Consider the following 1,153,433-nt stretch of genomic DNA (forward strand, 5'->3'; position numbering starts at 1 on the left):
AAGGCATTTCATCACCAGCTTCTGAAGAAACCTCAGCAGGTGGACTGGCCTTTGAAGGGGTTCTCTCAGGAAAAGTACTATTTGTGTATTGAAAGTACTAACATGATTTACACCACAATATCGTATTGGGGAAACTAATGCTGGCCAATGGTGCTAAGCTTTGAAAAATGACTAGAAAAATCATACCAATATGGTTACGGATTTAAAGCTCCTAATCAGTTCTTGTTCCCCGAGATTAAAATCACGCAAGAGAGAACTGGTGAAAAAAAAATTAAGCACACACTCTGTCGGCATCAAACTTCAGGTGAACTATATGGAGAGCAATGGGTTGTCGCAGATTCTATGCATGTTGATCAGTAAACAAGTTAATCCTTGTTTTTTTTTTTTTTTTTTTTTCTTTCTTGAAGCATAAGAAAAAGTTTATCTCCTAAGGTTTAGTCCTCAAAATTCCTCATTTATAGGGGAATTTAGTCTGCATATCGGTTGAAGAGCAGCGCAACCACTTGTACCACTTTCCCTGTGGATGAACAGCGTGCTGCTTGTAATAGTTGCTATGCGCTCCCTGTGAATGAACAGCGCACTGTTTGAGGTATGCTTTACAAGAAAAAGAGGAGAACCAAAGAAAACTGTTAAAAGAGCTTGTTGTAAAAAGATTCTGATAAAGACTTCTAACTGCAGATTCCTCACCTTTTGAATATTCCACAGGCGTTATTCTGGATTTAGAAACTTTTGAGCAGTACCTCTGCGCTCCAGTAGGTGTGGCCATGCGGTTCCGCACTGACGCTGTTCCGCTCCGGAAATGAGGTATGGGGTTCATATAGGCGCCATTACCACAAGCTGACATCCGTTCCTTTACCCGCTACCAGGCACAGATCCGGAGCTATCGCTCATCTCTTTGAGACAGTTTTGAATCAAAATTCAACCAGTGTTTAAGGGAATTGTCACCTCTCAAGACAACCGGGTCCAAACCCTGTAAGGACTGTTTTAAGTATCTGTAACAAATCCTCCCCAGGTTTGCCTATGATGCCAGCGGTCAAGCTCTACTCTAAGGCCTGCAGTAACTGTGCATTGATGAACCCGAAGGCTGTACGATGCAAAGCTTCAAGCCACCAAACATCGGACGACCCCAAGTTTGGGCCAGTCCAAGTTGAAGGGGAGGGCTGGGTCCCATTCTTGGTTTAGGTGCTTTAGGAATCCACCCAGAGGTCAATTGGCTTCATGCTTCAAATCTTTGGGTAAGTTGTACAAGAAGCACAAAAAATAAAACCTGGACTTGGTCCTATCCTACCTCGCTCAGACACCGGAGAGGGTATTATATAAAATGAAAATGAGAGCCAACCACAGTTTTCAATTAATAACAGCTAACACTTTTGCTTAGGTATAGAGAGAGAGAGAGAGAGGACAGACAAGTTGTTTTGTTCTTGAAAGTCATGCTTTCTTTTATTCCTCAATTAGAAACATGCATGCAACCAACACGTTTCACCAAAACATAGGCTTGTTCAAGGCTGCAAACACGCCAGAAAGAACATATAAATAATCTGTATTAGACATCTAAAATATATGTAAAACACATAGTAGTTGGAAAAGCGACTTGATCAATACCAGAAAGAAAGTGAGAAATGAGGGGTAAAAAGTCCTAGGACTTGAGAACAGTTAGTGAATCCAAAATAGGAGAGACCTTTTTGTCTTTATTCACATAAAGAGAGCATGTATTAAATAACACAAAAGAAAGATACATGTAGCTACTATCATTATTATGGCAGTACAGACACAAAGACAATGCCACATCACATAAATAAATCCCAACCAAAAACACGTATAATAAATTCATACAGTGTTCAAATTGCTATTACATCCCATATATACAGTGCATGGTAGAGACTCTAGAAATGATTTTAATACACAAATATATGTATATATATATATATATATATATATATATATATATATATATATATATATATATATATATATTCTTTCCAATCCTGACAATTCATTTCAAGAAATCAGGCGCTGACTCCGTGGGGTCTCGTTTCAGAAACAAGTTTAATTACTTGTAGTGCTCAGATTGACGCGTTTCGACGGTCACAGCCGCCTTGCTCACAATACAGAAGAAACATTACGTCAGTGCTTTTTAACATGTCAAGTGCTCATTGGATCATGTGATGGTTTCCCCGTAGTCATGACTACCAGTTTCTAAACTCACTGGAATTTTACAGCGTTTTCTTTTCTAAACACATTCATTTGCGTTTACAGCCTCTCTTATATTTTTCGCTGCATGATTTGGAACCACATTAAATAAAGGACAATTAATTGACATTGTCGATTATTAACATATAAGTCATTTTTGTAAACTTAGGCATTTGTGTATATTTTCCGTCATTGACAACGTGTTAAAATAAATAGTAGAAAACCCGTATTTTGTATATTGCCTTAATGCGGGTTATAATCTTGTTATAAAGGGTCTAGTGCCCGATTACATCAATTTAGCAATGGTTTATTGCTTGAGAACCCATGTATTACAGGGTTCACTCGAATTAAGCCCTAGTGGGCATGAGTTAACACATTGTAATATTGTCCTAAACAAATAATTTCTCCTCTACACAATTAATTGAATTACTATTCAGCTTGCTAGCAAAAAGAAGCCATTTCACTTAAAGAAACCATACAAAAAAAGGGTGTGAACATATATACTGTTACTTTTAGATAGATGACATGTATCTATTAAATTACATTCGTTTTGCGACTCTGTTCTCGGAGGAATGGTTTTGGGAACTTATAGAAACTGCGTTATGAAATGATAACCTATATAAGTTATAAATGTACGCTTAATGCTTCGTCTGCATTCAAACCTTGTGGAGCCTTACTGTCTAAGAGAATAATATATCTCGACTCTAATCTTCGGAGGGCTAGTTGTCTATTTCCCCCTCTAATGCTTTTCTTCACATGGTCTATGACGAAGTATTTGATGTTTTCTGCATTGCCTTCAAGCTTTAAGTTAATGTGCCTAGCAACCGGATACGTTGGGTCATTATTTTTTATGGCCCTGAGATGCTGGAGCACTCTTACGTGGACCGGATGTATTGTACTCCCCACGTATCTTTTCTTGCAACTACATTGTAAAACATAGACTGCAAAGTCTGTTTTACATGTGTAGTTTGCTCGTATCTCTAGCGGTTTTTTCCTGTGTGGGACATTCACCGTAGTAACATTAATACCATATAGACAGGCTTTGCATTTTGTACATTTATAAAAGCCATTCTTAGATTTTAACCATGGTGATTCTTTCTTTTTTAACACTGGGGCATTGTCTACCAACTCTTCCCTCATACTTTTGGCTTTCCTGAAAGTTAGTTGCGGGATTTTGTTGCAACTTTTGCCAATCACCGGATCATTCCGTACTATGGGCCAATGTCGGTGGATTATATTCCTCAATTGTTTGTGATATGCATTGTACCCTGTGATAAGGCGTGGAGTCCCTGTATTCTGTTCTGATTTGGGTTTTTCAGTTTTGGCGGAAAACAGTAGGTCTTTCCTCTCCCTAAGGTCACATTTCTGTTACGCTGTTTTTAATGTGTGTTCTGGATAGCCTCTGAGTCTTAACCTGCTGAACAGATTGGTCTTAGAATTCTTGTAGCTTGTGGCTGTGCTACAATTTCTTTTCATTCGAAGACATTCTGCATACGGTATGCTATCAATTAGATTTGGAGGGTGAAAGCTCGTAGCATGCAAGATAGTGTTTCCTGCGGTTGGTTTACGGTAGGTGTTTGTTTGTATTACATTGTCCACCACCAATAATTCTAAGTCTAGGAAATTTATCCTACTTTTACTTATTTCACAGGTAAACTTCAGGTTCAAACTATTTTGGTTGAGTTGTTCTGCGAAGTTTCTAGCACTATCTTCACTACCTTTCCAAATTAAAAAGATATCGTCTATTTAGCGACTATAAAGTGCCACATTGTGTATCATTTCTTCCGTATGTTTCACCCTGAGTACTTGCTCCTCCCACCAGCCCATATGCAAATTAGCATAGCTGGGGGCGAAGCAAGTACCCATGGCAGTCCCTTGTGTCTGTCTGTACAGCAGTTTGTTAAAGCTGAAAGGGTTGTTTTCCAAACACCACTCCGTCATTTGGAGTAACATCTGTGAGTGTTTGTACAAATCAAGACTTCGGCCTCCCAAGTAATGCTTGATTGCTTTAAGCCCATCTTGGTGCCCTATACTCGTGTAAAGGCTTTGAACATCTAGTGTCATAAAAACAAAGTCTGAGTCCCATTTTCCATCATAGATTTTTTTCAGAAAATCTCCACTGTCTCTTGTGTATGATGGTAGAGTTTTTACAAAGAGTTGTAGAAAGGAGTCCACGAATCTGCTTGTATTTTCAAATAAGCCACCTATGGCGGAAATTATAGGTCTTCCAGGAGGGCAGGTAGGATTTTTATGCACTTTTGGGATTAGATATAGGTTCGGAATAACTGGGTAATTATTCCTCAAAAATTCAAATTCATTCTTTGAAATAGTTCCCGCTGTTTTCCAGTCGTATAGACTCCTATGGTATCTCTCTTTGATATTGAGGATATTGGTTTCACTAATCCTTTGGTAACATTCTCTGTCAGACAATTGTGATAGTGCTTCAGTATTGTATATGTCCAAAGGCCAAAGGACTACGTTACCACCCTTGTCTGACCAGCGCACTACTACATCGCTTCTTTCTTTTATTTTCGTCATAACTTTTTCGTAAGCCAATCTTTCGTTAGCATGTGTTTTGTAAAAATCATTACTTGACCACGATAAGGATTTTAAATCCTTTATGACCTTTTCAGAAAAGATGTCAATGCAGTCTTTAGGCATGATAGGACAAAATGTGGATCTTGGTTTAAATTGTGTATTTGATGAGCCCGCAATATTCACTCCAGCATATTCCGCTGCCTCCTGAGTGTTCATCATGTTACTTGCTTCATCTGTGTCCAGCTCTACCATTTCCCTGATGAAAGGCATATCATCAATTAGCCAGCTTGTGTCTCCTAAAGGTTCTTTTTCCGTGTTGCTTGTCTCTTTACAATTGAAAAAATGTTTTTTCAATTTCAGTTTCCTTGTGAACTGATGCAGGTCTATCCACGTTTGAGTGTAGTTAAAATTAGTTCGTTTACAATAGGATAATCCTAATGATAAAGTTTTTTCCTCTTCATTTGTTAAGGCCATATTGGTTAGATTAATGACTGTGTTTTTGTCTTTGTTATCTTCTTCAGGTTGTGTTTCCATTATCGTCTGTAGTTCCGTCTGTAGTTCTGTTTCTTTGTGTTGTCTTTTGGCTGCCTTGCATTTTCCCCATCGCCTGTTTTTTCGTTTCCTGCTTTTTGTGATGTTGCTGCTTTGTCTTTGGTGGAGTTCTGTCGACCCCGCAATGGTCTTAGGGTTCTCAGTCTCTCTTCTCGTAAAAAAACAAACTCATCTGCAGGTGTGGGTACTTCCTCATCTTCTGCCATCGATCCCGATGTGCCAGGTTCCGATTCTGCTCCAGAACTTATTTCAGATTCCTCAGGTGTTCTGTTATCCTCAGCATTTGAGGCAGTTTTCTTTCTTTGCCTGATACTATCATATTTTTTCGCAAACGTATAAATGCACCCTTTCATATAGTCTGCGCGGTCCCTTTGAAACTTTTCGGCTTTTCTTTCTTTTATCGTTTGCTCATATTTGGTCACACGTGTTTTAATGTCAGTCATTTGTTTAGATATGTAATCTTGATCTTCCTGTTTTTCTAATTCTTGTGCAACGTTGGCTAATTGCGCCAAAAGTTTTTCTCTATCTGTTGTCGCATATTTTACCAATATTTCCAACATATTTTTTGATGGCTGTGCGTTGTTATTAGCCCACTCTTCCAACATTTTTGGGTCAGGATTATCATATGTTGGTGCAAGAAGAATTCTCAGGCCTCTTGGTACTCTATTCACTTCTAAGTGCCTTCTCAATGAAGTACACTTCCACCACTTTGAGATTTCTTGCTTACGAAGTTTTTCATAGTCTCTTAGTAGTGTTTTGGTATCGGATTCCTTGGCTGACGGTTTGCTTTTGCCTCTTCCCTTTCCAGTGCTTGTATCTTTATCTATATCTTCAAAGATATCACGCGCAGCTTCCATGCGCTCCCGTTCCCATTCCTCCGCCATCTTGCACTTATGATTTAAGAATTTACAGTTGTTTCTGACACCCACTGTCCGCTTGGGGCTCGCTTATATATATATATGTGTCAAACAAAGTGCCCTGAAGCTTGGAAGCACACTGGAAGTCACTCTACCTTCCGGCTTTTTCACGTGCAGTCTGCGCTCTGTTCCACGTTTTATTTAGGATGCCTACGCGTTTCAGGGTTTCCACGACCCCTTCTTCCTGGGCTAAACAAACCACAGCATTTCAACTTCTCATGCTTGCATTTCCGGTTTTATTCATTTGCAGGTAAAGTGTGCATTTTCAACATCATTACAATGCATGATGGGACATAGGGTTCCTTAACTGAGTTCAAATGCGCATTCCGTAGTTTTAAGTTTATCATTACCTATAGTAGGTTTGTGTCACAGAATGGCAGGTTTCATTTGGCACCGAGTGACTTGCCGATCCAATTTTGATAAGTTCAAACTTGCAGCCTCGCCAGCTGGTTGCAGATTCTTTCCCAACTGGCAATGGTGCTGCTTCCCACGGCCGGGCCGCCGTGTAGAAATGTGTCAAACGAAGTGCCCTGAAGCTTGGAAGCACACTCAAAGTCACTCTACCTTCCGGTTTTTTCACGTGCAGTCTTCGCTCTGTTCCATGTTTTATTTAGGATGCCTACGCGTTTCAGGGTTTCTATGACCCCTTCTTCCTGGGCTAAACAAACAGCATTTCAACTTCTCATGCTTGCATTTCCGGTTTTATTCATTTGCAGGTAACGTGTGCATTTTCAACATCATTACAATGCATGATGGGACATAGGGTTCCTTAACTGAGTTCAAATGCGCATTCCGTAGTTTTAAGTTTATCATTACCTATAGTAGGTTTGTGTCACAGATTGGCAGGTTTCATTTGGCACCGAGTGACTTGCCGATCCAATTTTGATAAGTTCAAACTTGCAGCCTCGCCAGCTGGTTGCAGATTCTTTCCCAACTGGCAATGGTGCTGCTTCCCACGGCCGGGCCGCCGTGTAGAAATGTGTCAAACGAAGTGCCCTGAAGCTTGGAAGCACACTCAAAGTCACTCTACCTTCCGGTTTTTTCACGTGCAGTCTTCGCTCTGTTCCATGTTTTATTTAGGATGCCTACGCGTTTCAGGGTTTCTATGACCCCTTCTTTCTGGGCTAAACAAACAGCATTTCAACTTCTCATGCTTGCATTTCCGGTTTTATTCATTTGCAGGTAACGTGTGCATTTTCAACATCATTACAATGCATGATGGTACATAGGGTTCCTTAACCGCATCGCTGCGGCGTCTTTTCCCGCTGTGTGCGGCGTTTTTCAAAAACCCACGTTACATGACGAGCTCAGCTCGTCATCAGCATACGAGCGCCGTAACTGATGACGAGCTGAGCTCGTCATCAGCATCGAAGGGGTTAACTGAGTTCAAATGCGCAGTCCGTAGTTTTAAGTTTATCCTTACCTATAGTAGGTTTGTGTCACAGATTGGTAGGTTTCATTTGGCACCGAGTGACTTGCTGATCCAATTTTGATAAGTTCAAACTTGCAGCCTCGCCAGCTGGTTGCAGAATCTTTCCCAACTGGCAATGGTGCTGCTGCAAGCATGAGAAGTTGAAATGCTGTTGTTTGTTTAGCCCAGGAAGAAGGGGTCGTGGAAACCCTGAAACGCGTAGGCATCCTAAATAAAACGTGGAACAGAGAGCAGACTGCACGTGAAAAAGCCGGAAGGTAGAGTGACTTCGAGTGTGCTTCCAAGCTTCAGGGCACTTTGTTTGATATACATATATATATATATATATATCTGCAAATACCTCGCAGCAGCGCTCCTTGCAAAGACTCGAGGCAAGGACCAACTTTCCTTCAGCATTCTTTATTTAGCCATTAGGTAGTGTGTCATGACGCGTTTCGGCCGTCCCAGCGGCCTTGGTCACATCAAAGGGCACTTTGTTTGATATATATATATATATATATATGAGTCAGAGGTGAGCGGATATATGGAGGGAAGGGAAGGAAGAGAGGGAATGCAAAAAAAGGTTTTTTTGGGAGCCCTTCTAGTAAGTCTGATCCAACCAACTGGTTGTGAAGCGCACAAAAAAAGTAAAGAGGAAATAAAGCAATGTAAGAGAAAAAAGAAAAATACATTTTTTAAAAGTAAGAAGAATAGTAACCATAGTCTGAGTTATTTCTGTGCAACAAATGTAAGAAATTATCCCACTCGGGTCAGCCAGTAGAGCATGTGTGCTAATAGAGGTATTATTGACCAAATGTCAAAAAAACATTTTAAATCGGTCTTAACAATGCTTCTATGCTCAATTCAGTCACATGTTGAGTAAACTTCCTTGTCAGGCTAAAACCATAATCAGTGTTGTACGAATAACATTTTTTTTTCATATGCAAGTGCATTAGATATTGATTACTCCAACCTATGGTTCTACTCTCCATTGAATAATACACTGGTGGTTAGACACGGTCATCTGTGATCCATGTCCCAGAATTACCATTAAGTCACCATGTTCATACCCAGTAATCGTAAAACCCAATATCGATGTGCAGTACAGTTGCATACAAAAAAGTGCAGAATAGAATCCTATCTTATCTCATTGTCTTTAACCCGACATTCAGGAAAGAAAGTACAAGCACAGAATAGAAATCGACAAGGACACCTGACGTGTCTTTGTTTGGTTAAAACTGGAGTGCAAACATCAACATCTTATTTAGAATCCAAGAGTATATGAATTTATTAGAAATCCTTAGTTCTATAAATGATACCCTATACGAAGAGAGGAAAGCAAGAAGCAAAAATAAATGCCAAGGAATTACCATGTATTAGTGAATGTAGCACATAAACAATCCCATCAACAATCAGCCCTTATAATCCCTTGGTCCGGTCATATCCACGAAGTGTATGTGTTAGACAGATTCCTCATCAATATCGAGGTTCGGCATAATCAGCAAGTTCTTCATGTATTGGGACAGTCATTGCATTAATCCTTTAGCCCTAGCCTGATATCACAATGCCGTACACCAAAACCTCGGCTCACACACTAGTATGACGTAGCTATCTCAAATCCGAGAAACGTGTTCTGCAAGTTTTTCCAGGGACGAGGAATGTGAAGGTATCGAATGGCACCCCATTTTAGAGGTTTCAAGGGCTCATCAAGCCCAAATCTGTGAGCGGTTTATGAAAAATGGTAAATCCCACAGCTATTCTTGCACATGCGATATAGGAGTATTGTCCTTTCAAGTATCATTAGTGTACACGTGCAAAGCCATCTTAACTGTATAACGAAAGTAAAAAACAAACGGGACCTAGTATAGGTGCTTAGCAGGACACACCCGTAATATTCAAAACACAGGTACTGGGTGAGAACGTTGTAGTGCAACTTTCTGTCATCGAGGCAACACTGTTCTGAATAATCCTCAAATGCGAGGCGTAGATATATGCTGTAGAGCACCCGTTTGAAAGAACCATGACCACTACTCAAAATTAGGTTTACACAAATCATGGGGTGAATGACAGAAGTCCCACAAGCATTATTTGTTAATGTGGCATGTGAGTAAATATAGTGTGGTATGCTATGGGTTGTCAGGTAAATTCAGCAGCATGGTGTTACAAAAATGTCCACCCAAGCCCTCGGTATCAAAGCTGTAAATGATATAGATACCGACCAATACAGAGAGATCCCCTCAACAAACTTTCTAAATAATTCTAACATATGAAGTGGGGATTAATGATGTAAGGCACCCATTATAAAGACCTGTGACTGGCTACTTGGATACAGGTTTGCAAAGGTCGTGGCGTTAACGACAAAGATCCCACAAGCGTTGTTTGTTAGTATGGCATGTAAGCAACTACAGTGTACTATGCTGCGGCTGGTGAAGTAAATTCAGCATCATCATGGTGTTACAAAGCCTGTATATATCCCTCAGTATCAAAGCGGTCACAAAAATGTATACCGATCTACACAGAGTAAACCCAACATCACAGTGTTACAAGGGTTACATATAACCAACCCCTCAGTATCAAAGCTGTGACTGAAATAGATTCCAATCAACACAGGAAAATCACCGCAGCATTAAGCCTACTTACCCATGTTCGGCACAAACGGCGTTTGTAGAGAACCGCCGTGTACGAGTTTATACATGGTAAACCGGAACAGCTCTTGGATGTTGCTTATAAAGTACCAGTCACGCCCACCCATGGCAATAGACCGCAACCTGCAGTCAAATGTGCGTATGCATCGGCGCCTACTTCCAATAACTGAAGTTGGCAATCTCCATTATAGACACTTTAAGTGTCTACAAGTCACTTATCCTGCCACAGTCATGGTACAACCAAACGTGTCTCACAGTTGTAGATGCTCATGCAACGTAAAAAAGAACAAAGGTAGTGTAGTGTCAGTACTAATGTAACATTTAGAGGAGAAGTTTTTTTGGGACAATTTTATTGAGTTTTGCATGTAACAACAAACAGCACCAGTCAGAGCTACAATGTACATTCTCAGAATAGGGAGGAAAACACATCACAGTGACATCAAGGCTACACAGGTAAATCAATAGGGACGTATCCATGTGTATCTGAAGAGCTGACCACTCCATATCAGTTGTCTATTATCCTGACCCATTTGCCCCACATGCGGCGAAATTTCTCAGAACAACCCCTAGAGGAGACGTTAAATGTCAAAATATACATGAATGGCATACCGGCCTAATGGATGGTATATTTGACCAAGTACCCTAGGAGAGGTTGAACAGTAGTCACCAAGGCGTCCAGGCGAGTACGACTAATGTCAAAAGCAACATAATAGGCCAGTTGTTTGTATATTCAGCCAAATCAATTGTATAGTACAGGCAAAATATGACATATATGCATGCAGAGATATGCAGACAATATCTAGAGTGATATAATAGACCGGAAAGCAGAGAAGGGTCATAGAAAATAATGAAGATCATGATCGACATTGAGTCCCATCTTGACAGATCTCAAAGTACAGATCCACCTGCCTCCAGTTATCTTAGGTATTGCTGTCTGTCTTCACCCCATCTCCTGTCAGGTAGGGCTACATCAATCCCATGATCCTTAAAATGTGTCCCGTTCCGCTAGTACATTCATGTGTGACCAAGGCATAAGTGGCGTCTTGATTGACACATGCCCTACGGTGGTGTTGTATCTGAGCTCTCAATTGGCGCGAGGTGCTGCCAACATAAATGTTTTACTAACACGAATCATAACATACACCACATAACAAGATTGACAATTGATAAAATAGCCAATGTTGTGTACCTTCCCAGTATTGTATTTGAACTCTTTTTGATGTTTAGACCTATGTGGCATATTGTACAGTCTCCAGAGGTGTAAAAGCCAATTTGTTTCTTAAGCCCGATGGCTGTTTCCTCACTGTCCTGCTCCTTTTGTAAGGGATGGAGTGCTTGTTCAAGATCAGATTGCTCACTCCAGGGACTCCTTTTAGTACAGTCCAAAGTCGAGTTTTTTGTATACCTCATTAAGTGTGGAGTACGTGGTTATGAACGACAAGCGCTCTGTTTGGCCCTCAAAGTGTCCCTGCAGCTAGTGTTTCTATCCTTAGTTGCTGTACGTTGGAGGTCACAGTGATTATTGCCCTTCCTTCAAGTCTAGTGATTGATTGTTTAACATTAGGTTCAAAATTTGGTTACTCATTGAGGTACCTCTTCATTCTAATAATGACACCAAATGGGATGGCTCATTTTGTGCACGGGGATGTGCGCTCTCATGATGTAGAATGCTATTCACAGCTGTTTCTTTCCCAAATAGTGTCCTTTGTAGTGTGTTAGAGATATAAAACTCCAAATCTAGGAACTGTATTCATGTTTGTGACATGTTAAGTGTAAAGTTCACATTAAAGGCATGGTCATTAAGAAAATCAAAGTACGTTTTCATCTGATTCTCAATTCCAGTCCAGATGATGATCACATCATCTATATAGTGTCCCCAGTAGTGAATATATCTAGTCCATTCCTCTGGTGCTCGGGACCATGCATGGATGTGTTCAACCAACCCCATGAACAGGTTTGCATATGAAGGTGAAAATTTTAAACCCATGGCTGTCCCCTGGTGTTGATACCAGTTTTTATTGTACAAGAAATAGTGCTTAGTGAGAATTAAATCAACCTCCTTGAGCATCATCCTGTTATGTTCCAAGTAGTTAGCTCTTCGTGTAGAGAGTAAGAAATCAACAGCCATGCACCCACACACTCTTTTTATGCAAGTATATAGTGATTCAACATCTAAAGTCACTAGCCACATGGTGTCATCTCATACCAAGTCCTCAAACTTATTCAAATTGTCTGTGGTGTCCCCCACTAATGATGGTTAGCTAGCCACTATGAGTTTCAGGAAGGAATCCATGTATTGGGATAGATGCTCCATTAGAAAAACAATTCCTGAAATGATGGGATGCCATGGAGGGAAGCGTCCCTTCTTGTGAACCTTAGGAAGAAGACACTGGCATGGAAACCTGGGATTATCTATTCTTAAGAATTGGAATTCAGAATGTGATAGAAGGTAAGCCTGGGCGGAGTTCCGCGTGAAGTGCAAAAAAACCTCTGAGGGTTATATTCACAGGAACGTGTGCTAAACATCACCAAAAAATGCTAACTCACCTTTATACAGCGCAGCCCATGGCAGGTAAATAACCCTTTGTTAACGTGGAATTCACAACAAGGCGGTAGCGTCTGCCGAATCCGAAGCCAATGTCCGCGATACAACCACGTGGACCGGGATAAAAACACAAACTCCAAGCTGTTGCAAGGATTTCTGCACAGAGACCTAGGACATTAGTGAATTGTGGTGTACCAGAAACACATCTCAGTACCTAGAAAACCCCAACCAGCTAGCATCAGTGTCCCATTAGCTTTTCGTCCTATAGCAAAGTAACCAATGATTAGACAACCTAAAACATGCGACTTAGGACCATCTCAGGAATGGTGGGAAGTGAGAACACTCTTTTATTATACTCTCATACCAGTCCACAACAGGAGTAAATAAGAGACACGGTAAGGTTAAAATATTTATTTTAACGACGTGATCTCATGCGTAGTATTTTAGTCAACATAAGCAGACATATGATTAAGAATAACATGGTCAGCATGGTTACAATTCCATGAAATACAAAAGGAGGAATCTTATTACAATGATAGTGCAAACAGGTTATATAGCGCCTAGTTTTGACACCCTCCCTATATAGGAACTATGTATTATAAACTAAAGAAGGTCTCTTGAACTTGTTTTGGGGGGACCCAATTACCTTTCCGCTCAGTAAGAGTACATTACATCTGGATCAGCAAGGCTCTCTGCATCCCTGGAATCTTCCAAGTGTGTGAAATCATGGCAAGTGTGCTATGATAAAGGCGTCAGAATCTTACTTGGCTCGCAGCTGCCGAAATGTTGTGTCTAGAATTTGTTACACAGACATGCAGATGAACAGGCTCACATGTTATGATAACCTTGACGGCTCAGCACTTATTGTGCAGACTAGGGGCACGATGTATGTCTAGAGATGTCGAAAAATAAACTTGTTCTCATGTGTAGACCTTCATGAAGGCTAACTTACAAAAACAGCTATGCAGTGTTGTGTGCAAAAGCAGCAAAAGGTAAAATGGCATTTAAACTTCTAATAAGTCATGCTAACATAACATGCACGCAAAGGTAGGCCCTAAACCATACTAAACGTGAAAAAACATGCGATGGGCCAAAGCGTGATGAGGAAATCGGCGATATGCAGCGCCAGGCCTGCAATACACACGTCAGGTGGGAACAATCACTATAAAAGTAGAAAAAACACCCAAACACAAACTGACCAACACCCAAGCACCTTGGAGTCGCCAGAGCAGGCGCAGAGGACGAGCGCAACCCCACAAGCACTACCAGCCTGGGACCTCGGGGACAGGGAAGGGCATGGACAAGAAGAAGAGGAAGACTAGGTCAGTCTGCAGGAAAACATGATCCTGATTACGGAGGTGATGGAACACCATCAACAACTGTTTGTCACCTCCAATGTGTCATTGGGAACCAAAAATGGGATATGGCGGAACATCGTGGACTAGGTGAATGCCGTCTGAGAGCACAGGAGGTCAATGGACGAGGCCAAGAAGCGATGGATTGACATCAAGTGAAAGACCTAGGAGAAACTCGCAGCCAACCAGACGGCAGCAATGCACACTGGAGGTGGGAGCCCAGCGCCACAGCTCGTGCTGGATCACATGGAGGAGCTGGTGTCAACAGTCATCAGTGTGTAGACTGTGGCCGGAGTCGGGGGACTGGACATTGCTCGACAGGACACAATACAACCACAACAAGGTGAGTGACCACCAGGTACTCGGGGACGGGTGGAGAGGGCCACAATGGCACATATGCACAATCAAGCAGTGCACACCCACAATCACTCTGGGTCAGGCCCCTGATCTACACACCCTCACAACGTACAATGCCATGCTGTCTGAATGTCAACATGAACGATGCGGCAACATACATGTGGACACATTATATTACGCCATCTCCCCTTCACTTTGCAGGGTCACCGTCAACACGCCCTGCAGAGCAGTCCCAGCCACTCTTCACTGATGACGAGGAGGACACAGCCAACATAGACACCCAAGCCCTCCAACACATCATGGACATCCGCAACTCGCCTCCAGGATCAGGGCAGCCAGCTGCATCGAAGAGACCCCGCCCACTTCTCAAAGCACCCAGAAGGAGCTACCCACATCCCTGGCACTCTACCCAGACCACCAGGAACAAACCATGGCATTTCAACGCCGTGTGCTGGAGGGCCAGAGGGAGACGGCTGAGCAGGCGCGGGTGGGGTTCGGCCTCATGGCTTCCAAACTGGACGCCATCCATGGGTGTCTAGGTCCCATTAGGGACCAGCTCCAGTCCCTAACAGACACCCACGGCTCGCTCCATGGTCTCCAATGAGCCCTGACTGATATCGCTGGAGTCATGACGGGGAGAGAAGAACACCTGTCCACTCAGACTGGCTCCAGCAATTCCAACCGTGAGCTGGCACACTTGCGGAGGCTCATGGAGGACATGGTGCAGATGGAGGCTGAAAGGATGGCAGCCACCGCTGCACATCAGCGAAATGTAGCTGGGATCTACCATGCCCTGCAGATCCTCCTCATGGCATTACTGCCACAAGGCATGGCGCTCATGAATGCTGCTGCCCCCACACGTCCACATCTCTGCCCCCTGGTGTGTCAGTGCCTCACAGTGCGACAGACATATCCACTCCTGCACCTGATGTGCCACTGCCACACAGTGTGGCCAACAATCCTCCTTCGGTCCCTGATGTGTCAGTGGCACACAGTGCTGCAGCCAGTACTGCAACACCCACAGGTGCGGCAGAGCACACATACGAGGACGAGGACGTGGATGGGATTGTTGTCAGAAGAAGGCAGTAGCATTCATTTCCGGCACCTAGCCTGTTTCTGCTTGGTGTCGCACATGGCCTCATGACCTCCCACTGACCCCGGATACACTCCGCTGCACTCACCTTGGACCGCGACATGGACTGCCATATCCTGTTTGATGACCAATGACATGGCAACCAGACTGCAGACTGTACCCTTCCTCTTCCGCAGTACCTGTCATCCCCGGATGGACTCTGGCTGGCCCTCCATGGGCCCATATTGTGTGGTGTGTTTGGCATGACCCTGTACCTCTCCAGCAGAAAGACTCCACTGGATGTGCAATAAACATCCAGTAGATGGGTCCAAGATGGCGGAGTGAGGATGCTGTGGAGCAGCAGCCTAGCTAGAGGCTCCTACCTCCCCTACCCTACTGATGGCTACCTGTAACTAAGAAGAGATCTCGTTTTCCCCTTCTTTCAAGCAGAAGTTGCAATGAAATTAAGCATTTTTCTATAGACTTGTCCCGTGGTTCCGTGCCTTCTGATTTTCGGCGGGTGCTGGGCGCTTCTGTGTTTCATCCTCTGCTAGCTGGGAGCGGCGAATGCTGTGGTCGTGGCTGGTCCAGAGCTCCCTGCGGATCACGCAGCATTCGATCCTGCGGTTGGTTCGCGGGTCGGTGCTCGGCTGGTCGGGGCTGCAGTTACGTCGAGGACGGCTTCCACTCGTGCCTGCAGCGTTTGGTGCTCCTCTCCTTGGGACCTCGGAGCAGGGGTCGCGGGGAAGAATGGCGCCGAAGAATCTGCCGAGAGCTACCCATGCTAACAAGAATGCAATTGCAGAACCTGCTGCAGTGTCTCCTACGCCCATAAAGGCTGTTCCGGTCGGGACTTCCACTGACTCCACCACGGCTGTGGTTCAGCCCCGAGCCTCCGAACTCTTGTCTGCGGGTAAGCAAGTGTTACGCCCGCCAGTCCTTGTTATCTTGGATGCCCCTGCTTCTAAAGGAAGTAATTTTGGGGGCTGGGGAGAAAATGTATCTGGAACTGAAATTAAAGGTAACAATGTCAGCGATATCGCTCTCTCCACAGCTTCTGCTCAACCCACAGGGCTCTCGAGGGTTTTTTCGACTGGTGTTGTCATGACGGGTGCTGGCACTGCCACTATTACTATCAATACATCACAGGGTTTGCCTGATCCTCTTGATGATTTGAATGATTCTCCAATCTTATGTGGATACATCAAAGCCGGCGAGACGGGGGGGGCAGGATAGTGGAGCGGTCCCTGCCGATGAATTGGTGTCGGAACTTCCAAACTCAGAGGACATTTTAGCTGGCACCAACTTGCCGGTTGCTCTCCCCGCTGCGGTGGAGGCTGAGGAGGAAGGGGGTGATGGGTCTAATGAAGAGTATGAGGAGGTTGAAGATGAAGCTGAAGCTGAAGATGAAGAGTATCTCAATCCCTCCATCCATCCCCCTTCAGATACAGCCACATTCTTGGTCGGCAGAAGGGGAAAGGCTAAGTTAAAGGCAAAAACGAAGAACAAGAGAGGGAGAGCGATTACTACAGAGGGCGCACCAGCTATTATTACTGCCTCTGCTCCAAGGAAGGCTATGCTCATCGAAAAAAGCCCCTTAAGGAAATGGATACAGGCAAAAGGACTCGTAAAAAATATAACCTTGCGATTGTTGGGGCACTAGCCCCTCTGACTCTGATTCAGTGAAAGTTTGCTCTGCTCCACCGTCTGGTTCCTCTCCTAGGAATCTTGATAGCGACAATACTCCCCTTATGCCCGTTATGTCTTCTATTAATATTACTCTGCCAACCTCATCAGCTGAGGTCTCACCAGCATCTACCTGTTATGATCTGGCCCCTTCTAGCTCTTCAATACTTTCAAGAGAGCCAATATCTGAGGTTATCAATTCCACAATATCTCCCACTGCCCTAGTTCATTCTGCTTACGCGATCTCAGATTCTACAAATTCTATTCCAACTTCAAGGTCAACTATTCTTGGAGATCAGGAGTCTATCATCTCTTCCCTTGACATTATTTTGCAGACCTTAACGAGTCATCGTATGGAGGCACAAGAACATTTCTTGCAGTTGCGAGAGGTCAACAATAAGGTGCAGAACTCACTACAAGAGATGACATCTAAACTAGGCGGGATATCACAGGATATTGTGGAACTTCAACAAAGGGTTGTAAATTTTGAAGAGGGATCAGTTCGTTCTGAATCGTCTCTGAGTCAACATAATGCCCAGATAATATCTCTACAGCTGAACGTAGAAGATCTGGAAAATCGTCAATGAATATCAAATCTGAGACCTTTTGGCATCCCGGAGGGCGCAGAAGGGTCGGACCCAAGGGCCTATCTTGTCAAGTTATTGCATAAAGCTTTCCCAGATCTTTCTGACTGGGTTTGGGATTCTCAGCTTCAGAGAGCCCATCGCCTCCCCTTAGTTCAGAGGAATAGGGAGAGCAAATTTCCTAGGCCCATTCTCTTCTATTTTGGTAATTTTCTTTTAAGACAAGCAGTCTCGTTGAAAGCACGCCCCAACTCACCTGTCATAATTGAGAATATGTCTCTTTTTGTTCGTTCTGATTTGAGTAAAGCCACAATGGATAGGAGATGGATGTTACGGAAACTCATTGATCCTTTCAAAGCTAAGGGGGGCAATTGTTTCTGCAAGAACAGGCCCATCTAAAAGTCATCAAGGGAGGCCATACTTATTTTTTCCTTGACGAGAAAGAAGCAGAAAGTATGCTTTCAAAATTTGGTTAATTGAAGAGGATGAGAAGAACGGATTTTTGGTCTAAAGAGTCAGCCTGATCTTATTACTACCCTCTCTTTTTTCTTCTTTTTTCTTCTGAGATCGATGTAATCAGTTTTGGGAGTATGGTCCGGGGTCTTTACTTTGTTCCCCTTTTTCTTCTTTCTTCCCCTTTTTTTCTCATCTTTTAAAAGGTTAACAGGGTAGTAGGGAGGTGGGGTAGGCCTCAGGATGCTTCTCTCGGTAGTTGCCTATCCAGCAGCAGCAGCTCGTAGAGGGGTGCTCCCTCCCGGGTGAGGAGAGGGAGAAGGCGGGGGGGGGGGTTCAGGGTCTCCAGGGGAGGTTTTGTCCAGGGTGGGAAAAAAGTTATTTAAAAAACAACACGAGAGGGAGAGTTATTGAATATAATGGGAAGGAGCTATTCTTCTTCCTTTTTTTGTTAGGGGAGCAGAATGATAAATACTGTTTAATTTATGTCTTGGAATGTCTAAGTTAAGATGCATAGCTTGGAACGTTGCGGGTCTTAGTAATAAGAATAAAAGACGACTCGTTTCTGAAGAGCTTAGATTATATGACCCTCATTTTGTTTTTCTATCTGAGACGCATATTGCATATAAGATAGGAAACTACTCAATCAACTCGGCTATGATGTTATAATAAGTTCTGCACTACAGGTCTCAATTAGAGGAGTTGCTATCCTCAAAGATAGACGACTCAGTGTAGAAACTCTTAAAACTGCCTCTGACAAGGATGGCCGTTGGGCCATTGTCCAACTATCTATAGGAAATTGTAAATTTGTACTCTGTGTGATTTACGGGCCAAACACTGATGATTATATTGTTTTTGCCAGATTCAACCCCGAATAATACAGTTCAGATATTTATTTATTATTTATTATTTATTATTTAAAACATTTATAAAGCGCGGCTGTCACCTTACAGGTATCCTGGCGCTGAGATATCTCTGGGGGGGGGGAAGCACGGGGAGAGCAGCAGTACAATGGCCATCAAGATATGGTCCGCACTCTTTGAAAATTACTGCATACGTGTACGATATCGCTATTTATTCTACTGATGTCGTAGAGGCATTAAAGGGGATAAAGGCTGAGGCTAGCAGATTTGGAGACGTTTCAGGATATAAACTGAATATAAACAAGACGCAAATAGTTGTCAACCACAAACCATCGGCAGTAGTTTTTGGAATTTGTAAGGTTGCTACCTATTTAGGAGTAAAAATCTCATCTAAAACCAATGGGGTCATCACAATTACTTATGACGCTCTGTTAAAATCAACAGCCTCGTCTCTAAAAAAATGGCACAAACTTCCTTTAAATATCATTAGTAGAATTAATTTGATTAAAATGAAAGTGCTCCCCAAATTTCTTTATTTATTTCGTTCTATACCATTAGCACTTAGTAATTCTTTTTTCAAAAAACTTGATGGAATATTTAGTGGCTTCATTTGGGGATATAGGAAGGTCCGTAGTTCCATGATGTTACTTAAGGGTTCTTTAGACAGCGGTGAACTCAATTTTCCTGATTTTAAACTATATTATTGGGCTAGTTTATTTGGTCGCTTACGTTCTCTGCTTAACTCGAACACCCAACTTTATTTTCATATCATTAACTCAGACTCCAAAATGTTTTTGCTAAGACTTAATGACCCGAATTACTACAAAAGGGTCCAATTTAAGACCGCAAGAGACACTGCAAAGATCTGGTTTAATATTATGGCATTTTGCAAAACCTCTTTTTTTCACTCTAAATTGCGGCTATGGGGAAATCCGGGCCTCCCTGGGATTTTCAATGATGGTCTGGCAAACATATGGTCTGCTCATGGCATTAAAACAATGGGGATCTCTACGGCTCTCACAGCTTTTTAGGTTTTGAGGTAATAATATTAATAATAATAATCCACATTTGTAAAGCGCGAACCATCACCCGTTAGGGTCTCTAGGCGCTGGGGGCCGTCTGGAAGATTAAGCAAGCTATTGCCCAGAGTCACATTGTGCTGGGCTAATCTGCCGCCGGCCTCGGGGATCGAACCGTGATCCCCAGATTCCGGAGTCAGTCACCCTGGCCGCGGCGCCACATCTCTCCCACCTGAAAAAGGTACTGAAAAATGTATACAAACTGACCGAATCGATGAGATTTAAGTATATTCAAATTCACAACTTTTTTGTCCGAAAAATGAAAATATGTGTAAGCTTAGATTCTGACATCTGGAACTGTCTTTATTTACTTAAGACTAAATCTTTAATTAGTGAAGGATATCGGTGCCTCAATACCTATAAGATTGGTGACTGTTCTAAATTAGCCGAGAAATGGAGCACTAAGCTGGGACTTAACATAACTTCAAATCAAATTGCCTTCTCCCTCTCTAATCTTAATAATCTTTTTTTTAAAAACTTTTTTTTGTTTTCTCTTTTGTCCTCATTCGCCCTCTCCTCGCCCCGAGTTTCACGATCCCGCCCTAGGGCATCTCATCTCATATGTTGGCTTTTTAGCTCTTAGGAGGAAGTATACCACCTTAACCGGTCTTAATAATCTTGTTCAATCTTCGAGTTTAAGAATACAGCAATTTAAAACAACATGCATGCTGTATCACACCCCCGAAATGATCTCCAAGTGGTCTACAAATATTTCTTTCAGTGACCGTACTAAATGTCCAAAATGTAATTTAGTAGCAGCCGACTTAGAACATATGCTGCTCTCTTGTCCGGTTTTAACTGAGTTCTGGTCTGCTTTGGACAAGGTCTTGAAATTGAAATTGGCGAGGCCACCTTCTCTCTTGGCTTCAACAGTACTATTAGATTTACATTCTGTCACTCTCCCTCAGCAGGCCTTAGTCACTATATTATTATCCTGTGCCAAATTAATCATCGCTCGTGCCTGGATCTCTCCTCAACCTCCTCACATTATGGAGTGGTGGTCAATAGTCAATGAGATTCATTCTATGGAGTCTGCTCTGGCTAAACTCAAAGGTGTCCGGTCCCTAAGGGAATTTGAAAAAATTTGGGGTAATGTTATTTAAAAATCTAATGTATCATACATGTATTTTTACTTAGAACATTTAGGGGAAAAATGTCCCGCTATGCTTGAATGTAATATACATCTTGTGTTGGTTTTTTCTTTTTTTTTTTTTTCTCTATTACGAAATTGTTTGTATATTCATTCTGCCACATTGTTCATTGTTCCCATTGTGATGTGATTTATGTCTTGTTTTTTTTCCTTGCCTCTCGTGTGGTCAATAAAAAAGTTTAAAAAAAAGCAATAAACATCCAGGAACGCACTGCTGTGTCATGTCTTTCATCATTCCTGCATGAATGTGTGGATGGAAGTAGGGACAGTGATTTCCCTTACGTCAATGATGCTCATATAGTGGGATGCCAGTCACCGTGTGCTACATTGCCTATTGTGTCCCCGGTGCCGTGGATATCACAACAGGGACACATGCATTAGTCACTTCCTTGTCCGGACATGGACTGAACCACGTCCAGAGCCCCCGAGTCATTGTTGCAGGCACTGAGCTGGTCTGGCGTATGCCAGGCCAGACCAATCCGCTGACGCTCCGAGGGGGGCCCACATAGCTACCTGTCGCAGGCGTACTCGCTGGTGGTGTGCAGGTCACTGGTCTACTTATCAGCATGTCATGGCCACTCCCTGAAGGCAGGTCTGAACGCACACCACACCCATCCTTCACAGGTGTCACAGGCCATGTGACCCTGCAAATATAAGGGTCCGACAACGTCACATTCCCCTCTGCTGGTGGTGACTGGATGACGGACGCTCCACAGTGTTCAATCATAAAGGGCTCATGATTTGCTGCACACAGGGTTGGTGGCACTCAAGGCCTTGGGGCCGACACGGGCCTACCACCACATGGCGCTGACTGGCATTGCACAGGGTTAGTGGCACACGTAATTGCTGAGCGGGTGTGCAGCCTGCGATGATGGTGTGTGCACTGATGTGGTATCCGCCATTGATGGCTCAGGTCTCAGCCTCATGGGTGGGACCTGCTGGGCCGCGGTGCGGGGCCCGCATGATGTGGACCATGCCATGGACCATGCCATGGTGGCGTGACTGGGGCCTGGAGCTCAGACAGGCATGTGGTGTGCCTACTGATGGACACACCAGTGGCAGCAGGTGAATAGTGGGGCCTGTGTGCAGGGGCGGCAGTGTCTCTCTCTCTCTCCTTTCATTTCCCTTCTCTCTCTCTCTCTCCCTTCTCTCTCTCTCTCTCTCTCTCTCTCTCACTCTCCCTCCCTTCCCTCTCTCACTCTGTCTCCCTTCCTTTCCTTCCCTCTCTTTCTCTCTCTGGCTCACTGTCCTTCTCTGTTTCTCTGTGTCTCGCTCCTTTGATGTGCACATAACACACGCCCTGATTGTCACTGCCGGACCAGACAGGAGTTTTCCGCATTGCTGTTTTGTGTTGTGTTTCAATAAAGTTTTTCGTTGTTACTTCAGTGCTGTGTGGCTGTTTCTCATTCTTATGGCCACACGTGTGTATTTATTTTGGCACTGTGCGTCAACATGCGTATGTTGTGGCTGTTGTGTCGTGCACGGTATGTGTATGTCCAGGAAGGTTGGGGGAGGGCCTGAAGTGGTTGCAGTGGGTTTTGTGGCCCTCATGGGTATCCGCGTTGCATGATCATTGTTTCCATGGCATCTGTGGGTCTTCTGGTGTGGCTCTTGGCTGGGCTCCCTTTTATGCTGAGGGTAGTCGTCCTGCTTAACACCAGCAAAAGGCAGGTGTTAATTCCCTGCTGCTACAGCGGCTTATCGCCTGTTTTTGGTTTGCATCGAAGGTCTGGCAGTTCGTTGTAAAAGTAGTGTTGGGGTGTTTTCGTGTGTTTTTGCACAGGAACGCCCACTCTGCATCTCATTAGGGTTAGTTGGTGGTGTCCACGTGGAGATACATTTTGGGGCAGTTATCGCGGGAATACAGGCGATGTCTGCAGTTTGCACCAGCTTGTGAATGGGGTGTTAAATCCATCTCCACTTTTACGGTGGGGATAATTTGGAGTTGTGTCCTTGTAAATATCCCCCTGAGTGCGTTAGATAAATTGGTATTGCAGTGATTTTCAGTGCCAGGTGTTTGTCTGACTGTGCAATCATCCCGAACTGCGCCATGCTCAGCTCAAGCGGTCAATGCTTCCTTTCTGCCTCTTGAGTAGATTTTGTACTTGAGCGGCAGCTTTCTCAACTCGAACGGATGGTTTCTCTATGCGAGCTGTCACGAGCATATGCGACCACTCTCAACGAAAAATCTGACCACCCGCATTGAGAAATGTTGCTGGGAAGTTCATTTTCCACGCTCGCCAACTTGACGTTGACAATCTCGAATGAGGAAAAATCACGCCGGGAGGTGGATTTTTCTCGCTCGCGAACTTGATGTTGATGAGCGCAAGCAACGTTTTTCAGAACTCTGCAACCTCCACGTAACGCAGAGTGCGGAAAAGTCTGCGAGCGGAGCAGAGTGCACTGCCCAGGGTTAATAGAAGGTCAACCTCCCTCTAGTATGTCAATCTCTCATTTATTCGTGGCTTGGCAATAATATAAGGGGTTGGTTGCAACTTTTTGTAGCATGTCACATTGTCAAGTTGTCTTTGAATTTCCCCTTCATTGTCCATTTTGTTCATCAGTACCACATTGCCACCCTTGTCTGCTTCACAAATTATCAAGGCGGTGTGATTCCCTAAATTGGTCAGGGCTGTTCTCTCCTCCAAGGAGAGATTGTTTTTATAGTAAGTCATATGGGACTTGGTCAGCTTATCTTCTAGTCATAGGAGGTGAGCAACGTACAAGATAAAAAGGAGTTCTCTAAAGGCCCCCAAAATTCGTCTCAGGAGGGTGGACCCCGAGACTTCTGCCAGACCACAGGCAAAGAACACTGGGATCCAGCAAAGGCTTATGGGTTGTGTCACAACTGTCATCTGGCAGGTCATTAGAAAGGAAATGCAGCATGCTCCATGACTTTCTCAGCACTTAATTTAAATTAGAAGAGCATTCAATCTCTGTCCCTTCTTTAAGTAGAGAACAACGTGATTGCACAGCAATAGCATAACCTTGTACAAATCATATATAATATTCACACATTACTAAGTGCATCTTTATTTTTTGGTGTTGGAACATCTCTAAAAGATTGGATAAGGCTGAATTTAGGTTGTATACCTTCTGCACTAACTGGATGTACTAGGTATTCTCAGGGAGAATGCTAATCTTCCCATAGCTCCTGCTATTGCTCCCGAAGGTGGTCGAAATCTAAGCCATCCCTCAACTTGTTCCAGTAAAACCAGAGTTTCCGGGGCTGTCTGTGACATAGAGAGATGCCGGAGTTCCATGAGTGAATACTCCGACTCTTCAGATTCCTTTCAACTCCCTCTGGCACCCTTGGGCCCCATTCAGCTACAAGGCCCTCCTTCTGGGTTACCATTGGTGGGTCAGCCCTTGACGCCAGTTGGATCCTCCAAACCAGTCACCAGGCTGCTTCCGGGACCCATAGTGACTCCAGATACACAGCCCACCTCGGTTCCTGGAACGCCCATGCCTATGTGGACTCTATCAATGCTGGAGGTGTCCCTTGTGCTCTCCAACTCAGTCAGCACTGTAAAAACCAAGATTTGGTTGCCGTTGAACCACAACCTGCTCTGCATGATATCCCACCTCCACAAGGAAGATCCCACACATTATATTTCTTGTTTGGCACAGCTTATGAACACAATTATAAGACCGTGATGAAAAGAGACAATCCTACCATTAAGATAACTGGTATGATGACCTACAAGATGCCAGTAGCCTCAGCACCTCTCCTGATTTTGGCCTCCCCACACCTCAGGTCCTGCCACTGAAGGGAGCGCTTCTTTTGCAGTGGTCCTGCAAAGGGCGGCCGAAGTTCTCGACTTTCAGCTCCACTTTTATAAAGATCAAAACCAATGTCTTAACTGAAGTTCTCCAGCTGGAGCAAATCTACTACCAAGCTCCTATTACTTTTTAATAAGGTCCTCACTGATGCCCTCTTAGGGGCCTGGCAAAACCTTGCTCTGGCCTCCTGGTAACCCACCATATTGCACAATGCCACCAACCTGCCCTGTGTGACCCTGCATTTTTATCTCCACACCCCTCTGCCGACAGCTTAGTCAACTAATTTAATCAGTTAATCAACTAACTGGACTAATTTGTATTCTAGTCTGACTTCTTCCTGATAGGGAGTCCAGAAGGGTAGAATCCTCTGATAAGAGGGTATTTTCTAACCCACAGTTGGGACATAAAAAATAGGTAATATGCCAGACTGACAGAGGCAGGGCACTCAGGTGATCTTTTTACGCTTCTCCCTAGTTGCCATACACAAAATGCTTTAAAAAAAAATGTTTCAGGTGTGCGTGTAGTCTTTTACCCTCTGCGATGGCTGCTTCAGGACATACCTCCGTCCCGCATATTCAGCAGAACTTCCAGTCAATTGTAGTGTCTGCTCACCTATGTTGCTCAACGGGAATCCATCTGGGCAGGGTCACCTTCCTTCGACTGCAGTTGGGTGCGAGGTCCCATTTCTCCTGGCTTGCTCGCAAAAATGTTGCTCAGGTTCGATTTTCCTTAAAAAAACAGAAGACAAGCGGGTTGGCAAAACAGGAACAGTCTGCTTAAATAAACAGTGCAGCCGGGAGAACAGTTACAGGCTCATGGTCTGAGTACTGTCTCACTTTACATTGGGTTTGATGATGTCTTAAATACAATTCTAAAACCAGCAATAAATGTTTCTGTCATACCATATGCTGGAATGTTTGTTGCTGCCTTAGAGTCAAAAATTAATGGTCAAATAGTTGCTGCAGGTGTGTCTCAAACTTGCGTGGACAGTGGTGTATGTGTCCAGATGGGGAGCCCCTGATCACTACGTGTGCTAGGTTCTGACTGCCGCAACAGAGGAGGGCGGAAGCCGGAGCAGAGACTCTCAGTGGGGGATTACTCGAAGAACTGAGTGTGTCGGGTCAGCAAGGTGCGGCGCTGAAGCAAGCTATGGCCCCCAAAGTGAATCTGGCCGCTAAAACCGCGGCGGGGAAAAAGAAGAACCAACGAGAGGAAGCTGCAGCGGAGGCGCCCGGAGCTCAAACACCTCCGCCGGCGGAACAGCCTAAGAAGAAACAGCAGACTGCTGGCTGGACTCGCCTGGCTACCACATCAATTGCTGATTTATTTGCCAAAACTGGTAAGGAGAAGGTGGTCGAGGTGACATTGAATGAGTCAGGGGGCATTCTGCCGGAGGTAGAAGTGGATGTAGATTTGGAGGTTTATCAAAGCGGTACCGATATCAGCAGTGCCCCTCCTCCCTAGACCCCTTCCCCCGATACTTGAGATCACGCTGCAGGGAGAAGACTTACAGGGGGAGGTGGAGGTGGAGGTGGAGGGCCCAATCGATGGAGTGACCCCGGAGATGCCACTGTATTGTTGGGGGAGAAGGATGGGCTTTCTGGATCTCCCGATTCTGGGGGACAAATTGTTGATCCTCAATTGCAGGTACAGATGGATGTGGACACTGTTGTGGTAGAGCATGTAGAGCCACCGGAGCGGGGGACCACAGTGGAGAAAGACGTCCAAAGCAATGATCTGGCAGTCGGTGGAGCTGGGGATGGGAGAGAGAATGCTCCAAGTGAAGCCTTTTTCTTGGCCTCATATGGAGTCGGCTGGTCCGAGGAGGATGAGGAGTGTAGCTCCTCTCTGGACACTGAGAGAGCGATCCTGAAATGGATCAACCGGAAACTGCTTTAAAGGCCTCAGGAGTGGCGGTTAAAGGTCAGGCACTTACCCAGCACGAATTGAGCTGGGATCATTCCTCCGCTATGACCTTGCAGGGTAGCCCTGCCAGGGAGCTTGCCCAAATGTCACTATTAGAAACAATACATCAGGAAATTATCGCTCATAGGGAGGAAACGCGCCAGGACAACCGGAAATCTCAGGCAGCAAGGAGGAAGATGCAGGGCGTGGTCAGGAAGTTTTCAAAGGCCTGTGTAAACACCGGGGACAGAGTCTCAAATCTAGAAGACAGGATAGTATCAACTGAGACTGAGGTGGCCGACGCTGTCTCCAAGGTCAATGCACAACGCTCCCAAGTGGTGGACATACAGTGGAAGCTCGAGGAAATGGAGAATAGGCTTCGAAGGAATAATTTGAGAGTATTGGGAATCCCGGAGGGAGCCGAGGGTTTGGACATTAGGGCCTACATCATCAAACTCTTTGAACATGCATTTCCCGAGCTGAGCAGCTGGAACTGGACCACCAAGGTGAGGAGAGTATATCATACCCCCTTTAAAATCAGAGGGAATACTAAGGAGGGGGACAAGCCCAGGGCAGTCCTGATCTTCCTCTGCAATTTCATTTTGAGACAGGCCATTTCGGATTTAGCCAGGCCAAATGCCAGACGAAGTAGTAAAGGGATCTCATTTTTTGTCCGGCCTGACTTCTGTCACTCGACTGTAGAGAGACGCTGGCGATTAAGAGGTATGATCAAGCCCTTCCAGGACAAAAAGCTACAGGCATTCCTGATAAATCTGGCACAGCTAAAAATCCTCAATGACGTGAGAACTTTGTTTTTCTCTTCAGAAATAAAGGCGAAGGAGCATTTGGACTCTTTAGGTAGTTAGATTGGAAGTTCTAATTGCCGTTTAGTGGTGACAGATTGTTGGACTGGGTGATTCTGGCTGACGGATGATCTTCATATGTTTTCTGGTTTTGTTTTGCTTTTTGGGATCTTAGGGCTTCACGATGGATGTGGTAATTGATTTGTAGGTATTTTTGAAGCCTTCACCGCTATCACCGTGCTTCATCACACACACAGACTAGGTCTGAGCGCCTCACAGAGTAGGGATAGTAGGGGTTTCAGGGGGGGGGTGCAAGGGGTGGTGGGGTCAGGAGGGTGGGGAAGGGGGGCAAGTGTGGGGTTGGGGGAAAATTTGAAAAAAAGGGGAAATAGTGCATTATTGGACAAGGTATAAGATTGATTAAGAGGAGGCTGATTAAGGATCAGTTTCTTGTTGTAGGTGGCTTTGCTCAGCAGAATGGCGAACATTAGAATCTGCACAATTAATGTGGGGGGTATGAATGACTGGAAGAAAATACAGAGATTGGCATATCTTGTGAAGTATAATAGAATAGACGTTCTCTGCCTCCAAGAGACCCACCTCCCATGGGTCAAGAGGAATTTGCTGCTTCTTAATGGTTTCGAGTTCGTGGCATGTTCAACGCAAACCTCAACCATTAGGGTGGTTGCTATCCTAGAACGGACATCTTTGGGAAAGGCGAAAAAAATTAAAGTGGATAGCAATGGAAGATGGGCAATAGCCGAATTGGAATTGGGCTTTACGCTAACTGTAATTTATGGTTCAAATAAAGATGACCCTGAGACCTTTGACCATCTTGAAGCAGAGCTAGTTAGCTGGCCTACCCCTCTAGTAGTAGCGGGAGACTTTAATATCTCAGCGGATTGGGGTAATACAGCACCTTACGCTGGGCGGAAACCCAGAGTTTTTAGGGCAGTACAGGCTCTTATTAGCTCGCATGGGTTGCAGGATGTGTGGGGTGCTAAAGAACCTCAGAACCATGGCTTTACATATTTTTCAAACCCCGCTCAGAGATATACGAAGTTGGATTATGTCTTTATTTCATCTTCCGAGATTAAAAGAGTGGGTATTACAAAACTCCAGAGACTAATTTCGGACCATAACCCTCTGGTAATATCGTATGACCTGGGAAGGGTGGAAAGGAAAAGGACAACTTGGACCTTTGAAAGAAGATTATTAGCAGATAATAGGTTCACAGACCACCTTACTAAATGGGTGGATGAATTTTTTGCAGCAAACAGATATAGCACTTCCCAGAATGGGGTCTGGGAGGCATTTAAAGCTGCTTTAAGAGGAGAGACTATAAGCTGTTCAGCCAGGCTCAGAAGAGAGGATAGGTGCGAGGTAGAGAAGTTAATGGAGAATCTAGGCAGAGCGGAAGAACGGCATGTTAGGGATATTGTCTCAGGGGGGATAGTAATGAAAGTCAAAATGTTTTATTGGCGTTGAAGGCAGCATTACAGAAGGAGGTAACCCAGAAGGCGATTTCCGAATTCCAATCCTCTAGGGCCAAAGGATACGAAACAGGGGAGCAAGCTGGGAGAGCTCTAGCTCTTCGGTTAAGGCAGGAAAAAGCCAAGAATGCAATCTCCTGTATAGAAGAGGGCAGGAATGAGTATACTGAAGTGAAGGATATATTGAGGGTTTTTGAGAATTTTTTGCCAGAGGCTCTATGACTCGGAAGATCCCGGTAGAAATCAGGGGAAGGAATTTTTGGACAGGGGCCCCTGCTTGGATGACACAGCCAGAGAAGAACTTGACAAAGATATTACACAAAGTGAGGTCATAGCTGCATTGCTGGATTTAGCCCCTGGTAAGGCATCTGGTCCAGATGGGATCCCCCTGGAGGTTTACAGAGCTATGGAATCCGAGATTGCTCCTATCTTGGTAGATCTGTTTAATGGAGTTATGTACTCAGGGGTGGTCCCGGATTCCTGGAAGGAAACCAATATTATAATCTTCCATAAAAAGGGGAAACCGAGTGAGAAACCAGGGTCCTATCGCCCGATATCGTTGATCAAAGCGGACACTAAATTATATTCTAAGATATGGGCTAAAAGGTTGGGCAGGGTCATTGGCGGTCTTGTATCCCCATGGCAGCATGGGTTTGTCCCCGGTCGGGGCACAACAGACCACACGAGCAGAGCAATTACGTTGTTTTATGCCCAGGCTGCCGCGGGTGGGGAAGATCGCCATGATCCTGCTCGACGCAGAGAAAGCGTCTGACCGCGTTGCTTGGAGCTTTCTCTGGGGTATTCTGGCGGGGAGAGGTTTTGCTGAGAAAATTATCAGAGCTCTTAAAGCTATGTATTTAGATCCGGTAGCAAGAGTGATGGTAATGGGCGAGAAATCGGATAAAATTAACATTAAGAGAGGGACTCGTCAGGGCTGTCCCTGCTCCCCCATTCTTTTTTTTCCTGTATATTGATCCTTTCATCCAGGAAATATTAGAATGCCCTAGGATAACCCCTGTGATATTTAATGGCCATTCGAATAAAATGTTGGCGTATGCCGATGATTTGGCTGTGATTACTACTAACCCACAGCAGGCGCTTCCAATTCTGGCTCAGATGGCAAAGGGCTTTGGCTCCGGTTCAGGGTACTTACTAAATGAATCTAAAACCCAGATAATATGCTCGAAAAATATTGTAAAATCTGATTCTAGATTTGTGGATTCTGCCATTTACTTAAGGGTGAAAATTAATGCGTCAGTGGACAGAATCGTGGAGGAAAATTATCCCCCCCTTATCAAATCTATAGAAGCTGAACTAAAAAGAATAGATGTGCTGCATCTTTCATTGGTAGGGAGGGTTAATGCACTAAAAATGCTAATGTTTCCCAGAGTATTGTATCTGTTTCGGGCTATTCCCTTATTTATTGATGAAAAAATTATGAAAAACTTTGAGTCCTTATTTATAAGATTCATCTGGCAATACGGTAAGGTTAGGCGCTCCACCAACCTTATATCGCTACCCAGGGAAAGGGGTGGGATGGCACTCCCGAATTTAAGACTGTATCATTGGTCTTGCTTCTTGATTCAAATGTCTATTTTCTTTCAATGTGATCTGGGCACCGGGGTGGAAAGTCCAGGGGCACAGTGCCCTCCCCGATTTTTAAGATGCTGTTGGGGGGAAAGGCAACCAGTCTGCTGCTGTGTGAAGTGGAACGGAGATTCTATAAAAAGGCTCGCCTTAAGACCTTATTTGGGGCGTGGTTGGTCTGGAAATCTATCCTGAAATTTTTTAATGCCCCCAATTTGAATTATTTACTTCTGAGTAACTCTAGTCTCTTTCCTCAGCTGAGAGCTGACAGGAATCTTCAAGTCTGGAAGGGATTGGGGGTTAAGACCCTTGGGGATATTGTGGAGGGGGACAGGACACTTGAGTTTGTTGTTCTGCAGGGCAGATTTAGTATTCCAGTCAACAATTGGCTTCTCTATGGCCAAATAGCCCGAACCCTTAAGGCTTTAAGACCAAAGCTGTCGCCCACGGTGGTTCTCCCTCTGGTCGAGGTATTAGCTAGAGGGTGTAAGAAGATCAAAATAGTGTATAATCTCCTTGTAGTGAGGATCGAGGATGATATCGAGAAGACGGAGTGCAAGTGGGCTACAAAACTGGGGAATCCCGATGTCGACCTGGATCTTGCTCTCTGCATGAATAAAAAAATATTTTGGGCTTCTAACCTCCGGGCTCAGCACTACAAAATGATCTTTAACCTTTATCATACGCCGACCAAGTGATTTGCCTGGGGTTTAAGGGAAGATGACAGCTGCCCTAGATGTAACGTTGGTCAAGCTGATATAGTACATATGTTTTTTCACTGTATTCGGCTGATCCCAATAAAGGATGAGATAATGAAATTCTGGGAGGGGCTGCTAGGTCATAAGATCGAGCTATCCCCTACCCTGATGCTATTGGGCACGGATTCTAACCTGAACCTTGGGAAGGACGAGGGGGCCCTAGTTTTTATGTCAGTTGCAGTGCTTCGGATTTTAATCTCTGCGGGCTGGAAAGATGTTACCGCTCCCTCCTTCCAGATGTGGCTCTCTAGATTATTGGTTATACATAATATTGAGTCCAGTTTATATGAATTGAAGGGGGCAAAAAAACGGGAGATGGGAAGACGAATTTGGGCCCCGATTACAGAGTGGAGAGAAGCAAGAGTGTTATCAAGGAGGTAATATGATAATGTTATACCTAAGATGTTTAGTCGGGGTGGCCCGTGGGAAGTGGTTTTTATCATCATGCTTTTATTATCAACTTTGTATTTATCTTTCTGATTGTCAATGCTGATTCTGTGTATATTGGTATCAATTTTATGCTGGGCGCGAGCCCTGGTTTTGCTTGTTTGCATCAAATTAATTACAATGTCCTTTTTTAATGCACCTTTTATTCCAATAAAAAAAAAATAACATTATAAAAACCATTTAAATTCCCCCCAAAAAAACAAAGGTTAAATATAAGTTATAGTTAGGTAAGCTTTATTTATGTTTGCTATTGAAACCCAACTTAAAATACACAAACTTTAGAAATTTGAAATTTAAACATATCCTTACATTTATGATTTTATGCATCACTTATGCCCTTATGTATTTTTTATTTGTCACAAACCTAAATTAAACTACACATACAATAGAAATTCTAAAGTTAAAGTTACTTTAAGTGATACTTATAACACACATTTATACTTACACACCACGATCCCCTCCTTCTCCAAATCCTAGGGGTGTGGAACCTACGATAGCCACCATTCCCATCTTGTGCGTGTAAACATTTTGGTTTTATCTCCTGGTTCATTTACAGACACTTGTGGCTCTCAGGAGCCCCCGTTGTCACTGGTCTAGTTTATTACCTTGGTTACTTGGGTTGGTACCAAATACCAGTCAGTAACTGAACAAGCTCGATTTTGAACATTAATGAAGGCACCATCTGGTTTTGACCCCCCCTCACCCTACAAAAGTGAGATTCTACCTCCGCCCCTTCAGAGTCCTGTGGCAGAGCGTGAGGCCTGCTAAGTCTTTCACATGGATACCTCTAACTGCAGATTCCTCACCTTAGAATATCCCCAGGTGCCATACTGGATGCAGAGATATTTTTGTAGCAGTGCTCCTGAACACCACTGTGACGCATCATGCGACTTCATGTTGGCCCCATACTGCCCTATAAGTGAAGGAGCGGGGTTGTTTATAAGCACACAACAACAACTAAAGAGTGACTCTAAGGTGCTGTAATCATATTACTACAACAAGCGACCAAGAAAAACTCAAACCATAAGTGAAGAGACGTTTGCCAAGGAACCTAAAAAGTGCTACACACACAGCGAAAAATATACCTTATTGGTAAGAAGAACCCTCACTCACCCTAGTGGTGACATGCTTCATCATAGGGTTCCCACTGGAGGAACCGAATGTTCCTCCAGTGTGCTTCGACGCCTGATTTACAGCGGAGCTGGTTGTTGTGAATAGGGTTTTTCAGTGTGTAGTGAATCCGCACGGATAGGACACGCCTTAGCGAGTGTGGACCACCGGGGATATTCACTTTCTGGTCCTGAAGAAAGCTGCATAAAATTGAGAAGACAGCTGAAACATGTCGACCTTCACCTTTTGAGATACAAGGGGTCAATAAAATAGCCCCTAAAGTATCCAGTACACTTTTTTATTGATACTACCTGACCTATGAATAAAATTGTTTTGGGTACAGTTAGTATTTTTTAACTTCACTATTCACTACACACTGAACAGTTATGGTTTGAGTTTTTCTTGGTCGCTTGGTGTAGTAATATGATTACAAAACCTTAGAGTCACACTTTAGTTGTTGTTGTATACTTATCAGGGATATAGGAGTGACCTATAATGATCCTTACTCTCTTGTTGTTGATATATATATTGTTTATAAGCACCACATCTTCACGCTGATGTCAATTCCTTTCTTCCTGCGCCGTCTGATGCGCTCCACTCCCAAATGAGCCAGTTTTCAGGTAACCTCCAGACGTTTTCACACCTCATGGGAACGCTAATCCCCCGAAAGCAACCGGGTCAAACCATGCTGCGGCTACAGGAAGCAGGTGTCTGTGACAGATATGCGTGAGGTGTTACTTTGGTACTTGAACTCGGGACATGAATCTAAGTCGTGTAACAGGTGCACCCTCATGCACCAAAGGGCGACCCGCACTGGGAGGCGGAGTTGTATGTTGCTGAACACAATAAGTCACTACCTTCATGTAGATCCTGCACCAAGTTGTGGCCTCAGTCCCGGTCCCAGTCTCTGGGCTGCTCCTGCCACTGTTCTACCACCAGCAGATGCAGCAGAGTGGCTCTGACCACACTGACCAGACAATATGGTGAAGGTGGCCTGGAGATGCCCCGGCTGGATCTGTACTACTACACCCCGCATATGCAACATGCTGTGCGCTTGCTGGAGCTGGGGGACTGCTGGGAGACATGCCTGCTGGCGGGGACGGTTGAGGCCTGTCAACTGCCTGAGATATTAATGGAGGGGTTTGGGTCCCAGAAGGCGCGCCTTAAGTCATGCAACAATTCATCAATGCAGTGTTAATAAGTGCCCCATTCCAGTGGGAGATGCCGGTATGGACATTGGCACCTATCCGACAATTGACTGCCCATATGTCCTTCCAGGCATGGAGGGACTGGGGCTGCAACACACCGGGGGACTTGTACCCTAAAGAGAACTTCATCACCTCTAAGGACGTATAAGAGGAGTTTGCACTGGGACCGGGACATTTCTTGCACGACGCAGACTTGGCCCACTTTCCCCTCTGTGCCCCGGTCGTTTGTTGTCTTGGAAACCCTGCTTTCTTGCGGTTAAGTGATGCACCTGATCTCCAAGAAGGTGGACGTGGTGGGTTCCCAGTTACGGGCTCATGCGGTTTGAGATGCGGATCTGTAAACACTTTTAGGGAATGGGGCCTGGGGTCGCATGACTCGCATCTGTGAGCTCCCGCCAGGGGCGGCCTTAGGCATGTGCAAGCTGTGCACCTGCACAGGGCCACCAAACCCCAGGGGCCACCACGCCAATATATATCCTTAATATAATAATCCTCGGAGGATGGATACATATTTGTGTGGCAGCCCCTGGCAGGGATTTGGCGGCCTCCGGCTCTGTTCCACTTCCAAACACCCTGACCGCCCCCCCACTTCACTGGCCTCCGCGCTCCGTCCTGCCCAGACCCCCTCTTTCGGGCCCCGTACGTACGCTCCCTGCCCAGGGCCACCATTAGCCTAGAGCCGCCCCTGCTCCCGCAATCGGTTTCGTGCAATTCCCGCTTCAAACTTGTATTCTTACAATTTTTTGCACCACACGTATCTGACCCCCAAGACTCTCCATCGCACTGACGACTGCCCTTGAAGTGGAATAAAGCGAGTAGATTGCCTCCATTTGGCCTGGGGCTGCCAAGCAGTACAGAACTTCTGGAACCAGGTGGTGGGCGAACTAATATGAGTTACTCAAGGTGGAGACCCCCTCAGTGTTGTTTGTTAGGGAACATCAAAAGGACAAGATGTCGTAAGATGGCTGATACATTTTTGCAGTTGACATTGGTGCTCGCTAGGTGTAGGGCAGCCATCACTTGGATGGGCCAGTGCACCATATGAGGCTAAGCAGATGCGATGACAAGGTGTAGGAAGATCTCCTTGTACAGCAGGGTCTGTGTGAAAAGCTCTTGGATCCTTACTCCACAGAGAAGGGTGTAGATAGTGACAGCTCTGTAGCCTCTGCGCGGTCTGATGCAGCTGAATCTGCCCCATGTGCGAAGTGTGGGTGTATGTTTTATGTGTTGTGTTTTGTGGATACCGTGATGAGTGACTGTTTTGCACCGTTTGTGATCCTGTTTTTGATTTTGCATGTAACTCCCTGTAGTAACGCAGAGGGCTGCCTCAGGCTCCACCTAATGTTTACCGTACTTGCAATTCTCATCACTGTAATGTTATGTTATATAAAACTGATACAGGTTAAAAAAAACCTGTGTACTGTGTCCATCATCAATCACTTGCACCAAGAAATGTTGTCACCAGGATATGACCATGCAAAAGCACCATACGCTTTGCTGGGTGGCATTGCCGTTGTTAAGTTGGTGTATTTTTGGATTTTAAATATATTTTGGTGTCACACCTTTTATTCTAGTCCATGTGTATTTTTTGTGATTTTGTTTTCTCCATCTTGGTACCAGAATGGTACTGGAGGACCATAATTGGGTCCATAGTCCCTGCATCTGTACACTTGCTCACCTTTCAGACAGTCTTGGAAGAGCCTAGCTCCCACTACAGACTAGACATCTGAGCTCTTCAGGGTCTTTTCAATCAACCCGAAGCAAGTCCCCTAGAGTCGATATTAACTGAAACCTAGTGCCTAGCACTGAGGAGCTATAGTAATTCTCTTTAGTGGGCGCCTCTGAATGAAACCTTTGTTGGGATTCGAGTTTTGTTTGCTGGGCAAATAAAGTGGATTTCCCCAAATTACTTGCTGGGGCAGTGAAGCCCAATAGATGAAGGGGCTGCACCTCCTCCCTGCAGCTGGAAATCAGAGTTACGTGAATGGTTTTTAACTAGTACTGCCCACAAGTTAGTGGTCAGGAGAGCTCAGGCTGAGATCTGGATAGGGAAAAGGAAAGGTCAGGGATACCAGGTAACCAGCGGAGGGCCTTGCGGGGTAGCCTGGATATAGCCTCTTCAGAGCCACTTTGCTGCCGCTATTCAGGAGGAGGTGAGACTCCAACCGGCCAGTGGTGGCTCCTCCGCTATGGCAGAGGAGCGTCGCCCCACTGAACAGAACAAAAATGAAAATGATAACTATTGTTATCATTTTCTATCCCTGCTGCCTGATTCGAAGCCTCACCTCTCAGCACAGCGGCCGGGCTTGGCTCTGCCATATTCCAGCAGAAACCGACCGGCGGGGCTTGGCTCCGCCGGCCGGACTACATCCCCCAGCATCCCTAGGGGGGTAGCGACGACGCCAGTAAGCAGCGCGCCAGGAGGCGCATCAAGCACCGGCAGGTCCCTCGTCCCGCGAGGACGTGCGCGGGACGCGCCGGAGGAAGCCCGGACTAAGGGCGGACAGTCTAAGACAGTCCGAGACAGTCAGAGACTGGACTGGGCCAGTTACTCTGCCCGTAACTCTAAGGTGAGACTTTCCCATTGCTCGAGGCCGAACCAGGACACTATTTATTTTTTTTGTTTTTTGTAAATATCTTTTTATTGCAGCAAGATCAGAAATGCAGACAGTAAATTTAAGCCATTCCCCTTGGTGCTCAGTGAAAGCGCCGCTCCCTCACCCCAGTATCACACAGCCATTCAGCTCGCACCCCGGAGGTCGAGCGGCAAAGTCATAGGTACAAAGATACTGCGCTGGATCGTACTGTACATGGCTGTAGCCACCAAGTGGGTGGGAAATGGCCTGGCTGCTTTTGGGTCCTAACACTCCCTCTTCCATGTCCCAAGACCAGTGTGAGCCAGGAGTCCCCGCACACCCTTCGTGAACAAAACCCCCTCCCCTTCCCCGTAACCCCCTCAACCATTCCTACCCCGCCACCCACGTCTAGGATCCCCCCCCAGCTGCTCCCCACCCCTGCCCAGTCCCCCCACCCCCCCAGGCGTGCCAGAGTATCACCTAACCGAGCTCTCAACCCCTTCACCAAGATCAGCTCCGAAACAAGGCCCCAGGATTTATCAGCAATCATTCGTAAATCATCACAATGGGACGCAAGGGTAGCGAAATAGCAGCGCGGGCTTATACTGTCCCCCCGTCAGGCGGGTGTCCCGCAGGCGCCGGGCTATGCACCGGGGAGTCCCCCTCCTCCACATCCAGGAGCGTGAGATCTAGGACCAGCCCCTCCCACGCCCTGGCTCTCTCCAGTGCCATGTCATTGTCTAACCTAAGCGCCGCGCGCAGGCGAAGTTCACCCTCACATCTGGCCCATTTAAGCAGCTCAGCCTTCCAGCGCTCTACTACGGGGCCCCGGGACGCCTTCCACTGGGACGTAATGGCCCGCTTCGCCAGGAGAAGCCCCAAGTCCAGGAACTTGCTAGTGACTTTATTCTTTGATGTGTGTGGGAACCAGTGTAGTATGCAATGTGCCATGGTGAGTTGCAGGTCCCTCTCCGTCACCTCCCTCAGGACCTCCACTACTTCCTCCCAAAAGGGCCCCAGCTCAGGACAGGACCAGAACATGTGTTGGAAGTCTGCGGGATCCGCCGGGCAGCGCGGACAGGACGCCGGGTGGGCCGGGAAGTACTTATGTAGTTTGTCAGGGGTCAGGTAAGCCCTATGTAGGACATAGAAGTGCACCAGCTGGAATCTCGCGTTGCGCGTGCCATTCCGGGCCCCCTCCAGTATGCCATTCCAGGCCTCCTCGGGGATCTCAGTCCCCAGATCGGCCTCCCATTTCGCCTTCAAGGCCAACAGTGGAGCGATGGATTCCGAGAGCATGCGTCGAGATAGGCACGTGACCGCCCTGACCGTCCCCGTCATCATCACGACGTACTGGCAGCCCAGCGACAGCGTCGGCTCCGACATGCCCGCCCCCCAGTGCTTGCGAATCGCCGCCGTTAACGCCGCATGTAGGAGGAAGTCCCCCCCCGCCAGCTCAAAGCGCTCCTGCAGGAGATCGAAGGGCAACATCACCCCGTTTTCGTACAGGTCGCCCATGGAGGAGAGCCCCCGCTGATCCCAACCGGCCAGCCCGTGCCACGAGCCCCCGTGCGGCAATGTCTCGCAGAGTCTAAGTGGGATCTCAGGTGCGTACGGGACCGTGACACCGCACCTCCGGCGGTATCTGTTCCAGCATTTTCGGGCCGTTGCAAACTCCTGCGTGAGGTGGAAATCCCCCATCGGAAGTCCCAGGACAATCCGGGACAACACTTGGACCGGACCCGCCGGCTCCTCCGACCCGTCCGCCTCTCTCCTAGCCCGCGCCACCCACTGCGTCAGCCACTGCAGCTGTGCCGCCAAGTAGTAGAGCTCGTAGTCCGGGACAGCTAGACCTCCGTCCGCCCGAGGGCGGAGAAGTGTGGCAAGGGCCACCCTACGCCTGCCCGCCCCCCACAGAAAGCCGATGACCATCGATCGCAGCCGTCGAAAGTAGCTCGCCGGGATCCAGATCGGGAGGGTCCCGAAGAAGTAAAGCAGCCGCGGCAGGGTCACCATCTTGAGGAGCGCCACCCTCCCCATGAGCGACAACGGGAGCGTGCCCCAAAAGTCGAAGTTCCCTTTAGCGTGCCTGATCGCCGTACCGATATTCCCTTCCAGGATATCGGCACTGTCATGAAAGATCGAGGTGCCAAGATATCGTAGGCTCCTCTCTTCCCAAGTCACGCCTTCCGTAGTCAGCGGACATGTTCCCCGTGGGCGGGCCGGGAATAGGTGAGATTTCGCCCAGTTCACTCGAAGGCCGGAGACCTTACTCAGCGATTTCAGGAGAGTCTTAGCCCCACGCAGGGAGTCTGCCGAGTCCGCCAGGAACATCAGTAGGTCATCAGCGTATAATGCGATGTGGTGTATTTGGCCATAGACGTCCAGGCCCTGATATGCCCGGCCCAGCCGGGCCCGCGCCGCGAGGGGCTCGACAGCCAGGGCAAACAGCAAGGGGGAAAGAGGGCATCCCTGACGGGTGCCCCTGCCCACCCCACACATCTCAGAGATGACCCTCCCTGTTCTGACTCTTGCCGTCGCGTTTGTATAGAGCAGCCTCGTCCAATCGACGAAGCCTTCGCCAAGGCCCAGAGCTCGTAGCACATGGAAGAGATAAGGCCATTCCAGGCTGTCGAAGGCTTTCTCCATGTCGACAGCAAACACCACTGCCTCGTCGCCGTCGTATGTGTCGGCCTCTAGGATATGCAGGAGTCGTCTCACATTAAGCGCCGTGTTGCGGGCCGGGATGAAACCCGACTGGTCCGCATGTACCAGCATGGGCATGTGGGGGAGCAAACGCGTCGCCAAGACCTTGCTCAGGATCTTGTAATCCAGGTTGAGCATGGACAAGGGGCGGTACGCCGATCTGTCCCATGGCTGCTTACCCGGCTTCAGTAGGGGGACAATCAGCGCCTCCCTCGTGGTCGCAGGGAGACAGCCCAGTCGCCTCGCCTCGTTGTACAGCCACGTCAGCCGGGGCGCTAGGAGATCTACGTAGGTAAGATAGAATTCTGTAGGGAATCCATCGGTGCCCGGTGTCTTGTTTCTCGCCATGCTCTTGATGGCGACCCGCACCTCTCTCTCCTCGATCTTGTCCCCGAGTCGTTTTGCGTCCTCCTCTTCCATTTCCGGCAGGTCAAGACCCTCCGTAAAGGTCTGGAACTCCTCCACCGAAGGGAGGACCCTGCTGCGGTAGAGCTCTGTATAGTAGTCGTAAAACAGCGCGTTGATCCCCTGCTGATCAAATCTCGCCGCCCCCGCGTGGTCTCTGAGCTCAAGGATGACCGAGCTCCGGCGGGCCGGGTTGGCCAGCCAGGCCAGTAGAGCCCCCGATTTGTCGCGTTCCGAGTGCGCCCGCGTGAGGTAGGCCTTGTAATCAAAGCATCGGAGGCACTCCACCGTTGCCGCCACCGCCTCCCGCGCCCCCAACAGGGCCTCGTGAATGTCCGGCCGTTCAGGCCTCTCTCTCTCCAGCCTCCGCAGGGTCTCGTCCTCTTTCTCAATTTCTACCAGTAGTGTTCTCCGCACCCCCGATGACGTCGCAATGCACTGGCCCCGTAGTACGGATTTGAAGGCGTCCCATTCCGTCGTGGCCGAGCCCGCCGTGCCCGCGTTAGTTTGGAAATACGCCTCGATGCCCGAGGCGATCGTGGTACGGAAGAGCTGATCTTCCAGTGCCTCAGGGCGGAGTTTCCAAGCCGGTATTCTCGGGCGGATCTGCGACCAGCGCAGCCGCACGAGAAGCGGGTTGTGGTCAGAGATCGAGCGCGTGAGGTACTCGCTGTGGCACACTTCCGCGTGCACGTCCTGTGAACACAGGAAGGCATCAATACGGACATGTAACTCGTGGAGGGCGGAGAAGAATGAGTAGTCCCTGTCCGACGGGTGGTTAGTCCTCCAGGAGTCAACCAGTCCCCACTGTCGTTGCCAGGCTGAGCGCGCGAGTGCGAGTCTACCAGCTGGTGCGTTCGGAAGGGGGGGATGGGATCTATCCAGGGCGACGTCGGCCACACTGTTAAAGTCGCCGCCCAGGAGCAGGGGCTCCACTAGGAACTGGGCTAGTTTATTGGACAGTAGGGAGAGGAATGCAGTTTGGTCCACATTCGGGGCGTACAAGCATCCCAGGTTAAGGTCCCTCCCGTCCAGCTTGCCTCTCACCATTATAAATCTCCCCTCCGGGTCAATTACCTGTTGTGTGCACTGAAAGGGGACCCCCGCCCGTATCCAGATGGCCACCCCCCTAGCATAAGCAGAGTAACCGGTGTGAAAGACCTGCCCCCTCCAGCGCCTCTGCAGTGCCCTCCCTTCCTTGTCCAGCAGATGAGTTTCCTGAAGGAAGGCTATGTGTATGCCCCGCCTGACCAGATGGGAGTGGATCTTATGGCGTCTATGCATCGAGTGCATCCCCCTTACGTTCCATGTGAGACATTTGTAGCCTAGGTCGGATCCCATGGTAGTGTCCACCAAGCCCCGTTCGCCCTCTCAGCAACCCCCCCGGCACGCCTAGGTCCCACCCTTGTCCCCCCCCCAACTTGCATAATCAAACTACCCCAACACCCACACCCCCGGACAGACAACCAACGTGGAAACCCCATCCAAACTCAAGTATCCGAAAGCGTGTCACTACAAAATAGGACTGGAGAGGCAGCGATGCCGGCTCCGTACGGGCCCGAAGCCCCCCGCCCCCGCCCCAACACCCCTAACAACAAACAGGAGAGGTCCCCCGACTCTCCCCGTCCCCAAGGTCACAGTAAGAAGTCCCGGGGGGCACCCGCAACTCACTGCATAGCGTCCGGAAGCGCCCCCCCCCGCCTGCACGCCCCAGTACCTTACTTATGTGGCCGGTCTTCCACGAGCCGCCTCAGCCAAGGATACCATCCGCTGTCTGGGGAGTCACCACCGGCATGTCTGTCTCTGACAGCTCGTGCCCACTGCTGGAGCCAGGGCTGGGAGCACTGGCCTTCGACTGCTCCGGCGTGCTGCTGGAGGGGCTGGCGTCCCCCTGGCTGATGGCCGCCACTGCCTGCACCGCCTTGGCTCGTTCCTGCTGCCAGCCCGAAGGGGAGCCAGAACGTCGCGCCGGTGCCGTTTCCGTGGAGTGTCTCCTGGGAGGGGTCCGTGGTGTGTGGGCCGTGCCCGGCTCCCCCCTCGCGTCCAACCAGCTCCAGGCCTCCTGTGGCGTTGTGAAAAAGTGTGTGCGTTCTCCATCGACCACCCGCAGTCGCGCCGGGAACAGCATAGCATAGGGCAGTTGCAGCGATCTCAATTTCCGCTTGACCGCCAGGAAGGAGGCTCGTTGCTTCTGCACATCCCTGGTGAAGTCCGGAAAAATCATGACCCTGCCGTTGTCGATTCTCAGGTCCGGGACGTCTCTCACCTTCCGCAGTATATGGTCTCTGTCCCTGAAGTGCAGGAGGCGCAGTACAATCGGGCGCGGAGGCGCCCCCGGTTTGGGGGGACGCGCAGGGACCCTGTGTGCCCGTTCAATGGCAAAGAACGGCGAGAGCCCCTCCGGGGCCACCTCAGATCGCAGCCAGCCCTCCAGGTAGGTGACCGCGTCCCGCCCCTCTGTGTTTTCAGGGACCCCAACGAGGCGGAGGTTATTGCGCCGAGAGCGCCCTTCACTGTCCTCCGCTCGGAGCTCTAGCACCCGTACCTTCTGCGCCATATCCGCCAGTGACTTTTTCAGCTCCACCACGTCCCCTGGGAGACTTTTCAGGGTAACCTCAGAGGTCGCCACCCGCTCCTTCAGCTTCCTGTGGTCGTCCTTCAGTAGGGTCAGGTCCGACCCAATGGTGTCTATGCGCTTCTCAAGAGCCTCCCGCGATGCCACAATCGCCTGCATTATGTCTCCCAGGGAGGGGTCTCGCGGGTGGGACGAGCTCCCGGCTCCCTCCCCTGGTGGGACGTCATCGACAGGGTGTCCCGGGTCGTCCAGCTTCAGGGCCTCGAAGCCCTTCTTCCTGTTGCCTCGTACCATCTTCGCGGGCAGCGCTCGTCCGATGGCTCTGCAGTGGCCGCCGACACTCCCGCTCTTTGTCCGTCTCAGGTCCGCCGACTCCCTTGCTCTCTGGGCCCGCGCCTTGTGGGGTCCAGTCCGTGGAGCCGACCAGAGGCCAGGTCCCGCTTCACCAGCGCCCCAGGTCTGGGCACCTAGAAGGCTCCGGCAGGGTGTGCGCCACTGAGCACCAGTCCCGATGTGGCCCGCTGTAATCGGGTGACCCCGGCCAGTTAGGCGCTTCCTCCCGTCTGTAAGTTCAGCGCCTCATGTGGGTGGGGAGCCAGCATCACATCCCGAATTTCCCTCGTCGCCCTCTTCGCTCCTGTGCCACCTACCACCTGTGGCGCAGGCTCCCTGGCTATGCCACCGCCAGGAGGGCAGGACAGGTGCTCTCCGCAGGCCCAGCACTCCCCGCGGCCACCGCGGCCCAGCAAACGGCCGCCAGGACCAGATATGCGCCTCTTCCCGCCTTCAAGGACAAGCCAGTCCTTATCCCCCGCTCTCCTCGTCGACTTCCACACTCGTGTGCCCCCAAACCACCTGTGGTGCAGGCTCCTCGTCTAAGTCACCGCCAGGGGGGCGGGTCAGGTGCCCCTCGCTGACCCAGTGCTCTGCGCGGGTCCAGTGGGTCCACAGCCGGCTGCCAAGGCGATCACCGGGACTCTGTCGGCGCCATTTTGAAGTCAGGCAGGCCGATCGTCCCCCGTCCTCTGAGTCCGCCCGCGAGGGTGCCAGCCTCTACCCCTCACCTCCGCTCGCTCCCGGGGGGTCTCGTCTGGCCAGCGGCCCGCCAACACAGCGCCAGAGGGCTTCTCCTCCTCTCCCGGGCTCCGCCGCCAGGCGCGTCACAGCAGGACGGCGGCCGCCATTTTGGGCGCTCGCATCCCCGTGTGCCGCGCTCGCTGCCAAAAGTCCGGCGGGGGCAGCTACAGGGGCCCCCCGTCCTCCAGAGTCTCCCCGCGTGCCCCTGATGTCCACCTGGGCACTGTTGAGGGGTCGGGGAGTCCGTCGGGGCGCAGGATATGTGGTGGTGCGAGGCGGGCACGGAGGAGCTCCGGAGTCCCGCTTCCACCTACATCGGCGCCTTAGCCACGCCCCCACCAGGACACTATTTATCATAGACTTTGTATGAATTGCAGCTAAGTTGCCTTGAGGGTTTGTGGTACACGTTGTCATCGCATCTACACAGTGTTCTTGGGAGGGTACTGCATATTGGTGTGCTATGTCTAGTAAAAAGCTATCCCCAGCAAAAAATACCATGGACAGCTACCTAGTACAGGTAGTTGCTAAAATCAATAGTGAGAGGAGATCCTCACTTGGGTTGGGTGTATCTCCTAAATCACCTACATCCATTCTGTCGGCACCTGACCCGACCCAATTCCCTGACTCAGTTAATAGTAACTGTCCTGCTGTAATACCTGATCTTGATGATAATGCTATTTTGGTTCAGATTAACTGTGTACTGGATGTTAGTGATAGTGAAGATGAGGTTGAACTACATCCATCTGAGGAAAAAGCCCCTACCCCAGTGCCTGCGCCGCGCACTACTAGAGGAGTTAGAAAGGGTCAGCCCAAGCGCGGAGGGCTTTGTTCAAGTCGGAATAAGCCTGCCTCTCCACCTAGTAACATTGTGGTGGAGGAAGAAGTGTCAATTGACGAAGTCTGCATGTCTTTAACTAATGAGCAATTTAAGAAGTTGTTGGGCATAATAGATACTAAGATTAAGGGAATTGTAAAGCCGTTGGTAGGCAGGATAGAAAAGCTCACTAACGAGGTTAACCGATTAGGGGACCTTCTGAATAAAACCTTAGATGAGGTAGAAAAATTGCCTGTTGAAGTCGCTAACAGGGTTGAGCTAAAGAAGGGAACCTCTAGATCTGAGGGTGGCGGAGGAGTATTCCCCTTGTCTAATCATCCTGTGGCTCCTCAGACAGTCGTAGTGGATGGTGAGCAAGGGGTAGTTGTTCCTCCAGCTGTACCCACAGCTCCGTAACCTGTGAAAGGCTCGGTTGAGCGTATAGTTGAGGCTTCCCCTCTAGTCCTTGTTTTAGCTAATGTCCCCACACTGGCTCCAGGGCAGGATGAAACTACCTCATCACTGCTGTCCAAGGCTTTACACTGGCTGACTAATAATATGGTGATAACTCCCTGGGGTAAGCAACAGCTGGCAGAGGAACTAGTTATGGCCAGGAGGGTGGAGTGGATTGGAAGCAGTCCAAAAAGATTTAGGGGTGATTGTGTTGTCTTGAATTTTTCAGACCCTGAGGTATTAACCAACATACTGCCCAACCTTCTACCGCCACAGCGAAGATCGACCGACATCATCCCACTTACCTTAGACTTTTTTTATTATCGGAGTGGGAGGGGTCCTAATCGGTGCACATTAAGGACAAAATGGAATGTGGTTTCAGCCAAGGGGAGGAGTGTTGTTAAACCCACTGTGTGGGGACTAAATCTTGAGAATAGGTTCTCAGCCCTCTCCAATCTGAACGACTGTGATTGACTCCCTGGGGGTAAAAGCTTATTACCATCAGCTACAAACGACCAGAGTCTATGCACCTTGCCTGCCCATAATGGCAATTGCTACAGAAATAGGATGGTTACTAGGCCTGGGGCCGTGTTTGGCAATGAGGTTGCCCAACCGGATGCTTCAAGCAATGTAGCCCAGACAAGTTCTGCAGTATCAGTAGCAGGAGAGCCTTGTTCTTTGAATTTAACTCCTGAAGTGCAAGTTGGTTGTTTGACTGGGGTGGGGAACCTAATCTCTTGGAATCTGTCTGGGTTGTGTTCTAAATTAGATTGTGGGGACTGGCTCGACTTTGTTAGTCTATATGATGTATGCATATTCCAAGAGACCTGGGCATGTGAACCTGCTTTTGTGCTAGGTTATTTAAATTTTTCTGTGCCAGCAATAAAGGGTCCAAAAGGGATACCAATGGGGGTCTTACAATTTGGGTTCGACAGACCCTTAAACTTACCATCAAAAATATAGAGACTAGCCACAATGACATCCAGTTGATCAGGGTAACTAATGATGTATCAGGATCACTTGATATATACAATATATATGCTAGAAGTGTAAAGGGTGGTCGATCTGATGTTTTAATTACCTTGGGTAATTTTCTTGACACATTTTCCCACGACAACAATGTTGTAATAGCAGGTGATCTTAATCGGACTTTTGAGCCTCTGGTCACGTGTGAGGCCTTCCTTGGAGCAGAAGAGGACTCCCATTGGGGTATCCCTGCGTTAGATCTGAAGCCAGTCACACGTTGGACCGAGGACATAATAGATCTGAATGCTATGTGCCTCGAAAAAGGTCTGAGAGCTTTGAACAGACGAACAGCATTGGACAAAAACGGCTCTATGACCTTCGACAATGGAAGACACAAAAGCAGGATAGACTATGTTATTTGCTGCATAATGCTGTGGCCATCTGTCTGTGCCATAGAGGTTGTCGTGAGACCCAAGAGCGACCACAACCCCCTATGTGTGGAGCACAAATGGTGGTCCGCCGGGACAAATTTATCCTGCCCGAATGCTCTTGTTCCACCTTTGATCATCCCAGAAAATAACATGCGTAGGCTTAAATGGGCTAGCGTAGTGACCAATCAACAGGCTATTGATAATATCAATTATGAAACTGACAAAGCTATAGTAGCTTTGGAAACAATTAGCGTTTCTCCCTCTGGCCTGGGGGATGTGGTTTATATCCATGATACCCTTTTTGTTAAGATCAAAAAACACTTCCTGAAACCTGCTAGGCGCAATGGGGCAAGAGTTAGTAAAGATGCAAAATGGTATAATGCCGAATGTAGGGCCGCACGACTTGCTCTGGGCCAGGCCATCAAAAAGAGGGTGACCGAAACTATCCGCCTAGCCAGAAAGGGTTACAAAGCCTGCATAGCGAAAGCCAAAAAAGCCTGGGATGAGCAACATTGGTGTAAACTGAAAAAATCTAGCGACAGAAAGGATTCCAGAGCGTTCTGGAATATTGTCAAATGGGGTAGTGAGAGAGTAGAGGAACCCCCTAACAACAACGTACCTCAAGAGGCCTGGGTAGAATTTTTTAGCTCACAGTATGCTCTTAACACTCAGATTACAGGTGAGGACAGTATTAATATGTCATTTTCTCAAGGTAATCTTTTTACTTATAAAGAGATTATGATTGCTATAAATGCTGCGAATAGAGGACGTGCTCCTGGTTCAGATGGCGTCCCCGCAGATTTTTTTTCTAAATGACAAAGAGCGGTGGTGTAAATATATCCATTTACTTATCAATTTCATCGCTAAGGGTGCTGAGGTCCCGGCTTCTTGGAGAGGAGCAGTGATCATCCCAGTGTTTAAAAAGGGAGACCGCGCACAGCCGGGTAATTATAGGCCAATAAGCCTTATCGACACCGTACAAAATAGTTGACCGTGTGGTTGTAAACAGGCTCCTTGACTGGGCAGAGGACAATAACATCCTATCACCCTATCAAGCGGGATTTCGAAGGGCAACAAGTACGGTGGACCAAGTATTCCGCTTCCAATTGCTTCAATGGAAGACTGTGGTGCTGGGAGGAGGCAGCCTATATGCGGCCTTTGTCGATTTGAGGGCTGCCTTCGACCTGGTGCCACGGGCCAAATTGTGGCAAGTCTTACAGAGTCTGGGGGTCCCTGGGGAACTATTGACCTTGGTAATGCGACTGCATGAGCTTACTTTTGCTAAAATTCAGTGGGGAGGTCATGGTATGGTCACAGATGACTTTCCCGTAGAAAGAGGGGTTCGCCAAGGGTGTTCAATGGCTCCACCCTTGTTCACTTTGTACATAAATGGTGTTGTCCTCCACATTGTAGCAGCTTCAGTAGATGCTCCCTCTCTTTCAGGTTTAAAAATCCCTATATTAATGTTTGCGGACGATATGCTTATTCTGTCTAAAACCCCTAGTGGCTTGCAGCGTGCTCTGTCCATCTTTGAGTATTTCTGTGGGGAACATGGATTGGAGGTGAACGCCACTAAAACTAAACTCATGACTTTTAAGCCACACCGCAGCTTTAAGTCTAAAATTGTCCTGAGTGGGCGGCCTCTTGAGGTGATAAACTCATTTACATATCTGGGAATCCTTATTGCAGATAACAACAGGTGGAGTCAGCACATAAACATTGCTACCCTGCGACATAAGCAATTATCGGGTGCCATTAATTCGGAACATAGGAAGTCTTTGACCAAACCCGTTAAGCAAGCTTTGCTGGTTTACGAAGCAAAGGCAATTGGGTCCGCACTTTATGGCGCGGAGATGTGGGGCTTTGAAAATTTGAACTCTTTACAAGGTTCAGAGAACACATTTTTAAGGCTACTCACTGGCACCCCGGAAAGTACTCCACTGCTGCCTCTAAGATATGAGCTTGGTAGGAAACAAATCAAGGACCTAGCCAGACTACGACCAATCTTGTATTGGCGAAGGCTCTGGACTACAACCGAGCTTGCGCATTATGCTGAAGGTTTTATTGATGTCATAAAGGCGGACTGCTTTCATAAAATTAGCTGGCTCAATTCACTGAAAGCAATATTGTTTGAGCTTGGGTTAAGTTCTATATGGCTTGATCCAGCAGGTGCATTATTTCCTACCAAATCTGTTCTAAAAAATATATTCTGGGAAACTGTTGCTAGTAGGAGCCTGAGTAATTCCAGTAATGGGTTCATGTCTGCGGGTTTCCTTGAGGTCAAACTGTATCCGGCTTTGGAGTCGTACTGGGATATCATCTCAAAGCCGGGTGACAGGAAGCTCCTATTCCAATTGAGAGCTGGAGCCCTCCCCATAAGATCACTGACAGCCAAATGGGGCTCAGGGGGGTGTGACACTTGTCCAGCCTGTGGAACGGGGAAGGAAACTCTTGGTCATTTTCTGTTCTCCTGTAAAGCTTACTGTGCTCCAAGGCGCGCCTGGCTAGCACCTATGTGTAGGAACCTTGGGACCACCTGTAGTTCTGTTGCCCTGCGCATTATATGTTCAAGCCCACTTGCATGGATATTAATAGCCACAGCAAAATATATTGGTTGGGCATGGGCGATCAGACAGAGACTGCTAGTTAATTAACTATTCCCTGTCTGTAAAATCTGACTCTATGAATTTGTTGCTATTGCTTTTTAGACTATTAATGATTTTGTAACCAGACAGAGACTGCTAGTTAATTGACTATTCTCTGTTTGTAATACCTGTTCCCATGAAATTGACACTATTGCTTTTTAAACTATAAATGTTTTTATAATCTTGCTATTTCTTAAAAATGTATTCATCTAATCTCTTTTTAATCATTTAAGAAATACTGTGAGAATCTTTTTTAATTGAATGTATTTTATGGATTCAATAGTGCCTTGCCAAAGTGTTTGACTGTAAATTTAATTCCTTTTTAGGTCTCGCCTGTCGATGCGCATGCGCATCGAGCTTGCGAGACTATGGGGTCTTAACCACTCTTTAACTAACTTGCAAGGAATCGTGGCGATTCCTTGCAGTGCCCGTGACTTTTAAGCTCAATGCGCATGCGCATTGAGCTTAAAAGCGCGTGCACATCAGTTCCCTCAGCCGCACTTCAGGCCCCTGCTGCTTTCACACCCTCTCCCCGCTGCTCCGCCCCCTCCCCTGCCCGCCGTGTCGCATTTGTCCTCCCCCCTCCCCTTCTCTCTCTTCCCTCCGTCTTGTTTTACCCGCTCCGCCCCCTCCCCTGCCCGCCGTGTTGCATTTGTCCTCCCCTTCTCTCTCTTCCCTCCGTCCTGCCGCCAGCATAATACGCAAACCCCTCGGCACCCGCCCTGCTTCATGATACTTTTCAAGTGACTTTACCTCCCACCATTTTGTAAGTTCGTTTTTGTGGTGCTTTTCCAGTTGTTTCATTAGACTCCTCAAATCTCCATTCTGTACTGTTGTTTCCACATTCCGATTGACACGCTCATCAATAGACGGCATATTTAAAACAGTTCCTCTGCTACCTTCTCTCTATTAGCAAAAGTTTCCTCCATACCGGGGCACTCTGATTCCTTCACTTGAATTATTTATATATCAAACCGCTATCGAGCAGCACAAAATTCTCTTACTGCACACGCTAACCACCTCCCCTCCTGCTTGATATGCACAAAATTCCCGTAACCCGACTTATTGCAGAGCTGCAGGCCACCCTTTCCAAGTCGTCCGACTTTCCGGTATGACACGGCGTCCGCCGCGGGGCCCCTACTTTGTGTGCCGAGCAGGGGGCTGGTTTCCAAATAACTCTCCTCGAGCTCAAATTCCAAATCGACTTGTAGAAAAAACCAGCCTCTACGCGGGAAGGGGTCCGTTGGAGAGAAGCCAAGTCGTGCCTCTCTAATTGACATCCATCAACGCTCCGACAAGCTTGGCGTTGAAAACAGCACCTTTAAGGAGAAACGGACACTTCACTGCGGCATGCGTGTTGCAGAAAATCTTTTTATTCCATTTTTAAAAGTGAATTCGGAGTGCCCCGATCCAGACGCCTTTCGGCGAACTCACTCGCCTTGCTCACCAGATAACAGCGATTAGAAACAAACACATTTTAAAATATTAACCACCAATGAAAACGTTCAGCAGATTGTCATGTGATCCCTGGATTTTATAGATGAAAGACTTTAGCCCCAGGTTACACTTACAGAAAGCAGACTAGCGTTTTCCATTGTCAAATCCAAAGAACGGAATTACTCCTGCATCATTACTTGTACTAGCGTTTTCCATTGTCAAATCCAAAGAACGGAATTACTCCTGCATCATTACTTGTACATAAGACAACAAATATATTTTTTCAAAAAGGGTCACATTTTGAATAGCAATATAAAACATATAGTGCACATCTCACAGCCTCCCCCAGCTCCGCCCCCTCCTCCCCTGCCCGCCGTGTCGCATTTCTCCTCCCCCCTCCCCTTCTCTCTCTTCCCTCCGTCTTGTTTATTTATTTTTTTACCCGCTCCGCCCCCTCCCCTGCCCGCCGTGTCGCATTATAGTGCACAAATGCAATAGCCAGTGAACAATTAGCATTTAACAGACACTTCGATTTATACTTGTACTAATCATAGAAATCAGAGGCAAGAGCTGCAACCAAGGGCTGAACGAAAATTAATCCTACTTACATACATACACACACACACACACACACACACACACGCACACACTCTCTCTCTCTCTCTCTCTCATATAATATCAAAAGACAGAACGAGAAGAAGTTTGCTAATAAAGCTACAATGAACTATGCTAATAGTGCTCAGAGGATTATCATGAATGGCAGGGGCCACAAGGAGGCTGAAGGTGGGAACATAAAAGATGCATCAATTTCAGTTTTTGATTGGTAAGACAATCTGTCATATAAAATTTGTAAAAACAAGCTTCAACCTGACCAGGTATAATGATCAACTGTTAGTTCTAACTTGTCTTTCCCTCCATCAGAGGAAGGGCATTAACGTCTAAATAAAGTAGACCTCTGTGGAATGTCCACAACCACCACTTTCACCACATCCACAACCACCACATCCACCACATCAACACCACATCGACCACCTCCACCACCACCACCACATCCACCACCCCCACCACCACCACATCCACCACCACCCCCACATCCACCACCACATCCACCCCCACATCCACCACCATCACCACCACATCCACCACCACCACATCCAGCACCACACCCACCACCACATCCACCACCACCACATCCACCACCACCATATCCCCCAGATCCACCATATCTACATGTGTGTGGCTCTGTGTGTGTAGGTGCAAATGCAATGTTCTTGGATTGTCGTCACAATAAAATACGCTGAACATAATCTTCACAAAAGTTATTTACAAACGTTTAAGCTATTGCCATTATAAATTACAATAGCTTTTATTTAAGTATTAATTATTTACAAAATTAAAAGCCATTGTTATTTGTAATATCAATACATCTAAGTCACGTAAATACAACACACATTGCATTACAAATGCTATAGGTGTCACTTTTGCAAAAGTTAAAACTATTGACATTGTAACTGACAAAGCTATTAATTTTGCTACTTTCAAAACCAACACATAAATAAAAAAAAGTGTCATTTACAATACCAATAGCTCAAACTTTCCTAATGCGAGACCTATTGCATTTCCAATGCTTGTTAATATTCTTAATATTATGTGTATGTTTTGCTTTTATGAGTAACTACTCGAATAAAGCACTATTTGAATTGAATTGAAGTTATCATTTTCGTTTTCCTTTGCAATCAGTGGCTCTCGGAGCAGGGCAGGGCACAGCAGGGGAGAGGAGTGATTTGCACTCCTTAAGTGGGCATGACTGCTTGACCATCCCTCTCCGGCCAGATAAAGTGTCATGCGCACTTTGCATCTTCCTCCCCCAGGCTGCACAGAGGAACATGCAAAACTTCCCAGTCCCCATCGGAGCGCCGATCCACGGCACTCAGACCAATCACAATGCTGCATTGCAGCTTTGTGATTGGCTCAGGGCAACCTGGGAGCCGGGTGCTTCCTGCTTCCGGCCAGGACAGGAGGAAAGAAGCGGATGGCGAACAGAGGAGAGGCGGCTGCCGGACATTTCGGTAAGTGTTTTATTTTTATTTTTTATTCATCCTTGTCCCCTATCTACAACCTCCCCACCCACTGCCCCACCATCGGAATCGGGTAGCAGCTGCTACTGCCCCCAGCTGCCTCTGCCCAGAAGAGGGCCACAACATCCTTTGCAGGCAACGGTGGGCCATATAATTACCCGAGGCGGGCCCATCAGTGGCCGGACAAGGCTGGGCCATCCCTCTTTCATATAAAGTGGGTGAGTGATCCTGATTCCTATATTTAGTACAGCCAGCAGTATAATGCATTGCCTACAGTGAATCACCTCTTTTTATTTTATTTTGGTGCCACTTTTGTTGTATCTCTGGGGCTAACTTGAGGGTTAAACAATACTTGATCAGGCGCTACTATGGGGAAAAGAAACCGCCAAGGAAGACCTGTGTCCTCTCACAGTCCCCGAAAGCTACCTCCATTGACAAGAGGCTGCAGAGAGCAATTGGCGTAGCGGCAACAGAGATTGAATTAACTGAAAGACGAATGTCTCTGTCCATTGATCCCTGCGTGGAACACCTAGTCACCAGCATACATCCCTAAGCAGTCCTGATGTGCTCCACGACAAGGATCAGACACCCAGACCCATATAGATGGCTTCTGAGTGGACTCTAATAGTTTCTAAACTGAGGTATGTACCACCAATGGGACCGTTTAAAAGAAAACTGCTTCACATCATGCACCGAAAGCCTCAAAAAGTACAGGCAAATCCAGGGAAGTTAACCATCTCCTCAAGTATTCTCCACAATAGGAGAGATGGGGCTCAACACCCTTGGATAACAAGCCTTACAAGAGATATTCTAGAGAAGGTCAAAGCCATTAAAAGTGAAGAACTGAGCCCTCTCATTATCCAACTTGATGAACTGATCCAACTATGTGGATAGGCTAACAATAAAAAGTGTGGGGTTCTTATGGGCACAGGGACATTGAATGCCAAACTGACCAAGGCACTAGAGCAGTCTCAGCTAAGCATCTAGGGACATGGCTTCCAAACACCACAGAAGGGACCTATGGCACAACTGCAGAAGCGGATCGGATGAGGTCATCTGGTATAAGTCCTAGGACACAGCTGCCACTAGGAACTGCTTCCAGCAGAGCAGTGGGGAGTGGGGTATCATCAGGTTCCTATGGATGCTTCTGTGAAACTTCAAATCATTAATTTGCCCCCAGCCTCTTGCCCCTATGTTGTAGTTCTAGTAGGGGCTAGGGAACTGAAAATTAATCAGAGAGAATCACATGAGAAATTAAAAAAGAAATATTTCTATTGGCTCTTAAGGCATGGGCATTTCCCTCTTGATAGAGCAGGGGATATAATTTTAACACGTAGAGTTAGTTGGCTAGGGGACTGTATTGTCATCAATTTCAGGGACCCAAATGTAGTCTATAATCTGTTATTAGGCAATCTATCTACACAGTCCCAACATTTGACGTGATAATCCTTCCAATTGGCTATTTCTATAGACCACACAAGGGATGCAATGTTGACATCAAGGGATGCAATGTTGACATTCTTGGCACATTACAAATCCCATCTCCAAGTCTGCCCCCATTCATTCATTCATTCATTCATTCAAATCTTTATTCGGCTATTAAAAGAAAACAGCCACAAAAAGTACAAACAATAAAATACATCTAATAGAATAACATATAGTTGACAGTTTCAATTGTTAAGAACAGTTCATTTCTTAATTTATAACATTGTGCTTTTCCTTCCATTGATCGATTTCAGGATGTACAGGGTGACATTGTAATATGTTAGCGGATCCTCTAATGTCACCAAGAATTTCACAGCTAGTTTTGCAACCTGATATTATGAACAACACACAAAGGTTTGAGGTAAAAACATCTAAAATTATGATAAAAATTACAGAATAATAAAAAGTGCATTGTGCTTTGTTTACTTTTGTTGTCGCAGGGTACTAAATTCGATGGACGGGACTTCATTTTGGAAATTCAAAAGGTAATGAGCAATGCCACATCTCAATCTCAGTAGCACAAAACGGTGCTGTACATGGGTCAGATATGACAGATAATTATTAGCTCCCTCCTTTAGATTAAAAGATTTGTATAAGGCGACGGTCCCGCCTCTGTTGCAAGAAGGAGTCTTTGATCTCTTTCTTTGTAAATGAAAATATTTTTGTAGAGTCCGACGATACTGATAGATTAAGCAAATTTCCAAAAGTGATGTTAATATATGATAACCACGGAATTCTCAGTACATTGTTCAAGTGTAAACAGTCTAAAATAATCGACCTAGTAAAAGCTGTCTCTTCCAGTCTTCAAAGTGAGGCCCATAATAGCAATGGTCCAGCAATTAACGAATCTGCAAAAAATGGAAGACCCGTCTCATAGTGTAGAATGGTATTTGATACAGAGGATGGTAAATACAACACACGTTTTAAAAACACAGTTTTCTTCAGTTTGCAGGGCCGAGCATTTTGCGTAGCCCTAAAGACCTGCCCCATAGAGGGCTGTGCTTACTCCTTTAGCTTTATAAATGGTTACCATTCCGATAGTTGGTCGATTCCTAATTTTGAGGACATTTTTTTAATCCCTTGATTGGCCCTGCTCATTTTAGCTCTAGTATTTAAAATATGTTGGGTCCATTTACCATTTCCTGAAAACAAAATGCCAAGGTAGCAGAAGGAGTTCACTGTATGTATTGGGGTGCTATCAATAAAAAAGGTTTTAACGGTTTCTGTTTGGCCCCGCAAATCATGGTGAATGTTTTTGATTTGTTGATTATAATTCTCTTTTGTGTCACAAAATCTGAGAAACCATCCATCAGTCTCTGGAGGCCTAGTGGGGTCAGTGCTAATAGTACTGCGTCCGCATACAACAATACAGGAATCGGATGACCAGCCTCCCTCAGGGCGTCAACCTGTATGGATTGTAAATGGTCGTCTACCCCATTAATAAAGAGGGAGAATAAAATTGGCGCTATCACACACCCTTGCCGTATGTCTCGCCCTACTTTAAATTTGGATGAACATTCGCCCTGGGGACCAAAGCGGACTTGGCTAGTTAAGTTCTCATATAAATGGGAAAGGAATCCGACAATCGCCCTAGGGGCTCCCATGGAGGTCGGAGTTTGCCAGAGTAATTTATGGTTGACTAAATCAAATGCACTACTCAAATCATCAAAGCACAAGTATGAAGTACCTACCTTTGCCCTAGTATACTTGCTGATTAGTAACTCTAGGTTAATGGATTGTTCAATTGCCCCAAGATGTTTCCTAAACCCATATTGCACAGGGGTTAGGATAGAATACTCCTATGCCCATTCCTCCAATCTCACTATTAAAACCCTACTCATAACTTTCAAGGCAGTGTCTAGGAGTGAGATGGGGCAGTAATTTTTAGGATCTGTTTTGTTCCCTTTTTTGTATATGGTATAATGATGGATTTGCCCCATGTCTGAGGGATTGTATCAGTTGTGGCTCAATTAAACACTCTAGTTAAAATAGGTCCCCATAATTTAGGTGCAGATTAAAAATGTCAATTGGGATGCCATCAGGACCTGGTGCCCGTTCCCCAGCACTCTCCAGAATGGCCTGGAGAACTTCTTCATTAGTAATATTCAGGGAAAGGGGCCTCCCTTCACAAAGCTCCAAATCAAACCCCCCTCAAGGTCTCCCCATTATTGCTAAAGATCCTGGTAAAATGTGTCACCCATTTATCTGAGGGAATGAAGGAGCAACACTCTGGGATGTCATCGGTCTTCAAGAGGAGTGCATTTACTGTATCCCAGAAAAGTTTGTTATTCCTAGTTTTTACAGAAATAGACAGGTTTTCAAATGCTTCTGCCTGTAATTCCCTTTTCCGGGCATCTATGACTAATTTATACTTGCTTCTCAGGGATTTAATAGTCATTATATCTTGCGGTGATTTAGACAATGCATAGTTTAACACTTGTAATGCTTTATTGCAAGTACCATCAAACCATCCCTTTTTATTATTGCCTTATTTAGCTATCTGCCTGGTTAAAAGTGATTTAATAGATAATGTAATACAATTATAATTTGCTATCACTATATTAGGAATAATCACGTCTTGAAGACAATAGGCTATTTCTCGATGGTCTGACACTATTATTTTCTGCATAGTCAAGCATGGGTCAACACCTATCCACTTGATTCTAGCACAATTTGTCCTAAAAGGGTTAATAAAATTGACTAAACCATATACATCACTCCTTTGACACCAGAAAATGAACTATAGGGTGAGTAAATTATGGTCACTAAATATGGAGGGAACAACACTAGGGTTACCACACCTGCAAATAGCAGAGGCAGACACTAGTATATGGTAATGGTGGATTGTGTATTCCTCTGTGCAAAAGTCGTCAGTAAGTCCCCTTTGGGTCCATGCCCCCGAGTAGGTAGAAATCATATTTGGAGACCATCCAATTAAGGGCTTCTCCATACTCATTATGGCTGAAATGGTCATTTCCCTCTCCATCCACGTAAATGTGACTATATGCCTGATTGTTAGGTGCATCACATGCCTGTATATTAAAGTCTCCTGCCCATAGAAAAACATAATCGGTAAACATTGGGGCTAAGAATGTTTCGAGGGCACGGTCAAGGGCTGTTCACATTGGGGCATGCGGAATCAAAAACGTTATTATAAAAATGTACAACTATCAGATCTTTCTCCCCTTTTTTACTGAGCCACAATATCTGTGTGTAGGGTCCCACTGATGTAACTTTTTCGACCCTAGTAAGAATTTTATTAGAGAAAAGTATCTGTAGTCCCCCTTTTGCCCGCCGTGCCTGTGACCCAATAGCTGCTAAAAAAATGTGAGGAATATCCTCCTACCTGAACAGGGTTTATGCACCAGGTTTCTTGTAGGCATATGATGTCGTAGCTAGATATAGTATTAACCCAGTCAATGTTCCCAACCTTTTTAGTAGCTCATTCACGTTCCAGATTATGAACTGAAACCCTTCCATAGGGGGTTGTCCAACAGGCTCAGTATCTATTACGCTAGTGGGTATAATATTAACTCCCGGAGAGTGCCTCAACAACCACTACTAAAGCTTACCCACTAATAGCGGGTTACCCTCCGTGGTGTATGAGCGATCATAACTGGCTTATCTGGCTGGCTTTAGAAAGCATTGTGGAGACCCCTCTCTGATAACTACTGGGGTCCCCAGCATGACCTTGTTCAGAGCTAAGTTAGTTATTATCATTTAGTCTGCTCAGCATCTCATATCTAATGGGCATCGCAAAATCCAGATCATGTAGCGGTAACAAGCTTGTGGTATCCCTCTGTCGGTTTGGTAGACCCCTTGAGCATTGCTCCAAGCCCTTCAGAAGACGGTGAAAAAAATCCTAGTGGAAGTATACCAATGGCTTGTCTGTCTATGTTTGGTACCCCTAACATTTTATGAATACCACTGGCAGTTCTCTGGCTTTTGAAATTAATTATAACACAATCACTACCCATATTTCTTCTAGTGGCCCAATCTACCCCACTCTTCCTGTAAACAGGATTTTCTGCTCTCTACTCGGGGAGCAAAAATGTATGGAGCCAAGCCAGTGGACCACCTTATTTTTCAGACATTCCGTGGTTTCCCTAACTCTTGACTTTAGTGGGGGGCATTAACTAGTACTGCCACATATGGGCAGCTGACAGGTGGCAAATTAATGGTAACTATGTATTGTATGGGCACATTGGTGTTGGGAGTGTGTGTGTTTAAGCTTCCTTGATTTTGGTTCAGAGCATATATCCTGGTTGATTTACTAATAGACTGCTGTATATTTCTACCTATATCGCTACTCATACCAGAGGCTACTATTCAGGGCCCTTTATCCAATGGCGTTTTGCCCAGATCGATAGCCATTTTCAGACCCTCCTCCACCTTGTCCAGTCTTTCTTTGAGGGGACTTAATAAGTTTCAAATGAGAGATGTTAATCTATCCCAGAATGCCCATATCTGATTTATTTATTTATTTATTCAAAGTTTTATATAGCGCGAACAGGATCCTTACAGATATCAGAGCGCTTCACAAAGACAGGGAAGGGGCAATAGGAGTAAACAGAGATAATGGGAACAGTATAATAGTCAGTGTCATGGTAATAACATGGATGATAAAAACAAACATAAAACCAATCCATATATGATCAGGTAAATAACATGGTAACATGGTAATAACATGGTAATAACATGGTAATAACATGGTAAGTAACATGGTAATAACATGGATGATAAAAACAAACATAAAACCAATCCATATATGATAAGGTAAGGGAGTAGTATAGAGCAGCACAGGTCATTGATCAGTAAACCAACGTGTATCATATCTTGGTCGGTAGTAAGAGAGTAGCGTAATAGTGCCCCCAACAAGTCGAGTATAGTGCCAGGGGATAGGCAGAGCAGCGGTACAAGCAATGCAGAGTCTCTGACCCAACATCTGTAGCGATCAGGAGATCTTGGCCAGAAGCATTGTTTTCACCTCTTTCTTGAAGAGTGCAGTGGAGGTGATTAGCCTTGTTTCAGGAGGGAGCGCATTCCAGATCCTGGGTGCCATTCCTGAGAAGGAGCGTTTGTAAGTTTTCGCTTTCCGAAATCTACGAGGTTTCAGGAGTAGATTTTTAGTACTCCTATTGGATCTCGAACCTCCTGATATAGACAGCTTTTGAGCGAGGTAGTTGGGTGCCTTGTGGTGCACGGCCGCGTGTGTCATAGTTGCAATTTTTAGCTGTATTCTGGCTTCAAAAGGCAGCCATTTTAGAGACTTTAGGTCTGGGGATATGTGCGAGTGCTTTCTAGAGCCAGTAATGAGTCTCGCGGCAGCGTTCAGGGAGGCTCTTAAGGGTGCTGTTGTGGATTGTGGGAGACCGCTGAGGGTCGCAATTCCGTAGTCTATTCGAGGGATGACTAGAGCTTGTACAGCAGTTTGGAAGTCTTTGGCCGGGAGGAAGGGTTTAATTTTCCTCAGCGTGTTAATTTGGAAATTAGCTGCTTTTGTGGCTTTGCTGACGTGCTGCTGCATGTCGAGCTTGGCGTCGAGTGTGATGCCTAGGGATTTCGCCGAGTCCACGATGGTAGGTTGGACATTGAGTGCTGTTAGGTTGTTGAGCCAGGTTTGGGTGGTGGAGATTTTCGCCGGAGGTGAGATGAGTAGGAACTCAGTTTTTAGAGCATTCAGCTTGAGGTGATTATCGGCCAGCCAGGATTGGGTGTTAATAAGCGTGGAATTCAGCTGTTTGATATCTTCCGGGGACTGTAACTTTAGGTAGAGTTGTGTGTCATCAGCGTACATATGGAATTGAACATTGGATGCTTGAAGCAAGGTGGCGAGGGGTTCCATAACGAGGTTGAACAGTGTAGGAGAGAGGGTGGATCCTTGTGGAACCCCTAGATCTGCAGGCACAGGTGTAGATAGTACATTGTCGATCTTGAACCTCTGAGACCGGTTGTGAAGGAAAGACGAAAACCATTTGAGAACAGTTCCCGATAGCCCCATCCTAGTACTTAGCAGCTCCAACAAGTTCTCATGTTTGACCGTGTCAAATGCTGACGAGAGATCAAGAAGGATGAGGAGGCAGGACTCATTCCGATCCAGAATTTGGAGGGCGTCATCAATTATGTGTGTCATAGCTGTTTCCGTGCTATGTTTCGCTCTGAAACCTGATTGATGAGGGTTGAGGAGGTCAAATTGATCAATGTGTTTTGTTAGTTGGAGTTGGACACATTTCTCCAACAGTTTGGCCAGGGTGGGGATATTGGTGATGGGCCGATAATTGTTTAGGTCAGACGGATCAGCTGTAGGTTTCTTGAGTATAGGCGTGACTTGCCCCACCTTAAGGGAGTCTGGAATGTGTCCTTGTTGCAAAGAGCTGTTAATGATCTTGGTCCAGAGAGGGAGGAGCAAGGGGATAAAGTCTTTTACAGCATTAGCAGGTAGAGGGTCTGTGAGGTGATTAGAGGGCTTCAAAGTGCAGAGCAGTTTGTGTATAGCTTCTTCCGAATAGGTGTCGAAGTACTGCCAGGATGCCTTGTTTTTAGGTTGAGTGTCAGCCATTCTGGTGTAGTTGGAGTATCGATTTACATCCATGATGAGGTCATTTCTTATGTTGTCAGTCTTATGTTTAAAGAAAGCAGAGAAGGATTGTCCATAGCAAGAATTGTCCATAGAGTTAGAGCTAGTTCCTTGTTTACCCCTCTCCAACGAGATCAGTTCATCTGGGGATCTTAGAGTAGCAGTTATTTTGTGCTGTGTCTTCCTTTTCCATTTGGCTGTAGGTTGACGGGCTGTGTTCGATATTTTAGCTTCTCGTAAGGTTACTGACCCTGGAGCAATGGGAGTAGGTGCCTGGTCTGGGGCAGTTAGTGTTGATATTTGTTCCAGAACTTCACTTGGACAACCTACGCTCTGAGTATCATATTCACTGCCTATATTAGATATCCCATTGGTAGTTGGTACACATTGGCCCTCTCCCGTAAGTCCAGTCGAAGTGAGGAACATACGCCGTTCTGCCAAGTCAATTTCTTTGGATAATGCCCCAACTGCTTGTGCCAAAAAGGGGTCTATGATAGTCCGTTTGGGGGTGCTATTTGGACTGATTAAACTTAGAAGTAGTGCAATACACAGGGAAGGGGGAAGAAAACAAACTTACTCTGCTCTCGTCCTCAATGGTTCTCAAGAGTTATCAAATAACAGCCTTTGACGTCGATATGGAGACCACTCCGTTCCACAACATCAAATCAAGGGACTGCCCCCAGCCCAGCCTTTTCCGGTCACGGACAGGTGCAGATGAGCCCACCCTTGGACCGGGATCGCCCTGCGCTGCGGGAGCCCGGGCACGCTTAAAAGCACCTCCTGGTGCGGACTGAGCACTTTGGCAGCTCCAGCCGCAGGGCAAGATGGGGGATGAAGTCCCTAGAGAGCAGCAACGTGACTTGTGCAGAAATGAGCCCCCTAAACACCTCGGATGTATGGCCCGGCCTCCTATGCTTTACCTGTACACAGTAGATTTGAGGCACTAGATGGAGTGGATAGGCACATTAGGTATAGGGAAATCATGGCTCCAGGGACCCAAAAAGAAGATTGTCATCCTGATAGGGTCCATGGAGTCGATGGCTCCCCTGCCCTCAGTCCATCCTGAACAAGTTTGGCTCAAGTGGAGAGTACCTTTATAAGGTAGTTGAATAGAAAAGATCTGGGGTAAGAGTCCAGTAGGACTTTAAGCCGGACGTGGTAATGTATGATAGAAACCCACAGGTGGTCTCCGACCTCTATGGCGTACCTCAAACTCTTTCTTTCTTATCAAAGTGAGAGAGACTTTGATGGACAATAGTGATAGGGGGAAACAGGGGAAAGAAAACAGGAGGTATATAGATAATTGCACTAACCTAGGTGGACAGTCTCAGGAGCACATGCAGGAGGATGACATTGAGGAGACCACAGTAGTCACGAAAGAACCAACCAATACCATTAAGATAGCTTCCTGGAATGTAGCAGGACTTAAAAATAAGGTGGACTCTAGTAAATGGGAGCTATTTATGGACCAATATGACCTTGTGTTATTCCAAGAAACCTGGTCCAAAGAGGAACTACCTCGCCCTGGCTTTGCAACCTTTTTTAAGGCTGCAGTGTCCGGTGGGAGTGGTGGACCCATGGGGCGGAGGGTGGGGGGTGGTGGAATCATATGGATTGCCACTTACTTGGGCTGTATGGTCAGTGAGATTCAAATGGGGACGCCAGACATACTGTGCGTCTTGTTCAATTTCACCCCTGCAGTAGTCAATGCATTGATTAATGTCTACTCCAGACCCGTGAACAATGGACAAGAATCCCCAATAGTGGAGCAACTAGCAATCTTTTTATCCTCTAATACGGGGTCGGCTTTCAAGGTCATCAGGGCGATTTTAATTGCCAATTTGAGCCCTTAAGAATTAGACAGAGTGACACCCTAGTTGATAAAGATAGGCTGTGGGGCATACCAGAAATCTTCCCTAGCCTTACAAATAAATGCTCTCACATTGAACCATTCAATACGGGCCTGCAATGTTCGAATTCAGTGTGCTAGGCAAGGACATCCTAATTTAAATCAGATAGGGTCTTTAATCAATTGTTTTTGTTGATAGCAAACTGTGGCCCTCGGTTTTAGACTATGTTGCCTTTTCTCGATATTATAGCCACCATAATGTTTTGGCATTAGATTTGTCAATACAAGATGGGGATTGGTGAGAGAAGCTTTGGGATACACTCAATGCCAGATAGTGCTTTTCAACATCCATGCGACTAATCCATCGGGCCACGGTGCAGCAATCTCCCAATTCCAGTAGTGCCAAATATAAGGTAGTGGGTAATGCCGTAGGAGACCTGTGCAAATGCACTGAGACTAAAGGAAATAGTAACCCGATAAAGGGAGTCGCTGAGTTTCACTCGGTGTTAACTACTTCTCTGAAGGACCTCTTTTTTTGTGGAAGTACGGTTCCGTGGGCATAAGCAAACTATCCCCTCATGGTATAATGGCCAATGTAGAAATGCCAAAACCAATTTAATAGCAGCATTAAAATCTAAGGACAAGAGCGGGATTCAAAGTGCTCGAGCCACGTATAGGAATGCTATTAAGTTGACTAAAATAGACTGGGACCAGACTAAATGGGATTCTCTAGACCCTAAAGTGTAAAGATTCCAGGGCTTTCTGGAATATTGTTACCTTTGGAAATAGGGAAGTAATAACCAACACTGAGCCCCCAATCCTATTCTGTCTGTACTTGATGGTTTGGTGGACTTTTTGAATGGGGTAAGAGATACTGATGCTTCTAAGATCTGTTCCTCCAAAATCGCAGGCATGATGTTTGCAGATAACACCTTACTTCTTTCAAAATCTCCTACGGGCATGCAAAGGATCCTAGATGGGTTCAGCTCTTTTTGTATTTTGCAGAGTCTTGTGGTCAATGTCGTCAAGACAAAATTCATGGTCTTTAATCCACTGCCCTCCACATGAGCTAACACCTCAGTGAAATGAATTATTTTGGAGAGGGTCTCTAATTGTGACTACCTGGCTCTAACTCATACCGAGTATATGCATTGGTCCTTTCATATTGGCAAACAAAGGTTGAAACTTGCACAGGGCACCTGTGGTCTTGCCAAGGTCGAAAAGGCCTCCTTTTTTAAGCCTATTAGCCCCTTGATAGAGATTTATAAAACCCAAATCCTGGGAGCCATTATGTATGGGGCGGAGTTATGGGGGCACAAGCCTGTGAAAGAGATCTTACTGTTTGAGAATAATTATATTAGGCAGCTAGTGAATCTTCCCTTCAGCACTCCCCTAATTCCTCTTCGCTTAGATCTAGGATTGAGAACTATCACGGAGGGAATTGACTTAAGCCCTCTCCTCTTTTGGAGGAGAATGTGGGATACCCCAGAGCTGATCTCATATAGACTTACCCAGGAGGAACTATTGGAAACACCTGGTGCTAGAAGGCTACCTTGCCTCTCCTATGTCAGGGATAGCCTGTTCAGCATTGGAGCAACATCCTTATGGTGTGATTCAGCAGCAACGTTGGTAGTATCTAGGAGGAAACTTGCAGACAGCTCTAGGGGGTTCAAGCATTCTTGTTAATTTATTTATTTTTAGTCTTTTTATTGAAATATGCAAAATCTGTACAACAATGAACTGTAATAGTACAATCACAGTTGGTTTTTTTTACCTCTTTTCTTTTCTCCCTACATCATAAGCGTTCTTCTTTATTGACGGGTGTAACCCTGGACTCACTCACTAAGAGATTTATTGAGATCAAAGACGTTTATAGTGCAGAGACTTTCCTGGATTAGAGTCAGCCAGTATTAGTCAGGAAACTCTACCTACCATTTCGGTATGGTACTCTCCCGTTGCGTGTCATCACTAGCACCTGGAGACGGGAGCAAGATCAGAAATGTCCTTCAAGTGGAGTTTTAGAAGACACTGAGGCTCATGTTCTCTTTTTCTGCCCAGTCTATAAAAAGCATAGTCACAAGCGGATAATTCAGATTTGTGGGAATTTAGGGATCTCTAGTTGCCAAACGGCCCTTAGATTGCTGAACTATTATACTTTTCAACCAACAGTTTTTGCTGTTCCAAGGTACCTGTTTTCTATATGGTGTGTAAGAAAAAGGTTCATATGAAATTTGGCAGAAAGATATCATGGCTTTAAATACTGGATATTAAATTGGTTATACTAAGGTATTTTTAGCTTTAATATTTGGGCTAGCGGAATTCTGAGATGAATTATTTTTAATTGATGAACAGGTTTTACGTGGGTATTTAATGTACCGTCCCTTGCAGAATGATTTATGATCAATTTATACAGTGTGTTTTATGGGTTTCTTAATTGTATATAATCATACTTATAAATAGATGTATTTATGGCCGTAAAATGTTGAACCAATTTAACATAAAAACAAAGAAAACAAATAATTTCATCTCCCCACCCAATTATTGCTCTTCATAGTCTTTCCTAATGCCCATTGCTGTTTCAATAATATTTAAAACAGCAGTGTAAATAACAGGATTGATCAGTGATTGCAGATATCTGTACCCCTCCATATATGTCAATAGACGAATATTCAGTAGTAAGGGTACCAAAAATCTATTCCTTGGTTCTTTATAAAGTGCCCAAAAAAGAGTAAAGTGCAAGGTGCTCTGGTGAGTTTATGATGTCCTTAAGATTAAATGAAAGCGGGATGGTATTAAAAAGGAAAGTTATATTTGGGAGGATAGTCATTTTAACCAGATTCACTCTCCCATATATGTTCAAAGGCAGGCTCCCCCATCTTAACAGTAGCTTACTCACTTCTTTCGCTACTATCTGCCAGCTGATTTTAGGGATATCTATCAGTTTTTGGGTAAGATATATTCCCAGGTACCTAATTTTTTGTTTAACCCCCCTGTATAGGAATTAAGTTATTACAACCCATTATATCTGTTTTCTCCTTATTGATTTTATAGCCAGATACACTTCCAAGTGTTTCTGGCTATAAAATCAGTAACAGATAGGATGTTGGATGGACAATGTCCCCAAAGTTCTGCTCCGTATAATGAAGCTCCCCTTGCTTGGGTTTTGTTGATTTCTGCTGGAGGGCCAACCACTTTTTGAGTGCAGTTTTTATGAACTTTCAAGCTGCCACCTGTTGACTGTGTTAATTTTAAATTGGCCTTCTTTATTTGGGCCCCCAGTCCATCTTGTCATTGAGTGTAATACCCAAGTAATCAAAAATGGACACTCTCTCTCGGGACCTACCCTCCATTTGGGGGTGCGGGCAATTAGTAGTGTTGGCATGAAAGACCATATATTTAGTTTTCTCGATATTGATCTCCAGATTCCTCTTCCTGCAAAATGCGCTAAACTTTTCCAGTAAACGCTGCATACCCAATGGGGATTTAGACAGAAGCAGCATGTCATCAGCAAACATTAAAGCTGGTTGTAGGAGAGTAGGGTCTGCTATCCTATGGTCACCCCAAATTTTTGCTTTTTGCTTCACTGGTTTCTGACTTAATGTGGCTGTGGGCCTGCTAATCAGACCCACAGCCTGCTGTTCTCTCTCTAAATTACTGCCAATGCACTCTAGGTGCATTACGAATTGGAACTGGGTCACCTTGTGAGCCCCTGTATCAGTGCACCATAGGTGCCCAGGGCATAGGTGTATCCAAGGCCTACCAGGGGCTGCAGCATGTATTGTGCCACCCCTGGCCTGGCCTCCATATTTGACACAACTGGCTGATCACTCAGCTGGGGTAAGTTGGTGTAATCACCTCTTACTTAGGTACAGTATGTCTGTGCCTAACCCTAAACTGGACACATATGTTCCTATCAGCCACTCCTATGGAAGGCCTCATCAATCCTGGAGGCAGAGTGCTTGGAAATATGTGAGATGGTGCTCTAGCATGAGCTGGGCCCGTCTGCAGCTGTCGGGAACAACTCCCTAAGCTGTTCCGGGATATTGCCATACCATATACTCTTAAGTGCATTATAATCCTCGCGGTTATTTGCTAACTTTGGTTTGGCTTTATCAAAACATGTCGAGTAAGGTGTCATACGAATTGGAATACTATCCCCTCGCCAATTCTGGTGACGGGGATAGCATTCCACCCTTCTAGAGGGACACGACATGTGTGTAGCCTTAACCCCGGTTAAAGTTAAACAGAGCCTCAGCATCACAAAATGGATGCTGCCACCACAGACACGAGTCTGGCCTCCTGCTGCTGACCGAAACTCGGCAGATGGTGGCCTGGACAAAGGGTTTCCTGCCTTGGGAGGTGCGAGCACCATCCCAGACAGGGTTTTGTGTATTGGGTAGGACAGGGCTGAATAGAATCAGACATGCCCGGGGCACACAAGGTGTCCCCGTGCATAGGCCAGTCCAAACCGGTCCTGGGACTTTCCAGACCCAGGCTTGGTGCGGAACTGGACAAAGGAAAGGGGGTGTAACCGCCCCCCTTCCTGGTTCCTCCCAGAGGAGGGACCTAGTAGGTGATCCACCCCTCAGATTGGGAATAAGAGTGGGAGCAGTGCCATTGCACAGCAGATCATCCTGAATCAACTTTACACGAAGAAGAAGACTGGACTTCGACATTCTGCTGCACAGAAGACTGAAGAGAATCTCCCTTGTGGCCTAGGAGTGGCCACCCTGTGAACACAGGTACCAACCAGCAACTCGACGTCTGCTTTGCCGCCGCCTCCCGCCCGAGCCCGAGCCCAGAGCCCGACAAGAACCAGACTCCCAGACCTCTCAGAGCCCGATCCACAGTCCCTGCAAAGAAGGGACCCGTGGAGGCACCGAGTGATGTGGGACCGGACCTCTTGGAAGACACTCGAAAAGCTGACTGCGCAGCTTCTGAGGCATCCTCGATGTTGTGCTTTGGGGACTGAGAACCCCCACCACCGAGCAGCCCTTGCACCGAAGATCAGCCCTCCAGCATCTCCACGATCTGCGTGGGGCCCTTTTGCATTGTGCCACTCGACGCGCCATCCCGGCCACTAGCCACGTGGTCAGCGGCCATCTTGGCGACGAAACCGACAATTTACACAGCAGGTCTGGTTGCTCCACACCTACCCAAGCTCCTGTAAAAAGGAGCACCCGCTCTGACCTTGCTGGTCCGAGTGTTAAGCATCTTTCAACTTCTGCCTGGCTTGCCTTTGCCAAGGCCTGTTTGCTCCGATCAAGTTGCCGACACCGCCAACAGCGAGAAGCCTGCGTGGGACAGCTCGTGACCGACTCCTGGATGTCCTCGACCCCGGGTATCCACGTGGCTGCAGAGAGAAGCTACCCGACAACGCCTGTTTGCACCCGACATCGCCTGGTTCCAATCTGGTTCCACGGTAGTCACTGGCTAGTGACTTTGAACACTGTCCCCTCTGCTTTCAGGTCTTCACATCTTCAGATCCACCCTTGGATCCACCGGAACTCTTCACATCGAGCCGCCTGCAGCATCTTCAGCTCCAAGCACCATCGACCAGCGTGACGAAACCCGACACTACTGCGACCCTGTGCACCCGCTTCCTGTGGGTGAGGTAACTCAGCTCCGCCGGTGCTCCTGCACTGGTACACATCTCAAGGGCCTGTGTCTTAAGTTTCAGCTCCGTAGGTCACTCGGAAGGTTCCTAATTTTCTAACTTTGTACTTTTTACGCACCATAGACTTTACATTGGAAAGTGCGTGCACTTTGAACACTGCACCCGAGTCCCGTGGGCCTCTCCCGACTTAGTCACTGCTAGTCTCGAATAGCTCCAGCGATTCCCGAGGCCCTAGGCCTGTTCACTTTCCCATTGGTATCTCTTATACCACTTTCTTAGTATATGGTTTAGGTGGCCCCTAGGGCTCATCCATATTGTGCAACTTTTGTGTATTTTAAACTGTCTTGTGATTTAACGCTTGTGCCTCTGTGCTCATAAAGAGTCCAGGGGATTTTATAGTTAATAAATCAATATATATTTTCAATATATATCTGTGTGGTGTCCCTTTCATTTGGTATTCAAGGGGGTTGTGTATGGTATAACAGCTGGCTTCACATGCCTTTCAGAGTTTAGCCTAAGACTGCTTTGTCCACGTTACCACTAGGATAACTGGTCTACAAGGTTGAATTACAACCATCATCATAAGGGTTGCTTGGCATGGTACAAAGTGATCCCTAAGAATTAGTGAGCATTATATACCAGGCCAACTTCTCACATTGGTGAGCAGCGGATTGGGATCTGAGCTTGCTGTTGTTTTACCATTACAATCCTTGAGATTATCATTTGAAAGATCATACAGGTACCTGCTAGGTACATATAAAACAAGACTAGTATACATAAGTTCTACTGAACTTAGTTGTTGTAGAGCAAAGGGAGTAGCACACCCTAGCTACAACTACTAGATAGGTTTAGTAGGTAAACACCAGTGTAGGTAGATTGCAACACATCCACCCACACTAGAGCAATGTCTGGAGCAGAGGGGCCCAGTGGACTTACTCCTGTTGAGAGTGACCCTCCAAGGGCACCATCCAAATTTGCTATTTTTTCCTTTAAGGAATTAAGACAGCTTTGTGTCTTAAGGGGTCTGAAGACAGGGCCTTCCCCTACTACAGACCACCTAAGAGAGCTCTTAGACCAGTCTGAGACTCTAAAGCCCTCTAAAGCAAACCCCACAGGGAATGCTGAAGGAGGCCATCCTTCAGAGGATGACACTGTAGACACCCCTGCCCCTATAATCCTGGTAGATGAGGAAGCCTCCACCACTGGAGCTCCTCAGGTAGATGAGGAGGAAGAGGAAGAGGAAGAGGAGGAGGTGGAAAGCAGTGAGTCAGATGATGACAGAAATAGTCAGGTGCTGGTCAGTAGACTGAACCAGGCTAACTTAAGCTTACTTGGGAATGAATCAGGTAACAACCCATTCAGACCCCCAGGTGGACTTAACCAGAGGCCTAGGAGGAGAAGGACTCACTCAGGTGACTCTGACAACTCCCATGCTTCTAGAGGCTCTCATGGTCACTCTAGAAGAGAGATGACTAGCCCTCAGAGAAGGGAACATGAGGCCAAAATGAGAGAGGCTGCTTTGAAGATCCAGAGACAAGAGTTAGAAGTTGCCCTGGCCCAAGAGAAACTTGCTAGAGCAAGACAGCCTAGAGAGAGTGGGGTAATAGAACCCACTGGTGGCAGCAATATCCACAAGGATAAAGACAGGTCTTTGATAACAGACACCTGAGTAAGATTGTGCCCCCCTACAAAGCTGGGGATGATATCCATAAATGGATTACTGCAATGGAGAGAGCCTGCAGAGTACAGCAGATCCCTGAGGAGCAGTGGGCAGCAATCTTGTGGCTCTCCTTTGAAGGTAGAGGCCGAGACAGACTCCTCACAGTTAGTGATGGGGATTCTAGAAACTACCTGGTCCTCCTGAAGAGTGCTCTGATTGATGGGTTAGGCTTAACCACTGAACAGTACAGGTTAATGTTCAGAGATACCCAGAAGACACAGACTCAGGACTGGTCTGAATTTGTTGAGTGTGCCACTAAGGCTCTGGAGGGATGGTTGCTGGGAAGCAAGGTTACAGACTATGAAGGATTGTATAATTTGCTGATGAGAGAACACATTTTAAATAATTGTCAGAACCAGCAGTTGCATCAACATTTGGTTGACTCAGATTTGACCTCTCCCCAAGAATTGGGAAAGAGGGCAGATAAATGGGTAAGAACCAGAGTTAAGCAAAAGAACCAGAACCAGAACCAGGGTGGTGACCAGAAGAAAAAAGACCAGAAGGGTGGGGAGCAGAAATCTAAAGACCAGAAGTCTTCAACAGGGCCCCAAACTGAAACAGAGGGTGGGTCCCAAACTTCCAAGAAGAAGAAGAAAGAAGGTCAGAAGAAACCCTGGTGTAAAACTTGTAAGAACACCTCTCACTGGACAAGTGAGTGTAAAAAGGGTGGAGCCCCCAGCACTGCAGCCCCTAAGGCACCTGCACCCAATAGTACAGTTAGCAGTGCTGGTCCTCAAACCAAGGGATTAGTGGGTATCACTTTGGGAACTGAAGGAGATTCTGACCTAGTCAGAACCCTTACACAGGCTGTTCTGATTTGTGAAGGGGACATAGATTTGACCCCTGACATAAGTCCCAGTAACCTGGGCAAATACAGACAGACACCTTTGATCAACAATAAAGTGGCTCAAGCTTACAGGGACACATGTGCCAGTGTCACTATGGTGACACCTAACTTTGTGGACCCTGGACAATACATGCCAGGCAATGATTACCTGGTGACCAATGCCAGCAATGTCACTACTACACATAGTGTGGCACTTGTTAACTTTTCCTGGGGAGGGGTAACTGGCCTAAAGAAAGTTGTGGTTAGTGCTGATCTCCCAGTAGAATGTTTGTTGGGCAATGACCTGGAGAACTCTCTATGGTCAGAAGTTGAGTACAGGACTCATGCAGAGATGTTAGGGATATTATCACATGTCCTTGCTGTGACCAGGTCACAGGCCAAAAAGTGCCTCTCTGAACCTCAGGTCTTGGATCCTGGAACAATGGACCAAGCACCTTCCAAGAAGAAGAACAGGAGGGTTAAGGCTGCGCCTTCCCAACTGCCTACAAGTGAGGATCAGGCTTCACAGGAAACTGATCTTGAGACCCCTGAAGAAACTGTCTCTGAAGAACTTGAACCTGATCAGGTTGAGTTTCTGGGGACAGGGGGACCTTCTAGGGCAGACTTGGGGCAGGCTCAGTTAACCTGTCCTTCTCTTGAACCCCTCAGACAGCAGGCTGCTGCTGAGGCTGCTGGGAATGCTGAAGGTGCCCATAAAGTTTATTGGGATGAAGGACTCCTTTACACAGAGGGTAGAGACCCCAAGCCTGGTGCAACCAGGAGGTTGGTTATACCTCTGCAATTTAGGGGTTTCCTTCTCACCTTAGCCCATGATATTCCTCTAGCAGGACACTTAGGCCAGAACAAGACCTGGGACAGGCTTGTCCCTCACTTTCACTGGCCTCACATGTCTGAAGACACCAAGGAGTTTTGTCGCTCCTGTGAAACCTGCCAAGCCAGTGGTAAAGCAGGTGGAACAACAAAGGCCCCCCTGATACCACTACCTGTGGTGGGGGTTCCCTTTGAAAGAGTGGGGATTGATATTATTATTATTATTATTATTATTATTGGGACATTTGTAGAGCGCTGCGTTACGCACACCGGCGTGTCCACACGCTGAAAGTGGGAGAGGCAGCAAGCAGGGGACACAAAAACTGAGCGGACAATTATTTAGTGTAGAGGAATGTTTTAAGTTTCGCTCGGAACCTAGCCTCCTCCGGTTCCAGGCGCAAGTCCGCTGGCAGTTTATTCCAATTAGTTGCCGCTAGGCATCTAAAGGACCTACCTCCCATGCGGGCTTTCTTGATTCTCGGGATCCTCAGTAGGCCGCCCCCTGTGGATCTAAGCGCACGTGTTGGTTGGTACACTTCGATCAATTTGTTCAGAGGGTCGGGTGCCCTGCCATTCAAGATACGATGACAGGTGCAGAGGGCTTTGTATTCCACTCTTCTCCTCACAGGGAGCCAGTGTAACTGCTGGAGGGCCGCCTTAGAAGGCGCCCTTTTGGGCAGTCTGAGAATCAAACGCGCTGCCGCATTCTGCAGCACTTGCAGGCGTGCCATGCTTTTTTCTGGAGCCCCCAGGTACAGCAGGTTCCCGTAGTCCGACCTAGCTGTTACCAGAGCATGAACCAGGGTTTGACGGGCATCAATCGGGAGTAAGTCAAGGGCCTTTCTCAATTTCTTCAGAATCCCAAAACAGACTCCCACCACCCGATTTATCTGGGGGCCAAAAGTAAGACCCGCATCAAACCACACCCCCAGATTGCGTGCCTCTTGGCAGGGGGTTGGGGTTGGTCCAAGGCAAGATGGCCACCATGCCGACGACCAAGCAGACTGGGCTCTCCCCACCACCAGCACCTCTGTCTTGTTGCCATTAAGCTTCAAACAATTGATGGCCATCCATTCGGCAAGATCTTTCATGCACGAGCGGAAGCCATCGGCAGCAAGACAGGGCGCGTGCGATAGGGAGATCACCAGCTGCGTATCGTCGGCATATGAAACCAGTTGGAGGCCATGACTCTCCACAATCGAGGCAACAGGCGCGACATACATATTAAAGAGGGTCGGGCTTAATGACGAGCCCTGCGGCACGCCTTGGCCCAGAGACACCCCCTTTGAATAGAAGTCTCCTTGCCTGACTCGAAAGCTTCTCCCCTTGAGGAAATCCTGGATCCAGCTCAGCGCGGTGCCAGAGATGCCACCTCTGTTCAGACACTGTAGCAAGATGTTATGCGCTACAGTGTCGAACGCCGCGCTGAGGTCCAACAGGATCAAAGCCATAGTTTGGCCTGCATCCACACCCTCTCTCAGATGTTCCGTAGCCATAAGAAGGGCGGACTCGGTAGAATGTCGTGGCCTAAAGCCAAACTGCGTCGCATGGAGCAGTCCCCTCTCTTCCACGTGCTTCATAATTTGGGTATTAACCACCTTTTCCGCCACTTTGGACAGAAAAGGCAGGAGGGAGATGGGCCTCAGATTCTCTAATACCTCGAAGCCTAAGTGGGGTTTCTTCCGGAGCGGGAGCACCACCGCCTGTTTCCACCCCTCAGGCAACTTTCCTGATCCGAAAGAGATGTCAAGGACGTGCCTTATATAAGGCTCCAGAACTTCCAGACTATCTGCCAAGCGTTTTGGTGACACCGGGTCCCACGGGGACCCTGATTTGACAGAGCGACACACCACTACTAGTTCCTCGAGAGGAGGGGTGCGGAAGTATGTAAGATGCCCTGCCGTCTCCGTGTCCCCCAATGCTACCTCAAGGTCAGACCCTGTCGGCGGATTAGGGAAAGTCGAGTAGATCTTCTCTACTTTAGCGGAGAAATATTCGGCAATCCGGTCACATGACTCCGTTGAGCAACTCTCCGGCTCTGTAGGTGCATTTACCGAGGTCAAAGATTTGTAGATGCCGAAGAGTTCTTTGGCCGAATTTTCCGCCCCCTGGATTTGTCCTGCATAGTAGGCTGCCTTAGACTTTTTTATCAGCCTATGGTGAAGGCGCCTTTTTTCCAGAAACAATTCCCTGGTCTGGTTATCATAAGACACCCTCCAGACTCTTTCTGCCCGCCTACAGTCCGCCTTTGTTAGCCTCAGCTCAGCACTAAACCATGGGGCTGATCGTTCTTTCCGAGCACATGTAGATGTGCGGCAGAGTGGGGCTGTCTGGTCAAGCGCTTCAGTGATGCGCTGATTCAGGTTAGAGACCGCTGTTTCTATGTCTTCGCCCCCAGGCTGACCATCCCCACTTAAAGCTTGATTAAAATCCTCCACCGAGAATTTAGCCCACTTCCTCCTAAGATAATTAGGGGGTGCCTGGCTGGCTTTGTTGGTTTTTAAGCTCTGTATGGAGAATGCCACCAGAAAGTGGTCAGTCCAGGGGATGGGCTCTATACCTGACACCTCTACACCTCCCCAGTTAGCATAGACCGGGTCCAAAAGGTGTCCCTGACGGTGCGTGGGGTCCGATAGCTTCAGATCCAGTTGAAGAGCTAGCATGTCCCGACAGAAGTCCTTGACCCCTGTATCCTCTGGGCAATTTAGGTGCAAGTTCAGGTCTCCTAATAGGAGGAATTTGTCCCTGCGCAGGGTCGCCTCCATGAGACTTTCTAGCAGGCTCTCCCTGAACTTTGTGCAAGCCCCTGGCGGCCGATATACCAAACAGCCATTGATCGTCGTGCCCCCGTTGATTTGAATCGTGAAAACGCCCGCCTCACTCTCCACGATCAGCGTGCGCTCTAAGCAACAGCCCAAAGTTTTCCTAAAAATAATAGCAATCCCCCCTCCCACCCCCTCTGGCCTATCCTGCCTAACCCAGGAATAGTTCTCTGGCGTAGCCTCGATAATGTCAGAGTCGGAAAACTGGTCTAACCACGTTTCCGTTAGAAACAGTAGTCGAACTTTTTATCAGTAATCAGCTCGAAAACGTCAAGTCTGTGTTTACGTAATGACCTCACATTAAGGAGACCACAAGAAAGTGCCTGCTCCGTGGTATCCCGCGGCATGGTAGTAACACGGAAACCACAGTGAGGGCATGCCCTATCGTCAATCATCATACCGTGCATACATATGGAGGCAGTGCGAGGACGGAAACCAAGGAGTTGATCCTTAGTCCAGTAGATCTTACGGCCAGGGGTTATCGCCCTAGCCCGCAGTCGGCCGCGGACGGGCGCAGACGGGCTCGACTTTGGCGACACTTCGGCGCGCCTTCGACGCGCCCGCTGCGCTCGTCCGCTGCGCTGCCTTGTTAACATCCGCCTTATATGCCCCAGAGCAAGTGCCTCAGGATGACTAGACCGCTAACCGGTCTCCCCCGCTCACCGGAAGTGGCAGTCTCGACCTTCCACGCCCTCCGCGCAACGGTGCTAGTCACCGCGTCGGACCAGGGCGGGAAGGAGTGGAGAGAACAGCCCCGGTGTCCGCTAGAGCAGGTAAGCCTGCAATTGCCCCGCAGTTAAAAAGTTTTGTTTCCAAAAGCAATAATTAAAAGCGCACACACGCTATTTAAAAATCTCAGTGCCGAGCACAGTGGCTGTAGACACTGCCACTGCCCACTCACCACCACGCGAGCCGGCTCCTCCAGTGCCTTATATGCCCCAGAGCGAGTGCCTAAGGATGACTAGACCGCTAACCGGTCTCCCCCACTCACCGGAAGTGGCAGTCTCGACCTTCCACGCCCTCCGCGCAACGGTGCTAGTCACCGCGTCGGACCAGGGCGGGAAGGAGTGGAGAGAACAGCCCCGGCGTCCGCTAGAGCAGGTAAGCCTGCAATTGCCCCGCAGTTAAAAAGTTTTGTTTCCAAAAGCAATAATTAAAAGCGCACACACGCTATTTAAAAATCTCAGCGCCGAGCACAGTGGCTGTAGACACTGCCACTGCCCACTCACCACCACGCGAGCCGGCTCCTCCAGTGCCTTATATGCCCCAGAGCGAGTGCCTCAGGATGACTAGACCGCTAACCGGTCTCCCCCGCTCACCGGAAGTGGCAGTCTCGACCTTCCACGCCCTCCGCGCAACGGTGCTAGTCACCGCGTCGGACCAGGGCGGGAAGGAGTGGAGAGAACAGCCCCGGCGTCCGCTAGAGCAGGTAAGCCTGCAATTGCCCCGCAGTTAAAAAGTTTTGTTTCCAAAAGCAATAATTAAAAGCGCACACACGCTATTTAAAAATCTCAGCGCCGAGCACAGTGGCTGTAGACACTGCCACTGCCCACTCACCACCACGCGAGCCGGCTCCTCCAGTGCCTTATATGCCCCAGAGCGAGTGCCTCAGGATGACTAGACCGCTAACCGGTCTCCCCCGCTCACCGGAAGTGGCAGTCTCGACCTTCCACGCCCTCCGCGCAACGGTGCTAGTCACCGCGTCGGACCAGGGCGGGAAGGAGTGGAGAGAACAGCCCCGGCGTCCGCTAGAGCAGGTAAGCCTGCAATTGCCCCGCAGTTAAAAAGTTTTGTTTCCAAAAGCAATAATTAAAAGCGCACAAACGCTATTTAAAAATCTCAGCGCCGAGCACAGTGGCTGTAGACACTGCCACTGCCCACTCACCACCTTTGTTGGTCCAATGGATCCCCCTACAGCATCTGGGCACAGATTCATACTGGTGGTAGTGGATCATGCCACCAGGTACCCAGAGGCAATTCCACTTAGGACCACAACAGCTCCTGTTGTGGCCAGGGCCTTACTTGGAGTTTTCTCCAGAGTGGGGTTTCCTAAGGAGGTAATATCTGATAGAGATGCCAACTTCATGTCAGGATATTTGACAGCTATGTGGAAGGAATGTGGTGTTAACTACAAGTTCACCACTCCTTATCACCCACAATGCAATGGGCTTGTTGAGAGATTTAACAAGACCCTAAAGGGCATGATTAAAGGATTACCTGAAAAGCTCAGGCGAAGATGGGACATCCTACTGCCCTGCCTTTTGTTCGCTTACAGAGCGGTCCCTCAAAAGGGGGTTGGCTTCAGCCCCTTTGAATTGTTGTTTGGGCACCCTGTAAGAGGACCCCTGTGTCTGGTGAAGGAAGGATGGGAGTTACCTCTCAAAAAGCCTAAGCAAGACATAGTGGACTATGTACTTGGTCTCCGCTCCAGGATGGCAGAGTACATGGAAAAGGCATCCAAAAACCTTGAGGCTAGCCAAGAATTACAGAAAGCTTGGCATGACCAAAAGGCTGTCCTTGTTGAATTTCACCCTGGACAGAAGGTATGGGTGTTGGAGCCAGTGGCCCCAGCAGCACTCCAAGACAAGTGGTCTGGACCCCATACAATTCTGGAGAAGAAGGGAGAGGTTACCTACTTGGTGGACCTAGGAACTCCCAGGAGCCCCCACAGGGTGCTCCATGTGAACAGATTGAAGGCATATGTCAGCAGGGCAGACATGGGCTTGCTCATGGCTACAGATGAGGGACAGGAGGAAGAGAGTGACCCTCTCCCAGACCTGCTCACTCAGAACCCTGAGGATGGCTCAGTTGATGGTGTGGCCTTAGGTGGCAGCCTCACTGAACATCAGCAACATGACTGCAGACAAGTTCTACAGGCATACAGGCATATGTTCTCCTTGACACCCAGTCAGACTAACTGGTGTACACATGTGGTGGACACTGGTGACAGTCTTCCTGTAAAGAGCAAGATTTACAGGCAACCTGACCACGTCAGGGACTGTATAAAGACTGAGGTGCAAAAGATGCTGGAATTAGGTGTCATTGAGCCTTCAGAGAGCCCCTGGGCTAGCCCAGTGGTTCTGGTCCCCAAACCTCACACCAAAGATGGCAAGAGAGAGATGAGGTTTTGTGTGGATTACAGAGGACTCAATGCTGTCACCAGGACAGATGCACACCCTATTCCAAGGGCAGATGAGCTCATTGACAAGTTGGCTTCTGCCAAATATTTTAGCACATTTGACTTGACAGCTGGCTACTGGCAAATCAGGTTAGCTGAGGAGTCTAAAGCCAAAACAGCATTTTCTACCCCTAGTGGGCATTATCAGTTTGTGGTGATGCCCTTTGGTTTGAAAAATGCACCTGCCACCTTCCAAAGGTTGGTGAATCAAGTCCTTACTGGGTTGGATGACTTTTGTGCAGCTTATCTGGATGATATTGCTGTCTTTAGCTCCACCTGGGAGGATCACCTGGTCCACCTGAAGGAAGTGCTTGAGGCTCTGCAGAAGGCAGGCCTCACTATCAAGGCAACCAAGTGCCAGATAGGGCAGAGTAAGGTTGTATACCTGGGCCACCTTGTAGGTGGAGGCCAAGTTCAACCACTGGAGAGTAAGATCCAGACCATCAAGGACTGGTCCCCTCCAACCACCCCGACTCAGGTCAGAGCTTTCTTGGGCCTGACTGGGTACTACAGGAAGTTTGTTAAGAACTATGGGTCCATTGTGACTCCTCTTAATGATCTGACATCCAAGAAGATGCCCAAAAAGGTTCAGTGGACAGAAATCTGTCAAAAGGCATTTGATGACCTGAAGAAGGCCATGTGCTCTGCACCTATCCTGAAGAGTCCTGACTACTCAAGAGAGTTCATTGTCCAAACAGATGCTTCTGAGTTGGGAGTGGGAGCAGTGCTTTCACAGCTTAATGTAGATGGCCAGGACCAGCCCATTGCTTTCATTAGCAGAAGGCTGACCCCCAGAGAGAAACGTTGGTCAGCTATAGAGAGGGAGGCCTTTGCTGTGGTGTGGGCCCTGAAGAAGTTGAGACCATACTTGTTTGGCACTCACTTCAAGATTCAGACCGACCATAAGCCCCTCCTATGGCTTAATCAGATGAAGGGTGAAAACCCCAAACTACTCAGGTGGTCCATTTCCCTAAAGGGGATGGACTTTACAGTGGAGCACCTCCCAGGGACTGACCGTGGCAACGCAGATGGTCTCTCCAGGTACTTCCACTTAGAACATGAAGACACAACTGGTCAAGGTTAGTCTAATGTCCCTGCGTTTGGGGGGGGGGGTTATGTAGGAGAGTAGGGTCTGCTATCCTATGGTCACCCCAAATTTTTGCTTTTTGCTTCACTGGTTTCTGACTTAATGTGGCTGTGGGCCTGCTAATCAGACCCACAGCCTGCTGTTCTCTCTCTAAATTACTGCCAATGCACTCTAGGTGCATTACGAATTGGAACTGGGTCACCTTGTGAGCCCCTGTATCAGTGCACCATAGGTGCCCAGGGCATAGGTGTATCCAAGGCCTACCAGGGGCTGCAGCATGTATTGTGCCACCCCTGGCCTGGCCTCCATATTTGACACAACTGCTGATCACTCAGCTGGGGTAAGTTGGTGTAATCACCTCTTACTTAGGTACAGTATGTCTGTGCCTAACCCTAAACTGGACACATATGTTCCTATCAGCCACTCCTATGGAAGGCCTCATCAATCCTGGAGGCAGAGTGCTTGGAAATATGTGAGATGGTGCTCTAGCATGAGCTGGGCCCGTCTGCAGCTGTCGGGAACAACTCCCTAAGCTGTTCCGGGATATTGCCATACCATATACTCTTAAGTGCATTATAATCCTCGCGGTTATTTGCTAACTTTGGTTTGGCTTTATCAAAACATGTCGAGTAAGGTGTCATACGAATTGGAATACTATCCCCTCGCCAATTCTGGCGACGGGGATAGCATTCCACCCTTCTAGAGGGACACGACATGTGTGTAGCCTTAACCCTGGTTAAAGTTAAACAGAGCCTCAGCATCACAAAATGGATGCTGCCACCACAGACACGAGTCTGGCCTCCTGCTGCTGACCGAAACTCGGCAGATGGTGGCCTGGACAAAGGGTTTCCTGCCTTGGGAGGTGCGAGCACCACCCCAGACAGGGTTTTGTGTATTGGGTAGGACAGGGCTGAATAGAATCAGACATGCCCGGGGCACACAAGGTGTCCCCGTGCACAGGCCAGTCCAAACCGGTCCTGGGACTTTCCAGACCCAGGCTTGGCGCGGAACTGGACAAAGGAAAGGGGGTGTAACCGCCCCCCTTCCTGGTTCCTCCCAGAGGAGGGACCTAGTAGGTGATCCACCCCTCAGATTGGGAATAAGAGTGGGAGCAGTGCCATTGCACAGCAGATCATCCTGAATCAACTTTACACGAAGAAGAAGACTGGACTTCGACATTCTGCTGCACAGAAGACTGAAGAGAATCTCCCTTGTGGCCTAGGAGTGGCCACCCTGTGAACACAGGTACCAACCAGCAACTCGACGTCTGCTTAGCCGCCGCCTCCCGCCGGAGCCGGAGCCCAGAGCCCGACAAGAACCAGACTCCCAGACCTCTCAGAGCCCGATCCACAGTCCCTGCAAAGAAGGGACCCGTGGAGGCACCGAGTGACGTGGGACCGGACCTCTTGGAAGACACTCGAAAAGCTGACTGCGCAGCTTCTGAGGCATCCTCGACGTTGTGCTTTGGGGACTGAGAACCCCCACCACCGAGCAGCCCTTGCACCGAAGATCAGCCCTCCAGCATCTCCACGATCTGCGTGGGGCCCTTTTGCATTGTGCCACTCGACGCGCCATCCCGGCCACTAGCCACGTGGTCAGCGGCCATCTTGGCAACGAAACCGACGATTTACACAGCAGGTCTGGTTGCTCCAGACCTACCCAAGCTCCTGTAAAAAGGAGCACCCGCTCTGACCTTGCTGGTCCGAGTGTTAAGCATCTTTCAACTTCTGCCTGGCTTGCCTTTGCCAAGGCCTTTTTGCTCCGATCAAGTTGCCGACACCGCCAACAGCGAGAAGCCTGCGTGGGACAGCTCGTGACCGACTCCTGGACGTCCTCGACCCCGGGTATCCACGTGGCTGCAGAGAGAAGCTACCCGACAACGCCTGTTTGCACCCGACATCGCCTGGTTCCAATCTGGTTCCACGGTAGTCACTGGCTAGTGACTTTGAACACTGTCCCCTCTGCTTTCAGGTCTTCACATCTTCAGATCCACCCTTGGATCCACCGGAACTCTTCACATCGAGCCGCCTGCAGCATCTTCAGCTCCAAGCACCATCGACCAGCGTGACGAAACCCGACACTACTTCGACCCTGTGCACCCGCTTCCTGTGGGTGAGGTAACTCAGCTCCGCCGGTGCTCCTGCACTGGTACACATCTCAAGGGCCTGTGTCTTAAGTTTCAGCTCCGTAGGTCACTCGGAAGGTTCCTAATTTTCTAACTTTGTACTTTTTACGCACCATAGACTTTACATTGGAAAGTGCGTGCACTTTGAACACTGCACCCGAGTCCTGTGGGCCTCTCCCGACTTAGTCACTGCTAGTCTCGAATAGCTCCAGCGATTCCCGAGGCCCTAGGCCTGTTCACTTTCCCATTGGTATCTCTTATACCACTTTCTTAGTATATGGTTTAGGTGGCCCCTAGGGCTCATCCATATTGTGCAACTTTTGTGTATTTTAAACTGTCTTGTGATTTAACGCTTGTGCTTCTGTGCTCATAAAGAGTCCAGGGGATTTTATAGTTAATAAATCAATATATATTTTCAATATATATCTGTGTGGTGTCCCTTTCATTTGGTATTCAAGGGGGTTGTGTATGGTATAACAGCTGGCTTCACATGCCTTTCAGAGTTTAGCCTAAGACTGCTTTGTCCACGTTACCACTAGGATAACTGGTCTACAAGGTTGAATTACAACCATCATCATAAGGGTTGCTTGGCATGGTACAAAGTGATCACTAAGAATTAGTGAGCATTATATACCAGGCCAACTTCTCACACTGGTACTTTGCGGTTCGCTAACCTTGGTGAATCTACATCCTTCACTGACAAGAGCGTTTCAATTAAACCATTTAGAAAAAGGGAAAAGAGGGTTGGCGCTAGAACGCATTCCTGCCTCACCCCTTTCTCCATAGGAAAAGGAGCTGTCAGCTCTCCTTTCTTGCCATGTCTTACCCTCGCATAGGTGCCTTTGTGTAAGCGCTTCAGCAGCTGGCATAGGTAAACTGGCGTTCCCATATCATAAAGAAGACCCCATAACTGGTAAGGTAAGGTAAAGTTTATTATGCATAGTTAACACCTTAGCTGCGTGTAAACATTTCTCCCCAGTGCTGCGCTGTCCATTAGAACTAGTGCTGAATGGACGTTCAATGGTCGTACGCAGCACTGGGGAGGTAGCGCTGCTGACGACCATTGGCCGTCAGCAGCACTTAAGGGGTTAATTAAAACCAGTGCAAAACATGTTACAAAAGATCATAAAATATCATACTATAAAACAGTTAAAAAGTATGGTCCTTTTACTTCCTTCTGTCAGTTTGCTTGTTTAGACTGTGTTTATATTGTTTGACGCCGGTTTTGGTAGTTTTAGAATTCTTTGCTCAACCATCGCAAGAAATTTGACATATCTGCAGTTCAGTTTAATATTTGCAGGGTTCAGGCAGGCCAGCACCGCTTGCCTTCTGGTACTGATCTCTTGTTGCTTAAAATGATCCTAGAGTAGCTGTTGAAGGGCTTGTTGTAGTTCATCACAAAGACAGGTGACATGAAGAATGTCCCCCTTCTTTGACTTACAGAGCGGGCAGGACTCATTGCCATCTGTTCTGAGCCAAGGTGGAATATGCTCTGTACTTGTAAGAATTCCTAATCTATGTTTCATGAACCTCATTTTTGTGGCTTTTGGATAACCCTGACTAAAGTATGTTTGTGGTGTCAGGGATTTGTGTGAGTTAAGGGTCATCCATGCATGGGATCTTTTGGAGAAAGCAGCCTTGTCCTCTAATAAGGAGAGTAATTTAAAGTGTTTCCAGACTAGTTTTCTAAAGGTGGTATGCCCTAGTTGCATGTCCCAAAACGCCGTGAGTTTAGTCGTTCCTAGCGCTGCCTGCAAATAAGATCTTGCTTGACATACATCCCTGCCTTGTATATCCTGCCAGAGCAAGGAGTTTAAAGTGTCTGTAGTGGCGGATCTAAGTTTGTGGCAGCAGATAATATATGCTCCGTGCCTGGCTAGATTTTGTTTTTGCAAGCCGAACTCCAGTCTTATTTGAGCTGGCGAAGTATAGTGCGGGAGTGAAAACATTGATCTGTAAGCTTTGACCTGTATAATGTCCAGGTTTTTTGAGTCTCTGCCCCGCAAGGCCTCACTGCCATAGGCAATCGAGGGGAGTAGCTTCGCCTGGATGATTTTTAAGTAGGGGGTCAGAGTTGGTCCTGTCAGTTGAGTTGCTAGGTTTTTCAGCGTCATGGCAATCAATGCTCCTCTCCTTTTTGATTCCTGCTTCTGCTGCACAAATGAGCCTTCTCTATCAAAAATGACTCCCAAATATTTGTATTCACTGGTTTGCTCAATTTTTATGCCGCCAAGAGACCAAGTCGTCTGTTGTTTTTTGTTGATGTTAATTGACATAGTGCGAGTCTTGCTCAGGTTTATTTGTAAGGTGTTTTCTGTTGCATAATTGTGCATTTCCATCAGAAGCTGCTGGAGACCGATGTAGGTGTGGCTGATCAGTACGACGTCATCTGCATACAGGAGGTTGCTCAAAGTTTTTCCTCCCAACCTCGGGGAATGAGAGTTGCAGGCGTCAAGCTGTCTTGGTAGATCCCCCATAAAGAGGTTGAACAAGATTGGAGCAAGCACGCACCCCTGTTTAAGTCCTTTGGTGGTGCAGACTTTTGAGGATAAATGGGTGCCGCTTCCTAGTTTCACCTGCACCCAGGTGTCAGTGTGAAGAAGCTTCAACATGTTTAGGGTCGTCTGTGGTATGCCCCATTTTGCCAATTTCCCCCAAGGTTTGCCTCTTTCGATGTTATCAAATGCAGCGCTAAAATCGATATAGCACAGGTGTAACAGGAGTTTTTGGGATTTTGCTGCATCCATAAGTAGTGAAATGGCAAGAATGTTAGTTGCTGTGCCGGTCTTTTTCCAAAAGCCGGTCTGGTTTAGAGGTATCATCAGGTTTAACTTAGCCCAAAGTGCGATCTCCTCTAAGATGGTGCCTGCAAAGTATTTCGCCTCATTGTCAAGGAGGGCTACTAAGCGGTGGTTGTTTGGGTCCATCTTATCTCCTTTTTTGTAAATAGGGACAATCGTCGACCCCCTCCAGGATTCTGGAATTCTGTTTAGAAGCCTGACTTCCACGAATAAGCTTTGCATGATGTCCGCCCACTCAGTGTTTTTTGCTTTGTAAAGAGCCGGAGGGATGCCGTTTGGTCCTGGAGCGCCTTCTTTCCTGCCTTTCGTTATCTGCTTTATAATTAAGGCTAACTGTTGGGTATTAGAGGTGTCTTGGCTGTTGGTGGGTGAGCCTTGATCAGCCTGACCCAATATCGCGGGCATGTGTATTGCGCGATCAGATTCTGTGCTCTTGTTTAATCTTTTTTGTGCTACTTCGTGCTCTGAGCGGTCATTGAAGTGAGTAGAGAGATAATTAATCCAAGTCTCTTCCGTGATGTGAGATCCCAAGTCTTTGTGCTGTGGGCGCAAGATCCTGATCACGCTGCTCCATATCAAAGGCGGACTTAAGGTCCACAAAGGTTAGATAAAGGCTGCCACCCTCCAATATTACAGTTTTCCAATGGATTAATTGCAATCTGAAAAGCTGATCGATGGTCGATGTTTTGGACCTAAATCCTGCTTGTAAAGGAGTTAATAAATTCATCTCGTCCATCCATGATTGCAATCGCCCCAAGAGGACACGGGCAAATATCTTTTGGGTGACTTCGATGAGGCTTATTGGCCAATAGTTTGCCGGGTTATGTGGTGAGCCTTTTTTAAAAATAGGAATAATTTCTGCACCAGCCCAAGTCAGAGGAAGTGCTATACTTTGGAGGATGCGGTACAAAAGGGGGTGGTGATGGATGGAGCATCTGAACCAATCAAACACTCACACCCAGTCAACAGATCTGGGTTTAATCCATCACCGTTCTTTAGCCCACTCTGCCACCCCAGTTCAGACATGGCCATATGCAAATCAGTCTGACCCTGTGCCTCATGGGAACAGTCCACCCCACACTTCCAAGCCATGCCTTCCCTGGACCGGAAACAAGCTTCCTAGGACCTGTTTCTGGCATTACAGCCGTCTTCAGCCAGGCTTGCTTGAATCCCGTGGCAAAGTGAGCAAGGGACTCACGTCTGAGCATAGCCTGCCAACTTATGGCGAACAAAGCGGTACAAAAGGGGGTGGTGATGGACGGAGCATCTGAACCAATCAAACACTCACACCCAGTCAACAGATCGGGGTTTAATCCATCACCGTTCTTTAGCCCACTCTGCCACCCCAGTTCAGACATGGCCATATGCAAATCAGTCTGACCCTGTGCCTCATGGGAACAGTCCACCCCACACTTCCAAGCCATGCCTTCCCTGGACCGGAAACAAGCTTTCTAGGACCGATTTCTGGCATTACAGCCGTCTTCAGCCAGGCTTGCTTGAATCCAATGGCAAAGTGAGCAAGGGACTCACGTCTGAGCATACCCGGCCAACTTATGGCGAACAAAGCGGTACAAAAGGGGGTGGTGATGGACGGAGCATCTGAACCAATCAAACACTCACACCCAGTCAACAGATCTGGGTTTAATCCATCATCATTCTTTAGCCCACTCTGCCACCCCAGACATGGCCATATGCAAATCAGTCTGACCCTGTGCCTCATGGGAACAGTCCAGCCCGAACTGCCACGCCATACTTTGAAGGATGGCATTGAATAGAGTCTGCAAATAGGGTGCCCACACTACTTGTTAATTTCTGAACAGGTCACCAGGAATTCTATCCAGCCCTGGTTCCTTATTAGGTAGTAATTTGCCGTGCACCAGAGTAACTTCTACCAATGTACAAGAGGTGGATCCATGTTTAAAGGATTTTGATCTATGTCTATTGTCCTATATGCTACAACTTCATCTAGAGGCCTTGAATATAAAACTTTAAAATGGGATCTCCAAGCTTCTTCCCCCAGATTTGGTTCAATAGCGGAGTTGCCTTCGGAATGACCAGTCTTGACTAAATTCCAAAAGCCTCTCATGTCTCTAGTGTCTAAAGCTTTCTTGATTTCTTCCCATTTTTCAGTCTCCCAAGCTGCTTTAGCTTCAGCTAGGGTATTTTTGTAGTGTGACCTGGTTATTCTGGTACATATGACGTCCTTATTGTTAATCCCGAGTAACAATGTGCGATTGGCTTCCTAACACTCTTTGTTATACCAGGGATGTTTAGGTTTAGGGTCAACATTATTAATATTTACAGAATTATAAAAGAACTCCACCAACTTTAAGAACAAATCCTGGTGGTTCCTATTTATCAACTACAAAGATTCATAGCCTTGGTTATTTTCTGACATACAAAAAGCAGTCTCTAAAAAAGGAATGGTTTGTGTGTACAGGGAGGCAATTTTTTCGTTGGATGCAGCAAATGTTCCCCACCGTACTCTTCTACCTCCTTCTATTGCAATTAGATTTGGGACAGGTTGTGTTACTGGACCCCAATCAACCTTAAGTTGGGAATAAACTATCTCTAACACCAATGGGTTGTGGTCACTTTCACATCGAGATTGGACCGCAAAGTCCATAATTCTAAACCAATTCTCGACGTCTACCAAGATGTAATCAATTGTAGAAACCTGTCCCAATTTATTGAAAGTTTGCTTTCCCGGACTGTCAGAGGGGAATCGACCATAACATGCCCTAAGCGATGGGTGAGTGTGAGTGAATTCATTTGAAGAACAAGGGGGTCCACGCCCTTGTTGGATAGATATAACAATCCGGAATTGTCCAGACAGAGTCTTCCTCGCTTGTAATGGTGGAGCTTATGCCACTGAGAAGTTCAAAATGGCAATTAAAGTCCCCTCCAATAAGTATATGAACAGACTTGGGTAAAGTGGAAAGGAAAGAGGCCAAGGAATCTAGGATCTGTGAAGTTTGGCCCTTCCTCACTGGTCGAGAATAAATATTAATGACAGCAGACTTAAGAGTGTCATGAAAAGAAAGGAGGATACACAAAATGTCCGGGGAGTCAGTGTCTATCAACTTGATAGTACAACCCAGATATGTGGCAACCCAAGTACATTATGACACTGCACGGGAGAAACATGGAAGAGCTTCTTCTCAAAGCACTAAAATTAAGACTTTTGACAGTGGATGGAAATGATTTTGAGATTAGATCAGACATCTCACAAATTACCGCAAACAGGCAATAGGAATTAGGAAAACTGATCGAGCCATTTAAGAGCCTGGGAGCAACGGTACAGTTAAAGTTTCCCGCCAGCCTGCCTGTTATGTATAACAATAAAATGCAGAACTTCCGCAGAGTTGAAGATGCAGAAAGTTTTTAGAATAAATCTCTGAGACAGCTGCCAGCTCTGAGACAGCTGCCAGGTAGAATATCCCAGGACACCCCCGCACCGCACGGCCACCAGCTGCTGCGTGTGCCCCCCTGCCCGCTGCCTCTCTCAGCCTCGCTGAGCCTGCTGCCTCTACCCCGCCCCCGCTGCCCTAGCGGGATCGCTCTCCCTGCCTGTGTGCTGCCGCGCTAATTGTGCCACTGTTTCTGCTCTAGTACTGTTGCTGCATTTTTCCACTGTTGTTCTTTTGTTCCCCCTGAGCCTGTAACATATTTATTTCCTTCCTCGTGTTCCCCTGTGACTTATTTTTTCCTTCCTCGTGTTTCCCCTGTGCCCCCCGCCCCGCTCCCCGCTTCCCGCTTCCCGCCGCCGTACCAGCGGCCACGCCCCCTTTCCTTTGTGTACCCTCCCCGCTCCCGCCTCCTCCCTCCCTCCCACTTGGCCATATATGGCGACCGTGCAGTGCAGGTGAGCGTGACCTGCTCCCAGGACACCCCCGCACCGCACGGCCACCAGCTGCTGCGTGTGCCCCCCTGCCCGCTGCCTCTCTCAGCCTCGCTGAGCCTGCCGCCTCTACCCCGCCCCCGCTGCCCTAGCAGGATCGCTCTCCCTGCCTGTGTGCTGCTGCGCTAATTGTGCCACTGTTTCTGCTCTAGTACTGTTGCTGCATTTTTCCACTGTTGTTCTTTTGTTCCCCCTGAGCCTGTAACATATTTTTTTCCTTCCTCGTGTTCCCCTGTGACTTATTTTTTCCTTCCTCGTGTTTCCCCTGTGCCCCCCGCCCCGCTTCCCGCCGCCGTACCAGCGGCCATGCCCCCTTTCCTTTGTGTATCCTCCCCGCTCCCGCCTCCCAGCTCCTCCCTCCCTCCCACTTCGCCATATATGGCGACCGTGCAGTGCAGGTGAGTGTGACCTGCTCCCAGGACACCCCCGCACCGCACGGCCACGAGCTGCTGCGTGTGCCCCCCTGCCCGCTGCCTCTCTCAGCCTCGCTGAGCCTGCCGCCTCTACCCCGCCCCCGCTGCCCTAGCGGGATCGCTCTCCCTGCCTGTGTGCTGCCGCGCTAATTGTGCCACTGTTTCTGCTCTAGTACCCCCCGCCCCGCTCCCCGCTTCCTGCCGCCGTACCAGTGGCCACGCCCCCTTTCCTTTGTGTACCCTCCCCGCTCCCGCCTCCCAGCTCCTCCCTCCCACTTCGCCATATATGGCGACCGTGCGAACGCGCAGCGTTGACGCGCAGCGGGCGCGCCGATTGTGCGCCGAAGGCGCGCCAAAGGTAAGCCCGTCTGCGCCCGTCCGCGCCTGGACCGCGCCCAGCGCCAGGACCCCTGCCTCCGGCAGACACCAGCCCACCCGCCGGACCTACGACGCTACCGAACTCATAGCACTCAACACCGACTGGATCCCTGGATGCTACCGAGCCACTCCGAGGAGCACCCACGGACCCTTCAGCTGCCACTCCTGCAAGTTCTCCTGCATCCGGACCTGCACCGCACCCGCACCCACCAAGCCGAAAACCAGCAGCAACCACCTGAAGTGCATCCTGATCAACACCCGCTCCGTCCACAGACACGCCGTGGAGCTCTGGAACCTCCTTGACACAACATCACCAAACGTCGCCTTCCTCACGGAAACCTGGATGAACCCCTCCTCAGCGCCCGACATCGCCATCGCCATCCCAGACGGTTACAAGATCATCCGGAGGGACCGCGGCAACCAGACCGGAGGAGGCATCACCATCATCCACAGGAACACCATCCGCATCTCGAGCAACTCCGACGACACCCTCACAACCGCCGAACACCTGCACTTCCAGATCCACACCGACCCCAAGACCACCCTCAGAGGCACCCTCATCTACAGACCCCCGGGACCACGCAAGCGTTTCAGCGAAGACATCGCCAACTTCATCAGCCCGCACGCCCTCCCCTCCGCCGACTACATCCTCCTCGGGGACCTCAACTTCCACCTGGAGAACAACAACGACCGCAACACCACCACCCTGCTGGACAACCTCGCCAACCTCGGTCTCAAGCAGCTGGTGACCACGCCCACCCACTACGCCGGACACACACTCGACGCCATCTTCTCATCCAGCAAGGACACCGCCTTCAGCCACGCCACCGGACTCCATTGGGCGGACCACAGCTGCGTCCACTTCAGCTTCAGAAGGACCACGATCCACCACCACCAGCAACAGGTTGCACGAAGAAGCTGGAGCAAGATCACGGCCGACCAACTCGCCGCATCCCTGAGCCAGCACCCTCCCGCCACCTCAGCGAACCCCAGCCAGGCCGCCGACAACCTCACGAAGTGGATCAGCATCTGCGCAGACGACCTCGCCCCACTGAGGGCCCTGCCTAGCAGACCCGGCAGCAAGAAAGCCCCATGGTTCTCTGACGAACTCAAGAGCTCCAAGAAGAACTGCCGAGCCCTCGAGAGAGCCTGGAGAAGAGACCCAACACCAGACAACATGACCACCCTCAAGCTCGCCACCCGGAAGCACCACCAACTGATCCGCGCCACCAAGAAAACAGCATTCAAGGAGCGGCTGGACAACAACGCACACAACAGCAAGGAACTCTTCAACATCGTGAAAGAGCTCTCCAACCCCTACGCCGGAAACAACTGAGGAAATATAAATTTTATGGTCAAGAAATGTTCCCTAACGTGTACCCCACCGTCTCCATGTACGAGTTTAAAGTGCATGTAACTTCCCTCCTGTGCCAGCTATGAAGACGCAAATACATTTGCGTCCAACGTTAACATGTCCTCTTTCAGATCCACCCTGAATGGGTCGGATATTCCGTTCCTAAATATGCCTTGCCACCGTCTTTGTATGGTGCACTTTCATGTATTCCTGGCTCTGTGCGAGCTAGGCCCTGTTTTCTGTCATCAAGCCTCTTTTCAAAAGCATCTCTGCCTCCTGAAACTGCAAGGTGGGATGCCCCCACCCGTGAACTCTGTCCTACTCCCTGCGAGGCGAGCGGAGCCTGGCTCGGCCTGCCTGCCTGCCAAAGACAGTATTTTACCTTCATGCTATCAGTATAGCCAAGCTCAGTTTCCCGAAAACACATTCCAGTCCAGCAGAATAGATAAACAATCCCCGGCTGCAGAGCAAAGGGCCCGGCCTCTCTGTCTCCATGCAAGTAATTCATAAGCTCCCGTTACCATGGTAGGCCCATGACCCCCTCGCTCTACACACAGATACGTAGGCGCATATGCACGCATTCATAGTCAGTATAGGATAGCCTCTGCCCAAGAGACCTTTCCCTCTAGATAGTATGGTTCCCAAACATCAGATATCAGATATGATATAGGAACGAGTTGATCTGACATGCCAGACTTCTGTCTCTTTCCTCTAGTGTGAATGTCAAGTCCCCTGCACCCTCCAGCTTCACGTCAATCACACGTCATGCAGCTGCGCGCGCATCCTAGCTACCGATTCCTGCTGACTCTGCAAGATTCTGTCATAGAGCCACCCACTTCTGACACTTACATGTGACGTTCCTAGAACACACCTCTGTGCACGCCTTAGTTCACGCCTTCTGATTACGTATTGCTAACACGTGTGTGTTCTTATCTTGTTTCTCTCAGCTGTTACGCCTTCTGCATTGACTTCTATTATGTATATTAAGTATAAAAGTAATGTAATGTCAATAAAGTATGCTCTATCCCTTCCTGAACCCCAGTGGTGTCAGGAATCCGATATCCGGTTCTAGAACCATTCCTTTTTAAGGAATAAAACCCCTAAGAAACTCTAACACCACGGACTCTGCGTCTTTCTTTCCGATTGAGTTATTTTTGTTTAAGTACTTACCTGCATAGAAATTAGGACGGTAATTAAATATTTACCACATTAATTTGGCGCCCGAACAGGGACCCCTCCCCCACCCCACGCGCCGGTTGGTGCGTTGCAGCCTTGGCCCCCTGCCACAGTCGAGACGGACACTACGCGTACCCGCAGGATTTCCTGTATCTCCCTCAGGCCTACGGAGGTGACGGAGACTGCGATCAGCACCCAGACGAGGCGGTGAGGAGTGCGGAGGATCCCGACCAGAGCCTAGCCGAAAGAAGCAAGGTCTGAGGTGTCAAGAGGCCCACCAGTTCCGAAGTATTCACGTATCGAGTTGAGTCGAGTCCAGTCCGGTCCAGTCCAGTCGAGTTTTCCGAGGCCTTCTGTTCCGTGCTTCCCGGTGAGTACCGTTGCTGGGGACGCATCTAGACGGGTGCATTATTTTGTATCCGGTAAAGACGGGTTTGGGTACACAAACACGGTCTGCACTGTTTTAGACAGTGTATCTGTGCTGTTTAGCAGTACATAAAGTATTCAAGATTTCAATTTTTGTTCTTGTTTTTCTGAAACTCAAGGGTAGGCCATATGTGTTCAAAATGTTTCATGTGATAAATGTCGTGGTATGAGTGACTGTTTGACGTACATTACTGTGTTTTGTGTGACTAGCTGTGTTCAGAGTAAGTAACAAGTATCAAGTGACCAGCACTACGTAACAAAATGCAGTTTTTCAATAAATTAAGACAGATAGGAACTAGGAAAGGGATACTAGAGGAAGAAATTCCTATTCCCCCTAGGGATACTCCTGGAAATTTTATGTATCATAAGCATGGCTTAGATGCCATACTGTATCTAGATTTATGGGCCGATTATACCAAGTACCTAGAAGAGAGACACAGGTGGCCTGCTACAGGAACATGGGATGCCGAGTGCATCATGAGAGTAGAGGAAGCGTTATGGAAAAAAAAAGCCCGACAATCCCAGAAAGATGCCATAGAATTGTGGCGTAAAGAGTCACATAAGCGTACAGAAAAAGCACTCCGAAAAGCTGAGAAACATAGAGAAGAGTCAGATGAGGTCCGAGAAAACGAACTAGTTATTGAAGGTATCCGAGTAAAAGCAGAACAAGTAGACCGCATGCGAAACACTCTTGCCAATGGCATGTATTTAGTGACCGAGGGTTCGCCTAAGGCCACTCCATCCATACCGAAAGATCTGCCGCCACCATTGGTTCCGACTAAAGTAAATCACAGGACCACCAAAGACATATTCCTTGCCTCCTATCTAGACGACGTAGCTCCCGCTTACACCAATCCACGTACCAACGTACCGCCTACTGACGGTGACGGTGGTGGCAACCCACTCCAAGACAATGCCCAGCCCGTACCGCAACAAAGTTCACCTGTCCGAAATCCTGTTCCACCTGTTCCTCCACCACTTCCAACACCTAAGCTTAATACCCTGAATCCGTTTGGGCCTGATCCTGGTAAAACACCAGTTCAGTTACTTACACAGACCCCACAGACAAGTCATGCTCAAGCCTCCGCCTCCGGAGGTGCGACAGGAGGTCACCAGACCCCGCCACAAACACATAGGTTAAACCTTAGGGACATATTAAAGCAACGTACACCCCGAACACCAAGTTACGACATGCTCAAAGAACCCCTTCCAGTTTGCAGATACGATCCAGTACCCGGTAAAGACGACAGGATGTTGTTAGCATCTCTACGCTTACGAAAAGTTACAGATTACTTAGTGGTATTCCCAGGAATGACTGAATACCTAGATAGAATATACCATTTTATCCAGACTGGGGAAGATCCTGAAAGTATTAAAGAGGCCCTGGCTCACCAGAAGGTTGACACTCAAGGTTGTATATTACGCTTCTTCATAAACTGTTTAATAAGAGAACGAGACAGGCCTGGGGTAGATCAGGACGAGATAGATGCACTAAACAAGTGGGGTCAGAATATAGCCGATGGAAAACACGATAAACAGAATTGTATAGCAAGTATGTACAAAAAGATCAGGAAAGAAGTAATAGAAATACACGAAAGAAAGAAACAAGAAAGGGAAGCAGATAACAACCGGCTTGATTCCTCCGAGGAGGACGAACCAGAGGAATCCGAACAACAACCTAAAGAAATAATAGCATATGTAGGTAAGGGAAATTACCTTAAGAAAGGCATTCGTCCAGAAAGCAAGAGAGTTTTTCTCTCTGGCATCTCGAAAACGAGTTCTCCTGAATATCTGTTTCAGGCTACCGATAAAATTCTTCAAGAACGAATGGGGTACCATGTACTCAATTCTATGGATGAACAAGAACTAGCCCGGTCAGCAGTACTATGGGCTGACAATTCTAGTACATATAATGATGATACAATAGCACAGACATTTTTGAACCTTTCCCCAGACGAGCAGAAATTAGCTGGTATGTACATGATTCAGCATCTCATCACGTTATACCTACATCAACATTCTGATCCAGGTCCCTTACCTGATACATTAGAAGCACTACTTATGAATAGATGGAGAGGCCTAAGTACCAAGTTAATTCAAATAATTCTAGAACAACGGCACAGATATAACGCTTTCTTAGGCCCACAATACGTTCCAGCTCCACCCCCAGAAAGAAAAGAAATGTTTTATTTTGACAGGCAGAATCCTTTACGAGAAGTACACCCAGTTATGAATGCTGATAATACCCTACGACGTGTGTTTGTGTACACACCTTTAACAAAGTTGGAATTGTTAGAAATGAAGAAACTAGTGCCCTGTCACGATAAAGACCCTGCAGGTTTTCACCGAGAACTTAAGGACATGTTACTCATGGGAGATTACACGTATACGGATATTATGAAATTGTTAAAAGTACTGCTGCCCACGGGTATTTACGAGAAACTAAAGGAAAAAGAATGGGAGGTGGGAGATAAAAAGATTATTTGGACTGAAATAGAGGACGAGGAAAAAGGTCGTACTCCAGGGCTAGGCCTTGGGGACAAAGCTAAAGCATTACCAGGATTAATAGTACAGGTTTTGCCAAGATTATTGACAACTAAAAAGGAAGACTGGGACGCGATCTCAGCCTGTAAACAGAAACACGATGAAGATACTAGTGACTTCTATTCAAGATTCGAGAAATGTTTCATTATTAATAGTGGCCTGAAACCAGGTAGCGAGTCATACCCGCACCTTTTTGTAACTAAATTGGTTGAGAATTCCCTGACACAAGTTAAGAACCGTGTATATAAAGTCGAAAGTACATGGCAAGCAAATACGCCATCCCAGATGTTACAAATGTTACAATATCACCAGAACAGAATTAGAGAAGAACAAGATCACGAACAGAGACGTATGAAAGACACGAAAATGAAAATGTTAGTGGCCCAGTCGGTTTCAGCCGACGGTCAGAAAAAGGGTGTGACGCAGACAAATAATTCAGCAGCTCCTGTAAAAGGGACATGTAACTATTGCAAGCAGCCAGGCCACTACGTAAACGAATGTCCAGTCCTGAAACACAATATATCAACGGGTAAAACTAAAGAAAGACCGCGTCAGCCAAGACAAGACCAGGTCCAGCAACAGACTTCGCAGAATATACAGCCTATGCATGCTTCCCCACATACAGCACAGACCGTAGCGGTATCACAGCCACAGCCCATTGCCGCGACACAGCAAGTTTCACAGCAGATGTACCAGTATGCCCAATCTGACTATCCCGATTATCAGCGATACACATGAAATAGCCTAGAGAGGGAGGTTGGCTTGCCTCTTATTGAGATTCCTGTAGATCAAGAGGGACCTTATGTACATAGTCAAGTATTAGGAAAAGACAGAAAGTTTTTAATTGACACAGGCGCAAGTCGCACCACAATCAGTCACGACGAAGTTCCAGGGGCACCCCTCTCAGGCTCACAGAATGTTTCCCTTGGTTTTTCAGGACAGCCTATTGTAAATGAAGTATCGAAACCCGTTCCCCTAGCAGTAGGTCCATTATCACGTGTCACAGACCTATTACTCACGAAGTCATGTCCAGAAAACTTATTATTGAGAAAATAAGGTGCCAGGGCTCGAGTTTGAACCACCAAAGCTTGTTTATTCAGCTGGTGTGGGCCTTCCTTTCAATGATTCAAGAAGGTATGCATTTATCATATTTCAACATTTCACAAACTTATTTACATTTTCTTTCAATCCTCATAGGAGGAAACCTTCCTTAAGCTGTGGATACAGTTTTTACATACATTACAGTGCTTTCACAACATTTCAAACGAAAAAACAAATAAAAAGAATTCACACAAAATTATACTTTGACTTTCAAATGTGAAAAACAATCTATGAGTTATGTACACCTAAGCTTGTTCAGGTACATATGTTCTTAAATACATTGCCCTATGCTATTATGCGTCTCTTTCCAACAGCCAAATAGCCGACGCGTTTCCAAACCCTTCTTTTAATCAATGGGGTTCTTCATCAGGGCAGGGCTGTGTACCTATGGTGCAAAATTAAGGGACATTTAGTATCTCCTTTTCCCCATACTTTGTTAAAATTGGTGTGCAGGCTAAACCTCTAAAAAGTTTTACCTTGTTTCACGTTACTGCTGGACGCTGTTTTCAGAACGGGGCATCGAGTAAACTTGAGTTTTCACCACTATCTGAATGGGGTGAAGGGTGACGATTATTGTGAATATTTCAACTTTGTTGTGGGCTTATTGATAAGTTCCGTATATATTAAGGAGCTCTGACACTTACTTGTGTGTTATTTTTATCTAGTTCATCACTACATCAGTGCGATGTTGGTTAGAAAACTGCAGCGTGTTCCGCGGTGATTGTTGTTCTGAACAATTAAAAATTAATGTCAGTTCGTATGCAGTGTTCTTGCTCAGGTTTTGTGTGCGTTAATATTATAACCTGCTTACTTGTGCGGAGAGCGGCGGGGGACCCGGGTGCTGCTACAATTATTTCGGCTGCCACATTGTTTCCGATTGTGGGGGCGGGAATTCAACGATGAGTTAACAATCTGTGGGGAAAGAATCACAACGGAACCTTCCGTTACCGATCGGTCATGTACTCTCTTTGCCTAACGCTTGGATTCAATTCCAGGGCCCAACCTTACCTTGCTCTGATGCTTCAGAGGCCATACTCGGGGGTCTGTCTACCGCGTAACTCTCACTCCGTTTGGCAGTGTTCAGGGCGGGTTTCTACACCAGCGGAACGCGATCTCTTATTTAAATATGCTGCTCAGCATTGTGGGATTTGTAGTTTAACGCATGATTCGCGCTTGGCCAAAACATATCTGGAAATTTGTTTTAAGTGCAGCGCTGTAGTTCACATCTCCTTAGTATTTATGTTATGAAACAGCGGTGGGGGTCACAGGGGGCTCAATAGTTTGATCTCTGTAATTCAGACATTTCGTTCAGGCCATCCATCACGCAATTAAATTTAAGAATTAAATAAGATTCTTTTTGAAGTAGCATGGCATCGATATTTCCTCCTCTAGGGGGAACTTTCATGGCTTGTAATATTGTCCACATGAAATCTGTCTCATCATGATTTTGTTCAACAAAGTGCTGTACCATGGTCGCAGACAGCACCTTGTTTTTAATTCTGGATCTGTGTTGAGCTATTCGTTGATTAGCTCTTTGTGTGGTTTTCCCTATGTACAACTTGGGACAGGGGCACATGATTGCATATATGACGTTGGTCGTTTTACAATTTGAGAATCCTTTATGCATCCATCTCACGGCATTGAACACAAATTCATCACCTTCTATTGTATTGGGGCAGGAAACACACGTGCCACATTTATGGTGGCCTGTTATGGGTGGTAATTTCCATAATGTGCGTAAATCAGTTCTTGCTTGGCTGATACCCAGATCAGCCCTTACTGTCTGCTGTGCTATGCTTCTGTTTTTCTTTAGGGCAAACAATGGCTCCTCCATTGGAACTTCTGAATTCTTAATCAAATGCCAGTTCTCCGGGTGTGATTCATTGTTGGAACCACTAGCGAAGTATGTGGACGTATTCCTAAAACCCTTCCTACCTGAAGTAACATCATACCTCAAAGACACAAGGGACTTCATCAATAAGATCGAAGGGACCCCATTTGATGGAGAACAAGAATTGATGGTATCCTTTGATGTCACCTCTCTATACACCCAAATCCCCCAACAGGAGGGATTAGAAGCAATGGAATATTACCTCAATACACGACTCAGACCACACAGAGTCCCCACAGACTTCATCATTGACTTGGCGAGAATAGCACTCAAAAGGAACTACTTTCGGTTCATGGATACCTTCTACGTGCAGGTGAAGGGCACCGCCATGGGGTGTCCTTATGCCCCAGAAATGGCGGTGCTTTTCATGGCCCTGTACGAGGAGCGTTTCATCTACCACAATAATCCATTTTTGCAGAATATCACCAAATGGTATCGTTTCATTGATGACATCTGGTGTCAATGGAAAGGGTCCGAAGAAATGCTAGCCCAATTCCACCAGTGGCTTAACACCAGACATCCAGACATAAAATTTACAATATCATCCAGTAGAACATCTCTCACTTTTCTTGATGTGGTGGTCTTTCCCTATGAAAACAAACTAATAACCACTTTACACCGCAAAGATACAGACAAGAATACGATCTTGCATCATGCAAGTTACCACCCCAAAAGCTTAAAATCCAACTTGCCGTACGGACAGATGCTGAGAATCCGACGGAATTGTTCCAGGAATGAAGACTTTTTGATCCATTCTCAAATACTAAGGGACCAATTGCAACAGAGAGGCTAACCTCACAAATTACTAAAACATTCTACCATACGGGCATGGCACACCCCAAGAGAGGAACTGTTGGCCTCGAAAAAAGAATCTAAACACCTCGAAAGGCCGGTATGTGTTTCAACATTCGGGCCATACACGAACAAGTTGAAAGCCATTATTCGAAAGAACTGGCATTTGATTAAGAATTCAGAAGTTCCAATGGAGGAGCCATTGTTTGCCCTAAAGAAAAACAGAAGCATAGCACAGCAGACAGTAAGGGCTGATCTGGGTATCAGCCAAGCAAGAACTGATTTACGCACATTATGGAAATTACCACCCATAACAGGCCACCATAAATGTGGCACGTGTGTTTCCTGCCCCAATACAATAGAAGGTGATGAATTTGTGTTCAATACCGTGAGATGGATGCATAAAGGATTCTCAAATTGTAAAACGACCAACGTCATATATGCAATCATGTGCCCCTGTCCCAAGTTGTACATAGGGAAAACCACACAAAGAGCTAATCAACGAATAGCTCAACACAGATCCAGATTTAAAAACAAGGTGCTGTCTGCGCCCATGGTACAGCACTTTGTTGAACAAAATCATGATGAGACAGATTTCATGTGGACAATATTACAAGCCATGAAAGTTCCCCCTAGAGGAGGAAATATCGATGCCATGCTACTTCAAAAAGAATCTTATTTAATTCTTAAATTTAATTGCGTGATGGATGGCCTGAACGAAATGTCCGAATTACAGAGATCAAACTATTGAGCCCCCTGTGACCCCCACCGCTGTTTCATAACATAAATACTAAGGAGATGTGAACTACAGCGCTGCACTTAAAACAAATTTCCAGATATGTTTTGGCCAAGCGCGAATCATGCGTTAAACTACAAATCCCACAATGCTGAGCAGCATATTTAAATAAGAGATCGCGTTCCGCTGGTGTAGAAACCCGCCCTGAACACTGCCATACGGAGTGAGAGTTACGCGGTAGACAGACCCCCGAGTATGGCCTCTGAAGCATCAGAGCAAGGTAAGGTTGGGCCCTGGAATTGAATCCAAGCGTTAGGCAAAGAGAGTACATGACCGATCGGTAACGGAAGGTTCCGTTGTGATTCTTTCCCCACAGATTGTTAACTCATCGTTGAATTCCCGCCCCCACAATCGGAAACAATGTGGCAGCCGAAATAATTGTAGCAGCACCCGGGTCCCCCGCCGCTCTCCGCACAAGTAAGCAGGTTATAATATTAACGCACACAAAACCTGAGCAAGAACACTGCATACGAACTGACATTAATTTTTAATTGTTCAGAACAACAATCACCGCGGAACACGCTGCAGTTTTCTAACCAACATCGCACTGATGTAGTGATGAACTAGATGAAAATAACACACAAGTAAGTGTCAGTGCCCCTTAATATATACGGAACTTATCAATAAGCCCACAACAAAGTTGAAATATTCACAATAATCGTCACCCTTCACCCCATTCAGATAGTGGTGAAAACTCAAGTTTACTCGATGCCCCGTTCTGAAAACAGCGTCCAGCAGTAACGTGAAACAAGGTAAAACTTTTTAGAGGTTTAGCCTGCACACCAATTTTAACAAAGTATGGGGAAAAGGAGATACTAAATGTCCCTTAATTTTGCACCATAGGTACACAGCCCAGCCCTGATGAAGAACCCCATTGATTAAAAGAAGGGTTTGGAAACGCGTCGGCTATTTGGCTGTTGGAAAGAGACGCATAATAGCATAGGGCAATGTATTTAAGAACATATGTACCTGAACAAGCTTAGGTGTACATAACTCATAGATTGTTTTTCACATTTGAAAGTCAAAGTATAATTTTGTGTGAATTCTTTTTATTTGTTTTTTCGTTTGAAATGTTGTGAAAGCACTGTAATGTATGTAAAAACTGTATCCACAGCTTAAGGAAGGTTTCCTCCTATGAGGATTGAAAGAAAATGTAAATAAGTTTGTGAAATGTTGAAATATGATAAATGCATACCTTCTTGAATCATTGAAAGGAAGGCCCACACCAGCTGAATAAACAAGCTTTGGTGGTTCAAACTCGAGCCCTGGCACCTTATTTTCTCAATAGTATAGTTGTCCAGCCAGGACCCTTAGGACAAACCCCCCCCCTGTTTATAGTCAGAAAACTTATTAGGCATCAAGACCCTGAAGGCTCTAGGAGCCGTGATATGTTGTTCTCCGGAAGGAGTTAGACTTTTCCTACGTGACTTTAAGGGTCACTATGTATTACGAGAGTTTGATGGCAGATTGAAAAATGTACCGAAACACCTGTGGGCACAAGGCCCAACCGATGTAGGTTGTATGCACATTACACCATACCGTGTCACACTCAAACCAGGAGTTGTTTTACCCCGAATCCGACAATACAAGTTACCACCTGATGCTGTAGTGGCTTTACTGGAAATCATTGAAGAGCTCATTGCCCAAGGAGTGGTCGTAGAAACCGACTCCAATATCTGTAATTCCCCTATCATTCCGATTCTTAAACGTACTGATCCCAATGCACCGCCAGTATACCGGCTGGTGATTGATTTACGAGAACTGAACAAATGCATTGTACCACAGTATCCTGTGGTTCCCGACATCTCATCCTTATTGACTGCTATTGATTCAGAAGCGACGTTCTTTACTGTAATTGACCTCAAGAACGCCTTCTTCAGTGTACCCATTGATCCAGAGAGCCAATATCTCTTCGGATTCAGTTTAAATGGCCGAAGCTTCAAATTTTCACGCGCACCTCAAGGATTCACAGAAAGCCCCAGCATCTATAGCCAAGCACTGAAAAGACAACTTGACTGTATCCAAATGCCAGTTAACACTGCCTTACTCCAGTACGTCGATGATCTGCTGATCACTGCACGAAGTGAATCTGAATGTGAACAAGCATCACTGATAGTTTTACACTTTCTGGCCGACAAGGGACACAAGGTGTCTCCTTCGAAGCTGCAATTCTGTGTTCAGCAAGTAGTGTACCTTGGACACTTTTTGAACAAGTGGGGGAGACAGCTCACTCCTGACCGCATTCAGTTAATTGTACAGTTACCGCAACCCAAGACACAAAAGGAAGTGCGGGCCTTTATAGGCCTCACCTCGTACTGTAGACAATGGATTCCTCAGTATGCATTTCTAGCTAAACCACTGATACAGTTGACGACACAGGAGGCAGCGACTTCGACTGTTCTCCCTTAGACTCAGGAACACACACAGGCTTTTGAGGAATTAAAGAAAGCTTTATGTCAAGCACCAGTTCTAGCGACACCATGTTACAGCAAACCTTTTACACTTTTTGTTACAGAACGTGATGGTACAGCGTTGTCTGTCCTCACACAAGATCACGCAGGTTCACATAAGCCTTGCGCTTATTTTTCAAGTACATTGGATCCAGTGGCCCAGGCCCTGCCTGCGTGCCTAAAATCAGTTGCAGCGACAGCCTTAGCAATCAGACAAAGCGATTCAATAGTATTAGGACACCAGTTGACAGTACAAGTTCCACACTCTGTAGAAGTCCTTCTAAACCGAACACAGACTCAACACCTGACGATAGCACGACTGACAGGTTATGAATTGACGCTATTCCAGCCACACATAGAAATCAGACGCTGTAACATTCTAAATCCTGCCACATTGTTACCCTCGGTTATGACAGATTCAGCCCCGCATTATTGTATAGAGATCATTAATGCAGTAACGAAGCCCCGACGAGACTTAACAGATGTTGCACTGACAAATCCAGACCTGACACTTTACGTGGACGGTTCATGCATGAGAACAAGCACAGGAGAATTAGTGGCCGCATATGCAGTGACCACCGAAACTGAAGTCAAAGAAACACACCGTATTGATATACTGTCCGCTCAAGCAGCAGAGCTTATCGCTCTGACCCGAGCCTGTATACTAGCCAAGAACAGAAATGTTAACATATACACAGATTCACGTTATGCTTTCGGAGTTGTACACGACTTCGGAATGTTATGGCAAGAACGAGGTTTCTTGACCTCTCACGGTGCCAAGATCCAACACGGTCCCCTCATTCAAGCACTGTTAGAAGCAATACATCTGCCTTCAGGCATATCCATCATGAAGTGTAAAGCACATACTAAAGTTACTGACTCTATTTCCCAGGGTAACGACCTGGCAGATCAAACAGCGAAACATACAGCATTGACTCACACCCAGACAACTGATGTGACAAAGGCAATAGTACCGACACATTGTATGGCAGTTAGGGATCCCACACTAGATGTAATAGATATTCAGACACATGCTACTCCAGACGAAATCAAGAAATGGTCCGAACTAGGAGGGGTCCAGACAGATCAGGGATGGATGACGAAGGAAAAATCTACATGGTTTCTTCCCGACTCTATGGTTCAAGTCATAATAAATACAGCACATAGTCCAGCACACCTGGGAGAAAAAGCCATGTTAGACAGTTTACAGAATCTCTGGTACAACAAACATTTACGAGCAGCAGCAAAACAGAAAGTGCGTACTTGCATGATCTGTTGTCAGTTCAATCCAGGTAAAAGCGTCCCTGTAGAGCAAGGTGGATTTCATCCTCCCGATCATCCTTTTGAAGTCCTCCAGATGGATTATATCCAGATGGAACGTTGTCGAGGATTCAAGTACGTCCTCGTAGTTGTTTGTGCACTTTCCTGTTGGACCGAAGCATATCCAGTCCCAGACTACACTGCCCCGACCACTGCCAAGCAGCTGGTTCGAGAATTCTTCCCACGGTACGGCTTGCCTCGTATCGTGTACTCAGATAACGGACAGCCATTCTCGTCCGAGCTCATGAAACATGTTTCCCTCTTGCTAGGATATCAGTGGAAATTCCACTGCGTCCGACATCCCGAGGCAGCTGGCCTTGTAGAGAGACACAATCAGACACTGAAAACCCGTCTTGCTAAAGTTTGTAAAGAGAAAGGGGTCGACTGGATAGTCGCCCTGCCAGTTGCATTGTTCTATATGAGGATGGTCCCCCATTCGAGATCAGGGCTATCCCCGTATGAGGTGGTCTTTGGCCGGCCACCAAATATGTGGGGGACGCCCATGCCTAAGAAAATAACCGATGTCGACTGTAATATGCTGACAGATTACCTTGCCTCCTTGATGTCTGCACTCCAATCATGTCGTTCACAGGTTGCCGCAGCCTTTCCCGACAACACTGATGTAAAGCCACACGATGTCCGCCCCGGTGATACTGTGCTAATACGGAATTTCGATAGGAGGAGTCCGCTGGAGCCCCGTTGGCAGGAGCCGAAGCTCGTCCTTCTAACCACGAGGACTGCAATCAAGGTTGAAGGAAGAAAAGGGTGGATACACACGAGTCATGTAAAGAAATGTAATGAACTTTTGCCAGAAACTGACTCTTCCACCCCCTCAAAGGACTGCCCAGATTCTAGTGACTGTAAAATACCCATGAGAGAGAAAACTCCGCAAGAGGAGTACAAGTTGAAATTGCGGTCTAGCAAGCCAGACAGTTTAATTGTTTAAGTCCTCCCCTAGGTGAATCGGTTAAATAGTTTCTGACATGTACCCCCTAGACCCCAATATAGAGAGAGATAGAGAGAAACAGATCAAGAAGCAACGTTACTGCAAGTCTCTCAAAAGTTACTGTATTGTTACGTTATGGATTATGTTTTCTTTAAGTCTTACGATTATTGTCACAAGTGTAATTCTACATATATACTTTCCTATTGCTACACATGCACATTCTTCTTCTAATGACACTGCCGAGCATTCTTTTAGCGAGTTACCTCTTCATGAATTGTCCTACCGACTTGCGCTGCGCAACAATACATTCATTAGTATGTTACACCACTCGCATCAGACCAGCAACGCTACAAATTGTTGGATATGTGGCCGACTCCCTCCCTACCAGAAATACAAGGGAGTTCTGCCCCTCTTCCCGTACCCGTTCACACACAATGGCTCCTGTGGAGCATGGTTCAGTTTGATTAATTCCTTAGATTCAGATTCCGTAGTTTATCAGGGTAACTGGGTATGGGGAAACTTGAATACAGTTCTGCATAGAGTATGTTATCCTGACAAGGAGGGAGTCCCCAAAAGAACAGGAACTGATCTAGAAAATGAAGTATATGGATTAGGAAATTTTACACTCAACCTCATGATTCTGAATGTTGAATCCGAAACCGAACCAAACTTGCCCACTATGTCAGTCCTACCAGTCAAAGGTGAACTATGTGTCAGTAAGAAAGGTTCAGTACACCTGGGTCATAGTAAATGTACTACTGTGATCGAATTTAGTGATAAGGGCAAGTCCACATTCAAAGCTACCCGTCATTCCTATTTCATTTGTGGTCAGACAGCATACATACGTTTGCCCCTAGATTGGGATGGTACCTGTTACATTGGATTCTTACTGCCACCTGTTTTCCTAGCTCCACCAGATTATCATAGAAATTCCCGTCTAGTTCACAGACCCAAAAGAGATCTCCCAATTGTCGACTATACGGAAACGGCATGGGAAAAATTCACAGATTTCAACAAAGGTTTCTTTCCCTACTTAGGTGCTATCTTTAATAGTAAGTCTATACGTCACTTAACCAGAACTCTCGAAGCAGTAGTGAAAGAGACTACTTCCGCCCTAGGTAACTTGACCGAGGAACAGTCTGCTATGAGACTTGTCGTTCTTCAAAATCGTCTCGTTATTGACGTCATACTAGCCGATCGCGGAGGAGCCTGTAAGGTCCTCGGGTCAGCTTGTTGCGTTTTCATCCCAGATAATGCTCCATCCGTATATAAGGCTATTACCCGTCTCCATAAGATAGCTAGTCAGATACATCAGAATCCAGGCACTTGGACTTGGTCCGGTTGGCTCTGGACTACCATATCAGCTTGGGGTTGGAAAATACTGTCATTTCTTGGAATAATACTACTTGTAGTATTCAGTTGCTGTCTATGTTTACAATGTGGGCCAGCGATTTGCGGCTTGTGCGCCACATCCTGCACTCCCCATTCAAGTCAACGTTCTAAAACCCATGTGAAAAAGGATGAGCAGATGATGCTCACTACACAGATAAATAGATTAATGACGATTGATATATCATGAAGGGTCCGTAGGGAACAAGGAGGGAATGAGGAAATATAAATTTTATGGTCAAGAAATGTTCCCTAACGTGTACCCCACCGTCTCCATGTACGAGTTTAAAGTGCATGTAACTTCCCTCCTGTGCCAGCTATGAAGACGCAAATACATTTGCGTCCAATGTTAACATGTCCTCTTTCAGATCCACCCTGAATGGGTCGGATATTCCGTTCCTAAATATGCCTTGCCACCGTCTTTGTATGGTGCACTTTCATGTATTCCTGGCTCTGTGCGAGCTAGGCCCTGTTTTCTGTCATCAAGCCTCTTTTCAAAAGCATCTCTGCCTCCTGAAACTGCAAGGTGGGATGCCCCCACCCGTGAACTCTGTCCTACTCCCTGCGAGGCGAGCGGAGCCTGGCTCGGCCTGCCTGCCTGCCAAAGACAGTATTTTACCTTCATGCTATCAGTATAGCCAAGCTCAGTTTCCCGAAAACACATTCCAGTCCAGCAGAATAGATAAACAATCCCCGGCTGCAGAGCAAAGGGCCCGTCCTCTCTGTCTCCATGCAAGTAATTCATAAGCTCCCGTTACCATGGTAGGCCCATGACCCCCTCGCTCTACACACAGATACGTAGGCGCATATGCACGCATTCATAGTCAGTATAGGATAGCCTCTGCCCAAGAGACCTTTCCCTCTAGATAGTATGGTTCCCAAACATCAGATATCAGATATGATATAGGAACGAGTTGATCTGACATGCCAGACTTCTGTCTCTTTCCTCTAGTGTGAATGTCAAGTCCCCTGCACCCTCCAGCTTCACGTCAATCACACGTCATGCAGCTGCGCACGCATCCTAGCTACCGATTCCTGCTGACTCTGCACGATTCTGTCATAGAGCCACCCACTTCTGACACTTACATGTGACGTTTCTAGAACACACCTCTGTGCACGCCTTAGTTCACGCCTTCTGATTACGTATTGCTAACACGTGTGTGTTCTTATCTTGTTTCTCTCAGCTGTTACGCCTTCTGCATTGACTTCTATTATGTATATTAAGTATAAAAGTAATGTAATGTCAATAAAGTATGCTCTATCCCTTCCTGAACCCCAGTGGTGTCAGGAATCCGATATCCGGTTCTAGAACCATTCCTTTTTAAGGAATAAAACCCCTAAGAAACTCTAACACCACGGACTCTGCGTCTTTCTTTCCGATTGAGTTATTTTTGTTTAAGTACTTACCTGCATAGAAATTAGGACGGTAATTAAATATTTACCACACAACGACATAACACCATCGCAAGACCTCTGCAACTCCCTCGCCTCGTACTTCCACAACAAGATCGCTGACATACACAACAGCTTCAGCACACAACCAATGCTCCCCACGACCGCACCAACGCCCCCACCACCACCCTCAGCGCCTGGACCCCAATCAGCACCGAAGACACCATCCGCACGATGAACTCCATCCACTCCGGATCGCCCACCGACCCCTGCCCTCACCACGTCTACAACAAGGCCGACGCTGTCATCGCACCCCACCTGCGAGACATCATCAACACCTCCTTCGACACCGCCACCTTCCCTGAGAGCTGGAAGCACGCCGAACTCAGCGCTCTATTGAAGAAACCAACAGCGGACCCCACCGAACTCAAAAACTACTGCCCCATCTCGCTCCTCCCGTTTCCAGCCACAGTCATCGAGAAGACCGTCAACAGGCAACTGGCCGCCTTCCTCGAGACGAATGGATCCCTCGACCCATCTCAGTCGGGCTTCAGGGCCAACCACAGCACCGAGACCGCCCTCATTGCTGCCACCAATGACATCCGTACCCTGCTCGACAACGGAGAAACAGCGGCCCTCATCCTCCTAGACCTCTCCGCAGCATTCGACACTGTCTGCCACCGCACCCTAGTGCAGCGCCTCAGCAACGTCGGAATCCAAGAGAAGGCTCTGGAGTGGATCATCTCCTTCCTCGCTGGAAGAACGCAGAGAGTCCGCCTACCTCCATTCAAATCAGAAGCCACCGAAGTCATCTGCGGTGTACCACAGGGATCATCGCTCAGCCCCACCCTCTTCAACGTCTACATGAGCCCCCTGGCGGCCATCGCACGCCAACACAACCTCAACATCATCTCCTACGCCGACTACACACAGCTGATCCTCTCCCTCACCAACGACCCCTCCACCGCCAGAACCAACCTTCACGAAGGGATGAAAGACGTGGCCGAATGGATGACGTCCAGCCGCCTGAAACTGAACTCAGACAAGACGGAAGTTCTCATCCTGGGCTCGTCGCCCTCCGCCTGGGCCGACTCCTGGTGGCCACCCGCCCTGGGCTCCGCACCCAAACCAACAGACCACGCACGCAACCTGGGCTTCATCCTGGACTCCTCCCTCTCCATGACCAGACAAGTCAACACCGTCTCCTCGTCCTGCTTCAATATCCTGCGCATGCTACGTAAGATCTTCCGGTGGATCCCCACCGAGACCAGGAAGACGGTCACCCAGGCCCTCGTCACCAGCCGACTGGACTACGGCAACACCCTCTATGCCGGAACCACCACCAAGCTCCAGAAGAGACTCCAGCGAATCCAGAACGCCTCAGCCAGACTCATCCTCGACATCCCCCGACACAGCCACATCTTCGGACATCTGAGAGACCTGCACTGGCTCCCAGTCAACAAGAGAATCACCTTCCGTCTCCTCACCCACGCACACAAAGCCCTACACAGCCAAGGCCCGAGATACCTCAACAGCCGCATCAACTTCTACACTCCCACACGCCAGCTCTGATCAACCAGCCACGCCCTCGCCGCCGTTCCCCGCATCCGCAGAGCCACAACAGGAGGAAGGTCCTTCTCCTACCTGGCCGCCAAGACCTGGAACTCCCTCCCGACCCACCTCCGCCTGACCCAAGACCACCTCGCCTTCAGGAAGCAGCTCAAGACCTGGCTGTTCGAGCAGTAGCGGACCCCCCCCAAGCGCCTTGAGACCCTCTGGGTGAGTAGTGCGCTATATAAATGTTTTGATTGATTGATTGATTGATGGGGATAATCTCCAATCCTGATATCTCCGAAGCTACAAATATCTCGTAAAATATAGATGATGTAGCATAGGAAAAGATAACCTTTTGGAAGCATGTTTTAGGTAATAGGGGCACGATTGTTAATAGAAGTAAATCTCCCAAATGGGGGCCTCCCAAGGCTTTTTAGCCATTAAGGAAGAAGAGGTGGGTTTCCCGAAGTGAGGGGGGTGGGGTACACGGGTGGACGTTAGTGCACAAGTGTGGGAGCATGGGGGAAAAAATGGTTAAAAATTTTTTTTTTTTAAGTTTGTCCTGACTTAAACCATACATCACCGACCTGGTACATCCGGACCAGGCCGGCTTTATGCCACAGCGGGCCACTCGCCATAAAATAAGACGCACTCAGGTCGCAGTGTCGGCGTGGCGAAGACTGGGGGAACAGGCGGCACTGTTTTTAGCGGACATGGATAGGGTATTCGACTCCCTGAGCTGGACATACTTGTTCGCCTTGCTGGGACGTCTGAACCTGGGCCCTCGATTTTTGACATATGTGCGGCTCGTGTACACGGACCTCACAGCAGCGGTGCGAGTGGGGGGAGAGATATCCCGCTCCTTCCGAATCGGGCGTGGGACGAGGCAGGGCTGCCCCCTTTCTCCATATCTGTACGCGCTAGCCATGGAGCCCCTTGCGGCTTGGGTGCGAATAGACGTTCAGCTCAGGGGATTCCAGTGGGCGGTTGGCGTGACGAATAGAATAGCACTATACGCCGATGACGTGTTATTTTTTCTCACTGACCTGGAGCGATCGGGGCCCCGTCTCCTGCGAATCCTAAAAATCTTTGGCGAAACCTCTGAATTATATATGAATCCCCGAAATCTACACTCTGGATATTGGGCGGCCCGCAGCCAGTGGGGGACTGGGCGAGTGAGCTCCAGATAACCATGGACGGCGTGAAGCATTTGGGAGTGTTCCTATCCGAGGATGCGACCTCTGCTATGGAGCGCAACATTGCCCCGGTCTGGGAGCACACTCGAGAAGACCTTAAGGTGTGGTACAAGATGCCGCTTCCCATCCATGGTAGATCGGCCATCTTTAAGATGGTGGCACTCCCACGTCTGATCTACCAGCTGCAGAACCACCCAGTCCTGGTTGCGCTGGGCTGGTTCAGGCGCCTTAACACAGCGCTCAGCCGGTTCCTGTGGGAAGGGGGCCAAGCACGGGTTGCCTTGCGGACTTGCTTTCGATCAACATATACCGGGGGCCTGGCTACATCAGATGTCCTATCGTATTACTAGGCATCCCACCTGTTGGTCTTAAATGACTGGTGGTATGCGGATAGAAGCAAACCCGCATACGCAGTGGAGAGGGCATTGATGGGCACAGCGTCCGTCCACACACTGCTGTACTCGGCGCCCCTCAGGAAATCTCTACCATCTATTACGCAGGTGGTCTTTCAAGTTTGGAGACAGGCACTACGTAGGATGGGTTGGTGGAACGTGCTTACCCAAGAAACCCCGCTGTGGCGTAATAGCCGATTACCTCAGATGGACACACTGATGGGCTTCCGGGGATGGGACGCGATCGGCATCTCTACATTAGGGGACGTCATGTCGGGGGTGTGCTCAAGTCCTTCGATGATCTGCGGGTTGAATTTGAGATGCCGAGAACCCAATTCTATAAACATCTTCAATTCCGTCATGCCTTGAAGCCATATATAGCTGGGCTGGAGGACCTCCCGGAGTTTAGTCCGCTAGAGGCCAAAGTTTTCATGGGGGAGCTGCCCGACAAGAAACTGTCCCGAATCTACCAAACCCTTGTACGGCACTGCTCCACCGATCTGCAACGCCTTAAAACAGCATGGGAACAGGATGTTGGGGAATTGGATGAGGCGGATTGGGTGGAGGCACTGGAGAGCCCTAGGGGAGCTGCAATTTCCATGCGCTTGCGACTCATTCAATTTAGGTACCTACACCGCACATATTATACTAGACAGCGCTTGTGGAAGGCGGGTTTGATTGCGTCCCCAGATTGCCTTAGGTGTGGTTCGGAGGTTGTAACGTTAATGCATACAGTGTGGGAATGCAGGGCATTGCAGAGATTCTGGACAGAAGTTCTCCGGTGTATAGACGAAGTCCTAGCCTGGGTATTTCAGAGAGACCCTAAACTGACACTGCTACACGTCATGGCTGGGGTGGGAGGCAATAGGTACAAGCGCCATTTACTTCTACTGGGCTTAACTTTAGCAAAGAGAGATATAGCACGTTCATGGAAGGCGCCCCAGGCTCCATCACTCATGGAATGGAAAAATGGTATGGACTTCAGCATGGGGCTGGAGCAGCCTATCTTTGTGGCTAGGGGTTGCCCGCAAATTCACTTTAAGATCTGGAAGAGGTGGGCGTACTATCGTGGACTGGAGCTAGACCCGCCATCTGAGGACATTACAGACCAGCCTCAGATATAGCCGGACAATCATGGCAAAACTGTGTACTTATCGGTGCACGATACACATTGTGCACTGGAGGTGTATTAAATGAGTGGAGCAGGCAGCAGCGCACGGGGGGTGGGAGTTGTGGGTGGTGGGGGGACTAATTTGATGCACTATTCGTTTGTACATTCTACTTCCTAAAATAGAAATGACTGCATTTGTGATTTGTTCAATGATGATGGTGATTGTCTCTTGGTGACGGAGCATTGCAGGATATATGCTTACTATGCAATCAATAAAATCTGTTTTAAAAAAAAAAAGTTTGTCCTCTATATACATCGTACACCAGGTTGTAATGGAGCCAGAGAGAACAGAAGAAATGCCAGACATTCAGAAGCCACAAATGGAATTTTTATCTTGGAACGTAAATGGCCTAAGAGGATCGCATAGGCGGGAGAGGGTTCTGCAGTACTTGAAGGATGCGCCAGCTCAAATTATTTTGTTACAAGAGACACACCTACCCTGCAAGGAGATGAAAGAGCTATTCGAGAAAAGGAAATGGGTGCAAGGTCTGATATGTACGCAACAGCAACTTACAATAGGAGGGGTGGCGATTTTGATAAAAGCAAATGCCCAAGTTGAAGTAATGGAAAGCAGAGTAGACAGGACAGGTAGATTGGCAATTGTGAATTGTGAATTGTTTAGCCAAAAAATAATTTTGTTTTTCAATTCAGGATAAGACTCCCCTCTACCTGTTTCCAACTCTGGTACTCCAGCTAATATAACAGTATAGGGAGTAGAGGCTGGGGGTATGGCTATACATGGCAGGGTAGATTTTGTTGTCCTCGAATTAAATTGACGAATATTCCCATTATCACCTTTGCAATTGCTGAATAAGTTTTGCTCCACCAACAGACCTAAGCTTGGTAATGTATCCCTAGGGCCGTGGGCAATGTCCCCTACATGTATTGCCCCATGTTGAGAAGCAACTGGGGCTACAATTTGTTGGATGGGGGATAGGCCCCATTGGAGCATTTAATAACTGGTAAAGTAGTAGAGAAAGGTGTAATCACATGTTTGCATTGGTGAACGGGGATCTGGTCCAGAGATTCGAGATTTTCAAAAGTGTTCGAGATTGTGTCTATTTTACTCCCCCAAGAATCTTCCAACGAGGTCAGCTTCTCTATGTGTCTCATTACAACTTCTAGTTCAGATTTTACAAAATTTTCAAAGTGTGTTTTAAGCTCTTTAACCAAATTTGATGCCCATGTCGGAGGCTCCAATGGTTCTATGCTACTTTTGCCAGCTGTATAACCCTCTGTCTGTGGCTTTGATGCTACTCTCGATGTGCAAGTCGCTTGCTTCCCCCCCTTATGGTGTAGTGTAGTTCCTATATTCCCAATAGGCTCTGCGCATTGGAATAATATATCCTGTAGCTTAGACGTAGGACTGAGGTCTACTAGGTCTCTACCGGCTATATTAGACTTAATTGTGAGTGCCAGCTAGCTCAGAGGTCACTAGAAACTTTCTTGAATAAACAAGAAGGGATTAGTTTCTGACAACCGCATAAAACATGACAACTTTATTTCCCAAGAATAAGAAATCAAATCTCTAGAGTCGCGGAAACAATATATAACTATTGCACTCAGTCAATCGTGCATGCTTAGTTTCACCAGAGGTGCGAGAGAAATAGAGAGACGGGCGTTTTCAATAAAAGGGTATTTATTGAACAGTCTCTTTCTCAAGCATTGGAAATGAACTGCTACAATAGTAAAGCTTATTATGAAGTACAATGCATATAATACGAACAGTATTATAAAGTAGTACTGTAAAAGCATGATATGGTTTCTAATCCATAAAGTGCATAAAATGTATAAAATACATAAAACATATACAGTGATAAAAGGATGATTAAAATACTCAACTGGTGCTTCTAGAATACGCCTACCCCGGTGTACCTAACCTAAGTCTGGTAAGAGTGAGGGAGTATAAGAGGAGGAGTTTAAGTCTAGGAGTTCTCTGCCAGGAATCTAATTCCAATAATTCTCTAAGAGGTCTAATCAGCGCCGTACCTTTGTTCTAGAATGAAGGAGGTCTTGTATCTCGTTCTCGGGACTCGATTTCCCAGATACCCGCAAGGGTAGCCCGGAAACACTGGAGCTGGATTTTTCAGCAGGAGAAATGACAGAGTCTCGCAGTGCGTCTGCTGGAGGGTCGGCTTCCTTCGGCACTTGCTGCTGCAGGGCGTCGGGCAAGTAATAGTCGATCTGCTCCAAACTACTGTGTGTTTGTTTAGGCAAATCAAGGCATATTTATACTTTGAAGGTGTCGAGTTTCACGCATGTTTGGACTTAATAACGTCACTCAAAGGCTCATTTCTTGGAAAACACCAGGAGTTCTAGGAGAACTTAATATTCAAGCAGGGGAAGTCCTGGGCTGCTGAAGGCGGGTTTTTCCAAGAAAACGTTGGTAATTCTTGGAGCTTATCCATGCCGTATTTGGGCTGTATGGTTTAGGCCAAATATGGTAATGATTTCTAAGCCTATATGAGGGAATGATAAAGTATACCTATATAAGGGCATGAATCGGGAAATTTATACTAGGGTCCGAGATTCATTTACAACAATGGAATTTTTGTTTCCGCGGACCACCTTTCCTGTTTGCCCACCCCCCCCCCCCTCCCCCGTAACAGATTTATTTAAATTTTCAAGAATTGCATTTTCTAAGGCAGGTTTTAAATCAGGAGTAATCGAGAGATTTACTGTTTGGGAAGAATCAAAAACTCCTGTTTCCAAAGTTGGTGCAATTCTTGGGATGCTAGGTGTTAGGGAGAGGTGTCTCTCTGTGTGTTCTATCTCGCTAGAGACAGCCCCGATTGCCTGCTGTAACATTTTGTCGATAGCTGTGGGTTTCACAATGGGGGTTCGCACTGAAGCTTTCTGTCTGGTGTTAGGCCTTATAGACGGAGAGGTACTCTCCCCTATGCTTGTGCGATGACTGAGTTTCCTCGATAAAAGGGGAATACAGAAATAGTTATTATTCAGTTGGATGGAACGAACACGCTCCCTACAATACTTCAAATTCTGTAATCCTAAAACTTCACTCTTTAGAAACCCTCAAACACTCTCCCAAGTTCTCCAAAAGTTGGCCAATGCCTGGACATTAAACATTACGATACAAAAGGGGATGATGGACGGAGCGTTTGAGCAAATAAAACACTCACCCCCAGTCAACTGATCTGGGTTTAATCCATCACCATTCTTTAGCTCACTCAGCCACCCCAGTTCAGACATGGCTATATGCAAATCAGTCTGACCCTGTGCCTCATGGGAACAGTCAAGCCTGAACTGCCAAGCCATGTCTTCCCTGGACCGGAAACAAGCATCCTGGGACCGGTTTCGGATTCATAATCCTCATCAGCCAGGCTATCTTGAATCCAGTGGCCAAGTGAGCAAGGGACTCACGTCTGAGCATACCCTGCCAACTTAGGGCGAACAAAGCGATACAAAAGGGGATGATGGACGGAGCGTTTGAGCAAATCAAACACTCACCCCCAGTCAACTGATCTGGGTTTAATCCATCACCATTCTTTAGCTCACTCAGCCACCCCAGTTCAGACATGGCCATATTCAAATCAGTCTGACTCTGTGCCTCATGGGAACAGTCCAGCCCGAACTGCCAAGTCATGTCTTCCCTGGACCGGAAACAAGCATCCTGGGACCGGTTTCGGATTCATAATCCTCATCAGCCAGGCTATCTTGAATCCAGTGGCCAAGTGAGCAAGGGACTCACGTCTGAGCAAACCCTGCCAAATTAGGGCGAACAAAGTGATACAAAAGGGGATGATGGACGGAGCGTTTGAGCAAATCAAACACTCACCCCCAGTCAACTGATCTGGGTTTAATCCATCACCATTCTTTAGCTCACTCAGCCACCCCAGTTCAGACATGGCCATATGCAAATCAGTCTGACCCTGTGCCTCATGGGAACAGTCAAGCCCGAACTGCCAAGCCATGTCTTCCCTGGACCGGAAACAAGCATCCTGGGACCGGTTTCGGATTCATAATCCTCATCAGCCAGGCTATCTTGAATCCAGTGGCCAAGTGAGCAAGGGACTCACGTCTGAGCATACCCTGCCAACTTAGGGCGAACAAAGCAATACAAAAGGGGATGATGGATGGAGCGTTTGAGCAAATCAAACACTCACCCCCAGTCAACTGATCTGGGTTTAATCCATCACCATTCTTTAGCTCACTCAGCCACCCCAGTTCAGACATGGCCATATGCAAATCAGTCTGACTCTATGCCTCATGGCAACGTATCTCTCTTCCGGGATCCCAGCTGATATGGCGATGTATCAGGGATCGTGTGGTCCGAGAAGAATTCTTCAGGTGATGTAGCTTGTCCGTACTCGGTATCCAGGATGTCGCGATGATCTGCTGGGCTCACTAGGTCTTGCAACACCTTCCGGCAATGAGTTGCGTGCACCCAGGTCTTCCGGTTGGTCACTCGAATCACAGTCCTGGTAGCCAAGAGCACCTGCTCAGGGCCTCGCCATCTGGGTGCTAGGGAGCTGGCTCTCTGGAAGGATTTTGTGATGACAAAGTCACCAGGGCGCAAGCAGTGGCCCTCACCTTGCGACCTGTCTGGAAGAGTCTCCTGAACCTGTTGATAAATAGAAGACAAACTGTCAGTCAACTGAGATTAATAGTCGTTCATCAATACATAAGGCACATCATGTATAGGGCGTGGCTTAGGAATCCCCCAAATATTCATTGGCCTCCCAATAACCACCTCATACTGTGTGAGGCCAGATTGTGTATGTGGTACCGTTCTAATAGATAGTAAAGCCAATGGCAGTGCATCAGGCCATTTCAAAGATGTGGAAGCCTGTACTTTAGCCAGTTTTAGTTTAAGGGTAGAGTTGTAACGTTTCACTAGTCCTGCTGATTGTGGGTGCAAAGCAGCATGAAACTTCTGCTTAATTCCCAACCCTTTCATGAGTTACTCAACAACTTGCCCAATAAAATGGGGTCCGTTGTCATGCCACAAAACTCGACAAATGCCGAATCTGGGGGAAAAATCCTATAGGAGCACCTTTGCTGTAGAAGGAGTTGTATTATCTTTCATAGTGTATGTCTCTATCCATTTACTAAAGGCACAAACCACCTCTAGGACATACTTCAGATTATTACAGCGTTCAAGCTGGATGTAATCCTTTTGCAGGACCTCAAAAGGTGCAGTAAGTATGGCAAACCCTCCTGCTGGAGTTTGTGTTCCTTTTCCGGGATTATACTGGTGACAAATCAGACAAGCCTGGACTATCTTTTTAGCTGTGCCGGCAATATCTGGATGATGCCAAACTTGCATAAGTTGCTGCGTCATTGAGGATGCCCCAACATGTCTCCCTCATGTGCCATGTGAATCATAGGATGTAAATAGGCTGAGGCTAACTTCCATTTGGTCATTTCTTTATTCCTCCAACAGCCCACATCGTCCAATGCTCCCTCCTTGGACCATCGGTCTAATTCATCAACAGAGGCAGATTGTTGCATGTCCAGCACCTCTTGTCTGGCATCATGCCAACATCCAGCCTGTGACTTAACTACATACACAGATGTAGTACTTTGTTGCATTGCAGTCTCATGAGCTGTGTAATCTGCAAAGGCATTTCCTTTTCCTATTTTATCAGTCACTTTCTTGTGTAACTACACTTAACAATTGCCACTTTCTAAGGATATGTCAAGGCAGTAAGGAGATTATATACTAATTCCCCAGGCACTATTTTTGTGCCATGTGAAGTAAGAAAGCCTCTTTCCTTCAAGAGTTGCCCAAAATCCTGAGCAACTCCAAAATCATATTGGCTATCGGTATAGATGTTAACAAGTAGATCTGAACTAAGCTCACATGCTCTCGTCAGTGCTATCAACTCGGCTGCTTGAGCCGCCTTCTGTGGGATGTGAGCTGTCTCTACTACTGTCTGAAGTGTTGTAATTGCATAAGCAGCAGATGTCGTGTCATCAGGCAACTTCAGGCAAGACCCATCAACCCACAGTTCCCCATCAACGTTAGAAAGAGGTATGTCTTATAGGTCAACACAACGCTTTGTTTGTTCTTCAGTAAGGGATATACAATCATGTAGGTCTTGTGACTTGAGACTGAGTAACTTGAAATGGCAATAATGTAGCAGGATTTAGAGTCAAACATCTTTTCAACGTGATATGAGGGGCCAAAAGTATCAATTCATATCCTATCAAACGGGCACTAGTCAAATGTTGCGTTTTCATTTGATTTAACAGTTCATCAACCGAATGGGGTACTAGCACAAGCAATCTGTGTGACAAGACTATTCCCTCACTTTGACGTATGAACACAGCTGTCGTTGCCACCCCTCGAAAACAACCAGACATCGACGAGCAACTGGATCAACGACAGCTGAGAAATATGCACAAGGATGCTGCTTATCACTGTGTGTCTGTACTAAAACTTTGAGAGCACAACCGCCCCTCTCGTGTACATAGAGTGTAAAGGCCTTAGTGTAGTCTGGAGTTCCTAATACTGGTGCAGAACAAAAATTGTAACGTAACTGTTGAAAAGGATTCTGGCATTCAGTAGTCCATGGGAGAGGCATCAGAGTGTCTTTAGTGAAAAGGGCCAACGAGGGTTTAATAATGTGAGAAAAACTAGGGATCCACTGCCTACAGAAAGAAGTAAGGCCAACTAGTGCACAAACATCCTTCTGAGTAGGCAGCAGAGGAGTATCTAAAATGGTCTGAATGCGGTCTGGTGTGAGTGCACGTCCTTCCTTAGACAGGAGATGACCTAAGTAGGCAACCTGCTGTCTACAATATTGCAATTTCTTATGCGAGATTTTATGATGATGAGAAGCTAGGAATGAGAGCAATGACAGTGTGCCTTCTTCACCCTGTTCAGGGGCATCAGCAGCCAACAAGATGTCATCAACATATTGAAAAATAAGCACCCCTTTTGGCACAGGGAAAGAATCAAGCTGCATTTTCAATGTCTGGCTATAATGCTAGAACTCTCTGTATACCTTTGTGGAGCTCTACAGAATATGAATGATTGATTATTCAAAGTGAAGCCGAACAAATAAAGGCTGTCAGGATGAATAGGTTTTGAGAAAATGCATTTTTCAAATCAATGATACTAAATGTAGTTGCAGTAAGAGGAACCATAGTAAGAAGTGTTGTGATGTCAGAAACTACCGGATATTGGGGTACTACAATTTTGTTGACTTCTTGTAAGTCAATGATGAATCTATATATTTTAGTGTTAGTGTCTTTTTTCAAAATAGGAAGAATAGGGCTATTACAAATGTTATAAGGGACTTCTTCCACAACCCCCACTCTGATCAAATCCTGAACAATGTTAATTAATGCTTCTTCGCCTTCCGGAGATATTTTATATTGGGGCAGTCGAGGAAACAATGCACCTTCCTTCACTTGAATATGTACTGGTGGAATAACCATTTGTCCCACATTAGTATCTGATGTAGCCCCCAAAGTACTAGGTAACAATGCCAGACAACATCCTCTTAAATGAGACAGGAACTCTCAACCATTGGATAGTTATCATTTAAAATAACACGCACACCTTCTGGGGAACAACGTATTGTAGCACGGAAATGTTTGAGCATATCGATACCCACAATGTTATCCGGCGTGTTAGGGGAAAGCAAAAATTGACATACTGCAGTGAATTTATCAAGACTAAATGCAAGTGGCTGTTATATAGGCTAAGTGTAGGTGTCCCATAGAATCAGAGTGTCAGAATATCTTTATTCGACTTAATTAAAGTCATACAAAGAAAGAAAGCATTAAAACAGCACATTAAAAAGTATACATTGCGGTCATGACATTTAAAAAACATCTAACTCAATACGCATTTTAAATACTATTTACACATGATTAAAAGGTGTGTATATATATAAAACAGTGCCTATAATATGATTTCATACATTTAGTAAACTTTTAGGGCGGAGATTGGCCAGCAACTTTCGCCCTAGCTGCCGCGACTAAAAAATTTGCAAGACTAAATGCTGTACATGGATTCGTCATAAGCTGTAGGTAGAGCAGTGCGGGTCTCACCTGTGTGAACCCTGCATTTTTGAGTAAGGGGAGCAAGTGTTTTTTCCTCTGCTCATGGAATAAGCTACAAAACATGACGAAGTGCATTGTGTCCTGCACAGAAAAATGGTCGCAGCTGCAAGGGGCGGCTAGTTCTGGCTTCTGCCAACCCTTGAAAGAGCCTAGGTGAAAATGAATAAGGTTGAACCTTAGTTTAGTTAATAAAAACCTATGGTAAGGGATGGTTACGAAACGGAGGTAAGGGGCCATTTGGGAATCGCTCATCAATAGAAAGTGAGCCCTTACTGCAGGCTTCTGAAGCTCGACTGCCTCACGGCTTACTTCCTTCCTTTCTAAAAAGGCTTTTTTTGTTTGGGCTATATCACGGGTCGTGATATTCTCTGGGGAGCGAAAAAGTTCTGGGCGACCCAAGTCTGAGAATGATTTACTTAGATAGGCCAGCCAAGGAATTTTGCTCTGATTATCCAGTGATAGGACGTCCCTCAAGATTTTATGGTTCAGAGGTAAATCAGCATTTAACCACATTTTCAGCCACAAGGTCAGGGGTGCAACACTTAATAGGTCCGACAGATATGGCAACCCAACCTCCTTATGAATGGAATAGGTGGGGGTTGATTGGGGGACAGAGAGAAGGGATCTTATGAATCTATTTTCTGCTCTCTGAATGGGGTCAAGGTTTACATAACCCCACAGAGAAGATCCATAAGATGCGATGGCGACAGGCTTACTTTTGTATATCTTCAACATCGCTTCCATGGGCCTGGCACCCAATTTGCCGGCAAAGCCCAGGAGTGCGGAGGAAGATCTAGTTACTGCCAACCTCTTTGCATTTATCTGTGGGATCATATCAATGTTATGATTGCGCCAGACAGGGAAGCCCTAGAAACCAATTTTTTAGACCGAGCACTATGAGTAGCTCAAGTATCAACCAGAAACTGATCAGTAGAGCCCAAGACATTTGTATCACCATAACCCCATCCTAGGCATTTTATGCATAATTAGAATCCCCAAGACCTTCAATCGAATAATCAGACATTTGATATTGATTTCATCTATCGAAGGTATTAGAATATTTCAGGTTGTGTTCAGCAGCCTCAAATCTGGTACGATTTCCTATTCCTCCCCTTTGTCCTGAATTCCCTGGGTGTCTTCTCATGCTTCCTCTACCCCGTTGATACTGCTGACCTCGCAAAAGGGGGCACTCAGAACGCCAATGTCCAATGTCTTTACAATAAGCACACTGATCAAAAAACAAAGTTGCTCGAGAGAAAGGAGGCACATCCGGGGTATATGCGGCATGTCTGCCTATACCACTACCTTTGAATGGTGGACCATAGACTTGAGCCAACATAACTTTCATTTTTAAATCCTTAACCTTTTTATCCTCTTTGCCTTTTGCTTCCAATTACTGACACTCATAATACTGGGCATAGTCAAAAGGGAGACTGGGGAAGACGTAGTCCATGAACTCTCGCTGGCCTTTAGGCGACTAGCTATTTCTGGCAACATGTTAGCAACAAATTTGTCGACAAACAGATGCTTACCCGTGTCATCTGTCAATGGCTGCCCACTAAAGTCATGGAATGTCTCTTCAAAGTGTGTAAAGAAATCAGAAACTGACTCATCCGCTTTCTGTTTACAAGATGCTAATGTTATACAAATATTTTCTTAGGAGGTATAAGAGTTTTTAGTTACAATAGTTTTAGGAAGATCTAATATCACCTGTTGTGGTTTCTGCGCAGGTTCTCTAGCCACATCTATTTCATCTAAATGCACCCAAGTATCACCATAAGCTGCAATATGGTCTACCTTCCGAATTGTTCTCCACATATCAGGGGCTAACTAAGTCCAAAAAACATATCTATTTCTGGTAGGACTATAGTGCAGGAACTAATAGCTCCTTCCACTTCTTCATAAAAAGCGGACAGATTTTTCCGTGGGTCGGGCAAAGCAGCTTTAAGAGACATAACAGCTGCTCTACTCCAAAGGGGTATGAACCCAATTATAAATAAAATATCCCTTTGCATCATCTGAGATTTTATCGTCACTTGTTCCCGCTCACTTTGGAGGAACATACAAAGGCGCAGCTTCACGCATCGGTTTTACAGTAACTACAATATCACAAGTGTTTTTATCTGTCCCTGTAGCTCCTTCTTGTCGTGCTGGGGACTGAACTGTTTGTTCACTTGTAGCTTTGCTAGCTGCTTTTTTCTCCTCTCGCAGACGGAATGCGTCAATTCGTATTTTAACCACTCGTCTAATTAGTTCAGGCACCTAGGAAGGAAAAAAGGTGCCATCACTGAATTGTTTATAATCAGAATTTATATGAGAGGGCTCTAGATCACCAGAATGTTTTATAAAACTGAGTATTACTTCCCAAGTAAACGTCTCTACAAAAGATAACTGCTCTAAATCTATACACTGCTCAACCATTGCTATGAGTTCTGGAGCGGAGGCATTCTCACAAGCTGATTTACGAGCAGCAGATCTAAGAGTGGCCTTGTATTCAGTAGTTAAAGTAGAACGAGTCAGGCGCCTACCTTCCTTAAATATATCTTTCTCATCTGAGGACAAATGCTCCTGGTAAGAAACCTCATTCTCAGGGGCACTAGGGAATTTATATGGGGGTGGAGGTCTATCTAACAAGATGGAATCATCTTGAGGTTTATTAAGTTTGGGATAAACGGGACGCCTAATAGGGTACTGGCCAGTTACCTCTAAATGACGCTCCCTTTCTTCTTTTTCTTTTATTTCCTTCATTTTCTTATTTTTTTAATTGTAATGCTTTTTTATGGATTGTATTTTGCTGTTCTTTTTCTGCTATAGCTTCTTCTTTCCTCACTCTCTCATGCACTTCTTTCTCCCACATTTGTACACAATCAAGCATATCTTGTCAAGTTTTCTTCTTAAATAAACACTGCTCTAAATATTGAATCTTTTTAAAGTCAAATGACACATTCATAGGCCATCGTAAATCAGGAACCTTTTTCGTATATTTGTTCCACAGTAACTATACATTATGGAAGAAATACCATATTTAATGTACATATGCCTATTAGGTGTACCCTCTGGGGGAGCCGGCTGACTTCTTTCTAAATCCATTTTGGTACCTCCAAGACACCAACACAACCTACGAAGTGTGCTAGGAGCAGGCATGCTGCCCAATTATAGTAAAATATTACTTGACCCAGATATATGAAAGTAGAGAAAAATCTCCACATTACCTGCCTTTAACTATTGCAGTAGGTAAACAAACAAAAAAAAGCCAGAATCTTATTTTTTATTTATTTTTATTTTATTTTAAAAGTTTTATATAGCGCTGGCTAGACCCGGAGGTATCAGAGCGCTTTACATGAGCATCGGATCATAGTTACAGGTTACATCGTTTCCATGGTTACACAGTTCTTAGAGCATGGCAACATAGTTACTTGTAAGGTTGAGATAAACAATAAGCACAAATACGTAAGGGGAAAAGAAAGGCAAGGTGAGAGATTCAGTGGAGGGGGATTGGAGATGGGGAAGTAGACAGATAATGAAGGCAGGAAAGAGGAGGGGAGGGTTAGAGACACAGCATAGGGAGAGGAGGGGAAGCGTGACGGGTACACAAACCGGTAGACGAGTCAAGGGAACGTCCAAAGTCCAATAAGCTGTGATCCCAGGGGAAGTGGTATGCCTTCCCTATCTCTATTGCGAGAGGCACCCTTTAGGCAGTGGACTCTCTCAGAGGGTTCTCTGAGACTCCAAGGCCTACATAATGGATCCTTCCCCAAAAAGGGGAGAGGGAGTGCTTTGGCAAGGGGTACCATACCATACCTCAAGTGTGAGTGGCTCCCTTGGCACAGTGGACTCACTCAGCGGGTTCGCTGAGACTCCAGAGTTTAAATATTGGATCTTTCCCCAACAAGGGGAGAAGGAGTGCTTAGTCAAAGGGCACAAAGGACAGGGGGGTAGGCAGAGTAGCAGGCAAGGGGAGAGATTCAGGGGAGAGAGGATAGGAGCTATGGAAGAGACAATAAGGAGAGACGAAAAGAAGTCTGCCTAAAGACCGACTGGGTAGGTGACGACCAAGGAGGGAATCCACGGCCCATCTCCCCTATAGCTAAACCAAGTAGCTCCATCAGGCATCAGACAAAATAGTTTGGTCTCAATACATTGAGAGAGGAGGGAAGGAGAGACATAAATAGAGGGAGGATGCGGGAGGATGCGGGTGGAGACGACAGGAGAGACAAAAGGAAGTGACACAATGTGGTTTAACAATATACCAGAAGAAGATCAATAAGTAAACATTATATCAAACAATCAGCAATACAATTAGGGGAGGAGAGAAAGGAGAGAGAAAGTAGTGGGGCGGGGCGAGGAGGGAAAGTGAGGATAAGGGAAGAGACAACCGTAGAGACGAAAGGAAGTCTGTCTAAAGACCGACTGGGTAGGTGGCGACCAAGGAGGGAATCCACGGCCCATCTCCCCTATAGCTAAACCAAGTAGCTCCATCGGGCATCAGACAAAATAGTTCGGTCTCAATACATTGAGAGGGGAGGGAAGGAGGGATATAAATAGAGGGAGGATGTGGGAGGAGACGACAGGAGAGACGACAGGAAGTGCAACAATGTGGTTCAACAATATATCAGAAAAAGAACAATGGAGGTGTATCAAACAAAGGAGCATCATAGAGGTGGACAACAAAAATCAGACATAACAAAAATATCAAGAAAAAAAGGAACATTCAGAGATTTAAGATTAAGCATAAGAAAGATGTGAGTCAGGTTAGGAGTGAGAGAGGAGATAAAAGAGAGCAAGTATCAAATGAAATAAGGTGCAGGCTGCATAAAAGGTAGTGTACTACAGGATAAGAAACAAAGTAAGAGGCGCCTGATCAATAAAATGCATAACAGAAATGATAAATAACACAACATTCAGTACAGTGAAAAACAAAATGAGAAGCAAGAAAGCAGGATAGATGGGGGTGTGGTAGAAGGGTAGCAAGATCATGAAGAAAGCATGGACAGGATAGTTGGAGGAGAACGGAGATAAGAGAGATAGAGTATAAGAGAAGGATCAGAGGTAAAGAGATGGGGATGGTTAAAAGTGAAAAGGAACAACAGGATTGAGATACCAGTGGAGTTGTCGACAGGGCTCCGTTCAAAGATGGCCACCAATTGTGAGAGAGAGGGGCAAGTCCATTTTCTATCTCTATACATCCCAGTAAGGGAAAGGAGGGTAAAATGGAGGCTAAAAAGGATCCTTAAAGAAAGGGAACCACAAAATGGGCGCCACAAGTAAGAGATCAGGCAGGGAAATTCAGGTGAATCATGAAATAGCCTCACGGAGGAGGGATATTAAAGTTGCAGTGTAAAAACCATCAGAATAGTACTCTGCGGCTCGTAGAGCCGAATCTGGTGTCCAGCACACTTGGCAGAGGATCAGGGCAACAGTAGTCAGGTGCCGAGTCTCGTCGTTGAGGTAGCAAGCAGCAAAACAACATCTCCATGGGCTCATTAAATTAAATGTAGGCAACGATAGCCTATCAGTGTACAAAGTCGCCGGCAGCCTCGATTGGTGAGGCTGGACCATAAATAATAATGGCAAGGTCGGTGCGGTTCAAAATCACTGACGGGACCGGGATGTTTCTGTCAGGGGTAGGTCCGGTTCGATCCCCGTGCTCGTGGGGCCTGGCCAGGGGGTTGGTGAGCCTCCACGACCATGTGGCAAAGGTCCACAGGAATCAGAGGAAGAATCCAATACCCGAGGCGCCTGCAGGATTCGGGCTCCAGGCAAGGGGGGGGATGGTGTAGCCGTGGGGACTGAGTGGCAGAGGAAGCGGCCAGAGCTCCTGATGACTCCAGGTCAGGAGAAATCAAGAGTGCCGCTTCAGCGACCTTACCAAACAAAAGTCTCCAACTGACCATCTCTTGGTCGACCTAATGGTCACTGCAAAAACGGGCGCCAAAGGAAATCTCAGTCGGGACCGGCCACCACCTGGAGGGTCGATATCGAGAAAAACAGAAAAACACTTTGGGCTGCAAAGACAAGGGTTTCCTCATGCAGGATGTCTCCTCAGCAAGGTTCCACTCTTCTGTCAAGACCACTCCTTCGGGCGGCTGTGCCTCCGATGAGCCCCACGAGTCGGGCGCCAAACTGTGTAAATGTGCCTTTTTAGGGGCACACCAGTGCAGGGGTCACCCTTATCTTTGTCCACGGGTCCTTAGACCAACAAAATAGAGATTGACACAGGAGCTGAAATTCAAAATAACAAGTTTATTCACTCATGAGTGAGACCACATCCATACAATACCCTCGAGTGTTCCAGGAGGTAGTGATTCGAATGCACAGACCATGGGCCTTTTATACTAGTTTTTCTGCACTGGTAAGCATGTTGTTATAAATAGAAGGGACAGGCCAACACAGGAAACCTACCGACAAACATGGGCAAATGTGGAAATCACTTAGTCAGCAAAGGGGGAGCAGGAGTGCTTATGGCAGCACTATGAGATTGACAGTTGAGTCTGAGACCAGTTGTTCTGGCAGCTACAAACTCTTTAGCATGCATATTGCTTTTAGCTGAGTCAGGAAGTTAACTAAAATAGACAGCACAGGTAGGGAAAAAGTAGAGCAGCAGAGGATGGAAGAATTATGGATGCCACAAACAAGATGGTTTCAGCTTATGCTAACAGAGATTATTTGAGATTTTCACAACACCTGTTGTAGGAAGCGGCTCTGTATATACTATACCAAAGTATATTATAGTGTACACAGAGGCAAGTGAATCCCCAAAGGTAGGCAGAGATAAAAGTAGATAATACCTTACTTTCTATTTGTGGTGTGGTAGTGTGGGTGAGACGTAACGCTTTATCAGAGGGTAGTGTTAAGCATTTATTGTACACACTCAGGGAAGAAATGGTGTCACAAACTCAAAGACTGAGCTCAGTCCAATTTACTTTTGCCAAAATATTATTCAGTTCTATTTTATCTCTAGAACCAAGCAAGGCCTGGTACAGGTAAGTGAAATATTAGTATGCATGAATAATACAGTCGACTGCAGTTGTATGTAATTGGTTTGGATACAGGTAGGTCAATTATTCATAAACAGTTGGCATTGTGTAGTGTCTTCACTTCATACTTCTTTCCTGTCTAGCCCTGTAGAATGTTCTCATCCTGATGATGTCATAGAATGCTGATAGCTCTGGGATTTCAGTTGAGAGTTAGGGCTGAGCTGTCACCATCCTGCTCCTGGTGGGGTTTTAATATTTCATGTACTTTACTTAATGAATCTACTTTTATCCTTGTACCATTTTACTTTCAATAAATATACTTCATCAATTACTTGGATTCATGAACTTCCTTGACTACACATTTTGCCAAAGAGGATGGGATTTGGACCTCCTCCTGAAATGGACCTTCAGTTATATACTTCAGCCTGCTACCTACAAGGACTTTTAATTTCAAGCAACCACAATGTAATGAACTTCAACTTCTTTCTCAAGCATATTGGCTAGCCCCACCAGTGACCAATCCATTGGTTTCCCTCTTCCTTAATAGTGCCAGTCCCTGCTGTAATCTTCTACTTACCAGCTCCTGACTGCCTGTTTAAGAAGAAAACCTGTTCCCTTTCTGATACCTTTGAAGTGTTTTTCTTCGAAGCGCAGTTTACTACAGCAGCGCTGACCTTCCTGCTGCTTTGCCTCATTGTTGCCTTCCACATTCCTGCTTCGTTTTGCTGTTATGAAGCTCCCCGCTCCCCGCTCTCCTGTGATGAAGTGCCCTGCTTTTCCCATGAGGCGGTGTTACTCTGGAGAGTTTTGTCCCTCATGAGCAACGATCCATATCTCCCTCTGCATGGTTGGAACTACAATTTTGCACTTGTGAACTATCGCCAGGTGGGAATACACCACTGGTTTCTGCCTGCCATGTGGGAGCGACTGTCATTGTGCTTTGAGACAGTGTCTGCTTTATTTCTATTTTTCTGCAGTTTGTACATTTGCCATATTTTTGCGGCATTCGACTTTAATTTTATTTACTACACCTTTAATGGCAGTTTAACAGCTATTGTTATTTAAAAAGCGGTACAACTTGGGTGGCGAACGCCTCTTACCTTCAATTGTCTCCAGCGTCATTTCGCATTCCTATGACGTTACTCCTTCTTCATTCATCAACATCAGCACCGTTGTGCGCATACATTTGGTGCATGTGCGTGCCCTGAATCATTCGGCTGTACATCAGTAACGTGCAGCCATGTTCTTTGCGTGGAGTTCTTCATTTCTGCCATCCACCCTTGCCAACCAAGTTTTTCTTTTTCTCCTTCTTTGGCTTTTTAACAGCTTTACTTTGGGCTAATGCTGAAGTGTTTGTCCATCTAGCGTAATGCTCCTCATGAGATCCCCCACATCCTCATTTCGCCCGGACCTTCACTTTCACTGCTGAAGAGTTTTCAAATTTGCGACCGGCATGTCAGTGCAATCTTCAGTCTTATTGCCGAATAGTGGGATGAACATCTGTTATGTGAAAGTTTATTTGACCAGGACTTTTCTTCAAGAGCAGTTTTAATTCAAGGGTGCCACCTAGTGGTTTTCCAGCACTATCACGCTTGAACATTCAATATAGTTAAAATACAATGAAGCGCCATTACAACTCTTCCTGTGACCTTCCTCGTGAAAATGGCACGAAATTGCGCGAGTATTTTATTTCTTTCTACATGTCTACGCTGATGACAACGGTGACTACTTTTCTTATTTTATTCCTTTGTTTTTACTTCTTCACCTGAGTTTGCTTCTACAATATGAATTTATCTAATGTTGTGCACATTTCTTGAATGTGTTTTGTGTGCGCTGTTTTGAAGTGCCATTTATTATTTTTATTTCAATATGTTACATGAATTTTACCTTATAACTCTTTTAAAAATGTAATTTTGAAATGCTTTCTGTTTCTTTCCTATTTTATTTTGCTGTACATATTTTAAAGTGTTTTCATATTTTCTGTTTTCTTTGATGATGAATTGAATGTTTCTTCGCAGGTTTGACTGCTCATTCATTTTCAAAATTTCTGCACCTTCGTTTAGTTGATTCTTGTTGTGTTCTGCAAACAAAACAGGTGATGGACCGAATGTGGATCAATGTCACACATTCACCCCAGTCCAAAGATCTGGGCCCAAATCCATCGTTTTTTTGCACTCCACACCACCCTGGGTTAGACAATGGCGATATGCAAATCAGCTCTGACCCTGTGCCCCATGGGAACAGTCCAGTCCGAACTACAAAAGCCATATCCTTCCCAGAACGGAATCAAGCATCCGAGGACCGGACCGGTTTCGAGGTAACACCTCTCATCAGCCCGGCTAGCTTGACTCCAGTGGTGTGGAGTGCCTGGGACCCACGTCTGGGCATCCCCAGCGCACTTAGGGCGGCAATTGCAAACAAAACAGGTGATGGACCGAATGTGGATCAATGTCACACATTCACCCCAGTCCAAAGATCTGGGCCCAAATCCATCGTTTTTTTTTGTTTTTGTCTAACCCAGGGTGGTGTGGAGTGCAAAAAACGATGGATTTGGGCCCAGATCTTTGGACTGGGGTGAATGTGTGACATTGATCCACATTCGGTCCATCACCTGTTTTGTTTGCAATTGCCGCCATAAGTGCGCTGAGGATGCCCAGACGTGGGTCCCAGGCACTCCACACCACTGGAGTCAAGCTAGCCGGGCTGATGAGAGGTGTTACCTCGAAACCGGTCCGGTCCTCGGATGCTTGATTCCGTTCTGGGAAGGACATGGCTTTTGTAGTTCGGACTGGACTGTTCCCATGGGGAACAGGGTCAGAGCTGATTTGCATATCGCCATTGTCTAACCCAGGGTGGTGTGGAGTGCAAAAAACGATGGATTTGGGCCCAGATCTTTGGACTGGGGTGAATGTGTGACATTGATCCACATTCGGTCCATCACCTGTTTTGTTTGCAATTGCCGCCATAAGTGCGCTGGGGATGCCCAGACGTGGGCCCCAGGCACTCCACACCACTGGAGTCAAGCTAGCCGGGCTGATGAGAGGTGTTACCTCGAAACCGGTCCGGTCCTCGGATGCTTGATTCCGTTCTGGGAAGGACATGGCTTTTGTAGTTCGGACTGGACTGTTCCCATGGGGCACAGGGTCAGAGCTGATTTGCATATCGCCATTGTCTAACCCAGGGTGGTGTGGAGTGCAAAAAACGATGGATTTGGGCCCAGATCTTTGGACTGGGGTGAATGTGTGACATTGATCCACATTCGGTCCATCACCTGTTTTGTTTGCAATTGCCACCATAAGTGCGCTGGGGATGCCCAGACGTGGGTCCCAGGCACTCCACACCACTGGAGTCAAGCTAGCCGGGCTAATGAGAGGTGTTACCTCGAAACCGGTCCGGTCCTCGGATGCTTGATTCCGTTCTGGGAAGGACATGGCTTTTGTAGTTCGGACTGGACTGTTCCCATGGGGCACAGGGTCAGAGCTGATTTGCATATCGCCATTGTCTAACCCAGGGTGGTGTGGAGTGCAAAAAACGATGGATTTGGGCCCAGATCTTTGGACTGGGGTGAATGTGTGACATTGATCCACATTCGGTCCATCACCTGTTTTGTTTGCAATTGCCGCCATAAGTGCGCTGGGGATGCCCAGCCGTGGGTCCCAGGCACTCCACACCACTGGAGTCATGCTAGCCGGGCTGATGAGAGGTGTTACCTCGAAACCGGTCCGGTCCTCGGATGCTTGATTCCGTTCTGGGAAGGACATGGCTTTTGTAGTTCGGACTGGACTGTTCCCATGGGGCACAGGGTCAGAGCTGATTTGCATATCGCCATTGTCTAACCCAGGGTGGTGTGGAGTGCAAAAAACGAGGGATTTGGGCCCAGATCTTTGGACTGGGGTGAATGTGTGACATTGATCCACATTCGGTCCATCACCTGTTTTGTTTGCAATTGCCGCCATAAGTACGCTGGGGATGCCCAGACGTGGGTCCCAGGCACTCCACACCACTGGAGTCAAGCTAGCCGGGCTGATGAGAGGTGTTACCTCGAAACCGGTCCGGTCCTCGGATGCTTGATTCCGTTCTGGGAAGGACATGGCTTTTGTAGTTCGGACTGGACTGTTCCCATGGGGCACAGGGTCAGAGCTGATTTGCATATCGCCATTGTCTAACCCAGGGTGGTGTGGAGTGCAAAAAACGATGGATTTGGGCCCAGATCTTTGGACTGGGTTGAATGTGTGACATTGATCCACATTCGGTCCATCACCTGTTTTGTTTGCAATTGCCGCCATAAGTGCGCTGGGGATGCCCAGACGTGGGTCCCAGGCACTCCACACCACTGGAGTCAAGCTAGCCGGGCTGATGAGAGGTGTTACCTCGAAACCGGTCCGGTCCTCGGATGCTTGATTCCGTTCTGGGAAGGACATGGCTTTTGTAGTTCGGACTGGACTGTTCCCATGGGGCACAGGGTCAGAGCTGATTTGCATATCGCCATTGTCTAACCCAGGGTGGTGTGGAGTGCAAAAAACAATGGATTTGGGCCCAGATCTTTGGACTGGGGTGAATGTGTGACATTGATCCACATTCGGTCCATCACCTGTTTTGTTTGCAATTGCCGCCATAAGTGCGCTGGGGATGCCCAGACGTGGGTCCCAGGCACTCCACACCACTGGAGTCAAGCTAGCCGGGCTGATGAGAGGTGTTACCTCGAAACCGGTCCGGTCCTCGGATGCTTGATTCCGTTCTGGGAAGGACATGGCTTTTGTAGTTCGGACTGGACTGTTCCCATGGGGCACAGGGTCAGAGCTGATTTGCATATCGCCATTGTCTAACCCAGGGTGGTGTGGAGTGCAAAAAACGATGGATTTGGGCCCAGATCTTTGGACTGGGGTGAATGTGTGACATTGATCCACATTCGGTCCATCACCTGTTTTGTTTGCAATTGCCGCCATAAGTGCGCTGGGGATGCCCAGACGTGGGTCCAAGGCACTCCACACCACTGGAGTCAAGCTAGCCGGGCTGATGAGAGGTGTTACCTCGAAACCGGTCCGGTCCTCGGATGCTTGATTCCGTTCTGGGAAGGACATGGCTTTTGTAGTTCGGACTGGACTGTTCCCATGGGGCACAGGGTCAGAGCTGATTTGCATATCGCCATTGTCTAACCCAGGGTGGTGTGGAGTGCAAAAAACGATGGATTTGGGCCCAGATCTTTGGACTGGGGTGAATGTGTGACATTGATCCACATTCGGTCCATCACCTGTTTTGTTTGCAATTGCCGCCATAAGTGCGCTGGGGATGCCCAGACGTGGGTCCCAGGCACTCCACACCACTGGAGTCAAGCTAGCCGGGCTGATGAGAGGTGTTACCTCGAAACCGGTCCGGTCCTCGGATGCTTGATTCCGTTCTGGGAAGGACATGGCTTTTGTAGTTCGGACTGGACTGTTCCCATGGGGCACAGGGTCAGAGCTGATTTGCATATCGCCATTGTCTAACCCAGGGTGGTGTGGAGTGCAAAAAACGATGGATTTGGGCCCAGATCTTTGGACTGGGGTGAATGTGTGACATTTATCCACATTCGGGCCATCACCTGTTTTGTTTGCTGTTGTGTTCTGCAGACATTTCATTTGAGAATTTTCTATGTATGCTTTTTGTTATGTTCTGATATGACTTTCCACACTTATTCCTACAGCTGTTCACATTTTCTTTGTATTTTAATGATGCATTGAATTAACTATGCTTGTTTGAATGCTCATATATTTGCTAAAGTTTTCGCACCTTTGCTGTAGATCTTGCACTGTGTATTTCCTCACAGGTTTTAATTTAAAATATGTTTTATTTCACATAGTTCTATGAAATTTCTTGTTCTAGGATGTCGACTCCTACATTTTCTTATTCATTCACTATGTTCACTCATGAGTTTTCACAATGGTTCTGGGCACGGAAACCCTGTTATTGAATGTTCTTCTAAAGTATTACAGGTTCTGTTCAATTTTGCGCAAAGTTTTTCATTCTAACATCTTACTGGCAACTAGGTTTTACCTTTTATTCATTCATGATTGTTACTCCTGTTGGGTGCATTTCTTTTCCTCACCCTTCTTCTTACTCATGTGTTGGAGATCTTTTATGTTCTCCCGTTGGAGTAATTTTCTTTCTTTTATTTGTTCTGATTTCTTTTCATCGCTTAGCGTTCTTTGATTCATGCATCTATTCCAGTATGGCCATCTGGTGTTCCTCGCTGCATCTTGAACGTTTTTTCTTTACGTGTTACCTTACGTCCTTCTGTGCATTCTTCGTTGTGTTTTCCCCTTTCTCTTTTCTACATTGTCGTTGAAGGAGAAGATGTCCTGTCTTCCTCCTTTCATCCTGGCTTTGTCTTGTCCTACTCAGTGCACTCTAGAATTGTTTCTTTCATGTTTTCTAGTTCATTCTTTCATCCTGGCGTTGTCTTGTCCTACTCAGTGCACCCTAGCATTGTTTCTTTCATGTTTTCTAGTTTTTGTTCATGTATTGTATACCTGTTCCACCTTATGCTTTTTTTGCGGTCTCCTATTCTCATTCTTGATGTTCTTTTCTTGTTGTTCCTTTCTTTAAGTTTTTTTTCTTATTCTTCTCTACTTTGTCTTTTTCTTACTGCATTGTTTAAGCTTTATGTTTTTCGTTGATATTGTAAAAGGGGAAGATGTGTAGTGTCTTCACTTCATACTTCTTTCCCCATAATCTCCTGCCTAGCCCTCTAGAATGTTCTCATCCTGATGATGTCATAGAATGCTGATAGCTCCGGAGATTTCAGTTGAGAGTTAGGGCTGAGCTGTCACCATCCTGCTCCTGGTGGGGTTTTGATATTTCATGTACTTTACTTAATGAATCTACTTTTATCCTTGTACCATTTTATTTTCAATAAATATACTTCATCAACTACTTGGATTCATGAACTTCCTTCACTACACATTACTTTCAGTTACTTTGCAATTACTGTATGATTACTTTTTAGATTACTTTTCAGATTACTTTTTCTACTCATCTGATATGCCTATATATCACACTGAGACATTTCCTAGATAAAAGGTGAGTAAATTTGTTTTAGTAAATACACAGTTTCTTTTTCATGCAATTTTCCAACTCCACACTAAGAACATTTTTCACAGAAAAACAGTCAATGCAATCCTATGGGAGGAAGTGAAGTTATCAGTTTACAGGTAAGTACTTTGTTTTAGGAATTGGGTTTCTGGGGTTAGAGCAAGAGTTACCCCAGTTACCCCAGGGTCAAGGATGCAGTCCAAGAGCACCCTCCGCGGCACTAGAGGGACAAGTGCAGAGTGCTGAGGCCCAATTTTATCCTATGTGGATCAGGGGCCTCCGGTTGGTGGCTGCTCACGAGCAGGCCACAGTTTGAGGGAGCAAAGCTCCTATGGTTTAGCTCAGGGCAAAGGGGGGATCAGATTTAGCACACAAGTTGCACCCACAGCGGTGCAGGTACGACCGGGTGCAGGGAGCATTTTTGGCGTTGGGTGCCCTGTTGTTTTAAATGGGGATTCTCTGGTTGCAACACTGCAGGCTCGGGACAAAGATCTTCTGGAGGCAACCACCAGTTGGAGAAGTAAGTTAGGATGTTGAGGGAAGCCGGGACACCATTGTTTGGGTCACCTAAGGCCGTGGGGAGTCAGGTGCAGGGTTGTCTTTTAGCATCTAGTTTTCCTTACGGGCTCCGGTCGCGGTCGGTAAGATCATCCAGAAAGGGGCTCCAGGCGTCGTTGGGAGACTTGAGGCAGGTCAGGCATCCCTTCCTTGTAGTGGGTACGCCCCTATTATGCTCCTTCCAGTGGAAGGGGTCATAACCCTCACTCTGGTTGGCTGGGTCCATCCATTTTCAAGATGGCGGGGACTGAGAATTGTGCTTCACCTCGCCTCTCCACCTGAGAGGTGAGGTTGGCAAAGGTGGGCACACTTCTCCTCCTATCTTGGTTTTCCTGCTGATTCTCCCACCCAAAGTGGGTGTCAACACCGTGGGGGCCAGTTGCTGGAAGCAGCCAATGGCTGGGGTAGCTCACAATGGTGGCCAGCCTTTGAAGATTCCCCTTTGTGGACCCTGCCCATCCAGAAAGTGGAGGCTTGGCACCTCGTCCTAGGTTGTGCTTTGTTTCAGGACCCCGAGAGCGTCAGGCTCTCGACCCAGGGTTCCAGAAACATGTCTGGTGTTGGCAGCTGGTGAGCAGCCACTCAACCAGGACACTAGAGTTAGGTCATCTTTCAGGATCAAGATGTCCTCTGAGTACATTTTTCATTAAAACACACTCTGACATCGGTGTGGGTTTAATGTGCTGAGAAGTTTGATACCACACTTCCCAGTTTTCAGCAAAGCCATCATGGTGCTGTGGAGTTCGTAATGGCAAACTCCCAGACCATATACTCTTTTATGGCTTTACTGCACTTACAATGTCAACGAATGGACTTAGCCACTGTAGGGTTACAGGGCTCATGCACCTGTACCCTCACCACTGGTATAGTGTACCCAGCTAAAGGGGTGGCTTACCTTTGCCAGGGCAGTGGATTATAGGCATGGCACACAGGGTTGTGTTCCATGTCGACTCTTCCCTTTTCTCTGCACCAAAACATGTAGGCTTCAATGGCAGTGTGTGTGTAAAGGTACAGGGCCTTTAAGAGTGGTACAATAAGTGCTGCAGCCCTTAGAGGCCTTCCCTGGTCACAGTGCCCTTGGTACCAGTGGTACACTTTACCAGGGGCTTACTTGTGGCCAGAGAGTTGCCAATTGGGGGTACAAGGTACAGTTTGGGAACATAGGCCCTGGGTACCTGGTTGGCAGGAACCCACGGCACACTCAGTCAAAGAGCATCAACATCAGGGAAAAAGAGAGGGGCAACCATGCAAAAAGGGCACTTTCCTACACCTGTATGTTCAAAATCACTATGCGTGAGGCAAAGAAGTGCAAGGAAGAAACCTCAAAACAAGCTTTTTTAGATTACACATCCTTGAAGTCCATCCTCATGCACATCCACCCAACCCCTTCTTTCCTTAACCTCCAGAAGGGACTGAAGACTCATAGGTTCAAAAAACATCCCATCTTAATATAAACAGAAATTCCATACCAGGGCCTTCCAGGTTACAAAAACTGACACTTTTCCACCTGTAATTAAGTTGCACTGTGTCACTTTTATATACCTTATCGAACCATGTACAGTGCTCCATTGTTGTATTGCTAAGTTTGTGGTATATAAACATGTATCCAACTGTGACTTAAAATCTCATCCTCCCTAGCAGTATAAAGGTAGAAAAAAGAATTCAAATAGTTTTAGAATTAGGGTGACCAACCACAGTACATGGGCATTGTCCAAATCCTACAATAAAAAGGTAAAACCCCTGTTTTTCTCTGGATGGATATGTGCATGCACCGACCCACAACATTAGGGAAGCTCCTGAGAAGATTGGAGACAGTGTGGGTTTACTACACGTCAAGTGCTAGACTATTTCTCTGAGTGTATTTGCCATATTGGTCACACAGGTTCCCTGGAAACAATACTGGGTGTGTGGGCTGCGAGACCTTCATGGCTGCTGCGTAGCTGTTTTTGGAACAAACGTGACATAATTTACATGGAGGCCATAGTCTGCTGGGGGATGTGCACATTGTTCTCTAGACAGGAACTCTTTCTCTTCTAGGTTGGTAATAGCTGCAGGACTTATACCGCTTTGGGGCATGGTTCTGGCCGCGAGGGGGACACCACAAGAGTCCTTTCCCTGACAAAAGTCTAACGGGGCTGGAGGGAGCACAGTTTCCTGCAGGTGTCCGGGTAAAGTATGACCACTGGCTGGAGGAGGCTGCTGGCAGAATCTAGCAGGAATCCAGGGTTAACAAAACAACATGCTTTGTTCCAAATCATACAAGGCTTCAGCTGGCAGAGGATACCTTTCTAGACAACATCTGGAAAGGAATGGGAGGAACTGGTAACAACTGGGCATGTTAAAAGGATTAGTGTAAATGGAAACCAGACACGCTGGCTGATCGTCATATTAGGCAACCACCCAGCACAACATGAATGGAAAACAGGGAGCACAACTATACGCTTGAAGGTGACCTTAGTGATTGCCAGTGGCTGAGACTTTAGCAAGCATTCCAGTTATCATATTTGTGTTTTTTTTCTGTGCAATATGCATGCTCCTGTGTTCAATGTGACACTGGACTGACTCAAGCCATACCTGACTGATGAGGCCTGAGCGCCCTTGAATGCGCCCTTGTTTACGCTGATTTCCGCCACGTGGTGTGAGACTGCCCACTAGGCACACTTTGGCAAAAGGTCATAGTAGATTTAGTAGGCACTTTGAAGAGGCAAGGCGGAGATCTGCCCACTGGTCTTGTATAGCAGACTGCCTGAGAGGAAAGCAGGTAACAGATTTTTGGACTGGGCATCAACAGTGTCCCTTAGGGATATATAGAGCACTTGATGTGAAGTTTTCGGCCAGTCCAGTCCATCACGCAGTAGGTGGAAGGGGGAGGTTGAGAACTGGGCCCGGGCATAGGAAAACAGAGCTGTGCTGCCGTGAAAGACCACACAGAGCCCTTCTGCTTTGCAATCATGGTCCCGACCGACTCGCCCAGACCCTTTATTTTTCATCACCCCGGTGCATTAGGTCATGCACGGGACGAACCAACTACGACCAGGCGGGTGACTCACTTAGTCACCCCCTGTCGTCACGTTACAAACTGGAACATTACATTCCTCCTTATCTTTAACAATAAAACACATAGCCCACAAATTAAAAACATATCAATATAGCCAAAGATACCAGGTGTAACGTCTGTCCACAGTGTCCATAGTTGGACATGTATACAGTTACCAGCAGGCGCGCAATGCCCATTGGGCTCAAAAGGCTTTACCTCCACACATCGTGTGTGGCAGCCTGGCTGAGACAGCTTCCTGGGCACACACACGCAGCCGCACCTGAGTACTTCATAGGTCTTTAAAAGACCATTTGCTTGTTAACGAGGCTTTGTTGTGTTTTCATCCTTTCTTAAAGCCCCTGCATCTTCACTCTGCCTATTGCTGGAAGATTTAGCCCTCCCCCTCTCCCCACTTTTTTCTTACCGAAATTTGGCTCTGGTTGCGCCTCTGGTTACCAGTCCGTCAACTCCACATGTTCCTCTCACATCCATCACACCAGGAAGTCTGCCAGGCAAGACAAGGGAGCTGTATTTCCTTGCAGATGGTATCTGGAGTGGGTACCCTGGGGTTTCAGTGCCGGTGCTGGGAAGGCCCCTGGAGGTTGGTTATCAGGGTTGACCGGGGTACCCTCTGAACATTCCGTCCCAGTCTCCTCCAGCTGCAGTCTCCTTGGAGTGTTGCTGGTAGCAGACGCGGAGGTGTTTGGAGTCGCACCTTCGTTATCCCTAACGGTGGCAGCCTCTGAGACAACTGAGGCCATTGTCAAATGATGCACCCTCTTAACAAATGATATATTTCTGGTGACTTCCTCCAATCCTCTGCATGCTGTGACCGTGGTTCCTCTCTGGCGTGTGACTGTCCAAGAACGGTGTTCAAACAGGAGGCGGAACTTGCTTCCAGGGTGTCTTTCATATATACCAAGTCCCCTTGGCGGATGGCTGATACCTTGGCCTTTTGCCTTTTACTGGATTGGGCGTTCTTGACCGACCTTTTTCTTAAAACTCGGGCATCATCGATGGGTGAAGGTGTCCAGACGGGATGATGTCCTGCACCACCCGCCTCATGCTGGCATGTCCTGGGGCTCTCTCTGTCGTGACATGGGGCGTCAGCCTGTACTCCCTCGAGAAACTGTAGATAGCTCTTTCCACTGATGATTCTTCTGCAGGAGCGATTCAAATTTCCTTGTTTAGGGTCTGCATGAACCTCTCAACCTCCCCGTTGGCTTGGGGCCATCTTGGTATTACCTTTCGATGACGTGTGCCCAAGGAACAGAGATAGTCAGCAAATTCCTGTCTGTGAAACGGCGGTCCATTGTCGGTCTTCATAAGAAAAAAGAAAGAACAGGACAACCTGACCAAGGTGAAGCACAACCAAAACAATTACATTACAGACATGGGAGCAGAGGCAAAGGAGCTGTCAAGAGGCGCACTATCAGTACACCCCTTGACATCAGCCCTCTGCAGGGGGTAAAGGAGGTTCTATGGACCCCCAGACATCCCCTTGCAGGTGGGTGCAGTTAGTGACTGCACACGCCTGCAAGAGAATGTATGGGGGGTCCATGCGACCCCCTTTCCGCTGCTAGAGCACTGCCATCAGGGGGTGCACTGACAGTACACATTTGCATGGGACACGCCCCCATGTGAATGAGGGAGCGCCCCTTGTAGATCATTAAGAAATTACAAACATGAGCAGAAGATTACGGACTGTTGTGTCATGTATAGAATACAGTGCATCTGGGACCGTATTACACAAGTGCCTTTGGGGCACCACTTCACGTACTCCGGGACACTTTTCTATTACAGAAGTGGCCACAGACACTTCTGTGACCCCTTCTGTAATACTGAAAGTGCTGGCATGCATACAGCGCCTGCACTTTCTCAAGAGTGCGCTCCCTCATTTGCATGGGGCATGGGCCGCGCTGTATTACAGACACGGCCGTAGAGGCAAAGAAGCTCTCAGAAGGCGCACTGACAGTGCGCCATCTCAAAGGTTGTGTATTGTCAGTGCACCCCCTGATGGCAGTGCTCTAGCAGGGGAAAGGGGGTCGCATGGACCCCCCATACATTCTTTTGCAGGCGTGTGCAGTCACTAACTCAACCCGCCTGCAAGGGGATGTCTGGGGGGTCCATAGAACCTCCTTTACCCCCTGCAGAGGGCTGATGTCAAGGGGTGTACTGATAGTGCGCCTCTTGGCAGCTCCTTTGCCTCTGCTCCCATGTCTGTAATGTGGCGCATACGCAAAGGGATTCCCACATTTGCATGAGACACGCCCCCATGTGAATGAGGGAGCACCCCCTGTAGATCTAGCTAGTGTTTTATGTGTGTCAGTGCTATCGGTTTAACAGAACGGGCTGCACAAACATCTGTAGCCCCTTCTCTTATACCAAAAAGCTCCCAGGGGCGAGCAAAGCGGGCGCAAACGCCTGTTGCACTCCCAGGCTACTCTCTGTAATACGGCCCCTGATTCACCCATCTTTTCAGGCGCACTCTGGATAATATGACTGTAAAAATATGAAAACGTGCATTCCTCCCTTGCAAAGTAAAGTGGAAACTGTGATTCGCACACACCCCTCTCTTGAAACATTCATAAAGAACCTACACGCCCCAGCACAAGTTATCAACCAAAAGATGACCCCTTTTCTGAAAATATTTGCCGCACTATCTTGAATTGCTGATTTTGAGAATGAAATATCGGTTTTACTCGTGTACAGCGCTCTGACGTACACTATATAACTGCAGATAGATGAAAAAATAAAACATGGTATTCTTGGAAAATATGGGATTTCCAGGTCTATTAGATTTCTGGTACAAACCTAAAAGCAATTTCCTGTCTGCGCTCAGTATTTTTGCCCCAGGCCAAAGTCACATGTGCATTTTCGCTGCAAAGATGGCATGGTCCAAATATTAGTGTATTCTTAAAGTGGAAGCTCTCAGTCACAAAATTAAGAAATTGAAACCATGTGGTACTGAAGTGAGCAATCGTTTTCCTTTACTACAGACCAGTGGCGTCACTAGGGGGGTGCGGGGGGTGCGGACCGCACCAGGTGTCACCCCATCTGGGGGTGACACCAATCTTAGTTACCTGCTGCAGCAGCTTTAGACAGCGCGCCACTCACGCACCGCACCACCAGACCACCTCCCCGATCATACTGTGTATGCGTGGGTGATGATCGTCATCACTGGTGTCTGGTGTGGTGGTGCGATGCCTGCGGATGCGCGCGGCATACCCACTGGACAAGCTGGCACTGGCAGTCACTGTCTGGCAGAAGGAGTGGGCAGAATAACTGAATTTAGTGCAGTGTCAATTATTGCACGCACTGCCGGCTACCGCTATTCTAAACAGTCAGTTCGACCCCAGCAGCAGCAGTTTGGGTCCCAGCTGGCCTAAACACTCTCATTATCTCTTTTACTATGCCACACTGATTTTCTTCACAATTGCCCAGCACGCATCATGTAACATTTAAGAAAAAAAACGTGCCTTTAATTCACGGTTTGGGGGGCAGCGTGCGCGCGATCTCTACAGGTCTTCACAACAACTGAGACCTTCGCCCTGCTCCAACCCCCCTCCCCTGCACATGTCCAGGTTAGGCTGAGTTATATATGCATTTGGGTGGCGCTTAATTTGTTGGAAGAGAGTTGACAAAAACTGCGTCGCTAGCTTAAAGCTGCAGTAGAGTCTTTTCAAAACATACCTTTGGAACAGAAAACTGACTATTACACTCTCTGTTCATATACTTTTTTCCAATTAGCAAAAGCCCAACCCAATGAAGACACGCTGGCGCTCATTCTGGCAGTGAGTTACTGAGGCAGCACTTGTCACAGGTGAGGTGTGATGTGAATGAGATAAGATGGTGAGGGATAGGCCAGTGCGGCTGTCACCTTACCCAGGGAATAATACTGGCACTTTCTCATGTTTGAAGATTCTCCAAAAGCCGAGACATGATAAACAGGACTTTATACAAATAGTCCTTATTCCTTTTTAACACCGACTTTCAGACTTTTATTACGTTATCAGTCATGGACCATCGAGGCAGCCCCTCCACACTTGTTAAAGAGCATATGCTCTTATGTTTGCTGTTTTAAATGTCTGCTGATAAGAGGGAAACAGTGCCAGCTTTGGGTGATTTTTGTGCTGAGACATTTAAAATAGCAGTCAAGCAGATTAAAAAACAGCCACGTGCCAACTCTATAGGCTGGTTCTGCTTGCTGTATCTGGGGCCAGATTGGCTTGGACTGACTGGGTTGCAAAGATATGGTGTTAGCATGCACCAACTGGGCAGGGACAGGATGTTTCTGTTGAGGGTTAAACGATTTAAAATGGACTGGGCAGGGTCACACTGGTGCTTTTTGTACGTGACCCCCAGTGCATTGTATCAGACGTGAAGGCCATTACCTTACAACACAGCCTTCCATGCGTTTAGGGGGTCTTGCTTGATGGTCGTGGGTGTTTACTTGAAAACAGTGACAGCCTGCACTATGACAACCTCACTGCACTTTGTGCAGCTTCCAGTGATAGTTCAGTGGGAGCTGACTCGCTGCCTCCTCCTCCTTCCAGCACACTTCTCAGAATGATGCCTCAGAGACTCCATGTCTTCTGTGGGGTATGGCCCCACAGACAGATAACCGAGTGCCCTCCTTACCAAGGTGTGCAGCAGGTATTTGTGCCCATTCGTGACCCTTGTCATTCAGTCCTGGTGCATCTAGGTGGAAGAAGATTCTTTGTCAGGGTGGCTAGATTGTATGGCCTTGGGTCTCGGAATGTGGTTTGGCTCATCCTGGGTTTGATGAAAAGTGGAAACCTTGTCATTGGTCAATATTTGTGCTTTACCTTCTAACTAGTAGTAGCAAGTGATGGTCAAAACTTTAAATATATAGATTTGTTTTGTATTCCTTTTCTAGTACTAGGCACAATTGTTTCCTTGCATATTAGACTAGAACAAGTGACCCAACATCTTTTACACAGAATTGCTGGTACAGAGCAAGTGAGTAATAGTGACGAACTGAGCCTCATGGTGTTCAGTATGAAATGGGCAACAGGGTCGTAGGCAGATTATCTGTAAAGGTGCAGTTTGTGTCCACCAAAGGTTGTCTTGTTGCACTGCAGTGTGCAGGGGGCTTCCATCCAGATGCAAGTCTGGGACGGAGTAGCAGGCCTCTCCTGTAGCTATTGAGGCCCTCATTGACTACTTTAGAGACAGGCACTACCACGGTAAAGAGTAGAGTGATGCACTACAGGGAGATCCTCCCCACTACCCTGCTCCTCCGAGCGGGAAGATCTCTAGCATGGCAGGTGCTTAGGACCCCTGCAGCTCCACTCTGCTTTTTGCTTGAAGAATCAGCCACCCCCCCCCCAATGTTTTCTTAGCCCCCCCCCCCCCGGTTGAGACAGTCCACTTCATGCTTGCTACAAAGGATGGTGTACTGGGAAGACCTCTAGCATACTAATAAAGCAAAAGGGAACCCCTGAGGAAACTATAACTAGGCAGAGTAGCAGGGAAATAAAAAACACTTAAGACAGACAAGAGATCTGCCTAGGTGGGATAGATCTATGGGCTCATATAGAGTCCCAAATTTGTACACACAGTCCGAAGCCCACTATATTCACCAGTGTCATAACATCAGATGGTGCAGGCGGAGGGGAGATGGTGCAGGCAGAAGGGAGATGGTGCAGGCAGAGGGGGAGAAGATGCAGGCAGAGGGGAGATGGTGCAGGCAGAGGGTGAGATGATGCAGGCATAGGGGAGATGGTGCAGGCAGGGGGTGATGGTGCAGGCAGAGGGAGAGATGGCGCAGGCGGAGGGAGAGATGGCGGATGCAGAGGGAGAGATGGTGCAGGCAGAGGGAGAGATGGTGCAGGCAGAGGGGAGATGGTGCAGGCAGAGGGAGAGATGATGGATGCAGTGGGGAGAGAGGGTGCAGGCGGAGGGGAGATGGTGCAGGCAGAAGGGAGATGGTGCAGGCAGAGGGGGAGAGGATGCAGGCAGAGGGGGAGAGGATACAGGCAGAGGGGAGATGGTGCAGGCAGAGGGGGAGATGGCGCAGGCAGAGGGGGAGATGGCGCAGGCGGAGGGAGAGATGGCAGATGCAGATGGAGAGATGGTGCAGGCGGAGGGAGAGATGGAGCAGGTTGAGGGGAGATGGTGTAGGCAGAGGGAGAGATGGTGCAGGCGAAGGTAGAGATGGTGCAGGCGAAGGTAGAGATGGTGCGGACAAAGGGAGAGATGGTGCAGGCAGAGGGGAGATGGTGCAGGCAGGGGGTGAGATGGGGCAGGCGGACGGGAGATGGTGCAGGCAGAGGGGACATGGTGCAGGCAGAGGGTGAGATGGTCCATCTGGTAAGTTGTGAGGGGGTGACACCATGAGTTACCCGCACCGGGTGACACCAGCCCTAGTGACGCCACTGCTACAGACCACTATCGAGGACGGCGGGAAGCTGTTTGCAAACTATTTGTTGGAAGATTTGCATTCCAGTCTCGTACACTATTCAGTTGCAGCTGTGTATTTATCTTTGTGACGGGAGCAAATTATACTTTGGACTAAAATTGGGCAATTTATCCTGCACAGCTCTCCATAGATCCAGGACTCTCAGTGGTGCAGGCCTCTATGTTTCTATATCTCTTGTTAATATGCCATATTCCTGCCTCAAACCATATCTCATACGGATTAACATCAATTCATCAAAATGCCAGGGGTAGCGGAAGTGACGTTGCATGCCCTTTGACTTTCACTCACCTAAGCACTTACACATACACACACATTTACACTTACATTCTCTCACATAAACAGATCTTACCTGCAAGCACGCACCCATCATACATTTAAAAGCCTTTTTATTTACTTACCTCAGCTGCAAGGGACTGTCTCATCCCAGCTAATGGTATTCCAGTTTTTAATTTACTAATAGTGAGTAATGGAATATTATTCAATTATCAGTGTCATAAACAAATTGACAGATCCCAAGGACAGTGGATCCCCAACTGATGTCCGAGCTGCCCTGTGTCCCTGGCAGTCGCAGCTCTCATGAGGCGGAGGAGCGTCACCCCTCTGCTTTCAGCAGTGAACATAAAGGAAAAATAAAATGATAATAACTCGTTATTATAATTTTCTTTTTCCCTGCTGCAGCAGCTTTTCAGGGCGGGGCTGCTCTGCTCTCAGAGCAGGGGGAGGAGTGTTGGGCACTCTGTGAAGTGCGCATGAATGTTTGGCCGGCCGTCTCAAACTGGCCAAATAGTTATGTGCACTTTGCATGTTCTCCACCCAGGCTGCATTACAGCCTGGGTGGAGAACATGCACAGGCTCCCATTCCCTTGCTGAGCACTAAACCACGGTGCTCAGACCAATCACAACGCTGCATTGCATCATTGTGATTGGCTTAAGGGAGCCTGGGTGCTTCCTGTTCCGGCCGGGGTGAAGGGAGGATGACGAGGGACAATGAGGAGAGACGTAGCGAGGAGATACGTTTTCTTTTTTTTCTGTACCCCCACTCCACATCAGAGGTCGCAGCTGTGACCCCTAAATGAGGACCATGCCCATGTAAAGTACAGGGCTAACCCTTTCATCTAACCGGATGCCGAGTTATGCATAGGATTAAGAAACAATGGTTCTTCAGGATTCATTCAATAAGGTGTGTATGAGAAGATTATAGACTCAATTTAATCTATATTAATATTTTGAGAGAATATCAAATATTTCAAGAATTATATTTGGTACACACAGTTATAGTGCAATTAACTCAAATTGTAATCATATTAACCTCATCTATGCTAATGGTTTTCCCCTCCTGTGCTGAAAAACGCAAATACCAGTGTTACATGACGAGCTGGGCTCGTCATCAGCGTGCGAGGAGGCTACACCATGACGAGCCCAGCTCGTCATCAGCCTGGAAGGGGTTAAAATAATGATACACACACAAAAAAACACTTGTTGAAAGAAATGTGTGGTGCTTTGTGGTACACAAAATATACACACTTAAAACAGATGGCATTGTTCCAGGGCATTTGGAGACTGTAAATATGTTGGTCAAGTTACACATCAACAACACAACTTGTCTGTTACACTACAGCACCAGAGAGTGGTGCTCAATGTGATGAAAAAGGGGCTGGACGTGCTGGTCAAGCTTGTCAGGGCAAATGCATTTGAGAGGGTCAAGGGGTTCACATGGTGGGTCTCCCTCGTCGTTGCAGAAGTTGAAAAAAAGCCCAGTGAAATGTTTAACAGCATTGATAGCATCCTTACATCACCACAATTTGCAGGGAATGTTATCTCAGGTCACTGGTGGATGATTTTGTCATGACAGTTAGAGACTCTCAGTGATTCCCAAAGGTCAACCTGAACTCAGAATATCACCAAATCCTTCTTGAATCAAAATCTTGATACATTACAACCTTCTCAACACACTTGTTGGCCTGTGGTGCTACAGGCGTTATAATTCTGATGGATACTTCCAACCACATCCCCATGCACCAGACTGAATCTAGGAGATTGAAACAGCATTGCTCCTGTGTGTCTGTATGAGGTGCCGTGTAGCTCTGCATTGACTTTATTATGTCCTTGAAGTGATGACAGGGTCCCACATAAGCACCAATCGTGCAGGTCGGCATCAGTTCCTGTCTTCCTGCACCTTTGTACGGGGATCAGAAGCCTGATCCCAACGTTTTCCTTGTCAGTTCACAAGTTGTTTTCCTTGTCAGTTCACAACATATTGTTTTCTCAGTGTGCAAAGGAATAATTTTCTCTCTAAAATGACAGGGTTAAAGCATTGTAGGGACTGTCATAAACAAATGTCTTTGACAGATCCCCACAGGATGAGTCTCTGATGTCTGGATTCTGGGCATGACTGCAAGTCTTGCAAGGAGTGTACCCACAAGAATCTAAAGGCAGGTTGTGAAGTGAAGCTGTTCATTGCCAAACACAGAAGTCCAGATCCTGGTCAAAGTCTAGGACACGGAACAATTACTGCCCTCTTGGCCATTCCAGCAACAGGTCTTCATCATGGTCCAAGTCTTCCAGTAAGTCGAAGCTGAAGCGAAAAAACGTTAAATAGGATTTGTCACAGTCCTGATAATCTCAGCCTGAAAACTCACAAGGACATCAGGGTGCCTCTCATTCTCATTTCCCGCCCCCATTCGAGGAGCCAATTCTGCTTCTGATCCCGAATGGACATTGAGTTTCCAAGGCAATGAGCACCGTCCCAACAGATTTAAACCTTTAATGAGGCCATGTTGCGACTCCCTCTGTCACGCCTTCAGGACTCAAGGATCTGTGGAGGCCTCCAGTTAGGTTACTGCCGGCAGGTCCACTGTCGCACTATCTGTGCCTTCTGAATCTCCCTCAGGTTCCGCTGTGATGCCAATGTCAACTTCTAATCCAACCTGCACCAAACTTCACACCAGTCCCTTTGACATCGACACCGGCTACAATACCGTCTGAGGACCACCATGTTCGAATAGTCCTTTCTGACTCTGAGCCAAATTTGTTTTGGCACTGACTGAGGTAGGTCACATCCCAAAGCCATACAGACACACCTCATACCATTATAATTCGATTCTGACAGAAGCATGCTTTTGACTTGGAGCTGCACCCCAGCGCTCCTTCTGCTTTTTAATTCAGACTCTATTAGAGTCAACCAGTCTTTGGAGATTACAATAAAGAATAAGATGAGGGGTATTTTTCCCCCACACTATGATGATGACAATTTATACATGGACTAAGCATGAGCGGATTTTGCGGATTGGCAATCCGCGAATTTTGCGGATTTGCGGATTCGCAATCCGCAAAATCCGCGAATTCCCGCGAATTTGCGGATTTTTTTTTTTTTTGTGTTCGCCCGTGTTTCTGCCAGTTCGCGAGGGTTTTTACAATTTCGCAATTTGCGAACTTACCTGTCGGGTCGCAAGTTTTGCGAACTTGTTGTTTCTACGTGTCCAGCCTGTTTGGGACACTCTTCTTCATCACTGCCACTCTCTGTCACCACTGCCACTCTCTGACTACTCATGCCACCCTCTGGCCCACCCATGCCACCCTCTGTTTCATCACCACACCCTCTGGTTGTCCAGTGTACATTATTTTCGGCAAAGCAAAGCACACCTTCCCTGCCTCAAGTGACCTGAATTAATTTGGGGCTGATTAATGTGTCACAGAATATTTTTTTAGCTGGCACCTGCTTCCTTAGTGCGCCCTGATTAGTGATCTTTTGCACTTGCTAAGTGCTTTCATTGTTGCAAAATTAGTTACAACACCTGCCCTGCCCCAACTGACAATAATGAATTAGGGGCTGATTAATGGATTTTAACTTCCAGCCTGGCTCCTGCTTGTCTCCCTTAGCTGTAATTCAGGACCTTTGTGGCATATGTGTAACTATTCTGAGGTTCAGAGCAGGGTCACATAATAGTTTCAACTGGCAACTGAACTCTGGAGGGGCCCCTCAGGAAGCACTACAGGAAATGGCTACTAATGATGTGCCTGAACTTTTGAACCTGGTAAGTAGTTACTTTCAGTTTTGCTAAGATCGTATTTCGCCAATTTTGCACTTATTCGCGGGGCGCGAACTCACGCGAACAGTGCGAGCAGTGCGAGCAAAATCCGCTGCTCGCGGATTTGCGGATTTTGCGGGAAATTCGCAAATCTCGCGGATTGCGGATTTCCCGAAAATCCGCAAAATCCGCGAGCGGAACGGATTTTCCGCCCATGCTTAACATGGACTCGCAGGAGTCTAGTGGGTTGGACACTTCCTGGACACTGGGTAATTTTCTCCCCCTGGGCCATCAATGGAGAGAGTGCCTCCTTTGCCTTGATTAAGAGACGGGTAGCAGAGGTATTGGATTTACACCTGCCAACAACGGAAGTCAAAATAAACATACTGACAAAAGTGTTTTTCCAAAACAAAATTAGCTGTTCCCGCTTGATCTATCTACATCAAACCTGCAATATTTCCAATGGAGTCACTGGCCCAAATGTATACAATTCTTTTAATATATCTTTTAGAATAAAAAACAAAATGTTCATAATTTATGCATGAATTGGTTTCTCTACTTCATGAAGCATGATCTACAATAAATTCGGTCATCGATCAAACTATACAATACAGCAGTTAGTTCATTAAAACTCACCACTCCACTTCATCATCACTCATTTTGAACTACATCCATCCACACTCATAATACAAACTTCTCTCAAGAACCCCGGAACATAATTAATGTGTCCAATTTTGCTCAATGTGGAGAAAACTTTTTATTTAGTCCTTCATTGATCTTGGGTTTCCATACTTCTTCAGGACCTATAAACAGTAGGTTATCTTTCTGCACCCAGCCTGTTGGATATTTTGAGGATTAGTAACTAGCTTTTATTTAGAGTCTAGTGACAAACTGAGTACTTTTTTAGAGATATATCTCAGTGTGTACAACTTTTCCGGGCCATATGTATGGATGTTTCTCTATTTTTATATTAGATTCTATCCTGCTTAGTATCTTTGGCGCAGGAAGATAACCTACAGTTTATAGGTCCAGACGAAGATAGTGTAGCGAACGTGTAACCCCAGAAACGTGCGTTGATCAATACCGTATGGAAATCAAAGATCAAAACCCATCAAAAGGCAGACATAGACTCTAGGAAACTCTGGAGACATGATGTACTGTAACTGAGGATGGAAATTGGAAAACTAAAAGTGAAAAGCAAAACATCATGGCAGACCTAAACCTGGGGAACTTAAAAGGGAAGAAAAGAAACAAAGGTGCAAGTACACAAATCTGGCTGACAAAAGCAAGGAGCCAGGACCGACTTATGAAGTGCTGCTTGTTATATCCTGTGATTCCTAGTCCTGGCTGCTCAGCCTGCATGAGTGTAATATCATAGAATGTTGGGTGTGTGTGCATGCTTTGAATGAGTGACCAGAGATTGAGTGCGGCTGAGCAGCAGGATGCTGCTCCTGGTAGGGCACCCTGTACTAACTTACCTGAACCATTAAATCTACTTAACTACATCTCTGGCTCCTGGTCTACCTATGATGACAGTACTTTCTTCAGATACAAAACTGCTAGGCAAATGTATTCCAAGCAAACTCATAGTCAGTGCTGACTCTGCCCACCCTGGTTTGGAAGTACATCAGTCAGACCCAGAAACCCGCCCAATGGTCTCTGATGGGCCAGCCCGCCAAAGGTGTGTCCTCCACAATCTCCTAGCATCTGGTCTGCTTCTTCCGGAAGAAAAGCTAGTGTGATTTTGAGTGGACTGCATTTGGACAGTATCAGAATTTGTGATTTTATCGGTCATGGCAATGCAGGTAACCCCAAGTACCTTGCCTCATCCTGATCCCGATACCTGATATCTGGTTTTGCAGTGTGCGGTGCAGCATTACCACAACATGGGGTGAGGTTTAGCGCAAGTATGCAAGCTTATCTTCGAGTTTGGAAATAATTTTTGCCAAATTTCAATGGAGTATGAGTTGCTTTGGCAGGATACGATATATTCGCATGCAAAGAAGCAGAGATTCCTTGGGCTGACGCCAAGAGCAGATGTGGAGCACACCAGAATGTCAGAGTTGTGGGAATCAGGAGCTTATGAGTTCAGGAGCTTGTTGAAAATTATTTAGCACCGTCCTCTAGGAGGAGTTATAAATAGGCTTGGGGTGTGTTTGCCGCTACCATTGCAAGAAGAGAGGGCAATTCATCAGCAGAATTGGAAAGGAGAGAAAAGGCTGTTGAACAGTTTATTTGTGATTCATCAGCTACAACCATTTCAGGTAAATTGTTAGGGATATCTTTTTACTGTAAATATTTTGTAGGAATGAGCCATCAGCTGAGAATTAGGTAGGAGAATACTGGCAGGCTAGTTGAGAGAAGGAAGAAATTGGAAGGATGAGCCAACCTATTATGGGTGGGTTGTTAAGGAAGATTTGCGATGTTCTGGAGCTCGGTTGTTACTCCTCTTTCAAAGTATTATTGCCCTCCTTATGCATGGTGTGGTTATGTTAGAATTTTCGAGCACTTAGGCACCAGGCACAGGAGGAGATTATTGAGGCAGAATGTCACAGAAGGATTCTTTTTAGGAGGAATGTATTGTAAGCAGTCAAAAACCGACCAGGGTGGTTGGAATAGGTTTAACAAAGTTGCTGATGATGTTTTTTGACCATTTGGACTTTTGGATGGGCGAGAGTAGACTGCAGTGGAAAAGTAATGGTCAGCTTATCAAGTTATGAGCGTTTTGAGTCATGCTATGGTGAAATATTGTTTTTTCTTCAGTTGAGTTTGGGGCACTCTGCTTCAGAATAATGGGCAGCAACAGAGGCAGATCAGTTGGGTTTTCTGAATCTGACCTATGACACACTGATTATTGTAAATCGACTGCTGCCAACATTACATTAGGACAGAAGGGTTATGCAAATGTCTTTTTTGATAATTGTTTTTTTCCTTGTTTATATTTCTTTATTGCATGTAGAAGGGGAATGGGAGCACACTGCTTCACCTACCAGCACAGATCAACCCCTTGGCATTATGGTATATGCAGTTCACTTTAAACGCTTACTTGAGTTTTTGCTGACGTGTTTCACCAAAGTTGGTGCATGTTAGTGCTGTGTATCTCTAGACACACGTGTTTCTGGATATTCTCCTTTATCAGTAGAGATGAAAATTGTAATTCATCTGGGGTTGCTGAGAAAGCCTGTAAATCACTGGAGGGTCACTGTTCCTTAAGATTGCCAGCCCAATCGGCTGCTAGAGGTATAGGTAAAGGGTACCTAACTATATGAGTAGTTAAAAGTTGGATACAGGAAGGGAATAACTCCTGTTTGGAGAGTTGCCCTCACACACCCGTACGGGTGTCATGCTGCATCATTGGGGTTTTTGCTCCTCTTTGGGGGGATGACGCTGCAATCCCCCATGGGCCCCGCAAAATGGCTCTTTGTCTGAGATCTTTTCAGAGGAACGCCGCAGTGGTGAATGTGGGTGAGTGGGGATTTTTACAAGTGGGTTAAAAATACGGTGCTGGTAACTTCCAATGTATTTATTCTTGGGTCCGTATGGTATAGTTAAAAACAGGAAAAAAGAACAGTACCCTGCTGTCAATGAGGAGGGTGTGTTCCTTTTTTAGCAATTTCCGAGTGAGAAATCGAGGTGATGGGTGGTGGGTTAGGTCTAATCATGTCAACATGTTTCATGCCTAGATGGTCCCTAGTGGATCCTATGGCGTTTTGTCAGGACTGTGGGTGTTTTTTATCATGAAGAAATCATAATTATATAGGGGTTTGAAAAGGAAGCACACAATACACCCTGTAATATTACCCTGATTCAGGTATGAGGTCTGGGCAGCTCTGCACCCACTCGTTATCGAACACCTTAATGTGTGAGTCCAACCCCAAGTATTATTCAGGGCAGCATCCACGGAGGTAGAAGTGGCTCAAGAGGTTACATTAACCTCCTGGGATATCGCATGGATACCTGCCCACAGCTGCTTTGTCGTTGCTGAGAAAGCCGTCACAATTCTTTCAGGTCTCAGTACCTCTCACTGGCGGACAGGTGCATCTCTAAAAGTTTGTCAGCTCAATGGCTCAAGGGAGCCTTTTCGAGCAGAAGGGAGATGGGAGCACATCGCTTCACCTCCCAGCACAGTTCATCCCTTAGCATTATGGTAAAGGAAGTTCACTTTATATGCTTGCTTGAATTTTTGCTGTAGTGTTCACCAAAGTTGGTGCAGGTTAGTGCTGTGAATCTCTAGACACATGTGTTTCTGGATATTATCCTTAATCAGAAGAGATAAAAAACAAAATACATCTGGGGTTGTTGAGAACGTGCCACAATCTTTTCAGGTCTCAGGACCTCTCACTGGCACACAGGTACATCTCCAAAAGCTCAACAGCTAAATGGCTCAAAGGAGCCTTTTCAAACAGAAGTCGGATGGGAGCACACTTCTACACCTCCCAGCACAGTTCTGTATCTTTATTGAATGTTGTCCTCCAGGACTGTAGACTGGATAAACCTGTTAATACTGAAAAAGTCGATGTTAATATGAATAACGATACATTCATGTATAAAAACGAAATTGCATCTTTATTGATACATTTACCCGTTGTGAACTCCACATCAACCCTGACTCAGAAATACATAGTGAGACAAGTTCTGAGACCCAGGCCAGAGGCCACTGATTAAAAGGTTACAGTTGGGGTGGCACATACCCAGGAGATTAACAAGCGAACAGAAATCCCTGATCAATCCCACAGATCGGTGCAGCAAAACAACAATGGTGTGGGAGATTGGCCCCAAAAAAGCCACACGGCCGGAGTGGTGCGCGCATTACCTAAACATCATAAAGTCAGATGCTACATGAAGTTAGGAACACATAGCCGATCAGGACAAAGCACATGCAGTGATTACGCACTCCCCATGCCAGACATCTGGTTACCCACCGGCCGCATCCTGTACATGCAAGGTTGAGGCCTCATCCAATACATTAATTTATGACAACAAAGACAGGGGTTCACATTCCTTACCAAAATAGGATCACTGGAACTATTTTATTGCATTCAATGAACTGTATTAAAACCAATGTTGGACCGATTGTAAATTGAGACAGTCCTAAGACCTTATGCCAGTGGCTGTTCTCTTTGCTTCACTGCATTGTTTAATGAAGCAAACTGTTCCTGTTTTGCCAAATGTCTCTTGTTTTTTTCAAGGTATTTCATGTTCAGGCAACATTTTGGAAAGCGAGCCAGGAGGTGATTGGTACCTCCAACTCAACTGCAGCCAAAGAAAGGACACCCACCTAGATGGATTCGCATTTGTGCAACAAAGATGGTGAGCAGACACCACAATTGATTGGAAGTTTTGCTGAATCCGCGGGGCGTAGGGCCATCTTGAAGCAGCTGTCACAAAGGGTAAGAGACTACATCAGAACCTTAATAAAGCATGTGGCGAATGGCAAACTAGGTAGAAGCGTAAAAATATAACCTGAGTGCCCTGCCACTGACAGAAATCTGGCATATTTCCCATTTTATATGTCCTAGCTAAGTAGCATGCTAGGAAAGGTGAATATTTTTCATTTATATAGCCCTTTATGGCTCCCAGGATGCTATTTTTGTGTTAGGCTTTCCTGATTGGGCGGAGTTGACACCTCAATCTTATTTTTTAGTCTAAAAGGGCTTTCTCAGGTCACCAGTTTCTCAACACCGTTGGTATCGGAGAGGAGTGAGAGCTTTTGGTCGCTTGGACAGCTAGGCATTAAACAGATTGTACACTTTTCTGCTGGGCATGACACAGCCGTTATGCTTGGACTACTGGGCATGACACAGATGGTACGCTTGACCCTTGGGTGTGATACAAGGTGCAATTCGGATATTTATTAAAAAGATTTGGGCCTTAGAGATTAGGTGTAACTTTTGTTTGGCCAAGAGGGGCCTGTGGTGCTCGTCATTCCCTTTTTTCCATGAGCTATTGTTATTATCTTTGTCCTAGAGCCGATATTGACATACTATCAGGCTCACTTAGCCTGTGAACCTTGCAGAGTTTTGCCTGGTCACAGGATATCATGCACTAGGAGCGGGCTAAGGAATCGTTGACAAAGGTCTAATTTTTTCTATGGCAGTTTTTGTTGAGATTGATGTAAGGTATATGGGTGATGTTGTGGTGCTGTTAATTACTGTATACTGTGTTTTGTCTTAAGTATTGTGTTTTTGTCTATGACTTCATGTTTCATATGAAGGTGTTGCTATTTCTCACAAACTGTATTTGATGGCAAGAGTCAATATTGTTCAGATACTGTGTCTATTGACACATGTTTCAACCCTTCATTTGCATTGCGAAGTTACGTAATTAGAAGCAGTAACCCCTGTGTATATTTTGCCCACTATTCAGATCAAAACCAAAGAATCCCTAAAACAAAAAAGTTAAGGAAACTTTTTTTTGGGACATGTCTAGTAGCTGGTAAAGTTTTTTGGGCCGATTTACATAGTTACTGTGCACATTGCGTGAAATTCATATAATTTTGATTATTATCGGCCCGCATCCCTTTGGTATTTCCGTTTTCTGCTTATTTTTTATAACATACAATTGGGTTTGTGTACACACTTTTGTGTGTTTTGGACCTTCCACTCGATTTTTTGCCCATTTCAGGCAGGATGTGCTGATCAGTCAAAATGGCGGCAGTTTTTCCACTTAGTTGAAGATAGGCTTTATAGGTGTGCGCTGCATATTGGATCCGATTGGCCGCCGTGTGGGGACAGAGGGCGGAGTTTCGTACATTTAAACTCAGCCGCTACGATAGTCCGGGTTGAATAGGAGAACGATATGCTGCACGTTTCCGGATTTTGAGGTAATTGGACACGGGGCGCTTTCTTGAGAGTGGTGAGACGTGATTCCTGTTTTTTAGACAGCGTACGAATTTGGGTTTCTGGGGGCGCTTATTCCCTAAATAGGTTCTAAGTTGTGCATCAAGACGTAATGGTGCTAGAGACAGCCTGCTAACATTACTTTGTGCGATGGTCTTCACACGCATTGCCCTGCTTTATATGGCCAACATTGGTCCATTTCTCAACATGCTGCCGACCTAATCTTTGGCAGGACGCTTGTTTCCAGTTTGTGGTCTGGGGAGGCGGGTTAAACGAATTGTGCAAACAGATTAACTTTGTCATGTCCAGGTACTAGTGAATTCTGGGACAAGTAGTTCGAATCGACTAGATGGACTTACATTTTCTAGAGGTTGATTCATCTTGTTTCGTTCGTTTTGTGTAAAAATAAATATCTTTTTTTAATTTTTATTTCATATTAAAAAAAATTTACATATATAATTTTTCTTCTCAATTGCCCATCAGGAAAACTGTGCATACAGTTATTACATTTCTTGAGCCGCGATGCAATACACGTGGTTTGATTGATAGTCATCGTGTTGGGATTACGCTATGGTGACCAGATGAATCTGCCATAGCTATGAGATAATATGTTGCTACATGAATTTTTCCAGTGCAATTATGTTAAATTACCAAACTGAATTGTTTCTCCATTGCGGTAACATCAAGCACCAGCTGCCATTTTGGTGAAGGTCCGTTTTAGGCTGCTGTGTATCATCCATTTCTGGATGTGGGGGGGTGGCTTTTCCTTTTGTGTTGATAGGGCCTAAAGCTGATAGTTTTGACCGTCTTGTGCTCACTAGTGCTTTTACCTTTGAAGGCGGTATGTAACCTTGCAACATCTTTCTCATTTTAGATACTCGCCTTATTTTGTGCTTCCCATTTTTATTGCTATATCAAACTGCTACACCCGCCTAACCTGGAGTGGTTTGGTTATAATTACAGGTGTGTACTTGAGGAAATACTATCCCTGAAGTGATTTCACCGGGGATTATCTGTGTGTCTGAAGATTCTAATGTTATCCAATTATGACTTCTTTATTAATATTCTGGGATTGTTATCAGGTGATTGTTGGCTTTATACAAATTGTTTATTTGTGTCTATTCCTTAAATCAGATACTGGCCAAATTGAGCTGTATTTTATCGTCGCCACACGGATCTGACACTTTTTTCAATCCCAGAGTGACTTGGATATTCCTATCCAGGTGCGGCTTGGTTTCGAGTTCAGGTGTGTTATTGAGTTTAAGAAGAATCTTGATCCGTGAGGCCAACATACTCAGCTAGTTTGTAATAAAAACTTTTTGTTTTCTATGGCTTCACAGCTACTCCCAGACCACTTATTTTAACTGACTGGTTCAATAGATCACTATTGGATCTATTTCTATTTCTGGGCTGTGGATTGGATATTCCTTTCTGTCCTTAAACAGGTGTGTTCAAATGCTGTTTTGGTCCACTGTTTTATGAGATTGTGGTACTACTTAATTGCCATTTCTGTGCTTCTATCTCATTACTATGCTGTTTTGTGTTTCTGAGATTGGTGCGCCTCGCCATGTGTTTGGGTCCTATTTCTGTTTCATATTGTTTCCTAGGATCATATGTGAGTACTACATACTTCTTGAGAACGGCGACCGGTGTTCTTTATGACAACAAACTTTTGCAAATTTGACAGATAAACCTTGTGATTTGTACATTACCATATGATACTGTTTTCGGTAAGCAGTGTGTTATGATGTTTTTGATTTGAGAATAGGTAACCCTCTCTGCCTCCTATGTGTGTCTCGTTTCTTTTTCTTTCTCTTTCTTTTTCTTTTTCTTCTCCCATTTTGCGTACTCTCTGTTTCATGCCCTCGTTAGGTTGAATAATATCGATATCATGATGAAACGTATTGGCATATTGTTAGAACAACATCAATATTACGGTGCATAAGTTTTAAAGTATCATAAAATTGTTAAACTTCAGTGTTATTGTTGTAAAATATGTGCTCATTCGGTTTTAACATATGATGTGTTTTTTTTGTTTTGTGTATACAGTAATTTTTTCTTTTGTGTTCTTGTAGCCCATTTGTGTATTTGTGGCCAAGTATTGTGTATGTGATTTTGTGAATTAATATTCACCTTGCGTTGTGTGCTCTTGTGCCTTTTTCTGTGCTTTTTTATGTGTTTTACTTGTCAGTCATATGTGTTTTTATTGTATCTTTATAGCCCTGAGGAAGCTCCCTACGTGGGAGCGAAACGCGTTGGCTGGATAATTTCAAATGAATGTTTTTTAAGAGAGATATTTTCAAATAAAGAAGTGACTTTTCTACCTAATTTGGCCTTTTGGACTTTGTTAGCTGCGCACCCCCACTTGTTACAATTATTGATATTTAGAAGAAACCACACATTTACATTGACAGCAAAATCAAGCACATTACCTCGATGATTATTAACAGTAGGAGTGATGGCATAGACCTGTGTATCAGGCTCCGGAATAGGCTCTTGAGGAAGTTAAGGAATCTTATCCTCTAAAACTACCAAGCTTATCCTGGAGACACCATTAAAATACATGCAAACCATGTTCCCCACACAGGCAAAAAAACGTAATAAGGATTGCCAAGAATGGAAGTACACACAAAGGCACATATGTTTCCATGGCCAAAGGGAGGAAGTTTTGACACTAGCAAAATTGAACACATAAGAACACATATACAAACCACATAAACAGGTCAAAAGAAAGATAAGAGAAAGGCATTTTTAGAACTACGGGCCATCTTCTAGGAAGCCCAGATCGACAGTCCTGCAATACAGATAGCAAGCAAGGAATCAGCACCTCCCCCACCATTTGCAGGTATGGAGGTGCTCTTGCCTGCTCTCCATGTGTTCAGATACTCCAGGTCACCAACTGAAGAAGTCGGCAGGCCCCCTACCAAACAATGAACGGTTAGGCCCAGCTATGAGAGATTAACAGGCCAGCAGGCCCAGGCAGACCCAGCGCAATCCCAGTCTGGTGCAAGGGCTCCCAGAAGTTCAAAACCCCCTCCCATCGCGTCTGGCGCATAGAACCCCAGAAGTGCTGAGGTTACGCACCCCCACTGGTCTAAGTGAACACATACGAGTGACAGGGTGATTTGTAGTGGTTCTAGACAGTGATACAGCTAGTGGGAGTAAGGAAGGTAGTCCCAGCCCCCCGAGATCAGATGACGAGGACGGAACTACAGGATTTACTTAGGTAGCTGAGGAAACAACAGTGAGTGAATTTGAGGGCAAAGACCGACCAAAAAAGAACTGTACATAGCTCAGAGTGAAGGGGGCAAACCAAACGGGATGTAAAAGAAAGGCACAAGCTAAGGAGGAAAAGAAAAAGAGCTCACTCCCTGGAAGCACAGCGAGAAGAGCAGCGGGCCCCAACATGAGGAGAGCTGGGGTAGACAAAGAACACCGATTGGGGAAGAATCAGAGGCAGAATTAAATGAGAGGCTTCTAGCTGGGATTCAAGCCTCATCAAATTTTCATGAGAGGAGAGGGGCTGACCGGGAAATAAGAGATCAAGTTAGCCTTGTACTTACCCAACCACATAGGAAAAACAGGATGGCACCTTTGCACATGCACGAGGGGAGCAGTTACCACCATTGCGGGATGAAGCGGGGAAATGAGACTCATGTTTTGAGAAGAACATCACAGGAATAACCCTAGTGATAGGCAATATTAAAAGTCTTCTGAGTAGTTTTCTTGGAGAGAAGACCAACACAGTATTCGCCCGAGCTCGCCTCTCAGCAATTACGCTAACACACACTGAGCATGACGAAGCTCCATTCAATTCATACAGGCACCAAATATGGACAGTCCTAAGGGAGATATTCCCTGACAGCCCTGACCTACGAGAGTTAATGGTTGAAACTATGAAGCCAGGTGAGATAATATCGATTTTCAGGATAGAATGAGGCAACAATGGCGACAAGAGACAGAACAGTCTTGGACTGAAACAGGTCCCACAAGTCACATTCTTTTAAATACTCTCAAAAAGGGGATGCTTACCAAGATCCAAAGCGGATTGGACAGCGTGGTGGGGTTAGACACCAAGCCTTGGCGGGAGATACAAGCCCAAATATTGCATTACCACAAAAAGAAGCTGGAGAAGGATAGAGGAAAACAGGAGCAAGCCCTAAGAGACACTGCTAAATTGGTCCAACACAAACTGATAAACACTACCCTCGAGGGGGCTGCACTGGCCGCAAGCGTGCATATGGCACCATTCTTAAAGGGAGCTCCTCCGCAAAACCCCAGATAGTTTCCACCTAGCTATAGCGGCAGAGTACAGGGAAGTTGTCAGCAACCAGACCCTAGGGAATGTTATTATTGCCACAGGATGGGCCACCTGGCAGGCAGATGTTGGTTGGAAGAGATCGATGGACCAGGGCCAGCCACCACAAAAGCCTCATCCACAAAATCAAGTGATGGGAAACCCGAAGGTGCCATGCATTTAGCTGCAGGGAGCTCAAATACCGATTATACCACCGCAACAGGGATCAGGTAGTTGGACAAACACCTGGCAACAGCATCCACAGACAGGGAACTCAGCCCAACAGGGACCGGGGCCACAGCCTCAGCAAGGAAGAGTAACTGGGGAGGTAATGCCTCCACACAAACACAGAATCCAAATGTGTAGTAAGATAAAACTCTAGAGTAAAATACCACCCATTCACCCACATCCCAAAAATTAACTGTACCAAAACCAAAAGAAGGACCAATGAGACAATGCTGGGAATACAAACTTTTACTAGCATCTGGGGATTCAGGAATGCTGTATGTGTTCTGTTGATTAGGAAACCTAACTTACGTTCGTCATTAAGGACACCTGCGGGAGCTACAGCCCCACTCGGCTGCTGACCCCCTAGGGTGGGATTTAGCTGACCACACCCGGGTGGCACTCTGACGAGGGAGCAGGGTAGCTCTCAGATAAAGTACTTAAAAACAGGCACACAGTTCCCAGCATCCAAAGTCAATAGGGATGGGTTCCGATCACTAAATCGAAAGGTCCCCGTTCTCGGGCAATCGGCCCAGGACCAAAGTTTCTTCCTCGCGTGAGGTTCCTACAGCACCCCCAAAAGACTAGAAGCCTCTGGCCAAAATGGAGACCCCTTTTAGTTCTAAAACAAAGCTGTCCTCAAGTAACGGTAGCCATGGTTCCCGTACATCTGGGATAGTGAACATCCCATAACCTCTACCTCACACGTACAAGAGCCAATATGTTACGAGGTACCCTCACGCCGTAGGGTCAGTCGAGAGGTTCACCGGGTAAGCCAGCTGTCCCAGAATTGCAAGGCTGTCCCAGTTCAGTCATCATCCTTAGGCAAAATTTATTTGGCGAGGGTTCTTTGCCTTGGGCCTGGGCTCCCCACATTTGTTATGATCTGGCCAGTGTTTTCTTTTCTTTCCCTCTGGTTTTTCAGATCTCTAAAGTCTGGTCGCCATGTTGTACACCTCCAAAATAGTGACAGGAGCAAGCCCACTAGTTAGAAGTCTCTAGCTACAAGGCAGGCACCACAGGTCCAAATGTACTGAAAAGACATGGTCTGACGGAGAGGGGAGGTGCCTGGGAGAGGGGTGTCTTCACAGTCCATCGCAGTTGAGGCAAGAGTAGAACGCAGAATGCACTTACCCCTGTATTAGGCCTAGAAACTAACCAATGCACAAGGCCTCACATACAGAAAGGAGTAAGCCCCAACCTCAGACACCACAGGCGATACAATAAGGGGTACATGGGGGCCAAAGAACAACTTTTCAATTCCCACCTCCTCATGATAAGTGAGATAGCAGATCATGAGAGTTCTAGGGAAGCACCCAAAAACCAACAAAAGAAGCCCAATGATATCCCAAAAAGAAGTCTCTAGAGAAAGGGTGGAGCCGAAATATCTGGCACCACAAGGAAGGGCCATGTTGCACACTGCATGCAGAGCACAGAGAAGAATACATACATGTGATCTCTGGGCCGCCGCAACATCTTCTCCTATGCCGATGGTACCCAGCTCATCCTCTCCCTCACCAAGGAACCCAACATCACCAGGCACAACTTCCAATAAGGGATGAAAGCCATTGTGACCTGGATGAGAACAGCTGCCTGATACTCAACTCAGAGAAAACAGAAGTCCTCATCCTCGGCTCCACCCCCTCTGCATGGGATGACACCTGGTGGCCCCCTGCCCTCAGAGACCCACCCACCCGAACGGACCATGCATGCAACCTGGGCATCATACTCGACACATCACTCACCATGAATCGCCAAATCAACGCTGTATCCTCTGCATGCTTCAACACCCTCTGCATACTCCGCAAGATGTTCAAGTGGATCCCCCCGACTCCAGAAAAACCGTCACTCATGCACTCATCACCAGAAGACTGGGCTACGGTAACGCCCTCTATGCCGAATCAACAAAAAACACCTTCGCAAACTCAAGACCGTCCACAACGACTTATACCCAATATCCCACGGCACAATCACATCACCCAACTCCTCCATGGCCTCCACTGGCTCCTCATCGAAAGAAGAATAACTTTCAAGCTGCTCACACATGCCTACAAGGCCATTCACAACACCCGACCCCAATATCTCAAAGACCGAATCTCTTCCATGCCCCCAAGAGAAACCTCTGCTTGGCCAAACTCTCCCTAGCCACTGTCCCATGCTTCTACAAGACCAGAGCAGGTGGAAAATCCTTCTCCTACCTCACAGCCAAGTACTGAAACAAACTCCCCCTTCACCTCTGACAGAGCCCGACACTGCACCAATTCAGGAAAGATCTCAAGACTTGGCTCTTCGAATGAACCCAGCAGAGCTGCCCACACCCACCCCCAGCGCCTTGAGACCCTCATGGGTGAGTAGTGCGCTTTACAAAACCTTGATTGATTGATACCCCATGCAGTAGGCGAAACCCAACTTTATTTTTCCCAAGAGGTAGTTCCTGAAATAGCGAAATATCTTCTCCACTCATATGCCTAATCAGGGCCAAAATCCAGCCCTACAAGGTTGAACCCACAAAGTAGTAGTAAATCTGACCCGTTACGAGACCAACTTAATGGCTCTGTAACTTTTCACTGAGGTTAGCTATAGTCAAACTGAGCTAGACAAGATGCGCAGGAAGGGTACCGTAGGGGAGGATACTGATTGTCCCTGAGACTTCCCAGAAAAGAGATTCTTGGAGGTAGCAAAACCTCAACTGAAAACACAAACCTATCCGCTCCTGCCTTCATTTGTGGTCCAAGGGTGGCCCTTATTGTATCTGGAGCAGTTTTCTTTAACAACAAGTGGACCACCAACATGGAGTTCCTGTGTGGGGCCATCCAGCTTGATGATACGAAGGGAAATGGGTCTCGTAGAGGGGGGCTGAATGAAAGCATAGGCTTCCTATGTCAGGACATCTGTGATACTGAGGTGGGTTAATGCACTTGGCTAGAAGGGAAGAGGCAACTCCAAATTGTATGGAAACTTACACTGTATTCCTTATGGTTCAAAGGTAAAGGCACGCTACCACTGGGCATGAATGAAAACGGTGGCAGGATCCTGCACATTCCAGATATGTAATGGGGCACCTCTACGCTGATGGATATATACTGGCAGTGCCGCAAGTTTTCCTACACTCACCTCGTCGCTCAATGGTGTGGACTCTGTTCTCTCGAACCATACACACCCGAACCCTGGTCATTCCTGGAGAAGAACTATCAGGTTTGTACCATCACCCGCTAAGGAAATAGACAACCTTGCTGCTTCAGGCTTGTGAAAAAGATCTGTGGATTATTTTGGCTGTGCTCAGTACGAGAATTTAGATTGAGAAATGAGCTTGGCCTTAATTTGATCAAAGAAGAACTGAGAGCAATCTGCCTCATGAGGATGCTGCATCGGTATGTGTTAGACTTAAAAACCACGAGGGAGGGGTGTGTGCCAAGATTGGTGCATCCTGCTGCACTTTGATCCCAGGGAATGACCTGGATAATGGGACATTGACTCTTGCCATCCAAGCACTGCACCATTTCAATCAAATCAAATCATCTTTATTCGGTTTCCATTTTTTTGAAAGCCATAAAAGTACATAAAAACACAATAAATATTAAAAATCACATTCATTCTGTATCAAGCAGTGTCTTGAAAGCGTATTTTTAGCAATCCATCTTATATCAGAAAAAGATACTCAATCAGAATTCATAAGTTCGTTCGGTGCCTAATACATAATTTGAGATACTGTGCAACAGATTTTGTCATCAGATCATTTCCCAAAAATTGTAGGGCCAAGTAGGCAGGGCGACATTTGCGAATTTTTAAAACTTTTAATAATGGTATTATCCACCGCCTACGTAGTGGGGTATAAAATTTGCAGAAAAAGAGGACATGAATTGTAGACTGTGGGGACATTAGGTCACAAGGACACACTGAAATATTATGTGTCCAATCATTCTGGTTAGGAAATAAAACCATGTAATGGTATAAATTAAACCTAAAACGAGTAAGAAGATGTTTTTCATATTGTGTTAAATCATACTGCAAATACGGTTGGATGGTGGGGACCAGCTGTATTAGTAGACATTGTTGGACTGATGGCTTCCCTATTTCCCTCAACAACCGTAGTTGCGATAAGTGCGACAGACAGAGTATTTTTAGTTCTTTTTTCGATATGTCTGTTACTGACAAGGGGTCATCAAAGAATCTCGAGAAACCAATGTCTGTAAGAAATGATTTCACGTAGACCAACCATTTTATCTTTGTCATGTTATCTAGTTTCATGCAGTCCAGAATTATTGTTCTTGTGAGCTGGCACTCGTCCGTTGCCCATATTCTGAGCCACAACATGATCAAAGAGACCATGAGTTAGATAGTATAGTTAAAAATTCAACTAGAGGGGGGAATGTTAATAATGAAAAAGTAAATGTCAATATGAGTAATGATACATTCATGTATAAAAATGAAATTTGATTCTTTATTGACGGATTTGCCTGTTGTGAACTCCACATCAACCCGACTGAGAAAAACATAATCAGGCAGGTTCTGAGACCCAGGCCCGAGGTCACTGATTAACAGGTCACAGGTAGGGTGGCACATAGCCAAATGCACGAACAGGAAATCCCAGATCATTTCCACAGATAGGGACAGTGACACCACAATGGTCCAGGGAGATTGGCACTAATAAAGAACACATGGCCAGAGAGGTGCGTGCGTTCCCAAAACACCATGAGGTCAGATGCCATATGAAGTTAGGAACGCATAACCAATCAGGACACAACATACACAGTACACGCAGTGATCATACGCTCCCCATCGCGGACATCTGAAAACTGGCTGCATTGTGTCTATGCAAGGGCAAAGCCCACCTGGATTCCTATCCAATACATTCATTTATGACTCCTAAGACAGAGATTCACATTCCTTACCAGAAAAGGATCACCAGAACTATTTTATTGCATTCAAGCAACTGTATAAAATCCCATGCTAGAACAATTGTAAATTGAGACAGTCCTCAGACCATATGCCTGTGGCTGATCTCCCGGCTGCACTGCTTAATTATACAAACTATTCCTGTTTTTCCAAACGCCTCTAGTTTCATGTGTTTTCAAGGTATTTCATGTTCAAGCAATAAATCACTTAATGGACTGTAGGGCACTCTTGTCAGATAAGCGGCGAAGCAGGCCAATGCTAGGCCTTTCTGACAATTGTTGGGAGTGGATGCCTGGTGGTAGCTGTACAAAGGTGGGCAAGAGTAATTCATCCAGGACCACAGGAACTATGCGGTTGGAGAGGGCCAAGTTATGCAGCAGCGTTGACTAAATTATGCAGCAAGAAAAGGGAAATTACGCTGCATAATGCTACACATTTTGTGATAGCATTATTTTGTAATTTCTACACTTGGTAATACTCTATGGGCTTAAGTTGCACCTTTTTTGGTACCAGTTTAACACCCAACTATAGCGACAAGCAACAGAAAGGTGATCATCCAACCTTTCCAAAGGGCCTCACACTGGGGAGCAGCACGGATTCCGGTGTTTTAGTAACTTGTGAGCTAGAAACAAATATTTGTGTAGTTAAAATCTGCAGATTATGCAGCAGATGATGAATTATGTGGCAAATGCAGCCAATCAATAATCACACGAAGACCACCGTGGCCGCCTATTAGACCTAGCATATCTTGGCATGATTACCCCTGACCTTTTGCCTCTGACTCCTTTGGAATCTAGATGCTTTGGGTACTTTGCCACTGCTGAACAGTGTCAAAGTACAAGTGTTCCCTATGTAAATTGTAAGGGTAACTGGTTGGCTATGATTGGTATGTTTGCCTTACAAGTAAAGTCCCTAGTGATGTGCACTGTGTGTGCCAGGGCTAGTAATGCAAGGACGCATGGAGAAGGGAACTCAGGCCTGCAGTGTAGGGCCTGCGCGCAGTTTGCTAAGTTAGCATGTTGTCCTGACCAGTGCAACCACTTGTCAGGCCTGACTTTCCCTTTTACATACACATTGGTCACCCCTGTGGTAGGTCCCGGGTAATCCCTGGGCAGGGTGCAGTGTAGGTAAAAGGCAAGACATATACTGTGTTATGTCCTGACAGTGAAAAACACTCCATTTCGTTTTTCACTGCTGAAAGGCCATCTGGCCCACAGGACAGAATGGGGATGCTGGGTGTTGTGTCTGTTAGCCTAGTTTCCTGTAAGTTTATAATGGAGAGGGGAAGTTTTGTATGTATGAACTCACAGTGTCATACCACATATTTCTGTGAAGGTGGTTTTGTTACTGTGTGTTCAGAAACCACTCTTTTAGAAAGTAGCTGAGTTTTATGCTTTAGGCATTTCTGTGTGTCTCTGCTGAAATGTGGATTGTCTGTCTGGATCGGTAAGGTGAGAGGAGCTGGGAGAGGGCTTGAACCAGGGAGGGGTGGAGATGGCACCAGGCTGTCCTGTATCTGGAGAGTAGGGGGGAGGAGAAGCCCGGGAGGTGAAAAGGCCTGGGCAGGTGCTATAAACCAATTGACCCATCTCCTTCTGAGTGATTACGAATCCAGACCCCCAGTATCAAAGGGATAAAGGTGACACTGGGAGGGAGACACCCAAAACTGATTTAGGGAGGGGTCAGGGACCCCTGAGCACAAACAAACTTCAAAGACATTAAGGCAGTGTTTCCAATACTGGCGTCTGTGGACCCCAGGGTCCGTAACGCATTCCCAGGGGGACCTCGGGCAGCAGTTTTAAAAGCACTGCAAAGTTCCTTGTAGAATTAGCAGTTTTTGAGCTACAATAAAAGTGTCAAGATAACACCAGCGATTAATGTACCTGCTGGAGAGAGATGAGAGTTTTGTCCAGTGGCAGGTTTGACTTATCTAATGTAGCACAGAGGGTTAATATGCCTACTGCAAAGAACGCGTACCATGCCTTTTAAAAAACTGTATTTTATGTGCATAGGTCAGTGGGTTACTGCTTTTGTCACAGATATTCTTGTGTTACTCTGCAGCTCATAAGAGACAATCATAATCTAGCACAGTGACCTATAAACTGTCATCAAAGAGCTGCTTACACACTGCATGGTACAAGTTAGTAACTTATGTTTTTCCCAGTCTTTCATTATCCTGATGCTGCTAAAGGGGTTTATTTGGGTGGAAATATATTTTTATTGTTAAAGTCAATGCTAATCACGGTGTTATGGTCTGAATCCTGAGTTTGTGCTTTTCCAGACCAAGCACTTTAAAAATGCCTACTCGTATGAATGACATGTGAATCCTACACCTTGTAGTCCCCTTTGCTTTATGTAACATTTTCTCTACATTGATTTACATGTATGATTCACTGTCTCTATATGTGTGTGATGTAAAGTGCTCTGACATCCTACAATGGTATCAGAGATGCTATAAAACAAATGAAATACATGTGACAGATGTGCTATGGAGAAATGAGAGGCACTGTTGAAGGGTGATAATAGGGGAATCATTGAATAACCCCAACAACGATTGTTGTATCCTGGTGCATAGTAAGGTAATCATTTACTATTCTTTAAAAGCTAATACAATTCAATATGTAATGATAAATGTATTGTAGAATGCACCATTGTATCCTAAATTATCTTGAGGGGAGAGCCTCCCAAAGCCCCCTTTGCAGTGGTCAGGCTCACACACTGCACTTGGTGTGCACTGTATGGTGACAGGTCTGAAAACATTTGCCAGGGCTGCTTTGGGTTTCCACTCTGGCTTTGGCAGGAAAAGGAGCCTTGTACTGTGAAATAAAACTAACCATTGAAAAGCTGATCATGGCGATGCAGCACCAACCTTCTCATTAAAGTTTTCAGTTTTTTACAAAGTCTTTCAATATAAAATACTAAAATCCTTAGTAATTCGAGTGTTTGTTTTGTGTGCACATGTGTGTTTATTTTTTTCGAATTACTCTTTAAATGTTTGAAATTTAAATCATACAAATTTCTGGGGTCCCTGGCTTCCAGTCGTGAGTCAATGGGGGTCCTCAGGAGTCAAAGGTTTGGGAACCCCTGCATTAAGGGGTATAACTATGAGATCTGAAACCCCTGAACGGGGGAATGAAACAGAAATGGATTGAGACTGAAAAGGCTTGGACCCATTCTGTGGTCAGGAGGAACCTCTGCTAAAGAAGGAGCAACTGAAAAGACTGCTGTGGAAAGACCAATCCTTGCTTCGTGATCTGGGGCTGGTCTGCAGTTTGCTGTTCTAACCAAGGGAGAGGCTGATGGGACTGTGCTTGGAGGCGCCCCCCTGCTTGAAGAAGACTGTGCTTTGTGCTGTGTCTTATTACGACAAGGGCCCGAGGTAAGCTGGCTCCCTGTTTGGAAGCACAGGAACATAAAGGTTTCTAGAGAAGTCCCAAGCAACGCAGTGTGCATGTGCCTTTGCAGCCTGAGACCCTCAGAAGTTGTGCCTTGTGATCGTGGGCATACAGGAGTAAGCTGAGTCTCGGACTCACAGGGTGAGTGACGTGGTGCAGGCCAGGGCATTGGTGAGGAGCGCCTGGTCCTTGTGTGCACAGAAAGAAGAAGTGTGTCTCGGACACGCAGAATGCGTGTTGTTGTGCAGCAGTGTGTAGGTGAGGAGCACCTGGTCATCGTGTGACCTGAGTGAAGAAGTGAGACTCGGCCACGCAGAGTGTGTGTCGTGGTGCAGCCAAGGTGTTGGTGAAGATCGCCTGGTCGGGCTGTGCACCGAGTGAAGAAGTGAGCCTCAGACGCGCAAAGTGCATGTCGTGGTGCAGCCAGGATGTTGGTGAAGAGCGCCTGGACATCGTGTGCACCGGGAGAAGAGGAGAGACTCGGACATGCAGGGTGCGTGTTGAGGTGCAACCTGAGGCGCTGGTGAGGAGTGCCTGGGTAGTGTGTGCACCGAATTCGAAGCAAGTCTCCACAGTGCTGAGGGCAGGTCTCGATGTTCACTGAGACCGTGGGAAGGAGGGTCAGGTTATTGGGCCCTTGGAGTAAAACAGCAGCGGCCCGAACCGGCAGCCCAGGAGGAGCTGAGCCGCTGGCCCAAGCTCGCTGTACCCCTTGATGTAGTTCTGGATCAAGGCCAAACATGCTGAAGGAGGAGAGGAAGGTCGCGCCCCCCCAGGTAACGTGGATCACCACCTGGGGTGGGGTGCGGACCCTGAGGGGCACTCTCTCGGCCTCTCGCTTCTATCAGCTCCGCGAGCCTGTTACTTCGGCTCGGATCTCGGCCCATGCTAACCCAAGGAGGGGCAGTACTGGGGCCGGAATGAGAGGCAGTACTTTTGTGTCATCATTGATCCATATTGGGGCCACTGTTAACGGAGCACCTAAACTGTCGTATTACCCTTTGCAATACTGCTGCTAACGAACTATCGAACTGTCGCATGACGCCTGACCTCATTTGTGCCTGACGAACTACATGCTTGGTGCGCTACGCACTGCGTTATTTTTCCCTTGCAGAGTACATGAGTGTAATGTGGCGCATTGCATTATTTCTTCATCGCGCAGTATCCGATTATAATGTGGCGCAGTGCATTATTTCTTCCTTGCACTGTACATGATTGTAGCGTGACGCATTGCTTTGTTTCAATCCTGGTACAAGGCATGCTGGTAGTGATACCTATTGCATTATTCCTTCTATTGCGAAGTACATGACTGTGGCGCTATATATGACATTGTTTCTCTGTTGCACAGTACAAGAGAATATTGTTACGCATTGCAGTATTTCTTTTCTTTTGCAACGTGTGTGATTCCAACAATATGACTTGCCTAACCTTTTGGAAACGGTTAGAAGTGAGTCTAACTGTTGGTTAGAAGCGGTGGTTGGGATTAGAACCTACCAACCCACCGAAAGGAATACTACCCATTCTTATATGTTGATTTTGTATCGTTTGGTCATGTAGTATAACCTCTTATATAAAGATTATACTCATTTTATAAAAACTTGTGTGGAGTCTATTTGTGGTGACATGATTGGGTTGCTGTGAGTGTGGTTGCACATATTGTACACTCATGCCTTGGAGATAAGCCTTTCAGAAAAGGGGGTGGTGATGAACAGAGTGACTGAATTAAGCAGACCACTCTTACCCAGTCCAAAGATCAGGGCTTGATCCATCACCGTTTTTTAGCTCACTGCACCATCCCAGCTCAGAACCTGGCTATATGCAAATTAGTCTGTCCCTGACCCAGTGCATCATGGGAACAGGGCAGACCAAACTACCAAGCCAATTCTTATACTGGGAAGGAAACAAGCTTCCGGGGACCGGTTTCTGGCATTTCAGCCGTCTTCAGCCCGGCTTGCTTGAATCCTGATGGTGCAATGAGCAAGGGACTCACATCTGAGTATACCCTTCCACGCTAATGGTGGACAAAAACGATTCAGAAAAGGGGATGGTGATGAACAGAGTGTCTGAATTAAGCAGACGACTCTTACCCAGTCCAAAGATCAGTGAGCTAAATAACGGTGATGGGTCAAGTCCTGATCTCTTGACTGGGTAAGAGTGGTCTGCTTAATTCAGACACTCTGTTCATCACCACCCCCTTTTTGAATCGTTTTTGGCCACCACAAGTGTGGCAGGGTATACTCAGACATGAGTCCCTTGCTCACTGCACCACCAGGATTCAAGCAAGCCGAGCCGACGATGGCTGAAATGCCAGAAACCGGTCCCCGGAAGCTTGTCTCCTTTCCGGTGAAGAATTGGCTAGGTAGTTTGGTCTGCCCTGTTCCCATGAGGCACTGGGTCAGACTAATTTGCATATAGCCAGGTTCTGAACTGGGGTGATGCAGTGAGCTAAATAACGGTGATGGATCAAGCCCTGATCTCTTGACTGGGTAAGAGTGGTCTGCTTAATTCAGACACTCTGTTCATCACCACCCCCTTTTTGACCCCCTTTTTGAATTGGAGATAAGCCTGGCTGCTCGTGCCAAGCTACTAAGGGGGTGAGCAGGGCTATCTCAGACGGTGTCCTTACTTAGCCTAATGTTGAAATGAGGGGTCAGGGACTCCCAACTCAGCATTTGTTGGCGGCGGTGAGGGATAAGGATCCCCACTGCCAACAATGCACAATCGCATAATTCCAGTGGCCCTGGATATACCCCTAGGGCAACATTGACCCAATTAGCTGATTTTTTCTGGTTAGACTTTGTCTGGATTTCTTGATAATAAACTTGTGGGTAAATGATGGTATACAACTATTGGTAATGTTACTGTGAAAGGCACTGAAAGCTGAGTTTGAAAAAATGAAGTTTTTATGGATAGAATTCGTCTCAAGACAGATATTGACTGGTGCCAGGACGCATATAGAATTGAAAAAGCCCAAAAAAAGTTAACCGGGTAATGAGAGGTTTCTGTGCAATGTGGGGTGATGGTATGATTAAGCATACTGTGATTGATGTGGACGATTATAAATTATTTAGGTCAGGTGGGATTCATTTATTGTTTCTTGGAAATTAATATTATGAGTTGAAATTCCGGGAGGTGATTACCAAACATTTGGCTGTGTTTTTGTGGGGTTAACTTAAACTGCTGTAGTATTTTGCTATTTAATTTCTGTGGTTTGGGAAGGGGGCAATAAAACATCAAGTCGGGGATTTTTTCTGGTTAGGAGGATTGGAGCAGACGCTTGTGTAGTTTGAAGGATTGGGTTGTTGCTCAGTTGGCGAATCCAGCTCGTAGAGGGATGTAGGAAGTAGGCACTAAAATGATGAGACTTTTTAAAAGATGGAAAGATGGGCATGGTCAAGGTGTCTAGGGAGGGGTTCAAGAGAAGCGAGATTTGAGAGGATGGCGAGATAGTTTGAGGACATGTTTGATGTGAACTGTGATTAGTTTTGGTGGATTTCAGGCTCTAATGAGTTTTAAAGGTGGGGACATTAGTTTTGTATTTATGAGGCTGGGTTATAAAGTTGTTATACGTTAAGATATTTGCTCACAGACCATGACCACTGACCTAGTGAAGCAGATTTTTTTCTCTTGAATTGTATGGCCTGTTTTATTATTGCACCTTGTGGTCCAGGGGAGTGGAGGCATGTCAATGTCTTCCCTCTGTGCTTTTTGAACATCTTGTATAGTCCACATGTGCCCTAGTGCTAGGAAAGGTCTGCGGGTTGGCTGCGGCGGTATGAGGTTTGAGCCAAGTTTAAGAGCTAGGTTTGAGACAGGACGGCATCTTTTGCTGTGTCTTGCACTGCTAAAGGGGTTTTATCCCACTCATCCTTCTATTTGTTAAGATATCAGGGCGACTGGAGATTTTTTGAGTTAATATTCGGTTTTGTTTAAGGCTCGTTTATGTTTCAATGTCAAGGTAGTTTGTATATGACAACCAGAAGAGAGGTAGGGAGATTCAAGACACCCTCTTAATCCCTGGTTAAGGTAGTCAAACAAAGAAAGATAGGTCCGTGGTATACCACTAACCACAATCTGGAGCAAGAATGAAAAAATTATGAAAAACTGGCCTGACTTAGGTCAGTTAAGAAAGCCCTCACTCACCGACCTGGTCGGTGACATGCTTCATCATCGGGCCCCACTAAAGAGGCCGAGTGCCTCCTTAGTGTTCTGCGACGCCAGAACTACTGCGGAGCGGGTTTTTTTGTGTAAAGGCGTGCAGTGAAATATAATACTGTTAAAAGTGTCTGCTAGTGTATCAAAAAACATTTTTTATTTATAGATCACTAGGACACAGATAAAAAAGTTTTATGTGTTGGGAATTTTTCTAAAATTAACTGTTTGGTTAATTCCAATCAGTGAAAACGTCAGTCAACATGTTTCTGCCTATAAAACGGTGTGAGTTTACCAGGCATTCATCAGGACTATGAAATGTGCTAAACCCTGGCGGTATGAGCACCCTAAGGCTCACCCTTACCTAGGGGTGCCAATTACGCCTCCACCCCCCTCCTGTGACCCCTGGTACAGATCACATTGTTCCTACAAGTGCAGTAACCAGAATTCGGTAAGCCTCCTAAGCCAGGAGTTACGGGAATTGAGCTTTGCTCTTCCCTTTGTGCACGTTTTCACCTCTTAACTTTTTTTCACTTTCACGCTCCTAGGTAAGGGTGAGCCTTAGGGTGCTCATACCACCAGGGTTTAGCACATTTCATAGTCCTGATGAATGCCTGGTAAACTCACACCGTTTTCTTGGCAGAAACATGTTGACAGACGTTTTCACTGATTGGAATTAACCAAACAGTTAATTTTGGATAAATTCCCAACACATAAAACTTTTTTATCTGTGTCCTAGAGATCTATAAATAAAAAAAAAAATTTGATACACTAGCAGACACTTTTAACAGTATTATATCTCACTGCACACCTTTACACAAAAAAACCTGCTCCGCAGTAGTTCTGGAGCCGCAGCACACTAAAGAGGCACTCGGCCTCTTTAGTGGGGCCCGATGATGAAGCATGTCACCGGCCAGGTCGGTGAGTGAGGGCTTTCTTAACTGACCTAAGTCAGGCCAGTTTTTCATCATTTTTTCGTTCTTGCTCCAGATTGTGGTTAGTGGTATACCAAGGTAGTTTGTATTGCCTAGAAAGTGCCTAGTGGTTTTGCTAAACAAAACCTCAAAAAGGTTAGATGTATATGTAGTTTTACTTTGTTTTCTCGTGTAGGACAGAATGAAGAGAGGAGCTGTTTGAGTATACTGCAGATATGGATCGTTACTAAATGGACAAATTCAGCCTGGGTGGTGGGTGGTGAGGGGAGCACTGCACTGACTGGACCTTTTGGGTACAGGAAGGCTAGATGAGCAAGGTCAAGGTGTCGAATGACGGGGTCAAGAGGAACCAGATTTGAGAGGATGGCGATATGTTTTGAGGACGAAAGATAATTGATGCGGTCTGTGATTGGTTTCACTTGGTTTGGGACTTCAGGGACATTTACATGTGGGAATGTTAGTATTTGTGTTGATACTAGTGAGGCTATGCTTTCATGCTGTAATTGTTTATGATTGTTGGTCAGAGGCCTGTCCTCTTAAAATGGTCTTTCATACTTAAATGCTGGGTACTGTAGTATTCTTGCACCTTCTTTCCCAATGTAATTTTTATGTTGCCCCTCTAAAATTTTGCATATGTCTCCAGAAATCGTAGCTATCCCCCTCACAGTAATTTTTAATACCATGTTTACAAAAGGGCGCTTTCCAATAGAGTGGAAAAAAGCCTCTATTCCTCCGTTATTAAAGAAATCTAATCTGGATGCGAAGAAGACTTAATTATAGACCTATATCGAGACTCTTTTTTCCTGCAAAAGTGATTGAGAAAGCTATTAACATCGTACTGTCCTCCTTCATCAATGATAATGATATTTTGGGTTTCTCCCAATTTGGATTTAGTGCTTACCATAGCACAGAACTGGCCCTTATTACAGCCACTGTGGAGCTCAGGCAGACTTTGGACGGTGGGAGGAGTGCTGCCCTGATCCTTCTGGACCTACCAGCAGCTTTTGATACGGTCAATCATGAGCTGATGCGGGTCTGCCTAGCTTCCATCAGGATCATGGATAAGGCTCTCTCCATGCTGGGCTCCTTCCTGTCCAAACGGTCTCAGGAAGTTGCATTGGGGAACTATGTTTCCCCTTCCTTTTTGCTGTCTTGTGGAGTTCCTCAGGGATCTTCACTGAGCCCAACACTTTTTAATCTTTTTGTTACACCTCTTGCCAGACAAGTAAGAAGTTATGTTTTTGTCCATGTCCTACGCAGACAATACACATATTATTGTATCTGTGAGCATTCCATCCATCCTTACAGCCATCAGCTTTCATAACTGGATGAGCCATTTAGCCAATTTGATGCCAAACAATTGTTTAAAGCTCAATTCATCCAAGACTGAAGTTTTGGTGTTGGAAACAATCCCTCATTTTGGACAGATAGCTGGTGGCCGGTCAAACTGGTCCTTTACCTAAATCAGTGCCCAAAGTTAAAAACGTTGATACTTAGTTGTTACCAATTCGGTCACCTTGCTTTTTTATCCTAAAAATGTTAAGGAAGATTCTTCCCGCTATACCTATGAACTTAAGGGAAACAGTGGTATCTGTGCTGATATCCTCAAGATTGGATTATTCCAATGCTCTCTTTAACAGTGCCTGCAAGCGCAGCATTCAAAAGCTACAGACTGCCCAGAATGCAGCAGCAAGAGTACTCCTAGGTATCTCTAAATTCGACTCCGTCTCCACAGCTCTACTTCATCTTCACTAGTTGCCGGTAGCCAAGCGGATCCAGTTTAAATCACTCTGCATTGCCTTTACATCACTTAACAACTTGGGGCCTTCGCAACTGGCAAATTTTATTAAGCCATATAACCCAGCTAGATTCCTTAGATCTGCTGAACTTGGAAACCTAATTGTTCGCAGGACCAGGTGGGGTGGCAAGAGTTTCACTGCTACAACAACTATACTAAGCAACTCTTTGCCATCCTCGCTTAAAAAAGAGACTCGCCTGCTAAAATTTAAAAAGGGCTTAAAAACTCGGGGGCAGATTTATGTTGTGAATGCGCCACGTTTGCATCACGCAACTGTGGCGTAAACGTGGCGCATACCTACGACCGATTTACAACGTGACGCATCTAGGCAGATGCGTCACGTTGTAAAGCCCTGCGCCGCTTGTGGGCGTTCCGGGGCAGGTGCGCCTCGCAAAAGTGGCTGAGTGAAATCTATAAGATTTCACTCAGTCACTTTTAGGCCAATGCTGCATCAAAACCCTGCGCCTGCTTGAAGCAGGCGTAAGGCTTGACGCAGCATTGGTCAGATAGGGCACCCCCGAGCCTTGCTGGAGCTGCGTCGCGCTTGCGACGCAACTCCAGCAATGCGTCACTTTTACTGCACAGATGCGTGACGCATCTGTGCCGATTTTGCCCCATGGTGCGCTGCATTGTAAATGCGGCGCACCATGGGTGGCGTAGCTGCAGCGCACAATAACTGGCGCATCCCTGCCCCTTGTTTTTTTAAAGTCATAATTTTCATGCTAGTCCGGTTTGATCTGTATGTGTTATGGGCAGCGCATAGACACCCCAGAATATTTGTCGTGCTATATAAATTCATCATAAATATAATCAAAATGGTCTGGTGGATAGCAACATGGGTATGCTTTGTGCTACCACTAAATATCTTATGCGTACATAACATTTATTGAAAATATAATTCCCTTATATTCCAGGCGCACATTAAAATGTAATTATGAAAAAAGAGATGCAGGATTCGCATACAAATGGGGCCCGTTTCTCCTTGTCCAGTTTCTAACAATCATGCATTTGGTTGTTCTTCGCTGCGTGATGGTCATGGAACAGTAAACTTGCATTCTGGCATGTTAAATAGGTACTGCAGCGCTTTACATGAGCACCAGTTACATTACACAAGGACACATTCATTAGGTCTCAACTACAGAGCATTGCTTTAGCAATGCTTGTTTGTCGAGATTATAGTGAGGCTTTCAAAAGTCTACCCAAACTGCTGCAGATTGAGTACAGTTCATGTGAGTCAGGCGCATGCACATCGCACACCACCATTTGTCTGAGCCTCGGCATCAGACTTCAAAGGAATGCGCTCCCCCACCCCCGCCACAGCAATGCCGAGAGCTTGTTTTTTATTTTTTTGCATCCATTTCGCGGGGAAGCCTTGTTTTGTTTGGCGTTCTCTGCACCTTTCTCGTTTTACCGGATGCTTTCTCAGCGCCGGCAGAAGTTTTTATTGCCTTCCCTAAAGTGGTTTTCAGTGTCGGTCCTAGTCAATAAGGCTCCCTGCACCGAACACATATTCCCTTTCCTTCTGTGTGGTATTGGATTCTTCAGACCTACATACTCTGCTAAGACTCCATAACACCAGAGACAGAGTTTGGCACGGAAACTAGAAATGCAAAAGACAAGTTTATTAAGACCCCATGGGGTGGTGGTACATTCCTACAGCACCCTTCGGCAATGCAAGAAGTATCACACCGAAAATCGGTGCGAGGCCTATTTTATACATTTTAACAGTAATAAAAAGTATGGGTGTAACACAGTTGCTCACTTTATGTACATATAAGGACATTTTTGGAACACAGCCAGCTCATGGGAGGAGTTTCAACACCACTGGTCAGTTTGAGGAACATTCCTAAGTGATAACTGTCCACTAGTATAGAGGATATAACTGACCATGTGCAAGCTTGACCAGTACCAAAAATAGCCTGTTGCTGGGCAAAATGGAAAGGTCAGTAATATAGAGGAAGGACGATAGGGCATGCTGACCACGAGGCAGCATGTTCATGTAAAATGGACGCTCGTAATACAAAATGGCGTCCGTCAACCATAGTCAATATAAGGGAAGAATCGTGTAGCTGAAGCAAACGCTAACCCAATCGTTGTCAAAATACGACAGACGACCCTTTTAGCGTGAAGCTGAAGCTACCTCATAGTGGACATAATCAGGATATTCGTCATCAATATCAATTGACATAATTTTTGTAATTTCTCTCTGAACCATTTGCTCATTTTTGACAAGCGCTCGTCTAGACGGAATACAAGCAGAAATACACATAGAGCAAAACATGGGGCCACATTGAATACATAAGCAGAGAAAGAAAATGACCCCAATTATTATACATAAAATCGTTAGCAATTTCCAGCCCCAAGTACTAAGCAAAGTCCAGAACCAACCCGAGAGTGTCCATGTACCATTGTCAGGATGTATTTCAGCAGCTATTTTGTGTAATTTAGAAATCGCATCATATACAGAAGGTGAATTATCAGGAACATACACGCAACAACTACTTCCGATGATGCGGCATGCACCCCCACGATCAGCTAACACTACATCTAGAACCATTCGGTTCTGGAGCGTTACAATTCTAGTAATCTGCAGTTCTTCAGTCAAATTCCCTAGAGCAAAAACTGTCTCATTAGCAACAGCTTCTACCATACGTGTTAGTCGTCTTATTTTCTGGCTATTAAGGGCAGCACCAACAAAGGGAAAGAGGCCTAAATTAAAATCGACATATTGCTGCAACGAAGTGTCTGTTTGATCAATGTCATCAATTGCTAACGTTCTTTTTACTCTATTCAATATTAAATCATGATATAGTACGAAATCATTATGATATATAGGTGGGGCAATAAACACAGGTGGTAATACAAAAGATATATAACATGTCCCTAACCATCCAATAGGGAGACGGTGATAACCTTTATTTCCACAAATAAAGTATGTATTTCGCGAAGCCACAAATGTGATACCATTCGGAGTGTCAAAGGTGAGGGTAGTGTTACATTCGCTTCTACCAACTGGGATAGTACCTTTATTACGGACACATAAATCAGCTTTAGTATCAATGACTGTAATCACGTGTAAGCTAGACATATTAATATTTCATTGGTTCGTGTAAACCCGGGGTGATGATACATTATCTGGACGGTATTCTTCCCATTCAAATTTAGTTCCTTCAGCTTGTGGATAACCATCTCGATCATTAAAACAGACTTTATTGAGTCGGAAAAGCAGTCTACCTTTTGTCGGCCATCTCAAAGTGAACAAAAGTGTGTACCAAGCATTGCAAGAACCATTGTGAGAAAATGGAAGAGGAATAAGTGGAGTGCCTCCTTTTTTCTGGTGTCCAGGCAACATGCCACATACCCAACAGTTCGAAGTGTTCGTCATATTATGCGTATGATGCAGAATTTGAATGAAGCTATTATTCAGGTAAGTCTGTCTATGCAGTTCTTCATGATAGGGCAACGTGAAATGAAAATGTTCAGATGGAATTGGGGTAGTAGGCAGCAAATATTCTCTTGCCGGAACCAATCGTTCTACAACCCAGGCTATCACCGCTATTACCACAATTGTCAAAATAAAAAGAACAGCACCAAGAATTCTCTTATTTCTGTTCGTAACAGATGCCATAGTTCAAAGTACAAGTGTCACAAAAAACAACTAAAAAATAAAAATATGAGTGCTGAGCTCCGAGGTAGCCGTTGATTTCTTCTCCGAGATTCAAGACGGGTGTCGCTACTCTTGGCAGAACTGATCCCCCCCCTTGATATTCCCGGCTTCCGTTTCACAAACCTCAGAGCGGTAACTCAACCAGTCTCGCACAAAACAACTCCTTTCCTTGGCCGTAGATTGTATCTTTCTCCACCAGAAACAGTATGGTCCGGGAAGGCTCCCTCCGATTCAGCAGACGCAGCAGCTGGGCTCTTCTCCGCGTTCAGGATGTCTCGATAATCAGACAGCACAGTGGGATTCACCAGGTCCGGAGAGACACGACGGCAATGAGTAGAATGCACCCACCGCTTCTTGTTCGTGACTCGCACAGCCGTTCGAGTCGCCAACAGCACTTGCTCAGGGCCACGCCACATCGGCTCCAAGCTGCTGGACCTCTCAAACACTTTGACCATCACGTAATCCCCGGGACGAAGATTGTGAGCCTCTCCAATGGAATTGTCGGGGAGCGCTTCTCGAACCTGTTGATGAATAGAAAGCAAATCATTTGTTAATCGTGCCAAATAATCGTTCATCATTATACAAGGCACATCATGTAACAACCGAGGCTTAGGAACTCCCCATATATTCATAGGCCTTCCAAACACCACTTCATATGGTGTGAGGCCAGTTCGGGAATGCGGCACTGATCTAATAGATAGCAATGCTAGAGGCAGAGCATCCGGCCATTTCAAATGGTGTGAGGCCAGTTCGGGAATGCGGCACTGATCTAATAGATAGCAATGCTAGAGGCAGAGCATCCGGCCATTTCAAAGATGTAGATGCCACAATCTTTGCTAACTTTAATTTCAGAATAGCGTTATATCTCTCCACCAGACCAGCTGATTGTGGGTGAAAAACAGCATGGAACCGCTGCTGGATTCCCAATCCTTTCAGGACGTACTCCACTACTTTCCCAACAAAATGAGGACCGTTATCATTCCACAAAAATTTACAAACACCATAGCGTGGGAAGTATTCTTTGAGCAAAACCTTAGCTGTTGTCAGCGCTGTATTATCCTTCGTGGGGAAGGCCTCAATCCACTTACTGAAAGCACACACCACCACTAGGACATACTTCAGATTATTGCAATACTCAAGCTGGATGTAATCCATTTGCAATACTTCAAATGGTGCAGTAGGTGGAACAAAGCCTCCTTTGGGAGTATGCGTCCCTTTAGCAGGATTGTGCTGCAAGCATATCAGACAGGTCTGCACTACTCTTTTGGCCGTATTGGCAATCTCAGGATGCTCCCAAACTCGTGTAAGCAATTTAGTAATTGCAAGAGCTCCAACATGCGCCAATCCATGTGTCATTTGAACCATTGCTTGCAAGTAAGCTGCAGGCAATTTCCATCTCTCCATGTCCTTGCTCCTCCAACAACCCTCGTCATCCAACACTCCCTCCTTTTCCCATGTTGCGAGTTCTGCTTCGGACGCTGATTTCTGAATGTCTAAGATCTCCTGTCTAGCATCATGCCATCTCTCAGCTTGCGACTTCACCACATATATTGGCGAAACATTTGGTGACATAGCTGTTTCCCTCTCTATGCGATCTGCAAAGGCGTTGCCTTGTCCTACTTTGTCTGTCACTTTCTTATGTGCACTACATTTAATGATCGCTACTTTCTTTGGATGTAATAGCGCATTCAGGAGATCACGTACTAGTTCTCCAAGCATAATGTGCACTCCACGTGAAGTCAAAAATCCACGTTCCCTCCAGAGCAGGCCAAAATCGTGCACTACTCTGAATGCGTACCGGCTATCAGTCTAGATGTTCACACATAAACCAGCACTCAATTCACAAGCTTTTGTTAACGCTATCAATTCAGCTGCTTGGGCCGATTTTTGCGGTATTCGTGCTGCTTCTACCACAGTCTTAAGTGTTGTGATCGCATATGCTGCGGAAGTTGTACCATCTGGCAGCCTCAAACACGATCCATCAACCCACAGTTCCCCATCTACATCTGGAAGTGGCGTGTCCTGTAAGTCAACACGACCCTTTGTTTGTTCTTCAGTCAAGAAAACACAGTCATGGTGTTCCTCTTCTTGACCCTCAGCAACTGGATACGGCAATAAAGTGGCAGGGTTCAGAGTAGCACATCTCTTCAGTGTGATATGTGGCGCCAGCAATGTTAGCTCATATCCTGTTAAACGTGCACTCGTCAGATATTGGGTCTTAGTTTGATTTAGCAGAGCATCTACTGTGTGGGGAACTAACACCAACAACTTGTGTGACGAAACTATTCCCTCACTCTGCCATATGGCTACTGCTGTTGCTGCAACTGCTCGAAAACACCCAGGTAATCCTCGTGCTACGGGGTCAAGTACTACTGAAAAATAAGCACAAGGCCTCTGTTTATCCCCGTGTGTCTGCACTAGGACTGACAATGCACACCCATCCTTTTCGTGTACATACAATGTAAAGATCTTTGTATAATCTGGTGTACCTAACACTGGTGCGGAACAAAGGGCTTGTCTCAATTGTTCAAAAGCATTCTGACATTCATCTGTCCATTCAAGGGGGGTTGGTGTGGTTTTGGACAACAATGCTAACAAAGGCTTTATAATGTGTGAAAAACCCATTATCCACTGTCTGCAAAAGGACGTCAAACCTTGTTGGAGAAGTGTGGCTCACGGTGTAGAGCAGGCAGACCCGGAAGCTGAGGTCAGACCCGGGACCAGGGTTCATGTCCCGACGTGGCAGGGTCTTGAGCTCAAATGTCCACGGACTTGATAATTCTCGCTTCGGTGCCTGCTCTAATCATGGGTTCTCACTCTGCAACTCTGGGCATTAAGCTTGCTTAATCTCCACAACGGCCCCCCTGCGGCGGGATGCCTGGCTTTCACCTTGGGGATGCCCTGTAGGGGCTATCTCACAGGAAAATAAAAAGCCAGGACGGGTTCCCAAGGCAAGCGCCGGGAAACCTCCGGGTAGCTGTGCGCTCAATAAATGCAATAATAATAATAAACCTATGAAAGCACGAACATCTCTCTGAGTGCGAGGGACTGGCGTATCTAAAATTGCTTGGATTCGATCAGATGTCAATGCACGTCCCTCCTTAGACAAAAGATGACCGAGGTAGGTCACCTTTGGTCTACAATATTGGAGCTTTTTCCTAGAGACCTTGTGATTATTCTGAGCAAGAAAAGAAAGTAAAGCAAGACTACTCTCCTCACATTGTTCCTGCGTGTCTGCTGCAAGTAAAATGTCATCAACATATTGAATGAGAGCCACCCCAGACTGCAATTCAAAAGAGTCGAGCTGTCTCTTCAAAGCCTGGCTATAAATGCTAGGGCTTTCCGTATAACCTTGTGGAACTCGACAGAATTTGTATGATTTATTATTTAATGTGAAGCCAAAGAGGTATCTGCTATCAGGATGGACAGGAATCGAAAAGAAAGCATTTTTCAAATCAATGACAGTAAAGGTAGTGGCCGTGGAAGGAATCAAAGTAAGCAATGTAGTAATATCAGACACCACTGGGTATTGGGGCACCACTATCTTGTTAATTTCTCTCAAATCAATGATAAAACAATAGATTTTGGTGTCTGTGTCTTTCTTCAATATCGGAAGAATAGGGCTGTTACAAACATTATAGGGGACTTGTTCAACCACGCCCGCAATGATCAAATCATGTACAATGTGCATCAAAGCAATTTCACCTTCCCTGGAAATTTTATACTGCGGTACACGTGGTAAAGAGCCCCCTTCGTTAACAGTAATGCGTATGGGAGGAATAATCATGTGTCCAACATCAGTGTCCGAAGTAGCCCACAATGTTTTTGGCAGAGAGGCTAATGCCTCAATCTCTTGCATAAGGCATATTCGCATCTCATCTGGATAATTGTCGTTCAGAATGACTCGGACTCCTTCAGGAGCGCAACGTATTGTTGCTCGAAAATATTTAAGCATATCTATACCCATGATATTATCTGGAGTCTTTGGTGACAACAAAAACGGTCATGGACCTACAAATTTATCAATGTAAAAGGCAATGGGCTGTGACAATGGGCTAAGAGAGGGTGTTCCATCGAACCCTATCGATGTAAATATTTTGCCAGACAGGGGAGCACTTGGAACCAAGTTTTTGGACAGAGCACTACGAGTAGCTCCTGTATCGACCAGAAACTGATCAGTAGAACCCAAAACATGTGCTGATACATATGGACCCCTCTGATCTACTGGTACCTCAACCGATTCCACACCCCATCCTACGCAATCCTATGCATGTGTATAATTTTGGGACTCAGTAAACTCACCCTCAGCTATCTGATACTGATTTCGTCTGTCAAAAGTATTCTGCTCATTCTGACCACGACCCCTCGCTTCAAACGCGCCACGATCATTCGCTCCACCCCTTGATCCTGAATAACTATTCCGTGTCCTTCCACCTCCTCGACCACGCTGATTACGCTGTTCACGAAGCACCGGACAGTCTGAAGCCCAATGTCCAAACTGTTTACAGTATGCACACTGGTCCTCAGCAATGTCGGTACGACAAGAAGGCGCACCCAACGATCCACGCCTACCCCTGTCATTCCCCCTCGTCTGAGTCGCGTGAACCTGAGCCAACATCACCTTCGTCTTCAACTCCTTCGCTTTCTTATCAGTACTTTCCTTAGCCTCTAATTCCTGTCGTTCATAATACTGAGCCATAGTCAATAAAGAAGCAGGGGTCGCCGTCGTCCACGAACTTTCACTTGCCTTTAAACGTTTCGCAATCTCCGGTAGGAGATTAGCCACATACTTATCAACGAACAAATGCCTGCCTGTGTCGTCTGTTAGTAATTTCCCACTATAGTCATGAAACGCTTCCTCAAAACGTGAAAAGAAGTCAGAGACAGATTCGTCCTGCTTTTGTTTGCAAGAAGCCAACATAGTCCAATCAATTTTTTTAGGGGGTACAAGCGTCCTCAATTTATTCAGAATGGCCCCTGGAAGATCTAATATCCATTGACACGGCTTACACGCGGGCTCCCTTTCTAAATCAGCTTGAACAATTGTTTTCCAATCTGCACCCAAAATCGCTTGATCATCAAATTTACGAATCGCTCTCCACATATCCGGAGGCAATATCAAGCCAAAGAAGAGATCAATATCAACTAATGTCATAACACACGAAGAAATAGCCCCTTCCACTCCTTCATAGAAAGCTGCTGGATTTTTACGTGGGTCAGGCAAAGCGGTCTTAAGTGCCATAACATCTACTCTATTCCATGGTGTGTAAACCCAATTATATATAAAATAACCCTTTGCATCCGCAGACTTTTTATCATCATCTGTACCTTGCCCTTTAGGAGGGACATATAAAGGTGCAGCTTCTGGCATAGGCATAACATGAATCGTAGAACTCTTATCTGCGCCAAAGATAGGACACTCTTTGGACATCTCCGACGATCCGGACGCAGCCACTTCCGATGTCTTTGCCGTCGCCCGCAATCGTGACGCTTCATCCCGCAGACGAACCAATCGGTGGAAAAACGGATCCGCATCTGCAGTAACAAAAATACCTTTACGCAAATTCTCACGACCAACTAATACATCTTTTGGTTCCAACTCAGATGAATGTTTCCTAAACCGTTCTACAACTTCGTCCCCAAAATTACTCAAAAAATACAGCCGTTCTCTCTCAGACCACGTACTCATCTGATCAGTAATGTCCGAAATAGTAACATGATTAACATTAAGTTTTCGAGCAAACCCACGCAACTCCGCAGCTCGACCAGCATTTAGCCTGGTACGACTATGACCATCGTCATCTTCATCCGATTCCTCATGCGGAGCCGTAGGCAATACATACGGAGGCGGGCAACGGTCTAGCAAAGAAAAATCATCATTTTCATTAGTAAGGACAGGATAAAGAGGACGTCGAATAGGGAATTGACCATTAACTTGCAAATTACGTTCTCGTGCCTCACTCTCCTTTTTCTCCTGCAACTCTTTCTCTTCCAGCTGTAAAGCCTTATCACGGGCAGCCCTTCGCTGTACCTTATCCGCCAAGGCTTGTTCACGCTTCATTCGCTCACGCACCGCTTTCTCCCACATACGCACAGAATCAAACATATCCTGCCTAGACCTGCGCTGAAACAAACATTGTTCCATAAATTGGACCTTTCGTAAATCAAACGACCCATGTAGTGGCCATTGCAATTCACGATCTGTCTTGGTATATTAATGCCATAGCGTACTATAAATAATAGGGGGAAGGCCAAATTTAACATACATTTCACGATTGGGTGTCCCCTCTGGGGGAGCCGGCTGAGATTCATTTAATCAATAATTGGTACCTTTTCCAAGACAGCACATTCCTCGAAGTGTGCTAAAAACGGGCATGTTCAAAATATCACGGAAACGTGATATTACACAAAATGGCACTTACTATTCCCACACGGTGTGCCTTCAAAAAAATACAAAATCAGAGAAATATCTCCACACTGCCCGCCTATGTGAGGTGCACTCCACATATAACTCAAATCATAGACCCAAATGTTAGCTAACTCAAAACAAATTCAAAGAGCCACAGTAAGCGTCCGAAGACTATCTTACCAATCACAAGCTTACCAAGTTCTCAAGTATCCAGATTCCAGCTGCCAAGTTCTTTAATCGAATCAGCCAAATCGGCACTGTACGACAACTCAAACGATCAAGATCTCAGTCGGGGACCGGCGCCACCTGGAAGGTCAGATCGGAAGGAAAGGAAGAAAACACTGTGGGTGCCAAGACTCGGGTCACTCAGTGGCAGCGTACTCGTCCATGGCGAGTTTCCGATCCTTCGTCACGACCTCTCCTTCGGGCATCCGAGTCGCCGATGAGTCCCTTCGTGGTCGCCAATTTGTGGTATTGGATTCTTCAGACCTACATACTCTGCTAAGACTCCATAACACCAGAGACAGAGATTGGCACGGAAACTGGAAATGCAAAAGACAAGTTTATTAAGACCCCATGGGGTGGTGGTACATTCCTACAGCACCCTTCGGCAATGCAAGAAGTATCACACCAAACATCGGTGCGAGGCCTCTTTTATACATTTTAACAGTAATCAAAAGTGTGGGTGTAACACAATTGCTCACTTTATGTACATATAAGGACATTTTTGGAACACAGCCAGCTCATGGGAGGAGTTTCAACACCACTGGTCAGTTTGAGGAACATTCCTAAGTGATGACTGTCCACAAGTATAGAGGATATAACTGCGCATGTGCAAGCTTGACCAGTACCAAAAATAGCCTGTTGCTGGGCAAAATGGAAAGGTCAGTAATATAGAGGAAGGACGATAGGGCATGCTGACCACGAGGCAGCATGTTCATGTAAAATGGACGCTCGTAATACAAAATGGCGTTCGTCAACCATAGTCAATATAAGGAAAGAATCGTGTAGCTGAAGCAAACGCTAACCCAATCGTTGTCAAAATATGACATCTGGAGCTTCCGCTCCAGGTGCACGACAAGCAAGTATTAGTATTCTTTAGGCAGAGAGAAAGGATCTGAGTGAGGAGACCAAGAAGCAGTGGAACGATGCAATGATACTACATTTATTGTGTTGTGCCAAATCCTATGATTACCAGCTCGGCATCATTGTCTAGAAAAGAAATGCGTGTACACGTTCACGCATCTTTTGTATTAATAAAATTACTTTACTTGCACCTTTGACCTTCCTATTACGGGTCTCTACTGCAGGGTAAACTAACTGAGCTAGGTGGGCACTTTCAGGCCACGGACCGTTGCTTTCACAAATACCGCCACATCTGGGGCATTATCAGACAAGTAACATTGGTAAAATGCTTTAAAAAAAAGCAAAATAACTGTGAAATGAAAAGAATAGCAGCAAAATCTCACTAAATTTAAATTATTGCCTACAAACATAGAAGCACAGCAAACTGATGTATCCAACGCAGCTTCTTTTATCAAACAAAGGGGTCTGTAGGAAAGCACTCCCTGAGGTTGGATTGCTTCTAAAAGCCTCTACAATGCCCCTTTTACGCATGCTTCCGGAATTAGCCTACTATGTCCGTTTGAAACTTGTAAATGAAATGGGTCCACAAATCTTTCCAGCTGTAGCTTTAGTCCACTCATCATTTGCACATGCGTGTTCTTGGAGATCTGAGCAGCAGGTGACATTTATTTTTAGCTGTGTTAGTACCCAAGTGCTGCTTTTCCTCACGTTCCCACCATTGATCTGGTCTCAGGGATGACACATTTAACCTACAGAGTATACGTTAAATGTACTGTTGGAAGAACACAGAACAAGTAAAGTAAAAAATGCCTGTTGATGTAGAGGCTTCCACCCGTGCGATCACTGGAAACTGTCACTCCAGTTGGCTGTGCAGAAGTGTTTACTAACTTGTTTACTAGGCATCAATTTAAGCCTGAGAGCCATATTTCTTTTAAAATGGATATCATTCTGTCTGCACATTTCACTGTTCATTATTCGTGCAGAACATAGTCAAACCGTTGCTTTTCTGTTGTCCTTGCAGCTCTACTTCAGCTTTGGTTTTCTTACTTGCTTCCTCTTCCTTTCCAAACGTCTGCTTGCTCTTTGATAATACCTTCCATCAGTTAGTATCTCATTTTTAGCACCCACAAGCTCCTTTCTTGAGTGCCATTGCCCTCTTCCCCTGTTCACTGGTCCAGTGTGCTGCTGCATAATATTGAGCCTTTCTCGTTCTTATTTGGCACAATTACCCACCACCACCCACACCCTTCATTGAATGTTCACTCCTTCTATCCCCTTCTCAAGTATATGGTCTGATCATCTTTGGCTGTTTATTGTGCTTTCTGGCGTTTATACCGGGCTCTTTCTACTCTGCTCCTTGTGTATAATGCTGCATTTCTCTCATTGCTCTTCTTCCTTCTACCTCCTGCTGCTCCTCTCTTCACTGTCCTTACTAGTACCTCATGCTGCTCCTCTCCTCCTCGCTCTCCTTCCTTATGCCATCACGCAGCTCATATCCTCACACTCCTTCCTTGTGCCTCACGCTGCTCTTCTCCTCACTCCTTCCTTGTTTAGGTCTCGTCTAAGTCATCGCGTTAGCGATGCTTGGCGAGATATTTAGTGGGGCTTTCAAAAGTGCACCCAAAGTCTGCAGGCGCAGTGCATGTGCGCCGGGCGTGTGCATCATTTGTCCGCCTGCAGCCTTTGGGGGCACTTTCGCGTCCGCTTTGATGTTCTCAGTGAGCCGCACAGCCACTGAGAACATCGAAGCGGCCGTGAAAATGCTCACCATTTGCCACCCCCTCCCTTATCACACTTCCTGCTTGTTAACTCGGGATACGGATGGGGCTCAGCCTCGCAGGGCAAGGTGGGCTCCATCCGTCAGACTGACCACATAAGCCTGTGTATTGCAGTTGGCAGCCTCTCGCACATTTCTGAGCCATGAGTCACAGCCATTAACGTTATAGGAACTCTCAAACCCCCCCCCCCCCTCCTCAGCCTTGCTTTCCTGCAGTTTAAACGTGGTCAAAAGGTGAAAAATACCAGTAGTGAAATGAATTATATTTTCCAATGTGTTTCTTACGCAACCTCAGAGATGAGTCTCTGAATATTCATCCTATCTTCTCCACTCCCCCCCTCCAAAGTAGTTTACATATAGCTCCTCCCCCGCCTTCTCTCCGCATCTTGCCGCTGACCTCTGGCTTTAGTTTCTGTGAATTCCCTATCTGCTTTTTTGCTTTTCACCTTTTATTTTCCTCCTCATGCTCCCTGTTCAAGCAAAGTGTGATACACATGTATAATGTACATACATATATGCGTATCACTAATCGTGAAGTTACACTCCCCAAAAAAACAATAGTAAATTATAATACAAAATGTCCACTTTTGTAGTCAACAGCTTTTTGATCTCTTAAAACAACAGGATGATCATCAGAGCTCAATTGTAACAAGAGCCGGAGTGGAATCTTCTGAGCATTGCTTTAAGTAGGATATTGTATTACCAGGATATGCCAAATTGATCGTAGACCCTCTGGACAATTGTAGGTGGGCTACTGGACATACAAAACATTAAACCAGGGATTGGAACAATTGTCCAACATGCTCATATAATATGGGGAGTGGGTCTTCAGGGAGCGACTGCACTCAAAGGTTGGGCCCGTGCCCTATCGTGAAGATGCTGATGCGTGAGCACCTATGATTTCTGTTAACAGGCTGCCAAATCACCAGGCCATGTGACACATTCCTTAACACCACTACGTCCATCACCACCATGTCCACCACGTCCACCACCACCACCACCACACCCACCTCCACCACCACCACCTCCACTACCACCACCACCATGTACACCACATCCACCACCACGTCCACCACCACCATGTCCACCACCAGGTCCACCACCTCCACCACGGCCATCACCACCTCCACCACGAGGCCACTACCACGTCCACCACCACGTCTACCTCCACCACCACTACATCCACCACCACCATGTCCACCACCACCACGTCCACCATCACCACGTCCACCTCCACCATGTCCACCACATCCACCACCACGCCCACCACCATGTCCACCACCACCATGTCCACCAACACCACATCCATGACCACCACACCCACCTCCACCACCACCACGTCCACCACCACTACTACCACCACCACCACTACCACCACCACCACGTCAACCACAACCACATCCACCACCACCACTTCCACCACCACCACGTCCACCACCACCACATCCACCACCACCACGTCCACCACCACCAGGTCCACCACCACCTACACATCCATCACCATCACCATGTCCACCACCACCACATCCACCACCATCACATCCACCACCACGTCCACCACCATGTCCACCACCAACACGTCCATCACCACTATGTCTACCACCACCACGCCCACCACCACCACGTCCACCACCACCACATCCACCACCACCACCACCACCACCACCACCATGTCCACCACCACCATGTCAACCACCACCACAACCACCACCACGTCCACCACCACGTCCACCACCACTTCCACCACATCAACCACCTCCACGTCCACCACCACCATGTCCACCACATCCACCACCACGCCCACCACCATGTCCACCACCACCATGTCCACCACCACCACGTCCACCACCAACACATCCATCACCACCACGTCCTCCACCACCACCACTTCCATCACCACATCCACCACCATATTCACCACCACTACGTCCACCACCACCATGTCCACCACCACCATGTCCACCACCACCACACCCACCTCCCCCACCCCCACATCCACCACCACTACCATCACCACCACATCCACCACCACCACATCCACCACCACCATGTCCACCACGACCATGTATACCACCACCACCATGTCCACCACCACCAGGTGTGAAAGTTGAAGAAATTGATGTACATAGACAGCATTCATTTCCCTTTTTCTCTCACTTCTCTCCCTGTGAACACCGTGAATGCCATAGACTATTGACCGTATCACTCCGCCAGTGGGAGCCCATACCTATATGCATATGCACAACCATTCTGGGCACCATGGCCTTTTTACCCATTGGAATCCCCGGCTTCCCTCCTGCGCGTATCTTGCACCCCCTCTCTCATGTATAGACCATGAAACCCTTTCCCTTTGCGCGACCCTGATGTGAAAGGCAGCCCTCCTGCTTGACCCAGGCATTCCCCATTTCCCTCTCGAAGAAGCATCCTTCGCCTCAGCTGACATAGCCCCCCAGCTGTATCTGACTGCCCCTGTTCTCCCATGTACAGGTCATAGGATCTCTCTCTCTCTCTCTCTGTGCGACTCTGACCCTGCGCGCACCCTGACCCCCTCCCTCTCCTCACATGGGCAAGTCATAAACCTTCTTCTTCTGCAAGACCCTGTCCTTGGGAGTCACGGCCGCGCCTGACCAACACCTCCTTCCCTTCCATGAATGCCCCTCTGTTGACAAGCCTTCCTTCAGCGCTCGATTGTCCACGCGGCATGAATACCACTCCTTTTGATGACCCCTTCCCCCGAGCCCGGCTGACCACACAGGTCCGAGGCCATCGCCTAAGCCGGAAGATACCATTTACTGCCCCCTTATTGTATAAGGTCCCTCTCCTTCAAAGGACCCTCTATTGATCCAAGGTCTCCCCACCCCCTGTGATATGATCAGGCGCACACATCCTAAGACTCGGCAGAACACTCAACTGCGTGATGACCCCTCCCCTCTTATCAGCAGGTCAAAGGTCCCTATTGTGAACGCATGTGGGGAAGGATTGACACAAGGTTTATAGGGATGTCTTTTCCTTTGCGTCATACTGTCCTGATTGTACTCTCAAGTGTTTTGTAAGATATAAAAGCCAGAGTCTCAGCTCACTTGTTAGAGCACCTCCCGATGACACCTTGCTTCGTGTCTGAAATGACTGGCTCTCCTCATGAGAATTAAACTCTGTTCTTGATTCCTGCTTCCAGCGCCCGTCTCTTTATTTGGTAATTATTCAAAATGGGAACTAAGAGGCGGTTTGCGCCAGCAGCCTGGGCATCGATAGAATTATGGGCTCATTTTCCACAATTGGCGTCCCAACGCGGGGTCCATCAGTGACATAGGGTTCGGTAAGAAAGATCCAGACGAAGAAGTGAACGTCTAAAATGATCGGAGTATACCTGCCTTGAGAGGGCCCTAGCCCGGCTGCCGATCAAAAGAACTTCACCAATTCTGAACGGACCTCTCTTGAGTGACCTATTGTCCTGACTGGAATCCCACAGGAATGCTACATGGAGTAAGAGAACGATCGGGCGCTGGAAGGAGGAAGGCGAAGAACTGCCCACACGGTCCGGTCCGGGTAAGGTCGCGTAAATGCGACAAATTGTGAAATGATTGTTTTGGATAATACTAGTATTACGCTTTGTTGAAACCCTCTGGAGATTCACTGTCTGCAAACGGAGAAAACAACAGGCTCTCTCTCTGCAAGCAGTGAAGGATAGGTAACGCAGACTTTTGTCCCCATTGTAATCCGTCGTGCCTATCTTCCTCCCCCACTGTTTCCCGAACTGTCGTTCGTGGATTATTGTCTGGAGATTCTTTGTCTGCAAACAGGGAAGAACAAGGTCTCGCTTTGCAGGTAGAGAAAGAGTGGGCAACGATAACTTTTCGTGCCCACTTATTCTCCCCACTGGATTGTTTGATTGGCCGATTATTCGGTATTGGTTCGTTTGAGGTATTCACCGCCGCCAAACAACGGAGAATAGAAATATTCTGCCTAGTCTTTGCCCGCCGTGATAAGATAGGTAATGCAGACTTTTGTCCCCGTTGTAATCCGTCATGCCTATCTTCTCCCCATTGGTTGGTAGCCTGTTTAGCCCGGACCGCTTATTAGAGTCGAACCATCCAGCTCCACTGGAGGGCACATCTAATAAGGACCTGTTCATTAAAGTGTGGACTAGTCGCTATAGCTTATAATAGGTTATGGCATAAAAATAAAAAGAAAAGGAGTTGAGCGAAATCAGTAGGCCACTGAGGAGTTATCAACTTCGCTAAAAATAAAATAAGAAACGTTAGAAATAACCCGTAATAAGAAACATAAAAATGGCGAGGGAAGACAAGCTTGACACCAAGGCAAGCCACGAGGTAGCTAGGTTCCGTTGCCTATTCCTGCCCTAAAACATGTCTGCCTCATTGCCCACCACGCCCAAATAACGGTCACATGAAATAGATACAAATCAATAGGTACCTACCCCCATTCCGGAAACTCCCGAAGTGCCACAGGTCCGCGGTTACGCCCATCCGGTAGGCGAGGCCTCGAGGCATGCGGGGCTCGCCTGGACGCAGTCGGAAGGGGAGGTTGTGGGGCGGACGGCCCAGAAAACGGTGATGGCCTCTCCTTCTCTCCTCTTCTGCTGCCCTGCGGGCCACGGGGGGGGGGGCTGTCTTGCTTCAGCCACCGACTACCCCCCCCCCTCCTCTGTCTCTCGCCTGGACCGGCCCACGAAGAAGGCCGAAGCCACAAACAAGAGCGGCGGCGCTTACATGTAGTCCCGCCACATGTCAACGCCTGGACAAGTGCAAGTAGTCCCGCCACATGCCGACGCCTGGATAGTTACAGGTAGTCCCGCCACATTTCAAATTCCTGGAGAGTTGGAGGTAGTCCCGCCACATGTCCACGCCTGGAAGTTACAGGTAGCCCAGCCACACGACAACGCCTGGACAGTTACAGGTAGTCCCGCCACATGTCAAAAAGGGGGGGGGGCTGTCTTGCCTCAGCCACCGACCACCCCCCCCCCATCTTCAATGGCTGGCACGGCCAATATCGAAGCGACGGAGCCGAGGAACGGCGCGGGGTCGCTGGAAGGGGGAGGCGGCGCGAACAAGCCTCCCCCACCTCCCTCCAGGTGGAGGCTTCCAGCGACACCCCAATGCTCTTACTTAAAGAGGGTCAACATCAAAAAGCGGTCTTCTGCCCAGGACGGGCACACGCTCCATATCGTCTCTCCTCGACCTTGAAGATTCTATAAGAGCCGGGGGGCCCCCGACCCCCCTGCATGGGTGCCCCCGCCCCCTTCACTGGGAACCACGACATCGGTGCAACTCCTGCCGGCGCCAGCCTCGGATTGGAAATGGCTAAAATGCAGCCACGGCACAGACTTGTTCAGTTCCGGAGGAACACCAGAATGACCCGGTAGGAAAATTGTTGCCGCCCTCCCCACTCTTTGACTAATGGTCCATATTTGTTAGACTGTTAACCACATAGCACAAAACTTTTTGAACTGCCAACGGAAGGTTCTGGGCCAACCATGCGAGACTAGAGACATTCTGACTGTGCTGGAACTCGCCTGACCCCACCCAAAATGGCGTCGACACAAAATGAGACGTTTTGAATAAACTTTGTTGCACCCTGATTGCGCAAGCTTTTTGCCCCGAGATATATATAACGTTTTGGATAATGAAAGTAGATATGAAGGATATTGAGTATGTGCTTGGACGATGAATTGATTTAGGGTGGGTACTGATTATGAGTTGGAAAATGAATTGGTGTAATTTAGGTAATGAATGAACATTGGATAATGTATTTATGAATTTATTAAAGATGAGTTACTGACATGCATCATGTTTGCTCTGTAGGGGAGTTTAATACGATTTTATTGCACTGCCGCACTTTATGCAATGAACTGCCACCAGCTTTGTTCTTCCTATGTACAGTTCCAATCTGCTCCGTGGCTAGTCCACTGGGTTGTAGGCCTGTATTTATACGTCAACACTTTTTATTAAAAGTATTTTGAAAACGAAAGCATAGTTGTAGCGGTTGCATTAATGAGTTTTGAATGTATTACTACTATGAGCAACGAGAAAGTATGATGAAGGCTAAAGGTTAAAAAGGACCCGATATTTAGCAGCCACACTATGTGTGACAGGCAGCCGGAAAGGTGCTTTAGAAGCCCTAAAACGACACCACAGAAATGCCACCTGACCGCCACCCTTGTACCCGATCAAAAGGGGTTACGACCAAGTAACTCATGTAGATACGCAGATCGTCAATGATTATCTGTCTGACATTTCTGGTCCCTCTGGGCTTAAACGCCGTGATGGTAGAGAAATGCACTACGTGGAGATAGGTCGAGTATGTGGTAGGTAAAAACATTTCCGGATTATTGCATGCTGATGAGGTTTGAATATTGCCCCCCCACCCCTTCTTTCTCCTCCCTTCTGCAGGTCACGTCGGAACCTTGGCTGATGTATGGAAGGACGATGACCGAACCGCCAATGAGAAGGGGAAGAAGGGAATATGAGCATGGTCCTTATGACAAATAAAAGTTTTTAAAAGACGTAGACTTAAAAATGACTGTTCCTCCTTAGAACATAGCAACTGGGAGGATGGACTGACATAGAAACTGGACAGGTACTGAATGACGAAAAATTGACTAGAAACGACGCGTTAAATAATGTAACTGGACGTTTTGACTAGGTAGGGAAAGGACAAAGAAAAATATACGGGTAAAAGTTATCACGGCACCACCCGTCTGGGAAGTTAGAAATGTTGCTGGTGTTCAAAATGCACTGCCCCCCCTTTTTCGCACTCTTATAGATGTAGCCAAGCTGTCCGACTGTTCTCCCGATCAATACTTGCCGTTGCCTCAGCCCGGAGAACTTCCCACCAAAGGAAGGAACTGAAAAATGGTTTAAAATCCAACCATGGGTAAATAGCACGACCAGGCTAATTTCTGGCCGACCAACGACTGAGGTGTAAGTATTGGCAATTGGGAACGCTGGCCGACATAACTGGCGAGAAGGAAAAGGAGGGAAGGGTAGAAAGAGCTAAGCACATAGATAAATAAGATAGTAAAGATACGTAGGATATAATATGAATTTTGTTGGCCACCTGTTGTTTCCTGTCCTGTCGTGAATGTCTTATATATGTGTAATGCATGTGCTGTCTTCCCTGTCTGAGTTTGTGTGTGTAATGTACGGATTTATGTCTTCCCTCTGTCTGTATTTGCATGTTACCTGACCTTTGCTGTTCTGTGTTGTGAGCGCACTAAATGACCTATTTTCGTACACGTCTCTCTCTCTCTCTCTCTCACCACCCCCTTATCTCTCTCTCTCCCTCTCTCTCTCTCTTTACATGTCATACGTGTACCGAATGGCTCGTTTAGATTGCGGACGACTCTCACTCTCTATGAGAGTCTCCCTATTTTCTCTCCCTCTTTTTGGTAAAATTGTGCCCCACCGGCACCAGCCTGATTTGATACTTATTGAACGCGGAGGTGTTCAGCGAAATTGACCGAAATAAAAATGATTGTACCTCGCCATATTACTACCTCTCCTTTCTACAAAAATAAATGAACTTGAATTGGCTGAAAAGGAAAGGACAGGTAAGACGGCTAAGGTCCCCCAAATCTGGCTATTCATAGGGGAACTGTATGTCAATGGCACCTTATGTCTGTTCTTCAGAGACGAACGCCAACGTCTAGATTGACACCCAATGCCCAGATTGCCCCACCCCTTCGCACCCAAGCGCGAGCGCCCGGAGTATACCCTCCCCATTTGATAGACCCCAGCTGCTGTCCCGGATATAAACATGATGACCATGAGTAGCTGTTGACCCTCGAGAAAACCTTGTTTTGCCCGACTCTCGACGATAGCGCCCCCGCCCTGTGTGAAAAGGTTAGCCAGTCCTGAAGGGAAATGCTCCGCAAATGTTGAACATGATGTAATGCACAGTTGATGGAAATATTATTTTGTCCTCACTTGAATTCTAAATGGGACGATGAATAAACCTGCCATAAAACTCAGTAGGAATGCTGACACATGCACTGCTTGGTAATAGACCTCTGACTGTGACCGATGAGCATAAACTCTCAAATGCGTAGAATTGAGGGAGGAATTCATATGCGTAGATGTCTTCTTCTGCCATTTCTCTAAAACGTTGTCTTGTACCTATTCAAAGATTCACGATCACCGAAGGAGATGGGTCAGATGTGACGTACAGCCTGACTGCAGATCTTGGGACACGTATGACATCGACCAGAGGTGGAGCTGCAGAGCAACAAGATACGGGACGAGACCGCAATTTCAACGTGGAAAATGAAAAATGACGGGCCGCCTTGAAGCCCTCCGACTGCTAACCCACGTGTGCCTGGAGTCTCCGTCCGCCTTCTTTGGGCCCGATTGATGGGCCTGCCTGCTTGTTATCCTTTGCTCCCTTGGTCCCTTTTGTGTGTCCCAGGAACTCTGACCCAACTCCGCTCTCTCTCTCTCTCTCCTATCGACTATTTGAACCACATTCACCCTCTTTCCCACGTGACTTTTTTTTTGCCAAAGGAAAGAACTGCATTCATATGGGAATAGGGTGTTGCCACAGAACTATAGGTGCCGAGCATAAGGCGCCGCCAAACGGATTGTTTAGGGAACAGGACTGTGGTCTAACAGCAGAGGACTGACCGCACCCTGCAACGCGTAAGGATAGAACCGAGCTGGACCTATAGCTCCACCGCCGGTGCTCAACAGCGCCAACGAAAGTACCCGGATTAGAGCCTACCAGTGATGGCTCGCTGATAAAAAGACACTGTGACGAAGAGATCTTGTGTATTGAACTGAATTCCGCTCTCAACTACCTGGTCAAAACTGTTCATTGGTCACATTTTTAAGTTAGACAGATTTATGCTATGTAGTGCGTTTAATTGTCAGGAACACAACGAAATGCAATTTCCTATGTGCTGCATTCTGCCCATCACCTCGACTGTCTATGATTGTACGTCAAATGTTAGTATCGACAAAATGCTAATTCATCAGCGATGCCTGTCTATCTGTAAACCCATCGATTGCAAAAATGACTGCTGTTATGTAAAAAGGGGCGACTGTGAAAGTTGAAGAAATTGATGTACATAGACAGCATTCATTTCCCTTTTTCTCTCACTTCTCTCCCTGTGAACACCGTCAATGCCATAGACTATTGACCGTATCACTCCGCCAGTGGGAGCCCATACCTATATGCATATGCACAACCATTCTGGGCACCATGGCCTTTTTACCCATTGGAATCCCCGGCTTCCCTCCTGCGCGTATCTTGCACCCCCTCTCTCATGTATAGACCATGAAACCCTTTCCCTTTGCGCGACCCTGATGTGAAAGGCAGCCCTCCTGCTTGACCCAGGCATTCCCCATTTCCCTCTCGAAGAAGCATCCTTCGCCTCAGCTGACATAGCCCCCCAGCTGTATCTGACTGCCCCTGTTCTCCCATGTACAGGTCATAGGATCTCTCTCTCTCTCTCTCTGTGCGACTCTGACCCTGCGCGCACCCTGACCCCCTCCCTCTCCTCACATGGGCAAGTCATAAACCTTCTTCTTCTGCAAGACCCTGTCCTTGGGAGTCACGGCCGCGCCTGACCAACACCTCCTTCCCTTCCATGAATGCCCCTCTGTTGACAAGCCTTCCTTCAGCGCTCGATTGTCCACGCGGCATGAATACCACTCCTTTTGATGACCCCTTCCCCCGAGCCCGGCTGACCACACAGGTCCGAGGCCATCGCCTAAGCCGGAAGATACCATTTACTGCCCCCTTATTGTATAAGGTCCCTCTCCTTCAAAGGACCCTCTATTGATCCAAGGTCTCCCCACCCCCTGTGATATGATCAGGCGCACACATCCTAAGACTCGGCAGAACACTCAACTGCGTGATGACCCCTCCCCTCTTATCAGCAGGTCAAAGGTCCCTATTGTGAACGCATGTGGGGAAGGATTGACACAAGGATTATAGGGATGTCTTTTCCTTTGCGTCATACTGTCCTGATTGTACTCTCAAGGGTTTTGTAAGATATAAAAGCCAGAGTCTCAGCTCACTTGTTAGAGCACCTCCCGATGACACCTTGCTTCGTGTCTGAAATGACTGGCTCTCCTCATGAGAATTAAACTATGTTCTTGATTCCTGCTTCCAGCGCCCGTCTCTTTATTTGGTAATTATTCAACATGGGAACTAAGAGGCGGTTTGCGCCAGCAGCCTGGGCATCGATAGAATTATGGGCTCATTTTCCACACAGGTCCATCACCACCAGATCCATCACCACCACCACGTCCACCACCACCACCACCACGTCCACCACCACCGCGTCCACCACCATGTCCACCACCACCACATCCACCACCACCATATCCACCACCACCACCAACACGTCCACCACCACCACGTCCACCACCACCATGTCCACCATCACTACGTCCACCACCACCACGTCCACAACCACCACCTCCACTAGGTTCACCACCACTACGTCCACCACCACTACGTCCACCACCACTACGTCCAACACCACCAGGTCCACCACCACCATGTCCACCACCACCACGTCCACCACCACACCCACCACCACCACGTTTACCACCACTACCGCCACTACCACATCCACCACCACCATGTCCACCACACCACCATGGCCACCACCACATCCACCACGAGGTCACTACCACGTCCACCACCACCACATCCACTACCACCACCACGTCCACCACCACAGCCACCACCACGTCCACCACCACGTTCACCACCACAACATCCACCACCACCACCTCCATGTCCACCACTACCACGTTCACCACCACTATGTCCACCACCACCACATTCACTACCACCGCGTCCACCACCACCGCGTCCACCACCACCACAATGTCCACCACCAATACCACCACCACCTCCACCACCACATCCACAACCACCACCTCCACCACCACGTCCACCACCACCACATCCACCACCACTACGTACACCACCACCATGTCCACCACCACGGCCACCACACCCACCTCCACCCCCACATCCTCCACCACAACCACCAACACGTCCACCACCACCACATATACCACCACCACATCCATCACCACCATGTCCACCACCACGACCACCACCACCATGTCCACCACAACCACCACCACCAAAGCCACCACCACGTCCACCACAAGACCACCTCACTCTGTCTATCACCCTCACTCTATCTATAGCCCTCTATCTATCTGTTGCCCTCACTCTATCTATCTGTCGCCTTCACTCTATCTGTGGCCCTCACTCTATATATCGCCCTCACTCTATCTATCACCCTCACTCTATCTATCGCCCTCACTCTATCCATCTATCCATCTATCGCCCTCACTCTATCTATCTATCGCCCTCACTCTATCGTCCTCACTCTATCTATCTATCACCCTCACTCTATCTATCACCCCTCACTCTATCTATCTATCGCCCTCACTCTATCTATCGCCTCACTCTATCGCCCTCACTTTATCTATCGCCCTCACTCTATCTATCTATCGCCCTCACTCTATCTATCTATCTATCTATCTATCTATCTATCTATCTATCTATCTATCTATCTATCTATCTATCTATCTATCTATCTATCTATCTATCTATCTATCTATCTATCTATCTATCGCCCTCACTCTATCTATCTGTCTATCTATCGCCCTCACTCTATCTATCGCCCTCACTCTATCTATTGCCCTCTATCTATCTATCTATTGCCCTCTACCTATCTATATATTGCCCTCTATCTATCTATCTATTGCCCTCTATTTATCGCCCTCACTCTATCTATCTATTGCCCTCACTCTGTCTATCTATCTATCGCCCTCACTCTATCTATCTATCGCCTTCACTCTATCTATCTATCTATCTATCGCCATCACTCTATCTATCGATCGCCCTCACTCTATCTATCTGTCTATCTATCTATCGCCCTCACTCTATCTATCTATCTATCGCCCTCACTCACTCTATCTATCTATCGCCTTCACTCTATCTATCTATCGCCCTCCCTTTATCAATCCCCCTCTATCTATCTATCACCCTACCTCTATCCATCTATCACCCTCCCTCTATCGCCCTCACTTTATCTATCGCATTCACTCTATCTATTGCATCACCACAGCATCACTCAGCACTACCACAGCATCACTCAGGGGCACCACAACATCCCTATGCGCTACCACAGCATCACTCGTCGCCACCACAACATCACTCAGCGCCACCACAGCATCAATCTGTGCAACCATTCAACAACTGGTTCAAATATGTTCTCCCAATGTATCAAGCTTTATTACAAATGTCACAAAAAGATGTTAATATTTCACTTCTGTTCTTGGATTTTCTTCACAATCAAATACACTGAACTTTTGTGAAGATTATGTTATTTACAAAAGTTTAAGCTATTGCCATTATAAATTACAGTAGCTTTTATTTAAGTATTAATTATTTTAAAAAATTAAAAGCCATTGTTATTTGTAATATCAATACATCTAAGTCACGTAAATACAACACATATTGCATTACAAATGCTATAGTTTCACATTTGCGAAAGTTAAAACTATTGGCATTGTAAATGACAAATCTATTAATTTAGCTATTTTCAAAACCATCACATAAAAAAAATGTCATTTACTATACCAATAGCTCAAACCTTCCTAATGCGAGACCTATTGCATTGCAAATGCTTGTTTTTGATAGGCACGGGGAGATTAAGCATTTTGCCCAGAATGACAGGATATTGAGCTGACTCTAAGACTGGAACCTGGTTTCCCAGCTCCAAAGTCGGCAGCTCTGGCTTTTAGACCACATAGAGTTCATTGTGCATCAATATTACAAACGGCCAAACAGTACACATTTGTCGAAAATGCCAAGAATTAAGACAACTGTTGGTTTCTTTTTTGTATATGTCAACATTTATTTTCAATAAAAAAAAATTGAAACAAACGGCCGCATTCCTTAGCTTTTTTTGTGTGCATATTTTATATAGCGCGAACTCGACCCGTAGGTATTGGAGCGCTTTCCATGAGCACCGTATTTACATTACACATTCAGGCAAGGGGAGATTAAGTGATTTGCCCAGAATCACAGGCTTTAGTCGTTGTCAAATTCCGCGAAGAATTGGTAATGGTTTCAAAAGGTATGTGGGCAATCAAAGCATGGTTTGTCCCTGGGCCGACAAGATGACCCTAGGAGGCAGCGGCTAGAGAGGGCTTTACTCCAGTGCGCATGCATGCTCCGGGGCTGCGGTTGGCACGCTTGCTGTAAATCAAACCCTGGAAACATTCCCTCGAGTCTGCAGCAATAATAAACCAGGCAAACAGTGCCCGACTGCTGAATTTGGAGGATGTTTCTCCGCTCCTAATTGAAGCCAAATGTCGAGCCGCCGGAGCTGAGCGGGGGCCGGGCCTGCGCGGTCCTGTGATGTCTGGCTCAGTCCCAGGAATCCCTGGATGGCACGTTTCTCCCGGAGTCCTTGCATCAGCCGACAGCGTTTGACTCTCCACGGCTTCCCGCCGGACGGCGCCCCAGAGTGCCCGGAGCTCCGGACTTTTACACCCAAAGGCGCCCCCACGCGAGGGGAAGCGGTCCACAAGGAGACAAGGCCAGCTCCCATCCCGGGGTCCCAGCACGTAAGTCTCCCCTCACCCTCGGCACTCATGGAGGGTTCTTTTTTCAGTAGACCGATGGCGCAGGTTAATTGGGGCCACTTCAGAAATAGGGAGATCTATTGACTCAGCCAGATGTTCTTCCAAAGTTGTGTGCATGGCAGTCCAGAGCAGCTGCGCGCCTATCTCATGGATTGATTCAGGGACTGGATGTAGGAGGCAAGGTTTAGTTTGTAAACAACAAATAATACTGAATTCTGGGGGGCCACAGTTGCTCTTTTTAGGTGCCCCTTCACAGGTGCTGCCCATTATTGGGGTTGTTGAAAGTTGTCTTTTTTCGATTTGATTCCATACCCCATTTTCTTCGATCGGCTACCCTACGACAGCTGCATCTTTTTTTGATCACTCTTTTAATCCCTTCTTTCATTCTTCATCACTGTTTTCCTGTCTTTCTCTTCCTGCTCCTTTAACCCCTGTCCACCTTTTGCTGTGGGTCAAAGTCCAAGAATGAAAAATAGGAAAAGTTCCCCAAAAGCGAGTGTCGGTGTTCGGCATCTGTACCACCACCGGCACAAATAAAGCAATTTCCACACAGTACGCTTCACTACCTCCTGGTGGCTGACTGGAGTCACATCTTCACAACAAAAAAAGCGATGGATGGAAATGTTTAAGCCAAGGCTTTTTACCCACTCGAAATGTCTGTGGGAAACATTACATTGTGGTAAGCTCTTCTTTGCAGGCAGCGAAGGGAACAGACCGTATACACATTAAATTGGGCCCCACCCTAGGTACAAGGCCTCAATTCTCATAGTTTTGCCAGCAGGTGTGATGGGGAGAAACCCTCCAAGTGTAGTGTTGCAAACTTTCGCCAGTCTGCCTACTGTGGCACTGGTAGAAGGTGAAAATGCAAACAACACTGCTCCATGAGAGAGTCCTAGGTCATTCGTTGGTGTGTGCTGGTGACTGGAACAATAGAATGGACTAGACTAGACTAGAACAATAGATTCCTTCACGGCAAACAGAACGGTTCGTCTCCAAAAGCAAATCGTAGTAATTATTGTAGAGCTAAGATTTTGATATTTATTTGGTAATCTGTAATAACTATAAATAACATCTTATTTTAAAATTTTATGTATAATTAATTGGTGACTTACTTGTTAGTAAAGCTCTATATTTAGAGCATTGTTTGTATACAATGCAGAAGTATAAAAATCCACTTGACGTTCAAAATAGCAAATTAGCAGTTATGTATTTTTTTAAATTTTATATGCTGTTTTCGGGCACTTAGCTTGAAGCATATGTTTTTTTCAAGCATGGAAAAACATGTTTATTAAATATAGTATGTTGAATACTGGACTATACTGTTTTGTGCCTGCTGTAAAAAGTAGAGAATAGTAAATTTTTAGTTAAGAATGCTAAATCTGGAAAAAGCAGCCTTTGCCTTGTTCAGAAACCCAGGGAGGCCTTATTTGAAGCTGTTCTCTACACGAAGCATCTAACAATGGGCATTATGTGGAATAAGAATGTTTACGTTTTGTTGTTTTTGTTTATCTTTCATGAAAACATTATAAAACACTGAGCAGGGGTTAGGGTCAGTCGAATTATGCAATGCTATGCCTGCGTCATTTACTACATAAGTATGGATTTACCACACTTGCCACACTAACTTACAATATCGAAAAAAACATTGTTTGTAGCAAATACCACTGCTACAGAATGTGCCACAAAATACCACATTCATTTGCCTTTCATGTTGCATAATTTAGATAACCCTGCGACATAATTGTGGCCCTGAAAATGGTAAAGGTCTGCACAGTGCTTTAGGAGCAACAATTATCCTGAAGAAACCCATATTTTAAAAGCACCCATGAAATACATTGCAATTTTCATAGTTTTAGGTGAAATATGGGGGTTTTACCGCTGCAGTCTTTGCAATAAAACACTCCATTCTTTGCAATAAAAGCACCCAAGTGTAATATATACCAATAAGTGTTTATATATGTGGTGCCCAGTTGAAGGCGTAAGCCGAAACGCTTTGATGTCCTATGTCAGGTGTTTGCAAACGAGAATAAAACAATATTGACTAGCTTGATGGTGTCATGCAACTTTCGTGGGATGTGGTGGAGAAGTGAGGCTGAATTGCAGAGGAAGAGAAGTGTGGTTGAAGGCATATATATATATATATATATATATATATATATATATATATATATATATATATATATATATATATATATATATATATATATATATATATATATATATATATATATATATATACACACACTCATGCTTACATTCATGTTCATTGCAGAGGCCTTATAGTGCAGGTTTGTGGTAAAGATCTCCTGGTGCAGTCGCAGTATTAAAAGCTGGAGTAGTGTTCCAACCCACCGCTTTGCCTACTTCAAAAGTCCTTAATATTCAATTTGTCATTTGATAATAATTTGTGTCTTCTTTTGTCTCTTTTTTGTGTGAATACTGTTTACTATATGTATATGAAATATTAGCATTATCCTGAAGCACTTATAATTGTAAAAATATATATGATATAAACTATAAAAGATAACAAATATAAATAAAACTGATTATATTTTTGTAGAAATGATATTCTCTGTTATTTATTATGGTCATTCTACATAGTGATGTACACTATATTGTTCTAAGTTTCTACCCCATAGGAGATGGCATATACTAAATAACGTGTTTACTACAGCTCTCTTTCTCAAATGATTGTTATACCCTACTTGTAGTGAACGAATCATTAGTAGGGGTCCCCTATTTTTTTCCAAACGTTAAAAGCTGGAGTAAACAGCTTCTGAATTATGAGCTCTAATGAAGGCCTTCTAGTCCCTGTACTGTAGAAAAGGCTTCTGTGGCTGCGGCAGTAGTAAAGATTTGGGTGCAGGTGCTTTAGTAAAGGCTTCCAAGACTGTGATCTGCTGTAAGGTTGAGTGGAGGTGTTGTGGTAAAGAGTCAAGAGGCACTTCACAGTGGCAAAGATAAATGTACAGGTGCAGTAATGACCCTCCTTACTAAAGACTGTAGTAAAGATTTGGATACCATTGGGAAGAAGGAAGAGATAATCCCTGCATTCCAAATACTTGCAGTAGATCCACATGATAGAAGTTTGGTCCACAATAGCAAGTATTGCAGTAAAGATCTCTTGGGCTTGGCTATAGTAAAGTTTCAATTTCAGGTGTTGTACTAAAGGCCTCCTACTTTAGGGGCTCTAATGAAAATTCAGATGCAGGTGTGGTAGTAATACCCCAGGGCATAGGGCTGTGTTAAAGTTTGGGTTCAGATCTTAAAGTAAGAGCCTCATAGTTGTGGTAAAGTTTCTGGTCAAAATACTTTAGTAAAGGTCTTCCAGACTAGGAATTATAGCTGAGATCCTTTCAAACATGGTATAGTAAAAGCCCTTATCAGAATGACAGCAGCGTCGTGATTGGTGTGAGCGCCGTGGTTTGATGCTCAGACAAGGAGTGGGAGCCTGTGCATGTTCTTCACCCAGGTTATGCAATACAGCCTGGTGGAGAATTTGCTAAGTGCGCATGACTGTTCAGCCGGTCCAAGTCGGCCGGCCAAATTGTCATACAGATTTAAGTGCACTCACCACTCCTCCCCCTGCTGGCTGTGACAACAACCAAGCCCCATACGCCCCCAAAACTTGCTTCAGCAGAGAAAAAATAAAATGATAGTAACACAGTGTTATCGTTTTGTTTTTTTTTACTTTTTTGGACTGCTAGAAAGCAGTGGGATGTCGCATCTCGCCCTACCGGAGTAGCCACCCCTGCCTGCCAGGTACCTTACTTCAGAGGACAATTCCCCTCCTGCATGCTGCAAACACAGGTCAGCAGATGTAGACAGATAAATGCTTTATTGATAAAAATCTCATGAGCAGCACTGGAGGGTGCATGGGAACCTCCCCCAAACCTTCCCATCTTCCAACCCTCCATCCCCCCACCTCCCCTTCCCTCAAGGAAAAACAAGAGGAGAGGGGCATAGGGGTGGGCAACTTCAATAAAAAAAAATAGGGTACATCATCATAAATAGAGAGAAGAGGCAGAGCAAAGAACCAAAAACAAAATTTAAATAAAACAGGGAAAATCATAGCGCAACAAACACCCATGCAAACTTTCAATGGTGATTATTTTGCAGTGAAATATCGTAGATTTGCTCCTATTATATCAGGGGTGGCCAAAATGTTGAAAGGAATGTCCACAGTGTGTCAAGGATGAGCCTCTTACATGTCATGCATAGCCAAGATATTGTCAAGAATGACCACTAATAAACAGGAAGTTTACATTTTATTGTTAGAAAACAGAACATCATGAAACCAAAGCCTCAACTGCTGGATAGCACTGAATACTATTCTACCCTCTATTTCAAACCCCCGAATATATCAGAGGACTAATCATTCCAGAAGTCAGATCTTAGCAGGTTGTTTTCCTTGATGCTAGGTTTTCTCTAGAGGACATTTTAAAAAGCAATATTTTGTATAAACTGGTTGTTGGAAATATACAATGTAGTCATGGTACCAAATAAATGCATGTGTTCATACCAAAACCGAACGAGGACCCACTTCATAAGGTTTGTAGGTGATGTTCAACCTTGACTTTAACGGCTTGTGGAAAGTTCTAGAGAATAGGATATGGCCAGTGCTCAACAACTTGGCCTACCCAGTCAAGTGTGGATTCATCCCAGGGCATAAGACATCACCAGAGTTTATATTTTAGTTGTGTTTAGTGTCTAGATCTCTAGGCGACAGCTTAATCCGCAGTCTGGTGCTGTACCAAAATCATTTGATATGCCGGGATGGGACTACCCGTAGGTAGTTCTTGCTCAAATGAATTTTGGTGCGGTCCTGATATTGAAGGTTAAACTTCTATCTTCTGGACCGACTCCAAGTATTTGGAAAGGAGGGACTGTTTCTCTTGTTTCTTCCCTGTGATCGTTGAAGAGGGACAGTGGAAGTTGTCTTTGGTCCTTTTTGCAATAATATATACAGAGTCAATAAAAGTATCTATCATTGAATACCGTATTGAGGATAAAATAGAGATTTGTATCTTTAAAATCAAATTCTCAACGCAGGAATGTTGGAACTGTGCGTTATTGTACCGCTCCCAGGATCTGTTTAAGTATTTACCCTTAATCTGTTGGAATTAATTGCCATTCATGTGATCTCCTCAAAACTTTTAGTCTTATTAGGGGATTTCAACACACATAGCGAAAACAGTTCCAATTGTGAAGCGGTTCAGTTCTTGTCTGATTTGGCCTCCTTAGGTCTAGAAAAGACCAATGTGGGCTCTATGCACTCTGCTGGCCACACATTAGATCGAATTCTAATAAAATCTCCTAAACTACAGTCTTAGGCTCCTCGCCAGGTAGTGTGGTCCGACCACGCCTTAATTGAAGACACTACCTCACATAGTTCTAGGAGATAATGGTACAAAATTAGTCCGGATGCTTTTAAGTAAAAGTTCAGTGCTCCTCTGGGAGCGGAGCAAGGGGATATTAATTTAAGTTTGCAGTACTATCATGGGGCTTTAAAATCTGCTATTAATTGTATTTCTCCTTTAAAACTGTACAAATCCACTCAGAAACAGATAAGGCCTTGGTATTCCCCGGAGTTATGTAAAGAGAAATCAGCATGTAAACGTTTGGACAGATGTTGGTGTTCATCTCAGAATCAGATGGAGAGAGAAATCTTTAAGGGCACACTGTAATTTTATAATAAAAACATTTTTAAAAGGCACATAAAGCGCATATAGCTTCCCAACTTAGTCAAGCAGTGAATTATTTTAAAGAGCTGTATACAATTCTCAAATTCGACACAAATCCCATTGCAGCTAATGATACCACTCCTCCCTCTCAAGGATTATGCGATGAAATCGCGAACCATTTGGAACACACAATAAATTCTATTTATGCCACACTTCCTGGAATGAATGATAGCCCCATAGAATCTCTTTATCTCCCCTCTATACATATTAAAACTGAGCTCCTTTTAGAAAGTTTTACCCCTTTTCAAGTACACGCATTGGAGGAAATGCTAAAATCTGCCAAGTCTGGGTCACCCACTGATATCATACCAGCAAAGATTGCTGCATTGCTATCTGCTCAGCTTGCCCCATCTATGTGTGCTTTATTAAATCTCTCAATGAGCGAGGTCCAACTTCCCTGGGAGTGGATGGCAGCGCAAGCAATCCCTATTTGCAAAAAGGCCAGCCTATCTGCATCGGTTCTGTCTAACTATCGCCCCATTTCCCTTCTTCCACTGATGAGCAAACTATAGGAAGGATATATCAATACAAAACTTATTGAACACACAGAGTCTACTGGTTGTCTAGACCCTTCACAGTTGGGTTTTAGACCTATGCACAGCATGGAATCTGCACTGATTGCGCTATCTGATCACATCAGATGCTCTCTGGACAATAATCAAGCTGTGTTGTTACAGTGTCTCATCGAATTCTATTGCGAAGACTGAAGGAGATTGGAATTTTTGGATGCGCCTTTCAATGGTTTACAAGCTTTCTAACTCACCGCATATAGGTCATCAATTTAGGCTCCTTCCGGTCCAGCGTTATGGACCCTACTAGGGGAGTACCCCAGGGCTCCTGTTTAAGCCCCACGCTGTTCAATATATATGTTGCTCCCTTTGCAAAGATTGTGAGGGAATTTGGTTTCATCCCCATTTCTGATGCAGATGATACCCAACTGCTCTTATCTTTTAATAAAAGTTCCTCAACCACAAAATCTCATTTCTCCGAGGGCATGAAAGCTATTTTCTCATGGATGACGGATAACTACCTCCAGTTAAATGCTGGAAAGACTGAGATTATGCTATTCTGTGATGTCAATACACTTTGGTCTGCGGATTTGTGGCCAGCGGATTTGGGCAGATGGGGGTTAAAAACTTAGGTATGTACTTAGATCAAAACCAGTCTATGCAGGACCAAGTTGGGGCTACCTCTGGCACCTGTTTTTATATGTTGCGTCTTCTGCACAGAGTTTTCTCCCTCCTTCCACTAGCTGTTTGTAAAACCTTGGTTGAGGCACTGGTTATCAGTTGCCTGGACTATTGCAACGCTCTTCTGGTCACGGCCAAGGAATCATTGTTGAATAGACTACATGTAGTACACACTACAGCTACAAGGCTTGTTACTAATATGCCTCCTAGAACGGCCTCCCTCCCCCTCCTGCAAAAACTACATTAGCTGCCCATCCGCCAGAGAATTTTATTCAAAGTTTGCTGCATTGTGCAAAAAGCCTTAAATGGCAAAGGACCCAGTTACTTAGCTGGGAAACGTATTCCCTACCAGTCAGGCAGGGTCTTACGCTCTGGTATGAAAGTCTCCTTACTATTCCTCGTGTTAAGAAATCACGTACAGGAGACACATCCTTTTCTTATATGGCCTCAAGGTTATGGAATCGATTGCCCCACATACTTCGAAGATGTAATGATCCTCTACTCTTCGGGAAACTCCTGAAAATTGAACTTTTTGCAGTTTAACTGTCTGCTGGCTCTGTTCTTGTACTGCCTCAGCGCGGAAGTACCCCTTTGGGGTGATTAATGTGCTTTATAAGCTTTCAAATTAAATAAAATTTGCTTTGGAGTATTAGTTTGCTGTGTCAAAAAAGGATTGCCTAGAGGATTAAATAAGGCTAGTGTTCTACACAATATATCACGTTATATGGATAATATCCTCCACTAGGTTCTCAAAGGTTGAGTTAGCACCACGGATGGAAATTCTGTACGATTTTGGCCTTCTTTGTGGTTTGAAAGTGAATTGGAGATGGTTGTACGTGCTCCCTCTGAAGCCCCACTATCAGCACTGTTAACCAGCTGAAATGGCCACCTATTTCATGTAAATATTACTGGATATTGTAGGGGCAATTCCCCTTGGCGTTTTCCGCTATCTGGCGAAAGCTCCCAGTTCTGGTGACCCTCTCTAAGATGGTCAGGCTCCACGTCTGTTATACTTTGTTATTAATGTTCTGGTGATACGGCCACAAAATATGTTTAAGGCACTCCAATTACTGATGAGCTGACCCAGAGCCATGGAAGATGACAGGCATATCAGGCAAGGATGTTTAGAGGTGCCTGACTTTGAGCTGTATTATAGAGTGGCCTAGCTCAAATGGGCTGCTAAGTGGCTGGCAGTAGAAGAAACTACTTAGTGATCAAAGAAATATGGCCACTGTTGATGGGCGAAGCCATGTGGATTGATCTAAACCTGGATCTTTCCCTTCCAGACAGCAATAGTGGTTGCTTGACACTAATGGAAACATTGCCTGCAGAGGTTCGAGGTAACTATAGCTTATGCACCAGATCTTTCAATTTCGTGTTTCCTCAGATTTCACAAAGCTGTGCAGTTGCTATACATAGGTATGCCAGCAACAATTATGTACACTTTTTCAGGCATTAGATCTGGATTTGACATCACTACCTGGCATATGGCTACGTAGCAAGGGGCATGAATGAGTCATTGGGCTGTGGTTTGGCAAAACCAGTGAGGCAAGAAGTTCTACAGGTTGTTTTGGACCATGGCATGAATTGCAGGGCTGTGATGTACTTGAATTGCTACGTTCTTGTGCAATTGATTACAGTGACTTAAGTAAGTGCCCGGTAGCAAACTGAAATTTGTCAAGAACTTTCGGATGAAAAATGGTCCATGGCTGTCCACTATGCATCAACAGTCTCCCGTAATGTGAAATTTAAGTTACTTCAATTTAGTTGTCTTCATCAGACATACCTGACTCCGAAGAAACTGAGTAGGATATATGTGGATGCAGTAGGCCAAAGCCTTTTGTGTCAAATAAGCAAATTTGGCTTCCATGTGGTGTGAAGTTGTTCAGTTATTGCGACCTTATCAGTGGGCTTTGCTATCGCAGTGACATAAGAAATCACATGTGACTGTTGGGATGGAAAAGTTCTCTGCCTGGTTAAAGACGTGTACCTCTACCCTGAGCGCCCAAATGAATTGTTATCTGGATCCCTACTGCTGATTTGTTGCTATAGGTAAACACGTATTCTGTTTGTGCGCCATGACATAGACCTGTTTCATGGATTGTGGTCTTGTTGGACTGGGAGGGGTGCCCAAAGCGCTACCCTCATAGTAGTGGAAGGCAACTGCCTTCACCAAGATTTAAGCGGCACAAGTGCTGTGGTAGCAAGCATACCGCGTAGCTATCAGTAGTAGTGAACAGGGCCTGTTTATCCTGTGCCAATGGAGTGAGGCCTTCAGGCTCACTCACCTTTTTGAAAGTTCTGCTACTGGATGCTTAAGTCATCCTTGGCCTACATCAGGTAGATGTAGAGTGCTGTGCAGCGCAGGAGTAGTGACTGAGCTGGATGTATGTGTGCATAAGAAGGTTACAGTACATGGTTAGAGCAGTACTGTGCAGTATACATGTAGTTACTGAATGTCCTGGGTGGATGTATAACTGAGAGAAATACATTACTTGAGAGATGTAGTGCTGTGCAGTGCGTGTGCAATGAAAGCATGTGCTGGGTGTATGTATGCTAGCAAGAAGTACGATACGTGAAGAGTAAAGTGTTGTGCAACACACACATCGTGAGTGTGTATACTGGCAGTGTGTATGTATGTAATTAGCACACCCTGGTACAATACAGAAAAGCCACAGAACTGAACAGTGTGCGCAGATTGAAAATGAGTGCTCAATATATGTGTGTCTGTAAGGGCACAATGCATGGACATAACAGTGCTGGACAGTAAGTGTACTGTGAATGTAGGCTGACTGCAAGTGTGCCAGCACTGATACATTACATGGAGCAACTTGGGTTCCATATTTGGAAGCATAGGCCTCCCTGGTGAAAACATGAGGAGTAAATGAATTGTCCCAGACAGATTTGTGTATTGCAGCATTCCTGTGAGCTGGGTGGGACACACGCTAGAGGAAAGGAGGAAAGAGACTTCCCCTTTAAACTTCAAAAGGTTGCTCTTCAAATCAATGATAGATCACAAGGAAGGGGCCTCGGCTAATCTCAGGAAGGAGATTGGGCTGATGAGGAAATACTAAAAAGTAGGGCTGGGAGCCTGGTATTAACTTTTGATGCACATATCACTGTGGCTGACATCTAGGTGTGAGCTCTGGTCATTCCCATCTTCAGAGTCTTGCCTGCTGTGACAGGTATCCTTTCGAAGGGAAAGTAGAAGAGGGAAAGTGTACACTTCAAAAGAAGCAGAACCTCCTTATAAAAATTCAAAGACTCAGACCCTAAATTACACGTCTGGAAATGGACTATACAAAGGGGAGGTTGAGACACCAAACTTTGTAATTTGCCATGCAGCCAGACAGGCTGTGTGAAGAGGGGAAGCTCTGCAAGACATCTACCTGTGAACAGGACAGGGGGCAAAGGCCTGTCAGTCTCCCTGCTGGGTTTGGGAACATCAACCAGGAAAATCACAATCCCCTGCTCTGGTGGCTGGAGCACCAGCACCTGCCTATTTTCCAAGACAAGTGTGCCCTGTGAGGAAGAGGAGATTGTTGGAGGAAGCTAAGTTCAGTCGGGAGCACTACTGTGAGCACTCCTTGAGTGATGTGTGAGGTGAGCTGCTGACCACAGATTAGGTCATTGCCAATTTTCAGGAAAGGTCCTGCGACCCACGTATGCCAGAACATGGCTGCTGTGATTCCAGCCGTGCAAGGAGCGCTGTGCGGGAAGCGCAAGCCCCACAATGCCTCGCCATGGTGACACCAGTATGCCAGAGGGGGCCAGCGTTGAACTTATTTTAGTAAGAAGTGTGAGACTTGTGTCTGCTGATATCAGCGACCCCATATGCCAGGCAGGACAACGGAGTAAGTAACCACACTGAAATACTCTGCTCCCACATTGTGAGTAACGTGGCAACTCCGTATGCCAGGAGAGGTTGCCAGTACTATGGTGGCCAAGAGTTCGGGTCATTGCACAGAAGTGGGGATACTGGGATCCGCACCTCACAGAGTCCCCGAGGACTGCAAGGATGCTGCTGAAAACAGCTCCCTCGCTGGGACTCCAGTTGGGCGCCAAAGGATCAAATCCATACCCCCACCCCACTTGCCCCCATTAGGGGAAAATTGACTTACCTCATGCTAGCCAAACAGTAGCAGCTCTGATCTCTGGAAGGAACTTGCAGCGCTGCTCAAAGGTAAGAGTCTGCACCGTTTGGGTACTGCAGCGTGTACTTCGTTGCACAGGATCAGGACTCGGGAGCACCCGCCGTGAGGGCACTCGCTGCACAACTGAATGCTTCTATACCGCTGGAGCAGGTAAGACTGGAATTAGGCTTTTGAAGCCCTGGGGGACTCGCTGCTAATGGTGTTGACTAACTACCAAAGGAGTCAAAGGGGAACTCTTGAGTACAGCCTACTAGTATACATTCCCTGAATATGGGGCACCTGTGAATGGGGAACAACCTCATGTTATAAGAAGGAGGGTGGGACAGATATTTGTTTGACAACGACTTGTGTTCTAACCTCAAAGGGATTGTGTAATTGCTTATGAATCTCTTTATTCCTTTGCATGTGTAGAGTTAGAAAAATAATACTTATTTTGCTTACAAAAGGAAGTATTTGACTGGACATTGATTTATTGCTTGTACTCTGTGCACTTTCATTTATGAGTTCACTTACCTGTATCTGCACCTCCACCCCAAGGGACCCTTTGACTGCTAATCCACAGCTACCACTGAGAGGAAAATGTAAGAATGGTACTTAGCCCTACTTTCTCAGGATTCATAGTAGGTTTGGCCACAGAACATCAGGGGTGAAAGGACTCAACCACTAAAGTTGGGCTCAGTATCTGCTATTTGCCTCATGGCCCTCTGGAAGGGGTTCTGACAATGGGTCACAGTGACCATGGGATATGGCTGCCCAGCCTGTCCTCTTGGCCCAACACATCTTAGTTTAAGAACACAGACTTGCTGATCTGGCTCTACTGATTGCTAACTGTATAGCGATGGCATGAAAATCATAAGTGGCTCCTAAAAATTCTGATTCCTGACAGAGTTGTGCATGTGAGCAGAAGTTGAATGTTCTGTGTTGAGAAACATGGTATCAGGATTGGGCAGGCCGGAATTGACTGCCTTGTAGGATATCATACTGCTTGACATGGGTGAGAGTACAGAGGTCACACCTCCCAGAGCCTGACAGGAAGAAATGTCAGAGCTATTTTGATGTATGAATGTATGTAGGCGAGTTAACGCAAAATAGACTGCTGTGTTGATTTGTAACACGTACAAGAGTTGATAGAATGTTGGTAATGGTAACAACCAAATATTGATCATCCACCTAGCTGATATTACTGTATATACTGTATGTACACTTACAGAATATATCTATTGGAATCAGCCTATAATGTACCAGTGTACTGCTTTTTAGGTCTCGCCTAGCGATGCAGAGCATGCAATGCTCGCTTGCGAGACTATTGCCGTCGGTTTTACTTTTGAAGAGGTGTGGAAGCTCCACTAATGCTTTTCATTGGAGTGTGTGAAAAATCCTTCCTTTTGTTTGTTCCCTCCCTGTCTCCTGCTTGCCGTGCCTGCCCGGACAGGAGAAGTGCACGCAGATGGCGTGTCTTTTGCTTGAGGCATCACATTGCTGTGCGCCAGCGCAGTGTCAGGGTCTCAGTCTATGACGACGCGTCATAAAATGCAGCGCTCTTGTTCAGTGTGCAGGTGTTGTTCTGCTCACAAGTATGTGCTGAATGCGGATTTTTTCAGGACAGTGTTTAAGTCTCGTGCTGTGAACTGGCAGCATGTTCACTGACAATATATAGCACTTTCTGCATCACACGCCGGTCTCATGCCATGGGAAGCAGTGCAAGATGTGGTGCCCCATACAGCAAGGTGGTCCAATGGCGTGCACATGCAGTGTAAGGTCCAGCCCCCTCTCGTGTGCAAGCCTCGCCCGTTAAGATGGCATTCACTAGTGATCCACACATCCCACTGTCTCACCAGGCAGTGTAGCATTCAGCATCCTACACTGCAGTTTGCACATCTTTTGCTGTGAGCAAGCAACGGTTTGTGCAGTGACCCAGTGTAGTGCTATTGACGTTGTTCGATATGTATTTACACAATATAGTGTCCAATTGGCCATTAATTAGTAAGTGAGCATCTGATGCAGTGTATAGACAGTGGAAGGTGCGCACCTTGTCTTGTGACACTGTGGGGAGAGCGCATAACTACTGAATGACATCCTACACTGCCATCTTAACGTGCGAGGCTTGCACAGCTGTGGGCGCTGCATCTTACACTGCATGCATACTCCATTAGACCACCTTACCCAGTGCAGCCTCAAATGCCGAAGCGCCCGGTGCAGTCTCGAGTGCAGTGCGCATAACTCATGCTGTCACCAGAGAGTAGGTTACATGACGAGTTGCAGTGTGATCCCACTGTAGCGTGACCATCTCATGCATGTGATCTGGCATCTAAATATGTAGTAGTGCCATGTGCAGTTTGCACGTTGGTTCTCGTGACCAAGCAGCGTAGGCCTCTTCAGAAGTATTCTGTAAGTTGACACAGTAAGATGCAGTGCCTATGTCCAAGGGATTGCACAGCTTTTCAGCGGTAAGCACGCACAGAAAGATACAGTGCCTAAAGTGCAATTTGCTCCTCTTGTGCACTAAGCATGCAGTGTAAGATGCTGCGTTTGCATCCCTCACTGTGAGCTGAGCAGGCAGTGCAAGATGCAGCGCACACAGCCCTCAATGTGAGCAGGAAGTGAGAGAGGCAGGGCCTAATAATACCTATCCTATGAGTAGGCAGCCTAACAAATACTGCTTTGCAATGTATAGGCCTGCGAGCAAAGAGTAATCTTTTTCGAGTTTCTATACACTTTGCTATTGGTGTGTGCAGTTCTGAGTAGTATGCAGTGACAACTGTCGGGCTTCTCTGAGCTCCATTTACTGAACACCCCCACCTCCCACCATGCAATGCGGCTGATGTGGTCTGGAGCGCCCTCTACGGAAGACAGGAGACGTGTACGGCAGCCGCGGGTCTTGCAATAATGCACGAACATGGAGTAATTGAATTAAAGCTGATGACGCAGGCCCCCAGCCCATAAAACCACAATACTTTAAAAGCAACTGCAAACTATCTACGTAGTAATAGGGCAGAGCTACCGCCGAAAGCAGCTGATGCACACAAATAATAACTTGTGTGTGTGTGTGTACACACTGATAATCTGTGTGTGCACCCTCAGATACGGGCAAGGCTAGTTTATGACACAAATAAAAACGCGTGTACGGAAAACGCGCTGTATTGCCGGACCTCCTTTTCAAAATCACAAAACTTTACATTGGTTTCTCCGAGTTTTAAACTGCGCAGCCTTGGGTCTGTTGCTCTTAAAGTGTCAGCCGTGTTTTCCCCTCTTCCAATATAGGAAGGAAGGCTGCAATGTGCTTTTAATGGGCAATGTTCCGTTAACACATCAGTAATAGGCATTGCCATTTACAACGCAAATAGCTCTAACTCTCGCAAATGCAAGACCTATTGCGTTGCAAATGCTTGTTATTTGTTGATTTGATGTGTAGCTGCTTTACCTTGACCCTGCATATTTAAGTGGGTCCATCACGCATGAAGCCATTTATAATGCACAGATCATGCAGTTTTATGGCTACTTGATTGAAAAAAAGAATCATCTCTATGAGCCAGATGTATCAAAGGGTTTTACCCATTCTGTGTCTATGGGAAAAGGTGTTCATGCATATGGCCCATGTATCTAGGATGGGTCTATATCATGCCAGGGATACTCAAAAAGTAGCTGAGAAGGCTCTCAATGGCAGGTTTTAGACAGGGATGAGCTTCCTTCTCCCCCACCCCACAAACACATCCATAAAAGCTCTAACACCAATTTACAAGCTTATACGCGCCACACAAACACTCTGAAGTGGTGCAGGGTTGGTGTTGTATATGCCCAAAGAGGCTCCTCTGCTGGTGCAGTGGTAAAGGGGTGTGTCACAAGTGCATTAGCGACAGTGCTTTGTTGCAGGTGTTTTAAAGGTGTCCAGGTTCATGTGAAGTGGTAAAGCTATTCTGCTGCCAGTGATGTTGTAAAAGGGGTCTGTGCAGGTACAGAGTACAGGTATTTTTCTGAGAACTTTCACTTCAGTGTTCATTGACAGACGCAGGAATCAAGCTTAAAAAACATGTATTTGTTCTTTTATGTAGCCGGACTACACCCAATATGGCTCCAGAGTGTTGTACATAAGGAGGGCATGAAAAAAACAGACAAAAATCAACCATGTGTTGAATGGAGACATAACAAAGCATAGGGCTTCTTAGGGATTTACAGAGGATTTTTGTACAATCAAATTGAAGGTAGGTAATGCCGCATTGGGATAGGTAGAGTCCAGTGTTTCATTACAGTATGAAGTACATAATGGTACGTTAACTGGGGAGTATACCAGGCCAAATAATAAGTAGCAGATGATAATAATAATAATACTGATATTTATAAAGCGCGAACAGCTACCTCACCTGGAGGTGTCCCGGCGCTATGTGAGCAGCTTTAGCAGAACAAGTAGCAAAAGGGAGGCTTAGATTTTTTACGTAAAGAGCCAAGTCTTTAATTGCTTCATAAATCCAGATTCTGTCGTTGCAGACTGGATGGAGGGCAGTAGGGTGTTCCACAATTTCACCGTGCCAGCAGAAAAGGACCTGCCTCCAAGTCGAGCCTTTCTGACTCGTGGGGCATGTAGCTGGAGCCTCACCTGATGGTAGCGGGGGAGTCTAAGTTTTAGATAATTGGGGCAAGTGCCCCGTAGTGCTCTGTAATTGGGGCAAGTGCCCCGTAGTGCTCTGTAAGCCAGGGTCAGCTTTAAATTTGATTCTGCTTGCCACTAGGAGCCAGTGCAGCTCGCGCAGATGTGGAGAGACATGCTGTCTAAAAGGGATATGCTTTATCAGCCTCGCAGCCGCATTCTGCACGATCTGCAATCGTTGAATCAAGTATTTTGGTAAGCCAAGGTAGAGGCCATTCGCGTAATCTAGCCTCGATGTAACAGTCGCATGGACTACCGTTTTGCGGCAATCTTCTGGTAATAAAGAAAGAAACTTGCGGAGATTCCTGAGTTTATGTAGACACCCTGCTGTGACCTGCTGAATATGGGAAGAGAAGGAGAGACTGTCATCCCATCTCACCCCCAAGTTCTTTAACAGTATAAGAGGATCAAACAATAAAACGGCCATAGAAACTATGTGGCAGGATATATGTGTGCAGTGGGATAGAGCCTACATGGCCAAAACCAAAGTATAGGTTCATCATTATAATGATAAATATGTAGACATAATAAAGCAGCAATTTGCATGGGGCATCATTGGTCATACAGATAGGGGTTTATGAGAAATAGAGCACAATGTTAAGTACAAAAACCACATGAGTATGGATGTAGAGAAAGTAAACCAGTAACTTGAATTTGGGGACAGCTTATGAACAGTAGAGGACTCAGGATTTAGAAGTGAAGGGTCAGTGACTGGCAGTGGCAAATTGTACAGCCTAGGAGTGTGGCGTTGCTATGCACTTCATGGATTAGCAAGAATTGGCAAAGCCAATGGGTCTTGCATTTGAGACCTATGGGCTCTGCCAAAACCTTTTTTTCATTCTGTACAGCATCTGCAGAAATGCCTGTTCAGCATGAACACAATAAACAAACAAGCATTTGCAATGCAATAGGTCTCACATTTGTGAACGACAATGCCTTTTATTTATCTGTTTTGCTAATTAACACATAAATTAAAAGACATTGTCATTTGCAATGCCAATAGCTAAAACTATTGTAAATGTGAGATGTATTCAAAGAATCGGCTACCATTGTCGCGGCTGCTCGGAAGGTGAAGGCAAGGATGGCACGCTGAATGTTGCAGGAAAGCATGTTGTGCCTGCAGTAGGAGAAACTCATTAAAGAAAATAAATAGTTCTTACAGAATAAATAAGACCTACTGTGTAACAACAGAAGTAAAAGGGCCAGTCCTAATGGGAGGTTACAAATGAAGATAAGGCGGTACTAAGGAGGGACTAACAAGCCTATTAACAACCAGAAGCCAGCATTTACGAAGGACAATGTCACAAGCCAATGACAAATATGGGCGGAGAGTGGGCGGGGCTTCTATTCCATACTCCAGTACAGCATGCCGCAGAGTAGCGCATGCGCTGCCTAGGCTCGATCTAAAAAAGGCTCAATGCTGCAGCTGCATCATTATGTAGGTGTACACATACAGCATGATGCATGCACATGATGTTTGCTCCATTGTGCTTTTTTACTGATGTGAGATAGTGGTAAATAAAAAAATATTAAAGTGAAGTAGCACAAAAGTACTTTTATTTCTGAATCAGACGGGGCATCAGCAATTTGCTGCCAGAATCTCCAGAAAAAAGCTAAACTCAAAAAAATATTTAGGCCTACGGGGAAGGGGTGAAGATTGGCTGGGGCAAAAGGGGAGCAGGTCCTGGCAGTGGGGGGTGGAGGAAAGGTAAAGAAGCACATGGAAGAGAGCAATCAAGAAGGATGGGGGCAGATGCACCACGAGGGTGAGAACAACACAGGGGCAAAGGGAGTAGCAAACATGGGAATGTAAATAGAGCATGAGTAGAGAAACACATGGGGAGAGAGAGCAACTCGGAGTGCTGGGGGATAGAAGCATATGTACAGGAGAGCAACACAGCGCGTGGGAGAGAGAAACCCATAAGGGACACAGTTGGGGAACTTATGTAGTTTCATGGAATGCTTAAACAAAAAGAAAGTAGTAGTTCCCTTTAAGCGAGCAGCAGAAGGAAAAGAAAGGAAAATAAAGAGGCAGTGCTCCAGGAGAGAGAAAATCACAAGATGGACAGGGCAAGCCACTGACTAAGAAGCAAGCAAATGAGAGTGACAATAAAGGCAACCAATGGCAGGGTCGGACTGGCAGTTCCGGGCACCGGGAAATCCCCCGGTAGGCTGGATGGGGTGGGGGCCGGTTTTCTGACAGTGGGCCGGTTTTGTAGCTCGGGCCGATTTTCGGTCCATGACGTGACATGCTTCACTACAGAGAGAGTCACAGTAGTCTTGTCATGCTGCATGCGCAGTGGGCCTCGCGCAATTAAAAGTGCACATGACTGCCTGCATCCCAGACGACTGAGACAGAGAGGCAGAGGCACAGTGGGCAGGTACGTTTTTCAGTCCACTCCAGTCGTCGGAAATTAATGATTATTCATGGTGGGTGGCAGGACGGCAGAAATAGCAACGTCATTCAGATAAGGCTCGGCTTGCTTTCGTGGACGTTTGCAGATGGGCAGAGAAGGAAAAGGAGTCAGTCTCTTCCTTACTGCCCAGAGAAGACACGGACAATGTCCTCTTCTTTTCTGTGCTGGAAGCTGCACTCCCCCCGTCTCTTCCTATTATTCCCTCTCTTTCTGTCTTGCTCCTCACTTACTGAAAACCGTGACTTGAAGAAACATCTCACAATCTCTCTTTCCTTCTTTCATTTAGTTGCTTCCCTGTGAAATGGATCCAAAAAAGAAAAACACTCTTGCAGGAAATGCCCTTTTTCTGACGTTTTTCTATTCCAAAGTGCAGCCTCGGAATGGAGAGAAATAAAAGGTTTTAAATATGAAAAATAAGGACATGACTAAATAAAGCAAAACAGAGTGGTTGCAAAGTAGCCAGATTGGTTTTATTCACATCCACACACATCAGCCTCACTTTACTGACTTTGCAGTGAAGCACTACTTTTGTTTTCTCGTCTTTCTTTAAACAGCATTGTTGTTCCCAGGTGGGTAAGTGCACCAATCCTGGATGTATTGAAATACCTGGCTGATGGATGGATTGGAAAACAAAATCTGTACCATGGCTCTGTGTTTATGGATGTGGTCTTTTTAAACCATACTGCTTACGTTTTGTAAGGATATAAGCAATGGACATTTAAATGGTTCCCTTCAGGGCCCTGTAGTCATGTCCTCAACTTTTCAGGTAAAACGACTCGCTGATTTCTGAATAGTGAGTGAGAGATCGTTAAGGCAACCATGTTGTTTCTGCTTACATTTCACATGCTTAACTTAATCTTGCATTCCCTATGAGTGTTTGCTTTTACTTTTTTTTAGGCAGCATATTACACTTATCAAGTGTGTAATTTGAATTGAGCCACATCCAAGTGTTTATAGCGGGCACAATTAGGTTGTAGCTGAAGGCAGTGCTAGTTTCTGTCAGTGGGGCAGTATGGTGTTCAGTGGGGAAGAGGATGTGGCACTATGGCCAGAGCTGTCGAATTTGGAACTGGGGAACTGAGTTCAGCCTTCATGACCATCCCCCAGACAACTCTACTGAGGAAGCATATTCCCATGCTAGACCTTAGAAGGCCTGATGTCTTAGCACAAGCAGGTGTACCCTAGTGGTGTTAATTGTGGGCTAACCTTGAAGGCCTGTCCACCACAATCCATACTGAAGTTCATCTCCAGTATAAAGTGCAGGCCTACGAAGCAGCACATCCTAGAGCAGAGTTCTTCAAACCTTTTTGCTCTGAGCCCCCTCCACTAAGCAAAATGTTTTAAAGTGAGGCCCCCCTCCAAAACTTTACGGTAAGGATTGGGTGAACAGGATTAATAAGGCTGAAGGCAGGGGCCATGGCTTATGAGATCATTTCAGGAGTACTTTTACTATTGCTCATAAACCACTCTAAGTGCCTGATTACGACTTTGATGCTGCAGCGCCAGGTCTGACCGGTAACGGCAACAACAAAGCCGTGGTCGGGCTACCGGCCAGATTACAAATCTAACTTGTGTCTGGTGGGCTTTTATTTTGATGTTTCCAAAGTGGTGCCTGATAATGAGCACCGCAATAGGAAAGCCAAAAACAGTTCCCAGATGGCATGGACTGAAAAGTTCATGCTGTGCAAGAACCAGGGTGCATGCATACAGGGGGCACATGTTGTGACCCCCTGCATGCATCCCTGGGTTACAGAGGCACAAGGGGGGTCCTGTAGAACTCCTTATGTTTCTTCTCCACCAAGGTGTTCATGGAGGAGGAACCGCCATGAAAACCATGGCAGAGAGAAGACTCCTAATATATTTGGCAGGACTGTGGCGGTCTCACCAATTATATTGATGCCTAATAACTGCTGCACCACTGCCAGGGAACAGTGGTTCCCTGGTGACTGCGGCGGGGCAATGGCAACCCAACCCCTCTAATCATAATAGGGTCCTAATGCCCGAAGGATAATAAACAGCCATAATTAATGTTTAGTTGGTTTCTGGTACCTCTTGTTCCTGGTACCACTGTACCTCCGGTACCAATGATTCTTTCTGCCCTTTGTGTTAAAGAGAAGCAAACGTTATCTGGGCTCTAATGCTAACAAGGAAAATGGGTACCCACTCCACAGTAAAACAACTATAACTGAGCAGCAGAGGGGCCACTTACACAGCGGACAACATTACCTGCTGCACTAATGGGGCCATTTGTAACCATAAAAATGAAGCCCCTATACAGTGCCTCCTCTTCTGGACCATCTCTTTGAGTATATTTATGAATCTCATTATTTTTCTCCGTCTCCTGGACCATGACGCTGAGGCCTTAGTGGTCAAGAGGATCAGAGCTCTGCATCTGAATGGAACTCTGTGGACTTCTTCCTTGCCATCCCGTTAACTCACCTTTTACAAAAGCAACTGCCCCTGAATGTTCAATGCTGACTTTGTGGTGCATCTCCCTAAAAGCAAATGTGGGGTGGTGTGGAGACAGTTAAAAATAGAAACAAGCGTTTAAATTTTTTTTTTATACAGTGCAAACTCGACCTGAAGGTATCAGAGCGCTTTACATGAGCACCAGTTGCATTACAGACGGACACGTTAATCTTTTTTCAGGCAAGGGTAGATTAAGTGATTTGCCTAGAATCACAGGATGCTTGAGCCTCCCGCCAAGACTTGAACATGGTTCCCCTGCTTCAAATTCACGCGCTCTGGTCGTTACTCTGCACCCTCTTACCAGCCACTAAATGATGAGTCACTTAAAGCCAGGGCTACTCGAATTATGAGTTTCTGAGGTAGCAGCGTTTCCGAATAGTTATGGGTTTACCACACTTGCTACATAATCCAACATCTGCTGCATAATCTGTAGATTTTAACTAAAACATTTGATTCTAATTCAAACTAAGCAAAAGTTACTTGAAAAGTAGCTGGCGACATGTGTTCCGGAGCAGTAGAAGGCCCTTTATAAAGGTTGATTGGTCATCTTGCTCGGTGACGTCTCTTCATCTGAATCTTTTTAGTCCCAATTTAAAGGGCTGCATGTAAATAAAGACAGCCTGGAAATGTGGCAAATGAACAAGGCAGCAGTTCCAGGCAATCTTCATTTGCATGTAACTGCAGAGGAATTTGCGCCCCCCTTGGAAACCATTCAAGGACCCCCAGGGGGCGCGCCCCACAGTTTGAAGACCTCTGCCATAGAGCAACAGTGATCCAGTCACTGTGACTCTGTCAATGAGGTCACATGAACCGTGAGCAGGTTAGGGTGGTGCGAACGGTGTGACCGCACTGGGTACCTATTTCGGGTGGGTGCGTAGTGTTTGCAAGTATATTATGGTTTAAAAAAAACTTGCAGCCTCCTTCCTGGCCTCCAGCAATTTTTCAGCAACAATACAAATGTCATGATAACTTCGGTGATTAATTTTCTTCCTAGATAGAGAGCGGAAGGGTTGGCTCCTGAAAAGGTAGAACAGAGGGTTAATGTGCCTGGTGCAAAGAACATGTACCATGCAGATCAGAAAGTGCACATAATGTTAACTAGGTTAGTAGGTGACTGCTTTTGTCAGAGAGATCCTTTTGTTACTTGCAGTTTATAAGTTAAAATCCTAACATTGAACAGTGAGCTATTAAACTATACTGCATTCTAATATGGTGGTTGTGTGGCTTCTACACCTTGTAGTTCTCTGTCGTATGTAACATTTCCTAAACAGTGATTTACACATGTATAAATGATTGTCTCTGTGTAGTGTGTGTTATGTAAAGTGCTCTGACACCATACACTGGTATGAGTGATGCTGTAAATCAAATTAAATGCATCTGAGAAAGTGTGTGGTTATGGAGACTTGGGGGGCTGTTAAAGGGCGGTAGTGAGGGAGTATGAGGCATAGGTGATCATTCACGTTTTTTAGTAACTTTTTATTCGTTTGAGCTACAAAAATGAGTAGTTAAAACTCTAAGATTATGCAGTGGATGATGTATTATGTGGCAAATACGGCAGAACCATAATTATATAGAAAACATTTGCAAAGTAGGATATTTTGCCATTCATGTTTGAACTGCTCTTGTGGAAGAAGGGAGGAGAAGTGCTAATGAGAGAAACTGCATGATTTGGAGACAAATGGCTTGTGATTCCACTTTTAAGCTGATTTGGGACATTGTGTGATTGGAAATATATCCCATTTTGTGAATGTATTTAAATGCCAATAACTTCTATTAACCTTAAATAATCAAGTGTATCCATTGGTTGAATTAAATAACACAATAAGCTGTTACTGGTCGGTGAAATGCCAAACAAATACTAACATTTGGGATGTTTGGCACATTCTGGCCACACCTCTGAGTCCGCCCACTGATCCAGTCCTTGGGTTATCCCTGCCCGCGGAGTCTCCGCCCACAGCTCCCCCTACTTTTTTCCCCCACTTCGACCATTGCTCTAGGGAGAGTATGTAGAATAGGGCACAAGTCGGGGGTACACGTCATCCACCCACTCTTTTCACAAGGTGGATGCCTCCACCCTGCAAGAAGTGGGCCTCACTGAAATATGCTACTACTCCTACTTTATTCGCGGCCTACTGCGATTACTCGGCCTCTCAAGGGCTCGCCAGGATATATGAAACAGTTTTCTTTGATCAATAACGTGTCTCGGCGGCCATACTTTCCTCGGACAGCTAGAACCATGCTTCGCATGAATACATTTGTTACCCTACGAAGAAGGAGTAAAAATTCAGGTGCCACAGCTGAGAGCTGAATACATAGAGTGATAATTAGTGCGATTGCACACTAGCTAAAACCGATCATAACTATTGTTGATTCTCTTACATTGTGTAAGTTGAGGAAGCCCATGTCCCACACACTCTTGCATGTTTATAGAAAGAAGTTGCATTATTTTTCGTAATATTGTGCTCACTTGCGTGAATGGTGTGTATATATCTGGATATTCAGTGAATTTTGAGCACTCGTAGACTGCCAGCATACATTCGGGCGTTTGCTTCTCTTCTAGAAGAAAAAGGTGTGCCACAAGACTTGAACACATGTGGGAAAAGAGTCTATTTAGACAATCATCATACAATTTTCATTGCATGTCGAGCCTGCAGTAGCAGAAACTCATTAAAGAAAATAGTGCTTACAGACTAAATAAGACATACAGTGTAACGACAGAAGTAAAAGGGCAGTCCTCATGGGAGGTTATAAATGAAGACATTGTGGTGTACTAACTATGGACTAACAAGCCTATTAACGAATCAGAAGCCAGCATTTACAAAGGACAATGACAAGCCAATGAAAAATGTGTGTGGAGCTTCAAGTCCATAGTCAAATACAGCATGCCTCGTAGAGCAGCGCATGCCCTGCCCAGGCTCGAAATAAAAACAGGCAATGTCCGCAGACCCAGCCTGACTCACTCATAGCTGACAGTAAGGATATGTAGGTGCACGTGGATTGGCAGTTTTCCAGAAAAAAAAGTTTTGCAGAGCTAAATGAACAATTTGCTGATCCCTCTGCAAGGGTAGAAAGCATTCAACAAAATGCAGATATTTTCCCCTGGCAGTCCTCCCGTGAGCATTGCTTCTCCTCCACATCTGCAAACAATTAAGGGCAGCTTTTAGTCATCCAAGATTACTTGCAAGAGTTTCAAAGGCAAGCTGTTGCCAAATGGGCACCCAAGTGATAGGATAATGCTAAGTAGATCAGGATGGAGAACCAGTGCACTTGAAAGACACGTGGTTTCAGAACTGACGTGCTGCATTTTAGAGAATTTGGCTCAGCAGAACTAGAGCCAAGTTCTCATCCAGAGTAACACCTGCATGAGCCTCTGGTTAATGATGGTGAGCCTGTGCATAAGACCGAGTGCAAGATTCTTCTATGTGAGAGGAACTGGGTAAGCCAACACTGCCATGCTTGCTTAACAGGTGGTACTCCACCGGAATATTTTGAGGACGAATTCCCACCAATGGCGAAGATGTACATAGTTCAACAGACACACATTCTCTGGCAGAAGCAAAGGAGGATGTGGATACGAAAATGACAGATTTAGCTGGACTAATTTCCCCTATTTTGTCCCACCTTATTGAAGATTTAACACTTACAGGCCGATTCACAATACGTAATACGCCTAAGGTACTATTTAATGTACTCTTCGTGAACTGACCCCAAAAGGGAAAACTCATATACATTTAGTACAAATAGAACTTACAATGTTACTGATTAGGAGTTGGAGAGATTATTAACAAGTTTTAAAATAGCAATCATAAGTAAAGAAGATTCTCATACAGGAAAAAATGTTGCAGGTAGAAACAATAATGTAAGTTTGAGACTCATTATGAAGGCGTAGCATTGTTCAAAGGGACTGAAACTTTATAAATGAGTCGCTCAACACATGAAAAATGATAACCAACGAATAAGATTAAAAAACAAAGACATTTTTGAAGTCAGTATATAATAAACTGCGCCATCTCAGGTTGTAAGTGGTTAGAATAACAGTACACATAGGTTTTGCATGACACTGCAAGAGCATTTGGTGAGGCAAAGGTACGTGTCTGGGAGGGATTCACGTAGGTAAGAAGATATCCACTGTAAAACAAACCAGGGAACTATTGCCCTTGATTGGTCTGATTAACAAAACCATTATAAATATCGAAACAATCCAAAATATTTAAAAAATGTAAAGCTGAAGCAGTATTTCATGAAAAGGATCTCCTTTACAACTCTGACGGGTCAAGAGGTAGTTACAGGCCACTGGAATTACACGATAGTACATGGCGGTGTTTTCCGCCTAAATATGGAATCGTCGCCTAAATATGGAATCGTCGCATTTGCCACATAATCCTTTAGTTGCTGCATACGCATAATTATGAAACTGTCGCACTTGACAGCTAATCCTTTAGCTGCTGCGTAATCTACAGATTTTAACAACATAAAATTGTTTCTAGCTCAAACGAGTCGAAAGTTATTAAAAAGCTGGTGACAAGTGTTCCCGACCAGTGAAAGGCCCTTAATGAAGGAGAACTTGTCATCGTTCAGTTGTTTATTGCTCTATTTGGTTGTTAAACCGGTACTAATGAGGTGGACTTTTAACCAAGTGTTACCACTCGAAACAACTACAGAATAATAAAGTATTACTATCACAAAATGAGCGACATTGAGCCATGTGATTTGCCTATTCTTTCCACATAGTTTAGTCAACGCTTCTGCAAAATTTGTACTTCCTCTGTCGCATGATTCCAGTGGCCCCCCAGTATAGGGGTTGCCTTTTGAGCCCCCCTCGACTGGGTTGTACTCTACTGCCAGCAGATTTATGGAGTTGCTGCTATGGGCTCTTCTCGTAGTTACCTCTAAGGGAGCTGTCCTTAGGCGTGTCCCTGGAGGGACTGCCCCATCAGGGGAGGCAGATTGATATGAGGGCTTACGCAACTAGTGTGAGTCCCCTCGACTAAAACTCGCCATTTGAAAATGAGCAACAAAATTAGCGACCCCGCTTCGAGTATTGGCACCTCGTGGGGGCCTGGTCACTGTCCTTAGGTCTGTCCCAAAGGACAGGCTATCTGCCACATACACCCAGCCACACCCACTAGTGCAGATAATGGACGCCCGGGCAGTTCGTGTGCCCACTCCCCTCCAAGCCCTTACAATTCCACCATCCACTCGCCCTCCAAGATATGGCGCCAATTGCCGTCTGTGATCTGCTGCACGTTGCTCCTCTTTCCTATGGAGCTCTGCCCCGTGAGCACCATGAGACAGACCACGAGGAGCACCGCCTGTCACTGTCTGCGGGACGTCATCATTAGCAACAGAGACAGCTCCAGGGACTCTGCTTTGGCGAAAGCATTGCGCAGGCACACACTACTTCCTGACCTTGGCAGACCAACTTGTCCTACTTTTGTTTCGGTGTCTCTGAGTTTGGCGTCACACAGTTAATTTTTTTGGTCCTGTAGTAGGAAGAATTTGCAGTATGTACTGGGGGAGGGAAAGTGAAAGCGTGTGCATTGCGCGTTGTTTATCGCTAGCCTCTGTGACAGGAGATGTGCACGCGTGCGAAGTGCACATCTCCTGTCCGTGCGTGCCACCTGCTGTCTCCCATCGCGAACGAAAGCCACAGCAATAGAGTCTCGCTAGCGAAGCAGCTGCGCTGCATTCACTAGCAAGACCTAATAACAACTATACAAAAAAGACAATTGCAGTAGTTTCGAAACTACTTAGTAGCCATGAGGAGAGTAGTTCTCTTGGGTAGCAAACATTTTACTTACATATTAATATATTTCTTGGGATATAGCCGTATCACTGTTTTTCTGGCTGTGACATGTATGTGTGTCTGTCACAGTGTGTACACTGTCCGTCTCTGTGTGATTGCATCTGTCTGGATCTTTGTGTCTAGCTACACTGTGTGCTAAAGTGGCACCATAACTGTGTCTGCCTCTGTGTCAGTGTCTGACAGAGTTTTCAGGTGTAATTAAATGTCTGATTGCCTCTTGTTTGCCTTTCTGTGCATGTGGTTATTTTTGTGTATCTGTCTGGTGCTGTCGTCTCTGATTGGTTAAGGACATTTGAGTGGGATGATAGTATGGATAGAGAATATTTGATTGATAGTATTAGCCAATACTCATGTTCTATACAGCTATGGCCACATTCTTCAGTACAGCCATGGGAACATTCTGTGGTACAATAATGCAAATTTACTACAGTAGGATAACAGCATGTTTTGCAGTTCATTAATGCCTATTCTGTAGGGCAATAATAGCCATTCTCTGTTGAGAAATGATGACATAGTCTCTAGTACAGTTGTGGCCTCATTCCAGTAGGAGAGTGATTGCATTAGTAATACAATTATATCATATTCTGTAATACAGTCATGGGACCATTCTGTAGTACAATAATGAACATATACCATAGGAAGAAAGATCATTACATTAATGCCCATTCTACAGTGCAATAATAGCCTTATTCTTTAGTGAAATGATGACATATTCTGTTGTACAATAGCCTCATTCTATATATATATAATAATACTAATAAATAATAAAAAACATTTATTAAGCGCCTGAATACACTAAGAACAGTGCCTCTCCGCGCTAGGATGCATATATATATATATACAACATTTTGAAGGCTCGTGAATAAAGACAACTTGCCTGGATATCGTGGGGTCCGCCTCTTCTTTCGCCGATTGTGTGGAGGTTTGAAGATTTCTCGCTATATATATATATATATATATATATATCTCCTTCTCTCTCTCTTTCCTTTCCATCCCTGTCTCTCCCCCTTCTCTCGCACCCTCTCTGTCTCTCCCTCTCTTGCTCCCCCCTCTCTCCCTCTCTTGATCCCTCCCTCCCTCCCTGTCTCTCCCTCTCTCTATTTCTCTATCCCTCTCTCTCTCTCTCTCTCTCTCTCTCTCTCTCCCTTGCTCTCTATGTATCCTCTCTCCCTCTCAATCTCTCTTGCTATACCTATCCCTCTCTCACTCTCTTCCCCTCCCTCCATCCCCCTCTCTCTCTCTATCCCCATATCCCTCTTGTTTCCTCTCACTCTCTATTCCTTTCACTCTCTATCCTTTTCTCTCTCTCTCTCCCTCTCTCTCTCCCTCCCTATCTCTTATCTATCCCTGTATTTCTCTCCCTCTCTCTCTTGCTCTCACTCACTCCCCCTCTCTCTCTCCCTTGCTCTCTCCCCTCTCTCTCTCTCTCTCCCCCCTCCCTCCCTCTCTCTCTCTCCCTCCCTCCCTATCTCCCTCCCTCTCCCTCTCTCGCTCTCTCACTCTCTCCCCCTCTCTCTCCCTCCGCTCTCTCTCTCTCCCTCTCTCTGTCTCTCTCTCCCTCCCTCTCTCTCTTTCCATCCTTTCCCCGTCCTTCTCTCATTCCTCTCATTCCTCTCCTTCCGCTAAATTTCTCTTCCTCTTTTCTCCCTCTTCTTTCCCCTTTCTCTTCTTCTGTCCCCCCCTCTCTCTCTCGCTCCCCCTTCCTTCCCTCTCTCTCCCCCTCTCTCAGCCCCTCGTAAAAACATAGCCAGACCTATTGCCACGGTCAGTGCTTGTCCATGCTCCCAGAGTTTCTATATATTATTTTTTGTGAATGAATGTATTATGCAGACGTCTGGGGTTGGAGGAGAGGGGGCAGGGAGCCTCATCACTATTCAGACCTGGTGCTCTTCAAGGTCCTCATCTACTATTTACTGTGCTTTGAAAGTTGATACTGATCCAGCAGGCCAAAGGAAATTCAGTCTCATATGTACAACTCTACACCACAATACTCACCATTATTTAAATAACTATCATTAGGCCCATAGATGTCTGAGATGTGAATTGACCAACTGAATCAAATGACCTAATTAATCAATAACCATAATAAACAATTTAATTAAGTCAAAATCATCGGAAATGGATTAACTGATGGTAACTTTAAAGAAACAAACAAGACCAGCTTGTCATTTCAAAATCTATTTTATTAACTTTATTAATCGAGCAAAGAGCATAAAGAACTTAAATCTTTATTAGCATTTTATTTAGCAGCTTTATTAATTAGAAACGGTACATTAGACTGTCTGTTCAAATCAAATCAGCATGAGAAAATGTTTAAAAACTAAATAGAACTCATTCCCTAAACCCTATTTCCCTAACTTAGCTAAGAAACCTAAAGGGAAAAACACAAGTTTGATTAGTTCTTACGTGAGTCAAAAATCCGGCAGCATCTCCCGAGCACAGGAACGAGTCGACAGTGCTCTTTTTAAAGGGGCAATTTTTATACCTTTTTCCTATCTAAAACTAACTAAAAGAATACAAATATCCGTGCAACACGAAGCACGATTGGTCAGGAAAATCGCCCGATGAAGTCATTTGCCTTTCGCATAGCGAAGTTCACGTTTCCTCAAGAGCGGCATTGTTCATTTATTATGAATGACAGTGACTCTTCCGAGAGTCGCAACATGAAGCAAAATGTCTCTTGCTTCCTTCGTCCAAGCTTTTCCGCCGCTAAACATCCTGTCCTTGACCATGAAAGTTTATTCAGAAACATTTTCAATGCTCCACACAGCTCTGCTTTTCAAGCGACTTTCAAAGAATTAATGAAGAAATTATTTTCATTTTCATTCGCTGCTGTGCAAGGCCCAACTTTGACAGGACTTCGGACATCCATTTTAGAAATAGGCCACAGGCCTCTTTTAGCATGAGTCTAGTATGCAAGGAAACACAAGACAATAATTAATTCAAGAAATGATAATTATTCTGTTGCCCACCCCCCTGACTAATGTTAACCCATTAGTCTATATTACCTAGCTTTGCATACAAAAGATAGACATAGCACAGTCACATAAAAAGACACAACAAAAACAAAAGCACATTTAAAAGAATGCACATGCAATCATTTGAAACAGCCGCAATTAATGTTTGACAAAACAAAAGACAAGGTAAATATATTATTTGAAACAAAACAAGAAACATGACAAGAGCACATATAGTTAAACCCAAATGTTTATGTCGGTGCACATTATTCTAGGTTGAGTCAGTACAAAAACATGCAACACTCGTTAGTGAATTAAAAATTATAGGAATTTTATTCAGCGGACTGAAACTACATTTAGCTTAAAAGTCCGCTTCATGAACTCCCTCATCTGGTGATTTAAAAATCACCAAACAAATCCAAAAATGTATTCTAAATTTTACTTTTAGTAATTGTTATATAATGATCTCTCTCTGTATTAGTAAATCTAAACTCCTGTTTAATCAGTCTGTCTGGAACTCTCATATTGAGCCCTGCGAAATTCATCCATTTCTATCTCCTTCTCCTGAGCCTTTCTGAGTTTATAAATTCGTCTCTTTTCCCTCACATGCTTCTTTCTCTTGTGAATCATGTAACTGATTTTTAACAAAAGAGTCACTATAACTATAATTATTACAGGATAAAGCACTTTGCCAATGATTGAACTGCCAATGTCAGCAAACCATTCCTTGATTGACCCAAACCTTTTAGCCAAACGTTCTGAAAAATTGTCACTTTCCATAGGTTCTATTTCTGAGTGAAATTCAGTGATATTCTTTATCAGTAATTCTGTGTTCTGACTTTTATCTGGGATATATGTGCAGCAATGCTGAACATGCAAAATCCCACAGACTCCTCCCTCTTTTGCAAAGAGAATGTCTAAAGCAAGCCTGTTTTGCATAATCATGCTTCTGGTAGCAACAAGCTCTGTGCTAACCATTTGAAAACCACTTGCTGTATCAGTAGACAACCTGTCAACAATTGTGGAAACCTTTCTGATTTTGATTGCATTCAGAGTAATTCCTACCATAGGAATTATTGCGCCAAATATATCTCCCATGATCTCTGAAAAGCTTTCTCTTTTATATCTATTCAGGTGTTTGCCAATTTCAAATGAACCTTCCCCATTTCTGTCAACATGAAAAAATTTAGGAAAGACAAGACCAAAGTAACATGTACTGTACCAATGGTCGGGGAGACTTTAATATGCTTTGTTCCCACAAACAAAATAAATTCCTGGAAAAATTGGGTCCTTACCACCTTTAAATCCCCAACCCCCTACAATTCGATAAGTGTCCTCACACTGGCTTGCACCGACAAAATAATTGTCATAAAGCGTGTTATCTCTTCTAATGCAAAATTTTCCACTAACTGGATCATCTATGTGAATAGCAGCAAATCTATTTTCACCATTAAGCTTCTCATCCTCAAGCTGCCAAAACTTGGATTTAGTCTGTTTCAGCATTTCATTTCTCCTGTAAATCGCCCTCCTTTCCTCAACCAAATTGAGAAAAGATCTTTCTTCATCTCTCATTTTGCAGGTTAAATTATTTTTAACAATGGGCGAGTGGGAATTAAGAAATGTATATAATGAGGTCGCCCCCTTTTTTGAAAATGTCCATCAATGGCGTCGATTTATCGATGATATTTTTTTTGTTTGGCACGGCAGTGAGGCCCTCCTGCAAGAATACATAATGTGGCTAAACTCAAGTGACCCAAATCTCAGATTTACCTCTAACTATCATACAGACAAGGTAGATTTCTTGGATATAGAGATTAGGGCAAATAATGGAAAATTAGAGGTGAGCCTCTTCCGAAAACCAACTGCAAAGAATACAATTCTCCAATTCGGCAGTTTCCACCCACACTGTCAGAAGGACTCAATACCGTTTGGCGAATTCTTAAGAATACGCCGCAATTGTACGAATTTAATGGAATACCATCGCCACGGAGAAGAACTAAAAGCTAGACTTATCAGTAGAGGCTATCCTCATCGACTGCTTAGGCACGCTTTCAAAAGAGCGAAATATTATGACCGTGACTCTCTACTGAGTGGTACCAAACGGAAACCCACAGAGAGATTAACTTGTGTCATTAATCATTCATCGCTAAATTACAAGATTAAGAACATAATCAATAGAAATTGGGGGATACTGGAAACAGAAGAGAGCGAGACCTTTAACTCTAAACCGTTAGTGGCCTACAGAAGAAATAAAAACTTAAAGGACCATTTAGTCCACACCAGGAATAAACAGAGGACAGGCGGTACACAGACGTCTATAACAGGACAGAACCCAGTACTGGGCAACCACAGATGTGGATCATGCCATGCCTGCGATGCCGCAATCACAACTGACTCTATTGATTACAACAATTATAAAGTCACTTTAAGATCACTGACAAATTGCAGGAGTAGCAATGTCATTTATGCTATCCTATGCCCATGTGGCCTCGCCTACATTGGGGAGACAGGGAGAGAATTTCGCATTAGATTCAGCGAACATAAGTCGGCAGTGAGACTAAGGAAAGTATCAGCTCCCTTAGTTCAACACTGCATAGACCTGAATCATAATGAAACAGAATTGCGGTGGTGTATACTGGAAAAGGTACAACATAAAATAGGACAACTTATGGAACATACCCGAAGAAAACGAGAGAGCTTCTGGATTTTCCATTTTGACAGTGTTCGTCGAGGTCTAAATGAAAATATAGCATGGTTTGTTACGAAACATTCGTAAAATGGTTATCCCTGAGTACACAGTATGTAGGAATCTGTACCTCACTGTATATATATCGTCTTGGATTGTTTTGTGCCTCCTCTGAAACATTATATTCTCCTGGGTCTCGGATAGGTGACATATGCTGTCCCATAAGAATCCAGTCTCCCTCCTATTTCCCTTTATTTACTTGTCTGTGTAGGCATTAGTAGACTTCCACTCCACTCAAAGATGGCGTCCATGTATATACAAATAATTAACAAACGATAGTCTATGGGTTGATATCCAGGCTAATTTCATCAATTTCCGTATTGAGCCACTAGCAAACTTATACACCGCTATATTTAGAACTTTCATCACCTCTAGATTTCGCCTAGAATATTACCAACACTTCATTGCAAACAACATACACGTCATGCAATGGTGTTATTTTGTCACTGTTCAAACATGGCGCACGCAATTTGAGATCGACAATGTAAAACCATTGGCTGTCACAATTACTTCCGGTTCTTTAGATTGCCTCATTTGCATATCGCGCGCATTCTAAATAACTATTTAAACGCGGAGATTTTAGGAACACCGGTAGGGAGAAGTCGGAATCAGTGACAGGAGGCAAGACGACCATATGGACTGGGAGAAATTGACAAAACAAGGTATGTCTGGGAGGGAGCAAACATTGTAAGGAGGCAGTCCTGTACCCGATGCGTAATTGTCATGTGCCCGGGTATGCACTGTCAGTCAGTAACTAGATTTCATTACTGGAGTGGGATAATATTGCCACAGTACTACGAAAGAAAAAATATGCACAAACTCGAAGATTCCTTTAAAGGGGCAGGGACAGCGGGCTCCAGGTAGATCGAGAATGACATCATGGTATTGACCCGACAACCAGTATGGGTCGTGCGCAAAGAGGGGGTGTATGATAATTTCGTAATCACCACCTTTTATATGCCTGGGGTTTCCCACACAACAATCTACACTGAAATACAGAGGGGTAACACCGTATAAGTGTCAGTTGGGGATTATTGATATTATATATATATCCTGAAAATCGGCATGGATGGGATATTGTTACACACATGTTAGATAACAAGGATATAATTAGAGACAGAAGGGTACATGGGAAAGAGACCATAACCATGGGACTGAATAATGACTTGGCATGTAGAGCCCCCTGTGATTTTATACCAACATATAGCCTTTCCTTTATAGATTACCTTCCACTAGGAAAGAAAAGAATGGAATCGACTCGATAAAGGCATCATTTGTACTAATATGGACTAAAATCAACATCCCACCGTTTTAATTAACAGGTCAGTCTATAGATGCAATTTTGGGTATATGTAAAAGTTTAATAACAGTAGTGTAGGGCATTATGACTCAGTCTGAACCTATTTTGTTTAGGACGTGTCCCTAGGAAACCTAGAACACGAAACGCTTGCCTCCATCCTACAAACGAAAGTAAAGAACACCCCCTTGGTGATGCACCTATGAGATAATTCTGGGGTAAGAATGTTCCTCATACCAATGTCTAGACCTGTCAGACAATCAAAATTATGAAAAGGTTACTATAAATCTTAAAGTCTCCCTCTCCCTTCTAGGCCTTGTTTCCTTATTCAACTCACTTTGAAGATTAACCTATGTTCAGATATAAGAGAATCCAGATACTTCAGGTCACCATTTCAAGTTAAGGTGAGACTAAAACTGTGAATTACACCTGGACCTAGCTAAACTTGAGATTTCTAGGACATGTCATAAGTCACCCTAATAATGTTAACGCCATTCCCCTTTTTGTCATCAGTGCCCATGTCTGCAGACTATTAGGTTCTGAGCATTAGTACTACATTACATCTAATTCAAAGGGGCCTATAACTATGACAAGCCTCATAAAAAACTCCAGAATATAATACTCCACCCCAGTCAGCTATCTTTGGTGTAAGTTGGTGTTTCACAGCTTTTCCATTCAATGCAACTGTGTAAATTAATGTTGGTGATTTAATCACATTTCCTTCTTTTTTAGATTAAGGCATAGATACACTATATTCTGTTTGTAATTTCAGGTACCCTGCTCACACATTTGGAAGAGATATTACAACTCTTCCTTATCTGGTCCTGAGGAAGGTGGTCTCAACCCACCGAAACGCGCGTAGACCTGGCGTGGACAAGACACTAATGACATCTGTGTCACTTTAACCTTAGAATCAGTGTTTTTGTTGGGATTGGAATAAATGTGGAGTATGTATGAATGTGTAAGTGTGTTTGTTGGTTGATGTGTGAGAAGCAGGGTTGTATTTTTCTTGTTTTGCATATATAGTTGTAACTTTAGTAACACTGTGAAGCACATGGAATTTTGCACTAAAATTTTAAATGAACTGAATTGCAAACTATATTTATGAACTTTTTGTATATACAAGAAATGATTTAAAAATGAGTAAAGAAAAAAATATATATATCTTTTGATACACTACAAAAAAGAAAATAAATAAAATATATAAAATGAAAGTATTGTTGTTGCCTTACCTATGTTACGAAGAAGGTAAATAGACTAATTCAATGTAATGAATGTAAGTAGTAATTGACCAAGGGGGAATCTTTGTATGTTCATGTTGTTGTTTCTCTCTCTTTTCCCTGGTCATTAATTTAAATATAGAGAGGGTCCCATTTCTACATGTTAAATTATTTTTGTAAGCATACTCATAGGTGAGTTCATTAGGGGGGCGTGGCTTGGGCGCCGATGGCGATGGTCGCCTGAGAGCTCGGCTCCGGGACTGAGCCCGTGATTATCCTGTAAATCGGAGGCTGCGGGGCACCCCAACCCCCGCATTCTGTTGATCGGCCCGACGGGGACCTGCCGGGGCCCTTGGCGCAGTCCGAACGTGTGGTGACCCGGCGGAAAATCGAAGCTGGTGGAACTGCGGAGTGCGACCCAACATGGCGCCCGGACTTCATTGTCCCCTTGGCCGGGTCCATTAGACTGGAGGAGTATCACTGGCAGCGGCGCACCCTCTGCTCTACCGTCTCCCAGTGATATGAGGGTCTGGATATCGGTCTGATTGGACTCTTTAAACGGGGATCGCACTCAGATGGGCAGATGCCCTCGCTATAGTGGATCTCGGCACGCGGACGCCTGGAGGCCCCGACGGTAGCCCCGCTCCCTGTGCCGCACTTGGCTGCTTTTTCCTGGCCGACCCACTTCCATGGGAGGTGCATCCCTTTGGCGCCACAAATCATCCGGCGGAGTTGATGACCCTCATTCCGGAACTTTATCAGCCACACGGGCCTGCCCGACCTGGCGCCGATTGTCTCCGCCTCCTCCTCGGTGCCCTCAGACGACGTGGTGGTGGCGCGAGCCGAAGCTGAGAAGGTCCAACGGGCCCTGGAGACGGGGATCTCCGGCACTCGACCCGAGGACCAGCAACCGGGAGAGTCATAGCCGGCGCCCGCACTCGGTGGCGCCTGCTCCTGGATCCACATTGTGTGCTCCCGGCGACATGGGGAAACCTAGGGGAGCCAAGGGGACTACCCCCGCCTCAGACTCGGAGTCCCAGGACAAAGAGGAACGTGTGGACCCGGAGAGTTCTGGTGGCGCACCAATGCAACAGCAATTTGACCGCGTCTTGGAGGCGATTGCGACCACGCGCTCGGCCCTCCAGCAGGACATTGCCCAGGTGGCGACGAGCCTAGGCCTCCTTAGAGCGGATCACGGCAAACTTTCGGACAGGTTCAAGGAAGTGGAGAGCTCGGTGAAAACTTTGGAGCCGGCGCAGCGAACCTTGGCCGCGACTATGAAGGATGCCCTGTCCCGGATTACTGCCCTGGAGCAGCGAGTGGAGGATGCGGAAGGCCGTAACAGGCGAAATAACATTCGCGTGGTGGGCCTGCCGGAGAAGATTGAGGATGGCGACATGGTGGCATACTTGGAAACCTGGCTCCGAGACACGGTGGCCCCGGAGGGTCTATCCTCCTTCTACACCCTGGAGCGAGCTCATAGAGTCCCAGCGAGGCCGCCACAACAGGGACGTGCCCCGCGACCGGTGGTGGCACGGTTATTGCACTTTCGAGACAGAGACCTCATCCTCAATGCCGCCAGACATAATGGTCCATTCAAAGTGGCGAACAGCCAGGTGAACATCTTCCCGGATTACACCTATGAAACCCAACGCAGACGGTTTTCCTTCTTGGCGGTCAAGCGCGAGCTCCGGAGCGAGGGCATCCAATACTCGCTCCTATTCCCTGCAAGGCTCCGCATAATTGTCGATGACAAGACTCAATTCTTTGATACCCCGGAGGATGTCTGTAACTGGCTTGAACTCTATAGAGCAGGGAAAGATGGCTTCGGCTCCTCATCTCAGCTGGCGGCGGAGCCGGAGCAGAGACGGCGGTCTAAAAGGATTCGGAGTCGCCGTGGCCGCTCAGGCGGGCCCTCAACTGCGGAGACATCGACAGAGCGGAAGGGAGTGCTGGAGGTGTGATCTGCGCTATCTGGCTCACGGGACGGTGCCATTGCAGAGGAAGCGGACCCTGGTGACGAGGGGGTACCGACGGACTCCGAGGAATCGGTGACTGATAGCGTCCACACGCCGGTGATCACACCGAAATCGGTGGAGGACCTTCTGGATGGACAGGGTTAACGGGGTGAGCTACTTCAGTTTGGGTGGGGGCCCGACACGGGGGTGGCGGGTGCCGACGATTGATGCTGACTCCCGGGGAGGAGGGGGTGGGGTGCCTTGCTTTTGCCCCGAGGGTTTTGAGCACTGTTTTGGGCTTGCCATAGTCCTGGTGGCCTGGGCATCGAGGGCCCACTGCCAACGCCCGGCCCGCACCTGGCCCTTAAGGCCTTCCTACGGTGGCGACCGCAGGATTAGTCGGGGACAGTGGGGTTTTGGTGGGTATGGTTTGGATGGGAACTAGATGGTGCTATTTGGGTCCTGTTCTGGGGAGGGTGGATGGGGGTTTGGTTCGAACTGGGGTTGTTAAGTTTTGGTTGGGGAAAATGGCCGCCATCAGTGCTGGGTTGATTGATGCTCTTTCTTTGTTGGGACCCAGATGGGGAGACTTTGCGCGAACGATATGGGACAATGGCTGATGTTGCTAATCTGAAATGTATTACTTGGAACGTGCGGGGGCTTCACACCATGTCTAGGCGTCACAAAGTCCACGCTTATTTAGTGCGTAGGGGGGTACAAATGGCGCTGCTACAGGAGACCCATCTGAACAAGGCGGAAGGGGTGGCGCTACAGCGTAGGTGGAGGGGGCAGGTCTTTTGCACTTCGTACTCCGCGTATGCCAGAGGGGCGCTGATTTGGGTTAGAGCTGGGGTTCCCTTCCAGGTCACGAAAACAGTGATAGATCCAGAGGGGCGTTATGTGGCCATCTCGGGCACTTTGGGAGGGAGGGACCTAAACGTTTGCTGTGTGTACGCTCCCAATATAGACCAGACTGCCTTCCTTTCCAGGTTGTCGGGCTCGTTGGCCCACTTCTTCTCCGGGCCCCTCCTGCTCGGTGGAGATTTCAACTCAGTAGTGGATGTGGACACTGACCGCTCGCATCCGCCCCTCCCTGATTCTCCGGTTCGCCGCGTGGCTAAGGGCCGTAGGGACTGGCAGACACACTGGGGTCTAACGGATATTTGGAGGGCGCAACACCCCACAACTAGGGATTATTCCTATTTCTCGGGCCTCCATGAGTTGCACGTTAGACTGGACGGATTTCTTGGCTCGCCTGAACTGGTTTCGGCAGCGGCCCGGTCTGAATATTTGGCCAGGACCATATCAGATCATAACCCCCTCCTGCTGGACCTTCGTTGGTTTCCCGGGGTGCCTGCAGTGCCCACCTGGAAGTTACGGCCCGAGATCCTTGAGGACAGTGTTTTCAAAGCGGACCTAGGCGATAAGATCTCGGAGTACTTTGCGTCCAACGGAGGCACCGCGAGCTCGAGAGCGCTAGAGTGGGACGCTTTTAAGGTGGTGGTGAGGGGATACTGTATTTCTAAAAAGGTCGGCATGAGACGAATTATCCTTGCCGACCTAGATACAGCGGACCGGAAACTCCGCGAGTTGGAACTCCGCCTCCCCGGGCGCCCTGAATTACAGGAACGCACAGCGGAGGCGAAGGAGGCGGTAGCGGCGGAGGTCGAACGGCTGCGCTGTTTTGACTACAAGGCCTATACGGTTAGATCCCTCGCAGAGGGGGATAGGTCGAGCGCGTTGCTGGCATGGCTAGCCAACCCTACGCGCCAGACCTCATTGACGACGTCCATGCGCATGGCAGACGGGACTGCGGTGCACACTCAACCTGAGATTCTGAGCTGCTACCTGCACTATTACGAAAGTTTGTACCGCAGCCGCTCTGTCCGAGACCCTGACCTGCTGGATAATTATCTAAGGCCTCTGGAGCTCCAAACAGTGGAGCAGGACGTGGCGAAAGCCCTGGGGTCCGACATAGAACTGGGAGAGATCCGCAGCGCCATTAAAAAGATGGCGAGAAATAAGACCCCGGGCCTGGACGGCCTTCCTGTGGAGTTTTATGCGGCTTATGCTGATCTCCTAGCCCCAAGGTTATTAACAGAGAGGCGAAGAGGCTTGGGCGGCTCCCAGGCTCGATGTGTGAGGCCTTAGTGGTTCCCCTCCTCAAGCCCGGAAGGGACTCATCCGATCCGGGGTCTTACCGTCCCTTATCAATGTTGACGGTTGACTATAAAATACTGAGCAGCATTTTGGCTTCGAGGTTGCTGGGGCACATGAGCTCTCTGGTACATGAGGACCAAGCTGGATTCATCCCCAGGCGTAACACGACCATGAACATTCGCAGATTGTTCCGCTTGCTGGGAGAACCGCTCGTGGACGCCCCGTGCCCGGTAGTCTTATCGGTAGACTTAGAGAAGGCTTTTGACAGCCTGGAATGGGACTACCTTTGCACTGTGTTACGGAGGTTCGGCCTCGGGGAGGGCTTCATCAGATGGACCACGGTCCTATATGCCTCTGCATCGGCCAGGGTTCGAGCGGGCCCGCTAATTTCCTCACAATATCCGGTGGAGAGGGGCACGAGGCAGGGATGTTCGTTATCCCCGCTTCTCTTTGCGCTGGCGGTGGAGCCACTCGCGCTGCATCTCCGATCGGGAACCCATTATACTGGCCTGTGGACTCCTTCGGGCCCACACTACATTTCGCTATATGCAGACGATCTGCTGCTCTTCCTTGAGGACCCGTTTGCTGCCTTGCATGGAGCTGCGACGGCGCTCACGGCGTTTGGGGAGGTCTCGGGCCTCCGGGTGAATTGGGCTAAGACCTGCCTTTTCCCGGTTCGCAAAGGCACCCCTAGCCCTGCTCTCAGTAGGGAGATTAGATGGGCACCCGACTGCTTTAAGTACCTGGGGGTGTACGTCTATCATGAACCATCTGACCTGAATGGGAACGTTGCCCGCGGCACTCGAGCACTTCGGGCAGTATGGACTTTTGGGCTACACTACCGCTCTCGGTGGCAGGGCGGATCGCTTTGCTCAAAATGGTGGCGCTTCCCCGGTTGCTGTATTATTTCCGGACGCTACCGATCTGGGTCCCACCGGCCACGTTTCGACTATTACGATCAATGGTAGTCGGATTCCTCTGGGGCTCGGGCCGCCGAAGGGTGGCCCTCAAGACCCTGATAAGGCCGAAAGCTGAGGGTGGGCTTGCGGTGCCGGACTTTGAAAAGTATTATTTAGCGGCGCAGCTCCAGACCTTCACCCAGGAGATCGCCCGGGAATTCCGGGGCCCAGAAGACAGAAAGGGTACGGGTATGGCCAGACATGTTCTCTCCTTCATAGCGCTGCGACAACGTTTGGCCCTACAGGACTTGTCGCTTGAGGAGAGGACCGTTCGCCTGTGTTGGAACCGAGCTCACACCCGGGGCCACCTGAGAATACCGTATGCACCCGAAATACCTTTGGGGATGCTGACGGCTTTGCCCCATGGCGGCGATTGGTCACGGTTGGCGAACTAGGAGGACGCGGGCTTACAGTTGATAGGTGACCTCTACGAGGACGGGGCGCTCTTGCCCTTTCAGGAGCTCATTGATCGCTTCGAGGTTCCTCGCGGCGACTTTCTGTTGCACTCGGCCCTAGTCCGAGCGATCCAGGCGCACTGGAAACGCGGGCAGGAGGAACCCCCTATATCTCCGGTGTGCCAATACGTCATGATGTCTGCGGGCACGGTGAAGGCGGTCACTTGCCTTTACGGCAGACTGATCAATGAGGGGCTGGCTCCCCTCACTACTCTGAGAACCCGTTGGGAGGAGGACATTGGCAAGGAGATCCCGGAGACGACCTGGTCCCAGCTGGTGCGGCGAGCCTGGAAGGGCACCCGCCACGCCCGCTTTCAATTGGTCCACTACTACGTGCTCCATAGAGCATATCTGACCCCGGTGAAAATCAAGCGATATTTTGCTACGAGCTCGGCGGACTGCCCCAGATGCCCGGCACAGGAGGCGGACCTTCTCCACATGTTGTGGTCCTGCCCGGGATTGTCCTCCTATTGGGTAGAAGTGGGGAAGACCCTGGAGGAGGTGACAGGGAGATCCTTATCGGTTGACGCGGCAGTGGGACTCCTGCACTGGTTCCCTCATACCCCCAAGAACACAATTACTAGCAAGTTCATTGACTTGGGGCTTCTCCTTGCTAAACGAGAGGTGACCAGGAACTGGAAGGCACGGGCTGGTCCGACAGGGAGCCGGTGGCACAGCGAACTTTTGAAGTGGGCAGCGGGGGAGAGTACACTGAGATACCAGCTAGCTAGGAGACAGCGTAATGAGAAGGCACAGGAGGCAGCGCTAGAGTGGGAGACGTTAGTGCAGGCCCTCAGGGATTATTGCACCCCCAGCGACTCTGAAAGTGAGGAAGCAGCTCGCCCCAAGTCCCGATAGACGATTGCACTTCTCAGCTCTGTTGCTTTCCCCATGGGTCCTATCGCAGATCCTGCTGCGGTTGTTACCGTGCACTGATGGCGGGGTTGGGTAGGGATTACTTTGGTTCATAGTGTTTTGAGGGTTGGGTTTTCTTTCTGGGTTTTAAAGGCTTGTTTGGAAAAGCAGATGACGGACAGTGGATCATCCGGACCAGCTTCGCCTTCCTGCTGAGCCCCCATTGAATTTCGCCGCCCGACCACAGGGTTGTGGGCTGAATGGCTGTGTACGAGAACTACTGCTGGGGGACGGAGGGTTGTGTTTCATTGATTTTGCTTGTTCTATAATGCTGGTCGATTATGTAACGATTTACTGATTCCTGCAATAAAAATATATTTAAAAAAAAAAAAAAAAAAATAGGTGAGTTCATTAGTTACCAGGAAAAAATCCCTCATCTGCTTGGCAGGCCTAACTTTGTTAAAACTATGTATAATCTTCAAATTAGCAAATGTCTCATCAAAGTCTGAGTAATAGTACTCCAGACGACCTGTTTGATAGAACAAACTAGATATAACACTACATGTTATTCCATAAGTAAGGGGAAGTATATTATACTTAACCCCTTCAGAAACTGATGTAGGAAGCTTAACACACACATAACAGTCTTTAACATCCATGACTCTAACATACTCCGATAAGAGTCTTGAAAAAGAATTAGTAGAAAAATCTCCAACAGATCTGTCCTGATGGAACTCTGGTTTATGCTCAATAACCCTGTTAGTTTTGCCTGCAATATCATGAACATCTTGTTTAGATTCAGCTTTACTTGTCATATTTACCTTATAATCCTCCTTATCAATGCCAAGAGGAAAGATGACTTCTAAGATTAACCAAACTAGAATGATTAGAATCACACAAATGGAAGACATTTTGCAACATCTTCTGAGAATAGCACACCTTGAATTATCAGTATTAGGCTTTTTTTATATATAAACTGCTTTACTTTAAACAAAAATTTAAAATTAGTCTTTAACTGAAATAATACCCTCCCCTTTTACATTTTTTTAGTAACCCTCTAACAGCTTTTCTTCGACCGTACGTCCCTAAAAAGTGTTTCCAACTAACACAATTTCTTCGACCTTGTGTCACCTAACACAATTTCTTCAGCCTTATGCCAAAAACGATCCTCAACTTTAAGAAAACTAAAACTAAACCTAATCATTGTCACTATTTTCTTCCAAATCTTCCTGGCTGCTACTGATAATTTCAACTACTGGTGGAATCAAAACATAGGCCCACTCTGGAGATTTGTACTTGTGATTTGGCTTTAATGGTCTTTTGCTTTTTCTAGTAATTACTTTAATTTTCTTTGCAACCTGGTCTTTTTTGTCTGAATCACTCTTCTGGCTCGATATCTCGTTTACCTGTTCTTTCGATTTTTTCACCAGTTTGAACTTCAAGTCTTCTTTTGGCCAGACATCGCCTTTTCTCAACAGTTTCTTCTAAGGCTCAATTTCATTACATTCAGCTCTCCAAGCTCTTTTTCTGAATTTTCTTATTTCAGACTCTTCGTCACTTTCATCCGAGTCAGTTTCAGAGATTTCAATACTGTATCTAGGAACTTCTTTACTCGGCAGCTTCACTCTGTTAGGAACAACATCTCTGTAGCTGGTACTTGGTAATTTGTCCTCCTCTTCCGGAATTACTTCTAGCTTCCCAGTTTCAGAATTTCCGTTCCTGCTTTCAGAGTTTCCAATCTGCTTTTCAATACTCTTCTGATCTTGAATCTCTTCTGACACAGCTTCTTTTTCAGTTCTTTTTTCTAGAACATCTTCATCATTCTCTGAATCATCAACAACGATGTCTAGATCTTTATCATTTGATGCTTGATCTGCTTTTGATCTCTCCAGATGTCGACTACCCTGTCGATCTTCAGAATCTGGATCTTCAGGTTCTCCTTCTGAATCTGAATCAGCTGTAGTGTCGTCACTATCTTCATCAGGGTTATCAGGTGCTGGTACACAAATAGTATGACTTGCATGCACCCACCTTTTTAGACCTCTACACTTGACAGCATTAGTTGTGACAAGTATCACCTGTTTTGCTTTCTGCCACCTGGGTACTAAACAGTTCCTCCTCCGATGAACTTTTGTTCTGACCCAGTCTCCTGGTAATAGATCATGAGCCTGCTCCTTTTCCTTTGAAATCACATCTGTTCCCGCCTGATGGAATACAGAAGTTACCACGTCAGAGAGCTGCTTACAATAATCTAAAATTGCACTATCATTTATTGCTATCAATTTTCCAACTGGAACAAAAGCCTGTCTCATTACCCTTCCCATGAGAATGTCATGAGGGCCTGTTCTTTTATCTGGTGTGCTTCTCAAAGACATCAAAACAAGTGGAAGTACATCAGTCCATTTTATTCCTGTGGCTACACACATTTTTGAAATTCTGTTTTTAATTGTGCCATTGCTCTGTTCAACAACACCTGATGCTTCTGGTCTGTAAGCACAGTGCTGTTTTTGTTTCATGCGAAATGCTTCACAAATTAATTAAATCAGTCTGTTTTCAAAGTGAGTACCACGATCACTTTCAATAGTTACTGGAAATCCATATCTAGGTATGATCTCCCTTAAAAGCAATTTTGCCACAGTAATTAAATCATTGTGACGTGTTGGGAACGCTTCCACCCATCTCGAAAACAGACAGACAATAACAAGTACGTGCCTCAACCTGTTATGTGGTGGCATGTCAATAAAATCCATTTGCAACCTAGTAAAAGGACCACCCTCCCGTCCTATGGTTCCCATGCTTACAACTGTTCTTCTGTTTGGATTGATTTGCTGACAGATCAAACAACGCTGGCAAAGTGAGTCTGCAATAACCCTAAGTTTTGGATTATACCAAGTCTCCCTGAACTGTCTGATCATTGTGTCTCTTCCTAAATGACTTGGTCCATGGTACATCCGTGCCATGTCAGCAATCATACAATTGTGCATAACAGGTCTACCATCTTTGTAAACCCAAATTCCATCTTCCTCCTGCTGTCTGCAACCTTCTTTAAGCCAAGTGTTTTTCTCCTCATCGTCTGCCTCATCTTGTAAGTCTTTCACTCCCTGCCATGTTTCTACTACAGATATTAGCATGAGAGAGTTCATTATATGGTCATTATCCTTTTCCCGATTAAGTGAAAGATTATTTTTCGCACAGTATCATGCAGTTTCATCCGCAAAAGCATTTCCTTTTGTTATGTAATCTTGTCCTTTTTTATGCGCCCCACATTTGACCACAGCTATTTTTTCTGGTAACTGAATGCCATCGATCAGTCTTTTAATCAATTTTGCATTCCTGATTGGAGTTCCCGCAGAGGTTAAATAACCTCTTTGAGACCAAAGCTGGCCATAGTCATGGACTAGGCCATATCCATACTGACTATCAGTCACTATGGTAACCTTTTTCCCTGCCGCTTTTTCACAGGCACGAATTAAAGCAACTAACTCTACCACTTGTGCTGAACGAATTCCTTCAAGAGTTGAACCCTCAACTATTTCAGAAACAGTACAGACTGAATATGCTGCTCTCAAAGTGCCTTCATCTGTTCTTAAACAGGAGCCATCAACAAAGTAAACAATGTGTGACTCAGGTAAAGGCACATCTTTAATGTCTTTTCTAGGCTTAGTACAGTATTCCAAAACATCCAAACACTCATGATCAACATCATCAGCTTCATTGTCATTTTCAGAAACCACACTATCTGGTAAAAGTGTAGCTGGATTGAGATTAACACATCTCGCAATGGACACATTATCTGATCCCAGAATAACTTTTTCATATTTGGTTAATCTGTTACTTGACATGTGCTGTGTTTTACTTCTGGTAAGAAGTGTTTCAACTGAATGAGGTACATACACTTTTACAGGAAACCCCATTATGATTCCTTCACTTTGCTCAAGGCTTACACTTGTTGCAGCCACTGCTTTTAAGCAACCTGGCAATGCTTTTGCAACAGGATCAAGAACAGCTGAAAAATATGCTATTGGTTTTCTCATTTTTCCATGTTTCTGAATGAGAACTGATAATGCACAACCTTCCCTTTCACTGCAATACAGCTCAAATTCCTTGTCATAATCAGGCATTCCCAATGCTGGTGCTTCACAGAGACTTTTCTTTAGCTTTTCAAAAGCCTCCAATCCTGTTTTTGTCAAAATAATCGGGTCTTTTATATCTGCTTTTGTTAATATTTGCAAAGGATTTGCAATTACTGAAAACCCACAAATCCATTGACGACAATAACCAACCATTCCTAGAAACATTCTGATCTGTCTTTGTGTTGTTGGTGGTTGTATTGCTCTAATCATTTTTATTCTCTCAATTGTCACTTGTCTGATTCCTTTTGCAATTCTGTGACCAAGGTATTTAACCTCTTGTTTGCAAAACTGTAGTTTTGCAGGTGACACTTTATGTCCTTCATCTGCCAAACGATTCAAAAGTGTAATGGTATCAGTTACACAATTTTCTCTGGTTTTACCTGCAACAAGGAGATCATCTATGTACTGGACCAATGTTGATTCTCCAGGCAATTTTAAATCTTCCAGGGATTTCTTTAATAACTGATTAAAGATAGAAGGACTCTCAGTATACCCTTGAGGAATATGACACCATGCTAAAATACGATCCTGGAACCGGAACGCAAAAATTTGCTGGCTATTTGGATGCAGTGGAACCGTAAAGAAAGCGTTACATAGGTCGATGACCATGTACCATTCTGCATCATGTGGCATCTGATATAAAATTACTGCTGGGTTTGGTACAACTGGACAGCAAGGAGCAACTATCTTATAAACCTTTCTCAGGTCCTGAACTATTCTGTACGTTCCATTTGGCTTTTTAATTCCCATAATCGGTGAATTACATGGGCTGCTTTCAATCTCTCCCAAAACACCTTGCTTAATGAATTTCTCAATCACGGGAATGACACCTTCAATAGTTTCAGGTTTCATTTTGTACTGGGGAATGTTTGGAAAATCTATTCCTTGTTTCACAGTAATTTTTACTGTATCCACATGTTTCATTAAACCCATTTCATCACCAGTTAAATCCCAAATTTTCGGATTAACTGCTTCTTTCAATTCATCAGGTAAATTGTTTTTATCAAAAGCAGGGAATATTTTCTTTTCTTCATCAACCATTAGTAGTGTCAATTTGTACAAACCATCTTCTTCTAAAGTTTGAAGCTCAATGCCTTCTGGTGAACAATAAATTTTGCAATTCATCTTACATAACAGATCACGTCCTAGAAGATTAACAGGACTGCTGTTACAGACAACAAATCTGTGCTTGTCTTTGTAATTTCCAATTTCTACATCACTTGGCTTCGTCAAATTTGTTTTAATCTGCTGATTAGCTACATCAACTACCTGGATAGATTCACCCGAGAGAGGAAGATTTTCAATTTCTACTGATCTGAGCACCGGTGTCCACAAGAAAAGTGATATCTTTGTCATTCACCTTACCATTTACAAATGGACCTGACTGATCTGCCTCAAGAGTGGCTCCAAGCACACACTCTTTTTCCCCTCTCAGGCACCATCATGAGAAATCTTCTGAGTCACTGCTCTCATTTTCTTTTAGCCAAAATTGCTGAGAGACCTTTGACACATTTACTTTTTGTGATCTTTTTACCCGTTCAGCTCCGCAGAAACCCGTCTCTGGACTGTATCTTTGTGTATTCATGCAATTTGGTAAGGGTGGCTGTGGAATTTGATTCTGCTGATTCAATTGGTTTTGCTGATTCACTAACTGTCGCTGTAGCTGTTGCTGCTGACTTATTTCATTTAACTGTCGCTGTAGCTGTTGCTGCTGATTTATCTCACTCTGCATCTGTGGATTTAGTGAATTTTTAAAATTTCTGGGCGGATTTTTACACTCTTGTTTTCAGTGTCCAATTTCGCCGCAATTAAAACAAGGTAGCTTTTGTTTAAGCTCTTCAACATTTATATTAACTTTTGGCTTATTTGTAAAGTTCCCTTTGAACTTCCCTGGATTCTGCTGAAAATTTGTATTCTCTAAAGTTGCTATCTGCTGTTCAGCTACCTTCACTTGTGCCCACATTGCTTTCTCCTTGAGTTTCTTTTGTTTTGAATCTATTTCATCACTGTAGTATTTTGCCTTTCTCAGGATGTCATCAACTGAAAGTGATTGCCATCCGACAATTCCATTTCTAATCATATCCCCAATCTCAGGTCTCAGGCCATAAACAAACCTGTAAATGAAGTGGCTCATATCACTTTCACTTACTTTTTCATAGTCCTGTATTGTTTGAATACCAGGAGTAACCTTTCATAAAAGGAATGAACTGATTCTTTTGGTTCTTGATTTGTTCTGTCAATTGTAACCCAATCTACTTTTTTAGCAGGAATCTTGTCTTTCAGCCAAACAATTACTTTGTCATAGAAATCCATGACAATGTCTGAAGGAGCGCCTGTTATTTTATGTCGAGGCGATTCTTCTTTGGGCCAACTAACAGAAATTTTACATTCTCTCCAAAGATCTGACGGGACAACAATGTCAAAGAAACCATCAAGATCAATCCACAGAACCTTTGAGACTTTAATGAATCTATCAACCTGACGATACCATTCCACCGGCTTTTCTCTCAGCCGAGGGAAATCATTTGTAAACAGTAGAATATCCTGTCTTGTCCAGGGAACGTGAACATAACCCCCACCAGCTATTTCCCTCATAGGAAATTCTCCAAAAACTTCTCCTTTTTCTCTCTTTTCTTCTTCTCTTTTCTTTGTCCATTTAACTCTCCATTTACTTAAATCACCTAATCTTTTTAGAAACACAATTAATTCTTTGATATGGGTTATTCTGCCTGTAGTATTTAGATTCTCTATATCTTTCTCAGAAAAATCCACTCTGTAATGCTTTTGCAATTGTTTCTGGTGAGTCAAATCTATTTCCAATTCAGCAGCCACCTCTTCAAATTGTTCATATTTATTTTTAGTTTTCCATTGAATACTTTTACAAATGAATAACAATTCATCATCCTGATATTGCTTCAAACAATCAGTTCCAATTGTGCCAATTATTAATTCTTCTAAATCTGCTTTTAATTTAGCAACAACAAGTTGTTTAGACTCAGGAACCTGTTGAGGACTCTGTGTTAAATCTGTTTTATTTATGGAACCAGAATCTGATTCTGCAGCTGATGGTGTGACATTTGATAAATTCTGATTTAAACTTAAATTCGGCATTGTTTTATCCTTGTGGATTTCTGTTAACTCTAAATAATAACATTTTTCTGCTACTTTCTGAATTCCTGCATTAAAAGGATTTGCTACAACAGAATGTCTATTTTCACTCTGGTTAAAAACTTGGTACAACAGGACCAATCGTAACCGGAACTGTCACTGCTTCCATGCCTTTTGTTAACTGTTGAATTAATTCTCCCTTTGCTTTTAACTATTCAGTAATATCTGGTACATCTCCAGGTAACTCTGTCTTTTTATCGTTTTTCGAGAAATTATTTCTCGAATTCGAACTATCTCTTGGGGTATTTGTTTTGCTTCTCGATCTCGCTCTTTCAGGTAGTCTCATAAATCTGGGTGAATCGTCAACTTCCCTAGGTGCACTAGGAGAAACTCCTGAAAAACTTCTTGGGGTAGAATGTGAACAACCTGGCTGATAAGGTGGAGGACTATTTAAAATATCCTCTAAAACTGCATCATCTAACTCTTGATCAAGATGACCTTTTTTCTGGGAATTCTTTTGACCTACTGTTTCCACAACCATTTCTAAAACCGGATACAAACCATCATGCATGTCCCCTTTTCTCCAGCGACGCACTTTGTCTTGTTGGGTTTCCCTATCTATGCCTCTTGGTTTTCCCCAATTTTCTCGCTCAAGTTCCATCATTTCAACTTCCCATTCAACTAAAGCTTCAAATTGAGTAGGTCTGGGTTTCGGTGAAAGAGCCATCATTTTTTCTCTTAAATTTCTTAAAACTTTAAAATTAAACAATCCATCCTCTGGCCAGGATAAAACACCATCATTTTTGGTATATTGCATCCAATTTTCAAACCAGAGAACAGTATGATAACCATATTCTCCTTCCATATATGCTGCGGGTGTCTTGTACATATGAAGTAATTTTCCACCACGCGCTTCAATTTTCTTGTCAGGATTGAATACATTTTTAATTTTCTGAAACCATGAAGGCTTCTTTTCTTCTTTATACCAATAACTCATGTTTTTAAACTATTCCGTACAATTTAGAAAAGATCGTAAATATTTCCCTGTCGTTCCGCTACTCCGACCAATCCGTGCGCGAAACTCACCAACAAGCCAATCAGGTTAAGCCTCGTCACCACTTTGCTCAACCAATGAGAATCTAGTCTTTAGAAAGGACCAATCAGCTAACAGCTCATTTTGGTCACGTGAACCAATCAGTGCGCTCGCTGTGACGTATGTCAACCAATCGCAGCGCGAACCCAGTGACGTATACTGCCGCTGCAGTGAAGCTGCGCTTGTCAGTGTCACTCCGTAAACTCACCCCTCCTTTACACAATATTTTCACAGCGCCATTTTAAAACAATCCTTTTCAATGGATTTCGTTTAATAACTAGAGAAAAACAAACCATTTGTCCGTTTCACTAAACAAAGTGATAGTTTTACCAAACATTCAAGATTACACTCTCGTGAAATAGACGACGCTACTTTCATACGGAAAACCTATTCATGCTTACATGAAATTTTCTTCGGTAGGACTTTAACCAACCAATAGTAATCCACAAACGCCAGCAAGAATAGACGACACTACCTCACCCTTCACACAAGCTCGGAAAAATCCTACTACTCTTTTCGCAACGAGTTTTAAAACAGGCTCCTAGGGCCCGATGTAGGTCGGTCGGTAACGGCCGAAAATCGGTATTTTCGACCGTTACCGACCGGTATACCTGAAATGGTATGTAGGGGCACAATTTTACAGAATCGGTAAATTTACCGATTCGGTAAATTTACCGATTCGGTAAAATACCGAATCGGTATTTTTACCGATTCGGTAATTCTCCGATGTAGGTGGGACTCTTCAGAGTCCCAGGAGCCTTAACGAATCGGTATTTTACCATCAAATCCAATTTGATGGTAAAATACCGATTCAGGTGTGCATGCACATGTGTGAATGCACACCTATGCCATGTGACAGGCAGACCTGCCCTTAGGGCAGGTATGCCTGCCACATGGCACCCGTGCCTGTTTAGGGGGTGCCAGAGGGTGTCAAAGTGACACCCCCTGCACCCTTGTGTGAATCGGTATTTACCGAATCGGTAAATACCAAATCGGTAATGCCCATTCATTCCAATGGGCTTCAAAGCCCATAGGAATGAATGGGCATTACCGATTCGGTATTTACCGAATCGGTAAATACCGAATTCTTCCGAATCAGTATTCCAGCACATCTGGAATACCTACATGTCCACAGCTTAGATTTACCGATTTTTAATTACCGAATCGGTAAAATTCGGTAATTAAAAATCGGTAAATCTATTTTACCTACATCTAGCCCCTAGTCGCTATACTCAGAACTACAATTTCATAGGCAATCCTCACTAATCATACAACCTATCATACCTAAAAATCCCTAAACTTGTGTTGTACGACCACAACACTTAGTGATAATTCAGTACCACTAATTTGAAACGGAACAAATGAACTGTGTAACACTACTCTGCCGGCACATAGGATTTTTCTCACTGCTGGAAAAACCCTTTCGACAACATATAACAACTAGACAAAACTTAACATGTGTTAAACATGTATCCTATGTAAATACCATGTAACATGTCAGTTACCATAGTAACCGAACTCTGCTACCAAAGATTTGATCCAGCAGGCCAAAGGAAATTCAGTCTCATATGTACAACTCTACACCACAATACTCACCATTATTTAAATAACTATCATTAGGCCCATAGATGTCTGAGACGTGAATTGACCAACTGAATCAAATGACCTAATTAATCAATAACCATAATAAACAACTTAATTAAGTCAAAATCATCGGCAATGGATTAACTGATGATAACTTTAAAGAAACAAACAAGACCAGCTTGTCATTTCGAAATCTATTTTATTAACTTTATTAATCGAGCAAAGAGCATTAAAGAACTTAAATCTTTATTAGCATTTTATTTAGCAGCTTTATTAATTAGAAACGGCACATTAGACTGTCAGTTCAAATCAAATCAGCATGAGAAAATGTTTAAAAACTAAATAGAACTCATTCCCTAAACCCTATTTCCCTAACTTAGCTAAGAAACCTAAAGGGAAAAACACAAGTTTGATTAGTTCTTACGTGAGTCAAAAATCCGGCAGCATCTCCCTCGCACAGGAACGAGTCGACAGTGCTCTTTCTAAAGGGGCAATTTTTATACCTTTTTCCTATCTAAAACTAACTAAAAGAATACAAATATCCGTGCAACACGAAGCACGATTGGTCAGGAAAATCGCCCGATGAAGTCATTTGCCTTTCGCATAGCGAAGTTCACGTTTCCTCAAGAGCGGCATTGTTCCTTTATTATGAATGACAGTGACTCTTCCGAGAGTCGCAACATGAAGCAAAATGTCTCTTGCTTCCTTCGTCCAAGCTTTTCCGCCGCTAAACATCCTGTCCTTGACCATGAAAGTTTATTCAGAAACGTTTTCAATGCTCCACACAGCTCTGCTGTTCAAGCGACTTTCAAAGAATTAATGAAGAAATTATTTTCATTTTCAATCGCTGCTGTGCAAGGCCCAACTTTGACAGGACTTCGAACATCCATTTTAGAAATAGGCCATAGGCCTTTTTTAGCATGAGTCTAGTATGCAAGGAAACACAAGACAATAATTTATTCAAGAAATGATAATTATTCTGTTGCCCACCCCCCTGACTAATGTTAACCCATTAGTCTATATTACCTAGCTTTGCATACAAAAGATAGACATAGCACAGTCACATAAAAAGACACAACAAAAACAAAAGCACATTTAAAAGAATTCACATGCAATCATTTGAAACAGCCGCAATTAATGTTTGACAAAGCAAAAGACAAGGTAAATATATTATTTGAAACAAAACAAGAAACATGACGAGAGCACATATAGTTAAACCCAAATGTTTATGTCGGTGCACATTATTCTAGGTTGAGTGAGTACAAAAACATGCAACACTCGTTAGTGATTTAAAAATTATAGGAATTATTCAGCGGACTGAAACTAAATTTATCTTAAAAGTCCGCTTCATCAATACAATTGAATATGTAATTAAAAATGTGCTGTTAAATTCACCATTTTGGTCTGTCTTTTCCCAAAATTTTCTGGGGGGAGGAGCCTCCCGAACCTCCCAAGTAGTGGTCGGGCTCGCTCGGTGCGCTCGCTCACTACACGCCGCACGTGGGCTGGTCTGGCAAAACTTGCCAGGGCTGCTTTCAGTTCCCAGTCCGCCCCTGACCAATAGGAAACAATGAGCCGACTTTATACCCACTGTAAGTTATTAGTAAGCTGACAATAGATCTTTTGCAACAAGACAGCTTGCGCTGTCGGGCAGGCTCAATTGAAGGTAAATAATTGGGTTAGAAGAATGTAGAAGTTAGCTAAGAACAGAACGTTGTCCTTTGACGTATTAATCAAGTCCATTGTCATTCTTTCCTTGATCTCGGCCACCTCAACGATGGCTGACTTTCTCTTCATTACACAAATTGAACTCTTAACCTTCTTAGGTAAAATTAAACCCACCGCATATTCTGAAAACCCCATTCAATTTTGTCTGATAAAGAGCATTGCAGCGGAGTTTGAAACCATTGGGTCCTGCTAGTCAGTGCATCCTTTTCCTGTGGTATCTTCCTTGATTTCTTGGAGTCTGGCCAAGTCTTACCCCTGCTCAAAAAGGTACGCACTGCATCCCAACTACTTTTCAAGCAATTGTTTCCACATAATCTTCTCCAGCTTAACCTATCAGACTTCTGTCCTGGATGCACAACAGAGTCTGACTCCATTCTGGTGGTATATGATGTTCTCTGTGTACCAGATAATGGAGGTGCCTAATTGTTTGCACTTCTAAATTTCCCAGCAGCATATGATACAGGGAAGCAAAAAGACCTGCTAGCCACCATGGATAACCACAAGGACCTGGGGATGGTATGGAGGGTTCTGCACAGGTTCTCATTCTTTCTTGCTGGGCGTTCCAAGTTTGTGCAGAGCAGTTTCTCCAAATCGTCATCTGCCAACTTCCCTTAAAGGTGGTTCTAAACGTCATTCCGGTGAGCATACAATTCAACATCAGTATGAAGCCACCAGGTGATCTAGTTATTTGCACAGGCATGTCCATTGACCATTATGTAGATCGTACCAATTGTGTCTATGTATGCCGTCCCTGAAATGAAAGCACACTGAAAGAATAAAAAGAAATGCAGAAAGAAGCAACAGAAGTTCTCAAAGACAAAGAAAAGTGCAGGAAGAAGGAAGACGTGCAGAAAGAACAAACAGAGGAGCAGAAAGAGACCTTGTTGCAAAATCATCCTGTACCCTCAACTTTTCCAGATGGTTACTGGTGGTAACTGACTCTGACTAACCAGTCCTAGAGCCAGTGCTATGCTAAAAGACACTTAGAATACAGTTAAAACACCTACATACACTAGGGAACACTATGCGTTGGGGTACCCCTGTGATTACTATGGCCTCCTCTGTAAGACCCTAGTACATAATAGGGCAGGGGGATTAAAACTTCCTCTTAAAATGCGCCACAAGGCACGTTTGCACACTGGTGAAGGGAGGTGAGGGCTGAGCTGACGTTTGCAAACACGCACTGTGGCCGTTTTAATTTGGTGGATAAAGCCCCTTTGAATCCTGGGTGTCCCTTGGATCCAACTAGCCCACCAGGTATCTCCAGTTTGCGCCACAGAGCTGTGTTGCAGAGAGGTGTAAAAATGGGTACGGCCTGGACCACCTCTCTGCAACGCAGCACAGTGGTGCATACTGGAAGCACCTGGTGGACTAGTTGGCCCCCAGGGGCACTCAGGATTGAAGGTGAATTATTTCCCCAACTTAAAATGCGCCATAGGGCATGTTTGCACATGTCACCTCAGGCCCCATCCCCTCCCTTCACCACTGTATAAACGCGCCCTGTGGCAGTTTTAAGTTATGAGATTAAGTCCCCTAGAATCCTTAGGGTCCAACTAGCCCACTAGGTACCTCCAGTAAGTGCCACAGAGCTGTGTTGCAGAGAGATGTAACAAGGGGCATGGCCTGGACCACCTCAGGCCCAGTCCTCTCCTTTCCCCACTGTGTAAACACGCCCTGTCGCCGTTTTAAGTTGGGAGATTAAGTCCCCTTGAATCATGAGGGTCCCTAGGGTCAAACTAATCTGCTAGGTACCTCCAGTGAGCGCTGTTGCAGAGAGGTGTAAAAAGGGTCGCGTCCTGGACCACCTCTCTGCAACGCAGCGCAGAGGCACTTACTGGAAGCACCTGGGGTGCTAGTTGGCCCCCAGGGGCCCTCAGGATTGAAGGGGAATTATTTCCCCAACTTAAAACCCGCCACAGGGCGTGCGTATTTGAACACGTCACCTCAGGCCACACCCCCTCCCTTCACCACTGTGTAAACTCGCCCTGTGGCCGTTTTAAGTTAGGAGATTAAGTTCCCTTGAATCCTGAGGGTCCCTAGACTCCAACTTGCCCACTAGGTACCTCCAGTAAGCTCCATAGAGCTGCGTTGCAGAGAGGTGTAAAAAGGGGCACGGCCTGGACCACCTCTCTGCAATGCAGCACAGTGGCGCTTACTGGGAGCACCTGGTGGTCTAGTTAGCCCCCAGGGGTCCTCAGGATTGAAGGGGAATTATTTCCCAGACTTAAAACGCACCACAGGGCGTGTTTGCACACGTCACCTCAGGCCCCGTCCCCTCCTTCACCACTGTGTAAACACGCCCTATGGGCCTTTTTAATTTGGGAGATTAAGTCCCCTTGAATCCTGAGGGTTCCTAGAGTCAAAGTAGCCAACTAGGTACCTCCAGTAAGTGCCACAGAGCTGCGTTGCAGAGAGGTGTAAAAAGGGGCATGGCCTCTGAACACCTCTCTGCAGCGCAGCTCCCTGGTGCATACTGGAGGTACCCGGTGGGCTAGTTGGTCCTCAGGGACCCTCAGTATTGAAGGGGAATTAATTCCCCAACTTACAACTCATCAGGAGGCGCGATTGCACAATGGTGAAGGAAGGGGCGGGGCCTGAGATGACATGTCTGCAAACACACCCTGTGGTGCGTTTTAAGTTGGGGAATTAATTCCTCTAAAATCCTGAGGGTCCCTGGGGGCCAACTAGCCCACCAGGTACCTCCAGTATGCGCCAGAGAGCTGCGTTGCAGAGAGGTATTCAGAGGCCACGCCCTTTTTACAAGACTCCGCAATGCAGCTCCGTGCCGCTTACTGGAGGTACATGGTGGACTAGTTGGACCCCATTCCCAGGGTGTTGGGGACGGTGGGGGGTTCCCAATCCCTCCACGGTCCCGCCGGCTCCCCGCGTCCTGCGGGAGCCGGCATTGCTTTTCCACATGGGGAGCTGCTAAGATGCAGCTCCCTGTTTGGAAAAGCAATCTGCTTTGGTATTTGGAAGAGAGAGCAGATTTCCTTCTCTCTCTTCCAAATACCAAAGCAGAGTTTGCTATGGCAGGGCGGGTGCCACGAGGCTACCGCCCTGCCATAGCAGACTGCAGTGTCCCGGGGGTGGGCACCCCGGGACACTGCAGGAGCCGGCCCTGGGGGGTGGCGGTCCCCAGGGCCATGACAGGGCTCAAGTGTGTTTTTTCTTCTTTCTTCCGATGCCCTACCTCTGTAGGCATAGTTAGAAACTAGCATTTAAAAAACCTTAGAAATTAACTGACAAAAACATAGGTTTCAGGCACGTTATAGTTACAAATTAGCATTTAAAAAACCTTTGAAATTCACTGAAAAAACCATAGGTTTCAGGGGCGTTATAGTTAGTTGGACATTTCACTCGTACAAAACCATTGAAATTCCCCCATGATAGTTAGTTCAGCTAACTATAACTTGCTCGCCCGCAATGCACTGCTGATGACGTCACTTATTACATCACTCATGACATGGTCAGTGACATCACTCATTACATCACTTGACAGACATGTAGCCACTCGCCAACCCATGCAGCCACTTAAATACATAGTGAGAGACTTATACATATATTTATATATTTAAACATTACTCACTAACCCATGTATTCACCAAGATACACTTAATCAGTCAGATAAACAATCAATTTTTCAAAACAAAATCATCCATTTAGACACTTATATACCCATTTATTCTTCCATCGACCTTGAGATATACATATATAAAACATATTTAATTTTCAGAAAAACACACATTCACTGGATGATGTCATCAGTGATGTAATTTGAGATGTCATCAGTGATGTCATGAGTGATGTCACTGACCATGTCATGAGTGATGTAATATGTGACGTCATCAGCACTGCATTGCGGGCGCGCGAGTTATAGTTAGCTGAACTAACTATAACAGGGGAATTTCAATGGTTTTGTACAAGTGAAATGTCCAACTAACTATAACGCCCCTGAAACCTATGGTTTTTTCAGTGAATATATATATACATAAATATATATATATATAGACGTGTGTGTATATATCCAATCGCGTAGATCGGCGAAGCAGGAGACGGACCACAGGATCAGGTAAAGTGAGTTTATTTTCTTTTTCTCAGGGGAAAAGTAGCAAAATATATACATATATATACATACATACGCATACCAGTTGTCACTTGTTAGTTATAGTTAGGATGACGTTTTCATAGGAAAAGCATGTTTTGGTTTGCTGATAACTTTGTTCTGGTTTGATGAATCTTTTTGAAACTTTCCAAAAACAGTTAATCACTTCAGCTTCTTCCTGTAAAGTTTTGGGGTGAACTGTCAAGCTGGGGCCGGGAAAAAGGGTGTGGCCACAAAACACATTTCCCCATGCAATTTTCCATAGGAATATTAAACTAAGCTACAGCTGAAACTGCTGAATGGAATTGCACCAAATTTGGCAAAACACTATATCTTGATCCAGAAAGCTGCTTTTTGTGATTTGGTGTAAATGAGTTCCATAGTTTTGGAGAAAAATAAGTTTAAAATGTATGTATATTTCACACCACGGAGGATCCGCAGGCTGACAGATGTAGAGATAAGATTTGATTGGCTGCCACAACATCAACTAAGATATGGCTGCAGCCATTTAGAGCTAGGGCACTGAGTCTCCTGTCCTGGCAAAAAGTTAAAGAAAACAATTAGGAAGTGTAGGAAATTTGGGTTATTGATTTTGGGGGAGGTGGGGGAACCCTTCTCAAGCAGCAACCACAATTTATGTTGGTGTGAAACACAAGCAAACCCCACATGTATCTGTACTTAACACTCTGAAAACTTGGCACAAAAGTAGCCAGGCGTAACTTAGAGGCAATATGTAAAGTATGTATGCAGCACCTCAAACAGCAATAAAGTAAAAAACACAACACAAGAAATATCCTATACCAATTTAGAAAGATAGAGAAACATTAATACAATATTTGAGACCAAAACAGCAACAATTTAATCAGTAGAACCAAAGATATATAATTTTACAGATTTAAGTACAAATAGTGCCTAAAAGCACAAAGTGCCACTGTTGTTATTTGGTCATGCAGGACCAGGGCAAAGTCACAAGTTCAGGCTGACCACGATGGCGGATGGGCCAGATACAGGGACCAATTTAGGCCAGCTGAATAAAGTACTGTAAATCCTGGTTGAGAAGCTTTGGCTGGTCCCACATTGATGATGCGCCACTCATCAGTGATTTGTAGCTGTGATGCAAGGTGCTGAGTCGAGAATGTATTGCACAGTAGCAGTTCTAAGGAGCTCCGATTCGAGGTCCTGTGTCGGGATGCGTTAATCAGCAGCGGAGAGCTTCAGGGCTGTGGTGTAAGGTCCTGCATCGAGGATACATTGCACAGTGGGGGTTCTGAGGAGCTGCGAGGTCCTGTTTTTGGGATTTGTTGTGCAATTGTGGTTCTGATGCGAGGCGATGCGTCATGCTGAATTGGTTTTGCTTGGATAACAGTTGGGCTGGCAGATCATATTCAGGCCCACTTCCAAGGGCCCAGTAGTGGGGTGGCTTTACTTGGAGGGGCAAGACAAACATCAGACCAAGTCCAGGTGCTGAACTCAAGGTGGCTGGAGCCTTTTCTGTCCCTAAGGCTCTGATCAGGAGGCTAGTCAACTAGCCTTTGGAGTCACTATTGTGGTTTTGGGTTCAAGATGAAGATCCAGTTCTTCTCACTCAGGCAGCATGGCAGCAGAGTGGCAGTGCAGCAAAGTAGTGGTCCTTCTAGCAGCAGGGTAGCATAGCAGTCCCTCTGAGCTTACTACAGGTCCAGAGGTTTACTGAAGTGTTGAATATGAGGACCCATTATTTATCCTTGGTGTCAGTTTTGAAGTAGGAGAGGTTTCTAGAGGATAACACCCCTAAAGATGTTTGGAATTTCCTGCCTCCCTGCCCTGCCCTCAGCTTGTCTGGGGGCACAAGAGTAGAATGAAATTCCTTGTGAGTGTGCTGAGGCAGAGTCTTTGCTATGTGCAAGTGTAGTTGACAGCTTCGCCCCGCTTTTCAAGTCAGAGATGGCCCATCTTGCCAACACCCATTCCTCCTTTGTTTCACTGTCTGGGACCAACTGCCAGCTAAACCTACTCATGTGACCAAGGGTACAGGCTACAGGCACCAAATAGGTGGGAAAAGAAAAGTCATACTTTCTAAACGTGGCATTTTCAGAATTGTCACTTTAAATCCGACTTAATCATAAAAAGGTTTTAAATGACAATTCTTTAGACACCTAACTCGATATTCTTACCTGCTCCCAATTGAAAGTTATCACTTATTAAATGTAATAAGGTTTCCCAATGTTATCCTATGGGAGCGGCAGGCCTTGTAGTAGTGAAAAATTCATGTATGAGTTTTTCACTACAAGGACATACAGAACTTAAAAGTTCATGCCAGACTTTTTCAATACAATGTAACCTGTCCTATGGGATGTTTAGGGTCCACAATAGGGGTCACTTATTTGAGTTAAATGGAAAGGTTTATGTTATGTTATGTTATGTTATGTTAATAGCTCTTATAGAGCGTGCGATTACCCTTGGGTTTAGACCTGGCAAAAGGTTTATTTTGCCAGGTCGAAATGGCAGTTTGAAAATGCTCACACAGGCTGGAATGGCAGGCCTGAGCCATTATTAAAGAGCTACTTAAGCGGGTGGCTTGATCAGTGTTACAGGCCCACTAGTAGCATTTAATTTACAGGCCTTGGATGTATGTGGTACCACTTTACTAGAAACTTACAATTAAATTAGATGCACCAATTGGATATAAGCCAAGTTTACCATGTTGAAAGGAGAGAGCACAAGCACTTTAGCACTGGTTAGCAGTGGTAAAGTGTCCAGAATCCTAAACGCCAACAAAAACAGGTTCAAAAAGAGGAGGGTGAAGGCAAAAAGATTGTGGATGACCCTACAGAGAGGGCTGAGTCCAAAATGTCAGGGGGGATGGATGTCTTGACCCCCTATCCCCGGGCCCAAAACATATAAAAAAATGAATTGGATTGTGGATCCCTAGTAGGTCAGGACCCGGGAAGTCGACGCAAAAGTGTTTTGGGAAGGGGGTGTGCAGGTCTCTCCCCCAGAGCGATTCATTAATAATTAGGAGAGGGGTGATTGACAACCCTCACCAGGCCACTTTTAGGCCCTGGGGACCCCATCCTCCAGTGCTTCTTGATTTTTAAACAGGAGAGGGGTTGGCTGTCCCTCCCTGGGCCATTTTTAGGCCATGTGGTTTTTAGGGCTCGCCTAGGCAGCGCACATGCGCTGCTCTAGGAGGGCCTTTAGCCATCAGTCTTCACTTTTCAAGCACTGCACTCGTGTTTGTGGCGGCATCCACCTTGCGGGAGCGAGCAGTGGCGCGTCACAAGCACGAGTGCAGTGCTTGAAAAGTGGACTGTGCGTGCATGCACGCATCACTCCCAGGCTTGTTAATCCAGTCACAAGAAGCGACACCATTGCAGCTTCCGAGATGTTCTTTTTCACACCCTCCTTTATTTTTAATCCTAGCCGAGGTTAGCGAGATGCTGCTTGTCGCGCACGGCTGATGTAGCCCTTTTTCATACAATATTGCATAAGATAAGGCAGGCTTTCATTGCCATGTTAGCTGCATCCATGTGCCGCTGAGCTATTGCCATGGCTACATGCCCCACTGTTCCCTCGCATTCTCATGCCTCAGCCACCCTCTGATACTGGTTTTTGCTTCTTTTTTAATGGGAATTCTTCACAAAAGCTCACAGTCTGTGATTTTGACACATGATGCATTCGTTTTCATTTCCTGTAAGAAAAGCGAAAGATAGCCTGTGCAAAGTGTGTGCTTATTCACGTGCAATCAACAAGTCAACAATCACAAGCGCACTGACACACTCATGGGTACACAAACACACACGCCTACAGACCCATAAATATATACTCTGAGACACAGTTGCACACTCAAAACCAATCTCACAAAAATGCACACGCGTGCGCACACACTGATACAATCAAATACACTGACCCAGTGACAAACAGACATGCACTAACACAGAGAAATAACACACAAATACAAACACAAATATGCACATACTGACATTCTCACATACACAATCACAGACGGACTAATACATTCACATACACATTTACACAAACAATGACAGAAATATTCTTTCACGCTCATAGGCACACAAATACTCATACAGTACACACTCGTAAACTCTCATACATGTGCGCTTGCACACATGTACGTGTACTTATATCCAGTGTTGAGGAAAATAAAAGAGCAAAATAAAAATATATTTTCAGACTATTTATCCGACTTTCTCCATTATTCACCCTCATTGAACTGAACAGTCTAGTTTCATTGTAAAATCTGTGTTATCTAAATGCCCTGTGGGATTATGATAAAAAGGGAACCCATTAAACTGAAAAGCTAACAAATGGGAGAAAGCCTGGAGGCTGGCAAAGCCAATATTTCTCAACTTTCCTGCTGTTAGGTTTTGTCAGTGCTTTTTGCTGACGTTGAACAACACACAAAACAAGCATTGGCTTAGCCAATAGGTCTCGCCTTTGGGACCTGCTGCATAACTAAATACTTATGAGGTCCCAAAGGCGAGACCTATTGGCTCTGTCAATGCTTGTTAATAAATGAGGAGGGGGTGAGAGGCGCCCATCAAGAGCCATCCTGTGGCCCAGTGGACCCAACCCTTAGGACACCAATGTTTCGTACCACGGAGAGTGCAGGCATTACCTGCCCTAATTCCCCTGAGCTGGGAATGCAACTTTACCTCCAAGGCGAGGGAAGCACAGAAATAAGCTGCTCCCACTTGGGCTGGGCCTAATGAACAGTGGGCTTTCTCCAGCACCCAGAATGGGTACCAGTTGGGAAATGCTATGGCTTTGGGGCACCCTCTGCGGCCACTATGGCTTGCCTGTCAGCTGTTGATGCCCTGGATAGACACCGGGACATCCACAGGAAAAATAACTGCCGGCTCCATACAGCAGTCTTTTTGAGTGCTGGCTGGGGAGTGGCATGGCCACAGGGGCCTTGGGGCTCCCTCCATGTCCCCCAACTAAAAAAACATTTTTCTTAGAAAAGTGGGGAGGTGCACCGAGTGGGCACCCATAGTAAAAGTTAGTCTGGAACACACCAGCACCCACAATGAGTGATGGCGGGGGGTCGGCATGGATGGGGGGGCCTTGGCCTCCCCATGAAGCCACCCAATTAAAAAAAAAGTGTGGGTTTCCAAGGTAGGACTGGGACACCCAAAAATAATAGGAAGAAAAGAGTAATAAATGAGCGGCAGGAGTTGCTCATGTATGCCTCACTGCTTGCTATTAGTGCCCCATAATATCATGCAAAGACTTTTTAATAATATTTTTTAATCCTGGTGGTGGGGTAAGGGCACCACCAAGCATTTTGTTTAACATCCTGGAGGGCTGCAGGGAACACAGCAGCATTTAAAAACACAGTAAGTTACCTGCGTCATTGAATCCATGACCTCAGGAGAACACTCAATATGTTTTTGTTAACACACCCCAGGCCTGAGCTCTATGCTCTTCAGCTGGATTGGAGGGACCCCCTGTGGTTGGTTTAATGGCTGCACTTTATGGTCTGAAAAATATTGAAGAAAGATTTAAACATGTTTATTTTTCTGCAAAAAATACTCTATTCAAAATATTTTGTGAAATTCACTTTTTTCAAACAATGCCATGTGTGATTTTAAAAATATTTTTTCATTTGATTATAGTTCTTGGTGACTTTTTGACAAAGCATATAAGTCTGCTTTATACATGTTGACGCTGCGCCCAACCCCACATGGGGAGTTGGGCACAGGGCCTGGCCTGTAGCCAGGCCCTGTTACCAATCAAAACAGAAAAGGGGGTGGTGATGGACAGAGTATCTGAATTAGGCAGAACACTCGTATCCAGTCAACAGATCAGGGCTTGATCCATCACCGTTTTTTAGCTCACTGCACCATCCCAGCTCAGAACCTGGCTACATGCAAATTAGTCTGTCCCTGGCCCAGTGCATCATGGGAACAGGGCAGACCAAACTACCAAGCCAATTCTTTCACTGGAAAGGAAACAAGCTTCCGGGGACCGGTTTCTGGCATTACAGCCGTCTTCGGCCCGGCTTGCTTGAATCCTGATGGTGCAGTGAGCAAGGGACTCATGTCTGAGCATACCCTTCCACGCTTATGGTGGACAAAACGATATAGAAAAGGGGGTGGTGATGGACAGAGTATCTGTATTAAGCAGAACACTCGTACCCAGTCAACAGATCAGGGCTTGATCCATCACCGTTTTTTAGCTCACTACACCATCCCAGCTCAGAACCTGGCTACATGCAAATTAGTCTGTCCCTGGCCCAGACTAATTTGCATGTAGCCAGGTTCTGAGCTGGGATGGTGCAGTGAGCTAAAAAACGGCGATGGATCAAGCCCTGATCTTTGGACTGGGTAGGAATGGTCTGCTTAATTCAGACACTCTGTCCATCACCACCCCCTTTTCTGAATCGTTTTGTCCACCATAAGCGTGGAAGGGTATACTCAGATGTGAGTCCCTTGCTCACTGCACCATCAGGATTCAAGCAAGCCGGGCCGAAGACGGCTGTAATGCCAGAAACCGGTCCCCGGAAGCTTGTTTCCTTTCCAGTATAAGAATTGGCTTGGTAGTTTGGTCTGCCCTGTTCCCATGATGCACTGGGCCAGGGACAGACTAATTTGCATGTAGCCAGGTTCTGAGCTGGGATGGTGCAGTGAGCTAAAAAACGGTGATGGATCAAGCCCTGATCTTTGGACTGGGTAGGAGTAGTCTGCTTAATTCAGACACTGTCCATCACCACCCCCTTTTCTGAATCGTTTTGTCCACCATAAGCGTGGAAGGGTATACTCAGATGTGAGTCCCTTGCTCACTGCACCATCAGGATTCAAGCAAGCCGGGCCGAAGACGGCTGTAATGCCAGAAACTGGTCCCCGGAAGCTTGTTTCCTTCCCAGTATAAGAATTGGCTTGGTAGTTTGGTCTGCCCTGTTCCCATGATGCACTGGGCCAGGGACAGACTAATTTGCATGTAGCCAGGTTCTGAGCTGGGATGGTGCAGTGAGCTAAAAATCGGTGATGGATCAAGCCCTGATCTTTGGACTGGGGAGGAGTGGTCTCTTAATTCAGGCACTCTGTCCATCACCACCCCCTTTTCTGAATCGTTTTGTCCACCATAAGCGTGGAAGGGTATACTCAAATGTGAGTCCCTTGCTCACTGCACCATCAGGATTCAAGCAAGCCGGGCCGAAGACGGCTGTAATGCCAGAAACCGGTCCCCAGAAGCTTGTTTCCTTTCCAGTATAAGAATTGGCTTGGTAGTTTGGTCTGCCCTGTTACCATGATGCACTGGGCCAGGGACAGACTAATTTGCATGTAGCCAGGTTCTGAGCTGGGATGGTGCAGTGAGCTAAAAAACGGTGATGGATCAAGCCCTGATCTTTGGACTGGGTAGCAGTGGTCTGCTTAATTCAGACACTCTGTCCATCACCACCTCCTTTTCTGAATCGTTTCGTCCACCATAAGCGTGGAAGGGTATACTCAGATGTGAGTCCCTTGCTCACTGCACCATCAGGATTCAAGCAAGCCGGGCCGAAGACGGCTGTAATGCCAGAAACCAGTGCCCGGAAGCTTGTTTCCTTTCCAGTATAAGAATTGGCTTGGTAGTTTGGTCTGCCCTGTTCCCATGATGCACTGGGCCAGGGACAGACTAATTTGCATGTAGCCAGGTTCTGAGCTGGGATGGTGCAGTGAGCTAAAAAACGGTGATGGATCAAGCCCTGATCTTTGGACTGGGTAGGAGTGGTCTGCTTAATTCAGACACTCTGTCCATCACCACCCCCTTTTCTGAAACTGTTACCAATCAGCCACCCTGCATTGTAATGCGCATAGAAACATACAAATTCACTGAAACAAAACAGAGGTTAAAGTGACATTATATTTAGGAATTGTAATATTATCCTACTTTACACTTAAAAAAACTTTTGAAATTCACTGAAAAAAAATCAAATGTTAAAGTTAGGTGAAAATGTAATTTAAAACATAGTTTTTAAATTAACAAAACAACTGAAAATCAACAGTTTTAGTTTTCTCAAGTAACTATAACTCATGCCCTAATGTAACTATAACTCACTGCCTTGCAATCCACTACTAACTACTTCACATATTACAACAATCATGACATGTTCTATGACATCGTTGAAAACATCACTGTAACATCTGAAATGACATCACTGATGATAACACCGTGCATGACGTGGCTGCAAGTTATAGTTAATTTAGGACGAGTTATCAAATTTTTAAATTTGATAACATTCCTGGCTTTACGCATTAATAGTAAGCTCCAATTACCTTCCCACCCATTGGGATTGTAGCAGTAGATGGCAGAGATGGCACAGAGAGAACAGAATCATTAACACTTTTCTACTGCCCTAAAATGTGAAACTCACCCACAATAACTCATTCTGATTTAGATTCTGCTTCACAGAGGTTGCTTACTGACAACAATTTGGCCGGTAACCAACAACAGCAAACTTGGCTTGATCCCCTCTGCCCACCTATCAAACAGACAGCAACTAAACAGCTTGAGTGGAAAACTTCACATATTCATAATACAGTGCAGTTTACTCCTACCTGTCAATGTCTCAATTGAACACTGCAAAAAATGCGATCTGTCTTCCAGGGACGAGATCTGTCCTACTTCCAAAGCACTCAATACCCTCTGACCTTTCATTGGTCTTTCCCAAGGCCTTCTCAAACCACTTTACCTTGCCAGTCAAAGTCTCAGTTCTTAAACTGAGGAACAAGTTTGATAAGACTTCACCTCTGCTATTTGTCTTCGTAGGGTTAGGCATCTCACGTAAAACTGTAATCCTCTTCAAGAAGGACTAAGCCCATATTGGCATGATCCTCAGCAGAGCAAGTCTTAAAGAAGTCATCTGCCCCTTTTCTCTTTTACTTTTGTGACATGATGGTGGAACAGGGGAGGTAGGGCATAGAGACTCAGATTTTCCAAAACGCAATTGTCTACTCTTGTGGACAAGCCAGGAAGTCCACAAGAGCATCTTTGCAGAGGCAGCTCATCACACCATTGGGGCTATGGAGAGGTTAAGGAGCACACAGAATATTTGCAGTGAAAACTAAATGAAAAGGGTACTACATGTCTGGTGTTTCTGCACATGTAGTCAGGCACAATGCTGTCACTCACAGCGCAGGACAGCCCGTGGATGAAGTGTACTGACCCACTGCCCCATGCTGTACACTGTGGTGTGTGGAAGTAAAATATGAACGACACCTGTGGGTGAAGACGCCTGACCGAAAGCCCATATGAATACTTTAGTGCCCCTCTTCTTCAAAGTGCAGTGCATACGATCTGTGCCTTGTTGCATTAAGACCACCCTAAATAAATTGTTGCCAATCTTCCTGAGTGTGCAGAGTATACATGATTCTCTGCCTTGGAAACACGTGTAATGGGATTATGGGATTGCTTCTAGCTGCACACTTATTGCCTCATAAGTGTATCACCCTAGGCACCAGTATTTATTTGCTGGAACCTCCAGCGTAGTTTTACTTCAACCATTCAATCTGCAATCGTTCTATAGAAATATTACTCCATATTCTTGTTAAGTTCAAAATCCAAAATTATTTTATTCACTTTTCATTCTTTTCAAAATTCAAGACAATCCATGTTCCAATGCATTTCGGTGTTTGACCACACCTTCGTCAGGGAACGTCTACAATTTAAATAAACAAAACATTTTCTCAGTGCATGTATCATTACAATCAACATTTCTTACGCGCTGTGAATGTGGAATCAAGTTAATCCTATGGTTTAAGTTGGCATCTGTATGTTAAATGTAACCGTTATCAGTGACTGTATCAAGTTCTAGGTAAGTTTGGTAACACTCGGGGTTTGCTACTTAGTTACGCTCTTGTTACCTATTGCTGTGGGCGCTACCCCTACTGCTCCGTGAATAACGGCTAACTCTATGATAATTATGCCCGCCATTTCTCACCTTGTTCGTAAAGTGAAATCAACTCATTCTGCTCCCGCAGAGTCGCCCCGCTCCTCTTGAAGTTCGAAAAATCTTCGCTCACTACGCGCTGGTTCGCGCATGCGCTCTATGTGGGTTGGACTTTTTTTATCTGTTCTAGCTTTATTGTTCGCTACGCCATCACTGCTGTACTTTACTCATAGATCAATCTCAGGTTCGTACGGGCCCATGAATACAAATTTAAACAACTATGGCATACATATGGTGTAACACTTGTTTCTGATAATACGAAATAACATTGATAATACAAGAATTTATCACAAGTAACAAGTAAATTCAGTTCTGTTGTTCATTCCATTGGGCTTCAAACTACAAAGATAATAAATCCAATAGTTTTCTCTTTTTAAGAGATTTTTTTTGTTCATTACTCCTTCTTTCTTAGGGACTATTTCCAGTACACATGCCCTTAATTGGTTGATGTTATGGTGTTTTTCGGCAAAATGCGTGGCCACTGTTGATTTTGATGACTGTGTTCTTATATTACTCTTGTGCTCATTGAGCCGGACTTTTAACTTTCTTTCCGTGTGGCCTACGTAGACGCTGCCACATGGGCATTTTAATAAGTACACTATGTTGGTTGTATCGCATGTGGCGTTCACTTTCAAGGGTATTTTATGTCCTTTCATCGGGTGGTTGATACTTGCACCCTTCATAATGTTGTGGCAATTTCCACAATTTAGGCAAGGTTCTGTTCCTTTAAAGGTCCGTTGACTTGGCTTTTGTGTCGGTGTTTTTAACAACTCTCCAATGTTTTTACCCCTGGTATGAGCAAAGAGTGGTTCCTCATCGAATATGCCTTTAAAGTCTGTTTCCAGCTTCACTATTTGCCAGTTTTTATGAATTATTCTTTTGAATTGGGCACTCACGTTTGAAAATTTGCTCACACATGTTATTCGTGGTTTTTTCTCTGTCTGTTTGTAAGTCAGTAATTCAGTTCTGGTTTTCTTTTGGGCTCTCTCTTTTGATTTTTTGATAATGTCCTCCGGGTATCCCCGTGATAAGAATTTGTTGCCCATTATGTTCAGTTGTTCTTGACGATCATCATCTTCCGAGACCAATCTCATAACCCTGAGGAATTGCGAGTAGGGAAGGTGTGTTTTAAGTGACTGTGGGTGATGACTTTTATACTGTAACAGATTATTTCTATCTGTTGGTTTACGATAGAGATTTGTTATGAAGGCATTGTTCCTCTTGGTGATTTCTACGTCCAAAAATTGTATGGTGGTTTCATTAATGTTCCAGGTGAATTTTATTCTGTCATTCCTGTTATCCAAAATTTTTAGTTGCTGTTCTAGAGATGCTTGTGTCCCCTTCCATATTAGGAAGATGTCGTCTATGAATCTCACATAGGTGAGAAGATGAGTGGCCCATTCCTGGTTGTTATAAATATGTTCCTCTTCAAAAGATCCCATAAACAGATTGGCATACGCCGGCACGGCGCAATTGCCCATCGAAGTTCCGTTTAGTTGGATAAACCAACGATTGTTGTAGGTGAAGTAGCTGTTCAACAATGTAAATTGCATCAATTCCATCAAGAAAATTATGGGATTGCTCCCAGAACCACCATACTTTTGTGCATTTGATATGGGGGCTGTTAATTAATACAGAAGATGTCGCAGGGTTTCCGTTCTCTCACAGAACTGTGCACAGAGACCTAGAACCTGGGTGAGTCAGGGTGACCCACAACTCACCTATGTTTCAGAAATCCCCTTACCAAGCTAGCTACAGTATCTCATCGGCAGTGAATACTTCCCGATGTCTTAGACAATCCAGAACATGAACTTAGAATACCTCAGGTATCGTGGAACACATGAACACTCTTTCGTTATATTATCATTCCAAACCAAAACTGGGAGGCAATGAAAACACGTGCAAGTTTGAAATGTTTATTTTTCAATGCAACATTCTCAAACGCAGTATCTTGTATAATATCAACATACATATTATAAAAATCAGAGTCAGCAGCATAGTCACTAATCCATAGTAAGCAAACTGTGATAACATATTATGATGCAAAAATCTATAGAATTCTGTATCACCTATATTTCGCGCACCCTAATTAGCATATTATTTTATATCTAAGAAGGTCTCATCTGGGCTCTTAGCTGGGCGGACCCATACCTCGAATTCTCAGTAGGAGGAGATCACATCAACAGCTACCAGCTCTCAGCATGTCCAGCATCAAGTGTGTTTTCTCATTGCCTGTAACTGTATCTTGAACTCACGTAAAGCCAAAAGTTGGCACAAACATTATTTGTGTTATGACTAACGTAGTGCGAGGATCAGGCCTGCTGCAACCTTGTGTTAGAGTGTGCAGTTCTCAGTGTGCAGACAGTTGTACCAAGTGTTCCAGGCACAACTGATACCAGTACAATAATATATTATTCTCAAATAAATCACATCTTTCGTCTAGGTTAAAAGCTGTAATAACAACTAGGTGTCGTGTGCAAACCGAAGCAGAAAGAAAATATGGCGTTTAAACATTTAATAAGCACATGCTAACTTAACACAATCTATGGAAACTTAATAACCATATGACACCCCCCCAATGATCCGAGGACGGTCAAAACATAAATATAAAAGCCAATACTCTATGAGAGGCAAGACCTGAAAGCAGAGTTCAATGATATTGAGCCAAGCTAAATGTATGTAATGTATGTAAAATTTAAAAATACAAAAAATATGTATGAATGCCTATAGTGGCCACATAAAATATAAAAAGTCGAACTTGAGGCCTAACTATAATTAATAGGCCTAGAACATATGAAAAAATCCGAATGTTCGTATTGAAATTGGCACCATTCAGAATTACTAAAAAGTCACGTGCCATAATGATGGAAGTATTCAGAGTCATTCCTCGTTGAATGAATATGCAAAATAGGTAGCAACAGCCTCCAACATGAAATCACTGTCATCGTCCGAAAACAGTTCAGCCATCCAATTAAGCAATGGGAAAGAACATACGTGCTCTTCCAACACCGAATCCTCTAGCAACATCAGAGGACAACTCAGTGGGTTCTCGAGAACGCTCTGTGCCAGAAAGTCATGCGCCGCTGCGAATATGTCCCACTGACCCATTAGTCCATGCATCGCTGCCACAGCCATAACCCTTTCGCCAGAACAGACCAACTCATGAGCCACTACGGGGGACATCAGCTGATCAAAGTTGACGTCAGGAGAAGTCGGTAAACAGAGACACAAATCAATGGCCCAGTCGAAATCACAGCTCAGGCAATGAAACACAGGCTGGACACAGGTGAAATAGGAAAATCTGAAGGATAATCCAAAAGCCGTGCTTAAGGTCGCAAGCGGCAGGGATCCATAATAATCAAGCATCCGGTTGCGAAACTGCATCAGTAGGGGCTGTGCGTTTCCTTGCGCAGGATGGGCATCCATGTTTTATAAAATAAAATATCACCAGAACGCCTGCAGCCAAAGCCAGCAAAACAGGAAATCCGCCAAACAGACTAGCGAATATAGAATGAAAGAACGCAGGGATAATACCAAATACTTTTTCAAATGTAGTCACGAGACCACTACTAACCATCTTAAAAAAATGAGCGAGGCTGGATGTGGAGGAGGCATTGAAGATTTGATGAACCAGCTCGCAAAAATGAAACGGCAAATCAGTACTTAAAAGCGCTTGTACTTCTGTGCGTGTGTTTGCTATGTGAAGGACATAAGTTTCACGGGCAGAGCTCAGGGCCACCTGTTTTTGAGACAAAAGGGCTCTTATACGGCCTAAACCATTGAATTCAGCTCTCAAGGTTGGTATTCTTGGCCAAATTAAAACTTCTGAATTCCCATGCGTGGGTGGATACAACACATTCTTGCAGCAAACAACCCTTTCAGACACGGTAACCACATATGCGATACCAGCCTCTAACCCACAACAAAACTCGTTATTCAAAAGTAAATAACTACCGTTGGACAACAACGTGAACGTGGGAACTATTGCAGGAACTGGTGTCCCTTTCAAAACACAGGCCAAATTAGGTTTGTCCTGATTACAAGACCCATGCAACTGGATGTGTCTGCAAATAAGTGAGCGGTCAGGCGACTGTGTACATTCTTCACCATTCAGATTCACTTCATTCCCCTCCTTAAGGCATCTGTAAGTGTATGGTAAGGACCATGTCTCATGGAGGAAAGCGCTGCCTAATGGTTCATATCGCCCAATGGCTATATATTTCATACAATTTGTAAATTTATACAAAGCAAAAGGTAATGTTATAACACCATGAATAAGCCATGTTGCTGCAGTCACTTCAGCCACCGAAAATGGCAGGGATTCTAATTTTTCAATATGTAACATAGAAAATGTTGCATCTCTCATTGACAACATGCGCTGTTTTTCAGTCAAATTAAACGGGGCAAATAATGATGATACGTTCAAAAAAGTCCATGGCACTCGACCAGACTTAAGAGTCTGTAGTGTCCACGCAAACTGCATCACAGAACGCAATTGATTTTGACCATGATATAACACGGACACTTCATCATGTACAATGTCGACAACAGAAGACACAATATTATTCAACGTGTAAATTCGGAAAGAAAGCGTGTTAATGCTGTTATCAACCACTGCAAGCACTTTTTCTAAATTAGCTTGATCAATAGCCCTTAGGCGTTTAGCAGCCTCAACCTGGTTAACTTTCCAAATTTCATTGTAAATCGCATACAGCCATCGTTTAGATCTACCTTTAGCCGGGCCTTTTATAAAATCGTTCAAATCCACATTATCATGTAATTGAGACAGATGTAGTTTAACTGCAGCTAAAGTGGAATGCTGTAACCAATTTTGACACAGCTTCCCCACAGAATAAGTCGTGACAGTATAGTCTTCTTCAAAATGTGGATCGGGCCTGAGTTTTGTGAACCCCTCAGCCAAACCCATAAAACGGCGCTGGCAAGAATCAGCACTCTTTTGCCATACCAGCCAACCCTTGGAATCCAAACTGGAAATGTTAAAGGACGAATTGTGTAAAAGAGTTTGCAACTCTTGAATGGAGGAACCAGTGAAATTACCCCAACCTGTATATTCATTTAAATCTGGGATGGTCGGTGTATTTAATTTTTTAGAAGTAGCCAATCCAAAGCATGTTGTCTGGAAAATGGTCGAATTTAAAAACAACATGTGATTCGGGATGAGACATGCACGGTGCAAAGCCTCAGTGCCTTGTACCTGCCAATCTTTGGTACCCCAAACCGATTTAAGGTCAATTGTTCCTTTCCAGAACTCGTAGCCATCTACAGCCAACCTGTCTAAAAAGGACTTCGAATACAGCAATTTTGTATCGGTAAGTCTAACTTTGGAAATGGGCTTTTGTGTCATTTTAAAATAAAATGACTCGGGATTAGACTGATCAAAGTCTGTAAAATATGTATATTTTTTCAGAAATGTATTGGAACTGCCACTGAATGGAGCAGGGCAATGTTCCCATTGTGTATAATTTACAGCAACCCTCCTGGAATTTGTCTTATGTAAAAAATGATTACCATAGTGTTGAAAACAAAACAAATCACCATAATTAATAGAATCTGTATACAGATCCTCAGCATCGAAGGCAGCATAATACTTCAAATCCGAGAATAATGCTTCTACGGCCTGAATATCCCAATCATCAGAACGTACATTTTGTTTAATCACATCTCCCATGTTTACTCTAAGCACATTTGGAACATTAATCACTTCAGTAGGCCCATGTATCTGAAACCTAACCGCATCCCACACAATCCCATCAAGGACAGGCCAAGCAGTAATGTTAACTGTATTTAAGTTTCGTTTCAGTCTGTGCGCAGAATCTGAAGAGGAAAGAGGGGCCAATGTTCCATTAAGGTACCGAATTCCTGTTCTTGCTTTAACGTAGTGACCATCAATCAGGCGGAAAAAATAAAACACAAAACCAATTGACATAAAAAGATAGAATGAAAATAGGATCAACCAAATGTATGTCCAAGGCGGAATTAAAAAATGTTTTTTAAACAACGTGGCATATCTTGCAATGTTTGTGGGTTTCTTTGAAGTTTCCGAAACAGAGTCAAAAGAAAATCTGGACTGGCCTGCCAAATGGGTCTGTAAATCAGGCATCGATAAATCAGCAGGATAAGTGTAGTTTAGCTCATCAATGTTAGTATCAGGAATAGTATTTAATAAAGGACTGGATATGGCAGGCATCTCAAGGGACACCTCCTGTTCTGCACCAGATGTAATAGCCAGCACAGAGTGCCTCACCATGGAAGGACAGGATACAGCCGGTGTCATGCTATGAAGAATCGGCCACCCTGTGTGTCTTGACATTGTCAATAGAAATAAATCTGTTTTCCTTACGACCTGGAAGTGATGGTAAAATGACTGTTCTTGTGCCCTTCACTCCAAGGACTCGAACTGGTGCTCGATATGAGGGACCAAACTCTTTCTTGTTATCGATCTTCTCTCGAACCAGTTCTCCAACTTGGGGTAGCCAGCCAACTACCGGGATCTGCAACGCATCATCCGATGTGGAGGGCAAATGTTCCTTTGCAAGACTGTCTCTGGTCTTTTGTAGATTCTGTAAAACATTGCAATGTTCATCTACGTCAAAGGCCCCGGCCTGGGCCTTGTAGTCCGGCCCATCAAGGTCAGGTACATACATCTTGATACCAAAGAGCATTTCGTATGGGGTCCGCCCACCCAGAGACCTTCTAGGGAGATTATTAAGCGCACGCTGCACGCCTATGAGGTGGGCTAACCAGTTACTGCCAGTGCCTATAACTCGAGCTGTCAAAGATTGCTTTAAGTCGCGGTTCATTCGTTCTACTACACTATTACCCTCGGGTCTGTAGGGACTCGAAAATTTGACTTGGACCCCCATCGAAACCATAGCATCCTTATATGCCTTAGAGGCAAACGCCGGACCCTGATCCGAATGGAAGGTATCACAGGCAAAAATTCCCACAAAGACTCGCAAATCCTTAATGACAGTACGTGAATCAGCGCTCCGATGCGGCCATACCCACTCAAAGCGTGTGCATGAATCAACTGCTACTAAGATGTACTTATATGCAGTATCAGAAGAAAATGGACCGCAGTGATCCAAATAAACACAACCAAGCGGTTTATTCGAGATGTACAACTGTGTCTGAGGCGGACGCGCAGCAGTCGAAGGTTTAATCTGCTGGCAAATGTCACATTGAAGAACATATTCACGCGTCTGTTTGTACAGTCCCCGCCACCAGAATCTCTGTTGTAGCTGAGTTACAGTGGCCGAGACGCCCGCATGCGCAGACGCCACACCTTCATGTGCCGCTGTAATCAAAGCAGCTCTGCGATCCGAGTTGGGAACCAAACGCTCGCCAACCTCAGGGATTTTCACATAAGGAACCTTATCGGGACTTAAGTGGTATGTGTATTTAGAAGGGAATCCCGCAGGATATTTAACTCCCTTCTCCGTTGCAGCTATAGCTGCCAAGATGTCATCATCTATTTTGCTTTTGGACCTTGTGACTGCTGCAACTAAGTATTTTGATACCGCTGACTTCGCTGCTTCATCAGCAAGCGAGTTGCCAACAGCGTGGACCCCCACGCGCTGATGACCGAGAGTATGAATCACAAACACAAGTGGCAGCTTCTCTTTAAGTTCCGCCACTCGTACCCAGATCGTTTTATGTTTTATTGTGCTACCTTTGGAGTCATGAAAATCATTCTGAATCCAAAAGAACAAGTTTTCATTGTAAGACTGGACACAGTAGTAAGAATCACTTACGATCAAAGTCGTCACACAAGGATCCGCGTATTCTAATGCAAGCATCAGAGCCCGAAGCTCTGCTAATTGTGCGGTGCAGTCTCCAAGCGTCTGCGTGTGCACGACACTAGACTCGAACTCATCGTTCACCATGGCACCGACCACAATGGCGCAAGCGGAAACGTAGGCATGTCTAGAGCCATGCGCAACCTGCGCCGAACCATCAGTGTAAATGATGCAATGGAAATCCTCCAACGGCCGCATTGCTAATGGAGCAGGATGAACAAATTCATACTGTAAATACTCCTGCGACAGTAAAGTGGGGTCAAAAATAAACGTGACATCCTGGGATGACAAGGATGCAGCCCATTGAATCCACCGAGGGTGCAAAGCTTTGTAATTAGGTACACTGGCTTTCGTAACCGCCTCTAAGGCAGGACACGGGGTAACAACCAACATGCGCTTTCCTTGTGACAGGGCACGTTCTTTAAGAATTGCCATCTGCACAGCCGTTAAAACTTTCTCCACAGTGGAAAAACGCAATTCAGCCGAAGTGTACAAGTGTGACTTGTAAGCAATAGGTACTGTATCTCTTTCATTAAAAGTCAGGTACGTGAAACCCACCGCCCCAGGGATAATTCTTATCACCAGGTTGGTCTGGTTATCACGAGTCTGTAAGTATTCAGAAGCGAGCAAATCAGCCTGCAAAGACTGCAGAATGGCCGAATGCTCAGGCAGCCAGCATGATTTGGAAAAATGTGGTTGTATCAAAGCATACAAAGGCTTGATACGCTGGGCATATTCCGGAATGTAAGTCCTCCCGAAATTCAGAAAGCCCAGAAGAGATTGTAATTTTTTCAGTGTTGTCGGAGAGCACAAATGTGCGCATTTCTCCAGGAAATGGGGTGCTAAACCCTTCCCTTCATGGTTAAGCTCGTAACCTAGAAACAACACTGTGTACTCTGCAATGTGCGACTTTGCAAAGTTAAATTTGTAACCCATGTCAGCAAAGTTACAAATTATGCTATTTACTCGACACAGATGCTCCCAAAGATCGTCGTCTGTGAGATAAATGTCATCCACATACGAACAAGCAACTGGGTCGAAGCTCTCCAAAAGAGAGACTATGCGTGCGGAAAAAACTCCAGGACTGTTCTTGTAGCCCATTGGGAGTCGTTTAAACATTTTTTGCACTCCGGCGCACGTAAAACTGGTCCATTGGGAACTTAGACCGTCTAATCTATGTGCATAAAAACCATTGGAAATGTCAAGCGTGGTTTTGAACCGTTTACGCTCAAGATTATTCACTAACGCAGAGCCGTGCGTATTTTGTACTGCACAGTTACGGCAATGCGAGTTCAAATGCCTATAATCCAAAACCAAACGATATGAGCCGTCCGGCTTGTTCACAGTAAAAAGGGGGTTATTCATCGGTGACACACACGTTTCAATTACACCTTGATATTCCAATTGTTCAAGCATAGCTGCGACCGAAGCTTTCGCTTCACGCCGTATGGGATATTGAGGTTGAGGCTGTGGCTGTGACCGTAAAGGAATCTCATGGCTTGGTGACAATTTTTCCCAGCCACATTGATTGCGGTACACAGCCGGCGCAAGCGCCAGAGCCCACTCTTCTGCAAAATGCAGCGCCTCCACCCTCGGCACAGTGTGCGCGAAGCTGGGCAGGATTACCTCCTCCCCTCGCGGAGCTGCGAGAACAAAAGGTGGGGGCCAGTCAGCCTCCGAAAGCAAAATGTCATACGTAGACGAGAGATTTTCCCAAAATACCCCTTTTACAGTTCTCTGCATGTCACCTTCAATTAACAGGACAATTTCAAAAAGTCGTTCAGGGGGAGCAACATGCGTATCTGCTGTTTCTATCACAACATAAATGTCAGTCGCTGTCACCTTCAACAGTGGACGGAGGGCCTCTCTCACTATGGTAATCTCTGCCGCGCTGTCTAGCAAGGTTAGAGCCCACGTCAGATTCCGAAGCCGCGTTCTCACTATCTTCGGCATAACGATGCGCGGTCAGGGCAGCGACTTTCTTCGTGGCAAACTGTGGTCTCTTGGGCGTAGAGCCTTCCTGCTGATCTCCACTGGTACGCGGGCGGGGCTGACCACGTCCTTGCTGGCCACCCTGGCCCTTGCCGCCCCCTCCACCACCGGTTGACGGAGCCGATGAGTCCTGAAAGGAACGAGGAGAGCGTTGGTCAGAAGCCTGAAACCTCTCAGGCGATTTAATCATCGCGCGGTCGCGCAAATCATAAACACGTTCCGACTGCGCTGGCAATGGAGACGCAGGAGCAGAAACCTGTGTTTGTTGTTGTTGTTGCTTACCCTGATTCTGCTTTTTAGGCCAATTTTGTTTCTTGGACTTTTGTTGACCACTAGTTTCCGATGTCTGACCCTGGGGCTGTTTCTTCTCCTTATCAGGAAAAGATTTAACCCCCTTTGCATTGCGGCCCACCATTTTGTAAGCATTCACAATAATCTTTGCTAACTGTCGGGGTCGGTCGGGCACGGGAACCAACGCTAATGCGTTAGCAACTTGAAAGTTCACTGCATCCCCCTTGACATTCGCAAGGATCACACCGCAAACCACATCAAAGGAGCCACACAGGCGCATGCCCAATTCAACAGCCGCCTCCGGTCCGTGTTCGTCCTGAACACGTTTAAGGACCCCACCTAGATTGGTCACAGACGGGGAGCCATAGCACCTCGAATAGACCGCTGCTAAAGTTTTTCCCCAGGTCTCACAGTCAGCAAGGTCAGGAGCCAGATCTTTCGGCAAACTCAGTGTAAGAATCCGGTGTTTATCACCCGGACTCGTATTAGGAAACACAGCTTCCAGCTGGCCGAATTTTTCAGCAAGCCAGAACGGAAAATCGTCCTTTTCCTGGGGCTTCTTACCCATCACGGAATTAACCATGACCGGGTTGATTTTCAGACCAGCATGTTCTGCTCGAAGCTGTGCGCCTCTAGGGGCCGCGTCCTGAACATTACGTCCAATGTAATGAACAAGCGCTCTAATCACTCCCACTGCGACTTCATGAAGCCGCCGCAGATCAGCCACGTTACAAGTGGCACGTTGAGGATGAGGAGTAAATCCAGCCAAAGCAGGCCAAGTAGTGCCCGGAATGGACAAAGGACCTAACCTCGGAGCGGTTAAAGCGTGCGGTAGGGCGCCACCAAACCAAACTCCATGCTGCCAAGCGTCAATAGGAACCTCCAGTGCTCTGTACGGAGCGTACGCAGCCGGTACATCTGAAGCAGTGTATGAGTGGAACACACCAGAATTAGCGTCCACCGCTGGAAATGTCACCCACGAATAAAACAGTTCGTACGGGTAAGCATGTTCCGCGCTCACCACCAGAACCACAGCCAAGCCTTCCACAGGAACATCATACATCCGCAAATGGTCACGCACCGCAATGCGACTATGCTGCGGGATGTCCACGGCTTGAGCCATGTTAGCACAGGAACTAGAAAAAACAAATTATACTTTGTAGCACAACTGGGTAGTAATTCAAAGAAACCGTTTTAGATAGATTCAAGCTTGAAAAGGACCTATTTCAAAAATAGGTAGGTTTTTTCCGACACTGCCGTTTTCCGGAAACGGGAATGTAGGCGTTAAGGTTTGAATGATATACTACTCGAGTGTCATGTTATAAGGCCAACCAACGTATGGGCGCCATGTCGCAGGGTTTCTGTTCTCTCACAGAACTGTGCACAGAGACCTAGAACCTGGGTGAGTCAGGGTGACCCACAACTCACCTATGTTTCAGAAATCCCCTTACCAAGCTAGCTACAGTATCTCATCGGCAGTGAATACTTCCCGATGTCTTAGACAATCCAGAACATGAACTTAGAATACCTCAGGTATCGTGGAACACATGAACACTCTTTCGTTATATTATCATTCCAAACCAAAACTGGGAGGCAATGAAAACACGTGCAAGTTTGAAATGTTTATTTTTCAATGCAACATTCTCAAACGCAGTATCTTGTATAATATCAACATACATATTATAAAAATCAGAGTCAGCAGCATAGTCACTAATCCATAGTAAGCAAACTGTGATAACATATTATGATGCAAAAATCTATAGAATTCTGTATCACCTATATTTCGCGCACCCTAATTAGCATATTATTTTATATCTAAGAAGGTCTCATCTGGGCTCTTAGCTGGGCGGACCCATACCTCGAATTCTCAGTAGGAGGAGATCACATCAACAGCTACCAGCTCTCAGCATGTCCAGCATCAAGTGTGTTTTCTCATTCCCTGTAACTGTATCTTGAACTCACGTAAAGCCAAAAGTTGGCACAAACATTATTTGTGTTATGACTAACGTAGTGCGAGGATCAGGCCTGCTGCAACCTTGTGTTAGAGTGTGCAGTTCTCAGTGTGCAGACAGTTGTACCAAGTGTTCCAGGCACAACTGATACCAGTACAATAATATATTATTCTCAAATAAATCACATCTTTCGTCTAGGTTAAAAGCTGTAATAACAACTAGGTGTCGTGTGCAAACCGAAGCAGAAAGAAAATATGGCGTTTAAACATTTAATAAGCACATGCTAACTTAACACAATCTATGGAAACTTAATAACCATATGACAAAGATATCCAGAGCCCCAGTCTCTCTTTCAGTGTTGGATTGACTAGATCACCCAAATGATGCTCTTTCTGGACTCCTGTTGATCAAGAAACACAACTCCATGGAAATATACTTTGTGACACAATATTCTTCAGACTGTCATCCAGATTTTGTTATCCTTCACATAACTGCTTGCTTCCTCTAACCTCATGTGTCCCAAACAGTCTGTCCTTGGCAGCATTGTTGCATTTTTACTGCTTGGGTGTCTCCAGTTATGGATTTGAACAGCGAGACCTAGATGCCTGTTTTTGTTTTGTGTGAATGATTGTCAAATGCTCATTTGAATTTGTCGTCACTGGTGCATTATTTCCTATCTCCTTCAATGGAATACATGTTGTCGCCAAATTTGTTATGATAAATAAACCAAGTAGATCTGGTAATATTTCCAAGTGGATTTATTCTTCAAAGGAAGACTCTGATAGTTAAATGAAATAAAAGATGTGAAGGTTTATTCCCTCATCATATCTTGCGGACCCAACAATTGTAAAGACTTTCCAATTGCACACCTCAGCACACAATTGCAGAGGGTGATTTTGGAGCTGATCGCTGCCTCGGTGACAGCAGCTGTATGAGTTTTAGATACAAATAAACGGCCAGTATCTCCAATGAGGTTTTCAGATTTATAGCTGCACAAGGCGAGCGAGGACTTTACTAAAATCACCTACATGTTCAATGACAGTGTGGTGTCGACAAGTATATTTATTTCGTGTTCTTTCTTTCTGCGAATTGCTCAAGCTGCACATAGTTTATGAATTCTACGGGGTATAGAAAAAAGAAGGGATGACCATCACTGCTAAGGACAAGAAGAAAGAAAATCGCTCAATGTCCCAGATCATGGAAGCCTTCAAGGTTAAGTTTGCTGCTCTTATGTCACAGTCTTTGCGGTATTGGTGACCCAAGAGTACTTTTTCTTCTTCTTCATCGGATACATAAGTCCTCCTCCTGGACGAATAAACACACAAACAGATGTGCATCACCCCATGTCCCTCTAGCCATGCTGACTCACATAGTGAGGTCCCTGTGCTTCCAATCACACACCTTTCCAACTTATAAAATCCCCCCCTTCATACATCCTGTTCCTTTTTTTTGTTTCCAAACTCATCTATGGGCATGCGCAGTGCTCGTGCACCAGCATTTTACTGTGGTTTTGTTCCTGGCCACTTAGTGCCCCGTTATTTGCCAAAGTGTGTCAGCTGGGGTCGGCCCTAGGTGAACCTGGCAATGTGCTTCTTTCCCTGTTCTTTTCCTGTGTGTGTGTGGCCAGTCGGCCTGCTGTTTGCATTCCCTTCATTTCCTTTGATCCAGAGATTTCAGGTTCATGTTCAGAGGGAGAAGGCTCAGGTTGTTCTGGTGGCTCCAGCACGGCCCCAATCTGTCTGGTTTCCTCTGTTGATGGAGATGAAAGTGGGTCCAGGATGGAGGTTTCCATTGGTTCCGTCTCCCCTGAGGTTTCCGGATCTCCAGGTGTCCTCCCTGGCGAGGCTCAAGTTGACGGCTTGGCGGTTGAGAGGGGAGGATTGATGTTGCTGGGTGGGGAGGATTGATGTTGCTGGGTCTCTCAGCTTCTGTTTCCTCTTCTGCGCAGGTGTGCAGACGGTTGTCTACCCGGTCTTTTTATGCTAGGTACTGGAAGACGTTTCAGGCTTGGTGTGCAACACAGCAGTTGTTGCCTTTGTCTGTTTCTGAGCTTCAGGTGCTGGATTTTCTCCAGGATAGTTTCTATCTGGATCTGAGCCCTGCTATTTTTAAGGTTCAATGGGTGGCAATTCAGGCTTTTTTGGACTTGTTGGGGTTATTGGGGGGGTATAATCAGGGGGTGGTTCAGAGGTTCTTTAAGGGGTTTTCCAGTCTCCGTCCAGTCCCCCAGGTGGTGCGTCTGTCTTTGGATTTGCTGCTGGTGTTTTGCGGGCTCTTCGGTATCTCCATTTTGAGCTGCTAGAATTTGAGGGTTTCCACTTTCTGACTTTGAAGGTGTTTTTTCTGGTGGCTGTCACATCTGTTCGCAGGCTGGGGGAGTTGGGCTTGTTGTCTTGTTTGTCTTCTTTCTTTCCTGTGTTTGAAGACAGGCTTGTTCTTCGCTTGGGGCTGGGTTTTGTGCCCACAGTGAATATTTTGTTCCAGTGTCAACAGGAAGTGATTCTTCTGGTGTTTTGTCCGTACTCTCAGTCCTTTGTATGGACCCTCAGTCCCTTAAGGGAGTGGCTCTTCATTCGATGGATTTTCATAGGGCAGTTCTGATTTACAGTAAACGCGTGAAGGGATTCCGGATCTTTTCATCTTTGTTTGTTAACTATGGTCCTGCCCGGAAGGGGGCTAACCCTTCGAATCAGACCTTGACCAGGTGGATCAAGTCTGTGATTTTGTTAGCCTACAAACAGTTTGATCTGTATTCTCCTATGGGTATCCAGGGGAGGTCTACTAGAGGTACGTCTGCTTTCATGGCTGAGCTGCAGGGTGCTTCAGTGCAGGAGATCTGTCGGGCTGCCACTTGAGCAGTTCCTTCCACTTTTGTGTCCCATTATAGGGTGGTCCAGGGTCCCGAAATGCCGGATTTGTGAGTTCCCAGGTGCTGGCTTCCGTATTGTAAACTGCCTTTGGATTACATTTATGTTTGCATTATGTGTTGTTGTGCTGGTCTGTTTCTTGGCTTGGGTAAACCTCCCTATGTCAGTCAGCACGGCTAGAGTGATGAAGGGGTAATGCAGCGATTACTTACCGGTACTTACCGCTGTGCTGACTCAGGACCTCCCTCCCGTTTTTGGCCCAGTCCAACTGTGTGGTTTTTGGGCTTAGTATGGAACAGGAGGTATAAGGGTATGGCGAGGGTAGGGAATTTTATAAGTTGGAAAGTTGTGTGATTGGAGGCACAGTGGACCTCACTTTGTGAGTCAGCATGACGAGAGAAGGACTCAGAGAAATGCTATTACCGGTAAGTAATCGCAGCATTCCTGCTTACTCTCTCCCCTATGTGAGGTATGTGGATCTCTAGGCCAGTAGCACAAGCTTGGATGACGAATGGAGCCACAGTTGATCATCTGCCTTCCCGCCAAGTACCAACGCTCTGACACACAATTTATAAAACATAGTTTCTCCCCCAGCAAGGGCCGAAGGCAATGTCACCCAAGAACTGTGGTAAACACCTGGCACAAGGAAGGCAATGAACTTCTGGTGAGCACTAGAAACTCTCTGTCGGTAGAAAACCATATGTTGCTGTGCATTATTGAACCGAACACATAGAATGCCCTCGTGCACCAATCACTTTCTGACAGCACGACTTGCTTCTTAACACCTTAGCAGCTATGGAACGTCCAGCTCCAGTGCTGAACGTTCCATTGCGCAGGTGAGGTTCGAACGTCCAACGGCCGACGGCAGCACTCCTGAGGTAGTGGTGCCGTCGGCCGTTGGACTAGGCGCAGCACTTATGAGGTTAACCCAGAAGTACGTGTGTGCTGCTAGCTAATCAGCAGCGTGCACCGCAAATTAAAAAACTCTGAAGTGAAAATAAATAAGTATAGTTAATTTGATTTTTTTGGCCATGTTTTGTTTGCTTTTGAAAACAATCAGCAGCACTTGCCAGTTTTGAGACCTTGCAAAATATTTTTTTTCATTACGGTTTTGCTGAAAAGCAAAGCAAATTCTGTAAATTGTGTGAATTTGCTGGCTTTTTTGCTAAAAAGGCTATGAATAGATCACATTCACCTCCCTGCTTGGCACAGGCCTGTCATGAAGGTCTAATAAATGCTTCTACAGCAGAACCTGTGTTTTGCTTTTGAGATCTGGTTAAAACAAACCGCACTGCTGACGGAATGAGAGCGCCTACGTGCCTGCTAAGTTCAAAATGGCGCAGCTCCTTCAGCTCGGGTAGTGCTCTGCAGATATTTAACTGAGTTTCGAATGGGAGCGAGTCAGAGCTGAATGATCCAAATAATTAAAGAGTTTCCACATTTGATTAGAGTCGCTTCTGATGCATTTTGGGAGGAAAATCTTTTTGACTCTTGTGATTGCCTTGTGGAATCCTCTCCTGTATTTCTTAGAGGGGAGATTATTTTTAATCAAGAATGATCTGCATCACCCACCCTCCAGTTGTAGCTACTTAATTTCACCTTAGATAATTAATTGGGGAACCATTTGCTGATAGATTCCAAATGCTAGCTTTGGTGTTTTTGTTTTTGCTATGGTTAGCTTGTCAGGAGCAGAAGAATAGTTATGGTACAGATTCTTCAGCGTAGCTTCATCAGGTTGCAGCGGGTTGTTTTTAACAGTATTCTATGTTTGTACAAAGCGTGGTAGACTGACATTTCTATAGTTACTGGTTAGGATGGGTGATGGATCGGTTCAGCTGCAGAGAATAATGGTACCTTACACATTAGACATGTAAACAGGCATGACAGAATGGTCATAGCAAGCTGTGTACCTCCTTGCTGGTGGTGTCAAGCTTATGTGTAAACACAAAGTTCAATGTGTGTCCAGCATTGTATGAAAGCCAAACACTCCTGGGATTAAATCCAGAGCCTCTCTGTTTTGTGGAAAGGTTTGGTCACACAATAATCCACTCGACAACGAAATTTGTAATTAGTAAGATTTAATTATAAATTTAGAAACAAATCGGTATATACCAGCCACAACATTATCATACAGAAATATAGAACGAACAATATGAGTCCAAATCTCGCAAAGAATTTCACCCTATACAACACAAAGCAGACAACTAACTCTAGAATGACAATGCAAATAACCACGAAAAAGAATTGAGTATTAAACTGCATCAAATGATTCTCAAAGGTAAGCATGAGCAAGCTATCTTTCCTTACACTACCTTAATGGGACAGCCCTAAACTAAGAAGCATTAAATAAAAGTGAGATTTTGAAAGGTGTCAACTGTCAGAGTCTTCAGTAGAAGGCACTCCAACCATGCATGGGTCACATAGCATAAAGGCACATAATCAGACGTAAAGATCTGATCACTGTGAAGTCCTAAGATGTCTCTTCTGTCCCTCACTAAGTTACAGCATAAAATATCAGTTGTATTCAAGGTAAACAATCCTGTGTGACTTCCGCTAGTACTTTTCATTGATTCTGGGACAACTGGATACTTGCACCACCTTCCCCACATCCAAAAGTTGCAACTTAATTCGTCCTTGGTCATTTTTTTCCACCTCCATGAGAACTTGCCTCCTTGCTCATTACCACATTTCTCCTAACCAAACTTCATCTTCTCATACCTTGCTATCTAATGAAAACAAAACCCTTCTGTGATAACTAATGAGGCAGTGGAAACAAAAATACAAGCAAAGACATTCTACATTGAAGATTAAATCTGAATTACATGTTAGACTTTAAATGTGAGCTTGAACTGAACGGTTTCTCGAGGCCCACTCTCATGTCAATTTAGCAGTGCACAGGGTTACAGAATACATGCACATTTCTACACAAATAATGGATGTAGCTTCTTAATGCATGAATACATTGTAATGAATTATGAAGAGGTCCTTCCAAATTCTCATGCATGGAAATAATTCTTGTTACAAGTATAAATGCCTAGGCATTAGTCTACGCATACACATTCAATGTTATTAACTTCACAATGAGACACATTTATACGTTAACTTCATCCTGTCACATTAATATGTAACTATTACATAGACCTTTATTAGTCACGTTCTGCACACACAATTATACGTCTCATTAATCTTCACATGAAGTATTTTAATTGTGCAATACTCCATTTCCTTAGTAACATTAACCACAAAGAATATATTTGAGTGCTGACTATGCATGATTATGATGTACTCCTAAAATATCTCAGAATGGGATCCAATTACACTGCTCCAATCGCCCCTCTGATGGCGTATCAAGCCATCACACAATCTCATTTCGAAAACCCCTCAAGGCCTACAAAAGCTCCTAAACCGCTTCCAGGATTTCTGCGTAAACAGAGGACTTGTCATCAATGTGGACAAAACGAAGTATTTAATCATGCACCCTCCCCGCAAACTTGGCCGCCCACCCATCCTGAACTCCATCCCCCTTGAAAGAGTGTCTGAATTTGACTATCTAGGAATCCGTTTGAGCGATGCGATGAGCTGGACCCCCCACATTAACAAAATGACTGTGGGCCACAAGAGGGTGGGGGGAGCCCTGTTAAAGGAGTACAACAACTCATCAAAGCATTGTGTAGCTCCGATAATAGATATCTACAAAGCTCGTGCAGTATCCGCATCACTCTACGGAGCCGAGCTATGGGGCCTAGGCAATATGGAGTCTCTGTCTAAAGCAGAGAACAAATTTATCAAGGACCTCTTGGCTATCCCGACAAGCACCCCGACCGTTCCGGTGCTTCTGGATGCAGGCTGCAAGTCAATCAAGGATCAGGCCCGCCTTCGACCTCTCCTGCTTTGGGCTCGCTTATGGAGGGTCCCTGAACTAAAATCTTACGCAGACGGGCTGGTAGAGGTGATGCACTCAGATGGCTGGCAAAAGATTAAATGGCTCAGGGACATTAAACACCTGCTTGGGGACCTGGGATTGGGCTCTTGTTGGTCTACACACTCATCACCCCCAAAGGAGACCCTTAAAAAACTTTATTGGGAATGGGTCTCAGCCAAGCTCATCAGCAACCAGCGTCACTGCAACTCCACTGCAGCCTTTCTGAAAATTAAAGACGTTGTTGCCTTTGAGCCCTATTTAGACATTATTACCATCCCCATGGATCGGGCTCTCTACATCAAATTTAGACTAGGGACCCTACCCCTAGCCGATCTCCTCTCCAGATGAAACACGCCTAAGCAGGCATCACGCCACTCTGCCTTATGTACCGATAGACCCGAAACTGTGGCACACTTTCTCTTTGAATGCCCGGATTACGTGCGTCCTAGATCCCCCTGGCTCAAACCACTTTGCAGAGAATTGGGCACTCGACAGTGTTCGGTGGCTCTACGGATCTTACTAACGGACACAGCCCCTCCTATTGTTTGTGCTGTATCTAAATTTTTAAAATGGGCTTGGTTGATCCGCTTAAAAAGACTGTCTATCTCAATTTAATCCTTTTTTAACTAATTTATTCTGATCAATTGCCATTTTTTACTTGCGGATTTTAATGTCCAGTCTTTTTTATCGATGTGCTGTTTTAAATTTCTTGTGTAATGCTTTTATGATATATGCATATCGAAATAAAGCTATCAACCAACCAACAATCTCTTATCATCTCTTGATCCTATCGGATTAGCCAAGTTAAACCCTTGTTGTGGCAATTGATGTTTGCTTGAACTCCTCCAAACATTTCATTTAATTGTAATATTCATTCCGCTTCCTTTCTAACTCCACGTCTTCCCTTTTATGAGAGACTCCTTTCTTCGCCTTGTATTTCCTGAACACCTTCATACCCACAATCAAGACTACTGCACAAATGGGAATTATCAACATTGGTCTCAATATGGAACCAACTCTACCACTTTCCAAATCTGCAAACCACCTACCTATAGCACTAAATTCATGTCCAACTGAAACCCAAACACCTTCTGTTGTCAATCCACTCAAATTATTATGTATTTCAATAATATTCCTTATGTTCTTCTGTAAGTCCTTACTTTAGTCTAGGATGTAAGTAAAACACTGTTGAACCTTCAACATCCAGCAGACTCCGCCCTCCTTTGCAAACAGAATGTCTAAAGCATGTTAAAGACATATTTTGTGCAAAGAATAAACGAAAATAGCAAGTCAGTAAAGGAGCTATATAAAATTGTACGAGAATTAAGCAAACCAACCTGCATGTCCCAAACCCTTCATCCATAAGCCGAATGCTGTGAAACCATCAGTAACTTCTTCATAGACAAAATAAGCATAATATACTCGTCATTCAACACCAATGCCTCGGCTGACCCCAACAACTGGGAAAGCACAGACCCTCATCCAGACGCCCATGCACAGCTGGAAAGCTTCGCCCCGCTCACTGAAGAGGAAGTCGTCAAGGCTATGGGGGAAGTTAAATCGGGATCCCCCTTGACCTCTGTCCACATTTTATCTTTACGCAGATCGTACCCACCCGTAGCCCATTTATCATGCAGCTATTTAACAAATCTCCAGAAACAGCAGTCTTCCCGGAGATTTGGAAACAGGCCATAGTGACCCCCTTACTTAAGAAGGCGGGCTCAGATGTGACCAAACCAGCCAACTATAGGCCAATTTCCCAACTCCCATATCTCTCCAAGGTAATAGAAAAACTGGTCAACAGACAGTTGTCTAATTATCTAGAAGACAATGACCTGCTGGACCCCTCCCAAACGGGCTTCAAGGCTACCAACAGTACAGACATAACCCTCCTGGCCATCTTGGATAAGGTAAGAGCATTACTAGACCAGGGTAAGGCAGTGGCCCTGATCCTATTAGACCTGTCGGCGGCGTTCGACATGGTCTCCCACCAGCTGTTGCTAGAAATCGGCACTGAAAAGAGACACATGCTAAAGCCCTACAGTAGCCTAGCTTGTTTTTGAGCAGCAGCACTCAAACCGTGCAACTGGGTGCCTTTTCATCAAGTCCAAACATTTTGAGCTGTGGCGTCCCGCAGGGAGCATCCCTAAGCCCCACTCTATTTAATGCTTCTGTCTCACCCCTGGCAAAAATTGGGACGAAGTGGGGCTTCGGCATTTGCTCATATGCGGATGACACGCAACTAGCGATAGCCATAGGAGATGGGCAAGAGGACACAAGGACCAAACTCCATTACTGTCTTACCGAAATGGCAAGCTGGATGTCGGATCACTGGTTAAAGCTTAATGCAGACAAATTCAAAATCCTGCTCCTCAGAGAGCCAATAATATCTGGGAAGCATCATGGTGGCCCAACTCACTTGGAGACGCCCCAGCGCCTAAGCAGTGTGCAAAAAAACCTAGGGGTTCACATTGACAACAAACTATCTATGCAGGACCATGTACGTATACTATGTGGAAAGAACTTTGCCACACTGAAGCTTCTGAAAAGGTCTTCCCATGGATCCTCCTGGAAAGCAGGAGGGCAGTCACACAGACCATGCTTGTCAGCAGGCTGGACTATGGAAATGCTCTTCTCGTGGGCATGCCAGACTACCACTTTAAACACTTACAAGTTGGACAAAACGCTGCAGCCAAACTGGTGTGCAACAAGGACAAATACAACTCAGCCACAGACTCACTGGTTGCCCATGCATCAAAGAACACAATTTGAACTCTTAGGGCATACCCACAAAGCACTCCATCACACTGGCCCTAAGATTCTCCAGAATAAAATCCGATTCTACGTCCCTCCCAGATGCCTACAGTCACATCAACAAGCGCTAGCCGAAACTAAAAAGATAAAAAAGACCAGGGCAGGGGGGCGCACCTTTTCGTATATCTCGCGGCACTGCATTGGAATGGGCTTCCAGTATAACTTAGGCTGATCAAAGACTGCACCACCTTCAGGAAGAAACTTAAAACACACCTATTCCCTAAAGACTGACGCCATATTTGAAATCAGCCCCAGCTCCACTATGCCACTACCTCAGCGCTGTGATATCCCTTTGGGATGAATGTCGCGCTATATGTATATATATAAATTAAATAAATAAATAAATAAATAAAAATAAAAACGGTTCTGCAAAACCATAGCCCTAATAGCAACCATCTCAGTATTTATAAGCAGGAATGCTCCAGGTGTACTAGTAGACAGTTAATCAACTACAGTGAAACGTTTTCTAATCTTAATGTCATTCAATATCACCCTTACATTTGGAATTATTGCGCCAAAAATATCCCCCACACTCTCTCCACCACTGGCACCTCGTTTGGACCGAGATTCTCCTCCCAAACAGGAGGATCAACATTCTCAACATGCTAATTTTTAAAAGCACTACTCCTATATAACCTATACCCTACCATTTCTTTGGCAACTTAAAATAAGCATTCTTGTCAAAATAAAAGAAATCACAGGGTCAGTTCCATCCAAGAACAATTTTCAAGATCCTCGAATCTCAAAGGTATGGTCACACTCACTGTCCCCTACAGGAATAGTATAGTATTCATTCTTATCATTGTGTATGCACAATTTTCCTTGGTGTTGGCAATCTAATGTCAATGCTCCAGTATTCCCTGCTGCTTGATCGATGATCTACCTCTTCCTGGGACCAACTTGTAACACAAATTCCTTTAGCTGCATTAGTCTTTTCTGCTCTATATCTATCTTCTACTTGATCTAAGAATTTCTTTTCGATGTCGGTGAGAACCCTGGTCAAATTATACATATATGCATAAGCAGTATCTAACGTTTTAATCGGGGCAAAATATCTACTAACAGTTTCAGCAACCTGAGCATAGGAATATCGATTTAAATGTCTGAACAGCAGGACTTCTGAAAAAAACTAACCATAATTAGAATAAAAATAATGAAAACTAACTTTCCAAGACAAAATACTCAACAATAAGCTACATTTAATGCCATATGTCAATAGTACATGATGGTATGTAATACTCTCAGCTTCTGAAGAGGGTAACCGCATGCAAACATAACAATCCCTTGCTTCCATTGTGTTAAAGCAAGTAAGTATACGCATTTAATGTATAATCTCCTCTAGATAAATCAGCATGTAAATTCTGCCCTTCTAATAAATATAACCCTCCTCCTACTTTGTGTGATGGTTTCTGTGCAGACGTATGTTTCTGTTCTTTGACGTTAGTCAAACCCAAATTTAACCCTACAGTTAACGCTATCAAGCCTAACACTACAAATATTAATATTGTGCCTATTAATGACCTACGGCTATGTCTATTATTTGTTTCCATACTATTTAGACCCAGACCAAGTGGGTAGAGAAATAGCAGCAACAGAATCTACTCTGCCGGTCTCCACCTGTGCAAAACAGCAAACAAGTCTTTATTTGTGCTCAACTTCATATATAAAATATGTACAATCTTAGTGAGACTTTCCTAGCCCTACTCCATGTTCTTCTAAATGTTGACTTTAATTTTTTCTTCTTCCACTCGGTCCTAGGTATTCTTCTTTAAGACATTCAACAAAGTTAATTTGTCATCTCTAATAATATGGGGACCAAGTTCATTAATAAGTACCTCCAATATCATTACCCTCAATCCCTCAACAAGCACAGGAGACTCTTCTGGATTTAGATAGGGAAATTCAGTCTCATTCAACATTCTTTTTTTAAAACATTGTTTTTACCACATCATTTTTCAGAATATAACATCTGTCAATGTCAGGTTGGCACGTTACAAGCAATTTGTTATGCACATATAACTTAGGTGTGTATGACAGTGCGATATTCCTTTTTCATACAACTTTTCTCCCGCAGTAAGCAATCCCCCCTCCCAGAATTCCCCTCACACTGTTGATCAGATCCTTCAATTATTTTTCATTGTACTGGGTCAAAACTTTAAATTGCAGTGACATCCCAAACAGATGGGGGTGAGGGTAGGGGGAATTGAGAGGGGATCGGGGGAAGGGGGGAGGGAAGGAGTGGAGTGGGCGGGGGGAGGGGAGGGGGGAGGAAGGGAAGGCCTCCTGGGCTCGGAAGTCACATTTGTTAGTCGCCTCCTTCGGGACATCCAGCCACCATTATCTATTCCACTGCGGCCATATCACATGTTTCGAACTCTAGGAGTATGGCCTGCCATTCCATTGAGATGTGGGTTTTGCGGAGACCTCTACGCTCTTCCCTGTGCAGTTCGGCCCCTTCTGCCTTCCCCCAGCGTATCACCTCCCCATGCCAGTCGCCGGATTCGGGGGCCTAGCAGATTTCCATCTCATCGTTATCATTCTTTTGGCCAAGAGTAGAGCCAGGTCTACAAAACGGGTGCAGTGCTTTTCTTTTTTTCAGTAGGGCCCAGAATACAGTAGACCGGAGAGGAGTAAGCCCGTGCGGGAGCTATCTTTGTGAGCGTCTCATGAATTGTTCCCCAGTAATGACCCAGCCTAGGGCAGACCCACAACATGTGCATAAGGCCAGCATCCGCATCCATGCAGCGGGGGCATGTGTCCGCTGTGCCAGGGAAGATAATGTGTAGGCGGTGGGGGGTAAGGTAAGCTCTATTCAGAATCATCAACTGGATGAATTTAAATTTTGGGTTGCGCGGCAGCTTTTTAGGGAATTTCAGTGCCTTTTCCCATTCCTTATCCCTGAGCGCTGGCCCCACATCTCGCTCCCAGTGCTCCCGAATGGATTGTAGGGAGATCACCCTGCTAGTCCATATGCCATATGTTTACCATTTGGTTAAGTGGCTGCCGGTTCCCATTAAATAGTGCATGGTGAGCAGTGGATTCGTAAGTGGTTCCGCTCTGTCTCTTGCCCAGGTCTTTGCAATGTAGTGTGTTACTCGCGCATGCATTAAGAATAAGGCTCTAGGGGTCCGGTGTGCTTGTGCAAAGTCCTCATGTGTCATAATGCTGCTGTCCACAAAGAAGTCACCAACCTGCACAACACCAGAGTCGTGCCATGGTTGGAGTGCGCGTTCTGTCTGTGTACCTGTCCCCAGGGGGAGTCCCCGTAGGGGTATCTTGGGCGCGTAAGGGGTCGTCGTACCCGTGTATTTGATGGCTCTCTTCCAGCACCTGATAGCGAGTCGTAGGAGGTGCAACGTCGTTTTGGGCACCATGATGTTTTGTAGTAGGAGGAGGTGTATGTTGCCTCGGTCCATATCTGTTGTGGTCATGTCGATTTCATGTAGATTGCGGCCGGTCAGCCAGTAAGCCAACCATTGAAGTTGGCAAGCATAGCTATATTCAGTCATATCTTGGACCCTCATTCCGCCCAGAGAGGTAGGTAATTGCAACTTGGCAAGACTTACACGTCTTCTGCCTGCCCCCAAATTAGTTCGGTCAGCAGTGTATTTAGCAATTTAAGGGTGGTCATTGAGATGAGGAGCGGTAGGTTTGTGAATAAATATATCAGTCTCATTCAGCATTAAGTTCCTCAAAGCACTCAGTCTTGTCGGGTAAGGTAGTGCAAATGTAAAGAGATAGTTCAAATCAATTTCCAAAAGTCTCAGTTGAATCTCCACTATTATTCCAAAACGTTCAGAAGTCACTCTCGCCATCAGTAGCGACATAAGCCCAATTAGGAGAAAAGTACCTCAAACAAGGCACCCTCGATCTTTTAGACCTACTGAGATTTGATCCTCCACCTTCGTTTCCACTCAGCTCTGATTCACCAGATGACTCGGACATGGGTGCAAGAGTTCTTTGAGAGGATAACTTCAACCTTTTCCTTTGTTTACTCTTTGGCCAGCTTTCTTCCACCACTACTCATGATCCACCAGAACTAGTTCCTTCGTTGGAGAAAGAATCTGACCTGCTCACCACCACAGCATCAGCTTCTTCTAGTTCAGATTCATCTTCAGATTCATCAAGATTCCCCTCAGATTGTTCAAGTACTGTTTCAGGCACTGTGTAGCCCCCTACAGCCTGGCTGGCCTCTTCCCATGGCCTCGCAACCACTGCTTGCATCTCTTATGGGAGAGATGCTGTTAATCGTTGAAGGGGACACAGGACTCTAAGAGTGTGAGACACGTGCACCCAATTAGGAAAACTACTGCACTTCACAGCAGTCGTAGCGACTAAAATCACCTGGCACAGACCACATCAACTGGGCTCAAGACAGTTCTTTCTCAAAATTTTCTTCACCCAGTCACCAATACTAAGGTCATGGAACTGCTCCTGATGTGGCTGTGCTGTCACCGCTTCAACCCGTGAGAAACAGAACGATCCACGTCAGCCAATCCTTTACAGTAATAGTGCGCCATTTCGTCTGTGGTGTTCACAAGCATATTTGCAGGCACAGCAGTCAACTGCAAAGCCCTTCTGATGATTATCTCATAGGGCGACAATCCTATCCTTCGATCTGGGACACTGGGAAGACTAATCAGCACACGGGGCAAAGCATCTTGCCATTTCAGAGATGTTTAAGCACACACTTTAGCCAAACTGGATTTCAGAGTGCCGTTGACCTGCTGCACTATACTTGAAGATTCTGGCTGATAACTGCAATGTAATCTCTGCTCCACCTGCAACGCTACAAATAACATTCTCAGAACCTCATTATTAAAATGAGTTCCTCGGTCTGATTCCAAAGAGGCTGGAAATCTGAATCTCAAAATGAGTTCCCTCAACAACAGCTTAGCTACTGTGAGGCTGTCACATCTCCTAGTCTGGTAGACTTCCACCCAACGTGAAAAGGTGCACACCACTACAAGAATGTACCTCAAGCCATTGCATACTGGCATTTCAATGAAATCCAGCAGCATTCTGTTGAAAGGACCTTCAGATCTCCCTATGTGACTCAGTGTAACAGCAGTTATTTTCCCCACATTAATTTGCTGGCAAATTACACATCTGTAACACAGTACCTCAGCCATTGCTCAAAACTTTGGGTTAAACCAAGTCTGCCTAAACAACCTCACCATGGCATCCCTTTCTATGTGCATACATCATCGTCAGTGGCAACAAACTATTAGGCAGTACTTGTCTTCTTGTACTTGATCTAATCTAAATTTGCTGTTCCTCCTCAGTAACAACCGCTTGTAATCTCTGTACTGCCTCTCATGTATCAGCATTTATCATCAAGAGGTTGAAATTGCTTTTATCAGCTCCCTCATTTGTATATTCACAGTTCGAAGGGCAAATGTTAATGCAAAATAACATGCAACTTCACCTGTTTAGCATTTCCAATTGTCACAAAATTGTTTCCTTTACAATGGGCAGAACATTTAATGACAGCAACTTGGTCGGGCATTTGTAGGACCTCTAACAGTTTCCCCACATTTTCTCCATTGTGGATCGGGGACCCTGACGAGATCATAAATCCCCTGTGAGACCATAATTGTCCAAAGTCATGAATGACACCAAACCCGTACTATCCGTGTATATTGTCACTTTCAGCTGGTCTGAAACGCAGCATTCTCTGATGAGAGCAATCAGTTCTGCCACCTCCTTTAAGCAAGCAGCTTCCACCACTCCCAGGAAGCCCTCAGGTTTCCCTCATTGTCCCTGAGACACAAGCCATCCGCAAACAAGGTGTAATCAGATTCAGACAATGACTTATCAATTATGTTTTGGACAGGGCTTGGTGAATAGTTTAATAACATAGACAGTCATGCTGTACCTTGATCACATCTGCATCACAACCAGGTAAAGGCAGCAAAGTTGCAGGGTTTAGAACTGAATATGTTTTCAAGGTGAAATATTCTCAGCAGCCATAATAGTCTGCTCATACCTTGCGAGCCTACTGTTGGTTAGGTGCTGAGTATGAGTTAGAGTCAACAATATTTCAACTGAATGGGGTACAAAGACAATCATAGGGTGACCCATTACAATACTTTCACATCTCTCTATGCTGACACCTGTTGCAGCAGCGGATTTGAGACATCCTGGCAACGTTGATGCTACTGGATCTAAAGTAGCTGAGAAGTAGGCAACTGATTTACGGGCACTTCCATGATACAGAGTGAGAGAGTAGAACCTTCTCTTTCTCTACAGAAGAGCGAAAACACTTGGTTGTAGTTTGGCATTCCCAATGCACCAGTGTTACAAAGGCTTTTTCTCAGCTCCAGGAAACCTATATTGGAGCACTGTACTTTTGATCCCATTCTGAGATTCTGTAGGAGTGTTTCATAATCAAGCATAGTCAGTGCTCGAATATATTCTGTGTGAATAATGTCACTAAGGAAAATGGAGTAATGCATATTTAAAATATGCCACGTGAAAGTTAATGAGATTTATAATTGTGTGTATAAAATGTGACTAATAAAGGTCTATGTAATAGTTACATATTAATGTGACTGAAGAAGTTAACTTTTAAATGTGTCTCATTGTGAGGTTTCCTAAATAGAATGTGTATGTGTAGACTAATGTTTAAACATGTATACATGTAACAAGAATTATTTCCATGCAGGAGCATTTGAAATGACATCTTCGTAATTCTTTACAGTTTATTCATGCATTGAGAAGCTACATTTATTATCTGTGTAGTAATGGGCACATATTCTGTAACCATGGGCACTGCTTAATTGAGATGAGAGTGGGCCTCGAGAAACTGTTCAGTTCAAGCTCATGTTTAAAGTCTAACATGTAATTTGTATTTAACCTTCAACATAGAATGTAGTTGCTTGCATTTTTGTTTCCACTGCATTGAATAAAAACAATAAATAGAGTATTTTTAAAGTATCTTTATTTGAATATTTCATATTATGGGTACAAGTTTTAAATCCCTCACCAAAGTTCCCAGTGATAAAGAAATACCCCTATTGTCATTTCTGTTATGAGGCCTCTCAGGATCTTGATCAATAGAACATATCACATCTAACAAGACATTACATTCATTAAATTACTTAACTATTAACTAAACTAGTAACATCTAGCGGGTGTGGTCTTCTCAGATTCATCATCTACGATACATGAATTATCTATGTACTGAGTATCTAACATGTAAAAAAGCCTGTCATCCTCTCTGCTTGGGGTCAGAGTTCTGACATTCTTATCCTTACAATCCCCCATAGCTGTCTGGAGAAGTGCTCAGTACACCCTGTGATGAACGACACATAACAGTCTTCTGGCTGATCCCTTTCGTATCCTCAGAAAGTGATTGCTTTTCACACTTCATATATGTACTTCAAATATGTGCAGCTAGGCATCTTAATCCTGTGCTCATGCTGCCAGCCCATTTCTCAACTACCTAACACAAGTGTTTGTGCGATGGAGTGTCTGTTGCTTTCCATGCCATGGCAATGGCTCTTTTGCCAAAGAACAGCGCCTGATCCAGAAACCTATTTACAACAAGGGGTGGTGAGGGACAGAGTCTCTGAATTAAGCAGAAAGCTCTCACCCAGTCAAGAGATCAGGGCTAGATCCAACACCGTTTTTTAGCTCACTGCACCATCCCAGTTTCAGAACCTGGCTGTATGCAAATTAGTCTGTTCCTGTCCCAGTGCATGATGGGAACAGGGCAAACCAAACTACAAAAGCCAATTCTTACACTGGGAAGGAAACAAGCTCCCGAGGAACGGTGATGGATCAAGCCCTGATCTGTTGACTGGGTACGAGTGTTCTGCTTAATTCAGACACTCTGTTCATCACCACCCCCTTTTCTGAATCGTTTTTGGCCACTATAGGTGTGGCAGGGTATACTCAGACATGAGTCCCTTTCTCACTGCACCATCAGGATTCAAGCAAGCCGGGCCGAAGAAGGCTGAAATGCCAGAAACCGGTCCCCGGTAGCTTGTCTCCTTTCTGGTGAAGAATTGGCTTGGTAGTTTAGTCTGCCCTGTTCCCATGATGCACTGGGCCAGGGACAGACTGATTTGCATATAGCCAGGTTCTGAGCTGGGATGGTGCAGTGAGATAAATAACGGTGATGGATCAAGCCCTGATCTTTGGACTGGGTAAGAGTGGTCTGCTTAATTCAGACACTCTGTTCATCACCACCCCCTTTTCTGATCCAGAAACCTGTCCTCTTGCTTTCCATATCTGAGGAATTGGAAGGAGGTCCAGCAAGCAACACCCCATCCTATTTGGCGAGCCAGAAGAAGAAAAAGCCACTCCAAAATTAGAACCACTATTGAGGAGTTCTGCACCAAGTGATAAAATTCTGCTTCATTACGCCCACTCTGCATTTGGCTGAGGTTTTAATATAAATTTTGTTAATCCTCCTCATTGCCAAGTAGGTCCTATGAAAATGATTTATTTGAGTATATTTAAGACGTTTTTCTAGAAACCATACAAGCATATCCTAGCGATTTCTTCCAGCCACATCCTTTTTTATCTTTCCCCTGGCCTGTCCCCCATTTCAACTTTATGTTTGTTAGAGCGGCTATAGGCACTGTGAATAGGGCCCTATACAGCCAAGTTACCAACCTTCGTCAATCCCTAGGGATCGTAAGAGTTGCGTCCATTCCTGTGTCTTAGGCTGTGTGGTTCTATTTCTTAATTGCCTCTGTATAAAATGTACTAATGCTCCTTAGATTATGAACTATCCTGTTAGGAGCCTGCACCTGGGAATCATTTTATCTGTGTTCTTTAATTAACACACAGTGTAGCAGTCTCCTACCGTTATTATTCCCAATTCTGTCCAAGCTTTTATCAAAAAGCACAAAGTTACCTCAAATCTTTGTCCAACCCATAGTCAATTTAGTCGTGAAGACTGTTGAGTCAGGTCAAATAAGGTTGAAGTTGTAGAAGTGTCTCAAACCCTTCAAAATGATGTCTTTCCAGTCCCAGAGTGTGACTTCTATTTGGAAGTCATCCAAGTCTTTCCTCTTTGTCTTTGCCAGCACGCTGACAAACAGAATGTTCATATTCACACTTCTTTGCCTTCAAATACAAGCTCCAAAAGCTGTGCAGCTGGATCCCTGATGTCAGTGATTGGCCATAAGCATTAGGAGTACAGAAACTAGTGCATTCAGTACACAGAGCACTTACTCGTCTCACTCCTTCCCTAGCCAATATATAGCCCTTATGGACTTGTGGGGAAAACCTAAATATTCGACTAGAACAACATGTGTTTTTTAGATCAGTTTCCCCTGCCAAGTAGAAATATGAATTCACTTTATATGTGTGAGTTGGAAAATAGAATCATGAATATTTTCACATATCTCTGCAAAAGAAAGAGATACTCAGAAATAACTTTATTAATTCGGGATTCCCGTGCAGAACTTGCAGGAATACATAGTTGTAGGAGATGCATTTCTTAGCAGCCAAGCTGCAACCACCGTGGACAAAGTAGTTCAAAGAAGTAGTCATATTACGTTTTTAGGAGAGAAGCTTCTGATTATCCAGCCTTGTTACAATATGCCCAAAAATATAAAAATTTGTATTGAGGGACAACTTTTCTTATACCTCCCTGTCATACCTGATTATTAATAACAGGGCTGACTATCCTTCTTTGGTTACCTTACTGTGAGTCCGGTATGAACGGTTTGCAGCTTTCGCTGTTAGTTGCCTGGCCTTTAAAGCCATTGCATGCCAGACCTATGATAAAGACCCGTGTTACAGGAGCTGAAAGGAAAGGCACATGGGGCACTATTTGAAAACAGTCACTACAACTCCTAGGCTAGTTTAGCAGGCGCCAGAGACAGTAAAGGAAAAAAAAAAAGTTTCCATAAAAAGAAAAATAACTGGAGAAAGGGAGCTGGGTAAAGGGGATGATTCTGCACACCTCAAAACAGTCCGCTTCCCCCAGCTTCTCAAAGTGTCTAAAATAGCCCAGATAAGGTTTGGATTTTGGATACCTTGTGGTTAGGCAGGGGAATAAGAGGAACTTGTGTTCACCGGCTTCATTTGTAAATAATCCACTAAGTAGAGGTTAGCGTGAGTCAGGAGTCTGTAGCACCATGGATGATGATAAGGGACTCTAGTATGTGTGTATGTGTGTTTGTGTATGTGCGTGCATGTGTTGGTTCCTAAACTCAGGATATCAGTAGGGCCCGGAGATGCAGTATAGATGAGGCAAATCACCAACTATTGGAAAGATGTGTGCAATCTTGGCAATTTCGCTTACATTAATAACAATCTTGAACCTGGAACTGTTAATTATATCCACACCCTATTCACTAACCATGGGACAAAAGCAAATCAGTAGCGGCAAGAGAACTAGAGCCCTATCGGGAGTGGCTCAAGGCTTCCTAGAGGGGTTGTGTGCGGACAGGGTCCCTTGGTGTGCTACATCAAGTCATGGTTATTTAAGTTGGGCTCAGGGGATTTCTGATCAAACTCCAATGACATATTGGGTGACACCATTGGAAAGATCAAAATGTCCTACAGGCTTATGTCCTGGGGAACAAAAATCAGCAACCAACTTCAGGCACCCGGACCGAGGACTTTCTATTATTCAAATGTGGTTTTGAGTTTGAACCTTACTTACATATGGTCACAAACCCATTTGCACAAGTACTTTTTATCAAGTTAGGGTGGGCACACTACCAGTAGCACCCTTCACTTGCCATTGAAAGAAGGGGTTAGGTACATCAACTACGTGCCCCATTGGATGTGAGATCATCAAACTTGGTTTTTTTAATGTGGCATATAAAAATCAACAGAAAAGTTAGATAGTACCATTATGTAGAATGTTGGGCCTCAATGACTGTACCATCATGCTTAGAATATGTATCACAGACATGTGTGGACTAGTCGTCTTTGCAATTTGCAAATTACTGACAGCCATATTTTATTTGAGGACAAATAAAATTAACTAGGGAGATCGGTTTTTATGGATATCTTACATTTCTCAATTGTTTACATTTCTTGTTAAAAGCCTGCAACATTGTTTTATTATTTTTCAACCTACTGTATTCCTATGTGTGCATATGAGCAATGGTATTTTACATTGTTATTTTATATATTTATTTACGGCTTATTATGACTAGAAATAAAGGGTATGATGAACATATCACTTAGGTAGAGATTCCGCAGTATTTGACACTTTTTGAAAGTGCAATAATTCCAGGTTTCAGCATTTAATGTACTTTATTCTTTCTTGCACATCTTATACATAGCCTCAGCGCCGTTTTCCTCATTCTTCTATCAAAAGATGGCGCATTTACGAAACGTAGGTATTTGCTAATTTATCTCATGGTGTTGTCTATACCACTTGTTTTATATTCGGCAGAGGCTAGAGGCGACCGAGTGGCTAGCCTTGCCCTGTCTCAGGGGCGTAACACAGGCCCCCGCAGCCCCTGCATTGCCGGGGGGCCACTCGCACTCCAGGGCCCCCTCAGGGGAGCCAGCAAGCACCACAGATCTTAGAACTTGGGGGGGACCTACCTGAGGTCCAGTGTCCGCGTCCAGCCGTGAGGGCAACGGCTTAGCGGGCGGAGCTTTCACTCGTGCTGTCAGGGGACAGCGGGGCCATTATCGCGCCGTGAGGGCAACGGCAAACTACAATCCCCAGGTGCCCCGGGACCCGCGGCGCACTCCACACGCCACCACCAGCGACCGGAGGTGCTACAAAGCACCGGACAGCATCCTGCAGCGTGGGGGGACCTACCTGAGGTCCAGTGTCCGCGTCCAGCCGTGAGGGCAACGGCTTAGCGGGCGGAGCTTTCACTCGTGCTGTCAGGGGACAGCGGGGCCATTATCGCGCCGTGAGGGCAACGGCAAACTACAATCCCCAGGTGCCCCGGGACCCGCGGCGCACTCCACACGCCACCACCAGCGACCGGAGGTGCTACAAAGCACCGGACAGCATCCTGCAGCGTGGGGGGACCTACCTGAGGTCCAGTGTCCGCGTCCAGCCGTGAGGGCAACGGCTTAGCGGGCGGAGCTTTCACTCGTGCTGTCAGGGGACAGCGGGGCCATTATCGCGCCGTGAGGGCAACGGCAAACTACAATCCCCAGGTGCCCCGGGACCCGCGGCGCACTCCACACGCCACCACCAGCGACCGGAGGTGCTACAAAGCACCGGACAGCATCCTGCAGCGTGGGGGGACCTACCTGAGGTCCAGTGTCCGCGTCCAGCCGTGAGGGCAACGGCTTAGCGGGCGGAGCTTTCACTCGTGCTGTCAGGGGACAGCGGGGCCATTATCGCGCCGTGAGGGCAACGGCAAACTACAATCCCCAGGTGCCCCGGGACCCGCGGCGCACTCCACACGCCACCACCAGCGACCGGAGGTGCTACAAAGCACCGGACAGCATCCTGCAGCGTGGGGGGACCTACCTGAGGTCCAGTGTCCGCGTCCAGCCGTGAGGGCAACGGCTTAGCGGGCGGAGCTTTCACTCGTGCTGTCAGGGGACAGCGGGGCCATTATCGCGCCGTGAGGGCAACGGCAAACTACAATCCCCAGGTGCCCCGGGACCCGCGGCGCACTCCACACGCCACCACCAGCGACCGGAGGTGCTACAAAGCACCGGACAGCATCCTGCAGCGTGGGGGGACCTACCTGAGGTCCAGTGTCCGCGTCCAGCCGTGAGGGCAACGGCTTAGCGGGCGGAGCTTTCACTCGTGCTGTCAGGGGACAGCGGGGCCATTATCGCGCCGTGAGGGCAACGGCAAACTACAATCCCCAGGTGCCCCGGGACCCGCGGCGCACTCCACACGCCACCACCAGCGACCGGAGGTGCTACAAAGCACCGGACAACATCCCGCACCGCGGGACGCGCGCGGACTGCGCCGGGCTAAGCCCGGGCAAAGGGCGGGCCCTCTGTGGCCCTCAGAGGCCTGAGGAGGACGGGACGGGCCACCCCCCTTGGCTTCCACATCTGTTATTACATCACGAAGGTAAAGACCATTTCTCACGCATCTGTTGGTATTCCCTTATTATCATGACTTCTAAAGTGGATCACCCAGCTAGCGTAGCAGGAACTGGGCAAAAGTTTTCTTGGTTAGACGAGCTAAACCTCTTATGTCAAACCACCTATGCACCATCAGAAACCCCCCTTTCGCCCAAAAGCGACATCATACTATCAGATAAGCCCACTCTTTCGGAGGAGCCCACATTACTCAACAAAACTTGTAGTCCACGTATCGCACCCCCCCAGGTTTCATCTGTGAAAAGGACTCAAACACCGCCTCCAGGCTTACGCATTGTTAATTCTCCAACGATTCCAACGACTGTTGAGGCCCAAGATCCCTTAAGCCCTCTTCTACACCCGCATATATTACCGCTCATTGAACAATTGCTTAGCTCTCTGATAGCCCCGTTGTTGGAAAAAATTAACATGTTAGGGGATAGGCTTACTGGATTAGAGTCAGCCATCAAGTCAAATTTGTCGGCTGACAAACACTGTGACACATTCAACCGTCCAAAGTCACCTCCTACTCACGAAGGCTTTAAACCATCTGTACGGGATAAAAGCTGCCAAATACAATTAACTGGCCCTAGTACACTGGGGCAAAAAGTAACCAAACACTCTCCAAGTGTCTCCTTTCCCCAGTTGACCGCACCTAGAGCAGTTCATGATAAGACTAACTCAATCCATCTATCACCAGAAGCGGCCCCATACGTGTGCATACTTGCTGGCGTCCCTGCTCTTCCACCTGGAAAAATTGAGAGCCAACATGACCTACTTAACAAAACCAAATTCTGGCTGTCAAAAAATAGGCCACTGCCTCGTCACCTATATGGAGCAATAAGGAGCGTCAGGAGGGTGGACTGGCTGGGTTCTCTTCATAAGGATCTTCCTGGGGACCTGGTACTCGTGAGATTCAGAGCCACAAACATTGTCCCTTACTTGAAAACCTGGCCGCCACAAGAGACAGACGGCCCAATATCTATATGGGACTTATATGACTTCTATCCCTCAATCCCTGGTTTTCCCCGTTTTTCGAAATCATACCCTACATGATCGGTCTACATCATGATCTTTTTGGGAAACACTTGGAGTGGTAATAACTAATTCTAACCCCTATTTTACCATCTCAACCCGGGGGTGGAAGGGAACTAATTGTGTTTGGGATCCTGTCCTACTGTTTTTGGCTGTTTGTAAGGCTGTTTTTTGGTTTCTATTAGATTGGCCTTAGCTATCATGGAGTGATGTTGAACTTCGCAAGGTCCTACCTAAATTTACTCCTTTTTTTAGACTTTTTAATCTTTTTAATCTTTTATTTAAGTTGACACTGGTTCTTTTGATTTTTCTTTCTAAATGATAATCATCTTTTTCTTTACCCTTTTACTTGAATGAAATTGTCTAAATGTACTGTATTATTTTTTCTGTTACTGTATGCTTATATGATATTCTTTTGTAATATCGAATAAAGCTTATTTTGATTTGATTTGATTTGATTTATTCGGCAGCTAGACTCTTAACTGCTGCGGGCACCACTCGCAAATGTCATAATTTTAAAGCTGTTATCTTGTTTTTAAAAATCCCTAGTTATATTTTAAGATTTAAACAGGAGTAATTTGACTTTCTTAATTAGTTGGACTCACATGACGGACCGCTGAGTTTTTTGTCTGTTCACTACTTATGCATATGATAAATTCTAATCTACTTCTGTTTTATTATTCCATTTTATATTAGGTTGTGCTTATGTCATCCTGAAATTTACATGTTTGGCTATATTCAGTGAGTCTCAAATACTAATTACCTTTGTTTGGTCTGTGTTTTGACCTTGTATTTTAACATTGGTGGTTTTTGCACATATTTATACTTTTATGGTTATGTATTTTAACTGAATAAAGTAATGAATGATTGATTGATTTGATTGATTGGGTACCCGTGGTTAGGCAGATGAGTGAGAAAAACTTGTGTTCACCGGCCTCATTTGTAAATAATCCAGGAAGGAGAGGTTAGCTTGAGTCAGACATCTGTGGCACCATGAATATAAGGTTCTCTAGTATGTGTGTATGTGTGTTTGTGTATGTGCATGCATGTTTTGGTTCCTCAGCTCAGAATTTCAGTAGGGCCCGGAGATGCAGTTTAGATGAGTTAAGTCACCAGCAATTGGAAAGATGGGTTTCAATCTTGGCAATTTCACTTATATAAATAACAATCTTGAACCTGGAGCACTTAATTATAGCCACACCCTATTCACTAACCATATGACAAAAGCAAATCAGTAGCAGCTCCTCCTCTATGATGTTGGAGCGTCGTCCCACCTGCCAGCAGCCCAAAAAATTAACAACAAAACAATAATAAACACTTGTTTGTTATTTTTTTTTCTCTCTGAGCCGAGGCTTGGGATCAGGACCAGGGTGATGACAGGCTGGTGGAGGAGTGGTTACACTGCTACTTAGTGTGCATGGCGGTTTGTCCGGCCATCTCAGGCTGGCTAAACCTCCATGCTTGGCCAACCCGTCATGCGCATTGAAGATCTCTCTAACCAAAGCTGCGATGCTTGGTTGGAGAGAGCAGGCACAGGCTCCCACTCTAACTGGGAGCGCAAATCATCTGCGCTCAGGCCAATCCTAATCCTGCTTTCAGAAGCATTAAAGCTGTGACAGGATTGGCTGCAGTGCACTATGGGAGCCTGTGCCTGCAGAAGAGAGGGGCGCGATGAGGCACATAAATGTTCTTTTTAATTTTTAGTATTTTTCGCACTTCATTCTGTCAACACAGCGGCCTCTACTGAAGCAAATGTTAGCGCAAAAATTACAAACTATCTACATATACTTTTATTTAGTTATTTATAAAGTTTTATATAGCGTAAACAAGATCCGGAAGGATATCAGAGCACTTTACAAAGGATGGGAGGAAGGACATAAATGCAATATCGACATAACGTGAGAAAAAAACCCAGTGATAATCGCATAATTAGAAGCCAAATGAGTCAAGGGGAGTAATACAATAAACAGGTATATAGCGGGATACAAATGGGGGCACACTACGCGGTAAAAAGAACAGCATCAAATGATGATACAGTGGTTATAGGATGAATGACTTCGAGTAGGTGAACCTAGCCCAATTAAGTTAAGAATTTATTCATTAGGAATCTTTTGGCTTCCAGTTTGAAAGCCGTCGTTGAGGAGATTCTGCGTACTTCCGTGGAACAGAGTTCCATATCTTTGGGGCAGCGCCAGAGAGGGCTCAGTGACAAGTTCCCTATTTGCAGAGGATGAGTGATTTCAAGAGGAAAGTGTTAGCGCTTCTTGAGGTTGTACCACCACAGGATAATTCAACCTTATGCGTTTGGTACCTGGGAGTTTTGAAATGCAGGTCTTTGGACGTAAGAATGGCAATCTTTAACTGAATTCGAGCTTCGAAGGGCAACCATTTAGGAGATTTTAGGACTGGGGATATGTGCTCATTTTGTTTGGTACATGTAACCAGTCTAGCCGCAGCATTCAGTGATGCCCTTAGTGGAGCCAGGGTGCATTTGGGAAGTCCACAGAGCATAGCATTGCCATAGTATAGTCTTGGCAAGACAAGAACTTGTACCACCTGCTTGAAATCAGATTGTGGAAGGAATGGTTTGATATTTCAAAGTGTCCTCGTCAAGTGATTAGCTCCCTTACACTCATTGCTGATATTATTTTTCATATTCAAGTGCTTGTCCAGGGTGATTCAGAGTGATTTGGCTGAGTCTATGAAGAGAGGGGTGCAGTTGAAAGCAGTGAGGTGATTCAGCCAAAGGTCTAGCTTGGAGATGTGGTTTAGAGGAGAGATGAGAAGGAATTCAGTTTTGGAGGTGTTGAGCAGGAGATGGTTCTCAGTTAACCAAGTTTGGGTAGACGTTAGGGTATTGTTGAGTGAGATGATGTTATCTGGGGATGAGATTTTCAAATAAAGTTGTGTATCGTCTGCAGTCATATGGAAGATAATGTTAGTTGAATTTAGTGAATAAGCTAATGGTTCCAGGAAAAGGTTGAAGAGGAGAGGTGATAGGGCTGACCCTTGGGGAACACCCATGAGTACTGGAGAGGGCAGGGAGAGGGAGTGGTTAGCCTTGACTCTTCGTGATCTGTGGTGGAGGAAGGACGAGAACCATTGTAGCACCCGACCCGAGTAACCCATCCTGTTCTTCAGAATGGATAGGAGGTTGTCATGATTAACCGTGTCGAAAGCGGAGGATAGGTCAAGGAGGATTAGGAGGCAGGAATCATTTTGGTCAAGCATTTTTAAAATGTCATCCATAACGTGAGAGCCGATTCAGTACTGTGCCCCTTCCGAAAGCCGGATTGATGCTGGTGAAGGAGTTGGAAGTTCTCTATGTGAGCACAGATTTGGGATTGTATGCATTTTTTTAAGAGTTTGGATATGGTGGGGATGTTGGAAATAGGGCAGAAGTCATTGAGGTCAGCTTTATCCGTGTTCGTTTTTTTTAGTATAGGTGACACCTGAGCTGCTTTTATGCAGTCTGGGATCGTGCCTTCTGAAAGAGAAGCCTTTACAATCCTTGTCTAGTTGGGGATAAGTATATTCTTGATTTCTTTGAAGATGGCCGGGGGCAACGGGTCCCTGAAATGGTTAGATGGGTTGATATTCTGAAGAATTTTGTAGCTGTAATTTTCACTGAATGAGGTAAAGGTGCCCCATTACGCATTGATCTTAGTGTTCAGGCTGATAGGTTTGAACTTTTCTAAGAGGTGAAGGGGAAGTGCGGACCCGGGGGATGGCAGGAGAGCCTTCTTGGAGGCGAGTTCAATGGTGATGAGTCTTGATTTCTCAGTGTTAAAGGAGGCCTAGTTAACTTGTTCATACCTAGGAGTTCACTTCAACTCAATTGTTCAGGCTTGATAGTGCACAGTTAAACCCATGAAGAAAGAAATGTGTTAGATGTTGAGAAGGGGTAATTGGGTGTTAAGGACTCAGTAGATATTGTGATCCACGACTGGTTCGCGGTCGGCTGATCCGACCTGGTGTACCGAGTGGAGCTCAGGTCGATGGACTTCGCGCAAATCCAGGCCTACCTGTACGGGAGCCCAGTCCGTTGGCTCTCCCCCCAACACTAGAACGTGCTCATGCAAGCGTGTTGGATAACCTAGTAGCACTTCAAATGCTTGTGGGAAAATCAACTAGCAAACATGACCCACTCTATGCCTGTTTTATTGACTTTTCAAAGACTTTGACTATGTTCACAGGGACCTTCTCTGGAATAAAAACTGAAAGGGCTGAACATTCCTTCAGCCCTCCTCCATGCAATTCAACTCCTTTATACAAACACATTGGTTCAAGTTCAACTGGGAGAAAACCATCTAATATCCCTAAAATTCAAACCAACAGAGGATTGAAACAAGGATGTGTCCTGGCCCCCATCCTTTTTAACCTGTTTTTAGCAGATCTCACAGCTAGATTAGATCAGGTAGGCTCTCATCCACCACAACTAGCTCAACAACCAATCTCAACCCTGCAATATGCAGATGAGGTAGTCTTACTGAGTCAAACTGGCATTGTCCTCCAAAGACTACTTGACGTCCTGGATACATATTGTACGTATAATGGAATGACAGTTAATCTCGAAAAGATGAACAGCTATTTTCAGGAAACGTCTCATTAAAAAGGGTATATGACAACTGTGAAGCGCCATTGTAAAGAGAATGAGCTCTTATAGATAGCTGGGAGTCTGGCTTCTGTATTGCATCACTTACCTTCAGCATTTAAACACCCTGAAGCCCATGCTCGCCTCACTCACATTTGCCTTTCCGAAACTCCTGACTAACACTGCAAACCCTTCACTGAGTTCGCTGTTTTACGTGATAAAGGCAGCAGAAGCCCGCACAGTAAGTGTGGTGGGGCAGTGCAGGACGGGACAGGGGAGGAAGCCAACAGACTACGGAATCAGTATTATTTATTTATGTATTTATACCTATTCTGTTGTCTGTCGACTTCCTCCCCTCCCACCCTACCCCATCCCCGCCCCGCCTCACTGTGTTTAGCTGTGCCTTCTACTGCTGGATAAAGGCCAAATTAATCCCAACATTGGCCTATGGGGCTAAAGCCTTCCTGAACAAGTTAACATAATTTCTAAATGTTGCACATTGCGTATTTTTTTGGCCTACCTGGAGATGCCTCACAGCCCAAAATTAGTCTTAAGTTTGGGCTGAACGAACTAGAGCTGGCCCACAAGCAGGGCTGTTGAAATATTTCTTTGCCCGGCTCAGGGAGGACTCTAAAACCCTCATAGACATACTTTGGTAAGAAATTCAAACCAATCCATCTAAAAATGCATAGGCAACTGCACTAAAAATGACCTTTCAAAGCTTGAAGCTGTTTTATCAACCCTTAACAAAAAATCAGTTTAAACACTTTCCTAATAAACAAGGAAAACACCTCTCATCTATCTGTGATAAGGAGTCATTTCAACTTAGAAGTTATGCCTGGATGTCCATTAATTCTTACAAGCACCTGAAGCCCCAGGCATATCTGTCTGAGAGCTTTAGACACTATTACAAGATCCATATAGTGTATTTTAGTTTTGGTAATGTATCGACACTTAATCATCGACCGGAGTGGTTATCGAAACCCTTAACAAAGATGTGTTGACTCTGCAATAATCAGGAAGGATCATTAGCAGGGTCGGATTGGTAAGGCGGGCACTCGGCCAAAAAAGGCCTAGGGGCCGGTATCGAAGTTCCAGCTGTCGATTTGAGCTGTGTCTGGTGTGTTGAGATGTCGCCAGCAGCCCTATGGGGCCCTGAGTGGCCTTTCTGAAGGCAGATGGGCATCCATTACCTCCCTTTTATTAACAGGCAGAGGTGTCACTCCCTTTCTCTCGCTGGGCCGGCCAGTTAATGTGTGCATACTGAGCAGGGGCAGGGGGCCTGAGCAGAAGTGGCTTCCCTTGTTTTCAGGTGTTTGTAAAACTTCACCGAAGCAGTGTTTTGCGGAAAGGCAATATGCAAATTGGCCACTTTTTAGGTCTCGCCTAGCGTTGTAGCGCATGCGCTGCTCGCTGGCGAGAGATATTGTGAGAGAGGGATTTCAGAAGGGGGCTTGAAGCACCGCCCCTCATTTCCATTGGCTGGCAACACCTTTATGCTAAACGGTGGCCTGCCATTGGAAATGAGGCTTTTTTGTTGCCGCCCTTCTGCCTTTTGGGACGGCCCCTCCGGACTGGATTGCTTGCTTCACAGCTGTCGTGAACCAATTTCTTATCTAAAGTAGGCTTGTTAACTAAACAAGCCGTTGTGAAGCAAAGGACCCAGTCCGGATGGGCCGTCCCAAAAGGAGACAGGGCGGTAACAAAGAACGTTCCTGCCTCAGTTGCCAGGAATTCCCCAGATCATTGGTGTTCAACAAAACGACCGCCATCCGCCTCGAGGGACCCCCACCTGATGGCGACAGTCCGCGATTTTACTTGTTTTCTAACTGCGCCGGGGCCTAAGGCCTCAACGCTTATAGGACTTAGTAAGCGCTATATAACTGAACAATGCAATAGATTGCTTCTAGTCTCCCCCAGGCCCAGACCAGCTCCCCGCTGAGCGATGAGAAAATCGCAGGCAGCAACTATGGCAATGCTTGACTCAGAGAGAGGCAGGCCCCCCCTCTGCCCCTCCCCCCTACAGCTGCTTCCTCGTCCCCGGTATCCTCCCTCTCCACTCTGCATCCTCGCGAGGACCCGCCCCTCGCTGTTTCGGTTTCGTTTCCGGAGTCCGCATCTCTGCTTTCCTTCCCTCCTCAGTCAGTTCGGGCTCCGGTGCAGTTAGGTGTCTTATTTCCTGGCTCACATAGGACCCCCGCGATCCCCCTCCAAGTTCCCATCAGCCCATACCGCTCCAACTCGGGTGTGCCCTCCCTCCCGAGAGCATGCACAGAGAGAAGCACTGGCACTGCAGACATGATTCCACCTGGGAGGGGGGGATGATGAGCAGACCAATGAGAGGCTGAAGAGCCAGGTGAGAAGGGCTGCGGAAGGAGGGGAGGTATGTATTGGGGTGTTTTGAATTGGGACAGAGTGGTGGTGCTTTTGGCCCAGAGATTGGTTGGTGTGTCGCTGAAGGGGGTGGGGAGAGGGACTTGTGGCAGCAAAAACGATATTAGAGTTTAATAGGGGCGAGGAGGGCATGAGATTTGACCTCGCGGGGCTGTGAGGATGGAGGGGGTCTCAGAAGAGAGGTGGTGAGAGGGGACAATGGAAGGGCCGACAGGTGTTGTAGGAGAGGGTGGAAAACTAGTGTGGCTTTCCAAGGAGAGAAGATCAAATGAGATTCAACAGGCGTGGTTGATTTAAGGGCCCAGTTGGGGTGGGGATGGGAAGTAAAAGAAGAAGCGAGCGAGTAGAGAGTTGCTAGTATGACAGGCGCTCAGTGGAATTGGAGAGGAGAGACAGTGGTGATGAGACAGATTGGATACTGATTTTAGAGTGTAGTCTGACCCAGGGGAGACGGCTTGTGTTGTGTAGGAGGGATGTCGTGCAAACGGTGAGGGGCAATCATGGGTGTATTTGACAGTCACATTTTCTCCCAATGAAAAATGCCCATGACTCTTCAGGAAGGGTTTATGCACCCAAAGTGATGCCCTGCATAGCATAGCGAGTGATCGAGGCATGCCTAGCTGTGGCCGTGTTTTAATCTTTTCCAAGTGACACACGTGTACAGGCACAGGCACTGCAGTTTTTACTGGAAGGACACATGGTACACACACATTCCTCGATATTTATAAGAGGGAGACATTATGTTTTTGCATTCTTGCCTTGGTAACTGCTTTACACACGTAGGGACGCTGAGAAGTGCTGAGGGAGAGATGGATCAGATGTACGTACGCCAATGTGCCTGTGGAGGTTGAAAGGAGTGACCTAGTTTGCATGCATCGCCATAAAATGCAGAGTATAAAATGCATCGTGTGTTTTCAGTCTCTAGAATAGTTGCTTGCCACCTGCAAAGTTAAATATATTAAAATGCCTAACATCTTCTCTGCTTGATTAAAATTGTGGCGATTTTCCAAAAAGATGCGCTTTCCTGGGGCAAAGTTAATGCCAGACCCCCTCATAGGTTGGTAGGTCAATATCTATTTTGAATCCTTAGTCACATTAATTTCACCTTCATCAGCATGCCTTAGAGAAGAGAATGTGTGAAGTATATCTTTTTTAGTATAAAATTAGATTTCTTGTTTACATTTTGTTTTCTGTATATGTGGATTTAGTTTAGTCATGTAACTGGTTTATTTTTGTAGAGATCACAGTTTCACAGATAGGCACAATAATACCAAGATTGGCATGCGAGTGCATTTTTTCAAGATTTGGGGCAGCGAAGGTCTGAGGCTACATATGTGAGTGTAGATGTCTGTCGGTGGCTTTGCGGGGGTCTCTTGAGTGCTGTGTTAATGCTCGCTGAGTTGTGCGCGGGACCATTGGTGCCCCTAATCCACAAGAAAACCCCCTGGGAAATGAGTTCCCCAGTCTCCTTTCCGCGTAGAATGGATTGTGCAATGTAAGATCGAGCAGCACCAGCAGAGGGGTATGTCTTCCCTATGCACTATTAGTATTGTACAGAACAATGCCTTGTATATGTTTTAAAACCCAAAACATAAATAGAAGGCATTGTTATTTACAATGCCAATAGCTCAAAATCGTGTGAATTCGAGACCTATTGCATTGCAAATGATTGTTTTTTAGCGTGTCCTGGCCGATTTCTAATCCCAATCCAACCCTGATCATTAGCACACACTGTCTGTACGTGTACATTCTTGCTCAATTACCTACGCGTCTGGCTGAGTAACATTTTAAATCAATTTGGAGTGTGTTCATGGCGAAATGCGATAGCAGTCTGCCTGCAGGGTGACCCTCCTCTCGTCAGGGCGAGGTTCATTACATTAATGGATTTAGCAGATAAATGCCTGGCCTTAAGACCCTTACTCTTAACTTAATCGTTTCCGATGACGTAGGTAGAATGTGGGCATTCAACATCCACGACAACACATTCTCTGGCCAAGTCAGCCTCGTAGTCGTCAAGCAGTGAGTGCTCAACTTCCTACTGTGCTCCCTTAGCAATGATTTTAATGGACGAGGTACAATGCAACTGTGCACATATACTCTTCTTGATGACGCAGGTATAGTGGACATTCGGGTATGACACACAGTGGACACACTTAGCCCATAGCAGTCTCTGTGACATCACGCAACGGTGCTCGGCGTTAATTGGTGCTACTTTTGTGATACATTTCCGGGACATTGCTGTTTGGGACCTTGCACATATGCACTTTAGTAATGCAAGTTTAAATGGACGATGTACTATGCCACCTTGCACACATTCACCTGTTGATGTCGCATGTAAATTGGGCATTCAGGCCTGACATGCGAAAGGCACAGGCCGATTTAGTTTCTGTGACGTTAACTTGGGCACCTTTTGTAATGTTTTTATTGGATATTGCTGTTTGTAACTTTGCTCATCCGTGTTTTGTTGTCCTTAAAAGGCGTTTTAAGCGTTTGCACTGCAGTGTTTTACTGTACGATTTTTAATAATCCTTTAATAGTTTGTACAAATGATTTTTATTATACATCCGATCAAAGTAGCTCTTTTAATCTCCCATTAGTTTGAACATATTATGGAGAAAAACTAGTTGAATGTACAAACTGAGGATTAGCTTTTAATCATGTTAATGTAGTACAGATTCTTGGTTTTTCTATAACACCATGCTGGGGGGTTTGCTACATGATTGCTCGACCCGATTTTGGAATTATTTTAATAAATCTCGCAATGAAAGTTATTCCTTCAATCATTCATGAGTGTTGCCAGCAGGAGACGTTCTTGTAGTGACACAGTACATATTTTGTGTCGATGAATAGTCCAGAACCTCTCGTGCCTTGTAAACATTGCTCATCGCAGTTGTGTTCCAGGTCAGGAGGTCAAGCCACGCTATCCTTCTCATATCCAGTGTCTGTCATGGCTAATTGAGCCCAAAATGGCGACACAGGAGGGCCAACCCCCTGCTTCGGAAACAAAGCAAGAAGATAGGAGTCCTGCTGAATCTTGAGCGATATAATGACCCCAACAACCTACCCGTCCAGCCACCCAAACTATACTCCATCTTTGTTTGAAAACTTCTTTTGTGCTCAACAAACACAACTATGAAATAAACTGTATTATAGTGCGGAAAGATAGCCTCCAACCATATGCTATCCACCCTCCTTTACCCAGGTGCTTAAGCAATCCAGTAAATCTACAGAAGGTATCCTAATACAGCAGCCTCCATGAGTTTTGCCCAAAACACCCCACAGTATTTTCTAAAAGGATAGGTCCCTATACAGCACACCTGTAGCTCATTGGGGCAAAGCAGCCCCCAGAGGCAGGCCTTTGCACCTACTCAAATCAATCCCACAAGCAAGCCAGGAAATGAACATTAGGCATACGTTCTTTCATAAATTAGAAAATTAGCAATCCCTCAAGTCTTCATAGTGGGTATGTAGAAACACAGGGGCATATTTACAACAAAATGGCGCAGCGTGGCAAGCAATTTATCTGTGTGGTGCTGCGTCATTTAAAAAAGGCAAGGATGCACCATATATATATAAGGATATGGTGCACCCCTCTGTTTTTCCTTGTGCCGGCGCTAAAAAAGCAGCCTAGCGCCGGTGCAGCACCCTTGCCACATGATGCAAGGGTGCCAGCTTTGCAGGGATGATTGTGTTTGTGTGGGAAGGGGCACCTTGCTGCACAAAAACAATCCTATATGGCGTTTTACTCCTTCTATTTGTGCTACAGAATGCAGTGCACATACAAAGACCAAAAAACGAGAAGAAATTAAAGTATTTCTCCTCGTTGAACCACTTTAACGCCTCCTTCTGAAAGGCATTAGTTTTTGGCGCCGCCTCAGATTTACAAATCCTTGTAAATCTGGGGCAGAGTCAAAAAGCAATGAGTGTTGCGTGGGAACACCCACAGCAACACCCATTGCACTACCCTTTACTGCAGAAAACTGCAGCGTGGAGGGCCATATTTACAAGGCAGCGTTAAGTGGCTTAGCCCCGCCTTATAAATACGGAGTAGGGTATTGCTCCACTGGAGCGTCAGAAAAAGTGGTGCTCCGGTGGCGCAATGCGCTTGCAAATATGCCCCACAGTGTTTTAGAGGCACAAGTTAAAAGACAGAACAAGGCTGCCTTAACCCCTCCCACGCTTGTGACGGAACCGTTCCGTCACTCTCCTCGGGTGGGCTGTGCTGGTGACGGAACGGTTCCGTCACGGCCCGCTCGCCACGCCGATTTCGCGCCTGCGCGGCGTGTTCTATTGAGCGGGCGGGGCCGTGACGGAACCGTTCCGTCACAAGCACAGCTCACCTGAGGGGCGTGACTGAGCGGTTCTGTCACCAGCGCGGGAGCGCCGCGCCCCCCCCCCCCCCCCCGCCCCTTAGCACTGCGGCGGAATAGCCGCCGCAGTGAAAGGGTTAATAAAGAAAAATAAGAGGAAACAAAGACCCGACAAAAGGAGTGAGAATCGTCACTGAATCTGGAGCTTGCATCTTCATTTGATTATGTTGACCACTTGTCACTAAGGAGGCATTGCTTCATCTAGGCCGAAGCAACCCATGGGTTGGAAACAATACTTGCTATAATCTTCAGCCAGGCTGGATACAACAGTACATAGTTCTCCTCAAGGCACTGTAGCTTCTTAACAAATGTGAATGTCCTCCATGTCTCCAACTCTACTATAATGAAGTAATGTTATGCTGGTTTAGGGCACCAGTAGGTTGTCTTGGGCCAGGGACCGATGGGCTCTCTTGATGAGAACTAGACTTGAGAAGTTCGCTCTACCCAAAAGATCTAAAAGCATACACTGCACCAATCCCTATGGGTTGACTCAAGAATGCCCACTATTCTGAAGTTATTGCATTTGGATGTGACCTCTTGCCATTCACCCTTATCCACTCCCGGTTCTTCTCCAGTCTAACAAGCTTTTTGACACAGATGATAATATAAGTTTAAGTATCAATATTCCCTGTTCTGTCATGTAGATGCAGTAACCTTTTTAACGGGCCTCTTTTTGATATGTCCCATACGCGCATGGGTGTATCAGTCTTACCGTTGGTTGCATGAAGGCTGTTCTGCATCTCTAAGCTTCAATATCAGAACTACACAGGAAACCTGTTCAACGAGGCTGGAAATCAGAGATAAGCTCCTGCTCTCTTTGCACTCCACAATGCCCTTGTTGCATCCAAGGCAAATTTTGCTTGTCTGTGGTCACCGTTCCCACTGTCGCTGAGATGGCACATTGGCAACACCCCACTTGTTCAGAGTAGATATGAATGACAGTCATCACAACTGTGGCTGAAACAACAAATTCCCTACTGCTGGGTCCTCTCAGGTCATGAAACGGGTAGCCCACTGCCGAGTGGACCAGAGACAGAGACAGTCTAATTTCCTTAGGAGTCTAGCAACAAGGGAACTACTTTAAGCTAGTAATACTGTAGTCTAGCACAGCCTATAGACACAGACTCCTTGGGAACATGCATCAGTTTACGTGGGGAGGAGGATGTAGCAGGTGGCTAGGCCTCAGAACGGAGCCTTTCTTCCGTTTGGGGATGCACCACTACAGTGTACAAAATGCTTATTTAAATCATCAGACTTCCTGGCAATCAACATTTTATAAATCGGGGATAAAGCTGTTTGACCCCCTTTTAAAGCTTCAATTACCGTATTAGGAGCCCAGCATGTTGTCTTTCTACTAATAAAGTTCCTAATCTGTAGAAACTTAAAAAATTGTCTATTACATATTCCATGTTTTGTTTTAATTTCTTCGAAACTCATCACCCCTGATATAGAAGCTATGTCCCCAATCCTCCTAACCCCCTGAGAGAGCCAGACCCTGAAAAAAGCATCCCGAAAAATATCTGAAAATAGCAAATTATCTGCAAATGGAGAATATATATGTAATCTACCAATATCAAACATTTTCCGGACTGACACCCATACTTTATATGCACCCAAAAGTACCTTGAACCTCACCCGCTTAAAATACGAGTAATCAATTTGTCTAAACAAAAGTCCCTGTGCAGTAGATCCTAAAATTAGAAGATAGATCGAAATATCATCACAATCTGGCATCTCCATATCCAGTAAATCAGTAATACGTCTTAGTGTAATTGCAAAATAGTAGACATGTAGATTTGGTACCGCCCAACCCCCTCTGTCTCTAGGGAGAGTCATATATTTCAAAGCCCGTCTTGGTCGTTTGCCGGCCCATAAAAACTATGAAATTATCCGGTCGAATTTCTTAAACCAGCTAGAGTCAATTGGTAGTGGGATAGCTCTTAGACAATACAAAATCTTAGGTAGGAAAATCATTTTAATTACGTTGCATCTGCCCATTAGGGTCAGATGTAAAGAATTAATTTGTCGCGCCTCTACGTCTAATTTCCGAATTAAAGGACCTAAATTTAATTCGATTAGCTCATCAGAATTTGCACCTATCTCTATCCCCAGATATTTAGTTTGTCCTACAATGTGGGGGTCTATCCAATCAATTTTTTCATTACAAATAATTTGTGTCTTGGCCTCGTTTAAGTGGTACTCAGAAATTGCTCCAAATTGAGAAGTTAGCATTTGAATTCCTTGAAAAGCTGACAATGGAGAGTCTGTTAAAATGGCGAGGTCATCAGCATATCCAAGGATTTTTGTATCGCCTCCTTTAGCGTGTACTGGTCGGATGGATGCTTCATTTACAATTTTCCTAATTAAAGGATCGATATATATCGAAAACAAAAGGGGAGAACAGGGGCACCCCTGCCTAGTTCCTCGACTTATGTTGATTATCCCCGATTGAATCCCCATGATTGAAACCTCAGCTATAGGTTGTGCATACATACTCTTTAAAGCACCAATAAACTTCTCTCCTATACCATAATGCTGGAGAGCAGCCCATAAAAAAGGCCAGGAGACCCTATCAAAGGCTTTCTCCGCATCCAGCAGAATCAAAGCCATAGGGTCTCCTGTCACCTTAGTATAGTCAAAGAGCGTTATCGTGCGGCGGATATGTGCAATGGTTTCTCTACCTGGCACCAAACCATGTTGTTGAGGGGTAACCAGTTTTTTAATTACTCTAGCAAGCCGATTAGCAAAGATTTTAGAATATATTTTTATATCGCTATTTATTAATGTTATCGGTCGATAAGAACCTGTATCGGCCGGTGTTTTCCCTTTTTTTTAAAAAGTCACTATCCTTGCTTTCCGCCAGGATTCCGGAGGCTTACCCTCCTTAACAACCTGTGAGAATACCTCCAGCATTAAAGGTGCCAGTTGTACTTTAAAGGTCCTGTAGAATTCTCCAGGTAAAAAATCTGGACCAACTGCCTTAGCTCTTGGAATAGCATCAACAACCGTCCCTAGTTCTTCTATACAGAGTTCAGCCTCCAACATTGCTACTTCATCCTGCGTCAACCCCCCCATCTCTATATCATCAATGCTTCCGAAAGATTCCTAATGCAAAGGTGTTCATATGTGAAAGCCCTGTGAGATACCCGAGTGTCTTGTGAACATTGCTCCATTACTGCTGTAGTGTAGGGCAACTCCAGAACATGTGGTGGAGATCTGCTTCCTGTGATCGGCATCTGGGGCAGAGGAACTGGGCGTCTGGGTAAAATCGTTAGAGGTGCGCTGGCGTTTGATACGCCCTGTGTAGGATGTGGAATTTTATATTTTCAAAGCGTGCATTCCTGGACACCTTCTTGGGGTATTCGAGGGACATCCCCCTTTCTTTCTTGTGTATTTGGCACCCTAGTTCCTCCTCCCAAGTGGCCCGCAGGGCCTCCAGAGGTCTGTTTATGAGCTCCCGAATGGCTTTACAGAGCCACATGGTCAAGTGTCGTCCCACCCTCGTGTTTATGATCGTGTGGATGACCGGGTGAGTTGCTGGCTCTCCCGTCGATAGGTTGTGGTGCGATCGATAGTTGTCTATGAGTTGTCGGTGGATTAGTAACTGGCCAGGGGGGAGGTAATAGTTTCCATAAGCTGCCAATATGGTCTAAGCTGTCCGTCCTCAAACAGAGACTCTATTTCGGTTAGGCTGTGGTCTGTCCATACGCGGAGCATGTTAGTTGTGCAGTATTTCTTTTGTTTGGGCCAGACAACTAACAGCTGCAAAGGGGAGTTCAGAGACGACATACGGTGTATCCTTTGCATGCATTTATGTGCCACCACTACTTGTATGGGGTATGTGCATCGCGGTTTGATGCCTGGCAGTAGCAATCGGTGAAGTTGTGGGATGGGTATCTGGCCGGTCGCCGTGTGAGTCTCGCCTATTTGTCTGCCTGCCGTCCAGTAAGACAGCCACTGTAATTGTGCTGCCAAAAAATATGATTGAAGGACGATGCGCCCAGTCCTCCCTGTGTGGTGGGTAGTTGTAACTTCGACAGTGCTATCCTACGTCTGCTTGTTCCACATATGAGCAAGCTGAGGAGCGAGTCTAAGTCCCAGAAAAATGCTCTGGGTGGAATTACCGGCAGATTCGTGAAGTGGTACATTAGAAGCTGGAGTACATTCCTACCCTTTAAGCCAGATTTTAGGGGGGGATTGTCCAGACAAAGCTCCTTATACCAGAAGCTCAAAGAATCATTCACATTCTCTGGCTGGAGATGTTTTCCAACCAGCCCGCTGAGCGATTGACTAGGACACTATTAAGGACAGAGACCATCGGTCTATAGAGAAAACTCAATAGCTGCTTGTGCGGGCCTGCGGGAACAAACCTCAACCAGCGTCTTTACTCTATTTGATGCTAAAAAATCCCCAATCTTATAAATATGAAGTGTTGCCCACTTCTAGATGACTGCTGGCTGAAAACAGAGAGAAAGATGGGAGCAGCAAGACAAAGGGGTAGCAGCATGAACCATGGGTATCTCAAATATACAAAACAATTCTTAACTTTGTGGCCCTAAAAATGAGCACGCTCTTATACCTCACTTTCTTTGGCATTTTAGGATTGCTGATAGCACTCGGCAAGCTGGCAATCTTGCAGCAATCTAACATATGTATTACCAAAGAGTAATCGAACTGTTATACCTTCATAGAAAACCGATGCAGCTGTAGGACAATGGAGGCAAAATAATAGGTCCAAAGACAGGGAACAGCCAGATATCTTTTAGGTTGCGAATTATAGTTTTGCCTAACATCCAGGGGTAAACCGTCAGTAGAGGTATTAAACAACAATTACTCCGTTTTTGATGCACTCATTTTATATCCCCCCAGTCTGGTGTACCTCTGGATTGCTTGCAGGGCTGTCGCTATATTCAATCTATCTGGACGTAAATTAGAAAGCCATATCATCTGCATATAGTTTAATTTTTGTTGCACCCGAAAAATGGGAAGGGATGCCACTGTGTGATTGTATATATTGAGCCTGGGATTTTATAAATAAAGCATGTAAAGTTGGAGAATGGGGGGGGGGCGTGGCCAAGCAGCATGGCCGACAGGACGTGAGCTCCACCAGCTCCGTCCCGAAGACCGCAGTAATACTTTCAATTCTCCTGCCCGGACCCTCTCGACCCCGAGAAAGCGTGTCGGAGAGGCGGTGGAAGTCCCGCCGAGCTCCTGTGCCTGGGGGAACGGACCCGTGGTCGGCAATCCGCCGAGACCTGTGGCCTGGCTGCTCCTGACGGCGGCGCCGGCGTGCTCTCTCACGCGGCGCCGCGGCTTTGGCTTACTCACCGGACCGGGCGGCGGAGGACGCAAGTGGTGACCCCAGCCTCGGTGCGCCATCGGATGCCCGCCGGCCCCCTGCTTAGGATCCCCGTCCCGGGATCGGAAGACTGCGGCGCCGGAGGACTGAGGCTCTGCTGAGGTGCAGTGAGGAGGGGGAAAAGACGAAGGGGCCGTCCATCTTGCGCGGCCTCGCTGGGCTGGAGTGTGTAGGGCGCCCCCCCTCTCTGATTCATAGCGCTACACGGCCGGACGGCGGAGCGCCTTCGACTGGAAGTGGGGGCTGTGGATCCCATCTGCCCTGGCCCCCCCCGTGTGCCGCGAGGGTGCGTGTGGGGGCCCTGACCTGCTCTGTGTTTGCCGGGATTTCCCTACAGTGACTCTGCCACTCCTGTGCCCCCTCCCGCTGAGCAGTATCCTGTGCCCCGCAGCAGATTGATATATCCGGCACTTGTGGGACATCGGGGGAGTTCACGGAGGGGTGTTGCTGGGTCCGTGGAAGAACACCGGCCCTCCCCCGGCGGTCCGCCATTTTGGAGCTGGTCTTGGGCGGCCCCTTGGGCGGCCCCTTGGGCTCGGTGGCAACAGATAGAGGAGTGCATTTGTGCCCCGCTCTGCCCTGCTCTGTGGAGGAAGTGGGCTCGTGCCGCTGCGCTCTGGTGGCACCCACCCTGTGACCTGCACTGCCCACTGTGGTCCTGATCCTGTGGACCCGTATACCGCTTGCCCGGTTCCTTCGGCGCTGTGGTGGCACATACTCCGCCCTGCTTGGGTGGCTTCAGTGGAGGCCCCATTGGGAGCACCGACCCTTGGCGCAGCGGCTATGACGGGCCGGACTGGCCGTGGCCCTAAGGCTACCCAACCCAACACAATCACGCAGTACACTACCCCTCGTCTGCCGCCGCAGAGGATTACGCGCCAAACGGGCGCGGGTGATGGGGACGGGGAGCCGCCGGAGCCGTCTAGAGCGGAACTTCTTCAGGCTATCCAGGGTTCACACACTGCCCTGGAACGCCAGATTGAGACGGTGTTCGTGGATGTGAACCTGTTAAGGACTGACCTTCGCAAGGTGGCGGATAAAGTCTCGGACGCAGAGGGCAACATCACTCAACTGCAGGGGGAGGTAGCGTCACTACAGAAGTCACTCTCTCAACTTGCCTCTACTACCCGAGCATTGGAGAGACGGGCCGAGGATGCAGAAGGTAGGGCGCGCCGAAGTAACATACGAGTCCTGGGGGTCCCGGAGCGGCTGGAGGCAGGAAACCCTGAACGATTCCTGGAGACTTGGATACGTGAGAGTCTCTGTCCGAGTGGATTGTCCAATGTCTTTATTGTGGAGCGGGCCCACAGGGCCCTGGTGCCCCCTCCGCGTCCTGGAGAAGCCCCTAGAGCCCTCATTGCAAAAATCCTCAACTATAAAGACTGAGACTGCATCCTCAAGGCGGCGAGAGAATTGGGGCCCCACATGATTGAAAACAGTCGAATCTCAATTTACCCCGACTACACCCAGCAGGTGCAGGAGCAAAGGAAGTCCTACTTGGGGGTCAAACAGAAGTTGCGCAACATGCAGCTGCAGTATATGCTTTTATACCCCGCTAGGCTCAAGGTGCTCTCCCAGGGCCGGGCACATTTCTTTGAGACGCCAGCAGAGGTGTGGGAGTGGCTCGAGATCAGAGGAGATGATCTACCCCCGGGTGAGAGAGGGGGATCGCGAGATGTGTGGGGGACCAGGCCGCAGAGACGACGGCGTGGCAGGAGGAATCGGCGCTCTGGATCCCGTGGTCCTCCTGAGACTCGGCCTACGGTGGGTCCGGACGGGGCCATCCTGATGGAAAACTCGCCTGGGGGATCTGGGGAACGTTTGCACAGTGAGGCTGCACCTGGTGACATATTGGTGCCGGACACATTGCAGGAGACGCCGGTGAACGTGGACTCTGCGGCCCCAGTGGTCCCGGAGACTGCCTTGCAGACCCTAGACTTGGAATGATCCTTGCCCTGTCTACACTGACTCTGCTGTGCAGTTGCTGTTATTGTGTGGGTCCCTATGGCCCGCCAGCTCTTTAGTCCTCTGCTCGTTCAGCATGAATGTTGCGAGTAATTGTTTACTGCTCGATACCACGCACTTGGAGTCTGGATTGGGTGTGCACCGAGTGCTGGCAGCTGTGTGTATGGGCTGCTCCTCCCGCGTTGCTGACTTAGGGGGGGAGAGCTGTCCGGGTCCACAGATCGGATTCATTGGGTCTTTTGGGGAGCTGGGAGGGAGGGTGGGTTGGGTTGTTCTGTTGTGTGTGAGTGTGAGTGGAGAGTGTTGAATGGGGTGGCTGTGCACGTCCTGGCACTGGCGGGGGAAGGGCGGGGTGGCGTTTTTGGTTGTTGCTATCCTTTTGCTCGTGGGTGGGGGGATTAAGGGGGTTCCAGTCAGAATTTCGTATGTTGGGATTGTTGGGGGGTGGGATTTTGGATGTGACAATGATGGCACTGGCATTTGGCGCATGTTGCCCCCACTTACCGGGGCGTCTGCTTTATGTGATGCATTTTTGAAGTTCCCTGTGGCAAGGGTCTCCTGGCGGCAGCTTAGGCTGTGTGTATGCTACTGCCCGGCTGGGCACGAATGGTGGTCATGGGGTTTAAATTCTTGACGTGGAATGTGCGTGGCCTGGGTACGTGCACTAAGAGACACAGGGTCCTCACCTTCCTGAAACGTCATGGGATTTCAGTTGCTTGTTTACAGGAAACCCACTTAGATGATGATGGTGCGCAGCGACTGGCCAAGAAATGGAGAGGCCAGCTTTTTCACTCCTCCTACTCTACATACGCTAGGGGGGTCCTAATCTGGGTGGCCCCTGGGGTCCCATGCACTGTCCAATATATTGATGCGGATGTGGAAGGCAGGTACATATTGGCGAAGCTCAGACTGGACGATAAGGTCCTCCTGGTCTTTAATACGTACGCGCCGAACGTGGATGACCCAGCATTTTTCTCCCGGATGCAGGATCTGGTAGCCCCTAGCCTTGACGCGCCCCTCCTTTGGTGCAGGGACTTTAACTGTGTCCTACACCATGAACTGGATCGTAATCCGCCTCGGGCGGGAACTAAGCCCCGTATGACGGCGTGTTTGCGAGACGTGATGCATAATATCGGGGCGATTGATGTCTGGCGCGCGTGTCACCCCACACAGAAGCTTTACACCTGTTATTCCCCGACCCATGGCACTCACAGTAGGCTAGATAGGGAGTTGGCGGCCAATCTCCCCTCCTCCCTCACGTTGACGGTCACACACCAGGCCCGATACCTATCGGACCATGCTCCGGTCACGTGTGTGGCGCATTGGCCTGACCAGGCGGAACGTCCCCGCTCGTGGAGACTCCCGACTGATCTGCTCCAAGACCAGGTAGCCCGGGACCATGTGGCAACGTCCCTGTCCGATTATCTGGACCTTAACTGGGCGGGAAGTGACCTGTCTTATTCCACTAAATGGGAGGCATTGAAAGCGGTTGTCCGCGGTGCGTGCATGGGCCTGACGTACGGGGTCAGGAAACAACTGCTTTCAGACTTGCAAACTGCGGAGGCTGAGCTCCTGCGCGTCCAGGCCCGCCCTGATCCGGACTCATCGGATCAACGCGTGGAGGGCCTAGCCCTTGGGTCGATCCATGATATACTCACGCGGCTCGATAGATTTACGCTGGGCCAATATAGACAGAGACTGCATCGAGAGGGGGATAAATCCGGCCGTTTGTTGGCCTGGATACTTCGCCGGGAGTTTACAGCTGAGCGTATAGTGGCCCTGCGGGCGCCCGATGGCGAGATGGTCCACTCGGAGGCTGCTGTACTCACAGTTCTACGGGATCACCTGCGGACTGTGTATGAGGCTGATCGGTCTATATCTGAGGAGGCTTACCACCTATACCTCGAAAACCTCGACTTGCCGACCCTCCCTGAGGCAGCGGCGAAAGACCTCGATGTCAAACTGGCGTTAGGTGAGATTTCTACGCGGATAGCCGCCCTCCCACGAGCCAAAACCCCTGGCGGGGATGGATTCCCTGCAGAGTTTTATCATACATTCGGGCACACCCTGGCCCCCCTCCTTTTACAGGTTTACAATGAAGCCTTACGCACGGGTGACCTCCCGCCCACCTTGAATCAGGCTGAAGTTTGTATGATCCTGAAACCGGGTGGTGACAGCACGGACCCGGCTTCATATCGTCCTATCACTTTGATTGACTCGGACGCGAAAATTCTGACCAAGCTGTTGGCCAATCGCCTTGCCCCACACGTAGCTCAGCTCGTCCACCCGGACCAATGTGGCTTTGTCCCTGGTCGTAATACGGCGATGAACCTGCGCCGCTTGAACCACATTTTGCACGAGGTCCGGGGGCGGGACACTCCCCATGTGCTGGTCTCCGTTGACCTGGCTAAAGCCTTTGATACAGTGCATTGGGGTTACCTGATGCATGTACTCCTCAAGATGGGATTTGGTCCCAGCTTTCGGGAATGGATACGGGTCCTCTATAGAACGCCTCGAGGCAGAGTGCGACTGGGCTCAGCCCGCTCTGATGAGTGGACGTTGGGGAGGGGCACCCGACAAGGTTGCCCATTGTCCCCCCTTCTATTTGCTCTCGCGATTGAGCCCCTGGCCATATCCGCCCGCAAGGAGTTGCATGAATGGGGTATTGTGGTGGGGGACACCACTAATGTCATCTCCCTTTACGCCGACGATGCGCTTTTCTACCTGACCTCCCCGGTGGAGGCCCTCCCCGCTCTGTTGTGCCTCTTGGACCGCTTTGGTGCGGCCTCGGGCCTGCGCATGAATGTTAATAAGTCCCTGGTGTTCCCACTGACTCCTGAGGATCTCGCCCCGACGGCGGATTCTTACTGTGCGGGCCTCCGGTGTGAATCTCTGGCGTTCCGGTACCTGGGTATTCAGGTGGCCGCTTCTGATGAGGCTCTCTTAACTCATAACATAGACAAGATTCTTGTTGCCCTCCGCAAGTCCGTTGTATTCTGGAATACGCTTCCTCTCTCCCTTATGGGCCGTCTAGCTGTTGCCAAGATGGTGATGCTCCCTAGAGTCCTCTACGTATTGCAGAATACCCTGTGCCCGTTGCCCTCCCGGGTGTTCCGTACACTGAATTCGCTCCTTACGTCTCTTCTCTGGGCGGGTGGTCGCAGCAGAGTTGCGTTGCGCACGGTGACGCAGTGTTGGGATGCGGGAGGCCTTGAGGCCCCAAGGTTTGATTTATACTATTATGCTGCACAACTTCTCCCGGCGGCCAGATGGTTTGCTGACACCGAGAACTGGGAGTTGGCATTATTGGCGGGAGTGGCTTCGGAAAGGGTGCTACAGGAAGCTCTGATGCAGGGTCGGGGCGCCGATGAAGCACTGCCCTATGTCGTCAGGCATACGGCTCATATCTGGCAGCAGTTCGTTGAGCGAGTGTTGCGGCGTGCGCCATTCCATAGGGAGCTCCCCCTTTGGATCCTGGCCCCAATACTCACGATGGAGACGAGTATGTCTTTCCGGGAGTGGCGCCTGGGCGGCTGCGAAACTCTTGCGGATCTTTATCCGGACGACTCGTTTGTGTCCTTTGAGAGAGCAGCGGACTCCTTTGGACTGCGTGAGGGCCAGTACCTGCATTATGGATGTCTCCGGGATGTGGCGAGGACGACATGGCCCCAATTCCCAGAGGCGCCCGAACTCACTAACACCCTGGACATCATCTTGTCCTGTGGCAGGGGTAGGAGACTAATCTCCCTTCTTTACTCAGCGATGCGCAGGAACTCGACTCCCCCATTGATGCCTGCTTGGAGGGCTTGAGAGGCGGACCTGGGGATAGCATTAGACCCGGCCCAGAGGAAGCGAATAGGGCTATTGACTCGTAAAGTGTCCTGCAATGCGCGTTTCAAATTGATACATTTTAATTTTCTCCATCGCACATATATGACACCTGCCTCCCTCCACCGCATCTCCTCGGATAGAAGCCATAATTGCCCGAGGTGTAGTACAGCACGGGCGGGATTCCTTCACCTAGCCTGGGAATGCCCCTTCGTGCATGACTTTTGGGTGGCGGTGGTGGCACACATTGCCCGGATTACACACCTTACCATCAAACTGGAACCGCTTCACTGTCTACTTGCCCTGGTACCCAAGCCCAGGAAGAGGGGACTGTCCTACAAATTGCTCCAACTCCTATTGGTTCTGGCGAGGAGGCGGTGGCCATTACCTGGATGGGACGGGGGGCGCCTGAAATCACTAGTTGGTTGCGGGACGCTAGGGAATGGGCCTTAGCGGAGGAGACACATATGCAGAGCACACGCAAGGATGGCAAACTCCAGGATGACTTGCTCGCTTGGAGGACCATGTGTATCGAGGGGATGGAGGAGGATGACTCTGACGCTACTAGTGCGGAGCTGTTTTCCCCCGCTTCCTCGGAATCTGATGATGGTGGGGAGGGGTCCGGGGTGGACTGTCATGAGGTAGTGTAGCTGTTCCATGGGCCATGCCGACATTCCTTGTTGCGTACACTTATCTGTCATTGTGATTACCATCGACCACGTTCTACTATGAGGATCGCTTTGTAGTGGGCCCTTGCCTACATCTCCTTATGAGATTACATCAATGCCACAAATGCCATTAATGGGGGGAGGTTTTTTGTTATTGTTATGCTGTTGTTTGTGTTGGTGCAGCTTCATAAAAGTAAATTGGCGACGATATTGAGATTGTTCACGGGATTCTGGGAGCACAAGGGCATATTCCTGTCATAGTCTCGCAGGTTTAACGAGATGCCGCCCTGCCTCCGGGATGTGGGCCACTCCTAGCTGGGTACCTCCTTTTTTTTGGATCTGGCCTATCTGATTTGTACGTGTCAACTGGTCTGTAAATTGTATAATTTGTGCCGCTTTATTCTCCTCGCCTACAAAAATAAAGTTTAAAATAAAAAAAAAAAAAGTTGGAGAATGGGGGCAACCTTGGCACGTCCACCGGCTGCGGAACACCGTCCCCACACTAGAGCCATTTATTATTCTCTAGGCCGACATATCTTTATATAATCTACCTACTGAGCCTGAGAGCTGGGACAGAAAATTATTTCTCAAAAATGTTGAACAAAAATTCCCAGCTCATGAGGTCAACAGCCTTCTCTGCGTCTATCAGAATAACAGCCATGGGGATAATATCCGTGGTAACCAGATTGATCAATTCCGACAAATAATAAATATTGGTCCTCAGGCTACATCCTTTTATAAAACCGCATTGATCAGGGTGAGTCAAGGACCTCATCACTGCATTAATACTATTCGATAAAAGTTTAGCAAAAAGCTTATAATCAGTGCTTAAAAGTGTAAAGGGCCTATACAAAGCAGTGGCTAATTAATTTTTCCCCTTCTTTACAAAGTTTACTAGAACTCCATTCTTAAATGAGGGTGGAATAGTGCCTGCCGCAAAGATGAATTTGAATAAGTCAGAGAGGGGAGCATCTAACAAAGTGTAGAATTCAGCCCCAAAACCATCTTCCCCCGGGGCCTTAAACCCTGATTGATCCCTTATAACCCCTGTAACCTCAGTGGGTTGATTGGTCATACCAACAGAGTTGCAGCCTCCCTGCTTAATTCTGAAAGAAAAACCTCCTGCAAAAACTTGTTGGCTAGGGCCACATCCCATGAACCAATATCCGCCTTATAGAGGGATTCATAATGATGCAAAAATATTTGCCTAATCTTTCCATTATCCCTTTCTAGCTCTTTCAAATTGGGATCCCTTATACCAGTCATTAAATTCCAATTGGTTTGCTCTTGGCCATCCAGGCCCCTCTTCATACACCTGGCGAATATAAACTTGGCTGTTAGGGATTTCCTTCTCTTGAAAGAACTCCTTCAGAGCTTCTCTCTTTTCCTGCCATAGGTGGAGGGAGTCAGAGAACAGTTTTGTAGAAACTTCACAATATGCTTCATCGGGCTCGCTTTGCAATTACTCCTGCTTCTCTTTATCTTTCTCCCTTTGAAAGGCAAGCAAGGAGACCATAGTACCCCGAATTGTGGCTTTAAAAACTTCCTAAACAACGGCACCTGCATTAGGGATAGTTAAGGTGATTAAAAAAAGTCTATCTGCGCCGCAGATCGATACTTCTTTGAACATAAGAATTAACTAGATGGGGGATTTAACTCAAGCCAAACATCTTGGACCCCTAATCTAGAGAACATATCAAGAAAGACACCCTGTATGTTGCACTTAGGCTGCCGCTGATTTGGGTTAGAAGAATCTTCCACAAAAGTTAAGAGCTAGGTAAAATCAACCCCCTAAAATAGGCACCCTGGGAAGTTTACATAATTCCCACAGCAGTGACTGAAGTGGGTTGATATCAACAGGTATTGGTCCGTAAAAAGAGACAACGTGGTACCTTGTGTTGGGGACCACTGTGGGGACTATAACCCAATAACCCCCCCCCCACATTTGTCACAGGGAGAAAGCAGCTGACCTAAGCCTTGCGGCTAAACACCACCGCTTTCCCACTTGAGCTGCATTTGCAGAGGAAAAGAAACACTGGCTAACCCAGGAGTAACAGAGTTTATTGCCATCTTTCCCTCGAACAAAATTAATCTCTTGGATAAGTATGACGATGGATCATATTGCAATTGACTTTAAAAAACTATATCATTTACGTCTAATATTTACCCCATTTGCATTTTGACAGACTATAACAAAATCTGTTTCCCTTGGCGCTCAAAATCATGTGATTCTGGGCAAATCACTTAATCTCCCTGTGCCTAACAAAAATGATTGTGTCCTCATGTACCGCAACTGGTCCTCGTGTAAAGCGCTCTGATACCCAATACCTTCGGATCAAGTCCGCGCCATATAAAACTCCGCAAAAAAAATAATAATAAATAACTCCTTTTCACTGCACTAAACAACTTTCTTTTATTTGCCCTGTAAATGTGTCCGAGCTGTGCCCAAACACTATACTCAAGCAGATATTTTGCCCCTTCAAAGCAATAACATCCCTATCCATCACAAAACACGCCCCGTCCAACAATAATACAAACCAATGAGACACACCGCCATTACCCAGGAAGCCCGACCCGAGACCCCACACCGAACCCCTGCCCACCCTCTCCTCTGGGCCCTTCCCGTAATGGCCCCTGAGTCCTTTCAGCTCTCCTGGCACCCTGGTTCTGCGCCTGCTATCCTGCCCCCCACATCGCCACCGCAGACCTTCCTGCAAAAAATAAAAGGCAAGTAAATATAGATTATATCAAATAAATTTTGCCGTTAGCTAATATAGATTTTAAGAGCGCCTGTGCCTCATCAATAGATGTAAACCAGTGGAAGCGGCTATTATGTAGAAGCTTCAATTTGGCTGGGTGAAAGACAGTGGCCTGAGCCCATGCCTGGCCAAACGAGGGGAGCATGGCCCTAAAAGCCTTCCTTCAAAGGACAAAATCGAGAACTCCTTATTTAAGTCAAATTCTTTAGCCTAAATTGCCTAAATTAGAATTTTCTTCTTGATCCAATAATCCACGAAATTGAGCAAAAACGTGTGAGTGTATCTAGGGTTCCAGGTATTTGAGCTGGTACCCGATGTGCCCGCACTATTGTTAAATCTGCAATATAATCTGAAAGAACATATTTCAGAATGAGATTTTTCATGAATGGTAGCGGCCCCTTGGCATCCTCCTTGTGCTCCGAGAAACCCATTATGCGCAAACTGGATCTCCGTGAGTGGTTTTCCAACTCCTCATGCTTCATTTTCAAGTTTCCTAACTATTTCTCCAACTGTGCACCAACCCCACAATTTGATTTATTTTATCCCCTGTTTGGCAGTTATTTGTTGCAGAATTTTTATTGATTTTATTTTCTCTGAAATCTCACTTAAGGTTCCTTGAAAGGCCGGGAACAGGGTTGTAGCTGTTAAGCTTCCAATGGATGGGGGCTCCCCTGTGTTCAACTGGGCAAGATCCAAAAACAAATGGGAGGTTTCCCTTCCCGCTATGGACCAGTTCTCACAGCCAATTTGGCCTGTAGAGGTATCTAAGTGCAAAAGTACTGGGGAGGCGGGTGCCGGACTTGGTTCCGGACCCCGTATTGATGTGCAGCCTTGTGTACTGGGCTTGTTGTTATTGAGGAAATAGGGGGGGAAAGCTCAGGGGCTTTATTACCAGAAGTAGACTCAATAAAAGTGAGTTTACTTGCATACGTCAAACCTGAATTCCCCTCTCAGCTGACAGAGCTCCAGACCCCTTTCACTTATGAGACCGGTGTGATCTGGTCAGTGTTCCACTCTTCTTGAGGGCCCGAGCCGAGAGCAGCCCTCCCTCCTAGTGACACCCGTTGAGACTGTTCCTTAATTGGAGCACTATCAGGGCCCAATATCTGAGATTCAGGACACTTTTGAGTCTGTGCAATAGAACACCTCAATGTAGAATTCAAATCTGAGTCTGCACTCTCCAATCCAGGTCCACTTTCTAGTCGAGTGTCCAGGTAGTCCCTCAAACCCACCTTGAGGTCACTGAATCAAATCAGCCACGAGTTTTTAGGTCCCACACTTGGACGTTTACCTCCAGGGGTTGCTTTACTTAATTTATTGCCTCGCTTGAACGCCTTAAACGGTATACTTTGTTTTCAACTTAGTCAAGATTCTGGCACGAAAAACAAGATTTACCCCCAGGGAGGAGTCAAACCCACATACAATACTGCTTACTGCGTCTCCTAAAGTAGGGGGTCTTCAATAAGGCACTCAGGTCCACTGCTGCGCTGGTGAATAAGACAAGAGAAACCGGGCACCCAGCCTCTGATTGTGTCCAAGGTTGTGGAGCATGCTGACCTCACATTGCGTCCCGTTCGATCAGGCCGCTCGCCTCTTCCAGCATAGCATGATCGAAGCACTTACTCCCTACTGCAATCAGCTGCCCTCTCTCATCGCCTTGCAACCAGTTTAGGACTTTGTAACATGCCTCCGGAGAGGCCCAACCTGCCTTCTCAGCGCGTTCAGCAGCAAGATCACCGCCGCATCTACGCCGACATCTGCAGTTGGATCAGAGGAGAGCAGGGTAGAGAGCGGCATGTGACGAGTTACGGGAGCCGTCCACACACCATTCTGAGAAGCCAAAGGTATGAAAGGAAAAGAAGAGACACAAAATATAATTCTATCTTTCTGGCAAACCATACCTACATTTCCTAATAATCTATGGAAAATATAGTGCACATGCAATAATGGCTTGGTTGGCAGGAGTTGTGAATTTATGGACTCTGAATGCAAATAAACCAGCTGGCTGGGCACTTAGGCAGTGTGTGAGCCTTCTTCTAGTGCAAGTATAACTTTCCTTTTTTCTCTTTGGTAAAATAGCTGGATGGGGCACAAAGCACAGTTAATACTAACACTGATGAGGTGGTGAATGGCAAAGGGTCCTGAGAAGAATTCACATAATCTAATCTCAACCCTAGAATGGAAAGGCTGATGAGAACCTCTTGTTAAATTTGGACTAGACAAGAATACAAAAACATTAATGTGATGGACATTTTTAGCAGACACTGTGATCAGTTAGAAAGACTTGCTGCAAAATACTTTTCTCCAATTATTTTACACGAATGGATTTCCAATGACCTCCAGCTCATGCAAGATTTATTTAATCAAAAATTGTTTTTTTTAGCAAAAAACTATGTAATGATGTCCCTCTTTCTGCTTTTTACACTAAACATTGCCTTTATATGTAGTACAGGTTGATACCTGATTTGCTATATACATGGGTATTGTAGAAATAGTTTTAGACTAGTGGTAATGAAAGCCATTTGCTTTTAACACATGATCTCGATTAGCTCTAGCCAGACTAGATTAATAAATAATGCTGCACTCTAGGAACAATTTGTTAATGTACCCAAAAAACATAAGCTTGTATTCTGTCTTCTGTGCACATTTTTATACCACTATTTTATTTCTCTATAGCTATTTCCTTTCTGGATGATTGAGTACTAAATATTTGTAAATCTTCAATGAATAGAGAAATATTTATACCTAACTTTGAATGCCCAGTATGATGTCGTCACTGTTTCCATGAAGTGTACATCTAGACATTCATGTGGAATTATGTTATGCTGAATTGGCCCTTAGATTGCTTCGCTGAAGATATAATAATCATATGGAGGAGAACATAGCTTGAATGTTATGATATGATCCATACACCCACTATGCAGGCCAATTGTTTCAAGCAGAAACACTAGATTTCTTATAGTAACAGATTTAAGTGTAAAATTACAATAGACTGTTACTGACCTGCCATGGAAATCTACTTGTCTGTTTATAGAGTGCTTAACACCACTTGTAATCTTATAATCAAATGAGGGGGAGAGAGAAGCTGAGATTCATTCGGCTTCCATCCGATAAGCAAGTAATCAAAGGAGATTGAATCGCTCGTCCTGGTTACAGCCAGGGTCTAGGGTTCTTACCATCTTTAAAAACCCTCATTCACATGAAAGCCGTAAGTGCGGTATATCGTGGTTTTGTGCAAGGATTGTTACGTGAAAAGCATCATCATCTGGTCTTTGTTATGCTTTCCTCCACCTGGAGGAAGACCAACTGGTATTCACAGTAGTGATCAGAGATGGTGATGGTGAGAGTGAAGTGCGTTTCAAATTACCACCATCTATCAAGGCTAGTTTTTATTGTGTTGATGATGGGGTAAAGCTAAAAAGGGGGATGGTGCATGAATAGAAGAGTCACTGTTCTATAGCACCAGCTTAAAAACCGTGAGTGGTCGACATGTTTCAGCCTTTGTTTGCCCAGTTGGGTCGTTGGGCTTTCTTCAGGACCAAGTGGTTGCACGTTTACTATTTTGTTACTTGCTTAGGTAAGTGATGAACTTACACTTCTTCTTACGCGCACTTAATAGCACAATGACTGGTTATAGGTGAGTTGTACCGCTCTCTCTTAGACGTCTTCCCTTACGACTTGTGCTAGCTCCATCTGCCGTGCCCCAGGGCTGGGAAGACGCTCTTTCTCGCTCGTCCCCCGACAGAACTGACTTGCCACATAAAAGAGTTACAGGTACAACTCGCCTATAACCATTTATTGTGCTATTAAGCGCACATAAGAAGAATGGTAATTGCATCACTTACCTACGCATGTTACGAAACAGTAAACGTGCAACCAGATATTTGCCCTATATATTTTTGCTGGCTATAGAGCTATGTGCACATTGCTCCAGGTAACTAGTTGTAAATTGCCTGTGCAGCTCATTTAAACATGGCTGAATTAGCATAACTCTAACTGCCATGTTTAACTTGCCTAAAACTCACCAGTATATGGTACAAGGTGTACCCAGGGTCTTTAAGTTAAATGTCACTAGTAGCCTGCAACACCTAGTGTGCCACCCATTACAGTGGCAGTGCAAAATGCCACTGTAGCCTGACTGTAGCAGTATAAACAAATCTGCAATTCAACCTGTCAAAAGAAACCGTTTTGATGGGGAAAAATCTCCCTTATAAATATTAATGTCACCCTTGTAGCCCACAAGGAATGGTACATGATATTTAAAAGCAGGACATGTACACATTTAATAATAACATGGTTGTACAGTAACTAGAGACCAAATCTATTTTCACTGTGGCTGGCCTAGCTGTCCTATGTGGAAAACCAGAGTATAGATTAAAATACTAATACTGTATCTTGCGCATAGGAACAGCTAGAAAAATATTTAGATGCCCGTTTTAATAGTTAATGAAAAAAATCCAACTAAGGTGTAAATTCAGATTTTTAAAAATAATTGTTAAGGAAAAGTAACCTTTAGAGAGTTACCTTTTCCCTACCTGAAATTCCTTGAGGCTAATTTGTCTTGGCCTGCTAGCTTCTCCTAGTAATTAGCCTTGAATAGATGTGAATAGTTGTGAAATGCCTCCCAGAAGCAAACAATAGGCTGAACTGAAAGGGCAGAGATAACTCCTCTGAACTCCACCGAAAATGCAGTGTTGGGGGATATGGCCCTCCTTTTTAACTGCTTGGTTCACATACAACACTTAATGCACACCTGAAAGGGAGGAGAGAACAGAATACAGAGACAATTGTTGTGGATCCACTTCCTAGTTGCTGAGGGACCATGCTTTTGGCCAAACAGACTTTTGTCTCTGGGCTTACATATAACCCTTGGGGTACACCTGAAAGAGGAGAGAACAGGATCCCAAGTCAAAGACTTTCACCATCTTCATATCACCTTGTATATTTATTGTCTACAATGTTAGTTTTGAGAGCTCTGTGCCCATATGGCCTCTCTTGCAGAGCTGACATCCATGTCACCATTCTTGGTGTTAAAGGGAGGTTTTAAATCCCTCTCTGAATCGTAGAGTATTTGCCTCTTTTTGAGTATCTCCCTTTCCCTCCTACAATTACCTGCATTTAATTTTGCACTACCATGTATTTTGAAAATATGTGTTGTTAATGGATAACCACCAGTCCACAAGGAACCCCTTCAGTCTTTGAAGAGCGAGAACCTCTCCATAGTGTTACAAATTAATTATTTTTTTACATTATGTTTATTTTAGTGATACATTGCTCTTAGAAATGAGGCATTTATTATCCCCAATTGTTTGAAGTCAATTTTGGGATGCGTGCAATAAGGGCAGTGGTGACCCTATGCTATTTAGAGAGTTTCCAGGAGCCTAAAGAATCAGAGATGATGGCAAAACGACTGAGGCAATTTATTTGGCCGTGGGCAATGGAGAAAATTATTTAGTCATACCTACAAAAATCCTTAAAGGTTTAATTCCCCTAAATGGTTAGGGCATTAAGAAAAATCATATAGTTCATTTTGTAGGATATAATTCCAATAGAGGTCACATTGAGGGTAAACAAAACACGCACACTGCTGATTATTAATAGCAATTTGGTAGAATCGGATTTTTAAAGCCACTTTATAGGATGAGTTTAGAGGGGATGAAGTACTCCCAAAGTCTCCCAAATCAAGGTAAATTTGATTTTTTACTGGAAATGCTCATGTGATGTCCTCATTCGGGTCACCACCGACTGGTCCATTTTCAGGGCTATAGCAGCTGCTGATTGGGGTGGTTTTCGGTCATATGCACAAGACATTTTGCTGCTTGATGAAGAAACAATTGCACAAGAAATAAAGATATTAAAATGCAGCGTGTCTTTGATGCACACATCAGTGAAGAACACTAGTAAGTTCTTGAAAGGACTTTTTTGGGGGATGGGGGGTTCTAGTAATAATATTAGGTTAGATGTAGGTACACCTAAGTTAAACCCCAGGAGATATTGGAATGCCATTGGTAGATCCACAACCATGTTTCACGGCTCTCAGAAAAGCAATTTACCTGTCCAAAGTATACCTTCTGATTCTAGTAGGTAAGTGGTGGAATTCAGTCACCTTTTTGAGAAAAATTAGTTCCTCCTAATCAGATCAGGCATTTGATGTGATTTCTCCGGGACAAGACAGTATGTTATGTTATGTTAAGTGCAACTTATATAGCGCACTAACACCAAAGGCTTCCTGGCGCTTTAAGACAGAGTGAGTGAGGGTGAAGCGTGAGTGACGGAATTTTAACCAAGGGGAGGGAAGAGGTGAGTTTTAAGCAATTTCCTGAAGTTCAGGAGGGAAGGGCTGGATTTGATGGAAAGAGGGAGAAGATTCCAAAACCCGGGAGCCAGGTGGGAAAAGCGACGACCACCAAATTTCTTGGTTTTAGCTTTGGGGGTGACTAGCAGATGAAGGTGGGCTGATCGGAGGTTGCGCATTGGTCGATGAGGAATGATTAGAGATTTGAGAAAGGCGGGACCGGTGCAGTGGAGGGCTTTGAATGTGAGGCAGGCCACCTTGAAAGCTGCCCTTTGGCCTATTGGTAGCCAGTGCAGTCTGTGAAGTAGAGGTTTTGCCGATTGCCATCTGGGGGTTTTATGAATGAGGCGGGCCGCTTGGTTCTGGACAACCTGAAGGCGGTGCAGCAGAGATTGTGGGAGACCGTAGTAGAGGGAGTTGGAAAAGTCCAGACGGGAAAGTACCAGCGAGATGACAACTTGGGTAAGTGCGGCGGGCGGAAGTAAGGGGCGAACTTTGCGGATCTTCCGGAGCTGGTGCAAACAAGATGAAATTACCGCACCCACTTGAGCTTTGAGGGACAGTTCGGTGTCGATAATCACACCCAGACTCTTCACTGATTTGACCGGGACTGGGGGGGACCTAGCTCAGAGGGCCAGAACTGCGGACCCCAGTGAGCATGGCTGAGTCCAGGGAGGAGGAGCTCAGTTTTCCCGGGGTTTAGCTTCAGTTGATTCAGGTTCATCCAATGTTGGATGTGGATCATGACAGTGTGAAACGTATTGATGGCATGAGGTGAATTGAGAGGGAGGACAATCTGCAAGTCATCGGCATAGTTGTAAACAATAATGTCCCATTTCTGAAGTGAGTGGATCAAGGGCCGGAGGTATAGGTTGAACAGAAGCGGTGAAAGGGAGGAGCCTTGAGGGACTCCACAGGTCGTGGGGGTTTTTGTTGCGGTATAGGGGGCCAGGCGGACAGCCTGTGTTCTTCCAGTCAGGAAGTATAACTTGAAGTATGTAGAATATAAGCTCCTAGACTATGGATGGCTTGAAGTATCAGCTGGTAAAGAGTAATCCCTCTTAGCAATAGTCAGTAAAAATTGAGGAACAATCGTGGCAGAAAGCCAGACCTTGCACCCACCAACTCATGTCTAGTTATGGTTTTCAACAGACGAGGCACACTCAATGCCACCGCAATGCCCAGTACATCCTCAGCAGTTAGCATGTAAAAAAAGAGCAAAATGGGGCGACCTTGTGAGTTTACAGTGTGCAATGTACACTGAAAACCATTGAATACTTTTTCAGTTTTGTCTTCACTGAACTACAATCTTTAACAGTACATTGTTGGTGTGTATATGTGTGCACGTTGAGGCCTAAAACGTTATGGTGTAGTACAAGGCAGAGTCTAAAGTAAACAAAGGTAGGCCAGAATGCTGGTGTAGCTGCACCTCCAAGGCACGCTTCCAATATACTGCTAGGTAGGGCCGACTGTAATGCTAGGTTGTGTACCCAAGTGAATATGAATTAGTGTTGGACAAAGAAGATGTTTGACAGAGATGCAAATTATTGATGGATGTGCCTTCTTTGCTAAATCCAATGATTTAAATCTGCCTAAGAGGTTTGTGGGCTATTTCTACAAGTAACAGATCTTGAGTAAGTCTGGTTAATCAATTTACTTTATGTCCATAAATATAGATGAATATCGCAGCAGAAGTAAGTTACTCAATAGGAGACACTTTAGCAGTAATCATTTATATTTGATTTGTTTTATCACCATCTATGCATTTTTGTATGTTTGTGGCAAGGTAGGTCCCACCTATACATTTCTTCCCCTGAACAATGGAATTTGCTGATTCACCTCCATCCACCAAATGGCGCTGCTGAAGAATGACTAATCAGCAACCCAGTGCTAAAGCTCCTCACAGAATTTCTAGTGCAGTCATGTATCCATTCTCCTCCATTTCAGTGTCGGGGTCTCCACCCTCCATCTACAGGAATGCAGGCAATACACTTCCACAGTCTCTGAACGCTGTAGCCATTCCTACATTCTGTGCCATGTCACACCAGGGATCTCAAAATGGATCCCACTGATACCGGCAAACAGGCCTTAAACACATGCATTACATACCCCTTACACTCATTTACCATAAACACAAACACTCAGCAGATACTGGATGTCAGCACAGGTCTGGGTGTTAAGTAAAAATAGAACTTTAAATGAATGGGGCTGGTGGGTCGCATTTTCCATGAAACAGCGAACAAGTCCATTCTGATCTGTCAGTGAACTAAATCAGTGTGCTGCCCAACCACTTCATGTTACCAACACGTGACATGGACAGTAGGCCAATGTCAACAAAGAGGCCAAGCCTGGTGCTCCCCTGAGGATCAAGAACATGTTCTCTTCCTTGGAACTGCCATGGTCAGTGTAAATGCTAGATTAGCGTGCCAGCTGGGCCAACACAAACAAGGACACCAGGTTCACATGCAGTCAGGTCACTCAGGGCAGGTTGCGTTATCATTTACCATGCAAGGAACATTCCTGTCCCAACATCGCCATTTCCCTCATTAGCTAAACTGCTCGGGCCCACTGGTAATAGGGCTCAAATCGTTAATAAACCCATTGTATTGCAACTTTATGCATGGTGATACATGTGCATAAGGGCCTTGATTTATCCCATGAATGAACTGAGCCCAAACAGAGCTTGTTATGTTTGTATCTGCCTCGAGGCTCGGGCCCCCGGGCAATTTTTTGTCTTCCCCGTTACATCATGGCCATTACCTTCATGGTCATGCGTAACGGGGTAGCCGTACAAAACACACCTTATTCGGAAAGGTAGCATGGATCTGTCCACGCAGCCTCCAGAAGCGCAACAGATTGTACACACATGCAGCCAGAGGCGCAACTAGAGCCAATTTTGGGGGTGAGAGGGGCTACTAAAAATTTCGGGGGTGGGGGGTAATTCTTCTCGCAGTAGGCAGAGTGGAGATGTAGGGGCTCTAAGAAGGGGTGAAAAACAACAAAGCGTCGTTAACAAGCAAATGGTCTTTTAAACAGACCCTCCAGGATTTCGTGATTTTGCGATTTGCCACAAAATCGGTACTTTAGTAAAAATGCAGCGATTTTTACAAAAGTGCCCGCAAAATCGGCACTTTTGTAGAAATCGCGGAATTTTTACAAGAGCCGCTATATCCTGGGGGTCTGTATAGGCAATGACGGTTCCAGGAGAACGGGGACACTGTTTTGGGAAAGGAGCCCAGAGAGGCACGGTCAGTCATGGAGCAGTGCGAGAGATTGAAGCAGCTTGGAGCCCTGCTGGGAAAGAACGAGTGAGACAACCCGACGCAAGCTCACTTTGAGAGGTTATGTAATGCATCTCTTTAAAACTGGGAGTTTAAATTGGGACTGGGTGACGGGGTCAGAGTTACATCGCTGTGAGTGGCCATAAAATGGATGGATTCCAGGTGGGTGGTTTTAGTTGTTGCTTATGAAGACAAGAAAACACGCATTCACAGGAGTTTAAGGAGCTGATATTGTTGTCTACCTTTACTTTGAAGGTAGTTTTTACAGTCTTTCATTAGGAAAAGGGTTGTTTAACAACAGGAATCGGGCGGGTAATGGGGATGCGGGTTGGATTTCATTTCATTTTAGCATTGTACAAAGGATATTTTGTGCACTGAAGGGGAGGGGATTTCACATTAGTTTGGCACAATGGTTGCATTTTTGTTTTCTTGAACATTCATTAAGGTGAAGTTTCTTTGCAGTAGGCGTGGGGAACATCAGTGGGTTTAATTTAGTAGGAACTAAACGAATGTAGTATGGTGGGGTTGATTGGGAGTCAAGCAGAGGGTGAATTGGTAAATGGTACAGTTAACGTATTTGTGAATTGATGTCTTTGTTATTACAATTTTAGTTACCACTGACGAAGAGGTAAAAATGGCTCAAACTGCATTGAGTGAAACAGCATGAGAGCTTTAAGCATGAATTGTTCATGTATACATGTCGATGTTGAAGCCTGGATGGGCACGCAGAAGGCAGTTGAAAATTACATGAAATAAAGAACTACGGTGGCATCATGCCACGTTGTGATTATGCTCAATTGGATTAATTTTTGGAATCTGAACCATTAGTGAACTAAGAGGCAAGTCAGGTGTCATGTGTTAATCCTGTACGTGGCCCATAACGAGGAGCAGCGTTATACTTCATCAAGTGAAACTGCAGCAGCCCATAATTGTGAATCACACGCTCGAGGGAAACAAATTGTCTACATTGTAAAGAAACCAAATATACATAGCTTCATGTTGTTAAATAACTAAAAAAACGAAGATATCTGTGTTTGTTGTAGGAAAAATGGCCACATAAAATGCCGCAAAATTGCCGCTAAATTTCCATATTTGTGCCGCTAAATTTACATTTTTGTGCCGCTAAATTTGCTAATCCATGCCGCTATATCCTGTGGGGTCTGTTTAAAGACCTTTGAAGTACTCATGTGCGGCTGCAATAAGACACGCGGCAGACCAGCCAGCCCACAGCAGCTCAAAACTGTGTGTGTGCCGGAAGCTGTCACACACGATGGGTGGCTGAAGCCCCGTGATCGCTATGGGCGTTGCGCGCCTGGATGCAGCCCCTTTTAGATGGGCGGCATACACATACATAAACACAAATACACTGTGCCACAACATGCATTTGCAATACCGTGCTCAGCAAGTGGCCCCTTCGGGTAGGCTAGTATAGGGTGTGCCATACTGTCATTTCTACTCTGTTGACACCTCTTTGTGTTTACTGATGAACACTTGGTGATTTGTTGTTTACGTGTCGACCCCTCCCCTCTTCCGCACACATGAGTCATTACGTGTACCTGTATCCCATCGGCTCGCTATACCTGCGCTTCTTGGTTCTTTGAGATAGACCCACGCCATGGGCGCGCCTTCCTTGCTCACATGTGTAATCTTACATAACCTCGGCGCTGACCTCTAAGAAGAGACTCTTTGGCAGAAGCAGGGAACAAAACCTCAGCTTTCTAGGCGTTTGCATTAACATGACCCACAGGGCTGGCGGGAAACAAAAGGGACCTTATGTGAAATAAAACGGTGGTTCAGAAAATTCGTTCAGGGCGCTTTCCAGGAATAGCAGCAGCACCGCCCTCACCCCCAAATACTGGCCTCCCACACACCTCGCGAGGATAAACATGCCCTTAGCTCTACCCTCCACCCCCTCCTGATCTGCAGTTGTGACTTTCGTTGTGAAACTAAACACAAATGCTTGTCCCACTCCATTTCCTCTCTTTTCAAAGCACAAAAGTTCTGCTTAGCTTTAGAAATCACACTTATTTCATTTTAATGAACATGAGAGAATATTAAGAAATAATCGCAGACATTAGACTTAATTAGCTTTCAAAATCTCCTGTATTTTTTTCCTCGCAGTTATTACTGTGGTATTGTGGTTCAGCATCCGAGCTCACTTCTGATACTGCCCAGTGTGAACCTGTAGGAGTTGGTATGTTCAAGTGGAAAAGTTTCTTATGGCTGCGTAACCTTGAGACCCAAGTTCTTTTCCTGCCTTGCATCTTGACCACACTATAGGATATAAAGCAAATTATTGCCTGCCTGATCGAGCAAATGTAAGTTCCAACAAATAGCAAAGCTAGAGGAGCCATGTAGAGTATACATTTGAACATCTTGGTATTTCGCTGTGGAAAACTAACTATACATGAAATAAAGCAAATAGATGAATCTTCCCCAAAATGTACAAAAACGCAAGTCTCATGATCACCAACAAATTTGCATATCCACGCCCCGCCAAGAAAGCGATCACTGATATCGCGAGAAAAAAAGATGCTGCACAACATGTTGTAACGCCTGAGTTGCATACCCACACATCGAGATGGAAACCTGCAAAATCTGAATGGTACCCCAATAATGTTTCTCACAGCAACCCGTCCTTATTCGAACAACCACAATGTGAATCACACTAAGGGTAAAAGAGAAGCATTCATACAAGTCTCAAATATAGGATTTAATCAAAGCCAGCTAACACAGAAAGAACACCCATAAAACAAAAGAACATTGCTAGCAGGAGGAGCAGAGATTAAAGGGGTACATTCCTAGTAAAAGAAACCCAGCCCCCTCATTATTAATACGCGGGATGTAGTGGTGCTGGAAGAATTTTGAGAGCGGGTGTGCTGCCATCAATGTTACCTCAGTAAAGAGATAGACGGGAAATTCAAGCTTCATTCTAAGAACAAGTTTAGCAAATGAGCCAATTCAGCAGGAAAGTGGTAAGGGTGTGGGATATATAGCTTGTGGTGCACTCTAGGGCACACTGTCACACATATATTACTAAAGTATGGTGTGGTAGTGCGCATTTTCCATTGAATACATAGACATGCTGTTTTACTGATAAAACTATAGAGCATGCAAAAATAATGTATGAGAATTGGGATTCACAAATATTTATCATTTGCGCATCTCCAAGTTAAGTGCCTTGATTTGTTTTAATCGTATTAAAGTTTATGTTTCCATCATACTTCAGAATTACAAAAACTTACTTCATTTGTGCTTTCCTAACTACTGATGCATTCAGAATAATTTGCACAGTTCACTTCCAGTTATTTAAATTGTGTTGTTTGTTAGAAAAAATGACATCCAACAGCCTTTCCTTTCACACGTTCTGTACCCCGGCAAGATTGCCACATAGTTCACTTTACAAAATGTTCTCACTTTGCAGCCTGAAAGAGAAACGTAAACACCAATCTCAATGTTAAAAGAATAGGCAGCAATTTGACAGAAGATATAACCTAACCTATGACCTCTGTCTTTTAATGCACAACAGATGTAACAAGATGAAAACTAAATCTTTATTGCCCACCCACGTTCTGGACTCAAGCATGCTTATTTTGGGGGTGCAGAAGCACCCCCCTCCACACCCCAACTTCCAGTGCTTATGATGGGATGATATTCACCTGGAGAAGTGTGGCTCACTGGTTAGAAGCGGCAGACCCTGATACAGAGGTCTGACCCGGGACCAGGGTTCAATTCCCAACGCAGCAGGGTCTTGGGCTCAATGTCCACGGACTCGATAATTCTCACCCCGGTGCCTACTCTAATCATGGGTCCCACTCTGCAACTCTGGGCAATATCTTGCTTAATCTCCACAACGGCCCTGAAAGTGCTGGGATGCCTGGCTTCACCTTGGGGGTGCCCAGTAGGGGGGCATCTCACAGGGAAAGCCAGGAAGGGTTCCACAGCGGTATACAGCGCCAGGATGCCTGAAAGGTGATAGTGTGCTTGTTGGACAGGCCTCGTGGAAGGCCCGCTCCCTCCCCGCATGACGGGGCCCGGACCCCTGCTCTCCATGTATCCAAGACAAGAACCATCCCGGAAACCCACCGGGGCAACCCACGACCCGTCCACAACGGAACTCCAGCTCCCGAACACCCCAGTACCGGCTGGCCCGGCCCCTGTCAGCACCACTGCCCCGGCCCAGCCGCCATCTTTGGACACGACATAACAAGGCCGCGTGGCCTCGGCTCGACCCCAACCCTGGGCCTGGCCAGGCCCCGACATCGAGGCACCACCATCCACCCAGGAGGTGAAGAGACCACTTGGCAGGTCAATGGGAGAAGGAGTGTCAATGGCTCCCCTCCGCCAGGTGTCGATCGCCCCCGGCCTCCCCGGGCGCTGGCTCCACCCCCCTGCTGGGTGTCTGGACTCCCTCATCCCGGACCTCCCGACCTCCAAGTGCGAGGGTCCGGACATCAAAGGAGACCAGACCTATAACTGGGGCAGCTCCAGAGCAGGAAGGCAGTTGTATCTTGGAGTCGAGAGACACCGTGAGGAACTCATCCTTGGAGGCCTGCTGGCGCTGCCGCGGCCCTTTCTTGTGACCCATCTCCGAAGCCTGCTGGCGCTGCCGCGGCCCTTTCTTGTGAACCATCTCCGAAGCCTGCTGGCGCTGCCGCGGCCCTTTCTTGTGAACCATCTCCGAAGCCTGCTGGCGCTGCCGCGGCCCTTTCTTGTGAACCATCTCCGAAGCCTGCTGGCGCTGCCGCGGCCCTCCTCGCTGTGAACCATCTCCGAAGCCTGCTGGCGCTGCCGCAGCCCTCTTCAACGTGAACCATCGTCTTGGCCTGCTGGCGCTGCCGCGGCCTTTCTCGTCGTGCACCATCTTCGTAGCCTGCTGGCGCTGCCGCGGCCCTCCTCGCTGTGAACCATCGTCCTAGCCTGCTGGCGCTGCCGCGGCCCATCTTTGCGGACCCCCAAGCTCGAGGATCGGAGCTTCCCTCTTGCCGCACCTGTACCGGACCGGTACTAAGACTGTCTTGCTACCCCTTTCCCCTACAGAGACTAGAATTGGGAGGATCCTCGTGTCCTGACCCCACTGTATCGTTTATCACTTTGCCTCAAGATTCTTATATAAAGTGTGTTGAACTCATCCTTGTGTGGTGTCCATCTGTGGGGGGGAAGTTACTTGTCTGTACAATCGCCGGAGGCGGCCCTCACCGGAGGCCTCTCCCCCTGTACTCGGCCGACCCTCCGGGTCCCCGTCTAACATTGGTGGCCAGCGGCGCGATCCGAGCCAACGCATAATCGTACAGAGAGTAACTCACCCCACGACACACAACCACCATGACAACAAAAGAGAACGGAACAACGGAAAAATTCCAGATGGAAAAACTAGAAGAATACAGCCACAGAGAACTAAAAAAATTCTGCATAGAACTGGGCATTGCTACCACAGGACTGAGCACGAAAGAGGACTTCAAACACGCCCTGGAATCTTGGGCAGAGACGGGTACGGCCGTACCCCAAAACCAAAGCCTCGAGACAACCGAAACAAGCACAGCGCCGACAGAAGAAAGACCGGGTCTCTCACCAGAGGAGGCCCGAGAACGAGAGAAGAGCAGGCTCCACGAATTGGAACTGGCTCGACTTCGCTTAGATGGAGAACTCAAATTGGCGGAATGAAAAATAACTTTGGAACCCTTACGACTCCGAGAGGAGCGAGAAGAGAAACAAAGGCAGAGAGAGTTAGAAGAGAAAAAGCTAGCCTACGAGCATGAGCGCAACTTGAAGGAACTAGAGATTCGGAGGCAGAACAAAGATCTCGGGGTCCCCGGGCACCCGAGCCCCCCTGTCACTACGGACCCCAAGGTCATCCAAGGATGTCGTCAGAGAATATTACCGGAATGATGATATCCAGCAATGGATCAAAGCCTACGAAGTAGCCATGACCTCCCACCGGATTCCCCGGAGCGACTGGGGAGCCGGGTTATGGGGGAGGTTTGTCAACGAAGGGCGAGACGCCCTGCTGCAACTCCCGGACCATCAGATGACATCCTACGACCACATGAAAGCCGCCCTCCTCACTCGATACGGACTCACGCCCGAGATGTACCGCCAGAGGTTCCGCGACTGCAAACGGATCCCGGGTACGACTTGGGTGGAGTACGTGAACTTCTTCAGCCGAGCCTTCGAGGGGTGGATCAAGGGCAGCAAGGTGACCACTTACGAGCAACTCTTTGACCTTATTGTATGGGAGCACCTTTCTAACAACTGCTTCGTCGAGCTCAGGCAGCACCTTCTTGACAGTAAACTGACTGAACCTCGGCAACTCGCCGTCGAGGCTGACCGATGGGAAAGCACCCGAGTTCCCCGAAACGGGCCTAGCGAACAGAACAGAGCCGCCAAAGAGCTCCATCGCCCCCGAGGGGGAGGAGGAGGCCAGGGTCGGGGCAGAGACACCGTCCCAGTGGCTCCCGCCAGCAACACCCCGCCCCCGGCCGGCAGGGGGAGCCTCCCGATGCGACCAGGCTTCCGCGCCAACGTTACCTGCCAGCGACCCGGCCACTACGCCAATGATCCCAACTGCCCGAAGAACCAGAGCCCTATGCCCCGCCAGGTCGCTGCCGCCGCCCTGGGAGAAGAGCAAACCCAAGAAGACACTGAAGAGTACGAGCCAGACCAGCCCGAGTGGGAACCAGCCGCCATGTCCCTGGTCTGCCTAGGGGAACGAGACCTGATCCCGCGGGCACCCCTTCCCGCCAACACGCAGAAGTACAGCCAGTGGGTCAACATTAATGGGCACCGGGCTGAAGCCCTCCGCGACACTGGGGCCAGTGTGACCGCAGTCCGCTGCCATCTGGTGACCCCGGACCAGATCTTACCAAATATCCTTTGCCCAGTGCGGTCGGCCGACAACTCAGAAAGCCTATGTCGGATGGTCTGCGTCCCCTTCGAGTGGGGAGGAGTATCCGGAATGCTGAAAGTGACTGTCCGCGATGAAGCCCCCGTGGACTGCCTCCTGGGGAACGACCTCGAAAGTTCTCCCTGGTCAGCCGTCGAGAGAAGAGAGCACCTGGGGATGCTGGGCCTCCCTGAATGGGTCCGCGTAACGACTCGGTCCATGGCCGCCCGCGCCATCCCCAGTCCCGAAGAACCCGAATGGCCAGAGCCTCCTCCCCCGATCGTCCAAGAGGGAGCCACCCTGGAAGCCAGTTCTCCGGAACACAGTGAAGAAGGACTCGATCGGCTCCGGGACCTTCCCGAACTGGCCCAGTGGCGTCAAGAGGGTGGCCCCACCCAGGAACGATTCCGACAGGAGCAGAGAACATGTCCGTCCCTCGAGGGACTCCGGCAGCAAGCCCTCGCCTAGAGCACAGGAGACACCTCCGGGGCCCACTGGATTTATTGGGACAATGACCTGCTCTACAGTGAGCAAAGGATTGCTGAGCTGGGGGCCAGGCGGGTGCTGGTGGTCCGCCTCCGCTTCAGAGACTTCCTCTTGAACCTAGCACACGATGTGCCCCTTGCTGGACACCTGGGGCAAGACAAAACGTACAGCCGCCTGGTGACCCACTTCTACTGGCACAAAATGTGGAATGATGTAACCAACCACTGCCGGGCCTGCCCAACCTGCCAGGCCAGCGGGAAGAGCAGCCGAAAGATCAAAGCACCCTTGCAGCCTTTCCCCATCGTCACCACCCCGTTTGAACGGGTGGGAATAGACATTGTGGGGCCCCTGGAGCCCCGAACAGCACAAGGGCACCGGTTCATCCTGGTCCTGGTGGACCACGCCACCCGCTATCCCGAGGCCATCCCTCTTCGGACCGTGATCGCGCCCGTGGTAGGCCGAGCCCTGATGGGGATCTTCTCTCGGGTGGGCTTCCCCCGAGAAGTCGTCAGCGACAGGGGCACGAACTTTATCTCTAAATACATGAAGTCTCTCTGGCAACAGCGCGGGGTCACCTACAAATTCACGACCCCCTATCACCCGCAAGGAAATGGACTGGTCGAGCGGTTTAACCGCACCCTCAAGGGGATGATCATGGGCCTAGAAGAACCCCTACGTCGCCAATGGGATGTGCTGCTCCCGTGCCTCCTGTTCGCCTACCGAGAAGTCCCCCAGAAATCCCTGGGCTTCAGCCCATTCGAACTCCTGTACGGACACCCCGTCCGGGGTCCCCTCAGCCTGGTCAAAGAAGGGTGGGAGGTGGCCCCCCAGAAGACTCCTCCGGATGTATACAAGTATCTCCTGACCCTCCGCAACCAGACCCGGCGATTCAGGGAACTCGCCAAGGCCAACCTTGAAGCCAGTCAGGAGGACATGAAGAGATGGTATGATCAGCATGCCTCCTCCATCGAGTTCGAACCGGGACAACAAGTCTGGGTGATGTCCCCGGTTGAACCCTGCGCCCTACAGGACAAATGGACGGGGCCCTTCAAGGTGATAGAGCGCAAGGGTCCCGTCACCTACCTGATCGACATGGAGTCCCCCGGAACCCCCTACGGGTCCTCCACGCCAACAGACTCAAACCCCACTTCGTACGCTCAGAACTCAGCCTCCTGATGGCTACCGATAGTGGGACGGAAGAAGACTCCGAGCCCCTTCCTGACCTGCTGAGGACGCTCGAGCAGGACGGCTCAGTGGAAGGGGTCCGACTCTCCGATGCCTTATCCCCAGAGCAACGCCAAGACTGTCGAGATCTCCTGCTACAATTCGCGGACCTGTTTTCCCTCATCCCCGGGGTCACCCCCTGGTGCCTTCACGACGTGGACACCGGGGATAGCCCCCCTATTCGACACAGGGCGTACCGAGTGCCGGATCGAGTGCGCGCCTGCATCCAGAACGAAGTCTCCAAAATGCTGGCTCTAGGAGTGATCGAGCCGTCTGACAGCCCCTCGGCCAGCCCAGTCGTGCTGGTCCCCAAGGCTGCCGCCCCGGGCGTGGCCCCCGAGCTCCGGTTCTGTGTGGACTACCGGGGCCTGAACGCCGTTACCAGAACCGACGCTCACCCCATCCCCCGGGCGGGTGAGCTGATTGACCGCATGGGGGCCGCCCGCTACCTGAGCATCTTCGATCTAACAGCGGGCTACTGGCAGATCGGCCTCACCCCCGGGGCCCAAGAGCGATCCGCCTTCTCTACCCCGGATGGCCACTACCACTTCAAGGTGATGCCATTCGGCATGAAAAACGCCCCAGCTACCTTCCAGAGACTCGTGAACCAGGTACTGGCGGGCCTCGAAGAATTCAGCGCCGCCTAACTGGACGACATTGCTGTATACAGTCGCCACTGGGCAGACCACCTCCACCACCTCCGGGAGGTCCTGCACGCCCTCCGGCAGGCCGGGCTCACCATCAAAGCCAGCAAATGCCAGATTGGCCAAGGGTCCGTGACCTACCTGGGACACCAAGTGGGGAGCGGTCTGGTGGCCCCCCTCCAGCTCAAGATCGCTGCCATCCAGGCCTGGCAACCCCCTGTCACCCAAACCGAGGTCCGAGCCTTCCTGGGGCTCACCGGGTACTACCGGTGGTTTGTACAGGACTATGGCAGCATTGTGGGGCCCCTCACAGAACTCACATCCAAGAAAAACCCCAAAACAGTCAACTGGACTCCGGACTGTCAAGCGGCCTTTGAGAAATTGAAGGCCGCCATGTGCACCGCCCCCGTACTCCAGGCCCCCGACTACAGCCGGGAATTCATAGTGCAGACGGACGCCTCAGATCATGGCATTGGGGCCGTCCTCTCTCAACTCAACACCGAGGGAGTCGATCAGCCAGTGGCCTTCATCAGCCGACGCCTGCTGGCCCGAGAACAGCGCTGGAGCACCATCGAGCGCGAGGCCTTCGCCGTGGTACCCACTTCCGGGTGCAAACTGATCACCGACCCCTGCAATGGCTGATGCAGATGCGGGGAGAGAACCCAAAACTGTTGCGATGGACCATCTCCCTGCAGGGGATAGATTTCACTGTGGAGCATCGTCCAGGCCAGGACCACGCCAACGCAGACGGCCTGTCACGCTTCTTCCGCCTCGGCAAGGAGAGTACCCAAGAGGATGGGTGACTCTCCCTGCCTTCAGCTGGGGGGGACGCATGTTGGACAGGCCTCGTGGAAGGCCCGCTCCCTCCCCGCATGACGGGGCCCAGACCCCTGCTCTCCCTGTATCCAAGACAAGAACCATCCCGGCAACCCACTGGGGCAACCCACGACCCGTCCACAACGGAACTCCAGCTCCCGAACACCCCAGTACCGGCTGGCCCGGGCCCCCGTCAGCACCACTGCCCCGGCCCAGCCGCCATCTTTGGACACGACATAACAAGGCCGCGTGGCCTCGGCTTGACCCCAACCCTGGGCCTGGCCAGGCCCCGACATCGAGGCACCACCATCCACCCAGGAGGTGAAGAGACCACTTGGCAGGTCAATAGGAGAAGGAGTGTCAATGGCTCCCCTCCGCCAGGTGTCGATCGCCCCCGGCCTCCCCGGGCGCTGGCTCCACCCCCCTGCTGGGTGTCTGGACTCCCTCATCCCGGACCTCCCGACCTCCAAGTGCGAGGGTCCGGACATCAAAGGAGACCAGACCTATAACTGGGGCAGCTCCATAGCAGGAAGGCAGTTGTATCTTGGAGTCGAGAGACACCGTGAGGAACTCATCTTTGGAGGCCTGCTGGCGCTGCCGCGGCCCTTTCTTGTAACCCATCTCCGAAGCCTGCTGGCGCTGCCGCGGCCCTTTCTTGTGAACCATCTCCGAAGCCTGCTGGCGCTGCCGCGGCCCTTTCTTGTGAACCATCTCCGAAGCCTGCTGGCGCTGCCGCGGCCCTCCTCGCTGTGAACGATCTCCGAAGCCTGCTGCCGCTGCCGCGGCCCTCTTCAACGTGAACCATCGTCTTGGCCTGCTGGCGCTGCCGCTGCCTTTCTCGTCGTGCACCATCTTCGTAGCCTGCTTGCGCTGCCGCGGCCCTCCTCGCTTTGAACCATCGTCCTAGCCTGCTGGCGCTGCCGCGGCCCATCTTTGCGGACCCCCAAGCTCGAGGATTGTGAGCTTCCATCTTGCCGCACCTGTACCGGACCGGTACTAAGACTGTCCCGCTACCCCTTTCCCCTACAGAGACTAGAATTGGGAGGATCCTCGTGTCCTGACCCCACTGTATCGTTTATCACTTTGCCTCAAGATTCTTATATAAAGTGTGTTGAACTCATCCTTGTGTGGTGTCCATCTGTGGGGGGGAAGTTACTTGTCTGTAGGATCGCCGGAGACGGCCCTCACCGGAGGCCTCTCCCCCTGTACTCTGCCGACCCTCCGGGTCCCCGTCTAACAGTGCTTTACAAGTATACATACATTTACATTTACATCACACGCCCACAAACACCAGAAAATCACAGTCAAAAACATCTGACCGCTCTGTTATAACACATGGACAAAGCAGCATGCCATGGACGTTTTGGCTAGTCAGATATACTGCTATAAGGTCCCAGTTTCATGCGCATGCAGCATTACTAGGCATGCACACTTGGATGACCCCCCAGAAGGAGAAGAGGAAGAGGATTTACTGAAAAACGAAGTTCTAGGACTACACAGATCTGGAAGAATACAGAGATTTGTATTCATTGAGTGCCCCATCAATAAACTCTTAAAATTAACCTTGCGAGTCTTCCCCAATCCCCATCTCTGTAGCCTAGCAGAGACTCAATCGAACCAGCCCACTCCCACTGCTGCCACCTTGCGTCCTTTAATGTATTTTCAGTCAGTACCCTCTTCGTCTGAAACATCACACTAAGCCTCTTCATGGCCCCACTCACCATAGTCCTCCTTGTCGCGTGCCCAATGCTACAGATGTGACAGTGGTGCTGTGGTCTCAGCATCCTCTGCCCTACGCTGAGACTCTGTGTCCAGTGGAATTGCTACCTCCCCATTGACCAATTGTTGGTATTGGCATCATGCATTAATCCTCGATCACCCCCTTTTGAGGGTATTGCTCTCCTAATCCCTTCAGCCACACTTCCCTTCTAAACTCATTGTCAGACCTAAATGTATTTTGTCTCTAAATCTTATATTTGCTGATGCTGCTGTTGTCCCGTGTGGGCACTGCAGGCTTGTTTCTTTGGCCAAACGAGAAGAAATGAACCTACTTAAGACACTGAGTCCAAACATGAAACTGCTTAAACACTTTGTTCAGATATCAGAGGATCAAGATGAGCCTGCTCCCTAAACATGGTTAGAGGGGGTAGAATCCTAGGAATCTCGCCTCACTTCGAGGTGACAACCACAAGTAAGCACCATTGACGGCAATGAGATAGAAGATGGACAGTCTACTGGTGCAGGCCCTGCAAGTTTCTCCCCAGAAATTATGCAGTGAGGGGACCCACTGCTCATAACCACTGGCTTCTGCGGACTGTAGGAGTCTCCCTTGGAAATGCTGGCTTCGATATGAGCCAGGCTTCCCTTCATAAAGCTTTGCTGATTTTCTGGTTACTGTCATACTACCAAGGTATTGTCATGAGACCAGTCCCGCAGCTGGATGAGGCGCCTATCGCCCAGGGTTGCCTCCACCGCCATAAGCAGCACCATTTTTGGGCACCATTTAAAAGACTTCCATCCCTCAATGTGCAAGAGCCACGGTGAGGCAGAGGGATAAAATGGCAGAGACTGCCTAGAGATCACCACAGGGATCAACTTGTACTAAACACAGTGATCCTCCTCATGTTCCTGTGTTCATCCACTGCTACTCCTGAGTCGGATGATGCTTCTAGGCAAGCTTGAGGTCCTTTTTTGCGTCTGTGAACACCAGTTGGCCTTGACACAATGAAGCCATCTTTCCACCACCTTGATATGTACTTAATGCAAAATGAAGAGAGAGAGACAGAGAGAGAGAGAGAGAGAGAGAGAGAGAGAGAGAGAGAGAGAGAGAGAGAGAGAGAGAGAGAGAGAGAGAGAGAGAGAGAGAGAGAGACTGTCTTCCCAGGCCAATATTGTTGCAGTGAGTAATTTCATGATTTTCGGAATTACATTCTTCAGCATTCTTCGGCGTGAATGAACTGATCAGAAGTGCCTTGCATGGCTCCACAAGGGCTGAATGGAATGCCAGTGAGACACCCTGGAGAGTTTGGAGCAATCCCTGCTCTAGACTGAACAGATGAGAGAGGACCAGAAACTGCATGCTGACGCTGATGGTCATTTGGGATTCTGCCTCCATCCCAATAACCTCTGGGCTGTGTGGTGGAGCACCAGAAATGCAGGTCTGATGCTTTGTAACGCTGACCGTGGCTTATTAGGACACTAAGATATGAATTTTCTAGAGCTGAAAGGCGAACATACTGCCCAGCTTCACTTCAAAGGCTTGGATCCTCAGAAGATGACCATACTTGCAGGTTTCTGTTGTAGATGTAAGGAGATGCTCAACGTGCTACTCAGCGGGGAAATGGAAATACCCCAAGAGCTTTTACCTACAAACTTGCATACACATAAAGTGAAGTGTGTCATATCTGAGATTTTATATCTTAAGCAGCAGCGTGACCCTGTGAGAGCCTGATGGGTAAGCCAATGTGGAAGTCAATTTTTTTGGGTGGAACTGTACTACTCCCCTGACCCCACAACTTAGTGTAAGAAACTGTATAAAAAGTATGCAAAATAGCCATCCTTTTTCAGGCACTTCAAGCCTGCAGATATTAGGCCTTCGGACTGCCTTACCCGCGGTGGCAGTCCAATCACAGGACCACTGAGTTCACGGGGGTCCAGGATCTTGTGGTGACCGTGCAGCAGTCAGGGAGCTGCAATGTTCTGGCAGTGCTACTGTGGCACTTCCAAGCATATTATGAGTTGGCTTTCCACTGCCCTTTCATGTCGGTGAGCCCACCATAAAAAGGGTGTCAGAGAGGCAGCTAAGGGATCCCTAAAAGGGCCCCCTGCCACATCTGGGCCTGGGGGTGCATGCAGGGGCACCCCTGTTGTGCCCCCTAGATTTGCACCCCCAGTTCCTTCATTGTGTGGCATGAATGCCACACCGTGCAGGAACATGCAGTCGCCGCTCTCTGGGCGGCGGTGTGCATGTTAGGCTCTCCCATGAGCGTAACAGACCACTGCTTACAGACTGCCAAAGCCCGCTTGCCCGCTATGGATTACAATCGTAATCCAGCGAGCGTGTACATCAAGCCCTTGGCAGTCCTGCAACGGATGGCAGCACCGCTGGAAGACCGCCAAAGCCATAATAAGGCCCACAATAGAAATTCCACAAAACCTGATTTCTGGGTCATGGGATAGTTGGTGGTCTCTGAGTAGTGTCTAGTATGAGTCCTGATGTTTACAACTGGAAACCCAGTACGTCAGCTACTACTAATGTACTCTCATTGGATAAACACATTTCCGCCTGTGTACACTTGACTTTCCAAGAGTAGAAAGTCTAGTGAGCAGTCAGAGCTTATTTTAGAAGGTGATAAACAATGTTTACCAAATGGGAGAGCTCAATGTTCCTCACCGAAATCTTTAAACAAAAAAAGTAATTTTTTTATTTAGGAAAATAGGGCATTTACCGCAAAGACGGATAAGTGCTATTAAGAATTACTTGAGAAACATGTTTTGAATACAACTATTTATTATGCACCCTTCTCTTCCCTTTTTTCTTTTATTCTTTCTCTTTTCTCTTGTGTGCTCATTGTATTTTTTCCTCCCACGCAATGGGTGTTAATAAACTCCTGCATGCATATTAGAGTTTTTTAAAATAAAAAAATCTGATGTATAGAACGGATATTTAAGCCGATTACATTACTTTGTCAGTCATATAAATTGCTTTAAAACTTTATATTGAAGCATCTGAGAATTTTGTATTTATGTTATTTCGAATTCACAATAATGTTATAGATATGTGTAGTTTTCTTCTTTTCTCCCTTTTAGTTTCTTCCAATTGTTCGGAACTGTAGTACTTTTTTTAAACTCAAATATAAAGTAAAAAAATAAATGATTAAAAGTAGGACAAAAACCCCGACCCAAATGCCCACCACTCAAAAGTGTCAAAAGTCCAACCAGTTCAATTGAGAATTTTTAGGGTGACCATGTTCACAGTCTTGGTGCTCAGGTGTTATGGCAGTCGGGAGTCTGGTAACTGTATCCAAACATGGCACTCTGTTCAGGGGGATGTAGGAAGCTTGCTATTTATAAAGTATACCAAAAACAGGTATACTGTGCAAATAGTACAGTTATCCCTTATAAGTGGACAGGGGCTTTTGCTAGTAATCCCAAGGTGTTCTCTTAGGGGGTAGGGTGGCCGAGCAGCCTTCGCCTAATCAGATTGAAGTGTTAACCCGTTTCCTGAATCGAACGTTCAGCGCCAATGCTGAACATTCGAAGAAACGGGTGCGGCCGCGTCGGCCTTAGGACGTGCGCAGCACCAGGGAGGTAGCTCGCTCGACGTCCAACGGCCGACGGCAGCAGCAAATGGGTTAAACATCTTCTGCATACACACAGTCAATAAATGATACACACAACTCATTAAAGAGATCCTCACCAATTTATAAAAATAGCACTTATCTTTATATAACTATAGGCACCAAGATCATCAAAATCAGGTAAGTACATTTTGAGTTATGAATATTTACAGTTTTCAAAATTTGACACAGTGCAATTTCTGAAGTAGTAATGTTTTCCTATGGAGGAAAGACATATATTGTACTTTACAGCTACTTACAGGAGCAATCTTACGGACCTAAGGCTAGTATGGGGAAGGTCTCAAGTCAGCACCAACAGGCCACCTTGAGCAGCACTGGGGCAGGGGGGTGCGGAGGTGCTTTTCAACGTTGGGTGCCCCGTGTAATTGGGAATTGGTCCAATCACAAAGAGGCTGCAAGCTGGGACCGAGGGAACAGTCCAGCTTAACCAACAGGGGTGTTCAGGTTCACGGTGTGCTGGGGACATAGGGACACCTTTGGTCCTCTTCTTCTCGGGGTGGCTTGGCACACAGGTAATCTTAAAAGCGGCTTCCGGCACAGGTAAACACAGTGGGGCGGGGCAGGGAGAGGAGGGAGTTGACAGATGATAAACTTGGTTGGGGGACATTAAAAAACTAAACACACAAATACAGTCCAGAAAAACTAAAAGGAAAAAACATATTCAGCAAAAGAAACGAGACTATGCTAATTTAATGAAAAAACTGGGGGAAAACAATGAAATCATCATCAAAAATCGGACAAGGGTGGCAATTTAGTAATTTGGCCACGGGAGAATTACATCAAAGAGGCCAAATGTCAACTCAATAATGCTGACTGTTATGAGTTGTCAAACATTAAAAACTACAATATTGCCACTGAATCTTTTAAGAAATTATTGATGCAATTACGTAGAGATGGACTAGTGTCTAATGATGAGTTTAAATTTATGTACAATGATAACCCTATTGTGCCTGTTCTATATTTAATTCCGAAAGTGCACAAAGCTGTTTCTCCCATCCCTGGCAGACCTATCATCTCTGCTATAGGGAGCGTAGCCGAACAAGTAGGTCAATATGTTGATTTTTTTCCTGCAAAATCTTGTTAAGTCACTTCCTAGTTATATCAAAGACACTGGTGATTTTCTCAGTAAAGTGGAAAATCTACAATGGTCAGAAGATATGTATCTTATTTCATTAGACATTGAGTCTTTATATACTAGCATTGACCAACAGGCAAGGCTTAACGCAGTAAAATTCTTTCTGGACCAAAGGCCGTGTGAATATTATCAACACAACAAGGCTTTAATCGGTTTGATGAGCTGGTGCTTGAATAATAATTTCTTTCTTTTTGGGAAGGAGTTATTCAAGCAATTAAGGGGCGTAGCAATGGGAGCCTGCTTCTTCCCCAGCTATGCTTGCTTGCACGTTGGCTGGTGGGAGGAGCAGGTTCTGAGGAGGGACTACAAGGCAATTTTTGACATTAACATCAAATATTTCCTTAGATATATCGATGATATTTTTATTGTATGGAAAGGGAGCAGACAAAAAGCAGTAGAGTTCATTGATAACATCAATAGGAACAATTTAAACCTACATTTTACCTCCCACATTGATGACTCCAGTATAGAGTTCCTGGATGTGAAATTATTTGTTAAAAATAACAAGGAGAAAGTACTTTATTCAGAAAGCCTACCGCTGGCAATGTAACACTTCATGCCTCTAGGTCCCATCCTAGGCATCTTATTGCCAGTATCCCATATGGAGAGCTTCTACGCCTCAAAAGAATATGCAGCAATGATACTGAGATCAATATGTGCGCAGCAGAATCTATGCAGAGAATGAAAGCTCGAGGCTATTCAGACAAATTTCTGAAGGAAGCAATAGCTAAAACCGCCCTTAGACCGAGAGTTAGCCTGTTGCCTCTGCCAAGCGAAGCAGGAGTGGATTCTAACAGTTCCCTTGAACCTTTGGCCATCCCTGAGATGAATTGTAATGAACAATGTCCTAGACTGATAACAACTTTCAGTGAGAACGAACGGAAAATCAGGTCCATTGTTAACAGGCACTGGGCAATAGTTTTAACTGATCCTGTTTTGAGAATGAACTTGCCCCCAAGTCCAACTATAACATTCAGTAGAGCAAGGAACATGGGATCCATACTGGATCCAACTAGTCCAGAAATCAGAACTAAATCTAATTGGCTAAAACCCAAATCGGGTTTCTATAAATGTTCCTCGTGCCGCGCATGTAGATTTGGGGGTCAATAAAACAAGAGTATCAAACCCCCTTTTGCCCAACACCACATAAGATAGTGGGCAATTACAATTGCAAGACTGAGTTCGCAGTCTATGTTCTCACGTGCACCTGTGGTCTCAATTATATTGGTAGCACCAAGCTACAGGTGCACGTGAGAATTCTGCAGCACTTACGCGCTATTTTTCACAGTGATCCCAATTACCCTGTGGCGCACCACTTCAAACAATTGCATGATAACAACTTACACTGTTTGCAATATTATGTGGTGTCCTCAGTTCCAAAACAGCGTAGAGGGGGAAACAGAGAGTTGTTACTCAGGAGATTAGAAACCAAGTTCATCCTCAATTTCGATAGCAAATGTCCTAATGGACTTAACAACACGGAAGATATGTACACTTGTCTATAAAAATCGTTATTTCTGTTCCATGGTCTAGAAAATTTGCACGTATTTAAAAATCTAAAAATGAAATAATGATCTGATTAGGACTTTTTCGCCTTATTGCTTGTATTTTAAAATTGGTTTTTCAAGGAAATTTTGGGTTCCCTTTATTTATACAGGGATAGTAGATAATATCACACTTTACTTATTTGCACTAATGCCAGGGATATGTACAATAGATTACTTATGAGAGATGTGGGTGATGCCGATACTAAGGACATTTTTCTTGGTTCGATATTACGTCTATTATCTTGCGTTGTAATCTACCTGTCTGCCTTGTTATTTCAATTTTATCTCGATTCCGAGATTTTATTTTGCACTATTTCATGCACATAAAATTGCTGCTATGCTCAACTTTGGACATCCTGTATATTAGTGCCATGATGGTCGTAAGTTTATTGCATTTATGCAGATAGGAATTTGGCTTTTTTTATACAATATTGTATATATGGATTTATCCAGAAATGTTTCAATTGAAAGACTTGATGATGAATTGTGTTTTTGATAAATAATGTATAATATACACATTCTAAATTGTTGTAGTTAACGTTTTCAATATGTCACAATAATATGCAAAATTGTTCATCTGCAACTGCAATCAATCACAAAGTCTGTTTTCTAGTTTTACGCCAACTAGCTGACCATGTGACCTAAGTAGGATGGGGCATATTATCTAAAAATGGCTACAACCAAACCAGTCTCTTTGTGATCAAGGGCTCTCGAGCCCGAAACGCGTCATCTGTCGATTGCTGTTGTGGATATGCACGGTTGAATAAAGAACATCTTGCCAGAGAATAAGTGGTTCGCTTCTCCTTCTTCGCCGCCGTGGTTTTGGTGGAAGTGGCTGGAGTGTTTACTTGATTAGATGATAAACTAGGTATAGTTGAATAAATAAATAATACCTATTCCACAGTCTGTCGGCTTCCCCCCACCGTGCTTACCTGTGCCGGTTGCCGCTGATTCTTAGGCGTCAGGTTTTCCCGACCGGAGACACTAGAGGTAGAGGGCTCATGTACAAAGAGGTTGCAGGCGGCGGCGGGGAATCCACTGTTGGCAAACCCAAGGTTTGCTTTGTCTCTGGAGGTCTGGGGACGACGCTGGCACTGCTGCTCCACTTTGACTAGGGCTAGGAGGCACAGGTGCAGCGGTGTTTTCTGGGATATTATTTCAAAGCCGGGTGACAGAAAGCTCCTATTCCAACTGAGAGCTGGAGCACTCCCCATAAGATCTCTGACAGCTAAATGGGGTACAGGGGGGTGTGACACCTGCCCAGCCTGTGGAATGGGGAAGGAAACACTTGGTAACTTTTTGTTTTCTTGTAAAGCTTACTGTGCTCCAAGACGTGTCTGGCTAGCACCTATGTGTAAGAACCTTGGGACCACCTGTAGTTCTGTTGCCCTGCGTTTCATATGTTCAAGCCCACTTACATGGATATTAATAGCCACAACTAAATATATTGGATGGGCATGGGCAATCAGACAGAGACTGCTAGTTAATTAACTATTCTCTGTCTGTAAAATCTGTCTCCATGAATTTGTTACTATTGCTTTTTAGACCATTAATGTTTTTGTAACCAGACAGAGACTGCTAGTTAATTAACTATTCTCTGTCTGTAAAATTTGTCTCCATGAATTTGTTACTATTGCTTCTTAGACCATTATTGTTTTTATAACCTTGCTATTTTTTAATAATGTATTAACCTCTTTTTAATTATTCAACAAACACTGAGAAACATTTTAATCAAGTGTATTTTATGGATTCAATAGTGCACTGTCTTAGTGATTGACTGTAAATTTAATTCTATTTTAACATTTTGTGTATGTCTTGCTTTTATGAGTAATTACTCGAATAAAGCACTATTTGACTTTGAATTTGCTTTCTGGTGTCTGGTTCTTGGCGGTCCGGAGTCCTCGCAGTTTTTCTGTGGGTCAGCGGGATGCAGGGCAGCAGCTCCGATATTCCACTGAAGTGCCCGGGTCTTGGGTAAACAGCTGGGAGTCCTCCCAGGCTTTTGGAGGCACATCAGCTTCAGGACTAATCCTCTCTGGTGTAATTGTTGGGGAAAGCAGACAGGACGGCAGGGTTGGTGTCAAGTCAGTTGGTAGTCCTCTGTTCTTGCTTTTGCTGCTCTTCAGTGTCCTTCTTTTTCTTTCAGGTCAGCAAGATCTCATTTCCTGGTGGCAATGGCTACCCTAAATACTAGATTTAGGGGCGTTAGAGGAGTGTAAAGTAGAAGCAAATGCGCTACTTACCCCTGGGGTCACTACACCTCCCTATATGACCACGTCTTGTGAGAAGTGGGTGTAGGAAGGTGGAATCTGACTGCATGGTTATTCCCACTTTTTTCTGGTGTTTTGCTGGTTTTCAACTTAGTTTGACTGGGATCCTGCTAATCAGGACCCCAGTCTATCTGCTTTCTCCCTAAATCAGTTATTCATGTGCTTTAGGTACACTCCAGATTGGATTCTGGGGTATCCTTATAAGACCCTAGTATATGGTATACCATGTACCTATGGCATATGTACCCCAGAGGCCTCCCAGGGGCTGCAGCATGTGTTATGCCACCTCTGAGAGGTCACTCCAATTGACACCACAGGTCTGCTACTGCAACCTGAGTAAGATGGTTCATGCTCCCCTTACTTAGATATAGGTTCACTATATCTACTTTATCACTGCACATATGAACCCATCAGTCACCCCTATGGGGCAGGCTGCTGGGTTTTATGTGAGGGTGCCTATGCATGAGCTGAGCCCCTCTGCAGCCTACGGAATCTATTCTCCGGGGTTGTTCTTTGATTCAGCCATACCACATCTCACAGACCCCTCCCCCCATAGCACGACTCTACTCAAATGCATACTACTTAATTGTAGGTCTGCTAGCAAGCACGCCTCCGATCTTCGACCTCATTCAACAGAATGAGATAGACATAATTATCCTCACAGAAACTTGGCTCAAATCTTCGTCCACTCCAATTCTCGACCTCTTGGTACCCCCCACCCATGACATAATTCGTCTAGACAAGAAGCTGGGTGGTGGCCTAGCCTGTATACACCGGAGTACACTTGCAGTCTTCCTTTAAGAGTCATCTTCGCCGGTAGCATGCGAATACCTTTGCCTCAGTATCTCCTCCCACAATCATCTGGTCTGCAAACTACACTCATTCTACCATCCCCCAGGCGACAATCTCCTCTTCATTGAACAATTATTGGAAATCATCTCGGGCAATGTAGACTCAGCCCAGTCCCACATCTACCTTGTAAATTTTAACCTTCACTGGTCTAACACTAATGATCATGCAGTCTCATGCCTAAAATCCTTCTTGCTCGACCACGATCTGAATCAACATTGTGACCAACCTACTACCACTAAAGGGGAAACCTTAGATCTCATCATCTCCAAAGGTCAATCCATCTCATTGGATTCCATCATACCATGTGATTGGTCAGACCCTCACATAATTTCCTTCCATATCAGCTCGGAGGTTCACCGGAGTAAGACACTAAAAACCAAACCAAGGATCTGGAAAAGGGATCTCAGAGATTTCAATACAGCTGAACTAGCAACCCGCTGTAATCAGGCCCTCTCTCCACATTCAGACTTATCTGAAGTCCATGCTCTCACCGATTTCTACAACTCTTCCATTTCCAATATCATGGATCTTAACGGTTCTGAAACCTCTGGGATTAATAACTTTAGAAACTGTGATACCACCTTTGTGGTTTATGTTATAGCTTGCTCATGTGGTAAAATTTATGTCGGGAGTACATTCAGGAGACTCCGTGACAGAATGGTAGAACATTTTAGAGCATGGAAAAATGGGGATACTAGGTACCCAATTGCGGCTCATAAATGTAAATGTATTTGAGCTTGTAAAGCGCACTGCTACCCGTAGGTTTCCTGGCGCTGTATAACGCTGGGAAACCCGTCCTGGCTTTCCCTGTGAGATGGTCCCTTTTGGGGCCGTTTGTGGAGTTTAAGCAAGCTATTGCCCAGAGTTGTTGAGTGGAACCCATGGTTAGAGTGGCACAGAAGGCGAGATTTATCGAGCCCGCTGACATTGGCCCAACCAAACCTGCTTCGCCGGGAATTGAACCCTGGTCCCGGGCCGACCTCTGCTTCTGGGTCTGCCGCCTCTAACCAGTGAGCCACACTACTCCGCATGCTGTTCAGAACTTGATGATTTCGGATGTGAATATATATATGATTTTTAGTTATGGAATGTCTGAATGCTGTAATGCTGAATACTATGAGACACTCTGCCGCCTTTCGGGCACTATTTATCACTGTGTAAAAATCAATTGTTATTTAGAACCCTGCTAATTTAGTGACAGTTTCATTGATTATACTCACTACGTGATACTGGTAAATTGGGTATGAATATGTAAATACACTAGTCGCCATTGTGGGAATATTATTAACTGTTACCTTCACCTCTCTTTGGTGGATTGCTTAATTCATGTATTAATTTCAACTTTTGTATCTGTATGCACCTTTATCTCTCTCTCTCTCTCTCTTTTTACTTTTCTTTTCTTTTTCAAAACGTCACACCTGCATTAATATATCCGCTCTCTCACTCTTCATGAAGCTGTATGCGAATATCTATGAAAGACTTATTTTATTCATTTATTTTGGAGCAGTATAATAAACCAAGGGAGTGCCCGCCCACGTTTCGGTGATTACCTAGATTAAGTTGTGATGAATTTGGTATAATGTAGAATATGAATTCCATGCAAGACACAGTCTGGTTATGGTGCAGTTATAATTCGAGTAATAAATAAGGTTGACAGATATAACCGTTTTTGATATATAGTGCTGACTTTTTGTGAATATTGGGACGTACAGTAAACAAACTTTGGCAGTATTGGAACGGTTTTAGGTATATCTGATAGTAAATAAAGCCAACTTGTATGTTACAAGATGGCTTCGGTGGGACACCTAAAATGTTGCAGAATTTCTTGCCGGTATTTAATCTGCGAAGTCGTGTATATATAAAGTTATCAGTCAAGGTAATCAGGAATGCAGGGTGAGATGAGATATAACAACCCGTATAGAGGGAGATATACTCAACAAATTTGAGTAATATTACGACTTTGATTTTCAAAGATGGCGCCCACGGTTCTGGGCTGACATTAGATATTCTAAGATGGCGCCCAAGTTGGACGCCAGTATGCCGATATTTAGTTTGCAAATTTGTGTATATATTCAGTTATAAATAGAGCTAATTAGGTATGCTGGGTGAGACGTGATATTGTATTCCTTATGGAGGATGAACGTAACAAATTTGAGTCACTTTGCCAACTTTTGACACACTAAGATGGTGCCCGCGCCTCTTGGCCTATATTAGACACTCTAAGATGGCGCCTAAACTAGACGCCAGTACGGGATAGTGGTGATACGCGCTACCTGTTTGCCGGTAAGAACCGAGGAATGCCTCAATTTAGTATGAAGGTTAGCTTTTGCTTTAGGAATTAAGATACTTACTGAGAATAGTCTATTATTACTCTTGTTTTAGAAATTGGAATTGCGGATCTTGAAAATTTGGGAGTTATTAGTGCGGATAGTGGAGATAAGCGCTACCTGTTTTCCGGTAAGGACAGGGCATCGCTGCAATTTACTAAGAAGGTTAACGTTTTGTTTTATAATTAACGCCACTTACTGGGAATGTGATTACTGTCACATTTTTTTTTGTAGAAATTTGTACTATGAACCTTAGGACTTTGTGGAGGTATTAGGAGAATATATGGAATAGGGAAGATATTCACTACCTATTTATAGGTAAGCCTCAAGTTTGCGCAACAACATTACTGTGGTGTTTTAACTCTTGTATATATGATAATTATTGAGAATATGAGTATTGTTATATTCTTATAGAAATTGTATTTGGATATTTGAAGTCTGTGGGAGTAATCTGGCGTACACCGAGATTTGGAGCAAGAGGGTGAGTTGGACAGAGATGAATACGAGAATTGGGGTGACAATATGGCTTGATTATATTATATGATTTATTTTTATTTTATTATTTGGTTTCAGCACTGAATGATTGCTGATGCCATGGTTTGAGATGATACAAACACTACAAGGAATATAGTGAAGGATTCTTATTTAGGTACGCAGAAATGGTGAAAATTAGTACAAGTAGAATATTGCGAGGCACAAACTGAGTGCCTTATTGTGCTGTGTGTATTCCACAAATTAAGTGGCTGAGGAGATAACTGTATCGTAGGGGTTTGAGGAACTCTCTGTTTGGGGACCGGACTAAAGAATGGATTGTACGTTATGTGGCCATTATTGTGACAGTGTGTTCAATATGGTTTATTATGATTTCAGGTGTTGTGATTGTACCTTATACTGGGACAGTTAAGCCATTGAAGAGTGTAAAGAAATAACAGGTGACCATCATTCATTACATAGATAGAGACGTGCAATGTGTTTTAAGCTATGATGATTCTTTTCCTAACTCTGGTAATGGACATATTCTACTTTGCACAAGCTGGAGGAGAAGCATGTGAACGGCTTGGATTCCGCTATCTTTTAATACTCTCTTCTTTCCACCAGGGACCCTTAACTCAGCCTATTCTTTTCCTAATCTATACTATTGGTTTAATGATATTGGGCGAAGGTGGGTCCTAATAACTTATGGGACTTTATGTTTATTTGGGTTGTAGCCCTGAGGAAGTCAATGTGATGAGAATAATCATGACGAAACACGTGTAGGCTGCATCACTGGAGAAATGAATATAATTTGAGAAATAAACATGGTTGGAACATCCTTTCCGGAATATCGGAGTGTGGTTTTGAAATTGGACTGTGGTGACTGTGCCAACAAGGACTTGCAGAAACCTGTCGTGTTTGCTGTCAAACACCTTGGAATCCTACCTCTATACCAGTAACTGGTGTGGGAGGTATGATTCCACCCTCCTAGATAGATGCTGCCAGCCACAGACACAAGCCTTCCCTCCTGTTGCTGGACGAAACTCCGGCAGGGGAAGGCTGAACAATAGGCTTCCTGTCACAGGGAAGTGTAACCACCTCCGAGACAGGCTTTAGTGTATTGAGGCTGGGTGGGTGCACTCTGAGAGTGCTTTGATGTCTGCACTGGGGCACATATGGTGTCCCTGTGCATAGTCCAGCTCAAACCGGTTGCAGGAGCCATTTGCTCCTGCTCTGGCACAAAACTGGACAAAGGACATGGTTGTAGCCTCCCCTCTGTCCTGACCCTCCCATAGGGGGTTCCCCAGAGTTTGTCTCACTCCTTCCTTGGGTATAAAGTAGGAACCCCTTGCTACAGGACTTTAGATTTATCTAGTCATAACTCTGCTACAAAAACCAAGTATTTCGACTGTCTACACTGCGTTGGATGACTGAAGAATCTCCCTTGGAGTAAAGGAGTTACTCCCCTGCTGAGCAGGCACCAAAGACGCATCTGAACGGTTTGCAACTCTGAAGCTCCTGAGGACTTCGAAGACTTTTGCAACACAGGAGGTGGGTTTCCAAGTGTCCCAAAGGTCGACTAGTGTGCTCAGCAAACCTGAGACCCTTATGCCTTGTGGGGACCATGCAACCCGAACCCCTGGGCACCGTGTCCATTTGCAGAAGCATCTGCTTTCCGGAGACCCCTGATGCTGTGCTGTGGGCTACTTGTAGTCCAGACCCTGAGCAGTGATTCCACTGAAGATTACCAGCATGCACTCCACGAGTGTTCCGTGGGCTAGTATTTTGTGATTCCTCTTGAGGTCCCTTCGCGATCCCTGGTCCGCTGGCCTGTGGGTCCCTGTGAAGGCAACTTTAACTTTCAGTGGGCTTATCTGGTTGCTCCGAATGTGCCCTGACTCTCCATTGCTTGGGGAGTCCCCAGGTCCTTGCTGGTCGTCAACGAAGCATCTTATCTCTGAAGGTGTCGGTTGCAGTTGCCAAGGCTTGTTGGTGTTCAATCCGGACACTGACCACCCAGCACTTGACATCCTTCGTCGGACAGCTCCTCTGTGGACTTTGGTCATCCTCGACGTCTCCTGGTCCTCGTGGCTGCAGAGTCAAGCTTCACCTCTGCTCACCTGAAGCACCCGACATCGGTGGGCATTCGTCTACGGAGCCTCTGGTAACTGGCAAGTGACTCAAACTCTGTCCCTCTGCTTTCAGGTTCTTCTCAGGTCCGATCCAGGCTTAAATCACACCAGACACTTTTCCTCTTCATGGCAGCAGCACTTTGCAGCATCACGCCATTGAAAACTACAAAGATTACCGACACCATTTGTCATCTATGCACCCGGCTTCCCAGGGTTAGGTAACACGAGTACTCCGGTGTTCACATGGGTGCTGGCCTTAGAACCTTTGAAGTTTAAAAGGGTTTGTTCAAAGTCCTCTCCTAAGTCCCTAAACTTTAAAATCCCAACCGCGACTTTCCCATAGAGTTGTACAGAGCTCCAAGATGTGTTCTCACACTGCACGCGTCCCCGTGGGTCCCCTGTGTCACCACCTTGGGTGGTTCATTGGGGTTTAAGTGATTCCACGTGCTCTAGGCACTGTGTCTAGTCAAGTCGTGGTTGTTATACCAATTTCTTAGTATATGGTTTGGTCTCCCCCCGGGGCCCACTGTGTATTGTGCTATTTACTGTCGTTCTAGTGATTTATTATTGTGTGCTTTGTTCTCTAATCTCATAAAGAGGTTAGTAGAGTGTTTAGTAATAAATACATATATTTTATATATTCCTTGTGTAGTTCTCCTTTCATTTGGTCATACAGGAGTTTATAGACTGGTAAAACAGGCTGCTTTACATTCCTTCGAGACAGCTACGACTAGGATAATTTTCTTTAAGGGTTGTCTTTAACCTAATGATCAATAAGGGTTGTTTGGAATGGTACAAGGTGCCCACTATAACTAGTGGGAAGTATATACCAGGCCAGCTTCTCACAGTGGGCATAACTGTGTCCCATAGTTCCTAATTCAACCATCACCAAGACGGCAGACTTAATGTTCATGTCCACATCAGATAGCACACCTTAGGGGTGGAACTAGCCTGAGAGTAATCATGCCTCTCTGACTACTAATTTTCCCACCTGTCCGGGCGCCAAATAGGCCCTGGCAAGAGGGAAACCAGATTTGCATAACAAAGGCAGTGGGTTCTTTGAAACTCCCTGCCTTGGAATGCTAATTTACGGGTCATCCTGCTGGAGGGGATGTAAAACATCCTCTGCCAGAGCAGGCTTTGTTCCTGCATCCTGAGAGTGTGGGCTGTCACCTCTGGGGGGGTCAGAAACTCATTTGTGGTGGCAGGTTGGTCAGAACCAGTCCGCCTGGACACTAGTAGTTGGTAGGTTTCCAGGGGGCATCTCTAGGATGCCCTCTGGGTGCATGTATAAATAAATCCATCACTGAAATCAGCGGGGGTTTAATAATACAAGATGTTTGATACCAAACATTTTTGGTTTCAGTGAAGCTGTCATGTAGCTAGGGAACTCGTTTTTCCTAGTGTCCAGCACATGTACACTGTACTTAAAATAGCTTCCCTTGTCACTTGTAATCTCTAAGAATTGACTTAGACATCATAGGGGCATATCTGCTCCTGCAGCTGTACCCACACAAGTAGTGTAGTGCACCCTGTCTTAGGGCTGTAAAGCCTGCTTTAGGGGTGGCTTACCTATGCTGCAGGCAGGGATGTATGCCAGGTCCTGTTTTTACTTTTGTCTGCGCCAAGACATGCAGCCCGCATTGGCAGGGTGCATGAGTTAGGTGAGGGGTTCCTTAGGGTGGCACAATACATGCTGCAGCCCCTAGGGACCCTCTTCAGTACCCATGCCCTAGGTACTATAGACTTACAGGGATGCCAAAGATATTGCCAATTGGGGAACCATTGTACAGTTTTAGGGACTGAGATCTTACACTGGGTAGCTAGATAGCAGGAACCCAGTGCACTCTGTAAGCTGTCATCAACCTAAGATTCGTGTTTTTTTAACTGTGCATAAGCTTCGGATCAGGGCAGGTTACCACTTCATGGACTTTCTACTATTTTCAAGGCTTCCTTGCAAAATTGGGGATAGTCTCATCGACCGAAAAAGATATGTAAATTATTTTTCACCGAAATGTGATGCTCTCAAGTGAGGCTGGTAAATAATGTTCACACAACACAATAGATCACAATAGATGCTGTGGTAAGGGAGAAGCTCACCGGCGTAATGAGATGTATGTTCCTCTGAGCCCACTTTTCTTCTCTGTAGTCTCTGGAGGAGATCACCAAGGACCAGGGACTATAGATTTTTATATCCACAGATTAAACAAAGACAACCTAAATGGGCAATGCCATTTACTTCAGAAACACACAGTGTCCTTCATAGAGCGCCATTCCCCCTTCACAATGTCCCTATCGCCCACAGTTGGGTGACGTGCCACACGGCTCACACTATGCACATATCATGGGTAGAAAATAATACCCCGGTTATGGGGACCGAGCACATTTTCATGGGAAAAGCCACTCTTCTCAGTGGGTTTAAGTAAAACAAGAATTGACGAAGCCAATAGTCTGGCCTTAATGTGCCGACACGTGAAAATGCAGGCACTCACAAATTCTTGGTACATACATTCCTTATACAAATGTTTATCATCACATTAAATCCACCACTCTTGGCTTTTCCATTGCTGGGAAAAAGTAACAAAAAATTATTGCTTTGTGTCTAGAACACATACTGGAAATAATTGAATGTGACAAGCAGTGTGTTGATTGAGCACACTGTCCAGAATTAAAGGAGTCCCTCATGCATTCCAAAAGAGCATTTAGACAGCATAATGATGTACCAGACAGCCAATAGCATGAAATGAGTAATACTCCTCTAGTTGGATCCAAAGCGCACTCTGGGGCATATTTCAAGCCCATTATGCCGTCGGTGTGGCAGGTTTTGTGACCCACCTGTGGCGCAGTGTGGTGCTCCTTAATTACAAGAACACGTATAGCCACCCTTTTGTGTCCTTTTACATACGTCCCCTTTTTACGCAGCACTTTTTAGGGAAATGGCGTTCAATAGGTGTTGCTCTGGGTGTTCCCAAGCAAAACTCATGGATTCAGTTGCATTCCCAGATTTACACGTTTCGTAAACCTGGAAATGTGTCAGAATTTTACGTCTCCCCAGAGGAGGGGTGAGGAGGTGCAACGAGGGGAAATACTTTTACTACTCTATCTATCTATTGCCCTCACTCTATCTATCGCCCTCACTCTATCTGTCTATCGCCCTCTATCTATCTATGGCCCTCACTCTATCTATGCATTTTTAATACAACAACCATTCCTATTTTGAGAGGAGTAAACATCTCAATGCCCATTAGATTCCCCATGTTGGACTAATGTTCTGATTTGTTACCTTTGCCTCAAATTGTCAAGCGCTCTGATATCCTTCGGGATCAAGTTCCCGCTATATAAAACTTTATAAATAAAAAAAAAAAAAATAAGACAAAGACGAACAGGAACCGGACAGATATGCGAGGGCTTTCATCCCCACAGTCCATTCCCATAACCATGTCGACTGAAAGCTCTTTGTGGTGAGTTTAGACTGAAAAATGTATTGTGGGACTTCTTAACGAACGTTCTTACCACAACAGGCCGTAAATCAAGGCCTGGAAGCATTTTGCCTTTAGGAGGCATTTGTGGCCCACCACAACTTTGAAGTATTTTGCACGTAGCTACATCCTGTATTTATTTATGAAATGCTTTTACGCAGTAGTCATATGCAGTAAAGAACATACGGTTCATCTCGGCATTCTGTGGTTTTATCCATCCTTTGACTTATTGCAAAATCTCAAGTCCATAACCAGTTAACCTGTTACGTAGAAATAATAGTCAAGAAAATCAAACCCGCAAATTTAGCGAAAAGGATGTGTAGAACCTAGAATGTGTAAATCCGCTGAACTATGTTTCAGAACTTCTTGGCAGAAGTGTAACTGGCCAGAAGCTGGACTGTGCCTTAATTATGATTTGGACTGGGTATCTTTAGAGAGTGGTTTTCTGTTTAGTCTCCTCTGGTATTTACATTTGAGCTTGGTCTTTTAGAATGCCACATATGCTTTAATTTAAAGGAATAATCTAGGAACAGCTCGAAGCACCACAGTCACTGTGATGTCCTCAGGAAATGTCGAGCTTAGAACTGTCTGAAGGCTGGGTTATTTCCAGCGGATGAGAGAGACTGAGATTATGTTGAAGTCTGGAAGGAGCTGTATACACCTATCACCTCAAGAGCCTTAATTTGAGGTGGAGCCCGGTGTAGAATTTTTAATTAGGATCTTACTGGAGCCCTTGTCTCATGGTAGATCATGAGTAAGTCACAACTTCTCAAATGTTGACTCAAACTTGTTTGACACACTCTTACATTAAAGTAATGCTGAGAGGTTAGAAGAGGACCTTGTAATCACTGGATCATAGGTGAACAACCAGGTTCTGGACTTAAGTGGCCGCTCACACTTGATACAACAGCGTAGTGCAAGTTGTGGCTAATGCCTTTAAGGACAAATGAGGTCTCACCTGACAAGCGAATGCACCCAAAGTGTCAGGCAAGTACCTTAGGTGGATAATTAAGATTTATTACATCTATAAAGGAGTCTATTAAGGAGTCTTAGAGCACCAGTAAGGGCAGCCGTGGCTGTGCAGGTAGGAGCGATAGGGCGGTGGGGCCCGGTGGGTGGGAAGGAGGGTGATTTCGAAGGACGGTCGCAATCGTCCCCTCCCTCCCTAACCCCCCCACAACATGGCCCCACTGCTCTTAATTGCATGGGCCGCGGCTGGGTAAGGATACGGAACAGTAAGAATTTTTTAGGTTGAAGGAAGGGCAGAGGTAAAGCAAGTAGGTTTTTTTTAGTGTTTGTGGACCAGTAGAGGTAAAGGAACTACAACAAATGATATAGGAGCTCTCAAAAAGCATTTCTTTAGTAGTGTTAGAAAGTTGAATACATGAGTTCATGTAGGTTTTTTTGTGGATTAATGTTGTCAACAGCAAGCTGATAGTGTGAGTTTATTTCAAGCACAAGCACTGGATAACAGCAACATCCAACAGCCAACACGTGGTTCGTCCTAAAGACTTTTCTCACGGCTTAAGGAGTACCTCTCTTAATCAATGGAAGACGATAGAAGGATGTTGCTCATGTTTTTCCACCTTTCTCCTTCTCCTTTTTCCCTTTCCTGTCCATTTCTGTCTTACTGTCGATCAACGTCTGATGATGAATAATAAATTCTGGTCTCTAAAAATGAGGGCCAGTGCCCACCACCTCCAACTAGTCATATAACAGTTTGTACCGTCCTTGGGTGTCGTTTCTTGAAGTTTTGACTCTGTAGCGACCACCTAATTACAACACATGGGCCACAACAGGTGCAGGAAAATGTTTTGTCTTGCATGTTGTTGTGCACCATTTACATTGCTTTAATGAAAGTCAAAACATCTTTTTCAGAAAGACCAACCATGGGCAGATACTCACTTCAGCCTCATTGTTAATTGCCCTTTAAGTGGTACCTCAGTTGGAATAACATTACTTTCCATCATCAGATAATCACTGCCTAATTTGTTTTAAAAAATGCAGGTGACCAAAGTTAGTCTTAGAAGTATGTTGCTGTCAAATACTGGGGTTGTCGAATAAAACAGCAGCCTAGTCATACCTACGCCTCATGTCTTTATTTACCTCCAGTTCCCTTCTCTTTAGCCACTGGAGGTTTTTCCATATTTAATTTCTCTCTTTGTCCCAGTTTTCCTCTCTTTTTATTATTCCTTCTTTCCTATTTTTCTGTCTCTGTTTCTCTTGTTTTGAGCGAAAGTCTGACGATTAGAAACAGTTCCCTGCCATTAATAATGAGTACCGGTGCCCACCACCTGCAACTATCGGAATAAACAGAGAATTGAAAAAGACCTGCCAATTCGCAACGGTGCCACTGTGTGACACACGATATCGGCTCCCATCATATGGTCACCTGGTGAGGAGCCGATAGCGCACGGTGGCAGGGAAAAGAGGCTAAAAACCCTTGTCTAGCTGCCGCCGCCCAATCCATTATTCCTAGCTGGACTGCGATAATTAACGCCTCTCTCCAGCAGGGATCAATCCCCGACTCCCTGAAAGCAGGCCAAGTCCTCCCCATTCTGAAAAAGCTGTGGTTGGATCCAGCCTCCCCAGACAATTTCAGACCTATTTCCAACATTCCTCTATTAGCTAAAGTGCTGGAGAAATGTATGCAACTGCAACTGAGTCATCACATCAACAACTTCCACCTACTCGATGACTGCCAATCTGGATTCGAACCTGGACACTGCACTGAAACCACCATGCTCCACATTGTTGATGATGCCCTCCAAGCCCTTGACCAAGGCAAAACCTGTCTCCTAATCCTCCTAGATCTATCCTCGGCCTTCGACACGGTCAACCCTGGGAAGCTACTGGGACTCCTCAAATTTAGGATGGGATTAGATGGCCCTGTCTTTGAATGGTTTAGATCCTTCCTCCAAAACCGATCTCAGAGATTCCTAATTAATGGCAACCTGTCCGCTCCCACTACGGTCACGGTTGGAGTCCCTCAAGGGTCAACCCGGTCCCCCACCCTCTTCAACCTTTATTTAGAACCCCTTGCCGAAGTCCTTCGCACCGCAAATATCTCCAACCATATGTGCGCCGACGACACTCAGATCTACTCTCTCGAGGAGATTCTCTCCCTGAATGAGGCACTGAAGCTGACCGTCCAATGGCTCTCCTCCAACCAACTCAAACTAAACGCAAAGAAAACAGAATTTCTTCTAATTTCCCCTCCTAAAACCGACCCTGAGATCCAGACATGGATTAAAGCCATCACAGCCGACCATTGTGGACTCGGCCAAATCTCTGGGAATAACCTTGGATTGCAACTTGAACATGCGAGACCACATCAACTCAATGACCAAATCTGCCAAATTCCACCTGAGCTAGCTATGGAAACTGAAACCCTTCCTTGACGCTCCCGACCTAAAACTGGCAGTCCAAGGACTAGTCATTTCTAGACTGGAATATGGCTGTTCCACCCTCTCTGGTTTACCCAAGATCTCCCTAGCACCTTTAAAAGCCTGCCTCAATGCAGCGGCCAGACTACTTACCGGCACAAGGTAATTTGATTACATTTCTCCTCATCTGAAAGCGCTGAACTGGCTTCCTCTCGAGGCCAGAATACAACTTAAGCTAGCATGCATCACACACAAGGCTCTACACTCAAACTCCCCTGCATATCTTGCACATAAACTTGTGGTATCGGGAGGAATCAGAAACTCACAGTCTGCCAGTGACCTCCTACTCCAACCTGCACACTTTTGGAAGAAAAAACCTATAATCGGGCGTTCGCTGGGGCTGCACCAAGAATATGGATCGCCTTCCCACTCTCCATCAGAAGAATCCCCTCTCTTGCACGTTTCAAAAAGGAGGCCAAATCCTTCCTCATGGGTAAATTCCTCGGCCAAACCCCGTTCCCCCAACCACCACAGAGACTATTGCCTCCCTCCGTCGACCTTTCGCCCTACCAAGACCCTGGGGCCGGTCCTCAGCAACTGTAATATTAACTGTATTTTGTATACTTCCATCCCTCTTGTACTCAGCACCCCCCCACCCTCCCTAATTTATGGTATACTCTTGTGATCCCATGCCTCTTGTACAACTCTATGACTCTGCAAAGCTCTCTGATACGCTAACGGGTCAAGTTCGTGCTCTATAAAACATATAAATAAATACTGTAAATGGAGTATTTCCAGCTCGTATTCTGGGACTTTGAACTGCGAGCATCCATTAAGGGTTGTTTTTGGAGGCGGGCTTGGGTGCAAAAGTCCCTCCTAGGTACTTCTTGGCATGAGTCCCCACCCCCTCCAAGGGCCCGCCCCTCCTCACACAGTGAGGTTTTTGTTCAAGTTGTCAGGTATTCTGAAGTTAATTGTCATCTCTTATTAACAAGTTCTTCTTAAGTATGAATCGCATGCACGAGTGATGCAGAATTTTGGTATGAAGACTGACATAATCACTTTGATCTTTTTGAAAATCTGGTATTGGTTTCATTGTTGTTTTTCTTTTCCTGTTGCGCATTCTAGATTGGCGAGCACAGAAATCATTTGATGGAAAATGATGTCCTTGCCCTTGATTCCGTTCATGCTGCTGATGCTGCTGCACATCCCAAATTCTGCCAAAGCCCAGGTTAATCCAGGTGAGAGTGAATTCCAGTATTCTGTAGGCACCTCTACTATATATCTAATGTTCTACACCTGTGTACCTACTGAACTTGAATGTGCACCAGGTCAATCGTTGGCCTGAGCCTAGTGGGAGGGAATGTAGAATTGGTGCCCAGTTCACAGTTAAGAAGGCCTATGCCAGCAGGTGGTTCCAACCTGTACCCGCTACGTGTGAACTTCATTAGTTTCATCCTTAACTCCACGGGCCTGATTCACAAAAGGTAACTTACACTTTTGAGTAATTTATATTTTTGAGTAAGTGAACTACTTTTTGTAATTCATAAACTCCGAGTGTAAATTTTCTACCAAGGTGTAAGATACATGTTTCACCCTCCGAGTAAAGCAATTGGCTTACTCTTGTGCGAGTGGGTGGCCTCCCTCGCTAAATCCGCCCCTGTCCCTCCGTAAAACTCTTTAACGCCTTCCTAATCTCATCCCGTTTTGTAGTTTGTCCCTTTTCCCATCCACTTCCTCCATTCCCAACCTTATTTACTATTAAAATGTATATATAAGCATAGGCAGTGCAGAGGCTTAAAACTCTGCACGTAGTTTGTGAATTGCCATTTGTAGTACAGTATGTAGTACTACAAATTGTAATATAAAGTGCCGTTTGTTAATGAGGCCACTTGTGGAACTTGCAGCTGCAATGAATAACTCAAAACTCAAACCCTCTCAAGGCCATTTACAGAAATACAGTGTGGTGCCGCAGGTAACTATAGGTGGCACAAGAGCTTTTTTTAAAGATCAAGCAGACGTCATAGATGGCATTTTAGAACGCCCCCATGCCATTTACAGAAATACAGTGTGGTGCCGCAGGTAACTATAGGTGGCACAAGAGCTTTTTTTAAAGATCAAGCAGACGTCATAGATGGCATTTTAGAACGCCCCCATGAATCTGTGCAGTGGGGCACAATCATTTAAAATCGAGAGTGTCCTGTTCATTCAGCAGCATGGTCTACCTATATACAGTGCTTAAATTGTAAAAATAATATGTTCCAGGGCCCTCGTCTGTCCATTACAGCTTGCGTCACCCATTGCCGCTGCCAATGACAGTACCAATACAACTACCAAGCATCACATTCCTACAAGTGTGAACATTCAGACTATCGCAGGTCCACAAAGCTATACAAATGACTTGGAAGGCAGGTGTTAGTGATTTTTAATGTATATTCATTTAATAAAGAGCTTTTGTTGTGCACTTCAAACAACGGCACCATGGCAGACTGTCATAAGTTCCGGTGTTGACAATTAAGTGCAGGTGCGGAGCACCAGACGCCACCGTCTCAAATTAGGCACTGCTTCTTTCAATTCCAAGTCTTCCTTAGGTATCTAGTGATGCCTAACCACAATCATCACACACCTCCTCCCTTCTTCACCTCCGACAGGGCTCAACAAACCCACATCTGCACCTAATGCACGTTGTGAAAGTAGTCCTGTGGGAGGAAGTGGCGTTTGCTCAGAGGTGTGGCACTGATTTTAATGTACTGCTTTCCTAATGAGGGCTGGTGCTTTCCTACTGAGAGTGATGTGACTCTGTTTCAGACCCAACCAATAGCTCTCGGTTTCAAGGTCCAGGCTCTCTTTATTCATAGAAGCAATAATTTATTTTTAGTTCTGACTTGATAGCACGGTTATGTATGAGACCTATTGTTTCCAGTTCTTTAAAGTGTGCTTGGAGTATTCCTCACTTACCGGCTGTTTGGTGTATTATTTGTATTCCTCGAGGTGCTTGACTTGCAAAGCATATAAGACCGCTTTACATCTTAAAAGTACCATTGCATTCTTTAGCTCACAGATGCACTGTATGGAGAAAGCAATCATTTTTTGCCTGTTTTTACTGTTCTAGTCAGGACTTAAAATGCAAGCCAGACCTGTTGGCTTTGCCAGTGTTTGCAGTAAATTGTTGTCAGTGCAATCCAAAAGTGAACACTTTTCACTTAAGCTTAGCTTTGTTGACATTATTACACCCAGAATACAGATAGCTGTGTCTCACACACCAAATGCTTCTAAGGACCTTTGCTTGCCAGCTTGTACCCCATGCTGCATATGATACTTCCGGTAGCAGAAGACCCCTTTCAATACTAGTTGTTCTCTGAACCTCTGTGCCTTCCACTTCCGAAGGCACGCCTTTGGTAGGCTGTGTTGCTGCTTCTTCTGCCATGTTGATAGCAGATGACCCCCTGTCACCAGAGACACTGTGCCAGTCATGCGCTTGCTGTTGACACTTTCTTGCAGTCTGGTGCACAAGTCGAATTTGCTCGATTGATGGCACAAAGTGTGTTGCCAAGATTACGAGTAGGCAACTAAATTACAATACTTGTAAAGAAATCAAGATTAAGAATTGGATATTAACCTGGATAATAATGCGCTGCATTTCCCGAGACATATGGACCTCTGTTAAGGAAGCACTAATTCCAAACGTAAGCATTTGTTTTTAAGACAAAAACTCAGAATTTGAGGTACTTACCATGCCTGTAAATATTTTACCCAAATCAACCCCCTGCTGAAGAGCCTCCAGCTCCCACGTAGATAACAGGGAGTAACGTATTCCTTCATCTCCTTCTTTTCTGGTTTTGAGGAACAAACTTACGGGGTCATTAGGATTGCGGTTTTTCCGCATCCTCGGGGCCGGCGGAAGCCACCGCCGGCCCCGAGGATGCGGAAAAACCGCAGCGGACTGACCAAGGACCCACCGCCACATTAGGATGGCTGGTGGGTCCTGGTTTCCGTCCGCAGCTTTTCCGCCGCGGTCGGCTTACAACCGCGGCGGAAAAGCTCTGATATGGTGACGGTGTCTCTCAGACACCGTCCGCCATATCAGGATGGGATTTTAAAAGTGCTTTTCCGCGGCGGGTTTTCCGCCGTGGAAAAGCATACGGATCTTCACCTAGGGGGCCTGTTGCGGGCCCCCTAGGTGAAGGGGGGGTGGGGGGTGCACATGGGGGGTACCTATGGTACCCCCCTGCATTTGCATGCAGAAAGCGGCAGGCACCATGCGGTGCCTGCCTCTTTCTGCATGCAAATGCAATGCGTGCATTTTTAACATTGCCGCGGGTGCAGCTTGAAGCCGCACCCGCGGCAATGTTAAAAATAGAGGATGTGACCGCCAGGGTGGCGGTCACATCCTAATCGCTCAGGAGGGGACTCCGCAGCCCATGCGGACGTCCCCTCCTCCTCAATGATCGCGGACGGACGCAAGTCCGTCCGCGATCATAATCGGCCCCAGAATTTGCTTGGAATCCCATAGCTTGGTTGCTCCTGGCTATTCTATCTTTGGTTAATTGGTGTAATGGATCCCTACATGTCTGAAGATGGCTTAGGCTGCAGTATGATGGGGCCATGGATGGCCTCTCCCATCTACACTTCCATTGCTGCAGCTCCTATAGAGTTTCCCATATGTACTCTTTCTATGTCAGCTTCACCAATATCCACCTGTCACATGAGTAATCTCCCTCCAGCATTTAGGCTTAGCAAAACATCCGAATCAGTGGGTGATGGACTAAGGGCCATATGTATCAACAGATTTCCCCATAGACACAGAATGGGCAAAACCCTTTGATACATCTGACCCTAAATCTCTTCACTGACCTTAGTGCAGCTTGAGAGAGGGAATATATGAGAAGAAAGGGGCTACCTCTAATTCATGTAAGGGAACCTGGGTACGTGCAAATATAATGAAACAATGACTGGCTCACTTTAGTGGGTAACGTAACTAAACTTTCCATCTCTAAAATACTCCGGTTATGCAAGTATAGTTTTCTGCTCACTTCAGATTTAACTGTGCATTTGCAGACATCAAGACTTGGGATACTTCTGTGTCTTGTCATGCTTCTGCATGAGGTCTGATCATGCTCAGTTTCCATTTACCTGTGCTGTGAAATACTCAGTTGAGGGAATCATGGTTTTTGTGCATTAGAGTGGAAAGGCCACTAAAGACATATTCCCTTGGTAAGTTCTTTATTGTAGGTTTGATGCCAGAATATTGTGGATTTAATATTGTCCTGCAAAAATATTATGTCCTGAATACCAGGGCAGTTGGTGGGTCTGAGGTGGCTTTTACCATTCCTGTAGTTCGGCATTGGGCCGGGTAAATCAAGGAGAGCTATAATTTATTGACACCACCATCATCAATAGACTGGAGTTCACGTCTCGCATCCGCACTTTCCTTTCTACCCAGTGGAAAACTCCCGTGTGTTCTGCAGACAGTGCTGGCCTGCAAGGGCCATGCAGTCTATAAATATTCACCAATAAATAAACTACGTACAGGGTCTGGTTGAGATCAAATTGTAACAAGCATTTACAATGCAACGGTATCACCTTTGCAAAAGTTAGAGCTATTGGCATTGTAAATGACAATATTTTTATTTATGTGTTGATTTTGAAAACAGATGAATAAATGGCATTGTCATTTACAATGTCAATAACTTAATCTCTCGCAAATGCGAGACCTATTGCATTTGCACCCACACACACACAGAGAGCCACACACACACAGAGAGAGCCACACACAGAGCCACACACACACACACACACACACAGAGCCACACACACACAGAGCTACACACACAGAGCCACACACAGACACTGCTCTGAGAACAAACACTCTCTATGGGGCATTTATGTCCTCGAACTGAGGTCCTTTAAATAATCCTTAGGCAGGAACGAGGGCATAAATGAAAGCAGATAATCTCCCTTGTTTTAGGACACAGCATGCATTTTGGTAAGCTTCCAAGGCTATCCACCATATTTTAATTCTTGAACAATTTGATTGTGGACTCCTACTGGGGGCAATGTACTCCAAGACCCCCTTGTCCACAGCACAGGAAGAGACCCTTGAACGAAATGGGTAAGGGGGCTACACCTGTGAACCAACATTATTCCAGGCATCCATTCGGGACACATATTTTTTACCTCCTATTGCATCTGGACAGAAATAGCAAGATTACTCAAATCACTAGGGGAAAAAATTATTCTGCACCATTAGTTTTTTTCATTCACCATTAAAGAGAGCTCCTTTGTGACGTTGACTGACAGGAATACAGGCTTCGTGGATTCCATGTCTAAATTGCAGCAGAGGGCAGTTAATTATCTGAATAGATCTTATCAATGGAAGAACGCCTCGACTCTCAAACCACCCTAATGTGCTCATATATCATATTCTTAAAAAACCTGCGCAAAAACGAGGAAAAGAAACACCCTGCGACCGATGAGCCAGAAACAAGCACAGCCAGGGGGCTGGAGAGCAAGCACAGCCAGGGGGCAGGGGAGCAAGCACAACCAGGGGGCAGGGGAGCAAGCACAGCCAGGGGGCAGCGGAGCAAGCACAGCCAGGGGGCAGCGGAGCAAGCACAGCCAGGGTGCAGGGGAGCAAGTACAGCTAGGGGGCAGGGGAGCAAGCACAGCCAGGGGGCAGGAGAGCAAGCACAGCCACGGGGCAGAGAGCAAGCACAGCCAGGGGGCAGGAGAGCAAGCACAACGAGTGGGCAGGAGAGCAAGCACAGCCAGGGTGCAGGAGAGCAAGCACAGCAAGGGGGCAGGAGAGCAAGCACAGCGAGGGGGCAGGAGAGCAAGCACAGCCAGGGGGCAGGAGAGCAAGCACAGCCAGGGAAACAGGAGAGCAAGCACAGCCAGGGGGCAGGAGAGCAAGCACAGCCAGGGGGCAGGAGAGAAAGCACAGCCAGGGGGCAGGAGAGCAAGCCCAGCCAGGGGGCAGGAGAGGAAGCACAGCCAGGGGGCAGGAAAGGGCAAGAAAAGCGAGCACTCACCGGCTGGGGGAAGGACTCGGCAGCTTCTCTACTTGCGGCTTTGTCGCACCCTAAGGGGAGTCGCCTGCCCCCGGGAGATGGCACAGGGTGCATCCAGGGCTACGCCGCACGCGCAGGGAGGAGGAGGCGGACAGAAACTTCCCAGACAGCCCAAGTCACAGAGGCTCCTCCTGGTGGGCGAGGTAGGCACCAGTGGGGCCAAGGGAGTGATGACCGGGGCGGTGGGTCTGCGGTCAGGCGGCACTTCCTCCTCCTCCGATGGGGCCGCATAGTCAGTGGTTATCCTGAAATTCTGGCTTAGAAACAGCTACTCTTGAGCTAAAAAGAAAATTCAATCCCTAGGCCACCCACTGCCCTCATAAACTCGGTCTGTTACCGAAACCTCTCACTTCCCCTCCAATTGGTAACACCAGTATATGCTCTCTATAACCTCCTCGCTATCGTTTTCTTAAACACTAGAGTCCACAGAGACCCCTTTTCATCCAGCATTGACTCCTCTAACATGGGCCCTTTGCGCGGCTCGCCTTAGATTTTACCACTGGAAGCCGGCGGTCTACCGATTGGCTGCTTCCAGGCTTCCGTTCTGGTGACTGCGACAGGGTTCTCGATAATTGGCTGAGGCGCGAGCATGATAATCAAGAAGCCTTCCAAGGGGCGCGGCAGCTTTCCGAGTTGGTTCAGGTAGAAGCAGACCTGCAAAATTACCTTGTAAGAAAAGCTAGTCTTGGGGCGCAAAGGCCAATTAAACGCAGGAGCGAAAACGGGCCGAGGGAAAGAAATGCCGGGAGGGGGCAGGTGTGCAAACTAGTCAGCTAGATAATGTTCTCGCGCCCTTCGCAGGGGGTTCCTCGTCCGCCATACTGCTCCACCGTGGGGCGCGCGACAGTCTCTTTCAAACGCCTTAGCGCTGAAAAAAAAGTGTTGGGAGAGTTCAAACAAGACAAGCATTTCAAGGCGGGGGTATCGGGCGGTGGGCGAGTCGCGACGTCATACTTTGAAGAAAGGAGCATTTGAAGACGGGAGGGGGCTGGGGCAGGCAGCGGACGAGCGAGAAGGCATCGGACTGGGACGGGGGTGGAAGGGACGGGAAGAAATTGCCTCGGGCAAAACTGAAACGAGCTTGTTTCAAAGTAAAAGAAAAAAGCAATACACATTTAAACAAGCATCACTCAGACCACGTCATGACACCACAATCTTTCTCCGAGGCAAGGCAGAAATGCCTTGGAGAAAGCAGCGTCATTTTCTGATTCGGGGCGTTGTTTTCTTTCTCTCCTTTTCCCATTGGCTGGAAGGTAAAATTCCAGACAATGGGAAGAGCAGAGAAAGAAAACAAGAAAGAAGCGAAAAAAGACGCCCCCGAATCAGAAAAAGACGGGGCTTAAACGGAGTGATGCCCCTCTCCTCCAATGGCTGGCCTCCGTTTAGGAAGCCAGCCAATGGAGAAGAGGGGCGGGTTAAAGCCCCTATACTAAGAAACATTAAATCTTGGAGCTAGACTGCGCAAGCGCAGCCTACGGTCCGAGACAAAAGAAGCGGGTGGTGACAGAGAGGGCTCGCGCATGTAACTGGGACAGTATCAAACAGAAAACTGTACTTGTTGGTTCATTGGTATTTCAGATTTTATTACACATATTCACAGTTTGCGTTCCATGTTGATAAAGTATTTTATCCAGAACCCCTGATAAATGAAGATACCCAGATACTGGACCTACGTACAAGACTGCGCAGGTTACAAACACACGCAGCCTAACAGTAGGCACACAAAAGCGCAGCGTCATTCTCACACAATAGCCAACACACCTTCAGAAGAGCAGTAACATGCACCTTCAGGCTTGAACTGCAATATGGGACACAAAGGAAGCCCACGGTAGTATGAAGAACAAGCATTTTCAATACAACAGATCTCACAATTGCGAGATTTTCAGCTATTGCCATCGTAAATGATAATGCCTTTTATTTATTTGTTTTTTAAAGCAATCCATATATAAAAGGCAGTGTAATTTCTAATGCTAAGAGCTCAAATGCGAGACTACTTTAATGGTGGCCGTGCCCCTTTCTTTAGATGCTGCTCGCCGTATTCAGGTTACAGTGATCAGCGTCTAAAGAAAGGGGCGTGGCCAGCATTAAAGTGAAAGTGCTTATCGGGCACTTATACACAATGTGTAAAAATAAATAAATAAATAAAGCTTTTGTAGCGCAGCTGCTAAAGTGAATGGGGTCGCTCTGCAAATTAAATAAATAAATAAGCGTGTCTGCTAAAGTGAAAGCGGACCGTGCTGTAAATGAAATAAATAAATAAGCACAACCGCTAAAGTGAAAGCGCTTTGCTCCATAAATGAAAGAATTAAATAAGCGCGGCCACTATAGTTAATGCAGACCACACTAGAAATAAAAAAAGTACATGGGTAATAACAATATAAAATGTGGCGGCTTGCTGCGACGTCCTGGGTGGAATAGGGAAGATTGTTAAAGAAAATAGTGCTCACCGACTAGATAAAGCAGATCGTGTAACAACACAAGTAAAAAGTCCAGTCGTTATGGGAAGTTACACATGCGGACAAGGGGGCACCAAGGAGGGACTACTAAGCCTATTCACGAATGAAAAGCAACAATTTCGAAAGGACAGCAACAGGAGCCAATTGAAAAGATGGGTGGGAAATGGGCAGAGCTTTTGTGCCATAGCTCAATACAGTATGCCTCACATAGCAGCACGTGCGCTGCCCAGGCTCGACCTAAAAAAGGGGTGCTCTAAGGAGTGGCAGGACAGATGGAGCATCTGCTAACCAGCCTGGCATCCAGCCCTGAGGCGGCGCTCTCTATTTTCCAGTAGGCGTGTATATAATTCCCCCACCCCCGCAACCTCAGATCCTTCTGGAGACAGTCATATGCACTTATTACACACAAGTAGTACAATATGGCGCTGGGAGGGATACATTTTTCTGGGCTGCTTTTAGCTCCGACTTCTCCACTGCGCTTGGTAATGGCCCTCGCCCTGTGATGAAGTGGCACCTGTCTGTCTTCTGGTGAACCAGCATTTACAGAACGTCAATCTAATGCCCTGCCGACTTCCAGTTTAAAAGAAAGTCCTGAACCTAAAACCTGCTTCGGATCAAATGCTGACTGAAAGAAAACCTCATATATAAACATAATCAGAGCAAGCAGCATGTTTTCATATAGAAACAATCACACTGGAGACAATCACTGTTATTAAAAATGCGGAAAAAAACAAATTACTGAAAAGATCATTTTCAAAGCCCTGGATCCAGTCAGCGCTTTTGTCCTTCAAGTGTGTGACTCACTTAAACATCAATCCTTTCCAAACACAGAACAAATCCAGCTCCTCTGAAGGTATTTCTTTTTTTCTGTGAACAGTTAAAAGCTGGAGGAAGGGTGAAGGGCGTTTTGCCCTGATATAAGCTATCATTTTGGAATTTTGGTGATGTTCCTTAGTGAAGTGTGCTGCATGTATCAAATTAGTTTCCGTGCCACAGTAAAAAATTCCCTTGCACCATCAAGTCAAAGTAGCAAAAGGAAAGGGAAGAAAGACCTCAAAAATTTGGATTTGGACGTTGTTAGAAGGTGGTTCTCACCATCTGAGCCGCCCGGATTTTTCGCTTTTTGAACCCCTAATTTTTAAGCTTTTACTGTGGGAGAGCCTCATAAGTTTGGAATAACCCACAATGAACTCATGATGAAACAGACTGCATGTGGATTGAACCGGTGTCCCCTTGAGAGAGAAGGCTGCTGCGCTGCAGCCGAGGTAAGGGGCACCAGACTGGTTACATGTAGACACCTGTGCTCAAACGTGTGCATCCGTGTAAGGGCTGGGTGGGGGAGATTGCAGTCGTGCACGGCCCAGGAGCAGGTACAGATAGAATATTGTGGCAATAATTATGCAGAGTTGGGTGGTGACATGGAATAGGCTTTATAGTATGGGAAGACACATGTGAGGGAAAGTCAGTGTGCTGTACTGCTTTCACTATAGGAACACTCCAGTACTCTCCTATGAAGATGGTGACCACATTGAGTAGTTTCCCTTCCCTAGGGCCAACCAATTCAAGACACGCACCAAAGTACACTGCAAGTTGTGTAAAAATAAGTATTCTGCTGAGTTCAAAGCCATATCTGTACTGCTTATGGGTCATCCAGTAATGTAATATTCTTCTGACTCAGCTCATAACCAGAGCCTGGCTGGGTGTGACCCTGCCAGGCTGGATTAATGACCTTCCTCCCCAAGCTGTAGCATCAGAGGCCTAGCCCTTCACTGCAAGCATTCCAAGGGTGAAGGTCAGGAGGGAGAGATGGGGGGGGTGGAGCTGCAGGGTATCCATCAGCAGCTGTCACCTTGTACCAGGTACCAAGCTGCTCTGGGTCAAGAAGGCAGCAAGGGGGCTTTTCAGAGACCATGTGGCATGAGACCCCTGGACGACACCGTTTTGAACTATCCCAGAGGCCTGTGCAGGAAGGAGGGAGCAGGGTCAGAGAGGTGATGTGTCACTGCAGGATAGGGCAGAAGAGCCTTCCTACCAGCCTCCTCCAAATTCTTTTAAAAGGTCTAGCAAAGGAAGAGGCGGTCTCTCTTGACTGTGGACTGCTGAGGAAGACTGGGGCTCGAGCCTGGCGCCATGAGCAGTTGGAAGGAGGAATCCCTGACTATCCCAGGGCCCTAGATTGCACCTGTGGGGGAGTCCAGGACCAGTGAAGAGAAGCCTGGACCTCTGTGCAAAGTGAAGAGAGGCCCAGGAGGAGAGCCAGGTGAAAGGCTGGCGCAGGAAGCCAGTGAAGATAGCTCTCATTGAGTGCACCCTCTTGGAGACCAGGAGGTTGAAGGAAAGTGCTCCTGATGGCTAGGGATGGCCATCAGGAGCACGAAGAGGCCAAAATGATGAAAATCGGAGGTAGGCTGACTTTGACCTCCAATGGGACTGACGACGAAGTGCGTGGGGCTCCACCGCGGGTCTTAGATGTGCCCCCGGGTTGGGTCAGGACCCGTGGGCAGTCCCCAGAAGAAGAGAAAATCGGGGAGTGCCATTGCGCTCCCCGTGAATCTGTACCCAATGGGGGTGCCAGGAGCCCACCCTGGCCCACAACTACACAGGAGGGAGAGGAGCGCCGTCGCGCCCCCCTTGAAAAGATCTCTGGGCCCGGGACCCCAACTCTGGGCCCGCCGAAAATGAAGCTGGGGAGCGCCGTTGCGCTCCCCGTGAAGATCTCGGGGCCCGGGATCCCCAACTCCGGGCCCCAAGGAACAGGCGGGAGTCGGGAAGCGCGGTTGTGCTTCCCGTGAAGATGTCCCTGGGGGCCTGGGACCGGTGTACGGACAGAGGAGTGCCGCCGCACTCCCCCACAGAAGCGGGAAGGAGGGGGTGTGCAGTCACAAGTCCCCCAAGGACCCGCAGAGGAAAGACCAGCCTCCATGACTGCCCGCAGGAGCAGTCATGGGGGTGGGCTCCCCAAGCTGCAAGGACACTCACCTGACATAAGGGGTCCGGGTGGGACCGGGCCCCCAACGAGATTGGGCAGCGGCATGAGGCCGCCCCGGGATCGCAGCGCAGCTCTCCCCAGGCAGCGGGGGAGTCACTGCTCTATTATGCACGTGCTGAGGAAAGAGCCCCATAATGTGGGACTGCACAAAGGTGTGAAGGGCTGAACTGGGGATGTCTAGAGAAGGGCATCTCCGGGAGGTGAAGAGATGCAATTGCACAAGAGATACATTTACCTGATGTTATTTCGTTTGAGGGACTGAAAGTCACATGTGTAGTGTGAAATCATAAGCAAAGTGGGGTTATGTTGCTTGACATTCCTGCTAGGGTGTCTGGCTGTATATGCTTAATCCTGTGATTACAACTGTGATGCCTTTTAGGGGCTTTAATTGCAATGCATTATAACTGTTATCAGCTATGATAAGTATTGTCATTTTGAGTGATGCCCAAACATGTATTCTCGCTGCTGCTTTAGGTGAAGAACAACCCAGACTGTTAGCCACTACGATGTAGAGGAGTATACTGTATGGTCAGTATGAGATGCTCAGTCCGGGTTATGTGTCACCAGGGCAGGTGCGCCCATTTTAAATGCTTGTTGAGATAATGGGGCGGGTGGCCACTGGGATGGTGCCAGTGGGCAAGGCCCTCACTCCAGGTTATGTTCAACCCACTGCCTTAGGGTGCAAGATAATGTGCATACATGGGAGTGGTGGTACTAGACCCCACGCCCCCCCCCCTGCGGGAGGAGTGGAAATGTTATGCAAAGTAATTCCAACAGCTTATGTATATTTGTAAATTGTTGCATAGTATTGAGTAGTGTGCGTGTTTAATAATTGTACTTTTCCTTTTATAAAGCACAGTACAGACTGGACAATCAATTATTGAGTGTTATTTCTGCATACTGGTAAATGGCGATTACTAGCCCACACTACCTCCCTTGAGTAAGCCTTAGACTGCTCTGAAACGCTACCCCTTCTGAGAGACCAGTGCTACAATGGGGTGTTTGGTTCCCAGTGAAGGACAAATGTAGACATTTTTTTTGTGCAGGCCTCACAGATACTGCCTCGTTTTCCAACATATGTGTCCTAGGTATCAGCTGTAACACTCTCATAAAGCTTAGCCATTTTATGGTGCACAGTTCTGAGTCCCCCAGATAACGTGATTTTAGGGCCCTATTATGAGAAGACTGGAATCCAGCTTGGCTATCTCGCCCCCCCCCAACTGGCGTTACCAATGCTGCAGGCTTTGTTAATTCAGGAGGTTGGGGGGGGGGCAGGAATATTCCTGTTACGTTTCTGGGAATTAGTCTGCCGGAATCAGCGCCCCCACATCAATACCTGCTTGATTTTACCATTTTAATGTGGAGTTTTCTGAATATTTTGTCTGGATTTAGCAGGTGCAGTGTGGTGGTGAAAAACACCGGACCTTTATTGATCCAGGGGATTTTGTAACTACAATAGGGCTCCTGTCCAATGCCCCATCGAATTATTATTTTTTTTTCTGTCCTTCACCACCTGTTTTTTTTGGTCTCGCCTAGCGAAGCAGCGCATGCGCTGCTTTGCTTGTCGAGGCTCTATTGTCATCGCTTTAGGGCGCGAAGGGAGACAAACCATGTGCGCACACGGACAGCCGATGTGCGCGCGCATGGCGTCTCCTCTCTGGCGTCTTCTTTCTAGAGATGGGAGCTTTCAGCGCGCTTGATTTATTACGGCTCGGCCGCTCGCTCTCTCTCTCCCTCCCTGTCTGCACGCAAGCTGCACGCACCCTGTTTGCCTGCTCGCTTTGCTTGTTTCAATTGTTATGGCGAAGGCATCTTTGCAGTGAGCGCTACAATTTCAGTGAATCCCGACTCAGACAATGCATCAACCTAACTTGAAATTACTAGTCCAACAACAGACCTAAAAATACATTTATTAAGGAGTCGTGACACCCACCTAAGATACACTCCAGAACTCAAAATGTTCCAAAGTTGCCATTTCAATCTGCTTCTCTTCCTTAAAGTTCATATACATTGTGCATAGTTTTTATACGTGTATGTTCTTCTGGCTGCTTGAAACGTTTGATTGGGCCATGTCGTGTTCACTATATTTTGTGGCCCCCATCTCACAATGGAAATTTCCTATGGCTTTCGCTTAGCATGCTATGTAATTCCTTTTGGTAGCTATTTCAGTGAGGAATTCAAACGTGGTTATTGTCACATGCTTTCTCTCTAACTGACTGGCAAGGACACCTTACTAGAAATGGAATTCCTTAGTTTGGGGCAGTAATTTTAGAAGCTTCACATTTCTTTGCAGTCTTTGTGAACTAGGGACTTATCACTGAGAAATAGGTAAGACAATACAACAAGCTCTGATTATTTGCGCTATTATGGTGGTGTGTTCACGCTTCTTTTACTTGTTTTTGGAAAGTCGCAATCTGTACAAATTGTACAAATATGAGGAGCACATAACCCACTAGGCTGGTAGGGAGATCCAACCCATAATTGGCTATTCATTTTTGGCTCACTCACTTTTTATAATTATGTACATTTCAAGGGTTCTCTAGGGGTACAATAACAATTCAAGTAGCTAACAATTCAAGTAGCCCAATATGTATGCCATTGTCCACCGTAATTCAATAATAAAATTAAGGTTATGTACCCTGTCTCTATATTTGCATAACTCGGACGTCGTGATGTTGTTACTGTGTTTGTTTTTTTGTTTATTTTTGACAGCACTGCAGTTTGTATGTCTGTGCAATCTGTGTGAATGGTGTTTGTATGTTAGAACTGTGTGTACGCCTAAATATGCATATGTGCTTTATGCTTTTTAATGTTGTGTGTAGAGCTCTTAGCCGAATGGAACTATAGAGGTAGGGAATGCTGGTAATATGTGCATATGATGTAGATGTCTTTGATCATTTTCCTTGTATAACCTTTTATTGGTTCGTCCTAAATATAAACAATTTATGTGGCTTTGTAGGTAGGTAGGGGTGTGATCAGGTGATAAATATGTGTCTGTTGGAGGAGCTTCGCGGGCGACCAAGATGGCCGCGTAAGCTCGGAGCTCCGCGGACCCTCTGACCCTCCGCAAATATCCTGCTGAGAATCCTGCTCCACGTTAGTGGATTCCGATTGGTGAGAGGTCGCGGACGCAGGAACTGCTTTCCGCTTTCAAATCCGTTGCTCCTAGGCAAAACTACGTCGAGCTGAACTTCGTGCCAGGGAAGCGCCATTGTCTCATGGGTGGCTGCTGCTCGTACCGACACTCCGCATGATTGGAATGCGAAGTGGACGTCCTCGGTCCCTGCTGGCGAAGTGCATGTAGCTGCGAAGTCGCCTGGTGTCGGCCTGGTTTATTTGCTGGCTTCACCTCTGTTCTGCACATCTGCCTCCTTGTCTGGACAGCGTAGCCCTTTGTTCTCCTTGGGTCCATCATGGCCGGCAGAGGGGACCCCGACAAGACGTCGAACAGAGGCGTTCGAAGGACGACTCAGACGCAGTTGAATAAAAATTGACCTAAGGACTCGCAACGTGCGGGCTCGCCTGATGATTCTGAGCCTACTTTGAGTGATGTTATGGGGGCCATCGCGGGCATTCGGACTGAAATGCAGAAGCAACACGAGGTCCTGACTCATAAAGTGGACACTCTGGCAGTGGATCTCAACCTGATCAGGGCCGATTTGGGAAAGACCAACGATCGGGTGAAATCCCTTGATATCAAGACCTCCAGCTTGACTACCGATGTTTCGGACCTGCAAGCAGAGGTCCGGAACCTAAGATCGGACAACGACCAATTCTTCAGAAGGCTGGAGGACTTTGAAGGGCGTGCAAGGCGGCAGAATGTTCGCATTATTGGCATACCGGAGGGAGCGGAGGAGGCGGCAGTGGACCTTTTTGTGGAAGATTTGATTCAGACACATCTCGCACCATCTGGCCTGAGTAACTTCTTTTCTGTGGAACGGGCCCATCGGATACCTGGCGGCCCTCCGAAGTCGGGGGTTGCACCTAGACCCATCATTGCCCGGCTCTTCAACTTTATGTTTAAATAATTTTATTAGGGAGGTACAGCTGCATAGCAAAATAAACGTATAGGTATGCAATAATATCGGCAGGATGCATTTCAGGATTACAATTCTAATGGCTCAGCTTTAGCGGCCGCCGCCGCATCCTGCGCCGTGCGTGGAGACATGCAAAAGAATAAAAGGAGCATTTCCGTACAGTCCTGTACCCCTCCATAAGTAAACAACAACCCCCAACTGCCCTTCCCTCCTCCCCACCCGCCCTGCCCAGTGTATCGAAATGTAAAAATCAGTCACCAACACAGCAATCTATCTTGATCACACTCGCACTCATGGGGTCGTTCCCTCTCCTTGCTACCAGAACGGTGCTTCACTGTGGAGGCGTAAGCCTCAGTAGTCTTAAGTACCTAGGGCAGGTGATTTCCTTAAATTCCGTGGCCAATAGCGAATGGAAGGGCTGCCACAGTTCCTCAAAACTGGAGACATCTCCCGCTAATGTGAGGGACAGCTTTTCCATCCCCAGAACATGCCACAACCTGTGGAGCCAACCTGTGTGAGACGGAGTGGTGGGTGTGCGCCAGTGTATCAGTATGTTTTGTACCGCCGAACCTAGCATAATGGCGATCTGCCGTCCCTTCTTTGATTTCAGCGGGTACATTAAGCCATTCGGGAGTCCCAGCAAAGTATACGCTGGAAAGCGGGGCAGTTCAATCTCAAAGCATGCATCAATGTTATCTATCACCTCCGACCAATAGGCCTGCAGAACAGGGCAGTCCCAGAGGATGTGTGTCAGTGTACCAATTTGCCCACACTCACGCCAACACTTGTCACTAAGGAGCCTGTTCATTTCGTGCAATCGCTCCGGGGTATAATACCAGTATGTGGAAACCTTAGTAAAGGTTTCCGTAAGGCCCGCATGGTAGGCCGAATGCCGTGCCCTGTGTGAAATATGGTCCCATTCGTTATGGCTAAGCTGTCGCCCTAGTTCTTTGTTCCAACGCTCCCTACCCGGAATGTGGAAGTGGGAGGACGGGAGCTGGAGCATCTTGTATAGGTCCGTTATGAGTTTGGCATCTGAAGTGCGCGTGACTAACCACTTTTCATAGGGCAATAACTTCCTATCCGCTGAATCCCTGACACTCGGCTGTAGGGCCCAATGTCGAACCTGCCAGTACCTCATGCGGTCGTGTTCGGTCATCTGGTACTCCTCTTTAAAGTCCTGGAAGGAGATCACCCCCTCATCAGCATACATGTGGAAGAGTGCTCTGTAGCCCCTGTCTCTCCAGTGGGAGAAGGCCCCCTTCTCTGTTCCCGGTGTGAAGTCTGGGTTGTCTATGATCGGTGTGAATGGCGATGGAAACGAGGTGAAGTCAAAAGCGCGGCAGGTGGTGTCCCACACTCTTAGTGGCACTCGTGTGATGTAGGAAGCGTAGAGATTGGGGGCCGATGTGGCCTGCGAAGGAATGGAATTTCCTGTAGTGGGCGTCCGGCTACAGCTTGGTCCTGGAAGAGCCAATGTTTATCGGATTCCCACCTACTCCACTCCACCAAGTATCGAAGTTGTGATGCTTGGAAGTATTTGCGGAGATCAGGAATACCTAACCCCCCGGCTTCTGGCGCTAAGGTTGTGAGGATGCGGCGCATTCGGGGCTTACGCCCCTGCCACACAAAGCGGGACACTTCAGTTTGCATCTGTTGAATCCAACCCTTGGGGGGTTGCAGAGGCAGAGCTCGGAACAAGTATAAGATTTGGGGTAAGACGGTCATCTTGACCGCTGCCACCCTACCAAGCATGGAGATCATCCCTTTGTTCCATCTCCCAAGTTCTTCCCTCACCTTCACACCCACCGTTTCATAGTTAATGGAAACCATGGCTTGCAGCGTCGGGGCTAATGCGATCCCTAGGTATTGCACCTGATCCCGTGACCAACGAAGAGGAAAGAGCCTCTTCAGATCGTTCATTGTCGTTGGTGACAGGGATATGTCTAAAGCCGTGGATTTTTCAACATTCATTCGGAAGCCCGCCACAGTCTCAAAGGCCTTAAGTTCAGCCATACATGCAGGTAGTGCCCGCCTTGGGTTTTCCAGTGTAAAAAGTACATCGTCCGCGTAAAGGCTTATTGCGTGAGTGAAACCCCCCATTCGCACCCCAGTCACTGCCTCATTCTGTCGGATCCGCTGGGCGAAGGGCTCCATATAGAGCGCGAAGAGGAGGGGGGAGAGAGGACACCCCTGCCGTGTTCCGCGCTCGACATCAAACCGCCGTGAACTACAGCCATTCACTCGCACAGTCGCTGAAGGGGATTTATAACAATTAAACACCATGGTCCGGAATTTCTCCCCCATGCCGAATCGTGTCAGCACCCGCTCAAGGTAGGGCCAGTGCACCCGATCAAACGCTTTCTCTGCGTCAACCGAGAGCAGCATCCTCTCCCCAGGGATACGTGACGCTTTTTCTAAGATGTGTGTTATTCTCTTAGTGTTGTCCACAGTCTGGCGCCCAGGTACGAAGCCCGCCTGATCTGGTTCAATCAGGCCAGGAAGATGTTGTGCCAGTCTCGTGGCCAGGATCCCCGTGTAGATTTTCAGGTCTACGTTCAACAAGGAGATCGGCCTATAGGAGCCGCATAGTTTCCTGTCTTTGCCCGGTTTAGGGATTACCGATACTGTTTCTTGTAAGAGGTCCGGAGTGATAGCACCGGGGTCAGAGAAGGAATTAAACAGTTTGGCCAGGACCGGAGCTAGCGTCGAGCTGAACGTTTTATAGAACAGGGCGGAGTAGCCATCCGGGCCTGGGGCTTTCCCCAGCTTGAGCTTGGCGATCGCTGCGATCACCTCCTCAATTCTAATGTCTCTCTCCAGATAGCTTGCTTGGTCGGGCGACAGGGACGACAGGGTAACCGAGTCAAGGTAAGCATCTGGGTCGTCCATGTGCGCGGTTTCTGCCGCATACAGGCCAGCGTAAAATCGGCGGAAGGTCTCAGCAATTTCTTCGTCGCCTGAGATCTCCTGTCCCGCACTTCCCGCCAGCCCCTTCACCTGGCGACTCTGATGCGCCACTCTGAGTTTGGCTGCTAGGAGGCGGCCACAGCGATCCCCTCCTGTGTAGTAAGCATGTTTTAGACGCAACGCAGCGTACTCCGCCCTATCCATGTCTAGTGAGGACAGGAGTTTCCTAGCCACTTTCAACTGTCTCCAAACCCTCGGAGCTCCGGTGCGACGATGTACCTGCTCCAGCTCCCTAACCTTCTGGGTGAGCTCATCGCGTTTTATCTTCCTCTCGCGGTTGTCCGCAGCGGAGATTGCAATGAATTCCCCCCGTATTACCGCTTTGAGGGCCCCCCATTGAGTCGCTAGCGAAGTGTCATTGTTAGAGTTGTGTTGTTGGAAATCCTTCACTACATCCATAATACTCTGCACTACCGCTTTTTTGTGTAGGAGTGTGTCCCTGAGTCGCCAGATTCCCCTCCGGGGAGAGCCCCGTGGAAGAAGGAAGGATCCCGAGACTGGTGCATGGTCCGAGAGAGAAATGACTCCCATGTCCGAGGCGGTAGCCAAGTCACGGACCGGCCCGGAGACCAGCAGATGATCTAGCCTAGCGTATGTTTTATGTGCGTGTGAGTAATAGGAAAAATCCCTGTCGGTGGGGTGGAGTTCGCGCCAGAGGTCGTGTAAGTCGGAATCAATTAATTGCGTTTTCACCGCTTGCGAGAGCTCCCCAGTCTGCGGGTGTCGTTGAACTGATCTGTCTTTCGAAGAGTCAAAGACCAGGTTGATGTCCCCTCCCAATATGATTTGTATGTCCGGCGACGCCGTGACATCCTCCAGTGCCGTGCGTAAAAACCTATCTTGGTGTTCATTTGGGCCATAAACCGTGCCTATCGTGAATATCAGTGTTCCCAGTCTAAGTCTGTAGGCCAGGAGCCATCCCTTTTGTTCCACCAATTTGTGCAGTACCTCCCCCTTGAACGTTTTCGATAAGAGGATGGCCACCCCAGCCGTCTTAGTTGTGTTGGAAGAAAAGAATTGTGTGGGGAAATGGCGGGACCTCAATCTATGACAATCGCTGGCCAGTAAGTGGGTTTCTTGAAGCAAACAGATGTCTGCCTGGGAGTGTTCCAATAGTGACAGTACAGCTCTCCTCTTCGTGGGATTGTTCAGCCCTTTAACATTCAGGGTAACTATTTTTAACTCTGCCATGGATGAGCGGAACCACCTTGGCTATGTGTGCAAATTAGGATGTGTGGCTGCTCGGGGACTGCCAAGTGAACGTGCGTATCTGGACCACTATCTGTAGATACCGTAAAAGCACTGGGCAGGGCAGTCCATAACTCACCCCCCTCAACATTCCCCAAACTCAACCCCCAACTGACCCTCCCCCTTCTGTCCCACAACTCGTCTTGAAACTTCTGATCAGACATTCTCCCCCCCTTCATTCCCTCAGCACTCTTCCCCTCCTCCCAACACCTGCTCATTCCTACCCCCCCAACAATCTCTGAAAATGGTCCCTGGAAGTCTTAACTTCCCAATCTTCCCTGGTTTGTAGTCCAAATAGTCCCAGACCTGCCCCTACTGGACAAGCCTGTGGTGAATTACCTTCGTGGGCGACCTACCACTAGCACTCCTCCCTCGCCTTCCCGCGCCCACCCCCTTCCCAGAGCCAGCTCCAACAGTAATGCATTGTCAATCTCCCCCCGGAGCCGCATTATGCGGTTAGCGCCACTTCATCTTCAGCCGTCGAGGTCTCGGTCGCCGTCCTAATTGCGTCTGCCATTCCTGCTCTGATCGTGGGCGAACCCGGTCTCTGTGGAGCACTCTGAGTCCTGCGCCTCGGGTCTCCCCGCCAGCCTCCATTAGTTGAGTTCCTTCTCCGCGGCGTGGACGATTCCTCTTCCTCAGCTGTGATCCCTAGTACTGCACAAACGTCCTGAAGTGACCGCAGCTGATGCGACTCTCCATTCCATCGGAAAATGAGGCGAAAAGGGTGCCCCCACGAGTAGGGCGTATCGTGGTGTCTCAGGAAGTCTGTCGCAATCTTAAACGCTTTGCGCTTCAGGAGCGTGGTCGCGGCTAGGTCCTGATACAGCGCAACTTGATGGCCTCTAAACGATATTGTCTGTTTCCTTCTTGCTTCGGACATGATCCGCTCCTTCAGCGGAAAGTCGGGGAGGAAAGCTAATACATCCGGCGGTGGCCCTGTTGCTCGCCGCTGCGGGCCTACTCTGTGAGCCCTGTCTATCTTGACGGGAAAATCTGCAGGTTCGCCTAGGATGGTACGGAACAGTTCCTGGAGATAGGCCACTATGCCGGAGTTCTCTTCCGTGGTCGGCACTCCCCGGACCCTAATGTTGTTCCGCCTCGATCTGTTTTCCAAATCTTCATTATGCAGCTGAAGATCAATGTGCTGGTCTCTGAGACGGAGTACCTCCTGTTGTAAGTGCGTAATCTCCTCTTCCTGTCTTTGCGTGGAGTTTTCAACTGTGTCTACCCTCTCCCCGAGTCCATCCACCTCCCTGCGTAGTTCCCGCACCTCACCTGCCACCTCTTTTTTAAGTTCTTGAAAGTCTTCCCTCAGTGTCCCGAAAAGTGATTCCAAAAAGGATCTGGTGACTGGGGGTTCTCCGCCGCTCCCTCCTTGAGAACCGCTAGCGCCACCTGACGGGGTTGAGGTCTTGTCTCCTTTACCAGGTGGTTTATTGAGCATTTCCGTGAGCGTGCGGTTGCTACCTTTGCCGCCCTTCTGCCCGGCCATCTTCCTTACCGCCCTGCAGCTCATGTGTTGTCAGCAGGAGGCTCCAGCTAATTTATCATTGGTCCAGGTCGATACCTCTGGTGCGAGTCTTCTGGGTCCACCTTGGTGGTTATTGCGACACTAGGTCAAATCCTCAAAAGGCCCCAACTAGCTACGTGTCAGGAATGAGTCAGTATCGGCATTAGGTGCTCTGATTGCTCCTGATGCGAGCAGCAGTACGGCCCGGGCTTACTGACCGCCCGGCCTGGCCGCCCAGCGGGAGCACCGCTGTATCAGCAGCCTCCGGTGCTATATCATGCTTCACCAGTGTTCCAACTTCCCAGATCAGGTGTAAGGCCTCAGATACTCGGGACCAGACTGCTACTGCCTGAACGTGTGCCACGCTATTCACAGTCCTCCTCCTCTCCTCCAATGTCTGTTCTCCCAGGTGGAGCTCTACGCTACTCCGTTCCTGTTCCCAGGCTACGTCTCCTTCCTGGCAGTGTGCTAGTTGCTAGACGGCGCGTTGCCTGCCACTCCACCCCGGTGTTTTATGTCGCAAACTTACGCTCTATTCAAGCAGTCCGTCACTCCTACGAGGGCTCGGAACCCCAGCACCCTCACCCAGCCCGCACCTCACCTCCTCTGTCGAAGCCGTGGGGGGAGGGGGAAGCCGTGTCCAGGGCCCCGTACCAAGCTGCCCGTCTCTGATTTTCGGGCCTGCTTCACTCCGGTCCCCAGGGGTGTTCTGCAGGGCACCAGGTGACTTCCATTACGGCGACTGAGTACTCAAGGGGAGTCCCTTCCGGCCTCGTCTCCGCTCTCTGGATGAGTGTGTCTGGACCGGCTATGCTTCACAGGTCTGGCGCCATTGCAGTGCCAGTTCCACCCCAGCGTCGCGTTCCGCGGACTCTGTCTCCTTTGCGGGGCAATCCGCAATGTTCCTGGACACTCTGCTCCTTCTCTGTCACCCTGAGATGCTCCTCACCGTTTCCGCCGGTTCGGGGGGGAAATCATACCCCGGGCTCGGTCCCGTCGCAGTACGGCCTCTAGTCCCCTGATCGGTACCGCTTCGGCTTTAGGTGCAGTTCCGTGATCGGTAGTGACCTCCCTGGCAGAGTGCGACACCCCTCCGGCGCTGTCTCTCCGGCGCACTCAACTTCTGGCCAACTCTTCCTAGGCCGCGGCCTCGCGTAGTCCCTGGGGTGGGACCAGGTCTCCTCTGCCACCCGGAGGCTGGTCAGCGGTCCCCGCGCTCAGGCTCACCGTTCCGGCGGGTCGCCGGTGTTTCTCCGCTCCTCCCGGGACCTTCTGCCAACTCTCGCCACTGCACTAGCGCTGCCTCGCTAGCTCTCCGGGCCTGCGCCTCCTCCCGGTCCGGCTGCAACCTCGGCCTCGAGTAGTCTCGGGGGCGGGCCCGGGGTTCACGGCACCACCCAGGGGTCGAACAGTACACCTCGGTCTCCGGCCGCCGGCTCTGTGGGTTCGTCTTCGGGTACCTCAGCCTCCGCAGGTCCTCTTCCGTGGCCCACTGGGTCTGCGCCACTACCAGTCAAACCTCCAGGCGGCCTCGCTCCACCTCCGCTGCTTAGGGAGCCCGTGGGTCAGCTCGCCTCTCTGGACGCTTCGATCGGCGGGGAAACCGGAGCTCACCCAGCTGTGTCCAGGGGCTGTCCAGACCACACTCGGTCCCCCTAGCTGATTGGGGGGAGAGAAAGGCGAGAATTCAGGGCTCAGGGCCTTGGCGGGCGCGGGAGCTCGGGAGGAACACGTCCGTTCACTCCGCCATCCTGGCCACGCCCCCGCTCTTCAACTTTAGAGACCGGGACGTGATCCTTCAAGCCTCCAGGAGACATGGGCCGCTCAAATTTCAGAACTCTGAGGTGCACTTTTACCCGGACTTCACCAGGGCCGTTCAGAGACAACGTCAGAGTTTTGCAGGGATGAAACGGCACCTAAGAGACATGGGTTTCAAGTACTCTATGCTCTTCCCTGCTAAACTGCGGATTGAGTACGAGGGCCGAGCTCTGTTCTTCGATGTGCCAGAGAATGCGAGCGACTGGCTGGACACTTTGCCGCAACGCCGGAAAGAACACGACGAACACTCCGGTGGCGCAACTGGTGGCTCTGATCTCTAGGACTAGGTTTCGCTGTGCCGAATATGGCGTTTGGTGTCCCTGATGTCTGTGACTGCTGATACCAATGCTTTTCCGATTTTGATATTTCTTCTGTTTTTTCCATGGAGGGTGGCGGGAGGGGATTGCAGAGATTCCTTACTCCTCTAGGGTCTTTCTGTAGATTAGTTTATGGGGCGACAGGCACACTGCTGGTTGGGGGGGCTTTCTAGTCTGCTGCAGGGGTGCAGGGTGGGGGGTGGTGGTGGGGAAGTTTGCTTGTTTATTCTTTCTTTTCTCCTTCTATCTCTTAGGCAATGGGTGGTATGTATTGATCTGTTTCACTTGTTGTTGAGGCTTGCTGGGGTGGGGTGGGGCCGGGGCCACGATGATGGGGGGTAGGAAACTACGAGTTCTCAGTTGGAATGTTAACGGGTTGGGTGACCGTATTAAGAGAGGAGTTGTGATTCAACTGATAAAACGTCATATGCCAGATGTTGTTCTCCTGCAGGAGACACATCTGGTTGGAAATACTTGTAAATCGCTTAATCGTAAGGGGTACAAAATGGTGGCTCATTCGGGGTTCTCTTCGGGATCTCGGGGGGCGGGTGTTCTTGTTCGTGCGTCCCTTCCGCTTGAGGTCGACACCACTGTGATCGATGAAAGGGGGCGGTATGCCGCTGTGGCGGGTCGATGGGAAGGGCGTGCCCTGACATTGCTTTCAGTTTACGTTCCCCCAGGCCTGCAGTCTAGCACTTTCAAGGACCTTGGTGGCGCCATTTTGAATTTGCCTGCTGGATTGCTGATAGTGGGGGGTGATTTTAACTCGGTTTGCTCCGGCTCCTTGGACCGTCATCCGCCTAGAGACCTCCGTAGCTCCCAATTGTGGTTGCCATCTTTCCTCGAGACGTTGGGGCTGGTAGATAGTTGGCGGCTTTTGCATCCCAAGCAATGTCATTATTCCTTTCACTCTGGCGCCCATGGTAGTCTTTCTAGGATCGACTACGTTCTTACACTGGCTGCTCATGCGCCTGCTGTTTCTGAGGCTCGTTTTCTGGCACGGGGTGTTTCTGATCATTCCCCGCTGTGGGTCTCTTTTGATTTTGATATTGCCTTGTCGGAACGACCGGTGGTTGTTAACCCGTGGTATTTCCGTAATCCCAAGACTCGTAATCTCCTAGCCAAGGCCATCGATCTCTATTTTACTGAAAACGAGGGATCGGTTGCATCGGCCGCAACTTTATGGGAGGCGTTTAAGACAGTCTTGAGGGGCGAGGCCTTTGCTCTTATAGCGGAAGCCCGTAGAGTTAAGGATGCTGATTTACTACGCATTGAGGAGGAGATCATGGCGCTTGACTCCCAATTGGAGGCTGAGCCCGATCCTGCTCGCCTACACGAACTCTCCCTCAAACAGTCGGAGTACCGTGACCTTACTACAAACGCTGCCCTCGCCTTAGCTAAAGAACAGCAGGGTCGGGTGTACGACGTCGGCGACAAGGCCGGGAAGCTGCTGGCCTGGCTGGACAGAAGGGAGATGGCTAGCCGTGTGGTACCCGAGATACTGGGGGATGACGGAGTTGTCGTCACTGATCCAAGTGCCATTGCCGAGTCCTTTGCTGACTACTTTCGAGGTGTCTACACCTCTGTCTCGGACCGGTCTGAGACCGATTCGACAGTGTTTCTTTCGGCTGCCGATCTCCCGTGCCTGTCGGACGAGGAGCGCGGCGACCTGGACAGGGACGTCTCTGTGGATGAGATCGCACTTGCGATCCACTCACTACGATCGGGCAAGGCACCTGGTCCCAATGGTATCCCAGTTGAGTTATATAAGATCAGGCCGGATGTGGTTTCCCCACACCTGCGTAAAATGTTCCTGGAAGCGCGGGATAATGGCCTAATTCCCCTTGACCAGAGGGTGGCCACTATTGTGGTCATCCATAAGGAAGGGAAGCCGAGAGATTTGTGTCGGTCGTACCGCCCCATCTCTCTCCTGAATGCTGAGCCTAAGATTCTCGCCAAGATACTCGCTAATCGTCTGGTTGGTGTTATCGGCGACTTAGTGCATCCGGACCAGTCGGGCTTTATTCCACACCGCAACACTGCCCTTAATTTGCATAGACTCCCCGGCGCCCTGGCCAGGGCCCACACTCTTGAGGAGCCGGCGGTCCTTGCGTCCTTGGACGCCACGATGGCTTTCGACTCTCTCGAATGGAGTTACCTTTGGGCGGTGCTGGCGAAGCTCGGTTTTGGCCCGGTGTTTGTGGGATGGGTGAAGCTTCTGTACGCTGACCCACTGGCCAACGTTGCTGTCAACGGCCGTATCTCGGCGACTTTTGCCCTTCACAGGGGCACCAGGCAAGGCTGCCCCTTGTCGCCTCTTTTGTTTGCCCTCGCTCTTGAGCCACTCGCGGCCTTGATACGGACACACCCGGATCTACATGGTATCAGCTGGGCCCCTGGCTTCGAGGACAGAGTCTCCCTTTATGCGGATGATATTCTGCTTTACCTCACTTCCCCCTGCAAGTCACTTATTGTGGCATGTGATGTACTTAGACTTTTTGGCCAGTATTCTGGCCTCGTCATTAACTGGGCCAAGTCTTCCCTCTATGTACTGAAAGAGGACACACCGCGCCTCCCTAGAGGATGCGGCATCCAGGTGGCCAGCCAGGGCTTTAAATACTTAGGGATCTATATCTCTGGTAATGCGAAGGCGCGCTATGAACACAATCTGCTTCCCCCTCTTCTCTGCCTCCGGCGAGACGGGGAGGGTTGGCGCAAACTTCTGCTTTCCTTACTCGGGCGCGCGGCATTATTTAAGATGATGTCTTTGCCCAGGTTCTTGTATGCCCTGCAGAACACCCAAGATCCGGTTCCCGCCCGATACTTCCGGGAGATCGAAGGCCTTCAACGTGCCTTGCTCTGGGACGGCCGACCCCGCATCGCTATCACGAAGCTTACGCTTCCGTGGTACGACGGGGGTATAGCGCTACCAGACGTGCGTAGATACTACTGGGCCTCCCAATTGGCGGCCATCAATCACGGTTTCTATGGTCCGGACAATAACCCTGGATACGCTATGGATAAGTGGCCTTTGAGTGGCGGCAATTATTACAGGGAGCTTTATTCGAGGTCTCAGGACAGGCGGATGTCGGGCCCAACTAGAACGGCGGTCCATATTTGGAGGGCAATCACCAAGGCTCAGGGCTGGCAAGGCAGGCTGACTAGATTCACCCCATTGTACGATTCAGACATTTTGGGCAAGTTATGGCACACCAAAGGGTTTGATAAGTGGGATCTTATAGGCATTTCCAGGGTGGATGATATGTTATCGAAAGGTGAGATCAAGACCTTCTCCCAATTGCAGGCTGAATACCAGCTGGGTACCTCAGAGGCTTTCCGGTATGCCCAGTTGCGACACGCATTGCTTTCTGCTAAACCAGATGAGGGGGCGATTCCAGAAAGCTCCCCGTTGGAAGACAGGGTGCTGGACGGCCATATGCCTGACAGTGCCATCTCACTGTCCTATAAGAAACTTATTAATGTTCGCACTGACCTCCTCCTGGGTGTGCGGGATCAGTGGGTGCGTGACGGATTGGAAATTGACGATGAGGATTGGTAGAGTGCAGTTTCTTCCCCTAAGGAGGTTGCCATCTCCTCCCGTCTCAGGCTGGTGCAGCTCAAAATCCTGCATAGAGTGTATGTGACTGGCCCCCGGCTTGTGCATATGGGTTACTCGGTCGATGGGCTTTGTCGCCGCGGCTGTGGTGCCCTTGCCACCTTTATGCACATTCTTTGGGAATGCCCCGCTATAGCCACCTACTGGAGACGAGTGCACCGGATTATGGATGAAGTAACTGGGGTGGTAGCGCATGCGGAAGCTAGGAGGTGCCTCCTCAACATTTGGGGACCGACAGACCACAATGTGGCTCAGACGCAGTGGGTGACCCTTGGCAACATGGTGGCTAAACGCGATATTGCTCAGAAGTGGGGGGCTTTGGTAGCTCCCATGGTGGTGCAGTGGAAAGCCAACATGGATTGGTGTATGTTCAGGGAAAAGACGGTCTATGTTGCCCGGGGTAAGCCCAAGAAATGGTTGAAGGTGTGGGGTGCCTGGAATGCCTATAGGGGTGACATTTGTGTACCCCCGGAACCTGTCTCATTAGAGGATCATTTGTCGCCATAGCCTGTGACGCCAACTGTGACACGGTGAAAAAAATTTCTCCTGTTCTCTCTTCCTCCCCCCCCTTGTTCTGGTCTATTCTCCTGTTTCCGTGCTTGTGTTCCCGCTGCTCCCCCCCTACCCCGCTGCGAACGCTTCACTGGTCTTTTTTACCCCATTGCCACTCTTTCTGCGCCTCTCTGGCGCCTTTTTCTTCTTCTCTCTTTACGTTTCTCTGTAAACAAAACGATAAAATCAACCTTCATTGTACTGTGACATTGATTCTTGCACTATCGTTCTCCTGTTTACGAATGCTACCTTGCCTCCGGGATGTTAGGCTGAATAGCTGTGTGCACTTTTTCAAATAAAGGTTTTAAAAATTAAAAAAATATATATATATGTGTCTGTTAATATGTATGCAGTGGTATATACAACTGTACAACTCATTCAGACATTCACAGGTATCCCTGTATACAATATCCCAGATGCACATATTGTAGGGGTGTGTGTGTCTGTCTGTCTGTGTATGTATGATCTGTTGTGTTTGGAGGGTTGGTATCGGGATGTGCCATGTTGGATTTGGTGGGAATAAGGAACTGCCTCAGAATCTGACACAGACGCACATTTATTCGCCTTCACACCTCTCAAATCATTAATATAGAGCTAGTTTGTGTGGGGCGAGACTTTCTGAGATATGTCTGTCTGAAAATTAATTTGAATGTGTGTGTCTATCATTCAGTTCAACACATTTGTGCTGATGATTCTTTTGCATCGTAGGGAAATCTGTATTTAATTGATTGTGTGGGTTTGTACACATGTGCCTCACACAAACCTACACATCAGTCGTTCTCCCCATTCTCCATTAAATAGCATAGATATTGTGTGTGTGTGTTTGTGTTTATGTTTTGTTGACTGTGTGTGTGAGAGAGGGAGGTCCTCCTAGCACCACATACTTATGATTCACACATATTTCACCGGGTGTTTCCATTTTTAAAAAATTTTTTAATGGGGAAGATGTCATTGTGTTTACATTGAACTGTGAGTGTGGTAGTTTATCTGTCCATGTTAAATATGCAAACACTGGTTATCATAATTTCTGGCAGTTATTAAATTATTTTTGGATCCCTTGAATTCCTATGCACTCACTTTGAAATGTGAGGTGAAAATATAGTAAGTCTAAGTTATCCATGCTTATTTTACGGGACGCTGGGACCTGGGGCGTACACAAAGACAATGTTTTTTTTTTTATTTCTTTATTGCATTTCAATAGGAAAAAGCATCGATATACAATCACAATCCCTCTCAAAGACCCCCCTCCCCCCATCTGACATCGCGGACGACCGCAGTAGACACAGTCTCATAACGTCTTTTTGATAAGTAGTAGACACAACCATTAAGCCAACAACCCTTAACCGGGCAGGCGGCATTTCACCACATCTGGTTATACAGTGCTAGTAAGAGACTCTCCATCCGTTTCGCAACCGTCACACAAAGAAAGTTTTGAGTTCTGGCCCAGCCTTTTCCGTCTGCATGTCTCCCCAAACCCTATGCTTGTGTGGGTCCATCTGTGTTGTTTTTGTTCGCTAAATATGTCTGGTATAAGCCCCAGAAATTTTTTAGGCCTACTGGTGGGGGGTTGCAGTTCGCTATAGTGTTCAGATTGTGTACAGCAGTAGAGCATGTCGTGCATCCAACGTTTTGGTGTTGGCAGTGGGCCCCTCATCCAACAGCAAGCCAGCACTCAGCGAGCCATCAGCAGGCCCATGTCAACCAGCCGTCTAACCGCCCTCGGTAGCTTTTTAGTGTACCCTAACAGAGCCACTATGGGATCTGGCATTATCTCAACCTCAGTCAGCTCGCTTATGTCCGCAAATATCTGCTCCCAGAAATCCCAAACGCCTGGACACTGCCAGGCAAGATGTAAAAAGTCAGCGTCTGGGGCGTTACATCTCTCGCAGCGTGCCGAGTCCCGCATACCATATCTGCAGAGTCGAGCAGGGGTGTAATACACTCAGTTTAAGAACTTGAAGTGGACTAGTCGATGTCTGCCATTGAGTGAGACTTTCTTAGTTATAGTGCAGCAGTAGCGCCATGTATCATCGTCCAATATCATGTCCAAGTCAGTCTGCCACGCTAGTCGTGCCTTAGTGTATGGGTACCGCGTGCTCGTCTGAGTGAGCTTGTATAGACTAGACAGTAGTCCCTTAGACGAAGCGGTTTTAATTACATGTGAAAGCTCAGGAACCTCAGGGGGTTCCGCCATGTCCCCGCCCAGTATGTCACCCAAAGTGCTGCGCACTCTATGGAACTGAAATCGCATCAGTAGCAGGGGCGTTTCGCAGGTACCCAATGCCTGCTCCCATGTCTTTGCCACCCCGTCAGTAAACAAATCGCCGGCTGTCGTTATGTTCAGTTTGTGCAAGGCGCTAACCACCCCTTGCTCCGTGAGCGGTGGCAGCCACCTGGCCCAGTCGACTGGCATCGCAGGCGAGTACAGCAACGCACCATTTTGCATCTGCAAGAGGCTGTGCCACGCATGATTAGTGGCAGTTAAAGAGTCCAGCACGCCCGTTCTACGGTCTAGTGGTCTGAAGATTGTGTGGTGGAGCATGTCCGGTTGTGCAAAAAGGGTCTCCATTCGAACATGTGGTATGTTTCTGTCCCCATGCAGCCAAGTGTGTAAATGTTATGCCTGTGCTACTCTGTAGTATGCCTCCAAGTCCGGGGCACCAAGCCCGCCCATTGAGTAAGGCATAGTGAGTGTCGCCCATCGGACATGCGGTTGTCCGCCCGCCCATGCTAGCTTTGTCATCTGTTGTTGTAGTCGTGCAAAAAACGATTTGAGAAGGACAATTGGTAAGGTCATGAACAAGAACAAGAATCTGGGGAGCACAACCATTTTCATTATAGATATACGTCCCATTAAGGACAAGGGGAGTTTGCTCCAATGAAGCACCTCATCTTCCAGCTTACTAACTGCAGTTCCATAGTTGGCTCTAAAGAGGATTTCCGTATCCGTGTGCAAATGTATCCCCAAATAACGGACCGTATCCGTGGTCCACTGGAGGGGGTATTCCATTTGCGCTTGCTGCGTGATCGGCGTGAGTGGAAAAGCGAGCAACTTGGTCCAGTTGACCCGTAGGTCAGAGAGCGCTCCAAAGCGGACCACCTCCCTGAGAACTGATGATAAGTTGTTATCAGGGTCGGGAATGTACAGCTAGGTGTCATCTGCGTACATCGACAAAATAATACTGTAGCTCGGGAATCCTATGCCCTCGTTTCCATGGTATTCTCGCAGGGCGCATGCCAGCGGTTCAGCCACCAGGGCATATAGGAGGGGCGAGAGGGGGCACCCCTGCCTAGTTCCTCTGCTAATGAGAAAGGGGTCCGTGACCAGGTCTCCCATACGAAGACTCGCCTTCGGCTCATGGTACAACGCCCCTAGCATTTGCAGAAATGGCTGTCCCAGGCCCATACGCTGCAGTACTATACGCATGAAGGGCCACTCTATGGAATCGAAGGCTTTCTCCATATCAAGGAAGACAGCCAGTGCCTTCCTATCTAGTCTAACATGCTGGATCACACCCAGGACCGTGCGTATGTTGTAGACTAGGTTCCTTCCAGGGACAAACCCCGCCTGGTCCGGGGCTAACAGCTCATCAACAAGCAGGGCCAATCGAGTGGCCAGAACCTTGGCAAATAGTTTGGTATCGACATTTAGCAGCGACAGAGGTCTGTATGAGCTGCACTCGTCGTGTGGCTTTCCCGGATTCAATATGGTAACCAGAAGAGCCTCCCTCATAGAATGTGGAATGCTGCCCTCTACACATATGTCGTCAAAGAGGGTCGAAAGGTATGGAAGTAGTTGGTCCTTAAAGGCTTTTAGAAGCCTGCAGTTAGTCAGTCAGCTCCCGGTGCGCTGCTCGATTTCATACTAGCAAGTGCTTCTAGAATCTCATCCTTTTCTATAGGTTGCATGAGGAATTCCCTATTGGAGTCGGCTAGGGTGGGGATGTCTATGTGACTTAAATAGTCTGTGATTTCCTCTTCCATATCGCCGACTTTAGAGGAGTAGAGATTTGAGTAGTAACTTTTAAAGATCTCGGCAATTTCTCTATCATCTGTAGTCGGTTCTCCCGCAGCGGTATGCACAACGGTGATGTGTTGGCGGCGCCGCGATCCCTTCATAAGGTTGGCCAGCACGCGCTTGGTCGCTCCCCCTCCCCATATATCCGAGCGGAGGTGTATTTGCTCATGTGTTTGACCTCTCTGTCCGCTTCCTCATGATACTCCGCCAGCAGGGTCTTAATTTCTGCACTCAGTGTCGTCCGCAAGATCTCTTTGTCTACGCTCCAACTCCTCTAGTTGTTTTTCAAGGTCCGCCAAGCTCCGCCTTATAGCCTTAAGTATGCCCAAGTGCTTTGACATCGCAATCCTCGGATATAGACCTTGAAGGCCTTCCAGACCACCTGGAAGCTCTCAACCGAGCCTATGTTCTTTTCGAAAAACATGTCTATGGCCTCAGCCAACTCTCCCCTAAACACTGGGTCCAGTAGAGAGTTAGGCGGGAACCTCCATGTGAATGGCTTGCCTGGGATGTTAAGTTCCAGTAGCACAGGTGAGTGGTCAGATAGTGTTCTGGGCAGGACTCTGCAGTGTCTTACTCGGTCTAAGAGTGAGAAGGAGGCAAGCCAGTAGTCTATCCTAGTATGGACGTTATGGTATGCGGAGTAGTGCGTGTACCCCCCCTGTTGAGGATTACGGGACCGCCATACATCCCCCATGCCCAGGCAAGTTATTGCGTTCTACAGCTCCAAAGCTGCCGCTGTAGGTCTGCGAGGAGGGCCAGTTGACCTGTCCAATGTCGGGTTCATGATGAGGTTGAAGTCTACTCCCCATAATAGCAAGTTCCTTTGGTCAAGTCGATTGACCTATTCAGCTAGAGCCTTGTAGAATTCTGGCGAGTCAAAGTTGGGGCCATATGTATTGACAACGGTAAAGTCCGCAGCAGGGCCGTGACATCTAGATATAGCATATAGCAAATCTGCCATCGGCATCTATTTCCAGCATTTGAATCTGCAATTTGGACTTAGGGTTAACCCATGTCAAAACCCCTCTAGAGCTAGTTGTGAAACCCGCAGCTGAGATGTTACCCTCCAACCCTCTGCTTCTAAGCATGTGACTATGCGCGGGAAGATGTGTCTCCTGATGCAGGGCTATATCTATGCGCTGGCGCTGCAAGTAGCTGAGGACCTTCCTGACTTTGCGATGGTCGTTCAGGCCACGAACGTTCCAAGTGATAGCTGTTAGTCTATGTGTGCGTGTTGTATCCCCGTCTGTGGTGGTGTTAGCCATTACGTCTTATCATTGGGCAAAAATGAGGCACGCTTCTATCTGTGTAAGTCACGGTCATAAAGTGCAATTCCCCAAAAGTAACAGAACAAACTTCCACCAAACATGGCAATTGGGTTTGTAATTCCCCTAGAACTCCTCTAACCCCCTCCCACAGCAGACCAACCCCAACCTGGCCCAGCATGACTATGTCCCCCTCCCAATACTCCCCAAGCATACTCGGAAAAACCCCGAAGGGGGCCAACAATGCACTCAGCGCGAGGGCCGAGGTTGCCAGGTGTAATAGCCGTAACTTCAGGCGGTACCTGCGCAATCATCGCCCCCACCGCCAACTCCAAAGGAGATTATCCCAGCGTGAGCCGTCAGGGTATTAAGTGACTATTAAAAAATATTTACAGGTTTGCGTACCCGCCGCCCAGAATGCTTCATACTATTTCTAGTGTGTGAGCTGCGCTAGTTTGCAATTTGCATATGGCTGCAGAGCAGGTGTGCGTGCTCCAAGCTCATCAACAACAGGCAAATCAAAAGTCTCACCAATATGTCGAAGCATCGGATCTCTCATGGCCCCTCCCTCAGAGGCGGGGGTATTGTGCGCTCAGGTGCTAGAGAGCGTCATGCGGCGGTGCCAAGTCACATGCCAGGGCGCATCTCGAACAGTCATGGCCCCACATGAAGCATTGCAGCCATTCCATGTAACTGTTTCTCCAGTTGGCTGCAGGGTTCCCCATCGCTGTTCTGACTCCTAGGGCTACCCCTGCGTTCCTTTGTCCAAACCTTCAATGCCTTGTGGAGGTCCTTAGGATCCGTGAAGATGTGCTAGTGTCCCTGCCGATTAATTCTCAATTTAGCTGGATAGAGCATGGCGTAGTCCAGCCCGAGGTCGTGGAGTTGTCTCTTGTACGGAGCAAAGTGTCTTCGTTCTTCTTGCACCTTCGCGGTGAAGTCCGGATACAAAGAGATGTCAGATCCCTCAAATTGCAGTGTCTTTTTCTCTCGGGCTATTCGCAGGGCTGTGTCTCTGTCTCTGTAGTTTTGGAGCTTGGCAATGATAGGTCTCGGGGGTGCTCCTGGCTTCGGGCGCGGGCCCAGTGTGCGGTGCGCCCTCTCCACTATGAACATCGGCGAAAATGTGTCAGCTCCCAGCAGCGTGGTCAGCAGCTTCTCAACGAAAAGCTCCATCTTCCCTCTTTAAGTAGTCTCCAACACTCCCGTGATTCGTATGTTCTATCTGCGGAAACGGGCCTCCAAATCCTCCGATTTGTCTTGGATGACCTACAGTATCCTGTCATGCTGCTTTCGGACATTGTCCTGTTCCGATTGAGCCTCTTCCACTTCCGTTATGCGTCTCTCCGCCATGTCTAGTCGCTCAGCGTGTTTGTTAACTCTTTCCGACATGCGGTCCATTCGGTAGGAGAGGGCATCGATTTTAGAGCCCAGCGATGTTAGGCTGTCTTGGAGGCCCTTTTCCATCGTTACCAATAGGGCTTTAATATCTGCGTAAAATGAGCTTTCCGCCCCTCTAGCCTGCGGGTTGGACTCCATGTCCTGTGTTTCCGGGGTCTTAGTGCGGCGTTGCTCGAAGGGTAGCTTGGCTTGCCCATACTGCATTCAATTCACAGGGTAACTCCTGGCGCAATCTCCCGCAGTGTCCTACCTATATGGCGCCGTGAGATCAGTTAGACCGCCCTTTGGTCAATCAGCCGCAGCTATCGTGTCTGGGCTACCAGGCAGGCCCAAGGGGCACTGTCTGGCCACCCCCCCTGGGCTGTTCTCGCTGCAGGTGCAGTGTTAAAGCGCTTCCCTACTGCTGTGTCCCCAGACCTGCACCAGGGTATGCCAGAAAGAATCCACCAAGGCGGGCCTCACTCACCGCCCGCGTTCGTGTATCGCCGTCCGTTCGCTCCTCTTTGCTGTTGCTGCGCCTATGCAGTGTGGGTTCCTCAAGCCTCCGTCTGCACCTATGCTCCCGGGGATCCCACAGCCCCGCTTTAGGGGCCGTGCGTTGTCCGTTCCTGAACTTCGGGCACACCAGGAATGTGCGCAAGTTCCAGCGGTGTAGTCGGGACACCGCGCGGCTCCGCTATGCGGGGGGGGGGTGGCGGGGGTTGGCCACGGGGTCTCGGCTCATCCAGATCTCAGGGCTCTGAGTCGCATCGTCTATCACAGAGCCTCAATCCGGCCGAAGGGGGCTCTCCCTGCAGGCGGTGGAGCTTTGTAGGTTTTGAGGACACAGCCCGCTACTCCCTAGGGTCGCAGCGGCTTTCAGTGGGCTCCTGCAGCTCTTCGCCCCCCTACAAGGCCAACGCTACTCTGGTCCGCCGCACGTCGCAGCACGCACATCGGCCGATGTGCTAAATTCAGATCGGGGATTAGCAGCCCAGGGCCTCGCCACTCAGCTACCGGCTGCTCGCGGTGCTGCAGCCCGGAATCGCCCCCGCTAAACTCGCACCTGGCAGCGGATGTCTCCGGGCGTGTGTGCACACCACTGTGTCCTCTCAAGCTCCGTGTGGGCAGGATAATTAATGAATTGTATATGCGATGGCGCGGAGCTTCGAGATCAGCCGTCCACCATCGGCGCTGGCAAGCTCCGTTCCCCCACAAAGACAAAGTTGTTTCAGAACTTATTGCATCTATGCTGTGGAAAGATAAATTTAAGAGTATGAGGTCATATGCTAAAAACAAATGTAGGTAGTATTGGCACTCTGTTATTAAAACAGTAACACTTCCGCTTTTATTGTTTACTTTAAGAAATAAGCGATGAGTGTTACTATTACTGTGTAACTAATACAGGGTGCACATTTTTCTATATATCTCAGAGAGAGTCAAAAAATATAGTGGTAGTAGTTAGCGGTCATGGGTCTTTGCCATGTCCTTCACACCCTTTTAGGAATAATTTAATTTTAATTGGTAGATTTATATAGTGTGGTTTATCACCCATGATGGTATCCCGGCCGAGGAGAGGCAAGATGGCGCCCACACGAGTGGACGTGTATAGGCTGACCGCTCCCAGCTCAACCCACAAGCCATATCGATCGGAGGAGGGAGAGGACGCGAGAGAGAAAGAATCGGCTGTGGTTTCGCGCCTATATGCTAAGGAGGTTGCAGAAATAGATTTTGGAGCTTACCCGTGCGTTTGCTCTGGGGATAGCGTCTTGAAGTTGGAGCAGGCTGTGGAGTTTCCTTTCACGGACCGCTGGACTGGCGGACGGTAGGAGAATCGTTGCCGTTGGAGTGAATTAACTAGGGGCGTGCACGGAGCGGCTCACAGGTGTGGAGAGGAGGTAGGCTCTAACTGCTCGGGAAAGAACTACGGGATCTTCGCTGCTGAAAGCGCAGGAGTCATGCCTCCAAAGGGTGCAAGGGGGAAGACACGGACAACAGAGGAGCAAGTTGAAAATGGAGGGGCAGAAGGGAGCAAAAGCTTGGTTAGCCCGCAAAAAAACATTAGAAATGTAAAAACTGCTCAGGACAACATGAAAGCAAAAGCGGGAGGAGCGGAAAAAAATTAAATTATACCTGCTATTTTCACTGCTGCAAAGGATAAGTCTAAGGGGGCAAAAATTCAGTCCACTTTTGAAAAGGAACAATCAACAATAATAATGGTAGTAGATGTTGAAACTGAGGTAGCAGCGTTAAGTGTTGAAGGGCCACAAAGTAACATTGTTGCAAAGGGATCGACCTGCCGTACTCCTGTAAGGGCAGTGGATGTGAATTCTCCCCCCTCTACAACTAATGATGTAGATAACCCAAGTAAGCCTCAAAGTTGTAACAATGGAAATTCTGTGGACAATGACAATGACCTCATCCCCAGACATCAGCAAGGGGGGGAAGGTCAAGGCACACAAAACGCCGCTGAATCTGGAGACTTTTATTCTATGTCAGATCAGTCGCTATCTTCATCCTGCGAGGACTTAGTCTTAAATATGCTCAGCATATGAATATGAGGGGTGGCAGCACTCCTAGCAATATCTGCCTGGACGATTCAGTGGATATACCTGAAGGCAGCCCTTCTACAGTTCGTAAAAAATATGAAAAGAAGGTAGATAATCAGGGCGAGCACAGCAACCAGCATCAATCTCAGGATGGGTCCCCAGAGCATTTGGAGGGGGAAATATCTTTATCAATGATTTACGAATCAATAATGTCCTTGTGCGATGAAACTAGAGAGGAGAGCCACAGGGTTCAGACTCTTTGTCGAAAATTATAGAATTCGGTTCGCAGGCTGGCCAAATTACATGCAGATTTTACATCCAGATTCAACAAGGCAGAATCCCGCATATCGAATTTAGAGGACGAAGTTGAACAGCAAAAGGTAGTCACAGAATCACTGCAGGCGACAAAGTAGGACACACAATGGAAGCTTGCAGATTTTGAAAATAGCGCACGCAGAAACGATTTACGGGTTTTACAAGTACCAGAAGGAAAAGAGGGGTAAGATGCTCGCAAGTTTATAGTGGACCTATTCAAGAACGCTTTTCCAGAATTAAGGAAATGGGATTGGGAAAGGGAGATCGAGAGAGAGCATGGGTTTCCCTTTAACCTCATAGATGCTATTAAACATTCCTCCCCAGTGCTGCGCTGTCCATTGGAACTAGTGCTGAATGGACGTCCAAGGGTCGTGCGCAGCACTGGGGAGGTAGTGCTGCCGTCGGCCAATGCACCGAGGCAGCACTTAAGGGGTTAATATTTGAGTACGAGCGGGACACTCTGATGGACAAAGTGGTGTTAGACCCAGGGCACTGTTAATCTCTTTTAATAGCTTTTTGGCCCGCAAGGTGGTTTTTAAGCTCGCTCCTCCGGATAAGCGGAGAATTGGCCCAGGTTTTGAGTTTTTTGTAAAACCTTATTTTTGTAGATACACTATGGAAAACCGCTGCAGCTTCGGCAGTTAATTACACCATTTCAGGCTAAAGGGGCGCAAGCCTATTTAATGAATCCCGCAAAATTAAAGATTATTTTTCAGCATCGTACACAATTTTTTACTACTGCGGGATTAGCTAAAGAATATTTGGTATACACCTGTTACAACGCATCTTTTACAACTACCTACTATTACAACGCATCTTTTACAACGCATACCATTACAACGCATTGCGCTGGGGGGCGCTCTAGGATAGGGAATAAGTATAATTTACTATCCAACACCTTCCCTAGTGTCCACGGGGACTGGAGTTAGAATAGTAAATTATACTTACCACTATCCAGCACCTCAAAGCGCTATGCGTTGTAATGGTGTGCGTTGTAATGGTCGCGTTGTAATAGTAGGTAGTTGTAACGGTATGCGTTGTAACATGGTACATCCGAATATTTGAATAGCATTTAGAGACGCAGTGGTTAATTGGCTGAATGTTGGGTCTAGATTACAGGTTTTATGTATCTCTGACTTCTAACTTTTACTTTTTTTTTCTCTTTGTTTCCTCTATTTCCTAAGCCTGGAGATAAGGTATCATGGAAGATGATTATCACTAGCTGTCTTGTTTTTTTTCCTCTCTGGTATGAGTACTAAGTTGTGGTGGCTTGTGGGTAAGGGCAGGGAATTTTGGCAGCCGGCATCTGCAGGACCATAAGTCCTAAAGCCTTGTTAAAGGGAAGGGTGGGGTTGGAGGGGGGGATCCGGGGTGCTGGGGTGGAGGGAGGGTGGAAGGGACACAGTGGTGGGGTAAAAATGGGGAAACAATGTCACAATGGTATCCAGGCACTTTACATGGGCACGGGGAGATTAAGTGATTTAACCAGAATCATGTGATGTTGAGCTGAGATGCGAACCTGGATCCCCAGCTCCTGAGTCAGCGGCTCTGGCTGCTGTGCCATATCCTCTCCCTCTGAATTCTAGTCACAACTCTTGGCTTAGTCATCCATTTATGAATGTACCTTGCCTTCTTTTACCTCCACCAACGTTGTACCAATACACTAATACCAAATTCCCCGGTGATACTCAAATTCTAAATAGTCCTCTATAAAGACCACAAGATTTTTCACAACTTCAGCTCCATAATCATCAACGATTTGTTCTTGTTCCTCCAAACATTTACAAGGATAACCACCTCTTTTTCCCATACCCTCCACTGCAGAGAATATGCTACAAGTACATATGTGCTTCCCACACATGTTATGAAATCAACTGTACATGTTGCATGCTTATAATTTCAAACTGAGTTTATATTAAGTCAAATTGATAAAATAAAATGCATTGTTTACTTGTAACATCTGAAATGTAGCTTGCCAGATATTGTGTTTACTTATAGTTTTCACAAGATGCTTGTGAAAAATGGACACCTTTTGTATCATATTGCAGTTGCGTTTTTATACTGCTTAATACCCCTGATAAGGAGTTGAAGCGATTTACGTCAGGCAGCGCGCTGCTTCATAACCAAAGTTAGTGGTTAGTAGTTAGTTGTTGGTAATTCGTGTTATTGGGATTACTCTGGTCACCCAAGCAGACCATTCCATGCATTCATTCCAATATATTTGTGGTAGATGAGATTAATAGGACCTAGGTGTGATCGGAGTGGGAGAGAGCGGGTATGTGAGGTCATGCAGATGGTTGGTAGATGAGCTTGAGAAGATTAGGTACTGTTGATTGCAGGGGTAGAACTTTCAATGGAGGAGAGGTTGTGATCTTTTAATTGTGGCAGTTTTTCATTAATACAATCATAGAGATTAATGCAAACATGCATGTGACTCTAAGAAGGTTTTGCTCAGAGAGAAGGGGCATGCAGAGGATGGAAGGGCTGGAGAGGCCTATATGAAAGAGAAAAAAAGAAGTGGCAACAATCATGTCTGATTTAGAAACTTGGAAATTGCTTTTTGAAATAGCATATAATTTGAGGGTGCAGGACTCTAGAAAGAAACTGTATGATTTGTATGTGAAGATAGTAATATATTAGGTACTTTTGAAAGGCACGGGAATCAGGCGAACAGTCTGTCCAATGCTAGGCTACCGCTAGACGACTGTACCAGCAAAGTCAGCTGATTAGCACAGGGCTTATTATCTTTCGTTGATGCATTCACTGCTGAGCGCTCAGTAGTTAAGGACTAAATAATCTGCCGTCCCCTGGAGGAGGGAGTGTGCTGTGTCCTAGGGTAGGTCTGTGAGAGCAGGACCTCAGGGGTCTAAGTTGCAAAAAAGCTCTCTCAGTTCGAGTGGATGCCCCAGAGAGCACGGGGAACAGATGTAGAGTTACGTCAGAGCTGCCCACTTTGGAAGTGGGGATCCAGGCATGTTCCCGTCTCGGCGTCGGCTCAACGTGGTGTGATTCTGGGCAAATTACTTAATCTCCCCGTGCTGAAAAGCACACAAAAATGAATGTGTCATAGTGTAATGTAACTCGTGCCCGTGCAAAGCGCGCCAATACCCTTGGGTCGAGTTCGCGCTATATAAAACAATCATTTGCAATGCAATAGGTCTCGCAATTGCGAGAGTTTGAGCTTTTGACATTGTTAATGACAATGCTTTTTAGTTATGTGTTGGTTTTTAAAACATAAATAAAAGGCATTATCATTTACAATGCCAATATCTCAAACTCTCGCAAATGTAAGACCTATTGCATTACAAATGCTTGTCCTAAATAGGTGGGCAGTGTAACTCCATACTTCTTCAGGCCAACGGAAGAAGTATTCCGTTGATGAAACAAATGGAGGCTCTGTCGACCGGCTACTAAAGGTCCACCTGCCTCTAAATGAGGCTGGCAGACGGAGGGTTTGGAGAGGAAGGGTACTCTGTCACATATGCTATGGATACTCTGTCCGCCAAACTGTAATTCAGGCACTAAGTGTATTAGAGACTTCATATGTCTGACATTGGATGTACTCTTAACAAGCATTGGTAAATTCATTTGATTTCGCCTATGTTATTAATAAGAAGCTGTTTTTTGTAGTTAAGTTGTAGCTTGCTGAGTAGTTGTACAATATAAGATACAGAAAGTCTGTTAAAGTGTTATGACTTGTTTATGTACTAAAAATTTATATATTGTGCTGTTATTAGTGGTATAGTGTGGGTAAGTAATAGCAACATTTTGAAAAATGAAAGAGGGAAATAATAGAATTAATTGATGTAATAGCATTACTATATGTTTAGAGGAGTTCTGACAACTTTTGAGCCCAGTGCCACTGCACCTGCTTCACCATTCAAATTATGCCCCTAGTGCCTGGAAGGCAACTACATTTGTGACTGCATGTTTAGTAGTAAAATATAGCAATATTTGGCATTTAAAAGGTGCCACTGCACCTGCTGCACCATTCAAATCATGACCCTATTGCCTGTAAGGTAACTGCGCTTGTGACTGCCTGTTTAGTAGTAAAATATTGCAATATCTTGTGTTTAGAAGGGTTCCTAGAGCTTTGGGACCTGGTGTCACTGCACCTGCTGCTCCATGGAATACATGACCCTACAGGCAAGGTAAATGCACTTGTGACTGCCTGTTTAGCAGTCAAATTTAGCAACATTCCGCGTTTAGTGGGGACCCTCGAGATATTTCCTCCAGTGCCACTGCACCTGCTGCACCATTCAAATCAAGTCCTGTTTAACTGCAAGATAACTGCAATTGTGTCTGCCTGTATACTAGTTATATATAGAAATATTAGGTTTTAAAGGAGTTCTGACAACTTTTTGGCCCTGTGCCACTGCACTTCCTGCAGCATTCAAATCATGACCCTAGAGCCTGAACGATAAATGCAATTGTGACTGCTGTTTATTTGTAAAATATAGCACTAATCAGTGTTATGTGGGGTGCCTGGAGCTTTTGGTCCCTGTGCCACTGCACCTGCTGCACTATTGAAATCATGACCCTAGTGTCTGCTAGATAACTGCACTTGTGACTGCCTATTTAGAGCCCGATTCTGATGCGGTTTGGAAAGCTTCCCGACCGAATGGGTTTGGGAATGGGTTCCGACCGAATACGGTCAGGAGAGTCCAACCGACCAAGTACGATGCATCCGGATGCTTCAAGATACGATTTGGTTGGACTCCCATTGACTTCAATGGGAGCCTTTGTTCCAACCGAATGCATAGGCTCCCATTGAAGAAAGGGGTGGCTTAGGAAAATTGGACACCCCCTGGTGCCTGCCACACTGTGCATGGCTGGTATGGGGGGATTCAAGGGTACCCCCACGGGCCTGATTAGGAAGGCCCCGGGTGCAGAGGAACCCACTATGGGCCCCCAAAGTCTGATACCGACTGTCCATTTGAGTCGGACGGCACAATTCGGAAAAGCTGTCCAAATTCAGCATCTGACTTGGTCATTCAGCAACGTGGCCATTTGAGGCGTACGGTTCTGCTCCTTACGGCTCGGTCATTCCAAACGCAGTCGGGTTCGGATTGGGATATTCCTAAAGCCTAACTCGCATTGTACTCTGTCAGTCGGAAACCTTTCCGAGTTGGTCGGTAAAAAAAAACGTTCCAGATCCGGTTTGGACAGAGCAAATGCCGTTAGGAGGCCTTCCTAACCGCATTGGAAGCAAGCCCTTAGTAGTAAAATATAGCAATATTAGGTGTTTAGAGGAGTTCTGACAACTTTTGGGCCTGGTGACACTGCACCTGCTGTACCATTGAAATCATGAACCTGTTGTCTGTACGGTAACAGCAGCCTGTTTAGTAGTAAAATATAGCAATATTTGGTGCTTAGTGGAGTTATGATAACTTTTGGCCCCTGTGCCACTGTGTCACAGAGTCAGATTGAAATACCACTAACCTTAAAGAATTGACCAGCAGGGGCGATGTGCGAAGCCTGTCCAACCTTTCCTTCTTATGGAATCTCCTAAGACTGAATGTTATACAGCTTTCAGAGAGGCACCACACAGGGGAAAGGGAGGCCTCATCCTCAGAGTTTGTAATAGGGTACTAGTGCATATTCTCCGTGTGGAGCCAACCATGTATGCGTGCCCTGCAGTAAGAGAAAAATAAAGACACTGTACACCAAGAGCCACTTAAGCAAGTTTTATATATATATATATATATATATATATATATATATATATATATCACTGCCAACTCCTCCTGAAGCAGGAGCGAAGACCGCACCTGGGGACATTGTTGGAGGCATTTATTTTCCACAGATCACAGGCGAATGCATTTCGGCACTTCTTTAGCCTTCCTCAGCGCCACAAGCGATTGGGAACCCTCCATCTTGCGCTGCAAAGTTGTACTGCTGCTTTCTGTAGCCCAGTGGCTCAGGCTCCGCCCAAGATGTGATTCTCCCCACCTGTAACACAGTCCGGGTGTAGTCCAGAACTGCAAGTACCAGCATGCAAAGCCTTGCATGCAGGAATCGGTGGAGCGGAATTTCGACACAGTGGTCGGATGGCGAAGCAGGATTGCGCAGATGGGGTCCAATCTGCCTTGTAGTGGTAAGTAAAAGTCTCCTTGTGCCCCAGAACCACTTCAACCCCAATGCTCAAGTTCAATACTTCGCGGGGGTAATCATCACCATGTATGTCACCCACTGCCAGGACAATGTCCTCACAACCGCTCTTTCTCTCATTGTGCACCGAGGCGGGCCTAGGCAGAATCCAATACCTTGGAGGTTACTTTGCCGAAGCGTTGTCACAGAATGTCCGGGCCGCTTTGGTGAAGCGGGAGTCTTCGTAATGCGCCTCTGACACGCGCATAAAATATCACTGCCAACTCCTCCTGAAGAAAGAGCGAAGACCACACCTGGGGACATTGTTGGAGGCATTTATTTTCCACAGATCACAGGCGAATGCATTTCGGCACTTCTTTAGCCTTCCTCAGCGCCACAAGCGATTGGGAACCCTCCATCTTGCGCTGCAAAGTTGTACTGCTGCTTTCTGTAGCCCAGTGGCTCAGGCTCCGCCCAAGATGTGATTCTCCCCACCTGTAACACAGTCCGGGTGTAGTCCAGAACTGCAAGTACCAGCATGCAAAGCCTTGCATGCAGGAATCGGTGGAGCGGAATTTCGACACAGTGGTCGGATGGCGAAGCAGGATTGCGCAGATGGGGTCCAATCTGCCTTGTAGTGGTAAGTAAAAGTCTCCTTGTGCCCCAGAACCGCTTCAACCCCAATGCTCAAGTTCAATACTTCGCGGGGGTAATCATCACCATGTATGTCACCCACTGCCAGAACAATGTCCTCACAACCGCTCTTTCTCTCATTGTGCACCGAGGCGGGCCCAGGCAGAATCCAATACCTTGGAGGTTACTTTGCCGAAGCGTTGTCACAGAATGTCCGGGCCGCTTTGGTGAAGCGGGAGTCTTCGTAATGCGCCTCTGACACGCGCATAAAATATCACTGCCAACTCCTCCTGAAGAAAGAGCGAAGACCACACCTGGGGACATTGTTGGAGGCATTTATTTTCCACAGATCACAGGCGAATGCATTTCGGCACTTCTTTAGCCTTCCTCAGCGCCACAAGCGATTGGGAACCCTCCATCTTGCGCTTCAAAGTTGTACTGCTGCTTTCTGTAGCCCAGTGGCTCAGGCTCCGCCCAAGATGTGATTCTCCCCACCTGTAACACAGTCCGGGTGTAGTCCAGAACTGCAAGTACCAGCATGCAAAGCCTTGCATGCAGGAATCGGTGGAGCGGAATTTCGACACAGTGGTCGGATGGCGAAGCAGGATTGCGCAGATGGGGTCCAATATGCCTTGTAGTGGTAAGTAAAAGTCTCCTTGTGCCCCAGAACCGCTTCAACCCCAATGCTCAAGTTCAATACTTCGCGGGGGTAATCATCACCATGTATGTCACCCACTGCCAGGACAATGTCCTCACAACTGCTCTTTCTCTCATTGTGCACCGAGGCGGGCCCAGGCAGAATCCAATACCTTGGAGGTTACTTTGCCGAAGCGTTGTCACAGAATGTCCGGGCCGCTTTGGTGAAGCGGGAGTCTTCGTAATGCGCCTCTGACACGCGCATAAAATATCACTGCCAACTCCTCCTGAAGAAAGAGCGAAGACCACACCTGGGGACATTGTTGGAGGCATTTATTTTCCACAGATCACAGGCGAATGCATTTCGGCACTTCTTTAGCCTTCCTCAGCGCCACAAGCGATTGGGAACCCTCCATCTTGCGCTTCAAAGTTGTACTGCTGCTTTCTGTAGCCCAGTGGCTCAGGCTCCGCCCAAGATGTGATTCTCCCCACCTGTAACACAGTCCGGGTGTAGTCCAGAACTGCAAGTACCAGCATGCAAAGCCTTGCATGCAGGAATCGGTGGAGCGGAATTTCGACACAGTGGTCGGATGGCGAAGCAGGATTGCGCAGATGGGGTCCAATCTGCCTTGTAGTGGTAAGTAAAAGTCTCCTTGTGCCCCAGAACCGCTTCAACCCCAATGCTCAAGTTCAATACTTCGCGGGGGTAATCATCACCATGTATGTCACCCACTGCCAGGACAATGTCCTCACAACCGCTCTTTCTCTCATTGTGCACCGAGGCGGGCCCAGGCAGAATCCAATACCTTGGAGGTTATTTTGCCGAAGCGTTGTACAGAATGTCCGGGCCGCTTTGGTGAAGCGGGAGTCTTCGTAATGCGCCTCTGACACGCGCATAAAATATCACTGCCAACTCCTCCTGAAGAAAGAGCGAAGACCACACCTGGGGACATTGTTGGAGGCATTTATTTTCCACAGATCACAGGCGAATGGTACTAGTGCATATTCTCCGTGTGGAGCCAACCATGTATGCGTGCCCTGCAGTAAGAGAAAAATAAAGACACTGTACACCAAGAGCCACTTAAGCAAGTTATATATATATATATATATCCTGCTTAAGCACCTGCTTCTCCATTCAAATCATGACACTGTTGTCTGCACGATAACTAACTGGGCTTGTGGCGGCCTATTTAGTAGTAAAATATAGCATAGCTCTTGTATATTAACTTTATTTTAAATTTGTAACGTTTAGTACAACATTTAAGAATTTAATCATAATGACCAAATAGATTAAGCTGAAAAAATTAATCCGATAATGCCTACAAAGTGCAAAGAAAGGCATTGAGGCATGAATAGGAAATACCACAAACGTTCTAAGGCTAAAGCATCTGCTTTACACAACTAAGTAATGAAAAGTAAGCATTCCAGCATACTGTTTGAAGCTGTGTGCCTTTGCAGTGGGAAGAGATCTTCTTCTCTTGACAGTTGAATGGGGCTTAAACAGTGTGAACATGTGTGCAGCCATGGGAAGTTAACAAAAACTAAGTTCCACACAAAAGCGAATGAACACAGTAATTCAGTAACAGGAACTTATAAGGCCACCCATTTATGATATATTATACACAAGAAATTTCACAAGCACAGCGTATGCGCTGTGCAGGCAAAACCTTAAAAGGAAAACACAGGGAAATCTTTGTCAGAGATCATTTCTATTGAAACCTACCATCCCAAAACAACCGGAACAGTACTTGGCCCCTCTTGTCGTTTTCTTTAAATTTCATAAACCTTTATTGATTTTAAAAGAAGACATAAAAGAGAAGTACATACATATTGTGTGAAATGGTTTCACATGCCAGGAACAAGCTTTGGTAGTTCACCAATGGATGCAACATCCTAGTATTTTAGTACTCCATTGTGGAATAATTCTTTGTTAGTTGTGGTTTCCATGATGCTTAGTTAATACAATGGAAGCAGTAGATATAGAGGGGTCGCTGTGAGAAGTTGGCCAGGTATATAATGTCCACTAATTAAAGTAGGCACCTTGCATCAGTCCAAACGACACTTATGGTGTATGAGGTCAAAGATAACCTTTAGAAAGCTATCCTAGTGGTAGCTGTGGAGAGCAGCCTTCAGGCTTAATCTTGAAGGAATGTAAAGCAGCTTGTTTTACCAGAATATCACCACTTGAATTATTCAAATGAAAGGAGAACCACACCGTAGTTATATAAAAATATGTATTTCTTAATATAACACTCTCTACTATCCTCTACACGAATATAGAACACAACGCACAAAATACGAGATCAATTGTTCAGTTGTATGTAGCACAATACACAGTGGGCTCCAGGGGGAGACCAAACCATAAACTAAAATAGAGGTATAACAACCACGACTCGGGTCATGACAAGGTCTGGAGCACGTAGAATCGCTGGGACCCCAAGGAACCACCCGAGGTCTCGCAGGACGGGTACAGTGTGCTAACGCGACCGCGGGCTCCGTACAATTTTATGGGGAAGTCGCAGATGCGATTTTACAGTTTAAGGACCCTTCTAGGAGGATTTCGAGCAAACCCTTTGGAACTTAAGAGGTAGGAGAGACACCCCACCCGTGGATACCGTATTACCCAAGTATATAAGACCCCGTACATATCGCTGAGGAGCCTTGTACATAGTTCTGTAATGGTGTCGGAAACCGCCGTCTTTATTAATGGAGAGCTGTGAAGAAGTACTGTTGGTGTGAAGGTGAAAAGGGTCCGGTGGAATCCAAGCCTGGATTCTGGAAGGGAGGAACCTGAAAGCAGAGGAGACAGAGTCTCGGTCACTTCAGGGTGACCAGGTGTCGGGTGCTTCAGGTGCGAAGAAGGGATGCTTGACTCTGCACAGACAGACGTCAATGATGATCAGGAGCCAGATAAGCACTGTCCCACGAAGGATGTCGAGTGCTGCGGGGTCGTGTCCAGCTGGAGTACCAACTAGCTTTGGCAAAAGCAACCCACGCAGGAAGGTCAAGCAGGTTACGGTGTGGACCAGCAAGGTTCAGGGGACTCACCAAGCAATGGAGAGTCAGGGCACATCTGGAGCAACCAGGAAAGCCCAACAGAAATCAAGATGACCCTCAGGAGGACCCAGAGGCCGAATGATCAGGAGTTGATTGCAAAGTACCAGCCCACGGAGCACCAGTGCGGGAAGACCGGAGTTCTTTAATGCAAATACTGCTTTTGGTCAGGACTACACAGTGTCCAATGCACAAGCTCGGGAATCACCAACAAGCATATGCACCTGCAAATGGACGCGGTGCACAGGGGTTCAGGTTGTGCAGTCCCCACAAGGGATACTGGTCTCAAACTTGCTGAGAGGGCAGATTAACCTCAGGGACCTTCGTAACCTACCTCCTGTGTTGCTGAAATCTTCGGAGTCCGCAGAAGCTCAGGAGCAGCAGACCGGTCAGTTGCGTTGAGGTGCCTGCAAATGCAGGGGAGAGACTCTTTCACCCCAAGGGAGATTCTTCAGTTGATCTTGGTGCACCACCGGTCCTGCACAGAGCCTGTATGGAGCAAGGGCACAGACAAAGCTTCGGACAGAAAGGTGCATGAAGTCGGGCCAGTCAAAGTTCAGCGAAGTCCAGAGTGTCCAGAGGGTTGAAGGCCAGTGGTTTCTTCTTGTAGAATCTTGTCCACGTAAAATCTAAAGTCTTACAGCCAGGTAAGCCCTTTTGTACCCAAGGGTGAGGGTTGGATAGATTGAGGGGACCCTCCTAGGGGAGGGGCAGGACAGAGGGGAGGTTACTTCCATGTCCTTTGTCCAGTTTCACGCCAGAGCAGGAGCCAACGGCTCCCAGAACTGGTTTGAGCTGGACTATGCACAGGGACACCAAATGTGCCCCAGGTGTAGACTTTCAGGGACTCTCAGAGTGCACCCACCCAGCCCCAATACACTAAATACTGTCTGGTAGGTGGTCACACCTCCCTGTGACAGGATGCCTATTGTGCTGCCTTCCTCTGCTTGAGCTTGGCTCAACAGTAGGAGGGCAGAAATGTGTCTCTGGTCGGCAGCATCCCTTTTGTGCTGTCCGGGTCGAGAAGGCTGGCAGCGGATAGACCAGTGACCCCACGAAGCTCACTTCACAAGGGTGGAATCATACCTCCCACACTGGTTGCTGGTGTAGAGGTATGATTCCAAGGAGTTTGATACCAAACACGATTTGTTTCTATGCAGCCTTTTTCGAGATAACATTTACAGCGAGTCACAGACAACCCAGGAGAATAGCCTTTGAAGGTTGCAGAGAGGTTCTGCTCATGCAGGGGCAACCTCTCACTTAAAACACAGCACCGTGTCTTCAGGATTGATAAGGCCTGCTTTAGGGGCGACTTATACGTTTTAAGTGTAGTGACCTATAGATATCGTGAACCTATATCTAAAGTAAGTGGTGCAAGCACCAGCTTATACAGGTTGCAGTAGCAGACCTGTAGTTCTATTTTCAATGGCATCTCGTGGGTGGTGTAATACATGCTTCAGCCCATGGGAGGCTTCTGGGGTACCTATGCCCTGGGTACATGGGTACCATATACTAGGGAATTTTAAGGGTACCCCAGTATCCAATCTGGAATGTACCAAAGTACATACATGACAATGTAAAGGAGTAAGCTGATAGATTAGGGTCCTGATTAGCAGGATTCCAGTCAGATTAGTTGAAAACAGTGCAACATGAAGTAAAAGTGGGGGTAACCATAAGAAGCAGATCCTACTTTCGTACAGTCGCACATTCAAAGTTTGTGACTTAAAGTAGTGATGTTTAAATACTGCGGATGTGTGCTTACAAACAATGCGCTTTGCTACCAGGAGGATCAACAAAATCTAAAACAAAGGATCGTTCTAACCAATATTTTAGCCACACCATTCATAGATCTTAGGTAACCAATTTAAAAATAGTACATTTGCATTAATTACAACAGTCACACTAATAGTTTGTTGCTGTTTAGTTTTGTTCTTCTAAAATACTGATTAGCAGTATTGCCAAACAATATTTCATTTGTAGAATGAGTTACAGTTCATCAGTGATCTTAGAGACAGCAGCCACAGGCAACACTTGTTTCTTCCAATACATGGACCTTTTCAACCATTATGTCAATTTGTCAATAAAAACCATCATGACTGGCATTAAATCAAAATGATAATACACCATTGAAGAAAGTGGCAAGTGATACTACATAGACATCAGTGGTGGCAGCAAGATCAAGAGGTACATGTGAAGAAGGAGAAAGGAAAACATATGTCCCTTAAGGGAACAGGAAGAGAGGTAGTATCATGTAGTAGGTCATGTATTTGATATGTGTATGGTTCCTGATGCAGAAATAGGATATGAGTATAGTGGAAATAGAAACCTGGTCAAAATGCTTTGTACTAGGATATCAAGTTAAGTGCAGCATTGACTAAACTAGCCTGAATTATGATCACAAGTGTCTTCTGAGTGATAGGCGCAGATCCGTAGAATCAGAGTGGCTTCGATATTTGCAGTTATAGTACACTTTAGACAACGGGCAACTTGTAGAGATATAGTATGAGTATAGTATAGATGACAACCTGGTCAGAGTGAACCATGATGCAATACAAATATATGTCTAGCATATTCTAAATTGGCCTGAATCAAGTATCATCATGGAAGCTGGTACACTTCAGAATAACAAGCAGTGATCAGTAGAGTCAACGTGGCTTTGATTTTTTCAGTTCAAGGTCCAGTTTAGACCAGAGGCAGAGAGAGAAATTGAGTCTGAAGGTATTATTACATACAGCGCTTCTTATAAAACACGCCAAAGCTCACTAAGTGTAATGCAAGATATTGTTGTAGTACTTCGATGTACATAAAAACCTTTGATAACCAGCATTAAATGTTAGCCTAGAAGGAGGAGATCAGAGCTCTTGATGTTTGGTTGTGTGTTAATAGACCAAGGACCTAGACTATATTGATGGGGTTGTGTGATATGTGATATGTTGCTTTAAAATATATAAATGATTATCTTCTCAATTTCTTCCCAGAATGGTCTTAAGTGTTTACAGTGATAGAGCTTGTATTCTGTTTTTCCTGTGTTTTTTAGATCGTTCTAACATAAATTGGATTTTAAAAGGCCAGTTTTAATTAATTTATCAGGTGTCCAAAGGGATCTGTGTAGTGTTCAGAACTACCATTGAGCTAGTATGGGGATATGTTGGTCTTTGCAGAGAATTTCCAAGAATCTGACCATATTTGAAAAGTTTAAGGCTAGAGGGTTAGTTTGGCACAGATAATTTCCTATTTTTTATGAATGTAAGTGTTGTTTTTCGGGTGATTTGTGGGGAGTAGCTTGGAGAGTTTTGCAGCCTATGTCCTTGTGAGACTAGTTTCTTAAGTAGACAGACCAGGTCCGTGGTATCTGGGTTCTTTAGTTTATCAGGCTGTTGTGAGTTTAAGGGGTATGTAACTGTTACCACGCATTTTTTACCACCCATACCATTACCACGCATACTTTTACGACGCAGGTCATTTTACAACGATTACCTTTACAACGCATTACACTACAACGCACATACTATTACAACGCATACCATTACAACGTAAGTATAATTATAGGTAAGTTTATCTTTTTTTAAAAACATTTATTAGGGGTATTTGGTTATGGGGTACAGGGGTCTTTTTAGGTTTAAGGGCTGGGTTTGGGTTTTGGGGTACAGGGGTATTTTTAGGTTTTAGGGCTGGGTTTGGGTTTTGGGGTACAGGGGTATTTTTAGGTTTTAGGGCTGGGTTTGGGTTTTGAGGTACAGGGGTATTTCTAGGATTTAGGGCTGGGTTTGGGTTTTGGGGTACAGGGGTATTTTTAGGTTTTAGGGCTGGGTTTGGGTTTTGAGGTACATGGGTATTTTTAAGTTTTAGGGCTGGGTTTGGGTTTTGGGGTACAGGGGTATTTTTAGGTTTTAGGGCTGGGTTTGGGTTTTGGGGTACAGGGGTATTAGGTTTTAGGGCTGGGTTTGGGTTTTGGGGTACAGGGGTATTTTTAGGTTTTAGGGCTGGGTTTGGGTTTTGGGGTACAGGGGTATTTTTAGGTTTTAGGGCTGGGTTTGGGTTTTGGGGTACAGGGGTATTTTTAGGTTTTAGTGATGGGTTTGGGTTTTGGGGTACAGGGGTATTTTTAGGTTTTAGGGCTGGGTTTGGGTTTCGGGGTACAGGGGTATTTTAGGTTTTAGGGCTGGGTTTGGGTTTTGGGGTACAGGGGTATTTTTAGGTTTTAGGGCTGGGTTTGGGTTTTGGGGTACAGGGGTATTTTTAGGTTTTAGGGCTGGGTTTGGGTTTTGAGGTACAGGGGTATTTTTAGGTTTTAGGGCTGGGTTTGGGTTTCGGGGTACAGGGGTATTTTAGGTTTTAGGGCTGGGTTTGGGTTTTGGGGTACAGGGGTATTTTTAGGTTTTAGGGCTGGGTTTGGGTTTTGGGGTACAGGGGTATTTTTAGGTTTTAGGGCTGGGTTTGGGTTTTGAGGTACAGTGGTATTTTTAGGTTTTAGGGCTGGGTTTGGGTTTTGGGGTACAGGGGTATTTTTAGGTTTTAGGGATGGGTTTGGGTTTTGGGGTACAGGGGTATTTTTAGGTTTTAGGGCTGGGTTTGGGTTTTGGGATACAGGGGTATTTTTAGGTTTTAGGGCTGGGTTTGGGTTTTGGGGTACAGGGGTATTTTTAGGATTTAGGGCTGGGTTTGGGTTTTGAGGTACAGGGGTATTTTTAGGTTTTAGGGATGGGTTTGGGTTTTGGGGTACAGGGGTATTTTTAGGTTTTAGGGCTGGGCTTGGGTTTTGAGGTACTGGGGTATTTTTAGGTTTTAGGGTTGGGTTTTGGGGTACAGGGGTATTTTTAGGTTTTAGGGCTGGGTTTGGGTTTGGTACAGGGGTATATTTAGGTTTTAGGGCTGGGTTTGGGTTTTGGGGTACAGGGGTATTTTTAGGTTTTAGGGCTGGGCTTGGGTTTTGAGGTACAGGGGTATTTTTAGGTTTTAGGGTTGGGTTTTGGGGTACAGGGGTATTTTTAGGTTTTAGGGCTGGGTTTGGGTTTGGTACAGGGGTATATTTAGGTTTTAGGGCTGGGTTTGGGTTTTGGGGTACAGGGGTATTTTTAGGTTTTAGGGCTGGGTTTGGGTTTTGGGGTACAGGGGTATTTTTAGGTTTTAGGGCTGGGTTTGGGTTTTGGGGTACAGGGGTATTTTTAGGTTTTAGGGCTGGGTTTGGGTTTTGGGGTACAGGGGTATTTTTAGGTTTTAAGGCTGGGTTTGGGTTTTGGGGTACAGGGGTATTTTTAGGTTTTAGGGCTGGGTTTGGGTTTTGTGGTACAGGGGTATTTTTAGGTTTTAGGGCTGGGTTTGGGTTTTGGGGTACAGGGGTATTTTTAGGTTTTAGGGCTGGGTTTGGGTTTTGAGGTACAGGGGTATTTTTAGGTTTTAGGGCTGGGTTTGGGTTTTGGGGTACAGGGGTATTTTTAGGTTTTAGGGATGGGTTTGGGTTTTGGGGCACAGGGGTATTTTTAGGTTTTAGGGCTGGGTTTGGGTTTCGGGGTACAGGGGTATTTTTAGGTTTTAGGGCTGGGTTTGGGTTTTGGGGTACAGGGGTATTTTTAGGTTTTAGGGCTGGGTTTGGGTTTTGGGGTACAGGGGTATTTTTAGGTTTTAGGGATGGGTTTGGGTTTTGGGGCACAGGGGTATTTTTAGGTTTTAGGGCTGGGTTTGGGTTTCGGGGTACAGGGGTATTTTTAGGTTTTAGGGCTGGGTTTGGGTTTTGGGGTACAGGGGTATTTTTAGGTTTTAGGGCTGGGTTTGGGTTTTGGGGTACAGGGGTATTTTTAGGTTTTAGGGCTGGGTTTGGGTTTTGAGGTACAGGGGTATTTTTAGGTTTTAGGGCTGGGTTTGGGTTTTGGGGTACAGGGGTATTTTTAGGTTTTAGGGATGGGTTTGGGTTTTGGGGTACAGGGGTATTTTTAGGTTTTAGGGCTGGGTTTGGGTTTTGGGATACAGGGGTATTTTTAGGTTTTAGGGCTGGGTTTGGGTTTTGGGGTACAGGGGTATTTTTAGGATTTAGGGCTGGGTTTGGGTTTTGAGGTACAGGGGTATTTTTAGGTTTTAGGGATGGGTTTGGGTTTTGGGGTACAGGGGTATTTTTAGGTTTTAGGGCTGGGCTTGGGTTTTGAGGTACAGGGGTATTTTTAGGTTTTAGGGTTGGGTTTTGGGGTACAGGGGTATTTTTAGGTTTTAGGGCTGGGTTTGGGTTTGGTACAGGGGTATATTTAGGTTTTAGGGCTGGGTTTGGGTTTTGGGGTACAGGGGTATTTTTAGGTTTTAGGGCTGGGCTTGGGTTTTGAGGTACAGGGGTATTTTTAGGTTTTAGGGTTGGGTTTTGGGGTACAGGGGTATTTTTAGGTTTTAGGGCTGGGTTTGGGTTTGGTACAGGGGTATATTTAGGTTTTAGGGCTGGGTTTGGGTTTTGGGGTACAGGGGTATTTTTAGGTTTTAGGGTTGGGATTGGGTTTTGGAGTACAGGGGTATTTTTAGGTTTTAGGGTTGGGATTGGGTTCTGGGGTACAGGGGTATTTTTAACATATATTTACAAATAATAAAATTAAAATTAATGTTATTAATAAAATTATTTAATAATTAAATAATAAATAATTAAATTAAATAATACAAAAATAATTATTTACATTATATATTAATATTATATACTTACCTATACTTACGTTGTAATGGTATGCGTTGTAATAGTATCTGCGTTGTAGTGTATTGCGTTGTAAAGGTTTTCGTTGTAAAATGACCTGCGTTGTAAAAAATGTGTGGTAATGGTATGCGTGCTAAAGGTACGCGTGGTAACATCATATATCCGTTTAAGGAGACTCTAAAAGTCTAGATCTGGTCATCTGTATTTTTGTTGCAATGTTGTGAAGGAGATAGAGTTGTCTGAGGTGCTGAGGTCTTCAATGTTGATTACTCCTATCTCAATCCATTCCTTCCAGTATATCATCTTCCCTTCTATTTTATTTTGTATGGTAAATTTTTAACCATCTTAGTGCAGTTCATTTTAATCTTTATTCGTCTATCAAAAGATAGTCAATCAATTTCAATTTGTAATCTTTATTCGGTTCTTAAAAAGACACCATAAAAGCACAAATACAAAATACACACAAAAATGTTTAAAAAACGAGAATAATTTTCCATTAAAAAGTTATAAATGTTAAAATTATCTGGAACCATAATTCAGAAGGCTAGGGGATCAGGAATTTAAATGTTCAAGGGGACACGTAATGTTAGGGACCAGATTCTCTAGTGTTCCTTAGTCGTATTGCCATCCGGATAAAATTTATGGTACAAAAAAGGGTATAAGCATCCTCCGCTTCCTGTAAGAACCTCAGGGCCAGTTTTGCATGTTTGAACTTTAAGTCTTTCAGGATCCCCACCAAGAACTTACGTCTTGGGACGGTATAAAATGGGCACAATAAAACAAAGTGAAGGGTATCCTGCGGAGACCTGTGGTCGCAGCCGCAGGTACCCTTCTCCTCCACAGTGTGGGTGAACCCAGCCGGGACCGCAAATAGATGGTGAAGCATGTTAAGTCTGAAACGGGTCATGAGATAGCGATCCTGGACGTTATACATGACCCTCAGATAAGGTTCCATCCCATGCTTCGCTGTAAGTTCATTATAAGAAAGATTAGTGGGTTAGTGGGATAGTCATAAAAGTACATCATACAAAGAAAATGTGTTTTGGATATGGGTACAATCAATTGATAAAATAATTCCTTTTCTTATATTAAAACCATAACATCCAAGTTCATATTAGTACATCAAAAAAGCATCAAACCTTACAAATTACACATAAAAAATCGAATACTAATATTCTAAAATTCCAAAGATCATGTCAAATAAAACACTACAATCATTTCAACCTCAAATGAACTCCCCGCAATCACAATGGGAGGTGGTAGAGAGGTGAATGAAGGGAAGGAAAGAAAACCCCACTATTACTATGCCAATCTAGATAAGCTGTCCAAGGATAACCCACCTTTCTTTGGGAACCATAACCTAATGCAATCAAAGTACCCATAGCTCCAGGGCAAACACCCTTAATGAGTCTCGTCTACAAGTAGGAGACCTATTCAGACCCATTCTTTCCTTAAGGATTTTGAGGAGATTGGAGCACTTCACCATTCGAGGGCTGCAAAAAGGTTATGGTGGAAAAGGAGATAGCGTTACCATTATCCAGAAAGCAGAGTTTGTTGTCAGCTATTTTGTAAATTGTGTTCCACTCTAACTTGATACCTGATTGGAGCTGATGTATGATGTTGTTCCCGTCTGTTAAGAGTTTGAGATTGGTCTCAACTCATCTCTCAAAAACTTTAGCTTTGAAGGGTAAACTAGAGACCAAAGAAATTGTTCAAATGATCTGGATCTCCCCAAACTTTTTTATAGTAATGATAAGACCAGGCCTGGTTCTAGGTAGTCTTTGAATTGTTCATGAGACAAAAAAGTGTTCAGATTAGACCAGTATGGTGTAACAGAGGACATGATTTCTTTGAAAAATGTGGTAGAGATATGGTCCGGAGAAATGGGATGGATACTTGGTCTTGACAGTGGTATTGAATACTTATCTAAATGAAGTCCATGTAATCTTAGATTAATGGATTGTTTCACCATTGTCTTGGACTCTCAGAGAGTGCACCAGAGATCGATCTCGATCCCCTCGACAAAGAAGGCAAAGAACTCCTCGCAGTTTTCTTTGCTGATGTTGGTTATCTTTTAATCAACAAAATTGGACACTTGTAACACTGCTCGACCTTTGGTTCAGTGTAAATAAGGAAACCCTCAAAGAAATCAATGTTAGATGGAGTTTCGGTATATATGTTTCATCCGCCCCACATTGACATTCCGGCAGTTATCATAGGGTTATTCCTATTTGTGTGAACTGCTTGCCTCATCCAGAGGCACCTCCAGTCTCGAGTGCAGTGTCCAGAGACAAGAAGGATTTCCCCACAGAGAAGGGAGAAAAAAAGGTAATAAAGAGTTCTTTAAAAAATGAGAAAAATGCCTTATAGTTTTATTTCAGGGCAAGTTTCCATTGGTTAAAATGGTTGATATACTATGTAAAGGCCAAGTTACTGGGCCATGTAGTATTGCAAGAAAGAAGTTGTCGACATGTTTCAGCTCCCTGGGCCAGAAGGTCTATGGAGCTTTCGTCAGGACTTACAAACAGAAAATAGACAGAGTTTACACATAAAATTCTACTCACACTACTTGTGCGGTAATCCATTTCTCATAATAATTTTATGGGAAGTATGCTCTTCACAATCTAGAAGAAATGTAAAATTTAGGCATATTGGCTAATTATTGCAAACATTAAATTTTAAGTTTTCTGCGGGGGAGGGGGTGAGGGTAGGTTCGAAATCACAGGTAATGTATTATAATTACACTGGACTAGCTGGAAGGAAGGTGATGAGGAGCTACAGATACACCCTGATATTATATGGTAGGGCGCTAGGAGGTAATTGCCATATGTTTTCACGTACCATATGTTCACATTGTGTATATTCAGAGCGGAAAGTCTCTAAATTCACCAAGGTATGGTAGGCTGTACATATGCTAAGGACAAATACTGCAATATGCATACAATGATATACAGTTAAAAACAATTTTGCAATCTGTATGGTTGAGTGATCTCATGTCGCACTATGCAGACACTGTATAATATGCGCTATATATTACCAGCAGGTGGGTGCATGTAGGTAATTGCCTGTTGTGCGACTGCTCCTATGAGGGTGGTGAGGCCAACACTAACGCATGTGGTGGTGAAGCATTTGTACTCAAGGATGCGTTTCCGCAACCTGCCTAACAAAAATATGGTAAAAAAGTGGAACAAACATTTTTACTTAAACGGTGCTCGGGCTTCTAAAGTAGCTCAAAAATTATGGCCACGCTGTAGTTGCAAATTACGTAATAGCGTCTGGAGTGACTTAGAAAGGAGCATTTGTGCATTACTAAAATTAGCCTTAAACATAAACGTTTGTAAACACGCACATTCAGCTCTTACCTGCTGTGTAAGAGTACACCACTTTCAACGGGGGACCGCTACTTGAAAGCGCAGAGCTGGATTAGAGGAGAAACGTCTGTAAGTATGGAAAAGCGGCAATTATGCGTCTTACCAGTAACAATGCTCGGAGTTTTCATGCCGCCATTACCCGCGTGGAGGCTACGCTATAGCCTTGTGCTGACTCTGCCCCCGGTGTGCGGAAGTCGCGTTACTGTTTCCTTTTCAGAGGGTTGGATCTCACTGATTTAAAGGGGCAGTAAGACGTTTATTAGCAAAGACGTCAGTATAAGGGTGATCTTGTTTAAAATGCAGAAAAAGTTTGGCTGCATATATTACCCAGAAGAACGCTGATAAAAAAGATGATTTGTATGCACACTGTGTGATTATGAACCTATTTCCTCATTTTGGTTGAGACAACGAGTCAGATAATATTCGATGGACATGTTATCTCATTTTGTCAGTTCATTTTGCAAAATGATGCCATGAAATGTTATCATTCAGACCGTACTCAAATGTACGTAGACGGTCCACCCATCTTTGCTCCTTTTCGTATAGTATTCTTTCCACGTTACCAGATTTGTTTGTCAACATCTTGATGACTGTCCACTGCATATCTTCATGGGAGTGATTCATTTCCAAAAAATGGGAGCACAGTAGAGTAGTGTTCTTTTTTAGCCTGATGTTGCTTTTGTGCTCACCTATCCTGAGTTTAATTTTGCGGCAGGTCATCCCAATGTATTTCTTTTGACAAGGGCACTGGATCATGTAAATAACCTGGGATGAGTTACAGTTAGTGAACTGCTTTTGTGTCCAGACGAAATTGTCCATTAGTTGTAGAGTTTTTGTGGCTGTCGTTGTTTTACAAGCAACACAAGTACCGCAAGGGAAATGTCCTGACAATGGGGTCATAGTAACACTGTTAGTTACAGGCATCCGAGTATTTTGCCGAGGGCGGGTATGTACAAGAGTGTCCTTTAGGTTTTTTGTCCTTCTGTTGGCGCACCTGGGTTTTGGCCAATTAAATTGGCCAGTGTTCACTATATGCCAGTTTTTGTTGATCAGTCAACAAAAATTGGCTAAAAGGCAAGTTGTCTCTGAGAGGCTTCGGGTGATAACTTTTGTGTGATAGCAGGCTATTTTTATCTGTTGGTTTTGTATATGTTTTGGTTTGTAAGGTTCTCCTGTCATTGAAAATTGTCAGATCTAGAAAGTCGAGGTGGTTATTGCTAGATGTGTATGTAAACTTCAACCAGGGGTCCAAGGTGTTGAGCCATAACATGAATTCGGTGAGGTCTTGTTCAATGTTTTTACGCCTCAAAAGAAACTGCAGCAAGAACAGTGACTATCAAGAACAAGCGAAGGGCCTAAGTGAAAGATTGAGGAGGAGAGATTACACTGAAAAAGTCATCAATAAGTGTAAAAAAAGAGCTGACAACCAACCAAGGGAATGCCTCCTCCAAACATATCACAAAGAACCAGTAAAAGATTTGACTACCTGTGTGACTACCTTCAATCCAGCTACCTATGCCATCCAAAAACTGATCAACAAAAACTGGCATATAGTGAACACTGGCCAATTTAATTGGCCAAAACCCAGGTTCGCCAACAGAAGGACAAAAAACCTAAAGGACACTCTTGTACATACCCGCCCTCGGTAAAATAGTCGGATGCCTGTAACTAACAGCGTTACTATGACCCCATTGTCAGGACATTTCCCTTGCGGTACTTGTGTTGCTTGTAAAACAACGACAGCCACAAAAACTCTACAACTAATGGACAATTTCGTCTGGACACAAAAGCAGTTCACTAACTGTAACTCATCCCAGGTTATTTACATGATCCAGTGCCCTTGTCAAAAGAAATACATTGGGATGACCTGCCGCAAAATTAAACTCAGGATAGGTGAGCACAAAAGCAACATCAGGCTAAAAAAGAACACTACTAAACTGTGCTCCCATTTTTTGGAAATGAATCACTCCCATGAAGATATGCAGTGGACAGTCATCGAGATGTTGACAAACAAATCTGGTAACGTGGAAAAAATACTATACGAAAAGGAGCAAAGATGGGTGGACCGTCTACGTACATTTGAGTACGGTCTGAATGATAACATTTCATGGCATCATTTTGCAAAATGAACGGACAAAATGCGATAACATGTCCATCGAATATTATCTGACTCGTTGTCTCAACCAAAATGAGGAAATAGGTTCATAATCACACAGTGTGCATACAAATCATCTTTTTTATCAGCGTTCTTCTGGGTAATATATGCAGCCAAACTTTTTCTGCATTTTAAACAAGATCACCCTTATACTGACAACTTTGCTAATAAACGTCTTACTGCCCCTTTAAATCAGTGAGATCCAACCCTCTGAAAAGGAAACAGTAACGCGACTTCCGCACACCGGGGGCAGAGTCAGCACAAGGCTATAGCGTAGCCTCCACGCGGGTAATGGCGGCATGAAAACTCCGAGCATTGTTACTGGTAAGACGCATAATTGCCGCTTTTCCATACTTACAGACGTTTCTCCTCTAATCCAGCTCTGCGCTTTCAAGTAGCGGTCCCCCGTTGAAAGTGGTGTACTCTTACACAGCAGGTAAGAGCTGAATGTGCGTGTTTACAAACGTTTATGTTTAAGGCTAATTTTAGTAATGCACAAATGCTCCTTTCTAAGTCACTCCAGACGCTATTTCGTAATTTGCAACTACAGCGTGGCCATGATTTTTGAGCTACTTTAGAAGCCCGAGCACCGTTTAAATAAAAATGTTTGTTCCACTTTTTTACCATATTTTTGTTAGGCAGGTTGCGGAAACGCATCCTTGAGTACAAATGCTTCACCACCACATGCGTTAGTGTTGGCCTCACCACCCTCATAGGAGCAGTCGCACAACAGGCAGTTACCTACATGGACCCACCTGCCGGTAATATATAGCGCATATTATACAGTGTCTGCATAGTGCGACATGAGATCACTCGACCATACAGATTGCAAAAATGTTTTTAACTGTATATCATTGTATGCATATTGCAGTATTTGTCCTTAGCATATGTACAGCCTACCATACCTTGGTGAATTTAGAGACTTTCCGCTCTGAATATACACAATGTGAACATATGATACGTGAAAACATATGGCAATTATCTCCTAGCGCCCTACCATATAATTTCAGGGTGTATCTGTAGCTCCCCATCGCCTTCCTTCCAGCTAGTCCAGTGTAATTATAATACATTACCTGTGATTTCGAACCTACCCTCACCCCCCTCCCCCGCAGAAAACTTAAAATGTAATGTTTGCAATAATTAGCCAATATGTCTAAATTCTACATTTCTTCTAGAGTGTGAAGAGCATACTTCCCATAAAATTATTATGAGAAATGGATTACCGCACAAGTAGTGTGAGTAGAATTTTATGTGTAAACTCTATGTCTATTTTCTGTTTGTAAGTCCTGACGAAAGCTCCATAGACCTTCTGGCCCAGGGAGCTGAAACATGTCGATAACTTCTTTCTTGCAATACTACATGGCCCAGTAACTTGGCCTTTACATAGTATATCAACCATTTTAACCAATGGAAACTTGCCCTGAAATAAAACTATAAGGCATTTTTCTCATTTTTAAAGAACTCTTTATTACCTTTTTTTCTCCCTTCTCTGTGGGGAAATCCTTCTTGTCTCTGGACACTGCACTCGAGACTGGAGGTGCCTCTGGATGAGGCAAGCAGTTCACACAAATAGGAATAACCCTATGATAACTGCCGGAATGTCAATGTGGGGCGGATGAAACATATATACCGCAACTCCATTTAACATTGATTTCTTTGAGGGTTTCCTTATTTACACTGAACCAAAGGTCGAGCAGTGTTACAAGTGTCCAATTTTGTTGATTAAAAGTATACATTATCTTGGGGAAAGAAACGGACACACAAATTCCTCATCCCTCCTTGTTGATTAACTGTGATGTTGGTTATCCCCTATGGTGGAGTAGATTGCTGCACAATTCAAATAGCTGTTTTTAGATTGATCTATTTCCAAGATAACAATGCTGTAACTTGGTTAGAAAATGTTTTTTGTATTTATTTATTGCCAAATTGGATCTGTGGCTTTAAAAGTTAGCTTTTTCTTCTGTTCTTTTGAATACCATTGAGTACCATTTTTTGTTTCTTTGTGGCAATCTTGTCCATGATCATTGTCATGGTCACTAAAGTAAAAGAGAAAGTGTCATTATTAATCAGGTCTCTGACCATTGCATGGATCATCTACGTTGACCAGTGCTCACATCTTCAGAGGAGTGTAGTGAGAAGGGAATGAGAACATGATTGGACTAAATCAGAGGCATGGGAGTTTTAGTTATCATATAGCGATTCTTTCAAAATTAGGAGGTCCAGCATGGAGCCGTTTACGTGAGTGGATCTTGAATGCACTTGAATGAGACCATTATTGAATGGAATAGACATTAATTAAACTTTGTAGTCTTTTAGATTTCCCCATTTTAAACTGACTTTTTCTAGAAAGATAATGTTATCAACAGCATCATAAAAAATTATTTTCTGATAAATACTTTTAACCGTAGATTCCTCGCCTTAGAATGCTTTCCAGGTACCACACTGTATCCACAAAGCTTTTACAGCAGTGCTCCTGCTTGCTGCTGACCTTTACTCCAGTTCCTTACCATCCCAGAAGTGGCGAAGCTAGCCACATTTAAGCGCCACTCCTTGCACACTGACTTTAGTTCCTTTCTTTCTCCACGCGCAACGGTGCCGGTTTTCTGAGGACTTCTAAACAATTTCATCAGAGTGCTAGTGAATGATCTCCTCACTCAAAAAGCCATGCCTCGACTGTAAGTAGTAATGTTGGTCATGGACCCACACCAAATGTTTCTTTGGTATCTGGGCTTGGGCCATGACTCTAAGACATAGGCTAAGCGGGCCCTCATGCATGCGAAAGCAATTGAAGACCAAGAGTCGAAGTTGTATGTCACAGAACACATGAATCTTAACAAAAAGAGGCAGAGAGAGGAGATAACAGAGGGGCTCGTTCGTCTCCCCTAAAATGAGTTAACAAACTAAGAGAACAAGCTCAAAATGCAGCTTTGATCAACAATATAGTTAAGGTCATCAAAGATGTCTCCCTTGCAGGGAACCCATTTGGTTTATAAAAAGAACCCTCACCCACCAACCTAGTTGGTGGCATGCTTCATCACAGGGTTCCCACCCAGGGGCAGAGTGCCTCCTGGGTGTGCTTCGATGCCTGATTACAGTGGAGCAGGTTTTTGTTTTTGTCTTTGAGTGGGAAGTGAATACCGTGAAAGTGAGAAAATTAAAACTACCTCCGGGGTACCATATTTTTTATTATGAAGTCCTTGGGGTAGGGTTAAAGACAAGTTGTTGGACGTGAATGAGAGAGTATGGTCTTGCATGTCTCCAAAGATTGTGTGAATGATTCAAGTGATGTGGTCTACATCTGTCAGCCAATATGTTCCCAGTTGGTTGGCTTTCTTCAGGACCTGTGGTTCAGGGTGAAATTGCCCTGACATCGTGTGATCTATTCACACACGCTAAGGTGTGCATTGGAGAGGTAAGTGCGTAACTTACGAGTTTCACAGTCCGTTTAACTTCTGCAAGAACAAAGGAGACCTAAAATGATTATAAACATTACAAGGCCCCGGCGGTGGAGACCAGTCGTCAATGCCTGTGCCCCCAGGCCAGTGTTAATCATCTACTGACTGATGCGATTGAAAGTGAAATGGTTGCATCGTCTAACATGCATAAAAGATATATAAGATTCATTTCATTACAAATTAACCTCCTGCTTGTTTTATGGTTGTTCTAGTTTTTTTTAAAAGAGCCCCTAGAAGAACAAAGTACACTTAGCATACCGACCGGCGGCCAATTAGCCCTTTTATTTGATCATTGTGTCGGCACGTCAAGTAATTAGGCAGGCCAAAGGAAGGGAGTTGTGTAGTAACACCGTAGTAGATTGCCTGTATATACTTTGCAAAGTGTGAGCGAGAAATGATACCACCTACTTAAACTATGAACATTTTTTGTAACATACACCCCGGTGAGAGGCGGTGCCTGTTGTCACACTCTATTCATGTAAATCAGGGTAAAAAAAGGAAATTGTATCAGCAAGGGTAAAAGCTGTCATTCGACTCATAGAGTGAGTGGTTGCTCGCTTTTGTTACTCACTGCATCAAGGTTTGTTGGCAGAACAGATCAAGTCACACAATTCAATGTTGCTGACCTGGCCCCAAAGTCATTCCCAAGAACGCTCAACCTCATGCTCAAAGTCCTCCTCTAAGTCCAAATCCAAGTACAAACATAAGAAAGAAAAGCAGGACTCAATCTCATCACGCAGCTCTGACTCCAAAGAGAAGGAGTAAGGGCATCACAATGTTAGTCACACACTTTTTTGAGATCTCCAGCCAGGCCCCACATTTCTGAGGCCATTTGCAACCCCTCAGCAGAGCAAGGCTTCAGTAGGCCATGCCCCTGCTGCAAATATTCGGCGCACTTCTGACTCACTCTGTTGTGGCTTTTGGGCCCATGGTGCAGGGGCCCACATTTGAGGAGTAAATGCCAGCAGGCACATCCACAGTGCCTCTATCCTACTGGGATACGTTAAAGAGCCCATACCTACTCCGATATAGTCTTATATATACTCTCTCCTAAGATCCACAATGGTCCCGATTACACATTCACCAGTGTAGATGCCCCAGCACCAGAAGACCTAGTGCCAACACCAATGTCAGACTCCAAAACCGACTTTGGTTCAAAGCCGACTGAATTTGAGAAGTGCAAACGGTCGTCATGAACCCTGACTCGAACCCTGTGCTTCTGCCATGTCGCACGTATCAGCAAAGGCTCCATTTTCTTTTTAGTTCTGACTCTGATCTTATGCTAGGGCATAGGACACCCTAGGATGTTGATGATAGGGTGACGGTGGCTTGCTTCCTCCTCACAATAAATATGACCCGTTATATACTGATTTACAGACTGCCAGAAGGCTAGACACCTCACCTGAATAAGAGCTTGGTTCACCACTTGGGCCCAAAATGGAAGGGAGTGCCTTCTATTCAATTATGGTATTTAGGGCACCTCAGATACTAGTATTACAGCTACCCTCCAATGAGTGAAAACAAATGTTCTTACAGAGGTTGTACAGTCTGGTCTGGCTACTACTGAAACCTTTTTTCCATTTAAGGATGCTCTCACTGACACTTTGATGGCTACTTATCGAAGACTTAATCTTGGCCACGTGCGACTGGGCAGGTGGGCAGACGTCACAGACCGGTGCTTGGTGACCCATATTTTCTCACCAAGCACCCATGTCCAGACAGCCTCATTGCACAGACCACGACCAGTAAGGTGAATTCTAACTCTTTTGTAACCACTCCTCTGAGCAGAGTATCCAAGAGGATTGAGGCTTTTGGCAAGCTCATGTTTACTTCCTCCAGTCTAGCATTGGGATCCTTAAATGCAAATATTTGCTGGGTCATTACACACGTGCCCTGTAGGGCATGGCCAGTGAAATCTTCACTGCAGTCCTAGAGGACCTTATTGCCACTTTGGCTCGGGTGATTTATGATGGACATAACACAGCCAATGTTATTTGTGGAGGTCTGTATATTAAGGATTGCTTGAGAAGGGCAGTAGGAATTAGTGTTACACTTCATCAACAGGGGTGTGTGTGTTCCACACGATTTTCTGGCAATGTACAGGCCTCCCTCATGGATGTGCCCTTTGATGGGTTCCACCTTTTTGGTGAAAAGACAAACACTGCATTAAATCGCCCTAATGACAGTAGAGCTACCCTGTGGTCTTTAGGGAAATTGGCCCCTGGTAAACAGTTACAGTGCTCGGAAAAACAATCTGTACCTCCCTGATACTGAGTATTTTCGTCAGTAACTTTTGATATAAGTTCCTTCTTGCGTCTCGCTTGGCGCCTATACCAACTTTTACGCCTCACCACTTTCAAATGTCACCAGCTGCCAATGTCTATATCATTTATTCCTGGTAATAGGCCTGCTTCAAGGCTAGGCCACAGCAACATGGCTTCGCAAGGATTGTATGACGTTACAACGAATTCCGTTGCAACGCATGCCTTTACCACGCATGCGTTACAACGGAATTTGTTTTCCACGCATGACCTTTACCTCGAATATTCCTTTACCACGCATAGGTTTACAACGTTTTTCGTTGTAAATTTATGCATGGTGAGGGCATACTCTTGTTAAAGGTTATATATCTCCCCTTACATGCCCCCAACCTCCACTCCTTATAACTACCCCTGCTCTGAACCCTTAATTTATATATATATTTTTTTACTAAAATGCCCCTTACCTTTTATCTCGCCTCCTCCATCTTCTTTGGTTACGTCGGTCGTACGTCGTAAAGAGGAAGGGGGAGTTACTTTCCATTGCCTCTCTAGTTTTGTTTTGGGGGGAGACCCCCCCAGCCCCCCTTTTTATTCCAACGCTTTATTTTGTTTTTTTAGGGGGGGAGACCCCCCAAACCCCTTTTTTTCTTTTCATTTACCACACATGCCTTTATTACGTATTTCATAGTAAAGGTATGCGTGGTAAAGCCTCTCGTTGTAACCACGCATGCGTTGTAATGCATGTGCGGTAAATGTTTTCGTGGAATAGGCCGCGTTGTAGTGCCCGTTTCCCCTTCGCAAGTGCCTATACCAGTTTCTGGCATCGAAAGTGAAAGAGCAACAAACAGTCCTGTCCCTGCAAAATACATCTAAGAGTTGATGCAGTCAGTAGTGCTGAAACAATGTTCAGAGCGGGGGTGCTGGCCTTTGTCATTGCAGTACTAAAGTAATGCGCTATGAAAAATAGAGGTTTTAAAGTGTGATTGTACTAAATGAGTCAGGCCCATTCAGTGGCAGTCCTATCAGCGGCGGTTCCTACGCGATGGCGGAGGAGCGTCGCCCCCCTCTTCCTCCGCCGCACCACTACGCCAAGAAACCGGTCGCTACTGAGTCCTATGGTGCTTTATGGAGAACTGGTTAAAATACGGTGGGGTATTTTAATTTATAAATAGTGCATTTTCTATTGAATATTCATCTTTGTGTAACTAAATCACCAGAGGGAATAAGGGACTACAGGCTCACTTTAAACTGGTAAAAAGTTAGGCCTTTGTTACTCTTCATGACTTAGGATGGGTTGCTTTAAAGAGCCCCCTGGAAAACCATAGTATATTTTAGAATTACATGACACTGTTCTATGAACTTCTCCCCTTCAGATGTAAAGGTTCAACTGCATCCTCCACCAGTGCTGGTTTAGCCCCTGGTTTTTGTATCTTACGTGCTTAGTATTAGTGCATTGTCTTACAAGCTCCTCCTCAGAAGTTCAATGCATCCAATAAATGAGATTCAGGGGGGCTCCTCCGTTATGGCGGAGGAGCGTCACCCCATAGTTAGAACCAGCAGACCCATGTAAAATAAAATGATAATAAAGCAGTTAATAAAACTGCTTTATTATCATCTTATTTAACTCCAGAGCCGCCGCCGAGTCTTGAGGGCGGGCCATCAAGAGCAGGAGGAGTGGTAGGCTCAAGACACTGCCAGCGCGCATGTACGATTGGCCGGCCATCTTAGGCCAGCCAAACCGACATGCGTACTTGGATATCTTCAGGCTATTGCTTGGAGATATCACCAGACTCAGGAGCACAGGCTCTCAGTCCTTGCTAGAACGTGTAACCAGCCCAATCCCTATGCTTCTCTCATGCTGGGTAATACCAGCACGAGAGTAGCATCTGGCTTGGTGCAGGGGACACTGGGAGCCTGTGCGAACATGCTCTGAAGAGGCGGCAAGGCAACGGACGTCAGGCTGCAGGTACGTTTTTATTTTTTATAATCACCCCACACCTCCCCCACTGCTGCCTCACCAATTTCCCCAGCTAGCGACCGCCACTAATGAGATGACTGTGCCTCAGCCAGGTAGCTAGTGATTATTAGTTCTGGTAAAGGAGTGTCCCATCTCTTTACTGAAACCCATGCATTCCTCAGTCTTTGAAATGAAGAGGATGCAAGAAAGAGAACTTAGGTCATTTGGGGTTGCTTCTGCAGTTGTGCAAGTAAGATTTGGAGGATTCTGCTTCTGGAAGTTTTATAGCGCTTAGGCTCTTTATGCGGGTTCTAACGCATATTTTGTAAAATAATAAATGCTGGCGCCTACAGAGCTGCTCAGAAGCCCGGCCAATGCTATTTAATGTCAGCGAGCCGAATACTAAGGCTGTGCAGTCTTCAGTCCATCTCAGACCTATAATCCACTCCCATACACTAGTTCTCTGTCCCTTTATTTTACTCTTGCAGGCTCCTGCTTTTTCGCTTGATGCCGGCTTTTCCGTCTTTCTCTTCCCCTTTCTTTCTCCTTTATGTTTTTTTCCCTCTCGCTCTCAGAAAAAGTCTGATGAGGGGAAAAAAGTACAGAGCCCCAAAACTGTGTGGCACAAAACCATGAAAAATTGGCAAGCCTGATAGTGACGTTAACAAACCGTCTAATGCTTCATAGTTTCCACATTTGACCTGGGTCCATTAGTCCGCTGCAGCCCATGGAACTGTTACAGTCCCATTACTATCATTTTGTACCTACTTTCTGTCAAATCAGAAATTACCCCACTCTGAAACATTGAGCCACTGCAGAGGTAGTACCCTTTGGCAAACACTATGCCAGGAGAAATAACGACTATCAAAAATCATTGAGTATCTTTGTTCAAATCGTTTGTATCTACTTTTGTGCAACTTTTGCCTTGCACTGTTATTTTAACACCTGCTTTTTTTTATTGGTGCATTTGTTTATTCTTGGCTAGTAGGTATTTTTTATTCTTGTATGTGTTTCTTAAGTTTGATTTATTTTTTAAGTTTGATTTCTTGTATGTGTTTCTAATTAGTTATGTTGCTGCTGATTGTGTTGCAAGTGCACAACGCATTGCTCCTCACAGTGATTAATCAGTGCTTTTATGTGTTTGCGTAGGGGGGTGCCTGAATGAGTCTTAACTTTGTAAACCTGTTATTTTATACTTGTTCTGTGCATACTTGGGCTTTTTAGATATTTTGCTCTGATTGCATGTGTGTGAGTGAGCATGACGCTGTTACATGGCTCAGTCTGAAAAAGCTAAAACGATTGTCTTTGTTAGTGCTTGTTTATCCTTTCTGATCGTCCCTTACGCCGTAATTTTTCTTTTAATGCTCTGTGGTTTTCTCACTCACTTCCTTTTGCTTTCCTTATGCTGTTTGCTTCTACCCTCCCTTTTTCACTGACATTCCATTCCGTGGTGCCAACCTAGAGAGGCCATTTCATTGGTTGGAGCCGGTGGCAAGACAGTAAACATCATGGAACAAGCAGGTCTTTCACTGGCTCCCGGGCCTCGGCAGGTTCTCAAAACATGAGCTGTTGTTACTGAGGCCTGCGTGGAAAGCACAGTCAGGCACTTGCATTCCAAGAAGGAGGATGGGAGTACTTTTCCACTGCTATACGCAGTGCTGTACTTTTTACGAAAAGTCAGAGAACCAGTAACTGCAGACGGTTGTTTTGGGGGCAGCCATGTTTGAAGCGTGAGGCACCTCTGGAGAGAAGTGCCAAGCAAACAAGCGCCCAACCGCACATCTCCTCCCAGGTGCCCACTTTGTGAGACGCGTTACTTCCTCAGACCCTGCTTTACAGTTTGCACGAAGAGGGTGTGTTTCATGGACTAATGTATTCTCTCAGCCTTAGCCCATAATGCCATTTTGAAAACATGCCCATATTGGCTTCTGTGTACTGTGGGCCTCATGCCCAGCCTCAGCCCGTGCAGGTAAGAGTGGTGGGGAGTGTGGCCGGGTTAGGGGATGGGGGTTTCAACAGACGACCACAAGGAAAAGTTAAATAAATAATTAATTTTCCCTAGTTGTCTTCTATCAAAATCCTCCCCATCCGGCTCCACCACCCCGCCGCTGTTACCTGCATGGGCTGTGGCTGCGATTGCGTAAGCAACATTCACACTGTTTTGCCTACAGCAAACATCATTTTTAGTTTTCCTTTTCCAGGTTTAGGCCATCAATTACCAGCATGCAAGGTGCTATTAAGTCCAAAAAGTGTTGAGTTGGATGCTTAATTGTATCTCATTAACTGGTAAACACTTTGGACCTAATTCCAGACCACTATGTTGCTCCAGATGGGGATCAATCCTATACAAATCTATTTTCGCCTCACCCCGCTAGGGAAAGCCCAGCCCAAGCTGCTGGTCGATTTCCCACAAAGGAAGAATACACATGCGTCAGCCTTGTTGAGCTTCAGTGAGCTGCAGCCCTAGTTCTATGCCCGAGGAAGCAAGAATGATTAATGCAAGAGTTTTATAAAAGAGATGGGATTACTTCACTCTATGCCCTTGGACAGCCATCCAATGGTAAGGCTGTTCTTGAAGGTTACTTTCTTACGAGGCATATTTGAAGATCAGCAAGAAAATCAACCTAAACAGGTATAAAATTACGCATGCGCAATGGTACTCACAAGCTTTCAGCTGACAGCAATTGTTCCTCTGACGAAGAAGCTTTCCGCTTCGAAACGCGTTGGGATTTTCAAGTCAAGTCAAAAAGGCTTTATTTCGATAAAAATTATCATAAAAGCTTCACAATAAAAATACATAAGTTCATTTGATTTAAAAGAGAAAATGGAAGATACAACAATTTAATTACAGTCGACTTTAAAAAAATCTTGATTTTCAGATAAAAGAAGCATTTCGTAGGTGATTAATTAAAAAGGAATTAAACAATTACTTTAAGCCTTTTACTTCTAATACAGCAGGCCCATGATAAAAATTTGGAGAGAGTACAAACATACAGCGGGCGAGAGTCTGACATTAAAATGCGTAGTGCCTCAACATGGTGCCTGGTCCCCAACAGGCGGCACAAATGCTTAAGCCATTTTCTTCTTGGTAGGGCATACTCCTGGCACTCAAACATAAAGTGCGCCACTGACTCTTGTTTAAGTATACACGTTGGGCAGAACTCTGTGGTCTGGGATGGCGGTTTCCACCAAGATGTGAAGGCGTGCAGGGGGAGAGTTCCAGTTCTAAATTTAAAATAAAGGGCCCTATCAAATGGTTTCTCAATAATGTCTAAATAGAGTTCCCGAATTGGTAGGTACTTGAAATTCAAAAAATCCTCCGTGAGTCTACCCAATGTGCAGTTGGTACTCCTTTGAGTCAGAATCCAGTTCCAGTACAGACTCTTGAGCGTTGCCTTTGGAGGAGAGGACCTATTTACCCAGGCTTCACTTAAGCCCAAATTGCACAAGAGGGATTTCATATCTCTTAACCATTTGATTCTGTGCCACCCTGGTAATGTCATAATTTCAGAGAGCCCTTGCGCATATTTAGCGAGCTCCGGAACTCGCCACAGCCGGGCCCATAACATTAGAGGGCGGAACTTAGCTAGATCTCCAGTAGGTCGACAACCTAAATCAAGCCTTAGCGGGGCCATAGGAGTACCTTGGGGAAGTGACATGATGGCCCTACAGAACTTCCTCTCAGATCTTGACAGTTCATTGGTGTTACATGAGCCCCATAGCTCTGCCCCATAGAGAGCAGAGCTAACTCCCCTTGCTGTGTAGATTTCAATTACAGGGGCTATAGGTCTAATAGCACAGGAGCGCTGTTCCTTCAGGAGAGCCTCTGTTACCCTCTTGTGGGCTAGCAGCATTTTATCTAGGTGAGGGGCCCACTGCATATTGTGCGACAAACGAATGCCTAGGTAATCAAATACTTCTACCCTCCCCAAAGATACAGCGTTCAACCTCGGGGGACGTACAGGTTTTTTGGGGGGATCCATCACAAGATATTTCGTTTTGTCGGTATTGATAACCAGCCTGTTCTGTGCAAAAGGTCTGAAAGTTGTTAAGGAGTTTTTGAAGACCCATTGGGGATTTAGATAGCAAGAGCTTATCGTCGGCAAAGAGAAGGGTAGGTATGCGCTCCCCCGCCAGGGATGGTTACTCTGAAGGATCTTTCAGCAGATGCTTGATCACTCCGTTGATATACAGGGAAAAAAAGGTGGGAGCTAGAACACATCCCTGGCGGACCCTTCTCTCCACCGGAATGCTACTGGTTTTTTCTCCCTCTATACCCCATCTTATCTGGGCAAAACTATTTTCGTGAAGCCTTACGAGTAACAATAGAATATAGTCTGGTGTTCCCATGTCAGCAAGGACTCTCCAAAGTGTCTCCCTGGGTACAAAGGCAGTCTTTAAATCGATAAATGCGAGATAAAGACTGCCTTTTCCTATGCCCACCACCTTCCAGTTCACTAGCATCAGTCTAAAGGCTTGTTCTATTGTACCAGTGCCTGCTCTAAATCCTGCCTGGTAGTCAGAGAGGATATTATTGTTGTTAATCCATTCCAATATTCTAAACAGCAGAACCTTGCCGACTACCTTTTGGCTTATGTCCAACAAGCTTATAGGTCTATAGTTGGATGGCTCGTCCCTAGCACCTTTTTTAAAAATAGGGACGACCTCCGCCCCTTTCCAAGATGTGGTAATCGGTGCACCCCTACAGATGGCAGTAAGTAGGCAATGAATGAATTTCCCCCATTTCGGGATGTCTGAACGCAGTAGGTCCCCGGGAATGCCATCCGGACCGGCCGCCTTTTGGGGCATGATGGTACTAATGGCATACTCTACTTCTTTTATAGAGAGGTCTGAATCTACTAAGTCTGCCTCCCGATCCTTTTGGGTCATAATTGGGGCCATCTCCCATCCCTGATCATCCTTAGGTGTATCTATGGTATTATGTCCTGATTGGCGAGTGTATAGTTTAGAGAAATGGTTAACCCACGCTTGGCTAGTTATGTTGCATGTTATGAGGTCACTATCTGGTCTGTTTCTGGCTCTGATTGTGTCCCAGAAACGCCTTGAGTCTTTTGTTGTACTTGCCTCTTTTAAAATACGCCAGTACTCTTCTTCCCACTCCTTTTTTGCACATGCCAATATTCGCTTGTGCTCTTTCCTAGCTACCTGTATCAGGGCTTGAGATTTGCCTTTAACAGCCTTAATCAGAAGAGACTTTGCATGCCTGCATGTAGATGTATACCAGTCATGCTTGCCCCTAGGGTTCCGGGGTACCATATTCCTCCCCACACACCCCTTTTTCAGGAATACGTCCCCTATAGACCTAAGCGTGACCTCAAAGATGGATGTTGCCCTTCCAGTTAACAAGGCCGGATTAATAGTATCCAGTTCCGTTTGTGAGGCCATAAGCAATTCATTAATGATATTAAGTTTGGCCTCATCAGTAGAGATTTTATTCCACTTCAGGCGCCTCCCACAGGAGGAGACAGAGATTTTGTGGGCTTGTTTAGGGAGCAATACAGCTGATTTATTGGGCCAAGGATTTATTAGAGATAAAGAAAGCGAATTGTGATCGCTTTCCACAGTAGGTAAAACTACCATGTCCTGCACTAATCCCCATAGTGTAAAATCTAACAGAATATAATCAATCCTCGAAGTGTGATTAACTCTATTAAATGTGGCAGCGTCCAAGCGGTCTGAAGTTGTACGACCATTTGTGGCTCTTAGGCCAAACTCCAGAGTCAGAGCATTTAGCTGGATTGCACTATGAGACCTTCTTTTAATCGGGGGAATGGTTAGGGCTGGAATACCCCATCTAGTGTCATCCTCACCCAGGTGCAGGATGTCATCCGTGGAGAGTGGCTCATAGGTGCAATTAAAATCTCCCGCAACTAGAATTTGAGCACCCTCAACATTTTCTCTAAGTTCTGCTTCAAGAGTGGTTACTATCGGGGACATGGACCCATGTTTAGTACCTCTAACATAAATATTAAACAAATCGAGGGTTAACCCCCTACGGAGACCTCTCAAGGAAATTCCTAGGATATCTGGACTGTTAATCTGCTTAGGTGTTATGCAGCAATTGAGGGAAATGCTTACCCAGATGAGCAGGCCCCCCGAAGGGCGTCCCATCCCATTTCTGGGTTTTACTGCAGGCACAAAGTATGTGGACATAGCCCACGAGATGGAGTGGTTCTAGGCTCCAGGTCTCCTGGAACAAACAGATTTTGTGCGCCTCCACTAGGGTATTCCACTCGGGTGAGCCCAGTTTCCTATGAATACCTGCTAGGTTCCAACTAAGAATCTTTAATAGACCCTTGGAGGCATGATCATTGTTATTTTGGGGGTCCAGACAATCAACTAAGGGCATAGACGCAGTTAAGGGTATGGACTGAACTTTACTGGACACTAGTACAGAGGTAGGGTAGGGGCATAGGATTGGAGTTTCCTTCATCATGTGCCCTTCCTCACCCAGTCTCGTGTCAGATAGCAGGGTGTTAGTTTCCTCAAATGTGAGTCAGTCCACCTCATCCAATGCGCAGAACCTATTCCAGTGTGTGTATTGGGATAGAAAGGGTTCAAACTCAAGGGTGCCTTGCCAGGGGGATTGCCATTGATGGAAACTCTGCTGGGGTGCTTGCTGGTAGGCCCTGCTCATAGGTATTCTATTTCTCTGAATTTGCCTTTGGGGTATGGACGGGTAGAAGTATGAAAGATGTAAAGGGTGGATTTGTGTATTAGTTCCACTAGGGGGTGCATTACATATGTAGTTCACTGCTGCTGTGTCTCTAAAGTTGATAGTTATGATGTCCCCTGCTATTGTTTTTATGCTTCTGCCTATCCATTCCCCTCTTCTGACCGTAAGTATTTCCCCAGAAATATTTGGAGGTAAAGGTCTATTTAGCTGTAGCCATTGCACGCATTTATTTTTTAGCTCAATTTGTGTTTCCTTTTTTCCCTCCTTTAAGGGTGGCACTCCTGTCAATACAACCACAAAAGGCAAGGCTTCAGGCGGCAGATTGATTGTCTTAAAGCGTGCCAGCCTTGCCTTTTCCGCTTGGTTTTTTATTTGGGGAGTGACTGTGCTTGTACTTTTATTAGAATTTTGGCCAGTTTTATCTTCTAAGACTGGGGAATTTCCATTTCCTGACTTTGATTGGACCTGTGGAATGGTACTAGCAACACTGGGGTTCGGGGCTGCAGGGGCTTTCTTCCCAATCGGAATGGTATTTTGCGTTGCTTCCTTATATTTATTAGCTAAGGATTGGTTGAGTGGTATAGCCTTGTCTTTTGATGTATTGTTGGTAGTACCCCCTTTTGACCCTTAGATAATGTGCCATCATTTCCCGCTTGCCTATTGGGACCCGCCCCTTTGTTGTTTATTAGGGATGTCAGTCTGTCAATTGTTGACATAAGTGGTTTAATATGTAAATGTAAATGTGGCGTATTTGTATAGCGCGAACAGTGGCCCGGAGGCATCCCGGCGCTTGTACTCCTACCACAAGGGAACCCCTCCTGGCTTTTCCTTGTGGGGTGTCCACTCCTGGGCATCCCATGGTGAAACCAGGCATCCCTTGTGTATCGGGGGCCTTTGTGGAGACTAAGCAAGCTATTGCCTAGAGTTGCAGCGTGGGACCCATGCTTAGAATCGGCACTGAGGCGAGAATATCCGGTCAGAGGAATTTAAGCCCGAAACCCGCCGAGGCGGGAATCGAACCCTGGTCCCTGGCCAGCGTTTTGCATCAAGGTCTGCCGCTCTAAGCATTGAGCCACACTTCTCCACTATATGGACGATGATCGTATCTTCAAGGTCTGCCTTGAGATCAGCTACCATATTTGCAACCCAGCAAGGTATACCTGGTGTAAAATTGGTAATTGGGGCCACTAAATTGTGATTTAGCGTGTTGTTTTGGGCCTTTTTTTTCTTATGTACACAAGCTTCATTAGCTTTTTTTAGCTCTGTATTGCTTGGGTTCAACTTCCCACCATCCCATGAAGTACATAAATTGGGCTGAGTATTTTCTATGTCCCCTATTGACTCAGTTAGGGGCCTGAGCACATGGGAGCTCAGCGAAAGAGGAAGTAACACCGAGACTTAGGTCTAGATCATCAGTATCGTCTATGGTTGCTACCAAGGGATCATCTACTGCATCTTGTGAATCACGCACAAGTGTTGTCGGTGGTAAGGACATCCTCCTTTCTGTGTTGGCTATAGCAGTGGATACTGCCCCTATAGTCTGTTGCAGCATTATATCAATTGCTGTGAGTGTTGGAACTGGTTGAGGGGCAACCACCTTTTGTTTGTTAGGTCTCGCCTGTCGATGCGCATGCGCATCGAGCTTGCGAGACTATGGGGGCTTATCCACTCTTGAACCAACTTGCAAGGAATCGTGGCGATTCCTTGCAGTGCCTGTGACTTTTAAGCTCAATGCGCATGCGCATTGAGCTTAAAAGCGCGTGCACATCAGTTCCCTCAGCCGCACTCCAGGCCCCCGCTCCGCCCCCTCCCGTGCCCGCCGTGTCGCATTTCTCCTCCCCCCTCCCCTTATCTGCCTTCTCTCCGTCTGTTCCCTCTCCCCGCTCCGCCCCCTCCCCTGCCCGCCATGTCGCATTTCTCCTCCCCCCTCCCCTTATCTGCCTTGTCTCCGTCTGTTCCCTCTCCCCGCTCCGCCCCCTCCCCTGCCCGCCGTGTCGCATTTCTCCTCCCCCCTCCCCTTCTCTCTCTTCCCTCTAGGAGACCCAGTGGGCACATGAGAACCCTGACCTGCCTCGACCCACATGGGCCGCCTCCCACAGGCCAGCACGAAGATTCTTCTCGTGAAACGGTGAGCGAGTTTCTCTTATGCCCCTTTGTCACAATCCCCTGACCTTAAAATGGCCGTTTAACTAGGACAAGTCCAACAAAGGTCTAACTATAAATCCTTAAAACTCTCGCCTGTAGTCAAATTGTTGGCGCCGTGTAGCCGACTCACAAGACCCTCTTCTTTGACTTCTACGAACTGCCTCCCATGCCCGGTCACCACAGGGATTTAGATTGGTAAAGGAGTGAGAGCTATTCTTCCTGCTCCTTAGCGCCTGACCCTAAAATGGCCGCTCAGTCAGGGCAGTTACGATAATTAATCTCCCAAAGGCAGGGCTGCAGCCAACTCGGTGTCCCTCTGCTGCCGGCCCCCGGGAATTCACGACCCGCCTCGACCCTGATTCTGGCGACAAAGGGACCTTAAAGAGGTGTTTTTAACCTACTACAGAGCCCCGCAGTGCCTGATTTAAAAATGGCCGCCCCATAAACACGGGGAATTATCCGGCTCTAGATCCACCAATAGATCTCTAAGCTGACACCAAGGAAACCGGAAAAGTACACTACAAACCTTCTTTAGCTATACAACGGCCAGACAGTGCCAGTGAGTCCCCACACCTTGATCGCCACCCATTCGCCACGTTCCTGGTGACTCACCCTTCTTTAACACAAACCTGATCCCCTGCATATACGATACCACTCTCCAACCAGATACCGGAGCCCCACTCTGTCATGCCAACTCCTCTGACGAGGCTCTGTCCCTGTGGGCAGACTCATTAATCCCTTATGCAGCGTCAGCATTGCTGCGACATCAGCCTGTCACATCCTATGCTGCAGAGCCCATCTAGTCACCTGGCCTGACCACCTGGGGGCTCTTCCCTCAGACTCTGGTTGCAACATCAACAGCGGGAGAATAGAAAGTGACTCACTCACATCCAGAAACAAAATAATCCTGAGCCCCACTGCTACCACTCTCCCCCTGCCCCTATTGACCAAGGGTTAGCAGCCTACTAACCCAATACACTTAGAAGAGATCTGACCCTCGCTAGCAGTCACTGTCTTCGCCGCCACCCTCCCCGACCATTGTGTTAGCACATCACACCTAGTCTAAAAGTACTAGCCCCACCAGAATGCCTTCTACCACATCAACCTTCCCTAATCCCCTCTCCTAAATGCTACAGTACAGTATAACTGTTCTGCCACAGGGCATCAATTCTCAGTATGTACAATATGAAAAAAAAAATATTTAATAATAAACCTTTCACTGTACTGTGTATTTAGTTACAACCTAGGCCATGCCGGGTGATTATCCTACGATATCGCTGGTCTCGGGGGCATAGGCTTGCGGCATATGTGCTAGCTTGAGGGATAGCTCTGATGTTTACAACATGGTACGCATAGCCATAGAGTGTATCCACAGCTTCTTGGCAGCTGCCCTCTGTACGGAGCCGGGCCTGTGTTCAGCCGTGTCACCAGCTGGTCAATAATCTGTTGTCTGCAGTTTCCAAGCATATCCTGAATTTTGCTGTCTCTAATGTGACCGTGAAAAATCTAGTGAGAGCTCCGCTTTCTCATGAATCCAAGGCATAATCCAACTCTTCTGTGGAGTGTGTTTATTTGTTGATCATCTTTGTCACCCAAGTTATACCATCAGTTGTAGTGATACTCGTGAAGATAAATATTTCAATGTTCCTATTATTTCAACACGCGCTGTTAATTTTAGCATATTTCCTAGCAGTTTCTGATCTTAGTGGGCTTTAAGTGTGTATTTCCACTGTCCTACATCCACCACCCCCTCACACCCCCTAACCCTCACCCTCACCACCTCACACAACTTCACTCACATTCACACACCCTCAAACACCCTCACTCACCCTCACACACCCACACCCTCACCCTCACACACCCTCACACACCCACTCACCCTCACACACCCACTCACCCTCTCACACCTGCTGCACTCTCCTGCTCTCTATAGATGTGGCCTAACGACCAGAGCTGCCATCTATGTCACGTAAATACAAAACATGTTGCATTCAAAATGCTATAGGTGTCACATTCGCGAAAGTTATAACTATTGGCGATGTAAATGACAAAGCTATCAATTTAGCTATTTGAAAAACCAACAAATAAATAAAATATTTGTCATTTACAAGACCAATAGCTCCAACTTTTCTAATGCGAGACCTATTGCATTTCCAATGCTTGTTTGACCTTAGGGTGGGCATCCTAGTGGTTTTAGTTACCTTCCTCATGCTACGTAGAACCAGAAAGATATGGGTGGCACTTGAGAATTATCTAATCGTAGCAGGTACTAGAAATAGTCCACACACATAGAATAAGGCGAAGTCGGTGCATGAAAAGGTTAGTAAAAACATATAAGTACCTACTGCAGTGTAAGAATGATGTTAAGGGGGTGGCCCAGCCCAGCCTCCTCTGGCGGAGTGCCGTAGAGGGCCCGCCCTTTGCCCGGGCTTAGTCCCGGCGCTCCCGCGCGTACCCGCGACACGGGGTGACGCGAACGTTATGCGCCGCCTGGCGCGATCTTCCTTGCGTCTCCCGCCGCTAGGCAGGGCGGAAACGTAGTCCAGAGCCCCCCTCCGCTCTGCGGCCACTGATGTCGGTTGTGGCGGCAGGAGGGGGACAGAGGCAGGCACCAGGCTCCGCGGGCGTACAAAGTGTCAGGCGGTTGTATTTGTCATGTCCTGGAAATGGCAGCAAAGGATTTACACGGCGTCACCCGCTCCACTGGGGTGACGCGACCTTTATGCGCCGCCTGGCGCGATCTTCCTTGCGTCTCCCGCCGCTATGCAGGGCGGGAAACGTAGTCCAGAGCCCCCCTCCGCTCGGCGGCCACTGTTGATGTCGGTTGTGGCGGCGGTAGGGGGACAGAGGCAGGCACCAGGCTCCGCGGGCGTACAAAGTGTCAGGCGGTTGTATTTGTCAGGGCCTGGATATGGCAGCAAAGGATTTACACGGCGTCACCCACTCCACCGGGGTGACGCGACCTTTATGCGCCGCCTGGCGCGATCTTCCTTGCGTCTCCCGCCGCTATGCAGGGGGGGAAACGTAGTCCAGAGCCCCCCTCCGCTCGGCGGCCACTGTTGATGTCGGTTGTGGCAGCGGGAGGGGGACAGAGGCAGGCACCAGGCTCCGCGGGCGTACAAAGTGTCAGGCGGTTGTATTTGTCAGGTCCTGGATATGGCAGAAAAGGATTTACACGGCGTCACCCGCTCCACCGGGTGACGCGACCTTTATGCGCCACCTGGCGCGATCTTCCTTGCGTCTCCCGCCGCTAGGCAGGGCGGAAACGTAGTCCAGAGCCCCCCTCCGCTCGGCGGCCACTGTTGATGTCGGTTGTGGCGGCGGGAGGGGGACAGAGGCAGGCACCAGGCTCCGCTAGCGTACAAAGTGTCAGGCGGTTGTATTTGTCAGGTCCTGGATATGGCAGCAAAGGATTTACACTGGTGTTGTGCAAATTCAGCAATGAACTGGTGTTGCTGTTTCACCTGAATTTGCACAATGCCAGTGAACAAGGAGCTAGTAAGCTTTGAAACGCGTCTGGTATTAATGGATTGTGTAACTTGCTGACCTGCTGCAATAAAGGACTCTTACCAAAAAGAAAGGATCCCGACCTGTTTCTGTGTGCATTCCAAGCAGCTGGTACCCCCTTTTTTGACATATATATATATATATATATATATATATATATATATATATATATATCACAAAAGTTCCCCAGATGCAAGGCCGCACTCCTCCACAGGCAAGTAAACATTACTTTTATTTCACTAACAGGCTGCTTCTCACCCCGTCATGGTGCCCCCCTTGGGCTTACGCGTCTCAGGGATGCTTTCCCCTTCATCAGAGTCCAAGAGCACGAGCAAGCATTTTCGTGAATTGAACTGCATGTCCCAGGAACCATTATAAAAGCGGAACACCGGAGGCAAATCAATGATGCAAATGTGCAAGAGGACGGGACTCGGCAGGGTGCACGAAAATGCTTATATATATTCACTCAGCAAGTCCCCGCTACTCACAGGAACCACTCGGACACTTCAGATGCTTGCAAGTAATTTATTTAGGCAAGAGAAAAACGATGCGTTTCGGTATTAAACCTTGATCACGTTCGCAAATTCATGGCGTTTACATGAATTTTCGAGCGTGATCAAGGTTTAATACCGAAACGCGTTGTTTTTCTCTTGCCTAAATAAATTACTTGCAAGCATCTGGAGTGTCCGATTGGTTCCTGTGAGTAGCGGGGACTTGCTGAGTGAATTTTTACGAAGTGCCGGTTTTCGTAACTCGGGCCTGCAAACGTGGAGGGGAGATATATATATATATATATATATATATATATATATATATATATATATATATATATATACCACGAAAACCTCCTTTACAAAGAGCAGAGTCCACAACAGGGGATTCAGGAAGCAGCTTTATTTACCATTTTGGCGAATGCATTTCGGCTATTGATGAGCCTTCGTCAGCGCCCAAGCGTATGTGCAGCTTCCAGCATTGCGAGTGTCCATCTTATCGCCCTCTTATTGGCTGAGGGCCCGCTCCTCCCACTGGTGTTGCTGTTTCACCTGATGTTGATAACCACTTGAAGTAAATAGACCACAACACCCAGAATGCACGGTGTCAGGCCAGGTAAGTTTTTGCGGGGAGCTTTTCACCGAATGTTCTTGTAGCGATGGCAGGGCAATGCGAGAGTTATTAACCAATTTTCTGCTTGGTTAGATGGCAAACAGCGTCTCCTCCAGTCCCCAAACCGTTCCCACCTCAGAACTTCAGGGATAAGTACAGCGGGGGCAGTAGCGGCAATTCGCACCGCCCACCATGAGGTTAATAACCTCACAACCACTCCAATTTCACCCCAAAGTCCTCGGTGGGTCCCGACCATCCATTACCATGGAACCACACGAAGACCGCTGTAGGCAGCAACACCAGTGACGTCAGGACCACTTGTGGAACGGGGGACTCTGTGGCGTGTTTCTGGCTGACACGCAAATTATATGCCACGAAAACCTCCTTTACAAAGAGCAGAGTCCACAACGGGGGATTCAGGAAGCAGCTTTATTTACCATTTTATGCAAATGCATTTCGGCTATTGATGAGCCTTCGTCAGCGCCCAAGCGTATGTGCAGCTTCCAGCATTGCGAGTGTCCATCTTATCGCCCTCTTATTGGCTGAGGGCCCGCTCCTCCTACTGGTGTTGCTGTTTCACCTGATGTTGATAACCACTTGATGTAGATAGACCACAACACCCAGAATGCACGGTGTCAGGCCAGGTAAGTTTTTGCGGGGGGAGCTTTTTACCGAATGTTCTTGTAGCGATGGCAGGGCAATGCGGGAGTTATTAACCAATTTTCTGCTTGGTATATATACATACACACACATGTACACACACATTGATGCCAAAACCAGGTGAGGGTTGGAGACCAAGAACATAAAATAATAGAACATTTTTGCTCTTTGCAGAGATCTTGTGACCAAGCAGGACATTGAATTAACCAGTAGGAAGCAAAGAATCTGGCAAAGAAAAGAAGCCTGATATACTTTGCTGCATACACTACAACTTTTCAAATTAAAATTGGGATCGCCAGAGCAACTTCGCTGACCTTCAGAAGGCTCTACAACATCTAAGATGCTATGTATCTATGGAGTAATGTGAGCACCATGAGCTGTGTTACTGTACTACAGTGGTTGAGATTCAGTTGTTGTTATGACTTTGTTTAGCCACAGTTTGTACTAACTACCCGTGGCCTTTTCTAAGACTTGCATCTTTTAGGGCAACAATTGTAGTGTGTGGGTTGTAGTTAAGATGTTGAGTTTCCCACAAAACCCCAGTACGATTTGCATTGTATCTAGACACCTAATTGCCATTACTTATTTTGTAATGCCAGTGTTTAATAAAAGTGTGTTGAAACCTCCAATATCTTCCCCCAGTGTTTTGTAGTTTTTTCTCTCTCTGCTTTTTTGGTCTGGCTAAGCAAGGGCTTTTATCATGAATATAATAGATCAAGTGAGACGGCTTTTGGATCAACTCACTTCAGCAAATGGTTTTAGGGCTACCCTCCTTCTGCTGTTTCATGTGAAAAGCGTTATTCACAATTTGGAACAACCAAGAGGACTATTTGTTCTTCACTAGCCTGTAGGTCTTTATTAGTGGATACGTTGTATCTGTGTGCCTAAGTTGTGTTTTCATTGCCACTGATTCACGCTGGCAGTAAAACAGAAACAGACACTAATCACAAAAGACCATGCCCACAACACAGACTGAATTTACTTGAAAGAGCTAATGATCTTTAATGAGTGTGCAATCATGATTACTGATTCTCGTTTGTGCAAGTAGAAGTATGTTTCTGCTGCTATGCTGGCCTGGTCAGAGTTAGCTGGATCTTGTATTTGGAGCGTAGACTGGTGTTTAGTGTCTATAATATGAAGCTTTGTTCATGTTCTGTTTCTAACGTATATGCTTTACTGGTGCATTGACTTATGTCTTTTGCTTGACAGAGTAAAGTGAAATAGCAGTAGACCTGCAGTAACAGTGACAATGCAGTGATCAGAGTCCCTCCTTTAGAAATATCTGAGCAGGTGCTCACTAAAGTCCATGCTGCAGACTGAGGGACTTACTGGCCCTTACGCCGCAGTTGCGTCACTTTTTGTGACACTGCAACGGCATAAAAAATGCACCACAAAGCACCATATGTGCAAAGTGATGCATCTAGGCTGAAGCGTCACTTTGTAAACCCCTGCACTACATTATACCTGCAACAGATATAACGTTTTCATGGTGGGCGTTCCTGCGCAGAAAAAGACCGTAGAAGTGTTGCAGTGAAAGTGAAATCTATGAGATTTCACTGCAACACTTCTACGGCCTCACTGCGTCAAATCCTGAAGCCTGGTGACGCCAGCCATTTCACATGGGGTTTTCCCTATGTGAAATGACACATTGCTGGAGTTGCATCTGTTTCCAGATACACTCCAGACATGCGCCATTTTTGCGCTGACAGAAATATCAGTATTCCTGACGTATCTGTCAATCCTTGCGACATGGAGCGCCGTACAATAAATACGGCGCATCCATGTTGTCGGAAAGAGGGTGCACTGAAAAGTGTTGCAACAAACTTTTTACTACAGCGATGCAACACTTTTCAAAAATGAGGTACTAAATCTGGTCGAAAATGGAGAGGCACATGTGATCGTAGGGACTAGTGCTGTTGTACCGAAGAGTTTGTTTTCGATTCGCATTGAACACTCACGAGGGAGCATGCATCAACCAATTAGAGCTATATGGAAGATTTTGCTTTTGGTTCACAGTGAGCGCTTTCATGAGCAGTGTCTTGCCAATCAAAAGCAACTTTATGTTTGCTTTTTCATATATCTGCAACATTGGTTTTTAGGAACTTGGTAGGAAATGTCTCTTTTTTGTTTTTTTAAATCTGCAATAAATTTACAGTACTTAATAGTAATAGCATCCTACTCCAGACTAACTTCGTGCACGAGCTGCCTTAATGAAAGTCAAGCCTGCTGCTAAGTGGAAATCATTTTCGTTCTCTCATAGAGCAGCATTCACTGGGACTTTTTTGCTGTCGTTTGTCACTTTGTTATTCTTGATCGTGACTTTCCTGTCATTAATGTTTTCTTTGTATTCTGGAGGAAAGCTTGCGAGCCTAAATGGATATGAAGTAAAACTTTATATCTGTCATATCAGTGTTTGTTTTAATATACCGTGCAGTAATACCAGCATTTTAAATAGTTTTCGAAACTGTACACTTATTGTGCATTGGAATGGGATTTGTGTTTATAAATATTGTAGCCCCTATAAAGAAGGAGAAATATTCCATTCATGTGCAAAACGTGTGGGTTACAGGCCCCAGGGTGTTAGATGTACATTACAGAAGAGGCACCAGTGGAAACTGGCTTTGAACCAGATTCTGCACATGGGTTTGGCACCGGTGCTACAGAAGGGGCTCTGTGGGCAATGGAATGTGCCAGCAGACTTATTCCACCAGTGTTCTGAAGAAATTCCCTTCAATTGCATATGCACATTCCCCATGCAAATGAGGGAATCTTTCTTGGCAGCCATTCTGTATGTATCAACAGACTGCGGCCATGAAAACAAGTACACTTTTACAGAGCCATGCTACAGGTGCCGATCGCTCTCAGGAAGCATGGTACAAGCGCTGAAACCCAGCCTGGATGAATGAATGAGTGGTTTATAAAATGCGCTGCAACTCTGAGGAGTGTCCCATCACTAGAGGAAGGAGCCCATGGTACACACCCAGTAACCAAGACCCTTCTGCCCCACAGAGAGAGCAAAGTTGTGAGTTTTCTACGCCATGTGGTTTCAAGGAGAATCTGACGCAATTCATGTGGGAGCTCATTCGATGCTTTGGCACCTCGAAAACAGATGGCTTTACCGCTCCATTAGACACGCTTAAAGTGAGGGATTGACAGAAGCGAAGCAAAGGCAGAACGCAATGCACTAGATTGGAGGTACTGGACACATTTCTTCCCCAGGTAGCCAGGGCTGGGTAGATATACTGCCCTGTGAACCAAAATCAGGGCTTTAAATAGGATCTCTTTCCAGAGGGGCTTTCAAGGTCAACGAGATCGAAGAACACCTAGGCAAATGCAGGAGGAGCCTGGCCGTCACATTTTGGACCACCTGCAGGCAGTTACCCAGAGCCTCCGCAACTCCTAAGTAGAGAGTGTTAACGAAGTCCGAGCGGGAGGTGATCAGCGCATGAATCACAACTCTCATTGACACTAAAGTGAAGTAGGGAAGGAATCTATTCAGAGTGCGGAACATGGGCTCACCAACACAGAGATCTGCGGCTGCATGGATAGAACGGTGTCCAGCTTCACCCCTAAGATTTTAACCACCAAAGATGGAGGTGGCAAGGCATACAACATGGGGACCAAAGATCTTCCCACCAGTTTGACATGTGATCCAAATGGAATATGTTCTGCCTTCTCCCCATTGAATTGGAGTTGGCTACCTTACATCCATTCAAAATGGCTCATATGCAGTCTGTAATAGATGCTGAAATTGAGGTATGGGAACCATCAAAGGCAAAGAGCAACTGGGTATTGTTGGCATATGAAATGATTTTACTCCCAAAAGGCTTAACTCCATAGCCCAAAGGGGACATTAAAACATTAAATAGGGTAGGGGTTAACAAGCTGCCCTGTGGGACCCCTTAGGTGACTACCTTGACCTCAGAAGAAAAAAGGGGCGAGCCAAACCGATTGACCCCTAGAGTCCAGGAAGGATTTACATCAGTCGCACAGAATACCACCCACAGCCATAGTGGACAAATGGATGTAGTGTCGGACACTGTCGAAAGCCGCAGATAGATCAAGAAAAATCAGGGCCGCATTTTCCCCGAATCTAACAACCATTTAATATGGTCAGAAATTTCCAGTACTGCCGATTCCTTATTGTGACAGGAGTGAAAGTCAGACTGACTAGGGTGTAATAGCTTGCCTTGCTCAAGATAATCATAAAGCTGGACATTGACCAGTTTTCCCAGCATTTTAGTGAAGGCTGGAAGAAGAGAAATAAACCTGTATTGCCAAAGATATTGGGGTCCAGTGCGGTCTTCTTGAGCACAAGGACCACTATAGCCAGTTTCTAAATGGCAGGTATAAGCCATGAGGTGAGGGAATGGTTGAAAATTGGGTTAAGCACAGTATTGATGGCATTTGCTGCTGCAGCTAACAAGTTGGGGCTGGCATCCAGAGGAGAGCTAAAGGGATGGTGGAAGGTGCACAGCATAAATTATAACTTGCAAAATTTCTTAAGTGTCTCTCAAAAGTTGAGGGTGCTGCCTGGGTGGCGTCGCTTGTCGTCGGCGACCTATAGTAGATATACACAAAGTTGTGCTTCCAATGGATATTAGAAGCATCCCCTGGCGCTCCACTCATTCATCTCCTGACATTTCAGGATTCCATATTAATCACAATTGTTTGAATTCATGAGTTTCTTTTATTCATATTGTATTTCTTTTCATGATTTATATTCAATTCAATTATTCTTCATATAAACCAACATATGATAGTCCAATGCATTTCGGGCATTAGTGCCCTTCATCGGGGACCAAAGGCTCGGTGCTGGCACTAGGATCGAGGCGTAGGCGCAGCTAACTGAGGCCTAAGAATAATTGAATTGAATATAAATCATGAAAAGAAATACAATATGAATAAAAGAAACTCATGAACTCAAACAATTGTGATTAATATGGAATCCTGAAATGTCAGGAGATGAATGAGTGGAGCGCCAGGGGATGCTTCTAATATCCATTGGAAGCACAACTTTGTGTATATCCAGAGGAGAGCCCCATGGCTTGCCTAGATTGTTCCTGATCAAGCGGAGAGGATTTGTCCCCTTCGGTTCTGATCTTCTTCAGTAGCTTGAAGAATAAAGGAGCTAGTTTCAGTTCATATACAGTGCAACCCACTTGGCGACACAGTAAAGCTCTAAGTCGGGAATCAAGTTAAACCTATATTTATTACAAGTTTATAGTCAGCGTATCATAAATCAATCTCAGAAACATTTCGTAACAATACAACATTATTAACGGGCTTCCAGCTCTATGAACAAAATTAATTCTCAATAATGAGTAGCCAATGAGAACTTCTAAAATCATAGTACAGAGAATAAAAAAAAACACAACATAATAAGAAGATTGAAAAGTTCGGTCTTTCTGTCTATGAAGCATGAAGATGTCTAAATCTTTAATAAATTATACTATAAATGCTAAACTAGGCTTTGGTTTGATCTTTATAAAAAGGAGAAATGTGTCAGCATGAAACTTCAGTAGAAGTTTTAGAAAAAACACAGAAATATAAGGTACAGCAGTCTAAACCTCTCCTCTCCTAAGTCTCAGCATAACGTGTGCCCTGTACAGACACGAACACTGCCTAGTTATACTCGCGAAGACCATACTAAAAATATTGGCATGCTCCCAATGGTGCATCGAAATTCCTTCTCCTTAGATGTAGGTTCCTAATACATGTCTATAATTCTTTTTCGTTTGATCCGTATATCTCCAAACAACCTTGATTTAGGTCTCCATTCCACACAGACACTAAGCCTGCCTTCTGGTCGCTTTTTTTTTTCTTTCACCTTTGACCCTCTTCTCGATTGCTTATCAATTTTACACATAGGAGCCTTCTTTCGATCTTCTAGGCCATCGTACCAGATCTCTAGAAAGGGAATGTAAATGTTGATCCGTATTTGTAATGCGCAGACTACTCACCCTTACGGGTCTCAAGGCGCTGGGGGCCGTTGTACAAATTAAAGGCCAGATGTAGGTGGCCCAATACCGGTCGGTAACGGCCGAAATGATCGAATTTCGGCCGTTACCGACCGGTATTGGGCATTTGGGATGTAGGTGGCCTAAACTGCAAATTCGGTAATTTACCGATTCGGTATTTTAAGGAATCCGTAAATTACCGATTCCTTAAAATACCGAATCGGTAAATTACCGAATTTGCAATGTAGGGAGCACTCAAATGAGTATTTTTCACATTTTAGGATTCGTTATTTACTACCAACTATAAGTTGGTGGTAAATAAGGAATACCTTTGAAAATGCAAATCTGTGCATTTTCAACAGTGCCATGTGGCAGGCATGTATGTGTGCCACATCTGCACACAAGCACGATTCAGGGGTGCAACAGGGTGTCAAAGTGACACCCTGGCACCCTTGAATGTGTCCCCCATTTTACTGAATCAGTATTTACCGATTCAGTAATTGCCATTCATTCCTATGGGCCTCCAGGCCCATAGGAATGAATGGCAATTACCGAATCGGTAAATACCGATTCGGTAAATACCGAATCTTACAGATTCAGTAATTTTTACTGATTTATTTTCTACATAGCATTTACCAATACTAAAATACCGAATCAGTAAAATTCGGTATTTTAGAATCAGTAAATGTACTTTACCTACATCTGGCCCTTGGTGAGTAATTTATTGCCTAGAATCACAGAGTGCTGAGATGAGCTGCCGCCGGAGCCGGGGATTGAACTGTGATTCCTGTGCTCCAAAGTCAGCTGCCCTGGCCCCTGCACCACACCTCCACTAATGAAGAAAAATACTACGGCCAAGAGAATACTCACATCCAAGGTGAAGCATCATGAAACCCAAATACTTAAGACCTTTAGTCAAGCTAACTAATAAAACTTCAACACATGTTACACTGCATGCTAATACACAAACAATTACATTATAAGTGAATGCAGTTCTCATGTATACATAGTCTATTACACAGTAAGGCACAACATTTTCTTACAAATACATTATCACTTGTTTTTACCAAAGCAAAACATTAGCAACATATATATATATATATATATATATATTCACTGAAAAAACCATAGGTTATAGACCATATATAGTTAGGAATTCGCATTTACAAAACCTTATTTTACTCACACAAAACCATTGAAATTCCATATATAGTTAGTTGCACTAACTATATATCGCGCACCCGCAATCCACTGCTGATGATGTCACATATTACATCATTCATGACATGGTCAGTGACATCACTGATGACATCTCAAATGACATCACTGATGACATCACTGATGACAACATCCAGTGACTGTATGTTTCTGTAAAGTTAAAATATGTCTTACATATTGAAGAATGAGTGGATGTATAAGTGTCTGGATGAAGGATTTAGTAGGTGCATGACTGACTGTATGAATGAGTGATTAAATGTGTCTCACTGAGTGCATGGGTTAGTGACTAAACTGTCTTAATTTGTGCATCATTATGTCTGTTGTTCTGTAAACTGTTGCATGTGTTGATAAGTAGCTATATGAGTAACTATATGGGTTATTGATTGGTTGCCCAAGTATTTGTATGGGAGACTGAGTGTGTGTGTGGGTGGCAGGGAGGTGTATGACTCTGTGCATAGATGTGTGAGCAGTTGATTCACTAGATGTATGGTTTCAAAAGTGCATGTGGAAACAGCTGTATGGGCGGTTGACTGTGTGCATGAGTGTATTGGTGAGTGAATGGATATCTCAGTGCTACATGTCAAAGTAAGTACATATGTAAAACACAGTACATGTGAGAGTTGACCTATATAAATAACTGTGCATAAGAGCCAGTGAATGTGTGAGTGGCTGTATGGATCATTGTGAACTTGTATCAGGGATTGTATAAGAGAGTAAATATGTGTTAGTATATGTTTGAATAAGTAAAGTTTGTATAACTGTATAGTTGAGGAAATGGAGGTGTGATTGATTCTTTGCATGACTGACTAGGTGTGTGAGTAACTCCATGGATGAGTGACAGTCTGTGAGTGTCTGTTTACACTGATTGTATCTAAGGTTATATTAGAGTCTGAAGAGGTTCATCGTATTATCATATGAATGATATCATCAGTGATGTGATCAGTAATGTCAAATGAGATGTCATCAGTGATGTCATCAGTGATGTCATTTGAGATGTCATCAGTGATGTCATTTGAGATGTCATCAGTGATGTCATCAGTGATGTCACTGACCATGTCATGAATTATGTAATATGTGACATCATCAGCAGTGGATTGCGGGTGCGCGATATATAGTTAGTGCAACTAACTATATATGGAATTTCAATGGTTTTGTGTGAGTAAAATAAGGTTTTGTAAATGCGAATTCCTAACTATATATGGTCTATAACCTATGGTTTTTTCAGTGAATTTTCAAGGTTTTGTAAATGCTAATTCCTAACTATATATGGTCTATAACCTATGGTTTTTTCAGTGAATTTTCAAGGTTTTGTAAATGCTAATTCCTAACTATATATGGTCTATAGCCTATGGTTTTTTCAGTGAATATATATATATATATATACATACATATATAAACATATATCATCTGTATATCTATATAAATACAAACATAAATGCATGCATACATATACTTATATGCATACAGATGCATGTTATTTACATGAAAGTTGAAAAAACACTAATAAAAGCAAAGCTAAAAAGCCACCTCATTACAAACAGAATGGCTTTAACTTAAACGAGGGCGAGATCTATTGCATTTTCAATGCTTGTTTACTTTGGTTCCATCAAGAAGGCATTCAGATGTGTCACACATTTGCCATAAATTCTGAATGTTAGCACTCTAGTTGCACATTAGATCACTGTAGTAAAGCTACTGCTCACCAGGGACGTCTGCTGCTGGTATTCAAAGTGCATGTTTCAGTCTGCATGTCAGAATTTTTTTAATGAAATAGAAGAGGATTTGAGAAGTCACTCAAAATGATCCCTAATTTTTCTTTCTGAAGCACTAATCATACTTTCTATGGCAAAATTAACCCCCTCATGTTGTTCCTTTTTAAATTGAGTGTTTTCAGACTTACCACTTCATTCCAATCAAGATGGCTTCTGGTGTGCCATACTTTTGTCATAAGTAAGACTGTTAGCGCTCTAGTTGTTCTTTAGAACACTCTGGGACATTCTGTCATTGGGATATACTTGGGCTACATCTGGGTGATATTTGGGCTACATTTGGGCTCTTTTGTCTCTGGTGGCCATTTTGGGAGACTGCATGTCAGAATTTTTTAATGAAATAGAAGAAGATTTGAAAAGTCACTCAAAATGTGCCCTAATTTTTCTTTCTGCAGCACTAATAATACCTTCTATTGCATATTATACCCCCTCATTTTGTTCCTTTTTAAATTAAATGTTTTAAGCGTTACCACTTTATTCCCATCACGATGGCTCCAGGTGTGCTATACCTTTGTAATAAGTAGGACTGTTAGCGCTCTAGTTGTTCTTTAGAACACTCTGGGACATTCTGTCATTGGGCTATACCTGGGCTACATCTGGGTGATATTTGGGCTACATTTGGGCTCTTTTGTCTCTGGTGGCCATTTTGGGAGACTGCATGTCAGAATGTTTTAATGAAATAGAAAAGGATTTGAGAAGTCACTCAAAATGTGCCCTAATTTTTCATTCTGCAGCACTAATCATACTTTCTATGGCAAAATATACCCCCTCATGTTGTTTCTTTTTAAATTAAATGTTTTAAGAGTTACCACTTTATTCCAATCAAGATGGCTTCAGGTGTGCCATACCTTTGTAATAAGTAGGACTGTTAGCTCTCTAGTTGTTCTTTAGAACACTCTGGGACATTCTGTCATTGGGCTATACTTGGGCTACATCTGGGTGATATTTGGGCTACATTTGGGCTCTTTTGTCTCTGGTGGCCATTTTGGGAGACTGCATGTCAGAATGTTTTAATGAAATAGAAAAGGATTTGAGAAGTCACTCAAAATGTGCCCTAATTTTTCATTCTGCAGCACTAATCATACTTTCTATGGCAAAATATACCCCCTCATGTTGTTTCTTTTTAAATTAAATGTTTTAAGAGTTACCACTTTATTCCAATCAAGATGGCTTCAGGTGTGCCATACCTTTGTAATAAGTAGGACTGTTAGCGCTCTAGTTGTTCTTTAGAACACTCTAGGAGGCTGCAGTAAAACACAAAGGAATCAACTGACAGTCTCTGTCCTTGTTGGATGTACATGTTTTACTGAGAATGTCAGACTTCATTTTCACATGACTGAGAAAGATAATGTGAATTTACAGAAAATATGCTTTCAGTTTAGCTTATAGATCCCCTTCCAAACCACTGTGGGAAAATCATGAGATATTAGTTTTCTTTCAAACAATATTCATGATATCACAGCAGATGGTTTTTTCACATGGTAAAATCACCTTAGAACCCACCACAATTCCTAAAACGAGTATGGTACCATCAACAAATGATTTATAATGTAACTAAAGTCCTAAAACCCTCTATTAACTACAATGCTTTTTAATGAGGTGCTATCATGTATATTGGTCCCAAGATGGCTGCCAACACTTCTTGGATGAAGTGCTGACAGCCAATCAGATCAGATGTGTGGCTAGGCTCCGCCCAGATATATATCTTTTTTTGAACCTAAATTACTCAAAATCCACTGGAGCACATATATTGAGACCTAGCAAAGGCACATCGGGCTAACAGTCCCTACAATTTTGCCAAGTTTCGTGCAAATCCATTCAGCCGTTCGAGCTAAAAGTGAGGCCAACCGCCCTATGGAAATTAACATTGGAAAAACGCGTTTTGGGACCCCCCTTTTTTCTCGGCCCCCCCTTGATGAAACCCCCCCAAATTGTCAGGGGCTGCTCAGACACAAAATATTCAATTTTCCTGAAAATTTCAGCCAATTCCGTCCACAAACGCCAAAGTTATTAGACATAGAATTTTCAAAAATCCCATAGAGAAAAAATCCTAACTATATATACCTACTGGCCACCGCCAGTAGGTAATATATATATATATATATATATATATATATATATATGTATATATATATATATGTATTTATGTATATATAAAAATATGACATGATTACAGACACGTGCACTTCATATGTGGCTGTAAGTGCACTTTCTCTTACAGATTTCATGAATACATAAGACCTTCGTATACATATTCGGTGAAATCGATAAGAATGAAGGAGAAGCGAATGTTATGCTGCTCTGTTCCCTAGATTGTTCTTATGAAAGAGGCCTGAACTGGATAAACCTGTTACTCTGTCTATCAGGGCCCACATGGCAGACAGGAGGGAGACTCTCCTGCAGAGCAAGCCGTGATTGCGGAATATCAGACATTTTTGTCTCAAAGAACGTTGCTGGCCCATTGCACAGCTCTTGGGACGGGGCCATTGCCCTATGGCAGGACTCCAGAGAGAGAGAGATGGATTTCCCAATCTGGAAGATGGAGCGGGAGCCTTGCTCAGCGGAATTAACTTTGTTTGCAAAATACAAACAGTGAGTCTGTTTAAGAGAGACATGATAGGCTCCAAGATTGGATTTGTAGTTGGATTTACTGGCAGTTTTGTAGTTCTTTCCAGTTTGTTGCAAGATTTACGTTCTGCAGCCAACAAAGCAGAGAATCAAGGGACCGGGAGTCTGCCCTTTCCTTTCTTCTGCTCTTGTCGGGGAGCAAGCACGTCCGCTGCCTCCGCTAATCAGGAGTTGACCCCACATTTCGGTCGACATCATTGGTCAGAGAGGATCAGACATAGTGTCAGTGTGCCTTGTGAAATGGTACACAAATTGACACCTCATCGCTTGGGCACAGTACAGATGCTGACATTTTCAAATGTACTATGTAATGGCACTTCACTAAACCATGCTGTAGGTACTGATACATTACATGAGCATTCACCTTCCTGACAGTATAGAAACTGACAATGGTGGTCATGGCTCACCGGGGCCGATGTGCATGCGCCACAGGTTCATATATCACAGGTTCACACCCCTCCGTACAAGGATCATGTAAATGGCACCGAGACCTCACAGGGCCAATGTGTAGGCGCTGACGAAGTATCTCAAAGTTCCTGTGCAAAAGGCATTAACACATCTCTGTGAATAAGACATCAGACAAAAAGTATTCCACTAATTAGACATTTTTTATGTTTTGCCCAACTGCCCAGTTCTTGCTCTGCCCCTCCTGCCTCACTTCCATGCAAAATGTGTATACCCATGCATGATGATACTCACTGCTGACTGTTTGCTTTGACAGAAAAGTAGTAATCCTTGACATAATGTCAGCACCTGTGGCATATTCTTGCTTAATGATTGCCCTGGCAAGGCCATATAAGGGCAAATCCTGGCATATTGTGGGCATCCATTCAAATTCTCTACCATTTGCATCCAGTACAGCTGTGGATGGCAGGTTTACACCATTATTTGGTTGACCCAGGTACACAGTTCCATTGCATCTGACTCTGTAAATCTCATCCAAATTTACACATCCATTCAACCATCCAGGAATTCAATAAATCACATATTCAGTAATTTTTCCGTGAGTTTTGCCACAATTGAGCCCGAATAGAGCCATGTGGGGGTGAGACAAGGAGAAATTTTGTTTTGGAAAGGTTTAGTTTGAGATGTCTTAGTCATCCAGGATTGAATATCTGCTAAAATTGAGGTTAAGGGCGTAATGTTTTTGGGGATGATACTTTGTGACAAATAATGGGTTTTGCAAAAACAACAATTGATGGACAGAATGCAGAACAATGTCATACATTCCCCCCAGTACAAAGATCTGGGCCTAAATCCATAGTTTTTTTGCTCACCATGCCATTCCAGTTTGAACCCAGCCATATGCAAATTAGTCTTGGCCCTGTGCCCACTGGGAACATTCCATCTCGAACTGCCAAGCCAGGTCCTCCCCGGACTGGAAACAAGCATCCTAGGACCGGTTTCAGGGTTTCAGCCAGGATAGCTCGATTCCAGTGGCATGGAGAGCACAGGACCCACGTCTGGGCATACCTGTCCCACTCGGGGTGACAAATTCAAAAACAACAATTGATGGACAGAACAATGTCAGAGATCTGGGCCTAAATCCATCGTTTTTCTGCTCACCATGCGATTCCAGTTTAACCCAGCCATATGCAAATCAGTCTTGGCCCTCTGCCCAATGGAACTGTCCAACTCGAACTGCCAGGCAAGGTCCTCCCCGGACTGGAAAGAAGCATCCTAGGACCTGTTTCAGGGTTTCACCCTCATCAGCCAGGATAGCTTGACTCCAGTGGCATGGAGAGCACAGGACCCATGTCTGGGATGGATTCAACCCAGATCTGTGACTGGGGGTGAGTATCTGAAACGTTTCAGCACTCCATCCATCATCTCCTTGTGTTTGTTTTGTTTGCCCTAAGTTGGCAGGGTATGCCCAGACATGGGTCCCATGCTCACTTTGCCACTGGAATCAAGCTAGCTTGGCTGATGAGGGCTGTTATCCCGAAAACGTTCCCAGGATGTTTGTTTCTGGGCCAGGGATTATATGGCTTGGCAGTTCAGACTGGACTGTTCCCGTGAGGCATAGGGTCAAGACTGATTTGCATATAGCTGTGTCTGAACTGGGGTGGCGAAGTGAGCTAAAGAACGATGATGGATTCACCCAGATCTGTGACTGGGGTGAGTGTCTGAAAAGTTTCAGCGCTCCGTCCATCGTCTCATTATGTTTGCTTTGTTCGCCCTAAATACTGGACATTGTCAGCATAGAGATGATAGGGGATGTTGGTGCGGCTAAGGATAGAGCTTAGAAGTCTACAACTTTTATTTAACCACTGCTTGTAAGCATCTTATGCGAGCAGATTAGCATAATCAAAATTTAAATTTCGGTTTAGCACTACTCAGTTTGAATATAAAAAACACATTTAAAACACGTGACCATGGCACAATTCATTTAAAATCATGGGCAGGAAGTAGTCCGAAAAATGTCTAAATGATACAGCTGATGAATGCAGGGTACGGGGGCCCTGGTGAACACCTTGTTTCATAGCCAAGGGGGTTTGATAAGGTGTTGCCTAATTTTATTTAAATCATTCATTTAGAAAATTTCTCAAAAGGGATCGGGGGCTTATTGGCCTGCCCTCTTAGGTGTGGGGGAATGCCCCAATGTTTAATCTGTACACATTGCATTTTGTGTAGGTCAATTAGATTGATTGTCTTCTTGCATTCTGTAAAGGACTTCCTGCCCTTTAAAAAAAATCTCTACTCATTCAGCATTCTCTCTTTCGCATTTACCAGATCTCCCTCCATCCATCGCTGGGGACAACATAGAATTAAACTGAATCAGGCTGTAATTTGGCAGCAGAGTGGACAGACCTCTTTAATCCCCATATTATTTCATACTAGGAGGGGAATTGCAGTAATTTCTGGATTTGGGCAATGTGCTTTTTGGTTCCGTCAGACAGACAGCACATCATCCACAAACAGACTTCTTTTATGTTCTTCTGCCCAAAGTGCACCCTGCTGATGGTACTCTTGGCTCCTATCATTGTTGCTAAAGATTCAGTAGACACAGCAAAAAGTATGAAAACCAAGGGTCAGCAGCGCCGTCATGTGCCTCTGAAATTTCCGGTCATCTTAAACCTTGCTGCTGTTTTTTTTTATTATTAGCCAGGATTCACCACTGGTCCTCGCACTATCTTAAGGAATTCCCAGCTCACCCTTCCAAATGCCTTTTTTTGCATCTGAGTACACGAGAAGAGCTGGAATCCCTTTTCTCTTGGTAGTTTTTATTAGATGAACTACTTTCCTAACGTTATCTGAGCCTGGTCTATCCCTTACAAAGCCCACTTTGACAGGCTCTAATAATGAAGGTAAGACCCTTTCTAATCTAGTAAGGACCTTGGTGATAATCCTAATACCTGCATTGAGTAGTGCTGTAAGGCTATATGATAGGCATTGCCCTATCAGTTTTTCCAGCTTTGAGATACCCACAACCATGGCCTCTCTCATTGATGGAGTAATATCATGATTTCCCTTGAATGACGTGAGGGGAGTCATGAGTAGGCCTAGAAGAAAGGGGGTAAAGGCCTAATCGAAGACCATCGATAGCCCATTTGGGCCAGGAGCCTTGTTAGAATGCATAGATTTGATGGCAGTCAGGATCTCCTCTAGAGGTTTATCTAGTTCTGTAAAATGGTTGGGAGCAGGATCCTCTCAAGAAATGTAGCTATTTTGGCCCTGTTTATCTGTCTTGCCCTGCTGTCTATAGTTTTTGGTAGAACACAAAAATAATCATCTCTTGTCTCTCTCTGTTTCAATGTGACCATCAGGAGATTTTAATTTAGCAATATCATTGTTTACTCTTTGGGCTCTCAATTTTCTAGCAAGGAGTTAACCTGCTTTATTGTTTTTTGTTTTTTTTTAAAGTTCAATTCCCCCAGTTGGTGAGCTCTCTCTCATGGGTTCTATTGGTTTTTTGCTTTTGTTAGCATTCTATATTTTCTAACTCCTCTGTAAACTTAGATTCTTATTGATGTTCCTCTCTGCAGCCGTGCAGCCAGAGACATAGCTAGACCTCTGAACGTTGCCTTAAGTGTGTCCCAATGATTACAAAGGGAAATGTCTTCTGGGTCATTATGTGAAAAGTAATCTCTAGTCCTGTGTTAGTTTAGCTTTATTTTCTAGTTGTCTGGCTAGGTTTGGCTAATATTTCCAACTTCTCATTATTTTTGGAATGGGCCCTCTTTTCAAACGTCTCTATTGAGAAGTGGTCCCATAGTGTGTTCTCTTTCATTTTGACATTGTGGAGTAAGCTTGTAGAGATGAATATCCATTCAATTCTGGCATTTTACTTGTTGACATGGGAATAGAAGGAGTCAACTTTCTCTTCTCTGTGGAGCATATGCCTGGCATCCACTAAGCCTTAATCAGTTAATTTAATTTTGATCTGTTTGGACATGGCCTTAGCTGGTTGAGTGTAGAAATCTTCTTTGTTTTTTGAATTCTGAAGTGGAATTTGTCTTCCTTGTAGATACAGGCCCTTGTAAGAAACCCTACTATAGGAAAGTTAATTATTATGTGTTGTGGTTGTGAGACCTCACCATGTAATAATGTTACAATTTCTATCAGGTCCAGTTAGGCTTCTTTACCAAATCCCTTAGCTCAGTCCTCGGTAGCTGTGGCATGGAGCAGGCAGGCTTAATCAAAGTAACTGGTGTAAAGGTTTTAAAAGTACCAAAAAAGTTCCTTGGCATCTTTTGTGAGGATTAAATTTCCTCGATCCATCCATATTTGGAAAGATGGCTAGTTTCAGACGGTTTAAGTCAGGCACAACAGAAAAAGGATTTCTCATCAGATATGTTTTGTCACAGGAATGGTCCTGCCCTTTCTAGTGTCTTTCAGCATTTTGAGTCCTTTGGATCTTGTTGAATATCACAATTAGAGAATGATATTCACCCTCGTGTGCCATTACTCTAACGTGGTTCCTTAAGCTGCAGAAGAACAAGGCATGAAAAAGTCTAAATAATGCACATCCAGCCCCGCATTAACGTGGTATCACCTTGGATGGAGCCCCTGCATTCGCAAAAGAAATACAATAAACTGACTTTGACACGAGGGCCAATGACACAGTGTAGCTGATATAGCACCGCACAAACCTAATGGGCCAAGGTGGAATTCAGCCCATGTAGAGTGGCAAGCTGGTGTGGCATGGAGGAATTAAAGCAGTCTGAGTGAACAGTGCTTTTTACACCCATCAACAAATTGCAAGACCTGGCAATTATCTCAGGGATCCTTGCACGTCACGAGATATGCGGCATCAGACTTTTCCGGTGTTGGGCAGCAATTAAAAAAAGAAGCGTTGAAACAATCACAAAGAGCTAAGGGGGAAAAACAAATATATAGAAATGGCTCCGCGACCACCATAGGCCAATAGAGCCACGTCCAACACCATAAAAAAGAGACAGTTAATGAGCCCAAGAGAACTTCTGCCAACAACAGCTATAGTAGGCCATAACATAAGTACAGCTGGCTAGCTGACACAAAGTGCAACATCAAGGTAGAGCTTTGTTGGAATAATGAGGAAGCCCTGAAATAAACCACCCGAACTAGCCATTGTCCAAAGAACATCTTCCCTCATAGCAGATCAAGATAACTCTGCACTGACAGGGGATTTCCAACCGCCTGATGTAGCCTCAGAGGAAGACTTTAGAACAATTCTACAGAAAATGAAGCACAGCCTTCAATCTACAGACTGCAAAATAGGTGTGCTGTTATCACAGTGAGCTTGCATGAGGGAGAAAATAGATCAATTATTGTTGAGGCTTGATCAAGCCGAACGAATAATATCAGACATTGAGGGCGACCTTTCCCCTCACAATAATAAAATAAACTTTACGAAACAAATGCTGGAATACGTCAGATCCAGAAATGAAGGTTTGGAAGCCAGATTGTGACACAACTATAGAAGAGGGGTCTGTCAGAATCCATAGACACTGGCAACTTTGAAAAGTATGTGGAAACATTACATGGTAATGTGTACAAAATCGTCTCAGAATTCATAGTCAGGAGAGGGCATGTTGGAAGAACAAATGCAAGTATAGTGGATAATCTCTTCTTTATTAAGAGCAAGCCGAGAACGATTGTCTCCCTTCGTAACTTCCAGCAACTGTCCTCAACTCCCCACATATTCTCGAACTATGGCATCCTCTTACTAGGTTACACGTAACCAGTATACTACGTCTTCCCTCTTTACACAACAACCATGAACTACATGCAAATACCTCAGATTCCACAAGGTACAATGCTACATGGAATGGAGAACCACAATGGAACTTCAACATAACAAAAGGTATAAAGGTTACTAAATTATCATACAGAGAACTGGCATATAAAACAAAATTGATCATACAGGGAACTGTCATATAAAACAAAAGATAACACAAAGAAACAAAAGAAAAACTTCAGTCAAACAACACCCACCTATCCTCCTCTTTATTCAGTAAAAATTCACAACATTTAATTATCAAATCTTTTGGGCCTTACAACCTTTGCATGTCACAAGAACACTACCAGGTTGAAGAGAAGACTGGTTCATGGTATCTTTCACTACCTCCTCACTTGAGGGATAGTCAATTGCTTTAGAACTAGTCTCCATTGCTTCTTCCCACGTGCAATTCATGGTCAATGGTGTGTCATTTGTTTCGTGCCTGCTCCAATTTAAGATTCTGTTGCATCTAGCTAATCTACTAAAATGCCACACCTTTTTGTCACTTAAGAGTTCCTTTTTTGTGTAAACATCCTCAACTTGCATGGGTTTTAAAAATTTACTATCTATTTTTTTTGTTTTCACACCCCATTTTACTCTCACCCAGTCTCTAGATTCCGAAATATACATCTTTGTACCCCTTTTACTATCATAGTAGCTTCCATAAGTCTTTTGCATTTCTATTTAATTAGATTTCACCACAGCAGGGGGCCATTTACTTCAAACCTACTTTGTCTTTGGTGAAAGGTTCTCTTTCACTCAGGATCCTAAAAGGACTGTAACCTTTAACAGTGGGCTTTATTCTATATGCCCACCCTGTGCTGTGCAACTCCTTCGTCCACTCGTTCCCAGCCTTAATTGATGCTCGAATACTACCCATCACCACCCTATTAAAGTGCTCAACAATGCCATTCCCAGCAGGATGGAAGACACGGGGTTTCTTACCAATAAACCGATTCCTGCTTAAAAAACCCTCATATTTCTCTGAAGTAAATTGTGGTCAATTATCGCCGAAAATGGACTTAGGAATGAATATCTTCCATTACGAACAATTTCTCCAGGAAAGCAACTACAGCTTTACTTGTCAATGATCACAATGATATACTTGCACTCTCCACTGTCATCTAGAAAGGGACCTAAAATTTCTACCTTAGGTCTTCCCATTGATGGTCCGGATACTTCATCTCCCCCAATGAAGGTCTCAACATTCGTAGACTCTTATCTGAATTCATACATACTTTGCAATTTTACACAAACCTTTCAGTGTCTCTGTCCATACCAGGCCACCAGTACATTGACTTTACTTCAACTTAACTATACCCAGGTGTCCTTCGTGATTGATACTAAGAACTCTAGGTCTTAAAATCTTTGGAACTACCATTCTTTCTCCCCTGAGGACAAAACCTGATTCATCCACAGAAAATTAATCCCTGATCTCCCACAATGCTTTACTTTCCTCAAGCAATTCATTTTTTCTGGGCAATCCCTTAATGATGAAGTTGCTAATCTCCCATAAGGCTGCGTCCTTGCTGTACTCCAAATCCCATTCTTCCTTCAAAATAGACCCTATGTTGCTTCCAACAATAGCCACACTGAAATCTTCCCACTCATCTTTCGTCTCCCCTACAAGAGGTCATGGAGAACGACTCGGATAATGTGCCACTTTGTTTTTTTCCCCTGGTAAATACTCTACATCATATGCGAAATCAAGTAACTTCAATGTCATCTTCGCTATTTTAGACTTGGCCTTAATGAAACCTTCTGATGTAAGTGCTTTTACCAATGGTTTATGATCAGTGCGTAAGATGATTCGTGACCCCTGTATGTACTGTCTGAATTTCTGCATCGCCTAAACTGTAGGTAACATCTCCTTTTCAATAACGGAGAATTTCTTCTCGGATGCAGACAAGGAGCGAGAAGGAAATGCTACTACTGCCTCCTCACCTGAAACATCTATTTGTGTGAGTGTTGCCCCCAGATCCTTCCCACTTGCCACTGTGGTTAAAATACTATGAGCTGTAACATCAAACCCTTTTAAAGGGAGCACAGAACTTAACTCTTGTTTAATTCCTTCAATGCTCTTTTGTAGTACCTTATTCCGAACGAATTCCTGCTTGAATTTCAATAATTGTCTCAATGTGAGTGTTTACGTTGCAAAATTCTGTACAAACTTGGAGTAAAACTCCACTAGTCCTAGAAATACCTACCTTCCTCTTTGGAACTGGGTGCAGGAGCATATTTGATTGCCACAATTACATCATTCTTAGGTGAAATACTATCGCCACCAACTTCACGGCCCAGATATGTGACAGATAGTACTCCAAGCTTGAATTTCTTTAACTCAGAAGTCAACTCTCTCTTGGCAAACCTTCCTAGAACCATTTTTAACCTCAGATTGTGTTCTTCTTTATCATGACCCATCACCAAAATGTTGTCCTGGAAATATGTTATTCCCTTCATACCTCTGAACATTTTGTGCATGAATCGTTGGAATACAGCAGCCGTGGACACTGAACAGCATGGAATGAAATCTGTAACAGCCAAAAAGGGTGATAAACGCAGTGAGATCCCTGCTAGAGGGATGTAATTGGACATGGCGGTAAGCAGAGGGTGTCAATTATGGAAAAAAAAAATTTCACACCTTTAGATTTTGATAATAATTAATCAATTCTGGGCAGTTGAAACTTATCAACAACAATATTCTTATTTAGATCTCTCAGGTCAATGCACAAACGCAATCTGGCATCCAATTTGCGTGCGATGACCAAGGGACGGTAAGATTCATATCACCTCAAATCCACATCAGAACAATGCCTAGAAAGAACAAAGAACATGTCCTCTTGAAAGGAGCTGAAGGTGGTAGGTAAGATGACAACTTACTCTGTTAAATGTACCGGACTCCTAACAATATCACCAAACTAATTGGCCTGCTATAAAGACCTTGCAAACGATTGCTAAAGATAAGTCAATGTTAATTGCAGACTAAAGCAGTGGATTGAGGTAGAAGAATTTTGCATAGCTCTAGCACAGACTGAAACCACAGCGGAATCAATAACACAGGGGAATATCCTAAAAGACACTTCACAACTTGCCCTAATCACGAATTGGGGTTTGCTGCATCTGAAAAGCATTTATTGCGTTCGCAATCGGCCCTTTTGCGAAGGCAAAAATGGTTGATGCATGTGCCCCTATATTTCTACAGGGTGCATGCACTATTTCCCTACCTCTGGATGCATGGCCTTACTCACATGCCACAGCAAGCTGTGGAGAGAGAAGCGGTTGCGCTTGTTCCCTTTATTACTTCCATGTTTCATCTCACACATAGACAAAGCGAAGATTTAGTTCCATTCAACAGATGTCATAGAGACAGTGCAGATCGAATTCATTGGCCTAGAAGAGTCCGGGAATACTAGAATACTGGACAGAAGTATTTACTGAAATAGAGAAACTGATTGGAAATTGTGTGTCCCTGTCTCCATTTTTAGGTGGAGCCTAGGTAGAGCGCATGCGCTGTCGGCAAGACCTGTAGTATTGAGTAAAAGGAGGTAGCTCCCGCCTGCTGCTCAGCATTTTTGAAGTGCAGTGTCGGTCTTCTTTGCTGTATATATCTAACCAGAAGGTGAGAGGAGGGTCCAAGGGAATTTAAAGACCTGCCAAGGTTATTGTCCCCAAAAGCACAAGATGTACAATACATAGAAACCTAGGGGTCTAATAAAAAAATCTATGCGGTATTATCAAATATACTAACTTTCAGGCCTGACTAGTGCCGGACAGTGTGCCCTAGAAAGTCTAGTTTATAGCGGGGAACCCATGCATTAGACCACTCGAGACAGTAGGTGAAACCCAGGAGCCAGAGATGGATTCCCATCAATGTCTTGTAAGTGATCTTATAGTATTATCATGTGGTCATCCAAAGGTTGGGATGGGGTGTCTCCAGGTGATTAAGACTACCTTCAACCCACCTTGGGCCTCCCCCAACCTCAGGTTCCTGCTCGAGGCAACGACGGAGAGAGCGTGGCCTCCCATATCCTGAGATTGGTCCAGGAGAGGTGAGGTTTTATCCCCTGCCATTCTGGGTGAGAAAATATACCACTTGGCATGGAGGAATAGACACGTATATCCTTTCATGATTTATTTTGTTCACGTTTTAGATGGTTTATTTTGTAGCACTTATAAGCAGTAGCAATTAAGTATTAATAGAACAGAGGCCCTGAAGAAGCCTAGGGAATTTTCCCTGTTGGCAGAAACATGTCGGCCCACAAGCAGCTATTTGGTAAAACTGCTCTTTTGCGCTGTTCCTGGTTTTAAACAGGAAGAGGCTTACAGCCATTAAATTATCTTGCTGTCTGTTCTCTATCCTTTTTTATCTTCTTTTCACCACAATTACTTCTTTTTGCACTGCACCTTTTTCCCACTAAGTGATCTCATGCATGGTCCACAAACGATTCGTGGGTTGATCCCAGTCCTATAAGGTGGGTTGAAGGTAGTCTTAATCACCTGGAGACACCCCATCCCAACCTTTGGATGACCACATGATAATACTATAAGATCACTTACAAGACATTGATGGGAATCCATCTCTGGCTCCTGGGTTTCACCTACTGTCTCGAGTGGTCTAATGCATGGGTTCCCCGCTATAAACTAGACTTTCTAGGGCACACTGTCCGGCACTAGTCAGGCCTGAAAGTTAGTATATTTGATAATATCGCATAGATTTTTTTATTAGACCCCTAGGTTTCTATGTATTGTAGGTCTTCTTTGCTGCCCCGTAATTGGTTTAGGCAGCGAATGTCACTTCCGATTTTTTCTCAGTGCAGCACCGACCAACTACAGTTTCTTTACGCTTACACAGCGTAATTGTTATTTGGGGAAGTCCTTTTTGCTTCATGCCTGCCAACCTAAGCCTCCATAGGCTGCAGCAGCAATGCTCCGTCAGTCGCCTGGCCTGCCTTCTCAGTCTTGTACCAACCAAAAGGAGAGAGTAAGGGAATTATCACCGGAGGTGAATGGGGATTACTCCTGTTCCCCTATGTAGGTATGTAGCAAACAAAGAGAGGAATATCACCATACAGACTTAAGAAAATCTTAATGGGATGTATGTTGGCAAAAGGAAAAAATTCTTCCTTTTATAAAACCCCTCACTCACCAACCTAGTGGTGACATGCTTCATCATCTGGGTCCACCCTGATGACCAAATGTCACCAGGGTGTGCTGCAACACCTGAATTACAGTGGAGCTGGTTTGTGTTGGAGTGCAAAAAAATAAGTGTTAAAAATTGTCCTGGTATGAACACAAAGAATACATTTTTTTAGTGAGCAACTGGACAATATTAAAATCAATGTGGAGATACCTTGAGGGTAATTATGACCAAAAGTATCTCTGCAAGTGGTCTGGTCTACATGTTTCAACCTTAAGATGGAAAAGGCGGTCTACACCCCCTAAAAGGCGTACCCAATCCTAGATTCTTGTGAAAACAGCAAAAATAATATTCTGCTTGCAAGTGTGAGCAGCTACCAAAAATCGGTACGCTCAATAAAAGAGAGACCTGTGGAAGGAAAAACAGAGAATATAGAGTAAATATATTGAATTACGTGCCTGTAACAATGTGAAGGTTCTCTCTTGTTCACAAGCAACATGCCAATCCCATTCTGTTCAGCCGTCTATTTAGGCGGGTAATAATCAATAATAAGAATACTAGGTATTACTAGACCTAGCGATCTGGGACCCAATGTGTGGGTGAGGGCCAACAGCTCATACACTTATCAATCAGTGCGTGGAAGTGGCGTATATCCATTATCGTCACTCGTGCCTCCAGACTTTATGTGGCGTGATAGTCCTTTCTTTCAAGACTAAACGTGAGGACGGGTTATAGATTGTGCAATTATACCATGCGTAAGAACGTATACATACATCAACCAACGTACATCAAAACCAATAAACAAGTAACATGTAAGGGTAACTTGGGCCTGTCTTACTCATATTAGATGTCTTTTAGGCATCGGAGGGCAGAGGAGGAAATGTCCTCAACTAGAACATATTCTGCGAGGAGCAAACAGAAAAAAAGGGAGAAAAGGTTTGTGATGGCCGCGTGGATATGCGACGTTCCTGGAACAGAGTTCCTGAATGGGCCATCTATCGAGCTGTAACAAAGTGCGATTAGCTTACTTACAGTTCAATTGTTGAAAGGACGGCAAAATACCTATGGCCGTGCCCGCTGCCCCGCTACGAAGGACTGTATCACCCGCGTCTGTTAAAAGCGGCGTTCAGTTCCGGGGTGGCGTGGCCAAGTAGCGATCACATGACGAGTTGTCATGGTGATCGGTGCTCAACTAAACTACGGTGTGTAGGAGGGGGTAATTCGAGAACGCCTAATTAGGATTCTGTGGAAGAACGAAAAGCGTTCCAAGTTAAATAAATGGGCATTTGAATTACGCTCTATGACTAAGGAGAATTTACATAGTATTTCTGCTATAGAACGAAAAGCGTTCCAAGTTAAATAAAAGGGCATTGGAATTACGCTGTATAACTAAGGAGAAATTACATAGTATTTCTGCTATTAGAAGGGCATCAAAGTATTGTTGTAATGCTCTTTGAAGGAGAAAGGGACATACATCAATTATCTCATACAAATCAGAGAGCATCGTTGTGTATCAGCCCAAATTCAACACAGATATTGAACATGAGAGAATGCTAGGTGACAAGGGCTGGGGCTGTGTTTCTTACATTATATACTACTGGAAAAAAATATATTCCAACAGCAAGGCCCATTAGCATTTGTGCTGCACCAATGTAGTAGGGGCGTCGCCCAGAACTCAGGTGCTAATGCTGGACTGGATGAGTGGCTGGTAATTCAAAAAAAGGGTTATTTCAACACTGAGGCCCAAGGTATATTGTCATTTTATCCGATTTTGTGGGTAGATAGTCTATAAATCCATCGTTGTTCTTTTTCATAGAGACGGTTCTGTAGATTTGGTCCTGCTTCCACTTGCTCAATTACTGTCCATCTCATGTCGTTGGGTGTGTGATGGACGGTTAAGAAATGATCTGTCAATTTGGTTGCATTCCTTTTACAGCGTATGGTGCTGCGGTGTTCACTAATACGTTGTTTCACCTTTCGTGTCGCCATGCCAACATAGAGTTTGTCACAATTACACCTAATGAGATAAATTACATTATTGCTATTGCAGTTCGTATGAGATCGTTGATGCCAGATTTTTCCTTCTTCAAGGTTGATTGTTTTTGTATTCTCAGTCAAGTGGCAGACGCTGCAGTCGCCGCATCGGAAATGTCCTGTGACGCATGGGAGGCCCCATGCCTGCGTTATGATTTGAGCTGTATTGGGTATAGGTTCTTTTGGTCTTGTATTCACCAGAGTATCTTTAAGGCTTTTAGCCCTTTTATAAGAAAAAAGTGGTTTCTCCCATTTGAGGTTGCCAGTATTCAGTATTGCCCAATGTTTGTTGATGCTTCTGCTTGTTTGGTTAGAAATTGCATTGTATGTTGTGACACAGGTGAGCGGAATAGTATCGTTGTTTGGGATTTTTCTCTCGAGTAGGGCTTCCCTGGATTGATTCCTAGCCCTTTTCTGGCATTTGTTGACGATCTTTGGGGGGGTACCCACGTTGTTTAAGTTTGGTGGTGAGGTCTTTTGCTTGACTCTTAAAGTCAGAGAGTTTGGTACAATTTCTACGCAGCCTCAAATACTGGCCATAAGGGAGATTTTCTCTCAGTGGGCGGGGGTGGAAGCTCTCATATCTCGTTTGTTTTTGGCAGTAGGCTTGAAGTGGGTTTTTGTTATCAGGCGTTCATTGCCTTTGTTGATCTATATATCCAGAAAGATCATTTTCTCTTTGTCGATACAGTGGGTGAATCTTAGGTTAGGGTCACATGAGTTGATCCAGACAGTAAACTCATCTAATAGATCCAATGGTCCTTGCCAAATTGCAAAGACATCGTCTATGTACCTCCTCCAAAATTTTATGTGATTGGCATATGGGTTCTGGTTACTCAGGATGTATGCTTGTTCGAAGGCGAACACGTATAACCCGGCCACGCTGGGGGCAAAAACGCTGCCCATTGAAGTACCCCCTGTCTGTAAATAAAGGGATCCCTCAAATTCAAAGCAGTTCCTTTTTAGTGCTAGTGTGGCACATTCTAGTATGAATTTCATTGGAGTTTTGTGAGTCCAAGTGCAATTGTCGAGGTTTTACTTTAGTACATCTATGGTGGCATCTTGGGGTATGCTCGTGTATAGGCTTTCTATATCTAGGCTTAGAAGGGTAGTTTCATCATTCACTTCTATATCTTCAAGTAGTACCAGTAGGCTTTTAGTATCTTGTAGATATGTGGTAGTAGCCTGGACCAATGTTTTAAAAAAATAGTCACAAAATCTTGACAGTGGTTCTAGAAGGGAACCAATCCCTGACACGATTGGCCTGCCAGGTGGGGGAATTTTCCCTTTGTGCATTTTGGGTAGTATGTAGAAGTAAGGTGTTTTTCCTTCTGTTTTACATAGGTAGTCGGCTTCTTGCTTAGATATTCTCCCCGCTACTTCTGCAGTCTCCACTAGTTGTAGGATCTCAGCCCGAAGCTCATCGGTTGGGTCAGAATGTAGGGGTTGGTAATTTCTTCTGTCACTCAGGAGTCTTATGCATTCTGCATCGTATGTTGATTTGTCCATGACTACCAGGCCTCCACCCTTATCTGCCGGTTTTATTACGATGGTATTGTTTCTCTTCTATTCCAATATTGCATTGTTCTCTGCTCTACTGGTATTGTTAAATTGGGTGGTGACTGTCATTGCTTCAATATCATTGTACACTGCTTGTTCAAAGGTGCTAATTTCCACTGGGATGGTGTGGGGCAGTGGTATAAAAGTGGATCCCACCCTGAGTCCAGTTTCATTAGTGACTTCCTCTGTGGAGGTTGCTTCTTGCTTTTCGAAAAAGGCTTTTAGTTTAATTTTCCGAAAGAAAGCAGACAATTCGCAGTGGAGTTTGAATTTGTCGAGGCGAGCTGTGAGGACAAAGCCTAGTCCCTTGTTGAGTACTTTTGTTTCAATCTCTGTAAGTGGTCTGGATGACAGATTCGTGACTAGGTCCTCGCATTGCTCTGGCCTGCTTTGCTCCTGGTGTAGCTGCCCTCTGCGTCGTCCTCCTCCCATTGGACGTTCATTGTTTTTTTCCTTCCTCTTCCGCATCGGCCCCTGGCTAAAAAAGGAGGGCGGAATTGATTTTGTTGATAGGGGTGAGGTTGGAAAGGTGGTTGCCACCCGTAGAAAGGGTATTGTTGTGTGTTGAATGGACCTTGGAAGGGTGGTTGGCTATAGGGTGCCCATTGTTGGTGACCCCTGTAACCCCCTCTCTGTCTCTGTCTGGTATTGCTAGTATTAGACCCCCCACTGCTGTTTGATGTGTTGCTGGAGGCATCTGAATCTTGATCAGATTGGACATGTGCTTTATAATCAGTTTCTGAGTAAGGGTATGCCTTCACAAAGGAAAACCGTTTGGGATCCTTTTGGAATTTATGGACTTTTTGCTGTGTTAAATTGTCCCTGTACTCATTGATTTCTTTGTTTAGGTCATCCAATTTCTTTTTATAACCAGTGATGGTAGCCTTGATTTGGGATTCAGTGACCTGTATCTCTACCAAAATCTTCTCTGATAGGCGTAGTGCAGTTTTCAGTATAAGCAAGATCCAATCATGTGTGCAATGCCATGCAATGAGGGCCCAGTCTTTCCTAAATTCAGGGTCATCAAGGAAGATTCGTGGAGCATTAGTGACCAATAGTCCCTTTGGTGCCATGTTGTTAGTTAGGTATTCTTTTAGTATCGTACCATGTAAGATTGTCCTTATTCTGTTGCGTTTCATTTCTGAGAGTTTTTCCCAGTCTGTAGTTTGGGAGATAGTGTTCGAAATGTTTGCATCTGCAAACAATGTGAGGTTACTCATAATTGTTTCTGCTTCCTCTGTCGAGTAGGACAGGCCTTGGTTTTCAGACATGGCTGATGTAGATGGTTTTCAAGCTGGTAGTTTTGCAATATATAAACTCTCGCAGCTGTGCGCTGCCAGGACATGTACCAACCAAAAGGAGAGAGTAAGGGAATTATCACCAGAGGTGAATAGGGATTAATCCGGTTCCCCTAGATAGGTATGTAGCAAACAAAGAGAGGAGTATCACCATACAGACGTAAGAAAATCTTAATGGGATGTATGTTGGCAAAAGGAAAAAATTCTTCCTTTTATAAAACCCCTCACTCACCAACCTCGCAGAATATGTTCTAGTTGAGGACATTTCCTCCTCTGCCCTCCGATGCCTAAAAGACATCTAATATGAGTAAGACAGGCCCAAGTTACCCTCACATGTTACTTGTTTGTTGGTTTTGATGTACGTTGGTTGATGTATGTATATGTTCTTACGCATGGTATAATTGCACAATCTATAACCCGTCCCCACATTTAGTCTTGAAAGAAAGGACTATCACGCCACATAAAGTCTGGAGGCACGAGTGACGATAATGGATATACGCCACTTCCACGCACTGATTGATAAGTGTATGAGCTGTTGGCCCTCACCCACACATTGGGTCCCAGATCGCTAGGTCTAGTAATACCTAGTATTCTTATTATTGATTATTACCCGCCTAAATAGACGGCTGAACAGAATGGGATTGGCATGTTGCTTGTGAACAAGAGAGAACCTTCACATTGTTACAGGCACGTAATTCATTATATTTACTCTATATTCTCTGTTTTTCCTTCCACAGGTCTCTCTTTTATTGAGCGTACCGATTTTTGGTAGCTGCTCACACTTTCAAGCAGAATATTGGCAGGTTTTATGAGGTTGGCATCCTTGGATTTCACTGCTCTGATAAGTTCACATTTTGCAGAGCGACAGGCAGGGGTGAACCAGGATACTTCGCCTTGTGGAGTGCTTTTTCCCTTACGTCTCCCATCAACTGGGGCGACAGTGAACAATTCTCCCAGAGCTTTAGGTGCTTCGACGAAAAGGAGCGGGACATCCGCAGTACCAGGGCTCATGGCATCAAGCCCCGCTTTGACGTTAGTAATTATGGAATTTGCCAGGAGCATCTTTCCTTCGTCCGTAACAACTTTTCTCCATTTAAGCCTCCTTCCACAGTTTGAGGGGCACACATCGTGCGTTGATTTCCATAAGTGAGGGGGAGGATTTGGCTTCAAACTCCTCCAAGGGGATGACAGTGACAATACTAATTGGTTATGATCACTATCAGTTGTTGTTAAAACCTCCATATCTAGCAAGTGGGCCCAAAGCTTGTGGTTAAGGAGGATATAATCGATCCGAGAAGTGTGGCCAACCCTGTTGTAAGTGGGTGCCCCATTGGGATCAGATTTGGATCTGCCATTAGTTGCCCTTAAGCCAAATTCCATACAAAGGGCATTGAGATCTAAGGCCCCCTGTGACCATTTTTTGATAGGGTTGAGTGTTATGAGGGGGATACCTCTCCTAGTGTCTTCCTCCCAAGTATCTAGGATGTCCTCCCTGGAGAGAGGTTCGAAGGAGCAGTTAAAATCCCCAGCGAGTAGAACTAGAGAGTTAGCATTACACGTTCCAAGTTCTTCCTCTATACATGTCAATGACAACGTGGAGACACCCCCCCTGTCTCCTCTAAGGTAGATGTTAAATATTTCAAAATTTTTCCCCCCGGCCTTTTAACTGATATTCTCTGTAGATCGGGGGATTTTATCGGTAGGTTCCTAATCGAGAGGCCCAGTGAAATACTAACCCAAATTAAAAGACCACCTGATGGGCGCCCTTTGGTGCCAGATGGTTGTAATGCAGGGACAAAGTAGGTAGTATAGCCCATCTTGTAACGGGGTTCTAAACACCAAGTTTCCTGTAGTATTCAAATCCCGAAGGATTCAACCAGGATGTTCCAGTCGGGGATATTAAGGTTGCGAGCAAGACCAGCTACGTTCCAACTCAGGATCCGTAGCGCAGTGTCCGATACAGTGTTCCCAGTAGCCCTTACTCCCAATATTGGAACATTTTCAAGGGGATTGGGCTCGAGGCCCAGGCTCCTAACTGCAGGTGGCGACATAACATCCACTATTAAATTATCCTCTTTGGGATATGACCCCCCCCTGGCTGTGGGTTTGCCTACCGTGGGAACGTGTACAGGGACTGCCTTATCGCTATGAATAGATGCAAGTGTGGGTGACCATGATGGTAAGTTAGACTGGGGCGAGGTAGGTAGTGCATGGGCTTCCTTATGGGTGGCGATGCTCATCAGCCCCATGACGGATTCAGCATCTTGGATTGGATGGTCAGAAGGATGGCTAATGGGAAGGTGGGAAATTGGAGCGTTAGACAGTGACCTATCAGGCCTGTCTGATATAGGCATAGCAGGTCTACACCCAATTAGGCTGCTCTCAGAGATAGAAGGAGCTGTGGATGCTAGAGGCAATTTGGCCTTTGCCTCATAGGCTAAGTTAAGAGGCAGTGGGAGTAAGTCTACCTCTTCTAAGCAGCCGAATGTATTGGCAATTGTTACTCCGTGCCACCTCCCATTAGAACCTTGCCAATCCCCTCTCGACCCTCCACGAGCCGGGTAGCGAGGATGTAACCAGTTGCCCCCATAGTTTGGGGCAGGACGCGGGGGTAAAAGAATGTTAAAGATCTTACAGCAATAGATGATTTATCCTCCCCAGTGTTCCATGAACAGATGTGTTGTGCGGTCTGAGGGTCCTCAAAGGAGACTACAATGCAATCACCTTGGATAGATTTACGTGTGGGTCCTATCCAGGGAACTCTACGCACCATTAGAATTTTGCTTCTCAGATGCCTTGGGATGTACCTGTTAGTGTTCAACCAATAGATAACCTTGTTTTTGAGGGACCAGTAATTTTCTTGGTTAGGACTACCCAGTTCGGGAACACCCACTAGTACTACCACATAGGGACTTGTGTCCGGGGGTAGATCTATATATCCCCCACGGAAATTCTCAGCATAACGTGGGCCCTGCTTGGTAGTTTGATTATACTTGGTGTCGTTCGACCTTTGGGCAACTGCCTCTTTGTGTGATTTAGTTGACTGTTGGGAGGGCTGCAGGGGTGGCTTGACAGGGGGATTAGAGGGTTTCAGTTCAAAGCCCTTTGTGCGTGGCTTAGGCACTGGTTTACTGGGGGGAAGTACAGTTGGCATAGAGATAGGTGTGCTCTCTTTGGCTGTGGCGGGCTCCTTGGTATTTTGGAGACTAAGGCTTGCTAGGGTTAAGATGCTTTTTTCCAACTCTAAAAGGTGGTTTTCAATGCGGGAGAGTCTTAGGTCTAACGGGGTAAGGAGCTTCTTTAAAGAGTTCCAAACTATTTTTAGAAACTCCTCGTCACTTCCCCCAACCTCACTTGGTTGCGCCCCAATATTCGCCTGTGAGATGACGATGTCATCAGTGTCCAGGCTTTGGCGGTTCTCAACAGCGCTTTGGGGGACCGGGCCTTGGACAGCGGATATTGATACTTCTCCCTGTTTAAGTAAGATGTCGTTGGTTGAGCAATGTACCCTGGCAATTTTAGCCTTCTTACGAGAGTAAGCAGACTTTGCATTACGTTTCCTTTTGTGAACTGTGCCCTTAGAGTGGGAGCCCTGGGGATTAACATACTCCTCAATGGGACTGGGAGAGATCGGGATTGGGACTGCAACAGTGTGTGAGGCAGGATCCGGGTCACTAATGTGTAATGGAGAAGTTTGGTCATTTTGCAGATGAGAAAGACATGAGGTCACGGACTTCCCGGGCGATAAGGGTGGGATTTGATGAACATCGGCGTGCGTTGTAATAAGGCGAGGAATTAATGGGTGCACAGGGCTTTTTACTGTTGCTATGTGACCTAGAGAAGATTTCTTAGACATTGCAATGTTTTGGGACAGTCTTCTCGCAGCTTCTAGGTCTAAGGAAACACATTTTTGCATTTTGGTGATTTCGTGATCAATAGCGATGTTTGTTCTTGTGATGAAGTCATCCAGCGTTCCATTAACCATCTTCCCACCCTTCGCGGTTTTACTTCGGCTAGCCCGTGTACACATAGTACTAGGTTAGTTCTGATGAGACTTACTAATAAGATGTATAGTAGGGATGGAAGGTATAATAGTGGGACGACTGAGGGACCAAGGGGATGGGGTCCAGTCCAGGCTCTCCAGACCTCGAACGGCCTCAAACGGCCCGCTCTTTGCCCGGTCTGCGTCCCGCTCGCGTCCCGCGGTATGCGAGAAGGGCGGGGTTAAGTAGGGAGTGTTGGGGGCGGGAAGAGACACCAGCTGCGCTGTGATCTGCAATGCGCTGTGGGTGCTGGGTCTCGCAGTCCCGTCCCGGTCCCCGCAGGCGGAAATCCCTTGATGATTGCTCCTGGAGCGGAGCTCCTCCGGCTTGGCGGCAAACAGCGAACAGGCAAGTGGCAGGCAGGCAACGGCTAAGCAGGCGGCACCTGAGGGGTTTTATAAAAGGAAGAATTGTTTCCTTTTGCCAACATACATCCCATTAAGATTTTCTTAAGTCTGTATGGTGATACTCCTCTCTTTGTTAACTGCCTTCTCAGTCTGCCACGGAGCACGGCGTCCATGCCACCCCCAGCAGCACAGGCTTCAATGGTCTCCAACCCCCAGCAGGATGCTTGCTAACTTTAAAATCCTCTGATCAGCTGATGTCCAAGAGTCCGCAGATACTTTCTTTTTCCTTCCAGTGGTGTGCAGCACTCGCAGGAGGTGGAGGAGGGGGGGGGGGGCAATAGTGGGACGAACACTCAGCAGGCAGGTGCAATGCACACAAACCTCTGCACAACAGGCCCCATGGCAAAGACAGCAGGTATGTCCGCAGCAGCTTCACTCAGCTTACAGTGACTATAAAAAGTGGTGTTGTGTAAAAAATGAACTGCCAAGTTTTCCCTTTCTAAATAGTTGCATCTTAAAGTTCTATTAAACTCCGTTTTCAGTGAATCGGTTGAATTGTTTCTTTTTGCTTGGCACCTGTGACACAGAGAATGTGTATTTCTCTATCTTTCCGGCAGCATCTCCTTACTTAGCTTGTTGTTACTCTTGGCGCTTGTTTAACAGTTAGGGGATGGGACCTCTACTTGTGTTTCTGATTATGGCTGCACTATTTTGTTACTGTATTGTTTACATTCTGTGTTACTGTCCATAGACTTGTGTACCCGCACATACTTATATATCTCTGCACTTGCTTGAGTGACTGTATACACACTTATGCTTCTCATGTTGATCTGCACACAACCTTTTGTTTATGTACACGCACACATCCACATACTCGCTGGGTTGGTAGAGGACAAGTTTGTTTTTATACACCATTATTTCCCCACACACTTGCGCTACAGTGCTTACAGTAATGTGCACAGATGTGTGATATTTATTTTCACTCAATCTCAAGCACATACACTGCTCCCCGCCACCACCCGTGTTTCTGTTTTCTTGTGCACCTTATTTTTTTTTCTGTAACCATGCTTGGGTTGTTATGTACACAAATGTTTTGGGCTATTTTTTGGCTGTTGGTCAGCCTGTTTTACGGACTGCTGGGGCCAGTTTTTTCTGATGATTTCCCTGAGAGTAAAACAAACATTGTCCACAGCAAGCACATATCCATGCAGTTTTCCATACTCTGCAAAACATTTCTACAGAGTTTCAATCCAAGTTTAAAACTGCCCCAATCGAAAACATGGGCCATTTTTTAGGTATTTAATTCACTAACTGGTTCCTTTCTTATTATGGCGCAGAGGTATATTATTCTCTGTCCCAGCTCAACCCTGGTGCACACACTTGTGTATCACCGTGCTACGTAGAGAATAAAACAAACACTAGGTGCAGGCGAAAAGCAAACAAATCCTGACGCAGAGGGAGCAACCCACACAGAAATCCACCCAGGTGACAAATTAGCTTTTTCAAAGAAGGGTGAAAGGGAAGTTTTTGAGCTTTGTGACCTAGTGCTGACTGCGCTTTGATAAGTCAATAGGCAGTCCTGAGAAGTCAGGCCAGCATGGAACCTCCTGCTTTTCCAGTAAATCAGATCACCTCAGCACCTGGATACCCTTCACTGTGCTCTGTGCCACTACACCACTGTACTCTGTGCCGATGCATTCTGTGCCACTGCACTCTCTCCCCTGTAGTCAACTCAATGCCTACTCTGCATCAGCCCACTCTATGCCACTTTAATTTATTCTGCATCACTGCACACCACCCCACTGCATTCTACACCTCTCCTCTCTACTCTGCACCTCTCCTCTCTACCCTGCACAACTCCACAACATCATTCCACACAATTAAGCCCATAAAACACAATCTCACTCTACATATTTTCTTAATAGTTAATGCCATTAAACTACTTTCCACATAATTCCACAGCAGACTATGCCACATATTTCCACTTCACAACTCTATACCACACAACTCCACAACAAACAATTCCAAAATAACCCATCTCTACATCGCACTTCCAACAACCCTGTCAACTGTCCCCACACCCTCACTGCCCCTCTCATCTCTCCCTCACACTACCACTAACTACTCTCCCTTCCACTGTGACCCTCTCATCCCTCCCTCACACTCCGTGTCTCCTCTCTATACTGCCTGCTCACACATACTATCTTCCAGCACTGTGCACTGGTCCCCCTCTCGCCTCCAAACCCCCTGCCCAGGTCCCCTTCCCACTCATACCTCTCTCTCTTTCTCTCGCACACCTCACACTCTCTTCCCACCTCTCTCATGTGGTTCATTTCAGATCTTTGAGCACAGTTTCTTTCCAGTGCCTTTTCAAGATTTCCATGTCGCAAATATAGGCTTCTCGCCCATTCTTTCTCTCTTTCTCACATACTATTTCTGCTCCTCAATCTGGAGTTCATTCACTGCTTCATACACAAACTACCTATCCTTTTTTCTCTTCCTTTTGTATCTATTCTGTGTAGGTCTCATCCCTATCTATTCACATTGCCACATAATTCGTCTACAAAAATATGCCACACAATTTCAACCCACTCAATTCTGCAACTAACAAATCCAATTCAACCCACATAATTCCACTCCACACCACATACATCCACTCCACTCCAAACAAAAATACATACATAAAAGACATTGTCATTTACAAAGCCAGTAGCTCTAACGTTCACAAATGCGAGACCTATTGCATTGCAAATGCTTGTTTGCATTTCTGGACCACATTAAGGAGGCCATCTCCCCTAGTAAGATGTACTGCATTGACACTCATTATGGCCAGCTGTCGAGTGGTGATGAGATAGGGCAATGGTTCCCAAACTTTTTCAACCACGGCTCCCTTGACCCATTGGCCATTTCCCGTGGCTCCCCACTGTTACATTTTCTGGAGGGGGGATGTAAGCCTTGCCTCGGGAGAACTTTCTTTGGTGCACGGCTACCCTGGCTAGGTTTGACGGCTCCCCAGGGAGCCACGGTGCACAGTTTGGGAACCACTGGGTTAAGTCCACAATCCCATATTATCAAGCATTCCCTTAGCGCTGTGAAATCATCGCTTGATTTCACGCGCTATTGCCGATTATCGCCGTCTATCGCTGGTTTTCACATCGCCATTTAGCAAAGCGTTGCTAATACACCGCTAACACGGCAATGTGAATCAGCAATAGACAGCGATAATGGTAAACGCAATAAGCGCAATTTGCAATGTTTATCGCATTACCTTGATAATATGCCCCTAAGTGTTGAACTTGTGTTAACTTGTGAAGATAGACTGTGTAATGTGTGAGTTCTGATTGCTTGTTAATTGTCGAGGGATATTGTTTAACAGCCCCATAACATGTTTTGTTTTTGTTGCACATAAAGTACTGAGCGAAGAGGTGATATGCAACAACTAAATATATGACGATTTTTAAAACAAATGTTGCCTGGCAGATATCTCCCGACCAGTGGGTAAAGACGTGGCACTCAATAGGAATCTCACTGGCATCACTGAGGCTAAATTTGATGTGACTAGTAGCTATTTTGTGAAGAGATGTTAGTTTCTGTGGTTGTTAGATTTCCTGAAGGGCATAAAGCAAGGATAATGTGCACAAGTCCAGACTTCAGAACAAGACATTTGAATTTCACCCCCAATGATGGTGTGTTCTCCCAGACAACCATACTCTAGCTCTCCATTTTCAGCAATACTTTGCGCTCACTATTTGTACAATGCAGAGAAGTGGATGCTTCTGGTAAAAAGTCAAAAGTACGCATAGGTGCATAGGGAGAGAGCATAGGGCCAGTATGCACAGGGCTAAAATGAGTGCAGGAACCTGGTACCTAGGTAGCAAAAACACTATTTAAGGACTACATTGGATGATGGAATGGAGATCCATTCTGCTTTTCTGAAGAAAAAATTGTTAATTTATTAGCTTATTTTGCTTTGAGGGGGAAAGGGTGAGTTAACATGTCCTTCTTTATTTCCAGTGGTGTGTCGCTTCCCTTTGGGAATGTCTGGTGGTCACATTCCCGATGAGGATATCACAGCTTCCAGCCAGTGGTCTGAATCAACAGCAGCCAAATATGGAAGGTGAGCCCACATTAAGATCAGATGCTAGTTCTGTTCATGGCGCATTAGCTGTTGAACAGATGCTGTTTCATATATGAATAGAATGTGCTATGTATGTCAGTGCTTAATTTGTAAAAAAAAGTACCAGTGCTCTCGTCAGGAGGCCACTGCAGGGTGCACCACACATTGGCCTTGTCATGCTGCCCACTCCTTTTCTATTTCAGGCCCACAGACCTATAGGAATGGCTTGAGCGGCACGTGATAGCTATTTTTAATGCATATTGAATAACTGATTACCTGTTGTTGTAGTTGTAGTGACTGATTACCTGTTGTAGTTGTTAGTCAGACAGCGCCACCTTGTGGCAGATGTCACAAGCGCTGGAGTTGAGAATTAAGTGCCGGTGCTGAGCACCGGAAATCACCGGCTCAAATTAGGCACTGTATGTACTTATGATTGTGTATAGGACTGTATTTTTTTCTTTAGTAGCTTTGTTTCTGACATTAAAGCTGTAACCAGAAATATGGTTGTTTTAATAAGGTAGAGGGTGCAAATTGGAAATGCCCCACAGTCATAGGGGAGTCTCCGCACTCGGGCGGAGGCCTCACAGTCACAGGGGAGTCTCCGCCCTTGTGGCAGAAGCCCCAAACTCATGGGGGAGTCTCTGCACTCGAAGCAGAGACCCCACGGTCACAGGGGAGTCTCCGCACTCGGGGGGTGGGGGGAGGCTCCACAGTCATAGGGGAGTGTCCGTCCTCGTGGCAGAGGCCCCAAAATTATAGGGGAGTCTCCACACTTGAGGCAGAGGCCCCACAGTCACAGGGGAGTCTCCGCCCTCGTGGCAGAGGCCTCAAAATCATAGGGGAGTCTCCGGACTCGAGGTAGAGACCCCACTGTCACAGGGGAGTCTCCGCACTCGGGGAAAAGGCCCCGCAGTCATAGGGGAGTCTATGCACTCGGGGGAGAGGCCCCACAGTCATAGGTGAGTCTCCACACTCAGGGCGGAGTCACTACAGTCACAGGGGAGTCTCTGCACTTGGCCCTACAGTCACAAGGAAGTCTCCGCACTCGGGGTGGAGGCCCTACAGTCATAGGGGATTCAGGTCGGAGGCCCCACAGTCACAGGGGAGTCTTCGCACTCGCAGCGGAGGCCCCCACTCGGGGCGGAGGCCGCACAGTCATAGGGGAGTGTTCGCCCTCGTGGCCTAAGCCCCAAAATCATAGGGGAGTCTCGGCACTCGGGGCAGAGGCCCCACAGTATAGGGGAGTCTCCGCCCTCGTGGCAGAGGCCCCAAAATCATAGGGGAGTCTCCGGACTCGAGGTAGAGACCCCACGGTCACAGGAGAGTCTCCACACTCGGGCGGAGGCCCCACAGTCATCGGGGAGTCTATGCACTCGGGCGGAGGCCCCACAGTCATAGAGGAGTCTCAGGGCGGAGGCCCACAGTCACAGGGAAGTCTCCGCACTTGGCCCTACAGTCACAGGGGAGTCTCTGCACTCGGGGCAGAGGCCCCACAGTCATAGGGGATTCAGGTTGGAGGCCCCACAGTCACAGGAGAGTCTTCACACTCAGGGCGGAGACCCCACAATCACAGGGGAGTCTCCGCACTCAGGGCGGTGGCCCCACAATCATAGGGGAGTCTCTGCACTTGGCCCTACAGTCACAGCGGAGTCTCCGCACTCAGGGTGGAGGCCCCACAGCCCAGTGGAGTCTCCGCACTTGGCCCTACAGTCACAGGGGAGTCTCCGCATTTAGGGCGGAAGCTCCACATTCATAGGGGATTTGGGTCAGAGGCTCCACAGTCACAGGGGAGTCTTCGCACTCGGGGCAGAGGCCCCCACTTGGGGCGGAGGCCCCACAGTCGTAGGCGAGTCTCTGTACTCGGGCGGAGGCCCCACAGTCATAAGGGAGTCTTCGCACTCGGGGCAGACCCCCACCAGTCATAGGGGAGTTTCCACACTCGGGTCAGAGGCCCTACAGGTATAGGGGGGTCTCATCACTCGGCCAGAGGCCCCACAGTCATAGGGGAGTCTCTGCACTCGTGGCGGAGGCCCACAGTCACAAGGGGGTCTCCATACTCTGGACGGAGGCCCCACAGTCACAGGGGAGTCTCTGTACTCGGGTGGAGGCCCCCACTCGGGGTGGAGGCCCCACAGTCACATTGAAGTCTCCGCAATGGTGGAGGAGGCCCCACAGTCATAGGGGAGTCTCTGCACTCGGGCGGAGGCCCACAGTCATAAGGGAGTCTCCGCACTCGGGCGGAGGCCCCAAAGTCATAGGGTAGTCTCCACACTCAGGGCAGAGGCACCACGGTCACAGGGGAGTCTCCGCACTCGGGACGGCGGCCACACAGTCATAGGGGAGTCTCCGCACTCGGGCGGAGGCCCCACAGTCAATGGAGGAGTCTCCGCACTCAGGCAGAGGCCCCACAGTCAAATAGAAGTCTCCGCACTCGGCCCCACAGTCACATGGGAGTCTCCGCACTTGGCCCCACAGTCATAGGGGAGTCTCTGCACTCGGGCGGAGGCCCCACAGTCATCGGGGAGTCTATGCACTTGGGCGGAGGCCCCACAGTCATAGAGGAGTCTCCGCACTCAGGGCGGAGGCCCCACAGTCACAGGGGAGTCTCCGCACTTGGCCCTACAGTCACAGGGTAGTCTCTGCACTCGGGGCGGAGGCCCTACAGTCATAGGGGATTCGGGTTGGAGGCCCCACAGTCACAGGGGAGTCTTCACACTCGGGGCGGAGGCCCCACAGTCATAGGGAAGTCTCCGCACTTGGGGCAAAGACCCACAGCCATAGGGGAGTTTCCGCACTCGGGTCAGAGGCCCTACAATTATAGGGGGGTCCCAGCACTCAGGCAGAGGCCCCACAGTCACAGGGTAGTCTCCATACTAGGGGCGGAGGCCCCACATTCATTGGGGATTCTACGCACTCGGGCGGAGGCCCCACAGTCATAGGGGAGTCTCCGCACTCAGGGCGGAGACCCCACAGTCACAGGGGAGACTCCGCACTCAGGGCGGTGGCCCCACAGCCACAGGGGAGTCTCTGCACTTGACCCTACAGTCACAGCAGAGTCTCCGCACTCAGGGTGGAGTCCCCACAGTCCCAGTGGAGTCTCCGCACTTGGCCCTACAGTCACAGGGGAGTCTCCGCACTTGGGGCGGAAGCTCCACAGTCATAGGGGATTTGGGTCAGAGGCTCCACACTCACAGGGGAGTCTTCGCACTCGGGCAGAGGCCCCCACTTGGGGCGGAGGCCACACAGTCGTAGGCGAGTCTCTGCACTCGGGCAGAGGCCCCACAGTCATAAGGGAGTCTCTGCACTCGGGCAGAGGCCCACAGTCATAAGGGAGTCTCTGCACTCGGGCGGAGGCCCCACAGTCATAGGGTAGTCTCCACACTCAGGACAGAGGCCCCACGGTCACAGGGGAGTCTCCGCACTCGGGACGGCGGCCACACAGTCATAGGGGAGTCTCCGCACTCGGGGCGGAGGCCCCACAGTGAATGGAGGATTCTCCGCACTCGGGCGGAGGCCCCACAGTCAAATAGAAGTCTCTGCACTTGGCCCCACAGTCACATGGGAGTCTCCGCACTTGGCCCCACAGTCCTAGGGGAGTCTCTGCACTCGGACGGAGGCCCACAGTCATAGGGGAGTCTCCGCACTCGGGTGGAGGCCCCACAGTCATAGAGGAGTCTCCGCACTTGGACGGAGGCCCCACAGTCATAGGGGTGTCTCTGCACTCAGGGCAGATCCCCCACAGTCATAGAGGAGTTTCCACACTTTGGTCAGAGGCCCCACAGTCAAAGGGGAGTCTCCGCACTCGTGGCGGTGGCCCCACAGTCATAGGGGAGTCTACGCACTCGTGCCGGAGGCCCCACTGTCATAGGGGAGTCCCTGCACTCGAGCGGAGGCCCCACAGTCATAGGAGAGTCTATGCACTTGTGGCGGAGGCCCCACTGTCATAGGGGAGTCTCTGCACTCAGGCGAAGGCCCCACAGTCATAGGGGAGTCTCTGCACTCAGGCGGAGGCCCCACAGTCATAGGGGAGTTTCCACACTTTGGTCAGAGGCCCCACAGTCATAGGGGAGTCTCCGCACTCGTGGCGGTGACCCCACAGTCATAGGGGAGTCTGCGCACTCGTGGCAGAGGCCACACTGTCAGAGGGGAGTCTCTGCACTCGAGGCGAGGCCCCACAGTCATAGGAGAGTCTCCACACTCGTGGCAGAGGTCCCACAGTCATAGGGGAGTCTCCGCACTCGGGGCAGAGGACCCACAGTCATAGGGGAGTCTCCGCACTTGGGTCGAATATCTGCATGAGAATTCTCAAGGTGGAGATTGTACCCTGCGTGTGGAGGCTCCCCTATGACTGCAGGGCCTCTGCCACAAGTGTGGAGGCCATTGTGAATCAGGCCCCATATGAAAAAATGATTTAATCTCTAGGAGCTAAAAACATCTAATTAGACAAAAACTCTGAATATTAAGAACACATCAGAGGCAAATAAACTTTATTTCACTGATTGTGTAGTTTTGGTAGATTATACTTCAAAAGAGCTTTTTAGAGTTAAATCTGAATTTAACACACCTAAAGGTTTGCATCATGCCATTCACCTGTTGTTATGTTATGTTAAATCAATTTATTGAGGGCTTTTTCTAACTCCCAGTGCAGTATCACTTCCTTATGGCAGGCCAACTTAACCCAGGAGAGAAATAACAAATAAGATTATAAAGTCACTAAAATAACCAGATTTTGAGCAAGTTTTTTAAATTGGTCTGATTCTCAGAAGTACGAATAAGTAACAGCACCTTATTTCACAGATCTTGGACAAGGTAAGAAAATGACCACCCACTGCTTTTGGCTGTACGATTCCGGCCTAGGGTTGCCAAGGCAATGTATGAAGATCATAGCTTTCTACCAAGTTGATAGAACCTAACTCTTGTTTGAAGATAGCACAGGCCCTTATCCTAGGGTGTAACAGCAGACCAAGCTCGCTGCTGCGTTCTGCACAATTTGCAGGTGCGACAGAAGTGACTTATTTATGGCTGCGAATAAGCATTGTCATAGTCAAGGACTTGCGATATAGTCATCTGGCACTGCAGGATAATCAGTACTTTTCAAAGTACATGCAGAATGCCATAGCAGGAGCAGCAAACCACCGCAACTTGATAATACCCAGGTTTTTGGCATGCTTTTTGGGAGAAGATGGAGGGTCAGTTTTGTGTGGCCACCAGTAGTCTGACCAGATCCCATTGGCCTTACCAAAGAAGACAATCTCTGTCTTATGCCTATTTAATTGTAGGCAGGTCTGCTTCATCCCTTGGGCCACTAAGCGTAAACAGTCACAAAATCTTGTTCTGCTAGCTTCCAGATTGTGGCTGACGGATACCACCAGCCGGGTGTCTTAAGCATAGGACACTATCTGAAAAACATTATCCCTTACTATCTTTTCCATCTGATCTATATAGTTAGTACAAAAGAATGAGGCTCAATGAGAACCCCTAAGGCACATCACATGGATTAGTAACAGCCTTGGATTTAAAGTGAGGAATAAATGAGTTCTATGTGCCAGAAAGACAGCGAACCACTCAAGAATGTCAACTCATGTAGCCTCTCGATCAGGACTGCAAGAGACACAGTATCAAAGGCTGTGGACAGATCTAAGAGGATTAAGGCGGCAGGTTGTCCCTCCTACATGCTGCTCCTGATCACGTCAGTGATTGCCAACAGGGTGGTCTCTGTACTATGATGTGTCCTAAACCCAGTTTGGGACTTACCCAGTATGTAATTGTTTTCCAGATACTATGAAAGTTGTCTATTAATATTTTTCTTCTGTAATTTTGACGAAAAAAGTGGGAAGCTAGATGGGTCAAAAGTTTGCTAGGATGGAGGGGTCCATGGTTAGTTTCTTAAGTACATGATGCACATTGGCATGCTGTTAAATCCAAGCAGTTTTGAGTGAGAGATTAAATATGTCAACCAAGCAAGGGAAAAACGGCCAGGCATGGAGAGACCACTTGTACAGGTGATGGGTCATCTGGGAGCCCTAAATGAATGGAGAGAATCAGGCGACTTACTTCCTCAACGGTCTTTTCCGAAAACATCCCAAAGCTCAGCGAGTCACTGGTAAGTGCATGGTTAATAGAGGCAGTAGGACATTGTGATTCTGTATGATTTCCGAAATTATCTCAATGTTGATAATTTTATTGTGAATGAAGGAAGATAGCATCTCGAAAAGTTCACCTATGGCTGGAATTGACAACACACAACTCTCAGGCTGCGTGAACTTTTTCAAAATACTAGAAATTGCTTTAGCAGATGACAAGGTCTTCTCAATCTTTTCTGGCAGGAATTTACTACACGCTATATGCAGCTGTTTATGCTGTTTATGATAGACAGTGAGAGAGTCTTTGAAAGTGACGTTATTGTGCCAGGACTTAACGCATCTCTTGTCTGTTTCCAGTCTCCTAAACCCTTGCTTATCTCTTCTTAGGTCTTCTGCTTACCATTTGGCTTGGGAAGTATTAGAAAGGGCTTTCACTGATTCAAAGGGGAACATGTTGTCATAGGCCATGGTCATTGCTGTGTTTTATATATATATATATATATTCACAGAAAAAACCATAGGTTATAGTGGATATATAGTTAGGAATTTGCATTTATAAAACCTTGAAAATTCAATGAAAAAACCATTGGTTTTAGGCCATATATAGTTAGGGATTTGCATTTACAAAACCTTATTTTACTCGCATAAAACCATTGAAATTCCATATATAGTTATAAGCGCTAACTATATATCGCGCACCCGCAATCCACTGCTGATGATGTCACATATTACATCATTCATGACATGGTTAGTGACATCACTGATGACATCACTGATGACATCTCAAATGACATCACTGATGACATCACTGATGACAACATGCAGTGACTGTATGTTTCTGTAAAGTTAAAATATCTCTTACATATTGAAGAATGAGCGGATATATAAGTGTCTGGATGAAGGATTTAGTAGGTGCATGACTGACTGTATGAGTGAGTGATTAAATGTGTCTCACTGAGTGCATGGGTTAGTGACTAAACTGTCTTAATTTGTGCATCATTATGTCTGTTGTTCTGTAAACTGTTGCATGTGTTGATAAGTAGCTATATGAGTAACTATATGGGTTATTGATTGGTTGCCCAAGTATTTGTATGGGATACTGAGTGTGTGTGTAGGTGGCTGGGAGGTGTATGACTCTGTGCATAGATGTGTGAGCAGTTGATTCACTAGATGTATGGTTTCAAAAGTGCATGTGGAAACAGCTGTATGGGCGGTTGACTGTGTGCATGAGTGCATTGGTGAGTGAATGGATATCTCAGTGCTACATGTCAAAGTAAGTACATATGTAAAACACAGTACATGTGAGAGTTGACATATATAAATAACTGTGCATAAGAGCCAGTGAATGTGTGAGTGGCTGTATGGATCATTGTGAACTTGTATCAGGGATTGTATAATAGAGTAAATATGTGTTAGTATATGTATGAATAAGTAAAGTTTGTATAACTGTATAGTTGAGGAAATGGAGGTGTGATTGATTCTTTGCATGACTGACTAGGTGTGTGAGTAACTCCATGGATGAGTGACAGTCTGTGAGTGTCTGTTTACACTGATTGTATCTAAGGTTATATTAGAGTCTGAAGAGGTTCATCGTATTATCACATGAATGATATCATCAGTGATGTTATCAGTCATGTCAAATGAGATGTTTTCAGTGATGTCATCAGTGATGTCATTTGAGATGTCATCAGTGATGTCATCAGTGATGTCACTAACCATGTCATGAATGATGTAATATGTGACATCATCAGCAGTGGATTGCGGGTGCGCGATATATAGTTAGCGCTTATAACTATATATGGAATTTCAATGGTTTTATGCGAGTAAAATAAGGTTTTGTAAATGCAAATCCCTAACTATATATGGCCTAAAACCAATGGTTTTTTCATTGAATTTTCAAGGTTTTATAAATGCAAATTCCTAACTATATATCCACTATAACCTATGGTTTTTTCTGTGAATTTCATTGGTTTTTTAATAGCAAATATGAAAAGCTTTAAAATGTCAAGTACGTGATAGATAAAAACATTTTCGTATTTATGCACGCTGATGTGCTTTGAACGCTGCACCCCCCCCCCTCCCCTCTTTTGTCTTAGTAGTACTGTCTCTTTGCAGATAGTGAACGGTAGTTAACGCAAGCCTTTGCCCCCGTTGTAATCCGTCGTGCCTGCTTGTCTCTCCATTTGATTGATTGTTGTCCAAGCATTTACTGTTTTAGAATTGGTTCTCTTTGGATCATTCTCTATTTACAAACAAGCACAAAGTCGCAATACTCTGTTTAGTCTTTGCAGATAGTGAAAAATCGTGTAAAAAAAATAAAAGTAATCGAGCAAAATCAGTAGGCCACTAATTGGATCTCTTTTTGACCTCGCTAAAATAGAATTATTAGGAACAACGCTTCATGAGAAATACGAAAATAGTGAGATGAACTGAGCTCCACACCATGAGGGCTGCAAGACAGCTCGGCTCCATCACCCATCCCGCACAAAATAACGACAAACCCTATGCAAATATTAAAAATATAGACAACACACCAGCAAAGAAACAGGGTAAAACATTTTATTAAAAAACTATTTACATAACGTTGGTTTATAAGATGATGTCAGTAGTGGACCGATGTGTGAATAGATCGAAAGCAGCACAAGGCTCCAAGATCCGGATGGCAAGCTCCTGGATGTTGGGTGCCATAGTTTAGAGTTCTGAATTTGAGCCTTTTTCAATGCCTGTGCTTTGTTGAATCAAAATGGCGGCTTGACACAAAGCTGACTCAAGCGTTGCTACTGATGCTATGCAGACCAAAACTGGTTTTCAGTTTGTACATTCTTCTAGATTTTTCAATCCAAGTTTGGTTGACTTTGTAGAACGATGGCTTCAAATTTTCAACATACGGTGTGGTGGCGCTGACTGGGAGGGGACGCTTCGCTCCTGCCCCCTCCCCAAGTAAGATTTTCATACGTGAAAGTACGTTAATGGTTTTGGTCCCTGAGATGCTTCGATGTCACTGCCATTCTCAAATAGCATAAGTTCTGGATGTTGGGTGCCATAGTTAAGAGTTCTGAGCAGTGCTTGTAACACTGTCTGAAGCTTATTTCCACCTACTGCAGCTTCACTATTCTCAAAGTAAGTGAGTGTCGTTTGTGGACCTGACTGCATTAGAAAACAATGTGATATGTTAGCTTCCTAAACAGCTTGACGGAGGCCCCTGAGGGGCGGTGTGATGGCCATGGACTCGGAGAAGACGCTTGGCTCCGACACCCTCCCCAAGTCTTATAGCACTGGTGTAGCCTGAGATCGCCCCCGACATAGGCGGCCGGCTCCCGGGGTCCGGCGGAACTTTTTGCCTTTTGATGACTCTTCAATTCTGGACCTTGTCCCACAATCCGTTTGACCTGAAGACAAGCAGTAGTGGGGCGCCCCTTTACCGTTTTAGTTGCCATTCCGCCTGCTTCTGCTACACTGTGCCTCTTCCGCCATTCAGCTGTTTACCGCCCGCTCTTGCGACTACAGCGTCTCGCTCACCATGTAGTTGAGTTGCTCCCGCTCTTGCGGTGCAGCGATAGGCGGCTGCCACAGGACTCTCAAAATGGCGGCCGGCTCTTCGGTTTTGGGCCTGGTCCACTAAAATGGCCCTGGGACACCTTGGAACTCGGACGCTTCCCTGATAGGGCTTGGGTCCCATTCTCGAAAAGCGTCCCCTCAGCCGTGAAGATTCTACAAAAGTCTTGGGGGCCTCCGACTCCCGCAGGCTTCTGGTGGGGAGCGGCTGCCATGATTGCTCGTGGAATGGCCACGACGGAGCTACGAGATGGTAGTGGTCTCATGCTGACGCCAGCTTTAGTCTGAAACATCCAGAAACACTGTAGACTACCAATTCGATCAGTTCCGGTAGCGCCCCAACATGACCCGGAAGAGAAGAACTTGCCCTCCCCTCTTTGACTGATGGTTCTTGTTGCCTGTCCCCTCTGTTGTCATTTAACAGAACTTTTTGGACTGCTGAAAGGGGTTGTGTTCTGAACGCTGGTTGGTGGAGACATTTTGACTATATTCTTGACCTACGTTGTCGCGTAATGCGTTATATGACACGCCGCGTTAGCGCACCCGGAAGTGATCCGAGGCGCGGCGCGCAGCGCGTAACGTAAGCATAACAGGTCATGTGACTTGTTAATAAAACTTTTCATTGGTTCATTTTACTTTTGTTAATTTAATGATGAAAAGCTTGGTCATATGACCTAAAAATTACGCTTTTTATTGTTTTCGAACAATATTTTTTTTTCAAACATATGTTATAATATTCCAGGCTAATGTACTTTCCCGGAAAATTTACAACTGTCTTGCAAGTAAAATATATTCCTTTTTCGAGAAAAAGGGCGTTTCTTCCTTCCATGACGGAGCCGTTGAGTAAAAGAGATTCGGCCTGCTGTCTTAGTCGCCGATACGCCTGATTATCAGATTCTTATCGATCACTTTATGTTGCAGACATGAAAAACACAACTGCCCTTGACCATTTATCTTTACTGCGTTCCTACATATTATACCTTTTATCCGTCATGTAATTGGACTGCTTTATTTCACTTGCCTTTTACTGATTCGAAAACAGTGACTAAAAGTAAAAACTTTACCAATGTAAATACTACTACCGTGTTTTGTTTTAAAAACCTTTATTGTGAAAATGTCAGTATACAAATACGGGCCTATAACCACGTGGGCCGGCCACGGAGCAAACTGAAATCGTATATGATGAGGAGACATTTACACTGTAGAGGAACGTAACGAGCGGGCCATTAGGTTGCAAGAACTAAGGTGTCTAACAGTTGCGGAATCGGTGGACATACATTTTGTAATTAAAATAGGACAGGGCCACTTACAATAACATTTTCTAGATATACATTTGCGGGCAAGGAGTTACGAGTCCCATTTATACCGGCGCCATTTTGGGCGAGGCCGGGCAGGTCCAAGATATAGTCAAAATGTCTCCACCAACCATCGGCCAGACCAGAACCCCTTTCGGCCCTTTATGCTACAAGATGGTGTCTTCCATTCAGAAAATATTGTTGGCAGCATTTTGAAAGGAAACAGAAACAGCCGTTCTCCTAGTGAGTTTCACATTGTTACATTTAGGAAGAATGTTGAAGAGTAGTATGTGGAAAATCTGAAGCCATTTTTCTACAAACTCTCAATCAGACTTGGATGGAAAAAAAAAACATGAAGAATGTACAAACTGAAAACCAATTTTTGTCTGTATGGCATCAACAGTAACGCTTGAGTCAGCTTTGTGTCAAGCCGCCATTTTCATTCAATCAATAGCGTCCCCCTGCACACATTTAGGGACCTGGTCGTGTCTTCAGATGAAACGGATTGTAGGAAAAGAAGCAGAAAGGAAAAGGAAAAAAGTTCCGCCGGACCTCGGGAGCCGGCCGCCCATGTCATGTGCGACCTTTGGCCACACCAGGGCAATAGTGAAGCTGCAGCAGGTGCCAATAAGCTTCAGACAGTCTTACAAGCACTGCTCAGAACTCTCAACTGAGGCACTCAACATCCAGGACTTGCCATTCGGATCTTGGCGCCTTGTGCTGGTTCCGACCTATTCACACATCGGTCCACTACTGACATCACCTCATAAGCCAACGGGGCACCCCACGCCGACTTTCGGCGCAGCATTGTAGGATGGCCACACCAGTGCGGCAACTTGCTGGACACAACATCGGGGCCATCCAGATCTCGGCGCGTTCGACTCACTGTACCGCAACAGTGACCGCAACTCAGCTGGACACGCCGTCTTTCGGCGCAGCATTGTAGGATGGCCACACCAGTGCGGCAATTTGCTGGACACCACCTCGGTGCCTTCCGGATCTCGGCGCGTTCGAGTCACTGTACCGCAACAGTGACCGCAACTCAGCTGGACACGCCGTCTTTCGGCGCAGCATTGTAGGATGGCCACACCAGTGCGGCAATTTGCTGGACACCACCTCGGTGCCATCCGGATCTCGGCGCGTTCGAGTCACTGTACCGCAACAGTGACCGCAACTCAGCTGGACACGCCGTCTTTCGGCGCAGCATTGTAGGATGGCCACACCAGTGCGGCAATTTGCTGGACACCACCTCGGTACCATCCGGATCTCGGCCCGTTGTGCTGCCTTCGGCCTATTCGCACATCGGTCCGCTACTGACGCCGCCTCACGTGCCAACGGATTTTCTACGCTTTTTGTAGCCCTATGCCGCATAACAGGTCATGTGACTTGTTTATAAAACTTTTCATTGGTTCATTTTACTTTTGGTTTCCTAAAGATGGAAGGCTTGGTCATATGACCTAAAAATAACACTTTTCATTGGTTTAGAACATTTTTTTTTCCCAAACGATGAAAGCCCCACCTTGTTTCTGGATCATTCAGACTGAAGCTGGCGTCAGCATGAGAGCACCACCATCTCGTGGCTCCGTCGTGGTCATTCCACGAGCAATCATGGCAGCCGCTCCCCACCGGAAGCCTGCGGGAGTCGGGGGGCCCCCAAGACTTTTGTAGAATCTTCACGGCTGAGGGGACGCTTTTCGAGAATGGAGCCCAAGCCCTAGCAGACAAGCGTCCGAGTTCCAAGGTGTCCCAGGGCCATTTCAGTGGACCAGGCCCAAAACCGAGGAGCCGTCCGCCATTTTGAGAGCCATGTGGCAGCCGCCTATCGCTGCACTGCAAGAGTGGGAGCAACTCAACAACATGGTGAACGAGACGCTGTAGCCGCAAGAGCGGCCGCAACTCAGCTAGATGGCCGCCACCTGGGGAGGCCCATTCACGCCGCCTCCCCCACCCCCGGGCCGCCGCACGCCAATTTTCGGAGCAGCATTGTAGGATACCAAAACCAGTGCGGCAGTTTACTGGACATCACCTGGGTGCCTGTCGTACATGTTGTGTCAGCCATGTGACACTGGACACAGTCCCATCAACATCTCAACGCGTTCTGCTGCCTTGGGACTATTCGCACAACAGACCGCTACTGACGAGGCCTCCCCCCGCACCACCCGGGACGCCCCACGCTGTTTTTCTGTGCTGCATTGTAGGATCCCAAAACCAGTGCGGCACCCAGGCGACATCACCTGGGTGCCGTCCAGAACTCTGCACGTTGTGCTGCCTTGGGACTATTCGCACAAAAGACAGCTTCTAACCATTGTTGCTTTTTGTGTTGAAAAATGTTTAAATGTTTTTAGTTTTTGTTCCGTTCGTTATAGTTAATAGTTAATAAAGTTTTATAATCTTACTTTGTTGGAGTGTTATCTATTTTTTTTAAAACGGGTGAATGGGGCCTTGAATCGGGTTATTGTCATGTGTGGGCTTTGGAAGTGTGCTGCTGCAGGATCGGACATTTCAAACTCAAATGCACGTTCTTTTTCTTACCTTTCCGAAGCATGGAGCGCAATAGCAGGCAGAGAAAGGGTGATGCACGTGTTGAACACTACCTGACCTGGCAAGTTGCTGGCAGTGCCCCCCCGCCCGCTCCTGAAAGAGGGCACACACACACCGCCGCCCCGAGTACTTCACAAATCTTTAAAAGACCATGCGCTTGTTCATGAGGCTTAAATGGTTTATCACCTCTTCTAGAACCCCTGCATCGACCCTCTGACGTTTCCTGGAAAAATTACCATGTAACACAATACCAAACCCTGTCAGCTGAAACCCCCAAGGAATCGTGGGGCATATTATCAAGGGGGTTTATCTCCGCTTTTTTGGCTTTAAAAGCCATGAAAGCGGAGATAAAATTATCTCCCTATTACCAAGCTGTCGCTAACACCAGTTAGTGACGGCTAAAAGGAGATAGCGACCATCTTGGGCCCCGCTTTGCATGTCAGTGATACTTATCACTAATGACATGCAAAGTGGCGTGCCAAGATGTTAGCGACTGGAAACAGTCCCTAACATCGCTATCTTCTATTACCAACTTTTAGAGATATTCGCGCTAAGCGCGAATATCTCCAAAATCTAACACCTGCCCTGAGCAGTTCTTAGCCATGTTATCCAATGGGAGGTGGATAACATGGCTAAGAGCATTTGCTCGATAATACATGAATATCGCTGACTTTTCTGCGATAATAGCAAGGTTTATCTGCGATAAAAATCGCCGATGTGCGGCGATAATTTTTGTCTCTAAACAAGTTAGAGACAAAAATTATCGCTAGTTGTTCGTAATATGCCCCCGGGTTTTTGCTTGCAGAAATCGGGAGGCGGGAGACTAGCACTGAAATCAGTAGTCACACGCCTGAATCTAACACCTGCCCTGAGCAGTTCTTAGCCATGTTATCCAATGGGAGGTGGATAACATGGCTAAGAGCATTTGCTCGATAATACATGAATATCGCTGACTTTTCTGCGATAATAGCAAGGTTTATCTGCGATAAAAATCGCCGATGTGCGGCGATAATTTTTGTCTCTAAACAAGTTAGAGACAAAAATTATCGCTAGTTGTTCGTAATATGCCCCCGGGTTTTTGCTTGCAGAAATCGGGAGGCGGGAGACTAGCACTGAAATCAGTAGTCACACGCCTGAATCGGGAGGGTTGGCATGTCTGAATTCTCTACAGCTGGGGCCATAAACTACATCCGCAGGGGTAGGTGATAGCCTGGGACCAGCCTGGCATCTAAAATGGCTGCCGTGCACGACAAAATTGTGGCATTGGAAAAAAGGCAAGATGGCGCAGCCGCTGGAAGAGATGTATCAACATATATCAGCCTCCTCAGCCACCCTCAGGAAACATAGGGGATTAGGATACGTCTCCCGCACCCCCTTATACCTAGTAATTTAATTAACGAAGCACAAAATGGCGAATTCCCGTTTCGCTACCAGTTTGCGGCCCAGTTCGCGGCCCGTGAAGCGCTTCTACCGTGAAAAATCATTTTTTTTTTCTTTTCCCCACGGGACCCTTTAATAACCCCAACAACATTCCTAGGGGGTCAAGAGGGGGATACCTTGCCCCCTTTCATTAAATTCCCCTTTCGTTTTTCACCTCTTCTTCTCTCTCGATCCTACCGAGAGACAAGATGGCGGCCGCTCCGGACTGTCACGCAGCAAAAAAAAAAAAGCTCACGCACAGCCGCTGGAAGAGATGTATCAACATATATCAGCCTCCTCAGCCACCCTCAGGAAACATAGGGGATTAGGATACGTCTCCCGCACCCCCTTATACCTAGTAATTTAATTAACGAAGCACAAAATGGCGAATTCCCGTTTCGCTACCAGTTTGCGGCCCAGTTCGCGGCCCGTGAAAAATCATTTTTTTTTTTCTTTTCCCCACGGGACCCTTTAATAACCCCAACAACATTCCTAGGGGGTCAAGAGGGGGATACCTTGCCCCCTTTCATTAAATTCCCCTTTCGTTTTTCACCTCTTCTTCTCTCTCGATCCTACCGAGAGACAAGATGGCGGCCGCTCCGGACTGTTTAGAATGTTGACAGACACCGGAGAGCCAATCAGCTTTCTGCGCGCAAAGTTCCGAAACGCGAAAAGTAAGCGGACCGGATCGCTGCCCGGAGCGCTGTTACAGATATATATCTTGATTTAAACGTTAATTTCTCAAAATCCACTGAAGCACATATATTGAGACCTAGCAAAGGCACATCGGGCTAACAGTCCCTACAATTTTGCCAAGTTTCGTGCAAATCCATTCAGCCGTTCGAGCTAAAAGTGAGTCCAACCGCCCTATGGAAAACTCAATGCAAAAAACGCGTTTTGGGACCCCCCTTTTTTCTCAGCCCCCCCTTGACGAAACCCCACCAAATTTTCAGGGGCTGCTCAGAAACAAAATGTGCCATTTTCCTGAAAATTTCAGCCGATTCCGTCCACAAACGCCAAAGTTATTAGACATAGAATTTTCAGAAATCCCATAGGGAATTAATCCTAACTATATATACCTACTGGCGATAGCCAGTAGGTAATATATATATATATATATATATATATATATATATTCAAGCTTCGAAAAAATGTCCTTGTCAGTTTCGCACCAAAGACAAACAGCACTCGCGGGGTCGTAGAAGCAATTGAACACCAAACTTTATTTCAACAGACGCGTTTCGGGAAAACTCCCTTCGTCAGTGTCATAAAGAAAACATTTTGCGGCTCCATTTTTAAAGTGCAAGGGTTGTCGGGAATGACATAAACAACGGACTTAGCCACAAATTTTCATACGGGCGCCATCTTAAAGAGTGTCAATCACTAAACAGTTTACATACTGCTTAAATAATTCGAAAGGGATTAAGTTACGCTATGCAACTAAATAATTCCCAAAACAATAATGTCGCTGCTGATCGGCAATTGCAGCATATTTATGCTGCCACTAGTCCAATTCTAAGTGTGTTTACCCAATCTCAGTCATGTAGCACCAACATAGCGAGATTGTCATTACACAAACATAATATTCATGAATCGTGTACAAATTATTGCAAGATGCTCTTGGGTCTAATCAAACCATATTTTTACATGTTTTATGACCATTCATATACAAATCATGCCGTGGATCGGCAATGGCAACCATCTGGTTGCCTATTTCTAACAATACCCGCTCTTATGTACTACATAGCTCAATTCTCATTGCACCTTAAAATAACACGACATATTGCATTAGTGGTCACCTGTTCATCATTAGTCAATTGCAAATTTGCAGAACAAAGAGAAAGACAATAGAAAAGTCCGCATTGCACTCATCATTAACCAAAACCACAGTTTCCAAGATTCAAACAGTTACATACTTTCTAGCCTACTTTGTGTCTTATCACATTTTTACCCCAATTTCATCCCAAATGTGCAGACAACTCTTCTCCAATGTTAAAACCTCCTGGGGCCTTGGTTTCTAGGTCAACAATATAGCGTGACTCTAGTCTCCTAAGTTTAAGTAGAAGATTGCCCCCCTGATGTGCTCGGGGACATGATCCAGACAGAAATATTGCAAGAGGTCTCTGTTGCTCTGATGTTTTATGGCAAAATGCCGGGCAACAGGGTAAGAGAAATCCTTCTTTGCAATTGCCCTCATATGTTCTAAGATCCGTAATTTTACAGGGTTGATGGTACAGCCCACATATCGGATCTTGCAAGGGCAACTCAAGCAATAGACTGCATATCCTGTATTGCAAGACATGAATTTGGTGAGTTTCTTTCCTCCCTGGATTCCTCGGACCTCATAGGACAGGACGCGTTTGCTAAAGGCACAAGCCTTGCAGCGTCCGCAAGGAAAAAATCCCTTTGCATCTTTGAAGGTACCTTTTAATTTATTTACCGGGTGTAGATGACTATGAACCAGCTGGTCCTTTAAGGACCTGGCTTTCCTGAATGTTATCATAGGGGCCTTAGGGATATCCATTCCAATGATACTGTCTGTTTTTAGGATATGCCAATGTTTTTTTAAGATGGATCTCAATTTGTTAGAATTGGAGGAGTATGGGGTGATCATACAGAACTTTCCTCCCTCCTGTTCGATTCTGAACTTCTTCTCAAAGAGTACATCCCTTGATAAATGGCTAACTCGATTTCGTGCATCCTTAAGAAGGTTAGGTTTGTAACCTCTCTCAATGAATCTTACTGTACAAGCATCCGCCGCTTTTTCAAAATCACTGTTAAGTGAACAGTTGCGGCGAATTCGTAAGAATTCACCGTAAGGGATGCTGTTAACTAACGTTCTTGGATGTCCACTTGAAGCGTGTAAAACGCTGTTGCCAGCAGTTGGCTTTCTGTAGAGAGAAGTGACTATTTTGTCATCTTTTACTTCCACCTTCAAATCAAGATAATTCACAGATACTTTACTAATATCCCCACTAAATCTCAGATTGCAATTGTTATTATTTAGCAGTTTGATATAATCTTTCGCCTCTGCTGTGGAACCGTTCCAAATTAAGAATAAATCGTCTATATATCTGTACCAGACAATGGTCTTTTCTGACCAGATTGCATTTTCCATGGCCCAGGCTACCTGCTCCTCCCACCAGCCCACGAAAAGGTTTGCGTAACTGGGGGCGAAGCAGGAGCCCATTGCCGTACCAGATACTGGTCTGAAGATGTTATCCTGAAATAGAAAGATATTGTTGTACAGACAAAACCCGATCAGTTCCAACAACATTTGATTATGCAGTGCTAGATTTAGTGTGCGTTTTTTCAGAAAGTACTCCACTGCCTCGATTCCCTGTGTATGTTCTATACATGTGTAGAGGCTTGTTATGTCTAAAGTTATAAGACAATAAGCAGAGTCCCATTCAATGTGTTTTATCTTTTCAATGAAGTCTCAAGTGTCTCTTACATAGGATTTCAGGGAAAGTACAAATTCAAAAAGGTAATGGTCCAGAAATTTAGATAAATTTTCAGTCAAACCACCGATTGACGAAATGATTGGTCTTCCGGGGGGATTGTCTCAATTTTTATGCACTTTGGGCAAGTGATAAAATGTGGGAAGAATCGGATCCGATGTTTTTAGAAAGAGATATTCCTCCAGATCCAACATTTGTTTGTCCTGCCATTTCTTTAGTAGTTGATGTAAGTTTGTTTGGCTTTCGATGTAAGTTTTCTTCGTACAAGGCTCATAACACTTAATCTCACTCAGTTGGCGCATAGCCTCCGCTATGTACTGATCCCTGGAGAAGATAACAATGTTACCTTCCTTATCTGAGGGTTTGCAGATAATTGAGGTGTCATCAGCCAGAGTCTTTATTGCTTCTCGTTGTTTCTTAGTCAGATTGAATGACCTTTTCATTGTGTGATCATCCCTTAACGCCACCAGATCCCTGATGACTGTCTCTGAAAAGATGTCGATGGCATCTGTTGCCCCTATTGGGACAAATTTGGATGGCAGTCGAAATCTACTGCTTGGTGAATCCTGTGGGATATCGAGTCTCATCATTCTCTGACTGAGAGTGTTTGCTGTCGTTGGCATACACATGGTGTTTTCTTGTCGAAGATCTTCTAGCAGTTCATACGCTGTTAGATCATTGATGTTTAGAACATCTGTTTCTCTAGAATCCATTCTTAGTAGTCTTGTCTCTTTGGTTGTTGGTTTAACCTTATGATATTTATGTAACTTAATCTTGTGGATGAACCTAAACAAGTCAATCCTTGTTTGTGTATACTCCAAGGTGTTGTTTGGGCAAAAGGTGAGTCCCAATTTCAGGACAGATTCCTCGCATGGTGTCAGAGTTCTTGGTGAGAGGTTTACTATGGTGAGTAGATCCTGCCTTTCTACCACCTGCCTCCCCTCTTGCTTCTAGTGACCCTAAAGCTTAGATTTGTTTTCGCTCTTCCTCTTCCAACCACCTCTCCTTGTTTGTCTCCTTGATCGGGTGGCTTGTTCTTCCCGCCCCTCAGCCAATTTTGCCTGATGACTTTTGCCAATTGCCGATCCACGGCGACATTATTGTTTTGGGAATTATTTAGTTGCATAGCGTAACTTAATCCCTTTCGAATTGTTTGAGCAGTATGTAAACTGTTTAGTGATTGACACTCTTTAAGATGGCGCCCGTATGAAAATTTGTGGCTAAGTCCGTTGTTTATGTCATTCCCGACAACCCTTGCACTTTAAAAATGGAGCCGCAAAATGTTTTCTTTAGGACACTGACGAAGGGAGTTTTCCCGAAACGCGTCTGTTGAAATAAAGTTTGGCGTTCAATTGCTTCTACGACCCCGCGAGTGCTGTTTGTCTTTGGTGCAAAACTGACAAGGACATTTTTTCGAAGCTTGAATATTTGCGCAGTACACCGCCGCGCTACAGCACCCGCCCTTGGAGTGACTCGCTAACGGTGTACCTTTGGAGCGGAATGTAATTAAGCGAGTGCACCGCCATTGCCTGACTAAGCTCTGGATCTCTTCAGCCTGAGCGACGATCGGAGCGAGAACGGACGGCAGTACTGCCCGAGTGACGGGGTAAGTCTGCAGTAATTTGTTTACTCCGCTGGATATCTGGCATTTGGCAAGGCGAGGGGCTAAAAGAAGCAAACAAACTAAGATATATGTGATACCCCGGGCTCGAGGCATCACATTTTAAGAAATAGAAGCCAAACGATGTTTAACATTTCTGAACGTAAAGATGCAGCGGGTGGAATGTTTAAGAATAAGAATTCTGATATCAAGAAAGCACCTGAAAAAGTCATAACACCAATTGCCAACACGCTGCATGCGCAATATGCCACGCTCGAAAAACTGTATGAGCGAGAACTACGCAAATGTTGGGAAGGCACTTCTCTCCAAGGATATTTGGAAGTTGAGAGAGTCCTAAGGGGCTTACGCATTTTCACCATTCCGGCGTACGAAAATCCTGACCCCTTACTCCTAGAAGCTTGGGCTGCACATATAGCTTGATCATGTAAGGGGATGTTAGAGATATTGGTACAATTCACATGGAGTGATCGCGATAAAACCATCAAAGAGATAGAAATATTGGAAGCAGAGTTGGCAAAAAACGATGAAAAAGAATCACAAGAACAGTTAAGAGCAGAAATGAAGAAAAGGCTCGCAAAGTACGAATTAAAAATCAAGACACGCAAATAAGAAAAATTCGAAAGAGATGAACGAGGTTATGCCATGGGGAGGGTGTTAACCTTCGCAAAGAAGTACGACCAGACCCGAAAAGACCTGGCTAAAAAAGCGCAAGCACCAAATACAGTAACAAAACCAACAGAAGAAACCTCTGAATCAAGCGTCACGGAGGGTGACAAATCAAATGATGATGCTGCTGGCTCTTCAAACCTGTCGAATAAAACCCCTTTTCAAATGGAGTGCAAAGTCATCAGGCAAAATTGGCTGAGGGGCGGGAAGAACAAGCCCCCCGATCAAGGAGACAAACAAGGAGAGGTGGTTGGAAGAGGAAGAGCGAAAACAAATCTAAGCTCAAGGGCCACCAGAAGCAAGAGGGGAGGCAGGTGGTAGAAAGGCAGGATCTACTCACTATAGTAAACCTCTCACCAAGAACTCTGACACCATGCAAGGAATCTGTCCTGAAATTGGGACTCACCTTTTGCCCAAACAACACCTTGGAGTATACACAAACAAGGATTGACTTGTTTAGGTTCATCCGCAAGATTAAGTTACATAAATATCATAAGGTTAAACCAACAACCAAAGAGACAAGACTACTAAGAATGGATTCTAGAGAAACAGATGTTCTAAACATCAATGATCTAACAGCGTATGAACTGCTAGAAGATCTTCGACAAGAAAACACCATGTCTATGCCAACGACAGCAAACACTCTCAGTCAGAGAATGATGAGACTCGATATCCCACAGGATTCACCAAGCAGTGGATTTCGACTGCCATCCAAATTTGTCCCAATAGGGGCAACAGATGCCATCGACATCTTTTCAGAGACAGTCATCAGGGATCTGGTGGCGTTAAGGGATGATCACACAATGAAAAGGTCATTCAATCTGACTAAGAAACAACGAGAAGCAATAAAGACTCTGGCTGATGACACCTCAATTATCTGCAAACCCTCAGATAAGGGAGGTAACATTGTTATCCTCTCCAGGGATCAGTACATAGCGGAGGTTATGCGCCAACTGAGTGAGATTAAGTGTTATGAGCCTTGTACGAAGAAAACTTACATCGAAAGCCAAACAAACTTACATCAACTACTAAAGAAATGGCAGGACAAACAAATGTTGGATCTGGAGGAATATCTCTTTCTAAAAACATCGGATCCGATTCTTCCCACATTTTATCACTTGCCCAAAGTGCATAAAAATCGAGACAATCCCCCCGGAAGACCAATCATTTCGTCAATCGGTGGTTTGACTGAAAATTTATCTAAATTTCTGGACCATTACCTTTTTGAATTTGTACTTTCCCTGAAATCCTATGTAAGAGACACTTCAGACTTCATTGAAAAGATAAAACACATTGAATGGGACTCTGCTTATTGTCTTATAACTTTAGACATAACAAGCCTCTACACATGTATAGAACATACACAGGGAATCGAGGCAGTGGAGTACTTTCTGAAAAAACGCACACTAAATCTAGCACTGCATAATCAAATGTTGTTGGAACTGATCGGGTTATGTCTGTACAACAATATCTTTCTATTTCAGGATAACATCTTCAGACAAGTATCTGGTACGGCAATGGGCTCCTGCTTCGCCCCCAGTTACGCGAACCTTTTCGTGGGCTGGTGGGAGGAGCAGGTAGCCTGGGCCATGGAAAATGCAATCTGGTCAGAAAAGACCATTGTCTGGTACAGATATATAGACGATTTATTCTTAATTTGGAACGGTTCCACAGCAGAGGCGGAAGATTATATCAAACTGTTAAATAATAACAATTGCAATCTGAGATTTAGTGGGGATATTAGTAAAGTATCTGTGAATTATCTTGATTTGAAGGTGGAAGTAAAAAATGACAAAATAGTCACTTCTCTCTACAGAAAGCCAACTGCAGGCAACAGCGTTTTACACGCTTCAAGTGGACATCCAAGAAGGTTAGTTAACAGCATCCCTTACGGTGAATTCTTACGAATTCGCCGCAACTGTTCACTTAACAGTGATTTTTGAAAAAGCGGCGGACGCTTGTACAGTAAGATTCATTGAGAGAGGTTACAAACCTAACCTTCTTAAGGATGCACAAAATCGAGTTAGCCATTTATCAAGGGATGTACTCTTTGAGAAGAAGATCAGAATCGAACAGGAGGGAGGAAAGTTCCCTATGATCACCCCATACTCCTCCAATTCTAACAAATTGAGATCCATCTTACAAAAACATTGGCATATCCTAAAAACAGACAGTATAATTGGAATGGATATCCCTAAGGCCCCTATGATAACATTCAGGAAAGCCAGGTCGTTAAAGGACCAGCTGGTTCATAGTCATCTAGACCCGGTAAATAAACTAAAAGGTACCTTCAAAGATGCAAAGGGATTTTTTCCTTGCGGACGCTGCAAGGCTTGTGTTTTTAGCAAACGCGTCCTGTCCTATGAGGTCCGAGGAATCCAGGGAGGAAAGAAACTCACCAAATTCATGTCTTGCAATACAGGATATGCAGTCTATTGCTTGAGTTGCCCTTGCAAGATCCGATATGTGGGCAGTACCATCAACCCTGTAAAATTACGGATCTTAGAACATATGAGGGCAATTGCAAAGAAGGATTTCTCTTACCCTGTTGCCCGGCATTTTGCCATAAAACATCAGAGCAACAGAGACCTCTTGCAATATTTCTGTCTGGATCATGTCCCCGAGCACATCAGGGGGGGCAATCGTCTACTTAAACTTAGGAGACTAGAGTCACGCTATATTGTTGACCTAGAAACCAAGGCCCCAGGAGGTTTTAACATTGGAGAAGAGTTGTCTGCACATTTGGGATGAAATTGGGGTAAAAATGTGATAAGACACAAAGTAGGCTAGAAAGTATGTAACTGTTTGAATCTTGGAAACGGTGGTTTTGGTTAATGATGAGTGCAATGCGGACTTTTCTACTTTCTTTCTCTTTGTTCTGCAAATTTGCAATTGACTAATGATGAACAGGTGACCACTAATGCAATGTGTCGTGTTATTTTAAGGTGAAATGAGAATTGAGCTATGTAGTACATAAGAGCGGGTCTTGTTAGAAATAGGCAACCAGATGGTTGCCATTGCCGATCCACGGCAGGATTTGTATATGAATGGTCATAAAACATGTAAAAATATGGTTTGATTAGACCCAAGAGCATCTTGCAATAATTTGTACACGATTCATGAATATTCTGTTTGTGTACTGACAATCTCGCTATCTTGGTGCTACATGACTGAGATTGGGTAAACACACTTAGAATTGGACTAGTGGCAGCATAAATATGCTGCAATTGCCGATCCACGGCGACATTATTGTTTTGGGAATTATTTAGTTGCATAGCGTAACTTAATCCCTTTCGAATTGTTTGAACAGTATGTAAACTGTTTAGTGATTGACACTCTTTAAGATTACGCCCATATGAAAATTTGTGGCTAAGTCCGTTGTTTATGTCATTCCCGACAACCCTTGCACTTTAAAAATGGAGCCGCAAAATGTTTTCTTTATGACACTGACGAAGGGAGTTTTCCCGAAACGCGTCTGTTGAAATAAAGTTTGGTGTTCAATTGCTTCTACGACCCCGCGAGTGCTGTTTGTCTTTGGTGCGAAACTGACAAGGACATTTTTTCGAATCTTGAATATTGGCGCGGTACACCGCCGCGCTACAGCACCCGCCCTTGGAGTGACTCGCTAACGGTGTACCTTTGGAGCGGAATATATATATATATATATATATTACCTACTGACGGTTGCCAGTAGGTAGTTATAGTTAAGACCTATTTTCCATAGGAAATCCGCAACATTCTATTTGTAATAACTTTGGCGCCGGTTGCCGAGCCTTCGCAAAATTTTTAAAACTTACGGTCAGCTCCGGTCCGCTCCTTTCCTGAAAGTTTCACTGTGATTCGTCAAGCGGGGCCGAGAAAAAATGGGGGTCCCAAAACGTGTTTTCCCCAATCAATTTCCCATAGGACCTTTAGCTGCAGCTACAGCCCGAACTGCTGAACGGAATCACACCAAATTTGGCAAAGAGGTAGTCATTAGTTCAGACTACCTACTAGGGGGCGTGGCCTGAGGTGATATGCGTGCAAACACGCCCTGTGGCGCGTTTTAAGTTGGGGAATTAATTCCTCTTCAATCCTGAGGTCATGTGGGGGCCAACTAGCCCACCAGGTACCTTCAGTAAGCGCCACGGAGCTGTGTTGCAGAGTGTTGTAAAATGGGGGGTGGCCTCTGAATACCTCTCTGCAACGCAGCTCCCTGGCACATACTGGAGGTACCTGGTGGACTAGTTGGCCCCCAGGGGACCTCAGGAGAGAAGAGGAATTCATTCCCCACCCTAAAACGCACCACAGGGCGTGTTTGCACACATGTCAACTCAGGCCCCGCCCCTTCCTTCACCATTGTGCGAATATTCCTCTAAAATCAGCCGAACTATGAATTCCGATTTACTCACCTGTTATCACGAGAGACCTCAGTGCTGCATCTTTGAGCCCAGTACTGATCCTGAAAAGTAATTCTAACCGTACTTACCAGTAACTTGAATTTCCTTCCATAGGATATCATTGTCTGCTTTTTGCTGAAAAAGTTTTTAAGTGTGGAATTTTGGAACTTTAAAATATTCCTCTAAAATCAGCCGAACTACGAATTCCGATTTACTCACCTGTTATCAGGAGTCACCTCAGTGCTGCATCTTTGAGCCCAGTACTGATCCTGAAAAGTAATTCTAACCGTACTTACCAGTAACTTGAATTTCCTTCCATAGGATATCATTGCCTGCTTTTTGCTGAAAAAGTTTTTAAGTGTGGAATTTTGGAACTTTAAAATATTCCTCTAAAATCAGCCAAACTACGAATTCCGATTCACTCACCTGTTATCAGGAGAGACCTCAGTGCTGCTTCTTTGAGCCCAGTACTGATCCTGAAAAGTAGTTCTAACCGTACTTACCAGTAACTTGTATTTCCTTCCATAGGAATCCATTGTCTGGTTTTCACCAGAAAAGTTTCTAAGTGTCTATTTTCACAAACTAAAAATATTCCTAAAAAATCGTCTGTATGACTCAAACGCATTCTTTCAACTGTTTACAAGAGATGCACCAGTGCTGGATCCAGGATCCACCACTGAGTAAGAAAAAGTAACAATAACACTACTTACCTGCTAAGTGAATTTTCTGCCATAGGGTAACATTGGTGATTCTATGTGATAACATTTCTAAGTGTCAACTTTTAAAATACAATAATATTCCTTAAAAATCACTACTGTAACCAAAACGCTGTTACTCAACTGTTTACAGGAGATTTCCAAGGACTGAATCTAGGATCCAGTGTTGTGGTTAGAAAAGTAATCCATAAAGTAACTAATTGCATTTGACTAGAAATTCACAGTAGGTGGTTGAGACATAATCTCAACCACAGATGCAAATGAGGAGCCCGACCAAAAAAAAAACAAGTAGTTAAATGTAAAGTGCAAACAAGTACCCGAAGATGTCAAGGTGCTGGGGGTCGTCGGGAACATTAAGCGAGCTATTCCCCAGAGTCACATGGTGCTGGGCTGATCTGCCGCTGCCGGGGATTGAACCGTGAGCCTCCAGGTTTCGGAGTCAATCTCCCTGGCCGCTGCGCCACACCTCTTCCAGTAGGTAACCCGTCTCCCAAAATACTCACCATAGAAGAGAGTAAGGTTCTTCAGAAGGGCCTAGGTTTTGTTCCATCACCTAGAGAGGATCAGTTTCGACTCACTCAACTGCGAGCTTCACAAATGTTTTAGGAAATTTAGGCTACACGCCTTCTTTTAGGATAAACATACCCTTGACTCTTAAGACAAAGGGCTATGTAATCATTCCAGGTTCCCCCCACTGCAGGTGGGACACAATGCGATAATGTCGTTTGAGCAGGCAGCGCTTAAATATGTAAAAGAATCCAGCCCAAAACTACCCAATCACAACATGTCCAAACAAGAACTGGCTGCATTAAAATCACTGGTTAACAACCCTTTGATCCCTATCAAACCAGCTGACAAAGGCGGGTCATTGTGATTTTGCCCACCTCAGAGTACAATGAGTGTCTCCAATAATTGGCAGAACATAGATACTATCACCTATTATTCAAGGTCCAGCTGAAAGGCTTTTGACCAAGATTCACTCTTTAGTGGTGGAAGCTGAGTCCCAAGGATGGATAACTAAAAATGAGGCTAAATTCCTGTTTAACGCACAACCTAGAACACCTTACGTCTATGTTCTTCCAAAGATACATAAGGGGGTCCCTCAAATACCTAGCAGGTCCATAGTATTTTGTATCAGCTCTCTCCTGAAACCCCTCTCTAAATTTTGTGACCACTTTCTCTAACCTGTAGTGGCCACAATTCCATGTTTTCTTAAAGACATTAGAGATGTACTGAATCTCATTGAAAAGAGGCACATAGCATCAGTAATATAGACTTACCGGTGACCTTTGCTGTGGAGGCTCTCTATACCAACATTCCCCAAGACGCCACTCTTGAAGTAGTGGAAAATATACTGCAGGGAGATACAGAAAGTTGGCAGAGCTTTACCACATGGATTCATTTTCTTAAGCCATACTTATGGTTTACAAAAACCATCACAAATAAGGAACATCCTATCTTCACCTCTGTATTATTATCAATGATGGCAGACTTTCCACTACCACCTACAAAAAAGTCACTGACTTTAACTCAGACAGCTGGGTGGAGAGCAGGTACAGGTCTCCTATACCTAAAGGAGCGTTATGCCAACCCACTCCAGCCAATCCTGGCACTGCTCTCATGCTGCTGAACATTATCAGCAGCATGAGGAAAGCGTCTGGAGTGGTAGAGGGGAGAAGGATAAGGCTCCAAGACTTGCGCTGGGACTTCAGACGAGAAAATTACTGAGGACGCGTGGGTAAGTACATATTTTATTATTTACTTTTTTGACCCACTGACAAGCATTGTGAGGAACTCACACTTCCTTCAGCTTCAAGTTCAGAGCTCTGAATCATGTTATAAATAAAACAATCTTAACCCCTTAAGTGCTCCCGTCGGCCGTTGGCCATCGCGAGCACTACCTGGCTGGTGCTGCGAACGGCCAGCGGCCGAGGCGGCCCGCCCGTTTCTTCGAACGTTCTGCACTGGCAAATACATTCGAAGCAGCTATGAGGGTAACAAGCCATGATTGAGAACTTTGGCATTGAGACTAAAGGCATTTATCACAGTGCCTGTTAGTGGGTTAAAACATCCACTCCTCACCAGCGCTTCTCCACATCTATAAATAACCACCCGCCACTGAAAATTTGTTTTCTCTTGAAAGTGACAGGCTAACGAAATAAGTCTACCAGTGACATGGCTTTGGAGGAGTGAATTAAGGAAATCAACACTGCCCTATCTATATGACTACGAGACACAGTGACTGTTACTGTATTCTTTTGAAAACATTTTTCTGTATCATTGGCGTCTCTGTTGCCAGTTGCAGGTGGTATCTTGCCTGAAGAAGATTCTCTTTATTTTGCTACTGAAATGTAGGTGATATGAATGTTGATACAGAAAAAAGTATGCTAATGCTTATGATGGTACACTCGCATACACAAACGAAATTGCATCGCTATTGTCAAATTTGCGCGTCATGAACTCTCCATCAACCCTAACTTGAAAATACGTGATCAAGCAGGCTTTGCAACCCAGGCCTGTGGTAACTGATTGACAGGCCACAGGTGGGGTGGCGTCTAGCCGGCAGACAAAGGCCCGAACAGGAAACTCAGATCCATCCTCCAGATAAGTGCAGAGATACCACAATGGTCCACATGGCTAGAGGGGTGTGCGCATTCCCAACACATCATAAAGTCAGATACCTCATGGAGTTAGGAACATGCAGCCAATCAGGACACAACTCACACAGTACATGCAGTGATCACGTGCCCCTCATGTCGGACATATGGACACACTACCCATTGTGTCCATGGAAGGTCGAGGCCCCCCTGAATTTGTTATCAGGGACCTTTTATTTATGACTCCACAGACAAGGCCTGCATTCCTTTACCAATTCAGGATCACCGGATGTACTTTTATTGCTCCCAAAAACGTTATAAAAATTGATCTGATTGTACTTTGAGACACTCCTCAGACCTGTTTCTGTAAGCTGTACTTACGGCCACAGTGTTGAATTAAACCAAATGTTTTTGTTTTGCCAAACACCTCTTGTCTTTTGTTTTTTCAAGGTAAATTAGTAGGTTAGTGCATTGACCACTGGAGATCTTGATTTTTTTCCATCAGGTAAGGTGGCATGGTGCAGTTCACTGCCTTGAAGATGGAGCTTCAGCTCTTGAATGTGATGCTGCTGGACATTGGGAGCTCTTGGAGTTTGTGGAAGTGGCATCTCTCTACATTCCTATTCCTTTGATTACTTGTGCAGCTGCTTGGATGCTGCTATTGATGAATATCAAATGTGTGTTGGGAACACCTTTCTTTTGCATCATGCAAGAAAGAAAGTGGCCATTCTTGAATAGCTGCTATCAAGTCGATTTTACTGACGTAGTCCTGGACTCTGTGAAGCAGGAAGATTTGGTCCTGAACTGGCTGTCTTGTCTACGTTTTTCTTGAAGCTGAAGCAGTGCAAACCTACTTAATTCTGGTTTCCCTCGGTTAGGACTAATGAGCATGAACTGGCGTAGGCCTTGACAGCTGCAAGACATGAAACAACACACCTGTCCCCTGCACATTTCTAAAAAGGGCAGTGTGAACACTTAATCCCCAATGAGAGAAATGTGAACATCAACAAAATATTTACTTTCAGTACCTGACATCATAGTATAGGTGAAGCATGTTAGAAACGTCATTGGAAAGCCTGTGGAAAACTTCTCAAACTTTTTACTATGTTTCTCTTTGAATATTTATATTGAATAAATAGTTGCACTCAGAATGACAATACAAAAATCACAACCCACGCAATTATTAAAGGTCAACAAGGGATCTTGCGGACTGCCGTCTCTCTGTGGTTAGATAGGTGTCAATGATGATATCCACAACAACTAGGGACAATATGCTGATATACAAAATTCAGTCTTAAGATTAATGCTCTTATGCTGTGACTCTTGCACCTACTATAGACCAGCGTTACAAAGTTGAAGAGGAGGGATATAGACTCTTCTGCAAGCGTACCTGCTACTGGGTTAGGGCTGCCGACTACTAGAGTGAATCAGCAGGTGTGATAGAGAATGAAAGAATCTCAATAAATGTACTCCATGTTTCCACGTATGTGGACATTGATCTTGTATTTTACCTTCTCAGAGGCAGCTAGTCTGGCAATCGCTCCAGACCGTTGAGGTATTGAAGGTGGGTACCTGTGATTTCATTTACGTAGTATGCATATATTGGCCACTTCCAGTGATGAGTCCAAACACCTATTGCAGGAGATGCTTAACCCATCAATACCATCCGTATCATGTAGCAAGGATAGGTCAGTGGAGGGTTGTATGCTACAAGTGTCATGGAGTTCATTTTTTCCCAGTTCTAGTCCAAATAATGTGCAAGCCCTGTGCAGGACCATAGGATATGTGCCAGATCTCCACCTGGCTGACCACATCACCAAAAGGCCAGGGACGGGAGCAAGCCAGCTTTATGAAGTCTGTCTGGAATCATGTACGACTGCTGAAGTAACTCAGCTTAGGTCTTGTTTCCCTCAGGCATCTGTCAGGGTTATTTAAGAAGAGCGCCCATTTTCGTTCAGTATGCCGTCTCTCTGTAGAGGCTGAACGAAGACACTGAAGGTGTGAGTGCCTGGGCTTGGAGAAGATCTCTTCCATGATTAAATTATAGAGCCTGGAGATTAGTGTCTTGTATACTCCACACTTAACAAGTTACTCCTGTATAGTAGAGGATTTTAAATCTTACAGCGCATTGCCCAATTTTTTGTCAAGTTTTTTAGTTGCATGCATCTCCATTGTTAATTTTCTCCAATGGTGTACTCTTCTTGCAGGGTTGCATAGGACTTTATCGTTCTAAGATCCATTACATGTTGCATGAGGTATTGTATGTATGCCTTTAGAGGACCCTTCTTTCCAATGAAAGACTGAGTTTTCAATATACAGCACTGCATTATACCAGACAGAGGCACCCATATGTAGCAATCCATTTTATTTGAAAGAGTGGTGTATGCCCTTCCGGATATATACTACGCATTGCAAGAACAGATTGTGTGGATCTCTGGTTCATGCTACCCCCTGTAGAAGAAACCTGCATTAGATGCACTATTTTGGAGATGACATCCGAATAGGACCCACTCATGTGATTCTACTTCAGAATGGAAATAGTAAGTTAATGGTGAAAGTTGGAGCCCAACAGAGTAATTCTCAATATTGGGAAGCCCCAGGCTGCTAGATGAATTGTCTGCATACAGTTTAGACATTTGGAGTCTGGGCCCACTGTTCCCCCAGAATCAGTCTTTGAGTATGGCATCTATGGATCTAATCAATAATTGAGGGGCGATTATCAGTAGCATACCAAGGACATAATTGAACCTGGGGACCACTGTCATTTGATGTTTTGGACCTTCCCCCAAAGGATGATGCAGATATTTCCATTTTAAAATCAGTGCTGAGACATTATCAGGCACCATGCGTTTTAGGTTAGCACTATCTAATATACCAAGATATTTCATCTTGCAGGCAAACCCTTTGAACAGATTCTCTTCCAGGGTGTCCACCGTCATGGTTTTGGACATGGGCACGGCCTTGCATTTTGTCTAATTTATTTTGTATCCGGAAAAGATAGAGAATGATTGTATTATGGACATAAGTTCCAGAATGGAGGATCCTGGTGAGGGGGGGAGTCAGCAGAATATCATTTGCATACACCTCGATTTTTATGTCTCCAGCCACTGTTTGGAACCCTTTATTTTGGATTCTGTTCTTACAGCTAAAGCAGGTGGCCCAGGTGCAATCAATTCAAACACAGTTTTGTTTCCTATAGTCTTGTGCCCAGATGACCCTTTCAGTGCTTTACTACTGTAGAGTGGGCTGTGCAGTTAATGTGTTTACTCACTGTTTGGCAGAGCTAGGAGACAGAGTTATGGAATGGTGGTGTGTGGATACAAGCAGCGGCACAGATGCGGAGCAGCACTTTTGCCTCCAGGGCTTTCATAGGCTCATGGTGAGGCGACATTTTATTTGTCCTTCAGGGGGGTCGGCCAGTTTTGTTATAGAGAAAACCTCAGCCTGAGACATAAGACACAAACCAGGGGTGTGGAATTCAATAAAATATCTACTTGTCCAAGGGGCAGGTTTCTTCATAAATCTACTTGTCCTGTTACAAAATCCACTTGTCCCTTTGGTGCCATGTAGTGCAGCGACAAATTATGGCAGCAAGCTCATTATATAAGAGCTCTGATATAGCATCTTTGATTATGCCAGGGCTCATACCATAGTAGTGTTTGAATACTTACAATCCCCTTATGTTGCCACGCTTCTGCAGAGCTACATACTGGGGCTGAAGGTAGTGGTACGCAATAGTTTCAGGGTTAGAATGCCCTTTTGAGTCTGTGCAAACCTACTAACTTGCACGTTTTAAGGGTTTCCAACAACTTTTCTCTAATCTTTTCCCATACTAAGAAATGTTAGAAATTTACTCCTGACAATGGCAGACGTAAACCTTCTTCTAGAGTTGGTAAAAAAGTGATTGGAGGGAAAGTGAACTTGAAAACACTCATTCGCACGAACAAATCTACACATGCACATTTGCTCATGCTAAAATGCAGTTCACAAATATTTTCTAGGAGTACTATTTCTTGTTCTAATTATGTAAATTCTTGGGAATTCACGAAAGCCGTATAGCTGCACTTAATGCAAGGACATATACCATGGGTGCACTTATGAGGCTTTCTTTAATAATTGGGCCCCTAATTTGGTCTGGGGTTGACCATGACCTTTTGTGTTTATTTGAATTCTGTCTCTCTCTTTCTGTATTGACTGGCTGTACTGTGAGTGACCGCATTCTGCTTTTTTTACAAGGAGCATATCGGCACAGAAAGTAGTTTTGTTCAGTGCCAGTAACTACTGTGGCAGTGTGTGCTTTTTGAGACCAAAAACAATTTCTGCTTTTGCTAATGTTTTTTATAATGGCCAGGGCCCGGCAGATCACATGCCAACAAGGTTTTACAAAAACCATGCAAAAACAATTCACACATTGACAAAACTAAAAAGCTGACCACCAATGTCAGACCTACTGGCTTTGCCAATGCTTGTTTATTTTTGTTTCCCATAATCTTATTGAAACTGGTTACACTGATTTTCCATTATGAATATGTTTGGGAAATACTAGCATGCATCAACACATGTTACTAAATGATGCTGCTGAGAAATGGTACCTGCAATTGTACAGTAGTTTAGCAAAATGTTTTTTCCCTGCTTTCTTTTTTTTATGAACATATGATTTTGAAAGCAAAGAATCGTCAGTCTTGCTTTCAAGCTTCTGAAAATATTTGCATCAAATAGGGGGCATTCTGGGAGCATTATACGTAGCCTCATATTGCTAAAGTTTGAAAATACGCGTTCACATTTTTATACTGGAACTGCTGTTAGTAGTGCAGTCAGAGCTTACAGCATTTACTTAGAGCGCTCACCCTAATAATAAAAGCTTTCAATTAATGAACCATATATCCAAGTTTAAACAGCATTAACATATGGACACAAATATGACCTTAATTGCAGACAGTGCTGTTCCCTGATCCATAATGTGGTACTGCAAACTGGAAGCCAACGCGTTTGTGTTGCAGGGTGGGCCCACTTGTCCCAAGGACAAAATACACATGAAAACCTGTTGCCCTTGACCCGAAAACAATATGTCCTGAGTGTGGGGCTACAGGAATTCCACATTCCTGACAAAAGGTAGTGTGGAGCGGTTAGTTCCAGAATGATAGGTTGATAATGTTTGAATAGACAATAAACACTTTTTATGATGAATCGTTCCTAGGTCTTCAGAGCTGTCTCTTTCCACTGTACCACAGAAAGTGAAGATTACCTTTCAGTAACATTTTTCACATTGATTTCCTGGGGCATTAGTGATCATGGGAAAACTACTGAAAATCAGCAGATTTTCCAACTGGCCACCTCTCGGTTTCTTTATCTCTTATTAGCCTGGGAGCTGATTAGTAGTCTGACACATCCCGGCTAAGCCATATGTCCTTGGAGCTTTGCTGGTGGAGAAGTCATTCTCTCTTCCAGCGGCAAGTCATCGATGAGGCTAGTGTTGTATGGAAAGGACTGGGCTGATGTGTTCAGTGTCGCAGTTGTCTAAGGTAAGATCTTCTTCCCTGTTCAGAATAGTTGGTGAACAAATTGGCGTTTGCTCCTTGGAGGCTCCTACACTTTGACCCCACTCAGGTGGCTCAGCCTTGGCAGCTGGGGATAAGCAGGGTGGAACTGTGAATATGAAGCACCCCTTACAAAAATGTTTAAACAAATTTAATTTCCTTTTCAACCATCCATCCATCCATTCTCTGTCTCTCTCCTTTCTCTCTTCTTTCTCTCTCTCACCCTCCTCCATGTCTTTCCATTTGTTCTCTTTCCCTCATCTCTATCTTTCCCTCTTCTCACTCGCTCTTTTCTTATGCCCTGCTGTGATTTCTGCAATACATCCCATAGAGGAGAAGAGAATGACCGGAGCAACGCCAGTGTGTATGGGCCTTCAAAAAAGCCTCCAAAGGCTCCAGCCAACGGGGAAGCACCCAATGAGATGAAAAGTCAGTTATGGCCTTAGGGCTGGAGGGCAGAGGCTGGGGGGGCTGGTATCTCATCTTTATTTTATCTTAGCTTACATCATCTTATGCTACGTTATGATATATTATGTGGTATTTATGAAGCACGTGTACTCAAAGGCTTGAACTCTGCTATTAGTACCTTGTACTTCATGTGAACTAAAACTTCACTGGGGTACAATGATGGCGAGTCCCCTTTCTACATAAAAGGTTTACAAAGTGCTGCATTGGCATTTCAATTTTACAAAGTGTCCTTTCCCACACATCACCTTTACCACCCAGTGTTTAAAATGCAGGTCCGTTTCATGCAGTATATTTTAAAAGTACCTTTAAAAGGAGGCACTTTACCATGCAGGTATGTTACTTTTTTCATTGGCATAGTACACACACACACATGTGTCTTTATATTTGCATGTACATAATTATATAATGTAATCTCATGTCATATTAGTTCTTAAAGAAGTGTGGTTGCCAGGGCATGGGGATTTGGCACTGGAGCAGAAGGGCACACATTTAGAACTCAATGAAGAGCCAGGAATTGAGGTGCTTTCAGAATCAAGTGGCTGGATTCTGTGTGGGTAATTTCTGGGGAGGGAGTTCTATGGATCTACCTTGATAGTTAGATAAACAATGCCATGTCTGGCAGGAAACTCTACTGATTAATCAGAAAATGTCCAGCCAGGGCTGTATAGCACAGATGTGTTTGATATAAAGGAGGGGTCTGATATTTCTCTCTTTGTATTGCTTTTTGAAGAGCCGTCTCCCATGAGTCATTTCTGAATGACTTTACTTACGCTTCACAATATTATGCACAATGCGAACAGTATTCACAAAACCAAAAACATTACAGAAATCGCTTCTTTATCTGTGGTTGTGGTGCCTCCTAGGTCACAGTCATTCAATTTGTCTACAGATTTAGCCATTTTATGGTAATAGAATGACAAAGATAGTCCTCCTCCTTCTGGTCAAATATGCATCTTTGTGCTTTAAGAATCAATTGACTTCTTTCAAAACTCTCAAAACATCATCCAATATCATTTTATACCATGTCCCGTCCTTTATTGTATCCAAATATCAGCATAAAAAGCATATCTGCGGTTTGATTCTTAAGTGTATTGGGGTTGTAGTCAACACAATTGGTAAATGTTGCTCTGAAGACATTATCGGTTGTATCACCCCCATCTGGTAGATTTCCGTTGAACATCTTGGAAAGTTTGTCTTTATATGTCAATGGTGTCTTTATATTTGTTTACATTGTTGTTTTCCAAAAGAAAGTGAAAAAGAGACTCTCATTATTAGGACCATCATTCTTCTAATTGCATGTATCTTGATATAACACAATCCTCCCTAAAACAATGTGATCCTCCCACTAACTCTAAAGTAAATATTTGTATGCCCTTGAATGCCTTGAAATGATTTCTTCTTTTTTACCTAAATGCTGACCAATCTGACTATTTTTCCCTCCAACTCTCTCTGATGTGAATAACTTTGCCTTTGTTCTCCTTGCTAACCTGTGAATATCTATCCAGGATTTTGCTATGTCGCCATTAGCCCCTGGATGGCTATCTAAATCCAGTGCCTAATGTGTGAACAAAAATATGTAAGTGCATTGACCCCAAGATATTCTGAGGAGCCACGTTCCTACTGTTGGGGTTGCCAAATGGCAAGGCTGCCTGAGCTTTATAACCCCCTCAGACATCTTTTTTTCAATACCCTACACTTGCTGCTTTTATCTGCCTTTACCTCACTGTTGAGTTCTTTTTTAGGTTTTAACCCAGGCAGCTTTAGCTGTTTATTGACAGACTTATAGTTTCCAAAGCATAACATATACTTAGAGTAGGCGTCGGGTCAGTCCCATCTTCATGATTTGATGACCTTGTTGTCATCCCAGGTATCTGCTTTTTATGCAGTGGCTTTCCTCCCTATTCTTGTGCTGCCCTGGAGCATTTCAGTCTCACTACTCTGATTCCATGAGTTGTATCCTTTCACTGCTCACCTAGTGGAACTCTTATTTAGAATTTAGTGCCCATGGGTGTGTTTACAGGTCCTTGTTTACCCTCGTATGAACCAGGGCTCCCTATCCCAAGCACTTCTTCTTTTTTCCCATTTAATTCCCCTGTTCTTTCTGGCTCCCTGTCCCGCTCTCCCTCTCACTTCCTGATTTCAATATATATATATTTTCTTTTGAGAAAGAGCAATTTCCCATCAGTCCACTTGCTTTTTTTTGCATTTGTGCACACATTATTTTTTCTTTATTACTGTTAATATGTCATTCTCACATGTCCCTCCACCATATTAGAATGGTAAATTAAAAATGACTGCTGTGCGTCACTGTGCACATGTGTCACAACGCAATAATGCCACCCACCTATCTTAAATAGAAACCCCGTTGCAAAATTGCTGTCGATATCTCTGCAATCAATGCTCTATAACCTACACTCTATATATCCTGATCCAAGCAGGTCATACTTTAAGAATCCAAGATATCCCTCCTTCCTGCATATGAAGCATATTTCCCTGTTACTATTGATGAACCAGACCTCCCCATTGCTCTTCGCATGTAACACATATGCACATTCCTAAGATTGCTCAATGTTCACATTATTGCTATTTTGTCCTGGAGACTGGGATTTTTTCCATTCTAAGGCTGTTCCTGTTTTTCTTACTTTTTGGTGTGCATAAGGATCCAATCACATTGCACTTGTTTCTGATTAATTTCTTCAAATTCACATGTGGCTGCCAGCACATTCTGAGCAGCTGCAAGGTCATCAATTGATTTATTAAACATTGACATCTGAAATAAAATGTATGTGTCTTGTGCAAGAAAGTTTTTACATTAACTTACTTTTTGTAATATTGACATATGTGTAAGTAATTTCTTTGCTACATCTACACTTGATAGAAGTTTAAATGCGCATGAAACCTCAACCCCAGCTATGTTTACAGGACACAAATGCTTGGTGTTTATCGGGTTTGGTCACGAACCCTGTATTTTGGTCGTGGATTGATGCTTTCCAGTTAATATTCTGCCAGTCCTGTGTTCTCTTCCTTGTCATGCATTGTGCTGTTTGTGATACACTGTTTTATCATAGTCCTGACCGCTCTCTGAGGCACTTCAGTAATTTGTGAGCCCACAGTGGCAAAACTCAAGTTTTATTAACTAGGCAGTATTTCTTTATGACACTGTACCCCATTCACCTACATGAAGTGATGAACCCTGTCTGTTCATATCCATTGTACTAATAGTCCTTGCTTACGAGAAGCAAGACTGGCAGTAAAAGAGGCATAGTTACTGCCAGCCTTGCTTCGCGTAAGCAACGACTATAAGTACAAAGTGTGTGTTCACATACCGCTTGCAGGTTTTTAAAACACATAAATAAAAGGCATTGTCATTTTCAATGTCAATAGCTCAAACTCTTGCAAATGCGAGCACTGTTGCACTGCAAATGCTTGTTGAGCTCTGAGACGGAGGCGGCAGCAGCCATAGGAAGGCAGGGACTCTGATGCCAGGCAGTGCGTTTCAAAAGCAGGAGGGAGTATGAGGAGGCAGCTGCAGCCAAAACAGACCTCAGTCTTTGATTGCACAGCAACTGTGGCAAGATAAGTTCACGGTTTACAGCCCTGTTTACAACAGAGCTATCTAAAACACCAGGACTGGTCTCAAGTGCTCCAGCTTAAAGAAAGAAATAGTGCTAATAAGCTCTGAGTAACAACACATGTAACAGTGGCAGTTTTTGAAAATGGGTGGAGCTTTAAAAGCCCATTTCCTGAATACACCATGTCTCTCGGGGACAGCGCAAACACTGCCTAGGCGAGACCTAAAAAGGCAGTGTATTTGTGATTACGGGTATGGGGCAATAGTAGCTATAATTTCAATCATTATATGCACAGCCACTAAAGAGACTCATCTCTAAGTGTTTTTCCTACAGTGTTAGGACCAATCTGGTTAAACATTAAAATCCCTGTAAAATATCAGAAATATAATGATCCAAGCGCAAAACGAAAAGGCTTTATCAGTGCTCGTTTAGGTTTTCTTTCCATACTCTTTGGTTGTCAGACAGGTACGCTTGGGATTTGTGTGCCTCTAGTTCCGAAAGTTAAACATAAAATTCAATATTGTTTGACATCACAAGGGCTTAATTGGCTGAAAATGGATAATAAATTCAAAGATGTTGTAAACAAGGGGGTTCACAGTGTGTCTTTCCTGGTGCCCCATTAATCCTTATGATGGCTCTGCTTCAAAAGGTTTTTGAGGACCAAAAAACTCACAAGGAAAAATGCCATAAAGCAGTGGGAAATCCCCTATTGCTTCGATTATGAAATTCCAGGTTTATTCTTCTAAAAAGTGCTCGATGTCCAAGACAAATATGACTTCCCTTACAGGATGGCACTGACAGCAGTTTAAATTAATCACCTAGATTAGGAAACAGATAAAACAGCTTGGTTCACTTGCAGTAGACACAGACCATGCCATAGAAGTAGAAACACATTATTACACGTGCCCCTCAGCCATATTGAATAACATGACCACCGAAGCTCGGTTGTGACACACGCCTTAGTCATTGTCAGTGTCGGACTGGCATGTCGGGCAGCCCAGCATTACCAGATGGGGCAGTTTGAAAGAACTAGTGTGTTGTTTTAGTCCTGTCACAGCCTGTGCGACCAAAAATAAAATGGCCCACACAATAGCCCTTTCAAGCTGACCCATGTGGCAGTTCCGGATAGCCCATTATTTTCAGCCCAGATGTGTGTGGAGTCCTCTTTCTATGCGCTCTAACCTATTACGCGTCATGTGACGAGAATACTTTACTGCTGCTTCTTCCGCGTTGTTACGGAGGTGTTATTGGAACATTGTCACCGAACGCTGAATATACAACTCGTCGTGAACTCGAATTGCGACCATAATAACCTATTTGCTGATATCCTTCTCGGAAGTTATGTGCTGTTACATCTTACATCATTCTATATAGGACCTTCCTTACAAGTGGAATTATTGAATTTTATCTGTGGTTCCGCATTCTTTCAAATACAGATCTCTGCAGTAGGTGCACTAGTCCCCTGAGCACTAGACTCTGCTTGAAAGAAGATGCGGCCATCCTTAAAGTTGGGGTGACATCTTGGCATAGAAGCTATTAGAGCACCTTTACAGTCATTCTGAGATTCGAAGAGTCGAGGGACTTCATCTGAGTCTATTGGAGCCGAGCGCAGCTCTTCACACCCGCAGAGAGCAGTAGAGAGCCGGAGAGTCGGAGAAGAGCCTCAGTCACAGCCGAAGCGAGCTGAAGCGAGCATGAACGCAGAAACGCCTAAACGCTGAAACCACTGAAACCGCCATCACCACTGCCGAACCCAGGAGTTTGTAAGCTGCCAGTCGTGTGATACTGGCAGAGTATCCCTGAGAACGGACCCGGGATTGAGCCGGGACTGCAGTGGCGAGGCAAGGCAACTCGGCGATGTGAGGAGAGGCGCTGTGAGGCGCTGTGAGGCGAGGCGCTGTGGGGTGCATCGAACTGCTCTGGGAGCACTCTTCACCTTGCCTTCGGACAGCCTCCCCGCATACGGCACAAGTCAAACAGCAACGGCATACGGTACACGGCCCCCCACCCACGAGCGAGGGAGGGTGAGGGAGAGCCGAGCCGAGGTGGACCTTCGACGGCACTAGGCGGTGAGCGGGTGGAGCACGGCGCTTGGGCTGGGGGTTGGAGCTTTGGAGCTGCGGCGGCTTACAGGCCGAGTCGTCGCACCCCGCCCAGCCTGTTTGTTAAAAACCGCAGTGGCAGAGTGCTCCCTCGATCCTTGCTCGCCAACCGCCCTCCAGGCTTTCAATCGCTGGAGGGAATCCCTGCAAGTCACCTCGAAGGAGCCCTTAGAGCGGCACAGCGAACACAGCGAAAACAGCGTGCCATAGGAGTAGCAGCGAGTAGCAGCGAACTGCACACACGTTAAGCCCCTGTTAAGCCCCTGCAATGCAAACAGGAGTTGTGAACTGTGGGGTGGAACAGGAGGGGAGGACCGAACCAGACCAGAGAGAGCCCAACAAGCCCTGCAGGCGGGGGGCTCAGCGACTGTCAGGAGCACCTGGGGTGTCGGGAGTGGAGGAGTTTTCCGGGAGTGGAGGAGTGGGGGAGTTCTTTAGGAGAGTGAGCAGCTCGCGAGCAGCTTTCATCATCCAACCAAGCTCACCTGCCTGACCTGCTCTCGCTCCCGACCCTCTCGCCAGACGGGGGTCGGCATTGGCGCTGAATCGCCCAGGCGGGGGGGAGCAGAGACGGATGCAAAATTGAGGGAGTGAGAAAAAACTAAGTCGGCCAAATATCCGGGAAGTCACTCACCAAGTAAGTAGTAATGAGAAGGCTTAGGTTGAGAGGAGTCAGGAAGAGCCCAGACATGGCTTGGACCAAAAAGCGCAGAGACAGTGAGCAGTGAGACAGCGCACCAGAATCTGGATTAGAGGGCAAAACTCGCAGGTACAAGTAGGGGCTTGGTCCTTGGAGCAGCGCAGGTCTGCCTGGAATAGGAGCAACCAGGTGCAATTAGGACCTAGCCCAGATCTCAACCTGGGACCCCCTCTCGGTTGAGATTTAAAGATGAGAACAAGAAACTCAAATATTCTATAACGCCAAGAGAAACCTCACCCTCATAAGACAGCAAAACGCCATAAGGAAAAAATGCTTTACTCCCCTGCCGGAGGGGCCTCAAACATGGGACTAGCTACAAAGAAGAACCAGTGGAGGTGGAGGTAGAGGTAGAGGTGGATCATGTGGGAGATCTGCCACCAGCACCGTTCCGGGCAAACAAGCTCCAACAAGGACAGATCGCACCTTCACACGTGCTAACGCCAGACAAGGGCTCACTTCCCAGTAGCAATAGAAAAACACCTACCAATATTGTCAGTAATAGAGACATAAGAGACTTTTTTCTCCATACAATGCCCAATCGCGCGTACCAGGATGCAGACCAAGAAGATGCCACAACTACTTTGGCCACAGCTGCCTCTTTTAACCCATTAGGAACTAACCTTCCTAGGAGCCCGGCAATCCCGTTATCACCAAAAATAATCATAGAACCGGGTGGCCCAATAGCTCAAACAACAACAGCACCGACTTTGCTTAGCAATGACGACCGTCAAGACAGCCAACAGACCCAACAGACCCGGGACACGCCAAGGGTCACTCTGGCCCACGGAGAGATGGAAGATCCTCGGGCAATAGGGCCGACCAACACCAAGGGAGTTAGCGCAATCAGCGCTTCCGCTCTTAGTGTACACTCAGAACCATTCCAAATATCAGCAACTTACTACCCAAACTTAGGTAGCCCCGGACTTGATCATAAAAGGCGCATAAGGAGCGGCAGTCGGCCACATTGGATCATCACCTTGTACTAATTAGCGATGTCTTGTCTTCAATGGTAAATGCTGCCATAATGCACACCCACAAACTGGACGTCCAGATAAGCCTCCTTCACACAGTCGCTGGACTGATATCAGGCATAGACTCCAAACTAGAAGACCTGAATTCCCTGATCCAACGCGCTCAGGCAAACACCATAGCTACACCTAAACCGCAGGACTGCGGATGCAGCCCTGTGCTGCTCAGCTTGGAAAAACTTCCAGGTATAATGAATACTCTCATTGAAGACCTAAAGACAGAAACCAGCAGGCATAGGAGTAACAACCCACCGAAGCTGATCCAGAAGGACCACACTTCGCCTGGAATACAGCCGACTTCTCACCTCAACGGCAATGAACTCCAGCAGGACACCCTAAGGACGAAGGTAGAGCAACCAATCAGGGTGCCAGAAACAACTACAGACGTGTGCAGCACCATTGGTAAAGAACAAGCAAACTAAAATAACTTGCACGTGACAAGCCTAGACACCGGCCATTTCTCTCGGAAAAACAAGAAAAAACTAAAAAAGCTGAATAAACAAAGAAAAAGCAACTTTAATCAAAATGGCTCAAATAGGCTGTGGTTATTGCCGGAAACCAAAGAGACTCCTACTTACAGCAAGAACATCTCCGAGTCCAACACCCCCCAAAAGCCACCAACTCCAGACGGAAAAGCCATTAGGCCAATTAACCCAGGCAAAACTAATCTCGAACCAACCCTTGGTGACCACATAAATGAGGGCATAGGCCAACGGCCCAAAGATTGGTATAGAAGCGATGCAAAGATCAGCGAGAAAGGGGGTTGCCGATGCACTCAAACACAGTGACTAGATTGTTAGGTAACAATACAACAAAAGTATAACAACATAAATGGCAGAAGTAATCCAACAGAACTCCAATGAAGGGTAACTCGTGGAGTCTTTATTGCAGTATACAGCCAGCCGACACGTGTTTCATCGCACTCGCGATTCCTCAGGGCTGAAACAAACAAATAGTTGACAATAGAACATGTGTCTTGCATGGATATAGTTACAACAAGACCTTGGTTTGTGGCCTGTACATGCTTATTCTTAGCTTCTACTGCAGTGCATGTACCCTGATTCACCTTTATAACGTATCAGTGCTACCACAACATATCCGTGTCGAGAGTGTGCTGAATGCCGATTTATCAGTCGTCGTGTTGGTGACTAGTGAGTTTATGCTGACACGTTCTTTGAGATGGGTGATATATATCATCATGATTGTCGCAACGGAAAAAGTGTTCTATCCGTGTACGACTCATTCATACCACATGCTTAGTGAATTGTGATTGATACTGTGACTCAATGCACAGAAAGGGCACATACCTAGATGGCTGTGTCAAAAGTCAGAAGGTCTGTATATTCAACATAAGAAATAGAAGGAACAAAGGGTGCGCAGTATATCGACTCCATTATATTCTGGGGTCGATATATTGATGACTGCATCCTAATCTGGTCCGGCTCGGAGGAGCTTTTAAATGACTTCTTTAGACATTTGAATGAGAATACTTGGGAGATCCGATTCACTATGAATTGGAGCAGGACGAGGATTGAATTTCTGGACATTGAGTTTTACATTTCATCTAACTGTCTGCATAGCAGACTTTTCAGGAAATCCACAGCATGCAATGCTGTCTTGCATGCCTCGAGCTTGCATCCCCCACATCAAATAAACACCATACCCTATGGCGAATTCCTAAGGGCGAGAAGGAACTGTAGTGAGGACTGTGAGTTCGGGAAATGTTTGAAAAGCATGAAGGAGAGATTTTACACTAGAGGCTACTCAACTAAAACAATCAAGAGAGCCGAAAAAAGAGTCAGAAAAGTTAAGAGATCCCACACTCTCACCACCACACACAAACCCACTGTTTCTGGTAATGAACTAATCAGAATGGTGACTGACTTCAATTCATTCCATGATGTTTTACGGAAGAGTCTTACCAAGCATTGGGGTCTATTGAAATCAGAGAGAGCTCTAACTAATCACATTGCAGATAGACCTCAAATTTCTTTCAGACGAGGCAATACGCTTAGGAACAAATTGAGTCCTACCGTGCCTCGGGACACAACACGCACCACGTGGATGACACAACATAGCCAAGGCTTTTACAAATGCGGGTTCTGCAGCATGTGCAAATGGGCCAAACATGGTACAACTCAATTCAATGGTCCAGATGGTGTCTCCTACGTCATTAAGAACAACATTAATTGCACTACCAAATTCGTGATTTACATTATAGAATGTGAATGTCGAAAGTTCTATGTGGGAAGCACCATCAGACAACTCAAAGAGAGAATGATGGAACACATGTGTTTCCTTTCTCACTTAAGGACCAGGCGACACCAATGAACCCACAGAACTGCTCTTTTCCAACCCAGATACGGTCCACTCACTAAAAAGAAACAAGAAAGTATTGGAAGACTGGGGCATAAAGATCACGAGCCGCTGAAACATTGTCACTCGAAGCAACCAAACGCCTCTCATATCCCTGATACACTAAGGAAGACTCCGTTAGTGGAGCCATCAAATCCACCCCTAAAAACACTCTCCATACTTCACGGGAGCTACAGTGGAACAAACACAAAATTAACAAGTGATGGGTTAATCAAGGTCACCACAAACCCGGGCAAAGGCACCCAGTGCTGCTCAATACAAAACAATTCTATTGAAGACTGGTCTTGGGTGCCCAGGGCCTTAAATCACAGCTCCTAACCCTTGCACCTCCGCAATTAAGAATAGAGCACTCTACCGGCAGGCAGAGCTACCAGGCACAAAAAAAGGAGATAATTGGTAGACAGAGCTCAACTATTATGTCCTGGAACGTAGCAGGGATAGCAAAATTATTACAACATCCGGCGATACACCCGTTCCACGAAGGAATGGACATAATCTGCATTCAAGAAACGTGGGCTATCAAACCAGTTTCAATAAGGGGATTCACAGACTATCACAAACCAGCTGTTGAGGAGAACATCTTTGGCAGACCATCAGGAGGAATTTCAATATACATCAGGCTCTCTTGGAAGATACAATTTAGGGAAATAAAAACATCATCAAACTTGTACATGGCCGGCATTCTGAAAGGCCTTTTATCAAGCGAGGGCCCATTGACTATACTGTTATTCAACGTTTACTACAACCCTCACGGATCGGGAGCCAAGGACAAGCTCTCTCAGTTAATAGCCGACATTGAAAACCTCCTCCTACAATTTGCCCATATTGAATTAATAATTCTCGGGGACTTCAATACTCATAATATTGGGGTAAAGTCAGCCGAAAGCAACAATTCTCCAGCCACGGAAGCATTTAATGCCCTCCTGCTTGCCTATCAGCTGTCATCAGCCCACTCCTTACTCCTAAAGGATATTCCAGGGGCCCTCTGCCCTCCAACGTACAACAATCACACCACAATTGATTACATCCTATTAAGCAGTCGGCTACAGAAGCTAATGACAGGGTACAAAGTTGCTCAACACAAGGAAAGCGACCATGCGGTTTTAACAACCACTTTAAACTCCACAGCAGACAACCACTACACGTTAAAACAAATTGGATCAACAAACAGTGTCGAACTCTATACTTTGGTGAGAAGGATTAAATTGTATTGTATTGTATTGTATGTGGATTTGTAGAGCGCGATTGCTGCCCGGGGGCGTCCAAGCGCTAAGAACCAACAGAGAGAGGGATGGTGCCGGGGGCTTTTACTGGGGGGAGTTGAAGAGGAATGTTTTAAGCTGTTTCCGGAATGAGGAGAGATTGGGGTTGGCTCTCAGATGAAGGGGCAGGGTGTTCCATGTCTTGGAGGCATTGTGAGCAAAGGTCCTACCGCCAGTTCTGGACTTCTTTATTCTGGGTGTTATGGCCATGCAGGCCTGGTTTGATAGAAGATTCCTGGTAGGTTGGTAGTGAGAGACTAGGTTAAGGGTGATGAGGGGGCCTGTTTTCCAGAAGGCCTGGTGCGCGATACACAGGGCTTTGAATTGGATTCTTTGGCGGACTGGTAACCAGTTTAATTTGATCAGCCCGGCTTTGGCAGATTGACGCCGAGGGAGCTGAAGTAGTGTACGGGCTGCGCAATTCTGCACAGTTTGTAGTCTCCGCAGCGTATATTCTGGGGCGGCAAGGTAGAGGGCGTTGTTAAAGTCCAGTCGGGACTGGATCAGGCCCTGGATGGCTACCTGTTTGGCTTCCATAGGTAGAAGATGGAGAACCTTCCTTAACATCCTAAGGAGGCCAAAACAAGTAGCTGAGAGTTTGGTGGCTTGTGTGCCAAAAGACAGGGATCTGTCCAGCCATACCCCAAGGCTCTTGATATTGTCCTTGAGGGCCGGGGGGGTACCTAAGCAGGGTGGCCATAAAGCATTGAAAGAACTAGGGTCGGCAGGGCCCAGTAGCATTAGCTCTGTTTTATCCCCGTTCATTTTGAGTGATGAGGAGGACATCCAGCTCTTTACCTCCTCTAGACATTTTCTGAGCCCTCCTCTCTTTGGCATGTTAGCTTCCTGCGCCAATGAGACCACCAGCTGAGTGTCGTCAGCGTAGGAAATGATCTTAACTCCGAACTGACGGACAACCTCAGCCAGTGGCCTCATATAAATGTTGAAGAGCGCCGGGCTTAATGAGGAGCCTTGTGGTACTCCGCATCTTAATGATCTGCTGGTAGATGATGATTCACCGTCGAATACCCGGAAGAATCTGTTCTTCAAGAAGGACTTAAACCAAAGCCATGCTTTGTCTTTTATGCCGATGTTAGACATACGGTCCAGCAGTATGTCATGGCTGACCGTGTCGAAAGCCGCGCTTAGGTCAAGGAGGATCACTGCCACTGATCGTCCTTGGTCCAGGATGGTTCTGAATTCCTCGGTGACCATGAGGAGCGCGGTTTCGGTGCCATGTTTTGGTCTGAAACCTGTTTGAGTGGGGTCCAATAAGTGATGGTTTTCTAGGTAGTCGACCAGTTGGCTGTTGATATGTCTCTCTAGGATTTTGCTCAGCCAGGGCAGTAGAGAGATTGGCCGATAGTTGCTGAAGTCTGAGGGGTCCAGGCTAGGTTTCTTTAATAAGGCTCGAACTATGGCTCGTTTCCATTCCGGCGGGACTATGCCGGTAGAGATGGAAGAGTTTAGGAGGTCCATTATGATGGGCAGGGTGATTTGGGAAGCTGACATAACGATGTCTGGCGGGGCTGGGTCGTCAGGAGAACCTGATTTGACTTTCCGAGCCACGGATTCCAGCGTCGTAAGATTGAGGGGGGTGAAGTGGTCCAGTGTGGGAAGAGGCTGAGAAAAAGGGGGTGTCAGGGTAGAGTTGATCTGAGAAGGCAGGGTGGTGGGCACGGAGGGGAAGGATTCATAGATGTTAGTGATTTTTTGGAGGAAGAAATCTGCCATCTTGTTGCAGTGTTCTGTGGATTTGGTCTCAAGCAGGCTAGGTGGCAGTTTAGTGAGACTTTTCACGATTTGGAAGATTTCTCTAGGTTTTGATTTGGCTGAGATGATTTTTTTGGAGAAATATGCTGCTTGGCTGGCTATGATTTGTTCTTTGTACTCTTTAAGTAGCTTTCGGTATTGAATTTTATTTTCTGGTAAGGAATCTAGACGCCATTTCCTTTCAGCTTGCCTACACTGGCATTTCTTTGTCCTAAGGGATTCTGAATACCAGGGAGCGGATTTGTGGGAACGTTTAGTTGTGGTTTTTCTTTTGGGTAGGGAGTGGTCAAGTGATTGGGTGATCCATTCTTCGTATGTCTGGTTTGCGAGGCCAGGATCCTCGTTATGAGGAGGTGGGTTGCTGGCCAATTTGGTGGTCCATTTTCCAGTTGAGAGACGAGACCAAGGTCTGGCTATTCTAACAGTGGGTCTGACGGCTAAGGGCCTAGGTGTGGACCATGAGAAGGGGACCAGTAGATGGTCAGTCCATGGGAGGGGGATGGGTAAACCAGTTTTCAGGTTAGAACAGTTGCTGAATACTGGATCCAGCAGGTGACCTTGAACGTGGTTAGGGGAGCTGACCAATTGGTGTAATTGCAGCGCTGCTAGGTCGTCTGTAAGTATGGTTGCCGTATGGTCTGCTACAGAGTCAAAGTGAAAATTAAAATCACCTAGCAGGGTGAAGTTAAAGGAGGTACTGGCTCGTTCGGCCACAATCAGTGCCAGTTGGTTGTGGAATTGATTAGAGGGACCGGGGGGCGGTAAATGAGAGTACCTGAAAAGCAGTTGTTAGGGGAGAGTTCGAGGCTAAAGGCTAGGCTTTCGCAATCCGAGATGGTTTCTGGGATGACTCGGCAAAGGAACTGCTCTTTGTAGATGATTGCTAGGCCTCCTCCTCTACCTTTGGGCCGGTCCTGGCGAGAGATTTGAAAGCCAGGTGGAAGGGCTGTGACGTGACCGAACTCTCCCCTAATCAGAGTCTGAGGTGAGCCAAGTTTCCGTCAGGAAGACAATGTCAGGCATACGTTCTTCCATCAGGAATGCAAATTCATCCCTATGTTTAGGTAGGGATCTGCAATTTAGCATGAACATGCGGTACTCGTGGGATTGGTCTAAGGATAGCTGGGGTTCGAGGATCGATTTGCAGATGTTGTAGGTCTGTGGGAGGTTTTCTACATGAAGCGGATGCTGGCTGCACTTCTTTTGACGGAGCCTTAGTTCTTGGAGGTTATCGGCGCTATACTGCCTGGGTTTTGCAGTTTGGAGTGTAGGGGGGGTGGCCCTAGGCCCGGACTCAGCGCAGACAAGAGCAGACGAGCTTGCCTAAAGCGCGCCTTCGGCGTGCAGTCGTCACGCCAGCTGCGCTCGTCCGCTGCGCTTCCTCCACATACACATTATTTATTGGAGGTGGGGGGGTCAAGGGGGCGTGGCCTCGCTGGGGGCGTGACCTGTTTGCACGCTGGTGATGGCGCCAGCTGAGGGGTGTTTGCCGGAGGGCCACGGCTGCTATAGGATCCGCAGCGCGGTGTGCCAGCGACCGTAAGGAATGCTTGGTGAGTGCTCTAAAATCAACACCACAAACAATTAGTGACTCGCAAGTGATAGGAATTAAAATAGCTAGACAGTTTTAAAAAGCTCCCGGCTGTGCCTCAGGAGTGAAGGTTCTAACTGGACGCTCGTGTTTCAGCACCAGTTATAGGTCAAGTGGGCGTGGCCTCGCTGGGGGCGTGACCTGTTTGCACGCAGGTGATGGCGCCAGCTGAGGGGTGTTTGCCGGAGGGCCGCGGCTGCGATAGGATCCGCAGCGCGGTGTGCCAGCGACCGTCAGGAATGCTTGGTGAGTGCTCTAAAATCAACACCACAAACAATTAGTGTCTCGCAAGTGATAGGAATTAAAATAGCTAGACAGTTTTAAAAAGCTCCCGGCAGTGCCTCAGGAGTGAAGAAGTAAATGGGGCACGGCTCCTACTAACAAGTTCGAGGAATGGAAAAAAGCATGGGTGGATGGTACATTAAATGAAACAAATAGGGGAACACTTGAAGAATGGGATCAGCTCGCTCATAACCTAGTACTATACCTACAAGGAGGAAAAACAAATAAAGCTAAACCATATCCTAAGCACAATCTTGGCTACATCGCTGCTATCAGAGAAAGTGCGAAACAAGTACGAACCAAACGAAGGGTATACCTGAAATCTGGCTCAACTCAGAACAAAAAACACCTTCAAGAAACAGCAAAATTACACTCGAAACAAGTTTGGGCCGCAAAACGGGATCAAAAGCAAAATGGCTAAAGATTTTCGTATTATTGAGCCCAAGCAAATTGCAAGAGTTCTGGCAATACCTCAACTCCTTAAACCAAGGAAGCACACAGAGGGAGAATTCAATTGATTCTGATACCTGGACAGCCTACGTGAAAACCTTGTACAAAGAGGAAGGCAGCTCAATTCTACCAAATATAGACCTGGATAACGCAACTCAACTGACCAACTCCACCAACCCAACAAAAAACATGAAGCAGCCGACTCTTTCGGAAAAAAACTTAGTTAACACAATTCTAAAAAAATCAGACCCAACGGGGCGCCCGGACTTAATGGCCTGCCAGGTTCCTTATTCAGGCACGATACAGACTTCTGGACTGAAAACCTGACCGTGCTATATGCCGAATGTCGAAGGACGGGGAACGTCCCGGACTCTTGGCGAGGGTCGTTACTGCACCCCATTTATATGAAAGGGCCGAAATCCAACCCTCAAAACTACCGCATGATCGCCCTGCTTGACATTGAGGGAAAGGCCTACGCAAGTACTTTACTAGCGGACCTTTCAAACTGGGTCAGCAAGGAGGGCCTTCTTCCCTTTTACCAAACAGGGTTCAGACCAGGAGCCTCAACAGTGGACAACATCATAGCGCTCTCTTATCTAACACACAAGGCCGTGGCACGAAAATCTCTCCCCATCTTTGCCTGTTTTATCGATTATACGGCGGCCTTTGATGGCGTTGACCGCTCCATTCTTTGGCAGACATTGGAAAGCCTGAACATCGACCCCCTTCTATTAAAAACCATCATATCATTATATTTAAGAACGTGGGTTAGAATCAAACTCTCAAATACAGCAGCCACAGAGAAAATTGACACCAATCGCGGACTGAAGCAAGGATGCGTTTTTGCTCCGGTGCTATTCAACTTATACACTGCAGATATGGGCAAAGCTCTGACCGGAGCATCACTAGCAACACCCCGGTTCGGTCACACTAAGATTCAATTACTGCAGTATGCCAACGATCTGGTACTATTAGATCATACCAAAATCGGGCTTCAAAAAGCTCTAAAGTCTCTGGGCAATTACAACGCAAAGAACAAACTGATCGTGAATCCAGCCAAATCAAAAATAATAATATTTGGGACTTTTCCGATTTTTATTTTGACAAAATGGAGGATAGGAAAGCTGAATCTGGACTGTACACAACAATACAACTATCTGGGAGTTTGGCTTAGCAAGACAGGGCACCCAGGAATACACCTGGACAAAATACGGGCCAAAGGGAAATGTATCTCATATGCCCTCGGGAAGCTGCATGCAACCTTACACAGCCCCACAACAACAGCAATTCAAAGAGTATTAAGGGCGAAGCTAATAACGTCATTGAACTATGCACAACAGGCTTTCCCAGGAAAACTATCTAGCGCCCTGAAAAAATCCACTGCTCGGCTTATGAAAAGCTATTCCATTTACCCCCCTGCACCAGAAACATCTTAGTGCGGCTCGAATTCGGCCTGACACAACAAAAACTCGAAGAATTGGCCTCAATGAGCAAATACTTTTACCTCACCACCACGGCACCAGAGTATTCTCTGAAATCTAGTATAAAGAATATTTCTCTGGAAGCAGGAAACCCGTGGTCAAATAGCCTCCCCTCCGCCAAAGAAGCTTTGAATCTTGCAGTGGATAACTGGGATCACGATTTAATCAACTACGCTGCCATTAAAAGCGCGACAAAAAGACAGGTTCGACTCTGTTCGCGCACAACCGACCTGAAAGCATTGGAATCAAGAGGCTTCCATGAGTCCCTAAAACTTCCGCAGATAGTACAGACTTCGAAACTCCACCTTACCCAAGCTGTGGGTAAACAAGCAGTAAATAGGATTTTAGCGCTCAGATTATATCCTCTCCCCCTTAAAGACCTTTACCCCACGAGGTCATCTGAGATAAGGCTATGCAAATACAAACAAGAGAGCTTTGCACACATCCTATTTTGTTGCCCGGGGCTGTCCTCTGAGCGCAATCTTTACCTAAAGCCAATCCTACTTAGACATGGTATTAGATCTATAAAGGAGGCCGTCTACCATCTATTCACAATGGAAACAGTGAAAGGTATGGCTGTGTTTAGCAAATTTATCCAACAGTCACACCAGAAATTGACGGCCCCTCACAGCTAGGCCATTGGCCTGGAACAATGACTCTCAAACCATCGAGACTTACCAGTCCACGTAGAAATGGACTAATGAACGCAGTTTTTGACTATGTTTACGTTTTTATCCATTTTAAACTTCCCCCTTTCCCTTTGCTTGACAATAATGTTTTATTATAGTTTGATGTCTTATTTAATGGTTTTGAGTAACCACAAATAAAGTTTTATTCATTCATTCATTCATTCATTCCATTACCACTGCAACACTGGCGATTGAACCAACTTGAACATTTTATATTTTGAGATGACAGCCTCTCAATAGAAGGAGAGTTAGTTCATCTAAAGAGAATGCTGAATTAATGTTACATGCTGAGTACTTTATGGCTACTAAGATAAACTTTATGGCTGATTTATATAAAGGCGGACAGCCCGTTGTTCCATCAGGGGACTGGAGTAGATTAATCTGTCCCCCTGCTGAATGGACAGCCTGCCAAATTTATAAAAGACCAGCAAGCTGACAGTCATTTATAAAGCATTGGCATGAACCGGTGTCATTGCAGTTTCTGTCAATACATATCACACTTTGGTGCAGGGTTGTGTCAGCATGGCGTAATCCTGCACCGAACAGGTTCAATTGTTTATTTTCAAAAAGAAAATCCCACACAGATTTAATTTTTGAAAATAGGAAAAAAATAATGCTCTCCTTGCCATGGAAAATATTACCTCAGGAGATGTAGGAGAGTGCCCTCTTTTTGCATGGTTGCCCCACTTTTTGCCAAACTGCTGATGTACTTTGACTGAGTGTGCCCTGGGTTCCTGCCAAACAGGTACCCAGGACCTATATTCTTTCCCTAAAACTACATTCAGACAAAGCCCCATTGGCACTCTTTGGCCACAGGTCAGTCCCTTGTAAATGCTACTATAGGTACCAAGGGCACTGTGGCCAGGGAAGGACTCTAAAGGCTGCAGCACTTATTGTGCCACCTTTAGAGGACCTGTACCTTTACACAGATGCACTGCCATGGCAGGCTGCTTGTTTTGGTGCAAAACAAAGTGAAGAGTCGACATGGCACACACCCTGTGCATAATATATCCACCACAAAAAAAATATGCCACTCTAAAATACTACTAAAGTAAGACTGCTTGAGGTTGAGGGTGAAATAGTCCATCTATTTTATTATTAGCAAAATGCTTGAGGAGAGAGTCTACTGCTTGGCAGGGGCGTAGCTCCAGAGGCGTATTTTGGGGTCTTACACCCCCCCTAAAAATGTACTCTGAAGTAAGTAGTTGGGTACAAGTACTTTCAAACGGGTAAAGTGAAGTGTCTGTCGGATTTCACCTGGGACTTTTACATGTTCACATTGGCAAACACACACACACTCACTCTCTCTTCTATGTTTTGAGTATACTGTCTACCCCTAACAATCCGCTCTCCTCTCTCTTTCCACTGCCCATTAAGCCCCCCTCATGTCTTGTTTCTCATATCATTTGTTTTAACAACGCCTTTCTGTGATTGTTGGTAAAGCTGAAGCCCCCCTCCCCCCTCCAATGATACTGACCAAATTACGCACCCAGTGCTTGGGCAAGCAACAATCATACTATAAACATATTAAACATAATAAATATATTTGAACTTTGATGTGAACTGTGAAGGGTGACAGCAGCACAACTGAACAAGAAGTGAGGTCTTTACCATCAATATATTGAGTTGACCACAGTTGAAAACATAATATCAAAAGTAATAAATACATTTGATTGCACTGTGTTACTTGTTGGAATTAATCACAGAAAATTGGAACTCTAATTCACTCCTGTTCTTGACAGGCTGGATTCAGAAGATGGCGATGGAGCGTGGTGTCCAGAGTCGTCTGTGGAGCCAGGAGACCTGAAGGAGTTCCTGCAAATCGATCTCCGCATGCTGCACTTCATTACCCTGGTGGGCAGTCAGGGGCGCCATGCTGGGGGTCATGGCAACGAATTTGCTCAAATGTTCAAGATAAAATATAGCAGAGATGGGACCCGCTGGATCTCCTGGCGAAATCGACTTGGGAAAGAGGTGGGTTGAAATAGACATGGATGAGAATATAGAGAGTTACACATTTGGGGTGGCCTCTGAAATTCAGAAAGACCAACAAACAGAAGATGGTGCAACAATAGTCAGATAAAACAGAGTTGTTTTAGGTTGAACTCTCCCACTAGAAAAATCAAAAACATAAATACTTTTAAAGAATAAGTCTGTCAATTGAACACTTTCTAAGACCTGAAGAGGAAGAATCATGCAACACTTGTCACCCACACTCTAAACTGTGTGCTCTACCCACTTAAGAACAGAAGAAGTTTTGAAAACAACTATATACACATCTCTCCAAAGAGTTTCCTGATGCCTGGCAGATATCTGTAAGGACAGCATCTAGTAGCAGTGCACTCCATTCAGAGCACTACAGATACAGTCTTCCCTCAATCAGAGAGGCGGTCTTTGATGTGGCATTCTGTGTAGGGATGAAGAAGTTCATTGTCGCCCACATTGACGTTGGACTGGAAATTAGAAGAATTTGTTTTATACACAACTGATAGAGATCCATGTCTTTCCGAGAGAGGACAAAGTGGCAGCGCCAGAGGAAGTCCTGGGATGCAATAAGGTGCTACAGCAGAAGCTGTCTACTGGGGAATTGCAAAAGAGATGCAGGAAACCTGTATGTCATTGTCTTCCAGTGTCGCATCCTTCATCTATATTTGTGAAGTGAATCAGTGGGAGATTTAACACTATTGGATAGATAGGCACTTTCACAAGTTATCCAACATCATGGCTGTATATTTCTTTCCCTTCAGGTTCTCGATGGGAACGCCAACGGGTATGACATTGTCCTGAAGGACCTAGAACCACCCATCATAGCCAGATTTGTTCGGTTCATCCCAGTAACGGATCACTCTATGAACGTCTGCATGCGGGTGGAGCTCTACGGATGCGTTTGGCTGGGTAAGCCTTAATTTTGACGTACGACTTCCAACACAATAAGTTCAGCATTTTATTTTATTTCTCTGTTTATTTTATTTACAGAGTTTTATTTCCGCTAACACAGTCACCCAGAGTGCTGGTAGTATTGTAGTAGAAATAGTCAAAACAGTTAACGGAAATGTGAAGGGGAGATAGAGGCCACCTGGGTCTGTGGTTTCAGCATTCCTCAATCCCTACCATTGAATGTTTATATTTAGACACCTGTACTAAAAGGTTTTCTAAAGTGTAGATGCAGCAGTTCAGTTCTGAGTGTGGGGACATTTTTTGTTTTGGCATTTTGGTCGTTGCACTCCCAGACATCTTCCTCGATATCTATCAGACATTTGAATCTCCTTTGCAGAAGAGGATGAGTGAGGATTTCCAAGTGTTGTGTAGTGAGGGGCCAATTTCTGTACAGATCCAGGCATTGTGCACTGTACACAGAACTATAAATGTAATTCTTAATTCCACTGGAAGTCAATGGAGAGCTTCCAGTGCTGGTTAGCATATTTTTATTTTCTGAAGCTGAGACAAAGTCCAACAAGCTCAAAAATTCATATTCATGCAATTTATACTACCTATCCAGGAGATCTCTAGGTGGCATGGCAATCAAAGTCATGTCTCTCCAATGCTCTTTTTCTTTTGTGGCCACTGCTGTACCCCATAATATTTTATTTTAAGCCCAAGATGTTCTGAAAACAATGCAGCTCTTCTAGCAGCGCTGGAAGGGACACTTAGCTATCAGTCAAAAAGCATATAACATTGTCTGCAAACAATGCAACTTTAACCTGACCAAAATGTATGTGCAATCCACTGATATCACGAGTTAACATAACTTTTTGAACAAATGGTAAATGAATGGAGATCATCAAATTACATATTGGAGCACAATAGTAATGCAGCATGCATTTTGGGGAATCAGTACTTATAAGGACAAGTCATCGAAACATCAAACACCTACTCATAATGCGAACATTGAAAACATTTCCAGAAGTGCAAACAGAATTTGGACTCAAGTCAAGTCAATCCACTTTATTCGATTAATTAAAATCATAAAAGTACAAAAATACATTTAAGCAAATTTAGATAAATCCACAATTAAAAACATTTTCATATATTCATACAACATTATTATATATCCGTAAAATAACCAAAATAGTTAAAAATTTAAAAACCAAGCTATATTCAGTCGAGTGGTTAAACAATTGATAATCTGACACATCTTTTTTGTTTAATTCGCATAGCAGCAACAAGAAAGCTAGCAATGGCAAACATATGCCTGGGGTTACTCAACATTTGAAGGTGGAGTAGGGCAGGTCTAACTTGCAAAAAATCCTTGCCCATCAATATAGGGATTAAAAACTTCCTGAGGATTACATTAAAAAAGTCACAGTACATCATAAAGTGCATAACATCTTGTACAGAATAGCTATCACATTGGCAGGGAGCTGCATCCTCAGGTTTAGACCACACAGGAAACTCACCCAGAGTGAAGTGGATCAAGTTAAAACGGAACCCGGTCAATAACCAGCGATGAAAGACCCTGTTCACCAGTTTCAGATAGGGTTCAATTAACAGAGTAGATTTGGTTAAAAAATGAGCCCTAACTAGGGGCGTCTTCATTTCCTGTTCTTTCCGTTCCAATATCAGTAAATTTGTAAAGTGGATTTTGACCCACTTCACATCCTCCTTACAAATTCTGTCTGGTGTTACAAATAGTTCATGTGCTTAACATAAAACAACTACTTAATTTTACTAGCTCCATCCAGCTTGACACAATCCCGAAGGATTTGATGATTCAGGGTCAATTCTGGATTAAGTGATGTTTTAAGCCAGCACAATAATGGGGCGGTACTCAAAATGTCCGAAACATAACCCTGCCCTAGTTCTTGATGTATTGAGAAAGTTGGAGTTGACTGGGGTACAGACAAAAGACTACGCAAGAATTTATTTTGTCAACATTTTGCAACGCCTCCTGCTGTCTAAAACCCCATATAGAGGAACCATAAGAGGCAATGGCAAGGCACTTTGAGCAATGTACTTTAAGGATAGCTTCCACCGGCCTGGCCCCCAGGCGCTTGGCAAACCCTAGCAAAGATGACGTAGATCTAGAGACAGCATTTTTTAAAATGTTCTCTTGGACTCCATCCCGCACAATTCTGGAACTATCAACGGTTGGCTCACTGTATTAAAAAAACTCTCAGGTCCACAACCCATTAAACTACCATAATCAAGTTTATTTGATAACCTGAGACACCTACAAAGGGGTGGTTTCAGGGCTATATAGGATCATAGCAGGTTTAACTTTCTCAAGCGCCAGAGCCATGCTATTGAATGAGTGGTGGTCACATAAGTTACAAATTGACTACATGCATGAAGAATGGCACAAGTTATTGGTGAGACATGATAAATATCTGAGGGAGGCTGTCCTGAAATTTGCCTACTACAAAATTTTACTCCGCTGTCAATGGTGTCCAAAAATGCTAGGACCTGCATGTATATATATCCAAGGGTGGTGTGACTAATCGGTGTGTGACATAGTACACTTAGGGCCTTGTTTAGAGTTCATCAGATGGCATACTTCATCAAAACATAAAGGATAGCCTGTCTGCTATACTTCAAATGCCATTGGCTATACTGCACTTGTGCTATGGCAGACGGGACATCACCCACTTTAATTATGGAGTATCCCGTCTGCCAAACTCTAAATAATGCCTATAGTATGGGGGTGCCGAAAGTAGCAACAGTGTTGGGCAGAGGTATGAAGGGTTTTGAATGACACAGAGGACATCACGGGTCCTCCTGTGGGTTAGACAGTACTATTGCATGGTACATCAATGTTCCCATGGATTACTTACCACTGTAAAAGATGGTGTTCGACCTCAGTGCTTAACTCTGTAAATTGAGGTTATCGAGGACAAGCAACTGCCCGACAAAAGAGAATTTGGCGCAAGAAATGTTCAACATGGCATCTTATGGAAAAATAGAGTCGTTTGACGAGGTATGGGGCAGCTTTACCTGGGTGTAAGGAGGGAGTCAAATTCATCTCCAACATGCCTTTCGAACCTCAGGTTAGAGCTGTGTTAGACAGCTGGTTCCTCACACTGAAACATATCAGAAAGATGCTCCAGCTGATTCCTGAGGAAAATCGGAAATCCATCATTCATGACTTGGTAACCATAAAGTTGGATTAGGCCAATAGCCTTTATTTAGGTCTGCCATCGTATCTGCTATACTACCTGCAGATCTTTTAGAACACTGCAGCCCAGTCGAATCTGAAGATCTGGGCTCAATCAGCTGTCATGGCCTCCTGGCGCAGTTTACTTTGGCAGCCCATGGCTACCCGCGTCAAATTCAAAGCTCTAATATATACTTTCAGAGCTTGTAAGCAAAAAGGCCCTTTATGTTTAAGAAGAAGACTGCATCCCTACTGACAGGGGAGATCACTGCGCTCTAATGGACAAAACTTTTGCGTGTTCCTGTGGGCTGCAAGGCAAGAAGAGGTGGTTGCTTCTTTTCGCTTTTAACTCTGGATCTCATTGCCTTTGACTCTTTGCTTCAGGCTACCGAGCCAGTCTTTCATAGGCTTCTGAAGAATTATCTCTTAGGGCTATCCCGTCCTTTGTAAAAATTAAAAAAACTCCTAAAAGACCTCTACCTCAACCGTGCCTTCCCGGACAGGTAACCAGCGCTAAAGTGCTCATGCCTGCATTCCGCAGCATCTTGACACTTGTCACCATAATCTTCCTCCTCCTAGCATCCTTTCACTCCTCCATGCTCCCCCCCCTCCCTGAAAATGGTTCTGCGCAAGACACTTGTGCACTCTGTGAGGCTCTCTGGACTGCCTTGCCTCTATGTTGCACTACACGCTGGGATTTCCGAATCGATATGTTTACCGATGATTGATTGAGATTCCTATTCTATAACTGCTGTAAAGCGCTCCGATACCCTCGGGTCTGGCTAGGGATATATAAAAATCCTAAAATAAAAAAATAAATAAATCTCTTTGATGTATGGGCCCCCTTTTCTCTGGTTTGATTAGTTCCCTGTTCCACTTTGAAACCGCTAGTGCTGGGACAGCTCTTCAGATGCAGCTGCCTGCTTTATATATGTTATTATATTGTATTGTATTGTAAAGGGTACAGATATTGTATAGGGGACCTGGGGTACACAGCCAATGCTGTCTCTGGAGATGACTGGCGGGGAGAACAGGAGGTAAGAGTGAGAGAAGCAGATGCCTGTTAGGAGGCCCAGGCATTTATCTTGCTTCTGTTGATCCCTCCCATCCTTCAAATCTATTTAGTTCCTTTTATTAGCTCTACCCCTTTATATATTTTCCTAATACTGTTCATCTGTTCTCCTTTGTGAATATGTATACAGAACTTGAACCCAGGGAGTGTTACTGCAATAGGTACGTTGAGGGGGTACATTTATGTTTAAGACTTCTTCAAGACAAGTTTTATTTCCTTTTCTTTAAAAACAATTTTTAATTATCAAAGGTGTACGATGAATAATTGTTAGGGTTTCATATTTTTGAAGAAAATTACTAATAAAAAATCATTAAAATAAGAGCTAATTTGCCAGAGGATGCCCAGATAAACACAAAAGATTTGGGACCCGTTATGAGACTATTTCAATTTTTCGAACATATAAATAACTCTAAAACATTAACAGATATAGTTGAAGGCAAAGCTGGCAAAATGTATTTCATTCCCTTTTGTAATGCTATAAATGGTGATTCTCATGTCATGCATAAATCTACCCAGTGGTTTATGAATGTAAAAAAATCTGCTTTATAGAAACAATTAGCAATCCTCTAAATTTCTTCAGGTTTGAGGGAGGGCACTAACCTCTAACGGTCAGTCGTTGTTCCAGACACCCTTCATGCCACTTACTCCAGGGCTCCCAGGATGAAGAATAACCCAAGCTGCATTGCGGCAACCCAGGTCCAGCACAGCAAATACATCCATAGCCTTAGGCTTAGTAAGGACATATCTACATGGATCCTCATTTCAACCATGCCTCAAACAGGAACACTTTAAATAAAAACATTATAGTTGCAGAAATGATTGGACCTCACTAATTTTAACCTTTCCTGTTACCACTGTGATGTACATCTGAAGAACTATCTAGTCATTATCCTAAAGTACCTGATGGTTGAGGAAGGTATATGGGTCTGAGACCAATGAGTTCATAAGCAGGGTGCAGCAAGAGCAGACCACTGGGAGCAATTCAGAATTTAAGAATATTTGACTGCCCATATCTGGTCAATGGCTTGCCGGAGTAAAATGTTTTGATGGCACGGACAAGTACTGGACACGTTTTAAATAGAGATCAGAGTGCATCCAGTGGTTCCTTAATTAAACTTTGAAGAATAAACGCTAGAAAGATAGCTAAAATGGTGCTGGAATAAAGGGTGAACCGACCTAGCGAAGAGTACAGTACTGTGAGAGAAAAAGAGAAAGAAATTCTCTCTCTCTTGTTCTATATGTATCTAATGCTAGAGACACTGGCCAGCATCCATGACCACTCAAGTACGGGTACACAAATCTGCAAATCATAAATTTAGCGGACCCAAAATAGGGAGAGTGTGTGTGCAGGCTTCCATCTTGGGCTTTTACAGTGCAGCAAAAAACTTAGGCACAAACTTGAAAGGAAAATAAGGAGTTCCAGGGAGGCATGGCAGATTCACCAGGACACAGAGGGGGAAGTCAGAGATGGCCACTGGGTGTGGACTGAGCTCCCACAAAGCAGACACCCTGAAAATGGATCAGCCTACATCTGAAACAAAGTCCATTTCAATAACAAAACATGTTGTGGTTTAAGCAAGGCTCAGGTTGTGTGGAATATATGACGTTACAACGCATGGAATCACAACGCATGCTTTTACAACGCAGTCTTTACATCGCAACTACCATTACATTGCATGGTTTTACAACGCATGCCATTACAATGCATTTTTTAAAAGTAACATTACAACACATTCCATGACTACTCATACCTTTACAGTGCATAATACTTTTAGGGCAACAGTAGGGTAAGTGTTGGATGGTGTAGGGGTAAAAATTACCAAGTGTTTGATAGTGTAGGGGTAACAATTACTATTCCCACTCCAGTGAGTGCAAGAGTAGGGAAGCGCAGGGTAGTGTAAGGGTAAAAATTACTATTTCCATGTACCCCAAAACCCATACCCACCCTAATACAAAAAAACCTCCATTACTTACCTTATAATGCGTTGTAAGGGCATGCGTTGTGATGTTATGTGTTGTAATGGCATGCGTTGTAGTGACATGCGTTGTAATGGCATGCATTGGTTTTTTTTTTAATTTATTTTTGGCAAATACATGAATCGGTTGGTATGAGTCATTCTAATACAATAAAAATTATCACAGAACAAATCATAACATATTAGAATATTACGAGAATCAAGACAAAGCATTTTACACCAAACGAACTTTACAAAGTATATTATGAGCGATTAAAAAAAGAGATAAGATAAATCACATTGAACTATGGAGCAATAAAAATTAAGACATTTGACTTGATTCTACCAGCTGACACAAGAGAGACGATGGGACCCTATTTTACGACTCAAGATACTGTGTGACTAAGCCCCATATTTGTTCTCCAAGTTTCTTTTTCCGTGTACGCTTAAGAGCATAGAGACTATGTTCCATATTATGAATTACAAAAAACCTACTCCGCCATTCCACAAATGAGGGTGGTTCCTGTTGTAGCCAGAACGATGCAATACATAGTCTGTAAACAGCTGTCGCTACCAATATTAGTTTAGCATGCTGCTTCGCGGTTCCAATATCCAATTAACCCATTTCTACCCCCAGAGAATCTGTGTTGCAGACAATTGAATTGGGTTACCTACAATTTCCGATAAACATCTTTCTATCTGCGACAAGAGGGGTACCAAAGATGAGCACTCAAAAAAGATCTGTACATCATTTGCGGAAATATAACCGCAACGAAAACATTTCCCTATCGCATCCCCAGGCCATTTAGACACCTTGTCAGGTGTGTAATATAAATTAAAGAGTGATTTAAAGTGTTGCACAGAGAGCTTTGCAGACAGGAATAAATCTTTCGCAATTCCCAGAGAAATTTCAATTTGAATTTCCTGTCTGTCTAATTTAGCCCCCCATTTAGAATTCTGCTGCTCAATATCATTAGCTTTTGTGTTTAACATCAAATTATATAGTATGCCAATCTTTGCCCCTCTTGTATTACCCTCGATCAGGGGGTTTGATTGAAAAGAAATACCACTGTTCTCTAAATACTTCCTGATCTGCAGATTTTTAGAGAAATTCTCTCTGGGGAGCTGATATTGTGTCCGTAGTTGTTCAAAAGATTTGAGAGAACCATCAGAATACAGATCTCCCACCACTCTTATTCCTCTCCCCCTCCAATTATGCACCACTCTGTCCCATAAATCAACTGGTAGGAATGTTGGCGATACCAACGGCGTATAATATGAAATTTTCTCAAAACCAAACATATCCCTAACTGCTCGCCAAACCTTATACGCTGCTTCTAGAGTCTTGAACCGCGTTAGCTTGTAATAACTCCATTCCAGATACAGGAATAAGCAATTTTTTGCTTTTACCCCCAATAGCATTTGATATATCGAGGGGCGCTCTGCAAGCTGCGCCGGTGCTGCCCCTATCAGCAAAATGCCCATCCCTTGTAACCTACATGTGTAATATTATAGTAGAAAATCCGGTACCGACCATCCTCCTAGCTCTTTTGGCAATATCATAAAGTGCCTAGCCCGTCATGCTTTTCACCCTGACCACATGAAGCTCATACAGATTGCTTGTAGTTGTGCCAAGCTGGCTTTAGGGACCTCCAAGGGTTTACAACGAAAGAAAATAAAAATTTGAGGAAGTATCATCATTTTTAATAGATTACATCGCCCCACTAGGGAGAGGTGTAAACATTCGGCACGCTCTAATTGTTTCTTTGCTCCGCCCTAAAGCTGATCCCAATTTGCTTTAACCAGAGTGGTTGTACATGTTCGTAATTTAACACCCAAATATACAACTTCTTGGCACAACCTTGAATCAGCATAATTCTGAATATTTGTGCTTAGTAGCTGAGTCTTGGCAGAATTCAGCTTATAGCCAGATGACCTACCAAAAACTGTAGCCAGTTGTTCGATTGCCAGCATCGCTACAGCTGGATTCGGCGTGACCACAGCCACGTCATCTGCATATGCTAGTACCTTAAATTGGTAGGACTGTATAAGTAAAGGAGGTATACGCGAGCTAGATTCTAGCATCCTTAAAAAAGGTTCGATATATAAAGAAAATAGGAGAGGGGAGCAAGGGCAACCTTGCCTAGTACCTCTGTTAATTTCTACCTCAGCCGACTCGAGTCCCATAGTATTGATATGAGCGACAGGTCGATAGTACAGTGTCTGCAATGATTTTATGAACTGTGGTCCAAAGCCTCGACTCCTCATAACATCCCATAAAAAGCACCATGTAACGCGGTCAAAAGCCTTCTCTGCATCTAGTAAAATTAAACAAAATGGTTCCCGAGTAACTTTCACATAATCAAGAAAAGTATTCACACGATTAACATGGTTTATTGTACCGCTTTGAGGGATAAACCCATGCTGTGTTATTGATACTAATCCTGAGATGACTACAGAGAGTCTATTGGCTAAAATCTTTGAATATATTTTCCCATCTGCATTTAAAAGCGAGATAGGCCTATATGATCCAGGCATATTCGCCGGCTTGCCCTTTTTGTGAAACACTACTATAGACGCCTCATTCCATGTTTTAGGGGCTGCGCCTTTCTGTGCCTCTAACATTGTTAACAAAAGATCTGTCTTTAGAACAGGGAAAAAGGTTTTATATATTTCCAACGGCAGCTTATGTGGCCCTGCCGCCTCCCCTAACGCTAACCCATTTACTGCCTTTTCAAGTTCTTCTAGTGAGTTGGGAGCCTCCAATAGTTCAATCTCATCCACCAAAAGATCCCGCGTACAGTGTTGAGTGATCAAAGTGGCAGCCCCTACCTCATCATATACGTCATTTTGATACAGAATCTCATAAAACTGTCTAAATACCTCCAAGATTCCCTGATCATCCTTAACAGAATCACCATTCACATCTAATACTTTGTCTATAAGCTGGGCAGTCTCCCTTGATCTCACTTTTTGGGCGAGGCATCTGCCACTCGCCTCGCCGCAGTGGCGTAACGAAACTTGAGGGGGCCCCCCTGCAAAGCACATGGAAGGGCCCCCCCCTCGGCGGCGCAGCCCACCATGTACCACTTTGCCCTACCACCCAAAAATCTAGCATATTTTAATTTGAAACCTGGACGGCTGCAAGGCGGCAGGAGGCAGGAGCTAAAGGACAGAGCCAAGAAGACAGGGGATGGAGCTGGCTTGAATGTATTGTATTGTTATATGTATAGAGGGCTTACTATCTCTATGTGGAGCTCTGAAGCGCTTGCCTACATGAGTAGCAAGATACAATATGCATAGGGTGTGGGGTTGGAAGCGGCATTTAAAAAACACTATTGGGTATTGGTTGGACAAAATGAGGTTGAACCTATTGCTAACTCCTCATTGATGGGGAGATTCTTAGACTTTTGGACTGGTGCTTTCTGGAACCATATTGTGATGCTGTTACTGTGCCACTGGATGAGAAACTATATTTCCAATTCCAGGTTGGTACATTGCCCTTGAAAACATTTACCAATAAATGGGCTCTAAACGATGATGTACTGTGCTCAGTGCTCCACCAGTAATAGCTCTGGAAAAATTATTGGTCATGTCCTGTTTGCCTGCCCGGGATATGTTAGTCCCCAGCAGAAATGGATCACTCATTCTGCAGGCAAATGACGACTCAAATCAGTTGTACTGCTCTTAGAATACTCAGATGAGACCCAAGATTACCGTATGCATTCACTGTCACTATGTTTCTGGGGTGGATGTGGCCAAAAAGAGCCAGGACCCTTGCTACAGTTGGCTTGAGTTTAAACAACGTATATCTGAGACTTCCACCTGATAATGTGTTTTCTTTTAACTTTAAAATCAAACCCTCAAGTGTACTGATAGCACTGTTTTGTTGTGGAAACATTTTAAGCTGCTAGTGAAACAAATTATCATTGTATTCGGGTAAGTCTTGAGTCCCAAGATGGCTGCCACTACTTCCTGGTTGAAGTGGTGGCAGCCAATCAGAACTCATCATGGCTTGGGTCCCTCACTGGGCCACTGGAACCATACTACGACTGAGGAGCCAGAATCAGCATGAAACCAGTTTTGGATTGCTTACGTTCTGGTTCAGGGAGTACCCCGCTGGATTGTTCCTATTGGAGCAGAGTCAAGACTGATTAGCATATGGATGAGTCCAAACTAAGGCGAAATGGAGTTCAGAAGAATGATGGTGTGAAATGCTATTCTGAGCAATTGCCAGTGGTAAAACAAATTGTAAGCAATTGTGAGTTTGATAAAAATATAAGCATGTATAAAAGATCCTTCCATGCAATAGAACATTACAAGAAGACATACTGTCTTTGCATTTCTACTTTCAACAGATAAGTCAAATTAGCTTACTGTCCATGTAGAGTTCATATATTTCTTTCTTCATCCCTAAGAATACAAGGATGAACTTGCAAAGTGCTATGGATATGACACCATCATGCAAAGATGGATAATTGTTCTGTTTGCCCACATTTTCAAACTCAGCTTCACATTCTTGGTGTGTCGGATATAGCACATACACAATAAAGTTTCAAAAAACTTAATCCTCTGTAAAAAAAAAAAAAAAAAAGAATTCACTACTACAGGAGAGGAGGAGGGAATGGTATAGGTATTACACCATTAGGGTGGGAGAGCAAATGAGGGGAGAGGCTACTATGCTGGATGGAGAAAAAGCATAAGGGAAAGACGTGTCATGTGTCTAGCAACAAGAAGGAGAGCTCCCAGTGGCAGGAGAACAGGAGTGTCAGGAACTTTGAGAGTTGAGGGTTGTTGGTTATTGCTGTAGTGAACACTTTCTCTCCAATGTAGCGATCTTCGAGAGTGTAAGAATGTCAGACTAATGATTACACTATTGATAAAAAGAAACAGAAAGGGGAGAGACATACAAGTGATGTTTTGATGGAAGGGTGTGAATTGGTTACAGTCTCAGAGTCGGGGCATTATAGCACCTGTAGAAAAATGTGTGGAAGTGAACGTCCGTCCCGTAAGCAGCACGTAGCTTAATAGCATGCGGCATGAACAGCAGGCACATTATATTGGGTAGCTGTGCGTGTGTCTCTTGTTAAATGTTATTTCACCGTAAAAGAAGACAAAGAAGGTGCAAACTTTAAAAAACAGTAAATTTCAGTCTAATTATCAGGTTCTATGACTTCTGAAGAACGATTTTTCCTAATTTCTCTTCTGGCTGTGGTGCCCCCATTGAGACGAATAACTACGTCACCACCCTGTTCATGGATGGCTCTTCCCCTATTAATAGAAAGTCCCTCTCTGGACAGCGTCTTCGGAGGAAAGATAGATTTGGCTTCACTATGGTGAAAGACTGCCGTTGAGTTAATTTTCTGGACTCCTTTGAACAGGTTATTGGTTGATAAGCGGCATTTCTGTGAGAATGGCTCTTCGGTAGAATTGGCACAGAAGAAGAAATATGTTCGCCCCCAGCCCAAAGGGAACCATTCACTAAGTGGACACCTCACGGTGTTTAATGTGGATTTATACCAATCACATGCTTTCTTTTTTTCTAGCCAATGTACAGCTGGTATAATATAATGGCTAGAAAAGATGTGTTTCAGAACTGTGAAGGAAATTTACTGATAACTGACACCAGGCCCACATTGACCATACTACAAAAAGGGCATTTCCCCAATGGACTGCAGGCCTGGGGATGTTTCCTGGGTAGCATAGACAGACACATTCTCGAAGTGATACCCCAGGCATCACTTAGTATGCTACTGACCAACACGTCCCCAGTAATGGATGGCATATGACGTGTTTGGACACCACTCTACAGGTGGAAAATATTGTTGCCGTGAAAGAGCACCTTTATATCTGCAGGCCCCTAGAAATCGTCTCCACTTCCAATAAAAAACGAAATATATCAAACTTTTCCCAATAAATGAACAATGGCGCTTCATGGAGACCTCTGTGGAAGGATGTGTGACCGTGTTTAACCCTCCACGCTAGACACTGCCATCTACATTGTTCTCTGGTCTCTGAAGAACCTACACTCTCGGGACCTTATAATAGTCCGCAGAAGCAAGGTTTGGTTGTGAGCCTTGTGTCCGAAGCCTGTGGAGGCTATGGAAACATAGAATAGCATTCAGCTTTCCATATTTGGTATGCACGCAGAGTGATTTTGTTGGCATGGCCATTCTGTGGGAACATCCTTAATCAAAAGGAGCGCGTTCTGGTTCTCTCTGTTGGCGCATTTACATGGCGCGATAGTAGTCCTTTCCATCGGACGGACCCGAGTAGCCTGTTTTAAAAGTAGAATTGACGCATCTTTTCCATAACGTCAGTCAGCGTCACTGTTGGAAGAAGTCTGATCATTTTACCGGATATTTACAACAGCACACCGGGTGTTTACACTACGTACTTCAAACAGGGTAGGGTATTACTGTGCATGTGTTGCATTAGAAAGAAGGGATTTGCTTTCAAGTCTCAATCTGCCAACCTCCCGCCGCCCTCCGATCTCAATGATGGGGAAAACGTGTGACCACTTTAAATCTTAACAAATAGATATATAATACAAGTAACATCACACTTACAACAAGCCAGTACTATTGGCTTTGTCAATGGCTATTTGTCGCATAAGATACATAAATGAGCAACAAGTCTGGCTTTGTAGTATCGTGTATTGAAAATGCTTCGGTTCTGAAATGAGACTGTGAAAGAAATATAACGAGTCTCTTTGCAGTTACATCAATGGCAGTGAAGGGTGGCACTGATGGAGAGCTAAGATTTACATATTTTTACCCTGAGGGTGAGGGCAAAAATGGACAACCCGATAAGGACCCTTCTCAGCCCCTGCTTGTTAGAACTGCGGGGCTCATCACCGGCAGGACCCGGCCCACTTAAAGCCCTGGTGATATAATCTGATGAACTATGGTAAAACGCTTCAGTTTGTTAAACAAATACACTTTTTTAAATTAGATTTTGGGAGACGTTACCATTTTTTTATATTAAGTTTACAAGATTTACCTGCCCCCAAAAAATGTTCAGTACTCGTCTCGGCTCGTCCGCAGACTCTTAGAACCAATCCTGCCAGTTGGCTCGCCCATCTCTGCACCCCAGTAGCCTTGTGTGCCCGGAACCGTCCATGAGCTCAGCAAGGCCGGTTATGGTACCCGGGTTGGTATAATGACACACTTTATTGCCCATGAATCTAAGCCTACACAAAGGGTGCTCTAATCAATCCCCTGTGCTTCTTCATTGACTTATATGATACGCAATTATTAAAGTGGCTTTAACACCCCCGATTCCTGCCCCCGCTCGCAATTCCACAACAATAACTGTAAAAGGTTATTACTGCACAAATACACGGTGGGGCTCATGCTGGGATGCTGATATAGAGGTAATCATAGAGATTAATGCTACATTAATATAGCGCCTTGTATATATGCGTCATTTCTAGGTGCTGACAGCAGGTGTTTGTAATGTGTTTATAATCCCCAGTGGTATTTGTTGATCCTCTGAAGGATGATATGCTGTGCCTTCCCACCACGATTTAAATCCGAGACCCCCAGTTTACACAGTTATCCGTAGCCCGTCACACAACCTGCTTATTATCCCAGCATTAGGGCCCCAGTCATGCCGCGGCCGCTCGCTGCTGTGTTCCCTCAGACCTCTAATTAGCCCAGGGCTGGCTCGGACCTAGTACACAGACTCACCTGACACTTGACCCGAGGTCTGGTGCCCGGGGGCCTGGCCTGCAGGCTGCAGCTCACAGTTCTGTTAGCCGGCGCAAGGCCACAACAAGCGGGACGGGCAGAGAGGCAGGCTGCGGCCAGCGCAAGGCTAGCTAGCCAGCCAGGAAGGGGGTCGGGTGCAATTTAAATAATTTAAATTATGGCTACAGGGCAGGCCCGGTCGGTGACGCAGTGGACTTTGGACAGTCCTGGCCTGCGTAGAAGTGTTGCTGCTGGGTCTTCTTCTCTTGTTGGATGCCACACCTCGTCTCTAAAGTGCATAGCGCATGTCATGAATCGTGACAAATACAATACCAGCCCTGCCCCCGCCGGCCCGCCCCTCCCACCCCACCCTAAGGCGCGCATACGCATCCCGAGGCCGGAAGCCAAAGTAGAAAGTGAAACCAGTGCACGCAGCGCCCGGGCGCACCCACCCTGTAATTTATTTATTAAAAGAGACTTCACTGAGCCTCACACGCCACGAATAAAGAGCCCCAGCCAGGCAGGTTTCCCTCGCACCATGGTCCATTTGCAACAGCCTCCCGGGGCCCCAGCCGGGGGGCCCTGCACAATTTCGTAAGAGCCTCACGGGGCCCCGGCCGGGGCCGCACTATCGCAAGTCATTATAACTAGCCTCAGGCCAGGGCCCCGGCGGGGCCCCCCACCCGCACCATTTGCAAGAGCTGCGGCGCGCACCATTTACAAGTGCCTCAAGGGCCCCTGCAACAATCATTTACGAGCTCAGCGGTGCGCACAGCGCAACATTAAAATCCACGTGATGATTGATGTATTGAGGGGGCCGGCCAGGGGCCCCTGGAGTGGGGGGGCCCCCCCGCAATGCGGGGGCTGCGTGGGCCTGTGTTACGCCCCTGCCTCGCCGTACTCATAATGAATTTGCTTCTTAATAAAAAACTTTTTTGCTGCCTCTTTAGACCAACTCAAGTTTAGCCTTGCCTTTAGCCGTGCCACTGCCATAACCTGGTCCGTTGGGTCTGTCCCAGCCTGTATACTTTGCATGAGAACTTCCTCGGCTGTTATCAGCTCCTGATATAATTCTTTTGTTTTGGCTGCCTGCTTTTTTTGGTTATATAAACCATATATAAACCGAAACTCAGTGCCTCTCCACGAAAGGCGGCCTTGAAACAGTCCCACACTCCTCTCACACTGCTACTCCCTCGGTTAATATTAAAACAAAATATTATCCATTGTTTCATATGATCAATGAATTGCTGTTCCACTAATAGTTTACGATCAAAAGAGAAGACCCTTGGCCGCATAATTGAAGTTACACTTGCAATGGACAGAACTACTGGCCCATGGTCTGAGGTGATTCTAGGATATACTTGTATCATTGCCTGATTTAACAGTGATTGAGTAGTAAAAGAATAATCTAAGCGGACAAGCGTCCGGTGGGGAAAAGAGAAAAAAGTATATCCAGGTGCCCCCCCCCCTTAAAAAAGCCCACGCGTCCACTAGCCCATGATCACCCGTTAGTGCCTGTAATGCTTTAAACACACGCAGCTTCCTGCCAATATACCTCGCCTGTTCGTTGTTTAGGATATTAGCTGCTAAGTTTATATTAAAGTCCCCGCATAGGATCAATGGTGTGGGCCACGTAGCTAATTCAACATTCAAATACTCAAGAGTAGTTGCTTCATCCAAGTTTGCCCCATATACTACACAAATCGTAAATTTAATATGACCCACAAGACATTCTGCGATTGCCCATCTACCTAACCCATCAGATAATATCCTACCAGTATTGGCTATGTGTTTTGTGGCAAGAATTGCTACTCCTCTTGCAGCACCGGAGAATTTAGTACAGGTGATTAAATTAAATCCTAGTTCTTCTAATATTTGTCTCTTTGACCATACTATGTGAGTCTCTTGGAGACATACTATATCACATTGAAGAGCTCGTAATTCCTGTGCAACCCGTCGTCGTTTCTCCAATGAGTTCAACCCCCTCACATTCAGCGTGCCTACCCTAATCCCCCTGCCTGCCATCTAGCCTTATCTGATTTTTTTCCATTTGTCCCCAATGTAATCAAAAAAACATTACTGACTGCTCTATCAAAAAGACTCTTTCCCAACCTAGCTTCATGTATTATTTTCTTTTTCCTACCCACTTCCCTCCCACTGCCCCCATTCTCGTGCCCCCCTACCCTTCACCTTCGCATCACCCCTCCACCACCCACAACGAGGTTTAAGGACCATGTCCTCTGCGATGTGGATGTGCCTACACCCATGCCCCTCTGTTTGACCCCCCAGACCCCCACCCTCTGGCTCTCTCCCCTCTCCTCCCAATCGTAAGCCTTACATCAGGCATTCTATAAATTAGAGACTCTATTCCCCTTTGCATATCTTTGCATGCCTCAACATCAAATATTCTCTCTAAAAAAAAAAGGCATTCCAAAAAGCGAAAGAAAAAAAACATTTTGGAGAACAGAAAGATAAGTCCTATGGGAGAGATAGAGCCCCTATAATATATTTGTGTCATCACATTACATTCCCGTTACATGTACAACCCAGTAATCCAACCATCTATTTCAGATATTAATACAACCATTTCAGTTTTAACGCCATTTCCATTAACTATTCTTTGTAGTACTCAAGTTTGGAATTTTTGATTGTATATCCATTTCTTTTAAATACGCCTGTGCCTCTAAACAAGAAGTGAAATATCGAGTATGGCCTTTACAAATCGTCTTCAATTTTGCCGGATTGAGCAGGAAACATTGAGCTCCCTTTGCTTGAAAGGGTGCAATTAACTTCCGCAGCTGCCATCGCTCATGCACCGTCGAAGGGCAAAAGTCCGGGCGCACCAAAAATTCGCATCCAGCACCTTTCCGTTTTCGCTCAGGCCGGGCCAAGTCATATAATGCCTCTCTCAATAGATAGTTATTGAGGCAAATTAAGATTGCCCTAGGATATGCGTTCTGATCATTACCCCGTTGCCGTATCACAAATGGGAACCTGTGTGCCCTGATGACTTCGATATCCCAGTTCCAGGCATTAAGTTCAGGAAAGGCTTCTTTGAATAACTGGATGATAAATTTGCATGGGTCTAAGCCCTCCTTTCCTTCGGCGATACCTAGTACGCGCACGTTATTGCGCCTTGCTCGGTTCTCTAAATCTGTGAGCTTCCAGGCCACATCTGACTTGGATTTTTGCAGGTTCTCTATATCTGACTGTTGTTTAGCCAAAGTGTTTTCTGCTGAGGAAATGCGTTCTTCAACTTCTACCACCTGTGTAGTAACCTCCGCACAAGTTTTCACCAGACGTATAACTGTATTCTGGAGCTTTCTCACTGCTCCTTGTGTGCGCAAGCCCTCAGCTCTGGTTTTATTCCGATGCGCCATTATACTCTTATAAACCATACCTAGAGTAATTGAGTCCTCCTCAAGATACTCCTCATCCAAGTTAAACTGAGCCACTGATGAGCCGTGATCAAGCCCTACAATCTCTTCCGTCTCTGCGACTCTCCTTACAGTTCCATGAGACAATGTATATTCAAGCTCCTCCTGATCTTCCCGGTCTTCTTCACCAGGGGTGCCCCCCCAATCACCCGGATTGCCATGGTCAAATCTGACATGGAATAGAACTTACCATCTGAGCCAGTATACTCAGACTCACTACCAAGGTCGGTTGCTTGGCAATTAGTGGCTTCTATATTGCCTGGTTCTCCCGTTATAGTTCCATCATTTCCCACTGGATGTTCACTTAGAGAGTCCTCTCCCCCTGCTCCCCCTGCTTGGTCCACTGGAGCCACCTGCATTGAGTGCTCGGCAGAGAGATTCGCACTCTCAACTATTAACGGCACATGCTGAACGACCGCCGTCACTTGAGCGTTTTGAGCGTTCTGAGGCTCCACACTTACTCCGGGTTTGGCTTTAGTCCCTTTTTTATTAAATATTGCCGGAACAACTCGTTGTTTCAATGTAGCATCTTGAGGTGGCGGATTTTGGCCCCCCCTTCTGAGCCTGATACTCGCTCTGCCCTCTTGAATTCAGCGTGTCAGCTAGTTGTAATACTTTGCGGCTCCTATCGCCACTTACAGTACTGTCCGGGGGGATGTTCCCAGAATTACCGCCTTCACCACCTCCAGTAGTCTCCTGCTCCACTACCACAGTCATTGCCACCCCCTCAGCGGGAGTACTCATGGATGCGGGCATAGTTGTTCCTCCACGATTTCTTGAGGCTCCTCTGCCCCTTGTCATTGTCGAAGAATCTAACTGCTGCAAATGTCTCGGTTCCGACCGCGGAGCGCGGACTGCAGAGAACAATCACGTCCAAACAGCTCACAGGCTCTCTCCGTGTAGAACAGAACCGTGCCCCAATGAGCCTGAGCCGCCGCAGCTGTAGCCCGTTACAGGCTTTCCAATGAACCGGTCAGTGTGAGGAGCCAGCCGGCTCACCAACCGCCGCAGAACGCCAGTGCTGGAAGCCGCCAAGACTTGAATTGCACGGTAAGCACCCGTGCTCTCCCCCCGTGGATTGCTATCGCCTCGGGAACGCCTCACTCCGGGAACGGGAAAAGTCAGAGGGATTTTTGAGGGTCTATTGAGGAGTCAAACGGAGCATCGGTCGGAGCACCTCACTCGGCCACTGCTGCGGCCGCCATCTTGCCTCCTAAATTTCGTAATGGCGTGCATTGTAACGATGTAAAGGCAGTTGCGTTGTAACAGTTACATTGTAAATGTAGGTCGTTGTAATGACTGCGTTGTAATAGATGTTTTCCCGTCTTGTGCTTAGTGACCAAGGGCACAATCATTCCAGATCACAAGATCTGCAGTACTTGAAGTCGAAAAAATCAGTAAACTGGGTAAGGAATGAATGGGAAAAGGAGTTCCGGTTTCCATATTTGGATGTGTTACCCAGTAAATGGTTAAGGTACGAAATCTTGAAGATTCGGGTAGGCTTAAATCCATGGAAGATCGATAGTAAATTAAAAGTAGCCCTGATCCAACCTGATGGTATTTGTAAATGTGGCCTAGGTGTGAAGAATGATATTTTACATGTACTACTGGACTGTATATTGATTTTAACAGTGCGTAAAACATTTTTACGTCCAATATTTTTAAAGTATAAGGTGAATACACAATCAGAGGCTGTTGCTCTCCTTACAGAAATGTCGTTGTTAGATATCACAATTGCATTGGGGAAATTTTTGAAAGCAATGAGAGAAGCTGTAAAGGAGACATCCAAGGAAGTTCGGAAATTTTAAGACATTAAGATTTTAAAATATGGAGAATGTCAACTTAGTGCTTTTATGGTTTTACATGTGTATAGAGTGTTAAAATGAACTATGATGAACAATGTTATTGCTAAGTGGATCCATGGACTTGTGCATGGTTTATAGACTATTGACTAAATAAACTTTGATTTTACTACTACTACCGTCTTGTGTTCAAGCAAGGCTCAAAGATAAGTGTGTTTTGCTGCCTAACCCAGACAGGGTTAACGCTGCTATGGCACCTCCATGGCACAACCCCTCAAGTTATTTGAGTGAGAAGAAATCCTGCAAGTCTTTACTTGTGCAGGGGGCCCATACCTATGTGTAATGCCTATTGTGTTGTTGCAGAGGAATCTACAGAGTCCTCACCTTGCCTTAATGCACACCACACATGAGCCCAAACACTCAGGCATGTTCTATGACAGGCAGCCCCAAACATACATGCTAGGGGAGTGAAGGACCTCATGATTAAGTACACTTTTGGGGATACCCTGCATTCTTGATACAGTGGAGTTCCCTTAGCAGAAAACAACAGGTTACAACTTCATAACCTGAAAGTTAAAAAATGTGATACTGTTATCTGTGGTATTTCTAGAGATTTCACACACGGAGAGGTATTAAGAGAGAGTGATGAGTTCCCTGAAAAAAAGAACACGTGGAAGGACACAAAGGGCACCCAGAATACTACTACTACTACTAGTAATAATAATAATAATAACTTCTTTTCACATATCGCTGCACATCCCATGGTTCCTGTTTCTAAGCAATTTACAGGTGCAAAAAGAGGTGTATCACTCCGTGGAGTGATTCTTAGTTTACTCACTATGGAAGAATGGGAGGCAGTCTGTTATAATTCAGAGTCTTGACCTGATTAACACTTTTCAGTGGTGAGCAATTAAGCCATCCTGCCGGCTAACCATTGCAGTCCTGAGACAGCAATGCGTAGAAAGCCAAGAGATGTAGCATAGCGCCTAACTTGCAAAGAAAGTACGTGCCAAGGCCTAAGGTATTTTACAGGAGGCCACTGCAGCTTGCGCTGCCTCATGCTAGTGGTACATTTATCTACTTACCTACACACTCCAACCCATGGGACAATGAGTGGACTATTCATTGTCACCCAAAGCTGTAAGAATGGCCTGGGCAAGGTATTATTATTGTAATGTTAAATCAATTTAAAATAATCTCTGCTTAAAAATTAATGCACAGTGCCACCTTATGGTGAACTAGTAAGTTGTGAAGTTAGTGCCGGTGCTGCGCACTGAAAAACACCGCACAAATTAAGCACTGCATAGTTGGATCTCTGACTATTGCGGAGAAATTAAGAAGGATAATAATGGTAGAAACAAAAGAAATGTGCTTTTGTGAGGGCAGAGCCGCGAATACTGGACATATGTGTGACGTGCCTTCAGAAAGATTGCTGAGAAACAAATTATGTTGAGATGGTGCGGTAAGATAGGCAACCAATGATGATCACCAAAGAGTTTTAGAAAAGGGAAGTTAGGATACAGGATAGTATTTGGATAGAAACGCAGGGATAAATATTTTTTAGTAGGGGTAGTATTACCATTGATTTATAGAATTCTTGAAAAGTTACAGAGATAGAAAGCGGTTGAAGAGGAAGGAAAAGCCTAGTAATGGAGGAGAGAGGGTTAGTGGTTGTGTGATAGAAGCGGTGATATGGAGTTCCTTTTCATTAGATTTGTTAATCCAGTTAGTTCACTAGAAGCAAATAAAGACAACAAATACTATAATGGACTGATTTACTAAATTAAAGATTATTAATGGAAACATGGTGTGTCACACCAGCATGCTGCAATCTGAAATCCCTAATTAGCAGTCCAAGTCATTTGGACATTTGCCCCTACATTATGGACATACGGTCAAATTGATGCAAAGTAGTTAGAGGAAAATTCATTTAAATGTTTCCTCTTCAGGGGTCTCTCAATTGAAGCCGGCTCTAGCTGTTGTTCTGTCTCCAGTACCCTGAATGGACAACAAGCTTTTGTAACTAACCTAACCTCTAGGCACTGACCTTAGCTCTCATAAGAGACTTTCATGATGTGGTTTGGTACTCTTTTTGGAGTTTGTGCAAGTTGCTTTTCAATTTTTCATTTCTCTTTGAGGTGAGTTGCATAGAATGAGGCCTTAGCTCTATGTTGATGAAAAAGTTGATCAAGTTTCTTTGATGTTAGTGAACAATTTTATGAGCACAGCTTCTGCCTCTCCCTTGTTTCGTGGTACATCTCTACAAGCAGCAGGATTATCGTTAAAATTGTGTCCGAGAAATAGGGCAGGTAAATAAATGCCAAAGAGATGGCCACATTTGCCGTTGTGGAACTTGTAGCTGGTTCTCGCGAGAAAAAGTTTCACAACCTCATTCACAAATATTATGAGGGCTTTCTCATTCTATTTCCTAGTATGCAGGTTAAAAACATTTGTTGATTTTGCTATTTATCAGGATCGTCTCCATTCTTTCTCGTTTCAGTTTAATCGACATGACTGCCTTCTGGTTGTGCTGTAGCTTTATAAACTGTTGCTGATGTAACCATCTTCTCATGCTTTGTTTTTGTGAGATAGGGAGCACTCCCCATTTTTATGGCTGGGTTCTACTTTGTCTAATGATTTGTGCTTTTTGTTTTAGATGGTTTGGTCTCCTACAGTGCTCTTTCTGGTCAGCAGCTCGATTCTGAAGGGAAGTTAATTTACCTGAATGATTCTATCTACGATGGAGCAGTCGGATACAGGTACTATATGGTGACTGAACCTTACAAAATCTGTCTTGAAAGTCCGATATTGTGGAAAGAGGCAACAAAGGCATGTTTCCAAATTATGACATTTCAGCTGATTTGCTCTCAAGCATGGCTGCGAAGATGCCCTTGAAAGTTTGAAAGTATTTAGTGAATACACCGCATATGGCCTCAGTTTTATAATAATCAGTAACACGTCCTGTTCGGAGGCGAATCATTCCTCACCCTTAGTTCCCGTCAATAAGCTGATGGGATAATATTGTTTAGCAGCACAGGCTTATTCACAAGAGGCAGTGATTTGGGGCCTTCATATTAATGGAGTTACTGCACAGTGGAGTTATCCCTTGTCCCAACATGGGACTATGACCAAACGTGCAGAATAATTACGAAAATCGAATATGAGAAAAAAAACAATATAGAGAGATCATGCTTTCAATAAAATAATGTATTGTATTATGGTCTATATGAGCGAGCTACTTACTCCTAAGATTCACTCAGTCACACAACCTCGGTTTTATTTATGATGAACATTTTAAATTTGAGGCCCAGCACAAGGCAGTCATTAACAGTGGCTGAAATAGGCGGATATATGATCCCATGCTGTATGCTGTAGTGGGCAGCAGAAAAATGCAAATGGCACCGCAGACCAGTCGAAGGGGGCTGGCTGGAAGCCCCTCTGAGTACGTTTATTATATATTTTTTTAGCAAATCAGGAGGTCTTGGCTATCGCCAGCAATAGTAATAGTGACGGAGGCACTTATAGAACCTACCTGTATTTCATGAGACACTCATGACAATCTTGCCTGTGCTGGAACTATAGCCTCTCTCTTATCTTCTACACCTCCTCCTCACTATGTACCTCACTAATGAATCTAGCCAATGCAGTTACTGAATCTGACATTTTGAAGTTTCCTGAAACCTATTTATGATCTATAGAGTCAGGTCACCCTCTCAGCCATTAGGGTTTGCAATCTTATGACATGAGGGACTTCCTCTTGTAGCACAGAAAGAGCCCAGGATAAGGCACACAACAGAGAGACCTGGCACAAGGGCTGAACTCTCAATCCAAAACGTTTCAGGGGAGAAGTCACTTCCTGAATCCCTGCCACTCACAATTCAAAACACTTCTCTGGGCTCTTCATGCTCCCACCCGGCCACCCTTTCTGGTCCTCCTCGCCTGCTCACTTTTGTTCTGTTTTCCCACCTGTGCCTCGTACTCTGAGTAATTTCCATTCTCCTTATACACCTACTCAATTACATTCACAGCCATTTCTGTGTCTCTTGCTAAAGCTTGTTTTTGTCTTTTGTCTGTAAGATATGAAGTTGAAGTAGGGCTCAGTTACGGGTAGTTTTTCAGGGGTCCACAGCAGAGATGTTAGCAGATAGGTAGCCTAATGTATGTAGAGTGTCTTGAAAATGATAGCTTGGCCTACAGTATACCCTCTCCATTCCCACCAACTTCACAGTCCATTCTCCTGTCAGTCCCCTCTGTTTTCAATCCCCTTTCTCTGATCACTCTGCTGTTGAATCCCTTTCCCTACCTCACTTATTCATACTTTATACTAATGCTGCCTAAATAGTCCTGCACACAGCTTTAGACCGGGGGATTACTAAGTATATGAGTGGTGAGACATACTTCGTTTTGTGACCATCAAAAACAGGCATTCTTCACAATGCATCACACTGAGGACAAGGTCCACGAGTCCTGTAATGGCTGCCACAACATGTTGTTTATGTTACAGCTAGCCAATCAAGAAGGGAGGGGCCCCTTTGTATCCCTCCATTTTCCTTGTGTATTTGTAAGAAAAAAAACAACAGCAATAAAAAAAAGATATTTTGCCAAAATCAGGCATCTAGTGGTTACTTTTATGCTATGAGATACAAATCACATTGCGGAGGCTTTGTGACGTTTTGAAAAGTTGTTCGGATGTGTAAAATAATTGTAATACGTAACAATTTGCCAGGCAGGAAGTTGTGTTTTTCTCATATTACCACTCTGCTGAGGTAATTAACTGGACGTTGACATTCGCACTAAAGTTAAAAATCTCTGGTGTGCGTTTATTAGTACAGTTGCCCTAAATAATGTGCTATTGTGCCACAGTTATTTTCACTGCCATGGCAAACACACTATGTAGCATACGAATGCATGCTTTTCACGTATGCAGGAGGAGAGATTCATGCTCTTTTGATTTTCAACTTTTTTCTACCAAGCATGACCGAGGGGCTTGGTCAGCTCACGGATGGAGTCTCTGGTCTTGATGACTTCACACAGACCCATGAGTACCATGTATGGCCTGGCTATGACTACGTGGGATGGAGAAATGAGACTGCAGCCAACGGCTACATAGAGATCATGTTCGAGTTTGACCGCATTCGGAACTTCACTACAATGAAGGTTTGGAGAAGGGGAGAAGCGGGGCATCCCATACAATACTAATTATAAGCCTTGTTTGCTTGAAAGGGCTTCACTATCCTTAAAAGATCATAAGCTATTATAAACACTATTGTGGTTTAACATCAACTCTCTCTTCCATTTTCCGTAGCCTTGACTTGTGGAAATGTTGTGTGGAGGTTAAAATAATGTACAACAAAGGAGGGTGCTGAACTGTTCCTAAAGAAGATTAAACAGACTGGCGTGACCGTAGGTGTGTGTGTTACACCTTTGGGCATCCATTACGTTGGACGTGTTTGCCTCACACACCCGAAAGGGTGTCATGCTTCATCATAGGCGTTGCTCCTCGTCGGGGAGGCGGTGCAATCCCCGACGGGCTCACCTCAGAGAGGGGCTCTTTGGCGGAGATCTTTTTGTCCAACAGCCTATTGGTGAAGTGCGGGTAGGTGGGTCAGGGCAGTAAGCTTTCCTGAAGGGAAAGAGATAGTGATTTAAAATGTAGCAGGGGGTGCCGGAAAACACTTTATTCTGGGGGTCCCCCTACTGCAGTTAAAAACGTGGGACTAGCTCGCTGGGTGACGGCAGATTAGGTAGCGTAACCCTAGACGAGACTAGAGTGAGGGTTGGTCAACATGTTTCTCGCCTGGGAAATTTCCCGCGATTCGTCAGGACCTAGTGAAGGTGAAGCTTAAAAAGAAAGGAAGAAAAACATGCTGGTGTCATGTGTTTCGTGTAGTTTTTACCTCAGGGGTTAATCCTATGCCTACACAATGGAGAAAAAAGGAACAAGGTTAACATTTTAAACATTCTCTTGTAAAACGGTCACAACCAAAACAACAACATAGTGCAGTGAAAATGGCGGCAGTGTGGGGATACTCACACGACCAAAACATGCCTGTGTTGTCGTCGGGTGTAGTGTATAGTGAACACTCTTCTACACTGTGTACGTGAAGGGAGTAGTGTGGTGTAAAACCAGTGTTATTAAAAACCGCAGCAGCAATCTAATAGAGAATACCATGACTATGGAGGTGTGAGAGCCAACAGTGGAGGTGGTATAATGTTGACTCACAACTCACCTAATGGTCTTGGACTAATTACCACCTGAGTAGTCGGTACAAGTCAATGCAACCCCTAAAGAGGTCAAGGGTGTTTTGACTCCGGCAAAGACTGTGCCAGGGGTTAGATAGGAGGGGACTGTCTTACCTCAAGCTTCCTGTGTCCGTGCGGAATCACCTACCCATCACCGCCGAGCTCGAATAGGTAAAGACGCTCGGGGGCGTGTACTATTTATAGGTGACCGCGTCATGTGGTCGCGCCAGTGGACGCCCATTGTGTGGATCACGTGTGAACTAATGGGATGGTTGACGGCCATAGTTCAGTGGTGGTAATTAGAGTTGTACCGCGGTCACCTATAAATAGTACACGCCCCGAGCGTCTATACCTATTCGAGCTCGGGTTGCATTGACTTGTACCTTCCCAAGCTAACAGTCCCTTCCTCTCCCTCAGCCAGAACTGTAGGCACAACCCCGTTGTACCGACCCGCCGACTACTCAGGTGGTAATTAGTCCAAGACCATTAGGTGAGTTGTGAGTCAACATTATACCACCTCCACTGTTGGCTCTCACACCTCCATAGTCATGGTATTCTCTATTAGATTGCTGCTGCGGTTTTTAATAACACTGGTTTTACACCACACTACTCCCTTCACGTACACAGTGTGGAAGAGTGTTCACTATACACTACACCCGACGACAACACAGGCATGTTTTGGTCGTGTGAGTATCCCCACACTGCCGCCATTTTCACTGCACTATGTTGTTGTTTTGGTTGTGACCGTTTTACAAGAGAATGTTTAAAATGTTAACCTTGTTCCTTTTTTCTCCATTGTGTAGGCATAGGATTAACCCCTGAGGTAAAAACTACACGAAACACATGACACCAGCATGTTTTTCTTCCTTTCTTTTTAAGCTTCACCTTCACTAGGTCCTGACGAATCGCAGGAAATTTCCCAGGCGAGAAACATGTTGACCAACCCTCACTCTAGTCTCGTCTAGGGTTACGCTACCTAATCTGCCGTCACCCAGCGAGCTAGTCCCACGTTTTTAACTGCAGTAGGGGGACCCCCAGAATAAAGTGTTTTCCGGCACCCCCTGCTACATTTTAAATCACTATCTCTTTCCCTTCAGGAAAACTTACTGCCCTGACCCACCTACCCGCACTTCACCAATAGGCTGTTGGACAAAAAGATCTCCGCCAAAGAGCCCCTCTCTGAGGTGAGCCTGTCGGGGATTGCACCGCCTCCCCGACGAGGAGCAACGCCTATGATGAAGCATGACACCCTTTCGGGTGTGTGAGGCAAACACGTCCAACGTAATGGATGCCCAAAGGTGTAACACACACACCTACGGTCACGCCAGTCTGTTTAATCTTCTTTAGGAACAGTTCAGCACCCTCCTTTGTTGTACGTGTGACTCACACGGGCACAAGCTGATACTGGACCTTCCCCCCTTCTGGGTGGTAATTAGTGCCCGTCTGATCGATTGATCTCTCTCCCTCTCTCTTGACGAGAGGTTAAAATAATAACACAATTCGGCTAGCCGAAGAAGAGTGGAGTCTGTATGGAAGGGTGATTGAAGGGAAGTATCTAAAACAAAGTTAGGGATTGAATGGCTTGTGCACAGGTGAGATGGGAGTAAAGGAACCTAGAGGATGGATGTGTAGCTTTTCATACTTGTGGTATCATTTGGGTGCAGAAGGGATGAGGATAGGGAGAGGGAGAAGAGTGGTGGTATTGATGAAACGCAAGAAAGGAACTCCCAAGAGAATATAAAGGGATACAGGGAGACAATACACAAAATAAGAACCTCAAGAAATGTTGCTACAGCTAGCAGGCTCTTCACTTAACAGTTAAAACATTTTCTGATGAAATAACTGATATCGCCATTACAACATATTCATTGTTTGGTAAAAAAAATCAAAGTTTGAGCATACATTTCACATCTGTGTGCTGGGAAATGCTATTTCATTTTCACAAAGATGGAGCTGTGGATTAGGTAGAGTAACACATGTGAGTTCATACTTTAGGGATATGGACTTGTAGACTAAGCAGGGATAACAGCAAACTTACATTCCAAGATTTACACAGAAATATTTACACTGAACCTCCCTGCAAACCAGAAAAAAAAATAGGTCTTTGTGAGAATTCTACCCTAAATGGATGGTTAATTCTTCATCTCTATTAATACCCAATGGGTAGTCCTACTTTGATTGTGGTGTAGTCTCAAGTATATGTGTAAAGGTGAAGCAAACACAACTGACCTGTGAGCAAGGAGCGGTGAGCTCCAAAAACGCATCGGGCATATATTGCTACTTTTTTAAAATAAACACGTGCTGAAGGAATTGAGCTGTGGCTTGTCTTTTTCTGGTTGGAAGTGAAAAGACTGTGGAAGTGTTGGGGGCCGCTACCTTGCTATGGTCTTGCTGTCATAAGCTGTGAAGAATCAGCGATGATGGGATATATATATATATATATATATATATATATATATATATATATATATACACACACACACACACACACAAGGCTTAATAAATTGGGTTTTTCATGGGGGATGAATTCAGTGATTTCAGGAAACTTCTAATCGGGCTTACTAGAGCCCCATAGGGCAATTTAGAGGTGGACGGACCCTGTAGTCAAAAGCTGCGGTATAGAGGTAAGAGAGAAGCCATTAACCACTTAGCAAGTATGCTGACTAGAAAAAGTAAAAAGACACACAATTGATGGACGGAATGCTGAACAAATCAAAACATTCACCCCCAGCAAAGAGACTGACTTACATCCACCATTCTTTTGCTCTCCATGACACCCCAGTTTAGACCTGGCCATTTGCAAATCAGTCTTGACCCAGTGCCTTATGGGAACAGAGCACAGTCCCGGGCACACGTGGTGAGGGTATAATAATGGTATGAGAGTCTCATTTGGATCACAATTGCAACGGTCGACACCAGTGTAATGTTGAAGAGTTATTTTAATGAAGCAACGACTGAATTGAAACAAACAGCCAGCCGCCACGTGTTTCGTCATTAGGAATTGTCCTGTGACTTTTCAGGGCTGTGTGGCATTTGTGATGAAAGAGAAAGTAAGGTCCCACAGAGATAATTCCAACCCGGCCTGGGGTACATGGTGGTCTGGATGGCGAATGTTGAAATGGGGTCCAGAAGCACCCTGGTGGGTAGTAGGTTGTAGTGCCGCATGTGGATGAAGGATGCGAGCGTGGGGGTGTGGGCAGGCGGGCGTGTACTGCCACGAGTCCTCCCTGGACCGGAAAAAAGCATCCTAATCCTAGGACCGGTTTTGGGGTTTCACCCCTTATCAGCCAGGATAGCTTGAATACCATTGGGCACAGGGTCAAGACTGATTTGGATAGGGCTGGGTTCAAACTGGAATGGCATGGTGAGCAAAAAACTATGGCTTTAGGTCCAGATCTCTGTACTGGGATGAATGCATGACATTGTTCTGCATTCTGTCCATCAGTTTTTCTTTTTGCATTGGACTAGAGAAGTCAGCATATATCACCCTCTAGCGCAGTTCACTTACTTTGTCTAGGGTGCCAGCCAGGCCAATATGCCTACTTCGACCTCATATACCTACTTCTTGTGGGAGAAGGGGATCCTTGGACCTTAAAAATGCCAAGCTGGCCTTGTGTATCATAGCTATGCCTTCTTGCTGGCATCCATAACGGCACATGCCATGTTGGCGGGGCCCAAGCGGTTTTTTCTACCAACGTCAGTGGGTGGAGACAAAGGCTGCCTCAATAGTAAATCAAATAGTCATAGCGGTGTATCCATATATGTAATAAATGGAAAAAAGGCACACCATGAAATGATGGAATACTTGAGGTACAAATGCATTGAAAACTGTGACACTACACAAATGCTGATTTGGTCCGTCTATGCTATTGTGGTTTTGTATCTAATGAAGGGCATTTTAAACCAGCAAATAACAGATAGAGGCATGTCCTGCAAAGTCACATATTTCCATACCAGTAGCAGGAGCCCAAAGACCTGATCAATAGTATTGACTTTATTACTCCACCAGCCTGAAAATGTTAAAGCACTTTAGCAGCCTCAATCCAGTCTTAGTCTGACTAGCATCAACTTTGCATATACCTTTGGTAAACTGTCAATCAAGCTTAGAGGAATGTAGTCACTGAGATTAGACAAACTATCTTTCTTGAAGATGGGAGTGATTTCTGCACCCACCCACAAGTTGGGCATAGAGCCCTCCTGAGCAAATATATTAACCACAGCATGTATATATGAGCGTCACACCACATGCTCGGATATATAAAGGTTACTGTGAATTTTATCTATCAAAGTAGCTTTACCCAACTTTTTAGAGATAGCTCTCTTTCTAGAAAGTTACAAAATCAGGACAATGAGCAGTCTCATGTAAAATGTTTAAAAAGACCATGACTACCACAGACAGGCCTATCTCACACCCCTCATAAAGTGCAGACAATCACAAAATCCAGTTATTGGGTAGCATGTGAGTCTCTGGTGCGCTAGAGAGAGCATGGCAACAATTTTCTATGAAGCTCATGTCTTTTGATCTAATTGCATTAAGTAAATTGGCCCACTGTTTCTCCTCACACCCTTTGTTTTGCAGCGTGAATCCTTTTCTGAATTCACATGCTCTGCATTATTCCGCCATCTAGTGGTTGGGTCCAGAATTGTCTTTGTGTTTTTTTTCGTTTTTAGATCTCGCCTACGTAGTGCGCAAACGCTGCTTAGGAGGGGCCTCTTGTAATCACTCCGGACTTTTTGGGAAACTCGTTTATGTAGTGCAGTGTTCCCAATGAGCCCTCGTGCATGTGTGGCATTTACCTTACGGGAGCGAGCAGTGGCGCCAGCTGTTTGTAATTATTGCCCTTGGTCCCGCAAGGTAAACGCCATACATGGACTGAGCCTCGAAGCCTGGAACGAAGGAACGCACACACGCACACATGTGGTGTTATCTGACGGCCAGCCTCTGGTAGCTCTTTCTGCAGTATGTGTGGTGCTTTGGCAGGCTGGGATGCGTTTAGCAGTGGCTGGGGACAGGATTCATAAAGCACTGTGCGTAGAGTTTATTAAAACAGCTCTATATCTACTGCCGTCGTTTCGTGTTGTGACTAGAAATAAATAAAAATGAAAACGCGAAGGAGTCGTCAACAAACCTCGACCAAAGCTTGCGGGAGGAAAGCAAAAGTGTGCAGAATTCTGAAATTGAGTTTCCCTTACACCTAGGCCAATCGTATTCCGCCGACATGCGTGAAAATGCAGCCATTCGTTCTCACGCCAACATGAAATATCTTACTTTACAATCGCCCGGGACTTCTGGAACTGTACATGCAATTTATGGCGATTCACAATAAGCATGGACCAACGGCGGACCACAGTGGCCGCCCCTCACAGCTTTGTTCCTGTAGTTGTGTGTACCAAATCACTGTGGTTGGGGTGCACTTTCGACTCCTGCACCCGCTGCTGTTGGGTGCAAACTGCAACACAGATTAGAAGCTAAGCACAATGTGGAGCGGTGCACTTCCAGAAAGTTTATATTCAATAATTGCAATTCAGTCAATTCCTTTGTTTGCGGAAAGTCTTTTTATTTCGAATAACACAGGCTTCAGCCAACGCGTTTTGCCCCATGACAATTGGACTTCATCTGGGCATAAGATGGTCGAGTAGAGTTGAAGGAACACTATGGTTGGCGTCTCAGCAGTCGGTTTCTTTAGAGTGTATGCTGGAAACACGAGATGGAGCCAAGTGTTGCAGTAATGGCAAGAGTGAGCCTTGTACAAGGGACCGTGTAGCCAGCGCCTCCTTGATAAGCGCCTGGTCCTTGATGAGACTTCCTCGGCATGATCCTTTCCGGGTAGAGGATTCTTGTACAAGTCTCACTCTTGCCATTACTGCAACACTTGGCTCCATCTCGTGTTTTCTGCAATGCCGTAACCGGAGGCAAGAGCAGAGCTTCGGCTTAACACCAGAGGACCACTCCGGTCCACAAATTGCTAGGTAGGGGTCATGGAGAATACCCCAAGTGCCACCAAAAGTACACTCAATGTGACCCACATGACGTCTGCAACCTTTATCGGCCAGAAGATCATCAAGACAAGGACTGTGAGGTCTGCGCAGCATTCCTGCCGAAGACACTGAGGACACTCTGAAATCAAAGACAGGCCCACTATGCCACAATGTTGCAGACAACAAAGAAAACTTCCCTGAGAGACCTGGGTTCTTGTCGCGATGAGGAAGAACATGGCGCACCAGGGGAGTCGAAGCATGAGGGGTCGGACTTCGAGGACCTACAAGGAGACTCCGAAAAAATCCACGCTGAGAAGAAGGTGAGGGCTCCGAAAAAGAAGACGTAGAAGGTAAGACACCATAAAGACCCTTCGAAACCGAAGGGCCACGAACATAAGGCGCACATGGCAGCCCCCGAGGCCAAGCAAGAAGGTGATCGAGGGTTAGCCGCGATTAAAGGAACCCCACAGAACCCATCTGAAGGTCACCAAGGAGGGAAAATCAGCGTAAACGCCGAAACCAAGGGTTGAACCCGCAAAAAAGGGCACAGCACCGCCGAAGACTAACGTCGACGTCGGGAAGATACTAAAATCTCCTCTGATGCTGAGAGGGCCCTCCAGGTCGAAAGGAAAAGGAAAAGACTCGAGGAGGAAATGGCAACGCTCCTACAAAAGAAAAAGGAACTTGACGCCTCACTGAAGGATTTTCGAATCCCAAAGACACCGGTGGCCAACCTACAGAACGTTGATGCTCAAGAGGCAGAAGACGCCGAGGGAGAAGAAGAAGGTATCTTCGACGCCCCTCCAACCCCTGAACCATAAGGCGAAGAACCAGAGGAATATGGAGACATACCTGAAGACGAGGAAATCTCCAAAACATTTGAGGATATGTGGAACGACATCGACATCAAGAGCCCAGAAGAGTAAATTTGCAGTTACCCTTCAAAAGCTTCACCTCTGGAGCGAGGCAAAGAAGCCTTCAAGGAACCAGCGTCAAACAATGGGGAAACCCCCAGAGTGGAGAAAAAGTATAAACTCTCCTCGAAGGACCCTAAATAAATTCAGGGAAGTACAGTACCTGACTCAATTATTGTCACCACAGCCAGGAGTAGAGAAAATGCAGTCTCCAACACTGGGCCTCCACCAGAAAAAGAAAGTAAGAGGATGGATATGGTGGGGAGAAGGATGGAAAAAGAGGCAGCAACACAGTGGGGTATTGCTTACTCAAATTCAAAATTACCTTATTCGGTAACTGATAAAGGATTAGAGTAAAATTTACAAAAAAATAATTATATATAATGGCGATTGGGTCGAGACATCGTCATAGGGATATTTACATAAAATTCTAGACCAATCATTTGGAGCAGGGAAACTCAAGTTTCTGTGTAAAATATTCAATCCGAACCCAGTCAACAGAAATCTCTCATAATCATTTGTTATCAGGGTAATGTACGTTTGTATAGCAGTAGTAGTATAGGTCATAGAATATATTTGGACGGTGGACTTCTTTATTTCTATGGTGTTTCTAATTTCGCCCAAGTATTGTATACAAATTGCTTTAAAATGTTTCCTAGATACAGTACACAATGTATGTGGTTCTTTGTAGTATTCAGGATGGCCTAATTTAGTCAAGAATGTTCTCATATATTCTAGCCATCTTATCTGCCTGACTCCTTCCAACGCCTGGGCATCTGTTAATATATGGCAATTAAAAGCAGTCTCCTCTGACGGCCAAAGTTTATGCCTAGGCTTTCCTGTTTTCAGTTTCTATTTTTGGTAAATTCTGGTGGGGTTTTTTCAGTTTTTTCAATACCTTAAAAAACAGTGGTTATCCGTGGCTACACATTTTCATGCCATTAACACCAACAGAAACAGTGTTTTCCGGTGTTTATAGAGTTTTAATTTAATTTTAATTATTGCTCGTTTTCTGCACTGATAGTGCATCTGTATAAATAGCGTGTGCACAGGGTATAAATAAATTGATACTTGTATAGCGCACTACTCACCCGCAAGGGTCTCAAGGCGCTTGTACGAATACCGCTGTGGAACCCATCCTGGCTTTCTCTGTGAGGCATCCACTCCTGGGCACCCCCAAGGTGGAGGCCAGGCATCCTTAGCGTTGTGGGGGCCGTTGTGGAGATTAAGCAAGCTATTGCCCAGAGTTGCAGAGTGGGACTCCATGATTGGAATAGGCACCGAGGCGAGAATTATCAGGTCCGTGGAATTTTGAGCCCAAGACCCGCCGAGGCGGGAAATTGAACCCTGGTCCCGGACCAGACCTCAGCATCAGGGTCTGCCGCTCTAACCATTGAGCCACACTTCTCCGTGTCTCCGAGGTCCAAATAAATTTTTACTACACCAGAATGGACTACAAAGTCAATAGCATTCTTCATTAACTCTGAAGATTGTAAAGATGCTTTCAGAATACCATCTAGCAAGTGACAAGGATCTCTTGCAGGGAAGCACCTTAGCTCAGGTATCGATTTTGAAAGATCATCATTCAACCTTTTCACATATGTAGCAGAATTACCGCAAATACAAACAATATTGCTCCAATCTTTATTGAACTTGGTAGGAACTTTTTTCAGGTGACTTTCTAAATTGCTATTGGCTCTGGAGGTTTAACCTTCTGCAATTACTCATTAGGGTTAGCTACTATTAGGTAGAGCTGTACCAGAACAGTGACAATGTTTAGTGCCATCCCTAAACAACAAAACGCAAGCAGAATAATGTTAGCCCAATCTTTCTTGATGCTACCTTGTATAACAAAGTTTCATTGTGTTAGCCCTATCAGGAAGAAATAAAAATGTCTCTTTCACTCATCTTTTCCTTTCTTTGAATGGCTCTTAGTTTGTTGTTGCAAATGTGTTTTTTCAGTGTTTATATGTTTAAACCGGTGATGGCTGTTTTCCTTTTGGTGGGGTTCTATCAGTTATCATAGGTTTAAACCTAAAACCAGATAGCCTATTTATGCCATAGGAGGATAGGTTGGATCTTAATTAAGTCCTCCAGAAAGTGCATACCCAGTAACTTGGTGACATATGTAGTTTGATGTACTGTCTGGGGCGCCCAGAAGTGACATGAGAAACTTATTTTCGGCAGTTTGCAATATGTTTACACTTGCGACGCCCCATATTCTTGCTCCATAATTGGCAATAGCCACACACTTAGCTCTATAAATCTGCAACATTTCAGAAGGGCAGCGTCTGCCTAGTTTTCTGCTGAAATTTTGCAGAGCCATCAGGGATTTGATAAATAAAAGGCTTCTGGCTTTGATCACCTGGGACCAAAGACCTGAGTGGTCAAATAAAATTCCATGATAGGAAAAGGTTGTAACGGTATCTATTGGCTTGGATTGTATGAAGAGGGTTTTTGTCTTCCTTTTTAGACCAACCCCGCAATACATTGTGTAAGTTTTCGAGCAGTTGATTGTAAGTCCCAAACCTGACATATAATTAACAAACGTGTTGACAACGTTCTGTAATGTATTTGGAGTGCAGGCCATGAGGATCTCATCATCCGCATACATGAATGCGGGTATGGGCCGGGACGAAACTGCTGGTAGATCCTTGCACTCCTTAACCAGAGCAGTTTCTAGGTTATTTATATAGAGTGAGAAGAGAAACGGGGCTAAGATGCACCTTTGTCTTACCCCCCTCATCACATCGAAGTGCTTGGAGCACTCACCTCCCCTTCCATATAGAACCCTGCCCTTTGCCCCTGAGTATAACTGCCTTGAAAAAGTGACTATTAGGGCATCTACTCCCATCTCCTCTAAAACCGACCAAAGCTTCTCATGATTAACGCAGTCAAATGCCGCTGTTAAGTCCACAACGGTTAAATATAAATGTTCCCTTTTGGCCTTTGTATACTTATCTATACAAATGTGTAAGTTTAGGCCCTGTTCGATTGTACCCAAGCCTTTTCGGAAGCCAAATTAGAGATCGCTTAAAATTGACTTCTCTTCCTCCCACAGCTGTAGTCTATCTAGGAGGACTCGTCCCACTATCTTAACTGTGGAGTCCAACAGAGAAATTGGGCGGTAACAGGCCAGGTTATCCCTATCGCCTTTTTTAAATATGGGCACTATGATGGATTCATACCAGGTCGGTAGGAAGCCTCTTGAGAAGCAAGCGTTGAAGACCTGCGTTAGCAAAGGGCCCCAAAATTCTACATTAAATTGTAAAAGATCTACTGGGATCCCATCAGGCCCCGTGGCCTTCCCCCCTTGACTTGAGTTAATGGCAGAAATCACCTCACTAAGTATGAAATGTAAAGGTATGTTGCTAAAAATAGGAGGGTGGTCGATTTCTACCTCAGTAACCGGGTTGTCATGATCTGTTTGGATAAAATTTCCATAATGAGTGATCCAATCATGCTCAGCTATTGCAGTCTCTATTATGTCATTATCAATTCCAGCCAGGAAGGGGGCATTTACAGCCTTCCAAAAGTCTGAGGAGTCACGGTTAATCGAAGCATTGTGTAAGGCTTGCCAAGCATCCTCTTTTAAGGCAGACTTTCTTGCCTTTAATTCTCTCTTGTATTCATGTCTTGCCTTTCTAATATGATCTGGATCTTTCACTTTAGCATGCAAGGCATTTTTAAGTTTAGTATGGGCCTTCGTACACTTATTGTCAAACCACCCATGTTTAATATTACTGTTCTTTCTCCCTTTTAGATGTAGGGTTTCTTTAACAAAGTTAGAAATATTTAAAAAATGATTTACAATTTCTTGGTGTGATGAATACTCATTTAAGCAAATTGAGACCTGGTTGGGGCATCCTTTCACTACTTTCTCCATATAAACCCTAGATCCACTTTTGCCCATTTGGGGGCATAACCATTTTGTCTGGACAGGGTGATATTTTCCTCAAAATACATAGGGTTACCCCCGGACTTTTTAGAGTTTTTATACTCCACCAGTTCCATGCTAATAGGAAAATGATTGCTTAAAGCTATCTTGTGTGTCCTAAAATCCTTGATATAAGTGAAATATTTACATGAAATGAGAACAAAATCAATTGTTAAAGCACCTCGCCCGTTAAAAGTCGGACGAAAAGGGGCCATTAGAGAACATAAGTTGTTTGCAAAACCCATCTCAAGTTCGAAAATGATATAGTTTAGGAGATCTCCTTGCCTTGAATGAGAGAAATGGGGGAAGCCTGAACCCCTTTCATAGCCTATGCCACAGACCCCTTTATCAACATGTGGGCATAGATACTATTTAAACCCCCCCCCCCCCCCAAATAACACACACGCCTTTGGGTGAACCAGCTTGTACCTTATGCAAATCCCCACACATGCGTTTCATAGTCCCCTCAAACAATTCAGGTGCCACATTGCTATAAAAATTAGTTAACACGATACAAAAATCTCTATCAATATGCATGCTGATTATCTGGTAATGCTTATCTGACGCGTTAAAGACTATCTTTCCTATGTCCAAGAGGTTGGAGGCATAAGTACATAGACCACCTTTGGCTCTACCAGATGGTGATTGGACAGCTGCAGTATGGAAAGTTTTATAGCCCGCGATGTGAATCGGCTGTGTCACCAAGGTCTCCTGAAGGCAAAAAATTTCAAACTTCCTACTAAAGTCAATCCACAAGGTATTTGTAACTTTAAAAGCTAACCCTGCCACATTCCAAAACAGGAACTGGTTGGTGTTCCCCTTACCTAGGCATGGATTTATCCCCATTCCTTCTGCCCCTATAGATAATATTTGATCAGTTTGTACAGTGGGGGAAGAATCGGCAAGGCTGTCGAGATCAGTGCTATATCAATGGCAGCCTCCTCCTCCGTTAACCCATCTTTGTAATAAAGATTAACGTTGTCATATGTGGACAAAGACAACCCATGCCCCACACAAGAAGTTGACTCCTCTGTGTTTAGCCAGTCGTGCTGCCTTGAGGTTTTCATTACTCAAATGCCCTACTAAATAGATATGGCCACCAACAGTGGGATGAGATAGAGGAGATTTTGAACAAACTCCCTGAGGAGGACAAGAAGAGGGCAAGATTTATTGTCCAGGAGGGGAAAAACATGTCAAACACCTGTTTCAAGTCAGCTTTGGATGCAACAGATACTGCTAGTAGGCAAATGTGTACAGGAACCATCCTGAAAAGACATGCCTGGCTCAAAATCTCTGATTTTAAGCGGGAAATTCAAACCTCCATCATTAATAGGCCATTCAATGGAGAAGCACTGTTTGGCAAAGAGGTAGCTGAATCCCTTCAACAAATAAAGAAGGACAATGAAACAGCAAGGGTGATGGGGGCCCTGCATTAAAGAGGGTCCCTTGAAAGAGGGGGATTCAATAACAGCAAGCCCACAGGTAGAAGCACCTTTGGTCAAGGTCAACAGATGTCACAAATACTCAAGGGCTGAACCCAAGCCAACAAATGGGTCAGCAGTCAAGCTATCAAGGTTGGCATCAACAACAGAAGCAGCCCTTCTGAGGAAGAGGCAACGGCAGAGGAAGAGCCAATCCTATAGAGGAAGAGGAAATGGGTCAAACTGACTCAATCATAAAGAAGGACCCACACAACACACCAGTGGAGGAAAAGAATATCCTTTTTCCACAGACAATGGGAAAGGATCACAACAGACAATTGGATATTACGTTTAATAAAATAAAGGGCATTGCATAGAGCTAACAAAGATCCCACCTGCAAACCCACCAAAAACAAGGGAATTGAGGAGATCAGAACAAACACTGCTAAATGCAGAGATCAAGGAACTAAGCCTAAAACAGGCAATAGAAAAAGGACCAAGACAAGAATGGTTCACAGGAAACTACTCCCCAGATTTCCTAATACCCAAACAGGATCAAGACCAATCATGGACTTGAGATTCATAAACAAATTCATATGAACACAACGCTTCAAAATGTGTACCCTCCAAGAAATAATCCCACAAATTCAAAAGGGGGATTACTTGGCAACAATAGACATCTAAGACGCCAATTTACATATCCCCATGAACAAAAAAAACAGAAAGTACCTAAGATTCCTGCACAACAGAACACATTACCAATTCAAGGTACTTCCTTTCGGAATAAAATCAGCTCCACAAGTGTTCACAAGGGTCTAGCCGCAGAGGCGGCATACCTGACAAGAGAGAGAATCCACGTCTACCCCTATCTAGATGGCTGGCTCATAAGGGGACATTCAAAACAAATATATCACAATCATGTTCAAAATACGATCCAAATGCTACAAACACTGGGTTTCTCCATAAACCACAAAAAATCATCAACTACACCAGAAAGAGAAAAAACCTTCCTGGGAGCAAGGTTAAATACAGCGAAAGCAAGGGTATACCACACAGAAACCAGGATACAAGCAATCCATCAAGGAACAGCCCTGTACCAGAGGGGCCAGTCTTTGATATTGAGGAAGGTCATGAAACTAATGGGCGTGATGGCATCATGCATCCTACTTATATCTCACGCATGCCTACACATGCACCCATTCCAGGAATGGCTTACCAACAGCTGGTCGCAGACCACAGGAAGTTGGGAAGATCTAGTGGTTGTTACACAAAGGGTGCAAGAAGAGATACAATGGTTGGCATCCTACAACATAGAACAGGGGAGACCTTTCAGGAACCCAACTCCATCTGTGACAGTCATAACGGATGCATCCCTCAACGGTTGGGGAGCGCATGTCAACCAGCTGAAAGTTCATGGCCAATGGAACGAATAGGATTCCACAAAGCACATCAACTTTTTGTGAATTAAAACTGTCTTGCTGGCACTCAAGGCATTCCAGAAACACATTCAGGGGAAACCCATCGTAATCCAAACAGACAATACAACAATAATGTTCTACTTGAACAAACAGGTCCTTTCCCCTGAGCAAACTTGCACAGGAAATCTGGCAATGGACAATAATTCACAAAATCAACCAACAAACTGTACATCTACCAGGAGTAGACAACATTACAGCGGACCAGCTGAGCAGACAGAACAACTGCTCCCACGAATGGGAGTTGAAGCAGAAAACAGTACATTATCTGTTCAACATCTGGGATCACCAGCCATAGACCTGTTTACAACAGTGCAGAACAAAAAATGCCAATCCTTTGCCTCGGGGTTTCCATACCACCTATCAAAGAGAAATGCACTTTCACTCAACTAGTCACAGACATTTGCTTACGCTTTTTCACCAATACCCCTGATGCAAAGAGTGTTACAAAAAGCAAAGATTCCAGGAACAAATATGATTCTCATTGCTCCTCCATGGCCAAGGCAAACATGGTACTCAACCCTCCTAGAACTATCCTGGGGAGAAATGATCAAGGTCAAAGCAGAAAAGGACCTCCTAACAATGCAACAGGGCCAGATCTTTCACCCAGAGCCAACAGCGCTACACCTAGCAGCTTGGCTCCTGAATACATAGAATTTGGGCACCTCAATACATAGAATTTGGGCACCTCAATCTCCCTCTGCAAACCATGGAAATTATAAAAGAGGCAAGGAAGCAGTCAACAAGAAAATGCTATACAGCGAAATGGAAACGATATACCAATTGGTGCACTGTTAACAAGAAAAACAGTTCAATCAACACACATACCTTACTTACCTCTTAGACCGCAAAATCAACTACTCAAGCATAAAGGTGCACCCTGCTGCCATGGCAGCATACACAAGAGGAAAATCATGCAAACGTTTTTTACAAGACCAGTAATTAAAAGGTTTTTAGAAGGAGCAAAAAGAATTGCCCCGCCAAGAGCAGCTCCAGTACCCACATGGAGCTTAAATACAGTACTTTCTCAACTGATGGCAAAGCCCTTCGAGCCCATGCCTACAGCGGACCACTAACACATTACTCTAAAGACAGCCTTTCTCATTCTGATAACATCACTACTAAGAGTAAATGAGCTACAAGCGTTAACAATACAAGAACCCTACTTACAAATCCACAAGGATAAAGTAATCTTAAAGACTAATCCACACTTCCTACCAAAAGTGGTATCCAAGTATCGCTTAAATCAACACATTCTCTTGCCAGGTTTCTTTAAAAACTCAAAGACTAAAGGAGAGAGAAGCCTCAATACCCTGGATTTAAGGAGGGCTTTATTGTATTATTTGCAAGTGTTTGTCGCTGACGCACATACCAACACAGGTTCACCTGTCACAAAGGCAAGTATTGCAACATGGATAGTGTTACACCAATGCCAAGAAAGAACTAACAATTCAACCAACAGCTCACTCCACTAGAAAGAAAGGAGCAACACTAGCCTTGATGACCAATGTACCCATTGACTCCATTTTCGCAGCAACTACATGGGCATCACCACACACTTTTACAAAACATTATTGTGTGGATATCCACATGAATAAGGAAGCTCAATTTGGACAAAGGGTGCTTCAACACTGTTTGCAAGGTCCACCTTTCACCACAGCCTCCCAGACACGGGAAAAACCGCTACATAATCTAACGCACAGCATGTGAATCTAGAAAAGGATTCACGCTGCAAAACAAAATGGTTACTTACCAGTAGGAATAGTTTTGCAGCTTGAAGAATTTTCTGGATTCACATGCGACCCACCCGGCCTCAAAAGGAAAAATAACAGGTGGGGAAGCAAATGACTACAACAGTTATTCAATAGCCATCTCAAAGATTACAAAAAAGAATAGGAACAGAAACAAGAATCCGAAGATGGTCACCATGCATGTTGACCTTCAGGATACAGTCTGACATCACACAGGGGACGTACCTGGCACCAAATGGTGGTCGTCAACGACCAAAATAATAAGAGAAAAAAAAACAAATACAATTCCGGACCCAACCACTAGGTGGAGGAATAATGCACAGCATGTGAATCCAGAAAATTCTTCAAGCTGCAAAGCTACTCCTACTGGTAAGTAACCATTTCGTTTTTCATTAAAAACCACATTAAAAGATTTCCTAGCCACCTTTATATTTTCTGTTATATCTCTGGAAGGTGGTCATACGTTTACTGATAGAATCTTTACAAGCCCTGTTATGCCAGGAGAAGGAGTTCATATTTCCCTTATTCCCTGTTCAGTTTGTGAAGTAATAAGATGTCTTCTGAAATGCTCAAAAATGTGAATCCAGAATTTCCGAGCCATTAGGAGAATTATGATAAATGCCCTCCATGGCAGGAATTTTTAGACTGTAAAGAGCATGTAGAGCATCCAAATTCAAAATAGATTCCCTTTTGACCCTCCTTCAGTTGTTGGAGAGAGTTATTATTTAAGTTAGAGGAAATATTAGAGTAGGTTTTCCCACTTCAAACTAAGAATCTTTGGTCCGATGTGAGAATATACCTGGTCGCATTAAATGGAGACAAATTTCACACATACGTTTTGTGACCAGTATCTGATTTACCAATCGACATATGTCCTATTAGGACAATTAGCAAAATTAGCATATGCATGGAGTAATAGAACTAATAATAATTAGGGAGGTCACAATTTGTGACCCCCTGTGATTGGCCATATTGGCCACAAACCCAGGGATGGCGGCCTACAAAGACAGCAGACCACCATCTTTTTTACTACCGCAGCATAGGGTGCTGAAAAATACATTTCAATTTGGGATAACAACAGGGAGAACAGGCAGTGGTAAGCAGACCCCTTCCCCTTTGTGAATCAGTTACCACCTCCTTTGAGGTGTCGGTAACTGTACAACTTCTTGCTACCGGAATTGCAGTCACAAATTATTTATATATTACATACCGAATCACAGTTTTGAAGGAACTCCGCTTTGATGGTCCTTTCAAATTGCAAATCGGTATGGGTCTCAAAACCTATTTTAAGTCAGAAAAACTTTGGTTTTGTACAATCCAAAGAGGAATTTTGTGATAGCAAAGCCGGTGACTTTGCAAATCGCATGGTTTGTGATTGCAAAATCCTTTAGCACATTGGATCTCTTATTATTGAACCATGTTTTCTTTGTGTCACTACCTCCCGATGTGCTCAGTTGCTATTCAGCTGATCTTTCCACTAATGGGACCAGTCCTGCAGTCCAATACCTGCAATCTAGAGCTGGGCGAGCCAGTCGGTAATATGTTGGAGCGGTCTGGTCACTGAAGGGGTAAGCTGTTTATTGCTGCAAAAGCCCTGTGCCAATGTGGAAACACCAGAGGCTGTTAGAGTGACGAATGGCTGCTGACAGAGAGTACTGAAGCCAGACTGTTATTGGAGTCATTGGCTAGACACTACAGCAAATAATTGGCTGCCAAGCTGTTGCTGTGTTGTTCCCTGGTTTTGAGCAGAGGCCCCTTGGTAAGACAACAATATAAAATCAACCCACCTGAAGAAGGGCTTAGCCTCTTTTTTTTTTTACTTTAAAATTGATGTAAGCTTTCGTTTCTTGCAATATGATTTTGTTTCCCATAAAGCATGCTTTTAAAAAAAGCAGCTCTTTACTACACAGTGTTAGACTATATAACACACTGGCATGAATCCTAGTTACCAGATTGCTGCATGCCGCAAAGCACACAATGCTGCAGTTCCTGGACTGAAGTACTCTGCCAAATCCATTGTACTGTATGGTAGAATGTATGTAGAAGAACATATTCTCTACTTGGCCACAAAGTTTTCTGAAGTCTGAGACATGCTCTAAGCATGGGGCATTAAACTGACTGTTACTCATATGCCTGTGATGCTGTTGCGCACATGTCTAATAATAGCAGCAAACCTAGCATGCAATACTTGCTCTCATGTTTGACAGTAGGTAGGGAGTTTGTATGGAATGGAAAGTTGTTTAGTGGTATGGATGGCTCAGTGTACAATACACATTGTTGAGCCAAAGAGCTGGTGAAATTCAAGTCCAGAGTTGCAGATTAGGAAATTGTCTTGCAGGTGGATTTGAATTCTCTGTGGCTTGCAAATCAAGTGGAGTGGGACTTTGATGTATATAACGTTGGTAGTCTAGATAGGAAGGTTCTGAGTTGATAGAGGCCTATAGACCTTGAGGAAAACTTAGGTGAGGGAAAATGTAATGTAATTATCACATTACCTAAAATGACTACTATGTAGTTTTATTAGGTTTATTTTGTCTGAAGCCACAAGAACATAGATACATAAAATTAAAAGTAACACATACAATACACAATACAAAGTCAATGCCAATTAATAGCTATGCATGTACTCCATAAGTAAAAGTGCAAACATATCACAAGAAACTCCAGGGCTGGCAGCACAAAACCTTCCCGTACAGTACCACACAGGCAGATAGTGCAACCAACCTTCAAATTCAAATACACTAGTCCTGAAAATTCCTCGGTTGACATACAGCTGGATGAAAGCTTGAGACTGCATGACAGACAAATCGATAAGATAAAGGCAATAAAAAAGTTTTTGTTCACGAATCTCCTTCTATACCTAGTACTGGAGGGAAGAACTTATAAAGGGGGCATGATTAAAACTTGCAAAAAAAGTGCGTAGGTGATTGTCTTGAGGAAGAATCGCAGGGATATAGCAGAACACAAGTCATCTGATTCTAAGAAAGCTAAGTCATCCTGAAATGAGCCTCATAATAAATTAAGTTAGTAAAATTCACTGATACCTGTTCCCAACCCAATTTAGATTTGTCTCCACGCCGAGCCATGATATAGGGCCTCAGTTTGGCTGGCATTACACTGTTCTTCTGAGGCAGCCAATTCATGTACTTAGCTGCTCTGGCAGAATACAGCCTGCCATTTTTCACGTTTTCCAGCTGCCTGGCAGAGAAAGTTGTAACTTCCGAGGAGCTGCCGCCACAGCAGATCCTCCATATGCACTGTACGTTTGCTGCATCATCGCCTTGTTTCATGTTTTGGTTTTCAAAAACAAACTCCCAAAGTGAGTGTTTGTTTATGAAACAAAAAAATTATGGTCCTGACACACGGGTAGTTTTTTCCTCGGATGTAGGAGTCATATTTTGTTTTTTCTGTTTAGGATCACCTGACTTTTCCTGGTAGATCCGAAAAGGAACAAAGTATATTGGACCATCAGCTTGCAACAGGCACATGCTCTAAGGTATTTAGACCAATGGCCTTAACGTTGGTCTAAAGTTTTTGGTGGCTGAAACAGGACGTTCGTCAGACTCTAAATTGAGCAGGCAAACCCTAGGTTTGGGGAACAGGGTCTTCTGCCATGTTTGTGGTGGAGTTCCCTGTCCTCCAAGCTCCAAATAAATCACATGTATGTAGGTCCTGACGGCTGGCTTATGGAGCTCTGAATTCTTTCTTTATAAATGATGGTGTGGGCTTATTTATAAATCTATGGGGTGGGCTTATGGGGCATTGAGAAGGATTACTCCCTGCAGGGTTGCGAAAATCAATTTATCTGCTACCTATTGGGAGTACCTAAAAGTACCTCTACATTTATGGCGCATATCGAGGCAGGAGTTAAATACCTTAGTGACACTATTAAGATGTCCCCAATCCTCCTGTGGCATAAGGTGTGGGTAACACACGAAGCTAGCGTCAACAGGGACCTCATAGAAGACTGTTTAGCCTTAGATGGGGTTGCTAACTTTAGATGGTTAACATATGTAAGATCAATATTTACCGAGCTGGGACACCCAGAATATTTTGAAAATCCAAGAACTATGGAGGGTATCCCAAGATCAGTTCTTAAAAAAATGATAACCATCCACCTAGAAACTGCGAGATGGAATCTTGAAAAACAAAAACACAGAGTCTTAAATTTCCAGGAAATTACCCCCAACGAAGGCTTGCAAACTTACCTGACTGTTGTCCCCAGCCCGTATCATCGAATGCTTCTGTCTCGTCTGCGTCTAGGGATTTTTTTCCGCATGGTCACCTTACCTGACATGAACAACTGGTCACCCAGTAAGTTGGTCTGTCCATGCGATAACATCGCAGTGCAATCTAACATACACATATTGTTTTTTTGCAAATTATATACCAACCCTAGACAACAATTCTTGAAACCTTTACTAAACCGATGGGGCTTAAGAAATTGCAGACCAGCCTTTCTAAGACTGTTACAGCTAGAAGATGACCATGTGATTTTCGCTGTTTCATGTTTTTTAAAAACGGTTATAAAGTACCGTAAATCCATGTGGTAAAACATTTCCCTTCTTGGTACCCCGATGCCTATTGTTGTTTGATGATATAGGATCTCAAATTTATAATAATTGATGTTTTATCTCGTTTTCTAACGAATGGTTTTTTTTTAATTGTCTAAGTAAGCAATTATTTGTATTAACCATGTATATGAATTTTAAATTGATGTATTTGTTGTGCTTTTATGATTCTACTTGAAATCGAATAAAGCTTTACTTACTTACTTACTACTTACTACACACTTTCATGCATCTCCTGTATACTCACTACTGTCCCCAGTTTACCAACTAGACTACCAGAATGTGTTTGATGTATGGAATGTCACTTAAAAGGTAACTAAAGAGATCAGAAGACGATCCGCTGCTAATTTCAGCTGCTCCGACTTATGACCTAGAATAAATGAGGAAAGGCCATTCGCTGTGGGGAAAAAACACATATCCCCGGGACCATTTTGGATTGTGCTGTTGACATTCTGACATTTCAAGGTATTGGCCATTCAGACTGCCCTACCTCATTCTTACGATTTGCAATGTTTCCTACCATTGTTCAGGGTTTAGCAAATAAGCTAATAGTAGGTACCAACATGCCCAAAACAAAATCCTCGGCTCTTAATCTCTATTGGTTGCAGATTCCCTCACAAAAAGGCTTAAAGCTGGTATACCACCTTTCTTCAACCCAAGTGCAACCCTTTAGTACACCTGTTTTGATCACTGCAAGGGCATCAAAGCCCAGAGGATTGCCTTTCACCATCTCCAAGCTCACATGATGCTTCCTCATCCACTGTTATGCATCAATAACCTAACCCTTCAACATTTCTTAAATTGCTGCATAACAAACGTTACAATTCTAGTACCTGCAGTTAATCTGCTCTCTGGCATGATTCTGTGAGTCATTCATTCAGAATGTGCACGGTCATAATAGTCTGCATCTCCGCTTTATCCTTCCCTAGGGACAATAGCTCTGAAACATAAGCTTTGCACATTCCACTGCATCTCCCTTTCAAGCAAAGCACACCACATGCAGGTCCAAATATACACACACCAACAAACACTATTCATCCAACTGTACACTCCTCAACTCTCTTATTCATGATCATCAATTGTCATCATTCACAAAACACTGCTGACATGACCAGCCTCTTTACCCTGAAAAATAAAGACTTTCTTTCCATCACATAGGCCTTGGTCATCCATACCTCTTTTCATATGCTTACCAATATTGTCACAGATGGCTACAGCGTACATAAAATTTCTCTAACCATCACTTCCCTCCCAACTTTCCATTGCGTGGTATTGAGTGCTTGCCTCACCCTCTCGCCCATTCTGTATGCTATATTTTGCCTTAAGCCTTAAGTATCACCTTGTTGCTTTAACAGCTATTTCATTGACAATTTCTTCAAATAAATTTCTCTTTCAGCATTACAAAGTGGCAATATGTCACAAGGCAGTGTATGTGAAAAATATACTATGTGAATAAAACAAACGTTAAATAAATATCACCGGCCACAGACAACACATATCTTGGTGAATTGATCCTCCCCACAAATTCAAACACAGAGGTTATGAGAGACTCGTACCTGGATGTCTTGCCTTGCTCTGCCTCATCTACCACATTACATCCCCACTTAAATCCATAACAACAACCAAAAAGTTCACTAGCTTTTCAACTTCGAAACCACATCATTGCCACAACCTACTGCAAGCATATCAGGCATGTTTCCTCCACACAGTACGTTCAAATGTACAGCTCAAAATTCCCTGGCACCCATGACCCTACAAGGTTCCATTTAGGCACCTCAGGTAATAAGTCTGTATGTGGAGGCCATTTGATTACTCCTCACAAGACAATTGCACTCCATCGATATACTGTGATACTCAACTAGAACTTCAGAGATTTTCTATATCTAGCATGCTAGGCTTAAGAAACTGCCTGGACATCATTGAATATTTCATGACAGCAGTTGACTTATAACCAAATGTTAATGTTGAGTTTATCCTCATCAAATGAGCTGAACTATAATCTCGAAATGGGAATTGGCTCTGCACCATGCTGCTCGTTAGATTCAAACCCTCCATTATCTCAAGTGCCACATATGCAACTATGATCCTGCTAGCCCAACCTTTGATGCCTTCAGTGGTCACCCTCCAAGTCTGCATTAAATTCAGATCCTTATAAATGTAACTGAAAGTGTCATTTTAGCTTCTTTTATTGAATAAAATGTTGCCTTCAATGGTGTTGACAGAGACTTACTGTGGAAAAAGACGGTTGACTGGGGCATTTCTCCATCTTTACCTTGCGCAATTTAATTTATACCAACATATGGCTATGTGTAAAATTGGGAAGTGACTTCTCTAGTTCTAATAAGATGTTCACTAACCAAGGTCCAAAGCAGGGGTACATATTAGCACTGACGCCAGCCGTTCTTTATTCCTAGCAGTTCCGAGTAGAGAACTTATAAAAGCTATATCTTTCCTCCAACAAAATACTTCTGTGCTGCAATTTGGAGGCAACAAAGTTAACTCAGATTGTGCTATACAAGGATTACAAAGGTTTCTGCAGGCTTTAGAAGTAAGTGTGTAAGCTGGAAAAACCTAGATTTTACTCTTTATCTGTAATTGTTGTAAAACTAGCACTTGGTTTCCGAGTAATATCCGAATTGAACACTCACCCACACAATTGATGGACACTCTGGCTTCATGAGTTTGGTAGCCATGTGTGATATTTCAACCTTAAGAAGTATATCTTATACCATGGTTTTTGCTGTGAAGACAATCCGTGTCAACTAGTTTGCTCCAAGAGCCACTGAAATCTTTTCTGCGATTCAAACCAAATTGTTACCTAAAGTATGGATTTTGAGGCCTTTCAGGGACACTCTATAGTGGCTTTGCTTCGTTCCGTACACAGCGTTTGGTTCTTTTTATTAGTAAATGAAGATTCTACTTTGAGCCTAATTAAAAATGTATTTTATTTTTAAAGCCAACAAAGTCGTCGTCTTCTGTGACAGACATAAAACAACTAACAATGAAAAAAGGTCAAGAGATAATCATGACTTCAGTCAGTCAGTCAGTCAATTCAACTTTATTCGGCTAGTTTGAATAGCCATAAAAGTACATAAATATAATTAAAATATCATAATACAACATAAATAAAATAAAGTGCATAATTCCAGATAGTACATAAATTCTACAATCCAGTATTAATAATTTTTTTACTAATTCCACAGCTAATAAAATCTAATACATAATATTCTTACTTAAGGTAATGGGCTTAAAAATTAAAACAGCAACTATAAAACACACTAAGTGATCATTTAAAAATAAAAAAACGGCAATGCCACATTATAATTCCTAATACTCTGTGCAGGAAGGATGGGTTTGAGATAGCACTGCCGATACCCTATATAACAAGCATTTGCAATGCAATAGGTCTCGCATTTACACAAATTTAAGCTATTGGCATTATAAATGACAATGCCTTTTATTTATGTTTTAAAAACGAAAACAGAAATAAAAGGCATTGTTGTTTGCAATGTCAATAACTCAAACTTGCGTAAATCCGAGACCTATTGCATTGCAAATGCTTGTTTTTAAATGATCCCTGTCAATGGTGATGGAGGATTTCAGCAAGGGAGACTTTAAATAGGAGTGCTCATGAACATAGCAGATTTTATCAAATCAAGCAGACAAAATGGCGTGCCTCGTTTCGGAAGCACATACAGCAAAGATGCACCTCAGACAAATTTTCTAAGCCATAGGTAGTGTTGGTAATTGCCAGAAATATCAAACTAGGCTGCTCCTGGGCCCATAGTGGCATAACATACGGTTAATTAAAATGGGTCTTTGGGAGTATAACTTTAAGGCAGTAAGCTGAAAACATGGTACGGACTGGGTATATGATGTAAGTAAATGGAAGATCAGACAATACTATGAAAATCCTACCTCTCAGGTCAAGCCTGCACTACCGGTCTTCTCTTTAAAAATAAAAAATCCTACAGCATTAAAGACGCACGCCCAATTAACTCATGTAAGTGCAGGTGCTTAAACTGACCATCGTGTTTACGGTGTAACAATTGCATCACGTTTGCGAATTAACAATGAGCTTTTACAACTAGAAAGTACGAAAAGCATTTTAAAAAAAAGAAAAGGATGTGTTTGCTTGTCACAGAGGGAGGGCGAAAATAAAGGGACCCGGAAGTGTGAGCTCTGGAGGGGGAACCTGAGTTCTGGGATTCCCCTCCAGCTCTGACTGGCCTACCAGGAACCCAGGTTAGAACAGTCTGTCTGACTCTGCCCCAGCCCTCTCAGCTTTCAGAGGGACAGTAGATACGCCCCTGTGCAGCCTTTCAGAGGCCCTATAATAATGCTGGCTCCCTTTCCCACAACCCTCAACACGTGCCTGGCTCTGGCCCAGCTCGTCTGAATCCTGGGTGATGACACACGAAGCTCGTGGGGCCGAGAAGGGGCGAGGCCTTACCTGTGTGGGGCAGGGCGAGGAGAAGCAGCAGTGCCAGTCCGGAGCAGCCGTGGGCTCCGGTCACCCTCACCATGGTGCAGGCCTTCCTTTCCCGATACTGCCCTGTGCGTCCTGGTCCTCCGGAGCTCTGCCTTGTCAGCCCTGGTGCATTAGTGCCCGCTCTGCCCGTCTTAGTGCTCTGCCCGGTCAGTCCTGGTGCACTATCGCCAGCTCTGCCCAGCCCGCTCCTTTGGTACTCTGCCCGGTCACTCCCGGTATATTAGTGCCCGCTCTGACCGCACTGTCCTTGTGCATTAGTGTCTACTCTTCCCGTCTTAATGCACTGCCCGGCCAGTCCTGGTGCATTAAGGCACGCTCTGTCCGGTAGGTCGTGGTGCATTAATGCCCAGTAAGTCCTCGTGCATTAATGCCCGCACAGTCCGATATGTCCTGGTGCATTAGCGCCCGGTAAGTCCTGGTGCATTAGCGCCTGCTCTGCCCGGTAAGTCCTGGTGCATTAGTGCCCGGTAAGTTCTGGTGCATTAGTGCCCGGTAAGTCCTGGTGCATTAGTGCCCGCTCTGTCCGGTGAGTCCTGGTGCATTAGTGCCCAGTAAGTTCTGGTGCATTAGTGCCCGATAAGTCCTGGTGCATTAGTGCCCGAAAAGTTCTGGTGTATTAGTGCCGAGTGAGTACTGGTGCATTAGTGCCCGCTCTGTCCGGTAAGTATTGGTGCATTAGCGCCTGCTCTGCCTGGTAAGTCCTGGTGCATTAGCTCCTGCTCTGCCCGGTAAGTCCTGGTGCATCAGTGCCTGGTAAGTCCTGGTGCATCAGTGCCCGGTAAGTCCTGGTGCATTAGTGCCCGGTAAGTCCTGGCGCATTAGTGCCCGCTCGGTTCGTCACCACGGACCCTTACTGGAAGGCTGTGGTCGGTATAGGTCAGTTTTGTAAATACCGATGTTTTTTGCATGGTGTCAGACCCCCTGAAAAGCATCTTCCCCCACCGAGAGCATGGTCTGGTCTGTTGTGCACCCTCAGACCCCATGTGAAGCCCCCGCCCCCCAGCTGAGAGCATGACGCACCACTTTCGTTTCTGTAAATTGTAGACTGAGCTCTGTGAAATAGAGACCCAGCATTAGAAGAAAAAAAAACATTTGACTATGTACACTAATACGAACTTAAAGGGTGGTACATTTATACCCTAAAATTCAGTTGTTTGCTGCCCGTGAAAATGGCAAATACATATACCGCTAGAACACATGCTTACCATTGAATAATCATCCTAGGGAAAACAGGAAGCCATTGTTCACCTGCCATCGGCAAAGCAAGTGCTGCCACTTTGATCGGCGCCAATACAAAAACGGCCATTATACAAGCCCAATAACCCCCCCCCCGTCTCCCCAACACACATCTAAGCCGGAGTCGCCACTCACATGCCAACTTAACACCAGCAACGTTTCCTCAGATGTGAGTGGACAGGGACTCCTTAACACAGGTACAAGACAACTGCAGCCTGAACACGTAGGGTAGCATACCCGTCAACAACCCCTCAAGCGAGGCTTAGTGCCCCTTTTCAAAAATATCCACTCTTAAAAGCAACCCTCAGCATGGGGAACCCTTGTAGGATGGGTTACCCTCATTCGTGGATCAATCAGAGATGACAGCTACGCCTACGGCGCATACGTACATTCAGGCGATGTTCCGCTTTACGTACATTGAACCGCTCCCCCCTCACCCTCTCCCCCCTAAAGGACTGGCTAGAATTGAACCGTCACACGGTGAGCTCCTTCAACATGGGGCGGGTGTCAAACAGCCCAACTTAAGACACTGGGCAACAATTCTAATTCTATGTCCTGCATATTGTAGATGACGCGTTACAAGCCCTAGACCAAAATCAAGCATGCCTATTGATTCTACTCGACCTATCATCCGCATTTGACACGGTAAATCATGAAGCATTATTGTCCAGGCTGCAGGACAGGATGGGACTATCCGGAAATGTGCTGAAATGGTTCAATTCTTTCCTACGGAACAGAACACAACGATTTCTGGTTAACCAAGCAATCTCACCCCCTTGTCCTAATACAATTGGGGTCCCGCAAGGTTCTACGCTATCACCGGATCTATTCAACCTGTATGTCGAACCTCTTACAGACATTCTTCGGAACTCTCAGATATCCTACCACATGTACGCAGATGACACGCAAATATACTTGAAGATCACCTCCCTTGATGACATCGATCTAATGAATGAGACATTAAAGATGGCGTTACTATGGTTAACTACTAATCATCTGAAACTAAATGCCCATAAAACGGAATTCTTGCTAATTTCACCTCCAAGGAGCCATTCTGAAATAAAGGAATGGACCAAATTGGTGACTGCGCTTAACTGCACCCCAACCCTAGTCAACTCAGCTAAATCACTAGGAATCACATTGGATGAGAACCTTGACATGAAAGCCCACATTAATTCAATGGCGAAAAGCGCCCGCTACCATTTGAGCTACCTAAGAAAATTAAAACCATTCATTTCAGAGGCAGATCTAAAACTGGCTATACAATCTCTAGTTATATCGAGGATCGAATATGGTTGCTCCACATTAGCTGGCCTACCTAAAACATCCACAGCACCACTAAAAGCCTGTCTCAACGCAGCGGCAAGACTCATCACAGGATCTAGGAAATTTGATCATATATCTCCTCACTTGAAAGCACTAAACTGGCTTCCTTATGAGGCCAGAATTCAAATGAAGTTAGCATGTATTACCCACAAAGCGGTGCACTATAACACGCCAAGATACCTAGCCAAGAAAATCAAGCTATCGGGAGGAAACAGACCAACTAGAAGCGCCAAGGAGCTGCTGTTGCGGCCAGCCATCTTCCGAAAGAAAAAGTCTTATGACCGAACATTCTCTGGAGCTGCCCCCAGAGTCTGGAATTCACTCCCTCCAAGTCTGAGGAAGATTCAAAATATTGTAACATTCAAACGGGAATTGAAGAGTCTTATGTTGAGTAAATACCTTGCATAGGGAAGCAGGCGGATCGTGGGTTCGAATACTTATGTCAGCGGAAGGATGGCCCTCTCAAGAATATTATTCAAGAATGTTATCATTGATAAGGGACTAACTCCTCACACAAGCCCTGACTGTGTCCTGAACGCTACCACAGTCCTAGGCGAACTTATAATTGTTTTCTAAAGCCAAAACTATATAACCTCTACCTCACCTTAGTTGTCGATATAGACATGGATATAAGCTAAGCCTCACCTACCTTTATTGCTAATTGCACATGCGTTTGGAATAGTTAGATTTAGGCACCCTCTCATAGCCACAGTTTTCCTCTACCTCATATCTGTTTGTTTGTATAAATGATTCTGTATTGCCAATATGTAACCTACCTCGATGTTAAGCGCTCTGATACCCACGGGTCTTGTTCGCGCTATACAAAACACTATAATAAATAAATAAATAAATAAAATAAATACTTAAGCCGTATATGTGCCGCATTTCTGCGGGAGGGAAGCCCCACTATAGCTGTGCCTCCATCACCCTGCCTCCGACTCCGGTACACGGCACGGACAGAAATCGGTCGGATCCGCCTGCCTCACTTCCTCTCCCAGTGACTGCGTGGAGCCCGCGAGGCAGGGGTCCGGGCTGTTTACCACATTCACAGAGGTAGACATTTTGTGGGGAAGGGGCGCTACTCGCCGTCCGCACGGAGAACCTGGGGAGCACAGACACCGAGCCCAGAGAGCAGATTCTGAAGGGCATGCCTTCATAGAGGGGAAGGCTAACAGGTGATACACAATACCGAGCCGAAACCTAGCACATATCGATGTTGATTAGTTACACAAGTAATACTGATAGCCCTCCTCCTAAGAAAGACATATGTACATGCAGGCTGTATGTTTCATCATTTTCAAGTCTGCCCTGAGATCCGCCCTGAGCCTAAAAAAAATGCCTTAAAAAAGTAACTTTAATCAAATTTTTAGTAATTTTCAGAATCTTTAAAGGGTCACGACACACACTGAAAATTTGAAAAGGGTACTAAAAGAGCAAATTATATACATCAGCCATGGGATGCGAAAAGCATTGTCCAGGTTTAAACAGTCTGTGATGATGATTTGGTAAAACCAGTCTCCACTTTTGACTGAACAGAAAACCAAAGAAGTAAGGTGTTGACCAAAAGCAAATCTAAGTATTTTAGTCCAAGTTCTTGGTGAGCAATACAATTGAAAGCAGAGGAGGGAAGACAGAGTAAACATTTAATAAAACTATTTTCCTCAATATGCAATGGCTTACTAGGGGAATAACCCCATAGTCTGGAATATCTCTACCATTTCTTTAATTGGCCTGCTACCCAACTTAGATGAAAACGCAAAAAATTCTGTTCGAATTTCTAGCCATTTTGGATTTAGCCTTAATAACCTGTTGGGCCTAACAGCCATTGCTCGTAAAGATGACTCCTAGATAATTAAAAGTATTTACCCCAACAATAGGCATGTTATCAATAAAAACAGGTTCAGCAATGTTTTGGTTTGCGCCCGCATATCATTGTGACCGTTTTGGATTTATTAATCAATATACTCTTAGCAACCATAAATTCAGCAAAGGTAATCAATTTCTGGAGGCCAAGTAGGGTCCTAGATAACAACACAGCATCATCAACATATAATAACACTGGTATAGGATGCCCAGCAACACTGGCAGCATCAGCGTGTATGTCCTGTAAAAAAGAGTCTACCCCGTTAATAAAAAGAGAGAGTAGTAAAAGGACCAAAACATACCCTTGCCGAATACCTCTTTCCACATTAAAAGTGGGTGAGCATTTGCCCTGTGGTCCAAAGCGCACTTTACTTGAGAACTTCAAGTAAAGACGTGCAAGAAAATTAACAATAGTTGCAGGAACACCAATGGAAATCAGTATTGACCCTAATATGAAGTGGTTGACTAGATCGAATGCACTACTTAGATCCGCAAAACAAACATAAAGGGGCCCTTGTTTGGCCCAGGTATATTTTCCTATCAGTGGATCTAAGTTTACGCATTTCTCAATTGTCCCTAAACTCTTTCTAAAACCAAACTGTACTGGGGACAGAATTCTCCTCAGCCCATTCCTCAAGCCTCATTTAGAAAATTCTAATCATCACTTTTACTGATGAGTCCAAAAGTGTGATAGGGCGATAGTTTTTTGGGTCAAGTCCAGAGCATCGCAATGCATATTTACACCTCCTCCCTTTTACTCTTCATTGAGTTAAAAAAAATATTGAGTTTAGAATACTCAAAACAAAAACGGAAAAATATCATATAGGAGGACAAGGAAGAAAGAGGAAATAGTTACATTTATAGTAACAAGGCATATATGTTTGCCATCAAATGTAAGACATACGGTGTACAGCATTCTCAAGGCTAAGCAATTTGATTCAGTTTGTTGGATGCCAAAATGGGTCTAGGAATACCATCTGAAGAGCAATGCTGTGAAGACAACCAGTACATATAGACAGAGTTCAAAGTTGCCTCAGATAATTGGTGAAAGTTTCCCATATCGAGTTAAATCTTCTATTCAATACTTAGGCTCCACCGTCCTGCCCCTATCTGCTGACATCCACAAGCTTCCCTTTTTCTGCTACATGTAACTCAACACCTTCAATATCTAGATCACTGCCTCTTTCAGTTGCTACCATACCACCTATCATAAATTCTAATCCGCTAATACTACCATGATTAACATCCTAGCCAGAGAAAACTTGTCTGTTTCAAAATGTGTTTGCCCCTCCCCAATTTATCCAGAGAAAATGTCCCAAAACCTTTTGACTTTTCCACCAATTCAGCAAACGTGTTTAAGAAAGCTCCTTATGAGATCCTCACTTTTGGTTATCAGGTGGCTCCATGTTATGTGGTGGCTTCAGTGGTTTATCAAGAGTAGGGAGAGTGATCGATCGATCAAGAGGGCACTAATTACCACTAAGAGAAGTGGAAGGTCCAGTGTCAGCTTGTGCCCACAAGTATGGGTCAGCAAAATGGGTTGCTGGACTGTTCCTTAGATTAGAAAGTGTGTGTAACTGGCGTGACCGAAGGTGAAAGTGTAACACCTTTGGGCATCCATTTTGTTGGAAGTATTTGCCTCACACACCCATGCAGGTGTCATGCTTCATCATCGGCGTTGCTCCTCGTCGGGGAGGCGGTGCAATCCCCGACGGGCTCACCTCGGAGAGGGGCTCTTTTGCGGAGATCTTTTGAATCCAACTGCCTTTTGGTGAAGTGCGGGTGTGTGGGTAGTTAGGAATGTAGCCTAGGTGGTGATTAAAATGGAGTAGAGGGTACCGGAGACTACTTTATTCAGGGGGTCCCCTACTGCAATTAAAAACGTGAATCCAATAGTCTAGGTGCCAACAGGTTAGGTGTAGTGGCCCTAGATTAGATTTGCAACGGACTGGTCAACATGTTTCTCGCATGGGAGAAGTACCCGCGATTCATCAGGACCTCAAGTGGATAAGAGTAAGGTCTACAAACTATAAACAACATGCTAATGTCATGTGCCTAATGCCGCAATTGTGGGATGCTAAAAGTTACCTCTGTAGCTTTGTCCTATACCTAGTAATCAGGGACTAAAGGCCACATCAATACTCAGCGGGTCGGTACTGCAGGACAGGGCCCTTAGGGTTTGGCTCTCAGTCACTGCGTACTGGTCTAGTCACCTACCCATCGCCGCCGAGCTCGGATAGATCCGCTACTACCATGATTAACATCCTAGCCAGAGAAAACTTGTCTGTTTCAAAATGTGTTTGCCCCTCCCCAATTATCCAGAGAAAATGTCCCAAAACCTTTTGACTTTTCCACCAATTCAGCAAACGTGTTTAAGAAAGCTCCTTATGAGATCCTCACTTTTGGTTATCAGGTGGCTCCATGTTATGTGGTGGCTTCAGCCAGTCCTCACATTTTTACCAAGAGCCCATTTATTTTTGGATTTGTGGTTTTGCTTTTCCCAATAAAAGTATTTGCCCACAAATCTCAATTTGTAAAGGACAATTTAATTCTAGCTCGCAATTAAAGTATCCTAAAACCACTCCATCATCTTCTCAGAGCACATGCAAAATGGCTGTAAAAATCTATTTTCTCCACATCGAAGGTTATTCATCACCCTTGCTTTCCATGGTGAAAGTCACTTGGAAAAATACATTATATTCACAGGCAGGTCTACTTTGCAGTATATTGTCATGTACATGCTTGCCATGAACTCGCTATCTCAAAGCCTGCTTATTACCACACATTTGAAATATAGTTGAAATTGTGAAATTTATTTCTGTGCTAAAAACTGCCTTAATTTCTGTTTAAAGCTAACAAAATGGCTTGCTTGATTAATACATTTCGAATGTTGGCTGTACAGGTTGTGCTAACCTTCCTTTTCCCTGTAGCGTCAACGCCTGGAATGGGTAGAAATGGGTTTGACTATGTAGGGCTGGGGCAACACATTTCTTGCATTGACTAATTCCTGCCCCTACAAATTGAACAGTGATGTGTTCTGTAGTGTTCTATAAGGTGTGGCATTTTGAAAAGGGTTACTATCTTCTCGTGGCATGTTTCCTCCATCTTCTCCAATCTCCATAGTAAGGTCTGTTTTGAGGATGTGATGTCTCACTTCCCAGCCAATCACTAGGATGAAGATCTGTTTTCTATGACATGTTCTATTCCTCCACACCACTCCGATCTTTGTGATGCAAGTCCATTGTCATGACATGTTCTCTCCCCCACTTTATTCTCCTGAACCCAGGTATGTTCCTGTGACGTGTTGTCTTCCACCCCATGACTTTGCCTCTCCTTTAATCTCCTGAGCGCAGGTCTATTCTTGTGACGTGTTATCTCCCTCCCACCAATCCATTCTTCATGATGCAGGTCTGTTCCCATGTTCTCTCTCTCCCCCTTCAGTTTCATCTGCTCTCAAGACATATTGTTTCCCTGGCTCAGGTATGTTCTCATGATATGTCTCTCAGATCCCCTCCAATCTCTGTGGTGCAATTTTAGCCACATAACTTGCTGAATCTCACCCTCCTATCATAGCTCCATTATACATAGCATGATTTCATGGCATTTTGTCTCCCCCTCTACTATCCATGCGCAAGTCTGTTTGCATTGCATTTTGTCTCCCTCCTACACTCTATTCTTGATTCAGATCTGTTCTCATTACATATTTTTCTCCTTCCCTCTAATCTCCATGTTACAGGTCCACTGCAATAACATGTTCACCAAAGGTGTGAAGATCTTCAGGGAAGTCCAGTGTTATTTTAGATCAGAGGCCAATGATTGGGAGTCAAACTCCATTTCTGCCAGCTTGGTTCTCGATGATGCCAACCCCAGTGCTCGCTTCGTCACTGTGCTGCTGCACAATCGCATGGCCAGTGCCATTAAGTGCCAGTATCACTTTGCAGATACCTGGATGATGTTCAGCGAAATCACCTTCCAGTCAGGTAAGTGGCTGGTGCTGATGAAGTAGCAGGCACAAAAGGTCTGTGGAACAACACAAAGTGTTATTTTCATGCAATGTATTGGGGTTTCGAGGGCAGACATAACATTTTCATCAAACTACAATAGGTATTCTTGAGTATCGCTAGATTGCAGGTTGGCACCAAGTCGATTCAATGATTTCATGTTGTGACATTGAAGAGGTGTGTCCTTTCACTGCAAAAAAATGGCGTGACATTTAATAGCAATGAAGTGTCCTGACATTTGTTAACGATAATGTTAGAACCATAACCACCAGGATTTCTCACACTGAGGACACACTGAATTTGGAGTTGTGTCGTGACACAAACTTCGTGCTCTCAAGATGGTGGCACAGCTCTATGCCTAAATATGGTCACAGAGGTCAGCTGGTTTGATGATGAAATCTGTAAATCGTAGACTAAGAGCATTGCCACAAAGCTAAAGATCTGTGTCTATTTTAGGCAGATAAATGGCAAATAAGTGAACCAGAAACATACTTTGCTGAGGCATTAGCAGTCTCTATACTCTCTAAGGGGATTAAAGGTGCTGTGAAAGGGAGTCCAAGGTCTCCAGCTTGTACCTTAGATACACAAACCAAGGGAAATATTTATATTGATTAAATTCATGAAAAGTGTTTCTGCAAAACTAAAAAAAAAAATTTATATATGAGGGTAGTACCTCTGAGAAATCAGGCATTGACCCTGTGATTGACAGAATTTTTTTTTTTGAAATAATGAATTGGTCTATGATTTTTTTTCATTTGTTTAAGGGCTTTTTCATGTCACTTCCTAGGATGATCGTTTGTGCCCGTAAAAAGCATTAGAAAAATTGCACCTGTGTGTCGTGTTACATTATCTTATTCCTTTGATAACAGTGTCAAGTCGTTAATATTGCTATGCCACCAGATATGGATCTCGTTTTATTTTCTTTGGTTTCATTTTATTTATTGCTCTGCTTTATAGTGGTTTTATATAACTCTACAAACATGTTATATACTCACAAAAACAAGGAATAATCAAGTATCCCTTCTAAGAGTAAGATGAAATCTTTAGACACCATAGCGTATATGACTCCTGTTTTCAAGTAACATTGTCTCGAGTGATATGTGAAACTTGATCACATTGTGTTTATCTTATTCCCTGCAGTCTTTTAAGCTATATTTCGTAGATTTCAATATTTCTGAGTGTTCCACACACACTTTCTGCAAGGTGGCTGGGCCATCTTGCAAAAATATAGTTAATCGGAACTGCAACTAAGGTTACTGATATTGCTATTATAGTTGATAAGAAAGACACGCCTTATTGAATTTGTATTTACTGTATCCTGCCTGTGGGATATTGTGTGACACACCTCCATACTTCCAGAATGACACTAAATAAGTCCAGAATAGATCTCTTAAGCACATGATATGTATCCTTGGGTCACGAATAGTAGTACTAAGTAAGTATGTTCCTGAGGTGCACTCGAGTCTGACAGGTAGACCAAGCCCACATATCAAACATATTGGTGCTCTCCAAGCAGCATCCAATTTCATTCAGCGTGCTGAGCTTTGTGACGTGTCTAAACCTGAAAAAATAACAAGGTATCAACTTGGTATCAGTGATGGGCAGTATTAGTGTCCTGTGGCAACTTGCTGTCTGTGCAGTTCCACTGTCTTTCTTACTATGTAGGATGATGCAGTTTCATGTCATTGAGTGATAAAGACCTACAGCACGGAATATGCCTTATCTCTCAGCATTTCCGCTTTCAATAGATGTATTTAAAATAAGCTAGATTAAGTGCTGTTCACTGGTCGTATCAATGTAAAGGCAAAGAGCTAGGCAACAGGAATGTTAGTTCCTGTAGTTGTGTTTGCAGTTTTCTACCACTGAACCCGAGTGCAACATCGTATCAACCCATCAGCCTCATGTGCACAGTGGCATGCTTCCAGAATGTTCCACCAGACAGGTTAGCATGTTAGGAGTCTTTCAGTTGCCATGACAGTCTAAATATTTTTTTTACAACTGGCCATACCCTTCTCAGTTGATTACTTTCAAAAGCTTTGATTATTCCAGGAATTTGTAAACAACTCTTACTTAGCTCTGGGCCTGTTTCATGAATACAATTCTGACAGACAACGATATAACTGCAGTGCTTCAATATAACTCGTGTTTATTATTTTAAGATGTTTTCAATATTTCACTGGTGGTTAGGTTTTGAGACCGTTCCTCCTACTACTCCCATTGGACAGCAGGATATCTTACCCATTTCTTTTTTTTTTGCATTTCATTTTTGTACAGATGCAGCAATGTACAACAATTCAGGAGGTCCTCTTGAGGCCCCAGGTGCCCCCACTACATACGGTATGCCATGGTTTAAAATTATTCTTTATCTAATCATAAGGTCACACTGTCATGCGTGCAGCTTCTTGCAAAGACGGGTTTGTTAATTGTGCTTCAAAGAAGTCTTTTGCCTAAAGGATATAGAAGGCATTTTAGAAGCAAACACCCCCCATATCAGGCCACACTTCGAAGATTTGCAGTTTTGATATTGACAGGTAGGGAAATTTAAAAAAAATGTTGACTCCTGGAATGCCCTTTATCACCATGTTAGTTCCAGTTACTTACATTTAGTTACCAGTGGCAGGACACTAAGTTTTCATTTTGCCTCTGTGGTTTCCTTCTTAGATAGAGCCGTCCCACAAAGTCATGTTCTATGTTTTTGAAGTTGTGATGTTAGAAACCTAATGTACACCATTTGTTGCTACATTGGACCAAGAATATCTACTCAATAAGAGTATGCTCACAGGATAGGACTTTATTTACCCTAGATCACCCTAGACAAAGCATTATAGATAATGGGGTAACCCAATAAGTCAACCGGGACCTGGGTACAATACGGGAATACAAACGTAGTCCGTGACTAATTAGTAGAAATAAATTCGAAATAGAGACAATCTTGTCTTGTGTGTAATACTACAACACTGGTACTACATACCTTCTGAATAATTCTCATGTATGTGACCCATACTGTAATTACAAAATGCAGGAAATGCAAACCACACAGGAAAGCGCCACTAAAGTCAATGGTACTTGCAATACATTTATTAAATTCAAAACAAATAGTTGTATAAGCAATAGGTTGCGCACAGGAAGGAGAGAAGGTTTAAGGGAAGTGGTAGTGCTGGGTAGTGAGAAGGGTAAATCATGGAAATACAGATGAGTATAATTGGATTCTTTCAAACATTACTGGTACTCAAAACCGGTATCAGAAGACCTGTCCGAAGTAGAACACTTATTTACATGTAATCTGTAAATTACTCTTGCACCAAATGCATTTTCTGGTGTACAATACGTGGGACACGAGTACAGGTCTTGTGTAATGGAGGGCGTCGACGTTTCGACTCGATTGATGCGTAGAGGGAAGTTTGGGCCTCAGCTGCGAGTCTTCATCAGGACGATATAGGGTAACCTAGGGGTAAAAATGTAAATTAGAGGGGGCGCTGTGTGTGGGGTCAGAACGTGGTGAGTAATCTAAAAGTTACTGCCCTAATCGTGGTGCCAAGCCTGGCTACTCAGGTGTGTTGTCAAATTGCCGAAAACCATGGCTCAATGTCGCCAAAGTTCATGATAGAAGGGGGTGTCCAAAGGTTACAGCCCCATTAGGAAGGAACCGTAATCCGATTGTGATTAAATCACTCCTCTGTGGAAAAGGGATTAAAATGTCAGCTCGTTGGCTGGCAAACAGGTGCATTATATACAGGTGTCGTGTGAGAGTCAAGTTGAGATAGTGGGTGATTGAGAAGGTCCGCATTAACCCAAGGGGAGGTGAGACATTACACAATCTCAATTACCGAGAGTTCAAATGGATTCACACTTTTAACACAATAAACAAGGGATTAAATGAGTACGAAGAGCTAGCACATCAAGCAGCAACTCTGCGCATCAGATAGGCACCTCATACTCTTAGACGACACACCACATCATGACCATCTTGTATGGGCATACATGTGTATCACTCAATGTTCCTATTTTGTGCATGGGTATATTGCAATATGGGCCAACTGCATTGTGACCGGCTTATTGTCTTTTGTACACAGTGTCCAGTAATACATGTATTTTTTCTCTTTATGAAGAGCACCAATTACTGCATATAACTTGAGGTGGTTCTATGAGGCTGGATAATTCAGTTTCTCCTTACTGGAGTATACGTAGAACGGCCACACGTTCCACCAGCATTGTCACTGTATGTATATATTGCCTGTGCTTCATTCTGGAACCAATAGTGACACTGCCGATTGTATATTGGCAGTTTACATAATAACCCCCACACTACTGTACATGCTTGCACGTAGAAACGTCCACATGATCTACTGTCTTTATCACTGTATGTAAATATTGCCAGTGCTTTACTCATGAACTATGAGTTACTCTGCAGATTGTATATAGGCAGCTTACACATAAACCTCCTCACACTCCTGTACATACTTGCACATATTACACTTTGTGCAGACCTCTCCCGTACAATAAGTGACACGTAGAACCTGAGACTCGATCCCTGTTGCTATGGACACCAGCGCGCATGCCCGAATGCCCCTTACGCCACTGCAGGAATCGGACGCACACCGCACAGCGGCGCCCCAACGTGCACGTCTCACACGGCTGCGCGACACATTTAACTACCCGGTGCGGCATGCCCTCAGTCTCTGTTTCTTACTCGTAGGAGCAACACGAATTGAGCCGCTGACCAGAAACTTTCAGGTATTGACAGCCCCGGGGTATTATTTTTATTAGTATTATTTTTATGCGCACAGTCTCGCCAGTGTCATCCTCGGTGCAGGCACATCATCCTAGAGGGTTTCTACATCCCCCACCTCTATCCTTGTTTTATTCTTCAATGTGGGAGTCTCAACTGACAATTCCCCGTTTTGGACGAGGGTAGTGCACAGATGCCTTGCCAGCGGGTAGGAGGTCATTTTTTGTACATAAAACGCGCTGCCCTTGTATATAGTACACGTTTTCCTTATTTTAGAGTCACACAATTGATCTTAAATTAGGAGGAGAGTCAACTTGACTCTCACAAGGCACTTGTATATAATGCACCTGTTTGCCAGCCAACGAGCTGACATTTTAATCCCTTTTCCACACAGGAGTGATTTAATCACAATCGGATGAGGGTTCCTTCCTAATGGGCCTGTAACCTTTGGACACCCCCTTCTATCATGAACTTTGGCGACATTAAGCCATGGTTTTCGGCAATTTGACAACACACCTGAGTAGCCAGGCTTGGCACCAGGATTAGGTCAGTAACTTTTAGATTACTCACCACATTCTGACCCCACATACAGCGCCCCCTCTAATTTACATTTTTGCCCTTAGGTTGCCCTATTCCGTCCTGATGAAGACTCGCAGCTGAGGCCCAAACTTCCCTCTACGCATCAGTTGAGTCGTAACGTCGACGCCCTCCATTACACAAGACCTGTACTCGTGTCCCACGTATTGTACACCAGAAAATGCCTTTGGTGCAAGAGTAATTTACAGATTACATGTAAATAAGTGTTCTACTTCAGACAGGTCTTCTGATACCGGTTTTGAGTACCAGTAATGTTTGAAAGAATCAAATTATGCTCATCTGTATTTCCATGATTTACCCTTCTCACTACCCAGCACTACCACTTCCCTTAAACCTTCTCTCCTTCCTGTGCGCAACCTATTGCTTATACACTTATTTGTTTTGAATTTACTAAATGTATTGCAAGTACCATTGACTTTAGTGGCGCTTTCCTGAGTGGTTAGCATTTCATGCATTTTGTAATTGCAGTATGAGTTACATACAGCAGAATTATTCAGGAGATTTGTAGTACAAGTGTTGTAGTATTACACACAACACAAGATTGTCTCTATTTCGAATTTATTTCTACTAATTAGTCACGGATTACCCTAGACAAAGCAACAACACTGTAGAAGGCCCAAACCAAAAGGGATCTAATGCTACCACCTTTGTGCCACTTGTATCTGGAATGACACTAGAGGCACAGGTTTGCTTCCATAGATGTGAGACAGGGTGTACCAGGAGCAGTTACATGCTTTTCCTCTGACACCCTCAGAAAATTTAACTCTAACAATGAAAAAGAAATGACTGATATATTTCACAGACAAAGCTTTGTCAGAGAGACTTGTAGTGTGAGGTTTGAAGCACCTTTTGGATTGGATTCGAAGACACTATAGTTTGAAGAACTGCACTTAGGTCATGACGTACAAGTTACTTATCTTTGGTAATGCCTTATCTTGTAGAGAAAGGATCTAGCCACAGATTCCTTATCTTAGAATCCTCCTCAGGTGCCAGACTGGATCCGGAATTTTGCCCAGCAGTACCTCCGCGTGTCAGTAGAGGGCATCGAGCAACTCCACAGCGATATCATCTCCCAAATGTGATGTCAACAGAGCCCATATAAGACATCCCATGACGCGCTGACCTCAGTTTCTTATGTGATTATTTTTGCGCCAACAACGCAGAGCCACTTAGAGAAACAGTCTCTGGAAACAGTGAGCCAAAAAAGGAAATAATCTTGTATATACAAGTAGAGAACGAATGAACAGTAGAAGTATGCAAAAAGGGGATCTACAAGACAACAGGGTCCTCAGTTCGCAGAGCAGGAAGGATGGGTGGGTCCATAAGGAATCTGCGGCTAGATCCTGTCTCTACCAGATAAGTCTTTACTGAAGGTAAGGAACTTGTCTATCTGATAGAGACATCTAGCCGCAGATTCCTTATTTTAGAATCAGAAACCCAAGCAATGCCATCCTTGGAGTAGGGCTGCGAACTGACCTCACCAATGATCCCCACAGAGAAGAAGCCAGTCCAAAGGATAAAAAGAGACCAGTCTATCTGAAAATGATAGATAAGGCAAGATGCTCACTGAAAGGACTGATGTCCAAGAAGGACTATGGGAAGCCCATAGGGAGAAGAAAGCTATAAGACCATAAGAAGACGGTATAGAACCAGTAAAGAGCCAGCCCCAAAGGAAATGCAACCTAAGATCAGGGAATGCAAAAGGACCAAGGACAATAGTCCATAGAGTCCAGGCTCAAAACCAAATGGATAGAGCATACACAGCGTGCTCAACCGCAGCAACACATAAAATTAATAATAAAAAGCACCCACCAATCATCTAGGAAACTATCCTGGGAAACGGAATTCAAAAAAATAAACCTCCACTGATAGAATGATGGAGAAAAGAGACAGAAAACAATGAATGCTAAAGAGCGTCTCCAGGAAAGAATAAAAACAGTAAAGAAACCGGTCTTACATTGAGAACCTTGAAGGTATAGAAGGCATCCTTCCAAATAATGTAACGGAGATGCTCACTGAAGTGAAGGAAGGAAACAGACAAGTGAAACCAAGAAGGTTGAACCAGTTCACCAAGAAGGGTGTAGGTAAATTGCAGTGTTGTATAACGTATAGAAGGCCAGGCGACCATATATGCACAGCATACACATATACAAACCAGAAGTAAAAGACATCTACAAAAGATCCATTCGAGAGATAGGTATATACATGCAGAGAGATATACATTCTAAGATAAACGTATATAAGGATAAATATGTGTAGAAAAAACAGACATTCCTGTAGACACACAAGTCATACAGGGTAAGCGAAAGTATATCCACTCCACCAAAGGATACCCATGTCCTCCACCAGTAAGTGGGAGGATGAGAAGTGGAGGAATGAAGGGTACTCCAAGAACAGAGGTAATCAATGAAGGACAGAGATAAAACATCCTACAGTTGTAAAGAAAAAGTTACAACAGTAACTGAGGTGGGGACAGAAAGACAAGCCTGGAAAACGGCAACACATTACCACCTAAAAGTAGGAAGTGGAGGGTGTTGCCCACTACAGGAAAACAAGGGCAGCCATCCAAGAACCAGCGCCACATACTGATGAAGGGTGCCAGCCGGCGGTAACAGGCGAAACAAAGAATAAACAGCAGGTGGGAGTCCACCATAAAGAAGAAGAGGTAGACTTCCATTGTGAATCTAGAGGACTGACGGAGACTAAAGGCAATACATAGTTGATGTAGAGTATCACATATTGTCCAACCCATGGAGGCTTGAGAAAGAGATTGGTACCCTGACCAACGCTTTATGGAAACTTGAGAAACGGGTAAAAAACCAAACCAAAGCTCTACATGAAAACTGAGAGTACAGAGTATAAGAGGAACAAACCCCAGGAGAGGGAAAAAGCAACAAACATTGGAGGACAGTGCATATGCTGCAGAAATACATAGTTGGACAGAAGATTTGATATGTCCACAGAAAAAGTAATAAAATACCCCCACCAAAAAGAGGGGGGTGGTAATGGAACCTCTCCCAAAGGAGAATGGCAAAAGGAGAGTAGTCCGCCGCATAGAAAAACGACACCACAAAAGGCGGGAGTGACATATAGAGTTGATAGGAAGAGAATAGTATCTACACCTATGAGAAGGAAGAAAGATATCAGAAAGAAAGGGAAACTCAGCCTCCTGTGAAAGAAGGATACCAAAAACCAAAGGGACTGGGTCCAAGGGGAACAGCCACCCCAGGGGTGCGATGGCTGATATGTATACACCCCCGCACAAGAAGCAACACTAGTGGCTGTGACCTAATTAGGTGGGTAAGAACACCTAAAGGGCAAAAACAGATACAAAGAACACCAAACTAATGAAGATTAACTGCAGCAGGAGCATGTTAAAGTAGAGTGTATAGGTAGCTCACAAGATGCCCCTGAGGCATACAAAATAAGGTCCTCAAAAAACTGCGGACAAAGCTATAGTGCATTTGCACAATGAAACAGAATACCCCCCATAGAGTAAGTGCTTGGGTAGAAAGAATTAAGCGGCAAAAGGAAGCTGTAAGAATAGGCCCCCATGAGGCCTCAGAGTAAGATGTGTTCCAGAGGGCTGGAAACTAAATCTGTCGCTGACAGAATAATTTGAAGAAAAATACTTGCAGCAAGCAGCAGCACCACACCGGGTGTAACCGTAGAAGGGAGAGAAGCATTTCACTCAATGAAGGCTGATAAGAGCTGAAACAAGGAAAAACAATTTTCCCAACAAACCCAATACAACTACAGAGTTAAGACTCGGCACAACCATGACTATCTGTGAACTGGCGTGAAGCTGAGTCGGCCTGCACACAAAAAAGGGAGGTGCCATCAAAAGGCATGTTAATCAAAGTAGTTTGCTCAGCCTCTAAAAACCTGGAAGTACGCAACCATGTACGCTGACATAGGGCTATGGAGAAGGCCGAACCCTGGAACAGAATCAGCGGTATCCATACCACAGCGGATGCTAAGTGATGCAGGTTGTTGCCCATTGAGAACCAATAGAACAAGAGCATTCCGGGCTTCCTCCAGAAGGGAGGGCAAGAGGTGTTCCACAGAGTGCAACAAAGCGTGGGAGAAGGGGGCAGCGACACAAGAAGTGTACGGAGATCGCACGTCAGATCTAGAAGAAGAGAAAATACTCCTTCCACAAACTTCAAATTTTCTGGCCTCTCGTTCCGGTGGGACAGGAGGGAGAAAATCTATATATTTGGGTGGCTAATGCTGCCTGAACTACAATGCCACTAGTAGAGGGATGTTGAAGGAGACAGGAGGGATCTCCGTTGCCAGGGCAATGATTGTGAGAAATAGAGCAATCCAGAGGGAGCCCTGTTTCCGGTTTAGCCCCAACAGGATATCGAAAAGACAGTCACAATAGGAATTACAGGCTCAAATTTAAGACTGGTCAGGACATAGAACGCCAATTAGAGAGTCAGTTGACAATTCCATAAGAAGGAAGTTGCAAATCCAGGACGATCGAAGCTCGATTGAGCATGTCCATCAGAGCAGAACTCCAGGAAGGGAGTCCATCGGTGCCACATTCGATGCGTAACTGAAGCCAGTCAACGCCGAAAAGTCGACACATCGACATCGAAAGGAGCGTCAATCTGCACTGACACCACCAGTAAGGGAGCCATCAAAGAAGACCCTGACGCTGACACTGGAGTTGGCGACCAGAAGCGAAAGGTGGGAGCCTCGACGGGCTATGCACCGGCATCGCTAAGGCGTCAGACATTAGAGGCCAACCTGAAGAGGGGGAGACCCCTCCAGCAGGGTCTCAAGCATGACCTCATGCACCTCCGTGGAACTCAAGAGCGCTTCAGAGGGAGGTGATGACCCAAGAATAGGATGAAGAGATTGAGAATATTGTCTCAACTTGGTCAAAGACGCCCTGGCCCCTGAATAGGTGGACACGCAGGGCAGACTCATGCCCAACACCTCAACAGAAGAGCGAGGACAAGCATTAGACAACAAAGGCGGTGTGCCAGAGCTGCAACTTTGACCACCGATGCAGAGACTTACCTCCAGATATCGAGGGAGAATGGCGCACAAGAGAACAGCTCAGAGAGAGCATGTGCATTCGGTCTGTGGAGCGCGCAGCGTACTGAGGATGATGAGCAGACTTCGGTGCCTGTGGCATCCACGCTGCAAGGAGCTTCATGCGATGGCCCCTGTGTACTTTTGGTCGGACTCAGAGACAGGAGTCGCACTCTTCGAAGTCATGGTGCTAACCCAGGCACCACATGCAAAGCGAGTGAGAATCCATGTCGGACATTTGTCGTCCACAGGACTTACAAGGCTTGAACCCCGTGGACACTGAAGAAAGATAGAAAAAAAGGCACACCGCTCCATAGACAAAAAAATGTTGAGTAGGCCGGAAAAGGGCCAGAGGAACTGCAGTGCGGATCCGTGTTGTTCATGCGGAAAAGAAGGAACTGACGTCAGCGCGTTGGAGGAGGGCTTACAGGGTCTACGTTGACATCACATTCGGGAGTCGACGTCGCTATGGAGTCACTCAACGCTGTCTACCGACGCACAAAGGTACTGGTGGGAAAAGTTTTAGATCCAGTCTGGCACCTGGGGAGCATTCTAAAATAAGGAATCTGCAGCTAGATGTCTCTATCAGATTAAGATGATAAGGCAAAAATTCTGCTCCATATAATGGACACAGACATGAATCTGTATTTAAGCACAGTGAACATCAGTGGGACTAGATAAGTGTAAAATTGCAAAATTTCACTCCACGTTATCTTTTTTTTTTGTATAAGAATTAGTTTTGAGTTATATAGGAAGTCAAAACATGTCACCACAATCCCATAGTCAACACAGTACTCATGTAGAGTCGGTGACCAAGCAAAGTCCTTCCCATTGATATAGTGCCCCAAGTGCACTCTTGCCCCTTCCTTCCCCGATGATGCCGTCAGCCAACTTAAAGTAGGATTCAAATGCAAGCCTGCCACAGCTCTCTAGACCAATTGACCCTAGTGTTACTCCCCCCTTTGTTGTCGTGATAACCGCTATAAACGGATTAACCTTGCTGGTATGCCTGGCTGGCACCCCAGATCTTGTGGTTTTGTTGCAACAGCATCTCTCTGGCTAAACCTCCCTCTCCATAAGTGCACAGTGGTCCATACCTCTTGTCCTGCCTCAGGTGGTCGGGTCTTTTTGGAGATCCACCTGCTGGCTATGTAATGTTTAGCCACCATACCTTCAATCCTCAACATCAGCCGCTCATCTTGAGGGCCTCCTCAACCAGAACCAGCAAAGCCAGCTTGGTAGGTAAGCTGCACCAGTCTGCCCTTTACCTAACTCAGTTCCCGTCCAATCTGTTCCCATTACTGCACAACCTTGGGGCATTCCCATGTCTTATGTAAGTCCCTAAACCCTCAGTGCATCCTAGGGCACCCCAAACCCAACCTTCGCCATCACCTCTAGGGTGTAATAGGTCCTGTGTAAATAGTGTAGCTTAATTATTAGAAAACATGTAGAGAGGACCCAGAGCACCATCAGGAACCCTCTCCACTCATCATCCTCCAGGGTCCCATCGTCCTCCTGCCACGTTGTTCTGAGACTGCTCATCAAATTGGGAATATTTACTACCAAGAACGATACAGGCCTGAAATCCTGTATTCTCCAATAGGTTCCACAGTCAGTTAGGCCTCAAGTGGACCAAATTAAAGGAGAGGGCCAGAGAGTCTCCACGGGGATCCAGCATGCTCCTCAGTTGCAGGATCCTATAGAACTGTGAGTTGTGCAGCTCGCACTCCTTCTTTAGGTTCTCAAAAGAAAACATGTGCGACCTTCCCCATGCGTCGGCCTGCCTGGACAGCCCTATGACGTCCCACTTTAGTTACAGGCCCTACTCAAGGTCTCCAGCCAGTCCCCCACCCGTTGCCTCGTCTCCTGTATGGGAGTTCTATACCATCAGATGTGTTGCAATGTGTTGTGCCATGCGCTGAGTGTCACTCTTGTCACCTCTGGCTAGCCTGTCATGGCCCTGGTGTCATACAGGTAATGGTGCACCCCATTCTCCCCAGAGTCCTCCATTACCATTCTATGGGCTGGCAGAGACGATCGCCACAGAGACAGTCATTAACAGTAAGAAGTTTGCTGCTCAGCTGTAAAGCTGCAGGTCTGTGGCGATCATGCCCGCATCATATGAATGTTGTGTTCCTTTGTCAAAGGAAATCCCAGGTTGCCTTCCCCCCAGATGTATGATCTGTAGGACTGAAGACCATTAGAGCAATTTTAAATGGATAGTTCTGAAGGATTAGGAGAAGAAACCTCTAGACTGACCTATATCACTTTATATTATGGCCTCATAGGGCTCATAAACAACACAACCCCAACATCAATATCATGCAGCAGTGTTAATTTCAAAAATATGTATTTTTTATTTATATTTTCTTCATTATGAAGTGATATAGGTCAGTCTAGAGGTTTCTTCTCCTAATTTGTTGTCTCCTCCTCCTCTTGGACCTCAAAGTAATTAAGGGGTACCTTTTCTCTTAGTTCTGAAGGATGTATAGCCAACACTGTAGTGCTATCGTTTTGTACAGGACAATTATGCCTTGAATAGACAGAGGGAGCAAGGCCCATTGCTTAAGGTCCCGGCCCATCCTGGTAAATAGGGGAGTAATGCTGTTCTCCCAGCAAAGAGATCTGTCCAGGAGGAACTGCAGCTCCCAGTAGCAGAACTGATTGGTGCAGCATTGTAGGTGTGATCACCAGCCTCATTCCTATGCCGATAACATTAATGGCACCATTAGTGATTTATCCCAGTTGACCGCTAGGCCTGAGGTCGTAACGAAGAGCTCCATGATGTTCTTTACCCGCTCCCTCATGGTTACTGGATTACTGGGAACAACCAAGACATCATCAGCATACAAAGAACAGCGATCCTCCAAACCCTTCTTCCATCTAAACCCAAAGATTTGGGCATCTCTCATGGTCACTGGATTACTGAGAACAACCGACATCATCAGCATATAAAGAAACACGATCCTCCGAATCCTCCCTCCATCTGAACCCCCAGATTTGGGCATCCCTCTGGACTAGCTCAGTCAGTGGCTCAATTGTCAGGGTAAACCGCAGGGGCGAAAGAGGGCCACTTTGCGTTATCTTGCATGAAAGATGAACACAAAGCCATACCTTGTGTTCAAAGGTCATCCAAGATACTGGCCGAGGGACTTGTTCAAGTAGAGAATTTCTCCTGCAAGCAATGTTCTATTCAAACCAGTCTCAAATGGAAAACAATTGTACAAACTTTTGCTGTTACCAAAAGTTTCTCTCTTGCAAGATCATGTCATCAATTCCAACATTCATCAAGTAGGCAAAGGAGGCACTAGAACTTAAGTTGTGCAGAACAAATACAATTAGTGGGACTAACAGGGGAGCAGTGCTTGCACAGAGTGTCCTTCACTCTATACCTGCAGAATAGGAAAAGTTCTATTCTGTACCATCAATATTTATATATGAAGTTCTGGAGATTGCGTACAAGACCTAAAGGCATAGACGCACATTAGATAGAAAAATTGTAACACAAGAATAAAGTACAAAATCACAAAGATAAAACAGGTCTAAATGAGGAATGAGTGACCCAGAAAGTGACATATTGAAGACAAGTTGATGCTGCAATTATAGAGAAGTTTTACGAATAATAGATTATCAACAACATTATTTACAGAGAGGTGGTGTATACAAGGCTTGAGGGCATGAGAGCCCTTTGCAAAAAAGAGCAGTTTTCGAGGCATTAAGTGAAAATGCAAAAAATAAAACACCAGGAGATCCAGTTGAGGAGTGAGTGACAGGATTTGCACATAATAAAGTGAGATACGAATTAAATAGAGACTAGGATACAATGTGAAAACCAACCATGGCACAGAGGAGAGAGTGTAGGAAAAAAGAGGGAATAGATACAAAATTTACAAACAGTGAGACATAAAATAGCAAAGTATATATGTAGTTAGCAAGGGATCACCAGTGTGCTCCAACTCGCCTTAAATTAATATTGACCTATCCAATGCAGAATCGTTTATGTGGTCTAAGTGTCTTCAGCCAAGATGGAACTGAATGTATTTCACAATCTCCCTCCATACATGTTGTCAAAATCCATGAATGCAATGGATGTAAAGATTGCAACGTCTGTAGTCTTGTCCTCAGAACAGTGAATACCTCTTGTGTGGTAGCTAGATACTTGAATCTCTTGTAAGAGATTACCAATGTAGTAACCAGCTGACAGCTACATCGCAGAATGGGACCAGTCATTTAGTTAAATATGGTCCATAGTCCTTTCAAATATATATTGGGAACAGGCATGGACAATACAGGCTCTGTGGCAAGCTCTTGTGTCTTTCCGGTGAGAATCCTGACCCCTCGCTGGAAATAATTACACAGTGTGTCAATTAGTTCTTCTCTGGGTCTAGCTTTACCTGCTAAGCAACTACAGCTGTAACCCATAAATGTAGAAGTTAAGAAGGCTCCAACACTCAAGAGTATGACAACCACAACAGGTTTTTGAGAGTAGACAAGTATACCTTTACTTCAGTCACAAAAGAAATATAACTATAAAAGTACATTTAAAATCACAGTTAAAACATAGATACAAGGTTACACCAATAAAGTCACAAATCAATTATACTAATATAGTCAAACGATTTACAATAAATGAAGAATAACACACCATGTCCTAGGTAAGGAATTCAGGGAGCTGCCTCAAACACTGGAAAAAATGTACAATTTCATATCACTATTTGCTCCAATAAAAACACAAAAAGCTGCTAGGTGGGCGCAGACTGTCAGGCAAGGCACTTCAATACAAAATTTCTAAAAATAACATATAAAAGGGACTGACAATTGCCTTGGTCAGCCTGCACAATGATTTATCAATGCCAAATTAGAAATCATTCGTTGCTAAAGTGTAAAGTGCATATTAAAGTGGCTTGTGCTTTGTCCTTCTATAAGGAATATGTAAACAAGACACAATAAAGACAGGTGATCAAGATAAAAACATAATAAGCAAGAAGTTCCCAGAATAGAACGGACTACTAAGATATGATCATAGTAGAAATCCAAAGTTTACATTATCAAGAAATGCATAATTAAGAGACACATGCTTTGTCCTACATTAAGGAAAACTGAAAAACTCACAGAAATCTATTCTGTTGTAAAGGTGCCGCAAAACCAACCTACCAATATTTAAATAATAAATAACAACCCTGCTAGAAATGTAGGCATACTACTTGAGGCTAGGAGCCCTTATATACCAGACCCAATAAAAAAATGTCGAAAGTGCAAAAACCATAGGTTCATGTGTGCTTAATCTCAGAATACACAGCGCCTCCGCACAGTGGATAACACCAAGTTGGCGGCAGATTGGAATGATCCACTTAGAGCGAGGTGAAATATGCTTAGGACAAATGAATAAAAAATGAAATTCAGTTTCAATCAATGAATCAAAGAACTTTATTCGGATATCCAAGTATCCACAAAAGTACAAATACATAAAAACATTTTAAAAATAAAAACATCATAAAATCCCAAAATACATACAAAAATTGACCAAATTTACGGGTCAAGCATCGTCTGTCTTGCTCGGACAGCTATTCGCAGAAAAGTGCCAGTACGAAAGATAAGTTCATCATCATCCAGGGTTAATATCATTGGATAAGCATTTTCCAGGCTAATGGGTTTACATTTTTTAAAATACGAAGTTAAAAACCATTTAATATATTTTATATAAAATCTGCAAAAGAATAAAAAATGCAAAACAGATTGTCCCCTTAGGCCGTCACACGGGCAAGGCAAAAGATCGAGTTCATTGTCGTGGCCGAGGGGAAAACAAAGTGCAAATTTAATTGTGCCTGCCCTTAGGTGAAATAATAAGCCCCGCTCCCAATAACTCATCGGGATTGTCAAATAGCGAGGCATGGGTATGATCAAAAAATCATGGGCCAAATAAATAGAGACAGTTGTCTTCAAACATTCCCTTCATAATCTTTCTCGGCCGTACAGTGTGTATAAAGCATGTCGTAAATCATTTTTATGTGGGAGATCATTTGCAGTATATTTAGTAAAAACACTCCCTTGATTAATACTGCAAAGGCTATTATACACTCCAGAGAGCCAAGGGATATCCATGCATTTATCACAATTCAAACAGTCAGTGATAATATCTCTTGTGAGTGATGCGGCAGGGTTCGTCCAGATAGAAAGCCAGAAGAGAGCAGGGCGAGCACAGACAAAATCTTCAATAACATTCACAACTAAGTCCTCATGACAAACATATTTTGGGGTGGAAATAGGAACGCAGTGTATCTTACTAAGAAATCTGTTCTCTTCAGATTGAATAGATTGGCTCTTAGCGATACCCCAAACCTCTGCTCCATACGTGGCAACGGGAGTGCATTGGGTTTTATACATTTTGAAAATTGCCAATAAGGTGCCAGTGTTTTTAGAACGAGGTAAGCTGAGGATTGAGTTGATGGCCTTTGATAACCTACCCCTGGAGTGAGCAAAATGCTCAGTCCAGGAGTTTTTTGCAGCAAAGACCACCCCTAAATAGGGAAAACTGTTAGTAGACCACAGCTTACCAGTGCCCACCGACATACAACCTAGCTGTCGTTTCATAGGGCCACAGGACATAATAAAAGATTTCTTGAAATTAGTTTTTAGGTCAAGGGACTCCATATAATCAACAAACCCCTTGACCAGAGCACATAAAGCATTCAGAGTGCAGCCCATAAGGACCGTGTCATCCGCGTAAAGTAGGACAGGGAGAGATTTACCCATAATTTTGGGGACATCGTAGGAAAGATGGGTTAGGGTTTTGTGCAGCCCGTTAATGTAAATAATAAAAAGAAGGGGGGCTAACACGCACCCCTGTCTTACCCCTCTATGAACTTTTATAGCTTTAGTCACTTCGCCCCCCTGACCAATCCTGACACAAGCATTAAGGTCCTTGTGCAAATAGGCCAAGAAATGCACAAGGGATTCATCCAGACCATAATTCAAAAGAGCTGTCCAAAGTTTCGATCTATTAACGAGATCGAAAGCAGAGGACAAGTCCATAAAGGCAAGATAAACTGCTGATCTACGTGCAATATTATACTTGCCTAGGATTAGGTTTAGATTAAGGCACTGTTCAATGGTTCCTACCTTATTGCGGAAACCTAATTGGCAGCGCTCCAAAATACCATTATCATTGGTCCAGCTCAAAATCTTATTATATAAAATCCTGCCAAGGATTTTTAAAGTATTGTCAATAAGAGAGATAGGTCTGTAACAGCTAGGTTGAGAGCGGTCTCCCTTCTTGAAAATAGGGACAATGATGCTTGATGACCAGGTACGAGGAAGAGGGGCGAGGGTAAGATTATTAAAAACAGTTAAGAGGAGCGGTGCCCAGACCTCCAAGTTTGATTTAATAATATCGATGGGTAAGCCATCAGGGCCAGGTGACTTATTCCCTGCGCTCAGAGTAATGCCATCTTCTACCTCAGATAGAGTTATGTCAACCCTCGGTGGGTGGCAAAAGGACAGTGGAGCCGACCCCGAATGTGGTGCCGCATAAATGGTGGCAAAATGATTCACCCATGCTTCGCCTGAAATAGTACAGCTAATCGGGGACAGGAACTGGCCTGAACATCGCAGGTCCTTGACAGCGGCCCAAAAGGCATCACCCTTCCTTAGGTCAGCTGCTCTTGCCAATGCCTCCCAGCGGTCTTTAGGTTTGGAAGACAATACCCTACGCAATTCTCTGTTTGCCGCTGAGCACTCACGATTAAACCATCTGGGGCCTGATTCAATTTCCCTGCTGATAATAAAGATTTAGAGGCTGAACAAATCTTAACAAAATCACAGACAGCCTTGGGATAAGGGACCGTGTCTGACAGAAATGAGTTAAAGAGACATAAATTATCTCTAACTAAGGCACGGAACACTTCCTTAGTATTAATACCCCGCCATCTGAGTCTAAGTTTATCTGTCATGGGAGATAAGTTCCTACCACCACATTCCCTTTTAAAAATGGGTCGTTTTTCTAGACTCATGACAACCCTGATGGGGTTGTGGTCCCCTTTACTCATTGGAATGACAACACCCTCTGATAAACAGTCAGCAAGGTGAGGTGAGACAAATAAATAATCGATAGTTGAAATACACCCCCTACCTCTGAAAGTTGGCACAAACTGGGCATTCTGTAAAAAATTAGGAATAATATCCATAACATTTTGCAAATTATGAGAGCTCAAAAAAGAACGCAATTCTGCACCCCTTTGGTGAGAAGTACTTTGTTCATTCGTCCTAATATGCGGAAGGGCATCGTTGAGCCTAGCATTAAAATCACCACCCAACAAGATGCCACCAACTTTATCGAAATCTTGCCTGGACTCTAAATTGGTAATTAAATTAAATAGGTCAATAAAAATTCCTGTTTGGAGTCGTATTAAAATCATTATTATAAAAATGAATCAAAAAGAAAAAAACTTTCCTTTTAAATAAAAGAGCTTGGAAATGTAAATTATCAGTTGGTATATTCTTAACACTCCCACCGGCAGCAATATTAATCCAGATAGAAAGGCCCCCAGATGGGCGGCCCAATCTGGGCTTGGCAGCTAAAATGTTATGGTACTGAAACCCATCAAAATGCAGCTCCTTGGTGGCCCAGGTCTCCTGAAACATTACAATATCCTGTTGGTTTATTAAGCTAAGCCACTCTGGGTCTTCTAGCCTTGACTCTAGGCCTGCTATATTCCAGGACAAAACATTTAGATCATTGTCTGCCGCTGTTCTGGTTGGTCTGGATGAGTTATCATGAATAGTGGGAGGGGATGAGGGAAGAGAATCTTACATTTTTTGACAATTGAGCATAATGAATTCGTAGATGTGATTGTCAGTCAGGAATATCCAGATCTGACAAGACAGAAAAGCGGTTTGCTAAAGGTAAGATTACAGGCACTTTAGGATAAGGGCAAGTGAGGGGTTTATAAATGTAACCCAAAAGGGAGAGCACAAATATCAGTACGTGGTACAAGTGTATGCTCTCGTGAGCATAAGACATTACAGACCAACTGAGGCCTGCGAAAATTAATGCCGATGCAGTCTCCCGTGATGTTTTTGGGGGATTGGCCAACCCACCCTACTCTGTGCACCATTAAAATTTCATGTAGGTTGAAGGGGTTGAAACCTTTATGTTTCTTGAGCCAATCTCTTCCCTCTGCACTGCCAAAATTCACCAGAGGAAAATTTGCCAATAATCTCTAAGACACAAAAATATGCTGCACAAGCACCAAAATCTACATGTTAGTCCCCATTATTACAGGGACTCTGCAACTCCCTCGCCTCCTACTTCCACAACAAGATCGCGGACATACACAACAGCTTCAACACCCAACGACGAACGCCACGTCCAACTCGACCGAACCACCGCCCCCCACCACCACCCTCCCCGCCTGGACTCCGATCTGCACCGAAGAAACCGTCCGCATGATGAACTCCATCCACTCCGGATCTCCGACCGACCCCTGCCCTCACCACGTCTTCAACAAGGCCGACGCCGTCATCGCACCCCACCTGCGGGACATCATCAACACCTCCTTCACCACCGCCACCTTCCCTGAGAGCTGGAAGCATGCCGAATCAGCGCTCTACTCAAGAAACCAACAGCGGACCCCACCGAACTCAAGAATTACCGCCCCATCTCGCTGCTCCCGTTCCCAGCCAAAGTCATCGAGAAGACCGTCAACAAGCAGCTGGCCGCCTTCCTCGAGACGAACGGATCCCTCGACCCCTCACAGTCTGGCTTCCGAGCCAACCACAGCACCGAGACCGCCCTCATCGCTGCCACCGATGACATCCGAACCCTGATGGACAACGGAGAAACAGCGGCCCTCATCCTACTAGACCTCTCCGCGGCCTTCGACACAGTCTGCCACCGCACCCTAGTGCAGCGCCTCAGCAACGTCGGAATCCAGGAGAAGGCGCTGGAATGGATCATATCCTTCCTCGACGGAAGAACACAGAGAGTCCGTCTACCACCGTACAAGTCAGAGGCCACCGAAGTCATCTGCGGCGTCCCTCAAGGATCCTCGCTGAGCCCAACCCTCTTCAACGTCTACATGAGCCCCCTCGCGGCCATCACACACCAACACAACCTCAACATCATCTCCTACGCCGACGATACCCAGCTGATCCTCTCCCTGACCAACAACCCCGCCACCGCCAGAGCCAACCTTCACGAAGGAATGAAAGAGGTAGCCGAGTGGATGTCGACCAGCCGCCTGAAGCTGAACTCAGACAAGACGGAAGTCCTCATCCTGGGATCCTCGCCCTCCGCCTGGGACGACTCCTGGTGGCCCCCCGCCCTGGGCACCGCACCCAAACCGACAGACCACGCACGCAACCTGGGCTTCATCCTGGACTCCTCCCTCTCCATGACCAAGCAAGTCAACGCCGTCTCCTCGTCATGCTTCAACACCCTGCGCATGCTACGGAAGATCTTCCGGTGGATCCCCACCGAGACCAGGAAGACTGTCACCCAGGCACTCGTCACCAGCCGACTGGACTACGGCAACGCCCTCTACGCCGGAACCACCGCCAAGCTCCAGAAGAGACTCCAACGGATCCAGAACGCCTCAGCCAGACTCATCCTCGACATCCCACGACACAGCCACATCTCCGGACACCTAAAAGACCTGCACTGGCTCCCGGTCAACAAGAGAATCACCTTCCGTCTCCTTACCCACGCACACAAAGCTCTTCACGACCAAGGCCCGAGCTACCTCAACAACCGCATCAACTTCTACGCTCCCAAACGACACCTCCGATCAGCCAGTCACGCCCTCGCCGCCGTCCCCCGCATCCGAAGAACGACAACAGGAGGAAGGTCCTTCTCCTACCTGGCCGCCAAGACCTGGAACTCCCTCCCGACCGACCTGCGCCTGACCCAAGATCACCTCGCCTTCAGGAAGAAGCTCAAGACCTGGCTGTTCGGGTAGCAGCAGCACCCCCCCCACCCCCTAGCGCCTTGAGACCCTCGGGGTAAGTAGAGCGCTCTATAAATGCCTATGATTGATTGATTGATTGTAATTGGAGATATTTTTCACACGCAATAATGATTCCAGGGGTATCATTTTATTTGCAGCTTGTGTAGCTGTAGATATGCTGTGCACATTCCAGCCAACTGCAGTTGGACTCAGAGCTATGGACTCTCTGTCCTGAGCGGTAGTCAAGGACATCAATGGTTTCCAAACTGATGTCGATGGCAGAGGTCTTTGTGGTACACAAGAGAACCAGATGGAGTGGAGTCCTCTTTGTATGTCACCCAAAGACTTTGACTCTAGAGAAGCTGATTTTTAGGGATCCCACTGACACCCACACTCAGGACAAAGACCAGCCTTCAGATTTCAGGGGCCAAAATCGAAGACTGTTTGTACTTCCCCAGCCTTGAACAAATATAACACCCTCACACACTGGACACTCTCTCTGTGAATCAATCTCCAAAGGAGTCTTTAAATGAAGGGCCAGAGAACGCCATGCCTTATCCCAAGAACCAGCTCTATAAAAGGCTCAACAGCCAGCACCGCCCACTTTACTCGAGGCAGTTCAATGCTGAAAGGCACCCTCAACACCAGTGGAAGTCCAAGGTCAAGGAAAGAATTCTCAGAGCAAAGACGAGCCTTTAGCATGTTGGCACCTGGGACGCCAACAGTATGTAAATCTACAACACTATCAGCATCTACAACACTATCAGCTACCAAATGATTGTTACAGGTTAAAAATCTTTTCCTTCCAGTTAAAATTAATAATGCATCAAATACATACCAGGCCACTAATACTGAGGTCCTCAGTATTTTAAATAAGCATTGGTAAATGCAATAGGTTTCACCTATGGGAATAATAATATTTTTTGATTGTTGTCAATTTTAGCTTGGTGAGCATTTGTGCAATATAAGTTGCTGAATCTCCATAGAAGTGTTATGACTTGTTTATTGAGAAAGCCAATATATTGTGCAGTAACTGATAGACTTGCCTATGCCGTGGCACTGAGACCGTATGAGCGGAAGATGGGTATACTAACCCAAAGTATTTCAAAACAGTTTTACTGAAGAGCAAAGCAGAAACCAGCTGTGAGAGAAGCCGGGTAAATTATTGAAGTAAGATCCCCTTTGAGGAACAGAGAAAAGTAGTTTCACTGAAGTACATATTCTCAAGCACATAACAGTGCTGACACAGAGTATGCAACAGCAGTGCAAGCATCCCTCGTGTACATACAATGGTATAGAAACAGAAGCAGTGCAAGCTTTGTTTAATATCTGCGGGTTTCCACGTGTGTGTGTGTGAGAGAGAGAGATAGCTTTAGGGTCTGGTGATGGTTGGTATGTGACATTGTTATTTGTGCTTTTGTAAATTATTGTATGTGGTGGTGGGATGGTACATGTGCTCCCATGTTTATTGAGTAGTTTGTTTGATGTGGTGAGTGTGTTAACATGATGGTGCACAAGTGAGCTTTGTTATGGGTGATGCTCTCATTGCATGTATTGGCGGTATGGTGTTTGGCTGTGTGCAGGTGTGACGGCTCGACATGTATGTGTGAAAGACATACAGATGTGTGTTTAAAAAATTTGAGTGTATCTGGATGTGAAAGTGTGACTTGTAGTCACATAGCAGTACTAGAGTGGTGATGCGGATCAGTTTGGTGAGAGGAGAGTGTTCAATGTTGAAGGTGAAAGAAGAAAGGAGGGAAAGGCATGGAGGTAGATGTAGGGAAGAGGCGGGAGCACACTGGCAGGTGCCATCCTGGAGACTCCTATATGACAAGTAACAATGGTTCCTGTGGTCAATGTGTATGGTACACAATAATGATTAAACTCAATGGCAATATTCATTGGTCAAAGTCTGTCAAAGACAGAGTCGGGACTACACACAATAAGGTTGAAAAACAATAACTGTTTACATAGACGTAATAAAGTTCATCAAAAGAGGAGCGCGTTGTCCCAAGTCAAATGCAAACCTACTATTTACAAGAGTGACAGCTTGTGACATATTTTAGGTTTCAAATCATACAAAAATGACCATGGCATGATTATATAATGTTCATTTACTGCCTACTACCATATTAGTAGGGTGTTGTATTCCTAAGTTAACCTGCGTTGCAGCCTTATGCTGCACTGCCATGTTCCATTCCAGCCTTCTCCTTGTGGAATGTTGGAGTGTTGCTTAGTGGCCTTGTTGCTGGGTTTTATGTGTTCAAACTGTTTGGAGAGCTGTTGGAGCTGGATGTTTAACCACTCTGCGCTCCGGTCTGCGGTGTAGCTGATTTGGAATAAATTCCACCTGAACTCTATTGGTGTCTACTGAGTCGCTTACTACATAGGGTTAGGGGATGGTTTGTTTTTTTATAAGCGTGTCAACTGTGTGTCATCCAGTAGGGTGTCTTATCATGATATAGCAGTGAGGGGCACCTGAGGTTTAGCAATAGCCTGTCAGTGTGAGAAAGTGCACACAAGTTTCGGACGTGACCATAAAATGGGAGGGGATACTAACATGGGACCAGCCGGGCACCCTGTGAAAGGAGACTGACAGTTCTTTGAGCGTGTGGTGAATACACAGGTCTGTGTGTAATGCGAATAATTGTGCCACACCCGTTAGATCCTGGTGTGCAATTCATCCAAAAGAAGAGGGAGCAGTAGATTCATCTCCTATTGTGGCGGTAGGCCGTTTGGATAGGCCCCAGTGTTTAGACAGGGATGGATCTGCCAGTCTTGAGAGGTCCGCAGAAGTCGGCCTCCTAGCGTTCAATGACATGATCACTTGGGACACCGCACACTTCTTTTGATGAACTTTATTACGTCTATATAAACAGTAATTGTTTTTCAACCTTATTGTGTGTAGTCCTGACTCTCTCGTTGACAGACTTTGACCAATTAATATTGCCATTGAGTTTAATCATTATTGTGTATTATACACATTGACCACAGGAACCATTGTTCCTTGTTATATTATAGATACCCTGATTCTGTGTGAGTAGGGTGACCCTTGTTTTTACATATACACAATCCTGGAGACGCCTAGCACTAAAGGGTCGGGAGTGACACATGCCATTGGCACAGATTTTGTAGTGATGACATGAATGTGTACAAGTCAAGCAGAAATCTTCAGGGCGGAGTGTGAGGAGAATGGTAAAAACATACATAGTGTGGACAGGGTATGTGGGAGAAAGATGAAGAGAGAGTGGACGGAGTGGCATTCAAGAGACACAGCATAGATGGGTTCCGTGAGATTAAGCTAGCAGACTTGTTTGTGAGTTATCACATAGCGTGTGATAAATAATAGGAACAAACAGAAAAGAGGAAGGGAGCTGAGGATGAGGGAAAGGTGTGTCAGAGTGGTGGCTCTAGGCCCTGTGGAAGGGATAAGAAGGAATTTTACAGAATGGCGACTTTGCAGCACAGGCTGAGAAGGACCAGTCTGTAGGAGTGGATATCTTGGGGGCTCCGCTTGGGGGGACATCAGGAGGTGAAATGGTGACTAAATACAATAAACTTGTACATGCATTAAAACATACACAATTATGAGTGTTGTTCAGCTACTTCACAGGGAGACACAGTACTAAGGATCTAAGGATGAGGAACTAGAATTGGTTTTCCGACCAAGTGCTGCCACAGACAGAGACCCATTGACGTCTGCTTTTCTGATGTATACCAGTGTCTGTCTGTATGATTTTTGGCAAGGGAGCGTGTGTTAGATTCCAGAGTAAGTATAGGCATGACTGTTCATATCAAGAAAGTTTTGGAATCAAGAGAGGGAAAAATTTGTGGAGCCAAAAAGGGGGCGAGTTGTCTGGAGTGTGGAGCGCGATATAGTTAATTAATGTATTAGTTTGATGGCTGGAACGTATTATTGTGTATGGCCAATCGGGCTGAGGATGCTTATTGTCAGTTTTATCGTGCCTTATAATAAAGCGTCTACTGCCAATAACCTTAAGAGTGGTGGCTGCAAGAACTTCAATGCCAGCGGTGTTGCGTTGTCCAGGCAACGCGTCTTTAATGGGGGGGGGGGGGTTGGAGTGCTGAGTTGAGAGGCAATGTGACGGCTCCTAAAATGGTGGGCTAAACATAAAAATAAACACAGCGCAAGCGCTGTGCGGGGTAACCATAAATATAAGCACAAAGAAATCACCAAGCCACTCCAGAACGTAGTCGCAGCTGACTCCAACATAAACTAGCAACAATAAAATGAGGTAAACTTAATAACTCGTTACATAAAACCACAAGCATAATTTTGAGCAGGGTTATCATCGCCTTGATTGTGCACTATAAACTATCAAATTTAGGAAAAAATACAATGATGTTGCACTCATTGATCGTTTGTGCTTGCGGTGTTGGAGGGAATGCAATAGAGAACAGACTGTATGTGTCTCATTGTTCTGCTTGTGGAGGCTGTGTGAGCATGACCTCTCGTGGTGTTGGAGAGCGTGCAACAGAGAACAGTCTGCATGTGCCTTATTGGTCTGCTCGCCGAGGTTGTGTGAGTGCAACAAAGAGACGAGCCGGCATGAAACTGATGCCTCGGAATACATGCACGTCATGCAGAAGTTTAAACAAAGACTAGAGCGCATTGTGAAGAGGCACATGTATATGTGCAGCCTAACGTTGTCAGTGAGGGAAAGGAGCAGGATTACCCCAATCCAGCAGCTGTAGACCACAGTTCCATATGAGAGGGAGACTGCGTTGAGAGGTCTCGACTATGTGCGCAAGCAAAACATAAAAAAAGTTCCACAAAAGCGAATGAAAATGGTACTTGGACCACAGGAAAGTGATAAGGGAAACACAGGAGAACACTAGGAAACAGTATGCTACAGCCAGTAGAAACGTTGGAAAAGTAAGTGGCAAGCACAGGAACCAATGAAAAGCAAGGGCAGTTTGTAAGCTAATTTTAAGATTGATATTAAATATTATAGATTTCACAAGCACAGCGAAAGCAATGTGCAGGCGAAACCTAAAAAGGATAAACCACCTTGGGTTTTCGTTTCATTGAGGTTTTTAAGTCACCAAAGATCATAATTGGATCACTGTATTCTGCAGTCCACAAAATAATGTAATGTTTCCTTACTGTCTTTGTCAATACTCTTCTTCCTGAGGCGTCTAGAGGGCAACCACCAGCCAGCTGTACTAAGGAGAAATATTATATCAATAGACCACAGATACAAAGTATTTGAAGAATGGCAGTTTTACCAATCTTGTCACCGGACCCGTTTTTTTTTACAAAGGCAGCGCCCTTTCACCCGGTTCTAGTGTTCCATCACATAATGTGATCTGAATGAAAAATCTTGAGGTTCTGTGCCTGCTCTACATGGGGGAAGAAGAAAGTAGGAATGGCTTGAAGTCACTGTTCTGTCAATTGCCAAAAAGGGGAAAAAAGAAAGTGATTAGTTACATTAGTGGCTGCTAAATGAGGGAATATAATTGAGTGTCTAGACCCCTTTTCAGACTGGCAAGAGGGTGACTGCATTATGCTATCGGATCTATTTTCTAATGATGTTCTTCAAGTAGTACAAAAGGGATTTCTGAGTAGTGGAAAAGGAAAGATTTCATTACACACAACTGTGTCATTGAACAACATGGGTTGAAAGATGTTGCCATTAGAGATTTAACTCACTTCGAGAAATTCATACGCCAGGTTATGGGTTCCAAGTGAATAATCTGACAATTATACACTCTATTCTATGGAGGGGACACAACACAGTGATACACCATACAGACTTAAGTGGCAGGATAGAATAAGAGTGATGATCTTAGAGTAGCAATGGCAGACTTTATGGAACGACCTACACTACAATGTATGGATCACACCAGGAAAAGAAGCACATTACAAAGTGCAACTGAATTGATATCCCTATTCAACAGTAGCCCACCATGCTGTATGGGATGCAACTCTAGAGGGGGGGTGGGGGGGGGGGCAAAGCTTATGTGCCCCCAGATGGTCCCTTTCTATACTGATATTTTGAAAGCGATCCAGAACATGTTGAGTGTACACACACAAATGTTGCGCTATCAGTTCAAGGCAGATCTGGTGATAGCATTGAATTCCCCAGGTGCAGCAAAAATAACAATATTGTCCTGGAAAAAAATGTGACCCTCCACCCCATTAACTCTGGTATAGAGGGTTATAGAACCTCATAGCCATGGGCAAACTTGCTAACAACATGTTGGTGACTTAGTTGGATTTTGAGACCCTTGAACACCTGTGCTTGATTAACTTTCAAAGGGGGTTCCTCCAATGGTTAACCTACTTAGACTTAAGCTTATAAACGTCTGTACGATTTGAGGTGAGATCTGGGACAGAGGTAATTGATCGTACACAGATAAGATACCAATTGCTTCTACCGAGGGGGGAGATGGTTTTGATACAGCTTACACTGTATAGAGGTGTGAAGCAAATAGCTGGGAATTGGTAGATATGGAATAGGTGTGTTGTGTAGTTCCTATAAACCTATATGTGATCTGCGCTTTGAGACAACATACACTGTAGGATTGGTGTCCAGACTGATCCTAGACATCCCCACCGGGTATGTTAGCCTGCATACCAGCTAGTTCACAGTGCCAATAGAAAACCCCCTTACCAAGGAGAGAATAGTTCTTGGCAATGCTCGAACATGACAACCCTGATCCCTCAGGATTGTGGAAACAGTGTATTACATTTCACTCAGTCACTTGTGCTCACTTTCTCTCAGTGAGATACACAGAATAAACGGGTGAGGATGCTTTTCAATAAGCATTTATTGAGCCAGCGTCATTCTAGTGTAAGATAGGTGTGCTGAAACAACCACCAGACACTAACATATATAAATGATTGTAAGCATCATGAAGACATTTTTATTTCGGCATTTGCCATAAAAGAAATACAAGAACATATAAAAGGCAATATACATGGATGGCAATTCAATTAATTTTAGCAAGACATGATGGATTAATACCATTACTATAGACCACTATTACATAAAACCAATAAATAGTTTGCTAGAAAACCATAGAATAAAAAGTTTGCAAGGATTTCAAGAGAAAACAGTGTCTTACAGATAGCTGTTAGTCAATGATCATGTACTGGCAATTAAATGCCTTCGCTTATACCACTTAGCTGCCAGAAACTGCGAAACAGCAAATACAATGGGTCTGGTTGTATCTGTTTTTAGTACTCTAAAAGCATGCAAACAGTGTACAAAACCCAAGTTCTTACACAAGGGTACGAGCCAGAACCTCCTGGGCTTGCAGTATGCTGGACAAAAGAAGAGAACGTGCAGATCATTTTCCATGTCACAGTTACACCCAAGACAATTTTCGGAGCAGCGGAAGACCATCTACTAGTAAAGGTTCTCAAAGGTAGAGTACCATATCTCCACTGTACATACAGTTTCCTTGCTAAAATAGGATAAATGTCATCCATGAAATACTCAAAGTAATAAAAGTCTTTGATCGTTAAAAAAGAATCAGTTAAGATGCCAGCATGGGGATTGGACAAAGCAGCAGTAAGTTTATTATCAACGAATGTTCTCGTAAGTGACTTGCGTGTAACCATTTTGCAACCCCTCTCGGGATCAAACCATAGGAGAGGTACTCCTAGCCTTACACATCCATTCTTTATAAACATAAGCCAAGGAATTTTCCCTGCCCTAGAAAAAGTTAGTATTTCTTTAAGTTCCAGCCTGTAGTTTAACAGCTCCGGTGTTGTCCAGAGCCTACGCCAGAACCTAAGAGGTTTGAGCGCTAGCTCCTCATCGATAGGTCTCACCTCCAGATCAAGCCTTAGAGGAAAAAGTGGAGTGCTAGATAGTAATGCTAACAGCTGCCTTAGAAATTTGTTTTCTATCTTAATGATTTTGGCCCTACAAGAGTATCCTCATAGTTCGCCGCCATACATAATCGCACCCCTTGCTTGCGTTTTATATATCTCCAATGGTTGACCAACAGGTTTAATAGTGGACTTATTGGATAGCTTGAGGATTCCGCCTGCAAGTTGGGCCAGTTTAAGTTGTGACTTGATTTGCTGGGGGCCCCACGTCAAGGTCTTGTTAATGGTGACCCCCAGATAATCAAAAGTTGAAACCCTTTCCAGTCTTGTTGTACCTCGACTGGGGTTTGGCCGAGTAGTAGCGGGGGGGTTGAAGATCATAAATTTGGTTTTAAGAGCATTTATCTCCAGACCCTGACCTCTACAGAATTATTTAAAGCCGTCCAATATGCGCTGTATCCCCATTGGGGACTTTGACAACAAAAGGATGTCGTCGGCGAACATAATCGCAGGTACCCTTCTGCCGGCCGCCAGCTTTGGAACATTGTTGTTCTGCACTCCGTTCAGGCACACAATTACCCCGTTGACATCGAGGCAGAACAGGGTAGGTGCGAGTATGCACCCCTGCCTTATCCCCCTGACAACGGAAAATCTAGATGACAATGCACCGTTTTTCCCACATCTGACTTGGGCGAAGTTCGCCTCGTGTAACCTCATCAATATGGTTAAAAGTTGAATCGGTATGCCCAACTCGAGGAGCACAGACCAAAGTTTCCCCCGGGGGACTAAATCAAAAGCACTGCGAAGGTCAACAAACACCATATAGAGGCTGCCACCCTCTATTCTCACCGTTTTCCAAAATAGTAGTGACAAACGTAAAATTTGGTCCATGGTGGAAGTGTTCTTCCTAAACCCTGCTTGGTACGGACTAAGAATTGCGTGCTCCTCTATCTAGTCCTGAAGGCGGTCTAGGATAAGTCGCGCAAAGATCTTCTGCGGGCGTTCATGAGGCTGATGGGCCTCTAGTTGGCTGGGAGCAGAGGAGAGCACTTCTTGAATATCGGAACTATCTCTGTGCCCAGCCAAGTACAGGGAACCGCCATGCCTCTCAGGACCGCGTTGAAGAGGATTTGGAAATACGGGCCCCTTATCTTTGGTTCGTGTCTAAAGAGGTCTCCCGGGAGTTTGTCTAAGCCCGGGGCTTTTCCTACGGCAAGTTTGGAGATTGCATTGCAAACTTCCGCTGTCGCGAACTCTACCACCTCAGACTGTGGGATAAAAGCTGGGGTTGCCGATATAATTTCTAAGATTTCCGTGTCATCCTCTGGAGAATACAAGGCCCGGAAGTGGTCTTCCCAAACTTCCACTGCTGTGTTTGGTTCAATGGCAGCTTGTGGTTCACCACAGCCTAGACCTACATTTCCGGAAATCTTTTGTTACTAAAGCGATGGATAAATTAGCCCACTTATTGTGGTCCCACTCTTCCTTTGCACATTTAATCAACTGTTTATAATGTGCCCTCCTAGCTCAAATTTCAAGTTTGTTAGTATTTGACTTTAGAGCCTGTACTAGCTCTGACTTTGCCTTTCTACAAGCTGCATTATACCAGGTGCATTTTTGAGCCCTTTTATTCTTTTTAGCCACCCAAGGATTAAATACCTCTGCCAAGTTGGATACTAGATCCATGTGGAGAGCCTGCATTATATAATAATCGGGGGGCAATGATTGAGTATTTAGCACATCAACCTCTACAAACAGAGGAACTATCCGGCTATATAAGTTCCAGAGTTCTTTCCGATGTTCCATTATTTTGTGCCACCTGACTCTATGTCTACCATTAGATAATGTAAGCCTATCATCAGAATCCCCAGAACTGGGAGTACTTTTTTTTACTAATGCCGAGGGAGTCCAGCTCCAAAATTAAAGCGTTATGGTCACTCTCGACTCTTGTGATAAGATTAAAATCTATGACCTTTGGCCATAGCCTTGTTTTAGCCAGGATATAGTCAAGACGTGACTTGTGTCCAAGTTTGTTAAATGTACAGTTGGCTGGGATATCCGAAGGCGTACGGCCATTACATGCCCGTAAAGAATGGTTTAAAGTTAGAGCCGTTATCTGTATGGCCAGAGGAGACCATGCCCTTGGAGATGGAGCCTTGGTCGCTGGTATCGACCAATAGTCATCCTCTGCCAATAAAACGCCATCCAACATACCCGCTAAAGGCTCAAAATGGCAATTCAGATCACCCGCTACCAGAAGAAGAGTGTCGCTCGAGATGGTGTGCAGAAAGTGTGACAACGCTTCAATAGTCCTTGATTCGCTGGCTATGCTAACAGGGCGAGAATAGACATTAATGAGGGCAAGCTTGAAAGCATTAGGCCATACAAGTACTACGCATTGGACATCTTCAGAGTAAGTAGTCAGTGTCTTGGCTGGGCATCTCAGATGGGAGCCAACCCAAATAGTAAGACCTCCTGAAGGGCGGCCTACCCCCTACGTAGTTGTTCTTCTCGGGGCCAGGTCTCTTGGAAGAGGCACATGTCATTTTTATCCACAAAGATCCCCAATCAGGACATGGCATTTTGTTGGGTAGACCTGCGCCATTCCATGACAATATCTTGGGTATATCTGGCTTGCAACCCAAGTCAATACTACCAACAAATCCCCTGGAACCCCCTTCAGACGATCTTATTCCAGCCAACAGAGGGTCCAATGTATTACCTGCATCAGTTACACTTGGTGCAGGTTCAATAGTGCCTATGATAGGCAGTTGTAGATTGACTTGAGTGACTGGGGACGTTATAATTACTGGACTGCCACCTACAGTCTTGTCTCCTCTATTGAGTATAGAACTTCCTCTCAATTCATTTGCTGGATTCACCCTTACTTTCTCCTGCCGTAGCCCTATTGTGCCCCCATGATTGTGCTGCAGTCAATCTACCGTATCCAGGCAGCTATATCTATTTTGGGTGCAGATGTCAAAGGGTACAAAAGGTTGTGCATACCTGTCCTTGTTTACCCTTGCCACTACTCTGGGCCCCAGTAGCTTCCAATCTGGTTCCGTGTCTAATTTCCGTGTCTAATCTCCTACACGGGAGGCCAGGTGGATTAAAGTATGACAATGGGAGAGATTGAATAGCTGTCCCGGGATTATACTACATTCACTCACATATGTGGGCTACAGTCCATGGGTCCCTAAAATTAACCAGAACAGAGTCACCCCTAATATTCTTTGGCCTATGACCCACCCAGGACACCCTACGAACCATTAAAATGTCACTGCTGATATGTGCCGGGAGCGGTCTATTTTTATTGAGACAATCTGTGACTTTATTTTTTAGGGACCTGTGAGATTCCTCACTAACATTGCTTTGTTCTGGTACCCCAGCTAAGACCACAACGTACAGGCAAATCAATTCTAGTAATCTTCATTGGACCAATTTCCTGTTTGTATTGATGTGCCACAATAGACTTCTCCTTATTGACCTTTGTCAAGACATTTTCAGGAGGATCAACGGGTAATTCCCGCATTGGGCTAGTCCCAGGTATGGTGGGCGAATTAGACGGTAATACAGGATTTTGAGACAATAATCCCCCATGTCCATTTTTAACTTGCACTTGGCCCAAAGTCACCTTATTAGTCTTTAAACAATCGATGGACGCCGATGTTGCTTTTTCAATTTTTGACAACCTTAGCTCTATCAGTGAAAGTCTCCTTTCAAGTGCTTGAAGTGATAACTGTAGGAGAGCACCCAATTTTAGCATGAGCAGGTCCTCTGTTGTGGCTGTTATGGAAGGTGGGTTTGCCCCTCCTGGGATGGTTGTAAGCACTAACAGAGTAAAAGGATGGTGGATTTCTACCTTCGTGCTAAAGCAATGAAAACAGGCAAGTATAAAAGTACATTACAGTAGAATGCGTACTCCTATGATGCAACCCTAACTATATGTACCTAAGTGTACCTAGCATGTATGTATGTGTAAAAGCCAAGAATCCCTCTAGGATAAAGTCAACCCCATTACCTGAAGTGAGAGACTGTGGGACCCCGTCTTGGTCTCGAGATGGACAACCCGCAAGGGATTTCAGACCACTGCACGCTGGAGTGTCTGCGTCTAGGAACCTCAGCGTCTCGCGTCAGTGTGTCTGCATGGAAATCCTTTTTCTCCTCTGTCTACCTCAGCAAGATATGGTGTCTATATACCTAAAGTGGTACCCTCAGGGGTTCTACCTTGCTGTGTCAGGTTGGACTTAGGATGATGGAAGGAATGACCCTTGTACATAGTTATTATGCAGGAGATGGTAGTCCTGCTGAGTTTCCAAGAATCATCATGTATAATGGATGAGGCTAGTTTTCAGGGAAAACCCCACGTCCTGTATGCAGTACCATAACCAGGTAAAGGGTCAGTCCTAAGAACCGTTATGTAGTGTAATGGTAGGGAGAATATAGGTGAAAGGTTAGGTGACTACCTGAGCCTATATTGGGATACTTATATAAACCATAACAGGTGGGAGGGTGATTTAATTATGTTATTAAATGTACGTATCTAGTTCTTTCTTTTGTCTTGTTTTCTTCAACAAATTGAGGAGTAAGGCATGACGATGGACTTGTTTCGGAGTTGTTTTTTGAAGACACTCAGGGCCATATGTACAAGTGAAGTGGCGGAGCCTGTCGTTAGCCTCCTTGGATTAACGACATGTTCTGCTACTTCTGAAACGTAGGGCTGCACCATATTTAGAAGAATATGGTGCAGCCATGCGTTTCCGCCTGCGCTAGCTTTAAGTTTAGCAGCTTAGCGTCAACGCAGGCACCCTTGCCCAATAGTGCAAGGGTGTCTGCATGCAGGGAAAGATTGTTAAACATGATTGTTTATGTGCAGGAAAGGGGACCTTCCTATACTTAAACAATCATTGGCGTTTTGCTGTTTTCATGTGTGCTGCACAAACGCAGCACACATGAAAACAGCAAAAACAATGTGAAATGAAACATTTCTCCTCTCTTTGCCAGGTTAAGACCAGGTTTTCCCTAGTCTTAATTCTGACACTGCTTCCTATTTACGCCTCCCTTGTAAATAGGAGGCAGCATCAGAATCAATGGGTGTTGCAGTGGAATACCCACCGCAACACCCATTGCCCTCCCCTTTCACGCTAAGCATAGCGTGAAATGGGGCCTTATTTAAAAGGCAGAGTTAAGCCTCATTAAGTGGCTTTAACACTGCCTTGTAAATAAGGCGAAGCTGCTATCGCCATAGGAATGTCGAAAAAAGTCACGTTACCATGGCGATAGGGGCTTGTATATATGCTCCTCATGCTCCTCAATATTCTCATTATAAATATCATAGTATTGCCCTTGTGTAAATTTTGCCTGCTGATGATGATGAGTAAAACTTATGAAATATTGACGCTGTTAAGATATATTAAAAAAAAAAATATATATATATATATATATATATATATATAGGTCAAGTAAAGGAAATTCAGGTTCCATTATATGTTTTAAGAACATGATAATTGTTTAGTGCCAAACCTCAGGGCAGATCCTGTAAATTAAGTTGCACTGATTGCAGTCAGAAAGGTATTTTATTTCGATGTCATATATCTTTGGGAAACCATTGTGACCTAATCAGTTGTTTATGCTGAGGGAATGGGGTGGGTGAATGAAGTGAATATTTGGCTCAGTTATGTGAATCTCAGTAAGAAATGTAGGATATGTTTAGTGATAGTATTTTGATGATAGAATAGTTTGATCATTGTAGACCAAAGAACTTTGAATGTTATGATATGTTACGTTATGTTAAGAATCATTTATAAAGCGCACGTACACCGGATGGTTTCATGGCGCTGGCTGTGATTGGCTGTATGTGAATTATATCGACTCTCTTCTTAGCAAATTCACCAGTGGGTTAACTGTATTCAATCATTTCACAATAGGCATGGTTGGTGTGAAACACACTCTTCTATTCATCTCCTGCTCTCTTTTCCTTCCTGACAACAGATCCAACTCTAAAAGTAGATGACAGTAACACACGCATACTGATTGGATGTCTGGTCGCAATCATCTTCATCTTGGTAGCCATCATTGTTATCATCCTCTGGCGACAGTTCTGGCAGAAAATGTTGGAAAAGGTAATCAAACGGAACTGCTCTTTTCCACTGACCCCACCATATCCACGGAAACAAGCATGGCATTATTACCTAGGCAGTGTATTGGAGATGCATTTGCATTTATCTGTACGAGGCATTCATTAACAAGCCTCTAAATGCTGTAGACACAGTTGACAAAATGTAGAAAACTCAGCTTTCTTGTTCTTCCTAGTGCTTACAGGTATTACTTCTTCGGATATGCTGCAGGCCTCCTTTATTGCTACTCTCATTGACTTTAAAAAGAAAAAGGTATTGTGCATCAGCCATGATGTATATCATCTATACTTCTCTTGTTGTTGCCCTATACTACAAGATCCACATGTCAGGTTACCAGTTACAAAGAGCTCAACCAGAAAAAATGCAGGCATGGCTCATACGTTTGACCGATTGTTGCATCTTGTTTGTGCTGTTAGCGAAATAGTTATAAAATATGTTTTCAGCAGAATGTCTCGAGGAACTAATCCATTGAATGGGTGCACCGGTTATTACATTGAATGGGGTAAGTGTGCTTGTGTGTGATTGGCTGTATGTGTATTATATTGAGTTCCAATCAAAGGAATGCAAATATGAAGGTGAAAGACATAAATCAATGTCTCTGGACTGATGTGATTGCTGCATGTGCTGTTTACTTAAAGGGTTTACATTTTTGTTTTGAGAATAACTGATGTATCTGAAATCCACAATATATCGGTGGGAAGGCTGTCACAGGCGGAAAGATGGGGTTTGTAGTTTGGCAACCAAGACAAGAAGGTCATGAAGGGCATCAACAACTTGTGCAGAAAGTTGGACTCCACAATGGCTACAAAATGCATCTAACTGAGTCATTCACATCGCTAAATCCTGCAAGCTTCATACTATCTTTCAACAATGTTTTACCAAGCCTCTTTGAGGGTGAGGTTTGGAAAATAGTAGTAGTAGAACTATCTTTATTCGATTTTGTGAAAACCATAAAACCTCTTCAGATTATACAGGCATGAACAATAGTATCAAGTCACCAGTTCTGAAAATGATATTGATAGCACTCATGTACATTAAATGTTCCTCTTACAATTTGATTGGGAATTCCCCTATCCCCTGATAAAAGTGCACAAATGCAGGGCAGCTTGCCAGAGTCTATGCCAGAGCTGATGTCAACATGTATCATTTACACTAAAAGAAAATTCTAAATAAGGTGTCACATGCAAGAAGCCCATTGCTAAAAACAATTTCATTACAAAAGTAGGTGAAATCATCCAGTAATAAAAACCTTTTAAAGCTTCCTATCATTTATCATTATAAAAAATATATGAAAACTGTTCCACAATAACAAGCAAAATATAAAATCAGAGACATTTCAGTGCATTAATACTCGTTTCAGTGGCTGTTGGATAATTTCAACATCCTGGTTCTTAGGGGCTCATTACGAAGGCGTAACGATCGCCATCGCCGGATCAGCGGTGGTGATCGTTACACCATTGTAAAGAAATACCCACGCCATATTAGGATGGCAGTAGGTATCGCGGCGGACGCAAAGTCCGTCCGCCGCTTTTCCACTGGTGGCAATCAACACAAGTATCTGCCGGGCGGAGCTGGGCCACTAATATGGTGGTGGTGCCTAGCAGGCACCGCCTGCCATATTAGGATGTGGGTGAGTATAGGCCTTTCCGTGGCGGTGATGCCGCCACGGAAAGGCTGGCGGAGATTGGCTTTGGGGGCCTGTTGTGGGCCTGCCACGTGGTGCAGGGAAATGCTGTGCATGCTCTTTTCCCATTGCGGACTGTGCGGCAGCCAGCAACAACGTCCACAATGGTAAAAGGCCAGGATGTGCCCGCCAATATGGCAGGTGCATCCTAATTGGGCTGGTGGGACCGCTGCACATCCGGCGGGCGATCCCATCACCGTTATGATGGCGGGCGGACTGATGCCTGCGCTGAATCATAATGAGCTCCTTAGTCTCCAAGCATGTAACAGGTATCTATACACAGTAAAAATTAACCACTCAGTGCAGTCACTTTTTTAAATCCTAACATCTTTTAAGCAGTTTGCAGCTCAAATTCGGCCTTCCGGAATTAACCAGGTTCTTCTAATCTGTTGCTGGCAGCGAGAATAAAACTAACAGTTCGAACATGTTCTAAAATGTTCGTAACTGTCTACCACCCTACTGCTACTTGTATGTGCTACACTATGAGAGCATGGAATAGCTAACTTGACTCTAGAGTTTCTTGGGGCCCCTGCACTGCATACATGTTTGCAGCTGATCAGCTGTGTTATCAGATTTCGGCCTGGAAGAGAGTGTGCCTTCAGAAGGAAAACACAACAGCTGGCTCAGATACTCTCATCACTGGATCGATTCTGGGCATAAGATTGGATGTCACAGCAGACTGGTGGCACCTCTTGTGATAACCTGGTATGAATACCTCTCAAGCTTAATGTTCAATTCCTGTGGTTTATATAGGATATTGACCACTGCATTTAAGCCTGAATTATACAATCTACTGGGGTTTTCTCAAAGTCCAAGATGTAACCGGTCTAAGCTAGCAAGGTGAATATATGTCAACTCCGACTTCATGTTTACCTTACATATCTACTTTTAAACCTTGAGATGTAGATATTGAAAGGTTTGTGTCAGACTTGTGTTTGTCGATGTAATAACGAATCAGTATTTAGGTTTGAAAAATGACAATTTCACAAGTTTAGCGAACAATAATGACATGCAGACTGTGGACTAATTTTAGACAGGCTAACTTAACACTTTAAAAATGGAGCCTGACTTGGGAGCTAACAACAACATGTAAAGCATAATGCACTTATGTAGGCATTCTCAGAGAGTGTCTATGACGGGCTAAGCTGTCTTGATATTTGTTGGACCACTTTTCGAATCATCAAGGCCAGCCATTGTGGTGGTCACCTTCATAGTTGACATGGTGCATGCTAAGAGTCAACCAGTCACTTGATGGGTCTATGCCTCTTGAGTTTATGTAAAAGTGTCACACTGTGAACAAACTTTGACACGTGCCGTGGCTGGGATCTGTTATGCTGATGACATGAAGGCTTTTGAGGCAGAGGATGGATACAGAATATGAATTCAAGGGATAGGTTTTATGTTGCTGATTACTGCTCTAACCTGTGGTCCACTGTAGCTATCATTTCCTGAACTACAAAGTGTAAGATATGGGAGATAGGAACCTTCTACTTATTAGGCAATGCATGCACAACTTTCATTTTTGTGTGTGCCTTGACAACAGAAAGTTGGTCTTTGGACATTAAGCATATTCTGCGGTCTTAGACTTTTTTGTAATAATAATTGGTATTGAGTTTTAACATAGCATACACAAAACAACTACAATAAGGTAGTGCGTCATTGAATGCACATAACATCCCCAACCGCTGATCAACATGTTCAACATCAACAATCCCCATTAAATACTTCAAGTATATTTCAAAGCCCTCTTGTAGGCCAATAAAGGATCCTTCAAAATTCTAAAGGTACGAATATCACTATCACTCATATTAGACATCCCACGCAACGAACACATCTCTGGTCACCTTAAAGACCTCCACTGGCTACCCGTCAATAAGAGGATCACTTTCCGACTGCTTACCCACGCACACAAATCACTCTACGACATCGGACCAGATTGCCTCAACTCTCGCCTGTCCTTCTACACCCCCCCCCGCCAACTACGGTCTTCCAGCCAAGCCCTCGCCACTGTACCTCGCATCAACAAGACCACCATGGGAGGCAGATCCTTTTCATACCTGGCTGCTAAAACATGGAACTCACTCCCCGCTTACCTGCGCCTCACCCAGAACCACCTAGCGTTCAGAAAGCAGCTTAAAACGTGGATATTTGACAAATAATCCTCCTCCCCTTCCTAAGCGCCTTGAAACCCTCTGGGTATGTAGTGCGCTATACAAATGTTATGACTTGACTTGTTATGACATCTGGTATTCAGGGGCATCTTAACCCCTTCAGCGCGGCGCGAATTTTCGCGCTGTGCTGAAGGTTCTAATGAGCCTATCGGCTCATGATGGAACGGTTCCGTCATGAGCACAGCTCAACCGACGCTCATGCTGGAACCATTCCGTCATGAGCATGGAAGGGGTTAAGGATAGTGGGTGTCCTGGGCTAAACGTATTTTGGGGGCCCCTGATAAGAACAGCTTTGAATTCATGATCCAATTTCAGCTCTTTAATCCTTCTTTGTCCAGGTCACGGACAGTGCACAAGCACACTGGTACAAATTCTATATGAGTTTAATCTAAAATTCTTGGATAGTGACGTGTTTTCAAATATTGTAACACAGCAGGAGCTCACTAATATTACTGCAGATAATCTCTATGTGATATCCTCTCATTTCTCATATGTGACGTTGTGTTTTGAGCTAAAAGAAACGTCTTTACGGATGTTGCAAGAAATATAAACACAAAATTTCTCAGCAAAATGTCTGTAATCGACTCATATACATCACCCACATTAAAAATACATTTAGGAAAAATTATATTTGAAACAATCAGTTTAATAAGTATTCATGATCCTCATGGCAACACTCTCTGCAGTATCAATATGAGGAGAGTAACCCTTATGCGTCAAGGGAACTGGGTAAAGCAAAGCTCAAAAGTAGAAAGAGGTTCCCTTGAGTTACAACTTTCTAGATCAAGTCTGGTCAATCTATTAAATTAATAGATGGCCATCGCACATTCAGTCACTCACTTATACTTAAAATCAACAAAATTAGCACTTACAATCTAAAGAATTATATACCACGTAGCCAGTAAGTTTGTGTATTGTATGTCCAAGCATTTATTATTTTCTAAAACACAAATTGTAAAAACATTCCAATTAAAAACATACAGATAGGTATTCCTTATAACAGTTGTTTGTTTGCACTGGTGCACTGTTGTTGTTAAGCACTCAGTTAGTCTCATAAGTACATTGTACCATGGCAGGAATCATCATTGGCAATACATTCAAAATACATTTAAAAATTATATAAACAAATCAAGTCGACGCGTTTCGGTGGATCTCTACTGTGCGCACCACCTTCTTCAGGACAGTTAAAATAGTTCTGTAGAAACAATTTAATAAAATACATTATCAAACTTTATTCTTGGCTTACGTTTACAATACAAAAGGCTACCTTCTAATAGTCTAATACTATGTTTACCCAGTAAGTTAATCCACTATTCCAACATTCTATTCCTATTTCATACAAATCAAGACCATTTTCTCTGTGTCATGTTGAACATTCACTGCCCCTTTCCAATCGTGGCTGTGTCCATGACAAATGACTTATAAGAAAGAAGAGGAATATCCCTGTGCTTTTTTTTGTGATCCCATTGTTCACTTTCAGCTCCACACTCATCCAAAATTACTCGTTTCTAATGTTTCTAGCTCCATTCATGTCCGTAGCTAAACACTATTTTATTGGGTTTAGAGATTCAATACCCACCTTTTAAGTTGTCTTAGTCCAACTTAAAGTTACACCTCACATGTGAATTGAGGTGCTGACCCTCGGTAGGTTTACAGTGCCTGTATAAATTATAGACAACAAGTATTATATTCTCGGATTATTTAATGCCTATTGGTTATTCATAATTTGCTGAAATCAACTCACTCTTTGGGGAAGATGATTAATGTTAGTTCTTCCACTGAACTTCTTTGTGATTAGATTCTTTAGGTTTGAATAGATCCTTAGCTATACAACAAGGCACCTATTAATGAAAGCATATATGATCGATTAATTTCAGAGGGACTGGTATTGCTAGTTTACTGAATGCATATAGAGGTCCATCTTACCCATATTAAAATAAGTAGGTTCCTTCTATTGAGGTTATTAATCTCCTCACTTGTAAGGTTATGCTGGGGGAACACTCTCTGCAGAACAGATCTGGCTCTATCAGGAGCCTCAATTTGCCCATGTCTTAAAACGTCTCTGCTGGTATTGCCTGACACAGGGCTCGAGGAGAATACCTCTATATTAGCACTCATAAGACCTTATTTTGTAATGTTTGTGAGAGCTTCCTCTAGCCACATAAACAGGTCTTTCTGAACTAATATAGTGGTCCAGGTGCTTCTTCCCCCCTTTAATGATGTGGGCTCTGGCGATGCATCTTTTGGCCACTACAAGACCCAACCACAGCAGTACCAATTTACATCTGTCACTGTCTATGTCAATTGTAATGTGGAACAAAGTGAAATTGTGCTCTCTGGGAAGCCTCCAAGCCATCACCCCCTCAGGCATAGAAGTACCCCTTCCCAGAAGGGGGAACATTTTTCACAAGTCCAAACGTATGAGGCCTTTCCTCTGGCAGGAACATCTCGGACAACTCGGAATAGACACCATTTCCATCTTCCAGAGCCTGTTACATTTGTTACATTTGAAGTAGACCCTGTGTAAATACTTCAATTGTATGCCTCTTAATTGTAATTCAATCGCAGTCTCCCATGGGGAGGCCCATCTATCTCTCCAATCATCTTCTGTCAGAGGGCTTCCAGCATACCAAATGAGTCAGACGAATTGACCACAAGGGAATGATAAACTTTTGATATTTTATGATTCATCAGTTCCCCAGCTAATACTTTGGCCTCAATTAGACTACAGTCAGGGAGCTCCTCCAGGTCCGTAATATGAGGCATGGACGCATGCTGAATCTACAAGTATCTTAGTATGACTCCGGACAGTGTCCGACCCCCAATTTCAAGATATCAATAGAATCGCATTGTCTAAATCCCTGCAGCTCAGGCTCCCGCCTCAACCAGTACCCCGACCACAGTGGTGTCTCCTATGTCAAAACTCGTGCCCATCCTACATCTATGGATGGAAGCCTCATTCCAGATGCAAAAGACCACTCCTCTGGCTGGCAGAAGAGAGAGGTTGACCCACAATTAAGTAGGTGAGTAATCTGCACCCACTGCATTTCTCAGAAGCAATGACGGGGTTCCCATACTTTTTGAACCACCATATGGAAACCCCTATGGTATCAAGTGATGTTGGAGGTCACTAAACCTCCTTCAAAAGTAGATTCACAATATTTCGAAAGAACAACTCTAGGAGGACGGTGATACCAGAGGAAGTTCTGCAAGGATGCATCAATGCTGGTAAAGAAGGAGCTCGGACTAATATATGGGTAGTTTTGTCATTGATAGAGCAAGCACAATAGTACTACCATTTTGTAAATAGAGTAGCATCCCAGGGTGCACAGAGAGAGCGCCTAACAAAACCCCAGGTCTCTGGTTAAACAATTCAACTGTGACCAGATTTTTCTCACCCACATCCTTTGCAAATCTTCCGTAATGTAAATTGTGAGGTACTTACACCCATGATTCAGAACCTGTAAGTCACCAACCCATTCCAGTGAGGTAGGAGGGCATCCAATGAGGTATGTGAAATATTTTGCTTTATTGATTGCATGCTCTGAGAATTTTCCAAAAATCTGAGGAATCTGAAGGGCCAGGGATCCTGACAATTGATTGTTCTGTGAAAAGTGCAAGCACGCACGGTCTCTATGTCAAATATAGCATAAAGTGGACAGAGGGACACCTTTTTTCCACGGTTGTATGGGGCCGCCATTTTATGTCAGATACAAAAAAATTATTGAGAAGCCCCTATGTTTTTCTACGTGCACAACCATCTTAAAATGTGCTTTTAGATGGAAAGGTTTTAGGAAATTGATAGGCATAGGCAAATTCAGTAAAAGTGATAGGGATGATTATTACAACCTCCAAGTACACAGAAATATTTGCATGAACTTAAAAGAGAATCTAAGCCAAATTGTGTAGTCACCATAGACATTTTTTGATGGTTCAGGGAGACTATTTCTGGACATTGACGGTAAGAAAATATGCAATATTCAGAGAGGCTGGTGTAGATTGCATGATTATGTTGGAAGGTGATGAGACTTGGACTGATTCAGTGGCGTAGCAAGGTCAGGAGGTACCCGGTGAAGACCATTTCTGGTCACCCCCAGCTTGACAAAATGGCAACATTGTGTGTTTTTTAAAACACATTCTTGCCATTTTGTCACCCCCTCTGAGTGAGGACACTTGAGGCGGTCCACACCCACTGCACCTTCCTTCCTACGTCACTGGACTGATTCATATAGACATTGTCAGTTCGACCCTTATTTTAGCGCTATTTGACAGCAAAGCAGTAAAACAATAGTACAATGGGTCCTCTCCACTCTTGTAATTTACCAAGGGCTGTCATCTGGCTCATGTGATTTATTCGGGGGTAATAATCACTTGGAAATTAGTCTGAGGTTGAACATTTCTTGATTATGTCCCTAATTTTTCTAAAAAATCCCAGACCATAATTTCGGGAAATTTGACTTTTATCTTGAATGTCTTTTTTCCCCATTATTCCGTAGTCCCATAGCTTCCCCATGTTTATGCATAATCCTAAACCTCTCTTTTTTCTTTCAGATTACCTTTATCCCAACTCTAAACTTTAGGGTCTAAGCTATCTCAACTGTAACCCTTTTGTGCCTTGCTCATAACTGAATACAATTCCTACTCTGTACTTTAATCTTAACCCTCAAACTAACACTCTCCCTTAGTCTAATGTGTACCCTTGAGCTGACACACATCGTTACCTTGTTTGTATGTCTTAACCTAAATATTACACTAATGCTTGCTCTAACCCAAACACTGTCACCTACTTGTGGACACTTCTGGGCTTTTGTCTTCAATTGTCTTGAACATCTCTTTTTGTTTACCTGATAATTTAGCCCCCTAGATTTTTGTCCCGTTAAAATGGCATGTCGCCATTTCCCAAATTATTATATGAAAATCAGTAAAAAGTAGTCTTAAAAATAACACTTCACCCACTTTGAAATCAATACAGAGGCTGCGCTCCTTCATGAATGTACATTTTTTATACAATTTGTCTAAGATATGCTCATCCTCCATGATGGTTTATTTATTGCTTTATTAGGGGATATTGTTGATCATTCATCTGCATTTACTAGTGTAGCGGATCCTGTCTTCCACATTGTTGCTTCACCTATTACGTACACTCTTTTCTAATAAGTCATACTCGCTTCCTTGGAAAAAATAATTTTCCTCATTGTGACTACACTTTTTCTTTATCTCTGTAGACTCCGTCGAAGGGTCTCACTTTCATAATGGCATCACTGCTCTCATCTTTTGAGTTCACCTCCCATTTGTATGCAGAACATGATCAAAATCATTCTCTTCTGCTCAGAACAACTATTCATATGTACTTGTGCAAGGGTTGGTGACATTAAGACTTCAAAGTGGGAGGTGATCTTCATTCTTGCCCCCCTCTACTTCACAACTTATCCACACATTCTGCTCACTCCAATTGCTTTTATTACTCCAGCTTCTTCAATTTACAATGTAATATTTTTCTTACTTTTACCGTCCACACTGCTCAACATAAGTGACAGGTACATTTTACAGAACCTTTGACTCAGGCTGTCTTCCTCATTCATGATTGTTCATTACTTTTGATTGGTCCTATCTCTATTTTATTTTTTCCCTACATATCACCCATAATTCCACTACACATATAAAATTCCATCTTCCTTGTGTATCTCCTCTTTTTACCAATTTTGCCCTCTTGCACAACTTTTAATGCATGTTCACTTTTTTCCCACTCTTTCCAACTGGGGTTTAGGTTTGTCCAGGTTTTTTCATCTCCCTGTCTTTCAGCTCCATGTGTTCAGCATCACGCTCTAGCTTTAAGATTATTTTTGTAGTCCTCTAGATCTGTCAGTCTTTAAATACAAGCTACGCAACATTCTTTGCCAAGCACCTTACTCTTTACACACTTGTCCATTTCTATACTAGGGGACAGATGCACCTTTTTTCCTTTTTCTTTTTACTGGTCCTTATCATGTATTTTCTCTATTTATTTGTTCTTTTTGAAAATCTCTGGAAATATATATGGTTAAGAGTGTAACATACAGTAAATAAATTATAATGGCACATTGACTTGGACCATCAAGGTGAGCATAGAAAACAATATTAGGGAAAAGAAAGGAAATGGCGACCCCCTCCCCACCACCCCCCCTGCAAATGGAGGGGCAGCTAACACCATGGTGGATATGCCAACACTCCTCTGACATGCACTTCCTGTCTCCTGTCTTTCAGGCTTCTCGACGTATGCTAGATGATGAATTGACTGTCAGTCTCTCGCTACCAAGTGAGTCCAGCATGTTCAACCACAACCACAACCGCTCCTCTTCACCTAGTGAACAGGAGTCCAACTCCACCTATGACAGAATATTCCCACTTGGCCCAGACTACCAAGAACCCTCGAGGCTCATACGGAAACTTCCAGAATTTGCAACAGAAGAGGAGGAAGCAGGTTTGAGGCAAATGTTTTTGTACAGATTATAACTAGGGCTCCTGGTTTTATGGTATTTTTTTTTTTTTACTTTTCCATCTGTATTTATCCATATTTTTGGGGGCACATTTTATCTGTATTTATCCATATTTATTTTGGGTTTTGTAGAAAAATTAAGCTGAAACTAGTTTATGTCCTTATTTATTTAACGGATAAATTAGGTTTTAATTATATGAAAACCCACAGATGATAAATCAATGCACTTACATGAAAACCTACACATAATTAATATCAACCTGGTTCATATCTACTACTGTCTAAGCCTTTTTTACTAAAATTCCTTTAATTTTCTATCCCCCTTTACTGTCAATCTGAACAGCCATTTGCTTGCCAACCCTGACTGACAGCATTTAGAATCACAAAAAAAAATAATCAAATTTCCGTTTTTATCCATGTTTAAAAATAAATATTGACAGGAAAATAAATGGGTTTCTGTCTGTGTTTATCTGTAAAAATCCGTAAAAGTGGAAAACGGGGGGCCTTAATTATAACCCTATTCTATCCCTGGTGCAGTGCATCGCTTTTCTTTAAGTGTTCCTTATGGTGTGTAGAGCACAAATGGATGAGGAACAGCCGACTGAAGCTGAACTCGGACAAGACGGAGGTCCTAATCCTCGGATCCACCCCTTCGGCCTGGGATGACTCTTAGTGGCCGACCGCACTGGGAACCGCCCCAACACCCACCAACCACGCACGCAACCTAGGGATCATCCTCGACTCCACCCTCTCCATGACTAAACAGGTCAACGCCGTCTCCTCATCCTGCTTCAACACCCTCCGCATGCTCCGCAGGATCTACAAGTGGATCCCCACTGAAACGAGACGAACGGTCACCCAGGCCCTCTTTAGCAGCAGGTTGGACTACGGAAATACCCTTTACGCAGGATCCTCGTCCAAACTCCTTAGACTACTCCAACGCATCCAGAATGCCTCTGCATGCCTGATCCTTGACATCCCTCGCCGCAGCCACATCACACCCCACCTGAGAGACCTGCACTGGCTCTCGGTCAACAAGAGGATAACCTTCAAGCTCCTCACCCACGCACACAAGGCACTCCACAACACCAGACCAATGTACCTCAACAGACGACTCAGCTTCTACACCGCCACCCGCCAGCTACGCTCCGCCAACCTCGCCCTCGCCACAGTCCCCCGCTTCCGAAGAGCAACCTCCGGCGGCAGATCGTTCTCCAACCTTCCCGCCAAGACCTGGAACACCTTCCCCATCCACCTACGGCAGACCCAAGACCTGCTGACCTTCAGAAAACTCCTCAAAACCTGGCTTTTCGAGCAGTAGCAGCATTCCCCACCCCAGCGCCTTGAGACCCTCATGGGTGAGTAGTGCGCTTTACAAATGATATGATTGATTGCTTGTCTAGAATGACTGACCTTGATGGTGCCTTGGAAGGACTGTCACTGTCACTCCTCTCTATGTAGAGAAATCCAGTTAAAGGGCAGGGAGTGAGAAGATCACTTATTATTAGCTGGATTTCTTGGAAGCTGTTAGTCAGAAATGATAGCAATGTGGCTTTCACATAGAATTCTCTTTCCTCCATAATTGGTCCAACTCAGTGATCGTTTGTTCCCGAAGCAGACTCTGTAGCTTTTTAGGCCAATGGCAGAGCTCCACATACTTCTACTGCTTCCCAGTTGGCTGCTCACTCTCTTACCAAACCGTCAATTGTGGTGCTTAATTTGGGACAAGATTATGAATTTCTAAGTGGGAATGAGTGACTGAGTTTTTCTCCTGACTCTTCAACTGTGACCTTAGTCAAGACGCTTTAATCATGAGCAAAATCAACTGTCATTGGCTATCCCTCACAAACCATAATTATCAAAGTGAATCGCAAAATAAAATGCATCATAATCAAACAGATATAATTGGAGGGAAGAGCATAGTGAGAGAATTTGAAAATCAACACACTTCGGCTTCATATAACTAGATTGATATTTTTGCACCGCTAACATTGAGAATCTTAATACCCTCTTGATTGACATGTTGGTTCAGTATTTGAACCAATATGGCTGTTTCAAAACAAAAAGACAGCATTATGGGGAAGGGGATGAGAATAGTATCAGGAGAATATGAGAGGTCGGGGAAGTGGCAGAGGTGACTGTAGAAAAATATGGAGCAAGAGGGGATTTAGAGGTCAAAATTGAGACAATGGTTTTCCTATGTTTCTCCAGCCACTGGGAAAATATAGTCTCAAAAAAGGTGCTCAGTTAGGTTGAGATCACTGTCGAGTGTGGGGATGTCGAGGAACAGAGCGAGTGACAGTAAGTTATCGTTTGTTGGCATCAGTGCATTAGTGTGGTAGAGCACATGGGGAAGTGGAGAGGAGGCTTAAAACAATAATGATGCGCACGACTGAGGCAGTCTGTCGGAACTTCTGTCTTAAAGTTAAAAAGCAGCCGTACAATGATAGGTTTACGTTGGTAGAATATAGATTCTTTCACAGATTGTGGTCTAAGGTGCTGTAATAGTGCAGATCATAATATGCCCTGGGAATTTAGTGTGCTAAGAATGTATTGGAATACATTTGTTCAAAGAATGGAAGGTGGTGGAACGAATGGTGCAGGTTTGTATTGAACATTGTGGGCCTCATTTATGAAAAGTGTTGCTTTGGGACGGTTGGCAATTTCCAAAATGGTCATGCTCCTGCAACTTTTGTATTACTTTGTTAATCTCCCAGTGGTTATCACAAGAACTGTATTCATATCCCTAAACACACTCCTGATCTCCTTAATCTGGGCTTCAGGCCGAAGGCGCCTGAGTCTGGCAAAGCTACTACTTCCGTCTGACGCCGGGGGAATGGGAGCCCCGGATTTCTATGCATATTGCTTAGCTTCTCAGCTACAATGGCTCTCATTCTGGATAACTGGTCGTAACTTACAGGAAATAGCATATTCAGAGCGAATGCTAGATCAAAGTACATTACACAGACTGCTCTCTCCGAGCGGCACATTACCTCACACAGCTGGAACTCTTCTTAGGACTGCCATTATCTACTGGAAACAAGCATTGAAATACACAAATACTCTCCCGGCATATACGTCAAATATTCCCTTACTTGGCATTCCAACTACTTCAGGTCCACTTACCACCCGAAGATTGGACCCATGGACGCAGTCAGGAGTGACAACAATAGGGGACCTATTTGGTGATAAAACGTTACTCACACACACTGATTTTATAAATGGCAGGGGTGTCACCGACTCACTATCTATGACCTATGCGAGCTGGACACGCTATGTCAAAAATTATTGGGCACCTCAGGGTAGAGAACCCGATACTCATGAGCTGGTCCATCTAATGTATCTTATGGGTACTGGCAGCAACTTAATTAGATGGTTCTACTGTGGCATACGTGCTCACTGTCCAAACCTCCACGCCGCAACACTTACCAACTGGGAACAGGGTATTGATAGGCCATTGTCTGATAAGGCATTGGTAACAGTATTGGAATACCCAAAACATGCCTCCCGTAACTCTTGTTTTAAGTTCATTCAATACATGATCACGCAAAGAGCGTACTTGACCCCCCATTGACTGCATGCCATTTTTCTTACTCTCCTACCACATTGTCCTAGATGCCCCGAGCATGACGCTGAGTTGTTACATATGATGTGCAACTGTCCTGCCCTGAATGCATATTGGGGGAGAATAATCACTATCTTGCGAAAGGTAGTGGGGGACATGGGGTGGCATAAAGTAGAAGCAAGTATACTAGGTGTATACAAAAGACATAAAGAACTTAAGGTACAAACCAGGTTTGGGGATATATTTTTGTAGCAAGTACATGTATGTGTAAGTTCTGTGAGTAGAGGCTTTAGACATTTCATAGGTTTTAGCACCCCATCATTATCTTCCCAACCAAATTCACATGGATCTTTCTCTGCATATTCATGATTCAAAACATTTACACATCTGATCAAGTAGCACGTTCTTTAAAATGTGTCCATGCAAACAATATGACTTCAGTGGAAGGTCACAGGGTAGTTCTGATCTCTTGAACTCACCGCACCAAAGAACAACAAAGGTGTGACAGTCAGACCTCCTTTTCCACACACTCACAAGGTATTTCTACTGCATCTTCAAAGTCACAGTCTTCTTCTGTCTCAATAAATCCTTTTAGAAACTTCCCAGGTTCAGCAGTTAAAGCTACAAGCTTTGTTCCAATTTTGCTCATAGTTTCATCACCCGTAAGATTATGTGCCTTGATAAGAACACTGGGCATCTCTGGGTCAAGTTTCTTGTACAGAATATGAAACTGGATTAAGTGTCTTTTCTCGCCTGTGCCATAATGTATCCATAACTCTGACAATCCTTGACTAATGAATATTGCAACAAATCTAAGTAGCACAATAACATCTGGGTCATTTGACAGTACAAATACTTGATTGGAACCATTTGAAACAGCCCACTTAACGTGGCACAACACGAAGGTCACCTTCCTCTAATTTGCTCTTAAGTTCTTGAACAATATGGCCAGTACCTTTTCAATATATGTCTGCATGCACCAACTCCTCTTTGACAATCATTCCACTAATTGGAATTTCAGTGCTCACTGAAGCATCAACAATGTATTGGTGTGTGAACATCTCCAAGTTCATTTTGTTCGATGTTGATGGCCAGAATTTATCAAGTTGCACAGGTTTTTGATGCAGGCAAGGCCAATTTTTCCACTTGTAAACATTTGTCTGATTCTCTCACATTCTTTGACAGATGATTCGCGATACCTGTCAAAGACAATGGGGCATTGACAGGTTCAGGTGGCGAACCCTCCCCTGCTGCTGCGATGGAAGTTCCTCCCAAAGGGGCAACCTGATCGGAGGTATAATGGATATGCTCAACCGCCCGTGATACCAGACTCTCCGAGCCCAGCCAAGAACTTCAAGGAGAAAATTCTGAGCAGGAATGGCATGGGTAGGAAGGCGTAAAAGAGGCCTGAGCTCCACTGAAGACGAAAAGTGTTTCTAAGCGAGAGCCGCCTTGTAAACTCCAGCACGCATAACTGTTCACATTGCTTGTTCTCATCAGCAGAGAACAGATTTAACCAAGGTTCTCATGACTGCTGAAAGAGACCTTGCACCACCTCCGGTTAGATACGGCATTCGTGAACATCTAGGCATCTCTGGATGAGTTTGTCTGCTCTGGCATTTAGAGATCCTGCCAGGTGTTTAACCACCAGGGAAATGCCCTCACATTCCAGTCATGTCCAGAGAAACAGGGCCTCTTGACAAAGGGTAACTGCAGTGCCCAGAACAGCTCCAATAAAAAGGGAGCGTCTGAGAAGGGTTCAGATGTGACTTTGCCATGTTGATTGTGAACCCCAGAGAATGCAGGAGGTCCGCTTGGGTCTGGAGGTGGGAGATGACTGCATGGGATGAGCCTGCCTTCAACAGCAAGTAGTCGCGATGGGGAAGACTACCACCCTTGATTTATGCTGATGAGCTGCAACCACTGCCATCACCTTGGGCCAAAGGGGAGCACAGTGAACTGAAAGTGCTTGTGACCTACTGTGAACCGCAGGTAACATCTGTGGGCTGGCACGACGAGGATGTGGAAGTATGCATTGTGCAAGTCCAGCGTTACCATCCAGTCTTCCATGTCTAGGGCAGACAGGACTTGAGTAAGCTTGAGAACTTTGATTTTCTCCTTTTTTCAGGAAGAAATTGAGGGGCACAGGTCTAGGATAGAACAAAGATCTCCGTTCATCTTGGGCACCAGACAGTAGTCTGAATAGCAACCATGACCAACTTCTGTCGCTGGCACTTTCTTTATGGCTCCCTCGGCCAAGAGAGCCACCACTTAGTAAGGAGATATGGTCCTCTGTCAGCCTGCAGCAAATGGGTGACATGGTTAGAGGGGTAGTCAATAAGGGGAGGGAGTAGCCCCTTGGGGCAACCTGGAGAACCTAGTGGTCAGAAGGTATCGATCTCCAGTGGTGCAGGTGATGTTGTATCTTGTCTCCCACTGGGAGTCCATATTGGTCGGAGAGCAAACTAAAGAGGCTTGGAGGCTGCGGCTGCGGCTGCGGCTGCTGGGAGAGTGGTGGAATGGCCCGACCTCTGAATACCTGACCCACGGAGTCTGTGAATACTGCATCCTCGGTCACAAGGGAAGCTTGCATGCCATGGTGGTTTGGTGGGTAGAGACATTGTTGGAAGCCCCTTCCGTGGCTAGAAAAGGAGGGAAAAGTAGACTTGGGCTGGCAAGAGGCCATGGAAAGGGCTAAGGACCTAGCCATAGCTCTCCTTTCCTTAAAGCGTTCTAGCGCTGAGTCTAGCTTGACTCCGAAGAGACGGGAGCCATCAAAGAGCATGTCCTTGAGCCCTGGAAAGACCAAGCCGGTATCCAGGGAGGTCTTTAGTCCACTGGCATCTGCCAAATCCTCCCACCAGTTGTCCTTATTGGAGTCTAGGGGGCTGGTAATCATAAGGGTACAGTGGGCCCTCCTAATCTTCACCATGTCCTAGCCCATAGGAATAGGGTTCAGGCTTGATGGAATGCCTCCAGTCATAGTCTGCAACTGGCTCTGTGTCACTGAGGGATAAGAATAGGGGCGGCACCTCCGTTTGGCAGTAGGACCAGTGCCGGAGAAGGTTGAGGTGGCTCGACCGCCATCGGTCCATATGCGTCCATAGATCCAATGGCCTTACTGGTGCTGAGAGTGAACTGGCAGGTGGAAAGCCAGCAGAGGCCCCTCTCAAACCGCCAGGGCTCGAGGGCCTGCCAATAGTGAAGGCCACACAAATATGACGTGCATGGCTTCATAAAACTCACAGAGTTGTGCGGGGTCACTCCAGCTCCAGGAAACTCGGGGAGACATGGAACCAGCCAAGGCTCAGGCTCAACCGCGGAGTCAGGCCTTAAAGCCGACGTTACTTTGTCTCATTGGATGACTTTGATGGACAGAGGCCCACAAAAAGAAGAAAAACTAGAACTTCAGTTCTAGTTCTTCCTCTTTTTGTGAGACTTACCCGAACGACTGGATGAATCCAACTTCAAGGATTATTGCTGGCTCATCGAGTCGCAAGGAACCTGAGGGACTGCCCCTCAAGGCCTTGGGGTGCATGGCGTGACAGTCGATGCAGGTCTTGGATTCATCACCGACCTTTCCCGGTGATAGGCTCCACCGTGCTTAAAACTGTAGACATCCCTGCCACACCAGGAGACAATGTCTAAACATTTCTTCAACAAAAGGTCGAAAAAGTTCAGTCAAAAAGTGACTGGGGGTAGCTCTTCTGTGGATTTGCATTGACTGGCGTGGAAAGAAAAGAGCTGACATGAGCATGCCGTGCATGTCACTTCTGGCTCGGATGACGCCATGTGGAGCCGAAAGACACCACCTACCAGCGCGCAGGGTTACTGCTCATGGATAAATTTACAGATCCAGTCTGACACCAGTGGATAATTCTAAGATAAGGAATCTGCAGCTAGAACTCTCTATCAGATCTGTACAGCAATATAGGTGCGACCTTCATCCATTAGGACTTGCTTCTAAATTGATGTCAACACCACACAGGCTTCCTGTAAGTTTGTGATAGACTCTGGTTTCAATACAAAAGCCTTCTGAAGGCAGCTAGCATAGTACTACCTGAAATGCACAAGGAAAACTTTAAAGCTGATGGTTAGTGCTGGGGTGATAATGCAGGTGTGGTTTACACCATAATGTCAAGATTTTACGATCAGGTTTATCTGTCTTTGGTTGGGTATATTACTATCAAACCAGACCTGCGAAAAGGGGATACTGCATTGAGATTAAAATCAACATTTGTACCCCCACCACAAACGGTACCTGCTGCCATCACAGCTTTCGAACAAGCAGTGTTCCGGGACCTGGAAACCAGTTCTGAACCAGAGACCTATGGGAATTTCAGTACTGAGGAATATCAGGCATTGGAGAAATTAAATAACAACAATGCGATTACTATAAAACCTGCCGACAAAGGCGGTGGTATCGTCATTCAAAACACCACGGATTATGACAAAGTTTGTGAGGGATTACTGAATGATACCAATAATTACACTCCACTTACCGTAGACCCTTCTCCTGATCTACAAAACCGTATCACCAACTTGGTTAAGGAAGCTGAAGGGAATGGCCACCTATCCAAAAATGAGGCGGACTACCTATCCACCAGTAAGAATGTCATCCCGTACTTTTACACACTTCCAAAGACTCATAAAAACAGGCTGCCACCACCTGGCCGCCCCATAGTGTCAGGGATTGGGTCTCTACTAGAACCCTTATCCACCTTCTGTGACCAGTTTCTAAAACCGATTGTCCAGAACACCCCCACATACTTAAAGGACACAAAGAATCTTCTATATGAATTACAGACTATCACTTTTGAGCCTAATACCATCATTCTAGCAACTCTAGATATAGAGAGCTTGTACACCAGTATCCCTCAAGATGAAACAATAAAGGTACTCGGAACAGCTCTCAATTCTGTCACATGGGAATACAACACCCCCAAGGAATTCATACTACAGTGCGCCACCATCGCACTTAAAGAAAATTTCTTTGCTTACAAAGGCCAGCTATTCCTGCAGTGCTCTGGTACCTCGATGGGCAGCACGTTTGCGCCCAGCGTGGCGGGGTTGTATGTATCAGACTTTGAGGCTCAAAACATCCAGTCCATTAATAATCCGTTTGCAAGGAACATCACCTTTTGGAGAAGATTCATAGACGACGTGCTGCTAATTTGGAAAGGCAGCATGGAACGTCTGATGGAATTCTTGGGGTGGATCAACACCATCAGTAGATATTTGAAATTTACCCACACAGTGAGCACCACGGAGGTGGTCTTTCTTGATGTGGTAATTTCGAACAGTGGTACCACACTGACTACTAAAACCCATTACAAGGCCACTGCTAAAAACAACTTATTGCAGTTCACCAGTTTCCATCCCCGCCCGTTGAGGGAGAATTTACCCTATGGGCAATACTTAAGAATCCGACGAAATTGTAGTAGTCTAGATGATTTCAAGACCCAATCATCCGATCTGACAGCCAAGCTGACACAAAGAGGCTACCCCAATCACATTCTCCAAAAAGGTTTTAAACGAGCACGAAACCAACCTCGAGAAGCCCTCCTTGAACCGGTCACGAAAACAACGATGGAAACGCCACTGACGTGTGTGACCACTTATAGTGCTCTATCCAACCTGATGAAGAAATTCATAAATAAAAACTGGAAAATCATCACAAGCACGAACAAAGATTGGCAAAAACCTCTGTTTTCGTTCAAAAAGGGACACAGTCTGAAAGACGCTCTCGTTCACACGAGACCTAGACAACTGACAGTCCCTCCAACAAGAAGCATCACTTCACTAATGCGTGGAATCTTCCTAAAGTTACAGGCCACTTTCCGTGCGCCAATTGCTCCGTCTGTCACCTGACCGCTTCCTCCAAATCTCTAGACTTAGAACCGGGGAAAACATGGTACCAAAAAGCACATACCAACTGCAATTCCACAAATGTTGTCTACCTTGTCACATGCCCTTGTTCTCTTCGGTACGTTGGAATGACAACCAGAAAAGTAAAACAGAGGATATGCGAGCATAGGAGCAATATCAGGTGTAAGAAGGTAACTACCAAAATGAGCGATCACTTCTTACTGAACAATCACACCACGAACGATCTTAGATGGACTGTGATTGAACAAATCACTGGAGGTTCTAACATTACAGACAGACTGTTTGAAAAGGAACAGCGGTGGGTATACTGCTTGGGGACTCATACAAATGGCCTCAATGACGACATACCCTGGGCCTCTGTCCTTAAATAAACTCAGACTCAGTTCCTCATGCCTTCCACTAAATATAACCTGTGCATTGCCTCCCTCACTCCATGAACTTATATCTATGCCCATCCGAGTCTGTTTATTCATTTGTTCCATGAAACTGAACTTTGCCTACGCATGCGCACTACAAACATTCCGACCCGGAAGTGGGTACGCTTCTCTCTAGTCTGTTTACGTTCTACTCCATCAATTATTGCGCATCCGCACCACACACGCCTCCCAACCCGGAAGCGTTGTCTTTAAATAAACTCAGACTCAGTTCCTCATGCCTTCCACCAAATATAACCTGTGCATTGCCTCTTTCACTTATATCTATGCCCATCCGAGTCTGTTTATGCATTTGTTCCATGAAACTGAACCTTGCCTACGCATGCGCACTACAAACCTTCCGACCCGGAAGTGGGTACGCTTCTCCCTAGTGTGTTTACGTTCTACTCCATCAATTATGGGGCATGCGCACCACACACGCCTCCCAACCCGGAAGCGCAGTCGCAGCGTAACCTACCCTTTCCCATAAAACGGCTCGTACTCCTCAAGCCTGGATCGGCGAGACCCGGTTCCGAGGGCTGATCAGGTGTATCAACGGGAGACTGGCGTAGTGGGCGTGAGTGACACCGCGACCGCTACAGACTATACGAGCTAAGTACTCTTTGCAGCACATTGACAGTGTTTGTCCCTTGTTCTATCCCTTGTCTCCTCTTACTTTAGGATGTGCCAAAAAGCGCTGTCCCCCCCCTCCCGTGGTCTATGGGGTGTAATATCATCCCCTGTGAAGTGAGAACTTTCCCTTCTCACCCTCAAAGTTTTTTGTTGAGTGGTCACCGGCCTTTGGCCCATTGATCGCCCGAGTGATAGAGTTGTGTGTGAATGCCTATCACACTGCTATTCCCCCCCTCTTTCACCACCACAACCCCCCATGCTCACTTGCACTGTTGGCAAGTTTAATAGTCCACACGTGAGACTGTTCAGTCACTACTAAAGGCTTAGCTATAAACTTTCAAGTCTTGACCACAGGCAGAGCCACGCACCTCTGCTAGTTTGTATGAGTTGTGCACCCCCTGGCACTCTGAGCACAAGTCACAGGCTGTAATCTGTGAGCCTATTGACAAACAATTTAACTTCTTGTTTGTCTCTCTTTATGTTTGTCTGTACCTTTTATCTTCACAGGTTTTAATTTTTGTCTCTGAATTTCAGAGACTTGAGGCTGTTTGCTTCCCGCCTTTGGCTGGTGGAGCCCTCCTCTTTTTTACTTCACAGACACGATTTTTCACTTTCAAGGCCTACGGTTGGATGGGCCTTAGCGTGCCCAGACCGCCGGGGTTTACACTCTAGGTCCTGACGAATGCCAGGTTAATAGACCACACCGGCTGAAACATGTTGACCAACTACACTTTCACTTAATGTTATTGGTACAAGACCATCCAATTAGTTGGCCTTGTCTACCATCACATTTTTTAACTTTGTCCTTAATGATCACCTATTAAATAATTTTTGATACATACAAGGCAATTTTAAACCACCACTCTTCACACTTTTCACGTTACCTATCACATAGCCCCTCCATCCTCACAAGACCAGCTCCGCAGTAATTCTGGCGTCGCAGCACACCGGTGTGACATTCGGTCACACCCTGTGGGGCCCGATGATGAAGCAAGTCACCGACCAGGTCGGTGAGTGAGGGCTTTAAAAACAAACCAAATGGGCTTTGTTGACTCCTTGTGCTCCGTGCATACCTCCATCCTATCTGAAAAGGAACACTCTTTGTTGTTATTTTCTGTTAATTCTTGGGGACTAAGAGTGTTCGCGCCTCTCCCTATCTCTCTCTTTGTTGATAAATCTGCCAAATCCTCCCACCAGTTGTCCTTATTGGAGTCTAGGGGGCTGGTAATCATAAGGGTACAGTGGGCCCTCCTAATCTTCACCATGTCCTAGCCCATAGGAATAGGGTTCAGGCTTGATGGAATGCCTCCAGTCATAGTCTGCAACTGGCTCTGTGTCACTGAGGGATAAGAATAGGGGCGGCACCTCCGTTTGGCAGTAGGACCAGTGCCGGAGAAGGTTGAGGTGGCTCGACCGCCATCGGTCCATATGCGTCCATAGATCCAATGGCCTTACTGGTGCTGAGAGTGAACTGGCAGGTGGAAAGCCAGCAGAGGCCCCTCTCAAACCGCCAGGGCTCGAGGGCCTGCCAATAGTGAAGGCCACACAAATATGACGTGCATGGCTTCATAAAACTCACAGAGTTGTGCGGGGTCACTCCAGCTCCAGGAAACTCGGGGAGACATGGAACCAGCCAAGGCTCAGGCTCAACCGCGGAGTCAGGCCTTAAAGCCGACGTTACTTTGTCTCATTGGATGACTTTGATGGACAGAGGCCCACAAAAAGAAGAAAAACTAGAACTTCAGTTCTAGTTCTTCCTCTTTTTGTGAGACTTACCCGAACGACTGGATGAATCCAACTTCAAGGATTATTGCTGGCTCATCGAGTCGCAAGGAACCTGAGGGACTGCCCCTCAAGGCCTTGGGGTGCATGGCTTGACAATCGATGCAGGTCTTGGATTCATCACCGACCTTTCCCGGTGATAGGCTCCACCGTGCTTAAAACTGTAGACATCCCTGCCACACCAGGAGACAATGTCTAAACATTTCTTCAACAAAAGGTCGAAAAAGTTCAGTCAAAAAGTGACTGGGGGTAGCTCTTCTGTGGATTTGCATTGACTGGCGTGGAAAGAAAAGAGCTGACATGAGCATGCCGGGGTGGCACCTATATAGGTTCCGTGCATGTCACTTCTGGCTCGGATGACGCCATGTGGAGACGAAAGACACCACCTACCAGCGCGCAGGGTTACTGCTCATGGATAAATTTACAGATCCAGTCTGACACCGGTGGATAATTCTAAGATAAGGAATCTGCAGCTAGAACTCTCTATCAGATCTGTACAGCAATATAGGTGCGACCTTCATCCATTAGGACTTGCTTCTAAATTGATGTCAACACCACACAGGCTTCCTGTAAGTTTGTGATAGACTCTGGTTTCAATACAAAAGCCTTCTGAAGGCAGCTAGCATAGTACTACCTGAAATGCACAAGGAAAACTTTAAAGCTGATGGTTAGTGCTGGGGTGATAATGCAGGTGTGGTTTACACCATAATGTCAAGATTTTACGATCAGGTTTATCTGTCTTTGGTTGGGTATATTACTATCAAACCAAACTGCAGGGTGATGGATAATGAAGATGTTTTCTTATTTACTTATGCATTTGGGGGTGTGCATAACACTCACTATTTTGCAGCCACTTTAAAGCACTTCCATGGACTGCAAAGGATATCGCCATGCCAGCTCCAGAATGGCAATCCTCGCCTGAACTATGTGCTGCTGCTGATTTCTTTTGTGGCTGCCCAAAAGAAGGCGCGAGGACTGGACGGCATAAGTTGGTGATGGATGTTGGAATTCTCTCTACCCCGATGGTGACTGTGGTTCTTAGAACACTGAGCCTCCTGTAATTAGATCAAATAGGTTCTGACCAAACACAAGGTAGTGGCAGCTGACTTTGACTTATCCAAAGTTGAACTGAAATACTAGCAGGAGGCTCTTGCAAGTATCAAACTGTGGTAAAGGAGGAAAAGTTTTGAGAAAGCAGCACATTCTTAGGCTCATTAGGTAGCCCAGGAAAGTATTCCCAGCTAGTTTGGAACCAAATGAAGTATGTGAAGCTGAAGTGTGGTGATGGAGGGGTTTGGGATGTTTCTCCGCCTGATGCACCTGCACCGTGAAGGTGGGTTATCTCCACTCAGGTAAGGGGTGTGGGCAACCACCATATTGGAATGACGATGATCTAGGTCTCTGAGGCATTAGAGAGAAACATGAGAGAGCTGCCCATTCATACTGGACTGACCAATATTTGAACTGGATAAAGTAGGGGCCATTTTTAAAGCAAACATAGGGTAGCCACCAGGGATACCTCTACCAGGAAGAACATGGTGCTTGGATCTCCAATGCAGATGACAGTGTCTCTATGGACGGCCTCATACAGTGGGAGGATTTCTTTTTGGAGTACCCAATGTGACTGCATGAGAAGATAGATGAGAGGGCAACTAAGGGCTTGATTCACAAAGGTCTTTTGCACTCCTGGTAGAGATCCTGCAGTCATGGGAGAGTCTCCACACATGGGTGGAGTTTCTGCAATGAGAATTCTTATTGCAGAGATTCCACCCAGAGTGGAGATACTCCCCCACGACTGAGGGGCCTCCGCCATGAGTGCAGAGGTCCCTTGGGAATCAGGCCTTAAGTTTGCACCTGAAGAAGCCATGTAGAAAGTAGGCACTAAAATGGCAGGGTGGAGGAGTTTGTTAACAAACAGCGAGAAACTAACAAAAGAAGCTGTGATTTCCATGAGTGTACTAACAGAAGAATGAAGACTGATAAAGAAGAGATTGGAAAGATCTGAGAATGCAAAAAGAGTACCAAATATGAAGATCCTTGTTGGCCAAGTATAACTGAATCTATCGATCCTAATATGGGAGACCTCTTCAGCTGAAAGATTATCGCCTTCCGATGAGAAAAGCAACAACAGGTAATAAGAGGGCAGGCATAATCCTGCAGTATGAGATGCTCAGGGAAGACACATTAAGCTGGTGCCCAAAAGGATTTACGCAATATGGAGCATTAAGCACTGTGGTTTCCTCATACTCCCAGCAATAGCAAAGAGACAGAGGTTGCAGGACAGGAAAAAAGCATTTACTGGTATGAGAGTGTAAGTGACTATACTATATCCAGTGCATCATTGGGTGGAAATAGGTGGGATAATCACAAGGTTTGTGCAGGCTGAGGTGGCTGCGTAGTTCCTGAAGACACTTCAGACCTGAAAAATGTGACTAGCTCACTTGTTCTGCTTTTGCATGACGCCAACACACTCTTATAAAATATCAGCAAGAAAACCAAGACTGCCTGGAACCAGCTTGGTCTTCAAATGAAAGTGGACCCATTCCTGCCACAAAGCAACTTGAGAACTGTTGTTTAAATATTAGTTCACCTGCCTTGTGGAAAAGCCTTGATCCATAGCCTCCCATACTACATACTGCCCCTCCCCCTGCATCCCCATTGGCAATCTCCTATGCCGCACATCTCATTCAGGGCTTGAAGTAAAATGACCACATCACCCTGACACTTACGGATTTTTTCTGGCTCCCCTTGCTGGCCAGCCCTGTCTTCAAAACCAGTTGCATCTTCTAAAAGTCCATCACAACCGGCACCCCTTCCAATCTGGCTGATACACTCACCATCTCTGGTAGCCATCCCAAACTTCTGTGACCAGGACACCATCAGTCTGGAGAAGAAGTAGAGTAGTAGGCTTCACCCACCAATGCATCCAGGATCTGGAACAACATCTGCATATCAGTCAGTACCCACTCTAATCTAATTTAGGAGACAGCTGACGAAATACCTCTTTAAATAAAACTACTTTATCCCACAATGACACTCAGTCCATTAATGAGCATATGTGTTGACCGAACAACCCGAGACTGCAAATACCAGGAATCGGACAATCGAAGGCACATCATGAGACGCGCGCTGTGTATGCGCAAGATCTAAATTTAGGGCGCACACTTATAATGCTCATATTAGAGTGGCGGTCTGATGGGCACTGAGATCAATAATTGGGCAGGCATAACAAGACAATAAAGTTGCATTTAAAAACATGCAATTATTCCAAACTACAAGACCCAGAATGCACTATGTTAAGCCTTAATGTGTATGAGTATAAAAAAGGAGAAATGGACTCTGTTAACACTACCGTGATCAGGAACCTAGTGTTCGAAACACGTAGGAGAGTCACGATTTTATTAAATATTTTTAAGCCAAAAGGAGTGCTGCGTTATTTATCGGTGCGGACTATATATATATATATATATATATATATATATATATATATATATATATATTCAGTCTTGCCAAACTTGTACGATTTAAAGAAGGCGCTGACACCATGAATCTGAATCCAAACTCGATTTATTCGATCAGTATCTGCTTAGACGCGTTTCGGCGTTGCCGCCTTGTTCACTACATTTGCATCTACATTGAGTTTCTACATATATACAAAAAAGAGAGAGCCATGGGCGTGTCTATCAATTAGCATACAGGTTAGATCCAGATGTTGCCATGGTTACATTGAGGCAAAACCTGTATTTTGAAAAAGTCTTTTCTCAGTTTTTACACATATGGCGAGCATTACATCAGAAATATTTTTCAAACATAGTATAAATTCCTAGAATCACCAAAACATGTGTTTAAAATAATATTCGCAACCTTTTCGTCATGTAGCATGTTAATAATCACAGCTAACATTAAGGTACCATAAAAAGCATTTGCTGGAATTCTCGTGAGAAAAAAATAGTTTAGCACACTTTGCTATGGTTTCCCCGTGTTCTTGCCATGGATGTTCCTAATAAAAGGTCCTGTCCTAGTAGGCCATCTGGTTTGCCTGTATCACAGTCGTACAGACGTCCCAAACATGTCAGCGTGTTTGTTTGGGCATACCAGATTGGTCCGAGTTAGCCGCGCCAAACCGCAGAGTGGCAGTGCCGCTATGTAAGTACTTTGCGCGCTTAGCTGCTTATGTGTTTAAATGCCCATTGATGCCGCTCGTGATCATGCGGCCGAGTTCTAAGTAGTGCTGCCCGAGTGGGCTTAACGACTCGTCTAGTGTTTCGTGGCGTTTACAGATATTAACGTTAGTCACTGGCTTTTACGTGAATCACTGTTGTTAGTTTAAAGTCAGTGATGTTTGATAATATGAACCATGCCACATCTAGAGTTGGGGTTGGGGTATTGCGCGTGTGCCTATTACGCAAAAACATCCAGAGTGTATTTCTCTGAGTAGAGTGAGTGGACGGGGGGTACCTGATGCAAAGTGTCTAAGTGTGTTTGTAATGTGTGAAAGGGGGTGATAAGTGCTGTATACTCAGACATAATCCTATGTCTGAGATGTGCTCTTTTTGTGCCCATGTGTGACCCGTGAATTGTGTAGTAGATGAACTGCAGATGTTCATCGAATGGTACTCGGGGGAAAGGAATGCCAAATGGATATGTCGAAATCTACTAGTTATAAGTGGACACTTAAGGCTTCGTCCGCATTCAGGCCGAATGGGATCTTGGAGTTTAAGAGTATAATGTACCTTGACTCCAGGCGGCGCAGCGCTAACAGGCGGCTACCTCCTCTCATGTTTTTTGGAATGCTATCAATTACAAAATACTGGATGTTTTTAGCATTACCGTTATGGGTCTCATGTATATGCCTGGCTACAGGGTACGTTGGATCATTGTTGGCGATTGCTCGCAGATGCTGTAAGATCCGTACGTGTGCTGGATGAATGGTGGAGCCTACATATTTCTTACCGCATGAACATGCTAATACGTAAACTGCGAAGTCTGTCTTACATGTGAATGCGTCTCTTAAAACATAAGGTTTAATCCTGAATGGGAATTGTACTTTGGTAGTGTTCACACCATGGGTACAGGCTTTACATTTTGAACACTTTTTGAAGCCCCTTTGGGAATCTAACCAATTTTTGGTCTTTTTGAGTGCTGGCGCATTACACACCAGTTCTTCCCTCATAGATTTTGCCTTTCTGAATGTTATTAAAGGACTGGTGCCCACTGATTCACCTATGCTCGGGTCTCCCCGAACTAAAGGCCAGTGTCTTGTCAGGATTTTGCGTAGGTTACTATGGTATCTGTTGTAACCAGTTATTAGTCTTGGAGGATCTTTACTGTTGGGCTCAGTTGTTATTTTTGTTGCAGTCACTGGGAAAATTAGATCTTTCCTATTTTTACCTCTGCATTTGTCTTCGGCCCTTTGGCAAGTACTGTTAGTATACCCTCTCTTCCTGAGTCTTTTAAACAACTCTAGTTTGGCATTGGAGAGTCCCTCATTGATGCTACAGTTCCGTGTCATTCTCAGGCACTCTGCATAGGGAATTGACTGTTTTAATGGTGTAGGATGGAAGCTGTGCGCATGTAGCAGGGCATTTCCTGCGGTAGGCTTTCTATATGTACGTGTCTGTATTTTGTTGTCTTGTACATACAGTTCTAGGTCAAGGAATTGGATACTGACAGCATTTGTGTTACATGTAAATTTTAGGTTCAATACATTTTCATTTAGAGCCAGTGCAAATCTTTCTGCTTCATCAACACTACCTTGCCATAAAATAAAAATGTCATCAATGTACCTCTTGTACATCACCACATTGTTTAACATAGTGTCTCTATGTTGGACTCTCAGGACCTGCTCCTCCCACCAGCCCATGTGTAGATTCGCATAGCTGGGGGAGAAGCAAGTACCCATGGCTGATCCCTGGAGCTGTTTATAATGGAGTCTGTCAAAGATAAAGATGTTGTTTGTCAGACACCACTCAGCCATTTCCAATACCATTTGTGTGTGTTGATAAAGTTCAATGGGTCTGTTTCCAAGGTAGTATTTCATGGCATTGAGGCCGTCTCGCTGTCTAATACTGGTGTAAAGTGACTGGACATCCAGTGTCATGAACCTGTAGTTGTCATGCCAGTCGACATCAAAGATTTTTGCCAGAAAGTCACTTGTGTCTCTGATGTAGGCAGGGAGTTTTTTGACCTCTGGTTGAAGGAAAGAATCAATGAAAATGCTCGTTTTTTCAAAAAGGCTGCCAATTGCTGATATTATCGGCCTTCCAGGTGGTATTTGTTCGTTTTTGTGAACTTTGGGTATTAGGTAAAGTTGAGGTGTGATCGGATAGTCGTTCTTTAGGTAATTAAACTCGTCCTTACTGATGAGGCCCATTCCCTTCCATCTATACAACTCGTTGTGATACTTTTCTTGTACGCCTACGTTGTGGGTAGGACTTACCCTTATATAGCAATCCTTGTCTTGAAGTTGAGTCAGGGCTTCCTGGTTGTACATTTGGAGGGGCCACAGTACCACATTGCCCCCCTTGTCTGACCATCTGACTACCACATCTGATCTTGCTTTGATCTTTGTCATTAGGTTGTTATATTTCCTTCTGTGGTCTTGATTTTCTTGCCAATATTCTTTTGTACTTTGCAGGGACAGATTTTTTAGTTCTTTAATGACGTTGTCTGAGAATAAGTCCAGGTTGTCTTTGCCCATTATTGGCATGAATTGGGACTTGGGTTTGAAGTTGGTCTTGACTGAGGCGCAAATGTTAATTTCTGATGTGGATGCTGCCCCACTGGGTGTTATTCCTTCTCCTATATTTTCTTGTTCAAGATCTATTAGATCCTGCAGAGCTTCCATATTCGCCACTGACAGTTGTTGAGCATGCTCACCCATCTGTGTTGTTGAGATTGGTCGTTTTTTAGCGTTTATGAAATACTTTTGCAATTTTAGTTTTCGGGCATATTGAAACAAATCGATTCGGGTTTGGGCATAGTCAAAGTTAGTGTTCGAACAGTAAGACAATCCCAGAGATAAAATTTCAAGTTCTTGTGTATTGAATTCCATATCTGTTAAATTGATGACTGTGTTGTCTATTTCATTTTGTGCTTCCATTAGCGACGTCTGTAGCGTCTGTTTTGTGTTTTGTTCTGTTTTTGATTTTGGCCTTGTTTTTCTCCACCGTCTGTTTTTTCTTCTCCTGCTTTTGGTTGTTGTTTTTGCTTTTTGTTGTTCGGTTTTCCTTTGTCTGCTCCCAAATCCTGTTTTGATGGGAAACGAGGCCTCAGTGTTCTGAGGCGCTGCAGTCTTAAAAAAGCCAATTCTTGTGCGGGTGTTGGTGGGGGCCTGTTCCTGCCTCCCCATCTGTTTCATATTCCGAAGTTAGTTCATTCTCGCTTTGTTCCACTGTTGTGTTTACCCCACTTGTTTGTGGTTTTGGGGGGGATTGCCTTCTTATTTGATCGTATTTCTTGGCAAAAGTGTAAATTCTCCCGCTTAAATAGTCATTGGGGTCCCGCTGAAATTTGATCGCTTTGCGTTCTTTTATTTCTGTCTCTTGTTTCAGAACTCTTTCTTTGATTTCATTTAGACTCTTAGTAATCTCGTCTTGATTTGGTTTTTGCTCAAGTTGTTGCATTATTTCATTGATACGAACTATCATTTTCTGTCTGTCACTGTCTGCGAACTGGATTAGAATTTTCAGCATGTTCTCTGAAGATTTGGCGCTATTTTCCGCCCACATTTGTAGCATTTCCGGGTCTGGGTCCTCATAAGTTGGGGCTACTAAGATTCTGAGCCCTCTTGGGATTCTTCCCACTTCTAGATATCTTGTTAGTGATTTCACTTCCCACCATTTGCCAGTCTCTTTTTTGCGCAATTTTTCCAATTCAATGAGTAGTTTCCGTGTTTCATCCAGTACAGTAGATTGTACTTGAGCGCTAGGAGCTTTTTTACCGCTTATGCCTTTGTCAGTGTCCGTGAACACATCCACAGCAGCTTCCTCTCTCTCCCTTTCCCATTCGGCAGACATACTGATTGTGTTTTGTTCAATATCTTTAGTTTGCATAGATTCACTGCCCGCGTGTATATTTGCTCACATCTACATTGAGTTTCTACATATATACAAAAAAGAGAGAGCCATGGGCGTGTCTATCAATTAGCATACAGGTTAGATCCAGATGTTGCCATGGTTACATTGAGGCAAAACCTGTATTTTGAAAAAGTCTTTTCTCAGTTTTTACACATATGGCGAGCATTACATCAGAAATATTTTTCAAACATAGTATAAATTCCTAGAATCACCAAAACATGTGTTTAAAATAATATTCGCAACCTTTTCGTCATGTAGCATGTTAATAATCACAGCTAACATTAAGGTACCATAAAAAGCATTTGCTGGAATTCTCGTGAGAAAAATAATAGTTTAGCACACTTTGCTATGGTTTGCCCGTGTTCTTGCCATGGATGTTCCTAATAAAAGGTCCTGTCCTAGTAGGCCATCTGGTTTGCCTGTATCACAGTCGTACAGACGTCCCAAACATGTCAGCGTGTTTGTTTGGGCATACCAGATTGGTCCGAGTTAGCCGCGCCAAACCGCAGAGTGGCAGTGCCGCTATGTAAGTACTTTGCGCGCTTAGCTGCTTATGTGTTTAAATGCCCATTGATGCCGCTCGTGATCATGCGGCCGAGTTCTAAGTAGTGCTGCCCGAGTGGGCTTAACGACTCGTCTAGTGTTTCGTGGCGGTTACAGATATTAACGTTAGTCACTGGCTTTTACGTGAATCACTGTTGTTAGTTTAAAGTCAGTGATGTTTGATAATATGAACCATGCCACATCTAGAGTTGGGGTTGGGGTATTGCACGTGTGCCTATTACGCAAAAACATCCAGAGTGTATTTCTCTGAGTAGAGTGAGTGGACGGGGGGTACCTGATGCAAAGTGTCTAAGTGTGTTTGTAATGTGTGAAAGGGGGTGATGTACCTGATCATGTCATGAATGATGTAATATGTGACATCATCAGCAGTGGATTGCGGGTGCGCGATATATAGTTAGTGCAACTAACTATATATGCGAATTTCAATGGTTTTGTGTGAGTAAAATAAGTTTTTTTAAATGCTAATCCCTAACTATATATGGTCTATAACCTATGGTTTTTTCATTGAATTTTCAAGGTTTTGTAAATGCTAATTCCTAACTATATATGATCTATAACCTATGTTTTTTTCAGTGAATTTCAATGGTTTTTTAATAGCAAATATCAAAAGCTGTAAAATGTATTATTCTTTTAAATGAAAAATATATTTTATATGTTTCTAATATATTTTTTTTATGCATCTGCCAAACCCTGACCTCTTAATAGTGCACTGTGGTGGAAATGATTTGTGCACTATGACTGGGGTTGGTCTGGAAATGCTTTTAAAGGACACCTTTCATCAATTGATGACAATTTTTCCCCAAACTTCCTTGGTGTATTCCAATATATGCCAAAGACAGAAATGAAACTGGTCCAACCAATTTTGTCCACAATTTGAGTAATCACGGAAACATGTGAATAAATCTGTTTCTGCTTACATGAGAGACTATGGAATGGGTTCAATAATCAACAATAACTTGCGTTTCAACATGCAAGACATCTACAGACGAGATGTCGTGCACTTGTCAGATGAGGGGAATAGAATATTCCTCCTGAATTTAAGACTGTGCATTGTAACCTACTTGAAGGTACCTAAATCAGCCACAGAACCCAATAGCTCTTTTCAGAGCTACCCTACCTCTGATCATTCTAAACATTTATCTTTTTCTAAGTTTTTTCACTATTTTTCACCAAAGTACGCTCCCCGGGCGCGTACCGGGCGCTCACGACGCGATTTTTTTTTTTGCCTATTTGAGCGTCCTAAGCCCCCCTCAGAAAACCTAAAGGGTCAGGAAGTGTCTACCGTGCCCCCTTCTACCCATTCCGAACATTGTTTGCCCTCCATCTTGTGTCTCAATTCTACTGAAACACAAAATGGAGGACTACCGTAACGCTGCCAGTACGCGTACCGGTGCGCGAACCGGTAAGCGCTCGATAAAAAAAGGTGGGAAAGTAATTTACAGAAAAAACACTTGACACTTTCATCAAATATAGAATAGGCCCTACTACATAGCAGTCCCTACCAATTACCTAAATTTGATGGAATTCCATTGAGACATTTATGCTGTAGGCCTGACTAAATATCCTGAGGTAAATTACATGACAAAAACACATATGTTAGAATTGACAACCAATTAAAATGTTACTTTCATTTTCTACTATTATATCATGGCATTTGATTGGTTATGTACCTGAATATATATAAAGAAAGAGAGAGAAACACAGCCATTTTGACTACTACTTCCTGAAGTACATTTCAAGAGCATTTTCACTGACAACTTAAACTTCTTTTTGAAAGGTAAGAAGTTATTTTAAAAATTTGAAATGAGAACTATGCTATGGTAATTTGTGAAAACGTTTTCAGATAGTTATATACTGTCCCTCTGTAAGAGTTAGAGATTGAGATAGGCTTCTCTGTTATAATTATGGATTGAGTTAGGCTTCTATGGTATAATTATGAATTTACTTAGTCTTCATCACAGTCACTTTTTAATAGTTCTACTTCCTGCCTGAATCCATACAGTGCCCAAAGATAACTTCACTGTTACAAACTCACAAGTACCTGTCTGAACTTTAACCCAACAGTAACCTATCTCTACTGATATATTTACTTTTTATGCAATTTACAGCAAGAAAATGGAAGCACAACAGAAAGAAAATAATATTTCCTTTCAAATTAAGATTGAAAACAATCCAAATGAAGAAAATGATGAAATTGACTTTTTGGATGACACATTAGACGAAGAATTAATTGAATGTGTAGAAGAATATGAATCATGGAATGAAAAGGAGGACATACCTGATAAAATGATGTTACAAATTCTTTTAGATTTTGAAAAATCTGAACAATAAATTTAAATTTTAAAAATTAAAATTGTTTGAGACATTATTCTTTTTTATTTGAAAATTATGAAATAGTACCCAAAAAGATATAATAAAAAGTGAGACTTAAAATATACTGTGCAACTTTTTTGTGTTACATAGTAAGTTTGCTCATAGTTACTTCCTTTCTCCCACTATATTATCTCCAATGTGTATTTAACATCTCTTTATCATCTCCTTCCTCCATATTGTTTCTGCTTTTCTGACAGACGATGGTATGAATTCCATATACCACAATAACTTCTGAAACAACTTGCAAGATATCTACAAAGGAGACAGTGTTTATTTATTTTTAGACTCTGCATTGGTACCTACATGTTGCTACGTAAATAAAAAAAAAAAAACAACAAGAACAATCAATAAACATACAATATTTGAAAATGCTATCATTCTTTTTTCCCCATATTACGCTCCCCGGACCGCTTCCCGGTGCGCGCACTGGACGCTCCCCCCGCAAAAAAACGATTAAAAAAAAAAAATAATTTGCCCCGCCCGTTTAAAGCCCCCACATCAAACCTAGGGGGTCAGGGAGGATCTACTCTTCCCCCTTATGGTCATTTCCCCCTTTGTTTTGGCCACCTCTTGTGTCTCGATCCTACCGAGACACAAGATGGCGGCCGCTCCGTACTGTTTAGAATGTTTACAGACACCGGGGAGCCAATCAGCTTTCCGCGCGCAAGTCGCGTACCGCGCCCGGGGCGTGCTTACAGATATATATATTTTTTTGAACCTAAATTACTCAAAATCCACTATTGCACATATCTTGAGACCTAGCAAAGGCACATCGGGCTACCAGTCCCAACAATTTTGCCAAGTTCCATAGAAATCCATTCAGCCATTCGAGCTAAAAGTGAGTCCAACCGCCCTATGGAAAACTCAATGATAAAAACACGTTTTGGGACCCCCCTTTTTTCTCGGCCCCCACTTCACGAAACACCCCCAAACTTTCAGGGGACGCTCAGAAACAAAATGTGCCATTTTCCAGCCAATTCCGTCCTTCAACGCCAAAGTTATTCAACATTGAATTTTCAGAAATCCCTATTCGAAAAAATCCTAACTATATATACACCTACTGGCGACCGCCAGTAGGTAATATATATATATATATATATATATATATATATATATATATATATATATATATATATATATATATATAGTCCTTTACTGACAAAGGATGACAACGCTCTGTGTGGGTTTTTCAAAATATATGGTGGCCTGTTATTAAATATTTTGAAAAACCCACACGGAGCGTCGTCATCCTTTGCTGGTAAAGGACTACTTGAATATATATGTATATATATATATTCAAGTAGTCCTTTACCAACAAAGGATGACAACGCTCCGTGTGGGTTTTTCAAAATATTTAAAAGTGTTCTTGTGTTTTTTTTATATATATATATATATATATATATATATATATATATATTTTTTTTTTTTTCACCAAAGGCTCCTTCTCAAGGAAAACACTGCACTCCAACAGGATGTCAATTATCAAGGATTTATTCTGTGCAGTATCAACACCATCAACCACCACTTACGCGTTTCAACCAAACTCGGTCTTGCAAGGTTTTTTAAATGCTAATTCGTAACTATACAAGGCCTGAAACCTATGGTTTTTTAATTGAATTTGCAAGGTTTTTTAAATGACAATTTTTAAATGTATTAATTTTTTTTATACTGATTTACTACATTTTTGGCGCGTTTGCAGAGGAGGAACTAATTCCCCTTGCATACTGGGGGTCCCTGGGGGCAACTAGGCCACCAGGAGCCTCCAGTATAAGCCAGGGGGCTGGATTGCAGAGAGGTATAATGAGGTCACACCCATTTTTACACCTCTCTGCAACGCAGCCTCCAGGCGTGTTTGCAGAGGGGGAACGAATTCCCCTTGCATACTGGGGTTGCCTGGGGGCAACTAGCCCACCTGGAACCTGCAGTATGCGCCAGGGGGCTGCATTGCAGCGAGGTGTAATGAGGCCACACCTTTTTTACACCTCTCTGCAGCGCAACCCCTGGCGTGTTTGCAGAGTAGGAACTAATTCCCCTTGCATACTGGGTGTCCCTGGGGGCCAACCAGCCCATCAGGAGCCTTCAGTGTGCGCCAAGGGGCTGCATTGCTTTGCCCCAGGGGTGGCAGTCCCCGGGGAAGTGTGGGGGGATTGTGGACCCCCCACACTTCTTTATCACTATGCCCCCGCGATTTGGTCCCCACGGGGGGTAATTTTTTAAAAAACAAACCAGGTTTTAAAAAAAAAATTGTTCCTTTTTTGTCCTTGTGGGACTACCTGGGCAGGCCTAGGGTGTAAGGGTGTATCTACCCTGCCCCCTTGTGGAGTAGTGTGGCTCACTGGTTAGAGGCGGCAGACCCGAGAGCAGAGGACGGCCCGGGACCAGGGTTCGATTCCCGGCGCGGCAGGTTTCTGGACCAGGGTCAGCGGACTCGATAATTCTCTCGCCTCGGTGCCCACTCTGATCAGCGATCACACTCGGCAACTCTGGGCATTAGCTTGCCTCATCTTCACTAACGGCCCCACCAGACCGCCGGGGATGCCTGGTCTCACCCTGGAGATACCCATTAAGGGACCATCTCTCAGGGAAGCCAGGAAGGGTTTCGCAGCGGTCGAAGCGCCTTGGGACCCCTCCGGGTAAGTAGTGCGCTATATAAATGCCTATACATTTACATTACATTTTTGTGTTCTTCACGTTTGTTTTTTTGCTTTCTTTTGCCTTTGTCTATCGAGCACAAGATGGATGCCAACACTTCCTGGTTAGAAGTGTTGACAGCCAATGAGCATGCAGCTTTCTTGGGAAGGCATCCTGATTGGCTGCCACTGTCTGTCAACACTCCAAACCAGAATGTGTTGGCAGCCATCTTGTGCCTCGATAGAACCAAGGCACAAGAAAGCAGTGAAACAAAGGTGGAAACCACGCAAAGGGAAGCACCCTGACCCCCTAGGCCTGCTCAGGGGGTCCCACAAGAACCCCCAAGCCCAAAAAATCACAAAAATCGCGGGGTAATCAAAAATTAAAAATTAATTGTAATAAATGTTTATTTTTAAAAAAATACTACTTGTAGGTACTTAATTCCTCCAGATAACACAACAGCTCTTTTCAGAGCTACCCTACCTCTAAACACTCTAAATTCATTATTTAAACTACATTTTTTTCTCTGTTTTTCCCCGTGGTACGCGTACCTGTACGCGCACCCAGAGCGCACTCCGTGAAAATTTCAACAAAAAAAATAGTTTTTTTGCCCTTCGTGGTCCTTCTAGGCCCCCCTCAGAAAACCTAGGGGGTCAGGGGGTGTCTACCCTGCCCCCTTTTAAACATTGCCCCCTTTTTTTTCAGCTCTTGTGTCTCGATTCTACCGAGACACAAGATGGCGGACTCTCCGGACTGTTTGGAATGTTGACAGACACCCGAGAGCGAATCAGCTTTCCGCTCGCGCACTTCCATGGCGCGCCGGGTGCGCTCCCCGGTACGCGTACAGATAAGCGCTCGAAGCGCGCATATAGATATATATGTGTTTTTGAAGTTACTTTTCATAAAAACCACTGGAGCAATTTTCACCAAATATAGAAAAGGCACTTCTGCGTACCAGTCCCTACAATATTGCAAAGTTTGGTGTAAATCCATTAAGCGGTTCGGGCGGTAGGCGTGTCTGAACGTTCTATGGAAAATAACATGGGGAAAACACGTTTTGGGACCCCCCTTTTTTCTCGGCCCCCGCATGACGAATCCCCACGAAACTTTCAGGGAAGGAGCAGCACTGAGCTGGCCCAAATTTTGGGAAATTGCATGCAATTTCCTCAATCGACACTAAAGTTATTCCCAATAGAATGTTGCGGATTTCCTATGGTAACTAGGTCCTAACTATATATACCTGCTGGCGACCGCCAGTAGGTAATATATATATATATATATATATATATATATAAATCCGCCTATACCACTACCCACCTTTAAACCTAACCTTACCATGTTTTACAACTACCCACCCCATAATCCTAACATTACCTTTACCAACCTTTACCACTATTCACCCCTAAACCCTAAAATTACAATTTCAGCTCTTATTCCACTACCCACCCGTAAACCCTAAAATTATCCTTACCACCCTTTACCACTACCCACCCCTAAAACCTAAATTTACCCTTACCACCCATTACCACTACCCGTCCTTGATATCTAAAATTACCCTTACCACTACCCACCATGAAACCTTAAATGTAACCATATATAAGATGTTTACACACATATATGTTTATACACATTACCTACTTGGCAAGCACCAGCAGTAGTTATAGTTAGGGCCCAGTTTCCATAGGAAAAGCATTTTTTGTTTTACTAATAACCATTTGCGATTCTCCTATTAACATGACCAGAGAATCTGGATTTCATTAAAGACACGGAGGCTGACATTATGCATTATCCTTTAATAAGCAACTCACACAGCCGCACTACATCATAAAGGATAAGTTCTAGAACAAACAGTGTACAAAGGATGTAACTAGGATATGATCTGCCTCTTTTAAAAGAATCGCAGCAGCAGGAAGGACTTCACAAACGGAGAGAATCAAGAAGAAACATCGAGGAAGGAACTCCAGAATCTCCAATATCTTGATGGAAAGCTCCTCAATGGAAATCCAGTCAAATAGAATTGCCTGAAAGAAAGAGATGATTAAGAATCAAGAGCCTATAGAGCTATAAAATCTCAAAAACAATTATAACATGGGTATAATAAGAGATTAATAGCAATTGAAGCAATAGATAATTTCATAAAGACATATCAAAGTTGTAAAAGGGAGGAGGGAGGGATAATGTCAGCCTCCGTGTCTTTAATGAAATCCAGATTCTCTGGTCATGTTAATAGGAGAATCGCAATTTCATTACAAGACCGGAGGCTACATTATGCATGTTCGTAGCCCCGAAGGACAACATCAGACATATGCTCGATAGGCTTGCAGTAATGACGAGCAAAGGTGTTAGCATTTGACCAGTCAGCAGCTTTCAAAATATCATCCAACTTACCACCTGACCAGAAGGATTTACTGGCCATAGCTCCTCTGATAGAGTGTGCTTGGAATTTAGAGAGGTCAATACCAGCAAGACTCATGGTAGACTTAACCCATCTAGCTATAGAAGTGGAAGAGACAGGTTTAAAAGGTTTCACAAAAGAAACTAAAAGTTGATTTGCATCGTTAGGACGTAGGAGAGACATTCTAGAATCATACTCTTTCATACAAGCAACAACACAAAGTTTAGGGAAGGTGTCAAAACGAGGATAAAAGATAAAATCTGACATGGTTTTCGTCCTTCTGATTAACTCAAATTTGACACCAGATATATCATAACATCTATTAGAAATGTCTAAGCTTTTGATGTCAGAAACTCTTCTACAGGAAACTAGGCACAAAAGAGTGGCGAGTTTGAAGGAGAGAAATTTTCTATTAAGGGAAGAGTTATCAGGCCAAGAACAAAAAAGGTCTAAAATACATTTAACATCCCAAAGGGTCTGATACTTAGGTTTAGGAGGTCTTCTCAATCTTATACCCTTGAGGACTCTACAAATAATAGGATTTTTACCTACCGATTTACCGTTGATGGGGGAATGGCCCGCGGAGATTGCGGATCTAAAGCAATTAATAGAGCGATAAGAAAGACCTCTGTCAAACTGTTCGACCAAAAAATTCACGATATTGACGACAGGAGTCTCCACGGGATCGAGATTCCTTTCCAGGCACCAATGAAACCATTTCTTCCAAATGTTGTTATACCGGAGGTGTGTTCCTGGTGCCCAAGATTCTCCGAGAAGAGAGAGAGCTGTTGACGAAAGTCCATACAATTCGTTAGATTGCCTGACACTTTCCAGGCAAGAAGGTTCAAATTCCCCTCGAGAATAAGACGATGATCTTCCCCGTCTGCGTTTGAGACCAGGCCTGGAGAGGCTGGGATCAGAAAGGGAATGTCGCATGCTAGTTCCAGGGCTGTCGGGAACCAAGCTTGGGACGGCCAAAAGGGAGTAATTAGGATCAGAAGGCATTGTTCTAATCTGACTTTCTGGAGGACCCTCTGAATCATGGCGAAAGGGGGAAAGGCATAACCCAGGAAGTGAGACCATGGTTGGAGAAAGGCGTTCACAGCGAGAGCGCCCGGGTCCGGCATCCAACTGAAATAGTTGGGAAGTTGGAAGGTAAGCCTGCTGGCAAATAAGTCCACGTTTATAGGACCCCAAAAGTGGAAAAGGGAATTGAAGACGTTCACATCGAGTTTCCAGTCTGAAAAATCTACAAGGAATCTTGAATTCCAGTCTGCAGAAATGTTTGACTTCCCTGGAAGATATTCCGCCCTGAGGGAAATTTTGTGTTCTAGACAGAACATCCAAAGTTTCCTGGCAAGATTGGAGAGATCTGCAGATTTCGTTCCTCCAAGGCGATTGATATAGGCAACAGCAGAAATGTTGTCCATTTTCAGAACAACAGACCTTCCTTGGATGGAGTGTTTGAAGCTCATAAGAGCGTATAAGCCAGCTGTCAGTTCCAGAAAGTTTATGTGTTGAGAAGATTCCGTCAGGGTCCAAACCCCACCGGTGTTCTGGTCTTCCAAGCGTGCACCCCAGCCATGAAGACTGGCGTCTGATTCTAGGACAAAATCTGGGGAAGAGCCAAAGATAGCTTTGCCATTCCAGGCGTCTAAGTTTTCGAGCCACCAAAAGAGCTCTGCTCTGGCATCTGGGTCTAGAGAGATAAGATCTCCGTACCATAGGCCTGAATTGAGGGCTTTTCTCTTTATTCGCTGAAGCGCGCGGTAATTCAGAGGACCAGGGAAAATGGCCTGAATGGAAGAAGAAAGAAGTCCGAGGAGTCTGGCTAGTTCGCGGAGTGTCAAAGAATCTTGTTTCAAGACGGACCTGATCTCTTTCCGGATCTTGGCAATCTTCTTGGTAGGAAGAAGGAGAAGACATTTGACAGTGTCCAGAGTGAAGCCAAGGAAATCTATGGTCTTGCAGGGAGAGAGAATGGATTTCTCTTTGTTGATGATGAATCCTAGACTCTCTATTAAGTTCATTGAAGTATTCAAATCTCTTAGGAGGTCTGAATGAGATTGGGACATGATAAGGATATCGTCCAGGTAGATGATGAGACGGATACCCCTTTCCCTTAGAATTGTAACGATACACTTCATGATCTTGGTAAAACACCAAGGGGCAGAGGAGAGGCCGAAGGGAAGAGCTTGGAATTGGTAAAGACGTTGTTTCCAAGCAAATTGAAGGAAAGCTTGATGTTCCTTGTACATTGGGATGGTGAAGTAGGCATCCTTCAGGTCTAACTTGACCAACCAATCTCCTTCGAGAAGGAGATCTCTTAGAAGGTGGATACCTTCCATTTTGAAGTGACGATAGACCAGAAATTTGTTGACTTCTCGAAGATTTATTACCGGTCTCCACCCTTTGTCCTTTTTCTGAACAAGAAAAAGAGTGCTTATGAATCTTGCATTGGACCAGGGAACCTCCACTATAGCGCCCTTTTTGAGCATAGAAATAATTTCTTCCTCCACGATCTTTTCCTGATCTTGTGAAAGGACAAAGGGTTGGGGTAAGTGTGATTGGAAAGGGATCTGTAAAAAGTCTATCTTGAAGCCCAAGACGGTTTCTAGAACCCATGGATCTTGGGTGATTGAATTCCAAACATGATAGAATTGTTTTAGTCTGCCCCCTACAATGGGAGGGAAAGAAGAAAGAGGAGTAGTACTTACTTGTAGAGTTTGAGGTGTTGGGAGCACCGCGACCTCTGGAACCACGGTTTCTTAGACCCCTTCCTCTTTGGGGAAAGAAGGGTTGTCTAGGGGGATAGAAGCCTCTTCCAGATCCCCTGAAAGATGAATAGGGTCGTTGATTTCCTCGGCCGGAAGAGCGACCCCTTCTGCCGGCCTGACCAAAAAGGTTTGTGTTAACACCTTAGCAGCTATGGAACGTCCAGCTCCAGTGCTGAACGTTCCGTTGCGCAGGTGCAGTTGGAACGTCCAACGGCCGACGGCAGCACTCCCGAGGTAGTGGTGCCGTCGGCCGTTGGACTGGCGCAGCACTTATGAGGTTAAAGACTCGTCTCAGATTGTTTTGAGCCCTGTCGAGAGCAGTAAAGGTAGAGACGTATTTACCGATCTCTTTAATTATATCTTCTCCGAAAAGAAGGCCTTTAGGGTTTTGGGAGGGTTCTTTTTCTGCCATGTCCCCTAGTTTAGGGTTGATTTTGTTTAAAATGGACCTTCTTCTTTCAATATTTAAACTGGCGTTAGCATTGCCAAGGAGAACAATGGCTCTTTGGCTCCATCCTCGAACGAGGTCGACGTTCAAGGGGGTAGAGGAGAGATGGGATTGTTCAGCCATATCTAAAATTCTAACCAGAGGTCCTAGGACATCTAAAAGACGGTCTTGGCAGCCTTTAAGGGCTCTCTCCAGTCCTTTTCTAGGGTCTCGCCCCAATTTAAAGAGGAATTTGATAAGGTCTGGATCTAGGTTTGGGGTTTGACAGACCCTCTCCTCAATGGTAGGTCTGGGGGATTCAGACCTCATTGTATTTCTGGTATTTCTATCCAATAGGTTTCTCAACCAACGTGTGACAAATTGGGAGACATGATACGAGGAGCGCTCGAGCTCAGCCGTCGGAGAAGAGGAAAGAGGCTTAGGGAAGGGGGCACGCAACGCGAGCGTTGCTAATGGCTTTTCCTTCAATATGAGGCGAAGCGCGTTTGTAGAGGCGCATTTGTGAAGCGATCGAGTGAAAGCGCAATTGAAGCGAAGCGCGTTTTGAAAAGCGCTGAGAGAGAGGGACGTTTAGGAAGACGGAACGCGGTCGCGCGGGGAGATTAGAGAGGTAAGGACAACCGAAAATTGGAAGTCCAAGGGAGGGGGGTTGGAGTGGGATCGAACCAGCACCACCCACGAGGGAACATCGGGATCAAGGCAAAGGCGCATAAGGCATAGCAAAATAAGAATTAAGGCGTCACAGGACAAGAAATGTGCAAAAAGGCATAGTAAACAGCGTAATAATATTAAGAAACGCTCAGGAAGTATAATGTACAGCAATGTAAACAAATCAGTCTAAGTAAGCAATGTAATCAAATCAGTCTAAGTAAGCAATGTAATCAAATCAGTCTAAGTAAGGAGAGATAAGAAGTAGTGACTTATCTGCTGGCGAGCCGCTTTTAAAAGAGGCAGATCATATCCTAGTTACATCCTTTGTACACTGTTTGTTCTAGAACTTATCCTTTATGATGTAGTGCGGCTGTGTGAGTTGCTTATTAAAGGATAATGCATAATGTAGCCTCCGGTCTTGTAATGAAATTGATGAATGTTCATGACATTTTCTAAACTGGTGTGCCAGTTAGTTCAGCTACTATCTGAAAAACGGTGGGGTGTTTCTTCAAGTAGGGGCCGAGAAAGGAGGGATCCCAAAACACGTTATCCACGTGCAATTTCCCCGTACAATTTCTCATGGGGATTTTGAAAACAACTACAGCCCAAAAAGCTGAACAAAATGACACCAAAATTGGCAGAAATCTCGATCTTGTGTGCCAGAAATAGTGCTTTTTGTAATTTGTTATAAATTTGTTCAGTAGTTTTGGAGTTATTAAGGAACAAAGATTCATATATATCAGAAATGCAGGTCCACTACAGTGGATCTGCAAATTCACGCCCCAACAACAATGCCGTGAATGGCTTTCCATAACCTGAGAGGAAAGGTGTACTGACATTTTCTGTGTCGGACATGGTCCCGGGGTACAAAATTAAACTTAAAAGTGTTGAAGTGGTCAGGGTCGAGGTACCCTGACCCCATGAGAGTGATGGGAGGGGGCTGTAAGAGACTTCTCATGGGCAAGAAATTACCCAAAAATGTTTTTTTACATGCATGAGGAACAGCGGATTCGCAGCAGCGCGCAGCATGACCCCTGTGTAAATCCGCAACTTATCTGTAGATCCAGATACAAATTAAAAAAAGAATGCAGCCACACACACACCCATGCAGCCACTCAAACACCAATTCACAGACCCACACAGCCACTCACAGTCTCTCACACACACACACACACACAACCACTCACACACCAAATGACACACCCATACAGCTACTGACATACTTACTCACAGACCTACATATTCGCTCACATACCCAATAAAACTCACACAGACACTCTCACTCTCCAAGAGACCTACACAGCCACTCACACACCCATACAGCCACTCACACACCCACTCACACATCTACCCAAAGACCCACAAAACCACTCAGACACCCACTTACACGTCCATACAGCCACTGACACATTACCAGATCTACAACACAACTCCCACACCCACTCACAGACCCACACAACCACTTACAGTCTCACACACCCACAAAACCACTCATACAGCCCCTCACACCCATGCAGCCACTAAGACCCACAAAACCACTCACAGACCCACACAGTTACTCATACACCCACTGACATACCCATACAGCCACTCACACACCCACTCACAGAACCACAACAACACTCACACACCCGCACAACCACTGACACACCTAAACAACCACTCACACACCAAAAAAACTACTCAGACCTACTCAGACCCACATAGCCAATCACAGACCCACACAGCCACTCACACACTCATACAGCCACTCACACACCCACTCATAGATCCACAAAACCAATCAGACACCCATACCGCCACTGACACACTCACTCACAGACCTACGAAACCACTGACATACCCACTCATAGACCCACACAGCCACTCCTACATTCTCTTATACAACCTCTGACAAACCTACTCACAGACTTATAAAACCTCTCACACACCACTCACAGATCCACACAGCCAATCACACCCACTCACAGAACAACACAACTCATTGACAGACCCAGAAAACCACTTACACATCCACTCAAACACCCATTCACATGCTCACAATCCACTTACACCCCCCCCACAAAATCACTCATACACCCATAAAATCACTGGCAAACCCACTCACAGACCTACAAAACTACTCTCAGATCCACATAGCCACTGACACCCATTAACAGACCCACCCAGCCAATCACACTCCATCACAGCCATTCACACACCCAAATAGTGACTCATACCCCCACTCACAGACCCGTGCAGCCACTCAAACACCAATTCACAGACCCACACAGCCAATCACAGTCTCTCACACACCCACACAACCACTCACACATCAACGGACATACCTATATAGCCACTGACACACTTACTCACAGACCTACAAAATCGCCCACATACCCAATAAAACTCACACAGGCACTCTCACCCTCTAAGAGACCTACACAGCCACTCGCACACCCATACAGCCAATCACAGACCCACAAAACCACTCAGACACCCACTCACACCTCCATACAGCGACTGACACACTACCAGATCTACAACATGACTCACACACCCACTCACAGACCCACACAACCACTTACAGTCTCACACACCCACAAAACCACTCAACCACTCACACCCATGCAGCCACTAAGACCCACAAAACCACTCACAGACCCACACAGTCACTCATACACCCACTGTCAGCAACACTCACACACCCGCACAACCACTGACACTCCTAAACAACCACTGACACACCCACTCAGACCCAAACAGACATTCACAGATCAACATAGCCACTCACACACTCATACAGTCACTCACATACCCACTCATGGATCCAAAAAAACACCCAGACACCTATACTGCCACTGGCACACTCACTCACAGACCTACAAAACCACTGACATACCCACTCATTGACCCACACAGCCACTCCTACATTCTCTAACACAACCTCTGACAAACCTACTCACAGACCTGTAAAACCACTCACACACCACTTACAGATCCACACAGCCAATCACACCCACTCACAGAACAACACAATTACTCACACACCCATACAACCACCCACATTCCCACTGACAGACCCAGAAAACCACTTACACACCCACTCAAACACCCATTCGCACGCTCACACATCCACTTACACACCCACAAAATCACTCATACACCCATAGAATCACTGGCAAACCCACTCACAGACCTACAAAACTACTCACAGATGTGCACAGCCACTGACACCCACTAGCAGACCCACCCAGCCAATCACACTCCAACACAGCCATTCACACACCCAAATAGTGACTCATACCCCCACTCACAGACCCACAAAACCACTCGCACATCCATTCTATGTTGTGTACTATAACTGCTGTAAAGCGCTCCGATACCCTTGGGTCTGGCTAGCACTATATAAAACTCCTAAAAAAAATAAATAAATTCACATACTCATACAACTACTGACACATCCAATGGCAAACCTACAAAACCACTCCCACACAACCACTGACACACCTGCTCACAGACCTATAAAACCCCTCCCACCCACTCACAAACCCACACAGCCAATTAGTCCCTCACCTAGCCACTCTCATACCCACACAGCAACTCATACACCACTCATAGACCCACACAGCCACTCACACACTCTCTCACACACCCACACAATCACTGACACACCCACTCACATACCCATACAGCCACTCACACACCTATTCGCACCCACTGTATTAAATGTATTGTTGTTTGGTATTGAATGTCTGCTTTTAGTTGAGAATAGATCCTTGAATCCGCCTGCAATATGGCCTGCAGACCCCTTATTTATCTAGGGATCCGCAGTGGATCCGCATGTGAAATTTGAAAAAAAGGATTTGAAAACAAACAGAGTCAGTGTTTGGAAAAAGGTTGGCTCTAAGAATAGCCTTTGTGTTTATGGTGTGTAAATGATAACTACACATAGAACAGGATGCAGTCTTTTAACAGCCTGTCGCCTGTGTCTGTGAAATGGACTTCGTTTTACTGATATATTCCGCCCATGTCCAATTGGAAGTTGTTATGGTATATAAAGCCAATGTTATGGTCTTGGAGAAATGCAGAAACAGCTTTATTGTCATGTTTCCTATATTTCTAGAACTGCAGACAAAATTGGGTTGACCACTGCCACTTCTATCTTTGGCAAACTTTGGAGAACACCAAGGCAGTATGTGGGAATAGTGACATTAATTTACGAAAGCTATCCTTCATTAGGTTTTCCAGTTCTACCCCAGTGATTGTACTCAGGTTACTGCTACCACAGTGCACAATCATGAGGTCTAGATTTTGGCAATCCATAATGCTTTCACCCAAAGTCAGCAATTGATGCCACTTGAACCCTCTCTGGTCAACCCAAGTAATGTCTACATTAGGTAAACCTAGGTCCCTGTCAATTCCACTCTTTCCAGCACTCTCTCTGGCCCAAAACACAAAACTATGGCCCACAATCCAGACTCTGACCATCTTGGAGACAAGCAGGAGGAGCACACAGGAAAAAGCTGCACCAGAATGAGGCAGTTTTGAAGATGGAGGACAGCAAGTAAAATAAAAAAGAACATATTTGATTGGGTGGTAGAGATGTGCAGGGAACTAAAATTAGGTAGTGACTTTAAGAATATAAGTAAATAACTCTGCGATTGGCTTTGGAGAAATAAAAAAAGCTATGTTGTTTGGGATATGATTAGATTTACAAACAGTCAACCACCCCTTCTACAGTTAATTTGAAGCTAGTATGCTGTTGAGAGAAGGCCTTGTGAACTTTTGACCTACTGGTAGGCAGAGACTATTGAAAACATGGTTACTAAGGAAATGGAGCTAAAAGAGTGTGGGAGAAGGGAACAAAAGAGTCTGCATTGTGAAACTAAAAATCAGACTGGCGTACATAAATTGCTTAGCAGGGAGTGTTAGTGTTGTAATTGGCAATATTTTAGAAAAAAATGCAAAGCTTTAACAGCAAATTGTTAAATGCTTTTAAGGACTTTCATGTGGATCTGCTGTGGATTTACATGGGGGGGGGTAGGCGCACTGACCACCGTGATGTATCCACACATCTGCTATAAAATCTACCAAACTGGGCTTCTTTATAGGAAACATGAAAAGGTTTAAAAATAGTGACAATTGAGAGGTGGTATAACAAAAATAAAATATGAAAGAAATTCTGTGATATGCTAAGTAAGGGAGTTTGAGTGAGAGCACAGTGGGAAGGGTAGCCATTATTGGTACTTTTGTACTGAGAGTGGAAGAGAAATAAAATATTTCTGAGTTGAGATTTGCAGTAGAAAACAGTTATTATCAGATATTACCATAAAAGTTGGACAACAGCAAAAAGGTTATACATGTATGTTAATTAGGTTGCACTATAAAAAGTATATACAAAAAACTATGAGTGAATATAAGCTGAAAGAAAATGTGTAGCTTGTAGATCCTATAGTAAAAGGCAAAATAGCAGGGAGGTTAGATTAGAATATTAAATAAAAATATAGTGAGCAGTAAAAGAGGAAGAGGAATTGCTATACTGAAAATATAGTTATTTTATTAAGTCATTATGAATGAATGTGTTTGAAATTAGATTTGGGTGCTTTTTTATAGTATGCAATTTAATAGTATATAATTTGTACCGACTCACAGATAGGCAGGCAGTTACACACCCAGTTACACTCCCACAAAAGCACTTATATAGCATTACTAATATAGCCAGACAGTGACTGACTCACTCAGTCACACATCCATAAAACCATTCACAAACCTATTTACTTACTTAAACATCCACTTACATAGTCATTCACACACTCATACAGGCATTGTCATACCCACTTACACACCTATACAGCCAATCATGTACCCAGCAGTCAGATAGTCAATTACACATGCAGTTATACACCCAAACACCCTGTTATATACCCAGTCACCTGGCCATGCTACCATTCACATACCTAATTAGAAAGCTTCGCAGCCACTCATACACCCAGTAAAACAGTGACAGAGGCACTTACACAACCGCTCACACACCCACGTAGCATTTATGTATGTACCACTAACGGAACCACTTGCACACACAGTTATACACCCAAACATCAACTAACACAGTCAATTACCAATCCATGCAGCTACTTATATATACTCATTTAGACACCCATATCATCACTAACACACTCAGTCACACACCCACACAGCTACTTACACATCCAAGGACATCCTCACTGAGGCACTGACACACCCATATACCGATTTATACACCTATACTTAAACACTTAGATAGCCTGTTACAAACTGACATAACTATTTATGTAGGTACTGATTTGCTTCTGGTACATAATGTAATACAGGATCACTGACAAAATATCGACAGACAGATTATCGTCTTTGTATCTACAAACAGGTAAGTACAAAAATATCGAGTAAAAAATATCGTTTACTAAAATATAGTTTGTAAAAATATCGACTTTAGTAAAACAATGTTAAATTAAATTAATATTAAAAATGATTTACTAACATATACTTAAAAATACTTAAATTAACTTATAATAATTAAATAATTAATGAAAGTTATAAAAAAAAATTGCAATCATATTTGTTAAAACATATATATATAGTAACATAATATAATTTAAAAAATATCCAATATTATTACCGTAGGATAGCGGAAGTTTAAAATTACTATTCCCACTCCAAAGAGTGCAACAGTAGATAAGGCGTTGGATAGCATAGGGGTAAAAATTACTATTCCCACTCCAGAGAGTGCAACAGTAGGGAAAGGGTTGGATAGCATAGGGGTAAAAATTACTATTCCCACTCCAGAGAGTGCAACAGTAGGGAAAGCGTTGGATAGCGTAGGGGTAAAAATTACTATTCCCACTCCAGAGAGTGCAACAGTAGGGAAAGCGTTGGATAGCGTAGGGGTAAAAATTACTATTCCCACTCCAGATAGTGCAACAGTAGGGAAAGTGTTGGATAGCGTAGGGGTAAAAATTACTATTCCCACTCCAGAGAGTGCAACAGTAGGGATAGCGTAGGGGTGAAAATGACTATTCCCACTCCAAAGAGTGCAACAGTAGGGAAAGGGTTGGATAGCGTAGGGGTAAAAATTACTATTCCCACTCCAGAGACTGCAACAGTAGGGAAAGCGTTGGATAGCGTAGGGGTAAAAATTACTATTCCCACTCCAAAGAGTGCAACATTAGGGAAAGCGTTGGATAGCGTAGGGGTAAAAATTACTATTCCCACTCCAAAGAGTGCAACAAATACCAATAAATAAATTTACATATTTAATTAATTATAAATAAATTACTTCCCACCCTACTCCCCTATAAACCCACAACCCGCCACAAAAATAAAATTAATTAAATTAACATAATTATCAATTAATCAATTAAGTAAAATTAATTGGCAATTAAAATGTAATTACTAAATAAAAATTAATTAACAATTAATTACAAACAAATACCAATAAATAAATTTACATATTTAATTAATTATAATTAAATTACTTCCCACCCTATTCCCCTATAAACCCACAACCTGCTACAAAAATTACATTAATTAAATTAACATAATTATCAATTAAATACAATTAATTGGCAATTAAAATGTAATTAATTACAAAATAAAAATTATTTAACAAATAATTATAAACAAATAGCAATAAATACATTTACATATTTAATTATTTATAATTAAATTACTTCCCACCCTATTCCCCTATAAACCCACAACCCGCTACAAAAATTACATTAATAAAATTAACATAATTATCAATTAATCAATTAAATAAAATTAATTGGAAATTAAAATGTAAATAATTATAAAATAAAAATTAAATAACAATTAATTATAAACAAATACCAATAAATACATTTACATATTTAATTAATTATAATTAAATTACTTCCCACCCTATTCCCCTATAAACGCACAACCCGCTACAGAATTAAATTATGCAAAATTTAAATAACATTAAATTCATTAATAAAATACATTATAACATAAATAAACACTTTTAACACATAAAATACACTATAAACAATTCGATATAAAATTTTCGATATTTTTAATAACCTATATTATGTACTTCGATATTTTGACTATCTATATTTTAAATTTCGATATTACATTACTTACCTTCAAAACGATATTTTTGATGTCTATATTCTGTCCATTCGATATTCTGTCCAGCCTATATTTTGAACTCGATATTATGTCCATTCGATATTTTGTAGTCGATATTTTGTCTGTTTACCAATGTAATAGTATGTAATACAATGTATTCTATATTTGGTTTTCAGATATTATGTGTTTAAAGAGGAGGATTTACAATGCAGAGTAAAGTGTACTATCTGCTTAAAACTGAGAGCAAAAATGAACATGATGAGGGGGAATGGGCTGGAAACAAGAGCTGCAAGTAAGAGAACTATGGAGTTTGTTAAAATAGCATATGAGAAAATGCAAAATGTGGTAAAAGTTTCAAATAAAAAGTGAGTTTTACAATCAAATCACAATGGAGTAAAAGTAAGTCAGACTGAAAGTAAAAGAATTTTAAAAAAACACCTAATTTGATAAAGCCGCAGAAACAATTTAGCGAAATACAAGTGAGAATGATTTGAAGGCTGGGAGGAGCCTAGCTCGACATCGTGATGGTCGCACGGTAGCTCGGCTCCGCCGACCTCCCTGCCCAAACTAAGCTATCCTGTCGCCCATCCAGCGCAGAAAAGACAACATTTTGCAGACGAAGGTCTGCTGACACTTACCACCCTTCCTGGTGGCTCCGGCGATCAGTGAGCCCGCAGCGGCGTCCTTCCGGGAAGTGCGGCCTCTGCGGAGTGGAGACCGGGGCCTTGCCTTCAGCGAGTAGCCGGCGGAGACGAGTCGGTGGCGGCCTCGGGTGGAGGACGGATGCCGGCCGGAGGAGGCCGTTGTGCGAAAAAGCCGAAGGCAACTGAACGCGCCTGGGTCTACCTTCCGGTGGTCCAGAGGTGAGGTGCGGCAAGTTGTGTGTGGGGGAAGCCGTGTTGGTGCCCCCCCCCCCTTGTTGCCTCGCTCGGCCATCCTGACTTCGGTGGTGGAGAGTGGCTCCGGCGGAGTGTTGGTGCCGGCGGGTCCCTCTTCTTTGGTGGCCCTCATCTTTGCATCGTGGCTGCTGCGTGGACGATTGAGGAGATCCCGCGTGGGCCCCGCATGTGAGCCCCCCCCCAGGAGTCGGTCACGAAAAGACTGCGTAGTAATCACAAAATGGCGGCTGATGCTGTAAGCTGTGGGACGCCCTGGGATGTTGGTGCTGTACCTCTGTGCCGTGAAGAGACCTGCACCGGGGAGTGTGAACCCACGATTGGCGACGTCCTGCGGGCACTAAGGATTTGGCAGGCGACCCTGATCCGGGATTTTTGTGTGCATGTCGACGTGGGGATCGCCATTGCTTCCGAGCCGTCCCCCAAAGATGCAGATGGTTCTGGGGTGGCTATTTTCTGTTTTCCTTACTGTGGCGGGGGCGGCGATGGCTTTGATTGCATGCGGGAAGAACTGCTGGCGATCAGTGCAACTGATTTACATGACTGTCGGGAACAGCTCGTGCATTGCCTTCGGCGGTGGAGATCCAGTGGGTTGCTTCCGTTGACCGTCCAACGATGGCTCCATGACCTCTTCTCACTGCTTTGTTTTATGCTTGCTGCCTTTACATACATCGCGGCGATAGCTAAGAAAGGACTGGGGTGAACCGTGGGGTTTTTCACCCGGAGGACTGCTGTTCGATGCATGGTTTATGGACTGCCACAAATTGGGATACCTTGTCGAACCCTTAATATGTATGACTACTTGAAATCATTCCAGTTTCGTTATGGGCTACACTAGAATGTTTGTATGGGCGGGGGTGGAGGCCGTGCGCCTTGTTACATGGTATCCTCCCCCCTTGACTTTCCTTTTTTCCTTTTTATCTGTTTTCTTCTCCTTTCCCTACATTATCTCATTCTATATTTCGGGTTCACACTTAGGGCGACAGGCACGCTGCTGGGAGGGGTAGGTCATAGCCTTCTGCAGGGGTGCAGGTTGGGACGGGTGGATGGGGGTCTATTAGATAGTTCTTTGTTTCTATGGCTCTTATCTGTCCTTTTCTTGGGTCTCCATTGCTGTGCGTGATCCCGCGGGATGAGTGCCTGGGGGGGGAGGTTTAGGTATTCCCATATGGTATTGTACTTTCGGGGGTTTTTTTGCTTCTCCTGACTTAGCCTCCCCGCCCCTAAGAATGTTTACTGTCTGGATTGTGGATCGCCATTATCGCCGTGGGGCGGGTACAGTAACGTGGATTTCCCCTTTCCTTTCCCTTTTTTCTACTATTTTTGTTTTCTTTTACTCTCCGGGTTGGGTTGTATAGTGATTACACCTTTTTTCCGTCTCATTGATGATTTGATTATCATGAGAGTGATGTTTTGCTTGTCTTTGGGCACATGAGGTTGTGGGTGGACACTGACTGAAAAAGAATAGCAAGGGCATCGATGGCTTGACCGCTTTGGACTATTTTGATAATTGACTTACGTACTCCCTATTATAATGATGTTGATTCTGTTCCCCGTCATGTGTACCAAGACGCTTATTATACAACCGATCCTCTACTTTATATATATAAAATTAACCTTCAGTGATCCTTTACCGGGGGGTCACGCTCAGTTAGCATTATAGACTTGCATCATTGGGTAGTATTGTGTGACCATTCAGTACTTTTTATTGCTATTGGTGTCCTCCAGTTTGTTTCGTGGCCGGCCTCCGGGTTGTAGGCCCGTATTTGTATGTCACCATTTACACAAATAAAGGTTTTCAAAAATTAAAAAAAAAAAAAAAGAACGATTTGAAGTAGGGTAATACAGAATTTGGTATAAAACATGAAGCAGTAAAAGAGAAGGGCAGCACCGAGACAAAAACAATATATTGAAAGCGTGGTTGACAAGGCGTTTGCGATGATATGCAAATTATTTATTTTGATAATAAATAGAATGAGAACACTGGATGAAACAGTGTTGTCTATAAAGAAAAGAAGCCAAAAAAAGGCTTAAGAATAAAAGTCTTTTTTGCAAATTTTTCCCAAGGATAATGGAAGCATACCTGTAGTACTGGGGCTTTCTTTAATGAAGACAGCGACTTACAACTGAATGCTTTGTGCATGCCATTGAAACAACTGTTTGATGTTATGAGGTAATAGACAGTAGTCCCATTGCAAAAGAGGAGATGGTTCCTAGAAATGTAGAGGAAGAGATAGGTGAAGAGGTACAAGGAAGGCGTAAACATGCCCATGTGTACAAATGGGAGAACAATAGTATTTTTTAGTATTCACCAGGAATCAACTGATACATTCACAACTTTTCTATGTCAATTCCCATGTAAAAGTGTAAAGCAGAGAATTACAGTGTTACAAGCATTAGATCTATAAAAAGTGATGAAATATTCTAATTAGAAGGACACTCATTTGTGTGTCTATTCAGGAAAGCATGCAAAAGTACTTTTCATCATTTTCTAATGTTGCCAGTCATCATTCAAAAATAGGAAATTTAGTTAGAAGACTTTACTTTTTTAAAAATCCTGCATTGAGTTTGAGAAATTAACAAAGCACTTCTGCATGTTACAGTATCGCAGGTTGAAAATGTTTGGGAAGATATTCATTTAGGTTTCTATGAGTGGAGTGGTGTGGCTCACTGGTTAGAGGCGGCAGACCCGGAAGCAGAGGTCGGCCCGGGACCAGGGTTCGATTCCCGACGCGGCAGGGTCTTGGTCCATGGTCAGCGGACTCGATAATTCTCGCCTCAGTGCCTACTCCAACCATGGGTCCCACTCAGCAACTCTGGGCAATAGCTTGCTTAATCTCTACTTACGGCCCCATCAGCGCCGGGGATGCTTGTCTTCACCTTGGAGATGCCCAGGAGGGACCATCTCACAGGGAAAGCCAGGATGGGTTCCCCAGCGGTATACAGCGCCGGGACGCCCCTTTGCTGGGGCAGCTGTGCGCTTTACAAGTATACGACATTTAACATTTAACATGATCCTGAAGTGCTCTCTGGCCAAAACGAGGAGTTGGTATGTTCAGGTCTAAAGGAACAAAAGTCAGATAGTAGTACTGATAACTTTAGACAGAAAGTAGCAAAGTTTAATACAGCTTCGGCAAAGAAACCAAACTATATTTGTATTTTTTTCGCCGCATCCACTACAAAGGCTAAATTCAAAATGTTTATGTCTGCTTAAAAACTGAAGAAGAAAACAAAGAAACGTACCTAGAATTTACAGTGTGTTATTTCTGGAGGAAAGTTTTGAATAGTCGGCATGCCAGATCATGCTCAAGTATTCCCATATAACAAATTTGACTACAACAAAATGCCTGCAAAGGCAACGCATTATAAGTTAGAGATGGTTGAAATTCCAGAGGAACTTCGACATCTGAATGTTTATGAAGCAATACAGACACAATCTATTTTCAAACAATAGTTTGCATGGAATCACAGCCTGGAAAACTACTACCCACTAAGCTTAAAGAAAGTGCTTAAAGGTAGAGTTGTGTATTTACCTTTAGATTTTAAACGCAATATCGAAACTATGGATGTAGAGAGAGATAGGGAAGAACCTGCTTGTTATTCTAGTGAATGGTGTGCCCACAAAAACAAAACAATCTGTCTGGAACTTGTGGATGTAAATTTAGTGAAGAAAGCTACATTGTATCTTAAATAGAATAATGTGTACTACGAAGACAGCTTACCTGGCGAGGACCCACGAGGATTGTGTGCTGCATAGAGACTTGGGCTGCCCTTTATCCCTCACCCGCAACTTCTCGCAGCACCCGCTTCGCGGGCTGTAGCGAGGGGGGTTGTTGTTCCAGTGGCGGACCAAGGGGGAGAGGAGGAGCATTCGGCGAACTACGTGAAGGGCGGTGCGAGGTAGGGACTCGCTTGACCAGCAGTCCCTGCAAAGCCCCGCAGAGCTTGGCCGCGCCCCTAGAAACCACGCCCCCTGGGGCCCGGCTGAGAATTAAAGGCCTGTGACGCCAGGACTCAGGTGGGACAGTTTACCTGGCGAGGACCCACGAGGATTGTGTGCTGCATAGAGACTTGGGCTGCCCTTTATCCCTCACCCCAGAGGGATACCGCTACTCCCGCAACTTCTCGCAGCACCCGCTTCGCGGGTGCCGCTTCGCGGGCTGTAGCGAGGGGCTTTGTTGTTGTTCCAGAGGCGGACCACGGGGGAGAGGAGGAGCATTCAGCGAACTACATGAAGGGCGGTGCAAGGTAGGGACTCGCTTGACCAGGAGTCCCTGCAAAGCCCCGCAGAGCTTGGCCGCGCCCCCTTGAAACCAAGCCCCCCGGCCGCAACGCTTTCTACTTAACAGCACGAACAACGCGTAGCGGAACACGAGCGGAACGCCGAGCGAAGCCCGGGCAAAGGGCGGGCAGTCTGTGGCAGTCAGGGGCTGTCTAAGGCTGGGCTGGGCCACCCCTCTGACATTGTTATTCGACACTCCAGATCTGGTGGACAAACTAACACTAGTAAGAGTACCTGCTCTTTCTCAAAAGACTGTGCTAATGTCTACCCGCTCGGGGAAGAGCTTGAGGTAAGGGGGTGAGGTGGGACCTAGTGGTGTTATAGGTACTATGGACAAATTTATCACACGGGTTGCAGCCGTCATAGAGAAGGAGATAGTAATGACGGAGCTGCGTATTTCGCAGGAACCTCACCCGTCTAAAAGATCATCCTTGGGCCCCTTATCTCAGGCAGTGTCACCTGTATGTAACCCTGTTCCCCTTTTAGCCACACCTCATGTGTTTGACGAACCGCGGGTTGCATCTCTGAGGGCTAGTATTGATAGACTGGAGAGCCTGGCTGCATCATCCATACCTCCTCCTGAGGCTGGTGGCAATCTGGCCTTGCCTCTACTGTATCCCCTGTTTCCATAGCAGGCCCTGGGTGCCCCCCCCCCCCCCAACAGTGGATAACCCTAAGTCACCGGGCACCCCGCTGTTGGCTCCTAAGATCCCTGTAATTACTAAAAGGAAAAGGATTGCTAGCCCGTGTAAAGGAAGTTCCTTGAAACTGTTTAAGAAACCAAGGAAACAGGGGTCCAAGGGCACAGGTACCAAAGGCACGATAAATTCCTCTTCTTCTACCAGGGGGGTTGGTCCCATCTCAGAAAAAGTAGGTGCAGCTCCCTTTCATAGCCTTCAGCTACCAGCTTTCTGTGTCCCTGTTACTATTGCACAAATCGAGGAGCTGTTGTAAACACTGTTGTCCCTGATTGTTGACAGAGTAACAGGGCTGGGTGATAGGTTAGACAGGTTTGAACAATCAACCCTATATAGCTTCTTCTCGCTGAAAGCACTTATTAAACTGCACTCTAGGTTAAGGGAGGAGGGTCAAGGAGGGCCCATTGAAAACAGGAATACTATGGAACCCCAGCAGGCTTTGCCTGTTGTACCCACTGCGGCTATTTTGGTATCTCCTCAGTTGACTGACAATGCTCCCGCAGTGCCGCTTGTGGCTAGCTCCAGGAGCATTGACCAAAAAGCGCAAGTCCTTTCAAGTATCCCCACGCCCCCCAAAGCCCCGGGTACGAAGCCGGGCCGGGTTGTGTTGCCGGTGGGAGTGGTTCTGCTAAATCAAAGGGGACACCAAAGGGGACGGGCAAAGGTAAAGCTACTAGTCAGGCTTGTTCAGCCAAAACCTCGAATAATAGTCCTGCTCTTATCCACCCACAAACACTATTAACAAAAGTCGCCCCAAAAGTTTCATCTTCCAAAGTTGCTCCAATATCCCCCCTGTGAACTTGCCCCCAGACTGTCATCCATATGCTGCTGTCCTTATAAATGTACCCACCCTGAAGGCTGATCAAAATGAATCCCCCCAAGCCTTAAAAAATAAAACGTTGCACTGGCTAAAGTCCAACAGACCCCTTCCTAGGGGCCTTGATGGATTAATTATAGGAGTCAGAAGGGTGGATTGGGTGGGTTATGGTCAAAAGCATGTAGAAGGAGACTGCATGGTGGTCAATTTCAGGGATAGTAGAGTAGCACAAACCATTTGTGATTATAAACCTAATCCTGGGGGGCCGGGAATTGGTATAGTGGACCTAACGTTTTTTTTACCCAAGATCAGTCACTACCCCGATTGGCCGAGAATTCGGCATGGTTTGGAGCAATAGCTCAGCCTATTCTGAATTTCCTGCTAATCCTCAATTCTATCCTCAGGCAGTCTGGCCATCGCCTGGGTGGAGACCACCGGGATATTGAACCGACTGTACTGTTGGGGAGGTTCCCGGAGTCGGTAACTCAGGTGATGTCACTGAGCTGATAGGGCTGACCATTGATTATGGCACACTCCCCCCTAGTATAGTAGTCCCCACTCCTATACGAGAGAGTAACCAGCTTCCCGGGGGGCAAGGTGGGGTTGGCAGCCTAACGACCCAGGACCTGTTGGAGGGGGGAGGAAGCCTCGACTCAGGTGGTGTCCCAGCTGTGGCGGATCCAGTCCTTAGGATTTTCAGCTGGAACATCGCGGGAATCGATAGGAAGTTGGGGTTGCGTGACTGGAACGCTCTTGTTGAGGGATACTCCATCTGTATATTCCAGGGGACGTGGGGTAAGGAGCCCTGTCATAAGGTGGGATATTCATCCCACTTTGTTCCAGCTGTCCCCCCCTTGTCAGGGAGGGGCCGCCCTTCGGGTGGCCTCCTCATTTGGGTTGCTGTCTCCCTAGATTGTAGGGTGGAGGAGCACCCCACAAACTCACCTGATATCCTCAACATCACGTTAAAGGATTCTCTGGATGCCTGCTCCTAGACATCTTCAATATCTATGCTAGAGGTACTAGGGGAGGTGTACAATCGCCCACCATTGCTCTTTTGGAAGATCTCCTTAGGCAGCTGCCAAAAAAATTGTGCATTTTGGTGGCCGGTGATCTAAATTGTACGTTCGAGCCCCTAGGCCTTGATGACATGCTAGGCATAGAAGAGGAGGATTCGAGAAAGGGGATTCCGGCCCTGGCTTTGCCCCCCATTAAAAGGTGGTCACAAGTGGCGTTGCAGATCAACGCACTCAATATGGAATTTGATCTGAGGGCGGCCAATGGGAGGTCCAAATCTGATTTGATTGGTGCACACACTTACAACAGGCCCAATCATACGCCTAGAATAGATTATATTCTTCTCGACATATGTTTATGGAGTACCCTACGTGACATGGAGATTATTCAGACCATTGAGAGCGATCACAATCTTCTCTCTCTTGTCTTATCTCCTGAGTGGCTCAGGGGCAAGGCTGGGTTACAACCACCGTTGTCATCCAACTCTCAGATGGCCAGTGTATCTAACTGTGGGAGGCGGCTGAAGTGGGCCAAGCTGTCTTGTCTGTTGAGAAAGTCACACCATAGGGGCTCTGCTGGCTGCAGCCCAGAGCAATCTGGGCTCATCGTCTAATGCGCCTGAGGAGGCCACGCAGATTTTTTGTGACCTAATTAGGGCCCTTAGCAAGCTTTTCATCTCACCTAGTAGCGCCTCTGGTGCGACTAACAGGAATAAACCCTTGATTGGACAGGGATGGTTTACGACCAAATGCAGGGCCATGAAAAAAGCCTTGATAGGGGCAGTCAAATCCAAGTCCCAACTAGCAATTAGGACAACAAGGAAGGACTACTCCCACACCTTAAGGGCAGCGAAGAGGGAGTGGGAGGAGAAGTTTTGGGAAGACCTTCTGGCAGCAAGCAAGGGAAAGGATGCAAGGGGTTTTTGGAGTTTGGTTAGAACTAGGAATAGACCAGATGTATCGCTGGTTACGTGTAACATCCCTGCCCAGCTCAGGTAGAACCACTTCGGGGCCCTGTATTCTCAACCTGTAAGGGACCTTAGTGAGTCTTTTTCCTTGGAGGATGATGTAATTGTTAGTGGCATTGATGGCTTTACCGTGAGGGAGGTGGAGGCTGTAATTAAGTCCCTGGTCCCATTAAAAGCAGCTGGGCCGGATGGGATACCAGGTGACTTGCTACGAGCCGATCCCAAGGAATGGGGACAACTGGTCGCTACGCTACTAAATGCAATCATGAGGGGCGCATTAGTACCTGATTCCTGGAAGGGGGCGGAGGTTGTCCCGATATTCAAAAAGGGGTGTCGGGACAACCCCGCTAATTACAGGCCCATTAGTCTCATCGACTCTTCCCAAAAGGTGGCTGGGAAGGTGATTTTGGGGAGGGTCCTTCAATGGGCTGATGACCACAAGATACTGTCTGACTTCCAGGCGGGATTACTTTCAGGAACTGGGACGATCGAACAGGCCTTCAGGCTGATGCTCCTATATTGGAAGGTGGTGGTGCTGGGCAAGGGCAGTCTTTATCTGGCCTTCATTGACCTGAAGACTGCCTTTGACCTAGTACCTAGGGAGGAGCTATGGAGGGTTCTGCAGGGGCTGGGGCTGCCCCCCTACCTCCTGTCGCTTTTGATTAAACTTCACACAGACAATTATGCACAGGTGCGGTGGGGCACGAATGGGGAGAAAACCAATAGGATTCCGGTGTGTAGGGGTGTCCGCCAGGGATGTGTGTTAGCTCCCACACTATTCTCATTGTATGTGAATGTTGTAGTAGAGCACCTGCTCAAAGAACCAGCAGATGCTCCGTCCCTGGCGGGCACTCGGATCCCCACCCTGCTCTTTGCCGACGATACCCTTCTCATTGCAAAGACACCTCAGGGACTCCAAAAGCTCCTCAACCGCTTCCAGGAGTTCTGCTCTCTTAGGGGATTGACGATCAATGTAGACAAGACCAAATTCCTGACTATGAACCCTCCCAAAAAGCTAGGGCCCCCCCCGGTTCTAAATACCGTTCCCCTGGAGAGGGTCTGTGAGTTCGACTATGTGGGGATCCGCCTTAGCAATTCCATGAGCTGGAACCCACACATTCAAAAGATGCTGCTCAGCCACAAAAGGGTGACTGGCGTCCTACTCAGGGAATATCGCTCATCCTCTAAACATTGCATTTCCCCGGTTATAGACATCTACAAAGCAAGAGGGGTCACTGCCGCTCTGTATGGGGCGGAGTTGTGGGGCACCTCAAACCTTGAGGTATTAGCTAAAGCGGAAAGTAAATTCTTGAAAGAACTTATGGCTCTCCCATTGGGCACACCCACAGTCCCGGTGCTTCTCGACTTGGGCTGCAGACCAACTGCGGACCATGCGCGACTCCGGCCTTTGCTCCTGTGGGCTCGCTAGTGGAGGGTCCCCGAGCTAGCCTCGTATGCAGCAGGTCTGTCTGAGGTGATTGCAATGGAGGGATGGCATCGAATAAAATGGCTAAGGGATGTTAAGAGTTTATTGGGGGAGCTGGGACTGGAAGACTCCTGGGTTACTCGTTCTGCTCCTCCCAAAGCCACCATGAAGAAGCTATATTGGGATTGGGTATCTTCAAAACTCATTGGCAATCCTCGACACTGCAATTCGACCGCAACATTCCTAAGAATCAAAGATGTGGTTGCATATGAGCCTTATCTGGACCTCAGCTCTATCCCACTGGACAGGGCTCTCTACTTCAAGCTCAGAGTGGGTACCTTACCTCTAGGCAACCTGGTGTCCAGGTGGAAATCATCTTCCCAGTCCTCGCCCTTCTGTGCTCTGTGTTCGACACGGGTGGAGACGGTGGCACACATTCTCTTTGAATGCCCGGACTATTGTGCTCCAAGGAGGTGCTTGCTCATACCATTGTGCAGACTTTTAGGTACACTATAGCATTTGGTGGCCCTCCGCATCTTACTGACTAATACATCCTTCCCCATTGTCTGTGGTGTTTCAAAGTTTTTAAAATGGGCATGGGTGATTCGTTCAAAAAGGCTTTCCATTTCAATTTAATTCTTTTTTTAACTATTTATTGTAAAAATTCTGATGTTTTATTCCTTTTTAAATTAAAATGTATTTTATTTCTGGCCTTGAGAATGTATTTTTAATGTATGTACTGCTTTTAAGATATTTATGTAACGAAATAAAGCATATATCACTCACTCACTACGAAGATGTAGATGTTTTTGAACCTGAAAGTTGCATGGAAGAAGAAATGGTGCCTTCAAGTGGACAGTTTGAAAAAGTGGATAGAAGTAGATCTGAAGAAATATATGAGCACTACAGTATCCATCCACTACATGCAAAAGAAGTTATGGGGATGCCATTGAACTGTATCAGATGAAACAAGCTACAGGAGCTCCACAGAGCGTGTGGGAGAAATGTTAAGAGGCTCAATGTTTTTCTCAACTATTTCTAACTGGAGTAGTAATTAGTAATTTGTAGATTTATGTAGTACATGGGCGCAAGGAGATTAAGTGATTTGCCCCAAAACACACAGGATGTTCGGCCAACGCCCAGACTCGAACCGGGATCCCCAGCTCCCGAGTCAGCAGCTCTGGCCTCTGCGCCTCCTCCTCTCCCTAGGAGAAAGGGGTATGATCACTGCCCTGTGCAAAGACCTGCAGCAGAGTATAGGTCAACAAGATTATATTTAGAGGTTCCTAAATGTTGACAAAGTTTTCCATATGTATTCCATCTCTTGTTTGAAAGTGATTTGTCTGGACTATCCTATGCTGATAACCATATTCTTAAGACAGGAGTTAACTTACAAAAATGTCTGCCAAAAGACTTTGTTGAAAAAATTAAAGGAAAAGATGAGAACTTTGCTCTTTGGATCCTGGAAATGTTTGCAGGTACTTTAACAACAGATTTCAAGCTATGCTGTTGTTCATCTGCAACAAAAGAATTCCACCTATTGGAGAAATTACTGATTTATTTTGACGAAAAGAGTACCAAGCCAGAGGTGCTCATCATATTTGTGTACTGTTGTGGGTAAAAGATGTTTCTAAGTTTGGACAAGACACTGATGAGTGTGTACTTTCTTTCATAGAACAGTATATAACAGGTAGCATTCCAAAAAACGCTGAAGAAAAAGGCCTAAAGCAGCAAGTTCTGCATTTCCTATCACATAGATGTGGAAGTTTGGGATTTTCCAGAACTGTTATCTCAAAAGGAAGAGTGAACAGTTTTAAGTCTGCAGTAAGACATATACTTTCTCATAAATCCCAAAAAACACCTATACCCTCAGGTGAACAGAGGCTTCAAAATATATAAATGACTAGAATCCTATCATTTTGCAAATGTGGAATGCCAAAATGGATATTCAATTTGTGGTTGACAATTCTATAGCTGTTTCTCATTATCCTACTTCATACAGAAAATCTGAGAAGACAGAGATGAAAGATATGTGAGAAGAGATCCCTAAAGAAAAGTCTCTAACAGAGAAATTGTACAGCTTTAGTTTGAAATTGCTTTCACAAAGGGAAATTGGAGCCTATGAATGTTGCGATCGTTTGAGTTCTGCTACTTTATATTCTAAGTCAAAAGTAGTTATTTGGGTGAGTCTGGGCCTAGCAACAACTCGAAACAGAGCTTTTAAGTATTTTCTAGAAGTTCAATAACCTACCGAATTTGAGTCAGACAGTACAGATATTGTAAAAACAAATGTGTTGGATGCTTACTATCCCAAAAGGAGTGTTCATCTTGAAAATGTCTGTCTATATAAAGTGCTCCAGTACTACACAAATAGAAAAAAATGTGACAGAGAATGTAGATGAAGGTAAATTTGCAGTAGTTGGTTGCCATGGGTTTTTGGTTTGACATATTTATTTTATTTACTTAAACAACTTCTAAAGCGCTCACATACCCTTGGGTGTCCCGGCGCTAAGGACTAAAAGGAAAGAAGTGGAGCGGGCTGCTTATTGATCAAAAAGCTATGTTTTTTACTAGTTTCCTGAAAGCTAGCAGGGTAGGACGGGTCTTGATCTTCAGAGGAAGTGAGTTCCAGAGCCTGGCGGTGGCCACTATAAATCTTCTGTCGCCCAATGCGGCTTTCTTAGTTCTTGGAACGAACAATAGATTGGCTTCTGAGGAGCGCAGGGTTCTGCTGGGCGTGTATGCGCAAAAAGTTTTCTTCAGGAACTCAGGTCCCATGTTGTGGGAAGCCTTATTGGCATAGCAAAGGCAGGCTAATTAATCATAAAAAGCTGAGTTGCCAGACTGCTGAAAAAATAGAATCTCTCAATTTGGCACGTTTACAGCTATTTAAACGTTGGCGTTCTGAGACTGAATTATTAGGAGAGCTTGACTGCTATGAAGACTCTTTCAGTGCTGCAAAGGATGGCATTTAGTGCACAGTATTTGCAAACTACTTGAAAATGTTGAAATTCAACAGGAAGATACAATTGCTGCTTAGCCGGTTAAAGGCAGTTTGCAAAGTAGCCAAAGTTCAGCTTTTCAAAGTCAGGAGCCACTTGGACAGCCCAACATTTAAACCTATACTGTTTTACGTCACTTCAGTGGTCAAGCTGGTACTGGTAAATGTTTCTTAATTCAAGTTCATACTGCTTTTCCCCAAAAAGACTACATAGTTCAATTCATCATATGTGGTTACAGCACCTACTGGACTAGCTGCACACAATATCAAAGGTATTACTTTGCAGCGACATTTGATGCTGCATGTGGAACACAACAACAAACTGAAATACCAATAGTCATCTGGTGAATTGTCAAGAGTGTTAAAAAAGTTGAAACCTGTAACTAATGGTGAGGTTAGCATTGTCTCAAACTTAATGCTTGCCTTTGTGCATTTGAAAGTAAAGAAAACCAAATTATAATGTCCTATTTGGAGGAAAACATTTAGTTGTTTTTGGAGATCTATTGCAACTCAGTCCTGTGAAGGGGCATTCTGTGTTCAAAACACTGCTGTAAGATTAAACCAGAAGTTATTTTGGGAGGCATTGGGAATGTGAATATTTGGTTAAATATAAATACATAGAATGAATTAGGAATACGAGACAAGCATCTGATATTGAATATGGAAATATTTTGAAATATATTAGAGTAGGTGTTCTTGCAAAGAGTGAATGTGTTTTGTACAAGGTTGTCTTCTTAAAAACCTTTATCTAATAATGAAGACAGCAGCAGAGCTATTTTCATTATTATACAAGTTGATCAACATATTGTGTGCCTAATGCCTACATTTGAGGAGTGTGCATGTTTTAACAATGAATTGTTGGAATTGCAGGCAAGAGATTTTGCAACTGAAGGCAATAGGTAAAATGGAACCCTAGGGTTTCACTGTATTGATACATGAAAAGTTACACACAAAACGGGATTCATTCGAAAAATCTTTTTCATGAACAGCAAGATTGGAGTAATGTTTAAGTTTATGCAAAAACTGTAGGGTGATTTTGCACCGAACCTTCGCTGTTGAAGAAAGTTTGATTAATGGTGCTTTGGATAAAGTTGTTGATTTTCTTAATTTTCCTAACAGGAATGAGGTGGAATACCTTGTGATTAAATTTGATCAAATTGAACAATGTATTGCATGTTTTTTGATTTTGAAAGATTTATATGTTAGACGGAAATAGTTTCCTGTTTGTCTAGCACATGCTGTTATTATTCATTAATCACAAGGTTCAAGCTTAGTTGCAGCCTTTATTAATATTGGCAGTACAGTGTTTAAGAAAGGTATGTCATATGTAGCTTTCTCTCGAGTTAGGACAATGTCTACTTTATAGCTAGTTCCATTTGATGAGGAGAGACGCAGACTCAAGTTGTGTTAAAGAATACAACTGATTACGAAGTTTATATGCTCCTTATTTGGGACAGTATCCAGATCATGAGAAACGTTCCATCTGTCAAAAGGTGAAAGTTTCAAAGCAGTGTAGTGATGCTGTTGCAAGGAAGGAAATGAAAGAGAAGTGTCACAGGCCGAAGATGGAGTAGGGGAGAGGAATCCGTACTCCCCGACATCCCATGAGAATGAAGTCCTATTCCTTCATATGCAGGCTTAAACTTCGTGGTGGCCCTTTAACGCAACAGAGTTTCCAGCTGAAGAGCAAGGCCATAAGCAGAACCGGATGACATCGTCTACCGAGGACCAATCAGGAGAAGGCGTCACGAGAACAAAGGTGGAAGAAGCCGTTGGATCCCCGAGAGAGGAGGCGAATGCCGAAACGCACAAAGAGAGGGATTGAGGTCAGACCATGCAGACAGGGGTAAGGAACCCCTCCACGACAGAAGCTGAAGAAGACGTCCAGGGGGACGCGGAGATGCCAGGAGGCCAACGACCCCACGCTTCACCCCGCCACTCTCCTGGAGGAGCGTGGCTGGACAAGGTATGATTTCGCCTTCGGGGCTTTGCAGGGAACTGGGTGGAGAACGGAACTAAGTAGAGGGAGGAAACACGCTTCTTTGCCTTCTGCAGTTTCTTAAACCTGAGGGTACTTGGTGAAGGGCTTTATTAGGGCTTTAATAGAGTGCAGTGTTGCTCCCCACTGGATCCCTACCCTCTGTCCTGGTATTTCAATTCAACTGGTGACCCGAGTATTTTTTGTTTTGTTTTGTAAAAGCCGAGGGATATTTACGACCCACGGTCAAGGTGGTAGCAGTACATGGCTAAGAAAGGAAGAGCCACTTCCTAAACCTGATCTGCCGATCCCCAGAAAGGATAATCCAAAAAGATGATATCCTAGTCTATGTACCCAAATAATAAAACCAATAACTACAGAAATCACAGTCTCTCTCTAAAATCATTCAGGAGGTTGTCCCTTAAGATATAACATTGTGACAAGAAGGAAACTGTTAAGAAACAGAAGCGGTCGCTCCTCTTCAAGCTGCCTCATCGACCTAAGTGCGGTATTGTGACCTGCCTTGAGCTGCTCTGAGCTGCACCCGATTTTAATTATTAACTCCCAGAGCGCCCGATTTTAATTAATTATTTCCATAGCGCTCCACCACCTCAGCAGTTGTGCAGTTTGTTTTGCAGCGTAGCGCTAGTCCCAATTGTACCAATTAGCATAATAACACAGCGCTAGCCTCCATAGCGTGCTGTAACGCTGAGCTTTGTCTGCATTGCCTTGCATTTCATTATTGTGATTGTTTGTGCCCATTTACAGTATCTTAGCGTGTCATTAATACTCTGTGCCCCTATCTCTGCATAGGATTTGGCCGATTGCCATCTTGTTTAGTTTCTTGTTGTTGTTTAGCCTTCCCTCCCCGGATATCCACCCCGCCTCCCGCCTCCCAGCTGCTCCGCCCTCGCCACTCCCTCTCCACTATCCATATATGACTGATGTCTATACGCGCAGCGTTCACGCGCAGCGGTTGCGCCCCATGCACGCCGAAGGTGCGCCAAAGGTAAGCCCATCTACGCCCGTCCGCGCCTGGACCGCGCCCAGCGCCAGACCCCCTGGTCCCCGCCGCTCCCAACCCACTAGAGTCACATATGACGCCGCAACTCTCCTCGCCCTCAACCCCGGTCGAGCACCACAATGCTGCGAAGCCGCCCCAGGTCGCTCCCACGGACCTTTCGCCTGCCTCTCCTGCAAGTTCAACTGCTCTAGGACCCTCACCAAACCCAATCCCTCCACACACAGCTCCGCCTCTAACCGCCTGAAGTGCATCTTGCTCAACACCCGCTCGGTCCACAGACACGCAACGGAACTCTGGGACCTACTCAACAGTGCGTCACCGGACATCGCCTTCCTTACAGAAACATGGATGAACACAACATCTGCACCCGACATCGCCGTAGCCATACCGGACGCTTACAAAATCACCCGTAAAGACCGCACCAATCAAACAGGAGGAGGCATCGCCATCATCCACAAGAACACCATTAAAATCACGACCAGCTCCGAGGATAATCTTGCAACCGCCGAATACTTCCACTTTCAGATCCACACCGACCCTAGGACCACTCTTAGAGGCACCCTCATCTATAGGCCTCCAGGTACCCGCAGTCAATTTAGCGATGACATCACCGACTTCGTCTGCCCACATGCCCTCGCCTCCGAGAACTGCATTCTCCTAGGAGACTTCAACTATCACCTTGAAAACAAACACGACAGCAACACCACCACCCTTCTGGATAACCTGGCCAATCTCGGACTCAAACAACTTGTTGACACCCCCACCCATGTTGCAGGACACACGCTCGACTCTATCTTCACCTCCAGCAAGCATATCTCCTTCAATCGCACCACAGCTCTCCATTGGACGGACCACAGCTGTGTTCACTTCAGCTACAAAACCACCCGACCCACAACCGCCCACAACCTATTCCTCGGAGAAACTGGAACAAAATCACCTCCGACCAACTCCTCACATCACTCAACCAAAACCCTCCTACCCTCTCATTGGACCCAAACCAAGCGGCCACCAATCTCAAGGATCACCCACAGTGCTGACGAATTAGCACCCCTGAAAAAACACCAGATCAAATCAGACTGCAAAAAGGCTCCCTGGTTCAATGATGACCTTAAAAATCCAAGAAGCTATGCCGCACCCTGGAGAAAACATGGAGAAAAAACCCAACCACCGACAACATGGCCACCCTCAAGGCAGCCACCCGCAAACACCACCAAATGATTCGATCCGCTAAGAAATCAGCATTCAAGGATCGTCTTGACAACAACAATCACAACAGCAAGGAACTTTTCAACATCGTCAAAGAATTCACCAACCCCACCGCAGCATCTAACGACATCACTCCCTCCCAAGACCTCTGCAATGCGCTATCCTCCTTCTTCTACAACAAAATAGCCGACATCCACAACAGCTTCGAGAATTCTCTCAGCTACCAACCCCCCCCCCCACCCCCCTCAGATCCTACTCCGCCAACTAACAACCTCAGCGCATGGAACCCAATCACCACTGAAGACACCATCCGCCAAATGAACTCCATCCACTCTGGCTCGCCAACCGACCCCTGCCCCCACCACATCTTCAACAAAGCGAACTCCATCATCGCACCCCATCTCCGTGATGTCATCAACTGTTCGTTCAACTCTGCCACCTTTCCAGAAAGCTGGAAACACGCCGAACTCAGCACCCTTCTGAAGAAACCCACAGCAGACCAATCTGAACTTAAAAACTACCGACCCATATCCCTCCTCCCATTCCCGGCCAAAGTCATCGAACAGCCGTCAACAACCAGCTCGCCGCCTTCCTTGAATCCAACAACTCCCCCGATCCATCTCAATCCGGATTCCGAGCCAAACACAGCACCAAAACCGCCCTCATTGCAGCAACAGACGACATCCGAACACTACTGGACAACGGTGAAACTGTGACCCTCATTCTACTCGACCTCTCCGCCGCTTTCGACACAGTCTGCCACAGCACCCTTATACAACGTCTCAGCAGCATCGGCATAAAAGGAAAAGATTTGGACTGGATCACCTCATTCCTCGCTGGGAGAACTCAGAGAGTCCGACTTCCCCCATTCACCTCAGAGGCCACCGAAGTCATCTGCGGAGTACCACAAGGATCTTCACTAAGTCCCACCCTCTTCAACGTCTACATGAGCCCACTCGCATCTATCGCGCGTCAACACAACCTCAACATCATCTCCTACGCTGACGACACCCAGCTGATCCTCTCCCTAACCAAAGACCCTAACACCGCCAAAACCAATCTTCATGAAGGCATGAAAGAAGTAGCCGAATGGATGAAACATAGCCGCCTAAAACTCAACTCAGACAAAACGGAGGTGCTCATCCTAGGATCTTCCCCCTCTGCCTGGGACGACTCTTGGTGGCCCTCCGCTCTGTACACAGCACCCACACCCACAGACCATGCACGCAACCTTGGCTTCATCCTAGACTCCTCTCTCTCGATGTCCAGACAAGTCAACGCAATCTCATCATCCTGCTTCAACGTACTTCGCATTCTCAAAAAGATCTTCCGTTGGATCCCCCTCGAGACAAGAAAGACTGTCACCCACGCACTGGTCACGAGTCGACTGGACTATGGCAACACACTATACGCCGGAATCACAGCAAAATTACAGAAAAAACTCCAACGCATCCAAAACGCCTCAGCGAGACTCATATTAGACATCCCTCGCCAAGATCACATCACCGGACACCTAAAAGACCTCCACTGGCTTCCCGTCAGCAAAAGAATCACATTCCGCCTTCTCACCCACACACACAAAGCCCTCTACAATCTAGGACCCGAATACCTCAACACGCGACTGTCCTTCTACAAACCCACCCGCCAACTAAGATCGTCCAATCAAGCCCTCGCCGCAATCCCGCGCATCCGAAAATCCACCATGGGTGGCAGATCCTTCTCCTTCCTTGCTGCCAAGACCTGGAACTCACTCCCCACTCACCTCCGCCTTACTCAAAACCACATCTCCTTCAGAAAAGAACTTAAAACCTGGCTATTCGACAAATAATGAACCCCCTACCCAAGCGCCTTGAGACCCTTTGGGTGAGCAGTGCGCTATACAAATACCCGATCTTGAACTTGAAACAAAACTTTTAAAATTAGGACGATATTGTTGGTTACCAATTGTCAAACCCCTCTGGGTTTAACTGCTATGCTAATGTTGTGCTAAACTTGTTTGCATTACCTCGTATTGTCGATGCAATTCAAGAGAAACAACAGAAGATATTATGTTCTGTACTGTGTATTTTGTTGCACTGTCTGCGTAGTGACAGAAGTAGAACACTTTGTGCATCAGGCATAAAAGAAATGTAGATATATGTAGTGGATCTGTACAGGAGTTTTTAATGGTGATGTTTGCTGTTTCAGAAGAAGAGGATATACCTGGTAATGAGTTATTCGGACTTAGTTACTCGTGGGACCATGAATGTGAAGATTGCTCATACACATCAACTACAGACATATAATCGGAGCATTTTATTTATTTAATGTTACCAGATTCCAAAAGTGTGATGTATGACAGATTACTGACGAAAGCTACACAAAATAATGTATACCCAAATTGTCAAACAGATCTTCTGTCGACTTAACATGTAGCAAGAACTGGCAAGTATGTTATTTTAATGCTACAGCGATGCAGACCAGATGGCAGTAAATTAGATACTGAGATTACTAACTCTAAAGCAGGCCAGATATTTACATCTAGAAAAATATACACTACTATCGCTATCAATTTTCATGAAGGAGTTAGTATTGCATCTGGTAATTACACTTTCTAAAAAGTAGAAGTAGATGGACAGAATGTAATGATAGGAACTTCAAATGCAAGCAAAGATTGCCTTGGAAGTTATTAAATTCCTATCTCTTGTTTTTGGGACCAGAGTTTTATGGAGCGTGAAAGTTGTAAAAGTGGAATAGTCTAGTTATTGTAGATGCATTATCAAGATTTATGATTCATGCGGCCTACCTAGGATGATGTCTTTATAAGGCTTTGCCTATACTGGCGTGTCTTATATAGCTAGTAGTGTTACTGGTGCACTTTTAATGATGAAGTTCTCACTTTCAGAATAGGTTTCTTTGAATTAGTAATGCAAGTATAGATAAAATGATTGTTTAATTTGTTTTAGTGTGTGCAATACGCTGCTTTGCTTTTTTGCAGTGACATACTGTGCAGTTTTTTTTTTATACAGTCTATATGATTGTTTTTTCCCCAATGTTCAAGGATAATTTTATATACACTACATCATTGATGATGTATAACTATAAAGCCTGAAAACAGTAAAATGAGGGAAATTGAAATGTTGATTTTTAGTATAACACACCATTAGAGCATGGTAAATGTTTAGTGATTTATTGCTAAATAAAGTTAGCATTGCTAACATTTCTGAGTTTAATTTATAATTGTATAAAATGTAAAACTAATTCATATTTTTTCTTTTTTATACAGATAACGGTCCACCATAACGGTCCATCATGCATCCACCACCCAGGCACCCAACCATCCACCCATCATGCATCCATCCATCATGCATCCACCACCCAACAGACACTGTACCTAAAAGAAATATTTATATATATGTATAGATTATCTCGCATCCAAATGCGAGGCTGTAATGAAAAAAATATATGTATATATATATATATCGATATATTCAGGGTGTCACGAGGCTCGAACTTTGGTTTCCAGCACCAAAGTCGGCAGCGTTATCCGTCAGGCCACATCCTCTCCCGTTGTTTAGGCCTTCATTTTCCACATGTTTAAGTTATTCCTGTGTCGGCCCGAAAATCCTTTTATACTCCCCACCAAACTTTTGTATCATCATTGTACCTAAAAGAAATATTTATATATATTTATAGATTATCTCGCATCCAATGCGAAGCTGTAAATGCAAGGCTGGAATGAAAAAAAAGTAAATGATTGCCATTTTATTGCTTCTGCCATATCAAACTGTGGATGCTTGCTGTAACTGGAATGTGGGGAGATGGAGGAAGTCAGTGTGATGTGTGTGCATTTATATATTTATAGATTATCTCGCATCCAAATGCGAGGCTGTAATGAAAAAATATATTTATATATATATATATAGCGATTATGCAGCCTCCAAATGTTGAAGTGGGCATTTATTGCCATCGCTAGCTATGTAATCGCTAGCGATGTATATGTACATGCGATGTTATAGCATGAGTCCTGATTGCATGCGTTGTGAAGCCGGCCGCGGTGTAATAGTCGTGTTGCGATGGCGGGTGTTTCCCCATTGTGAGGGTGTTCCAGACTACAGTTAAAAACATACATCCACTTACACAGTCAGACACCCTCTTATATTCTGATATACCTACTCACATACCTATAGAGATACTCACGTCTCACATACCCACACAATCACCCACTTACAGACCCACCTGCACACCCCTACAGACACTCACAAAGTTACTCACATACCCACATACTCACACATCCATGCAGGTACTCACACACCCACTCAAATACCCACTCATATTCATACAGCCACTTACACACTCAGACAGACATTTACATCCCCACTAACACACCCATACAGTCATTCATATAGCTACTGATACACCCACACAGCCACTCAGAGACCCACTGACTTGCCCATACAGCCACACTCACGTCTACTCACAGACCTACACAGCTCCTCACACACCCACTTATACCCAAACAGACATTTACATCCTCACTAATACACCCACATGGGCACTCACACAGCTACTGACACACTCACATACTCCCATGCAGTGACTCACATACCCAGTTTCCCATGCACACACCTACTCACATAGACTCATATACCCATTCAGATACTCATACACTCCTTCGCACACCTTCCAAGCAACTTACACACCCATTCACATACTCACACACCCACTCATGTACTCACATACCTACAAAAACACTACCGAACCTCCTGGCAGACCAACGCAACCATCCACACTCCCATACAAATACTCACACACTCATTTGCACACTCACACAGCCATTCACAATTACACACCTATTCACAGACCCACAAAACTGCTACCAGACCCACTCACAGATCCACACAGCCACTGACACAGCCACTTACACACCCACAGACTGAAAAAAACACTACTACGCCTACTCACAGACCCAACACAGCCACACCCATTCACACACTCATACACCCACAAAACCACTCCAACACTTACTCACAGACCCACACTGCCAATCACACACCCATTTGTACACTCACATACCCTCTCACACACCCATTCACACATACACACACCCACTCACACACCCATTGATACACTCCCACTCCCACTCACACACCCATACACACACTTACACATCCACTCACAAACCCATAAAACCACTACTGCTCCCCCTCACAGAGCCACACTGCCACTCACACAGCGATCCACACACCCACACAACATTCACACACCCACTCACATTCCCATACAACCACTCTCACAACCACTCACAGACCCAGTAAGTCACACACCCACTCACACACCCATTTACATTCCCACACAGTGACTTACACACCCATAGTCACTCACACATCTACTTCAGACCCACAAAAGCACTCACACACCCACTCGCAGACCCACACAGCCACTCACACACCCACACCGCTCACACACCCATTAAGTCACCCTCACACCCACTCATTGACCCACAAAACCATTCATATACCCATACAGTCACTTGCACATCTACTTACAGACCCACAAAGCCACTCAATCCCCCACTCGCCACACAGCCACTCACACACCCATTACGCCACTCTCACACCCACTCATAGACCCACAAAACTATTCATACACCCACTCACTCACCCATTTATACATCCACAAAACCACTACCACTTTCCCACACAGACCTACGCTGCCACTCACAGAGCCATTAACACCACACACAATCAAATGCTCTCACACACACCCATACAACCACTCACACACCCACTCACAAATCCACAACACCACTCACAAACCCACAGTTACTCACACACCCATTTACATGCCCACACAGTAACTCACACACCCATACCGTCACTCACACATCTACTTAGAGACCCACAAAACCACTAACACACCCACTCACAGACCCACACATGCACTCACACCACTCACACACCGAATAAGCCATTCTCACACCCACACACAGATCCACAAAACCATTCATACACCCACTTCCAGACCAAAACAGCCTCTCAGCCAATGACACACCCACTCACACACCCATACAATAGTTATTCATACATTGACATACAAACATGTAACATATAGCTTTTCTTTCTTCATACAAAAATAGGTGGTTCTAAAAAGAACCATTTTTTTGAGGTTTTGGAACTAGTTTTGTATTTTTTTTATTTTTGTACAACAAACTGTAACTATAAAAAATAAATTAGAGAAATGCACAGAACTTGTGCAAACCGTGTTGTAAAAACAAAATGTACATTTGTGGTTCATCACAGCCTACTCAAACGCCGGCATTGACTGTTCAGCAATGGAAACTATTTTATTGCACACTGTGCAATAGCATGCTTGAGCATCTGGGGTACTACTGCAGGAATGCTTCCAGTTACGGCAGCAGGAACTGGGTCTCCAGAAGCAAATGAGGCAGCAGCAGCTATTGTCGATGAACCTGCTGTATCCCTCTGTATTTCCACACTTGCAGTTTTTGAGGATGGATGGTCCGCAGAGGTTTTGGCATGCTGCTCGTGCCATGGGAATGTTGTTTGTCCCTCTGAGGAGTTCTTTATTGCAAAGGTTGCATTTAACAATCTTTCCTATTACCTTTTTTTCTCCTGATGGTATGGAGAAAAAGTTCTTCTACCTCTTGCTACTCTTCCTCCTGCACTCTTTCTCCTCTTGATGCCATTTTGGAAACTGGTTCAGAAAAAAACCCACAAAAAAAGAAAGAGTTCCACCTGTGCTGCAGAGGTGTGTAGACTAAGGATACACCCCCAAAGACGAAGAAATGGGAAGGAACTTCCTGTAGAAGAGGTTGGCAGGTGTTCCAACCAATCAAATGGCTCTGTCACATGGGATTTGCGGATCCGTCGCAGCAGTGCCGCAAAGTCACAGCGAATCCGGAAATATGTATTAAAATAACCTAGTAAGCTAGAATTACTTTGTGGAATATAAGTTTCTATGTTATTTTACTAAATCACTTACCTCAAACATCAATTTTATAGTGTACATGTAGGTTTTTGAGTTGGAAATCATGCCAGATCCATGGTTCAGAAAGTATGCATGGATTGAACTCACAGTGGATTTGCGAATCCCAAAATTCTTTGTACAACACCAAGTATTTTTCTTTTTTTTTTTGTTGTAAGACTTTATTTGCATTTGACAATTATACATTACATCATTTGCGTGTATAGAGGACAATGTCACGCCTTAGTCATTCCGATGCTCGTGATACACAGCTATTCAGCCGACAACCTTCCGGTCCGGCAGCGATTATGATCATGGTGCGTCAAGTTTTCAATCAGTGTATACAGAATTAATAGTCTTACTTTTTAATTACTTATTTTAAGTTAGAACAGAACTATAGACTCATCAGGAATTATGAACAGTTCAATAGAGCTTCAATACACGGACATTCATCTATATCGGTGGGGCTTTACTGATGTACTACGCTGTATTCTACCCATGAGTTCCCCATGGTCTCTTACCATCACAACCATATCCCTCCCCGCATCCTATTCATGAGTATATATTAGTTCCCAAGTTCGTCCTCCTCATCAGAGCTATCCTCTCCCTCCTCCGGCAAAGGTTCACACAGTTCACCTCTATACTTGTTCCAGGGTAATAAGATCCTGTTCCACTTGCGAGGGTTAGCCCTTATTTTATAGACCGCACGCTCGGTAACCATCAGTTTATCCATGTGTTTGCACCACTGTGCTAATGTCGGTGTGTCTGCCGCCCCCCATTTCGTGCTATATCGCGCTTGGCCACCATCGCTCCTATCACCACCCACTGTTGGCCTTGTCTAGGTAGATCCGTCCTCCCCCACACATTCAACAAGCAAACCCTCGGGTCTGGTGTAAGTGAGACTTCCAGTGTTTGTGAAATGGTTCTCATAATTCACCTCCAGTATTCGCTAATGACCGGACATCCCCAAAGTGTGTGTAGGAGTGTCCCTTCCTCTCCATAGCCTCTCAGACAGTTCGGATTCTGCGCTCTGTGTATTCTATACAAAGCGGTTCTTGTGTAGTAGACCCTATGGAGTATTTTAAATTGTACTAGGCGGAATCGGGCCGATACTCCGGCCTCTCTCGGGGATGCCAGTGCAGCATTCCAGTCTGTTTCGTCCATTTCTCCCAACTCCGCCTCCCATTTATCCTGTAATTTAACTAGTGGGTCCGGTAGATTATTTAATAGTTTTCGATAAGTGAGTGATGTAGCTCCTGATTGCATATAGTCAGTGAGCAGGCGGTCTTCTAATGGAGATGATTCAGGGACTTTGGTCCCCGGCTCTATGGCCGTCATCAATGCGTGTCTGATCTGTATATACCTATATGTCTCAGTGGATCCTAGGTCATATTGTTGTTGTAGGAGTGAGAATGGGATCATACCAGTACTCGTCCATAGGTCTCCCACTGTGGAGATTCCTATGTTGTCCCATAGGGTAAATCCTTTGCTATTTCTCAGGCAACCCAGTGCTTTAGTATCCCACAGGGGTGTGAGTTTGGTTATAACATCTCCCCATTTTAATCTAGCCTGCGCCTTATGCCATAATATTACTGTGTGCTTTGTCGGGCCTATCAATTTAGTCAACAGACGTTTGTTATATAGTGGTGCCAATAGGCTGTGTGTTCCTAATTGGGTTCTGTCAGCCATATATGCCGGGTCGTCTTGTGGTGCGTGGAGCCATTGGTTTATCACCTTAAGTTGGGACGCCCAGTAATATAACTGTAAATTTGGCAGTGCTATCCCACCGTCGTACCATCCACGGTTAAGTTTTATATGAGCCACGCGAGCCGGGCGTTGTCCCCATAGCAAACCTGAGAGGACTGCTGTCACCTTCTTAAAATATGAGGGTGGGACAAGGGTCGGTGTGTTCTCCAATATATATAAAAAACGCGGAAGTGCCTTTATTTTAAATAAAGCCGCCCTACCCAGAAGCGTCAGTGGTAAATTCGCCCAGTGTCTTGTATCTGCCTTTAAGCGAGTGAGAGGGGGTAATAAATTCTGCGTGAAGTAGTGCGAGGCGTCTCGGGTTACATAAATGCCTAGATATTTAAACGAGGGGTGTGCTATGGTCAGTTGGCATTCGCTGGGTATAGGCGGCAGGGGACCCTTCAGTTCATATATAATCGATTTTGACCAATTTATGGTGTAGTCTGAGTAAACACCGTGTGCATTACACAGGTCAAGTAGAATAGGAATACCTGCAGCCGGATCAAACAAGTATATCAACATATCATCAGCATAAAGGGAGACCCTGTCTTCCCAATGATCCCCCCAACTTACCCCCTTTAAAAAGGAGTGTCTCTAATGATAGTCGCTAACGGTTCCAGAACCAACGCAAACAGCAGAGGAGAGAGAGGGCAGCCCTGCCTCGTTCCTCTAGCCAATGGCATGTCACGTGAGACGTGGCCATTTGCCGTCACATGTGCCACCGGTTCCGTATATAAGAGTTTTATCCACGCTATGAATTTAGGGCCGAAGCCCATGTGCGCTAGAACTGCGAAAAGGTATGGCCACTCCACTAAATCGAATGCCATCTTGGCGTCTAGCGAAAGAATAACCGCTGGTTCTGACAAAAGGGGGGCGCGCGCCATGGACTCTGCGGAGGTTAAGTGCTGTGCTCCTATGCGGCATAAAGCCAGATTGGTCTGGATGGATCAAGTGGGAAAGGTGGGGCATCAGTCTAGTAGCCAATATCTTTGCCAGTATCTTGGCTTCCGCGTTGAGTAACGAGATTAGTCGGTATTAGGCACAGTCTGCTGGTGGCTTACCCGGTTTTGGGAAGGCAACTATAGTGGCCAACCACTGATCCAGGGGCAGTACCTCCTGCTCCAAGCTATCCTTGAACATCGCCAATAATGGCTCACTTAGTGTATCAGACATTGTTTGATACCATTCAACCGGGATCCCATTGGGGCCCACTGCTTTCCCTGTGTGAAGTGTGTTAATTGCTGCCTGAACCTCTTGTATTGTCAGGTCTGCCTCCAGTTCCTCCACTGCGTCTTGAGGCAGGGTTGGGGTGCGAACCGGTTGGAGAGCCAGCGTCGCAGCAGCCTCCGTAACTACCCTTCAGGAGTGTATACCTCTTGAAAATGATCTGCAAGGAGATCAATTATTTCCAATGGGTGCAAAAGTATTTTTCTTTTTAAAATATTTAAAGTTCTGTAATTTAATATTTTTATCGTTTTTTTTTAACCTATAACATTTTTAGATTACAATCACTTAAAAAACCTAAGGTCAAAGTAATGTTATTAGTTAGGTGTGTTTCATAAAATATTTTTTTATTAAAAAAACCTCAAAACTCACTGAAAAAAAAGCAAAGGTTACAGTGATATAACCTCCCCTTTTCATAAAAAAATGCCCAGGGGGGTGGTGTCCCTTGGGCCTAATAAGGCTCAGGGAGGGTAGCCACTTCGGCCACTTCCCGTTAACAAAAAGAAAAAGGTTTTAGAGGATGAGTCTCCAGGACCTAATAAGGCCCGGGAAAGGGGCACGTAGACCCCTCCACTTTAGAAAACATAAGGTCCTGTGTCCAAACCCCCCGCCAAAGGCCATGCTCAGTGGGGGGTTGACTTTATGTATGATAATAAAACACTACTTTAGGTTAAAAATCCTCTGGAAATTCACTGAAAAAAACAGGTAAAGTAACATTATAGTTAGGTGGGATAAAAAGATTATTATTTTTACACCTTATAAATTTACTGAAAAACACAAAGGTCAAAGTAATGTTATAGTTAGGTGAATATGTCAGTGACAACATTAACGTTTTGAACAAAAAGAAAACTCAGAAATTCACCAACTATAGTTAGCCGAGCTAACCATAACATGCACCCCCACCATGCACTGCTTATGACCTAACATAGTACACCACTCAATACATGTTCTTTGACATCATTTATATCACTGATTAAATCTAAAATGACTTCATTGATGATGTCACTGATCTCATTCAATGAGTGTGTTAGTTTGGTTAATAATTTACACAGTGGCGGTTAACTACCATATTACTTTTCTATCTAATTTTGTACAGCCAGTTTCCAGTTAATCTGTATAAGTGTTTACAAAACGAATGTGCTCCTAATGCACCATAGTTGTGTTGAAGTACAGGTTATAAATCTTTGTATTGAAGAGTAACTCTGTGTGCAGGTGACAGTTGACGACTTGTGTTCATTATGTTCCACACACGTTTTTTGGTAGCTCTAAGCTGTATATGTGTTGCTTGCCTATGTCTGACTTAACATAGAGTGAAATGCAGCCGGAAAGGTTTCCGGTTTCAGCTTATGCATACATTACGGGTCATAGGATCAGCATCAGGCCTGATATGCCAATTTATTCATAGCCTGTGTCTAATTTTCTCAGGCATTTCCAACTCTTTTCAGGTCAATTTTAGACCAGTAAATTTTTTTAAAGTGTATAGTTTCTGCCAACAACTGTCTTGTTCCACTCACAAAAAGTCACTTCTTTTTTCTGCTCACAAAAATCACTGAAAGTGTCACACTTAAGGCATTGAAATGTCACACATAAGAACACTGCAAATATGGGAATCTTACACATGCACAAACTTAAAACGTGGCAGCTATGCTTCTAATGTACGTCAGTGGATAATTTATCCATTATATATTGAACTTGATTGGGCTACTATATGCTAATCTAACTGCTAGAATCAGGATAGATAGCAGCATGTTGAAACCCAACCACCCACTCTCACCACTACTATATGTGCTAATTTAGGAGCCTTTAGTATGCAGATTCAGAGCACACCACCACCAGAGGGGCATATCGTTCCAGGTAGATGTCTGTTAATCTCACAATATGCAGACAATATCCTCTTCTATGTCAATAAATCAGAAACTAACTTCCCTCTCCCCAGGTTTTCTGATTTTTTAAAAATATGATATGTACTCAGCACTATTGAAAAATGTGATAAAGAATAACTATTCCCCCTGACACAGGAGAGGAAACGATCGGAGATAGAATACCCAGTACAGTGGTGCACCGGCAAAGTCAAGTACCTAGGTTCCACATATGCCAGGAAAAAGAAGCTGTGTGGCAGAGTGATTTTTGCCTGGTGCTAACAACACTAAAACTACAAGTAAATAATACGTGGTAAAAACTACCTCTAGCAATAGTGAGCAGTGTTGCTACTATAAAATGATAACCCTGGGCATAGAGAAAGGAGGATTTAGGTGGAAATCACAAAGCAGCAGCATATGTTGCTAAATACTGGCTGATAAAATCAAGTAACATAGTTCCAGAATAAGGGGGTCATTAGGATGGCGGACGGACCTGCGTCCGTCCGCCACCCCCGAGGTAGAGGGACGGTCCGCATGGGCAGCAGCGGTCCCTCCATGCAAATTAGGATGTGATCGCCACCCTGGCGGTCACATCCCGTATCTTTAACCTTGCGAGGTTAAAAATGCAGGATTGCATTTACATGCACAAAGCAACAGGCACCGCGTGGTGCCTGCTGCTTTGTTCATGTAAATGCAGGGGTACCATAGGTACCCCCCATGTGCACCCCCCACCCCCTGACACCCTGGGGGCCTGCAACGGGCCCCCAAACTGAAAAGACCACATGCTTTTCCACGGCGGAAAAGCCGCCGTGGAAAAGCATGTTTCCTGCCCCATCCTAATATGGCTGGCGGTGTCTGATAGACACTGCCACCATATTAGAGCTTTTCCCCCACGGTCGGAAGGCGACCGCGGCGGAAAAGCAGCAGACGGTTTTCCCGTCCGCCGATGACCCCCCAGCCATCCTAATCTGGTGGAGGGTCTTTGGAGGCACTGCTGCGGTGATTCTGCATCCTCCGGGCCGGCGGTGGCTTCCGCCGGCCCGGAGGATGCGGAATCACCGCAATCCAATCGGCCCCAAAGTTTGGGTTGACAAGGACACCCTACAAATGATTTTGTCAGTGACAAAGCATGAACTGTCATACACAAAGGCATACTGGAATGTTCAAATGGTTGTTGGGGAGCCTGCTCATAGACAATTTATCTGAGCAGGTTCAAAGATAACCTCTCAAATATCCAAAGATATCGGAATAGACGCCTCACACACTTATTGTTCATCATCGGTAAGATTATACCACTAGGGCAGAGTCACCAAAGGTAGAAATGGGCGTTCTTAAATTAAATCTCACTGGATAAGCAGGGATCTAGGTGAAACTTTTGCTATTAAAAATACCTACTGGTGTACCCAAAGGTTTCCTTTACTCGTTGGGTACCTGAGATTTGGATAAAAACGTATTCTGAGGTTTTTATATTGAATATATTTGTTCAACTAAACCTCCTGTGCTTATGCCAACATGTTTCGGCCCTCTCTAAGAGCCCAATCGGTTCTGGGGCCTTTGTCAGAGCTTGATATATCTGTCCCTGCCTTCTAATGCAAGCATTCCATGCACACATGTGAGGCCTTTCTGTTATTTCTTCTTTGTAGGGTTTTTCTCTATATTTGTTTTCCGAGTCATACCAGCAGCTCGTCGGTGGTCAGAGAGGACACATCCGGTATTCCCTCAGTGCTGCAGCTTTAACGGATGTGTGACTACAAGTTAGCCATTTTAGATAACCGGGGCCCCTGCAGACAAGATTGCTTGCTAAGCGCAGGGAAAAATTCAAGTATTTTAGAAACAGACTTAAGCAAGAATGAAAATAAAAAAGACAGGTGTAGGAGTACAACAATGCAACTGACTGATGATCAATAAGATAACAGCTGACAAACAGCAAATCATGTAATAATTGAACCAATTCTGTTATTGTTATATCACAAAATATGTTTTACTTAGAATACAGTATGTAAAATTATAGAACACTAATTATCATGATATATTATTTGCATGTACAGTGTCCTAAACAATAACCATTCTTTAGAGTAAATCATGGAGACATTTAGCGAATAAATTATTGCTATTCAGTCTCCAAAAGATGGGGACATATGACTGGAAATCGAAAGCATTAATAAATTGAAACAAAATACGTTATCGATTTATCTCGTGGTGTGAATGGCTTTATGCACGCTTCGGCGGAAGTGCCTTCATTAAGAAGCTGTTGTATCTTTCAAGGACTAGGGCCATGGGGTTGTAAGTGTTAAAAAGACCACTGGCCAGCACCACCCTCCAGAGACCGCATGACTCAGAAAACAAAAATGGAGGAAAACACTGCAAGGAAGAAATAACAAGAATGGTGAGAGCCTTATGCATGTTGGCATGAGCACAGGAGGTTTAATTGAAGTATATTCAGTATAAAAATCATTGTGATGATGAAGACCATATTTTTCACAGGGACTCTACAAAGACCTCTAAAATATTTTCTATACTTGACAGGTGCCGGTCAAATATGGGTTTTTATTCCATAGCATGTCGTAAAATAAAAGCGACCAAATGAGATATAAATAGTATATTTGGAGATGCACAGTGTATAAGCTATGTATGGCCACTGTTGATTGTGGGGAAGGGCCATGTCAACAATGGAAATTAATTGTAATATTACACCCAGTAGATCTACAAGTACAGTTGATGCCATGCTGAGTTTTTCATGTGCTGCACTTGTAAATAAATAAATAAAGGTGTTTAACCATTACCAGAATATTAACTCGTAAATAGAACTACAGCTTGTGAATTGGTTTTTCTTTTACAGTGATTCTAGAATTTCATCTGTTCTATGAGGCATTAAGCAGAGTTCCCCACGAGTCATTTACACACTACTGTAATACCATCATGCACTATAGTTATAAAGAGCAAGTTACTTACCTTTGGTAACGCTTTTTCTGGTGGATACAGTTTCTGCCTGTGGATTCCTCACTTTTTGAATTATCCCAATGCACAGCATTCCATGGAAACTTTTCCCCTCAGCTCTCCCACATCGACGAGGACGTCACAACGATTGGGCTCCACATGCAACTCAGCGTGGTGTCATTAGAGCCATAAGAAGACCTTGTCGGCGTGCTGACATCAGTTCCACCCCTTTCTTCCGTGCCTTCAGGTCGAACCAACAACATTTTCACAAATATTTACAGTATACACATTCAACCAAACCTGAAAATTCTTCATCATAGACATTTTCCAATGCCAACTATCTCAAGATTCCAGCAATAAAATACACATTGATTACTTTTCGGTATAAGCAGATAGGCAACGGGTAGGCAGGTGGGGCAGTGAGGAATACGCAGGTAGATACTGTATCCACCCGAAAAAGTGTTACCAAGGGTAAGAAACTTGTACTTCTGATAGATGCATCTGCCTGTGGATTCCTCACCTTTTGAATTGAAACCATCCAAAGGAACTCGACCGTCTAAAGGCTACAACGTCATTGATAACCTCGGGGTAGGAAGAGGCCAACTCCCTGTAGCCAAAAGCATAAAGGGTATGAAGGTGCCTGCGGAAATTGAGGGGGAAATCGTCCCAGGGAAAATGTTAATGAACCCATGGGGCCAGCAAGCGCACGCAGCACTCGCAAACAAGCTGAATATAGTATTGTACTGGGGTGGGGTTTGCTGGGTCAGTAACGGATTCAGAAGACTTGAATAGTGCTTTTAGAGAGGGTTTTATTTTCAAGTATGATTTCTTTCTACGAGAAGTCAGTCTTATTCGGGCAAACTCGTCGGGCTCCGTTCTGACGCCTCGAGGAAAAGCAGGCAGTTCCAGGGTGTTCCGGCGTCGTCCGGGTGGTGTTGCAGCCAGAGTGGAAAACGTCAGCTTCGGTCTCCAGGCGAAGTCCGGGAGAGTGCCGCCCAAAAAGAAGGAAACAGAGAGACGATATTAGGGAAGACGCTCAAAAACGCTCCACACAGGGACCGGGAGTGAGGGAAACCAGGTGCAAGTAGTTAATAAACGAGTGGTCGAAGTGTACGTGAGGGAAGGGTGCAGGGAAACGACTAGGCGGTTTACACAGTGGTCTAACCACTCCAACCTGCCCACCCCGCAACTTTTCCCTCGTACCTTGGAAAGCCACGCTCCTCCCGCGGGAACGTGGCGGGGCGCTTCGCAGGAACGTTGGCCTCCTGGCTTGTTGTCTTCAACTCGTCTACTCGCGTTCTCCTCCGTGCTCGGTCTCCACTCCATGCCAGTCTCGTCCTCCGGGGGAAAGGGTTCCGGCGTCTTCCGGGATCCGCCTTCTTTTAACGTGGCTACGTTTGAAGTGGGCGGAGTCTCGTCACCCAAGCAACCGGACTGAAAGTAACTTTGTCCAATGTCCGGCTCGCAATCCCAGGGACTCACAGAGTCATGGCGGATCCAGTCCTCCCCAGGTAACGGTTCCTGCTGCTGGAGGGAAAAAGGCGAGAGAGGTACAGCTGACCACCAATCATGTACAACAGAGTCCTCAGTATTCACACCCTGCCGACCAGCCGCCCCGTCACAAGTATGTAAAAAATGCAATGGATCCAATCCCGGAATGCAGGGTATGCCGGCTCCGGAACACCAGACTCAGGAGCCGCTCGTGGAGGCACCAAATTCGGCTCCGGCATTGCTGATCCAGGAGCCGGAGGTGGAGTTGCTGACTTTGGTATTGGAAGAGGCTAAACATCCCTTTGAGGAGTCACAGCTCTCAATGCCATAGATGGGGCCGGAGACCGAGAGATCTCATCCCTGCAATGATGTCTAGGTCGCAGGGACACCGACTTCAGACTCGTGACCTTCGAAGAACGACGCCGAGAACCAATGCACCACTTCTTGTGCTTCTTGGATGACCTCAAAGTGTGAGGTATTTTTGACTTCGATTGGATCCGAGACCTCATGAGACCCTCTTCTGTTTCTTGGCTTTGGCCATGAATAACTGGACCTCTCTTTCCTTCAAAGCCTTTGGATTAATCCGCTTACACGAGGTACAAATCTCAACCTCATGATCTGAGGACAGGCACCAAAAACAGTCTTCTTGGGGGTCAGTGATAGACATCTGGCCCCCACATTATGTGCACGGCTTGAATCCCGACTTTCTTGGAGTACTCATCTTCGATGGCTACAAAGTTGCAACAACAGCAACAAAGAAACTCCCAGAAATGGAGAGTCTGGAAAAAAACCTTAACGCGTTGACGGTAAGGAAAAAAGGTACCTGATGTCAGCACACCAACAACGTCTTGTTATGGCTTTGATCATGCCACACAGAGTCACGTGTGGAGCCATTCCATTGTGATGTCCTATTCGACGTGGGAGAGCTGAGGAGAGAAGTTTCTGTGGAATGCAGCGCATTGGGATAATTCAAAAGATGAGGCATCCACAGGCAGATGTATCCATCAGAATATGACTATATACGTTTGTTGGTACGTGTCCAAATAACTTGTTTTTGGGCCATCTTTATTTTGCCCAGAATAGCATTATATATATATATATATATATATATATATATATATATATATATATATATATATATATATATATATATATATATATATATTGCTACACGCTCGCTTATGTCGAAAGAAAGCAGACGGCACTCCAAGCTGATGATTTTGTGGTTTAGTGACAGACCCCCGTTACCCCATCAAAGACAAACGCGTTTCGCTGTGAAACGGCTTCCTCAGTGTCAATGTGCATAACAAAACTTGCCATTTTATCTCCACCTCTTAATAGTTATCAAAAGAGGACTAAGCCAACAATAAGGTAGAATAGTGGCAGACATATTGTAAAGTGCAAATGCATATTAGTTCACAATGAAACACGGAAAAAGTGGCAATTGATAAAGTGCTCGTGCAGTTAAAAACAACAAGGGAAGAAATCCCTATGTAATTCATTTGTATATTTCGTGACTTACTCGGTGACAAGAGAGTATATACATGTGACAGTAATGAATTCATATATATACACATATACACGCAGTGCAAATGTTTCTATGTATACACAGAAATGTTGGAATATCACAAGTTGGTATCAATTGCGAGTCTTCTGCAAATATTTACATAAAGCACTACATTTTCGAATATCGAAAGTTAGATGTATTTTATACCCTTCATGTTAACAACATTCTATTAATATGCACCGTGTATATTTAGTCCCTCTCTCATCATATTTACATACGTGTCGTGCAAGTCACCTTTTTTATAACGCCCTGAATGGGCATTTTTTTGTTTTGTTTTCGTACATCTAGCCCTGTATGGGCATGAGACTCCCTAGTGTAAATGTACAGATTTCATAATACTATGAACATTGCGTATGGGGGAGAGTGTGGCAGATGATAGTACCTTATTTTAGTTTCAGATGTTACATATCTATTCTTTTACAGTTAGCCCCTTTATGTCTTAATCCAGGTGTACCCAGAGTTCTTCGTCATTGTTTAGACCTATCGGCTTCATAGTTTGGAGGTCGATGATATATCTTGACTCCATTGCCCTGAGGGTTCTGATCTTATCTCCACCTCTTTCCTGCCTTTCCAATTGATCTATCAGATAAAAGGACAGTAGATCTCTGTTACTATTGTGGTGGGTTTCGAAGTGGCGTGCCACCGGGTAGTTTTTATCCCTGTTGGTGATGGCACGCATGTGCTCCAAGATGCGCTTCTTTGCTGGATTGATTGTACTACCAACATACCTCTTGGAGCACGGGCAGACAAGACAATAGATCACAAATTCCGAATTGCAATTCAGGAACTTGGTGATGGTTCTTGTTGGTCGGGGATCATTTGGCCTACCCTCATATTTGGTTTCTGTGGGATGCTGCGCATTGGGATAATTCAAAAGATGAGGCATCCACAGGCAGATGTATCCATCAGAATATGACTATATACGTTTGTTGGTACGTGTCCAAATAACTTGTTTTTGGGCCATCTTTATTTTGCCCAGAATAGCATTTTATATATATATATATATATATATATATATATATATATATATATATATATATATATATATATATATATATATATATATTTTATGTTCAAAGGCTCTGCAGCGAAGAAAGCACACAGCATCAGAGAAGTCGGTAAAACCTTCATTTAGTGCTTGAGAATGTCCCAGCTTCCGTCTGTCATTCTTGTCAGCCCGACGCGTTTCAGCGCTTCCTGCACTTTCCTCTGGGGCTTAATGACAGTGCGATCTGATTGGAAAAAGGCTTGTTCAATTACCCAGTCCCTGCTTGCTTTAGTAGATCAGCCTGGGAGGCGCTTTGTTAGCACGTGACTTGATTGATGTCTTCTGGGAATTGTAGTATATCTTGCCTTAATTTGTTCCCCGTAGTGGATTCCATACTGGCATTACAATATTTCAAGTTGCGGTGGTTTTGTAGCACTCCACCACATTGTACAAGCATTTCAATATGCCCCGGTCAACCCGAACATTCACATCAGTATTGCGCTCTGCTGCGCCGTATCCTGTCTGGGTTAGTTCCCTAACGACGGCCCCTTTCTCCACGGCTCCTTCCTGTGTGTCCAGGTGGTGCATCTCTTCCACGACGAAGCTGTCGTGTTAAATGTTTTATGTTCAAAGGCTCTGCAGCGAAGAAAGCACACGGCAACAGAGAAGTCGGTAAAACCTTCATTTAATGCTTGAGAATGTCCCAGCTTCCGTCTCTCATTCTTGTCAGCCCGACGCGTTTCAGTGCTTCCTGCACTTTCCTCTGGGGCTTAATGACAGTGCGATCTGATTGGAAAAAGGCTTGTTCAATTACCCAGTCCCTGCTTGCTTTAGTAGATCTATATATATTCCAGCTCCAAAGTACTTAACGTACAAAGGAGCACCCGGACCTCAGCTGCCCACAAGGAGCCTTAAATGGTGAGAACGCCTCCAGCACAGCGATATCCTTTAACTGTTCAAACTGCCCTGGATGCCTGACACGTTTTGAAGTGTCCCCACTTCTCTTCAGAGGCTTTGGCAGTTATGAAGGAGCGCTTGAGGCACCACACTCCTTCTTGCTTAGATGCACGCCCAGGAAGGGACTTATGGGACTTGTAGTGCCTCACGTCGCGCTAATGTTCAGTCGGTAACATTTCAAGCCCACGGATGGGCCTCGCTGTGTGGAATTCGTGCAAAATCCATGCGCTGCTGTCCCATGTTCTCGGCCCGTAGTCAAGACCGCATGGCCCCCGGTTCTTTCAGGGTGGTGCTCCTTCCGCGGCATGGGTCGCCACGTAAATATTCCAGCTCCAAAGTACCCAACGTACAAAGGACCACCCGGACCTCAGCTTCCCACAAGGAGCCTTATATGGTAAGAAAACCCTTCAGCACAGCAATATCCTTTAACTGTTCAAACTGCCCTGGATGCCTGACGCGTTTCGAAGTGTCCCCACTTCTCTTCAGAGGCTTTGGCAGTTATGAAGGAGCGCTTGAGGCACCACACTCCTTCTTGCTTAGATGCACGCCCAGGATGGGACTTATGGGACTTGTAGTGCCTCACGTCGCGCTAATGTTCAGTCGGTAACATTTCAAGCCCACGGATGGGCCTCGCTGTGTGGAATTCGTGCAAAATCCATGCGCTGCTGTCCCATGTTCTCGGCCCGTAGTCAAGACCGCATGGCCCCCGGTTCTTTCAGGGTGGTGCTCCTTCCGCGGCATGGGTCGCCGCGTAAATATTCCAGCTCCAAAGTACCCAACGTACAAAGGAGCACCCGGACCTCGGCTGCCCACAAGGAGCCTTAAATGGTAAGAACGCCTTCAGCACAGCGATATTCTTTAACTGTTCAAACTGCCCTGGATGCCTGACGCGTTTCGAAGTGTCCCCACTTCTCTTCAGAGGCTTTGGCAGTTATGAAGGAGCGCTTGAGGCACCACACTCCTTCTTGCTTAGATGCACGCCCAGGATGGGACTTATGGGACTTGAAGTGCCTCACGTCGCGCTAATGTTCAGTTGGTAACATTTCAAGCCCACGGATGGGCCTCGCTATGTGGAATTCGTGCAAAATCCATGCGCTGCTGTCCCATGTTCTCGGCCCGTAGTCAAGACCGCATGGCCCCCGGTTCTTTCAGGGTGGTGCTCCTTCCGCGGCATGGGTCGCCGCGTAAATATTCCAGCTCCAAAGTACCCAACGTACAAAGGAGCACCCGGACCTCAGCTGCCCACAAGGAGCCTTAAATGGTAAGAACGCATTCAGCACAACGATATCCTTTAACTGTTCAAACTGCCCTGGATGCCTGACTTGCAGTGCCTCACGTCGCGCTAATGTTCAGTCGGAGCACCACCCTGAAAGAACCGGGGGCCATGCGGCCTTGATAAAAATCTGATAGAAATGTATGTACCCGTATGAAAAATCTACTTTTTACTCTGTAAAACTATCAAGTTAGTGTGTTTTTTAAATTCATTTTAGGATGAATTATGTGATTTTTATTATTTTTTATTTTCAGGGAACGTGCTTCGTACACAATTCTGCTATTCTTGTTCCATAAAATAATCAAGAGACTAATACCTCATGCCCACTTGGGCTGGATTGTTGGAGATGCTTTCATTAAGAATGTCATTAATGTTTGGTAGCATTATTAAGTTTTCGTTCGTGAGTTTTAAAATTTGGAAGCGCAATGTCCACTTGGTATGTAATTTGATTGAATTGTTTCAAAGCGCCTTTAGCCCACTGGGGCAATAACGAGCAGAAAAAGAGTAATGAAAAAACAGTGAAAAAACAGTGTAAAGCTACAGAAAACTTTATCGAAAACGCTACCTGGTGACATATGCACATGTGTAGATATATCATTTTGCTGAATCCGACTTAACTAAATTTATTGTTTCTCTTGCACTTAATCAATTGTTATATGTGGAACAAAAATAAGCACATTATATGCAGAAATCGAATTAAGATGCACTTTCCGACTGCTTAGCGCTTGGATGGTGCGTAAAGCAGTCTGTTGTTGTTGTTAATGATGCACGGTGATCACATGTTTTGTTATTTAAACGAATGAAACACTCACTACTTGACTCGTGACCAAGGGTGTTTCCCGAAACGCGTCGAGTATTTACTTTGTTGCCTTGAAGTCCGTCGAATAAAATCTATTTGTTGCAATTTGGAGTTCGTGTTTCATACTTACCTTGCGAAGCAGTACAAGGATTGGAGTGTGATTTCGATTTGATACATATATATGTATATATATATTTCACCAAAGTGATCCTCTTGCACGAAAAGTGCTCCACAGCGGGTGCTCTGCCCAGGAGCCGGATCCTGGCCCAATAATTAATATTTTAGAACAAAGGAGGCGGCACTCCCGGATGGATTTTAAGCTTTTTAATTCAGCGTTTCACTCCACCAACGCGTTTCAGCCACTCTAGGCTTTGGTCATATATATATATATATATATATATATATATATATATATATATATATATATATATGTGTATGTGTTTAAGAAATGGGTAATCCCCAAGTGGTATTACGTAATGTGCAAAATCATGTGGAATTTCGAGGCGTTGAAATGACCCTGCCGTTACACAGAACATCATTCACGTATAATGAATTTACAATGAAATGTTATTCCTTTGCCAAAAGCCTAAGTTGTTAGATAGACTATGTTTAATTAATCAAAAACACTGATATAGTGAAATGCCACACATTGCTAAAAGATGAATGTATTGCATAGCTCCAGATGTAGTGTGTTATGGTAGTCTGTTGGCTATGTTCATTTTCAACACGATCACGTGATTTACTTTAAATGTTGGATGCAAACAGACTCTTGTACTCGTGAGAAAGGGAAGGTGATTCCCGAAACGCGTCGAGTAGGGCTGTGAATAAATCCAGTTTTTGAAAACTATTTGTGGCCTGGACATCGTTCTTGCGAATCGTGAACGAGTTTGGTGGAATGTGGAGGGACTGGCGATCCCGTCCGGGGCCCGCCGCTGCTGGAGGCCACTAAAGCTTTGCGCCAAAACTTTTGCTGGAATATGTGTATGTGTGTATATATATATTTTTTGTTTAACATATATATATACATATAGGTATATTTTTGATTCCAACTCATCATTCACTGTGTTGTTTCCTGTGTCTTTTCATGAACATAGGCAGTCTATTGTTTGATGTCTTATCCTAGGGGCATTTCTTACTATTTCTCATTTGTTGTCAGGCTGCAGTGGAGTTGGAAAAGCTGCACAGCTTAGTGGCCCTGATGGTGTTCCCCACTACGCCGAGGCTGACATTGTGAATCTTCAAGGTGTAACCGGCAGCAACACATACTCCGTGCCTGCTATCACCATGGATCTCCTGAGCGGAAAAGACGTAGCTGTAGAAGAGTTCCCAAGGAAGCTTTTAACATTAAAAGAGAAGCTTGGAGAAGGACAGTTTGGGGAGGTTAGTTGTTTTGTTTGCTTTTTGTCTATGTTTTTTTGTTTTTACTTAATTGAATGCCCTGCATTTGGACTCTTTTCTGAGGATTAGTGATTCGTGCTCCAATGCCAATAAAGAGATGTGCAAGATGTATTTTTTGCACAACTGGATTATGCCACTCTGCAGAAACTTTTAGGAGTAAATAACGTTACAGAGAAACCATTATGAAGAAAAGTAGTAATTGCAAGTTTTATTTTTATGTCAGATTAATAGAAATATAAATAACACTAATCATAAATGTTGGATTTCACTACTAGTAAAAAAACAAAAAAACAAAGTGCTTTAATAATAAAGAGGTGAAGGCGTTATGAGGTACAAGGGTTTCTTTCTGGGTTTAGAGTACAGCACAGTTTGGAGTTCAGATCACGTGTGGGATAGAGTTGGGCTTTGTATGGGTGAGTGTGTTTAAGGTCCTTTTACTTCTATCTGATTAAAAACTTTGAGGATTTTTAATACTGGGTTCTTCATGATGATTTTTCTTCATACGTATTCTTTAGTATGATCTAGATCCTTTCTAGATTTGACTCAAGTTTGAACACCATATTCTGGAATTATGGCAAATATGAGAACTGGTCAACAAAGACTTGTTGGCTATTGAAAATAAGCCGGTTATAAAAATCTAAACTGGATAATCTGTAGATGAGTGTTATTCATTGACCATGAATTGTGAAGTCAGCCTACAGAACCCATGGAGATATGTGTACCCATCATCAGGGAGGCTTTCAGTGCACATGTTTCACTCATAAGAGATTTATTTAATGAGGCTAATTATTTAAAATTAGATTTGTATCCATTTTAATTGAAGAAATTCTAGTCCGTGTACTGTTTTCCTTGTTTTTCATCTACTCTATCTTTTGTGGGATAGCAGGTTATTATTATCAGAATTAGCCTCAAAGGGTACCTGACATTTCAGTTACAGGTAAGATTGAAATTGTTCATCTGCAAATGCAAATTGTTTACTTTCCTAGATTGCAAGTGCTGTTTGCGTGATCTAAAGCCATCATTTTGTCAGCAACTTTAATTACTAAATTTAATTATGAAGTAAGCCCAAACCAAACCTTAGCTCCACTCACTATGCCAAAATTATAGGTGTTTTATGAGGATTTTGTTGGTCATAAACCAAATGGAGAATGTTAAATATGCTGGATCAGTTGGAATTGTATATGATTGGGTGGTGGCCAGTTCTATTTGTCTAGAGGGTCTGATATTCTCTAGTATAACCTCACAAACTCCTGTCTAAAAAGGGTGCCTACAGACATTGACTGCTGTTTGCATGGCTCTACTTGAGTTCTTTCACTCTGGATTTTATATCAAACACACAAAAGGTGATGGGAAAAAAGCTAGAAATAAGTCTAACCATTAGCACTTGCTCAGGGTAGCATTCCAACCCATCTTCTTTTCTCACCATGCCACCTCAGTTTAGACGCAGCCATATGCAAATCAGTCTTGACCCAGTAGGAACAGTCCAGCCCAAACTGCCAGGTTAGGCCTTCCCTGAATGGAACACAAGCAACCCAAAACCGGTTGGACCCTGATTGGGGCTCTTCAGTTGGGTGCAGTGTGGTTCCAGTGCACTACCACCTCTCATGGATACCAAATGTCTTCCCCCTCCAAACTAATCATTTCCCTAGCAGAGGCTTCCAGTTCATGCACACCATTAGAATTACACTGCTTCACGCATGTGCCAACATTTGGCAAACGTGAACAAACTACAGGGGTAACCTATATAACCCATAGGCTTTTGGGTATCTAACAAGGAAAATAACAAAGTAAAGCCTACGGAAAAGTAATACATCTACCTGATTATAAGACTGGATACTATCAATTATCCATTCTTGGATTAATCATTCTCAACACAATTTAATTGAGATATTTTTAGATATAGAGTTTCTCCAATTGATAGCCATAAGAAGAGAGAAATGAATATCAAATGTATGGCTCAACTACTTCTTTTAATTAAACCACATTTAACCTTAAATATTGGTCACAACATTGAACACAACTATACAAAATTCATATATATAAACAAAACACATATATTTCTGATTTACATACATATATATATATATATATATATATATATATATATATATATATATATATATATATACACACTTTTTTTGGAACCAAAATAACGGTTCTTTTGCCCCACTTTTTTGAACAAGGATGTCAATGTATTATTAATTCACATAACATTCCTTCTCTTTAGATCACCAAAACAAAGACAAAGGGAGTGTACAAGGTTTAACCGCTTTTAACCTCTCTCCATCTAGCACTCTTTAAAAGATTATTTAATCAACAAAACTCAAACAGGTTTATTGTTTTGACGTCTTCAAATAATGTGTGTCAACGCGTTTCAGCCTCTGCTTAATCCAGGCCTCATCAAGACTATGAGAGCAATTATAATAGAACCCAGGTCAGGATCTACTGTAGCCAAAAATACGAGATCCAACTATCAATATCAATAGTAAGGGCTTTTGACTTGAATTCCTTCAAATTGGGCAATCACCCCAACAGAAAAGAAAGCCTCATAAATCATCCTTAGGGTCCTCAAACTCTCCACGGCGGTAAAAAATCCAGATAACATTTCCTTTTGAGTCTTGCCGAACGTGCAACATTCTTTAAAATATGAATGACCTTAAGTGGTTTAAAGAACTGACTCTCACACTTAGGACTCTTTCCCAGTTCCCTTACTCTTACCCACTGACGTACATATTTTTGTCAGGCAAGCCATTCCTCAAACACTCAATAACATCCTTCAAAATCAATTCCTTGGCACTTGCCTCTTTCCTACACCCTTGTCAAAAGCTTGTAAACCATTCTTAATAAAACTCAGCTAACACATTTCTCTTTCCCGGTATGTATTCCAGTTTGCATATGAAATAAATCTTGTAAACAAATAGATAAACATGTGAATCTTACAGAAGGGTTCACCACACCACTAGTAGACAGAACTTTAACCTAATGTTTACGATCACATCTTATTACACATGCCTATCCCCAAATAAAAGCTTTCAAATTAGTTCCCAGACCCATCCTAGTGCTTCACACTCTATGACAGTATTGTTCTCTTCTGATGGAGACAATGGTACTGACGCAAAAGCTACAATGCTCTCTTTCTCATGACTGTCCCTTGGGAAAGTACCTCTTCCAACCCCTTCTCACTAGTATCAGCAGTAACAATGCTTAAGCATTGTAGATGTAACCCCTGAAGAGTTGTGGCATTGTAAATGCCTTTTTTGATACCCTCAAAACTTTCCTGACACTCTTTAGGCCACTTAAATTTGTTCTTATCCTTCATCAACTGTCTCAAATGGTAAGTCAGATCGGCAGATTTACTCACAAACTTGACATAAAATAGAGCAAGACCCCATGAAATGACCTAAAATCATCCTTATACAAAGGCGCCTGAGCCTCTGTGATGGCTTCCAACAATTCAGCCTGTGGTTTAATACCCTGGCTACTAAATTCATGCCCCTAGTAAGTTATTTTCTCCCGGGCAAATTTACACTTTGAAAACTCCACAGTAAATCTGACATATTGTTTAGGTGCTGCAGCAAGGAGTTCCACAGCCTAGCAGTGCAGGCAATGAAGCTTCTGCCTCCCCAATTGTCTCTCCTGACTTTGGGAATAACAAGATTAGATGCAGTAGAATATGTCTACTAGGAACATATAGTTGAAAGCGATGATTCCAGAAATCAGGTCCTGAGTCAAGTAATGCTTTAAAAGGAATACAGAGGGCTCCAAATTCAATCCTTCTCTTGGTAGGCAGCCAGTGTAAATATAGAAGAACATGCGATACTGAATGGTGCTTAGGAATGGCAGAAGGAGCTGGGCAGCTGCATTCTGTAAGATCTGCAGCGTATATAAAACTCTTTTTCGAATAATGGTAAAAAGAGCACTGTAGTAAACGATTTTTGACAAAAGGAGCGCAGAGATCAATCACAGCCTTCTGCAATTCGGGGGAATTCAAGGGGGGAATGTTTCTGATGGTTTCAAGCATATAAAAGCCAGAAGAGGTGATGGAGATTTTTTACTTTAGGAGCTGGAGTAGGTAGTTCCCCCATTTCTTAGGCCACCACTTGGTTGTCCATAACAATGTATTTGAGCTGAATAGCAGAACCTCGGTTTTACGCAGAGTTAAATTTTAAACAGTTGCTGGACATCCAGTTTCCACATTTGGAGCATATTATTGTGGAATCTTGAAGCCGTATTATCAGGATTACTGGCTACTAACACCACAATTTGTGTGTTGTCTGCATAGGACACTAGTGCCAAACCAAAAGATTTTATTAGGTTGTCCTGGGGAGCTACATACAGCTTTAAAAAGCTCGGCCTCAATGATGATTGCAAGGTGAAGGAGGGAGCCTTAAACCTGTTGAGCTTGACAAACTGTTCTCTATTTAATAGAAAAGATTTTATGAGCCTTGCCTCTAATACTGGTGGCAAAGAGGGGATCAATAAGGAGACCATGATTTACAGAATTGAATGCTGCAGAGAGATCTAATAAAATCAAAGAAGCATTACCTCATTGTACAAGAATTGCCTAATTTCCTCTGAAGCTGTAATCAATGATAGTTTGGTGCTATGTTTGTTTCTGAAGCCAGACTGAGTGGCATTAAGAAGTACATTGTTAAGAAACAGTCATAGCTCCAGATTGATAGTTTTTTCAACAATTTTAGAAGAAAAAGAAAGACTAGAGATCGGCCTATAATTGTTGGGGTCATTGATGTCTAGCTTTTTTAAAAAGAGGCCCTTTTCCATTCCTTTGGAAAGGAGCCCAACAAGAACCTTTTTAAACATGCCCATGGAAAGCTTAGAAATAACAGCTAGTGCTAGCTGAAGAATTTGAGGAGGCAGGGGGTCAGTGGCGATCCAGATTTAATTCGGCACATCATGGACAGAACTAGCTCCTCTTATAATGAGAAGGACGTCAAGAAAGTTTTTCCAGTATCACCTGAGGAAAACTGATCCAATGAAACAGTAGATGAGTAAGAGGTGTTTACTGGCATGTCAAGCTGGCCCAGGAGCAGGTGCCTGCTGGTTCAAGATTGTTGATTATATCCTCCTCTCTTAGTAGAGGATTGGCAGAAAGATTAGCTGAGAATGTATTGTAAATCTATTCTACCTTGTTTTGAAAAAAGGCAGCCAATGCGTTGTAAAACACTTTACTGGCTGTATTATTTTTAGGCTCTGGTAGTTTATTCAATTTTTGCACTGTGGCAAAGAATTCTTTGGAAACATTTATAGAAAATTTAATTTTCAGAGTAAAGTAATTGGATTTAAGCTCTGAAAACCAGGTTTTTATACGTCCAGAAGGCCTGTTTCTAAAACAACTTGACTCTGGGCTTATATCGATTATGACTTTTCCATTCAAGCCTTCTGCAGGCTTGTTTTTGGGGTCTAAGATTATCAACAAACCAGGGTTTGGATACCTCTAGAGAGGGCCATCCTAAGCACGCCCCATCTTCGTGAATCCGACCCTACAGCAGTCACATGTCAAGTCAAGTCAAGTCATAAAATTTGTATAGCGCACTACATACCCAGAGGGTTTCAAGGCGCTTAGGAAGGGGAGGGGGATTATTTGTCAAATATCCAAGTTTTAAGCTGCTTTCTGAACGCTAGGTGATTCTGGGTGAGGCGAAGGTAAGCGGGGAGTGAGTTCCATGTTTTGGCAGCCAGGTATGAAAAGGATCTGCCTCCCATGGTGGTCTTGTTGATGCGAGGTACAGTGGCGAAGGCTTGACTGGAGGAGCGAAGTTGGCGGGAGGGGGTGTAGAAGGACAGTCGAGAGTTGAGGCAATCTGGTCCGATGTCGTAGAGTGATTTGTGTGCGTGGGTAAGCAGTCGGAAAGTGATCCTCTTATTGACGGGTAGCCAGTGGAGGTCTTTAAGGTGACCAGAAATGTGTTCGTTGCGTGGGATGTCTAGTATGAGCCTGGCTGAGGCGTTTTGGATTCGTTGTAGTTTCTTCTGGTGTTTAGCGGTGGTGCCTGCGTATAGGGTGTTTCCGTAGTCCAGTCGGCTCGTGACTAGAGCGTGGGTGACTGTTTTTCTTGTTTCAGAGGGGATCCAGCGAAATGTTTTTCTGAGCATGCGAAGAATGTTAAAGCAGGAAGAGGATACGGCGTTGACTTGTCTGTTCATGGAGAGTGAGGAGTCCAGGATGACGCCAAGGTTCCGTGCGTGGTCTGTCGGGATGGGTGCTTTTCCGAGGGCTTCCGGCCACCAGGAGTCGTCCCATGCAGAGGGGGATGTACCTAAGATGAGGACTTCTGTTTTGTCTGAATTCAGTTTCAGACGGCTTTGTTTCATCCATTCGGCGACTTCTTTCATTCCTTCGTGTAGGTTAGTTTTGGCGGTGCTGGGGTCCTTGGTGAGAGAGAGGATCAGTTGAGTGTCGTCCGCGTAGGAGATGATGTTCAGGTTGTGTTGGCGGGCGATGGTCGCTAGGGGGCTCATGTATACGTTGAAGAGGGTGGGACTGAGTGAAGATCCTTGAGGTACGCCACAAATGATTTCAGAGGCCTCGGACTTGAATGGTGGGAGGCGGACTCTCTGGGTTCTTCCGGTGAGGAACGAGGTGGTCCATTCCAGTGCTTTTCCTTGGATACCGATGTTTCTGAGGCGTTGTAAAAGGGTGCTGTGGCAGACAGTGTCGAAGGCTGCAGAGAGGTCGAGGAGGATGAGGGCGACTGTGTCTCCATTGTCCAGTAGAGTTCGAATGTCGTCTGTTGCTGCGATGAGGGCGGTCTCAGTGCTGTGTTTGGCTCGGAAGCCGGATTGTGAGGGGTCGAGTGATTTGTTGGCTTCGAGGAAGGCGGCGAGTTGGTTGTTGACAGCTTTCTCGATGACTTTGGCCGGGAATGGAAGAAGCGAGATGGGGCGGTAGTTTTTGAGTTCGGTGGGGTCTGCTGTTGGTTTTTTCAGAAGGGCGGTGAGTTCAGCGTGTTTCCAGTCTTCTGGGAAGGTAGCGGAGTTGAAGGAGCAGTTGATGACGTCTCGGAGGTGCGGGGCTATGACGGAGTCTGCTTTGTTGAAGATGTGGTGAGGGCATGGGTCTGTGGGGGATCCGGAGTGGATGGAATTCATCAGGCGGATGGTGTCCTCAGTGGAGATTAGGTTCCAGGCGTTAAGGGTGTTTACGGGGGGAAGATGGTCAGCAGATGGTAGGGTGGGTTGGCTTCCGGGTTGGTTGTCAAAGCTGTTGTGGATGTCAGCAATCTTGTTGTGGAAAAAAGAGGCTAGGGAGTCGCAGAGGGTTTGAGATGGGGTGATGTCGTTGGAGTTGGCCGCGGGGTTGGAAAATTCCTTGACGATGTTGAATAGTTCCTTGCTGTTGTGGGCGTTGTTGTCAAGTCGATCCTTGAATGCTGTTTTCTTGGCTTTTCGGATCAGTTGGTGGTGGGTGCGGGTGGCGTTTTTGAAGGCGTCCTTGGTGCTGGTGGATGGGTCTTTTTTCCAGGCCTTTTCAAGGGAGCGGCACAGTTTCTTGGACTTCTTGAGATCATCGTTGAACCATGAGGCCTTCTTGTTGCCAAGTTTGTGTTGACGTTTTTTCAGTGGTGCTAAGGTGTCGGCGGTGTTGGATAACCAAAGGGTGAGGTTGGAGGCGGCTTCGTTGGCGTTGGAAGAGAGGGCTGGGGAGGTTCGAAGGAGCGATGTGGAGATCTGATCCGTGGTGATTTTGTTCCAGTTTCTTTGTAGAGTTGGTTGGAGGTGGATGATGGGTTTCGGCTTGTTGTAGGTGAAGTGAACGCAGCTGTGGTCAGTCCAGATGAGATTCGTAGTGTGGCTGAAGGAGACATGGTTGCTGGAGGTGAAGATGGGGTCGAGTGTGTGACCTGCGATGTGGGTGGGGGAGGTGACCAGTTGTTTAAGTCCGAGGTTGGCGAGGTTGTCCAAGAGGGTGGCGGTGTTGCGGTCGTTGATCTTTTCAAGGTGGAAGTTGAGGTCTCCCAGAAGGATGTAGTCTTTGGAGGGGAGCGCGTGTGGGGTGATGAAGTCCGTGATGTCTTCACTGAATTTTGCGCGGGGTCCTGGTGGTCTGTAGAGGAGGGTGCCTCTGAGTGTGGTCTTGGGGTCGATGTGGATCTGGAAGTGAAGGTGTTCGGAGTTAGCGAGGTTGGCGTCGGAGCTGGTAGAGATGCGGATGGATTTCTTATGGATGATAGCGATTCCTCCTCCTGTATGGTCGGTGCGGTCCTTGCGTGTGATCTTATAGTTATCAGGGATAGCGATGGCGATGTCAGGGGCGGAGGAGGCGTTCATCCATGTTTCCGTTAGGAAGGCGACGTCAGGAGAGATGGTGTCTAGGAGGTTCCAGAGGTCAATGGCGTGCCTGTGGACCGAACGGGTGTTGAGAAGGATGCATTGTAGGTGGTTGGGGTCTGGAATCTGTGGTGTGGTCGTAGCGGGGATGTTGTCGGTGCCGCTAAATTTGCAGGAGAGGCAGGAGAACGGTCCATGGGTGCGTCCAGGAGCGGCATGGACGCAGTTGGGGGCGCGACCGGGGTTAAGGGCTAGGAGGGTGGCGGCATCGTAGGTAACGCGGGAGGGCTGGGGAGCGCGAGGGGCAGGGGGTCTGGTGCTGGGCGCGGTCCAGGCGCGGACGGGCGTAGACGGGCTTACCTTTGGCGCACCTTCGGCGCGGGTTGGGCGCGGTCGCTGCGCGTAAACGCTGCGCGCGGGAACAACTGTCATATATGGAAAGTGGAGGGGGAGGGGCGAGGGCTGCTCAGCTGGGAGGCGGGGCGGGCTCCAGGGATCACAAACATGCACAGTTAAAGCCCAGCGCATGCACGTCCCCATGTTATATTCTCCTAAACTTCCATTGGTGTACCATCCTCAAATGCCGCTGTTACAAGAGGGATTTTTAAACAAACCCAGACTAAATTTGACATACATAAATGGGGGGACCTATACTTGAAAGGGAAATTTCGTACCATGCAGCAGGTGTTCACTACATCTACTCCCCTCCCCTATGGATATTTTCCGATATGTTAGGTTACGCCAAGGCATTAGAAAATACACACCGTCATACCCACAAGAACTTTTAGGAACTACACACGTTCATCCATTACACACGCTTGTGATGAATGAGCAGGCTTTGCATGTGGTATCTACACTCTACCATAACATTTATACCAGCCAAAGCCCGCAACGCAGTGAGGCACAGGAGAAATAGGGAGCGGAATTGGGCCACACAATTACTGAAAAACAATAGTTCTACTGTTGTAAACAAACAGAACAGGTCTCAGCTAGTTGTCACCTACGTATTATACACTATGAATTCTTACATCGTATCTGTCTTACCCCCGTTAAAATCTGTAGGTAAAAGCTGAGAAACAATGACCACTGTGACATGTGCGGGCGATAAAAGGAGATTTTTTGCATCTTGCTTGTAGTTGTCTCAGCATCCTAGAATATTGGCAACAGGTGTTTACAGCATTACAACAAATGACATCTCCCCTGATCCAAGCCACACCATTGACTGCACTTCTAAACTACACAGAGACTGTAGAGATGGGATATAGACGTTTCATTTCCTTAGGGCTGTTACTGGCCAAACCTAAGGTGGCATGTCGGTGGGGTCGGTGCAGAGCCCCTACATTTATGGGGTGGCTCAAAGATATGCTATTCTGGCAAGATCAAACACTCACGTATTCGGAACGGCTACCACTAGCCTCGAGGCCCAGAGACATATGTGACCCCTCAAATCGTACCTCCTTGCACACCCAATTGATACTACTACAAATAGTATGTAACTAAGGACATCGCCTACACACAAACTAAGAGACAGATACAAAAACAATATTGTTTGAGTACCCTTGAATGTATTCTCCATATTGGTGCAAATGCCAATGTGTTCAACTGTTGTATTTTAGATCTGCTGCACCTGGATACCATGAATGTCATTCATAGTACTGTCTTCACCACTGTTTAAGCACGTACTTGACTGTGCAATTCATGTGTCCTGAATGTTCTTTGGTTTTTAAACTAATAAAAACAGATTAAAAAAACAAACAGGGTTTGGAAGGGGCAATTCTTTTGTTTTTAAAACATTTAGGTGGACCCAGAAGGGAAATACTAGAATCAATCACATAGCCTCAATTTGCCATTAGCCTTATGCTCTACAGCCATTGCGGTACACCAATCAGAGGATTTAATGAGCTCTATTATATCTGCCTTATCCTCAAATTTTTTTAACGTTCCTCTCTGAGTAAAATTGGCACCCTTTCAGCTTTATGAACTTTTGGTGTTACATTTTTATTCAAAACAATCTTATGCTTAAAATAGGATCATTTTAAATATTCACCATTAAATGCATGTGGGAATTTCTCCAGCATATGTTTACCTGCCATCTCTTCTTCATCCACTATCATGACTTGTTCTTTCCTATTGGGGTTCAACACCATATGTAATTTCCCTTGATCAAACCACCCCAAAACCAAAGGGCTCTTCTTTGCAACACACAATTTTCCAACTGCATGCCTATTCTTTTTTCCAGGCAAAGTGTTTATTACAAATTGCTTCGAGCTGAGAAATATAAGGCAATAAAACTATAAGGTGCTCCCTCAAAGGAAAGGTCTTTAAACTGAAGAGGCGATGAAGGGACCTTCTGCCTCAGTTTGCCTCTTTGATCCATTAATTGGTGGAGCTATTGTAAGAAATCAGCTCTTCTGGCTTGAACCACAGATTGATCTCCTTTTGGCCCTTTCCACAGAGTCACTGCCATGGCATATGTTCCTGTCAACCTGTACGCAGAAGACACCGAGGATGGTCCCTGGTTTGGAATCGACCGGGTTGGTCTATCCCAGCATTACACTGTCAGTCTTCCCAACATAAAGTCCTTCCCACGCCATATGCACAACAGGGTATTCACCAAGCCAGGGTAAAATGGGCGATTCTTCAGGTCAATGTAATGTTCCTTCAGAAGTTCATTGGAGGCGTGCATAAACTTCATGGATACCAGTCGGTAGCACATCTGGTCAAAGCACTTAATTATCTCCCCTACCAGGCTCAGTTGAACACCATCTGGCTTGATGCAAATGAAGGTGCGTTCTGTGACACTGTTACCAGACATGTTTCTGTTGCAGGAAGTGCTGTATTCGCCCTTAATGTAGGCAGCGCTGAGGTAGGGAGCCTGTATGCCTATTCTTGAATCTGTAAGATTAAATTCTTGTAGCCAAGAATGTGTATAGACTTACCCCCAAAACCTTCTGGGCATATATCAGTGAGTAATAATTTAGAGCCCAACTTGTTCACAAATGTGTTCTTCCAGACACTCTCATCAACAATGGTGTGTGGCGAAGCAGAGTCCGCAACAATATGGATGCCTACACCCCCTATAGTCATTAAAGGATGTAGGTTTATTTTTTATTGCTCCAGCTTCCAATATCTTCAATATAACCTCCCTTACATTGAGAATCTCCTGAGATAAATCACTGTAACCAAGGTCACTATCATCCTGTTCTATCACATCCCACATGCTTCAATTCATTTGAAGAAACTCCAGCGGACTGGTTATTTTCCTGTTTCTCTCATGTGGCAGCAATGGATGTAAAGCACAGACACTAGCAACATGTGCTTATTGAGAAAAGTGGTGTGCATGACAAACTTTAAAGGTATAGGCCACGGTTTGCTCCTGAAATGAAGATGAGGGGTGCCACGAGCCACTTGTGTGCTGCGTCTGCGTAGTTTTTGCGCACCCGAGAGGCGCCACGTCAACCTTTGGTTGGACCCTTTAGACTTCGGGGAATGATAACGGATGCGGCTGGGGGTACCGTGCTGCCCACTACCTGGAACTCGGTGTCACAAACACGCTCTTTAGTGCATGTTCCCCCCCCCACCATATCTCCTATCTCACAATTCCCCATATGCAAGAGAAAAAGTATTCATTGTGGTTCCTCTCCACGCTTTAACTGTGTGCTTCATGGTAATGAAAGTGGGGATTTGCATACGGTACGCATGGGAGCTCTTTTGCGCCATTATTTTGCGCGGAATCTAAGAGGTGGACTCTTGCACTTCGGGGAGTTTGATGTCTGTGTCAAATGAATGTGTTTCTGGAGTGAGCCGGAGGTCGGCTTCTGGTGGCGTCAGTGAAGTTAGGGAGGTGGCAAGCCTTGCAGACCTCTGCTGCCGAGGCAGCAGGAGCACTGAGTGACAGCTGATTGACAAGGTGAGGGCAGGGAGGACAGGGCACGGGGCCTCCAACGGTGGTTCAATGCCAGAGATTTGGGCGACTTCCAGGAAGTCGCAGCATGAACGTCATTTTTATCAACTTTGGAAAGATGAACAGTGGAATTGAACCTTCCAGACCTATTGCGCCTTTGAAGGCTTGGGTGAGCGCTCAGTTAATGAATGCCACAAACCAAAGTCTGTTTTCGGCAAAAAACACGACAAGCGTAAACGTGTTCACTCTGTTTATACTTCCTTTTTTTGTAACTGGTCGGAGTTGCATGCAGCAAGTGTTGGCCCTGGGGCTCATGTTAGCACAAAAACGTGAGTTTTTTTGACAGACTTCTAGTGTCTGAGATTATTATTATCATTTTAAACTTTTTTTTCTTTTTTATGATCTCAGTTTATCCTGTACCACAGGTCAGACGAGGTAAAAAGGAGCAATCAATTTGCTATTTTTGGGTGGATCGGCAAAATCCTCCTGGCACTGCTTCTCTGTGGGTGTCATCCACATTTGCATTGCATATCTTTAGCCACTCCTTGATCACTCCTCTTTTGCATATGTAAATTAGGGTATTTTGTACTTTCAACCCTGTCGCTATCCAGTATACGTGCAGCTTTGAAGCTGGTTATAGAGCCAATGTGGTCCCATCTGGCCCCAACTGCAGCCGCTGAGGGAGTGACCACAGCCTGTTGACGGTCCGGAGAGCCAAGATCCAGTTCACCAGGAGCTGAAGCATCCCAGGATTGCTCGTAAAATGCGTTCAGCAGCACTGAAATACGCTGGGGACAACTATACAATTGGGCATTTAAGGGGTCCACCAGTACGTGGATGTCCGAAGGCTCAACCAATTGTGATCTGGGGCTTAAAACCAGGACACATACGAAAGTGCACAGCAGACAGTGGAATACAGGTTGCAAGCAGTGCAGCCAGACAAGCTGAAAGGACAAGAACCAGTGCTCAATCAGTTCTTGAAGCAGAGGTGTGCCGAAGCAATGTACCAAGCATTCACGGTACATTAGCACACATGGCTGGGCTTGTTCCATGTTGTTTTGAGCTGGGACATCCATAGGGATTAAAATCACAGTCTCTGCAATCAGGAGCAGGACAAGTGGAAGACCTCCAAAAATTCTTCCAAGTTAGCAGTGTATAAAGTATGGAATCACCCCGAATACTGCCTAGAAGATACTGACCAACCCAGAGCCTATAGACTTAAAAAAGTACGCTATGCCTCTCGTATCAGTCATGTTAGAAATACGATGGACCAGCTCCCCAAAATGCTGTGGGAAGTTAATATGAAATAGTGTCTATTTCTTTGAAGAGGGTCATGCAAACTAGAGATCAAACATCCCTCTAGCTGATGTTAGGGCCACATTTTTTGAAATCGCATGGCTTTCAGTTTGCTTAGTGCTTCAAAGCGTACTTTGGAAATGCTTATCGAAGGCCATAACTGTGCGGGCTAGTGGAAACAGAACTTGAGCATAACAAGTAACTATGGAATTTACCGTCACCACATAGGCGTTACCGGGGTCATCCCACAACAGCATTGACTGTTAAGTATCAAAAAGCTCCCATGAAAGAGCCGAAGCTTTGAAAGCCAGACGAATCACAGCAATCGGGGAGCCTTTTAGATAACAGGACAGGTTTACTACAGACGCATTACAAGCCCCATGAAGCAAAATGTCCTTGCAGACCAGAGACCCACTTCAAGTCTTCTCACAGTCCGAACCACTGCGAAAGACTTCAGACTCCCCATTTCTACATTGATACTTGAAAGGTAATCCCAATATCCCAATACTCATGTTCGTACCCTTCCCCTAATGCTTCAAATCTGCCTACCTGATGGTGTTGCAAGCAATATTGGAAATGGAATGTCGAAATTGGTTTAGTAATATACCCATGGATGAGCCGATCTTTGGATTGCTTTTCAGCAACGCTGAAAGGTAATTTCTCTAGTTTTTCATACAGTAGTGTTAATATATCACAATGGTATGTGGCTGGAATGTAATGTTTGAAGCGCCCAGCTCAATAACATTATAAACCTCCATGCAGACCTGTCCTGATGTATTATGTCTAATGTAGATGACAATATGTTGCCCAAAGAGTATTTTCTAGAGGATAAGGTGGCCATACCATTGTCTACCACTACCAAAACCTTTTCTGAATTAACCCTGTCAATTTCTCGCAGCCTTTCAGCAATATCTTGCTGAGAAATCTTCCATATCTTATTGATTAGTGCATACAAGAAGCGTATTTGACGTGGCTTCCGGAGACCTAATAAAAAGTCCCTGACATACAGGTCATCAGACAAAAGAGGCAAGTGTTGTTTCACCTGTGATAGTGTTGAGGTTTACTGCCAATCAAGGCGCAACTTCCTAACACTCTGAGTTGTCACTACACCCAAAGATTTAGATGGTACATAATGCATGTCAGGTCAACTATCCTTGGTGTTACCTAGAAATCGCACTCGACACCTGTTTATTGTCCAGTGACCAAACCAACCATCCCTTCCAATTGGGGTCAGATGAACTTCCCACCCTGTACCCCTTTAAACACCACAACCCACAATGGTACTAAAAATGACCCAAAAACTATTTGATTAAATTTAAAAAAGTACTAAAATCCCACTATATTAAAAAACATTAACAATATTCATACAAACAATTTATAACATATGCAATTAAAATATATAGTAAAATACATTAAAAGAAATTTAAAATCGATAATATTAACAATATTTTTAACATCAATATTAACATAGATATTTTTTTTATCGATATTAACACTTTCTATATTTCTAACATCAATATTACTTACCTTAAATTCCATATTCTTGTCATTGATATTCTTGCTGACGATATTTGTTTCTGACGATATTTCCAACTTGATATTTCTGTAGGTCCTTATTACATTTTTTATATTTTGTATGAATACTGTGGTGCTATAGGGCAATGATTCCATTGAGTGTCAATATAAACAGCACGCAGATTTATCCAGGAAATGTTGACCTTAATGTTGAATACAGAACATGTCATCATAATTAGATGTACCATCATACAATTCACCAAAGAAAAATACAGTTGAAGGCTCTAGATTTCTAAGCAATTCATACAGTGTATTACTGTCCTAATCATCAGAAAAAGCACTAGGGGTAATGATTTAATGTTTTGAACAAATATGTAATTTTTAGCAGTTCAGTGGGGCCATATACATAATACAATACCCTATCCCATACAGGTAACACCAGGGAAAGGTCTCTTCATTCACAGTGTGATGATAGTGTGGTTTGAGTACCATGTTCACCAGTTGTACTGCACAGTTTTCCAGAAGACACTGTCCATTTAAGAGCAGCAAAAAGACAGTTACCAAAAATCCAAAGGACCACGAAAAGTAACCAAATGTAATCCAAAAATGTAACCAGGGAGAAACAAAATATATAATTTTCAGCTAAAGATAGAAAACACACTTTCAGCCTGAAAGGGAAAGGTGATGGTGGAGGCCGTGGATCAGTTGGTGGAGGCGGTGGATCAGTTGAATGCGATGAAAAGTCATGAACATAGCCCGAGGCCCTCTAATCTATTTTTGGTAGTTCAGCATAATATGTAGAACTGGGAGATTACTTGATCTGTGGTACGTTTATGTAGACTATTCTTGTTAGGCTTCTGAATCGAAATTTGTGTTTCTGTACTAGTTGACTGTACAGTTGTTGTAGTTGCAACAGGTAGAAGATAAACTTTGTTTTTGTTTGTTGACTTCTCTTGTGCAAGAGAGGCTGCATCTTGAGTAGCAAAGCTTTCATCTGAACTTACTGAACTTGCAAGAGAAGGCAGGTAGCTAGCCAGGAGTCCACGTGCCTTACTCTTGAGAATCGGACACATAGGGGGTCATTAGGATGACGGGCGGACTTAGTCCGCCCGCCATCCTATGGGTTATTGGGACCGCCCGCCATAAGGGCGGGGGTCTTGTGGGGGGTATTAGGATGCGCCTGCCACTGTGGCGGGCGCATCCTGCATTTTTAGCATTGTGGCGGGCGGTGCTCTCAGCACCGCCCGCCACAATGCTAAAAATGCACGTATGCATTTGCATAAACAAAGCCACAGGCACCGCGCGGTGCCTGCCGCTTTGTTTATGCAAATGCAGGGGGGTACCACAGGTTCCCTCCGTGTGCACCCCCCACCTCTCCTTCACTCTGGGGGCCCACAGGGGGCCCCCAAAGGGAAGACCGCATGGCTGCCACGGAAAGGCATCTAAAAAAGCCCATGTTAATATGGCTGCCGGTGTCTATTAGACACCGCCACCATATTGGACCTTTTCTTTCCAAGTCGCAAGGCGACCGGGGCGGGAAAACGGCGGACGTCTTTCCGTCTGCCGTAGTCCCCCCGCCATCCTAATATGACAGGGGTCATTTAGGTGAGGATGGCGGGCGGATTGCCCCCGCCAGGCCGGCGGTGGCTACCCCCAGCCTGGCGGGGCAATCTGCCCGCCATCCTAATGAAGCGGTTCAAAAGGGGGTGGTGATGGACGGAGCATCTGAACCAATCAAACACTCACACCCAGTCAACAGATCTGGGTTTAAGCCATCCTAATGGGCCCTATAGTGAGGTTTGATCAGGTGGTGGACCCGCTATGGTAGAGCCTTCATCTGCTGGCAGTTGTCGCATTGGCGAACAAAGTCTTTGTTCTGCTTGTAGAGACCGGGCCACCAATAGCGCTGCTGTTGTAATGAAATCTTAGCTGTCACTGCCTCAAATGCAGAAGCAAGACCCTTGTGTGCAGCTAGTATCAACCCCAGTCTGTGATCTGTGTTCTGGGTTGGCTCCAGAAATGTGAGCATATGGTATGTTTTGTTCATCTAACTTGTAGGAGTACTAGAGTGGAAAGCCTTTCAGCAGGTTGGTTCCGTCGTGCTCAGCTTTGACAGCCACCATGAGGTTTCTGTCTATCCTCGTACTAGAACGATTGATCGCAGCAATGGTAGCAGTGCGAACTGTTTCTTTTACAGCTTCATCTGCCATGTTGTCGGTGGTTGAAGAAGCACACATTTCTCCAGGAAGTGTGTCGCAAGACTTTTGCCTTCACTTGACAGTTCAAATCCCAGAAAAAGACATTTAGGGGCCCATTAGGATGGCGGGCGGACTTCAGTCTGCCCGCCATCCTCGCAGTGCTGGGACCGGCTGCCATATGTGCAGCGGTCCCGCACCGCTGGTTAGGATGCGTCCGCCACCCTGGTGGTGGCAGTCCGCATATTTGATATTGTGGTGGGCGCTGCTTGGCAGGCACTGCGCGATGCCTGCCACATTGTGCATGGGAATGCAGGATCCCCCAAGTGCACCCCCACACCCCCAGGGGGGCCGCAATGAGCCCCCAAAGCATATCCCCACCAGCCTTTCCATGGCGGCATCACCTCCCTGGAAAGACCTTTTAAACCAGGCATCATAATATGGATGGCGGTACCTTCCAGGCACCGCACTCATATTATGCCCCTGCTCCGCCTGGCCGGCAATCGTAACAATTGCCGATCTGTGTGAGCAAATCCCAAATTTCATCGACATAGGACAATGCCTGGTCATCAAAATTATGGAGTAGCTCAGTCACTCTGGCTGAAAACAGCCCAGGGTTATTCTTGTATCCCTGAGGCAATTAAAAGAATTGTTTCGGAGAGCCTAGCGTACTGAAGGCGGTCAAATATCTGCTTCAAGGCACTACATTCTGGCAGATAAAAATAATTCAAGATCTCTAGTGTTGTTTTGTATTTTCTCTACATAATGTGTGCATTTTGTACTGCAAATGTGCGAATAGCTGTGTATAAGTGTCTGTGATCTAATATTAGACGATATGAATAGTCCAGTTTCTTTACTAGAGACAAAGGATTGTTCATAGATGAGATGCAATTTTCTATTATATCTTACTATTCAGGTTTTTCTAGAATTTCCCTAACTTGTTTTTTAGCTTCATGTTTAATTGGGTATTGTCTTTGAGGTTGTGGGGTTATCCTCAATGATATTTCCTGATATGGAGAACCGTCTTCCCATCCAACATGGTTGCTGTATAACGCAGGAGATATCGCTAGCGCCCACTCCTTGGCGTATGATTGTTTCACAGATTCTGGAACAGGGTCAGAGAACGCAGGTAGAATTACAGTTCCCCTGTTTGAGCAATCCATTACGAAACCCAGTGATAAATCCTTTTCAGACCAAACTATATTTAAACCTTGTACCAAGTCCTCCCAAAAGAGAACATTAATAAACCTAGGCATGTCCCCTGCCAACCATAGTTTTATTTCGTATAAATGATGGGGGACGCTCACCCTGGTATCAGGTGTTTTCACCATGATATATTCACTCAGCGCTATTTCCACCAGTCAATCCTAGTGTTGCTTCCACCATGCTGTCTAGCATGATCACTGCCCATTCCCTGCTCAGAAGCATAGTCATTATCTGGGGCATGCCTGACCTTCAGTCCGGCTAGTTTCTTCTTTTTGAATTAAAGCTTGGAAGGTTTCTGTTTATCTACCTGTTTTATTATGTAGTCATTGAGCACTGTGAGTCCTTCTTCGGTTTCACATGCTCCTCTGATCTACCCTCTAACTACCCACCTCTCCAAATATTAATCGAATAATTCCTGAAAGGAATGAGACAAACATGTATCGGTATCTTGATACCTGTCGGGCAGTCTAATATTATCACTATTTCAGAGATTAGATCTCTTTTCAGTGGCTTACTGTTGAGGAGACCCACACCGTGATTTTGTCTTGTCTTTATTATTTTTGGGTTTATTATCCCACTGCTTCTTCATTGAAGGGTCGGGCGCTTGCTTAGAGTTATCCTTTTCAGTATTACTCTTTAGTTGTGGTTTACCAGGTCTGGCTCCCAAATTATCTCTACCTAACATATCAGTCAGTCAAAATACTTTATTTTGATCACAAAGATCACCAAAGTAAAAGATAGACACAGTTTACAGTGTACTAAATAACCAAAAAGGACAGTCCAGGCACTGTCATAGAATGGATACAATTATTAAAACATGATAAAACAATACGCAGATTTAACACATATACAATATACAAAACATTCCACTGCATTCATCTCGGTGATAGCTACTCAGGAAGTGACTTACACATCCAATAGGCACTTGGAGCGCCTTATCCAGGTTGCCATAAGAAATTTGCCCACCCCAACGACATAGGTTCTAACTGTGCTGGTACTTAAAATTCCAAGATTTGACCAGATGGATACAATATCTAAACTGCAGATATAGTTAGCGTGCAAGAGGGTTCGATTTTGTCATTGAATGTCCCAAAGCTCATAAATGGTTTAAAATCATCAATAAAAGATTAAGTGAGACTACCTGTGCTACTCGTCACTATATCCATAGTTGTTGCCTCCCAATACAAATTTTTTATCTTTTCTCTAGATAGCTAACAAAGTTGTTTCGGAAAAAGCTGATAACATGTAGGCTCAACCTCTGTAAGAGAGTTTTGATAACATGGAACCAAAGGATTTCGATTACACTCATGTGGGTCAACAAATCTCTGACACCTTCACTGTAGGGTTCAAGATCGGCTGAGGTCCGTAAACGATACCAGAACAGTAACCTAGTGTATCATGGGTTTCTTCGATAATTCTAGGCAATTCAAATCCCTTAGGGCTGCTTCCTCGTTTATGTTATTTAACAAAATGGCAGACACTGTGGCAAAATTGCCCATCAGTTTCATACCCAAGTCCAGGGCCGGTCCTGCCCCGTACTCATTCTGGAGCTGTTTCAGCACCACAGGCAAAACAGCCATAGAAGGGGTACCATGTGTTCTGGTATATACTGCAACAAAAACTGTACCCCAAGTGGTGCAGTCTTCCACCAGGGGAGCCATCCCCAGCGGCAAGCAAATTGTTAGTATTCTGGGTTTTTCCTGCGGGCCTATGTGGGGAAAACTGCTTTAAGCTGACTTGCTTTTGGGCAATCCAGAACGGAATCTCCTCCTGCCTGATGGAAATTTGTTCCCAAAACTGCATTTGGCGTTTGTGGGCTAATGCCCAGGGTAGCTAATTGAAGTTGTGCAGCCACGCAGGGTTAAGTGTCAATGTCCGCATATTGAACGGTGTAAGACTTCTATATATTGTTGTATATTGCTCTGCCTAGAGTCACAGCCACCTCCCGCCAGACTACAAGTAATTTTGTGGTCTGGCGGGCTGGCGGCCTGGTGGTTCCCGTGGTGGTGCCTCTTTTAAAGGCGGCAATGCCTTTGAAAAAGTCACCACAATCAGAACGCCACACAGGTTCCTGCACGGCATAAACTGTAAAGTCTATGCCATGCAGAAACTGGGGCACATGCACACGAGGCTCATGTTGTGCCCATCTGCATGCTTCCCCATGCAGGAGGGGCATGGGAGGCCTTGTACGGCCCCTCTTCTCTCAGCACCGCCAGCCTTTTCATGGAGGAAAGACCTCCATTAAAACACTACTGGTCCTGAAACTTGTAATATAGATGGCGGTGAGCAGTGGTGGCACCTGCATCTTACAATGGCCTTAATCGCTGCGCCGCCGCCAGGGAACAGCGGAGCCAGTGGTCCAATTACAGTCCGACCATCCAACTCATAATAGGGCAGTCCGACCACCGGTACAGCAGTGGCTGGACTGCCACTGCTGTGCCACCATGAGTCTGGCCATCCTCAGACCACCAGATTTGTAATTAGGCCCCAAGTCTTTATGTAGTGTTCGCTCCTCTGCTGTTGGGAAATTATCAACATTAGGAAGCGATGTTAAACTAATTCATGTGTTCTTGGTTAGTGAGAGGTATCTCCATTTCATCATATGGTGTGTATTCTTTTGGTATTTCATCTTCTGTGTAGGTGTGAAATAGCTGTGTGACGTTGTCTGCAGACGGGTATGTAAACCAAGAATAGAACACCTCTGTCCTAAATGCTTTGCGTGCCTCTACCACGAAGGTAACATCTCCTTCCTTTGCTGGAAGACTATGTTGTAATAGTTACAGAGTAACCACATGTCTGCAGTTCTCTGTAATGTTTAATGCCCTGGGATTTTCATCTCCAGACATGATAGGCAATAAATTACAGAGAAGGTATGACAGTGGGAATAACAGATCCTTTAAAGCTTGAACTACATACAGCCAAAACATAGGTGTTACCTACTCAGCTGAGGAGGGTGTTCCCTACTACAACTGATGTCTCTTGTTTGAAAGTATATAGGGGTCTTTGAGAAGGCACGATTGAACTACTCAGGCGTTCCATAAAATAAGAACATAACCAACGTTGGCGGCACCATGTTGTGTAGTTTCCACCTCGTGCCTTGTAGTAGGAATTGCGCATTTGTGGACAGCATTAATGTTGGGATGGTGCCAGACTGATTCTATGCACCCGCTCAGTATATGTTGTCCTATAAACCATGTCACAGTGCCACCATAAGCCCCCCCTAAACCTAGTCGGGCAGCAAATGGCTTCTGGCAACCACTGAACATGTCAACCATGGTCCCCCAGAAAGCGTGGTAATAGATCTAGATCTCTTTTGCTCAGACACTCGTGCTCTAGTACTCTAGAGGGACATACAAGAAATACACAGAGGGATGTTCTCAATATTTTTTTGAACCAGCATGATTTTTGTATAAATATATGTGCTGCGATGATCAATAGACCGAAGCAGATGAAAGTTACTAAAAGCACCAGACGGTGAACAGAATAAAAAGCTCCACCATGGTGGTAAAACAATGTATATATGCAGGCATTTTTCCTGTAGCAGTGAGTAAAGTTTCCTATGGGTATAAACATGGGAACGGTGCTCCTGCCCGGTGATCCACCATGGTAAGTCAGCCTGACCCCAAGAGCCCCACACAACACAAATGATGGGGCTGAGGGCCACCAGCTGTCCCTGGAGTAGGCATTGAATACCCTGGTCGGACCCGAGGAAGTGCCAGGGCAGAGGCTGAGAAACTGGGGGCGAGGGCCTCCCAAGATGGCGGACAATAGATGAAGGGAGCTGGGGATCGTGGACGAGTGAGCAAACACCTCCCAAGATCAAAGAGCCAGGGAAAGGCACTCTGGGTGCGAGAAGCAGTGGTCGGCAAGTACACAGGAATTAAGTAAACGTCAGGAGATCCTACAGAGCCCAGGGCCTGCCAGAGAGATCACTGGATTGAAGCAGTGGGGGCAGAGAGATCCCCCCCTGCCACCACTGGGTAGCATTGCAGCGGTCACAAGTTAAGGGGTGCTGAACAATGGGGAGTAAGACAACAGCGCAGTGGAAGTTACCCATCTAGAGGCCTTGTGGAAAGAGGCGGCATTAGGCCACAACCTCACAGGTCAGAGGCCGCTAGCAAGCAGGCCAGCAATAGCTTAAGTACACGGGCATGGCCTGGAACACCAGTGAAGAAGGAGTCGTGCCCAGGGCTGTGGTGCCAAGACGATCGACATCCATAAGGAGTGGAGCAGGCGAAAACAACAGTGGTGTGGCTCCTGAGGCCAGAGGAGTCATAGCCGAAGCCCGGTCGGCAGACTCGAGGACGGAGCTCTGTTGCCTGAGAAGAGCGGGAACGGCTGGGAGAGCAGAGCACTGCTGGCACCCAAAAGTCCCTGGAGGTGAGTGCCACGCAGACCTGGGGCTGAGGCGACCTATGAGAGTGGGTGCAGATGAAAGCCCTTGAGAGCAGTATGACGGGAGGCACCGCTGAGCTGCGGGGGTTGCGCAGAACCCGGGACCTTGGCCTTGAGTACTAAGCGGGGTGAAGAAATAGACTTGTGGTTAACCTAGGAGCAGGAGGGGCAGCTGGAACCCCGGCAATTTTCCTGTAGGTGCCTGATGTGGAAGTGCATCTCCCCGTGACTAACGAGGAGGCCAGTTTGGCGGGGGGCTGCGTAAGAGGGGGAGCTTCATCAATCTGCCCCCATGAATGAGGCAGTGGGTCCAAAGACTGCCTTTTGCTTGAGGCCAGATAGGGGAGCATAAAAGAACCCCTGGAGAAGGAAACTTGAAAAAATGTCTGCCCCACAGACCAAAGGAAAACAACCACCTAGTCATCAGAGGAGAGTCTGGTGACTGACACGGATACATCCACAAACAGAACCCCAGTTCAACCAGGGGCATCAGAGGCAAATTCAGTAGACCCGACAACGAAATCAATTGAGGATGTGCTAACACCAAGCACAGTGGCTTTTTGTCCCAGGTCCAGGACCAAGGATTACCACCACCTCCACAGAAAGGGGCAACAGGAGGCCCCGCCCGACAAGGCGAGGAAAGAACAGGCAAATCTCTACGAAGCGGGAAGAATGTAGTTTAATTATCAACATTTCATCTAAGGAACTTACTACACAACAAATTAAAGTATTAAACAAAGGATTATCATTTGTACCTACCAATACCCCGAACCACATGGAACTGGAAGCATCTGTATACAGATTCATGAGAACATTGCGGCTATGCCATTTTTTCAACAATGTGGTCAATACTGAACAAAGGGATCAGTCGACAGAAGAAGGAAAGTTTAAACCTAAGAGTACCTTTCAGGCACCCATCTCACACAAGATGTTGGATACCTATGAAATAATGATCAAAAAAGATATTAAGGCTCTGGATCAAAAGAAGGTTAAAACATATAACCTAACTAAGCATGACAGAGTAACAATAAAGGCTATAGCTAACAATACGGAATTAACAATGCAGCCTGCTGACAAGGGGGAGCCATCGTCCTTATGGACAGTGTCTTTTACCAACAGAAAGTTAACTCACACGTCTTGGATGCTAACACATATTTACCACTGGAAACTGACCCTACCACAGAATTACTTGGAATATTGGGGCAACTCTTACAGAATGCAGTGGACCTAGGGTGGATAGACGATCCCACAAGAATGTATCTTACCACATCTAACCCTCAATGACCCCGTCTGTACATGATTCCGAAAATTCACAAGAGTCTCACAGATCCTCCCTTCAGGCCGATAGTATCGGGGTGCGGGTCAATCTTTGATCCCCTCGGAAGATATCTTGATTACTTTCTACAGAAATTCGTACAAAAATGGAGATCATACATAAAATATACCACTGACTTTTTAACCAAACTGGAAAGCACACAACAGGATATGCAAGAATCATAGTTACTTTGTACCATAAATGTGGTAGCACTTTACACCTCAATACCACACGCCGCAGGTTTGGAAGCCGTCCAATGGGCCCTACTACAGTTGGAAGATCTCAGTACAGACAAAGTGTTTGCAAAACAGTTACTTCAATTAGAACGATTGGTACAACGCACAGCTCACTGGAACCTCCATGGGTTTTTCGGGGGCGCCTGCAAACATTTTCATGGCTTTATTTGAGTACCAGAACTTGATGAGCAACAACATGTGGTGGTCTAGGATCAGACTATATTGTCGATTTATAGATGACATCTTTTTGATTTGGATGGATAACCGTGAAACACTGGACACCATGATACAACAACTGAATACATTTGATCCTAGGATACAATTTACCCATCAAATTGACAATAAGGCAATAGAATACTTGGATGTAACAATTATCAAAACACCGGACAGCAGTGGACTGCACACCCAAATGTACACCAAATCGACAGACCGCTATAATGCTTTGGAATATTCTAGCTTTCACCCAAGGAGTCTAATAAAAAATCTTCCATATTCTCAATTGGTAAGAATAAAAAGAATATGTTCAGACCCCCTAATCTGCCAAGATAAAACACAAGAATATCTCCAGAGATATAGACAAAGAGGGTTCCCTGACAGCATATTCCAGGAGTGCAACACAAGAGCAGCAAGCAAAGACCGGAAAGAACTATTTGTATCACAAACTGCAAAAACAACTGATAAGATAGTCTTTGTCTCGCGATACACCACTAAATCATCGGCAATTAAAAGAATAATCAATACAAGATGGGAGCTTTTAGCTACTGAACCGGATGTCAAGAACATTTTCAAGGATTTTCCAATTCACGCATATACCAGAGGAAGAAACTTACGAGAGTTACTGTCTAAAACCACAAAGCACAACCAAAACAAGAAAAGCAAAGGAACTTTAAAATGTTACAACTGTACACGTTGAAACAATGTCATTACTGGTAACATGTTGACGCATCCCACAACAGGAGTTCAAATACCATTAAGGCACACCAGTGACTGCAACATGCAGAATGTGATCTATTGCATAAAATGCCCTTGTGGCAAAACATACGTCGGAAAGACAGAACGCAAAATCAAAATAAGGTTGACCGAACATAAAAGTCGAATCCGTACAAAGAATGTCACTTCAGCATTAGCAGTACATTGGGCAGAGGAGAATCACTCTATTTCACAACTACAGTTTCTGATTATTGAACAGGTACAACTCAGGCCAGGCATAGACAATCATAAGAAACTCCTTCAACGTGAGGTGTATTGGATTAAGACCCTAGACACCATAATACCGAAAGGATTAAATGATAGAATGCACATGTCATGTTTCATTTAAAACCAATAATAGTGGTAAAATATATCCATAGACATATTGTTATAGATCAGTAATCAGGTCCAACTGTATCCTAAACAAGTATAAACCAGCAGATCTACACCAATACATTCTTTACACAATACATTTTTGACACAATTTACCTCGAGGTTACCACACATTTTTGGGTAGGAACATTACCACATTTTTTTCTTTGTATATAACTCTTAGTATATTTGTTGCGTTGCATTATGTCTTGTAGACCGGCAGATGTTATACTGAGAAATTGAAATGATTTTGGATGGACCGGCTTCAGGACATTATCGCAATAAAGTTTTTTATTTAAAAGAAAAGCAGTGTAGCGAACAGATCGTAGCAGAGTAAGGTGTAGAGTGGTTCCTCTGAATAACTATCTTGGCCACGAATAAGGCATCACATGCGAAGTATGCACTTTATGTGTTCATATATGAGGCACTAAATATTGATAACAGTAATAGAAACGCTAGCACGACGATTTCACATTTTGGTATATTCGGCACTTTTAAAACGCCGAGCGTAACACGATTGGATTCACTTTACCGAAGTTCGCTTTTAATTTCCATTACACTAGCTTTATTATTCCCGCGATACAACGGTGGCAAACACGGAAGTTGGATTATGCGCTCGCTTTACATAGTCGTGCAGGTACGTTCACGGTGCGACATTGAGATTGAGGCATCGCTATGTGATATTGGAATAGCTATATAGCACGCTGAGGAATCCTACTTATGGCCTTTTTATTGGTCTGTCGTTTCAGATATAGCTCAAAGGGATTAAGTTTGAGGTAAGAGCGTGCGGTCGATTTGCGTGAGTTTGTTAATGCTCGGCGAACAGACAATCTCCGTTGATTTTTTGGTTCTAACGTGTATTATTGGCATTGACTTGCAGCTTATGGTGTTCAACAAAGGAAGGCTGGGGTAAGCGTGTGATACACCGGTGTTTTAGTATATGTTATGTTATCGTAGGTTTTATTAAGCGCTCAGCTACTCTAGCAGAGTGTCCCGGCGCTAACAGACCAGACACAGCACAACTCATCCATCGAGGGGAAGTTAGAGGCAGAACAGCCACGTTTTAAGATATTTCCTGAAAGATGCCAAATTCTCGCTCTCTCAGAGCTAGAGGCAGATCATTCCAGGCCCGTGATGCTAGATGTTGAAAGGATCGGCCCCCAGTCCGTGCACGCCTGATTACAGGGATCTTCGCCAGTGACATGGAAGCCGATCTTAAGGCTCTGGTTGGATGGTGGAAGACAACTCTCTTCCGCAGATAGAGAGCCCCAATGCCATGGAGGGCTTTAAACGCCATGGTAAGGGCCTTGAACTTAATGAATTTCCTAATTGGAAGCCAGTGAAGGGACTTCAGGAGGCCAGTGGCTTGAGAACGGCGACCAAGGCCAAAAATGGCCCGAGCCGCCGCGTTCTGCACTACCTGTAACCGTGTCAAAAGATATTCAGGCAGGCCGAGGTAGAGTACGTTCACGTAGTCCAACCTCGATCCAATCAGGGCTTGCACCGTTAATTTCCTATGGGCAAAAGAGAGAAGGGGGAGGAATTTCCTCAGCATTTTGAGTATTCCAAAACACTGCCCCACTAGGCTAAGAATCTGAGATTTCAATGAAAGGCAATTGTCCATCTTGATTCCCAGGTTCTTAGCTACCTTGGAGTCAGTAGCAGGGGGAAACATTCCTGCAGGCCACCAGGTCTTCCATCCAGGATCAGGGGGGCAGCCGAACAAGAGGAGCTCGGACTTGTCGGAGTTGCATTTCAATGAGTTAAGTTGAAACCACGTAAATATTGCGCCCAAGCAGTTCTTGATGCTCTCGTCATCAAAGTCCATGTTCTTACCGCAGGTGAAGAGAAGCTGGGTATCGTCGGCGTACGATAAAATCTGGGCGCCAAAAGACTCTGCCAGTGCCGTGAGGGGGGACATATAGATATTAAAAAGAGTGGGGCTCAGAATCGACCCCTGAGGAACTCCCACCTCCAAAGGCGGCACTGTAGCAGAGTACGGAGGAGCCCAGACTGTCTGTTGCCGGTTGGAAAGGAATGACTCAAACCATCTGAACACCGTTCCCCGAACCCCGATCTCCGAGAGTCTCGCCAGGAGCCGGTCATGGGGAACGGTGTCAAATGCCGCCGAAAGATCTAATAATACCAACACTGCTTTCCCTCCATTATCTAGGACTTCCTTGATGGCTTCTGACACCTCCAACAGTGTCGACTCTGTGCTCATATTAGCCCTGAAACCGGACTGGGTGTAGTGCAAGATCTCATTTGACTCTACAAAGTCGGCCAGGACTGAGTGCACATGCTTTTCAGTCACCTTGGCCAGGGCCGGGAGCAGCGAAATAGGCCTATAGTTGGCATGGTTATTGGGGTCCAAGGACGGCTTCTTTAAGAGAGGGAGAGCCATCGCCTGTTTCCATGCTTGTGGCACAGTTCCAGTTTCCAATGACCTATTAAGGATCGGATTGACAGTTGGATTGATAACATGTGCAATTTTAGCTAAAAACTTAGCGGGGCACGGATCAAGCGGGGAGCCAGATCTCAATTTAGACAGAATTTCCAAAGAAGATTGCAACTCAATGGAAGGAAAAGTCATCAAAGTGGGCTGTCCAGCGCTCACCTTAGGAGAGCCCAGTGCTGGGTCAGGCGATCCACGCCCGCCGCAGCAGGAAAAGTATCCTGAATGCTAATAATCTTATTAGAGAAGAAGCTAGCCCGTTGGACCACCCAAGGTTCCGAAAAGGAGCATTTGGGTGTAATGGCGGCCGGGGAGGTAAATTCCTTCACTACCAGGAAAACTTCTTTACTGGTGTTACTGGCCTCCTCAATCCTTCTGGCAAAATAGGCTTTTTTCTCTAAATAGATTTCCCTGTGGTAGGCCTTGATCCTGCTCTTATACGCTTCCTTCAGGGGCTCCAGATAGCTTACTCTCCATGCTCTTTCTGCTTTCTTACAAAGCCTGCGGCTGGAATTAAGTGCTGAAGTGAACCATGGGGCGGATGCGCGGGACGAGGCCTTAAAGGAACACTCGGGCGGCGCCAGCTCCTCCAAACAGCGCGTAAGCCAACTTTGAAAGAGGTTAATATCTGTCTACACGTCACCTGATAGACGACACGGATGATTCATCAGATATTGGTCGATCATGTCTGAAGACACTTTATGAAAGGCACGAGGGAGCTGAGATGAATGACCTTTGTCCCTAATAGTGGAGCTAGATTTATGCATAATATCAAAGGACACCAACAAATGAACAGTCCAAAGTACTGGCAGCGGAGGGGAGACTCTGATAAGGGCAGTAGAGAAGATTTGATCCAACGTATGACCTTTGTTGTGTGTAGGTGACATCAGGTACGGTAGTAAGCCCAGAGGCTCCGTGGAATCTAAGAGCTTGATCGTATCTACAGCATCCACTTCGTCGAAGTGGATATTGAAGTCGCCAAGGAGTATACAGTGTTTAAACTGTACGCACAGTGACGACATCACTGAGGAAAGTCCCTCATGGAAGGATCCAATAGGACCTGGAGGTCTGTAGACCAAAAGTCCAGCACAGGATTGGGCTGGTGATAGTGACAGGCAGAAACCCAACGCTTCTGCTCCCTGAATGTCTTCAGTTGGTAAAATAGTGCATTTGAAGCGCCTGTCTATCACAAGAGCAACGCCCCCACCTCTGCCCAAACCCCGATCTTTCCTCAACTTATAATAGTTAGGGGGCAGAGCATTTGCTATATCCGGCTCCGATGCCTCACCAAGCCATGTTTCTGTCAAAAACAAACAGGCTGGTTTAGTCAGCCGAAAGATTGAATAAGTCCTGAGCACGTTTGCTCACTGACCGAGTGTTCAGAAGGGCACAGCTAAAAATATGTTTAGAGTGGTCCACCCCTGACAAAGGGACAGCTACGTGCCCCTTCTCGCGGATGTTTCCTGTCGGCAAGGTATCGCCGAATGACCAGCCACAGCCGGGACAGGCAGGGATATCCTCGGAGAGAAGATCCTGAGGAATACATTCACTGCTACAGACACGTCTCAGGCTCAAGAGTTACACAGATGAATACCTGAGAAGGGATTTCTGAGAGTGTCTCAGGGAATCGCAGGACCGTCCGCCCCCGTCCGCCTCCGGGACGCTGACGGACGCAGACGGGCTGTCCTTAGGCGCTCCTTTGGCGCGGTAAGGGCATGCCCGCTGACCTCATCCGCTGCGCAGAAGAGTGGCCATCTCTATTTATGCGCTTCAGCGCGAGTGCCTCCCTCCTTCCCCGCAGCTACAGCGCTAACCTGCCTCCACCCCAAGATGGCCGCTAAGAGTTGCCGGCCGCCTCCAAGCCCCAAAACCACTCAGCACGTACTCTGCTGAGAGGGAGCCCTACAGTGGACGTGAATATACGAGACGTATATACGATACGAACTTTCACCAATAGTGGAGTGGTATTAAACTTTTATGTTTTTGGTTGTTTACAAACTTTTTGTTTAAAGGCACATTGGTTGTTGAGGCTCGCTTATACTAGAAGAAGGTAGGAAACACCTCACATATACACAGAATTACATCTTGTTCATAATCAACAAAGTCAGTTTTCCTTAATCAACATGGTTATGTACATGGCTAAGAGTAGTGTTTTTGAGCCTAACATGGACACTGATAGAATCTACTATATGTTTCATTCACAGATCAGTCTCTGAAGAAGGAACTTCTTTAGTTCCTAAATGCATTGGGCGCCAACATTGAACAACAAATAAACTAGTGAAAAATACTGTTAACTTCAGTTTTGTTTTGTACACATGTAAATGAAATTCTACTATGATTGTACTGGCAATGTAATGTACAATGATGCAAAATTGTCTTTGAGTTTAAAAAATATATGTTTGAAAATATAGGAATAAATACTGAAATATATTGTTAAAATTAAATTTTTGGGGGCGTGGCCAAGATGGCGGCCTGAGAGGACGCGACGCGAAGAGGCTCCACGTCCCAAACCCCCATTAAATCACAATTGCATATTCCTTCTCCCCGACACGCTCTACAGGCTGCCTGCTTCGAGCGGAATACCTGCCGGGTTCCCGGGCGAGATCACACGCGCCAGTTATCGGGGCGCGGATCCATCAGCGGCGGGGAAGGCTGTTCCGGGCCGGGGAGGAGAACGCGGCAGCCCAGCCCGCCGGACGAAGGCGGCTGGCGGAGCTCTTCGCGGCAGACTGGCCGACATTGCACCGATGTATAAGAACAACAGGAGTAAACCCATAAACCACGTTGGGATGGGTGTGGAGTAGAAAGAACAACAATTCCCAACAGGTATCAGTTAAAGGCAGTTAAATGATGTATGCATTCGGCATTACATGAACAAGAAACAAGGAGGCTCATATGGTTTAAAAGCTGTTATTCACCAATTTCAAAGGAGGGTGTTTCACATGGAAATACAGTTAAACAGCACTGTACAGAAAGAATGATGTGACAACCCGAGGGCACTTGGTGAATGGTGATATATACAATTGGTGAAAGGTCAAGATGCAAGTGCTGAACATGAACAGCGTGACCGGCGCAAAGTGACAAAGAAATTATACAGTGATGGCTCCGCAGGATTAAGTTATAGTCACTTAAATCATGGAACAAACAATTTTACAGGAGCCAAAAACATTAAATGCGCCATAAAATTGCGCTGTGATTTCGACATTGCACCGAGGCACGGCTGACCCTCGACTTCGAGAAGGGAGACGTGAAGCAAGGAGCAGGGGCCCGACCGCCGGTCGCCCGGGGGGAGGCGCGTGGAGCGAGAAGCTGAGCCAGGCGGCACGAAGCAACACCCGAGATCCCGGCTTGGGCCTACTCGGCGGAAGACGAAATGGACGCCGCGGGAGACAGGAGATTCCCCGCACAGAGGTGAGGAGTGAGCCAGTGGGGCTCCTGGGGTCCAGAGTTCGGGGGCAGGCACTCAAGCCCCCGGCGTGAGGGCCTGACCGAAGCCTAAAGGTTGGGGCCCTTCGGCAACGCCACGAGGCAGCATTAAGGCACAGCAGCGGCCACACGGCCATGCGCCCCCACACAGGTCGAAAGAGAGTGTCTCTAGAGGGCAGATACCGAGTCACCAGGGAGGGCCAGGCAGGACAAAGGGAACAGGTCCCGGTACCGAGGGTGAGGACTCGGGGGGCACCAATCGAGCCCCCGGTGATCAGTGGTAGCCCAGCATGCGGAGTGGCGGTGGTCCGGTTGAGAGGACACGACTGCAGGCCCAACACGGAGATAGGCCGCCACGTGGCCTGGCCGCAGGCCCCTAGCTGGTGGACGCAAGAGACCCATCGCAGCCCGCACAATCGGCACTCAGCCTCCCTCACGGACCCGCCACTGACCGCAAACTTGCAGGGGGACACAGCAGGCGTGTGGGATACTGCCGGACTCAAAAGGGAGGTAGAAATGTCATCCACAAACCGCAGAGGGGGTCGTACCATCCCAGAAATGCTGGCTAAAGGCGCATCTAAGGGGGAGAAGAGCCCCGATAAACCGACGCCGTCGCCTCAGCCTAAAGAGAAGGAACGGGATGAGGGGGAAGCCCCGGCAACTAAGTCGTTCATGGTAGCCCTATTCACTTCTCTTAGGGAACACATTCAAACCCTCAAGCAAGACATGGCGGGAGGATACAAGGAACTGCGCCGCGACATTGACGAACTTGGAGAACGAGTGGCGGAGGTCGAGAACACTGGGCAAGCCAGAAGTGAAAAGGTAGAACTCCTACAGCAAGAAATTATCCGGCTCCACGAACAACACACGGACCTACAGGCACACACGGAGGACCTCGAAAACCGCTCGAGACGCAACAATATACGAGTCCGAAATGTACCATCTAAGGCGGAGGGGGAGAATGTCACGGCCTACTTGCAGGGTTTGCTCCGAGACATACTGGGGGAGAATGAGGACTTTGTGATTCGCACTGACAGGGCCCACAGGGTGGGTCTAGCACGCCGAGCGCCCGCTCCCCCTGCCGGACATCCTAGCCTTCCTGCCCAATTATCCCCTCAAAGAGTGCATTTTGAAGGCGGCGCGCCAAAAACAACCCCTTTGCTTCCAGGGTCACGCCATGGAGCTATTTCAAGACCTGTCGGCGATCACTCTACAGAAGAGACGAGCATTCAGAGTGGCTACCACCTTCCTGCGCGACAAAGGGATCCCGTACTCCTGGGGACACCCATTTAGACTTATTTTCAAATGGAATGGGGCCCCCCCATCAACTTCGGTCCCTGCGAGACACTTGCGACCTGCTGGGCATTCCCCATGAGGGGGACACATCGGATGACGACTCAGGTACACGGCCCTCTCAATCGAAGTCCCCACGGACGACAAGGGATGGCTGGCAGAAAGTACAACGTAAACGCTCATCCAAGAAAGGGCTTAAACCGGATCCCGAGACCGTGGCGCAGGAACAGGCTGATACAAGAGGTCTCTAGGGACACGAACGCCGGATCCTGAGAGGACACAAACGGGGGTGATATCTTGCACAGTTAGTGTCAGGGTGGGGGGGCGGTACGGGGGGCCTCGGGCCGCCATTGCCACATTTTCCCTTCACTCAAACTTCTACCACAGGCCTGGACTGTAATTGTATAGGCCTGGGACAATGTTCACCAGTTGGGGATTCACAGTTGGGGTTCGGGAGGGGAGGGAGGGGCCGGGGGAGCGGGGCAAGGGGTGCCTATAGGAGTAAATGAAGTTGGGGTTCAGGGCTGAGGGGGGGAGACGGGGACGGGGGGCTCCGGTGCGTTCGGTTCAATCAGGCGGCAGGCGTAGGGGTACAGGGTAGCTTCAGACCACGACGCAGAGGGACGGGGCGCACATCTCCTCATGGCTGACGAGTCCATCCAGGTTCTTACCCTAAATGTTAAAGGGCTCAACAACCCAATCAAGAGAAGGGCATTACTCTCTTATTTAGAAAACTCAGAGGCGGCTATATGCCTTCTCCAGGAGACGCATTTGCTGGCCAAAGACTGGCAACGTATGAGGTCCAGGGCTTTCCTAACTCCGTTTTACTCCTCCACCACGGAGAAGAAGGCAGGGGCAGCCCTTCTAATCGCTAAACACTTCAAAGGTCGGTTGGGAGATAAAGTGGCAGAAATCAAAGGTAGGCTCTTGGCCTACACTGTTCTTATTGGAGGACTGTCGATCACAGTGGGGTCCCTTTACGCTCCCAACACCAAACAGGAGGTCTTCCTTAAGGGGGCATTATCAGGGGTCATGGGCACAGACACGAGGCACATTTTGGTAGGTGGGGACATAAATCTGGTCATGGACAACGAAAGTGATAGGTCGAGCAGGAGGTTTGGCGATTCAGGAGCACTCTCCACTGAAGGGAAGCGCTGGCTCACCAGCAGGGGGTTCCTAGACACATGGAGAGGGATCCACCGAACATCCCCGGGGTACACCTTTTACTCACACGTGCATCGCACATACGCCGGATAGACCATTTTCTAGGTTCTACAGAATTGGCCCCCATGGTCTGAGATATAGAGGTCGCCCCGGCGGCCCTTTCGGACCACGATGCGGTGGTGCTTCACCTGATGGTCACACGAATACGGTCACATAAGGGTAAATGGCGCCTTGGGGAGAATTTGCTTTCCCCCAAGGGGGTCGCACAGCAACTTTCCCAGAGCATTACGGACTATTTAAGCCGAAACGACACGGGTGAGGTGGCCGTGCCAACGGTCTGGGGGGCACTCAAGGCGGTCGTCAGAGGGGAACTCATTGCGATCTCGGCAGCGGACAATAGAGAATGGAAGGAACATCGCCATGATTTGGAAGAGCAAGTGCTAGAACTTGAAAGAGTTCACTGCCGGACGGGGGCCCCCAGAATCTGGCGCAAGTTGAAGGCAGCCAGGGTGCAGCTTGCGAGCCTCGATTTAAATCGAGCGGAATACGCAGCACTGCGCCTCAGACACATGAACTATGTGGGGGGGGACAAGACCGGCCGCCTCCTGGCTAGTAAACTTAAAGCAAAAATTGTCCGCTCCAAGATCCCGGTCATTCGCGCGGAAGACGGAGGGGAGCTCTGAGAAGACGACCGCATTGCGGAAGAGTTCAGGGCATTCTACGCCAAGCTGTACACGGCTGATCAGGACCTGGATGATGGGTCGGGGACAACATATCTAGATGAAGCAAACATAACAACCCTCAACGAGGCAAATGTCCTGGCTCTAGATGCCCCCATACGCCTAGAAGAGGTGATCTCGGCAATAGCACGCCTTAAACCGTTGAAGGCGCCAGGCCCAGACGGATTCTCCGCGGGCTTCTATAGGACGTTCTGCCCCCTCCTGGCCCCTATTCTAACAAAACTATTCAATTCCTTTCAGGGCCTGGGCTCAATCCCACAGGAGAAGCTGGAGGCAGACATTATAGTCCTACCGAAACCAGGCAAAGACGTGTCCCTTTCTGCGGCCTATAGACCGATCTCGCTCCTCAACCTCGACTTAAAGCTTTTCACGGGAATTCTGGCCGCGAGGCTAGGCCCTTGTCTCCCAGATATAATAAAACCAGACCAGGCAGGCTTTATACCTTCCCGTCAGTGTGCAGATAACACCAAGTGCCTGATGCATGTAATTGATAAGGCACACTTTAACGCCACAGACGCGGCCCTTCTATCAATAGACGCCGAAAAAGCGTTCAACAGAGTGGACTGGAGACATCTAGACAAGACGCTGGCGAGATTTGGCATGGGTGACAGGTTTCGGGCTTGGGTGGTTGGCTGTTACGCGTCACCCCAGGCAACGATCAAGGTGAACGGGATAAGCTCTAAACCTTTTGACATCAGACGAGGCACGAGGCAGGGCTGCCTGCTCTCACCGCTGCTGTTCGCCATCTATATCGAACCTTTCGCCCAACACGTACAGGACAACCAAGCCATCACAGGTATCAAATTTGGGGGTGAAGAACAAACTATCAGCCTCTACGCCGACGACATCCTTGTCGCAGTGGACAACCCTAGGGTTTGGATACCAGCGTTTTTGGAGGAAATGGAACTGTTCGGGAGGGTATCGGGAGGGTATCGGGCTTTAAAATGAACATCGGGAAGTCAGTGATTCTACCTCTGGGGAGTAACACCCGCCAGGCCAACAGAGGCTTGCTACAACTGCCACGCAAATGGCCCTGCCATACCTAGGGATTGAACTGACGCCCACAACAGCCCAGACAGTCGAACTAAATAACTCTAAACTTCTAACGCGCATTCAAGGGGACATTTTGAGATGGCGACAACAGCCGCTCTCTTGGCTCGGACGGGTAGCCGCTGTTAAGATGTCCCTATTGCCAAAGGTGCTCTACCTCTTTCAAACCATCCCGGTCACCCCCCTTATAGGCATGATTAAAAAGCTGCAGGACACCAGACAGCACTATATCTGGGCTGGTAAACGCCCTCGGCTGAGGCGAGACCTGGTCACGCGGGTACTGGCGGAGGGGGGCTAGGCGTGCCTGACTGCAGCGATACATCCAGGCATCACAATTGCGATACCTCCTAGAATGGTGCCGACCAACTTCGGAGAAATACTGGCTATTCCAGGATAGGGCCATGGCGGGCATGCCACTTTGGAGAGTCTCCACTTTGGAGAGTTCCATTTCTTGAGCGCTCAGACAGGCCGGCTTACCTCAAAAAGTCACCCATCACCAGGTACTCCTCCAGGTGTGGGACAAAGTGGTGGTCTCCAGGGGCCTTACGTCCTTTCCGTCACCGATGACGCCCCTGCTAGATAACCCAGCATTCCCGCCAGGGATGGTCCCCGGTTCCTTCCCACAGTGGCGACAGATAGAGTGTTGTTCGGCAGGGCACTTATTTGATTTACAGGGCTTCATGAAGCTGGACACAATAAAGGATATGTATGCGATTGACAGACCGCAAAACTTCCAATACTTCCAGTTTAGGCACTGGCTTACCCACAAGGATACTATAACTCATGTGGGCCGCCATCTCACACCATACGAGAAATGGCTCCTCTCCAAAACCACAGATAAGCGGGCTATCACGGAACTGTATAAGCTACTGACCCCCCCGCCCGTGACTAGATCCGCGGGTCAGAAACGATGGGAGCGAGAGCTGGGGCACACGCTCCCAGACAAGGATTGGTGGACATCTTCTTTCGGGCGCATCACACAGCTCGAAACATGGCCAGCCGAGAATCGGCGGTCAAGGTGGCCTACTACTGGCACCTGACCCCTGAGAGGCTGCATCAGAGCAACCCTAGACGAGACCCTACATGCTGGAGGGAATGCGGGCACACGGGGACCATGCTTCACCTGCTATGGGAATGCGCAGAAGTGCAGGAATATTGGGAGGCGGTGCTTAAGGACATTGACTTGCACTTTGAGACGGAGATCCCCCGCTTCCCCGCATACGCGATCCTGGGCCTACCTAACAAACTCATGTTCCCACTCAAGTCACTGCGGGGGAAACAAATGGGGTTGGCAATGGGGCGGTGAGTCAACACATCCTCTCACTATGGGGCACCTCACGGAAACCCACACACACCGGGTGGCTCCTCAGGCTTTGGTATATAATGGGGATGGAAAGGATACAAGCCTCTCTCACACAAACATCAGACACCTTTCGAGAAACGTGGTTGCCACTGGTCTCCCTGTTAACCCAAGAATTTAATGAGCTCACATGCCCAAAATATCTAAAAGTCCTCAGACTGGCGGATGAGTTCCACAAGACACCGGGAGAGGAGAGAGGCAATGTTTAATTCGGGTCCGTGCGGCACCTAAACAGAACACACCGGAGGGGGGGTGAGGATGGGGGGGGACCAGGGGGGCTGGGGCAGTTGGGGTTAGGGTGGGCCTTGAGGGGGGTTTGGACACAGGACTTTCAATCAGCACCACCTTGATGGGTATTGCCCTCACTAGCATCCACGGACACATGGCATCTACCCCTAGGGATATGATCAATAACACATGTGCAGAAATGGGGATTGAAGGGCGCATACAATGCTGTGCTTGTCCAACTGTTACGTTGTATTGTCTCAATAAAAATACAAATAAATTTGATCAAAAAAAAATTATTTTTACACAGTGGTGTTTACACACCAAGTGAAGTGTGCACAACTTGTCAAGCCTCGATGCTTGTGATAACTTGGTATTAGTAACAAGGGTTGACAGCTCTTTGCAGCACCCTATTAAAATTCAAAAGGTTCAGAAGGAGTACAACAGGGGTGCACCCCTATTAATACATTTATTCCACAGAGGAAGGAGGTATAAAGATCTGGGTGGAGCTCACTCCAGCAGAAATACACCCGGAACACCGCAATTGCCAAGAACCAGGCGGCTCTGTGCTATATGAACTCTCACCATCGGGCAGTCATAGAGTAAAGGCCTAGGGAGCTGGGACAGGAGGGACCTGTGCCACTAGGGACAACAACCTAGAGCGAGTGTGTTAACCCTCTTCAGAGAACAGGTAACACTGGGTCACGAAGAGTAGGAAGCAGGGGCGGTTTTTCCATTAGGGCTGACTGGCTGCTCAGCTCTGACATTCTTATACATTTACATAAATGCATATTAAATAGATCAATTTATTTACAGATACGATCGTATCTCTAAATAAATTGATGTATTTAAGTCTGGACTGGCCTGTCTGTTTCAGGCTGCCTGTCCCACCCCACTATTAAGTAGGAGACGGAATGAAATGAAATGAAATGAAAACGGGATTTCTAGAGCGCATGGCTGCCCGGGGCGTCCCAGCGCTGGGATTGGACTAGCAACTGAGGGGGGGAAGCAGAAACGGGAAGGGAATAAACAGATTATTGTGGGAAAAGGTGGGTTTTGAGTAGCTTGCGAAATTTGTTGTGATTCGTTTCTGCGCGTAGATGGATAGGTAGGGCGTTCCACAATATTGCGGCTGCAACTGAGAAACGGCGTCCTCCAGTACGGGCTTTCTTAATTTTGTGTACTGTGGCCAAGTTGCCATGGGAGGAACGCAGAGACCTGTTGGGTTTATATGGGAAGAGCCTGGTTTTATGCAACGGGGGACCCTGACCTTGTAGAGCTTTGTGCGTTATACATAGGGCCTTGAATTTGACCCTTTCACGGATTGGGAGCCAGTGAAGGGTCTTCAATGCAGGTTTGGCTGATGTTCTGCGGGAGGTGCCTGTCAGAAGCCTAGCAGCGACATTTTGAGTTCTCTGCAGGATGTTCATAGTTGTTTCAGGGGCTGCCAGGAAGAGGGCATTGCCATAATCTAGTCTAGATGATATCAGCCCTTGTATTAGGAGCTTTTGAGAAGGTACAGGGAGCAGAGGGAGAATTTTCCTGGCTGAGCGGAGTAGGCCTACACAGGTACCTGCTGTTTTTTTGGCCTGGGTTTTAAGTGAAAGGTCCTGTTCTAGCCAGAAACCCAGACTTTTGAGCTCCGACTTAGGTTGGGGAAGGGTCCCTAGGCAAGATGGCCCCATTGCGCTGGGGAGGGGTGATGTTTGTGGTCCCAGTAGCATGAGCTCGGTTTTAGAACCGTTCAGTTTCAGTCTTGAATCACACATCCACTGATAGATCCCTTCAAGGCAGTCATGAAGGTTTTTGATTTGAACACTTTCTAGCGAAAATGAGACCACCATTTGGGTGTCATCAGCGTATGTGATGGTTTTTATCCCAAATGGGGTGACCACTTCCTCCAGGGGGGCCATGTAGGTGTTAAATAGTGTGGGGCTCAATGAAGAGCCCTGGGGGACCCCACACTGGAGGGGGAAAAAGTCGGATCGCTCATTACCTTCACAGACCTGAAAGGTTCTGTCTTTAAGGAAGGATGTGAGCCAGCGAAGTGCTGTGTTTCTTATTCCTAAGTTGGACAGTCGCTGTATCAGGATCTCGTGGTCAACCGTATCAAATGCAGCGCTTAGATCCAGTAGCACCGATCCCCCAGAATCCAAGATGCATCTGGCTTCCTCCACCACATGAAGAAGGGCGGTCTCGGTCCCCTGCCCAGGACGGAACCCAGTTTGAGAGGGGCGAAGAAGGTTGTTGGCTTCAAGAAAAGCCGATAGTTGTTGATTGACAACCTTCTCCGTGATCTTACTTATCCCTGGCAATAGGGAGATTGGGCGGAGATTGGAGAGGTCAAGTGGGTCGAGACCTGTTTTTTTTTTGTATGGCTTTCACTACTGCGTGTTTCCAGCTATGGGGGACCACTCCTCTGCTGAGGGAGGCGTTGATGAGATCGGTGGCCAGGTGTGAGATAGTGGGTCCCACTTGTTTGAGAATATGAATGGGGGCAGGATCATTTGGAGAGCCACTTTTCATCCCTGAGAGAGTTTTAAGAAATTCTTCTTTGGTCATCTGATCGAAACTGTCAAGGATAGGGCCATTCGTAGGACGCGCCGAGGTTTCTGCGGGGATTTTGTCAGATTTGGGGGGGAGGGTTTGAAGAATGGTAGTTATTTTGTTCTGAAAAAAAGATGCTATTTGATTGCATCTAGCAACAGAGGGTAACTGGGTAGGGGGGTTAGGAATTTTTAATAAGTTTTTAAAACTTTTGTAGGTCTCGCGGGACGAGTTAGAGGCGGATTTGATTTTTTCCTCATAGAAGGAGGCCTGAGCTGACTTTCGGGCTAGTGTATAGATATTCATTGATTTTTTATATTCTTCTTTGATAAGTGGGTCCCAGTTTTTCCTCCATTTGCGTTCTTGGACTTTGCAATTTTTCCGAAGAATCTTGAGTTCTTGGGAATACCAGGGGGATTTAAAAGAAGTGCATTTTTTCTTTAGATTTTTCTTGGGAGCGACTTGGTCTAAGGTTGAGGTAAGCCAGTTGTTAAATTTTTTATCTGCTTTGTTTGGGTCGGGATCAGCGGAAGGGGCAGAGTGGGTTAGTTTTTGCATCCAATTTTCGAATGATATTTTGGACCAAATTCTATCCTGTTGTCTGGGAGTGGGGATCTGGGGGGTGTCAGGAGTGATCTGCCAAATAAAAGGGATAAGGAAGTGATCTGACCATGGGAGGGGGTGTGGGTGAGAGACTTCTAGATTGTGGAGATTGGTGAAGAGTGGGTCTAAAAGATGTCCTTTGGAGTGAGTTGCTTCAGAGTTTTTGAGTTGGAGGTCGAATGCTTTTAATTCCGAGATTATATCTCCGGCAACTTTATCTTTATTGTCCTCAAAGTGGAGATTTAAGTCTCCTAGAAGGAGAAAGCTGGAGGTCGATGTGCCCGTGGAAATGGTGGCCTCTAGCAGTGAATTGACGAAATTTCCTAAGCTGGCGGGAGGACGATAGATGAGAAATCCCGAAAGGGTTTTATTGGGATTTATTTGGAGAGAAAAGTGGATATTTTCACAGTCCTCGATTCCTCCATTTTGTATCCTGCAGGTAAGAGTGTTTTTATAAACAATCGCTAACCCTCCTCCTTTACTCTTAGTTCTATTTTGGTATAGTATGAGGTAGCCTGTTGGTAGCCATGCAGAAAATCTACTTTCTTTAATGTGATGCACGATACAGGGCTTGCTGTTTTAAAGCCCTTCATTGCCATTGTGGCCTAGGGTTATATGACCTCTGTAGGCCAGTGATGCAATCAGCGTCAAAGTTTCGGGCGTCAGAGACTTCATCCCTGCGTGATATCAGACGTCTGTCATTCAAAGGCAAAGATCCCACCCTTTCGTTATAAGTGAAAGTGGATGCAAGCACGTCTGATACTGTGCCTTGTTCTCAGTAATGGTAAGTGTTTGCAAGCTAATGTTGTGTATTGTACATTATGCAGAGACCCCTCATCATGCTAACCTTCCCCACTGTGACACCCCACACCCTCCCTGCTCATCGCTCGTTCCTTTAGAAGTGGATTTGTGGCATTTGTTCCACCGTGAAATGGATCCAAATATCCAAGTCAAGCCCAAAGCGAGAGAGATGTGCTTACTCTGGAACAAGTGCTTACAGTGGCCAATTCTCTGATGTATAACATTAAAACTAACCCTGTCTTCATGCCCCTAAGTTAACCCTGATGCCAAAAACATGGATTGACTTTCAAACAATGAATGTTAAAAACGTCAAGGGAATGCATTTGAGCGATTTAGTTTCTCTCTTATTTCACTTGCTTTACTTAAACTTGCATTCCACAAGAGTTAGCTATTTTAAGAAATTGTTGTTTATCTGTATTTTTTTCTGTGCATACTTTTGAGGCTTGAGTTATGTCAGTTGTTTATGAGGGTCTTTGATTGAGCACGCAGGGGCTCAGGCTGAAGCCAAACAAAGTGCCTGTCAGTGGGATGGCCCCTCTGCAGAGCACACAGAACTATGTTTGTGTTTTCCATTTGCAACTGAAATTCCGTGGATATGTGTGTGAAGGGGGAACACAGATGTCAAAATATTTGCAAGGCAAAAGTAAGAGAAATTAAAGTGCTTAAATTTGAGGGAGTGCAGTGTATGTTGGGGCGGTGAATTGACAGATGGGAGGAGTTTATTCGGGGAAGACTGAAAAGAGGGTGCTGAAGAGGAACAAGAAGGGTTTGAAGAGGTGCAGATGGACAAGATATGCAGAGAAAAAGAGAATACATATCTAACTTAAAGAACACAAAACTCCTTTCACAGGCCTCAATGCTATTTAATTCACAGACTCACTATTTCAGAATTTAACATTTCCATTGTTAATTATTTATAAGAAATTCTTCGGGGTTGGCAGAGGGAGAGTCCTCCGCCCACAATACTTTAGAAAGTGGGGAGAGCGGGTCGGATGAGGAAAACCAACCTGATCATGATGGGGGGGGAGATAATTGATTCTAGCAGTCAGCGGCCTGCATGTGTTTGGTGTGTCCCATGCTTATACCTCACTGTGTTATACTCACGGATGAATATGTACCCCTATTGTGCCTTTCTATCTCTAATGCTGCTACCTGTACCGAGTATTACCAACCACATCTAAGGTATGCCCCTACATGCTGTATCATTGACGATTTGTTTTTGATGTTACAAAATGAAAAATAAAGTTAAAAAAAAAAATATATATATATATATATATATATATATATATATATATATATATATATATATATATTCCACAAAAAAAGTCCCCAGAGACAGGATCGCACTCCGCAGCAGATAAGTTTGACAAAACTCTTTTATTTAGGCATGTGACTTCCCTTCCCCGTACATTGTCTGCAGGCCTGACGCGTTTCGAAGCTTTTGCTTCTCTTCAGAGGCCGGTGCTCAGCAGGACATTCTGTGAGGCTCTCCAATCTCCCAGCTGGAATACTTCCAATCATCGCACAGCTTCCGGTGTGCCTCCATTAAGGGAATCCGTTTTTCATTGCATCGTGGGAATTGGAGTTTTTTAGCCTAATTTGCACCCTCCATTAGGTTTGTCCGCTGTGCCACAAATTCAGACATTCTTTAAAGCCCTCCGTTAGGCTCCCGGATGAGATTTCACATGCCTATAGTTTAAGGCTGCTGTGCCCATCGAAACGTGACGTTACACTTTCGCGAGACCATTCCTATGCTCTTTGGCGGTGCGTGTTCCTCGCGGCCTGGAAGCGCCGCGTATATAATCCACAAAAAAAGTCCCCAGAGACAGGATCGCACTCCGCAGCAGATACGTTTGACAAAACTCTTTTATTTAGGCATGTGACTTCCCTTCCCCGTACATTGTCTGCAGGCCTGACGCGTTTCGAAGCTTTTGCTTCTCTTCAGAGGCCGGTGCTCAGCAGGACATTCTGTGAGGCTCACCAATCTCCCAGCTGGAATACTTCCAATCATCGCACAGCTTCCGGTGTGCCTCCATTAAGGGAATCCGTTTTTCATTGCATCGTGGGAATTGGAGTTTTTTAGCCTAATTTGCACCCTCCAGGGAAGTCACATGCCTAAATAAAAGAGAAAAAAAGAATAATAAAAGAGTTTTGTCAAACTTATCTGCTGCGGAGTGCGATCCTGTCTCTGGGGACTTTTTTTGTGGATTATATACGCGGCGCTTCCAGGCCGCGAGGAACACGCACCGCCAAAGAGCATAAGAATGGTCTCGCGAAAGTGTAACGTCACGTTTCGATGGGCACAGCAGCTTTAAACTATAGGCATGTGAAATCTCATCCGGGAGCCTAACGGAGGGCTTTAAAGAATGTCTGAATTTGTGGCACAGCGGACAAACCTAATGGAGGGTGCAAATTAGGCTAAAAAACTCCAATTCCCACGATGCAATGAAAAACGGATTCCCTTAATGGAGGCACACCGGAAGCTGTGCGATGATTGGAAGTATTCCAGCTGGGAGATTGGAGAGCCTCACAGAATGTCCTGCTGAGCACCGGCCTCTGAAGAGAAGCAAAAGCTTCGAAACGCGTCAGGCCTGCAGACAATGTACGGGGAAGGGAAGTCACATGCCTAAATAAAAGAGTTTTGTCAAACTTATCTGCTGCGGAGTGCGATCCTGTCTCTGGGGACTTTTTTTGTGGATTATATATATATATATATATATATATATATATGAAACAATCCCTGCTGCCTCTCGCCCGGAGCCCAGTGCTGGAAACCGCTGCGCAGGAAGAAGAGAGGAGACCTCAGGTGCAGTGAGCAATGTTTTCTTTATTGTACCCTCGAGGAAGCGGCACACAGCATGACGTTTCGGCCTACACAGAGGCCTTGATCACATGACGCACGCTGGGAAAAAGGCAATTTTTAAAGTGCTAGTGCTCAGTGGAAGTACACTCCGATTGGTAGGTTTTTGGTCACGTGTTGCACTTATCATAGACACGGACAACAGACTATAAGTTTGCAGACATCATGGGATAATCCCCGAATAGCGCCATGTTATCATAGTCCATACTGTAACAATAAAGTGCAAATGCAATTACATAAATGTGTAAACAGAAAAAGATCACTGGATGAATCCAAAAATCAAAACTGATATTTGTTGTGCAAAGTGCAATGTGCGTCATGAGGATCAATCTCAATATATACACTATATACCCTGTACAAAAAGTCATGTATAACACCCCATTCATAGGCTAGTATCTACAAAATATATAAATAAATTCATAAATAATGTATCATAAATATATAAATATATATGTTAAAACCATGACTGTACAGTATATTGCAAATATATATACAAATAAACACAACATCATTGATGCGGGATGAGATCTCAAGTGAACAAGAATAATGTCATAAGTATTCATGTTATGGCCTTAATACCAAGATCGCAGCATCCCATTGTTAATGCACAAGTTTTGTTTACACATACGTATGGTACTGAGCTGGAAAGTTCACGGGCAGAGGAGATGTTGACCCCCCCTAAGGGGAGGGGAAACCATCGCAGCCTCTGCCCTGTGACCATCCCCTGTGCTCATGAATTGCCTGGATGGACCATACCTAAAACCAGATGTACATGTGTGACTAGTGAGAGATGAGAAAATTAACAAGTGCACTTATTTTTATGTGGTAATTTTCAAGTTTTTTTGTGACTCCGTGACATTGTTTTCTCCAACTCTTTCTCTGTAGAGCTTACTATATATATATATATATATATATTTATAAGACATTATTGTTGTTACTCGTTTATCTTAAACAGCTAACTCCCAGTAAAAAAGCCAATCATACTGACAGGCTTTAGGTGTATGTCAGTTGTTGTATTATTTATTTGGATAAAATTACATCTGAGAGAGATTTGGATAAAATTACATCTCAGAGAGAAACCGAAAGTACCAGTCAGGTGGCACACTATGGGAATCACAGAAATGTATTTAACATGGTCCTTTATTGAGAGACACCACTTTTTTCGTCTCACTTAAAGACCTGTCTGCACATATTTCTATATGACTGGTTACAGCCAGCATCTATGGGTGCTTCTCAAAGTCTAGTTAGAGCATATTTTTCCTAAGTGAATGCTGCATGCAGTTCAAGACACTGGGCAAGCATACATTTTAAAGGGTTAACTGTATAATTTACACATTACAATAACTGTTGAACATATTAATTCAGGAAGATATGGGGCCGTTTTAATATTTCAAGACTATACGTTCCCACTGCTTAACAAGCCTTGCTTTATCGCTACATTCATTTGCTTTAAAATACACCAATTGCCAATCTTTTTTTAATTTCTTTCTCAGGAGAGGGACTCACCTAGAACCCCAGGTTTGTCCATTGAATTTGTTCAGATCGCTCGTTATAAAAAAATCCTGGCCAACTTTTGTGCCTCACCACTTTCAAATGTCACCAGCCGCCACTGGTAGGCCACTTTCAAATGTCACCAGCCGCCACTTGTAGGAAGTGGGGATTAACAAAAAGAGCAACTACGAGACGTACTTAACATCACCCACTGAACATCGACAGATACAGAGTCAGGCTACTCCGCCAATGGAAATGGGGAAGGTACCTAAGAAATGAGCACAGGGTGCCACTGACCAAGGCAGAAGACCATAACAGGAGGAAGATCCTTGAGGAGAATTGAAGGAGACTGCCCAGCCTCGCCCAACACTGGCAGATATCATGTAGACAATCACAGCGTCCCGTGAAGGGCTAGAAACTAAATCGGTGGCATAGGCACCAACCTAAGTCTACCCAAGGACGACTACCGTTAATCGGTGGAAAGAGTGATGAACACGGGCGCACAATGTCTGATATTCCCATGGAGGTCGCTGAGCTATGCAAATCCTTATCAGAAATGGAAGGAAGAGTTTGGACCTTAGAAATAAGAGCAGAAGAAAGTGATGATCAATCCTGTGGGATTAACCTGCGTATAATTGGGGACCCGAAACAAGAGGAGGGAAACAATATGGTAAAGTTTCGGGAAAACTGTCTAAAGACAGAACGCTCCGGAAGGCCTATCCCCATTTTACGCACTAGAAAGGGCACACAAGACTCCCAGCCAGACCCCCCAAACTGGGTGCCCCACTGTGACTGATTGCTGCTCATCTGCTCCACTTCAGAGATCGGACCACATTCTATCACAAGCTCGCCAGAACAATAATTTACAAATCGGTAATAACAAAGTCATGGTGTTCTCGGATTTCACGAAGGAAGTGCAGAGACATCGGGCCATCTTTCTGTTGTTTCCAGCCAGACTTAGAGTTGTTATACCAGCTGGGACCCAATTCTTTGAAAATCCACAAGAAGCTTGGGCCTGGCTTGACACCGCCCGAGCCGTGGTTCAGGGGTAGACTCTCCAGGATTAACATCTCAGAAGAAACAAGCGGGTCCGGATAAAACCAGAACCCAATCCCGATCAAGGCTTGATAGGAAAGGTGCAGAATCCTCTGGGCGGTCGCAAAACGGAGCCAAGCGGATTCCAATCCCAAATCTACACAGAGCGACCACGAAGAGAGACAATTGGACTGTTCCCACAGATCTAGCTCCGCAGAGGACTCTTAGGCAGATCTTCCTAAAGACACTCCCAAGTCCATTGATCAGCTCATATAAACGAGGGAACGCTATGAGATAATGAGTAATGACATTCCTACTGTATCCTTCTTGGCAATGCATCCTGGGAATAAACACGGGAAATCAATGTTTTGGGACCGCTCACCCTTTTCTTGGTTCCCACTTAAAAGATAAGTATCAAACTTTCAATGAAGGAGCCGAGGGGAATACATTTTTTGTTGTAAAATGTGTGCAGGTTCATTAAACTGCGCAAAATGTATTAGCGAAACCAAAACCTCTTTTCTTGTGGAAACTGTGACTAATTACTATGCTGTAATAAATAACATGTTGGCGCATACTTATACATTGTTTACTCCATGCTGTTGTGCCATGTGTATTTGTGGTGAATAATGGACTGTAAACTGTACCAGAACACAAGGAGTTAAAGCCATGCAATGCTTCAAAATAACATGGAAGACACCTCATGACTATTAAGAGAGTTGTTTTTCTCTTTCAAATCTTTGTAACATGCATTACCTCCTCGTCCTGTCTCCCCGTCTTATTCCTTAACAGTGAGCAGCTAGTCTGCTCTACAGAAACCTATTACCTAGCCGAGCTTTTGCACTTCCCCCAACATGGCGTCACCAACATGTGACAAAGGGGGAAGTGCAGTAGAGAAACATCCTGAGAATACCAAAGAAAACAACCCGGAAACGAAACCATCACCCCAAAAAAATACAACACAGGGAGGGAGGGAAGGGCTCAGGAATGGGACGGGGAGACAAGGTCTCGGAGTAATGAATATTACCGGTGAGAAATCCGGGCATTATTTGAGACAGCAAGAAGTGTTTTCTCATGCTATTTAGGTAGTATAGTGGTAATGATGGGGAATTTGACCTTTGCACTGTAATAAAAAGTGTGTCAATGTGCGTTTATTAGTACTGTTGCTCTAACAAATGTGTCATTGGACCACATTTATTTTCACTGACATAGCATAAATAAATATGAGAAACTCCACCCACTGAAGCCTGTACCCTCCTAAACATTGCACCCATACCTCATGGTAATGGGCGATGGAACAGTTACAAAATTAAGCATTCCGATTCAATGTGCCTGATCACATTTTCTTAAATCCTATTGGCTTCTTGCTGATGCAGTGGGCAGCTGTTGACACAGTACTATTCTTTTGATGACTTTTATGAAATGCTTCCTGCAGTGTTTTCTGTTTTGAGGCTTTACGTTAACTGTCGCTCAAGGGTAATGTGAGCTTGTCATTTTTTTAAAAACATGTTTCTAACAAATCAGATTATTTTGTATCGGAAATATTGGTTACTTGTAATGTTACATTACAATATGGCCAAACAATTTTAACGCACCTGAAATCGCCTTCATTGCCATTACTTTTTTTGCTTCTCTCCTACAGATGTGGAAATATACTTCTGAAATAGTGGACCAGTATTCTATGTGTGTGATGGCTTGTTGTGAAGGATACATGTTTGCAGCACATTCTACAGTAGATGCAAACTTTGTGCTGCATTAAGGTTTTATATTGTCTCATTATTCTCCTAGGTTCATCTTTGTGAAGTAGAAGGCATGGCGGAGTTTCTGGGGAAGGAGTTCACAATGGAGGTCAGTTCCAGCAATCAGCCAGCCTTGGTAGCCGTGAAAATGCTGCGAGCAGATGCTAACAAGAACGCCAGGTCTGTCAATCGGATTGGGTCTTTGGGTTTGCAATCTCATAACTGTGATATCTCAATGAGGCCTGCAACTGCAATGCTGCATTGCCACGTGTGTGTGTGTGTGTGTGTGTGTATGAGACACTAACAGAGTGCAAGGCTGATGTCGGTGCTCTTGTATAGAGTTGCTACCTTTCTGAGAACAAAATAAAACAAGTTACTGACCAGTAACAATAGTCTTGAGCTTGAAGCTCTTCTAGATTCACGTGTTGTCCATTATGCTGCATGATCGTCAATTCACAAAAAGGCCTGGGGTATTCTATTCTATGGTTTTGGTAGAGCGCGACAGCTGCCCCAGCAATGAGGCGTAGCGGAAATGACATCACATGCCATTTGACCTTAACGTTCACTCACACTCACATGATTATACATACATAAAAAATCACATAAACACACACTATCTTACATAAACACACTCTTCCCAGCAAGCATGCACACAACATACATTTAAATGCATTTGTTACTCACCTCAGCTGCCAGGGAGGGTCATAATGCAGCTAATTGCACTCCATTTTTTATTACACTAATAGTGAATAATACTAAAAAAACACAAGGAGACTGGTGCCCCAACTGATGTCCATAAGGACGAACTTCCCTGTGTTGCTGGCAGTGATTTTGCAATCTCTGAGGCCAAGGGTCAAAAATATAGTGTCCGGGGTTGCAAAGAAAAAGCCAGGGGTCGCAGCTGCGACCCATAGCGACCCCTAAATGACGTCCACGTTATGCTGCCATCTATTAGTTAGACCCGGAAACCTCTTCTATTTTCCTTTTTTTTCCTCTTTGGGTGGCATTAGTTCAAGAGTGATGTTGACCTCATATGACATTGAATATAACCACACTATGCTTCACTATGTGATTACCAACTTTAGAATATGTTTTCTATCTATTCTTATGTTAAGCCACATTTGAGGGCAAAACTTTTAACAAGGATAATTATTGCATCTGACATCAGTGTTAGATTTTTTCAATGGCATTAATTTTCGCACCAAATAGCAGGCCACTCGTATTGAGAGTCCAATAACATTAAGTGAGGGTACACATAAATAAAATCATTAAGGGCTACTGATTACAATCAATGGCTACTCTTTCTACTTGAATATGTAACAGCGCAAGTCCTTTGCAAAGAAATCAAAAAAAGGTGTACAGTGTCTGAATGATTTACTTCAAATATCACTCCAAAAAAAGAGAGTTTCCCCAAACAGACCAGAAAGGACAGGGTGAAGTTAAGATACAAAAAAGTTTTTCCTTTCTGTGTCAATCACTTTAATGATCTGAACATTATATCTATTTATTATATGGACCAAACGAGAGACTTATATATAAAAATATTTCTAGCACGTGGAGGTGTATTGTTTTGGGTTTGTATTTTATTTATTAATATAAAGATTTTCTTTTTTTATATAAAATCAATACAGTTCATGAATTACAATTTTTAAAAAGATATCTGAATATACAATATTCATATACATTCCCAAATATCATAACATATTGCAAAAAAATCACATAATATACATAATGCAAATTACAATTAATACATTCAATAAAAAAACATCTTTTTGGTTCTTGTGTCGACGCGTTTCGGTGTTTTTCTTTAATGTGCTAACACCTTCCTCAGGACAGAACAATTAAAATCTTGAATCTGTTATTTTTACATGTGGCGTCTTGGTGTAACGGCCCACTCTGTGTGTTTTTGGAAGCTTCTTAATGACTTTTACACACCTTCCTGGGGGTTCCTTAAACTTATCCCCTTGTCTTAAGCACTTTATGTGTTGGGGTACTACTCATAACCCTCTGTAATGATGTACTTTGCGACTGTTAGGTACTAGGGGTCCTTATCGAATGCACCCCCACCTCGTGTCTTGCCTCCACCTCTTCTTTTCTTGTGGGGCTGATAGTGCCTGTATTTAAATCTTTAGTTCCGTCACTCGATCTGGCTTCAGTCTTTCCCTTATCTCTTATCTACCCACACCTTTTCCACCACACCAGAACCAGACTCTTCAGCGCAAGCTTACCAATTTTATCTGGGGGGGGGGGGGGCGCAGGCCACGTTTTTCTAATAAAATACTTATGCTACCTCGGGAAAGAGGGGGGTTGGATTGCTCTAATTTAATGGAGTAATACTGGGCCTCACATCTTTGTTTTATTTCCGAATGGGTCGCAGGGGAGAGTGAGAAGGTTTGGTTCCATATGGACAGGGCAGTGGCTTGTAGACCTATGTGGGACCTCACTTGGCTCTCACACTCTCACTGCTCGCAATTCACATTTTCCACCTGCCTTGCACCCACACTGCTTCCAAATCCTGGTCCGAAGGGGAGTGTCGGACGCTTCGGGATCTCTTCGAGGGAGACACCTTTAAATCCTTCGATCAATGCAAGCGGGACTTCCCAGCTTCCCGAGGGGGGCTCGTTTACAGTATCTCCAACTTTGGCACTGGGTTCAGGCTCAGATGCGAACTGACTCTGGGGGCCTAGTCTCTCCCCGGATGGGTATTGCTCTGACACAATATTATACCTTAGCTTGTGCCCTCCCACTATATGGCTCTTCCTCCTACAGGGGCTTGACTTTTTAATGTGGGGTATCTTATGCACTTTGCTTACACTTCTCGTAGCCACACTCCTCTATTGGGATTTGTTACCATTTGGCCCCGTTCTGCAGTTTGGCTGCCTCTCCTTTCCTAGCGTACTGTCCGTTTTCCACGACTGCTTACACTGCACATGGTTTGCTCCTTCTTGTTTCCATTGGTCAATTTCTTTCTCTTTTCTCTCTTTGTAAGCATTGTTTCCATTACGCACCTCTCCTCCCTTTCTCTCCTCTTCCTTCGCCTCTCCCTCTTTTTCTCCTCTTCTTCACTATATTTTCACCTTTTTTCTCCTTTCTAATAACTCCTGGTTTGTCGTATTGTTTCTTTTGTATTATCTTTTTAATAAAACAGATTTGAAACAAATGTATTCCCCAAGACTAATTTTTGCCCAAACATAGTGGCAACAGAATCCCAGTTTTGCAGCGTGAATCTTTCTGGATTCACTATGCTGTGCATATTCCGCGGTCTTGTGGTTGGGTCCGGATTCGTAGCCTTTTCTTTGTTTTTTTGTTTTTTTTTCGTCGCCCAAGTGGGCGTCGGCGTCACCCCTTCCTGGGTGTATTTCCGGTGACGTCGGCATGCTTCCTGCGGAAGCTTCCACCCTTGGGCGCCATCTTCAGATTTCTTTTTTCCGCGGTCGGGTCTGGATCGTTCCCGTTTGGGCTCCAGACATTTTTGGAGAAAGTACTAGAAAAGGATCGAAATTGGAGAAGATATCCAAAGAAGAAGACTACGAAGGACTTCGCCGAACACTACCCGGCGAAAGGAAGGAGAATTCATCGAGGACTTCGACGATCGTCAACGTTCGCGCGGCCAGGGAGGCCTAAACACTCGATGATGGACAACACGCCGTTCAAGTTCTGCCCTAACTGCCACCACAAGTTCGCGCAGAAAGACCAGCACCCGGTTTGCAACCTTTGCCTACCGGTAGAACACAGAAGCGAAGACTGCAACGCCTGCTCCATCTTCGCCCAGAAGACCCTTCGTGTAAGAAGGAGCCAGAGGGTAGCGCACGCCACCCTCAAAGGAAAAGGCCCGACGCCATCGCTGTACGAGCTGGGGATGTCCTCGGAGGAGGAGGACAACGCTGCCGCCGAAGACGACAGCTACACGGTCGTAGAGACCGATTACACGAAGACATCTGATAAGGTAGGAGACTCGTCGTTCCCCAAGAGCACGAGAGACTCCAAGTCTCGGAAAAACGAGGACAAGGCCCCGAAAGCGCCGACGCAGAGACACCTCTCGTCCGCGGCTACCCACAGGCCCAGCGGATCCTCTGAGAAGGAGTCCCTGGCGCCGAGAGCTGCTGAGCAGCAGAAGTCGCCGAAGATCGTCCCCGAAAAGGACCGATCGACGTTGAGGGAGAAAGACCCTAAAGCTTCGACGCCGTACAGGGACCCGAAACCCAGTTCGACGTCCAAGGCCTCGACGCCGAAGCTCTTGCAGCCGACCCAGGCGCCGAAGAGAGTGGCCGAACAATCCGGCGCGGACAACGCGGCCGAGATGGAAAAGAAAAAACGGCGACTAGAAGCCGAAATGGAAAACATCTTGCAGCGGAAAAAGGATTTCGACGCCAAGATGAAAGCCTTCACGATTCCCCACAAGACAAAGCCACCCATGCGGGACGTGGTCGAGGAGGAAGAGGAACAGGTCGAGGAACATGAGCCTGGCACCGAAATGGTCGACGACCAGGATGAGGAAGAGAATCCCTACGAGGCTTACAGCTATGAGGAGGAAGAGGACAGCAGGTTGGACGCCGAGTCGGCCACCTCTGACCCGCAGGAGGAGGATTACTTGGATGTCGACACCGAAAGCCCAGAAGAGGCGGTCGACACATACCCCTCGAGGCCATCGCCGCCAGACGACATCGGAGCTTACAACTCGGTTATAAGGTCGGCGGCAGCAGCCTTCAAGCTCAAGCTCAACGAGGACAAGCAAAAAGCGGACTTTCTCCTCGAGACATTACTCCCCACGCAAACAAGGATCCAGTATCTACCGATGCTCGACAGCGTCTTGGCGCAGGGAATGGAAGCATTCAGGGAGCCCGCAACATGCAAGGCAGTCACTCCCAGAACCGAAAAAAAGTACAAACATTCATCGAAGGACCCAGCCTACATCCGAGGCGTGGTCTCAGCTGACTCGATCATCACAGCCACAGCAAGGAAGAGGGCTAACGTGGCCACCACTTCTGGACCTCCCCCTGATAAGCAGAGCAAAAGAATGGACTTAGTGGGCAGAAGGATCCAACGGAATGCCGCGACCCAATGGCGCATGGCTAATTCCAATGCCCTCATAAACAGGCACATGTACCAGATCATGGAGGAGCTAGGAAAACTGGTGAAAGACCTACCCCAGGAGGCCAGGCAGAACGCCGAGAAACTGGTGGAAGAAGGGAAGAATGCGGCAAATTGTTGCCTCAAGACGGCCCTGGATGGTGCAGACACCTCCAGCAGGCTCATGATGATGGGTGTCACGGAAAGAAGACACGCATGGCTCAGAATCTCTGGTTTTAAACCTGAAGTGCAACACAGCATCTTGAACACTCCGTTCAACGGCGAGACGCTGTTCGGGACAACAGTTGACGAAAAACTCAGTCAACTGAAGAAAGACAATGAAACTGCACGATCCATGGGAGCTTTTCAGTTCAGAGGCAACAAAAGGGGCAGCCAGTCACGGAGGCCCGGCGGAAGAGGTGGAAACCAGCCAGGTACTTCACACCAGGCTTTCCAACAGACGCACCAGGCTGACTCGCAGGTGCAACAGAGTGCCGCTCGCCTTAGAGGTTGTTTCCAGCGTTCCAAAGCTCTATCTGACATCGCTACAGGAGTAGCCTTTCATCTGCCAAGTACATTGTGACCCAGAGGGAGGAGACGCGAGGCCGCAGAGGAGGTGAGAGGCGCGGCCCGGGACTGCGAGGTACAGCGTCAGCAACACCAGCTGTTTCCTCTTCCCGCGTGAGCCGCGCCCCCTCCCAGTGTCCCGCCCCTTCCCCACCTCACAGTTACTTAAACAGGGCTCATAACGCGCATCGCGGGACTCGCGCAGGTCGTAGCCCGGGGCGAAGCCCGGGCAAAGGGCGGGCCCGTTTAAGCCCGTGCAAGTCTGGTCTGGGCCTACTCTCTTTGCTTCTGGACCTTTGAACCTTGACCTGTTTTTCCAGGTAATCCTTACTACCATCACTACGCCCCCCTATCAACGTATATTATAGCGCCACCATGGTCACAAGGGGCAGTAGGAGTAAGACCGCTCAAGGTCTGGGCCAGGTCAGTGGTCCAATCGACCAATTCATTACGAAAGCAAACGATGCAATTAATCAAGGGATTGTTCTTTTGGAAAGACGTGTTTCACAAGACCTTGCTGCAGCACGAAGATCCTCTATGGGCCTTCTGGCTTCAGCCAAAACACCTATTCAACATGAATCTAATGCCCCACTCCTGTTAGATATTCATGCAGAACTACACACTATTCCAATGAGTGTCGATTTATCTGTCACTCATTTATCACTAGGGGAAGACACTCTAGAAGATCTGGAGAAAACACCAACACTGGCGATTAGTCCCACCCAAACGCCTCCGTTAACCCTGATAGAGTCACAACCTACGATAGAATTGCCATCTTCAGTCCTAGCTTCTCCTATCGAAATCGTTAAGGAGTCAAGGGAGGGTGCCATCCCTAAACAAAACAGCACAAGGCCAGTAGCTAAGGACAAGTCGATCTGTCCACCTAAGCACATAAGATCCAAAAAAAACCCCGCACTAAACATCAAAACAACTCTATCAATTCCTTACCTGTAAATGTGGATGATCCCTCTGTAACAGCTGCATCGTTTGATGATGCTCAGAGGGGCTATGTTGATGGCAATACAAATCATCTTGAGCTTAATGCACAAGTACTAGCTACAATTAAGGATCTCATAAAAACTCAATTGTTACCAATTGAACGATCCTTAAATAACATCGAGAAGCAAATTGCCAGAATAATTAATCATACCAGCCATTTAAAACCTCCTAATATCACTTTAGCCCCTCCAGTCCCAGTCTCAACGACCGCCAACCACACTAAGACAGCCACTGCCCAGAAATCTGCACCCCCATCCTTAATACACAAAACTCCCTTACCCACAGGTAAAACTCCCAAAACTTCCACCACCACACAAGCGATTCAAACAGACATCAAGGGCACTACTAAGCAAGCTCAGGGAAAGCCAGCAACAACCGCCGACCCTCCTAAAACCAAATCAAAGCCTCCCTCCCCCAAACCTTTGGTCGCCCATCAGGCTGATGATACTACTAACAAACCAATTAGACCAAAGAGGCCAATCCATCTTCCTCCAGAGGCAAGCCCCTACACTGTGATCCTTACGGGGGTCCCAGAACTGGAGGAAAATACGAGTGAACCCACCTGGTCCCTAAAAAATAAAGTCATGCAATGGCTTAACATTAACAGACCTCTTCCTACACATCTCAAGAGCAGACTTACCATGGTACGTAGGGTCCCCTGGATTGGGGAAACAAGGAAAAGAACACAGGGGGACTGCATTATCATTAACTTTGATGACCCAGAGACAGCCAGATATATATGTTCTTGGTCGTCATTGGAGAGAAAGGGAGGTATAGACACTAATCGTCTGTCCTTTTTCTATCCTCCAAAGTTCCTCCATGAACAAGATTACCCTCTTAGCTGGAACCAATCTCCAGGCTGGAGTTGGTCACAAGTAGATACACGTAATAGGAGGAGGGACTGGGATCATTATCCTTGGAACCCAAGAAGAGAACTACCCTATACAGAGAGGTGGAGGGGGGTACCAACTAGTAATTATTTTTCACCCTTAGAAATGGTTGATTGACCATCAAACGACCAAACATCCTCCATGAATCAGATCAAAACCCCCCCGTCTCCTGATAGCTTAGGGTCATCTTCAAGTCAATCTGGGGAACCTGGCTTGGAACGACTCATTGTGGGTCTTACTAACATGTCCCTTCCCGGGCCTGTGACTGCTCAAACCGATGAACATCTGGCTTCCCCATTACCCTCAGCTTTTGATTCAAGCCATCCTCTTTGCTTACCTAATGACTTTGACCCAAGTTTTCATATGTCCATCCTAACTTGGAACATAGCTGGTCTTTCAAACAAAGCAAAGGACCCAACCTTCTTGAACTATATAAACACCTTTGACATCATAGCGCTTCAGGAATGCTGGGACCTGACACCTACTAATTTGGATGGTTTTAGTACACACCTTACCCCAGCTATTCAGTCAAATAGAGGCAGACCTTCGGGAGGTCTTTGCTTCTATGTGTCAAACAGACTCAATGTATCTTTAGAATGTGTTGAGCTCGCTCCATCTGATCCTAATTCAAAGTCCTTTGGTCCCTCCTTACAGGCCCTCAAAATGTCTGGGAAGGATGTTGTTGGTTCTCTCTTTATAAATTTATACAATAGCGCACAGAGAGATGACCAACCAAAATTTACAGAGTTTCTCTCCAAACTCATAAAGAAGGGTATGGGAGGGTCTTGTTCAGATAGGCGTTTGGTCATACTAGGAGATTTTAATTGTCACCTATGCCCACACAGTGGTACCAGGGTTTGTGATTTAAGAGCCCCAAATGGTGAACATACCACCCACTTTGAACATTCAATCATGGGATCCCAACTGAACACTTTACTACACGAATGGGACCTGGGCTTTTTTAATGACCTAACAATGCCCCCGACTGACTTTCAACCCACATTCCATGGAAGGGGATCGCTTACGACAATTGACTTTATTCTCCTGTCCAATAGTCATCAAGGCGATGCCCGAGAAACTAGAAGAGAAGAGTTGGTTCTGAGTGATCACTATCCTATCAGTGCCAAATATACTCCCCCTCTAGTGGAAACAAGCTTGGGAGTGATATAGAAAATCTTTACTCTCACTCTATATCTCTCTCATCAAGAAACGGGTACATTATAAAATGGGTAAAATTCGACACATTGAAATTTCTTGAGAACCTGATTAAATCTGCCCCTGACCTCTTCCGGTCCTGTTTAGAACACCCTCCCAACCCAGAAGAAATCATCCTTGCTTTTGACCAAATCGCCCTACAAATCAGAAGAAATCTGACTAGAAACTGTAACAAAAGTAACGTGTCCAGGAGTAATGGCTGGTTCGACCATGAGTGCACAAACACTCATAACACCCTGAAGGCCACTCTTAATAAAAATCCAAAAAACTTGACGGAAATAAGATCTGCCCGTGTTGCCTATAAACAGGCAATAAAAAATAGGAAAAAGGAACTGAAAACGGCCGCCTGGGAAGCCCTGTTAAAAGCAAGTTCATTAAGAGACAACACGGCCTTTTGGAGGAAGGTCAACGCCCCCTTTTTCAGTGATAGGTCAACAGACCTTATAGAAATTGCAATCACTGAAGAAGTTTGGATAAATCACTTTACCGAATTATACAAATTAGATGACCAGATTGAACTACTTAACCTCGAAATTCCACCAACGGAGAGTAACGAGCCGCAAAGCAACCACTCAGAGCCGTTTCCGCTCTCCATTTATTTTGATTACTCAGAAGTGGAATTGGCCATTCTTGAAAGCTCTAATGCCAAAGCGCCCGGCCCGGACGGAATCCCAATAGACCTATTTAAAGATAACATCCAATTGTGGGCACCAATTGTAACAAACGTTCTCAACTCCTATGCCCACAAAGGATTCCCCGCAACTTGGCAAGAAGCGATTATAATACCCATATTCAAAAAAGGCCAAAGAATGGACCCAAAATGTTACAGACCTATTTCCTTATTGGACTCCATGATGAAGGTGGCCGGGAGAGTCCTGTTGAACCAATTGCAATCTTGGGCTCAGGAAAATAACATCTTGTCTAAATTCCAATATGGGTTTGTTTCTGGTCTCGGGACAGTGGAACAATGTCTAAACTTAGCTCTGATCATTGATAAATATGTGATGGCAAAAAGGTGCAATATATTTATGACTTTCGTGGACTTGAGCTCTGCTTTTGATTGCCTGAATCATAGTATACTCTGGTCTACCCTTACTGACATGGGAGTTGATTCCAACATACTTGCCTTCATAAAAGAACTATACAGAGGAGCCGGGGCTAAAGTTCGCTATGGCAAAGATGGAACCTGTACGAGCAAGTTCCCTATTAAAAAGGGGGTCAGGCAGGGCTGCATCCTCGCCCCCTTTCTTTTTAACCTGTATATTAACAGCGTCGCCGATTGCCTGGCCAAACTAGATGTTGACTATCCTAAAATAAATGGCCTCGCAGTTCCAATTCTTTTATATGCGGACGACGCTGTCATCATGTCCAGGACCCAACTAGGGCTTCAAAAAGCATTGTCAGCCTTTTCAGCATTCATTCATTTTTTAAAATCTTTTTGAACCCCAATTTTACAATGTCAGGCCTTCTGATTTATCGACCTCCAGGTAACCCATCACAATGGGTATTAAACTTTGCAAATCTTATTACTCCCTACTATATGTCATCAAGCAATTTTTCCCTGCTGGGTGATTTAAATCTGCACCTAGAAGATCCCACCATCCCCTCATGCTCTAATCTGTTGGAAGACCTAGCAGTACTAAATTTATCTATAAAAAATTCTAGCCCTACTCACATAGCGGGCCACCTGTTGGACCCCATAATATCCAACATCAGGGAACTTACGTACATTGCCACCTTACCTTCCGGCTGGTCCGACCACCATCTAATTAATTTTAGCATTACTTTTCCACCCTCCCCCAGTTTGGAAAAAAACACTGACGCCACATACAGAAAAAATTGGAAGTCAGTAGACATTGATGCATTGAATGCGGCACTAAAACAAAACCCTCCAAGCCTAAACTCCAACATGGACTGCGTAGCAACTGAAACACAAAACTGGCTAACTAATGCAGCAAACAAATGTCTGCCTTCTACTCGCATCAAAGGGAGTAAGCATCGCCCTCCGGCCCCATGGTTCAATGATAGCCTTAAAATTGAAAAATCAAAATGCAAAGTACTAGAACGCAAATGGCGTAAAAAGTACGACCCCAATGCTAAAAGAAGCTATCATGAAGCCAGGAATCATTATCATGCTGCCTGCACAAAAGCAAGAGCTGCTTTTGTCTCTAAAACAATTATCGAAGCAACTAACATGCCTAAAACTCTCTTTTCCAAAGTCAAGGAATTGGCGGGCGCACATACCGCAGCTGCTGCACCCCCACTAAGCACACAACAATGCCAGGCGTTAGCATGCTTCTTTACTGAGAAAATCGATAAAATTATCTCAGACATTAAGACAAAAAACTCTGATCCAGACCTTCCCCTTCCTTCTGACCCAATATTGACTCAACCCACTTCTCTGGGTGAAAATTTACTGGAATCCTGGCCGGCTCTTTCAATAGAGAAATTGAAAGAAATCTTAAAAACTGTTAAATCCGACTCCCCTAGGGACCCCATCCCTATTAAAATTATTAAAAAATTGGATGACCAGTCTTTGGAAATCATTGCCAATCTCTTAAACTCATCCCTCGACCTCGCCACTGTCCCAGCCTTATGGAAGCATGCTATGGTGACACCCCTTCTGAAAAAGCCAACTGCCAACCCAGAAATACTGGCCAATTATAGACCCATATCTCTGCTCCCAGCTTTTTCTAAATGTCTTGAGAGACACGTACACTCTACTTTAGCCACTTTTGCAGAAGAAAATTCCCTACTCCATCCTTCGCAATCTGGCTTCAGGGCTGGTTTCTCGACTGAAACCGCCCTGTTAGGTGTCACTGAACACATTAGAAAACTTCTTGACCAAGGCCAGACGGTCGCACTCGTGTTATTGGACCTAAGTGCGGCGTTCGACACCATCTCCCATGAAACTCTCATTAAAGAGTTATATACAAATGGTGTAAGAGGAAAGGCTCTGAATTGGATCAAATCTTTCCTGGCAAATAGAACCTTTCAGATCGCATCTGCTCAAGCTGTGTCAGACACCCTACCTGCATCACATGGAGTGCCTCAGGGGTCCATCCTGAGCCCTCTATTTTTCAATATCTATCTTAAACCACTGGCCGATCTTGTTGAAAAGTTAGGTCTAACGCTTATGAACTACGCCGACGACACCCAAATCATTTTTTCCCTATCTGAATCTTGTCCCCACTCCCCTTCGTTACTTAAGGAAGGACTATCAAAAATATTGAACTGGATGACAACAAACCAGTTGAAACTGAACGGCGACAAGACGGAAATACTGATCTTGGGAAAGGATCAAGTTCTCTGGAACCCTGCACATTGGCCGGACCAGATGGGCGCTTTTCCTACCCCGGTGTCCCATGCTCGAAATCTGGGCTTTATACTGGATAATGCCTTATCCATGAACAAACAAGCCAGCAAAGTAACCGGCCTTTGTCTCACCATAGCTAAATGGTTGAGGAAGATCCTCTGGATGTTGCCAGTGTCTACACAAAAGACCGTAGTCAATGCCCTTATCACATCTAGGCTTGACTACGGCAACATCCTCTATTTGGACGCAAACAAATCTGTGATCGGACGACTACAGGTAGCGCAAAACGCTGCGGTCAGACTCCTCTGCAATATTCCGAAGAACTCTGGAGTCTCGAACCATCGTCCAAACCTTCATTGGCTCAGGATCGAGAGCAGAATTCGTTTCAAGGCCCTGAACTACATGTTCAGAATAAAAGCAGGAACAGCACCAAAATACCTCCAATCTCTTGCCTGCCTCTATACGCCCAAGAGAAACCTTCGGTCACAGACAGCAGCCTGTTTCTGCATACCCAGGTTTAAACGTGCAAGAACAGGTGGCAGATCTTTTGCCTATCTGGGACCCTCCCTTTGGAACACGCTTCCCCCCTGTATCCGGAAGGAAGAAAACTACTGTAGGTTCAGAAAGCTTGTAAAGACCTGGCTGTATGAACAATAACCACTAAACAGTCACCTCCTTTCTCTGCCCTCAATCTAGCTGTGTGTAGGCGCCGGGAAACCCTTTTTGGGTAGCTGTTGCGCCCTATAAATTGATAAAATAAATAAATAAATAAATATGGGTGTGAGAGGTCTTAGGATTAATGTAAGCAAAACATTTACAATGTGTTGTAGTAAAAAAAAGAACATCTCCTGCAATACATTTATTGATACTTCCAAGATCAGCCTCACGAAAACTTTCACCTATCTGGGCATACTTTTCAGCAGTACAGGTTCATGGAAAAACGCTGTCCACACTCGAAACCTGGCTTTTATTAGGCAAATTGGTGCCTTAAAGAAATTCGCCACAAAACTAGGTGGGAAACCGGTCAGGATTTTGCTGGAAATATTTGCAGCCAAATGTATCTCCACTGCAACTTATGGAGCTGGCATCTGGGGTCTGGCGGACTGTGGAGAGATACAAACCAGCGAGAATGCATTTCTAAGATACTTGCTGGCCGTCCCCCGTTCTATTTCTACCACAGTCTGTCACAATGAGCTCGCCCGGGCATATATTTCGGACATAATTAAAGTTGCACCAATTCTGTTATGGCACAAAGTATGGTCCTCGGAGAAAACGGTGCTCAACCAAGAAGTAATTAAGGACTGCATGGCCTTATCCTATGCAAAAAAAATACCCTGGCTTGCTTATGTTCAGAAATTCTTAACATCAATGGACTTGGCCAATTTATATGTCAACCCGACTATGTGTCAAACCATTACAAAAAAGGATCTTAAAGCTCGCTGTTTGGGTCTACTCGCTGACAGGCGCTCATATCTTGAAGGTAACAAAATTTCGATTGCCTACCACAATCTCCTACGTAATGAAGCCGGAATTTTTTTTCATCTTTCCTTGACTCTTTCAACTTATGCGAGAATGTTGCTAACAAGGATGAGGATGGATTGCTTTTATCGCCTACTAACATTTCCTACCATAAATGACTGGTCTACTACTTTGGTGGCCTGTCCCTGTGAATGTTTCCAAGCAATCCAACATTCACGTCCTTTTATTCTGCAAATTTTATGACTGGGGCAGAAAGAAACATCTTCTTCCAATCTTGAAACTGTGGGGCTTAAGACAGTGTAGGCCAGCCTTACTTAAGCTATACATGCTTGAAGACGAACTTACAGTTACTACAGCTGCTAGCTTTCTGAAATTTGCAGTAAGATGCAGAGCGTCTATGAACTAATTGATTGACTTCTGATCCCCGACAGCCATAAACTTGTACATTCTTATATTTTTTATTCTGCTTTCAAAGTTCAAGTTTTGTGTTTGAGTTTTGAACTCTTTTTAACATGTTGTATTAACTGTGCTTTTATGATTTTCATTTGCTAAAATCGAATAAAGCTATTTGAACTGAACTGAACTGAGTCAACAGAAGCAGTCCTGGCAGTACCAGTCAAGGGGCCAGTCCTTTCGAGGGAGAGGAAATGGACGTGGACAGCATAAAAGAGGGGGCCAGCAGCCCGCCTCTAAGTGACTTCAGAAACACCTGTGTGCCCGCCCACAGAAAGGACCCCGGGGGGCAGCACGTACAAAGGGGTCAGGACACAATGGACAACTACCACCACGTGACACCAGTGGGTGGAAGATTAATACTCTATCTCCAGGAATGGAGAGAGATCACATCAGACAAATGGATTCTAAACATCATCCAATACGGGTACTGCTTGGAATTGGAAGGAAGACCAACAAGCAGGAGACCAAAGCGAAAGCCACTAACAAACAAACAGCTACAGCGGCTTCAGGAAGAAGCGAGAGAGCTCCTTCAAAAGGAGGCCATAGAACGGGTTCCCTTCAAAGAAAGAAACAAGGGAATATACTCAACGTATTTCCTCGTGCCAAAGGTCGACGAGACAATGAGACCCATTCTGGACCTCAGGTTCCTGAACACATTCATAAGAACACAAAAATTCAAAATGACCTCCCTGCAGGAGGTGCTACCGCAATTGCAGATTGGGGACTTCATGGTCACAATAGACCTCAAGGACGCCTACCTGCACATACCAATGAACGTAACGCACAAACATATGCTCAGGTTCACGGTCGGAGACAGCCACTACCAGTTCACGACACTAGCCTTCGGTCTAAAATCAGCACCGAGGGTCTTCACGAAGAGCCTCGCGGCAGTCGCAGCGCACCTACGAAGGAGGGGGATACACGTATATCCTTACCTGGACGTCTGGCTAGTGAAAGCAGACTCGTACCAGAAATGCAAGAAGGACGCACATACAGTGACGAGAACACTGATAAACCTGGGGTTTTCCATCCATTGGAAAAAATCATCAATGGAGCCGGAACAAGTGAAGATCTTCTTGGGGGCACAGATCAACACCTTGCAGGGCAGAGTGTTCCCCAGCAACAAGAGAGCAGGGGCCCTGGTGAGGGAAGCTCGCCTCTACCGGAAGTGGCAAGCTCGGACAGTGAGGACTGCGAGCAAGATCTTGGGGATGATGGCATCATGCATCCATCTGGTACCAAACGTACGCCTACACATGAGACCCATCCAAGAATGGCTCCAGGAACAATGGTCACAAGCTTCAGGGAGTTGGGAGGATCTAGTGGTTGTGACGCACTCAGTGCAGAAGGAAATGGCATGGTGGACCATGGAGAACATAGCAAAGGGAAAGCCTCTTACACCCCCAACACCAACAGTGACCATCACCACAGATGCATCCATGATGGGATGGGGCGCTCACATGGAAGAGCTCAAAGTCAGGGGTCTGTGGACTCCAGCAGATGCGTCGAAGCACATCAATTATCTGGAATTGAAAACAATCTTCCTTGCGTTGAAAGCCTTCCAAACAAGACTGTACAAGCAGAGGGTATTGCTGCAAACAGACAACACCACAGCGATGTTCTACATCAACAAGCAGGGTGGAACACAGTCAACAATGCTTTCGACACTGGCACAGGAGATATGGAGATGGGCCATCCCCCTCGGGATAGACCTACTGGCCATACACCTACCAGGGAAGGAGAACATTCAGGCAGACTGGCTGAGCAGACAGACATCAACATCCCACGAGTGGGAGCTCAATGCCCAGGAGACGAAGTGGTTGTTCAACAAGTGGGGAATGCCATCAGTGGACCTGTTTGCAACACGCCAGAATGCCAAATGCCGAAGCTTCGCATCCAGACAACCCGAAGAGGGGTCCCTTGGGAATGCCCTATGGATAGATTGGTCCGGGACATTTGCTTACGCTTTTCCCCAAATACCACTGATACACAGAGTTTTGAGCAAGTGCAGAGCGAGCAACATGACCCTGATACTGGTCGCACCACAGTGGGCCAGACAGACATGGTACTCCAGGGATGTGGAATTCCTATAGTCCGACGCCCAGGACATATTGTTTGGGGTCAAGGGCAACAAGTTTTAATGTGTATTTTGTCCTTGGGACAAGTAGGCTCAACCCTGTTTGGGGTCAAGGGCAACAAGTTTTAATGTGTATTTTGTCCTTGGGACAAGTAGGCCCAACCCTCTGCAGCACAAACCCTTTGGCTGCCAGTTTGCAGTAGCAAGGGCCAGGGAAGGGCAATGCCTGAAGTTAAGTTATTATTTGTGTGCCTATGTTAATGCTGTTCAAACTTGTATTTATGGTTCATTAATTAAAAGCCTTTATTATTAGGGTGAGCGCTCTAAGTAAATGTAGGTTCTGATCGCACTACAGATAGTGGTTACAGTATGAAAATGTGTACTCACGGTTTCAAAGTTTAGCAATATGAGGCTATGCATAATCCTCCCAGAATGCTCTCTGATTAGATGCAAATATTTGCAGAAGCTGGAGAGCGAGATTAAGGACTCTTTGCTTTCAATATAAAATGTTCCTAAAAAAATGAAAGTAGGAAAAAAAAACATTTTGCTAAACTACTGTAAAATTTCAGGTACCGTTTCTTTGCGGCATCATTTAGTAAAATGTGTTGATGCATGCTAGTATTTCGCAAAAATATTCATATTGGAAAAATCAGTGTAACCATTTCAATATGATTATGAGAAACATGAAAATAAACAAGCATTGGCAAAGCCAGTAGGTCTGAAATTAGTGATCAGCTTTTTAGTTTTGTCAATACGTTTTGGCATGGTTTTGTAAAGCCTTCTTGACTTGAGAGCTGCCGGGCCCTCACCAGAACAAGCAGTGGCTAAAGCAACAACAAAAAATGTGTCTAAAAAAAGCACACACTGGCACATTAGTTACTGCCACTGAACAAAACTACTTTGTGTGCCAATATACTCCTTGTGAATGAGCTTAATGCCGTCACTCACAGTGAAGCCAGCCAATACAGAGAGAGGGAGAGAGAATTTTAACAAACATAAAAGGTTGTGGTTAACGCCAGACCAAATTAGGGGCCCTAATATTAAAGAAAGTCTCAAAAGTGCACCCTTAGTATATGTCCTTGCATTGAGTGTAGCTGTATGGCTTTCGTGAATTTACAAGAATTTATAGAAGGAGGGCAAGAAATGTACTTCTGGAAAAGATTTGAAAACTGCAGTTTATCATGAGCATATATGCACGTGTAGATTTGCTCATGCGAAAACCCGAGTGTTTGCAAGGTCATTTTCCCATCAACCATTTTTTCCCAACTCTTGAAGAAGGTTTACGTCTGCCATTGTCGGGAGTAGATTTCCAACATTTCTCAGTATGGGGAAAGATTAGAGAAGAGTTGTTAAAAATCCTTAAAACATGCAAGTTACTAGATGTGCACAGACTTAAAGGGCATTCCAACCCTGGAACTATTGCTTACCACTACCTTCAGTCCCAGTATGTAGATCTGCAGAAACGTGGCAACATAAAGGGATTGTTAGTATTCAAAAACTACTATGGTATGAGCCCTGGCATAATCAGAGAGTCTATATAAGAGCTCTGATATAATAAGATTGCTGCCATAATTTGTCGCTGAACCACATGGCACCAAAGGGACAAGTGGATTTTGTTAGAGGACAAGTAGATTTTTGAAGCAACTTGCCCCATGGACAAGTAGATATTTTAATAAATTCCACACCCCTGTACTCGCAGATCATGGAGATGGCACAGAGTCCATCCCACAGATTCGGCAGAAGAAAAGACCTGCTCTCCATGCACAACGGAGAGGTACTGCACCCAGAGCCAGAGAGCCTGAGCCTGGTGGCGTGGCTCTAGAAGACATAGAATTCGCACACTTGAGACTGCCTGAGAGCACCCTCAGGGTCCTTCGGGAGGCACGAAGGCCCAGCACACGGAAGTGCTACGGGGCAAAGTGGAAGAGATTCACAATATGGTGCAGGAAGGAAAGACTTCACAATAAAATGAAGAAGGACTCCACAGTGCTAAAATACCTCACGCACTTACTGGAGAAAAAACTCAGCTCGTCCTCCTTAAGAGTCCACTTGGCAGCGATAGTCGCCTATACAAGGGGTGAGATGGGCAGGAGCTTCTTCACCTCTTAGGTTGTGAAGAGATTCCTGGAAGGAGCGAAGAGGATCGCACCACCCAAGCGGTTACCACCACCGGCATGGAACTTGAACATAGACGGAACTCATGAAGGAGCCCTATGAACCGCTCCACAAGGCCTCACTAGAGATGCTGACCATGAAGACAGCTTTCTTGGTTGCGATAACGTCCCTACGACGAGTGAGCGAGCTTCAGGCGCTAACTCTGCAGGAACCATACATACAAATACACAATGACAGGGTTGTGATGAGGAAGGACCCACACTTCTTGCCAAAGGTGGTGTCCAGATTCCATATGAACCAGTCCATACAGATTCCGAGTTTTTTCCAAAAACCAACAAATAGTGCAGAGCGAGCCCTTCACACCCTAGACGCCAGAAGGGCGGTCATGCACTATATCGAGAGGACAAAAGGACACAGGAAGACAAAGCAGTTCTTCGTGTCATTCGCCAACAGTTTCTTGGGAAAGGCTGTAACAAAGAACACTATTGCACGATGGATCGCGCAAACAATCCAACTCTGCCACAAGCGGGCAGGACAAGAGCTAGCAGAGGGACCACGTGCCCACTCCACTAGGAAAAAGGGTGCGACAATAGCCTTCCTGGCTAATACACCCATACAAGACATATGCCTGGCGGCAACATGGGCTTCAGTGCACACATTCACGAAGCACTACTGCGTTGATGTTCAAATGAACAAAGAAGCACAAGTTGGACAAAAGGTGCTCCAGCACATATTCAAGAACCAAAGCTCATCTTCTACCCAGCCGCCACAGAAATGAGAAACCGCTACAAAATCTATGCACAGCATAGTGAATCCAGAAAGATTCACGCTGCAAAACGAATAGTTTCTTACCTGTCGGTGTAGTTTTGCAGCTTGATGATATTTCTGGATTCACTAGCGAACCCACCCATCTCTGCCAGAAAGATGAGGCTGGAGAGAAAGAGGTGGTCAAAAAAAAAAAAAAAAAAAAAAAAAACATAGAATAAAATGGATGACTTTTATACAAAGCGGTTAAAAGAAGTTTCACCTACAAAGAACATTGCAATCACTTCGGAAACGAAAGAAACACGGAAAAAAGAATCCGAAGATGGCGCCCAATGGTGGGAGCTTCCGCAGGAAGCATGCCGACGTCACCGGAAATACACCCAGGAAGGGGTGACGCCGACGCCCACTTGGGCGACGAAAAAAAAAAAAAAACAAAGAAAAGACTACGAATCCGGACCCAACCACAAGACCGCGGAATATGCACAGCATAGTGAATCCAGAAAGATCATCAAGTTGCAAAACTACACCGACAAGTAAGAAACTATTTGTTTTTGTTATTCTGTCCCTACTACAGGATAGCCCGAACAAAAATGGTTGTTGGGAGCATGTAATAATATGGGTGTTAGTCATTACTGGGCAGCATAGAGACTTTTTAAGAGCGATACAAGAGAACTCTTAGCTCTTGCAGACTCCCAATATGTGCATATTGGTGGGACTTAAGAAGGAAGGTCATTCCTAATTCCAAAGTATGATAGAGCTCGACAAATATTAGCACTGGCAATGCATTATGCACATTCCTTTTATTGAAATTATATGAATTTCCTAGACTGGTGATAACTGCATTTGCACAATTATATATTGGTTGCCTTGCCACCTGGTCAATGTATTCCTCGGGTGCAGTTCTTCTATTTTTATTGCTAATATATATGGTTTTTATTCTCTTTTATAACTGGGTTATTGTACAATGATGTTTTTATGATTTTCTAACTAAGTTTTAATGTATTTAAGAGTATTTTTGATGTATCAATATGATGTGTTGTATGGGCTGTTCCCGAAATAAACGATCTATACTTTAGTATGTCTTGGACATGAGCTATAGGAATTCCACAAGCTTGATGTGTGTAATTGGGGGTACACCATCGGCATCATTCTTCTATACAGTCACAGAAATTGACGTGATATCCTTATATCGTAGGATAGGAGGTACTTTATCACTTACCGAGGATTTCAAGCATGCCATCTTACAATAATAAAAAAAGGAAAAAGATACCAATAAACACTACTTTATGATTTTGGTGCATGGTGAATTGGTGTTTGATACAAGGATATGTTATAAAGACAAATGTGAATTATATTTCTGGCATAAGCAGTCCAGTTTTTCACTGAGTACAACCACGTCACGACCGCTTCACTTAACGTTGTTTTCTTGTCTACGTTTTTAATGCAAGAGAGACTGTTTCGCCTCAGAATACATTGAAATTACCTATTGTTCAACGGCTAGTAAAACCAATGCATCGATGTTTCCAACTTCTCTTAGAAATGACTTCCTGAAAGAAATTAAGATCATGTCTCGGCTGAAAGACCCCAACATCATCCGGCTGTTAGCTGTCTGCATCAATGATGATCCGCTCTGCATGATCACAGAATACATGGAGAATGGAGACCTGAACCAGTTCCTAACTCGACATGGTCCACCGGGCGAACTGACACTCTCCATGCCAACCGTAAGGTAGCTATGTTAAGGACAACTTAAGTGCTGCAGGAAATCCCCAGGCACATCAGCCACTACTCTGTCACTGATGCTAGACACTCTTCAGGCACACCCCTCTACCATTCCTAAGGGTAATGTAAAATACCTCGTTTTTTGCATACCAATACTCCTGACATGCTCTCCTTTTTGTGGTGGATTAATCCTAGCACTCATGTTCATACCATCTCTCCCCTCTCCTATGTGCTGGCGGGTTTCTAGGCACTCTCACCCTTTGCTGCGACTGTTTAATGTTATTGGACTTCTTGGGCCGCTTCGTATGTATTTGGGATTCGTAGAACTATTGATGCTCTCCAATTAATACTTTCACATCCACGCTGCCATCCAGAATAGTTATTAGTATTCAGCGTTTCAATTCAGTTAAGGTATATTTATATTCTCAAATCTACAAACGCATCATCAAATTAAATGCAGTTCATTATAAAGATTAAGAACATAGGTCCAGATGTACTAAGAATGGATTCAGCAAAAGTCGTCGCAAATTGCGCTATGACTTTTGCCGAATCCATTATGTTTTTGCGAACCGACCTATGTACTAATAGGTGGGTTCGTAAAAACCCAAATATTAGGTAATATTAAAGTAGGTCACAAATTGCAACCAGCTATGAATCTTAGCCATCAGCGGGATGGTGGTCTGCTGAGCCATAAGCCCCCATGACTGTGATTGCTTCTAAATAACATTTTTTAATTGATTTTTTAAAATGGAAGCCATTTTCCATCAAAGGAAAGCAATGCATTAAAAACAAAATTGTAAGTAACATGGTTCATTGGACCACTGCCTGCTCTTAAAAAATCTTTCTGTCAACATTGACAAAGGGGAAGGCTTACCCTCGGAGACCCTTTCCTGTTTGCGCCAATGCCACTGTAGTCAGCGAAACATTAATATAACCCACTGCGAAACACCGTTGAGAAGGAAAGCCCTAAACACACCCTTTCCAATCATCGATTCACTATGTAGTCACAAACCCAAATTGAGATGCAGTAACGTGTTTCCAAATCGCAATTTGGGTTTCTTAGATACCAAAAGGCCTTTTTGGGGTTGCCAACGGCTCAATTCTGTTAATCAGACCTTTTGGGATCACAAAAACTCTTCATACATCCGGCCCATAGTTCTATAACTCTGCTGATATACAAAATCACTAAATTGCATAAAAACGTGAACTTCAATATGAAACAATTATGCAGCAATAGAGACGAGGGAATTCTGAACATGTACACTGAACCGGGGGGGGGGGGGGGGGGGGGGGGGAGTCCAAAATAGCTGCCAACCTTGATTTCTATTGTATGGGAGAAGGGCTATTGTCATACGACAGTTTGTGGCAATCACAGAGCAGAATCTAATGCATTTGAATTCGTAGCCTACATTTGAGGATGGGAGCATGAATGTCCTGTCAGAAAGGTCAAACCTGTTCCCAAAGTGATGTGGTCATCATAGCACAAGCTTCACCTACTAAACGCTTGAAGAAAATCAAGGCCATAAAGAAAATGGCAAGCATGGGACAGATGTTAAAATAAGAACACATTTGCCCAGACAGATGTTTAAGGCATTCCTCTGGCATTTGACTGAATATACTGTAATTTCAAGACCCCTGTGACATTTTTCTGCATTGTTGGTCAGGCCACACTTGCTCATTTTTTACATCTATTTTTTCTCACACTTCCTACTATTATTTGTCTGCCCCCATGGACCACAACTTACTGCCTATTGTACAACAACAGTTATGCACAACATCATGTTTCCTGCACCCTGAAAATACCAGGCTGGAACAGGCAGCACTTTACTAATCACCAAGTAAATACATACAAATAAAACAAATACTAGTTTGCGAGTTTATTCTTATTGAAATATAAAAAGCTTTCAATTTATCTCACAATCTCCTTCACTTTCTGTCTCTGCAGCCATGCTGACCTGAAGTTCATGGTAGCCCAGATTGCTTCTGGTATGAAGTACCTCTCATCCCTAAACTTTGTTCATCGGGATCTCGCCACACGCAACTGCCTTGTGGGCAAGAATTACACTATAAAAATAGCTGACTTTGGAATGAGCAGGAACTTGTACAGTGGTGATTACTACCGCATCCAGGGTCGGGCTGTACTACCCATCCGCTGGATGTCCTGGGAGAGTATCTTGCTGGTAAGTTAGGATTTTAGGAATCACTGACGGCTGGTGGTAAGGAGCATAGGGACCGTTCCCTTACCATTCATGGGGAAGAAGGAACACTGAGCAGGCCAAGGTTAAGGGTGTTAGGCTGCTCACAGTAAATAATCCACTACTATGTTTGCTTAGAGGGAGGGGTGATGGAGTGGGTACTTCTGCACATGTGCAGGTCGAGGTTTCACTTGCCCTCCAGTCCAAGCTAATGCAGTAAGGTGAGGAACGGTGGGCATGGCCTGTTGTAGCAGCTCTGCATAAATCTGCCATGGCGCACTATTGTTGTGGCCCATGGAGGAGTCAGCAGAGCTCAGACAAGCGAATGGCAGCGGCAGGGCTGGCTTACAGTGTGAATGTAGAAGTGGGTGCTGCTGAGGGGTTGTGTTGGTGGCAGAATCTGGCAGCTAGTTCTGGTCGTGGAGGGTTGGCCTGAAACGGCAGAGCACATGCAGCCTGCAGTATGCTAAAGAGAGGCTGCTCTTCTAATTCGTGTTGCTAACAGAGTGCTCCTTTCTCCTGCGGGGAATCCTAAATTTTGAGTTGCCCTTGACAGATCTCTGGGTTGAAATACAGGACTTCTGCAATAGCAAATGCTTAACAATCCCTCATACCCCACCCTCTGAATGCCTCTGGCAGTGCCAAGGGCCTGGCCTGAGGTCACCATTTCCAAATTTTTATTGTGCAAATGAAACCTGTGGAAGTTTTGGAAACTGCCAAAATGTGAATTGTGCATGCCTTTTGCTGTTTGGTGGGCTGCAATATGTGAATTTCGCAAGCTTTTTTGCTGTTTGGTGGGCTGCACAATTTTCTGTAATTTTTGCCTGAGGGAGACTGGTTTGTGAAGAAAATGTCCTACAAGGTACATTTTTCTCCTCTAGCCAGTCTCCCGCTAGTATCTGCTTGTATCTTGTGTGACTTTTTAACTCAAATTACGGCCTCATTAAAATTTTCATGCACATTTTGCACAACACTTGTAATTTCACATAATTTTTCAAAAGGTACGCTAATTTTAGGAAAAATGAACAATTAGGACCCCTGTACGTTGTATAAACACATCCAAAAATTCCTATATATGAACATGAAGCATTTTCAATCCACGCTGAAAAACGTTAATAGCAAATTATAATCCTTAGAATCGTTAGAATCGTTGTCTGAAGTGGACAACACCAAAAGGAAGGGTGATGAATACATTAGGTAATGATCATTACTGTGAATCTTTGTCTTCCTTAAACCAGTTCTTACTTCCTTGAGACTTGCCTCCTTGCACAGGTCATATTGAAAGACTTGCAAAAATGTTTTATTTCTAATAACCCAGATGAATAATACCTCCCCCTCCCCACGTCCTGTTTTAACATGCTGAAACAGATGCAAGGAGAAGCAGATCAAGGGATGAGAGGGAAGGATAGCTGGACTGGGGTTAGGAGGACTAAGATTCATGGTAATGGGATGAACAATCTAAGAAACCTTTGCATATCGAAGTTACGGACTCTGGACTAATGGGATATGTAAAGTTTCAGCAAAGTTGGAATGTGGAGGGGTGGGAGAGGGTGTAGGGGGATGAGTACAAAGAACTACGTGACTGTACTGTTGAGTTTTAACCAAAATGCAAATAAAAATGTTTCTAAAACAAAACAAAAAACAGGGTAATGAAGATAACTGGTAAGTAATGTATCCATTACCCATCATCCGGCCTGCTCAACTCAGTTCTTACTTCCTTGAGGACATAACAAGTAAAACACACTATAAGAATTTGTAGCGGCTGCATCTCCCTGATCACTAAAATGTATTAAGGTTGCAATGTATTCATTATAGAACCCAAAATACCAGCCCCAAAAATATTTTTCTGCTGAGAGGGACAAATCGAATTTATAATGGTTGAAAAAAGTTTACGGGGAAGTCTATGTTGCTGCCCTGCATTTTTACTGAGAGAAGCTCCAACAGCCTCCACCAAGGTAGCCAAAATGGATATTAATACCTAACCTGGACGTCGAAAACTTAAAACGACACAAACGGAATTTGAGGCTTGCAAAGGGAGCATACGGTCCAAATAAATCATAAGACCAGTGGACATCCAGAGAGGATGGTTCACCAGGATGCATTTCTTAAGAAAAATATGTTAAAGATTATTTGCAGTAAACCATCAGAATTGAGCTGGTTTAATAAATCAAAAAGCGGGTGTCTCTCTTGCGGTTTTGAATCTAACCACATGAGAGCCGCCACACGTAACATATTAAAGTCATAGTTCATATGGGGTCTTAGTAATTTCCCTATAAATGTGGTTGCCCTGAGGTTGGACTTGCGGACTTTGTACAATAGAGACCAAAAAGTCGATGCCAAGTACTACTCACTCCAAGTGTAACCACTGGATATTCATAATCGAATTGATTCATCATATGTGGTGGACTGATATTAATCAGAGTGGACTTCATTGACATTCATCTCTGACTTTTTTTCTTTAAACTTGATTCACAAGATAAATGTCAATGTGGAACTTTATGATTTATACCCTTTAGAATAATTCATTTTGAATATATGAATTCTGCTTTAAATTCACACTAGTGTGTGCCTCTTTCTTTCTCTTTTTTCTCTTTGTTCTTTTCTTATTTGAGAATTTATTTCATTACAAACTACTTTCTAAATTGAGTTATGTTTTATTCCATATTGTCACCCAATGGGACAAAAAAATTGTAGCAAAGTACATAGAATATTTAGCTTGTACAAGTGATTCCCTTCTTAAAAAAGAAGAAGCACATAAAAGCCAGTCATAAAGACATGGAAACACAGCAGTATCACGTAAGTGCAATGCAACTATTACAGGTGCCAATATCTTTGCAAATACCTTTGGGAAGACGCAAGTTCAAATGGTAGAACTTGAAACTGGAAGTGGACCCTTCCCACAGCAACCTTGAGGTACTTCTGACTGTTGGCATGTTTGGGCACATGGAATGGGGCATCTTTCAAGTCCAGTGCCGCTAAAAAATTGTTCCTGGAGAGCAGAGGAACAATGGACTGGACTGATATCATTCAAAAAGACTCCACTCTGAAGAATTTGGTCAGATCCTTTAGGTCGGGGACCGGGCAAAAGGAACCATTCTGTTTAAATTTTAAATAAATTATTGAATCATTTTCAAGTTCTCTTCAGAGCTGCAAGAACCTTCATTATTGCTCCTTTGCACAAAAGATTGTGTATCTTCTGAAGCATGGCATTCTTTTTTGAGTGATCATGTGGTAATTGGGAACATATGAAGCGGGCTATTGGCAGAGGCTCTTTGAACTTGATTTGATAGCCTTCTATCCCGACTTAAAGACCCAACAATCTCGTACAGTCTGTGTCCATTGATGAAAGAAAGCTTTGAGACGTCCTCCTATCATCATATAGTGATTTCTGCTAGGCCTTTGACTGTGAGAGCTGGAGCCAGGATTTACTACCAACCGTGGCCCCCCGGCTAAGGACCTGGCCAGGAAAGGGTTGCTTAGTGTCTCTTTGGCACTGCAGGACCTTCTTCTGAAAAAAGCTTTTTTTTGCCCGGTAGAATCTTAAATGGTCTGACAATTATTTTATTCTCTGCTGACTTGTGCACCATAGTGTTATGTTCCTCTCCAAATAACTTAGATCCTAGGAACATTTTGAATGGGAGATCTCTGAGCTGCATCCTGTTTCTAAGATCACATTCACAGGAGTCTTCTCCCTTGGCTTGCTGCCCCAGCTGCTGAAACTGCCGACCAAAAGGAATCAAAGGAGACATCAGATAGGGACCGACCGGATAAGTTCCATATTAGCCAACACTGAAAGATGGTCAGATTTGCTTTGCAAACAATCAAACAATGCCTGAAAGTCCTTTAAGAGAACCTTTGTTGCATAAGCTGCATAAGTATTAGCAGGTAGGGAATAGTTAGATGCAGCAAAAACTCTCTTCCGAGCTCTCTCCACCTTCCTGTCACCAACCTCATGAAGCGTAGCATTCTCCTACGCCAAAGATGATAACGCCATAGCAGACAAAATAGTGTTAACAGTAGAAACATCTAGAATATCTTGATCAAAATCCTTGAGTTTAGTGGCTATCTCTTTACAAGGAACCATGAAATTGCTTCTTTAGCCATATTTTCCATTCTTTAGTTATCAAAGTCTTAATAACATCATGCTAAGGCAAAGAGTTGGGTGGAGCAGAACTTTACTGTACATAAAAATCATCCTCCGTCTGAGGAGGTTATGCAAAGCCAAGGAATTCCCTGATATGAGCGAAAAGCTGATTAAGATGAGACCCAGAAACATATCTTCTTTTCTGACCAGACCCCTATTCATCGTCTGAGTCAGTCCTGGCCTTTGTCACCCGAATCTCATTAAGAGCCAAGTCCACCGCCTGCTTCAATGTTCCATTTAGATCTCCCCTTGAGATCTTTGGAACCTCCTCATCTTCTGGAGGATCCAAGTGCTTCTGCTTTGCTGATGCCTTACGAGCCTCCATGCTGCAGCCCAACACAGAAACACACAGACCACGTTGAAGTAGCGGTACTACCTAAATAGTCTCAAAAGTAAGTGGTTCTCATCATGTGAGAGCCAGCCTTCCCTAGAAACAGCAATCAAATTATAATATTAGTAGCGCTCGATGAGTTTCATTGAGCATAAGTAGCGCTTATTACAGTAAAGGTTGGAGACCCCTGATCTAGGCTGTTGTTCGCAATCTTGTAGATGATGCAGGTTAGAGTTGCGAAACTGCCTATAGGTGGGACTGAAAAAAGAGACACACTGTTGAGTGAGGGGCAAAAACAAGCAGAGAAGATAAGAATGCTTGGAAAATAAATGGGCAGAGGGGCACCAAATAAAGAGGAGGGGGCAAATGGACGCTGCAATAATTCAAACAAATCAATATTTTTTATGCAAGAACTCTATACTATTGCACTCGAACTCCTTAATGCCTTCCTGCAGTAACTCATTTAATTTGCAATTGAGGTTGCAGCAGAGATCCAGAAGGTTGGATCGTTCAACTATTTTAGTGGTCTAAAATCGGAGAGGGGCCTTATCAAAACGTAGTTAATAAAATTCTGAAACACTGATGTACTTTGATTTAGATCGCATTTTACTTTTGCATTGATGTGATCAGTTGTGACATTATACTTACTGATTTTATACACTTAGTAGAGAAGAATAAGTTAATGGAAACATAAAAGTGTAAATAATATGCAAAATGATCTTGAAATTAAAACTATTACGTGTATCCTCTTATAAAAGCATTTTCCCAAGGCCTTTGATAAAGTGTAGAATAGTGCGTAATGGCTTGCATTTTCAAGCATGTACGGTGTCACTTGTTGGTAAGACCCCTTTGTAAAACTGTCAATAATATAGTTTATGGTGATTTCTGCATCTTCGCGTGCAACATATTTTTCTGTACCTACTGTTACATCACAATCACAAGACCTGATCTGATATCAATAAAAACATGACTCAGATAGTTAGAAAGATTATCCGTTTAGATTTGAACCTATTCCAGTAAATTAATTTCATATTGTATCAATACAAATAGGAGTAAATTACAAAAGTTGTGCCATTCTCCTGCAGGGGAAGTTTACCACCGCAAGTGATGTGTGGGCGTTTGGCGTGACACTCTGGGAGGTATTTACCTTCTGTCGGGAGCAGCCGTACTCACTGATGTCGGATGAGCAGGTTATTGAGAACACTGGGGAGTTTTTCCGTGATCAAGGAAAACAGGTATGAGATAATTATGATGAAAACTATTTCCAAAACGATTGTAATAATTAATAAAAATGTCTTCTGTCAGCATGGCTGTCATTACAGCACACAGCAGAAACTACCGCCGACCGGGAGTTGCAGCTGACCATAGATGGAAGGCAGCTAGCCCCCTCCCCTCCTCGTGGGCAGCAGACAAAGGCGACATGGCAGTAGCAGCAGGACACGAAAGCGCACCAAAGAAATGGTCAGCGAGTGACCAAGTAAATTGGGGATCAAAGGGCCCAATCAGGATAGAGAGCTTGGACACAAACACAGCCTAAAAGGTGATAGGGACAAGCAGTCCCCAGCATTGTCACCAGAAGAAACTGATCCTACCCACTCACACCAGAGGACACGGGTGTCGCAGCCGCAGTGGGACCAGGGGACAGGGAGTCACAATGTTTTAACAATAAATTTATTCACATAAGGACCTAAAATGGCAAATGCCCGAACAAGGTCCTTGGGATGCCTCACAGCAGGGACACTTGAGATAGGTGCCCGGACAAGGTCCTTGGGATGTCTAACCGTAGGGATAATTGAGGGAAGACGGTCAGCGCTGGGCAGACATGGCACTTGGCACTGGGCCATGAACACCAGACATTGGGTAGCCAGTTGAAGCTTTGAACACACAACCCGCTGTACCACGCATGTGACAGAAGCAAAGCTGTCACTTCATAATGTCTCTTGAAGAGACATTATGACTGTAAGGATGATGCATATAAGTAATAAGATGCACACTGTATGACCCGTTATGAAAATGCCTTAAATTGTAGTTCAAGAGAAGCAATAAATTAGCATGCTAATGACTAATGCCATCATGACAAGTGCATATACTGGGACGCCCAAAGGTCCGGTTCTATCGCTGCTGCTGCGCCAACCCTGAAACACCCAAGCCATAAGGGGAACGGGCCAAACTACAGTCCCCAGCTGCACCCGCACCTCTGACGCTGCAACCGCGCCCGGAGGTGTGATAAGAACACAGCTGACCTCCTGCAGCGCGGGACTCCCAGAGGTCCGGTTCTATTGCCGCTGCTGCTGCCGCTGCTGCTGCCATGAGGGGTACGGCCAACTCTGAAACACACAAGCTGTGAGGGCAACGGCCCAAACTACAGCCCCCAGCAGCCCGCGCTCCTCTGACGCTACTACCGCGCTCGGAGGCGCGATAAGAACACAGTTGACCTCCCGCAGCGCGGGCGTGATTGGGCAGCGCCCGGGCAAAGCCCGGGCCGAGGGTGGGCCCATCTGCGACAGGAGGAGGCAGGACAGGGCCGCATCTCTTGGTCTCATCCCACGGCAATTGACTCAATGGGTAAGCACCCATTTGCTGAGGTTAACATAGCTTTTGCTCACTGTTTTTAGCGGACATTTGAAATACCCATTCGGAAGAAAATAGTACTGACATTTGGTACCATTGGCCTTTCGATCATCTCGGTTACTAAAGAAAGATACAATCAACCCTGAGTGGGACTACCACGTCATCCTTTTTGCTGCTGACCTTTTGGGCCATCAAAACATAACTGTAAAGAGCCCAGAAGACTAACTCTGACATTTTAATCTCATTTGGACAGCTTAGCTTGGAACGCATTACTTTGGTCATAGGTACAAGTTCCATGAAAACCTAGAGATTTGCACTGCTATCTGCTTAACGGTTGGCTACTATTAGGCTGTTCCCTTCTATCTGGGTGTATGTAGTCACATCTTTCACTTACTAGTTCCAATCATCTGTATTGTTAATTGCCCATATAAGTATAAACAAGCATTTACAATGCAATGATCTCAGCATTATTAAAGGTAGCGCTATTGGCATTGCTCCTGACATTTTTTTTTTAAAACATATATAAATGGTATTGTCATTGACAATGGCAATTGGTGAGTAGTAGAGAGTATTCGTGGACACAGAGCCACACACACACACACACACACAGAGGCACGCACACACACACAGACAGAGGTGGCACACACACACAGATAGAGCCGCACACACACAGACAGAGCCGCGCACACACAGACAGAGCTGCGCACACACAGACAGAGCCGCGCACACACACAGACAGAGTGACGCACACACACAGACAGAGCCACGCCCACACACAGACACAGAGAGCCACGCACACACACACAGACACACACAGAGAGCCACGCACACACACACAGAGCCACGCACACACACAGAGAGCCAAGCACAAACACACACACAGAGCCACGCACACGCACACACACAGAGCCACGCACACGCACACACACAGACAGAGCCACACACACAGACAGAGCCACGCACACACAGACACACACAGAGCCACGCACACACAGACAGTCATGCGCACACACGGACACAGCCACGCACACACACAGACAAAGCCACGCACACACACAGACAGAGCCATGCACACAGAAGGGAACAGAGGCACAGAATAACCGGGGGAACAGAGGCACAGAAAAACCAGGGATGACTCTCAGGAGTGCACCATGTATTTACTTCTCAGACTCTACACCCATGGTCAAAAGTTTAACATTCTCAGGACCGACCATAAAAAGCGTTGAGTACATTACACAGCAGCTAAGTAAGGAGATTTTGGGGCCAAGACAGGGGAAGGTATAAGGTGGATGGAAGACAATCCTCAAAATAGTCTACAAACAGCACCCACTTTTTAAAACTTTCAGAAGCAGTACACGCTCCTCTCCACACCTCACAATCCACCCTGCCACGAACCACGCAAAAAACACACTTGTAGCAGGTACAGCCCCTGGGAGACAAATGGAAAACAAGTAAATGACGTAGCATGCACGGGAACTTACCAGTCATTCAATGGGTGCAAAAAGATCCAATTAATTCGGAAGTCGAAGAGCTTTTTTAACGGCGCTGCATAAAATGAAGGCTTCCTGCATCGCTTTGTTTACTTCCACGAGACTCGGTCCCAGGTGACTAATCTTTACAACTACGTATTCCTTTGAATCAACTGTTTCCACTTGAGACTTAATGACGAACAATCAACTTTATCCTTTCATATTTTATAATCTAATCTCCAGTTTCAATGCAGTTCAAATCTCAATGAAGTAATTAGTGTCAACCGCACAAAAACAAATGACAAAACACTCCATGATATGTAGCTTCAGTTCTTCCTGTGCTAAGCGCCTCCCAGAGGAAGCCACTTCCACAGAGAAGGGTAGCACCATGAATGACTCGTAAAACAACAGATTGCACCACGCCCCTCACTTCACCTGCGCTGCACCAACCGCAGAAACCCAGCAACATAAGAAGCAAGTGCGAAAGTGCCCGAAGTCCCATCCCTGGCATCTCCCTGCGCCGACGGTAGGCCCAAGCCTCGGTCTCCATTTTCATGGGTCCCGCCATAGCCTCCACGACTTCAGCACAGCTAGTATTGGTCCTCCTTTTCTACGGACTTCAGATTCTACCAATCGGAAAATAAATTCAATAGTACCCTCTGGGCCCGCCCCAGTTGCCGACAGACGCAAGGTGTAGCCAGTTCGAAAAAGACAGTTATTTTTTTGTAATGACGCATTTCGGTTGATGGCTGCATTTATGGAAATAGACAAAGGACAAACAAGGACACCAAATTGAGGCATCTTTCAGTTGCAAGACCTTATCTAACCAATATTGGAAAACATAGAGTACATAAATTATTTAGATAGTTGAATTGTCATTATTCACAGGACAATCGTGCTAAATAGATACGAGGAATTCACATTGATTAAAAATGTTTATGCGTTATTTTATATGTGATTACTTCGACCGTCACAAGTTCTCAACGGGTGCCATGATGCTTTTATAAAGATGCGAAGTGGTATTCTCCGTCGGCCTGTGATAACAAAGACTGGAGTAGCCAATTATAAGTGGATTTCTGCAGGAAGCAAGAGCACATGCTAATTTGTGGTTTCTGACTTCAAAGACAAACAAGCGCTCGCCATTTTTTGAAGCTAATCCCCGTCCTTTTCAGACTAGGGGCGTGTTTTTTAGGTTTGAGTGACGAATGACGTCACAGATAGAAAGAACCTAAAAAACACGCCCACGTATCCGGAAAAGATGGGGCTTAAAGGGAGTGACGCCCCTCTCCTCCAATGGCTGGCCAGCATTTACGAGGCCAGCCAATGGAGAAGAGGGGCGGGTTCAAGCCCCCTACACTAAGAAACATAAAATCTCGGAGCTCCTCCCACTGCTTACGCAGTGCGATGGAGTCCTCGACCTAAAAAGCAGCATTGTGCGGGGGTGGGTTAGCGGTTTACTTGCACAACCAGATTTAGTAGGTTTTAAAATGGGGAAGCGCTTGTGTGACAAAATCAAAAGCTCCTAGCTCAGGAGCACTCCCACCAACATCAATTGACAAAATGTAGCAGAGGGTTATTGGGGTGGTTAACACTGAAATAGAGCTTACAGAGAGGCGCTTGTCACTAACCCCGGACCTAGGTATTTTAGTGCAAGATTCACAAACTGTGCAAAATTATACCCATGTGCTTCCTGAAGAAGTACTCTTATCACCATCCGTGGAAGCCCCCTCCAAAGAGGGCTGTACGCCGAGGCAGGAACACCACCATTATTCCAAAGATTGGAAAGTGCAAACAATCGATAGAGGCAGGACCCAAAAGTAAGAAACTGTGTGAGGATGTTGCATCTAGCACAGGGGAAGGGGAACATCAGGATCGTACCCCAAGCAGTCTACTGTTCTGTAAAGCTGATAAGAACTATCCTACTGGGCACTGAATCTCCTGACAGATCTAAAGTCCCAATTAGGGGATATCGTTAGAGATGAGTGGCTCCCCTCTCACTCGTCTAGACAACTTTATAGTTGCTGGAGAAAATAGAAAAACTCATCTCCTCATAACAGTAAGAGGGACCGACATTGGATGCTAGGCAGACATTTCTGATGCAAAATCTCCGGGTGGGTTGAGTTCCACCACAACTCAAGAGGTAGGGTATCAGCATGCTGCCGACCAACAGCCAGGCATGAGTACATATCATGAGAATGGTGGTAACAAGGTAGTTCCCTCCCAAATAGGTAGGGATAAATCCAGTCGGCCTCAACTCGGGCTCAACGGGATGTTGAGCATGCAGGGCCTGGCAGAACGTCCCGATGATAACCTAGAAATAGCAAATTTGCAAACCATAAATCTGCCCCCTGACAGCTCCCCGTATGTAATTATATTGACTGGTGTCCCTGAAATTGCTACCAATCAGAGGGAAACTCAATTTGATCTCAGAAATAAGTGCCTTCACTGGCTAGCAAAACATAGGCAGTTTGACTACTGTAGGGCAGTGGAAATTCTAACGGTCCGCAGAATAGGTTGGGTGGGAAATTGGTAAAAAAAAACGAACAGGGAGACTGTGTCATTGTAAATTTTAAAAATCCTAAAACTGTGAGCCACTTACTCAGCCAAACCACACGTCACCGGGACTCAGTAACAGGAATCAGACCCACTGGACTTTTTCTATATTCAACATCGATTGATGTATAGGTGCCGTACTACCCCTAACACCCTAAGCTGCCAATCAAGACCTCCAACAGAGGGTAGGTGGGATGCCCCCCTCAGGCCTCTACAATACAATGTACCAGTAAATAACAGATTTGGAATCCTGGAAGAGGTAGATTGACACGAGGCAAGTCTGACTCCTGGTGGTCGGAGGAAAAGGGGTTAGATATCAAACTGGAGGAGTGCAGTGGGCACCAAGTAAGGAACACAAACCGGAATTTTCGCAGATCACCGGCCAACAAGTGGCTGGGGTACAAGCAGGCAGACTACCTGGCACTTTTAAAGATATCATTTCGACTGAAACTGCCAGAGTGGACGTCTGCTTGAGGTCTTTAGATACTGATCACATAGCCGGAGTGAGGGACGCTCGAATTTCCACTAGCAGTGCAAATGAGGTTCCTGAAAGGGAAAGTGATTGAGGCAGCACGCTGAGAGTTCTATCCTGGAATGTTGCTGGGCTTGAAATCAAACTAGCCTGTCCTGATTGGGGACTTTTTGTAGATAAACAGGACATATGCATGTTTCAGGAAACCTGGGCTAGGGAGAATCATCGGAGGGTAGGCGTTGCATCATTTACCATCCCAGCAGCCTTTGGGGGAAGGGGTAGATCATCAGGGGCCTATCCATCTAGGTAGGCTCACATTTGGGTTGTAGAGCTGAGCCGATATCCACCCCCACAAACGACATTCAGTGTGTCCTACTTACCTTACCTACAAAGACAAAAATGGCTTTTATCAATGTCTACTCCCGACCAGTTGCCACCAGTTCAGAATCTACCACCATGGACCACTTGGGCTTCTTTATCTCCACCCTGGATCCAACGGTATGGCTGATCAAAGGGGGTGACTTTAACTGTCAATTCGAACAGCTCATTGACCCGAGCAACACCACCCCTAGTAAAGAAGTTTCTTACTGGCATATCCCGGACCCACAAATCCAACCCATTAAAGCTTGGTCGCCGCTGGCAATACCGACTAGCTGTCACGAAGGCCTGATGAATCCACAGGAGTCTACGCTAGTCCCAACGCCCCTCCGCCTCAGGAGCCACCGACAATACAATGTCCAGGTAACCACTAAAACGGAAGGGAAAGGGGAAGTGGATAAAATAACAAAAGAAAAGAGAGACTGCCTCCGAGCGATAGTATACACTCGTCGAATTGGTCCTCTGGGTCTTCTGGTAACACCTGTAAGGGAACCCTAATTAATACACATACATTTCTAACCAACTTTCGAATTCATGTTCCATACTATCATAACGCTTACCCTTGGACCTTAGGCATTTGCTTCTCTCTCATTAATTTTCAACTGAACTCGGGTTTCTTATGACCTATGTAAAACACAGTACCATTAGTTCTCATGAATTACTTGACGTGACTCTATGGTATCTCTTATTATAGAATGTGTACCTGACAGAGTTGAGGGAAGCTCTGTAACTTAAGCCATAAACAAAAAGTTCCGTAGTTCACCAACATAAGTTCTGCAGTTCCGTATGGATTCAAAACCCCTAACTATGAGTAAGCTATAAAAGAAAGAAGACAACTTCTGGCAAACGAGTTACGTCACTCGTTAACCTCTTGAATTGAAGACGCCAGGTTGCGTCGAATGCAGTTCAAAATACAGTCTAGAAATGAGGTTGAAGATTCTTACTTTGTTGTCCCACGTTGCGCATGCGAATACTGAAATACCTTTAGATTGAAGAAATTAGAAAGCTTCTCTGAAATTTCGGAACTTCCAGGATTTCACTCTGACTCCGCGAACGACTTCAGTTGAAGTGCGCAGTTCGTTAATGGAACGCGCACCTCACCTGCAACATCAGTCGCGAGCTGAGAAGCACTAGACCGGCAACTTCGAACTCTGCCTCGTCCTACTTCCTCTGCCATGTGTGTACTGCTACTTTGGAGTTCAATCAAACACCGCTTGAGAAAGATTACTGGTACCACATGACGTCTTTTCAAACGCGAGTGTCTACATCGCGTTTGACCTCTTAACGTGTTTTTAGGGTTTTTTCCACCATGTTGAATAGCAGCTAAACAAGTCTTGACACTAGCTCAATTACACTACCCCATTCATTAAGAGCGTGCAATGGTAGAACAATATCAGATATTCCGGAGCAGCTAACTTTTAATAGAGTAGGCCAAGAGTCTCTGTTGGACTATATTCTGGTAGAAATTAGACTGGTAAAAGGTTCATGATTTTGGTGTCATAATGAGGCAGGGTAGTGATCATAATGCCCTGGCCTTGGAATTGAAGGTGCTAAATCTGGGATACACTACTACCAATTTTAAGACCATACCTAGGAATGTTGGATTAATAGTAACTAACAACAGAAGGAGAGCTAGGTGGTCGCAGATTAAACAAACACCTAATAAGATGGCCAAGGTCTATCAGTTGGCAACCCCAATACTTATAAAAATGGGGGAACTTGCAGGTGCAAAGGGCTACCCTGTAGCCACTGAGGAAGGTGCAAAAATACATCTAGTGAGAACAACAAAAATGGAAGATACATTCCACCCAGTGGTTCCAAGGAGGGCCAAAGCCCAGCATAAATGCAAATGGTTCAACCTAAAATGCCGAAATGCCAAACAGGTCCTACTGGACGATGTTAAGGCAAAGGACAGGAATGGAACCAAACTAATATGGGCACTGTATAAAGAGACCATCCAATTGGAAAAAAAGAACTGGGAACTGGAAAGGTGAGAAACACTTAAAAGTGAGCTAACTAACAAAGATTTGAAGTCCTTTTGGGCATTAGTTAGTGCAGGCAACAACCAAGGGAGGCCAGCCATTACACCAAATATATTGTCCGAAGCTTGGGAGAATCACTTCCGCTCTCTGTATAATATCAAGGCACCTACAACCATAAATGATGATCCCTTGCCAACATCCTCCATGTATTCTGAGGAGGTTGCCACAAAGAACACCCTGTCTGAAGTCCTACATGCCATTAAGAAGCTCTCTAGCAATAAAGCACCTGGCAAAGACAAAATACCAGGGTATCTTTTTCGGGAGGAACAGAAAGCATGGGGACCATATTTATGGTCCCTATTTAATGCAATTATGAATGGGATGAATCCCCCTGAGACCTGGCGTGGGGCAGAAATTGTTCCAGTCTTTAAAAAAGGCTGTCCCCTCCTACCTACTAACTATAGGCCGATTAGCCTAATTGACGTATCCCAGAAACATTTTGCCAGAGTACTTCTTGACCGCCTACAGGCATGGATAGAAGAAGAAGACATCCTGAGTCCATATCAAGCCGGCTTCATAAAGAACACTTCCACTGTTGACCAGCTATTCAGGCTTCAACTCCTGTACTGGAAAACAGTGGCCATATAGAGTGGCAGCCTCTATTTAATATGAGTAGATCTGAAGTCGGCTTTAGATCTTGTTCCCAGGATCAAACTCTGGGATTTGCTTAGAGACTTGAGGATTCCACCTTACCTCCTCAGTATCTTAGTAAGGCTTCATGAAAACAACTTTGCCAAGTAAGGTTTGGGAAAAACGGCAAATTAACACCTCGCTTTCCTGTTGGTAAGAAAGTGCAGCAAGGCTGCGTGCTTGCTCCTACCTGTTCTGCCTCTTCATCAACGGACTCAAACAGCAGCTCAGGGAAGTGAAGGACAATGATGCCCCAAGGCAAGTTTCTGGTAAGGTCCCAGCGATGATGTTTGCCGATGATACCCTCCTACTCTCAAAGTCGCTCATGGGTATCCAGCATATTCTTGACATCTTAGATTCTTTTTTGTATGGTTAACTTTGTTTTATTGATTTTCAAGCATATGAGAAAGAACATTGCTTACATCGGACATTCCCGTATCTCGTCTTCAGAAGTGCCTCCCCGCCATACAAGCCAGACCCACACAAACAAGTATGAGCCCCGGTAAGTCTTTCGTGGAAGATCGGGGCAATTACTGTTTCTATAACATGGGAATGTCCCGTCCAAGCATTATAAAAAGTACAACCCACCCCCCCCCACCCCTGAACCGTGTGCTGGGTGATCGCCTCTTAAGAACCCTTTTTATGGGTCGTCGATTAATGAGAAGATTGGGTAACCGCAATCGTGGATTGTGCATCGGTGAGCCGAAGGAGGCAATGGTATTTTGGGCATGTCACTTCATTCATTTCTAATGCTAACAGGGACAATAAGGGACGCCAGGTGGTTCTGAATGAGTCTGAAGTTGGTTAGAGTGGCTTGAATGCGTTCCATGCCTAGGAGATATCATAATTTATGTAACCAACCTGTGTGGGTCGGTCAGGTCCGTGTGCCCCATAGGGAGAGGATATGTTGGACAGCTGCTCCCAACACCAGGTCGATCTGTTTCCCCCTTATCGACTTCAGAGGGTATGTGAGTGGGTTAGGGAGCCCCCGAAGTGTGTAGGCGGAAAATCAGTGAATTTCGGTCGCAAATTGTCTGTCGATGTTGTCTAGAATGGCGACCCAGTCTTCCATCAGTTTCTTACAGTTCCAAAGTAGATGAGTCAATGTACCCTCTTCGTTACAGCCCCGCCAGCACATCAGACTTCGGTCAGGGTTCCCTTTGTTCAGTCTGGCTGGTGTCAAGTACCAGTATGTGACCACTTTGACCGCCGCTTCCCTTGGTCGCCACCACCCCCCTACCCACCCCGACCCCAAGCCCCAACTCCCCCCCCCGCGCAATCCACCCCCAGACCCCCCCACCCCCCTCAACAAGCAAATAAACAAGAAAAAAGTACTTATCAGTCCCAGAGGGAAGTAGACCTTAGAACAGTCCCCGGAAGGGGGCGGGAAACCACAGATGGGTCTCCCAAGGCCACGGCCCGGGGTGTCTTCTCAAAAAGTACAACCATACCCACGGGCCTGAGTTCCTGTGCCCCTCCGGCGCCATCTGGCCATCAGCCCGAAGATCAGGCTGCCCCGGAACTCTGCTGGGATGACATCAATGTTGCTGAAGCGACTGACGCCACCGCCTCCCCCCTCTCCAGCAGACTAGTCGTGCTATCAGGCCGCACTCGATCCGTCTCCGACCCCACTCTGTGCCAAGAGGAGGATCGACGCCGTCTCCGCGATGAAGGGCTGCCAGCTGCAGATGCAGGGGTCGTATCCTCGATGCCCAGAAGCTCTTTCGCCACCTGAAGAGAACGGATCTGCACCAGCTTATTCTGCCACCTGAAGACAATGCGGAAAGTATGACCCCACGAGTAGGGAATGTTATGCTCATGCAGGAAGGCAGTCACAGGACGAAATTCGCGTCGCTTCTGAAGAGTTGTTGCCGCCAGGTCCTGATAAAGTTGGGGCCGGTGCTCACGGAACTGCAGGGATGTAATGTCCCGCGCTTTTCGGAGGATCCGCTCATTCAACTGGAAGTCATGCACGCAGACTAGGATGTCAGGAGGCGGCCCTCCACCCCGCCGAGGAAGGCCTACTCTGTGGAATCTGTCCATTCGGATCTCATGCAAATCCTCCTCGCCCAGAACCTGCAGGAAGAGCGCCTGCACATAGCCCCGTAGGTCGCCTGCTTCGCCATCCCACGATACCGCCCGTATGCGGATGTTGTTCCTACGGGAGCGGTTCTCCAAGTCTTCCGCGTGGGATTGCAGGTCCAGGTTCTGCTCCGTGAGCCGAAGCACGTCCTGCTGCAATTGGTGGACATCATTTGCCATGCTCAGGTCGTGATCCTCTAAGGTAGCCACACGCTCGCCGATTCTGTCCACGTCCCTACGCACTTCGCGGAGATCAGATGCCAGTTGTGCACGGAGTTCTGAGATATCCTCCTTTATGGACGCGAAGAGTTCCGACATGAAAGCCTTGGTTGCTGGAGCTTCATCATCCGACTTCCTGGGCGAAGAGCTGGCGCCAGGGGACGCCGGTTGCTGGGAGCCCTTACCTTGGCCATCCTTGCCAGGCTTCCCCTTGCGCAGCACGGAGGACATCGCAGCCCCCCTATTCCGTCTGGAGGTCAATGCAAAGGCTCTCTCTTCCGTTGGGGTGGAACTCCGCCGAGGCGGCCACACTCCTTCCCAGACCCGAGCGTCGCCAACCGGACAGTTTAGCAACCTCCCAATGGTCGTGCAGTCCGTCGCCGATGTGGCTGCAGAGGGTAGGGCTAGGTAGAAGGCACAGCGGCCAAAGAGCCTCAACTCCACCCGGGAACACCAGCTCAGGCCACTACTACTTCACAGCTAGTGGTTGCTTTCCAGAGGCCGCACACGTTGCCCCCCTCGAGGCCGTACCACCGATCACCACAGCCCCACTCCGGCCTCCACCTCCACAGTGCGGTGCTCCAATTGCAAGCTTGAGTCGTCCACAGGAGGGGTGTAACCAAGCGCACCCCAAGGCCCCGACCGGACCGTCGGCCGCCTCCACGTGGCTCTGGGACTCTCCGCGGTGCGCGCGCGTCCCCCACCCCTCTACCTCGGTTTCAGAGAGGCCCGGTGCGATTCGCCATCATCAGCACCCCCAGACGCCAGGGGCCCAGGCCCACGAGAAGCCACAGCACTCGTTCCTCCTCCCTCGTGGCAGTTAGTATACCGGCCCCGCGTGTGCGTGGGTCGCGAGGCTGGAAGTCGGGGTCCCCACCTCTGTCAGCCGTGCCCCCCCGCTCTCCTCCAGGAGTCGCCGAAGTACCTCGTGCGGGGCCTCCACCCACCGGCGCTCAAATGCGGCCCCCGGCGGCGCCGGGCTCACCGTCCGCCACTAGGCCGCAAGCCTCGGAGTTGCGTAGGCTGCTGGCCGGGAGTCACCGCCACCGCTCCACTCAGGCCCGCATCCGCTCCGACACCGGGGGCCACTGCCATCACCTGGGGGCCTCCTCCTCAGCCGCCGGGGCCAGCTGCTCCCCCAGACCGCCTCAGCTCTCCTCTCACCGCTGGTTGTCCGCAATGCCCTGCGGCCTTGCTGCTCCGCCGACCAGCCTCGCGGGACGCCTCTCCAGTCCGGCGCCGATTTCGTGCTCCACCGCTGCCTGACCGCGGCCAACCACCAGGCACTGCCCCCAGGGGATGCAGGGGCGTCCGAAGGCTCGCAGATAAGCCCGGGGATAGTGCTATTCAATGCTTTGCAGGGCCCGGCGCCGGAGGGGACTCAAAGCACGTCCTACTCCGCCGCCATCTTGTGAAATCTGCCATTAGCTGCATTTTAAAAGCTTTTATCTTTCTTATGTTATAGTGTTTTTTTACTCTTGAACCCCCACAATGGCGATGAGTCATGATATGTAATTTTAGTATGAAAATGTGTAGTTAGATGGATATTTTTAATGGGTTTAATTAACTGTACAATAACATTTACTTTACTCATAGAAATACACAACGGAACCAGATAGGGATGCCCCCTCTCCCCCATGTTGTTCTCGGTAGCCCTCAAGCCCCTGGCGTGCAAGACCATGCAGAGACACATCCAAGCGGCTTTGGGCTTCCGGCAAAGACCATTAGCTATATCACTATACTTTGATGATATGCTGTTATATGTGAGGGACCCTGAGACAAACCTAGGGCCGTTGCTGCACAAATATTTACGCTTTGAGGGGTTTTCTGGCTCCTGAATTAATTCTGACAAATCTCTTCTGTGCGCAGTCCACAGCCAGTCACAAATCGGACTTTCCCCTGGCTTGGACCCGGGACCCGGTGAAATATTTGGGTATATGGGTGCATAATGGCACAGAGATGGTGATTAATATGAATATGGGCAGGCGGTGACAAAATTAACGGACTAGGTGGCCAGATGGACACGACTCCCTCTCTCTCTAGTTGACAGAATAGCAGTTGCAAAAATGACGATACTCCCCAAATTCTTGTACTTCTTTGTGAATATCCCTATTGTATTAAACATAGTAATATTTTAAGCGCTAAACACCTGCTTAATACATCTGGTATGGGCGGGTAAACAGCTGAGATGCAGTTGGGACCTTCTGACCCTGCCATATAGGGGGGGTTTGGGGGGGTTGAGGCACCGCACTTGCGCTTATACTACCTATTTTCGCAAGCGCAATTTGCGCATTACTGGCATTTACCACAGCACTACCTCCCATACTTAGCAGTGGAGGCTGATGCTGCCATCCCACTCTGCTGACTGCCATGGTACTACACAGCAAATCCATTAGTAGCAAGAAGGTTATGAACACTACCGCCTGCACCTCCAGGGCCTGGAGAGATTTAGGGGACCGGGCAGGTAGAATACTCCTATATGTACCAGCAATGCCCATTGCAGCACACCCTGACATATCTGTAACTCAAGAACGGGGGGCACTGTCGATTATCGACGCAGCAGGCATCACCACACTGGGGGATATGTATAGTAATGGGCAGTTTCTGACGCTGGAGACCTTCTCCGCCAGGCGACCATTCACGGCAATGCTAGGGTTCACATACACCAGGCTGCACACGGCAGTCAGAGCACTGTACCCTGAGTTCCCAACTGAACCAACGTCGCTTACAGCGCTACATGTGGTCTTGACCACTGCAAGCAGTAAAGGTCTAATAACCAAGCTATACAATACCTCTCACACCGAGAGCGAAGCGACTAGCTTGCCAGCACTAGACAGGTGGAACAGTAGGATAGCCACTCCATTATCCTGGGAGGAATGGGTTGCTTGCTGTGCGCTAACAGGACGGCTCATGGCCAAATGCAACCTCCGCATAATACATTTTAAATTCTTGCACCAAATGCACTATACACCAGCCAAGCTACAGAGATTTAGGCTACGATCAGATTTGCGCTGTGGGAATGAGTCGGCCGATTTCGTACATCTGGCCTGGGAATGTAAAACTATCTATGCCTTCTGGGTTAAGGTAACGGAGAGCCTAACACAAATGGTGCTGGAAACTGAACGGTACCCCAAACATCTGTTTGCTGGGGTTGACCAAACCGTTAAAACCCTGCAATAGGGGAATTGTGGTTGTCTCCACATTACTGGCGAAGCAGCTGGTGGCGAAGCATTGGAGAGGGACGACGACTCCCACGCTAACACAATGGCTGAAAGAGCTAGTATACTGCAGGAACTAATTGAATACCTACGCGCAGGGCTTAATCTGTGCCGGTGCTTTCCGGTGCTTAGCACAGGCACTTATTTATCAAGGCAGGGTCTATACCAGATTGCCACTGCCAACTCACATCAACAGCTTGAGTCAAAAAATGAATAGAATCGAATGTTCAGTGTTCATAAGATCCGCACTCTCAGTGTCTCCCCGTGAAGAGCTGAGCCATTTATCCATGCCTTCATTTTCTTTTGCGGTGGGTGGCGGGCCCCAGATTGGGTTGGATTTCGTCATGTGTGGCTGCAACAGGCGGGGCGGCAGCGTGCGTGCGTAACCTTTTTTAAATTCCACCGCCACGCCGCCTTATCAGGAAGCACACACACACCGGCAAGCGGGAGCGTGTCGTGAAGTGTGCAGCACCAGATCACAACCAGGCACAACTTTTCTGAATAAAAAGGAGACACATTTCGTGTACCAGAGATGCTTTCTCCACAGCAACGTTTACTTACGGCAATTCACTTAAAGATTTAGAGTGGCCCCGACTTTTATGGCTCGACGGTTGAGCTCTACCCGGAATCCCAGCAGGCCCCACAGGCTGCCGACCTCGCTCTACAACTCCTCCACATTGCCTGCTGTGCCCCAGAAACTTGCTTGGTTCAGGACTTCTGTCTCTGTGCGCGCGCACTCAGCCATCTCTAAGCCCTGGTGGGTTTCTTGTAGGTTTGTCGGTTCTAGGTGCTCCGAGAAATATAGGTTTCATTTTCGTTCTACATTGGGGCCCATTTGACTGTTTGCACGCACATCAGGCAGTACGTCTTTGTGTAATGTGGGCATTTTTGTTGTTGGTCTGTGTTCATGCATTAAACCATGCTTCGAAACTTCTTGCTTCTCTTCTGGGTCCTGAGAGGGCCTGTTTGTGTAATGCCTGGGTCCCTATGATCAGAACATCATTTCCCCCCACCAAAAAAATGTCAAGCATCCATCTCCTTCAACTGCTGTTCCACGCCCAACTCAGAGTGGTGTAAAGGAAAATAACGGCCATCCCTACAGACTAGGACAAGGAGCCTGTGTTCAAATGTTCGGGCCTCAGTTCAGCCGAAGACCAATTAATATTTATAAGTTACAAATATTCATTGGTCTTCGGCTGAACTGAGGCCCGCCTGGGGTGTTGGGGGGTGGGGGGCTGGTGTTTTACAACCCTCCTGCCCTGCGCCAGTCCCTGCAGAGGCAGCTGTTATGCCCCCAGTCCAACTCCTGCTCCTCACACAGGGTTATTATCACCTTACACATTATTCCGGCCTCATGCGCCCCTTCAATGTTTCACACAGAGCGTTCCCTCCATTTCTCTCAGCCCGCCTCCCAGCATTGACGTGGTATTTAGCATCGATCGAGGGCACAGATTATAGGGTGCCTGTGCATGGCGCTAGCAAAGCTGATGTGAAGTGACGACAGCACAGTCGACACAACAAGAAGTAGACAGCATAGAATGTAAATGTAAATGTAAATGTATTTGTGCTTATATAGCGCACAGCTACCCGCAGTGGGTGTCCCGGCGCTTGCTTAGGGAACCCGTCCTGGTATTCCCCTGTGAGATAACCCCGGCAGGGTATCCCACAAGGTGAAAGCCAGGCATCCCGCCGCGAGGGGCCGTTGTGGAGATTAAGCAAGCTATTGCCCAGAGTCGCAGAGTGTGAACCCGTGAGTTGAGAAGGCACCGGAGCGAGAATTATCGAGTCCGTGGAATTTTTAGCCCAAGACCCACCGAGGCGGGGAATTGAACCCTGGTCCAGGGCCGATCTCAGCTTCCGAGTCTGCCGCCTCTAACCCCTGAGCCACACTTCTCCCCTGTAATGGTTGCTCCATAGCGGGGAGCAACCATTACAGGGGCCAGAGCTGGGAGCTTTGCTGAGTAACAGCAGCGCACAAAGACATCGCTGTAAGAGAGGATCTGTACATTACAGGCGGCAGCTGAGCATGATGGGAAAAAAACGTTAACGTATGAAAGTAAAGTCATATACAGCATGCATGCAAAAATAAATGCACTAAGACAACTGCGTGTACACAGGACATACATGAAAAGAAGCATAGACTCCCATGAACTCACAAACAAAATAGAGACGTTCACGCGCAGCTGTCGCGCCCCATGCGCGCCGAAGGTGCGCCAAAGGTAAGCCCGTCAACGCGCGTCCACGCCTGGACCACGCCCAGCGCCAGACCCCCTGCTCCCTGCAAATGCCATTCCACCCGCATTACCTACGACGCCGCAACCCTCTCTGCCCTTAACCCCGGCCGCCCACCAAACTGCTACCAAGCCGCCCCAGGTCACACACATGGACCCTTCACCTGCCACTCCTGCAAGCTCGAATGCATCGGAACCCACACAAAATCCACTAACTCCAAACAGAGCTCCGACACTAACCACCTGAAGTGCATCCTGCTCAACACCCGCTCAATCCACAGACACTCCATCGAACTCTGGAACCTACTTGACACTACATCGCCGGACGTCGCCTTCCTTACGAAACATGGATGAACGCCTCATCAGCCCCCGACATCGCCATAGCCATCCCGGACACCTACAAGATCATCCGAAAGGACCGCATCAACCAAACAGGAGGAGGCATCGCTATCGTCCATAAGAACACCATCCGCATCACGACCAGCTCTGACGATAACCTCGCTACCGCCGAACACCTTCACTTCCAGATTCACACCGACCCCAAAACCACACTCAGAGGCACCCTTATCTACAGACCCCGCTCACAATTAAGTGAAGACATCGCTGACTTCATCAGCCCACATGCCCTCCCATCCGAGAACTACATTCTACTGGGAGACCTCAACTTCCACCTGGATAAGAAAAACGACAACAACACCACCACCCTTCTGGAGAAACCTGGCCAATCTCGGACTCAAACAACTCGTTGACAACCCCACCCACTCTGCCGGACACACGCTTGACCCTATCTTCACCTCCAGCAAGCACATCTCCTTCGATCACACCACAGCTCTCCACTGGACGGACCACAGCTGCGTTCACTTCCACTACAAAAAATCCACGACCCATAACCCCCCACAACCTATTCCCCGAAGAAACTGGAACAAAATCACCTCCGACCAGCTCTTCACGTCGCTTCAACAAAACCCCCCTGCCAATTCGTCGGACCCAAACCTAGCTTCCACCAACCTCACACAATGGATCACCCACAGCGCAGACGAACTAGCACCCTTGAAAAACCATCTAATCAAGCAAGGTAACAAAAAAGCCACCTGGTTCAACGATGACCTTAAGAAATCCAAGAAGTTCTGTCGGATTCTCGAGAAAACTTGGAGAAAAAACCCTGCCACTGACAACCTAGCCACCTTCAAGAGCGCCACCGGCAAACACCACCAACTGATCCAATCCACCAAGAAATCAGCATTCAAGGATCGACTTGACAACAATGCCCAAAACAGCAAGGAACTATTCAACATCGTCAAAGAATTCACTAACTCCTCCGCAGGCACTAACGACATCACCCCCTCCCAAGACCTCTGCGACTCTCTATCATCATTCTTCCACAACAAAATCGCCGAAATACATAACAGCTTTCAAAACCAGTCCGAAGACCAGCCCACTCCACCCACCTCCGAACCTAAACCCCCCTCTAACAATCTTTGCGCCTGGAACCCAATCACCACTGAAGACACCATCCGCCTGATGAATTCCATCCACTCAGGATCGCCAACCAACCCTTGCCCCCACCACATCTTCAACAAAGCAGACTCCATCATCGCACCACATCTCCGAGACGTCATCAACTGCTCCCTCAACTCCGCCACCTTCCCGGAAAACTGGAAAGAACTCAGCGCCCTTTTGAAGAAACCCACGGCTGACCCAACCGAACTTAAGAACTACCGCCCCATCTCGCTCCTCCCATTCCCCGCCAAAGTCATCGAGACAGCCGTCAACAGTCAGCTTGCCGCCTTCCTCGAATCCAATAAATGCCTAGACTCCTCTCAATCCGGCTTCCGAGCCAAACACAGCACAGAAACCGCCCTCATCGCAGCAACAGATGACATCCGAACACTACTGGACAACGGAGAAAAAGTTGCTTTCATCTTACTTGACCTCTCCGCAGCCTTCGACACAGTCTGTCATAGCACCCTCATACAACGCCTCAGCGACATCGGAGTACAAGGAAAGGCATTGGACTGGATCATATTGTTCCTCACCGGAAGAACCCAGAGAGTCCGCCTTCCCCCTTTCAAATCAGAGGCCACCGAAGTCATCTGCGGCGTACCACAAGGATCATCACTCAGTCCCACCCTCTTCAACGTATACATGAGTCCCCTCGCTTCTATCGCACGCCAACACAACCTCAACATCATCTCCTATGCAGACGACACCCAGCTGATCCTCTCCCTTACCAAAGACCCAAACACCACCAAAACCAACTTACACGAAGGAATGAAAGAAGTAGCCGAGTGGATGAAGAACAGCCGTTTAAAACTAAACTCGGACAAAACAGAAGTCCTCATCTTAGGGCCATCCCCCTCTGCCTGGGACGACTCATGGTGGCCTCCGGCCCTCAGAACCGCACCCATACCTACGGACCACGCACGTAACCTGGGCTTCATCCTGGACTCCTCCCTCTCAATGACCAGACAAGTCAACGCCGTCTCATCATCTTGCTTCAACATCCTACGTAGGCTCAAAAAAATCTTCCGTTGGATCCCCACCGAAACAAGAAAGACGGTCACCCACGCACTGATCACAAGCCGATTGGATTACGGCAACACCCTTTACGCCGGAACCACAGCCAAACTACAGAAAAAACTCCAACGCATCCAAAACGCCTCAGCCAGACTCATATTGGACATCCCTCGGTATGCTCACATTTCTGGCCACCTGAAAGACCTCCATTGGCTCCCTGTCAACAAGAGAATAACGTTCCGTCTCCTCACCCACGCTCACAAAGCCCTCTACGACCTAGGACCCGAATGCCTCAACACGCGTCTTTCCTTCTACACCCCTTCCCGCCAACTACGATCATCCAATCAAGCCCTCGCCGCAATTCCGCGCATCCACAGATCCACCATGGGAGGAAGATCCTTCTCCTACTTAGCGGCCAAAACCTGGAATTCCCTCCCTACCCACCTTCGCCTCACTCAGAACCACCTCTCTTTCAGAAAGCAACTAAAAACCTGGATATTCGATAAGTAAATCACCTCCCTCCCTCAAGCGTCCTGGAGACCCTCTGGGTGAGTAGTGCGCTATACAAATTTTGGAACTTGAACTTGAACTTAAAGCAGCTGTAAATGCCACTTGCACCAATTCAACACACATGCAGGCACAAATCGGCAGCACATGCAGGCACACATACATTCTTCACCCGTAGAAATACTGCATACAAGCGCACATACATACACAAAAAGCACCACCGACATCAGGGTGTTGTGGTAGGGGGAGAAAAAAACAGTGGGTGAAACAATTTATTTCTCACATTTTTGAGAGGAAGGGGTAAACTGCTAGAGACAGTTGAGAGAAATCAAGAGACAGACACAGAGAGTGAAAGAAGGTGCAAAGAAGAGAAAGACAGACCTACAGAAATAGGGATGTAGATAGAGATAAAACAACAGAAAGAGATACAGGCATAGAAAGAGAGAATATAGATACTTGGAGATAAAGTCAATGGAAAGCAAAGAGAAAAGAGACACAGAACGCACCTGTAAACCAAAATGTCATGCCTGGTGTGTAATGGAACTAACCTGGATGTAATTGATGCCATAAGAGAGAGAATAGATTGATAAGTAAAGCAAGAGAGATGAAGCAAAATTGAAAGAAAGGTGAAGAGCCAGAATGAGAGAGAAGAGAGAGAGTGAGAGAGAGAGAAAGTGTGTGTGGGAGAGAGAAGCGATGGATTGTTAGAGAGAACGAGAGGGATGGGGTGAAACAGGAGCTAAGCAGAGCCAGAATGAGAGAGTGGGGCAGAAAGAGAGAGGGGTATAACGAGTATGTTGAGCTAGAGAGAGAAAAAGAGGGACATAGGAAGTATGACAGATATAGGTATGAGTATACGTACACAGTTATCTCTACTACAATCAGACACTGGAACATACTATTGAATGTTGGAATGTAAAATCTTGTCCCGCTTTGGGGTAACTTAAAATTTTGTCTGCTACAGGAATTTTTAGATATGAGAGAATGTTAATTTGCTTTGGCAAGTCATCCATTGTAGACTGCACTTAGCCCACATGAAATGACACGTGGGAGGCCTACTTTGGCAGTGAATTTGATCTTTATTATCTGAGTTTGAGTTGCATGGTCAATATTTATGTGTCACTTTCATAGTTATTTAGTCTGTTTCTGTTTTATACGGTTTCTGCCAATATGTAACCTTGAGCCACAACTTTGGTTGATTTTGATTGCAGTGGCTCAGTTTCTTTGGTGATTCACAAATACCATCATGAGTAAAACATGGCTTGTTGAACATAGATGAGATGTACTTGCAAATTGTTGGATTGCATATTGCATTTCAGGTTTTCAATTTGACCAATCTTTTGACTTCTTACCAACAAAATATGAGTGTCTTACTGGTCGAGGACCACACTGATTTTTCTCTTATATGTCTTGTATCAAGACCCTGCTGGACTATGGGGAGAAAGAAAGCTTGAATACGCAGCTACTTATGTTATGTGACATCTCTTTATTAATGTAATAACTGCACTTTCACAATTGCTTTATTAACCTTCCTGCTTTCTCAAATTTGCTTTAAAATGCACCATTTGTTGACTCTTTTTTCAAAATGTTCTCAGGGAGAGAACCCCCCTTAGGTTGTTCGGTACGCTCGCTCGCTGCGGTGCAGTATGACAATCATTTTACACCTCACCACTTTCAAATGTCACCAGTCGCCACTGCTCTTTTGTAATCTCCGTCTTGTCTGTGATACAGAACTACATTTGGAAACGCCAGTTTAGTTCTATTTTTTTTTACTATTTTGAATTTTAATAAATGCACATATTTTGCTCGGGAGTGAGTAATAGTAACAAATACTCAACTATTTATGATCCAAACCCCTTTGGCCACTTGAAGTGATAAATGGTTCATTCAAGTGTACTATATGATTTTTTTCGCAGGGCAGCGTAAACTCCTATCAAAACCATACTTGAGCAAGGTTCTCTTGCTGAAATTCAGATCCAGTATTACATCTGGCTTTCAGCAGTGCCAGTTGAGTTTGTGGGTGGAGCCAATAGAACAAGTGGGCGGGCCAGCAGAGAAGAGGGTGGAGTCAGGAAAGTGGGTGTGGTCTCCGAAAAAAATGTGAGCACCTGCACTTCATTGTTTATAAATTAAGCACTGCCTACGCGAATAAACTACAGCTGGCCTCCAGGCACAGAGACATATGGGCCCCATTGATGGTATATCTGCTTGATAATCCGCACCAGGCATGATACCCTGTGAGATGTGCCGGTCGGAAATTGCCTGTTTAGGAGCTATGTGTTAAGCGCAATATGTCACCTAGGAAATGTAAGTCTGATTGATGACACTTATCATAAACTATGATGTTGTCGTAATTTACTGCAGATGTTAGATATTACTGTTAGTTCACTGAGCTTTGGTTTGTTTAGGCATTTATGATCGATATGCATGCACTTTGCCTGCAACACAACTAGGCATGCATTGAACTGCATAATTCTGTAGGCACTAAAAACCAATACATAAAGCTATAAAAATAAAACTCTGATGTGGTACATCAAAGAGACTGGGAAGGGAGGGGGTTAGCGGTATCTTACAGAGGGCTCTCATCACCTGAGCTTATATGCACTGAAGTTATGATGCTGAGCATAGACTCAATATTTTGCTGTCGATGAAAAGCCTGTCTGGATCTCTGAATGTGTGAGCCGACGACCAAAGCAGGTGTCATCTTGCCAATCACATATGGAGTCTCCATCAGGAAATGGTTCGCTCAATCTTTGCCCTTTGTGGTGTATTCCAGGTGGACCATTTCGACACGCACGAAAACACACACTATCCACTGACCTGCATTCTAAAGTATCCCTTGAAAGGGCTCTGGGGAGTGTGTTCCACGTGAGAAGGGGTTTCAAATTGCACTGTGTGATATCACACATTCTTAAGATTCTGCTGAGTCTGAGGAAGCTCACAGTGTAGTGTAGTGTAGTGATTGCCTTGGACTAGGCCTTTAGGGTGTGCAATTTTATTGAAGTGGGAGGAACAGCTACATCATTTGACCTGCTAGTCTCTACCTTTGTACTTGGAGACTGAAAGGAGCAAACCAATTACATCTGATTTGCCAGCAGAGGTCCCCAACAAATTATGTTAATTAGGACTGGTCATGTTTTGTGAGCTGGTATGATGAGGTTAAATTGACCAGTTCAAGGCACTGTAGTCTTATGTTGTGCGGTCTGTGTTTTCTTTTGCCAGGCAAGGCTGTGCTCTAAGAACCATAAAAACATTTCTATCTGCTTTTCTTTGTTTCGTAGATCCGCCTTCCTAGTTCAAATAACCTGTTTTGATGACTTTTCCAAAGGGTCTGACCCATATGTTTCAACCTCCTCCATACAGTAAGCGTAAAAAAAAAATCTTGACTTGGTGCTGATTTTATTCATGTTTAACATGTGTTGCTTTTTGAAGAAACTTATATTGGAGGCGGTGTTCCTTATCACTGTACTTCTTGCAATGTTGTCAAGGTGCAGCCCTTTCTCTTCCTCCCTTGGTAACTCTTGGTGTCTAAGTTTCAGGTTTTGCAGGGTTTGTCTTCCAACTTTGACAGTCCTTCAGGTACTAGAACGCCTGGCCTTTTGCATGCTGAAAAGTATGCTATCATGGTACCCTTCTACTTGTTTCATGTCAATAGATTTAACTACTGTACTGTGGTATTTGGGCCTCAGGCCCTCATACTCTTAGAATGATGGACGCAGACACAGTGTGATACTTGGATAACTGGCCCAGAACATGTGCGCTCGGCCCCTTTTATTCTTAGGGTCATCTGGCTGATCAGTGTGTGTTACAACATGCTGAACACTAGAACGTATACAGCGCGATACTACACCGTACCACTCCTCTTCCTTCCTCCGCCTTTTATCGAGGAAAAGAAAAGGCTGCATTGCTTAGACCCTCATAGGACTCTGAGCTTTCCCACAGGCAGGACTCAGAACCTTTGTGTTGACGATCAGCAATTTCTTAGCTTTGCTGTACCAAGAATGAGGATGATTTCCGGCTGGATTGTCCTCTACATTAAGTTGATCTATGCTTTGCCATGAAGGATAATACTGCACACGTGAGGAAAATTCTGAAGGATGCTACCTCAGTGCCGTTCAGGGGTGTTCCCATTCTGGATGTTTGTCTGGCTGTGACGTGGGCTTCATTCCACACCTTCACTAGGCACTACTGCTTTGAATCTGACGTTAGTAAAAACAGTCATTTTACTAGGTCTGTGCTACAAGACTTTTTTGGTTTGATGTAGTACCTCTTTCGAGGTTCTAATTTGGTATTGATTGAATATCCTGGAAGAATTACCCATCAAAAGAAAAAGCGATTTAAGTATGGCAGTGATCATTCTGGTGGATACTTTGTCTACCCACAGATTCCTCACTGGCTCTTCTTCATCCCTATTCTGGTGATTGGTTTTATCGATCTGTATGCTGCCATTATTATCAGTTTAGTCAGTTTTATATATTCACCTAAGCACGTGGAAAAAAAACAGGAACTGGTGTGATTGTTTACAGTGGTGTCATACGGCTCTGTGGTGTCCTATCCTAGGTAGAACTAAGACTGGAGCTTTCAGCCATGTTGCACCACTGTTCAACACTGAGGGGCTATTGCAAGAGTTGGCACATCTAGTCTGGTGCTTGGGAAATTAGCAAAGTACAGAATATGAAGAAAGATAGATCGTCAACCAGAAGTATCTTTTTACAAGGTAAGTACCATTTCCAGTTTGCGCATTTTTCATGAGAGTTCATGATATTCAAAATAGATATTACAATAAGTTTGTTCTTCTCATAACTAATTTTTCTTTTTTGTATTTTTAAGATTTACCTTCCACAGCCGACCATCTGCCCAGATGGTACATACAAGTTAATGCTCAGCTGCTGGAGACGAGAAACCAAAGACCGTCCACTGTTTCATGAAATCCACTGTGTCTTGCAGGAGTCACCCATCGGAGAGTGACGAATCTGCTTCTATATGTGCCTGAATCACAGCAAAGAAGGGACAACCTCTGACGGTCTTTGTGTAGTGTATCACCTGAAATCTGGGAATTCTGCTCGATTGGCCTGGACACAATGTGTTTACTTTTCTGAGCAGGGAAAGTAACGATTGATAGGGAGGAAACTGGAAAGAGTACTGCAACCAAAACGTATATATATATTTTATATTTAAAAAAGGGAAATGGTCAACAACATATAAATAAACCTATTTCTCAACTAACCGTTTAGCACATTTTTGCTTTTTTTCAAAAGAACATTTCTGAGTTTTCCAGTCTAAAACTATCTACCTCATACGAAAAGTTATTATGTCAACGTTAATTAAGATCTTTGCGTAGACGTAATATCCTAATTATGCTTCAATGGTTCACATATTTCTAACAGCTGAGTACCAACATCTCAATTTAGCTGTAATTAGCTTGTAAGTGAAATACAGGATAATGACCTGCTTTTTTAAATGATTTGCTTGAAGCCACTAAGATAATCCATAGCTCACAGCATTCCATATCGCAGGGCCGAGTTCTAGTATTGAAATATTTTAAATAAAAAGATCATTTATTTTTGGCTTTATTAACTTATCGCTTGAACAGCTTACAAAACAGGTATCGGGCAATTTATTACAATTATCATCAAGGTTAGTTTCATAGTAAATGTTTGATCTGGGTTAGCTTAATTAAAGTGCCACAAGAAAACTGTAACTTTACCTGCATTGTCTCTCGAAGTCACGAGTTTAGCAATTTATCACACAGGGTGTTTACTGCATCAACCCTATTGAGAATTTTCAATCAAAGATTTGTTTTAATGAAAATGTTTTTTATTGATTTTCTCAGTAACAGTAAACAAAATGGACAGTTACACTTGAAAGTGAATGTTAACAGCTTGGCAAGACCACCAGCGTCCCACATAATGTATAAGTCTGTGTCATCATGCCATATCCAATTGAAAATGTTCACTCCAGGGCTGCCATGGTTTTGTATTTATTTGGGGATCCCTGTGATTGAGATACTGGTTCCTCCATTTTCATGCTCCAGTCCAAACTTCTTAACCATGTCTGTGACATTGCTGTGGGCACGGATATCCAACATTTAACAAAATCTCTCTTGACAAGAAGTGCACCAAAGCTCAACAAAGCTCAACAAAGTACATGCACCCCTTGTTTTGTGGCACTGGTTTTATCAGGTATACACAGTAATATCATCTTAATTTAAAATGCTATGGGTCTTCCCAAAACTGTGCACAGGGTGCCAATGATTGTGTGTCAATATGTTGCTATCCAGAGGCACAAGCATACCACTTGAAAGAAGTCCTCTACCTCCGCCCCACATCAAGTGCATCTGGGGGACTGAGCCTGACCCATTCTCCATAGGAAATTGGTGGTGAGTTAAGTTCTGTGCAGACATTTAAATTGCACCAGTCTGAGAGTAGCTGAAATTGTGGGGCACTACTAGACCCTTTCTCCAGTTGGCATCGTCCAAAGGGCCCAAGTCCCTTCCAATTGTGCATTCAGGGAAACCGGTTTTGGGAGTTAGTTATGAGGTAACGGCAGGGCTCGAAAAATACAAAACAATTGTACTAGTCCTGCAGGACTGGTACCTTGTAAAATCTCCATGACCTAACTCCAACCTACTTGAATTCACTCTCTGAAAGCGGAGCAAATGTGACAAGATAACAAGATTTAAAGGCATCTTTATTGCTCATTACCTTTGTGAGCAATAACAATGCCTTTAAATTTTATCTTGTCACATGTGCTCCATTTTCACAGAGAGAGGACAAAAGTTAGTTTGTCTTCCGACTTGCCAAAAAGGGCGTGTAGGACCTAAAAGCAGCTCAACCTCATTAAATTTAGCTTGCATATGCAAGCGGTCGAGTGGAATTTGAGCCCTGGGTAACGGTATAATCTTCAAGTTCTACCACAACCTAGAAGAAAGTCGGAGGTGGCAGGCCACTACGATGCAAAAAGACAGACAGGTCGGCGGGTCGACAGGATCATCCCCTCTCCCCAAAGTGGCAGACACGAGCACCCAAATCTTAAACAACCACCAACCGAGATGGTCTCTAAAACGGGCAAGGAACCCCTTTTCACTCCATGGCCCCCCAACCCTCCCCTCAACATATCATGCGAAAAGGGTCTACATAGCCATTTGACAATGACTGACCACCAGGAATTTCAGGCCCATCCGGAAGGAATAGGCCATCAGCACCATCCAGTCAATAAACAAACCTGATATACAAACCTTTCAATAAACCAGGGACAGACCACAACACACCAATCAGGCCACAACCATCCAATGGGACACATTTTGCCACCCAGCTCCTCTACACCTTCATGCCAAACAACCACTGATGATGTTCCTCACCCGCAGGATATGCCACCCAACTGAACTGCAGCCCTTGAGATCGCATGGGCCACTTGGCAACCATAATGGTGTGTGAGATAAGACAGCAATGCTGTTCTAGTGGATTATGGTGCATGAAAGAACTGCATTCCTGGTCTAGATGATTGTTAATGTGAAAGAAGAGAAGTCCTGCTGGTCCTGTGGAAACTGGCAATGTAGGTGATGTGTGTTGTGTTAGAGACCACCCACCTATGATCCATCCTTTGTAGTTCCTACACCACTAGACTCTTCCCAGGAGCTACAGGCTGCCTTTTCCTTCTGATCTGCCACTGATCGCCTCCTTTACTGCTCTCACAGAGTGCCCCATACTGGTTCCTAGTTCCAGTTATCCCTAGTTCCCCCAGTATTGCTCTCTGGACCAACCATATTACTCCAATATGTTCTGACTCTCCATGAATGCCAAAGACCTCTGCTTTTCCTTCTTGCCACAGACTGCTGTCCCCTTCCAGAATCTCCTTTCTTTCCACCTGTTTCAATAGTTCCAACTTAGTACCTCCCAAGAACCTTACTCCCCTCCCATCTGCCATACAGTGTTTCCTCCTTTGTCTTCATTCACCTACGTGGTCCCTTCATTTTTTTACACATATTTTTATTGACATTTATGAGTTTATTACACTTGCACAAGCAGTATTTGCAAAAAAAGTTCGGTATAGTTCTTATATATCACTTAGACATGTTTGCATACACAGGGCTCGACAAATCCACTCGCCCGCTCTCATTTGCGAGGGAGAATTGATGAGGACGAACAATTTTTAGGTCTTACTCGCCCTTTCTGGCGAGTAGGAAGACAAACTAACTTTTGTCCTCTGTCTTTGAAAACGGAGCAAAAGTGGCAAGATAACAAGATTTAAAGGCAATTTTATTGCTCACAAAGGGAATGAGTAATAAAGATGCCTTTAAATCTTGTTATCTCGTCACTTTTGCTCTGTTTTCAGAGACCGAGGTCAAGTAGGTTGCAATTAGGTCGAGGACTAGTACCATTTTTCAGATTTTTCGAGCCTTGATACATTTCAATCCTGGGGCAGAGCATAATGTGACAAATCTCATGTGTGATCTTAGTTACTGCCAACCTTTACGTGCTTACTAGCCCACCGCTCCAATTTGCTTGTGATTTCTGTGACCCCTGCCTATCGCTTCTTCCCTGCCCTGTCTCGGTGAGGGATTCCGGCCGCAGGCCAGGGTTCAAGCAATGTCCTCATCGATTTTACTCATAGTCAATTGAACATAAACATTTAAACCAATAAGAGGGGAAAAAAAGGGAAAAAGAAAACAAAGAATATTCTGCATGCATAGGGGACAGGGAAGCATGTGATTCTGAGGATGCATTTATAAATCTTAACAATTACGTGATATATTCTGTACGGTGTGCGTGCCTCCTGGGGGGGGAGGGGGGACCTTCTCACCCACAGGCCTTATTCTCCTACCTACTGGTTATCTTTCCCACTACTAGTGCTACGTGTTCGCCTTCCTATAATTGGTAGTCTGTGCATGCCTCAACCCTACAGGGTCAGGTCCTTCTGTGTGAAAAAGTGCAAATCATTCACTATCACTACCGGTCTCCTCCCCAACGTCTTGTCCCGCTCTGGATTTTCCCAGGTCACCAGTGCTTCCTTCCATAAGTCCGCTATCGGGCGTCTCAGGATGCCCCTCGCTTCCTCCCAAATCAAGGCTCTGCCCTCGGCACCTGCCCAACTAATAACATCCCTGTTCCAACTGGCCACTTATGGCCCCAAAGGGGATTTCCACGCCGTTGCTATGCATCTCTTAGCTAGGCCTAAGGCCAGGTCTATAAATCGGTTCCCCACCTTTCGTTTAGGAGGATGTGGGCAGAGCACTAACAAACAGACTTCTATAGTCAGCGCCAGGTCCCTCCCCAGTGCGTCTTTTGTCTTAGCCAGGATTCCTTCCCAATACACTTTCACAACGCCACAACTCCATGTCATGTGCATAAAACCGGCATCCACATAAGCACACCCCGGGCACTTTCTCGTTTCACCACCATAAGTAACATTGAGTCAATGAGGTGTCATATAATCCATATGGATATAGTTGAACTGCTTATACTTAAGTCTAGTGTTCCTTGATATTTTCTTGTGGGACCTTAGTACCTTACCCCATTCTCCATCTGTGAATTTCCTGTCTATCGCCCTTTCCCACTTACTCCGGAGATCCCACCATAGGACCTGTAGCTGCGGCAACCAAAGCTTTGTAGTGCCACTTCACTAGGTGTTCCGCGGTGCCCAGTGTGTTCAGTGACTGCAGTACCGGGTAAGTCGCTGGTTCGTGTCTACCTCCACCCCATAACTGTCCAAAGGTACGAACCAAAGCTTGGTACTAGCCAGGAGGAAGGCCGTAGCTAACCATCAAATCCGCAAAAGGGACTAGTGAGCCATCTTGGTAGCAATCACCCACCGTCTCCAAGCCCACCTCTGTCCATGACCGCAGCTGCTCAGCCGTAAACACTGTCACCGGGTCACCATGGGGGAGCCCAACCAACAGCAGCGTTGGAGAGTAAGATGGGGTCCCACCCAGCGTTGTAAGGCTGTAAGTTGCAACACTGACTTGTATGGAACAGTGACTGCCGGTCTCAATATTTTGGCCAACAATATATCTGGTTTACTGTTTGGTTCCATTAGCCAAGTTCCCACCGTATTCACCCCCTCTACCCACTGCACCAGCCACTGTAGCTGGGCGGCCAACATATACAACTCAAAATCAGGCCTCCTTCCTCCATCGGGCGTTGTAACGTCCACAGGGAATCCCTTCGTCTGTCATCCCCCCATATCAAGTCCCTCACCAAGGCATTCAAAGGTCTGAACCATCCCGGGTCATCAGGGTCGGTAAATTGACAAGAAAGTACAACAGTCTCTGCAATATGACCTTCTTGAGTAGGGAGATTTGTGCCATGATAGGCAAAAACAAATTTTTTTTAAGGTAGTGACTATATAGCCCACGTATCACCCCGAAGGGGTCTCAAGGCGCTGTACAAATACCGCTGTGGAACCCTTCCTGGCCTTTCCCTGTGAAGTGCCCACTCCTGGGCACCCCCAAGGTGAAGCCAGGCATCCTAGCGCTGTTGGGGCCGTTGTGGAGATTAGGCAAGCTATTGCCCAGAGTTGCAGAGTGGGACCCATGATTAGAATAGGCACTAAGGCGAGAATTATCAGGTCCGGGGAAATTGAGCCCAAGACCCGCCGAGGCAGGAATTGAACCCTGGTCCGGGCCACACCTCTACATCAGGGTCTGCCGCTCTAACCATTGAGCCACACTTCTCCACAACAGGCAGTTACATTGTGCACCAGAAGTGTACACAAGCCCGGAGAGACCGTAACGCCCTATCCAGGTTCCTTAGGTCTTCCAGAGAATGAAAGACGTGTATACCAAGGGATGTATGACGGCGCAACGCATACTTTTACAACGCATACCTTTACAACACATTTTTTACAACGCAACATCCATTACAACGCATGCCATTACAATGAATTTTTAAAAAATTACCTTTACAACGCATTCCATTACAACGCACACTACCTTTACAACGCATACCATTACATTGCATGTATGGTAAGTATTGGATAGTGTAGGGGTAAAAATTACTATTCTAACTCCAGGGGGGTGCAACAGTGGGGTAAGTGTTGGATAGTGTAGGGGTAAAATTACTATTCTAACGCCAGGGGGTGCAACAGTAGGGTAAGTGTTGGATAGTGTAGGGGTAAAAATTACTATTCTAACTCCAGGGGGTGCAACAGTAGGGTAAGTGTTGGATAGTGTAAGGGTACTATGCATTGTGATGGTATGTGTTGAAGTGGTATGCGTTGTAGTGTCATGCGTTGTAATGCATGCGATGTAATGGATCTTGCGTTGTAAAAGTTTCGTTGTAATGGTAGTGCGTTGTAAAAGTTGTGTTGTAAAGGTTGTTTCCCATACCAAGATATTTAAATGAGTGGGCAGCCCAGTTAGCCAAGTCAAGTTTAAATTTGTATAGCGCACTACTCACCCAGAGGGTCTCAAGGCGCTTGAGGGAGGGGGGGGAGCTTACTTATCAAATATCCAGGTTTTAAGTTGTTTTCTGAAGGAGAGTAGGAGAAGGATCTGCCACCCATGGTGGATCTCTGGATGCGTGGAATTGTGGCGAGGGCCTGATTGGACATACGAAGTTGGCGGGGGTGGGGGTGTAGAAGGACAGGCGTGTGTTGAGGTATTCGGGTCCTAGGTCGTAGAGGGCTTTGTGTGCGTGGGTGAGGAGACGGAACGTGATTCTCTTGTCGACGGGGAGCCAGTGGAGGTCTTTCAGGTGACCAGAAATGTGAGCTTGGCGGGGGATGTCTAGGATGAGTCTGGCTGAGGCGTTTTGGATGCGTTGGAGTTTTTTCTGTAGTTTGGCTGTGGTTCCGGCGTAAAGGGTGTTTCCATAGTCTAGTCGGCTAGTGACCAGTGCGTGGGTGACCATATTTCTTGTTTCGGTGGGGATCCACCGGAAGATTTTGTTGAGCATACGTAGGATGTTGAAGCAAGATGATGAGACGGCGTTGACTTGTCTGGTCATCGAGAGGGAGGAGCCCAGGAAGAAGCCCAGGTTACGTCTGTGGTCCGTTGGTTTCGGTGCAGTTCCCAGGGCCACCAAGAGTCGTCCCAGGCGGAGGGGGATGATCCTAAGATGAGAACTTCCGTTTTGTCCGAGTTTAGTTTTAAACGGCTGTTCTTCATCCACTCGGCTACTTCTTTCATCCCTTCGTGTAGGTTGGTTTTGGCGGTGTTTGGGTCTTTGGTGAGGGATAGGATCAGCTGGGTGTCGTCTGCGTAGGAGATAATGTTGAGGTTGTGTTGGCGCGCAATGGATGCGAGGGGACTCATGTATACGTTGAAGAGGGTGGGGCTGAGTGAAGATCCTTAGGGTACGCCGCAGATGACATCGGTGGCTTCTGATCAATAAGGGGGGAGGCGGACTCTCTGGGTTCGTCCGGCGAGGAACGAGATTATCCAGTCCAATGCTTTTCCTTGTATTCCGAAGTTGCTGAGGCGTTGTATAAGGGTGTTATGACAGACTGTGTCGAAGGCAGCGGAGAGGTCAAGTAGGATGAGGGCGGCTGTTTCTCCGTTGTCCAGTAGAGTTCGAATGTCGTCTATTGCTGCGATGAGGGCGGTCTCGGTGCTATGTTTGGCTCGGAAGCCGGACTGTGAAGGGTCGAGGGATTTGTTGGATTCGAGGAAGGCGGCGAGTTGACTGTTGACGGCTTACACAATGACTTTGGCCGGGAATGGGAGGAGCGAAATGGGGCGGTAGTTCTTAAGTTCAGTGGGGTCTGCTGTAGGTTTCTTCAATAGGGCGCTGAGTTCGGCGTGTTTGTAGCTTTCCGGGAAGGTGGCGGAGTTGAGGGTGCAGTTGATGACGTATCGGAGATGGGGTGCGATAATGGAGTCTGCTTTGTTGAAAATGTGGTGGGGACAAGGGTCGGTTGGCGATCCCGAGTGAATGGTGTTCATCAGGCGGATGGTGTCTTCAGTGGTGATTGGGTTCCAGGCGTAGAAGTTGTTGGAGGGGGTTATTAGTTTGGAGGTAGGTGGGGTGGGCTGGTCTCCAAAGCTGTTGTGTATGTCAGCGATTTTGTTGTGGAAGAACAAGGCTAGAGAGTCGCAGAGGTCTTGGGATGGAGTGATGTCGTTGGTGCCGGTGGTGGGGTTGGTAGCGGTGGGGTTGGTAAACTCTCTGACGATGTTGAAAAGTTCCTTGCTGTTGTGGGCGAGCCGATCCTTGAATGCTGATTTCTTGGTGGATCGGATCAGTTGGTGGTGTTTGCGGGTGGCGTTCTTGAAGGTGGTCAGGTTTTCATTGGTTGGGTTTTTTCGCCAGGCTTTCTCGAGGGTGCGACAGATTTTCTTGGATTTCTTAAGGTCATCGTTAAACCAGGGGGCTTTTTTGCTGCCATGCTGGACTTGGTGGTTTCTCAGGGGTGCTAATTCGTTGGCACTGTGGGTTATCCATTGTGTGAGGTTGGTGGCTGCTTGGTTTGGGTCCGTTGATTTTGCAGGAGGGTTTTGGTGAAGTGATGTGAATAGCTGGTCGGTGGTAATTTTATTCCAGTTTCTCCGGAGAATTGGTTGTGGGTGGTTGTGGGTCGTAGTCTTTTTGTAGTTGAAGTGAACGCAGCTGTGGTCCGTCCAATGGAGAGCTGTGGTGTGATTGAAGGAGGTGTGCTTGCTGGAGGTGAAGATTGGGTCGAGCGTGTGCCCGGCAAAGTGGGTAGGGGTGTCAACAAGTTGTTTGAGTCCGAGATTGGCCAGGTTTTCCAACAGGGTGGTGGTGTTGCTGTCGTTGTTCTTTTCCAGGTGGAAGTTGAGGTCTCCCAATAGGATGAAGTCCTCGGAGGGGAGGGCGTGAGGGCTGATGAAGTCAGTGATGTCTTCGCTGAATTGTGTGCGGGGTCCGGGTGCTCTATAGATGAGGGTGCCTCCGAGTGTGGTCTTAGGGTCGGTGTGAATCTGGAAGTGAAGGTGTTCGGCCGTTGTGAGGTTCTCATCAGAACTGGTCGTGATACGGATGGTGTTCTTATGGATGATGGCGATGCCTCCTCCTGTTTGGTTAATGCGGTCCTTTCGGATGATTTTGTAGCCTTTCGGGATGGCTATGGCGATGTCGGGTGCTGAAGAGGCGTTCATCCAGGTTTCTGTAAGATGCAGTCGAACTTGCAGGAGTGGCAGGTGAAAGGTCCATGGGTGAGTCCTGGAGCGGCTTGGTAGCAGTCGGGGAGACGGCCGGAGTTGAGTGCTGAGAGGGTGGCGGAGTCGTACGTAATGCGGGTGGAGAGGGGTTTGCGGGGGCCAGGGGGTCTGGCGCAGGGCACGGTCCAGGCGCGGACTGGCGTAGACGGGCTTACCTTTGGCGCACCTTCGGCGCGCATGGGGCGCGTCAGCTGCGCGTGAACGCTGCGCGCGTATACATCTGTCATAAGTGGATAGTGGAGGGGGGTGGGGCGAGGGAGGAGCAGCTGGGAGGCGGGAGCGGGGTGGAGAGCCAGGCTGGGAGGCACAACAACAAACAACAAAATGGCAGCAAGCCAAAAGCGAAACAGGACGAGATTGGGGCACGACCTTAATTAAGCGCTATGAACTAGGCAGCACAGCAGGCAACAATTATTAGAGCAGGCAAAGCGAGTGGCACAGCAAATAATAATGGCACAGTAAATAACAAATCACGGTCTGATACTAAAGCGCTACGATGATTCAACAGTCAGGCAACAATTATTAGAGCAGGGAAAGCGAGTGGCACAGCAAATAATAATGGCACAGTAAATAACAAATCACGGTCTGATACTAAAGCACTACGATGATTCAATATTCAGCAGTGCGAGCAGGTCTGGCAATAAGCGCTACTATGACAAAACAAAATTATAGCAGTGCGAGCAATGCGTGGCAATCAGAAAACAAAATTATAGCAGTGCGAGCAATGCGTGGCAATCAGAGCGCTACGATACCACGTGTGGATGAGCAGGGAGCAGCGAGGGGAGCGACCGCTTCTGAGAGGCTCAGGAGCAGCGAGGGGAGCGACCGCTTCTGAGAGGTTCAGGACGGTCACAGCGCTATAGCTGGAAAGGTAGAGCCTACACTCTCTGTGGGAGGGAGGAGCAGCTGGGAGGCGGGAGCGGGGTGGAGAGTCGGGCTGGGAGGCACAACAACAAACAAAATGGCAGCAAGCCAAAAGCGAAACAGGACGAGATTGGGGCACAACCTTAATTAAGCGCTATGAACTGGGAAGTACAGCAGGAAACAATTATTAGAGCAGGCAAAGCGAGTGGCACAGCAAATAATAATGGCACAGTAAATAACAAATCACGGTCTGATACTAAAGCGCTACGATGATTCAATATTCAGCAGTGCGAGCAGGTCTGGCAATAAGCGCTACTATGACAAAACAAAATTATAGCAGTACAAGCAATGCGTGGCAATCAGAAAACAAAATTATAGCAGTGCGAGCAATGCGTGGCAATCAGAGCGCTACAATACCACGTGTGGATGAGCAGGGAGCAGCGAGGGGAGCGACCGCTTTAAGAGGCTCAGGACGGCCGGTAGTGATACTGGCTGGGGTGTCGGACCCAACAGAGGGAACAGGTAGGTCTTTTTCTTGTTAACGCATAAGCCTGACAGTGCCTCAAACCGCTGCACCAGTGTAAGCGCAGTTAAGGTGCCAGGTACCGCCGCTTCCAGGTACACCAACAGATTGTCAGCATACAATCAAATCATATGCATTTGCTTGTCTAATCTAAGACCTATCCCTGCTCCACCCTGCCGGATCAGCTCTGCTAGGGGTTCAATTGCCAGAGCAAACAATAGGGGCAAAAGGGGGCACCCCTACCGAGTTCCCCGCTGTATGAGGTATTGGGAGGACAGGGATTTCCCGTTCTTGACCTGTGCAGTAGGCGATGCGTACAACAGTTGGACTCACTTCACCCGGCCCTCCCCAAAGCCCAACCTCATCATAGTCTCAAAAAGGGACTCCGATCCTACAGTGTCGAAGACCTTCTTTAAATCGACTGAGAGCGCAGCCACCGAAGGCATGGATCTTGTCTCCTCATGGAACAGAACATAGTACAACCTGCGCAGATTATAAAATGTATTATGGGAGGGGATGAAACCGTTTTGGTCTCCATGAATGATGGCGTGCATATGCGGGAGCAATCTGAACACCAATAATTTACTAAGGATTTTGAAATCAAGGTTGACCATAGAGTGTGGTCGGTACTCTGTTACTGGGGCAATGACCTCTTTAGTCTTGAGGAGGGGCATCATCAACACACTCTGGGTCGACTCAGGGAGGCCACCGGGGTGTAGGGATTCTGCGTATAGGGTCACTAATCTTGGCCCAATTGGTCCACACATGTTACATAAAACTCTGCCGGGAGTCCATCCGGAACCTGGTGTCTTCCCCTTTGCCATGTCCGCGATGGCAGCTCTGACCTCATGCAAGGTCACTGAGCCTCCCAAGACATTCTGCACCTGTTCGTCCAGCATCAGTAATGGCAGTCCTACCAGAAAATCCCGGATATCAGAACGAGAGACCGGCCCAGGGCTATTATATAAGTTCTCGTAAAAGGTACGGAACAGGGTATTGACGGTGTCTTGGTCATGAACCAATTCCCAAGAGTCTGTCTGAACCTGCGTAATCAGTGCCCCTCTACTTTCAGGCTTAATCAGCCACGCTAATAGACGGCCGGCCCTCCCCTCCTCTTTGTGCACTCTGTCGAGGTACTCACTATAACTGTGGCACCTCGGCCTCTCTAACGCACTACTATAGCTAGCATGGGCCTCCAGAAAACGCCCTGTAGAGTTGGCCTCCTGCCCCTCAACATTGTCCCGTTGCCGAATCGGAGACTCCATATCTGGTCATTCTTGCCTAATTTCCCAGGGGCACCAATCGATTGCCCTAGGCAATGTCCCCTCACCACCACCTTAAATGCCTTCCACTCCACTAATACAGAGGACGCAGACTCGTCATTAATTAACGCAACTGGGCTCAATCTCCACAGCGGAATCGGGGGCCGTCTCCCAAGATGTTGATGGGTCAACAGCAGAGGGCTGTGGTCTGAGAGGGTCCTACCCAGACACTGCGTGTGCGTAACAGATGTGCTAAGTCAGGTGTGCACAAACAGGTGTCCAACCTGGTGTGTACTTGGTGCATTGGGGAGAAATAGGAGTATTTTCCAATCGGTCGCATGCTGCACCCTCCAGATATTTTCTAGACCCCAATGGCTTATCCAGCTTCGAACCCTGCAGCCACCCGGTGTGTCTGTGACCCCGGAAGGGGAGGGTGCGATCTGTCTGCCGTAGTATCTGCCACACAATTAAAATCACCGCCAATGACAGTGTCCCCCCCCCCCCCACATATTGAACCAGCTGAGCAAAGAGGGCGGTGAGGAATGTCAACTGATCTATATTCGGTGCATACACACTCCCAAACATCACCTCTCTTCCAGCCAATCTCCCTGCTACCAAAACATTCCTGCCCTCACTGTCAACCTTAGTGCGGGAGTGCTCAAAGGGAACCCCTGGCCTCACCAATATCAATACTCCCCTAGCAAATGCAGAGTAGGTAGTACATATATCTGGCCCCTCCACCTCCTGCGTATCTAATACACTTAGTCAAATGGGTCTCTTGCAAGAGGGCTACATGCACATCACTCCTCTTTAAATATGCGTATATCCTATATCTTTTGGCCATGGTCCCCATCCCCCTTATGTTCCATGTAATGAACTTGAATGGTTTATGCATTGATTGGAATGATATTAAGTCCCCCCTCCATCGACCCCCAAAGCACCCCTGACTGTTAATACTCCAGTATTCAATCCTCCGCCCCCTTCTGCATGCACAAAACAATTATCAATAACAAACATTCCCAATAGGACAACTCCCTGATCCCAGAACGATCTAGCAACAGCCATCTGCCCAAACCACAGACAAAACTGCATCAACAAGTAAAGGCCCAAAGCTGCTAGTGCAAGGACCTAAGGGGAGCGTGGCAACCACCACAGGCGCCCAACAGAAGCACTGATATTCACCCATGACGCGTCAGCCTTGGCTGGCCGCTCGGACCTACACCCAGGGACACACCCGGCCGCCATCCCCACCCTCCTTGGGGCCACAAACTAAGGAGAGAGGGCAAGGTGAGGGGGGGGGGGGGGGAACAGGGAGGGGGGAGCAGAACAAGAAAAGGAGGGGTGGGAAAAATAGAAGGAAAACTGAATTAGCATCCCACAGTTCAAATTATCTAATCGGCCGTGCTCGGAGTCACAGCTGGCAGTTTAACACTTCCACTACGGGACCTGTCTGAGTCCGACTGGTCAGTCCCTTTCTTTGATCTCGAGTCTCTCTCCGATAATTATCAAACAATCAATCAATCAAATAATTTGTAAAGCGCACTACTTAGCCGCAAGGGTTTCAAGACGCTGAGGGTGGGGAGATTTGGGGGGTGCTGTTGCTACTGGTTGAACAGCCAGGTCTTGAGTCGTCTCCTGAAGGTTAGGTCTTCAGTTTGTCGCATGTTGAGGGGGAGGGTGTTCCAGGTCTTGGTGGCGCGGTGGGAGAAGGATATGCCTCCGGCTGTGGTTCTACGGATGCGTGGGACAGTGGCCAGGGAGAGGTCTGCGGAGCTGAGATTCCTGTTGCGTACGTAGAAGGAGTCTACTGTTGAGATAGGCTGGGCCGGTCTTGTGGAGTGCCTTGTGTGCGTGGATCAGGAGCTTGAAGGAGATTCTTTTGTCGACGGGGAGCCAGTGCAGGTTCCTCAGGTGGTGGGTGATGTGGTTGCGGCGCGGGGCGTAGAGGATCAGGCGTACAGAGGCATTCTGGATTCTTTGCAGTCTGTTGATGAGCTTGATCGGGGCTCCGGCATAGAGGGCGTTTCCGTAGTCTAGTCTGCTGCTGACTAGGGCCTGGGTGACTGTTTTCCTTGTGTCTGTCGGGATCCATCTGTAGATCTTTCGGAGCATACGGAGGGTGTTAAACAGGTAGAGGAGACAGCGTTGACTTGTTTTGTCATGGTGAGTTTCGAGTTGAGGATGACTCCCAGGTTGCGTGCGTGGTTGGGGGGGGGGGGGGGGGGGGTTCCCCAGCGATGCAAGCCACCAGCAATCGTCCCATGCTGAGGGGTTGGGCCCGAGGATGAGGATCTCCGTCTTGTCTGTGTTCAGCTTAAGGCGGCTACACTCCATCCCGTCAGCGACGGCCATTCCCTGGTGGAGGTTGGATTTGTCGGTGAGGGGGTCCTTGGTGAGGTAGAGGATCAGCTGTGTGTTGTCGGCGTAGGAGAATATGTTGAGGTAGTGATGTTGGGCGATGCGTGTGACAGGCGCCATGTAGACGTTGAACAGCGTCAGACTGAGGGAGGATCCTTGCGGGATGCCGCAGATGATCTCGGAGACTTCGGATCGGAACGGGGGGAGGCGGACTCTCTGGGTTCTGCCGCAGAGGAAGGAGGAGGTCCAGTCCAGGGCCTTGTCTCGGATCCCTGCGTTGTGGAGTCGTGTGCGTAGTGTGTGGTGGCAGACGGTGTCGAAGGCGGCGGAGAGGTCCAGAAGGATGAGGGCCGCTGTCTTGCCGTTGTCCAGTAGGATCCTGATGTTGTCTGTGGCGGCAATGAGGGCGGTCTCGGTGCTGTGGTTGCTGCGGAATCCTGACTGGGAGGGGTCCAGGATGCTGTTGTCTTCAAGGTAGCGGGTGAGCTGGATGTGGACTATCTTTTCGATGACCTTAGCTGGGAAAAGAAGCAGGGAGATGGGCCGGACGTTTTTGAGTTCACTTGGGTCCGCCTTGGATTTCTTCAGTAGGGCGTTGATCTCAGCGTGTTTCCAGCTCTCAGAGAAGGTTGCGGTCTCGAAGGAGAGGTCGATGACGTTGCGCAGGTGGGGTGCGATGGAGCTGCCGGCTTTGTTGAATATGTGGTGTGGAAGAGGATCAGACGGCGAGCCGGAGTGGATTGTACCCATGGTCTTGATTGTGTCTTCGATGCTCACGTTGGCCCAGGTTGCCAGGGGGTCGTGGTCGGTGGGATGTGGTGGGTCGGGCATGTTGGGGCCTGTTAGGGTCGTCCGGGGGTTGAAGCTGTTGTGGATGTTGGCGATCTTGCGGTGGAAGAAGGTGGCGAGGGAGTCGCACAGGGCTTGCGACGGCGGGATGTCGATGGCTTTGCAGCTGGGGTTGGAGAGTTCCTTCACGAGGTTGAAGAGCTCCTTGCTGTTGTGTGCGTTGTGTTCGAGGCGGTCTTTGAAGGAGGTCCTCTTGGCGGTCCTGATGAGGTGGTGGTGGTTGCGGATGGCGTCTTTGTGGGCTGCGCGGCTGCCCGGCAACTTCTCGCTGTGCCATATGTTCTCCAACTTTCGGCAGGCGCGCTTTGACGCTAGGAGTTCCGGGGTGAACCAGTTGGCTCACTTGCTGGTGTCTTTGAGGGTTTGCTTTTTCAGCGGGGCTAAGGTGTTGGCGCAGTTGTCCATCCATCACTGTCCCTGCATCATGACTGCCACTGCTGTAATGCCTCTGCTCTTTCCTTTTCAGTCTGTGACGGGCTCAGTTTATTTGAAAGCCCCCGCCTCTGTTGTCTCCGTAATCCCTTCCTTGACTCTCGTTCCCTACGCTGGGCCGCCTTTGTTGGCGTCCCAGGCGGTCCCTCAGTTTTGTATACCTCAATCCATTCCCATGCTGCCTTGGGATCATCGCAAAAGTGTGTCTTCCAGTCCAACATTATCCGTAGTTGGGCCGGGAACATCAATGAATATTGGATCCCTTCTTCACGCAGGGCCCTTTAACCCTCAAGAAAATAGGTGCGGCGCCTCTGGACCTCCAGAGTGTAATCAGGGAACAGCAACACCTTACTGTTTTCAACCACATGCGCGCTTTCTGCAATAACGCATCTCTATCTTTGAAGTAGAGCAGTCTAGCCACCACAGGGGATGGCCTGGCTGGGACTCTCTCCAAGGTGTAAAACTGGGACAAGCCCTCCGGCGCTACCACCTCACGGAACCAACCCTCCAAGCACTTGATCATATTGTTGCCCTCCACTCCTTCCGGCAAACCCAGGACCCTCACATTATTCCCCCAGTTCCACCCTCTGCGTCCTCTGCTCTCTCTCCAATATGCCAACTCTGCTGGATAATTCCCCCACCTGGGTTGGTCAAAGTCTGGGTAATAACCGCTAGTGAGGATTCAGTCTGTTTTAACCCTATCTGCCAGTTTGGCATACTCCCCTCCTCAGCAGGCCCAATCCCACTGCCACAGTACTTCTGTTTTGATGCAGTGTTGCCTTAGTATCATGCAATGGCTTCTAGTATTTTGCTGGACAGGGATTTCCGAAAGTTCATACTCGGGCTCCTTTTGCACCTGGTCAGGCGTAGTGTCCTCATGTTCCGGGGGAGGCACTGCCGGTTTCCCTCTGGGCTTTCCCATCACCAGGGGATTGTAATATCCAACTGAGGATCTGGTTCGCCCCTCTCTAGGCGGTCAGGGAGCAGCCGCTAGGGTTTCAGCCCCACACCACTCCAGTGCTGGACCGTATCGCCTCTCGTTGTGGCTTGCTTGTCACCTCAACCTACTCCTTTCAAAACGATCTCTCACAATAACAGTTCAGGAATCCACTAGCTCACTTTATTTGTGAGCTTCTCCAGTGTCTTGCACATGTAGCACCTGAGCCCAGACCCTGCCACCTGGTCAATGGCTTTTCCCCTTAGCAAACTCAGTGGGGGCCATGCACCTCTGAAGTTCCTATCGGTGGTTCCTCTGCACCTGGGCTGTGCTTTACAGTTCTAGCCAGGGACCTCACTCAGTCCTAAATCCACACTACTGGCCTTCCTGGACCCCAGACCGGACCGTGGCCTCTTCTGTCTTCTGGCTCATCGGTTGCCTCTGCTCCCTGCCTACTCTTCCGGCCGTCGTCTTCGGCAATGGTTCTGGGTAACCCGCCCGGACCACAGGCCATTACAATGCCTCCTGGCTGGTCTGCATCGCCTCAGATTTCTCCACTGCCCCCCGCACCCCCCCCCGGCCAGGGGACACGATCTGCAATATGGTGTCCACCGGCACAGTCAGACCCACATTCAGCCGGCTTCTGGGCGCTGGTTCAGGTCGTTTCATGGGGCTCCCAGCCAGGGCAAGTCCGCACCACTCTCTCCGGCCCTATTGTGGTTCCCTGCTGAGTGGATCATGCTTCACTCACTCATCCAGAGGCCCCGTGCAGACCCAGATCCACACTATAGGCCACCCTGGTCCCCGGATCGGTCCGCAAGCAGGTCACCGGCTGCCTCTGTCCCACGCCGCTGTTCAATTGGCCTCCAGCCTACACTTTGGCGTCATCACCTCCCTCCTCGATTCCAGAGTAAATCACAGGGGTGCAAGTCGTACCAATGCCTCCCGTACTGCCGGAGTTATTCCAGGCTCCTCCACCGCTCTCCCCCAGTCAGTGGACACAGTCCGCCATGTAGTGCCCTTCAGTTCGGTCCGACTCGCTTTCTCCTGGTCTCTGGGTGAGGTTTTAGTGCGACTCGCGGAGTTCTCGGCCAGGGCGGTTCTACTCCACTCTTCGGCTCCCGTGCGGCTCCCCGCTGGGCCAAGAGCTGCTGATGCCGCACCTAGTTCTGCAATCTGCCACCGGCAGGTCACTTCACCCTCAGAGCTCCAGTCTGGGTTTGTCACCTCTTCTTCCGATCTGACGAAACCTCAGGTGGCCATTTTGTCCAGGCCTCAGCAACACACGCACTTTCACCATTCTGCTCCCCTGTTGCCCCCAGACATCAAAGGAGAAAAATGATGCTCCAAGGCACCTCCCGCGGGTCGGGGTCCAGCGATGCGCCCCCGGCTGTCACCGAGCTCTCAGCTCACGGGTCCTCCATCGACGGCTCTTAAGCCATACCCCCTATGTGGTCTCTTCATCGTCACGAGGCCTCAGGAGTCAGAGGGTTAACCAGGCTGAGGGCCCAGATGCCCACAGGATGTACACCGAGGTGTGCAACACAATGCAAAATGGTGGCAAGAGCCACACGAGCAAAAGTGGGGCGCCCAACTGGAAGTGAATACAGAAAACGCTGTGAAGCCCGGCAAGTGAAAGGGCTAAGTTGGAACAAAGGGCGCAAATTCAAACAATTATGATTGGACTGTGGCTCTTGAATAAGCCAATCAGGGTCACATTAAAGAGAGCCCCCTTCGAGCAAGCAGGCGGATCAACAGCGGGCGACTTTGATTCCTCCACCCATGGTTGGAGAAAAGAAAGGAACTGAGGTGAAAATATGTTGCAGTGACATGAGCATTAATCTCATGATCAGATGCATCATAATGGTGTTGCAGCGGTATATGATGGGCACCTTTCCTTGGTGCAAATTCAAGTACAAGCTGCACTGTAGCAGATGGACCTTTAGTCCTAGGACGAAGATTAATATCCTCAAACTAAAGTTACATCAATAACAGTGAAGCACATTAGGCCCCACAAGGTGGGCAGAGAGTATTAGATTTGCAGATCTTCAAGGTTTTATAGCAAAGTTACAAATTAAAGCTTATCAGAGACAAAATGGTCAGTACCTTAATGTCTATTACTGTATAGTTCAAATCAATTCAAAATTAGCCAATGCAGAGCGAAATGCTTGTCATAGGCTATAAGGAACAAGGGTCCCTAAGCTAAATAAAGGTTAGTATTACTCTAAGTACACAATAATAATATTGTAGTTGCACCATTGAACGGCAATCTTGAGTTCCTGCCATGCTCAGGACACGGTTTTAGCTTTGGGCACGTCCTGCTTTGTCGACATCTTGCATTTTCTCTGCTGCCAATGGTTTTGGGCTATCTTTATCTAGTTTGAGTCCACGTGCCCCTGGTTGAAGAGATCGGGTACCAGATATTGTCCCAAATTCTTGTACATGTGCATTGTTCGTTAACAGCGCTGATTGAGTGGATTAATATCCATTTCTTATAGCCAACAAGCCCTTTGGCTAAGAAGGTTGGATACAGGGCCTTGCCCTGGCTTCTTGGAAAACTTACATTGGCCGCTACATGCATTATTAATGTTAGAGCCAACAAGCAGTGATTGAGAAGCCCTTGAGAAGTTTGGGTACCGGCACCGTCCCAGCTCCCTGGGAACACAAAACAATTGTTCACTGGAAAATTAGCCCTAGCCATCTCCATTGACCATATTGTTGGATACTTGGCAGGAATATACCTAAAATTAGCTTGTAATTTGTATTTACTGATTCATTCTATTTGAATTATACATCCAGGCAAACATTCTATTGTCCTGATGATGATCCCATTTGTTTAGTGGATCGAAACGTCGTCGACTGAATCACTTTGACCCGTATGAGTATGCAAAAATGTTTCTTTGGGTGCAGCAGTGCTGCCTTTAACAAAAAGTGTGACTTTTGATTTCACATAATTCTTGTTGTCACAAAACCCCGTTTTTTTGCCTGTGTGTTTGTGCAATACATGTTCTGGTGCACCACGTAGGTTACTCCTACAAACCACTTTATATTTTTATACAAATAAACTACTGGTTAACCAATTGACTGAATTCTTCCTGGGCATTATTATTCTGTACCCAGAGTATTACTAACCTTTATGTATGCTTAGGGCCCCTTGTTCCTTATAGCCTTAAAGTACCCTTGGTCCCTAAGTATCCTTGGATTTCCCTTGTCTGGTTGAAACACTAGTTGTCATAGAGGAAAAGCGAGCAATTTCAGTTTCCCTTGAAGGGGAGATTCCTCCTATGCTAAGCTAAAGAAAATAAGGAAAATTCCTGAGAGGAGTCAAGGAGGAGGTTCCAGCAAAGTAAGCCTCTAAAAGGTAAAATCAAATGAAGATTCAGTCAGGTAAGTAAGGAAACAAAGTGGAAGGGGCATATCAATCTAGCTAGCTCAGTAATGCACAATGAAAACATACAATTCTCAAGTAGATGCAACACTCCCAACGATGCCCATGGAGAGGAGGCCAATCAGGATCGAACATTCCCTGATAAGACAATTTCATCCTTCATAGAAGATTTCTGCTGCATGACCTCCAAGAGATATCTCATAGCAAGATAGTACATCGCGGTCAGCCTGTCCCAGGCACAGGTGTAGAAATTCATTATTCAGCTCTCTGTGAAAATACACAGATCGAGAATGCTCACAGAAACCAAAACACTTGTAACGTTCAATTAACTACTGCAGCTTACCACCTGAAATTACAGAAACAACTCAGTAGTCAAAAAGAAATGTTTATGTTGGTGTGAAACATTTAAAATGAGGCCTAAAATAATCATGGCTAACTTAACGTGAACACACATTAACTATGGTCAACTTTACCTTCAAATCACACCAAGTGTACATGTATATTTAATTCAGATTAGTGTATATATGTTATGCAAAAAAAAACTAGTGACAGCGTCACTGTTGATATCCACCCACAGTCACAAAGGGGATGGGATGTGAGGGATGATTTGCAACAGCGACCCTAGTGATGCCCAATGGCAATGATGGCTGAGAATGGAAAGAGATGAGTCAACTAAAAGCAGACATGGCACTCAAAGCACAGGCCTGCCTACCAAGAACTAACAAAAATAGCAAGTTATGCCTAGAATCTGATACTGTGGGCACCCCAAAACAGAAGAAACAGACTTCCATTTCACCTGTTCATTAATGATTAATTATTACCAAGTTTGATTATAAATTTTCATAAATATTGAAATTGATTTGCTGTGCCTGTGAGCAGATCATATGCTTCTTAAAAATGTAAATAAGCTGTACTCCAATAAGGGACTGCGTTCATGTTTTTCACAAAGAATGAAGATTTGGGGTTTCTGGATGAGTGACTCGAGTGCTTGGGTTTAAGGAATGCCTATTTACCATTCTTCCCTTACTTACTACTCTCTTCCCAGATGATCTAAACCCACTCTTCCTGCCTCCCTCGTATTCATAAAATTCTGCCGAGATCAGTCTCCAAGTCTCACTCACCAACCTTGATTAGTCGGCCTACATTGCTTTACAACCTTTCCCTTAATCCAGACCCCATCCTAAATAGATTGCATTCGGGAAGAGTTCAGCAAAGGCTGGGAGGATTATCCACTCCCTCATACTAGTATCTAAAAAAACTGCCAATGCGTGGAGGTCCAGCAGCTGAGGGGGTGGGGGAATCCCGTCAGGAAGGTGCAACTGCTTGGCCACCATCACACCAGCAAGGATGACCACCCCTGCACTCATTCATCTTGGGAGGTCCTGGGTGTGACAGCATTCCTGGTGACAGTGAGTGGTACACATTTCTTACTGAGTGGAAAAAGATGCATAAAGGCACAGGAGATAATTATTTCATCAGAGGAAGGGAGAAATACACTAAGGACCCAGTGGGGACCAAACGATCAGGATTGTCTGTGAGTGGGTAATTAGCCATGATTTAGAATGAAAGATCCTGTTAAGGTTTTCCTTCTCAACCCTAGGATAGCATCAAAGTTGTAAGACTCATCACTGTGATAGAGTGAGCTATAGGGGTTTCATGCGAAACATAGTGGCCATAAAGGGCCACCATGAACAGGAAACTCATTGTACACTGCACAACGACACTGGATTTCTGATGCTTGAGCTGTCCCTGAGCATGGATGTAAGGTGACCACTTCACACTAGGTCATTATGGACACTGTTTCTATGGCAGGGCTTTATTCTTACAATCTAATGCATTCGGTTATTGTTGTATTCGTTGTTGCCCATTGACCTAGTCTGCTTAACACACTTGATAAAAATAGTTTGCAGGTGAAATGTCAGACCTGGAACCTGTTTTCGATGATGTGGAGTATGGTGGACATATGGGACATGTCCATGGTCGCTCCATGAAGTAGAACATATTTCTTTGCACTCCAGCATCTTTTCTGTGTCAGATTTGTTTAGATAATAAGCCAAGGATCGGTTTTTTTAAATTTAATTGAAGATAGTTTATTTCTTCCGCTTAAAAACTCCCTCAATTGTACAGCAATCAAATGGCAAAATAAAAACCTAATCGCTGTCAATATAATTTGCGAGTGTGTTCCCGAAAAGCTGGTATATACTTCTATGTTGTGATCACCACTTTCCAATGCAAAACCACCAACAACACCAGTGGATCTCTGCTGTGGGCAGCTGAATTCCATGCTACATAACAGGTACTAAACAACACCGCTACAGGCAGCAATCAATGCTAGGTCATCATGTGATATGCCACTGTGGGCCGCTGTTGTTGGCAGCAGGATCTCACGGAGGTTCCAGATATTATACAACATTAGCGCACCTTACCGCGGGCTCTGGCCTACACCGTGGCGCCCCTCAGTCAGACGGCGGACCTCCTCAAACTAGGCCTCACCGCTTCGCATCGTGTTCAGCCGCGCGCCCAGACGGCTGCGGGCGACCGTTGGAGCTCGAGCCCGAGCCGCGCACCCGCGGAGGCGGCGCAGGCTAATTCACCGCTGCACTGATCCCGAGCTCGTTCCCGCCGTGCCGCAGGCCGAAGGAGGCCGCTCCCGGCAGGCCTGGGGCCTAAACCTCAGGAGCACTATCGCAGGCAAGCTGAAGCCAACTCGGCTATGGGGCTGTCAGCCGCCCCGCCCTAACAGAGTCACGTGATCTGCGGCAGCAAAGTCTACAGGTACTAGGCCCTGAAGTGGGCTTGAAGGTCACAGCAATAGGGTATCCTTGCATTGGCAAAACTTTCTGTGTAGCCCATGCGCGTGTAAAGAAGGCAGTGGCTCTTGTCGGCACTCTCTAGGCTGGAGAGAAATCAAAAGGGTGTGTTGTAGGTCCTGGCATTTGTTCATAGCTTCAGCATGAAAATGATCAAGGAATTCGGGGATTGATTGCGCCATTTAGTACAGTGGCCCTCCAATAGAGGGCAGAGAGCGTAATCTATCACTTGTCAGTAGTACCAGTAGAGAAGGTAAGGGTTAATTGACTTTGTGTGTTTGAAGGGGACAATGACTAGGCATTAGAACTGGCAGAGGGAGTGAAATGTAAAGTAAGGGGTTCAGGCAAATTTGAGGAAACTTGTGCATTTTTGTGTGTGTGTGTGGGGAGGGAATTTCGTTGTGATTGTTTCTGATGAAACTAGCTAAATTTTAGCCCACCCCCCAAAGTGTGATTTGCTCTACCCCTGCCTTTACCAGCATAGAAAGGTGGTAGCTTTAAGATCTTGTACTAGGAGAAATGCCAGCTTCCTCTGAATGTCCCACGTTGTTTGGACATGTGGGGCTTCTCCTCCTCCCGAACAGTCTCTCATCCTGCAGGGCCAGACTCCTTCCCTATCTCAGGAGGCTGGCAGGGTTCTAAGCACTCAAGTGGCCCCTCAATCCCTCCAGCTGTCAGTGCATGCTTCAGAAGATGCCCCTCACCTCTGGGACACAGTCACACAGCAGTCCCGTGATTACTCTGCAGAGCACTCTGTTCCCTTGTTCATCAAGGACTTGGAATTGGAATAAAGTGGGTGGTGTTGGCTCTCTTTATACACATTTTGTAGTAAGGGAATGAGTGTCCACTGTCTCAAAAGACTGGATTGGCTTGGGGGAGGGGGGGGGGGGTTCTCATTTCAAGTGTTCCCAGGCTGCTCTCCAGACTTTTTTGTGTGTAGAGTGATACTTCTCCTAACAAGTAGCACCTGGGCTGTTTCCTGATTAAATCATCCACAACAGAGGCATCATGAAGCATAAGACTTCTGTACTTGGCTGTTGACAGCCACTCTGATGCATTAATCAGGAATAGATGAAAGGGTAGGCCTAACTTAAAAGCTTTCTTACCTAGCACAACAGAAACAGAAGCTGCCACCCCTCACCGTATAATCAAACAAATGACAGCACTCAGAATAGACTAACCTGCAGCTCATTGCTTAGAAAAGTCCTCATGCAAATTCTAAGAGTAGCTCTGTCTCCATCCTCCTCACTTCAGTGTCTGGCTCCTCATTTTCCAGCCACAAGAAAGCAGGCAGAGCACTTCCTTCCACTGTCTGGGGAACCTGTCTTCAGCCTCCATCTTGTGCCATGCCAAGCCTCAAGCCACTTACAGAGCCCTACTACTGCATGTTTGACATAGGCACTATATATGCACATGCACTCGACATACAAACAGGATTCCAGCAAAAGGCTCTGGGCATATATGTATATATAACAGTGGAATGTTACAAAATAGGAGCCTGTAGTCCACACTCTCAGTGACACAGATAAAAAGATTAAAATATTTTATTTAACTGAGACGCATTTTTAGGTCTCGCAGAGAGACCTATTGCAGTCAAACCAGAAAGCTGAGTTCACGATGCGGATTTGTAGAAGTGCAGGTGCTCGTGAACGCGCTTCTATCCCCCTGCCTTGCTCTTCAAAGGCTCCCCTTACCATTTGCTCCTGCCTCCCCGCCCACTGCTTCACACTTCACGGCCGCCAGGCCGTGACTCGCATTTCTGCCCAGCCCAACCTCTTATTTACAACTGTTAGGGCCATATGTATCAAGCAAATTAGCATTCGCAAAGGCCTTAATTCGTAGAATATCAGCCTTTGCGAATGCTAATTTGCTAAATGGTATGTATGAAACATTTTGGCTTCAAAATAAGGAATCGCAAAATTTGCTATTCCTTATTTTGCGATTGCACTTAAGGAATCGCAAATTGTGCGATTCCTTAAATGCAATGTATCAAAGGAAAATTAATGCAAAAATGCCCATAAGGATTCGCAAATTACCACCAACTTCTAGTTGGTGGTAAGTTGCAAATTCTTTAAAAAAAACAATTTATTAAAAATCCAAAGGTGCCATATGACGCCCATACATGCCCTTAGGGCATGTATGTGCGCCATATGCCCACACCTGTCATTTTCAGGGGTGCAGCAGGGTGTTTTTGTGACACCCCTGCACCCTTGAAAATATTCCTAAATTGCGATTAGCAAATTGCTAATCGCAAATTTTCCCTTCATTTAGGAATGTTGAGGAATCGCTAAAAAGAAGCGATTTCCTACATACATACCATTTTGCGATTTCTAAATAGCGATTCCTTAAAAATCACTATTTAGAAATCGCAAATGGTCATGATGATACATAAGGCCCTTAGTCCTTTTGCGTTAGTTTAGAGCTGTATTTCATGCTTTCCCACTCTTAGACTGCCACTATCTTTATTTTACGAATGCACACACACACCTCCCCTTCACCCTCGCTTTTCCTCTCCCTGTATCTCTTACTCACTTTCTTCATTTCCACTTAATCTCCGTGACTCCGTTAGTTTAGAGCTGTTTTTCATGCTTTCCCACTCTTAGACTGCCACTATCTTTATTTTACGAATGCACACACACACCTCCCCTTCACCCTCGCTTTTCCTCTCCCTGTATCTCTTACTCGCTTTCTTTTTTTTTTTTTAAATTTTTTAAAACCTTTATTGTATCAAAGCACACAGCTATTCAGCCTAACATCCCGGAGGCAAGGCAGCATGGTATCAGGAGGAGTAGAGTGCAAAACGATTCATATCAGGACAATGCAGGTTGTTTTTTATTTTATATAGGAACAAGAACCAATACAGAGGCGCCAAAGGGCGCAAAAGAGAGGCAATGGAAGAAAGAAATGCGTATGAGTCAGTAGGAGGCGTCAGAGGCCAGGTAAAAATTTAGAGAAGAACGTAAGTAGGATGTAAGAAGGGGGGAGAGGAAGGAACAGGAGAATTACAACATGAGTAATATAGCTGGTGTCTTCGGCTACGGTGACAGGTGTTCATCACGGGGAACAGGCTCCGGAGGTAGGCACAGGTCACCCCTGTAAGCCCCACACCTTATTCCATGTCTGAGGCCTCCCCCTGGCAACGTACACCGTCTTCTCCCTTAGCATACACCAATCCATATTGGCCTTCCATTGCACCACCAGGGGGGCCGTGCTAGTGCCCCATTTCTGCGCTATATCCCTCTTAGCAACCATGTTGCCCAGTGTAGCCCAACGAGTCTGCGCCGTGTTGTAGTCGTTCGGCTCCCAGACATTGAGGAGGCACCTAGGCGCCTCCGCTGCCAAATCGACTCCAGTCACCTCCCTCATCACTCTGTGTACTCTCTCCCAGTAAGGGGCAATAACGGGGCACTCCCACAAGATATGCATGAAAGTAGCTAGGGCTCCGCAGCCACGACGGCAAAAGCCATCAGGCGAGAAGCCCATGCGCACAAGCCGGGGGCCGGTAACATACACCCGGTGGAGGATTTTAAACTGTACCAGCCGCAGACGCGAGGAAATGGCGACCTCCTTAGGGGAAGACACAGCACTCTGCCAATCCTCGTCGTCCAGTTCCAGGCCGTCGGCTACCCACTGTTCTCGCAGGCGCTGGAGGAGGTCGACTCTAACATTGATCAGCTTCTTGTAGGACAGAGAAATGGCGCTATCAGGCATATGTCCGTCCAAAATTCTGTCCTCCAAGGGGGAGCTCTCGGGGATTTCGCCCTCCTCTGGCCTAGCGGCAGTTAGCGCGGGCCTCAGTTGGGCATAACGGAAGAATTCCGATCCACCCAGGTGGTATTCAGCCTGTAGTTGTGGAAATGACTTGACCTCCCCCTTAACTAACATGTCTTCCACCCTAGAGATACCTATAAGGTCCCATTTGTCAAAACCCTTGGTGTGCCAGAGCTTGCCTAGGATATCGGAATCATACAGAGGGGTAAGTCTCGTCAGTCTGCCCTGCCAGCCCTGTATCTTGGTGATCGTCCGCCACGTGTGGACCGCCGCCTTGGTCGGGCCTGTGAGGTATCGATCGAAGGATCTGGAATATAGGGCGCGGTAATAGTTACCTCCTTGCAAAAGCCACCTATCCATAGCGTAGCCTGGGCTGTCCACCGGGCCATACAGGCCATGGTTAATGGCAGTAAGTTGAGAGGCCCAGTAGTATCTCCGCACATCTGGTAGCGCGATGCCCCCGTCATACCACAGCAACGTAAGCTTCTGGACAGCGACGCGGGGCCGACCCTCCCAAAGCAGGGCACGCTGCAGGCTCTCGATCTCTCTAAAATAGCGAGCCGGAACTAGGTCCTGGGTATTCTGCAAGGCATATAAGAACCTGGGCAGAGACATCATTTTGAACAATGCCGCCCGGCCCAGGAGGGAGAGCGGAAGCTTGCGCCAACTATCCACATCCCTCCGCAGTCGTTGGAGAGGCGGGAGTAAGTTGCAGTCATACCTCGCCTTAGGATTACTCGATATATAGATTCCTAGGTACTTGAAGCCTTGTCCGGCCAGCTGTATGTTGCAGCCCCTAGGGAGGCGCGGCGTGTCACCCTTAAGAATGTAAAGGGAGGATTTGGCCCAGTTGATCACCAGGCCAGAGTAGCGCCCGAACAGCCGGAGCACGTCGCACGCCACAATGAGCGACTTACAGGGAGAGGTAAGGTAGAGCAGGATGTCGTCCGCATACAGGGAGACCCTATCTTCAAAGCCCGGGGACCAGGTGATTCCATGCAAGTCAGGGTGTGAGCGTAACATAGCCGCAAGTGGCTCCAGAGCCAGGGCAAACAGGAGCGGAGACAAGGGGCAACCCTGTCTAGTACCACGGTGAAGCGCAAAAGAAGCAGACATGCGACCGTTAACTGTGACAGCAGCCAGTGGGCATGCATAAAGAAGTTGCACCCAGCCCAGGAAGCCCGGTCCAAACCCAAGCTTTGCTAGCACTGCCCACAAATAGCTCCACTCCAGGGAATCAAAGGCCATCATGGCATCAAGGGAAGCAAGTACCGCCGGTTCCTTCAGAGCGTGAGCCCTGGCCATGACCCCATGCAATTGTCTCAAGTTGAGGGCAGTGTTGCGGCGGGGAATAAAACCTGATTGGTCCGGGTGTACCAGGTCACTGATAACACCGACCAGCCGATTAGCAAGTAGCTTAGCCAGGATCTTGGGCTCCGCGTTGAGGAGAGAGATGGGGCGGTAGGATCTGCAAACGTCCCGCGGCTTGCCGTCCTTGTGAATGACCACTATGGTGGCCAGTCGCTGATCTAAGGGAAGGACTCCCTCTTCACGGGCCTGGAGGAACATTTTTCTCAGATAAGGAGAGATCACATCCGGCCGGATCTTGTATAACTCAACCGGTATGCCATTGGGGCCAGTAGCTTTACCCGACCGCAAGGCGCGAATCGCCAAAGCAATCTCGTCCGCGGTTATATCTCGATCCATATCGGCACGGTCCTCTTCAGAAAGACAGGGGAGGTCAATCGCTGAGAGGAACTCAGCTGAATCGGTCTCGGAGCGGTCTGAACTGGCTGTATAGACACCCCGGAAATAGTCCGCAAAAGACTCGGCAATAGCGCTCGGGTCTGTGACCGCCACTCCGTCCTCACCCAGGATCTCCGGAACCACCCGGCTTGCCATCTCCCGCCTGTCCAACCAGGCCAGCAACTTGCCGGCCTTGTCACCGACGTCATAAATGCGGCCCTGCTGCTCCTTGGCCAAAACCAGGGCAGCATTCTGAGCGAGATCATGGTACTCCGACTGTTTCAGGGAGAGTTCGTGTAGGAGAGTAGGGCCTGGCTCAGGCCCCAAACGGGACTCGAGTTCCAGGACCTCCTCCTCCACATGCAGAAGGTTGGCATCACGAGCTCGCTTAGCCTCCGCGATGAGAGCTAGGGCTTCACCCCGCAATACAGTCTTGAACGCCTCCCACAGGGTGACCGCCGAGCCAACAGAGCCCGCATTTTCAGTGAAATATAAGGCGATGGCCTTAGTCAGGAGCGCACGTGTCTTATGGTTGCAGAAATACCAGGGGTTCACCGCCACCGGACGGCTGGACAGGATAATACCAAAATCGAACGAGACCCACAACGGAGAGTGATCAGAGACGCCCCTTGCCAGAAAGCGGGCCTCGGACACGGCAGGCGAATGCGCCGCCAGGGTGAGAACGTAATCTATACGGGACAGGCTCCCATGGGCACCGGAAAGGAACGAAAATTGGCGGAGCGCAGGATGCAGTAGCCGCCAACAATCCACCAGACCCATGGAGTCAAGGAAGGACGGCAGCCACATTTGGGAACCCCGTAGGTCCCTCGGCGGCTGGCGATCAAGGGTGCCAGAGCAGACGGAGTTGAGATCGCCCCCTAGGATCAGCAAGCCCGAAGGCAGGGACAAGATGGCGCCACCAAGGTCTTGAAAGGTGCTAGATTAGAGGCCTGGGGGAACATAAACCGAAAGCAGCGCTAAAGATCGCCCCTCCCATCTTCCTGCCACAGCTGCGTAGCGTCCCCTTTCATCAAGCAACGTGACGTCTATTTCAAGGGGAAGGGACGCACGCACAAGGATGCCCGCCCCCCGGGAACCCGAGGAGAACCCAGAGTGGGCAATCATTTTGTAACCCTTACGATTCAGGGCCCTACAGGAGTTCCCCACCAAGTGCGTCTCTTGCAGAAGCACAATATCAGGCATGTGTCTCTTTATCAGTTGAATTACCACCCCTCTCTTAACTCGGTCACCTAGTCCATTGACATTCCAGCTAAGCACTTTCAATTTCCTACCCCCCATCATCCAACAGCCCGCCCCACCCGACTCCAACCAACTCAATCATAAAGGTTACAGTAAAAAACACATTCCATTGCCTTAAGAAAGAGAAAGAGAAAGAACAAACGAACAATAAAACTTGCATAGTTGCACCCCCCACCCTGCACCCCTGCATATGACTAAAAAGCCCCCCCAACCAGCAGTGTGCCTGTCGCCCCATAACTACTCTACAAGAAGACACCCAGAGGAGTGAGGAATCTCCGCGAACACCCCCCGCCACCCTCCATGTACAGACAGGAAAGTTAATACGGTATCATAAAGCAACATCCGATAGTCGTGTGAGGTAGAAATAACAGTCGATGAATCGCCCACTATAGAGCCAAGTCTCATAGGTCCGGGCCACCAGCAGCACCACCTTCATGTTCATCCTGAGCGTCTCGACGCAGTGATAAAGTGTCCAGCCAGTCACTTACATTTTCAGCAAAGTCAAAGAAGAGGGCACGGCCCTCGTGTTCGATCCGGAGCTTGGCGGGGAATATCATGGAATATTTGAGACCCAGGTCCCGTAGTCTTCGCTTCACCCCGGCGTAGCTCTGGCGCTGTCGCTGCACCGTCCTGGTAAAGTCCGGATAGAAGTGGACGTCGGCATTCTGGAACTTAAGCGGTCCCTGCCGTCTGGAAGCCTGCAGGACCGCGTCTCTGTCTCGGAAATTGAGCAGCCGGGCTACGATGGGCCTGGGTGCCACGCCCGACTTCGGCGGGCCACCCGGCACTCGGTGGGCTCGCTCCACCGAGAAAAAGTTGCTAAGGCCAGGCGGTGCCAGATGGGTCTTGATCAGGTCTTCCACGAGGAGGTCCGTCGCCGCCTCCTCTGACCCCTCCGGTACTCCGACAATGCGTACGTTCTGCCGCCTGGCACGGCTCTCAAAGTCCTCCAGCCGCCTTGAGAATTGCTCCGCAGTCCTTTGCAGGTTCCGGACCTCCGTTTGTAGGTCCGAGACGTCTCGCGTCAGACTGGATGTCTTGATGTCCAGATTCTTGACTCTATCATTAGTTTTACCCAAGTCGGCTCTAATGAGAGTCAGGTCGACGGCCATAGTGTCCACTTTGTGCGTAAGGACCTCATGCTGTTGCTGCATGTCCGCCCTGAAACTTGTGATGGCCCCCATAATATCGCTCAGGGTGGGCTCAGAGCCGTCCGGCGAGCCCGAGTGCGGGATGTTCCTGGCAGAGGGACCAGTAACAGGCGGCGTCTTCATTTGGGTATAGCGATCAATTCTGTTCTGTTGCTGCTGTGTTTTGCCGCGGACGCCTCTGTTCGATGTCTTATCGGGGTCCCCTTTGCCCGCCATGTTGGGTCCGAGAGAACAAAGGGTTATGCCAGGCAAGCCCGAGCCCAATGAGCCGGAGATTTGTACGGGCTGGACCGTATGAGGCCGTCACAGGAACGCTCCGCTATCCAAAATACCTCGTTGTTGGTGAAGGCAGGCAGGCACTCCGCGGAGCGGCAGTGTGTAGTGGCGGAGTCCGGAGAGACAATGGCACTGCACTGGCACGGAGTCCCACTCGACGCAGCTCAGCGTAGGAAACACCGATTCGTGATCTGAAAACTGTTCTCGCCTCAGTGGACCATCAGCAACAAGCAACCACCCTCGTGGATCAGGATTGCAGGCAGGATGATTGCGGAGGATCGGAGGGTCCGCGGAGCTCCGAGCTTACGCGGCCATCTTGGTTGCCCGCGAAGCTCCTCCCTCTTACTCGCTTTCTTCATTTCCACTTAATCTCCGTGACTCCCCCCTCACCTCTCCCACTCCACTGCTTCAGGCCCCCACCATTTGCTCAGGACATTGCTTGTTATTTTTACCTTTCCGTACTAGGCCAACCCCCACCCTCCCTTACTCCGTCCCCACCTCCACGGCACCCTCAGCGCTGCCTCTCTCCCGGCCGACCAGCATGGTTTATGGGGTCTAGTTTGACGTCCCACCTCAGAATTTTACAGCATAAACACAGTCAAACACTGCAAGTCTCACCACGCTCCGTCGAGTGCTCGAGCAGCAAGGACAACTGCAAGCTGTTTCCGTGCGCCCCCGCCTTATCTAAAGACATCAAAAAATACCCTTCTATCAGCCTGCTATAATTAGGCCTTTTATAATCGGAGACAAAAATGCGCACCGCGTTTGCAGTGTGGCAAAAAAAAATCTGCAGAAATAAACCAAATCCTCAAGTGGAACGTGAGTTTATTTCCAAAATAAAGCAAACCATTTTTCTTGCGTTTTCTTGTGTTGTTTATACAGGTTTCCTCCCAATTTGTACACACTTCGCACTTAGATTTATTGCTCTTCTTTTGGGTTAGAAAATGTTTAATTCTTGGTATTTTTCCTTTTGGTACATCACGTCCCTCCAGTTTATTTTTCCTTCGCATTATGATTTCTAACAGCAGGATTAAAGGCTCGCAAGCATTAGTGTTGACAATCAATATTTGGTAAAACTCCCAACTTATCTCATAAAACAAACTGTTCTTCCGTTTACAGCCAATGATAAATCGCAGGTTAATTAAATTGCGAGAAGTAATTTTAAATCTGACTTATTTCTGTGTTTTATAAAGCGCCAGTTGTCTTCTTAGAATAACTTCAATGCACCAAAATAAACTGTGACAGAATGTACAGAACTGCTGGTAATTGAGACATTAGAGTCCAGAAGCATAGCGTAGGCATCCGCGCTGACATTCTTCGCTTGGGACAGTTATTACTTCAAAATCTTTTTTTTAAATGTTCACATTTGAGGAGTTTTCTTGATCAGGGCAGTTTGGCTTGATTCACCCCCACCTTTCTCTCTCCCACTCGCAGCCTTCTTGATCTCTGTGTCCATGCCTTTCTTCCTTCTCTCACTCATCGTTTTCCTGACCTGGAAATTTGGAAATTTGGAAAGGTATTTCTAAAGCGCAGACGGTCGCTCCGGAAGGAGCATCATGGCGTTATGAGTCCTGTTTCCAATTCACAGAGTGAAGTGAGGGAGGCTAGATGGCAGCTTTAGACCAGTCGTCGGGAAGATTGACAATCCAGGTTTTGAGGAGCTTCCGGAATGGCTTCTCGTCTGTTTGAAGCCTGAGATGCCTTGGCATACTATTCCAGGCTTTAATAGCTAAGGTGCTTAGAGTTTTGCCGCCTTTAGATTTCAGGTTGAATTTAGAGGGGGTCATGAGGTTATCTTGTGAAGATCTGAGGGAGCGGCACGGAGTATAATGGGGGAAGCGTCTAGTCAAGTAGGAAGGGCCGGATTTGTTGAAGGCTCGGAAGGCTACAATGAGAATCTTGAAGAGGATTCTCTTGTGCAAGGGGAGCCAATGTAAGGTTTTAAGGGCTGAGGAGATTGAAGATTTTCGTGGAAGTTTTAAGACGAGCCGGGCGGCAGTGTGCAGGACACTTTGAAGTTTGGCGAGAGTGGACTTTTTGGTCCCTGCCATAAGTCCATTGCAGTAGTCCACTCGAGAGAGTATGAGGGCTACCGCCACCGTTTTTCTGGAGTCAAGCGGGAGGAAATCGAAAAATTTCCTTAAGGACTTTATTATGCCGAAGCATTTTCCCGCTGTGGTCGAAGCATGGAGATCGAAGGAGAGCTCGGAGTCGAAGAGAACCCCGAGGTTCCTGGCTGATGAAACAGTTTGAGGTGGAGCTGCAGAATTGTCCGGCCACCACAGAGCAGGGCAGAAAGAGGCATTTTTTCCGATGGGAAGAATCTCGGTTTTATTCGAGTTGCAGCGCAGATGGTTGGTGTCCATCCATTGGAAGACTGCTGTAAGGCAGTGTTTCAGATTGAGCTCTGCCGTGTTAGAATTGTCGTCTAGGGGGATGATTAGCTGAGTATCGTCGGCATAGGAGGTGACGGTTATGCCGAACGATTCTATGAGGGTAAGAAGAGGGATAAGATAGATATTGAAGAGGAGGGGACTCAGAATGGAACCCTGAGGGACTCCACAGGACACCTTTTTCTCATTGGAATGGTAGGGGCCAAGGGTGACAGTTTGGTACCTGTCACTGAGGAAAGAACTAATCCAAGATAGGGCAGAGTTGGTGACACCGATGTCCATGAGTCTATTGATCAAAATGGAGTTGGAAATGGTGTCGAAAGCTGCCGTGAGGTCAAGAAGGATCAATATAGCCTTCTTCCTTTGATCTTGAAGGATTTTGATGGTATCGGTCAGTTCGATCAGGGCCGTCTCGGTGGAATGTTTAGACCGGAAACCGGATTGCTGGGGATGAAGTAAGTTATGGGAATCCAGGAAGGTCTTGAGCTCCTTGTGGACTAACTGTTCCATTATTTTACCCAGTGCGGGTAGCAGGGTAATCGGGCGGAGGTTAGTCAGGTCTGAGGGGGGTTTGTTCGACTTTTTCATGAGTGGCTTGACCACCCCTTTTTTCCAAGAGCGGGGAACAGAACCGGATATGAGGGATTGGTTGATTATTGCATTGATGGAGGGGTTGACATCATCAATGATGAGGTGAAGGATCTTAGGAGGACAGGGGTCAGAGGGGGAGCCAGATTTGCAGGAGAGGATCGCTTCTCTGGTCTGAGACAAGAAGACCGGAGAAAAGCTTTTGAGACTATTAGCAGGCGGGCAAGATTGGTCCGGGTCCGGGGTTGAATGAACAGGGGGAGGGGGGGGGGAAGTTTTTGTGGATGGAGGTGATTTTGTCATCAAAGTAGTCGGAGATTTTGTCACAAAGTTCTTGAGATGGGGGGATTTCCGGTTGAAGAGCTTTTGGTTTGGTAAAGGATTTTACTATTGCAAAGAGGGTTTTTTGCTTTTGGCTGGCATCCTTAATGGCGTTGACGTAGTAAGTTTTTTTAGCTGATTTAATGGATGAGAGATAGATTTTCCTCTGTAGGATGTAATTGCTGCGGTCGCCGTTATCATAGGTTCTACGCCATTTCCTTTCCGCTTTCCTGCAAAGGAGGTGTGCGGCAGTTAGGTCCGGCGTATACCAGGGGGCTTTGGTTTTAGTTGTCTTCGAGGCCCTGTCCTGTTTGTGGGGTGGGCATCGACTTGAAATTTCTTGAGAAAGCCATTTATTGAGACAAATTGCGTCTCTGTCGATGTCACCCGAGGGGGAAGGGGCATTAGATGGGGAAAGAGGATGAAAGATAAGGTTTTTCTGGACAGTATTCCAGTTAATGGGGTGAGCGAGATGGCGCGTGCGTATATTGCAGGTAGGAGGGCGGCAGCTGGAAATATGAAAGGGGATTAGACAATGATCAGTCCAAATTTGAGGTATGGGGGATAGGGAGGAGAGGGACGGGAAGTTTGAACAAATACCGTCCAAGGTATGTCCAAGGGAGTGGGTGGACAGTTTGACGCTTTGTTGTAGATTGAAGATGTCCAACGACTGCAGAAAGTTTCTGGTGTGAGGGTCGGCAGGGGTTTCAAGATGTAGGTTGAAATCTCCCAGGAGAGTAAAGTGTGGGTAGCGGAGAAGGAAGCTTCCAAGTGCGTCGTTTAGAGAGTCCAAGAATTTCGCTGCGTTACCAGGTGGACGATAGATCAGGCCACCGGAGAAGGAGAGCGTTTGGCTGAGCTTTATGCAAAAACCTATGCCTTCTGCGTCAGTGAGAGGATCAAGGCAGAAGGTGTGGCAGTTAAAGGTGTTCCTAAGGATAATTGCAACGCCTCCTCCTCTGCCTTTCTGTCTATCCTGTCTATGGAAGGAGTAACCCGGGGGGAGGGCAATGGCAATGTCTGGGTTACTGTCTTCAGTGAGCCAGGTCTCAGTGATCATGAGACAGTCCAGATCGTGGTCAATGATGAGATCGTGGATGTCCTGACTGTGTTTACACATTGACCTGGCGTTTATCAGGCCACCTGTAAAGAGAGGTCGCGCGATTTTGGGGGATGTTGGCCGTTCGGCTTCTAGGTTGAGGGTCCAGTGACATTTGGTGCAGCAGGTGGAGCCAAGTACTGTGGATAGATCAAATTTGCAGGGGCAGTCGGGTTCGCCTCGGAGTTGGTGGAGGTCGGTAGAAGCGTACCTGAAGACAGGAGGAATTTGGGCAGGGGTTCCGGCGTCTGGCGCGGTCTTAGCGCGGACGGGCGCAGACGGGCTTGCCTTAGGCGCTCCCGCTGCGCTCGTCCGCTGCGCTTCCTATGCATGCACATTTCTAGGGGGAGTGGGCGTGGCCTCTAGTGGGCGTGGTCGGCGAGCGCGCCAGGTGCAATGGCGGCCGCTTTGTCAGGATAATAGCGCGACAGCGTCAACAGCGCTGTGAATTAAAAAGAGGCTTTTTTACTGTTTGTGTCAGGAACAGTAATAAAGGTGAAGCAGGTTATTCAGTGACACCACACAAAGTTAAAAGACGATGCAAACAGGGTTTGATTAGTACCTCCAGCTCCCGGCTTCCGCCTCAGGACTGGGTCAGGAGTAGGAACGTTGCGCTGAAGGTCAGCGTTTATATATGCTTAAAAGGGGGCGTGGCCTCTAGTGGGCGTGGTCGGCGAGCGCGCCAAGTGCAATGGCGGCCGCTTTGTCAGGATAATAGCGCAACAGCGTCAACAGCGCTGTGAATTAAAAAGAGACCTTTCTCTGCTCTTTGTTTAAACCACGGCCGCCAGGCCGTGACTCGCATTTCTGCCCCGCCCAACCTCTTATTTACAACTGTTAGTCCTTTTGCGTTAGTTTAGAGCTGTATTTCATGCTTTCCCACTCTTAGACTGCCACTATCTTTATTTTACGAATGCACACACACACCTCCCCTTCACCTTCGCTTTTCCTCCCCCTATATCTCTTACTCGCTTTCTTCATTTCCACTTAATCTCTCACATGCTTTTAACCTTTCTCTTTCACTCTCTTTCTTACTAATTTTCAATCTCACTTTCTCAAAAACACTATCTTTCGTGGCCTTGCAAACAGCTTGCACTCCCTCCGCCTTAGACTCTTTCTCACGCCCACTGTCCCCCCTAACTACTCTGAGCCTTTCACCCCCACCTTTCTCTCTCCCACTCGCAGCCTTCTTGATCTCTGTGTCCATGCCTTTCTTCCTTCTCTCACTCATCGTTTTCCCGACCTTTCTATGCTCTCTGTTTAAACCTGTTCGAATGGCACAATATATGTTTTAATTTTACTGAAAAACCATGATCTGCGCAGTTATTTGTTACAACACAGCTGTTTGGTTGACGCAATCGAACAATGTTTTCAGATAGGCACAATTGATGTCATGTGTGTCTAATGTTGTGTAATGTTCGTCTCATGGCAGCAGGGCTTTCTTTGCACTATAAAGTGCCACTCTCCTCCAAGATGACCTGGCCAGATTCGTAAACTTTCTTAGACCTTTTCAAGTGCCATATTTGCACATATTGGCTCATGTGTGCGAGAGCCTCTGAGAAAGGCCCCAAAAGTTCTTCCTTATAGTTCTCAGATCTCATTCTTTCGTTTGCTCCATTGTTTGTTTTTAAAAAGTTTTCAGTCCACCTTTCCACCTGAGCCAAGTCTATCATCCCCCTGCCTTGCTCTTCAAAGGCTCCCCTTACCATTTGCTCCTGCCTCCCCGCCCACTGCTTCACTCTTCACGGCCGCCAGGCCGTGACTCGCATTTCTGCCCAGCCCCCCTCCCAGACCCTCTTCTGTCTGTTTTACCCCTTCTCGCTCTGCATCTCACTCACAGCTTGGCCCTGCCAGCAGCTCTTCCCGCTCCGCCCCCTGCTGCATCAAAGGCTCCCCTAATTATTCACAGCCCGCCGGCCGTACTTTCAGTTTCACGGCCTCCAGGCCGTGTCTCCTTTTATTTTAACTTTTTTATTTTTATTTTACCTGTTGTTTGTCTTCTGCCAGCCTCCTTCTCTCTTTGCTACCCTTTTCTATGTTTTTAGGTCAAGCAGCGTAGTCTGCTCGAGACCTTTTGCTGCCCGTATCTGGGAATGTGGACAGCAATGTGCCACGTGCTTTTCCTTTCCAGTTTTCACCGCGGGAGCGCGCCTCTCAGACGCGCTTGCGCAGACACGTACACACAGCCCCTGCTTTCGCTTGGCTTGCATGCACACACGGCGCACACACACACATCCAGCCCCCACACACACAGGCGCGCGCGCACATACACACGCTGCCGCTCCCTCTGCACACACACATACAGACACGCACGCATACACACGCACGCATAGCACACGCAGGCAGGAAGACACACACGCGTGCACCCCCACCCCCTACTTCCCCCCAATCACCGGCACCCCCCGCCGCACACACACAGGAGCGCACCTACACACACGCACGCACACACACATACAGAGACCCCCGCCGCCACCGCCGCCGCATACATACAAGCGCACCCCCCCAAAGCCCCACTTACCGCCATTCTAAACTTCTGCAGCCTCCGCGGGGCTATCCCTCGGGCATGGGAGCCCCGCGTCACCAGCACTGCTTCTCTCCGTGGGCGCGTGCGCGGGCTTCCGAAGACGGAAGTCCCGCCCCATGGAAGGTTTCGGATTCGCTCATTTGTTTTTAAGACTTTTCCGGCAAGAGATATTTGACGGGGCTTAGGGCTAGAAGGAGAGCATGTGCAAATAACAGTCCCGTGTTTTGCTCACGTCAAATTTCGAGATTTTCGGTGTGATCCAGGCTCATCATCTGCTATTAAATCCCGTGCGCTACAGTGGGGCCCACTGGCGCGTCAGGCATCGCCCCTTTAAGAATGCACAGCTGCCTGCGCAGAGATTGGAGAGGGAGCTGCAGAGGGGAGCATCGGAGCCAGCACTAAGTGGCTGAATTGGCGGGGGGCTCCAAGCATAGGCGCGAGGATCGCGACTACCGGCGAGGGGGGCGTACCCTAGAGAAGGTAAGGTTGATAGGCGAACCCATCTCAGTAATCGCGCGACCTCAAGCCTGGAGGGGGCGAGACGGGGACTTAAACACCTGTCCTCCGCTTCCATCATATGTGGCCTGCAAACACGGGCTCTGCGCCTGAGCACTGTGGTGCGTGTGATACAATTTCACTGGCTGCAGCCATTCATCATAAAATAACATTGCGTGCGTTTAGTCCGTCATTAGTTATGTCTTGGTGTTTAGTATGCAAGGGGCGCTCGTGCAGCGGCGCTACGCTACCAGGGAGCACGCTGTACACCCATGTCTAACATATTGGTTATGACAGCTAAATGCAGACGCGAGTACTATTGCTGGGGGCGCGTGCACATCTTCTCTCACAAATGAAATAGGAATATTGGCTATCACCTTTAGTGCGTGCATTGTCACAATCGCAGGCTGCTATCGATGTATTTGTTTTGTAAAAATAAAAAAAATAAAGTCAGTGCACCCATTGTTACTATCCCAAACAGTGCATGCATAACTGCTATTGCAGGCAGGAACGTGCATGTCTGCTCTCACGGGAAGTGCACGTAATTCTGACCACCACATCTGTCAAGTACGCTCCACAGGATCCGGATGTTGATCATACAGCCCACCTCCAAACGTCACAAACCCTCTGATTATATATCAACAGAGGGTTTGGGCCATTAGGTGAGGGGTAAATACAAAATAATAAACAGGGAAGAAAAGGATGGGGTCTGCAGGGAAAGGGAATATCTGAAAGGACAAAACATACAGGGATAAGAACACCGTTCTTTTCAGCAATATGAACACTCATATAATATCCTTATAAACTGAATACCTGTGAATAAAAGCAGGAACTCGGAAATATGTCTCTGATATCCCTCTTTGCAGTTAGACTTGTCCTATATGAGATATAAACATTGTAAGACCAAAATCATAAACACAACTGAAGAGAATGGACCTGATAGATACTGTCTATCCTACCTTCTACATGAAATTGCTCTATAGCATATAGGGGTTCCTGGGAATGTTTCCCACTAATGACACAGAATAGAAGGACTGTGGAGAACAAAGGGAATCAGTACTGAAGTAGAATTGCAGAACACGGTAATGCGTGGGAAGCAAGAACCACAGCACTCCGCTCTGCGGAATCTACTGGATGAGAGACAATCAGTTAATATTCCACAGTTAACCATATGAAGATCTCCCAAAATAAGAACGGAATATTGTTAAATAGTAGGATATTCAGGCCACTACTGTAAGGGCACAATACTCCATGTAACCTTAGATAGCTCACACGGAAACGCGTAGCTGCGACCGCCATCGCGCTCCGCTTGCAGGTTAATTCAAATGACACTCTTAAGAACACAAGCAGCTTGTTCTGGTGCTACGTAACTGCGACCACCATCGTGCACCGCCTACTTAACAGTAGTCCGGAAATAGAAGAAAAACGCAAAAGGTAATAACACGAAGTTCAGGAAGACACGGCGGCGTGTGGTGCCTATTACCACTCCGCTCCGCTCTTCTAACCTTTTCTCAATTGTCAAGAATGTACACTCCGTGTATTGACACGGCAACGTGTGGCGGAATACCACCACGCTCCGCATCACAAACAACCAAATCAAAGATGATGCGCTGCAGTTCCTTCACTGCACGCAAGGTAAAGACGGCAACGCGTGGCAGAAACCACTGCGCTCTGCTTAATGCCGATAAACAAACGGGGGGCGGGAATCCGCTCCTACCTTCAGCAGCGGGTCCAAAACACCATTCCCCCAGGCGTATACTCGAAGCAGCGAGGGCGACTCCTCTCTCTCGAAACCAGAACCCGGAATAACACGCAACAGGAAACGTGTCATGCAGACTAAAGTAGCCTCAGCCGAGGCTTCTGGGAAATGTAGTTTTTTAGCCATATTCCGGAAATACCGTGATACAGTTCTCCCAGCGCAATCATGCAGGCGCTTAGTCAGATCCTGACAACATCCACCACAACCACACCCCATCCACCACCACCACCACCACCGCATCCCCATCACCACATCCACCGCATCCACCACCACATCCACCATCACCACCACATCCACCATCACATCCACCACCACCACCACATCCGCCATCACATCCACCATTACCTCCACATCCACCGCCACATCCACCACCACCGCATCCACCACCACCGCATCCACCACCACCACCACACCCACCACCACTACATCCACCACCACATCCACTACAACCACCACCCCATCCACCACTACCACCACCACCGCATCCACCACCAACACCGCATCCACCACATACACCGCATCCACCACCACCACATCCACCACATCCACCACATCCACCACCACATCCACCACCACATCAACCATCACCACCACATCCACAATCACATCCACCACCTCCACCACCACATCCACCATCATCTCCACATCCACCATGACATCCACCTCCACATTCACCACCACATCCACCACCACCACATCCACCACCGCCACATCCACCAACACCACCACCACATCCACCACCACCACAGCCACCACCACTTCCACCACCACCGCATCCACCACCACCACATCCACCACCACCACCACATCCACCGCATCCACCACCACCACCACATCCACCACTTCCACCGCATCCACCACCACCACCACATCCACCACCGCATCCACCACCACCACATCCACCACCACATCCACCACCTCATCCACCACCTCATCCACCACTGCATCCACCACCACCGCATCCACCACCACCACATCCACCACACCCACCACCATCACTTCCACCACCACATCCACCACTTTCACCTCAACCACCACATCCACCACCACCACATCCACCACATCACCACCACATCCACCACCTCCACCACCACCACCACATCCACCACCACATCCACCCCCACATCCACCCCCACATCCACCACCATCACCACCACATCCACCATCAACACCACCACCACATCCACCACCACATCCACCACCACCATATCCCCCACATCCACCACCACCACATCTATATGTGTGTGGCTCTGTGTGTGTGTAGGTGCAAATGCAATGTTCTTGGATTTTCGTCACAATAAAATACACTGAACATAATCTTCACAAAAGTTATTTACAAACGTTTAAGTTATTGCCATTATAAATTACAATAACTTTTATTTTTTTGATATGCAGTCTGGTACGAAAATGAAGAAAAGCACACAAAGCTGGTATTTTCGCCTCAGATTCATAAATACTTAAAACTGTAAATGTAGTAATATGTTAATATTTCACTTCTGTTCTTGGATTTTCGTCACAATAAAATACACTGAACATAATCTTCACAAAAGTTATTTACAAAACTTTAAGCTATTGCCATTATAAATTACAAAAACTTTTATTTAAGTATTAATTATTTTAAAAAATTAAACCATTGTCATTTGTAATATCAATACATGTAAGTCACGTAAATACAAAACATATTGCATTACAAATGCTATAGGTGTCACATTTGTGAAAGTTATAACTATTGGCATTGTAAGTGACAAAGCTATTAATTTCGCTATTTTCAAAAATCAAAACATAAATAAAAAATGTGTCATATACAATACCAATAGCTCAAACTTTCCTAATGCGAGACCTATTGCATTGCAACTGCTTGTTAATCTTTGTTTTCTCACTGTACTGCCTTTTGCCCATCTCTTTCTACTGTCTCTATATCTTTTTTGCCCCTTCCCTTCTGTATGATGCATGTCTCTTTTCTGTATCACACTTTGTCTGTCCTGCCCCACCTAGTCTCTCCCGTGGGTGCACTTACATTTCTCTATAATTTCTCATTGTCTCCACTAAGTGTCTTTATTGCTCTCTTCCTCTCGTGCGTTGATCTTCGTTTTTCTCATCCTCATTGCCTGTCTAATGCATGTCTCTTTCCTATTCTGCCCTTAAAATATTGGAATTCTGAGTTTCCCATTCACTCTCCTAGTCTGTTTATTGCTGTCACTCTATCTCTAGTTGCTATATTTCTCCCTGAGTATTCTATCTCTTGCCTGTGTCTGTTTGTGCACCCATGCTTTTATTGTCTGTATAGCTCTCCTCTCTTGGACTCAAACTTTACACTTCCTCTTGCCTCTCTCTCTCTGTCACTTTTACCCAATGATGCCCTCTTCTTTCTCTTTCGTTCTCCCTGTGTCTCACTGTACTGCCTTTTGCCCATCTCTTTTTTTCAACTCGTCCATCTACTACCACTATCTTGTCTGTATTACGTACTTCCCAGTCCCTCATTTGCAGCCCCATGCATTCATTTTTCCCCAACTTCTCGTTGTCTCCCTCCAGTTTGTCTTACTCTTTCTCTCCCTTTCATTCATATTGTCTGCTCTCGTCTTTCTCTCTCGCAATCTCTCTGGCCCACTCGTACCTTTTTCAGACTCACTTTCTCCTTCTTTCATAGCACCTACAATCTAGCTGCCACTGCCCTTCAGTCTCTCTGTGCCCCTCCTCTCCCCGTGCTCTGCCTGCTCTATGCCTGTGCCTCTCCGCGGCTTGACCTGCTCGGTAGATCGTCGTCTTCCATATCTGCCTTTGCCCCTCCTGTTTCTCACCGCATGATCTCTGTCTGCGGCACTTTTCTTCCTCAAAGCCTGCCATCCTTTCTCTCTTACTCCTTCTTTGTGTCTGTTTCTCAGGCAGTTTCTGCCTTCTATCTCCCCTCCTCTCACTCCTTCCCTCTCGTCCTCCCTCCCTCCCCTCACTCTCTCACTCTCCCTCTCTCCGTTTACCTCTCTCCCTTTCCCTCACTTCCCTCTCCCTCTCTCCTCTCTCACCCTCTCCCTCTCTCTCTCTCCTCCTCTATCTCCTCTCTCCCTCTTTACCTTCCCCCTGCTCTCCTTTTTCTCCCTCTCCCCATCTCCCCCTCTGCCTGCTCTCCTCTCTCTCTCTCCCCTCCGTCCTTCGCTCTCGTCCTTCCCCTCTCTTCTTACCCTCCCTCCCTCCCTCTACCCTCTCTCCCTTTCTCTCTCTACCTTTCCCTGACTTCCCTCTCCCTCTCTCCCTTTCCCTCTCTTCCCTCTCCTCTCTCCCCGTCTCCGTCTCTCTCTCCTCTCTCCCCCTCTCTCCTCTCTCTCTCTCTTTACCCTCTCCCTCTCCCTGCTCTCCTTTTTCTCCCTCTCCCCATCTCCCACTCAGCACCACCACAGTATCTCAGCACCACCACAGCATCTCAGCACCACCACAGCATCACTCAGCACCACCACAGCATCACTCAACACCACAGCATCACTCAGCACCACTCAACGCCACAGAACCACTCAACGCCACAGAACCACTCAACGCCACAGAACCACTCAACACCACAGCACTACTCAACACCACAGCATCACTCAACGCAACAGCATCACTCAGCGCCACAGCATCACTCAGTGCCACAGCATCACTCGGCACCACTGAATGCCACAGCACCCCTCAACGCCACAGCGCCACTCGATGCCACAACACCACTCAACGCCACAACACCACTAAACACCACAGCACCATTCAGCGCACAGCATCCCTCAACGCCACAGCATCACTCAACACCACAGCATTACTCAATGCGACAGCATCACTCAATGCCACAGCACTACTCAACACCACAGCACCACTCAACACCACAGCACCACTCAACACCACAGCACCACTCAACGCCACAGCATCACTCAACATCACAGTATCACTCAACGCAACAGCATCACTCAAGGACACAGCATCACTCAATACCACAGCATCACTCAACGCCACAGTATCACTCAGCACCACTCAACGCCACAGCACCACTGAATGCCACAGCATCACTCAGCACCACTGAATGCCACAGCATCACTCAGACCACTCAACGCCACAGCATCACTCAGCACCACTGAAGGCCACAGCATCACTCAGCACCACTGAAGGCCACAGCATCACTCAGCACCACTGAAGGCCACAGCAAAACATAGCATAGCATAACAAAACATAGCATAGCATACAGCATCACTCAGCACCACCACAGCATCACTCAGGGGCACCACAACATCACTATGCGCTACCACAGCATCACTGAATGCCACAGCATCACTCGTCCGCCATCACAACATCACTCAGCACCACCACAGCATCAATCCGTGCAACCATTCAACAACAACTGGTTCCAATATGTTCTCTCAATGTTTCAAGCTTTTTACAAATGTCACAAAAAGATGTTAATATTTCACTGCTGTTCTTGGATTTTCATCACAATAAAATACACTGAACATAATCTTCCCAGAAGTTATTTACAAAAGTTTAAGCTATTGCCATTATAAATTACAATAACTTTTATTTAAGTATTAGTTATCAAAAAATAAAAGCCATTGTTATTTGTAATATTAATACATCAACACATATTGCATTACAAATGCTATAGGTGTCACGCTTTCGAAAGTTAAAACTATTGGCATTGTAAATGACAACTAATATTTTCGCTATTTTCAAAACCAACACATAAATAAAATATTTGTCATTTACAATACCAATAGATCAAACTTTCCTAATGCGAGACCTATTGCATTGCAAATGCTTGTTCTTCATTATCACATAGGAGAGCACCTTTAAATTTGTGAGTTCAGGATGTGAACTGTAGAAAAATCTCTCTTGTGTTTGATTTAATAGACTGTGTTGTTGCTCCAAATATATTAAGAATCTAGGCTACATATAGGGTGCACTTGACAATTGAATTGCATTTTAGTTCACTAAAGGCACAGCTGACAAAGCAGGGAGGCATGAATATTTCTAAATTCAAGTTTAACATCTATCACTTTTAATAAATCCCTCTCATTGAAGTGATAACATCTGATGTTCTAAAGTGAAACGCTTGTGTTTGTTAAAGAAATCTACTTTTTGGAGTTTTAAAGTGACTATCATATTTTGACCTCTTTCTGCACAATTTACATGGCAAATATTTTTATAGATTGGATCGTGCACCTCCTTTTAGAGCCGAGCCAGACCCTTAGCTCCACTCTGGCTCATCTTTCCTTGGTAATTCTTGGCTCTGCCACCTTTAGCCAGTATAAGCATTAGTTTATGGAGTCATTTGAAGTGTCATGGTGGCCAAGATGTATTCTTTTTGAGAGGTAAAAAGCTTTGCAATCAGGACAGTTTGATTACATCGTAGTAAAAAATATATACTTTGAAAGCGCAAGTTTTTCTTAGACAGTAAAGTTGTTTTGCACAATTTGTGACATCTATCTTATAATGTGTGTAATTTTAATAACATTTTAAAATAATGAGTTACATATTGACATTGCTTTCTTTTGGTGGCCGCGACCTCATAAGCTATAGCACTATAAATATATATCACTTCCCCACTGCACCAACCTGGACACAATTATGTGGCTTATATGCACAGACTGCTTCAGTGACCACATGAACGAATTGAACTTTCATAATGTAAGTGTGCATTTTTTCACTTAAGGTGTGTAGGTTATGGTCTAAATACAATTACCTGAATGTGAAAGTCCAACAACATAACTGTTTTCTGCTACGTTTCTGACTCAGCCTCCCACTGGAATCGCAGTTTCCATACATTTTTTCAATGCTTTTCAAGTGGCTCTGCTGGAGGGCCCAGGAGAAGTAAAGCCGGGCAGATTGCAGCAGGACTCTTGCAGGGCAGCAATCACAGATAGCCCTTCTCCCCAGTTTACTCTAAGCAGAAGCAATGACTGACTGCTCGAGAGTCTCACTGATTACAATTCTTACTAAATAACTAGTATCCAGTAGTCTTAAATTATATTCTTCTTTTTATTGGTTGTGTCTTCACAAATTAACCCCAAAAGTGTATATCTTAATAAACCTAGCTGACCTGATATATTTGGGCAAATCAGCGTAATAGAAAGTAGGTTTCAGTAATGTGATAATTTCATTCAGCTGTTCTTCGGGTTCAGTTTTAAATTCAGACCATTTCTTGTGATTGGAAGCGCAAGACTTCTACAATTTGAGTACTAGTTGTAGGCAAAGATTTATTAGATTTCAGTGGCTTTCTTGAGGTAGGTGTGGATGTTTCTTGGGCTTGCGATGTTCAGTCAGAATTGATGATTTTGAATAATTGTTTGAGTTTAATTAGTGAATTCTGAATTTTTAATTTGACACTGAATTTTGCGTTCATGACATCACAATTGTATGTTTCCTAGCATTTTTAAGGTTGTTAGTAATTTTGTACTTTGTTGACCCTCTAGCTCCCTTTTGGTTTTCTGTTTTTTTTCTTAAGCAGTTCGGTTTATCTGCAAATTAATCATTTATCAGTTTTGTTATGTAAGTCAATCTTTGACTTGAAATCGGTGTTACCTGTGAAATCAGCTGAATTATCTGCAAAGATTCTTTTAATCGTGATCTGGCCCAAGGATCGTTTTATTTAGTGTTGGTGTGGACTGGATGTTTTATGGGGGTGCGTGGGTTCATAGGTGTGTGTGTCATTTGATGACTGGATCAATTCACTTCTAGATGTTTGTTCACTTGTTAATGCTGATATTGGATTGGTTGGATATTATTATAGGGTGCATAAGTGTTATACGTTATTGTAGTTTTTGTGGTGAGCAAACGGTGGTGCTTTTATATAGTACCAGTTTGTATTAAAGTTGCCAACAAAAATGTTCTTGGCTGCACAAATGTGTTGAGAAGTTCGATAGTCATTGAGTTTATTCACTGTTTAGCGGATGGCAGATAATGTCAAGGTAGAGTGTCTTAATTGGGGGATAAGGTTTATGCAACGTTTCAAATTTCAATGGAGGAGTAAGGTGGCATTTTAATCTTCCTACAATGTAGGGTGTTGTTGAAAATAATTGCTAGTCCTTTTCCAGGACTGTTGGACCTGTCCATTCTGATAACGGAAATTCCAGTGAGGACCGGAAGGTTAGTGATTGCGAGTTGCTCTGATGATATGAGTCAGTAAGAAAGATCATGTTGAGGTTATAATCTCTGAAATTGAGGATGTTTTGTTACCGCCCTTGGAGAAACATAATAGTTACAGTGACAGTTGAAGCAAATAAAATAACATTGTCAGTGAGTGGACTGAATAACATTATCATAGCACTTTACTGGGTTCAAGGAATGCCCCCTTGCAAAGCGTCACCCATCAGCCATAATGTGCAACATTGACATGGGAAGATTGAACCTAAACCACATTTCACTAGCTGACCGATTGAAAGCCATATGAACATGCAATATTTCGAGTGAGTGACCAAAGGTAATAAATAGTTAGAACATTATATCACCAAAATGGGAACAGTCAGCCTATGTTACTCAAGTGTGAGGGGCCAGCTACGGACCCATTTGTCGATTGTGGTGGGGATGCTATACCAGTCTTCTTTAGCAGCCTTGTGTAGTTCAGTAGAACAGTGCTGCTTGCCCTGCAGCTTGATCTTCTTCTTTAAGCAGGCTGAGAAGATCATGGCATAAGGTATAATATTTTGTTGCATTTTTTCTCTTGGCAACTGACTATGGAAGCCTGTCATGCTTCCTGGACCGCCACCAAGAAGTCAGGGAAGCCAAAAATCGATGAGCCATAGTTCATTTTATTTTTTTATTTCATTTATATGGTTTTCTATAGCACCACTTCACCAAATGATATTGCTGCACTTTACAAAGAACTTTAAAAACCTATGTGATATATGTATACAGGTGATGAGAGTTAGGGAGGGTGGGTGAAGAGGTCTTTACAAAGTAAAGGCATGGACTTTTTTAGTAATGGAAATATGCTTAAAAGAGAAGTGTCCATCAAGTAGGGCCTGAACAGGAGGATAAAGGATGGGTAGTGTATGGGCAGGAGTCTTTAATGGTGTTGGCCCCGGAAAGGATTCATACAATCCTGAGTTTCTGTCCTTTTAGATATGTTGTGAAGAGGAAAGTCTTGAGCCTTCTTGGGAAGGACAAGATGGCAGGATAACTTCCTTGATAGGACAACTCACATTTTTCATGCTCTAGCCTTAGAACAGTATTTCAGTCTCTGTAGTATTAAAGGCCCACTGATATTGGTTTCCCTGTGGCACCTGGCATAGGTTTATGTGCTGGTGAGCAGTAGACTCACTCCATTATGAACAAGGGTTTAAACTTTCCACTCTACTTTCCCAATTCTTTCCTTATCTCCTTCTACTCGCATATATACACGCTACAGAGTATCCACACACACCCAGGCACACCACAAAGCACACAGTTAAACAGGCCCCATGTGGAGGTCACAAAGAACTCCTAAACAGTCACAAACCCGAGAACAGACTTAGGACTACCAGAAGGCTAACGCAAACTACAACACAGTATGACGGGTAACAAGACACTCAACATAGCCACCGGCCTAAGTATAGTCTCACTAAATGCCAAAGGCCTGAACCACCCCATCAAGCGTAGGAAGATTGTACGATACTTAGAAAAGACAAACAGCGATATAGCGCTAATACAGGAAACTAAACTGGAAGCAGAAGATGTAAAACTGATCAGAGCCAACTGGATAGCAGACACAGTCGGTCCACCGGCGGTCAAAAGGAAACGGGGGATGGCCACACTAGTGTCCAGAAAAGATCAAGATAGTATCCCACTCCCTTGACAAGGAGGGAAGACTCCTAATCACAAGCATGGCAAGAGGGGAAGAAAGGTTCCACCTAGCTAACATGTACGGCCCCAACACAGACGACCCGTCTTCTGGGAGTCAGTAGCAGAGGCATTAGGCAAGCTCCCCCAGGATGAGCTCATAATCGTGGCCGGGGACCTAAACATCCCAATAGACCCTACCCTAGATAGACAGTCGGCGAGCCTTTACTACCACACTCGCTCACACGCTATTTTACAAAATATCTGCAGCAGGTTTAACCTTAAGGTTGCATGGAGACTACAACACCCCGACACAAGAGACTACACATTCTTCTCCAGCCCACACAACTCATACACCAGAATAGACTATATCTTAATATCAGAGGCACACACACCTGATCGACCACTCTTCTCTCTCGTTCTCACTTTCATGATTTTGTTTAATCCAGCCTGGATATCAGTCTTCTTTGGATTGCCGAGAGTCTCGAACTATGTACATGCCTACTCGCAAAGGAGAATAGAAATTGTGTATTCATATCCAGTGAAAATAAGGAGAATTAGAGCAGGCTTATTGAATAACGAAGAGACATCAGTGAGAGCGCACATTAGCTTCCTGTATGTGCATAAGAGACTAAGACTATTGCTCTCTCTCTGGAACTGTTGTTCTCTGAACCTCGTGTTCCTTTTTCTTTTTCTTTATTTTTCCCTTTTTGAGCTTATTTCTTCTTGGATGTTTGTGGCAGCTCAGATCAGTGAGTACTTTCCTCTTCTTCATACCTCTAATTATATTGGTCCCAGTGAGGGGGAGGGGGATAGTATTTACAAGTGTTTCTTGTGTTTCCATGCAGGAAACAGTATGAAGACTTAAAGAGGAACACCTAACCTGTCTTCGCCTGCAGTAGATGGTTTCTGGCTGCCAGTCTGTTATATTTTATTTCTCCACTTTTCCCCTTCCCTGGGGGAGGTCCTCCTAGAGGAGTGTTATATCTATGACTCACCTGGGGGGCCGCTCCTAGGGGGGAAGGAAACTAGCTACTACATCGCTCCTGCTGTACCTGAATCTTAAGGTTAGTCAACCTGCCTAGTTTGTGACAGAGTGACAAGCCCACGTACTCTTACGGCCCGAGCGATGGATACCAACACTGTATTGCAAACCGTGTTGGATTCTTTAACAGCTTTACGTGTAGAGGTAGACGCAGTAAGAGGGGAGAATCATGATATGGGGAGTGAGATGGGTGCCCTTAGACGTGATGTTGAGGGATTGGCCCAGTCTAGGCCCACCGGATTGAGGGGAAAGCAGTATATTAGGGAGGCTACATTACCCCCCCCCCCCCTGTTCAAGTACCCTCCCATTTTGCCCCGGGAGTACAGGGTCCATCTACCATTCAGGTTATACAACCTGTTCAACTACCCTTGGCACCGCCTGAAAGGTTCTTAGGGGATCCTAGGAAATTCGGTACATTTTTAGGGCAGTGTAAACTGCACTTCATGTGCAAACCCTCTGTCTTCCCTGATGACCATTCTAAGACCGCCTTTATGTTGTCCTATTTGGGGGGGCAACGCTGTGAGCTGGTCATTCCCTTTAATTGATAAAAATGATCCGGTGTTAGCTAATTTTGATGATTTTGCGAAGAAATGCGTAAGTTGTTTGACCGCAAGGCTCACATGTTGTCCTTAGACCGGGAACTCATTACGCTTAAACAGGGATCACTAGATTTATGGACCTATATTACCCACTTCAACCGTCTTGTTGTTGAGACTGATTGGCCATCTACCAAGCGAGTTTCCTTGTTTTATCAAGGCTTAAGAGGGGAGCTGAAAGATGTTCTGGCTCAGGTGGTGAACATGCCTACTTCCTGCGAAGAATTGATAGATCTCACGATACAGCTAGATCATCGGTTACAGGAACGTAAAGGCGATAAGCATCGCTATGAGTTGCGTCTTCCAGTAACAAAACCTAGAGCGGTATCGGAGGGTGTATCTTCTGCGGATTCTTCAGAACCTATGCAAATAGGGGGAGTCAGAGGTCCCTTGAGTCCGGAAGAGCGAACACGCGGAACGCAACCAGAAGCTTTGCATGTATTTTGGAAAGCCTGGACACTTCATCAGGGACTGTAAAGCTAAAACAAAGAGTGCCAGAAACATACCTGCTGTTGATTATCTCTCTCAGGATTCGGGAAACGAGAAGGCTCAAACAAACCAGAGGCCCTTGGTTTGAGCTACGACGAGGTGAAAGAGGTCTCTCATGCAATAGCTAACACCATGCAACCTTCTGTGCCCCATATGAATTTGTGTGTTACCCTTACATGGCCAGGAGAAATGCCTGTGATGGTACATGCCATGCTTGATTCGGGAGCTACGGGTAATTTTATTGATGTACAATATGCTAGGAGATTGGGAATTCCGTGCATAGAAAAAGAGGTACCTGAAGCAGTGAAAGCTGTAGATGGGTCGGATTTGACTTCGGGGCCAGTGTGTTATCATACCCAACCACTGGTGATGCAAGTAGGACAAGAACATCACGAGCATATATCCTTTGATTTAATTGATGCTCCTCAGTTTAGATTCATCTTGGGAATGCCGTGGTTAACACAACATGACCCAGTAGTTAAGTGGGCAGCTCGCTCTATCACACTTAGGGCCAGATGTAGGTGAAATAGATTTACCGATTTTAAATTACCGAATTTTACCGATTCGGTAATTAAAAATCGGTAAATCTATGGGGTCGACATGTAGGTATTCCAGATGTGCTGGAATACCGAATCGAATGATTTCGGTATTTACCGATTCGGTAAATACCGAATCGGTAATGCCCATTCATTCCTATGGGCTTTGAAGCCCATAGGAATGAAAGGGCATTACCGATTCGGTATTTACCGAATCGGTAAATACCGATTTTCACAAGGGTGCAGGGGGTGTCACTTTGACACCCTCTGGCACCCCCAAAACAGTCTCGGGTGCCATGTGGCAGGCATACATGCCCTAAGGGCAGGTCTACCTGTCACATGGCATAGGTGTGCATGCACACATGTGCATGCACACCGGAATCGGTATTTTACCATCAAATTGGATTTGATGGTAAAATACAGATTCTGTAAGGCTCTTGGGACTCTGAAGAGTCCCACCTACATATGGGTGGCTCAGATTCGGTAAATTTACCGATTTTATATTTTACTGAATCGGTAATTTTACCGATTCGGTAAAATAATGCCCCCTACATGCTTATCACCTATTTACCGATCGGTAATGGCTGAAAATACCGATTTTCGGCCGTTACCGACCGACCTACATCGGGCCCTTAGATCTGTATACTGTGCTGAACATTGCACTCCAACGCATCCTCATGAGGAAATCAGAATGGAAACGCCTGCGAGTGCATTAGCTTCTGGAGGAAGAGCGTTGAGGGTAAACGCAATCAATACTCTTCCGGATGTTTATCGAAAGTACCAGGATGTCTTCAGTGAAAAAGAAGCCAGTAAGCTGCCCCCACACCGGGAATATGACTGCGTCATAGAGCTGGAACCAGGAGCAAACATTCAGTGTAGCAGGGTATACGCTCTTACTGAAGCAGAAAACACGTACTTGCAACAATATCTGAAGAAATTGTTGGAATCCGGATTCATCCGTCCGTCTACATCTCCTGCATCGTCGCCCCTGTTTTTCATCCCTAAGAAGGAAGGGGGGTTGAGAACGTGCATAGACTACAGAGCTATCAATAGAGTTACCAGAAAGAACAGGTACCCGCTGCCTTTGATTCCAGTCCTGTTGGACCAGTTAAAAGATGCTAGGATATTTACCAAGTTAGATCTGCGGGGTGCATATCATCTGGTGAGAGTCCGCAGAGGAGATGAATGAAAGACTGCTTTCCGCACCAGATATGGGCTCTACGAGTACCAAGTTATGCCGTTTGGCCTATGTAATGCCCCCGCGGCGTTTATATTTTTAATGGAAGAAGTGTTGAGGGGCTTATTGGATGTCTCATGTATCGTCTATATAGATGATATCTTGATTTATTCCTCTACTGGAGAGGATCATGTTCGGCACATGATGGAAGTTCTGGAACGATTGCAACAACATGAGTTGTATGCCAAGCTAGAGAAATGTTTGTTTCACACCAGAGAAGTGAAGTTCCTTGGTTATGTCATCGGCCCGAATGGAATACAGATGGATCACAAGAAAAGACAAGCCGTCATTCAGTGGGAATCGCCTTCTTCTGTAAAGGCTCTGCAGAGCTTCCTGGGTTTTGCAAACTTCTACAGGAGATTCATCAAAGACTTCTCTAGGATCATACAGCCGTTAACCTATCTATTGAAGAAAGGAGCCGTTTTTAAGTGGACTGACCATGCAGAATGTGCCTTTCAAACTCTGAAGACATGTTTTGTTACTGCTCCCATTCTCCGACATCCAGACGCCAGTCAACCCTACATAATGGAGACGGATGCATCATATTATGCCATAGGAGGCATCCTTTCACAGAGAAATCCGGACACTGGACAACTTCATCCGGTGGCATATTTCTCTAGAAAATTATCCTCCAGTGAAATCAACTACAGCATCACGGATAAGGAATTGCTAGCTATTAAAAGAGCATGTGAGGAGTGGAGACACCATCTTACGGGGGCTAGACACACAGTGGAAATATTCACGATCACCGGAATCTCCTTTTCTTGAAAAGCGCAAGAGCATTAACACCACGCCAATTACGGTGGTCTTTGATTTTCTCGGATTTTGATTTCGTGATTAAATACTGTCCGGGCCCCCAAAACGGTAAAGCCGATGCGCTTTCAAGACCGGAATCAGCAGTGAGGGATCTCACTACAGACAACGAGGATCCACCTGTTATTCTCAAAGAGGCATCCTTCAGTCCATCGGCTTCAGCAATTTCATGTTTCCTTGATTTTCTGAAACGAGTTGAAGAGGAAGTTGAACTGGTTGATGTGCAAACTTGGATAGCTAAAGAACCACAGCAGAGAACATTTCGAAACAAACTTCTCTTCAGGGATAGACAATTGTACGTGCCTAAATCGGAACTACAAAATCAAGTCCTGAAATGGACAGATGACTCTACATTAGGTGGAAATTCGGGAGTTCAGAAAACCTTGCAAACCACCTCCAGGTATTTTTGGTGGGAGACATTACGGAAGGACATTGCAGACTATGTGGCTAAGTGTCCCATATGCACTCAGGCCAAGGCACAGCATCAACAAAGCAGCGGTTTGTTACGCCCCATACCGATACCCCCTGCACCATAGCACACCGTTTCCATGGACTTCATTGTGGAGATGCCTCTCAGTCATGGCAACAATACCATCTTAGTGGTAATAGACCATCTAACCAAAATGGGTCATTTTATAGCCTTGACCAAGTTGCCTACATCAGGGGAATTAGCCCTAGTCTTCTTGCAAAATGTGGTAAGGCTACACGGTGTTCCCTCTGTTCTTATTATGGATAGGGAACACAATTAACTTCTAAGTTTTGGAAGGCTTTGTGTGACATCCTGAACATCGATGCCCGTCTGTCAACAAGCTATCATCCCCAGACAGACGGTAAAACTGAAAGGCTTAATCAAACACTTGAGCAGTATCTAAGGTGTTTTACTCTTCAACAGAGTGAGGAATGGAGAACGTTGTTGTGGATGGCGGAGTTCGCCTACAATAGCGCTACCCATTCATCTTTGGGATGCTCACCCTTCTATTGTCTTCATGGCTTTCATCCCAATTTTCTGCCTTTTGACCACCCTGGTGTATCATCCCATCCTTCTATACAGGAACACCATGCCCACCTTATTACTATGTATGAAAACAACAGGAGAAAACCCATAAACCACGTTGGGATGGGTGTGTAATGAGAATAAGAACAGTTCCCAACAGGTATTATGTATAGACAGTTTCAAGAGTGTATGCAATATGCATTACAAGAAAGGAAAACCAAGGAGTCAAGGATTTTGAGAGAGGGTAGTCTTATTTCCATAAGTAGTAGGACAAAAAGGGAAAAACTTTTCAAGGTTCAATACAGTTAAGGCAGCACTGTACAGAGTGGATCTTGTGACAACCCGGTGACACTTGGTGCAGGTGCTATATACAATCTGTGACAAGTGAGTGTGAAAGTGTTTTAAAAAGCAACAGCATAGGCGACGCATCAATCAGTATATAAACATCAAATAATGGCCCCAACAGAGACAAGTAAGCATGTATTGAACCTTGAAAAGTTTTTCCCTTTTTGTCCTACTACTTATGGAAATAAGACTACCCTCTCTCAAAATCCTTGACTCCTTGGTTTTCCTTTCTTGTAATGCATATTGCATACACTCTTGAAACTGTCTATACATAATACCTGTTGGGAACTGTTCTTATTCTCACCTTATTACTATAGCGCAGGAGGCCAGAGAACAGTTGGTGGCAGCCAGAGACCATGACAAAAAACAGGCAGACAGAAAAAGAACCCCTGAGCCGGTGTATACACCAGGAGATAAAGTATGGTTGAGTACTAAATACTTGAAACTGAAGGGGAACACACGGTTGCAACCCAAATTTGTTGGCCCATATTCCATTGTTGGTGTTATCAATCCGGTGGCCATGAAGCTTCAACTTCCCCCTACATGGCACATACATCCTGTGTTCCATGTGTCTCTATTGAAACCATATGTGCAGGGTACCAGGGCCTTGGGGAGGCCGAAACCTGTGGATATAGATAGGGACACAGAATATGAAGTGAGAGCTGTGCTCGATTCCAGGAGAGTGAGAGGTGTCTTGCAGTACTTGATTGACTGGAAAGGGAATGGGCATGAGGAACGCTCCTGGGAACCTCACACAAATCTCCACTGCCCTAGCCTTCTGCGGCGTTTTCACGCCATGTACCCTTCTAAGTCTGGTGGACCGCAGAGACGTCGGTTGTTGAGAGGGGGTTCTGTCACGTTTTAGGCACTTACTATGGGAACTACATCCCCAGAATGCCTGCTGCCTAGTCTGTTGTTTGTTCCTTTCGTCAGTCCTTTCTTCTCTCGCTATATCTTTCTCTCTCCCACTGTTTCCGGTGCTTGTCACCTGTGAGCCTACCTTTCCCTGAACCAGAGTGCTTGTTTTGGCCTCACGGGGCCAGTGGTTATTTTCTTGTGAAGATTTGGTTGTTCGGCACTAGCGGAGCCGAGCAGAGCCGCGCTGAAACCCTTTTCCGCTCCGCGGCTCGTCAGTGCCCTTTGACCCCATGAGCCGCGCTGGAGCCGAGCAGAGCCGCGCTGAGAGTCGGCGAGGGAGAAGACGCCCGCTGATTCCGCGGTAACGTTGTGCTCTCTGTTTTGCACGGATTGAGAGCGAGAGAGTCAAGGGACGCCGACCCGTATCATTACCTCCTCCCTATACTTAAAAGAGGTAAACGGGTTTGTTAGTAATGCACCCTGGGAACACCTTGACTCTTCTCTCTCGTTCTCACTTTCATGATTTTGTTTAATCCAGCCTGGATATCAGTCTTCTTTGGATTGCCGAGAGGCTCGAACTATGTACATGCCTACTCGCAAAGGACAATAGAAATTGTGTATTCATATCCAGTGGAAATAAGTAGAATTGGAGCAGGCTTATTGAATAACGAAGAGACATCAGTGAGAGAGCACATTAGCTTCCTGTATGTGCATAAGAGACTAAGACTATTGCTCTCTCTCTGGAACTGTTGTTCTCTGAACCTTGTGTTCCTTTTTCTTTTTCTTTATTTTTCCCTTTTTGAGCTTATTTCTTCTTGGATGTTTGTGGCAGCTCAGATCAGTGAGTACTTTCCCCTTCTTCATACCTCTAATTATATTGGTCCCAGTGAGGGGGAGGGGGATAGTATTTACAAGTGTTTCTTGTGTTTCCATGCAGGAAACAGTATGCAGACTTAAAGAGGAACACCTAACCTGTCTTCGCCTGCAGTAGATGTTTTCTGGCTGCCAGTCTGTTATATTTTATTTCTCCACTTTTCCCCTTCCCTGGGGGAGGTCCTCCTAGAGGAGTGTTATATCTATGACTCACCTGGGGGGCCGCTCCTAGGGGGGAAGGAAACTAGCTACTTCATCGCTCCTGCTGTACCTGAATCTTTAGGTTAGTCAACCTGCCTAGTTTGTGACACACCCTCACACAGCATAAGTACGAATACAATACCATTCTGAGCGTGAGGGCAGGGCTCTGGTTCGACAAATGCAAAGTGTGCAGCTTATGCAAGGCTAACAAAGCAGGGAAGTTACTGGCATTGTACCTGAAACACAAACGCAACCAGGGAACAATTTATTCAATAACTGACTTCAGGAACAAAACTCACACAACACACAAGGAGATCCTCCACATGTTCCAGGAATTCTACGCTGAGCTATACACCTCAGATCAAACCTTTAACCAACAAGCCTGCACCACATACTTAAAGAGCTTAAACCTCTTAAAGAGCTTAAAGATGTTGCAAATGTGAGTTATAACACCTTCCCAAAGCAACTGGCCCTCACCCATCGTTCTTGTCCCGAAACCGGACGCATCAGTCCGGTTTTGCATCAACTTCAGATCAGTAAAAGTTTGAAGCCTCCCCCTTACCACGATTAGACGAACGTACAGAAAAGTTAGGAGATGCCGTTTATATATCCACTCTCGACCTAAAAAACGGGTATTAGCAAGTCCCTCTACGGAAAAGAGATCGAGGAAACACCGCCTTTTCCACCCCAGACAGGCTTTTTGAGTTTACTGTTCTTCCCTTTGGCCTGCATGGAGCACCTGCTACTTTTCAGAGACTGATGAATTTTGTACTTCATGACATCAAATGTACTCTTCGGCATATCTGGATGACATTGGTATATTCAGTCTATCCTGGGAGTCACATCTCGAGCATTGTCACCACATTTTTCAAAGCTACAAAAAGCAGACTACATGTAAACGCCAGGAAATTCAGAATGGGGTTACATAAAGTATGGTATCTGGGGTATCTGTTAGGTAACAGAGATATCGAAACCTAAGAAGAGAAAATTAAGGCGATCATAGACAACCCTCTTCCCAAGGCCAAAAGAGAGGTGAGAACTTTCTTAGGCCTTCTAGGCGATTATAGGCGGTTCATATCCCAATATTCTGAGATAGCAGGTCCTCTTACTGACCTACTGAAAAAGGATGTACCAAAGTCCAACCTCCTGAATCCATCCGATCGAGTACTAGAAGCGTTCCAACGCCTTAAAAAAGCCATCACTAGTAGCCTGATCCTGACTTCCCCCAATTTTGATAAGTCCTTCATATTACAAACCAACGCCTCTGACGTCGGTATAGAGGCGGTGTTTTCCCAAGAGTCTACGGCAAGTCTGGAAAGCCCTATACTATTCATCAGTCACAAACTCTTCCCAAGAGAACAGAAATACCCAGTGATTGAAAAAGAGTGTTTAGCGATCAAGTGGGCAGTTGAGAAACTCTGTTATTACCTAGAGGGAAAACCCTTCATCCTCTATACAGATCATGCCCCGTTAACATGTATGAGTCGAAATAAAGGTAATAATCTGAGGGTGTTGCGTTATTCCTGTCCCTACAGGCCTTCTCTTTTGAGGTTCAAAATAGGAAAGGACCCAAAATGCCAATGCTGACTTTCTATCCCATATCCTTTACTTCCCCGATCGGAAAGACTCTAGGGTTGGGGTGTGTCAGGATCTGTGTCCTGTCGACCCTGATGACAAGGAAGAAGAAGGGACTTTGCCTCATTGATCTGCCCCTCTGCTTTCTTTCCAACCCCGGGTCCTGTTGGTGATGTATTTTATGCAGAGGAAGAACCAGAGATTCACAGTTATTGGCCCTGGAAGTGGCAATCACTAACACCGGAAGAAAAAGACCGGGAAGTTGATGGAGATTTAAGAAGCCTCACGTTGGAGCGGAGGAGAGAACAACGCGAATCGGGGACCGAGGACAGTGTGAAGCAGTCCCGAGAGGAGGAGAACACTGAGCGAGGATCGCGGAGGACGGATTCCAGCCGCGTGCCAGAGAAGCCAATGCCAGGAGGCCAACGACCCCCCGAATCACCCAGCCGCATTCCTGGAGGAGCGTGGCTCGCACAGGTGCATTCCAGATTCCTCGAAGTGAGAGGCAGGTAGAGGAAAATACTCTTTTCTAGGGGGAAAATCCTAAGTAGCTTCTCTGGGTATTTGTTTGAGGTCCGCCTATTTTTCTATCTCGGTGACAGTCTCTAGGGCAGCACACTCCTGAGAGCTTGCATGAAGGGTGAAAACGGTCCCCCACTCCTGTCTCTGCATTTTCCAATGATATAGCGCTTGGCGCTATAAATTGTTTATTTTCTTTTTCTTTTTTTTGTGTTACAGTCTGGCCTTCGTCTCCTGGACACCACTGGTGGAGAAAATACCAGAGAGGCAAAATCCAATTCCCCAGGAAGAAGATGAACCTTTACTTTTTGAAGTCGTTGCGATGAGTAGTAAAAGCGTCTGAAGACTCTAGTCTTGTGATTCTTATACCCTGCTACATTCGATTCTTCAGTTTGCTCGGCATCTGTTGACCTTTTCTATAGTTATGTGCCTATACACCTTCCAAGGAGATTTGTAGCCATTTGGCGTGTGTGTCTTACTTTTATCGATTTATATAGGGTAGAGCATGTAAGTTTTTTTGTGCTCCATGGAGAGAACGGTCTTGCTCTCAGTGCTTGGTTTGGTTATGCTGATTTTACAGGCTTTGCAGTCAGTGCTTAATTTGTAAGAGAAAAAGGGCCAGGGCCCATAGTGTTGCGCAGAAGCTGTGCCAGAGCTGTTGAATGTCAGGAGTGCTGAATGCCAAGTGTGTGGACTGGATTCCACATCATGCCTTTTAGTCCGACAGCGTACACTTCTTGCCTCTTTGTCTCACTCTTGCAGGATCCTAATTTCTCCCTTTGTCACATTTTTAGGTCTCGTTCGAGACCTATAGTGATTGAGTCGGCTCTCAACGGAGCCAGGCCTGGCCACGAGCGCCGATTGCACATCGTGGACGCGCATGCCCAGCCTCCCAGAGCCGTGCACATCTCCAGAAGCACATCTCCAGATTGCCAGGGTCAGCCATGCCTCTCCAGTCGCACGCGCACACACACACTGCATGCACACACACACTGCATGCACACACACACGCTCACACACAGGTGCCAAGCCCCCCAAGCCCCACTTACCGCCTCAGCCGCCACTCCTGACTTCTGCTGCCACCGCTTCTCTGGGCCATTCACTCCGTGGGCGCGGACTTCTCGCAAAGACGAAAGTCCCGCCCCACGACTGCCGTGAGCGTGCACATCCCGAAACCGGAAGTTCGGGAGAGTGCACGCTCACGGCTTGTAATGCCGATTGGTTTATTTATTTGTTTCACGTTGTGCCTATTGTCCTTACCCTTGGGCAATTGGGACATAAATCTACTAAAGAAAATACCGCCCATCCCAGCGCTCATAAGTAGCAGGAACCATCCGAGTGCACGGCTAGTGAAATTATAACATATTTCCGTCAAAATGCCCCATTACAACTACGTGCACGTGCTGTCAGTGCTTTGTCTGAACTGGGCCCAGTGTTCTCAGGTTGGCTCCATGCTCCAAAGCCAAGAATGTGCACATCTGATCAACTTCTCCTCGTCTGCAGGTAGAATCACGTCGACTTTTTCCAGACACTTTTCAACGCCCTTCCTGTTTGTTATGATAAACTTGGTACTGTTTAATGGGATGACGGTACGGATTTGTCCAGTTTCGTGGAAGTTACGGAGAAAAACACTCAAGTGGAAACTGGACTTTTGTGTGACAGATACAATTTGTATGTGGAGAAGCGTGGTGGCAGAACAGACCAGTGCCACTTCTGGCGAGGATCAGGGTTGCCGGGAGCCATTTAAGGTTCTTCCTCAGCTGGATTGAAGAACGGGTGGATGCAGGACAAACGGGTATTTCCTTTGAGCTACGGAAGAGATTGAAAGACTTAAAACGAATATTTTTTTCTACTTTTCCAATTGCGCCTGATGTATTTTGATAGATAATTGGGTATATGCCCCCCTCCCTCCCCCCCAGACATATGTGTAACGCGTAGTGTACAGGTTGACTCCCGACTTAGTTAAATAAAACTTTCATCCTTCTGAGGTAGATGACGTGCTCAATTGAGTTGAGTAATAACACCTATTACGTTGGTAGTCCGATCTTCGTTTCTGAGATTACACCCGGAAGTACTAAGTTTCATTCCCGAGTTAAAAAAAAAAAATAACTTTATGTTCAGTGCCTTTGTGAGGACCTGAAGGAGATCACCTACTGCATCTGTTGTTTATGGAAGAGAGGCGACGACTACACCCAATACCATCTTATTTTAATTCAGATTGGAACGTCCTAAAATACAATTTATAAAAGCTCCTTGGGTGTCGTCCTTATCAATCAAATTATTGTAGGCACTCAATGGTCAAGTCAGGCAAGATTTTTAACACTGTTTACTGGCTAGACCGACACACAACTTCTTGTAATTACAGACCGCTTCTTTGTGAGAGACACTCTGTTAAATACAACGCCTACAATAGCTAAAATAAAAACATCTACACTCTGAATCTGCCCTAGATGGAGCTGTTTAAGAGGTTTGCACCGAGTAACTTGGCGAACTGTGTCCCAAGGAACGTACTTTATTGTGCTCCAAATGCTGGTGCCTCACATTACTTTTTGGGGATTTGTTAACGCAAATTTCTCTCCGTTTTGGACCGGCATATGTAGCATTTCTGTGTTGGTTTTCTACTTGACATGAAAGAATCAACTCATTCCTTTAATAATATTGGTTAATTACGTGCCATTGTGTGTTTTCTCTTGAGCTCACTTGCGACTCCAGTAATTCATGTCTTCTGGTCGAAGCTGAATTTCTGTATTTGCAGCTTGCATTTGCCTGTGTTGCTGTGCACGTACATGCATGGAGCATCAAATACGGTCCTCACTAAAAGAGTAGGCTTGGTGATTGTTGTGCATTGAGCCTACTGTGGCAGCCAATAGAGGAGTGTTAAAAAACACCCGTTAACTTTTAGCTCAGTTCTCCACAGTATTGCTCGTTTAAAACTTTATCTACTGGACAATTTTGTTTCATGTAGGCATTACAGCTATTTGTTCGGGACTGTTACGTTGGATTTCAGTAAGGAAACTTGTAGGCATGTTGGCTTTTGGATATTGGAACCAAAAGAGAAATGGGTCTGGTTTACTCTGCAGGGATCGTTACGTGCTGCTTTTATAATCTGGTTTCATAAGGTTTAGTTCTGAATTTATAGCAGATTTCTGTCTTTCTGGGGATTCCGGTAGGAACCAGAGTGCACCAGTAAACCAACAACATTAGTTGATTTCCTGGAGTGCGCAATATTTACGTGTAGATTTTCCTCTGGATCAAACATTTCTCCTCTACAAGTGTAGCACATATGTACTATTGCAGATTTTCGCCCTAGAGAGCACTTGATCTTTGACAGGACCAACTCGTCAGGTGCTTCGACTCAAGGACTAAATCTGTAAAAGGCGTGTTAACACCCAGAACCTTACAAGTTTGGTGTTCCTGCTATGACAGGTTAATACGCCCAGAAGTGCCCACACTCTCACCAGCACCTCACAGTTTGTGAGTCTGACTGACAGTGCCTCTCTGCTGGCACATTTGTTGCATTCGTAAGTATACCTTTGAATTAAGAAATCCATCAGATTTGATTATCTGTAAAAGTATTACTAATTTACACTCAAATGGCTATGTTTGCATAACAAAGTAATACTTATATATAGAAAATGCTTTGTGAATTCGGCCTTTTTTTGTTAAAGCGACATGTTTCAACATAGTTTTTATGCATGTGACTTTTGCACCAGGATGGCTCAGTGAGTACAACTGTGCCTGCTTTAAAATGCTGTGACCTGCAGGTCATGAGTGTGAATCCCAGGAATGCTGACTTAACTTTCCATTCTTCCAGGATGGGTAAATGGAGTACCATTAAACTGGGTAATACTTAATTCTTATATTTTCAATGCCTTTTGCCACTTCCAAGCATTGAAAATATAAGAATTAAGTATTACCCAGTTTAATTGTACTCCATTTACCCATCCTCACCCTCATACCCCTCATTCACCCTCACACCCCTCACTCACCCTCACACCCCTCACTCACCATCACACCCCCTCACCCACCCTCACGCCCCCTCACCCACCCTCACGCCCCCTCACCCACCCTCACACCCCCTCACCCACCCTCACACACCCTCACACCCCTCACCCTCACACCCTCCAACCCTCTCACCCTCCAACCCTCTCACCCTCCAACCCTCTCACCCTCCAACCCTCTCACCCTCCAAACCTCTCACCCTCCAACCCTCTCACCCTCCAACCCTCTCACCCCCTCCAACCCTGTCACCCTCCAACCCTCTCACCCTCCACCCTCTCACCCTCCACCCTCTCACCCTCCAAACCTCTCACCCTCCAAACCTCTCACCCTCCAAACCTCTCACCCTCTCACCCTCCACCCTCTCACCCTCCAACCCTCTCACCCTCCAACCCTCTCACCCTCCAACCCTCCAACCCTCTCCCCCTCCAACCCTCCAACCCTCTCACCCTCCAACCCTCTCACCCTCTCACCCTCCAACCCTCTCACCCCCCAACCCTCTCACCCTCTCACCCTCCAACCCTCTCACCCTCTCACCCTCCACCCTCTCACCCTCTACCCTCTCACCCTCCACCCTATCACCCTCCAACCCTCTCACCCTCTCACCCTCCAACCCTCCAACCCTCCAACCCTCTCACCCTCCAACCCTCTCACCCTCCAACCCTCCAACTCTCTCACCCTCCACCCTCTCACCCTCCAACCCTCCAACCCTCTCACCCTCTCACCCTCCAACCCTCTCACCCTCTCACCCTCCACCCTCTCACCCTCCAACCCTCTCACCCTCCAACCCTCTCACCCCCTCACCCCCCCTCACCCCCTCCAACCCTCTCACCCTCCAGCCCTCTCACCCTCCAGCCCTCTCACCCTCCAACCCTCCAACCCTCTCACCCTCCAACCCTCTCACCCTCCACCCTCCAACCCTCCAACCCTCTCACCCTCCAACCCTCTCAACCTCTCACCCCCCTTACCCCCCTTACCCCCTCCAACCCTCTCACCCTCCAACCCTCTCACCCTCCACCCTCTCACCCTCCAACCCTCCAACCCTCTCACCCTCCAACCCTCTCACCCTCCAACCCTCTCACCCTCCACCCTTTCACCCGCCAACCCTCTCACCCTCTCACCCTCCAACCCTCTCACCCTCTCACCCTCCAACCCTCTCACCCTCCACCCTCCAACCCTCCAACCCTCTCACCCTCCAACCCTCTCACCCTCCAACCCTGTCACCCTGTCACCCTCTCACCCTCTCACCCTCCCACCCTCTCACCCTCTCACCCTCCAACCCTCTCACCCTCCAACCCTCCAACCCTCCAACCCTCTCACCCTCCAACCCTCCAACCCTCTCACCCTCCAACCCTCCAACCCTGTCACCCTCTCACCCTCACAACCTCACACACCCTCACCAGCATAGCAAAACAAAACACAACAAAACACAGCATAGCGAAACACAACAAAACACAGCATAGCAAAACAAAACACAACAAAACATAGCATAGCATAGCAAAACAAAACACAACAAAACATAGCATAGCAAAACAAAACATAGCATAGCAAAACAAAACACAACAAAACATAGCATAGCATAACAAAACACAGCATCGCAAAACAAAACACAGCACAACAAAACAAAGCATAGCATAGCATAACAAAACAAAGCATAGGATAGCAAAACATAGCATAACAAAACACAACAGCACATAGCATAACACAACATAGCAAAACACAACAAAACATAGCATAGCTTAACCCCTTCGGTGCGGTGCACGCTCAGCGGACGTCGCGTGCACTCCCTCGGTAGTGCTGCACACGTCTGCTGAACGTTCCGGCCCCGCCCACGCAATTGAACGTTCCGCACCAGCGCAGAACGGTCGGCGCAGCGGAGGGGTTAACAAAACACAACAAAGCATAGCAAAACATAGCATACCAAACACAACAAAACATAGCATAGCAAAGGATAGCATAGCAAAACATAGCATAGCATAACAAAACATAGCATAGCATACAGCATCACTCAGCACCACCACAGCATCACTCAGGGGCACCACAACATCACTATGCGCTACCACAGCATCACTGAATGCCACAGCATCACTCGTCCGCCATCACAACATCACTCAGCACCACCACAGCATCAATCCGTGCAACCATTCAACAACAGATGGTTCAAATATGTTCTCTCAATGTTTCAAGCTTTATTACAAATGTAACAAAAAGATGTTGATATTTCACTTCTGTTCTTGGATTTTCGTCACAATAAAATACACTCAACATAATGTTCCCAAAAGTTATTTACAAAAGTTTAAGCTATTGCCATTATAAATTACAATAACTTTTATTAAGTATTAATTATTTAAAAATAAAATAAAAACCATTGTTATTTGTAATATCAATACATGTAAGTCACGTAAATACAACGCATATTGCATTACAAATGCTATAGGTGTCACATTTGCGAAAGTTATAACTATGGCATTGTAAATGACAAAGCTATTAATTTCGCTATTTTCAAAAACAAAACCATAGCTCAAACTTTCCTAATGCGAGACCTATTGCATTGCAAATGCTTGTTTTTCTCCATCCTACTATTCACCCTTATTTCCCCTCTTGTTTTTTTTCTCTCTTGTTTGCTCTTGGTCAAAGTAAGATAAGAATAAATAAGTGCTGATCCCAAAAATGAAGTATCCCTACCTTGCCCTTTGACCCGTTGCATGCCAGACAAGCTTGGTAGATCGAGCTGGCGGAGCCCGTCTCGGATAAGGATTGGGAGCTGGCTTGTTTACTGGTTCATAGGTTCTCCAGCAGGGGTGGCTCCTCCGCTAAGGTGGAGCAGCGTCAACCCACTGCTCCGAGAACAGGAGCAAGGAATAATAAAATGAAAATGACACCGTTCTTATCAATTTATTTTTCAGTACGGAGTTAGGTTAGGGTGGGTCTGGGGTCACAGGGGAGGAGTGGTTTGCACTCCTTAAGTGTGCATGACTGTTTGGCAGGCCCTCTTGGGCCGACCACATAGTCATGCACAATTTGGATGTTCCTCACCAGGCTGCATTACACAGCCTGGTGAGGAACATGCCCTGGCTCCCCTACCCTGTCCGAGCGCCGAACCACAGCGCTCTGACCAATCACAACACCGCATTGCAGCGTTGTGATTGGCTTAGGGGAGAGGGCCTGTGTGCTTTCTGCTTCCGCCGAAGCTGAGGAGAAGGTGACATGTAAGGGACTGAAGGTGGAGGAGAAACGGCGGCCAGCAAAAGGTAAGTATTTTTATTTTATTTTTAATTTATTTTTTGTTTGTCAGATCCCCCACTCCCTCCTGCCCACTGCCACGACCACCTCCTACCCCACCGGATATGTATTACTGCTCCTTATGCCCTCCACAAGATTTATCCAATATGGGAGGCGGTGTGTTCCAGATGCGGAGGAGATATTGCCTCCTTTCTACACTTGCTGTGGGTCTGCAGGAAGGTGAGGTTGTTCTGGGTGGAGGTACCACAGTGGTTCGAAGCTGCATCCAGGTTTTCACTCCTGGCCATGCTGCAAGAGTGTTTGTGAAGAATAGTGAAGCAACCCAAGGGCAATAAAATGATCTACACAGTCTTTCAACTGGGTCTTCTACTAGCATGGACTAGGGTGGCCATCGGTTGGATGGGTACTTGTACCCCTTAAGTGGGGCTGTGGGTCAAGATGTTCTAGAATGTGCGGTGGCCGAAGAGCACCACAGCAGACAGTCTAGAACAGATGACCAGGCTCAGGAAAATTTTGCAACGTGAGCAGGGTGCTAGATAAGAATCTTATTCCCAAGACTATGGTGTAGGAAGGTGGATACCTGACTATGGTTACCCCAGATTTTTTGCCTAGTGTTTAGCTGGTTTTCGACTTAGTTGGCCTGGGATCCTGCTAATCAGGGCCCCAGGCTATCTGCTTTCACTGTAAAATGGACTCCATGTACTTTAGGTACATCTCCAATTGGATATTGGGTCACCTTATGAGCCCCTGTACAGTGTACTATAGGTACCCAGGGCATGGGTGCATCCAAGGCCTACCAGGGGCTGCAGCATATCTTTTGCCACCCCTGGCTGGCTATCCAAACCGACACAACTGGCTGATCACTCAGCTGATGCAAGGTCGTGTAATCACCCCTTGCTTAGATATAGTATTCCTATATCTAACCTTATATCTAGACACATATACACCTATATGTCACTCCTATGGCAGGCCTTAACAATCCTGGAGGCAGAGTGCTTGGTTTTATGTGAGATGAGGCTCTAGCATGAGCTGAGCATGTCTGCAGCTTTCGGAACCATGTCCTTATAGCTGTTCTAGGATATAGCCATACCATATACTCTTAAGTGCATTATGAACCTCGCCGTTAAATGCTAACTCTGGTTTGGCTTTATCAAAACATGTCGTGTAAGGTGTCATATGCTTTGGAATACTACCCCCTCACCAGTTCAGGTGACGGGGGTAGCATTCTACCCTTCTAGAGGGAGAAGGCATGTTGTTCTTACTAATCCCGGTTAAAGTTAACCAGAGCCTCAGCATCACAAAATGGATGCTGTTGCCACAGACACAAGTCTGACCTCCTGCTGCTGGGAGTCCTTCCAGCGAGGGAGGCTTGGACAATAGATTTTCTGTCTTGGGAGGTGCTAGCACCGCCCCAGACAGGCTCTAGTGTATTGGGGCAGGGAGGGCTGAAAGAAACGAGACACTGCCTGGGGCACACAAGGTGCCCATGCATAGTCCAGTTCAAACCGGTGCTGGGGCCCTACAGCCCCAGCTCTGGCGCGAAACTGGGCAAAGGGAAAGGGGTGTAACCACCTCCTTCCCTGGTCCCACCCATAGGAGGGACCTAGCAGGTAATCCAGCCCCTAAATCTATATCTATACTAATATAATAAAGAGTAGCCCAAACTTTTGAGGCGGGTAATCTCAGGAACCAAAGCACCAATCACAACACCCAATACAGCGTTGGAAAGGGCAGTTGCAGCAGAAGGACATAGGCTATGCAGGTGCCCACCATATACATTTAAAAGGTAAAAGAACCGTGCCAGCAAAGTAGTCCCTGGTGGGCATGTCTGCGTTTTGCTGTGGGCATGTGCTGGGGGCGTGACAACCGCTGGGGCGTGTGGTAGGTTCTGCCCTTCATGCCATGTCTCATATCGTGTGCTGTGGGTGTGTGCTGGGGCGTGGGCGTGTGCGGGGCGCGGGATTACGGGAAATAAAAGAGAGCGTTGTGCCCAATATTTCATTGTTTTTTCTTCCCTGGTTCTGTACATTCCAGCTCCGGGTGTCCACCCTGCTCCCTTTAAATACCCCTGCACCCCATAATCATAACCCACCCCTACTACTTAAAATACCCCAACAGCCTTAAACACTAACCCATCTTTACCCTATAAATATACCCTGTACCCCAAAACCCAAACCTAGCCCTGAACCCTATAAATACCCCTGTACCTCAAAACCCAAACCTACCCCTGAACCCTAAATATACGCCTGTACCCCAAAACCCAAACCTAGCCCTGAACCGTAAAAATACCCCTGTACCCCAAAGCCCATACCTACCCCTGTACCCCAAAACCCAACCTAGCCCTGAACCCTTAAAATACCCCTGTACCCCAAAACCCAAACCTACCCCTGAACCCTAAAAATACCCCTGTACCCCAAAAACCAAACCTAGCCCTGAACCATAAAATTAACCCTGTACCCCAAAACCCAAACCTACCCCTGAACCCTAAAATACCCCTGTACCCCAAAACCCAAACCTAGCCCTGAACCCTAAAAATACCCCTGTACCCCAAAACCTAGCCCTGAACCCTTAAAATACCCCTGTACCACAAAACCCAAACTTACCCCATAACCCTAAAAATACCCCTATACCCCAAAACCCAAACCTAGCCCTGAACCCTAAAAATACCCCTGTACCCCAAAACCCATACCTATCCCTAAACCCTAAAACTACCCCTGTACCCCATAACCCAAAAGTATATCCAAACCCTTAAAATACCCAAACACCCCAAAACATATACCTCAGTACCCCAAAACATATACCCCTATACCCATACTTACCTTATCCAAACATTTAAAAAAACATTATTTTACAATTCATGCATTTACAACGAATTTCGTTGTAAATGTATGCATGGTAAAAGCATATAAAATGTAATGCCGTGCGTTATAATGGCATTGCGGAGTCATGGTACTTTTCTTAATGAAAGTATGCGGAGTGATGGTATGCGGAAAGAAAGTTGCGGAATAACAGGTGTTTACCCTCCCCTGGTAAGTACATTGGTGGCACGGCGGCCCACATCTCCAGCAACATACTCATATTTTTTCACCACCAATTTGAAAAATGCACAGGTCTCTCTCATTGATGGCCAGCACCGACATACACTTTTAGACACACCTCCTGCCATAAATTCTAGAATTGCGAACTTTAGAGCTGGGGAGCCACGTTCGAATCTCGGCATCAGCTCAACATCCTGTGATTCCAGGCAAATCGCTTTGTCTCCCCGTGCCTCCCACAAATGAATTTGTTCTTCTGTAATGTAAATTGTGCTCATGCCATGTTGTCGAGTTTGCGCTATATAATATTGCAAGGAAAAATAAAGTAGGGCAACTCGAGTTCACATACTACTGAACGCGCACTCTTAAGTGCATCAGCAGTGCACTGTGAATCGCAGCGTTTCACAGGCCTGTCACAGATAAGAAATGCTATCAAAACGAAATCCTACAAAACAATATACTACTGGCCGGCAGCAATTCATACCCGGACAACGTCGGGACGGGCTGCTAGTTTGGTATATAGGTAGGAGCTGAGTCTCATGACTTTAGATTTGATCCTGACTGAAACTTGTAACGAAACTCTGGACCTTCGACGTTCTACTTGAAGACAGAAGACTGAAGAATCTCCCTTGTGGTCAAGGAGTGACCGCCCTGCACAAGCAGGCACCATCAATCGATCAACTGCTTTGTCGTCGCTCCCGCCGGAGCCCAAACACAGAGCCTGACAAGGCCCGGACTTCCAGACTTCCTTCAGCCCGATCCACAGCCACAGCAAAGCTGAGACCCGTGGATGCGACGTGAGACCTGGGACCGGCCATCTTGGAAAGCCAGCGAATTGCTTTCCGTGCAACTTCTGAGGCACCCTCTAAGTTGTACATTGGGGATTGAGAAGCCCCAGCCCCAAGTGTCATCTGCACCAAAGATCATCCCTCCACACTCCACGAGTCCTATGTGGGGCCTGTCTGGCTTTGCATGCCCTCTGAAGTTTTAGCCTAAGACTGCTTTGTCCATGCTACCACTAGGATAGCTGGTCTATAAGGTTGACTTTACAACTATCACCATAAGGGTTGTTTGGACTGATACAGGGTGCCCACTAGAATAGTGGACATCACATATCAGGCCATCTTCTCACATTGGTGTTCAGCGGATGAGATAAGAGCTTGCTGTTGTTTTACCAATTGTAATCTTAAGATATCATTTGAAAGATCACATAGGTACCTATAGGTACATATAACAAGACTTAGGGGTCGATTCCGATTCGGGAAAAACTGCTCCGAATAGCCGTTCGGAGCGTTTTTCCCGTACGAATCATACCCTGCAACGTCCCCCGTACGACGAAGTACGATTCGTACCAGGAGCCGTACTCCGTACGAGTCGTACAAGACACCGTACGACTCTAATCTCAGTACGATTCTCCCTCAGAACCTGCTGTACGCGACATCTGTACGGTTCACGGCTGGTTTTTACGACCCAGCAAGTACGATACGTGTCGGGTACGCACCGTACGAGCCTTTTTCTACGGGAGCTGAAAACAGCCGTAAAAGCAGAGTTCGTGCCGAAACAGGTACGGAACGGCCCCCCCGGGTACGGTGCGTACCCCCAATGATCGCAGGGGTACGCACCGTACCCCTGCGATCATGGGGTGTACGAGCCGTACCCCATGTACGATCGGTTTACGATCGGTGTACGAGCCGTACCCCATGTACGATCGGTGTACGAGCCGTACCCCATGTACGCTGGGGGTACGGCTCGTACACCGATCGTACAATGGGGGTACGGCTCGTACACCGATCGTACATGGGGTACGGCTCGTACACCGATCGTACAATGGGGGTACGGCTCGTACACCCCATGAACACAGGGGTACGTGCTGTACCCCTGCAATCATGGGGGGGTACGCGCTGTACGGGGTGTATGTAATCGTGCGCTTTTCCGTACGAATCGCCCTTACCTGACGTGGACCGTACGAATCGCGTCCTGATTCCCGGGTCCGGATCGTACTCGTCGGGTCGTACGGCGTGTGTACGGGTCGTACGGTTCACAGTCTCAGCCTTGCAATACGTACTGATCGCGACGATTCGGACGGATTCACGGAATGCGGATCGTACTACGCGACTCGGACGGACGGGTACGATTCGTACGGAAAGGGCTACGAATACGAATCGTGCGGTGGATTTTTTTACCGGATCGGAATCGAGCCCTTAGAATACTTAAGTTCTACTGAACTTAGTTGTTGTAGACCAAAGGGCTTAGCACACCCTGACTACAACTCCTAGAGAGGTTTAGTAGGAAAACACTTAGGGCCCCATTAGGATGGCGGGCGGGCTTTGCCCGCCCGCCATCCTATCCGAAATTGGGACCGCCCGCCCTAGGGGCGGGGGTCCCGCACGCACCATTAGGATGTGCCCGCCACAGTGTCAGGCACATCCTGTATTTATAGTATTGTGGCGGGCGGAGCTCTCTGCTCCGCCCGCCCCAATACTAAAAATGCTTAGCAGCATTTACGTAATCAAAGCGGCAGGCACTGCGCGGTGCCTGCCGCTTTGATTATGCAAATGCAGGGGGGTACCACAGGTACCCCCGAGTGCCACCCCCTTTGGCCTTCACTCCGGGGGCCCACAGGGGGCCCCCAGAGTGAACACTGCCTGCCTTTCCGTGGCGGCATTGCCGCCGCGGAAAGGCATTGCACACTTGAAACATTGTAATATTGCTGGCGGTGTCTCATAGACACCGCCACCATATTACTCATTTTCCGCCCCGGCCGCAATGCGACCAGGGCGGAAAAGTGGCGGGCGGTGTTTCTCTCCGTTGCGGTCCCCCCGCCATTGTAATGTGGCGGGGGGAGGGTGGCGGGCGGTCATTTCTGTCGGGCGAATCGCCACCGCCACCATGGCAGTGGCGATCCGCCAGACATCCTAATGGAGCCCTTAGTGTAGGTAGGTGCACACACCTCCACCTCACTAGATCATGTCTGGCACAGGTGAACCAGATTGATCTCTACCTGTGGTGAGTGACCCTCCAAGGGCACCCTCCAAATGTGATATACTCAGCTTCAGGGAACTGAGGCACTTGTGTACCTCAAGAAAGCTGAAACAAGGGTCTCACCCTACCCTTCAGCAACTGATAGAACTTCTAGAGGAATCTGAAGTTCTAAAAGCCTCTGGCTCAGTCCCTACAGGGAATGCAGATGAGGTCCTACCCCCAACAGATGATGACACTGACCCCCCAGTCATAGAAGATGATGAGGATGATGTTGGGGAAGAGTCTGGGGAAGAGGTAGACAGCCAGGTACTAGTCAGAAGACTTAGCCAGGCTAACCTAAGCCAATTTGGGGCTGAGAATGGGGTAGCCCTATTCAGGCCTGCAAGTGGGCCTAATCAGAGGTATAGGAGGACTAGATCTCACTCAGGTGACTCTCTTCACTCCAATGCTTCAAGGGGTTCTCAGGAGGGAGTGACTTCCCCTCAGAGAAGAGAACTCCAGGCTAGGATGAGGGAGGTCAATCTCAGAATAGAGAGAGAGGAACTTGCCCTAGCTAAAGAAAAACTTGCTTTTGCTAGAGAAAAGAAGGTGTGTGGGTCAGAACCCACTGGTGGCAGCAATATCCCTAGGGATAAAGACAGGTCCTATGACAATAGACACCTGAGTAAGATTGTTGTGCCCCCCTACAAAGATGGGGATGACATCCACAAATGGATAACTGCTTTGGAGAAGGCCTGCAAAGTACAGCAGGTACCCCAATGGCAGTGGGCAGTAATCTTGTGGATCTCCTTTTCAGAAAAAGGTAGAGATAAGCTCCTCACAGTTAGTGATGAGGATGCTAATAACTACAAAGTCCTGAAGAGTGCTCTGATTGATGGGTTTGGCTTAACCACTGAACAGTACAGGTTGATGTTCAGGGATACCCAGAAGACACAGACTCAGGACTGGACTGATTTTGTAGATTGTGCTACTAAGGCTCTGGTGGGCTAGTTATTGGGCAGCAAAGTACATGACTATACAGGATTGTATAATTTGATTATGAGGGAGCAGATCCTTAGTAATTGTCAAAACCAGCTTCCTGGTGGACTCAGATCTGACCTCTCCCCAAGAATTGGGTAAGAGGGCAGACAAATGGGTCAGAACCAGGATTAGGCCTAAAAATCAGGGTAGTGACCAGAAGAAAGATTCTACCAAGCCTCAAGAGAAAGGTGGGGATAAATCAAAAGACAAGTCCTCCACAGGGCCCCAAAACTACAATGGTGGGGGTGGGTCCCAGAAAACTTCCCCCTAACCCTAAGAAACCTTATTGCCATGACTGTAAACAGCCTGGCCACTGGAAGACTGACAGCAGTTGCCCCAGGGCCAACAATAAGGAAAACATTCCCCCAAGTAATACTCCCAGACCTCCTGTTACTATTAGTAGTAATCTCCCAGGTGGTGGGAGTGCCCCCAATAATTTGGCTGGGTTTACTGTGTGAAATCATGTGGACTCTATCCTAACTAGGTCCCCTAACTTAGCTACTCTTGTCTGTGAAAATGGCATGGGGTTTGCCAACTTCAGTGCTTGCCCCAACACTTTGGGCCAATACAGACAGGAGCCCACATCTATGGCCAGAAAGTGGAAGCCTACAGAGACACAGGGGCCAGCATCACTATGGTGACTGACAGTCACCTCAGGACAACATTTACCTGGATTCACCTATCAGGTGACCAACATTGATGGAGTGCAGAAAGATCATCCCATGGCAGTAGTTATTCTCAGCTGGGGAGGTGTCACTGGCCCAAAGAGAGTGGCAGTGTCTACAAACTTGCCTGTAGATTGTCTACCAGGGAATGATCTAGAGATCTCAGCCTGGGCTGGGGTAGAACAAGAAACCCATTCCAAAATGGTAGGCCTTCCAGAAAAGGTTAGTGGGGCTGTGATGGCCACAGCCCCAGCTCAAGCAGAATTCCTTCCTATAGAGGTTGGAAGGGCTGTGATGGTCACAGCCCAAGCTCAGGCAGACTTCCCTGAAAAGGTTGGCAGGGCTGTGATGGTCACAGCCCACACCCAAACAGAGTTCCCTCCTGAAAAGGTTGGTAGGGCTGTGATGGTCACAGCCCAAACTCAAACAGATTTTAGTGTTGTGAAGCCTGAAACTATGGATCACTCCACTCAGACAGAGAGCATTGGGGAGGAAGAAAAGTCTCCCTCCCACCAGACAACATGTGAGAGTCAGCCTCCTCAGGGAACTGACACTACCCCTTGTGAAGGAACTGCCCCACAGGTAGTCAGGCCTAGCCTGGCAGTGCCCCTGAGGTCAGTGGACCCTTCCAAGGTGGGACACAGTCTGGAGCAGGTAACCTGCCCCTCTCTACCCTGCCTCAGTCAGCCCAGGGCTGCAGAGGTCAGGGAGGCCATTGGTGGACCCCAAAGGGCCCCCTGTCCACATAAACCACCCCATCAGCAGATTAGGGGCACCAAAGCTAGCAGCCCTAGCAAGGTGAAAATTTCAAAAACTCCAGAGGGATTTCCCTTACACTTAGGGGGTCATTAGGATCGCGGACGGACATGCGTCTGTCCGCGACCCCAGAGCAGGAGGGAACCTCCGCATGGCATGCGGAGTTCCCTCCTGTGCAATTAGGATGTGACCGCCTATTTTTAACATTGCGGCGGGTGCGGCTTCTAGCTGCACCCGCAGCAATGTTAAAAATGCATGCATTTCATTTGTATGTAGAAAGTGGCAGGCACTGCGCGGTGCCTGCCGCTTACTGCATACAAATGCAGGGGGTACCATAGGTACCCCCCATGTGCACCCCCCGCCCCCCTCACCTAGGGGGCCCGCAACGGGCCCCCGCAGTGAAGTTACACATGCTTTTCCACGGCGGAAAAGCCGCCGCAACAAAGCATGTTTCCGAGCACATCCTAATCTGGCTGACGGTGTCTGAGAGACAATGTCACCATATTAGTGCTTTTCCGCCGCGGTTGTAAGCCAGCCGCGGCGGAAAATCTCTGGACGGAAACCAGGACCCACCAGCCATCCTAATGTGGCGGTGGGTCTTTGGTGGGTCCGCAGAGGATTTTCCGCATCCTCCGGGCCGGCGGTGGCTTCCGCCGGCCCGGAGGATGCGGAAAATCTTCCATCCTAATGAGGCCCTTAGTTAGGAACCTGCCCAAGATGGATTCTGTGGGCACAGCCAAACCTGGGAACTAAGGGCCCCAAACCTGAACTGTCCCTCCAGTAAGCCAGCAAAAGGGACCCAGCCTCCAGCTGTAGGCAGCCAGAAGTTGACCCTGAGACCACAGTGCAACTCAGTCAAGGAAAGAAAGGCACACATGGTGGAAGATGATTGGAGGAAGCTGAACCCTGAATTAGAGGAGCCTTCAGTACTCCATCTCAACACCAGCCTTTTACTTTGCTAAAACACACCACAGGTAGAGAATCCCTATGGCGGAGACCCTATGATACCCTTAGGGTAAGGGATTGCTTAGTGGACCATGAGACAGGGGGTAACCATGCTAGTGCAGGTACTTCCTTATATGGCCACTTAGGCAATATAGGCGTACCTGGTCAAGGATAGCCTTATCTCCTTTCCTCTGGGGGGGGGGGGGGGGGGGGGGGGAGGGGGGTTGTGTAGGAAGGTGGATACCTGACTATGGTTAGCCCAGATTTTTTGCCTAGTGTTTAGCTGGTTTTCGACTTAGTTGGCCCGGGATCCTGCTAATCAGGGCCCTAGGCTATCTGCTCTCACTGTAAAATGGACTCCATGTACTTTAGGTACATCTCCAATTGGATATCGGGTCACCTTATGAGCCCCTGTACAGTGTACTATAGGTACCCTGGACATAGGTGCATCCAAGGCCCACCAGGGGCTGCAGCATATCTTTTGCCACCCCTGGCTGGCCATCCAAACTGACACAACTGGCTGATCACTCAGCTGGGGCAAGGTCGTGTAATCACCCCTTGCTTAGATGTAGTATTCCTATATCTAACCTTATATCTAGACACATTTACACCTATAAGTCACTCATATGGCAGACCTTAACAATCCTAGAGGCAGATGCTTGGTTTTATGTGAGATGAGGCTCTAGCATGAGCTAAGCCTGTCTGCAGCTTTCGGAACCAGGTCCTTATAGCTGTTCTAGGATATAGCCATAGCATATACTCTTAAGTGCATTATGAACCTCGCGGTTAAATGCTAACTCTGGTTTGGCTTTATCAAAACATGTCATGTAAGGTGTCATACGCTTTGGAATACTACCCCCTCGCCAGTTCAGGCGACGGGGGTAGCATTCCACCCTTCTAGAGGGAGAAGACATGTTGTTCCTACTAATCCCGGTTAAAGTTAACCAGAGCCTCAGCATCACAAAATGGATGCTGCTGCCACAGACACAAGTCTGACCTCCTGCTGCTGGGAGTCCTTCCAGCGAGGGAGGCTTGGACAATAGGTTTCCTGTCTTGAGAGGTGCTAGCACCACCCCAGACAGGCTCTAGTGTATTGGGGCAGGGAGGGCTGAAAGAAACGAGACACTGCCTGGGGCACACAAGGTGTCCCATGCATGGTCCAGTTCAAACCGGTGCTTGGGCATTCCAGCCCCAGCTCTGGCGCGAAACTGTACAAAGGGAAAGGGGTGTAACCACCCCCTTCCCTTTTCGCACCCATAGGAGGGACCTAGCAGGTAATCCGTACCCTAAAATTGGTATATAGGTAGGAGCTGAGTCCCAAGACTTTAGATTTGATCCTGCTGAAACTTGTAACGAAACTCTGGACCTTCGACTTTCTACTTGAAGATAGAAGACTGAAGAATCTCCCTTGTGGTCAAGGAGTGACCACCCTGCACAAGCAGGCACCATCAAGCGATCAACGGTTTGCTTTGTCGTCGCTCCCACCTGGAGCCCGAACACAGAGCCTGACAAGACCTGGACTTCCAGACTTTCTTCAGCCCGATCCACAGCCACAGGAAAGCTGAGATCCGTGGAGGCGATGTGAGACGCGGGACCGGCCATCTTGTAAAGCCAGCGAATTGTTTTTGGTGCAACTTCTGAGGCACCCTCGAAGTTGTGCATTGGGGATTGAGAAGCCCCAGCCCCGAGCATCATCTGCACCAAAGATCATCCCTCCACACTCCACGAGTGCTACGTGGGGCCCTTTTGCATTTTCCTGCTCGACGCGTCTGTCCGGTCACTTGCCCGTTGGCTAGTGGCCTCTGAGACGACGAAAACTTCAATGTACACCGCTGGTCTGGTTGCTCCAGACTGGACCTCGCTCCCCTGAAAAGGAGCAGCCCATCAGACCTTGCTGGTCTGATTAAGAAGCCATCTTCGATTCCTGCGTGGGTTGCCTTGATTTTGATTTGATTTGATTTTGGATTTGTAGAGCGCGTAGCTACCCAAGGGCGTCCCAGCGCTATAGTATCAGCCTGAAGTGCTCGTGGGGTGGAATTATTGGGGGAAGAGCCAGGTCTTCAGTAGCCTGCGGAATGACAGCAAGTTGGTTTCTTTACGGATGCTAAGGGGGAGGCTATTCCAGAGCTTAGGGGCGTTGTATGCGAAGCGGCGTCCACCCGTGCGCGCTCTTCTTATTCTGGGGATGCTGGCAAGGAAAAGGGAGTCCGACCGGAGCTGTCTGGTGGATTTATGGGGTTTGATGAGTGGTTTTAGTATGGGAGGGCCTTTATCTTGTAAGATTTTAAGAGAGATGCATAGGGTTTTAAAGGCGATGTGCTCTTGAATGGGGAGCCAGTGAAGAGCTTTGAGGGAGGGTTTAGCCAAGCATCTGGATTTCGTCCCCGTGAGGAGTCTTGCTGCGGAATTCTGAGCGTGCTGAAGTGTTTTGATGACAGCTACTGGGGCGCCCAGGTCCAGGGCGTTTCCATAATCCAATCTAGAGATAATAAGGCCCTGGATAAGAATTTTTCTAGACTGGGGGGATAAGAGGGAGGATCTTCCGGGCAGCTCGCTTGAGCCCAAAGCATGTGCCGGCTGTCTTTCTCGCTTGGGATCTGAAGCTGAGATCCTGGTCGAGCCAAAAGCCTAAGCTCTTGATTTCATTTTTTGGTGTAGGGGGGGAGCCCATGCTGGGTGGCCAGGCAAGGGATTTGGGGAGTTTGTGTGGGTCGCCTAGGAGCATAATCTCCGATTTCTCACCGTTTAGTTTTAGTCAGGAGTCGCCCATCCATTTGGATATATTATGCAGGCAGGCGGACACATTGTCCATGGACTGGTCGGCCTGATTGATGGAGACGACTAGTTGGGTGTCATCGGCGTACATGACCACCTTTATGCCAAATGGTGAGGCTATGTCGTCTAAGGGGGCCATGTAAACGTTAAAAAGTGTGGGGCTCAGGGACGATCCCTGTGGATCCCCACATTGAAGGGGAAGAGCTTTGGAATGGCCGTGACTGTCGGCCACTTGGAAGGTCCTATGCTCCAAAAACGATTTTAACCAGGCCAGGGCGGTCCCAGTGATTCCAGGTTTGTGGAGACGGTGGAGGAGGATGGTATGGTCCACCGTGTCAAAGGCGGCGCTCAGGTCCAGGAGGATCACTGCCACTGATCCCCCTGCGTCCAAGATGGATCTAGTCTCCTCTGTCACGGCCAGGAGGGCGGTGTCAGTCCCCTGTCCTGGTCTGAACCCTGTCTGGGAGTGGCGAAGGAGGTTGTTGGTCTCTAAAAATGTTGATAGCTGTTCGTTCACGATTTTTTCTGCCACTTTGCTGATGCCTGGAAGGAGGGAGATAGGTCTAAAGTTTGAGAGATCCGTGGGGTCTAGGTGGGGTTTCTTGAGGAGTGCGCGTGCTATCGCACTTTTCCAGTTGGTGGGAACTGTCCCTCGGGAGAGGGAGGCATTTATCAGCCTGGTTAGGAGGGGGGATACTGTAGGAGCAACTAATTTCAACTTGCTCATGGGCGCTGGATCGTCCGGGGACCCACTCTTCACTTGATTGAGGGTGGACACCAACCTCTCGATGGAAATGGGGAGGAAGGCATCCAGGAAGGGGGCGTCTTGGTTGATGGGCCAGGCTGGAGGGTCTGTCGGGGGGTGGAGCTCGGGGAAGGTTCTTAGTATTTTGAGAATTTTAGATGAGAAGAACTCGGCGAGTTGGGTGCATCTGGCGCCGGTGGGGTCCGCGGCAGGCTGAGGTTCGGAGACTTTCATAAGTGACCGTACTATACGGTAGGTCTCCTTGGAAGAGTTGGCTGCAGCTAGAATTTTCCCTTCGAAATAGGCAGCTTGCGTATTTTTTATAAGAATTTTATACTCTTTCATGGATGGTTTATAAGTTTCTTTGCTGTTTGAGGCCCAATCTTTCCTCCAGAGACGTTCACGTTTTTTGCATTTTTTTCGTAGTTCACGCAGTTCAGGAGTAAACCAGGGTGACTTGAATGATCCCCTCTTACTGAGGAGGTGTTTGAAGGGGAGGACCGAGTCTAGGGAGGTTTCTATCCAGGTTCGAATTTGGGTGTCTGCTAGTGAGGGGTCCGGATCCAAGGTGGGGGTGGAAGCTGTCAGCTGGCTGGTCCATGCATCCGTGTCTAGTTTGTGCCACGGGCGAGAGGGTGCTTGGGGTGGAAGGCTGTGAGTGGGTTCGGTGGTGATTGGGAGTTTGAGAAGGATCAGGTGGTGATCTGTCCAGGGGATCGGGAGGGGTATTGATGTGGTGAGTTCCGGGATGTTAGAGAAGATAGGGTTCAAGAGATGGGCCTTATTGTGGGTAGGGTGAAGATTTTTCAAGGAGAGGCTGAAGCCTTAGCCAAGGCTTGTTAACTCCCATCTGGAAGCCGACATCGCCGACAGCGAGATCCTTCGTGAGACAGTCCGTGCCTGACTCCTGGTCATCGTCGACGCCTCCTGGTCCACATGGCTGCAGAGACAAGATTCACATCACCTGATTGCTTCGCGACATCGCCTGGTTCTTCCTGGTTCCTTCCTGGTCACTGGCTAGTGACCCAGACTTTGTCCCCTCTGCTTTAAGGTACTCTTCATCCTCGATCCGCCCTTGGATCCAACCGGACACTACTCTGCTGGTCACCTGTAGCATCTTTCTCCAAGGCTCCATAGGATTCAGCGACGAAACCCGACACACCTTGATACCTATGCACCTCTTCCTGTGGGTGAGGTAACGCGAGTACATCGGTGCTCCTGTGGGTATTAACTATCCTAGTGTTTAACTTTCATGTAGCTTTCTCCTAGTCAATCCGGAAGTGACCTAAAAGAACTAGTTCCCATTCTAACTCTATGGTAACTTGCGTGTGTGTAAAGACACTGCACACGCCTCCCATGGGACTCCTACTTCCTATCCTTTGGTATTACAGTGTAGCCCCAGCGATTCCCTAGGCCCTAGGCCTATCTTTTTTTCGTGACGTGGTTCTTATACCACTATTTTAATATATGGTTTGAAGTGCCCCGAGGGCTCTACTATATTTTGTGCAACTTATTGTATGATAATTAAGTATCTTGTTATGTGCTTGTGCCTCTGATCTCATAAAGAGCTCAGAGGGGTTGTTTAGAAATAAATACATATATATTTTATATATATCATGTGGGGTGTCCTCTCATTTGGTATTTAAGGGGTTACATGTGGTAAAACAGCTGGCTTTACATGCCCTCTGAAGTTTTAGCCTAAGACTGCTTTGTCCATGCTACCTCGAGGATAGCTGGTCTATAAGGTTGACTTTACAACCATCACCATAAGGGTTATTTGGACTGATACAGGGTGCCCACTAGAATAGCGGACATCACATATCAGGCCAACTTGTCACATATGGAAACAGCAAGGCTGGTCCTGAGGTAGAAGCAGACTCCGAGGATGGGGAGGAGGGAATGACTCATTCATCACTCCTGGGTAGAGATCCAGAAGTTGTAATTTCTGTGGCAAATTGCATTGGACATCTGACCTGGTATATAGGCTTTCTACAATGGTGCTATGGGTCATGCTGGGTGCTGGGGTGGTATTTAGCGGGCAACATGTTAATAGGAGATATATGTTTCTTTTTCTTACAGGGGTTATTTTTCTTCCTCTGTAACTGCAAAAACATATAAATAAAGGTGTTACCTAAACATTCATGAGGCCCCACTTGCAACCACTAGCACAACTGAGGCATTGGCTCTGCATAGCAGTAGTGATCTCTCATGTACTACCATCCTCTGCTGGTAGGTTCAGTTTCTTCCTCTTTGGCTCCTTTCTTCATTGCTGAGTCGGATTTACCTTTATGACTTTTAATTTATCTTAGACTGGTATTATTCTGTTTTATCATTCGTTGAATTGCTTTTTAGGTCTTGTTCTCGAGACCTATTGTCGTGGAGTTGCCTCTTAAGGGAGACAGACCCGGGCACGCGCGGCAATTCTGGTGTGTGGACGCGCACGTCCAGCCCGCGCCGTGCACATCTCTTGCTCCACATTCACACTCACGGAAGCACACACACATACACGCGTGCGCACACACACACACACACAACCACACGCAGGCACACACACACACACACCCTTCCTCCCCATTACTTCACCGGGCTCTTGTTTCCATTTCTCTCCACCCCATGTTATTAGGGGTTACAAGAATCCAAGCTTACCCACCACAACCACACTCTTTACTTCACTATCCATGCCATGCATTGAGCTCCAGGTTCTGCTAGCTCACATAAATTATGAAAATGTCACACATCACAAACTGAAACCTTGGCAGCTATGGAGGAGGAGCTATTGGTCTGTTGTCAGAGAGGGTAACGTGAAGAGGGTTCTCTGTGGATGTCAATCACCAAGTCCTTAATTCCCCAACAGCCTTAGGTTTTAAAGAAGGAATGGGATGTGTATTTCCGTTAAGGGTTGGAATTACTCACCCGGTCCTTCATCCTCCAGCTCTGAGCGAGTCCTCGGCTGCCCTCGATCTTCTCGCTGTGTCTCTCTTTCATGAAGGCTGTAGGCAGCGCCCAGTCGGGGAGCCCGAAACGTCCTCCTGGTCTAGAGGTCCCACAGGGAGAACAGGCGGCATTGGAGGCGAGAGAAGTGGGGGTGGAGGGGGAGGCAAAGGTGGTGAAGCTGCTGGGCCGGGCATGGTGGGTGCTGGCGTAGTGACAGGTGACTCCATACCCGACGTTGGGTAAACAGTCAAAACATCGAGTACAAAATATCGAATGGAAATATTATCGAGTTTAAAATATAGAATGGACAAAATATTGAATGGACAGAATATAGACATCAAAAATATTGTTTTTTAGGTAAGTAATGTAATATCGAATGTTAAAAATATAGAAAGTTAAAATATCGAAGTATATAATATAGGTTATTAAAATTATCGATTTTTTAATAATATTGAATTTTTTATAGTGTTTTTATGTTATTATATGTGTGAAAAGTGTGTATTTATGTTATAATTAATTTTAATTAATGAATTTAGTTTTTTTAAATTTTTGCGTAATTTAATTCTGTAGCGGGTTGTGGATTTATAGGGGAATAAGGGTGGGAAGTAATTTAATTATAATTAATTAAAAATGTAAAATTATTTATTGGTATTCATTTTAAATTAATTGTTAATTAATTTATATTTAGTAATTAATTAAATTTTAATTGCCAATTAATTTTAATTAATTGATTAATTGCTAATTATGTTAATTTTACTCATTTATTTTCTGTAGCGGGTTGTGGGTTTATAGGGGAATAGGATGGGAAGTAATTTAATTATAATTAATTAAATATATGTACAATTATTTATTGGTATTAATTTTTAATTAATTGTTAATTAATTTATATTTGGTAAGTAATTAAATTTTAATTGGCAATTAATTTTAATAATTGATTAATTGCTAATTATGTTAATTTTACTAATTTATTTTCTGTAGCGGGTTGTGGGTTTATAGGGGAATTGGGTGGGAAGTAATTTAATTATAATTAATTAAATATGTAAAATTATTTATTGGTATTTATTCAGAATTAATTGTTAATTAAGTTTTTATGGGTATTTAATTACATTTTTATTTGCCAATTAATTTAATGTAATTGATTAATTGCTAATTATGTTAATTTTACAAATTTATTTTCTGTAGCGGGTTGTGGGTTTATAGGGGAATAGGGTGGGAAGTAATTTATTTATAATTAATTAAATAATTACATTTATTTAATTGTATTTAATTTGAATTAATTGTTAATTAATTATTAATTGTTAAATAATTAATTGTTAATTTGTAATTAATTTGTATTAATAGGTAACTGATTGTAATAATTAATGTTAATTAGTAATTGTAATAGATTAATTATCATATTATATTAAATTGGTAATTACTTTTAATTAATTTTGAATAGATATTAATTTATATTTTTTAAAATAATATATGAGGTATTTACTTTCCCTAATGTTGCACTCTCTGGAGTGGGAATAGTAATTTTAACGCTTACGCTATCCAATGCTTTCCCTACTGTTGCACTCTTTGGAGTGGGAATAGTAATTTTTACTCCTACGCTATCCAACGCTTTCCCTTCTGTTGCACTCTTTGGAGTAGGAATAGTAATTCTTACCCCTACGCTATCCAATGCTATCCCTACTGTTGCACTCACTGGAGTGGGAATAGTAATTTTTACCCCTACGCTATCCAACGCTTTCCCTACTGTTGCACCCACTGGAGTTGGAATAGTAATTTTTACCCCTACGCTATCCAACGCTTTCCCTACTGTTGCACCCACTGGAGTGGGAATTGTAATTTTTACCCCTACGCTATCCAACGCTTTCCCGACTGTTGCACTCTTTGGAGTGGGAATAGTAATTTTAACCCCTACGCTATCCAACGCTTTCCCTACTGTTGCACTCTTTGGAGTTGGAATAGTAATTTTTACCCCTATGCTATCCAATGCTTTCTCTACTGTTGCACCCACTGGAGTGGGAATAGTAATTTTTACCCCTACGCCATCCAACGCTTTCCCTACTGTTGCACCCACTGGAGTGGGAATAGCAATTTTAACCCCTACGCTATCCAACGCTTTTCCTACTGTTGCACTCTTTGGAGTGGGAATAGTAATTTTTACCCCTACGCTATCCAACGCTTTCCTTACTGTTGTTCTCACTGGAGTGGGAATAGTAATTTTTATCCCTACGCTATCCAACGCTTTCCCTACTGTTGCACTCTCTGGAGTGGGAATAGTAATTTTTACACTTCCGCTATTGTACGGTAATAATATTGGATATTATTTAATTATATTATGTTACTATATATATATGTTTTAACAAATATGAATTAATTTTTTTATAACTTTCATTAATTATTTAATTATTATAAGTTAATTTAAGTATTTTTAAGTATATTTTAGTAATTAATTTTTAATATTAATTTTATTTAATGTTGTTTTTAATAAAGTCGATATTTTTATAAACTATATATTTGTAAACGATATTTTATACTTGATATTTTTGTACTTACCTGTTTGTAGATACAAACTCGATATTCTGTCTGTCGATATTTTGTCAACGATATTTTTGATAGCCGATATTATGTCCCTCGTTATCAGTGATCCCCGACGTTGCTCAGACAGCAGAGAGAGATCTCATCCTGCCTCCCGGAGGAGACGGGGGTTATTTGACTTTTCAGAGGAGTTGAAAGATGCACTCAGAGACACTTGTTTTTGTTGCTTAGGTTCCCCCTTCTCCCAGGGCCATGCAGCACTCCTCAAGCACAGCGGAGACGACCGCAGGGTCCGCCCGTGGGCACGAGCCGCAGGGCACGCCGATGTGCAAGCTCATGGCGTGCCTACAACGTGCACATCGCGTTCTTTCACTTCACTTTCCCTCCCCCTGCGGATACAGTTTGTTTGCTGACTCGCTGTTTTGTCGTGCATCACGCTGCAGGAAGTGGGTCTCTGCAGGATAATGTTTCTGAAACTGTAAAAACACGGAGCAGCGCTAATGGGATTGTATCGTAAATGTCACGCTGTGGTCTCTGCATTCCTTTGGTAACGTCACCGTGAGTGGCAGTGTCGGATTCTCAGTTCCGCCACCGCCAGCTGCTGCAGGGGGACGAAGGGACCGCTCTTGGCGCGTTGGGTTTGCGAAAAAGGCTGCTTTATTGAAAGAAAGTGAAGCCCAGAAACACTGCAACCCAGTAAGAGTCGCCGGCGCCGCATGGGGTAAAAACCCTAAACAAGGTTCTAACAGTAACCTCTACCATCCACCCACCCACCCCTAAACACTGCCCATGCCTGAAGGCTCTAAACTCTAAAGCCTCCTCCATGAACGTTTCACGTCCAACACTTCAATAACAGGTTCCTATACATACCTAACCATTCAAACCCCTGCCCTGCCCTGCCTGCTGCATGCTGGGGATACTTCCGGCCTTCTGTGGCGCGTGGTCTTGTGATATGCGGGCCCGAGCTGCTCCCACTCCAGATCAGGGATCAAGGCCCCGAGGCTCATTACCACTTTCCTTCAGGGCTCATCTCGTTTTCAGTTCTGGGGTCCCCATTTATTCATGATACAGATGCTAGTTTTCAATGCATACATTGTTGCTTGTTTTATAACTTTTATTGGAAAAGCTCGGTGACACGTAGGGAGCTCAACTTCATGAACATCTCCCAAGGACGTACACTGCATTCCCAGGGGTTTCCGCGTTCCCTGGAGAGCCTGCATCTCTTTTCTGGGGCCAGTGGGTATTTTTTATCCCATACGATTGAGGCCCCCATAATGGGAGGCAATAATTGATTTGTGCTTTAGGATACTGCCGCCCCAGCTGTGCCTCTGATGCCTTTCAGCTGATGGGATGGGTCACTGTAACAAAATATCTGCAGCTCCTAGATGGTAACCTCTGCAGTCAGCTAAGCTGTGGTCCCAGTGTTGCATGGCTTTAGGGTGGGGTTCGGCGCATTGTGTCTTTCATTCCTCATGCCTGAAAGGAAACAACTGCATTTTAAATTGTCCACCTGTAAACATAATATCATGTCTTTGGGGTGTTGTAAATGGGGCAGATTATAGACTGAAGGGGAGGGGCACTCTCGTAATGGGAACTGTTTTATTTTTAATTATTTAGATTTACAGCTGAAGTTTTTTTTCAAGGAAATTGTGGAGGCTTGTTTGACTGGTCATTACCCCGAAGTAGCTTGTGTGTAGACAGGCTGATTTTATACCGTGCAAGAGAGAAAGATGTAAACCTTTTACCACAACCTGCGGGCCATTTAGCACTTTGCATTACGTGTAGCCTTAGTTTTCTTCAAGTACCATAGTACAAAATGATATCCTCAAACACTGGGCCTGTTTCTATGCGTCATTACATTCGATAATACTAATCGCTGGTTCAGAACAGACATGTAAAAAAACAAAGCTGTAGTGCTGCTCCCAATGCAGAGAACCATAACGACAGGTATGCAGTTTTCTAACCATTATCTGTATCTCTGCACTCAATAAAGAGAGCGTCAAGGGTTTGCTGTGACTTATTTCTGTTCGTCGAAGCATACAATAAAGAACACCTACACCACACATACCTAGCTCTTGTATATGCCTTGATTCTGGGGTGAAGCGCAGCTGCCAAGGGTTTTCGTGATAAGTGTGGCGCCTTCACTCAGTACTGGCATTTTAGCCAACAGCAGCTTGCATTCTGGGATTTTGAGTTTCTTTTTTCATATTGCAAGTAGAGACACAAACATGTCAGCACGTGAAGTGTTGGTGAAAGTAAATAGCACAGGTCAAGATAGAAAGAAGCTCTTTAGAAGTCAGTGAGGGAACTTGAAAGAAGGGTGGAAGGGGTGTGATGGAGCAAGGTAATGAACAAAATTTTGTTCAAACTTGCGAAGTTAATCTCTCCTAACAAAAGTAATCAGTCTAATAAGCTTGTGGTGAAATTATTAATCAACTTAGTTTAAAAAATACATTCATGAAACACACACAGGACTAATGTGCTTTTTGTTGCAAATGCAAAGAAAATTTAATAAACTAACCTTGTCTATTGTCTTTGTCAGTATTAAATGCGGCAGTTTAATTTAATGGCATGTGCTTATTTTATGTGCTTATGTTATGTCTTTTGTGATAAAAGCTCTTGGAGTTCCTGTCATTCGAAATGGACAAGTAAATATAATGCTGCCTATTCGTGCTTTTGCCAGGTAACATAATTAACAGGGTTAATTAGCAAAGGGGGAGGGTAACGGAATGGTCTCAATTCTTTAATTAATTGATGTCTTGTGTTTGTTTAATAATAGTTTCCGAAGTGAGGCCTAAAAGTTGGTGCAGAAATAAGGCTGACAGAGCTGCTGACACGAAAGCTTGTCCAGCGTGATTTCTTGCACATGCGCCGCTGTGAAGAATCTTGCTGCAAAGTCGTTATGAAATAAAGAGCGATTCCTTTGACGTGTTGAGCGTGTTCACGGAGGCCAGCCAAGGACAGCATTTTTGATATGCCTGCCAAGGTTAGGAAGCAAACGTCCTAGGCTCGAGTAAAGTATAATTCTTGAGGAAATAGAGGATGTGGAGATGAAAGACAATGGGCCTTATATAAAGCCTGGATTTTGGTCAAGAGTCGAATGACCTAATGAATTTTATCGTGGACTGACACGGGACAGCCAATGAATAGCTTGGATTCCTATGAAAGAATGTAAAATGTAAAAAGTTTAGCTAGAGAGAAAGGTATACATTATGACACCATGAGTAGGTAAAAATCTCTTACTTTCCGATTTCTGAGTGGTGTGTTATGCGGATGGACCTTTGCCGCATGTAAGGACAGCAGACTTTTAATGATTTATTCTTTTCTAGGTAAAGTCAGATTGAGACAGGGAAAATAGATTCAGGGAATGGAAACCGTTATTTTGCTAAATTCTTCATGTTTCTGAGCTTGGTTTGAAATGTCAGTTCTAATTTTCATTTCCTTATTAAAATGCTGCTTTTGTAATTGTTTATAAAATAAAGATTCTAAAACGTAAAATGCTCTTTCTTTATGAAAATGAAGTAAATAAAATTAGATTTTAAATGACAAGCTAGTCTTGTTTATTCATGGTCTAGTTTCCATTAGTTGATCCATCAACCTTAGTGGTTTGATTTCTAGTTAAAATTGGTTTTAAATCATGATAATGAAGAATAAACTTCAGTTGTACATATTAGTGTAAATGTTATGTGAATAGAATATAAATCAAATCACTTGATTACGTTGCTCAAAAAATTGTTTCATTGGTGTTATGGTCCTGTATAAGAGTTTAAAGGTATAGTGAGTATTGAGGTGATAGATAGTGTTTGTGAGATAGTTTTTCAATCGGAGCGCTGGATCAGGTGGACTGCTCCTTGTCCCTTGTGTGATCGAGTTGGAGATTTCTTCTGTGTCGAAATCTGTTTGTAGAGAAGGAGCACGCACTCTTAAAGAAATATAAGCATTTGCAATGCAATAGGTCTCGCATTTACGTGAGTTTAAGCTATTGGCATTGTAAATGACAATGCCTTTTATTTATGTTATAAAAACAAAAATAAAAGGCATTGCCATTTGCACTGTCAATAGCTCAAACTCGTGTAAATGCGAGACCTATTGCATTGCAAATGCTTGTTCTATTTCTGTTTTTCCTTGGATGGCTGGTGCTGTTCCACAGATTGTTGCTGTTAGACGGGGAACCTGAGGGTCGGCCGAGCAAGGGGGAGAGGCCTCCTGGCGAGGACCCTCTCCTTAGATCGTACGGACGAGCAACTACCCCCCCACAGATGGACGCCACACAAAGATAGGTTCTGCACACTTTTATCGGTATTCTTAGGCAGGTTATACTTAACGATACAGCAGGAGCAGGATACTGTGATCCCTTCAATTCTAGTCTCTGGGGGAAGGGGGTAGCGGGACAGACTCGGTACCGGTCTGGTACAGGGGTATCTGGCGTACAGCTCTCAATCCTCGAGCTGGAGGGTTCTCTGATAGGGGCCGCGGCAGCGCCAGCAGGCCTTCAAGGATGGTTCACGAAGATGAGCCGCGGCAGCGCCAGCAGGCCTTCAAAGATGGTTCACGAAGATGAGCCGCGGCAGCGCCAGCAGGCCTCCAAAGATGGTTCACGAAGATGAGCCGCGGCAGCGCCAGCAGGCCTCCAAAGATGGTTCACGAAGATGAGCCGCGGCAGCGCCAGCAGGCCTTCAAAGATGGTTCACGAAGATGAGCCGCGGCAGCGCCAGCAGGCCTTCAAAGATGGTTCACGAAGATGAGCCGCGCCAGCGCCAGCAGGCCTTCAAAGATGGTTCACGAAGATGAGCCGCGGCAGCGCCAGCAGGCCTTCAAAGATGGTTCACGAAGATGAGCCGCGGCAGCGCCAGCAGGCCTTCAAAGATGGTTCACGAAGATGAGCCGCGGCAGCGCCAGCAGGCCTTCAAAGAGGGTTCACGAAGAGGAGCCGCGGCAGCGCCAACAGGCCTCCAAGGATGAGTTCGTCTCAGGGTCTCTTGACTCCAGGATACAACTGGCTTCCTGCTCTGGAGCTGCCCCAGTTATAGGTCTGGCGCCCTTTGATGTCCGGACCCACGCACTTGGAGGTCGGGGGGTCCAGGATGAGGGAGTCCAGACACCCAGCAGGGGGGTGGAGCCAGCGCCCAGGGAGGCCGGGGGCGATCGAAACCAGGCGGATGGGAGCCATCGACACTCCCTTTCCTATTGACTCGCCAAGTGGTCTCTTTACCCCCTGGGTGGAGAGTGGTGCCTCGGTGTCGGGCTTGACTGGGCCTGAGGCTGAGGTCGACCCGGGGCCACGAGGCCTGGTCGTGGAGGGTCCAAGATGGCGGCTTGGCCGGGGACGGTGGTCCAGGAAAAGGGGGTCTGGGCCAGCCGAGAAGGTTGCGGATGCGAGTCTGAGTTCCGCCGCGGAAGAGCTGGGGGGTGACCCGGAGGGCTGAAGGTGCGGCTCTTGTCCGGGGAACAGGGGTAGCGGTAGTCCGGGACCCGCCATGCGGGAGGGGTCGGACCACGCCACGAGGCCGGTCCAACATGCGTCCCCCCCAGCTGAAGGCAGGGAGAGTCACACATCCTCTTGGGTAATCTCCTCGCCGAAGGCGGAAGAAGTGGGACAGGCCGTCCGCGTTGGCGTGGTCGTAGCCTGGGCGATGCTCCACAGTGAAGTCCATCCCTTGCAGGGAGATGGACCAACGCAACAGCTTCGGATTCTCTCCCCGCATCTGCATCAGCCATTGCAGTGGTCGGTGGTCTGTTTGCACCCGGAAGTGGGTACTGAAGAGATAGTGCCGGAGCTTCTTGAGGGCCCACACCACGGCGAAGGCCTCTCGCTCTATGGTGCTCCAGCGCTGTTCTCGGGCCAGCAGGCGTCGGCTGATGAAGGGTACTGGCTGGTCAACTCCCTCTGCATTGATTTGGGAGAGAACGGCCCCAACACCGTGATCGGAGGCATCGGTCTGTACTATGAATTCCCGGCTGTAGTCGGGGGCTTGGAGCACTGGGGCGGTGGACATTGCTGTCTTGAGGGTCTCAAAGGCGGCCTGACACTCAGGGGTCCTGTGTACCTTTGGTGGGTGCTTCTTTGACGTGAGTTCTGTGAGGGGCCCCACAATGCTGCCATAGTCCTTCACGAAGCGCCGATAGTATCCGGTGAGCCCCAGGAAGGCGCCGACCTCTGTTTGGGTGACCGGAGGCTCCCAGGCCCGGATGGCGGCGATCTTGGGTTGGAGAGGGGCCACCTGGCCACTTCCCACCTGGTGCCCCAGGTAGGTCACGGACCCTAGGCCGATTTGGCACTTGCTGGCCTTGATTGTTAGTCCTGCCCGCCGGAGGGCGGTCAAGACCTCCCGGAGGTGTTGGAGGTGTTCCGCCCAGTGGCGACTGTACACGGCAATATCGTCCAGATAGGCGGCACTGAACTCCTCGAGCCCCGCCAACACCTTGTTCACGAGTCTCTGGAAGGTGGCGGGGGCGTTTTTCATTCCGAAGGGCATCACCTTGAAGTGGTAGTGGCCATCCGGGGTGGAGAAGGCGGATCGCTCCTGGGCGCCCGGGGTGAGGCCGATCTGCCAATAGCCCGCAGTCAGGTCAATGGTGCTCAGGTAGCGGGCGGCCCCCAGGCGGTCGATCAGCTCATCAGCCCGGGGGATGGGGTGAGCGTCTGTTCGGGTGACGGCGTTCAAGCCCCGGTAGTCCACACAAAATCTGAGTTCTGGGGCGACGCCAGGGGCAGCGGCCTTGGGGACCAGCACGACCGGACTGGCCCAGGGGCTGTCGGAGTGCTCGATTACTCCTAGAACCAGCATCTTGGATACCTCCGACTGGATGCAGGCGCATACCCGATCGGGAATTCTGTAGGCCCTGTGCCGGATAGGGGACTATCCCCGGTGTCGACATCGTGGAGGCACCAGGAGGTGACCCCGGGTGTGAGGGAGAATAGATCGTCGAATTGCCGCAACAAGTCTTGGCAGCTGTGACGTTGTGCTGGGGTCAGGGTGGAAGAGAGGTTGACTCCTTCCACGGAGCCGTCTTGTTCTAGGGTCTTCAGGAGGTCGGGGAGGGGCTCGGAGTCCTCTTCAGCCCCACTGTCGGTAGCCATCAGGAGGCTAAGTTCTGAGCGCACAAAGTGAGGCTTAAGTCTGTTGGCATGGAGGACCCGGAGGGGGTTCCTAGGGGACTCCGGGGACTCCAGGTCCATTAGGTAGGTGACGGGGCCCTTGCGTTCCACCACCTTGAAGAGTCCGGTCCATTTGTCCTGGAGGGCACAAGGTTCGACCGGGGACATGACCCAGACCTGTTGTCCCGGCTCGAACTCAATGGACGAGGCGTTTTGATCGTACCAGCATTTCATGTCCTCTTGGCTGGCTTCGAGGTTGGCCTTAGCGAGTTCCCTGAACCGCCGAGTCTGGTTCCGGAGGGTCAAGAGGTACCTGTACACATCAGGGGGAGCCTTTTGGGGGGTCACCTCCCATTCTTCCTTGACCAGACTTAGGGGACCCCGGACGGGGTGCCCATACAGGAGCTCGAAGGGGCTGAATCCCAGGGACTTCTGTGGGACCTCCCGGTAGGCAAACAGGAGGCAGGGTAGCAGCACGTCCCATTGGCGTCGTAGGGGCTCTTCCAGGCCCATGATCATACCCTTAAGGGTGCGATTGAATCGTTCCACTAGTCCATTTCCTTGCGGGTGGTAGGGGGTCGTAAATTTGTAGGTGACCCCACACTGTTGCCATAGGGACGTCATATATCGGGAGATAAAGTTTGTGCCCCGATCGACTTCTCGGGGGAAGCCCACCCGCGAGAAGATCCCCATCAGGGCTCGGCCCACCACGGGCGCTGTCACGGTCCGGAGAGGTATGGCTTCGGGATAGCGGGTGGCATGGTCCACTAGGACGAGTATGAACCGGTGACCTTGCGCTGTCCGGGGCTCCAGGGGCCCCACAATGTCGATCCCCACCCGCTCAAAGGGAGTGGTGACGATTGGAAAGGGTTGCAGGGGGACTTTTAGTTTTCGGCCGCTCTTCCCGCTGGCCTGGCAGGTGGGGCAGGCCCGGCAGTGGTTTTTCACATCGTTCCTCATCTTGGGCCAGTAGAAATGGGTCACCAGGCGGCTGTAAGTTTTGTCCTGCCCCAGGTGCCCGGCGAGAGGCACATCGTGAGCCAGGTTCAGGAGGAAGTCTCTGAATCGGAGGGGGACTACCAGCACCCGGCTGGCCCCTAGTTCGGCAATCTTCTGCTCACTGTAGAGGAGCTCATTGTCCCAATAGATCCAGTGGGCCCCCGAGGCATCCCCTGCGCTCTGGGCTGCGGCTTGCTGTCGGAGCCCCTCGAGGGAGGGACACGTTTTTTGTTCTTGGCGGAACTGTTCCTGAGTGGGGCCACCTTCCTGGCGCCACTTGGCCAGCTCCGGGATGTCGCGGAGTGGGTCAGGTTCTTCGTTGTTGGGCCCCGGTGGACCGGGTTCAGGGGTTGTGTCTTCAGCGACGACAGGCGGTGGAGGTTCGGGCCACTCGGGTTCTTCAGTGGAGGGGATGGCGCGGGCGGCCATGGATCGGGTCGTCGCACAGACCCATTCAGGAAGGCCAAGCATCCCCAGGTGCTCTCTTCATTCAACGGCGGCCCAGGGGGAGCTCTCGAGATCGTTCCCCAGGAGACAGTCTACGGGGGCATCGTCTCGGACGGTCACTTTCAGCATGCCCGACACTCCCCCCCATTCGAAGGGGACGCGGGCCATCTGGCACATGCTCTCAGAGTTGTCCGCAGACCGTACTGGACACAGTACGTTGGGCAAGATTTGATCGGGGGTCACCAGATGGCAACGGACGGCGGTCACACTGGCTCCCGTGTCGCGGAGGGCTTCGGCCCGGTGTCCATTAATAGTGACCCACTGGCTGTACTTCTGCGTGTTGGCTGGGATGGGGGCCCGCGGGACCATGTCCCTTTCCCCTAGACATACCAGGGACATGGCTGCGGGTTCCCACGCTGTCTGTCTGGTATTGTTCGCACTCTTCGGCTTCTTCTTCACCTTGTTCTCCTCCGAGGGCGACGGCGGTGATCTGGCGGTTCATTGGACCCGTGGCGTTTGCTGACTGGTTTCTCGGGCAGTTGGGGTCATTGGCGTAATGGCCGGGTCGCTGGCATTTGTGGCAGACAAAGTTGGGGCGGAATCCCGGCCGCGTCGGAGGGCTTCCTCTTCCGGCCGGGGACGGGGGGTTGCTAGTGGGGGGCACCGTGGCGGTATCCCTGCCCCGACCCTGGCCTCCTCCTCTTCCTTGCGGACGGTGGGACCCCTGGGAGGCTCTGTTTTGTTCGCCCGGCCAATTCCAGGGGACCCGGGTGCTCTCCCATCGATCCGCTTCAATGGCGAGTTTCCGGGGCTCGGTCAGCTTGCTGTCGAGGAGATGCTGCCTTAGTTCAACGAAACAATTATTGGAGAGGTGCTCCCACACGATGAGATCGACCAATTGTTCGTAGGTGGTGACCTGGCTGCCTTTGATCCACCCCTCTAAGGCTCGGGTGAAAAAGTTCACATATTCCACCCAGGTGGTACCGGGGATTCTTTTACAGTCTCGGAATCGCTGCCGGTACATCTCGGGGGTGAGCCTATAGCGAGTGAGAAGGGCGGCTTTCATGTGCTCGTAGGAGGTCATCTCCGCGTCGGGGAGCTGCAGCAGGGCATCTCTTCCTTCGTTGACGAATCTCCCCCACAACCCGGCTCCCCAGTCTTTTCGCGGGATACGGTGGGAGGTCATGGCTACCTCGTAGGCCTTGAACCATTGCTGGATGTCGTCGTTCCGGTAGTACTCTCGGACGACGTCTTTGGGAATGTGGACCTTGGTGTCCGTAGGGGGAGCGGAGCTCTGGTTCTCGGGGACGCCGAAGTCATTGTTTTGTTTTCGAATCTCTAGTTCTTTTAAACTGCGCTCGTGTTCGTACGCGAGCTTCTTCTCCTCCAGCTCCCTCTGGCTTTTTTTCTCCTCCCGTTCTCCCTGTAGCCGTAAGTGTTCGAGGGCTATCTTTTTTTTCGCTAGTTTCAGTTCCCCATCTAAGCGGAGTCTAGCCAGTTCCAACTCGTGGAGACGGCTCCTCTCCCGTTCTCGGGCCTCCTCGGGAGAGAGGCCCGCTCTTCTCTCTTCTTCGGGGGTTGCAATTGTTTCTGTGGTCTCGATGTTTTCGTTTTGGGGTGGGGACGCTCCCGTCTCCACCCAAGCCTCCAAGGCGTGCTTGAGATCGTCTTTGGTGCTCAGTCCCGTGATAGCGATACCCAAGTCTATACAGAATTGCTTCAATTCCTTGTGACTGTATTCTTCCAGCCGTTCCATCTGGAATTTTGCGGTTGTTCCGGTTTCTTTCGTCGACATGGTTGCCGTGTGTAGTGGGGCGAGTTACTCTCCGTACGATTTGCGTCAGCTCGAATCGCGCCGCTGGCCACCAATGTTAGACGGGGAACCTGAGGGTCGGCCGAGCGAGGGGGAGAGGCCTCCTGGCGAGGGCCCTCTCCTTAGATCGTACGGACGAGCAACTACCCCCCACAGATGGACGCCACACAAAGATAGGTTCTGCACACTTTTATCGGTATTCTTAGGCAGGTTATACTTAACGATGCAGCAGGAGCAGGATACTGTGATCCCTTCAATTCTAGTCTCTGGGGGAAGGGGGTAGCGGGACAGTCTCGGTACCGGTCTGGTACAGGGGTATCTGGCGTACAGCTCTCAATCCTCGAGCTGGAGGGTTCTCTGGTAGGGGCAGCGGCAGCGCCAGCAGGCCTTCAAGGATGGTTCACGAAGATGAGCCGCGGCAGCGCCAGCAGGCCTTCAAAGATGGTTCACAAAGATGAGCCGCGGCAGCGCCAGCAGGCCTCCAAAGATGGTTCACGAAGATGAGCCGCGGCAGCGCCAGCAGGCCTCCAAAAATGGTTCACGAAGATGAGCCGCGGCAGCGCCAGCAGGCCTTCAAAGATGGTTCACGAAGATGAGCCGCGGCAGCGCCAGCAGGCCTTCAAGGATGGTTCACGAAGATGAGCCGCGGCAGCGCCAGCAGGCCTTCAAAGATGGTTCACGAAGATGAGCCGCGGCAGCGCCAGCAGGCCTTCAAAGATGGTTCACGAAGATGAGCCGCGGCAGCGCCAGCAGGCCTTCAAAGAGGGTTCACGAAGAGGAGCCGCGGCAGCGCCAGCAGGCCTCCAAGGATGAGTTCGTCTCAGGGTCTCTCGACTCCAGGATACAACTGGCTTCCTGCTCTGGAGCTGCCCCAGTTATAAGTCTGGCGCCCTTTGATGTCCGGACCCACGCACTTGGAGGTCGGGGGGTCCGGGATGAGGGAGTCCAGACACCCAGCAGGGGGGTGGAGCCAGCGCCCAGGGAGGCCGGGGGCGATCAAAACCAGGCGGATGGGAGCCATCGACACTCCCTTTCCTATTGACTCGCCAAGTGGTCTCTTTACCCCCTGGGTGGAGAGTGGTGCCACGGTGTCTGGCTTGACTGGGCCTGAGGCTGAGGTCGACCCGGGGCCACAAGGCCTGGTCGTGGAGGGTCCAAAATGGCGGATGGGCCGGGGACGGTGGTCCAGGAAAAACTGGGTCCGGGCCAGCCGAAAAGGTTGCGGATGCGAGTCTGAGTTCCGCTGGGGAAGAGCTGGGGGTGACCCGGAGGGCTGAAGGTGCGGCTCTTGTCCGGGGAACAGGGGTTGCGGTAGTCCGGGACCCGCCATGCCGGAGGGGTCGGACCACGCCACGAGGCCTCTTCTGGTGTTCTTTCATACCCAGAGAAGGTGATTGTATTTAGATTACGTATTTTTGTCTTTGTCTCCTCTTTCAGGTGGTTGGAGTCCAAAACAGTACTCCTGTCCGTCCCTTTGGCTTTTGTTTTTGCTACTCATCTGTTAGCTTCCGGTTATTATTTCTCAGACCTATTGTTTCTGTTGTATTGGGCATTACTGTCTAGGTGTTCTACTCTTTTCTCCTTTGCATTTCTCTATTAAGGTTGTTCGCTATTGCAGAGGAGTGTGAAGGAGCCATTATTCAGATTAGGCTTGTACCTTGTTTTTCTGAATCTGCTGTTTGAACGCAACCAATCAATCATGAGTCTCGTTTTGTTTCTTGTAATGCACCTCTTGTCTGGCCCTACCTAGGGTTGGATGGTTTAACCTAACTGGCTTGGTGGTAGGCCCTTTGGCCAATCTACCTCCATGGTATACTGCTTCGGTATCCGTTCATGAGGTGAGAAATCTGCCTGTAAAAGTATCAATTAAAAGAAAGTTAATTTCTTTGCTAACAATCTTTCTGGTGAATACTCAATCAGCCTGAGGATTTGTGACAGACTTGACTGTTTCTACACTCTAACAAGAGGTTACTGTGTTCACAGTAAGAAACTGAATTGGTTTTGTACAATGCATTCTTCTAAATTCATCAGACTTGCCTCTTCTTGTGAGGTTGTTGGAGGGGGGACAGGAAAAATGGAAAAGAAGTGATGTCAGAGACTGGGTGGCGCCATATATGGCTCTGTGCAAACACAACAGGTGATGGACCGAATGTGGATCAATGTCACACACTCACCCCAGTCCAAAGATCTGGGCCCAAATCCATCGTTATTTTGCACTCCACACCACCCTGGGTTAGACAATGGCGATATGCAAATCAGCTCTGACCCTGTGCCCCATGGGAACAGTCCAGTCCGAACTACAAAAGCCATGTCCTTCCCAGAACGGAATCAAGCATCCGAGGACCGGACCGGTTTCGAGGTAACACCTCTCATCAGCCCGGCTAGCTTGACTCCAGTGGTGTGGAGTGCCTGGGACCCACGTCTGGGCATCCCCAGCGCACTTAGGGCGGAATATGCAAACACAACAGGTGATGGACCGAATGTGGATCAATGTCAAACACTCACCCCAGTCCAAAGATCTGGGCCCAAATCCATCGTTATTTTGCACTCCACACCACCCTGGGTTAGACAATGGCGATATGCAAATCAGCTCTGACCCTGTGCCCCATGGGAACAGTCCAGTCCGAACTACAAAAGCCATGTCCTTCCCAGAACGGAATCAAGCATCCGAGGACCGGACCGGTTTCGAGGTAACACCTCTCATCAGCCCGGCTAGCTTGACTCCAGTGGTGTGGAGTGCCTGGGACCCACGTCTGGGCATCCCCAGCGCACTTAGGGCGGAATATGCAAACACAACAGGTGATGGGCCGAATGTGGATCAATGTCACACACTCACCCCAGTCCAAAGATCTGGGCCCAAATCCATTGTTATTTTGCACTCCACACCACCCTGGGTTACACAATGGCGATATGCAAATCAGCTCTGACCCTGTGCCCCATGGGAACAGTCCAGTCCGAACTACAAAAGCCATGTCCTTCCCAGAATGGAATCAAGCATCCGAGGACCGGACCGGTTTCGAGGTAACACCTCTCATCAGCCCGGCTAGCTTGACTCCAGTGGTGTGGAGTGCTTGGGACCCACGTCTGGGCATCCCCAGCGCACTTCGGGCGGAATATGCAAACACAACAGGTGATGGACCGAATGTGGATCAATGTCACACACTCACCCCAGTCCAAAGATCTGGGCCCAAATCCATCGTTATTTTGCACTCCACACCACCCTAGGTTAGACAATTGTGATATGCAAATCAGCTCTGACCCTGTGCCCCATGGGAACAGTCCAGTCCTAACTACAAAAGCCATGTCCTTCCCAGAACAGAATCAAGCATCCGAGGACCGGACCGGTTTCGAGGTAACACCTCTCATCAGCCTGGCTAGCTTGACTCCAGTGGTGTGGAGTGCCTGGGACCCACGTCTGGGCATCCCCAGCGCACTTAGGGCGGAATATGCAAACACAACAGGTGATGGACCGAATGTGGATCAATGTCACACACTCACCCCAGTCCAAAGATCTGGGCTCAAACCCATTGTTATTTTGCACTCCACACCACCCTGGGTTAGACAATGGCGATATGCAAATCAGCTCTGACCCTGTGCCCCATGGGAACAGTCCAGTCCGAACTACAAAAGCCATGTCCTTCCCAGAACGGAATCAAGCATCCGAGGACCGGACCGGTTTCGAGGTAACACCTCTCATCAGCCCGGCTAGCTTGACTCCAGTGGTGTGGAGTGCCTGGGACCCACGTCTGGGCATCCCCAGCGCACTTAGGGTGGAATATGCAAACACAACAGGTGATGGACCGAATGTGGATCAATGTCACACACTCACCCCAGTCCAAAGATCTGGGCCCAAATCCATCGTTATTTTGCACTCCACACAACCCTGGGTTAGACAATGGCGATATGCAAATCAGCTCTGACCCTGTGCCCCATGGGAACAGTCCAGTCCGAACTACAAAAGCCATGTCCTTCCCAGAACAGAATCAAGCATCCGAGGACCGGACCGGTTTCGAGGTAACACCTCTCATCAGCCCGGCTAGCTTGACTCCAGTGGTGTGGAGTGCCTGGGACCCACGTCTGGGCATCCCCAGCGCACTTAGGGCGGAATATGCAAACACAACAGGTGATGGACCGAATGTGGATCAATGTCACACACTGTTATGTTATGTTATGTTAATAACATTTATTAGGCGCAACAGCTGCCCCAGCGAAGGGGCGTCCTGGCGCCTGATCATGTGCACAACACAACAGATCAGAGCTGAGAAGTGGGAACATTAGATAACAGAGGTGAACAGGTGGGTTTTGATGGCCCGTCTGAAGAGAGTCAGGCTATTGAGGGCACGAATGTGTACAGGGAGGGAATTCCATAGATCCGCCGCCAGAACACGGAAGGAACGACCTCCCATCCTGCTAAGCCTGAACCTAGGCTTGTTCGCCAGATGGTGAGTTTCGGATCTGAGGGACCGCGTGGGGACGTACGAAGAAATAAGGCCAGCCAAGGCCGGGGGAGAAGAAAGCTTCAGAATCTTGAATGTCAGACAGAGAGCCTTAAATTTGATTCTCTGTCTGACCGGAAGCCAGTGCAGAGAGGCCAGGACAGGAGAGACAGAACATCGTCTCGGAAGACCTACAATGGCCCGTGCAGCAGCGTTCTGCACCCTCTGAAGCCTAGTCGCCTCAGCCTGGTTGACTCCAAGGAGCAAGGCACTCCCGTAGTCTATCCGGGAAAGGATAGAGGCCTGAACCACCAGTTGTCGCGTGGGAGGGTCGAAAAATTTGAGGACTGGTCTCAGTCCTCGCAGAATACCATAACAGGTAGCTGCTGTCTTCTTTGTGTGGCTGGTAAAAGAAAGGGTGGAATCCAGCCATACCCCCAGATTTTTTACTTCGGCCACTGGGATGGGCCTCACCCCCAGTTCGAGAGGCCACCACTGGTCTCCCCAGAGTTCCGCCTGCTTCCCTACAATCAGGACTTCGGTTTTCTTGGCATTAAGCTGTAGGCAGTTGTTACGCATCCAGCTAGCCACAGCTATAAGTCCTGCCCGGAATCTGGGCGCAGTCACCTCAGGGTCCCCACTGAGTGTCACCGCCAGCTGCGTGTCGTCGGCATACGATGTCATAGTAAGGCCACATTGCCTGACGACAGCAGCCAGCGGTTTCACATACAAGTTGAATAATGTGGGGCTAAGGGCAGAGCCCTGAGGGACTCCCAGTTCCAAAGAGTGGTACGAGGACTGGCCAGGTGGAATGGCTACTTTAAAAAACCGGTCCGAGAGGAACGAGCGGAACCACTGAAGAGCCTTCCCCACGATACCCACTTCCTCCAGACGCCGCAGCAAAATGTCATGAGACACCGTGTCAAACGCGGCGCTCAGGTCTAACAATAGGAGCGCCGCGGTCTGCCCCGCATCTAGCACTGACCGCAAATGCTCGATCATGAAGAGCAGAGCAGTTTCAGTGCTGTGTTGAGCGCGAAACCCATTTTGACTCTCGTCCAGGATATTATTACGCGAGAGGTGGGCAGACAAAATGGTGTTCACGTGCGCCTCAGTGACCTTGGCGGTCCAGGGCAGGAGGGAGATGGGCCGATAGTTCTCCGGGAGCAAGGGGTCAGAGTTAGATTTCTTCAGAATGGGCTTGACCACAGCTTGCTTCCAGGATGGCGGGACCACGCCCTGACTGAGGGAGAGATTGATCAACTCCAAAATGGGCTCACGACAGAGAGGCGGGAGACAGGTGAAAAACTCCGGCTTCAGCAGGTCTAAGGGGGAGCCAGATTTAATTTTGATGCTCAGAGTGTCGAATACCTCATTAGACATGGCCGGTAAAGTTGACAGGGTTTCGGACACCAAGACCTTTACATCACTAAGAGCATCCCCGGTGCCAGCTGGTGTAAATCCTCGGTAGATTTTCTGCACTTTCTCCACGAAAAAGGATGCCAAGTTTTCACAGTGCGAGTCCGTACAGATTTCTTGCGAGGTGGCCCGTTTCCCCATCAGGTCTTTGAGTACCTTGAAGATTAACTTAGATGGGTTAGGGCTGTTGGAGAACTCAGCTGCATAATATGCGGCCCGGGTTTGACAAATAGCTCTGTGGTAGGACTTAAGCTGGGCAAAGTACAGCGATTTTAACGTGGGATCAAAAGCTTTTCTCCAAGCCCTCTCAGCTTGCCGGCAGGTTCTCTTGAGCTCGGCAAGAGTCTCATTGTACCAAGGGCTACGATTTTTAACGTGACATTTTGTCCAGCGCAGAGGTATGAGAGAGTCGAGGGCAGTAAGAGCCCAGTTGCAGAACTGTTCATAGCCCTGTTCTACATTCTGCAGTTTGCCTAGGGGTTGTGCCTCCAATATCCTGACAAACTCCTCCAGCTTAAGTTTACGCCAATTGCGCTTTAAAATCTGTTTATCTACAGGTTTCAGTTGTGGAGTGTCAAGAGGCCATGACACTTTAACCAGCAGGTGGTCAGTCCAACCCACCACCATCGGGTCAGCTGATCTAGCCCGAACTAAGGTGGTAAAAAAGGGGTCCAATATGTGTCCTCCTATGTGGGTGGGGGAGGTGACTAGTTGGTCAAGTTGCATCGCTTCTAAGTCCGCCAGCAAGGAGCTGATGGAAGGGGATGATAACTGGTCCAGATGTATATTTAAGTCGCCTACTATATTGAAGTTAGCGCAAGTTGCGGCCAAAGAGCTGACCACATCCACAAGGGCAGCCTTGAAGGCAGTGTCATTCCCAGGTGGACGGTAGATAAGCACACCGCTGAAGGTGAATTGATGACTAACCTTTACCTTAAACGATGCGCTTTCACACATAGGAAGGTCCAAAGCCTTCCACTCAACCGGAAAACAAGATTTAGTCGCCATGGCTATACCACCTCCCCTAGTCGAGCGGTTCAAGATAGACACCGTATAGGTAGAGGGGAAAGCCAGGTTAATGATGGCAGTATCCGCGTCCTGTAACCAAGTTTCGGTCAGGAAGATGATATCGGGAAGGTCCTTATCAATCATATCCCGTAGTGACTGATGGTGTTTGACCAAAGATCTTACATTCAAACTCCATATGTTAAGTGCTTGTCCGGTCCATTCCGTATGGCTACCGCGGACAGTCCTGCTAACTGGGCGAACTCCAGTGGGGGAGGCCAGGGAGAAGAAACCACAGGCACAGTCATATGGTCCTGAAAGAGGGGATAAAGGGTCATGATGACAAACACGAAGACTATCTTTTATTGAGATGAGAGCAGCACGATCGTACCTGAGCGCCGCCATGTTAAACAGGCTGATAATTAGGAGGGAAGCCAGAGTCCATGGCCCGCACCCGCTACCTCGATGCGGACGAGCGCAGACGGGCAGGACTCTGGCACGACTCCGGCTAAGCGACGGCGTCCCACTGCGCGTTCCCGCTGCGCGGGAGAGGGCAGCTTTAAATAGGCGCCTCCCTAAACAACTCGAGCGTCGGGACGCTCCAAAATGGCGCCCGCGCTCCAAACACTTACCCCAAGCCAAGATGGCGCCCAGGAATCCAGCCCCAGGGACCCTGACCCGCCAAATGGCGGTGCGAATTCCAAAATTAAGTGAGAGTAAGGGGACAGCCCAGACACAGAGATCGAGTTAAGAACAGGGGATAAAAAACTCAGCACAACCAAAATACACAAAAAGGTAGGTTTAAAAAGCGTAAATATCGCAGCTCGCTAGCAGCGCGACCTGCGCTAATGCAGCAGTGATCAGGGCGATGAGAGCACGAGTCCGCCTTAAATAGGCGCCTCCCTAAACAACTCGAGCGTCGGGACGCTCCAAAATGGCGCCCGCGCTCCAAACACTTACCCCAAGCCAAGATGGCGCCCAGGAATCCAGCCCCAGGGACCCGGACCCGCCAAATGGCGGTGCGAATTCCAAAATTAAGTGAGAGTAAGGGGACAGCCCAGACACAGAGATCGAGTTAAGAACAGGGGATAAAAAACTCAGCACAACCAAAATACACAAAAAGGTAGGTTTAAAAAGCGTAAATATCGCAGCTCGCTAGCAGCGCGACCTGCGCTAATGCAGCAGTGATCAGGGCGATGAGAGCACGAGTCCGCCTTAAATAGGCGCCTCCCTAAACAACTCGAGCGTCGGGACGCTCCAAAATGGCGCCCGCGCTTCAAACACTTACCCCAAGCCAAGATGGCGCCCAGGAATCCAGACCCAGGGACACTCACCCCAGTCCAAGGATCTGGGCCCAAATCCATCGTTATTTTGCACTCCACACCACCCTGGGTTAGACAATGGCGATATGCAAATCAGCTCTGACCCTGTGCCCCATGGGAACAGTCCAGTCCGAACTACAAAAGCCATATCCTTCCCAGAACGGAATCAAGCATCCGAGGACCGGACCGGTTTCGAGGTAACACCTCTCATCAGCCCGGCTAGCTTGACTCCAGTGGTGTGGAGTGCCTGGGACCCACGTCTGGGCATCCCCAGCGCACTTAGGGCGGATTATGCAAACACAACAGGTGATGGACCGAATGTGGATCAATGTCACACACTCACCCCAGTCCAAAGATCTGGGCCCAAATCCATCGTTATTTTGCACTCCACACCACCCTGGGTTAGACAATGGCGATATGCAAATCAGCTCTGACCCTGTGCCCCATGGGAACAGTCCAGTCCGAACTACAAAAGCCATGTCCTTCCCAGAACGGAATCAAGCATCCGAGGACCGGACCGGTTTCGAGGTAACACCTCTCATCAGCCCGGCTAGCTTGACTCCAGTGGTGTGGAGTGCCTGGGACCCACGTCTGGGCATCCCCAGCGCACTTAGGGCAGAATATGCAAACACAACAGGTGATGGACCGAATGTGGATCAATGTCACACACTCACCCCAGTCCAAAGATCTGGGCCCAAATCCATCATTATTTTGCACTCCACACCACCCTGGGTTAGACAATGGCGATATGCAAATCAGCTCTGACCCTGTGCCCCATGGGAACAGTCCAGTCCGAACTACAAAAGCCATGTCCTTCCCAGAACGGAATCAAGCATCCGAGGACCGGACCGGTTTCGAGGTAACACCTCTCATCAGCCCGGCTAGCTTGACTCCAGTGGTGTGGAGTGCCTGGGACCCACGTCTGGGCATCCCCAGCGCACTTAGGGCGGAATATGCAAACACAACAGGTGATGGACCGAATGTGGATCAATGTCACACAAAGTGCAAAAAAAACGATGGATTTGGGCCCAGATCTTTGGACTGGGGTGAGTGTGTGATATTGATCCACATTCGGTCCATCACCTGTTGTGTTTGCATATTCCGCCCTAAGTGCGCTGGGGATGCCCAGACGTGGGTCCCAGGCACTCGACACCACTGGAGTCAAGCTAGCCGGGCTGATGAGAGGTGTTACCTTGAAACCGGTCCGGTCCTCGGATGCTTGATTCCGTTCTGGGAAGGACATGGCTTTTGTAGTTTGGACTGGACTGTTCCCATGGGGCACAGGGTCAGAGCTGATTTGCATATTGCCATTGTCTAACCCAGGGTGGTGTGGAGTGCAAAAAAACGATGGATTTGGGCCCAGATCTTTGGACTGGGGTGAGTGTGTGACATTGATCCACATTCGGTCCATCACCTGTTGTGTTTGCATATTCCGCCCTAAGTGCGCTGGGGATGCCCAGACGTGGGTCCCAGGCACTCCACACCACTGGAGTCAAGCTAGCCGGGCTGATGAGAGGTGTTACCTCGAAACCGGTCCGGTCCTCGGATGCTTGATTCCGTTCTGGGAAGGACATGGCTTTTTTAGTTCGGACTGGACTGTTCCCATGGGGCACAGGGTCAGAGCTGATTTGCATATCGCCATTGTCTAACCCAGGGTGGTGTGGAGTGCAAAAAAACGATGGATTTGGGCCCAGATCTTTGGACTGGGATGAGTGTGTGACATTGATCCACATTCGGTCCATCACCTGTTGTGTTTGCATATTCCGCCCTAAGTGCCCTGGGGATGCCCAGACGTGGGTCCCAGGCACTCCACACCACTGGAGTCAAGCTAGCCGGGCTGATGAGAGGTGTTACCTCGAAACCGGTCCGGTCCTCGGATGCTTGATTCCGTTCTGGGAAGGACATGGCTTTTTTAGTTCGGACTGGACTGTTCCCATGGGGCACAGGGTCAGAGCTGATTTGCATATCGCCATTATCTAACCCAGGGTGGTGTGGAGTGCAAAAAAACGATGGATTTGGGCCCAGATCTTTGGACTGGGATGAGTGTGTGACATTGATCCACATTTGGTCCATCACCTGTTGTGTTTGCATATTCCGCCATAAGTGCGCTGGGGATGCCCAGACGTGGGTCCCAGGCACTCCACACCACTGGAGTCAAGCTAGCCGGGCTGATGAGAGGTGTTACCTCGAAACCGGTCCGGTCCTCGGATGCTTGATTCTGTTCTGGGAAGGACATGGCTTTTGTAGTTCGGACTGGACTGTTCCCATGGGGCACAGGGTCAGAGCTGATTTGCATATCGCCATTGTCTAACCCAGGGTGGTGTGGAGTGCAAAAAAACGATGGATTTGGGCCCAGATCTTTGGACTGGGGTGAGTGTGTGACATTGATCCACATTCGGTCCATCACCTGTTGTGTTTGCATATTCCGCCCTAAGTGCGCTGGGGATGCCCAGACGTGGGTCCCAGGCACTCCACACCACTGGAGTCAAGCTAGCCGGGCTGATGAGAGGTGTTACCTCGAAACCGGTCCGGTCCTCGGATGCTTGATTCCGTTCTGGGAAGGACATGGCTTTTGTAGTTCGGACAGGACTGTTCCCATGGGGCACAGGGTCAGAGCTGATTTGCATATCGCCATTGTCTAACCCAGGGTGGTGTGGAGTGCAAAAAAAACGATGGATTTGGGCCCAGATCTTTGGACTGGGGTGAGTGTGTGACATTGATCCACATTCGGTCCATCACCTGTTTTGTTTGCATATATGGCTCTGTGACATCACTTTTGGGAGGTGCTGGAGTTAAGTTGGAGCCATGGGGCTATCTGTTGGTGCAGAAGAGCTATGTCAAAATATTCCAGTTTAAGCTTGAGACCTGAGGAGATTCATGAGTGGGAAATATGCAAGTAGATAGAGTATTAATCAATACGATTTTTACCAAAAGCTCATAACCATTTCTTTTGCTCCACCTACACACTTTTAAGACAGCAGTAGAGTTGAGAGGATCAAGAAAATACCTCATATACATTTCTGAAAGACTACTCTACACTTGAATCCAGAATGTTGTTGATTTTGGAGCGGATAAATAAAAATATAACAACCTTTAATTAAAAATTTGCCAGGCTTTTGAAATCGGTGATGTAACTAGTGAACATGGTGACACAAAATTGTAAAAACGAACCTAAGAATTAAAAAAGGAGGATGCAGGATGAAATCAGAAAAAAAAATGCGGGAGTGACTGTTGATGGTCCTAGGACAGTCAAAGATACACTGACCAGAGCAATGCATCAATAGAAAATGGCCCTGGATCAGGAAGAGTTTGCTAGACGAGAAAGGAAAAGAAGACCTGATAGGTTTTCTGGCACAATGGATGTCAGGGGAGCTTGGAATCCTGCAGAAAGTAACCTCAGACATTCCCCCTGAGGTCTTGGAATCAGCACCTTAAAGAATTGGAGACGAATGTAAAAACTATTTTCTTGAAATTTAGGGGCATAAAAACAAAGGATTGTTTGCTTGAGACAGACGGAATGAAAGCAAGCTGCAGATGAACTGGAACACATTCTACTTTTTCCCTGAAACAGTCCAGGGCAAAAAATAAGAATGGAGACAAACGGTCTTGCATAAACCAGAATTTGGTGCTCAAAACGACGACCTTCTTTTTACCTATAAAGCTCAGCATATGAGAACCTAGTAAGAGGTACGCATTCTGAAATGTGGAATGTGGGCGGAACCTACGTGTAGCTGTGACAGGAGGGCAGATCCCCTATGCATTGGAAAGGCGATTTGCTTTGAGTTGTCAGTGACAGCAGATGCACTGCATGTCACTCTGGATGTAATATATAAATGCATCACAAGAAGAGGTTTGGACTTTTAGGGTGGTAAAAGATCTTCTCTTTAAAACAGCTGAGAAATGGAAACCTGAGTAATTAAAGGATGTGGGAGCACAGGCCACACCTTCCTTGTCCTGGCCAAGCACCCCTACTCTGTACCATACACCTGGGGCCCCAATCCTTGTGTTCTTTATATAGACCTCCGCCCCTACTCTTCTCCGCCGGCCTATACAACCAATATCTGCACAACTGTATAGATCTTCATATGGCTTAAAATCTATTTACCACACATAGTCGTCATATTCTCCTTCATCAGTAGTCCCTCTCTCTTTCTGATTCTCCTCCAGTGAGAGTTGTACATAGAGATTACTTTACAACACTCAGTAATGTATTTGTAAGAGGTGCCACTAAGCTTAACGTTCCTATCCCAACGACCCAGCTAAAGACTTTAGTCATCTTTGGGACCCTATACCACCATTCTGTTTGGCCACTGCTTCCCTCGGTCCAAGATATCTAGAAGGTGCTATGGAGTTGTTCCTAACTCAAGCCATGGCAGAGGCTGCTCCAGAAGAAATATACAGGTCGCCTGAATCAGACCCTCTTTTCCTGCATGTGGAACCACCTCCTGAGTTTTGTAGTGGCTGCTGCAAGGAAGTATCATCTCACAGTTGGTTGATTTTTTGTTCATGTCAGCAACTACCATGAAGCTGGCAAGTGCCACTGCCCTACTTAGTCCATACAATACGTCCCTGAGGAGACCTGAACAATTTTAATGAGAAACTACCTTATGAAAACAAACAGGATTTTTTAGAGGCACCACAAGAGGTGGGAGAAGGTCTACAATCCGGTTTTTAGTGCTACTGATTATTCAGCTACACCTGTCCTACTGTCATGGCCTGGCACTTCGTTGCTTCTCCTGCTTCTGCCTCAGCCACTTGAAACCTGAGGCTTGACAGGGGATTTTAAACTTTTCTTTCTCTGGAACCACTTTGATGGGGCCATTGCGGAAGACAAATTAGAGAGACTCAAGGCTGAGATGTAGACACTGAAGGATTTGGGGGTTAAAAAAAATTAAGGAATACAGAAAATGTCAATACAAACCTTATGACCAACATTACCAGCAGCATGAGATTCAAGGTGATTGATGGCTGCAACAAAACCACCAACAGCAACAACATAAAAAATGCTAGCAAATTTGAATTACTTTTTTGATATAGACCTCTACAGAGATCTACAATATGTTAAAATAATATATACAAATTATTCAGATCCATAATACCACAATATAAAAAATACTTTGTATACAGAAGAGATTATTATTAACAGTTTAAACATCTCTAAAACAATGGAAGAAACGCTTTAAAAATACAAAAAACCTTATAACAAACAAATTCATCTGGTGGAGCATCTTATTAGCTCAATCAAATCCATAGTTCACGATATATTATATTTATTGAAAAAAGGGTTTTAAAAATCTGGAGCTTGCATCGACCAAGGAACTATTGGGACAGACAAATAGGACATGCACCAAATCTTGAATGCCTCCATTACACAGATCACAGAGTCCGAATTTATCAAATATATCACTCCAAGTTTTTGTTATCTTTCAGTGGTAATGTCCTCAATCTTAACATCAGTGTGCAACGCCTAACCTTATGGTCTAGTGTAAATCTCAGGTATTTTGGGGTCTCTATATACCCCACACTGGCTAGTGAAACCTTATAGTAGGATAACTGTTGACAATTAAGCTTTTCCATTTCATAGCTCAATCTCGGAGTAGATTGTTTCAAAAAGAACTTCAGGAGTGCTGGAGACCAAATGTGTAAATGTTTCATAGAGCATTGAAAGTGCTCCAAAGCAATCTGTAGATTTTCTTTAAAATTATTTTCCCCTGAATAAACATAAAAGCGCTCTCGGTGTACCTACAGGTGCATTCAGTAAGTTATACGCCCATCTGACAAGATTTGCCAGGGCTCTTGTAAATGCACTCACTATCCCTAATTCCAGTCGAATTGCATGAACAATTGTGTAGCTTGACTTGTAGTAGTAAGCACACCTAAGAGTTTTCCCTCTTTTAGGTTTAAAAAGACCCATCTTTTTATGAGAATGTATTCTAAACCACCATTAATATAGAGGTAATCTTTGTTCAATAAATTTCTAGGAGGGCTGATAAATATCGCCTCCCAGTGGATGAATACATTTTTTTTATTGCACTAAGATGGGCTACCATTTTTAATTCAGTCTGTTGAAAATGCGAAGCAGTTCCAATAGACTGGGTGAAAACTCTTCCTAAGTAGGTTTAAGTAACACCAGCTGCTGATGAAAAACTGAACAGTGACTCGTCACTTCCTCCTCTTGCGTTGGCCACTCGCCTATTGGGAAGCATCAGCAATTATCTGGATGTGTAGAAGAAAACAACAGATTGGTGCTGTTCATTGGGAAAAATGTCTGTTCTCTGAAGTTTTGGTAATCTTCTTCTTCAAAGAAGACATCTCAGTCTCATGGAGAGTTACTTCATGAGGAGGTCAGCACCCTTCTGAACTAAAATGCAGCGGAATTGGTCCTTCTGCCATAAAAAGTAAAGGGAGTTTACCCCTGTTACTTTCTTGTTTGAAAGAAGAGCTCAAAGTGGGACTATCATCCCATTCTACATCATGAGAAAACACTTCACTAAATATACACCCAAAATATTACTGACTCTTGTTCTCACAGCCAGGATTCTTACCTTTAATATACATGGTATAAGACCATCGGCTAAGATTAGTTTCCTCAGGGAGGAACTGCCATATTAAAGCCTGACCTGGTTTGTCGTTAAGAGAAAAGGGGTCCCAGTTACGGAGGGGTGCGAGTGATCAAAACCAATTAATTAAACCAAATGAACAAAAATACGTCTATAATGTTTTATTCACAATATAGGAAAAAACAACAAATATAATCTCAAGCATTGCGGTTGCATTAGTGCCCCTGGGGGTAAGGAGGACGTGAAGTCGTGAGGGAGGTGTAGGTAGGGGATAGTGACAATAAAAACACGTATATATCAGACGTTAGTACAAATTCAATGAAAGATATATAACAAAACGGTCACAGTTCAAACCAATAGTTCATAATACACATGCCCCATTGTCCATAATATACAGGAATAGTGGGTAAGGAGAGGCTGTGTCATAAACCGGGAAGTGTGTCGACGTTTCGACCCCAAGTAAGGCAGGAATCAATGAAGTCCTTGCATGAGGGTCTTCATCAGGACGAAGGAAGGGTGGGCTAACAACCTATTTAAAAGAGTAATTGATTCATATTATTATAATGGTCATTAGAGGAAAGTCTTAATCAAAAGAAGGGTTACGGGGTGGACACACCGAGTATTGAAGCATACCTGAATAAATCAGTGCTTCCTGGTCATTGGTCAGGATGGGTCCGATGAGAAGAATTAAATCCTACGGAAGATGCCAACAATGTGTAAAAACTATATTGTGAAACATCATCGTAACGGAAATGATTAAATCAGACTTACTTATTATATTAAATCCGGTATCCCTATATGATAGGGGAGATGGATCCGGACACTGGGCATAGGAGACCACTCTACGTATCTACATAAAAGGGAAAACATATTCAGCCTTGGCCGAGATGTACTCACTTCAGGAAAGAGGTCAGTCAGTGGGGCAGCTTACTGATTAGCGTAGAGAATTTCAAAGTGTCCCTGTTTCAATGGATTACGTCCGCATTAATCAGGAGTCGTAATCTAAGTAGAGGATAAAGAGGGAAGTTGAGAATACTGTGGTGCTTAAAGTCATCAGTATTGAAACTACTGCAAAAGACCACTGATCGGCGTGCTTACCGATGGACGATTAATCCAGCGTCTGTTTCGGGAGCCTCGAGGTGAATGCCGAGCTTCCTGAAACGCTCGTAGTCATGGTAACAAGAATGTCACGTGAGCAATAAATAGGGAAGAAAGACTATACTAGTCTAGGATCGCCGGAGTGTAGGCCATCTGATTTACAGACCAGTGATTAAAAATTGGTATTAGACATAACACTAATGGTGTTGTATAAGTAAAGTGTTGGTCATAATTATCCTTTTCCGTACTAGGGAAAAAACCTAAGGAGGTTAAATATCGAGTGTACCACGTACTACTTGTGGTTAGTCGAAATCACAAAGTAAACAGACCCGAAATCTGTTGTCAATAGGATGTCCCTGTAGTAGTCCAGAAACTTTATGAGAAGGCAAGATTCACACGGCGTACCTATCACATGATGGTAAAAGCCATGTTGTTGAAAGAGGAATTATTAAACCACTGAACAACATAGTAGCAATCAGTTATTATCCAATTCAGAAATTACAATGTCCAACACAAATGTACTGCGTACCTATCACAAGATGGTAAAGGCAGTGTCAGTCGGTCAGCGATGTTAATGAAAGATAGAGGTTGACACATTACATTACCCACCGTAAGTAGATTCACAGGTGTACCTGTCGCAAGACGGTAAAGACCTGAAGTTGTAGATTATCAGTGTATGAATCAAAAAAGTAGGGTAGATTATTATGGCAGAGTTGTCAATTGAGAGAAGGAACTGTCATGTTCATTTAAGCCTGATTGTATGGAGTCAAAGAAAAACATCCATTTTAGTTCACGGATATTCATGATAATGGTGATATTCCCACCCCGGGGTCCCAGAGTGGCTTTCTCAATTACAACCCATTTCAGACTCTCAGGTGGGTGTGTCGCTGATCTAAAGTGGTCCACATTTGGTGCCCCTGCCACTTCACATCTAATTCTGCTCATGTGTTGCAAAATACGTTGCTTAATCTTTTGTTGGGTCTGGCCAATATACACGAGATTGCATGGGCAGACGATGGCATAGATCACGGCTGAGGTATTACAGTTGGTTAGTGTTTTTAGCTGGATTCTGTGTTGGTTATACTGAAATTCTTTAGTCTGTATAGTGGTGTCGCAAGCTTTACAGTGGCCACATTTGTAGTGGCCTATGACTGGTTGAAGATTCCAGAGTGATCTGATGGTGGGTTCCTCCTTGGCGGGAAGAAGAGAGCGCACAACATAGTCCTTGACACTTTTTGATTTTTTGAAGGCATGGAGAGGGTTGCCAGGATGTTTTATGTCATCCGTGATCAGTTGCCAATGACGGTTGACGATTTTCTTAATTTGATTGCTCTTAGTAGAGAATGTAGTAACGCACACAATGCGGTCTGCTTGATTTTTGGTGGAGTCTTTTTCTTTCAGAAGTTCCTCCCGAGGGTAGAACCAGGCTCTTTTGCGGGCTTTGGTGACCAATCTTCTGGGGTATCCACGTGCTTTTAAACGATCAGATAGATCTTCAGATTGTTGTAAATAATGTTCTTTATTGGAACAGTTCCTACGTATGCGTAGGAACTGACCAAAGGGGAGATTATCCCTTAATGCCCGGGGATGGTGACTGTTATACTGGAGTAGGGAATTCCTTTCAGTTGATTTTCTGTAGAGTGTTGTTAGAAGTTGTCCTTGATTGTGGTATATGGTGATGTCTAAAAAGTCTATACTTTGATTGTCAGATTTAGTGGTGAACTGTAGATGGGGTAATTGTTGGTTCAGCCAAGTGTGAAAATTAGTTAATGTTGTTGAATCACCATTCCAGATTATTAGGATGTCGTCGATATAACAAACCCATAGGTGTAGATGGTCTCTGAAGGGATTCTGAATGTTCAGTATTGTACTGTCTTCAAAAGCCGCCATATATAGAATGGCTACATCTGGGGCAAAGGGAGCCCCCATCGCCACTACTTGGGTCTGCAAGAAAAATTCATTTTTGAATGTAAAGAAGTTTTTCGTCATGGCAATCCGTAGTAGAGCTGTAATGAACTCAGTGGGTACTTGCATGGGTGCAGGTCGTTGTTGAAGATATCTAGTAATGACTGCTAAAGCTTCCTCTTGGGGGATGCAAGTATAAAGAGACACCACATCACAAGTGGCCAGTAACTGAATTGAGGGATGGAATGGTAGATTTTCAACCAGATTGATTGTCTGTGAGGTGTCTCTCAAATATGTCTGTGTAGCCTCTGCCAGAGGTTTCAGAAAGAAATCAATGTATCTTCCTAGAGGTTCTAGTATGGATCCACACCCTGACACAATCGGGCGCCCTGGTGGGTCAGTCATGTTTTTATGGATTTTGGGGAGTGTATAGATCGTGGCCAAACGAGGATGTTGTTGGTTAAGGTATTCGAATTCGTTCTTGGATAGAAAACCTTGGTCAAGACCGAGTTGGGTTATTTCTTGAATCTCCAGTGCTATTGTCTGTGACGGATCAGATCTTAGTTTATGGTAGCTGACCCCGTCCATCAGTTGGCGTTGGATTTCAGATTCATATTTTTTGACGTCTTGAATAACAATCGCACCACCCTTATCGGCAGGTTTAATAACAACCTCTGTATTCTTGGCAAGTGATTGAAGGGCAGCTCTTTCAATTCTGCTGGTATTGTATTTGGTATAGGTTTTCTCAAGCAATGTTGTATTCACATCTCTCCAGACCACTGCTTCATATGCCAGGATTTTGTTGGTCATAGTGCACGAAGGCGGAACGAAGGTGGAAGCGATCCTCAGGCCGGTGTTGGAGGGATTCTGGTATGGTCCAGCGTTCCTGAAGAAATACTTGAGCCTCACTTTTCTGAAAAATTTAAAAAGTTCAGTGCGGACTGTGAAAGGGTCTGGTCTGTTCGTAGGGACATATGATAGCCCTTTACTCAGCGCGCATTGTTCTTGTTCATTCAAAGTGTATTGAGAGATGTTGACTATGGGATTCGTGGTAGATGTGTCAGTTACCAGCGATATGTCTTGTTGCGTGTGGTTCTCTCTCCATGTTGTTCTTGTTGGAAATGAACCTGTTTTTGTGCTTGGCCGCGTCCGGCTTCCCAGTTGGTGTTGTTCTGGTTCTGTCCGCGTGTTTGACCTTTGTTGGAGTAGCTCCCTCTCCCTCTCGGAGGTCGCCATGGTCCGGGACGATGTCCTAAAAAAGGTGCGTAATGAGGTGACTGATATCCGTAGTCTTGATAGTTGTAAGGACGACTAGGGCCCGCAAATTCCTGCTCGCCTTCAGAGCTGTAGGAGGAGTCGGAAAAGGTGGTGTAATTCCTTCTGCCCCGGAAGGTTCCTCGTCCTCTGTTGGTAAAACGACCCTGTTGATCCTGCGTGTAATAGTCGTCATGAAGATAAGGGTATGTTTTCTTTTTATCGTATAGCCTGATGTCTCTGGCAAGTTTTTCTAGTTTCCGGTTCTGGGTGGTGAGATCAAAGTCTTTTAATGTAGCTTCCAAGTTGTTAGGGGTTTCTTTTGCACCAGCGAGATTGGCATCCGCAGCAATCTCAGCTCTGAGTATCTTGATTTCGCTAGTAAGTAATTGGATCTGCTCGGCAGCTGTCTCTATACCAAGCACCATCCAATGGCGAGAGCAGTTGTTCGATATATGGCTGAACCCTTCCCTAAATTTGGGAACTTCGACAAAGATAGCTGGTTCAATCTTTATCTGTAGGCCAATGGGAATAATGTTCTCTTTAAGGTATTTAGTGAGTAGATGTCCGTGCCAGCGGGTACGGATCAATTTCTTTTCTAATCGTTCCAAACGTTGGATTTTATCTTTTAGACTGAAGTCTATGGTAGGTAAGTCAGTGGATAAAAAAATATTATCAGGATTCTCGAGGAGCTTGTCTATATAATCCTCAGAATAGGAGAGTAGTTCACGTTCGACCATGGTGTGTAATTGCTCTGGGATGTAGAATTGAATTCTAAGGGAAGAACCTCGCAGACAGTGTCTGCACGAAGTATAGTATCAGGGAGAAGGGTTAACCCAAATAAGTCACTGGGACCTGGGTGTACAGCATTAAGAGAAAAGGGGTCCCAGTTACGGAGGGGTGCGAGTGATCACAACCAATTAATTAAACCAAATGAACAAAAATACGTCTATAATGTTTTATTCACATTATAGGAAAAAACAACAAATATAATCTCAAGCATTGCGGTTGCATTAGTGCCCCTGGGGGTAAGGAGGACGTGAAGTCGTGAGGGAGGTGTAGGTAGGGGATAGTGACAATAAAAACACGTATATATCAGACGTTAGTACAAATTCAATGAAAGATATAAAACAAAACGGTCACAGTTCAAACCAATAGTTCATAATACACATGCCCCATTGTCCATAATATACAGGAATAGTGGGTAAGGAGAGGCTGTGTCATAAACCGGGGAGTGTGTCGACGTTTCGACCCCAAGTAAGGCAGGAATCAATGAAGTCCTTGCATGAGGGTCTTCATCAGGACGAAGGAAGGGTGGGGCTAACAACCTATTTAAAAGAGTAATTGATTTATATTATTATAATGGTCATTAGAGGAAAGTCTTAATCAAAAGAAGGGTTACGGGGTGGACACACCGAGTATTGAAGCATACCTGAATAAATCAGTGCTTCCTGGTCATTGGTCAGGATGGGTCCGATGAGAAGAATTCAATCCTACGGAAGATGCCAACAATGTGTAAAAACTATATTGTGAAACATCATCGTAACGGAAATGATTAAATCAGACTTACTTATTATATTAAATCCGGTATCCCGATATGATAGGGGAGATGGATCCGGACACTGGGCATAGGAGACCACTCTACGTATCTACATAAAAGGGAAAACATATTCAGCCTTGGCCGAGATGTACTCACTTCAGGAAAGAGGTCAGTCAGTGGGGCAGCTTACCGATTAGCGTAGAGAATTTCAAAGTGTCCCCGTTTCAATGGATTACGTCCGCATTAATCAGGAGTCGTAATCTAAGTAGAGGATAAAGAGGGAAGTTGAGAATACTGTGGTGCTTAAAGTCATCAGTATTGAAACTACTGCAAAAGACCACTGATCGGCGTGCTTACCGATGGACGATTAATCCAGCGTCTGTTTCGGGAGCCTCGAGGTGAATGCCGAGCTTCCTGAAACGCTCGTAGTCATGGTAACAAGAATGTCACGTGAGCAATAAATAGGGAAGAAAGACTATACTAGTCTAGGATCGCCGGAGTGTAGGCCATCTGATTTACAGACCAGTGATTAAAAATTGGTATTAGACATAACACTAATGGTGTTGTATAAGTAAAGTGTTGGTCTGCAGGAGACTCATTTAACTATCTCAGAGTCCAGCAATGTTGGCAGTTTAGGATACAAGATGTTAGTGCTATCTGGTACTCACTCTGCTAAGCATGGGGTTGCACTGTTGGCACGTAAGATTGTGTGATGCATCATGGACAGGTGAAGCAGCAGCCTCTGCATTCTATCATGGCTTACAAGAGAACATTAAAGGTAAATTATCCATGGTCCTTATCAACCTACTAATACTGCTGCTCTGATTAATTTGACACATCAGATTGAAGTTGTAAGGAAAAGTCTCTTTTTGCATGATCGCCTCCAATGTTTTCAACTGATGCTGCCGGTTTTTAACCTCTGAGAATGCACTGAGGCCTGCTAACCGGCCTCAGTGCCAGTGCTCTGCCCGTTAAAAGTGTAATGTATGATTGGCCTATACCCAATTGGCATACTTTTACTTACATATAAGTCCTTATTATATAGTACCAGGGGTACCCAGGGCCTGTAAGTTAGCGTCCAACCAGGGCTGTTGCACTTATTGTGGACCCTTGATGTTACAAAATGAAAATGTGTCACCCAGCTTCGCCAATGTAGACTGGCAGAGCAGTTTTAAACTGCTAACTTGACTTTGGCATTTAACCTGATGGAAAAGCCCAAACCTCCATTTTTAATATACATCAATCACTCCTACAGCAGGTCTATCGAGCCCTAAAGCAGGGTGCCTTATATTAAAAAGTAGAACATATATTTGTATGTGTCCTAACAGTAAAACCCCAAAATTGTCAGTTTTACTCTGGAAAGGCAAGTAGCCCTATTGGCATGTACAAGGTTACACGCTAACAACTCAGTTTTGCTAACTTTTGAATGGAACTGCAAAAAGTTGGACATCAAATGAATCATCACATCAAACCAGACGATGCGGAAGTTGAATTTAATGTAACTTCCAAGCAAAGGCAACTTTGAGAAAGTTGCCACCTTGTTTCCCACGTTTCTAGTGGCCAGTCACAGATGCTAGCCACAAGACAGTCTTCTCCTCTCCTGGGGAGAATTGTGAACGACTCCATGGAGTGGGAACAATATAGGTCTCCTGTTGGAAAAGATTTCACCTCTCCCTGGCAGGTAGCCACACTGGGCAAATGGTGACACATATGAGGGGGCGTCTCTTTTCTTTAGGTAGACGTGTTGGCATCAGGGACAGGGAGGGGATAAACGTTGTCAGAACAGTTTTTTCCGTGGGTGTATAGTACTCAGGTAGCCACATGCTAGGATGGGCTATTCAACTTCTAACACTGAGAGAGGGGTTCTGCCATCTTGGGAGTGGTCAAAATAGTGCACTCTGGGATAGCTAGATACCACCCTTTGCAGGAAGTTGTCACCATGCAGGAAAGGACCTGGTCTCCCTTTGGCTAGTAACCGCCACATCTCCAGAGGACACTTTCTGGGCATAAATATGGCACCCCGACCTTACATCACATCTGGATTGGAGAGAGGACGGAAGAAGTACTATCCTGTTGTTCTATGGACTTGGCAAGATAGGCTGCACCAACCGCTGGACTGCACCTGCTGATTCTTAGACAAGCAAAGAGGGGAGTATGCTTGTGGTGTCTGGCTAGTGCAAAGGTCACTTCCGAGCTCCAGACAGAAGAGGTGAACTCCAAGAGTTAGTTGGCTGAATTCCTGTTACAGCACCTGGGCCACAAAAGCTGATGAAGCCATTCTGGCAAGTCAGTAGCCACATTCCATTGATCGCCAGTGACCGTCCACATGTAGCCTGGAAGACCGAGCCCCGACTCTCAAAAGTTGCACCGAGTCTTTTGGGCCTGATAGAGGCGTCGGAGTGCAGTTTGGTCATCCAAGATGGACACTAGCCTCCACCAAAGGGAACTACTAGTTTTGCTGTGCCCAGAGATCATTAGTCCTGTGGCAACTGGACTTTAGCTGGACCAAAGAGAATTTTGTGGGAAATAGACTTGTGTGGCCAAAAGTGCCTCACCAAGCCTGTGGACTGAGGAATAACCCACACTGCATCCTCAGCATCCTGTATTCATTGCATCAGAACCACTCCATTAAAAGTCTATGACGGTTCACCCCATCAGAGCCTGGAACAGGGCACTGCCTTAGTGAAAATGTGGCTGTCCTACTACTCCTTTTTTGGCCCCCTGACCTTCTCCATGTCGGAGCTGGTTGCTTAACGTGGGCAGGCAGTAGCCAAACACAAATCGTTAATAGTTTTTCAAAGCTTTCAAACTTTGTAGTTACCAATGTTTGTTGGAATTTTGTAGTGATTTAACATTTATTTAAAAGTCCATATCTCCTTAACCCTCTGGTGGATTTTGTTTATCTTGGTGGCTGCAATTCCATAAACATAAGATCTATTTTTATAAATTGGTGTCGGATTTCTTTCATGTAAAGTGATTTTTTCATTTCAATGTTATGGTACTTCTAAGTGCTTTACACTTGTTCCTTTTTCTAGGCCTGACTGCTTGAAGCCACAGCTACCCAGGGTTCAGCAAAAGGTTTTACAAATCAATCAATCAATCAATCAATCATAGCATTTATATAGCGCGCTACTCACCCGGAGGGTCTCAAGGCGCTTGGGGAGGGGGGGTCCGCTACTGCTCGAACAGCCAGGTTTTGAGCTGCTTCCTGAAGGCGAGGTGGTCTTGGGTCTGGCGGAGTTGGGTCGGGAGGGAGTTCCACGTCTTGGCGGCGAGGTAAGAGAAGAACTTTCCTCCTGTGGTGGCTCTTCGGATGCGGGGGACGGCGGTGAGGGCGTGGTTGGTTGATCGAAGCGGGAGTGTAGAAGTTGAGGAGGTTGTTGAGGTATCTTGGGCCTTGGTTGTGTAGGACTTTGTGTGCGTGGGTGAGGAGTCGGAACGTGATTCTCTTGTTGACCGGGAGCCAGTGCAGGTCTCTCAGGTGTCCGGAGATGTGGCCGTGTCGGGGGAAGTCCAGGATGAGTCTTGCTGAGGCGTTCTGGATTCGCTGGAGTCTCTTCTGGAGTTTGACAGTGGTTCCGGCGTAGAGGGAGTTGCCGTAGTCCAGTCGGCTGGTGACGAGGGCCTGGGTGACCGTCTTCCTGGTCTCGGTGGGGATCCACCGGAAGATCTTACGTAGCATGCGCAGGATGTTGAAGCATGACAAGGAGACGGCGTTGACTTGTCTGGTCATGGAGAGGGAGGAGTCCAGGATGAAGCCCAGGTTGCCTGCGTGGTCTGTTGGTTTGGGTGCGCTGCCCAGGGCAGGGGGCCACCAGGAGTCGTCCCAGGCGGAGGGCGAAGATTCTAGGATGAGGACTTCCGTCTTGTCTGAGTTCAGTTTCAGGCGGCTGTTCTTCATCCATTCGGCTACGTTTTTCATCCCCTCGTGTAGGTTGGCTCTGGTGGTGGCGGGGTTGTTGGGAGGGAGAGGATCAGCTGGGTGTCGTCGGCGTAAGAGATGATGTTGAGGTTGTGTTGGCGTGCGATGGCCGCAAGGGGGCTCATGTAGACATTGAAGAGGGTGGGGCTGAGCGAGGAGCCTTGATGAACGCCGCAGATGACTTCGGTGGCTTCTGATCTGAACGGGGGAGGCGGACTCTCTGTGTCCTTCCGGCGAGGAAGGAGATGATCCATTCTAGTGCCTTCTCTTGGATTCCGACGTTGAGCCTTTTTGATCTTTAAGAGATGACATGGTACTTGGACGCTCACCGCTAATGAGAAAAGGTAGACTTATCTAAGATCTGGGAATTCAAACATAGCACTTTTGTTTAGAATAGACATACCATGGCCCTCATCCTATTGGACCTGAGTGCAGCATTCGACACTGTAGCGCACGACAACTTGCTACAGTGTCTGAATAACGGAGGAATATCCGAAGCTGCACTCCAATGGCTACAATCCTTCCTGACAGGGAGAAGCTTCCAGGTTCGCCAAGGCGACCACTACTCGAGAGACATAGGTTTGGGACAGGGCGTTCCTCAGGGTTCGTCCCTGAGCCCAACCTTGTTTAATCTCTATGTCTCTCCAGTGGCTTCAATTGCCGTGAGTCACGGATTGAGCATCGTGTCATACGCTGATGACACGCAGCTGGCTATCTCCCTATCGCGTGCACCCGGTCTTGCGATGGACAATTTCAGGGATTGCATGCAAGAACTTGCAACCTGGATGTCCACCAACTGCCTTAAATTAAACGGCAACAAGACCGAGGTGCTCGTGGTGGGGAGGAACCCATCTGCTTGGTCATCGGCGTGGTGGCCTCCATGCCTGGGTGAGGCTCCCATACCCAGCCAGGGAGTTAAAAACCTTGGTGTATGGCTCGACGCTGACCTATCTTTTGGACCCCAAATAGACCGAGTTGCAGGTGTCTGTTTTAGCATCTTAAAAACCATAAGGAAGGTCCTTGACCTCCTTCCCATGTCAGCACGGAGAACACTGGTACATGCCCTTGTGACATCACGCCTAGACTATGGCAACCTACTTTACCTGGGTACCACCTGCAAAGCTATGAATCGCCTTCAGGTAATACAGAACGCGGCAGCCCGTCTCATCCTAAAAATCCCTAAACGATCAGACACCAAAGCCGCTCTCAAAACCCTCCACTGGCTGCCAGTAAAAAGCAGAGTGGAATTCAAAGCCCTCTGTACCTGTCACCGCATCCTGGCTAAAAAATCACCTATCCCACTCCAGAACTTAGTGACAAGGTATACACCAGCACGCGATCTGCGCTCCTCATATGGGGGCCTACTCCAGGTTCCTAGAGTCAGAAGGGCCCGTATGGGCGGACGCTCCTTCTGCTATCTGGCAGCAAAAAGCTGGAATTCCCTCCCTCTCCATCTCCGCCTTGATTCAACTGAATCCAGCTTCCCCAAGAATCTAAAAACATACCTGTTCTCCAGATAACTGATCACTGGTCTGCAAACCTCGCACAGTGTTCTTCAGATGTAGCGCGGGGACACGCTTCTGCGTAACCAAGCGCTTTATAAGCCACCCTTATTATTATTATTATAATTACGGTCAAATGATTTTGGGAAATGGTTTTTGGCCATTCACCCCTAATGAGAAAAGTACACTTAATATAAGATCTAGAAGATCAAACATGGTGTTCCTGTCTAGAGTTATGGTCATAAGACTTTAGGGTATGGTAAATCTTTTGCCAGGGAATTATTGTAAACCATTCTTCATTAAATTTATGGGTGTAGTATAGGCATTTTTTTCTTTGTGACAATTAGTTGTACATGTATTAAGCTTTCCATAGGGTGATTTTATCATGTACTTTGTACTTTTCGATTATTGATTAATAATCAAATAAACTAGTCCTGGCCCCATGATATACCTTTGTAAAATAAATTGATGTCCATAGATTTTCGTTTTTGATTTGTGTGTTTGTATGATTAGAGAAGTAATTTAGTTTAGGCAGACATTGCTGATCTGGCCCACATTTTACTGGACGACATTTAAAAAAAAGGCAGATGTATTGCAGCGACAATGTAATATTTCAGGAACTATGAAACCTTTATACTTCATTTTGGTGTCAAAACATGGGTTTTGAGGGTCACAAAGAATAATAGAGACACAAAATAACTTCTCAAAGCAACCCTTCTGCCATTTTCCAAAATGGTGTCTCTATAATGATTTGTTTTAGCCATCATATTGGTAATTTATTTTAAAAACGTTTTTGTTTCAGTCTTTCTGTTGATTCAAATTCATAAACATGAGCGAAGCAGGTGGTACAGAGTTTCTTTACCTCCTGACAGAGTGTTGCTAATTACAAAATCTGATGACTCCTTCAACAAAGAAGAATGTGTCATATGCCAAACTAATCCGAAAGAAAAGTTAACATCACCTGCGGATGGACAGCAGAGAGTTCGAGATGCTGCAGAAATACGGCAAGATGAAGTTCACAAAAGATTGAAACTGATGGTTGAAGAGGATCAAATATTGTATCATTGTAACAACAAGTGCGATAATGTAAAAAAAAAACTGGAAGATATTTTTCAAAACATTGCAGAAACCAGTAAATCACAACAAGAATCAGGGTCTTCTGAGAAAGCGATGACCGTCAAACTCAATGCCATCCGCTTAGAAGATCGATGGTTACCATTCTTCCACCTCCAACAACTGATCAGAAAGCACAGGATCTTCAACATGTTATCTTTGATTTAGCCACAGCAAGGGCCAAAGGATTGACAAAAGAACAAAGTACAGAGAAGATTTTTCTGGTGATAATATACAATTACATAATTCGTTTTTGTCAGTCTTATAATAAGATTGAGCCACTTATGGTGTTCTCAGCTGATTTGCCTCCTGAAGATCTTGCTGCCAAAATAATTTCACAGGATACAGTAAAATCATCAGGAACCATTTTAGGAAACATCCTGAAAGATTTCGATTTGGACTTAATGACAAATTTTGTGATGTCTCAGAGCTCCGTAAATCATGGGAGTGAACAAGAATTCCTGATGTTGTCTTAACGTTTTGACATCATTGTTTAGTATCAGCAAAGCAAACCTGTTGCAGGCTAAAGTTTTTTAGTTCGGAACAGAAGCTGACAAAATTGGTGATGGCTTTGAAGATATAAGCTAAGAAGTGAAATACAATCCCATGGACCGAAGGGTTTATGACTGTGCAGGTGTACTGTCTTTTCCAAATCATGTTTTATAAATTACATTACGGCAAAAAGAACACTCCGCTACATATGGTGACTGCCCATGCAGTCTATGACAAGTGCAGATGTGGAGAACTAATCACTTTAATGAATAGGATTGGTATATCAACAAGTTATAATGATATATTACGGAGGATGAACTTGTTAGTAGCTCATGCAGTAAAATCTTATGAATCCAACAGTACACCACTTCCAAGTCACTTTACCAGGAAAGGATTTACAATTGCTGCTCTTGATAATTTTGATTTTGAAGACAGCTCCTCTTTGTCTGGAACATCTACTACACATGATACTGCTGTGGTGCTTTTTCAAGACTACCAGCTCCTGGAAAATAAGCTGTGTCAGCTGTAGGCATAAACAAACAAAGCTGCAAACTTATAACTCAACTGCCTTGTCATTGTGTGTAAAATCACTACAAAACTGAAAGGTTCACTGTCGCCTACCCATCCAAGATGTGTTTTTTGTGGTATTTCTTTCTCATACTATCACACTGTGATTCAGGCTTTTTCTTTACTTTTTCTTTATTTCTACTTTGTGGGTTGGCTGAAGGTCAAGTGATTTTAGCTTGAACTGCACCGCAAGGTTTGTATAAATAGACTGAATTGAGGGAGGTACGGAGGGTTGAGTTGAGTTGGTAAGTGAAAATCAAAGAGAACGTTAGCACCGCCAGTTACATCACTGGCAGCTTGAGTTTAAACCACAGCCGCTTTAGCAAATATTCCTGTTTAAATTGTAAGTTTATTTTCTCAGTAATCGTCATGTATATTGTCTGATTCTGGAGGCATTGTGTACATTGGTACTACCGATTGCTTTTGAAATGATACAGAAATACATGGAGGATGATATTGCTTTGTCTATTTTTCTAAAGTTAGATTCTCAATCCTTTGGCAGTTTCACTATTTTAATTTTGCATTAATTGCACGGTGCAATCTTGTACAGTGTGGTGAAGTGGTGGTTATAATATACTTTTCATATATTATCATCACAATGAGGAATGTCTCACAGTGTTATAGCTTCTATTATGTGCAGGGTCATAAGATTACATGTAATTATGGATAGTCTTTCAATGAATATTTGTTAGGGGAACACGAGCTCATGCTGTCAACAGCGCAATATTTGTTTAACACAAGTGTGGGTTTAATGGTTCATGCCTGTTTCCTTGATGCTAGCATTTGTTGGTACCAATGCATGTTGTTAAGATTCCACATAGCAATGTTCTGGGACTGTAACACGTGTTTGGGCTCCGCGTGTGTGTTATGCAAATGCCCAACTGAAGCCTGCTGAACGCATAAAAGGAGCGCTTGCAGACGTGGCGAAGCTTTGTCTCTTTGCATCTCTTCACGACAAGCGCTCCAACCCAGCTTCTGCCGGTGTATCCTTTGATCCTGTTGCCCGGTCTGCGATCCCTGCCCGCTTCCTCTCTCAAACCTCCTCCGCCCGCTTCCTCAAACCTCCTGCTTCCCCGCTCCTCACCTTGTGCTTCAGCTCCGTTTCTTCGCCCCAGGATGCTTCTCCATGGAGTCTCCAGGCTATCGGCGGACATCTCGACGATCTTCCGGAAGTCTTGTTGGCCCCACCCACAGGAACTCGGACCCTGAAAAAGAAAGAAGGACTGTAAGATTAACGGTTGCCTAGCAACACGGAACACTAACTTTAAATACGAAGCGCTACATTTTAAAAGACTATTCGTGCAGAGTGTTCATATTTGTATTGTGCATAATTATATGATATAGTCTGTAAACAAGCCCAAGACAATTCAACGTTGAGCATTGTCTAGGTTATAGTTTTGATATCTATGTTGGGGGTTCAATTGAGCCTGTGAGTTACAAAACTAAGTGTGCTATTACCTTATGAACCGAATAAGCTGAAAGAAACACAAACCGCTTATGTGTTAAATAAGCCGAACTATATTAGAGGTGTACATTACACTAGAATCTTCTAGCACAGGGTGTCTTTTTCTTTTCTCTTTTGTATTACAGACCCCATCTTCCAGCTGTCAACTTGGGTTTCAAGGTATGTGCATGGAGTGATAGTGTTCTCTTTCAGTTAACTCAAAACTAACTCACACTAATCTAGTTCAATCACGTTTATTAGACATCATTTGAGAATCTCTTTATTATTGTTTTAAGGAGGTAGTCAAGAGTGAAGATATCCTCAAAACCCAGTGAAGTGTATTCAAGAGCCGGTCTTTAAATGGTTGGTACAGTTTGTTGCGCACATATTAATAGTACTGCACTTGTGAAGCAGGTTTCGGGGAATTCAGAAGTCATTGTATGTTTTGTGTAACTTCAGAAAATCACGTGCAAGCAACCAAGATACAAACCGGTCTGGAACACTTCCAAGAGAAACTGCGACTGGACAAAGACCAGTGTTGTTTGTTTGTTTTTCTATTCACTTTCCCTTGAGGACGAGTTATTTGGCAAGTGTACCCACAATCCCTAGTTACTAGTTCAAGAGGGAGTTGGGACTTAACGGCATCAAGAAGGAAATAACTGGAGCGTCTGGCGTGATTGCGCAACAATATTGTAGTAACCTCTGATGAAGGGCAGTTGACCGAAATGCCTTAGGTACACCAGCATGGACACTTGGGATAAAAAAATAATTTCAACATACTGTGAAGATAGGTTCAGATGGGCATTTGCCTCCGAATGAAGTTTGATGACATATATGAAAGGTGGAATAATATTTTGCTTATTATGTATTACTTGGATTACATGGAAATTAATCTTTCGCTCATGGCAGTGCACCTTGGATGAGTGTGCAGCTACAGACCTTTCAGTTTTGAAATTACTACCCGTGCTACTGAGACAGAGCACATGCCAAGGATGCACACATATTACTTTTGCCTTAGAACATTTGTGATAATCATGAACAAAACAGTGGTGTGCACTCTACGACCTTACTGATACAAAATCACTTCAAGCCATCAACACGTCCCAGTATACCAGAAAATTTGCTGAGGACATGGATCTTTGTCTACCTGATGCTGCAGTCCGCAGAGCTGATTTAACTGAATTTATCATATCTCTTATTTGGTGCAGACTGAAGGATGAAGAAAAGCCAGTTCCTCCGTGGGCTGGAATTCATGCTCTGATCTCCCAGAAGGTTGGGTTTTAACCAATAATACCATCTTCAGTCAAAACTTTGCCACAGTACACACAGCTCTACAACATTTCCATGAATTTGATGATCTTTATCCAATGATGGGGTTTTCACATGAAAAAAGTTGCACTGGGGTGTGCAGGAAGGTAACTCAGTGCATGTGGCATAGACCATGCACTTATTAAGGCTGAAATCTTTGGAATCAAAACTGTGCAGTCAGTGAGTGGAATTCATTATGGTCGTTTCTTACAAGGTATGCTTATCATTTCTGAGGCTATAGAAACATTGTGTTGGAATGCTTTCTGGAACAAGAATGACAAATTAGGTTTTGAATATCCTATCTCAGAAGTGAACAAGGCATAAGGTGCATTTCTTTCAAAAGACATAATGCAAAGCCAGGCAATGTTCAGTACACTCAGTTGAAAGTCAGGAAACCTGAAAAACAAGTTCATAGATTTTGTCACAGAATGTGAAAAAAATCTGAACTTTGCATGTGCTGGGAAAATGTTTTACACATGATAGTTCTAGTGAAAAACTTGGTACATTCAAATTGAGAAGATGGTTGGGAGCTGCATGTCAAGACTGTGGTGTCACTGATTACTGTGTTTTGCATATTTTGATTGCAAGAACTACCTGAGAAATGGGTCCTGGTATTTGGAAAGAGTAAAAAAGCTAGAGGTGGAAAAACCATACCTCTATAGAAAATTCATCCAAAGACATTTTGTGGTGAAAGACGGAGAGGCAAGGTTCAATACTGTGGCTCTAGATATGAAACTGGAACAGACGGTCCAGATATCACAGAAAAGTTCCAAGGGAATAGTTGGTCAGACACGTAAAAGTGAATATGTTGCTTAGTGGCAGCTAGTTTACTATGATGTCCTTTCCACTTGAAATGTTTTCAGAGAGATGACAAATTCTAAATTAATGGACCATTGTGAAACTTTTCCTCACCAGGAACCTGTGTGAAAGAGAGGGGTTTGTTTTAATAAACACGCTGACAGCCTTCTTCATTTCATGCAGCAGCAAGGAAACCACTTTGAAAGGACTGAGCCTGCGCGACTACTCAACTTTGTGACCAAACAATATGTGGATAACAATATAAACATGTCTACTAGATGTCCTAGAACATGGATCGAAACTATGCGCAGAAGTGAAGCAGGAGAGATTTGTATTGAAAGAGAAAAAGCTGTTTGACATATTCACTAAAGTTAAACTTCCACGCTTTAATTGACATAGTAAGAGTTTCGTCCAACCAGCCATTCCAAAACAGGTTACAAAAACAACTTTTGCCAGCATATAGAGAGATGGATGTAGCAAAAGAAAGTGGTGAATTTATCAAGGACATTCTGTTGCATGATCTTGCAGCAAACACATTATTTGATGGAGATGCTGCAACCAAACCAGTGAAGCACAAACTCGTAAAAGAGCTCGAAAAAAGACTTTTAACAGAAGAATTTTCAATTTGAAAAGGTTTCCTCATTGAAAACTGCTGTTGTTGTAGACTATAAGACACAATTGCTAATGGATAAGATTTAATTCATGCAAAATTTCAGAGAGATGATTCGGGCTGTTGTACAGATATCAAAGTCAGTGTGCACCTTGCAAGAGCTGCACATTGCCTTTGACAGTTATCTCAATCTATTTGCTAAAGAATTTGAGAAAATTGGACAAATGTCTACTAGTGGAACAATTTACCTAGCCTGCATCAAAAATTTGACACTTATACCTGTGCAACTTGATAAATTCTGCTCATCAACATCGACCAAGATGAACTTGGAGCTGTTAACTCGACCAAACATTGCTGGTGCTTCTGTGAATACTGAGTTTCCAATTATTGCAAGAGAGGATGATTGGCAATGAGGAGTTTGTGCCTGCAGAGATATATTCAAAAGGCACAGGCTATTTTGTTCAATAACTTAACAGCACATTGGAGGAAGCTGACCTTCGGGTTGTGCCACATGTTAAGTGGGCTGTTTAGTTCCAATCAAGTCATTGTACTGTCAAATTACACATATGTTATTATTGTGCTACTTAGATTTGTTGTAATGTTAGTCAAGGATTGTCAGAGTTATGGATACATTATGGAACAGGCGAGAAAAGATACTTAATCCCGCTTCATATTCTGTACAAGAAACTTGACCCAGAGATGATCAGTGGTTTTATCAAGGCACATATTCTTATGGGTGATGATACTATGAGCGAATGTGGAATAAAGCTTGGAGCTTCAACTGCTGAACCTGTTAAGTTTCTAAAATGATTTGCTGAGTCAGAAGAAGAATGTGACTTTATAGATGTAGAAAATACCTTGTGTATAAGTGGAAAACAAGTTCTGACTGTCACACATTTGACGGTCTTCGGTACAGTGAGTTCAATAGATCAATCCCGCTAAGTGACCTTCCACAATGTCCTAATCTGTACGTGGACACATTAAAAGAGCATTCTACTTGATCACAAGATGTGTAAATGTTTTGAAACATGCAGATCAGTTTGAATTTGGTTGGGAAGATATTGATGGGTTGCTAAAACCTATGGATTTTTTAAAACCTCTACCCACAGTACTTACACGTACATGAACTTGCAAAACCTGTGCTACAAAAGATGTCCTTGCCAACATACCCTTCTCAAATGTTCAACATTTTACAAATGTACAAGTGATTGCCTAAACCAATAAAGTGATCTATGAAAATGTGTCTAAAACAGGAGTGATAAACATTATTTATTTTTCATATTCAGATCATTAACATTGTTTGGTGTATATATAAAAAGATTAAAAATCATTATTATTTGTTTCATTTCTATATATGTCTCATCTTCCTCTATTATAGCCGCCATTTTGGAAACTGGTGAAGGTTTGCTAAGGAGTTATTTGCTGTCTCTTTAAGATTACTTGACCCCCAAAACATATGTTTTGACACCAAAATGAAAAATATGGAGCTCATGTTACCTGAAATGTTACATCATCACTGCAACACATCTGCTATTTTTAAAAATGTTTGTCCCGAAAAATTCCACCCGTAGCAACAACGTCCACCCAAGCTAAATTACTTCTCTAATGATACAAAAATAAAAAAATGTAAACCTCTGTACAACAATTTTTTTGCGGAGTTATATCAGGGGGCCGGGATTAAAGATCTCAATTCAATACAAGTCATATATTGTATGACTTTTGGTAATATCCAGTTATATGGGTGAGTGTTAAACTTGAGTAAGATGGCGGTACTATTAAGTATCGGAACACCACATGATACTAATTGATTTCGCCTCACACCTGCTTTTTCTTAACTAGGTATAGGGAGGTATTTACACAGGCACCACAAGGGCATGCACCAAAGCTCTAAGAAACGGATGCAGAATATTTTTCACACACAATGAATACGACAGAATGAAGGTACATTGTGTGCTGCTTCTACGCTAGTTCGAGTGTTGCAACAGTAGAAAAGTAGACGAATGGTCGTAGGAATGGGGGACTCCTCGGCTAAGGTAGAGTTTCAGCAACGAGTCGAGAATATGTACGGATGTCTGTGGGCGTGTTAGCTGACACAGATTTTCGTATGGAGCTTGTAAAATTGTTTGCCTCACTTATTTTAATTCAAAGGCTTGGGATTTGTAGACATATATTAGATCACAAAGTTATTGAGGATCTTAAATGATCACAGCAAGAGCTGTATGCACATTTTGTTTCTCTGATCCTTTTAGTCCCACATTTTTACAGTGCAAATTTGTGTAAATAGTTGTTTTTAAGGGTGTGGCAAAGGTTGCCTAGCAGTGTGGTAACTAGCTATCTTATGAAAATATAACTGGAAGATGAGTGGTAATGCCTAGATGTATTATTATTGTTTTATTGACTGACTAGATTTATAGGGCGGCATTGCTTGGATTTAGGATATTATATGATACTAAATGATCTTACCCTACACCTTCTTTGCTTTAAGTAGGTACAAGGAGGAATTTATACTGCCACCAAGAGGGAAATCTTTAATGCCTTGAGAAACGGACTTGGAAGACTTTCTATGAATAATGAGCGGGGCAAAATGAAGGTACGTTTGAAAAGATTACACCTTTGTTTGCACATTAGAAGAGTATGAGAATAAAAGTTATGAAATTAGGATTGTGGGCCTGAATGAAAAATGTAAAGTATCAGGAATGAGTCGGGACAAGTCATTGTATGCCATGGACCTGTTGTCTGATGATGGATTAGCCGTCACGGTCAATCGCTGTGGTTCTGGAAAGCAGTGCGTTTCGCTTGTTAGAAAAAATCTTAGTGATTAGGAGAAGCAAGGTAATATTAAAGAACAAAGCAAATGAGTGATTATAGTCAAAGCTGGGGATACATCATTTCACTTTGTTGTTTTGATTTTTTAAGTTGTAGGTCGCTGAATAATTCAACTAGTAGACAGCATAATTTATAGAATTTGGGGTTTTCATGGGCAGAATATCGTTAATGAAAATGGTAGTTCTTCCCCGCTTTCTCTTCTTATTTATTAACATACCTATGGTCCTGCCAGCTCAATTCTTCAAACATATCGGCTCATTGTTGATTAGGCTGGCATGGGCCAATAAACAACCCCACGCCTCTTGGAATCTGATGGTCCTGCCCTATTCAATGGGCGGACTAGGAGCGCCGGATCTTGATCTATACTATTGGGCAGCCCAGGCCTCACAAGCCTACTTCTGGTTTCACCAGCAGACTACCCCACCCCACCTGTATATAGAGCGCATAACAAAAGCCCTAACACATTTAGCAAACGTCTTGCATCACCCACCTAGTAGAACTACCACTATTTTGGATTCAATACACACTACAGTTCATGCATGGCACACCCTAATGAACAGACAGGCGGCAACCCTATTATACTCACCTCATACCTCATCGAAAGTCTATACACAAGCCTTCCACAGCAGAAGACTTTAGACACCCTCAAGACCATTCTTTTTAATACAGATTGGCCCCATAAAACACCCAGACACTTTCTCTTAGAGTGCTGTAGACTCGCCCTGCTGGAAAACTATTTTCAATATAATGACACGCTCTACCTCCAATGCCACGGAACTTCAATGGGAAGTACATTTGCCCCCAGCGTGGCAGGGCTCTATGTCAGTACTTTTGAGAGCAGCTACATCCATAATGAAAACAATCCCTACCTAAGTCAAATCCTTTTTTGGAAAAGGTATATCGACGACATTCTGTTGATATGGGAGGCAGATGTTGCAAGTCTGAAGGATTTTCACTCATGTATAAACTCATTGGATGACTGCCTTAAATTCACCTACACGGCCAACAATCAAAGCCTTGATTTCTTGGATATCAACCTGTATGCCGAGAACAACACCCTACAGGCCCGCACTTTCTTCAAACCTACAGCCAAAAACAGTCTACTCTCCTTCAAAAGTTTCCACCCGCGCCCACTTCGTGAAAACCTCCCATATAGCCAATTCCTCAGACTGAGGAGGAATTGTAGCAAAACCTCTGATTACAAGAGACAAGCCAACGACATTTGTGAGAAACTAAAGGTACGCGATTACCCACAATCAGTGATCAACAAATGCAAAAAGAGAGCACGTAACCAACCCAGGGAGATCCTACTGGAAACAGCACAGAAAGAACCACAAGAGAACGTCATCACTTGTGTCACAACCTACAGCCCAGTGACGAACAAGATTAAGAAAATCATCCTCAAAAATTGGAGGATCCTAACATCCAACACTCTAACTTGGCAAAAACCTAGGTTTGCAAACAGAAGGAGTCGCAACTTAAAAGATCTTCTGGTCCATTCGAGACCCCCTCTTAAGAAACCCAGAGAAAGAACTGGTCTGTGGGACAACCCACCGATAACAGGACACTTCCCCTGCGGCACATGTTCGGTTTGAAGCCTCACCAAACCCACCAAGGAAATACAACTACTGCCCAACTTGAAGTGGACAATAAGGAGACATACCAATTGTCAAACGAGTCATGTCATCTATATGATTACATGCCTGTGCCAAATGCGATACATTGGCATGACCTGCAGGAAAGCAAAGCAAAGACTCTGCGAGCACCGGAGCACTATCCATTGTAAAAAAAGCACTACCAAAATGTCAACCCACTACCTTGAAGCGGGCCACACTGTCACTGACCTTCAGTGGGTCATTTTGGAAACACTTGACACGAGAGACAGGAACGCAGCGAAAATTCTTTTTGAAAAAGAACAACGCTGGATACACAGATTGAAAACTGACACCGCGGGCCTGAACGATAACATTCCATGATTGAGCCTCAACAGATGATCTGATGTCCCAAAACAACCAGTATTGTTCCCTATGAACAAAGAGTACTGTTTTCTATGAACAATGAGTACTGACCCCTAAGCATGCAATTTGATCAATAAGGCGCAAGACCTTGCGTCTCTTGAAGAATTACAAAAACTGTGAGCTACATCTCCATGGTTACCATGTGGCACCCTCTCTACCATTTACAGTAAATACCAAAATTGTTGCCCCATTAGATATTGCCCAACTTCCTACGACTAATACTTATTATAATTTTAGAATTTGACAATTACCCAAAGAGTCCTAACAATGATCACCCTATCCGATTACTTAATTTAGTCGCCAAAATTTGATCCTTGAGATCTCCTCCTTTTCGAACTTCAAAGTCATAGCAAGCTGTCGTAGTAACTCTACCCTTTCTAATGACAGACATATCTAGAACAGGAACCTAACACAAGCATATCCGGGTGAGAAGAGGCAGCGATAGCACAAGCTACGCGGGAGGAGTCACGCCACAGGTATTGAATATAATGACACTGATAGCGAGGAGAGTAACCCATTTCCATTATAATACTAAAAGTTTCCTCATCTCTCGGCAGTTAGGCACCTTCTCCTAGCCCCTGACCCGAAGAAGTGCGCTCACGCATTTCACCAGGTACGTGTACTTAACATACATCTCAAGTGCCCAGTGCCGCCCGTTTTTTACAAACGCCACGTATGTCACTGAACAACCGCACCCTAACGTCTATATACAGTGCGCTCCCAGCCTCTACATTTAGTTTACTATAAACGTTGCGGTCAAACAAAGGCACGATTTTCCGAGTAAAATACGCTTTATCAAACCACCGCGATTCAGCACACCTCTAGGCATATATAAGTGAGACACGACAGTTGCCTGCAATTGCACGCTAGCGATCGATATTTGATAAATGCAACTATGCGCTCACAACTAAACTCCCATAACGCACTAATCAAACGTATTAACAACTAAAGCTTCCCCCACCTTCCACTTTTCACAAGCACCTGTATAGAGCCATTCATACCAATCAATGACCTTGGATAGGTGTTCCACCAGTATAGCTCACAGTAAATAACTTCACGAGGCTGTTTTAAGACTTGAAAAAAACGCTCTTCGCCAGCATGCTATCACCATCACTAGGCATGAGAATGAAAGAGTTGACACCATTCAGGAGTGTGAACCTGTGCCCAAGTATTGCCATTTTAAAGCTGTTTAAAATCTACCAAGATTTTAACTTGTTTACTATCTGTACATATCTGTTGTGTCTCCTATTTCCCTCTCCCCTTATACTTGTTTTGTATGTAAAATTTTCCTCTACAGGTACAATGCGACCGTGGACTGACTGAAAACAGGTCATATTTTCACTTATTTTCACTTTTTCTTTTCTGTTGTTGCACTGGTTCTGAAGAAAGCCCACCGACCTATATAGGCAACGAGGCTGAAACATGTCAACCGTTTTTTAATACACACCATACAGTGCGCTTGAATTCCTAACCATTCCAAAGCGGCACAACATCCAACCGCCCCCCCCTTGTTTGGGCTACCCGAATCCAGACCCAATAAAGTTATGTATCTGGCTGTCCGGGTATTTTAACTCACTTCCCTACCACCTCACTATCCACGATCACTACTGTTTTAACCAAGGGTAAATCCTCCAGGCGGAGGGTGCATAAATACTGACCCAAGGATTATGCACACATGTGTATAAAAGAGCGGGGAGACAACACATACCGCTACAAACACTCATAATACACGTGCATGAGGGTCTTTTAATTTGTGAGACACCACGTACCTACCTGCATACCCTGGTTATGCAGGACAAGTGATCCTTCCCCCATGATTTATTGAGTATTTAAAGGAGACTGAACGGATCAGCACTCTGCCTCCCCCCTGTGATTTTTTTAGTAATTTAAATTGTCCCATTCAGCTGTTCCCGGGGTCCCTGCTGGCACAGGTGCACATAGTCGTAGCCCAACACACACGCAATGATGCAGCCCTGCCCATGTTGGGAGATCCAGCAGGCGCACATGGGTTTCAGAGAGGCTGGGCGGGCAGTGCTGACAGAGATGGAGAGAAACAATGTATTCCTGTGTGGCATGTTGCCATGACAATGAGCCCTCTCGGCCCGGCACAAGAAGCCTAAATTCCACAGCAGGTAAAGGGGCAGTGCTGGGACGATCAAGAAACCATAAAAGAAAAAGATGGACACCAAAAACACAAGCAAAGGGCTCACTTGCGTCACCCATCCCAGTTGCTGCTCTTATTTCAAGCATGCAGGCGGCTGCATTGAGTGCAGGCAAAAAACAGCTATAAATTATCCAGAGAGAAGAGGCCATCACACCTTCTGTACAGTGTGATGGCCAAACAAAACAATCTCTTAGTGGAATCGCCACTAAGGGAGCTAAGCCCAGAAAGGAGGGACATTTGAGGAAATGCACCAATAACAAGCCATCATTTGTATATGACCCAGATAACAGCCAATGCCAATTGGTGGGTGTGCCAAACCCCACAAAAGAGATATAACAGGTTGATCAATCAAAAAGGAGGATACAGAATGAAATCACTCAAATGCAGGAATGACTGTTGACGGTCCTAATACAGTCGAATATACACTGCCCACAGAAAGGCATCCATAGACAAGCATTTGCAATGCAATAGGTCTCGCAGTTACACGAGTTTAAGCTATTGGCATTGTAAATGACAATGCCTTTTATTTATGTTTTTAAAACAAAAACAAAAATAAAAGGCATTGTTATTTGCAATGTCAATAGCTCAAACTCCTGTAAATGCGAGACCTGTGGCATTGCAATTGCTTGTTAGGGTTAGGCTGATGTAGCATTTGGTTTCTCTCTCAGCCCCAGGACAGCTTTTCGGTATTTGTGCGCTTATAAACTCTTAACATAATATAACGTGACACCCCAGGCTGTGATTGCAGGTCTCTTGGTGCCACTTCACCCTTTTAGAAGTAGAGCTGCAGTATTTGTTCACCATAGAAGTGGATCCTATCGACGTGCAGGTGTTTTGCTCCCCGCTGAAGCGGATTCAAATATCCTCAGTGTCTGAGTATCAAACATAAAGCGAGAAACACGGGCAAGCAGCAGCAATATGGTGCACGCGTAAATCGGAGATGGGGGGGGGCGGGTTCAGCAGAAGCAATGCAGACCAGAATCACAGAAGAAATAACAGAATGTGAGGAGAAGCCACACAGATGGGGGGGCAATCCAGGGGTCATAGATGGAGGAAGTATGACACAGGGCACAGGGACAGAAGCAAACCAATAGGGAGAGAGTGACTTGGTATGGGGAGGAAAAGTAAACAGGTGAAAGAGCTACAGTAATGGGTGGGGAAGAAGCACACAGGCAAGAGAGAGAACTCAATGTGGAGCTTGGATTTGGGAAAAGAAGTACACTAGGGAAACAGCAGGAAAACACATGCTCTCTTGTGGAGTGCTTAAGCAAAATGAGGCCAACCGATGGTAGGCATTCTAAACCCAGTGTAAGGTGACGGTGAGTCTCACAGCAGGCAGAGCATGCCCTGTCTAGTAAGTGAGACCTAAAAATTACAAATTACAACCATGTCTAAGCTTTATGTTGGTTGACATACATTCTGTACAAGGTATTAATCAGCATCTGCCACTCTTACTACATACACGTATTAGTTACAGAGGGAAAAACACAACTCTAAACCCCTGTAAGGCACCTGTGCTGCCTGTTTGATGTGTGGCATAAGATTAACAACAACGACACACTGCATTCGCCTTTGAACGTTGTGCATCAAACAAGGCTGCTGTCTCTCCTAACCACTGCCTTCATTTATACAGATAACATGTCCTAGACACATGATTTTTCAACATTGAACTTCTCCAGCAGAGTCAAAGGCTTGTGAACATGTTTATCTTCTGAACGAGGACAACTAACTGAGCAACGCCAAAACACAATGGACTTTGATATTCTAGAGAATAAAAATAAGCTATTTAAGTTGTCAGCTGGTTTACAGATGTTTCAGCTATGTAGTTAGTGTTCTGGTTCCAGCATGGCATCTTGACAATTTTCCCAATATGTGCTCAATAGATAAGTCCTGCAAGGAAAATGTTAACTTTTACAACACGGAGTTCTTTATCAACTTTTATCAAAAGATTTTTAAAGTGCATTAGGATTGGTTCTGAAGGCACGGCAGGGTGTCTATCTCAACTTTACCGCAAACAATGTTTTAACAAGGAAATGTAAGTAAACAAATAATGTTTCTGTTGATTTGAATGTGCAAAGCAATCTTGCGCATACCAAGCATTCGCCAGCTTTGCAAGGTGCAGAACAGAGCATAAGGGCTGACTCCGAGAGGGCACCATGGCAACATTAACAAGCTAACGCTACCGCTGTACACAGCGAAGGTAATGTAACACTACCGCGCGGCTCTACACCCACCCTAGCAGATCCCTACTTAAGCGTTCAACTGAGGGAATTTGTATTTTTGCGTCCACAGTCCGGCCACTTCCATCATGCGTAGGGATACAGAGAACCTAAATCGAAAGTGTGCATGTGTGCTGGTGCTCACCGTAAGCGAGAATGTTCGTGTGTGGGGTACATCACGGAAGCCTGTAACAGACCGTGATCGACGACAGAGTAGGCTAATTGAAACGGGAACCACGCTGAGCTGCAGCAGGCTCCATGCTGAAGTTGCCGGCGCGGACCCACGCCAAGAGTGTGCACATCGGCTGTTTCAAAGAGACGCCATGAGTATGCACATGGCATGTTTGGGCGACGTCAGATGTGCACACGTATAGTGAGAGCAGGCTTTGTGAGAACACAGTGAGTCAAGTCGTACGCATGCACAGCTGATGTCTCCAAGAGCGCATTCACACAAGCTGATGTCTTAGCTGATGTCTTCAGTCTTTATGAGTGCGTGCACCCATCCTGTCCCGCTACGCTAAGCTGGGCGGCGATAATAGATCTTGCTTACGCGATCAGCGCATGCGCTGCATCGCTAGGCGAGACCAAAAATGGCTCTGGACCAGGAAATTAGGAGTTTTCTAGAGGAGAAAGGAAGAAAAGACCTGATAGGGATTCTGGTACAATGGATGTCAGGGGAGCTTGGAATACATAAGAAAGTAACCCCAACATGCTTCCTCCTGAGGTATTGGAATCGGCAGCTTAAAGAACTGGAGAAGGATGCAAAAGCAATTATCTTGAAATTGTGGGACTTGGAAAAACAAAGAGATGACTACCTGAGACAGTCAGAATGAAAACAAGCTGCACATGAACTCAAACACTTTCTACCTTTTCCCTGAAACTATCCAGGTAAAAAAATAAGGAAACAAACCGTCATGGATAAACCAAAATGCGAGTGCAGTGGTGCCCAAATGACAGTCTTCCTTTTATCTTTGAATTTGATCATAGAAGAGCCTAGTAAAAGGTACTCATTCTGAAGTGTGGAAGGAACCTACATGCAGCTGTGACAGGAGGGCAGTTCACCTATGCATTGAAAAGACAACTTGCTTTTTGTCAGTTGTCAGTGACTGCAGATGCACTGTGATCCAGCGGTAATTTCACGGTCATTTCTCAATAGAAAACCTCATTTACCTCTTTTTTTACCGCTGACAAGGTGCCACCATAAAGGAAGGGAATAAGACATCAAATGTCAGTCGGAATTCTTTAAAGAGTTCAGGAAAATATCATTCAAGAGTGAGTTTTGCATGGCTAATCAGTAATTAATAATTGGCAAAAATCACCTATAAAGGGAAATAAATGCATAAGACAAATACATACTTTCAAAACTAGTTAATTCGTCAAAGCATAAACTTAGAGTTTTAGCATTTAAATCTAAACCTGTTCTATCAGCTGCACTCTCTGCTCTGGTCTATTCATCTGAGAGAGGCTGCCCGCCCTTCACAAGATCACAGAGGAATGTGATCTGCCTTGCCAAAAATTGACGTGCAAGGACCCTCTGAAAAATGTGAGCAAGAACCCCCACCTCCCTCTGTCTCTCCTCAGACGCAATCTTCTCCCAGGCTGCACCCATGACGTTCACGTACCTAACCCATATGATGCCTGTGTCAGATCTTCTTCGTCTCCTTTCCTCCCTCTAATACTTCTAAGGCTCTAAAGCTTAGTGGAGAAGTGTGGCTCAATGGTTAGAGCTGCAGACCCTGATGCAGAGGTCTAGCCCGGGACCAGGGTTCAATTCCCCGCCTCGGCGGGTCTTGGGCTCAAAATTCCACGGACCTGATAATTTTCGCCTCGGTGCCTATTCTAATCATAGAGTCCCACTCTGCAACTCTGCAATAGCTTGCTTAATCTCCACAATGGCCCCCACAACGCTAAGGATGCCTGGCCTTCACCCTGGGGGTGCCCAGGAGTGGACGCCTCACAGGGAAAGCCAGGACGGGTTCCACAGCGGTATTCGTACAAGCGCCTTGAGACCCTTGCGGGTGAGTAGTGCGCTATACAAGTATCAATTTACAAGGCTCTAAGGCAGAAACGCCCCCTATGGGGTAATTTTTTATACTCTAATTCTTGGCTGACTATACTAATATTGTTGCAGTTTCAGTAGAAACTCGCACTGTGATTGGTTAGCATAGATGACATGAGGGTCTCACCATCCTGTTCTCATTGCAAATCGAACCCATATCAGTTCTGACAAAGGAAGCGTTAATGCTTAATACAGTCATATGTATCACCATCAATAATTATACATGATTGAAATATTAAATAGGAAAAATGCATCAGTCCATTTCCTTCTTGCTTTCACATCGCATTTATTCCAACAAATACTGGTACATTGGCACAGTGACAGGAGTGTACAGTTCATTGTGGCCTTGACCCATGCGTCTTCACTTGAGGCACTTGGCAGTTCATGCAGCTTGCAGTTCTCAGCCATGCTGTATTCTTAGGCATCCATTTTATTTTGGGCCCAAAAACAAAACAAACACAAAAGAGTATTACTTTATGAAATAAAACCCATTATGTTTACCTTTCCCATACTAGTACCCTGTATTAGTTATTACCTAGCAAAAGCTATTAATTTAAAGCAGCTTTTCTATTATTTGTGCACAATATGCAAAAATGTGCACTGTACACCATAGCTTAAACGTGCACTAGTGCCAATTTACAAAGCGCACACAGTTAATACATACTCGTAGCAACATGCTGTAATGTTTTAGATAGCTTTTCATGCAAAATGGTTTGCCCACGTGTAGTGTTGGTGCATGGTTAATTAATACACAGTATAAGATGTGTTATGAACTCAATATGTATTGTCTAAATATGCAACAAAGCCAAAGTCTCTTAATACAGGAACAGGGAGTGTAGATTACAAGGAAAATGAGCTGGGAGGAGAGAACTCATTCCTTGATTATCTTCAAAGCTAAAAAGGAAACTGCAATCATGAGTTTCTCTACACAGCAAAAACACATGTTAATTCAGCACAAGCAATTTAAACTGAAAGTATTTTGACCAGGCCTCATTTCATGTCTTTCACTTTGAATGCACCAAAATGGCCCTTTTAAAAAGCATTTGACTAGGCCTCATTTTATATTTCATGTGCCATGTGTTTTCACTTGCACCAAAATCTGCGTGCCATTCTAAATGCAGTCTGTCTGAAACACAAAGCGATGCTCAATCTTGATGAAATCTAGCTCTATCAACTCACCCTTTGATGATAACAAATCATGATACCTCAAATGATTTGAAAATCATCACACTTATTTATTTTCATAGATTACATTTTTATGTCAAAAGCTGAGCATATAACAATCTTACCTCTATTTCTAAGGCAATACAAGTCTTTTTTAAAACCGTCTGGCTGTATGCTGTAAAATAATATGCTTGACCAACCTTGGAAGTGACTGTTTTTGGATTTAAGAAAAAAAGAACAAATAAAAATCAAACAAGAAGAAGCAAAGCCTGCTTTGAAGAGTTTTTTTCTTTGGGAAAGAACTGTGTCTACATTGGGCCTTTTGAAAATATATTTCTGAATATATGATACTCCTTGGTTTTGTGTATCCTCATATAAGCCCTTCAGATGTTTAACTAGTAAATCAGCCGTTCGTTTAAAGAATTCGGCTGGGAAGCCATTGGGGCCTGGTGTTTTCCCCAGTCTCAGTTTGGCCAGTGCATCAGATATGTCGTCGAGTGCAATGTCGGAGTCCATCGCTTTTGCGTCATCAGTGGACAAGGTCGGGAGATCAGTTTGGTCCATGTAGTGTAGCGCCTCTTCCCGTGTCCCCAAATCTCTAGACTCATAAAAATGAGTCTAGAGTCATAGTGGTCTGCGAATGCCTCAGCTATATGTACGTCTGATTGGTGTGTCAATCCCTGAGAGTCTGTAACCTGCTCCACCCATCTTTGCGCCCTTTCTTTTTTGCTAAGCCACGACAGGAGCTTACCAGACTTGTCTCCTACGTCATATAGGCGATGCAGGGTGGCCAGTGCCTGGGTTTTCGCCTCTCCTGTCACTAGTTCTCTGTATTGAGATTGTCTATCTGTGAGTCTCCTGATTGCCACTGGGTCTCTCGAGTTCTGGCATTCCCTTTCCAGATCCAATATGTCTTGTTCGATGATTTCAGCCTCAGCGTGGAGCTTTCTTCGCTCTTCCGCCAACCTATTCTTTGCCCTATCTCTCATAACTGCCTTGAAAGCCTCCCAAAAAACCACTTTCGAAGCCACTGAACCCTCATTCTCGGCAACATAGACTTTAATGTCCGCTCTGAGTCCCCATAAGACGTTTGGGTTCTGCAGATCCCATGCCGTTAAGTGTAATTGCCGTCTATCTCCCTGACGTTTCGCCCCCAGTTTGACTAGCAGTGGAGAGTGATCCGAAACCCCTCTAGCTTTGTATTCTACAGCGTCTTGTATCGTCAGATGTTGGCGGGCCATAAAGACATAGTCTAATCTCGAAAAGGCCTGGTGGGCGCCCGAGAAGAACGAGTAGACCCGTGCCTCAGGGTGAAGCCACCTCCATGTGTCCGTGAGGCCCAGGTTGATAGCCCATTGTGATAAGGGGGTCTGCGTCTCCCTCCTCTGTGCAGTGCTGGATCTATCCCTAGAGACATCCATTACGTCATTAAAGTCTCCCCCTACAATCTGTATGGTGTCGGCTGTTTCCAGCAGAATGTCCGCTACTTTCTTAAGTGTGGGGGCCTGGAGTTTCGGTGGTGCATAGACTAAGACTATAGTGTAGGCGCATCTGTTCCATGTCCCCTTGATAGCCACATATGTTCCCTGGGGGTCTGTCCATGTTCGTGTTCTAAGAAATGGAGTGGTCTTTTTCAGAATAATAGCGACTCCTCTAGAGTCCGAAGTGTACCCTGCGTGTGCCAGTAGCTTGAAACGACCTCTAGCTAGGAAGCCACACTTAGTACCTTTGAGATGTGTTTCTTGTAGGAGCGTGATGTCCGGGGCTGTACGTTTCAGATACGAGTTGACCAGTCCCCTCTTAATCTTACTGCCCAATCCATTCACATTCCAGGACAAGATACTAATTCCGGCCCGGCCTTCCAGGTGCGTGTCGTGGTCAGCTAGCATGGTGCTGGTCTGTAGTAGTCAGGCGGACGACCCCCCCATGGTAAGCGGCCCAGACAGTCATGTGATATGTCTTGGAGTACCCAGGGGCATACCCAGGCATATGAGAGTGACTTACGGTGTGGGGGCGCAGCATAGAACACCAGTAGATTTGACTGCATTACCAACTTTCCCCCCCCTCCTCCCAACAACCCCAACACCAAACTGAATGATCTTCCCAAAACCCCACCACCCCCTCCCCACCTTCACCTCCCGTCCCTCCCATACTCGTAACCAATGAAGCACAGGACTTTCGGTGGTAAAGGTCTGTCGCCCTCCCGTTGTCCCCCCCAACTAGACTGAGACTAGGGCTTCAGCCGTTTTTGTCCATGGCTCAATTAACAAACCAACAATAGGACGGGGATCCCCAGTCCCGTGGGCCACCAAAGGCGGAAACTAGGCAAACAGGCAACAATAGTGTCAGAATATACTCGGAGAGTAGTGGTTGTAACTTGCGTGTCCTTGGCAGCGGTGCCCTGCCGTCACAGATATCTGGTCCATACTTCTTCATGAATGGGAATCCTGCGTGTCCATATCACGGTCATCCGCTCCCCCGGTCGCTCCCTGTTCCATCTCACGGATCGCTGCTACCAGTGGGTGAAGCGAGCGGTCTGTCAAATCCTCAGCTTCCGACAGAAGGTCATTTTCGGTATCCTCCATCCCTTCGACGGTGTGGTGAGCCAAGCTGCTGAATCTGGACCCCGGCGCCGGGTTCTCCTCCGTGATCATATCTCGGTTACCTTCTCCTCTGATTGTCGCGGGCCTTTCCGAGTTTGTTGGTGAGGGTGTGTGTTGTTTCATTCTTGGGATTCGGGATCTTTGCGTTTTAGGTGGGCTTCTCCGGAAGTTGGCTGCCGCCAGTTCTGTGCGGATCCTGCGACCCTCCTCCTCTGCTTCACGGAGCATCAGCCGTTCCTCCAGCCACTGCCAGGCCTCCTCAGGGCGGTTGAAGAAGAGCGATCTGCCCTTATAAAGCACCTTCAGTTTTGCTGGAAAGAGTAGCATGTAGAATATATGTAAAGCTCGGAGTTTTGCCTTAACTGAGTGATAAGATCGGCGCTGTTTCTGCACATCCTGATTATAATCTGGAAAGATCATGATATTTGTATTTTCCAGTCTGAGTTCCCCCTGTTTTCTCGCCTCTCTCAGGATGAGGTCTCTGTCCGCAAAGTTGAGGAAGCGGTCAATGATCGGCCGTGGCCGAGCCCCCTCTGGAGGTTTCATGAGCAGAGCCCTGTGTGCTCTTTCTATAATAAAGCAGTTCGAAAATTTGGCTCGTGGAAATGTCGATTGCAACCAGTCGCGGAGGAAGGCCGCTACGTCGTTCTTCTCAATGCCTTCCCTAAAGCCCACAAAGCGGAGGTTGTTGCGCCTCGCCCTATTTTCGGCATCGTCCACCCTCCATAACAGCTGTCTGTGGGACGCCTGCAGCTCCACCATATTTTTCCTGAGCGTGGTAAGTGAGTCCTCCGCCTCGCCAATTCTGGTTTCAGTGGCAGTCACCTTTTCCGTTAGATTTCGGAAATCTTGACGTAGCAAGAGAACCTCTGAGCCCACCTCACCTATTTTCGTCTCAAGTGCCGTCCTGGAGCTTTGAATATCCGCCCTCGAGGCCTGAATCGCCTCCATAATTATGGCCGTGTCTGAGCGTGCGTCTAGTGTCGGCGGGGCCGTCTCCCTCTGCGACCGCGTTGTGGCATAGCTGTTGATGGTTTCCTGTCTGGCCGACCTCGGTGGTGGATCCCTTTTCCCTATGTCAAAGCTTGGCCCTGGGCGGGAAGCTCTTGGTGCGGCCAAAGGGCTATAATAGGCGATGGAGGGCGTGAAACCTCCGGTTTAAGCACTTTCAGGGTGGGGGCGGAGAGGGATTCAGGGCACGGGCGCGAATCTTCCTGCGGGTCAGGCAGCGGGCCCCCTCCTTCTCCCCGCGCCCATCTCTCACCGCAGGGCCCCCCTCGTGAAGGCGTCGGTGATCGTGGGCCTCCACTCAGTACTCCCCGGGCAGTGTAATGTGTTCCACTGGGGCCCCAGTCGCTTCAAGTCTCAGGTCGGGGGGGGGGGGAGGGAAGCCAGGCCCGGCCGCAGGGCAGCAGTCGCCGGTGCTATACAGCGCAGTCCACAGGGTAGCCCAGGGTGTAAGAAGCCCTCTCTCTCCCGATGGCCCCGGAGGTCGCAGATCCCTCCCTAGGTGGTCCAGGGAGTCTCCTCCACACTGCGGCGGTCGAGGAACGCGGGGGGAGGGGGTCAGAGCTCGGGGCATCTCCGCACGCTCCAGCAGGTAAGGACACCGCAGTTCCCAGCAGCGGTCCGTCGCCGGGGCCCCCCGCAGTCGGGCCGGGCAGCCGCGGGCAAAGCAGAGCCGGCGGGAGCCGGAGACTCTTCTCCGGGGGGAGGGGGGGAGAAGCGTGCACTCCCAGGGCCTCTAATCTGGGTCAGCCCCCTCCTTACCCGATCCGCCGGTCGCGCAGAGCCGTCTCGCCGCCGATCACCCTCCGGAACAGCTCCTCTCCTCTCCCTCCGTCCCGGGCCGGATGGCCGGTCTCCCTGCAGGCCTCCGTCGATCTCCGCAGCCGTCCGCAAGCCCTCACAGCAGGCACCGGGGGTTGGAGGGGGAGGGGGGGACAGGTTCTCCTTCCTGTATGCTGGGCTCCGGCGCAGATCCGGTAGATGCGGAGGATCCCAGGGGGTGCAAACGGCAGGGCTCGGGCAGAGCCGCTTTCAGGCCGAAGGGCTGTACTTAGTCGCCATCTTGTCTCTGCTCCGCTTCGCCAGCTAAAGTCCCCCTCACGGCTTCGATTTCAGTTCTTATCCCGCAGGGTTACAAGCGGGTCTGACAGCAGAGGTCTCGGAGCCTCTCTGGCTCTAAATTGGCAGGGTTTGTGAAGTATGTGGCACTATTAAATCGACGGATTATTGCAGGGCACCGGGAGCCTAGTGGAGACACGTCTTACTCCACCATGTCGCTGGCCACGCCCCAGGCAATACAAGTCTTGTCTGTACTCAGATCATATATAGCCAAGCTCAAATGTTTAGTGCAGAGTTCTGTAAGTAGCTTCTTGGAACTGTTAGTCTTCTCTAAAATAAGTAACTAAAATAATAAAAGGAAAATTCAACAGAACAGTTCTCTATTCTATTTTCTTTTCTTTCATCATTCAAAGATTCTTTTTTCTTCATCTCTTGACAATTCTCAGTTATTGGTTCAGTATTTCTTGGCTCTCCTTCAGCTTGCCATTAGGGCGGCTCATACAGTGTGGCATTCTGTACGTTTTTTCATGCAATTTGACCACTCAGGTGCTGAGAAACTCTGACAGAGCACCATCAATTCTTTGCACTTTTTCAATCCAAACTTTTCGCTTTTATTTTCACTTTATTAGATTCAGATGTTTCAGCTATGGGTGCAAAGTATCTTTCAAGGGACCACTCCGGACTTTTGGGATACCCTTTCAGCCAGCTTTTTCCTACCTACACTCGTAGGCCCAGAACACTAATTTCTTCTTCAGAGGTTGCATCTGACTCTTTCACCCTTTGGACATCACTTTTTGCTTTTCCAGTGCCACTTCAGTTTTCTCTAGTGCTGCTTCAGACTCTGTGTGTTCCTTTACAGCTTGACTGACCCTCTTCTGTGGACTTTTAACCACTGCTGGCATCTCTTCTTGAAGAGGAGCTGTTTTATCGGGGGCACAGGACCATACATGCGTGAGAGGCATGCACCCAATTTGGAAGGCCACCACATTTCACAACAGTCTTTGTCAGGATCATTTGGAATAGGCCTTTCCATTTCACAGCATCTCTAAGATCAAAGTTGTGACACCATCCATTACGTAGATCTTGTGTAGCAGCTGCAGTCTGGTGAGAAACTGCACGCTCCACATCAGTCAGAGCTTCACAGCAATGGCTAGTCTTTTCATCTGTGTTTTTTCACAAGTGCATTTGATTAAGCCACTTCAGTGATGCTGAAACACAGTCTTTTGCAAAGTGACACTATATTCTGTCTTTGAGTTGCTTTATTATGCTTGTAATTTCAGGTAGATAGCTACAATCCAATCCTTGTTCAATCTGTTGTTCTGCACACATCATCTTTAAAACTTCATTATGATCTGATTTCAGAGAAACTGGCAATCTATACCTGGACATCAGTTTTAGCAATAACACATTTGGTACTATGCAGTTGTCACTTTTCTCAAAACAGTTCTGATACAACCCTGTTGTTCTGCGTCTGAAACATTTTCTTGAGCCTCTTTTAATTCACCTGTGAAGATTCCATTGAATGTATATGCTAACTGAACACAATTTTGTGCAACTGAATTAGCATTTCTCTCTCCCATGACAACAGTGACTTCCATTTGAGCAGGTATACGGCATGTTATGGTAGGGGCAATCAATTTCGAATTTTGGGCTGAGGTAACTATTGAAAGGCATGAAACTTTGACAACATATTGTATAAGGAGCACAGCATGTGCTGCTTTTAATGTGTCAATGTTACCTTTAAATATGGGTCATCTACAAAATGGACATTGTTGGGCTGAATCAGACGTTAATCATTAAAGGCTGATCTTGGCTTTATGCTTATTTTCATGACATCTAGACACTCATATTCCGTTTTATCACAAACCAATTCATTTGCTGACATTTCTGTGAAGTTAGTGTCAAAGGTCATTGTTAAATACATCACAGACCTTTGAAAACATTCATGTTTCTGAATAGGCACCGAGAGAGCGCAGCCCTCCCTCTCGCTGCAAATTGGTGTATTTTCTTTCAAATAAACGTTCATTCCTAGTGCTGGGGTGCAACATTTTTTCTCTTTCAACTCTAGGAATGCTTTTGTGCAATTGTTGTCCAATGGAAGCGGATCAGACACATCCTTGTGTGTCAACCTCAGTAAAGGCTTAGCCACTAGGAAAAGGTTTAGTAACAACTCTCTACAGCAGCTAACCATTCCCCAAAACTTCCTGACTTCTTCCTGAATTTGAGGTAGATTTATCTGGTGAATTATTTCCACTCTCTTTGGTGACACATTTCCAGCTCTTTTTCCAATTACGTGTCCCAGTTATTCATCTTCTTTTTGACAGTACTCCTGACTATTCTCATGCAATGGCAATGTGACATGAACTTGACAAAAATCAATAACAGTGAGCCATTCTTCAGCACATGGAATATGAAAAAATATATTGGCTGGATTCGGTACCACAGGACAACATGGAAAAGATATGCTATTAATCTCCTGCACTAATCTGTTCTTTTCATTTAGTTTCCAGTGAACCAGTGATCAGAAAGTTACATAAACTTCCAAACAATTCCATCAATAATCTTTTACTCAGTTTATCTCTAATTATTGGTAACATTTCTGCAACTGATGATGTTCTTGAATACATGTCATCTGGTTCTAATTCTAATAAGACATCTTCTGCACATTTTTATTAATCTGACATCCTTCTCTGTGAACTCCCTTACTTCTGTGTTTATTATTTCTTTCAAATCAGAAGATCATTTTTCAACTGTCTCTTCTGAAAACAATGCTACAGCTGTCTCTTGTAGGGCCATTTTAAAATGTAGATCCTCATCAGGAATCTGAAAATTAACATATCTGGTGTACAGTCATTTATGCTGTTTAATTTGCAAAACAATTGTTTTCCTGCTAGGCCTGAGTCACAAACAACAACTTGGCAATTTTCCTCAAATTGGCTTATTTTTTCTGCAAATTCTCTAAAACTGGGTTTGTAATTTCTTTGTTTAAAACTTGTACAACTAAGTCTGGACCTTCCACTGCTTTCACAATGGACTTGGTAAATTCAGAATTGGGAGGGTTAAAACTCTCATTTTCAAACACAGAAACCTGTTGAACTGGGTTCTGATTTTGTCTCTGGAAATAATTCACATTTGCTCTGGACAGCTTATTTTTTTTATTTTATTTTGTTATTGATGTTTACAACTTCTTGCACAAATAACAGTTATGATACACCAAAGAGACACACAATATAAAAGAACATCGGCATACTGTACATCATAATCAGGTTGGCCAAAATACAAGCCACAATCGGATTATAACGCCCAAAAAAAGGGAGAACAAGGAAAGCCCGTGACTAGATGACATATGCATATGAGAAAAGAAATCAAGAAGACTCACGTCATTACAGGCAGTATATGGCATTCATGTTTACATAGTTTCAGCTTCATTTGACTTGTGCTGAGTAGCAGTACTTAAGTACTTTACGGAAGGCTCCCAGATGTCATTTGGCCTCGAGGACAGTGGTAGCTGCTCCGCGTATAGAACTAAATTTTCTCTACAGAGTGACATATCTTTGAGCCACTCTTCCACTGAAGGGGTCAGCACACTATCACCACCCATCTTTTAGCAACTAGCAATGCCACTCTTGTTAACCTACCCACTTCACCTTTTATGAAAGGAACTAACCCCAGCAAACATTTGTGGAGAACACTGCAGCATAATCCCAATAATCTTTGATAATGTAGTTATCACAGCTGCCCAATATTCCGACAGCCACCTACAGGACCAGGCTAAGTGCCAGAAGTCTGCCCCTAGAGCCCCACATCTTTTGCAAGCATATGTGTCTCTGAGCCCATATTTAAAAAGCTTGTACGGAGTGTTGTAGATCTGGTGCAAATATTTAAAATGTATTAATCGGAGATTTCCATTAAAAGTGAGAGCACTAGTGAGCTGGCAGCAGATCTCCCATTCCTTCTGAGTGAGTGGCGGGTCAAGACACGCATTCCAAGTGTTGAGGCTCTTGTCACTGCTGAAAGGCCTGTATTCCTGAGCTGTGTGATATAACTTAGTGACTAGCTTGTGTCGAGTGGGGGCAACGAGAAGTGTGTGCAACGCCAATGCCTCTGGTGGTTCCATGGGGAAAGTGGGGTAGTTAATCTGCAGCGCTTTTTGTAATCTATACATGTAAAAACTAAAGAGGGGTGTCTTATTCTGAATGTAGTCCATGTCTGTGGTGGTCAGAAAAGCGCCACTCGGAAATAAATCCTGCAGCTTGGATATGCACACTTGCTCAAGTGTACGTAGTGCTCCCTGTTCATGTGTTACAGATACGCTCGAGTGGTAAGCCAATGGCAGGAGCGGGAATATAATGGGAGTTTTTCTGCCTCACGACCCAGTGCCTGCCAAGCAGCAATCGTAGAGCTAATGGTGTTAAATGAGGAGCAAGCGGATGGCCTGCGACTATGCGTGAGTAAGGAGCTCAGTGGGATAGGATGGGCATCCCAGTGTTCTACCGCTACATGAGGGACGAATGCGTGTGGGGAGAACCACTAATGTGCATATTGGGCCTGTGCACATAGATAATAAAGATAGACATCAGGTACGTTGAAACCCCCTTGCTTGTAATCCAGTGCGAGAGTCCTCCAACTCACACGTGCCTGCCGGCTACTCCAGATTAGACGAAGCAGCAGGTGCGAACTTGTCAAAAAATTTTTTGCGTAAGTTGAAGCAGTATATTACTGAATAGATATAAAAATGTGGGTAACACCACCATTTTGACCAAAGCAATACGGTCTGCAAGCGAGAGCAGGAGTTTTATTCATCTATCCACTTGTTGTTCCAGCATTGCTGTGGCATTTCTGTAATTTTCGCGAATAACAACCTCTGGATTTCGGTGTATCCACACCCCCAGGTATTTTACTGACTCTGTGGTCCACACAAGGGGAAAGTCGAGATCATGTGGACTGGCGCTCTCCATCAGTGACATCACATCCGACTTGGACCAATTGATATTTAGGTCAGAGAATTGGGCGAAGCGGATATATTCACAAAGAACTGGTGCTAAATAAGTGCGGGGCTCACATATGAAAAGCAGCATGTCATCTGGGTATAGTTATATAATGACAGGTCGATGTAAAAAGTTAAGCGCTGCGTATTTATGAGACTGTCTTGTAAGACAGGCTAGGGGTTCCAACGTCAGAGCAAATAACATTGGTTAGAGAGGGCACCCCTGCCTAGTGCCCCTGGTTATTTGTAGCGGGTCCGATGTGTAACCCTCCACCCGCACTCGCGCTGTTGGTCAAGCATATAAAAGTCACACCGAGGTAATAAAGAGGGGCTGAACATAAAAAAGATTCTATAGAGTCAAATGCCTTGGTGGCGTCAAGCATGATCGCCACCGCCGGCAATTCAGGATTGAGAGTGTGGAGTGTTGGGCACAGCATCTGCAAATTATGGGAGGTTGAGCGCTCTGTAATAAAGCCTGACTGGCCACGCAGAACCAGTTTTTGCATAAGCGGCTGGAGACAAGTAGCTCGAATCTTCGCCAAGATTTTTACATCTATATTCAGGAGTGACAGAGGTCTGTAAGATTCGCAATTAGTGGGGGGTTTATCTTTCTTGAGTAGTGTTATAAAAAGTGCCTCCCAAAGCGTTGGTGCTAATTTGCCTACATCATACGCTTCAGCGTACATTTCTAATAAATAGGGGGAGAGTTCTTCAATGTAAGTTTTGTCAAATTCACCTGTGAAGCCATCGGGGCCTGGCGCTTTTTTATTAGGTAATGTTTTTATCGCCATATGGATATCTTCCACCGTAATCGATTGATTTAGGTATTCCCTCTGACCATCCGAGAGTCATGCGATGGCTATCTGTGAGAGGTATTTATCGAGATCAGCTACATCAGGCTCTCCCTGGGAGGTGTATAGTTTCTCATAAAATTGCCGAAATTGAGTGGCTATATCTGGAATGCTGTGATGATCTTGGCCCGCCTCATCTGTGATTTTAGTGATTGTCTCTCTCTCCATTTTGTATTTAATCTTATTAGCTAAATGGTGTCCTGGCCTACCGCCCTCCCCAAAGGCGCAGGATCTGTATCGTTTAGATATATACCTCATCTCTTCCTCAGCCAATTTCGCGTGTTCAATGGTAGCCTCTTTAAGGGAAGCTAGAGTTGACTCGCAGGGCACAAATTCGTATTCCTGTTCCAGCTTTTTTAGCGTAATCTCAAGCTTAGTCAGTTGTCCTCTTAAATCCTTTAATATTCTGGAAGTTGTGCTGATACAGGTACCCAGAATAGTGGGTTTAAATCCCTCCCAAAGCATCCCTGCACTATCCACTGACCCCTTATGCTCGAAATACTGCATTATAGCTTCTCAGATCGTTTCCAGGTAAACCGGGTCCAACAGCGCTTCAGACCTAAGGTGCCATGTAAAGGCCCTAGGGACAGTTCGCGGGACAAAAATGACGAGGCGTTCAGGACAGTGATCTGAAAGTGTATGCGGTAATCCAGCCACGTCAGTCACCCAGCCCACTGCCCCCTCACTCATCGACCAGTAATCAAGACGGGATCCAGCTGTCATGTGCGGTGGATATATGCGTGCCCTCCAGTGTATCTGGGTGTCTATGCCGCCAAACATCTAGCAGTCCCAAATCTTCCATACGGTCTTTGATCTCACGCGCTGTCCTAGAAGAGTGCCACTCCCTGACGCTAGATTTATCTTTGTTTGGATATAAGTGTGTATTTAGGTCACCGCCCCAGAGAATTATAGCTTCTGGGAGTGCACGAATAACAGCAAGAATGCGCTCATACAATATAGGATCATCAACGTTAGGACCATAGGTTTGACAATAGTAACAAGCGTGTCCAACAGCTTCCCATGCAGGATAGCATAGCGCCCCTCTGTGTCGGTATGAGTTTGGAGTGCAGTGAATGGGAGCCCCTTTTTGACTTGAGTGATGACACCTCGGTTATAAGAAGAATACGAGGATGCAATCCGATATTCAGCCCAATGACTCCCCACCAAATTATCTGTCATTTGTATTAGATGTGTTTCCTGTGTAAGGGCAATACCAATACCAAGGCAATCCAAGTGCGCCAGGACCTGACAGATCTTTTTTGGTGAATTTAGCTCCCGTACATTCCATGTCAGACAGGAGATGGACATCATAGCACTATGTACAATTGCAGCCAAGCTTATTTGAGATCCACACAGCCCATTGCATCGAGATGGCTATCCACACAAGTAAACAAGTACCGCTATAGTTGTTGGAACAAACACATCTGCCACTGTTAGAGGTTTTAAAAACAAAAGCAGTCTCAGGAACAATCTCTACCATACCCTACCATCCACCAATACCCCCCACCCACTTTAGCGACCCCAACCTGCCAAAGCCTTCCCGAACCTCCCAAAATAATTCCCAAGTGTGATACCATGGTAGAAACCAGTAGCGGGGATCACCCATCAGGGGGGCGCTTGAGCACAGTAACCCTCCCAGTGAGAACGGGAGGTGGCCAAGCCATCAATATAATATCCGCTCACTAATTGTTACAGCACCTTGATAAAACAACGCCCTTAGTGCAAGGTAAACATTTCCATCAAAATAGCAGTGATAACATTTTTAACGGTGCATTTCAATTATTAACACATTGTCATTTGAGGCAATTGTGACAGTGCGATCACCGGACAAGAATGCAATTCAGCATTAACACAGCAAACACATTTAAGACATCTCATGCAGATATTTGACCCTATCCTTCATCTGTTAATTCACTACTTCTTTCGGCATCAGGTCCCGCACTAGCGGATGCAGTGACGCTGCGTTGTGTAATATTTTTACCAAAAATCATTGTCGCCTTCGGACATGTGAAAATCTTGTACTTCCCTTTGTCCTCTATGCGCAGTCTTGCAGGGTATAGCATGGCGTACGGTATTTTTGCTGCGATAAGGAGCTTCTTAACAGATTGATATTCTCTCTGAGCCTCTTGAACCGCCATTGTGAAATCAGGATAAAAGGCAAGATTGTTCGCTTGATGTGTAATGGGACCCTTTTCCCGTGCCAGCCGGAGTACAGTATCCCGATCTCTATAATTCAAAAGGTGGGCAATGATAGGGCCTGGAGGTGCACCTGGAGGTGGGCGAGCAGCCAACAAGCGATGTGCCCGTTCAACTATAAGAACTGGCGAAAGATGTTTTGCCCGAAGAGCTCTCGGAGAAGATTCCCCACTTATGTTTCCAGTCTTCTTGTGTTTGTGGATTCTGGGAGGTCTGTAATGCGCACATTATTTTGGCGGGATCTTCCTTCCAAATCTTCATTATGGGCCTGTATGGCTGCCAGTACCTTCTCCATAGATGTAGTTTTATCATTAACCTGCTGTAGACCATCCTCCGCGTCCGATATGCTGGTCTCCGCTTCACCCAGCCCTTGCACGTGTTTATCCAACTTTGCTGAAATGTGATCCATTCATTAATTCAGATGATCAATCTTACCATCAATGGTCTGAAGACTTGCCTGTACCGCTAGGAGAGTTTTGTCAATATTAGTTAGTTGAGTAACAGGAGCGTCCGCCTCAGAGTCAGAGGCTGCATGCTGAGGAGCCCGGCCGAACTTTCGCGGTTCAAATGTGAGTCGCTGTTGGCCGCGCTCAGATTTACCCATGACAATAACTCAGCCGACCCTGGTTAGAGCAAGGCAGGGACAGAAAAATAAAAAAAGAAGGCAAAACTCTTTACTTCAGGTGGTATGTCACAGAGGACCAACAAGGGGAAGGAGATGCTGCGCAGACCGCCGCCCACAGCGTCCACAAATGTGCCCTTAGAGTTCCAACAGCAGTACAACAGTGTAGGCATGCCAGCCAGGCAGAAAGATCACTAGTTAAGAAATCGGGCCAGCAGGGGGATACAGGCCAGCACATAGTCAAAATAGTGTCCCAGCTGCTCAATGGAAGGTGTAATGCAGCAACAAAAATATGTCAGTCGAATAATAGAACGGATTGCAATCAGGCAGGGGCAGCAAAGTCACAATCACCAATAGGATAATGATATGAATCCAACTTCTAAACCAGGCCACGGCTGCAGTATCGAGGGGGGAAGGAGAGCAGCACTATAGCTCTACAACGGTGCAGCTCCTCTTAATGGGGAAGTATAACTCTCTAGACTAATACAAAGCTGCCCCTATCAGAGGGGAAGACTCCTCCGTGAACTGCTTGTGAGACTAGGAAGTCTAAAAATCTTATGTTGAAATGTAATCAAGTTTGATCAACAAATGTGAAGTTTGAAACTTTTAATTCCATTCTATTGCTTCATTGCTTATGATTCAACGCATTTTCTTTCATGCTTGTAACCACAGGTTGTGAATAGTGCCCAAATATGTCAGTAAATCATATTTCCCAATGCATTTCGGGCTTTACTGGCAGCCCTTCGCCAGGGGATATCTCTACAAGTGAAGAAAGTAAATACCGATCAGTATGAGTATTCTGAAAGATAGTAAGCGCGCAATGCGAGGTGAAAAGGTGGACTAGTGCTACCAATCATGCTTGACATACCAGTGTTAAAGTTGCTTAAATCATACGAATATTAGGGTCTGAGGTGATGAGATGAGTGCGCGTTTACCGTCATGTCCATTATGCTGTTGCGTGATGTCTAGTGCCCGGTTCTAATGGGATAGTGATGATTATCGTGACCGCGATTGCATTTAAATGCGGGGTGTTGAGTTACTCACGGTGGGCGTTCTGGGATAATCTCGCCAGCAACAAACGGCGAAAGGATGTGTCATAATACATAATAGTATAACTCTCGCCAGTTCCACTGAAAAGCATCACAGCACAACGCTTGATGGTCACACCGGTAACATAAGAAGTGTTGATTGACACCAGCACACAGACCGCTGTACTCTCCCTTCAGCAAATTGCAGGCATCCAGGGACAGCGAGTCAAGGGCGGCCCACTCCCATAACTATACTCCACACAGTGTCAGGAGCTTAGCTGCTCTCTGCTCGCACTCCGCAGCCCGGAAGTCGAGGTATAGCGGTGCCGTGACCCTCACATCAAACACAGCTCACATCCGCCACACCTTTACTTCCATCCTGTGTTCTTTTAATCTGTACCCAATCAAAATCCTATGCTGGCCCTCTGCCCTTCCGGAAAGTAATCACTGCTACGTTTTTCGCCATAACAATAAAAAATGTTGGTGCAATTCATTTTTTTACATTTTTTTTACTGAAGTTGTATTCAGATTTATGCAGCATAAATCATCAAGTAAAAATATCTCAACAAAGTATAATTACATTCGTTTTCAATTTAACGTAATATCAAACCAATTTACTCAATTTACTTTATATATTAAAATAACACCCCCAAATTTGATCGAATTTTCTAATACACCCAACTCTTTGAGCGTACAACAGTTCGCTTGTCCTAACCCTTTTCATTTTTTCCAACCATTCCTGCGACATCGGGACATAGGTTGAAAGCCAATTCTGCAATAATAAAGATCTAGCAACTGCCATTATAATATAAATCAATTTTGCCAAGTGACTTGAAAATGTACATTCAGGATCATAACCAAATAATAACATTGTTGCATTGCATGGACCTCATAACATACAATAAGTTTTTTAAAAAAACAATAATTTCTTCCCAAAAATACTTAATTTTAGGACAAAACGCCATAATATGTGACCAATTAGCTTGTTCGCAATTGCAATGTCTAAAACAAATAGCAGGCGCATTGTTATACATTTTAGTAATTATTAAAATTCAGTTTGCATGGCAACGTAAAAGAACATTTCCAAATGAATGTACAAATCTTCTAAAATGTCAACACATCCATCAACTTCTGGGTACCACAGCATAAATATGTCTTTCAATTGTGGGAATGTGTACAGAAATGCTGAAAGTTCACTTTTTCTCCTTGGCCCATGAACGTGCACTTCTCCCATCCTTTCTCTCAATGAGTAAGTAAAAGCTTCTCCCTCATCCTGTTTATTATTTTCCCTAAAAGGTCTGCTGGTTTCTTTTTTTTCTCATGTTTTCTTTCCCATTTGTCTCCTAATTTCTCAAACCCATTGCATTTGAAAATATATTTTATTATTTCTGCAATGTGCAATTGCATTCCTGAAGAACAAATTTTCTCATTTGTTTCATCATCCATATGTACCCTGAAACTTTTCTGAAATGGAAAACTTCCTGAAACATCAATCTCATAATTTTGAGCAAATTCTGTCAGTCCATCATGTGTATTTACTGCACATGCAGCTGTTTCCTTACTCAGGGAAATTAATTCGTTTTCCTGACACTGGTTCACATTTTCATAATTTAAACAGCAGGGACTGTTAATTTCTTTGTGTTCAAATGTTGAATTTAAAACACTAAGCTGTCTCTCTTTTTCAGGGTCTGGGTTAATTTGTTCCCCCATGCTCTCTATCATTTTAACCACTGCTGCTTCCTCAAAGTAGGTTCAAGAAAAATCCCATCTTCAAATATATTCATTTTATCCTGGGCTGCAGATGTTATAAAGACCATTTCCCCCCACCTTTCAGTGCTTGGACTGTGTGGGATAATTTATGTTCGATAATCTGTGAATTCTGAGTTTCTGAAATAAACCCTGCCATAATCACTCCTTCTGCAGCTCTTTGAACCTTTTGAGTAGGGATCATATTAATTGGGACAGTCATAATTGTTTTAAGCATTACCTGTGAATCATCTGTAGTTTGTAATATTTTTACTGAATCAGTCACATTTGAAGCAGTAACACCTGGAGATATCACTGTCAATGCTGAATCAACAGTTAGTGGGTCAATCTGAAATGTCTGCACAGTTCTCTGTTTAACAGAAGCAGTAGCCACTGTAGTATTTACTGGTACACTATTATCAGTATTTTTATGCGAACCACATAAAGTGGTGGACACTCAGTTAACAATGCATCCATTATTTCATCCCCTGAATCCTTACTTATTTGAAGCATGTTATCATCATTAATTCCCTTCAGCATCTGGTGCTTTACCTTTTTATCCTCACTTGCTTTGTCTCATTCTGTCTTTTCCCACATGCTTAAAGCTTCAAATAGTGCAGCTCTAGATGGTGTCTTTATTTCACATACTACTTCCCTTAATTTGTCAATATATTTGTAGGAGAGTAGGGTCTGCTTCCTATGTTCACCCTCACTTTTTGCTGTGATTTTCTGGTTTTTTTTCGACTTTAGTGTGGTTGTGGGCCTGCTAATCAGACCCACAGCCCAGCTGTTCTCTCTCTAAATTCATACCATGTACTTTAGGTACATACCAGATTGGGTATTGGGTCACCTTTGTGAGTCCCTGTATAGTTTACCATAGGTACCCAGGGCATAGGTGCATCCAAGGCCTACCAGGGGCTGCAGCATGTATTATGCCACCCCTGGATGGCCCTCCAAACTGACACCACAGGCTGATCACTCAGCTTGGGTAAGGTGGTGTAATCACCCCTTACTTAGATATACTATATCTATATCTACCTATACATATAGACACATATACACCTATAAGTCACTCCTGTGGTAGGCCTCGACAATCCTGGAGGCACAGTGCTTGGTTTTATGTGAGAGGGTGCCCTAGCATGAGCTGAGCCCCTCTGCAGCTTTCGGAACCATCTCCTTATAGCTGTTCTTTGATATAGCCATACCATATACTCTTAAGTGCATTATAATCCTCGTGGTTAATGCTAACTTTGTTTTGGCTTTATCGAAACATGTGTAAGGTGTCAAACACTTTGGAATACTACCCCCCCATCAGTTCTGGTGCCGGGGCAGCATTCCACCCTCCTCGAGGGAGAAGACATGTAGTTACTGCTTTACCCTGTTAAAGTTAAACAGAGCCCCAATATCACAAAATGGATGCTGCTGCCACAGACACAAGTCTGACCTTCTGCTGGTGGACGAAACTCCGGCAGGGGAGGCCTGGACAATAGGTTTCCTGTCCAGGGAGGTGCCAGCACCTCCCCAGACAGGCTGATGTGTATTGGAACAGGGAGGGCTGCATCAGAAGATGCATTTTGAGACACTGCCTGGGGCACACAAGGTTCAAACCAGTTGCTGGGGCCCCCCAGCCCCGCTCTGGCACGAAACTGGACAAAGAGAAAGGGGTGTAACCACCCCCTTCTCAGGTCCACCCATAGGAGGGACCTAGCAGTTAATCCAGCCCCTTACCTTAGTATAAGTATAGGAGCTGTGTCCCCAGGACTTTAGATTATCCTGGAATGAAACTTTGATACAGAACTCTTGGGCCTTCGACATTCTATTCTGACTAGAAGACGGAAGACAGCTCCCTTGTGGTCAAGGAATGACCACCCTGTGCACCACCAGTAATTTGCTGGTCTGCTTTATCGATGCTCCCGCCGGAACCCGAAGACTTAGCGACACAGGAACTGGACTTCCAGACTTCTCTGACTCCGACCCACATCCACAGCAAAGCTGAGACCCGTGGCGGACACGAGAGGCGTGAGACCAGACACCCTGAACATCCTGCAATTTGCTAACTGCATCGACTCCTGAGGTAACTCGCAGTTGTGCATTGGGGTACGAGAAGCCCCAGACCCGAGCATCATTTGCACCTAAGCTCAGCCCCCCACACTCCACGAGTGCCGTGTGGGGCCTGCTCTTGCATTTCAGCTCGACGCGTCTCCCCGGTTGCTAGCCTGTTGGCTAGTGAGCCCCCTGAAGACATTCCTTTGAAACCAAACTGCTTTCCCGGTTGCTCCAGGCTTGCTCCAGCTTCCCTGCAAAGGAGAAGCTCCTCAGACCTTGCTGGTCTGCACCGAAGCCCATCTTCACTTCCAACATGGATTGCGGTTGCCACGGATTGTTGGGTCCAATCCGGATACCAACACCGCAGTCAACTAGATCCTTCGTGGGACAGCTCGAATCCAGCTCCTGGTTGGCGTGGCTGCAGAGACAAGCTTCACCTCTTCACCTGAGATCATCGCGACATCGCCTGGTTCCTTCGTGGTACCTTCCTGGTCACTGGCTAGTGACCCAGACTCTGTCTCCTCTGCTTTCAGGTTCTTCAGATCTTCGATCCACCCTTGGATCCACCCAGACACCTTTCCTCTGGTCGCCTGCAGCACTTCTTTGCAGATCTCCATAGAAAACATTGACGAAACCTGACACCAAAAGGCACCTATGCACCCGGCTTCCCTGGGTGAGGTAACACAAGTACTCCGGTGCTCCCGTGGGTCTTGACTCTCGAAGTGTCCTAGTCTAAAGGGGTTTTGTCGTAGTCCATCCGGAAGTGCCCTTAAACAGTAACTTTGTAACTTCTTTGTTTCCCATTATAAGTCAACGGTAAATCGCAACTGTGTTTAAACACTGCACGCGTCTCCTGTGGGTCTCCAACTTCCTAACCTTTGGTTGTTTAGTGTAGCCCCAGCGATTCCCCAGGCACTAGGCCTACTAACTGTTTCAGACGTGGTTCTTATACCACTTTTTTATTATATGGTTTGTGAGGCCCCTAGGGCATAACTGTATTTGTGCAACTTATCGTATGCTAGTTGAGTAACTTGTGATGTACTTTTACCTCTGACCTCATAAAGAGTGCAGAGGGGTTGTGTTAGTTGAAATACATATATATTTGATATATACCTTGTGTGGTGTCCTTTCACTTGGTATTCAAGGGATTATAATTGGTAAAACAGCTTGCTTCACATGCTCTCTGAAGTCTTAGCCTATGACTGCTGGTCCATGCTACCACTAGGATAGCTTGTCTATAAGGTTGACTTTACAACCACCATCAATAAGGGTCGATTAGACTGGTGCAAGGTGCCCACTAGAATAGTGGACATCATATGCCAGGCTAACTTCTCACATTGGTGTGCAGCAGATGGGATAAGAGCTTGCTGTTGTTTTACCATATAATCTTAAGATATCATTTGAAAGATCACATTAAGTTACCTGTAGGTACATATAAATCAAGTTCTTATAATACATAAGTTCTTTTTTTAATTCTTTATTGCAGCTCATAGAACAGAAGATATACATTGTTACAAAAAGAAGGAACACACAAAAAAAAGATGCTCAAATAAACAGAATGAAATTCACTTTTGATACAAAATTCATAGATATAAATCCTAGCTAGTAAGGCCATATAATAAACCAAATGTTGCAGACAATAACAACAACTTAAACACATATTGTATTTCACTTTAAAAAAAAGAGTCCCAAATGTTCTCAAATTTCATTAGCAATTTTGTACCTCTTTGATTAGCCAGAGCAAATCCCATAACATAGATTTCATTAAGGAGAGACCACCATTCCATGATATGTGGAGGAGTCGGAGAGATCCAAGCGCGGGCAATAGTTAACTTGGCGCATGACAATATAATAGTGATAAGAGTTTGCTGTGGGATATTAACTGAGTAAATATCAAGTAAAATTAAAGGTGCCATGAGAGACGGGGAGCAAATCAGTTTTTGTTTAATTACTTTATCCAAAGCCATCCAAAATTCTGATAGCATGGGGCACGAAAAAAACATATGTGCCAAGTCCGCTGCAACAAGGGCACACTTAGGGCATTTAGTTCGCTCAGTATATAGAGCATTTGTAGACCATTTTGATATTTTTCTGGAGTATGATACAGCATGCAAGTAGTTTTAATTTGCTGAAGCCTCAAGCTAGAAGACGAAGTGGAGCCATTACTGTTGCGGAGAGATAAACTAATCATATTCGGGGTGATGTTAATCCTCAACATTTGATTCCATTTTCCCGCCAGCTTGGAGCAATCAGCAACCTTATATGAATTAAAACATTTATACCCAATACTAATTAAAGATTTGTTCTTATCAGAATATAGACAGTCCCAAATATCCGAGTCCAGTAATTCAAAAAGTTTCATCTTCCGAATAAAAAAATCATGTAATTGTATATATTTAAACCTCATAGGTTCCGTAGCCGTATGTGAAATCTTAAGTGACTCAAAACTCAATAAACCATGTGCCCCATATAAGTCCCCCAGTGTTTTTATGCCGCAAGCACCCCAGCTATTAGTTGCGCCTTCATTAAAAATTCCAGGTAGGCCAGGATTCCCCCATAGTAAGAGTTTAGGGTGAAAAAAAGAGGTATGACAGAAAACCAAGATATTACGCCAGATTTTAACTATGTCCCGTGCAGTCTTAAATTTCACCCTTTTAAAGTAATTGGGATCGTTTACCCTATACAAAAATAAGTTAGAGTCCGAGTTTAACATAAAAGTAAGAAAATAAAGTTTATTATCTGTACCAAGTAAACCTCGCAGGTGTCCCAGAAAAGTTGCCCAAAAATACAACTTAAAATCTGGGAAATTCAATCCCCCATTATCAGGTGCAGCCTTAAGCAGCTCTAAGGAACGCCGAGCTTTACGGTACCCCCAAATGAAGCTGCTAAATATTCTGTCTAATTTTTTAAAGAAAAAATTACTCAGTGACAAAGGGATAGAACGGAATAAATAAAGAAATTTAGGTAATATTTTCATTTTTATCAAATTAATCTTACCTATAATATTAAGGGGAATTGTATGCCATTTTTTAACAACTTTATCGTAGCTTTAACTAAGACATCATAATTTATAGTTATTATTTCTTTAATATTAGCGGAAATTTTCCCCCCTAAGTATGTGGCCGTCTTACATAATCCAGGTATCACAACCTCCGATTTATAATTAGCAATTATTTGGGTTTTGTTTAGGTTTAATTTATAGCCAGAGACATCACCAAATCTGCTTGCATCACCAATGATTCCCTTAACTGCCTTTATAACATCCGTAGAATAAATGGCAATATCATCGGCATACGCCGTTATCTTCAATGAATAAGGACCCCGTTTAAAAGGAATGATATCAAATTGCAACTGTAAGGCATAAAGAAAAGGTTCCATGGATAGAGCAAACAGAAGCGGTGACAAAGGGCACCCCTGACGAGTGCCCCGGGATATAGAAAAGCTAGTTGAGGTCAGGCCCGCATAGCTCACTTTCGCAGTTGGGTTGTCGTACAAAGATTGAATCCAAATTAAACATTAGCCGCTGAAGCCAAAGCTGGTCATTACCTGCCAGAGATTGTCCCACCCCACTCGGTCAAAAGCCTTTTCTGCATCCAGCAGAATCATACCGAGTGGGATGGTCTCGGTCTCTGCAATGTCAAAAGCGGTAATGGCCATATTAATATGAGCCGTGGAATCTCTACCAGTTACAAACCCATGTTGTCGCGGGTTAACTATTTTAGGGATAAAAAGGGCCAGGCAAGTAGCCAAAACCTTGGCAAACACCTTAGCGTCAGCGTTAACTAATGAAATAGGGCGGTATGAGCCACAATCCTCCGCCGGTTTATCTTTTTTTTAAGTTTAAAGCATTTTATTAAAACATTTACAAAAGGAAATAGAGACAGTCGTCGCTAAGAATTAGTGCAATGGTACAACCATACAGGAGCGCAACCAGCGTGTAAAGGTTCTGCAGTTGTAATGCCCATCTAAGCGTGGTGCCTGGTGCGCATGCAGCAACAACTCAAGAATAAACAACTCCTTCCAGAACTCCCCCCTCCCTTCCCGTCCCCTAAAACCCCTCCCGCCCTCCCCCCGTACAGTACTAAATTCGCCCTCCCGCGTCACCTCCCTCAGGCCACCCTCCCTTCTCAGCTGACCGTAACTCTAGACTCACTGGTTAGCTGGATCCGTTGGTGACGTTAATCTCAATAAGCGGAGATATCGGGGGCATGTGAGTTCTCTAAATTCCGTCACAAGTAGTGAGTGGAACGGCTGCCACAGGTCATTAAACTGCTCCACCTCACCCGCCACCATGAGCGATAACTTCTCCATCCCCAGGACATGCCACAATTTATGCAACCAACCCGTAGTGGAGGGGAGTGTGGTGGTACGCCAGTGAATGAGTATGTTTTGAACAGCAGAACCCAGTGCAATCGCTATCTGCCTACCCCTACGAGACTTCAGAGGGTACATCAACCCGTTGGGCAAGCCCAACAGGACATACGCGGGGAAGCGAGGCAGTTCTATGTCAAAACGTGAATCAATCTCATCTAAGACTTCTTTCCAATAGGGGCACAGCAGGGGGCATTCCCACAAAATATGTGTAAGTGTGCCTATCTGCCCACAAGCCCGCCAACAAGTGTTCTCAATGTTACGGTTCATTTCATGCAGTCTCTCCGGTGTATAATACCAATATGTGGATACCTTAGTGAACGTTTCTGTGAGTCCCGTGTGGTACGCGGAATGTCGTGCTCGGTAAGAAATGTGGTCCCACTCTGTGTGACTTAGGGCCCTTCCCAGTTCCCTTTCCCAGCGTTCCCTACCCGGGTTATAAATATGAGAGGAGGAAGGCTGCAAGAACTTATAGAGATCTGAAATAAGTTTTGTGTCCGAAGTGCGCGTCACCAGCCACTTCTCATAAGGCAGGAGCCTCCTATCCGCCAATTCGCGTACTTGCGGCTGGAGCGCCCAGTGGCGCACCTGCATATACCGCATCCTTTCCGTCTCGGGCAATTGGTATTCTCGCCTGAAATTCTGAAACGGGATGACGCCGTCCGGGGTGTACATATGAAACAGCGTTCTGCATCCTGCATTCCGCCAGTGCGCGAAAGCCCCGAGTTCCATCCCAGGATGAAAATCTGGGTTTCCTACCAAAGGCGTAAACGGCGAGGGGAAAGTAGTGAGATTATGTGTGACATTAGTAGCGTCCCACACTCTCATCGGGACTCGCTTTACGAAGGACTCATACAGGTTGGGGGGACGGTGAGCCCTACGTAAAAAGGGCACCTCCTGCAAAGTCCAGCCTTCGACCGCTTGATCCTGAAAAAGCCAGTGCTTGTCTGACTCCCACTTACTCCACTCCACCAGATATCGCAGTTGTACGGCCTGGAAATACTTGCGTAAGTCCGGTACGCCCAGTCCCCCAGCCTCAGGGGCCAGTGTGGATAAGGCTCTCTTGAGTCTGGGTTTGCGGCCTTGCCAGATGAAGCGTGCAATGTCCGCCTGAGTCTGCTGGATCCATCCTTTCGGAGGCTGGAGCGGCAGAGCCCGGAACAGGTATAGCACCTGTGGCAGGAGAGTCATCTTCACTGCGGCTAATCTGCCTAGCCAAGACAGTGTTCCTCTGCTCCAGCGGCTCAGTTCCTCCTTAATTTTCTTACTCAAGGCTGCGTAATTGGCGGTCACCATAGCGGGTAGGGTGGGCGCCAATAGTATGCCCAGGTATGGCACCGAGTCTTTAGACCAGTGCATGGGGAAGAGGTCCTGTAAATCAGGCCTAGTGGCAGCAGTCAGTGAAACTTCGAGGGCCGCCGACTTTCCCATATTCATCTTGAAGCCTGCGACAGCAGAGAAGTCCTCTAGCTCAGCGATACACGCAGGGAGTGCCCTCCTTGGATCTGCTAGCGTTAGTATAATATCGTCTGTGTAGAGGCTAATGGTGTGTGTATATCTCCCCATCTTTATGCCGGTCGCGTTCGGGTTTTGGCATATCCTTTGGGCAAGGGGCTCCATATAGAGTGCGAAGAGCAGCGGGGACAATGGGCACCCTTGTCTGGTGCCCCGCTCTATCGCAAATCTCTGAGAGCTACAGCATTTCACCCGTACCACCGCAGATGGAAATCGGTAGCAGTTGAATACTAGAGTGCGAAATTTCTCTCCTATGCCCACCTTCAATAGAACCTTCTCCAAGTAAGGCCAATGTACCCGGTCGAAGGCCTTCTCCGCGTCGACCGCCAGCAGCATTCTCTTTTTTTTAATTTTATTTTTTTTATTAAATTTGTACTTTATTGCATAGCCAAGAAACACACTGCACTCTACGCCCACAACCCGGAGGCCGGCGGCAGCAGTAAATATTATCCGGTTCAGAGTTCAACAGCATTATACACAGCCATAGTGCCAGCATCCCGGGGGCCTGGCGGCGCAAATGGAGAGATTATCACGCATGAATAGCACTGCCATGTAGGAAGGATGGAATGGACTATCCTCATGATGACACCCAGAACCGTGGAGTGTTGAGCAGTAACAGTTCAGCCAGAGCGACTGTGCATTACAAGTCCTGAAATCAAAAATCAGCATTCCACATGAAACAATATTGTGTGACCCACATCAAAACGAACCCCCCACCCCCCTAACAACCAGCCTACCCGAACATGTGTCTGTCCACCCATCCATGTTATCTGTAACGATCCAATGGTGAACACTGTGCCCACAATCAGATTCCACCTACCCCCATGTGTGAGAATGTCTCCACTGTAATGACCACCGAGCACCAGCCCCCTTGCGTAACCCACCCCGCCACTATCCACCCCACCCAACGCGGCCAACTGCCCCGGGTGGCCAGGAAGCTACCTCTCTAAGCGACGCAGTTAGACGTGTGGTGCTTCTCTCCCCGCTGCCTCCACCCCTTCCTCTTGTAGCTCATCCAACTCCTCCCTCTCCGTGTCTGGTTCCGACCCCTCGCCATCTTTGGCACACAGATAGGTCCTATATAGCCCCCAGAAATTCTTGGGTCTACACTTCGGGGGTAACAGCTCGTTATAGACCTCCGACTGCGTGCAGCAGTATGGTAAATCCACCTCCCATCTCTTTTTAGTTGGAATCGGGCCCCTCATCCAGCACATTGCGACCAGACGCTTAGCCGTCAGCAGCGCCCCCCTTCTCGTCAATGGGGCTAACCACACCGCCCATTCCACGCGCATGAGAGGTGAGTACAGTAGCTCGCTGTCCCGCGAACGGACCAGCTCATGCCAGGCGTGGTTCGTGGCTGTTATGGAGTCTAAAATCCCAATCCTGCGATCAACTGGGTGGCATATGGTAGCCGGGAGCGGGGTGGGGTCCACAAATAGGCGTTCTAGTTTCATATGCGGAATATCGGGGCTCCCATGGACCCAGGTGTGCAAGTGAGCTCCCTGCGCTATCCTATAGTAATGCTCCAAATCAGGAGCCCCCAATCCCCCTCGGTCATAAGGGAGCATTAAAGTCTGCCAGCTTACCCTAGGTTGTTTGCCACCCCACGCAAGTCTGATGAGCGTCTGTGTGAGCTGCTGGAAAAAAGCCTTAGAGAGCACCACAGGGATATTAGCAAAAAGAAAGAGAAACCTGGGGAGGACCACCATCTTCATAATCGCTATCCTACCCATCAAGGACAACGGAAGTCTGCACCACACCTCCACGTCATCAACAAGTTTAGAGTACGCCACTCCATAATTCTCGCGTACAAGGATCTCGGGTTCAGTATGTAAACGTATCCCCAGATAGCGGATGGAGTCCGTGGTCCACTGTAGCGGGTACTCCGAGTCAAACGGGTGGGTCACCGGCGTCAAAGGGAGCGCCACTGACTTGTCCCAGTTGACCCGCAGGCCAGACAAAGCTCGAAACCTCACCACTTCCCGCAATACCGACACCAAATTCTTTTCCGGCTCCCGAACATACAGCAGGGTATCATCGGCGTACGTAGATATGCCAATCTGATAAGTAGGAAAATTGATCCCTTCAAACCCATGATACTCCCTGTTAGCGCATGCCAGTGGTTCCGCCACCAAGGCATAGAGAAGGGGGGAGAGGGGGCAGCCCTGCCTGGTGCCCCTGCTGATCTCAATTGGGGCAGTGACCATGTTCCCTAATTTCAATCGGGCCGTCGGCTTGTAGTACAGGGCCCTCAGCATCTGCAAGAAAGGCTCACCCAGCCCGTATTTCCGCAGGACCCTAATCATGAATGGCCACTCCACCGAGTCAAAGGCTTTTTCCATGTCCAAGAATATAGCAACAGCCTTATTTTCTTGACGGACATGCTGAATCGTGCCTAATACCGTTCGGATATTGTACGTCAAATTCCTAGCGGGAACGAACCCGGCCTGTTCTGGGGCAACTAACTCAGGGACCAGCAGTGCCAGACGCGCAGCCAACACTTTCGCATAGAGTTTGGCGTCCACATTAATCAGGGAGAGCAGTTGATACGAACCACATTCGTTGGGGGGTTTCCCCGGCTTCGGTATCGTGATAAGAAGCGCTTCCCTCATAGATTTCGGCATACTACCCTGCTGGCAAATATCGTCAAAAAGTGACATCAAGTGTGGTATAAGTTTATCTTGGAAGGCCTTATAGAAGGCCACTGTAAGCCCATCAGCCCCCGGAGCACTGCCTGACCTCATTCCCTCGAGGGCCTCTAAAATTTCCTCTTTCTGGATTGGCAACATAAGAAATTCCCTCTGCCAATTCGCTAGGAAGGGCATATTGATATAGCTCAGATAGTCATCTATTTCCTCCTCCAGATGACCGGACCGTGATCTGTACAGTTCAGTATAGTAAGCTTGGAATTCCGCCAATATGTCACCCTCCTCCGTGACCACCTCACCACTAGATGTAAGTAACTCCTCCACCACCAGTTGCGGTCTGCTGTTGCGCATAAGTCTAGCAAGAAGAGAACCAGGGCGATCTCTTTCACCGTAGGTGCGTGCCGTGGCATACTTCCCCATATGTTGTATTTCTCTATCCGCCTCCTCATTAAAGTCTATCAATAAGGATTTGATCCTCTCATCTGTGTCAGTGTCCCCGTCACGCCCTGGGTGTCGTTCCAGATCAGACAGCTGGGTCTCTAAATACTTCAACCGCTGCCTGATAGCTTTGAGCACCCCAGAGTGTCTGGCCATCGTCATACCTCGGATGTACACTTTGAATGCATCCCAAAGAGTCTGCACGCTATCCACTGACCCCACATTGGTCTCAAAGTAAGTATCAATGTCCTCAGCCAACTCCCCTCTGAAAACCTCATCCATAAGTGAGTATGGGGGAAACCTCCAGGTAAAAGGGGGGATTCTCCTAGCTGGAGCGTCCAGCAGCAGTAGTAGTGGTGAATGGTCCGACAACGTACGGGGCAATATTACGCACCCCCTCACCGAATTAAGCAGGGAGTGGGATGCAAACCAATAATCAATCCTCGTGTGTATGTTATGGTAGGCTGAATAGTGAGTGTAACCTCCCTTCCCCGGGTGTCTATGGCGCCACGCATCCACCAGATCAAGCTTCACCATTTCCGTCTGCATAAGCAGCGCTGAGGCCGCCGGGCAACGGGCAGCTCCAGCCGACCTATCTAGCTCCGGGCTTAGCACAAAGTTAAAATCACCCCCCCCCACAGCAGCCTGGAACCCTCGTACTGTCTGCACAAATCCGCTAGTGAGGAGTAAAAGGCAGGAGTATCATAATTGGGGCCATAGACATTCACAACCATGAGATCATGACCTTTCCCTATACAGCGTGCAACAGCATAGCGACCCTCCGGGTCCACAACCATCTGTAGTAGCTTCAGTTGTGCCTTGGGATTAGCCCATTTAAGCACCCCCCGTGCATGAGTGGTGAACCCTGCTGCAATGCAATTGCCTCTGAGTCCTCTGGCCGCCAGCATAGGGCTAGACAGCGGGGGGTGCGTCTCCTGGAGTAGTGCAAGGTCAACTCGGTGTCTTTGTAAATAGGCCAGCACTTTCCGGAGTTTGCGGTAGTCATTCAGCCCCCTCACATTCCAAGTCAGCACTCTAAGAGAGTTGGGGCCGCCCTCCGGGCTTAAAACCTCAGTGCCCGCCATTTCAAAATAACATGCATATTGAACTCACACCTATTGGATCGCAGACACAGTCCCGTAGTAGGCCTAACAAACCCCCCCCCCAACTATCCCAGATTGTCATACTCAACATGTTCAGAAAAAGAAAGCATCCACCCACCCACCCACAGCCGACCACCCCCAACCCGGTCAGACAAGCCCCACTACCACCCATCCTCCCCCCACACAACAAACCAACCCAACAAACCCCTATGGGGCTCGTAATAGAGCCAAAAGCCGAAAGCGCAGGGGCAGAGGTTCCCAGTCAGACAACAGTACAACTTGAGTCTGGGACCTTAAAGTTCAGCTACTCCTACACCCCTCCCCCTACTAACTATCGGCACCTTCACCAGCTCATGTCCAATAGACAAATAATGGAACTCCCGCTTGCGGGTGCGTCTTCTCCCACGCAGCCGGGAGAGCATGCTTCCAACAAACACCTCAGGGCAAGCAAAGTAGTTCAGCTAGCAACCAAAAAGTTCTCACCCCAAGAGCGTTGCATAGTGGGCCTGCACCCTCCTTACAGAATCCAAAGTACGTCAGGCTCATTCCACCCGCATAGAAGTTCTCTCGGTGGTTCGAACCCGACACAGGTTGCACGGGGCGACCCAATTCCGCACTCCAGATCACTCCTGGCCGTCCGTGTGAGCCGTAGCATCGGCATCCTCTCGCTGACTCCTCGGACTATTACGCCGTTCCTTCTCCCATTCCTTCAAGGACTTTTTCAGTTCCGCTGGATCAGTGAAAAAGTGGGAATGCCCCTGCCTATTGATCCGAAGCTTCGCAGGGTACATCATGGCATAGTCAAGGCCAAGTTCTCTCAGTTGCTTCTTATATGGGGCAAAGCGTTTCCTCTCCTCCTGCACTCTCGCCGTAAAGTCCGGATATAAAGAAATATTCATGCCCTCAAATTGTAGATCACCTTTCTCCCTGGCCAGTCGAAGCGCGAGGTCCCTGTCACGATAGTTCAACAGCTTCGCAATAATCGGCCGCGGTGGGAGTCCCGGTTGCGGCTTCGGCCCCAGCGTGCGATGTGCCCTCTCAACGATAAACATAGGGGAGAAGACGTCTTCCCCTAATAGTGTCCGCAGCAACTTCTCCACGAATAACTCCATTTTACCAGTGTTGGTGGACTCCGCCACCCCAGTGATGCGGACGTTGGAGCGCCGTGATCGCGCCTCCAAGTCCTCTGTCTTGTCTTGGATGACCTGGAGAAGCCTGCCAAACTGTTTGCGGTCCTTATCCCATTCCATCTGTGCCTCCTCCGCCTCCGTCAATCGCCTTTCCGCCATATCCAGCCGTTCCGCGTGCTTATCAACTCGCTCAGACATGCGGTCCATGCGATATGTCAATGCATCAAGCTTAGTGCCGATCGCCGCCATACTTTCTTGCAAGCCTTTTTCCATTGATACCAGCATTTCGCGTATGTCCGCACACAAGGAGCTTTCAGAGGCGGTAGGCCGCGGCGAGGTGTCCGGAGCTGGCCCATCAGCTCCTTTCGTTTTCCGCTGGTCAAAGGATAATTTGGGCTGGTTTCTGACGCCTTTCCCCATGGCGTTCCTAGTTGTCATCTGGGGGAGCCGCTCAGCAATGCACCGCAGGTGGATGGCAGCGGGACAAAAAGGAGACGCTTAGGCAGTTGGCGCCAAACAGTAGTGTGTTGCGCAGCAAGAAATGCGCCCAAAATGGCGGTCGTCCGCACAGCAGCGCGAGTAGGCCCAACTGCCAGACGTGTGTACCGTGAAGTGCTCTCCCGTAACCACACCGTCCAAAGGCTGGATAATAAAGACTCCACCGCTCTAGATTATAGCACACCTCCGCTCCAGTAGCGTTCTGTGGGCAGCGGAAGGAACATCTGCAGGTCGACCGGGTGTCTTCCCAAAAAGGTCGGCAGTCAGCCGAACGCCGTCTCCGGCGGCGAGGGTCACTGCAAACACCACCACTTCGGCCCCTCCTGGCGCTCCGCAGTCGAACACCAGCACTCCCCACCGCCTGCTGTGAGCCAGTCGCACCAGCACCGCTTAGGAACAATTGCTTGGCTGCAGGGAGGCACACCGGTCCCACTCCAGTACGGCGAACCGCACGTAGCGTGACGCACCCCGGATAGCTCCTCAGGATAGTCCGTGGATGACGGCCTGGTCCGTCTCAGCCCCTTCCTCCGGACAGTAAAGCAGCTCCACACCGGATTTCAACGGGGCAAAGGACCTCCACCACGCCAGCAGCATTCTCTCCCCGGGGATCCGGGAGGCCTTCTCTAGGATATGAACCACTCTCTTGGTATTGTCCACCGTTTGCCTCCCGGGGACAAACCCCGCCTGATCCGGGTCCACCAGGCCCGGCAGATGAAGTGCCAGGCGGGCCGCTAGGATCCCGGTGTACAATTTGAGGTTGATGTTCAAAAGAGAGATCGGTCTGTACGAGCTGCATTGAGTCCGGTCCTTCCCCGGTTTGGGGATGACCGACACCGTCGCTTGGAGTAAATCCGGAGCGATAGCGCCAGGGGCGGAGAATGAATTAAAGAGGCGTGTAAGGATAGGTGCTAGCGCGGGGCAAAATGTTTTATAAAAAAGGGACGTGTAACCATCCGGGCCCGGAGCCTTCCCGTGTTTGAGCTTGGAAATGGCTGTAATCACCTCCTCAACCCGAATGTCTCGTTCCAGATGTTCCGCTTGTTCCGTGGTGAGGGAGGGAAGATCAACCGAGTCCAGATATTCTGCCTCTGCCTGCGCCGCTGGGGCCTCGCCTGCACACAGGTCGACGTAGAACCGGCGGAAACCCTCCGCAATCTGGCTTTCCTCCGTGGCGGTCTCTCCAGCGGAGATCGATAGCTCTTTCACTAAGTGCCTTTGATGCGCCACTCGGAGCTTGTTCGCTAGGAGCCTGCCGCACTTATCGCCGCCCGTGTAGTACGCGTGTTTTAAGCGTAACGCAGCGTATTCCGCCCTGTTCATATCCAATGCTTACAGGAGTTTCCTCGCTGCCTTAAGTTGCTTCCAGACTCTCGGGGCTCCCGTTCTCTGATGTACCTGTTCCAGCTCACGCACCCCACGGGTGAGTTTGTCTCGCTTTTGCTGCCGCGCCCTATTCTCCGCCGAGGAGATAGCAATGAATTCTCCTCGGAGCACTGCCTTCAGTGCTGCCCACTGTGTCGCCTGGGTGGTATCAGCATTATCATTGTGCGTCTGGTAGTCACGAATCGAGTCCTGTATGTGCTTCACCACCGCCTTCTTATGCAGAAGAGTGTCTCTGAGGCGCCATACCCCTCGTGAGGGGGACATCGGTGGTAGACGGAATGTGCCCGTGACGGGGGCGTGGTCCGACAGTGAGAGAACCCCTATTTCAGAGTCTATGGCCAGGTCCCAGACCGGTCCCGTGACCAGAAGGTGGTCCAGTCTCGCATAGGTTTTGTGTGCGTGCGAGTAATAGGAGTAGTCACGGGCAGTAGGATGGAGGGGGCGCCAGAGATCGTGGAGATCTAGTTAGTCTAGTTGGGACCTACCTATCTGCAAGATTTCCCCCGTCTGTGGGTACCTCTGCGCCGATCTGTCCAAAGACGAGTCGAAGACCATGTTCAGGTCTCCCCCTATGATTATGTGCCTATCCGGGGTGGCCGTGATGTCCACCAAGGCTGAGAGAAGGAATCGTTCCTGGTGTTCGTTGGGGCTGTATACCGACCCAATGGTAAACACCAGACCTCCCAACTTCACTCTATATGCCAGGAGCCTCCCTTTCTGTTCTGTCAGGACCTCTCCCTTGAATGTTCCGGACACTAGGATCGCTACCCCTGCCGTTTTGGTGGTGTTGGAGGAGAAAAATTGCGTTGGGAACTTTTGAGACCGCATCCTTTGACAATGTCGGGCCAGGAGGTGGGTCTCTTGCAAAAGACAAATATCAGCTTGTGTGTTTTCAAGTAAGGATAGCACTGCTCTCCTCTTCACAGGGTTATTCAGCCCGTTCACATTAAGAGTAACGACCTTGAGGTCTGTCATCGATGTGGGTAGAAGTATAGCCCTATCAGTGGGTCACGTCCCAGGAGGGGCGGACCCGGTGCAATTAGTGTGCAGGAGTAGTGTAAGAGCAGAGCGAATGCATCGAAAGTACTGTACGGTCTCCGCCCCTGCCTCCCCAACTCCCTATGAACATCCCTTGAACTGCCCTTCCCTCCCCACCCCCTTCCCTTCCCCCCTCCCCTCCCCAACAGTCCCTTCATGCAAACAACCAGCCTCCCTTCCGCCCCTCTCCCTCTCCCCTTACTCCTGAACAGCCATCTCAGTGGCACAGTAGCGCCCCCAACTCCCCCCACCCCCCCAGCAACAACCCCGCAAACCTCATAGTCCCAGTCCGGTTCCAAGTGGAACAGGTCTGTGGTGAGTCACTGTAGTGGACGTTCAGCCACTACGTCTCCCCCGCCGCCCCCCACCCCCCCAGCCCCCGGTGCAGCAATCGAAACATTGCAAGAAAGGTGATCTCCCCCCGGAATCAACCTAGGTCGCCTATCAGGCTGTGAGGGCCACTAAGCTCACAGCCCCCTCCATTTCCGCTCTCACTGTAGGCGAATCTGGTCTGGAGCTCTGCCTCGAGCCCCGCTGTCGCGGGACCTGCTGCCAACCATCTCTGGTCATTCTCCGCCTTCGAGGCGACTGCTCCCTCTCCTCTGCCACATCAATGCCCAGTACCGCACACGTGTCTCTGAGAGAGCGAAGCTGATGCAGCGTTCCGTTCCAACGAAAAATGATGCGGAATGGGTGCCCCCATGAGTACGGTGTTTCCTTTTCCCGTAGAAAATCCGTGGCTACCTTGAACGCTCGTCGTTTCCTGAGCGTAATCGCTGAGAGGTCCTGGAAGAGGGCCACTGGATAATCCCTTAGTTGCAAAGGTTCGCGCTTCCTCGCTTCCCGGAGGATACGTTTTTTAAGCGCGTAGTTGGGTAAGAAAGCAAGAATGTCCGGTGGCGGGCTGGAGGATTCCGTGCCTGGCCCACCCTGTGGGCCCTGTCGATCCGAATCGGAAAATTCGCGTCTTCTCCCAGAATCTCTCTGAACAACACCTGGAGAAACCCAGCCACATCTGCACCCTCTTCCTTGGATGGCACTCCCCGAACCCGTATGTTGTTTTGCTGGGATCTGTTCTTGAGGTCCTCATTGTGTGCCTGGAGGTCCAGGTGTTGGTCCTGTAGACGCAGGACATCCTGCTGCAGGTGAGCAATTTCCTCATCTCTAGAGTGTCCAGCAGTCTCCATGGTAGCCACCCGTTTGCCGAGACTGTCTACCTCGCGTCGCACCTCTCGAACCTCCCCCGCCACCTCCTGCTTCAGTGTGTGTAAGTCCTCACGCAGGGAATTGAAGAGGGTCTCTGGGAAAGACCTGGTGATGGGGACCTCTGCTTCCCCAGCACCCTGCGTGGCTCTGGACCTGCCTGGGGAGGTGGACCCCCTCTCTCCCTTCTGTTGTACCCTGGCCAGCATCTCCGGGAGGGTTCGATCTCCTTTCTTCCCACGCTGCCCTGACATAGCGATGCTCCTCACTGCAGCCGCGCCACACCCTGTCGCACTGCGAAGGTCGCCCACCTTCACTGCCGCGGGTCCCCGGCCCCCGGCTCCCCGATATCCGCGACTGCGGGTCTGTCAAAGGGGGCAACTCTTCGCCACCGGTCGATCGTGGCACAGTCCACCGGGCCCTTGATAGCCTTAACCCCGCAACTGGGGCCTCCGCCGCTTCAATGAGTCTCACTCCTCCCCTCGGGCCTATTCACAAGGCAGGATCCGCGGGGAGTTAAAGTGTCTCCGTGGCTCCGGCGCACTTCCTGGCTCTCAGCGCTTCCTACAGGACCCCGCCACTCCTCCTCACCTGCGGGGCCAGTCCGGGGGCACACCAACCTCACCAAGGTCTCAAATCCACGGCAGATCCCAACCGCGGAGAAGGCTGCAAGAATATCGCCAATGCCGGGGGGGGCGGGGGGCTAGTTCGACGGCCACCCAAGCCTCAGCGATCACACCACCTCCTCACCAGGTCTCAGTCCCCCCCCTGGGGCGGCGATGCACCGGATCTTGCCTGGGGCCTGGGCTGCCTCCCAAACCTTGGCGTCGCCTGCAGTCCCCTTCGAGCCCCCCCACCCCCAGGTCAAGGCGGGGGCTACTGCCACCTCCGAGGCTTACCTCTGCCGATTCCGGGTCCACTGCAGGGGCCACTCGGCTCGGAGCTCCGATCTCCGTCTCACTGGAAGCATAGGCCGCAGCACCGGCCTAGATTAGGCATCTGCCGGGCCAGGCACAGCACCACTCCGGGCCTCTGGAGAACAGGTTTCTCCCCCGAGCTGCGTCCGGGAAAGCGGGCTGCCAGGCACCCTCAATGTCCCGCAGGTGGGGCCGACGCTCCGCCTCTGACCCCCCGGCCCCACAGGATCTCCCGACAGCGTTACTCCGTCGCCAGGCCCGCACACGAGGCTGGTGCAAATACGTGACGCGGCTCGTCCAGGAGCAGCTTCCACGCTGGGCCAGTTCTTCCACCCCTCCGTCAGCCTCACCGCTCGCGGGCCCTGTGCAATCGGCTCCGGCGGGGGTCCAGGCAGGTTCCCGGCAATCCGGCAGGGGGAAGGCCGCAATCCCCGTCTTCGCTTCCTCTCCTGGGCCGATGGGACTCCTCCCCGTTCCGGCCTGCGCCAGGCTCGGTTGCGCCTCCGGGACAATCAGCAACTGTCCAAGTCCCTTCGGCAGGTGGTTTCACTGTTTCTTCGATCCGCCAACTGCCACACGGTGTTCAGCGTCTCCAGCCCCCACTAGAAGCGCGGGGGGGGAGAACACGATGATTATAGGCACCGGGCCGGCCGGGTTCGGAGGAGCTCGCAGGGAACACGTCCTCTCACTCCGCCATCTTGGTCACGCCCCGTCGTTTATCTTTTTTAAAAAAAAGAAAACTAGCTTAACAACATTCCAGGAACCAGGTGCCTTTCCGTTATCCCCAATAAAGTTAATAACTTGATGAAAAAGAGGTCATAATTCTTCAATGCAGATCGTATAGATAGGCATCTTCCCCGGACGCTTTCCGTGATGGTAGGGCGAAAATCACCTGTCTAATCCCTAACTGGTTGACATAGTCAGACAATTGATCAAGCTCTGGTAAATCTAAGTTTCCTGGAATATTGTCAGCTAGATAATCCTGGATATTAGATGAAGTTGGGTAAGTTTCTGGAGTATATAGTTTCTTATAAAATTTAGAAAACTGATCTAATATCTGTGATGGTTCATTGTATGTGATGTTATTTGGGCCAATCAGTTTCTTAATCAGGGTTTTAGCTCTCTCGTCCGCTGCCTTGTCTGCTAATAATTTCCCTATTTTATCCCTGCTCTCATAATGAGTAACATGATACTTATGCATTTTTATACTACTTTTTTCCCCAAAAATTGTCTTAAGAGTCGTTTTTAACCTCCCTAATTGTAACCCCAATTCAAAAGCATTAGGTGAGCGTACCCGGAGTGCCTCAGCCAGCAAACACTCCACCGACAGAAACTCATTGCTCAACAATTTGTCTTTTTTACGTAATTCGGAATTTTGTCAAGAGGAATTTCTAAGTGAACCCCCGAAAAGTTGCCTTACAGGCATCCCATACTGGGATGCATGTGGTGGAATTAATATTAAGTTCAATAAAATCCAAAATATGTGCTTTAAGTTGAGATATAAATAAAGTATTTGTAAACAAGTGTCTGGGAAAAGTAAATGCCCGAGGTGTTGAATAATTACAGTCAGTGTTGAATGAAAATAGAATAGGATTATGATCTGATGTGAAACGAGGGAGAAGTTCTATAGAGCAAGATTCAAAAGAGTATTCGATGACCAAACCATATCAATGCGCGAGCAGAGTCTGTGCGGGGCCGAGTAATATGTATAACCAGGTATATCCGGATAAATGCTACGCCAAACATCTTTGACATTGTGGATGCGTCCGATTTCTAGAATGGCCGCTCAAGTTCTGCGCATGCGTTGAAATGCATCACGTCTAGTAGTGTCAAGTTGGTAATTCATGATACAATTAAAATCACCCAGGATAACTAATTCTCCTTCCCATCCCAACAATTCCATATTCAGTTGGCCGAAAATAAAGGCTCATCGGTGTTGGGTCCGTAAACCACACAGAAAACAAATGTACGTTTTTCAATCATTAATTGAACGAGAGCCCATCGGCCCTTCTTATCACATATAGATTTACAAATTTCAGTCTTAAAAAGTATATCTTTAAGAATAGCAACACCCCTTATAGAATCTTGAAAATCAGAGCAAATAACAACCTCGTACCCCAGCTGACCTAAAATCTTTTTATCCTTATAGGCAATATGAGGGACACTTTCTTTGTCAGCGCTCTGTGGACTCGCGCTTACCTGCCGCCTGTTGCCCTGAAGGAAGGAGCTCGCCGCACCCGCTCCGCGGGTGCCGCTTCGTTGCTGCACGCACTCTGCCAGTTGTTGTGGGGGCACTTTGCACCGGACGGAGGGACCAGCAAGACTACAGGGCTGCGAGCGTGCAGGGACTACCTAGCCCAGGTGTCCCTGCGAGACCGAGTCCACCTTCTGGTCCGCTCTCCCTGTAGCCCCGCCCTCTGTCAACCGGTGTGCTGTTAAAACACCAGCAGCAGTTTCTGACCCCTGGGACACTTTCTTTGTCAGCGCTCTGTGGACTCGCGCTTACCTGCCGCCTGTTGCCCTGAAGGAAGGAGCTCGCCGCACCCGCTCCGCGGGTGCCGCTTCGTTGCTGCACGCACTCTGCCAGTTGTTGTGGGGGCACTTTGCACCGGACGGAGGGACCAGCAAGACTACAGGGCTGCGAGCGTGCAGGGACTACCTAGCCCAGGTGTCCCTGCGAGACCGAGTCCACCTTCCGGTCCGCTCTCCCTGTAGCCCCGCCCTCTGTCAACCGGTGTGCTGTTAAAACACCAGCAGCAGTTTCTGACCCCTGGGACACTTTCTTTGTCAGCGCTCTGTGGACTCGCGCTTACCTGCCGCCTGTTGCCCTGAAGGAAGGAGCTCGCCGCACCCGCTCCGCGGGTGCCGCTTCGTTGCTGCACGCACTCTGCCAGTTGTTGTGGGGGCACTTTGCACCGGACGGAGGGACCAGCAAGACTACAGGGCTGCGAGCGTGCAGGGACTACCTAGCCCAGGTGTCCCTGCGAGACCGAGTCCACCTTCCGGTCCGCTCTCCCTGTAGCCACGCCCTCCGCCCTTCTTTAATTTCTTCATTGCTATAAACAGTGTTTGTCTCCCGCAGCGCGGGACGCAGCGCCGGGGCGAAGACCGGGCAAAGAGCGGGCCGTTTGAGGCCGTTCGAGTACGAGAGAGTCCGGTCCGGCCCACCCCCCTAACTGCTCCATCACGGCCATCTTCATATAGGCACTTATTACGCTCTGATCCCCTCAAATCCACCCATTGGAAAATGAATACGCGATCTAACAAACAGAAAAAAGCCAAAAAAAATGGGATAGGAGATAAATTGCTTGGTCCAATGGACGATTTCCTCGCCAAAGCAAACACATTTATCGATCAAAGCATAAGCTTAATTGAGGGGAGAGTTTCAACTGAACTCGCTATTGCACGCCGATCCTCAATGGGACTACTAGCTACCGCAAGAACCCCAGATGCCCAGGCAACGCCAACTCCAACGACTGTGTCTGCGAACAGACTCAGTCTTCCAAACAACGTAGACCTTTCTGCCACCCAACTCTCAGTAGCTTTCTCGGACAGTGACCTAGAAAAAACCCCAGACATCTTCCGCGACCTAACCCCTGAAGAAGTAAGGCAAACGAGAGGGAGGAGGGAGGGAGCTATCAAAAAAAGAAACGTTAGCAAAAAAACAGACCACATCGAAAACACCGAAACGGCTGACCTTATAGTCTTGGTAGGCGACACAAATCCTGCAGTATTTCCCCTTCACTCTGCTCCCCCGCCCAGTAATATAGCAATGATACATCAACTACCACACGATCTTCAAGATTTCCCAATCCCGGAACCAAAAAGCCCAAAACAACCAAGAAAAGAAAGAGAATCAGCCAGATTAATTAAGGAGAAAGCTTCTCTGCTGAACTCTTATATTCGCCCTTTAGAATCTAGACTTAGTAACATCGAGAGTCTAATTTCAAAAATCTCCAGTCCTCCCAAAACCACACCCCCACAAGTCCTTCTAAAGCCTCCTTCAGATTCCTCGACCATAACTCACCCAAACAAGAAATCGGTAACGTTGCCTCCTCCACAGACTAAAAAACAACCTACAGTAAAGGTTTCAACAGTACCAAATCCTCCCACTGTCCAAAAAACCACTCCCAAGTCCTTGACCATCCCTCCACCACCCAACCCACTTCCCACACCAATAGTAAATACCCCAAGCATAAATACCCCTTCCACTAAAACCCCCATTACGACAAACCCCCCTGCCTCCATAACCCCTGCCATAACAAACACAAAACAAACAAAAACAAAAGGAACCCCGAGAGAGAATACTGACCAAAGACCCTCTGTAAACCTGCCCCCCGCGGCATGTCCATACGTAGTGGTCATGACAGGGGTCCCTGAACTTACTGGGGAGGGGGCTGAACCCAACTGGTCACTGAAGAATAAAGTACAGTATTGGCTGAACACCAATCGCCCTGTTCCCCAACACTGGAAAAGCACAATAGCCTCAGTTTACCGGACCTCGTGGGTGGGACACAGAAAAAAAACCATCCGGGGTGACTGTGTAGAAATCACGTTCGAGGATCCAACCATAGCAGAATACATCTGCTCCTGGGAGTTTAATACCTCTGGGGGAATTGCCACAAGACCCTTGTCATACTTCTATCCAAAACGATATCACAACAATAACTATTCCCGTGATACCGATAGCATTTGGAGGAAACCAATACTGCAGCCATGGGAGCTAGACATCGCGGGTCCAAAATTAATGCCGCGACATAATGAGCCTGACCACCCTTGGTGGCCATCAAACCAAAACCACCAGCAAAGAGAAGCACCATGGCAGATCATGGGCCCACATAACAGATCTAGAAATTGGGAGCAGTGGGAGAGACCACCGCAGAATCCATATGGCACCAGCTACAGAGAGCCCACTAATGGGCAAAACTGGCAAGGGATACCGTTAATGAATCGTTTTAGCGGCCTGGAAATGGTCGATTGACAAAGAAGCAATTCCCCAGAGTCAGCACTAACAACTGAGGACCCGATTAACCCTACAATAGAACTTCCTCAAATGGAAAAACCACCTTTAGACAACGCACTCTCACCGTTACCCATTATCTTCTGGAATGTGGCAGGCCTCCGAAACAAAATAGAGGACGGCTCGGCCGCTGGTTTCCTGAAGGACTCACAAATCATTTGTCTACAAGAGACCTGGACTATGACACCTTTACATCTTGCGGGTTATAGGACATTTTCATCCCCCGCCCTTCCCAGCATCGCAGGTAGACCGAAAGGGGGTCTGGTAACATACCTGGCTAACACAATTTCTGACTTGAAGATTACTAAGGTAGACCTAACCCCACACTTCCAGATTCTCACACTTACAATTGGGAAAAAACTTTGCTTCACAATAATAAACCTCTACAACAACCTAGAGGATGACATCATTTTGAATGTCCTTTCACTAATCCAATCAAAAATAACCGATCACTGGCACGCTAAACAGAAAAAGGAAACACCGCAGATAATCTGGGGAGGAGACTTTAATATACACCCTTGCCCCTTGAATGACACATGTGGGATAAAGGACGAAAACGATAACCCACTGGTACACTTTTCCCACTCAGGAGTGGGGACTGCCATGAACAGAACATTAGCTGATCTGGATCTACAAATTCTGAACCCTATACAACAGCGTCATAGCAAACTAGAACCTACCTATAGAGGAAGGGGCCATGCGACCACCGTAGACTTTGTACTCGTGACAGAAGGCTTAAAAGACCATACCAAAAATTTCAAAATTCTGGAAAATAATCTTAGTGATCATTCTGCCTTAAACCTGAGCTTCCATATCCATCAACCAAGGTCACTGATGGCATCGATAGCAAACACGCTGGCGCAGAACAGACTGGAACTGGGGAAAAACAATGGTTATACCATAAAATGGGAAAAGGTGGACCCAAACACACTAACAAAACGGCTACTAGAATCCTCCTACAACAGCTTTCTGATCTGCCTTGACCCTTATGCAGAGCCAAAACAAATTTTGGAAAACTTCAGCATAATAATAGAGCAAGTTAAAAAACAGCTGACTAAAACACCTAGACAAACTAAAATAAATTCCACAGGTTGGTTTAACCGAGACTGTACAAAAGCACAAACTAAATTAAGGAAAGCTCTCGGAAAACCAAATAGAGATGCAACAGAGATCCAAGCCCTCCGACGAGTGTACATCACTTCCAGAAAATAGAGGAAAAAAGAACTGAAACTATCCCTGTGGAACGCCCTACATAAGAGCGCACTCCTGAAAGATAGTAAGACCTTCTGGAAGATTGTTAAATCACCCGCGCTAGCTGACTCTACCGGTCCAAAAATAGATGTGGCCATCGACGAGGACGCGTGGGTGAACCACTTCTCAGAAATCTTCAAACTGACATCAAACAGCGAAGAAAATCACTCCAACATCCCTTTAGTGGCCTATCCAATAACCATGGACCTTGACATGCAGGACCTAGCATTGGCACTATCTTCAAGTAAAAGTGGGAAAGCTCCTGGCCCTGACGGGGTTCCAGTCGACTTGTTCAAACACCTGCCGGACTTATGGGTTCCAATACTGACAAGAGTATGTTTAGCCACAATGGAACTCGGCCTGTTAGAGTCATGGTCCTCTTCAATTATGGTCCCAATCTTTAAGAAGGGGGACCGTCAGGACACAAAGTGCTACCGACCGATTTCGCTCCTAGACTCTCTGGGAAAAGTAGTCGGAAGAGTCCTCCTTGAAAAATTACAGCAATGGGTAGAAGATAAAACCATCCTCTCGGACTTACAGTTCGGGTTTAGGGAGGGCTTTGGGACAGTTGAACAGGCCCTAAACCTAAGTCTGTTAACTTCAAAATATACCCACGCTAAACCTGGCTCCATCTACATGGTCTACGTGGACTTGTCCTCCGCATTCGACTGCGTTTCGCATGCGAAGCTTTGGTCACTGCTGAGCGTAATGGGGGTCGATCCTCCCCTTCTGAACTTTCTGAGGGAACTATACAGTGAAGCCACGGCGAGAGTAAGATACGGAACAAACGGAGAACTGACAGCACCATTCAGGGTAGAGCGGGGAGTAAGGCAAGGGTGTGTCCTTGCTCCCTTTCTCTTTTCATTGTACACAAACGGCCTAGAAGAGTCTATGCTGCGAGGGGCGAGGGACCTCCCCAGTGTAAAAGGTCGCTTGATCCCCGCGCTCCTATATGCGGACGACGCAGTCATCCTAGCTCGCACCCCCAACGAACTGCAGAAATCTCTAACCAAATATGCAGACTTCATGGGGGCTTTGGATCTGCGTATCAACATCAAAAAAACGTTTGTTATGGTAGCTGGCGGATCAAGAAAAGCAACCAAGTCGATCTTTCTGAATGGTGAAAAAATCGAAAAGACCTCACAATACCCGTACCTAGGCATCATGATCGATGATGCCCTAAATTGGAAAGCGGCGGTTGAGACCAGGAGGCATCTCTTCAAAAGAGCAATCATGGCGCTGATAAAATTCTCTAACAAACTGGGAAAAAGAGCACCTGTAGAACTGCTTCAGATCTACGCTGCAAAATGCCAATCTATTGCATTATATGGAGCAGGGACTTGGGGCCACGTTTCCTCCAGCTCAATACAAAAAGAAGAGAACATCTTCATCAGTTTCCTTCTCTCAATTCCTAGAGGCACTTCCACCTACGCCACACATTTAGAGCTGGGAATCCCTCACATTGAAGACTTAATAAAAATTCAACCTCTCCTGCTCTGGAGGCGAGCCTGGCTGTCGGAAAAAAACACTCTGACTAAAAGTATCCTACAGGACGCCATGGATCTGGACCACGCTCATAAAATCGCATGGCTCTCGTACGTTAGACACTTTTTTACTGATCTGGGTCTACAAAAGTACTTTCACACCCCAGAAACCTTGAGAGAAACTTCCAAAAAAGAACTGAAACGACTTGCGTTGGGCCATTTGGAATCACTGAGACTGACTACGCAGATCACAAAAAAATCTGTTACCCACGCAATTATGACCCAGCAGTCCTTTAGAATTCAGTTATATCTGACCATGGAGCTAACTGTTTACGAGAAAATGCTCTTAACAAGATTTAGAATGAACCTTTTTTTCAGGCTAGTGACTTTCCCTGATAAAAACAACTGGAATGTACAGATAGACCCATGTCCATGTGACGACCTTTCTCAACAGTCCACCATACACACAGTACTGTTCTGTAAGTTTTATCATCCCCATCGGAAAATTTGGTTAATTCCCCTACTTAAAAAATGGGGCCACAGACAATGCCGCCCAGCCATGCTGGCACTCCAAACTTTGGAATCTGAGTGTACTGTCTACCATGTTTTAAACTTCTTAAAGTGTATTATGAGGCATCGAAACAACTTGTAAAACAGTGGACTAATTTGTATTAATATTTGAAAATGCAACATTTTTTAAACGTCTATTCTAAATTGAATTTTTTAAACAATTCCAATTATTAATTATGTATTATGTGATATCTTTTATGGTTTTGCAAATGCTAAAAAACCGAATAAAGATTATTATTATTATTATTATTAATATGAGTTTCAGACAAAAAAACAAAATGAGGGTTATACAGAGCTAGTTCTTCCCTTACCAAACGTCTTTTGCTTTTATTATTAAGTCCTGCAACATTCCATGCTAAACACCTTAACAGTAATGACATTTAAAAATAAACTTCAATTTAATCTTTTCATTCTGTAGTATTACTTCGTGCAATCCTCCATCAATTAGTTTCAGATAATCTTCCTTCCTGAGACGTTTTTTTCCAAAGAAAACCCCGCCACCCCGACCACCCCAACCCCCCCCCACACCGCCTCTCACCCAGCTCCATCCCCTCCCTCAAGAGGGAGCAACCCCCCAGGACCTGCTGTCAAAGTATTGGCAGCTAACTGGAGAAGCAGCATCGGCTCAAACCTACCCTTACCCAGCAAAAAAAAAAAAAAGAAAGAAATATCAAGAAGAAAGAAAAAAAAAACCCAGCCACTCAACCCCTAGAAGAGTATAAGATCTATGAAAACCGGATTTTCCTGACTATTTTAAATCACGAAAATGTGGCTAAGACCCTCTCGGCTTCTTTTACATCTGTAACAAAAAATGAGAGTCCTCCTTTAATAACCTTTAGGCGAGCGGGCTCCTGTAGGAACACTTGAGCACCCAGGGTTTTAAATGGGTCAATAAATTTACGTAATTGCCACCGTCTGTCCATAGTTGCCTTGCTAAGATATGATCTTACAAAGAAGGTCCAATTTCCTACAGTAAAAGTAGAGATTGATTTAGCTTTTAATGAAACTGCCTGTCTTAAAAGGAAATTCCCAAAATGAATAAGGAATGGCCGGGGGAATTTAACCTGTTTATTCTTCTGGACCAGGGGTAGCCTATGTGCTCTCTGGAGTTGGGAGTCCCAATCCCAGTCAGACAGGTCTGTAAAAGCTTTCTGAAATAAGCTCACAACAAATGCCCTGGGATCCGCCCCCTCGATTCCCTCCGGTATTCCAAAAAGTCTCAGATTGGATCGCCGTTGGCGATTTTCTAAATCTTCAACTTTTAATTGTAAAGCTACTAGCTGGGAATTATGTTGGCTAATTACGGACTCTGTTCGTGTCGATCCCTTTTCAACCTTAACCACCCATTGCTGTAACTCATCTATTTCTTGAGATAATCCCCCAATCTTAAGGTTAATGTCCTGCAAACTGCTCTGTAACTTAGTGTTATCATCCCGTAATAACAAAAAGTGTTCTTGAGCTTCCCTCTGGTGATTTGTTAGTGTTTGCAGGATGACATCAAAAGATGAGTTAACAGTTCCCTGTTCTCCGGTTGGCATTACACCAGTCGTATTTGCAGGTATAGGAGATCCAAAAGTAGTTGATAACACAGGTAGGGTTGTTGGCATTACTGTAGCAGAGTGCGTAAGGGCATTAAGCCTTAAATTGTCCGAACAAATTACCCCAGTTGGTATACTTTTTTCAAGATATGTAACATCAGAAATCGGTTCCAGGGATACAACTATAGGAACAGAATCTGTGACCATATGATGTGACAAACCAATGGTAGGTAAGAGATCTTCCGATAGTCCAATAGATACCGGGGCACCTTCATGATCAGACGAGTTAGTACCAGATAGTCTCAGCGTCATAGTCTTTACCAACCCCTTGGCTTGAATCCATTTCCTTAAGGGGCTTTTCTCCACCAATGACGATTTCTTTACGAGAGGGGCAGGGATTAATAGAGGAGCCCCTGTGAGACCGAGACCAAGCCCTTTCCCTTCTTACTTTTATTTTTCAACCTTGACTTAGCCTTTTCTTTACTGTTTGCCAAATATTTAGCTGTGCCCAATGGGGAGCCGGTCTCCGTGAGAACTGCATCTTCGTATTCATCATCAGAGATCTCTTCCCCATCAACTGCCCCTCCCTGCAGTTATGCATGAACGATAGTGACATCGCCTGCCTCCGTAGTCACATCCTGTAGGCCTCCACAAAGTCCAACATCAGTATCAGATTCAGTAATAGCAGCACTAGCAACAACACCATCTACCTCCAAAACATCTGTGGGAGTTAAGATTGTACCTTGCCCCCCCCCCCTCTGGTGTCAGCCCAGGGGGAAAAGGCTCCACATGAGCTGCTGCGTGCACTGTATCCTCCCCAGGAGTCTTCTTAGTGGGGGCCATATTTGCAGGTGTTTCTGTTTCACCCCCTACATTGTTTTTAACAGTCTTGCCATTTTAAGAAGTATCAGAGGCTACGGCTGCAATACTAGAAGTGGGGGCTACCAATACAGGGGGTGATGTATTTGTTTACTAACAACGGGAACAGCAATATCCCTTCACAAAGGTGACGGTACCTCCTTTGTCGTCAAAGATGCAGCTCCCTGCGGGGTAGTTAAAGTCCTGACTACACCTGGGGGCGCTGTTGTTGTATTTTTTGTCGCCTGTGTTGACCTTGGTGCGTTCTTGGGCGCCATCATCCGTCCGATGACCTGCGCCGATCCCTTCTGCTCCTTCGGCTCCAAGTGAACCTGCGAGGCGAGTTGCAGCCGAGGTCCAAGCCCAAGCCAGCCAAACTCTGAGCCCCCGATCAGCCGCGGGATGGAGTGCCGGGCAAACAGGGAGCAAGACCGCAACAACCGCTGCATCCGTTCTCGTTTCTCCATCTGGTTCATCGCTCCGTTACACTCACCACTCTCAGAGGAGGGGAGAATTCGCAATTCAAAACAAGGCAGAAGACCCCCCGGTAAACTATACAAGGGTCGCCTATATTTCAGGATTCCATGCTGGATAAAGGTAAGGAACAACTAGCCGCTGCTACTCCGTGGCGTCTTCAGTCCGCCATCTTGCTTCTCCGCAATAATACATAAAATTCTACTGAACTTAGCAGTTGTAGGTGAGAAGGGCTTAGCACACCCTGACTACAACTCTTAGAGAGGTTCTATTAGGTAACATTTAGTGTAGGTAGGTGCACACACCACACCTCACTAGAAAATGTCCTTGGAAGCAGGGCCTAGTGGGCCTCTGCCAGAAGCTGACCTTCCCAGGGAACCTTCTAAATATGACACATTCACTTTTCATGAATTGAGAAGCCTGTGTACGGCCAGAAGGCTGAGACAAGGTCAGAGTCCAACCTGTAACCACTTGGTAGATATTTTAGTGTAGTATGATGTAGAAAAGGCATCCAACCCAGATCAAACAGGTAGTACAGAGGGGGGCCAGCCCTCAACAGAAGATCCCACTGGTGAGAACTGTAGAAAGGCGGAGTGTGTATGCAACAAGCTGGCATAAGATTCGCAACGCAGAGGCTGGATCTTTATGTGCAAATGAATGGGAAAAGCTACTTCGGCATCGCAACTCCCCGCCGAGAGCCTACTTATATGAATCACTCAAAGTTCTAGGCTTGACCGATATCTGGGAAACATCAATAGACCTCTTGTCTTTTAAAAAGTAGCTACAAAATCAGCACGTATCATTTCAGCGATTGTAGACAAGAAGGACCCAGCAAATAGAGTGCATGGATGGCTAACTCTGGGCGATTACGGAAAATGCAGTCAAAAGCATACCTCAACATCGTCATGAAAATAAAAGTTAAAGAATTTTTTTTAAAACTATGCCTCTGCGTCATTCCCATACTCCCGCACCTTCTCCCTTGGGAGAGAAACAACCCTTCACAACAGTGTTGCATGTGCAAAACTGGCAAGGAGGACATTGTCCAAGTGATTTGCATCTGTCCTAGCCTAAAGGACTTGAGGTACAACCTCCTACGTCCATTTTTCAATCTACATGCTGTTCGGACTTGTAGGCAGGCAGTCAAACTGTGCTTTTCCACCAGCGACACCAAATCGAACTGCCAAGTCGTGAAGTTCTTCGACTTAACAAAAAAGAGACTCAACAACGCCGGATGAACTTTTAAATCCCTTGAGGATAATCATGAACTGTTTCCAACAAATCTGTAATTTTATGTATTCCAATTTGTCAAGTTCAAGTACAAATGGCTTTTTTTTTAACAATGATTTTATTGGAGGTTTACAATTTTGTAAAGATTTTAATGAATCGTGTACAAATAAAAACATTACTTACTCACTGGTGAGAACCCAGAGGATTCTGATGATGATGTGGTTGCTAACCAGGTAGAGGTCAGGGAACTGAACCAGGTTAACCTAGGACTACTTGGGACTGGAGGAGGAAGAATCCAATCCAGACCCCCAAGTAGGCCTAACACTGAGCACAGAAGAAGAATGTCACTCTCCAGTGAGTCCAACCACTCTGATGACTCAAATGGGTTCCATGCCTCAGCTCTAGGGAGAATGACTTCCCCTCAGAGAAGAGAACATAAGGCTAGGATGAGGGAAGCCAAGCTTAGAATCAAGAGGCAAGAAGTTGCCCTTGCAAAAGAGACCCTGGCTCTTGAGAGAGAGAGAAAATTGTGTGGGCTAGAGCCCACTGATGGCAGCATAATTCCTAGCGATAGGGAAAGGTCTCTTGTCCATAAAACCCTAAATAAGATTGTCCCTCCCTACAAGAGTGGGGATGACATCCACAAGTAGATAACTGCTTTGGAGAGGGCCTGCAGAGTACAGCAGGTACCCCAGAGTCAGTGGCCAGCAATCTTATGGCTCTCCGTTTCAGATAAAGGGAGAAACAAGCTCCTCACTGTTAGTGATGGGGATGCTGACAACTATACTGTCCTGAAGAGTGCTCTAATAGATGGGTTTGGCTTAACCACCGAGCAGTATAGGTTGCTGTTCAGAGACACCTAAAAGACACAGACTCAGGACTCGACAGACTTTGTAGATTGTGCTACTAAGGCTCTGGAAGGCTGGTTACTGGGCAGTAAGGTCAATGACTATACAGGATTGTATATTTGATTATGAGAGAACAAAGTCTTAACAACTCTCAAAACCAGTTATTGCATCAGCACTTGGTTGACTCTGATCTGACCTCTCCCCAAGAATTGGATAAGAAGACAGACAAATGGGTCAGAACCAGGGTGAAGCAGAAGGTACAGAACCAAGGTGGTGATCAGAAGAAGCAAGACCAAAAGGGTGGGGAGAAAGCAAAAGACCAGAAGTCTTCGCCAGGTACCCAAAAAGCTTCTAATGGTAGGGGTCCAGAAAAACCCAAAAAGAAAGAAGGTCCAAAGAAACCACGGTGCAACGTTTGTAAGGTTAATACTCACTGGACCAGTGATTGCACCAAAAAGGAGGCAGCTCCAGCCACCATTGCCCCTAAGGCAACTGTTCCCCCTAGTACAGCTAATAGTGGTGGTTCTCAACAGAAGGGTGTAGTAGGGTTAACCCTGGGAACTGAGGTGGGTTCTGGCCTAGTCAGAATACCAACTCAAGCTGTTCTTGTCTGTGATGTGGACATGGCTATGTCCTCTACTGTGAGCCCCAGTAACTTGGGCAAGTACAGACAGACTCCTTTAATTAATAACAAAGTGGCTTAGGCCAGCAGGGACATATGTGCTAGTGTCAGAATGGTGACACCCAGCTTTGTGGACCCTGACAGATCATACTAGGTGACAATTACCTAGTGACCAATGCAAGCAATGTCACTACCACCCATAGTATCGCAATTGTTAATTTCTCCTTGGGAGGGGTAACTGGCCTCAAAAGAGTTGTTGTTAGTTCAGACCTCCCTGTAGAATGTTTGCTTGGCAATGACCTAGAATCTTCAGTCTGGCCGAAGTGGAGTATAGGACTCATGCAGAAATGTTAGGTATATTAGCACATGTCCTTGCTGTGACCAGGTCACAGGTCAAAAATTGCAACACTGAACAGGCCCTGGATCCTGAAATAAAGGACCAGTTGCCTACCAGGAGGAGAAGCAGTAGGGTTAAGGCAGTGCCTTTCCCCTTGCCTCAGAATGAGGATCAGCCTTCCAAGTAAGCTGATTGTGAGACCCAAGAAGGAACTGTCCTAGAAGAGCTTGAGCCTGATCAGGTTGAGTTTCTTGGGACAGGGGGACCTTCAAGGGCAGATCTGAGGGAGGCGCAGTTGGACTGCCCTTCTCTTGAACCCCTCAGACAGCAAGCAGCTGCTGAGACTGCTGGGAATGCTACTGGAACCCATAGAGTGTATTGGGATGAAGGGCTCCTGTATTCAGAGGCTGGAGTCCCCAAGCCTGGTGCTTCCAGAAGGTTGGTCATACCTTTAGCATCCAGGGGTTTCTTACATCAGCCCATGATATTCCCCTTGCAGGACATCTTGGCCACAACAAGACTTGGGACAGCCTTGTCCCTCACTTTCACTGGCCCCACATGTCAGAAGACACAAAGGAGTTTTTTCGCTCCTGTGTCACTTGCCAAGCCAGTGGCAAATCAGGTGGCACTACAAAGGCCCCCCTAATACCACTAGCTGTAGTGAGGGATCCCTTTGAAAGAGTAGGGATTGACATTGTTGGACCAATGGATCCCCAAACAGCCTCTGGGCACAGGTTTATTCTGGTGGTAGTGGATCATGCCACCAGATACCCAGAAGCTATTCCCCTAAGAACCACAACAGCACCTGTTGGGGCAAGAGCCCTCCTGGGAGTTTTCTCAAGAGTGAGTTTTCCAAAGGAGGTTGTCTCAGACAGAGGTGCAAACTTTATGTCTGGATATCTGACTGCTATGTGGAAGGAGTGTGGAGTGAACTATAAGTTCACCACACCCTATCATCCACAATGCAATGGTCTAGTTGAGAGATTCAACAAGACCTTAAAGGGCATGATTAAGGATCTCCCTGAAAAGCGTAGGCGGAGATAGGACATCCTGCTGGCCAGCCTTTTGTTTGCTTACAGAGAGGTCCCACAGAAGGGGGTTGGCTACAGCCCTTATGAACTTCTGTTTGGGCACCCTGTAAGAGGACACCTTTGTCTGGTGAAGGAAGGATGGGAGTTACCTCTCAAAGCTCCAAAGCAAGACATTGTGGATTATGTACTTGGTCTCCGCTCCAGTATGGCTGAGTATATGAAAAAGGCATCCAAAAACCTTGAGGCTAGTCAGGAATTACAGAATGCCTGGCATGACCAAACGGCTGTTCTGACTGTTTACCAGCCAGGGCAGAACATGTGAGTGTTGGAGCCAGTGGCCCCAGGAGCTCTCCAAGACAAATGGTCTGGACCCCACACTATTGTTGAGCAAAAGGGAGAGGTAACCTATTTGGTTGATCTTGGAACTCCCAGGAGCCCCTTTAGGGTGCTTCATGTGAACAGACTAAAACCATATGTTGACAGGGCTGACATGGGCTGCTCATGGCTACTGATGAAGGACAGGAGGAATAGAGTGACCCTCTCCCAGACCTGCTCTCTCAGAACTCTGATGATGGGTCAGTTGATGGTGTAGCCTTGGTAGGCAGCCTCACTGATCAGCAGCAGAGGGACTGCAGACAAGTTCTGCAGGCCTATAGACATATGTTTTCACTGACTCCAAGTCATACAACCTGGTGCAACCATGAGGTGGACACTGGGGACAGTCTGCCTGTTAAAAGTAAGATTTACAGGCAACCTGATCATGTCAGGAACTGTATCAGGACAGAGGTCCAAAAGATGTTGGAGTTGGGAGTCATTGAGCCCTCAGAGAGCCCTTGGGCCAGTCCGGTAGTCCTAGTGCCTAAACCTCACACCTAGGATGGCAGGAGAGAGATAAGGTTTTGCGTGGATTACAGAGGCCTCAATGCTGTCACTAGGACAGATGCCCACCCAATACCAAGGGCAGATGAACTCATTGACAGATTGGCATCTGCCAAGTTTTTTAGTACATTTGACTTGACACCTGGCTACTGGCAGATCAGACTAGCTGATGATGCAAAAGCCAAAACAGCATTTTCAACCCCAGGAGTACATTATCAATTTGTGGTAATGCCGTTTGGTCTGAAAAATGCACCTGCCACATTCCAAAGGTTGGTGAACCAAGTTCTCTCAGGTCTGGATGACTACTGTGCAGCTTATCTTGATGATATTGCTGTCTTTAGCTCCACTTGGGAAGATCACCTGATCCACCTCAGGGCTCGAAAAATCCATAAAATGGTACTAGTCCTGCAGGACTAGTACCTTAAAAAATGTCCTCGACCTAACTGCAACCAAATTGACCTCCGTCTCTGAAAGCGGAGCAAATGTGACAAGATAACAAGATTTAAATGCATCTTTATTGCTCATTAAAGGCATTTTTATTGCTCACAAAGTTAATGAGAAATGAAGATGCCTTTAAATCTTGTTATCTTGTCACGTTTGCTCCTTTTTCACAGACAGAGGACAAAAGTTGGTTTGTTTTCCTACTCGCCAGAAAGGGCGAGTAGGACCAAAAACATCTCAACCTTGTTAAATTTAGCTCGAATATGCGAGTGGTCGAGTGGAATTTTCGAGCCCTGCACCTGAAGAATGTTTTTGAGGCCCTGCAAAAGGCAGGCCTAACTATCAAGGCTACCAAGTGCCAGGTAGGGCAGAGCAAGGTTGTATACCTGGGCCACATTGTAGGTGGAGGTCAGGTTCAACCATTGGAGAGCAAGATCCAGACCATAAAGGACTAGACTGCTTCCACCACCCAGACACAGGTCAGAGTTTTCTTGGGCCTGACTGGGTACTACAGAAACTTTTTCAAGAGATATGGGTCCATTGTGATATCCATTAATGACTTAACTTCTAAGAAAATGCCAAAGAAAGTTCAGTGGACAGTAAGCTGTCAAAAGACATTTGATGACCTGAAGCAGGCCATGTGCACTGCACCTATTCTGCAAAGTCCAGACTACTCCAAATAATTCATTGTTCAAACAGATGCTTCTGAGTTGGGTGTAGGTGCTGTTCTTTCACAACTGAATAAAGATGGGCAAGACCAGCCAGTAGCTTTTATTAGCAGAAGGCTGACCCTTAGAGAGAAACGTTGGTTAGCTATTGAGAGGGGGGCCTTTGCTGTGGTTTGGGCCCTGAAGAAGCTGAGGCCATACTTGTTTGGTACTCACTTCAAGATTCAGACAGACTATAAGCCCCTCTTGTGGCTAAATCAGATGAAGGGTGAAAACCCCAAACTGCTTAGGTGGTCCATTTCCCTACAGGGGATGACTTTACAGTGGAACATAGACCTGGGACTGACCATGCCAATGCAGATGGACTCTCCAGATATTTCCACTTGGAACATGAAGACTCAACTGGTCAAGGTTAGTTGAATGTCCCTACGTTTTTTTGGGTGGGGGGTTGGGGGTTGTGTAGGAGAGTAGGGTCTGCTTCCAATGGTCACCTCCACTTTTTGCTGTGATTTTCTGGTTTTTCGACTTTAGTGTGGCTGTGGGCCTGCTAATCGGACCCACAGCCCAGCTGTTCTCTCTCTAAATTGATACCATGTCCTTTAGGTACATACCATATTGGGTATTGGGTCAACTTTGTGAGTCCCTGTATAGTGTACCATAGGTACCCAGGCCATAGGTGCATCCAAGGCCTACCAGGGGCTGCATCATGTATTATGCCACCCCTGGCTGGCCCTCCAAACTGTCACCACAAGCTGATCACTCAGCTTGGGTAAGGTGGTGTAATCACCCCTTACTTAGATATAGTATATCAATATTTACCTATACATATAGACACATATGCACCTATAAGTCACTCCTATGGTAGGTCTCGACAATCCTGTAGGCTGGGTGCTTGGTTTTATGTGAGAGGGTGCCCGAGCATGAGCTGAGCCCCTTTGCAGCTTTTGAAACCATCTCCTTATAGCTGTTCTATGATATAGCCATACCATATACTCTTAAGTGCATTATAATCCTTGCGGTTAATGCTAACTTTGGTGTGGCTTTATCGAAACATGTAGTTTAAGGTGTCAAACACTTTGGAATACTACCCCTCCCCCCCCCCCCACACACCAGTTTTGGTGCGGGGATAGCATTCCACCGTTCTAGAGGGAGAAGACATGTAGTTTCTGCTTTACCCTGTTAAAGTGAAACAGAGCCCCAGCATCACAAAATGGATGCTGCTGCTACAGACACAAGTCTGACCTCCTGCTGCTGGACGATACTCCGGCAGGGAAGGCCTGGACAATAGGTTTCCTGTCTGGGGAGGTGCCAGCACCTCCCCAGACAGGCTGATGTGTATTGGAACAGGGAGGGCAGCCTCAGCAGATGCTTTTTGAGGCACTGCCTAGGGCACACGAGGTGCTCCATGCATAGCCTGGTTCAAACCAGTTGCTGGGGCACCGCAGCCCCGATCTGGCGCGAAACTGGACAAAGGGAAAGAGGTGTAAACACCCCCTTCCCATAGGAGGGACCTAGCAGGTAATCCAGCCCCTTAGCTTAGTATAAGTATAGGAGCTGTGTCCCCAGGACGTTAGATTATCCTGGAACAAAACTTTGATACAGAACTCTTGGACATTCGACATTCTATTCTGACTAAAAGACGGAAGACATCTCCCTTGTGGTCAAGGAGTGACCACCCTGTGCAAACAGGCACCACCAGTAACTTGCCAGTCTTCTTTGTTGACACTCCCGCCGGAACCCGAAGACTTAGCGACACAGAAACTGGACTTCCAGACTTCTCTGACTCGAACCCACATCCACAGCAAAGCTGAGACCCGTGGCGGACACGAGAGACGTGGGACCGGACATTCTGGACATCCTGCATTTAGCTAACTGCATCGAGTCCTGAGGTAACTCGCAGTGGTGCACTGGGGTATGAGAAGCCCCAGACCCGAGCACCATTTGCACCGAAGCTCAGCCCTCCACACTCCACAAGTGTCGCGTGGGGCCTGCTCTTGCATTTCAGCTCGACAAGTCTTCCCGGTTGCTAGCCCATTGGCTAGTGAGCCCCCTGAAGACAGTCTTTTGAAACCAAACTGCTTTCCGGGTTGCTCCAGGCTTGCTCCAGCTTCCCTGCAAGGGAGAAGCTCCTCAGACCTTGCTGGTCTGCACCGAAGCCCATCTTCACTTCCTGGATTGCCGTTGCCAAGGCTTGTTGGGTCCAATCTGGATACCGAACCGCAGTCAACTAGTTCCTTTGTGAGACTCTAGAATCCAGCTCCTGGTGGTTGTCGCACCTCCTGGTCCTCGTGGCTGCAAAGACAAGCTTCACCTTTTCACCTGAGATCATCGCGACATCGCCTTGGTTCCTTTCTGGTACCTTCCTGGTCACTGGCTAATGACCCAGACTCTGTCTCCTCTGCTTTCAGGTTTTTCAGATCTTTGATCCACCCTTGGATCCACCCGGACACTTTTCCTCTGGTCGCCTGCAGCACTTCTTTGCAGATCTCCATAGAAAACATCGACGAAACCTGACACCAAAAGGCACCTATGCACCCGGTTTCCCTGGGTGAGGTAACACGAGTACTCGGGTGCTCCTGTGGGTCTTGGCTCTTGAAGTGTCCTAGTCTAAAGGGGTTTTGTCGTAGTCCATCCGGAAGTGCCCTTAAACAGTAACTTTGTAACTTCTTCGTTTCCCATTATAAGTCAATGGTAACTCATGACTGTGTTTAGACACTGCACGCGTCTCCTGTGGGCCTCCTACTTCCTAACCTTTGGTTGTTTAGTGTAGCCCCAGCAATTCCCCAGGCCCTAGGCCTACTCACTGTTTTAGACGTGTTTCTTATACCACTTTCTTAGTATATGGTTTGTGAGGCCCCTAGGGCATAACTGTATTTGTGCAACTTATCGTATGCTAATTGAGTAACTTGTGATGTACTTTTACCTCATATGCCAGGCTAACTTCTCACAATATTGCAATTCAAAAGCACCATCTTTTGGAAACCGTTTTAAATAATCTTGCACCATTGGTGAACCCACATACATGAATTTTGTCCCAAACTGGTAGACATAAAATGCACAGGTGTTCCTTCAAAAGCATCACCATTTAAAAATGAATGTTTCACTTTACCTCCCAAGAGTTTCTTTAAACCTTCAATTTCATTTCTGCATTAGTTCAATGCAATTTCTTTTTTCCAATCCTGTCAGTCTCAATTTCAGTCAGTTTAACTCCTACTACTGACCCTCCACAAAACCGTACTGCAATATTTTTCTGAGTTTTCTTAATCTAAAATCTGTTAGTAACAACATAAAAGCATTTGCTACTCTGTCTGTTCCACTAAATAAAGGATAGATTTCTTTTCACTGCAAGTAGCACATTCGGCTTACTCTTCACAAAGTAAGAATTTCTGTTTACTCTTCAAACACTTCGAGTAAATCCCTTCCGCTTACCCTTCAGTCAAGCTCAGAAGAACCTGCTACTCCTTTGGTGTCACCCTTTCTAGGTTATGTAAGACCAAAGTTTCACCAGCGAACTCTTTGCTGTCAATCACTCTCAATATTGCACAGAAAATAGTCCCTACTTTAACACTGCCAGCCCTCCCTAGCTTCTCAGTCTTATTCCAACAGAGTAACCTCACCGCAGTGTGGCTTCCATTTACCACCCGCTATTCCTTTCCCGGGAATTCTGGGCAACATAAAACAGGACACTAACTTTTCATGTTAAACTTAAATCAATAATCAATAAGTCTGACCTACGAAATTACCAACATAATCAATAAAACCATCAATTCAAAATGAGCAAAATTTCACCAGCATTCAAAACCCTTACTATTTTCAACACTTCAAAAATACATCCTAGCACATTAACAACATTTCACAACCCTATTGATACTCACACCACTCCAGCAATTGCCTTCTTGCATCACCTTCCAGTACTGCTTTGCCAGTCTTCAGGTTCTGAGCATTTGAGTCAGGAATCAGGACTTTCTTTTGAGAATCTATATATTTATCTAACTTGGGCAATTATTTTTCTAGCGCTATTTAGGCTATACACTAAACTGGCTTTAACCTTACCTCTGCTACCAGAAACTGATCCAGTGGGTTGGGGTTTTTCTTCACTTTGACCTGTATTAGTCAATATCTAAACTAATTTTCACAGATCAACTTTCCTCCTAAGGTCAGTGGACCATTAGTCAAATAGTTGATGGTGATATTAATAATCCTTAATCACCAAACTAATTGATATTAACCATCCTTTTGCTACCAGAAACTGATCCAGTGGTAATTTCACGGTAATTTCTCAATGCAAAACCTCATTTACCTCTATTTTACCACTGAAAAGGTACCACTGTGTATCTACTTCAGGAGACTTTACATAAACATGGAATATCAAAATGCAGTTAATATTTAAGTTAATAAAGAGAGTTGTGAGTAATTTTTAAAGGGTTTCATTTTCGAGTTAAAAGTTAACCTGACCCTTTATTCATTAGTCAAATATCAATCAGGTAACAGAATTTAGAAAACAGGAAAAATAGAATTAATATAGAACATATTATAGGTTGCATACAAAACATTCCATAAAGGAAGGGAATGAGGCATCAAATGTCAGTCAGAATTCTTTAAAGAGCTCAGGAAAATATAATTCAAGAGTGAGTTTTGCAAGGCTGATCAATAATTAATAATTGGCAAAAATCACCCATAAAGAGAAATAAATGCATAAGACAAATAAATATTTTCAAAACTAGTTCATTACTCAAAGCATAAACTTAGAGTTTTAGCATTTAAAGCTAAACCTGGTCTATCAGATGCACTCTCTGCCCTGGTCTTTTCATCTGGGAGAGGCTGCCCACCCTTTGGAATGTGATCTGCCTTGCCAAAAATTGATGTGCAAGGACTCTCTGAAAAATATGAGCAAGAACACCCACCTCCATCTGTCTCCCACTCGGACGCAATCTCCTCCCAGGCTGCACCCGCAACCTTCACGTACCGAACCCATATGATGTCTATGTTAGATCTGCTTCTTCTCCTTTTCTCCCTCTAAGACTTCTAAAACTCTAAGGCTTAAGGCTCTAAGGCAGACACGCCCCCTATGGGGTCATTTTTCATACTCTAATTCTTGGCTGACTATACTAATAATGTTGCAGTTTCAGTAGAAACTCGCACTGTGATTGGTTAGCATAGATGACATGAGGGTCTCGCCATCCTGTTCTCATTGCAAATCCAACCCATACCAGTTCTGACAAAGGAAGCGTTAATGCTTAATACAGGCATATGTATCACCATCAATAATTATACATTATTGAAATATCAAATAAGGAAAAATGTATCAGTCCATTTCCTGCTTGCTTTCACATCGTACGCAGGAATGGCAATTTCCAACAAATTCTGGTACATTGGCATGATGACAGGAGTGTACAGTACACTGTGGCCTTGACCCATGTGTCTTCACTTGAGGCACTTCGCAGTTCAAGCAGCTTACGCATGCGTTTCTAATTTCATCACAATTCTTAGCCATGCTGGATTCTTAGGCATCCAGTTTATTTTGGGCCCAAAAAACAAAACAAACACAAAAGAGTATTAATTTATGAAATAAACCCCATTATGTTTACCTCCCCATACTAGTATACCCTGTATTAGTTATTACCTAGCAAAAGCTATTCATTTAAAGCAGCTTTTCTATTCTTTGTGCACAACATGCAAAAATGTGCAATGTACAACATAGCATAAACATGCACCAGTGCAAATGTTCAAAGCGCACACAGTTAATACATACTCATAGCAACATGCTTCAATGTTTTAGATAGCTTTTTATGCAAAATGCGTTTGCCCCACGTGTAGTGTTGGTGCATGGTTAATTAAATCACATTATAAGAAGATGTGTTATGAACTGAATATGCATTGTTTAAATATGCAACAAAGCCAAAGTCTCAATACAGGAACAGGGAGTGTTGATTACAAGGAAAAGGGGCTGGGAGGCAAGAACACATTCCATGATTATCTTCAAAGCTAACAAGCATTTACAATGCAATGGTTTTGCCTTTGTTAAAGTTAGAGCTATTGGCATTGCTCTTGACATTATTTTTATTTATATTTTTTTAACATAAATAAATGGCATTGTCATTTACAATGCCAATAGCTTAATCTCTCGCAAATGCCACACACAAACACCCACAGAGAGCCCCCCCCCACACACACACAGAGCCCTCCACACACACACCCACACAGAGCCCCCCAGACACACAGCCACAAAGAGCCCCCCCACACAGAGCCCCCACACACTGCGAGCCCCCCCACACTGCGAGCCCCCCCCTACACACTGCAAGCCCCCCCCCGACACAGGAATGACTGGAGAAGGCCAGGCGGTGCGGCAAGTAAGGATGGTGGGGAGGGGCTTTTCTGCGTGGCCAGAGTCCAGTGGCAGTACATTTCTGGTCATGGGCCATTGAGCACAGCTCCCAGGGATCCAGCGACCGGACAGTCTCCACTGTTTAGGTAGGCAACAAGGCGCAGAGCAGGCACCAGGAAGGGCAGTCGGAAATAGCCAGTGCCCGCTTTGTCTGAGAAGGCCGCCTAGGAGCAAGATAGCAACGCAGCCCACGGCCAGCAGAGCAGGTAGGCCCCAGCAGAGCTGTAGGGGTCTCCCCCTAGACTACAGGAGCCGCACCTGCACCTGGAGACGCCCGCCCCTACTCCCTGAACCACCTCTCCCAGGGCGAGGTGCCCCGCAACAGATGCTAGAAGAAAAGGGGCCCGGTGGTGTAGCAGCGCCGTACGTACTGCGTCCCCGCCGGGACACCGGTTGGATAGTCATTTGATTCGAGTAGTGTGTATGGTGAGTGTCCCGGGCCTCAGGCACAGCAGTGGGCAGGGATATATTTCACGGTGCTCACAACTCTCCGCACCTAGACTCTGGTCAGTAGGCTCCTCCGTGGTCTGGCAGGGAGCAAGTTAGGGCCTGTGATGTGCCACGTTCGCCTGGTCCCGCCAGCTGTCCCTAGCCAGACACCTTGTGGCAGCGGGCCTTGATTAGGGTCTCTGCAATAGTCCGTTTGCCAACATTAAGCAGCATCGCAGTAACTGCTTCAGCTGCAGGGTGACTCCAAAGTCAAAACCGGGGACACAGGTGCTTCAGAGGTGTATTGGTTGCCAGGATTAATGTCGGATAAGGGGCAGCAGTGCGGTGCTTCCTGGCCTAGGGTTCATCCGTCATGGGAATCATATTCACTCCCTGCACTCTAATACATCATTCACCCACCAATGTCTCACACACAACTGTCTTCCCCAGAGGTTGCTGTACACGCATCACCCCCACTCAGCAGGTATGCACGGTTTAATGTACCCTCGGTGCAGTGCTCGATTGTGGGTGTAATCTACACAAACATCACAAGCGGTGTCCTCACCCTGCCCCTGACATGGAGCCCAGCTCCCCTGCACAGTGCACTCCCCCCATCTAGAGTGCACCCGGCTTCCCTTCCATTTCTCTCCTCGTAGCCTCCTACTACGGGGAATAAACAGATTTTCCAGAGACCTGGTCTGCTAATGCGTTATCGATCACACATGGCGATGCACTGTGTGAGGGGTTCCACCATGCACCCCGGGGTGCTGCTCCGGGGCTGCTGTAAGGAGGCTGTGTATAGAGATGTATCACAGCCCCCCACGTCAGGGGCGGGGACATAGGGGGGCATGGTAAATGGATAATTGGGGTTTCTGTGCTTTTCTCGTGGGGTTTGGCGGTGTTAGCTCTTACCATATAGATGTCACTATCGACCATGTTACTTGCGGCAATTTTACCAAGCACATGAAAATAAAAGACCGAATAAGCCCGGCTGGGTTCGAAACCCGTGGCCTGCAGGTGCACAACCAGCTGAGCAACTTCAGCCCGGTAAAATGGCTTATACACGCATTGGATGCATATAAGGGAGCATTTATAGAATGTATGCATGTGTGATCTCCTATGCTGAGGGAGCGGTTTCTATGGAAGGGGTGAGCTTGAAGGAGCACAAGGGGCGGCAGCCCTGAGCCTGGAGCATGTGTTCAGCGTGTGTGGGGGTGCGCATGTATATAGAGGCGTGGTGTGTGGGGGTTTGCAGCATTGTGGGGCCATGGGGTTTCTCTGTGGAGATTAACGAGGCAATGTCTGTGTGCGCTGGGGGGAGGTGGGAATGCTGTATTTTCTGGAGAGATGGGGATGTGTGTGTCTGGGTGCAAGTGTATGAAAGGGGTGTAGAGGAAGGAGTGATTTATGTGTTTTTCAGCAGGGAGCGCTCTGATTTTAAACAAATGGCGCAATCAGAGCCGCCCATTGTGCAGCGCCGGGGACACTTGGCGCTTTGTTTACAGCCGTGATACCTGAACCTTCTGCCAGGGGGCCGTGGGGAGCCCCGCCCCCAGCCCAGCAGGCAGCGCACACAGCGCCTCTGTCTCCGGTGGGTGGGGGGGCGGCACAGGTACATTCAAAGGGAGTCCAGGCACCTTGAGAGGTAGAGGCGGGAAGCTCCCCCTCATACAGTGGGTCAACTCCAAGAAATGAGCGCTCGTTAAGTGGTCCCGAAAGGGCAGGGATCCCCCCTGGCTTGGAAGTCCCAAGAATCTCCGGAAACTGCACTTAAAGAAAGTTCCCTCCTCACACTTCCCGACAGACACAATCCTTACGAAACAAAAAAATGCAGACGCGTCTGCTCTTTATGCAAAGTAACCGTGAAGAGAGGCGCTATATGACAATGAGTACACGGAGCTCCCAGTACTGCGCTTTAGCACCCTCCTCCAATGTTACGAGTAACAAATAATTTCAGACAAGCGTTATCTAAAATCGGTCTGGATTGATCCAGGGGGTAATCGTCTCCACCCACTCCCCGGAACAATTTACTCAAATGGCTCGAGATAAAGGCCCCCATCAAACACCACCTAACATGTGTGTGCACAGTTTACGGAGGGCTCTTTTTCATCTGCATTCTGGGATGTGTGGTCCAGCATTTCTAACACAGAAGGCACAATAGCAAGCGCCTGAAAGCCATGACAAAACTAACACTGCAGGAGCGTCTCACGCCTGACATGGGACAATCACCCCCACCCACCCCTCTTCCGAAAGTCACCCGAGGGCGCGAGGCAACGACTGGATAATATAAAAACTCTCTCCTTTTTCAGTTGACATGAATAAATCACATTCAAACGCGTTTTTGCCATGATTTCCCTTGAGAAAGTGAAAGAAGAATGTGCGCTATTCTGGGAGAATAAAAGACGTAATAAAAAAAGTGCGATAGAAATTGAATTCTGCTCTGCCTGCAGCCCTCCTTCCTTTCTGCCGCCGCCCCTCCTCGGTCGGAGCTCGGCAGCGGGAGGGGGGGGGCGAGAACGGGCTCACGGGGGAGAGAGAGGAAAGATTAACATAGAACGTAAAATAAAATATACACATTCAAAACTAACCGCACTTACCTGAATAAGTGAGTAGCGCGTCACAAGCAGGAAGGGTGCCGGCAATGCCGGAACAGACTTGGGGGCGTTCCAGAGAACTGGCTTTCGGCTGATGTAGCCAAAAGCCAAAAATTCTCGGGAACGCCCCCGAATCTGGTCCGAGATTGACGGACGGAGCCCTCTCCCAATGGCTAGCCTCCATTTATGGAGCTAGCCAATGGGAGGAGAGGGCGTATTCCCGACCCCACACACACACATCAAAAGGTTTTTTGGCGCATGCGTACTGAAGTACGCATCGCCAGTCAAAACCTAAAAACAACCTCAAGAGCACAATTCACACCAGACCAACAGAGATATACGTTCAGAAGACCAGACACGGTATCTTAACTGAACTCAAGAAAAACACAAGGCCTCAAGTTGAGGCGGAAGGTCATGCCAACTTAACACCCTCCCTAATAGACAGGCAGACAGAACATCCACATCAAACAGAGTCAGACAGAGAGCCCTAGGAAACGGTGAACGTTTACTATATATCCAGAGTCACTGGTTTATGTAAGTCTGAAGCTGCGGTATTTCCTACATAATTTTGGATATACTTCTCTTGCCACATAATTCACCATATTTTGCATAGTTTGCAAATGACAACAAAAAATGTTATCCAGCTCGGCAAATCAAAGTTACTAAAAAAAAGTGACACATAAGGTATTGTGGGGTGGCAGACTGCTTGCAAAGCTGAACTAGTCACCTGTAAATTGCTGATTGCTGTGGGCAGGTATTAAACTCCTGCTGATGAGGAGAAACTTTCGCCCAGTGTAAATGTTCATTTAATATGCAAGAGTGAAATAAAACTGCCACAGAATGTGATGCAAGACGCTGAAAATGTACATTTTATTTTCTTGCTGGGTAATCGTGTCAACTTTGCCTCATAATATGGTCCTTGCTTGCTATATAATTCCAGCGGCACTCATTATATAAAAGCCTGAAGCATAATTTAGAGCCAGTCGCACTCCCCCCGCAAGTGAACACAGAGACGCACACATACTTCTGTTTTTTCGGTGCGTTTATTGTTTTGTGCGTGAGGGATGTGCGGGGCCATCATAACCCATGTAGACATGGCCTCTTTTCCATTGTCCATGCACACGTTTAGTGAGTTCCCGAGTGCTCTACAGAATTGTTTATTTTTCATGGCTGCGCAGTGTCGGAAATGTTACGCAGCACGTCACTACCTTTACAGACAGTAGACAACAGTTTAGGGTGTGCATTTTCTAAAACTCTTATTTAGCCAAACTCTCCCGGAAAGTTTTTGAGCGCTGTACATGATGAACACCAGTTGCGTTGTAGGTGGACCGATTCTTCTTTTGACAAAGGGCGATGAAATGATTTGCCCAGGATCACGACACGTTACGTCAAAGCCAAGACTACAACCGGGTTTACCGATTCCGCAATCAGCAGCTCTGGCGGTAACACCACATTCTCGCCAATTTTCATCAGCTCTGCGCAGTGTACACGCTGAAGAGATATTGTTGGGAACAGCGTGCTGCTTCGGTGCTTTAATACCTCTCAAACGGGACAGCTGGTAAAAAAAACCACTAAAAAAAACACTGAGATACTGCGGGATCCCGAGTAATTTGCTGCTGGGGGTGCATGACACAGGGGTGCGGGGAACCCACTCTTTGGGCAGCAGAGAAGCGAGGGCTGTGGCCCCCTGCTCACGTGGCATTCTTTTCCGGCATTCAGCCCCTGCGGGCGAGCCCTGGGCGAACACCCCGTTACGAGAACACTTGTTTTACAGCTGCCTTTCGGGTGCATATTTGTATCCAGTCCCAATGAATACGGCTGGCAGATAAATTACATTTATGTGGAATTCTGCTGACAATATTTCATTCTGGCGACGTTCATATTTGATCAAAAATAAAGAAACAAAGCTTATTCGAGAAACCGACCAGGATGCGTTAAGTGATAACACTTTACCTGATCCGCTATAAATGGACTGCACTGGACCTTGTCAGGTTTTTAATTAAGACGGTTCTTCTCTTACAGATTTATTGTAATAATTTGCGCACGCTCACACACTGCACGGATGAAAGGAGCGCCGCAACAGCCCCTGCACCCCCAGGATTTAGTGCCCCAAGTGAGTAGCGCGTCACAAGCAGGAAGGGTGCCGGCAATGCCGGAACAGACTCGGGGTCGTTCCCGAGAACTGGCTTTCGGCTGACGTAGCCAAAAGCCAAAAATTCTCGGGAACGCCCCCGAATCTGGTCCGAGATTGACGGACGGAGCCCTCTCCCAATGGCTAGCCTCCATTTATGGAGCTAGCCAATGGGAGGAGGGGAATGGAGGGGGCGTATACCCGACCCCACACACACACATCAAAAGGTTTTTTGGCGCATGCGTACTGAAGTACGCATCGCCAGTCAAAACCTAAAAAGGAAACTACAATCACGAGTTTCTCTTCACAGCAAAAACACATGTTAATTCAGCACAAGCATTTCAAGACTGAAAGCATTTTGACCAGGCCTCATTTCTTGTCTTTCACTTTGAATGCACCAAAAGTGCCCCTTTTAAAAAGCATTTGACTAGGCCTCATTTCATATTTCATGTGACATGTGTTTTCACTTGCACCAAAATCTGCGTGCCATTTTAAATGCAGTCATTCTGAAATACAAAACAGAGCGATGCTTAATCTTGATGATATCTAGCTCTATCAACTGCATGTCACTATAGATGTAATATATAAATACACCTTTAAATCAGTTGGGAAATGGAAACATGAGTAACTAAAGAACGTGAGAGCACAGCCCACACCCTCCTTGATTCTCACCAGCCAACGCTACTCTGGACCATACACCTAGGCCCTCAATCCTTACGTTCTTTACTGCGACCTGTGCCCCTGCTCTTCACCTGCCTTTCCATCTAATAAAAATCATTTTAAATGTACCCCAGTTCAGCAACCATTGCCTCTCTCATACTACTTAAGCTGCAGCTCAGTGGTGAGGCTCACCAGGCCAAAACTAGCATGGAGTTGCTGTGTTCCCATTCTGAAGGGACACTGTTCCTGTCAGAGTAGAACTAATGCTGATTTATGTATAATTGGTCACTGTCTGTAGAGGAAGAGTGAACAAAAAACGAACATCTGTGATGAGGGGCTGGCATAAATTCTCATCAGCGTTTGCTTTTTCTTAATGGTTACAACAATGTTTGCATCTGTTGTTCCTACTTTTCTGGCAGGTGCTGTTGAGGTTCTGTCCCTTTAGTGGTAGCAGTTGTTGATTCTGTATCCACTGCTGTTGCGGAAACTATTGTTCTTGCAATTGTTGCTGATATAGCAGGGGAGGTGAATGGTTGATGCAATGATTAGCTCTGTGTCACTGGTCTTGCTGCTGACTTGGCAACAGCTGTGGTCCCGACAGTCATTATAGCTCTGGTTGTTGCTGTGATCCCGGCTGTGCTCGCAGCTGTTGCTACGGTGGCCAATGTTGTTGCTTCTGTGTTGGTGGCAAATGTGACAGCTGTGGCCACTGCTAGATTCCTGGTGTTTAACAGCTATTGTTGTTGTCCCTGCTGTGGTTTCAACATTACTCATTGCTGCTTTCCATACCTTGCTGGCAGCTGCTGCTGTTATTGCTACTGTCATCCCAGTCATGGTGGCAGCTGTGGTCATGATACGTTTTCTGATGGTACCCCCAACTCAGAGTTTCCTGGGTAGGATTTCTAATCTCTTGGTGCTAGAACTTACACAATGTGCCAATTCAAATTATAAATCCAGTTGGACTGAAGATTGAGTTTAGGGGCACGTGGGACTCCAAACCCTATTCCATTTAGGAAAAAAACACCCAATAATATCACTAAGAAATAGGACATGAAGTTTAAAATGTTTATTTTAAAATTCTAACCTAGTACATAAAATATGAATGTTAACCACATAGAATATGAAAGGTAATACAGTGAGAAATGTCATGGAAAACGAAAGCAACAAGAAAAATTCTAATATTGCTACTGAGTTGATTTAATCCTAATCACCCTTAAGTTATTTTTAAGGGCTACTAAGTTTTAGCTGAAGCAATAAATAGCAAGCCTCTTCTAGATTTCATAGAGGCTTTTTACAGTATACCTGTGTTTTTCATAATAGCAAGCTATTTGTTTCATATTGAAGGCTAAAACGAAGAGCAAACGCCTGAAGTCCAGTTCTCCCGGCTGTCGCCACCGACAAAAATTGATGCTGCAAACTGGTGTGACTTCTGTCTCGATAGTCCTGGCGATAATTGTCTCTCAAATATGCTCTGATACCTGGTTTTTATAGTATCTAAATTTCGATCTCATTTTTTAGGTTAAAAACAATGGGACTAGCTGTTGGACTTGGCCTTGTTGGCTAAAGTTCACTTAAACGTTTTGCTTTTCCCCTAGACCGTTTTCCTGACAGAGAGCTGTGAAGTTAGATGCTGTAGGTACTTGCCACTACTAATCAGTGTGCAAGTACAGATGTTCCCTGTGTAAATTGTATGGTGTTAGGTTGTCCCTCATTGGTAGGTTTGCCTTACTAGCAAGATCCCTAAGTGATGTGCACTGTGGGTGCCAGAGCTAGTACTCAAGAATTGTGCAGAGAGGGAAGATAGGTCTTAAGGTGTAGGGCCTGCACGCATTATGCTAAATTAGCATGTTGTCCTGACAAGTGCTATCACTTGTCAGGCCTTACTTTCCCTTTTTCATACACATGGGGCACCAGTGTAGGTAAAAGGCAGGACCTGTGGCAGTGTTGGTGCTATTCCCTGACAGTGGAAAAGGCTCCATTTCATTTTCCCTGGTGAAAGGCCATCCTGCCCATAGCACAGAATGTGGAGCCTTGGTGTAGTACTGTTAGCCTAGTTTCCCAAGAATTGGAAATGGAACAGTGAAGTTTGGTAGTCTGAACTCACAGCTTCATAACGCATCTCTTTGGGTAGATGGTTTTGTCGCTGTGTGTTTAGAAACGGCTGTTTGAGAAAATGACAGAGTTTGTGCTTTAGACCTTTTTTGCGTGTCTCAGCCGAGTGTGATTTGCCTGCCTGGATATGGGAGAGGTTAGACAGGCTGAGGGAGGTCATGCCCCAGGAGAGGGGTGGAGACGGCGCAAGGCTTGCCTGCACCTGGAGCGGGGAGAAGGAGAGGCTTTGCGAGGTGGAGAGGCCTTGTTCAGAGCCATAAAACAATAGACCCATCCCCCTCTGAGTGATTAAAGATCCAGGCCCTCAGTATCAAAGAGAGAACAGTGACATTGGGGGGGAGATATGCAAGACTGATTTAGGGAAGGGTCAGGGATCCCTGAGCACAAGGAAACTTGAAACACAGTGAGGGGTCTATGTTATGTTATGTTATGTTATGTTATGTTATGTTATGTTATGTTATGTTATATGGAATTTATTACACGCACAATTACTCCTGAGTATCCTGGCGCGGAGCGGTGACAACCAGCGGTTAGAACAGAAAATTAATAGGCCTGGTTGAAAAGGTGGGTTTTGAGAAGCTTCTTGAATCGCTGAATATCCTGGGTGTGGCACAGTGCAATAGGAAGGGCATTCCATAGGGAAGCTACTTTGACTGAAAAAGACTGGCCACCCATCCTAGAGCGACGAAAGTGGGGGGTGGTCATCAGCCTATGAGAGGCCGATCGTAAAGACCTCCTGGGTGTGTAAATAGCCACCCTTTTTCTTAAGTAGGAGGAGAGTCTTGAACTGCACCCGCTGAGCCACGGGCAGCCAGTGGAGCTCCCGCAGATGAGATTGGATGCTTGATCGCTTAGAGATGTTGAATAAGAGTCTGGCTGCAGCGTTTTGAATTAATTGCAATTTATTGACCAGAATCTAGGTCTAGAAGAACTGTAACCCCAAGACTTTGGTTAGGTTATGTTTTTGTCAGGTTGACGAGGTAGTCGAGAACGGGCTTGGTGTCATTTAGAGAAGTGCTGGGAGCGCTTTGAAGATGCTGTGGACTGGTCTGGCGGCTTTGACCTGCTCACGATCGGGGAGAAAACCTCTGCCTCTGGAAGAGTTGCTGAATAGGCTGCGGGAGACACTTGACCCTTGCTTCGTGATCTGGGGCTTGTGGGCAGTTTGTAGCTCTTAACCGAGGAGAGACTAAAGGGGTGCTGCAGTGGGTCATGTCCCTCCTTCTTCCTGAGCAGGACTTTGCTGTATGCTGTGTCCTGAACCCCAAGGGCTCGAGGTGAGCTATCTCTCTGTTCGGAAACACAGGAACATAAAGGTTTCCAGGATGTCTCAAGTGGCGCGGTGGTGGGATCGTGTCGTGGCAGCCTGAGTCCTCCGAAGGTGTGCCAAAGGTGATTGTGGGCACCCGGAGCTAATCAAGACTCCGACGCGCAGGGTGCGTGTCTTGTTGCGGCTACATGTGTTGGAGCGCCTGTGGATTGTGGGTATCGTGGAAGAGAGCCGAGATTCGGGACGCGCAGGGGGTGCATGTCGCAGTGCAGTCCGGGCACTAGTGAAGAGTGCCGGGACATCGTGTGCACTAAGTAGGAGTGAGTCTCTGACACGCGGGTCAGCGTGTGGTGGTGCAGCCAGGGTGTTAGTGGAGAGCGCCTGGTACCTCGTGTGCACCAGGAGACGGAGAAGTCCTGATAGCCCTGGAGAGGGGGGCTAAGTGATCGGGCCTTGAAGGCAATGTGCGGTAGACCCAGCGTCGTGGGAAAGGCTTCGCGGAAGGATTTTGTGCGGAAACGTTGGCGACGCGGACCGGGAACTGAACTACCGGCCCGAGCGCGCCTTGCCCGTGGTGACTAAGTTCTGGAGTGAGGCCAAGCCACTGCGGCAGGAAAGGAGAGTGGGGTCGCACCACCACAGGTAAAGTGGATCATCGCCTGTAGAGGGGTGCAGGCCTGGAGGGACACTCTCTCGGCCTTTCGCTGCTGGCAGCTGTGTGCGCCTGTTGCTTTGGCCCAGATCTCAGTCCGTGCTGGTCCTGGACAGAGCACTACAGGGGCCAGGGTCCGGAGTGGAACTTGTGTGTCATCGTTGATCTGTGTTGGGGGCAACGGGTCGCACAACTTCTAAAAACAGTTGTAAAACAATTTGCGTATTTGCTGCTAACGACTGACACTTGAGGTGCTTAATGAACTCCGGGGTTAGTGCGCTACGCACTACGTTATGTTTCTCTTGCAGGATACAGGATGCTAGCATAGCGCACTGCACTGGTTATTTACTGCACTGTACTGAATTGCACTGTGACGCTTTACCTTATTCCTTCCTTGCACAGGGCAGGCTGGTGGTGATACACATTGCATTGTTTTCCTATTGCACTGTACGTAATTGCAACGTGACGCATTGCTGTATTCTTTCCTTGAACAGGGCATGCTGGTAGCGAACCGAGTTGCATTATCTTGTGTTGACTCAGTACATCATCTAGGCGCTACGCATTGCATTGTTTCACTGTGGCACTGTACAGGAGCCCATCGTTAAGTAGGGCAGTATTCCTTGTATTTTGCAACGTGTGGGAATCTAGTGGTACGAAGTACCTAACCTGTTGAGAGCGGTTAAAAGTCAGCATAACTGTTGGTTAGAAGCGGTGGTTCGGGAATCGGACCGCCCAACCCACCGGAAACAATATTACCCAGTGTATACATGTGGGAGTTGTAGCGTGTGGTCATTTCATATATCTTTTTCGTGTCAAGCTAGTAAGGGGGTGAGCAGGGCTGTCTCGGACTGTGTTCTTTCTTGGCCTAATATGGGAGCTGGGGGGAACCTGGTCGCGCACTTGACAAAAACGGTGCGCGCGGGAACTGTGGCTTCTAACACTAGCAAACACTGAAGCAGCAATAGGACAAAACGATCATGGTGACAAATGTAGTGATTCAATTAACATGTTAGGTTACTTAATTTTGTAAAGTGCTCCAATATCTGAGGGTGTCTTGGCAATACTTTGTTAGGTGCTGTTTCGGACTGAAATTGTTTTTGGTGAGTTTTAGAGGTATGAGAGGATTTAGTGAATAAAAAGCAGTGTTTTGAGGGCTCTCCTGTAATGCAAGATATTCTTTGAGTTTGATGGGGAGTGAGTTCCATAGTTTTGCAGCACAGACCACAAAACCTCTGCCTCCTCAGTGGGCGATTCTTACTTAGGGGATGACCACATTTTTTGCCACCATGGAGCATAAGGATGTAATGGGTATGTACAAGGAAAAGTTTTGAATTAGGTAGGTTGGTCCAATGTTATGCAGTTCTTTGAATACACCGCACAGGGCTTTGAAGGCAATTCTTTTTTTTGTGGGTAGCCAGTGTAGTTTAAATGTGCGCCCGTTTCCCGAGTCTTAAACTCTCTAAATTGGTTGCCTTTTGAAACAAGAATACAGATAAAGATTACCTGCCTGTCCCACAAAGCTCTCCATTTCCAAACCCCCAAGTATCTTGTCAAAAAGCTAGAATTATCGGGAGGTGGTAGACCATCAAGAAGCGCTAACTCATTCCTCCTGAAACCACAGTTATTTCGCAAAAAGAGAACTTGTCAAAGAGCTTTCTCCGGCTCTGCCCCGAGGATCTGGTCCTCTCTCCCTCCTGAAGTTTGCAGACTCACCTCCACGGTTGCTTTCAAACTGGAGCAGTAATGTCTGTCTTTTGCAGATTATTGGGTTAAAATGGTAGAATTTTCCTGATCGTTTTTAGAATGGAAAAGGCAGAAGGAGCTATTTATTTGACCTGGCTGCTTAAAGTTAGTCGATTGTCAAAGATTATTCCCAGGTTTATAACTTTTTCAATTGGCTTTGGCAAGGTGCCTATATATTGGGGCCACCAGCTGGGGGACCTAAAATATGTATTGCTGCCAAAGATAAGAATTTCGGTTTTTCCTGAGTTGACTGTCAAGCAGTTTTCATTCATCCACTTGCCTATATTTTTCATCCAATTTAAATAGCTGGATGATCTGGGTTGCCTGATACCGAGACCGCAATTTGGGTGTCATCCTTGTAGGATATAACAGAGAATGCAAAAGATTTTTATAATTTTAGGCAGTGGTGTGATATACAAGTTAAACTGGGTAGGGTTTAAAGAAGCCTGCCACCTAAGGCCGGCATACTTTATATATACAAACACTGGAGAGGTGGAGGTATGTTAGGTGTTGGAGATCATATATGGTTGGTATTATGTGTTATGTATGGTTGGTAGGTATGTTATGTTAGCTATGGTCGGTAGGTTCGGTATGGTGGCTAGGATAGCTATGGTAGTTCAAGTTGAATATGGTAGTTTTTTCCGAAATGATACATTAGATATGGTATGTATTATATGTAGGTGTGTTAAGTAGGTTATGTATGTAATTTACATGATTTTTAAGGTATTGTAGTGGGCTAAGTAGGTATAGTAGGTAAGAAGGTAAGTAGATGTGGTTAGGTATGGTGGGTAATTTAGATGATCTATGGTAGGTAGGTAAGATAGCTAGCTATTGTTGATAGGTATGTTAGGTAGGTCTGGTTGGTGTAATAGATAGGTTAGTATATTAAGTTGTGCATGATAGGTTAGCTATCGTAAGTCATAATATTTTCATCTGATATTTAAAAGTTTGTACTATTAAAACATGTTGTAGACTTCTTACTTACAAATCATAGCATTGGTAATGAGAAGCACAAAAAGATCCAGTTATCAATAAAATATATGTTTGTGCTTATAGATGAGTAGCTTATTTTTTTTTTTATATACATTTATTGTGATTTAATTTACACCATTTACACAGCATTTGGCCTACAACCCTGGGCCGGCCGCAATATGATAATCAAATAAATCTTTAGAACGCAGCTGTTTCGCCGACAACCCGGGGGTCCAGCGGCAAATCAAAGGATGTAATATGTGTACCCTCCAGCAGTATGCAACAATACAGTGTAAATCACGCAGTTTGATAATTGGAACCTATTAACCTTACTAAAAAAGCAATAACTACACCCCCCATTTGCCATATCACTAAATAAACTTGCATCTTGTGCCCCTACCCCCTCCCACCTCACAGTCCATCTAAAAGTCATGCACCCAACAATTCCCATTGCCCTACAAGACTACACCACAACTTAAATATAATCAGCTATACCCACACATGTACAGGAGCCATCATGACAGTTCAATCCCGATCAATCCGATCTGTGCTTAGGTCCGCTCCCCCCTGAGCCAGCCAGTTCACAAATGGCCCCCAAATATCCAAGGGTCTAGATCTCGTTAGCATCAACTCCCAGTAGTTTGACAATTGATCTTTGCAATATATGACCGCATTGACCCACCCTCCTATAGCAGGCGGACTGGTTTTTGACAATATGGCCACTAGCTTTTGAGAAGGTTTAGGAATCTCAAACACAAATCCCAATAGTGCCCAATAGGACTAACCAATATAGCAGCTTGGATGCAATCTAACTTCCTAAAATTAAATGGAGAAAAAACAGAGGTACTGATACTGGGAAAGCAGAAAGACCTTTGGAGAGCACAACATTGGCCAGACAAAATGGGCATTCTCCCCACCCCTTTATTACAAGTACGGAACCTAGGCGTACTTCTCGATGAGACGCTGAGTATGAATGCACAATCGAAATTTGCCTAGCTTACGTAACGGTAAGTTTCAATTCTATTAAGGACACGGAGGCGAGGATTATGCTATATCTTCCTTCGCTTTATTAACATAAAGACTCCACAGCAGCTTAGGAAAAGATATATAATAGTAACAAAAAATGCTTTAAGGCCTAAAGCATTTGACGGAACGTTCAACAGATCAAAACAACAACTCCCAAGAGTCTCTTTGTATAATGACAGTCCATAGTCCTTCCACTCTGTCCATCACCGCTATAAACCCGGTCTTCTCTTCCTCTTCCTCCTCTTTCTTCGCGCAGATCACGCCTGAACCTCATTGATCCTGTTTAGCACCCTCGTTGCCTGTCGAAAAAGAAACAGCGTAAGCGAGGTGTCCCAGGAATGCAACAATAAGGCGAGGAGCATTCAGTGACTAATACAGCACAGACAATGTAAAGGAAAACGCTTTACTTACTGCCATACGGGTGGGTAGAAACACCACTGTGTAGCCTGGGTGGGATAATCCTCGCCTCCGTGTCCTTAATAGAATTGAAACTTACCAGCGTCTCCTGAGAGCCTCCATGCCACGAGGCGGAGAGAGCTCTGCGTGATGAGAGGATGCGGTTCCCGATCCGGATTTGTCAGGAGCAGTGGAAACAGGGGGAGTAGGATTGGAAAATCCCAAGAAAGTTCCAGAAGAACCGGAAACCACACTTGAGACCTCCAGAGCGGTGTAACCAACACCAACTCCGCTCCCTGGCGGCGTATTTGGGCCGCTGCTCGCATGATCATGGAGAACGGGGGAAACGCAAACGGCTGTTCCCGACTCCAATCCTGTAGAAAGGCGTCCGTGGCCTCCGCCAGAGGGTCTGGCCTCCAGCTGAAAAAACGCGGCAGCTGGTGGTCGAGACGGGACGCAAACAGGTCCACCGAGAAAGGACCCCAGAGGGTTTGTAACCACCGGAAGACCTCCGGGTCCAGCTTCCACTGACTGGCGTCCCTGAGGTGTCTGGAATGCCAATCCGCTACTTGGTTGGCCTGACCCGGTAGATATTCCGCCGTCACCGCAATGTGACGCGACAGGCAGTAGTCCCAGAAGTCCTTTGCCAGATCCGCCAAAGCGCGGGAACGAGGACCCCCTAGATGGTTCACATAACGAACCGCCGAAACATTGTCCATCCGCAAAAGGACACAGGCCTTGACCGAATCCTTGGTCCAACAACGGACTGCGAAGGAGCCCGCTAGGAGTTCCAAACAGTTGATATGCAATCGTTGTTCTTCTGAAGACCAGGCGCCGCCGGTGGAGAAATCCCCGCACCGGGCGCCCCAGCCCGACCTGCTGGCATCGGACTCTATGACTAGGTCCGGGGCCGAACCGAAGATCGCCCGACCATTCCATGCCTCCATGTGAGACAGCCACCAGGACATTTCCTCCTTCACTTCGTCCGTGAGGGGGACCCACTGATCGTAACTCATCTCACGACGTAGGTGTTGCGCCTTTAGACGCTGGAGCGCCCTGTAATGCAGGGGGCCTGGGAAAATCGCCTGGATGGAGGACGACAGAAGCCCTACCACCTTGGCGATATGGCGCAAGGAAGTGCGATCCTTTGCGATCGTCTGTCGAAGCAGGTGTCGTATTTTCGCGACTTTTCGGCCCGGCAGGCACAAGACCGCCAGCACCGAGTCCACCACGAAACCTAGGAAGGTGATCTTCTGAGTGGGAACCAAAACCGATTTGGAGCCGTTGATCACGAACCCCAGTCTCTGGAGAAGGTGCACGGCCTGCCGAAGCTGACCCGCCAACACCTCCGGGCACTGCCCCATGAGGAGGATGTCGTCTAAGTACACCAACATTCGGACCCCCTGACTTCTGAGAAACTCCACTACCGGATGGAGAACTTTCGTGAAGCACCAGGGGGCCGACAACAGACCGAACGGCAGTGCGGTGAACTCGAACACCTTGTCGTTCCATAGAAACTGAAGGAAACGACGATGCGGAGGATGGATGGGGACGACTAAATAGGCATCCTTGAGATCCAGTCTCACCATCCAGTCCCGAGGGAGGAGCACGTCTCGAAGGAGGTGGATACCCTCCATCTTGAAATGTCGATAGATCAACCATCCGTTGAATTCCTTGAGATTGATCACAGGTCTCTCACCCCCATCTGTCTTGTCCACTAAGAAGACATTGCTGAGGAACCCGTGTGGATGGCGCGTTGATAGACGGATGGCCCCTTTGCGGAGCAGTTCGGAGACCTCCCCGTCTATCAACCGCGCGTCGGATTCTGAAAACACCATGGGACGTGGGGGCACCGCTTGCGTGGGCCGGTCGAAGAATTCTATGTGGAACCCCCGTACAGTTTGCAAGACCCAAGCGTCGGCAGTGAGCCATTCCCACTCCTCGTAAAAGGTTGCCAGCCTCCCCCCAATCGGAACTTGATCCAAACAAAGTACACTTACCGGAGGCATTCCCTTGTCCAGAGTTCTTCCTGAACCCTCTGCCGCCGAAGCGTTGCTCTCTGGTGGGGTAGAAGTTGTTAAAGTTGGCTGAGGTCTGGTATTGGCCTCTGCCGGAGCCTTGTCCTTTATTGGTGGCTTGCTGGCCACGGCCGGTCGCGCGGCCCCTACCGCGACCGGCTCCTCCTGAGAAACGCTGGTGGAATACCCTTTTAATGCTGGATTGAGCCTTGTCCAGCGATGTGAACGTGTTCGCAAATTTTCCCAGCTCTCTGATAAAGGGCTCGCCAAAGAGGCCTCCCTGGGCAACTGCACCCGCCTCCGACGAGGCCAGGTCCCCCAACTTCGGATCCAACTTAATCAAGAGCGAACGCCGCCGCTCAGTAGATAGGGCGCAGTTGGCGTTGCCCAAGAACACGATCACCCTCTGGGCCCAATTAGAAAGCACCTCCGGTGAAATGACGGTGCCATTTGCCTTCGCCTCCTCCGCCATATCGAGGATCTTCGTGGCAGGCCCTACCGCATCCAACAGCTTATCCTGGCAGGCCCGCCAGGACCGATCGATGCCCTTCCTGGGATCTTTCATAAATTTTGCCAAGAAGGTGGCCATCTTGGCATCCAACTCCGGGGTCATGGCCACCTTACCCTCCAAAGTCGGTCTAGGGCACTCCCCACGCAGGCAACCCCTTGCCTCCTTCTCCAGCGGCTTCCGCAGCCTGCCCGCTACAAACTTCGCCACCGTCTCCCCCGGTGTCCAAGCTGCGGAGCGGGGGTGGACGATCTCGTCCGGGTCCAGCATGCCCGACTCATCCCGTGGCATCTACTTGGCAGAGGGCGCCGGAAGCCAGGATCGGGTCGACTCACCGTCGTCATCTGTGTCCGGGGAGTCGTACATCGGAGAGGCGGGGGCCGTCGACACGTCCCCTGAAGCACCCGGATCCGCCAAGGGAGCAGGGGGCACTGCCGTTGCTTTCGCCAGGAAGGCGTCCCGTAGACGCTCAAACGCGCCCCTGTCCACTCCTTGGGCCTCCGAGGATGGGCCTTCCTAACAGGGCCTCTTCGGTGCGGGCGGCAATTCGCCGGATGTCCCCGGGAGTTCGGGGGCCGGAGTCACATGCGCGGACGCCAGCTTCGCGCATTCCTCCACGATGCGGGCGGAGAGGCGGTCCTCCATAGGCCCTACCACCTCCGTCACGCAGCGATAAATCGAATTATCCACTGCTTGGTAAAATTAGTCGTCCTGCAGGTAAGAGTAGGGTTCCTCCTCGTATTCTCCTTCCATCCTGAAGCATAGGAGTAATTCCGGGGCACCCTGGAGGGCGGCAGTCGAGATAAGTCTCGGATATGGGCAGACCAACTGGCTGCGATCACTTTGTGGGCCAACTGACGTGGCAGGTGGGGCTGCACCAACCCCCCAGCGCGCAGACTCTCCTCGCCGGGACCGAGTCTCCACACCCCTCAAGCGCGCCAAGCCACACACAATCAAAGAGGTGCACAAGGTTCACCCGAAGGTGTTTCTCGCGGTCAGCGCCGCAATACAGACCCCAACGGGGCGTCAGAAACAGGGAGGTACAGACCCGGAGCACCAGGTGTCAGAGGGGTACGCGAGGGTTGGCTCCTGCGCAAGCAGACTCCACGGCGCGGCTCCTGTAACTGCGGAGGCGCGCCGAAGGGTCGGCGAGACGTTAGGGCGCCCCCTGGCGGCTTACTTACTCACCGCACACAAATGGGGAAGAAGGATCGCGTAGGAACGAGAACGTTCCCGCGACCGGGGACTCTGCAATGGAAAAAAGAAACCATGGGGTGAGTCCCCCAACGATCGTACATACAATACAATCAGTAGACACAATAAGGGAAAAACATGAAAAGCACTTATCTGGCAGCAGCGAAGAAAGAGGAGGAAGAGGAAGAGAAGACCGGGTTTATAGCGGTGATGGACAGAGTGGAAGGACTATGGACTGTCATTATACAAAGAGACTCTTGGGAGTTGTTGTTTTGATCTGTTGAACGTTCCGTCAAATGCTTTAGGCCTTAAAGCATTTTTTGTTACTATTATATATCTTTTCCTAAGCTGCTGTGGAGTCTTTATGTTAATAAAGCGAAGGAAGATATAGCATAATCTGAAGCCTCCGGTCCTGACATAGAATCAGTAAAAGTCGCAGCCACATGTTTTTCTATCCTCATATGGCTGAGGTAAATATGCTGGATGCTACCAGAAAGAACAAGAAAAACTGTAGTCAACGCCTTGATCACTTCTCGGCTTGACTATGCAAATGTCCTGTATGTGGGCTCAAACAAACCCATAATCCATAGACTACAGATGGCCCAAAATGCTGCAGTTAGACTTTTATGCAAAGTTCCGAAGACAGAACACATCTCATCACACCGACGTAAACTACACTGGTTGAATATTGAAAACTGTGTGAAATTTAAAACACTCACTTACATGCACAAAATTAAATCCAGAATGGCCCCGAACTACCTCTGTACTTTGGCCAAACTCTACACCCCATCCAGAAATCTAAGATCAGCCTCCCAAGGAAACTTTGTGGTCCCTAAATTCAACCTAGCACGGATGGGAGGAAAATCCTTTACATATTTAGGGCCGTACTATTGGAATTCCCTCCCCATCACGCTTGGAAATTAAACAAGCTACTCCAACTTCCGCAAGCTGCTTAAAACCTGGCTGTTTGCCAAATATGATTCCCAGGCACTGCTTGTTATGGCCTTTTCGTCTGCGCCTGTAAACCCTTTGTGGGTAGCTGTCGCGCAATATAAATTTAAATAATAATAATAATCAAGGGACTAGCCAGCAAGTCGCTACTAACTATATAACTAATGTGCTTAAAAATCTCTATCCAGTATTGCGAAATTGGACTGCAGTAGCAGGAAAGATGAGCAAATGTGGCGTCCGGTTCCCCACATCTCCAACAATTCGAGTCTGTTCGCAAACCCATGCGATTTAATCGTAGCGGTGTCCGATATATTTGATGCAAAAAATTGAAGTGTACAAGGCGTAACCTATAATTAGGCGAGAGTTGCTCCAACTGCTGCATCAGAGCACCATCGATATCCTTCTGCTAACAGAAACATGGATTACTGAAGACTCAGCCCCCGATATCCTCGCAGCAATTCCTACGGGATATTACATTATGCATGCCAACCGGCCTGCAGGAAAGACGGGCGGCGGGGTGGCAGCCATCATCCGCTCGGAACATAATTTCTCTGAAGTCACCGTGACACCCATTCCCAAAACCGAATGCTTAGCTTTAAAATTTTCTTCTGCTAAGTCATCCTTCATTTGTGTCATCGTATACAGATCCCCAGATAATATGCCTCTCTTTCCCCAACTCTTTAGCGATTCTATCGCTCAACTTGCGATCAATCACGCGAATATCTTGGTGATTGGAGACTTCAATTATTGGCCATCTGACGCCCATGAAAGCAAATCCTCTGCGGAATTCTCTGACTTTTTAATTAGCATGAATTTTTCTCAGCACGTCCACACCCCTACTCACCTCAAAGGTCATATCCTTGACCAAGTCTGGACGTCCAATCTCGACATCTCCCCTCCTGCTGTCCTCCCCTGCTCCTGGTCCGATCATAGTTTTATTTCTATTTACTTACATTTGCATACTATGTGCCCTCCTCCCCTTGTTAAAAATCTAATGGCTCGCAACTGGAAAAGGGCTAATATGCCTGAATTTCATGACTTACTGGCCTCCACTGCACCCAAATCATCGAACTCGCTCGGAGATCAGGCCTACCTTCTCGATGAATGGCTATGTCAGGCTAGCAACATTGTTGCCCCTTTCAAAAAGATCAATGCTAAGCGCCCCCACGATGCACAACGGTGGTTCTCGGACCAACTTAAAGCAGACAAACTTGCTCTGCGGCAAGCTGAACGCCGTTGGCGCCGTAACTACGACCCGCTGCTCAAACTCGCCTATATCGACTCCTTAAAGTCTTATAAAAAATCGATTTTAACAGCTAAGACGGCCTACTTTTCCCAAAAAATAATGGACTCGAACAATAAAACCAAGGAGATCTTTTCAATTGTCAATGAGCTTTCTCTGCCTGATAGGGTTACTCCCCAACCCCAGCCAACTCAAACCCTATGTGATTCGTTAAACACCTACTTCATCGAGAAAATCACAACCATAAAAAACAATATCCCTACCCCTGCGTCCCCTATTCCTCCTTCCCTTCCCCCCAAGAACACCAGTACCCTGACGGAATTTCCTCCCATTTCCGTACAAGATTTTTCCTCTCTTCTTCTCAAAGTCAGTTCGGGGTCTCCCAATGACTGCTGCCCCCCTCAGATTCTGAGAGAAGCTTTTCTTGCTTGTCCGGACCCCCCGCTAGCATTACTTAACAACTCACTTGCTACTGGGGTGGTCCCTCGCTCTTTCAAACAAGCAGCCGTTCTACCCATTCTGAAAAAACCCAATGCGGACCCCACAACCCTTAGCAACTACCGACCTATCTCCCTCCTCCCCTATTTAGGAAAAATTCTGGAGACCTATGTTACCCGCTGCTTGAGCTCCTTTATAGAGCAATCCTCCTTCTTGGACCCCCAACAAGCTGGATTCAGACCCCTCCATTCCACTGAGGCAGTCATAGTAGCAGTTATGGACGCCCTCAGGAAAGGGGCAGACAAAAACATCTCTCAGGCCCTCGTCCTATATGGCCTCTCGGCAGCTTTCGACACGGTCGATCATACCATCCTGATCGACCGTGTCCACAATGCCGGTATCCAGGGGGTGGCCCTAGACTGGCTCAGATAATTTCTTGACCAGCGCTCACAATCTGTTCACTTGTCCACCTTCTCTGCACCTTACACATCCCTCACTTGTGGTGTCCCACAAGGCTCTGCACTTTCCCCCCTTCTATTTAATTTGTATCTACAACCCCTTTTAGCTTCCCTCCCCAATTCCCCGGTCACAATCTTCAATTACGCGGACGATCTCCAGTTAATTTTCCCCATTGACTCCCTCCCTTCCTCCCGTCTCAACTTTCAGTCTATCATGCTGACCATCGCAGAGTGGATGTATCACAGTCAATTAAAGTTGAACCCCACCAAAACTGAGCTCGTCCTTGTAGGGGGTCCCACTCATCCATGGAACTCCACCTTTTGGCCAACATCCCTGGGGTCAGCACCCACCCCAGTGAGTACAGTCAAAAGTCTGGGGGTGATTATTTCTGATGACCTTTCTATGCGACCGCAAATCAACTCTGTCACATCATCCTGTTTCTCCCATCTCAGGCGTATCCGCAAAATCAGTAGGTTCCTCACCAGAGATGCCCTGATTCAAGTTATCATCGCTCTCATCACCTCCAGGTTAGACTACGCCAACACGCTGTATGTCGGTATTCCTGCATGCCACCTCCATCGACTGCAGTTGGTGCAGAATCAGGCTGCCCGCCTGATTTTCCGCCAACCCAGACATCAGCATGTCACTCCTCTTCTTCGTAGTCTGCACTGGCTCCCAGTCTCCAAGCGCTGTACCTTCAAGCTGGCATGTTCAGTTTTCAAGGCCCTCTCCGATGCAGCCCCTGCCTTCATCTCTTCTGCCTTGACTCGCCACATCCCCCTGAGAACTCTTCGCTCAGCATCTCTCAACCTCCTTGTGGTTCCCAAATTCAAGCGGAATAAGCACGGTGGCTTGAGTTTTTCTGTTCTTGCCCCCTCCACTTGGAACTCTTTGCCACCTTCCCTTCGTTTATGCCCCAATTATGATTGTTTCCGCAGATTATTAAAAACCTTATTATTCCAATCTGTATATGCATAACTCCCTCACCTTGATCACTGCACCTGTCAAAGAGCGCCATGAAACCGTTGGTGAAAGTGCGCGGTACAAATAATTTAACGTAACGTAACGTAACTGTGTGCACAATGCCATTGATTGTCAGTGATTGGGATCTCCAACTCCCTCTTCCACTCCGCCCTAGATGTGTTAGCGATTATGGGGGAGGTTTCTTGTGTTATGTTATATATCCTCGTAATTAACTTACTCGAGGATTTGTTTGACAGTATATTTTCCAGGGCCGGAAGTGGTGCCGGAGCAGCCGGAAACCCTGCATAGCGGGCCCGACATGCCGCCCCTTAACTGATAGTATAATAACATGTCTGAGGCTGTAGGTGGGAGTGGGTCACACATCATCTGTAGAGTAAGCTCTTTCAGTGGTTGCCCTGTCCGTCAATGGCCCCAGGAGTGGGTTCCCTCCCAACGGCATGGACAGAGCAAACAGTTCCTTGTGGCCTGCTCTCTTCGCAATGCGAGTCCAGGCCCATTTCAATGCTTCCACCGGTCGCTTATTAGGATGATACACCGCTACCTCCAAGGGGGTGGGTGCGGTCCTGTCAATTTCTATGGTCACATGTGGCTGATAAGGTGTTGGGTGTTGCCAATAATGAAGATACTGTGCTTGCGCACTATAAACATATAATTCTATATCTGGGGCCGCCAGCCCTCCCTGAGAAAACGATTCAAAAAGGGGGTGGTGATGAACAGAGTGTCTGAATTAAGCAGACCACTCTTACCCAGTCAAGAGATCAGGGCTTGATCCATCATCGTTATTTAGCTCACTGCATCACCCCAGTTCAGAACCTGGCTCTATGCAAATTAGTCTGACCCAGGGCCTCATGGGAACAGGGCAGACCAAACTACCAAGCCAATTCTTCACCGGAAAGGAGACAAGCTTCCGGGGACCGGTTTCTGGCATTTCAGCCGTCGTCGGCCCGGCTTGCTTGAATCCTGGTGGTGCAGTGAGCAAGGGACTCATGTCTGAGTATACCCTGCCACACTTGTGGTGGCCAAAAACGATTCAAAAAGGGGGTGGTGATGAACAGAGTGTCTGAATTAAGCAGACCACTCTTACCCAGTCAAGAGATCAGGGCTTGATCCATCACCGTTATTTAGCTCACTGCATCACCCCAGTTCAGAACCTGGCTATATGCAAATTAGTCTGACCCAGTGCCTCATGGGAACAGGGCAGACCAAACTACCAAGCCAATTCTTCACCGGAAAGGAGACAAGCTTCCGGGGACCGGTTTCTGGCATTTCAGCCGTCGTCGGCCCGGCTTGCTTGAATCCTGGTGGTGCAGTGAGCAAGGGACTCATGTCTGAGTATACCCTGCCACACTTGTGGTGGCCAAAAACTATTCAAAAAGGGGGTGGTGATGTACAGAGTGTCTGAATTAAGCAGACCACTCTTACCCAGTCAAGAGATCAGGGCTTGATCCATCACCGTTATTTAGCTCACTGCATCACCCCAGTTCAGAACCTGGCTATATGCAAATTAGTCTGACCCAGTGCCTCATGGGAACTGGGCAGACCAACCGACCAAGCCAATTCTTCACCGGAAAGGAGACAAGCTTCCGGGGACCAGTTTCTGGCATTTCAGCCGTCGTCGGCCCGGCTTGCTTGAATCCTGGTGGTGCAGTGAGCAAGGGACTCATGTCTGAGTATACCCTGCCACACTTGTGGTGGCCAAAAACAATTCAAAAAGGGGGTGGTGATGAACAGAGTGTCTGAATTAAGCAGACCACTCTTACCCAGTCAAGAGATCAGGGCTTGATCCATCACCGTTATTTAGCTCACTGCATCACCCCAGTTCAGAACCTGGCTATATGCAAATTAGTCTGACCCAGTGCCTCATGGGAACAGGGCAGACCAAACTACCAAACCAATTCTTCACCGGAAAGGAGACAAGCTTCCGGGGACCGGTTTCTGGCATTTCAGCCGTCGTCGGCCCGGCTTGCTTGAATCCTGGTGGTGCAGTGAGCAAGGGACTCATGTCTGAGTATACCCTGCCACACTTGTGGTGGCCAAAAACGATTCAAAAAGGGGGTGGTGATGAACAGAGTGTCTGAATTACGCAGACCACTCTTACCCAGTCAAGAGATCAGGGCTTGATCCATCACCGTTATTTAGCTCACTACATCACCCCAGTTCAGAACCTGGCTATATGCAAATTAGTCTGATCCAGTGCCTCATGGGAACAGGGCAGACCAAACTACCAAGCCAATTCTTCACCGGAAAGGAGACAAGCTTCCGGGGACCGGTTTCTGGCATTTCAGCCGTCGTCGGCCCGGCTTGCTTGAATCCTGGTGGTGCAGTGAGCAAGGGACTCATGTCTGAGTATACCCTGCCACACTTGTGGTGGCCAAAAACGATTCAAAAAGGGGGTGGTGATGAACAGAGTGTCTGAATTAAGCAGACCACTCTTACCCAGTCAAGAGATCAGGGCTTGATCCATCACCGTTATTTAGCTCACTGCATCACCCCAGTTCAGAACCTGGCTATATGCAAATTAGTCTGACCCAGTGCCTCATGGGAACAGGGCAGACCAAACTACCAAGCCAATTCTTCACCGGAAAGGAGACAAGCTTCCGGGGACCGGTTTCTGGCATTTCAGCCGTCGTCGGCCCGGCTTGCTTGAATCCTGGTGGTGCAGTGAGCAAGGGACTCATGTCTGAGTATACCCTGCCACACTTGTGGTGGCCAAAAACGATTCAAAAAGGGGGTGGTGATGAACAGAGTGTCTGAATTAAGCAGACCACTCTTACCCAGCCAAGAGATCAGGGCTTGATCCATCACCGTTATTTAGCTCACTGCATCACCCCAGTTCAGAACCTGGCTATATGCAAATTAGTCTGACCCAGTGCCTCATGGGAACTGGGCAGACCAACCGACCAAGCCAATTCTTCACCGGAAAGGAGACAAGCTTCCGGGGACCAGTTTCTGGCATTTCAGCCGTCGTCGGCCCGGCTTGCTTGAATCCTGGTGGTGCAGTGAGCAAGGGACTCATGTCTGAGTATACCCTGCCACACTTGTGGCCAAAAACGATTCAAAAAGGGGGTGGTGATGAACAGAGTGTCTGAATTAAGCAGACCACTCTTACCCAGTCAAGAGATCAGGGCTTGATCCATCACCGTTATTTAGCTCACTGCATCACCCCAGTTCACAACCTGGCTATATGCAAATTAGTCTGACCCAGTGCCTCATGGGAACAGGGAAGACCAAACTACCAAACCAATTGTTCACCGGAAAGGAGACAAGCTTCCGGGGACCGGTTTCTGGCATTTCAGCCGTCGTCGGCCCGGCTTGCTTGAATCCTGGTGGTGCAGTGAGCAAGGGACTCATGTCTGAGTATACCCTGCCACACTTGTGGTGGCCAAAAACGATTCAAAAAGGGGGTGGTGATGAACAGAGTGTCTGAATTAAGCAGATCACTCTTACCCAGTCAAGAGATCAGGGCTTGATCCATCACCGTTATTTAGCTCACTGCATCACCCCAGTTCAGAACCTGGCTATATGCAAATTAGTCTGACCCAGTGCCTCATGGGAACAGGGCAGACCAAACTACCAAGCCAATTCTTCACCGGAAAGGAGACAAGCTTCCGGGGACCGGTTTCTGGCATTTCAGCCGTCGTCGGCCCGGCTTGCTTGAATCCTGGTGGTGCAGTGAGCAAGGGACTCATGTCTGAGTATACCCTGCCACACTTGTGGTGGCTAAAAACGATTCAAAAAGGGGGTGGTGATGAACAGAGTGTCTGAATTAAGCAGACCACTCTTATCCAGTCAAGAGATCAGGGCTTGATCCATCACCGTTATTTAGCTCACTGCATCACCCCAGTTCAGAACCTGGCTATATGCAAATTAGTCTGACCCAGTTCCTCAAGGGAACAGGGCAGACCAAACTACCAAGCCAATTCTTCACCGGAAAGGAGACAAGCTTCCGGGGACCGGTTTCTGGCATTTCAGCCGTCGTCGGCCCGGCTTGCTTGAATCCTGGTGGTGCAGTGAGCAAGGGACTCATGTCTGAGTATACCCTGCCACACTTGTGGTGGCCAAAATCGATTCAAAAAGGTGGTGGTGATGAACAGAGTGTCTGAATTAAGCAGACCACTCTTACCCAGTCAAGAGATCAGGGCTTGATCCATCACCGTTATTTAGCTCACTGCATCACCCCAGTTCAGAACCTGGCTATATGCAAATTAGTCTGACCCAGTGCCTCATGGGAACAGGGCAGACCAAACTACCAAGCCAATTCTTCACCGGAAAGGAGACAAGCCAGAAACCGGTCCCCGGAAGCCAGGGACATACTAATTTGCATGTAGCCAGGCTCTGAGCTGGGATGGTGCAGTGAGCTAAAAAACAGTGATGGATCAAGCCCTGATCTTTGGACTGGGTAGGAGTGTTCTGCTTAATTCAGATACCCTGTCCATCACCACCCCCTTTTCTGAATCTCCCTGAGAAAACGGCAGTGTCAACAAATTCCAAGACACCCTAGGCTGTCTACCCGCCCATACCAACTCCAGAAGAAGCGTACGCAAGCGTTTAAAAAAAATGAAAATTTAGGGGCATAGGTATATTGATAAACATATATATATATATATAACAGTTTGGGGAGGATCACCATATTGCAATGCGGCCGTAAGCGATAAGGGGAGTTGCCTCCATCTCTGCACCCTCCCTTCTAACCAGCCCACCACTCTCCCATAATTTGACAACCATATCTCTTGAGTAGACCGACTGATCCATATCCCCAGATATCGTGTAGCCTCCATTGCCCATTGGATAGGGAACTCAGTATTGCATTGCTCAGTGGTGTCCTTGAGAGGTATCAACACTGATTTTGCCCAATTTATCTGAATCGCTGTTAACCCCCTATAGCGTATCAATTCTCTCATGACAGTATCAAAATGATCCTTTGGATTAACTAGGTAAATCGTCATATCGTCCGCATACATGGATATCAACAGCCCCCTGGATGTAAAACCTATACTACACTGAGTATGGTGTTTTCTCAGTCTGGCCGCTAGCGGCTCGGTCGCAATGGCGAACAGCAGGGGCGATAGAGGACAGCCCTGTCTTGTACCTCTCGTAATGGCACACAAATCTGATATTTGACCGTTTACGTTTACTCTAGCCCGGGGGTTGGTGTATATTACCTGAATCTGTTTGATAAAAATGGGGCTCAGACCCATCCTGGTGAATAAGGCAAACCGGAACTTCCATTCCAATGAATCGAACGCTAATTGTAAATCATCTTTAATACCCAATAACATTTCAGCAGCCCTGGGATGGTGTTCACGATCCGCACCTCGCCGGTCAGCAGCAGGCGACAGAACAACATTGAAATCCCCCCCAAAGTATTGCAACTCTTTCCAATGATTGAATTCCATGCCACACTGTTTGAAAAAATTCCGGACAATCCGTATTGGGACCATAAGTATTTACAATCACTGTCGGTGTGTTAAACAGTGTGCCCTGGAGCAATACATATCTACCCTCCTTATTGATCACCGTATCATGTGTCTTCCATGGCAATCCTTTGCGTATTAAGATTGCTTCCCCTCTGAAGTAATTAGAATAAGTAGCCTCCAGTACTACACCCCAACTTGCATGCTTAAGTGTGTTTGTGGCTGGTGAAGCAAGATGAGGTTCTTGTAACAAACATATATTCACCCCGTGCCTACTCAGATAGGAGTGAACAAGTCTAGTTTTCCGTCTGTCATTTAAGCCTCTTATGTTCAATGAAATACATTTAACAGTAGTCATAGGCACCAGTTGTGAACCACAATATTACACACATCGTCAGCATCCAGAATTGAATTTAACCTAATATACCAACAAAGAGTGTGTAGGTGCATAGCAACAGACAGTCCAAGATAAACCGCTGCCGCGTAAGAAGGCGGACCCGGTATAGGCAACAATATGACGAAAACATGTGGCATGGCAATAATAACTGTGACAAACATCCCCCTTCCCCCCCACCTCCCACTCCAACCCCCCAATTAGGTTGAGTCCCATCCTCCCCTGACCCTCCCCGACCAAAACCCTCAAACCCCAAAAACAAGCAAAAGGGAATCATCCCATAGGGCACGCAAGGTCACCAGCATACTTCCCCACACTCTTGGTAGGGTGGCCGAGGCCATACCATGTAATATCTCCAAGTACCTTGTCCAATGTGCATCTATATAACCGACCATATAACACAGCCTCTCCCAACAGTAGTGGGGGAAACGCTGAATTGAAGAACATATATCCCCCAATCCCCTAATCCGGTTTCTTATCTATCCGCTTCCCCCTCCTGAGTAACAAGGTTCTAGTGCTGGGATACCCTCGTGGTGACTACGCGCTCTACAAAACTCTAAAATAAAAATAAATAAATTATATAAACGTTACCACATAGTACACTCATGTCTGAACAGAGCACTTTCAACACAATTACACTTATCTGCGCCTTCAGCGATCCGTCCCGTCGCTTCAGTCATTATTGGTCAAAGGCCTTTCAGACTGAGAGTCAATTTGTGGAGCCAGTTGCTTATGTTCTTTCGCCATCTGTTTGGCATATGCAAGGGCCGCCTCCACGTCCGTGAAGAAAGTGGGCTTCCCATGGCCCTGGACTCTCAACTTGGCCGGGTAGATCAACGCATATCTGGTCCCGTTCTGCTGAAATATTTTCTTTGCAGGAAGGAATTCGCGACGAGCCGCCTGTACCTGGAGTGTGAAGTCCGGATATAGCGCTATATTGTTTCCTTTGTATTGGATATCTCCCTTACAAGCCAAAGAGTCGTATCCCTGTCTCTGTAGTTCAACACTCGTGCCAGGATGGGTCTTGGCGGTGCTCCCGGCTTAGGTCTAGGGCCCAATGTACGATGCGCATGTTCAATCAAAAACATGGTCGATAGTTCCGACCCAAACAGATCCCACATCATTTCTTCTATGTATTTTTCCATGTTCTGAATGTCCGTGGATTCTGCGACTCTCGTAATACGAACGTTATCTGAAAGAAACAGGTTAGTATTAGATTCCTTACCTTAGAATATCCCCAGGCGTCAGACTGGATCCTGAAAATTTTGCGTAGCAGTACCCTTGCATGTCGGTAGGCGTTGTCTGCGGCTCCGCGTCGGTCGTCTGCGTCGTTGGCGCCGGGATGATGTCGTCGGAGTACTTAGACGCCGCCCTCGCGCGCTAACGTCAGTTCTTCTTTTTTCCGCGCCAGCAAGCGCAGGTCCGGAGAAAGTTGGACCCTTTGGTCAATTTTTGACTAAACTTTTTGGATCTTTTTGATCTGCTTTTCGAGTCGACCGACTCCGATGGTGCCGGTAGGGATGCCCGTGTTCAAACCCTGCGTCGACTGCAGCCGACTGATGTCGGTTACCGACCCATATCGCCGGTGCCTTCCTTGCCTGGGGCCCGACCACGACGACAAGTCGTGCCCAAACTGCCGGGCCTTCACGTCGAAGGCTAGGCGGGAGCGGTCCCACAAGCGCCTCGAGCTCCAGTAGTCAGCCCGCGCCGTTCGAGATCCCGGTCCGGAAGGAGGTCGAGGGGCTGGTTGCGGGGCCAGAGTCGTCATAGTTCCGGGAGTCGACATCATTCCTCGGGCTCCAAGTCCTCAGGTAAGAGGCACAAGAAGTCGAAGAGGCGTCATCGCTCTTCTGACTCCCCCCTGATGCTCGTGTGACGCGGGGGTTCGGGCGACACTGCCCACGCGGCTCCATCGGAACCGTCGCGGCCTGCTCCATACCCGCCGGCAGAACGCGACGCCGGAGGAGATCGAGGCCTTCCTCATGACCATGAGGTTGCTCGCTTCTCCGTCGGGTTCCGTGGCGCCTTCGGGCCCAGCGGCCCCGACTGGGTCCCCAAGCGGGCCGGGTGCTTCGGCTCCGGCGACGTCGGGTGCTTCGGCCCCGGTGCCGTCGGCAACTTTGGTCCCGGCGCCGCAGGGCCCCACCGGATCCGGCTCCGGCTCCGGATCGTCGCCGGGCGACCTTACGACCTCGCCGGCGCCGACCCCCAGGGTGTCGCCCCCGGCGCCGTCCCAGGACGACGCCTCCCCTGGTCCTACCCTCTATTCGGGTCCAGCGCCAGAGCGGCGCCATATTGGACGCCGCTAGGAGATTTCTACTTCTATGACCCCGTCCCCATCCTTTGACCATGAGTATCAGGAGATGGGTGGTGAGGAGGATTGGTAGGGGTCTGAGGACCCTCTGGCACGACGCCAGTGGGGGGCAAGGTTCGCCATCACCTCCTTTACTGGCGCAACATCACTTTGGACAGGTGGATGCTGTAAATCGTCCGAAAGGGCTACTCCCTCCCCTTCGAGGCGACCTCTCCAGCCCTGCCACCGCATTACCACCGCGTGTCGGGGGATCACTTGAATCTTCTGCGAGAGGAAGTTACGGCCCTCTTGGCCAAGGGGGACATTGAGCGCCTTCTGGGCCAGAAGTAGGGTGTGGTTGCTACTCCCACTACTTTCTGGTTCCCAAGAAGGGCAAAGGGGGCCTACGCCCTATCTTGGACCTGTGGAATGTCAATGGCTTCCTCCGGAAGGAGAAGTTCAAGGTCCTGAATTTTGGCTCAGGTCTTAGCTGCCCTGGACCCTAGAGACTGGATGGTAGGGTTGGACTTGCAGGATGCTTATTTTAACATCCCCGTCCTGCCGGCCCACCGGCGTTACCTGCAGTTCACGGTAGGCCACGAGCACTTTCAGTTTACCGTGCTCCCCTTCGGCCTTACCAGCGCCCCACGGCTGTTCACGAAAGTGATGGCGGTGGTCGCAGCTCATCTGCGCAGGTTAGGGGTTTCAGTTTTCCCCTACCTCGAACACTGATTGTTGAAGGCGGGCTCGCCCCAGACAGTCGTCAGCCACCTCCAGACTACGGCCGACCTCCTGCACCAGCTGGGGTTCTCCATCAATGTGCCGAAGTCACACCTGTGTCCCTCTCAGAAGCTCCTCTTCATCGGAGCGGTTCTAGACTCGGCACCGTTTCGGGTATATCCTACCAAACAGCAGGTTCAGGATATTCAGGCTCTGAGTCCGATCTTTCAGCCGTTATCTCGAGTCTCGGTCAGGTTGACTCTGCGGCTTCTGGGGCTGATGGCCTCCTGCATCCTTCTGGTGCATCACGCCAGGTGGTGGATACGGGCTCTGCAGTGGGACCTGAAGTTTCAGTGGGCCCAGTATTAGGGCAACTTGTCCGAATATGTCTTGATTTTGGAGGGCACTGCAAGACAGTTGCAGTGGTGGTTCACGGACGGCGTTTGGGTCAGCTGCAGATCCCTTTCCCTAACCCAACTGAAGCACGAAGTTGTGACGGACGCGTCCCTCCAGGGCTAGGGAGGCCAAATGGGAGAGGCGGAGATCAGAGGCCTCTGGTCTCCGGCGGAGTCCCAGCTCCACATCAACCTTCTGGAGCTGCGGCCGATCCGGCTTGTACTGAAGGCATTCCTCCCCTCTATCCGGGGGAGTGTAGTGCAGGTGTTCACGGACAACACCACCGCCATGTGGTACTGCAACAAACAGGAGGGGTGGGGTCGTGGACCTTACGCCAGGAGGCTCTGCGCCTCTGGCAGTGGCTGGAACATCAGGGCGTGACCCTGGTAGTTCAACACCTGGCAGGTTCCCTGAACGCCAGAGCGGACGAACTCAGCCGTGGGAGCATGATGGATCACGAATCAGGTTCACGGTATGCCACGAGCACTTTCAGTTTACCGTGCTCCCCTTCGGCCTTACCAGCGCCCCACGGGTGTTCACGAAAGTGATTGCGGTGGTCACAGCTCATCTGCGCAGGTTAGGGGTTTCAGTCTTCCCCTACCTCGAACACTGATTGTTGAAGGCGGGCTCGCCCCAGACAGTCGCCAGCCACCTCCAGACTATGGCCGACCTCCTGCACCAGCTGGGGTTCTCCATCAATGTGCCGAAGTCACACCTGTGTCCCTCTCAGAAGCTCCTCTTCATCGGAGCGGTTCTAGACTCGGCATCGTTTCGGGTATATCCTCCCAAACAGCAGGTTCAGGATATTCAGGCTCTGAGTCCGATCTTTCAGCCGTTATTCCGAGTCTCGGTCAGGTTGACTCTGCGGCTTCTGGGGCTGATGGCCTCAGACAAACTCAGCCATCGGTGCATGATGGATCACGAATGGAGTCTGAACTCGGACGTGGCGCAAGGCCTCTTTCAGCAGTGTAGAGAGCCTTGGTTAGATCTATTCGCCACAGAAGAAAATGCGCAATGTCATCAGATCTACGCGTTGGAATTTCCAAGGCGGCCTCGCTCGGAGATGCTTTTCGTCGCGAGTGGAGCTGCGGTCTGTTGTACGCCTTTCCGCCTATACAACTTCTGCCCAGAGTGCTGAAGAAGATCAGACGCGACCGGGCCCAAGTCATCCTTGTGGCTCCGGACTGGGCACGAAGATACTGGTATCTTGAGCTACTCAGTATCTCTGTCGATCCCCCGATTCGTCTGCCTCTTCAGGAGGACCTTCAGTCGCAGCAGCAGGAGACGGTCCTCCACCCGAACCTGTCCAGTCTCCACTTACATGCGTGGAGATTGAGCGGCGGCAGTTGAGGCCATTTGACTTGCCTCCTGAAGTCTGTAATATCATTCTGGCAGCCAGGCGTCACTCCACAAAGTCGGTATACGACTGCAGGTGGAACAAATTTGTGGCATGGTGCACAGCAAAGGCTGTGGATCCCCTTTCTGCCCCTCTTTCAGAGGTTCTCCTCTTTCTTATCTCTCTTGCCCAGCAGGGCTCTGCTCTGGGCACTATCAAGGGCTACCTCTCTGCTATTTCCGCCTTCTTAAGGCTGACTGATCAGCCCTCTTTGTTTAAGTCCCCAGCTGTAAATAGGTTTTTGAAGGGCATCACTCATATGTTTCCTCCTGTTCCTTTCGTGATGCCTCAGTGGGACTTGAACCTTATTTTGACTTACCTGATGTGCGCTCCTTTCGAGTCACTTCATAACTGTCCTCTTCGTCTCCTTACTCTCAAGACTGCATTCCTGGTTGCCATCACCTCTGCCAGGAGAGTGAGTGAGCTCCAGGCTCTTTCCTCTAAACCTCCTTTCCTTTCTGTCCATCCGGACAAAGTTGTGTTGCGGACGTGACCCTTTTTTCTACCCAAGGTAGTCACAGCCTTCCACATCGGGCAGTCCATCACCTTGCCCACCTTCTTTCCGCCTCCGCATTCCTCGAAAGAGGAAGAGAGGCTCCACCGTCTGGACCCAAAACGTGCGCTCTCATTCTATTTGGATCGCACATGCCAGTTCCGGATGGATGACCAACTCTTTGTTGGTTAGGTGGGCACTTAGAAAGGTCGGGCGGTGCACAAGCGGTGGGTCGTGTTGTGCATCAAGGTATGCTACTCTTTGGCTAAAAAGGAGCCTCCTGTTGGGCTGAGGGCCCATTCCACTCAGGCCACGGTGGCTACTACTGCCCTGGGTCGGGGAGTCCCCTTGCAGGACATCTGTCATTCAGCTACGTGGGCCTCGCTGCACACATTTGCGAGACACTACTGCCTGGACAGCCAAGTCCGGAGAGATGGCTTCTTTGGCCGTTCCGTTCTCCAGGACTTTCTGGTGTGATCATTGGTTCGCAGACACACCACCAGGGTTGGTATTCCTGGGGTATCTATTCTAAGGTAAAGAATCTAATACTAACCTGTTTCTTTCAGATGCACAAGTTACTTACCTTCGGTAACGATATATCTGTAAGAAACAGTAGTTAGTATTAGATTCCTTACCACCCTACCCATTCTCCCCGTTCTGCGAACCGATATCTAGGGTTAAGGTCATCCCCTTTTAGGGCCCTAGTTTCATTGCACCAGGGTTGGTTTTTCTCTGGCGCGGAGAAAAGCTATGTATAAGAACTGACGTCAGCGCGCGAGGGTGGCGTCAAAGTACTCCGATGACGTCATCCCGCCGCCAACGACGCCGACGATGGACGCGGAGCCGCAGACGACGCCTACTGACGCGCAAGGGTACAGCTACGCAAAATTTTCCAGATACAGTCTGACGCCTGGGAATATTCTAAGGTAAGGAATCTAATACTAACTACTGTTTCTTACAGATATATCGTTGCCGAAGGTAAGTAGCTTGTGCATTTCTCCTCGATCTCGCCTCCAAATCCTCATTCTTCTGTTTAATGAGCTGCAAGACCCCGTCCATACCACGCAGCTTTCTGTCCATTTCTGTTTGACCCTCTTCCAATTCCGTGATTCTCGTCTCCATAACGTTCATGCGGCCATCATGTTTTTCTACTCGTTGTGTGATTCTGTCTAATCTTTCAGCCAACGAGTCCATTTTCGTATCTATCCCCTGTAGACTGGTTTTCAATTCCCTAAACATGGAGCGAATATCATCCTCAGGAGGTGCGGCCACTGCGTTATCTCCTGTCTGGTCCTGACGGTCCACATCGGCATCAGTGGATTTTTTGTCGAAGGTAATTTTCGGCTGTCGAGTCTCAGGCTTCCCCATTTCGGCACCTCCGGCCCACAGAGTTCGTACTTTAGACTGTGGGCCAAGCAGCTCGGGCACTATTATAATCTTCTCTTCCGTGTATATGATGATGCTCGAATAATACAATGTGCCACAGGTCACCTATGGCACCATGCGATGGGATATTAACTTTCAGAATCCCTATACTAAGCTCACCCCTGGTTTCCACCACGCACCTCCAGGGCCTTTAGGATATCTTCAATGACCGCGGATTCACTGCCCCAGGTCTCCTCAATTAGCTATGCAGTCAGCACGCACCAGCACGGCCACTGTTTTGTCTCTGGCTACACAATTATGTTTGTGCTTACGAGATGTATCACTATTCACTTTGAAAGCCTGAGCACTTTTAACCATAATCCACCTTTGTCACTGGTCTTTCACTCAGGACCGCCTAAATGGTGCCGCCTCCTACTCACCAACAACTCCCAGTACCTATATGTCTCTGAACTATAGGTGATGGGGTGAGGATGGCCATTTCCCCAGGAACTAAAAGGAATGCCTCCCTCGTGCTGTCCCAGACAGTGCCTCTGCGTGAGATACTCGAGTCTGTGCACAAGTTCAAGTGCTCCCATGCTCCTTAGCCGTCACTGCGCTCGAGGGCCCTCGTCGGATGGCATCCACCGCTTTTATTGCCCAGCAGAAATCTGCATACAACTGGCACCCATGCAACTGGACTAATGCACCCAGGCGCCCTTCTCAAAATGGCGGTCGTGCTGTTCCATGCTGAGCCGCCTCACCTTGCCGAGTCTTTATCAATAATTCCACCGCCGTCAGGGCAGAATCGATTATCGCTGTCCCCGAGCCCCAGCTCCTACCTCTCTCCTCACCCGCATGTAGCGGTCGCGTCCATCGGCAGCCCCGGGACTTCCAGTTGTGTCCCCGTGCCGCGCGAGCAGCCGGCCCGCACCGGAGATATTCCAGCCGACACCACCTCCTTAAGCAGTCGGGTCCTCAGGCTCTCCGGTCCTCCGCAACGTCTCCACCCTTCAGGCGGCCCGAACCTCCGCCTGCAGTAATCCGGCAATCTGGCTCCCGCGATCGCCGTACCACCAACCCAACGTCCCGGCTCCTGCTCCACCAAAGCACAGGTAGGCCTCTTTTCCGATGTCGGTGGGAGTTCCTCCAGCACGTCGGTATTCTCACTGTAACTCGCAGGCAGGCGGTGTCACATAACCGGCCACAGTATTCTTGTAGGTTTACGCCACATTACTGGTTTCGGACGGATATATGTCGGATTGATCGGCCTCAGCAGGCGGAGCCGCTCCCACAGCTAAGTGAAGCCACGTGCTTATTAAGTTTGATGCTGTACATTATGTATTCTTGTGGTTTCGACTACCATGGGGAGCGTGCGCAGATACGAGGAGCCTGGTTAAGGTAGGGGGTCAGAGAACGTACCTTGCCTCTGTGCATTGTACATTTCATGCATTCTTCTCTCTCTGTCTTTCTCTTTCCACTGTTTCGTAACTCTCCTCTTCTCTCAGGGTTTTTTGACATCTCCATCCAAAACCATTAGCGTACACAAGTATTGGTTAATATCATTATCATTCCTCCGGTAACTAATCAGCGACTTCCATGTCATCCAGAAGCATAGGTTTTTGTGCTCACACACTTAACCTGGCTTAGAGGCACTCATTACTGACTCCTGCATGGACCCATGTATGACTAGGCACCGGAGCTGTTACACTGCTCACCTGGCCTAGAGACACTCAATACTGCATGCTGCATAGTGCCAATATCGGCCCACTCACCAGCCTGCTCGCAGCAACATGCATGTCGCAGATATAAGCAGACAAGACAACTTTTTGTTGGAGAAAAGTAGCTGCAGGTTTATTAGCATATACACATGCCAACAAGGTGGGTTATCTTACAGACGATCCAAAGGCAAGCCGCCCCTCGCGACCTACCACCTGATGGGCCAATTTGCAATGGGGCATTAGCCAATCATTGCTTAGCGGTTGTGGTGAGGAGATAGCCCCTCCCAATTCCGGTGAACCATTGGTCCACCCTCCTGCTCACGCCCCCCCTACGAGGGGCGGAGCGTTCAAGCGACCCCCGGTTGTACAGGTTTCCAACCGCCCGTAGGATAGCGGGGCGCCGTCGCACCTCCAGGGTCCACCGCACAGACTTCCTGGGAATATTAGGCCTCAGCATCCTATTGTGCTCCTGAAGAGGGTACTCCCGGGTACCTTTCCGCCTCTGGATCGCCCTGTAACTCTGCCACAGCCCTGGGTGTGGCGACCGTCGCAGCCAGGGTCCCCCACCAAGGCTGGCATGCTGCCTCTATTTCTAGTGAATATTACTGGGTCCTCTCCCCTAACCAGCCAGAATCGTTCCAATGAAAATCGGGCAGAAGTGACGAAATATCTTCACAAAGCCCCTTGCGCATGGCGTAAGGTCTCCCAAGTCAAAGACGCCCTGTCTCCTCTGCCCCTTTAATTATACACAGCACAGGACCTCCTGCGTGTTGGCTCCAGCGCCTCCCCTGACTAGCGCCTTGCCTACAGAGATGGAGACATGTCTGACCACTGAAAATTACCTGTCCCCCACTGGTGGCGAAACACGTCATTGTGGTCGTTCTATCAGGTGCCATAGAAAACTGCAGTGACCAGCGCAATCCCTAGTAAAAGGACCTAGGTGCACACACAAGGTGTCACGGCCAGTATAAGGGGGATTGAGAGTGTAGAGTCCTGATCATGATACACTGCAAGGCTTTGCAACGGGTCAACCTATGTTGCTTGCTGAACAAGCGCCTGGTCACAGGAATGTGGACCCCGCTAACCACTTGAGACCCTTATATATACACCGGGGTGGAGTCGAACAAAGATAGTGTGTCACAAGATTCCCAATTGGTGGGTAGGAGTATCCGCTGGAACCCGTCTGAGAAAGTGTAAATACAGTTACACGCACCTCAGTCCAGAATACCCTTGACTGATCTTCAGAGTCACCTAGAGCCCGCTGCCCCCGCATGGCGAGGGAAAACTGGCCCAAAACCCCCAGACTGAGATTCGAACACTATCACCCCCACAGGCTCTAGCTAAAGATAGGCTACCCATGACCTGGCAAGGAAAAGACACTTGCACAAGTCGACCCCTTGTGCCTGGCCTTCGTAGTACCCTATAAAGCTGAAACAAGCAGCCTATACAACTGTATATAGATGCAGTGCAACTAGGGGAACTAATACTTCTCCCTCTTACCACCTGGTATGTGAACACTGCAAAAGGAATCCAGACTTTCGTACCTGAAAACAACTAAATAGATGCTGTCTTGTTGAAAAGCTTACCCAGGCACCTGGCCAAAAGGAGCAAAAGCAATTGCAAACCTGGCCGCATAAGTGCCCACATGTGACCCACGATAATAAGCAAGGAGCGGCACATAATAAATCCGCCTGAACCACAGCAGAGCCAGGGCTGAGCGGTCGTAGTGGGATCAGGCTGGGGGAGGTATCTGTGATTAATGCAGGCCCAACATTCTGTGCAAATAGACAATGTAACACCATGGTGTCAATTTGCCTGAGATAGAAAACTGTCAATGCTGTGGAACAACTATGTGAGTGTCTCGGCGTGTGCCAGGATGTATGAGAAAAGAGTGGCTCATGCAGGCCCATCAAATCTGCAGGGCTACCCATCAGTCAGGTGATGTGCGGAACTTTGCCTGGTATATGGCAGCCATGCCATAGCCTCCGACCGTAACCTTAAAAAAGTAGATACAAAACGGTTGCCTACAAGGCCATAACGCACCGAGCCTGTGAAGGCCGACCAAATGGGACACATGTGTCTAGGTGAAAGCTTACCAGAGGGCTTACCCCCAGGCCCCTCCACTTTGTGTCAACCCCAGATGCATAAAATTGACTATAAACAAAGTTGTCTGCCCACGTCCGTACCCTACAAGAAGGTAGGTCAAAACAGTTGCCTACAAAAACACCCCAAGCCTGTGAAGGCCTGAATAACAGGTACGCATGTCCCGTGAAAAGAAAAGGCTGCACTCCAAACTAGGGCATTCAGATCCAGGACCCCACACCCTGGTCCCAGTGTGTGATATTCCTTGTACCTGCTCCGCGCCCTGGCAGGCCAGCCCGATAGCGTGGGAAGGTCTTGGACGAGGGAGAAAGGGCCAGAGGAAGCCCAAAGCCAGCAACAACGGTAGGCAAAATCTACCTAGCTCAATAGGATAAAGACCTTATCAGAACGCCTATTGTTGTACGAAGGTACACATTCCATCCTCCAAAGGTGATGCATGAAAAGCCCCGTCTTCCGAAAAGTACGGAAAATAACATTACAGAATATGGCACAGGGTGTTCATGAAACTGTTTTCACGGAATACTCAAGTTGCCCTGACTCGGACAAATAAAAGGGGAACTCCCAATGTCCCGCAAGAGGTGCCTGAAACTCATACTCACCAGATCCCACCGTAATTTTTCCCCGGGGTGGAATAAAGCGCATGCCCCCTTCTAAAAGCCCCAGAGACAGAATAGAACATCAGGGCAGACGCTGCATCTTAAGTGGGTGACTACATAACACGTGGCGAGCTGAGATGCTGTGGTCCCAACCCCGGTAGACCCATCTGCTGTCCTTAACTTGTGCAAAGTGTCGAGACCAACTCTGTCCTGCTTGCTAGACAGCCCCCGGGATTACTATCCCACCACCGGAGGCGGGAAAGAGGCATGCTTGTATCATAGAGGTGCTGGCGGGCGAAAGTAGTTCAAGCGGTAGCCCTGCCCTTATCAAATCATGCGTGCATAATTGCGCGCTGACGATAGCCAAGTACAAGCCGGAGTAACTGCCCCTAAAAGAGACAAGTGGAGGACAGGAACATACCCCTTCTAGTTGCCCTATACCCAGTCAGCTGCGTCCACAGTCCCACAACCCCAGTGGGTAAGGCTCTCTACTTGGTAATACGTCCGGTGACCCCCCCGAGGGGGTAGGGTCGTTTCCCAGCGTGGTGCATGCAACTTGGGGAACACAACAAAGAATATAAACGCTACCCAATAGAAATCAGAAGAAAAGGGCAGGGCCAAATGGCGCCAAGCTACAGAGCCCAAGCCTGCTTGTAGTACGAGACTGGTAGACCACCTAATCATAATTGTACAGCAAACGAAGTGTCGCTAATCTCTGTAAAAGACCTTTCAAACTCGCAAATTAAATACTCTAACTATGGGAGAGTCCTCCCCGGGATCCAATGTAAGGGAGACTGCCAAAGAGATGAAAATCTTTCTGGACGCTGAACAGAGGAACCTAATACCTAACTCAAAAGGACTCAATCATCGACCACAGATGGATAAAAGGCTGGGAAGGCCCACCGGGGGTGAAACTCGTGTCCAAGGGGTCAGGCACCGCCCCCTTCAGTGTAAACAAAGTCCACTGCGCCAGCAAAGCCGCCTACAGGTCTGTTCCTAATGAGAAGCGCACAGACACCTTCTAGAGACGTCCACCCTAAGTGGGGATAGGAAAGAAAAGGGGCATGTTTGTCAGCTGTAGCGGGATGCCCACTGCACCCCGAGTGCGAAAACCTTTCTACCTGTAGTTCGTGCTGGTGACCCCCCACGGGAGAAGGGCAGGTCTCCAGCGCTGCTCCTGCCGGTGAGACAATACACATCCATTAAATTCCCTGCCCCCCCCTCACCTACCAGAATATATACTCGCCAAAGATGCAGGGGCCCACGATGCCCCCTATACTACCACGTACAAGCCTGATGACAGATAAGCGAACTGGTATGTCCATGATATATTCTTGGAAGGGGTGGGATGGGACAAACACAAGCGTAGTGCGAAGGCAGCAGGGAATCCGAGACTAGAAACAGAGCCTTGTTGGGATGTTAGGTCAGCGGATGACCCTAGCACTGATGTGTGTTATATTAATAACATCTAATTTGTCCCCTACCATTCTACCTAGGGACACCTCCTCATCCCAGGGCATTATGCAGACCTCAAAGATACTTTCCCTTAAAGACCCTTCCTGAAAAATGCCCCTTCTTGGGAGAGAAGAGGACCCCAAGAAAGGAAAGTTCTATTCACCTAGCCTATGGAAGAGTCTTCCCAGTAACATGTCGATAGACATTCTGCCTCTGGATGAAGACAAATTCCTACCACCTAATGTAGGTACTCTTTTGTAAACAAAACAAAGCTCACTTTGATTGGTAACACCCTGTAGCTACCTCCTACATATTGCTTGCTTCCTGTACTTGTACCAGTGCCACCAATGCCTACGACACTATAGTTCTGGTGTTAGCCAGCTGCCAAGAGATGCATTCAAAACCTCTACGTGGACAATGTACTGAGAAAATTACACCCTTGACAATGTAATCCCCCTGAAAAGCCCCGATAGCTGCTGCTCGAATCGTAGCCCAAGAAAGTCGCTACTCCAAGGACACCTATTGTTGATGCATGTGAAAAATGAAGGCCATAAAAGTGTGATTACGAGAACTGGGCACTGCGGAGGGCTGCGAGGCGGGATAGCTTCGATCCTGGTGCCCCTGCAATCCACCGAAAATCTTGCACGTCGGGGAACGCATGCGAGACACACTGCTCTGCCACCTAAAGGACCGTGGCCTCAGCAAAGACACTTGCCCCCTATCTGATAAATATGAAAGAAACAACCTGAAACTGACATGGCGGCGAGTCCGAAGCATAGCCTTCTCCTGCACCCTACACAACCTGGAAGCGGTGGCTCCACCAGAGCACTTGCCCCGCCGTGCTGCCGTCTAAGAAACCTGGACAAGCAACCGCGGCACACTAAAGCACGCACTACGGAGTGAAGTAAATGTAGCCCCCAAACCTTCGAGGGGAAAGGCAACCTGGCTGACCAGCAACGGCAGTGCCTACCGCACTAGAGAATGCCAACATTTGAGGCCGCATGCGCCTGCAGTGCCCCCCATGCACGACTAACTGAGCCCCACTGCACACAATCAAAGGCCCCAATACCGGACACCAAGGAGCTCGAGACGCTAGGAGCTCTGAGCTCCAGAGGGGACTACAGCTGTAAGAGCCAACGGGCTCTTACAGCCAAGCCAGTGCGCCCCACCCCTGCATCCGACTAGTTCCCCCGCCCTGAATCAAGTCGGATCGTAAAAGCAGAGGAAAGACGAGTCCCTGAGAAAGCGGGCGGGCAGGGAATCTGCCGCTTACCAAAGGCGAGCCTGCCCAGGTCAAAAGGCAAACCGTTCGACAAACCCCGTGCCCCACGAGAAGGCCAGGGTGGGGCGAACCCTGGAGTGCGAGGGCTTGGCTTCGCTACAAGAACCTAGAATGATTCCGAAGGGAATATATACCAGTGACGCCAAGAAGCAGAAAGCGGCACGGAAACAGCAGTCCTAGTGATAAAAGGCCGGCACTACTCGCGAGAGCAAACGCAGCTCTCTAAGCTCGTGCTGTGGACCGCGCATACCAAGATGACCGTACCATGCCCCTGCATGTAAACAAAGGTAATACAGACACGCCATATCCACTCAGTAGGAGACTTAAAGAGGCAACTCCACAATTTGGCCGCCAGCAACACTTGCACACGAATTTCATCAATAAAACCGACATGCATGTCCCCGCCAAATGAAGCAAATAATCAAAACAGGCCGTACAACGGGCCCCTTATCCCACATGCGCCAGACATCTCGCGGGAAACTGCCCATAAAAATTAGCCGCACCGTGCACCCTTACCCGCATGGGCAGGACATCACCAAGTACTGACCCTAAAATGTCCGAATACCGACGCCATTGACCACGTGCGTCGGACATAGGGAAAGAAGCTGCCCTAGAAAATGGCCGCCCTGGGCGCCATTACCCCTCTGCGCCAGACATCACGCAACTAGTGCCCCCAAAAATGGCTGCACATGTACACTATTACCCACTTGCTCTGGGCATCGGCAAATGTGTAAACGCAGCCAACAGAACACCAAAACCAAATCCAGAGCCTAGAGCCGCCCGTTCCACTGCACCGAAAGCAAGGTTCGAGGCGCCTGTCGTCAACTCCTAGAAAACTTCTACATCACCCATAATCCGGCGCCTCGCTGGACTAACCTATCATACCGCATAAGTGTACCAATAAATTTGCCCCCACTACCTCCTGTCCAGCACACCCGTTAAACACTGGGAGACTGTTGGCTCACATATGTCACCTTTGATAATGCACCGTTGGTTACCTCAGAAATTGAAGGCTCACGAAAGTCAATGTTGCTTCAATACATGTGACGTATGCTTAGTAATTTGCTCACCTGTAATGTTCACATGTAACAGTTTAGTTCCTATTGTGAAACGCTCTGACACCTTCGGGTCAAGTCCACGCTATAAAAACACGCATAGATAAATAAACTCTGCCTACCAAACCCGACACAGCCCGACTGCATGTAAACTCGGATGTTGCCGCTAAACTTGCCAAGATACTACTTGAAGGAGGAGGTAATCAGCGCTAGAAGTAACAACGAAGTAAAGGAACTCACCTCGCCTCCGCTCCTTCAGTTGGGGGGGGCTCAGGAAAGCGAGAACCCTAGCTCCCAAGCGCAGCTAAGGGGCAGGAGTCGCAACAGGGTGAAGCAAAGCGAGAGGGGTTTCCCAAGAAAACACACGCACATGAGGAGGACCCTGAAAACACCCGCACTCCTAACGCCAGGCCGCCAGCGCTACCCCGTGGTGAAAACGCCTTACCGCACCCGGAGATTGCACATGCACAAGCAAGCAGTAAAACATTTGGCCACCCAAAGGTTTGCCTGTTACTGTGGCCGAAGCCTCAAAGTCTGCAGTCCCACTTAAATGAAGCCTTGGCGCTCCAGATAACCATCCCTGAAATAGGAATACAACCTCGCCCTACACTTACAATGCTCTGCTCACTGATCAATGTATGTCCGGTAGCATGACAAAATTACCAGGCAGGCAAGAGTGAAATCCTGCTGACCTCACTCCCACCAGCTTGCCTGCCCAAGTATCCGAAGTCCAGAGAACACCCTGCGGTAGACTTCATGCTCAGTTACAGAGTCAGCTGAGTGGACGAGTGTAGAATGCATAAAGTTAAATCAATTAAAACAGTTTAAACAATACAGCGAGTAACGGGTAAATGTGCAAACATCCATACGAGCAAAAAGATTGTAAGTCTCTCCCGGCACAAGCCTCGGGGCGCCTTCGCAGCAGGATCCCGCATTCCCCGTGTACGTTCGGGCGCAGCCGATAAACTCGCTGAGCCCTCCGGCCCAAACACAACTATTGCTGCGGAACAGAAAGCACCAACATAAGCCGCTCCACACCCCGGCATCAGAGCTAAAATTATTAACAAACCTAGCGGTCCCACATGCCACAGCTCACCCTAGGAACCCATGGCGTGGAGTCCTCAAAGTGGGGGCAGCGGCGTAGAGCACATGACCCCAATTGCCTGCTCTCCCCGAAACACCGCAAGCGCACGCCACATCCCTTCGCTCGCGACCCCTCCGAGGAGCCAAGACTAACGAGGGACAATAAAACACAAACCCGTCCCCGAAAGGGGACGACTCACCCCACCGAAGGAAAACGGACATCAACGCTAGACCAGGCCTCTGGCCGGACGACCAGAGGGCAAACAAACGGCATCAGGGTGAGGGGACAGCGGACAAAGAGGCCGCTCGGTGGGCGGGGGAGGAATATATACTCTCCCCCGCCCACCCCAGGCCGGAAGTGACGCGCGGGACTCTCCGGGGTCTCAAAGAGCTGGGCTGCCCCGTGTGCCATCTTGTGGCACTACGGTGGCCGCCCTCTTATTTGTGTCCCCTGCGGAGACGTGTCGGTCGGCCTGCATTGCCCCATGTGTGAATAGGCTTGTGAGCTCATACACTGCTCACCTGGCACCAAGCTCAATTACTGCATGCTTGTGACCTCATACACTGCTCACCTGGCACAAAGCTCAATCACTGCATGCTCGTGAATGCATACACTGCTCACCTGGCACAAAGCTCAATCACTGCATGCTTGTGACCTCATACACTGGTCACCTGGCACAAAGCTCAATCACTGCATGCTTGTGACCGCATACACTGCTCACCTGGCACAAAGCCCAATCACTGCATGCTTGTGACTTCATACACTGCTCTCCTGGCACAAAGCTCAATCACTCCATGCTCGTGAGCCCATACACTGCTCACCTGGCACATAGCTCAATTACTGCATGCTTGTGACCTCATACACTGCTCACCTGGCACAAAGCTCAATCACTCCATGCTCGTCAGGGCATACACTGCTCTCCTGGCACAAAGCTCAATCACTGCATTCGTGTGAGTTCATACACTGCTAACCTGGCACAAAGCTCAATCACTGCATGCTCATGACTGCATACACTGTTAACCTGGCACAAAGCTCAATCACTGCATGCTCGTGACCTCATACACTGCTCACCTGGCACAAAGTTCAATCACTGCATGCTTGTGAGCGCATGCACTGCTTACCTGGCACAAAGTTCAATCACTGCATGCTTGCGAGCGCATGCACTGCTCATCTGGCACAAAGCTCAATCACTGCATGCTTGTGACCCCATACACTGCTCAACTGGCACAAAGCTCAATCACTGCATGATGTGACCGCATACACTCCTCACCTGGCACAAAGCTCAATCACTGCATTCTCGTGAGCACATGCACTGCTCACCTGGCACAAAGCTCAATCACTTCATGCTCATGACCTCATACACTGCTCACCTGGCACAAAGTTCAATCACTGCATGCTTGTGAGCGCATGCACTGCTTCCCTGGCACAAAGTTCAATCACTGCATGCTTGCGAGCGCATGCACTGCTCACCTGGCATAAAGCTCAATCACTGCATGCTCGTGACCCCATACACTGCTCAACTGGCACAAAGCTCAATCACTGCATGATGTGACCGCATACACTCCTCACCTGGCACAAAAGTTCAATCACTGCATTCTCGTGAGCACATGCACTGCTCACCTGGCACATAACTCAATCACTGCATGCTCATGACCGCATACACTGCTCACATGGCACAAAGCTCAATCGCTGCATGCTTGTGACCACATGCACTGCTCACCTGCTACAAAGCTCAATCACTGCATGCTCGTGACCTCATACACTGCTCACCTGGCACAAAGCTCAATCACTGCATGATGTGACCGCATACACTGCTCACCTGGCACAAAGCTCAATCACTGCACTCTCGTGAGCTCATGCACTGCTCACCTGGCACAAAGCTCAATCACTGCATGCTTGTGACCGCATGCACTGCTCACCTGGCACAAAGCTCAATCACTGCATGTTCGTGAGCGCATACACTGCTCACCTGGCACAAAGCTCAATTACTGCATGCTCATGAGCGCATACACTGCTCATCTGGCACAAAGCTCAATTACTGCATGCTCGTGACCTCATGCACTGCTCACCTGGCACAAAGCTCAATTACTGCATGTTCGTGAGCGCATACACTGCTCACCTGGCACATAGCTCAATTACTGCATGCTTGTGACCTCATACACTGCTCACCTGGCACAAAGCTCAATCACTCCATGCTTGTGACCACATGCACTGCTCACCTGCTACAAAGCTCAATCACTGCATGCTCGTGACCTCATACACTGCTCACCTGGCACAAAGCTCAATCACTGCATGATGTGACCGCATACACTGCTCACCTGGCACAAAGCTCAATCACTGCACTCTCGTGAGCTCATGCACTGCTCACCTGGCACAAAGCTCAATCACTGCATGCTTGTGACCGCATGCACTGCTCACCTGGCACAAAGCTCAATCACTGCATGCTCGTGACTGCATGCACTGCTCACCTGGCACAAAGCTCAATCACTGCATGCTCGTGACCTCATGCACTGCTCACCTGGCACAAAACTCATTTACTGCATGCTCGTGACCTCATGCACTGCTCATTTGGCACAAAGCTAAATCACTGCATGTTCGTGAGCGCATACACTGCTCACCTGGCACAAAGCTCAATTACTGCATGCTCATGAGCGCATACACTGCTCATCTGGCACAAAGCTCAATTACTGCATGCTCGTGACCTCATGCACTGCTCACCTGGCACAAAGCTCAATTACTGCATGTTCGTGAGCGCAAACACTGCTCACCTGGCACAAAGCTAAATCACTGCATGCTCGTGACCTCATGCACTGCTCACCTGGCACAAAGCTCAATTACTGCATGCTCATGAGCGCATACACTGCTCACCTGGCACAAAGCTCAATCACTGCATGCTCGTGAGTGCATACACTGCTCATCTGGCACAAAGCTCAATTACTGCATGCTTCTGACCTCATACACGGCTCACCTGGCACAAATCTCAATCACTCCATGCTTGTGAGCGCATACAATTCTCATCTGGCACAAAGCTCAATTATTGCATGCTTGTGACCTCATATACTGCTCACCTGGCACAAAGCTCAATCACGCCATGATTGTGAGCGCAGACACTGCTCACCTGGCACAAAGCTCAATTACGATTAAATGAAAAGGAGTAACCCTGTGTCCCTCAAACCTGGGTAGGTACGTAAATTGAGCAAAAGTGGTTTTGTCGGGTTTGGAGAACAACAACGTTATTAACACAGCTATAAATGCGGTCATAGATTTAGAACCTCTGACACAAAAACAACAAGCTTAATGAGTAAAGCATGTAGGAATCAATTGAATTACTAATTCTGGGATCAATTTTGTTTCACTCATGTCTTATTTACTATGTACGTTGAAACAATTGATTCCTACATGCTTTACTCATTAAGCTTGTTGTTTTTGTGTCAGAGGTTCTAAATCTAAGACCGCATTTATAGCTGTGTTAATAACGTTGTTGTTCTCCAAACCCGACAAAATCACTTTTGCTCAATTTACAAAGCTCAATTACTGCATGCTTGTGACCTCATACACTGCTCACCTGGCATAAAGCTCAATCACTGCATGCTTTGGCTAGCACCTCTTCAGAACATATGGCTAGACAGAACCCTTTTGGGAGACTGGAGAGGCGCAGGAGCGAGGTGTCTGCAGACCCCGAAACACGGGATGACTGAACATTGCACAGGTGTAGACTGGCACTTTGTGTGAGCTAGAGTGAGCTCTGGCACCAGCCCCTCTGCAGAGCAATCATCATGTCTAGACCGACCTTTAGTGTGCCACATTCAAGCCTTTCCATTGCCTTTATAAATTAAAGTTACCTACTCAAATCTTAAATCATGTTCTTGCAGCCTCAGTGCACTTCACTTCCTCCATTCTAGTGAGTTTGACAAAATGTGAAGATTTCAATCAAACATACTTTTTTAATTAAGAAATTCTGATTGTCTAGTTAAGTATAACAATTGACATTATTGTTTTCCTAGGAGATATGGTTACAGTAGATGAACTGAAATATTTTGGTGATCCGCAAGGAAACTTTAAAATCCTCAAACCTTGGTGGGATGTTTTTACTGAATACCTCACAGTGTTGATGCTTATGGTAGCTGTTTTCGGAGCCACATTGCAGGTAAATTTGATCACTATTCTACATTACCAGATTTTAATTAAAGTAACTGCATAAAGTTGTGATGAGACAGAGGACACATGTTGTATCAGCACCAATGCACTTGGGCCTACTCCTGAACCTTGTAGGGTCGAAAGTAACCAGTGTAGGGGCCATGGATGGTCCCTCAATTACTCAATTATTTCCTGCTTTCTAGCTAACCTTGTAGGTTTTCTTAGACAAGTGATCTGTGTCAAGAGCCCTTTGTTGGGTCTTCAGTGTCATTTTATTGCCTCACTACCAAAAGTTGTTGACTCTAGCGGGTTGTAAGAATCTACCTTCTCCATAACCAGGTCATAACAAGAACTACGAATAGTATATGGTCGAAAGTTCCTACATTGTACACTGTATAGTGTTAATATAAGAATAATAATTGTGTCTAAAAAAAATAATGTGGGCTTTCTGTGTTGTACTGCTAAAAAACCCAATAAAGATGGCTAAAAAAAAAAGATCGAAGTTCCTAGTGCAGTAGTCAGGTGTCTCCTGATCCCTCGTTTTTCATTTTGACTGATATGTTATATTTTACTGTGCAGGAGACTCTGGATATGAATCCCAGAACAGGTGCTGGGTTACAACCCACATGGTACCTCTTTCATCACGAGTGACTGTTGTCCCCATGACTAAGCCATGGCATGACACATGGTTAAGTATTCTAGTTTTCACTTTCAACCTAGTGGACACAAATCCTCTTCCCCAGTTGAAACTGCAAACCACTAAGAAATGATCACAAAAGGGCAGCAGAGACCAAAAAGGAGAGGTTGAGCACCTAGCCTCGCCTGCCTCTACTCTTTCTACCTGTCACCCTATACTTTTTATTGACGGGGTGAGGAAGATTTTTACGACCAATATCTCCTACACCTTGCCACCTCGTTATAATGTGTGGTGCGACCTTACTTGTTTGTAATATGTTGTGCTTCCCTTGTGAATTGTCAACATATTTCGCCACAGAAACCTAGTTTTAGTGTCTTATTTGGTGGTTGTAAAAATGTAAAAAAAAAATAGCACAGTTGATTACCTGAGGCAGCGTCAGGTTACGTCAGACATTGTGGGTTGGTGTTGATTCCTCATTTTAATGGGTTTCTCACGGTTTAATGCTTGTTGGGCTGGTAGTGGTCCCTTGATGCAGCCATTTTTCAGGCCAGGAGGCTGGCAGTCTTTTTACCTCTTTCAACATTGCTGTGCCATAATGGCATTTATCAGCATTTGAAAAGTGTCAGCATCGCACAAAGCAGATATACTAGGATGCACTGAATAGTTTGTCATAAAGCAGACAGTGAAAGCTACAGTAATATCAACAAGCTCTCTAAATCCTTGCATGCAGTGTCGCTGGCTTATCACCGCACAAGGACTACAGCCCGCTCCGCACGGTAATCTCTTCATGGAGACCCCACCTAACATTCAGAGTCGCCGGCTTCTCACTAAACGTGAGCATTGACCTGATTGGTGCAGCAACGATCACAGCTCACTTCACGGTACCCCTCCTCTGGTATACAACGGTTGCTGACCTTCCCTGCACAATGGCAGCCACCCAATTGGTGCAGCAGCGTCTACTCACTTTACTATGGGGTTCCTCTCACTAGGATTCCCTGCTGAGTTTTGCTCCCTCCAAAACTCTCCTCTTCCTCACATGGCACACAGGTCTTGGCAAGCAGGGAACCACTGGTGTTCCAGGCTCCTGTGTAGGTTGTCTTGGACTGCCTTGGTGATGTCCTGTCACCGAGCTGGAAACCAGCAGACTTTGGCCCCAATCCTGGCGACAGGCAGAAGTGTTGCACAGCTTCTTCTCCTCACACAACCCTACTACGTTCTTGACAGCTGACAATTTTAGGATCTCAAGCTCCCGTCCTTATAGTCGATTTCTAGAGACAAATGTAATTTAGAGACTTTTACCTTTATTTTGCAGGCCTGCTTCCTTTTGAAGTTAGCCCTTTTCTGCCCTGTCTTCCTCTTGAAAGTAGTCTGTCACAGCACGATTGAGTCCAAATCTGAAAGCCCAATAGCACAGGCCATGGGAGTGACTAGAAATTCAATCCTGTATATCAGCCATAGATCTCCAACATTAGATCTTTTATATATTCATATATTTGAATCATTCCCCGTCTTTAGGCTGGGAATCCGCAGTAGAGTAAAATAGCAGTATAAAGTGTAAAAATATATATCACATATAGTATATAGTGCAAAAGGGTAATAGGCCTAAAGCAGCAAAGGATATTTAGTAATGCATCCACTTCATTTGAAAGAACCCAAACTTCAGCCAATGACGTGGAAGCTGAAGCACCCTTACTCCGCCTAGAAGCCACCATAGCTCCGATTTCCACTGCACATCGTGTGTGTGGGAGTCCACTGTCAGAGCTCTGCTTTAACCTTTCAGGTAAAGATTGTTTCAGTTTCTGGCCCAGAGAGATCTTTGGTCTGACAAGCAACTGCGCCAACTGCCACCATAACTGACAAGGTGAAGAGATCTCTTTTTAAAAAATGTTTATCGGGGGCGTGGCCGAGCGCGGAGCGAGATGGCCGCTTAGTCCGCGAGCTCCGCTCGCCACGGCATTCATCCTTTGAATATCCTGCTCTTCCCCGGGTCGCACAAGCTCGGGCAATGCTGACACGGCATCGGAAGTTGCGAGGATTAGCGGGCGGCAACTCCGGCGCTTGGCCGTGATCGGCGGCCCTTCCATTCACCCTTTTTGCTTGATGCCGTGGTGGCGTCCGACTGCTGGCCGAGGGACCGGATGTTGATGCCGGCCGCGGATGCCACTCGAGGTCGCGGCTTTGCGGGCCACGAAGCCCATATCTTGGAGCTGCGGGAGAGACACTGCGCCATCCCAGACGGACGTGGGGATTTAGCGCCGCCACAGACACGGACGCACACGCTGGAGATCTGATCCACCGCCTAGTAAGACTGTTCCTTTGTTCTCTGTGCCGCGTGTGGATCTACTGGACGGGCTGGGATCGCCATTTTGGAACGGGAGCAACGTTGCTGGCGCTGGCGGACCTGGGGCAGACCGGTGCATCGTTTTCAGACCTCGGAGGTATGGAGGTCGGCGCTCCTGCGCACAGTTGGTGGGTCTGTCCCTGCTACTGAGACTCTGTGCCACATAACGCTAATGCTGCCCGCGCTTCTTATGGGGCATCCTGTGACTGAGTGAACTGTGTATTGGCAAAGTGTAATGGCGGATTGATCGTAGCAGCTGGAGGTGGCGCCAGCCCCCGCTCTGGTGGATTTCATACTAACTTTTTGGCTGGGCGGTTCGGTGGGGGCCACTGACACTGGCCGGGGTAGAAGATACCCAGAGAGCGAGTGAGTTTATATCTGCTAAGCACCATGGAACCTACGGCTCGTGACCTCATTGCTGCTCTGAGCTCCCTGCGCCTTACCTGGGTGGATGGGGTCAGGGACCTTGGACGGCGCCTAGACGCTATTATCACCCAACCGTGGGAAGAAGGCTCCGGCGATCCCGTGAGAAGTAGTGTCGTGAGCGGATCTTTGCCGCCATTGAATGCGCCTGCTACGTGTCTACTGCTGGTGCCATGGAGGGCCCTGGATGATGTTGGTCACAGATCCCACTTAACCGGCCGCGTGAATGTGACATCGGGGCCTAGTGCTGCAACACGTGCGGATTGCCTTCATGGGCCTGTTTCACCACCCAGCCATCTTGTGCTGCCCCTACTGGGTCGCAATCTGAGGGATTTGCTCGGAGCCCTGTTCTTGTGCCTACATGTCTTGAGGAGATCACTTCTCAGTCCCTTGCTTCTGGGGTCTCTCACGGAATTGCTTTTGTTCTACCCGCCTGGCCACCTTGTTCGTCCGGGGCGGTGCCCCATTGCAAACTTCCAGTGGCTACGTATTGACGGAAGGGTCAAGTTGGGACAGGGGTGAACTCTTCCTCTATACATCGCAGGACTGATCCCCGGTCACCCATTATGATGTGGACGCTTTGCTGAACTATACTACGACGCCGCCATTGCTTGTCGACCTGCTGGTCTGTTTGTGATCGAGCCTAAGCTGCTTTGTGCGAATGGGGTGGGGCGGGAGTCTGGTTGTGTTGACTTTCCCCCGTCTTTTCCCTTATGTGGGTATTCTTGGGGCGACAGGCACGTTAGTAGGGGGGGGGGCGTAGCCTCTTCGACGTGCAGGGTGGGGGGGTTGGGGCTTGATTTTCGTTTTCTTTTTTGTTTCTATGGCCTTTTCTTCTTGTTTTTTCTCTTGTTTCTCTTCTTCTTTCCTATATATCTCGGGTCAGATGGGGGTTGGGTTTAGTTCTTTCCGGGACGATTTTTCGCGCTTTGCGTCTATGTCACTATCGCAAGGTTTATTGATTCACGACCAGGATATCGATTTTAATGCATAGTTACTGAATGATTACATATCCTGCTTTTCCTCCCCTCTTATACTACTGTTTGAGGGCGCATTTTCTGTTGCGAATTTTCCCATGTAATAAGTGCCTTTTTGTATGTCGTAGGATCCTTTCATCGTTGTTATAGAATGATCCCTCTTATATCCTACTATACCGTAGACAAGCTAGATTGCAACTCCTGATGTGATATATTGACTGGGCGGGCGCTAACTGGGGTGATATGTACTTCGGTGCTTGTGTATCCTTATTGTAATGATTTACGCCAGTATTTTGATAATGATGTTTAACTCGTGGATATCCTTTTACTTGGTCCGCCCTTTCAGCTACCCGATCTGACTTTAGGACGATTCGTCAAAATTACAAAATTAAACCCTCTCTATCCTTTTCCTGTGGCTCCTTGCCAGTCTATCGTAGTGTTGTTATTTTTGTCATCTATTGCAACGCAAGGTACCTTGGAAGGTTATATATTGTCATAGCGGCCGGCCCGCAGTGGTTGTAGGCAGACGCTGTGTACCATGTTTATGATAAATAAAGGTTTTCCAAAAAAAAAAAAAAAACATGTTTATCTTTTGGCTGTTAGAAGGTTTACACTGATGATCCACACTCTCAGTGTATTTATTGGCTTTATCCTAAATGTAAAGCAGCAGATTGCAAGATTTGTAAGTCTTTCTTCACTAAGACTCTTAAGTATAGAGAGATGAGGTTGGCATTACTTCCGACAAATGAAGTATATTTTCCTCCTTCTAAAGGAGATGCCACCTCTTCAGCGGACTATTCTTGGGCATTGCCACCCCCCAAGCACTTCCATGAAGGCAGTGCATAAAAGGAGACTTGTTTAGTTTCCCGAGCATGATTTATTTGGTATAGCTCCTGCAGTCACCTCCTCTGCTGACAAATCTGAGAAATCTTCAAAAGACATCTCATCGACCTCGAGACCGTCGATGAAAAATCATTGTTGACGCTGAAGATGTAGACGACGTAGTCACCATCGATGATGACTCCACCGCTGACGGCAACACTGTCGGCATCAAGCATTCCGTCGATGAAGGCACAGCCGATATCCAACATGCTGTTGATGGCAAAGATTATTCCATTGATGACGACCATTCCATCGATGACGACCATTCTGTCGAAGACCCTGCAGTTGACAGTGATAGCCTTACCGTCATCGATGACGACTGTACAGTCGCCAACGATGGACCTACTGTCGAAGGCTATACAGTCAACGTCTATAACCATACTTTCAACATCATCACCGTTGAGATACATGCAATCAATAGAGTCAATGGGAAGAGATGTTTTTTCGCCTTTAAAGGTTATGGATGTGCCTCCAGTGCAATTATTGGCTAAGAAGCTAGTGATTATGTCTCATTCAAAGCTTATAGACCAACACAATTGAATGTGAGATATGTCCTAGATTTTTGAGAGGATGTAATGGATGATGATGAGCCCCACAGTAATTATGTGTGTCTACAGGAGTACATATCTGGATGTTCACTTTAATTGTTCTACCTATTCTGATGTAAAAGGAGAGGAAGCTGAGCTACCAGCAAACGGTGATGGAAGGGAAGATGATGACATAGATAATATTGTCCCAGGTGGAAGTAATTGGCCAATTCCACACGATGCTACGGGTGATATTTCTGAATGTAACTCTTTGAAAAAGATGCTAATTTAAAGTACCAAAGACCTCTTTTGATAAATCATGTTTTCTATATGACTTCAAAGAGCAACCTTGTTAAATCCATTCCTGTTCTTGATTGTGTCTGGTCAGATAGTCTGAAATTGATTAGGACACTGGCTACCGTTCCAGCTGTGCTACCTCGTCCGAAAAAGAAATATAGAGCCCCGGATTTAGATACAGCTTGCCTCACTGCTCAAACTAACCCAGATTCATTCATTGATTCAGCAGCTCAGAGAAGGACCGAGACCCTAATAACACCGTCATCCAGTCCTCCAGACAAAGATAACAAATGTATTGACAATCTGGGTCAGAGAATTTCTTCTACACCATAAATCTCAATTAAGACAGCCAATGTTCTGATGAGCCTAGGTTGTTACAATCGTTATAAGTGGCATAACATAGCCCCATAACTGGATCTTATCCCTGAGGATAAGAAGGAGACAGCAAGAAATATTTCAAAGGAAGGAGAACCTACTTCTTCTTTCATTATCGACACTGTGATGGATGTTTCAAATACAGGTTTCGCTAGTTGGCAGGAGGGACGGTGCTACTGCGTCAAGGCTAGTTGAAATCCACAGCCTTCCATACTGATGTCCAAGCTAAAATCCTAGTCATGCATTTTGAAAGGCTAAGTCTTTTTGGTAAGCATGTTTATAAAGCTCTGCAGGGCCTTAAGACCAACACTGATATAGCAAGGGTGTTTGGACTCTTGCAGTATCGCAGATTGGGGTCATTTACATCTCGTGACTCAGAGGTCACATCATTTGAGAGCAGGTTTCAACCATTATGGACAAGGACACCCTTATTATCTTCAAAGACAGTCTGGATATGATCAAGGATACTCAAACCAAACCCAACCTTTTTCGAAGATCTGCAGGAAAGAAAAAAGGTTCCTCACAAGTTCTAACCAACTAATGATAATCAGAAGAGAGCCTAACTCCCAGCTTGGCCCCCTTTTCCCTCTAGTCCTCAGAAGCTGGGGGGGGGATTTCTTTTTTTGCTCCAGCAGTGAGGAATATAACATCAGACAAATGGGATTTACAAATTGTCCAGTCAGACCATACATGCAAGTTCATCCAGAAACCTACAGTTAGTCCACCAAGAAAGGAACATAATCTTCATTTGAAGGAGCTGCACCTGGAAATTCTTATTCCTCTTTCCAAGGGAACCATAGATATTTTCCCCAAGTCACAAAATAACCATGGCTTCTATTCTACATTCTGCCTAATAATGAAGAAAACAAGTCAATGGATGCCTATACTAGATCTCAGAGAGATGAACACTTTTCTAAAGAAAAAAATCATTTGGATGCTTACCCTGCAGGAAGTGCTTCTGGTGGGGATTTTTCTGAACTCCCTGGATCTTCGTGATGCTTATTTCCACATACCTATTCAGCGAAAACACAGGAAGTACCTTTGATTCTCAGTTTGATTCTTCTGGTTTGAGGTGCTTCCTTTTGGGAGCATATCGGCATTGAGAATATTCACCAAATGTCTTGCTCCACTTCCAGCTTTTCTCATTAGAGAGTCACCAGGTGCTCCCATACCTGGATGACTGGTTAGTTAAAGCACCATCTAGAGAAAAAAAACACAAGCTTCCACGAAGGCTTGCATCAATATCTTCCGGAGATTAGGCCTCACTTTGAACAGGGAGAAATCTTTCTTGGTGAGCCAAACAAAGATCACATTTCTGGAAGCGATACTTGAAACTCAGTTGGGAAAAGCCTTCTCATCGGCAGAAAGAATACTAAAATTACAGACAGCGTAAAAGACACAGGCTGGAAAGCAGTCAAACAAAGTGAGGGTATACAAGTCTCTAATAGGTATGATTGCATCATGTATTGTCCTTGTTCCGTTTTGCAGACTTTGTACGAGACCTGTTTAGCAAGAGCTGGATTCGCAATGGAGGCAGAAGGAAGGCTCATGGAAAGATATGGTCTGCGTCACAACGTGCTTAAAACAAGCTCCTGTCTGAGGGAGAATTCCCGTAAATCTAACTGCAGGTCTTTCTTTCCTACCAATAACAAAAAGGCTATTGCTCACCATGGATACCTTCATGGACGGATGGACAGCCCACTTGCAAGAGCTTTCAACAAGAGGCCTTTGGTCAGATGCAAATAAAAAGCTCCACTTCAGCGTGTGTGAACTCCATGCCGTAGACTGGGTTTTCAAGTATTCGTTTCCAGATTGGCAGGTCAGATAGTACTAGTCAGAACAGTCAACACAAAATCCATGTTCCACATATCCAAGCAAGGAGGAACATGGTCTAGGATCCTTTCAGAAGAAACTCAACTGCTGTGGAACTGGTACATTCCTCACAGGATAGCCATTGCTGTGGAACATCGGACAGGTGGCCAGAACGATCAGGCAGATAAGCTCAGCCGGTAGATGACAGATTGTAATGAGTGGGAACTGGAGCTGAAACAGATGGATTACATCTTCAATCAGTGGGGTCACCCCACATGGGTTTGTTTGCCACTCCGAACAACAAGAAATTGCTGTGCTTTGCAAACAGGTTCTGGCACCCAGGAACAATGTCCAATCCTCTTTCAATCAGTTGGTCCAAGATATTTGCCTATGTCCTTCTTCCTAGTCCCCTGATCTCTATGGAGTTGAAGAAAGCGAAAATAGACCATTACAATCTGCTCCTCATTGCTCTGACTTGGCCTTGCCAGTACTGGTACAGTGAGCTGCCACCATTGGCGGCCCGGCCAGCTATTCCCTTGAAGGTGCATCCCAGGATATTGTCCAGGCATCAAGGTGTCGTACATCCCAGGATATTGTCCAGTCATCAAGGTGTCGCGCCTCATGCTTACTAGGATAGGATTCGCCAGGTAGGAGCACCATTATATGCAATAAGAACAACCTCTTATCTGGCCTATCTAGTTTCTAAAATGGTAATTACTCAGACTGGACATTTCCCCATAACACAAAGTCTTAGCACAAAAATTACTTTCTTTCTAGTTTAGTTTATTTATCAAAAATATATATATTTTTTTATTATATATTTCTGTATTTTCATATACTTTTTTTCTTTATTTGTATTAAACTCATATACTCATAAAAACATTTAGACATTAGACAAAATCATTTCAGTTGGAAAGAAACCATTATTAGCTTCTCTCAGATTGGATACAAATTATAGTCTCCCCCAGATTTACACCATCATCCTTCCATTCTCACCTTTCATTCTTACTCATACAAACCATCAATCATACCACACAAAAGAGTCACAATAAAAACACATCTGTAATGGAGTCCTGCTCACTAATCCTATTTGTCACAATCTGACATTCACAAGTCCATCAAATTTATTTCTGGTTGATTCTTCTTTTAGTTTGGTTCTTGGGTAGGACTACTAGATGTGTGATCACTGGTCTACGCACGTTTCGGTGAAAACAACAAATTTATGTCACATTCTTCAAGACCAAGCGAGAGATATACTTTTAATCTGTATAGTGGTCTGGGGGTCTATCTGTAATTATACATTGATTTACATGAAAAGGGGGAATGTCTGTTACTACAGAGTTTATATAAAACAATCATGTTACTTCCAAAACATTTTATAATACACCTTCATAGCAAAACATGTTTTTTAGTATTAGCAGCAACTCATTTTAAGATTCCAACCGCTGATATGTGTTAGTCTTGTGTCAATGTTATGAAATGTTGCCCGTGAGTATATTTTTACTCTTGTAGATTGAATCCCTGTGAATAATCAATCCAGCAAATATAACCCTCCCAAGACAAGGAACAAGGCATATAATAGCACATCAGGATATCAACAGATATTTTAAAAAGTAGGTAAGAGACTGTAGGATTTCGCCCCTAGTGGGCTGTATAATGCTAAAACCTAATTGTCACACTGTAGACAATCTTGATACCTTATATTACAGATGGAGATACAATATTCTTAATAATATGGAGGACATATAACGACTGCAATATAACAACAGATCGGTTTGCAACTAACCTAAGGCACTCCTCCCACGCATGAGAGTATATCCATTAGGAGTAAGCCGGTACGACTCTGCTTCCATCTAGTAGTGATAGGAAATAGAGACTTAAATTAATGGAAACTAACTATCATTATTTTTGCTCCTGACTGTAGAACTACTCTCTAATATAATATTGGAGCTTACAGTTAAGTGCCTCTGGGGCTTACAGTAAAGTGCCTTGACACTCATACGCAGGACATCCAATGTATTCTTCTCTCGAAGGCCGATCTATCCAACCTGGCTATTATTAATGTATACTCTAGACCGGTAAAGTACGGGTATACATCTCCAACTTTAGATTACTTGGCAGCCCTGTTGGAAATACTCTCAGGGAAAGCACTCTACATCATAGGTGGCAATTTTAATTGCCACTTCGAGCCCCTAAATGGGCTACCGTGAGCAATCCTGTCTGAGGAAGATGCAGTCCTATCGATCCCTGCAGCAAATGTTTATCCAATAAGGGGATGGACCCCCTTGGTCCTCCAATTGACCTCCCTAACTCTCAAACACTCATTGAGGGCCTGCAATGGCAGGTTTGCTGACGATAATCCGGGCCACTTTACCTATAATAAATCAGGCCATGAATCCACTATAGATTATATCTTTTTACATACTGAAATTTGGCATAAGGCTATAAAGTTCTGTGTCCTCCCCCGGCCAGAAAGTGACCACAACCCTGTGGTTCTGTGTTTGGACATATTAGTCCCAGAATCGGGGGAAGCTGTGGACCAGGATAATTTAATAGTGGTCGACGGAGGCAGACGTATCCGTTGGGGTGCTGTATTCCAGTCTCAAGAAACAATAAGTAAAATCTACCAATGTGTCATTTCCACGCTGGAAAATGTAAACCTTATTGCCAGCTTTGGAACTTGTGAGATGTTTAATACAGAGCTAGCAACCCTCCAGCAGGAACTTGTTACATTACTGGCACCATTTTTTTACACTAATAAATTAATGAAGAGTAATCGACCAAGGTGCAAAAGTCCTTGGTTTAATATGAACTGTAGAGATGCCAAAAAGGCGCTCTTGACATCCCTAAAAAAGGGCGACGGCGCCATTATTTAGGAAAAAAGGTCTATTTTGAATAAGCTGATTGTAAGTGCAAATGCTGAATGGGAATTGGATAGATGGGAGGCAATAAAAAATGCCTTAAACCAAAAAGACTTTAGAGGATTTTGGAACTTCATCCACTCGGGACGTGCCGAGAGTAAGTCCACTATAGAGCCCAACATCTCTGAGGACGCTTGGCGTCTTTACTTTAAGAAACTATATTCAAGCACGATAGGAAACCGTCCAACAAATGGCAATATTATTGACACTTTATTCCCAACTGCCCCTGTAGACCAACCTGTCTGTACTCTGGCCGAGGTCTCCACTGCAATCGCGAGGACAAAGCCCCTGGGTTAGATAGAATCCCCGGGGACCTCTATAGAACTGAACAGGCAGTGTGGGCCCTATACTTTCAAATTCTTTTTAATGCAATTTTAAACGGGATGCCGCACCCAGCCACTTGGGCTGGGGCCGAAATCATCTCGGCATACAAAAAGGGGTCCCAATTGATCCTGTAAACTACAGACCAATAAGTCTGATAGACGTATCCCAAACAATCTATGCCAGAGTGCTACTAGTTAGGCTAAACAAGTGGATGGAGGAAAACGATATTTTGACCCCCCTCCAAGCGGGTTTCAGAAGCAAAACTTCGACCATTGACCAGCTGTTTAGGTTACAACTGATCCATTGGAAAAACATAGTCTTGGAGGGTGGAAGTCTGTTCCTTACGTTTGTTGACTTGAAATCAGCCTTCGATATGGTTGATCGCGAACAATTGTGGGGCATATTGCTGGTATAAGTCCTGTGTCTCTTTGTATTAATGTGCTCTATTGTGGTATGCTGTGCAGAGTGCAAAGCGGCACCTTGAGGGAGGGTGATGGATGATCCTCCATGACACCTCCCAATTCTTCTTTCTCTTTTCTCCTTTCTTATCTTCCTTTCTTCCTTCCCTGTTTTCTGTTTTTGCTGTGGTCTGAAAGGTAGGGGATGATGTGCAATGGTTGTGTGGTTGGTGCGTGTGGAGTGCAGTGATTCCCCCCCCCCCACTGAGGGCTGTGTGAAGATGCTGTAGTGGAGGACCATCTTGAGGCCAAAGCATACTTTGGGCCGATCACCTGCTGGTTGGACCTGAGGCATAGCTCGCCCAACGATACTATTATTTTTCTTAGGGGGTGAAGGGCTCAGTTTCCGCTACAAGAATCCCTTACAGTTAGTTTCGTATGTTGGGGGAGGGGTGGGAGTTTGTTATGGGTGGGGAGACACAGTTCTTGTTTGTGAGTGTTTACCCATGGAGGGGGGTGAGACGAAGTTAGTTTTTTAGATTTAGATTTATGCAGCATAATGGTGTACAACACCCATATTGTGGGTGTGCAATGGAAGCACGGTTGATCTGGATGCCTGGTGGGGGCGGAACAGTCTGAGACAATAGGAGGTGGGGTTATCAGTTGAAATTAATATATCAGGGCACATGTGTATGAACAGCTGGAATGTGCAGTGTCAAACGTTTTAGAGTTAATGACAATCTACAAAGATTGGGTGTACATATAGCAATGTTACAAGCAACTCATCTACAGGAGTGGGAGGTGCAGAATTTGCAGAAGAAATGGAGAGGCCAGTTCTAGTCTTCTACCTAGTCAAGCTGTGCCGGAGAGGTTTCGATCTGGATGGCAACACATGTCTCATTCCAGCTACACAGTTTCACAACAGACATAGAGGAGACAAATGTTTCAGCACCTGGTATACTAGAAGGGGTGGAAATGTGCTTCCTCAATATGTATGCGCCTAATTTGGATGCTGGGGTGATCTTCTGTACATTGGAAGGGGAGTCGCCCCATATGTAGGGATGCCCATTATCTGTGTGGACGACTTCAATTGTTTCCTCGATGGGCAGTCGATGGGCAGCTAGATAGACACCCCCCCCAACTGCGGACTAAGCCTCATGTCACAACTAAGCTCCGGGAGACCATGAAATGACTGAACTGCAGGGATATTTGGAGGGAGCTGCACTGAAGCGTCGGGGAGTTCTCCTGCCTTACCCCTGCCCAAGGGTCATACAGTAAACTGGATAGATTTTTGGTGACATACAATAGTGCGAGTAATATCCAGGAGGTTTGATATATGGTGCGATTCATATCGAACCACATACCACTACTGTTGGAGTATGGATAGGGGCAGGATCAAGATTATATGTATGAAATCCAGGTGGTATTGCTGGTGATATTTCGAGATCAGTCGGAGCTGGTGGATGCTCAGGGGTATGGAGTGGAGTTCACTGAAGGTGGTGGTGAGGCTGGAGAGCCTCTCAAAGGTCTGTGGCTCAAGACGGCGACTGAAACAAAACCTTCTAGAGGGAGAGGGGATATTGAACCAACTACAACTGCAGGTGGCAGGCCAGCATACGGCGGATAGGGCTCTACTTGCTGCACAGTGTAGAGTAGGAGAGTTATGGGACAGATTGGATTTTTACAAGAGGCAGGAATACAGACAGTGGCTTCACAGGGAGGCAGACAAGTCAGGGCAGCTGCTGGTGTGGTTGCTCAAGCAGGAGAGATCTCCCACATTGAGTCTGTCCTTGATTCACTGAGACAGAAGTACCGTAGCAGTCCAGCTTAGGATAAATGCTTCATTGAGGGACCACCTGGCGGACACACTGAATGGGATGCTTGTCTTCCTGCTTCGGGTTGATGTATTCCAGATAACAGAGGCCTAGAGGGGGAGAAAGAAGTAATAACAGCCATAAGGGATATGGTTCGAGTTAAGTGGTCGGGTCCTGTTATTCTCCCAATAGAGTATTGTCAGACTTACTCTGATTTGCTGGTCCCCCAGCTCCTGGGGAGGTTTTTGGAGGCCAGGCATCAAGGTGCACTGCCTCCACTTATGTGCAGTGCCCTCATTATGATGATCCCTAAGCCTTATAAAGACCCGAGAGACCAGGGATCCTAAAGGCCATTATCCATGCTGAATGTTGTTACAAAAAAAGTTTTGAAACTGCTTGCAAAAATATTATTATGAGTCGGGTCTCACCTGGTAGGTAACAGCCAGTATGGGTTTATGCTGGGACGTGGAACCCATATCAACCTCCTGCTCCTGTCACATGTTATGAACTCGGTTTAGGGGACAGATATAGAACCTGCACTAGTGCCGCTGGACGTTGAAAAAGTTTTTGACACCCTAAGCTAGGAATGTCTGTGGGAGGGGTTGAGGTGCGTGGTGCTGGGGCCAGGTTACTTGTTCTGGGTGTGGTTGCTGTACACCGAGCCCACCGAGGGAGTTCTGAAAAAGGAACATAGTGTTTGAGATTCCCCATATAGAGAGGGCAAGCAGCAGGGCTGCCCTGTGTCCCAACGCCTATTCACTGTGGCGATGGCGCCACTGGTGATAAGTCTGAGACAGGATCTAAGGGACCGGGGTATACGAGTTGGGAATACAGTCCATATCGTGTCAATGTATACCAATGACACCCTCCTTTACTTGAGCCAACTGGAGGGCTTGGTGCTGGTGATGTTGGGGACAATGGAGGACTTTAGATGGCCGTCCGGGCTATGCATCTACAGTAATAACACTATCCTATTTCCTTTGGCAGGGCTGACGGATCAACTGAAGACGGACCTCCCAAGGTGAGGCTACCTTGTGAAACTGAGAGCTCACAGTAGTTGGGTATTCAGATAGAGCATGCCCCAGGTCCACAGTATGACCTCAATATGGGCCGGGTCATTGACAGTTTACATGCTTTCATTAGGTTCTGGAACATGCTGCTGTTTACGGTGATGTGCAGAGTGGCCCTAACTAAAATGGTGCTACTGCCCTGGTGTCTTTACATGATGCCAAATTCATTCTGTGACCTGCCACATCTATGTTTACAGAACTCACTAGCCTACTAGTGTCCTTGGTGTGGGCGGGTAAGAGGAGCAGAGTCAAACTGGGCATCCTAAAAGTGGACACTGAAAAGGGTGGATGGGACTTCCAGGTCTGCAGTTGTTCTATGTTGCCGGGCTTCTACAGTACGCAGCACAATTATATGCAGAAGGTAGTAACAGGGAGAAGCAGTTATGGCTGGCCTGATGGAGGAGGGTAACCTCTCCTAACTCCTTATGAGCTGCATGAGGGTGTCAATGGACAGCCCATACGTAGTGAGACAAGAGGGGAAGGTCTGGGAACTAGCAGTAAAATTAGTTTTGGGAAGACCTTATGTGCTCAACTTCTCCCTCTCTGGAGACTGAAGCCTTTTCAGCACATATATTTGTTGATAGATATGTCCCAATGGACAAAAGGTGGCTGGCAGAGAGTGGGATATCTCTACCTGAACGGTTCCTTTGTTACTATCGAAGAGGCTGATCTTATCTTATCTTAAGTGACATTTATAGAGCGCACTGACACCATAAGTTTCCTGGCGCTAGAAGAAAGAGTGCAGACAGTTCATGCAGTATACCAACCTTTCCCGTAGAGCCTGGGAGATCTGCTCGACTTTCCTGGCGGAGCCGAAGGAGTCACACACTCTCAACACAGTTCTGAAGCAGAGGTCTAGTGTGGCCTCATCTCCTGTCTGTCTGTAGCACTTAAAGGAGACAGACGCATTGCCACAACGACTATCCTCAATAGCTGCACTGTGGCCTTGGATGAGCAATATACAGATGTGGGGTGGAAGCGTGCATATGCCCAATTAAAGGAAACCACTAGTAATGCATGATTTTAGCTCATGCAGTTCTATTACCTGCAACCAGCTTATCTTAAGCCGCGGCGCCTGCACAGAATATTTATGGACTGGGCATGGGTTGCACCAGATGTAGTTTAATTCCCAGCTCATTTTTGCACATGACATGGGAGTGCCACAGGCTGGAAGCCTACTGGGTTGGGGTGGTGCAGACACTCCAGGAGTTCATGGGCACCCGGTTGGAGCTAACCACTCGCCATTGTCTCCTCGGTTTCCTACCGATCGCCAAAACAGGGAGGAAGATGATGTATTTGTTTGCTTTGCTAGGACTAGAGTTAGCAAGGCGCGTATAGCGATCCAATAGATTAAGCCACAGCCAACCCTAACCCATTGAACAAATGGCTGGCCAACCTACAAGAGTGGTCCCTGGCTGATGAGTGCAGGCTGTAAAGGGATAGGACCAGAGATATTGGGTGGGATGGTGGAGCAATTGAAGTGGCTGGAGTGGGAAGTTGGTGTTTTCCACCCACTAGCCCCTGCTGCTGACGAGGAGGCCCTTAGGTGAGAGTGGATTCTTGGAGTGGTGATGAGACACTGCGGGAGTGTGCTGCTACCTGGTAGCAACTGACAATATGAGCTTCACTGGGCCTGTGGTCTTAGGCTAAGCCACTGTATGGTATTGACAGTAGGACTGTAGTACAACTGATAGACACCTCACTATGCCTCCTGGTGTGAGTTTCTATATGAAGGGAAATGCTGCAATGTTTAATTGATGGCATTGTCTTGTATATGTCTTTATCTTGAAAAACTATAATAAAAATTATTTTTAAAAAAAACCTATGAGAGGTCTCTTCAGAGCTTTTCCACTACTTTGATATCCTCCTGTTCTATGGAATTCAATATAGTTATCAGTCAATTGATGTTACCTCCTTTTGAGCCTATACATAAAACAGACTTAAAATGTGTTTCTTGGAAAAAAGCTCTTCTCCTAGCTCTAACATCTGCCAGGAGAGATTCAAACATTCACCATTAGGGAACCTTTTCATTCATGCCAGGGTGGTCCACAGAAGCAATTATAAACTTATTTCGAATGTTTCAATCGATTTTCACCTGAATGGGCCTGTCATTCTTAGATCTTTCTTTCCAAACTCATCTCCAACTGCAGAAAGATTGTTTTTTTTTTTTGTTTTTTTTTTTTTTTGCGTAAGACCTTTATTGAAAATCAAGCAGTTGACACAGCATGAGCCTACAACCCTGGGGCCGGCTCGCTACGTTCATTCCATTAACCAACATTGTGAGTGAATGTTACATATGTCGCAGAATATTGTAGTTTATCGTATGTATGGCTAATAGCTGGTTTTAGAACTGAGTCTCACATTTTCTCTTTTAATAACAAGAACAATATAACAACATACCCCAATTCAGACCGTACAGTGTAACCTTAGCGTACTACCTAGCAGTTGTGTTGTCATACATAGGTTCCCCCTCTTCCCGCCGTCATCCTGCACCCGTCCCGTTAGTACTCATGCAGTCGTTCAACCCATTCAGTCCATGGGTGGAAGTTCCTCATCATCCTGTAGGGAGGTCAGATAATCCTCCAAATAAACCCACATATTTTTTGGTCGCGACTTAGCTGGTAACAATTCTTCATAAGTTTGTAACTTGTCACGACAGGTGGACATGTCATGCAACCATGTTTTTAACTTCGGCACTTTACGACTGTGCCAGCATTGCGCCACTTGTCTCTTAGCCAATAAGAGTGCTACCGCACAGAACTTCCTCTTCAAGGCCCTGAACTGCGGTACTATCCCCAGTAAGCAGACTTTGGGTGTACAGTGTACCTCCTCCTCCAGCATAACAGACAAAGTGGCAGTTACCTCCCCCCAGTATCCTTCCACCTTGGCGCAGCCCCACGCCAAATGTGCAAAGCCCGCACCCTCCTGGTTACACCTTTTACATCTGTCCTCCTCCTGAAACCCAAAGTTTAGCAATTTCGCTGGTGTGTAATACACTTGATGGAGGAATTTAAAGTGAATTATCCTCAGATTACCATTGGGTGTAAGTATCTGTGTCAGGGCGCATGCGCTAGCCCATTCTTCATCAGACAATGGTGTGTCAAGTAGTGCATCCCACCGCCCCTTTGCCTTCAACTCCTGCCCGTCTAGTTCCGATTGTGTGGCTGAATACAGCCTAGACACCAGGTGTGACAAATCATTAGTTGTGATCAACAGTTGCAATGGTGCAAGGCATTCCGGCTCCGATGGGAACGTAGGGTAGTGCTCCCTCAGGGCTCTAGTGAGTCTGAAATATGTGAAGCGAAACATGGATGTTTGGTTATGAACATAACCCAGTTTGTCTAGGCCCACGAACTCGCCACCCTGGAACACGTCTCCCATCCTATCAATACCGGCTCTGGTCAGTAGGGACATTCCGACGCTTTCCCCAGTTACCGAGAGCTCCTGATGGTGGTGTAGCATCATGGCTGGTGCATATAGTGGGGTCTTGTGTGCTAGGTGCCCTAGTCTATGCCAGGCTTTGATCGTAGCATCCACTGTGTTGATATCTCTAGCATGCAGCGGGGGGCGGGTGTGTGAGATTATTGCTGTGAGTGGAATAGGGTGTGCGTCGCTCTCCTCTATAGCGGTGTGAGTGAGGTATGGAACTGCGTGATACCAATACGCCGCGTATTGAGCCTGCGCGCACAGGTAGTACAGGAGGAAATCAGGTACCCCGAAGCCGCCCCGTGCAAGTGGAAGTGTAAGAGTCCGCAGATCCACACGGGCCTGCTTACCCGCCCAAATCAAAGTCCGCACCAGGGAGTTTATGTGACGGAAGATAGCCTGCGGCGGTGTGATTGGAATGTTATTAAACAGGTATAGTAGCTTGGGTAGTATGTTCATTTTGACAATCGCTATCCTGTCTGCCAGTGAAAGGGGCAGACGTATCCAACGTTTTATACTGTCCTCCAGTTTCGACAGTACCACCCCGTAGTTTGCCCTAAGCACCTCATCCGGATCTCTGTGGTACATGACCCCTAGGTATCTGATAGGGTCCTGTTGCCACTCCAGCGGAAAGTCCACTACAAATGTAGAAGTGGTGTCAGTGAGGGGTATTATAGAGGATTTGGACCAATTTATGGCCAGACCCGAATGCCCTCCGAACCTGATGTATTCCCGGAGTATGGCGTTCAAGTGAGTCTCCGGGTCCCGGACATACAGTAACATGTTGTCCGCATATAATGATATGTGAAGCGGCCTGGCTATGAAGTGCAGTGCCGATTCCTTGTAGTTCTGTCGTATCAGACACGCCAGAGGTTCTAGTGCTAACGCGAATAATAGCGGCGAGAGCGGGCAGCCTTGCCTCGTCCCTCGCTCAATTGCAAATTGATCCGAAATGTACCCATTGATTCTGACCCTGGCACGTGGTTGCGTGTAAAGCAGGGTGACCCATTGCACAAAACGCTTAGGGAACCCCATTCTATTGAGGACAGTGATCATATACCGCCATTCAATGGAGTCAAATGCCTTCGCCGCGTCTAACATGACCGCTACAGCTTTGACCGAAGGTTGCAGATAGTGTGAGAGTGCAAATAGAGTCCTGGTGTTATGTGCTGTTGATCTTGAGGGCACAAAGCCGGACTGGTCCGGCAGTACCAGACTGGTCATCAGTGGTGACAGCCGCTTGGCTATAAGCTTCGCAAGAATTTTCGAATCTACGTTTATTAAAGATAGCGGTCGGTACGAGTCACATTCCTCCGGATCTTTAGATGGTTTCAGGAGAGCGATAATCATAGCTTCGCGTAATGTGGGGGGGAGCACCCCTTTCTCAAAGGAGGTGCCATACATATCCACTAAATGTGGCGCTAGGACGTCTGCATATTGTTTGTAAAATTCCGGGGTGAACCCATCCGGGCCAGGTGCCTTGCCATTCGGAAGTGAGCCTATGATCTCAGTAACCTCATCCGCCGTGATAGGCCTTGCTAAGTACTCCCTGTGCGCATCTGACAGCCACCCTATCGCTACATCGTGCAGGTATTCATAGGTGTCAGCAGCCGGGGCAGTGGGCTGGGACTTGTAGAGGGACCCAAATGAATTAACAAAGCATTTCAATATGTCGGTAGCATGGGTTTGTGTGTCTCCCTCCCCGTTCTTCACCCTAAGGATCGCAGTTGGGCCGCGACCCGTACATATCTTTCGAGCTAAAAAAGCCCCCGGTCTACCTCCTTCCCCAAAGGCTCTAGCCACATGTGCGCGGTTCAAATATTTCATTTCGGAGTCGAGAAAGTCTGCGTGCTCTGTGTGTATTTCACAGAGTTTGGCCAGGTGCAGGATATCCTGAGTGGACTCATATAGGGATTCCAGGTCTCTCATCTGCTGCTCGCATCTGCGTATCTGAGCTCTAATATCCTTCAGAACCCCCACTGTGGTGCTAATACAGACCCCTCTAATCGTGGCCTTGAATGCCTCCCAGAGGATGCCAGGGTCATCAGTCGATGGGGCATTAAGGTCAAAGTAATCCTTAATCGCCTTCTTGATCGTGTCTGCGTAAACTGCGTCACTTAGAGCACGCGCGTTAAAGCGCCATTGGAAGGGGGGAGGTGTGTATCTTGGAATGTCTAGTTGCAGGAGGACAGGATTGTGGTCTGATAGCGTGCGAGGGAGCACCTGCAGGTGTCGCACCCATAGCGCCAGGTCAGAGGAGCCCAGCCAGTAATCCAGCCTGGACCAGCTGTTGTGGGAAGCCGTAATGTGTGTGGCCCCAGGCGCGTCAGTGTTCCTCAACCTCCAAAGATCCTCCAGACCCAGGTCTTTCATCATGTGTCCCACCAGTATGCGTGATTGCTTGTGTTGTTCTACTGAGTTAACTGAACGGTCCAAACCGTCACGTAGTGTCACGTTCCAATCACCACCACATAATATGTGCGTGCTATTGTGTTTCTGCAGGTGCCCCCATACCTCTCGGAAGAAATCCGGGGCGTCTGTGTTAGGACCGTACACATTCAACAATGTCACTTTCTGCCCTCTCAATGTACCTGATACCAGTAAAAATCTGCCTGATGGGTCCTGTGTTACTGTGCGAGTCACGAATCCCACCCCCCGTTTCACCAAAATGATCACCCCTCTAGAGTAAGAAGAGTACGAGGCCCTGTAAACCTCCTCCGCCCACCTTGACCCCAGCTGTGCGTGCGAATGCGGTGCCAGGTGAGACTCCTGTAGGAATGCTATGTCCACATTCCACCTTGTCAGGCTGGCAAATATCTGCCGTATTTTACGTGGCTGTGAGAACCCTCTAATGTTCCATGTAAGTACGTTTAAACTGTGCCTACCCGCCTCCCTGGTCCCCATCAAAATCCAATGACATAAGGCATGACCGCATACTACCAATCAATTGCATAGGGATTGCCAGTACCTCTCCTTTAGGTGTCCCATTCGGCACAGCAGTAGCTAGGACTAACTGGGAACCAGCACGAAAAGACATTACATACTCTGTCGGTCTAACAGTACATTCAAACAACCCGCCCCCCCTGAACCCACCCACTCCAGCAACCCCAACCTGCCGAAGCCAGTCCCATCCAGTGCACCAATCCGTAACTTCCACAACCATAAATACAGTACCCAGAACCAAACTCTTACTGGGTTATACCCTTGTAGAGGTCCGCCAGGGGCACAACGCTCCACTTGGTGTACAGGTGTGGGCGATGCTAAAGAAGCTGTATGAAACGCAGTTCAGGTGAATACTCGCCGTCCCCCCCCCCCCCACCCCCCGAAGAGCCAACAACAGAACCACTGGCTGAGCAACATGTCTGGAACAGTGCGTCCCCAATGCAGTTACATCATTTAAACAGCAAGGAACAGAACCCCTCGCCTCCCACTTGTACTGCTCGCCACATAGAGTGCATCGGGGATCGCTGACAGTCAGTGAGTGAGGCGTCCCATAGTTAATGCATATTGAGCAGAGTACAGCAAACAAAGGGGCAGCCTTCTGCCACACGTGAACCAGCCTGCAGAGAGCAAACGCCATAGGGTATTAGTATCTCTCAGCCGTGTAGGCCAATATTGTGTTATGCAGAGTGCATGGGTCATGAGGCATTCACAATTCAAAGTTAGCAGTGATCCGCATCATCGAGCAGCAGCCTCTGAGCTCCAACGGGCCCTCTTCACCCAAACACGCTGTGCATGTTGAACCAACCCCACAATCGGTCAAACTGGAAAACAGTATCAAGCAGGCTAGCCAAGTGTGGAGAATAGTGTCCATGCTAAAACGCATGATTTTGAACAGAACGGTACACTCACCAGTGGCAGACCATGAATCAAACCCATACCTTTAGTCCGAGTCACGTCGCTGTTCATTTTGCGAATTGTCTCTCATCTCCCGTTGCACCCTCTTGACAAATTCTTGTGCTGCCTTCGGTGACGGTAGTACAGTCGCTTTCTCTTTCCATACCACCCTGAGGCGCGCCGGATACATCATGGAATACACAATGTTCAAATCACGCAATTTGGCCTTCACTGCAGTGTATTCTTTCCGGGCCTGCTGGACCGCAACTGTGTGGTCAGGATAAAATTCCAAGGAGTTCCCTTGATGCTGGATCTTCCCTTTCTCTCTTGCTAGCCGAAGGATCGTATCCCTGTCGCGGTAGTTGAGGATTCGCGCCACAATCGGTCTCGGCGTGGCGCCGGGCGGTGGTTTCGGGGCCAGTGACCTATGTGCACGCTCCACGATGAAGAGGGGCGATAGGGCCTCAGCCCCGAACAGGTCTTTGCATAGGGTTTCCACGTAGGTTTCCATGCGGCCTGTGTTGGTGGACTCCGGCAGGCCCGCGATCCGTACGTTGTTGCGCCTCGAGCGCGCCTCCAAATCCTCCTCCTTCGCCCTGATCACCTCCAGGAGCCGTTCCATATCTGCGCATTTTGAGGTGGAGGCCCGCGCCTCATCCTCGACCGCGGAGATGCGTGTTTCGGCCTCATCCAGTCTCTCTCCATGCTTTTCTTGCCGTGCCGCCATGGTGTCCATTCTGCAAGTTAAGTTGTCCAGCTTGCCATTAATGTCCTGTAGGTTCGATTGTATCGCCAGCAGGATCTTTTCTATGTTGTTATTGGGCGCAGGCCCTGCCTCATCCTCCACCACCCCGTCAGTGGATTTCTGCGTTTTTTTCGCCTCAAAGGGCAGCTTCTGTTGGTGTTTGTCCGGCTTGCCCATGTTGGCGGGCGGGGAGACTGCCTTCCTGCACGTGGGCCCCGATGCCCTCGTAAGCCTGGTCGCTGACGCCGTGGTGAACCCCACCCGTTAGTTGGCTTGTGGCCGCTCAGTCGTGCAGAGAATGCGACCCAGTGTGGTAGCTCACTGTGCAGATGATATCTCGGGCCTCACTGACCCTTCAGGTGGCGTGTTGTCGCGGTATGGCCAGCACACTCCCTCCACATGCGGTATCTCTAAGCAGCCATCGCAGCAGGTGTGTCGCCTCCGCAGGCCCAAACGCATGTCAGGCTGCAATCCTCCTTTCCAGCCTCGGCGGGCCTGCAATGCCGGGGTCTGCGAGCTCCGAACCAAGAGGGGTGGCCACGCACGTGGTCGCTAGTCAGCCCCCGTTACTCTCGTCAGCCACCGATCCGGGCGCCACAGAAGGAAAGCACCGGCTCTCATGGGCTGAAGGGGCAGGGCAGCGATGGCCACAGGTTCCTGAAGTAAGGGCGAGCCCCCGCAGTGCATCAGGCAGCACTGACAAGCGCAGACTGTCCGTTGCTCTCAACGCGCGTCGCCATCAGCCATCACCACCTAACCTGTAGGAGCGTGTATATGCCACCTTCTGTGCTCGCGCTCAGTACTGCCCTCCACGCTGGGTGTATATCAGCTTGCTGTTACCTCCTCCGCTGCACCGGGCCACCGTCAGGGTCGTGGCACAGCCGCTTGATCCGGAGACGGGTCGGCTATGCCCGCGTTTTTTGAGCTGCGGCCGCCATCTTGTCAGGCAGTCACTCCAGCGCTATAACGGGGGTCTCTGGCGCTCTGCAGCGCGACAAAGGATGGTGCAGTGGCAGCAGAAGGGTCAGTCCTCAAGACCCTACCTTCGAAACGCTGCGGTGAGCATGGATGGTCGATCGGTGACTGCCTGCTTCATCGCTGCTGCGCTCATGTCCCATAGCGGCGGCCATCTTGTCAGGCACTCGGACATTCCGCTTTGGTCATCCGCAAATTGAGGAGCAATCCCTGTCCGCCGGGGGCCTTTCCTCACCGCATTGTGTGCTACAGCACTTCCCACATCCGCTGAGGTGCTCGGGGGGCCGGCGGCCGGGGCGAGACCGGCGAGATTCACCAGAGTTGACGATCGCCCGGCGGAGCTGCTGCTCAGGCAGCCATGTCGCTGTGCGCCCCCTAGCGCCTCCACTCAACTGCAGAAAGATTGTTACATTGCCAAAATGTGGACGTACAGGCTGACACAGCTGTGAGACAGACAGTCCTGAGAAACCTGTTTCATTCAAGGTGAGCCTGCTTCCCATTTCCTTGTATTGCATAATGTATACTGCTTGCTGTTCTGATTCAAGTATGTGAATATGTAAAAGATCCAATGTTGGAAAAGAAATGAGTTACTTACGTGTAACTCCAGTGCTCCAACATTGGTATCTTTTATATATTCACATGCGACCCTTCCTCCTCCGGGGTCAGTGGCTCATTGTATTTTATTCTCAAACTTGTATTTTGATAACTGAGCTCTGGTGGCCTCTAGGGAGAGTAAGTGTGCTTGAGCTTCTACCTCATTGGCTGAAGTTTGGGTTCTTTCAAATGAGGTGGATTCATTACCAAACATACTGTGCAGTTTCGAGCGTTTGCCCTTTGTGTATTATATACTATATGTTATATATATTTTTAGACTGTATACTGCTATTTTAATGTACCAGAGATGCTCAGCCTGATGACTGGGAATGATTCAAGCATGTGAATATTTAAAAGATACAAATATGCGAGAACTGTATTTACAGGTAAGTAACTCATTTCTGATATTTGTATCAAAATATTATCCCATGGCCTCATCCCTACTCTTTATTGTTCTCGTATCATCCCCCATCTCCTCCCTGAGATGCTCCTTGGCCCCTCCCTTGTCACCTCTGTCTAAATCAAAGAGTACCCTTTGAGGTGTTCAGGAGAGACTGGCTCTTCCTTTCTCCAGTGTGTCCCACCCAGCTTACAGGATTGCAGCTGTACACAAATCTGTTTGGGAGAATTACTCTACATCCTCATGTTTCTCCATTCAGTCCTGGGTCTACCACAATGGTACCCAGAGTCTGCCTTATATTGTACCATTTGTAGGCACACATACACCCAGCACATGCATTCATATGCCAGGCTCCCCTGAACATACCCATACTGTACAGTACTGCATTATCCCTGAATTGTACCATTCACAGGCACACATACACCCAGCACATGTAGATCACACATGCACTGTGCAGCACTGCACACCAAACCGATGTAGGTCGGGGTGAGTTAAGCACACAGCAGCAAGACTTTAGGACAGTGATCCTGTAGGCCTCACTACAGTGACCCAGGTAAAAAGGGCCTGTTCACTCCTACTGATCACTACACTGTATGTTGCCACCACCACGCTCATGAAGCTTAACTCCTGGTAAAGGCACTATCAGGGTAACGCTTTGGGCGCCCCTTCCTGCCCAACACAATGCTATCTGTAAGACAGGCCTAAATCATTGCACACACGCATGATCCTTGTTTGCCTATGACAACAAGAAATCAGCATTAGGCATCCAGACATCAGTACCATTGCGGCACTCAGGGCAGGTGTAAACGTCAATTACCATGCAGAGAATTTTTCCATTCTAACAGGCTGGAAATCACAATACTTGAATGGATTAGTGATGCTTTGTATTAATCGTTTTTTAACTGAGGCCGTTCAAGCAGGTCAGCCTGCGACCTGAAAGAGGGAACAGCTGAACAAAAATCTGGTCAAGGGCATGGCCAAAAATGCATACAAATGCAAGTGCGTGGAGAGCTGGATTAGACTATTTTATGGGTTTGGAGCGCCCAGTGTTCGAGGCCAGAGGTTGTCCCAGGAAGCATTATAAAATTTGGAAGCGGTGGGCAGACTACAGGAGTTTGACTCTTGATCCATTGGCAGAGCCTGACGACGATCTATATTTGGGTGATGGACGCCAGGCCTAGAGTGCGCATAGCACTGGACTTCCAGATGGCACGTATAGAGGGCTTGACATGATCGCGTGTACGGGGTTAGGGAGGGATAAGGGGCGGGTAGTGGGGTTATTGGGTGGCTGTGGGAGTTGGGGAGTTTAGGGAGAAACTTTTCTTTTTTTTTTCTTGATTGGGATACGATATATATGTGTTGATGATTTCGCAGTGACCTCCTGCTTGTGGAGTACTGTATACCTGCTTCTACCTGATCACTTAATAAAATTTGTTGTGAAAAAAAAATGCATACAAATGCAAAGGAATGCTTTCCCATCCCCAATCTACAAAAACAGTCATTGTTCACTTTGGTAGCTGCAACATTCCTAAGGTAATAGCTCTTTTGAATGAATGGTTACCCCCCAAAGGTTTGTGGCCTTTCCCTTGCTCTGGCACAGTGGATGTCGGGATGTCCTTAGAACTGAAGTGGTGTGAAGAGGTGCATGTGACATTCAGACCTGTTGCATAAGAATAGTGGGGGGGAAAATCCCCTTTTAGGGCTAGTGAAATGGACAATAGCGACACCACAGTAACTGTGTAAACACATGAACAACTTCAGCACCCCGAAAAGACAATGAAAATTACATTTCTTGATACTACTCCTCTGAACCTCTCAAATGATGAGTGAACTAAGTGGGTGGGCACATTGTTGCAGCTATACTTATTTCGCAGAGTGTATCTTCCAGAGAGGGTAATGCAATTGCACAGTAATTGGGTCTTTATATCATAATCCAGGAAACACAGCAACAACTGTCGGACTGAAAGGTCAGATAATTAAATCGTAACTTGGTTTCGTTTCCAGGGGATCATCATCAATAGTCATAAGCACTGAATAGCCCTGCCCACGTGCGGAAATCCTGTAGCACTTTAAAACATATATATGTACATAAAACCTTGTACATAAGTACATTTACACATATGTTTTCAGGCTAAAAAAGTCAAACAATTACCAAGTTTCATTTTATTTTTTTGTTAATTTTATTTTATTGAGTTCCATGCAATGTAAATCACATCATACAAGGGGAACAGAGTACAGCAATCAAACATGGCCTTATCGTGCCTCCCACCTGCCCTCCATGTAGCTACCTGAACCAATGGGAGAACCGCTTGTCCGTGAAATGTCCCAGATTGCCGACGGAGCCTCTGCATATGCTAGATTCTCCTATCCGAAACTCAGTTTCCAAATAAGGACTAAGAAAAAAGGAACCCAGAAAGGAACCCCCAACCCCCACGCCCCGCCCCACCCAGAACTGGTGCGTCCAAGGGAGTCTTGTCACATATCTACCCCTATGCAGAAAGTGTCCACCTATTCCCTCTGGTTCTTTTCCGTAAAGGGAGAGTCAGAGAGCCTAAGCAAATGGAGGTATTTCGGGCATGTAACTGCGTTGAATTCTGATGATAGGAGTGCCAGCAGCGGTTGCCAGGTGGTCGCAAAAGTTGATAGGGACTGGGTAAGGGAAGCCTGGATACGCTCCATGCCCGCTATGAACCAAAGCCTGTGAAGCCACCCTGTGTGGGATGGCCGCGTCTGTGTGCCCCAAAGTGATAGTGTTTGCTGAACTGCTGCACCCAAGGCCAGGCCTATCTGTTTGCCTCGAATGGATTAAAGGGGGAACGTAAGTTTGTTGGGTAGACCTATGAGTGTGTACGCTGGAGAACTAGGGATTTTGGTGTCAAAGTGCAGGTCAACTTCATCAAGAACTTCTCCCCAGAATCCCTCCACCTCTCGACAGCCCCACAGCAGATGGGTTAGAGTACATTCCTCCCTGCAGCCCCTCCAGCAAGCAGCGCTCCGACGCGGATTACCTCTATTCAACCGGACCGGGGTCAGGTACCAGTGGGTGGCAATTTTGACCGCCGCCTCCCTACTTGCAACCAGAACAATTTCCACCTCATCCACTAACGGGTAACGTTCTGAGCAGCCGAGGAAATGGTCAAGCCGTGCATACGTGTGATGTACGTGTGAGTAAAATGTATATCGAGTGCTCTGTGGGTGGGCCTCCCGCCAAACATCCAAAAGCCCTCTCTGGCTCAACCACGCCCTCCCATCCAGTGAAATCGCCCCAGTCATGCCATACCTGTGCCTCGACCTATCTATGTCCCGGTCCATAACAAGGTTGAGGTCTCCCCCTATCAGATCATATTTATTGTGAGACTGTAAAATGTCCGACACTGCACCCTTAAGAAAAGCTTCCTGCCCTGTGTTGGGGACATAAAGAGATCCCACCACCATAGTCATACCTCCCACCGTGACCTTATGCGCCAACAGCCGCCCCTTGACCTCCGCCACCCTCTCCCCCACCGATCCCTGGAAGTGTTTGGCCACTAGAACGGCTACCCCTGCCTTTTTGTCTGCAGTGGAGGAGTAATATTGATGTGGAAAGGTGCTAGATCGCATCCTGTGCCAGTCTTTCGAGAGTAAGTGTGTTTCTTGAATGAGACAAATGGAAGCTCCTGTATTCTCCAGATATGACAAAATGGCTCTACGTTTGATGGGGTTATTGAGACCTTTAGCGTTGAAGGTCACTATCTTCATGGTGGGGCCCGAACCAGTGACATGACGCAGCATCCTGGCAACCTCCAGGAGTCCCCAGACGGCGTAAGCCGCCCCAAGACAGATCCTCCCACCCGTTGACATACCAGTTCACTCTCCCCCCACCCCCCTGCCCCCAACCCCTGCCCCCACCACCCTGACCCCCTCCAACCCCCACCCATCCCTCAACTCCTCCCCTCTCCCCCTCCCTAACCCCAACTGAACGTCCCCAACAGTCAGTCAATGTCCCATGTCTACCAACCAACCTCGCAGACATGTGGAAAAGTATGTGTTAGCGTATGCAGGCTCGACTCCTAGCGGCCCCCGCATCCCCCTCCCTCCCAGCCGCTATGACTTAGTGCTACTTTAGCCCCCACCAGATGTACTTTCAGTTTTCAGGAGAAGTGTCTCTGAGCACGGCTGTCACCGCTGCCTCACGTTCTTGCGACACGTGGCCTGATCCGGCTTCATGCTTGTCGCTGGTGAGGATCGTCGTCGGCGCACCGTTTGCCATCCGCCGCCTCAGTATTGCTAGGACCGGGGTGGCCAACCCCTGGACTTCGAGTGAGCAAGACCCAAAAGGTTGCAAGTTTCCAGAAGGGACCTCAACTGATGCAGCGTGCCATTTCACTTAAAAGGCAGTCGAAATAGGTGACCCAAGGCATATGCAACCCCTTTGTCTCTGAGAAAGGATGATTGAAAGACTTTCTTTTCTGGAGGTATATGGCAGAAAGTTCTTGGAAAAGTGCCACTGCATGGCCCTGGTATCGTAATGGTTGCTTCCTCCTAGCTTCCTGAAGAATCTTTTCTTTCAGGGGGAAATCTGGCAGAAAGGCAAGGATGTCTGGTGGAGGGGCCGAGGGCCACCGCCGCTGGCTCACCCTATGCGCCCTATCAATCCGAATGTCTGTCTCCGACTCAGCACCCAGGATGTCCTGGAACAGGCCCTGTAGGTATGAGACTACGTCTGATCCTTCTGCGGACGAATGCACGCCCCGGACTCGTATGCTGTTCCTGCGTGATCTATTCTCTATTCTCTTGTAACTCTACTTGCTGTTCTTTGAGGCAGAAAATTACAAAAAACAATTTGATGGACAGTATGTAGATCAATGTCTTACATTCACCCCAGTACAAGGATCTGGGCCTAAATCCATCGTTTTTTGCACTCCACACCACCCTGGGTCAGATAATGGCTTTATGCAAATCAGCTCTGACCCTGTGCCCCATGGGAACAGTCCAGTCCGAACTACAACAGCCATATCTTTCCCAGACCGGAATCAAGCATCCGAGGACCGGACCGGTTTCGAGGTAACACCTCTCATCAGCCCGGCTAGCTTGACTCCAGTGGTGTGGAGGCTCTGGGACCCACGTCTGAGCTACCCCAGTACACTCAGGGAGAAAATTACAAAAAACAATTTGATGGACAGAATGTAGATCAATGTCTTACATTGACCCCAGTACAAGGATCTGGGCCTAAATCCATCGTTTTTTGCACTCCACACCACCCTGGGTCAGATAATGGCTTTACGCAAATCAGCTCTGACCCTGTGCCCCATGGGAACAGTCCAGTCCGAACTACAACAGCCATATCTTTCCCAGACCGGAATCAAGCATCCGAGGACCGGACCGGTTTCGAGGTAACACCTCTCATCAGCCTGGCTAGCTTGACTCCAGTGGTGTGGAGGCTCTGGGACCCACGTCTGAGCTACCCCAGTACACTCAGGGAGAAAATTACAAAAAACAATTTGATGGACAGAATGTAGATCAATGTCTTACATTCACCCCAGTACAAGGATCTGGGCCTAAATCCATCGTTTTTGCACTCCACACCACCCTGGGTCAGATAATGGCTTTATGCAAATCAGCTCTGACCCTGTGCCCCATGGGAACAGTCCAGTCCGAACTACAACAGCCATATCTTTCCCAGACCGGAATCAAGCATCCGAGGACCGGACCGGTTTCGAGGTAACACCTCTCATCAGCCCGGCTAGCTTGACTCCAGTGGTGTGGAGGCTCTGGGACCCACGTCTGAGCTACCCCAGTACACTCGGGGAGAAAATTACAAAAAACAATTTGATGGACAGTATGTAGATCAATGTCTTACATTCACCCCAGTACAAGGATCTGGGCCTAAATCCATCGTTTTTTGCACTCCACACCACCCTGGGTCTGATAATGGCTTTATGCAAATCAGCTCTGACCCTGTGCCCCATGGGAACAGTCCAGTCCGAACTACAACAGCCATATCTTTCCCAGACCGGAATCAAGCATCCGAGGACCGGACCGGTTTCGAGGTAACACCTCTCATCAGCCCGGCTAGCTTGACTCCAGTGGTGTGGAGGCTCTGGGACCCACGTCTGAGCTACCCCAGTACACTCAGGGAGAAAATTACAAAAAACAATTTATGGACAGAATGTAGATCAATGTCTTACATTCACCCCAGTACAAGGATCTGGGCCTAAATCCATCGTTTTTTGCACTCCACACCACCCTGGGTCAGATAATGGCTTTATGCAAATCAGCTCTGACCCTGTGCCCCATGGGAACAGTCCAGTCCGAACTACAACAGCCATATCTTTCCCAGACCGGTATCAAGCATCCGAGGACCGGACCGGTTTCGAGGTAACACCTCTCATCAGCCCGGCTAGCTTGACTCCAGTGGTGTGGAGGCTCTGGGACCCACGTCTGAGCTACCCCAGTACACTCAGGGAGAAAATTACAAAAAACAATTTGATGGACAGAATGTAGATCAATGTCTTACATTCACCCCAGTACAAGGATCTGGGCCTAAATCCATCGTTTTTTGCACTCCACACCACCCTGGGTCAGATAATGGCTTTATGCAAATCAGCTCTGACCCTGTGCCCCATGGGAACAGTCCAGTCCGAACTACAACAGCCATATCTTTCCCAGACCGGAATCAAGCATCCGAGGACCGGACCGGTTTCGAGGTAACACCTCTCATCAGCCCAGCTAGCTTGACTCCAGTGGTGTGGAGGCTCTGGGACCCACGTCTGAGCTACCCCAGTACACTCAGCGACTGGGTTGAATGTGTGACATTGATCCACATTCTGTCCATCACCTGTTTTGTTTGCAATTGCCGCCATAAGTGCGCTGGGGATGCTCAGACGTGGGTCCCAGGCACTCCACACCACTGGAGTCAAGCTAGCCGGGCTGATGAGAGGTGTTACCTCGAAACCGGTCCGGTCCTCGGATGCTTGATTCCGTTCTGGGAAGGACATGGCTTTTGTAGTTCGGACTGGACTGTTCCCATGGGGCACAGGGTCAGAGCTGATTTGCATATCGCCATTGTCTAACCCAGGGTGGTGTGGAGTGCAAAAAAACGATGGATTTGGGCCCAGATCTTTGGACTGGGTTGAATGTGTGACATTGATCCACATTCTGTCCATCACCTGTTTTGTTTGCAATTGCCGCCATAAGTGCGCTGGGGATGCTCAGACGTGGGTCCCAGGCACTCCACACCACTGGAGTCAAGCTAGCCGGGCTGATGAGAGGTGTTACCTCGAAACCGGTCCGGTCCTCGGATGCTTGATTCCGTTCTGGGAAGGACATGGCTTTTGTAGTTCGGACTGGACTGTTCCCATGGGGCACAGGGTCAGAGCTGATTTGCATATCGCCATTGTCTAACCCAGGGTGGTGTGGAGTGCAAAAAAACGATGGATTTGGGCCCAGCGCTTTGGACTGGGTTGAATGTGTGACATTGATCCACATTCTGTCCATCACCTGTTTTGTTTGTGTTCTTTGAGGCAGATCAGTTCCTGTTGGAGTTGTTCTACCTCGGCACTCCTGGTTTGGTCATTACCTTCTAATTCCGCCACCCTTTTCCCTAGGCCATCCACATCTCGTCGCACCTCCTGCACTTCGCCTGCCACTTCCTGCTTGAGCGTCTGAAAATCTTCCAGAAGTGAATTAAAGAGCGTCTGAAGAAATGTGTGGGTATTGGACCCTCCCCCGTTGCGTCCTCCGACTGCGACTTAGGTGAGGATGTGGCCGGAGGGCCTTTACCACCTTTGGGGGGGCCCTTGACAAGCATGTCTGTCAGGGTGCACTCTCCTTTTTTGCGCGCCGAGGACATGGTGATCGCCTTACCACCCACGGCGGCACTCAAGTCTCTTGTGATGGGCCTCTTTCTGCAGGTCCCTATGGCTATAGTGACTTCTCTTCAGCGGGCGATGCCCCCCCCCCCCCAAGGCACGTGGTCCGATTGTCGCCCCCGGTCAAGGACGCTTCCCACGTGTGGTCTGCAGTTGGGAACGTTAGCCGGGTGGTCGGTAAAGCAGTGGATTTGGGGTCAGCCCCCCTCAGTCTCCCCAAATGTTGGTCTTCTGTGATCCGGGGGGGTGCTAGAATCCCACGAAGGGTGACATAAAGCCGGACTACGGGCCCCCGCCCCGCAGCCCGGTCACCGAAACACACCCGTCAGTCCACCGGGTGACCCCTGTGGGCAATCCAACAGCCAAGTGTCCCCCAGCTACGTGTCTACCGTCTTTTCAGCCAGGACACTGATAAGTGCAGCGGGGTAAGTCTTGCTGTCTATGGGCGGAAGATCCTCTCTCTCCCTGGGCCGGGCCATCCCCGCACAGCCTCCACTGGTACGCCACCACTTGGGGGTCGCTCCTCTCGCCCGGCCCGCTTCAGCAGGCTGTTCTCCGAGATTACCCAGGCAGGGGGAAAATTGCTAACCCTCCCCTCCGCCGCTGCTGCAAGGCCCCGTCACCAGGCCTGGTCGCCAAATCACCCACCCGCCCCTGGCACCGAGCCGCAGTGCAGGGACCCGGTCCGGCGACGCCCAGGTCCGCAATCGGCCACGGTCCCAACGTCCTCGTGCAGGGACTGTCCTGGATAGGCCCGGGAGGCCTGTGCGTCTGTGTCACTGGGCCCGGCCCTCCTCTCCTCAAGGGCCGCAGCGCTGGGGCATGTCTATTTGCTGAAGCCCCAGCCCCCGGCGCAATGGGCTCCCTCTCCTCACCTTCGGACCCTGCGCAGGGGCGAGCGCGGCCGGGATCCAGTAGGCCGCACGCCATTAACCTGTAGACCGACCCCGCAGCCCCGGCCTCGATTTTTGCGACTCCGTCGTCCGGAGCCAGCGGGACCTCCAGCTGCTTGCGGTGGGCAGCGGCGGGGTCGACAGCACACCCACCGCCCATGAGGTGCCGCAGGACTCTCACTGTCACCCTGGCGAGGAACAGGCACCAGGAGGCCCAAGGGAACCTCCGCAAAATCGTAAGTCCGCCGCCCTGGCGTTGCTGAGATGGTGGGCAGCGTGGAGCATGGCGCGAACAACCTCACAGTTGCCTCGTCGTCGGTCTGAGCTCCAGAGACCGCCGCTGTAAGTCGCTCACGCACCTCCACATGGAGGGGCTCAGAAAGCTATGTTTTGGGGGGCATAAAAGCGAGAATTGGCAGGGGGAAGGAGCCTGGAGCAGGGAGCCACACCAAAGTACGTCCGACTAGTCCGCCATCTTGGCCACGCCCCCTTGTTTTTTATTTAAAAAAAATAGAAATGAAACAAATTAAAAGTGGCCATACAAAATATTCTATAAAACATTTAAAACAAAGAAAGGTATTGAAGGGCAATGATAACCAATAGGTTGCAGTGCAGAGCATATGAAAAACTTGCACTGTTCCTTGAAGGACCTCACTATGCATCCTGTATCCCATCATGGCTCATTTATGGCAGTTAGGGCAGTTAATTTTTCCAGCTCTTGGAAACAAGATCCTGGGGTGCTGAGCTCTACTCTTTTAGCTCGAGATCCATTGTTAAAATTCCAAAATCTCTACTTTTATATTTCACTCAACGACTTTAAAGACATAGATTATATTTAAACATGTTTCTGTCTTGAAATACCTAGATTTTCTGGCATGCTGCCTTCTCCTTTTGTGAAGTGCCCTGCCAGTATTGAGAACATGGGCCAAACAGACACTTGCAGAATCTGTGTTGTCTTCCTGAGGATCATTTCCAGAAACCTTCAGCCACTGCCAGAATATCTCTACATGAACACTTAGGACAGACAGAGGATTAGGCTTCAGGGGCATCAAGATAGAAGACAGGAAGCAGCTGCTGGGTCATCTGAGGGCCATTAGGAAAGTAATTTTTCCAAAAGAGCTACCTTATCCCTCTCCAAGGACTACCTAAGGGGCAGATGCAGGGAAAAGAACCTCATCAGAAGAAGCAACACTCCCGATCAACTTAGCGGAGCACAACATCAAAGTTGAATAGCTTACCCACTTGCTTGCTGTCAACAGGTACGACGTTGAATACCTTGTGAGACCCCACCCAACATCAAAAGAAGTGGGAAGATTGCCAGTATTGAAACCACTATTGACTTCAAAAGCAAGCCACATAGCATCAAAACCTTTCTCGACATTGAGAACAAGGTTACTTTCAATCTGTATTTTGGTGCAGTTGTTTAAGGGCCTATGGAAGAGGAAATTGTCTGTTGTCTCCGCATTTCGGCGCAGTAGCGTAAGGGACATATGTCAACTCTGAGTACTCTCGCACTTATTCTCCTTCCCAGGAAGTCATCCCAGAAGAACTCCTGTCACACGCTCCATTGACAAGGGGTTCAAAATGTCCATGTTTTTGTGTCCAGGCACACCGCCTACTACAGTGCCTTTGTCTTCTCCTCATCCCCCGCCTTGAACACCTCGTCCTACTGCTATTATAAGACCTCTGAAGAGATAGGAGTCATCAGTCTCAGAGTCCTCCTCATGGAACTCTGCGAAGATCCTGAAGTCTAGAAAGACTACATTATTCATACACTAGATCAAGAGGTAGATCTAGTAGATCATCTAAGAGAAGATCTGTGTCTCATTCCAGATCTAGGCCGTCCAGGAAATAATCCACAAAAGACTTTCTCCATCTTGGACACTTACCCCAGTATTGGAACTTTCATAGATTCCCATGCTTTGTATCATTCCCCGTCGTCGGAATGGGAGTCTTGGTAACAAAAATACCATTCCGGCTCAAGCTTCCCCTCAGCCTCAAACGTCCTTCCATCAGGATTCCTCTGGATTACAAGAGGCCCATGATGTTGATGATTCCTCGAATGAGGACCAGCAGTCAGATCATGTCTCTAATCCCGATACGGAATATGATGAATATGTCATTGAACATCCCTCATCACCAGTTCCGGACCCGGCGGACTCCCCACCAGCGGACTTTGGGGGCTTCCATCAGCTGATGGAAAGAGCTGCTGCAAGATTTAAATTGGCCATGCCTAAAGTTACCACAGATTGTTTCTTATATGATTTTAAGGAACCCTTTCGGAAAACTACTAGGTCCATTCCTATTGTGGATCACCTATGGAAAGAGGGCATAAAAGCTATGAAACACCCGGCGACGGTGGTCCCGGTGCTACCGCGTCTAGATAAAAAAATACAAGGCGACCGATGATGCTCCTGCGGCCTAACAGGTCACCCAAGGCCAGACTCTGTGATCTCGCAGGCGGCGCAGAGAAAATCACGTAACCCTTCTGCTCCACTAACAACTCTTCCGGACAAGGAAGGGCGGAGGTTGGATAACGTGGGAAAGAGATTCTAATCGATGGCAAGTTTGCTGGTGCGAGCGGCTAATGCCCTAGCGATCCTGGGTAGGTACGACCGCCAGCTCTGGTGCGATGTCGCCCCGTACCTTGACCAGCTGCCTCCGGAATCTACGTCTGAGGCAAAGAAGATTTTACAGGAAGGAGAGGCGACGTCGATGGAAATCATCGACTGTGCAATGGATATTGCAACAACTGCATTCCGTTCATTGGTTGGAGCGGCAGTACTCCGTCGCCAAGGATGGCCCTGGTCCAGGATAACATCGGACCATTGGGTGCTCAACATCATTCGAAAAGGGCATACCTTGGAATTCACGCAAGTCCCTCCACCCAAGCCCCCGGCAGTCACTCCATTGAAACACCAGCGTCTCCTTCGGCTCGAAGTTCAACAGATGCTCCGGAAGGGAGCGATAGAGCCGGTTCCCTCAAACCAAAGAGGTCAAGGATTTTATTCCAGGTTCTTCTTGGTGAGGAAGACGCAGGAGAAGTGGCGCCCCATTTTAGACCTCAGGGGGCTAAACACCTATCTCATTTCTCTGTCCTTCCGGATGGTGTCTCTCCAGGACATCTTGAAGCTTATCAGCCCGGGGGATTTCATGGCCACGCTCGATCTCGAGGATGCCTATTTCCACTTTCCGATTCACCCAGCGCACAGAAGGTTTCTGCGATTCACAGTAGCCAAGAGCCATTACCAGTTCAGGGTTTTACCCTTTGGACTCCGCTCAGCCCCAAGAATTTTCACAAAGGTGCTGGCGCCAGTAGCAGCTTTCCTGCGAAAAAACAATTTTCAGGTCTTCCCCTATCTGGACGACTGGTTACTGAAAGCTCCGTCCAGAGAAGCAGCGCTGAAGGCTGTTCAAGCTTGTACCAATTTGTTTCAGAACCTGGGACTCACTCTGAACAACGAGAAGTCTTGCCTGGTCCCGTCCAGAAGAGCTCGTTTCCTGGGAGCCATCTTGGATTCGAAGCTCTCAAGAGCTTTTCCTACTCCGGAAAGGAGGCAGAAATTACAAACCATGGCCCAAGACTTACAAACAAGAAAGTCTCTTTCAGTACGCCGCTACAAATCTCTACTGGGAGTGATATCGTCGTGTATCCCACTAATTCCCCATTGCAGACTAAAGATGCGTCCTTTGCAGGAGCAACTAGACAATCAGTGGAAACAGGTCCACGGTTCATTCGAGGACAGGGTGACGGTCACTCCAGAGATGAAGGAGGCGGCCTTATGGTGGACAGATCAAAACAACTTGTCCCAAGGTCTATCCTTCGCAAACGACCCGTCTCCACAAGTGTTAACAACGGACGCGTCATTGGAGGGTTGGGGAGCAGTGATGCAAGACCTACATGTCAGCGGTCATTGGTCACCCCAGGAGAAACGCCTCTACATCAACCTGTTGGAACTCAGGGCTATACGACTGGCTCTACAAGCTTTTCATCCTCGCCTGGAAGGTTCACAATTGCTTATCAGGACGGACAACACCACGGCCATGCACTATGTGAACAAGGAAGGAGGAACCAGATTGCGCCCATTGTCGCAAGAAGCTCAGCAGGTCTGAGAATGGGCGATCCATCACAGGATGTCTCTGAAGGCAGAACACTTGCCGGGCGTCCTAAACGAAAACGCCGACAGACTGAGCAGGTCATCCTCGGTCAGCCACGAATGGGAGTTGAATCAGAGAGTCTTGGAGCAGGTCTTCAGCCTGTGGGGCAGGCCGGACATCGATCTTTTTGCCACTACGACCAACAAGAAATGCCGGTCTTACGCAAGCAGTCTTCCCCATCGAGATTCACTGGGAAATGCACTTTCGATAGCTTGGTCGAAAACATTTGTCTACACTTTTCCTCCCATTCCTCTGCTACCACGACTGATCAGGAAACTCAAGGTGGAACCGTGCAGGATGATCCTGATAGCCCCGGCTTGGCCGAGGCAGTTCTGGTACACGGAGCTTCATCTGTTGTCGATAGCTCCTCCCTTACCTTTGAGGATTCTGCCGGATCTTCTCACGATGTCCGGCGGATAAATTTGGCACCCAGAGCCACAGTCGTTATACCTGACTGCATGGCTCCTGAACAGCGAGAGTTTATGAACCTGCCCTTGTCAAGGGAGATTAAGGAAGTTCTGTCCCAAGCAAGGGCTCCTTCAACGAACAGGACTTACCGCCTTAAGTGGAAAAGATTTTGTTGCTGGTGTAGGAAACAAAGCATTGATCCTTTCAATTCCAAGCCTCATCAGATCCTACCTTACCTGCTGTCCTTGGCCAAGTCTGGACTAGCTCATTCATCAATTAAGGCCCATTTGGCTGCTTTGTCACGGTTCAGAAGGACAGGATCCGGTCCTTCCTTGTGGTCTTCCAGGATAATCAAGCAATTTCTTAAGGGCTTGTTCAGGGTCTATCCACCGGTGAGACCGCCCCCTCCTACATGGCATTTGAATCTGGTCCTTTCTCAACTCATGAAGGGTCCATTTGAACCAGTCCATCGTTCTGACATAAAATATCTTTCGTGGATATTGGCTCTCCTTCTTGCTCTCACGTCGGCTTGACGTGTGGGAGAATTACAGGCTTTGGCCATCCAAGAACCTTTCCTTCAATTCACGAGAAACACTGTGATCATGAGGACTAATCCTAGGTTTATGCCAAAGGTTCCCTCGGATTTCCACTTGAATGAACCGGTCATTCTGAAGGCGTTCTTCCCTCAACATTCTACGCCAGCAGAGAAAGCATTGCATTCGTTGGATGTGCAGCGATGCTTGAAATTCTATTTGGAACGTACTAAAGGTTTTCGAAAATCTTCTCAACTATTTGTAGCCTTCCGGGGACCTAGTAAGGGCCTTCCGCTATCCAAACAGGGTGTTTCGAGATGGATCACAAGTGCCATTCTACATTGTCACAAGGCTGCAGGAAAACCTCTGACTGGAAAGATCCGAGCACATTCCACAAGATCTGTGGCTTCTTCAACAGCCCTCTTCGCAGGGGTGCTAATTAAGGATATTTGCAGAGCTGCTACCTGGAGCAGCGTTCACACCTTTACCAAGCATTACTGCTTGGAATCTCTGCAACAAGATGATGCAGCAGTAGGACAGGCTGTCCTGAGGAACCTCTTCCACTAAGGGTGAGCTTTCCTTTCTTTCCCACCTTCCGTCTTTCATATTTTGTATCTAATGTCATGTTGTCTATTGCTATAATTTACGATGCAAAATGTGATTATCTTGCCAACTGCTTGCTACTCTGATACAAAGCATGGGAATCTATGAAAGTTCCAATACTGGGGTAAGAAAACAAGTTACTTACCTGTAACTTTAGTTCCCCAGTATTGGTAACTTTCATAGATTCCCATGCGCCTACCCACCTCCCCAAGGAAAGCTCAACCCACAACAGATATGGTGTCTAAGTACACAACGGCTACGAAAATCTGAGGCTCTGAGGTTCCTTCAGGAAGGTTCTAAGTGGTGAGGCACTTCTGATTGGCTGATGATGATGGAACGATCTGGGTGCTGGAATTCGACACGTAGTTAACCTGTCCCTGAGTACAGGGGAAGTTCCCCCGGATTGGAAGCGTGCACTGGTGAGACCACTGAGCAAAAACAACACCATCCCTTGGACTGAATTGACAAACTTGAGACCAATCTCACTCCTCCCTCTATTAGGGAAGCTCACTGAGAAGTTTGTTAATCGGCACCTGTCAAATTATATCGAACGTGCTGGGGGGCTAGATCCCTCCCAGTCTGGGTTTAGGCCGAGGCACAGCACCGAGACCGCCTTGCTGTCCGTCGCTGACGATCTTCATATGCTACAGGATAGAGGTTTTTCCGTTATCCTGGTGCTTTTAGATCTGTCAGCGGCGTTTGACACTGTGTCATATGACATCATGACCTCCAGATTAATTGACATCGGGCTGGAAGGCAAGGCGCTGGCCTGGCTAAGGAGTTTTCTCACAAAGCGTACCCAAAGTGTCATCTTGGGTCCATATCGGTCGGAGGAGGTGGAGATCTCAAAGAGGGTGCCACAGGGCTCCTGTTTGAGCCCCACGTTATTTAACTCTACGTGGCCCCCCCTGGCTAACATCATGAGATCCCACGGCTTCATCCCGGTATCGTATGCGGACGATACTGAACTCCTCTTTCCGTTTAAAACGCTGACACCTGAAGTGCGAAACTCCTTTGCCCGGGGGATGAAAGAGGTGGCCCACTGGATGGCATCAAACTTCCTGCAGTGCAACGTTTCCAAAACGGAGGTGATGCTCTTTGGGGAAGCTAAACGCCTGTGGACTCCTGACTGGTGGCCTCAAGATCTGGGCCCAGTCCCTGAGCCCAAACAGGTTGTGAAAGATCTTGGAGTAAAATTGGATCAGGAGCTCGCCTTGAAACAACATGGAAACCAAGTGGTCGTCTCCTGTTTCCATGTTATTGGACTTCTCCGGAAAGTGTTCCCCTTGCTCCCTGATACTACCAGAAGAACTTTGGTACAGTCGCTCGTGCTGAGTAGACTAGATTATTGCAATGGATTGCTGCTAGCCGCCAACAAGGGGATTATTGCAAGATTACAGGTTGTGCAAAACACCGCTGCACGCCTTGTTCTTAATGTCCCTGCTCGTACGCCATCTAAACCCCTGTTAACCAAACTTCGCTGGCTTTCAGTGAAACAGAGGGTGATGTTTAAAACATGCTGTATCATTCACAAGTGTCTCACAGGGAAAGGCCCCGACTACCTGACTAAAAAGTTTAATTTATATGTTCCCTCCAGATCTCTTAGATCAGGAGATCAAGAATTGCTATGTGTCCCCAGGTTTAAGAAGACAAGACAAGGGGGAAGGGCCTTGTCAGTGGCTGGCCCGAAGTTGTGGAATGATCTCCCCATGGAAATCAGACTATGCAGAGAACATCTTCCTTTCAGGAAAAAATTAAAAACTTTTCTCTTTCAGTACTAGGCCATCTATCTAGGGAGGAATGTTATATGATTGGGTCTTCTTTGCTCACAGATGATGCCAGAGGCACGGAGATACTCCTCTGGGAATCGATTCCTAGCGCGGTATAAGTTTGCAAATAAATAAATAAAATGCCAAAGTTTGGTCTCTTTTATACAAAGAGGGTGATATGCTACAAAAAGGAATGAGGCCTAGGCCTTTTTCCATTGTCTTTTGTACCTACAGCTATGGTATTTTTGTTACCGAGACTCCCATTCCGACGACGGGGAATGATACAAAGCATGGGAATCTATGAAAGTTACCAATACTGGGGAACTAAAGTTACAGGTAAGTAACTTGTTTTCTTACTACTACTCGTTCTTCTATCAGAGACTATTCACCAACGCTGTCAGACTCACCTCCAGCAAGGGTCTTACCAGTAACCAACCTCACCACTTTTAATGGGGTTCTGGTTAGAAGATTGGCGAAATTAAACATCACAGTGCCACTTAAACTATTTAAACATCTGCTATTTTTTTAGACCCTCCAACTGAAGATGGCATCTAAACCTCTTCTTCCAATTATTCCTAGATGGCTCAAACTTGCTTTCCAGCTGTTTCTTACACCTACCTCAGCAAATTCGGGCCATCCAGACGGTTAAAGAAATACAACCCAACTGATCATCACCCTCAGTCATTGTTGCTGCAGCAAAAAAGTTCTATTTATTTATAAAGTGCTCCGTCTTCCTACATCCCGGCGTACAAAAACAGCAAGAAGATGGAGTCTATTGGCAAGAAAATTTACATGATATCAGCATTAACTATGAAAGCTGACAGCTCCACTGTGCTTTTGGTGCAATATGATAGATCTCTCCGGGATTTTCCAATCAATTCAGTGGTAGACACTTCTCACCTGTGCGGCGATTGATACTGCCATGGTATCTGCATGAGACAGAATTCATGACTTGGATTGACTGAACTTGAACCTGATCTACAGTAACGGATCCTGAATTTAACTTTGTCAAGGAATTCTCTTTTTGGCACTCATACGGACCATAACATGAGTTACATGAAGTTTGAGATAGAACATTAAAAGATGTGGGTCTTGGGAAGAAAAAGGAATCCAGAAGAAGGTACAAACTGTAAAACAAGCATTTCTTTCCACAGAGGGTTCAAACCTCACAGTGGTCACACCTACAGCAACACCAACAGAGGCAACTTTACCCCTCTTGTAAGCCTTTCAGAAGTAGAGGAAACCAATAACCACCTTCAGCTACAGGAAATCCACTTGCTAAACAATGACTCCCTCCCCCTTTCTCCATCAGCCAACCTGATGGAGGGACGCATAGTCAATCATCTACAGAGTGGTTTCTAATAACAATAGACAAATTGGGTCTTGAATTTTTTTCAGAACGGATATTCTCTTTGATTCAAGTACCCTCCTTCACATGTACCACCAAGCAAAACTTCTGCTTACCAACAGGATTTCATGCAGAAGAAAGCAAACATCTTACAACAGAAAAATGCAGTGGAGTAGGTTCCTTAACAACAGCAAAGGAAAAAGAATGTATTCACAATCATTTCTGGTTTGAAAAAAGGACCATAAGAAGAGTTCAGACTTATTGTCACCCTCAACATACTCAACATATATATTTTAAAAGAAAACATCTGGATGCTTGCAATATACAAATCAATCCCCAATAAAATTTAGGGGACTGGCAATGGGATTATATGTGTGCAATAGACCTTCAAGATGCCTATTTTAATATCCCGATAATGAGGAAGCATTGAAAATGCCTAGGATTCATGGTAGGTATCTATCAATTCTTTACAAAGTCCTCCCTTCTGGACTCAAATATGTCCCTCGAACATTCACAAAGTCTATGACTTTTTCAGCACCACACCTAAGGAGGCAAAATATCTTCTTCTTCTTCGTATCTAGATGATGGGTAATTACAGGTCCATCTTCAGAGGAGTGTTTGAATTGAAAATATGCATCAATGCAGTATCACATATGGGTCTCTGAGTCAACCTCAAGAAATCAACAACATACCCAGTAGAAAGGATACACTACTTTGGTGTGATCTTAGATACTCGGACCGCAAAAGTGTATCCTTCGGAGGAGAGGCTATCATCAATCTGTTGGACGTGCCTCAATCCCATAAAACTCCTCAAGCAATGACACAAACAATATAATCTTTCCCAGGTTCAATGGCATCCTGCATTTTTCATGTTCCTTATGTCAGAAGCATTACAACAATGCCTAGAGGACCAGTGGAATCAGTTCTCAGGCAGCTGGAAAAGAGATTTAGCCCATCACAGTCCGCAACACAGTCATTTTCATCATGTAACCAGTCAAAGAATTTACTGAAAGGAATCACATGCCATTGGGAGCTTCCATTTCAAACACTAGTCACTGATGTCTCTTTCTCCAAAGATGGAGATTTCACATAGGTTTTAAGAGACCTGGTCAGACAAGGATATGACCTTTCATATCAACCTACTAGATCTAAAAGGGGACCATTGCACTTTGACATAATTTCATCCTTTTTTCATGATTAACTCCCTCCTTTTTCGATGGACAATAAAACAACAAGGTATCACTCCAGACCAATGTCTCTTGAATCTCAAGCCATATGAAAATTGCTAATCGCATGTAATCTGAGACCACCATTGTTCAACTTCTAGGCATCTAAAACGTGAAGCAGACTTCACCAGTCGCACATTTCAGGAACAACTGCAACTGGGTTCTAAACAACAGTTTTACAAACCATTTTTCAACATCTGGGATACCCACAAACAGACTTATTCACAGGCGCAAGAAACAAATAATGTTCAGATTACATGCCCAGATTCTACTAACCTGGGTCAAAAGGGAATGCCCTTTTAATAGGCTGGTCCAAGAAATTTCTGTACGCTTTTTGTCCACTACACTGTTAAAAACAGTTCTGATCAAACTGTACCATTCCAAGACTAGAATGATAATGATAGCACCAAAATTGCCCTAGCTATTCAATCATCCACACAGATGGATGCCTTATAGATAGGATGTCCTGTGCAAGTTCGCAGACCAGGGCTACATCCCAGCCTTCCATCATTTTTCTTTTATAACTCTGTTTATTAAGAATAAACATAAACCAAATATAAACAATACTGGTGCAGTTTCAAAACAAAATACAATTCCTGAGGACAATCGGAAATATAAATGAAACAAAAGAATGTGGAAATGTACCCTTTTATGGGGGTACAGGGTCACCCTTTTGTCCACGGGTTCAAAAACCAACAAAGTAGAGATCAGCACCGGAGTAGGAATAAATAACAAGTTTATTAATCACTCATGAGTGGGACCACATCCACTCAGCCCTCTCAAGTGCTGCCTGAGGTAGTACACTGGCTTCACAAACCAGTGCCCTCTTTATACTGGTATTGTGCAGTGTAAGCACATGAACAGAAATAGGAAGAACACGTTTAGGAATAGTTATCAGCAAATATGGACAGATGAAAACTACCTGGTCAGCAAAGTGGGGGGAGGAACAGGAGTGCTTATGGCAGCAGTAAATGATTGACAGTTAGCAGATGCACTGGCAGCTACAAATCACAGCACGTACATTGCTTGTAGCTGAATCAGGAAGTCAACTAAAATAGATAGCACAAGCAGAGTGAAAGGACGAAAGAATTATGTAGGAAATCTAAATGGATACCACAGCCAAAATGGCTGCAGCTTATGGCTAGTAAAATATTACACGTTTTCCACAGACGGCCCTTTTGACATAAGCTAAGACATTTTCTTATGCTTAAAAAGGGGTACGATAAATGTCAGACATATCAATTAGCATCAGGTTGCTGACTTTTTGATCTGCTGCTAAACAAGCATTTACATTTTGGATATTTGTTTTAGATGGTACACAAGTAGTACAAGTGGAAATACAGAGGGAACAAAGCATTGGCCTGCATTGGATACATAAACAACAAGAGAAAAGAATTGCACTGATTATAAATAAGGCTGATAATATTTTTAAGCCTCATACAGAAAATACGCTCCAGAACCATCTAGCCCAAGTCCATGTTCCTGAACCGTGATGTATCTCATTAGCTGTTTTAGGCATTTTGGAAATGGTATAAAAAACAGAAGGAGTGTGGTCAGGGATGAAGACACAACAGCTACTCCCAATAATGCAACATGCTCCACCATGATCGGCTAGAACAACGTCTAGCACCATTCGGTTTTGCAAAGTCACAATTTTCGTAATTTGGAGTTCTTCTTTAATATTTCCAAGGGCCATTCCTGGCTGATTAGTCACAGCCTCTACTACATGGGTTAAGCACCTGATTTTCCTGCTATTTAAAGCCGCACAAACAAAGAAAAAGAGTTCCAAATTAAAGTCAACATATTACTGCAATGCAGTGTCAGTTTGATCCACTTCATCATTATTTAGAGTTCTTTTGAATCGGTTCAAGGAAATGTCATTAAACAGTTTTTGATCTTTATGATAAGATGCAGGTGCTAGGAACTCAGGAGGAAGCGAGAAGGACACGTAGCATGTTCCGGACCATCCGATTGGTAGATGTTAGTAGCTTTTACTTCCACAAATGAAATAAGTATTGTGCGAGGATAGAAAACTGCTATTGTTTGTTCCAGTAATGTTCAATACTGTGGTACAGTCACTTTTTCTCACTGAGATAATACCAAAACTGCTTACACAAAGATTTGCTCGGGCTCTAGTAACAGCGATGACAAAAGGCCAGTTACTCTTAGCCATTTGAGTTTTGGGGAAAACATAACGTGTGGAGGAATTTCCTCTGCTATACTCCTCCATTTCCCATACAGTTCCTTGAGATTGTAGGTCCTCTTCCTCATAGGGGTAACAAACTTTGTTCATTAGAGGCATATAGAAGTTTGAACCAAGCTGGACATGAGCCATTGTGAAAGAATGGCAACGGTGACAGTAGCATTGCTTAGCTGGTGTGTCTGATGCACCATTTGAAGAAATGAATTGTTTCTCAGATTTTGTCGGAATCCCTGTTCATGATGCGGCAAATCAAAATGATGGTGCTCTTTTGCAGCAAGTGATGTAACAGTAATGTTAGGTAAGGAGGCTCCAGGCATTTCTTCCTCCACTACCCACATTACAGTAGCGATGATGGCAGCAGTCAAAGTCAGACCAAGGATGCAGATTGTACAGCCGTTGCACATTGTCGCAATGATCTCCTTCTTCTTAGGCGAGCTCATTTCCATCGGCAAACAACGAAACAGATGATGCCCAAAGGTCCTGAGAAGGCGTTGGTTTCTTCACTAACTTTGAGACGAGTAGTCACTAATAGGCTACCCCTCGTTGTAGTCAGTCTTTAACCATCCAGGACAGTGGCTCAAACAGTCTCTTTCTGCGAGCGATGAAATGTCTTTCTTCCTGGATCGAAGAAGATATCTAGATGTACCAGGGATCGTGTGGTCCGAGAAAACATCCTCAGGTCCGTCAGGTGACGCAGCTCGTCTTTTCTCAGTGACCAGAATTTTGCGGTGATCTGTCAATGCAGCTGGGCTTACAAGGGCATGCGGCATGGAATCGCCAGGCCGCAGATCGTGGCCTTCACCCTGCGACCTGTCTGGAAGAACTTCCTGTACCTGCTGATAAATAGAAGACAAGCTGTCAGTTAACTGGGACAAATAGTCACTCAGCAACACATGGGGTACATCATGATAGAGCGAGGCTTAGGGATTCCCCAAATATTCATAGGCCTGCCAAACACAACCTCATGTGGCTGGGCAGGGATCCAGAGCACACTATATGTATCTAAATGATATTCTCATGTTCAAGTATTCATTCATTCGGGATAGATAAAACCAAACGTAAATTTTCAAAAGTTTTATTCATCAGCAGTGTTCACCTCTTGGGAATCACTGTACCTGTCACTCAAGCCTACACGTGTTTCATCACAGCATGTGGCTGTGACTCTTCAGGGCTGATCTTAATGATCGAGGCGCGTGGTCGGGGAACCGGTGATAATTCCAACCCGGTCCTTATCGGGTGGTTTTTTGTTTAAAGGGTCACGGCACCAGTCGGTTGGTCCGGTTGCCGTCAGCAAACTGTTAAATGCGAAGTTCACAACGGATAAGATTCAGTAACGGTATTCAGGCCGTGTACAGCCCGTGATTAAGCCTTGTACAGCTTCGGTCTCCAAGTGCGGGACTTGGAGACCGAATATCATTTAGATACATATAGTGTGCTCTGGATCCCTGCCCAATCAGAATAAGAGGGAGGTTTTTGTACCTCTTCTCTTTACAGAGGTTAATGTTTTCCTCTGGCCAAGAAGCACCTACCTTGATACCACGACAATCTAATACTTTACCGTGAGAAGTTGAGCGCCAACATTTCTGAACACTTAAAAAACCTACTCATAGACTATTCAACAACCTCATGTGGCGTAAGGCCAGATCGGGTATGTGGTATTGATATGATAGAAAGTAGTGCTTGGGGCAGGGCATCAGGCCATTTCAAAGACGTGGAAGCCTGTATTTTAGCCAATTTCAATTTCAGGGTGAAGTTGTAATGGTCTGTTTAATCCCCAACCCTTTCATGACATATTCTACAACTTTCCCAGTTAAATGAGGTCCATTGTCCATTTGCAGGACCTCAAAAGGTGCAGTTGATGTCGCGATCCCTCCAGTTGGAGTTTGCGTTCACTTTCCAGGATTAAACTGGAGACAGACCATACAAGACTGGACTATCTTTTTAGAAGTGGCAGCAATATCAGGATGATCCCGAACTTGATAAGTTGTATTGCTATTGAGGATACAACAACATGTGCCGGCCCGTGTGCCATGTGAATCAAGGGATATGAGTAGGCTGTGGGTAACTTCCATTTGGTCATATCTTTATTTCTCCACCAGCCCTCATCATTCAGTGTTCTCTCCTTAGACCATTGATCTACTTCGTCAGCAGAGGCAGATTGTTGCATGTCCAGCACTTCCTGCCTGGCATCATGCCAACGTTCAGCTTGTGACTTCACCACATACATGGAGTTGGTACTTCGCTGCATTGTGGTCTCACGGGCTGGGTGATCTGCAAATGCATTTACGTGCTCCTATTTTATCAGTCACTTTCTTGCGTGCGCTACACTTAACAATTGCTACTTTTTTAGGATAGGTTAGGGCAATAAGAAGATTATGCACTAATTCTCCAAGCACTATCTGTGTCCCATGTGAGGTGAGCAAACCCCTTTCTTTCCATAAGTGACCAAAATTATATTCCACCCCAAATGCATACTGGCTATCGGTAAAAATATTGACAAGTAAGTCTGTACTAAGCTCACATGCTCTTATTAGTTAGTGTAGACTGGAGTTCCTAATACTGGTGCAGAACAACGGGCTTGACGTGACTGTTGGAAGGCATTCTGACATTCAGTAGTCCATGGGAAAGGCATTGGAGTGTCTTTAGTCAAAAGGACCAACAAAGGTTTAATAATGTGTGAAAAATTAGGGATCCACTGTCTACAAATATAAAGTAAGGCCAATCAGTGCACGGACATCCTTCTGAATGCGGGGTACAGGAGTGTCTAAAACGATCTGAATGTGGCCTGGTGTAAGTGCACATCCCTCCTTAGACAGGAGGTGACCTAAATAGGTATCCTGCTGTCTACAAAATTATAATTTCTTTCTAGAGACTTTGTGATGATGGGAGGCAAGAAATTATAACAATAACAGTGTTCGTTCTTTACACTAGGTAAGGAAGCCAGAGCGGCATCCTCATTAATAAGACAGGATCTCTCAACCATTGAGTAATTGTCATTCAAAATAACAAGTCCAAATTAAAATGACTGTGAAAGTGGGCTAGGTGTAGGTGTCCCATCAAATCCTATTGATGTTATCATTATGCCGGACAGGAGAGCAATAGGAACAATTTTTTAGACAGCGCACTACGGGTAACCCCTGTATCAACCAGAAACCGATCAGTAGATCCCAAGACATTTGCATCATTATAAGGACCCATTTGATCTACTGGCACCTCAACTGATTCCTAACCCCATCCTAGGCCTCCCTATGCATAATCGGAATCTGCAAGGGCATCAGCAGAATAATCAGACATTTGATATTGATTTTGTTTATCAAAAGTGTTAGAGTAATTTGGTCCTTGTTCAACTGCTTCAAATCTGGGATGAGTTACTGTACCTCCCCTGTTTCCTAAATTCCCTGGGCGTCTTCTCACATTACCCCTTCCCCATTGGTATTGTTGACTTTGCAAAAGAGGGCACTCAGAACGCCAATGCCCAGTATTTTTACAATAAGCACACTGATCAGGGGACAAATGTGCTTGATGGAGAGAGGGCACCCCAGGTGTATACATTACATGACTGCTTCCTCCACCTCACCTAAATGGTGGAGCATATACTTGAGCCAACATAACTTTTGTCTTTAATTCTTTAACTTTCTTATCCTCCCTGCATTTCGCTTCCTGTTCCTGTCGCTCATAATATTGGGCCATAGTCAAAAGGGGAACTGGGGAAGACGTGGTCCAAGAACTCTCGCTGGCCTTTAAGTGACTAGCTATTTCCGGTAACATTTTAGCGACAAATTTATCAACAAACAAATGCCTACCTGTATCATCGGCCAATGACTGATCACTAAAATCATGAAATGTCTCTTCAAATCTTAAAAAGAAATCAGAAACTAACTCATCCTTTTTCTGTTTACAGGACGCTAACGTAGTCCAATCTATTTTCTTAGAGGGTATGGGAGTCTTTAACTAAGTCACAATAGCTTTAGGAAGATCTAATATCTCCTTCTGAGGTTTCTTCGCAGGCTCCCTTTCCGCATCTATTTGTTGTAAATGTTCCCAGGTATCACTATATGCTACATTATCATTTATTTTACATATTGTTCTCCACATATCAGGGGGCAAAATAAGCCCAAAGAACATATCAATATCTGGCAAGGTCATAGGCCCTCTGCCGGTCTAGGCGGGCCTGAGTGACGGTGACCGCGTAGGAGCGGAAAGCCCCTGCGGCATTGGTAATTAGCGCTGCCTAAGCACTTGAAAAAGCACACAATACATTAGTTATAGGCCGAAAAAAGGAGAAAAGAAACAAATACTCATCTGTTTTGCTGCTGGAGCTGCGAAGACAGAGGGGGATAGACTTGCTTAACAGGATTTTATACGGCAGACTGGGACATGATTGTATGGACTTTGTTTTGATTTTCCCTGATGTTCATGAGAAATGTAGTCTTCCATAAATTTCATATTTATTGAAATGGCTGCTGGAGTTTATAGGTTATAAATAAAGTGAACAAAGTGCAGCCTAATCCTCGCCTCCGTGTCCTGACATAGAATTGCATTATTTGGGAGTTTAAATCTCATTCTCAAACCTTTTTAAAAAGGGAAAAGACGAAGGAGCAAAGGGTAATGCAGCCCTATAGGCTGTAGCTATGTAGATAGGAAAAGTGCCTGCACCTTTAAGGGCTCACAGCCAACCAGCTGGTGGCTGTTGCTCCTGGTGACAGGATCATTGGGGCAACATCCTTTTTCCTGTAGGCAGAATCACAGCCTGCCTTTACTCCACAGTCTCTATCCCGACTGCGACATTATCACACGTTCCTTTACCACACAAGTTTTTACAACGATTTGCTTTAGGGGGCAAGTTGTTGGACTGGTGTTGGATTTTAAGTTCAACCCATTCCCTACTGATACATTGACTGGAGTCGGAATAGTAATTTATATTATTCCAAAGTCCAGCCCCCCCCCAAGCCAAGTCAACTTGAGTGGTAAAGGAATGTGTGGTAACGTCGCAGTTGTGGTCGTGACTGCGGAATAAAGGCATGCATGGGAAATGCATGCTGGTTCCATCATACATCTGGATCTTGGAGCACTGAGGTCAGCTTCTTTGTCTTTTTTGCCTCAAAATTCTCCCTAGGACATTTTTGACAACTGTTTCACGTGACAGATTTCATCTGTGTTTTTCTGTCATTTTCTACAGAAAGTTTTTTTCCTTCATCAAATAAAATGTCATCCTTATTTGACAAGTGTCTCGCCTGTGGAAGAAAGAAAGCCAAGTCAGACCCACATGATGTCTGTATCATCTGTCTTCCTGACAGTCACATCCCTGACAGGAGTTCTCACTGCAGGACCTTTTCCAAATGTACCCTGAGGGTCAGGGAGAAGATTTGCCTTCATGGGACAGAGGAGCAACGTATGCAGCAGCAGGTGCAGTCTGAAGTTGAAATGTCACGGGCGCGAGCAGAGGGCGAGTCCTCTACCAGGATTCTTTCACCTTCCTCTCAGGATTCCAGGAGAGGGAGATCCAATAAAAGAGAACACCATCCAAAACAACATTGTTTCAGGTCGATGTTGAAAGCTGAGTCATCGTCAAAGAGGAAGTGACACTGCGACAAGACATAGGAGATCGACATCAAAGGATACCAAGATGTGGAGATGCAGGAGATGTTCAAAGTCGAGGTCTATTGACGTCAAAGCATAGGGGGAAATTGACGTTGAGAAGTCTTTCGGCATTGAGACACTGCAGACCTGTTGAAAGAGTCAGAAAATTGAGGTTAAGACGCTCACCATCAACCTCTGATTCTGAATATTCCAGGGCATATTCACCATTGTCACCTATCTATCCTCCAGACTCTCCTACACCTGCTCCGGCTCCACCACCTCCTCCTGCTCCTCTTCCACCTTCTTTGCCAGCGCCTCTTCCACAAATAGAGACACCTGTGGAAGCACCTCCACCAACGAGACCTCTTGCTTTTCCTCAAAGATCAAGATCTCCCCTCTCTAAATTCTCATGATAGTCAAAGAGCGCAAATGCCTTTGAGACATCGCCATCAGTATTAGGACGCCTCTTCGCGACAATCACTTCTTCAATCACATTGTTACCATCATGCAGCCAGATCTAAATCCAGAAGATGGTCAAGGCACAGGTCTCTTTACTCTACCTCTCCCTCCAGTGCTGAGAGATACTCACCAACTCTGACCCAATTAAGAGTTTTCAAAAGATGCTTGTGCAAGGGGCATCAAAGTTGAACATTTCATTGTCTTCCTCAGTGGGCGGCCCCTCTTACCTTTAGTTCTGCGTTTATTAAAACCTGCCATGGAGCTGTTCCTTATGCCAGATGCAGCCAAATCAGCTCTGTTGAGGCTCCAGTATAGGCCTCTGGAGCAAGACCCATTGCTCCTTCGTTATGCTCCTCCCCCTGATTCAGTGGTCATTTTAGCAGTAAAAAAGTTGCACTCTTCTACTTCTTTGTCTACAGTTCCTCGGGACAAAGAGAGTAAGAAAATGGATTCATTGGGGCGCAAGGTGTGTGGTACAGCAGCTACCATCATGAAAGCAGCAAGTGTATCAGCCTTCACTCCCACTACCCACTGCAAGTAAGAATCAACAAGCTAGTCAATTACCATCTCTGTTAACTCTTAAAAATGAAGGCACTCATCTCCAACAGTTATTTCAGATCAGTTGTACAAGCTACAGATATCTCTGGCATTCATGGCTGGAAAGCTATCCTGGACTTCCTAAATCTTACCTTGCTTAATTAAACTGATTAATCTATCAGCAGCATATTTAGTGTATAAGTGAAAAAAACACAACTCCATCACCCACTGTGTTTAAGTTACCTACTTCCAGTTACTTAACTTGACCGTCAACAAGGCACTATAATTCATTTGTTCACTTAATACCTATTGCTGAGGACAACAGCAATTGTTTGTCTACGTGTCTCACTTACTTGTTCTGCATTGCTGTTGTTTTTCATAGTGTTACTATTTTCTTTGTCTATTGTCATAAATACATTCATGTATTACTGCCACTATCAGGTCTTAAAAGGAGAGGAATTAGGCCATGTGATTGGTGAGGCTGGTGTGGGCTGCTTGAAAGTCAGAAAGGATGCTATGAAAGAAACAACAAACAATAGGAGTGGTTTCATCAGACTAGAGGTGCATCTGCGGGTACACCAAACACAGCAGATCTAAATAGGTGCTATATAGCGCATTGAGGTGTTGTTTGGGGCTCTTTCGCTCCAATCGGATTGCCATGTCCCCTATAATTGGAGAAGGGGACTTAGGGAAGTACTATTCCTAGGCCCGTGGGATGAAATAAATCGTTGATGGTTTGGATGAAACTATATGGGTTATTTGAGAATGTGGCTGCAAGCATGGGAAAGTGATTAGTAAGATGAAAGTTAACAGCTTCACCTTGTGTATGTGAGGTGTTAGTTGCTTGTAAATCACACAGTACTTCCTAAAGTTTCAGTCAGTGAGTCAATCTTCCTTGTTTAGGTACAATATATCTTTAAATGATAGTTATAAGTGTAGAAAGGGTTATGATTTCTGTCTGGGTTTTCCCCACTGATAGGTAGGCAGCAAGACGCAACTAAAGAGATTGTCACTAGTCCGTTCTAATCATGGTTTGTAACAAATGCTTTGTTGACCATGTAAATTGGATATGCATGTTTTCAACTGAACTTTTCAAATCTAAAATGGGCACTTCGAGATGTATTATCTCTCGATTCTTAATTCAGGTTTTATACTGTTTATCTCTCTCAGTGTTTGTTATTTTAAGCACTAATTTGTGGAATATATTATTAATTTTGAATGTTTGTCTTCATTCTTTCTTGTAGATGTCTTCTGCAACAAGAATTATATGCATCCCATTGCCATACGGATTTGAAATTGAGACTATGTCATGGAATACAACTTTTTTGTCAGCCCTGTATCAAACGAATGCAAATCCTAGGGTTCTCCTGGAACGGCAACAGTATAATATGGTTGATCAATGGTGTTACGATACAGCAACTTTATGGTACTCCAAATACTTTCCATACATGGTTCTTCTGCACTCACTCATCTTCATGGCTTGTTCTAATTTCTGGTTCAAGTTTCCAGGTACAAGTTCAAAAATTGAACATTTTACTGCTGTGCTGGTGAAATGTTTAGATTCACCATGGACCACCAAAGCACTATCAGAAACAGTGTATGAACATTCTGATATCAGAAAGATTACGAGAGTTTCATCAAAAAAGAAAGATGAAAGTTTGCCAAGTGAACTAAAACATGTAGATCCAACACCACCTACTGTAACATCAATGACCAAAAGCCCAAGCACTAAGTTTCCTTTGAGTGAAGAACAATTATCCGTTTCCAAATCATCTTCCAAGAGCCAAGGAGCTGTAGGTGTTTTTGGGAACCAGGCTGTGACCATCTTAGATAAAAAAGAAGGGGAACAAGCAAAAGCTTTATTTGAAAAAGTCAGAAAGTTTAGAATACACACTGAAAATGGTGACATTCTGTACAGTATGTACACGAGACAAACTATCTTACGCTTTACTCAAGCTATTGTTATCCTCTGTTACGTTGCTGTCTTAACTCCTAAAATGAATTATATTATTGGTTGCATTGATAGCCTGTATGTTACCGGCTTTTCACAATTCTTCTGCCTTCATGGCTTGTTAAGAATGTTTACAATGCTCTCATATGCCTACATTGCAGTAATCATTTTATACAATTTTGTTTGCATGTATACATTATACTGGATTTTCTTTTACAAACTTAAAGAATATTCTTTTCAAGATGTCAGAGAAGAATCTGATATTAACGATATTCCTGATGTAAAGAATGATTTTGCATTTTTGTTGCACTTAATAGATCAATATGATACATTATATGCTAGAAAGTTTGCTATATTCCTTTCAGATGTCAGTGAAAACAGGCTGCTCCAGATACATTTGAATTATGAATGGAATCAAGAAAAGCTCTTACAGCGCACAATTGTAAATGCCAATGGCAAAAATGAACTGCATCTATTTATGTTGCCAGGAATTCCTTCGGCCATGTATGAGTTATTTAATTTGGAAGTGTTGAAGCTGGAACTAATTAAAGATGTCACATTAGAACCACTCATATCTAAGTTAACTTTGCTTAGAGAGCTGTGGATTTTAAATAGCACTGTGAAGATGGAGGCAAAAGCCATTCAGTTTTTGAAAGACACTTTGTACGTATTACGAGTAAGGTTTGATAATGCACAGGAAATACCCCAATGGATGTATGGATTGAAGAAGTTGAGAGAATTATATTTGGAAGGAAACCTTCAGATTGACAGCAAAAATCTTATTCCATTGCAGTCATTTCGTGATTTAGAAGGTTTGAAGTCCCTTCATATAAGATCAAATATCGAAAAATTGCCTGTTGCTGTTATTGACATCGCCAGTCATCTTTATCATCTAAGTTTACATAACCAGGGCATTAGGCTAGTGTTTTTAGCCAACTTTAAAAAGCTTACCAACCTTTCAAGATTAAAGCTTGTACAATGCAATCTTGACCGGATTCCAAGTGCTGTCTTTAGTCTAAGCAATCTCCAGGAGTTGGATTTAAAGGAAAATAATCTCACAACTGTGAATGAAGTTGCAAGTTTTCAGAATCTTAGAAAATTCACATCTTTGAAACTCAACTATAATTCAATAGAGGCTATTTCACCACTTATTGGAAGGGTCACATCGTTAGAAACACTGAACTTCAACAAAAATAAGATATCTGAAATACCATTGAACTTGTTCAAACTAACTAAATTACGACAACTTGAGTTAGGATACAACAGCATTTCAAAAATCCCTCCTGAGATTTCCCAGCTCCAGGACCTGCAGTATTTCACAATTGAACACAACAAAATTCATGAACTACCACTTCAGCTGTTTACATGCACCAAGCTCCGTATTCTTACACTCTCGCAAAATAAGCTAACATTAATTCCTCCAGAGATTGGACAGTTGACACAACTCCGTCAACTTGAAATAAATGCTAATAATCTACGGATGTTACCACCTGAACTCGGAAAGTGCAAGCTTCTAAAAAGGAATCAATTAATTGTTGAAGAAGAAGTGTTTAAAACACTGCCTCAGAGTATACAAGAAAAATTTCTTAGTGCTGAACCAGTCCAACATTGAGGGTTAGTATTTTTTCACATTGTATTATTTTTCTTTACAATGTATTACTTATGTCCAGGGCTACTGGAACAATGCGGCAGGAGAGGGCCAAATTATGCGGCCTGGTGAGTAAATTATGTGGCTAGAAAAAGCAAATTATGCAGCTTAATGCAGCACATTTTGTGATAGTATTACTTCATTATTTTGTGGTTTTAAAATTGGTTAACATTGTCTGGGCATTAGTTGTATCTCATTAGTACCAGTTTAACACCCAAATATAGAAATAAGCGACACAAATGTAACTAGTCAACCTTTGCAAAGTGCCTTTCACTCTGCTGCAACATGTTTTGCTGCATTTGTAGTAACTTTTGAACCATTTGAGCTAGAAACTAATTTGTTTTGTTAAAATCTGCAGATTATGTGGCAAATGCAGAAAATCTATAATTATGCAAAAAGAGACACACAATCGCATAATTCCAGTGATCCTGCTTATGTCTAAGGGTGTTTGCCCGAGTCATTTTCAAAATCTTGATATTTTTATTTTAAGTTACAGTGTTCCTTGTTTTGGAGTACAATGTTTACGTGATCTTTGTATAAATAATGGGGATAACCAGAAAAGAGCAAAAGAAAGCATGTAAATCATAGAATAATATTTAATATGTTGGTTTGTTTACTAACCTTTTTCAGAATTGAACTTGTTTGGGAGTATAAGCATGTACATCAGGAGGTGGTTTCAGCATCCACATGGAGTCCGAGAAGTGACTTCTCATAGGATGTCAGTCAAGTGGGTAGGCCAAAGCCTGAAAGCATTTGTTGACAAAATGTTCAAAGACGAGACAATGTTTGTAGGAAGCTGGCTCTGTATATAATATACCAAAGTAAGATATAGTATGCACAGAGTTCAGTGGATCCCCAGAGGTATAGAAGAGGCAAACTAGTAGTGTGGTTAAGCAGTTAGGCTTACTCGGAGGACGTTTTAAGCATTTATTCTATTCACTTAATCAAGACTGATGGCACACACTCTGAGACAGAATCCAGACCAATTAGGTAAGTATAAAAAAGGTATACTTATGTTTTATTTCTAGAACCAAGCAGGACATGGCACAGGCATGGAGAATATACTTTCAAATGCAAAAGGTTACTAGCAAATGCAGTTGTGAATGGAATTGGAACTGTTACAGGTTTGTATTAACTTTTAAACCCATTAGAATACATAGAAATTACTTTTGATTACTTTTCGGGTACTTGGAGTGTTTGGAGTGATATGACAAGATATCACACACTGGGTCTTACAAAATACAGGTAAATACTACAGTTTTGGGTGTAAAATACAGGTAAATACTACAGTTTTGGGTGTAAAGCACAGTTACTTTGTTCTCAATACAAAAGTCAGTTTTAACAGAGAACATTTTTGGAACAAAAATCAAAAATTGGTTCCTATGGAAGCAAAGAAGGTTTTCGGCTTCTAGGTGAGTAAATGGCCAGCAAGAATAGCTTTTAGGAGTAAGAACTAAGGTTCCCTAAGATTCTGTTAAGCACTCAAATCACACCACCAGCAGCACTAGGGCAGGCTGGTGCAGAGTGCAGGGGCCCAACGTTAGCCGAAGGGGCTAGGGGGGTCTTTAGTCAGGGACTGCTCACGAGCGGGCCACTCGTTGTGGGAGCAGAGCTCCTGGGATTAAGATCATCACTGCAGGGGCCAACAATCAGTACAGGAGCTGCACCACCAGCAGCATGGAGGCAGCCCAATACATAGTCCCAAGAAAACATTGGGAGCCCTGTGATTTCCAATGGAGATCCTCAGTTTGAAGAAAAAGCTGCAAGCTCATGCAGGGAGGTTTCCTGTAGGCGACCACCAGCAGGAGATGTAAGTTGGGGTCTTGAGGGATGCCTGGACACCGGTGGTTGGGCCACCCAATTTTGTGGGGCGTCTGGTGCAGGGGTGTCTTTAGGCGTTGGATCTTTTTACCAGCTTTGGTCGCGGTCTGGGGGACCCCTCAGGTTGAGGCTGAAGGCGTCTGTCTGAAGCACGAGGTAGGTCGAGGATCACAGATCCCAGGTCAGGATGACTGGAGAGACTTCCTCGTAGGAATGGGCCACTCAAACTCGGGCAGTGGGTGTTGGCTTTGGGTGCAGAGTGGTGCAGAACCGCGGAGACGCCTGGATCCGGGTTCTGTGTTGGAGTCTTGAGTGCTGTTTCTATGTGTGCTGCACAAGGCAGCACACATAAAAACAGCAAAAACGAGGAAATGTTAAGCATTTCTCCTTGTTTCACATGTTTGGGTTTTCCCTGGTCTTAATTTTGACGCTGCCTCCTATTTACCCTGCCCTTAAATAGGATGCTGCATCAAAATAAATGGGTGTTGCAGTGGAATGCCCACTGCAACACCCATTGCCCTCCCCTTTCACACTAAATACAGTGTGAAAGGGTGCATTATTCACAAGGCAGCTTTATGCCACATTAAGTGGCTAACTCTGCCTTGTAAATAAGGCAAGGCCCCTATCACCATCAAGTTACTGAAAGTGACATAGTGGTGGCGATAAAGGCTTGTAAATATGCCCAGTTTTCTTTTAGATGAAGGCAGGGCATGTCCTCCGGGTTCTGGATAGCTGCTGGACACGCCAGATCTTTAATGTGAGCAAGTCGAAGTCAGGACAGGCCGGTAGAGCTGGGGCCAAAGCAATTGGTGTCCTCTTCTTCCTGGACACCAATTGCTTCTTTCTTCCTCGAATCTGAGGAGGCAAGTTTCAGGGTCACCCCTAAATACTAAATTTAGGGGCACTACAGAGGTGTGTAGGTCGGGACCAATAGATCCCTTTCTTGGAGTGAGTGCACCCCCTATTATGCCGCCCTCCAGTGGGAGGTGGGCATGAGGCTCTCTCTAAATGGCTGTGTCCCCTCATCTTCCAGATGGAGGGAACTGAGATGCGTGCTTCATCTCGCCTCCCCACCTGGCAAAATTGGACAGACCTCTCTTCCTCACTTGATTTTCCCACAAAGTCTCCCACCCAAAGTGGGGGTCAGAACCAGTGGGAGTCAGTTGCTGGAGGCAGCAAATGGCAAAGTCAGCTCACAAAGGTGGCAGGCCTTTGAAACTTACCCTTTGTGGACCCAACCCATCATGGGGGAGGAGGCATGACACCTCTGCCCAGAATGGGCTTTCTTTCTGGACCCAGAGAGCGGAGGCCATTTACCCAGGGGTCCAGAAACCTGTCTTTTTTTTTTTGTCCTCATTCGCCTTTTAACCATTGTAGACAGACCGTCTGTTCATACCCCAACTCATCGATCTAAGCTGGCACAGGCTCTTTTGGGAGATTCTTTCGATACCTGTAGGGGTATACTTCCAGACTGACATGCTACTATCCCTCAAAAGAAGACGTTTTGGTTTCACTCCCACTTGATCTAAACGATCAGAAGGACTCTTTCGGTCTCTAAAGGGGAAGGCCCAGCGTAGTCCAGGGAGTATCCAATAGGCATAATCATCAGACCCGCCCTTCATTATTGAAAAAAAAAAGGTTTTCTTTAACTATTTCCATTGAAGCAGCAGGTCCCAGTATGCGATCTTCTTTAGGCTACCAAATCTAGCCAGGTCCATCTTGGATGTTTCATATAGGGAGTTCAGCCAATCTGATTGTTTAGGAGGGTCCACATCTACCCACTCTTTACAAATTTGTCTCCTTGCCAATAAAATAGCATAACATAAGAGAGCTCTTGCTGGACCACCAATGTGACTGTTGATACCAAAAATAATCAAAGTCAGGTCCAATAGGATTGGTACTTTCAAAATTCTGTCCATTGTTGTCCGTACTTCTTCCCCAAAAATAACAATTGAGGGGCAGTCTTTGAACATGTGTATGTCGGAGGCCTCTGCTAACCCACATTTTTTACATTTAACTTGGGAGCCTTTAATGATTCTTGATAAACTAAGGGAAGATAAATATGCTTGATGAACCGTGAAAATGTGCTTCCTCCTCAGCCAGGAAGGTTTAATTAAGCTAAAAGGTGTTTTAAAAGAATCCTGCCATGATAGGTCACACTGTACCCCTGGCATATGTTCACTCCAGAGCTTGTTAGCCAATGTAAACTCCCAATCCACCTCCTCTTCTATGGCCCAATACCAGTATGACACCTCCTTCCTCCCTACTTGTCTTTCCACCAACTGCTGCTCTAGGCTGTTTCCCTCACCAATCAATGTATTCTGTCTAATCTGAGACTGAACCCAACTTTGTTGCTGAATATATTGAAATCTTGAGAGATCGCTGCCCACTCTCATCTTTAGATCTTCCCATGAGATGAACTTTTTATTACTAACCAGATCTCCCCATACTTCTAGTCCAGCGTCTTTAAGTGGGATTGCCAGCTTGTCCCGAAGGCATTCTGGAGAGCCCGGAGAGTCCCAGAGTGGTGCTAAATTGGAGAAATAGTTGAGCCCTGTTAGATTTCTAAACGTTGCCGAATTTTCTGGCAAATCCCTGTAGGACCTTCAATTTGAGCTTTTTAAAAAATGTTGGTCGCTGAATTTAAACATTAAGCCCTCCTCCGATAGGCCCACCCTTTCTAACATAGACAGTAACATATCTCCACCCCCTGTGTCAGTAGGCATTTTTAATAACATCCAAGAATATGTAAGTTGAAAAGCCCATGCGTAGTATTGAAGATCAGGTAGTGCCAGACCTCCTTTCTCCCTCCTACGCCTTAGCTTCTTCCATGTTATCCTGGTGGATCTATATGCCCAAATAAAAGAATTTATTTCTTGTTGAAATTTTTCTATAATGTGTTTGTCAAAGTGCAGAGGAATTGTGTTAAAAAGAAAAGTGGCGCTGGGTAACATGGACATTTTATCAAGATTTACCCTTCACAGGACAGATAGAGGGAGATGGGCCCATATCTTCATCTGTTTACAGCACTCTTGCCGAATTCGTGTCAGGTTAACTTCTGCTATTTTCTCGATGTCTTGTACAATTCTAACCCCCAGGTATCGCATGTTATGGCTTATATGATGTACTGAGCCTGAGATGTTCCAAGTCATAATTTCTGTTTTCCCAGCATTTATCCTGAGATTTGCCTAAAATCCTCTGCCAATTTGACGACTGCTGGGAAGGTTGTATCTAGATCTGCTGATAATATTATTATGTCGTCCGCATACAGTGCCACCTTCCTCTCCCTCATAATGCTGCACAATACATTGCTATTGAAAGGCATTTAGACTTGTATACTGTCAGCAGGGCCTCAGTGGGACGGGATCCCAAGCGTTTGGCGAAGCCCAGTAACGCTGAGGATGATCTGGTGACAGCTATGCCTTTTGCTTGAAGTTAGGGGGCCCAGGGGCCCTTTTCGTCAAAAATTACGCCCAGGTATGAGAATACCGGGACCCTGGATACCTCCTCACCATTACAGGCAAAGCGTTTTATTTTAGTAGCCTTTGGGTGTTTACCCACAACCATGACGTGATTTTTTGTTATTTACCGGGAGGTCTAGAGATTGCATAAACTCTCCGAAAGCATCAAGGAGTCTCTGCAACCCCAAGCCTGTGCGGGCTAAAAGCACTGCGTCATCCGCGTAGAGAAGAGCTGGTACAGCATAGTTCCCAGCTCGCGGTATGCCTGGTGTGACCCCCTCCAGAGATTTTTCAAGAGAATTAATATATAATGTGAACAGAAGGGGTGCCAGTATGCACCCCTGTCTGACACCTCGTTTAGACCTAAAGGACTTAGTACATCCCCCTTCCTTAGTTACTCTAGTACGGCTAAAAAGTTCACCAGTGACGGGTCTATCCCTAGGTTAATCAGGGTGGACCACAACTTTGCACGATTGACGAGGTCAAAGGCTGATGTCAGGTCCATGAAGGCCAAGTATAGCAATCCCTCCTTGGCTTGGGTATATTTACCAATTAAAATGTAAAGATTTAGGCATTGATCAAGTGTGCCTCTCTTGGCCCTAAACCCGTATTGTAATTCAGAGAGGACCCCCTTCTCCTTCAGGCAGTCTCCAAGTCTCTGCAGAATGACTCTGCCCAAGATCTTAACGGCAGAGTCAATCAGAGAGATCGGCCTGTAGCAGGCAGGATCACTCCTCGAGCCTTTTTTAAATATGGGTATTATGGTGGAAGTAGCCCATGACAAAGGGAACCCTGCTATCGATGTAGAGTTAAAGACGTTTGTTAATATTCTAGCCCAAAACTTAGGCAGAGTTCTGTATAAATCAGCAGGGACGCCGTCTGGGCCAGGTGCCTTATTTTTTGTCATCTCCTCTATGGCCTTTTGGACCTCAGCCTCATCAAAGCGTAATGGAGTAACTGGATGCATAAGTGCAAAGCCCAGCTCTTCCATATTGCCCTCCTCACTGTCATATATCTTACTGAAGTGGGCAACCCATACCTCGCCAGCGATCACACAATCCGTGACCGATTTGTCAGTTCCAGTAAAGTATGAGTGATTAATCAAAGCCCAGAATTTACTGCTATTTTTAATGACATCAGTTGACATAAGGTTTTCCCAGGCCTCCCTCTTGATGGCCTTTCTGCGATTCACCATCGCCATCTTGTAACTCTTTCTTCGCCCAGCTACAAGCGTGCGATTCCTGGGAGTTTGTTTTAGAGCTGACATTAGTTCCTTATGTGTTTTTGAGCAGTTAGCATCAAACCACCTAGGTTGGTTTGGTGCGTCCCGCCTTTTTTTTCATCTCAGATCCTGATTAATTTGAGTACAGATTGCAACAAAGGAGCCGATGATGTCTTTATCAGCTGCCATGCCATCTGAACAAGTTACCATATCAGCATGTACCTTAGTCGCAAGATCCTGCATAAAGGTATCTGGGACTACCTTGGCCCAGTTAAGTCTCCTACCCTGATCTTTGGGTACAAGGTCATTGGTAGAACCAGCCAGTCCCTCCTCCCGTCTAGGCATGGCGTCCCCAAAGGTCAATAACAGTACCAGAGGGTTGTGGTCACTAAAGGCTGATACTACAACTTCCTAGGAAATGGTCACCTTTACTATGCCTGCTAAGACGAAAATAAAATCAATCACTGTGTCAGCGTCTCTACCTTTAAAAGTCGGGGCGCTACCCTCTCCCCTGGCCCTGTCTACCTCGAAAAGGTTTGTGTTGGCAAGTAAGTCTTCCAACACTTCCCCTTGTGGTGTGTGTTCAAAATGGGTGGTGATTGAGCCAGGTGGACCAGATTGATGTTCTGCCAGGCAATCCCACCTGCAGGGGTGTATATTAAAATCACCCATTAATATTACTTCAAATAAAGCATTATGATTTGACTTGTATTCATCTAGGAAACCAGTCAGAGAACCTACATGACAATTCTGCGTGTTCTTGTCGGGGGCATTATAAAAATGTATCAGTAAAATAGTTAAGTACTTGGGGCTAACCCACTCAATACACAGGATGTTAGCTGAGGTTGTGTCCAGCTTTCTAAAAGAGCCTGATAATTGGAGTTAAATGAGCATATACAGCCCTCCTTTAGGTCTCATACCTAAACCAGGGGTCGCCTTCACAGAGTGGCTGCTATACCCATCCAGACAAAAGTTATCCCCCGTGTCCCAAGTCTCTTGTAGGGCAATAATGTCGTATTGAGATACAAAGTGTGACCACCGGTCATCTGCAACTGTGTTTCTCAGCCCCGCCACGTTCCAGCTCAGTAGACTATGGGTGACGCTGCAATCATTCTCCCTCTTCCGAGCTGTACCGCCCTGCTCTGTGTGAGTTAGTCAGTTATTGGCCTCCAAACTGGAGAGGGGAGAAAAACTATTTGACCCACTTAGGGCAAGTTGGGTCCCTTGACTCTGTAGACCTGGTAAACATAGTGGGGTTATACCCTAGTCCTCTGCCCTCAATATAGACTGTCGTGTTTGATCGGAGATGTTCTCCCTGGCTGGGACTCTTAAGACAGGACGTGAAAAAAGTGGCGCTCTTGAAATGTAAGACTTAGACTGTGGATAAGAGTTGGGAGGATAAAGGAGGGGAGGATAAAAAAAGCCAAGAGGGAGCGGCCTAATGCCAGTCCCATCAATCTCTGATCCATCCCACAGCAAACTATCAGCAATATTTGCCCTCTTAAAATTGATCACCACACAATCCCCCGGTATACATTTGTCTCTCTTTCCTACCCGTTCCACTCGTCTGACCATAATAATGTTTGCGGCGACTAAACTGTGAGCACCACCTTTTTGTCCTGTTCAAAAGATCTGCCTCAGTTTCCACTGACCCATTTGTTAAGCAAGGTACCCCAAATAGGATTACCACTAAGGGTGCGGCATGTGGGGGGAGGTTTAGTGTGCCTGACTTGCTATTACCGGGTCTAATGGCAGAACTCTCAAGGCCGGCAAACGTTTTTGACCTACCCTCAGAAGAATCAATTTGTTTCCCCCCACATGGTGTCTCAACCCTGTGCCCTCGAGTGATATGGTTTATGGGCAGAGTATGGGGAGTTATATTTAGGTGAGGGTCAGTGGTTGGCCTCTGCCTTTCTATTGAAATTGGTCCCCCATGTTCTTCCCTGCCGTGCTTTTGGGCAATGTGTTGTGCTCTAAATTCCCTTATAAACTCATCAATGTGTTCACATTTCTTTAAAATATTGGCCACACAAGAGTTCAGGAAGTCCACTATATCCTTGGTGATATTCACAAGAGCTGGCTCCAACGGAGATTCAAATAGCTCTTCTACTTGGTCCGCCAAATGGGCAGGGCAGCTAGGGATAGACTTGTCGTCAGGTTTTACTTTGGGCTGTTTACGTGGTCCTTTCTTGTAGTTGCGTTTTCCTTTGTGATTAGTAGAGTCCCGGACCTCAGGCTGCTCAACGCTACTCCTCTTTGGAGTTTCCGTAGTTCCCACTACAACAGGGTGTGCCTGCGGAGGATTTGCTATCACAATGTCTGGTTCTAGTGGAATAGATGGAACCATATCCAGGGGCAATATGCACTCAGAGTCAACTTGTGTGGTGGAAGATAAGTCAAGTCCCAATTCCTTTTCAGCGTTGGCAATTTGGACATTTAGGGCCCCCACTGCGGACGTTAAATAGGATATAATAGTTTCATTTTTTCTAGGCACTTTGGCCTTCTTACCTTCGTCCGACTTTTGATTCATTTTGCGCTTCCCCATCCTACAGGCCAAGGGGGGTGGCCCGACCAGACCTCTGCTGGCCCCTGATGGCCACAGATGGCCTGCCCTCTGCCCGGGCTCAGCCCGGCGACGCCCGCGCCCGTCCCGCGGGGCGGGAGGCGTTCCGCGGTCTTAAGCGCCTCCAGGCGCAGCGGTAGCGTCACGAGCGCGCCAGGACCCAGGGCTGCTGGGCAATGTAGTCCCCAGACACGGGGAACCGGGAGAGCACCTGATGGACAAATGCGTTGCCGTTTCCCTCACGGCTGTTGGTCGGCGAATGTCAGCGGGAATCGCTGTGCGAGCCTCCTCTCGGCCCTTTGCTGGTAGGTGATTTTGGAAGAAGCAATATCTATTGCACCGACCAGGTCTGGTGTAAGGTCTGCCAGCTGTCTCCCTTTTACAAACCCCTTTTGGTCGGGATGAAGAATATCCTTAGTTACCCCCCTAACCTAGCAGCCAGAATGGAAGTAAAAATCTTATAGTCGGCATTTAAAAGCGAAAGTGGGTGATATGATACACAGCTAGAGGGTTTTTTCCCTGGTTTTAAAATCAGGACCACTGTGGCGTCATTCCATGATACAGGTGGACTAGATCCTTTCAAAAAGATACTGTTGAATAAATGGGTTAAGATAGGGATTATACTCTCCCCAAGTGATCTATATAATTCAACAGGTAGTCCATCAGGACCAGCCGCTTTCCCCCTTTTGCCCTCTGCCAATGCCTTCCTTACTTCCTCTTGCGTTATACTCTGTTCAAGGTCTAACTGTTGCTCAGCACTAATAGATATTAAACCATGATCTTATCCTAGTCTTATTCTCTATAGAGGTCTCTTTATATATCTCCTGAAAATATTCCAGGAAGTCCTCTCCAATACCTTCATCCAAAGACGTGGAGGCTTCCCCTTCAGAGATTTCCTTTATATGGTTCCGGAGCTGGTTGGTCTTAGTTTTCCAAGCCAATAGCTTCCCAGCTCCTTCCCCATACTCAAAGAGGGCAATCTTACTAGCCTCCCATCTACGCATTATACCTTCTAACTTTTCCTTCAGAATTTTACATTTGTTGATATCCACATTTTGGCCTATTCCCATCTGACTATTCATTCTATCCTCGACTATCCTCATTTCTTGTTCGAGAGCTGAAATCTCTTCTTTATATTTTCTGCGCCTAAAACTTGATCTACTAGTTATATTACCCCTCAAAAAAGATTTAAGGGTGTCCCATAATATTTTGATATCAGCTGTACCCAAATTAGTCTCCACAAAAAAACTGACTTCGCTGAAGAGAAAGCATGTTTCCTCCTCTTCGAGTAACAGAGTGCGATCAAGAGACCACATTTTGAGCTGTTGTTCCTGTATACATTCTAAAGTCAGCAAAATACCCGAATGGTCCGACAGATGGGATGGCAAATATTTTATATCCTTTACTCTGTCCCTAAGAATGTAGCTAAGCAGGATATAATCGATACAAGACTTATGCTTATGTTTAAAATTCCTATAGGATACTCCCAGTTGTTTACCTGACCTCTCTCTCCAAATGTCACTGAGCCCCATTTGAGACATTATTGACAGAAGAGACGCCCTAGACCTCGAAGGTACTGTAGACCTACTGTTAGGAGATTTGTCTAATTTGGGATGTAAAAAAATGTTCAAATCAGCTGCCCAGATCACAGGCTCTGGGAAATCCAATAAGTGCAAAGAAATAGTATGAAGGCTTGAGGGATCGTCCTGATTCGGCCCATAATAACCAAATAGAGTTAGGAGAGCGCCCCTAAAAATTATCTTCACTATTAACCATCGCCCCCCTGGGTCGGCCTTATATTGTACGATCTGTACTTTAGCCGATTTTTTTAAGAGAATAAGCACTCCCCTGATATTAGCCGTCTGGTCAGTACACACAAAAGAATCCACCCATCTCTGAGATTTCAACATTTCTTTTGTTTCTGCCTCATGAAGGTGTGTCTCCTGGATGACCATGGCCTGTGCTGGGGAATCTTTTAAATACTCCAAAATCTTTGCTCTACGCAACCTCACACGCAGGCCATTCACATTCCAGGACAACATCTGCAATGTCATCATGTTACTAAGGCTCCGTCCTTACTTTGCCCAGATATTTGTGTGCCAGCCGTGCCCTGCCACATTAAACGAGATCCCAGCAAATAAGGTACTTTTTTTCTTTTATCCCCCTGTGCACCCCTAACCCCCCCCCCCCCCCCCCACCCTTTGGAGAACACTTCCCCCATCTTTCTGGACTAGTTGTTCTCCAGGTGTGGTGTCCGTGAGCTACCCCCCCCCCCCCCCCCCCCCTTTCGCCCTTTTTAAATGTGAATATTACCATACAAAGTGCCTCTACCTATCTAAAAAAAAAAAAAAGAACAGTGCTATAAATCTAAAATGAGCGGTATGTATATATATATATTTTTTTTCCTTTCTCTTTAGTCCAATTATTCATTCATTTTTTTTCTTCCTTCAATTCTCCTTTTTTTTCTTTTTTTTCCTTGTGTAACTTTATAAGAATAGTTATAGGGCCATAGGAACCATATGCTATACCACTCTCCTCTCTCTTCTCCTGTTCTTCCCCAACTTAGGAGTTAAAGGCCCCCCTTGTTGATGGTGGCCAGTAGCTCGTCAGCTTCCTGAACCGACCTGATATTGTGCATCTTGTTATGGTACCTGTTACAAGGGGCTTACCTGTGGCCAGAAAGGTGCCAATTGTGGGTACAAAGGTACAGCTTTGGGAAAGATCACAGCTACTGGGATCCTGATTGGCAGGGACTCAGGGTACATCAAGTCAAAGTGCATCAAGCATCAGTCAAAAAGTGGGGATCCCATGCAAAAAGGAGTCCTTTCCTACACTCACACACACACAACTAAAAGAGAATGAGACTAACCTTTCCCAAGGGAGACTCCATTGTCTAAGTGGAAAAATCTGGAAAGGCCATCTGCATTGGCATGGGCAGTCCCAGGTCTATGTTCCATTGTAAAGTCCATTCCCTAAAGGGAGATGGACCAGATTTCACCTTTCATTTGCATTCGTCATCCAAGAAGTTTGTGGTCAGTTTGAACTAGAAAGTGAGCTCAGCTTCTTCAGGACCAGACCATGGCAAAGGCCTACCTATCAATGGCACTCAAACTCTGCTCCCTGGGGAGTAGCCTTTTTCTTATGAAAGCAACAGGTTGGTCTTGGCCATCATCATTGATCTGATCTGGGGTAGGAGTGCTCCTATCCCTAGCTCAGAGGCATCAGTCTGCACAATGAACTGCTTGGAGTAATCTGGAGGCTTGAGAAATGCTGAGCCTAAATGCTTTTAAGGTGTCAAAATCCTTTTGATACGCAATTAATTGTCTAGTTCACTTTCTTGGGCATCTTGTTGGAGGTGAGTTCTGTGAGGTGTGTCACAAGGGATCAAAACCCCTTCACAAACCTCCTATAATACCAAGTCAAGCCAAGTAATGCCCTCACTTGGGCCTGGGTGCTTGGATCTTCCCAATCCAGAATTGTCTGCTCGCATTCAATTTGGCTAATTGTTATTGTGTAGCGCTTTCAGCGCATAGCCCACATCGCGCACACTGTATCTGCCAGTGGAACCTCGTAGCGCTAGTTGAGATACCTCGCATTGCTGGTTAATTAGAAATTGAGCCTGATTGTGCCGGAGCCTCTGCCCACATATTTGCAAGAACCTCGGCTCGTCCTGTTTCGCTTTTGGTTCGCTATCATCTTGTTGTTGTACCTCCCAGACCGCCTCTCCACCCCGCTCCCGCCTCCCAGCTGCCCCTCCCTCCCACTGGTAGTTAGGGGCTGACCTCTCCTCACCAACTCTGTGACCGTCCTGACTCGCTCAGAAGCGGTCGCTCCCCACGCTCCCTGCTTCAGCTGCTTGAGCTGGTATCGTGATTCAGAAAAGGGGGTGGTGATGAACAGAGTGTCTGAATTAAGCAGACCACTCTTACCCAGTCAAGAGATCAGGGCTTGATCCATCATCGTTATTTAGCTCACTGCATCACCCCAGTTCAGAACCTGGCTCTATGCAAATTAGTCTGACCCAGGGCCTCATGGGAACAGGGCAGACCAAACTACCAAGCCAATTCTTCACCGGAAAGGAGACAAGCTTCCGGGGACCGGTTTCTGGCATTTCAGCCGTCGTCAGCCCGGCTTGCTTGAATCCTGATGGTACAATGAGCAAGGGACTTACATCTGAGTATACCCTTCCACGCTTATGGTGGACAAAATGATTCAGAAAAGGGGGTGGTGATGAACAGAGTGTCTGAATTAAGCAGACCACTCTTACCCAGTCCAAAGATCAGGGCTCACTACACCATCCCAGCTCAGAACCTGGCTACATGCAAATTAGTCTGTTCCTGTCCCAGTGCATGATGGGAACATGGCAAACCAAACTACCAAGCCAATTCTTATACTGGGAAGGAAACAAGCTACCGGGGACCGGTTTCTGGGATTTCAGCCGTCGTCGGCCCGGCTTGCTTGAATCCTGATGGTGCAATGAACAAGGGACTCACATCTGAGTATACCCTTCCACGCTTATGGTGGACAAAATGATTCAGAAAAGGGGGTGGTGATGAACGGAGTGTCTGAATTAAGCAGACCACTCTTACCCAGTCCAGAGATCAGGGCTTGATCCATCACCGTTTTTTAGCTCACTGCACCATCCCAGCTCAGAACCTGGCTACATGCAAATTAGTCTGTTCCTGTCCCAGTGCATGATGGGAACAGGGCAAACCAAACTACCAAGCCAATTCTTATACTGGGAAGGAAACAAGCTACCGGGGACCGGTTTCTGGCATTTCAGCCGTCGTCGGCCCGGCTTGCTTGAATCCTGATGGTGCAATGAGCAAGGGACTCACATCTGAGTATACCCTTCCACGCTTATGGTGGACAAAATGTTCATCACCACCCCCTTTTCTGAGCTGGTATCGTAGCGCTTTGTGCTCATTGCTACCATCGTAATTACTGCATCTGTGCTCTGCTCGCACCTATTTTGCTTGCATTCAATTTGGCTAATTGTTATTGTGTAGCGCTTTCAGCGCATAGCCCACATCGTGCGCACTGTATCTGCCTGTGGAACCTCGTAGCGCTAGTTGAGATACCTCGCATTGCTGGTTAATTAGAAATTGAGCCTGATTGTGCCGGAGCCTCTGCCCACATATTTGCAAGAATCTCGGCTCGTCCTGTTTCACGTTTGGTTCGCTACCATCTTGTTGTTGTACCTCCCAGACCGTCTCTCCACCCCGCTCCCGCCTCCCAGCTGCCCCTCCCTCGCTCCGCCCCCCCCCACTGTCCACTTATGACAGTCATACTTACGCGCGGCGTTCACGCGCAGCTGATGCGCGCCGAAGGTGCCCCAAAGGTAAGCCCGTCTACGCCCGTCCGCGCCTGGACCGCGCTCAGCGCCAGACCCCCTGGCCCCCGCAAAATCCACCCCCCGCATAACTTACGACGCCGCAACCCTCCTAGCACTCAACCCCGGCCGACTTCCAGACTGCCACCAAGCCGCCCCAGGATACACCCATGGACCCTTCACCTGCCACTCCTGCAAGTTCGACTGCATCAAGACCCACACCAAATCCACAAACTCCAAACAGGGCTCCGACACTAACCACCTGAAGTGCATCCTGCTCAACACCCGCTCGGTCCACAGTCACGCCATTGAACTCTGGAACCTACTCGACACCACATCGCCGGACGTCGCCTTTCTTACAGAAACCTGGATGAACGCCTCATCAATGCCCGACATTGCCATAGCCATCCCTGACGGCTACAAGATTTTCCGTAAGGACCGCATCAACCAAACAGGAGGAGGCCTCGCCATTGTTCATAAGAACACCATCTGCATCACGAACAGCTCCGATGACATCCTCACAGCCGCCGAACACCTTCACTTCCAGATCCACATCGACCCCAAGACCACACTCAGAGGCACCCTCATCTACAGGCCACAAGGACCCCGCGCACAATTCAGCGAAGACATCACTGACTTCATCAGCCCACACACCCTTCCCTCCGAGGACTACATTCTACTGGTAGACCTCAACTTCCACCTGGAAAAGAACAACGACAGCAACACCACCACCCTTCTGGACAACCTCGCCAATCTCGGACTCAAACAACTTGTTGATACCCCCACCCACTATGCCGGGCACACGCTCGACCCAATCTTCACCTCCAGCAAGCACATCTCCTTCAATCACACCACAGCGCTCCATTGGACAGACCACAGCTGCGTCCACTTCAACTACAAAAAGACTATGACCCACAACCACCCACAACCAATTCCCCGCAGAAACTGGAACAAAATTACCACCGACCAACTCTTCACATCACTTCACCAAAAGCCTCCTGCAAAATCATCGGACCCAAACCTTGCAGCCACCAACCTCACACAATGGATCACCATCAGCGCTGACGAATTAGCACCCTTGAAAAAACATCAAATCAAGCAAGGTAGCAAAAAAGCCCCATGGTTCAACGATGACCTTAAGAAATCCAAGAAGATCTGTCGCACCCTCGAGAAAGCCTGGAGAAAAAACCCAACCACTGACAACCTGGCCACCTTCTAGAACGCCACCCGCAAACACCACCAACTGATCCGATCCACCAAGAAATCAGCATTCAAGGATCGACTCGACAACAACGCACACAACAGCAAGGAACTATTCAACATCGTCAAAGAATTTACCAACCCCACCGCCGGCACCAACGACATCACTCCCTCCCAAAACCTCTGCGACTCCTTAGCCTCATTCTTCCACAACAAAATTGCTGACATACATAACAGCTTTGCAAACCAGTCCGAAGACCAGTCCACCCCACCCACCTCCGAACTAAAACCCCCCTCCAACAACCTCTGCGCCTGGAACCCAATCACCACTGAAGACACCATCCGCCTGGTGAACTCCATCCACTCAGGATCGCCAACCGACCCATGTCCCCACCACATTTTCAACAAAGCAGACTCCATTATCGCACCCCATCTCCGAGACGTCATCAACTGCTCCCTCAACTCCGCCACCTTCCCGGAAAGCTGGAAACATGCCGAACTCAGCGCCCTCCTGAAGAAACCCACAGCAGACCCCACTGAACTCAAGAACTACCGCCCGAATGGATCAAGAACAGCCGTTTAAAACTGAACTCGGACAAAACGGAAGTCCTCATCCTAGGATCCTCCCCCTCCGCCTGGGACGACTCATGGTGGCCACCGGCCCTGGGAAACGCACCCATACCTACGGACCACGCACGTAACCTAGGCTTCATCCTGGACTCCTCCCTCTCGATGACCAGACAAGTCAACGCCGTCTCATCATCTTGCTTCAACATCCTACGTATGCTCAAAAAAACCTTCCATTGGATCCCCACCGAAACAAGAAAGACGGTCACCCACGCACTGGTCACAAGCCGACTGGAGTACGGAAACACCCTTTACGCCGGAACCACAGCCAAACTACAGAAAAAACTCCAACACATCCAAAATGCCTCAGCCAGACTCATACTAGACATCCCCCGCCAAGCTCACATTTCCGGTCACCTGAAAGACCTCCACTGGCTCCCCTCAACAAAAGAATAACCTTCCGTCTCCTCACCCACGCACACAAAGCCCTCTACGACCTTGGACCCGAATGCCTCAACACGCGCCTGTCCTTCTACACCCCCACCCGCCAACTACGATCGTCCAATCAAGCCCTCGCCGCAATTCCACGCATCCATAGATCCACCATGGGGGGAAGATCCTTCTCCTACTTAGCGGCCAAAACCTGGAATTCTCTCCCCACCCACCTCCGCCTTACACAGAACCACCTTTCCTTCAGAAAACAACTAAAAACTTGTTCAATCGAATATACAATCTCGCAGAGATACCTGCCTCTTGGGAGGGAAGTATCATCCACCCAATTTTTAGGCATGGCGATCATCGCAATCCTGCAAATTTTAGACTGATATCCTTACTAGATGTAGAGGCTAAACTCTACGCCTCTTGCATTCTACGTGAATTACAAGTCTGGATATCAGAAACAAAGATCATGCCAACATTTCAAACAGGCTTCAGGCAAGGAATGGGAACAACAACTAACCTAACCTGCCTGTCTATCCTAACGGACCAAGCGATAGCAAATGGCACTCGCTTGTATGCCTGTTTCATAGACATCAAGTCTGCCTTCGATCGGGTAAACAGAGTGCGCTTGTGGAGCAAACTAGAGAGTTGGGGGATGCCTTTACCAACTCCTAAGAGCCATCAAAGCTCTTCATCACCGTACTTGGGTAAGAGTAAAGTTGGGAAATGGTGGCAGTACCACCAGTAGCATCCAAACTCCCCAAGGCTTAAAGCAAGGCTGTGTACTAGCCCTTACCCTTTTTAACCTTTTTCTCTCTGACCTCACAAGCGCGATCGAATCAGCAGACAACCATCCCCCATTTTTGGCAAACAATCCAATATATTACTTACAATATGCCGACGATATTGTATTATTGAGCAAGACACCTATTGGATTACAAAGAGCTATTAATAAATTAACTCTGTACCTAGAACGGGAAGGCCTAGCACTTAACAAAGAGAAAACTAAAGTGGTCCGCCTAGTTGACCGGCACAACCTAAAGTACAAATGGATGGCCCAAGGGGCACCAGTGAAAGAACAAGAACACTATAAGTACTTGGGAATTACAATAACAAAATGAGCAAATTATAAGGGCCACAAAATAGCACTCAAAGCAAAAGTACAATCTTTAATCTTCGCGTATCGCTCTCTAAATGAAAAAATGGACTGCCCCAACTACAATCATTTATTAAAAACAATGGCTGCACAGATTATGCCCACTTTATCTTATGGCTTAGTCACGTGGTGCGGTAAGGAGGTGGACCTTTTAAATGAACTACAAATTAAAATTCATAAAGCGGTCTTCAATCTTCCTAAATCTGCTTCAGCCGCACAAGTCAGGCTCGAATTTGGACTGCAAAATCAGAAGTTCCGGAGCATGAGCGGCTTCGTGAACTTCTGCCACAAACTTAAATCTGCAGATCCAGACTCCTTGGACTGGCTAAGCTGGGAGGAAATTAAAAAACGAGGGGAAACTGAATCCATGAACAATGGGGGAAAGTATTTGACATTCTGCGTGGAAAGGTTAGAGCTAGAAGTCGCTTGGAAATCAGGGACAGATAAAGTAAGTCTAAAAAAATCAGCCAATGCGGCAGCAAAATGGAAATCTTTTTTTGAGGACAAAGAGTTATTGGCGAAACGGCGGCATGCCTGGACCATCCTGAACAGCTTCACAACCCCAAAAACACACACATATCTAACATCCCACTTCAGTGGTTACCTAAAAAAGTCTTTTACAGCCTATCGGATGGGGATGCATGTCACAAAGGATTTACTACCGTCCTGGAAATCATCACACCAGACGAATCAATGTCGCCTTTGCGGGTACAAAACCGAAACACTTGTCCACCTTTTCTGCTTATGTCCGGCCCTGATAAGTCAGAGACGACTCTTATTGAAACCCATCTTCAATGCTCTAAACATTCGATCCTGCAGACACGCAGTCACAAGCTGGCTCAGTGGTTCCAACATAATCCTAGTATGCTGTGGAGTCAAATTCTTTGCAGAAGCAAGAAAACTTTTAGACCTAATAGAATATGAGGACCATCCAGTTGGTGGGCAAACAGGGCCAGCTTAACCCCAGGACCTCACAAGCCCCGCCCCCAAATAAAACAATAGCAGAGAGACAATAATTTTAGTAATTTTTTTAAAATAAATTTTGTATCGTTATTTTATGCGTATTTTGTAATAATTTTAACTAATTATGCAAATAAAAACCTTTGAACCTTTGAACTAAAAACTTGGATATTCGATAAGTAAGTACCCCCCTCCCTCAAGCGCCTTGAGACCCTCTGGGTGAGTAGTGCGCTATACAAATGCTAACCTTGAAACTTGAACTTACAAGCTGGCCCAAGTATACAGCAGTTCCCTGCCCTATCTGGCATTTGGATGCCTTGATAGTTAGGCCTGCAGTTTGCAATGTCTGTAAAACCTTCCCCAGGTGGATCAGGTGGACCAGGTGATCCTGCCAGGAATAACTAAACACAGCAATATCTTCAAGATAAGCTGCACTAAAGCCTTCCAGCCCAGCAAGGATTTGAAGAAGCTTTAGAAGGTGGCATCTCAGTAAACTGGAAGTGCCCATTAGGAGTGGGGAATGCTGTATTTTCCTTTGCTCCTGGGGCCATGCCAATCTGCCAGTACCCTGGAGTCAACTCAAAGGTACTGAAACATTTGGCAGCCCCTAACTTATCTATCAATTAATTTGCTCTGGGTATGGGGTGTGCATCTGTCTTGGTGACAGTACTGAGGCCACTGCAGTCCATTCAAAACCTAATTTCTCCCAGTGGGTGAGATTTGGGGACTAAGACCACTGTGCTGGCCCAGGGATGCTCAGAAGGCTCAATGACCCCCACCTCCAGCATCTTGCTGACCTCAGGCTTGATGCTTTTCTTAACCTGGTCAGACTGGTGATGGATTTTGGTTTTGACAGGCAAGCTGTCCCCAGTGTCCATATCATGGGTACACCAATGGGCCTGACCATGGGGTAAGGAGAAGAGCTGTGCATACTTTTGTTAAACCTGTCTGTAGTCAGCTTGCTGTTGGGCAAAAAGGGTGTCTGAATAGACAACTCCATCCACTGACCCATCTTGGGGGTGTAAGAGAGTAGGTCAGGGAGAGGTTTACTCTCTGTCTCCTGATCCTCATCAGTAATCATCAACATGGTTACATCAGCCCTGTCACAGAAAGGTTTCAGGTGGTTCACGTGTATCACCCTTTTGGGGAACCTACTAGTGCCCAGGTCCACCAAGTAGGTGGCCTCACTCTTCTTCTCTAGGATAGGGTAAGTGCCACTCCATTTATCCTGGAGAGCCCTTGGTACCATAGGCTCCAAACCCCAAAAATGCTACCCTGGTTGGGACTCCACCAGTGCAGCTTTCTGGTCATACCAGTGCTTCTCGAGCTCCTGGCTGGCCTCAAAATTTCTAAATGCTTTCTGCATGTACTCTGCCATTCGGGAATTAAGGGTTAGTACATAGTCCACTACATCTTACTTTGGTACATGATGGGTTTCTCCCATTCTTCCCTCACAAGAGAGAGTAGTCCCCTTACAGGGTGGCCAAACAGAAGTTCAAAGAGGGAAAATCCTACTCCATTCTGAGACACCTCTATAAGCAAAATGCAGGCAGGGTAACAGAACATCCAATTTCCTTTTAACAAGGCCATTGTTATGTGGGTGATGAGGTGTTGTGAACTTATAGAACAGTCCAAACTCATACCACATGTGTTTCAAGTATGCAGACATCAAGTTGGAATCTCGGTCAGATACTATCTCCTAAGAAACCCTACCCTGGTGAAGACACCAATGAGGGCCTTGAGTACTGCAGGGGCTGTAGTAGACCTAAGGGGAATGGGTTAAGGATACATTGTAGCATGATCGACTAGTACCAGTATGTATTTGTTTTTCTGAGGCTGTGGAAGGTTTAAGTGGACCCACTACATTCACACTTAACTTTTCAAAGGGAACCCTAACCTGGCTTTTCAGATGACACAAGAACCTACAAACTCCTTCACTTTTTGGGACATCTGTGGCCAGTAGAAGTGGTAAACAAGTTTTACCCCAAGTTTTTGTCTGGCCAAGATGTCCAGCTAGGCGGATGTCATGGGCCAAGGTGAGCAGGAACTCTCTATACAACTGAGGCACTACCACCCTCCTAGTGGCACCATGTTTGGCATCTCTGTTCTCAGTGTACAGGAGCCCCTCCTCCCAATTGACCCTGTGAGAGCCACTGACATCTCACTGCTCCTGTGCAGCAGCTTGCTGCCTCAGGCTTTCAAAAGTGGAACAGACCTGCAGCCCAAGACACAGCTGTTCCTTCGAGGGCCCCCCTGGGCCCAATAGCTCTACCTCGTAAGGTTCAAGTTCCATGGGCTCAGTTCCCTCTGGGCAGGCAAGTCCTCTCCCTGAGGAGAGGGATCCTGATCCTTGTCCTGTGTGAAAGCTGTTTCACCAGTCTTCCTACCTTTTTTTTGGGAGGTTGGGCCATCATTTCAGGCTTCAACTCTTTTTTCACCCTAGGCTCGAGTTTGTGCTCTTGTCTTCACACACACTATCTAGGGGATTTGCAGCATGGCTGCATGTGTATTGCTTTCTACTTCAGTCCATGCTGAGGTCTCCAGATAATTTCCAAGCAGACAGGTAGATGTGAGTTTTGGAGAGACTACTACCTGTTTCAGGCCAGTAACCCCTCCCCACAGTCTAATGTCACCATAGCCATGGCATGGTTAGTAGTGACACTGTCAGCACTGGTAACTTTATAGGTTTTTCCAGTCAGGTATTGCTCTGGGGAAACCAGTCTGTCTCTCACCTTAGTGATACTTGCACCTTTGTCCCCCAGGGCCTCTATCCTAGTCCCATTCGCTAAAAGATATTGTAGTTTTTTCTTTTTTAATTAGGGGGCCAGACAGCCAAAGTGGCTAAACGTGTCCCCCCCTTCAGAGACTAGAACAGCCTCAGTGTGGACCCTGATTTGCTCTGGGCACACTGTTGAATCCTTCTGGAGATTTGCCACACCAGTAGAAACTGGAGGGGGACTGTATTGCTTCGCCCTCCCAAAAAATAGGAAATACTGCCTTCCCACAGCGGAGGCACAAACACTGCACAGCAATATAATTACCTGGAAAAGGATTTCACTCTCATAACATGAGGCACATCAAAAGACTGTTTTCATAATAAGGCATGAGGTTTTATTTGTGCAGCACTCTCTATGTGCAAGCAATAATGTCACATTTATGAGTAGGCAAATGCAACTGTTAAATGCATGGAATAAGATACATGGAATGAAATACAAGCAGATAATAATATGGACGTCCACTGCAAGAAATCAGAAAGATATATGCACTAAATACATCAGATGATTATAACCACTCAAACTTGAATATGCACACACAACACTCACACATCACAATGAAAACACCTCAGATGATTATAATCACTGGAGAC

At 46.1% G+C, this 1,153,433-nt stretch overlaps 3 protein-coding genes and 1 pseudogene across 3 annotated transcripts; 3 read left to right on the forward strand and 1 right to left on the reverse strand.

The window, feature by feature from the left end:
* Nucleotides 1-199,236: 199,236 nt before the first annotated feature.
* Nucleotides 199,237-830,425, forward strand: DDR2 (discoidin domain receptor tyrosine kinase 2). The gene is made up of 17 exons (XM_086964525.1): nt 199,237-199,408; nt 371,483-371,595; nt 489,070-489,172; nt 542,559-542,790; nt 543,564-543,711; nt 565,521-565,623; nt 567,838-568,021; nt 601,809-602,052; nt 604,348-604,410; nt 637,184-637,314; nt 647,428-647,644; nt 728,249-728,472; nt 777,018-777,148; nt 797,455-797,646; nt 799,585-799,819; nt 805,395-805,544; nt 830,029-830,425. The coding sequence occupies exons 2-17, from the start codon at nt 371,514-371,516 to the stop codon at nt 830,164-830,166; spliced, it is 2,577 nt and encodes an 858-aa protein (XP_086820651.1). The 5' UTR covers nt 199,237-199,408; nt 371,483-371,513; the 3' UTR covers nt 830,167-830,425.
* LOC147748933 (nucleoside diphosphate kinase pseudogene) lies at nt 739,135-739,594 on the reverse strand (annotated as a pseudogene).
* On the forward strand, nt 780,187-793,520 carry LOC147748934 (uncharacterized). The gene is made up of 3 exons (XM_086952193.1): nt 780,187-782,529; nt 791,093-792,102; nt 793,485-793,520. Exons 1-3 carry the CDS (start codon nt 780,600-780,602, stop codon nt 793,518-793,520), a joined length of 2,976 nt encoding a protein of 991 aa, XP_086808319.1. The 5' UTR covers nt 780,187-780,599.
* A 244,852-nt stretch (nt 830,426-1,075,277) lies between the features above and the next one.
* LOC147748935 (volume-regulated anion channel subunit LRRC8A-like) lies at nt 1,075,278-1,131,310 on the forward strand. The gene is made up of 2 exons (XM_086936503.1): nt 1,075,278-1,075,415; nt 1,128,992-1,131,310. The coding sequence occupies exons 1-2, from the start codon at nt 1,075,278-1,075,280 to the stop codon at nt 1,131,308-1,131,310; spliced, it is 2,457 nt and encodes an 818-aa protein (XP_086792629.1).
* The last annotated feature ends 22,123 nt before the right edge of the window (nt 1,131,311-1,153,433 follow it).

Source organism: Lissotriton vulgaris, chromosome 1_1, assembly GCF_964263255.1.
Source record: "Lissotriton vulgaris chromosome 1_1, aLisVul1.2, whole genome shotgun sequence".
Lineage (NCBI taxonomy): Eukaryota > Metazoa > Chordata > Amphibia > Caudata > Salamandridae > Lissotriton > Lissotriton vulgaris.

What these genes read in the sequence shown, in the direction of transcription:
- LOC147748935 (XM_086936503.1), top strand. Translation starts at nt 1,075,278, where the DNA reads ATGGTTACAGTAGATGAACTGAAATATTTTGGTGATCCGCAAGGAAAC. An exon ending in TTTTCGGAGCCACATTGCAG is followed by an intron (nt 1,075,416 to 1,128,991) that starts GTAAATTTGATC and finishes TCTTTCTTGTAG; the next exon opens with ATGTCTTCTGCAACAAGAAT.
- DDR2 (XM_086964525.1), top strand. Translation starts at nt 371,514, where the DNA reads ATGATGTCCTTGCCCTTGATTCCGTTCATGCTGCTGATGCTGCTGCAC. An exon ending in GATGGAGCAGTCGGATACAG is followed by an intron (nt 565,624 to 567,837) that starts GTACTATATGGT and finishes TTTTCTACCAAG; the next exon opens with CATGACCGAGGGGCTTGGTC. An exon ending in GATGCTAACAAGAACGCCAG is followed by an intron (nt 777,149 to 797,454) that starts GTCTGTCAATCG and finishes AACTTCTCTTAG; the next exon opens with AAATGACTTCCTGAAAGAAA.
- LOC147748934 (XM_086952193.1), top strand. Translation starts at nt 780,600, where the DNA reads ATGATGGACAACACGCCGTTCAAGTTCTGCCCTAACTGCCACCACAAG. An exon ending in TGACTCGCAGGTGCAACAGA is followed by an intron (nt 782,530 to 791,092) that starts GTGCCGCTCGCC and finishes AACTGAACTGAG; the next exon opens with TCAACAGAAGCAGTCCTGGC. An exon ending in ACAAGAGAGCAGGGGCCCTG is followed by an intron (nt 792,103 to 793,484) that starts GTGAGGGAAGCT and finishes CTCTCTGATTAG; the next exon opens with ATGCAAATATTTGCAGAAGC.